Below are 1,080,727 nucleotides of genomic sequence, written 5' to 3' on the forward strand. Positions count from 1 at the left end.
AGAGGAGAGGTTGGGCGTGCTACTCTCACCCTCTTGTAGATTTCAAACCTTTTCTCCTACCTCAGCCTTACTGCATCTCCTCCTTCGAAGTCCACTCCGTCTGTCTATTCACTACCCTCCCTCTTTGAATAGTGGTTATTATCGACCTCCTCACAAATCCCTATCTTCCTTTCTCATGGGACCTTGACTCCTGGATCTCTGTGTTTCTCGAACTGTCGTCTCCTTCACTTTCCTTGGTGATTCCACATTCATGTTGAGGACATCTCTGACTTCTACGCCTCAAAGGTTCTTGCTCTAATATCCTCATTCAGTTTTCAGCTGTAATCTACTACCTTTTCACACTAGAATGGCCACTGCCTTGACCTTGTCTTCTCTCTAACTTCTCAGTTGCCAATTTCTCCACCTCAATTCTCCCGTTCTCTGACCATCATCTGATAACCCTCACAGCTCGACACCCTCCCCCCTCAGACATGACTGATCCTCACAAATACATTGAGGAATCTTCAGGCTTTTGACTCATGCTCTCTCTCTGCACTATCTCCTCCCTCGTATCCTGTGCTCCATCTGCCTAATATCACTGGCTAGAATCCTGTGTTCATGCTGACTTTGTTCACTTCAATTCCTGTTGATCTCCTTCAAATATGCCCTTTTGCCTGCAAAACAAGACTACTATTCTCACTTGACAGATTCTCATGGGTCCAAACCATCAATGTCTCTTTGCCACGCTTAACTCTCTATTCAAAGTGCCCTCACCTCTTGACTCCTCTTTCACTTCTCCTCAGATCATGCTGAATACTTCCATGATAAAAGGTTAACAAGATAACCTTGAGTTCTCGACTGAATCACCTCCTCTGCCTCCTCCCATTCGACCCGCCTGACCCTCTTGCTGACTCTGTGGTCTTTTCTTCCTTCTCTGAAATCATGGAGGAGAAACTGCACATTTTCTCATCCTCTCCAAACATCACCACCTGTTCTTCCAATTCCATCCCCTCTAGCTGATTACCATCTCTCTACTATCATCCCTGCTATCTGCCATATCCTCACCTATCTCTCTCTATTGTGTATCTCCTCCAATGGTTTCTAGTACCAGCTCTAAGATGACGGCTTGCAAAATCTAACTTTCTACACCCAAAAATTTCTATGGCAATCCAGGCCCGAGTCTCAGCCCTGCCTATCTGACATACTACATAGATGTCTGTTGACAGCCATCTAAAGTTAAACATGGCCAAGACAGAACTCTTTAATCTTTCCTCCTAGAACCTGCATCTCCTCGTCCCTATGTTTTCTATTTCAGTGGATAAGGCTCTCATCCTCTCTGTCTCATTGGCTTGCAATGTTGGGGGTCATCTTGGACTTGTCTCTGTCCTTCTCTTTTTATATCCAACAAACTGCCAAAACTTGTCATTTCTTTCTATATAACCTCCAGAGTTTCATTTCTGAGGTCGCTGCCTTGACCATTATCCACGCACTCGTCACCTCTGCCTGGATTATTACAACATGCTTCTCGCGGATCTCTCACTAACCCATCCCTCCCCTCTTCAGTCTGTTCAGAATTCTGCTGCGTGCCTTGTATTCCACAGGGTTATTATATTCATGTTACCCCTCTCCTCAAGTTGCTTCATTAGCTCCCTGTCTGTTTCCTCATACAGTTCAAATTCCTCTGAGCTACAAGTGTACCCATTCTGTGGCTCCTCAATATCTCCTCTCTTATCTCTCCCTACACCTTGCCATGGTAACTCCATTCTTCGAGTAAGTCTCTCTTGTCTGCACCTTCTCCTCTACTGCCAACTCCTGACTCTGCCCTTCTGCATTGCTGTGCCCTATGCCAGCAACAACCTGCCTGAATAAGTACGCCAGGGCTCCATCTCTGGCGGTATTCAAATCCAGGCTCAAGTCTACTTTTTTGAAGCTTCATTTAGGTCTTAATGCTTCCAATTTGTAATACACTTTATCTGTTTCTCATTCCCTCTGCAGCCCCTACCCTCTCTACCTTGTCATCCCTTTGTATGTCCCTTCATAAGCATCATATATTGAGCTACCCTGTGTCCTGTATGTCTGTCATAATTTAGAATGTAAGCTCTTTCAAGCAGAGACCATCTCTTGCATGTTTAATTTACAGTGCTGTGTGCATCTGGTAGCACTATAGAAATAATAAATAGTATCAGCAGTAAATAACAGTGTCTAAGTTCAATTTAGGCATCTTCATGCAAAACCTGCCCACAATCCATCTTCAAACCATACCCACTTTCAGGTAGGTGCCTTGAAACTAGGCGCCTAGCTGAAAGCAGTAGCCTACCAAGTTAGATGCTTAGAAATTAATTTTAATTTAAGACAATTAAGCTTGTTAGCACAATTAAGCTTTTTAAATAATTAAGAATTGAGCCAAAGAGCCTCTGTGGAGCATCTTGTAAATACTTTGCTATAAATAAGCCAGGCCATTAATGGAATTATCTGCATTCATTGTAGGTATTTACTAACAACATACACTTCGAAACCCTGGCCTTTGTTCAAAATACTCCTCTCTGATGCCAAAAGGAGTCAAGTATAAGTGCACTTTCAACTCGGTTTACCTACATTGCTATCAAAACTTGGAAGAGCCTACTACCAACAAGCACAAGAAAAGAATCTTGTTACCTAAAGTTCAAAAGAAAATTAAACACACTTCTGTACTGCACACAGTCAGGATCAACCATGCAACAACAATCCGGATAATACCTACTCCCCCCTATTACTCTGTAAAGAATCCCCCATTTATATGACCCTATGCTATCTATCTTACATGTTCTACTGTAAGCTCTTACAATTGTAAATTGCTTGGAACCTATATATAGGCAGTGTTTCGCAAACTTTGCAAACTGTGGCACTCTAAACTGGCGGCTGCGGCTCAAGGGCACCTAGAAATTTGTGGACATCAACACGATGATGTCATGCACATGCACGACCTCATCACATGGATGTCCACGCATGTGTGGAGGCCCTACAGATGGGTCCTTGAGCGCCAGTGGGGGGGTGCTGGAAAAAAGAAGAGGCGCATAGAGGAGGAGAGATGCGGTGGCAGCTGACTTCTCGCTGTGATAGGTACATCTGTAGGCAGTCAGCTGCACTAGCACCTCTCCTCCTCCCTGATGTCTCTGGCAACACCGTGAATCTCATGGCAGACACACAGTTTGTGCTACACTGGCAACAGAGCGAACTCACAAATCCTAGATTAGATTAGACCAGGGTGGCAACTCTGTGTCCTCGAGGGCCATAATCCAGTCGGGTTTTCAGGATTTCCCACAATGAATATGCGTGAGGTCTAGTTGCATGCACTGCTTTCATGCATATTCATTGGGGAAATCCTGAAAAACCCCGACTGGATTTCCGGCCGCCTCGAGGACCAGAGTTGCCCACCCCTGGATTAGACTTTCATTTGTGATCCAATGGACTTGATTGACCACTCTTTAAGGGACCTTAAAACCATCATGTATTAAAACCTCAAGTTAAAATAGCATGGTTTAAATTTTGTGCACTTTGCTTACTTTAAATTTCACCACTTGTTGCTTTATATAAAATTTATAAATATGCTAATGGGCTTGTTCAGATTATTGCTTATAATACCGCTGAAGTTTTTTTTTTTTCACTCTATACATGATATATGATGTTATCATTAACTTTCTCTACTTGAAACTATTCATAATTCTGTCATGATCTTGCTGTAGCGTATAGAAGATTCGCCTTAAGCTAAGCCATCTTTGCCTGAACACTCTCCCAGGCAGCTTAAATAAAGCCTTAATTACAATAAGAACATGCAGCATTGGAATTCCCCTCCAACCTGCTCTTCTGTAGTAAGATTATTCTTGGTTAAAATTCAAGCAGGCTGTTTCGGTAAATAGATCGCACACCCAATGACAGACTGCAAAAAATACAGGGTTTGGTGACTTTCTCCAGCCTTTTCACGTGTTAATGGGAAAGCTGCTGTACCTCATTTTATGTAATGGGGAGGGCTTCCCTAGGTTGAATTAAAACCTTTCTGTTCCGAGGTACCTCAGGGTTAAGAACAGACCGAGTCGGCTGGCTTCATGAAGCCAGTTGCTTCCATCCCAATTCTCTCTGAAATAAAGAAAGGTGCCGATATACTACTGCCCTATCCTGGCTCCTGTCAAGGAGACATATCCAGTAGGTATCTTGAAAAAGGAGGATCCTTTTAGTCTGCATGAAGTTTCAATCTCTGCAGCTTCTTGTGGGTGTTGGTCAGGAACTCATGCTTCTTTCCACTGGTGTAGGAAGGGGGGCGGGACAGGAGGGTGCAGTCCACTATGGGCACGGTCTTTGTAAAGAGTGAAGGCAAATGTCTTCCTTCCTGTCCCCTCCTTTCCCGTCTCCCCTGCTGAACACGTGATTTGTTCCAAGCTTTTCAAACCCCGGACAAAGTGCCGGGTTTTGAAAAGCCGTCTGGACCCCGGACATGTCCTCAAAAGGGGAAATCCGGATGTCTGATAACCCTATCTAAGATTATACCTGAGGGAATGGAGGCTAAATGTCCGAAGTGCCCCCTCTTTTACAAAGCTGCGCTAACGTTTTTAGCGCCAGCCAAGGCGGTAACAGCTTAGGCGCTCATAAGAATTCTATGAGCGGCGGAGCTGTTACTATGGTGGCCGGCGCTAACAATGCCAGCGCGGTTTTGTAAAGGAGGGGGGGTCAAAGAGTTCATATGAGTGTCAGGAGCAGTGCAGAGCATTCAGTGCGCTGGCCTACACTAAAAAATGCTTTCATGGTTTAGTAAAAAAAAAAAAAAAAGGTGGGGGGGGGGGGGTAAAAGGCATAGGATGAAAGTAAAGAAAAGAAACTGATAGACTTTGACAATATCACCTGAAAATACAAGCGAGCTTGGCCTCATACTTAAATTGATAGCAATCCTGACTGAAACAGGCTAAAAATCAGTTCTTTCGCAGGCCTCCATCTGTTTTGTCTACAGTAGGTTGTTCATTTTATGAACTCTGGCTTCAGCAGACTTGGAACAGTTTCAGGAAAAAAATCTATCATTTCAGATAAACCTGAATGAAAGAGAAAGCTTTGCATATAAACCTGACTCCAACATCTTTGGATCGAAAGCTGCAAGATCCATGCAATGCTTAGGAGCATATATCACCATCCCTGTGATACCAATTATCCACTTCTGTTACAACACCCCAGGGAGGCTTCACTGATGAGATAAAATGCAATAAACATATCCTAAGCTATATGACTAATTGGCAGCAAAATGAGCTCCTGTTAAGAAGCTGCTGCTTTGCAAGCCTCCTGGCTCAGATGGTAAACGGTATGCATTACCTGTAGAACAGCGGTCTCAAACACGCGGCCCCCCAGGGACTATTTTGCGGCACGCGATCTGTCCTCTTCCACTTCACAAGTTTTCCGATTGTGGAGAGGACAATCGCGTACAGACCGCAAGTGCTGTAAATGACTTGCATCGGTGGGAATGTCAGCAAACGGCCTCCTGGTGGCGCTGTGATTCTTCCAGTCTCAGCCTCCCTCTACCTGCTTTGGCTTGCGTCTCTAGGCGGCATTAGCGGCTTCCAGGTTGCGCTGTGCATCTCACGATCTCAGCCTCCCTCCGCTCCCTCTCAGCCCGGATCCGGAGTGCACAGCTTACTCTGCGCTGCAGCTCACCCGCAAGCACCGGAACCAAGCAACGAGCAACGAGCAATGGTGGCTGTAGGCCTTTGGCAAGTATGTGAAAAATGTGTTTCTTTGGAAATTGCAATTATCTGTCCCACAGAAATTTTTTTTTTAACCCCCCTACGATTTCTCCTGTGGTGGTGTTTCTTCACATAGGCTTTGATTTATTACAATTGTCTGTCACACAGAAATTTTTTTGATCCCCCATGATTTCTCCTATGGTGGTGTTTCTTCACATTGGCCTAAGTCAGTGGTCGGCAAACTGCGACTCTTAAGCCACTTGAGTGCGGCTCGTGGCTCACCTAAAGCAGGGGTCCCCAACATGCTTCCCTTCTTACTGCCCTCCCCGAAGTCACCGCCATTGGGGAACAGGCCGCCACCTCAGCCGGTGAATAGGCTACCACCGCCACCATCGGGGAATAGGCTAACTCCGCCGCAATTAGGGAACAGGCTGGCACTGAGTTCTTAGCTCTCCCTGCTTATCTTCCCCAGCGCGGAGCCGACCAATTCTCACCACCCAATGTCAATTCTAACGTCGGAGAGGAAGTTCTGGGCCATTTATTTATTTTTTCTGCAGTCCTCACATTTAAAGTTTAATATCTTTCCTTTCTCAAAACTGACACATTTCAATCAGTATATCTTCTATATATATAAAATTGGAGGTATGTATGTGTGTATGTATGTATGTGTGTGTATGTGCCGCGATCACGCAAAAACGGCTTGACCGATTTGAACGAACCTTGGTATGCAGATCCCTCACTACCTGGTGTGATATGTTCCGGGGGTCTCTCGGCCCACCTGCACACGTGGGTGGAGCTACAAACAGAAAATCAGATTTCACCCATTCATGTCAATGGAAAAAAAGTAAAAAGCTGCCATTCTCACAGTACTTCAAAAACGGCTTGACCGATTTGAACGAAACTTGGTATGCTGATCCCTCACTACCTGGGGTGATATGTTCTGGGGGTCTCGCGGCCCACCTGCACACGTGGGCGGAGCTACAAACAGAAAATCAGATTTCACCCATTCATGTCAATGGAAAAAAAGTAAAAAGCTGCCATTCTCACAGTACTTCAAAAACGGCTTGACCGATTTGAACGAAACTTGGTATGCAGATCCCTCACTACCTGGAGTGATATGTTCTGGGGGTCTCGCAGCCCACCTGCACACGTGGGCAGAGCTACAAACAGAAAATCAGATTTCACCCATTCATGTCAATGGAAAAAATGTAAAAAGCTGCCATTCTCACTGTAATTCAAAACTGGCTTGACTGATTTGAATGAAACTTGGTATGCAGATCCCTCACTACCTGGGGTGATATGTTCTGGGGGTCTCACGGCCCACCTGCACACGTGGGCGGAGCTACAAACAGAAAATCAGATTTCACCCATTCATGTCAATGGAAAAAATGTAAAAAGCTGCCATTCTTACAGTAATTCAAAAACGGCTTGACCGATTTGACTTGGTATGCAGATCCCTCACTACCTGGGGTGATATGTTCTGGGGGGTCTCTCGGTCCACAACTCTATGTTGCTTGCTCAAGGGTGGGTTCACCCAAGAAGTTATATGTTCTTGCTCCTGGAGGTGAAACTAAAAATGTTGTTTATAATCACGTTTGCGTTAGTTGTATTGTATTCATTTTGTCAAATATTTCACATTATAATTTGAATATTGTACTTTTTATTAAGCTGTAAAAAAATAATTTCATTCACCACTATAAAGTATCTTTATTTTAATCCATTTACAGTGTTATTGCTATAATTAAATACCCGTGCAACGCCGGGGCTTCAGCTAGTTGAAAATAAAATCATTTTCCCTACCTTTGTTGGCTGGTGACTTTACTTTTCTGTGCTTTTAACTATGTTTCCAGGGGCCTTCTTGTCCTTTGACTGTTTTTCTCTCCATCTTCACTTTCTGCCTTGCATCCATCTTTGGCATTAACTTAATATTCAATTTTTTTGCTTTCTTTTCAAAATCTATGTTTCCATGTTTTACCTTCCCTTCTATCTCTCTCTTCTTCCATCCTTATTTCCATGGTCTGACATCTTTCTTTCCTTTCTATCTCTTTCTCCTTCCCTTCCCCTGGTCTGGCATCTGTCTCCTTCCCTCCCCTAACTTTTTATTTCTTTCACCTTGCCCCCTTCTTTCTTTCTCTCTCTCTCCATGCCCCCTTTCTTTCTATGTCTGTCTTTCTCTCTCTTCCGTGCCCCCTTTCTTTCTTTTTTTCTTTCTCCATGCCCTTTCTGTCTTTCTCTCTCCTTGCGCCTTTTCTGTTTGTGTCCTGTCTCCCTTCTTTCTTTCTGTCTCCCTGTCCCCCTGATTTCTTTATTTATTTTTCCCTGCCCTCCCCCAAGCCACCACCATTGGGGAACAGGCCGCCACCGCCGCAATAGGGGAACAGGCCAGCGCCGAGGTCTTAGCTCTCCTTGCTTATCTTCCCCAGTGCGGGGCCAACCAATTCTCACCACCTGACGTCAATTCTGCCATCCAAGAGGAAGTTCCAGGCCAGCCAGGCAGTGATTAGCTGGCCCAGAACTTCCTCTCCGATGTTAGAATTGATGTCGGGTGGTGAGAATTGGTCGGCTCCACGCTGGGGAAGATAAGCAGGGAGAGCTAAGACCTCGGCGCTGGCCTGTTCCCCGATTGCGGTGGCTTGGGGGAGGGCAGTGAGAAGGGAAGGGAAGCAGATTGGGGATTCCTGCTTTAGGCGAGCCGCGAGCCATTTGCCGACATTCCCTCCAGAGAGACGCAAATCCAATTACAGCAGTCGCGGTCTGTACGCTATTGTCCTCTCCACAATCGTAAAACTTGTGAAGTGGAGAGGACAGACCATGGGCTGCAAAATAGTCCCTAGAGGACCGCGAGTTTGAGACCGCTGCTGTACACCATACTGGCCAGGTGGTTCTCAAACCTGAGAATCACGCTTATCGCCACACTAGTCAGTGCCCAATATTTCAAGCGCCTAACAGTATATAGAATCGGGCCCTATGTGTTTAACTTGAATTAACGTACATTAATGGGCATTAACACATATTAATTGGTTAATTCACATTAACAAATGAGACTCCTTCATGTTGGGAGAATTTTTATTAAAAATATGTATTTTAGATATATTTTAGCTTAGATGGCTTGAAAGCAGCAGCAGAGTCTCTTTCTTAACCTTGCAGGTCTCTGCTATTTCTTTTATTGTATAGTTGAATCAGAACTAGATTGGGATTAATACCATCAGTCTTCACTCATAGTCTCAATGATTTTTTTTCTTCCATATTTTATTACCCTCCAGACATTGCAGTAGCCATTTTGGGTTTGGCTCCATTCAGAATTCTTCAACCAGGGACCCTGATTTCAATAATCTCAGCATGACTCCCATGAAATATCTATGACTCCCCCAAGGAGATCTAACAGGATTTCAACCCTATTTCACAGGAGGCAGCTGCTTTAATCTCATGCTCCAGCACTTAAAAATATTCTGTCTAACTGGAAATTGGCCAATTCTCTTTCCTCACATCATTGGTGGCAATTAGTATTACAATATTATAAATATGAATTGACCGTTAGCAACAAAATTGGCAAACACAATTTCCTTTAATAAACAATGGTCCCCTTTACAAATGAATCTACAATCGCTGACAGTGTTTAAAGATATTTTTCAATTTATACTAATTTTTCTTTCTGTCTCTTGTTTCCAATGTAAGCACGCAAATATATATGGAACTTATATGCTTTATACTGATATACGTACTGATGTACTGTGACGCTCCTCAATGTTCTGTTATTGTTCTTTGTTTCATGTAACTTTTTGAAAACTCAATAAAATTTGGAAAAAACCCCTCACAATTTGGCTTCTCCTCCACTCAACTAGAAATCTATTAGGGCTAGGAGGAACCATACACAGTTTAGATTAATTTTTGCAGAATGCTCTGGGGCTTAACTTCTTCCTTAAATACATTGTTCCCTTTTCTTTAATCTGTAGTAAATAGAAGATACAGAAAGAGGTTGGTTATATTCCCAACTCTGTTATAAAGTGAAGGCACAGTAACATCTTGGCAACCTGAAGGAAGCTGTGTTAAAAAACATGTTGAAATGCTCAGTTGGGGAGCAGATTGCTTTAATTAATGAGCTCTCATCAATGACCTACTATTCATGAGCAAAATGCGACTTCTGAGCAGCATCAGGTTTTTTATTAGTGATATTATGGTACTGCTTGTTGCATATATACCACACAAATACCAAGAAGACTGATTGAATCATGTCTCATTTTAGAGGTTATATTTTCCCTGCTGCAGGATATAATGGAATAGCTACCATTCATTCTGGCTGATGTGAAGTTGTGCAGAATCACATGGGATCCGTTTGCATTTTTTTTACCTGAGTTACAAAGAAGAAAATATTAAAAAGGTGACAGGTGAGAAGATATATTAATTCGAAACTGAAAGAGTAAGGCTTTTTGATGCTCTGTACTGTATGTTTATATATTTATCGTTACCTAAGGCCTTGTTGAATAATGTCTTTTAACCTGATTATTATGCCATAACAGCAACTGATGGATTTACTGACTTCAATTTTTAAACTCTACTGCAGGCCTTACAGCTCTAAATAAAAAGCCATCCTCACAGACTGATGACAGCTCATCTGTTTTCATTCAAAAAGGCAGTGGAATGAAGGTATTGTAACATAGAAACATGATGGCAAATAAAGGCCAAATGGCCCATCTAGTCTGCCCATCCACAATAACCATTATCTCTTTCTCTCTTTGAGAGATCCCACATGCCTATCCCAGGCCTGTCTGAATTCAGACACAGTCTCTGTCTCCACCACCTCTTCTGGGAGACTGTTCCATGCATCTACCACACATTCTGTAAAAAAGTATTTCTTTAGATTACTCCGGAGCCTATCACCTCTTAACTTCATCCTATGCCCTCTCATTGCAGAGTTTCCTTTCAAATGAGAGACTCGACTCATGCGCATTTACATTACTTAGGTACAGTTTAGTTTATTTGATATACCGCAAATGTTAACACAAAAAGTTAAATCAAAGCAGTTTACATCGCTATCATATCTCCCCTCTCCCGCCGTTTCTTCAAAGTATACAGATTGAGATCTTTAGGTCTGTCCCCATACGCCTTATGATGAAGACCACATACCATTTTAGTAATCTTCCTCTGGACCGATTCCATCCTTTTTATATCTTTTTGAAGTCTCTGTCTCCACCACCTCTTCCAGGAGACTGTTTCACGCATCTACCACTGTTTCTGTAAAAAAGATTACTCCTGAGCCTATCGCCCCTTAACTTCATCCTATGCCCTTTCATTCCAGAGCTTCCTTTCAAATGAAAGAGACTTGAGTCATGCGCATTTACACCACGTAGGTATTTAAATGTTTATATCATATCTCCCCTCTCCTGCCTTTCCTCACACCATTTTAGTAGCCTTCCTCTGGACCGACTCGGTTCTTTTTATATCTTTTTGAAGGTGTGGCCTCCAGAATTGTACACAATATTCTAAATGAGATCTCACTAAAGTCTTATACAGGGGCATCAACACCTCCTTTTTCCTACTGGCCATACCTCTCCCTATGCAACCTAGCATCCTTCTAGCTTTTGCCGTTACCTTTTCAACCTGTTTGGCCACCTTAAGATCATCACATACAATCCCACCCAAGTCCTGCTCTTCTGTCGTGCACATAAGTTCTTCACCCCCTAAACTGTACTGTTCCCTCGGGTTTTTGCAGCCCAAATGAATGACCTTGCATTTCTTAGCGTTAAATTTTAGAAGGCTTGGGGGGAGGTGGGTTATTTTCACAGAGAGACAGTTCCAATTCTAAATGAAAACATTGGGAAGGTGTGGGGGGCATGTACTAGTGGTTGCAGTTACAACCCTAAAACCCCTACTAGGCAGGTTAGTTGGTCTTTATCTGCTGTTTCCTACTATGCAACTATATTAAGACTATAAACTTCAAAACCAGGACCTGTGCTATATGTGTATGTACAGAACTGCATATGCTTGGTAGCGCTAGATAAATGACAATAATAATTCATAAGAACATAAGAGGTGTCATACTAGGACGGACAGACTAAGAGCCTGATTCTTGAAACGCGCGTCCCGATTTGAGGCAGTGGTAGGCATCCTACCGCCATCTGTCAGCCAATCAGGATGCATGTTTTTTTTTTTTTCTTTTTTTTAAGTTGTGCGATGAAAGACACATAGATTGTAGGCATCTGTAGCGCATCCACAGAGATGCATAGGGACGCTTCAGCTTGCCCAAGGTGGAGCGTGAGCATTGTTTCACTTGGAAGTAGCCTTGGGTGTGCTTAAGCGTCCCTACATGTCTCCATAGACATGAGACAAATGCCTTAAATGTAGGCCTTCAAAATGCTGGCCTATATTTAAGGCGTGTGTTCAGCGAAGTAGAAGCAATTCTCTTTAGGATGTCTATTGGATAGGGTTTGGCCCATGTGCCTAAGGCCCCGCCCACAGGAGGGGCCTAAGGCTACTGGGCCAATTCTGGTTGGCCTAGGTGTAGGTTGGCCCACCTCCCACCATTTCCCCTCCTCTAAAAACGCCTCTTTTCGCTCTATGTGTTTAGAGGCAGGTGAAAGGCCTAAGCTGGTTTTAGATACGTCTAAAACCAGCTTTGGTTATGGGCACTTGGACGATTAGACTTTTTGATCGTCCAAATACCCATTTAGGCCACTTTTTAGACTTTTTTTTTTTTTTTTAATTATGATCCCCTTAATGTTTAAGATGTGATTTTTGTTCATTACCCTTATAGACACAATTAAAATATTTTTAGTGCATAAATAGATGTTCTAAAAGTGAAAAGGACCCACCACCCTTGTAAGAATCTAGTCTAAGGGATTCTTTTACTAAAGCTGCAGCAAACGCAGCCTTAATGAGACACTTTTGCTGTGGCTTTAATAAAAGGACCCCTTAGAGACTTAATACACATGCCTTAAAGAAAAAAAATCTGAAAAACTATCTTTGCATGTGGTGTATGTGCGCAAATTTATTGCAGGACGGCAGTGCACAATCCCGCCGTTAAGCGTGCGCTTCACACAATAATTGGATGTTCCACATAAAATGGATTTTGGATGGATCTTGAAATATAGCAACCGGACTCACAAAGAAATCCAAGTCAACAAACTGTAAATACTGAGAATTTTATTTCCATGTTCTCATGGCCTCGTAAAGGCCTTTCAACACAACTCTTACAATTCAGTATTGCCTATAATTCTCAATATTTTCTCAAAACAAAGTTTCTCTCAGCAGACACTGTACATACATAGCCAGTTGATTTAATAATTTAAAAATTATCTTTTGTATATTCAATGCCAGGATACCAACAACAAAAGTACAGTACAAGTAAAATCACAATATTACAGTGAAACATTTTAGACTCAAATAGACTGAAGGCTGAGCACAAGTAGAAATATGTACATGCACTAAAGTGCTAGAAACCCAATGGCATGCAAGTCAAGTATTTCACGCATAGACAGCTAATTCTGTAAGACTTTCTGTCACTGTAATTTTGCCAGGTTTCCTCTCATGTTTCTTAAAATGCATTTTCCGTTCAGCTAGTTGAATGGCTTTCTTTACTACAGCTTCAAACAATATGAAGGACTTTTACAATTTTTGTTCTGTAAGCAACACTGACATTGCTGTTGAATAACATTAACTAAATAAAGAGACCCTATTTATATATGTAAAGAAAATGTAACAGTGCAAATATAACAAAAAGGGTACCAAGTACTGAGCGAGCGAGAGAGAGCACATCGAGATTCTGTTAAAAAGGTATTTATTTTTATTATCTTAGTTACCTATTTGTTACTGATATTTTCTATGTAGAAAAGATGAAGACAAAAATAGTTTTCTGACCTATGAAAAAAATGAAATTGTTACAGGCACATAAACTGTTTCAATCTAGAAACATCTCTATTCGTTTCACCGGTGAACATTCATCAGCTGCATTTTGCCGTTCCCGACCTTTTAATGTCCATCTCTGGTCCTGGTGAGGGTGCTAATGTGCGTATTACACTGAATTATTCTGTGATAATTCATGCAGGCTTGCATCACTGGTTTTTATTCCCCGGCCACGGCTCCTTGCACTCCGATTCCTCTGAGAAGGACAAATCTCCTGTTGACTGAGACGGTGAGGCAAGAGGGGAATGTGAAGCCCATCTTGAAGGCAGGCGACGATTTGCTGGTCTCTCTGGACGGGAGAAGCAGGATTCTAGGGAGGGAGCTAGTGCAGAACTTGGCAGTTCCTTGGTGGTGAAAAATGGAAAAAGAAAATTAGTGATTTGCACAGAGACTGCTTTTTAGTCCAGAATAAATCAAATTAAAATGGCATTAAAAGCATGTATAAATCTTACTGATGCTGCTGTAGGAACAGCACTCCTCCCCCCCTGCATAGATCTCTATATCTGCATTCATATGCAAGCAAAATTCAAGGAGGACATGAACAGAATATGCAAAATGCAACTTCAGCTTAGGAAGCTATTGATCAACACACATTCTGATAATTCAAGAAAATTCACTATCCAGATATCCCTGTATTTCTAGTCAGGTACATTTGTAATTTGTTTGCATGATCATTCATCTAATTTATAATATAAATTTCAAAGCAAAACTGTACATGGCACAATTTATAGTTTTTCAGCACCTCTAATTACCCCCTCCTTTACAAAGCCGCGCTTACATTTTAGAATTCCTACGAGTGTCTGAGCCGTTACCGTTGTGGCCGGCGATAAAAATGCTAACGCGGCATTGTAAAGGAGGGGGTAAATTTTTGAATTTGATAAACTGTAAGAAATCATTATTTGCTCTCCTATAATTAACTAAACTCAAGGTTCAAGAACTCAAGTTAACATTTTAACTATGAAAATGTATACCAAACAGCAACACAAAAAGAAAACTAACAACAAATCAAAATTACGTAGATAATTATAAATGCCAGAGATTGATAAAATCTTTTTCTCTAATTTTTCTCTCTCTGGAAATTTCTTGTCATCTCTTTATATTCCCCCATTTGTCTCTTACCTTTTCATAATTTTCTATTCTTTCCAGCCCAATAAAACTAAGACAGAATTATACAAAAAAAGGTCAAAAATGGGGCAAAATACAGTAACTCTCAAAAAATTACTGAACGGGCATGAAAACTGGCATGAAGAAAAAAAAAACCCCAGTAAAAGATATTTCATGTTAAAAAATGGGCCAAATCCAACAGGAGATTTCAGAGAAATACCCCCCTTCCCCCCCCCAAAAAAAAGACCCAATATATTACTGTGGGAGTAGGAGTTTCAGCTTCTGTAGCACACAAACTTGCATACAGTGAAACAGCAGTTAAGGAATCCCTCATTTCCCACCATAAGCAATTCCCTAATCCCTTATTTTGTCCTGTTTGTCTGTTTTAATTAGATTGTAAGCTCTCTTAAGCAGGGACAGTCTTTTATGCGTTTAGTGTACAAAGCTGCGTATGTCTAGCAACATTATAGAAATAAGTATTAGTAAATTATCTATCCCTGTTCTGTATTCTTCCACCCCGTCCCCCAACTGCCCCATCCCAAAAAACTACCACTGCACAAACTCTCTCTATCCCCTCAAATTATATCCCTACCCTGCCAACTGCCCTACAACCCTAAGCAAACTGCCCCATCCCTAATATTTACCATTCTGCAATTGCTCCATCCCTCACAAATGGCACCCCTTAGTTCTCTTACTACCCTTCAAACTGACCCACTATCCTATAAACTCACCCATCCCAAAAACTGCCTCCAACAATTGTCCCACTTACAAAATCTTAAGCCCTGCAAACTGCACCACCGCCACAAAAATTATATTACATTAGGGATTTCTATTCCGCCATTACCTTGCGGTTCAAGGTGGCTTACAAAAGATTTATAAACAGGGTTACAATGGGATGACAATAGAATTGCTAGAGTGGTAGAGAGTAGATCTTTTGACATTTCTTTGGTAGTTAAGAACAGGGAGGCTTAACAGAAGATTTATAAACTACAATTGTCCTTGCTATGATAGTAAAGGGTAGATCCTTTGTCTATTATTAGTGTTGTTGAGAGAACGTGAGGTTAGGGCTGTTTCAGGAATTTCTTGAAAAGTATGGTTTTTAGTTCTTTTCTGAATGTCCTGCAGTCTGGAGTGGACACCAGAAGGTTGGAGATCTGGCCATCCAGTTTTGCTGCTTGAGTGGCCAGGAGGCTGTCGTGTAGTTTTGATCGTTTTACTTCTTTGATCGGGGGGGGGGGGGGGGGGGGAATGAATGGGGAGTGTGTTTTTCTGTGTCTGGTTGTGGATGCTGGGATGAGGCGGTTGTTCAGGTAGGACGGGCTGTCTCCGTTAAGAGTTTTAAATAACATGCAGTAGAATTTGAATTGTATTCTTTCTTGGATTGGTAGCCAATGTGAGTTGATGTAGGCTTCTGTGATATGGTCATGTTTTCTCAATGAGTCTTAAAGCTGTATTTTGGATTGTTTGGTCATAAAGGTTGGGCATGGGAGGTAGAGGATGTTGCAATAGTCCAGTAGTCCTAGGATTAGGGATTGTACTATAAACTGGAATTGTGTTCTTTCAAAGAATTTCTGAATTTGTCTGAGATTTCTCATGATAGCGAAGGATTTCTGTATTGTGTTGTTTATTTGCGGTTGCATGGTACAGCAACTGTCTATAGTTATTCCTAGTAGTTTTATGGTGGTTTGGATGGGGTAGTTGATTGAGTTGAGTTCTAGGTTGGCTATGGTTTGGATTTTGTCATTTTCAAAGAGAATGAATTTGGTTTTGTCTGGATTGAGTTTAAGTTTGTGATCTTTCATCCAGGTTGTAATGGAGTCTAGTGTTCGTTGTAATGTTTTGGTCAGGGAGGACGTTGATTGGTCATATGGTAAGAGAATGGTAATGTCATCTGCTTAACTGTAGGTGGTTATGCCTAGATTGTCTAGATGTGTTCCGAGAGAGGCAGTGTATAGGTTGAAGAGGGTAGGGGATAGTGGGGATCCCTGTGGTACTCTGCAGGGGTTTGACCAAGGTTTTGATTTTTCTTTGTTAGATTTTACACTGTAGGTTCTGGATTTTAGGAAACCTTCGAACCAAGAGTATACTTTGTCTGAGATACCTATTGTATCTAATATTTGCAGAAGGATATTGTGGTCTACTAGATCGAATGCTGCAGTTAGGTCCAGTTGTATGAGAAGTATTTTTTTTTCCTGTGCTTAGTTGTTGTCTGATTGTATCCATGAGGGAGCCAAGTAGTGTCTCTGTGCTGTAGTTTGTTCTGAAGCCGGATTGCATAGGGTGGAGTAGGTTATGGTCATCCAGATAGTTGGTGAGGAGTTTGGCTACTAGGCCTTCTGTGAGTTTGACGTATAGTGGTATTGAGGCAATAGGTCTGAAGTTGGATGGTTGATCTGGTGGACCTTTTGGGTCTTTTTGGATTGGGGTGATGATGATTTCGCTGAGGACCGAGGGGAAAATGCCGTCTTTGAGCGTGGATTGAATCCATTGTAGAAGAAGAGTACGGAATTTTACACTGGAGGTAGTAAGGAGATATGAAGGGCAGTGGTTGAGGTCACAGAAGGCGTGGCTGTATTTTTTGTAGAGATAGTTGAGTTCAGACCATTGTATATTGGGGAAATGTGACCAAGTTCTGTCTGCTGCAGTTGAATCTTTGTCTGTGGGGTGAGTTGTGATTATCTTTAGGAGGGATGGGGTAGCATTGAGGGTGGCTCTGGCGTTTGTGATTTTGTTCTTGAAGTGTTCTGCCAGGAGGGTAGCTGAGGGGGGAGGGGTATTATTAGTGGTTGTGTAGGGTTTGGTATCTGTGAGGTCTTTTAAGACTTGAAATAGTTTTTTGGAGTCTTGGGTTTCTGTGCCTATAAGATTTGTGTAATGAGTTTTTCTCTTGTTCTTTAGTAGAAGTTTGTATTGTTTGTTGATTTTTTTCCAAGCGATTTTAGTTTGATCTAGGTTTGTTTTTCTCCTTCTTCCTACAACTGCATATATCTACTATTCTGCAACTGCTTCATCACATCTTAAAAACTGTCCCCACCCCAAAAATATCCGTCATAATTCTCCCACTACCCTCCAAATTGCCCCTAAAACTACTCCAACCTAGAAAATAACCCCACCTGCCCCACTATCCTGCACACTAACCCCACTTGCTAAAAACTAGCTCTCACACTTGCCCCATCTCTAAAATCTATGCCCTGCAAAAAGCCCTACAACTCCTTATAACTGCCCTAGAATCTCACATAAATTGCCCCATCCCTTTTTTTTTAATTGCCCCATCCCTTTACAAACTGTCCCCCTCTGCCAAAAATATACCCTATTACTCTCCCATTCTCCTGCAATCTGCCCTCCAAAATTCTTCCACCTCAAAAAATAAACCGTCCGCCTTCCAGCAAACTGCCCTACCCCAAAAGAAATCTCATCACGTTCAAAATTTATCCCTCCTGCAAACTGCCTCACTCTCTACAGCAATTCCTCTACCAAAAGGTACCCCTTACAACTATACCACCACCCTACAAGCTCTCCCTCTCATGACATATACCCCCCCCCCCCTGGAAGCCACAGTGCATGCAGAGCATACACAGAGAACACAACAGACATATACAGAAATATATTCACACAAGACATACACAAGGGATTACAAATAATTCCCAAGCTATAATGTACTACATTTTAAGCTACTCAGAATACAAGGTACTCTGTCTTAAACTGAAAAGTAAAGTGGAATAGAAATACATTTTTTGATTAGTTTTCAAAGGCCAAAACCTGCTTCAGGTCAGGATAGTATATTATTGTTATGGTATCCTTTCCTGACCTGAGGAAGGAAGTGTTGGTCTCTGAAAGTTAATCATCTCGCTCTACATCCTTTCACCTAGCACCTCCTATCTTTCTCTCCCTACCCTTTCTTTTTTTTTTTTATATATATTCTTTTACAAGTAACAATACTTGAAAGGAAATACATCAATTTAAGAAGAAACCCAAAAATAAAATTATAAAATAATTCCACACTAGTAACCATGATTAAAGTCCACATTAAGGAGAGAGAGAATCAACAAATTCCAAGGGAAGTTGGACTTCAAGAACTAACTAAATTAATCAAATTACAGAGTACAGCTAGAGTCAATTATTAGCCTGGTTAGGAGAAGTCTCTGGGCCTCTTGTAGTTGCTTTACTCTCAAGAAAGAATTGTAACTGATCAGGTTCATAAAAGATATATCTAGTATTCTGATATGTAATGCAACATTTAGATGGAAAACGTAACTGAACAGCTGCTCCCAAATTCAAAGTTAACCGACGATAAGCCTGAAATCTCTTACGTCTGGCTTGCATCCATTTTGATACATCAGGGAATATTGAAATCTTGAATCCATGAAATTCCACATTATCAGTCCTATAAAATAGACGAAGAATTGCTTCCTTATCTTGAAGAAAAACAAAAGTTACCAGCAAACTGAAATTTCCTCTTGGGATGTCTCTAGCATACCAATGAGATCCAATTCTCCTGGTGATGTTCCTCCTTTTTCTTCATGCACTTTTGGAAGATTAAGGTAATATAACCTTTGTAACGGTGGCAATGTTATTTTCTGGAAATTTCAAAACTGATTTCAAAAAGGAATAAAATAAATCTCTAGGTGATTGAAACTTGGAGACAGGAAAATTTAAAAGTCTCAAATTCAGATTCCTATTTGCATTCTCCAAATTTTCTATTTTCCTAGTAAGCAAAACTTTTTCCTTCAGGTGTAAATTAGTAGAATCTTTAACTTCTGCCACAGTTTTTTCTAATTTGTCCATTCTAATAGACTGGCGTTGGAATTTCTCATCAAGGGTTTTAAATTGAGTATTAGAATTTTGAACTGAGGAAACAAACTGGGAGCATACCTTATGCAAAGATTCCAGGGCACTGCAGATCACTTCCATGTCAATCACCGATGGTCTGATCAGAGGAGCTGGGAGAGATATTCCTGGAGGCTCCACAAAAGAATCTGTCCCTTCTTCACTCCGAATTTCACATCCTCCGGGTTCAAATGCTGGCTGTAGAGAAGTCAGCAAGCTATGATCCTCATCCGGGGTCAAAGGCAAAACCTGCAGCGCCAACGGAGACATCAACTCCGGCGCTTCCTGGGCTGCTGTAGGCGTCCCCGATGTCGTCCCGGGGCGCGGAGGAACTCCAGGTCCCAGCAGGCTGAGCGAAACTTCGCCCTCCAAGACCGAGGTCTGCCCACCGAGGTCAGCGGAAATGCCCTGTCCGGCTGAAACAGCATAAGCTGTTATTGCTGTTTGCCGCGTCAAAAAGGTGGAAGAGGAGGCAGGAAGAACACTCCTCTGCTTACCCCTGCGTTTGGGCATGTTACAGAGGAAAAAAAGGTAAGTTCCCCAACAAAAATTGAAAAAGTTGCCAACAAAGTGCAGGAGCCACCCGACAGCGTGACTCACTCCGTCGCCATCTTGATTCCCCTCTCTCTCTCCCTACCCTTTCATTCAGCTTCAATGTGGAGAAATGTAAGGTCTTGCACATGGGGAAAGGGAACCCCATGTACAGCTATACGATGGGAGGAAGGGTGATGGGGAAGGGCACCCTAGAAAAAGAACTGGGGGTTTTGGTGGATACAACAATGAAGCCAGCGGCGCAATGTGCAGCAGCCTCAAAGAAAGCGAACAGAATGCTGGGCATTATCAAAAACGGTATCACTACCAGAACGAAGGAGGTTATCCTGCCATTGTATCGAGCAATGGTGCGACCACATCTGGAATACTATGTCCAATACTGGTCACCGTACCTTAGGAAAGACATGGCGATACTTGAGAGGGTCCAGAGGAGAGCAACTAGGATGATAAAAGGAATGGAGAACCTTTCATATGCTGAAAGGTTAGACAAACTGGGGCTCTTTACCCTGGAAAAGCGGAGACTGAGAGGAGACATGATAGACATATAAAATCATGAAAGGCATAGAGAGGGTGGAGAGGGACAGATTCTTCAGACTAGCAGGGACAACAAAAACAAGAGGTCACTTGGAAAAACTGAGAGGGGACGGATTCAAAACGAATGCAAGGAAGTTTTTCTTCACTCAGAGGGTGGTGGACACCTGGAACACGCTTCCAAAGGAGGTAATAGGACAGAGTACAATACTGGGTTTCAAAAAGGGACTGGATGACTTCCTGGAAGCGAAGGGGATTGCAGGGTATAGATAGAAGGTTACTCTACAGGACAAAAGCGAAAAGCGTATGTGAGTTTTAGGGTAGGAGCACTATCAGGTCCTGGACCTGAGGGGCCGCCGCGTGTGCGGACTGCCGGGCACGATGGACCTCTGGTCTGACCCGACAGAGGCAAGTCTTATGTTCTTATCTCCCCTCTTTCAGTTCCCATCTTGCCAGTGTCTTCCGCTTTTCTCTCCCTCCTTCCAACCAGTGCTGTCTCCTGGAGGGCTTATAATGTAATAGCAGCTTCTACCTCACAAATGGTAACAAAAGAAGCTAGACTATATACCTAAGAATTATCTAAAATAAAATTGAAAGTGGGAAATGTACAATTCCTAAGACCCTTCTTTCCTTTTACACATATTACCTCTAGAATGCTAAGATCCTCTAATCAGCATCTTCTTACAATACCCTCCTTGAAGGCTATAAATACCATACGAAACAAAATCTTTTCAGTAACGGCCCCCCAACAATGGAATCTCCTACCTACCCATCTTAGAGAAGAAATGACACTAGATAAATTTAAGAATTCTCTGAAATGCTTCCTTTTCAATGATGCTTTTGGAAATTAATATAAAATTAATGCTTCATTGTTAAGTAACAAGGAACAAATTTTTGATTACCAGCAACCCCATCCCTGATGTTTTTTCCACTATTTCCACCTCATTTCAGTTTTGTCATGTCTAAAGTCTGTCTATTATATGTTCTACCTATGTAATTTTTTTTTTTAGTTCAAAAATTTTATTGAGTTTAACATACAAATACAGAGAAAAAAAGTAGATATGATGACATGGTATACAGTAAAATCTTGGATTGCAAGTAACTTGGTTTGCAAGTGTTTTGCAAGACAAGCAAAACATTTGATTAAATTTTAACTTGAAATACAAGCAATGTCTTGCAATACAAGTACATACAGTATACAAATTAAACTAAACTAAACCTTAAGTTTATATACCGCATCATCTCCACAAAAGTGGAGCTCGACACGGTTTACAGGAATTAATATAGAAAGGGAACTCCAATGGAAAGGAGAAGGGCTTAGTAAAAAGAAAGAAAGAGGGGGCTTAGTATAATGGAGAGGGAGGGAGTAGTTACATTTTAGCGAAAAGCCAAGTTTTCAAATGTTTTTGGAAGCGTTGGAGGGAGGTCGAACTCCGAAGAGGGGCAGTGAAGCTGTTCCACAGCTCGGTGATCCTGAAGAGGAGGGATGTCCCAAGTTTTCTGTATGGGACATGCCTTTTAAAGAGGGGAAGGATAATTTGAATTTTTGAGTGGATCTGGTGGAGGTAGGATTTGAGGAGAGCCAAGATAGAGGAAAGAGGGGAGGAAGGATGCCGTGTAGAGATTTGAAGGCTAGACAGGCGCATTTGTAGTGCCCTGAGGATAACTGGGAGCCAGTGAAGCTTAGACAAAAGCTTCACACATCACAACTAGAGAGTTGCGCGGGGACAGAAATCCCACCCATCCCCGCCCGTCCCTGCCAGGATCCTCTCCATCCCCACCCGTCCCCATCAGGTTCCTCTCCATCCCCACCCGTCCCCGTCAGGATCCTCTCCGTCCCCACCCATCCCCGCAAGGAATTACCTCCATACCCACCCATCCCCATAAAAAGCAGCAATTACTTCTAACAGGATCATCAATTCCACAATTTCTTTTGTGTTTGCGCTGCTGTTTTCCTTGTGGAATCTCTTTGGTGGAACCCTTTTTTTGTTTTCTGTTCAGGTAATTAACTTATAAATCCCCTCTTTTACTAAGGCTGATGTGTCCATTATATTATATGGACGAACCCTGCTTCCAAAGCCTTCCATCCCCGTGGGAGTCCTGTTGGCTCAAGGGGGGTCCCCCCGTGGGAGTCCCGTGGGCCAGAGGGGAGTCCCCGTGGGAGTCCCGTGGGTTAGGGGGGGGATTCCCGCGATCCTCGTTCCCGTGCAGACCTCTAATCACAACTGAGCCGATGGTTCTTCTCTCTCTGATGCTGCAAGTGTAGTGATTGTTCTAAATGAGCAAAGTCTTGCGGTACGAGCACATACAGTATACACGCGTCACATCATCACAACTGAGCCGATGGTTCTTCTCTCTCTGATGCTGCGGGAGTGTAGTGACTGTTCTAAACGAGCGAGGTTTTGCAATACAAGTACATACAGTATACACGCGTCACATCACAACTGAGCCGATGGTTCTTCTCTCTCTGATGCTGCGGGATTGTAGTGACTGTTCTAAACGAGCGAGGTTTTGCAATACAAGTACCATATTTTCACGCATATAACGCGTGCGTTATACATGATTTTACAAACCGTGCATAACCTTGCACGTTATACGTGTGAGCGCGATGTACAAAATTTTTTTTACATAGTTCCCCCCCCGACGTCCGATTCACCCCCCTGAAGGACCGCTCGCATGCACCCGCACCCCCACCCCGAAGGACCGCTCGCACGCACTCCCACCCGCACCCCCACCCTGAAGGACCGCTCGCACCCCCACAGCCTCCCGACCCCCCCCCCCCATCACGTAGAAGCTCCTACCGGTGTCCTGCTGCTTCCTCTTGGCGGTCCCAGCCCTTCTGTGAGCCCTGCGCCTGCGCTGCTTCTTCCGGCGATCCCGCCCTTTCTCTGACGTCAAGCCCTCTTGCCCCGCCAACTTCCCGACACGATCGGAGCAAGAGGGAGCTCAAGCCCTCTTGCCCCAGCCAACCGCGGCACCCCCAACACGATCGGGGCAAAAGGGAGCCCAAGCCCTCTTGCTCCGCCGACTCCCCAACTCCCCGACAATATCGGGCCAGGAGGGAGCCCAAGCCCTCCTGGCTCTGGCGAACCCCTCCCCTGCTAGTTGTTCGGGCCAGGAGGGAGCCCAAGTCCTCCTGGCCCTGGCGACCCCCCCCCCCCCCACTAAGGCGAAGAAAAGAGTTTCTTATGTTAAAACCGGGAATTATAGCTCTTGGAGCAACCTTTTTCCTGCGATATCCTTGTAAATGTGTTATACAATATAATTCTCAAAAATATGTTTTCTTTGAGCCTTACCAGCTGACAACTTTCCTATCTCTTTCTCGGCTTGAGAAGGAAAAGAATGGAGGGGTATATAATAATTAAGATGTCTTCACCAGCTGACTTGCATTATTTTTCTTAATAAATATTTCTTTGTTTTCTGTTTATAATTACATTTTGGATCTTTTGTGGACTTGAGCTGATTTAAGTTAACTTGGTATTTTTGAATTTATAATATTATTGTGATTTTCTTTCTTGACTTAAAGCTTTCTGTACAAGTAAATCTTGAATTATATTTTTGAAAATTGAATAAATAAATAATAATAAAAAAAAATAAAAAATATTACCACAGGGCTCTAGAATACTAATACATCTACTATTGGTAAACAGAACAAGTAGGACTGCTACAGAGTTCTACATACAGAGCACCATGCCTCAGTCGCACACAAAACACAGACAAACCCTCCCCAAGTACAGAATAAGGGATCATATACTGTAATAGAAATATTTAAAAAATTGAACTGGGAACTCCACCAAGTCAAACTAAGCACATACCACAACATAGGAGAAATAAAACCAAATGTATTTCCTCTTCTGCTGAACAAAATATAGAGACATCAGTGTTGCTCATTGCCTAAAACCCTGACCTACATATTCTGCCAAATAAATTCAAAATAAAGCACATTTATGTGTCTTTGTTGTCTGGTCATTTTATTTTTTCAAGCATGATTGTCCCAGTTTCTCTTTTCTGCCTTCTGCTCTTTTTCTAATGGGTGCTATCAATTTGTTATTTCTTCTTCCATTCCCTCACTTCATCCATCTCTGACATATTTCCTATCTCTCATCTGTCTGCCCACTCAAATTTCACCCTCTCACTTATCAACTTTTCGTCTCCTCCACTTACTCACTGGCAATCCCGTCTCACTCCTTCTCTGGCCTCCTATTCCCTTCTCTTTCACCCTCCACCCATTACTATACTTTTACTCTTTGTACTCACCATTCTCCTCTTATTCATCTCCTTGGGAACTCCCCATCATCTTTCCTATATGGTTCCACCATGCCAAGCATCTCCCTTCCAATATGCTATTACAGCCCAGTATTTCTCTGTCCTCCTTTTCTCCTGCCTTTGTGGTCCAACATTTCCATGTCCCCTCTCCTTTCCCCTCCACAGTCCAGCATTTCCTTGTCCCCCCCCCCCCTCTCTCTCCTGTACCCCTATAGTACAGCATTTCTCTGTCCCTCTCCCTTTCCACCCCATGTTCCAGCATTTCCCTGTCCCCTCTACCCCTACAGTCCAGCATTTCTCTATCCCCCTCCCTTTCTCTCCTCTACACCTATGGACTAGCAATTCCCTGTCCTTCTACCCCTTCCCCTTTATGGTCCAGCAAATTTCTATCTCCTCTCCCTTCCGCTTCACCTCTATGGTACAGCAATTCGGAACCCTCTCTGTTCTCCACCCCTAATGTCCAGCAACTCCATGTTTCCTTTCTCTCCCTTTCCCCCTTATGGTCCAGCAGTTCTCAACACCTCTCTCTCTATCTCTCTTCCCCCTCACTCCCCCCAAAAAGTGCAGCTTGGAAAGGAAAGCAGGAAACCCAGCCTGGCAGCAGGAGACAACTACTCAAACCCTGATGCTATGCTCCTTCCTGCTAAATGCAGTTTACTGCCTATATAACCTGGGAAGCATAGCATCAGAGTTTGTATAGTTACATCTTCTGTGGGTCTAGCTAGAGGCCAATCAAATTTTGATTTTGATTCTGGCTTTGGTGTTGAGATTGGCCTGAAATCAGTGGTCAGCCTGTTTTTTTTGGGCTGAAAATGCCAGTGCTTTTTCGGATGGAACTGAAACTGTGCTTTACAGCCCTCACTTCTTTCTGCTATAGAATGTAGGAATTTCAGAAACTTGTTGAACTTTTGAAAAAGTCAGTTTGTTTATCTACTGTTTTTCTTAAGCTCTGTGAAGATGAGGACAGTATCTAAATTCAAAAAAGCATAGAGCATACTCAGTGGATCTCAGGGAGAGGAGGAGATTGAAGAGACCAGGCAGCTGGTTTGGGTATACACACTGGATAGGCCAAAGGTCTTTTATTGCCTTTAAGTTTCATGTTTTACAAGAAACTTCTACATGAGTTTATTTCTAAATATTTCGTATGGCTGGGTTTAAATTTTTTTTTTTTCCTTTACCCAAAAATATAAGTTGAATTTGTACTTCAGTAATAAGATATAGAAACATGACGGCAGATAAAGGCCAAATGGCCTATCTAGTCTGCCCATCCGCAGTAACCATTATCTCTTTCTCTCTCTCTAAGAGATCCCACATGCCTATCCCAGATAAAGGCCCTTTTGAATTCAGACCAGAGCATAGTTTTCACACTTAACATTTTCAGCATGAACGGTTTCATTAATGTTCCACATTTTACAGGAAAACCTTAGGGCTCCTTTTACTAAGCTGCGCTAGCGGTTTTAGTGCGTGCTTAGTGCACGCTGCATTGCCCCGCACGCTAGATGCTAACGCCAGCATTGGGCTGGCATTAGTCCTTGGCACGTAGCGTGGGGGCAGCGCGTGCTAAAAACACTAGCGCACCTTAGTAAAAGGAGCCCTTAGTTTTACACAGGTGAGGTACATAAAAGTTCAGTCAATAAATGGCAGATAATACTATGACTTCTGTAAAAGGTAGGCATTTCTATCATGGGAACAAAAATAAAGAGCAAAGTTTTAATAAAAGATGAGCATGCATTGACCCATAAAAGCAGGGAAACAATTATTTTGGATTATTATGGTACACTGATGCTTATCTACAGTAATTTCTGTACACACACGTCACCAACTGACACAGGAGCTTTAGCACATAAAGACTAACTGGTTCATTCAGTTTGTCCGGTTATTCTGATTTATGTACATTGCTAAAGACATATCTTAGCTATGAGCAGTATTTATTTCATTGCTTATCCAACTTTTTCTCCCCCCATCTCCCCCAAGACATTTTGTAATAATCTAAAGAGATAAACTTCCTTTTTTAAAAAAAAATTTTTTTAATTTTTTTTTTGCATTTCCTCCCCCCCTCTTCCTTATTGTTCCAGTTAGTCTCTGTCATTAGTTGTCCCCTCTGCCATTTTTTTCTCCCTCTTTTTAAACTGATTTTATATGCTCTTATATTTTTAAGTACATTACTTTATTGTAAACCTTTTAAGTATTTCTGGATAAACGGTATATCAAATACCGAATAAACTTGGAAGCTATTGAATGAACATCTGCTCTTGCTTGATGGTGCATACATTGTGAACCTGATGGCATAAACCCAGTTGACTTTTGGGGAATTACAGCTTGCTGGTGCCAAACTGGGGTCACTAGGCCCATGCTTCCTCTCACTGCCCGCTGTTTCCTCTCTTACCACCCCTCCCTTTGCTTCCGCTCTTTACCAATATTATAATATTAAATCTGTCATAAGCATACTTGAATTCTGCCACTCAGGTGTGCATGAAATACTATGGCCTATTTTTGAGCACTTATTTACAGCGATCTGATGGAAGACAAAATCACCCCCAAACACTGGAACCTAAGCCAATTATTTTCTCACTGGTCATAAAAATTTCTCCTGACCACCCTCCCACTACCCCTAGATTATTATTGGAACAAATTAATGGAACAGTACTTAAAAATAAAGCAAGAAGACTTCAGCAATGTGCAAAACAGCTGCTGGCAACATTCTGATTTTCACATTTATTTCATACAGGGCTCCTTTTACTAAGCTGCGTTTATAGCGCGCACAGAATTGCCCCACGCTACACGGTTAGAACTAACGCCAACTCAATGCTGGCGTTAGCGTCTAGCGCATGCAGCAATTTAGCGTGCACTATGCGCATGCTAAAAACGCTATCGCAGCTTAGTAAAAGGAATCCATAGTGAGCTTTTCAGGATTCCTATAACTTGCACATGAGTTAAGTTAAATACATGGTCCACCTGGATAGTACAAGCCTTGGTTCATATTCAAAGATTTATGGAGATTATTTCAGAACACACATCTTCAATAACCAAAGGTTTAAAAAAAAAAAAATCTCTTCAGAATTGGAAAGAAGAAAGAACTTACAGCAGTGAGGCAGGCAGGGTTAGAGTCCCCAGGGGGCAGTTAGTAAGACAGTTTGGTTCTAGATAGAACAGACAGAAAAGAGAAAAGCAAGTAGGTTTGCAAAGGAAAAAAAAAATCCTGTTAAGCATCATAGTCAGCGAAGAAGGTGATTCAGATTTGTCTCCCCCAAACTGCAAAAGAAAAAAAAAAGTGTGTTTTGTTTTCTTTATGCTGTTGTTGCTGAGAACCTTAAAAGCTCAGATTTAATTTTGGGAATCATTTACTTTGAATTGTACTTTTTAGAAAGCAGAATGCAAAAACTATACATGAGGGTGAGGAGTTTTATAAAGCTGGCAGTGAAAAAACACAGAAAAGATTCAGAGGAAAGAGCCTTGGCAGCCTATAGTATTGCCTTGAATGAAGTAATAGGGGTTTTTCATTAGTCTACTTAAAGAAGAAATGAGTCAGCTAACTTTATGAATGTCATATGTGACAACTTTTACCCTCTTTTCTACTAAACCTCGCTGAGTGGCCTGCGCTGCTCCCGATGCTCAGCGTTCCTATGAGCATCGGGAGCAGCGCGGGTCATTCAGCGCGGCTCCCCGCGCTAAAACCGCTAGCACGGTTGAGTATTAGAGCGGGTTAGTGTGATGCCCTTTCAGATGGTCTGGAATGCTCCTTATTACATTTGGTGTTGTCTTAAAATCTGCCACTGGGATATTCTAAGGATTCCAAGACTTTTTCATGGTTTTCTAACATCCTCTTTTTTTGGGGGAGGGGGGGGGGAGATATGGGGAGGTTAAATAACTTCTAATGACTAACGTTGCTCAGTTCCACAGGTCTCTGTGTCTGGGCTTGATTCTAAAATTGGCGCCCGAAGTTAGGCGGTGCAGAGGGTCTATCGCTGCCTAACTTAACTGGTTTTAATTGGTTTAATCAGTGCACTTATTGGCTGCGCCGATTAAAGAACAATTAAAATGCCATTATAAAAAAAATGGAGGCCAAAGGTAGGTGCCAGAAATGTAGGCCTTTGAAGCCCTGGCCCACATGTCCAGTGCCTACTTGTCACGTAGCTGCGATTCTACAAATGGCGCCGTTGCATGATTAACACACGATCGGTGACAGGTGGCCGCCCATATTGGCGCCGTTTGTAGAATCTGGCCCTATGTCTCGTCCTACTACTTCCTACTTCCTCATGAATAGAAACTGGGAAGGCACTTTTTGCTGCTTTCAATTTCACGGCACAAAAAAGCAACCATCCATACAGTGCCCTCCATGTCTATCCAGCTGAGGCAAACGTTTCATTAGCAATCTTTGTAACCTAGGTTAACTCTGATAGTGATTTAGTGAATTAGCAGGAGCATGCGCCAATTGCTGCATCTACTGCAGTGGAGCATGAATTTGCCAGTAACCAGCTCTGAGCGACCCCCCCCCCCCCCAAACAAACTAATAGTGGGCGCAAAAATAATAATAACACTAAAAAAAGTAAACAAAACCAAACCCCCACCCGAGACAAAAAAAACATGCCTTACCTTCAGTTAAGTTCTAGGAGACAAACAGCTTGGTTGACATAACAAAAGCGGCAGAATTGTTTAAAGCCCAAAGAATAAATGAAAGCTGCCAGTCATTGTTCCATGCATAATTTTTAAACTGTTTTATCAAGATCAGTAGAAGTATACAGGGAAGGAGAGAGAACATGAGATTTATGTGCCAGTAAAGGTCAATTTAGTTTCTTAGCTAACTGGGAAAGGGAAAGCAAAATCAGTTTAGTGTTGCAAATTTTACAAGTTTCAGTTTCATAATTTAGGTCTTCGTCAGCACTTAAAGAATACACATGACAAAGAAAACACAGAAAAGATGGCATAATGCCTACTGCATGAATCTATGAAAAAATTTTGTTCCCCAGAAACATCTTTTCAGCAACTTACCAAATGGTTCAGACTACCGTGTTTCCTTGAAAATAAGACCTACCATGAAAATAAGCCCTAGCAGCTAGGCCGAAAAAAATGTTTCTGGGGCCACACAAACGCTGCAGCAAGACAGAGGGAGCCGGCAAGACGGTAAACACCCGGGGGGCAGCAGAGGAAAACACTGCATTGCCCTCGACTGGGGGCCGCACAAAATACTTCACGGGGCCGCAGGTTGGACACCCCTGCCCTAGCTTGTTCAGTACTGCCATCGCTGCTGTTTGAATGGAGGTTTGTAGGCCTCGCGGTGGGAGGGTCGTTGGGGTTCTGCTGCACAGGTGGGTGAGAGGGAGAGATGGAAAGATGCTGTGCAGGGGGATGGGTTGGCGAGTTTGTCGGGGGTTCTGCTGCATGGAGGGGGGATGGGAGGGATAGAAAATGCTGCACAAGGGGATGGGTGAGAGATGATTGTTGTATACACAAAAAAAATAAGACATCCCCAAAAATAAGCCCTAGTGCATTTTTGGACCCAAAATTAATTTGACAGTGTCTTATTTGGGGGGAACCACGGTAACAGTAGGGTATTCAATATATGGCATAACCAATCTTTTCATGCAAAAATACTTATACATTGCAGGTAAGCTGCTTTGGTCAGGTTATCATTTTTACATTTCACAGGAAAAAAAAGAAATGAGATCTAACTTGCAGCAGCATAGTCAATCAATGAGTTGACAATATTAAAATGCACTGTAGTGTGGCATGATAAGATAGTAGGCGCTTGAAAAAATGTGAAAAGTTTAAAAGAATGTATATCTCAGACTGTCTACCTACTAATATTTGCATAAAACGGAATCTCACAGAACAGATCCTGGAACTGTCAACCAGCTACTCATTTTCTCTGCTTCAAAAGGATGAAAGACCAACTGTAACTAACAAACCCAAATGCTCAACATTGATTTTTTTTCCTAGATTATGGCACATCGTCCCCCCACATCCGTTAGATCGCTAGACAGCCTACGTAACTTCAGGAAGGCCATGAACACCTTCCTCTTTACAATTCCAGCTCCTTAATGACCAAAGCATCCAATACTGTGTTTAAACAGAACTCAGGCATCTCCTGGTACAACAAATGGACCCCCCCACTGTAACTTAATGCCACCAAGATATAACTTAAACAGTTACCAATCCTACTAAACACTCCAAGTACTGTATATCCAAATTGTGCCACATACTAAAATTCAAATGTCATTCCCAGTAAAACCTATCTCTGTTTCCCACTAGAACCCAACTGCTGACCATCAACCATATAGTCTTCTGCAATGCAAAAGCTGTATTACCTTTATGCTATGTTCTGTCATACCATGAATACTGCAACATCAATCTACGTTATGTTTGTTATATCTATTCTGTGAATGTTGCAATATCTGCTAAGCTATATGCCAAGTATGTATTTTTCACTTATCTCTGTCTTGTCTATACTGTGAATGTACTTTTGTAACCTGTTCTGGGCTCCTTTGGGAGAATGGGCTGAATAAATGAATGAATAAATAAATTGTTTATTAAGCTCTTATAAAGGGCTATATAGTATATAGACATATGAATTTATTACTGTATTCCTATTTATGGTAACCATGCCAGTACTGATTCTTCACTTCTCTGGTTTCTAACAGTTCTTCATGAGCAGTTGCAGGACAGGATCTAGAGCAGTGGTTCCCAACCCTGTCCTGTAAGACCACCAGGCCAGTCGGGTTTTCAGGATAGCCCTAATGAATATACATGAGCGAGATCTGCATATAATGGAGGTGCCAGGCATGCAAATCTGCTCCATGCATATTCATTAGGGCTATCCTGAAAACCCGACTGGCCTGGTGGTCCTCCAGGACAGGGTTGGGAACCACTGCTCTAGAGGACTAGCAGAGGTGGAGAGGGACGGAAAAAGAATGTGTGACGCTGAGAAGGGTCACTCCTGATGCAAGCTGTTCCTAAACACGGATCTGTGTCAGGGGGTGATGACTCGAGTTGCAAGTCATCAGCGAAGTACACTGTATTTCTAGGAATATTTTAGTGAAAATGGTTTGCGTAACCTAAAATATCTACAAAATGAATAGTTTGGGACACACAAATACAACTGAAGTTTCCAAGAACAACCTTGAGTATCTCTTGAGTGCATGACTGTCCCTGAAATAACACAAATTGTTATTTAGGTATCTGGGTACACCCCTTTGTGTCTTTTTCTGATGGGACAGTGCACTTCACTATAGTCAACTTACTGATAGATGTGCTGCAATAACAACTTATATAACATGATTAGAATTGGGAAATGGCACCACACATGCAAAAACAATTTTGTCCAATATTACTTTTCAACTCTTGCGCAAATCAGAAAAGTAATCCAGTACTACGCTTACTATAAAGTAGAGTATAAAGATATGTCTAATCCCCGTCTTTCCCATTGGATAACTTGTGTGTGGACTGCTAAGGAAGCACTTGGCAAGAGAAGGATGCAAGACGTCAAACTAGAAGTAGGCATATTATGATTTTGTAACCCACTTAGGTTTAGGAAGGCTATTTATGTTTTTTTAAATTAAATAAATAAATCTCTAGCCCTTGCATGCCACAATAGATGGGTTGGGTTTTCAAGAAACTCCCACTGAATATGCCTACGATACATTTACATGCGTTTCCTCCATTGTACAAAAATGCATCTCATGCATATTCAGCAGGGGGTTCATCTTCCATACATTTCAACCCCTACTCTATACTAACCTCTTCCAAATGCCTGATTGAGTTGGGTTCTAGAAGGTTTTACAGCATGTATACCATATTAAAATGTTTGTCTTTCTGCATTTATCTTGTGCTACCATTTTTTTATTAATATGGTAGACTGTATGAGTGCTTGGTAGTATTCGATGCCATGAATAAAAGGAGCTTGAAATTGGTGTGTGCACCCAAACAACTTCAGTCACCTTGAACATAAAGTTATTAGTTTTACATTTCTGAATTTGATTTTCCACTATATTTAAATAGACATAGAATCAACTGTAGGCTTTATCAAAAATATTCAATATAATTAAACAAATTCCACCTGCATAATTAAACAAATTCCACCTGCAATTATTAAAAATACATTAAACTTCCATGCTAATAATTAAGACTTACTAAAGCCAGTAGTCCCAGACTCAACCTGTATTGATATATCTGCATAGTATACATTTTCTTAAACAATGAGAGATTTGTTGTGAACAACTGTTACCTCAATGGATCCTGGTTCAGCATTTACTATGTCTCCTATGCTGTTAACCTTTCGAAGGCTGGCTGGACTGTTTGGAGTATGTTTTTGCTCTTCCTTCAGAGCATGTTCTAAAAGCTTTTTGTTCAAGATCCTGGCAGCATTTTCTGCCAGTGAATATCCTGGAGGTGCAGACAGATCCTGTCTAATGCTTATGAGCTCAGTAACATCTTCTTTTTGTCTCTCTATTCCTAATCGGACAGGACTAGGTGACCTTCCACGGACTTCCATACATAGTTCCTTCGTGGGCCCAAATTCTGCCCGGGGTTCTGCTGATCTAGATCTGCTACTTGACCTAGAGAGTTTTTGTAGCGAGTCACAAACCACTGGAGTGTGGTCAATAATATTAAATAAACTTGACAGACCATCATTTATAGTAGTATGAACTGGACTCTCTCGAGTTGTAGTGGATCTGGCCCATGCAGACTCACTGAACCCTTTCTGAGGAGTTCCTGGTAAAACCCGGTTATTTGGCTGATCTGTTTTTGGAAGAGCTTTTCTCTGTAACTTTGGAGAACCATATTTGGGAGAACAACAAGAGCGTTCAAACTTGGCCTGAACTTTTTCAATTACAGGGGTCACCTGCCTACTCCTCAAGCTTCTTGATGGTGATGAAACAGGTGTGGAGCCTCCCTTTGGGGTTAGACATTTGTGTGGACTGCTGGTGATGCTTCGCAAAGCTTCTGTTTGCAAGCCAACACTGATAGTTTGGATAGTTTGTGTTCCTGTATTTCTCTTACCATTGGTTTGACAAGCCATGTCTTTGAACTGACAATCCACTGAGTTGGAACGTATTGCATTTCTGACAGAATTGGCTACTTCCTTCATGTCATCACTCAAATTGTGCAGAGATGAAGCAAAACCAACAGTTGTACAAATAGGGCGCTCAACATTATGAAGTCCACTTTCCAGGTAATCTTTATGATGTTTTGTGATATCACAGTTCCATCTTCCAAATACCTCTGATGAACTTCCCTTTGTTTCACTTACATTCCCTTTAACTTTGGTCATAGAAAACAAAAAGTCTGGATCAACTAGGTTTTTTCCTTCATTGCTTGTCACCACTGGATTGTCAAACCTACGAACCATTGGTGGGCTATGAAAGACCCTAACTCCCATTTTCTCATTAACAATGTGACTCCTTAGTGGTTGTTTCTGGCAGTGTTCAGGACTGGTCATAGTGTTGGTTGTCATGGTAACACTGGTAGTAAGGTACCATGATGATGCCTGGAATGGATCTACAGTGGAATCATTTTCTGCTTTTACAATCTCTGCTTTTTCTCCCCAAGCTTCCATAGGGGTCTCTGCTGCCCTACCATGGTTTGGGTCAGCATAATCCCAGGTCTTGTTAAATTCCTCAATGTATTTTAAATCATCAGGTGACAGTGGTGGCGTTATGTCCTCTTTACTGCTATTTAAAGTCAGGTTCTTGTCAGGGAGGAAAGGAGAGCTATCCATCAAACGCTGGAATTCAGACATTGATGAAACAGACATGGCTCTGAAAAAGAGAAAGCAAAATAAATACCATTATGAGACCACACGATCCTCAGTAAATCAAATTGTTGTGCAACACTGGAGACTGTGACATTGGCGGTACTCTTAATCAGGAAGATCATACCATCTAATAAATTCTAGGAAATTGCTCTGTACTTATTACATTACATGAGCATTTATGGATCGCTAATATGCCCTAGAAGGAGTTCAATGCAATTTACAATTTATCTAATCTCATAATAGATAAATCCTGTTTATGCCAAATTACCCTCAAATGTGAACTAGGTTCATGAAATAGTTTGTGAAACTGGTCTATTGCATGCTTTTTCCAAGAGTCCTTTAAAAACTTTGCTAGGGACTTGTTAGATCCAGGGCTTTGCACCACTAATCAGAAGTACTAGCTTAAATTTCTTTGCCAGTTGGTTACTTGTGCTGAGATAGGAAACCGTCTCTGGGAAAACAAAGTGCAGATCCAAAATGTTGAGAAGGGCCAATTTTTATATTACAAAGCAGTAACGTGTTTGAACTTCTGCAACCTCTTCATGTAAAAAAAATGAGGTCTGGACTGTTGTATTACAAATTGTTTGCTCTAAAAGAATTCATTAAAGCCTCAATTTTTGGTTCTGGTGACTTTAGTTATGTTTTCCAGAGACAGTTTATTATATATGACATGTACATGTACATGGACCTTTCTATTTATACTGTGTGTGAGCATATATATTAGATAATGGGTAGGATACATTAAGAACATAAGGAAGCATACACACACATATACCTGTGTGTTACGAGGGTCATTGCATAAATAATGCATACTATTTTTTTTTTAAATTTACATGTTTTTTTTGGGGGGGGTTTCAAATATTTCTTTACAATCCTTCAATATAGTCTCCCTGCTTTGCAATGACCGAGTCCCAACATCCAGGAAGCGTCATTATTCCATCCAAGACATTATTTTTCTTCAGTTGCCGAACGGCTCGGGTATCGGCGGAAAAAAGCTCTTCCAGAGATGCAAAACGATGTCCACGCATAGGTTGTTTCAACTTTGGAAAAAGGTTGAAGTCTGGTGGATTCATGTCTGGACTGTAGTTAGCATGAGGTAACACCTCCCAGCTGTATTTGCGTAATTTTTCAATGACAACATTCCCTATGTGCGGGCGAGCGTTGTCGTGAAGAACGAGTGGCCCAGCCAAGAGCAACTGAGGTCGGGTTTTGTGCATTTTTCTGCGCATTCTTTGCAAAAAATCACAATAATACACTGGAACTTTGTCTGTAATGATGATGCCTTCATGATCATAAGCAAAAATCATCATTTGTTTGACTTTGATTGAGCTTGTCAAAATTTTTTTGGCTGGGGGGAAGATGGAGCTTTCCACTTGTCACTGAAAAACTACACAAATACGGCTGGGAGGTGTTACCTCATGCTCCCTACAGTCCAGACATTAGTCCACCAGACTTTGACCTTTTTCCAAAGTTGAAACAACCTATGCGTGGTCATCATTTTACATATCTGGAAGAGCTTTTTTCTGCCGGTATCAGAGCCATTCGGCAACTGAACATGATGTCTTGGATGGAATAATGAAGCTTCCCAGAGACTGGGACTCAGTCATTGCTGTAAAGATAAGTGCCTTTCCTTTACAGCACTCTATAGCACTTTACAAGTTATGCAGAGCCTGTTGAAAATTAATTCATTTAAAATAATTTATTGCACATGCTATTTGCTAAGACCAATGATGAAAACACCACCCCAGTAAGGGCACGAATAGAATTATAAAGTAGTGCCTTGGGTGTTTGAGGTCTAGCAAAAATTCACTTAATACAGTTTTGTCCTCATTATTTGGTAAAATTAGTGCGTGGCCATTGATACCACAAATAGGAATTTTGACCATTTTACCCCAGTAGTAAAAATGGTCTTAGTGTGTGGGAAGGGGAAGGCCACTTTTTACCAGTTTGATAAAAGGGCCTCTAAGAGATTACTGTTAATACATCCAAGCAGGAAGGTTAGTCATGATCATCTTAAAGAGATGCAAAAGCTCTTTTGTCTTCTAGAATTAGATTCCAAACAATGGTAAAAAAATATTAGAAAGTAAAGGATAACAGGATTTTAAACTGTGTACTGCTTAATGCAGTTTGTATTTAACATAAAGGTTTTTTTAAATGAATACAGGTAGGTAAAGACCATTTGCTCATCTTTGAGTTTCAATTCAAAAGAAGCAGTAAGCAATGTTCTTACCTTATTTATATTGAGGGTTATAATTATTTTACATACTTGTTAAATTTATATAAGAATAATGTAGTAACATAGGGACCGAAGGCATCAGAATGGGGGGGGGGGGGGTACAGGTGCCACGGCCTCCCCAAAACTGCCACTTTTATCCCTAGTGGTCCAGAGGTGCAGCAGCCAGTAGTGAGCTTTTCGCGCTCCTGCTCCGCTGCTAACCCAGTCGGTCGCGGCTGGTTTCTTCTGCCGCTGAGTGGCAATCAGCAGGAGCGCGCTTTGGCGCTCCTGCTTGGTGCTTTCAGCGGCTTCTTTGACTGGCTCCCATGAATTCTTCATTAATTGGCAATAATTTATCATCATCTAACTGGGAACTTGTACAATTTTAGTTCCACAATTCCATAAACCTTACTGTTGCATCTACCCTTTAGTTGACGCAGAAAATTAGGGATCTTGCTTAAAATCTATTTGTCCACAGTATTTTCAAAATTAGTATGCCTTATAATGTTTCTGTTATGCTATGCATCACATACACATTTATCATTTTAAAAAAAATTTATTATGTGTTACTATGTATTATAAATAACTGTTAGTCTGTTGTAGTGTTTGAGTTATGGAACTGTATCCTGATCCTGCTCAAAATATGGGGTCTTTTTATTAAGACGCACTAACTGATTTAGCGCATGCGAAACATTAGCATGCGCTAAATGCTAAGGCACCCATAGAATATAAAGGATGCCTTAGCATTTAATGCGTGCTAATCTTCAGCACACGCTAAATCATTTAGCGCGCCTTAATAAAAGCAGCCCTACGTTAATATACTGTACTATTTGATTTTGTCTCTTGATTGCTGCTTGTTTTATTTATTGATGTTACATAATAAGTTAGATAAATAAATAAAATGTCAATTTCTTAGCTTTTTTTTGGTCAGTAGTGATTAATGGGATCACTCACATACCTCTAGTTTCAAGTTTATTTAAAATTTACTATACCGCCTACTCGAGACTTCTAGGCGGTGTACAAACATGTCATAATAATATACCAGTAGAAGTATAATTTAATCTAACACAGACCAAGGGAAAAGAACAATTCAAGGACAAAGACGAACAGGAAGAAGAGGAAAGAAGGGATAGGAACTCCAATTAATAGAGAGAAAAGAAAACACTTAAAGGTAAAAACAGAAGGTTGGGGAAGTAATACTAAAAGATTTTTCTAAAAACTAAGTCGTCCTTAAAAGGCATCGCGGAATAAGAATGTCTTTAGCATTTCCTTAAATTTGATCAGTGATGTATTTTCCCGCAAGTAGTTGGGGATACTGTTCCAAAGAAAAGGAGCACTTATAGAAAAGATCGTGTTCCTCATTGTACTAATATGTTTCAGTGACAGAACAGTGAGAAGTCCACATTAGATTACAATAAACTCTGGAAAAGTTTAATAACCAGCTAAACCTAGCATATTTGAGGTGGAGGTGTGTGTGAGCCTTAAAATGTTGATTGACCTGTATATTAACGAAGAGCATACTAACCATCCCACCCCCTTTTTATAAAAGTGCGGAAGAGGTTTTTTTTGCGCCAGCGGGCGCGCTGAATGCTCTGCGTTACTCTGAGACTCATAGGAACACTATGAGTGTCAGAGCAGCGCAGAGCATTCAGCCTGCCGGCCGGCGCTAAAAACCTCTTCCACTCTTTTGTAAAAGGGGAGGTAAATGTGGAAGTCCAGAGAGCCATGCTTCCAAAATTGTGTATGTGTTGGTTAGAATGCCTTCGTTCTGTTGCTGTTTCTGCACCTGGGTCTATCAATGCAGAAAGAGTAATGGTGTGGAAAATCTCAGAGCGGGTCTATAAAATCTGGCACTGGCTCTAGGAGAAGCTCCAGAGACACATTTGTGGACCCTGACACAGATGTAGAAACATAGAAAGATGACGGCAGAAAAGGGCCAAGGCCCATCAAGTCTGCCCACTCTATAGACCCTCCCCTTAATATTATACAATGTTTTACCCTGACCCACTTAGGGATCCCACATGGGCGTCCCACTTATTCTTAAAATCTGGCACGCTGCTGGCCTCGATTACCTGTACTGGAAGCTTGTTCCATTGATCAATCACTCGCTCCGTGAAGAAATACTTCCTGGTGTCGCCGTGAAATTTTCCGCCCTTGAGTTTGAGCGGGTGCCCCCTTGTGGTTGAGGGGCCTCTGAGAAGGAAAATGTTATCTTCCACTTCTATACGTCCGGTGACGTATTTAAACGTCTCAATCATGTCTCCCCTCTCCCTGCGTTCCTCGAGAGTGTAGAGCTGCAAATTGTTTAGTCTTGCTTCGTACGAGAGACCTTTAAGCCCTGAGACCATTCTGGTGGCCATCCTTTGGACCGACTCGACCCTCTGCATGTCTTTGCGATAATGTGGCCTCCAGAATTGCACGCAGTATTCCAGATGAGGTCTCACCATGGTCCTGTATAATGGCATTATGACTGCAGGCTTTCTGCTGACGAAACTTCTACGGATGCAACCCAGCATCTGTCTTGCCCTTGAGGAAGCCTTCTCCACCTGATTGGCAGATTTCATGTCTGCACTAATGATTACTCCTAAATCTCGTTCTGCTGAAGTCCTGGTCAAGGTCTCCCCGTTCAAGGTATAAGTTCTGCATGGGTTTCTGCTACCCAGGTGCATGACCTTACACTTTCCAGCATTGAAGCCCAGCTGCCAGGCTGAGGACCAGCATTCCAATGTATGCAGGTCCTGCGCCATAATATCTTGTAGATTGTCCTCGCTTACCATATTACATAGTTTGGCGTCATCGGCGAATAATGTTACTTTACCTTGAAGCCCTTGAGTCAGATCTCCTATGAATATGTTGAAGAGGAGTGGACCCAAGACCGAGCCCTGCGGCACCCCGCTGGTCACCTCCGATGTCTCAGAGAAAGTACCGTTAACCATCACCCTCTGAAGTCTGCCACCCAGCCAATCATTGACCCATGCCGTCAGAGTCTCTCCTAACCCCATCGATTTCATCTTGTTTAACAGTCTGCGGTGTGGGACGCTGTCAAAAGCTTTACTGAAGTCCAGGTACACTATGTCTAGTGAATCTCCTTCGTCCAGTCTTTTTGTTACCCAGTCAAAGAAGCTGATGAGGTTTGATTGGCAGGACCTACCCTTGGTGAATCCATGTTGATTGGGGTCCCGTAGATTCCCTTCATCCAAGACCGTGTCCAATTGGCGTTTGATCAGTGTTTCCATGAGTTTGCATACTATCGATGTCAGACTCACCGGTCTGTAATTTGCAGCCTCTGTCCTGCAACCCTTTTTGTGTAGAGGAACGACGTTAGCTGCTTTCCAGTCCAAGGGGACTGTCCCTGTACTCAGTGAGAGATTGAAGAGCACGGCTAACGGTTCTGCCAGGACATCACCTAACTCCCTGAGCACTCTGGGGTGCAGATTGTCCGGTCCCATGGCTTTGTCCACCTTGAGTTTTGTTAGCTCAAGGTAAACCCCGCTGGGTGTGAATTTAAAATTCCGAAACGGGTCTTTTGTGTTTGACTGTGGCTTCAATTGAGGGCCGGACCCTGGCGCCTCGCAGGTGAAGACCGAGCAGAAGTATTCGTTTAGTAGTTCGGCCTTTTCGGGATCCGATTCTGCGTAATTCCCGTCCGTTTTTTTCAGGCGTACTATCCCGTCTGTGTTTTTTTTCCTGTCACTGATATACCGGAAAAAGGATTTGTCCCCTTTCTTAATGTTGTTTGCTAGAGTTTCTTCCACTCGAAGTTTGGCCTCCCTGACTGCCGTTTTGACCTCTGTGGACTTGATCCTGTGTAGCAGTTGATCTTCGCTTTTCCCCGTGCGTTTGAAGGAAGCAAATGTGTTTTTCTTCTCCTTAACGAGACGTGAGATCTCTGCGGTGAACCACTGGGGTTTGTCTTTTCTTCGCCGTTTGTGTGATGATTTTATGTAACGGCTGGTTGCCTCGTGTATGACAGATTTCAGGGATGACCACATATCCTCCACATTCCCTGTCTCAGTTTGGACATTATTGCCTGTTATTACTGTTTTCAATTTAGAACTAAGATCACATTAACACTTAGTTGTGCAGACAGTTGAGAATAAGATGAATCAGTATGAAGGCAGAAAAAGTGAAATGCTAATATTATAAAAAAAAAATAAAAAATAAAAAAAAAATCAACCATTTTTTGTTCTAGATAATTCTTGAGTTTTATTAAATTGTCAACATGAAGATATCAAAAAAGGCACACACAATAAATCTACTTACCTGTGAAGATTTCCCTTCTGCATATCATCATCCTACAACAAAAATTAACCAGTCAGATACTTCTTTCATGACCTATACAACACAAGTATCAGCTATCACCTATATATTATGTAATATATCACTGATTGACCCAGGAATGTCTCTTATTTAAATGGATTCAATTATAACCCCTGAACCCATCCTCCCACACACCAAGTGGCCTAACAACAATTGTAAACCTTGTACAGCCTTTGATGAGATGTATTACACACAAACATGTACTAAGTATGCTTAATTGAAACCATGTCAAGCCTTGCGCTGTGATGGTACTTTTCATGGATTCTAAACTTTGCGTTCACTCACAAATGCAATTAGAAACTCACTTATGGAACAAAAAGCATTGCTTGTAAAACCCCTTTGGACAGTGGTTTTGAATGACTCAGGATTTGCTTTTGGAGTACTTGACAACTGGGCTAGCTCACTGACAGGCAGAGAAGATGTTATTGTTTATTGTTTAATTAGTTTCTTGATTAAACGCTTTATCGATTCTGCAAAGCGTTGTACAAAACACTAGATAAAATAACATTGCAACAAACAGAATTACCATTAAAACAAACTTTTAAAAAAATGAAAATACAAAACTGTTAGACGAACTACAACACGTACTAGGTTAAATAAGGACGCACTAACAAAAGATACATGAAGGAAAGAGGGAGGAAATACAATAATTATAGTAAATGAGAGAGACATTAAGGGAAAGAACAAAAGGGCAGGACTTAATGGAGAAAAAAGAAGGAAAGAAAAGAGAAAAGAAAGAGAAGAAAAAAAAAAAAAAAAAAATGTACTTTACATTCTGAAACTTCAGTGTGGAACTGGGGGGGGGGGAAGGGCCACAGTCATTTACATTACACTTTTCCCTCCGTATTCGCTTTGATAGGGGATTAACAAAACTGCAAATACAGAAAAACCATGAATAACTTTTTCATATGTTATTCGCTGTTTTCTATTAAAAACCATTGTGAATATGGTAAAAACGTGAATAACATGGTGGGAGACCTGGCCTGTTCCTGAAGGAGAGGCAAAACACGGTGAAGAAAGTGCTGGGAATCAGCGATTTTCTCTGTAAACGCTTGGAATCAGCAATTTCTTTATGCAAGCTGATGTAATTTGGTGGGAGGAGCCAGCAAGCTAAAAACCGTGAATAATCGAAACCGTGAATGCTGAAACCGCGAATACGGAGGGAGACGTGTACATTAGTGTTTTCTATCCTGCCAATACCTTTCAGTTCAAGGCGGTTTACAAAAAGAGTTGGTCTGGGCATTCCCAGGGAGCTTACAGAGTTGATAGATAGAGTGAGCTTACACAAATTGAAGACTAGCGTGAACGATGGGTTTGGGGGGAGGGTTTATAAGGTTTTTGACAAATTTTTTGAAAAGTATAGTTTTCAGTTCTTTCCTGGATGTTTTGTAGTGAGAAATCACTATCTGTGATCATTTCTACATGTAAAATGAAAACTGCTAAAGGCAAAAAATCAGAGTATGTTTTAAGAAGGGCACGTATCGCGTAGGAGTAATGGAAGCAGCTTTTGGCGGCAAGACAAATGCTTCACCCTGACAGATAAAGCGAGCAGTTGATCATCACATACTATCACACCCAAGTCCCGCTTCTCTTTCATGCACAAAAGTTCTTCACCCCCCCTAAACTGTACCATTCCCTGTACCAGGTCTTTGGGTGATGGGTTGGGAGATTTAAAAAACGGGGATTGGATTGGATTATTACTAGAGCAGATTTTGGATGAAAAGAAAACCAGGAGCAGGGTTTAGCTGAAAAGCAGCAAAAGTCTTAGCCTACAGAGGACTGGAATTCAAAAGGAACTACTGTAGGATAGAGAGGAGAGGAGTTTTCCTCAGTGCTGAGCAAGGCTGCTTTTATACAGTAGGTCTCGCCCAACATAGGGCTCAGATCCTAAAGGAGCTAACAGAGGGGACCCTCAATGCTGGAAAAGATCTTGGCAAAAAGAGAGCCGAGGTTTTAAAGCAGGGTTGCCCAACGTCAGTCCTCGAGAGCTGCAATCCAGTCAGGCTTTCAGGATTTCCCCACTTAATTTGCATGAGATCTATTTGCATGCACTGCTTCCACTGTATGCAAATAGATCTCATATATATTCATTTTTAACGAACTCACCGAGACTTGTAAAACTTTTTAATAGCTCTCCTTAAAACATAAACAAAATACCCAGATAAGAGCTATATTTCACACTACTTCTTATGCTTATAAATAATTCATCATTTATTATAATAATATAGTACCATGAAAACCTTTAAAACATATAACATTATTTCATACTAGTGTTTAAGCCCGTTACAATAACGGGTGCTAGAGTAGATGTCTGTATGTCTGTTTTTTGTTTTTTATTTGTCTCTCTCTCTCTCCCTGGACGCTGTCTGTCTGTCATTGTTTGTGTCTGTGTCTCTCCCTGGTCCCCAGTCTGTGCGTCTTTCTTTCTGTCTGTCTCCCTGGCCCCCCTGCTTGCCAAAGCAGCCTCCTTTCCCTTTCCCCCTGTTGTACAATGCCTGCCTGCTTCTTGGCCCCCTTCTGTTCCCCCCATGATTGCTGTCTGCCCCCAGAACAACCATCCCCCCAAAGCAGCCCCCTTTTCCTCCCCCCCTGCCCCCAGTTGTGCCATGCCTGCCTGCTCTGTGGCCCCCTTATGTCCCCCCCATGATTGCTTTCTGCCCCCAGAACAACCATCCCCCCAAAGCAGCCCCCTTTCCCTCTCCCCCTGTTGTGCAATGCCTGCCTGCTCCGTGGCCCCCTTCTGTTCTCCCCCACAATTGCTGTCTGCCCACAGCACAACTCTCCTCCCAAAGCAGCCCTCTTTTGTCTCTTCCTATGGGTCGCTACAGCTCACAGAAAACGGACGCACGCATAGGAAGTGCGCATGCGCGGCTTACCATTTTATTATATTAGATTAAACATACACACTCGTTCTCCCAAACAGTGAAGCCCTCTCAAATCTATCCAACACATAGAAAAAGTTAAAATTCATGAACAGTTCATCCCTTCAAAAAAACACTGTGTTCAGTGCCTAATCTTCTTATCTGTATCTGTTCTCCATTGTTTATCTTCTGCACGCCGTTATTTACTGGATTTGCCTCCACTTTCATTCAACCATTCAATCAAACTTGATCTTTGAAAACATTTTTATCTCGACACAGTTCTGTGTTTCACCCTAAGGCGTTGTCAGGCCCTTTAAAACAGGGGTGCCAACCTCAGCCCTTGCCAGGTCGGATTTTGAGTATTTCTCAAATGAATATATATAAACAGGAGCTTAAGACTGAAACCAGCTCCACTTTATCACAGTTTCTACAATATAGAATTCCAAAATTACCACCACCCATGAACTTTACAATATACATTAAGTAAAATTAAATCTATAATAAGCCTTTAACCTCAATCATGTAATATCATACCTGACATTTCATCATATGTTGTTTGATGGCCTCAACCAGGGTTCATGGGTGGTGGTAATTTTGGAATTGTATATTGTAGAAACTGTGATGAAGTGGAGACGGTTTCAGTCTTAAGCTCCTATTTATATATATTCATTTGAGAAATACTCAGAATCTGATCTGGCAAGGGCTGAGGTTGGCACCCCTATTTTAAAGGATTTAATGTAAAGTGATTCCTCTGTACTGGGAAATCTGTCAGTACAGGGCACAGATGACACAGGACTGAAATCTTAAGAGAGTTAAACTCACCTGAAGAGGTGCTGAGAGAGGGTCTGTTAGGGGGAAGAAAAACTCCATTGGGATATTTTACCCGCTAGCATTCAAACTTGGGGAAAGGTATAATTTGGACTTCAGTAGATTATTTCATTGTCCTTCTCTTTTTTAGTTTAATTCTCTGCTTTTACAGCAAAGTCAGTTTAGGCAATAGTGTAGCCCAGGGGTGTCCAACCTGCGGCCCGAGGGCCACATGTGGCCCAGTGAAGCCTGCCCAATGATTCCAAACCAAGGGATGCTCTCAAGGGGGGGGGGGGGGGGCATTACACTTGGAACACACTGCAATATTATACAGTATACTGACTGAGACAAGAGGCACCCTCCAAAAACAATTTATGGGAAATCTTAATACTGCTAAGGTATGAATGATGGTCCTGTAAAATAAACATTTATAATTAAATGAGGGAAGCTGCTATTCTAGGAGTGGTGCCTTTAGTTTGCTGACAAATAACATGACAGATTCTGCATGAAGAAATGTGTGCATTAGAAATGGGAATTCTACACATTGTAAACTAGCAATTTCAGATTTTTATTTTTTTTTGCCCTTTTTTGGAGGAGTGGAGAAAGTGGAGAATATCGCCGCTGAAGACCAGCCGAGATCCGACCTCTGCAGCTGTCCGCTCTCCAACAAAAGAAAAAACCCTGCCTCACATGCTACCCCAACCAATCCCCGATTCACAGACACAGAGGGCAGCACTTACCCTAATCCCAAGCCTCCCCTATTCACCTCGCCCCTCCTTCCTGCTCATCGAGAGCCAATCCCGATAGGTTGACACGAGGGCCATCCAGTCCCATGTTACATGCGCCCATCGAGACTCGCTCTCGGGCTAACTTTTACATAGTAGTTCTAGAAGTAGAGCACGCTTAAGGGAAAAAGCAAGCGGCAGATAGGTTCGAGCCTTGAAAACATGATTAAAATAGGAGACGAATACCATTTCCTAACCCACGGAATTCACATCATTAATGCTAAATGCACACTTTCACTTCTGGAGTCCAATTAAACATCCAAAATGCCCTGGAGTATACAGAGATGATGAGCAGATAGGTTGGTCTGCATTTTTCTACATGTAGACAACAATTCTGCCAGCAGTGTTAAATATTCTCTCTGAACAGCCCAATAAGGGAAACCCAGCTAAGTCTTTTTAAGGCTCGACGACTGGAAATACATATGAATTCCAAATTGCTGGGGGCAGCAACATTATCAAAAGATAAGAAGTGACTGGAAATGCATCCAAACAGACTGGTTTCCAAGCAGTAGCCCAAAATCTAAGGAAACACATGGAGCACTACTGGTCTACAGAGAACAGAATGAATAATTTCCTTTGTGACTCAGAATAGTTTAATCAGCTTCCAGGACAAGAAAGATCACACTAACACCATAATTCACCATCTAAAAATTACTTTTAAAAAGTGAGAAAAATATATAGACAGTGTCACTCACACAATGCCCACATTCTGGCAACCTGCACTTAAGTTAGCCTTACTGAACTTTAAAAGTCATTACTACTCATCCCCAGATAAGAAATAAGTTCAACTGTTCTTTTTTTTTTTTTAATACTTTATTCATTTCATATCTTAAATCAAGTACAATAAATACAAATATCAATTTCACTTTCAAATACACTTGACATCTTATAAATAACCCTTATAAAATATAATAATATCCCCCTTCCTTATATAATTATGAAAAATATATTTTTATTATAATCAAAAAATACCCATCCCCCTCCCCGCCTTATTTTCTTAAACTTTTTAATTCAGGGAAGAATAATTTTTAATTTTTACAAAAATCCATCAACTGTTCAGATATAACTGAAAGTGATAGAGATTGAGGGCTCCTTTTACGAAGCCACAGTAGCGGTTTAATGCGCGTAATAGCGTGTGCTAAATCACCGGCCGCACTAGCCGCTACTGCCTCCTCTTGAACAGGGGGTAGTTTTTGGCCAGCGCAGGGTTAGCGCGTGATGAAAAGTCGCACGGCTTAATAAAAGGAGCCCTGAAAATAACTTCAGTCTATGAAGCACACACAACAACTGCGCTCATTAAAAAAAAGTAGCCCCTGCTCTCTGCTTGTCGGTTCAGGCAGGGAGAGTAGGGGCTGTTTTTTTTTTTTTTTTTTGACAGGCAGGCAGGAGGAGCTGTGCAAGCAAATTTTCTTCTGAGCACAGCTCCACCCCTCCCCACCATTTACCAACGATTTTCCGCACACATAGCATGCACTTAATTTGCATGCTATTGTGCTGAGAATTGCCAGTAAAACAAAAATCGCTCCCACCAAAATACCATGGTGTCAGAGCTTAGAGAATTTGGCCCTCAGTTCCCCCAGAGACACATATGAGTTTGAAAATGGAGAAAAGAGGAAATGTGACGTTTGATACAATAAATGTGAACTTTTCAACTTGTTTTATTTGTAAACCAAATGTCTTGACAGAGAATGGATAGATTTCTGAGCAATTAGGAAAGGTCTTGTAATCTTGCTTATTTTGTAGATCCTCTTAAGTTTCTTTTAATCATTGCATGAATTCCCACCGATATTTATGGTGAAAACTAAACTCAAACCCTTTTCAATCTTTCACCCAAAGATCACCCAAAGGGCACCCAAACTCAGCCATTTAGATTAATTCTGTAGGGGATTTATTTGATCAACCAATTAATTTAGACCTGGGGTGATAGAACTAGAGAACATGAATGGAGGTTGCAGGAGGTAGACTTAGGTGTATCATCAGAAAACAAGCCTGAAACACCATTCCTTGAGAGGTGGTAGAGTCAAAAATGGTGAGCGGATTTAAAAATGCATAGAATCAATGGAGTACCAAGGGGGGTTAGGGGGGGAGGTCCACCCCAGGTGCACGTCCCAAGGGGGTGCACAACTGACCACCCACCGGGGAATAGGCTGCCACTCCGCCATCGGGAACAAGCCGGTGCCAAGTTCTCCCTGCTTTTCTTCCCCGCGGGGCCGACCAACTCTCGCCACCCGTCAATTCAGACGTCGGAGAGGACGTTCTGGGCCAGCCAATTGCTGCCTGGCTGGCCCGGAACGTCCTCTCCAATATTAGAATTAATGTCGGGCGGCGAGAGTTGGTTGGTCCCGCGGGGAAGAAAAGCAGGGAGGGAGAACTCGGGGCCGGCCTGTTCCTGATGGCTGCAGTGGCAGCCTTTCCCCACCGGTAGTGGCAGCAGCATGTTTCCCAATGGCGGTAACATGGGGGAGGGCAGGGAGAAAGAAAGGGGGCAGGATGAAACAAAGAAAGAAAAAAAAATGGGGCACAGAGAGTAAGACAGACATAGAGAAAGAAAGGGGGCACGGAGAGAGAAAGAAAGAAGGGGGCAGGGTGAAAAAAAGAAATGGGACACAGAGAGAGAAAGACAGACATACAGAAAGAAAGGGGGCATAGAGAGAGAAAGAAAGAAGGGGGCAGGATGAAACAAAGAAAACGTTGGGGGATGGAATGAGGTCTGGAGGAGAGGAAGCATACAGGAGGCTGAAAGAAGGGAAGAAATATTGGATGCACAGTCAGAAAAATAAAGTGCAACCAGAGACTGATGAAATTACCAAACAAAGGTAGGAAAAATGATTTATTTTTAATTTAGTGATCAAAATGTGTCCATTTTGAGAATTTATATATGCTGTCTATATTTTCCACTATGGCCTCCTTTTACTAAACCGCAATAGCGGTTTTTAGTGCAGGGAGCTTATGAGCGTCGAGAGCAGCTTGGGGCATTCAGCGCAGCTTCCTGCGCTAAAAAACACTAGTAAAAAGGGAGGGGGTATATTTGTCTATTTTTGTATAATTGTTACTGAGGTGACATTGCATAAAGTCATCTGCCTTGACCTCTTTGAAAACCCGCGGAATATAAATGATAATTAACATTTTATCTGCGTACAGTGTGCTTTGTGTTTTAAAAATTTTATTGTTGGTAGATCATTTTGACTTGGCCACAAAGGTAAGGGGGAGGGAGGGAGTGGAGCTGCTGAAAAACATCTAGTAATCCCTGCAGGCTTGATTGTGCAGGGAATTATTTTTGTAAAAGTATGTTTTGTTATGTGACTGGCATTATTTAGACTTTAATTTCTATGAATGAATAGAACGAAAATGATATAAAATTACTTGCTTGTTTTTAGGTGCGTGCGCTGAAGGAAAGTGGAGAGAGCGTGGGCTGAGGGAAATGGGGAAGAGAGAGTGGGGAGAAGACGCTGATTTATAAATTGACAATTGTACAGAATATTGTTTCTTTTTATACTTTAATATAATAAGTTCAATATAAAACAATTCAAGGCTTTTGTGGATGGAATCAGGTGGTTTGCGGGGATGGGGACCGAGCTTACGGGGATTAGTCCAATAAAATGGTATTTTCTTATTTCTCATTATTTGTTTTATTTTTATTTGTTAATTTGTAAAGTGGTGATTGTTATGTATCAGTTTTTTCAAATTTACATCTACTGTCTTTATATTTTGCACAGTATTAGAAGACACGTGTTACTGTTTTTGTGGTTTTGTCGTATTGCATTGTATGCAGAGTCTGGTTTCTTGGCGGTTCAGTTTAACTTTTGTCTACATATTTCTATTTTTAGTTTGTGATTATTCCATATTGGGCAAGGGTGTATCTCTGTTCTGTGTGTTTTCAATTGGCATTGACTGCTGGATCAATTGACTGTGCGGGATCTGGCTTGTTTAGTTTTACAATGTAAGTGTTGGTTTTCACTGCAGTGTTTAAGATGCTGCCTTTTCCTAGGTACACTCTTGTACGATATGTGGATTGCTACTAAAAATCATATTTTTCATATAGATGGGGGGGGGGGGGGGTTCCAAAAATGATGGGCCCCGGGTGTCACATATGCTAGGACAATATATAAAACACATATAGGACAATATATAAAACACATCTTGTCATTAAAGTTTGCCTCTCAGATAAAATTATTTTTTATCATTTTATCTGAGAGGCAAACTTTATCAGCCACTAGTTGGTTTACTGGCTGCTTTTTTCCTGATCCCTCACTGTACAACGGTTACAATTTCAATGCCCCCACCTGGAATACTGTGTCCAGCACTGGTCGCCGTACATGAAGAAGGACATTGTACTACTCAAAAAGGTCCAGAGAAGAGCAACTAAAATGGTTAAGGGGCTGTAGGAGTGAGAGATTAAAGAAACTGGGCCTCTTCTCCCTTGAAAAGAGGAGACAGAGGGGACATGATCGAAACTTTCAAGATAATGAAGGGAATAGACTTAGTAGATAAAAACAGGTTGTTCAACCTCTCCAAGGTAGAGAGAACGAGAGGGCACTCTCTAAAGTTAAAGGGGATAGATTCCGTTCACCCAGAGAGTGGTAGAAATCTGGAACGCTCTTCCGGAGGCTGCTATAGGGGAAAACACCTTCCAGGGATTCAAGATGATGTTAGACAAGTTCCTGCTGAACCAGAACGTAAGGCTAGACTCAATCAGGGCACTGGTCTTTGACCTAAGGGCCACCGTGTGAGCGGACTGCTGGGCACGATGGACCACTGGTCTGACCCAGCAGCGGCAATTCTTATGTTCTTATGTTGTAGAGGACAGTGCAATAAACCAAGTCCTTCTATTAAAAATATAAAAACAAACATATAACCCTAGCCCCATTACCTCAATCAAACAAGGCGAGAATGCCTCATGTTCACGTCTATGAGAAGGAGGAGCATCAGACTCATCTAAACAATCCAGAGACAAGGAATCCAGGAAAAGGTTTTCGGTAGCAGAGCACCTATCAGATTCCTTCAGCTTGGAAAGAGGTGGCTCCTCAAACTGTAGAGTGTCAGAATCAGAGATGGATCTTATTTCCAGTGGATGAGGCACATGGAGGTTCCCCTGCGTTAAAACTGGACACACATTCCCATCTATCCGGTCATCAAGGAGGTTTTCGCCTCTCCGTGAACTCAATTCTTTCTGAAGCTGAAAGAAAAGATAAGCAGTCATAGGAAAACAATACTGTCCCATGTTGTTCTAATTAAAAGAAACAACAAACTCCAAACTATCAGCAAAACTCAGCCCATGTGTTATAGATCAGTGATTCCCAACCCTGTCCTGGAGGAACACCAGGCCAATCGGGTTTTCAGGCTAGCCCTAATGAATATGCATGAGAGAGATTTGCATATGATGGAAGTGATAGGCATGCAAATTTGCTTCATGCATATTCATTAGGGCTAGCCTGAAAACCCAATTGGCCTGGTGTTCCTCCAGGACAGGGTTGGGAACCACTGTTATAGATAAAGGTTGATATAGTTTTTAATATTTTTTTTCTTTTTCAAAGCTAAGTATGCAGAAATGTGATAGCTACAGTTTAGCATTACATAGTTATGGTATGTTAATCATGAGGTCCTGACATTTCTTATCGATAATATTGTAATTTCCATCATTAATATTTTATACAGAATATACAAATTGCGGTGAAATGTAAGATCTTTTCACCTAAGATTCAGGTAATGAAAAAAAAAAAAATACTGTTTTAATTTTACAAAGACTGAATAGGATTTCATTGTAAAGAAGGTTTCAGAATCAACAGCAGCAATGGTTTTAAAAGGTGAAAGAAGTTAATGCTGGAGTTTAATGCTTAGACAGGCTAGTGACCTTTGATACTTGGTGGAATTGGTTTGACAAATTTTCTTTTAGAAAAGTTTTGTGTGAATTCTTGCAAATAAGCGACTCTTTAGTGATATTTTTGCAGATTTACAGGAAATCAGCAACTGGCAGACTCAATTAATCTAACAGGAATCTAGTCAAGTTAAGTCTAGTCTAGTTAAGGTTTAGTTTAGTTTAGATTTGTAAGAGAACAATCTGAATATTCTGTTAAAGTTGAGCCAGGTCATTGTCATAGATTTTGTATATCTCTAGTAATGAATTTAGCCTCCATCTTATCTAAAAAGAAGAAACTGGTGGACTACCAGTTGCATGAAAAATACTATGGCTGCCCTTTGCATCTGCAGTAGGTAGGAGTCTCCTCCTCATCAAACACCGAGATGCTAATATTCTCTCTAGCACAGATAATACCAGATTTTTCTCTAACACAGACTGGGTATCTAAGAAAAAGACCATTGCACTGGCTTTGAATCGCTATTCTTGTACTCTTTCGCTAGTGCCAGGCTGAACCTCTAATCCTCTTCCAACTTCTTTACTTGATAACATATGATTACTTCAGGTTGGGGTCTAATACTAGTGGTGTTACTAGAGCCACTTAGGGCTAGATTCACTAAGCAAACCGATCATGCACCGATCGGTTTGCGACCTCTTTGAGACCTGATTTTCCTCCGACCCGATTCCGATCCGTGCATGCAAATGAGGGGAAACGGCATGCAAAGTAGGGAAAGACGTCATTCACTAACAAAATTTAGGTACCCCAACTGGGCTGGCCCACCAAGAAAGAAGCGAGTGCTGGGGACCAATCACTGACGTCCTTTCCGACTGCCGCCTTGCCTCTCTGCCGCCCTGCTCTTATATGCAGCCATACTTGGGAGCCCGTGGTTTTAAAAGAACACGCCGTGAGGAAGGATGGAGGAAAGCAAGTTAACAGTTCCTGTTTTAAAAAAGCTTTATTGTCGCAAGTCCGTGGTTTTAACCTGCTTTAAACCCGCGGGTTAAAACCATGGGCTCACAATAATAAAGCGTTTTTAAAAAAGGAACTGCCTTTCTGCCGCCCTGCACTCGCTCCCCCCCTACCAGTGCTCTGAAAGCCTGTTATGTTGTGAGACTTTGGTGCAGGGTTTTCTTCTGTTCATAACCATTTCCTGCATTGGATACCCAAATGTCACACTTAATTGTCTATGCTAGCTTTCTGCATCAGCCCCTTGAAAGTTTCCCTTCTGTCTTTCCCTTCTACGTCTGGACTGCAGAGGTGACAGTTAGTCAGTTTGCACTCGGGGAGCAAGAGGGAAGTTAGGAGAGCCAGCGCATGTGCAGACCGTCTACAGGCAAAGAAGATGGTCTGCGCATGCACCAGGATCGCTTGTGGGCGTGTTTGCGGTTAGAGCCTTTGCATGCGTAGTCTTTTGTGAATCGGTCGCCTGGGATTGGATCGGCCAAGGATCAGAACAGTTTAGTAAGGTTAGTGAATCCAGCCCATAGTACAGCTGTAGTTTTCCTTCCCTCACCCTCTCACCCATTTTCAACTGTTGTTTCTTCTCTCTTAAAAAAGATATGATTGATGTGTTTATCTTCAAGATAAGGGTAAGAACAAGAACATTCTATCTACCCACAACCAGAACAAACTTTTGAAAAATTCATGACTAACCTAAAAACTCCTAATCACTGATACTTTTATTCCTCAATAGGCCTTTTTTTTGGGGGGGGAGGAGGGGCGAGGGACTCAGTGCCAGAAATGCCAAGTCTGTAGAGCTCTATGCCCTGCCATCTTTTGCTCCTCTACATCTTCCTATAATTTGATTCATTGTAAACTACTCTGAAAGATTTACTAATGGGTGGTAAACATTAGAGAATGACACTGGGACAAATTTTCCCCGTAGAAACTCATTTTCCCGTCCTGTTCCTGCCCCATTCCTGCAAGCTCTGTCCTCATTTGCACAAGCCTCAAACACTCTAAAATCATAAGTGTTAGAGTCTTGTGAAGTTAAGGCAGAGATTACAACAATGGAACAGGGACAGCGACAAAACTTGCGGGGATGGGGCTGGGTAAACTGAGTTCCTGTGGGGACGGGAAAAAAAATTGTCCCCATGTCATTCTCTAGTACATATCAAGTTCCCAATAAGCTTGAAACTTTCTGCATTCTATATGTGGTTGTGCCTGTTCCTCAGTAGTACTATAGGAAGACACACTACTGGGCACTGGCACTGCCTCAAACAGAACTAGAAAGAAAGGGAAATCACACCATGAGTACTCTGCCTGCATCTCATAACTAAGTTAGTCAAGCTCCAGGTTTTAAAAGAAAAAAAAATCTGTCTCCACGTTTATGCTTTTCCTTCTACCAACAAGAGCCTTCCTTACCAGGAAAAAAAAAGCCCCTACACGCCGATTGGCAGATTTAGTTTGGATCCACATGCACTTTGAAACTAAACTACAGTCAAACCTCGCTTTGCGAGTAATGCGGTTTGCAAGTGTTTTGCAAGACAAGCAAAACACTCCCGCAAACTTTAACTCGCAAAACGAGCACTTTCCCCAATAAATGAGCCCCCCCCCCCCCCCGAGAACCGGCATCTCACCACCGTGCTGGAAGCGGCATCCGCCTGTCCGCCCAAACAAGCTCCTTACCCCCATCTGCTGCATGCCGGTGCAAGTTAAGGAAATAATAATAATAACTTTATTCTTCTATACCGCCACAATCTTGCGACTTCTAGGCGGTTGACAATCAAGAGTGCTGGACATTCAGCGAAATACAATAAGTAGATATTCAGAGGAAATTCAGAGATCAGAGACCTCAGGAGGCAATAGTATAGAAATACAATTTGCTGAGCGAAGATGTAATATGTATATTTTAGTAGGTAATGTCCGACAGGACCTGTTGGGGATAAATAGCAACGTAAAGTTACGATAAGATGAAGATAACAGATTATATTTATAACAGTGCTGTAAGTTCAGGTGGAATAGGGAGGGGGGAGGGAGAGGGAGAGCGGGTCAATTGTTTAGGTATTTCTGGAACAGGTATGTTTTTAGGCGTTTCCTGAATTCCCCGTATGTAGTGGGCGAAAGCAGTTGGTCTAGGTTTTTGCCCCATAGGACTGCTTGGTGAGAGAGAAGGTGTTTGTGGTGTTTTTTCATTTTGCAGCCTCTAAGTGGAGGGGAAATGAGTTTTGGGTGTGTGTTTCTCTTGAGTTTGTTATTAGAAAATGCGAAAAGGTCCATTATGTACTTGGGGGTCAGGCCGTATAGTACTTTGAAACAGAGGCAGGCAAATGGGTTTCCTAAGAAGTGAAAAATTTCTAGCAAAATTGGTGGGAACCAAATGAAAATGTATTAAAACATTGGCTGTTCAATGTGATTATCTATTTCTCTCAGATGCAGGGAGAGAATTAGGAAAGAGGTTCTACTACAGCAACTTTGTTGTAAAAATGAAATGGCTTTTAACAGGAGAGTTACGACTCAGTATTATTTTCAGTTTTTAATCCACGTGTTCTCATATTAAGACTTTTAGGAATCCCTGAGGAAGACAGCATTGTCAAAACACGGACCGTGTTGGATCCACAGCGCCCAACGATTTGGGTCCTAGATATATTTTATGTGGATTATCAAACTGTATATTTTAAAATACAGTATAATCCCGTTATACCGGACTTGCTTATAACGGAACCTTGCATATAGTGGACGAGGTCTGCTGGTCCCGGCCGAGCACCATTATAAACATACAGAAAGTCATTGGATATAGCAGACTCGCATATAATGGACTTTCGGATATACAGGACAACTATTTTGGTCCCCAGAGCCGCTTTTAGCTGTAGTTTTATTCGGCTATAACGGACATGTAGGCTCCGTCTACAATGCACGTGGCATGCCGGTGATATAGTATCAAAATGCAGCCCAGAAAAAAAATGACAGCATATTTTTCTTTCCAGTACAGTGTTCTGGTTTGCAATCATTTCATGCCATACCAATATTTTGCTGAGTTTTGTTATTAATGTTGCTGAAATGCTTGTGCAGTGACTGTTGTTCATCGATTTATGTTGTTTCAAGTTGCCCTAAATAAAGTTTTAAAAAAATGCAACTCTGGACTCTGGATATAATGGACTGTTTTTCCAGGTCCCTTGAAGTCCGTTATAACAGGATTATACTGTAAAGCCTGCATCTTGAACATTACCATCTCCACAGAGTTTTCATTTTCGCTGTATTATGGTTACAGCCACTGCCTCAGCACCCTAAGGTTATGGGTTTTACCCCCATGCTGCTCCCTGTGACCCTGGGCAAGTCATTAAATCCTCCGCTGCCCAGGTACATTAGATAGATTGAGAGCCCACTGGGACAGATAGGGAAAATTCTTGAAGTACTTGTATGTAAACCACTTTGAATGTGATTGTGTGACTACAAAAAGTCCAAATCTATTTCCCTTAATTGTTGCTCTTTAGAGATTTAACCTATTAAAGTTCAGCTCGAGACTTAGAAATTATGAGTCAATTTAACTGCAGAGCTGTTTGAAAAGGACCTTAAAGGTTCCTGAGAATATAACAGCTTCACTGTACATGAAAGGAGAAAAGGTTCTCTTAAGGAGCTAAAAATAGTAATGCTGCCTTGAGATTTTAAAAGGGAAAAGGAAAGAAGAGATTTTCTTCATATGTCTCTATAAGAGTGTATGCACGTGTGAATGCTTGTGGCTGGGTTCCAGTGAAAGTAAAGCCAGCAGCACTGCAGGATTTCAAACTTCTCTAAAAGTCCGAACAGGGAAAATATGTTCTGGAGCAGCAAGGATTTTAGAAAAAGGAAAATAATTGCTTTTATTTTCTAAACTAGAATTGCACAGTTTAGGTTTCCTGACTGACAGGTTCTTTACTCTGCACATTCACTGAGGGAGATAGTTTCTTTCCAGTTATTTTAATTAAGATAAGGTGTAGGGTGAAGATCAAGAGAAGAAAAGAGTCATGCAAGGAGAAGAAATAAAGAAATTCAAGTAAGCAGGAAGATTTCAGGATTAAAGGTTTTGGGGACTGGCGTATTGAAAGACTCCAGAAGCAAACAGTGATAAACAGCACAGACTGATACATCCTTAACCCTTTCAGGACCAAGGGACATATTTGTCCCATAACTTTAAAATCCTATAAATTTTGATTGGGATAGTCTACAGTTCTAAATTTGATATGTACGGATTCCATATGATACTGCCTTTATGTAAACAAACTGGTTCCGACATTCATTCATTAGCGTCGTTGCCAGATTGACGAGAAGATTCACTTGGCACACTGTCCATAAGCCAGAAGTTTGATTTTTTTTAAAAAAAATAATGATATTTCACAAAAAAAATCAATTTTTTGGCATCTGCAAGCCCTTTTTACCATAAAAATGTCATCAAAACCACAAAAATTGGCCTACGATCCTTATGGTCCTGAAAGGGTTAAAGAAAAAGTTAACTTCTCACTGTACAAAGTGTTTCTTTTTGAAGAAAACTTTGGCCTAGATGCACAAATGTCAGTCAGTATTACCGACTGGATCGCTGTTGGCCGATTCGCCAACAGCGATCTGATGTAAACAAGTTTGCATGCAAACATGACCGATTCAATCGCTCAGTGAGCGATTGACACATGCGCAAAGCCCTAGCAGCAGTAACAAGAAAACAGCCTCCTGTCACTGCTGTTAGGGCTTCTGGTTTTGTTTTTAATGGCACAGATGTTGTGCTGTGCTAAACATAACCTGTCCCATTTTAAAAAAAACAAAACCCGCTCCATGCCCTCCCTCCCTGCGCCGGTACCTCGAGCCACCGTCCATCACCCCCATGACCCATGGCAAAATGTCAGGAGGGATGCCCACTCCCTCCTGCCACGAAGGCACCCACACCCTCCCCCCTCCTCCCCAGAAAAAAGACAGGAGGGATGTTCACTCCATCCTGCCTTGAAGGCGCCCACTCCCCCTCCAGGACTCCCTGTCCTGTACCTTAAAAGTTGGGAGCTGGAGGTAATGAAAACACCTCCTGCTCCTCCTCCCTCATCAACAACGATACTGGGCCTGAGGTGTCTGAGCCAATCAGGGCCTTACAACCCTCCCCATATATCACATGATGCACCAGGGAGGGGCCTAAGGCCCAGTGTCGTCATCGAGGGAGGAGGAGGAGGAGGTGTTTTCAGTACTTCCTGATCCCAACTTTTAATGTATGGGGCAGGGGGGCCTGGAGAGTGGTCGCCTTCATGGCAGGAGGGATTGAGCATTCCTCCTGCCTTTTTGGGGGGGCGTGGGGAGTGGGCACTTTCGTGGCAGGAGGGAATGGGCATCCTTCCCTCCTTTTTTGGGGCATGGGGGAGGGAGTTTTTTCATGGCAGGAGGGAGCAGGCATCCCTCCTGCCTTTTTTTGGGGGGGGAGGGGGAAGGTCCATCATGGCAGGAGGAAGTGGGCATCCCTCCTGCCGTTTGTTTTAGGTTTGGGGGGTTGTCGCATTTGTCGGGGGACACGATTGTCGGAGGTCAATGGGGAGGGATATTGGCAGATGGAGGATTTTTTTTTAATGGGACAGATATTTTGCATATCTAATACATGCAAAATATTTGTGCAATTGAAAAAAAAAACAACAACAAACAGGCAGACCAGTCGGCAACACAGTTACCTCTCTAAAGCAATCGGGTTTTACAATTGATAAAACCCGATGCTAAATAGCCAAGCGATGTTTGTGCATCAATCACTTGGCTATTTTGCATGGGTCGGGTTGGGTCGGATCGGCTCGGATCGTTTTCTGTTCAAAATTTTATGGTTTTGACCCTGGTCAGTAGGGATCTTAAGTTTTAGAACTGTTTGCTAAAAAGAAATATTTGAGAGTGTTACTATGTACTCATTTATAACCAGTTTTTTAAATTTCTAAAGTCCAATAAATTTACCTGCACTTAAAGAGTGTTAGATTTCTTAAAAGCCAAATTATATTTGATTTATCAAATTTCTACCCCCCCCCCCCACTTTACAAAACTGCGCAAGACGTTTTTAGTGCTGGCTAGCACGCTGAATGCTCTGCGCTGCTCCGAAGCCAGTGTGGAGGATTCAGCACGCCAGCTGGAGCAAAAACCCTCTTTATACAAAACTGCGCAAGAGGTTAAGTCTTTTATTTTACCCCCACCCTTTTACAAAACCACAAAAGTAGTTTTTAGCGCCAGCTGGCACGATAAATGCTCTGCCCTGCTCCTATCACTCAGAGTTCCTATGAGTGTCGGGAGCGGCACAGAACATTCAGCGCATCGGCCTGCGCTAAAAACTGCTTCTGCGGTTTTATAAAAGGAGGGGTTATTTATTTATTAAAAAAAAAAAATTATCACCCACTTGAACAACTCACAACTCCATGATAACCTCTCCTGCCTACTCTAATGCCAAATAAAAGAATGCTTCCTCCCCGCAGCTCCAGAAATTGAACCGGAAGAAGGTGCCAGACCCTACCAACCTGATCTGGCAACACGAGTCTAACCTTCTACTGGTTTGACTTTGGAAAGGTTATGAGTGGAGTAAAAGGTGGGAATTTCAGGGTTGTGATTGCCTTGGATTTGTTTGAAATCATTCTTTTGGGGTGGCCAACTGGTCTGAAAAGTTTGTCAAATAAAAAGCTGGAAAAAAAAAAAAAAATAATTACAGAGATATAATCACTATAAAAACCTGAATACCAGCCTGGCACTCTATAATCACTGAGCTTCCTATTTACTATATTTTTGCCTGGGAAACTGACCTCTTTAATTAAAATGTAGAAAGCCAAATAAAATCTTTGTGGTTGACAGGGACCTGTATAAATACGGGCTAAGTCTCTTTGGAAACAACTGGTGACAAAATTACAGTGCTTGCAAATATTTAATTATGATTCAGTGCTGCTGAATGCTCATTGTCTGCTGATTCAGCACTAGCAGCAAGTGTTGCTGAGCCAATGGTGGAAAACTATTACGCAGGCAATAGGTTTAAATGGTAGACAATCATCGTAAGCCCAAATTCATAAGACCTGTTTGAAGTAGTTAAAATTAGGACTCCCATCATTATGGGATGTCCTCAGCAAAACATGAAAAGCGTTGTTTCGAAGAAAATCCCTTCCCTGTGCTAGGAAGCTTTTCAAAAGGGGATAAATGTTTAAACAGGGACACATACATTGGTAGATGTACTCCCTCTTGTTTTTAACAAAGTTTAAGAGGCTTAAAATAGCACTTCTAAATTTATATCCCATATAAACAGGAACTTCTGGCTATAAAAATTGTGCAAGATAATGTATTAAAACAAATGCCTGATATTTGACCCATTATCATTTCAAATAACAATTCTCATGTAAAGACTCAATAAATTTTCCTTGTTAATAGCTTCACAGCACTGGCGTAGTAAGGGGGCGGGCGGTCCATCCAGGGTCTTTGTAATGGGTGCAGGCACCAGTCCTTCTCTCGACCCCTCTTCCCGCTGTGCGTGTGCACCCCTTCCCTCATACCTCTTTAATTGTTCCTGCGTGAGCAGCATTACAAAATTGCTGCCCACATCACTGTCACCTCTCTCTGACATCACTTCCAGGCCCTGCGTCTAGGTAGTGACATCAGAGGAATAGCTGACATGACGTGAGAAGCAAGGTAAAGGGAAGTGGGGATGAAAGGAAGGGAGGGAGAAATGTTAGGTCTGGGGGGTGGAAAGGATAAAGAGTATGGCGTCTTTTTTCCCTCCCTCCCTCCCATTGTTTAGCATCAAGGGAAGAGAGAAGAACAACAGAAAAGAGAGGGAGAGATGTTATACCATGGGGAAAAAGGACGAAAGATGGACCCATGGGAGGGCAGGAGGGAAGAGAGGTGGGATAAGAAGATACTAGGGGATGGTGAGAAAGGGACAGGGAGATATATCCTGATGAGAGAGGGAGGGGGATTCTGGGAGTGGTGAGCCATGTGGAAGAGGTCAAAAGAGAGATGACAGGAAGCTGAATGAGATTACAGTAAGTACAGTGGTAGAAAAGTGGTAATGGGGAGCAGATAAAAGGAAATAGGAGGCTAGGAAAGGAGTGAGATGGGAAATGGGAGAGCTAGGGAATGAGAGGAGATGGAAAATTGTTAAGTAGCTGAAATTTTAAAAAGAAGAAGGGTGAGAAAAAGGGTGAGATTTGAGTGGACAGAAGCAGAAGAGAAAAAAGGGAGGAAAGATGAAAGGGAAAAATCAATAGGTTGGAGACAGGCATAGTGAGGGAATGGAGCAAGAAAAGAGGAGAAAAAAAATGGACCATAGACACTGGAAAGAGAATTAGTAGAAGATAGGCAAAAAGCAGAAAGAGAAACTGGGACCAAGATGACAGAAAAATAAATGCTCAGACAAGGTAACTGGAATATGTTGGTATTGGGATATGTGCATGACAAATATATTTGTATTATATTCAGTGGTGCAGCCACACAACTGATTTGGGGGGAGGGGCATCACATTTTCTCCCCACCTGAATGTAAATACTTGAGCTGGTGGGGATCCCCAAACCATGCTAACTGAAGACCTCCTCCTCCACTCCAGCAACCAGAAATCTCCAAGCTTTGCAGCTAGTGGCAGTATCCTCAAGCAGCCACTGCTGAAGGAAGGGGGGGGTGGTAGGCAGCAGCAGCAGCTGCTCTGAAATACTGCTGCCAGTTGCAGAACTTGGAAAGTTCTGGTCACTGGACTTGAGGAGGGGGAGGAGGTAGTCATCAGCTGAGGCGGCTTGGGAATCCCTACCAGCCACAGAGAGAGAGATGTTCATTTTGAGGAGGCCTAAGCTCAAAGCCTAGGCTCTTCTCATGGTTATGCCACTGATTGTATTTAGAACAAGTACCGTAAGTGTTTGCCAAATTTAACTTTTTGGGGTTTCCAGTTCAGTTTTGGTATTTCTATTTCTAATCTGTGATCTATTGCTCTGTATTTGGTGAAGGTCTGTCTGTGTTATGTTGAATTATACTAGCTGTATACCACCTTGGGTGAATCTCTTCATAAAAGTGGATATAAATACAAATAAATAAAGGATTTTTTTTTGTTTGTGGTATTTCGGTTTTCTTGGTTGGTTGGTTTGTTTTTCTGCTTCTACAATTTTTTAAAAAAAAATATATTTACATGCTACAGTACTTTTTTCCTCTTACCAACTAGCTTCATACTGTATGTAGCTTCCATTTTGAATAAGAAATTAAAAATGGTCTGGTCATTTTCAAACACAGCACTTCTCATTTTAGTTATAAGCTATTTCCCTCCATGGACATGAATCACTGAAGGTTATACTGTATGCATGTATCCTTACCATTAGACAACATAAGATCTTTTTAACAACCCTGAGTTATAACATTCACCCTAGACTTTACAGAGCCAAACTCCAGCCTTTCATACTGTATTATTATTCTTCATGCTACTTGGTAATGTGGGTCAAAAACAGCAGATATGCTACATTTGATTACTTTCTGTCAGAGTAATGACATAAGAGCTACAATTCACAAGGCAGGAGTTATTGTTGAAGAAGTATCCCAAAGAGAAAGCTTTTATTTACTCTCAAAAGAATAATATACTACTTAGCACTTTTATCTGCTTAGAATTTGGTTCACACCTACCTATTCAACAAAAGCTCTTGAGATACATTTCAGGTACATATTTCCCTGAAATAAGGGCATATTATTTAAGGACCTTATCCAGTTAAATAATGTAATCCCCATTATTCTCAATGGGGCCAATTTATCTAATTAGGGGAGTACGTTTAAAAACCCTTTCTTCAGATAATCCCCATTTTACACACAGAAAAAGTCTTTGATATACAGGTATACCAGTGGTTCCCAAACCTGTTCTGAAGAAACACTAGCCAGTCAGATTTTCTGCATATCCACAATGAATATTCATGACCAACAGGCTTCCCTGCCAAAATTCAATGGACTTTCCTGCCTCGATCACCTCAAGACCCAGCCAATCAGCACACCCTGAAGAAAGCCACAGAATGATGTCTGAAACATCATTTCTACCTACCAAGACCTTATCCAGTTAGTGCGTTTTAATGAGATTTACACCTTTACCTGTTAAATAATGTAAGCCCCGTTATGCTCAAGGGGCAAGACCCGCACATACACACCCCTTTTTGAAGCAGATGCAAATTTGTGTGTGAGCATTTGCATTACTGGGGCTTGTTCCGATAGCCTATATTATAAAGGTACATAAGTACCTATGCTGCCTTAATTAAGGCTTAGACCAGGTGCCTTTTTGACCATCTCACGTAGGTGTCCTGTTGTTCCATACACTTAAATTAATGTGTGTTAACACATGTTAGTAAATGAAGCCTTATATTTGTATCTGAGACAACAGGTGGTAAAGTGATTTTCCCAAGGTTACTAGATGCAGCAGAGTGACTTGAACCCCGGCTTTATTGGCACTCCTCCAATTACTTAATGACAACTGAACAATTTTCTTCTAATGAAAACATTGGATTTAAAACTGTAGGATGATATTCCCTCCACATGCCTTTTATCATCTGAGAGAAGGCAGCCTGGGAATCCACTGTCCTTCTCTCTCTCAAGTACAGCTTTGAGTTCACATCTGGCTTAAAGATAAATGAAAACCATTATTAAGCATTTCATTTCAAGATTCTTGCGTGGCTGGGGCAGCAGTATCTAATCAGGCACATCTCTTATATCCCCGGCATGTCAGCCAATCACATAAACACAGCTGAGGTCACACGGTGAAAGACTAATTTCCCAGTTTCACCTCACGATTAACAGAGGTTAAAATGCATCTCAGGAGGGCATTTAAGATGAAGGACAGATTTTAAGGCATAGGTTAGAAAGCTCTGCAACACACTGAATAAATATGAGTGTGAAATAATTTCCTTAACATGAATTTAAAAGTCAATTTCTATTGAAAATTCCAGTTTAAAATATTTAACAACTGATGAAATGGTATGATATATTTCATGTATTCTTTTTAATTTGTTCTTTCTTTTTCCTTTCTTCCCTCTCATTATAACTGGTTTCTCTTTTCCTATCACCTCTGTTCCTTATTATCCTTTCCCTCCCATCCTCCCTCTTGTTTTTCTTTACCTTTTTTGTTTCCACCTTCCCTCGAGTTACTCTCTTTTCCCTTTCCCTCATTTTTCCCAATGACTCCTGAGTTTATACTGCTTCTTTTCCTATCTCTCAGCTACTGCTACCTGCTATGCCTTTATTCTCTGCTGCAGCTTCATTTATAGCCTCTTTCTCTACCCTAGTTCCTCCCCTCTGTCACAAGCGGCTGCCTCTCACCATCCCATGCATACTCCTTTCAACCATCAGCTTTCTCCATCCTACCATTGTGGTAGTTGTGGTAGCTTCTAGAGGACGACACGGGGACAAATTTGTCCCCGTCCCCACAGGATCTATCTCCATCCCTGTCCCATCCGAGCGAGTTTTGTCCCCGTCTCATCCACGCAAGCTCTGTCCTCAGCTGCACAAGCCTTGAACATTTATGATAATGTTCGAGGCTTGTACAGATGAAGACAGAGCTTTCAGGGATGGGGCAAGGACAGGGAAGGGGATGGAGATAGATCCCGCGGGGAAGAGGTCAAATTTGTCACCATGCCATTCTCTAGTAGTTGCTCTTTTGCATCTTAACAATTATTCACACAATAGGAGGGTTGACTTCTTCATCTACACCTTAAGCCTCTAGTTCTCACAGCCTGGGTCTCTAGCACCAACTGCTAAAAAGCATTCCAATGAAAGGATCATACTTTCAGTGGTAAAGCTTCCAATCCCTTGACAACTCTACAATATCCATATCATTTACAGCAGTGGTCTCAAACTCAAACCCTTTGCAGGGCCACATTTTGGATTTGTAGGTACTCGGAGGGTCTCAGAAAAAATAGTTATTGCCTTATTAAAGAAATTTTGCATGAGGTAAAACTCTTTATAGTTTATAAATCTTTCCTTTTGGCTAAGTCTTAATAATAATATTGTAATTTATAGCTAAAGAGACATATGATCAAGAAACTGTTTTAGTTTACTTTTGTGATTATGATAAACATACCGAGGGCCTCAAAATAGTACCTGCCGTGCTGCGAGTCCCCGGGCCGCAAGTTTGAGACCACTGATTTACAGTATATCATCTTGGGCTTCAAACCACTTCAATCAAAGCTCACCTTGGAGCACTATCATATCACTATTCACCAACAGATAACCTTCCAGCTTCGCATACTTCACGACAGGTTTACTTCATGTAAAACCTCTCTTACAAAAATTCCATGTGGTGTAGTCACCATTTCATTCATGTCGTCTTCTTAACATCTAGAAACATCATCTCTAGGGCAGGATTAATTGGTCGAGGGTCCCTAGGCACACAAGTACACTGGGCCCCCTGCTCCACCCCACCATGCCCTGCCCCATGTATTTACTTCTTTATTTCCACTTTATTTATTTTAAAAACTCAAAACAAACAACAAAGATTACCATACCAGTGCCAGTGTACAGTTTTTCTTCTATGCAACCTCCAAACAAAACTCCCCTTCCTTCCTAGAGGAAGAGATCTTCAGCTGGCAGAGCTTTGGGAAGCCCACCAATTTATATTTTGCATTTGGGTGGGAGGCATGGGAATAAAATTTAGTGCCCATCATTTTATTGGACTAATACATTTCTTACTTAGCTTTCAGAGGTTAAAACCTCTTTCTTCATCAGATCAGTAAAAAATAATGATGTTACAGTATCCCTGTCCTGAGGAAAGGAATTATGGTCTCTGAATTAGTAAAAAAATGTATTAAAATTAGTTCAATAAACAGTATCATCTTATTTCCATTTTCTATTAATAAATGATTATCAACACAGCTACAATAATACCTTATCCTAAAGCAAAAATAAATAAATAAAACAAATATAATTTTTTTTCTACCTTTGTTGTCTGGTTTCTTCATCTTCTCATTATTCTCTTACTTCCATCCACTGTCTGCCCTCTCTCTGCCTCTTCCATATGGCATCTGTTCTCTTTCTATGCCTCTTCCAGAAATTGTCTACCTCTCCCTTCCATCTCTCCCCTCCCCCCCCAATGGTGTGGCATCCATCTTCTTCCCTTCCCTCCTCCAATGGTCTGGCATCTCTCTCCTCTCCTTCCCTTCCCTCTCCCACACCCCCATGGTCTGACATTTCACTCTCTCATCTTCCTCCCCCCACTTACATCAGCATCTGCCCCCTTTCTTTCCCTCCAACCCAATTTCATCCAGTATCCTTCCCCCTTATGTCTCTCTTCTCTTTCCTTGCATATCAATTCAATCAGCATCTGCCCCCTTTCTCTCCTTCCACTACCCTTCTATACCACCCTGCCCCCTTTCTCTCCTTCCACCACCCTTCCATACCATCCTTCTCACAGCCCTTCCATACCACCCTGCCCCCTTTCTCTCCCTACACCACCCTTCCATACCATCCTTCTATACCACCCTGCCCCCTTTCTCTCCTTCCACCACCCTTTCATACCATTCTTCCCACCACCCTTCCATACCACCCTGCCCCCTTTCTCTCCCTCCACCACCCTTCAATACCATCCTTCCATACCACCCTGCCCCCTTTCTCTCCCTCCACCATCCTTCCATGCTTCTTTCTCTCTCCCCCTCCAAACATTGCTGCTGCCGGCTCTGCCCTCTGAGCTCCTTTGCAAAAGGCAGCCCGAAAGCAGAATTAGAACAGCTGACGGCAACCCCCCCCCCCCCCCCGCATCAATGGCAACATGGCTGGATCTGTTACAGGAAGGTCCCGGGATGACTGCGTCTGCCGGTCCATCCCCCTCCAACATCACTTCTTCCGGAGCAAGTAAGTGACGTCGGAGGGGGATGGACCGACAGACCCAGTCATCACAAGACCTTCCTGTAACAGAGCCAGCAGCGCTGTTGTCGATTGGGGGGGGCCTGTTACTGTTACTGATGCTGAGAGGGTGGGGGCCTTTGCTGTTTTAAAAAAATGGCAAGGTGAATCATCCTCCTTCAGTAGTCCCCTTCACAGTTTCGGGCCCTAGGCACGTGCCTACTGGGCCTATTCATTAATCCGGCCCTGATCATCTCTCAAGTTGTTAACTTGGAAAACACTCTTCCTCATAGTTATTATTTAAGCTAGGAGAACTGATAAGCTTCAAGCACTGGTAATCTTTGAACAAGATATCCAATCCCATCAGCCAAGTTGTCCTTCAGAGACATTCCAAGTATTTACCAATAGCTGTAATGTCTTTCCACGTGAATGATGAAATAGTGCTTTCTACTTTCTGTCTGAAGCCTAATTTGAGTGCTTGAAAGAGGTCCTTCATACTCTAGATTGTAAATGGTCTCTCACCTGCTACTTGAACAGAACTTTTTCATTCAGGAAATCAACTCAACTATTCATTTCATTCAACCCAAACAGAACTGGAAAGTCAGTTGCAAAGATCTTTAGCAAACTGGCTAGTATCTTGCATAAATACATACTCCTCTCAGTTCTAAGGCCAAATTAAACCTACAGCAACTGAAGCTATTCTCTTGAAATTTGCCTCACTGACTAAAATCTGAAAGGCAGTTCCCCTGGCCCTCTCTTCATAGTTTAACTGCACACTATTTGGACCAGGCTTCAGCACAGGACAATACTTTTAGTTGAGGAGTGCTGGCCAAATTCTCCTTGTTACCTAAGGACTAAGATAATACGTAGCCCTAAGCTTGAAAATCATCTACTCAAGTGCCTCACTCAATCCTTATCAACAGAAAAAGCAGGTAAAATACTGTAAGATGGAAAAAGCAGACAATCCCTCCCACTTCACTGAGAGTTGTCTGCGTTAAGCTTGGGAACTAACTGAAAAGTCGAGGAGACTGCTTTTCGTGGAAAAGGCCACGCATACTCAGAACGTTGCACTAAAGTGCTGAGCTCAGCGAGAGCACTTCTGTCCCAGTGCCATCAGATGACATCACCATTTGTGTGCCTTCTCATCTCTGCTGTCTATGGAAAACAGTTATTACATGGGAGCAGCTTTGGACACAAACACACACATGGGGCCAGATTCAGAAAATGGTGCTCAAAAATCAATGCCGAAAAAACATCAGTGCTCAATGTCTTTCAGATCGCGGCGGGGGTGGTGCGATGCGAGCGGGGAATGCCGGATCGCGGGGGGGGGGGGGGGGGGGAGGGTGCCGGATCGTGGGGGGCACCGCTCACAAATCGAGGCAAGCTCGGTTTCTGAGGCGCTGATTTTGCGAATGTTTTACTCGTCTTGCAAAACACTCACAAACCGGTGCACTCGTAAACCGAGGTACCACTGTACCTCTTAATCATAATACTTTTCATTTTCTAGTTTGTGTTGGTTTTTATTTATTTATTTATTTATTTGATTTTCTATACCGTTCTCCCAAGGGAGCTCAGAATGGTTTACATGAATTTTTTCAGGTACTCAAGCATTTTTCCCTGTCTGTCCTGACAGGCCCACAATCTATCTAATGTACCTGGGGCAATGGGAGATTAAATGACTTGCCCAGGGTCACAAGGAGCAGCGTGGGTTTGAAAACACAACCTCAGGGTGCTGAGGCTGCAGCTTTAACCACTGCGCCAGAGAGATAGAGAAAAAAAAAGGGTGGGAGAAAAAAGAGAGGGCTGTGGGTGGATGTGGATGTGGGTTGTAGGGGCAGCAATCAATCGAGTAATTTGATTCGCTGCAAATCCCTACAATTTTATAATGAGCCTTGGACACAATATGGCATCTGCAGCTACTCTGATCTGAATGAACTGTGCTACCTCAGTGAAAACTCAGCAGTCTAACTTATTCTCCATAAAAAAAAAAAAAAATTACCAGTAGGCATACTTCAAAACTGATTGAACTCATTAATTGTACTCAGCAGTTTGACAGCATGAAATATTAAAGGCACATGCAGTCATCACCTTTTGCTTCTAAACATAAGGTGTGCATTCAGGAGCTTAAAACCCTCTCTCATAACCCCACACAGCTCCCTTGCTCAGAAGGTAATGAAGCAGATGTCATCCTCAAACTCAGTCATCTCCCACTCTAGCAGTCAGAATTTCTACCAAGATAAATGTGTACTTTCTTTCATGATGTTTCTTTCCCATTCATCTAAACTTTACTTTTACTGTATCTATTTCTTTATTTGGATTTCGTTCATGCCTTCTCAGTAGCAGTTCAAGGTGAGTTACATTCAGGTACATAAAGGAAGTATTTCCCTGTCCCCAGCTGTTTACCCCAATGCACAGATGTTTTCTTACCTGTACCACTCTCCTCTGAAGATCCTTCCTTTGTCGCTCCCAGTCAAGCCTCTCTTGGTCAAAGTGATCCAGTAGCTCACCCTTCTCCTTGCTCCAGTTCTTTTCACTCTGTTTGAGCTGCCAACGCAGTTCCATCACCAAACTGTGACTCTCAGCAAGCAACTTCTTATGCCCTTCCCGTTCTCGTTTGGAAGCCCCTTTCATATCTGTGGGACTAGTCTCCCCTGTAGCTCTTCTATTTCTTCCTTCGAACTGCATTTAAAACAACACATCAATTATTTCAACTAAAATCTTAAGGCATTTTATGAAGAGTCTAATACTTTTCACCCAGGAATCACCCCATGCATTTCCTGCAACATACATATAATATACCAAGCGGGTCAAGGAAAATTCAAAATTCTATTCCGTGCCAAATGGGTAAGAGTAAGCAAGAAGGACTTCCAAGTTTTCTGAAATAGTTGTACCCTTGTGGAAGAGAGATCCTGAATGCCTTGATGTTCAAGTATCGATAATGTAATCATTTTGGTCCACCACACCCACAAAGAGGGTGCTTCCGGATGGATCCAAACCAACAGAATAGCTTTTAGTCCAACAGTTGCTTTTTCAAGAAAGGTATTGAGACCCCTGGATCTTGAAGGCAAAGGTCCATAATGTCCAAACAAAATGAGGGGAGAAGCTGCTATCCTATAATGCCAGTGGAGCCGGATAAACAGGAGCAGGTTAGTCCAAAGAGATTGTACTGCAGGGCAGTGCCAAAACATGTGACCTAGCGTAGGAGACTTGCACTTAGAACAAAAATCACAGGGTTGAAGAGCAGCAAGGTATGTTTGATGCAGGGACAAATGCAGGTGCACAAAGCTTGTACTGTATTTGATTTCCTATAAAGACGTCCCATCAGAAATCTTTGAGTATCTTGAGAATGAAGAAGTAATCAAGTCTTCAGGGATATTAGTCTGCAAATCCTCCGTCTAGCACTCCACCAGCACCCTATAAGAGATTGGGGGAGCTGCCTGCTGAATAGATGCATGATGACAAACATAACATAACAAATTATTTATACAGTATACCGCATCTTCCTCTCAGTTCTGTGTGGTTCACAATTCTAAGATACTGCACATTTGCAGTGAAATACAATTCATCCTATTTAGGTACTTTGACGTACAAGTAGGTCTTTAATGATTTCCTAAAGCTTAAATATGACACAGATGTTAGAATCAATGTGCCAAAATTACAATCCTAAAAAGTCACCACATAAGCCAGTCACTGGTTGATGGGATTCTAGAGAGTACAAAGTAGAGATCCGGTCATGCACAGCCTCTGAAAGATGCTCCCGGGCAATGACTGCACATAATGACGCAACTGTAGGTAGGCAAAAAGGTCCTTGTATGGGAGCCAATATTCCTGTTGAAGATCCACAAACAACTTCATGGTGCCATCCGCAGACATAACATGGCATAGATATTGAATGTCTCTGTTTTCCCAGTCCACAAAGACCTTATTGTCCAGTCCAGGTAAAAATTCTGGATTGTGTAGTATAGATAGGATTTTAGATAGTGCTGGGAAGAAGCCAGCACTATTGGTACATGTAGGTACCAATGACATAGGAAAATGTGGGAGGGAGATTCCGGAAGCCAAATTTAGGCTCTTAGGTAGAAAGCTGAAATCCAGATCCTCCAGGGTAGCATTTTCAGAAATGCTCCTAGTTCCACGCGCAGGACCCAAGAGGCAGACAGAGCTGAAAAGTCTCAATGCGTGGTTGAGACGATGGTGCAGGGATGAGGGATTTAGATTTGTTAAGAACTGGGCAACCTTTTGGGAAAGGGGGAGCTTGTTCTGAAAGGATGGACTCCACCTTAATCGGGATGGAACCAGGCTGCTGGTGCTAATGTTTAAAAAGAAGATAGAGCAGCTTTTAAACTGAGATGTGGGGGGAAACCAACAGTCGCCCAAGAGCGGATGGTTCAGTGTGAAGTATCCTTGGAGGATACTATTGAAACAGGATATTAGTCCCAGTAGAGAAGTTGCAATAATGGTGAAAGAAAGCCAGGAAGGTTTAAGAGGAAGGCAGAATAAAAGACTCAGATTTTCCCTGTCTTCTCAGCAGCCTGTAGTTGCAAGGAAAAAATATAATTTGAAGTGTCTAAATTAGAGAATGACACGGGGAAAAAATCTGTCCCCGTCACCGGCCCACCATCCTCTGCACCGCCCCGTCACCGCCGTTCCCTTCACCGCCCCGTCACCGTCACCGCCATCCCTTTCACCGCCCCGTCACCGCCACCCCATTCACCGCCCCGTCACCGTCCCCGCTGCATCCATATAAGCCTTAGTACTGTAATATTTAGCTTATTCCTTTCTTATAAATCAAAGTTCCTGCTGCTGAACTAGAGAAAGAGATGTTCAGCTGGCAGGGCTTTGTTTATAAATTTTTATCAACACAACTAATATACTATTTTATCCTAAAGCAAAAAATAAATAAATAAATATAATTTTTTTTTCTACCTTTGTTGTCTGGTTTCTGCTTTCCACATCTTCTCATTGAATTCCTTCCATCCACTGTGTGTCTTCTCTCTGCATCTTCCATTTGCTGTTACTGTGCCTCTCCCTTAACCCCCCCCCCCAATTGGTCTAGCACCCATCTTCTTCCCTCCGCTCCCGCATAGTCTGGCATCTGTCTTCTTCCCACTCTGTCTTCCACATTTCCCTTGGGGGTCTGTTCCTCTCCACCCTCCTTCAATGTCTGTTCTATTCCTTTCCACCACCACCCTTCCCTCCCTCCTTTACCATCTGTTCCTTTCTACTACCCTTCAGCTCCTCTTGCGTGGCCTATCTACCTTCCTTCCTCTTATTTTCATGGCACGTTACAATGTAATTTGTGCAAGCCACTGGAGCCTGCAAGCTCGGTCCCTGTCCCATCCCCACAAACCATCTCGCTTCTGTGCTCCTATTTTCTCCATTTCTAATATCTCCCCTATGTATCTGTCATTACCCCCCCTGTGTCCATATACCATCCCCATGGCATGTCCCCTTTATGTCTCTGTCCCTATGCCCCATGCACATAATTTCCCCTCTTTCTGTTACCTTCCTGTGTCCAGATTTCCCCTATCTTCCTCTTCCATACCAGTGTGTCTCTTCTTTTCAACCCCATCTAGCTTTTTTCCCTCTTTCTTCCCCCCCCTTGCTTCTAGCATCTGGCTCACCTGCCAGTCCTTCCCTTTCTTTCCTGCTGTGGGTTTTTCTTTCCGACTTCATCCCCTTGGCCCAGAATCCTTTTCCCTTTCACTCCCTCCTTCCAATTTGAGCCGGGAACACTAGCGATCGCACGGTCCCCGCAGCCACTACCTGCCTGCCCAATCGATCCTAGTGTTTAGCCAGCTCTCTCCCTTCTCCTCACCTTAGTTTATAGGTTTTCTTTTTCGGCGACCTGCACGCTTTCCCAAAGAGCCGCGCACGCGCGGCTGCTCAGTGTTCAATCTTCTGTTCTGCTGCAACTTCCTGTTTCCGGTTGCGTCAGAGCAGAAGATCGAAACTGAGCAGCAGCGGGTGCGCGGCTCTCTGATAGTGTGCGGGTCGCCGAAAAAGAAAATCTACAAACTAAGGTGAGGAGAAGGGAGAGAGCTGGCTAAACACTAGAATCGATTGGGCAGGCGGGTGTGAGCTGCGGGGACCGCGCGATCCTTCATGCCTCACTGCGGGGACAAGACCATTCACCGCCCCGCGGGCGGTGAATGGCCTTGTCCCCGTCGCCGCAGCGACTGCTAGTTTTCTTCCCTGTTTTCGGCGGGTGACCCGTGGCTAAAATGCGGTGGCCGCGGGTAAACCGCCACCGTGTCATTCTCTAGTCTAAATACAAATGCTAGAAGCCTAAAAAATAAAATAGGAGAGTTAAGAGTATTTAGCACTGAATGATAAGGTAGATATAACAGGCATCTAAGAGACCTGGTGGAAGGAGGACAATCAATGGGATATTGTATTACCTGGATACAAATTATATTGCAAGGATAGAGTAGATCAAATTGGAGGGGGGAGGGAGGGTTTGCACTATATGTTAAAGAGAGAATTGAATCAAATCAAATAAACATTCTGCATGACATATTTAGCAGTGTGGAATCCTTATGGATAGAAATTCCATGTGTGAAGGGAAGGAATATAAAGGTAGGGTTATACTACCATCCCCCGGGACAAAATGAGCAGACAAATGAAGAAATGTTTTCAGAGATTAGGAAAGCTGGAGAATTGGCAATAGTATAATAATGGGTGATTTCACATGTTTATTGGCGTGCTATTTTTTCCATCAAGGAAGGTGGTTTGTCTCTGGGCTGCTATAGTGCCCTGACTTTTCCTCCAGCTACACCAGTGAATCATTTGGAAGTGACTTTGAAATTTTTCATATTTGAAAAGTGGAGGTTTTTTTAACCAATGAAGCCGAACTGAAGTTTTTCTTCACTTTTCTATGATTTGTTTGTATGAATGTCTGTATGAGTGTGCTGGTAGGAGGCCTAGCTGTGTTATGGGGGCCCCTTCAGTTTCCATATAGGACATAGTAGGTGTTGCTATGACTGCTTCTTGGAGCAACTGGTTCAGGAACTGACAAGAGGGGGAGCTATTGGTAATGATCTGATCTTTTCCCAATCATGTATTTTCCCAAGTAATCTCTCAACCATGTATTGTTCCCAATCTTATAATTTTCCAAGCAAACTCTCAGTAATAGCAACATTTCCTGTAACCTTTCCTGGAAATGTCCAGTTATCTTCTTCTGTAATCCGCCTAGAACTGCAAGGTATAAGCGGAATAGAAGTCACTAATATAATGTAATGTAATGTAATTTGGTCCTTAGTGGAATGCAAGGCATAGTACAAGAGTTAACTGTGTTGGGTCCACTGGGAAACAGTGATCATAACATGATCAAATTGGAGCTGATATGTTGCAAAAGAAATCTACTATAGAGGCGTTTAATTTTTGAAAGGGCAACAATGATAAAATGAGGAAAATGGTTAAAAAGAAGCTAAGAGAACTGGTTGCAAAGGTTAGGACTGTAAACCAGGCGTGGATATTATTTAAAAATATCATCATGGAAGCCCAGACCAGATGTATTCCATCTATCAGTAAAGGTGGAAAGAAGAGGAAACGAGAGCCGTGGTTAAAAGGTGAAGTGAAAGAGGGTATTAGAGAGAAAAAAAAATCCTTTAAAAAATGGAAAAAGGATCGGCATGAAGAAAATAAGAAGAGACACAAGCAGTGGCAAGTTAGATGCAAAGCATTGATAAAGACAGCTAAGAAAGAATATGAAGAGAAATTCATAACAATTTTTTTAGGTACATCAGAAACAGAAAACCTGTGAGGGAATCCTTGGGACCGTTGGATGATCAAAGAGCAAAAGGGGAACTCAGGGAGGATAAGGCCATAGTGGAGAGACTGAATTAATTCTTTTCTTCAGTCTTTACGGAAGAAAATGTAAGAGATCTACCTGAACCGGAAATGGTTTTCAAGGGTGATGATGCAGAGGAACTGAAAGAAATCTCGGTGAATCTGGAAGATGTACTAAGCCAAATCGACAAGTTAAAAAGTGATAGATCACCTGAAGCAGATGGTATACATCCCAGGGTACTAAAAGAACTCAAACATGAAATTGCTAACCTGCTGTTAGTGATCTGTAACCTGTCACTAAAATCATTTGTAGTACATGAAGATTGGAGGGTGGCTAATGTTACACCGATTTTTAAAAAGGGTTCCAGGGATGATCTGAGAAATTACAGACAGGTAAGCCTGACTTCAGTGCCAGGCAAAATGTTGGAAACAATTATAAAAAATAAAATTGCGATACACATAGACAAACATGATTTAATGTAATGGAGTCAGCATAGGTTCAGCCGAGGGAGATCTTGCCTCACCAATTTGCTTGACTTCTTTGAAGGTGTGAATAAACTTGTGGATAAAGGTGAACCGGTTGATGTAGTATATCTAGATTTTCTTAAAGCTTTTGATAAAGTTCCTCATGAGAGGCTCCTGAGAAAATTAAAGAGTCATGGGATAGGTGGCAAAGTTCAGCTGTGGATAAAAGAAATTGGTTATCGGATAGAAAACGGAGGGTAGGGTTAAATGTTCATTTTTCTCAATGGAGGAGAGTAAACAGTGGAATGCCACAGGGGTCTGTACTGGGACCGGTGCTGTTTAACTTATTTATAAATTATCTGGAAATTGAAATGACGAGTGAAGTGATTACATTTGCAAATGACACTAAACTGTTCAAAGTTATTAAAATGCATGCGGATTGAGAAAAATTGCAGGCAGACTTTAGGAGATTGGAAGACTGGTTATCCAAGTGGCAGATGAAATTTAATGTGGACAAATGCAAAGTGATGCACATTGGGAAGAATAATAGACAGGCCATTTGGCTTTATCTGCCGTCATGTTTCTATGTTTCAGAGTTACCGGATGCTTGGGTCCACTTTGGGGGTTAGCGCCCAAGAAAAGGATCTGGGTGTCATCGTAGACAATATGATGAAACCTTCTGCCCAATGTATGGCGGCAGCCAAAAAAGCAAACAGGATGCTAGGAACTATTTATAAGGGGATGGTTAACAAGACTAAGAATGTTATAATGCCCTTGTAACGCTCCATGGTGCGACCTCATCTGGAGTATTGTATTCATTTCTGGTCTCCTTATCTCAAGAAAGATATTGCAGCATTAGAAAAGTTTCAAAGAAGAGCAACCAAGATGAAAAAGGGGATGGAACTCCTCTCGTATGAGGAAACACTAAAAAGGTTAGGGCTCTTCAGTTTAGAAAAGAGACGATTGAGGGAAGATATGATTGAAGTCTACAAAATCCTGAGTGGAGTAGAACGGGTACAAGTGGATTGATTTTTCACTCCGTCAGCAATTACAAAGACTAGGGAACACTCGATGAAGTTACAGGAAAATACTTTTAAAACAAATAGGAGGAAATATTTTTTCACTCACAGAATAGTTAAGCTCTAGGAGGCATTGCCAGAGGTTGTGGTAAGAGCGGATGGCATAGCTGGTTTTAAGAAAGGTTTGGATAATTTCCTGGAGGAAAAGTCCATAATCTACTATTGAGATAGACATGGGGAACTGCTTGCCCTGGATTGGTAGCATGGAATGTTGCTACTCTTTGGTTTTTTGCCAGTTACTAGTGATCTGGATTGGTTACCCAGTAAGGCTATTCTTATGTTCTTATGTTAGTGGTGCAACTGATGATAGAAACCAACACTATCCAAACCAAAAAGACCTCAATGACTTGATCAGAGATTTTGGTCTCACCAAGTTCAATGCTACGCTTTTGATATCTAGGGTCAAGCAGTGGAACTTATTGGATGAAAGTGTGCAAGTCACAGATCAGAGGAAACATCACCAAGTTTTTTCCACCTTTTTCACCCATCAAGATGGGTTCTGCTTCTGCCACAATATGACCAGTCTGAAGCAATTGGAATTGCCTGTAATCCAAAAGAGTGGCATCTCTTCATTGACAGCTCATCTAGGAGCATCAAAGCCATGCTACTCCATAACAAGTACCTGTCTCTTCCACTGGTTCACTCAGTGCACCTCAAAGAGGATTACAACAGCATCAACATCTTACTAGGCACTTTCAAGTATGATGAGTAAGGTTGGGAGGTCATTTGAGACTTCAAAATGGTGGTATTCCTAATGGGTCTGCAAGGTGATTTTACCAAGTTTCCCTGCTATCTCTGTCTTTGGAACAGCAGGGACACAAAGGCACACTAACAAAGGTGGGATTGGTCACAGCAGACCAAGTTCTCTGTGGGGAGAAACAACATCAAATGGGAATCACTGGTTGACCCCAGAAGGTGCTGATGCCACCACTGCACATCAAATTGGGCCTAATGAAACAATTTGTCAGAGCTCTAGATAAGGAGTCGGCAGCCTTCAAGTATCTTCAAAGACATTTTTCTTAATCTAGTGCAAATAATTTCCCAAGAAGCTAACTAGGAAGGAGAAAGTGGTTTGGAACAACTTTGACATGGTGGGTAATTCCTGGGTAATTACAAAGCCAAAAACTACATGGAGTTGGTTGAGATTCTGGAGAAGAATTACAGTAAAATGGGCTGTAGGATGTCTCTCAAAGTCCATGTCCTTGATGCTTATATCTTGAGACATTCAAGGAAAATATGTTAACATACTCAGAGGAGCATGATGAACACTTCCACCAGGAAATACTTCAAAATGCCACTATCAACGGTAACATGATGGGAGACTACATCAGGGAGCTGATTCATGAAATTGAAGTATTGTAGACCAATTACTGTTTTATTGCCATTCTTATTGATCCTTCTTCATGGTGATGCTTTTCTCAAGATGTTTACAAGATGAAAAGCCTTGTATTATATGTTCCGTTTGTATCTGCTTATTGAGTATGTTAGAACTAGCTCACTGTAACATACAAGCTCATTTGTAAGTTCCATGGTCCCATGAGAGGAATTTTAAGGCACACACATGGGGTTCCTTTTATAAAGGTGTGTTAGGGCCTTAACGCGCAGAATAGCATGCGCTAAACTGCAGCGCGTGCTAGCCGCTGCTGCCTCCTCGTGAGCAGGCGGTAGTTTTTCAGGTAACGCGTGCTAAAAACGCTAGCGCACCTTTGTAAAAGGAGCCCTTGATTTTCCCAGTAGTCTAGAGTTTCCCTGGGCTACTAGAAACCCCTTTCTGTAGAGAATCTTAACCTTGGGAAGCAGGAGTGTCATATGCAACTAAGGTGATTGCTAGGTCTGAGTTAAAAGCTTAAATGATAAGAATAGCCTTACTGGGTCAGACCAAAGGTCCATCAAGCCCAGTAGCCTGTTTTCATGATAGCCAAGCTAGGTTCCTAATACCTGGCCAAAACCAAAATAATTGCAACATTCAATCTAGGGCTAGCAATGGCTTGCCCCGTGTCTTTCTCAATAACAGATACTTGAAGCTGAATATCTCTTACCTTCTCTACAGACATTTAAATAGAGCACATTATTTTTAAAAAGTCAAATACAATATCTGGGGGGGAAAAAACCCAAGCTTTTGCAAAATGATTCATAAGGTTTAGAAAATGAATACAATTCAAGATATCAAGAAAAAGACAAAAATCATCACTATACTCTTCTTGAAAATCACAAAAACAAATGCATCATAGTAACATAGTAACATAGTAGATGACGGCAGATAAAGACCCGAATGGTCCATCCAGTCTGCCCAACCTGATTCAATTTAAATTTTTTTTTTTTTTTCTTCTTAGCTATTTCTGGGCGAGAATCCAAAGCTTTACTCGGTACTGTGCTTGGGTTCCAACTGCCAAAATCTCTGTTAAGACTTACTCCAGTCCATCTACACCCTCCCAGCCATTGAAGCCCTCCCCTGCCCATCCTCCTCCAAACGGCCATGCACAGACACAGACCGTACAAGTCTGCCCAGTAACTGGCCTAGTTCAATCTTTAATATTATTTTCTGATTCTAAATCTTCTGTGTTCATCCCATGCTTCTTTGAACTCAGTCACAGTTTTACTCTCCACCACCTCTCTCGGGAGCGCATTCCAGGCATCCACCACCCTCTCCGTAAAGTAGAATTTCCTAACATTGCCCCTGAATCTACCACCCCTCAACCTCAAATTATGTCCTCTGGTTTTACCATTTTCCTTTCTCTGGAAAAGATTTTGTTCTACGTTAATACCCTTCAAGTATTTGAACGTCTGAATCATATCTCCCCTGTCTCTCCTTTCCTCTAGGGTATACATATTCAGGGCTTCCAGTCTCTCCTCATACGTCTTCTGGCGCAAGCCTCCTATCATTTTCGTCACCCTCCTCTGGACCGCCTCAAGTCTTCTTACGTCTTTCGCCAGATACAGTCTCCAAAACTGAACACAATACTCCAAGTGGGGCCTCACCAATGACCTGTACAGGGGCATCAACACCTTCTTCCTTCTACTGACTACGCCTCTCTTTATACAGCCCAGAATCCTTCTGGCAGCAGCCACTGCCTTGTCACACTGTTTTTTCGCCTTTAGATCTTCGGACACTATCACCCCAAGGTCCCTCTCCCCGTCCGTGCATATCAGCTTCTCTCCTCCCAGCATATACGGTTCCTTCCTATTATTAATCCCCAAATGCATTACTCTGCATTTCTTTGCATTGAATTTTAGTTGCCAGGCATTAGACCATTCCTCTAACTTTTGCAGATCCTTTTTCATATTTTCCACTCCCTCTTCGGTGTCTACTCTGTTACAAATCTTGGTATCATCTGCAAAAAGGCACACTTTTCCTTCTAACCCTTCAGCAATGTCACTTACATACATATTGAACAGGATTGGCCCCAGCACCGAACCCTGAGGGACAAAGGGAGACTGTTAGCTAATGGATTTCTAAAGAGCCTAACAAAGTTTTGTATTATTATTAGTGAAGTCATCTATCATATCACCCCTTTACTGTCTCTTCCCCAAGCTGAAGAACCCTGGCTACTTTAGCCTTTCCTCATAGGGAAGTCGTCCCATCCTTTTTATCATTTTTGTCACCCTTTTCTTGTACCTTTTCTAGTTTTACTATATCTTTTTGAGATACAGCGACCAGAACTGCACACAGTACCATAGAGCTGTACCATAGAGCGATACAAGGGTATTATAACATTTTCATCTTTGTTTTCCATGCCGTTTCTGATAATTTCTAACATTCTATTTGCTTTCTTAGCCACCACCACACATTGAGCTGAAGATTTCAATGTATCCTCAACAATAACACCTAGATCCATTTCCTGAGCAGTGACTCCTAACACAGAACCCAGCATCACATAGCTATAAGTTCGGGATCCTCTTTCCCATGTGCATTACTGTGAACTTGCTCACATTAAATGTCATCTGCCATTTTGATGCCCAGTCTTTCAGTCTTACAAGATCCTCTTGCAATTTTTCAAAATCCTCTTAAGATTGAACAACTTTGTGTCATCAGCAAATTTACCCCCTCTTTAATGAACGCATGGTGTGGGTTTTAGCGCTGGCAGTGTTGGTAACTGCTCTGACGCTTATAGAAGTCAAGTTCAAGTTCAAGTTTATTAGTTTTAATATACCGACTATCGAAGGACACCTGGCCGGTTTACAATGTTAAAAAAAAAATAAAATGTTAAAATTAAATTATTATGAGGGGAGGGGAATTGTGAACATTAAATGGACAAATTACAAGTACAAACGTGAGCTTGAGGGTGAAGGGAGAAGGGAAAGTTAATAATTACATCATTAAAAAACAAATTAAAAGGAGAGGAAGAGAGGGGGAGGATATAACATCAGGAAAGGGGATCGCTTCTTAAAAGCGGTTCGTGTTTAGTTTGCTAGCTGTTGGAGAGGAAATATTTAAATGCTATGGTATGCGTCTTTGAATAAGAATGTTTTTAGTTTAATCCTGAATTTGTCGAGTGAATTTTTCAAGGAGGAGTTGAGGAGCTACAATGGAGAAGTTAGTTTTCCTAGTGTAATAGAATTCTTTGATGGAAGGTATGGTCAGTAGATTCCGATCTAAGAGTCCGGGAAGGGCAAGAAGGAATGACAAGTTTATCGGAGCAGTTACCGCTAAAACCCGAGCTATGTGTTTGTAAAAGAGGGGTTAATTATCGCACTATTTTTTCCCATCTCTAGATCATTGATAAATATATTAAAAAGCAGAACACAAGACAAGTTAAACATGCACTCTGCTTTCTCCTTTCACTGAAAGTTTTTCATAGAAGTTTTACTTTGTTAAAGTGCAAGTGAATTTCACACAAGGATATTTAGTTGAAGTCTCAAGGTATTAATTACTCAGCACTTGGTAATCAAAATTGTGCCATCTTCTCACAACACTCTAATACAGATGCTGAAATTCACACTTCTATATGTGATTCCACGATTTCCCAATTTCAAGCTCATTATTTAAAAATCTATATATAGTCAATTCTACACATATTGCAGATAAGCATCACAGTGCAGTGTTTCAAGACAATTTTCCCTACAGTTCATTTACATAAAGTAGATCGTTCCAAATCTAATAGATGCTGGCGCTGTCATCTCAAACCTGGGACGTTGGATCATTTGTTATACTATTGTCCCTTGATACTGAAATTTTAGAGATCTATTTGGGATCGAGTTAATAATTTATTGGAGAATCCAGTGGCACTATCATATGATACCATTTTATTTGGTACATTTGTGAGAGCGAAGAGTCAACTATCTGTGAAAAGTAACAAACTTCTCTTTATAATGACAGAGGTTGCCATGCAGCTTATTTTAAAAAATTGGAACAATTGGGATAGACTAAATTACACATTCTGGTGGGAATCCCTTTGTTATATTTTTAAAATGGAGCGGTTTATGGCCGTTCAGCAGGGAAATTACAAGAAATTTATGGATGTTTGGGAACCGTTAACTAAATACTGTAAGGATTGATCTCTTTAGATGTTCCTTTAAACATACACATCCAGGGTGGGGGAGGGGGGTATGTTTTGGAGTTGGTTTAAATATTATGTATTGATTGTTCTTGAAGGTATTTATTTATTGTTTAATAGTTGGAAGGATGGGGGAAATAATTTTCCTTTTTATAAATTATTGTAAGTTTAATGTGCTTTAATTTTAATATTATATGTAAGAGTATTAATTATTGTGCACATCTGTAGTTTAAAAATTGAACAAAGAATTAAAAAAAAATAATTTTCTCTACATCATCCAATATTTTTTGTTTTCAGTAATATACAGAAAATTAGTGATCAGATGCCTACAAAACCCAATTAATGGCACATTAGAGATGCTCACAAGTACAAATGATTAATATCTCAACTAGGACTTAGCAATTTTACATTGACCATTCTTAATTTATGACATATGACAACAGACTCATAAGGTTTGCCTTATTCTGCTCATGACAGAAGGAGAAAGAAAGCAAATAATTCACTTACAAAATTCAATTACAAAAACACAGTAATGAAACATATTTTACAACTATCAAAAAGTTGCAGAATCTTGCACTGTAAGCATTTTAAAATCAAGCTTAATGACATGAATACCTACAGCCAAAGAAAGGGGAGGGAACACAGAAATATTCAAAACTCCCAAATGCATATGTGGTCCAGATTTTCTGAGCATACAGAAAGTTCAATTTCAACTTAATGTATAGCTCACCTTTCCTAAAATAGTTCACCGTGGGATGCCATAAATTAAACTCATATGAAATGTAAAATAGCACAGAACTGAATCAATTATTCAACACAAGAATTCTATCATCCTATCAATGATTCAATGCAATTCTAGACCAAGCAGTCATGAATGAGGCTGGAAGGAGGTAGATTCAGAAGTAAGGAACACTGTTCCAGAAAGGGTTCTGGGCACATGGGACAGAACTCCTTATAGAAAGTAATTTTAAAAAAAAAAAAGTAAAATTCATAAAGGTATAGGGACAAGCTTAGACAATCCATAGTTACCTGAAAGCAAGGGCAAAGTCAAAACCAATCAATAGGGACTGTGGTACAGCAAAATGGGTTGTCTATCTGTCTGTCTATCTGATGGCAATTTATATTTCCTTCTTTTTGAAAGCCTAAAAGTAACTTGTCATTGCTTGAAATATATTCTGTGAAAACCGTACAGCTGTAAAAATAAGAGGAACATATTCAAACAAATAGCTAAATACGACATTTCATTACACACCTAATCATCTTATATATAAACTGATACATTGGGATCAAGGTTTGTTAATTTTCAACCCAGGGCAGCAACACGTGTACCTGCTCCAGGCGACACTTGAGCTCCGTCCCTTCCATTTGCCAGGCAGCTTTCTCTGTGGCGTACTGCTGCCGGAGGCCAAAATGATCCTGTTCTTCGTCTCGCAGCTCTGATCTGAAATCATCCAACAGACCCTTCAGGGAATCCAAAAGCCGCCGGTTCTCACTTGCCTTCAAGAACAAAGAGACTCTCTTAGGACAAATCTCATGCCATAATCCTTTCTACTTTTTTTTTTTTTTGGAACATGTTTTCACATATTACAAGGAATATTTCTAGTTAGGAAAGGAGTTCAAAGTTTGCAGGTTTAATACCCTGCAAAAGGTATACAACAGGTGTTTTGAATTTTCTACTAGTGAAAAATACTGTATAATGTACATGTAGAGTAAGAATAAATTAAAAGCACTATCTCTTTAGCTATGTTATTTAGTAAAACGTTTAATGGTCCCTGGACAAATCTATGGGCTCCTTTTACTAAGCTGCGTTAGGGCTTTAACGTGTGGAATAGCACGCACTACATTGCCGTGTGCGCTAGACCTTAAATGCCAGCATTGGCGTGATAATTTCCTGTGTGCGCTAAAAACGCTAGTACACCTGAGTTAAAGGAGCCCTATGATTCTCCACTGTGTGTCAGGAGGTACAGTACAGATGAGAAGCAGTCTCTTGAGAACGAAATTACGCTCTATTCTGCAGGTACAAAAGGTTTCAACAATTCTTGACGAATGAGGTGCTCAATGCTACTTAAGCCTGGCTGTTTACATGCTTGTTTGCTATAGCACTCACTGAAAATGAGCACAAATGTTTCATAGCAACCACCACATTATTCTATCATTGAAAGGGCTTTACAGAAAAAAAAAAAAAAAAGAAAGAGGTAAAATACTGGAGAACAGAACCATTTGCAATACAAATGCTAGCAAGATGGTTGCTCATAATTGTTCTAAACACTTTACAATTTGTCATTGCTTCAAATCTTGCAACCTTTTTTTTAAACACTAAAATAAAACCAGAAACAAGGAAATGATCACATTATGCCACATATGTTCTAGAAGGACCAGGAAATCAATCAAGTTCTAGTTTTGTTATTTTTAATAAACCGACCATCGACAAGTATCTAGCCGGTTTACAATGCTAAAAATAAAAAGTTAAAATAATAATTCTAGGTGGGGGAAGAGTGAACATTAAACGACAATTTACAAATACAAACATGAGCTTGAGGGAAGAAAGGGGAAGCGGGGGATCAATAATTACATCATTAAAAACAAAATTAAAAGATAGGGAGGAGGGGGGTATACCATTAGGAACAGGGATCGCTTCTTAAAAGCGATTGAGATAAATTTTGCAAGCTGTTAGAGAGGAAGTATTTAAAGGCTGTGGTATGCGTCTTGAAATAATGTCATCTAATTTTTGACTGAATCAAACTGTGTAAATGAAGGCTTTTCTGAAAACATTCTTTACAACCACACTCAAAGCTGTTTACATACAGGTACTTCACGCATTTTCCCTATATGCCCCTTTGGGCTCACAATCTATCTAAAGTACCTGGGGCAGTGGAAAATTAAGGGCTCCTTTTACGAAGGTACGCTAGGGGCTTAACGCACGAAATAGCGTGCGCTAAATTGCCGCGCGCACTAGCCGCTATCGCCTCCTTTTGAGAGGGCGGTAGATTTTTGGTTAGCGTGCGCTAATCCGGTGCATGCAATAAAAACACTAGCGTACCTTAGTAAAAGGAGCCCTATATGACTTGCCCATGGTCTCAGGGAGCAGTGCGGGGTTTGAACCTACAACCTTAAGACAAAGAAAGCTTGAAGCAGGAGTTTCTTTTCATTTTAATTTTCCTGTTTTTGAAGTCTAACGTGGGTTTGCCTTCAAGTGCTCCTGTTGAAAAGCTTCACAGCATGGGGAGACAAATTTTGACTCCAAGTAGATGCAGACTGACAGATGAATATTATGAAATGCAATTGTTGCTTTGTTGCAATAGGAAACTGTTTAGTTACAACATAAGCAGGTAATGATGTGCTTTATGACTGATTGTATTGAATGGAGCTGAATTTGCTAAGAAGAATGACATAATTTTGAAGTTAGCAAGGCGAGAAGTTATTTTAAGCACAATTGCTAGAATTTATTTTATGCATTGTTGAAACAATTATTTATATTCAACAATTATAAAAGAACTGAAGGCAATTTTTTTTACTTTGCACAAAAGATTAAATTTTTTTTACTTATAATTGTAATATATTACCAGTTTAGTTTCTACAAGGAAAAGTAACTGTTATATATGGATGATAGACTGGATGTGCCATCTGGCCTGATTTTCTGTTTCTATATTATTATTTTTTTAAGTTCAACAATTTTATTGAATTTTAAGAATAAAAAAGCAGAAAGCAATACATATTCTTGTATCCATGTTATACAATCATCCCTCCAAACATAGAAGAATGCAAAACAAGACAACACTGTGCAGATGTTAACATGAGGTTTATGTAATCCAGCATATAAGGAATTGTAACAATCTAAATCCTCTTCTCATAGGTAAGAACATGGTTGGCAGAGTTGACGTAGGCAAGAAAAAGCTGGATCCAAAATTACCTCCAAACTATATACTTCATCTCCATCATAAGCAATCTTAAGAGGTTAAATTCCTTTTTCTCTAAATACCTACCTACACATCACTCTTGATTCTGATGGATACACTTTCAATTTCTTATTAGTTAACCGGAACCCTCATTTTCTCCAAATAGAAATTAAGACAATCTATAAATTCTATATGATTGACACCCATACTCATAACTAACTGGACACCACCAGCAAATATATAATATTTAACCCCTTACTTTTCAATGGCCAGAGACGCTAAATAGCCATCAAAGAGCATAGAGCCCCAGGGTAACCCATAGGCAATATCTCTACTTTTTGAAGTACAGTAAATCCAAGTTCTTAACCACAAATGATCTTCCAATCAAAAGATACAAGCCTTTTGTACACTATTCCTTGAATATTGTAAATTGTGCAGGCAAGCACAATAAAATCTTATGATGCAGAGTATTCAAGTTTCAAGTTTATTAGGTGACTTGATTAATCGCTTAATCAAACATTCTAAGCGATGTACACTATAAAATTTACAATTATTAGAAAACAATACAATACGTACAAATACTTAAATAATGGTAAATTGCTCTTAATTTTAACATTACTAAACATAGGGTAAGTAGGGATGAAATACAATTCATAAAGTAAAGAAGAAACATTGAGGGAAAATACAAAAGGGAAATAGGTAACACAGGTATAACAAAGTAAAATATAATACTCCAATAATAAAATTATATTGTAAAGGCATCTTTAAAAAGGAAGGTTTTTAACTCGGTTTTAAATTTTCCAAACTCTTTCTCCTCCCGTAAAAAAATAGGGAGGGCGTTCCAAGTCTGCGGTGCTGTACATGAAAAAATAAATTGTCTCCTCGTATTAATAATTTTTAATGAAGGAATAGATAGCAGATTTTGTTCGCTAGATCGTAGAGTTCTCTTTGCAGAATATGGAATAAGTAACTTAAATAAAAATGCAGGGGTCTTATTGTTTAGAGTTTTAAAAATAATTATACATAACTTATAAGTGATTCTATGAATAACAGGAAGCCAATGAGCCTTTTTGAGGAGAGGTGTTACATGATCAAATTTTTTAGACTTAGTTATTAATTTTATAGCTGTATTTTGTATAATTTGTAGTCGATATAGTATAATTGTATAATTTGTAGAGATATATTAAATTCCCCTTCCCCAGCTTCTGTGCATCTTAAAATAGTTGATAAGCAAACAATCACATGATTCTGGTTAGGGTTACAGACGTCCGGATTTCCCAGGACAAGGCCTCCTTTTCGAGGACATGTCCGGGGGTCCAGATGGCTTTTCAAAACCCAGCATCATCATTGTGTCACACCAGCGCATGCGCAGATGCCCTCCTGACAAGTGAACGGGTTGAGGGGGGCAGGGCCATGGGTCTGGATTTTCGTTTCAGAAAATCTGGTAACCCTAATTCTGGTAAAAGTCTGACTGGGTAGGATGTAATATAGATTTTTACATGCAAATAGGAATTCATTTTTTGTATTCATTTTCCACAAAAATCTGTACAAATCCAATAATGAATCCAAGAAATTAACAAAAAAAAAATTGGATTAGATTAATTACTTTATATATTGCTTATCACAATGTAATTATATGGTTTACAAAAAATATTAAAATACAACTATAGCTAAGTATTTCAACTACAAAAATCTAAAGACAGAAAATCTATTTCAAAATTCTTACATCTTCAAAACAATAACAAAAAATTTTCTCACGAATGTCAAAATCAAGAAGAAAAGGAAACAATAAACAACCATGTCTTTAATGCTTTATAAAAAACCCAAATAGCTTGTTATACTACTAATAGCAGCTAGTAGTGTGCTCCACAGTGAGGGACCTAAATAAGAAAAGGCTCACCATCTAGCTGAAGTCCATCTAACCATTTAGGACGTAGGAAGCTTTAGTAAACATTGTTGAGAAGAACGCAAAAAGAAGCATTGTTGATCTGGCCTAACAAGTACACTTGAAAGGTAGTAACATAGTAAATGACAGCAGATAAAAAACAAAATAGTCCCATCTAGTCTACCCAACCATACATGCTCCATAAATTAATAATTTAATTTAAATGGTCCTTTTTCTTAGATATTTCTGGGCCAGAAACCTAGAGCCCTGCCTGGTAGTGTGCTTAGGTTCTATCTACTGGAGTCTCCGTCAAAACTCACTCCAGCCCTTCTTAACAATCCCAGCCATCGAAGCCAGTCCTCAACTGGATGTCTATACGCGACACAGACTGTGCAAGTCTGCCCAGTACTAGCCTTAGTTCCTTCAATATAAACCCATTATTTTCTGATTAGAGATCTTCTGTGTTCATCTCATGCTTGTTTTAACTCTGTCACCATTTTCCTCTCCGTCAAACAAAAAAAGGCAAGGGTGGTATCTTTTCAACCGGTAATAAAGTCTTTATTTAAACAATTAAAAAGTCCCAACGAGGATCCTTGTTTCGTCATGTAAAAACGCCTTCCTCACGGGACACTCGGGCAGTCGAGTAGCAAGTCTGCCCAGTACTAGTCTTAGTTCCTTCAATATAAACCCATTATTTTCTGATTAGAGATCTTCTGTGTTCATCCCATGCTTGTTTGGACTCTTGTCACCGTTTTCCTCTCCACCACCTCCCTTGGGACAGCATTCCATGCATCAACCACCCTCTCCATAAAGAAGAATTTCCTAACATGACTCTTGAGTCTACCACCTCTCAACCTCAAATTATGCCCTCTGGTTTTACCATTTCCCTTTCTCTGGTATATTTAAATGAAATATGTGAATATGTGGGAATAGCACCTTTTGATCACCTGTCGCCTTCTGTTTAAATTGGCATTCCTTTCCTTCTTTTATGTTTTTAGTTTGTAAACTGCATAGTTCTGCATAACAGTTTTGTAGAGATATAGTAAGTAAATAAATGAAATGAAAAGCCTTGAAGACCAGACACAAAACCTTGAATACGAGGGGGTGCTGAAGAGCTTTCAGTCCAACCAACCAACTTCCTAAATTCTGAGTGTTATTTTGCCACTGTAGCTGAAAAGAGTCTGCCAAAACTCACCAGCACTGAAAGTGATGACTACTACCACGAAAGTTAAGTGTTGCCGCTATTATTTAATCTCATGCACGTTCAGTTATGATATTTTATATCATGGAAATAGAGAAATATCTGGTGTTTGAGTTGAGATATTTTGATGTGGGTGTACTTCTTGATGTGAAGCTTAAGGCAAGATTCAAGTTTTAATAGTTGGTGATCATTTTCTGTGTTATAAGGCAGTGGTCTCAAACTCAAACCCTTTGCGGGGCCACATTTTGGATTTGTAGGTACTTGGAGGGCCGCAGAAAAAATAGTTAATGTCTTATTAAAGAAATGACAATTTTGCATGAGGTAAAACTCTTTGTAGTTTATAAAACTTTCCTTTAGGAAAGATATATAAACTATAAAGAGTTTTACCTCATGCAAAATTGTCATTTCTTTAATAAGACATTAACTATTTTTTCTGCGGCCCTCCAAGTACTCTATTTTTTTCTGCAGCACTCACATTTAAAGTTCAATATCTTTTCTTTCTCAAAACTGGCACATTTCAATCACTAAATTGAAAATAAAATCATTTTCCTACCTTCGTTTGGTAATTTCATCAGTCTCTGGTTGCACTTTATTCTTCTGACTGTGCATCCAATACTTCTTCCCTTCTTTCAGCCTCCTGTATGCTTCCTCTCCTCCAGACCTCATTCCCTCCCCCAACCTTTTCTTTCTTTCTCTATGTCTGTCTTTCTCTGATTCCGTGCCCCATTTTTTGCTTTGTTTCTGGTTCCCTGTCCCCCCTCCTTTCTTTCTTTCTTCCTTCCTTCCTCCGTGCCCCATTTTTTGCTTTTTTTTCTGGCTCCCTGACCCACCCCACCTTCTTTCTTTCTTTCTTCCTTCCTTCCTGCCCTCCCCCATGCCACCGCCGCCGCAGAATAGGCTGCTGCCGCTATCGGGAACAGGCCGAGAACTCCCTGCTTCTCTTCTGCACGAGGCCGACCAACTCTCGCTGCTCGACGTCAATTTTAACGTCGGAAAGGACATTCCGGGCAGCCAGGCAGCGATTGGCTAGTCAGAACATCCTCTCGATGTCAGAATTGACGTCGGGCCGCGAGAGTTGGTTGGCCCTGCAGGGAAGAGAAGCAGGGAAATCAAAGAACACGATGCCAGCCTGATCCCCGATGGCAGCAGTGAGAAGGGAAGGGAAGCAGGTTGGGCACCACTTCTCTAGACGAGCCGCGAGCCACACTCTAGGGAGAACAGTGGACCGCCCCCCACCTTGGTACGCCACTGGAGCAGCAGCGTGTCTGGCCGGCTCGTTCGTTCAAAGCTGCGGGTGGCGGCTCCTTGCGAGATCCGTGCCTGCGTCTGAAGCCTCTCTGATGTTGTGACATCAGAGAGGCTTCCGATGCAGGAGTGAATAGCGCAAGGAGCCACGAACCCGCGGCTTTGAACGAACGAGCTGGCTGCTGCTCCAAAAGGAAGAGAATGATCGCCTCCAGACCGCGGGCCGCAAATAAAACCTGGAGAGCCACATGCGGCCCGTGGGCTGCGTGTTTGAGACCACTGATGTAAGGGTAGGTGGTGTGTATACATGATTAAAGCTATGGTCCCAGGATAGGGATCTAGACCTAATCCTAAATGGGCGACCTGCGAAGGAAGTGGAAGTAGTGGGACCATTGGGAAACAGCGATCACAATATGATCAAGTTCAAAGTTGAAGTAGGAATACCAAAGGGAAAGAGAACCATAGCGACAACTTTTAACTTCAAGAAAGGAAACTACAAAGCGATGAGAGTAATGGTAAGGAAGAAACTTAGGAACACCTCAAAGAAATGGCAGACTGTAGAGCATGCCTGGTCTTTATTCAAGGACACGGTGATCGAGGCGCAAAATCTACATATAGCAAGATTCAGAAAAGGGTGCAAAAAGAATCGAACAAAAGACCCGGCGTGGATAACCAAAGAAGTGAAGAAAGCGATAGGTGATAAGAAGAATTCATTCAGGAAATGGAAAAAGGGCAAAACTGAGGAGAACTAGAAAGAGCACAGGAAGTATCAAAAAGAATGTCACCATGTGGTTAGAAAAGCCAAAAGAGAATATGAAGAAAGGCTAGCCAAGGAAGCACAAAATTTCAAACTGTTCTTCAAATATGTTAAAGGGAAGCAGCTGGCTAGGGAGGAGGTGGGACCGCTGGATGACAGAGGCAGGAAGGGAGTGGTGAAGGAGGAGAAAGAAGTGGCAGAAAGACATGTTCTTTTCGTCTGTATTTACAAAATAGGAAACATCCAACATACCGGAACCTGAGCAAATCTTCAAAGGAGCCAAAACAGATAAACTAACATCCATGGAAGTAAGCCTTGAAGACGTAAGCAGGCAGTTAGAAAAATTAAAAACTGACAAATCACCGGGCCCGGACAGAATCCACCCAAGGGTTCTGAAATAACTAAAGGAGGAAATAGTGGAACTACTACAGCAAGTTTGCATTCTATCCCTGAAAACAGGCATGATCCCAGAGGATTGGAAGATAGCCAATGTTACGCCCATCTTTAAAAAGGGATCAAGAGGTGACCTCGGTTCCAGGGAAAATGGCAGAACCGCTGATAAGACAGCATCGATGAGCATTTTGAAAGAAATAAACTTCTAATCACAAGCCAACATGGCTTCTGCAAAGGGGGATTGTGCCTAACGAACTTACTGCACTTCTTCGAAGGAATTAACAAACGGATGGATAAAGGGCACCCCATAGACATCGTATATTTAGATTTCCAAAAAGCCTTTGACAAGGTACCCCATGAACGCCTACTTCGGAAACTGAAGAATCATGGGGTGGAAGGAGACGTACACAGATGGATCAGAAATTGGTTGGCAGGGAGGAAGCAGAGGGTAGGAGTGAAAGGCCACTACTCGGACTGGAGGAGGGTCACGAGTGGTGTTCGGTCCGCTGCTATTCAATATATTTATAAATGATATAGAAACAGGGACAAAGTGCGAAATAATAAAATTTGCAGATGACACCAAACTATTTAGTGCTGCTTGGACTAAAGAGGACTGTGAAGAATTACAAAGGGAACTGAACAAGCTAGGGTTATGGGTACTTGGGCGACGAGATGGCAGATGGAAGTTCAATGTAGAGAAATATAAAGTACTGCATGTGGGAAACAGAAACCCGAGGTACAGCTATACGATGGAAGGGATATTATTGACTGAGAGTACCCAAGAAAGGGACTTGGAGGTACTAGTGGACAGGACAATGAAGCCGTCAGCAGAGTGTGCGGCGGCCGCTAAGAGAGTGAATAGAATGCTAGGTATAATCAAGAAGGGTATTACAACCAGAACGAAAGAAGTTATCCTGCCATTGTATCGGGCGATGGTGCGTCTGCATCTGGAGTACTGCGTCCAATATTGGTCATTGTACCTTAAGAAGGATATGGCGATACTCGAGAGGGTTCAGAGGAGAGCGACACGTTTGATAAAAGGTATGGAAAAACCTTTCATACACTGAGAAACTGGAGAAACTGGGGCTCTTTTCCCTAGAGAAGAGGAGAATTAGAGGGGATATGATAGAGACTGACAAGATCATGAAGGGCATAGAGAAAGCGGAGAGGGACAGATTCTTCAAACTTTCAAAAACTACAAGAGTGAGAAGGCATTCAGAAAAGCTGAAAGGGGACAGATTCAAAACCAATGCTAGGAAGTTTTTGTTCACCCAGCGGGTGGTGGACACCTGGAATGGGCTTCCAGAAGGCGTGATAGGACAGAATATGGTATTACGGTTCAAGAAGGGATTGGACAATTTTCTGAAGGAAAAGGGGATAAAGGGGTATAGATAGAGGACTACTACACTGGTCCTGGACCTGTTGGGCCACTGTGCGAGTGGACTGCTGGGTATGGTGAACCTCTGGTCTGACCCAGCAGAGGTACTTCTTATGTTCTTAACATATAGGTTATAAGAGATCCTATGATCTGAGTTTTACTAGCCTTATGATATACACATCTACTAGAACTGATTAAATTAAGTGAGAGCTTTTGAATTTCAGTATACCATGTGTAATATTTGTGAATTATAGAAGTTGATTCTGTAGTCACATGAAGTGACGATTGATGTTGATAGCTAGTTATATAAAAAAAATCATTCATTTGGAAGCAATTTCATCATGGCTGGTCATCAAAGCCAAAGCTGGCCCTGTGAAACAGATGGTTCTACATTGAGTCTCCTATGCATTTATAACATGGAGGTACAGTATTTAAATGTCTCTATCAAATCTTGCCTTTCTTTCAAAGTATACATATTAAGATCTTTAAATATCTCTCGTTACACTTTATGATGACCACTTTACCCTCTGGACCAACTCCATCTTGTTTTATATCTTTTTGAAGATGCGATCTCAAGAATTGTACACTATACTCTAAATGAGGTCTCACCAGACACTTATAAAAAGGCATTATCACCTTCTTTTTCCTGTTGGCCATTTCTCTCCCTACGCAATCAAGCATCCTTCTGCCTTTAAAAGTAATTAGACATTTGCATGGAAATTTCAAATAAAACATAGTTCCTAGAGCTAAAACTTTCTCCTTCAATGGGAGAAAGACTTTTATCCTAAACGAAGTGGCCCAAACTTTATGCACCTTATGACCAGAAAACAGCTTCTCTATTTTTAAAATAGGATTGAAAACTTAAAACTATCTAAATTAGATACAAATGTAACCGTGAGGGTAACAAGCTCATCAATCACATTTTCAGAAAGTATCAGAAAAGCAGAACGATCAAAACTACCAGCCTGTGCAATTGTATCAAATGTACCCTCTGCTTCAGTAGCTTGAGAAATATTGCCTGCCGAGTAATACATTTAGAGATACCTGTGTCTGAATCTCTTCTTAGAAATTTAGCAGCCTCAAAATTTTTTTATATTACAACAGTTTCCATCATTTCAAGCTTGTGATGCAACAAATTGTCCTTAATACCTGATTCTCTCCGAGTGCTAATTTTTAAAAGTTGTTTCACCCAAATTGTATACGATTTGCTCAGAAAACAAACAGTTGGGGGTCTGTCCCTCTTAACAGTCATACTATTCTTGAAACTACTGCCCTAATATCTGCCAAGGATACTTGGACAAGCTTGCTATCACCAGGTAGAATATTACAGAGCTAAGAAGGGAACAAAACTTGAAAGGTAAAGGAAAACAATTTATTCCTGGAGAAAAGGAAGCAGTTTCATCATGGCTGGTCATCAAAGCCAAAGCTGTCCCTGTGAAACAGAACCTTTTTCTGGGTTTATTGGAGAAACCAGAGGTTGAAAGGGAGAAGGGTTCTTATATCAGGGTTAATGTTGGACTAGAATCCATTAGGAGTCAACTAGATCCTTTTCCTGGACAGTGTCATCATTGATGATATATTGAAACTCTCACCTCAATGCGAAGCAGTGGCTAAGAAAGCAAATATAATGTTAGGCATTATTAGGAAAGGAATAGAGAACAAAACAGACAATTATAATGCTTTTGTAGAGCTCTATATGGTGTGACTGTACCTTAAATATTGTGTGCAATTTTGGTCAAGGCATCTTAAAAAAGATATGGCAGAATTAGACAGAGAAGGGCAATGAAAATGATAAAGGGGTAGGATGACTTTCCTATGAGGAAACACTAAAAATGTTAGGGCTTTTCAGCTTGGACAAGAGATGCCTAAGGTCAGATATGACAGAGGTCTATAAAATACTGAGTGGAATGGAATGAGTAGTTGTGAATTGCTTCTAGTTTAAAAAGCTGTTCTGTCTCCTTTTCAAATTTTGATGCCAGCTGGACTTGATGAACCTTCAGTCTGTCCCAGTCTGGTTAATGCTTATGTTCTTACCTGATAGATGGACCGCCATTTACTATTGGGACATGTTTGCCCATGGTTTCTGTTTCTCGAGGAACAGAAACCATGATGTTCTTAGTTTTGCAGTTCCTCATAGATAAGAAGGGGGGTGGGGTGGGGGTAAACGAGTCTTCCTCATACAAAAAGATCAAAAAGAACTCACTACAAAAATGAAACAATTCTCCATGGCTCCTAAGGGGCTTGCCCTGTTGGCATGCCCCTGTGGCAACACGTTACAGCAGCCTTCTACTTTAACAACCTGCTAGGGTCATCTTGATGACACTGCAGTTCTGCACTCAGTAGGCAAATCTCTCTCTACCTCATTTCAGCTCTCACTATCCAGTAGGCTCTGCTTTTTATTTCAGTTCCTTTCTGAAGCATGAGGCTCCGTCTCAATCCCAGATATCTCACGATGATCATATTCTTGCTTTACCATACTTTGATTTTGAATACAGTTTCAGAAAAATGGCTTTAGACATATTGTGCCTGCTGCTTTCTTGCCTGTGTGTGCAAATTAGTGTCATACAGAGAGGTTAAATAGACTATTACAGATTTATTGATGACAACTCTACTTTCATGCTCATCTACTTTATGAATATTCATTAGGGACATTCTGAAGACTGGAACTATTTGCAGCTCTTTAGTACAGAACTATTTCTGCCAATTGTCATGTGCTTTCTATCACACTAAAAACAGAAACATAGACATAGGCAAAGACTCTATGGCCTATCCAGTCACACCATTTCTGCAAAAAGGTCACTAGCTACCATTATAATGCAGGGCTAAATTTAAAACTCTATGTCTGATCTTCAAGAATCTTAGAGGAAATGAGCCACAGTACTTTGAATAAGAGCTCTCTTAACACACCTCTAAGGTCCTCCCAAAGAATATCCCTAACCACACCTTCTCCACAGGAAATCACGTGATGTGACACCCGCCAACAAGACTCTAGATTATTCTTGATGTACACTGTCTTCAGCGAATTTCTTTAAAAAGGCAGTAAATAATAAAATAGATTAAAAAATAAAACTATTAACCCATACAATCCCTTTTTTATCTCAGAAACCCTCTGTGCTTCTCCCAGACCCACACTTCCTTGAATTGAGATACCTATGCTCATCTCTACCACCTCTATTAGGAATCTGCTTCGTTCATCCAAACCTCATTGGCTCAGAAGGTATGACATATCCCATGAAACAAGTATTTCCTGGGATTTTTCAATTTTAAGAGAACTTGTCACTGCAGTTTTAACTTTCTGCAGGGACTCTTCACAACACAAGTCAATTGTCACATTAAAAATTATGCACTGCCATGTGAAAGGGCCTGGGCTAATTTCCTAGCTCATCCCAGACAAAGCTGGGGGATGTTGCAGAAGCCATAAAGTCACTGTCATAATAATGACACCAAGTGGCCAATTTTGGGGCCCACAGTTGCAGAATTGAAAGGAACCCTGTTGCTGCAATGACTAAATTAAGTTGACAAAGAATATAAAAGGAGAAAAAGTCAGTGTGTAGTTGCACATGAAGACTCATAGTAGGCCAAATTCCAGCTGGAACTACCAGGAAAAAACAATTACACTATATACATTTCCTGACAACTCTTCTCAAGCCTTTATAAACTGCATTAGGTTTATAATTAAGGGATATTTCTAAGATGAATTACTGCCATTTACAAATGTTGGTGTAATACAAAATGATCACTAGCCACATAGCTAATCTTTCCTGGCTGAAGACCAATTTATCGTCAGGACTGCCGTCATGTGACCTAATGACATCATCAGACTGAAAGCCCACTAGTGACAGAGAAAGTGCCTGAATGCATTATGTAAATCACTTTGTACCACAAAAGGGCTGTATATAAAGAATCTAATTAATAAAGTAACAATATAGATTAACCTATTCAATATGGCCACCAGCACCAGAGAAATAATGAGTTTGTTGTGGCATACATGCATATGCTTAGTCTTCAAACACAATGCAGGCAGAAGCACATGAGGCAGACCAGCTTTCTACAAAGCACACACCTGCCCATGGACCTGGTCAACTGGTTACAATTAATCATTAGACTGATGCAGCCAGTACATACTTTAAAGTGGCAACATCAACCCAAGCTAAGGAGTCTCATTTCCTTAGAATGTTGCCCCTTTAGATATTCACTTGGTCATATTAGAATGACCAAATGATACTGCCTAGTAACTGCGAAAACAGGATGACTCAGTTCTGAAACTCTCCTGGCTGCTCTTCTAATCTTCCTATGCCTTGAAAAAACAATATCCTAATGTTCTAACAATCACTGCAAATAGCTTTAATGCTATTAAACAGAACAGATTGTCAGCACTCAGTCAGAGACAATCTTCCATACACACAGGCAAAATCAGTTATATCTATATGTTTACATTTATTTTGTGTTTGTAGTTGCAGCATGTATACCAGACTAGCAGTAATTTTCTGTTAGAGTTGTAATCTCTATTCATATAGGCCAGTCATTGCTTGTGATCCATTTTCTTCGGTCACTGGGAGACCACCTACATTCAAGCTTTAGCCCAGGGTTCATGCTTTGAATACTCCCGGCAGACCTAGCAGTCATATAGTGAGGACGCTGAAGAAAGAGTGCCCACTGTGAACCCTTGAAAAAGCCCTCTGGGGCGAAACGGGGCCCGTTGGAGACATGCTAGTATCTCTGCTGTATGGAAGAAAATAAATGATTGGATTATTCCATATTTTTGATTTGTCTTACTTCAGATATGGTTTGAAGAAGACTGTTTATCTGAACCCTGAATGTGCAATATATTGGAGGTGGCTGTTCTAAATTGATGATTCAGCCATATATCTCTTTCTTGAATACTGTGAGGTGGAGTTTTGGACTATTCCTTGCACCCCTCTGCAGTGCAGAATTCTACATCTTAGGCTCAGCTCACCCTCTCCCCCTCTGGAAATATACCTTCCTTCTACCTGATATCCAACATCTTCCTATCACTGAAACCCAGCATTTATCCAGTCAAAACGACAAATATTCAGGTAAATAAAGCGCCGCTGCGGTACCGTAAAGCCCTGCTCTTCCAATAGGGACTGGTCACCGAGAAGCAGCTTCTTGTAATCCCAACTCAACTGAACGCTGCAGGACTAGCTGCAGTTGTGAAAAAGAAAAGTTCCAGATTTTGTTGCTGCATGTTCTGCCTCTGTACTGCATGCCAGTATTTGCAATTTTGTTATGCATTCTTGGTCACATGCTTGTTTCTCTTGTGGTCTCTTTAAAAAAAATGATGTAAAAAAAAAAACGACAAATATTCTTATCTCACTGAAGCTTTTACATCCACTTTCGCAGTAATTTAGTATCCATCTCTCCGGTCTTTCAACATCCACCTCTTTAGTCTGGCAGTCAGTTTTGATTTAGATGATGCCTTTTTCAGCTGTAGCTCAAGGTAAGTTATATTCAGGTATTTTCTTGTTCCCAGAAGGCTTTAAGTTTGTACCTAAGGCAATGGAGGATTAAATGACTAGCCCAAGATCACAAGGATTCAAAATCGGGTACCCTGGTTCTTAGAACATAAGATTTGCCGCTGCTGGGTCAGACCAGTGGTCCATCGTGTCCAGCAGTCCGCTCACATGGCGGCCCTTAGGTCAAAGACCAGTGCCCTAATTGAGTCTAGCCTTACCTGCATACGTTCTGGTTCAGCAGAAACTTGTCTAACTTTGTCTTGAATCCCTGGAGGGTGTTTTCCCCTATAACAGCCTCCAGAAGAGCGTTCCAGTTTTCCACCACTCTCTGGGTGAAGAAGAACTTCCTTACGTTTGTACGGAATCTATCCCCTTTTAACTTTAGAGAGTGCCCTCTCGTTCTCTCTACCTTGGAGAGGGTGAACAACCTGTCTTTATCTACTTAGCCTTTTCCCTCTAATCATTATGAGAAAAGTATAGCAAATCTTCCTTTTATGCATGGCCAGGTTACTATATAAACTAGGCACTTGTCCGGGGCTAAAGTTTTAAGCGGCAGGAGTCTCCTGCACAGCAGCAGAAAAATATGGCCAGATGTGTGATACTTAGGATCAGAGCAACTGGCACTTTTAATTAAGGAAAGCTGACCTGATCTTTAAACAGCTAAAATTTCTAGAATGAGAGGGCATAGGATGAAGTTATAAGGTGATAGGCTCAGGAGTAATTTAAGGAAACACTTTTTTACAGAAAAGGTGGTAGATGCGTGGAACAGTTTCCCAGAAGTGGTGGAGACAGAGACTGTGTCTGAATTCAAGAAACGTGGGATAGGTGTGTGGGATCTCTGAGAGGAAGAGATAATGGTTACTGCTGATGGGCAGACTGGATGGGCCATTTGGCTTTTATCTGCCATCATGTTTCTATGTATCTATCACCTGCCTGATTCTCTAGCATCAGACATGAACTTTCCCTCCTCCACACATCTCCAACCCCTTGCATTTTTTTCTCTTATTTTTAGTAGATGGTTTGTTGTCCAGTGATGGTGTCAATTGTTAAGTGCACAGTATTATAGCTAGCTTCCCCACTGGCTTTTCTTCCAGTGCTTTGTAAAAAGTGTTCCCACCTTTCTATATTTTTCACATACTGCTGTCTAAAAAGCACAGTTCAGAATTCAGTAAAAAAAAAAAAAAAGTTCGTTTCACTAATCTAAACATACTCTATATTTTCAGGATGAAAGAGCAATTATAGAAATATTCTACAAGTATTAAAAAAATAAAAAAAAACAGAGAACAAGAAGATCCCAGAGAGTGTGGGAGTTTGGAAAGGAGCCCTCCATCTTGGCATGATGTGACATCAGTAACTCCACAACTCTCCTCCGGTATATTTGCCAGCCACATTCCAGTTAAAAGTGGTTTATTGCCACTTTTCACTGGGACACTGATATTGTAAGTTTACTCACACGACTGTCCCAGTGTACCAATTGTAGATTGGTTCGTTACCACACTAATTTGTGGTTTTCCTACCATCCATATGTTATTTTAGTAGACTGGATGACCCCTGATGCAGGCGCTTTGTGCTGAAACACGGCTCGTGTTAGGTGAATAAAAGTAGTCCTTTGTACTTTTTTTGCTTCAGTGTACTATGATCCTCTTAGAGAAGAAAAAAAAGTATCTGAATTTAAGAACATGTGGGACAAGTACACTGGATCTCTAACCCCTCCTTTTACAAAACCGCAAAAGCAGTTTTTAGTGCAGGCCAGCACGCTGAATACTCTTGTGCTGTTTCCGACGCTCATAGGAACTCTATGAGTGTCGGGAGCTGTGCAGAACATTCAGCACACCAGCCTGTGCTAAAAATGCTTCTGCAGTTTTATAAAAAAGGGGGGGGGGGGTAAGAGAGAGGAAGGCATGGATATGGATAGGCAGACTAGATAGGCATTATGGTCTTTATCTACCTTCATTTTTCTGTTTCTATTTACACTGTATACACTGTATACACATATTACCATATACAGATATGGTATTTGGTTCATCTTTCAAGTGCAGCTTTTCTACAGATAGCCTGCTTCCTGGCTTAACAGAAATCCAGTTATTTCACTTCCCATGTCAGTCAAAGAACACACCAAATGTCAAACTGAGATTCTGATACACCATTAGAACGCTCACTTCAGGGGCAGCTCCTCTTAGAAGTCCAGCCATTGAAGGAGAACCCATCAGGTTACAGGCCATATCCCAGGATGGGGCTACATATATAAAAGATGTATGAATAGACAGTAGGTAGAGGCCTGGTGACTGGCATTGCTGCCCCAAAATCTCAAAATTGTGCTAATTCAGCCTCTATAATCTAAGAATGAAATCATGGAGGGGGATAATAAAAAAAAACCCATCTAAGTCCCCTAAACGCTGAAAGTAGAAACAGGGAAAATGTCCATTCTCAAAAAAAACCCAAAACATCCAAAAGGAGGTTTGTTTTTTTATAATGGCCTGCCTCTGCGTTCAGCTGTTTAAACGCCCAGACCACCCCTATGTCTACACTAACAACATATAATCAACCAAAAAAACGCCTAAGTCCCAAATGCCCTACATAAGAGCAAGCTGGATTCTGTAACCAGTGCCTGTCAAAAAGAACACCGGTTACAGAATCCACCCCCCAGCAACGATCGCGGCAGGAGAGATGGCTCATCTCTTCTGCCGCGATAGCGATTGTTCTCCCCGAACCGCGGCACTTTGGGGTGAGGATCGCAGCAGCGCATCTCCCCTGCCGCGATCCTCACCCCGAAGTGCCGCGGTTTGGGGGGGTGGGCGATTGCTATCATGGCAGGAGAGATGAGCAATCTCTCCTGCTGCGATCATTGCTGGGGGGGGGGTAGGCAGGTTGCCGGGGCCGCTGAGCTGATCGCACCAGCCGCCATCAGCTCAGCGGCACCTTTTTTGGCACTTATACCTGTTTTGATTTGGTCTAAGTCAAAATGTGCCAATTAGGCAACCTTTCAAAAGGTTTGATTATACCTGCTATACGACTAAGTGTAGGTCGGCCTACCTCCCGCCCTTTCCCCTCCTCTAAAAACGCCTCTTTTCGCGCTATGCGTTTAGAGGCAGGGGAAAGGCCTAAGCTGGTTTTAGATACGTCTAAAACCAGCTTTGGTTATGGGTACTTGGACGAGCAGGCTTTTTGATCATCCAAGTACCCATTTAGGCCACTTTGTAGACGTTGTTGTTGTTTTTTTTTATTAATAGCCCCATAGTGTTTTCCCAGTGACTGCTAACATGGAAAGATGAATCACTGTCATCCCCAGCATAAGCCTATTTAAATGAGTTTGACCCAGTTATATTTAAGCAGGATTTACGTGATTCCTCTGGTCCTCTTTACAGATGCTACAGCACAGTTACTTACCGTAACAGGTGTTATCCAGGGACAGCAGGCATATATTCTCACATGTGGGTGACGTCATCTACGGAGCCCCGATGCGGAAGCATTTTCAAGCAAACTTGATTGAAGATTTAAGTTTGCTCTGCTGCTCCACGCATGCGTGTCTTCCTGCTCCACTAGGGGGTGCATCCCCTCGTGGTCTCCAGTTCACTTAACTAGCCAAGAAGCCAACCTCGGGGAGGTGGGTGGGTTGTGAGAATATATGCCTGCTGTCCCTGGATAACACCTGTTACGGTAAGTAACTGTGCTTTATCCCAGGACAAGCAGGCATGATATTCTCACATGTGGGTGACCTCCAAGCTTACTGAAGAGGGATGGAGGGAAGTTGGCAATTTAAGCAAATAGATTTCGCAACACCAATTGGCCGAACCGGCCATCGCTTCTGGACAGGGAGTCCAGACAGTAGTGGGAGGTGAAGGTATGAACCGAAGACCACGTGGCAGCCTTGCAGATTTCCTCAATAGGTGTTGACCTGAGGAAGGCTACGGAGGCTGCCATCGCTCGGACTTTGTGTCCCGTTACTCGACCATGCAGCGCGAGACCAGCCTGAGCGTAGCAAAAGGAGATGCAATCGGCCAACCAGTTGGACAAGGTGCGTTTGGAAACTGGGTGACCTAACCGGTTTGGGTCGAAGGACAAAAACAGTTGTGGGACTTTCCGGTGTGGCTGAGTGCGTTGGAGGTAAAAGGCCAACGCTCTTTTGCAGTCAAGAGTGTGGAGCGCCACTTCTCCGGGGTGAGAGTGGGGCTTGGGGAAAAACACAGGTAAGACAATGGACTGATTGAGATGGAAATCAGACACTACTTTAGGTAGGAACTTTGGATGGGTGCGGAGTACCACCTTGTCGTGATGGAATACCGTGAAGGGTGGGTCCGCTACCAGAGCTTGTAGCTCACTAATCCGCCGTGCGGACGTGAGCGCGAGTAGGAAAATTACCTTCCAAGTGAGGAATTTTGGATGGCATTTGTCTAGGGGCTCAAATGGAGGTTTCATTAGTTGAGCCAGAACCACGTTAAGGTCCCAAACCACCGGGGGAGGTTTGAGAGGGGGGTGGACGTTCAGCAGGCCCTTCATGAAGCGAGTGACTAAGGGATGGAGCAAGAGGGCTTTCCCTTCCAGGGGCTGATGAAAGGCCGCAATCGCACTGAGGTGTACTCGAATGGAGTTGGTCTTTAGGCCGGAATGAGATAGTTGAAGTAGATAGTCAAGGACCAGGGGGACGGGGACCGACACCGGGTCCTGGCTGTGGGAGGAGCACCAGGTTGAGAATCTGGTCCACTTTTGGGAGTAGCAGGTTCTCGTCGAGGTTTTTCTAGAGGCCTCCAATATCTCCTTGACTGATTGAGACACGGGGAGAGCAGTCAGGGGGAGAGAAACCAAGCATTCAGATGAAGAGATTGAAGATTGGGATGTAACAGTGAACCCTGACCCTGTGACAGTAGAGAGGGAAACAGAGGCAGAGGCAGTGGATCTCTGACACTGAGTTGAAGTAGAAGGGAAAACCACGGCTGGCGTGGCCAGCGAGGGGCAATCAGGATCAGGGTGGCTTGTACTGTTTTCAGGTGGACAAGCGTCCGCAGTATCAGAGGAAACGGCGGGAACGCGTACAGGAACCTTCCCTCCCAATCGAGGAGGAAGGCGTCGGCCTCGAGCCGGTCCGGGGAGTATATCCGGGAGCAGAAGAGAGGCAGCTTGTGATTGTGAGGGGACGCGAACAGGTCTATTTGAGGTGTCCCCCACCGTTCGAACACTCCTCGTAGGGCCTGAGAGTGTAGTGACCACTCGTGTGGCTGGAGGAGGCGGCTGAGTCTGTCCGCCAGGCAGTTTTGTTCTCCCTGTATGTACACCGCCCGAAGGAAGGTGTTGTTGGAGATTGCCCATTTCCAGAGGCGCAGGGCTTCCCGACAAAGGGGCCAAGACCCTGTGCCCCCTTGTTTGTTTACGTAGTACATCGCTACTTGATTGTCGGTTCGGATGAGAACCACTCGGTCGCGGAGCAGATGTTGGAAGGCTACAGCTGCGAGGTAGATGGCCCGAAGTTCTAGCACGTTGATGTGGCAGCGGCGGTCTTGTGCTGACCACATTCCTTGGGTGCGTAGGCCGTCCAGATGGGCTCCCCAAGCGTACTCCGACGAGTCCGTGGTGAGTACCTTGCTGTGGGGTGGGGTGAGGAAGAGCAAACCTTTGGAAAGATTTGAAGAGTCGGCCCACCAGCGGAGCGATCGTTGCAATGAAGGAGTCACTGTCACGGAGTGGTCGATCGGGTCCCGGTCTTGATGCCATTGAGACGCCAGGGTCCATTGAGGGATTCTCAGATGGAGGCGGGCGAAGGGTGTGACATGGACGGTGGAGGCCATGTGGCCCAGGAGGGTCATCATCTGTCGGGCTGATACTGAGGTCAGTCGAGAGATCCTTCGGCTCAGACTTACTAACGCCTCCAGGCGCGGAGGGGGGAGGAAGGAACGGAGGCGAACCGTGTCCAGCGTGGCCCCGATGAACTGTAGGGACTGCGAGGGGCGTAGTTGAGATTTTGGGAAGTTTATTTCGAACCCCAGACTTTGTAGGTAGGTAATAGTCTGTTGGGTCGCTGAGATAACCCCTTCTTTGGACGGGGCTTTGATTAGCCAGTCGTCCAGGTAGGGGAATACCTGGAGGCCCTGGGAGCGTAAGGTTGCTGCTACCACCACGAGGCACTTGGTGAAGACCCGAGGTGATGATGCTAGTCCGAAGGGGAGGACTCGGTATTGTAGGTGCCAGTCCCCTACTTGGAAACGCAAAAACTTGCGGTGAGCGGGGTGCACTGGGACATGTGTGTACGCCTCCTTGAGATCGAGGGAGCAGAGCCAGTCGCCCTCGTCGATCAGGGGGTAGAGTGTTGGTAGTGAGAGCATCCGAAACTTTTCCCGTACCAGGAATTTGTTGAGGCGTCTCAAGTCTAGTATTGGGCGTAGGTCTCCCGTTTTTTTCGGTACCAGGAAGTAACGGGAGTAGAAGCCCTTCCCCCGTTGGTCGGGGGGGACCTTCTCCACTGCTCTCAGGCGAAGCAGGTCTCGAGCTTCGGAGAGGAGTAGAGGTAGCTGAGTCCGGTTGGGAGGGCAATTCCTTGGGGGATTGTCCGGGGGAATGGCCCGAAAGTTGAGAGAGTACCCTGATGAGATCACGCCAAGGACCCATGTGTCCGACGTGAGTTGTTCCCAGCGAGGGTAAAAGGCTTTGAGTCGACCTCCGATGGGAAGGCGGCCTGGGACTATGGCGGAGGGGGCCCGCCCCCTTCCGCGTGTCCCGTCAAAAGGACGGGGATGGTTTGGTGGTTGCGGGCGGTTGAGACTTGGGCATGGCCCTGTGATGGGCTTGCGGACGTCTGGGTGGGGGCCGCGAGAAAGCAGGGGTGGACTTTTGTGGGTAGCGGCGCGGGGGGCCCTGTATGGCCTGGGCGCTGGCGGTTTGGGCTTTTGCCGGACAAGGGCGGCAAACGAGCGTTCATGTTCGGAGAGGCGTTTTGTCGCCGCCTCAATAGTGTCATCGAACAATTCCTTTCCCACGCAGGGGAGGTTAGCCAACCGGTCCTGTAAGTTGGGGTCCATGTCGACCAGGCGCAGCCAAGCTAGTCGGCACATGGCGATAGCGAAGGCTGCTTCTCTGGAGGAGAGTTCAAAGCCATCGTAGGCCGCGTGGAATAGATGAAGGCGCAGGTTGGAGAGGGACTCTAAAAGTAGGCCGAACGTTCCCTGCCGGGAGGCCGGTAGGTCAGTCTCAAAGGCTCTCAATAGTCCAATGAGGTGTTTGAGGTATGATGTGAAGGTGAAAGTGTAGCTTTGCACCCTAGAGGCCATCATTGCGTTTTGGTATAGTCTCCTGCCGAACTTGTCCAGGGTTCGGCCTTCTCAGCCTGGGCGGACCGCTGCTGAGACCCGGGACGGGTGAGCCTTTTTCAAGGAGGATTCCACTAGCAGCGATTGGTGGGAGAGCTGTGGTTGCTCGAATCCCGGGTAAGGTACTGTGCGGTACTTGGCCTCCATTTTGGAGGGTACGGCCGTGACCATGTAGGGGGTCTCAAGGTTCCTGAAGAAGGCCTGTTGGAGTACCGGGTTAGGTGGTAAGCGAAGGGACTCTCTGGGCAGTGATGGCATATCCAGCTCCGCCAGGTACTCCTTAGAGTATCTGGAGTCGGATTGGAGGTCTAAGTCCAATGCATGGCCCATGTCTTGGACAAAGCGAGTGAAGGATGGGCGAGATGTCCCCGGGGCCCCGTGCGGGGTCGGGGAACGAGACCTTCGTCGGGTGGAGAAGGATAAGGAGGCTTCCCTCGAGTATCGAGGTTCATGCTCTGATCCATGCTCCGAGGCTGGGGAAGCACTGTGAGAGTGTTCCGGGGTTGTCGATCTTCGGCGTCTTGAGGAGCCCCTCGGAGACGATGCCGGGGTTAGGGGTACCGATTGATGTCGGATTGGTGACCTCGATCCGGACTCCCTCGGAGAATGCGTCCGAGGGGGAGTTCGGAGGATGCGCGGGTTGGAGAGTGATAACTCAGCCACCCTTAGTGGTCCTGTACGAGGTGTGGGAGAACGGCCTCGTAGGGTTGGTGAACCTCGGGCCTTCTTGGAGGTACGGCGGTTCGAGGTTTCTGTCGTTCTAGCCCGACGTTTTGCCCCTCGGCGGTCCGCAGAGGGGGAACGTCTCGGCGAGGAGTCCGAGGAGGATGGGATGCGGCGAGGGTTGCGCACCTTTCCTCGAGGTTGTTCGGTGTGAGGCTCAGGCTGGTCTGGCACATTCGAGGTCGAGGCCGATTGAAACTGGGCCATTGCAGCGGACAGCTCCGACGTGATCATCGCTCGGAGTAGGTCCTGGAAGATGGGCACGGACAGCATCGAAGGCATGTCCCCTGCCTCGGTGCGCTCCACCGGGGGCGACCTCGTATCAGAGTATTCCCGTGTGGTGGAGGCACGGCCCGAAGGCTTGGAGGGCTTAGACGGGGCTGTAAGCATGGGGCTTCCGCCATGCGTCGCCGTTGTCCCCGAGGCTGGCTTCTTCGCTGTTACAGAACCTGAAGGGGGAAGAGGGGACTTACCCGGAGCCGAGGCTTTCTGTTGTCCCGAGGGCTTCGGGGTCGAGTCTCGAGGCGATGCCGAGGTTTCCGGGGCCAAGGTCAAGGCCGGGCCGAGGCCAGGGCCGACCTCGAGGCCGAGGTGGAGGGTTGGTCCGGGGTGAAGAGAACCGCCATGCGGGCTTTTCTTCGGCGGAGGGCCCGGTTTTGGAAAATAGCGCACTGGGGGCAGGAGTCGGTTGGATGAGCCGCCCCCAGACAAAGGATGCACTGGCGATGCGGATCTGTGAGAGAAAGAAGCCGCTCGCACCGGGTGCACTTTTTAAAGCCGGTCAAAGGCCGGGACATTAAATCGAAAGTAGCCGCGGCTCGATTAGCCACGCGGCCACGGGGACCCGGAAGCCTCCGGGTCGTTGAAAACGAAGCAGGAATCAAGTAAAAAGGTAAGGAATTCGCGCACAGCGACTTAATCGTGAAAAAACAAGAAAAAATCGCGGTGCTAGAAGGCAGTTGGGGCAGAGCCTGAAAAACACGTCTTCTAGGCTCGCGGAAAATTTTGAACTGGAGACCACGAGGGGATGCACCCCCTAGTGGAGCAGGAAGGCACGCATGTGTGGAGCAGCAGAGCAAACTTAAATCTTCAATCAAGTTTGCTTGAAAATGCTTCCGCATCGGGGCTCCGTAGATGACGTCACCCACATGTGAGAATATCATGCCTGCTTGTCCTGGGATAATACATGAGTGTGGAATTTCATTTCCCCTAGTGATTTTAACCCAAACACTTATTTAAATACCTAACAGTGCAGAAGTTTCTGCTTTCCATCCTTCTGATTCCCACTAAACCTGCACAAGCAATTAATTTCTATTACATTTCATTTTCTTTCTAAACAAGACAGGCAGACTTCATTGCCCTAGATTCTTTTGACCTCTGGAACAAATATATGGGAGATAATAATTTAGATCTCCCCTCCCCCAACAATATGCCCTTTATTTGCCTTCAGTGTTGTTCAGACCTGGATGAATCTGCTTCTGATCAAGACCAGAGTAAGGCTGAGCTGGAACTCCACTGCAGCCACAAAATTTATCCCTCCTAAAGGGTTAAGCCATAAAAATTGCAAAGCCCTGCTTAAACTATCCCACTCTCTCAATTATTATTTTTTAAGAATGACTTTTCCAGGTAACTAACCACAGTGCATAGTGGTGCTCAAAAATGACATTCTTAAAACATTAAAGAAATTGTTGTATAAGTAGCATGCATGTTATAGGGAGAATGTGTATTTTCCTTGCGAGTTCCTGGTTATTTTCCAGCATTTGTTCGTTTTAAACTATTGTGCTATTCACTTTCCCTGCTTTGTGTGTGGTTTGTCCTGTTTTGGGGGGTTTTATTTTTATTTTGTGTTCATTATTACAATGTAAACCGCTTTGATATCTTCAATTGAAAAAGCGACATGCGGCCCGCCAGGTACTATTTGAGGCCCTCGGTATGTCTATCATAATCACAAAAGTAAAATAAAACAGTTTCTTGATCATATGTCTCTTTAGCTCTAAATGACAATATTATTATTAAGACTTAGCCAAAAGGAAAGATTTATAAACTATAAAGAGTTTTACCTCATGCAAAATTGGCATTTCTTTAATAAGACATTAACTATTTTTTCAGAGGCCCTCCATGTACCTACAAATCCAAAATGTGGCCCTGCAAAGGGTTTGAGTTTGAGACCATTGCTCTAGGAGATAAGCAACAGAAACTTTTCAGACTACAAATTTTGGTCGGTTAAATAGAATTTGGCTGGCTAATCACTAATATTCAGCGGGAAATAGCTGGCTGTCTCTGTTGAATATTCGTGGTTAGCAGCTAGCCTCTAGCTGTCTATATTGTGCGACTTAGCTGGCAAGCTATGAATATGTAAATGCTAGCGGGCTAAGTTGAGTGGCCAAATTGGGTCATGTAAATAGCAGGCCTGTCTTTGGCCACCATTACCTTAACCGGACAGCACTGAATATTCACTTAGCCGGTTAAGTTAATATTGCCCAAAGAAACAGGTATTCAATGCCGGTCACCGGAAACAGCAAGGCATTGAATATCTGAGTTCATGCTGACTGCAGGAGCTAGTTGGGCTGCCTCCCATGCAATGAGTGGCATAGTACTACTACACTTCTCCCTCCATATTTGCAGTTTCAGCATTCGCGGTATTGATTATTCACGGTTTTTAGCTTGCTGGCTCCTCCCCCCCAAATTATATTAGCTTGCATAGAGAAATCGCTGATTCCAAGCGTTTACAGAGAAAATCGCTGATTCCCAGCACTTTCTTCACCGAGTTTTGCCTCTCCTTCAGAAACAGGCCAGGTCTTCCACCTTGTTATTCGCGGTTTCACCATATTCACAATGGTTTTTAATAGAAAACAGCAAATAATATATAAAAAAGTTATTTGCTGTTCTGTTAATTCTGCGAATACGGAGGTAGAAGTGTACTACTAATATTAATTATTTCTATAGCGCTACCAGATGAACGCAGCGCTACACAGTCTCACAAAGAACAAGAAAACAAGAAGGGGGAAGGGGGCGTGGACTGCTCTGGGCGCTGTCTTAGTGGAGGTGCTGGCACCTCTCTGTCCCCCTCTCCCATGCCATACTCATGCCCTTCCTTCCCCACCCCCTGTACCTCTTTAAAATCTTCGTCAGCGCGAGCAACTACTCTAGTCTGCTGCTTGTGCCAGCCTGGCTCCATCTGAAATCACTTCCAGCATGCAGGGCCAGGAAGTGATGTCAGAGGGAAAGCCAATGCCAACATGAACAGCAGGCTGGAGAAGCTGTTCACGCTGGCAAAGATTTAAAGAGATACGAGGGTGGGAAGGGAGGGTGCGAGTGTGGCGTGGGGGTGCGGAATGAGTGAGGGGGTGGGGTTGGCATGGAAGGCGCAAGGGGGGCAGAGAGGAAGACGCGGAAAGCGCCACCACCCCAGGTATCTCCTATCCCCCCTACGCCACTGTTCCCATGGTCTGAATATTGTACCCTGTATGTTTAGCCACTGGCAATTCCTCAAGTTGCAGCAGGTTGGCAATTCCTCAGGTTGCAGCAGCGCCCATACTCTACCTGTTTCTGGTGCTTCAGTAGCTCTGCAGTTTGCAGTTGTGGTCCCTGCCCAGTATCTGGAAGTGTGGAATGTTGAGAGAAATCTGAAAGCCCAAACATGAGTTCTTCTTCCTCCATTTCTTCCAGGTCAGGGTCCCCTTTCAGTTCAGGATGAACTCCAATTTCTGGCAGGGCATGTAATTGTTCAGCCTACAATAGGAATAATATATCAAACTTAGCAAACCAATGCCATGTCTAAAACTAACCAAATGGTAAATCTCCCAAGGCATTTCCCCTCTCTTTAGATATTTGGTAATGTATGCTCTATGAAATTAACAAAGTAGCAACAGAAATCAAACAAGGTGATTGATTATATTGACTCTTGAGGCAACATCATAAAGATTTTTGGAATATTTGGAAGGGCACTTATCCGAAAGGCAGTAAAACACAATCCCTATCATTCTAAAACTTTAGCACTTAAATTTAAGTGCTACTAGTGCGCTTAAATTATAAAATATTAGCACTTTCATAGGTAATCAGGGTTTGTTTGTTTTTTAAGGGAATAGTCAGAACTGGCACACTCAGTGCTGCCTTTTCATGGATTCTATGGCTGGTTAGAGGGGGCCTGGCTACTTTGGGATGGGTCCCTCAGTGATCACTCCACTCTTGCCTGGTATTTGAGTAGCAGCACCTGTTTTTGCTAGAAAAAATGCACTGCAGATTAAGTTTACACTTATGTGGTTAAGTGCTAGGTGATGCTCAGCACTATTCTCCCTGGGCCTTAACAGACACATCTCAAAATCACAAGGAAAAGATCTGCATGCAATGTATGCAAACTAATCTCATGTCTATTCATTGTGGATATCCTGAAAACCTGACTGGCAAGGGGGTACTCCAAGACCGACTTGAGAAACTCTGCTCTATAACACAGTCTTGGCACCCAGACGTCGTTAGCCAAATTTGTGCTCACCACACTACATCTAGGCATCTTAACTTGTGGCACCCAGTTGTAGAATTGTCCCCAATAAGACTGCATTGTTCAAAGCAAAATCTTTGACAATGCTTTATATTCTGAGAATTTCACCAATTTTAGACAAAGCTTGCAATACACAATGGAGGCTTTCGATACACAAATACTTAGAGGGGCATAATCAAAAAATACATCTAAGTCCGTTTTGGCCCTAAGTCGCTAGTCGCCTAAAGTCGGCAGTGTCTAAAGTCCATTCTCGAAAAAATATGTCCAAAATATTTTTTTTCAAGAATCATCTAATTATATGTCCAGCTGTTTGATTGTCCAGACCACTAAGTTGTCTATCGTTATACCCCCTTCTCGTCCAAAAATTTGTCCAAGTCAAAAACGCCTAGAACAAGATCATTTGGACGTGGGAGGGGCCAGCAAAGTGACAGACTAGACACCCAGACATGGCAACACAGTAGTAGTGGGGCACCTTACAGGGCACTACTGTGAACTTTACAAGAAAGGTGCCATATACATATCTCACCACAACTCCCTTATAGGTCATGGTGAGCCCCCAAAACACCCCCCTGAAACCTACTAGACCCACCTGTCTACAACCCCAATAGCCCCAGACTACTTAAGCCACCTCTGTGCTGCTCTACTAGGCTTTCCTATGCCAGGTGCTGATGTTCTTGAGGCAGGTATGTACGTTTTTATTCCGATTTTTATGATGTTGTGGGGGGGATCAGTGATCACTGGGGCAGTGTGTGAGGGTCTGTACTTTGTGTCTGCAGTAGTTATCTGGTCACTTTGGATACCTTCTGCACACTTAGACCTGTTTTAAGATTGCCTAAGTCACAACATACAAGTTCCGTCTAGGCAGTCTCGTTAAACTTTCGGTTATACTTGCAGTATGACTAAAGTCTAGCTCAGCCCACATCCCGCCTTCACCACTCCCCCTAAAACGACCCTTTCAACTCTGGGCCTACAGCAGCACTGAAAAGGCCTACGCTGTTTTTAGATATGTCTAAAACTCGTTCAGATTATCGGCACTTGGACGACCTGTCTTTTTGATCATCCAAGTGCTGATTTAGGTGGGATTTTAGACATATTTCCGTTTCGATTATGAGCCCCTTGATTTTCTGCAGCTATTTTATTAAATTTCTCAACACATCCTTGTGGGTAATTTCTGGCTTATTTTATTTAAAACTAAAGATAAAATGCTTCTTTTAAGATATCACAAAACAGAACATTATATGGCACCTAAGCCACATAGGTATTTTGGCAAATGTATTAGGTAATAAACAGACTTTCACACATATAATATTTTTTAATAATTGCTTTATGACAGTCCTGGGTGGGTTTTTTTTTCCTGATCCACAGAATAGCAGCTGCTGATTGCAGAAACATTCACCAAAGTTGGCATTTTCATATACAATGAAAACCCAAGGTAACCATCATCAGCATCCCGAGCCAAAAATGATTCACTCTACTGAATCTGGCAACATTCTAACCCACAGCAGACTGCAGCTACCACATCCAAAATAAAAGACATCAGAGAAAGAAACTGTCATAAAGTCAGGAAAGGAACAATGAAGTGGAGGTGGGCCAAATTTCCAGCATCTAAAGATGTGTGGCACTGTGGTTAGAGCTACAGCCTCAGCACCCTGAGGTTGTAGGTTCAAATCCCATGCTGCTCCTTGTGACCCCGGGCAAGTCACTTAATCCCCCCCCATTGCCCCAGGTACATTAGTTAGAGTGTGAGCCTGCTGGGACAGTTGGAGAAAAATGCTTGAGTACCTGAATGTAAACCACTTAGGCTATAAGTCAGGAGTCCCCAAAGTCCCTCCTTGAGGGCCAAATCCAGTCGGGTTTTCAGGATTTCCGCAATGAATATGGACGAGATCTATGCGCATGCATTGCTTTCAATGCATATTCATTGGGGAAATCCTGAAAATCCGACTGGATTCGGCCCTCAAGGAGGGACTTTGGGGACCCCTGCTATAAGTGATATATAAATACTAAACTAACTAACTAACTAAATAAAAGACTCTTCTTAGGATAACCAAGCACTAACTTTAATAATTAACATTTCATGGCTATACAGCAAGGGCGTTACATAAAGTTTATGGATGTTTGGGAGCCATTGGCGAAATTTTGTAAGGAAGAATGATTGATTTTATTTTATAGGCTTGTAAACATATACATCCAAGGTGGGTTGGGGGTGGGGGAAGGGAGTTGCATTGGAACTTGATTCAGGGTATATTTGGATAGTTTCCTGTGGGTTTTATTTTATTTGAGTATTGCGTGAGGGAAAATTTAATTGTATGTTAATGTCTGAAAGTTTATTGTGCTTGTCTTGCGATATTTTATGTATACGAATTACTTGTTGCACAATTGTAGTTTGAAAATCTAATAAAGATATATAAAAAAAAAATAATAATAATTGTCAAGCAATAACTGTCCAAAGACCTTTTTCTTGGTATCATGTGAAGAGGCATTTTCGATATGATGTCCAAATCCAAGTTTGGACATTTTGTGGATCACGCACAAAACTCTAGTAGCGAACATAACCATTTTTGAAACAGGAAAGTATATTTTTGTTTCAAAAATAACCATTTCTCAGATATGCATGTCCGTCTATCTTTTTGAACCATTTTAAAACAAAACAAAACCAAAATTAAAAAAAAAAAAATGCACAAAGCAAGCCATTGGGATGTAGGAGGGGCCAGCATTTTTAGAAGACTGGCCACAGACAACCCAGCAGAGCAGTGGAATACTTTATGAACCATATAAAAAGGCCCAGGTACACATTTCACCATAACCTTTTTACAGTGCATGGTGAGCCCCCCATAACCTACCGGACCCAACAACACCACACCAATATCCGTTATGTCTGCAGGTATCACCTATATGTAGGCACAGTGGAATTTGAGTGGATTTTGGGGAAACTCACATATTCCACCATAAGTGTAGTAGTTATACTGGGATTTGGGTTTGAGTCTCCATCTCTATGGGTCACGACAACATCTACTAGACTACTCCAGAAACCTGCTTGCTCTACTAGGACTGGCCATAACATCTGAAGCTATCATACAGGCAGGTATATACTGTTTCATTCACATCTTTGGGGATGGGAGGGTGTCGGTGACCATTATGAAGTGCTGGAGTGCTGGAGGGTCATTCCTTCATCCCTCCAGTAGTCATCTGGTTAGTTTGGGCACCTTGTTGGCACATTCATAATTGAAACAGGTCTAGCCCCAAACATCCAAATTGTGCCCTGGACATTTTCCAAAATGTTTGATTATGCTCTTCAGAAAACCATCGTAGAAATCCATTTACAAAATACATTTTAAAAAATAGCAAATTGGAAGATTTGGTGAGATAAAAGTCCATCTGCCCTTTTATGCCACTTTTTGAAAATTTTTCTCTTTTGAAAATGAGCCCCAAAGTCAGGAAAACCATCCCTAGTAAAATATTGAAAACAAATATCTTCATAAAATATGTATATTATAGAGCTAAAAAGAAAGCCCATACTATGATCAGAATAGGCTGAAAATGGTGCTCTGCAGAACGCTATATTGTGTAAGTTAATGGGCTCTTGCATGGGAACTTTACAGTCCCAGCTAAATGGACTTTCCTAGTTTAAACTTTGAATGTTTCTTTCCAATTCATTCTAGGTTTGCAGCATTTATGGTCATCATTCCAGCAACTGCAAGAATACAGGTGCCTCAAGGCACTCGCTGCACTAGAAAGTCATTCTTATTCCAAAGTGCTCTTTTGCATTACTACTTGATGAGAAGTGTTAAAATCATGCACTGATGGAAAAGAGACAAGGATCATTTACTATTTGTGCTCACCAGCGTCACTGAAAGAAAGTGAATATATCTCAATGCTTGAACTGTCACCTAGGTAGGCAGGAAAGCTATAAACAGCATTTTTTATGCCCCCATAAACATGAAAGAGAGAAAATCGAAGTTCATTCTAGAGCATACTTCAGAGGTATCAGAAACCGTCTGCCCTGGATAAAATATCCTGCAACTACGGAGGCTACCTGAGTGAGAAGTGCAGCATTTGGGGGTTTGTTCCTGTGCTCCGGATAATAGCAGCGCTCTGAAAACATCTAGAGCCGGTGACTTCGGGTGCCGAATTTCGGCGGGCACCCGCGGAGACAGAAGCCCTGACGTCAGCCGGGTCCTACACTAGAGAGTGAAAAGGACGCCGCTACTATCTATCCGTGGAGGCTACCTGAGTGAGAAGTACGGCGTTTGGGGGTTTGTTCCTGTGCTCCGGATAACAGCAGCGCACTGATAACATCTAGAGCTGGTGACTTCGGGTGCCGAATTTCGGCGGGCACCCGTGGAGACAGAAGCCCTGACGTCAGCCAGGTCCTACACTAGAGAGTGAAAAGGACGCCGCCACTGTGGTGCGCAGCCGCAAGGCGTGGCCTAAGGGGCATGCCAAGCCCCTTGGGAGCCCCTTTGGAGTAATTGGGGGACATCGAGACACAAAGGATTGTCAGAGCTGTACGTATGTTAATAATTATTTAAAATCAAATGGGGAAAAGGAAAGTTAAACCCAAAGTATCGACTCCAGTAATGGTTGGCCCCATAGACAGACACCTAGTGTCTTCCAATGTTAATGGAGGTAATCGGGGCGCTGAATCTTTATCGGGGGCATCGCTCAGCCCTCTGGAAAGAACTCCTCCTCCTTTACCGAAAATTTCTGTTGGTTTGGATTCCCAAAGAGTTTCCAATTCTCATACTGTGGTTCCTTTGGAGCAAGGGGTATTTTCCTCATTAATTTATGAGGAGATGCCTAAGGCCATCTCCTTTCAGGAGGAGGCCTTAGTTGCGTCAGGAGCCCGGAATGAGCCACAGGAAATTTCTCTTAAAGATTTGTGGATGATAAATGTTAGAGTAGAGGAGCTATTAATGTCAGTGGTAACACAAAATGTAAAGTTTTCAAAGGAAGTAATTACTAAGTTAGAAAATATTGATTCAAATTTGAAAACTATAGAGAAATGTACTTCAACAATGGAATCGCAAGTATCAACATTACAAGCTTTGTCATCATCTGTCCTTAAATATTCACATATTACCTATACTAGATTTGAAAAGATGGAGAATATACTTCGGCCAAAAAATCTGAGACTAGTCAACTTCCCAAAAACTCATTGGTTGATCTCAGAAATTTTGATTTATAAATATTTTAAAGAAGTTTTGTGGTTGTCAGATGCAGATACTTTACTCTTAACAAATTTATATTATATCCCACAGAAAAAGAAAGTTTCGGCAGAACTGGGAGTAGACCAGTTGGAACAGATAGAATTTGATTTAACAGGTTTCCTGGAAGATTCACAAGATATAATTCAAACTAGGCCTACTCTATTAGTAACTTGTGCAAGGGAATTAGATAAATCTTTAATTATGAAAGCTTATTTTCAAAATAAGCAAGCAAAGTTTTGTGGATACAATGTATTAATATTTCCAGATGTAGCTCAGGCAACACAATTGAGAAGAAAAGCATTTTTGAATTTAAAATCAAGGTTGTTAGCCTTAGGAGCTACATTTTATTTAAAATTCCCATGTAAATGTCTAGTGAAATTTAAGGAATGTGATTATGTATTTTGGGATTCTATGCAGTTGGAATAGTTTTTACAGCTTCATGAAACTAATAAGTAGTTAAGTAGTTCCCACTTGAATTAATTATAATTGGAGTTTAGTAGAATTTTGCACTGTAAATTGGATCTTAGTTTAAGATCTTGATTACATGTTATTTTATTTCCTATGTCAAGTTCAGGGATATCCTCCCATAATGTGGACTAGAGGAGATTTATAGTACTGTAAGACTAAGTCTTAATATCTGTAAAATTGTGTTATTCTTTTATTTATTTCTTCGCTCCTTGAATTATTATTTGTATAAATGATAATGTTTAAAATTGATAAATAAATTAAAAAAAAATATATCCTGCAACTAGGAGGTATCCTTAGCTATGAGGGCAGGATTCTTGGGCAGATTGGATAAGTCAGATGGTCTTTTTCTGCCATTATTTACAATGCTCAAACAAAAGGTTGACCCTTGATACTCCAGAGACCCGAGAGTCTGACAAGAACAAAAACACTGTGGAAGAGATGATGTTCAAGATGCAGGCTTTATTAAGAGTACAGTCCAATAATCTACATGAACAAATACCTAGGTCGCAAAGCATTGGGGACAATGAACCCAACATGATTCATGTTTCAATAAAACTGTCTTTCTCAGGGGTTCATGAAGGTCCTGATACGAAAACTTGTGGATCAAAGACTAAAAATGATCCTGCGCAGATGTTCACCCAGGATCATTTTTTGTCTTTGATCCACAAGTTTTCGTATCAGGACCTTCAGAAAGACAGTTTTGTCTAAACATGGACCGTGTTGGGTCCATAGTCCCCAATGCTTTGGGTCCTAGGTATTCTTCATGTGGATAATCGGATTGTACTTTTAATAAAGCCTGCATCTTGAACATCACCTCCTCCACAGTGTATTTGTTCTTATGTACAATGCTACCGGTTATCTAAATAAGAAACAGTGCCCTGGTATTGTGTTTCTGTTAGCAATAGTTAACTTGTAAAAATAATGTTCTTGAAACTATAAATAAAGACTAAAGAAATTCTAGCAGAAATCATACCTAGATTTAAGGCATGTGGACATAAACAATGCATGCATAAATCACAGCTCTGCCCATTTCCTACCCAAACTCCACCCCTTAGCATGCCTACTCTACCCGTTTTTACTTGCTTGTGTCTCATGTACTTTTATGTGTGACCTAATTTTATAAGCATCCAATTAACCTCTTTCTGTCTATTTCTGTTTTAATTTGAGATCCCTTTTTCTAAATTTCGTGAATGTCTGTCCATGTTTTGTGTGTGTGACTGAGATGTGGTATTTTGCTAGTGTTACTTTTTGTGCAGAAATTTGTTGTAGTCTGGCTTGTTCCATCTTCCTAATAGGATACATTTTAGGATTATAAAGTCTGGTATAATATTTGCAGTGCTTCCCTTTCACGGGTAGGGTGACTGATGTGTGTGTCTTGGAAGTTAATGCTATTATGGTATGGTACCATAGTCACACTGTGAGCCCGCAAGAACAGGGGAAATACTTATTGAGTACCTGATAAAAAAAGAAATGTACACCACCTTGCACTTCCCCAAGATAGGGCAGTATATCAAATGCCTAAAAACATAAACACAGACTGAATGAATTTTTTGCAAGGTTTTGTAGAAAAGCAGTGGGCATAAATGAATGGAGCTATTCTAAGGATAACAAATCTTTCTGTAAATACAGGTAAGAGAAAATAGTTCTCAAAAATAGTAACTGAAAAGAAAAGGATAACAAGATTAGCCTTCATAAAATACAAGCGATCAAAGAAAGAGGAAGACAAGCGATAATATCTGGAAAGGCTAATAGAAGCTGGTAAAGTAGTCAGGAAAGCAAACACGAAAATAGAACAAAAAATAACCGATATGGTAAAATGGGCAAGCAAAACATATTTTAGATATCTTAGAAATAGGAAGAAGTGCAAAAGTGGCATTGTGAGGTGAATGTAGAATATGTAGAAGCAGATAAAGATAAGGTAGATTGCTTAACAAATATTTCTGTTTTCAGAGAACTGTGTTCGTAGAGAGCTAGCTAAACTAAAGGTAGACAAAGCAATGGGGCCAGCTGACTTATATCTGAGGGTACTGAAGGAAATTAGGGAAGTTTTGATGACTCACTGTTTCTCTAGAGTTGGTACTTTCTCTGCCCCTAGCAGGTTCACAATCTAAGTTTTGTACCTGTTACGATGGAGGATTAAGGGACTTGCTCAGGATCACAAGGAACTGAATCTGTTTCCCCCCAGTACACAGCACACTGCAGTAACCATTAGGCTATTCTCAAGCATATACACACTATGACATTTACGCACTCACTTTCAGAATACTGCTTAATACCTTTGCTGCCACATATACATGCATTGTATGCTCAAATGCAAAAATGCTAGTATTCTGTAAATTTATATCTGCAGGTGGCGACTAAATATGGGCACCTAGTTATAGAATTGCCTTTCATATGCTTGGCTTCTCATACCAAGCATGAAATTATTCCTCAAGGTTCTCATTATATACATTCCTTCAGGGGAATCTTGGAGTGATGTACAGTACATAGAGACAAATGTTCCCTACCAACAACTCTCCAATATCACTCAAGGTCACTGAATTGCCTATAAAGTTTTTACAAAAAGAGGGCAAAGTTACCTCTAGTAACTCCTCTCCAACTTCTTTTTCTGTCTTTCTGCACTGACGCAAGTGTTTCAGCAACCATCTCAACTGGACATAGAGCACGAAGACATTCCGCTGGAAATGCTGAAGCTCCTGCTGCAGAAGATTCTTCTCCTGGCTCCATGTTTTCTCTTCCAGTTTGTTTTTCAAATTCAGACTTTGCACCTCCAGCTCTTTCCTCCTTAAGCTCTTTAGGTGCTCCTCTTCCAGCTATAAAGGTTGAGAAACAACCAGAAAAGCTAAAATATCTATTGTACAAGGAGATGAGTTCAATAAAGATTTAATGTTCAAACCCCTCCCCCTCCCCCAACATGTTATATAGCTGTTGTCCTACTTAGTTTTATTTTTTAAAATTGTTAGCAAGACAAACCCTTTCAGTAGCGATCAATACTAGCTTGACTGGCAAGATCTCTTGCTTTCTAGGACATTTTAAACATGAAGGGCCCAGTTTAACTATACAGTACTTGAAGGTCTGCTGAAGTACTGCACAGTTTGTTTAATGCTGCCAAAGAACCATTAAAAAAACAAAAAAAAAACCAAAAGGAATTGACCCCAAAATATCCACAAAGAAGAAAATACAGAGAAGACCAAAAAAACTCTCTGGAGTGACGATGTTCCTAAATGGACTTTATTTGAAAGTGTCAAAGTTCCAAAGGTACACTAAAATCATCCACATAAAATAATTTCATCCACATAAAAGCCTTAACGGACCTAGTCCGCTAGGGATACAGGACCCAACACGGTCCACGTTTCGACAAAAAGTCTTCTTCAGGGGTCTCTGGGGGTCCTATAAAGGTGAATACGTGGGAAACAATTGTGTGGTGAGCCGGAAGTGAGACACTGCTTGCATTTGTAATAGAAAGGGCAAGGAACCATATGCACATGGTTTGTTTTACCTCATCATTACATTTCTCTTCAACGCCACCAGGAGAGTCCCAAGCCAGAAGAGCACCCTGTGCAATGCCCCTTAGCTCCCCCGCTCTGCCCACTGCATCACAGCCAAGCAGGGGATGCAATGGATAGGACACAATTTGACGTGCCACCTCCCTTGTGCCTGTGCAGCCGTACTGCCTGCAAATAGCTTGCTACAGCTATGAACAGCACTGCTGCTTGCTGAGAGCATTGCTGTCCTCACCCAGAACTCATTCTGATATTCTCCTAAGCAGGCATGTTCAACCGTTAAGACATTTTTAGGCTTATCTGACAGCTAAATTCCAAAACCATCCTAATCAAGCAACGGCACTGGGCTAGGCAGCTGGGTTCAGTGTCAGCAAACACATACTGCCAGCCCAGAGACCTGGGTTTGATTCCCGATTCTGGTTTTCGTTCCTCAGGCCATCCAAGCCTAGTGTTTAGAGGTTTCAGTTGGAGGTGATTATAGCAATAGCATGTGAGGAATTTGGCATGCACATATAGTAGTTTGTGGTAGCTTTATATTGGTTATCCTCTTTAGCAAGCTAAGTATATAATTTTAATATTTTTTTATTTTCAAGCAACAGTATGGTTTGCATTGGCTAAGCCATCAATTTTGTTAGTGAGGGAGTAGAGCAAAGAACATCTAGAAATAGCACCGATTAAGGCTTCTGAACCACCTCCGTGAGTAGACAAGTAACAGCAGCTGAGAGATGATCTGGCACAAGTGACGGAAACCCCCTAATCCTTCTAACTCTGTTTTATTACCGCTGAGGGTGAAAGTTAAGACTGATACATTGAAGACTTCATAGGAAATCAGTCCCTGTCTAGTATGGGAGTTACTTACCCTAGTGGTAGTGAAGGATGGAGTAACCTGCACAAAGCAACCACAGTTACAAAGCCAGTATCAGAAAAAGACAGGGGTTGCTATACAACTTATTTTGGAAGAACTGAAAGAACTGGGATAGGTTCAATTACACTTTCTAGTGGGAATCCCTTTGTTATACTTTTAAAATGGAACGCCTGATGGCTATACAGCAGGGAAGGTATAGGAAATTTACGATCGCGTCAGAGGGAACAAGCTACTGAGGTGGATAGCAGCCGGCCGCGAACCTCAGCAGGCCGCTTTGAACAGGAGCGGCAGCGGTGGCAGGAACCATGGATGGAGGGAGGGGAAGAGGAAAAAGAAGGGCCATGGAGAAGGCAGGAAAGGGGGCTGTTTTGGTGGGAGGGTTGTGCTGAGTGCAGACAGCAATCATGGGGGGGGGAACAGAAAGGGGCCATGGAGCAGGTAGGCATTGCAGAACAGGGGGAGAGGGAAAGGGGGCTGCTTTGGCAAGCAGGGGGGAAGGGAGACAGAAAGACGGACAGACGGGACCAGGGAGAGATACAGACACAAAGAATGACAGAAGACAGTGTCCAAGGAGAGAGAGACAAATAAAAAAAAACAGACATACAGACATCTACTCTGGGCGGCGGGAGGAAGGCAGTGCGGAGCGCTGCTGGCAGTGGCTGCCGGGAGGAGAGCTTCGAGCCGCAGAAGACTGTCCCCAAAGCCCCTGCGGAGAGTCGGCCCAACCTCTCCTTCCTCACCAACGCTGAAGAAGCTGCAGCTGGGGCAGTCGGGGCCTCCCCCGCCGCGCCAAATACATCTAGGCCCTGCTCCCTCTCACGCTCTGAGCACTCACAATTGGCTGAAGGGTGTCGTGCAGGTGGGGGGGGGAGACAGAAGGGGGCCATGGAAAGACAGTCAGGGAGAGGGAAAGGGGGCTACTTTGGGGGGAAAAGGTGTGCTGGAGGGCAGACAGCTTTCCTCTGCGGGGGAAGACAGAAGGGGGCCATGGAAAGACGAAGGGGTATGCTGGGGGCAGACAGCTTTGCTCTGGGGGGGGGCGGGGGAATGACACAAGGACACAGACACGAAGAATAACACACAAGAGGCCAGAGAGACAGACAGAAAGGAAGACAGACAGCCAGCGTCCAAGGAGAGACAGCCAGCATCCAAGGAGAGACAGCCAGTGTCCAAGGAGAGAGAAACAAATAAACATAGACAGACAGACAGCGGCCAAGGGGAGAGAGAGATAGAAAGAAAGACAGACACACACATCTATTCTAGCACCCGTTAATGTAACGGGCTTAAAGACTAGTGATCACATAAAAGGTACGGGGCAGAAGGTATTGATTTAAGCGGTATAGAACCAAGGAGGCAGAATTTACACCTGTCAGACTTGAGAGACTGCTTGTTCTTTTTCTGTCATTATTTAATTTGTTACTGTATTACATATACTGCACACATAAATTTAAAAAATGTGATTTGCAGCACTCCATGGAAAATTAAGAGGCAGGTGGTAATGATAGTAGTAGCCAAAATGTTGTATGTACTATTGAAAACTAATTTAGAGTACCGGTACTTATTACATTTATAATTAGGTTATTTTAGGAATAATATTTTCTTCTCATACTGTAGCTACAGGGAACTATAACCATTTATTACACAATAAATATATTAAGATTTATATGTCTTCATTTATGTACCTCTAAAATTCTTGAACAGATTGCTAAAGATGCTATGAAATGATTATATGTTGTATATGAGCTTCAGTTTTAACAATGGATCAAGTCCTTTACTTGTTCCACCCACTATTCTCATTCACATATCGTATGGGTAATATGCACTGCTTTTGAAGACCCTCAGAAACACCACCTGAGACTCATTCCATTCACTGTCTTAGGTTTTAAGTGCTGTCTCCTCATCGGGGCATTTATAAAAGCATAGCTCTCTTTGCTGTGTAACATAAATAAATTATTCTACTTGTGGTTCTTTTAAAGTGACTAGTGACTTATCTTATTGTGGTCATCGGTTGAAGGGTATCTTAGCCTTAGCCTTTAAAAGCAGTGCATATTACCCATAAGATATGTGAATGAGAATAGTAGGTGGAACAAGAAAAGGACTTGATCCATTGTTAAAACAGGATTTAATGTTCTCATTACGAACATACATTAAAAAAAGTGCTGTTTGAAAAAAGTATATGATGCTTCAGACATATTTGAGATTTCATTTAGCAACCCTGACCAATTATAGGTAATCTCATGAAAGAAAAAGCTTGCTGAAATCAGCAAAAAATAACCACTATCAGAAACCCCTGGGGGAAACACCCTTAAAATTAGAGACGGCTTCAGCTTGTCAACTTAGAATTTGGGAGGGTGGCATGGTGTAGCCTCTTGGCAGCCTCCCTTGCCCATTATCTGCTACTTCAATAGCTTATTCTCTCACCTGAATGATTCTATCTGCAGCCTTCTCTTGCTCTTCCTGGTGAAGTCTTCGCTCCTGCTCAAGGTGAGCCTGAAGTTCTCGCAATGATAATGTTTGTTCGGGTGAAACATGAGGATCCCTGAGCTAGTTGGTAAAACAAAGAGGCAAGTTAAATGGAAAAGATTACTTCAGTGAAAAAAAATACAGAAAATATGACAGCAAAAAAAATGTGTCACATAGTTAACGTCATAAACAGACATGAAAAATCATTAGGATCTCGATGTCCCACATAACCCCTTAAAACCTGTGGCTTTCAGCAAAAGACAGAAAGGAGACCATAAAAAAGCAGATACTTACCACATTGGCCTGCGAAATATTTTCTCCTACAGCTTATACTACCTATAATATCTGGTGACAGATAACTTTACTACAATAAATCACAGAGAACGGGATGTCAACTTTCCTGTAAAGGGAAATATTTATCCATGACAGGACTAAAAGCTGATGACATTTTAATTAAGTACTCATTTCTAATTCATTAAATAGCTCTTTAAATCTTTACTTTATAATCAAAAATAGATACAATATTTTATTTCTGTGTCAACCATGTATGTATTTTTAGCACCTTGTAATCTAACCAATTTATTGAGGCATGAGATTTTTAGAACCTGCCCTCCAGGTGATCCATTATCCTCACACCATAGATGAGTCTCCAAGAGCAGATGCCCAGAAAGATAAGGTCACAAACTACTACTACTATTTATCATTTATATAGCACTGATATTTAATAGACGGTCACTGCTCAGAAGAGCTTACAATCTAACTTGGACAGACAGACACGATATACAGTATAGGGTTGAGGATGCAGAACCCAAGGTGAGAGGAGTTAGGAATTTAAAGCAGTCTGGAAGAGGCTTTTAACTTGGCCTTGAACACTGCCAGAAACGGAGCCTGCTGTAGCAATTCGGGCAGCTTGTTCCAAGCATATGGCACAGCAAAGTAGAAGGGACGAAGTCTGAAGTTGACAGAGGAAGAGAAGGGCACAGATAGGAGGGACCTACCAGCTGAGCGGAGCTCATGGGGGGAAGGGGGACAAAGGGGAAGATAGCTGAAGAGCGATAGTAAGGGGCAGCTGAGTGAATGCATTTGTAAGTCAGTAAGAGGAGTTTGAATTGTATTCAGAAATGGATGGGAAGCCAATGAAACGACTTTAGGAGAGGGGAAACGTGAATATAGCGGCTCTCATGGAATATGAGTCGTGCAACTGAATTCTGGATGGATTGGAGGCTGGCAAAGGCTTTTGTGGCTGACAATTCTATCATTAGAAATATGAATATTGTGTGACTGGTGGTAACTGGCCTGTTTGGAGCCAAGGTGATGGACCTCAATATGATTTTAAACAGTACTGGAAAAAGCTATCAGTGACATAGGAAGGTGTAGGAGTTGGTTGTGGAAGCCACACTTAGACTTTAAGCTGAAACTTGAAATCCAAAATTTACAAACGTGCTCCCTGTTATATGAATAGATAAAATGGTGCAAGGAAGATGGCTTCAGATTTGTAAGGAGTTGAGCAATGTTATGGGGAAAGGCGAGATTATTCTAAAAAGGACTAAACAGAGTAAACACCTTAAACTAGGCGTTAACATCTTAAACTAGGCTTTGAGGGAAAGCGGTCACTCAGGACTGTATGTTCACAATTAAGGTATCTTCAAAAAATCTACTATGTAAACACTAAATCCAGAATATCCTGATAGGGAGATTCGTGTAAAGGCTGAAGTCCAGCTGCATCTATATAAAGAACAGAGATCCAACTGCTAGGGAGATTGTGAATGCAAATAAACATAAACTGTCTGTATGCAAATGCAACAAGCCTAAAAAATAAGGCCGGAGAGTTAGAATGTTTGGCACTTTATAACAAGGTGGGCAGAAGAGGAATCTCACAGTAGAATTGTTTTTAAGATCTTACTGTTGATACATAAGACTTTGAAACAGGATTCAGATTTTTATTTGGCTACAGTTCTGAAAATTTATCATCCTAATAAGTCACTATAGCAGGGGTAGGGAACTCCGGTCCTCGAGAGTCAAATTCCAGTCAGGTTTTCAGGATTTCCCCAATGAATATGCATGAGATCTATTTGCATGCACTGCTTTCAATGCATATTCATTGGGGAAATTCTGAAAACCCGACTGGAATACGACTCTCGAGGACCAAAGTTCCCTACCTCTGCACTATAGGGTACGTGTCGCCTCTCTGTTCCAGAGCTGAGGAAAGTTCATTTTGAAGTGACCAGGCAACATACATTTTCACTGGCATTCCCAATATTGTGGAAAAACCTGCCAGTACAAATTAGGAAAATGAGTGATAAAGCAAAATTTTAAAACTGTTAAACAAAAAAAACATTGTTTGGTGAAGCATTCTAGAGGTATGCTGTACAACAGGATTTTGAGACAGGCAATTTATGCCCTAGTTCAAAGGAAGATTAGGGTGGGTTTTATGTTTTGTTTTACTGATGTTTTATTGTTCAGTGTGCGTGTTTATTGCTATGTCTTGCAAATTATGCATTTTTCTTTTGTCATCTGCCTAGGATATCCCTAATGAATATGTATGAGACATATCTGCATGCCTGTCTCCTACATTACTGTATATGCAAATCTCTCTCAATGCGTCACTAACAGAATTTCTCTGGTTACACAAGGACACCTGCGCATACCCCCGCTCATCTCTTTCTTGGGGAAATGACACTCTCACAGCCAAAGACAACGTCCGCAGCCTAGGAATGATTCGACTCAAAGCTGTCGCTTTCAGACCAAGTATCAAAATTAGTGTCTTCATCCTTCTATTACCTCCGCCAACTAAAGTGCATCCGTGCTTATTTTTCAGAAAGCGATTTTGCCCAGCTACTATATGCGTGTGTATTATCCCGCCTAGATTACTGCAACACTCTACTAGTGGGCTTACCAGCAAAAACACTCTCCTGTCTCCAAGGGGTGCAAAACGTTGCAATCCCACTCCTAAAAAACCTGGGATTCTGCGACCATGTCACCCCTGCACTATCATCCATGCACTGGCTGCCTATCCAAAACAATGCCCCTTTAAAGCCTTGGTGTTAGCCTTTAAACCCTCAAGACTTTCCACAAGATGACACCAAACATAGCATCAAAACTACAAATTTATGTCTCCAATTGATCACCGAGATCTCAAACAGAAAAACGGATGATCCTGCCACCTGGCCGCTCACTCACATCTGAGACAGCCAGAAGACGCTCTTATTCTCATTACATACCCAGATTAAGGCACATCATCTCCTCATCCATTCGATCACTAGACAGTCTTTGGAACTTCAGGAAAGCCGTGAAAACCTTCCTCTTTACAAATCCAGCTCCTTAACAACCCGCGTCTACACCCTTGACAGTTGGATCTCAAAGACACCACCTAAACGTAATCTCATTAAAACTCGCATGTCACCGCAAATATAACCAGAATTACTACCACATTCTCCAACAACAAAGATGAACCAACCTGCTAAGAAAAGCTATTTTACCTCCATGTTATATCTACACTGAAAACGCTGCAATTTAATCCACCCTATATCCACTAAGGGCTCCTTTCACAAAGGTGCGCTAGTGTTTTTAGCGCACACTACCTGAAAAACTACCGCCTGCTCAAGAGGCGGCGGTAGCAGCTAGCATGCGCAGAATTTTAGCGTGCACTATTCCGTGCGTTAAGGCCCTAACGCATCTTTGTAAAAGGAGCCCTAAGTCTATATGTTATGTATACACTGTAAATGCTGTAATCTAAACTCCTTTGTCTATACTGTAAATGCTGTAAAGTCTGTATTTCTCACTAAAGTCTGTCCTATCCATACTATGAATGTACTGTACTCTTGTAACCTGTTCTGGACTCATTTTGGGAGGACAGGCTAAATAAATGACTAAATAAATATATATAACCCACAAATTCTGGTAAATAAAGAGAGTTCAAGCTCATTAAGAATCACATAAGCATCTTCATCATGGTCCTTGTGAATAGTCACATTGCATATGCACCGACAAATCACTTGATCCGACTCAGAGACTGGGCCAAGAGGGTCTTTAGCTACAGGTCTAATTGTACAATTAAATTTCTTAGCTCTAGAATTTAGTGACCACTTTGATCTGTAACAGTAGACCCAGGCATTGCTCAGAGAAAACTAATGACACATTGTTCAGGAGGGTTATGGTTTATTAATTTTGTTATACCGCTCGTTCATTTCACTGGTCCAAATGGTTTACAGAATACAATAAAATTATATATATATATATATACTAGTCATTAAGCCCGTTACATTAACGGGTGCTAGAATATATGTCTGTCTGTCTTTGTGTCTCTCTCCCTCCCACTGTCTCTCTCTCTCCCTGGCCCCCTTTCTCTGTCTTTCTGACCCTCTCCCTTCCCCTCCAGGTCCCTGTGCAGCAGTAGCAGCATTTTCACCCACCCCCCTTCCCTACTCTTACCAGATGTAGCCTGCTCCTTTTGGTCCCTCCCCCTTCCCTCCCGCGGTCTAGCCTGCTCAAAGGGCCCTCCCTTCCCTTATCGAGTTTCCCGCAGGCAAGCCAAGCTTCTTACCTTTTTTTTTTCAGCCAAGTCACCAAGAATCGTCCTCATAATCCTATGATGTGTTTAAAAAGCTGACAAGGTCATACTCTCACTTCTTACCAAAAGTACTGGAATCAACTACCTCCTTAACATCAAATCCCTTGAAGGGCTTTTGAGCTTTAGAAAAGCAACTTACATCTTCACTTAATTCTTCAGAATAAGCTAGCATACAGACTGTAACTCCCTAAACACTTTATTCCTCACATATATTCAACTGATTCCGTGTGCATGCTTCATGCTCCAAGCGTCTGCTAAGCTAGAACATTTGAACCAGACTTATCTCGCTGTAGCTGTATTGCCTTTGTTTTCTGTGCCTTGTTTGTTAATTATCATGTATGTTACTGTGTAACCCGTTCTGAGCTCTCTGGGGAGTAGGGGAGAGTGTGGTGCAGTTGTTAAAGCTACAGCCTCAGCACCCTGAGGTTGCGGGTTCAAACCCATGCTGCTTCTTGTGACCCTATGAGTTAGGCAGTCACTTAATCCCCCCATTGTCTCAGGTACATTAAATAGATTGTGAGCCCACCGGGACAGACAGGGAAAATGATTGAGCCTGAATAAATTCATGTAAACCATTCTGAGCTCCCCTGGGAGAACAGTATAGAAAAACTGAATAAATAAATAAAATAAAAATATAAATCGAATTAAATAAAATATGACCAAACTTTGCTGAAATAATAAAAAGCAATAAATTAAAAAAAATGCCACCACAATTTAGGTGCTAGGATGATATGCACCGAGTGTGAATTCTATAAAAGCAGTTCAGTGTAAAACTGTCATTATAGAATACTTATGGATATAAACTTATACATAAATTCTTCTAAACTTTTCATATAAGCACTCTGAAAGACTTCGGCGGTACTTTCTGTATGCATTAATACCTTCTGTATGTATTTTTTTTTAATTATTATTTATTTATATTTTTCAATTTACAATTCAAGTATCACTTGTACAGAAAAATAAAGATAAGCCAATAAAGTACTAATATAAACATTTCTGCTCCCAAACTTGTTACAAGAAAAATCATTATAGCTTAACTTCAACTCTAGTCCACTATATGGATCCAAGGCATGCATAGCGGATGATTAAAGTAATTTTAACAAACTAAGTTGTTATATAAAAGAAAATAGGCCCTTTGGGCAGAGACAGGTCAACAGTACTCAATTATCCTCTTATTCCCCCTTAAACCTGAGGTGCTGTAGACAAAAATGTTGTCAACTGGCTTGGATCAAAGAAAACATATTTTTTCATACTATATTGTATAACACATTTACAAGGGTGTCGAAGATAAAAAGTCGCCCCCAAAGCTATAACCCCTGGTTTTAGAAGAAGAAATTCACGTCTCCTTTTTTGTGTTTCTCGAGCCAAATCTGGAAAAATCAATATTTTAAGTCCCATAAATTTCTTAAGTCTATTTTTGAAGAAAAGCCTAAGCAACCAGTTTTTATCTGGTGCTAAGGCTACTGTAATCAACAGTGTCACTGGAGTAACCATTTCTATATCAGAACGCTTCAATATTGCAGTAACATCTAACGGTTGCTGGTCCTTTTCTTGTAAGCGCTGCTGTTCCTCTCTTTTAATAGGTAGATAATAAGCCTGCGTAAGAGGTGGCAACATATCTTCAGAAATTTCCAATATTTCCATCATGTAACGTTTCACTATGTCTCTCGGTGATATTGTTGCAATCCTCGGAAAGTTAATTAATCTGAGGTTATTATTTTTAGAGGAATTTTCTAAGGATTCCAGCTTCCTTCTCAAGTTAGTATTATCTTTTATTAGTGTTTCTCTAATTTGTTTAGAAACTTTTAACTCCTGATAAATATTTTCTATGGAGCTTTTAGACTCATCAAATTCAACTTTTAAATTCCCCATTGTAACCTCTTGAACTTTAAATCTTTCTTCCAACTGGCTCAGTTGGGGTTTCACAGATTTTGCCAAATCTGCCACCAGATCCCAAAGAGAATCCAGGGTTACCTCTCTGGGTTTTTCAATATGAAATGCATTAATAAAATGAGAAGTCTCACCAGTTGAAGTTGACGTTCTTTCTTGAACAGCATTTCTCTGGTTCCAAATTACCCCTTCAGTTGTTGTACTCTCAGTCTCTTCCAAACTCTCCTGAAAAGAAGAGTTAGTCTCCAGTCTCCCCTCTCTGATATCTGTGGCCTCCGGGGGAGAGCACTGCTCATGCTCCAACAGCACTTCCTCTCGCGGGGAGCTGGTAACCTGAGGCGGAGGGGGAGGTACTCTGGCGTCGGGGCTTAATGTTGTTTCTAAGCCCAAGGAGTTGACATCCGTTCCGCTCCGGCGCAACTCCAGCGGGACCCCCGACGCCCGGGGTGTCTCCTGCATACGTCGGAGGATCTCCTCAATGTTGCCGAACACCGCTGCACCGGGCTGCCACGAGGCTCCAGCGGCACTGCGTCCTCTTCGTTTCGGCATGAAGAAGGGAGCAGATATCTCGGGCAGCGGATTAAAAGTTGTTAGAGGTGAGACTCTTCGGCGTGTTACTCAGCCGGTAGGGTCTGCGGCCATCTTGGATCCTGCCATCCCTTCTGTATGTATTAATGGTCTTTAAGAGTGCTTATATGAAGAGTTTTGAAGAATTTATATATCAGTTTATATCCATAAGGCTTGGTTTATACATACTTGTTTGAATAGTGGGCCTTTGGACTTATATAGATTTCTGAGCTGTTTAGAATTATTAGAGAATACTAGCATATGTTCACAATTTCATGCCTAATATTAGACGTGAGTACTTACTGTTCAGACATATTACCCCACTAAGTTCCTAAAGCCATCACTGAAAGCCATTCTCTCTCCTTAGAAAAAGACAAATAAACAAGGAGCAACAAAGTGGTAAAAGCCCTTCAAAATATCAAAACCTGCATTCATGATTTCTTTGTGTCTATGAGGTACGCAATGTCTAACTAGTCAGGACAAATGGAAAAGTGACCTTTAAATGAAGGCCAAGCTCACTGTGGACAGCGCAAGACCCAACAAAAACCCCTCGTATGCCATGTCAAAGGCTGGTTTAAGTGCTTCTGACTAACTGCAAACAGTTATGTGCACAGGTTACAGAATTGTGAGGGTTATGTGACTAACTCATAGGCACACCCCTGGCACGCCCATGCCGTTTCCATAGTCACAACCTCTAGAAGCTGCGCATGAAAGAAGCTGTGCACACAGCTTCTATAATAATAACTAAGGGCTAGATTCACTAAGCAAACTGATCGTGTACCGATCGGTTTACGACTCAATTTTCCTCGGACCTGATTCACTAACCTCGTGGCCAATCATCCTCTGATCCGATCCACACATGCAAATGAGGAGAAACTGCATGCAAAGTAGGCAGGCAGCGATTCACTAAACCAAAACTGGAACACCGACTGGGCTGGCCGATCAAGAAACAAGCGACTGTGGGGATCAGTTGCTCACGTCCTTTCCGACTGCATCTCCTGCTCTCTGCCCCGATTCTCTTCCTCTCTTGCTGCCCTGCTCTCCTGCCCCGACTCTCTGCTGCAATTCTCCTGCCGCCCTGCTCTGCCTGAATCTCCTGCTCTCTGCCGCGATTCTCTTGCCGCCCTGCTCTGCCCTAAATCTCCTGCTCTCTGCCCCGACTCTGCCGTGATTCTCCTGCTCTCTTGCCGCCCTGCTCTGCCCCAATTCTCCTGCTCAATTCTCCCCGACTCTCCTGTCCATCCCCGCAGTGCAAGCCTGTGGGGGGTTTTTTGTAAATCATTTTTATTAAAAAGAGTCAACAAAAGCGAGTTAAAACCATGGGCTCGTGAAAAAGTAGGGCTCGCAAAAAAAGTGTTTCCTAAAGTAAAAAAAAAAGTTTTGTTTCCTGTTGCCGGGCACGGAGGGGCAGCGCATGCACAGACCATCTACAGATGGACTGCACATGCGTCGGGATCGCTGGAGAGCGATCCATGCAGTCAGTTGGGGGCGTGATTCCGATCATCCTCATTTGCATAATTTCTTTGCATAAAGGCGCTTCGTGAATCAGCCCCCTGGCCATGGATCGGATCTCTCGTGGATCTGATCTGATCTATGGCCTTAGTGAATTTAGCCCTAACTTTAGTTGTGCATGCAACTGCCAACTGGTGCCAATGGACATCAATTTAAACCACTATTTGACTGATAACTGTAATTAACATCCAATTATTAGATTAAGTTGCTCTAAACATAAAGTTGGGAGCCTAATTATACAGAATTAAGGGGATAGTGCCCACTTTATTTCTTTTTATAAAAATTTTATTACATTTGTTATAGAACAATAATTACAATACAATTTTCATAAACTACACCACTTCATACAATTAATATAAAAAGCATTACTTTACCTACCCTTCTCTCAAATAATGATAGTACCAATTAACTTATTACAAATAAAATGAAAAATTTTATATATATATTTTTCCAGTTACCTCCCACCCTCCCAGATGTGTAATGATAAAATCTTAGAACAATAAAAACTCTTAATGTGAATCAACAAATAAAGCCAATGGACCCCATATTTTGTTTAAAAAAACACTGTATCCCAAACAGTCAGCATTCACTTTATTTCTAATTCTTAAAAACTTTTGTGCGCAAATTTGCACACACAGTTTGTATAATAATAATAATAACAACTTTGACTATGGTGGTATAGAAAAATAAAGTGACTTCTAGGTGGATCACATAGAAAGAAGTTTCAAGTTTCAAGTTTATTTTTGACTTATTGAATCGCTTAATTTAATTTGCTAAGCGATTTACAGATAAAAAAAATAAGTACATCAGATTAATTATAAAAGGCTGGACAATCAGCGAATTACAAAATGCAAGAAGAAGGATGTTACATAATAAATTGGAGAAACATGGGAAAAGAATACATGAGAGAAGAAAGATATTACATAATACATTGGGGTTATAAGGGGAAAGAATACCTGAGAGAGGTCATCTGATTAGGCAAGGTTAGTTCCTTGTCTTAATTCAATAAATGGCTGTTAATTAGAGTTAATAGCCAATTATGAACTATAATTGACCTTAAAATGGCACTAATTGGTACCAATTAACACGCACATAACTGTCCTTAGTATTCCAGATGTTACGTGCACAAATTTCACAGCAAGCCGCTTCAAGGGGGGGCGTACACTTGGGAGAGGCACGGGCAGGTTGGGGACCCGTCAGGCAGTTATGCATTCAAGTTACAGAATACAACTGTCAATAGTTAGGCATCAGCATTTACACCAAACATTGAGCTGACTTAGGGCTAGATTCACTAAGCAAACTGAAGGAGCTTACTCAATATTGGAGGTGTTCAGCACCTACTTGTACCCATAGAATTAACTACTATGAAAGCCCCAATAGCATTAGGAGGTTCTCTTTAACCTACATGGAACAGTTTCGTGTACCGATCAGTTTGCGAGCCCTTTGTCACCCGATTTCCCTCCGACCCGATTCACTAACCTCACTCCCCATCCACTCCATACCCGATCTGATTTTCGCATGCAAATTAGGGTAACTGGCATGCAAAGTAGGAAGGGCCTTGATTCACCAAACAATTTAAGGCACACCGACTGGGCTGGCCAATCAAAAACCAAGCGACTGCTGAGGACCAGTCGCTCACTGAAATCCCAGCCCTGAAAAAACTGCTCTCTGCCACCCTGCCTGCCTGTGTGTTCAAGCGGCAAGCTTCACCCAGTGCTGCGGCTTCTCCCTTCCTCCTCCTGCACACGCAGTTACACTCCTCTGATATTCCTCAACATAATAAGCCAATGCAGTTCAGTGGCACGGTTCGTTTTTACAATGCTTCCTTTATAATATGTGCCACATGGCTCTTCCCTTTTGTTTACCTCTTCTGGGTTTTTTCTTGACTTGCCATTACACGTTTTATGGTTTCATTTGCTATTTGCTTTACTTGCTTAATTTGCTATTATTTGTCATATTTTTATTTGTCTGCCATATGCCTTTATCAGGGGAAAAAAAGCTGTGGTGTAGGCTGAAACAGTACATGCTCCCAGCCCAGCCATCGTTGGCCGTTTCACCTGAGCTTCCCACTAGCAAGCGCGGACTTGTCTTGCCCAGAGTCTAAAAAGAAAAAAAAAGCAGGCAGCATCGAGGTCAGAACTAACCCGAGTTTCTGTATATTTAGGATGGAGGCAGTAGCCCCATAAGAGGAGCTTAAAAAAAGCGCCATCCTCTTTCAAGTCATTGGGCTCTCTCCTGCAACGTGCAGGGTGAGGGGAAGGCTAGAGAAGGAAGGTGCATACATCCCGATCGCTCAACAGCGATCCGTGGGCGTGTTTGTGGGCATGCTTCCGACTAGATACTTTGAATGCAGGAAGTGTTGTGAATCAGTCGCCCAGCAAGACTCGGCCACGGATCGCCCCAAAAAATGAGGTTAGTGAATCTAAGCCTTAAATGCTTGCACCTAAAGATAGGTAAACTGATGCAGATTTACACTAGCATTCTATAATGGCAGTTGCACGCACAACTGCCGTTACAGAATCTACACTTAGCGTGCATCAGTCTGCCGCCTAAATTTGAGCAGCCTTTTAAGAATTTACTCCCTTCATGTAGATCAGGGGTGTCAAAGTCCCTCCTCGAGGGCTGCAATCCAGTCGGGTTTTCAGGATTTCCCCAATGAATATGCATGAGGTCTATTAGCATATAATGAAAGCAGTGCATGCCAATAGATCTCATGCATATTCATTGGGGAAATCCTGAAAACCCGACTGGATTGCGGCCCTCAAGGAGGGACTTTGACACCCCTGATGTAGATGTATAGTAGCACTATAGAAATAAGTAGTAAGTAATAGACATATATAGTACTGTATTTATGGTTTGTCAGTTTCATCTATTCATTCCAGTTGAAGCAGGCCCGTTAATCATGAAACTTCATATACACCTTCCACAGCTTCTGAGTGTGCTTGTGCTCCCCTCCCCTACCTCTTTCCAGCTTACCAGTCCCAGCAGTAACCCTTGCCCAGAATGCTTCATTGCAGCTCCTTTTAGATCCTACTACATGTGCACACATAGCTTGATCAGCAGGTGTCACTGAAGTATGATAATTGTACTCTCCTCCTTCGAAGGGGCTATTAGTGTTGTTGCACACACATAGTAGAGAATGACACGGGGACTCCCCGCAGGAACTCAATTTTCCCGTCCCGTCCCCGTGAGTTTTGTCACTTTCTCTGTCCCATCCCTCTAAACTCTAACTGCACAAGCCTCAAACACTTATGATTTTAAAGTGTTTGAGTCTTGTGCAAATGGGGCAGGGACAGGAAAAGAACTTGCTGGGAACGGGATGGGAAAATGAGTTCCCGTGGGTACAGGGACAAATTTGTCCCCATGACATTCTCTAACACATAGCTCCAATCAGACCAAGAGCTGAGACTAGAAATCAAACCTGGATCTCCCCTAGCCCAGGCATACCCAAATCTCACACATAAAGCTTAAAGTTACAGCATTCCATTTTCCAATTCTTTTAATATCTGTATCGTGTTCTTGTTGCTGACTTGTCCTGTGCCTTTTCATTTTGCTGACTTTGAGGAAAATAAACCCATAAGGCTTTTGTCAACTCGACACTGGTTATTTGAAAACTAACCATGGTTTTCATCAGTCCACAAATATCTTAATGCTCAAGTCTGGGTAAGCCGGAATATGACTGTCAATGAGCCCTATAATTGCACTTCAGTGGAAATTCTATATATGGCACCCAAAATTTGGCATAGGATACAAAAATGCTTAGCACTATTCTATAAAGTGCGTCTAAAGTTAGGTATGGTTTACATAATAGTGCCTAGCACCTGGACCTGAGACTAAAGTTAGGAGCAACAATTTATAGAAAACCTGGTATAAATCTCCACACCTAATTTAGGCCAAAGATTGGGTGTATTCTATAACAGTGTGCATACAAAAAATGTGCACGTAAATTCTAATTAGTGCTGATATAATTGCTTATTGGCAGCCAATTATTGGTGCTGATTAGATCATTAATTAAGTTGTGTGTTGTTGGAGGTATTAGTAAGAGAGGTCAATCACCACACTGAGGTATTAATAAGGTGGTTGATCTCTCTTTAATATCTCCAACAAAACTCAAAGCAGCATACCGGTATATAGAATCCGGGGGTTCATAAGAACATAAGCAGTGCCTCTGCTGGGTCAGACTTCAGGTCCATCTTGCCCAGCAGTCCGCTCCCGTGGCGGCCCGAACAGGTCACGGCCTGTCTGAGACACCAGAAGGGGCCCCCTTGCCACCTTGGTTTCCCATTGAGTTTTATCTTCCCATCGAAGTCCTAACCCTCCGGTCTTGCACATGCACGACCTGGTCGGATTTCTATACTTATTACTTGGTTTGCTTTCTATACCTGTGTTACATCCCAGCACCTCTTTCAGTATCCCACGATCCCCCTGTCCCTCAGGAATCCGTCCAATCCCTGTTTGAATCCCTGTACCGTACTCTGCCTGATCACTTCCTCCGGTAGCGCATTCCAAGTGTCCACGACCCTTTGGGTGAAGAAAAACTTCCTTGCATTTGTTCTGAACCTATCTCCCTTCAGTTTCTCCGAATGCCCCCTCGTGCCTGAAGAATCTGTCCATATCCACCCTCTCTATGCCCCTCATGATCTTGAAGGTCTCTATCATATCTCCCCTGAGCCTCCTTTTTTCCAGAGAGAAGAGCCCCAGCCTATCCAACCTCTCGGCATATGGGCAGTGTTCCAGCCCTCTTACCAGTTTCGTTGCTCTCCTTTGGACTCTCTCAAGCACTGCCATGTCCTTCTTGAGGTACGGCGACCAATATTGAACGCAGTATTCCAGATGTGGACGCACCATAGCTCTATACAATGGCATGATGACTTCCCGCGTCCTGGTTGTTATGCCCCTCTTTATGATGCCCAGCATTCTGTTGGCTTTTTTCGAGGCTGCTGCGCACTGTGCAGATGGCTTCAGTGATGCATCTACCAGCACACCCAAGTCTCTCCTGGACAGAGCTACCAAATGCAAAGCAACGTTCAGGAATTCAAAGGAGTGTCTAAAGTCTAAAACTTAACTGCTCTGAAAGAGCAAAAATACAGAATTTTCTAAAGATCACTGCAAAATGTTAAATGTTAATGCCCACCCTGCCAACTATACATACTAGGACCACTTATATGAATGACAAAGTCAGATTTCTAAATTTAACCCCTTTTCATGCTATTCTGTGTTAGTCATCATCTATTTGGCTTTTCCAGGTAAAGCTGATTTACTGTGCACCCACCGGGTAAAAAAATTAAGCTTCAGTGTGCGATGAGTCATTCCATTGCCTTCAATGAGAGTCATAAATTGATGACAGGATATAAGCAAACTGACACTTTTAGAGTATGCATCCTCTAAAGATAAATATTTGTTCTTACTAGCATCTTCTGTTTAGACCTACAGCACTCTCCAAAGAACAAAAATGTCCTAGAGTCATCCTATAGCCCAATCAATTACCTCATATATACACAGTACCAAAGAACTCACTCATATCTCATCTGTGCACAGACACAATTTCCTTTTTCTCTTTTATTCAGGGTTAGCTTATGCTCTCCTACACACTGATAAGAAAAAAGGTTATATAAAATAGAGAAGAACACTAATCATGTGGAGGGGCATTTTTGATAAGATGTCTAATTCTGTGGTTGGATATTTTGGGTAGAAAAAATTTTCATTTTCAAAGCTGCCAGATGTCTATCTTTTATTTTCGAAAATTACCTATATATAAATTTTGGTCCTTAGGACATCTATCTTTTTTGGCCATTTTCAAAAATAAAAACGTCCACATGAAAAACATACAAAAGCAAGTTTGGGGAGGGGCCTTAGGCGTCTGAGCCAATCAAGGCCTTGGGCCCCTCCTGTGCATCACATGATGCACCAAGGAGGGAAAGCCCGCCATTTAGGACCAGCGAGCCTTGAAGGAAGAAGGACTCTGTTTCCTTCCTCCTTCCAATGGACATAGATACCGGTGGGGGGGGGAGGGAATTGAGGGAGCATCTGGTGGCAGGAGGGAGTGGGCTTCCCTCAGACTGCCAATTTTCTTTCGCGGAGGCGGGAGGGGGGGGAATCAGCATGGCAGTAGGAAGTGGGCATTCTTCCTGCCGTTTTCGCTGCCGTGGGAGAGGAGGTCAATTCATGGTGCCAGTGCATCAGGGATGGCCGTCATTGGCAAGGGATGCTTTTTTCTTTCTTTTTTTTTGTCTAATGGGGCAGATATTATGCATGTATAACATGCACAGCATCTATGCCCATTAAAAAAAAAGGGCTAAACAGGTAAGCGACTTATCTTGATTGGTCGCTTTTTGCATCGCTAAAAGCGATCACTCTTTTCAGTACATTGGGAAGCCATGTTAGAGCATCAATTGCTCTACTAGTTTACATGGCATTTTAATATTAATTAGCTTATTTACATGGTCAGATCAGGGAACGATCGATCATGCAGAAAATCACAAGGTGAGCCGTTTTCTGCATCGTGTCGGCAAATGTGATCGTCGCTACAGCTGTCAAAACAGGTTTAGCGACGATCACTAGCTTTAGTGCATCTGGGCCAGAGTCTGGTATTCTTTGCCAGCATGACTTTAAAGGGGGACATCAAACACTAGGGTTTTAAGGGGGCATCTTATCCTAATTCTTGTTGCGGAGGGTTGCATAACAGAAGCATTTTTCTGAAACTTACACATCCTAGGTAGCAGGTGCAAATCCTGATGTTGACTTTCTGATGTTGTATGTAGATTGATAGGATAGTGATGAAATATCTTTATTTGCACATTTTTAAGTTATATAATGCTGACTGCAAAACAAGATTATTTAAATATTAATTAATTGATATGATTAAAATTTTTTGGCAAGTATGTGTTTCATTATAATGCATAAGTTTTCATATACATGCCTTTTGAATTTATACATGTAATTTTCAAAGAAGTTTTAATATAAATGTATAAGTGTTTTTTTAAATATATATATATGTTCTTCAAATTTATATGTAATTTCTAAAAAAGTTTTTTATGTGTATTATTGTAGACCCCTGAAGCAGGCCAAAGACCGAAATATTGGCAATGTCGGGTCTTTCGCTGAATAAAGAACTTTAGGTCCCAGTTCTGTTGGTTTGTGCACTTCTTTTTGGGTGTTATTGACTTGAATGTGTATTCGCTGATCCCTTTCTTTGTGTTTGACTTCCTAGGACAGACATTCATTCTCCTTCTGAAATGGGGAATAAGGCCCCGATTCTGCAAAGTACATCCAGATTGTAGGCAGCTGTAGGCGTCCTACAGCTGTCTAATCAGGCAATCGGGAGGCACATTTTCTAAAAAAAATGCTCCCTGGGCAGGTCACCTATATTGAAGGGTCGTGAAGGGCGGGGTCCGGCAGGAAGGGTTGGGTACCCTCCTGCCAGCGATCGTGGACTCTGTGAGCAGGAGGGGTTGGGCACCCTCTTGCCACGATCGTCAGGGGGGGGTGGAGAGGGAAGACTGGCGCCGTAGCCACAGTCCCTATACTTATCGCGGCAGGGAGATCCCTTGCCGCGATTAAGTATAGCGGGCATCCTAAACAGAATCCAGGCCTAAATGTTCATTTTTAAGATCCACCCTAGTCATGCTCCAAATACGTCTAGAGACCACCCCCTTGCCATTTGCACATTCTTCAGTTTTAGATACATATATCCTGGTTTTGTAATATCAGTACTTAGACATTTATACAAGCTATGCTTAAGTGCCAGTTTATGCATATCAAAAATGTGAATGCAACTTCTAAAAATAAGTACCATTGTGTAGCAGATGTAATCATTATAATGTTCTTGCAAGAAAAGTTTAACCAATCTTTATCAGGTTTGTTTGTGCTTCTAAATCAATTTTGTCTTTACTCCATCCCTAGTTTTGGGGATATCACTGCCAATCAGGCAGATGTTCAGGCTCCATACACTAAGGAAACCTAAAGGGGCATGTACAGACGTACATTCACTGTAAGCCCCACATGTTAATAAATGTGCTTAGTTCAGTCTCTAGCCTGATGTGTAAAACACACCAAGACATTACAATTATCTAAGATACTTCCTATTCAGCATTCTCCTTCCTCCTCCAATTGATTGCCTCTTTCTTTTAAGCCCTCCCCTGTTCCCCCATCACTTTTGATACACCTCCTTCTCAGTCTCCCTCTCCACCACATTCAGCCCAACTCCACTTTAAATCTCTCTCAAAATTCTCAGCTTCCCCATCCACAGGCTTAGGAAATAGCAAACCATTATTTACCAGATGAAGGTGGCAGAATCATAAGAACATAAGATTTGCTGCTTCTGGGTCAGACCAATGGTCCATCGTGCCCAGCAGTCCACTCACGCGGCGGCCCTTAGATCAAAGACCAGTGCCCTATTTGAGTCTAGCCTTACTTGCGTATGTTCTGTTCCAATAGAAACTTAACCAACCTTGAATCCCTGAATGGTGCTTTCCCCTATAACAGCCTCCGGGAGAGCATTCCAGACCTCCACCACTCTCTGGGTGAAGAAGAACTTCCTTACATTGTACGGAATCTTTTCCCTTCTAACTTTAGCGAGTGCCCTCTCATTCTCTCCACCTTGGAGAGAATGAACAATCTCTCTGTCTCTACTAAGTCAATTCCCTTCAATATCTTGAATGTTTTGATCATGTCCCCTCTCTCTGTCTTCTCTTTTCAAGGGAGAAGAGGCCCAGTTTCTCTAGCCTCTCGTTGTACGGCAACTCTCCTAGCCCCTTAACCATTTTTGTCGCTTTTCTCTGGACCCTTTCGAATACTACTATGTCCTTTTTCATGTACGGCGACCAATGTTGGATGCAGTATTCCAGGTGGGGGTGTACCATGGCCGGTATAACGGCATGATAACCTTTTCAGATCTGTTCATGATCCCCTTCTTAATCATTCCTAGCATTCTGTTCGCCGCCGCACATTGCACGGACGGTTTCATTGCCTTGTCTACAAGTACTCCCAAGTCTCTTTCCTGGGGGGGGTCTCTCCGAGTATAGCACCGGACATCCTGTATTTGTGCATATGACTTTGGTTACCGACATGCATCACCTTGCATATCCACGATGAACCTCATTTGCCATTTCGCGGCCCATTCCTCGAGCGTATTTATGTCTCTTTGTAGGTCTTCGCAATCCTTTTGTGGCCATCTAGGGTGCTTCACTGGAAACAAAGAAACAGAAACATGATGGCAGATAAAGGCCAAATGGCTCATCCAGTCTGCCCATCTGCAGGATCCACTATCTCCTGCTCTCCCTAGGAGATCCCACATGCTTATCCCACGCTGTCTTGAATTCAGACAGTCTTGGTCTCCACACCTCTAACGGGAAACTAATCTACACATCTACCATCCTTTCTGTAGAAAAGTATTTCCTTAGATTACTCTGGAGCCTATCACCTCTTAACTTCATCCTATGCCCTCTCATTCCAGAGCTTCCTTTCAAATGAAAGACACTCAACTCATGCGCATTTATGCCACGTAGGTATTTAAACATCTCTATCATATATCCCTTCCTCCATAGCCACTAGTTAGAGCCAGCACTATGAACAATTGTCTACTTCATTTAAAATTTCCACCAGGGAACACTCATGACCCTATCTGGGGTTGCAGCCCAGTTGGGGAATTACTGTTCTAGAATTAGTTCTAATAGAATCAATAGCCTAGTTCTGCCCAGAGCACATGGACTACCCTGTAGACCAGTGGTCTTCTCTAATTTTTTAAGTTGATGCCATTTTGGATTCAAACAAGATGAGGAGAACCATCAAATATATTCCCATGAGAGGCTATACTACTGACCAGTGTGTGTCAATAATATCCACCCCATCAGCTCGTCTTCAAACTTTTTATTGAGATACTCTCATTGAGAAATATCTTGGCCTTCAAGCATGTGGCTCTTCCCCTCATCTATTTTCCCCACTGTGCCATGATCTCAGGTAGAGAGGCAAAGAGTAGCAGGGCTACCCTAGAGGTCTCCATGGGCCACCATAGGCTCCCAGATCTTGCACTGAAGTACACTGGTATAAACTATAAATTGTATATTTACTTAAGATTCCAAGAAATGGCATATTCCATACATAATTCAGAAAACAGAGATATTAACCCCCCTCATTATATAATCTTAATGCCTAAACATAAGCAATATTTGCATGCTATGAATAATGAATATGTAGCATTCACATGTGTAAGTGCCAGTTGGGCATTAAGGGGTATTTCTACAAGCTTAATGTGAAACCTACATAGCGAGTATCTGCAAGGGAGGCATACACATAGGCAAGTCCCACATTTGGGCACATAATTTATAGAATACAACATTTACACCTTAACTTTTAGGCTTGCCTTTTACATGGCATAAATGATAGTGTCTAAGGAGGGAATTCATCAAGCAGCATTAGGACCCAAATAATGTGACTTAATGCCAAAAAATACTGGTGATAATTAAACTACCACAGTTTAGGTAGTAATGAGATGCAAAATATGCAAATGCATTTTTTGCACCTCATTACAATGCAAATAACCTAACGCAACTTACAGTGATACACTGCAAGCCATATTAGAACCCAGTAATCACAGTAAAAATAACACCAGTTTCTTACTGGGATTATTTTTCCATCTGGAAGCATTGGGCTACAAAGCCGATGCTCAAGGGCTACCATACCATGGTTCCTCCAAGCTTCCGATCCCCCCCCCACCAACCTAACCCCTCCAGTACATGGCCTGCCCCCCACTCCTACTCCCCACACTCATGATATCATTGGTGGTCCAGGGGGAGGATCCAAGAGGGTCTTCAGGCAAGAGTGATGCGTAATTGCTATTGCCCAGTCCCGCATCAGCTTCAAAATGGTCCCCCAAGCAGTAATTTCATGCCATTTTGAAGCCGCCTGAAGACCCACTGAATCACCAATGACACCAAAAAGTAACAGAATTTGGGGGTGGGGGGTGGGGAGGGTAGCAGAAGCCTAGGGTCCCTTATCTGGCAATCTAGGAGTACCAGGCCATGGCTTTGCAGCCCCAAAACTCCCAGGCCATAAGAATAATAGTGCTTGTGAGGTGGCTGGCACATGGCATTATTTTCTTCCCTCGGGATTCAGCAATGTATGGTACAGAGATCCTGTAGTTTGCAGAATCCCTCAGGGAATTAAGGTACAGTAAAAGGTGAACTTTTACTATAATTTCATAAATCTCCCCCCCCCCCGCCTTAAATTTGTTGGTGCACACATTCCAACTTATGCTCTATTGTCCAGAAGCCAATATAGAATTTGTGCTCAATACTGACATTTATAGAACTAACCTGCAAATATCTTAAATTGGAAAATATAGCAGTTATCACCATTATCAAGCAAAGAGCCACTGCTGAGCCTACATCTTCAGGTATTTACCTGATGTACCTCAAAATAATTTGCTTTGAGCTACAAATGAAAATCTGTGAGCTAAATATAACCACACTTCTGAAAAAAAAAAAAGGGTTGCAATAAATCCTACATATAAAGGTACAATTTTACGAATACATAAAATGTCATCTTGTCAAGCTAAATTGAAAATGTAAATATATGGAACAACTGGAGAGAGATCTGAATATGGATTAGGAACAATAGGGACTGATATGCTTACAAAACTGAAAGAAATGCAAGCTAAAAACATTATACTGATAGTATCTGACACCTAATAGAACATACTGCAAGCTTCAAACTATGGCTGGGGAAAATGAGGTGAAACTGAATCATTTCTCTGTACTTGCTGGAAATATCTTGCAAAGCAGCCATTTTGAGTAGAGAGAGTTGATTTAATAACCACAACTCCTAAACACCCAATGCCCTCCAACCCAGCCCGCAGATTAACCGTTCCCCTTAACTGTATCCATGACATCCTTTTTGTCTGTCTTGCCTGTTCAGATTGTAAACTCTTTTGAACAGGGACTGTTTTCTTATTCTTTGTGACTCTGTGCAGTGCTGCATGGTGTGCATCTGGTAGAGCTATAGAAATAATTAATAGTAGTAGTAACATAGAAACATAGAAAAAAGCAGCAGAAAAGGGCTATAGCCCACCAAGTCTGCCCATTCCAAGTATCCCCTCCCCTGAATTTACTCCATTAAAGATCCCACGTGAATATCCCATTTTCTCTTAAAATCCGTCATGCTGCTGGCCTTTATCACCTGGAGTGGGAATCTGTTCCAATGATCCACTACTCTTTCGGTGAAGAAGTACTTCCTGGAGTCGCCATGAAACTTCCCTCCCCTGATCTTCAGCGGATGCCCTCTGGTGGTCGAGGGTCCCATGAGCCAGAAGATATCATCTTCTGACTCGATGCGTCCCGTGATGTACTTATATGTTTCAATCATATCTCCCCGTTCTCTTCTTTCCTCAAGTGAGTACAGCCGCAATTTTTTTAATCTTTCTTCATACGTGAGATCTTTGAGCCCCAAGACCATCCTGGTGGCCGTTCGCTGAACCAACTCGATCCTCAGCACGTCCTTTCGGTAGCGTGGTCTCCAAAACCGAACACAGTACTCCAAGTGAGGCCTCACCATGGCTCTGTACAACGGCATCATAACTTCAGGTCTCCTGCTGACGAAACCTCTGCGGATACACCCCATCATTTGTCTTGCCCTGGAGGAAGCCTTCTCCACTTGATTGGCAACCTTCATGTCCTCACTAATGATCACCCCTGGGTCGTGTTCCGCCGTGGTCCTAACCAAGGTCTCACCATTTAGTACATAAGTTCTACGCGGGTTTCTCTTACCCAGGTGCATTATCTTGCATTTTTTAGCATTGAAGCCTAGCTGCCAAGTAGTTGACCATTGTTCCAGCAACAGTAGGTCGTGTGTCATATTATCAGGTAATAGTGTGATCTTTCTATTTTACTAATTTATTTAAACTGACTCTCCCAGCCTCCCCCCCCACCCCCACACTAGAAAATAATAAAAAGTTGTTATCTCTTTGGGGTCAGGGAAGGAGAATTTTTTTCACCTGGTGTAGAAAACATTCACCAGAGAATTTTATACCACTTTAAAACAGTAGAGAATCGAGCATCAAAAAAACAAAAGACAGAGGGGCATTTTCAGAAGGATGCCTAAGTGCAAAAACAAAAAAAAATTCAGGACAAAACACCGAAAAAATCCACCCATCTCACAACCATTTTCTGGTTTCCTTTTTGAAAATATGTGAGAAGGATGTTCTTATGCTGAAGAAGTTCATCCTGAACAGCCATTTTACATACTGAGGGCTCCTTTTACTAAAAGTTTATAGCATGGGTTTGCAACATAAATGCTCTGACACTCTGTATTTACCTCATTGACGTACGCTAAAAACCTCTAGTGCCGTTTAATAAAACCCAACATGAAACCCAAATTATAAACAAAGCACAAGGATATCTGTCTGGCAGCATTCTTATGAAAATGGCCACCCAGACATCCTTGCAGAACAGATTAGTGCAGTAGATTATGATCCAAGGGACACAGGGTTCAAATTAGAGAGTTCCATCCCCGCCCATCCCTATAAACTTCAGAATAGTGAGCTGCAACCATATTTGAAAAAACATAGGGGAGGGCTTCCAAAATTCAAGGGTTATCTTACAAAGCTGTCCTCGGTGCGGCAGAGCTGTGGGACTCACCTCTGGTTAAAGGTTCAGAGGATAAAATCATTTCTCAACCTTTGGCTGCTTTTGCATGTCAAGCATGGGAAGGTGGCCGAGAAAGCAACTCAAGGTTTCTTAATAGCAATTAATATCCTTTACAGCAGAACAGGCCAGCTAGAAGGTGTTTTAAAATTCTCAAACACCATTTCAGCTTAACCAGACACAGAAGCACATTTGAATCAGGGATTCCATTACATTGACTTAATCTGCTACATTTCTTGCTTTCATTGGAGCCATTATAAGAATGTACCTCCAACATAAACCACAAATATATCAGGTCAGCCTAATAAAAGTTCCAAAAACGCTCTCCATCCCCTTTTTTGTGTTCCGCCTCCCAGCCCCCATTTTTAAGAAAAATTACCAGTCAAATGGAGCTCGAGCCGCGAGGCTCGTCTTCTATTTCCTGTCTGCACTGCCCCAGCACACATAGCCGACCGGAAGCCTTCCCCGATGTCAGCGCTGATGTCGGAGGGAGGGAGGGCTTTGCTTAAGCCCTCCCTCCGACGTCAGCGCTGACATCGGGGAAGATTTCCGGTCAGCTGTGTGCTGCGGCAGGGCAGGTAGGAAAAAAAGACGAGCCTCGCGGCTCAAGTTTCCATCTAACTCCGCAGGATCCCCGCGACCCTAGGAGGCGTCCCCGCGGGATCCCCGTGACCCTAGGGGGCGTCCCCGCGGGATCCCCGTGACCCAAAGGGGGAACCCGCGGGTCCCACTGGATTCCCGTCGTCCCCGTTCCCGTGCAGCTCTCTAGTTCAAATCGCACTGTAGTCTTTATTCTTGTAAATGTGATCCCTCCAGGAACAGAAAATAACCTATTGTACCTGAATGTACACTACTTCAATAGCCTTCAGGCTTGCAGGTATCCTATATCTTTAGGCACAGTAAGTACTTTTCTGTTCCTGGAGGGTGACCCAGAAAACAAAACATTAATAGAGTTATACTGGGATTTGAACCTGTGCCCTTTGGTTAAGGGTCTACTGCACCAACCAGTAGGCTACTCCTCTGACCTGCTTGCTGTTTTGTTCAGAATGGCCATAATGCCTACAGCTGACAGAGAGCCTGGTTTTCCTTTCAAGCTTCATTTTCAGGGGCAAGGGAGGGGGCGGCAACCTTTGGAGGATTAAGGAGGGGTCATGCCTAGGGTTACCAAACGTTCGGGAAAGACCGAACATGTCCTCTTTCTAGAGGACTGTCAGGGGTCCCCTGACAGACTTTCCAAAACCCAGCAGTTTGTCCGGGTTTTGGAAAACCCTGATGAGCTCCAGTCGCATCTGGAGGGCATCTGAGCATGTGTGAATGACATCACACACATCCGCACATGCTTCAGGCCCTCCAGATGCAGCTGGAGCTTGTTGGGGAAGAAGAGAGGAGGTTTGTGGGGGCGGGACTGGAGGCTGAACTAGGAGGGGCTGGGGTGGAACAGGTCATGGCCATGTGTACTGATTTTTGTGGCCTGAAAAATGGCAACCCTAGTGAGCTGGCGTTGTCTGACAAAGGGTGCAAGGGTGGGGCAGGCCATATTGGAACAGATAGTGTGCAAGGTATTTGTGTTGAATACATAGTAGATTTTTCTACATGCAGACACCTACTTTTCATATGAATCTGGGTAAATCTAGTTAGTAATGCACTTGTGATTGATAAGGCCGACGCCCAATTAAGAGCATATGAAAAGTTAGGTGCAAAGAAATAAAAATTTGAATATGGATTGCAGTCAAGACCAGAAAAACACTAGGGATTAAAAGCTCTCTCCAAGCTTTCCGCAAACATCTGAAAACCGGGCTCTTCTAAAAATGTAAGCCTCTCCCCAACTTTGGTATCCCAAATCCTCAAAATCTCTTCATATCCTGCATCCCTAGTCCTCTAAATATTCTTCATACTTTGACCTCTAACCCTTTATTGTAGTTCCTTCCTATTACATCTCCTGTAAACCATGCCGAGCTCCACGAACGTGGAGAAGATGCGGTATACAAACCTAAGGATTAGATTAGATTAGATTAGTAAGAATAGTCATAACAATATTCAGTATTTATGTGAATTGATGGGTTAAGCAAGACCTCCACCAGACCTCCTGCCGACTTCCATTATAAGTTAAGGAGCGAAAGATCCCCGCTCCTCCCCCTCATCCAACCAGGACTCTAAGAGAGAACCATTCACTCTACCTAACACTCCGAACACTCCGAACCAGACATCAAACATGAAGCTCTCCCTGCATACACACAAACTAGCCACCCTCCTGATAATCCTCCTCATCTCTAGCTGGAAAACAACAGCAAACAACTTACCCACCACAACCTCAACCGCCAGTACAACCAACTTCCAAATTCCCAACAGAAGAATACTCACATCAAGAAACCCGAGCCACCACACCAGCACTCAACACCCCATCAATGTAATCTGGAGAAGAAGATCAACACCTCCGAAAACAAAATCTCATCCAACTCCCACAACACTCATATACCCGGAAACAACTTACATTCCCCAGACCAACACGACCTCCCTTACTTGTGCCTATGTTAACATCAGATCTCTAGGACCCAAAACAGAAAACATAAAAAATTGGATAAAAACAGAAAAACTTGACTGCCTATTCCTCACTGAAACCTGGTTAACCTCAGACACAGACCCTAGAATAAAAGAAGTATGCCCGCCAGGATACAAAATAACAGTAACCTGCAGAGAGAAAAAAAGAGGAGGAGGACTAGCAATAATATTCAAGAACTCCCTAACTCTAAACATTCTTGAGAAAACATCCACTCCACAAATGGATTTCCTAGCGTGTCAACTCACAAACCCAACACTAAAAAACTCTCTAAACTGCTTGCTCTGCTACATAACACCAGGAAACTGGACCACAGTGAGACCTGAATTTGAAAACTTCATCTACCTAAACTCACTAACAGCTGAATATAACCTCATCCTAGGAGACCTAAACCTACACCTAGAAGACACAACCTCCACACCAGCAAATAACTGTCTGTCCTTCCTCAATGCCTTATCCTTCCAGATCCTAAACCCACAAACCACTCATGAAAAAGGTCATCAACTGGACATTGCTGCCTTCATGTCTCACCAACCATCCAATCCAGCAATCCAAACTCCTAACGGAACATGGTCCCCATCCCTATGGTCAGACCACTACATTTATAACTTCAACATCAATTGGACCAAAACCAAACACACACCTCAATCAAAAAAAACCACATATACCTCACGCAAACATATCGACCCAACCATTTTCTGGTCAAATGTAGACGAAACTATCCAAGACTGCGACCCAAAAAACTTCATCTCCCACTGGAAAAATGTATCCACCAACATCCTGGATGATCTGGCACCCCTACAAACCAAAACCAGAACCAGCAGGAAATCAGACCAATGGTTTGATAATGAATTACTCCAACTCAAAAGACAGTGTAGAAGATTAGAAAGAAAATGGAGAAAAAAGAACCAAGATCAAACAAAAACCGACTGGAAAAAAATCAACAAACAATACAAAAATCTACTAAAAGATAAGAGGAAAAGCTACTATACTAATCTCATAGGCACGGAAACCCAAGATTCCAAAAAAATATTCCAAATCCTGAAAGAATTAACAGACACCAAACCATACACTACCACCACGAACACACCTCCACCATCACCCACCCTCTTAGCAGAACACTTCAAGAACAAAATCACCAACACCAGAGCCACACTCATCCTTAACCCATCCCATCAAAATCCAATCACAATCCACCCTACAGGAAAAGAGGCAATCGCAGCAGACAGAATTTGGACTCAATTCCCTAACATACAATGGTCAGAATTCAACAAATTCTACAAAAAATACAGCCATGCCTCCTGTGACCTCAACCATTGCCCCTCATATCTCCTTACCACCTCTAGTGTAAAATTCCGCACCATAACTCTACAATGGATCCAATTCACGCTCACAGAAGGCACATTCCCTGCTGACCTCAGCGAAATTGTCATCACCCCAATCCAAAAAGACCCAAAAGCACCACAAAACCTCCCATCTAACTTTAGACCTATAGCCTCAATTCCGCTATATGTCAAAATTATAGAAGGCCTAGTAGCCAAACTCCTCACCAATTACATAGAGGACCATAACCTACTCCACCCCATGCAATCAGGCTTCAGAACAAACTTCAGCACAGAGACACTACTAGGCTCCCTTATGGATACCGTCAGACAACAACTTAGTACAGGGAAAAAAATGCTACTCATACAACTGGACCTATCGGCGGCATTCGACCTAGTAGACCACAACATCCTTCTACAGATCTTAGATGCAATAGGCATCTCAGACAAAGTATACTCCTGGTTTGAAGGATTCCTAAAACTCAGAACCTACAGTGTAAAATCAAACAAAGAAAAGTCAGAATCCTGGTCAAACCCCTGCGGCGTACCACAAGGATCTCCACTATCCCCTACCCTCTTCAATCTCTACACTGCTTCTCTAGGAACGCATCTGGATAATCTAGGCATAACCTCCTATAGTTATGCGGATGACATCACCATCCTCGTCCCATACGATCATTCTAAACCTACCATGACAGACAAACTTCACCAAACACTTGAAGCAGTCACAACCTGGATGGAAAATCAAAAACTTAAACTCAACCAAGACAAAACCAAATTCATCCTCCTAGAAAATGACAAGATCCAAACCACAACCATCCTAGACATAAACGCAACCAAATATCCCATCCAAACCACCATAAAACTACTAGGCATGACCATAGACAGATGCTGCACAATGCAACCGCAAATAAATAAAACAATTCAAAAATCATTCGCAATCATGAGAAACCTGAGACAAGTCCGAAAATTCTTTGAAAGAACACAATTCCAACCTATAGTACAATCCCTAATACTAGGTATATTGGACTACTGTAACATACTCTTCCTTCCATGTCCTGCAACCACGATAAGACAACTCCAAACAATCCAAAATACAGCTTTGAGACTCATCTACTCATTGAAAAAACATGACCACATCACTGAAGCCTTCATCAACTCACACTGGCTCCCAATCCAAGAAAGAATCCAATTCAAATTCTACTGCATATTATTTAAAACCCTACACGGAGACAGCCCATCATACCTGAACAATCGCCTCATCCAAGCACCGAGTACCAGACACAGAAAAACGCACTCCCCATTCATACCCCCCCCAATCAAAGAAGTAAAAAGAACAAAACTACACGACGGCCTCCTAGCCACTCAAGCCGCAAGACTGGACAACCAGATCTCCAACCTTCTGATGACCACCCCAGACTATAGGACGTTCAGAAAAGAAATAAAAACCACACTTTTCAAGAAATTCCTGAAACAGCAATAACAACACGACCTCTAAATGCTCTTAAGATCTACAACTTACCTCTCTAGCTAATCACTGTAATTCTGTCTTTTTTAAATTAACCTTTTGTAATCCGCCTTGAACCGCAAGGTAATGGCGGAATAGAAATCCCTGATGTAATGTAATGTAATGTAATATATATATATATATATATATATGGAGGAGAGGTGAAGGTAAAAACTGTAAGGGCTTTTTCTTTCTTCCTTTCTATGTTCTCCTTTTTCTTAGTCTAAAACATTTCAGTTTTGCGCCTACAAGCCTCGTGGCTTTAATTAATACCAGATCGCGTGCGATTGAAGCATTCCCTGGATCCAGGTGCGGATGAATGAAATATGTGTGATAGAATGATTGAAATTAGTTTAAAATCTTTATATTTATAAGATTCAAAAACTTGGGAAATCCTGAGGAACTGGATTTTCCAGACATATGGGGGGGTCCTTTTATCAAGCTGCACTAGCGGGGTTAGCGCGTCGGACATTTCATCACGCGCTAACCCTCGCGTCTGGCTAAAAAACTAACGCCTGCTCAATGCAGGTGTTAGCGGCTAGCGCGGCAGGCGGTTTAACGTGCGTTTAACTCCCTACCGCAGCTTGATATAAAAGTTTGATTTATTTGACCTTTAGGGGTACCATGGAAACTAGCTATGGAATGTGAAAGGGAGGGAGTCTCCCTGCTCAAAAGTTTGAGTATTGTAACTTTCCTTAATTTTATAATACTGAATTAGATTTTAGGAAGGATGATCCTTATTTCCTTTTCACAATAATTAAGATTCTAGTAAAATAAAGCAGGGATATAAGAAATGTCTTTAGATTAAAGTATCTGAAATCTCAGGTTATTTTATAATCTAAACTCAACAAGACAAGAAGGGGGGGCTTGCTTTTTGGGCTTGGTGTCTGTGTGAAACTGTCAGCTTTGCAGACAACTTGGTCAGCGAACTGTTTTGATTCAAACTCTTAATGATAGTTTTATTTGGGTATATTATAATGGTATATACATACAGTATTCAGAAATTGCTATAAATAAATATATAATCTGTAAAACTTTTCTTTAAGCCTGGTATCTATAAGAGCTAAAAGGAATTCTATTGTTCAAATAAGTTTCGTCTTATACAGTGACGTGGTTATAGGTCATTGCAAGAGTACATAAGCAAGCACCAGCTTCTGCTCAGGGGGAAAAATCTCTCACTCCATATGGATCAATTAGACCTGGAGCAAGATTAATTGACTAATCCCCCCCCCCCAAACACAAGATGTTTTACGGAATTGGCAATGAATGTAATGCATATAATTAATTGGCAATGTAATCTTAATTCTAATTTGAACCTCAAGCTTAATTGGATATAAAATTGAATAAATATTATTTTGATTAAATTACATGTCTGTGTATGAGTTACTAGCATAAAATACCCTGTATGCTGGGACGTGACGCAAATCCGCGTACTCACTAGTCATGCCTTAATCCCTCCAGGGCTCAGCTACTCAATCAGAGCACCTTTTTGTAACTTGGATGTTACTGAAACAGTTCTAGATTAAAATGTTCTTTTTAGAAAGTCACATGATGTGGTGAGAAAGGTAAAACATGTTTCTTTTGAGCTCTTGTGTCTTGGACCTCATCCACCCCCATCAGGCGCTCAAAAACTACAGATTAATCGCAGTGCCTGTGAATTTTTGTATGGACAAATTTGTTCTCAGGCTTGAACTAAATATGAGTGTCAAAAGTTCAAGAAAAGAAAGATAGCTAAGTACTCCAACACTCATAGAATTTCTATAAGCGCTAGAGCATTTGGCGCCCTTGGACCACAGTAGAAACCACTATCGTGGCTTAGTAAAAGGGGAGGGGATTATTACGTTGTCATTTTAAACTTTTTTTCTACTAAATAGATTGAAACCAATTCCCATCATGCCCTAGAATACATATTGTTTAATAAAGCAGTGATTTTTACCATCCCTCAAACTGTCATTTTAGATCTTACTAGTTACCACATATTAGATCTAAAGCTTTTTAAGAGTATTTTCAGCAAAAAGCAGCACACTATTAATTGCTAACTGAGCTTAATCCCCGCCTGTCTTAAATAGCTGTGATGCAGACTCCTAGTGCCATATTAATTGAGGGGATGCAGACCAAACAAAGGAAGATGTTTGCACTCAGGCTGCACGATGCCATCATTCTATCAGACAACCTGCTTCTCTGGAGCTTATTATCTAATTAGTCAATTTCCTTTTGCATTCAAAATGAAAATTGTTCCTTTTGATTCATGAGGCAAAATGTACAAAAAGACTGCAGAGAGCTTTAGCCAGTTACAGATCCAAGTGCAACGACACTTGCAGAAACAGCACTGGATAATGTGCTGGCCAGATTTAAGACCTAAAAAACCAAAATATTTTTCTTAGCAAAACAGCTTCTCTGTTGTTGTTGTTGTTGTTCCTGGGAATTATGAAGAACAAAACCACATCGAGTTAAACTACTCGGGTAGAGAGCTGAACTCCACTATGGTATTAGCATTACAGGCTATGCATAAGAAAAGATAAATAGTAAGTCCAGCACTAGTGTAGTGGATGTTTGGTATTCCATTTACTCAAGAAGAATATAAGATTGAATAAAGGGAAGTTAGCAAACACTAGCATCTTTCAGTCTTCACGCTTTCCAGTCTCTTAAGCAATCATTCTTGTTTGTGGGTTCTCTAATCCCAATAGCTCATTAATATCTATCTTACAGGTCTTCACTGCTAATCCTCAGCCCAATGTGATATACTGATACATCTTTATAGCATTCCAGCTCTGTGCATTGTTGGAACTCAAAGCCTCTGTTGGAATGTAGTTCTAGCTTCATATTCTTGGGGGGGGAGGGGAGGGAAATGACATGACATATTTAATATATAAAACAAACAGGATTTCGGGTTAGTATATCATTCAAAAGACAACACAGCACTACGGTGATCCCCTACACCATACCATGGCATTGTCTCTCCAGAACAAGTATGCATACTCAAAGTCTGCACAGTATGGACCATGGACATAGCTGACCCTTCGGTTGGGAGAGGGGATATCCAGAGGTGATTAGGGGAGGCATTCTCTTCCTCCTCCTGCACCCACCTCCCGGCATGCCAAAAATAACAGCTTTCCTGGTGAGGATACTAAAGTCCTGCCAGCCAGACCTCATTTATTTACTGCTGCAGTACAGAAGCCAGCATTGCCAATGCCGGTACTCTCCAAGCAGACTCAGTTCTTGCACTGAGCGTGTGTGAGGAATTCTGGCATTGGCAGCTGAAGGTACACTGCTGACTTCTTCTATACTGCAGCGGCGCAAGGAGGAGGAAAGATGCTTGGTAACGAATATTTTGGACTGATAGGGCTTCAGCATCCCCAACAGTCATTTAACAGGAGTTGTATGTTTGGAGGGGACTTGAGCCTAAACTGGGGGGGGGGGGGAGGAGGCAGGCCCACTCTCTCCTACCGCCGAGCAACACATCCCCAACACCCCCTCTGTAGTGGGAGAGATGCCTACACTCCCTCTGGCCAACGGGGGGGGGGGGGGGGGGGGGGTTGCTTGGCGGTGTCCAAGATGAAGGCTTTATTTAAACAAATAATTCACATAAAAATGTCTAGAGCCTGAACCTCTGGGAAACATATGGACCCAACAAGGTCTGTGTTTCAAAAAAAGTGTCTTCTTCAGGGGTCCTATGGATGAAATGTGTATTAATGTGTGTCTTAATGTGTAATTAAAATAAAAAGTGATTTTATCTCACTCTATTGAAGTCTAGGATCCAATAATTGTGGACTAGAGATTGTCTTTATATGTTATGATATTTAATATCTTCTATATTGTATTGTAATTTGTTTTCTTTTTCTTCATTTGTTTTAATACAATCTTACTGTACAAGATGTTTATGCTTGGGAATATTGTATAAAATCATAAATAAATAAATAAAATAAAAATAAAAAATAAAAAGTGATAAAACAATAAAATAATAAAGGGCTCATAATCGAAACAGAAAAACATCTTAAAACAGGCTTAAATCGGCATTTGGACGATCAGTAACAAAAAACGTCCAAATGCTGATAATCGAACAGGGTTTTAAACGTATTTAAAAATGACTTAGGCCCTCACAGTGCTGCTGAACGACCAGAGCTAAAAGGGGCGTTTTAAGAGGTGTGGTGAGGGCATGATTTGGGAGGGACGTGGGCCGTCCTAGACTCAGTCGTACTGCATGTATAACCAAACACTGCCTAGATGGAACTTGGACGTTGTGACTTAGGCCATCTAAAACCAGGTCTAAGTCCACAAAAGGTATCCAAAGTGACCAGATAAGCACTGCAGACACAAAGTACAGACCCCCACACATAGCCCCAGTGATCACTGACTCCCCCCCCCCCATAAAAAAAATGTAATAACAACTTTACATATCTGCCTCCAGAACATCAGCACCTGGCAGCCTGGGATAGGAAAGCCTAGTAGAGCTGCACAGAGGTGGTTTAAGTGGTCTTGGGAGTGGGTTAGTGAACCATGGAGAGGAGGACCCAGGCCCATAAGCCACTCTAATCACTGCATTCATGGAGAAACATATGCACCCCTAAGAAACCCCCCCCCCCAAACCCTTTTGTACTGCCATATAAGTAGCTCCTGCAGCCATAAGGGCTATTGGGGTGGTAGATAGGTGGGTCTAGTAGATTCTGGGGGCATTTGGGGGGCTTACCATGACCTATAAGGGAGCTGTTGTGAGATGTTTATGTGGACCCCTTTTTGTGAAATTCACAGCAGTGCCCTGTAAGGTGCCACACTACTCTCTTGCCATGTCTGGGTGTCCAGTCCCTTACTTTTCTGGCCCCTCCCATGTCCAAAAGGTCTTTTTCTAGGCATTTTTGACTTGGATGGATTTTTAGACAAAAATGGGGTATAAAGATGGACGACTTAGCGGTCTGGATGATCAGGAGGCTGGACGTACAGTTGGACAATTTTCGGGAAAAAAAATATGCTGGACGTATTTTTTGAAAATAGACCTTTTCCTGTGTCCGACTTTGGACGATTTGTGAGTTAGGCCAAAACGGACTTAGACATTTCTTTTGATTATGGCCCTCCATGGATATAAATAGAAAGTGAGTTGAAATTTATGTAGGTTGTTCAGTAACTATATACAAAACATTACAGACCATCCAGAATGTTGCTGCTAGGCTTATATTCTCAGCAACAAAATAAGATAAGATGAAGCCTTTATAATCTCAGATTACATTGATTCTTTTTGATGCAAGGGATATTTTTAAATTATGTACATTGATTTTCTTGATTTTCCATGGAGAAATCCCAGACGAATTTAGTAGAACTACCATCTGTTTAGAAGTATAGCTTGATTAGCAATCATCGGGTGTTAAGATTTCTGAATCCTAGAGATATTAAATATAAAACAATACACTCTATCTTTTCCATATTTGGTGGCAAGATGGTGGAACTCTCTTCCAGTACAATTATGAACTATCCTCTCTTATGAGAGTTTCTGTAAAGTCCTGAAGACCTATTTGTTTACAAGATATCTCGTTCACTCTAATAGATAAGCAGATCTTTTATGTGTTTATGTTCTGATTTTTAATGTAAGATTGTAATGCCTGGTGATGGCCAGCTTCTTATTAACTTGGAAATTGAATTGAACTCCTATTGGAGTATATTAGCGATTCATAAATATTTATGTAATGTAATGTTGTGTGTATGAACAAGGACTACTTGAGGAAGGAGATGGTTTTGGAATGTTTTTAGAGCATTGCCTATTGCTCACAGTTCGAGAAGCTTGATATGGAGGATTTGTTCATGATGAGTCCATACTCCTTGAGTGTATAGGCCATCTAGATGAACACCCAATCCTAACATTGAAGTGTCTGTGGTTAGAAGTTTTGGATGGCAGGGAGGTTGGATGGGGAGACCTTGAGTGAGATTATGAGGAACCACCCATCTTTGGAGAAAGTGACGGAAGACCAAAATGACTTGACTTGGAGCATATAGATGTCCTGTCGCTTGGGTCATTGGGTTGATAGGGTCCATTGTAGTGAAGACAGGCAAATAGAGTAACGTGCACTGTTGGCACTATGTGATCCAGAAGGCATAAGAACTGAAGTGCAGAAGTGTGTTATAATGTGGAAACTGAGACACAGGTAAATGTTATTGACTAGTCTCTGTTTTGATAGAAAAGCTCGACCCTGAGTAGTATCCAGGAGAGCCCTGATGAACTCAAGCATCTGAGAAGGGTGCAGATGTGACTTTTGGTAGTTGATGGTAAACCCGAGCAGCTCCAGAAGATGAATTGTTGAGTTAATGACATGCTGAGCTGTTTGCGATTATGAAGCCTTGATCATCCAGTTGTCTAAGTAAAGAAATACTTGAAACTCCATATGTGAAGGGCTGTCACCACTACATAAAGTATTTTGTGAAGACTCAAGGTGCTGAAGCCAATTCAAAGGTCAAAACCTTGTACTTGAAATGTTGAGAATCAATGTGGAAGATACTTTCTGTGAGCAGGTAGGATGGATATGTGAGCATACGCATCTTTTACTTCTAGACAGTATAAACAATAACCTTTTTCCACTAGAGGTAGAAAAGTTCCCAGAAAGACCATGTGAAACTTCTCATTCAAAAAGTATTTGTTTAGGCCCCAGAGATCTAGAATAGTCTGAAGGCCTCTGACCTTTTTTGGCATTAGAAAATACATCTAATATAGCCACCAGCCTCTCTCTAGCAGAGGAGCAGTTTCTATTGTGTTTAGCTGAAGAAGGGCTGAGAGCTCTTGGTGAAGAAGGATCTTCTGGAGGGAGTTGAAAGGAGATTTTTGGTGGATGATTTTGGAGATTTTCTGAGCAAGCAGAGTGACAATGCTAAGGACCCACTTATCTGTTGTGATAAGAGTCCAGCATTGATGGAACTAGAGCAATCTTCTCCCAATGGGGAGATTGAGAGGAAAAAGTAGGGAAATGTTGGCAATGCTCTCTAGAAAGAAGTCAAAAGGATGGATGCTGTTTTGACTGAGGCTGTGATTTTTGAGTCCTTTGCTGTCACGCACAAGGTTGTTGAGAAGGCCTTGAAGATGATGAAGGTGGCTGATTTTAACGCGTTTTGGTGTTATAATAATAGGAGCATCTGGCGCTGGTTAGGCTGAGAGATGTGGCGCCTACCACCGTTTTTTTTTTCATTTTCCGTTAGTCTCTGCCTGTTCAATTTTATTTTTTTTGCTTCTCGTTGGACTCTTCCAAATGTTTGTTGCAGTCGTGAAAACTCAAGCATTCTCCCATTAGACATAACATCATCTAGCGTACGTATGCCTGCCTGCATCCATTGCTTCCAGAAGATCCAAAACTTGCCAATTTGAAACATTTCTTAAAGCTACTCGGTACCCTCTTTGACATGGAAGGGAAAACGGCTGATGCAAAGTCAAAGGGCTCAATGTCCCGGGTAGCGCAAGTAACTAAGATGCCAAACTAAACAATAGATGCTCCGAGGGAAAAAAAGGCCTCGAAGTGGCCCAAAGGCCGAAAAATAAAAATTCAACAAAAAGGAATCAAGGTCTGGTAAAATGCATGAACACGATAAAAACTACGAACTATGAGGAAAATAATGAAAAGTAAATATAAAAAGGTACACAATAAGGGTTAAAGTTCGATGTACTGAAGAGAGAACTTAAGATACAGCTTCTCAGCTGCACAGAAAATGAAGAACTGATAGTCCCGCAAGCTGACATTGGGTGGGAAGGCACTGGCATGCAGTATGGACATTTGCCAAAAAATTTAAAATGATAGTAGTGTACTCAGCAGTGTCCGTACTAGGTTCCCTGGATTATGTCACCCACATGTGAGAATATTATGACTGCTTGTCCTCGGAGAATAGAATATTTCACACAATTCTATATCTACCATTATACGAGATACTGTACACAGGATTCCTTTCAACAATTTATTTTACCTGGAAATTTTTCATTTAGGCTGCATACAGTAGATAAGAAGCAGACCATACACATCAGATGATGTAAATATCAAAGTGATTTACTGAAGAATAAATAATCCAAACTTGCCCGACATGGCCACATTTCACCTAAACTTAGGCTGCATCAGGGGCTAACAACCAATGGGGAACAATTAAAAGCATTTCCCCTAAACTAGTACAGCAGTTTCAACATTCAGCATAATGAATACTGTTTGGATTATTTATTTTTCAATAAATCACTTTGATATTTACATCATCTGATGCATATGGTCTGCTCCTTATCTGCACTGCTTTTGTGCTCACAGATCTACGCCTCTCATCGTTGCTATGAATTTTTCATCTAGGCTTCTCAAAAGGCTGAAAAATACTTTGGAAAAGCCAATTACTTTTTAGATTTTCTATTTTTTCTTCAGTTAAAAAAAGTAAAAGGTGTGATGGTCCGTGAACAGCATACTGCAAGGTAGCATTCCAAGAGCACATGATACCGACCTCTAGACTGAAAAAATCCTGTGCTCCTGGCCTGTAGGGTTTGTTGTCTCCATCAGCTCTGCGATGTGATTCAGTGGTGGTGGTGGTGATATGAAGGCGATGACTCTCTTGCTCCTCTCCATGATCCTGGCCAAGCTGCCACTCCACCTGATGATCTCTCAGTTTAGACTGTTACGTGCATGGGCGGTAATAGAAACAAATGCAAAGGACAGAAGGGAATAAAAAAAAAACAAAAAATGGGTAAGGTAGACGACTGAAAAAACTACAAGACAAAGAAGAGCATGAACAGAAAAAACAACTTAAACACAGTGGCGTAAGAGAGTGAAGAGAACAAAACCAAAATGAGAATGAGCAAAATGATGGGCTGAAATATCTGAAAAGCAAAAAGAGAAAGAAGAGAAAAAGAATGCAAACACCGGTTATGAGGCGCGCATGCAATGAGAGATGCATGAGTCAAACTAGCAGCAAGCACGCTAAATGTGAAGGATTCAGAACGGAACGCTCCTCCACCCTTACTTGTACCGTGCAGATAAGCCATATCCAGGGGCGGTTCTCAGATTAGATATGCACCCATTGAGTACCAGCAGCATCTTACAACAGTAGTCCTTCTTTGGTTAAAGTGTCTTGGCCCCTCCAACCTTGGTTATGTAAGCAAACTGTGATTCAGCTTTCCAAAAAAACACAACTTACAAAATATCATGGTTTTTAAAATGCTTCAATAATCAGGTACGGAAAAACTTAAAGAATGCCACCAGAAATGACAGTGAGGGGCCTTTTTACTAAATTACGTTAGATTTTGCAGTTACAGTGCCTTCGCACAAAAATAATAACATGTGGTAAGTGCAGATCTAGCATGGCAGCTATTTATTAAAGGGGGATGGGGCATGCCCAGCACAGCTTTTTGCAAGTCGTGCATTAAAAACATCCATTAGCACACAGTATTCTAGTTAATCAATGTGGATACCTTTAGGTGCCAAAAAGGAAAAAAAAAAATCAGCACTGACTAGAATGGCACGTATTGCGATTCTATAAAAAGGTATGCATACCTTACAGAATTGCATTAAGCACTAATGCATGACATAACTTTTAGGTATTTAGGCCTGGCTTTAGGAAAATCAGGCCTAAATACCTGTGCAAAACTTGTTTGTGTGCATCGAGCATATTCTATATCAGTGCGCATAAATTTTAAGAATGCCTGCGATCCACCCATGCTCCTTCCCTGACCATGCTCCCTTTTCAGATCTGCCCACTAGAACATCTGCACAGCACTATATAGAATATGCCTACCAAACTGTACATGTAACTTCTAATTAGTGCTAATTACCATCAATTGTGAGGTGTTAATTGTCAATTATTGGCACCGATTAGGCTTGTTAAGCAATTAGATTGTGCACACCGATTTGTGCATGCAACTTAAGGCGCCATATACAGAATTTGGGGTTTAGTGCCTCCAAATTAGGAGGCACTATGGGCTAGATTCACTAACCTGCCTCTCTGTGCCCGATCTGCAGCAGGCTGACCAATTCACAAAGAGAAAATATTTAAATGGGGGCGATTGGAGGAACGCCCCCCCCCCCAACACAGGGATCACTACTGAGCGATCCCAACGCATGCACAGACCATCTCTTTACCTGTTGATGATCTGCGCATGCTCTCTCCATGCAAGGAAAACACTTTTGCAGGCGGGGGGTGGGGGGGTCAATCAGCCAAAACACGTGAATCCTACTAGGCCTTAACCCGCCCTGACTCTCCTGCTCTCTGCTGCCTTCCCTGGAATGCAAGCCCGCGGGGTTTAAAGCGGGGCTGCACTGTGGCGTGTTCTGGAACACGCCATAGTGCAGCCCCGCTTCAAACCCACGGGCTCGCACTGCAGGGAAGATGGCAGAGATCCAGAGTCGGGGCAGCAGAGATCAGTCTGGGCGGCAGACAGCAGGGGGAAGTAGAGATTCACTGATTTAGAGCCTAATTTGATTGAATAGCACAACTGATTGAAGTATGTTTTTTTTAATTAAAATCATTTCATATGATTGGCAGCATTGATGTCAGCCACAGAGAGGGAGTATGACTGTGTGGTTGGAAACAGGAGTCAGTGTCTTACAGAAATGCTGGCACCATTTTGAGTGTTCAGTGCTTTTTATTCATAGATTGTGAGCTGAGTTTAGCAATGGCATTTTGGAACTGAGCAGGGCTGGAAGATCGGGGCAGAGAGCAGGGCGGCAATGGAGCAGGAGAGTTGGCAGGGACGTGTACGACTGGTCCCCAGCAGTCGCTTCTTCTGTTGATTGGCCAGCCCAGTCCATGTCCCAGATTTGTTTAGTGAATCGCATCCCTGCCTACTTTGCAAGCCGTTTCCCCTCATTTTCACGCACGGATCGGAGTCGGATCGGCACAGAGGTTAGTGAATTGGGTCGGAGGAAAAGCGGGTCGCAAAGGGGTCGCAAACTGATCGGTACACGATCAGTTTGCTTAGTGAATCTAGCCCTAAGTGGACCTGTGCAAAGTGGACGCGTGCCAGTTAGCCACGCATACTGTTTGCATCATATACTTCCTGCACATTGATCTCCACCTATTACCTACCTAGTTACTGCCCCTAACACAAAATACTCTTAATGCACAAATTTGTGCATACTAACCGCTAAGCCTACACAGAAACAGTTACAGCATATATGCGGGCACAGTTACCGTGCGCATATTCATGCATTAACTGCCTTAACACACTTTAGTAAAAAGGCCTCTGAAATTGCTACACTGCTTGGATACAAAATTCTCTTTGCTTTTGAGAATCAGGATAACAATTTTTTTTGTTTTAAACAAAATAAACTCTTGTTATCTTCATTTACTTAGACTCAAAATACTAGGAACCGCCTCTGAACTATTTTGAGCAAATGAAAATAAAAAAGGGAATATTAGTATTTACAATTTTGCGTACAAACGAACACACTTGAAACCATAACAAAGCAGCCAAGAGTAAATTAGCTTTTGCACTGCGAAGCAAACAAGAAGGAAGCAAAAAGAGGTAAAAACAGGAAACACAAAAGACTTTGCTAACTTACCTGGAAGTCTGTGGTCAGCTCCTTTCCTAAGTTACTAATGGGAGAATCTCGAGACATTGATGTCATAGTAGACAAGAAACTGGAAGATTCCGTGAGATGGGGCACTGGGGAGAGGTCTTCCACGTGTTCTTTCAGGCCTGCCCCAACATGGTCAACTTTTTCTAAAAAGACCTGTAACTCTTTTCTAAAGGCCTTCATTCGAGAATTAAGAGTGTTCAAGAGTTCAGGCTGGTTTGTCACCTCTCTTTTCTCATCACTGCTTTTCAGTGACTGCTTAGAGGAGTTGCTGCTTATGTGTACCTTAGCATCATAAATCAAGCAGTCTGTATCGGTAATGATATGGTCAACAGTCCTTTCTAGTCGCTCTGCTTCACCCTTGATGCTCATTAGATACTCTGTATCCTCTCTGATTCTCATCAACTCAGAGGAACAGATGATTAGGTCATTGACCTCTGATGGTTTCCCACTCCCAAACCCTGATGTCTTCTCATAAACCTCTTCTGAATCACTCTCACCTCCAATAGGTCCTTCTCTCTTTGGCTGAGGACGTCCATCTTCACTGTCACTCTCTTTCTTTCCTGTGTCACTATCAGCATCACTGTCCCGGGGACTTGCAGTGTGTAGCCCCAGGTGGGAAGCCAGGTCATAGCGCTGCACATTAGACAGTAACACACGGTTCTCATACTGAAGTTTCATCACTTTTCCACTCAAATCACTGATCTGCATTTGAGCAGATTTCAACTCTTCTTGAAGGATACCACTAGATTTAGTATCACTGTCTTCTATCCAGCCCAACTCCTGGCCAGGCCCAAATTTAAATTTATTCAGTTCACTTGTGAGCTGTTTGTTGTGATCTTCAATCTCAGAAATTGATCTCCTCAACAGCTCCGCTTCCTCTTCAACAAATTGCAAATGGCGATGAAGTTCTGTGGCAGACTCCACCGAGTCGCCATATGGTGAGGTAGGAATGCTTGAAATATGGTCTTGGCTAAAACATTCTCTCTCATACTGGCATCTCATGTCCTCCATCTCAGCTTTAATGCCTCTGTTTTCCACTTCCAGCTCCACAATCTTCCTGCCCAAGATGTTAGCTTCCTCTTCTACCAATTTGAGTCGGAGCTTCAGCTCACCTTCCCTGGTGCTAGGTGGACCACCTGTTTCCCCTGTTGATAGAGGGCTATCCACATCTCCATATACTGACTTGTATTTCTGCAATTCCTGTTCCAGTTCATCTTTTTCTCTTCCCAGCTTGGCCATCTTCTTACGCATAAGTGCTGCTTCTTCTTTGGCAAACTGAAGTTGGCACTTCAAATCAGAACTATCTTCCTGTTAAGAGAAGAGATACAAAAAAATAAGCGCAAAAGTTGTCACTTTCGGGAAACTTATCACTGCATTTAAAGCCTCTTTAATATGGGAAGTTTACATTTATAGGTTTAAAAATAGTTCAAGCTAAGATTCAATAAAACCTTGTCAGTTACTATCAATATTTAGTTTGATGATAAAAGGATGTCAGTTGTGTTTCCACTTTCTATACAGCACTTTCTAAACCTTGAAATTCTTTAGAAAAGAAAAACAATATAAATAAAGAATAATCTGAAAATATATTTTATTATTTTTTCCTTCCTTCCAGTAGCTACATTCAGTTCACTTTCAGAAGGAAAAAAAACTTTAAGAAATTGATATATTAGCTATGATTTTAGCGAATTTAACATTGAGGGGTCCTTTTATCAAGGCACGGTAGGGGTTTAACCCGTGGAATACCGCACGTTAAACCGCCTGCCACGCCAGTCGCTAACGCCTCCATGGACGAGGCATTAGTTTTTTGGCTTGCCGCGGGGGTTAGTGCGTGATTAAATGTCCAACGCACTAACCCCGCTAGCGCACTTTGATAAAAGGAGCTCTGAGTGTTATGCATATAATTGAGCAGTAAAATTTAGCTATTCAGCTGTCTTGCAAAGCATTTTTAAAACCTCAAATAAAAAAAGGAAAAAAAATTATATTTAATATATTTTAGTAGCAGTAAAGCCACTTCTAAGAATCATCAGGTATGATAAAACCTATAATTCATACATTTATTAGTGTTTGTGAAATACATAAACTCTAATGGGTCTGTTTACTAAAAACCTAAACACACTTAAAAACACTTTGGACCTGATATTCAGACCACGGTAGGCAGCCTGGCTATTTACCGTGTTTGGCAGAAAACCCAGAAATTCAATGCCAGGCCATATCCAGCGACCAGCAATGAAGTTCCAGGATTTTTCTTGGCCGCTAGAAACATAGTCGGTTAAGCCAATATTCATTGGCTGGCCAGCTAAAGTTATAGCAGCCGAAGATAGACCTGCTGTTTATGCAAGTCTATCTGGCCACTAAACGTAGCCAGTCAGCCAATGAATATTGGCGCTAACCAGCTACGTCGCATGACACAGCTGGTGATCGGGCTAGCTGCCAATTGCTAGAATGTTAAGATCAGAATCTGCCATGAGGATATCAACAGAGGTGCTGGGTGAAAGTCATTACAAGACGACTCAAGCAACAGCCATTTCTGTGGTGGGTCCTCTGAAATGGAATGCTTTACCAGGATATTTAAGACTATGTAAAGACAAGATGTCTTTTAAGAAGTAACTAAAAACATATTTGTTTGTGAAAGCTTTTTACTAGGTAGTGATGTCTCGTTTGTGAAACCTTTTATTAGGTAGTAATGTTTCAGATTATGATAATCTGTTTTATTGAAGTCTTATTAGCCACGTGCTAGTTTTAGTAAGTTAGACAACTTTGAAGGAGTGAGTAGATAATGTTGTACTGATTATTTGTGTATACATGACTATGTATGTTTACTTTGTAAACCACTTAGGTCTTTAGACGGTGTAGAAATTTTTAAAATAAATAATATTCAGTGGCCATCTTGTGCTGACTATTAGCACTTAGCCAGCTAAGTGCTATTTAAGTGGCCAGGAGTAGTTGCTGGCTGGTTAAGTGGCACTGAAAATCAGGCAATCTATTACCCATTGCCCCTCCCCCCCCATACACACTCACACACACACACACGGGGTTTTAAGCCTTTAGTGCATCCCATCTTTGTTATTAGCAGTAGTAATACACATCAGTAGGCACCTGGCCCTCAATGCAAAACATGCAAACCACAATGCAAGTAGCTCTGGTTATTCCCACCCCGCCCATCTCCCCTCCCTCCTCCCTTCCACAAGATTCCATACCCCTGCATAAACTCCCCCTCCCAAATCCAGGCGCAAAGCCCTGCCCTACAGACCATAAATCAGGCCTCCAACTGACTTCATATGCAGAACAAAAGGGAAGCCTCAGATCAGTCAGGGCCAAATCCCAAAAATGACAGTCTTAATATTCCTTCAAACAGAAATATGAAATTATTACAATTTAAATAGGAAAGCACAAGAGATTTGTAAATTACTGCACAGTAGTTATAATAGTCATTAGACAGCTAATCGAAAGTTGAGTCTACAATACCAGAAAAGACTCGAGGGAAATTCTACAGGATCCGCACACAGCACAGTGCTCTGCTACATTTCGTTAACAGTTAACACATTATCTTGCAAGACCCATTCATTAGGATCTTGAAATGCATCATATAGGCATGAAATGATGTTTCCTAATACTGTAAAATATGTATGCTGAAACCCCCATGGGGGCTTGGAAAGAGGTGCTTGCGAATGATGGGTTTGAAACCAGCAATTAAATCTGTGTTAAAACTGAAAAAGGGTTTCTGCCTGAGAATTTGTGTATCCAATTTGTGAAAGTCACATGGCTGAGTGTGCAGAGAGGTTCGGTTAACACTCTATGCAAATTATGTACTGAGAGATGAACATTCAGACACTTAGGTGAAATGTTATACATTTTAAGAGATTATTTCATGAGTGGGAATAAAGCTTGTGGGCTTAAATTCATATGAAACATAGAAACATAGAAAGATGACGGCAGAAAAGGGCCAAGGCCCATCAAGTCTGCCCACTATAGACCCTCCCCTTAAGATTAGCTAGTGTTTTGCCCTGACCCTCTTAGGGATCCCACATGGGCGTCCCATTTATTCTTAAAATCTGGCACGATAGAAAATCGTGATATGAATTGAGCAGAGCTGAATCAGAATAGGGGAAGTGGAAATCCATTCCCTATGAGTTTAAAGGAGGAAGAAAACAGTGGGGAGGCAAGCCCAGGGATTTGGAAACTGATTCTGAAGAGTCTGGAATCTATGAGTTTGAACTGCATAGAGTCAAATGTATACATTATATTCATTTGGATGGTAGCTCCCTATATGGGAAACTCTATCACTGACTAACAAAGAGCTCCTTTTTAGAGCTGGTATGCTGTATACCAGCAGAGGTGTACCACTTGGGGAACTCTTGAAGAAACAAATCAGTAACTTTTGGGATCAGAGAGCTCAGGAAAGAAGCAACCCTTGGGAGCAGTAACCCTTGGGGAGTTAGGCTCAAAGTAAAGCAGCTTCTGGGAGCAGCTCTGGGCAGAAGGGCCTGCAGAGGCACTATTGGTGCCTGAGGGCCCAGAAGAGCAGGCAACCCTCTATAGGGATCCCTGTTACTGGTGGTCGCCAAATTGGGACCACAGCAAGGAGCTAACCCAGATGCTCCTTTTGAAGGAGGGGAAGGCTACCAGAGTGTGGATCAGCACTAGTAGCCTAATAGAGGTGCCAGACCGCTTCACTTGGGTGCAATTGGCACCAGCAGCCCAACAAGGGAAAAGGCTCCCTGGAGACTAGTGGTACAGGTGGAGCACTCTTGGGAGGACTGGAGCCCTCAAAACTAGGGGATAATCATGAGGAGGCTGCCACAGAGGGTAGGCCTACCAGTAGGGAAGGACAGTACCCACCTAGCCCTAAGAGTTTCCATGGATTGGGTGAGAACTTGGAGATTAGGTAAGGGTGGATTAGAAAGGGAAGGAGGAAATCTAGGTACACAGTCATGTATTGCACTGTCGAAGTTTGAAAATCAATAAAGATTTAAAAAAAAAAAAAAAAAAAGGTTTGAATAGTATATAAATGCTACTGAATTAACTGCACTAGTATTGGTTTAAGTATGGAAGTATTGGAATTGTTAAAAGCTATTCCTGACTGTTTGTTTATTGATTAAGCCTATGTACATACTGTAGTTCAAATAAATCAGTTTATTAGCCAATCTTGTTCCCAGAAGCTTTTCTGGATTTTTTCTTGGGGTGAGAAGAGGGTGAATCCACTCACTAATACTTCTTTTCCCCAGGTGGAAGCACCAAGCGCTAACTGAGGGAGGGACCGAATCTTGAGACTGCCTTCGGGGAACTCCAGCCAGGTTGGGCCCCAGACCCAGAGCCGCCCTGAAGTGGGTGTTATAATACTATCCTTGTCTGTTCCTATTTCTTCAGATCCCAATGAAATATCTTTGCTGGCATAGAAAAAGCTCACCATGTAAGCTGGTTTAGTTGGTTCCTTCTGACACTGCAGCTAAGCATTAGGAATTCATTAAAATGCTGGAATTTAATCTTGGCTCCATGGCTGACATGTAGTTTTGGTAGAAAAATATCAAGAGCACATTTGCTAAAAATTGATTAGCACATATAAATGCTAGGAATTTATTAGAGCACCTTAAAATTTTGAATGGATGCTAAGCTGAATTAATGTGCACTAACCAACATGTTAACATACATTAAGTTGATTAACGAATATTATAAAAATTATTATTAAAACAAATTTGTGAAACTAATCACAAACTCCCCCCAAAATGGGGAAAATTGAAAAGGGAATGGGACTTTTATACTGCATTTTTGTGGTATACATTCAAAGCAGTTTACATATATACACGTTCTTAATTCGTACCTAGAGCAATGGAGGATTGAGTGGCTTGCCCAGGGAAACAAAGAACAGTGTTGAGATTTGATCCCACAACCTCTGGGTGCAGAGGCAGCAGCTCTACCACTAGGCCACTCCTCACCTATTTCTTTTTCTTTTTTGCCTGTGCACCTTCATGCTAAACACTTCATATAGCCTCAGGCTGCATTGCATCGGTTCTGCATTGACCCTGCCCTTCCTGGCCAAGCGTCTGATCTGGAATTATTAGCACAGCAGTTGGATGTTCTTCAGAAGTACAGTTTGGCCTCCTTTCAGCCATCACTATCCAAATAGAAGCCCCTCTGTTTGCACTGATACTCTTTATTTACCCAATATTACTTAGACGACCGTATATATTTTAAAATCAGCGGAAAGCAGAAAGAGCAATGGGGGGGGGGGGGAATTCTATAAAGGGCACCAAAAAAAGAAAATCAGCACTAAGGCCCATATTCTATATAAGGTACCTTACATTCGCCTAACTTAAGTGGAAAACATTGTTAGAAAAAAAAAAAATAAAAGATAAAAAGCGGTTTTAAAAAAGTGGTACGTTATAATAATCACACATTAGAATGTTCAGATGTTTCATAGATATTATGCTGACATTGTATTATATCTCAGCTATTTGAATTAAATGTGTATATTTTTTTATACTGTTTCATGATAGTCTTATTCTTACCTCTTGGGTTGTATTTATGTTTATATTTGATCAATTGCTATTGTTATGCTGTTAACAAAATTGTAAGTTTTATGTTGAACTCTATCTGTCGTACACCCCCTTGGGCAGATCTCTTCATAAAGGCAGGTAATAAATCCCAATAGATAATATTCCCACAAAAACTGCAGTTAAAATAAAGTATATGACCCATGATACAGCCCACGCTGCATTATTCTCATTGAAAGTATGGACAAAGGATAATGAAGGGGCATTAATAACTAAAAAAGTATACAGTCAAACCTCGGTTTGCGAGTGTTTTGCAAGATGAGCAAAACATTCTCGCAAATCGTGACTTGCAAACTGAGCGTTGACTCGATTTGCGAGCACCCCCCAAGAACCGGCATCGCTCCTTCCCCCCCCACCCCCCCCTGCGAACTGGCAACTCCTAAACAGAAGCCTTACCTCACCTGGCACCGGCACGCAGCCCATAGGAGATTCTCGGAGAGAGCGAGAGCCAGAAGGCTTTGAGCATGCGCAGATACTCAAGGCCCAGGCAACAGGAAGGATCTTCGTTCACCAGCATCAGCACGTCCTGGGGCTGCGTGCTGGTGCCAGATGGGGTAAGGCTTCTGTGCAGGCGGGGGCGATGTCAGTTCTCGGGATGGTGGAGCAGCGCCACTGGCCTCGGGGGGGGGAGGGGAGAGGAGGTGGGGGGGAGAACAAATCAAGCAAGTTTCCCTTACTTCCTATGGGGAAACTCGCTTTGATATACGAGTAGTTTGGTTTACGAGCATGCTTCTGGAACGAATTATGCTTGTAAACCAAGGTTCCACTGTATACTGAATTGACAGAGCAGATTGAATTGAGGGTTGGGTGCATTGTAATTCTCACTGATAATCAAGTCCCAAATCTCAACCTGACTGTCTGGCTTTGCTGCTTAGATGAATAAGCGTGGAACACTATCTATGGTACATAATGTATTTAAAACAGAGAAAAAAGGACCTCAAAAAACCCCTAGATCACAATCAATAAAGTTATGAACAATCGGGGTTAGGTTTTCATCACTGGTCCAAAAACTCTGTATAAATCTTTTAAATATTTTTAACTTACTTTTACATTTTTTAATTTTTTTAAATGCAATAAAATCATAAATAATGATTGTGAATATTCTCTAAATCATTTAAAGAGCAAGTAAAGATTTAAAGCCGGCAAATTTGCTTGTTAGCAAGGAGACACGCAGCTACACCACAGAACATATTGAGCAAACTTAGTACCGGCACAGAGTTGTATCTTATCATTACCCCTGAAGAAGCCCGTAGAGCGAAACGGTTGGGCCTCCGTTGGGCAATTAAGATAAGTGCCTGATTTATCTTATATTGTAGAAAGCCTCAAACAAATTTGCCGGCTTTAAATCTTTACTTGCTCTTTAAATGATTTAGAGAATATTCACAATCATTATTTATGATTTTATTGCATTTAAAAAAATTAAAAAATGTAAAAGTAAGTTAAAAATATTTAAAAGATTTATACAGAGTTTTTGGACCAGTGATGAAAACCTAACCCCGATTGTTCATAACTTTATTGATTGTGATCTAAGGGTTTTTTGAGGTCCTTTTTTCTCTGTTTTAAATACATTATGTACCATAGATAGTGTTCCACGCTTATTCATTGAGTTTCTCAAATTGGACACTTAAGCAGTTTCCACTTATTCTCTCAGTTTGCTGCTTAGATGTCACAGAAGCCAATTCTCTAAAGTCACTATGCATATAACGATGGCACTAAACCAGTGGTCTCAAACTTGCGGCCCGGGGGCCACATGCGGCCCGCCAGGTACTATTTTGAGGCCCTCGGTATGTTTATCAAAATCACACAAGTAAAATAAAACAGTTTCTTGATCATATGTCTCTATAGCCATAAATTACAATATTATTTGAAAGACTTAGCCAAAAGGAAAATTTATAAACTATAAAAGAGTTTTACCTCGTTAAAAATTGTCATTTCTTTAATAAGACATTAACTATTTTTTTGTGAGGCCCTCCAAGTACCTACAAATCCAAAATGTGGCCCTGCAAAGGGTTTGAGTTTGAGACCACTGCACTAAACCATTCATTAAATGAATGGATTTTACCACCCAATTATTAAAACAGCTCACCGTGGATTTTTCCTTGCTTTCTAGCCGTCTACGAATGTACTATGCAAATGTTAATACAATGAAGTCATGGATATTAAAACTGTAGTCTTACGAGGTCATTAATATTAAAATGACTTCTCCGGGTGATTCTTAAAAATACCCCCCCCCCCCCCCCAGTTACGAGGATCGGGGCTGATATTTATCAGAAGGGTCTGAGCCTTACCTTCCTGTCATTGATTGGCTCAGGCATTGATAGGAAAATAAAACAGCTCAGACTTGCCACCAGCCTCGATTCCTTGTAGCCCACAAAAAACTGCCCCCCCCCACCATTGCTACCTCCCATCGATTACCCCCCCCCCCCATATTCCATGCAGAAATTAGGCAAGAAAGATGCCCACTCCCTCCTGCCGCAGACTTTTTTAAAATGGGTACAGCTGTTGTGTAACACGGGAAAGGTTTTACGAATGTGGGAGCTGTGCATAGAGGGTCTTTGTGTTCTGTAGAAAACTGTGAAGACTGAGGACTTCCCTTTCATTCATTTATTTAGTTATGTTTTAGTTTTGGTAGTAGTGCCTTTATGGAGGTCTCTGCCGCCGCTGCCCCACCTTAGATAGGGTTAAGGGAAGATTTTTTTTTCAACAAGTGCATATAAAAGGTCAGCACTCTTGCCTCTAGCGAAGCATAGAAAAGGTCAGCCAGTGGAGCCACCAGAACTTCCCTAAGTTCCTTCAGTACCCTCGGATGTAAACCATCCAACCCCATCGCTTTGTCTACTCTCAAAATTTCTGGCTGGACTGGAGATGCGGCGTTGCATGAGGGCGACTCATCAGTGGAGCAGTCTGCTTGCATGTAGCTATACTTCTGTGTAGGAAAAATGGTATGCAGGTGTATTAAAAGTGTGTATGTATGTCCCACAGAAGCCACCCCTCTCCCCCCCCCCTCCGAAAGCCATTTCACATACATGAAGCTGTCTGCTTGCATTGTCCCACACATAAGTTGTTTTAAGACACCCCCCAAAACAAAAAAAATGATATCAGTGGATGCATTTATATGAATTTCATCTGTGATGCACACAGGTTTGTTTTACACGAGCTAAGTATTGCAAAGGTTGCCAGGATCATTTTCTCTCCTCTGCAGGCTGCTTCCAGCTCTTAAACCTTTATTTCTGTATACCACTGAGAAGCTTGGATCTGCAGTCCCCTGAAACAGGACTTCTGCAGTCTGCATACCCCTCTGAATCACCCTTCTAATCACATGATTGAAATTTCCCTAGAGCTCTCTCTCATCTCTGCTTGCTCTTAGGGGCATCATAAGAGATTGATTCCATAGCCACACTGTGCACACATCCCTGTTGCTTAGGCCCTCCCACTTTGCCACTCAGCCCACCTACCCCAAGGCTCACATTACATTTATACTCCTATTAATTAACATCAACAATCCTAAAGCTGATCCTGACAAGAGCAAAGCATCACTAACTGAAGCTCCTATTTCCAAACCTTTCATCATGGCCCTCTTGACTATCACTTAAGTCACCCTTTCCTTACACCAAGAAACTAGCTGGTCTAGTGCTAGAGTTGCTGCCTCTGGACTCAGAAGTTGTGGGATCAAATCCCACCACTGCTCTTGTGACCAGTCATTCTTCTTGTCCAGGGGTAGGCAATTCCGGTCCTTGAGAGCCACAACCCAGTCGGGTTTTCAAGATTTCCGCAATCAATATGCATGAGATTAATTTGCATGGACTGCTTCCATTGTATGCAAATCAATCTCATGCATATTCATTGTGGAAATCTTGAATACCCGACTGGGTTGTGGCTCTCGAGGACCGGAATTGCCCACCCCTGTTCTAGTCTAGGGCTCCATTATGCTTTTTTCTCTTAATAATGACCTTACCCAATCTCCCCCTCCACCCCAAATTACTGCATTCCTCAAGTCTACTTTGTCCACTTTTTAAACTCGCCACCTCACCATCCCTTCAACCCACCTTCATCACAGCTATAAGGCTTCAACAATTTCTCCCCCTCCTTCACCCCTCCCCATACCTATCTTGACAGCATCTCGTCTGCATCACCATCATTGCCCCTCCCCCTACTCTCCTCCACACTCTTCTGCTCCTCCTTTTGCTCACTGCTGGGGACATCAACCCCAATCCTGGCCCCCCTTATCAAGTTTCACTCTACTCATGCAGATCACACCACTACGTCTCCAATCTTATTTCTGTTCTTCTCTACCTTGTGGAATTTCTGCTTTATCTCTAATAAGCTCGCTTCCGTCCATGACCTCTTTATCTCTTATTCTTTCTACCTGCTGGCACCAACTGAAACCTAGCTCTCCCCTGAAAACTTGGTTTCAGTCGCTACCCTATGACACTCAGGTTATTTCTCTCAAACACCTTGCCCATTAGGTCATGGAGGAGGGGTGGGGCTGTTACTCTCTCCCTCCTGTACATTTCAACCTCTTTGTCTACCTCAATATCACTGCTTCTCCTCCTTTGAAGTCCACTCCATCCATCTATTCGCTCACCTTCCTCTCCAAATAGCAGTCATTTATCAACCTCCTGACAAATCCCTAGCCTCATTTCTCACTGACCTTGACTCCTGGCTCTCTGTATTTCTCGAACTTTTGTCTCCTTCCCTTATCCTTGGTGATTTTTTATTTTTTATAATATATTTTATTGAGGCAGTGCAAAAATCAAACAGATGTCAACAATAACAAGTATAGTAACTGGAAGATACAGAAAATACATTGAGGCCAACAGTTTTATATTTTCTCCTATTCCTCGCCCCCCTCCCCAACGTTTCACGACAAGGCTGCTTCAGAAAACCCGACATAGATTTTACATGCGCTGGTCTCGCTGTAAACTTGTGCCCTGTAAAATCTACGTCGGGTTTTCTAAAGCAGCCTTGTCGCGAAACGCATCAAAACCCGCACGGCTGCCCAGCTGCAGCATAACATAAATTTCTTTCTTCAAATCTTGATAAATGTTTTTTCAACAGCTGACGTTTTGCTTATGATATTAAGTTACAAAAAGTGCTCTGATTGAAAAAAAAGAAGAGAAATAGACAGCTGGGGCTGGTGCCTAAAGTCTGGTCTCTTTAAAACACTTTTTTTTTTTTCTGAGCACTTATGAAGATGATACAATGTATATAACTCTGACAATCAGGGACTGTTTATTATGTTATTTAGTTTCAACTTTTCCTTGGTGATTATCTAGCACTTTACTTCCCCAGCGAGTGTTGGGATCCCCCACTCTATCTGCCATATCCTTAACCTATCACTCTCCACTGCAACTGTACCTGACGCCTTCAAACACAGTATAGTTACACCGCATCTCAAAAAAAACCTTAACTGGACAATATCTTCCCCTCTATTATTGCCCCATCTCCCTCCTCCCCTTCTTATCCAAGCTACTTGAACGTGCTGTTCACCGCCAGTCTTGACTTTCTTTCATCTCGAGCTCTCCTTGACCTGCTTCATTCTATGGAAACTGTCCTTGCTAGAGTCTCCAATGGCCTGCTCCTGGCTAAATCCAAAGGCCAAATCCAAAGTGTTCTTCAACCTTTTTACACCTATGGACCAGCGAAAATAAAATAATTATTTTGTGGACCTGCAAACTACTAGGACTGAAATTTAAAAAATCCCATTTCTGCCCCATCTCCGCAAGCTTGGTCCCCGCAAACCATCTGATCCCATCTGCACAAGCCTCAGTTATGATTTTATATTGAACGTATTTTATTAAAGTATAAAAAGAAACAATATTCTGTACATTTGTCATTTTATAAATACAAATAATACAGAGCAAGGATCAACAAAATCCCTGTCTCCTCTCCCCTTCACATATATCCCCTCTACTATCAAGAAAACTGAATAAAACAAATTACTACAGAATGCTACGCAGCCACACATCACAGGAATAGTGTTAGAGGAGTGCAACTAGGGCAACTGCCCCCTGGTGAGAGAACCCTAAGCCAGCTGGATGCTAAAGAAGCACTGCCTGGGCTTTGCAGTCCCCAGTTATGTCTAATACCAGCTCTAGCAGGATACATATTTCAAATCTGATATATTCTAATCACAAAATAGAAATAAAATTATTTTTTCTACCTTTTGTTGTCTCTGGTTTCTGCTTTCATCTTCTTTTCACTTTCTTCCCTCCAGCGTCTGCCCTCTCTGTCTCTTCAATCCAGCATCTGCCCCTTCTATCCACTATCTGCCCTCTCCCCCTTCCATATGGTATCTGCCTTCTTTCTATGCCCCTCTCCCCTTTCCCCTTTCCATCCAGCCTGTACCCCCTCTCTCCATTTTACATGATTCATTCCAGCTTCACTGCTCTCTTCATTTTTATCTCTCCTACACCAGATCTAGCATCTTTGTCTCTCTCTCCTTATTTCTCTGCTGACCCCTTCCCATCATCAATCTCTCTACTTTCTCATTCCCGTCTCTCCCCTTCCCCTCCTCTAATCTCCCTGCCAGCTGTTTCCTTCCTTTTTTCCTTCTCCCTTCCCTCCTCCTAATGTCCAGCAGTAACTCTCTTCCCTTTCCTTTCTCTCTTCCCCTCCCAGCAGCATCTCTCCTTCTCCTTCCCTCCAGGTCCAGAAGCAGCTGTCCCTTTATTTTCCCTTGTCCAGCAGCTTCCCAGCCTTCAACAGTGGCTTTTTCCCCTCCCAGAAGCTCTTGGTACTTGCTAGCGCAGCGATTCACTAAGGCAGCCTTGGGTCCTTTGATTGCTTGCGCCGCCTCTGAGGAAAGAGGAAGTTGCATCATCAGAGGCAGCCACGACTCAGCTAATGCTCCAAGGCTGCCTTAGTGAATTGCTGCATTGGCAAATACCGAGAGCTGCTGGGAGGGGAGAAAGCCACTGTTGAAGGTTCCCCATGATCTCGCCGGCCCTCGGCAGGAAATTGCAGCTCATCAATCTCTCCGGCCCTGCGCAGACCAGCACTGGTCCACGGACCGGCAGTTGAAGAACACTGATCTACTCTATCCTCTTACTCCTTGATCTATCTGTGGCGTTTGACACTGTTGATTACTGCCTGCTCATCGATACGCTGCCCTCGCTTAGGTTTCAGGGCTCTGTTATCTCATGGTTTTCTTCCTATTTCCTGTTGAACTTTTAGCGTATGCTCTGGAGGAGCCTCCTCCACTGCCATTCTGCTATTGGACAGTGTGCCTCAGGGCTTTGTCCTGGGACTTCTTCTTTTATCTATCTACACTTCTTTCCTTGGAGCTCTAATCTCCTTCCAAGGCTTCCAGTACCACCTCTATGCTGATGACTCACAAATCTACCTCTCTACACCTGAAATTTCTACAGCAATCCAGGCTCGAGTCTCAGCCTGCCTGTCTGGACATCTCACCACCATCTAAAATTAAACATGGCCAAGACTGAACTCCTTATCTTTCCTTCTAAACCAGTGTATCGCAAACTGTGTGCCGCAGCACACCAGTGGGCCTCCTGAGATTTCTGGTGTGCCGCAACACACTGGTGAGGAAAAGAGTCATCTACGCCGGCTGCCTGCCTACAGGATATGCCTCCCATGGCGAGAAGCACGTCCTGCAGGAAATCAGCCGGCGTGGAGGACTCTCCTCCTGGCTGGCGTCTCTCCTCTTCTCCCTGCAGCTCCTGGATCCCTGTAATGGCAGGGTCGCAACAAGATGGGCCTCTGCGCATGCGTTGACATTGACGCGATGAAGTCAAGCATGCGCGTGATGTCATGGCATCGACTTCCGGGTGCCTTCTGGCCGGGGCACTGCATTTAGTGTGCTGCTGGCTGGAAAAGTTTGTGGGACCCTGTTCTAAACCCTCCTCTCCCTTTCCTTCATTCTCTATTTCAGTGGATAACGCTCTCATCTTCCCTGCCTCGTCGGCTCACAATCTCGGGGTCATCTCTGACTCATCCCTTTCCTTCCCTTCACATATCCAAACAGACCACCAAAACTTGTTGTGTCTTTCTTTATAATGTCTCTAAAATCCAGATTTTCCTCTCTGAACACAGTGCCAAGACCCTCATCCACACTCTCGTCACCTCTCGCCTGGATTATTGCAACTTGCTTCTCGCAGATCTTCCGCTAAGCCATCTCTCACCCCCTTCAATCTGTTCAGAATTCTGCTGCATGCCTCATATTCTGCCAGTGTCATTATGCTCACATTACCCCTCTCCTCAGATTGCTTCACTGGTTCCCTGTACATTTCTGCGTACAATTCAAACTTGCCTTACTGACCTACAAATATATTCACTCTGTGGCTCTTCAGTATCTCTCCCTATACCCCATCCCAGGAATTCTGCTTGTCAGGTAAGTCTCTCTTGTCAGTAGCCTTCTCCTCTGCTGCCAACTTCCAATTCCGCCCCTTCTGTCTTGCTGCGCTGCATGCCTGGAACAAGCTGCCTGACTCGGTTCATTGGGCTAAAAGCCCTTTTTTTTTTTTTTTTTCGAAGCTGCATTTAAGTCCTAACCCTACCAACTTGTAAAACACAAAGATCTATTTGTCATTCCCTTTGCAGTCCCCTCTGTAATTCCATACCTAAACAACATATACAGATTCACCTTTTGTCCTGTATGTCTGTCTTAATTAGATTGTAAGCTTTTTTGAGCAAGGAACGTCTCTTGCATGTTTAATATACAGCACTGCGTGTGTCTGGTAGCACTACAGAAGTAGTAGTAGTAGTATATAAAAGAAGCCCATATGTCATGTATAAGAATATAACATAAGGGCAGGCAAGCAGGAGGCAGGAAAAGAGAAGGAGAGAAAAGCAGAGCAGAGAACAGGAGAGGGAAGAAGGAGCAACAGAAGACAGGAGAGAGCAAGGGGCATCAGCGAGAGGTAGCTCTGCCCACCCTTGACATCATCCACCAGAGCTCCTCCTTAAAAGGGGAAGGGCCAACAGCGCTCAGCCGTTCAGTGCGCGTCGAAGGCGAGCGTTAAAGGCGCTCACCTTAGCGAGAGCGCCTTTGCGAAGGGACGAGCAAAAGAAGAAACACTAAGCAAAAGAAGAAACACTAAGGAAGGACACCTACATAGGCAAGTAGTAGATAAACAAACACAGTAGTAGCAGAGGGCAATCACAGCAGACACAGAGGACAGATACAAGCAACAGGAGTAGCAGGTTTAAAATCAAGAAAAGGACTTCACAGTAACACCAAGGATGCTACACGGATTCCTATACAAGGAGAAGCCACTTCAGACGACAGACTGGCAAGTGGACAGCAATGGATGCAGCAGACAGAAGGAGGATGTTGAGCTACCCAGTTTTCTGCCATATATATGAGTATCTCCCCTCGGGGAGGCAGTCTTATGTATGCACTCAATGCGAGGAACTGGAAGGCCTGAAGAAGCAAGTCAGACTCCTGGAGGGCAGAATACTGGAACTAGAAGCACTTCGAGCAGTGGAAGAGGAGGACAGAGGAAACTGTTGAGGAAGAAGTCAGGGAGTTAGAGAAGTTCATTGAACAGGCATACAGGGATGCCGTGGATAATTATCAACAACAGCGGAGCTACCAAGATACGCCCACTACCAAGATACACCCACAGTGAGCGAGGACCAGGATACACCTACAGTGAGTGAGGACCACCTGGAAGACAGCCACAAGGAAGACGAGTCCAGTGTAAGCCAATGCCAGGATGTGGGAAGATGGAATTGCACAGAGGACCTACGGACCTACAGCAAGAGAGATGGGCATACACCAGGGACACGGACCTGCAGCTAGAGAGGCAAGAGAAGATAGAGAAGACAGTAATCATCGTTGGGGACTCCATCATCAGACAAGTCAAGAGCCACATAGCGGGAAGAAGACAGGATCGGCTGGTGACCTGCATCGACGGGATCATCAACAGCGTGGAAAAGGAAGATACGGCAGTGGTGATCCATGTGGGGACAAACAACGTGAGCAACAGGAACTACAGCAGGGAAGTACTGAAGGACCAGTTCTGGATGCTAGGAGGGAAGCTGAAGACCAGAACGCTGAAGGTAGCGTTCTCGGAGAACTTGCCGGTATCTAGGGCCGACGAGAAGAGGCAGAGCTGCAAGCAGTCAACGTGTGGATGAGGCACTGGTGTGAGGAAGAAGGATTTCACTTCATGCGCAACTGGATGATGTTCTAGAGAAAGAGCAAGCTATTCAGGAAGGATGGACTCCACCTCAGTGGCGATGGAACGAGGCTGCTTGCAAGCAACATCAAGAGAGAAATTGAGAAGATTTTAAACTAGGAAGAAGGGGAAAGCCGACAGTTGACCAAGAGTCGATGGTTCGGGAACCAGTATACCCAGAGGATATCGTGCAGGAAGATAGTGATGAAGACTCACGGGATCATAGCAAGACAGAAATCCTGACAGATCAAAAGGGACACAAGAGGGAAGGAAATGCAAGAAAGTAACAGGCCGCAAACTCAAGTGTATGTACACGAACGCAAGGAGATTAAGGAATAAGATGGGGGAATTGGAAGCTATGGCACAAAAAGATAACCTCAACATCATCAGCATCACATAAACATGGTGGAATGAGGAAAACGTCTGGGACACTGTGCTACCAGGATACAAGCTATACCACCGAGACAGAGTTGGTCAAAAAGGTGGGGGTATTGCCCTATACATCAAAGAAGGAATTGAGCCTACTGGAGAGAACACGCCGGAAACAAAAAATAAAGTAGAGTCTCTATGGGTCAAAATTCCGGGAATAAATGGAATGGAAATGAAGATCGGCATCTACTACCAACCCCCAGGGCAGTCTGAAGAAATTGATGAAGAAATGCCAGATAAAATTAAATGCAACTGCAAGGGAGGCAACGCAGTTATCAAGGGTGACTTCAATTATCAGGGAATAGATTGGAACCTAGGCACCTCCGGCTGCAGTAGGAAGACAAAGTTCCTGGATGCTGTAGGCAATTGCTTCCTGGAACAACTTGTCAAGGAAAATATGAGAGGAAATGCAATTCTGGACTTAATTCTAAATTGACTACAAGGATCGACGCAAGGTGTAGAAGTAGAAGGGACACTGGGAAACAGTGATCACATGATCCGCTTAAACCTGGACACAGGGGCAAAACATCGATCCAGAACGACGGCCACGGCACTGAACTTCCGTTCAGGGAATTACAAAGGGATGAGACTCATGGTGGGGAAGAAGATTAAGAAGAGGACAAACATTGTAAAAATGCTAGAGCAAGCATGGTCCCTTTTTAAGGACACAGTCACTGAGGTGCAAAATCTATATATACTGCATATCAACAAGGGATCCAAGAGGAAAAAGAACAAGGAACTGGCATGGATCACTGTAGTGGTGAAGGAAGCGATCAGAGACAAGAAGACTTCATTTAAGGAATGGAAAAAGGTCAAAAACGGATGAAAACTGGAAAAAGCACAAACAACATCAAAGCAGGTGCCATAAGGCGGTAAGAGGGGCCAAAAGAGACTATGAGGAAAAAATAAAAACTTCAAGCTGTTCTTTCGATATATTAAGGGGAAACAACCCACGAAGGAAGCGGTGGGGCCATTGGATGACCATGGAATAAAGGGAATGCTAAAGGAGGACAAAGCCATCGCCCAACAAACTGAACACATTTTTTTGCGTCTGTATTTACCGAAGAGGACATACACAACATACCGGAAGCCAACAGGCTATATGCAGGAAATGAAGACAGGAAACTGACAGGGTTGACAGTCAGTCTAGAAGAAGTATGCAGACAGATTGATAGACTTAGAAACGATAAATCCCTAGGACCAGATGGCATCCATTTGAGGGTAATCAAGGAACTGAAAGGTGCTATAGCTAAACTGCTTCAACTAACAACCAATCTGTCGATCAAATCGGGAAGGATTCCGAAGACTGGAAAGTGGCAAATGTTACGCCAATCTTCAAGGAAGGTTCGAGGGGAGATCCGGGAAAGTACAGACTGGTAAGTCTGATCTCGGTACCGGGAAAGATGATAGAGGTGCCGATAAAGGACCACATCATTGATCACTTTGACGGACACGATCTGATGAGGACCAGCCAGCATGGTTTCAGCAAAGGAAGATCTTGCTTGACGAACTTGCTGCACTTCTTCGAGGGAGTAAACAGGCAGATAGACAAGGGTGATCCAGTCGATATTGTATATCTGGATTTTCAGAAGGTGTTCAACAAGGTTCCACATGATCGACTACTTCGAAAAATTGCGAGCTAATGGTGAAATACTCACATGGAATAAAAACTGGCTGGCGGATACGAAATAGAGAGTGGGGGTAAATGGACAATACTTGGACTGGAAAAGCGTCACAAATGGAGTGCTGCAGGGTTCGGTGCTTGGACCAGTGCTTTTCAACATATTTATAAACAACCTAGAAATTGGTATGACAAGTGAGGTGATTAAATTTGCAGATGATACCAACTTATTCAGAGTAGTGAAGATGCAGGAGGATTGCGAAGACCTGCAAAGTGACATAAACACGCTCGAGAAATAGGCCGCGACATGGCAAATGAGGTTTAACATGGATAAGTGTAAGGTGATACATGTTGGTAACAAAAATCTTATACACAAATACATGATGTCCGATGCAGTACCTGGAGAGACCCCACAGAAAAGAGACTTGGAAGTGCTGGTAGACAAGTCAATGAAGCCATCCGCGCAATGCTGGGAATGATTAAGAAGGGGATCATGAATAGATCGGAGAAGGTTATCATGGCGCTGTACCGGACCATGGTACGCCCTCACTTGCAATACCATGTCCAGCACTGATCGCCATACATGAAGGAGGACAAAGTACTACTCAAAAGGGTCCAGAGAAGAGCAACTAAAATGGTTTAGGGGCTGGAGGAGTTGCTGTACAGTGAAAGATTAAAGAAACTGGGCCTCTTCTCCCTTGAAAAGAGGAGACTGAGAGGGGACATGATAGAAACATTCAAGATAATGAAGGTAATAGACTTAGTAGATAAAGACAGGTTCTTCACCCTCTCCAAGGTAGAGAGAACGAAAGGGCAATCTCTAAAGTTAAAAGGGGATAGATTCCGTACAAACGTAAGGAAGTTCTTCTTCACCCAGAGAGTGGTAAAAAACTGGAACGCTCTTCCGGAGGCTGTTATAGGGGAAAACACCCTCCAGGGATTGAAGACAAAGTTAGACAAGTTCCTGCTAAACCAGAATGTACGCAGGTAAGGCTAGTCTCAGTTAGGGCACTGGTCTTTGATTTAAGGGTTGCCGCGTGAGCTGACTATTGGGCACGATCGACCACTGGTCTGACCCAGCAGTGGCAATTCTTATGTTCATACTGGGACAGACAGAAGGTCCATCAAGCCCAGTATCCTGTTTCCAACAGCGGCCAACCCAGCTCTCAAGTACCTAGCTAGATCCCATGTATGTTTGTTTTCTATGTATACATCATGTGTGTCTGTACTCCACGTGTGGTTTGTGGTCGCATCCCACCTAAGATGCATGTCTATGACATACCTGGAGCTTGTGCATGCTTTTCTGAGAGACTGTTATGCGCATGCATGAGCTACTTTCCCTACTGAACCTCTTGCGATTTTTTTTTTTTTCTTCTGAGCATCAATTGCTGTTTCGAGATTGTTAAGTTCAACTGGGAGTACAAAGCACACGATATTTTAATGTGGACTTTTGAGTAGAGAATGACACGGGGAAAAAATCTGCCACCGCCCCGTCCCTGGCCCACCATCCTCTGCACCGCCCCGTCACCGCCGTTCCCTTCACCGCCCCGTCACTGTCACCGCCATCCCTTTCACCGCCCCGTCACTGTCACCGCCATCCCTTTCACCGCCCCGTCACCGCCACTGCCATCCCATTCACTGCCCCGTCACCGTCACCGCTGCATCCATATAAGCCTTAGTACTGTAATATTTAGCTTATTCCTTTCTTATAAATCAAAGTTCCTGCTGCTGAACTAGAGAAAGAGATGTTCAGCTGGCAGGGCTTTGTTTATAAATTTTTATCAACACAACTAATATACTACTTTATCCTAAAGCAAAAAAATAAATAAATAGAATTTTTTTTCTACCTTTGTTGTCTGGTTTCTGCTTTCCACATCTTCTCATTCAATTCCTTCCATCCACTATAAGAACATAAGAACATAAGAACTGCCTTCTCCGGATCAGACCTTCGGTCCATCAAGTCCGGCGATCCGCACACGCGTGTCTTCTCTCTGCGTCTTCCATTTGCTGTTACTGTGCCGCTCCCTTCACCCCCCCCCCCCCAATTGGTCTAGCACCCATCTTCTTCCCTCCGCTCCCCCATAGTCTGGCATCTGTCTTCTTCCCATTCTGTCTTCCACATTTCCCTTCAGGGTCTGTTCCTCTCCACCCTCCTTCAATGTCTGTCCTATTCCTTTCCACCACCACCCTTCCCTTCCTCCTTTACCATCTGTTCCTTTCTACCACCCTTCAGTTCCTCTCGTGTGGCCTATCTATCTACCTTCCTCCCTCTTATTTTCATGGCACGTTACAATGTAATTTGTGCAAGCCACTGGAGCCTGCGAGCTCGGTCCCTGTCCCATCCACACAAACCATCTCGCTTCTGTGCTCCTATTTTCCCCATTTCTAATATCTCCCCTATGTATTTGCCATTGCCCCCCCCCCCTGTGTCTATATACCATCCCCATGGCATGTCCCCTTAATGTCTCTGTCCCTATGCCCCATGCACATAATTTCCCCTCTTTCTGTTACCTTCCTCTGTCCAGATTTCCCCTATCTTCCTCTTCCATACCAGTGTGTCTCTTCTTTGCAACCCCATCTAGCTGTTTCTCCCCCCCCCCTGTTTCTAGCATCTGGCTCACTTGCTTGTCCTTCCCTTTCTTTCCTGCTGTGGGTTTTTCTTTCCATCTTCATCCCCTTGGCCCAGAATCCTGTTCCCTTTCACTCCCTCCTTCCAGTTTGAGCCAGGAACACGGGCGATCGCACGGTCCCCGCAGCCCCCACCCGCCTGCCCAATCGATCCTAGTGTTTAGCCAGCTCTCTCCCTTCTCCTCACCTTAGTTTGCGGGCTTTCTTTTTCGGCGACCTGCACGCTTTCCCAAAGAGCCGCGCACGCGCGGCTGCTCAGTGTTCAATCTTCTGCTCTGCTGCAACTTCCTGTTTCCAGTTGCGTCAGAGTAGAAGATCGAAACTGAGCAGCAGCGGGTGCGCGGCTCTTTGATAGCGTGTGAGTCGCCGAAAAAGAAAACCTACAAACTAAGGTGAGGAGAAGGGAGAGAGCTGGCTAATCACTAGGATCGATTGGGCAGGCGGGTGTGGGCTGCGGGGACCACGCGATCCTTCATGCCTCACTGCGGGGACAAGACTATTCACCGCTCCACGGGGCGGTGAATGGCCTTGTCCCCGTCGCCGCAGCGACTGCTAGTTTTCGTTCCCCGTTTTGGCGGGTTACCCGCGGCTAAACCCGGTGGCCGCGGGTAAACCGCCACCGTGTCATTCTCTACTTTTGAGCATCTTCCCCTCTATTCATTATGGGGGTAATTTTGCATAGGTTTTTCTGTAGTCATATACATAAGGAAAAAGCATGTGCCCTAAACAATCACACACAGCCACTTCCAAGGATGCACTCTGAGCAGAGCAGAGACAGAATTGCAATTTATATGGACATTTTATAAAATATGTGGGTACACATAGAATAAATGCACAAATTTACTAGGGTTGGATATCATTTGCTGTATGTAAATTTGCACATTACCGGGCAGGTTCTGAATGGCTTTAATTTGTAGCTCAGAGGACTGAAAGAAAAAGAAAATCTCCTAAAGGAAATGTTTGGTGTTAATATATTAAATTTAGCCTTCTTCTAAGAGTCCTCAACATTTAATTCTGCTGTTCAGTCGCCCTTGCTAATAAAGTTAATGACGGCTAAAAATGTCCTCTGCTTTTTTTTCTATTATGAAACCAATCAAATCTAACAGTGGTCTAATCCAAGCTTCAGTATATATGAAACATTTGACTTGATTTTAAAATAAATTAATCCACAAATTTAACCTATGGCTGCCCATTGGGTCTATTAATTCCAGCGCAACAAAATCTTAATATAACTCTGTCTAAGGCTTTCACTATGATAAGTACTTTTACAATGTTATCCCTACGGTATCTCCTTAGGGCGATTACTTCATAAGCTTTATTATTCTCTTTAAGAAAAAAATTGTAGCTTTTATTTTACAGACCATGCCTCTGAACACACAACAGTCAAAGAAACCAAAGTGTTCATAAGCAAACCACATTTTCAATGTGAACAGTATTGTGGAAGCAACACTGTATAGCATAAATTTTAAGTAAATCCCTTTCCAACTACTCACATTCCCTCCCCCAACCCATTGCCTTGTTCACTATAAGCATTAATCCTCTCCTCCACCTGTTGTAAAGCCTTACATATATGAAATGGTGCTTTATAATACATCTTGGCATTGAACTCTTTCAGTCTAAACCAGCGGTTCCCAAACCCTGTCCTGGGGGACCCCCCAGCCAGTCGGGTTTTCAAGATATCCCTAATGAATATGCATGAGAGAGATTTGCATACCTGTCGCTTCCATTATATGCAAATCTCTCTCATGTATATTCATTAGGGATATCTTGAAAACCCGACTGGCTGGGGTTTGGGAACCACTGGTCTAAACTATAGCTTACCTTTGTTACTGACTGACAGCAGTATACCCCATATGTCCAGACTGGTCCCCACTTAAAAAAGCTATACACAGAAAGTTTCCCATCTTTTGTCCTTTATGCTAATCTTGGCCGACATACATTCTCAAACCCTTGATATCTCACCAGCAAGCTTTACTAAAGTGCCAGAACTTTTAGGAACAATCTTGAAATCACTACCTGGCTGGATACCTTCTTTTCCTTATGCATCTCTCGGCTGCCTCTTCTCCTCAGTGAACTCTGAAATGAGAAAGATGAAATTGCACTTAATTACGGACAAATTGGTGAGACCCCCCCTCCCCCACTCAAATACAAATGAACCATCATGGTCACATTAAAACAAAATGGCACTGCACCTTTAAGGCACAGAGTTAAATTTCATGGCTTTTGATCGTGGGGAAAAAGGAGTCTTTTCTGGTATTAAAAGGGCAGGTGGAAAACCAGTAATAATTGCAGCAAAGGTTAGACAAGAAAAAACAATAATGCAGTACGTTTGATGTATGACGACTCAGAAAACAAATGACTGATATATTTCTTGGCTGGGTGTAATTCAAGAAAATAATTCACACTGCATTACTCTACCAATTTATAGATGCACAAATGCAACCTTATAATATTCACAGTAAAGGCAAAATTAAAGACGTGACAGCACTTTGCATCTGATATCAAATAATAAATTACCAGTTTACAGTAAATATGACTGATATACATTCATTATATAGAGAGATGGAAGACAATAGGCTGCTGCAGGTTTTATTCTTCCAATCCTTCTTACCTATTAATCCTCCCCCCCCTATTATCATCCATAGGTTACCTACAGTTTTGACACATTTCTGTATACTTCAATCACCATTTGGTCATATTACTCTGAATTTGAGGCTCTTTTCTACTTTACTCTCTACTTTTAGTTCTCTTTAAGCATGGGTACATTATCCACTTGCCCAACTCCTGGAATCTTTTTTTTAATCTTTATTCATTTTAAAGCCAAAAAAAAGTGCAACATATTATACAGTCATTTTACATCTTAACAGCACTTAAATTCAATCAAAATTATATTCTATGACAAATACATATATCATCTCCCCCCCCCCTTTCTACATATCCAAAAATTTCACTCAAATTAACAGTATCTTCCCACCCACCCTGGACGTGTATGATCAAAGGGCAAAATCAACAGTCATTCCCTTACAGAATTCTGTCAATGGCTCCCAAATATCCATAAACTTTCTATAATGTCCCTGCTGTATAGCAACCCCTGTCATAATAAAGAGAAGTTTATTATTCTGGGAAGATATTTGGCTTTTAGCCCTCATTAACATGCCAAATATCACGATATTGTATGACAATGCCACTAGATTTTCCAACATTTTATTCACTTGACCCCAAATGGATCTCCAAAACCCAAGTATCAAGGGACAATAGTATAGTAAATGATCCAAAGTCCCTACCTCAAGATGACAGTGCCAGAATCTATTAGACTTATAATTATCCAATTTCTGTAAATGAACAGGGATCCAACTCCTAGAATCTAATTCCCTCTACTTGCAAGAGAAAGCAGTTATCACAACTCCCCCATCCAGCTGCCAGAGCTCCCAACACTCAGCTGCCCATGAAGAAAGCATTTTCTGCATGTTTTACTGGCCGAGCAATACAGAAATGATCACAGCAAAACTCACATGAAAATTATTACTGCACACTGCAATAAAATGCCTGGTAATATCTAACAATTCCACAGCCAAGCAATTAAAAAAGCTTTTGTTATGAGCTGTACGAGAGAAATGTTTTGCCAGCTCCTGAGCAATGCAGAAGAGTTAGTTGAGAAGAGTGGGTGTCTAGCAGCACCCCCTCTCTCACTCCAACCCAGCCATCCTACAGAAACCATCCCTGTGTCATTCTTTAAGGAGAGAGGGAAGAATCAGATTATGAATGGGTACAGCCACTGAACCTCAAGACTTGCATTGAAGAATGATGGTGTAGAAGGACTGAGGTTGAGACTAACACTAAAGAATGACACAGGATGGTTTCCTACGGTTATCCATGGGTACAGGGACAAATTCTGTCCCAGTATCATTTTCTACTCCAAACTGCCTTTGCAATGGTCCTTGGTAGTGAGCCCTCCCAACCTAACCCAACCTTCCTTCCCCAAATATTAAAAATAAAAAATCATGACCTGGCTGTCTAGTGGTCCTGACCCAACTAATACCTCTCCTTCCAATATTAAAAAAAAAAAAATTGTCCCTTCCCCCATTTCAGAAGAATTTCCTAGTGTCTAGTGAGACCAACACATCCTACAACCCCTTGGCTAGCCCACCCCAAAACCCAATACTTTAAAGGAGGCAGAAGCAATGCCCACTCGCTCTTTAATCTTCAAAGTGGCGGTGTATGCCCTAGCCGATGAATTACTGGGCTGGATCAAAACTGCCATGTAAGGGAATTTCAAATACGTTCAAATACTTGAAGGGTATTAACGTAGAACAAAATCTTTTCCAGAGAAAGGAAAATGGTAAAACCAGAGGACATAATTTGAGGTTGAGGGGTGGTAGATTCAGGGGCAATGTTAGGAAATTCTACTTTACGGAGAGGGTAGTGGATGCCTGGAATGCATGGAGAGTAAAACTGTGACTGAGTTCAAAGAAGCGTGGGATGAACACAGAAGATTTAGAATCAGAAAATAATATTAAATATTGAACTAGGCCAGTTACTGGGCAGACTTGCACAGTCTGTGTCTGTGTATGGCCGTTTGGTGGAGGATGGGCAGGGGAGGGCTTCAATGGCTGGGAGGGTGTAGATGGGCTGGAGTAAGTCTTAACAGAGATTTCGGCAGTTGGAACCCAAGCACAGTACCAGGTAAAAGCTTTGGATTCTTGCCCAGAAATAGCTAAGAAGAAAAAATTTTAAAAAAAAAATTTAAATTGAATCAGGTTGGGCAGACTGGATGGATCATTCGGGTCTTTATCTGCCGTCATCTACTATGTTACTATGTAATTTTCTCCTTATATGGCAAATTGACCCTGCCTGGTTATTTAAATGTTCGAATGAGTGCTGGTTATGGCGTTTCATTTGTATTGTGCTAATATTGTATCATATCTATATTATATGAATGTGCTTTCCATCCTACCTATTTGTACTTTGCTAATATTTCTCATATTTCTCTTATGACATAAGACTTTATTTTGACTATATTGTGATCCTAATTTGGGTCAGACAGGGAAATTCCTTGTGCATTGCGCATTCAAATGGTTCTATTAATTTCTAATGTTAAAATTTTGTTCCTTCTTTGTTATATCCATGTTTCTATAACCGCATCGAACCGAAAGGCATTTTGCGATATATAAATAAAGTCTTATGTTATATTTCTTTTATATGATTGTTCTGTACCAGTGGTCTCAAACTTGCAGCCGGGGGCCACATGCGGCCCGCCAGGTACTAGTTTGAGGCCCTCGTTATTATAAAGAATGATTCTTTATGGAAAATTTGTGCATTAAGTGTCCAGCGGTCGGGTTCTGGAACGTTGTCCGTTTGACTGCTGTAACCTCATGCAAGCGCTTTCCTGCATCTGCATGCGAATGTCCTCTCCACTCTAACTCACAATCGCGTGCAGACGCAGGAAAGCGCTTGCTTAAGGTTACAGCAGTCAGGCGGGCAACGTTCCACAATGTAAGGTAACCATTGGAGGCAGTGCAGCTTGTGCGTGTGTCCGGTGCTGGAGGGGGTGAGAGCTGAAGGCGGTTGCGACGTCGGACACTTAAGGTACAAGTTTTCCATAAAGAATCATTCTTTATAGTACTGAGGGCCTCAAAATAGTTGGTCCAAAATCTTGTCTCTTGCAGGTGATACTTTGATAGTTTTTCACTTTCTGCCTGTTGCACTGCTTTCAGCTGTGTATAGCTGAAATTATCAGAAGCAATTAAGGAAAGATTTATAAACTATAGTTCATAAATATTTCCTTAATTGCTTCTGATAATTTCAGATAATTCACATTTTGGATTTGTAGGTACTTACCTCACGCAAAGTTGGCATTTCTTTAATAAGACATTAACTATTTTTGCTGCGGCCCTCCAAGTACCTACAAATCCATAATGTGGCCTTGCAAAGGGTTTGAGTTTGAGACCTCTGGTCTATACTGTGATGTTTTAATGTGTTTTCTTCTGATAGCATATCACATTACTTCTCTTTCTAGGATTCAGTGTGCCACCTCCAAGTTTACTTCATTTGGGTATTTGTAAATTGATGTTTCAATCTTGATTGGTAAACTGTAAACTGATATTTTTAATTGCTTATTTTAATTTAATCTTAATGTATTTTTTAGTCAATTGTATTTTACTTACTGACTGCACAGTTCTTCTACATGTGAACCACCTAGAACTATGCGGTGTGGCAGTATATAAAAATAAAAAATAAAATTATTATTATGCTTTGCTTATGTTTCATCATTTCACTCTTGTTATGTTGTTGGCCAAAATGTAAATTTAATACCAATCTGTACCTACTCTACACCACTGGATAAACATAAATCCCAAGAAAGAAAGAAAACGCTTTATACATGCAAGTAATAAGAAGGGAATACTATAAATAATGGTGCTATCACTGACAGGCCAAACACAATGACAATGACAACTGAAGCATTTATTTCACCACTACTTTAGGCTCAGAACAGAAGGAAGAGTTCCACAATTATGGGGCAGCCCCTTGTAGGGTTCTATACCGTGTAGACATTAATATAATAAAATGGTAGGACGCGCATGCGCACTAAAAAAATCGTGTTCCCTGATCCGTCGCAAAAACACGATTGCGCATGCGCGGGTTTTACGTCACCACTTGCTCGCGGCGACTTTCAAATAATAAAAAAAAATTACACAGCTGCGGCGGCCTTCCTCACCGTGAATGGTAACGGCTCCTCTCTCAAACTGCACCAGGATCGAGAGAGGAGCTGCAGCGCCGGCTTTCAACTTAAAACAAAAAAAAAAAACAAACCCAACTGGAGATTGGCGCTCTCACCCGCTCCCACTGTGCAAACCCCCCCCCCCCCCTTGGGAGGATGCGCCGCAGCAAAGTGCAGCACAGGTACTGGAGGGGGAGAGACATATCGCTTCTGCACCGGTACAAACATCCCTCCAGCATTGGCACTCGCTGCACGTTAAACAGGCTGCTTCGGGCTTTCTCCTGCAGTTGAGTCCCTTTGCCGCGTCACTGATGACGACATCAATGACGCGACAAAGAGACTCAACGGCAGAAGAAAGCAGAAGCAGCCTGTTTAGCGTGCAGCGACTGCCAACGCTGGAGGGAGGTTTGATATTAAAGTCATCTTGCTGGGAGGGTCGCAGAGTCCGCGGGGTTGGGCTGGGAGGGGAGAGAAGCGTCTGCCTCAGGTGCTTCAGGCAGCAGCAGCGTTTACAATTCGCTGCTGTTGCTGGCTTCAGCCCTTCCTTTCTGGCCGGTCCTGCCTACTTCCTGTTTTCATGAAGACAGGACCGGCCAGAGAGAAAGACCTGAAGCCAGCAACAGCAATGAATTGTGAATGCTGCTGCTGACCAATGAAGTAGTTAAATGAGGAAAGGGAGCAGAGGGGGAGAGAATGGCTTGGAGGGAAGGAGGAAGGTATGCCAGACCAAGGCAAAAGGAAGGAGGAGATGGAGAGAGGCCATATGGGAGAGAGAGAGAGAGATGGAAAGAGAAGAGAGGGCAGTGAATGGAAGGGGCAACACAGAGGGTGAACAGTATTCTAGCACCCGTTAATGTAACGGGCTTAAAGACTAGTTTAAAATATTTTACAAGTGGGAAGTTCAATTTTATACAAATGTTAAATCTTGCAAGGAACAAGAACCAGTTCTCCGTTTCATAAAGAACGTCAAATGACATGAGTTAAGATCATTTAAAATTTTAAACATAAAACATAACATTTGAAAAACAATCTTAGCAGGGAGCTGGAACCAATGTAATTGAACATAAGAACAGCCATACTGGGCCAAACCAATGGTCTATCTAGTCCAATATTGTATTTCCACAGTGGTCAATCCAGGTCACAAGTACCTGGCAAAAACCTAAATAGTTGTCACATCCCATGCTACTGATCCCAGGGCAAGCAGTGGCTTCCCCTATGTGTGTCTCAATAGCAGACTATGGGCTTTTCCTCTAGGAACTTGTACAAATCTTTTTAAAAACCATCTACGTTAACCACTGTTACCACATTCTCTGGCAATGCTTTCCAAAGCTTAACTATTCTCTGAGTGAAAAAATATTTCCTCCTATTGGTTTTAAAAGTATTTCCCTGTAATTTTTAGTGTCCTCTAGTCTCTTTCATTTTTTTAATAGAGTAACCAGAAACTCAAGAAATCACCAGAGAGCAAAGGTAGGAAAAATGATTTTATTTTAAATTTAGTGATCAAAATGTGTCCGGATTTATATCTGCTGTCTATATTTTGTACTGTGGCCCCCTTTCACTAAACAGAAATAGCGTTTTTTAGCGCTGGGAGCCTATGAGTGTTGGGAGCAGCACAGGGCATTCAGTGCAGTCTCTGGGCTAAAAACCGCTATCGCGGTTTAGTAAAAGGGGAGGGGATATATTTGTCTATTTTTGTATAGTTGTTACTGACATTGCATATTTTAAAGTCATCTGCCTTGACCTCTTTGGAAAACACCCCTGAATATAAATGATAATTAACATTTTCTCTGCGTACAGTGAGCTTTGAGTTTTTAAAAATTTTATTGTTGGTAGATCATTTTGACTTGCTCATTTTAAAAGCAGCTCGCAAGCCCAAAAAAAGTGTGGGCACCCCTGCTGTATAGTATAAAATTATGTTTACAACCTCTCCACATGCACAGCCCCTGCTCCAGTGGCCATCTGTTTTCTAGGTGCACAGGCACATTCATGCCCCCTATGCCAGAGAAGGATGCATGCTCCTAGGAGGAATCAATTCTTGAGAAGTTGACTCTGCAGAAAGGAAGGGGATGCCCCCCTCCTCCCTCATTAACCTCAGACTAGAAATCAGAGGGGAGTATGTATTTGATGCATTTGTTTTAGCTTCAAACTCTCAATACTTCCAAAAAGTGAACAGTACAGAAAATTAAGATGACATCAATTGACATCTTCTCTACCCCTTATAAATATCATTCCTGAAGACCTTGGCTTTCTCTGAGCTAAGACTTATGACAAGGAAACATAATTGTATCAAATTTGTGAAATAGGTGGGAGCTTTCTTAAAGAGGAGGGTGTTATGTCAATATGAGTAGGAAGGATGGCATTTTACTCTGTCATTTATGACTGGCTGTTCCACTAGTAATAGCCATATATTCTGGAAAGACAAAGCTTCCTTTTCATCATACATCGGGGGTCGGCAACCCGCGGCTCCAGAGCCGCATGCGGCTCTTTTCCACCTATGCCGCGGCTCCGGTAGTGTGTCATGCAGGCATGCAGCTTACAAGTCCAGAGTCGCGGCGGGAAATAGCCATGCTGAGCAGTGAGCTCAGCACATACACAGATGAAAGCCTTGCTTGCTGATTGGTCCGGCGGCCCCGCCGTGCCGCCGGACCAATCAACAAGCAAGGCTTTCATCTGTGTACGTGCTGAGCTCACTGCTCAGCATGGCTATTTCCCGCCGCAACGCCGGACTTGTAAGCTGCATGCCTGCATTGCCAGAATTTAGGTAGGCTGTTTTCATCCCCGTGGGCCAGGGGGCGTCCCCGTGGGTCAGGGGGGCATCCCCGTGGGAGTCCCGTGGGCCAGGGGGAACAGGGAGACAGAAAGAAAAAGTTGGGGGAGAGAATGAGGTCTGGAGGAGAGAAAACATACAGGAGGCTGAAAGAAAGGAAGATATAGTGAGATGGACACAAAGAAGGGTGATGCTGGAAAATAGGTGGAATGGTAATTCTGACAAACACAGAAGGGAAATGCTGGATCAAGGAGAGATGGGGCTCAGGCTGGATGGAATGAGGAGAAATGCCTTGTTGGCCCGGAACTTCCTCTCCTACGTCAGAATTGACGTCAGGGAGCGGAATGCTGGTCAGTGCGACGCTTCTGCAGGGAAAGCTTGGGATGGCGGTGGCTTGGGGGCTATTCCCCGATGGCGGTGGCAGCAAACCGAGTGGCTTGGGGGAGGGTACGGAGAAAGAAAGAAAGGGGGCAGACAGAGACAGAAAGAAGGGGGAACAGAGAGACAGAAAGAAAAAGTTGGGGGAGAGAATGAGGTCTGGAGGAGAGGAAACATACAGGAGGCTGAAAGAAAGATTGGATGCACAGTCAGAAGAAGAAAGTGCAACCAGAGACTCATGAAATCACCAAACAGCAAAGGTAGGAAAAATTATTTTATTTTCAATTTAGTGATCCTGTATATAGCATTAAGATAAGAAACAATATATGCAGTGTTAGATTTGTTTTATAATGGTTTTGCGGTTCCAAGTGGCTCTTTATGTCTTAAAGGTTGCAGACCCCTGTCCTACATATTATCCCAACAGTGTTAATCTACTTTTGTACTTAGTACAATTTCTCCTCATAGCTGCCCTCTGAAGTCATACTGAGAGGGGTCACTGAGTGGGAAAGCAGACACAAGCAAGTCTTTATTAAATAACCTTTCACATCTTAAGAGACTGCAGCTTCAGTCTGAAAACTGTAAGCCGAGAAACAGATGTGTAATAGGAGTAATCAGTATGCACAAAAACAGGGAACACAGTTTCAAATGCATGTTCAAATCTGCCCAAATTAATGTTGGCCTCTGGAGGGCAAACAGTACTGAAATCATAGCTGGCAATTATCAGAAAAGCAGCTATTTAAAAAAAAGAATAAATATACATTTATTCTAACCAGATAATCAACAAAAGACATTCCCATAGGCCTCCACTAAAATACTATGCTCAGAACACATGTATTTTCACAAACACCCTTTCATCCCCCCCCAAATATATACATTTATTAAATGCCGGAATTCCTCTGACTTGAATACATACATGTACAGTACTCCCTTTTAAATGCCACATCCTGGCTTGATTGCTGCCAGAAGCATGCCCAATATTCTTTTTCAGATTTACACTATTGCTGGGCATATATTTTTATTCAAGTAATCAGCAGTAGTGCTGGTCCCACTCCTGTCAACATTCTTTCACTGGCCTCTTCCCCCGCCTCCACCCAGTTTTAAGTCTTATCTCTTAACGCAGGGGTGCCCACACTTTTTTGGCTTGTGAGCTACTTTTAAAATGACCAAGTCAAAATGATCTACCAACAATAAAATAAAAAACAAACAAACCACAAAGCAGACTGTACGCAGAGAAAATGTTAATTATCATTTATATTCGGGGGGGTTTTCAAAGAGGTCAAGGCAGATGATTTTAAAATATGCAATGTCACCTCAGTAACAACTATACAAAAATAAATAACTATACCCCTCCCCTTTTACTAAACCGCGATGGTGTTTTTTAGCACAGGGATCTGCGCTGAATGCCCCGCACTGCTCCCGACACTTATAGGCTCCCTGCACTAAAAACCGCTATTGCGGTTTAGTAAAAGGGGGCCATAGTGCAAAATATAGATAGCAATATAAATTTTGATCACTAAGGGCTCCTTTTACGAAGCCGCGTTAGCAGCTTTATCGCACGCACATTTTTAGCGCGCGCTAACCCCTGCGCTAGCTGGCAAATTAGCGCGCTATTATGCGCGTTATCGCTAACACGGCTTCGTAAAAGGAGCCCTAAATTTAAAATAAAATCATTTTTCTTACCTTTGCTCTCTGGTGATTTCATGAGTTTCTGGTTACACTTTCTTTTTCTGACTGTAAATCCAATTTTTCTTTCTTTCTTCCTTCCTTCTGCATGCTTCCTCTCCTCCAGACCTCATTCCATTCCCCAACCAACATCTCTCTCTGTCCCTTCATGAGTCCAACTTTTTCTTTCTTTCTGTCCCCCCCTTTCTTTATTTCTCCCTGCCCCGCATTTCTTTCTGTCTTTCTTTCTCTCTTCCTGCCCCCCTTTTTCTTTTTTTCATTTTATCTCTCTGCCCGCTTTCTTTCTTTCTCTTTCCCTGCCCCCTGCAAGCCACCGCTACAAAATGCAAAAATTAGTCCTGTTCTAATAAAAATAAGTCTTTGTAAGATATAATTTAATATAATTTTAAAAAGTAAAGAGGAGCTTTTACTAACATGTGCTTACCACTGTTTAAAAAGGGAGTCTAGCGGGCCATGCTCAGGAGCCACGTGTGAAATGCGAGCTCTGCACACACCACCCACATGCCCAAACAATTATTTTTTTTAGTGCAGGGCATGTCTACTCTCTGCCTCCAGCTGGTTAGCGCATGGGCATTGGTGCACACACTGATCAACTAGTGCAGGATTAGCACCTACAAAAGTAGGTGACAATAAAGGCTCACAAGCTAGTGCTAGTTTTAAAATTGGATATGTGGCCATTAATAAGAACAGCCCAATTGCGGCCACTTTAGAGCCACACAAAAAAAAATGGTCTCAGTGCGTGGGTAACCAACACACCAAAAAATCACAGGCCATTTTTTTAATGCAGCTTAGCAAAAGGTCTCCAAAATCTCTATAGGATACAATTAAAGGGTAAAAGAAAAAAAGACTCTCCCCCCCCCCACCCCCTTTTATCAAGCTGCGCTAGAGATTTTTAGCATAGGCTGGCGAGGTAAGTGCTCTGATGCTCATGGAAATTCTATGAGTATCGAAGCATTTACCATATCAGCTTGCGCTAAAAACCTCTAGCGCAGCTTGATAAAAGGGGACCTCAGCTAATGATTTTGGTATTGCAATACTGTTTGATACCTAAGAGACAAAAATAATTCTCCATGAAAGGCATTAAGACCATCTGCTTCTCTCAGATTAGTTACAATCCAAAATCCATGACTCAGACAGAACAAAGTACGGCCAGCTCCCCTTCAGTCTAGATAATTGTTTCACAGACAGGCATGTTAAAATAAAAATTGCATTCATGGCCTATTTTTTTTGGTTTGGACATATGTCATTTGTGTTACTGCCTGTCTACATAAGTAACTGCTAAATTCAGTAAGAACTTGAACAAATTTTAACATGCCTGTGAGGGAGGAAATGGTATAGCAGCAGGTGTCCCTAAAAACACTCCCTCACTGATGTAAATAAGTGCTGCCAGATTCTTTTTTATAATCCCACCCATTACCTTGAAAAAGCAGCCCAAAAATAGCCCAATATAAGAGGGTGTGCTGACAGTCTCCATCAAGGGCAGGGGTCTCAAAGCCCCTCCTTGAGGGCCACAATCCAGTCGGGTTTTCAGGATTTCCACAATGAGTATGCATGAGATCTATGTGCATGCACTGCTTTCAATGCATATTCATTGGGGAAATCCTGAAAATCCGACTGGATTGCGGCCCTCAAGGAGGGACTTTGAGATCCCTGATCAAGGGCTATACACTTAGTCCAGCGAGTTTCCACTTTTTTCATTCAGTACACATATTGCACAAACGAATATTTATTGTGGATATCTTGAAAACCTGATAAGACTAGGTGTGCCCTAAGGACTGGGTTTGGAATGGCTGATCTAATCGAAGGATTCTCAACCCAATCCTTGGGACACACCCAGCCAGTGAGGTTTTAAGGATATTCACAATGAATATGCATAAGATAAAGTTGCATGCACCATCTCTATTATTTACAAATCTATCTCATGCATGGTCACACTTTACTAGCTGCTTCCACTATCATCACTACAATATAAAAATTACAAGGGCTGACTGAAAAGTAATGAGAATGCCTCTGTTTTTCTTTCTAAGAAGTAGACATGGCAACGCTGTGCTAGTTCTCATACACTGACGTTTCTGAACCTGCAGTTGGACTGCCATAGTCTTTGCTGTTGGGTCACAGCAACAGGAAGAACATCATATGTTTCATCATGGCAGATGAGGAAGACGTATCTGTGAGAGTACGCAGCACGGCTAATTGTTTCACCACCGTACGCTTGCCGTAACATTTCAAACTTTCCAAGTTTAACACAAACTTGAATCACATATTTCAGGTGTCCTCTCACAGAAACATCTTCCTCATCTGTCAAGACGAAACATATGAAGTTCTCCCTCTCACTGTGACCCAACAATGAAGACTATGGCAGTCCAACTGCAGGTTCCGAAACCTTTATGTATGAGCTTCACAGGAACCAGCACATCGCCTGTCTACTTACTGGCAAGACAACCAGAGGCAGTCTCATTACTTTTCAATCAGCCCTCGTCTTTTGCATTACATCATCACATTTCCCCTAACATTTTCTCATACCCTTCTAAAAGTACGGTTTTAACTTCGAAATAAATAGATTTGCTCCTTCTAATTTCAATGAAACTAAAACATAAGATGAGCCCTACTGGGCCAGGCCAAAGGTCTGTTGAGCCCAGCATCTGTTTCCAACAGTGGCCAGTCCAGGACACAAATACTCAGAAGTACCGTAGGTATTTTTCTGTCTCTGGAGGGGTCTCGCTCTCTGAACTGAGGTGAAGTGAAAAGAATTGCAAACATTACTTAAAGTACAGTCACACAATGGAGTTTGTTTGTTCTGAAGTTGTTTTTCATTTGTGGGCAAGCTTCCTTCAAAAGAAAAGTGCTGAAAATCCAAAAGGAATGTGTGATAACCCTCACTTCAGCTGGCAGCAGCTGCATCTCACAAAACTCTACTGGGAACCGAAGTGCCCACTCTGGATAGAATGGGCTGTGCCACAGCAGAACCCTGTAAGATGCTGTTTTACATTTAGGTTTATATATTGAGTGAGATTTCACCACCAATTATTATTTAAAAAAAAAATAATTACAACTTTAATCTGAGTTAATAGTTTTTCCAAAACATTATTGTTTTGAGGATGATGAGGTTCTCTATCAATAACCCCTAGCTAGTTGGAAATTTAGGTGACTGCCTCTTGCCTCACCCTAACCCCTTATTTTTTCCTTCCTGTCAATATGTTCATTCCCAGACCTGTTAGACTGAACCATCTAAGCCAGTTCCATAGAATCACAACAGAATCAAAGGCAGGATACGAGAAATGTATGAAACCTGGGGCCTTGTGGTAATCATGTGGTTCCAAAAGACAAAGCCCATTCAAGGACATGTCACTATAAGACAATGAATCGGTCAATGAGTTCAATTCTATTTGGCTGACAAATGAATATTCCTAGTTTAATCATGGGAAATAGTTAATTATTCGGGATCCTGCTCTAGCATATGGGACTGATTATAGTATTTTTACTTCAAATGCTCTTATTTATGAAGCAATAGCCAGACATATCCCCCTTCTCTGAGCACCAAAGCTTATTGTGATCAATTTACCCTCTGAATATCTGAGGTATAGGTTGTAAGCTCTCTGGGGACAGGAAGCAATGTATACTCTCTATGAACGTTAACTCATCTTGAGCACTCAATGAAAAGGATTGAGCCAAAAACAAATAAATAAGAAATGAATGAAATGCACTGTAATGGTTCAAAATATTGCAATGGGAGATTATACTCGACAAAACAGAAGTGGGATGAAAAAGCTGGTCAGAAGGAAATTCAGGCTGTAATGCAAAGACCTTTTTTTTTTTTTTGCCCTTTTGCTCTTCATTCACAATATAATAGTACTGTATATACTCGAATATAAACCGGGATTTTTGGACCAAAAAATTGGCCCAAAAATGGGGGTCCCGGTTTATATTCGGGTCATCCCCCAGTGACCACCCAAAACCCTCCAAGAATTCCTGCAGGCCTGCCTTAGGCCAGGACAGGAGGGATCCCTCCCATCTCCTGCCCCGGCCGACACTAACAATTACCACCCTCCCTCCCTCACTCCCTCCCTCGTGTACCTGTTGGTTCCCTGGTGGTCCAGCATGTATCCCGCTCTAAAGTCCTCCAGAAGATTGTAAACATAAGTAGCCAGTGGCGCACCCAGGCCGGCACACAGCAGCGAGCTTTTCGTGCTGCCGGCTGGCCCTGCACCGCTCCTTGATAGGCTGCTGCAAGTTCTCATGGGATTCGGGAGTTATTTTAGACCAGTATCTTACAATGCATGCTCAGATAGATGCTGTAGTGCGTAAATGCCACTTCACATTATGGAAATTGCGAACAATTAGATCTTATTTTGAATTTACTGCTTTTAGATTACTGGTTCAATTGTTACTACTGAGTCTACTCAATTATTGTAATATTATCTATCTGACAGTCATAAGAACATAAGGGTTGCCTCCGCTGAGGCAGACCATAGGTCCATCTTGCTCAGCGGTCCGCACCTGCGGCGGCCCATCAGGCCTATTGCCTGAAACAGTGGTCCCTGACTAATTTTATAACTTACCTCTACCTCTATTCTTATCTGTACCCTTCTATCCCTTTGTCTTCCAAGTACCTATCCAAAGCTTCTTTGAAGCCCTGTAGCGTGCTCCTGCTTACTACATCCTCCGGCAGCGCATTCCATGTATCCACCACCCTCTGTGTGAAGAAGAACTTCCTGGCGTTTGATCTAAACCTCTCTCCTTTCAATTTCTCTGAGTGCCCCCTTGTACATGTGGTTCCCCTTAATTTGAAAAGTCTGTCCCTGTCTATTTTTTCTATACCCTTCATGATCTTGAAGGTTTCTGTCATGTCTCCTCTAAGTCTCCGCTTTTCCAGGGAGAAAAGCCCCAACTTTTTCAGTCTATCAGTCACCAAGAAAGAATTAGTAAGACTTACAATAATACAGAATATAGCGGTCAGAATGATTTATGGCCTGAAGAAATTTGATCATGTTATACCCTTTTATTGCGAATTGCATTGGCTGCCAATGGAGGTCCGGGCATTGTTTAAACTAGGCTGTTTCTGTTACAAGGCTGTTTATGGTACAGCTCCTTCTTACTTAGTCAATAGATTTTCTTTAGCATCATACAGACATAGTAGAAGAACTCATCCTTTGTTTAATTTTCCATCTGTCCAGGGTTGGTCAGAGCAGTCCAAGTAGGAGGAAATGAGAAGACAGATAAAGGTTCCAGAAATAGGCTCAGACAGGAAGAGACAGACCCTGGAAAGGCTACACCCCCCCCCCCAAAAAAAAAACAAACCCAAAAAACACAAAAACCGCAAGGCAAACAAGAAAGAAGCCAACTAGGGGGGGAAACGTAATGAGTCATGGTTTTGATATATCACCTTTAGGTGGGACAATCAAAGCGGTTTATATTTATTATATACAGCTACTTTCTCTGTCCCTAGTAGGCTCACAATCTAAGTAAAATTATATTTCTCTTGTCTGTCCAAAGCAGTCTGTTGTGCAATTTTAAAGTATTGCTACTTTTTGGCATCTTTTTCAGAGTCTTCTTTGTTTGCATATACTGTACCAAAAAAAAAAATAAAAAGCAGGAATCTAATGGATGCCCTGGTATCTTGTCTACTTGATCTCCTCTGGGACATTTTAAATGTGGGGGGTGTAACACATGTCAGCATGCATGTGAACTTTAAGATTTCTGCATCATCCAGTGTAAGGTTACCATATGACTCCAAAAAAAGGAGTTCGGATTGAGACATTTGGGTTTTACTTCTGCTGAAAGCAATGGAAGTAAGGAAGACACATAGAGGCATCTGGGCTTTACTTCCATTGCCGGGGATGTCTTGGGGGGTGGCGGCAGGAGGAATTGGGCACCTCCTGCCATGGACTTTTGAGGATTCCAGCACGAGGGACTGGCCCGCCCACGTCTAAAAGGTCTTGTTTGGGTGTTTGGGACACAGTATTCCACTGAGTGAGATGCATTTACCGGAGAAGGTATTGAGAAGATGTGAATGCATCAGATTGTACGACCAGTAGGGTAATATACATTATCCAATGCCTTTGTCTTTTGAAATATGGGGGACACACCACTCAGAGCATTAAAACATGCGTAGGAGAACACCTGAGTAAGGCCAGGATTCACTAACCTGCCCGATCGGGCCCGATCCGGGCAGGACTGATGAATTCAGCAAACTTCAACATGCAGATGAGGGCGATCAGAGGAACATAAGAATTGCCGCTGCTGGGTCAGACCAGTGGTCCATCATGCCCAGCAGTCCGCTCACGCGGCGGCCCTCTGGTCAAAGACCAGCACCCTAACCGAGAATAGCCCTAACAGCGCACGTTCTTGTTCAGCAGGAACTTGTCTAACTTTGTCTTGAATCCCTGGAGGGGAACGCCCTCATCTGCAGGCACGGATCGTGCTATAGCGATCCACGTGCATGCGCAGACCATCTGTAGATGGTCTGAGCATGCGCGGGACCTCCGGGCCGTCGGAGTTGTTTTGGGTTTTTTTTTATCTTCTATTTTTTTACACTGAGCACAGCCAGGGAACCTGAAAAGTGCTGGACCTCAGGACCGGCACAGATTTGTTTTTAAATTGGCGATCAAGGAACTTTTGGGAGTCTGTGGTTTTAACCCACTTAAGTCCGTGGGTTAAAACCAAGGGCATGCAGTGCGGGGAAGGGAGGGAGAGTTGGGGCAGAAAGGCAGGGTGTTCGGGAAGGCAGGTAGGCAGGCTGCAGGAGGCATTCGGGGCAGGAGATCGGGGCTGACAGGGCAGAGAACAGGGCTGCAGAAGGCAGGGCAGTCGCAAAGGGCTTCAGCGACTGGTCCTCAGAAGTCACTTTTTTTGATCGGCCAGCCCAGTCAGTGTTGCAGGGTTTTGTTTAGTAGATCGTATCTCTGCCTACTTTGCATGCCGTTGCCCTCATTTGCATGCGCGGATCTGGAGTACTGTGTGCAATTCTGGAGGCCACATTACAGTAAAGATGTGCGCAGAATTGAATCAGTTCAGCGGACGGCCACCAGGATGATCTCAGGGCTCAAGGGTCTCACGTACGAAGAGAGACTGAACAAATTGCAGCTCTACACTCTCGAGGAACGTAGGGAGAGGGGAGACATGATTGAAACATTTAAGTACCTCACGGGACGTGTCGAAGTGGAAGATGATATTTTCTTTCTCAAGGGACCCTCGGCCACAAGAGGGCACCCGCTCAAACTCAGGGGCGGAAAATTTCATGGCGACACCAGAAAGTATTTCTTCACAGAAAGAGTGGTTGATCATTGGAACAAGCTTCCAGTGCAGGTGATCGAGGCAGACAGCGTGCCAGACTTTAAGAATAAATGGGATACCCATGTGGGATCCCTACGAGGGTCAAGATAAGGAAATTGGGTCATTAGGGCATAGACAGGGGGTGGGTAAGCAGAGTGGGCAAACTTGATGGGCTGTAGCCCTTTTCTGCCGTCATCTTCTATGTTTCTATGGATCGGAGGATGGTCTGAAGACAGAAAAGTGAATTGGGCCAGGGTCGCTAAGGGGTCGCAAACCGATCGGTACACAATCGGTTTGCTCTGTGAATCTACCCTAAGATCAGAACACAGGTGTTGGAAGCACGCCTTGTTCAGCACTGGATTACCACACAACACCGCATTGAAAATCTTAGTTCTCCGTTTTGGAAGTCCCATTGTTTCCGAGGGGAGGAGACATGACAAGATTTCTATGGGCTAAAGAACTAAGTTGCATTTACAATTTGAATACTCTACAGCCCAGTGGTTTAAACAATGAGATCAAGTGGCAAGCTTTTTTGTAAATGTTTTTCTGTAAAAGTCTTTTTGTAGTCCTGCTTTTGCTGCGATTATTTTCTCTTACTTTTCCCTTTACTTTGCACCGTGCTGCTGAGTTTTTGCCCTTTGCAAAGCATATGCTCTTTAAATATATTTGACAGTAAAGGCGTTTTGCATGCCCATGCCGAAGATGGCATTCTTGTCATAACGTTTGACGTCATGAAGTCTAGGTCTTTAAATCAGCAGCGTTTGTCGCATGAACTATCTTTATAAGGATCAGAAGAGAGCGTTTTGAAGAAGGTACGTATTGACGGGTACCTGGTTCAGTTTTATGCTTCTAAAATTAAATGGAAATTCTTTTTCCTTTTTAACGTACCTCACAATGTTTAATTTTCATTTTGAAGTGCACAGAATTTTGGTTTTCAACCACTGTTGTTTTGTGTTACAGCTAAGCATTGGGCTTTAAAAGAAGCAAAGTCATTAATTGGGTCTCCTGACGAAGAACACAAAACGTGGTCCGCGTTGGGACCCTTTCACTTATTAAAGTTAAGAAAAACAAGGAAATAAAATAAGTTAATTTAGTTAAACCACTAGTTTATTCATTATTTTGAATTTTTTCAAGAAGTGACACATATGCAGTGATTGGTCTGTGGGTTCTCCAATAGGGCTAACTAACACTTCTGAGCTTCACACTTCTGAGCATATGACACATTCAAGAAAAGGACATTTTGGGCTCCTTTTACAAAGCCGCGTTAGTGGTTTAACGCACGTAATAGCGTGCACTAATTTGCCGGCCGCGCTAGCCACTACCGCCTTCTCTTGAACAGGCTGTAGTTTTACGGCTAGCGCGGGGGTTAGCACGTGCTACAAAACTGCGTACGATAAAGCTGCTAACGCGACTTCGTAAAAGGAGCCCTTTGTGTTTAGAATGCACATTAGCATTTTGAGCACACATATTCGTTAGCATATATATATATTGTGGACTTTATGTGTCTTGCATAAGCATCTATATCCCTGTTCAATATATAAAATAAACCTGCCAGGACATTTGAAGAAAACACCTGACTGGGAAAGAACAGCAAATTGAATCGAATCGAAAAATCGATTCAATAGGCCAAATTGAACTGAAAATTTTTTTCCCCCGATTTAGACAGCACTAGTCTGTGCAGTGAAAATGGCAAGAACAGATCAAGATCAAGTATGCATATGCTGTATTGCATTGTACCATATGCTATGAGTTTATCTTGATGGGCAGACTAGATGAACCATGCAGGTCATCTATTGCATTATGTTATGTTATGAGCTACAGGATAATACAGTAGAATCTCAATTATCCAGCACCAATGGGGATTGGTAGATCCGGATAATTGGTTTTCCTGGTTAATTGAGAGTGTACTAGAAATCTTATCTAACACACTCTCAGTTCCCCCCACCGCTTCTGCCATGAAGCACCAGCGCAGCAGCGGTCCTGAGCTGTAGAGCCCTCCTCCTTCTCTCCCTCTTTCAAGCACCCGAAGTTGCAAAAGCAAACAGTAGTCCTGAGCTGCAAACCCCCTACCTCCCTGGCAGGGCCTTTCCTCCGATGCATCAGAAGTGACACGTCAGAGGAAAGGCCCTGTCGGGGCTGGCCGTGAGCAGCGTGTTTTGAAGCTGCCTCCTGCTGACCGCTGTGCTACAGGTGAGGAAGAGAGAGAGGGAAGAAGGGAGCAAAGGGGTTCACGGCTCAGGACCGCCACCTGCTTCCGCCACTTCAGGGCTTGAGGGCGAGAGGAGGGCTTTGTGGCTCAGGACCACTGCCGCGCTGTTGCTTCAGGGTGGGAGGGAGGAGAATTTGTAGCTGCTTCAAGGCTTGGAGGAGGGAGGGACGATTGTGGCTCAGGACACTGCCGCACTGGTGCTATGGGTCGGGAGGGAGATGGGGTTTGTGGCTCAGGACTGCCACTGCTTGTAATTCTTCGGGGCTTGAGGGAGGAGGGGCGTTTGCCACTCAGGACCGCTGCCGCTTCGGGGGCCATTTTTTTCACCACTGGTGATTGTTTTGTTGGTTGGCTGAGAGTCCCAGTTAACTGAGACTCTACTGTAGTTCCTTGCCAAGGATTTATCCCATCCTGGCTTTTCCAGCACTATGATCCGAGTTTCCACAAATGAAACATGCATTTCCCCTTTGTGTATTAATTAAGAACATAAGAACATAAGAAGTTGCCTCCGCTGAGGCAGACCATAGGTCCATCCTGCCCAGCGGTCCGCTCCCGCGGCGGCCCATCAGGCCCATCGCCTGAGTAGTGGTCTATATCTATCTATACCCTTCAATCCCTTTTTCTTCTAGGAATCTATCCAAACTTTCTTTGAAACCATTTAATGTTTTCTTGTTTACAACAGCCTCTGGAAGCACGTTCCATGTATCCACCACCCTCTGAGTGAAAAAGAACTTCCTAGCGTTTGTTCTAAACCTGTCCCCTTTCAATTTCTCCGAGTGCCCCCTTGTACTTGTGGTGGTCCTTAATTTGAAAAATCTATCCCTGTCTACTTTCTCTATGCCCTTCAGGATCTTGAAGGTTTCTATCATGTCTCCTCTAAGTCTCCGCTTTTCCAGTGAGAAAAGTCCCAACTGCTTCAACCTGTCGGTATATGGGAGATTTTCCATTCCCTTTATCAGTTTAGTTGCTCTTCTCTGTACTCCCTCAAGTACTGCCATGTCCTTCTTGAGGTACGGCGACCAGTACTGGACACAGTACTCCAGATGCGGCCGCACCATTGCACGATACAGCGGCATGATGACTTCCTTCGTCCTGGTCGTAATACCCTTCTTAATGATACCCAACATTCTGTTAGCTTTCTTTGAGGCTGTAGCGCACTGCGCCGATGCCTTCAGTGTTGCGTCTACCATCACTCCCAGGTCTCTCTCCAGGTTACTGACCCCTAGCGGTGTTCCCCCCATTCTGTATGTGAACATCGGGTTCTTTTTCCCCACGTGCATGACCTTGCATTTCCCTATGTTGAAGCTCATTTGCCATTTTTCGGCCCACTTTTCCAGCTGCGTTAGATCCTTTTGGAGATTTTCGCAGTCTCCCCTGGTTTGAGCCCTGCTGTATAGTTTGGTGTCATCTGCAAATTTAATAACCTCACACTTGGTTCCCGCCTCTAGGTCGTTTATGTAGATATTGAACAGGAGCGGTCCCAGCACCGACCCCTGCGGAACTCCGCTCGTGACCCCTTTCCAGTCTGAGTAATGGCCCTTTACGCCAACCCTCTGTTCCCTGTTCGCCAGCCAGTTTTTGATCCATCGGTGGATCACCCCTTGTACCCCGTGGTTCCATATCTTCTTAAGCAGCCTTTCGTGTGGTACCTTGTCGAAGGCTTTTTGGAAGTCAAGGTAAATGATATCTATAGATTCCCCTTTATCCACCTGGCTGTTTACCCCCTCGAAGAAGTGCAATAAGTTTGTGAGGCATGACCTACCCTTGCAGAAGCCATGCTGACTCGGTTTTAGCTGCTCATTTTTTTCGATGTGTTCACAGATGATGTCCTTAATCAGTGCCTCCATCATCTTTCCTGGGACTGAGGTCAGGCTCACTGGCCTGTAGTTTCCTGGGTCTCCCCTTGAGCCCTTCTTGAAGATGGGCGTGACATTTGCTATTTTCCAGTCCTTCGGGATCTCTCCGGTTTTTAAGGATAGGCTGTATATTTGTCGAAGTGGCTCCGCTATTTCGTTTTTTAGTTCCTTGAGTAAAGGTTCCTGGTAAAGGTCTTTTAATTTGAGTTCAAGTATAGAAACATGACGACAGATAAAGGCCAAATGGCTCATCTAGTCTGCCCATCCGCAGTAACCATTATCTTTTTCTCTCTCTGAGAGATCTCGCATGCCTATCCCAGGCCCTCCTGAATTCAGACACAGTCTCTGTTTCCACCACCTCTTCCAGGAGACTGTTCCACGCATTTAACACCCTTTCTGTAAAAAAGTATTTCCTCATATTACTCCAAAGCCTATCACCTCTTAACTTCATCCTATGCCCTCTCATTGCAATTTCCTTTCAAATGAAAGAGCCTTGACTCATGCACATTTATATTACGTAGGTATTTAAACGTCTCTATCATATCTCCCCTCTCCAACCTTTCCTCCAAAGTATACAGATTGAGATCTTTAAGTCTGTCCCCATACGCCTTATCACGAAGACCACACACCATTTTAGTAGTCTTCCTCTGGACCAACTCCATCCTTTTTATATCTTTTTGAAGGTGTGGTCTCTAGAATTGTACACAATATTCTAAAGGAGGTCCTCCTTTTTCCTACTGGCCATACCTCTCCTTATGCAACCTGACATCCTTCTAGCTTTCGCCTTCACCTTTTCAACCTGTTTGGCCACCTTAAGATCATCACATACAATCACACCCAAGTCCCGCTCTTCCGTCATGCACATAAGTTTTTCATCCCCTAAACTGTACCGTCCCCTCGGGTTTTTGCAGCCCAAATGCATGACCTTGCATTTCTTAGCATTAAATTTTAGCTGCCAAATTTCAGACCATTCTTCAAGTTTCGCCAGGTCTTTCTTCATGTTATTCACACCATCCGGCGTGTCTACTCTATTGCAGATTTTGGTATCATCCACAAAGAGGCAAATCTTATTCGACAACCCTTCAGCAATATCATTTATAAAAATGTAAAAAAGAACAGGCCCAAGAACAGAACCTTGAGGCACACCACTGGTAACATCCCTTTCCTCAGAGTGATCTCCATTGATCACTACCCTCTGTCGCCTTCCACTCAACCAGTTCCTGACCCAGCCCGTCACTTTGGGACCCATCCCAAGGGCACTCAGTTTATTTATTAGACATCTGTGTGGAACACTGTCAAAGGCTTTGCTAAAATCTAAATACACATCTTGCGCACATCCTCTATCCAATTCTCTAGTCACCCAGTCAAAGAAATTGATCAGATTTGTCTGACAAGTCCTACCTCTAATGAATCCATATTGCATCTGGTCCTGTAATCCACAGGATTCCAGAAACTTGACCATTCTCTGTTTTAAAAGCGTTTTCATTAATTTATTTACCACAGAAGTCAGATTTACTGCCCTTCGATACCACTCCAGACTCTAAATACTCGTTGAAAAGATCAGTCAGCGGAGCTACCATAACTTCCTTCAACACCCTTGGATGTATACCAACTGGCCCCATCACTTTGTCTATCTTTATTTTAGCTAGCTCCTCATGAACACTACCCTCTGGAAATCGATCAGGGTCTATTACCCCTCCATCCCTATTCACGTTTGTCTTCTGCGGTCCCGCTTCCAGCGCTTCAGACGCTGAAGGCTATAAAATTTAGCATTAAGCCATCCAAGCCTTGTGTTATCTGCTTGAGCTGAACTGAGATAGCCTGAACAATCTCTTGAAGGTAAAGTGGTCAATCTAATAACTCTTGAGCCTGAGTGCACTGTCAGATGTTGTAGTGGGGTGCCCAAATGACATTTTCACAGGTAAGTGTACACAATAAAAACAAAATGCTGTTAACAGCCTGGAAGATGTGTACCAAAGGCAAATCATACCAGAATAACCTTCAATGCAGTAAGCGCAAAATGATAGGAAAGAAAAGAAAGAATATAAACAGCTTTATAATGACATACAAGATAAACATCCAGTTAAAAAAAAAAGGCCATAATAATACTATAATATGGGGTCTCTTGTGCCAAAACCGATGACTCAGAATAAAATTACTACATAACAGTTTTACCATATCCACAGCATTATCTGTGGAATTGTGCACTCCAAATCCCCAACTGTTTCCTAAGATAAGCTTATTACAGTAGCAAATTCAGAGATCATGCAATCTACAAATGAGGATCCAGTAACAGGTCCAAAGAGAAAAATAGCAATATTGAAAGTAACCGATTAAAAATTTTTTTTTTAAATTAATTTGCGTTGCACACATAATACCGCACAGCGCCAAGTGACCCCTAAGTCAATGCATTTAGCAACGCCTAACGACACCTACCTGAAAAGTAGGCATGGTCAGGAGCAAAGAATAGGTGTGATTGACTTAGGCGTCACTAGACGTCCTACTGGTAGGCACTGTTACATTAGGTCAGAGTTTTCCTAGCTTAATGTAATGGCACCTACCACTAGGATGCCTAGCGATGCTTAAGCCTGATTAGGCACCACTAGGCACTAATTCTATAAATGACACTGGTGAGACCTCATTAGAATATTGTGTACAATTCTGGAGGCTGCACCTTCAAAAAAGATATAAAAAGGATGGAGTCGATCAAGAGGAAGGCTACTAAAATGGTGTGCGGTCTTTGTCATAAGGCATATGGGGACAGACTTAAAGATCTCACTCTGTATACTTTGGAGGAAAGGCAGGAGAGGATAGATATGATAGAGACGTTTAAAAATCTACATGATATAAATGCGCAAGAGACAAGTCTCTTTCATTTGAAAGGAAGCTCTGGAATGAGAGGGCATAGGATGAAGTTAAGAGGTGATAGGCTCAGGAGTAATCTAAGGAAATACTGTATTTTTCGCTCTATGATGCATGTAACCAGAAGACGCACCTAGGTGTAGAGGAGGAAAAACCAAGAAAAAGAAATTCTGAACCAAATGATGTACCCTGTCCCACCTCCCTCCCCCTTGTTGTGGTATTTCCATGTTTTTAAACCCTCCCTCCCCTGGTCTAAGAATGCACATCATTGTTTTTCCATGTTTTCCACCCTCCCCCCGGTACCTTTTTAAATCCTGGTGGTCCAGCGGTGTATCTGCAGGAGTGAGATTTAGTCACTCCTGCCTGGCCCCACGCCGCTTCCTGAATGGGTGCCATCAGTTCTCGTGAGTCCAGTGAGAACTGATGGCAGCCATTCAGGGAGTGCCATGGGCCTAGGCAGGAGCGCAGAAAGATCACTCCTGCTGATACACTGCTGGACCACCAAGATTTAAAAAGGTAATATTTGCTCCATAAAATGCACAGACATTTCCACCCACTTTTGGGGGGGAAAAGTGCATCTTATGGAGCGAAAAATATGGTAATCTTTTTTTTACAGAAATGGTGGTAGATGCGTGGAACACTTTCCCGGAAGAGGTGGTGGAGACAGAGACTGTGTCTGAATTCAAGGAAGCCTGGGATAGGTGCATGCAATCGCTTAGAGAGAGGAAGAGATAATGGTTACTGCGGATGGGCAGACTGGACAGGCCATTTGGCCTTTATCTGCCATCATGTTTCTATGTTTAGCTGTGCCAACCAGCCCCTACAAGTTAGGCACCATTAGGAGCAATTTATAGAACCAGGCCCAAACAGTTTTAATGCTGTTGTGTTAGAAAGAATGGCTACAGAGAAAAATTATACCCTTGCCAGTTAACGGTGCATTTTGCTTTAGTGTATGTTAGAATAGCCAATGTATGCTTGTATCTGAGTGCCTTAAAAATGAATGATCCGGGAGTTCCCTGCATCTGTGCAGAGCTGAATAAAATTCTATGTACTCTTTCCACCTCAAACATAGTTTTAAATTGTATGTCCTGGAGTGATAGAATAAGGTTCTAGATCAGTGGTCTCAAACTCAAACCCTTTGCAGGGCCACATTTTGGATTTGTAGGTACTTGGAGGGCCTCAGAAAAAATAGTTCATGTCTTATTAAAGAAATGACGATTTGCATGAGGTAAAACTCTTTATAGTTTATAAATCTTTCCTTTTGGCTAAGTCTTAATAATAATATTGTCATTTATAGCTAAAGAGACATATGATCAAGAAACTGTTTTTTATTTTACTTTTGTGATTATCATAAACATGCCGAGGGCTTCAAAATAGTACCTGGCGGGCCGCATGTGGCCCCCCGGGCCGCGTGTTTGAGACCACTGTTCTAGATAAAGTCAACTAGGTCATTTCCTTTGGCCCCTTTCACAAGGCAGAGAACGCAAATATCACCTAGTTATGTAGGGAGCTGGGAGATGCGAATAACAGAAGTAGGCAATATGATATCACAGTTTTTTTCTCAGTCTGAGTTGCTGTTTCCTTTACATGTGTTACTCTCTCTTCCAGCTCAGCTATTTAAGATGTGACTTCTACCACCTGCTGTTTTAATTCAAATAATTCTGGTGAGGTCTCTAAGGTAGTTTTTGCTAGTAGTTTTTTTTAGAAGTTCTTTTCATGGTCAACTGCTTGGTCATTACTAGGGTCAGGTAATTTTGTTGAATTCATTGTAGCCACCATTTTAATCAGCACTGGGGACTCATTATTTTCTCTTAGGTCTAAACACAGAAGTGAAAGACGTCTCAATTTTGGTCTGTTTGTTTGCTACCATGAAAATAATTTTGTGACATCATTGGATGCTGAAAACAAGCATCAGGAAAAACACAATGGTCCTCTGTTCCAGATTTAGAGTTGCAAGCTACCTCTCTATGAGGATGTCTCGTGCCAGCGCCTCTCCCATATTACTACATAACATTGAGTTCCAACCTCTTCTGTTACTTCCAGCAAAATACAGGTTTTTCCTCACTGCTGAAGTACTCGCAGGACCTTACTCTTTTCTCAAATCAAGATGACGATCAGAAGCTCAGAAATTTGGTATGCCAAAGGCTTTCACTTGAACTTCACAGATCAAGGATTTAGGGAGTTCAGTCCTAAAGCATATTTGGCAACATTTGAATTCCCCAGACATGCTGTTACAGGACAGAACTGCTTTTCTCGTCTCCAAGACCTAGACCAAGATCCAATCTAAGACTCCACTTCTCCTCTCCTTGAAAAGATCAGAGCCAGGCAAAAACTCTAGGTGAATTTTCACTTATTATAGATGCAGCAATAAAGGTGACTTTTTAAAGTTATGATTCTTGTACAAACTTAGCTAGACATCAGGATGAGTTATCAAAGGCTTTACGGTCAATGCTTCTAAGCCACCTTGACTACTGAAATGCCTTTGAAAGAGTCAGTGTGTTTATAACTTCATACCAAACAAAAAAGAAGACAACAAATTGCCTACTAATAGAGTGTTCCCAGAGACAGCCTATTACTCCACACCTAAAAGCTTTGCATTGGCTACCAGTCCACCAAAGCATTATTTTAGAGGTATGTTCCTTAGTTTTAGGGCATTTCTGTAGTGATGGCCCAGTATACTTCAAAGAACTGTTAACACTTTACAATGCCAAGATGCCTATTACATCCTGTGAGTTGATTCTTCCCTCCACTAGGCAACCAGGCTGTCATGTTTGCGAGCATCTGCATTTTAACTTGTTGGGCCCTTGGCATGGAATTTTTTTGCTTTCATCCTTTGTGGAAAAACAAATGACTTGACTTTCAGAAAATCAATCTTTAGAGAGCAGTAGTATTTTGACATGTGATGAGAGTGAATTCACTAGAAAAGGAGGTGGTATTACTCAGAAAGGTCAGTGGTAAAAGGAAGCAGGGGAAACCAAAGACCCATTGGCTGGATACCATCAAGAATGACATGGGGAATGAACATCAAGCAATTAAAAGAATATACCCACAAATAAAAAAAACAAAAAATTAATCAAAGATCAGCAGGACGGATGCCCGCTCCCACCAGCTGCCGGGGTCAAGCAACCCAACCACCCCCCTCCCAGCCGTGGGAGGGATGCCCACTCTATCCTTTCGCTGCCATCAAGCAACCCCCCTGACATCCCCCCAGCAGTGGGAGGAATGCCCACTCCCACCACCACCATTAAGCAACACCCCGACCCCCCCCCCAGCAGCAGGAGGGATGCCCACTCCTTCCCGCTGCTGCCATGATGCTCCCGACAACCCCTACCTTGTTCATGAAGGCCAGCCAGAGGGATGCCTACTCCCTCCAGCCAGCAGACCCACCTCTTCAAAATGGTGGGACTTCCCCTCCCTGCTGCATCCTGGGATGCACCAGGGAGGGGCCTACTGCTCTGATTGGCCCAGGTTGCTTGCCTTAGGCATCTGGGCCAATCAGAGACTTAGGCCCCTCCCCGGATGCACACAGACTATGGATCAGATGCATACAGATTTATGCATCAGAAACTAGGTTACTAAGTTAAAGGAAAACACAGCTAGGATTTAGTACTATCACCAAGTCTCGTAAACACACCCAAGGCAAGAACACTGCCATCCATCTGTCTAACCACTGAACGATGGAAGGACATGCATGCTCACCATTTACAAGGTGAGGCTTCCACAATGTGATGCTCTCTCTTCCATGAAAGGAGCCAGAGCCTTCTCTGTTCTGTGGTTGTCAGGCTGATTACGACCCACCACAAGAATCAGTTCTGGGAATGATGAAAACAAGCCAACAGCTAGTTTGATTACCAGAGGTGAGTTACACTCTGGCTGGGTACAGTCTCACTCTTCGACTCTCTCTATAACAGGAAGGCACAAAGAGACTGTTCACTGGCACCTTGTTTCAGGGCAGCCCAAGAAGGCACATAAGTCTAAACAGAGACTCTTCTCCTGACTGCCTTAGTCTCTTCACTCCACCCTAACTTCACTCCAGCACACAACCTAAAGTTACCTCCACCACTCCTCACGAATTCTGCCCTGAAACTGACCAAGTCCTTTGTTCTTGTCTTCTCCTTCCTGCCACCTGGGTCTCTGGCCAATCGGTGTCTCAGTTACCAGGGCATTTTCTGGTTACAAACCAAACATTCAGCAGTTTCTGGCCAATGTCCGATGTCAACATAAATCACCCTAGAGAGATAAGGATGTCAGGCATTGGTTGTTACAGTTCCAAACTAGAGACTTCGTATCTCACATTCCTCTGAAAGTGAGGGGCCCCTCTCGGTAAGATGGCCTGGCTGACAGACAAGCAGCATGCAATATTCTGATATGTGCTGGCAGTAGTGACAATGGTTCCTGTCATCACTAGGCCCAAAAACCTAAAAATGGTAGGGCAGGCATAGTCCTACAGGATAATCAGACCTTTTTGAAGATGTCCAGGGCGTCATTTAGACATTCAGAGTTAGACCTGCTTTAAAAGTGAATAAGGGCCATAAAGGTACCCAAACTGACCAGATGACTACTGGATGCATGAAAGCATGACCCCCCCCCTTAATGGTCACTGATCCCCTCCCATCTCCCAAAGATGTGAAAGAAACAGTACATACTAATGGCTACCTTAGCCCCCAGACCTTTTTGCTACCTTGGTAAGCCAGTCAGCCACCACCCCTAGCCCTTATCCCTACCTCAGCAAGCCAGTCTCCCTCATTTCTACTTTCCCCCTCTCCTGGATTAGTTTATACTAGTATTAAATCATGCTTCCATAATATTTGTTGTATAGACTGTGGGGTCATTTTTGAAAATATATTCAATTACTTTGTTATTATGATCTATATCTAAACAGTAACAGCTGTAATTTTTAATCATACCCAGCCCAATTACAGTTAGCCAACAAGAACTACTACTATAACAAAGAAATCAGTTCTGCATTAACAACTCAGGAGTCTGTTATGTTTTTCCAGCACTTGAAGTTAATTTTAGAAACTCTCACCAATACCTCATGGTAGCACATTTTACAGACGATATTATTCTTTTTTTTCCTCGCTATTTATCCAACACATAAGCAGGGTGTAACTGCAATTAAGTTTTAGAGCAACAATTTTCCAACCTCCGATTAGCAGTTAGAATTCCTACAGCAGCACACAGGGAAAATGCTAGTCATGAGAGAAACAAAAACAGTATTGGAAGGGGTTGGACCATTTCAGAGGGTGGAGGGAGGGGGCACTAAACTACCTGAGAACAATGTAGAAAACTTCCAGGGGGGCAGGGGATTGGGATTGGAGTTCTCTCCCGTAACCCATCTACACCAGTTCAGACATAAGAACATAAGAGTTGCCTCCGCTGGGTCAGACCAGAGGTCATCGCGCCCAGCAGTCCGCATCCGCGGTGGCCCATCAGGTCCATGACCTGTTCAGTAGTCCCTGCCTTTTCTATAACGTATCTCTAATTCTATCTGTACCCCTCAATCCCCCTGTCCTTCAGGAATTTATCTAAACCTTCCTTTGAAGTAAATTTCTCCCACTGCAGACATCAGTGGCTATTAGCTTCTCTGCATTGCTGTAGATTAGTTTATGGTCTATTTGATCTGCATTTTGATATGTTGTGTGCTGAATTCTACTGTGTGAGTTAATTTTATTGCTAAACCCTATTCTGTATTACACTGTCCATAACAAGCATACAGATTGCTCGTTAACTGCGCTCTTAAGCCAGTGTCGGGCAGGCCTCTGAGGTCTCTGACCTGAAAATGGCTAGGATGGCTCAAGATCAAGTATGCATATATTGTCATATCATATACTAGGAATTTATTTTGTTGGGCAGACCAGATGAAACATGCAGGTCTTTATCTGCCGTCATCTATTATTTAACTATCCCCCTCTTTTGCGCACGCATAGTGTGGGTTTTAGCGCCAGCAGTGGCGGTAACTGCTCCGACGCTCATAGGAGTTTCTATAACATAGTAGATGGCTGATAAAGACCCAAATGGTCCATCCAGTCTGCCCAACCTGATTCAATTTAAATTTTTTCTTCCTAGCAATTTCTGGGCAAGAATCCAAAGCTCTACCCGGTGCGGTGCTTAGGTTCCAACTGCCGAAATCTCTGTCAAAAACTAATCCAACCCATCTACACCCTCCCAGCCATTGAAGCCCTCTCTAGCCCATCCTCCCCCCAAACGGCCATATACAGACACAGACCGTGCAAGTCTGCCCAGTACTGGCCTTAGTTCAATATTTAATATTATTTTATGATTCTAGATCCTCTGTGCTCATCCCACACTTCTTTGAACTCCATCACCGTTTTCCTCTCCACCACCTCTCTCGAGAACACATTCCAGGCATCCACCACCCTCTCCGTAAAACCCATGCTATGTGTTCGTAAAAGAGGGGGTATGTTATTAATATCTGCTCAAAAATCATCAAGAGCAAGAAAACATTGTTAAGAACTGAGCAGAAAAACAATCCAAGAGAAAAGTATCCACCTGTAAACTCCAAAGAGAAGCTACCAATTTTCCTTCCATTGTGAATTTATTTCACTAATGCCTTCCACCACCCACCTTTGGACTCTCCACTTTCACCAGCTGCATCAATTAAACAACAGCAGGCAGAATAAGCGATGTTATTTGCTTATTTGTGGTCTATTGCTAATGAGTATATGCTGGTGGCTCCGAGTTTGTGTGGTTGTCAGGACCTACTGTTTTCACAGCAATTGTTGTTTTGCAGCCCCCACTAGTGCTCCCCGATTCAGGGGGGAAAAAAATTTGATTCGATTCAGCCTATTCAATTGATTTTTCGATTCGCTTTTCCTGCCCAATTGGGTGGGGTTTTTTTTTCTTCAAATGTCCCGATGGGTTTATTTTGTAGTCTCTTCACCCACCCCACTCCCCTTTGCTCTCTCCAACCACACGCTGGCACTGTGGTGTAATGAAAATAAAGAAACAAAAAAGACTTTTCTTCTCTCTGTTAGGTCCTAGCTCACACTCACTAACACCAGCTCTGGTAGGATACACATTTCAAATCTGACATATTGTAATCACAAAACAGAAAATAAAATGATTTTTTCTACTTTTTGTTGTCTGGTCAAATTATTCAAATCATGTTGGTCCCAGGCTCTGGTTTGTTTGTCTTCTGTTAACTTGTTCACCAGGGTCTCCTGCTCATTTGAGGTTTTCTTCTTTCTTAGTGCTCACCATCCATCTTCCATTGCTGTACCTTCCCTTCCACTTCCATATCTAACATCTTTTTCCCACTGTCACCATCTCTCTTCTCTCTCTCCCTGCCTTGTGCCCTAGGTCAAACCTCTCTATTCTCCTTCATGCACCATCTCTCCCTGTCCTCCACCTTGTATCCAACATTTCTTCCCATCTCTTCTCCATGTATTTCTCCACCATATGCAGGATTTTTCCCTCTCACCCCTTTCTGTCTCTGTTGCATCTCTCCCTTCCTCTTCTCCAATCTATGTCCAACAGTGCTTCCTCGCTCCTCTCCCCTCCACCCGCACCCTAGTGCAACAGCTTTCCATTCCATCCATTCCCCTGTATAGCACTTCCCAACTGGCGTCCCCACCCCCCACCATGTGATTTGACATGCAATTGGGCTTCCTAAAGCAGCAGCAGTGGTGGCTAGCTGTGAACAGGCTGCTCACGGCCTGCCCCACCAGGGCTTCCCTCTGCTGCATCATCAGTGCAGGCCATGAGCAGCCTGCTCAGAGCATTGCCTCTGCTGGCCATCCACCGCCGCCACTGCTGCTGCTGGTTTAGAAGGCCCGGTGGTATGTCAGGTCTCACTGGGAGGGAAGGGTTGGTTACTGAATCAGTGAATTTGATTTTGGGGGAATATGAACTGTTTCACCGAAGTCAATCGGTGAATCAGGCAGCACTAGCCCCCACCCCCAGGTAACAATCCTGTTCTTCACTGTAACGCCTACAGGTCACCCATCAATCCTAAGTGCTGTTTTCTCGCTTCCTTGCCCCACTGCAGATACCTTCTCTGGAGGTTTAAGCTGGCAGAACAATTTCTTTTTGTTTTCCTTCAGTAGTGTGCAGCCTCCTGGTGAGTGTAAACCATATGGCTCAGTCTCATTAAGAATCATGCAGTGCTGCAAGGAAACAGCAGCTAGAGGTGGCTAGAGAAGTTTAGGGGGAGTGTTTAAAAAACTGGGGTAAAGCCGATCAGCGGCCATCTTTTGCATGTCTAATATTCAGCGCTGGGTGCACCAGGTAGAGCTATAGAAATAATAAATTGTTGTTGGAGTGACTGGAGAAAATATGATGGAGGCTGACAGGTGGGGGTTGATATAGACTTGGATGAGACTGGAGAAGAGCACACAAGGGGAAGAACAGTTGTGAAAAGAGTCGGTCAGTCTGATGGGCCACATTTTGTTCATCTTGCTCTGAATGTGCCTGAGCAGCAGAGCTGCCTGCCGAAAAGGGAGGCTGAAGCCCCCTTTGCCTAACAGCACAGGGTGCTGGTCTTTTTATCCCAAGATGGTCTTGGCATTCACATTTAAGTCTTTTAGGTCTAAATAACAGTTGTACGAAGCAGAACCATACTTTCCCTCTGTATGTAAACCATATGCATCATACTCGTATTTTCATCTTGGCATTAAGTTCAAAGAAAAGTCATATCTCACTATAAAGAGGTTTCAGCCCCCTTTAAGCTTATAAAGATACTTTCCAGGTTCTAGAGTTTTCTTTCACTGGTTGTAGTAAAACCGGAAACAAGGACAGCATTGTCTGCACTGGGGCTCAAGCAAAGCCTGTAAGCAGTCTAGAACAAAACCTGGATTCCTTTAAAACATGCCAGTGGAACACAAAGAAACTTAACTGACCTACTCTGCCTGGTGTCAGGTCAAAAGCGCGCCGGGACAAAGGCGCGCACAGACAATTGAGCGCGCGTGGAGGTGCGCGCCGCAGAAAATTACTGTTTTTAGGGCTCCGACGGGGGGGGGCATGGGGGAACCCCCCCACTTTACTTAATAGAGATCGCGCCACGTTGTGGGGGTTTGGGGGGTTGTAACCTCCCACATTTTACTGAAAACTTCACTTTTTCCCTGTTTTTAGGGAAAAATTTAACTTTACAGTAAAATATGGAGGGTTACAACCTCCCAAACCCCCCACAACGCCGGCGCAATCTCTATTAAGTAAACTGGGGGGGCTCCCCAACAAAACCCCCCGTCGGAGCCCCTAAAAACTGTAATTTTCTTCGGCACGCGCCTCCGTCTTGCGCTCAGTTTTCGGCGCGCGCCTTTGTCTTTCGCGGGGTTGTCTATGAACCACTCTGCCTCTACCAACACTGACGAATTTATCTGGGCTGTTGCTGAACTCTAGAAAAGTGGCTGATGTGTTGGTTAGGATATGGGAGCAAAACCAGTGTCTCTCAAACTGTCTGCCATGGCACAGTGGGGTGCCCCGAAGAGATTCCGGGTGTGCCACAAGAGATTCCAGAATTTTAATTTATTTTAAAAAAATGTCTTTCATATGCATACACAAGAATAGATGACATGTAAGTTGCACACGCAAGAGTCTGTCAATGTTATGAGCATCTGTACACATAAGGATACAACTGCCCAGACAAGCGTCACTCTTTGACATGATTGGTCCTTGAAAACTAACAGCAAGTAATTTTATTTTTATTTTTTATGCAGTAGTTATCCTAACTTGAGCAACAAAGCCGTGGATCTTCTTATCTTTGCGAACTTGGATTTTCAGCTCTGACAAATTAAATGGAAAAAAAGAGATGACTGCAGATGGTGGATGATGAAATGCATGTTTGTTTGTGTGTGCCGGAGCTAAAAAAAAAACAACAAAAAAACCCACATTTGAGACACACTGCTTTAAAGCGTGTGTTCATGTGCATTACATAACATGTCTCGGTACATATTTTCCAGAAAAGAAGTTAGAGGGGGAAAAAAAAACAGAGATTTAAATCAATTAAATACTCCCAATTCCCTAAGCCCAAGAAATAGAGTGCAGATAATGTCATGCACGGTCCACGCAAATATTTTTCCACTTCCAGTGATGTGCAATATCCATTTAGCTTCTTGCAAAGTGGACTTGCTGTTACCTACTGTAAGGTGTACCGATCAACAGAGAAGATAAGTGGACATTTCCTCTATCTTTTTGCACGAAACAGCCCTGCTTTAAGTTTACATATTGGGGGAGCAAGATTGGAGGTTTTTTGCCAGTGAGGTGTTCGCCCAACCACCTTGGACCACCATTGTGGTGGTGGAAGGGTTCCAGTCTGAGGCTTTTTCCTCCATTCATTTGAAACTCCCTTTATTGAAACTGTAGCAGTACTGTTCACTTTTTTTGCGACATCTATCATATTGTCTTTGTGAAAAGTGTATATTCTAACCTATTGTAAGGCTGACATCTATGAGCATCATTCGGTTACTATTAAAATGTATTTGGCATTCTTATAAAGAAAAAAAATGCTTAACCTCCAAGATTGAATGGTTGACTGATCCATTCAGTTGAAACTGATATGCCAGATATGACATGTCTTCACAACGTGCACCTGGGCAAAATTTTAAGAAACCTTGAAACTGGTGATGTTATCTGTGGAACATGCTAGAAAGCAGGAATGAATGAGGAGTGAAGCTCAGACAAAATATGGACTGAATAGAAATTTAATTATTTAAAATACAATTTCTGTCATAGGACCCACACGAATGCTGTCACAGAAGTTCAAAATCAGAACAAAAGACTTCTGAAAAATCAATTGACTGAATCACCCGAAATTCAAAACAGGAAAGAATTTGTGCAATGGAATAGGTCAGCTGCTGATGAGGTAAAGGTTTTAACTGATAATGTCCTGCTAGCTATCAAGCTAAATTCATGCATGTTTCCTTAGCAAAACATACATACATTCCAAGCAGCTGGAAAAGAAAAAAATTAGAATGATTATATCTGAAATATTTATTGCAATCCAGCAATCACCTTTCCACATACTCATAACTAATGAATGTTCAGAAATTTTGTTTTCAAAATGTTGGTTTTATATATTAATCCCCCACCACCACCCATTTATGAAGCCAGATTAGGCTCTTTTAAATCACCGGCTGTGGCGGTATTAGCTCCGACACTCATAGGAATTCTAGGAGCATCGGAGCTTAATACCGCCATAGCCGGCGATAAAAAAAAAAGCCTAATGCAGCTTCGTAAAAGGGGAGGGGGTAAATTTAGGAAAACTGGTGATCCATACATACAACTGTGTTTGCTGGAATTAAGTTAGTAGCTTGTGGCAGTGCTGGACCAGGCTGGTTCCCTACTCTGATGTCGAGTCTAGTATTAGCTGCAAAGGTGCCTGCATTCGGCCCAATCAGCCTACTCCTTACAGATCAGCATTGGTCCCCAAAGCTATTTATTAGTATTAATATTATTATTAAGTACTGTTTCTGGAAAATTCTGAGTGATCATGTATCGCCTTACAGTGTTCCCCCGTGAATTCACGATTTGCGGACTCAGTTATTCGCAGTATTTTCTGACTGCCTCTTCTGGTCATAAAATACAGGGAATGAGTCAGTGAATCAGCCTTCTGCACAGCCAATTCCTCCTGCACTCCTCCCCCTGGTCAGCCAATCAGCCTTCTGCACAGTTGATTCCTCCTCCTCTCTCCCCCCCTCCCCCCGGAGCATACCGGGTATGATTCTGGAAAATTCTGAGTGATCATGTATCGCCTTACAGTGTTCCCCCGTGAATTCACGATTTGCGGACTCAGTTATTCGCAGTATTTTCTGACTGCCTCTTCTGGTCATAAAATACAGGGAATGAGTCAGTGAATCAGCCTTCTGCACAGCCAATTCCTCCTGCACTCCTCCCCCTGGTCAGCCAATCAGCCTTCTGCACACTTGATTCCTCCTCTTCTCCCCCCCCTCCCCCCGGAGCATACCGGGTATGATTCTGGAAAATTCTGAATGATCATGTATCGCCTTACAGTGTTCCCCCGTGAATTCACGATTTGCGGACTCAGTTATTCGCAGTATTTTCTGACTGCCTCTTCTGGTCATAAAATACAGGGAATGAGTCCATGAATCAGCCTTCTGCACAGCCAATTCCTCCTGCACTCCTCCCCCTGGTCAGCCAATCAGCCTTCTGCACAGTTGATTCCTCCTCCTCTCCTCCCCCCCTCCCCCGGAGCATACCGGGTATGATTTACTGCACCCGCCAGCGCCCCAGCTGCCCTCTCCTGCCTTTTGATACACTCAAAACCAAATTTGTGTTGTTGTTTTTTAAATTCGCAGGTGTTCCTGCAAATTTTGGGGGAGTACTATATTATCATGAATTACATTGGCTGACTGTTGAGGCTAGAGTAATTTTCAAGTTTGGTTGTGTATGTTTTAAAGTGTTGCATGGATTACTGCCAAGCTATCTTTCTGATCACTTCAAATTTGCAAATAGGAAACATTTACGGTCAGTACACTTTTTTGACTTTACACTAGCTAAGGGAAGTATTTACAAACGATACTTTTGTAAAATGTTGGCATATCAAGCAGCTCTTTGGGAAAAACAAGTTAGTCTCTATATCTCTTTTTTAGAAAAAAAAAAAAGTTGAAAACATTTTTTTTTTTAGGAAATACTTAGATTAAATTCTTACAATATGCTATAATGTTAATATTTCTTAATCTGTGAACCGCACAGAACAGTGAGGTAGTTGCAGTATATAAGAACTTATGTAGTTACACAAGTTAGACAATTCTAAATCTAATAGATGCTGGCACTGTCATTTAGAGCTCCTTTTACAAAGCCGTGCTAGGGCCTTAACGCGCGGAATAGCATGCGCTACAATGCCGCACACGCTAGCCGCTACTAATCTAATCTAATGAGCAGGCGGTAGATTTTCGGCTAGCGTGCGCTAATCCGATGCGTGCACTTAAACCGCTAGCGCGGCTTTGTAAAAGGAGCCCTTTAGACATTGGGACACTGGATCATCTGTTGTTCTATTGTCCTTTGATACTCAGCTTCTGGAAGTCAATATGGGGACAGATTAACCTCATAAGAATTGCCGCTGTTGGGTCAGACCAGTGGTCCTTCGTGCCCAGCAGTCCACTCAAGGGGCGGCTCCCAGGTCAAAGACCAGCGCCCTAACTGAGACTAGCCCTAACTGCGTACGTTCCGGTTCTGCAGGAACTTGTCTAACTTTGTCTTGAATCCCTGGAGGGTGTTTTCCCCTATGAAAGACTCCGGAAGAGCGTTCCAGTTTTCTACCACTCTCTGGGTGAAGAAGAATTTCTTAATGTTCGTATGGAATCTATCCCCTTTCAATTTTAGAGAGTGCCCTCTCGTTCTCCCTACCTTGGAGAGGGTGAACAACCTGTCCTTATCTACTAAGTCTATCCCCTTCAGTACCTCATACTGGAATCAACAATCCCTTTGACGTATGAGACAGTTATATGTGAAACATTGCTGTATATTAAGCCTCCCATGGATCGCTACAAATGCAGGATTTTCCTAATTATGACAGGGATTGCAATGCAACTGATAACCCGCAATTGGAAAAGTTGCGACCGCCTTAACTTTCCTTTTTGGTGGGCTAGTTTATGTTTAGGTTACAAATATGAAAAGATGAATGCTGATATATTGGGGCATAGCAATTTTTTAATTTGGTTTGGGGTCCGTTGACATCCTTTGTTACATCATCATAGTTGTCTTTTATTTTATTTTTGTTTATTTCTATACATATCCAGGATGGGGCGGGTGGGGGGGGGGAATCATTTCGGCTTATTTCTTGATTAAATTATTGGATGGGAGGGATATTTTTCTTCTGCATTGCTATTGATGGAATTTAAGTGCTTACGTTGATTATTAATGTATGTACAATTCTTGGCACTTTGTATTAGTTTTGAAAATTAATAAAGATTAAAAAAAAAAAAAAAAAAGAACTTATGTAATGTAAGATGTCATAGAGCTTAGGGGGCAAAATAAATTAGAACTACAGACAACTGTACAAGATGCAGGCAATGTGTATTTAAACAAACAAACAAATCGTAGCGCACAAACAGACCACCTTTTTACAGATCATGGGACCCAACACGGTCCGTGTTTTGATCAACTTGTCTTCATCAGGGGTCCCTAGGTAGGGTAGTCAAAAAAAAAAAAAAAAAAAAAAAGGCTCGCAACAAATTTTGCCTGATTCTGTGATGTCCGGGAAAGCATCTCACTGCTGCAAATGCAAGAGCTTAGGGGGCAACTGTGTTTTGCTACCAACCATCCTCATTTTAACAAGCACAAGTTCCTGAATCCTAATTCCAGGTGTTGCAAAACGCCACCCGAAAATAAATTCCAGAAAACTGAAAATGTGCACGGCTGGTCTTGATAAATTTAAGACTAATCTGAAAACCTTATTTCAAGACGCATTTTATTGCTCATGAATCTTCCATCACCAATTCACCCAACCACTTTCAAGAAGCAAACTCATTCCCTTTTGTTCCTCCCCTTCCCCTCCCTTTCACATTCAAGCCTTTTTTTTTTTCTCTCTCTCTTTCTCTTCTTTTACTCTTTTCACCACTAATAATGTAACTTTCCCCCTCCTTCCCTTGTCAACCTCACTTTCATGTTTGTCATCGTCAAATGCCCTTAATGTCCACTTTCCCATTGCTTTTTTTTTTTAATTAATTTTACTATCTAAAAGCATAATTTTACTTCTAGATACCTGTTGATGGTCGATATATTAAAAACCAATAAACTTGGAAACTATAAGAAGCTACAATGTGAACAGGGCAGCCCAGGAGCTAAACATACAAAAGATGCTTTTCTGAAACTCAGCACTTGGACTTTTACATCTAATTATTTATTGACTTTTTTTTTTTACAAGAATAAATCTAAACCATGAATGATTTGGAAAAAGCCTGGATTTACAGATCAACCAATCTTATTGCTTTACTTTGCATATCTAAATTTGCATATTTAAATTTCTCTTTAGCAGTCCCAGCTTTGTACACTGTCAGCCAGAAGCATAGCAAAAACCTGAATTGTGGGGTGCCAAACATTTCCTCTCGGTTCTCCCCTCCGTCTGCCCCCGCCAAATATACCTTTGCTGGTGGAGATGCTCAAGCCCTGCTCGCCAAAAAGATTCTCTGCTGGAGCCCTCCCCTGTACTGTCTGAGCAGCAAGAATACCTCTGACACTGGCACTTATGTGTATACTCACTTCAGTGCATGAACTGAGCACATATAGAAGTTCCAGCTTTGATGGCTGCCCAAGAAGTATGGGCAGGGGGTGGAAGCAGGGTCTTGGACAGCAAATCTCTTTGGTTGGCCTAGCTTGAGCATTCCCATCAGCCAGGCAGCTGAAGAGGGCTTAAACCTGAAGGAAAGAGGGCCTGGGCCCCCACCCTGTGGCTACACCCCAGCTGTCAGCTTTTCATTAGCTATTTTCTTGCTTTATGAATCTTTTTACAATAAACTATTATAATAAACATCTAAAAATAGTCCCTTTAACTGTTCTTCCACAATTCTGATATATTTGAACACCTGAATGTGCCCAGTTTTGTTTCTGTTCCTTTACTGTGATCTCTCTTCGTATAACTTGTTCTTGGACATGTTTTTCTAAGCTTCCATTCTTTTTCCTTCCTGCTTTTTTTCTGGTCAAAATGGAGGTAGACAATATGTTTCCATTGCAAATATATGCAGGTTCTGGGTTTTGCTTCCATTATTCAAAGATTCCACTTAGCAAATATTTTCTATAAAAAGAAGTCATAATTTGCCAGAGTTGCTCTGACAGTATGTGCCATTCTGTCAAGCCAAATCTTTACACAGGGAAAGAAAACTGACAGAAAAAAGACAGGCCGGATGGAGACTCACTAGCAGCAATGCACTCTGCCATTCAGTGGGGGAATTAAGACTTTGGAACACAAGGTTAGTTGGGGGATCAGGATAGTGTGAAGCAGCCTCAACAACCCCTGGTAGGATTGCATTTTGGTTTTCAAGAAATTCCTGAAACAACCCTAACTTCACTTACAATAAATGCACCGAAGCCCACAGGGATTGAATGACTTGATAAGAGACCCTTTGTGATATTGAATGGATTTCCATTAATACACTAACTAAGAGTGAGATACTGTAATTTCTCCTTACAACAGTGTTCAAATATTCCAAAGGACCAAGAAGAGAGTTTGAAAGAAAAGGGTATGAACAAAAAAAGGCAAACAGCACTTTTAAGACTACAGTCTGATCTGTAATATCTCTCTCTTTCTTTAATTAGTATCTTGCTGAAAATTACACACAATCTGAACTTTCTAAATATAGCATCATCTCACAAATGAGAATCATCAGCAATACCTTTTCCCTTTTTTGGCTTCAAATTACTATATCTTTACACATATAACAAATGTGTTATATGTGTATGTGTAAAATACAGCTGCCTTTTGCCATCGTCAAGCACTCTCCATAGGCCTCCATGTCTTTTGCATCTCCTCCTTTCCTTTCCCCTACATACTGCATCTCTCCCTTTCCCTACATCCCCCATCCCCACCCCGCAGTCCTCCTTACTTCATCTCTGTATCTGATCCAGCAGTGATTCAAACAAGCCTTGAGTGGCTTTTTCTCACATCTCTAGGTTTTTCCAAACCACCTCCGACAAAAACTCACAGGAAAGGTCACCACTTAGATTTGATCACATTTCTTTCCAATGCCCAAACCACCCCCAGTGTAAGCTTTAAAGGCGTAACCTGGGCCAACACCCCTTGGTCAGACCACCTCCTATGTAATTTTGAATTACACTGGCTCAAAAAAACAAACCAAAAGGAACCCTAGGATCAATCACAAAGAGAAAATTATATGGACTAGAGCAGTGATTCCCAACCCTGTCCTGGAGGAACACCAGGCCAATCGGGTTTTCAGGCTAGCCCTAATGAATATGCATGAGAGAGATTTGCATATGATGGAAGTGATAGGCATGCAAATTTGCTTCATGCATATTCATTAGGGCTAGCCTGAAAACCCGATTGGCCTGGTGTTCCTCCAGGACAGGGTTGGGAACCACTGGACTAGAGGACAACTAAACCCAATAGAATTTTGGTCACACTACAGCCTAATACCCATCCCTGATTTAGACCCACATTTCATCCTAGGATGGAAAAATTTCAGTAATCAGATTCTTAACGACACTGCACCATTGAAATCATGTAAAAAAAAAAAAAAAGACATCGTTTATCAGTCAGCTGGTTTGATGCCGATCTATTAGCATTAAAACGTGAAGTACGTAAATTAGAAAGAATATGGTGCAAATCAGGAAAAGATAATGACAGGTACAATTGGCAACTAAAAGTTAAAGAGTACAAAAGAATGCTTAAAGAAAAGCGTTGCAAACATTACTCCCAAACAATCAATTCTCCTTCGCTGAACAGCAAAGAATTCTTCAAAATAGTCAATTCCCTATTTGATATTGATCTGCATAAACGTTCCCACACAGATCTCCCACCCTCCGCTGCAAACCTAGCCGACTACTTCGCCAAAAAATTTGCACTCTGAAAACGTCTCTTGTAACTATAAGCACTGACCCTTCAATCAATCTATCTGCCCCAGAAAGCGAAGGCTCAACCACTGACATGATCTGGAATCATTTCATAAACCCAGATTGGAACCAATTCCTCAAGCTCTACTCTAAATATGCAAAATCCAACTGTCTACTAGATAATTGTCCACCGACTATCATGAAAACAGCCCCCTTCCCATTCAAAGCTGAACTTTTCAACTGGGTCTCTCTTTGCCTGTCCACTGGCTACTTAGCCATATTCTTGTGACCCCTATCATCAAAAACCCTAAAGAACCAGTCTCTTTGGCTGCCAACTACAGACCCATTGCCAATATTCCTCTCTTCCTTAAACTAATGGAAGGTCTAATTAATCTTGACCTTATGAAATACCTAGAGAAGTTTAACATCCTACATGACTCTCAGTCAGGATTTCGCACAAATTACAGCAAGGAAACTGTCTTAGCGTCGTTGACTGATCACCTCTTCCATTTATTTTCTCTGGGAAAAAGCACACTGGTACTTCAATTCGACCTAAGCAGTGTCTTTGACCTTGTTGACCATGACATTCTGATCAGTTGCTTCGATTCTATTGGCATCTCGGGACAGGTACTAATCTAGTTCAAAGGCTTCTTAAAAAACCACACTTACCAAGTCCACAGTGATGGAACCTATTCCCAATCCTGGAGCAACCGCTGCGGAGTCCCACAGGGCTCCCCTCTCTCTCCTTCTCTGTTCAATGTCTACATAGCATCATTGGGACACATGCTATCTGATCTAAATCTGAAATCATACATTTATGCAGATGACATTACAATCATCATCCCCATAACCTCACTGTCATAAGAGGCTGAACTTCTTCTGTTCTCAGCAAGGTAGAGCAATGGACCACTCAATTCAAGCTAAAACTAAATCCAGAAAAAACTAAGCTTTTCCTGGCAAGTCCCAATCACAAGCTAATGAATAACTCTCTGAAATTAAACAGGCTAACCTACCCAATCAATCCTACCATCAAAATCCTGGACCAATGCCTGACGTTTGAAGATCATACCAATGCCCAGATTAAAAAATGCTTTTGCACTCTCTGGAAACTCCATACCATTAAACACTATTTTGACTTCCTCTCCTTTCGATTGCTGGTTCAGTCACTAATCTTAAGCACCTTAGACTACTATAGTATCATATACTTGGGATCCTTTAAGAAAACCATCAAACATCTGAGAATCATACAGAATACTGCTGTCCGTCTCATTTATGGTCTCAAAACGTCGGACCATGTAAGCCCGTTCTACAGAAAACTTCACTGGTTACCAATACAGGCAAGGGTCATCTTCAAGCTTGCCTGCCTTTGCTTCAAAACCATAACAGATTCATCTCCAATCTACCTGTCGCATCATTTTGTATTTCCAGGCACCTCCCGCACACGTAATACCCACCTGTTTGCTTTCCCTCCCCGAAGGGCTGTATCTACAAGAGATTCCTTGATAGAACACTGTCATTCCAATTGGCAAATGGAACAAATGTCTAACCACCCTCATTTCTAACACACCCTCCTACCAAGCCTTCAGGAAATCAATCAAAACCTACCTCTCTGACAAATTTCTCCGACTCCTCCCTGCCTTGTTGTTCTCTAATATACTTATTGCATATCAGACTACTCTACCAATGTAATTGACAATAGTCTCTGTCTGTGTACAATATTCGCTGTCTGTGTACAGTCTCTTCCTCTGTGAACTGCTTCTGGTATTGTGGTATACAAAATAAAGTTATTATTATTATTCCTCTGGTACATCCCATCACTTTTTATGCATCTTCCAGAGATGCCAAGGGTGACCCATCCCAAAGCTGGATATTTACTACCTCTATGTTGGAGACTGAAGGCCAATGAGTGAGGTTTTTCTCAAGGGCCCAGCCAGGCCTAAAATCAGCCCCAGCAGATACACATTTCCAAAAACAGACTTCTCAATAAATAGAAAATAAAAAATTTTTCTCTCCAACCTTTGTCATCTGGTCATTTAATTTTTCTAATGGTGGTGATCCCAATCAGTTTCTGGTTTCTACTTTCCTCTGATTTCTCTTAACTATCTTGGCACAGACTACTTGTTTATTTGGTACTTCTTTTCTCCCCATGTCCACACCCATCTTTCCTCTGCATCCCTTATCTGTCCTATCCAGCAACTCTCCTCTAGCTCCCTTTCTCTATCCTCTTCCCATGTTCTTCTTCTGCCTTCTCAGTGACCCTATTCCCCTCCCTCATGTGCAGCACCTCTATTTTTCTGTCTCTAGGGACCCTCCATGCTCAACATCTTTTCTCTGTGTCCCAGTCCCATCCCTTGTCCAGCATAACACCTCTTTCCTCCCCTCCTATGGCACCCATCTCTCAGTTTGGTCTCACCTTTTTTGATGCAACTTCCTGTATATGGGACTAAGCAGAGAAAAGGACCTGTAGTTGGAGCGAAGGATACAAGGGGCTCTCAGGGAAGACAAGGACATAACGGACTGAAGACGATGTGGGAGAGATACCAGTGCCAGAAACTGTATTCAATTCTGATGAATCAGAGAAACTCATAAATCAGATGAATCAGAGAAACTCTGTAACACTGGATGATGTAATGAGTCAATTTGACAAACTGAGCAGTAACAAATAACCTGGACCAGATGGTATACATCCCAGAGTGCTGGCAATTGAAAAATGAACTTGAAAAGGTATTGTTAATAATTTGTAATTTTTCCTTAAAAATCAGCATAGTACCAGAAGATTTTTAAAAAGGGTTCCATAGGTGATCTGAGAAATTATAGACTGGCCGAGCAAAATGGTAGAAAATATTATAAAGAACCAAATGACAGCACATACACATTAGCATGGATTAATGAGAGAAAGCCAACATGGTTTTAGTCAAGGGAAATCTTGCCTCACCAATCTACCGCATTTCTTTGAAGGGGTGAATGAACATGTGGATAAAGATGAACCGGTTTATATTGTGCATTTGGATTTTCAAAAGGCATTTGACAAAGTACCTCATGAAAGACTTCTGAGGAAATTAGAAAGTCATGGAATAGGAGGTAATATCTTTTTATGGATTGAGAACTGGTTGAAAGACAGAAAACAGAGAGTAGGTTTAAATGGTCAATATTCTCAATGGAGAAGAGTAAATAGTGGGGTTCACCAGAGGGTCTATGCTGGGACAGATGCTTTTTAACATATTTATTAATGATCTAGAGATGGGAATAAGTAGTGAGATAATTAAATTTGCTGATGACACAAAGTTGTTAAATCGCAAAATGATTGTGAAAAATTGCAAGAGGACCTTGTGAGACTGTAAGACTGGGCATCAAAATGTCAGATGATGTTTAATGTGAGCAAGTGTAAAGTGATGCATGTGGGAAAGAGGAACCCGAACTATAGCCATGTGATGCTGAGTTCTGTGTTAGGAGTGACTGCCCAGAAAAAGGATCTAGGTGTCATTGTTGAAGATACATTGAAACCCTCAGCTCAATGTGTAGCGGCTGCTAAGAAAGCAAATAGAATGTTAGGAATTATCAGGAAAGGAATGAAAAACAAGGATGAAAATCTTATAATGCCCTTGTATTGCTCTATAATAATAATAATAATAATAACTTTATTCTTCTATACCGCCACAATCTTGTGACTTCTAGGCGGTTTACATTCAAGAGAGCTGGACATTCAGCGAGTTACAATATGCAGATAGTCAGAGGAAATACAGAGTACATCAACTTTAAGAATGCAAAAATATAAAATATACATTTCGCTAAGAAATTTCCGAGAGAACCTGTTAGGAAAAGGTCGCGAATTACCAAAAAATACATCGAAAATTACAATATACAGTTTAAGAATTTTCAGGGGAGGACATATTAGAAGAAATGTCCCGAATTGCAAAATACAGTTTGATAAGGATTTCAGAGGGGGTATATTTGGGAACGAGAAAAGAAAGAAGTGTTCGGTAAAGATTCTGTTTAGGTGATATATTTGTCGAATAAGGCAGTTTTTATGAGTTTTCTAAAAGCTTTGTAGGTCAGTCTAGCTTTATTAATGTAGCTGTCTAGCCAGTGTTGTTGTTTGTTTGCTTGGTACGCGAAGGTTCTATCCAGAAAGATTTTGTATTTACAATTGGTAATGCTTGGGTATGCAAAAAGATAGCGGTTTCTGGTTTGTCTTATAGGGCTGTAGAATATGAAGTGAGATAGCAAGTACGTAGGAGTTAGTCTCCAAACTAGATTGAAACATATGCAGAACTTGAAAATTATTCGTGCCTCGACTGACAGCCAGTGCAGTAATTTGTAGTAGGGGGTGACATGGTCACTCTTTTTTAAACCAAATATCAAGCGGACCGCTGTGTTCTGAATAATTCTAAGTTTCCTCACTGTTTTTTTGGGTATACCCATGTAAACGATATTGCAATAGTCCAGAGTAGAAAGCACTAGTGATTGCACTAGTAATCTGAACGATAATGGGTCAAAGTATTTTTTGATGGTCTTTAATTTCCATAATATCAGGAAACATTTTTTAACCACTATATTCGTGTGTTCGACCATTGTCAGGTGTGTGTCCAATGTGACTCCCAATATTTTTATTGTATTAGTAATCGGGTAATCGTGGTCTTTTATATGTAACGTGTTGGTAATTTTATCCGTTGGGCTTGCAAGGAAGATTTTTGTTTTTTCTGTGTTAAGTTTCAGTTTGAAGTTGATTATCAAATGTTCTATTTCGGACATAATATGAGAAATGTATGGTACAGCCGCACCTCAAATACTGTGTGCAGTTCTGTATCTCAAAAAAGATATAGCAAAACTAGAAAAGGTACAAGAGAAGGGCAACAAAATTGATAAAAAGGATGGGGCGATATCCCTATGAGGAGAGGCTAAGGTGGCTAGGGCTCTTCTGCTTGGAGAAGAGACAGCTCAAGAGTGATATGATAGAGGTCTATAAAATAATGAGTGGAGTGGAAAGGGTAGATGTTGGCTGTCTGCAGTGGATCTAAATCTCATGGAGGCATGTTAGAGGCATGGATTGTACAGGACTAAGGCGGGCTTATGACCTGCATGTTTTTCTGCCCTAATGGGACACTTCAGAATACGTCTAGGGCATAATTTGGACGTTTGGGGCTTGACTGATATATTCAGGAACATTTATAGTCACTTCCATAAGTGGACAAAGTAGAAACATGTCATACGCATAAGTATATACTGTGTAGCCTAAATTATGCATACATATATGTTAAATAAGGAAGGTAATAAGGGTGAACCTTGAGGCACACCACATCTAGTTTTCCATATTTCAGTTAATTCAGTGCCTCTTGCTACTTGATATGTTCTTCCTTCCAAAAATCCTTTCAACCATTGAAAAAATTACCAGAAATACGCAATTCACTCAACCTATATAGTATTAACTGATTATCTACTGCGTCAAACCCAGTAGAAACAGTATTATCATCCAACTTACCATTAAGCATATTGTTTACACCTTGAAAAAAATCCATTAACTACCAGCCCAATGGAATAGCTCAGTTTTATTTGTATATCTGTGTAGACTTCAAAGCATAGAGGGCATAGGTACTGACCTTTGGGAAGGAACTAGAGAGTGCAACAGAAGATAGTGAGGAAGACCACATGAAAAGGTGGTGAGAGTGGTGGACATAAGAAGGCAAAGAGAGGAGAGAAACACAAAAGGGATAATGTTTCCTAAAAGGAACCTTTTCCCCCCAAAGGTGCAGACTTGCTCTTACATAAACTCCCATTTTACCAACACACAGAGTAGATTATCCAACAAAAACAGGACTGATAGGTGGTTGGATATTGAGAAGTCAGATAATACCGATGAGGGATAAAAGAAAGGCATCTTGAATGCATCCTTTAAAAGAGGAAACAGTAACAATAGATTACATGATTAATGTGTCCATGAATTTTACCTGGCACTGCTGCCTTTTAACTAAATGCAACACCAGGAAAGAGGGCGAGAAATTACAGTGCTGTGATATCAGACCTAGGTATGTCAGATAATCCAAAACATAGAATAGCAAAGGTTAGATAAGCAAGACTCTACTGTACTATATTTTAATGTTATACATCTATGATAATCATTTTAACCTTGACATTTATTTGAGTTTGGTAGATATAATTAACAGACAAATACTCTCAGCTAGAGTACTACATTTTTCTGATAGAATACAATAAACTTAGAATGCATCAGTTAACCCTGCCACAGTATAACCACATTTTAGACACCAGGTAAATTGACAGATATCACTTCTGAATACCTTATTCTCTGGCTTATTCAGCAGATAAAAAAATGACATAGCTGGGAAATGTAAACATATTATTAAATGAAATAAAATATTGTGATTGCTATTAACACAGTTTGCAAAATGCCAACTTGCCCATATGTATGCACAGACTGGGAAATACAGGATTCTGGAGACTGTTACCAGAGGGTCTTTGGCTGGCTTTAAAACTCATAAGTATTTCAGACCACAGGTACACTACAGACATCCAGGAAATTCAAGCATTAAAAACAGATCAAAAATAAGGATATCTGGCAAAGATTTTAAAACGCACACATCACACTTTAAGCATCACTTGCTCGAATTATTTTGTATTATTTATTGGATTTATTAACCACCTTTATGAAGAGATTCATCCAAGGTTAGTGTAAAGCAGGGGTCTCAAAGTCCCTATTTGAGGGCCACAATCCAGTTGGGTTTTCAGGATTTCCCCAATGAATATGCATGAGATCTATGTACATGCACTGATTTCAATGCCTATTCATTGGGGAAATCCTGAAAACACGACTGGATTGTGGCCCTCAAGGAGGGACTTTGAGATCCCTGGTGTAAAGCAAGTACAATTCAACATAAGACTTACAATTTTGTTAACAGAATAATAGTAGTAAAAAGATCAAATGTAAACAAATATACCGCCCCCCCTTCCTTTTTACAAAAGTATGAAAGAGGTTTTTAGCACCAACAGGCATGCTGAATGCTCTGCCGCTGCTCCAATTGTCATAGAGTTCCTTTGAGCTTTGGATCAGTGCAGAGAATTCAGCGCACCGGCTGGCGCTATAAAACACTTCCACGCTTTTGTAAAAGGGGGGTGGGGGATAATGAATGAGGTAAACTCCAAATCAGCAAATTGAAACTTAATAGTAAGACTACCACGATGAAACAGTTTCAGAAATATACCAGCACTGAAATTCAAATAAGGGAGGTATAATACATTGATGAAAACAAAAACTGTGGATACAGATGTTCTAGAGATAATTTATTAAACACTGGCATATAAAACCATGAAAATTCAATTTAAAAAGTACAATGATAAAAAATACTGTGATAAAATTCCAACCGGACCCTACACGGTCCGTGTTTCTCCTTAGCATTTTTTTGCTACTTCAGCTTGTCTGCGGTGTTCTTTGCTCACATGTTTAAAGACAATAGACAGTTTTCAGTCCAATTCTTTACATGTGAGTTTGCAAATCATTGGACCCCTGAGGAAAGCGTGTTCGCCGAAACACGGACCGTGTAGGGTCCGGTTGGATTTTTATCACAGTATTTTTTATCATTGTACTTTTTAAATTGAATTTTCATGGTTTTATATGCCAGTGTTTAATAAATTATCTCCAGAACATCTGTATCCACAGTTTTTGTTTTCATAGATATAATACATTATCAGCATAATACTTGTGAGATACCTAATAAGCACACATCAGAACATTCAAACAACATAGATCATAACATAAGAATAGCCTTACTGGGTTAGACCAAAGGTCCATCAAGCCCAGTAGTCCTTTCTCACGGTGGCCAATCCAGGTCCCTAGTACCTGGCCAAAACCCAAGAAATAGCAAAATTCCATGCTACCGATCCAGGGCAAGCAGTGGCTTCCCCCATGCCTTTCTGAATAACAGACTATGGACTTTTCCTCCAGGAAATTGTTCAAACCCTTCTTAAAACCAGCTAATGTTTTTCTACAAAATAGCTTATCATATAGCCGAAGGGCCAAGTGAAGATATTAGATGGAATTATGTCATATACAGAAACATCTGAGAATTGATGTTTTACACAAAGCTTTGCAAGTTGCCTACTGCGTATGGCCATCACCATAGCAAGAGAAAGCAGATCAATGGAACATACAGTATTAAAAGCCTCTTTTACATCAAAAGGGAATCAATGATTCAGACTAGGTTTTAATGCATTAATTAATGGCATGGAAAAATGAGACTAAAACAAACGGGCAAAATATTTGTAGACGATATCTTCAAAGTCAACCTGAAGGGCCGGATTCTGTATGTACATGGGCATCCTATATAGAATCGCATCTGTCCTCATGGACAGACACCTAAGCCCACCTAACACTACGATTCTCTAACCGGCGTCCATGTCACAGGCGCCGGTTAGAGAATCGGGTTGCCACTGATCTTATCGACGGACACCCCTCCCCCTCCAAACATCGCTTGCAGAAGGGATGCTCAGTCCCTCCTGCCTGAACATCACTGGCAAGAGGGATGCCCAATCCCTCCTGCTGGAAACCCCCCCCCCCTCACCACAAACATCGCCGGCAGGAGGAATGCCTAATCCCTCCATCTCTCCTGCTGGACACCTCTCCACCCCATAAAGTAGCCCCCCTGTACCCCCTCCTCCACCCCCCACCGGAACCCCCCCAGCCCACCCCCTTAGCTCACCTTATGCTGATGGCCAGCCGGAGGCTTCCTTCCTGCCTCCAGCCGGCTTGCCCGCCTTCATTCAAATGGCGGGCCTGCCCCTTCCTGGTGCATCGTGGAATGCACCGGGGAGGGGCCTTAGGCTCTGATTGGCTCAAGCGCTTAAGGCCCCTCCTGTAGGAGGGGCCTTAGGCACCTGGGCAAACTGGAATCTTAGGCCCCTCTTGTAGTGCATTCTGGGATACACTGGGAGTGGCCTAAGATTCTGATTGGCCAGATCCCTTAGACCACTCTCATTTCCATCCAGCATCTTCTCCCACTCTCTTTCCCCTCACCACTAGCATTCAATGGCTACCCCTTCTCTCCCTCCACCCTAATTCCATCAAGTATTCTGCCCTCTTCTCTCTATGCATTTAACACTGAAAGCAAAATTGCTAGATTATATTTCTCCTGAAGAAATAAAAATGTAGTCAAACAAGATAGTACAGTGCCAACATAGTACTGTCTTTTTTAAAAATGAATTTTCACCTCAAATCCAGAAGCTTGTATTAAGTCACTTAACAATTCACACTTATTTCCACACAGATAGCAAAACCTTTTACTGTTTTTCAATGTTTTCATGTGTATTCACGCCAATGCAAAGTTTAGCTTTTCAACATGCCATGCCATTGCTTATTTACACAGAGCCTTTTCAGCCTTCTAGTTTAACCATAACAGCCTTCACAGAAAGGGTTTTCTGCTGTATCCTGAAAGCATTTCATCAGCTCGCTTGCCAGCCAACTCAGTGACATTTTTGTGCTTTCTGGCAGCTTTCTAGGGCCTGCATTGTTTTCTTTCAAGCTCAAGGGTTGCTTCTTTGTCACTGATCTAGACACATACACACAGGAAACCCGAGAGTCTGTAGAGCCCTTTCCATCTTTCTTGCGATATGCTGCCTGTCATTCCCAAACAGTTACATACACTCTGGCATTACAAGATGGCAAAGAGCTGTTGGATCTCAAACTGAGCACGGCATGCCAAGTTGGACACAAACCTCTGTTCAAGGTGGGGGTAGGGTTTGCAAGTTTGTCTCTGTTAAAGTGGTTACTTGGAAAAAAAAAAAAAGGAGAATAAAAGAGGAAGCAATAGGCCAGACTGTTTCCCTAGTTACTTTTTCAATGAGATTTATACTGCATTATTTCTCCTTGAGTTGGTGCAGAAAGCATGGACTCAGGTCTAGCAGTGACTTACCAACCCTCTAAGCCAGTGGTCTCAAACTCAAACCCTTTGCGGGGCCACATTTTGGATTTGTAGGTACTTGGAGGGCCGCAGAAAAAAATAGTTAATGTCTTATTAAAGAAATTACAATTTTGCATAAGGTAAAACTGTTAAAGGAAAGTTTTATAAACTGTAAAGAGTTTAACCTCATGAAAAATTGTCATTTCTTTAATAAGACATTAACTATTTTTTCTGCGGCCCTCCAAGTACTTTATTTTTTCTGCAGCACTCACATTTAAAGTTTAATATCTTTTCTTTCTCAAAACTGGCACATTTCAATCACTAAATTGAAAATAAAATCATTTTCCTACCTTTGTTTGGTAATTTCATCAGTCTCTGGTTGCACTTTATTCTTCTGACTGTGCATGCAATATTTCTTCCCTTCTTTCAGCCTCCTGTATGCTTCCTCTCCTCCAGACCTCATTCCCTCCCCCAACTTTTTCTTTCTTTCTCTATGTCTGTCTTTCTCTGATTCCGTGTCCCATTTTTTGCTTTGTTTCTGGCTCCCTGTCCCCCCCTTCTTTCTTTCTTCCTTCCTTCCTGCCCTCCCCCATGTCACCGCCGCCAGGGAATAGGCTACTGCTGCTGCCGCCATCGGGAACAGGCCGAGATCTCCACGCTTCTCTTCTCCACGGGGCCGACCAACTCTCGCCGCCCGACATCAATTCTAACGTCGGAAAGGATGTTCCGGGCAGCCAGGCAGCGATTGGCTAGCCAGAACGTCCTCTCAACATCAGAATTGAGGTCGGGCGGCAAGAGAAGCAGGGAGATCAAAGAGCATGGTGCCAGTCTGTTCCCCGATGACAGCGGTGAGAAGGGAAGGGAAGCAGGTTGGGCACCACTGCTCTAGACGAGCTGCACTCTAGGGAGAACAGTGGAGGGTGGCCAGCTGTGCGGACCGCCCCCCTCTTGGTACGCCAATGGAGCAGCAGCGTGTCTGGCCGGCTCGTTCCGTTCAAAGCCGTGGGTGGCGGCTCCTTGCGAGATCCGCACCTGCGTCTGAAGCCTCTCTGATGTTGTGATGTCAGAGAGGCTTCCGATGCAGGAGTGGATAGCGCGAGGAGCCGCCAACCCGCGGCTTTGAACGGAACGAACCGGCCAGACATGCTGCTGCTCCAAAAGGAAGAGAATGATCCAGTCCAGATCGCGGGCCGCAAATAAAACTTGGAGAGCCACATGCGGCCCATGGGCCGCGTGTTTGAGACCGCTGCTCTAAGCATAGTGCTTATTGAGTTCAAACACTGCAATAATATATATTTAGTTAGTTAGTTTTATATCTCATCGTCCCAGGAGAGCTTAGAACGGGTTACAAGGTGACATACATAATAAAGTGTATTTATACAAAGTGATGGCAAGCATGGCATGGCAGGACATTATCTGACAAAGATGGTAAAATATAGTTAAAGCATGGGTATCCATTTGAATAATTTGATCATTAGTTATAGATAAGGCTCCAGCTTATCGTAGCTGTGGGAATAGCTGCAAAATTTGGCCCCTCCCAAGAAGTTGACCAGATCTTGCAAGAAATGGGCACCAAAGCCAGGTCACAAAGGCAGAGGTTTCTAGCAGTGATAGAATGCTGCTTGGCCTTGAGGTGTGTAGTCGTAGAATTGCTCCCTAAGGGGAGAAAAAGCAGTGCCTCAGCCCTCCCAGACCAGTGCAACTGTAGAGAGTTCTGTATAGTTCTAAAGGTTCAGTCAGGTCTCAATAGAGGGAAGAAGAGGCCCGAAGGCACTGCCATTACTCTCCTCCTTCTGCCATCTGATTGACACAGGAAGAGAAAGAGGGAATTGAGAGGTAAGATTGCTGAAAGAAAGAGGAGCTGGAGAGTATTATATAAGAAGAGCTGAGAGATAGTGAAGGGGTTTTTGTGGGTTGGGGGCTGTGAAAGAGGAGCTCGAGTGTAGAAATTTGGGACGAGGATTCTGAAAGAGTAATGGAGCCAGGGAATGGGAGTTTGAGCTGTATCAAAGACAGGCTAGAACAAGGGTGGGTAACGAGGGATGGAATCCAGTCAGGTTTTTAGGATTTCCCCAATGAATATGCATGAAATCTATTTGCATGCACTGCCTCCCTTTGTATGCAAATGGATCGCATGCATATTCTTTGGGGAAATCCTAAAATCCCGACTGGATTCCAGACCTCGTTGCCCACCCCTGGGCTAGAATAATCAACCAGAGTGAGGATGCAAGAGGAAGCAGGACTAGAATTGGAAGAAATATCTTCCTCTCAAGATCACACTCCAAGATTCTCCCACCCTTTCCCTATTCCTGTTCTCCTCTCCTTTTCTTCCATCTTCTCCTCTCCTTTTGCCCCATCACTAATCTCTCTTTTGTCCCTTAACCTGCTCTTCCTTCTCTTCCCTGATCCTCTCGTGTCCTCTTCTTGCCGTCCTTAATATATCCCCTTTCTCTCTCTCTATTGTTCTATCCAGCCCTACATCCATCCTAGAGATGCCTTCTGAACAACAAAATGTATAATCAGATCAAATTTAGAAAGATATTTCATTAGGCAAATAAAAATGTATATTCAATGTGCACACATTTCAATCATTTGGCATATGTGCCATGAAAAATGCTGCAGAATCTACCCTTAACTTTCACAGGAAACTAGGGACAGTGGCCTCAACTGGATGCAGGTGTGCATTGGATCTAAGAAGCTTTGAATTTACATTAGGAGTGTTTTGGTGTAAACAAGAATGGAAATGAGTAGATCAAATGGTCCCGGTGGGTTTTATCTTCCATCATATTCTGTTTTTGTCAAGATTTACTGTCACCAATGACATTTTGGTTAAGTTCTCATAATATTTAAGCCAGTCTCTTGTGACAAACTACCATTTTTGTACTATTCTTTCTCTCTTCCTATTCATATGGTAGAGCGGAGGATTTGTCACCAAATCCAAATCAAACCATATAAGACTGCTCTAGATAAGGGCTCCTTTTACAAAGGTACGTTAGGGCCTTAACGCATGGAATAGCGCACGCTAAATTGTTACGTGCGCTCGACCTTAACGCCAGCATTGAGCTGGCGTAATTCTAGAAGCGTACCGTGCGGTTTAGCGCGCGGTAATTTTGTGCATGTGCTAAAAATGCTACCGCACCTTAGTAAAAAGAGTCCAAAATCTAAGAGCACTGTTCATTAGATGTAATCATTTCCCTTACTTACTTTATTGGATGGCATGCCTCACAATTAACCTCAAGGTGAGTTATAAACAATATATACAGTATACCTCAACCTAATGCAGAATAGGATAATATTTCAAATATAAAATGAAGCTTAAAATACAGTCAAATACAGAAGTATAATACTATATCCAGTATACAATAACTAGACAACCAGCTCTAGATAAATTGGCCGAATATGCATTCCCATGGGTATTTATCTACATTTGTACTATAAAAATCAGCACATACAAATCAAAACAATTCCCTGAGTACCGATCCAGCAGAATCAAAATACAATGGCTTCTAAGAATGTATTTGACCATTTATGATGCTCATTCTCATTGTGCTGGTGATCATTGAAGCACAGAACTGGACTACACAGAATCTGGAGCTGGCCATATGATCGACTCAATCCACATTGTATTGCAGAAGTCACAGACCTTCGTAGAGCTCTAGCTTTCCCTTCACCTTCCTATGAAGATGCACATTGTAGGTGCAATTATAAAACAGAAAATCACTGACAGTAATGTTCTTACCAGGGATTGCAGTCTATCTGGCTCTTCTCTCATTCCTGTCTTCACTTCCTCTCCTTTATCCATCTCTGACTTTAACCTTTTCCTTTCAGTTTTCCTCCATTTATTTTTCTGCATCTCTATCTGCTTCTATTTCTCCAGTTGTTTGTTTGTTTTTTGGTTTGTTTGTTTTTTTTCTAACTCCTCCCTTCCAGCATCTTCTCTTTCTCTCTCTTCCTCCTTTATTTTCACTCTTTTAACCAGTATCTGTCTTGCTCCCTCCATCCAGCATATCCTCTCCTCTCTCCTCCAACACCTCATCTCTCTCTCTCTCCCCATCACCTTTTACTCCTTGCTTCTTCCAATGGAGTCGCGGGTCAGGGGCAGGCCTGACATATAAGGCAGGCAGCTGATTCCTCCCGGAAGCAGTCCTCCATGTTGTTTGCCGGTCGCTGGAAGGAGGGGGGAGTGATAAGTCAGCGGCGCATCTGGATTGTGAGCAGCCCTACCTTCAGTCCTGTCTCTGTCCCACTAAACCGGCTGGCAATAACGAAGCCAGACATCAAGGGGGCTTTCCCTCTTGCTAAATCGCTATAGGCTCTGCCGGTCTCGATCCCGCCCCTCAAAATCAGGAAGTAACTTCAGAGATGGGCAGGATCGAGACTGGCAGAGCCTTTAGCAATTTGGCAAGAGGGAAGAACCCCATGGCATCTGGCTTTGTTATTGCCAGCAGGTTTAACAGGGACAGGACTGCTCACAGTCCGGATGTGCCACTGACTTCTCACTCCCCCTCCTCCCGGCGGCTGGCAAACAGCATGGAGGACTGCTGCTGGAAGGAATCAGCTGCCTGCTTTGCATGTCGGGCCTGCCTCTGCCCCATGACTCCATTCCTCATAGCCCGGTAGACTTAGGGCTCCTTTTACGAAGGTGCGCTAGCGATTTTAGCGCACGCACTGGATTAGCGCGCGCTAGCCAAAAATCTACCACCTGCTCAAAAGGAGGTGGTAGCGGCTAGCGCGCGCGTTAAGGCCCAAACACGCCTTTGTAAAAGGAGCCCTTAAATTTGGATATTTTTTAAACTACGGTAGTAGATTCAAATATAAACCAAGACCCCCCCATGTTTGGGCCATTTTTTTGGCCCAAAAATCTCTGTTTATATTTGAGTTCATTCGGTAAGTTGCAGAATTCTTCCTGGTGCTGGTCTTAGCACAGAAGACAGTCCATATGTATCACAGACAATTTAGTCCTTCTCTTCACAGACCCCAACCAGGAAATCTTCTCTCTCTCTCTTTTTCTTCTTTCCTCTACCAAATACCAAACCAACTGAGTTCAGCCTGGTGCAGATTTTCTCCAGTCGCACCCAGGTGATAACATGGGTGAATCAGGACTTGTCTAGCAGGCCCAGCCACACATAAGGCTTATAGATGGACTTTCTTTACAGGTACTGGTACTGGTACAGGACTGCTAAATGATAACAAAACAAGATGGGCTTCATTGCAATGCCTGTGAGGCCCGCTCCTACACACTTTCTCAAGAGCTAGTCAGGGGCCCACCGCAGGTGGCTGACCTTGGCTGTAAGCAAAACATCATGTTTACAAGTAGCAAACAGGATCCATGATGTCTTTGTTCAAAAAAGATGATTCATTGCCTAACGAGGCCTCAAGCCACCAAAAGGGTGATGCAGGGATACCCCTATAACATTCTAGCTATTCGTGCTCTTATATACATATTTTTTGAGCCAATTGGTCACTCTTAATATGAAAATATTGCTATAAGCCTGATGAGCAAATGTTTTATTGTTTAGTTATCTGAAGCCTATGTTGTCTGAATTCAGTGTAATAGTTTCCTTCTGGGATTTCCTGCAAGGTCACTGCATGCTGATGTAATTCAATTAATCCTAGAGCTCAGTTTATTTACAAGTAGTACTATTTTAATCTACCCTGCTTCTGCACTGTGCTGCATTCAGTCTGCTTACTCTGCCTCTATCTTTGATAGTACCCTTTTCCTATACATAGTTGATAGCCTCTTAGTTTATTTTAATGTAAAAACACAGATTAGGGATCAAACTACTATGCCAGTCATACTCACTTTAAATCAAACCTTCTTGTGTGTTGCTGTTACACATTGGCAGGTACAGTATATTTCCAATATACCGTCACACCTCGGTTTGCGAGTAACGCGGTTTGTGAGTGTTTTGCAAAACAAGCAAAACATTCCCACAAATTGTGCCTCGCAAACCAAGCGTTGACTCAATTGGTGAAAATAGATCAATATGTCTCTGATGGGGAGACTGGGCAGTAGAGTCAGAGAAATATTGGCATTGCTCTCTAAAAAAGAGTCAAAAGGAAAATTGCTGTTTGGACTGAGAATGAGGTTGAGATTTTTGTGTCTTTTGTTGCTTAGAGGATGATAAAGATGGCTGACTGAAATGACGTTTTGTGTTGCAGTAGTATGAACATCTAGTTGGAGTAGAGCAGGGGTGCCCACACTTTTTTGGTTTGCGAGCTACTTTTAAAATGACCAAGTCAAAATGATCTACCAACAATAAAATTTTAAAACACACTGTACGCACAGAAAATGTTAATTATTTATATTTGGTGTTTTTTTTTTCAGAAGTCAAGGCAGATGACTTTAAAATATGCAATGTCACCTCATTAACAACTATACAAAAATAGACAAATATACCCCCTCCCTTTTTACTAAACTGCGATAGCAGTTTTTAGCTCAGGGAGCTACACTGAATGCCCCGTGCTGCTCTCAACGCTCATAGGCTCCCTGCGCTAAAATCCATTACTGCAGTTTAGTAAAAGGGGGCCATAGTGCAAAATATAGTCAGCAGATATAAATTCTCAAAATGGACACATTTTGATCACTAAATTGAAAATAAAATCATTTTTCCTACATTTGTTGTCTGGTGATTTCATGAGTCTCTGGTTGTACTTTCTTCTTCTGACTGTGCATGCAATATTTCTTCCCTCCTTTCTGCCTCCTGCATGCTTCGTCTCCTCCAGACCTCATTCCATTCCCCAAACAACATCTCTGTCCTTCCATGAGTCCAACTTTTATTCCTCTCTCCCTACCTGCCCCCTGCCACACCCCATTCCCTCTCCCTTCCTCTCTCCTTGTCCCCCTCCCCTTTCTTCCTTTCTGTCTCCCTGACCCCCTTTCTTACTTTCTTTCTTTCTCTCTGCTGTCTTTCTTTCTGTCTCCCTGCCCCCTTTCTTTCTTTGTTTCTATGCCCACCTTTTTTTCCTTTTGTCTCCATGCCCCCCTTTCATTCTTTCTGTCTCCATGCCCCCCTTTCATTCTTTCTATCTGCATGGCCCCCCTTTCATTCTTTCTGTCTCCATGTTCTTCCTGCCTGTCTTTCTGTCTCCCCGTTCTGCCTCCCTGTCTTTCTGTCTCCCCTTTTTTTCTCCCGAAGCCACCACCCGGGCTGTTGTCTAGAAACAGGCCCTCAAGCCACCGCCGACGTCTGGGAACAGGCCCCCAAGCCACCACCAACGTTGTTGCCGAGTTCTCCCGGTTTCCTGATGCCACAACAGGCCAGCAGCCTTCCCCCCAACGTCAATTCTGACTTCAGGGGGGGGGGGGGGCGAAGCTGGCTTGCTTGGCACTTCCGTAGTCGCTGCAGGCCTGTTGTGGCATCGGGGAACAGAGAGAATGTAAAGGCAACGCGAGTCAATTGCAGAGCCCGGAATGAGCTCCGCGATTGACTCGCATTGCCTTTAGGATCGACTGGTCAATTGCAATAGACCTTTTGGGCACCCCTGGAGTAGAGTATCTTCTAAAAGAAGAAGAAACTGAGATGTTTGAAGCTTACACAAAGTTGTCATGGTGTCTGTGTGTTTTTAATTTTATCAAACACTTCATAGAAACATAGAAAGATGACGGCAGAAAAGGGCCACAGCCCACCAAGTCTGCCCACTCTTCTGTCCCACCCCATCGAGTCCGAGTACTAATGACCCAGCTCCTTAGCTCGACCCCCGTAGGGATCCCACGTGGATGTCCCATTTATTTTTAAAGTCGAGTACACTGGTGGCCTCGACCACTTGCACCGGAAGTTTGTTCCAGTGATCTACTACCCTTTCTGTAAAGAAATACTTCCTGGTGTCACCATTAAATTTCCCTCCTCTGAGTTTGAACGGGTGTCCCCTTGTGATCGAGGATCCCTTGGGGCAGAATATATCGCTTTCCGCCTCGACATGACCTGTGATGTACTTAAACGTCTCAATCATGTCTCCCCTTTCTCTATGCTCCTCAAGAGTGTAGAGCTGCAGTTTGTTCAGTCTTTCCTCGTATGGGAGACTCCTGAGTCCGGAGACCATTCTAGTGGCCATTCGCTGGACCGACTCATTTCTGAACTGAAGGCATTCCTAAACTGAAGTTTCCAGATCAAAGTCCCTGAGCCAAGATAAATGGTGCATAGCAATTGCCACTGCAGATGTTCTGAAATATACATCGAATGCAACAAATATTACTCTAGCTAGAAACTTTCTCACTGTTGGAATTCTTTTCTCTGGCGGGAGGAATTCCTCATACATGCATGGAATGGGTCTGTGCCAACTCCGATGCTTGACATTGAGCAGGGGTACATGACTTCGTTCTTGTTTGATGCCTTAATGTATCTTCAGGCTGTGTTGAGGAAGGTATGTGTAGAGGCATCTGCAGTAGCCCTGAAAGCTTGTTTGAGCATAGCCCGGATCTCCTCCTGAAAAGTCATCAGTAATGGAAGAGATATTGTTGTAAAAGCAGTCTGAGGTGCATGTTGTCTGGACATGAGAGACCTCGATGTCAAGGCACGCCTGGAAGGAAACATGATCTGCAGTGATGGAGAGCGGTCCACAGTGTGTCAATGCTTATTATGCATCAAAGAGGTGGACGTCTGTGACAACTTCATGCCATGCCTAGAAGGTGGGGAATGTTTTGTGCTGCTTAGCTTTAAGTGATGCCTCCCCTGAGGGTGAGGCATGGACGAAGAAGATGTTGAGTCCTGTCTCTTCGGACAGCCCGATATGACGCTTTCTATTCAGTGTCAGTGCATGCGATGTCAATACCGAAACCGGTATCAATGCAGGGTGAGTGTCAGATCACAAAACTCCTGTCATGCTGGATGTCAATGCAGAACCAAAATATTTATCACACTGGATTTGTTGGGCTTTTAGTGACCTCTTTTGCATGCACATACAGATTTCACAATGAATGTCCCAATCATCAGGACCAAGACACTGAACACATCAATTATGAGGAAAGGAATCTATGCTTGTGAGTATTTCACCTGTTGGGAAAATTGTCTTAACAGATGAAGTGTAGATATAAGACCTTCTTAGATAGGACCCTAGCATTTCAAGCCGGTAGGCAAAAATCTTGGTTAGGTAAATGTATTCAGCAAGCTATGTTATCCTATTGCAGTTTTCGGAAATTAATTAAGACCACTTTGTTCGATAAGTTTATTACTTAGTGAGTTTTATTATTGAAATTCTATTTTACAAATATTTGTATTTTTTACTGTATTATTGTATTTCGCTGATTGTCCAGCTCTTTTTAGTGTAAACCGCCTAGAATTTTTGGTTATGGATGTATAAAAAAATAAAGTTATTATTATTATTAAAAGTAAGATTAATGTTAAACTGATAAATTCTGGGGTAGCTATTCAACCAAAGATGGTGTTATTCCCAGAGATTCAATGCTGAGCTGCTAAGGGTACCTTTATATAAACCGTTCTATTCTCCTTTGGGCTATGTTAATCCCAGAGGTGATGTTAATCAAAGGAAGTACATCTTAGAGAAAATTAGGTTTTATTAAGGAATTCATTTGTGAAAAATCACAGTTCTTCAGCTTGGAGAAGAGATGGATGAAGGAAGATATGATTCAGAGCTATAAAATCCTGAATGTAGTGGAATTGGTAAAAGCAAATCTATTGTTTACTCTTAAAAAAAAAAAAAAAAAAAGACGACGAAGACTAGCAGACATGCCATGAAATTGCTACAAAGTACAGTTTAAACAAATAGGAAACTGGGCTTGATGGACCTTTGGTATGACCCAGTATAGAAACATGTATGTTCTTATTTTTATTTATATTAAATTGTTTATAGTCTGCTCTATCCACAATTCCACAGGCATCAGATTGGGGAGAGCCACAAGTGCCATGGTACTTCCAAAACTTTCACCCCAAAAAAAGCCCAAGGAGGCCTCAACGACGAGACCATCAAGGCACAACAAAGGAGTCGTGAGGAGGAGATGCCAATAGTTCTGCCATGGGTGTAAAGTTCAAAGTTCACTTTGTTGATCGTAGCACTGCGAGGACTCGACACTGACAGTGTTTCGGCATCTGTGCCTTTGTCAAGAGCCTCAATGGCTGGTAGTTCTATTACATAAATAGAAACGTGTGATAGAATTACCAGCCATTGAGACTCTTGACAAAGGCACAGATGCCGAAACACTGTCAGTGTCGAGTCCTCGCAGTGCTACGATCAACAAAGTGAACTTTGAACTTTACACCCACAGGTGAACTATTCACATCTCATCCTCACGACTCCTTTGTTGTACTTCCAAAACTTTCACCATGCAGCTGCCTTAGCCATTGCTCCTTCCCCAGCTTCAATGTAAAACTTCCAACTACTTGCTTCCACTGTGCTTGGGATTGACATGGCACTACCAGCTACCTGCCTCCACCCACCACTGCAGCAACTTCACAAGTCTATGCCAGGGACTCTTGGAATCGCAATGCTGCTGCAGTTTCTTGCAATCATTGGTACCCATCATAGTGCTGGACTGTGGTGACAATCCCACCCCAATCATTTCCACTGCACCTGGATTCAGGAAGAGCTAGAGAGGAGGAGACAGCATTAGGCTGGGTGAGGAAGGGCTCGAGCTGGGGTTGGGATCTAAAATTGGGCTGGTGCGGAGGTGGGGTGGGGAGGGAATCTGGGCGTCCAAACTAAAGCTGTTCTACTGCCCCTGTGCAATTCTAGGCAGTTCTTATTTTAAATGGTTGAAAATATTACCTCAGAACAGAAATGGTCTCCTCTAAGGGGAGGAGGGGGGTTGTCTTGCATAAATACTGAAAAAGAAATAAAACAGCAACAACTAACCTTTAAATTATTTTTCTTCTATCAGATAGGTGTCTCTAGAAAAAAAAAAGCTTAGAACAGGAATTTTAAAACCCAAATAGCAGAATTGGTTTGAGGAAAAAAAATAAGTAAACATGAAAATGCTTGACAGTTTTGTTTTTGAATAGCTCCATCTGAATAAACCTCTCAAATTTTCCAACATTAAGTCATATCTGCAGGTTACAATAAGTAGCGTGAGTTTAGGGAATGACATGGAACATTCTGTGCAGCTTTGCTCTCGGTAGCTAGCTGCAGAAATCAATCAATCGCCTTTTCCTGTGTATTTCTTTGATAAACAATATTTGAACAGGGTCTTCGCTTTGCAATATTACGGCGTATGCTAAAGCCTGGCTCTTAACAAATACCAAGAATGGATAAGTAACAACAACAGATTTCACAAAATATACATATACTCTATTGAAGTATAGAGATGAAATCACAGGGTGCACAGTGCAATTAGCTCCAGTGTTTATCTTACTTGTTTTCTTCCCTCCCCGAGCACTTCCTTCCTCGTTCAATTAGAAACAATACCATGTCTGCATGAAGCGCATAAAAGCTTTTTACTTTGCTCTGCTGCTTTTCTCTGTCTTTTGCCGATTTGGTTCAGCAGATGGATATGTATGTACACTAGTCTAAGACATTATATATTACCGTATGTTTCAGAGGAAGGCGCCAGACTTTTCTGATTATTGCTATTCTTGATATGTTCAGGGTCACTATTACATTGTAGGTCTGGGTTGGGAGGAAAGAAGCAGGAAGGTGTAGAAGGGAAGAAAAAAATGGTAACTATGTGCCAATGGGTTTGTGTGGTTCATTATGGAAAAATAAAGAAATAAAGTTAATAAATTTAAAAAAAAACTATGATGGAGATAGACACTGAAAATTAAAGTTCTTCAATAACTGCACAGAAGGGGTCTGGCTGTTTGACAGCTGCAGTTAAATCTTTCTATGCACTGCCCATCTCTTTATAAACAGAGATCACACTTACAAGTGGGAAAAAAAAATTATCATCGCTATTTATAAAATATCATTCCTTGTCATCAACAGTAGATTAATCCAGAGACTAGTGGGATTACATCCATCAATCAGCAGGTGGAGATAGAGAGCACTTGATTTATCCTCGGGTATATCTTGGATGCACAACCTCCTGACCAACCAGTATACTCTATCTCCAGCAGGTGCATGGATGTGTCCCTCACAGCTCCAGGCTTCTGCTTGTGGATTTCAGTTCCAGGCCTGGATGTCTGGAAAGAGGGGTGTTCTGGCTGAACGGTGCCAGCTTTGGAGGTGCACCTGGGCCCTCCCAGCGTCCCTACCTCACCCTCTTCAGGGTAACACCTGAGCCCACCCAAGTCCCTTATCCTGCTGGATGTGGTGCCTTCTGGACTATAAGGCACAGCTCCTGGATTCTATGGTGGATTTCAAGCCAGGCTTGGTAGCTACCGGCTTCAGTTTCCTGGATCAGAAAAGAGAGATATTCCTGTGGCTTTAAGAATCAGGAAAGTCATATTCCTGTGGCATTAGGTCTCAGTTGAGACATGTGCCTGTGGCATTAGGCCTCAGTTGAGACATGTGCCTGTGGCATTAGGCCTCAGTTGAGACATGTGCCTGTGGCATTAGGCCTCAGTTGAGACATGTGCCTGTGGCATTAGGCCTCAGTTGAGACATGTGCCTGTGGCATTAGGCCTCAGTTGAGACATGTGCCTGTGGCATTAGGCCTCAGTTGAGACATGGTCCTGTGGCTTGGGCCTCAGTTGAGACATGGGCCTGAGGCTTAGACCTCAGAAGAGACATGGGCCTGAAGCATAGGCCTCAGTTGAGCTGTAGGATGGGGGCTGTATAGTGCCATTTTGGGGGTGGCAACACCTGGGCTTCCAGGTCCCCCCTGAATAACCTGGATACCTAAGTCCCATAAGCTCACTTGTTCGGTGGATGCAGGGCTAGAGGTTGCCATTCTCTTTGGAGAGCGCCGATGGGAGAAGTTTGTTACTCCTTTGTCGCGTAGGACGGCCAAGGCTGCTTCGGCCATAGTTGCGCGTGGCCACTGACTTGCAGCTGGGGCAGACAGCACCAGGCGGTAGGAGGCCCTGAGGGTGGTCGGCCAAGGCCCTTCCCTCCCACTACGAATGGGGGGGGGCTGCAGTTACTGACGTCGCCACTGTCAGTCTTTCTCCTCTCAGAGGAGGGACAACGCCTCCGGCAGTGATTCCTTTGCCCTCACTATTCAGCAGGCCCCAGGTGGTTGGCCTTGGCCAGGGCGCCATTTCACTGGCATCCTAGTGTACCTTGTGTAATCCCGGCCGGCTGACAGTTAGCTGGGGCTAGGCTAGCTGCATCTTTTCTCTCTGGCGCGGAGTTTTTTCTTTCCACTCCTTCTGGGTCATTCTTGAAAAGCAGGGGTAGGGAACTCTGGTCCTCGAGAGCCGTATTCCAGTCGGGTTTTCAGGATTTCTCCAAGAATATGCATGAGATCTATTTGCATGCACTGCTTTCAATACATATTCACTGGGGAAATCCTGAAAACCTGACTGGAATATGGCTCTCGAGGACTTCAGATAATACAAAACACTGCAATCAAACTTATATACAATGCTAGGAAATATGACCATGTTGTTGATAGATGCCCATTGGCTTCCAATTGGCCATCGGATCTTTTTTAAAATAATGTTTCTTATATTTAAAACTTTAGCATTCAACGAACCCCAATTTATATCAAGATTGTTAATACCACATAATACTCAACGCCCACTTCGGTCATCAAGCCAAAATCTCCTTTCTTTTCCTTCTTTGAAAACTGTAGGAACAAGAAGATCAGACATGTTTTCTGTGATGGGCCCTCAATGGTGGAACTCTTTGCCACAATATATTAAGAAACGAAAAAGATCTTACATTGTTCAAAAAATTTTTTAAATCTTATCTTTTTAAAGATGCTTTTAATATTTAAACTTTTTAATAAAGGTCTCAAAATGTGCTAAAGTTTAACTACCCCCCTCCCTCTTGTTTTTTTCCTCTTTGTTTTTTTCTACCAAGACAAAAATTGTAACTTTTCCGCTTTCCCTCCCAACTCATGTTTGTATTATATGAAAGAATTTTGTTAATGTTAGTCTCTTTGTACTATACTCTATTTTTAATTTTGTTCATCGCTTAGTAATTCTAATAAGCGATTCATCAAATATACTAATAAACTTGAAACTTGTAGAGGAATGGGCTATAATTTGGATCAGATGTCTCAGTGCCTGAGGTTGTCGCTGTATCTATTTGGGGGCTCTGGGAAAGGTACTTGTCACTTCGGGGCCCAGGTACAGTTCTAGTGTCTTGCCTCTCCTCTGGCATTCTTCTTGACTTTGGTCAACAGTTTTCCTCCTGTGGGAGCTCTATGGATTTTGGAGGGGCGATGTAGCTGTGGTTTCCACAGCATGGTGCTCTCAGGCGAGGATGGCTCCTACTCATATAGGCTAGGGAGGGTAGCCTCTGTATGATCATGGGTGACATACTCTCTGGAGTGTAGTATCTCCTTGGACACATGCTACAGGGCAGGATTGGGGGCGAGGGATTTCCCATTCGCTTCCTTATTTCCTTCCCTACGTTTGGACTGCTTTGGTACATCCCACTAGTCTCTGGATTCTTCTGCTGTTGATGACAAGAAAGGTAAAATTATGTCTTTACCTGTTAATTTTCTTTTCTTTAGTCACAGCAGATGAATCCAGAGCCCACCCTGTTGCGGGGTTTTGTCACTCAGGCACGGTTTCAGCATTTTTTCGGATGAAATGGCATTCTCAAAGTTGAAGCATCAATGGTGCGGGTAGCACATGTGAGGGAATGAAGTTGCATATGTGTCTTATGTTTCATGTGTCTCATGCCTTTTATGTACTTTACTTTTTGTTTTAATTCAACTGCTTTGAGAAGACCTATACTGGTTGGCCAGGAGGCCGTGCATCCAAGATATACCCGAGGATAAATCAAGTGCTCTCTATCTCCATCCACTGGTTGATGGATATAATCCCATTAGTCTCCGGATTCATCTGGACATTGGTACGAGTGAGGTGATTAAATTTGCAGACGATACAAAGTTATTCACAGTAGTGAAGACACAGGGGGATGGCGAAGATCTGCAATGTGACGTAATCAAGCTCGAGAAATGAGCATTGACATGGCAAATGAGGTTCAATGTGGATAACTGTAAAGTGATACATGTTGGTAACAAAAATCTCATGCACATATACAGGATATCCGGGGCGGTACTTGGAGAGACCTCCTAGGAAAGAGACTTGGGAGTTCTGATCGACAAGTCGATGAAGCCATCCAAGCAATGTGCGGCGGCAGCAAAAAGGGCGAACAGAATGCTAGGAATGATAAAGAAGTGGATCACAGATCAGAGAAGGTTATCATGCCGCTGTACTGGAGTACTGCGTCCAGCACTGGTCACCATACATGAAGGAGTACACGGTACTACACGAAAGGGTCCAGAGAAGAGCGACTAAAATGGTCAAGGGGCTGGAGGAATTGCCATACAGCAAAAGATTAGAGAAACTGGGCCTCTTCTCCCTCGAACAGAGGAGATTCAGAGGGGACATGATCAAAACATTCAAGGTAATGAAGGGAATAGACTTAGCAGATAAAGACAGGCTGTTCACCCTCTCCAAGGTAGGGAGAACGAGAGGGCACTCTCTAAAATTGAAAGGGGATAGATTCCGTATGAACATAAGGAAGTTCTTCTTCACCCAGAGAGTGGTAGAAAACTGGAACGCTATTCCGGAGTCTGTCATAGGGGAGAACACCCTCCAGGGATTCAAGACAAAGTTAGGCAAGTTCCTGCTGAACCAGAACGTATGCAGGTAGGGCTAGTCTCAATTAGGGCGTTGGTCTTTGACCAGAGGGCTGCCGCGTGAGCAGACTGCTGGGCACGATGGACCACTGGTCTGACCCAGCAGCGGCAATTCTTATGTTCACTCTCTAAAGTTGAAAGGGGATAGATTCCATACAAACGTAAGGAAGTTCTTCTTCACCCAGAGAGTGGTAGAAAACTGGAATGCTCTTCCGGAGTCTGTTATAGGGGAAAACACCCTTTGGGGATTCAAGACAAAGTTGGACAAGTTCCTGCTAAACTGGAATGTATGCAGGTAAAGCTGAGCTCATTTAGAGCACTGGTCTTTGACCTGGGTGGGGTCTGCCGCGTGAGTGAACTGCTGGGCATGATGGACCACTGGTCTGACCCAGCAGCAGCAATTGTTATGTTCTTATGTTATGTTCATCTGCTTTGACTAAAGGAAAGAAAATTAACAGGTAAGGACATAATTTTATCATTTGCAGAATTTTACAGGTATAGGGAATGGGGGAATAACTGAAACTCACAGAAATTAGATGAAAGCCATATTGTAACAAAAACATAAATCACAAGTTGAGGGCACTGATAATTGCAGAGATAATGGCAAGGTCCCTCAAAACAGCCCTGATGAGAGAAATGTAGACCTATAGCTCAATCAGAACAAGCCTCCTTTGGGCTATATTACCAAAAGCTCTCATTTGCAGCTTTGAAGGGGGTTTCTCCCCCATGTTTTATACAGTATCCATCTTTCCAATTCACTCAGTCTAGTGTCCTGCAATTATGGGCTCTAAGCCCAGTCATGAGGGATTAGTGTTGCTCAGCAGCTAGGACTTTCTCTTCCTGGAGGCTGTGAATGCTACCTCCACAGCACATCCAGAGACAGCTGAGCCCCAGGAAGCAGCAGCAGTTCAGGAATATAACCCAGTTTGTTCCCGTCACAACAGCACTGCCACTCAGCTACCTGGCTGGTGCTTTAGAGAATGACACAGGACAGGTACCTGTGAATAACTGTGGGGCAGAGATAGGGACGGAACCCACAGAGACAGGGCAGGGTTGGGGACAAGAGCCTGTGGGGATGAGGTGAGGAGGGGACAGAGTCCATGAGGCCAGGGACAAACTGTGTTCCTGTGTCATTCTGTAAAGAGACTAGCCTTAAACAGGCTGTTCCAACTACGTGGAACAGCATCTATAAAATGCCAGTATCAATGTGCAAAAACACATCTTAGACTATTGGCAACTGAATTTGATGACTTAAAAAACTACAGAAGCCATTTTTGGATTTAAACAAACTACTGTTAAATTACATTTGTGTCATGTTTGTCTTTCATGTAGCAACAAGAGTCTTGTCTGCTGACCAGACTCCTACCGCCTTCAAAATCCTTCTATATCATGTGACCAGTTGCTCAAGCATCCTACTACAACAGATTCATCCACTGTTGATGGCATCAAGGAGTATTTCCAGCATTTGACACTTATTTTTCTGTTCATCCACTACACAGTTTTTTTTTTGTTCTCTTCTAAGCCCTTGTCTGAAACACAATCCAATTTATCTTCCCAGATGATGTAAAAACACAGGTAACTGAAAATTTGGGAAGGTTGTACCAAAGCCAGATCGAAATGGAAGCCTCCGTTTACAAACCACAGTTTTACAGAATATTATCCCTGTTTATACTTTAATAACAAGATTTAAATGTAAAATTATATGTGCTTGAGGCTTCTGCAAATGAGGACAGAGACAGAGCCTGAGCCAGAGCCCACAGAGACAGAGCCGATGAGGATAAACTTTGTCCCCGTAACATTCTCTAATTTCAATATTTTGGCAGGACAACGTGTGGGATTAGCAACAATGGCCCTTTTCTGGGGTATTTCAAATTTGTTGTATCACTAGTTTCAAGCTTCTTGTCTGTCTTCTCAACATCAACACCCAAATGGCTTTTTATTCTCTCACTGAAATATCCCACCAAAACAATCAAGAACAGGGCAAACAGACTTATCATTAAAATAATTCAATCACTGTTCTATAGAAGAGTTATTTGTTACTGCATTACACAGAAGAGGAATATGAAACTACACTCTTTTACTCCTCCTTGGTTTCTTTTTCCACACTGAGGTTCCAGAAGTCTGTGAGCTCAATGCAAATACAGCCTAATGTTATTTTGGTTAAAAGTCATTACAAGTCATCTGAGCGTTCAGGCAGGGTTTCACATAGCTAGCCACATTTAAAAAAAAAAAAACAAAAAGAGCTCTAAGCACAAAAACAGAGTTTGGAAAATTGTCCCATACATACTCGGTGCTCATGCATGCTGGGGGGAAGCATTCCTGGGGACAAAGATTAGGTAGAAAGTGCACTTACATACATATTTTTGGATTTTCAAAATTATACTACTATTTATCATTTCTATAGCTTTGAAAGGCATATACAGCGCTGACCTGTAATTTCTCATAAAACAGTACCTGAACATTTGAGTACATACATTTCCTGAGTCAATTATCTGCAGACTCTACACATATGTGATTAGGCCTTGGCTTTCTTTCTCACTACAAAGAAATTCAAACTGCTTTGTCACCTTTTTGTCTCCAACTATCACTGAAATGCTTCCTGGACTATGGGAAGATTTTCCAAGGGCTACTGACCAGGGATGGTATGCATCTATCAAAGAAGGGCAGATGTGTCTTTAGCACAGGCTGGCTAATCAACTGAAGAGGGCTTTAAACTAGAAGCGATGGGGCAGGGTGATCAAAGCCCTCAGGTAAGTAAATTACTGAATACCTCTACAAGGATGGGAAAAGGGGACAAAGTCTGGAAAGCAGTATATACTAATGCTTGAAGCATAGGAAACAAGATTCTGGATCTAAAAGCTGTGATGGAAGAAGATGAGTTGGATATGGTGGCTATCATGGAGATGTGGTTCACAGAGACTCATGATTGGGAAATAGTTATACCAGGCTTTAATCTGTTCAGGAAAGACGGAGTAGGAAGAGAAGGAGAAGGAGTAGCATTATATGTTAAAGATCATATTAAAGCCACACAATTGCAGGATCTGCAGAGCAAGGAAGAGGCATTGTGGATCAATTTGGAAAGAGGGAATGGAAAATATATTTACATTGGTATGATATACAGGCCTCCTTCACAGACAGAAGAAGTAGACAGAGATTTAACGGTAGACATTCAGAATATACCGTATTTTTCGCTCCATAAGATGCACTTCCCCCCCCCCCCAAAAAAAAAAAAAAGTGGGTGGAAATAAGGGTGCATCTTATGGAGAGAATTCCCCCCCCCCCGTACCTTTAAAAAAATGCTGCCGTCCACCGCTGTATGGCAGGAGCTTTCAGCACTCCTGCCTTCCCTCCCCTCCATGGGAGCTGAACACCTGAGCGAGTGTGGAGAGCAAACCAAGCGCGCGGGGTGCCCCACCTCATTGAGAGAGAGTGGTCCCGACCCCTTTGGCAAGGCTGGGTGGGGGTGGGAGGCAAGACATGAACAGATTTGGGACGGACCGCCCACTGCTGCTGTTGCCACCACTGACACCACCGCAGCCCCGCCAGCCCCCTCCATGCCCTTCTTCGGCCAGAGCTGCTGCCTGATCGACGATGCAGAGCGCTGCGTGCAGCTGGCCGGCAACGCATCCTTTAGCAAGCGCATCCAGAAGAGCATCTCGCAGAAGAAGCTGAAGCTCAACATCGACAAGAGTGTGAGTGGGGTGGAAGGAGGGGGGCCCGGCCCTCCTTGCAATTCGGTTGTGAACTTCAACCAACCTGCTCTGATCGTCCTGGAGGGGGGGGGGGGGGGTTGGCTGTGCCAAACTGAGATCCAGCGTGGCCAGTGCTAACAACTTTCAGTTTCAAACGTTTATTAAATTCTAAGCAGTTGCCTTAAAAAAAAAAAAAAAAGACTCCTAACAGAGAGAGGACAATGAACCTAGAACAATTATCCTTTATTACCTGGAAGAATATATAAAGACTTCTATTTTCTAATTCTTAGTAATTTGAAGAGTTGAAAGAAAGATTATCTTCTTCATACTTTTGTTATGTATCTATATATAACAGAACCCAATTCCAGCACCTTTTCAGTGGCAGTCTGCATGCTGGGCCCGTGAGAGTTTGGGAGCCAGCTGAGGAAGGGCAGGAGCACTAAAAGCTCCTGCTATACAGTGCTGGACAGCAGGATTTTTTAAAAGGTATGGGTGGCCTGCCTGCTTGCTTGCCTCATGGTGGGGGGCCTTGCCAGGGGGTGGGGGGACCTGCATGCCTGCCTGCCTCGGGGTGGGGGGCCCTGTCTGCCTGCCACTAGGCTTGCCTGCCCTGTGCCCTGTCCCGGCTTGCCACTAGACCTGCTCTGTGTCCTGTTCCTGCCTACCACTAGACCACCAGAGAGGGGACAGGGTACACAATTTGGTTCAAAAATTTTTTGCTTGGATCTTCCTCCTCTAAATGTAGATGCGTCTTATGGTCAGGTGCATCTAATAGAGCAAAAAATATGGCATCTAAAAAAGGAAAACTTTTACTAATAAGTGATTTTAACATGTCAGATGTTGATTGGGGTATCCCTATTGAAGAGTCTTCTAGAAGTAGGGAGATCTTGAATTCTCTACAAGGAGAACTGTTCCAGCAGTTGGTAATGGAACCCATGCAGGATGGGATCATACTGGACTTAATGTTTTCAAACGGGGAAAGTGTTTTTGATGTTACAGTGGATGATAATCTGGCATCCAGTGATCACTGCATGGGACAGTTTAATATTAAGATGGGTATAGAGAGGACTCATTCAAAAGTAAAGGTTCTAGATGTTTTTTTAAAACATAACTTTGTTTGGATGGAGGATTACGTCAAGGAATTGTTGTCTGGTTGGGATCGTCTGGAAGGAGTGGAAATGCAGTGGGCAAAACTGAAAGGAGTTACTGTAAATGGCGACAGACATTTTTGAAAGGCAATTAAGGAAAAGTAAGAGGAAAAGGCCACTTTGGTTCTTAAAAGTAGTAGCTGAGAAGCAAAGGAATAAGAGGTTAGCTTTACGTTAATACACAATCATTAATTCCAGAAATAGGAAAATCATTGAATATCCGGGTGCGGCACAAGTAACCTTAGGGTAAGTTCAAGTTCATGTTTATTTGATAAATCGCCTATATAAGATATTCTAAGCGATGTACAATTAAAACAAATTATGGGGAGACTAACAATCTTATTAGTAAAAAGTTAAAAACAAAAAACAAGAATTGTTAACTTCTTATAAGAAAACAAAAAAAAAAAACAAATTAAAAAAGAACACATAACTCATTAACAGCATATATAAAGCAAAAATAACCAGAGATTTAGAGATTTCTCTGTACATATAGATTAATGACAAACATGACTAAGGGGAAAGGAGGGAAAAGTTACAAATGATTCTCATAATAGGAGTGAAAAACAAGTAATAGGAAAAAACAGAAGGAGGGGGAAAAGAAGAGAAAAAAAATATCAAGGGACTAATTAGTCAGTAAAGGCGTCATTGAATAAAAAAGTCTTTAATAGTTTTTTAAAGGAGATAAGGTCTTTGTCTTTTCTAATAAATAGAGGCAGAGTGTTCCAGAATTGGGGAGCTAAAACAGAGAACATATCATTTCTCCTTGTTCCCACAGTTCTTAGAGAGGGGACCGATAATAAATCTTGATGAGAAGATCGAAGAGGTCGAGTTGAATGATATGGAGTAATCATTCTAGATATGAATTGAGGCGTGTTGAATAACAAAACCTTGAAGACTAAAAGAGCTATTTTGAAAGTTATTCGGTGGTTAATAGGTAGCCAGTGTGATTTGATGAATAGGGGTGTTATGTGGTCGTATTTTTTTGCTTTGTGTATAAGTTTTATGGCAGTATTTTGGATTATTTGGAGTCTTTTCTTTTCTTTTTGGGATATATTATATAGTAAAGAATTACAGTAATCTAATTTGGTGATAATCATAGAATGAACAAGGATATTAACAGATTTTGGTTCTAGGTAAAAAGAAATAGATCTTATCAAACGGAGTTTATAGAAGCAGGATTTAACAGTTTGACTTATGTGGTCGTGAAAAGATAGGTTCGTATCAATGATTACGCCTAAAATTTTCACGGTTGATACTGATTCAATTGGGTTATTGTCAAGCACAAATGGAGAAATTAGTGTAATATCTTTTCTCCATGTAAATAGCATGGTTTGTGTTTTCTGTGTATTTAATGAGAGTTTATTGTGGCAAAGCCAGTTTTTTATTGTGTCCAATTTAGTGTTAATAGCTTTAATTTCTTCAATATTTTCGGGATCAAGCGGGTGAAGGAGTTGGATGTCATCAGCATAGGAAAATGAGGTAAAGCCCAGTGATTGACAGATAGTAAGTAAAGGTGAGAGAAAGGTATTGAATAAAAGGGGCGACAGAATAGAACCCTGTGGTATACCAAAAGGTGAAGAGTAAGAGGTAGAGTAATCGTCTTTAACTGTAACAGTTGAAGATCGATTGGAGAGAAAAGATGTAAACCATTTTAGTACATGTCCACCAATACCAAAAGATTCCAAACGATTGAGTAGGAGAGCGTGATCTATAGTGTCAAAGGCCGCTGAGAGATCCAAGGAAAAAAGAGCAACCGATTTGTGGTGGTCTAGATAGTAATGGATATTAGTTACAAGGCCTAACATTGAATATTCTGTGTTATGGTGTTTTCGGAAGCCCGTTTGATTAGGGTGCAGTGCATTTGATGACTCAATAAAGTCTGACAGTTGTTCAAAGACCAGTTTTTCAGCTACTTTTGCTAGAAAAGGTAAATTTGAAATTGGGCGATAGTTGGATACGTCATTGCGGTTAGCATTATGCTTTTTCAGTACTGGAGTAACTGTCGCTTTTTTCCAGTTGAAAGGAACAGTGGCTGTGAGAAAACTATTTTTAATAAGCGAATGAATAAAAGGACCGAAGCAAGAGATAAATTTTTTCAGATAGATCGGAGAAATTGGTTCTGATCGAGAATTTTTTAGTTTATGCATTTGGATGTTGGTAAGGTGAGATCAGTGTTATTGTGTAATGGGTCATCTTTTATATTTGATACAAGGGCTTTTCGTATTTGAGCGATTTTTTCACAAAAATAATCCGCCAGATCTTGAGCTTTAGGAGTGTATTCTAAGTTTTTGTTATTATTTTTTGACTCAGGGGTAATGGATTTAAGAATTAAAAATAATTCAGAGCTATTTTTAGCCTTATAAATTTTATTAGAATAGAAATGTTTTTTTGTTTGGTTGATTTTATTTTTATAAAAATGTGCTTGTTCTTTATAACGTTGTAAGTTCACAGATGTTTTTGATGAGCGCCATTTTCTTTCGAGTGAGCGGAGTTGTGTTTTGATAAGTGATAGTTCCTCGGTGTACCATGGGTTACGAGCTTTGCGGACAGGAATAGTTTTAGAGAATAAAGGTGCTTTTTCGTTCAAACATGATTCTAGTAAAGAGTTCCAAGAAAATAGTTGATCATCAACAGAGTCGAAGTCAGGAATAGTTATAGAGGGACTAAAAAAAGGAGTAATATCAGAGGTTTCTAATTTGGAAAGGTCTCTGAAAGTGATCTTTTTTAGGGGTTCAGAAGAGGAAATTGTTTCAGTCGAGTAGGAGTAACAGCAATTAAAAGAAATTAAAAAATGATCAGACCATGGTACAGGCGAGATAACAGGTTCCGATTAAGATATTAATTGGGATTTAGTAGTAAATATCATGTCAAGCGTATGTTTTGAGGAGTGAGTGGGTTCCTTTATGTGTGTAACCAGATCTAAGGTCTTGATGAAATTCAACATGTCAGTTGTATAAGGATTATTAGGGTTATCAAAGTGGATATTGAAGTCACCTAAGATAATAGGACAAGCAGAGGCAGAACAGAAATCAAATAGTAAGTTTTGCAAAGAAAGTAGTTTGGTGTGATCTATAGGGGGAGGGATATAAAGTAAGAGAAGATCAATTTTTGAGTTCTTGTTAATTTGGACATGTAAGAATTCAAGGGCGGAATTGTTAATAGATTGATCACGTATTGATACTAAGTTTTTTTGAAAGATAATAGCTACACCACCTCCCTTACGGTTTTGGCGATGATTCCAATAATAATCATAGTTTGGAGGACAGCAATAGGACAGAAAAGCCTCGTCACCGGATGTAAGCCATGTCTCTGTAATACAAAGGATATGAAGGCCCTGGAGGAGAATAGCATCCTTTAGTAAATGATGTTTGTTTCGGATAGATCTTGAATTAATAAGACCAAGTTTTAGTGGTTCATTAGTAAAAAAAAGAGTGATTTTGGTGAGAGGTGGATGTTTTTAATGTGAGGTTATTCGAACTTGTAGAAAAAGTTGGGACTACTAAAAGAGATTGGGGAGAACGTTTGATAGGTTTAGAAGCAATAGGTCCGATGGGCCTATTCCCCCAGACAACTGGGATATTATTGTTTGAGGTTGACATATTGAGAGAGCCTGAGTTAGTCTGGTTATGTAGATAAAAGGTGCAGAAGAACAGGGTAATCAGACGAATGAGATTAAAAAACAGCGATTTGTGGGTATGATTAAGAAAAATTAAAAGAGTTAGATGTACTCCTAGAGGGGAAGACCTGCGTTAGGGGCACGCTAAGGCCACTTTTGTGGCGGCTTTAGTAAAAAGGATCTCTGAGAGTCCATTTATCTGGATGTAGTTGGTTATAACAGAGTAAAAATTAAGACCAAACTAAAAATCCATGATCGATTTGAGCACACAAGCCCAATGACAAAATAGAAACTGGGGCTCCTTTTATCAAGCCGCACTAGGGGTTTAACGCACGTAATAGCGTGCGTTAAACTGCCGGCCACGCTAGCCGCTACTGCCTCCTCTTGAGCCAGGGCGGGGGTTAGCATGTGATAAAAAGTCGCGCGTGTTAACCCCGCTAGTGCGGCTTGATAAAAGGAGCCTTAAACATTATACCTCTAAAAAAAAAAAATAAATAAAGCACAGTACTTATAATGTACAACAAGAAACAACCTATAACTGCAAGCTACTCTGAAAATTAAAAAATTCATAGAAATATAGTTAGTGTAATTATGTAAAATTTACCTGAATTATGTTAAACTAAATGCTGCTCTTTTTGTTTATTTTAGGTTGTTGGTTTTTTTTGTTTTTTTTTAATACATTATCAAATAGAAAGCCTTCCTGCTCTTGCCTACCATGTCTCCTTTTCATACCTCCCTTCCTCTGGCTCCGCAACAGCAAATTTTAAAACAGTATTAAGCGCTGTGGAACCTTTGCACTCCTGTGCCTCTGAAGGCCCTGCCACCCCACCCCATGCTGCAACAGGAAATTATGTTGGGGGGAGCAGAACAGCAGGGCCTTCAGCAGCACAGGATCACGTAAGCTCCAGCACTCGATACTTGAGTTGAGAATATAATAATAACTTTATTCTTCTATACCGCCACAATCTTGCGACTTCTAGGCGGTTTACAATATGTCATCAAAGAAAACAAAAAGATACTGAAAATCGTATTAATATATTATATTAGGCCTCACTAGAAGCCACAATAGGTCGCGCTTCCCCCCACTGCTGCTCACCCACCCTCCTGCCCCTCCCTCCCTGTTCCATTAATTCCAGCAGCAGCTGCCAGTCACAGTCATTAGGAATAAAGCAAGCAGCACACTGCATTACTCAGCTCCAGAAATGGAAACGAAAACCCATCTCTAATTGGACACTAGTGTAGTTTAGTTTATTGGTATTTAATATACCGCCTTTTTGAGCTGGCATCAAATGGCTTACAAAAACACTTGAAAATAGAAAAGGGAAAAGAACGATAATTAAACAGCAGGCTATTTCTCATTACCTTCCAGCCCCCCATTAAAACTACTGTTACAATTTAATTTACATTGGGGGTTATTCTAACATACATTTTTAATATAAATAATGCAGAGTATAATTATTTATTCCCATGGAATATTCCCAGACCAAGCAATAAAACTTCCCCAACAGGTGCGGAGAAGAAACAGGATGTTTCACATTACAACTCAACATACAAAAAAACAAAAATGGGTTCAAATTCTGGTTTCTTATCAGTTACAGCAACACACTCTTCTCCCAATGACAGAGACTGTGTGAAATAACACAAAATCTTGCAAAATGTAGAAGCTATTATACTATACCAGGGGTAGGCAATTCTGGTCCTCGAGAGCCGGAGCTAGGTCAGGTTTTCAGGATATCCACATTAAATATGCATGAGATAGATTTGTATCTCAAGGAGGCAGTGCATGCAAATCCATCTCATACATATTCATTGTGGATATCCTGAAAACCTGACCTGGTTCCGGCTCTCGAGGACCAGAATTGCCTACCCCTGTACTATACTAACACTGACTCCAAGAATTCAAACTATACTAACCCTACCTATGAAATGAGAGCACTGCAAATATTCTAGAACAGTCCTTGGGACACACCCATTCAGACAGGTTTTCAAGATATCCTCAATGAGGATGCCTGAGATAAATTTGCAAGTGTCACTCTAAACATACCTGTTGTCTGGCATGTTCAGGAGTCCAGTTAAAAATCATGAACAACTGTAAATTGTGGTTTGGACACCCCTGTCCTAAGATTCAATGGGCTAGAGTCACGAACCTGTCTGATCGAGCCCGATCCGGGCCCAATCTGGGCCCGATGAATTCCCTAAACTCTAATATGCAGATCAAGTTTCAAGTTTATTAAAAGTTTGTTGTACACGCAATATCAAATACTTCAACGCGTCCACCCGCCCAACTGATTCTGAGTAAGAGGGGGGTGTCAGGGGTGGGGAGGCTGGTCGGGAGGTCAAGTGGTTTGGGGGGGCGATCGGGGGGCAGTTAGGGGGTGCATCTTGGGCAGGAGGGCCTGGGATCCCTCTGCCCGTATTGGTTCGGGAGGGGGTCGCGTTTCGGCAGGAGAGATCGGCTCTCTCTCCTGCCGTGATAGCAATCCCCCGAAGTGCCACGGTTCACGGCAGTTCGGGGATCATTATCGCAGCAGGGGAGATGAGGCATCTCTCCTTCCACGATCGTTAAGTGGGGGGTGGATTCTGTAATCTGTGTTCTTTTTGACAGACACCGGTTACAGAATCCAGCTTTTAGGCGAAGGACTGGCTCCACCTTCACCTAAAAGGTCTGGTTTTGGGCGTTTGGGACTTAGGCTATTTTTTGGTTGATAATGTGTTGTAAGTTTAGACCTAGTGGTGGTCTGGTTGTTTAAACTGCTGAACGCTCTTCCTTAGAAGAATTTAAACGAAAAGCAAAAGATCTGGGTCAACGGTTCTTGGAGAGAGGATACCCCAAAAAGTCCATTAGGCGAGCATATTTGAGGGCACGATATGCCCATAGGAATTTATTACTGGCGGACAGGCCCCGTGAGACCCTGGAGGAAGGGAGAATGATTTGTGTCCTCCCTTTTTCCAAGGCTTCAGGGGTATTGGTGGCCCTTATAAAACAACACTGGCACATATTAGGATTACATGTAATCTTTTCTGAGTTACCCCTCTTTTCCTATCTGAGAGGCAAGACTATTGGACAGGCTTTGAGAAAAACATCACGGCCACTTCAACGAGCAGAGCATAGTAAATGTCATCATTGCCAATGGTGTGATCTTACGTTAGAAGGGACCCAATGGACTGATCCCCAATCTGGGTATGTAGTCAAAGCCAGATCAAACACCAATTGTAAGACCACTAGGGTGGTTTACATCATAGTTTGTCCGTGTGATCTCGTATATGTGGGCCGGACTAAGCGAGCGATCAACATAAGACTAAATGAGCATAAATCTCGCATAAATACTGGTACGGTGCAGGCACCTATAGTACAACATTGGCTGGATAAGGGGCATGAGATTAAGCACCTACAATGGAGAGTGATTGAATGTATGAATGAGGAAGAACTGGAGGGTGATTGGGAGGGTAGGTTAAATTTTTCTGAACAGAGGTGGATCTACCGTTTAAACACGGTAGCTCCCAAGGGATTAAACAATGAATTAGAATGGGCTACATTGATATGACTTTTATGCCTGGGATTGATTGCCATTTTCCAGCAAAATAAACCAGTTAAATATTTTATAGAAGCTAGTAGGCAAAATTACGTCACGCTATGACGTCCCTCAGTTTATGGGACGTTGTCGTTGTGCAAACGTATATAACAGCTGACCGAATACGTGGCCGCCATTTCGTCGGCGACGCATAGGTTGGTGAATGTGGTTACTTAACGGTAAGAAACTAACAGTTTTAAAATACATTATAAGGTTTAATATTTGTTATATGGTTAAGGTTTAGATACTTAGGGAACCCGTGTATGACCCTATATATTCATAATCTTTTTATAGGGAGTGGGAGCCTTGATAAAGCCCTGGCAGACAGACGGGCGAAACATGTTGGACATTCATGATTCCACCCTCCCGACTAGCGTCAATTAAAAAGCTAAGTACTTTTGGTACACTTTTGGTATACTTTATACTTTAATCATAATTGAAAAACGTATGTTATACACACTTTAAAAAACAGGTCCAGTGACGAAAGGGTGCATAAAGCCCCGCACCATGAAATATATTTGAGTGCGAGGTGGCCCTCTGAGGATCTTTAAACTATAAAAACATTTAACAAAGGATGTTAAAATGGAGTCTGGTAGACTTGTAAGATAACTTCTTGCAGGGACGGACTGAACGCAGAGGTAGGCCATTTAAAAAAAACAAAAAAAAACACCTCATTTTGGACGTTTTTTTTGAGAATGGACATTTTCCCTGCTGCTACTTTCAGCGTTTAGGGCCTAGGACAAAAGGGGACGTAAGACGTTTTTTGTTTTTTTTATTATGCCCCTCTAAGTAAATAAGGGCTGCATTCACTAGTATGGAAATACCAAAAGCTCAAAAATGTCTATCATGAACTACCTCAACATAATCCACCATACTTATATAACACACTTGCACAGGTCCTTTTACAACCCTGCACTGCCAAACTGCGCACACTAAATGCTGAGCTGTCTGTTCGATTTCTATGGGTGGCTCGGCATTTAGTGTAAGCTGCTCGGTAGTGCAGCTTTTTAAAAAGCCCGCCTTGGAGTCATTTTCAAAGGCTGGTATTATACCGGAGACCCTCCAATCCTTAGGTAGTATATCTAATTTTAAAGATAGATGACAAAATTACTCCAGTTTCCTTATCAAATTCTTTCATTCATTTGTTTTTAGTATTTGTAAACCGCTTATAACCTAAGTGGTGCACACTTCTCCCTCCGTATTCGCGGTTTCAGCATCCGCGGTTGCAATTATTTATGGTTTTTAGCTTGCTGGCTCCTCCCCTCAAATTGCATCAGCTTGCATAGAAAAATGGCTGATTCCCAGCACTTTGTTCACCGTGTTTTGCCTCTCCTTCAGAAACAGGCCAGGTCTCCCACCATGTTATTCACGGTTTCACCATATTCACGATGGTTTTCAATAGAAAACAGCAAATAACATATAAAAAAGTTATTTGTGGTTTTTCAGTATATCCCCTATCACAGCGAATACGGAGGGAGAAGTGTACATTCAGGTACTCAAGCATTTTCCCCTATCTGTTCAAACAGGCTCACACTCTATCTAATGTAAGTAGCAGCAGGGAAAATGTCCATTCTCAAAAAAAATGGGGGGATTAAGTGACTTGCTCAGGGTCACAAGAAACAGCATGGGATTTGAACCCACAACCTCAGGCTACCAAGACTGTGGCACCACACACTCCCCCAGTTCTGGTATTTGTAACTTTCTGTTTTGTTTTGTTTTATTATAGCCAAGACCAGTAAAATAGCACCGTTGTGTTTGATAAGATGAATGAAGTTGCAAATAGCTAACGCTTACAAAAAGCGGAAAGCAAGCACATATCACAGGACCCCATAGTTACCTATATGAGAACAACAATCAAATAACAGGATCTTAATTAGATTAGGGTAGTGTGTGGCATAGTGGTTAGAGCTACAGCCTTAGCACCCTGAGGCTGTGGGTTCAAATCCAGCTGCTCCTTGTGACCCTGGGCAAGTCACTTAATCCCCCCATTGCCCCAGGTACATTAGATAGAGTGTGAGCCTGCCAGGACAGATAGGGAAAAATGCTTAAGAATACCTGAATGTACACCACTCAGGTGTACATGGTTATAAGTGGTATATAAATTCTAAAAATTAAATAAATAAGATCAGTATGCCTATGTTACCATATATACTTGAATATAAACACATCTGATATGGGATTCCCATGCAGTAAATGAGAAGAAGCTTTGTCGCATTTACACTGGGGGAATTGCTAGTGCAGCTTTGTCAAAATTTGTCATGATGAAAAATTCAGTGAAAAGACAAATCAGGATTGAAACTAATAAAAAAATAATCTCCCCCCCCCCCCAAAAAAAAAAAAAATAACAGTGCATTTCTGTGTCAGAGCAGTTTAAGCTTCTGCAGCATAGGAATTTTCATACAATGAAGTACAGCCCTTAGAGAATTAATCCTTTTAAACCGCTTCTCCTTTATTCCCTCAGTCATAGAGACCTAAACACACACATTGGGAGACTGGGCAGCCAAATGGCATTTAATGTGAGCAAGTGGGAAAAAGGAACCCAAACTATAGCTATGTGATGCAATGTTCCAAATTAGGAATCACCGCCCAGGAAAGGATCTAGGTGTTTGTTGAGTTTACATTGAATCCCTCTGCTCAGTGCACAATGGCAGCAAAGAAAGCAAACAGAATGTTAAGAATCATTAGGAAAAGAATGGAAAACAAAAATGAGAATATTATAATGCCTTTCTATTGCTCTATCGTGCAACCGTACCTGATATAGTTGCATTTCTAGTCATCGCATTTTAAAATAGAAATAGCAGAATTAGGAAAGGTACAGAGAAGGGTGACGAAAATGATAAATGAGATGGGACGACTTCCTTATGAAAAAGGCTAAAGTAGCTAGGGCTCTTCAGCTTGGAGAAGAAACAGCTCAGGGGAGATATGATAGAGGTCTATAAAATACTCTAGTGGAGAGGAACTGGTAGAAGTCAAATGCTTGTTTACTTCTTCCAAACTACAGAGCACACAATGAAGCTACAAAGCAGTAAATTTAAAACAAACCGGAGAATATATTTCTCACTCAACATGTAATTAAACTCTAATTCATTGCCAGAGAATGTGGTAGAAGCAGTCAGCTTAGCAAGTTTAAAAAAGGTTTGGATAATTTCCTAAAAATCTATAAGCCATAATTAAGATGGGTTTGGGAAAATCAACTGCTTCTTTCTAGGATAAGCAGCATAAAATCTGTTTTAGTCTTTGAGAACTTGCCAGGCACTCGCGACTTAGGTTGGCCAACGTTGAAAACAGGATACTGGGCTTGATGGACTTTTGGCTGTCCCAGTATGGCAATGTTTATGTTCTAACACTGGAAATAATTCCATGAGCCAAGCTCTGAATGATTTTCCTACTCAGCTACATTGAATGTTCAAGTTGCCAGACTCGAAACTACTTTTCAAATTTTCTTAGATTACACCATTGTTAACTACTCCATCAGAGTGTCTATCCAGCCACAGAACTATTAAAAAAAAAAAAATCTAGACTTGAAATTAATCACAGTGGCACCTTGACTGATTATTTTCTTTCCCTTGAAGTGCATGCCATTTATCACTATCCTCCATTGCTTGTCACTCAAACAGTAAAAATGCACATCCAGAATGGGGGGGAAGGGTTTTTTTGATTTGAATATTAAATAAGGTATATAGGAATAGGGTTTATGGTAGGTTTTCTTGAATTTAAAGAATGTTATTGATTAGGGGGAGGGGGGATATAATTCTGATATGGATTTTAACAGAATATTAAGTGTTGTATTCGAGTTTAAAATGTTATAAATGCTGTTACACTTATTGTAAGTTTTTAAAAAATGAATAAAGAATTGGGGGGAAAAAAACAGTTTATAGCACAGCGCTTCCCAAATCTTTATCTAATTTGAAGCCATTTCAATATTTTTAAATTCATATGACCCCCCAGATGATAATTAAAACAAAACAACAAATTTTTATGTCACTCTCTTCCCATCATTTATCCAAAACATTAGGGCTGCGGTAGTGGTAGAGTCAACAGTAGAAAACAGCCAGCACAGGGCCCTGAATGTTAATGTGTGATCAGAGATCCCCCAGAACTCTGAATTAGTTTCCAGGTTATCAAGAAACCCATGCAAAAGGAGGCGGCAGGGTCTGTGAACATTCACCAACTCACGGGTCCAATGTTGGCTGCCACTTCTGGGCATAGATTACATAGGAGATGCAGCCCTGTTTCTGTGACCCCCCATTCACTGAAAATGTGACCCCCCCCCCCATCTGGAGTATTGACCCACAGTTTAGGATTCATTGCGCAAGCCTAGCTTATCGCTTTATGACCCAGGAATCTCAACTTACATGTATTTATGAACTGGAATGATGTTAAAAGCCTGACTGGAATCCAAGCACACCACCTCTCACCCCTAAACTGAATTATTTTGTTATGTGATCAAAGAAACTGCGAGGTGACATGATCCTCTTTTGGTAGAAAGATGGAGCCTGCCCTGTTCATACTCAACAATCATCCCATGTAGTAGTGACTATTCATTTATCCACCAAAGAAGTCGGATATATTGGCCAGATTTTCTGTTTCTTCTAATAATGTTTTAGAAGCTTCTCTTCAATCAATCGCATCAGGAATAAACCATAAAGCAACTGGACTGATCTTTATCGTAAACACTTCCACAAGAATCTAAAAACATGGTTGGGGGGAGGGGAAGCCTTTTTGGTTGACTTTGACTCAAGCTCATAGTCACTTATGAACCCATGATTTCTTCTTACTGTGGGCACACTGGATTCCGGAACATTATTTGTTGGTTAGTACAGTAGGGAAGGCGGATGGGGATAAGGGGACTGGAGGGGTGGATGGGTGGGGAAGGTAAGATATGTAGATTGTACTTTTCTCAGTTAAGCTAGCCATTGTTTTTTGATGTGCATTATATTGTATGTTCTGAAAATTCTCAAACATAATTTTTTAAAAACATGCTTGTTTACGTAGGCTAATTTATTGAATCAGGACTAAAATCTTTCTTTTAGAGTGTGCATTAGGAAACTGCATTGAACTTCAGTGCAAAGCAGTAGCATAGAATGTATTAAATCAGCCCTTAGATTATAAGCCTTCTGGGGACAATGAAATGCCTATTGTATCTGAATGTAACTCACCTGGTGATTCAACTGCAAAGGCCTGACTAAATTCAACATAAGTAAATTCAAAGTGTCCCCCCAAAAGTTTTAGACCCAGAATGCAGTTCTGTCTCCTAGTTCCTATTTTTACTGCAGTCTCTGGGATATTATTTCACAGCTGCAGTATACAAGTGTGATCCTCACCCCCTACTGTGGCTACAGGAGCAGAAGAAAAAATAACAAGCCAGCCAAGTTGCTATAAAGTCTTTTCTGAACAGTAAGGGAAAAGGATATTTTCTCCGTTCTTTTCATTTGTAGATTCAAGAAAATGCACCACAACCTCTAATGCAGTTTCAGTTTTCTGTTCGATTTTTTTTCCTTCCGGTTTAGTAGAAAGAAGGCTTTTGTCTGTCTCTAATCTGATGACTAGTGAGCATATGATCTAGAAGCCTTACTGACTGGTATGATTTCAGTTCAATACCAAGACAGAAGATAGTTCATCTTAAGACTAATTTAAATCCCCCCTCCTCCCACCAAATAACTCTTCAAGCAAGAATGGCAAGATCGCCCAATATACCAACATGCCCGTTTCTTGCCTCAAGAGTAAAACAATACACCGATTTAACATTTTAATTAATGTATTAAAAATTATAATAAAAATTATGCCCCCTAAAACCCAGTGGCCATGTTGTGGCTCATGCTGACATTCGAGGTTTTAAAACACTGAAAAATTATTTAAATGCAACCAGTTTTCAATGCCAAACAGCCAATATTGAGCATAAGGCTCTTCAGAACAAACCAATGTTAAAATCTCCTCACTCTAACAGAGGAAAAGGTTCAGAATACAGGTCTGCTTTGTGCACAAAATATATCTCCATATTGCACTGCTGCTCTTGCACAAGCAGTAAATGTCTTTGGACTGTTTCTTACCTCAATTCCATTCTTCTGTAAACCTTTTCCTGGAGCCACTTTTTTCTTCAGTCTTTTAATGCTTCTATTTTTAAACATTTTTGGAACAAAAGAAGCAGCATAAGATGGCCATACTTCTCATTCCTAAACATCTCCCTGGAGAAACTTCTTGAGCTACTTGGGCTGTATACAGATTCTGTATCTGGTGTAATTTCTGCATGAAATCCACATTCTGATGTTAGAGCAGTGGGCAGAGAACCTGAGGAATTTATTTTCAACTGCAGCTCCTTGTACTCCTGAGCAAGTCACTTAACCCAGTGTTATTCAACCTTTTTACAGCAGAAATAAAAGAATTATTCTGTGGACCGGCATCGGTCCGTGGACCGGCGTTTGAAGAACACTAGGCTGTCGTGGGCTAGACCCCGCCCATCTCTACCCAATCTCCACCCCAGACCCCGCCCCCATAATAGTACTAATTGCACCTTGCATGTCCCATGCCTCATCTGGAAGCCTTCCCTCTGACGTTGCAACGTCAGAGAGAAGGCTTCCGGTTCAGGCGCAGGATGTCTGCAGGAGCCACTGCCCGTGTCTTTGTGCACCGAAACAGTTAGGAAGAGGGAGCTGGCTCGAAGATAACGCTGCATCGATTGCACTGTGGACCGGCAGTTGAAGAACACTGTTTTGGGCCTGATGCACTTGCTGGCCCTGTGGACCGGCAGGAAATTTCTGTGAACTGGCACTGGTCCATGGACCGGTGGTTGAAGAACACTGACTTAACCCTTCCTTTCTCCAGGACAAAACTTCATTGCCCCTAGTACAAAACTTATACAATGTGGGACATATTCTGTATAGGACACCCAGTCTCAGCAGCCACCTAAGCGTCTTTTGAGAATCGCACACAGGCGTCCTTTATAGAATCGCATCTGTCCGCCTAACCTCTTATAACCATCCCAATTCTCTAATTGGCATCCATGTCACAGGAGCCAGTTAGAGAATCGAGTTGCCACTGAGCCAATCACCGCAAGGGGATCTCCCTGTAGTAATCAGTTTAGTGGCTGCTGCTGGGAACCTGTCCCCCCCCCCCATGAAGTTGGCCTGCAGGAGGTATACTTACTAACTCCATTCACCACCCCGACCCCCCCCCCCTCACACACACACACACACACTGTCCACGACAGGAGGGATGCCCAATCCTTCCTGCCGCAAAACCCAAAACAATTCCCAGCAGGAGGGTTGCCCAATCCCTCCTGCTGCAACCCTACCCCCCTACCCCCGCAGATCAAGCTGTTCTTCATCAAATACATCAGAATCACTGCTGAAGAAACAGCAGCTTCATAGAGCAGTAACAGGGGTATAAATCGTGTCGAGCTCCATTCTCATGGAGATGATGCGGTATATAAACTTAAGGTTTAGATTAGATTAGATTAGATCATTGTATCACAGAAGAGGGTCAATGATGTCATTGCGAATTTTGTCAGTGGGGACATGCAAGCCTTCTCAGTGGTCGAATCACCAGAATTCATTCAGTTGGTCACTGATCTTCAACCAGGCAAAACCGTATTGACTCATAAGGATCTTACTGGATACGTTAAGGATCAGTATTGTAAGATGATAGACAACCTTCAGAATAAGTTGTCACTTGCAACTGAAGTCTGTACAACAGCTGACATATTCACCTCCCACAACAGAAGCTTTTTTGGAGTTACTGTACTCTGGATCGAGATCAGCACATTGTAATAAAAGTCTGCATCATTGGCATGTTCACGTTTGTAAGAATGACATACTTTCGACCTGAATGCATCCGTACTCAAGAAGATCCACTCCAAATTTTGTATCACTGACAAAGTTCTCTGCACAGTTACTGACAACGGATCAAACTTTGTTAAGGCATTCAAGGTGTTCTCAGAGACAGAAACAATGGTCATAAAACCATCACAAGTTGTGTCCTCACAAATTGACAATGGAGAGGTGACCTACACAAACATTGCAGACATCCTAGTCAACCAAACAGATGTAGAAACAACAGAGTATACTCTTCCATCTCACCATCATTACAGTAACCACACAATGAACTTGCTTGCTTTGTCTGATTCAGAAAGGGTCAATTAAGATGCAAATTACAAGAAGTTAAGTCAAAGAACCTTGACGAAATGCAGTGCCCTCTGGAACAAGCGCAGTAAAAGTCCACAGGCAGCTGAAATAGTGTATGAAATTTCGGAAAACACACCTACTGTACCAAATGTTACTAGATGGAATTCATTCTATTATGCTGTTGGCAAAATGTATTCCCTTGTGGAGAAATCTGAAACTGTGCTCAATGACATCTATGAGAAGCTTTCTCTAACAGCTTTCCACTCAAATGAAATTACAGTCAAACCTCGGTTTGCGAGTAACGTGGTTTGCGAGTGTTTTGCAAGATAAGCAAAACAATCTTGCAAACCGAGTGTTGACTTGATTTGTGAGCTTTGCTCCCCCCCCCCACCTGCCCGTGAATGCCCCCCTCCCCCCCCCCCCCGAGAACCAGCATCGCTCTCCCAAGTGCAAACCGGCACCTCCCGCCTGCCCAAACAGAAGCCTTACCCCATCTGGCACCGGACGTGCCGGTGAACGAAGATCCTTCCTGTTGCCTGGGCCTTGAGCATCTGCGCATGCTCAAGACCTTCTGGTTCTCGCTCTCTCCGAGATTCTCAGAGATTACTTTTTAGAAAATTTTCTAAACCAATTACAGAGTATGTGAGATTAAATTATCATATATTAATGACAACGAACACTACCAGCAAATTCTCATATTTTCATCACAAATTATAATAAAACCATTAATGTGAATGATGGAACTGTTTTTAAAATCTTGGAACATGATGGAACTGTGTTTTTAAATCTGATTAAACTGAAGTTCAAATTTTGAAACTCTAATTACAAGCAGCAACTTCAAATGTTCATCAGATAAATTTGCCCTGTATTTTGACTTGATATATTTCATTTGGGAAATGCAAAGATACGTTGTCCCACAAATGGAGATACATTTAGAAGCAAATTTCTTCAAATTTGGAAACTGCTCAGAGTGCAAAAATGTAATAAAATAGATCAAGTTTCCTTCCTTGTATTTATCTTTAATATGTTCATTTGCCTGAAGTTCAATAATTTCCATTTGAATTTGACTTGGGATATCAGCAACATCACAGTCAAATGGATTTTGAAACAATCTAATTTCCATAGCATTGGCATCCAAATCAGCAAATCACTTCTGAAATTGTTGTTTAAGATCTGAAATAACTAAATTTGTGAACGAGAGAGGAAATTCTGCTTCACCCTATTTATGCAATTCAACACAGTATGGCACATGAGCTACTTACAACGCTGCGAATTGACACAGTCAATTGAGGCCGAAAAACTACGAAGAAATACTGTGAAGTATACAATTATGATTCAATATTAAATAAAGTTTTAAATAGTATTAATATTAACATAATATGAAATATCAATATATTTGAACACAATTTTAATTAATGCATTTGAAATATATCAACACCCCGTGGTTTTTCTTTTGCGGATTCTCATTGGAAAATTAACATATATATTCAAATATAAAATCGATCCAAATATAAATCGAGACCCCCCTTTTCCCCCCCTAAAGGAGGAAAAATGGTTGACTCGTATATGTCGGGTGGCTTAATATTCAAGTGCCCTGCCAGTATCTGCACCCAGCGCCCCCTCCCTCCCCTGTCAGGCTCTACACCCAGCCCCCTTCCCTCCATCCCCTGTCAGGCTCTGCACCCAGCCACCTTCCCTCCCCCCCTAGGGAGTATTCGTGGAAGCCATTCAGGAAGCCACTCAGTGCCAAGCAGTAGCGCCAAAGTGCGTTCCTGCTCAGCAGTTGAAGCCAGAACTCACAGCAGCAACTGACCAAGTTAGCAGCAGGGCAAGAGCGCGGAAAGCTCACTCCTGCCCGCTACACCTCTGGACCACAAGGGATTCCAGTGGCAGAGGCCGTACAATGAACAGGGCAGGGAGGGGAGACAGGGTGCAGAACCTGGCAGCCCGGCAGAGGCCTGCAATAAGACTGGAAGGGGGGGGCGGGGGGCGCTGGGTGCTGGCATTTCTGCACAATTCTTCTGCGAGCCAGATAAAATCATATTGCAGGCCGGATGTGGTCCACAGGCCATACTTTGGAGACCCCTGCTCTAGTGAATGGAATCATTTAGTGCTTTGGTCCACTTCAAGCCAAGTATGATTTGATAGCAGCAAGTGTTCCACATCCACATTTCAAGCTGCGCTGGATCCAGTCAGATGCTGCCAGAACTCATGCCAAATACTTGCTGATGCAAGCAATGCAGGTTCAGGCTGCAAACACAACTCCTAATACAGCACCGTCGTCCAATGGAGACACCAGCTTTTTCTGCTTCTATGAATCAAATAAAGGGGCCAACACTGTTCAGTTTGGAACTAGACCTCTTTTTGAATGATGCTGAACATGATATATCCAGTCTCCAGCGCTATCCAGCTGTGCAGGAAGTGTTTATTTTGAAGAATATGAGCCTTCCATCAAGCACACCGGTGGAGACGTCAGCATCGGTTGGCAGTTTCTTACACCACGCAGGAGCAATTTAACTGACAAGCACTTTGAAATGCTTTTAATGCTCAGAGCCAATAAGAAACTCATTTGAAATTAAAGTACTCATTGTTGTAATGTTCATATAGTTCATGTAGGGGTCCTTTTACTAAGGCGCACTATCCGATTTAGCGCGTGCTAAATATTAGCGTGCATTAAACACCAACGCACCCATTATATTCTATGGACGCGTTAGCGTTTAGCGTGTGCTAATATATAGCATGAGCTAAAATGGCTAGTATGCCTTAGTAAAAGGACCCCATAGTTATAATTAATAAAAAAAAAAAAAAGAAATCTTAATTATCTAGTTAATTTCTTTAGCAACTAGTAAAGTAACTATTTACATTTACCCTCTCCTTTAGAAAGCTGCTCTAGCGTTTTTAGCACAGGCCACAGCGATAACAGCTCAGACACTCTATCAGCATCAAAGCTGTTAACACGGCAGCCGGTGCTAAAAACACTAGCACAGCTTTGTAAAGGAGGGGGTAAGTGAAGAGTAACCGAAATCAGTAACTAGTTACTTTTTTACAGTAACTAGCAAGCACTGCAAGAGAATGGATTCACTAGAGGCAGGTTTTGTCAGACAAATCTAGTCAATTTCTTTGACTGAGTGACCAGAGAATTAGATAGCGGGCATTCACTAGATGTGGTGTATTTAAGTTTTAGCAAAGCCTCTGACAGTGTTCCACACAGAAAGGACCTAGTGAAGCTTGAAGAATGGTCTGAAATTTGGCAGCTAAGATTTAATGCTAGGAAATGCAAGGTCATGAATTTGGACTGCAAAAAAAAAAAAGGAAACGGTACAGTTTAGAAGGTGAAGAACTTTTGTGCACGAAAGAAAAGCAGCACTTGGGTATAATAGTATATGATGATCTTAAGGTAGCCAACAGGTTGAAATGGCAACGATGAAAGCTAGAAGGATGATTGGGTTCATGGAGGAAAAAAATGCCAGGAGGAAAAAGGAAGTATTGATGGTGAGACCGCATTTTGAATACTGTGTACCTTCAAAAAGATATAAGCTAATCCAGAAGAAGGTTACTAAAGTGGTCGGTGGTCTACATCATAAGGCGTACGGGGACAGGCTCAAGGATCTCAATCTGTATACTTTGGAGGAAAGGCGGGAGAGGGGAGATGTGATAGAGATATTTAAATACCAAAAATCAATCACAATTACCCACCAGAGATTACATATAGCCCTTCTCTGGCAAGTAATATTTTGTGATTGATTTTTGGTATTATTCTATTACTCCATAATTTTTCTCTTGAGAGATGTTTAAATACCCATGAGGTGAAGCGAGGGGATGGGATGACGTTAAGAGGTGATAGGCTCAGGAGTAATCTAAGGAAATACTTTTTAACAGAAAAGGCACGAGGCAGATTAAGGAATTTTCCCTCTCCCAGGCAAACACTACACCCATTGGCAGAAGGGGGTGCTAATCAGAAAGAAAAAACTAGATATCCCAGGTAGAGACAAAGACTGTCTGAATTCAAGAAAATGTGGAAAAGGCACGTGGGATCTCTTAGGGAGAGGAGATAGTGGATGCTGTGGATGGGCAGCCTTTATCTGTCATGATGTTTCTATGAATATACCTGCATACAATACATACTGCAATTCGGTTGTTAAAAATAACTTGGTCTTCATGATCAGGTTTCTGAAAACGATGTAATTTTAAAGCTTTTGTTTTGGCTTTCAAGGTCTTCCACAACATGGTTCCCAGATATGATGGAAAAACTTTCAATTTATCTCCCTCCTTTACCAACGCATAGCGCGGGTTTTAACGCCAGCAGTGGCGGTAACTGCTCCGACGCTCATAGGAATTCTATGAGCATCAGAGCAGTTACCGCAGTTACCACAGTTACTGCCAGCGCTAAAACCTGCATTACGCGCTAGTAAAGGACAGGGTATATTCCCAGACATTTTCTACAATCTCAGACTGAGACACATCTATGTTTCCCTTTTAGACGATCTCTGCAATTGGAATCTGCTCATAATTCCCTCTGTTATTAGGTCATTTGATGGAATCCTAGTTGTTCAGAAGGTTCAGTTTTACTTTTATTATTGTGATATTATATTGTAAATGTATTTTTTGTAAACTATTCTGGGCTTTTTTGGTAGGATGGGCTAAAGAACTAAGAACATAAATTAAAAAAAAAAAATACCACAGAAAAGCAATACACTATATCAAATCCATGACCCTGATGTACTCAGGTTCATAAAGATAGTGTAATTAGAAGGAGCATTTTAAAAGTTGTAAACACTTCCTTCCTTTCAAAGAAAACAAATCTAAATGAAAGAGGGAAATTAAAATTTTGTTGGGTCTAACTTTAATTGAAATTTATTTTGCCTCACTATTTCTGCTGCTATTCTCAAGGGAGTGAGCATGTTTCTTGTTCCTACTGCATGCCCAAACTCTTCCCAGCGCAGTCAGCTCTGACCGAGAGGAAGCTCGAGGTAATTTTCTTTCCCTGAAGTGAGAAATCTCAATTATTTATTTATTGTTAAAATGTACATACAGTCTATATCTACAGTTTCCATATAAAACATACATAACGTAAAATCAACATTACAAAAAAAAAAAAAATGAGTCTTCTTGACATTTCTTGCCCACTTCCATCTATTACCTGTTAGAAATCTTTCCTTGCATGAAAGCAGATACAAATAACTGTGCTTTCAACAGTTTTTTAAAAAATTCAATCTGTCAGCACATAGGCATAATTGCCCCATCAATGCATTCCACATTTTAACACCTGCCACACAAAAAGCTGCTCTAGTCTCAGTATATTGCACTTTAGTCGATGTTTCAAGTAACATGGCATTTTCTGAACACAGTGCTCTACCGGAACAGTATAACGTCGGCAATTGTTTAAAATATAAAGGCATTGAATTATCCTCTGAGAACAAAATGATTTCAAATATCCTTGCATATAATCCCCCCCCCCCCCCCACCACTTTTACTAAGGAACGGTAAAGGTTTCTACCACAGCCCAGAGTGCTAAAGGCTTCAACGCTCATAGAATTCCTATGAGCATCGAAGCAACGTAGGAGCATTTAGTGCTCCGGACCACAGTAAAAACCTCTACCGCAGCTTAGCAAAATGGGAGGAAATTAACTGCACAATTAAATTAATTTATTTTTCTTTCAAAATATTTATGAAAAGACAGACCCATATTACATTTGATGTGAACATTAATCTTTCAGCCATGGCAATATGACCAAATTTTACATATCTACCAAAGAATCATACATATGGACTCAGCTTTACAAACTGGAGATATTCCAAAATATTTTTTCAATTTATTTCTATTTTATTTATAACCTGCCTATTAACTAGGGGCCTCTTTTATGAGTGTCACACAGCGAAAGCCCTGAAGCCCTTTAAATCCCTATGGGCTTTGAGGTATTTACTGCAACAGCCTGCGCTAATTGGCTTCATAAAAGAGGCCCCCAGATGAGGAACAAAGTAACGTATATAGGCCCTCTTTTACTAAGCCACGGTAGAGGTTTCTACTGCAGCCCGGGGCGCTAAATGCTCCGATGCTGCTCCGACACTCATAGACGCCCTTCTAGCGCCCTGTCTCCCTTCTTCCATTCCTATCCAAGCTACTCGAGCATGCTGTCCTCTGTCACTACCTTGACAGACTCTTGATCCTCTGCAATCTGGCTTTCGCCCTCTACACTCCACAGACTGCCCTCATCAAAGGCTGCAGTGACCTGTTCCTGGCTAGATCTAAGGGCCTCTACTTGATCCTTATCCTTCTTGACCTGTCTGCTGCCTTTGATACTATTAATCACTTCTTACTCCTTGAGACGCTGTCCTCGCTTAGATTCTGCAAATCTGTCCTCTCCTGGTTTTCCTTCTACCTTTCCCATCGTACCTTTAGTGTATGCATTGTTGGGTCCTCCCCTGCTGCTATACCACTAATGGTTGGCGTACCCCAGGGTTCTGTCTTAGGACCTCTTCTTTTCTCTCTCGCTACACCTCTTTCCTCAGTGCCCTGATCTCCTCCCATGGATTCCAGAATCAGCTATATGCTGATGACTCTACCTCTCTACACCTGAGATTTCACCTAAAGTCCAAGAAAAAAGTCTCATCCTGTTTGGCTGACATTGCTGCCTGGATGTCTCGCCACCATCTGAAACTAAACATGTCCAAGACTGAGCTGCTCCTCTTTGCTCCTAAACTCTCCGCTCCTCTCCCTTCATTCTCCATCTCGGTAAATATTATCATTCCAGTCTCCTCTGCTTGCAACCTTGGAGTTGTCTTTGACTCCAACCTCTTATTTTCTATGTATATCCAACAGCCTGCTGAAAGCCTGTCACTTCTATCTCTACAGTTATTACCAAAATTTGCCCCTTGCTCTCTGAGCACACTACCCAGACCCTTGTCCACACTCTCGTAAGCTCACACCTAAACTACTACAATTTACTTCTAACAGGTCTCCCACTGAAATGCCTCTCCCCCCTAAAATTGCTGCAAAACTCAGCTGCACGACTTATCTTCTGTCAACCTCGCTACACTCACCTTATCCTTTTCCTCAAATCACTTCGCTGGCTCCCTGTATGCCACCTGTATTCCATGCCACCTGTATCGGTAGCATGGAATATTGCTACACCTTGGGTTTTAGCCAGGTAATGGTGACCTGGATTGGCCACCGTGAGAACGGGCTACTGGGCTTGATGGACCATTGGTCTGACCCAGTAAGGCTATTCTTATGTTCTTATTACTAATCTACAAGTGTGTTCATGCCAAAGCCCCTCAGTATCTCTCCTCTGTTCTCTCTCCTTATACTCCTCCCTAAGAACTCCATTCCTCAGATAAGCTGCTTTTATCTGTACCTTTCTCCTCCACTGCCAATTCCAGACTTAATTCCTTTCATCTAGCTGCCCCATATGCCTGAAATAAACTACCTGTGTTCATCCATCATGCCCTTTCCCTAAACTTGTTTAAAATTAGACTGAAAACCCACCTGTTTGATATATAGTACAAGTAGATATGAGAGACTGGGAAGTTTCCAAAAAATTGATCAAATCCAAGCTCTTCACAGAAATTTCCACTCCCTGCTCCTTCCTCTTCACCTTCTAGAATCAATATAGTAAGCACACAAGATAGGTGGTAAAGTCTCTCTGGGCACTTGACACATCTTCATTAGATATTTCCTTAGCATATCAAGGGAAGAAATCAATGTTGTCTGGTTGGATTTGCACTTTTTAAAATTTCCAAACTGTTTTGATTCCCCAGTTCAAAGTCTCTCACTATGACAGCCCACTTCCTTCTAAAGGCTGCTATTCTGGGTGTGTAGCAAAAGAGAGTTCTCAACAACAACCTTATCCAACCTCCATGACAAAGAACTTTCTCTTAGCCTTCTCAGAGCAGAAATGCCCTAACCTCTTTCTCCTTTCCTCATGGCCATCTTAATCTATCCCCTTTATCATATTGGTTGCTCTTCTCCGCACCTCTTCTAATTATATCTTTTTTGAGATGTAGCAACCAGAAGTACATACGATGACAGAGAGGCATTACAATATTCTCTGTTTTGTTCTCCATTCTGACAAGTAAGGCCATGACTGGCGGGAACTAAGGGCCCTTTTTTTACAAAACCGCAGTAGCGAGATGCACCAAAGCCCATTCAATTCCTATGAGCTTAGGATTACCAGACATCCGGATTTCCCCGGACACGTCCTCTTTTTGAAGACATGTCTGGGGGTCTGGACGGGTTTTGAAAAGCCTCCTCAAATCACGTCGGGCAGGGAGGAAGTCCGTACAAGAGCAGGCAGCAGGGGGCGGGGCTAGGGCAGGATTAGGGCATTACAGGGCGGGGATGGGTGGAACTGGGCAGGCCTGGAGGCGAGTCTAGGGGGTCCAGATTTTCCGATTGGAAAATCTGGCAACCCTATATGGGCTTCAGTACATTTACCACAGTAGCATCATTACTGCGGCTTTGTAAAATGGGGACTAAGACAGCTCTGTTATATGTAAGAAGGCTGAATGTTTATTATCCAGTAGTACAATAAAATTGAAAGCAGTCTAAAAGGGTGGATTTGCTTGCACAGAACACCTGATTGCAAAAACGAGATGGGGTTTAAGTAGCACAAATTACTTTTTCAAAGATTTTCAAAAATGTTCTAGTGGTTGAAGTAGAATACATATTTACAGACAACTGAAAAATACAAGTCTTTTTTTTTCTTTGCTAGATAAAAAATATAGGTCCCCTTTTACAAAGATCCAGTAGAGAGTCCGATGCATCAAATGCAAAGCAGCCCATTCAGTTCATATGGGCTCTGTTGCATTTACCGTGCCAGTACTTGCTACCGTGGCTTCGTAAAAGAGGAACCTAGCTTGGCCCAAGTTGAAGCTCCAGTGACAACAAAGGCATCTGCCAACAAAGGGGGCCTCAGATTTTCTTGAAACTGATAAATTTACGGATGGCTGCCGCCACCCTGAATAAATTTGGTGCACCTAGCATAGGTTCCTTGTGCAAAGGCTTCCCCAAGTACTCTAACAACCGAGGCAGCCTATACTTCTAAAGAAACCCAAAAACATGCAATTTATACTCTTCTCTCCTTTCCAGTGGTTATGCATTTTAGTGAAGACATTTGCAAGGCAACAGGTCACGCTCCAGTAATTCTAGAATTACTGTTTCGCTGCAGTACAAAACAAAAGTATTAGTGTTAAGGAATTGCATCTATTAAAACAACAGAAATTGGAGAAAATGACTGACAGCAAATTGTTATATGCTTATCAAACAAATGTTCATGTTTTTCAAATCTGCCCCAAGTATCGAAGTTCTTCTACACAATGAATGAATTATCTTAACAACATAATGTGCTAACAGCTGCAATTTTATTCTTATGACATATTATTGCTTTCTGAATAGTTAACCTTTTCATGTGTGCCTTTTTCACGTCACTTGCTTCTTTCGGCGGCAATGTCTCCAAATGGGTTATTTTTGCACATATCATGACAGTAATGAACCTCACCCATAAGCCGGGAATGTGGAGAATGATCTCAGTCTCTCAGATTTACTGCTAACATTTGCCATAGTACTTGCATTATGCCAAAGAGAGCCTCCTTCTGGAGGTCATGAGATGTTACGTGTCTAGGCAATTTACCTAGGTGTGCTTGGAAATTCTTTTTAATGAGGTCTGTGGCATCCAAGACAATGACAAATATTTCTGTATCCTTCTGCCATATTTTCATGGTCTCAGAGAATGAACTTCTTCCATGTATGAGGAAAAATTAAAACGGTTAGGAATTCAGGAAGCGCCTAAAAACACATCTGTTCCTGAAATTTCTAGACAGCTGACCCGTACATCTCTTTCTCCTCAATCATGGTTCTCTTGACCTATCAACCACTTGCTTTCACCTCTTAAGTTCAATCAATTTGTACCTTCTTTTATTCTTTTGTAAACCGCATAGAACTTCACGGCACTGCGGTATATAAACTGTTATTATTATTATTATTATTATTCTACAGCTTAGAAAAGAGATGGCTGAGGGAAGATATGATTGAAGTCTACAAAATCTTGAGTGGAGTAGAACGGGTACAAGTGGATCGATTTTTCACTCCGTTAAAAATTACAAAGACTAGGGACACTCGATAAAGTTACAGAGAAATACTTTTAAAACCAATAGGAGGATATTTTTTTTACTTAGAAAATAGTTAAGCTCTGGAACGCATTGCCAGAGTTTGTGGTAAGAGCGGATAGCGTAGCTGGTTTTAAGAAAGGTTTGGACAAGTTCCTGGAGGAAAAGTCCATAGTCTGTTATTGAGAAAGACATGGGGGAAGCCACTGCTTTCTCTGGATCGATAGTATGGAATATTGCTACTCCTTGGGTTTTGGTCAGGTAGTAGGGACCTGGATTGGCCACCGTGGGCTTGATGGACCATTGGTCTAACCCAGTTAGGCTATTCTTATGCTCTTATTTCTTGTCAAAAGAACAAATCACTTTCCTTGGCCTGTTCCACAGCTCAGGTTACAGAACTATGCAATACTGTAAAAAAAAAAAAAGATCCAGATACAAGTACATATTAAACACACCCTTCAGGGCTGGTCAAGTATGGTTGCATCATTCAACAGGTACATTCAGGCTCAGCGAGGAAAATAGCTGATAAGAACATAAGAAGTGCCTCTGCTGGATCAGATCAGAGGTCCATCATGCCCAGCAGTCCGCTCACGCGGGGGCCCACCAGGTCCAGGACTTGTATAGTAACCCTCTATCCCCTTTTCCTTCAGAAAATTGTCCAAACCCTTCTTGAACTCCAATATAAGAACATGCTGCTATGGGCCCCCTGGTAGACCTCAGACCTCGTTTAGCTAGTAATGTTTCCTTAAGGCAACCAGAGCATGCAACCCTGGGAGGTCAAAGACAAGAGGCAAAAAACAAAACAAAACACAAACAGTGGGGGTATTAAGGTGGGGGGTGAAGGGGGGTGGTCTACCCTGTGTGCCAAGTTGGTGGGGACACCAACACCCCTCCTCCTCTCCTCTTCCCATTCCTCCCCTCCATACCCGTGCCCCCTACCCTTCCCCCATACCTCAAGCTGAAGTTGTTGTTCACAGCAGCCAACAACGTGCTCTTCGCAACCCTGTCGACTCTCCCGCTGACATCACTTCCATGTGCCGCGCATGGGAAGTGATGTCAGAGGGAGCGCCAACTGGGCCGCAAGGAGCACGTTGTTGTCCGCCATGAGCAACTTCAACTAGAGGTATGGGGGAGGGGGAGGAAACGGGGGGGGGGCAGGCGGGATTGGGGAAGGAGCGGAGACGAGGGCAGCGCAGGGGCTCCACCACCCCCGGCGCCTCTCACCCTAGCTACGCCACTTGAACGTTAAAAAATAAAAAATATCCCCATGTATTGTAAATCTCCGCAAGTTTAAGAAACAGATACTGGAAAGAAGCCTACTGTGTGTGTCAAGCAGATTGGAAGTGGGAGGATGAATGATATGTTCCTATAAACATGAATGTGTTTAGCTAGGGAAAACAGGCTTCAGACAAAGCTAGCATAAAGTGATTCTGAAAGGAAAGGCTTCAAGGCATATGAGATAAATGCTACTAGTAAATCTGAGAAGCAATTCTCTTGATCTCAGTGTAGTAATTAGTAGGCTGTTCACCTTTGCAGAATATTTGTTGGAGCCAGCAGCTTCTGAAACCTTTATTATATACACCAGTACCCTCATGGGCTGAGAGCCAGACTCTCCAGTTGCAGGGATCACAAACACTGTGCCGATGTCTCTACATTTAAAGTCCATCAAGCCAGGCAATACTCAGGGAATAAGAGAACACAAACAAATACAATCATCACTTTAATCAAAACAAAGTTTAAAAAATGCTCTAAAATTTGATAATACTGGACTAAACTCACAGGACCAGTTTACCCCACTAAACACTTAAAAACTATGCCTCTCTTTTACTAAGGTGTGCTCTGCTTTTTAGCATGCGATAAATATTAGCACATGCTAATCACGTGCTAAACGCTAACGTGTGCATGTTATCCTATGGCCACGTTAGCGGTTAGCAAACAGGTTGATTTAGCACACGCTAAAACACTTAGCACACCTTAGTAAAAGAGGGCCTAAGCTTTTAATTGCATAAGCACCAAATTAAACATCACAGAGCTAATCAGGGTGACACTTCTGTGGGAAAACAACTTTGTAAGACCAGAGCACAGCATCAATAATTTTATGGTGAAAATACAACAATCCATGAACATAAGAACTTTGAAGTTGAAATGATGAAATATTTGACACCTACCAGACAAGGCTTAAAGGGCTATATTCACAAAGCAAACCGATCGTGACCTTTGCAACCAGATTTCCCTCGGGCCCCATTCACTAACCTCTCCTGCGATCCGCTTCGAATCTGTGCATGCAAATGAGGAAAAACGCATGCAAAGTAGGCAAGGATGCGATTCACAACACAAAATTCTCGATCCGACTGGGCTGGCCGGTCAGCTGAAGAAGCAACTGCTGGGGACCAATCGAAAACGTCTTTCTGACTCTGGAAGCCCTGCTCACCGCCCTGTCCTGCCTGCTCACCGCATCGCCGCCCTGGTTCTCCTGCCTGCTCGCCGCATCACCGCCCCGGTTCTCCTGCCCTGACTTCCCCGAAAATCTCCTGCCTGCTCGCTGCATCGCTGCCCCGGTTCTCCTGCCCTGACTTCTCCAAATCTCTCCTGCCCTTCCCCATCCTGCAAGCCTGTGGTTTTAACCCGTGGGTTTAAAGCAGGTTAAAACCACGGGCTCACAGGGCTAAAAACTAATAAAAAAAGTTTAAAGTTAAAAAAAAAACAAAAAAAAGATTGCGGCTCCGACAGGCATGCGCAAACCATCTACAAATGGTCTGCAAATGTGTGGGGATCGCAGAAAAGCGATCCGTGCCGGCAGATGGGGTGTTCCTCCGATTGCCCCCAACTGCATATTTTAGCTTCCAGAATTCATCGGACCTGCCCGGATTGGGCACAATCGGGCAGATTGATGAATCTAGCCCAAAGACCTGGGGTTTCTATCACATTATAAGCACACACACACACCACTCCTACTTTCCCCCTGTGAGGCTATCACTGGAATACTTTTCTATTTCAGTTATATATTCTGATATTTGTCATCATTTGTTCATTTCTGATCTGAAGAAGGTATTGACTTTAAAAGCTATTCAAAAAATGTATCAAGTTAATGCAATACTCCAGATGAGATCGCACCATGGAGCGATACAGGGCCATTATAGCATTCTTAGTCTTGTTAACCATCCTTTTTAAAATAATTCCTAGCAAACTATTTGCTTTTTTGGCCTTCGTCGCACATTGGGCAGAAGATTTCATTGTATTGTCTATGATGACACCCAGATCCTTTTCTTGGGCACTAATCCCCAAGATGGACCCTAGTATCCGGTAACTGTGATTCAGGTTTTGGTTTTGTTTTTTTTTTTTTACTTGGAATGCTTATATGCAAAGAAAACAAATACGTTTATTTAAAATTTGATAAACCGCCTAACCAAAATTCTAGGCAGTGTGCAATATAAAATACTTAAAAATATCAAATACAAAAGACTCAGGGGGTTAATACATGACAGGACATACACAAACATATGGAATAAGTGAAAGAACTACAATCATTGAAAGTAAAGAACAAAAATGGGGGGGGGAACCCCAAATGGTGGGGGAAATAAAATGTGTGCTTTCACTTTCAGATTCGCCTGGACCTACACACATTTCTTTCTCAGTACCAGGGCTTAAAAGGCCTGCATGAGCTTTCTTCTTCTAAAAGAAATTTTTAAAAAAACGGCAGATTTTAAACTGGAAATCAAATTAAATCCTCTCTTCAAACCTTCTACCACCAGTTCCAGGGTGGCATTATTCTTCCAGCAGTAAGAGCAGGGTTTTCTTTGTGTGCTGTGCTCTGTGCATTTGGAAGGCCCAGCAAATGATGTCATTAACCCTTTCAGGACCAAGGGACATATTTGTCCCATAACTTTAAAATCCTATAAATTTTGATTGGGATAGTCTACAGTTCTAAATTTGATATGTACGGATTCCATATGATACTGCCTTTATGTAAACAAACTGGTTCCGACATTCATTCATTAGCGTCGTTGCCAGATTGACGAGAAGATTCACTTGCCACACTGTCCATAAGCCAGAAGTGTGATTTTTTTAAATAAAAATAATGATATTTCACAAAAAAAATTAATTTTTTGGCATCTGCAAGCCCTTTTTACCATAAAAATGTCGTCAAAACCACAAAAATTGGCCTACGATCCTTATGGTCCTGAAAGGGTTAACAGAAATTAGACTACATCTAAAATACAATTTGCAGCCATCTCTGCCGCGCACGTTGTCTCCAGTGCTAGAGCCCTTTGATCACTGTGCACACATTAATACGCGCTTCCTATGTTAATAAAGGTTTGGGAAGTTAAGAGAGACTGCTCCCCTTTCAGAACTGGAATTATCTGTCTAGCTTTCTGCAAAACGGTACAGTGGCATATGCAGGGAGGGCAGAATACAGGCTTAGTCATCTTTCTGGCGCTCACAGATTCCAATGGAAGCTGATCCATCGCTGCCAGGCCATTACAGTAACAGCACAGAGGTCACAATGCATAAACGCTTTGCTGCTCTGCCAGGGCCAATCTTCAGATAAAGAGTGCCCAGGACAGAAATTTGGGAAGGAGCCCCAAAGCCTACCAGCAGGCTCTGCCACCTTCAGCTTGTGCAGGCTTTCGCTCCCCTGTGGCACAGAGACCCCAGGGCAAGTGCCCTGCTTACACTCCTCCCCCACCTATACCTGAACACTTCAAGCCAGTGCATAAATCCGCCCTGATTTCATTGCTGACACTTCACAAATGGGTTAATCCCTCCCTGTTATCACTGATAGTCATGCTAACCTGCAAGCCACATACACTTGACAATAAAACCCACACTTTGTGCAACACTTCAGACTAAGGGCTCCTTTTACGAAGCCGCATTAGCGGCTTTATCGCATGCAACTTTTTAGCGCGCGCTAACCCCCGCACTAGCTGAAAAACTACCGCCTACTCAAGAGGAGGTGGTGGCGGCTACCGCAGCCGGAAAATTAGCACACACTATTACACGTGGTAAACCGCTAATGCGGCTTAGGGGGTAGCACAAGACAGAATAATTCTCTCTATAAATCTCACCAGCACAAAAACATAACCCCCAAAATGTATGATGGCCGTTAATTTTGAGTTTAGAGACTGACTGAATTTCTTTTAGTTTCTCTTATGGTATAAAAACCAGCCCCAAATCCTTTTTCTACCTGGTTTCAGTGTTGGCCAAAATGTTATTTTAATTCTCAGAAATGTTTTCGGTTTCAGCCTAAAATGACCATGTGTTTTTGTGGAAGCCAAATATTTGTGCTTTGTCCCATCTGTCTTTCTCCTCCCTCCACCAAGACCATCTGAATACCTTCCCCACCACCACCACAAACAACAAACAACCTTAGGCCCCACTGGGTCTATTTAACAATCCCTGGTGGTCTAGGGGTGTAGTTCAGGCAAGAGCAATCCCCAGTTACTCCTTCTCATTCCTGTTCTACTCTCAAAATGGCTGCCACAACTGAGGCATATCTGCTGCCATGACTAGAGAATGACATGGGGACAAATTTGTCCCCATTCCCACAGGAACTCAATTTCCCCGTCCCCACGAGTTTTGTTGCGGTCCCTGGTCCCTGCCCCATTCCTGTTAGCTCTGCCTTCACCACACAAATTTCGAACACTTATGATTTTAAAGTGTTTGAGGCTTGTGCAGATGAGGACGGAGCTTGCAGGAATGGAGCAGTGACAGGAAAAGAGCTTTCCGGGATGGGATGGGAAAATGAGTTCCAGTGGGGATGGGTAAAAATTTGCCCCCGGTCATTCTGTAGCCATTACTATACCACCAGAGATTGTAAGGGAGTCCTGGGGCGGAAGCTGCTCTTTGTATTCTTTTTGGGGAGTCCTTTCATTTCTTTCCTCTGTTTTTATTTTTTTTTAAGAATTGTAATTTTTCCCCTTCTATCCTTTTTGCTTTACCCATCTCCCCCCCCCCCAGTAAGTCTGTTTTTGTACTGTTTTTGGTTTTGGCTTATTTTTTATTTTTACTGTACAACGCTTTGAAATGTTATGTTGAGCATGTTATCAAATTTTAATAAACTATGAAATTATGAAGCTGCTCTTTATATTCTTTTTTTTATATACTGCAATTGCAAGTAATGTAGTTATGATCTTGTACAATAGTTTTAATAGAGTGTTCCGTATAAATGCTTTTGATACAAAAATTTAAGCACAAATTTAATTCTACAGATTTGGAATGATAAGCTCCGAGGAAATAGCCTCTCCGTAGTTATGACAGGGCTCTCCACTTTCACCCATTCTATTCAACCTCTACATCTCTTCACTTGGTACCACTCTAGACAACCTAAATGTAACATCCTTCAGTTACGCAGATGACATAACTATCCTCCTCCCCTTCGAAACCCAAGACAACTCCGCTACTGGACACTTGGAAACAATACTGGACGAAGTAGAAAAATGGATGACAAACCACAAATTAAAACTAAACTCGGACAAAACCAAATTCTTAATGCTTGAAACGGACAAAATCCCATCCATAACAGACCTGGAAATCAAAACTACCAAATACCCAATCCAGACCTCCCTCAAAATCCTGGGAGTGCTGATAGATAGATGCTGCACTATGCAGACTCAAATCAACAAAACTACCCAAAAAGCATTCTTCACAATGCGCAACTTACGAAAAATAAGGAAATTCTTCAACAAAGAACACTACAGGATCATTGTTCAATCCCTGGTACTAGGACTTGTGGACTACTGCAATATCCTATATCTACCATGTCCTACAAAAATGATCAAAAAACTACAGACCATTCAGAACACGGCTCTCAGACTAATCTATTCCCTCGGAAAATATGACCACATAACTAACGCCTACCTAGACTCACATTGGCTACCGATCAGAGCCAGAATCCAATTCAAACTATACTGTCTAATCTTCAAAGTACTCAACGGTACAGCACCTGCCTATCTAATCGATCGCCTACACCGAAACCTTCCACCCAGAATAAGAAGAACACTGACACCATTCTCATACCCACCACTCAACGGCACTCATCGTACAAAGCTTTATGATAACCTCATAGCAACGCATGCAGCAAAACTCGAACCCTCCATAACCAGATTGTTAACCTCAACATCTGACTTCAAAGCATTCCGCAAAGAACTCAAAACGCTACTTTTCAAAAAGCATATTCAAAACACCTAATCTCCTCTTCCACATACACCGACCAGGTTACCCACTCCCTGACACCATATCCTCAACCGACCAAAAAAAAAATTAAAAAAAAAATAAATAAATAAAAACCCACTCCCTGACACCATATCCTCAACCGACCAAAAAAACAAAAAAAAAAAATAATTAAAAAAAAAACAAAAAAAAAAAACCTAATTCTTCCTACCGATTTATTACCTACCAACGCCTGGAAAAAGATTTGATATGTAATGTAATATAACTGCTCTCATCCAATGTTACCAAGTCTATACTCATTCTGTAACTATGTCTTACCCTAAATGTCACGTACCCTCCTGGAAATGTCCAGCTTCTTCTTATGTAATCCGCTTTGAACCGCAAGGTACAAGCGGAATAGAAATCACTAATGTAATGTAATGTAATGTAACATTTAGCCAGACAGAGCCATTCCCGGTCGGCTAAATAGCACTGGATACCAGGCAGCATGTTCCTGCGAATGTCACACCGAACGCTAAATGTCACAGCACAAAAACGCCTAAATATTTAATTGTTAAACATGATGGAAGATAAATGTAACCATCCTTAAGCAAAATTTACTTTGTTTTATAAACTTAAAATTTAAGTTATTACATTTTAAACCTTAGACAAGATAGAGCCTCTTAAGACCATGGTCCCTAAGCAGAAAAACAGACCAAAGCCAGGCGAATGGGAAGGGCCTGGAAGAAGAACCAGACGCAGGACTGCCACATCCAATGGAGACAAAAAAATAAAATACCAACAGGTCGCATCCGAGGCCAAAAAGGCATACTATGAGAACCTTATAAGTCAATCAGAAAACTCCACTAAAAGTCTCTTCCAGATTTTCGACTACTTAACATCAACGCAGGCCATCTGCGGCAGCTCAGCCTCAAATCAACTGGACACAGTGCAGTTGGTACACTACTTCCAAGAGAAAACTTGAGGCAGTGAGGGAATCCTAAGCATATTCCTTAGAAGAAAGTATTGGACAGGAAACATAGAAACATAGAAACATAGAAATAGACGGCAGATAAGGGCCCACGGCCCATCTAGTCTGCCCACCTTAATGTCCCTCCCCTACCTTTGCCCTGTGAATAGATCCCATGTGCCGATCCCATTTGGCCTTAAAATCAGGCACGCTGCTGGCCTCAATCACCTGTAGTGGAAGACTATTCCAGCGATCAACCACTCTTTCAGTGAAAAAGAATTTCCTGGTGTCACCTCGTAGTTTCCCGCCCCTGATTTTCAACGGATGCCCTCTTGTTGTCGTGGGACCCTTGAAAAAGAAGATATCTTCCTCCGCCTCGATGCGGCCCGTAAGATACTTGAACGTCTCGATCATGTCCCCCCTCTCTCTGCGCTCCTCGAGCGAGTATAGCTGTAATTTGTCAAGCCGTTTTTCGTATGGTAGATCCTTGAGTCCCGAGACCATCCGGGTGGCCATTCTTTGCACCGACTCCAGTCTCAGCACATCCTTGCGATAATGCGGCCTCCAGAATTGCACACCGTATTCCAGGTGGGGCCTCACCATGGATCTATACAATGGCATAATGACTTCCGCCTTACGACTGACGAAACCCCTTCGTATGCAGCCCATGATTTGTCTTGCCTTGGACGAAGCCTGCTCCACTTGATTGGCAGACTTCATGTCCTCACTGACGATTACCCCCAAGTCTCGTTCTGCTACCGTTTTTGCTAGGATCTCGCCATTAAGGGTATAAGACTTGCATGGATTCTGGCTGCCCAGGTGCATAACTTTGCATTTTTTGGCATTGAAGTTGAGTTGCCATGTCCTAGACCATCGCTCCAGTAGGAGTAGGTCGTGCATCATGTTGTCGGGCACTGAATCTTCGTCTGTTGTGCATTTGCCCACTACATTACTCAGTTTGGCGTCATCGGCGAATAATGTTATTTTACCTCGAAGCCCTTCTGCCAAGTCTCTTATAAAGATGTTGAATAGGATTGGGCCCAAGACTGAGCCCTGTGGTACTCCACTAATCACCTCCGTCATTTCGGAGGGGGTGCCGTTCACCACCACCCTTTGGAGCCTACCTCCAAGCCAGCTCCCAACCCATTTCGTCAATGTGTTACCTAATCCTATAGAACTCATCTTGCTCAGTAACCTGCGGTGTGGTACGCTATCGAATGCTTTGCTAAAGTCCAGGTACACGATGTCCAGGGACTCCCCTATATCCAGCTTTCCCGTTACCCAGTCAAAGAAGCTGATCAGGTTGGATTGGCAGGATCTCCCCTTAGTAAATCCATGTTGTCGGGGATCCCGTAGATTTTCCTCATCCAGGATCTTATCTAATTGGTGTTTGATTAGAGTTTCCATTAGTTTGCTCACTATCGATGTTAGACTCACTGGTCTGTAGTTTGCTGTCTCCATCTTTGAGCCTTTCTTGTGGAGTGGAATGACGTTAGCCATCCTCCAGTCCAACGGGACGCTGCCTGTACTAAGGGAGAGGTTGAAGAGCGCGGACAGTGGCTCCGCCAAGACATCACTCAGCTCCCTAAGCACCCTGGGGTGCAGGTTGTCCGGCCCCATTGCTTTGTTAACCTTGAGCTTTGACAGCTCACCGTAGACACTGCTGGGCGTAAACTCAAAGTTACTAAACGGGTCAACTGAGCCAACCCTTGTCTGTAGCTGAGGGCCGAGCCCTGGCGCTTCTCGGGTGAAGACTGAGCAGAAGTATTCATTTAATAGTTGGGCTTTTTCCGAATCCTTTTCCACATAGTCTCCGTCTGGTTTCCTAAGACGTACAATCCCGCCTGAGTTTTTTCTTCTATCACTGATATACCTGAAGAAGGATTTATCTCCCTTCTGGATGTTCTTTGCTAGAGACTCCTCCATGAGGAATTTAGCCTCCCTGACTGCTGTTTTGACGGCTTTTGATTTGGCCAGGTAGTCTGCTCTAGAGTCCTGCTTCCCTGATTGTTTGTAAGAGATGAATGCTTTTTTCTTCTCCTTGATCAGGTCTGAGATCTCCGCAGTAAACCACTGTGGCTTATTGTTCCTTCGCCGTTTACTTACTGATTTTACATAGCGGTTTGTTGCTTCTTGTATGGTTGCTTTCAAAGTCGACCACATGTCTTCCACGTTATCGGTTTCTTCTTGGCTTTGTAGCGCCTGGTGAACGAAGTCTCCCATTTCTTTGAAATTTGTGTCCTTGAATTTGAGGACTTTGGTTAGTGTAGTAGATTTAGTGAAACCTTTCCTGATATTGAACCATACCATGTTGTGGTCACTGGAGGCCAATGTGTCGCCCACCGAGACCTCTGTGACACTTTCTCCATTGGTAAGTATCAGGTCCAGTATTGCCTGATCCCTTGTCGGTTCCAACACCAGTTGCCTGAGGCTTGCTCCTTTCATAGAGTTTAATAGCCTCCTGCTGCTGCCGGAAGCAGAGGTAAGTGTAACCCAATCCACATCAGGCATGTTGAAGTCACCTAGCAATACTGTGTCCCCACGCAAGGTGATATTTTCTATATCTTCGATTATTTCCATATCCAGGTCATCCTGTTGTCTTGGGGGTCTGTAAATTACGCCAAGATACAAGCATTTGTCCTTCCCTCTGGCCAAATTAACCCAAAGGGATTCCCCAGTATACTGGACATCTGAGATTCTCGTGGCCTTAATGTCATCTTTAGTATATAATGCTACACCCCCTCCCTTCCTACCCTCTCTGTCCCGGCGAAGCAAGTTGTAACCCGGTATCCCTACTGAGATTACATTACATTACATTAGGGATTTCTATTCCGCCATTACCTTGCAGTTCAAGGCGGATTACAAAAGAATTATCCAAGATGTATTACAACAAGAGCTTACAAAAAAAAAAAAAAAAAAAATTGGTCATTTTCAAAGACAGTAAGAAATGGGTAAGGTTATTTGTTTGGGGTAGTTAGCTTTAGTGAGGGGTGGAGTTTGAAACTCATACTAACTAAAGATCTCATACTAACTAAAGAGGCTCTCAGAAAAATCATCCAGCTTAGACATATGTCCAGTGAAACGACTGTGCCAAGTGCCCCCCCCCCCCGCCCCCACCCCGCCTTCCTCCTGAGGATGACAGACCTGACCAATACATGCTTAAGCAAAGGCATCCACCCCAATACAGTATCGGTAATCAAGAAACCTTTACCCATTCTAGAGTCTACACAGAGTATCAAAGTAGGATGCATCTCCCCTTCACTTTGTCATGTATATATTTAGATTGCTGTGTCACCTCAACTGCAACACAAACTCCCTCCATTGTCACTTACTGGGAAATAGCAAAAAGAAAAAAAAAATCCTGCAAATATGACTCAGAAACTAGGTAGCAAACAGAGCCCTATGGAGAGCAGACCTGCAACATTTCCAGATGTGGCTGGTGGTAGAGTTATCATGAGGGATAATGGATAAGCAGAAATAGGGACCAGTTATGGGGATTCCAAGTATATGACTCTCTGGATCTCTGGTCAACTCAGCATGCAGTCACAAATGGTTGTTAAGGAAAGCATTGGTTTGCTGTCTATGCCAATTTTTGGGAGACACCAGTGTGTCCCGATATACTGGTTCAGAAAGCACTGCTCAAAAATGTGCTGAACATCTTGTTTAGGGAATAATTCAATATTGTGTTGGAAAATTGGAAGTCCTTTCTGGAAAATCATAATTATTTATAAATAAATCCAAATAAATAATTGACGCTGGCTTTTACAAAGCCGCGGTAAAGGTTTCTATCACAGACCAGTGAGGTAAATGCTCCAACGCTCATAAATTCCTGAGAGAATCGAAGTATTTACCTCGCCAGCCCACGATAGAAATCTCTACTGCAGATTTGTAAAAGGAGCCTTAAATGTATCTTTTCCATGTACACTTATAGGGCCCACGATTTGCAGGTCTCAAACAGTTTTAGATTCACTTACAGAACCTTCAGATACACTGGGCAGATCAGACACATAAAGGATGCATTTAATTTATGAGCTGTTTAGTTTTAGTAATGAGGCTGAAATTCTCTCCAGTACAGTTCTGAGATCACTGACGTAAATACTAAAGAAACTGAAGTTTGGATATATCTTTGTCTCTCTTCTAATCTAATCTAATTTAGTATTTCTCAGTCGCAGTATGCCTAAACAGGTTCAAGGTGACTTAGAATGTATATATAGTAGACTCTCAGGTATCTGGCACCCGTGATTGGTAGATGCTGGATAACTGTTTTTCTGGTTGCTTGAAAATTACTGTAAAAAAAATAAAAATAAAAAATACTGTAACAGCAGACACACCCCTCCCTCCAGCCTCCAAAGCAGCTGAGCCAGTTCTGACAACCCCCTCCCTACCTCCGGGCACAGGCAGCAGCGGAAGACAATCCTGATAACCCCTCTCCCTCCCTCAGCCCCGAAGCAGCAGTGGCAGTCAATCCTGACAACCCCTTCCCTCCCTTCCTCCCTCAAGCCCTGAAGCAGCAGCAGCAGCTGACCCTGACAACCCCCCTCCCTCCCTTACCGAGGCAGTAGTGGCAGCCAGTGAACACTGTAAGCAGGCTGCTTTTGGCCAGCTCCAGCAGGGCCTTTCTTCTGCCCTCAATCTACTCTTTCTTCTTGGTTCCCCCACCCCCCTCCCCAAGACAATGTCATCTCCCAATTGTAAACACTTTTAGGCAGGACTTGTAATCACATGTAATTTGCTATAAAGCACTCTGGTATAGAAAGATATATAAATACTAAAAGATAGAAAGAAAACAAACACAAAGCTACACAGTGTCCTTAATGTATAAACTTGCTAGTTTTTTGGTTCACCTATTCAAGGCAGATACTGAATTCACAGCAAAACTGGACATCTTCATCTTATTTATCCAAGATATTCAGTGACTTTTATTCAGTTGACATACCACTGCATATAATTGGCTAAAACTTATCCAAAGATTGTCTTCTTTTAGGATAGACTTCGGTCACAACAAATATGTTAAGCTAAATTAAATTATGAGCCCAGAATGCCCAGTGCCACAGCAGAAAAACTAAATGAATTCTTTGCTTCAGTCTTTATGAAAGGAGATGTAAAAGATCTACTATACCAGAAACAGTTTAAGGGTGACGATGCAGAGGAACTGAAAGATATCTCGGTGAGCCTGGAAAACCTACTGAGCCAAAATGATAAATTAAAGAGCAGTAAATCACCTGAACCGGATGGTATGCACTCTATGGTACAGAAAGAATTCAAATGTGAAATTGCTGATCTGTTGTTAGAATCATCCATTGTAAATGAAGGCTGGATGGTGGCCAATATAATGCTAACTTTTAAAAAGGGTTTCGGTACGCCTGACTTCAGTTCCATGAAAGATAGTGGAAACTATTATAAAGAATAAAATTATGGAACATGTAGACAAACATAGTTTAATAATTGATCAGAATCAGCATGGGTTCAACCAAGGGAAGTCTTGCCTCATCAATTTGCTTCATTTTTTTAAGGGGTGAATACACATGTGGATAAAGATGAGCCAGTTGATGTAGTGTATCCAGACTTTCAGAAAGCTATTGACAAAGCTCCTCAAAAGAGACTCCTGAGAAAATAAAATAAAAAAAATCACGGGATACGAGGCAATGTTCTGTTATGGATTAGGAATTAGTTACTGGATAGAACGCACAGTGTAGGGTTAATAGGCCATTTTTCTCAGTCAAAGAGGGTGGATAGTGAAGTGCCACATGGACTAATGCTATTTAACATAAATGATCAGAAAATCAGAAAGACAAGTGAGATAATTGAATGGTTTTGTGGCACAGTGGTTAAAGCTATAGCCTCAGCACCTTGAGGTTGTGGGTTCAAATCCCATGCTGCTCCTTGTGACCCTGGGCAAGTCACTCAATCCCCCATTGCCCCTAAGTTACAGTAGATAGAGTGCGAGTCCCATCGGAATAGATAGGGAAAAATGCTTGAGCACCTGAATGTAAATCAATTAGGCTATAAATAGTATATAAACCCCTGAGGAGTGGCCAAGATGGCAGCAATACTCCGTTGAGCGGAAGCAGATGTTTTTTCACTGCACCTTTTAACTTCAAACTTTGCCCCATATGAAAATGAAAGGGTTAATAAAGGCTATTCCCTCACTAGTCCTTGTGCCTTCTCCAATATGGCACAAAAACTACACTCCAATGCTGCCAAAAACCCTAAATTAGCAATAACACAATAAGGCAGGTCTAGTCACATCAAGGTTCATTCGGAGGACGCTCAGGGACATAAACTTTACTCACAACCCACGTACAAAATCGTGTAATTGCAATCAATGTAAAGGGTGCTCTCAGTGTGAGCCATCAGCGATAGGAGTCCAGCTCCGACACTTCACTTCTGGGTCAAGGCGGTAAGCCCCCACCCGCACACCATCATAGAGCACCCAGGGTGTGCTAGAAATCAAAGCAAACTTTCACCAAATAAACCAATAAATAAACCAGTGAATAAATCAGTATAACTCAAACAATGTAACCTGAACGACCCCCAAACGAACCCTGCCAGCCAGGCCCCCCGAAAAATGCAACCAAAAATCAAAAAATCACCATACAAAAAATAAATAATGAATGAAATACTTATCTGAGAAAGAATATCACAAGCTACAACGCAACAAAACCTCCCCGAAACCAGCGTGGTTGAACCTCTTCTCCTGGCGCGGTTTTTTAATACAATTTAATACAATTGCTAGTCCTCCCCTCTTCCCCTGTTTCTGGGTAGAGATATGATTTTGAACCCTGGCGGAAGGCACTCACGTATTATGATATCATTGTCTGAGACAAACCATGTTTCGGTTAACAGGACAAAATTTGGGTTGGTCTCCTCCAGCCAGTCTTTAACCAGTTGAGACTTGTTTCTTATGGAGCGAATATTAAGATAACAGCCAAAGAAGTTTTGAAGGTTAGTAGAGTTGGAAGTAACTGAGTAGCAGAGGTTCCTCAGTCTCTGCTGTTTTTTGCCATGGGGCCTGCTAGGCTTATGTGAAGGGGGTACGACCGGGATCTAAAAAGGACCCCTTTCGGAACAATCATATAGGATTCGATCTGCAGCCCTGGGGGGTTGTAAGTTGGAAGAGCGAGTCCTTATTAGGATTGGAATGGGAATAGTATGTAGTGCATCAACCCAGCTTTTGGAACATGACCAGTAAAACATAAGGAACAGTATGAAATGATTATTTAAAGACGCCATAATGCGGCAAGCAATCGGTAGGGAATAAAATAATAAACAATGAGGAACAATGCCAGAAGACAGGAACAATATCAAATAAGGAACAATGAGGAACAGTATCGAATGATTGGGAACAATATCTGATGAGGAACAATATCAATGATTAGGAACAATGTCAAATAGGAACAGTGAGGAGCTATATCAAATGATTAGGAACAATATCAGATAAGGAACAATAAGGAGCAGTGCTTGGGAATAGAAAGAGACAATGTTAAAATGATTATTTAAAGATGCCATCGAGTAATGGACAGTCAGTAGCGAAACAAGTAGCTATGTCCGGTGTGGGGAGATTGACTAATCGTAAAGAAGTTAGTCAGTGAGTCGGTAGTGGAAAAGAGTAGCAATGGAGCAGTGTAGATTGCTTCTGCTAGATCGCTCGCATTAGATGCTCCGCTCCGTCGCTTCGCTAAGGCACGCGCCTTTGCCATGCACCTTAGCCAGCGCGCCAAACGGCTGCGCGCCATTCCCTCTGGAGAATTTGAATGGTCCCGGCAGTTTTGGGGGGGACGGAGCAGGCTCACACGCCCAGCAGGGACAGGAACGAGGCTCCGAAAATGAGCTGATCAGGTTGGGCGGTTGCAGGCCGCCAAAATAAGTGAGGGCAGGTTCCCTCCAAAGTCTCGACTGGTCCCGGCAGTTTGGTGAGGGTGGGGGGGGGGGGGCGGAGAAGGCTCACATGCCCAGAAGGGACAGGAATGAGGCTCCGAAAATGAGCCGATCAGGTTGGGCGGTTGCAGGCCGCCGAAGTAAGTGGAGGGTAGGTTCCCTCCGAAGACTCGACTGTACAGCATCATGCAGGCTACTTTAAAAGGCCACTGCCCTTGACCCCCAACACACTGAAGCCAAGCTACCAGCACTGCCAAGTTCTGCAGCACTTGGCAGATACCTAGTCTGTTTTGTGGTAGAACCGGCTCTGCTAGGAGTCAATATTCAGTTAAATTCAAAGCCTCATTATCTCACTGCAAAGACCTGGAAATTTAAACAGAATATTCATCATAACAGCTGTGAAATGCTTTCCAGCCTGAAAACAAAGAATGTTTTTATGCTAACTGAAAACCCAAGATGGTGGCTTACAAAACTGATAATGGCATCCAGGGCCAAGATTTTTGGTCACCTGTGGTGTGAAGTACAGTAGACAAAAAGCAAAGAACTGCTAGATAAGTCTGTCCAACTGCCCATTATCATGTAATCACCACATTTAAAAAAAAGATTTTAAATTATAATATCAACAACCACTACCATTAGCACTACTTTTCTTGATCCGCATACTAGTGCGAAAAAAACCCAAGAACGAAAGAAAGCCATTTTGACTGAAGTGATTGTGGAATAATTTTGAAGTCTCCAGAGTGGAGTGGAATAGAACGGGTACAAGTGGATCGATTTTTCACTCCGTCAAAAATTACAAAGACTAGAGGACACTTGATGAAACTGCAGGGAAATACTTTTAAAACCAATAGGAGGAAATATTTTTTCACTCAGAGAATAGGTATGCTCTGGAACGCATTGCCAGCGGTTGTGGTAAGAGGGGATAGTGTAGCTGGTTTTAAGAAAGGTTTGGACAAATTCCTGGAGGAAAAGCCCATAGTCTGTTATTAAAGACATGGGGGAAGCCACTGCTTGCATGTATTATTATATGGAATATTGCTACTCCTTGAGTTTTGGCCAGGTACCAGGAACTTGGATTGGCCACCATGAGAATGGGCTACTGGGCTTGATGGACCATTGGTCTGATCCAGTAAGGCTAGTCTTATGTTCTTTATGTTCTTGTAAAGAGTTTAAGTAATCAATAAGTGGTTGCCTCTCTCTGCTCGCCTGAAGATTTTGGTGCAGTGCTGCACAGTGTAGTAGATTTTGTTTAATGGCATTTACATCTACATTTTGAGTATAACACTGGCTGTTACCAATCTGACTAATACATGACAATATGAGGAGTAAAATCACCGGCTGAGCAATCAAGCTTACTGTATGTTTACTTCCACACCTCTCCTCCAAGCTACACATTCAGAAGAGAGATTACTGCCTATGTAAAATAGAAAAAAACGATTGTTTGTTCATAGCAAGCAAGCAATGAAAGAAAATCACAGAGCTAGGATTGAGCATCAAAAGAAGTTTCACTCAAAAGAGGCTTCTTCATTCTACAACCAATAATGTATGCTATTGTCAAGTCTCTTTGATTGTCACTTTCATTTTTAGGTATATTCTCCAGGAAAAACAACAGTCCTTAAAAAAAAAAACAACCTACAAATCCTGAGTAAATATCAGAATTAATGATTTTGTCAATATTTGCTAGCAAAATCTAGAACAGATAAATCTGTCTAATTTTGGTTTTGTTTTTGTTTATTTTTAATTCTCTTTGGATTCTCTGATAAGGCTAAAAAACTGATATACTTAGTGGTGTCCATTAGACATAGCTACTATGAAAAAAACATATTATACACAGTTAAGCAAGAGGTGTTTGAGCCAAAAAAATAGCCCAAAAATGGGGGTCTCGTCCAGTGTTCCCGCTAAGCTGCGCTGGCGTGTGCTGGCGCACAAAATATTACATCGCAGCGCACAAGTTGCTCGTCACAGCGCACACACGTGCTTGCAGGCAGGCGAGCTGGCAGTCAATGTAACGCGTCGCAAAGGTAAGGGGAGGCTGGGGGAGGAATCGGACGTCGGGGAGGGGGTGCGAGCAGGGAGGGGGGCGATCAGAAGAGGCGTACGGCATATGGCAGGGCGGCGAGAGGAGAATCGGGCGAGTTGGCTCATAACTTGCTGGCGCCCGATATTTTTAGCTCACAGTGAAAAAAGTTTGCTCACAACACCCGCCCGCTTAGAGGGAGCACTGGTCTCGTCCTATATTCGGGTCATCACCTGACCCCCCCTCCCGGACTCGAGGCAGACCGGGACAGGAGGGATCTCTCTTGACTCCCATCCCAGCCAACTAACAATTTTTTTTAAACCCCCGCCCACCCGCACGTATCTTTTACGCCGGTCAACTAACAAATTTTTTTTAACCCCTGCCCGCGCGTGCGTACCTTTTATGTCAGCCAACTAACAATTCTTTTAACCCCCCCCGCCCGCGCATATCTTTTATGCTGGTTTTAATCCCTAGTGGTCCAGCGGTGTACATGGGGCAGGAGCGATCTTTCCGCGTTCCTGCCCATGCTGGGCCACTGACTCCGATCTCGCAGCGCACCCAACAAGACCAAGCTGTTTGTGCTCCCTGCTCAGCCCCGTGCTGTTCTCTGAATGGCTGCCGAATCCTTGGTTGGCCCATGTGCCTAAGGTCCCACCCATAGGAGGGGCCTTAGGCATCTGGGCCAATTCCGGTTGGTCCAGGTGCCTAAGGCCATTATAGGGACACTACAGTTTTAATCACCCTCTGGCCAGATAACTGCCCATTCACAATCACTTCTTGCTTTCTACCCTGCAAGGGTTGGATTCAAAACCTTTTCAATTCTGTTTTCCTCATTACTGATTTTTCAGCCCATGTAGCATGAATAATTAAAACGTTGCCGCGACCGAGTCCCAATGCTAATTTGAGCCTGGCCAATCCTCTCGCTCTAAAGTGATGTAGCGGAAGTTGATTGGTAGCAATCAGGTACAAATTGCTGAAATGCCAAGCTGGAAATAGGACGTTGATGGAAAGAGAAAAATATGCTACAGTGAGTAAAGTTAACAGTTTATGATTAATGTGATCTGTTGGCACAAAAGTTGTGGTAGGTGACAATCAGATCTTTAACATTTCACAGATCTGGATTGGTGCTATAAGAGAAGCCTGTATTGCCCTGAAGAAGTGGTCTGAGCACTGTGAAACACTGGCTTGGGACACAGGGACTTTGATCTTTAAAAGCAAAGCAGAAGTGGGGGGTTTTCAGATTAGGTTGCTGAGAGCATATTTTTCTGTATATCTGAGTACGTTCCAAATAGCTAGGCGCTTGTCTCCCTGACGAAGGTTTTTTATGCGGATGATGTGGATGGTGGTAGTTGGGCCTTTTGTGTGCTCACCATTAACATGAGGCTTTTTCTTTCATCAATAGGGAGATTTCAGTGTTTTCAGTGAAAAGTAGTATATATTTTTTGTTATGTAATACTATCTTCTCCATAATTTTAGATAGAAACGGCAAAGCTGCCACCGGACGGAAGTTCTTTATCGCCTCTACACCTGCTTTCCTATCTTTAATCATTGGCCAAATGGTGGCAATTTTTAGTCTATCAGGAACCATTACATCCTGCAGGATAAGATTCATCAGCTACACAATAACAGGACAAATCCTCTTATCCAAATCATACAATATTATAGGTGAACACAAATTGCCAGTCGCAACTGTTGGCCTACAAGCACGAAGCAAACTACTCACCAATTCTTCTGTCACCATCTCAAAACAACTCCACTTCCTACCTATAATCAATAGATAGGGGACGAATTCACCATCAGACATCTTCGGTATAGCATTCACAATCGAATCTACCTTAGATTCAAAGTATAAGTTAAACTCATCCGCTGAAAAAGGAACTATAGGATGTTCTACAGATTCATTAGTACCCAAACTTCTTACTACCCTACACAGTTCTTGAGGTTTATTCATCACCGCTTTCAGCTGTTCCTGGTAATATCGGCTATGAGAAGCATGTACCTCTGCCCTATACTCGTTCAGCTTCCCAACATAAACATTTTTTAACTGTGAAGTCCACCGCTGTTCAATCTTTTGCAACTCCATACGTTTTAACAAAAGATCACTACTCATCCATTTCTTCCTTTCCTCGCCTCTTTTCACAACATCATCAGGTTACACAGTGCTACCTGGTCTAATGCAGCACTTAACAATGTTTGCCATCCCTCAAAGTCTCCCCTGACCTAAAATCAATAGATTGTAGGCACGGATCCCACTCTTTCCAGAGACTTGTTGGATCAACTCTCGGCTGCAATGATCTCATTTCCTTCCCTCTCTTAGTATGAATCCTCCTATCTTCTACCTGCACTTTCCTTACTATCAAAGCGTGATTGGTCCAGGGTTTGATATCAATCTGCATATCTACAACTTTCATGTTCTCTGCCGATGTATATAGCAAGTCCAGTGTATTGCCCGACTGGTGAGTCGGCGCCTGCACCCATTGTATAAATCTGAGCGAGTCCAAAAGCACTCTGCCGCTCCCCTTGCAACTGCAGTGGTGCGTTACAATCTCCTAAGATTATCATTCTGGTCATATCTATCTGCAATGGCAGTAGCAGATTTAAGACAGCACAACTATCGTGAGCCAATACTCCAGGCGGACAATATGCAAGACAAACTGCTAAAGCTTTAGATTTCATCACTAACACATCAATTTGTTCAATCGTTCCTTGATACTCTATGGGTCAATATCACTCCCCCCCCCCTCCCTTTTTATACTGCCGGCATGCCCAGTTCCAAGAATAACCAGGTGGACAATATTCATTCACCACAACCGTATCCGAATCTTCCAACCATGATCAGTCACACCCAAAAAATCCAAATTATATTCTTTAGTCACATCATGCACTAAGACTGTCTTTTTCTTCACTGCCCTCACATTCAACCACTTTTGCCTGCTATTATCCCTCTGGATGACTAACAAATTGGAAGGTAGTGGATCTTACCAACATGTCATATTACTAATAGAACTGCTACACATCTTTCTGTATAAAATGAGAATAAAGTGTTAATAGCAGACACATTTGAGGTGGTAAGTGTATGCCGAGTCTCCCCAACATAGGTACTAATATTCTGCTCGCTCGCTCTCTTTCTCTCTCTGTAAGTACACCTAGTGTGAGGATGGTTGAGAGAGAGATTAGGAGGTGCAGCTTGTATTATGCTAACACAATGCTTCTCAATCAAGTTCTTTGGGCACACCCAGTGGCATATTAAGGGGGGACAGACATGGGTGTGCCTTCACTTCCCTCCCACCGTACCTCTAGTTCATCACCGGCATGAGCCGACGCCAGGGCGGGCAGCATGTTGGATAAGCTGCTCATGCCGGGGAAGCTAAACAGGTACGGGGGAAGGGAAGGGGCACGGGTGCGCACACACGGCAGGGGGGGCTGGGAAGGAATGGGGGGTCGAAGAAGAAGGCAAAGGGGGCGCCTCCCACCCTCGCTACATCGGTGAGCACACCCAGCCAGTCATGTTTTCCAGGATATCCACAATGAATAGGCATGAGATAGATCTACCCAGAAGGAAGTGCATACAAATCTATTTCATGCCTATTCATTACGGATATCCTTAAAACCAGACTGGCTGGATGTGCCATGAGGACTGGGTTGAGGAGGACTGCCCAACATCAAAGGCCGCAATGCTACTCTCCTTCAGGACATATGACCCTGAAGTTGTATAATTGTCAGATGTCCTCAGTGGATTACAGGTGCAAAAAGCATACATATTTCACCCAACATAAATTTCAGTAGGACGCTAGTCGGCTGTGTCAGACTTGAAGGCACCTTTGAATTGCTGCCATGAAATGGATAGCAACTACCGGTAAGCTGTAGGGGACACATTTTCACTGGGATCAGTTTAATACAGTGTATTTGTGATTACTGTACATTTCCAGCATTATAATCCTCTCTCAGGCCAGTGAAAAATGAGGAAACAATGAAGAAATCTGAACATAGAAAAAACAAATGTTAACTGAAGCTATAAATGGGTTTAAAGAAAAGGACTGGGATGTGGGAGGAAGCAAGCACAGGCTGAGCCTGGGAAGACAATGCACCATATCCTTTAGATCTGTTTGCACTGATGGAAAATACTCAAACTGATGACAGTTATTTAGCTGGCCTTGCAAAATAAAAAAAAATCCTTACTATTAGACGTCAGCAAAGTGTACACATTTCCTCGGCTTTCATAATCCATTTTCCCTCTACAGTCAGTGTTTTAATAAAAAGTTATTTCAAGAAAAAAGCGGAACAGGCACAGTAGGCCTAGAAGTAGGGTTACCATTTGGCTCCAGTAAAAAGAGGACGGATTGAGACATCCGGGTTTTACTTCCACTGAAAATAGTCAAAGTAGAACCCACAAATCGTAATCTGTCCTCCTTACTGGGTCAGACCAATGGTCATAGAAACATAGAAGATGACGGCAGAAAAGGGCTACAGCCCATCAAGTCTGCCCACTCTGCTTACCCACCCCCTGTCTATGCCCTAATGACCCAATTTCCTTATCTTGACCCTCGCAGGGATCCCACATGGGTATCCCATTTATTCTTAAAGTCTGGCACGCTGTCTGCCTCGATCACCTGCACTGGAAGCTTGTTCCAATGATCAACCACTCTCTCTGTGAAGGCCCAGTAGCCTGTTATCACGGTGGCCAATTCAGGTCCCTAATACCTGGCCAAAACCCAAGGAGTAGCAATATTCCAAGCAACCGATCCAGGGCAAGCAATGGCTTCCCCCATGTCTTTCTCAATAACAGACTTTGAACTTTTCCTCCAGGAAATTGTCCAAACCTTTCTTAAAACCAGCTACACTATCCACTCTTTCCACATCCTCTGGCAATGCATTCCAGAGCTTAACTATTCTCTGAGTGAAAAAATACTTCCTCCTATTGGTTTTAAAAGTATTTCCCTGTAACTTCATCAAATGTCTCCTAGTCTTTGTAATTTTTGACAGAGTGAAAAATCGATCTACTTGTACCCGTTCTATTCCACTCAGGATTTTGTAGACTTCAATCCTATCTCCCCTCAGCCGTCTCTTTTCCAAGCTGAAGAGCCCTAACCGTTTTAGTCTTTCTTCATACGAGAGGAGTTCCATCCTCTTTATCATCTTGGTCGCTCTTTTTTGAACCTTCTCTAGCACCACTATATCTTTCTTGAGATAAGGAGACCAGAACTGAACACATTACTCCAGGTGAGGTCACACCATGGGCTGATACAAGGGCATTATAACATTCTTAGTCTTGTTAACCATCCCTTTTAAAATAATTCCTAGCATCCTGTTTGCTTTTATGCTGCCGCCACTGCACATTGGGCAGAAGGTTTCATCGTATTGTCTATGTTGACACCCAGATCCTTTTCTTAGGCGCTAACCCCCAAGGTGGACCCTATCATCCAGTAACTGTGATTCAGGTTATTCTTCCCAATACTCCACACCACATCAGACAAATCATTCCACAACACAGGACTCACTATTGACTACATAGAATCTCTAAAGGTGGAGGTTGGGACCTGACAGACATATGGCACCTGTAAAAGGAGTTGCTGATTTTAAGAAGGGTTTGGACAATTTCCTGGAGGAAAAGTCCATAGTCTTTTATTGAGAAAGACATGAGGGAAGGCACTGCTTGCCTTGGATCTATATCATGGAATGTTGCTACTCTTTGGGTTTTGGCCAGGTACTAGTGACCTGGATTGGCCACCGTCAGAATGGATTACTGGGCCTGATGGACCGTTGGTCTGAACCTGTAAGGCTAATCTTATATGTTTTGATCTGTGTTAAAACCACGGGCTTGCACTGCAGGGAAGGGTGGGAGAGTTGAGACAGGCAGGTGTTCGGGGCAGGCCGACGATCGGGGCAGGCAGAAGATTAAGGCAGCGGGAGAGTCGGGGCTGCAGGAGAAAAGACAACTCCTTAGCCAGGGGATGCGGGCGATCGGGGCAGGCAGGAGATCTGGCTCAGTGGGAGAATCGGGGCTGCAGGAGGCATTCAGTGCAGCAGGAGATTGGGGGCTGACAGGGCAGAGAGCAGGGCAGTCGGAAAGGGCTTGAGCGACTGGTCCTCAGCTTGTTTGTGATCGGCCAGCCCAGTCGGTGTTGCAGGGTTTTAGTTAGTGAATCGTGCCAATGCCTACTTTGCATGCCGTTGCCCTCATTTGAATGAGCAGATCGGAGGATGGTCGGCAGAGAGGTAAGTGAATCGGGCCGGAGGGAAATCAGGTCGTAAACCGATTGGTGCACGATCGGTTTGCTTTGTGAATCTAGCCCTTAGTAAACTGTGGTGTCTTCTGTAGTATACAGTGATGGGGAAGGTGCTAAGTTGAATGACTGCTATTGAGCAGAGCTTTGCTAGCAAATTGCTAATCACAAAAGGCCAGATAATCTGATTATTTGGCCCGCCAACTTGCAATTAAGAATAATTGAGAGGCACTTTTCCAAAATTCACTCAGACCAAAATTTTTTTGACAGTTTTTAAGGTCTAAGATTAATTTTGTTCATCAAGGCAAGATTCATTTGCTGTAGATTAAGTCCATGAGTTTTGGCACAGGAATAAGCCACAGTAAATGAATTTTACCTTGACGAACGAAATCCATCACAAAGCTCAAAACTGACAAAAAAATGGACTAAGTGAGTTTTGGAAAAGTGTTCTTTCAATTACTCACTTCCAGTGCTCAGAACACATTCTCTTCTTCCCTCTTTTCCTTAATTTCCCCCCTTTACAAAACATTATACTTTGTATCCTATAGTAGAATACAGCACATAGCACTCTGGCAAGTTCAGACATTTTTTTTCTTTTCTCCTTCTGAATTCTAAAGGCCTCCCTCACTTGGACGTCTTTGGCTAAAGCACGTTAAACAATTAAGATAGGAATTAGAAAACATTAATATAGTTAATGCAGCAACTTAACAAAACACATTAATTTCTATACTGTGAAACATAAAATAGAGCAGGAAATGAGCAGGGACTGCGTCTTACACTTTTGCTGGCATCAATTGTTAGCTCAGCAGATAGAGCAGAGTGATTAATGCCACCTCAACATGTGGCGTCAAGTACATCCATGTTATCTGCAATGCAGTAAGTGTACTGTCTCTGCATTAACTGTACAGGGAGAAGCAGGGCACATGTGAACAGTTAATGCAGTGGCTTAGCTGTTACCACATCCTAGGTATGGCCCTTTAATGCACAGGAACTGCAAGATTTTAACACAGCATAGTACAAGGGTCCTTTCAATGACCAATGGTACAAGTGGTGCTTACTCTAAATTACTTTTAGAAATTAAGATGGAATTTCCTGTCTTTTGGGAGTCATATTTTTCTACAGTGCACTGAAAAAGGAAGCATACAGGGTTTCTGCTTTAATCATTAGCCATATGTCACATTCAATTGTGATTTATAAAGCATAAGGCATAGTTTTAAGGAAACATTATGCTTTTCCTACATTTCCTGTGGAATTTCCCCTTTTCAATTTTGTATAATTTGTTCTTTTCAGACACTTGAAAAAAATAGGGTCCACGGTATTTTAAACACACAGCATTGGGTTTTTAATGTTTTGTTTGAGCAATTATTAAAGTACTAGTATTTAAGCCCGTTACATTAACGGGTGCTAGAATATATGTCTGTCTGTCTTTCTTTCTGTCTCTCTCCCTGCCCCCGTCTCTTTCTTCCTTTCTTTCTGTCTCTCTCCCTCCCGCTGTCTGTCTTTCATTCTGTCTGTCTCTCTCCCTGTCCCTCTTTGTCTGTCTGTCTTTCTGTCTCTCTTCATGCCCCTGTGTCTTTCTTCCTTTCTGTCTCCCTCCCGCTATTTTTCTTTCTCTCTTCCTCCCGCTGTCTGTCTTTCTGTCGCTCTCCCTGCTCCATGTGCAGCAGCAGCATTTCCATCCCCCACCACTTCCCTGTGCAGCAGCAGCATTCCCTCCCCCTCTACTTCCCTGTGCAGCAGCAGCAGCGGTATTTCCCTCCCCACTTCCTTTTTTTTCCTCCTCAAGTTGTCTGTCCTATTACCTGCCTCCTCCGTCTCCAGCTGTCCTTTACCATTGCTTCCCCCTCCCCAATTTTCCAATTAATACTCCGCAGCCGCCGACAGCCACCACTGCGGCCTGCAGCCGTAGACAGCTGCCGCTGCGGTCTGCAGCCACCAAAAGCCACCACTGTGGCCTGCAGCTGCCAACAGCTGCTGCGGCCGACATCCCCTCGGAGGGATTCTCGCGCATGCGCACTCCTACCTGCAGTACCCTACAGCGCATGGAAAACGGGAGCATGCAGGTGGGAGTGCGCATGCGCGCTTAGGGCTTTATTATATTAGATAATATTTACAAATATAAGCTTAGAACATAAGCATTGCCATATTGGGACAGACTGAAGGTCCACAAAGCCCAGTATCCTGTTTCCAACAGTGGCCAATCCAGGTCGCAAGAACCTGGCAAGTTTCCAACTACTACAGTATTTATCATTTCTGTAGTGCTGAAAGGCATATGCAGCGCAGTACATTTAACATTCAATAAACGGTCCCTGCTCAGAAGAACTTACAATCTAATTTAGACAGACAGACAGGACATCTTAGGATTGGGTTGATTCTAGCAGAAGGAATTATACATTGGGTAAATGTAACCGACAGTGAGTTAAGAGTTGAAAGCAGGTTAAAAAAACAAGTGGGCTCTTAGTTTGGATTTGAGGCAGAGCATGATGTATTGACTCTGGCAGCCTGTTCCAGGCATATGGTGTGGCAAGAAAGAAGAGATGGAGTTTGGGGTCGGCACGAGAGGAGAAGGGTACAGATAAGAGGGACTTACCTGATGAATAGCATTTACAGGGGGAGCATAGGGAGAGATAAGTAAGGAGAGAGATTGAGGGGCTACAGAGTGAATGCACGTGTAAGTCAGTAAAAGGAGTATGAACTGTATTTGGAAATGGATGGGGAGCCAATGAACTAACTTGAGAAGAGGGGTAATGTGAGCGTGGCGGATCTCACGTAATATGAGTTGAATGGATTAAAGAGGAGCGAGAGGTGATGAGTGTGGATAAGGGTTTTGATAGTGCGCTCAGAGAGGAAAGGTCAGATTTTAGTAATATTATAGAGGAGGAAGTGACAGGTTTCAGGGGTTTGTTGGATTTAAGTGGAGAAGGAGAGAGAGGAGTTAAAGATTACCCTGAGGCTGCGAGAAGACAAGACAGGGAGGATGAGAGTGCTATCCATAGAAATAGAGAACAGCGAGAGGGGGGGGGTTTAGGTGGAAAGAAGGAGTTCGGTTATAGCCATATTCAGTTTTAGAAGGCAGTGAGACATCCAAGCAGCAATGTTGGACAGGCAGGCTGAGACTCGAGTCTGAATTCCTGTATGGTATGGAGAGGTAGATCTGGGAGTCATCAGCATAGAGGTGATATTGAAAGCCGTTTACCGAGAGACAGTGGGATAGCAGTAGAGGAAGATCCACCACTGCCATACACTGAAAGTATGATGGAAGAGATAGGAAGAAAACCAGGAGAGAAAAGAACCCAACAACGTATTGAGAAGTAGGTGGTGATCAATAGTATCAAAGGCAGTAGTCAGATTGAAAAGGATGAGGATAGAGTAGAGGCCATTGGATCCGGCCAGGAACAGGTCAATAGAGACTTTAGCAAGGGCAGTTTCCGTAGAATGAAGAGGGCGAAAGCCAGATTAAAACAGGTCAAGAATATCTTGAGAAGAAAGGAAGTCCAGGCATGACGGTGAATAGTACATTTGAGTGGCTTGGATAGGAAGGGGAGGAGGGAGATGGGGCAATAGTTGGATATGAAAGTGGGGTTTAGTGAGGGTTGTTTGAGGCAAGGTGTAACCACAGCATGTTTGAAGACATCAGGAACTGCTGCAGTGGAGGTTGAGGATGTGACAGATGGGAGGAATGACAGTGGGAGTGATAGCTCTGAGTAGGCAGGTGGTGGGTTTGGAGGAGGAGAAAAGATGAGCAGTTTCCTCTTCAGTGACTTCAGAAAAGGAGGAAAAGGTGGCAGAGGTTGAAGGGAGGTTGGCAGAGTGGAACACTGGAAGGGGTGGTGGGAGAGGTGACTTGGGAGAAAGATGAGGGTCAAGAAAGAAAGAGAGCCAAGAGTCAAAGTCAGTGAGGAATGAAGAGAAGGACTTGTTATGGGGTCGGTAAATGACTGCTACTCTGAGAGGTAGAGGAGTGAACAGACGGATGGTGTGGACTTCAAAGGAAGGAGAACAGAGATTGAGGCAGAAGAAGGGGTTGATATTTATAAGATAGTGAGCGTAAGAGTTCAAAAAAGCAAATCGGGTTTTATGCTGTTTATCCTACAAATAAGCAGTGGATTGTCTCAAGTCCTACTTAATAATAGCTTAAGGACTTTTTGTTTAGGAAATTATACAAACTTTTTCTTAAACCGTGATAAGCTAACCGCTCTTACCACATTTTCTAGCAATGAATTCCAGAGTTTAATTATACATATTTCCTAATTTGGAAGGTCTGACCTCTCATGGTGGTCACACTATTTTGCAGCCAGTGAAGGACAGAGCAGGAGCAACTGAGCATCGCTCCTGCCAGATGAGACCCCCGGACCACAGAGGACCCCCCCAAACCCCTGGAATATCCCCACCCTCAACCAATGAAAACAGTAAGGTGGGGGTGGGGGACTTTGACCTCTGGGATAGGGCTTGAGTGGGGAGCTAGCCCAGGAGCATCAGACTGTGGCTTTGTGGTCCGATGCTGCTGAACCACAGAAATGCGCTGCTTGCGACGTGGCTCGCAAGCAGCATTATTCCTCTAAGATGGGATACAGCAACCTGCAGTATTGGGATCCCGCAGGCTACTGAATCCCGCAGGGCATCAAGGTGCAGTAAAGGGTAAAGCTTTACTGTACTTTGATGAATTCTCCCCTAAATTTATTTTTTTGATTTTCTATACCATTCTCCCAAGGGAGTTCAGAACAGTTTACATTAATTTATTCATGTACTCAAGCATTTTTCCCTGTCTGTCCCGGCGGGCTCACAATCTACCTAATGTACCTGGGGCAAAGGGGGGATTAAGTGATTTGCCCAGGGTCACAAGGAGCAGCGTGGGTTTGAACTCAAAACCTCAGATGCTGAGGCTGTAGCTTTAACCACTGTGCCATCATCTGCCATTTGGATGCCCAGTCTCCCAGCCTTCTAAGGACTTATCTTGTGATTTAACAACCTGAATAACATTATGTTGTCAGAAAGGCTTTGGAAACCTGGTTTCACAATGCTTTTGCCAATAATATTTAATGTGTTAAACTACTGTATTGCCTTTTTCTGTTTTCCTTGACAAGCAATTCCCAGAATATATAACTAAATAATCTAAAGAAAACCAACATGATCAAGAAAAAAAACAAACATTCACAACATTTTTAACATTATCAGTTCACTTGGCTAGTATATTTGTGTATGCAGCTAGACAAGGAAACATGGGTGAGGTAGAGGAGGAGGCTGTGAGAATCAAAACACAATATCACCCTCAGCCCTCTCTCCTGCTCTCTGCAGCCCTAAATAAAGTAGATCAGCTGTTCCATAGAAAACAAATCCCTTCTTCCCAAATATGCCATCTCGCTCATTTATGCGCCAATTCATTTTCTCACCCTGATGGCCAGCCCTTCTGCAGCTGCTCCCCTACATCTCTAATCCTTGGGGTGCAGCTGGGTTGCCCTATGTGAACAGTTCAAGCTCAGTTAGGCTGCTCGCTCTCTCTCTCTTTCTCAGCTGGCTCAAATCTTTGAGCTCCAACCAAATACAAAAGTCAGTCCGCAGCTGCTAGTGAACATGAGAAATGTGTGTGACACTCCCTGCTCTGTTTCCAGTGCTACCATGGGAAATTTGCATCACAACTATTAACCCCCTGGGAAGTGCAAGGGGGTTTGTTATAGCCGTAATAAACAGTCACCAGGTTGTCACTAGTGGACATGTGGTTTAGGAAAGGGGGAAGCAGTGGTTTCATTGACTAGTTAAAGGAGTGTGGGACACCCCCCCCCCAAAAAAAAAATAAAAAGGTAGATATTTAAATGTTTCTATTTCTCTCTGCCCCAGCCCCGAGAGTGCATCTTTAGCTCTCTTTGTTATGTCTCCAAATGAGTTAATTTTGCACACATAGTGACAAGAATGGACCTCAGTCCTCTGCTGCATTTTCTGTCTGTGTATAATCTGACCTTTACCCAAAAAAGTAGTGGTAGCAGTGTTCTGAATGGGCTGCTTCGGGGCCTTCCCTCTGCTGCGTCACTGGCAGAGGGAAGGCTGCGAAGCAGCCCATTCAGAGCACTGCCACTGCTGCTTTTTTTGGGAGGTCCCGGAGGTACGGTATGTCAGTCTGACAGTGGGAAGGTTGATGGGGTTCTACTGTACAGGGAGATGGGAGGGAGCGATAGAATGATGCTGCATAAGGGGATGGGTGAGAGGGGAGGAAAGATGTTGCACATGGGGGAGAAAGGAAAGAAGAAGAATTGGGTTGGAGGAGAGGAAGGGAGAGATGATTGTTGTACATGAAAAAATAATAAAACATCATCCGAAAATAAGCCCTAATGCGTTTTTGGACCTCAAATTAATATGACACACTGTCTTATTTTCGGAAAACATGGTAGTAGTGATCATATCTATAGCACTGTAACACATATGCTGTAATCTACAGATACACAAAAGAGAGATAATTCCTGATCCACAGAGCTTACAATTTAATTGAGATACCCAGACAAGACAATTTCTATTACTAAAAAGTAAAACATGATTTCAGGAGGAGGAAGAGTCAGAGATAAATAAGTGGTTGTCTTGATTCTGTCCTGAAGATCCCCATTTTCCCTCTACACTGGAACATCACAGCTTAGATCAGCACTGTCCCCAGTACAAGCCAGTGTGGTCACCATGGTCCCTTCGCAAATCTCCCCAGAGATTCCTTCGTGTAATTACATATCCTCAGTTAGTATGTGTGGGCGTCTTTTTCCTGTGGCTTGCTCCCAAGCCCGAAATGCTCATGCGATCACATCACGAACCAAAATGAACCTGAAATTCAGGAAGGCTCTGAAAACCTTGTTTCAGAATGCTTTTGCCAATTTAATGAGTCAAATTATTTCCTCTCTCTGTTTGACTATGACGGAGCAGGTCTGTATTTATTTCCATGTCTCGTTACCACCTAGGATTTATAGATAGCCAAGCTATAAATTAAAACAAGCATAAATAAATAAATCTCGTGCCGTTCAGATGACTCACTGAGATTCAGCATAATGCATTATATAGCATGATTTCATCTCTGCTTGGACTATTTAGATGAAGAACATGTGGGCATGAAAGATCAAATGAGGGAGCGTGACAGGTGGGTTTGGGGCAATCTTCATTAGCTCTGGAACATTCCAGGTGAGGAACAGGCCTATGAAAGAAAAACGTTTCTTTCGCGACAGCACCTTAAGCATTTTGAAAGGTGCTAGTCACCTCCATCTCAAAAAGGATATAGCAGAACAAGAAAGGGTTCAGAGAAGGAGGACAGAAATAATGAAGAGGATAAAACACCTCTTTTTTGAAGAAAGACTAACTAAGTTTGGGCTCCTCAACTTGGAGAAAAGAACACTGAGAAGGGATATGATTGAAGTTTCTCAAAATAATAATAATAATAACAACTTTATTCTTATATACTGCCAACAATCTTGCGACTTCTAGGCGGTTTACAATGAAGAGAAACTGTACAGACAGCGAATTACAGAGTATAGCATTGAACATCAAGTGATAGTAACAGGAGAGTTACAGGGCTGTGTATTACATGGTTTCACAATGAGTAGCATTATACAGTCGACGATATTCAGAGCATAAGTAGGAGAAGAGAAAGGAGATTGCGCTTTGAGTTACAAAGGTGCAAGGCTGCGAAGGTGAAAAAGATAACATAAGATGTTGATGAGAAGTAAGTTGTTAACTTGGTACATTTGAATGAAGGACGGGCACCAGTGGGAAAAACTGGTAACAATTAAAGATAGAAATTTTGGCAGAAGAGGGTAGACGGACTCCTTGGGATGGGAGGAGGCTCCGATTTTAGGGGAGAAGTCTGGTTAGGTTATAAATTTCTTAAACAATGTGGTTTTTAGTTCTTTCCTAAAGATACTATATGATTCTCTGGCGGCATAAGTGAAGTAGCCTGTCCAAGTTTGCAGTCTACCTGCTTGGAATTTGAATGTTCTAATTCCAAGCAGGTAGACTGCAAATCATGAGCAGGGTGCGATGGTTAAATAGGAATCCATTGTTTTACCTTTTTTTATACAACGACCAGAGAACACTTCACAAAATTAGAGATCAGATTGAAAACAAATCGCAGGAAGTCCCCAACCCCACCCCATAGTGCATAATTAAGCTGTGGAATCTGTAGCCAGAAGATGCAGTCAAGGTGACTGAAAGCAGTGGGATTAAAAAGAGGTTTCAACAAGTTCCTGGAGGAGAAGTCCATGAAGAATTATGAGCCTGACTGACTTGGAAGAGTCACTGCTCATCCCTAGAAATGAGCTATGAGAAATAGATCTACCTTTGGAAATCTGCTGGGTGCTTGTGATCTAGAATGACCACTATCGGAGACAGAATACGGGGCTCGACAGACTTTGGTCTAACCAAGCATGGCTTTTCATATGAAAACCATTGGCAATTTGATTTCCATTAGTAAGAAAATTACAGAATATGCTAAAATAAACTGGCTCATAGTCCATCATGTAGAAAAGCTAATACCAGGGGGACTCACACTTTTTTGGCTTGCGAGCTACTTTTAAAATGACCAAGTCAAAATGATCTACCAACAATACAATTTTGAAAAACACAAAGCACACTGTACGCAGAGAAAATGTTAATTATCATTTGTATTCGGGGGTTTTTTCAAAGGTCAAGACAGATAACTTTAAAAAATGAATGTCACCTCATAGACAAATATACCCCCTCCCCTTTTACTAAACCGTGATAGCGGTTTGTAGCGCAGGGAGCTGCGCTGAATGCCCCTCGCTGCTCCCGAAGCTAAAAACCACTATTGTAGTTTAGTAAAAGGGGGCCATAGTGCAAAATATAGACAGCAGATATAAATTCTCAAAACGGACACATTTTGATCACTAAATTGAAAATAAAATTATTTTTCCTACCTTTTTGTCTGGTGTTTTCATCATTCTCTAGTTGCACTTTCTTCTTGTATAAATTCAATATTTCTTTCTTTCTGTCTTTCTTTCTTTCTGCCCCCTCCCCTTTTCTTTCTGTCTTTCTCTCTCCCCCTGCCCCCCCCCAAGCCATCGCGCCAATTTCTCCACTTCCCTGATTCTTTTCCTCTCTTCCTGCCGCCCCCCCACAAGCCACCATACCAATTTCTCCCTGCTTCCCCGAGCCAGGCCTGGCATGTACAAGCCCGGGCCCACAAGCCTTCACACCTCTGACGTTGGAGAGGAAGTTCCAGGCAAGCCAGGCAGCGATTGGCTGACCCAGAACTTCCTCTCTGACGTCAGAATTGATGTCAGAGGTGAAGTCGTGTGGGTCCGGCGCTTCTTTGCACCTGGCCTGGCTCAAGGAGGAAGGAAGAATAAGAACGCAAAGGCAATGCGATCGACTCGCGTTGCCTTTGCGATCTACTAGTCGATTGCAATTGACCATTTGGGCACCCCTGGCTTATACCAATGCCTATCCCATGCCAGGTATTAACACCACAACAATGCCTGTTGCACTGAACCCCATTTAAATGGCTGAAATCAGCTGTCACTGGAATAGTCCATAATCACTGTATCCACTATGCAAAGCAGCTACAGCCCAGCATCAATGTCCTCACCTGAAACTTAATAGTGTGAAACAGAACTTTATTTTTTGGTGATGTGTTAGAAATTTTCAACCATCTGTAGAACTAATCATTCCAAATTACTTTCAGCAGTTAGATTTTTATAGAATGACCTCACAATGATCTTATTACAGAAATTCTCCTGAGTCCCTGTGCTTTATACTCCTCTTCACATACAATACATAGAAAGTTAATCTGGTTTTATCATCCACCTTACACACCCTCAGGCACTATTGGGAAGACTATAACACGTTACATTATTCTGACCTCAGTTGACTGGATAAATAATTTAATTCATTTTATCTGAACATTTACTATTTTAAAAATTATCTACCAAGATAATATCCCTGAACTTTGATGCCACGCATGGATTGTTTATCATACAGCTGTGAACTATGGGGCTCATAATCAAAAAATCAAAACGTCTTTAAACCCGCCTAAATTGGTACTTGGACGATTGAAAAGACAGGTCGTCCAAGTGCTGCTATACACCCAGAGTGAAAAGGGGCGATTTTGAAGATGTGGTTAGGGTGGGAGGTAGGCGGGATGTGGACCGACTTAGACTTAGTTGTACTGCAAGTATAACCGAAAGTTTAACAAGACTGCCTAGAAGACGGAACTTATATGTAGTGACTTAGGTGATCTAAAAACAGGTCTCAATGCCTCGAAGGTATCCAAAGTGACCAGATAACCACTGCAGATACAAAGTACAGACCCACACACACTCCCCCAGTGATCAATGACCTCCCCCACACTGCCATAAAAATCAGAATAAAAACATACATACCTGCCTGCATAACATCAGCACCTGGCATAGGAAAGCCTAGTAGAGCTGCACAGAGGTGGCTTAAGTAGTCTAGGGCAGTGTTTTTCAACCTTTTTATACCTATGGACCGGCAAAAATAAAAAAATTATTCTGTGGACCGGCATCGGTCTGTGGACCGGCAGTTGAAGAACACTGGGCTAAGTCGTGGGCCAGACCCCACCCATCTCCACCCCAGACCCCGCCCCCATAATAGTACTAATTGCACCTTGAACGTCCCGTGCCTCATCTGGAAGCCTTCCCTCTGACATTGCAACGTCAGCGAGAAGGCTTCTGGTTCAGGCGCAGGATGCCCTTAGGAGCCACTGCCCTTGGCTTTGTGCACTGAATCAGTGAGGAAGAGTGAGCTGGCTCGAAGATAACGCCGCATCGATTGCACCGTGGAATGGCGGTTGAAGAACACTGTTTTGGGCCTGATGCACGTGCTGGCCCTGTGGACCGGCACTGGTCCATGGACCGGTGGTTGAAGAACACTGGTCTAGGGGATGGGCTAGTGAACCATAGAGAGGAAGACCCAGGCCCTTAAGCCACTCTAACCACTGCATTCATGGTGAAACATGTGCACCCACCAAAACCCCCCCAAACCCCATTGTACTGCCATATAGGTGCCACCTGCAGCCATAAAGGCTATTGGGGTGGTAGGTGGGTATAGTAGGTTTTAGGGGTGTTTTGGGGGGCTCACCATAACCTATAATGGAGTTGTGTTGAGATGTTTATGTGGCACCCTTTTTGTGAATTTCGCAGCAGTGCCCTGTAAGGTGCCCCACTACTCTGTTGCCATGTCTGGGTGGCCAGTCCATCACTTTGCTGGCCCCTCCCATGTCCAAAAGGTCTTGATCGAGGTGTTTTTAACTTGGACAAATTTTTGGACGAGAATGGGATATAAAGATAGACGACTTAGCAGTTTGGACGTATACATAGACAATTCTCAAAATAAAAATAAATTTTATATATATATATATATATATGCACACACACATAGGACGTATTTTTCGAGACATTTCTGACTTTGGACAACTAACAACTTAGGCCCAAAACAGACTTAGACATATTTTTTGATTATGCCCCTCCACATGTGCAAAGTATGAATGGTATTTGTTAGCATGCATTCAGTTCGATATTCTACTTTTAAATATTTAGTAGGCACCAAAATAATGCATATCAACTCAATCGGCACACATTAAAAACTCTAATGCAATTAAAGCAAATATGTGGTATGAAAAAAAATTTCACAACATCAAAAAAAGTGCACAAAAAAGAACAATTTTTGCCCTACACATATCCCTAGTACAAAGTAATCCAATCTCCCCAGCTTAATTTCTGATGATGAATCAGTATTTATGCTATCTGTCTAGTTGCAATCCATTTACCATTTGTACAGACCCAACTGTCCATCTTTTGTACTGCTCTAACTCTACATCACTGGCACACGTTCTGATGAAGACACATTTACTCATTGATCATGCATGTCTTCTGCTGGCCACTATCCCATCCTAACACACCCAAACACTTAACACCTTCTCAGTCCCATTACAATGTCAGTATTCAAATGTATGGAGCAAATGGCACCTGAAAAGTATCAAGGCATTCTAGCATGCAGTGTAGAAGAAAAAAAATGCAGTTTTATAAACTTTGTTCCTTGTATACAATCTATCCCTATAAGATTTTCAATATACAAGCTGTGTACAACACTGCAATGTTAAGAAATCATCTCTACCCTGTGAGCACTAGCAGCTCTGATGGATTCCAGAAATACATTGCTTCCACAGATCCTTTTTTTCTCCAGTCTTCATATGGTCATGCAAGAAGAATCCTTAAGAAAAGTCTTTCTAAATACTATTCAGTCTTTAATTCAGGCCCACACTGCATGATATGCATTTATTAAATATATAGCACCATAGAAAAAAAAAAAATCACTCCAAGGAAATAGAACAAACCAATGCCAGAAAAAAATGGATTTAAAGCGAAAGAAAAGCCTCAGATTAACGGAGAGGTGTACCCACAACTCTTCCACCCAAGCATCATCGGCAAAAAAACTTTCACATAGACTAATTACTGGCAGGTGGGAGCATGAATGTAGTCAAAAATAACTAGAGCAAAACATACTAGTTAGAGAAAAACCAGGCCAACGATCGTTTTGTGGCTGAAAGTCACTCCTTCAGGACCATGACACCAACACTCCAGACTATCGATTCGCAGAGTATAATTCTGGTAGCAAAGTTATTTTTGCCTACATTCATGCTCCCACCTGCCAATAATTAGTCTGTGTGAAAGTATTTTGCAGATGATGCTTGGGTGGAAGACTGTGGGTGCACCTTTCCGTTAGTTTGAGGCTTTTCTTTCATTACCCCTGTTCTGTTTCTGTTTAAAATGTATTTTATTTGGCACATTGTTCTGGCGTTTTTGTACACCACCTAGAAGGCTTGATTGGGCGGTAAAAGAAATGTTAAATAAACTTGAAACTTTAAAAACCATTTTTTCTGGCATTGGTGTGTGCTATTTCCATAGTGCAACTCATTTCCCTCCAGTCCTCCTTTTTTTTTTTTTATTAAATATATATACACATATACAGTAGAATGCCTATTATCTGGACTAGCCTCAGCACAGAGCAATCCAGATAATTAAAAATCCAGATGATTGGACATTAATTATTTTTTTGTTTTGTTTTTAAGAATTGTTTAAAAATACCATCAGTGCAACCCCTCTCAAGAAAAGGCAGCATTCCACTTCCCTCCCCGAAAAGATACCACCAACCCCCTCTCGGACCCAGAGGAATGACCCAGGTCTACCTTGTTTGCTTGGTGGTCTAGCGGCGCACTGGGGCAGGAGCGATTCCCACTCACTCCTGCCCATGCCCCAGCACACCACTAGACCACCAGGGAAACAAGGTAGGCCTGGGGTCTTTCCTCTGGGTCTGGTAGGGGGGTTGATGTCTGTTTGAGGAGGGAGGGGAAACACTCTCTTTTCTTGCTGGGGGCATGCTGACTGTGGGGGAAGTCTCCTGGTTTGGGGGAGGGAGCTGAGCTGATGGCAGCGGTGGCAGAAGCAGAGAAGGGACACTAGTGGGAGGGGGGTGATAGGAATGGTACTTCGGGGGGAACTCAAATATAAACTTTGACCCCCGAATTGGACATCCAGATCAGTGTTCAAACAATCGGCGTTCTGCTATATAAACACACAATGCAACTGTTCATTTTCAACTTGTAGCACAGTGCCTCTTAACCCTCTCCAGGAGGGACAACTAACTAGTTAGCCAGTTGGTTTCTCATGATCACCACAATGAATATGCATGAGGTAGATTTGCATATGTTGGAGACCCTTCATATTCAAATTTACCTCAAGTATATTTAAGGTGGTAATCCTAAACCAATGGGCTAGAATGAGTTGAGAAGCATTGTGGTAGCAAAGGCCAACGCACAGAACTCCGGAAACAGGAGCAAAATGTTTTACCAGGAGATGCTCAACACAAACGGCATGCAAATTATATACACGCTTGTTTGTGTTGAGGATCAGTAGTAAAAGAAGAGAACACCACATCTAAGGCCTACGCACAAGAGCTGAGTGGTAGGCATATCTCTTGTGCGCAGGTCCTACAGAGTGCAGAGCGATGATCAACGGAGCTCCGAACAAGCAACAACAAAAGACAAAAACTAAAAAACTTGCAGCTAAAGCCTCTTTGCTATGGTGAGTTCAGGAGTCTTGTGTGTGTGTGTGTTCCATGGCGATTTTACAAACAGTACATCATAACATGTTCATTTATAATTTTTACTTATTCATTGGTCTTCAGAAGTGCCAGTATTAGCCAATTGGTTTGAGTGGCTAAATACTATGTGGCACTAGCCTCCTCATCAGACCGTTATGTTTTATATAAAGTGCTTTAGTGCTTCTATACTTCAGTGCTTGAATAAATAAATAAATACTTAATCTTTCAATTAATCTTTTTTTCCTGCATTTTCTGAGTTTTCCCTTTGTCATTAGTTATCGGGAAGGGACCTGTCATTCCAACATGTTTCGCCTAAAGAAACAGTCAAGAAACAGTCCCCCCTTTTGCTTTAGCTCCACACCATCCCGATCATTGGTAATTTTGTGACAATGGCGATTTTAGACACAGCTGTCAGGCGCAGAACACATACACACACACACACACACACGGCCACTTTACAGACTTTAAAATTCAAGTAAACTGCTCCTACTATCACGCTACCAACCTGACAGAAATGTTTGCACACTAAAAGGTGGGCGTACCTTGCTGTGCATTTACACAGAGTGCTGATTTTAATGTTTAAACGTTTTTGTTGATGATAATTGAAAATATACAATATAAAATACGGTCATCCATACAATATAAATCAACAGAAAACAGAATCATAACTGAGCAAGTAGCAGAGGATTATCATCAGTTTTCAAACAAAAGTGACTAATAGATTGAAGCCATCCCCAATCCCTTCTACAAGATAAGAGTGAAGTCATATCTGTATCAGGACCCTGGGCTCTTATGGGCCCTGATGAACAGTATAGAACACTTGGTTGTTGTTTTTTTTAAGAAAATCTTGTTTATGGAGAACACAGAGATAAAGCAACAGCTACACACAACAATGCAATAAACAAAGTCATACAAAGTTTCAAGTGTTCCATTGTGGTAGACTGCATCCACAACTAGAGTCCAAAACCCAATCACATCTCCCCCACCCCACCGAGTGACAGAAATGGTGAAAGTGCACCCAACAAAGAGAAACAACCCTCAAAACTCCAATATTCATTTAAAACCCTCTCTCCCTTACACCCCCTCACCCCTAACACCTCTACAAGAGGGAGCAGGTTAGACTCTGCTCCACCGCCAATCAAACAGTTTCCACTAAGACCAACACCTACAATGGTTATGAACACGTTATCAACTATCCTGTCCAAAAATCAGGATAAGGGCTGCCTCTTAAAGTGTTAATTTTAATATTAATGAACTCACTGTAATGCATTTGCATAATGCATTTGCATCAGTTTCTTGGAGACTGGTTACAGCCAGCCATACCTAGACAGTATGTTTTTGAACATCTGCCCCTCAATATCCTATTGTCAAACTATTTTCACTCATTCTGTGCTTACAGACAAATACGCTTTAGAATTGTCCACTGTTGCAGCAGCTCTAGAAAGAGAGCATATCACTAATCATGCAGCTCTCTCTGGTTTCCTTGTTACTAATTGGTGACAAGGTGCACAGTAGAATACATGGATCTGGAGGTATCTGGTATGAGCTGCAACATGAACGCTTCCGCTATGGTCTATGGAACTAGAACAAAATTTAAACATTAAAGCTAAGATGAGCACTCTGGCACTAGCACAACACCTTACCTCTTTCAATCTGTCCAGCTCATTCTGCAATGCTTGCTTTGAGATTTCCACCTCAATGATCTGTTGGCGAAGTGCTTCATTCTCATCTTCTGCTCTTGCTCGCTTCTCCTCCACGTTCTCCAGCTCGTGGTGCAATCTGACAGACACATCTTTCGCTACCTGCCAATGACATCACAAATGACACTGATGATAAAAAGGTCCATTACTATCCAAATGCTCACAAAGTATTGTACTGTATAGTATTTATAGAGTTTTATATTCCTTTTATGGCGATCTACCCTACAGCAGCTTTAAATAAAGTAATAACATTTCAATATGCAAAAATGCCAAACCTTTCCCATCCCATCCCATACATATTCAGCACATCAGTCAAATTAATGCTCAGCTATTCGAATGCCTGAAGGCCAAACCAGGCTATTACCAGTTTACAAACAGGAGAAAATATTGTTTCACTCAACATATAGTTAAGCTCTGGAACTCACTGCTGAAGCATGTGATAAAAGTAGTTAATATAGCTCCTGGCTGATTAAATAGCATATAGGTGCCTAATCTCAGATATTGAGCAAGAGATAGCTGGCTATCTCCCACTGAATATCAGCAGTTAGTAGCTAGCCAGCTTGGCACGGTTATTCATCGCCTAATCAGTTATGTTTAGCAGCTAAAACAAGCCTGTTATTTATGCCGCCTGTTTTAGCTGCTAAACATAGCCGATTCTTAACCAGCTAATACTGCAGCTACTAAGCCCTTAACTGGCTAACATTGAACATCGGCATGACCGGTTAAATTGCCACAGCTAAAAATAAAACTGTATATTCAATGCTGGTCACCAGAAATGGCTTGGCATTGAATATCTGGGTTCAGCACCAACACTGGGTGGACAGCGCACTGCTCAGTGCTGGCTGAATATGAGCCCCTCTGTGTTTAATCAGGTGTCGGATGATATTCAGACTGGTGCCTGGTTCAACTTGGCACAAAAAGGTAGGACAGGTTTTTTTCTGTCCTAATTTTATATACTTACCTAACCGGTTAGCAGTCTGAATATTGCTGCTAACAGGTCAGGACCATGCTCTGCCCATAACCTTGCCAATTAAGGGTCGGCAATTAAGAGGCAATATTTAGCAGCACTGCGCTGTTAAGTGCCATTGAATATTGACTGTTAGCCCCCGACATTGAAACTATCAAGCCCATTGTGCTTAACTTTGTACCATGTAAAGGTTGTCAGCTTCTGTTTACTTAGGGTTCAGTGAAATATAGTTTAAGTAGGACTGCACCTAGCCATATATAGCATCCACATGGGACATGCTAGGAAATAGTAGTTAACCTCATCATCCAAAAAATAATAATAAAGGATACAACTTGTAAGTGTTGTATGAAGCAAAGCCATCACCTTGGCTGAATCTCTTTATAAAGGTGGTTAATAAATCTCAGATCCCAACATTGTACTATATCACCCTTTCGGACGGTATCTATGTACAGTGTTCCCCCTAGAATTTGCGGTTCATGGTCCCGGTCATTCATGGTATTTTCTGATCGCGAAGGGGAAGCAGGAGAGGGCAGCTGGAGTGCCAGCAAGTGAAGGAAATCACTCGCATGTCAAAGCAGCTCCTGATTGGCGAGGCCCGACTTTAGTACAGGACGAGGCGGTTGGAGCACACCGCGAGTGATTTCCTTCGCTCACTGGCACTCCAGCTGCCCTCTCCTGCCTCCTCAGACGAAAAACTGTATTCGTGTTTTTTTTATATTCATGGGGGTTCCTGAACAGAACCCCCGCAAATATCGGGGGAGTACTGTAGTACAGCAACAAGTACTTCACTTTTCAATGAAAAACAGAAGCAAAAGTTAAACAGAAAGGCCAAACACTCAACCACACTCACATATGTCTTACAGAGTTCCAACTATAAGAGGCCAACCTCCTACCTTTCTGATCTGGTCTATCAGCTCTGTCAAAACAAATGCCTTTGCAGCACTTCACTGGAATCTCAAGCTATGCTCTTTCTATGATGGTACTCATTCCTCAAGAGTGAAGATTGCATCTCTAACACAAGCAAGGTTAATCATACACCTTCAGCTACTGAACAAGGGCTGCTACACCTACTTGTACAGTCGCATAAGAACTTTTTGTTTTGTTTATTCTTGAATGAATTAAAGTATCGTATTTTTTCGCTCCATAAGACACACCTGACCATAAGATTTAGAGGAGGAAAACAAAAATCAAAACCATTCTGAACCAAATTCTCCATGCCAGGCTTTGCACCCTGTCCCCCCTCCCTGCCAGGCTCTGTACCCTGTCTCTCTTCTGGTGGTCTAGTGGTAGGCAGAGACAGGGCACAGGACAGGCAAGCCTAGTGGCCTAGTGACAGGCAGGGCCCCCCACCTCAAGGCAAGCAGGGCTCCCCAATGTGCACAATCTTTCTTCTGTTCTTCACTATCCATGTGTACCATTTCCTCCCCTTCCATTAAGTATCACATCTCTGTATTTTTGGTTCATAGTCAGTTGCGCGCGAGACACCAGCGCGCCGACAATAGAGGGCAGACAATTTAGTGCAAGACACCAGATCACCACGGGAAAACTTAGTTTTAAAGAGCTCCGAAGTGGGGTGTGAGTGGGGAACCCCCCACACACTTTACTTCCTAGTGCTCGCGCTGATGTTTGGGGGGTTGGAACCCTCCATTATAGTGGAAAACGGAACTTTCCATTTTTTCCAGGAAAAGTTCCGTTTTCTTTATAATGTGGGGGGTTGCACCCCCCACACCACCCCCCAAAGGCAGCGCAAACAGTATGCAGTAAAGTGGGAGGGTTCCCCCACACCCCCGTCGGAGCTCTTTAAAACTAAGTTTTCCCGCTGCGCGCTGGTGTCTTGCGCTGAATTGTCAGCGCTCGATTGTCAGCGCGCTGGTGTCTGGCGCGCGATTGTCCCATCACCATATTTTTATTCCTCCCCTTTCCAGTATTATTCTATGTCTCTGTCCCTATGCTCCCTCCTCCTTCAGCATTTCTTTGCTCTGTCTCTTTCCCTCCCCATGTCAAGCTTCATTTCCTTCCGCCTGTACTCCTTATCCCCACCCCCCGCCAAGGCAAGCAAGCAGGCAGGGCCCCCTGTACCTCCTCCAAATGTTCCTCCTGGAGCCCTGGTTAGACATGTCCCGCCTGAGGCGAACACGAAGGGAGTCAGAGGAATGGCAATGGAGACGGCTGAGGCCTGTATGTGCCACCCAGAGCTACCATGGAGGAAGGGAGGAAGGAGAACTAGAGGCAGGAACCCACTGCCACCATTGCCATAGTCGCTTACTCTCTTGTCAGGGCCGCGCCACCATGCCGGGACTCTCAGCGGCTTCCAGGTCCGATGGCTGCTGCTCACACCCAGCCTGTGGGGAAGCTGCTGCTCATGTAGAGACGCAGCTGCCTCTCTAGCGGCAGAGCAACGCACAAGGCTTCCTGCCTGGTCGGCTGACGTGGCTGCCTCCTCTTCCCTTTTCTAATGGCAGAGCGGCACACAAGGCTGCCTGCCTGGTCCCACACCGCTTCCCACGAGAACGGAAGTGGTGTGGGACCAGGCAGGCAGCCTTGTGCACCACTCTGCTGCTAGAGAAGGGACGAAGGGAAGAGGAGGCAGCCGCTGACCAGGCAGGCAGCCTTGCGCACCGCTCTGCCGCTAGAAAGGCAGCCGCGTCTAGCGAGGGAGGGCACCAGAATTAAAATAAGGTAACAGGGGTGGGGGGTATTCGCTCCATAAGATACACCCTTATTTCCACTAATTTGGGGGGGGGAAAATGTGTCTTATGGAGCGAAAAATATGGTAATGTAAACTGGGGAGAAATGAAAAGGTGGATTATAATCTATAAATGCTTCTCTTTAGGTCGCGAAACAGAAAGATACATTAGATGGAAGAACTCCGGCAGAGGGAATGTCCAAATGGGTCTCTGCAAAATAGATCAGTAGCAAGAAGGCTCATGAATTGGTGAGTCTGCTTTTTTCTGGAAACGAATCGATTTACCCAAAGTGAATCGGTGAATTGATTCAAATCGGGAATCAGGCACCTCTCACCCCCAACTAGTGCCAAGAGCATGCATCTCTGGCCCCAAATGAAGTGTAGGGGAGATCTATCTTCTGTCCTATAATGGGCTTGAGAGACAACAGCAAGACCAAAGGGAGAGATATTCGGCAGTGATGAGGGAGCAGAAGAGATAAGTGAGAGGGTGAAGGGACTGAGGATAGCATACAAGAAGGAGAGCGGTCAACACCTGGGTCAAGCAGGAACTGGAAGAGAGACACTGCACCATGAGGTAGGCAGTGCAGGATAGCAAGAAGATTGCACCGGGGTAGAGGAATGGTGTGAGAAGGTTCACCAGGGTAAAGGAATAGTGTGGGAAGGCTGCACCAGGGTGAAGTGCAGAGAAAAAGGTTAAGAAAACTGAAGTGGAAAAGACAGCAGCGCCAGAGTCAGTTGGAGTAGAATGTAGAGGTGAAGAGCTGCACAGGATCATGGGCACAGAATCTGGGTACAGTTGTAGGTACTGTCTGTATCCAATCTCTATATAGCTCTAGAGCAGGGATCTCAAAGTCCCTCCTTGAGGGCCGCAATTCAATTGGGTTTTCAGGATTTCCCCAATGAATATGCATTGAAAGCAGTGCATGCACATAGATCTCATGCATATTCATTGGGGAAATCCTGAAAAAACCGACTGGATTGCGGCCCTCAAGGAGGAACTTTGAGACCCCTGCTCTAGAGATTCATAGTCTGTTGAATGTTACTGTCTGTTAGAAAAGATGTGTGTGTGATATACAGAGACTATAAGAGGTGTGAGAGAATGAATGAGAGAAAGGTAGCTCAGGTTGGGGGAAGAGATGGTTAATATTATCTCAACTAATGTGGAGTTTAGGAAAAATAAAAAATATATATTTGCTCAATCTTCAGTGCATTTAAAATACCCCACTATTTTCGCTTTTGTGATTTATCTACCCACCTTACAAGTAAGACTAAATGGTAATTATGGTTATGGTAGAATTCGTCTTGACTCCCAGTTTAGGGAACGGGGAGAGGGGGGGGTCTATCAGTTGTCCTATGGCAGGGGTAGGCAATTCCGGTCCTCAAGAACCGGAGCCAGGTCAGGTTTTCAGGATAGCCACAATAAATATCCATGAGATAGATTTGCATCTCAAGGAGGCAGCGCATGCAAATCCATCTCATACATATTCATTGTGGATATCCTGAAAACCTGACCTGGCTCCAGCTCTCAAGGACCGGAATTGCCTACCCCTGTGCTATGGCATAATAAGTAATTATTTATTTTGCATTCCCAGGTGCACTCGGTACCTTACAGACATACATAAGTCCCCATTTCATGAAGGTTGCTATCTAATAAAGATAGGCAGGAAACTCAGACAAAACATGGGGCTGGAGACTTTCAGTTAACAGCAGGGCCATCTGTTAGGAGTGAAGTCTCGTGGGAGTCTATTAATACAAGGAAATGGCCTGTAGCTGACACACAGAGGACATAGACAAGAACAATTAGCTTCATGCTTTCCATGTAGCCTCGGAGAGGTGTGCTCTTAAGCTGAATATGAATCTGGCCAGAGAGGAGGGTAAGGTGTATATATTCAAGAAGGAGCTGTGCCAGGGGTTTGATGCAGCAAGCGCATGACAGAATAAAAAAACAGAGACAAGAGCAGCCTGTCCACTAAGCAAAGCTAGAGAAGAGGTGGATATGAGGGAGAGGGGTAACAAGGTGTTGCTTATTGAATGCATTTATAGATCAGAAGCATCACTCCTGACTCCAGAGAATAATGGAACAGAACAGTCAAAGGTGCTTCCAGAATTCCTCTGAGATCCCCCTCAGATCTAAGATAGTGCTTCCCAATCTTTTTGTGCCTGTGACCCTATGGTTCTGGCCAAATAAAATTGAGTGATCCCCTGGAGAGAGATTACTTTTTTGTATGTTGTGTTTTAATGTTTTGTTTGTGATATATAATATGTATAGTTATTTGAAAACCGAAAGGGTGGTTGATCGCTGGAATAATCTTCCACTACAGGTAATTGAGGCCAGCAGCGTGCCAGATTTTAAGAAAAGATGGGATTGGCATGTGGGATCTCTTCATCGAGGAAGTTAGGGGGTGGATCATTAATGTGGGCAGACTAGATGGGCCATGGCCCTTTTCTGCCGTTATTTTCTATGTTTCTAAAGCAGTCTGTTCAGTGCTGCCGCCGCTGCTATTTGGAACGGAGGTATGTCGGCCTTGTAATGGGAGGGTCGTCGGGGTTCTGCTGCATGGGATGGGAAGGAGAGATGCTGCACAAGGGGATGGGTGAGAGGGGAGGAAAGATGCACATGTGGGGAGAGTACTGCCGTCGGTGAATTGGGGAGTGTCGGGGACATTCAGGAGGGGCTTTGGGGGTCGAACCAACTAGGGCTTATTTTTGGAGTAGGGCTTATATTAGGAGCTAGCCCAAAAATCATGCTAGGGCATATTTTGGGGGTAGGTCTTATTTTCAGGGGAACACAGTACTACTGCTTATCATTTCTATAGCGCCACATATGCAGTGCTGTAAATCAAGACATAATAGACACAGTCCCTCCTCAAAAGAGCTTAAAATCAGGTGAAGCTTTTCTCCCCCTTCCCTTTTCTCCCTCTGTCACACATCCCTGTCAGAAGCACAGCCTTTACAACTCACAAGTCTTGCCGGAGTATGGCCTTCCTCTCTGATGGGTCCTGCCTACTTCCTGTTTCCTCAAAGGCAGGACCCAGCAGAGAGGCGACCTGATGCTGGCAGAGTAGTGAATTGTGAATGCTGCCACTGCCAGAAGTTCCCAGGCAATGATGCCAGCCCTCGGAGCACCCCTTATGGGCTGCACCTGGGGTGGACCCCCCCTTGGTGTGCCACTGGCCACTAGGAAAAAGGAGATATTGATGCCTGATGCCCCTATATAAGACTCTAGTGAAACTTCATTTTGAATATTGTGTACAAAAAAAAGATATAAACAGGATGGAGTCGGTCAAGAGGAAGGCAACTAAAATGGTTGATGGTGTACGACATAAGGTTTACAGGGATGTATAAGTAAACTTTGGAGGAAAAGTGGGAGAGGGGAGATAGGATAGAAACATTTAAGTACCTGTGTGGTATAAATATACATGAGGCAAGTCTCTTTCAATTGAAAGGAAACTCCATAGTGAGAGGGCATAGAATGAGGATAAGTGGTGGCAGGCTCAGGAGTAATCTAGACCCTGATCAATTTTCAGAGGATTGTGTTTGTGAAGAGCTAGCTAAACTAATGGTGAACAAAGCAATAGGGCCAGATGGTGTACATCCGAGAGTTCAGAAAGAACTCCATTCCGCTGACTGACCTTTTTAATGCTTCTCTATAGTCCGAAGGACTGGAGAAGGGCGGATGTGGTCCCTCTCCACAAGAGTGGAAGTAAGGATGAAGTGGGGAACTACAGGCCAATAAGTCTGACTTCTGTGGTAAGTAAACGCTTTTAAAACTGAGAATAGTGAAGTTTCTGGAATCCAGTGGATTACCCAATCTCACATTGATTATGTCTTATTATTAGAGACCTTACAGCAGGGGTGTCCAATGTCGGTCCTCGAGGGCCGCAATCCAGTCGGGTTTTCAGGATTTCCCCACTGAATATGCATTGGGGATCGCTGGGAGGCACCAGAAGGGCTGCTGCGAGTAGCAAGAGCCATGTCTAAACTCAGCCCATGGCTGAAGAATTTTTCTTGCACTTTGCAAGCACATAGATCTCATGCATATTCATTGGGAAAATCCTAAAAACCCGACTGGATTGCGGCCCTCGAGGACCGACATTGGACACCCCTGCCTTACAGCCATTCTGGCATTTAAGAAGATGAGGAGTGGCCTAGTGGTAGAGCTGTTGCTTCAGCACCCTGAAGCTGCAGGATAAACTCCCAGCACTGCTCCTTGTAACCCTGGGCAAGTCACTTAGTCCTCCATTGCCTCAGATACAAAATAAGTACTGTATCTGTGTATATGTAAACTATTTTGAATGTGTAACCACTAAGGGCCATATACAAGTCCCATCTCCTTTCCCTTTCTCCTCTTTACGAGGAACCGGTGAAAAGTTCTCAGCCCAACCAAGAAGAGCATGATGTGGAGACATGAAACTTATGAGCTATTCCACACTTTTCTTGACACTTTTCATTTCATATCGTATCACTGAAACGTATGATTCAAGTGATAAAAAGATCCTTTTATAAACCTCGGATGTCAACATGGCTAAAATATTTTCTTGATGACTTTCACACAGTTGTAGAACTGGTGCTAGCATCACTAAATTACTATAACTCAGTGAATTTCAGTCCCCCATTACCTTCCATCATGGGACTACAGAGTGTTGAAAAGGTGGCAGCTCGTCTTTTTGATGGGTACAAAGATACATAAACTTACTCCTCCAGTACAGATTGGACTTCATCAGTTGCCCATAGAATAATGGGTTAGGTTTAAAGGATTCTGGATAATTTTTAAACCTTTAAACTTCATGACTTATCTGGAAGGGGGAGGCAGAGATGCTCATCCTTCGAAACTGTACTAAATTATTAGGGGCCCTGCATCCCCAAAATCAAGCATTACTAAACATTGCTGGACATTTCTTTAACAGTTGCTCAAAATATAATAAAGTGCTTTCATGGACCTAAATGTCATAATACTCTACCAATTAATTTTAGAACAATGCAGGACATAGTTGGCTTTAGACAAAAGTAAACATTTTTGAGCAAGCTTATGTATAGCTTTTGATGGAATTGTTTTGTAGTATCTCTTTGACACGAGGAAGTCTATCCAGTACCCGCAGAGCCTAAGGGCTCCTTTTAACAAGGTGCGCTAGCAACGGGGGTTAGCACGTCGGACATTTCATCATGCGCTAACCCCCGCGGCACACCAAAAACTAATGCCTCGTCAATGGAGGCGTTAGAGACTAGCGCGGCAGGCGGTTGAACGTGCAGTGTTCTGTGCATTAACCGCCTACCGCAGCTTGATAAAAGGAGCCTAAGTCTTCCCCCGGAATGGGCTCTAGGGCCACCACATCGAACAACCTCTGGACTGTGGCTCTGACCCTGGACTCTTAGGCTGGTCATCTCACAGGAGAATCTAGAAAGAGATCCGAGAAAGGCCAGAAGAATTTGAGTCTGTAATTATCCCGCAGAATATATAGCACCCAGCGATCCAAGACGATGGACCTCCACGCAGCCAGGAAGCCATCCTCCAATCCTCAGAGGTCTGGCCGAGGGCCTGGCACCATAATTGCTTCTTAGAGTAGACTGTGATCCAGAACACTGGGGCTGGCGCGCCCCGTCAAATTGCTGTCCGGAGGTCTGAAAGGAGAGCAGTCTCGAGGAACCACCCAAGTACAGATGGTAGCACTTGGAGGAATGAAAGCTAGACTGCCCCATTCCCCCCCAAAAACCGACCATGGTCCATCATCAGACAAGGACTTTGGTCTGCAGTTCTGTATACCATCCCCTTGCCAAGAGTGTGCTGACCACGTGAGACAGACATATGAGGCATCCACCACGCAGTCCGCTCTTGAAAGTAAGAATGGGAGAGCTTGAAGTATCCTAGTCCCAAAGGAAGCTGCAGTGGCCACAAACCAGGGGCCGCTGAGTCACAAATCCATTTAAGGATGAAATCAATCCTGAGGACATGAGCATCCTACTCACTACTCCACCTTTGCCAGGAAGAGAAGTACGCTCAGTGGCCTATGCCACCAAGGAGATCACCTTTGGAGAAACAAAGTGCAAGAAAAATTCTTCAGCCATGGGCTGAGTTTAGACATGGCTCTTGCTACTCGCAGCAGCCCTTCTGGTGCCTCCCAGCGATCCAAAAGCAATCATGCCATGTCCAGTCGATCCAGAGGAGGACCATGGCTTAAAACTACTCATGAGGGCGCAGACCGCTGCCACAGACTGGATAGCGCCCAGCTTCAACTCCTGGAGAGAATCAGAAATAATGCCAATGGTGTCAACAGGCTTAAAAAAAAACTCTGCACCATAGAATCCTCCCTAGGATCCTAGGCCTCACCCTGGTCAGGATCAGGCAGGTCTGTGACAGTTGCCAAACATCCCACCGTAGTAGTGCCCACCTGTGTGATCAAGGGCATAGTTAAAGCACCCAGAACAGTATCATTGGTCATCCATGAACAGAACCCCACCTGCGTCAAATCCCCGAAGGGGATGACTGCAGTAGAGGCCGGGGGGGGGGGCATCCACAGGGAGCGAAGTCAGCAAACTTTTTTTAAAAAAATCAAAATATGCTTCGAACAGTATGCTGAAAAATCAGACAGAAAAATGGGATCCTGAGGGGCAGCCACCTCCAGTTGAGCCATCCTGGAGCTCCTGGAGGATTTGCTAGGGTTGGCAGTGGAATTGCAGCTGCTTATCACTGGGGATTCACTTGCATTCTCCCTTGGGCCCTGTTTTCGGTTGGCCCTGGCTAGATATGGCTACAGAATCCCCCAAAAAGGCCTAGGAGGTCAATTCCAAAATGACCTCACCCCCTTCACACACCACATGGAACATAGCTGCTCGCCATTCAGCCATCCACTGCCAATGAGGCATGAATCTGAAGAATGTAACCCTGGGGAGTCTATCTGATAGGTTTCCTTGCAAAAACGAAGCTTGCAAATGCAAAAAAATAACTTTAAATTTAAAACAGGAATATCCAAGTTGGCTGCTGCAGAAGCGATTTTGTGAATAAAATGACCTGGGAAAAACTCCAGGATCCTCAAACCACAATGATTTTAATATTTCTAGGGTGGGAGACTCAAGGTTAACTATATTTCAGCAGAAAATTCACTTTTCAAGAACCCCCACCCCACCCCAAAAATTAATCTCACAGGCTGTCAGCTTTGTACTCACTGTGCCATGCTGTGCTGTGGGCTGCAATGGAGAAGCTGAATCAGCATTCAGGGAAATCCTCTGCCTCAAACAGCCCAGTAAATTGGAACTTCTGGTCTTCTGACTGCCTCTCCAGTTCAACACTACTCCACTTTCAACCAGAGACCTCCCCTGTGGACTCAGGGGTGGGGGGATGACACAGTTGATCTCGATCCTGGAATCACCTCCACGAAGCCACGCAGCCTGCACTCAAACCCACTAGCGGACAAAACTGGGGTGAGTCACGCTCCTAAGGGGGAAAGCCCTGAGCCCCGATCCATCAAGTAGGCTGTCCAGGGGGAGCACTGCCCAGCAGCCATCTCCCTGGAAGCAGACTGAACTGACCAAGTCTGCAATCTCCTGCACGAGGACTCGACAGGGCACAATGAACATCAAATTAAGGAAAAGAAAAACGAGCAGCAAAGACAAGCTCGTCTGGCTCATAAGAAAGCAACTGGCTTCCTGAGGGCAGTCCTTGAGGAGCTTCCTACAAGCAGTTTGGCGACGTGAGGTGCATAACCCACTTGTTCAGAAACAGAGAGGGATTGTACAAGAATTACTCATTATGTACTGTATGTTTGTGGTAGATGTGCGAAACAGTCTCTCAGAAGTGGTGGAGATAGAGACTTTGTCTGAATTCAAGAAAGCATGGGATAAGCATGTGGGATCTCTTAGAGAGAGGTACAGATAATGGTTACTACAGATGGATAGATTAGATGGGCCATTTGGCCTTTATCTGCCATCATGTTTCTATGTTTTAAATCCAAGGGTGGTGGATTGATGGAATATTAATATATTTTAAATAAATAAATAAAACCACAAAAGGCTTGGATTATACTGGGCTCAGAGATCAGGAAATAACTATGGGATGTGAAGGTTTCCCTTATACTTTCCAAACCATTCCAATATTTAACACACTTAGGGCCCATTAAGCTGCGTTAGTGAGTGCCATGTGGTAAATGCCCCCAAGTTCATTCAGTCCCTATGGGTTTCTGTGCATTTACCTCACTGGTCCACACTATTCGACTTGATAAAATAGTCCTTTAATCAGGGCTTGACAAATTCCAGGTGCCAGATTACCATGGCAACTAGATATTTTCTTCAGCACCTAGGATTTCCATGGCCCTTTAAACACATACACACACACATGTGAGCCACATGGTACCAGAATTATCATGCTGGCCTTGTGAGACTAGACAAGACAAAGGTAAAAATTCCTGCAATGCACAGCTCAGATTCAGACAGAACTGCATGCACAATACAGGGAAACAGAAGCTCCTATTCCAGCGATAACTGCAACGGTGGCTGCAAGAAATTAATCTCTTTCTTTTTTTTAACCTACATAGGAGAGAGCATGCTCCTGAAGTAGCCACATACATCCACGTGAAGAGAGGTAAAGCTGACTGACTTGTGCAGGGGTAAGATGAGAGTTTGAAGAGCTGGAGGACAGACTTGCTAGTTGAGGGTTGCAGGGATGGGAGGAATGGGAGGAATGGTTGGGGGTCCAACTACCTTGCTGGATCACAAGGAGTTTCATTGGTTCCATTGGTGGTGAAGGCTGGTTGGGCCGGGTCCAAGGATAGATGATTTTTAAAGAGGCAGGAAGACTAGGAAGGGTAGGGAAGGGCAGGGTGAGTGAAACTGGATGACAAAGATTATGAAGGGAGAGAACAAGAATGAGATTGTAACTTTATGTTTACTGATTGTATTTTTAATATGTTGTAAACCTTCTGTGTCACTGGTTAGTTATGGTATAGACCTGATGTGTAATTTTATGACAGAGATGGAGGAAGAAAACAACATGAGACTGGGTAACAACAGGGTAGTGAAGGTTAGGGTACTATTGGGCAATGACAGGGTGCAGGAGAGGGATAGCTAGCTGATTATTTCTATCAATGGCCTTTAAATATCTATTGAACCTACTTTACTAAGCTTTATTTTCTTTTGGACAAGGAATGGGAACTCAGTCTTAGTAAATCAGGCCACAAAGGTGATGCAGTAGACATCAGAAAAGATCCCCACAACTTCAATGGAGACAGTGGGATTGGGAGCTGAGCTGCTGGCTCCTATATCCATAAGAACATAAGAATAGCCTTTCTGGGTCAGACCAATGGTCCATCAAGCCCCGTTCTCATGATGGCCAATCCAGGTCACAAGTACCTGGCCAAAACCCAAGCTGTAGCAATATTCCATGCTACCAACACAAGGCAAGCATTGGCTTCCCCCTTGTCTTTCTCAATAACAGACTATGGACTTTTCCTCCAGCTACGCTATCTGCTCTTACCACATCCTCTGGCAACGCGTTCCAGAGCTTAACTACTCTCTAAGTGAAAAAATGTCCTCTTATTGGTTTTAAAGGTATTTCTGTGTAACTTCATCGAGTGTCCCCTAGTCTTTGTAATTTTTGATGAGTGAAAAATCGATCCACTTTACCCGTTCTATTCCACTCAGGATTTTGTAGACTTCAATCATATCTCTCCTCAGCTGTCTCTTTTCCAAGCTGAAGAGCCCTAACCATTTTAGTTTTTCCTCATATGAGAGGAGTTCCATCCCCTTTACCATCTTGGTCGCTCTTCTTTGAACCTTTTCTAGCGCCACTATATCCTTCTTGAGATAAGGAGACCAGAATTGAACACAATACTCCAAATGAGGTCACACCATGGAGCGATACAGGGGCATTATGACATTCTTAGTCTTGTTAACCATCCCTTTTTAAAAAAAATAATTCCCAGCATCAAGGACTGCACATATTTGCAAAATGATAAGAATATCAAGTTTTCAATACTGCATAGGTCTAATAACCCATTCCTTTTCAGGGACAAAATAAACTGCATTACGAGAAGAAATTATAGCATCATGGGAAAAAAAAACAAAGTGGTAAGGAGCATAATCCTTGCAATAGAAAAACAACCAAAAACAATTTCAAGCAACCAGTGGTAAAATTCTTAATCAGATAAAGAGGCCTGCATTGCAAGAGAGATGGTTCTAAATATGGCAAAATCTAAACAAACGCAAACATATTTAATATGATCAGACTCTACAGATGTGGGAACATAACCAGCAGTATTAACGAATCCTAGTAGGGTGCTACATTTATCATGGAAATATGAGATACAGCTGAGTATAGACATACTCATAATGCTGCCAAGCGGAGTACTGTAACATATTTCCAGGACTACTACAAAATCTATATTCACAAGAGAGAGAAAGCAAATGACATTAAGAATAGACTCTCTGACCTCTCATATCACAGGTATGTAAGGAACTACTGGAACAACTCAATTCCCTGGTCACAGCAGAGAAGATTTTAAAAATTATGGTGTCTCATGGTTAAAATTCAGGACTGAAAGAATTCTTTTTTTTTTTTTTTCAAATTCTTTATTCATTTTTCATCTTACATCAAGTACACAATATTACATCATTTAAAACTTTTACACATCACTTGAATTTCTTTCTATTGTCATCATAAATACATAAATTTATTCCCTCCCCACCCACCTTTCACACAAAAATTTCAATCAAAAATATCATATAAATATTGTATTCTTATCTATTGATTAAACCTTTAATAGAACTTTATACCATCCTCCCTCCCCCCCTATGTATAAATATACTGTCAGTGGAAAATGATGTCTAATCATTACAATAATTTGTCAATGGCCCCCAAATCTTTTTAAAATTATTATAATTCCCTTTCTGTATAGCAATTGTTCTTTCCATTTTGTAAATGTGGCACAATGAATTCCACCAGAATGTATAGCTAAGGTTATTGTAATTTTTCCAGTTATTGGTGATATGTTGCATGGCGACTCCTGTCATAATCAATAGAAGTTTATTATTGCTTGATGAAATTTGACTTTTTGTTCTCATTGATATACCAAACAGAATTGTATCATATGATAATGCTACATGGTTTTATAATAAACAATTTATTTGAGACCAAATTGATTTCCAAAAGGCCATGATACAGGGACAATAAAATATTAAATGATCTAGGGTCCCTGCTGCGAGCTTACAATGCCAGAATGTATTAGACTTAGAGCTATCTAACTTTTTTAATCGACCTGGGGTCCAAAGTGCTCTATGTAACAAAAAGAACCAAGTTTGTCTCATAGATGCGGACACTATGCATCTCATTCTCCAAGACCAAATTCGTGGCCATTGAGACACAGAAATTTGATGCTTACCGTATTTTCACGCAGATAACGCGCACCCGTGTATAACGCGCACACGGGTATAGCGCGCAGAAACCACGATATTATGTATAAAAACTTTTGTATACCGCGCTCACGGGTATAACGCGCATGCTGCCCGACTGTCCTTTCGCCCGCCCCGACTCTCCTCTGGCCACCCCGACTCTCCTTTCGCCCTCCCCGACTCTCCGTGCGCTGTCCCGACTCTCCGTTTACCCGCCCTGCCCTGCCCCCCCCCCTGCAGGACCACTCGCACCCCCACCCCGAAGGACCGCCGACTCCCCGACAATATCGGGCCAGAAGGGAGCCCAAACCCTCCTGGCCATGGCGACCCCCTACCCCCACCCCGCACTACATTACGGGCAGGAGGGATCCCAGGCCCTCCTGCCCTCGACGCAAACCCCCCTCCCTCCAACGACCGCCCCCCCCCAAGAACCTCCGACCGCCCCCTCATAAATGCTTTTATTAGAAGCTTATGGCTTGCCCACTAAATATCCTCCCTTCTGGAAGACACAGCATAGAGTCTAATAAGAGCCCACGAGATACAAAAGTTTTTCTACATAGTTCCCACCCCGCCCGACGCCCGATTCACCCCCCCCAGCAGGACCGCTCGCACCCCCACCCCGAACGACCGCTCGCACGCGCTCCCACCCGCACCCGCGATCGGAGCAAGAGGGAGCCCAAGCCCTCTTGCCCGGCCGACTCCCCGACAATATCGGGCCAGGAGGGAGCCCAAACCCTCCTGGCCACGGCAACCCCCTACCCCCACCCCACACTACATTACGGGCAGGAGGGATCCCAGGCCCTCCTGCCCTCGACGCAAACCCCCCTCCCTCCAACGACCGCCCCCCCCCCAAGAACCTCCGACCGCCCCCCCAGCCGACCCGCGACCCCCCTGGCCGACCCCCACGACCCCCCCCCCCCCCTTCCCCATACTTTTGGTAGTTGGCCGGACAGACGGGAGCCAAACCCGCCTGTCCGGCAGGCAGCCAACGACGGAATGAGGCCGGATTGGCCCATCCGTCCCAAAGCTCCGCCTACTGGTGGGACCTAAGGCGCGTGGGCCAATCAGAATAGGCCTTGGAGCCTTAGGTCCCACCTGGGGGCGCGGCCTAAGGCACATGGGCCCAACACGACCATGTGCCTCAGGCCGCGCCCCCAGGTGGGACCTAAGGCTCCAGGGCCTATTCTGATTGGCCCACGTGCCTTAGGCCCCACCAGTAGGCGGAGCTTTGGGACGGATGGGCCAATCCGGCCTCATTCCGTCGTTGGCTGCCTGCCGGACAGGCGGGTTTGGCTCCCGTCTGTCCGGCCAACTACCAAAGGTACGGGGAAGGGGGGTGGGGGTGTCGTGGGGGTCGGCTGGGGGGGCGGTCGGAGGTTCTTGGGGGGGGCGGTCGTTGGAGGGAGGGGGGGTTGCGTCGAGGGCAGGAGGGCCTGGGATCCCTCCTGCCCGTAATGTAGTGCGGGGTGGGGGTAGGGGGTCGCCGTGGCCAGGAGGGTTTGGGCTCCCTCCTGGCCCAATATTGTCGGGGAGTCGGCCGGGCAAGAGAGCTTGGGCTCCCTCTTGCTCCGATCGCGGGTGCGGGTGGGAGCGCGTGCGAGCGGTCGTTCGGGGTGGGGGTGCGAGCGGTCCTGCTGGGGGGGTGAATCGGGCGTCGGGCGGGGTGGGAACTATGTAGAAAAACTTTTGTATACCGCGCTCACGCGTATAACGCGCGAGGGGTATGCGCGGTAGGTAAAAACGCGTATAACGCGCGCGTTATATGCGTGAAAATACGGTAATCTCAATGCTCCAAATACAAAATTCTACAAACTCCTTGTCCATTGGATTACGATTTCATTGAAAGGCAAAGCATGACTCAGCAGTTTACCATGGAAAACTATCTTCTTCTTTAATCCCACAGGAACACAAAGACTCAGAAGAAGAAGCTCTTTCCAAGGCTGTTTACTTTTGCTTATTTAAGATTATATTTTATTTGCAATTATTTTTGCATATATTTTATGTTTAAAACTTTTTATTAAACAGATAGAACTATAATACATATTTTAAAGTCAATTTTGCCCTTGTTGAACACTAACCCCCCTCTTCTACGAAACTGCGCTAGCAGTTTCTAGAACAGGGAGCCGCACTGAATGGCCCACGCTACTCCCAATGCTCATAGGCACTCAATGAGCGTCGGAAGCAACGCAGGCCATTAAGCGCGGCTCTCTGTGCTCTCTCTGCACTAAAAACCCCTAGCGTGGTTTCGTAGAAGAGGGGGTAAGCATCAGGGGGGGTTTGTTCAAAACCAACACGCTGAAGTAACATCAAAAACGTAAGCAGAATAACTAAGCCAATTTACTTATTAGATTTGGTGCTGCTGCAGAAGTATTGTGTTATGGTCCTCTATGTTTGCACTTAACAAATTTGAATTTGCAAGGTCCATATTAAGCAGAATTAAGTTACTATTATGTTATAACATAGTAGATCACAGCAAAATCGGTCACCTCGGTAAGGATATATTGCGCAAGCAATGAACACCATGACCTCCTTTGGGAGTACTCTCTGTATCAAGGACAGCTTGTTATTGCCTGTCACCCATCCGACCCTCTACCTTTCCACGTCTATCTTTGTAATTATCTATATAAGCCCCTGTTTCTCCCAGATGCTGACAGAGAGCTCATAACATTATTTTATTTGTTGAGGACCAGAACAGGAGCTAACTTTTTAGGTCTGGGCTCCATAGCAAGCCTGCATCAGACTTCCACTCGCTCATCCATATGAAATCAGACCACACCACTAGTTGAAAGAATAACTCCAATCTTTATTTCTTCTTGGAACGCAGAAGAGGCAATATGCTTGAAAAATAACAATTTCTTTTAAGAACTCCAAAATTATGTACATTTTCCAAATTAAATGTAAATAGTTCAGTTACACTGAAATCCTCCTTGTTGGATGGATCCAGCTCCAAAGCCCAAAAGTTGGTGTGGGATAGATCTAAACCTAAATCGAGTTTTCAGCTATGATCAGTTGGGTTGTACTGCCCAAAAGACAGCTTACCACCCAGAGCTATGGCTTAAGACTCCTCTGGAGTGATGTCATTTTCCTGAGCCCATTTTCCTGAGCCCACCTTCCAGGGAGTTAAAGAACTAGGCTTTTCACATTACCCTTGTGTCTTCTGGAAACTGCTAGAAACCAAAGGCAGTTTCAAAAGTGCTTTAATGTCTGAAGCTACTCTCCCATTCCCTTGAAATAGCTCCCAATATCAGTATGTTCATTGCTCAAATACCCTACCACCTAGATCCCATGGAGTCAGCATTTCCATTTGGACTAGCTACCATTGGACTTGTAGCTTGCCAGACACACTTGACTGTACAGTTGTCCACACTGAATTGTTTAAAGAATTGTTTAAAGATAGCACCTCAAACGAGTAATTATATAAAGTAGTGCAATTTATTAAAACTTGATATGTCAGGCTTGTACAGATCACAACAGTTTATATGTAGAAGATGTCTCTCATAAAACTGCACAGGGGTATACATGTTATCCTAGGTGATCTACTACTGGCCTGGACTTTTGTTCATTTTATTTCATTTTAGCTTAACTTTTAATCTAATTTGACTTTTCTGCTAAGTTGGGTTTAATTTTTGCCTTTCTGCTTTATTTTTATTTTATTTTGTACTTGATATTGTTTTTATTCTCATATATTACTGTATTTTTCGCACTATACGATGCACCTGACCATAAGATGCACCTAGGTTTAGGGGAGGAAAACCAAGAAAAAAAACCATTCTGAACCAAATTGTGTACTAATATATTTAATAAAATATACCAGGCTCTGCACCCAACCCCAACCCCTCATTGGCAGGCTATGCACCCTGTTCCCCCTTCCTTAACAGGCTCTGCACCCAGCCCCCTTCCCTCCTTGCCCTGCAAGGTTCCGAACCCAGCCCCCTTTCCTCCCTGCCCTACCAGGCTATGCAGCCAGACCTTCCCCCTGCCAGGTTCTGCACCCTGTCCTCCCTTCCTGCTGGCTCTATGCTCTGTTCCACAACCCTGCCCTGTACCTTGTCCCCCCCTCTGGTGGTCTAATGGTAGGCCAGGATAGAAGGGATCCATCCCAGCTGACTAACAATTTTTTACATCCCCTCTCCCCCGTACCTTTTAAAATTCTGGTGCTCCAGCGGTGTATCAGCAGGAGCGAGCTTTCTGCGCTCCTGCCCCTCCCTCGCTGGATGGATGCCTCGTCATATCTTGTTGCCAGCGGCGCACAAGGCAGGAGTGAGCTTTTTGCACTCCAGCCTGGCCCTGCGCCGCTCCCTGAATGGCTGCTGTCAGTTCTCACGGGACTTGCAAGAACTTATAGCAGCCATTCATGGAGCAGCGCGGGGAAAGGTTGGAGTGCAAAAATGCTCGTTCCTGCCTTGTGTGCCGCTGGCAACAAGATATGACGAGGCATCCATCCAGCGAGGGAGGGGCAGGAGCGCAGAAAGCTCGCTCCTGCCGATACACCGCTGGACCACCAGAATTTTAAAAGGTTCCTGGGGGTGTAAAACATTGTTATATTTGCTCCATAAGACGCACTGACATTTCTACCCACTTTTGGGGGGGAAAAAGTGCATCTTATGAAGCGAAAAATACGGTATATATTCATATACATATATTATATATTTCATATTCTTTTTTTCATTGGCACTTTAGTTTAGATTGTGAGTCTATTTGGGACAGAGAGGGAAGTTCTCTGTGCATTCAATACATTACATACAAATTGTGATCCGCTTAGGTTTTTAAGCAGGATATAAATGTTATAAATAAATAAATAAATAATGCATCTGTACAGGGCACTGGCGAGATCTCACCTGGAATACTGGGCAGTATTCCAGGTGAGGTCTATAAATGGCACCTAACTTGATAGGCACCTAGGAAAATCAGCACCTACTGAATGTCAAAGTTAGGTGCCATTTGTAGAATCGCGCCAATTACTACTACTACTATTTATTACTTATATAGTGATGGAAGGCGTATGCAGTGCTGTACATTTTGACATTTAACAGGTGGTCCCTGCTCAGAAGAGCTTACAATCTAACTTGGACACAGAGACACGACATGTAGGGTTGAAGATGCAGAACCCAAGGCAAGAGGAGTTGAAAACACCCTCGAAGAGGTGGGCCTAGTGGCACCTAAACCAACTTAGATACTAGTAGGCATGAACAACTTAGGCATTGGTATATTAAGCCAGGGTTTTCTTGGCCTAAAATACTGGCGCCTAGCTGAATCCATGCTCAAACTCTGTCCCTAACCAGGCCTACTTGCCAGTAGGTACTGGTAGGTACCTTTGTGTAGACACCTACATCAAAGTTGTAGGTGCCTACTGGCTAATTAATTTTTTTTAATTGTTTTTAATGGTGCTTTCAATCAGCAGCGCCAATTAAGCCCTGATCTAGACACCTACATGTAGGCACCTTTTATAGAACCAGGGCCACTGTGTCCAGTTCTAGAGGATATATCTGCATAAAAATACAAAGAAACTGGAAGTGGTCCAGGAATAGGTTAGCAAACTAGTGCAAGGACTATAATATGGCATATGAGATGACATAAAGGACCTAAATATATAAGGACCCAATATTTAGCTGGTGCCAGGCAGCACGCAGTCCACCTGACACCAATGCTCAACTTGGTTATTCAATGCTGGGCTGTTTCCGGTGGCTGGCATTGAATATCTGGGTTTATTTTGACCAGCTCTAACTTAACCAGCTAAGTGGATATTCAGCACTGGCCAGTTAAATTAATAGCAGACAAAGATAGGACTGCTATTTATGTGGTCTGATTTGCATGCTAAACTTAGCTGGCCAGTGTTTGAATAAGTGCAACATAGCTGGTTAGCAGCCAGCTGCTAACCGCGAATGTTCAGTGGAGATACCCAACTATCTCCCACTGAATATTAGCATTTAACCTGGCAGATTAAATAGAACTAAATATTGTGTATGGGGGGGTTATACGAGGGACCTTCAATAATTTTTGTTTGATTTTTCAATATAGTCCCCTGTTAGTTCCTTACATTTCATACACTTTCCTTGCAATGACTAACCCCTTTGAAAAGAATTCTTTTGTATGACCTTCAAATCAGGACGTCACAGCTTCCTTGATGTCTTCATCACTTGAAAACTGCTGTCCATGGAGAAATTTCTTTAAAACTCAAAACAGAAAATAATCAGAGGAAGCCAGGTCAGGACCGTAGGGTGGATGGTTCAGCTGCTGAAACCCACATTCTCAGATGGCAGCCTGTGATTGTCATGACATGTGCACCGGCGCATTGTCGTGAAGAAGCAGCACGCCTGCTGTGAGTTTTCCTCATCTTTTCTCCTTGATTGACTCCTACAAAGCAATCATTGCATTGGCATAACTCTCTCCGGTTATGGTTGTCTTGCGTGACATAACTCCAGAAGCAAAAGTCCTTCATCATCCCAGAAGACAGTTGCCATGACTTTGCCTGCAGATTTTTCTGTCTTGAACTTTTTTGGGGTGGGAGATAACTTGTGCTTCCACTGCATTGACTCCATTTTGGACTCAGGATCTCTGTGATAGACCCGATTCTCATCTCCAGTCACCAAGGGATGAAAAAAAAATTCACTTGATCTTCATGAAGCATCTCCAAGTTCTCCTGAAAGCACTGGAGCCTTGTGGCCTTCTGACATGGCGTCAGCATTATTGGAACCCATCTTGTACTAAACTTGGACATGCCCAACTTTTAATGAATGATTTTCCAAACTTTATTTGCCGAGATGCCCATTTCTTCAGCTATTTGGGAAACCTTTAATTCATCTGTCTGGCAAAATTAAATCCTCAACTTTCTTGCACATTTCTGTGGAAGTTGCTTCCACAGCCCATCCAGTGTGAGGGTCATCTTCAATGGACTCTCAACCCCACTTAAACTGCTTGCTCTAAAATTTTACTTTGTAGTATGATACGGCAGACTCATCATAAACTGGAGTCATGTATTCATGGGTGTTCTTTGGCTTTTCCCTTCTTTTGTGAGAAATTTTTATCACTGAATGGTACTCCAAATCTAGTAGTTTCTTACTTGATTCACATGAGGATTATCCTGACAACCTGTCTCTTGGAATGTTAGACTCGCACTGAGCTGCAACTGTGTATGAGTAACCTTGAGACATGTCACAACATGCAGAGACTTGTTTCAACATGCTTGCTACTTTCTTTCATATTCAGGTAGATAAATTATTGAATGCCTCTCATATTGAATGTCTATGAAATGCTCTTTAAGTATATAAAGAATCATCCATAGAGACCAAAAAATTATATATGAAATCTCATATTGTTGGCCAGAAATTCTCACTCGAAGCCACACCTTCCTCTTCTGCCAGAATCCTGCTGTTTTTTTCCAGTACAAGGGAATGTCTTCTATGATACCCCATCAACTCTACAGGACAGCTGTGATTTCCTTTGTCAGTGTTGAGATCATGACCTGTAAGAAACCTTGCCTCCATAGCAGCCACCATTCATTCTCTGTTTCTGCCTGCACGTGAGCTTGCTCAAAACATGCAGACAGGCCCAGCTCTGAAACTGATCTCATTCATCGCAAGATCAGCACCAGAGCCGGGCTTACCCATGCTATTTTCAGCATGTTCATATGTAGGCAGAGAAGAGAAATAAATGGCCACAAGATTTCCTGCTGCAGATGTCCCATAGATATATGATATCCATACAAAGAGAAAAACTTATGCTGCATTAGGGAATACATGAGGAGTTGAGCATGATATCAAAGGCAAGAGATGGGATTTGAATCTGAGGGGAATGAGAGCTGATCAAGGAGAATGAGTTCATAGGTCCTGCAAATGGGATACCTGGAAAGGAAAAAATGAAGATTCAGAAGAGAGCATGGGGTACAAACTGGCCAAAAGGATGCAAAGAAAATAGGTGATTTGATAAGGCTAAAAGAAATGAGTGGAAATGAGGTCATGAATGAAAAATGGGCACTCCTGGGAGAAAGAGACCTGGTGATAAGAGAAGGGAAAACCTAAGAATGGAGTGGAAAAGCAAGAACATAGAGAGTACACAAATGATAAGAGTGTGTGATGCAGTGGTGAAAGCTATAGCCTCAGCACCCTGGGGTTGTGGGTTCAAATCCATGCTGCTCCTTGTGACCTTGGGCAAGTCACTTAAGCCCCCCATTGCCCCAGGTACATTAGATAGATTGTGAGCTCATCGGGACATGGAAAAACGCTTAAGTACCTGAATAAATTAATGTAAACTGTTCTGAGCTCTCCTGGAAGAACAGAATAGAAAATTGAATGAACAAAATAAAGATGGGGGGTAAGATACCAGAAATTTTGACTGGGTTTAGGAATGATAAATGAATGACGAATGTGAGACTGAGTGAGTTGTAGAGTAGGAGAATGACTGGCAAATGGTAGGAAGAGGGAATCATGGGAGAAGGTGAGAGATACAAAGATTGACGCTGAAAATGCAAGGAAGAAAGAGAACGCAGAAATGCAGGGGAAAAAAAAGTTTTAATGCCACCACTGCCACGCACAAATCAGAGAAGAGTGAGAGGGGTGGCAAGGAAAGGTGTGTATACTCAGAGCAGCATTAATTTACAGACATTACTTTTGCCAATATAACAAACAAAAAAAAAATTGTTTATTTATTCTCATTTCTAAACTGATGTATTATTTGGTTATCTTAAAACTAATAAACCCAATTACTGGCAAAGAGGAATTATGGCACTGCAATCCTATAAAGTTTCTTGTAAAGCACATACCTGATTTTACCCACAAATGTTCCACATTAAATCTAAATCACTAAAAAAAGGGAGGGGGGGAAAACGTAATGAAAATAAACATCCAAAAAGTGCTTCAATACCCAATTATAAGCCAAATAACTCTCCAATGTCAGCAAAGCTGCTTGATATTATGAAACAAGTCGCGACCTGCAATCAGATGGCTGGAGACGTTGAAAACAACCATGGGGATAATGTTGGAGGACCTTTCCGGAATAGCACAAAACCAATTTCTTTTTAGATCCACAATTCATCAAGTTGCTAGGACTCGAGCACGAGTCAATGGCACCTAACAACAACCATTGTTTTCCTTATTATCCAACTTTCCACTTATCTGACAAGAAGTCAGTCCCATTTATGTTGGATAATAGAGACTTTACTGTATATCTCTACTAATTCACATAACTCTATTTTATCTGCTATAAATTAATATATAGGTATTCTTAAGATGCAGAGAATTGAGTTCAAATATGAATTTTTGTTCTACTTTTAGTAAATGGTTATCCATTATTACCTCCTCTCAATGACAATTTCACTAAAGAAATCCATACCTTCAAAGTTATGGCTTCTTTCCATGCAGTGAGCTACAAACCATTTGTCTAAAATATGGCTCTTCAAACAATCTCTATGTTCTATAATTTTTCTATGTTGTATAATTCTTGTCTTCAAATTTCTCTTCATTTCCTCTATACAGTACTCCCCTGAAATTTGTAGGGGTTCCATTCCAGGAACCCCTGCAAATTTCGAAAAACCGCAAAGGCAGGGGAGACAGGAGAGGGCAGCTGGAGCGCCAGTGGGTGAAGAAAATCACTTGCGATCTGCTCCGACCGCCTCTTCCTGTAGTAAAGTCAGGCCACACCAATCAGAAGCTGCTTTTGACACACAGCTCCTGATTGGTGTAGCCCGACTTTACTACTGGAAGAGGCGGTCGGAGCAGACCGTGAATGAGTGAGTCCACGATGCACGAACTGCAAATTTGCAGGGGAACACTGTATATAAAAGCTTACAAGGACATAGGGTTACTTATATCTTATCATTTGTCTCACAATTTGAAAAAAATCACAGACAGCACACAATCCTATGAGCGTCAGAGCATTTAGCACTCTGGGCTGCAGTAGAAACCTCTACCACGGCTTAGTAAAAGTGTGGGGGGGAGGGGGAGTTTGCAGATTTATTGCATATGCTACTACCACATGTGAAATATCTCACAACGTTTTTGGATCTCACATTAACAGTTGGTAGAGCTGATGATGAAATAAACTTCAGATTCCTCCTTCTAGGGTATGATATCAATTTCTTTTCCATGAAATAATCCATGCTCTGTAAAATCTTCCAATGGTTTCTCAAGATCTTAGCACTATTACTACTGAGATATATAAAATGTAGAGTACATACATCTATCTCTTTGGCTTGCTCTCATATACTATTTTTGAATAGTATTCTTTTGGGTGTGGAGCCCATTGACATCATTTATTGAGTCACAATAGTTGTCATGTACCTTTTCTTTTTATGTGTCCTCCTTACACATCCAGGGTGGGAGGGAGGCAGATGGGAAAACATTATAATTATTATTCATTATATCTATTTTATTGAAATTATACATGTGATTTTATTTTCATTAGTTAAGGGGAGGAGGGGGTGAAAATGTTTGTTGTTGAAATATTTGTATATTTAAAGTGCTTTTGTTTGATTCGTTTATGTTTAAATTCACTGTATTGCACTGTTAATAATTGAAAACTTATAAAGATTTACAAAAAAAAAAAAAAATAGTATTCTTTTGATATCCCTTCTCATTAAATCTTCTTTTTATGTCTTAGACCCTGTCCTCAAAGTCTTTAGTGAAAGAGCACAATTTCCTTAATCTGAGGAACTGGCTGACAGGATGATTTTCTTTTTATGATCTATTATGAAAACTGCTACAGGATAACAATTTGATGGTGTCAGTTGGCTTGCAGTAAATAGATGTCTTGAAACCATCCAGTTCCTTTGAGATAAGGATATCCATGTAAGAAATTTACTTATAAAGTATATTTAATCTGAAACTGAAGATTTACATTTCAGCACTCATAAAAAATTGGAGCAGCTCTTCTATTCAACCCTTCCACAACAATACATCACTGATGTATCTGTTCCCAAGTGCAATATTTTCTTTATATTCATGTTTCCGTTACAAATGTCTTTTCAAAATTTGAAACAAAAACACAAAATGAAACTGGCAAAATGTTGTCTTATATGAACTGAAGATATCTTCAAATTGTGCTCAGAGATGTACCGTATTTTTCACTCCATAAGACGCACTTTTTCCACCCCCAAAAAGGGGGTGGAAACGTAATTGTGTCTTATGAAGCGAAGATACAAATTTGTTAAGCCCACTGCCGCCATATCTTTTAAACCCCCCCTGCTGGCGCATATTTTAACCCACCGCCACATATTTTTAACCCCACCACCACCGCAGCTTTTTTTTTTTTTTTAAACCCCGCCACCACCGCATCTTTTAAACCTACCCACCTGTTGGCATCGTACCTGGTGGTCCAGCATATTTCCCGGCCAGCAGCGCACAGGCCAGAAGTGCAGAGATCAGGAGCAAGCCCTCCGCGCTGCCGCCTGAGCCCGCACCGATTTCTAAATGGCTGCAGTCAGCTCTTGCGGGACTCGCAAGAACTCAAGAACTGACTGCAGTCATTCGGAGATCAGCACGGGCCCGAGCGGGAGCGCGGAGGGCTTACTCCTGATCTCTGCGCTTCTGGCCTGTGTGATGCTGGCTGGGAAATAGATGAGACAGACATCTAAGGAGGGAGGAATTTAAAAAGGTACTGGGGGGGTATGATTAAAGGTACAAGGGCATGTGGGGGGATGATTTAAGGTACAGGGAGGTTCGTGGGGTTATTGGGGATGATTTAAGGTACTGGGGGGCATGTGGGGGGTATGGGGAATGATTTAAGGTACATGGAGGGGGGTACATGGGGGTATGGGGCCTGCCTGCCTGTCACTAGACCACTAGGCCTGCCTGCCCTGTGCCCTGTCCCTGCCCACCCTGTGCCCTTTCCTGGCCTGCCACTAGACCACCAGAGGGGGACAGGGTACAGAGCCTGGCAGGAAGGGGGACCAGAGTGCAGAGCCTGGCAAGGAGTGTGGGGTTGGGTGCAGAGCCTGGCAGGGAGAATTTGGTTCAGAATGATTTTTTTTCTTGTTTTCTTCTCTAAATCTAGGGTGCGTCTTATGGTTGGGAGCGAAAAATACAGTATATAATAGACCAAGCGTCAGATCATGCCCGACTTAGAGAGTTGCGCAGGGAAGAAATTAAACCCATCCTGACTGGAATCATACCTGTTCCCACCTGTTCCTATAAACTTCAGAAGTAGTTATTTCATTTAATTATGCTACGGAATTAAAGACTCTGGTAGAGACCCATTTACAAATAAGCAAAGACATTTTATTAATTTGGAAATATTAATTGGGTAGAATACATACTTTGTAAATGGGTCTCTGCCAGAGCCTCTAATGTAAATATAAAATATAAATACTCCAGCTGATGAGGACCCCCAAACTATGTCAGCTGAGGACTTCCTCTGAAGGTAGCCAGGGGTCCCTTTTGCTAAGCCTGGCAGGCAGCAGTAGCATCCCTGAGTCACAGATGCTGGCACTAGAGAGCTGCACGGGAACGGGGACGACAGGAATCCCGCGGGACCCGCGGGCATCCGGCGGGTTCCCCCTTCGGGTCACAGGGATCCTGTGGGGACGCCCCCTAGGATCGCAGGAATCCTGTGGGGATGCCCCCTAGGGTGGCGGGGATCCCGTGGGGACACCTCTGAGGGTTGCAGGGTTCCTGCGGGGCTGGATGTACTAAGTCGCGCGGCTTTTCACCCTACCTGCTCTGCTTGCAGCACAGAGCCGAACGAAAGTCTTCCCGACGTCAGCGCTGACGTCGGGAAGACTTCCATTCGGCTCTGTGCTGCAAGCAGGGCAGGTAAGGAGAAGAAAAGTAGAGTAGCCTCGCAACTCGAGTGGCTACCAAGGGAGGGGGCGGTCTGCCCCGGTGCAGCACAGCCGGCCAGGAACGGGTGGGATTTCTGTCCCCGCGCAACTCTCTAGCTGGCACTTCAGTAGCTCAGGGATGCTGCCAGCGACTGTTGTGTTTGGTGGAGGGGAGTTCTGGCCTTCTTTGGAGGAAGTCCTCAGCTGGCAGTGCTGGGGACATGAGTCAAGCCTCCTTCATTTGAAAGGAAACTTTACAATGAGAGGGCATAGGATGAAGTTAAGAGTAATCTAAGGAAATACTTTACAGAAAAGGTGGTAGATGCTTGCTCCAGTCAACCCCACTTCCCTGATGTTTTTCCCTGTACCTTTTCCTTTTATTTTTAATATTGTATCCTTATCCTTTCTCCCTTCGTTTCAATTTTTGGCTCAATAGTTACTTTTAGTTTTGTTTGTCTTTTCCCCCGATTTTTAACTAATTTTTTTAACACTGTAAAGATGTAAACCGCTTTGGTAGGTAAAAGAGGTATATCAAGATGTAAAACTTGAAACTAGATGTTAAACTGAACTGCCAAGAAGCCAGACACTACATATAGTGAAATACTACATAAACAGTGACACTTGTCCCCTAGTAATCTGCAAAATATAAAGATAGCAGATGTAAATTTGAAAAAACTGACGAATAACAATCACCACTTTACAAATTAACATATAGAAATAAAACAAAAAAAATGGAAAATACGAAAATACCATTTTATTGGACAAATCCATTTTTCAATTAGATTGAACCGCAAGATAATAGAAGAATAAAAATCACTAATCTAATGTAATGTAATTTCAGAGGCCAAAACCTCCTTCTTCAGGTCAGTACAATATACTGCTGTTATATCCTGTCCTGACCTGAGGAAGGGGATTTGGACACAGAAAGTTAGTAAAAAATGTATTAAAATTAGTCCAATAAAAAGATTACGTTCTTTCCATTTTCTGTTTATAAACATTTATCAATACAACTACAATACTACATCTATTTTATTCTAAAGCAACAAGAAAAAATTTTCTATCTTTTGTCGTTTCTGCTTTAATTATCTTCTCTTTACATGTTCTTTCTATCCAGCGTCTGTTCTCTCTCTCCCTTCCATGAAAACATCCCCCAAATCTACTAGATCCATCTATCTACCACCCCAATAGCCCTTAAGGCTGCAGGAGCCACTTATATGGTAGAACAAAAGGGTTAGGGAGGGTTTTGGGGGTGCACATTTTTCACCATGAATGCAGTGATTAGAGTGGCTTATGGGCCTGGATTCTCCTCTCCATGGTTCACTAACCCATCCCCAAGACCACTTAAGCCGTCTCTATGCAGCTCTACTAGGCTTTCCTATGCCAGGTTGCCAGGTGCTGATGTTCTGGAGGCAGTGATCATTGGGGCAGTGTGTGGAGGTCTGTATTTGTGTCTGCTGTGCTTATCTGATCACTTTGGATACCTTCTTGTGACTTAGACCTGGTTTTAGATGTCCTAAGTCACAACATCCACTTTCCATCTAGGTAGTATTGTAAAACTTTCAGTTATACATGCAGTACGACTGAGTCTAGGACGGCCTACGGCCCGCCTTAATCCCACCCTCAACACTCTTCCTGACATGCCCCTTTTAGCTCTGGTCGTTCAGCAGCACTGTGAAAGCCTAGGTCATTTTTAAATACGTCTAAAACCCGGTTCGATAACTGGCACTTGGATGACTTGTCTTTCAGATCGTCCAAGTGCCGATCTAGGCTGGGTTTTAAATGTTTTTCTGTTTCAGTTATGAGCCCCATAATGATCAAATGTACATCTTCCAGAATTTGTCTCTTTATTGATAAATTAATCCAATTATAACCATAAGAATCATTAAATAAAAATGTCTTTAAATCTTTCATGAAATGATTGTATCCTAATACACATAGGAACAGGTTCATGAATAATTATTCTATATGATGGAACATGTAATTGGTCTGAGAGACCTAGTAGGAATATATGGAATTAAGGGCTCCTTTTACTAAGCCACGTTAGGGCTTTAACGCACGGAATAGCACACGCTAAATTGCCCCGCGCGCTAGACCTTAACGCCAGCATTGAGCTGGCGTTAGTTCTAGCCACGTGGCGCAGATTTAGCGCGCACTAAATGCTGCATGCGCTAAAAACGCTAACACAGTTTAGTAAAAGGAGCCCTAAGTAATGAGCTAAATAAATTGGTTTGCCAAATTTAAGAACTTTATATACCAAAAGAAGTAGCTTATAAGTAATTCAATGTGCTAAAGAAAGCCAATGGTCTTTATTCCAGTAAAGGGGTAACAATCATTTCTCCAAGCATTATAAATCAAACATATTTCAGTATTTTGTATAAATTGTAACCCATTTATTAGCATATGGGAAGCACGTGATGATCCCAAAAGTACTGTGAAATGCCCGAGCGCGTCCCACAATAGTGCCTTTTTAACCTATGGTAAGCACGCATTGATGCTTACTGCAGCTTAGTAAAAGGACCCCCCACAGATGTCATTCAAATCATACACGCCAACATATTTGTTCCTCTCTCTAATCCAAATTCACCAGTTTCTAGGCAAGCAACTGCAACAGCTCTGGCAAGAATGGAGCACAGCCAGAACAGGCACTTCAGCTCCTCCTAATTTCTCTGTGGAGGTGGCAATTAATGAGCCTTTAACAGCCCTTAAAGTTTTGTTGTTGTTTTTTTTCTGGCATCTGTTTTGTGTAAATTGTCCAAATACTGGCCCTCCTACATACTGAAATCACACCTTTTTTTTTTCCCCCCCATACGCACACTTTTATCAGCCTCTACATACATTTCTCCAGATTTCCAAATATATTTTCCCGTCCCTCATATACTGTCAACTCCTACACTAAAGAGTCTCTTTTGTAGTTAGAATAATGTTTGCCACCAATCGCTCTGAAGCAGCTTTGAAAAATCAGTGCCTTTAAGTCACTTTTAACATAAACATACAAAGAAACAAACTACTGTAAATTCAAACACAATCAATTTTCTACTCAAATTATAAACCTTTCAGGCCTCTGTCTCTCCTAGAGTAATGTCATTGCAACTTTTTCTCTTAGATGCTATTCCCCCAATAATCATCTGATAAAGGGTTTTTCTTTCATTCTTGCATAAGCTTTTCCCACACTTGTCACTATAATATAAGCCCCAGTCGGCCAACCTGCTCTCACACCTTCACTGTGCCCCACTCCCCAACCTGAAGCTGCTCCACAACCTGTTTCTTTTCCTCTCACAGGATAGATTTGCAAATTCCTGTGGATATCCTGAAAACCAGACAGAACATAAGCATGGCCATATTGGGACAGACCAAAGGTCCATCAAGCCCAGTATCCTGTTTTCAACAGTGGCCAATCCAGGTCACAATGCCTGGCGAGATCCCAAAAGCCTAAAACAGATTTTATGCTGCTTATCCTAGAAATAAACAGTGAATTTTGCCCGTAGCTGTTTGTTTGGGCCACTGCGTCAGGCTTGGCGGTGTCTCGTGGGGTTTTGGGGCCACTCATATTTTAGTTCAGTTCTGTTGCCCTTAGTGGGTAATGCGGCTTTCACGATGGGCTTAAACGATGGGCTCAGAGGGGACTTTGAAGGTGTGGGGCACTTTCTTGGGGCGGACAATATCCTCCTTTCTTTCTCTGCTCTTCAGAAGTCCTGGTCCTTGCGTGGTTCTGATTATTTTGCTTACCGGCAGCTCTCCCATTATGTTGCTTCTTTACCCAGGAAGTCTTTACATCCAGCATTTCTTGCCACCTTGCGGGACTTCTTTTTTGATTCTGACTGGGACTGGCTTTTGGTATCCCAGTATCATCGCCGGCTGGTGGCTTTGCAGCCACGGCGGGATTATCATCAGCTCCTATCCTTGTGGACTCGGGACTTGGGTTGTCACCTTCTGGTGGCGTCCTTGGTTCCTCTGGTGCAACAGATCTCTCGGGTAGTGCAGAGCGCTGAGCTCCAGGAATGCCAATTTCAGGTGGTTCATACAGGTTATATTTCTCAAAAACAGGCCTTTCATTTTGGGTGTGCCCTTACCCCTACTTGTCTCAAATGCCGACAGGTTGATAATACTTTAGTGCATGGCCTTTGGTCGCGTACATCTATTGCTGGCTTTTGGCGGGAGGACCGCTGTTATTTACAGACTTGAGTGGGCTATACTCATCTTTCCCAGGTTGAGGGGATTCTTTTCCTGACTCGGGGTCATTTGGGTGGGTGTTTGGCAGGTGATAGTCTACTTATCCGCAAGGGTTATGTGGTGGGAAAGAAGTGTATCATGAATCACTGGCTTCAGGACTCCCCACCCACCATTTGGTATTGGCGCAATAACTTCCATCTTTTAATGGTGTGGGAATCTATGTCAGCTCGGTTCTCTCGCAAGTGGAGCGAGATTTTCTTGTCTGTTTGGGTATCTTATTTGGATACCTTACCCACTATGCTTAAAAGTCAAGTGGCCCCCCTTCTGCCAGCTAACTGAGGGAGGGATAGAAGGTGGGGGAGGGGGTGTTATCTATAGGGGGGAAATAGTTGAGTCTGGGTTATAAGAACCCACGCCCGGACTCTATTTGTCCCTATTTGTTTTCCTGTTTTCGCTCTTAGCTGTTTACATTTGAGTATATTGGAAAATGTAGTATCTGCTGCTGTCCCTGTATTTTGCCTGCTTTAATAAACAGTTTGGGGGGAAAAAAAAACAACCCAGTGGATATTTTCCCTAGTCCATCTTAATAATAGCTTATGGACTTTTCTATTAGGAAATTATTCAAACTTTTTTTAAACCCTGCAAGCTATTTTCTTCTTGGAACATCATTTCTCCACATTGTTTTTTGTTTCTTCTTGGAGGGTGGTGGACACATGGAACGCGCTTCCGGAGAATGTGATAGGCCAGAACTCTGTACAGGGTTTGGATAGGTTCCTGGAGGATAAGGGGATAGAGGGGTACAGAAATAACTTGAGGTAGGTTATAGAAGTGGTCAGAAACCACTTCACAGGTCGCAGACCTGATGGGCCGCCGCGGGAGCGGACCGCTGGGCGAGATGGACCTCGGTCTGACCCAGTGGAGGCAACTTCTTATGTTCTTATCATTGGGTCAATTCTTGTTTTCATCGAGCTAACTATTTTCACCACATTCACTGGCAAAAAAATCCAGAGATGAGTGAAGAAATATTTTCTATAGTTTGTTTTAAACTTTATTTCATGCACCCTAGTCCTAGTATTTTTAGAAAAAGTAAACAAGCAATTCACATCTACCCATTCTACTCCATTCAATATTTTATAGAGCTCTATCATATCTCTGTTCTCCAAGCTGAAGAGCCTTAGTTACTTTAGCCTTTCCTCATAGGTAAGTCATATCATCCTCCTTATCAATATTGTTGTCCATCTCTATACCTTTTCTAATTCCACTATATCTTTTTTGAGATGCAATGACCAGAATTACACAGACTATTTGAGGTGCTGTCACATCACAGAGTGATACAAAGGCATTATAACATTCTCAGTTTTGTTTTCCATTCTTTCCCTAATGATTTATACCATTCTATTTCATTTCTTTGCTTGAAATACACTGGTGTGCAATTTAAATTATGAACAAGGGAATATTTAAGCCAATTGACCGCTTTTTGCATGCCTTTAATCCTCCCTCGTCTCACTGAGCTTCAGAACCTAGTGCTGCTATCTGTAGCAAAACAGCAACTTGAGTATTCCAAAGTATACCTTAAGGGAAAGTTTCCCCACCACGTAAGTATTTTTAAAAGCAAAACTGATAAAAGAGCTATCAATCTAAAATTTGCTGTATACAGGTCTACATTTAGTTCTCAAGTTTTGCCTGATACAGATTAGCACATAAAAGATTCTTATTCTTCCATCTATCTAGGGCAGACATCCTCAAGTCAGTCCTTGGGACACACCTAGCTAATGAGTTTTCAGGATACCCACAATGAATATACACAACATAGATTTGGATGCCCTACCTTCACTGCATGCAAATTTATCTCATGTATATTAAGTGTGGGTATCCTGAAAACCTGAATGGCTATGTATGTCTCAAGGAGAACCCCTGATCTAGGGATATCAGTCTTCTGTCCGCAATTATTTGACTATATAAGGATATGTAAAGCACTATGGGCTCCTTGTACTAAGGCGCGTTAGCCGTTTTAGGGCACGCTAAACGCCAACGTGTCCATAGACTATAATGGACAAGTTAGTATTCAGTTAAAACGGCTAGCGCACCTTAGTAAAAGGAACCTATATAAAATCAACGTAACTTTCTTCTTAAATCCCTATTATATCTTAAGGCAATTTAGGGCTCCTTTTATGAAGCCGCGTTAGCGGCTTTATCACGCATGACTTTTAATCACGCGCTAATCCCCGCGTTAGCCAAAAAACTACCGCCTGCTCAAGAGGAGGCGGTAGTGGCTAGCGCAGCCGGCAGTTTAGCGTGTGCTATTATGCACATTAAACCGCTAACGCGGCTTCATAAAAGGAGCCCTTAATGTCAGATCCAAACAAATGTGTATACAACAGCGTTGAACACTGTACCAAGGCTCTTCCATCTGACCACTGATATTAGAAATCGAAGTACTCTGAAATCTGTAATCAGAACCCAATTTGTAACCCATTCTGAGCTCCTTTGGGAGGACAGGCAAAAAATTAAAAAAAAAAAATCAAAGAAATGGCTATGGAAAAGCTGAAAAATATGATGTGGTGAAGAGACCATAGATGCTAAGCAAACTTAAAAAACAACTTGTCTTAAAGACATTTGGAGCACTGAGACAAAGCATCAGATTTCTGCATCTCAATGGCCACGAATTTGGAATTGGAGGATGAGGTGCACAGCATCAGCATCTATGAGACAGACTTGGTTTTTCTTATTGCATAGATCTTTTTGGACCCCGGTTAGATTGCAACGGTTGGATAGTTCTAAATCTAATAGATGCTGGCACTGTCATCTTGACATAGAGACATTGGATCATTTACTATACTATTGTCCCTTGATACTCAACTTCTGGAAATCCATTTTGGGTCAAATTATTACGATATTGAAGTCCCTTTATCTCTTTCATATGATATAATATTATTTGGAACGATATCATTAACCAAAACACCTATAAGTGCAAATCAGAATAAATTGCTCCTTATCATGACAGGAGTGGCCATACAAATGATAATAAAAAATTGGAAAATTTGGGATAACTTGAATTATAGTTTTTGGTGGGAGTCCGTATGTCAAGTTTATAAGTTTGAAAACATTTTTTCCATGCAGAGGGGTCATCATAATAAATTTAAGGAAATTTGGGGCCCATTAACAAAATATTGCAAATTATGATATATTAATATTAATTCCCTTTGATTTTTGAAAGATTGCACATCCAGGAGGGGAGGTGGGTTTAACAACTTTATAGTATGTGATTGGAATAGAGTGCATTTTGTTATATTACTTGTTTGTTCACTTGTTTGCACTATATATTTGATTTAAAAATGAATAAAGAATTTAAAAAAAATACACCTCACTATAGGAGGGCACCTTGAAGTTACAACTTGCACTCTTGTGTTAGTTAGAGCTTCAAGCACAATCCTAAACTCACCTTTAAGTCTTGCTCCAGGTTTCTGATGAGTTCCCCATCCACTTGGCCCGTCTGTGCAACCTTCAGGCTCTTCTGCTCTGCTTTCCTGAGGCGGTACTGTAGGATACGACCGTTCTTGTTGGCACGGTCCAGCTCTCGACGGAGTTCCTGCAACTGGTACACATCTTCCTCCAGATAGCTATCACGCATCTCCTCCATTTCGGCTTGCAGCTCATCCAGCTCATCCTGTTGTAAATCAAAAAAAGCCTGTCAGTAATTTGGGTGAAAGCTGCAGAAGATTTAACGCTAAATCACTGTATATATGCTAAACAAGATATGCATGTATACAAACATAGAAAGGAGTGCAATTTTTGATTGGAAAAAAATCACACAAGTACAATAGGTGAGTTCCCTACCCTAGAGAGTTTAAAATCTAAAAGGTGCTTTTACCAAACTGGATTAGGTGCTAGCACATGTCTAATACAGCTTAAACTAACATACCGTGGGACAGGCTCAGGCACCCTGTGGTAAGTATCAATTTAACATTTGCTAATTTTTTAGGAGGGGGTGTGTAATGGGCATGCCTGTGCTAATCATCATAGTTATATTACCAAGCACTAACTGGTTAACATAAGATTACCACATGAGCTCTTATTGCCTACAAAATGGGTGGCAGTAAATGTTCATGTAGTGGGGGGGGGAAATAGCCACGTTGTAAATAAGATGAGTATCTATTTAAAGTATTTAAAATTAATTTAACTAAAATATATTTCAAAGCACTTTTGAAAAATTTTGGGGCCGATGACGATTTTGGTGCAAGCAGTCTGTGTGTGAAAATAAAACACACACATCAGCACCGCCGAGGGCTGTGAGTGGTTGGCTTAAGGTATTATAAGAAGAAGATTATGTTTGCACACTAATGGCAATAGTTTCAAGTTTATTAATATATTTGATGAATCGCTTATTAGAATTACTAAGCGATGTACAAAATCAAAATAGAGTATAATAAAAAGAAACAAACATTTTAACAATATACTTTCATAGAACACAAACATGAGTCGGGAGGGAAAGAATAAAAGTTACAATTTTCAATTTAAGGTAGAAAAAATGGAAAAAACAAGAGGGTAAGGGGTAGTTAAACCACAGCATGTTTTAAAATCTCACTAAAAATTTTAAATATTAAAAGCATCTTTAAATAGATAAGATTTTAAAAGTTTTTTGAATATTGTGACGTCTTTTTCATTTCTAATATATTGTGGCAGGGTGTTCCACCATTGAGGTCCCATCACAGAGAATATGTCAGATCTTCTTGTTCCAATAATTTTCAGAGAGGGGACTGTAAGGAGATTTTGACCAGAGGAACGGAGTGGGCATTGAGGACTGTGTGGTATTAATAATCTAGATATAAATTGAGGTTCATTGAAGGCTAGAGTTTTAAAGATAAGCAGCATTGCCATTAATACAAAAAATTGGAAAAATTGTCCATTTTACAGCTGCAGCAAAAATGGCCTTAACGCATGGATAAAACTTGTGCAAGGGATGTGCTAAGGCCACTTTTTTGCCGCAGTTTTGTAAAAAAAAAGGTTCCTAAACGAGGGAAAGAAAGACACAAAGAAGAGGAGAGTGTGGCATACTGGTTAGAGCTATAATCTCAGCACCCTGAGGTTGTGGGTTCAAACCCTGCACTGCTCCTTGTGACCATGGGTCACTTAATCCTCCACTGACCCGGGTACATTAGATAGACTGTGAGCCCATTGGGACAGAGAGAGAAAATGCTTGCGTACCCGATTTCTAACCCATTCTGAGCTCCTTTGGGAGGACAGGCAAAAAAAAAAATGGCTATGGAAAAGCTGAAAAATATGGTGTGATGAAGACCACAGATGCTAAGCAAACCTAAAGAACACTTTGAAGGGCACTTTGAAGTTACATTTTTAAGGTAGGAAGATGGTAGATGAGGCTTGTGCCTTGTTGTTAATTATGTAAGTCACCATGTAACTAATTCTGAGCTCCTTGGAGAGGATGGGATATAAATCGAATTAAAGAAATACATTTTGCAACGACAAAACATGGTGAGGGAAAAAGCTTGGAGGAGAAAATGAGAAGGGGAAACTAAGCAGGTTTAGAAGGGAGACAGTTAGAGACAATGAAAGAGGCTTTGATGGTTGGAAAAAGAAGCATCCTAAGAAACGAAAGGAGCAGTAGAGCAGTTCATGGAGAGAAACGGGAACAGAGTGTAGAAGCAGTGGGGAAGCCTCTATGAGCTGCAGGGCCAAGACAGATATCCAAGAGGAAATTTATTTCTTGCTGCTGCTTTCCGAGAGGGATTGCAAAGGAACATAATCAGAGAAGGGGAGGTTGAAGAGGAGGTCATAGCAGTGAAGATAAGGGATGATAAGGTCCCGTGTTAGCCTTCTGACACCGGAGGACAGTTATTGGCTGCATTGTGGAGGAAGATGTGCCAAGTTTTGGCAGCTTCTCAAACGTAACAACAGAGAAGAAGCAAAAAAGACAAAATCAATTTTTGATATGTCAAGTTTAAAGTAACTACAGTACTATGAAAAGAGGAAATAATCATGGCACCCCTCTCATTAACAGATAAGTGATGTTAACATGAGTACTGTATTCATTCGACCCTTGGTCCCCTAAGGCAGGGATAGGCAATTATGGTCCTCGAGAGCCACAGACAGGTCAGGTTTTCAGATATCCACAATGCATATGTATGAGATGGATTTGCATGCACTGTCTCCTTGGGATGCAAATCTATCTCATACATATTTATTGTGAATATCCTGAAAACCTGACCTGCCTGTGGCTCTTGAGGACTGGAATTGCCTACCCCTGTGATTCTAATAGCAGAACCTGCAGGATACCTAGTGGGATTTTTTTTTTTTTTTTAAATAAGGTCAGATTCTAAAAGATACATTCAACATTTATAAGAGCTGACATGCCAGTAAAGATAGTGGGCCCAACTCAAAAACTTTTTATCAGACCATGAATTCTGATTTCAGTTGCTGGCTGCTGTCAGCTATTCTAATAAATAAAATTTCCCATATGCAACTACACACATGATTAGATCCAAAGCTTATAGGGTCCCTTTTACAAAGCCATGGTAGTGATACTGCAGTGGTAAATGCTCTGAAGCCCATTCGGTTCCTATGGTCTTCGGTGCATTTACTGCAGCAGGTATCGATACCACGGTTTTGTAAATGGGGCCCATAATGAAACTGAATTCCATGAAAAATATAGCTGATTTAAACTGATAAGCTAGATATATAATTCACATTTAAGAGTATGGATGGAAAATTAGAGGTCTGTTCAAGATATTGTCCTGGATGGGGTGAGAAAGATAGAAAGCAAGATTATAATTATAACAGGAGCCAAGGCCTGCATATATTGCTTACACAGATATGGAGGATAAAAGTCTGACAGTACCAGCAGCCAGTTACACCATCCTCACTCCTATTGTTCCCACCCATAAAATATCAATGTGCAATTAAAATTAATTTAGCTGTCACTCCCTCTTCTACAAAACCGTGCTAGCGGCTTTTAGCACAGAGAGACGCGCTGAATGGCCCGCGCTGTTCCCAACGCCCATAGGAACTCAATGAACATCAGGGGCCTTTCATTGCGGCTCTCTGCGCTAAAAACCGCTAGCGCGGTTTCGTAGAAGAGAGGGTTAGTGACTGGAGCTAACAATTACATTCCAGACTCAATACATCACATGGTACCTGGTAACATCTCTGAAAATGGATTGGAAACTGTACAATAAGAGGGAAATTTTATAAACTAGCACCAATATATAGGCCACACAAACAAATGGGAACAACAAAAAAACGTAAGACCATAAAAATAGCCATATTGGGTCAGACCAATGGTCCATCTAGGCCAGTATCCTGGTTCTATCACTTGTCAATCCAAGTCACAAGTATCTGGCAAAATCCCAAGTAGTAGCAACATTCCGTGCTACTCGATACCAGAGCAAGCAATGGCTTCCCCATGTCTATCTCAACAGCTGACTATGGACTTTTCCTCCAGGAATTTCTCTAAATCTTTTTTAAATCCAGTTATGGTAACCACTGTAACCACATCCTCTGGCAATGAGTTCCAGAGCTTAACTATTCTTTAAGTGAAAAAATATTCCCTCCTATTTCTTTCAAAAGTATAGGAATGATAAAGAAGGGTATCACGAACAGATCGGAGAAGGTTATCATGCCGCTGTACCGGGCCAAGATGCACCCTCATCTGGAGTACTACGTCCAGCACTTGTCGTCGTACATGAAGAAGGGCATGGTACTACTCAAAAGGGTCCAGAGAAGAGCGACTAAAATGGTTAAGGGGCTAGAGGAGTTACTGTATAGCGAAAGATTAGAGTAACTCAACCTCTTCTCCCTCGAACAAAGGAGATTGAGAGGGGACATGATTGAAACATTCAAGGTACTGAAGGGAATAGACTTAGTGGATAAGGACAGGTTGTTCACCTTCTCCAAGGCAGGGAGAATGAGAGGGCACTCTCTAAAATTGAAAGGGGATAGATTGCATACGAACGTAAGGAAGTTCTTCTTCACCCAGAGAGTGATAGAAAACTGGAACGCTCTTCCGGAGTCTGTCATAGAAGAAAATACCCTCCAGGGATTCAAGACAAAGTTAGACAAGTTCCTGCTGAACCAGAACATATGCAGGTAGGGCTAGTCTCAGTTAGGGCGCTGGTCTTTAACCAGAGGGCCGCCGCATAAGCAGACTGCTGGGCACTGATCTGACCTAGCAGCGGCAATTCTTATGTACTCTTTCTTCATATGAGAGGAGTTCCATCCCCTTTATCATTTTGGTTGTCCTTCTTTGAGCCTTTTCTAATTACACTACTAGGCTCATTTTCAAAAGAGGAAAACATCCCCCCCAAAATGGCATAATGTGGCATTTGGATGCTTTTCTTGCTAAAAAGTCCAAATCCCTATTTTCAAAATCCCTATTTGAGATCTTTTTCTAGGCTGTTTGTCTCTGTCTAAATTCCAAGGAGGCGTGTTTTGAGTGGGTTTAGGGTGTTTGGATGTTTTGCAGACATTTGGGACTAGACCTGCTTTAAAAACAACTCGGGGCCAAAAAGGTGCCCAAACTGACCAGATGACCACTGGAGGGATTAAGACATGACCCTCTTACTCCTCCAGTGGTCACTGGCCCGCTCCTACCACTCAAAGATGTGAAAGAACATATATTTCACAATAGACTATGACTTCATACACTTTTTGGTTTGGGGGGACCCAAAAGCTCCACCACAGACCTGCCCAAGCCCCACCCCAGACCTCACCTCCATAATAAAAGTACTAATTGTAAATGTCATTTCTTCCATTCATTTTTCATATACACACAATATAATATTAACAACAATATACAATGGTAACCACAAAATTAAACTACACAAAGCTCCCCACCACTGCACAGCATTTCTTCCTCTCTCCTCCACCTCTATGTGCAACATCTCCCCTCTCTCACTGTCCAACATCTCTCTCTCTCTCATTCCCTCCCTTGCTGCAAAGGGAGTGGGAATAAAGAGAGAGAGAGAGAGAGAGGGTTCAAGGGTGCATCTCTCCCACCCCCTCTATTGCCACAGCTAACATTTCTCCCTCTCTTATCCCCAGACTGTGTGCAGCATCTTTCACCCCTGTCCATCAGCTCCCATGCCCAACATTCCTCCTTCTATCACCCTCTCCAGCTCCATGCCACATCTCTTACTCCAATCCCTCTACCAATATGTCCAACATTCCTCCCTCTTGCATCCCTTTCATCTCTCCCACTGTTCCCTCTCATCTCACTCTACCTCACTCCTCTCCCATCACCATGTTCAACAATTCTCTCTCTCACTATGCCCAACAATTATTTTCTTTCTTCCTTTCTCTCACACCCATGCTCATCAATTCTCCCTTTCTATTCCCTCCCCCACCTCAGAATCTCTTTCCCCCTCCCTCTATCCTATGTCTCAAATTAGTGTCCCCTCCTTCCCAGCTTTTTTCACGTCTGTGCCCCCTTTCCCCTTCTGTGTCCCAAATTCATGCCCCTCCCTCCTTCCTTCCTTTATCCCCAGTTCATGCTCCCTTCCTTTTTTCCGTGTCTCAGTGCACCCTCTCCCTCCCTCCTGTGACCCAATATGCCTCTCTCCCTTCCTCACATCTCTCCCTCCTTCCCTCATTTGCATCCAACATCTCTCCCTTCCCTCGCTCCCTCTCTCCCCCAAATCAGAATAGGCATGCCTGCTGGTCGATTCTCTCGGCCACGTCCCCTCACCAACTTCTACTCCTTCCCAACGCACATATACCTTTAATTTCTCGTAAAAGTGCAGCACCATCCTGATAGCGTCTTCCCTCCACTGTAGCCCACCCTCTCTGACAACTTCCTATATATAGGTTAATAATTTTCTTACATAACAATATGCAGAGAATCCTTACAAAGATGTTGCTATTGCCAGCAGTGCTATCAGAGTTGAATGCCAGTAACACCATTCTCATGGGATAGAAACAAAGGACTTTATGAGAACAACATGTGACAAATAAAAAAAAACTGGCAACCAGCAATGGTCTCATTAGTAAAACAATAGTCATTAAAATTTAAAATAAAATCCTGACAGAGAGAGGAAAACCAGTAAAAAACCTTTTTTGACCCCTTTTTTATGCCAGAAAAAATCATCTTCCTTCTGGTACTGACAAACCCAGACGAACAAAGGCTACTAAAATAGTATGTGGTCTTCATGATAAGGCATATTGGGACAGACTTAAAGATCTCAATCTGTATACTTTGGAGGAAAGGCGGGAGAGGGGCGATATGAGAGAGACATTTAAATATCTATGCAATATAAATGTGCATGAATAGAGTCTCTTTTATTTGAAAGGAAACTCCGCAATGAGAGGACATAGGATGAAGTTATGAGGTAATAGGATCCGGAGTAATCTGAGGAAATACTTTTTTACGGAAAGGGTGGTAGATGCTTGGAGCAGTCTCCTGGAAAAGGTGGTGGACACAGAGACTGTGTCTGAATTCAAAAGGGCCTGAGATAGGCACGTGGGATCTCTCAGAGAGAGAAAGAGATAATGGTTACTGCAGATGGGCAGACTAGATGAGCCATTTGGCCTTTATCTGCCGTCATGCTTCTATGTTTCTAAGGTGATAAAGCTTTGATAATGAAATTATACTTTAAAAATTATACTTTCTGTGGAGCTAAGATAATGATATTTCAGGATGTAGCCAGAGCAACCCAATTAAGATAGAAGGCCTTTTTGAATTTGAAACCTAGAATGGTTGCTCTGAATGCTACTTTTTTTTTTTGGTTTAATTTTTTTGTAAATGTTTAATTAATTTTCAGAATAATGACCATATTTTTTGGGATCCACTCCAATTTGAACAGTTGTGAGTATGAAAATAAAACATCTTTACAAATGAATATTTAAGCAAATGCAATGCTGATAATAATGTTAGGAAGGAATATTCTAACTTCTTTTTTCTTATATTGATTTCTTAAAAGGTTTTGGAAGCAACTTCTCCATTGATGGGGGGCTATTTGGTATTTCTTTAAGTTGTTTTTCTTTTCCTTTGTATAATTGAAATGATTACCATTTTCCTATAAGCTTTTTTGATTGTATGCTACAACTTGAAAAAATTCAAATTTTTTTTTAAAAAACCTAATATGGAATAACTTATTGTCATACCTTTCCTGAAAAATAGCCTGTTTGTTCATTCGTTGTTGGTTGTTGAACCTACTCTCTAAGGAATCAGCAATTGTTATGGAAGACTTTTTACACTATGGAATAATTTCTTTCGATCTAAGTGGGAAACACCCACTAGCTCAAGAAATATGATCTCTTAAAGTCAAATATTTCAAGTTTTTATGCATCTGATTTTTCTAAGAAAATGTAGTAACCATATCCCCAATTTACACCAGGCCCATTCTAGCCAATAACAATTTTGTTTATGTTCTTTCAATTTCAAAGTAAACTAACTTTTTTCCTAGATAGCTTCTTAACTGATAGTGGTGTGATAATATTTATTTGATTTTGTAGCCCGTTTTGCCAGAAATTCTCAAAAATTAAAACTTACATTTCCCTCTCTCAGTGGTAAAAACAGAACCTTCAAGAGATTAACCCTCCTTTGCTACAAACCGTGTTAGCGGTTATGGCGCAGGGAGCCACGCTGAATGGACCTCACTGCTCCCGACGCTCATTGAGTTCCTATGAGCATTGGGAGCAGCGCGGGCCATTCAGCACAGCTCCCCGCACTAAAACTACTAGCGTGGTTTAATTGAAGAGGAGGTTAGTCATTCTTTTGCTTTTAAAATTAACCAAATTCCAGAATGCTTTACCACTTACATTAAGAAGTTTAGGTTCTTTTGCTTGATTCCGGAAAGCTCTGAAAACCTTTTTGCTTGCTAAACATTTTCGAAACTAACTATTCTAGTCTACTTTTCCTTATCAAGTTTATGTATTATGTATTACATTACTGGTAACCGAGTCGAGCTCCTTTTGGTTGATGGCCCGGTGTATAAATCAAAGTTTTGGTTTAGTTAGTCTTCCCAAAAGAGCTCAGAACGGGTTACAAATCAAGTACTCAAGCATTTTCCCTCTCTGTCCAAGCGGGATTACAGCCTATCTAATGTACCTGGGACAGTAGAGGATTACCGTATTTTCATGCATATACCGCGCACCTGTGTAAAACACACACACGGGTATAGCGTGCGGGAAACCGAAATTTATGTAAACAAATTAATATATAGCGCGCACACGCGTATACCGCGCATGCTGCTCCTTGAATTAAAACCCCCTTCTGTCATCCCGACTCTCCTCTCGCAGCTCTGCCCCGAATCGCGGCCCTGCTCCTGCCTTGACGTCCCGACTCTCCTCTCACCGCCCTGCCCTCTGCCCCGACTCTGCATGTCCCCCCTTAAAGGTCTGCCTGTCCCCCTTGAAGTCCTGTCCCCCCTTAAAGGTCTGCCTGTCCCCCTTGAAGTCCTGTCCCCACCCTGAAAGCCTGATGCCCCACCCCGAAGGACCACTGGCCCCCCCCACTCTATCCGATTCATCCCCCAGCCCTCCCCCCCCCCCCCCCGCATGGAGAAGCAGCCTACCGTTGGTTCCCAATACCAGTGAGCCCTGCTGCTTCATTTGCCGACGGTCCCGCCCCTTCTCTGAGCCCTGCGCTGCTTCCTCTGCCGCGGTCCCGCCCTTTCTCTGATGTCAGAGAAAGGGCGGGACTGCGGCAGAGGACGCAGCGCAGGGCTCAGAGAAGGGGCGGGACCGCCGGCAGAGGAAGCAGCAGGGCTCACTGGCATTGGGAACCAACGGTAGGCTGCTTCTCCGTGCGGGGGGGGGCTGGGGGATGAATTGGACATCGGGGGGGTGCGAGCGGTCCCTCAGGGTGGGGCATCAGGCTTTCAGGGCTGGGGGATGAATCAGACGTCGGGGGGGAACTATGTAAAAAAAAAAATTGTACAACACGCTCACGCATATAACGCGCATGGTTATGCTCGGTTTGTAAAATCGTGTATAACGCGCGCATTATATGCATGAAAATACGGTAAGTGACTTGCCCAGGGTCACAAGGAGGAGCGCAGGGTTTGAACCCTGTAGCTTTAACCACCACACCATACTCTCTTCTGGATGATATGTAATGCATTAATTAACGAATTATGTCAACATTGTCTGGGTCAGATTTTTCTGACTTAAACTTGGCACCTACTTGAGAACAAAATGTTTCTTTAACTTACCTCTACTTATAAATGTTTTACTTTCTGATTTTAATTGGGATTTGGACATAAAAATATTTACAGTAATTAAGAAAGAAAGAGGTCTGATCATGGAACTAAGCTCCAATGCAAGCAGTTATAAGTGTGTCTAGTGCAGTATGAAATAAACTAGAAATAATATTTAGTGACTGTCCCTTTTCATTGGTAGGAACATTTAGGGGAAGTACACATTCAGGTGTAAATTCTGTAAAGGATGCCTAAAGTTGGATAATAAGCTCAATTAATGACTTTAACAAGCAATAATTGAAAGTTAGGCATCCAAAGGCTATGCACAATTCACAAAATAGGTGTCCACAATTTCATAGATGCCCATCGGAAAAATCTGCCAATAACGGGATAGGCGTGGCTTTCATATGGATGTCCATTTACAGAATTGCATGCTGCTCAGCATCCTAACTTGCTTACATTCTCCCCACCCCCTCTTTGTGGTCTGGCATCTCTCTGTCTTTCCCTTCCCCTACCTTAGTCTAGAATCCCTCCCTCCTCCTTCTTTTCCCTGCTCTGATATCCATCTCTGCGATGCAATCCAGTCCTTGCTCACCGTTCTTCCCAGCGGTGCTGCTGTAACTCTTTGAGACGACAGCAGCATAGGTGAAGTAAACACGCTACTTTTGGCGACCCAAAAGCTTTCTCTCTGCTACTGCTTCCCATCTAACAGGAAGCAGTAGCAATGGAATAGCTACCAGGTCGCCGAAGGAAGTGCGTTTACTTCACTCATGCTGCCAGTGGCCCAAAGAGTTAGACTAGTGCTGTTGGGAATGAGAATGGTGAGCAAGTACCGGATCTCGCCAGATAGATGCGCGAGCTGCCCAGAAGGTCTCTGTGGGCCGTCATTAGCTCACAGGCCTTGCAATGAAGACCACTGCTGTAGAGTTACTAGATATCTAGTTTTCCCAGACAAAAGTAGTAAAATAAAAAAGCTGCCTGGACTCCCGACAGAGTCCTCAAAAAGAGGACATCTGGTAACCCTACCCCTTCTTCCTCAAATCAGAAATAAGCAAATGTTGACAAATATCAGTACGAGTAAGGGAAACATGAAAGCATCCCAGCAATAGGGAAGGGTGGGGGGGAGTAAGTAGGAGACAGAGAGGTGACAAAGCAGTTTATATTTCTTTGTACAGGTCTCCCTCCATATTCGTGGGTTTACAATTCGAGACTTCAGTTATTCGCGCGTGTTCAATCAAACAGCACAAGCATCACCCACCCAGAATGAGCATACAATAAGAAAACATCTTAAAGAGAGGATGCTCCACCCCAAACCCACCCAGTGCCACTGTTGCCACAACATCACATTCCAGCTGTTAGGTTTGCAAACCATGATGTACCTCAGTCGTAGCACCACACAGTCGAACAGCCCCACTTCGTGTGTTGCATTTGTAGCAGAATCAGATGAAGGAGAAGTCCGCGGGTACTGATTGGTTGGGGTGCTCGGTGCATGGGTGCTTTGGGAACATGGACAGTAGCTGGGGTTCTGTAGTACATGCTCCTTCTATCTCCTCCCCCCCCCCACACACACACACCTTGAGGATGCTTAGAAGAGCTCTGGCTGTTTGAACATGAGGAAGTCTTCAGCTGACGGGTTTAGGGATCCCTGTCAGCCATAACATGAGTCCTGGCTTCCAGTATCATCTATATGCTGACAACTCCCAGATCTACCTCTCTACACCTGAAATTTCACCTAAAGTCCAAGAAAAAGTATCTGCTTGTTTGGCTGATATTGCTGCCTGGATGTCCTGCCATTATCTGAAACTAAATATGTCCAAGACTGAGCTGCTCCTCTTTCCTCCTAAACCCTCTGCTGCTCCTCCTCCTCCATTCTCCATCTCAGTAAACAATATTGTCATTGTTCCAGTCCCCTCTGCTTGCAACCTTGGAGTGGTTTTCGATTCCGACCTCTCATTTTCTACACATAATAGGCCTGATGGGCCACCACGGGAGCGGACCGCTGGGCGAGATGGACCTCTGGTCTGCCTCAGCGGAGGCAACTTCTTATGTTCTTATCCAACAAGCTGCTAAGACCTGTCGCTTCTGTCTCTTCAATATCACCAAAATTCTCCCCTTACTCACTCTCTCAGCACAATTGTCCACACTATCATAACCTCATGCTTAGATTACTACAATCCAGTGGCGTACCTAGCATTTGTGACACCTGGAGCCCATCATGTTTTGGCACCCCTCCCCATCTGTACAAAAAACATGATTTTTAGTAACAATCCACACGTCACACATGAGTACCTAGGAAAAGGCAGCATCTTACATATGCAGTGAGCAGTACAACATCAATACACCCATTGTAAAACTAAACAAGCCAGACTAGTACAGATCAATCCTACACCGTCAATTCTAAGAGAAAACCATGTCTTTCAAACACACAGAACACAGAAAACACCTTCGCCTAGTATGGAATGTCATCACAAACTAACCCCTCCCCCTTTTACAAAACTGTAGTGTGGATTTTAGCCACGGTGGTAACACCTCTGATGCTCATAGAATTCTGAGCATCAGAGCTGCTACCACCATGGATGGGGCTAAATGCTCCACAGTTTTGTAAAAGGGAGGATAAAATAGAATTACATAGACAAAGGTTAAATTGAACCAGCAAGAAGCTGGACTCTGCATACAATGCAACACCACAAAAACAGTGACACATGTCTCCTAAAGCAATAAATAAATAGAAAATTTTTGTTCTACCTTTGTCTTCTCTGGTTTCTGCTTTCCTCATCTTCTTGTTACTCTCTTCCTTCCATCCACTGTCTGCCGTCTCTCTGCCCCTATATGGCATCTTCTCTCCTTCTATGCCCCTTTCAGAAACTGTATGCCTCCCCCTTCCATCTCTCCTTTCACCCCCATTGGTCTGGCATCTCTCTCATCTCCTTCCCTCTCCCACACCTCTCTTCTGCAATCCCTTTCTTCCCTCATTTTCCTTTTTGGTTTATTTTCTGCATCCATCTAGATTACGTTCTTACTACCTTCTCATCAATTTCCTTTTTTACTGTCTACCTACAGCTCGCCACCTCTTTTCTTCACCCCCTCCAGTATTTCCCTAACTCAATCCTTTTCCCCCATCATGTGCCCTCCTTTTATTTATCTCCTCCTTCCATCATCTGCCCTCTTCTCTCTCCCCACTTCCATCATCTGCCCCTTCTCTCTCTTCCCCCCACTTCCATCATCTGCCCTCTTCTCTCTCCTTCTCTCCACTTCCATCATCTGCCCCTTCTTTCTCTCTTTCCCCCCTCCTTCCATCATCTGCCCCTTCTCTCTCTTCCCCCCACTTCCATCAGCATCTGCCCCTTTCGCTCCCTACAACCCAATTCCATGCAGTATTGTTCCCCCTTATGTCTCTTTCCCTGCAATTCCATCAGCATCTGCCCCTTTCTCTCCCTCCACCAAGCATCCATACCACCCTGACCACCTTTCTCACCCTTCACCATGATTCCATACCACCCTGACCCCCCTTGTCACCCTTCAGCATGATTCCATACCACCCCGACTCCCCTTTGTCACCCTTCAGCATGATTCCATACCACCCTGACCCCCCTTTGTCACCCTTCAGCATGATTCCATACCACCCCGACTCCCCTTTGTCACCCTTCAGCATGATTCCATACCACTCTGACCTCTTTTCTCCATCCCAAAAGTCCCGCGATGACTGCTCCTGCTCGGATGGAAGAGGTAAGTGATGTCGGAGGGGGCTGGGCCAGCAGACGCAGTTAGTTGCGGCAAGATCCCGCGATGACTGCGGCTGCCGGTCCCCCCCCCCCAACACTTACCTCTTCCCAGTCATCGCGGGACCTTCTTCACTTCAGCACGGCTGCCGACTCTGCTCTAAGTAGGCAGCCACGCTGAAGTGCCGTTTGAAGCAGCGCGGGAGGTTCCGGATCCGGCCGGCTCTGCACCCCCTTGGAGCGTGCACCCGGGGCGGACCTCCTCCCGCCCCCCGCGGTACGCCACTGCTACAATCTACTTCTAACTGGTCTCCCGCAGCATCGCCTCTCTCCTTGCAATCTGTGCAAAACTCTGCTGCACGACTCATCTTCTACCAACCTCGCTATGCTCATGTCACCCCTTCTCCCTTAAGTCACTTCACTGGCTCCCTATCTGCCATTGCATACAGTTCAAAATCTTACTGTTGACCTACAAGTGTGTTCATTCTGCTGCCCCTCAATATCTCTCCTCACTTCTCTCCTTATACACCTCTCAGAGAACTCCGTTCATCAGATAAGCCGCTCTTGGCTTTACCCTTCTCCTCTACTGCCAATTCCAGACTTTGTTCCTTTCATCTAGCCGCCCCCTATGCCTGGAATAAATTACCCGAGTTTGTCTATCAAACCCCTTCCCTTCCCGTGTTTAAAAGCAGATTGAAAACCCACCTTTTTTATTTAGCCTTCAATCCTTAATCCTACTCCTCTAACCGTTCCCCTTAACTGTATCCATGACATCCTGTTTGTCTGTCTTGGATGTCATATGATGTGATTTTATTTAGGACATCGTTAAAACCTAAAAGTCCAATTGACAAAAATAAAGATAGACTTCTTATAATGACTAGGGTGGCCATACAACTAATCACCAGATATTGGAAAAATTGGGATAGACTGTTTAGATTGTAAACTCTTTCAAGCAGGGATTGTTGTCTTCTTTATGACTCTGTGCAGCGCTAGTTGCGTCTGGTAGCACTATAGAAATAATTAGTAGTAGTAGAAAGGTGGGCCTACATGAGGGAGTCTTGACATATAGGCATTTTATTCCCCTCCATTCATGTACTCTTTCTTCCTTTATATCCCCTTTCATTCACACCACTAACTATTGAACCAGTAGACCCTATGGGAAGCCTAGAAGTCATTCGACTGTGGCGGTATAGAAGAATAAAGTTATTATTATTAATGTTTAGCGCAATGGGCTGAAAACCTGGGAAACTGGGTGCAGCTCCCACTACAGCTCCTTATGTCCCTGGGAAAGTCATTTAATCCTCCATTGCCCCAGGTGCAAAAACTTACATTATGAATCCACTGGGGACAGAAAATTACCTTCAGTACATGTAATTTATGTAAACCACTTTGGTTGTACCACAGAAAGGCAATATATCAAATCCATTACCATTTACCCTAATAACCCTTTCAAAATCAGAAACTGCACGGGTTACAGAATCATATGCTAACCACTCAGTGCTCAGCAAAAAAGTTCTTATAATCTCCTTGATGCTGCATTCTCCCAGCTCAGCACACACCCAGACAATGGAGCAGCAATAGTCTGAAGATGTCGCAAGCCAAGACAATAATCCATTTTCCTTCAGAAGTCACCAAGAAAGCAGAAAAATGGGCAGCTCTGCCCCAGGCAGACACACTGAAACCATAAATCCCAGAATGAGATCAACAGTACAAAAGCGGCAAAACCCCATATGAGGCTCAGTTTCTGCAGAGGCGTTATCCTGAGGAGTCTCTGCTGAATATATAACCAGGTGTTAAAACAGCAAGACATGTGCTGCTTAAAATGTCACCTTTATTCACTTATGTTTCACTCCCTCCATCCCCCGTTTCATTAAAGCTGCTTTCTGGTAGTATGCTGAGGGCAGTTTAATGTATTATGGAAAACTGGCATTGCAATAAAATTCCAAACCACACTAGCACATCTTATTTGTCTCAAAATACTTAGCTCAACCTGTTCTCCCAGTGAATCATTGCAGAACTACTCTGTGACAGAGATCGCAGATGAGAACAGCAAAAAAAAGAAAAAAAAAGAAAGAGACATTGCCACAGGTAGCACATAGCTGACTTCCATGAAAATGCAGTCTGCACTGCTACTAAGAGACCCATGAACAGAGCAGGCCAGTCTGATGCACTCATTCAACAAAACACTTCAGGCTAGATTCTATATAGGATGTCTACATTGGATGCCACTAGGAGCCCTAATCAAGGATGCCCTAGTGATGCCTAACTCGGAATCTGCGCTCAACTTTTTTTTTAATTGGTTTGGGGCAGAGGATAGGCGCGCACCGATGCAAAGACACTAAAAAATGACTCTCTCAGCGTCTCCTGACAGAGCTTAGAGCGTACACAGTTATTCTACTTTTCAAAGGGACTTCCCCTCATTGTATGGGTCTCGTTTATGCTGGGTTTTGATGTTATGAGAGCGCCACCTTCTGGATGTCGATTATACCCCTGAAGTAGGCTTTCCAGCTGAAACACGGACCGTGTCGGGTCCACGACATGCAGTGAATACATATCAGAGATTGTTATTTTACCATTTTAATAAAGATTTACTTGTTTGCTATATCCCTGGTTGATGTGCACAGTTCCATACCTTGCACAGAATTGGGAAATGTGGCTCAGTCTCTTTCCTTTGAGATAAGATGGTACTTTTGTCTAACTCAGTTTCGCTTAGACTAAGAATCTGCTATGGTTGTAACTTTACACAAAGCAGAGCTTCCTTTAACAAGTTTATATAAATAGTAATGCTCTGTGAAAATGTGCCACACTGTCTCTGAACCTATAATAAAGGTCCAATCTTTATAAAACATTTCTATTTGCAAATGTATGTTTTACAGCTTTAATTATAGCCCATCAAATGGGAGGGAGGTAAGAAAAAAAAAAAAGAGGGGGGGGGGGCTGGCCAGTGCAGCTTCCAACTCAATTTCCACAAGCTAAATATCCCAAAAGGCAACTGGAGGCCACTGTTTTCATTAAAAACCTCATCTGCCTTCATTAATACAACAGGAACAGCCAGCTGGCTAGTACAGAATACTGCAATCTACTGGGAGCTATAGACAGAAACTACCATCTATCACATGGTACAAATAATCCACTTTGCTTCTTACTTCCCCATCCCTCTAAAGGATGTGCCCGCTCTCATCACAGCTACAGCTGGGGCACATGGACCTCCCGCCACCATTTATCAAACTAGCATTTTGCATCACAGCCGACTAACTGCATTCATGCCTTCTGCACCCGTTGGCGTACTCTGTATTTAAGTCTAGGGTTACCAAAGCTGTTCTTTACACTAATCAGTGCATGGGGTGTAAAGGAACAGGTCAAAAAGACATGACGAGTATAACCTGCGCTGTGCCAAGCGTTCAAGACAAAACATATGCTTCATGAACTCTGCTCATAGCTACTACCTAGACAGGCTCTCGCAGAACAATGAAGCAGGTCATTAGCACAGAGATGCATGGCAGTAATGATACATTTAACCACATCTCGCAGTTGTAACCAGAGAAGAGGCAAAAGGCCTAGTGAAGCGGCATGCAAACGAAGACATAAAATTACAATTCTGCTTCGATCCGTAAGCCAACTGCTCTCTGTTCAATCAAATCGCAAAGGGTTAGATTTGCTAGCAACGTGCCATCACTTTAGTACGTGCTAATGCCATTAACACGCATTACTAGTACATGCATTGATACATGTTTAATGCACGGTCATGTAGGAATGTGTTTTCGTAAATCTAGCGCATGCTATCACCAGTGTTCCCCTATGGCAGGAGTTTTCCCACCAGTTAGGTTCTCAGGATCTCTCTATGCGTATCCAACTAGCTAAGGGTCTGTCTGGACAGGTCTGGAAATTGCCATATTAAATTATGCATGTATCAGCTCTCCTCCAGTAGCCATGCACACCTTGGAAGAGGAGAAGGGCCCCATCCTGTACCTGCTGACCACTCCGTAGCATCTGTGCCACTATCATTAGGTTCAAAAAACTCTCACACTGGTGGTTCATGTAGGCTGACTTCATAAACCACAACTTTTTCAGCTAAGAAGAAGTAGTCCACAGGCTTCAAACCGTTGCTATGTAGCCTCTGTGTTGGCGCTGTTAGTAGAGTCTAAAATAGGGGTGTCAAAGTCCCTCCTTGAGGGCCAGAATCCAGTCAGGTTTTCAGGATTTTCTCAATGAATATGCATGAGATCTATTAGCATACAATGAAAGCAGTGCATGCAAATAGATCTCATGCATATTCATTGGGGGGAAATCCTGAAAACCCGACTAGATTCCGGCCCTCGAGGAGGAACTTTGACTCCCCTGGTCTAAAAGGTGAACAGGCAGTAGACAAAAATGCTAGTGGGGGGAAAGAACATGAAAAACAAGGGATCAAAGGCTAGGAAGGGAGGAATTATAGGGATAATATAGTAGAGGAAGAACAGGAGGAGATGGAGAAGACAAAGAAAAGGGATGATAAGAGTAGGAGAGGGTAGGAGAGTCAAAAATGTAAGGACAATTGAGAAAGCTGCAAATCACAAGAAAAGCTAAGAATGAGAAAAGAGGGCAAGAAAAGGAGAAGCATGTAGGCAGGCAGAACTGAATGCCACCCCAGTGGTGTAGTAAGGGGGGAGAAGAGAGGGGCAGTCCGCCCTGGGCGCCATGTTGGTGGGGGCGCTGACACTCCTCCCCCTCCTCTCTGCCCACCCCCGCCTCTTCCCATACCTCCCCTCCTAATCGCACACCCCTTCCTCCGTACCTCTAGTTGAAGTTGTTGTTCACGGCAGTCAACAACGTGCTCTTCACGGACCCCGTCGGCTCTCCCACCGATGTCACTTCTGTGTGCCGCACATAGGAAGTGATGTCAGAGGGAAAGCCGACCGGGGTCACGATGTGGACTGCCGCAAGCAACAACTTCAACTAGAGCAGAGGTGTCCAACCTTTTGGCTTCCCTGGGCCGCATTGGCTGGAAAAAATGTTTCTGGCGCCGCACAAACATTGCAGCAAGACAGAGGAGGGAGCCAACAAGACAGTAAACACCAGGGGGCAGCAGAGGAAAACACTGCATCACCCTTGACCGGGGTCGCACAAAATACTTCATGGGGCCGCATGCGGCTCTCGGGCCACAGGTTGGACACCCCTGAACTAGAGGATTCTTTCAAAATTTCTTTGGCTTGGTAAAACTCCTAGAATTGCCTTAGTATCTTTACACAAGTCTAATTCCCCAAATTTTTATAGATATCATCAAGCTTTTATCTTGCATCAGGGTATGTATTTGATCCTTCCTGAACTCATGGATAATCTACCAGATTGGCTTATTCCTGAAAGTCATCTTAAGGCCCCATTCCATCTTAAACATATTTTGAGTATCAAGCTTCCTAGAATTTATAAAGACAATATTATTTTTCATTCAACCTGGACTACGCTAACATTTATAGATCGTTTAACTTGAGTCCCGATGCAGAAAACAAAATGTCAGTCCCTATGGTTGAATTCCAAGGTACTGATAGGCAATTCTAAAATCCTATGGAAACATTGGTTAAAGGCAGGCATTCGAACATTAAATGATGTAATTTTGGATGATAAAATGGCTTCTTTGCTGCAATTACAACAGGCCATTCAGAAAGGGTTCCCTGAATGGCGTAATTTAAGAAGTCAGCATAGTCTGTCAGCCATGTTTCCAAGTGGATTTTCAAGGTCATCAGATCTCTAAATGGTACAAATTAATATATGAGTATCTTTCGGAAAAAACAAAAACAAGCTTATGAGATATTTGGGGTATAGAAACACAACAAAATATTTCTGCTACTCAATGGCCATGGATTTGGACTCGGAGGATGTTGTTGAACAGCTTCAGCACCTATGAGACAAACTTTGTTTTTTGTTATATAGAATATTTTGGACTCCAGTTCGATTGCAAAAATTGGATAACACAAAATCTAATAGATGCTGGCACTGTCATTTCGAAGTGGGGACACTGGATCATCTTTTATTTTATTGTCCATTGATACTTAATTTCTGGAAATCAATTTGGGGTAAAATTAATTTTGTTTTAGGTGTCTCTATTCCGTTGTGATATGATGTGATTTTATTTAGGATTTTATTTAAAACCTAAAAGTCCAATTGATAAAAATAAAGATATACTTCTTATAATAATAATAATTTTATTCTTATATACCACCAAAGCCATTGTAGTTCGAGGCGATTCACAATAAGAAGAGCTGGACAATCAGCTAAGTAGTTACAATGTAAAGTCTTCGAGTACATGTACGCAGTATAATAATAGAAAAGAGGTAATCAAAGTAAGGTCATCGAGTACATGAAAGCAGAATATAGTGGTGAGGCTTTAAGAGTGCTTAGGTTACAAATCGGTTGAACAAGTTTGTTTTTATTAGTTTTCTAAAGTTTAGATAGGATGACTGGGGTGGCCATACAACTAATCACCAGAAATTGGAAAACTTGGGTTAGACTGAATTTACTTTTTGATAGGAAACACTTTGTTTATATTACCATTATTAAAGAATGTTAGCGGAACAATCAAGGCCACCAGCGTGCTCGATTTTAAGAATAAATGGGACATCCACGTGGGATCCCTACGAGGGTCAAGTTAAGGAACTAGGTCACTAGCACTCAATGGGGTGGGTCAATAGAGTGGGCAGACTTGATGGGCTGTGGCCCTTTTCTGCTGTCGTCTTTCTATGTTTAATCTGGGAAAAGTAAGAATTTTAAAGACATTCGGAGTCCATTGGAGTCATTTGTTAAACAACTGAAGGATTCGTAAATCACCTACCAGATTTAATCTTGTTTCCATACATCCAGGAAGGGAGGGACGGGGGGAGGGATGGGTAAATTGTTTCAGTAATTTGCAAGTATGTAAGTGCTGTTTATTATATCTTTGAATGTATAATTGTTGTATCTTTGAATGTATAATAAAGAATTATTAAAAAAAAGAAATCAATAATCAGAGTGAAAGTACCGTAGTTAGATTAGAGAGAAAATGACTTATTAATGAAGACTCTCATCCGACATCCTAGCTATCCATGTAGAAAGACTAATAGTCATTTATTAATATTTATTTATAAACACGCTTAAAAACCTAAGTGGCTCCCAATAAAACAGACATAATAATAAAAACAGACACAATAATCATTACACACTAAAATTAAATAAAAATGTCCTATCAATTTAAATGACAGAACATTCTGACTCACAGAATTTAGAAATGCAAAGTTTGGCAATTCTGCTTTACTGTCTTTGGGGTTTCCAGCTATATTCCAGTAACTATTTTGCATCATTTGCTATTTTTTTAAGGGGGGTTATATTACTCCTATATAATTCTTTAATATTCACATATTTGTACTACTGTACTAGTCTCTTTATCTTCTAATCTCCTTTTCTATATAAGCCATCTTATCAATTTTTTTTCCATAAATAAAAGTAATGTACTGCTAAGCAGTTTTGACTGAATCTTGATATATGGTATTTCCCTGTGGGAAAAATGGTTACAGAATAATATTCAACTTCTTGAGCAGTGTATACTGTACTCATAAGCCTTCAAAACAGCTGGCAGTGGGATTTGCTATTTTGAGAGCAGACTATAACCTTTAACCAGCAACATACTACAGCACAGACCAAGGCGCAGTTTGGAATTATAGCTACATTAGGCTGGAAGTTTATCATAGCTGTAAACAAGACAGCCCCCACCCCTCCCCGAAACAAAGCAACATGCTAGAAATGAAGTTTATGCTGCAGCCCGTGCCCGTATCTTGTCAAGGCCTGCATAAATCTGTACCCTAGTGGGCTTAAAGAAGTTGAAAAATTATCTTAATTACAATAAGATTAGGTCTACAAGTAATAGCTGCGTGATAGATTCTTCCCAAAGAGACTGTAAAGGCATCTTCCACCTACTGCAGAAGCTGAGAATTCATTCATTCATGCCTTTTCTGTGTTTTAACACTGTTTTTATATTATTTCTGCCTTTTCATGGTCTCATACGCTGTATGATTAAATAGGCAGAAACATGATCTATTTGTGCAATGAATGCGAGACTCCAATATTTTAGTAGATATAGAACAGCTATATATATATATTTTTTTTTTTTATATAAACATCCCAAATTCATGTCAAAGTAATTGGATTTATATAACACTTAAAACAGGCCTATAGCAAATTTCTGGCATCAGGACTATATGAAAACTTAGAAGAAGCAAACAAACCAAAACTGCAGACTTGTACACGGTGCAGGCAAATTTTATTTTGACAAATAAATCTTAACTAAAAACCTTTTACCAGACGGGGGACCCAACACGGTCCGTGTTTCGGACAACCTTCATCAGGGGTCCATGGTAATAAAGGTAAAAAGAAAAATATCACAAAAAGAAGCCTGGAAAAATAGCGTTTGGTAGCACACCAGTGAATCTCCGAAATGCACTACAAGTTCGTCACAGTAAAAAGTGCATTTCGGAGATTCACTGGTGTGCTACCAAAAGCTATTTTTCCAGGCTTCTTTTTGTGATATTTTTCTTTTTACCTTTATTACCATGGACCCCTGATGAAGGTTGTCCGAAACACGGACCGTGTTGGGTCCCCCGTCTGGTAAAAGGTTTTTAGTTAAGATTTATTTGTCAAAATAAAATTTGCCTGCACCGTGTACAAGTCTGCAGTTTTGGTTTGTTTGCTCTGGTCTGTTTTTTCACTGCAGACGAAGTTGGACCTCTGGTTCTTTTGTTGTTTTGTAACTTAGAAGAAGCAACATTTCAGAATTACAGCTAAGAAAACAAACATAAAGTGGAAGATCAAACGGCTTTGCCAAAAAAATCGTGCATTGAACAAAAACATTAAGTAAATAAATAGGAGTTCAAAACATCGCACTTATCTTGTAGTTTTTTTGTAGTTTCTTACATCGGCACTACAAAAAAAACTACAAGATAAGTGCGATGTTTTCAACTCCTATTTATTTACTTAATGTTTTTGTTCAATACACGATTTTTGCACTAGTTATAAGTTTAAATTTCACAACGAACTCAATGAACGATACCTTCTCCTGCATTTCTGGATAGAAATCTTTGATGATTCACCAGAGCAGGCATCTGAGAGTTCAGTTGCACACTTGAAACATTTATTGAACAAGTTTTTGGAACGTTTGATCTTAGGATTTAGCAACTTGTTTCCTTTGATTTTTGTCCAGTTTGCCAAAAAAATGTCAGAGGGTTAACAGGAAGGAAAGATGAACATGAATTTCAAGACTCCTGACTTTACGGTTTCAGTGCTCCAGCCATTGGCAAACACGGCCCCTTCCTTTCCTCGAGGCCCAAATATCCCAAGACTGCAAGAGCAAAGCTTTATCAAGTCTGCTCATAAAATAGGACAGTTACAATCCATTAACTAAGCCAACCATCCTGTAGTTATCAACATCACCTAAGCTCTCTCTTCTGGATCTCAGGATAACGGCTGAGTATTAGATGTGTTCTCCCACCCCTGCGAGCTCCACTCAACTCCCTGCAGGTCTTGCACCTCTCCCCCCTTCCCTCAAGCCTCCTTCCCATGAGTCCACAACCTCTCCTCCCTTCAGTGCCTAGGTGTGGATCTGGCACCTCTCCCCTGCTGCTCCACTCCACCCACCACATGGGACCAGCATCTGTTTAACTTCTCCTCAATCCCGAGACTAAATCCAGCAACTGTCTCCCTTCCCTTCAGCTCCACATCCAGCAGCCCAAGCAAATCCCTCCCACCTTTGCAGGTGCAGGAGCAGCCCTCCCCTCGGAGTTCAGCAGCCCCTCCCTATTGCCAGGCCAACAGCCCCCCACCCCTTACACCCTCAATCACGATGACGGACAGCAAAAAAAAAGAAATCAAACCTGCGAGTGTGACCTGCTATCTGTGCCCTTCTCTTCCTCTACCAACTCCAGACTCCATCCTTTCTGTCTTGTTGCACCATATGCCTGGAACAAACTGCCTGATTCCCTACAGCAGGCTCTACCTCTGGCAGTGTTCAAGTCCAAATTAAAAGCTTAACTCTTTGAGACTAATTTAAAATCCTGACTCTTCTCACCTTGGGTTCTGCATCTCCATCCCTCTATGTCATGCCTGTCTGTCCAAGTCAGATTGCAAGCTCTTCTGAGTAGGGACTGTCTAATGTCAAAATGTACAGCACTGCACACACCCTTCAGCACTACAGAAGTGTTAATAGTAGTAAAGTCACTAGAACTCAAACCCCCAAGTCGATGGCACCTAACTAATTAAGCTGGTTATCTCTTTCCCATTTGCCCAGCTTCCCTTATATACCAGTCCTGACAGTTCTACACAGGCTTGCATTTCTAATCTTAATGTACTCGTACTGGTCTCTTATTACATAGACTCCAGATACAATGTACACACACACTAGAACCAAAATGACATTGTCTTATAAAATGACAGCTTTCCATTTTCAAGGTATAATCACACATATCCTTAGTATGCAAATACTCAAGTTTCTAACTTCTTGTAGGCTTCAGTGGTGACACTTAGGGCCAGATTCTCAAAACTTTAAGGTTGTCTTTAACGCAGTTGCTAAACTGGTTCCAGACTGTTTAGCCTGCATGATGTTTAGCAGTGGATTATCAAAATGGCTTATCACGGCCTTCAGTGAACTTTCTAGTAGTCTCCAACACTGCCTTGCAAATGGACTCTTGAATACTGACACGAGCGTTCCAGTGCGTTCTTAAACATCGCCACAGTGCCAGCACAGTTAAAAGTGCATCTTGTGGCATGCGTTTTGACAGTAGCTAATAGAAAAAAAAAATTACATGATTCTCAATTATAGTCTTTATTTATTTATTTTTTTAGTGGGAGTGGTAAAAGCATGCTTCTTGAGCGTGTGTATTATAGCCATGTCAAGCAACCCTCCACCTGACAATGGGAGAGATGCCCACTCTCGCCCACAGCTAAGCATCACCCCCTCCCCCTCCCCGGCAGTGAGAAAGATACCCACTCTCTCCTGCTGCCAAGCAACACACCCCAACATCTCCTCGGCAGCAGAAGAGAGGCCCACTCTCTCCCACTGCAAACAACACCCTTCCCGGCAGCGGAAGAGATGCCCACTCTCTCCCACTACCAAGCAACACACACCCAACACCCCCTCAACAGCGGGAGAGAGTGGGCATCTGGGAAGAGGCCTAAGGCTCTGATTGGCCCAGATTCATAAGGCCACTCCCATAGGAGGGGCCTTAAAACAACCTGAGCCAGAGTCTCAGACCCCCCCCCCCCGGTGCATCCCAGGATGCACCGGGGAGGGGATGGCCCTCTATTTTGAAGAGGTGGGCCTGATGACCGGAGGGAGTAGGCATCCCTCCAGTCAGCCATCTAAGTAGGGTAAGGGGGAGAGGGTGGGGGTCATTGGAAGCATGGGGGGGTTGCTTTGTGGCAGGAGAGAATGAGCATCTCTCCCGCTACCGGGGGGTGTTGTTTGCAGCAGGAGAGTGGACATCTCTCCCAATGCCAAGGGGATGTCGGGGGGTGTTTTGTTTGGTGGCGGGAGAGAATGGGCATCTCTCCTGCTGCCAGGGGGATGTTGTTTAGTAGCAGGAGAGGGTGGGCATCTCTCCCACTGCCAGGGGGTGTACAGAAGAGAGTGGACATCTATCCCAGGGGGAGTGTTGTTTGCAATGGAAGAGAGTGGCCATTTCTCCCGCTGCCAAGGGGATGTTCGGGGGTGTTGCTTGGCAGTGGGAGAGAGTGGGCATCTTTTCCACTGTCGGATGGAGGGTTGCTTGACTTTGGCGGCTTAATTTCTTGTTGGGGGGGTTTGAGGGAGGTTGCGTTTATTCTGCGCATGTGCCCATTGCTATCACCAGCGATGGGAACATGTAAATTTAGCGAATCTTCACTACTCTCCATCAACCTCATTTGCATGAGCATTTTTTTTGGAGAATGGCTCGCTTTTTTAAAATCGAATCATCAGTGATGTGGCAGAGGGAAGGCTCCAGAAGGGAAAGCCGCGAGCAGCCTGTTCAGAGCACTGCCTCTGCTGACCGGCCACTGCCATCCCTACTGTAGTTTTAGGAGGCCCAGAGGTATGTCAGGTCTCACAGGGGGGGGGGGGGTAGTATTGGTCGCTGAATTGGTGAGTCTGATTTTTTCCTATTCCTCAGTGGTCACTAATCCAGCGAATCGGGCAGCATTAACTCCTACAGTGGATTAAAAACTGGCTGGAGTATAAGAAACAGAGAGTGGGGGTAAATGGACAATACTCGGACTGGAAGAGCATCACCAGTGGGGTGCCGCAGGACTCAGCACTTGGACCCGTGCTCTTCAACATCTTTATAAACGATCTGGACATAGGTACGATGAGTGAGGTGATTAAATTTACGGACGATACGAAGTAATTCAGAGTATTGAAGACACAGGGGGGATTGCGAAGATCTGCAATGTGACATAATCAGACTCGAGGAATGGGCATCAACATGGCAGATGAGGTTCAACGTGGATAAGTGTAAAGTGATGCATGTCGGTAACAAAAATCTCATGCATGAATACAGGATGTCCGGGGTGGTACTTGAAGAGACCTCCCAGGAAAGAGACTTGGGAGTTCTGATCGATAAGTCGATGAAGCCATTCATGCAATGTGCGGCGGCGGCAAAAAGGGCAAACAGAATACTAGGAATGATAAAGAAGGGGGATCACAAACAGATCGGAGGTTATCATGCCACTGTACCGGGCCATGGTGCGCCCTCACCTGGAGTACTGTGTCTAGCACTGGTCAACATACATGAAGAAGGACATGGTACTACTCGAAAGGGTCCAGAGAAGAGCGACTAAGATGGTTAAGGGGCTGGAGGAGAAGTCGTACAGCGAAAGATTAGAGAAACTGGGCCTCTTCTACCTTGAGCAGAGGAGATTGAGAGGGGACATGATCAAAACATTCAAGGTACTGAAGGGAATAGATTAGTAGATAAGGACAGTTCACCCTCTCCAAGGTAGGGAGAACAAGAGGGCACTCTTTAAAATTAACGAGGATAGATTCCGTACGAACATAAGGAATTCTTCTTCACCCAGAGAGTGGTAGAAAAATGGAACGCTCTTCCGGAGTCTGTCATAGGTGAAAACACCCTCCAGGGATTCAAGATAAAGTTAGACAAGTTACTGCTGAACCGGAACGTACGCAGGTAGGGCTAGTCTCAGTTAGGGCGCTGGTCTTTGACCAGAGGACCGTCACGTGAGCGGACTGTTGGGCATGATGGACCACTGGTCTGACCCAGCAGCGGCAATTCTTATGTTCTTAAGTTCTTATGAAGCAGCTACTTCCAGAATTAAGTCCAAGATGCCTATCAGCCACCCAACTGGTACCTAAGATTTCATGCTTCATGGTTCTATGGGCACATTTTGGTATTCCACAGAAACACATAGAGCGGCAGTAAATGTGAGATAATCTCCAACACAACACAGCACAGAGGTGAGGTTTTGTCCTGTCATAGTATGTGCAGAAACAACAATCAAATAGGTACATACGTACTCTAACAACAAACTGCAGCCAACCCAGCACTGAATCAACCTGTTCCCCTTCCTAGGGTAAAAAATAGAACTGTAAAGCTTGTGCAGAACCTAAGGTCCAACTAGTCATGTAAGAGACAGGGGACGGGGCAGAAGTAATGCCAGAATCTGCTTTGTCACCCTATTCTTCCTTTCTTAAGCACCTTGAGAAAGTCTGATTTAAGCCTTAAGCCTTGCTCCCTGACCAGGAAAGGGTTAAAGAGAGGGGAGGGACTAGCAGAGCTGACTTGCCCCAGGCACACCAGCCAGTTGCTAAGGGAAACCGAGTAATGCAGAAGCCTTATGTGGATAAATTCTACTCAGCTGGGAATTCTAATGAGCAGGAGCAGCACAGCACTGGAGAGCTGATGAACTTCCCAGCCAGGCAGGAAGCCCAGGAGAGAAATTGGGTTCCTTTACCTGTGCCTTCTAGCAGAGAGTTTACCTGGGGTGAGGAGTTCTCAGGATTGGTGAAGTTTCTGGACCCCTGTTCGTTTACAAAAATTAGATAGTTCTAAATCTAATAGATGCTGGCACTGTCATCTTGATGTAGGGACACTGGATCATCTGCTGTTGTCCTTTGATACTTAACTTTTGGAAGTCAATATGGGGGCTGATCAATACCACACTGGAGGCATCAATTCCATTGATGTATGAGGTAGTTACATGCGAAACATTATTGCATATTAAGCCCCCCATGGACTGCTATAAATGCCGGCTTTTCCTTATTATGACCGGGATAGCCATGCAAATGATTACTTGCAATTGGAAGAATTGGGATCACCTTAGTTTTCCTTTTTAGTGGGCGAGCTTATGTTTAACTTATAAATATGAGAAAATGAATGCTGACATGTTGAGGCATAATAAGATATTCAAATTAGTTTGGGGTCCATTGACGTCTTTTGTAGATTTGCTATAGTTGTCTTTTATCTTTATTTTCTGTCGTTTTTCACCCACACATCCAAAGGGATGGGAGTGGGAGGGGGTATATGTTTGTTTTGGTATTATTCCTCATGTTAATGAGGGAAGGGGGAGGGAATTTTTATCTTTTGTATAGATACTGATTGATTATAAGTGCTTGGTTGATTATCATTATTTGTATATAAATTGTATTGCACTTTTTGTTGGCATTAAAAACTAAATAAAGTTAAAAAAAAAAAAAAAAAAGGATTGGTATAGGGAAAATGTAAAGCAGGAGGCTGTTCATTCTTACCGGCTGGCAGACCAGTAGGGCGAGGTGCCAGCAGGGGTGGCTGGAAGAACTGAATTGAAGTGGCAGCCACGTTGTGCACAGCTTACAGGTGTTTGGACCTGTCTTGAATTACAGTGATAGATTATTGATAATAAGTTCCAAGGATAAACAATGTCTGAAGATAGCCATATGAAGAGTGGAATATGTTGTTATTTTGAATTCTCTAACTAGAGGTGATATAAAAGAGAATAAAAGTTTTTTTTGGGGGAGGGGTTATTTTGCGTGGAAATGATATATGGCTCAGTCTAAAGGTGCTTTGATAATACTTGCTTGACTCCATTGGCACTCCTAGGAGTGCTGGTCCATGCACAAGTGGCAGAGGTCCAGCCTTACCTTGCCTGATGGGCTTGGACCCCGCCACAGTACTCATGAGTATATGAAAAAAAAAAAAAAACCCTCAGAGGTTCTTCATCCTTCATCAATTTCTGACAGAATGTAGGGCCAGGGCTAAGAATTTGTACCATGGGTCAAAGAAGTCCTCATTAATACTTATGAGAAAAATTAATAATTAAGTATAAAAAAAAATTTTGCACATCTTCCACACTATACCTCACATTTATCAAAGACTCAACTGATAGAAAGATTCAAATCAGAGCTCTCTACTTATCTTAAAAGTTCATGACTACATCAGTCACAGCAATCCTGACGAAGGCTCCAAATTTCACTAATGGCTGCCTCAGGGCAATTAATGGTAAACCATCGTCTTACGAGCTTCTGCACTACTCTGTGGAGACTATGGGTTCCTTTTATCAAGCTGCGCTAGCGGGGTTAACACACGCGACTTTTCATCACACATTAACCCCCGCGCTAGCCAAAAACTCAAGAGGAGGAGGTAGCGGCTAGCGCAGCCGGCGGTTTAACGCGTGTTAAACCGCTAGCGCGACTTGATAAAAGGAGCCCTATGTCTTACCCCAAATATAAAATCTAGCCCAGTTTCAAATAAGCCAGTCACAAGATATGCACATAGCAGTGGAGAGACCAATCAAAAGTTTTCAAAGACACTACATAATAGAATCTTATTGGTACAAGGGTAGGCAATTCCGGTCCTCGAGAGCCAGAGCCAGGTCAGGTTTTCAGGATCTCCACCATGAATATATGTATGAGATGGATTTGCATGCACTGCCTTCCTTGAGATACAAATCTATCTCAAACATATTTATTGTGGATATCCTGAAAACCTGACCTGCCTCCAGCTCTCGAGGACCGGAATTGCCTACCCCTGGTATAAAGCAAACTGCAAAAAAAAAAAAAAAAAAAAAGGTGACAATGGAATCAAATGCATGTATCATCAATAGAACACTTTCCAATGCAAAGAACTCTTCAATCCATAAGATTCCACTGTACTGAATCCATCTCTGCTCTAGCCATAATAGGGTTTTTCCTTCATTATCTCCATGCAAACTTTCACATTCTTGATCAATTGCACTGCAATGTGGATCAGAAAAGTGTAATTTTTCTCAATGAGAAACCATTGGAGCCTCAAGCTTCTTATTGAAACAATATTATGTTCAGCTAACCTCACCTTCAGTTCCCAAGTACAGTAGTTTTCCAGTGAATAGTTTATTGTCTGTTGTAGTTCTTCAAAAGTAATATCACAAATTTTAGTGTCCACACATAAAAATGACCTTGCTTATAGCTCTCAGTTCAGCCAAACAGACTAATTCACTCAAGCCAGGGGTCCTCAAATCCAATCCATGAGGTCCATAACCCAGCCTAGTTTTCAGGATTTCCTCCATAAATACGAGTGTATGAGATCTATTTGCATGCAGTGGAAGCAGTGAAAGTAAATAGATCACATACTTATTCAGTGTGGAAATCCTGTAAACCAATTCTCTTACACTCTCTGAAGTACCTTGGACAATCAAAACGTTTCTTTTGAAGTGTGCCCTACCCTAATATATTTCCCTTCTCCACCTACCTCCCTTTATTTTTATTTTTTATTGCGATGTACTTACTAACTTACCCTCCCTTATTTCTCCCTCGACTCGTGTACGTCAGTGTAATTATGTTCTCGTACTTTTTAGCTTTCGATATATTTCTTTTATTTTTGACATTTTATTTTTAATTCTCATTTTATTATAAACCATTTAGATCAGTGGTCTCAAACTCGCGGCCCGGGGCCCATATGTGGCCCGCCAGGTTCTGTTTTGAGGCCCTCGCTATATTTATCATAATCACAAAAGTAAAATAAAACAGTTTCTTGATCATATGTCTCTTTAGCTATAAATTACAATATTATTATTAAGACTTAGCCAAAAGGAAAGATTTAAAAACTATAAAGAGTTTTACCTCATGCAAAATTGTCATTTCTTTCATAAGACATGACTATTTTTTTCTGAGGCCCTCCAAGTACTTACAAATCCAAAATGTGGCCCTGCAAAGGGTTCGAGTTTGAGACCACTGATTTAGATACTTGTCTGATAAACGGTATTATCAAAAATAAAGAAAACTTGAAGCTAAATTGTGGATTTTGAGGACCAGATTTGAGGGCCCCCGCTGTAAGCAAGGAGCTCTTTATGAGAAAATGGAGCCAAATATTGAATAAAGGTGCATTGATTTAAGGCTCCTTTTACAAAAGTGCGTTAGGGCCTTAACACACGCTAAATTGCCGCACGCGCTAGCCGCTACTGCCTCCTTTTAAGCAGGTGGTCATTTTTCGGCTGGCGTGCACTATAGCACGTGCTAATCTTGTGCGTGCGCTAAAACCGCTAGCTTGTTAAAGGAGCCCTTAATGTTGCTTATAATAGAAGATATTAGATTTTTGATAAGCAACATAATGAATTATGGAAGAATACAAAAAAAAATTAAGTCTAAATTGCAGCTTGCAAAAAATTATGAAATTTGAGATATGAAAAATAATTTTAAAGGAGGTATTATTTAACATGGAAACGGACACGTGACAGCATGTAAAGGCCAAATGGCCCATTCAGTCTGACCATCCGCAGCATCCACTATCTCCTCCTTTCCCTATGAGATCCCACGTGCTTGTCCCACACTTTCTTGAATTCAGGCAGTCTTTGTCTTCACCACCCCTACCAGGAGCCTATTGCACGCATTTACCACCCTTTCTGTAAAAAATTGGCTGTGTAATATCACGCACTGCTCTTCAGAAAATTAGTAAAAACAAACTTGTTTAACCGATTTGTAATCCAAGACCTCTTCAGCCTTATCTCCTCAACTCTAACTGAATTATTTCCCAAGATCTCTTATGCCTTACCTCTGAATCCTACTCACCTGTATTTTGATGACTTTACATTGTACCTATATTCGCTGATTGTCCAGCCCTTCTTTGTTGTAAACCGCCTCGAACTACCACGGCTTTGGCGGTATATCAAAATAAAATTATTATTATTAAATAAATAAATTTATTTCCTTAGATTACTCCTGAGCCTATTTTAACTTCATCCCATGCCCTCTCACTCTGGAGTTTCTTTCAATTGAAAGAGACTCACCTCATGTATATTTATGCCGCATAGGTATTTAAATGTCTCTCAAGAAAATGATTGAAATAGTAACAAATTAACTACAAAAATTCACAATAAGCAACAATGTTACTAGCCAGCGGAGGGTTTACCTCAGAGAGACAAATTTGTTACAAAATGTGGAGGAAAAGGCTCAAAATACTATTACAAAGCAGCAATCGACATTGATTTTAAGCTGCTCATTTACTTCTCAAGGGCATAAAAAGCCTCAACGTTTTCAAAACAGAAAGACACCCAAAAGATGGCATAAATTGGCACTTGGACGTCCTAATCGTCAGTACATTCAAGTGCCAGTTTTCAAAACTGTCTTTCTAGACGTCTTGCGAGGTGTTCTACCCACTGTGCATCCAAGACAAAAGGGGATGTGTGTTGAAGGCATGCTCTGGGTGTGCTTTGGGTAATAAAGGTTTCCCAAGATGTCCGAGGCTAGACCTGTTTTAAAAGTGTCTAAGTACCAAATAGGTATCCAAACTGACCAGATGACCCACTGGAGGGATTAATGTATGACCCTTCTCCACACTTCCCCAGTGGTCACTAACCCTCTTCCACCCCACAAAGATCTGAATGAAATAGTACATCTGATATGGGAAATCCCGGGGGAGCATCACACAGGTATGTTAAGTAGCCTGGTGAGTGGGCTAGTGAGCCATAGAGAGAAGGAGCCAGGCCCATAAGCCACTCTAACCACTACATTTATTGTGGAAAGTATGAGCCCACCAAAATCCTTCTATACTGCTATATAGGAGTTACCTGCAGCCATAAGGGCCATTGGAGTGATAGGTGGGTTTAGTAGGTATGGAGGGATTTTTTGAGGGCTCACCATACATTAGAAGGGTTATATGGTGAGATGTACATCTGATACCCTTTATGTGAAGTTCACAGCAGTGCCCTCTAAGGTGCCCCACTGCTCTGCTAGCATGTCTATATGGCATGTCCATTACAATACTGGCCCTTCCCATGTTCAAATGGTCTGGATTTGGTCGTTTTGCACTTGGATGTTTCTGAGGTTAGGGATGACAAAGAAAGTTAGGCATTCTACGGTTGGATGGCCTGTCAGCCAAGATGTCTTAAGTAGATGATTTTTCAAAAAGCAATTTTGGACATTTAGGGGTTTTGCCAGTTTCGAAAATGGATGTTTGTTCATCCCCGACTTTGGACATCTTGTGAGAAAAGTCCAAAGTCAAACTTAGATATTATATCGAACATGCCTTTCCACTTATGGATTATATAGTTTTCCAGTCCAATTTGAGCTTTAGGATAAAGCACCAAATACGGCCCATAGTCCCCCCTCTATTTTTTCAAAATCAATCTGCTGCATTGAAGAACAAATGACAGTAATGAAATGATCAGATAAATCTTTCAAATATTCAAAGGATATTTCAACTGATGCTTTTGTGAATGAGCCATTGGTCATGCCTATTGGTGATTTAAACCACTCCCTGTAGCCCAGAACTAGGCTCGAATCTCTGTATTTCAGCTTTCTCAACATAAGCTTAGATTTTGTTTTCCTGTGCTTTGAAGCCTTGGTATCTTCAGAAAGGTAGTATTTTCTTCAGCTTTGTGGTAGATAAGTCTTGGAATTATACATAAGAGCTGTTCTGATAGTATAGCAGTGAACAATTTGGCAGTACTCTATTAAGATTCTGTGATCCCCTTGAGACAGCCTGCCTTTGGGTTTCAGGTCTGTTCAACTCTGGTATTCTATCAATGAACCGCATATTTTGGACATCCTTTTTGGTTCCTTGTGGATTTTTTACCCCACTTTCGTTTGTTTTTGGATTTCCATCTATTTAGAGTTTTTATCTGGTTCTGTTGGTTAAACCATTCCCCTGCCCATGACAACCTCTCCTATCATTTCAAATTCCTTTTTCATTTTCACTTATTTCTACCTGTCAAATTATCCAAAGAATCAAAACTGATCTTTTTTTGTGGACGATTTCGTTTCCATTTCATGTGATGATCTTAAGGTGGCCAAACAAGTTGAAAAGAGGACGGCAAAAGCTGGAAAGATGCTTTGGTGCATAGGAAGAGGAATGACCAGTAGGAAAAAAGGAGATATTGATTCCCCTATATAAGGCACTGATAAGACCTCATTTAGAATATTGTGTACAATTCTGGAGATCGCATCATCCAGAGAAAGGCTACTAAAGTGGTTAATAGTCTCTGTGTCATGAGGTGTATGGGGACAGACTTAAAGATCTCAGTATGCATACTTTGGAGGAAAGGTGGAAGGGAGAGGGGAGATATGATAGACATTTAAATACAAAAATTTACAATAAGCAATAATGGCCTATGGGTTCTGGCCAATCTGAGTCTTAGACCACTTCCAGTACATCCCAGAATGCACTGGGACAGAGGCCTAAGATTCTGGTTGGCCCAGGTGCCTAAGGCCCCTCCTATGGGAGGGGTGGTCTTAGGTGCCTGGGCCAATCAGGGCCTTAGGCCCCTCCCTGGTGCATCCCAGGATTGGGGAAGGCCTGCTATTCTGTGGAGGTGGGCCTGCCAGCCGGAGGGAGTAAGTATCCCTCTGGCCATCCTATGAAAAATAGATACTGGTGGGGACAGGGTGGGCTTGGGGGAGGTCAGTGTGAAGGCATGTCTTTGGGGGGGGGGGGGTTCCAGCAGGAGGGACTCTGCATCCCTCCTGCCGGGGAATGTCTTGGGGGGGTGGATGCAAGGAGTGGGCATTCCTACTGCTGGAGATGTCTTGGGGTGGGTGGCGGCCAGGAGATGTCTCATGGGGGTGGTGGCAGGAGGATGTCTCATGGGGGTGGTGGCAGGAGGAATTGGGCACTCCTCCTGCCGGAGTATTCTTGGGGGGGGTGGCAGGAGGAATTGGGCCCTCCTCCTGCTGTGGACATTCAGAGTGGGGAGCTTCGGGGGTTCTGGCAGGAGGGAGTGGCCAACCCTCCTGCTGGTAGACAGGGGGAGGGGCAGGTTCCCTGTTGCAGCCACTAAACTGATCACCACAGTGAGATTCCCTTGTATCGTTTAGCTCAGTGGCAATGCGATTCTCTAACCGGCGCCTGCAACATGGACATCGGTTAGAGAATCGGGACGATTCTAAATAGGAAGCCCGTGTGCAATTCTCAAAAGCCACTTAGGTGGCTGCTGAGACCAGGCATCCTATACAGAATCTGGACCTAAATGCTCCGACGCTCATAGGAATTCAACGAGTGTCGGAGCAGTGTCAGAGCATTTAGTGCTCGGGGCCGTGGTAGAAACCTCTATCATGGCTTAATAAAAAGTGGGGGGGAGGGAGGAGTAGATAACAGGTTTCATTTCATGTAAATCCTCATGCCCACAACTGATCCCAGAACTAAGCGCTATCCTATAAATGATGACCAACTCAGAGCACCATTTATAGAATAGCGTTTAACACGCTTTTGTTTTGGTACCCAAATATGGGTGCCTTTTACTGACTTTAGCCCTATGCCTTCAATGTTATATGTTAAAGAATTGATATGATTTAAGATAAACTGACTCCAGGTTCAATAGTTGACTTTGTATGATTTAAGATAAACTGACTCCAGGTTCAATAGTTGACTTTGTAGATTAAGGCATATTTTATTCCAGGGCTGCTCAAGGATACTGAAATGTGGAACAGTTGACTATGGTAAAAGGATAACACCCATCTTTTACTCAAATAAAGAAATTGGACTCTGCCCAATTACTTATTAAATGTCTTGAAATCCGCCACTACTACATCATCTTTCAGTCTTAACTATAAGGATAATTGTTGGGGGGAGAGAAAGAGAAGGGTAGTGGTGTTTTGGAGGTGCATTTAAAATACAAAGTCACTCAAGTTTTAATTTAGATTAAGATCTGCAGTAACTCTGCCCGTATTCTGTATTAGTCATGAGACAGGTAAGTCCAAGATAAGTCCGAACTGAGCCTTTATGATAAATACTGAATAAATATTGGAAGATGACAGTGAAAAACCTTTTTTCATATTATAATAAATTTCTCACAAGTATTAACGAGGCGTTGGGTTTTTTTTTTTGGGGGGGGGGGTTTCCAAAATGTTTTTTTATTTTAAGTCACCTACAAAGGAAATATAACAGTCGGAACACGTACATAACCTATACAAAACTAAAGATAAGACAGTCATTCGTGGGGTTTCTGCACGGAGACTAAAAGAACTCAATGAAACAAATAAAAAACCATCCCCCCCCCACCCCAATTCCACCCCATATCCCCCCCTCCAGTGTCAAAACGCCAAAAAATCAAAAATGCAACACAGCACTTCAGGCTCCATGGAACAAACTATCCCAAAGAGAAGCCCAAATGGCCCGGAACTTTCTCCAAATACCAGGCCCACAATTGGCGAGGATTTTTTTTTTGATCCATGATTCCAATTCTTAGTCCTACAGTTAAGTTATTGAAGGGCAGCAGAAGCTCTAATTTCTTTTCTCCATATTAGTGTCTTTCATGCACTCCTGAGCAAATGTTTTCTTGATTAGAAATTGTCACTAATTGCTTCACCTTGTTACGAGGTTTTACGAGCAAAGTCAACCCATTGGGAAACAATAGAGGCAAGATTTTTTTTTGTTGTTTTTTTTTAACACAACAAAATCTGATTCTCAGAAAGACAGAAAAAGATACAGAAAAACTAAAGGGCCTTATTTACTAACACTCATTAGTGAGATGGAACACATTAAGGCAGACAGGGGTAACTCCGGTCCTCAAGGGCCAGAATCCAATCAGGTTTTCAGGATTTCCCCAATGAGTATGCACTGAAAGCACCTTCTGCATGCATGCAAGTAGATCTCATGCATATTCATTGGGGAAATCCTGAAAACCCGATTGGATTCCGACCCTCGAACACCGGAGTTGCCCATGTCTGCATTAAGGGCTTTTTTTTACAAAGCCGAACTAGAGGCAGCCACACGGCAAACACTTCGACATCCATTAATTCCCTATGGACATTGGAGCGATTGCCACAGCAGCAAACGCTAGCGTGGCTTTGTAAAAGGGGGGGAGGGGGGTAAACAAGGCAAGCACCTTTGCTCATTTTCTAGAACAGGGGTAGGGAACTCCTGTCCTCGAGAGCCATATTCCAGTTGGGTTTTCAGGATTTCCTCAATGAATATGCATTGAAAGCAGTGCATGTAAATAGATCTCATGCATATTCATTGGGGAAATCCTGAAAACCCGACTGGAATACAGCTCTCGAGGACCAGAGTTCCCTACCCCTGTTCTAGAATGAATTGAAAGTGTAGCTGCGAGGATGTTAACAGACTTGAAGTACACCATGCTTGTTTTATCCTCCTTAGATGTGTTGTAAATAATACAGCATTTAAGTTTAATATTTGCTGTGGTCTTCAAAGTTTTATGGGATGATCTCTATGCCCCAATATATTTAGAAAATTTTCTATAATGGTATTTTCACACTCAAAGTTTCCAACTTTATTAGAACCCCAGACTGCGTGACTTACTAGATCATCAAAGAATCATTCCATGTCATTTCTCTTCGCTGTTCTAGTTGTATGGAATGAGTTAGCCTTACAAGTTCAAATGGAGTCAAACATTTATTTATTAGGATTTATATACTACCTTTTTGAAAAAATTCACCCAAGGTGGTACACAGCAAGAATATAAAACGTTTCAGGAAAATGGTAAAAAAAAAAAAAAAAAAGCCATTTCTTTCTACCGAAGCGTATTTTTCTTGTCATAAGAGAAAGACATTTTACTGTGGTATTGCATTTTGTTGTCCATATGATGTATGTGTTTTTATGGATTTAATTTTATAAACCACAGAGGGTGGTTTTTTAATAGGTATTGCAGTAAATAAATGGGTTTACAATAAAATATAAAAATAGATAAATTCTCTGTTGCTCCTACTTACTAACTATGCATTCAGATCATAGTAACGTGTATTAATAAGAGGCCTTACATTTGAAGCCGACCTACAAGGAGGTTGCTGAAATGTTCTCAGCCCAACCAAGAAGAGAATGACGTAGATATGGTTCAATCAATGATCAGACAAAATGTCAAAACATAGAATTTAATGAAGTAAGATAACACTCTTTTCAGCTACAGTGATAAAATAACGCTCAGAATGTAGGAAGTTGTTTGGGTGGGCTGAGAACTTTTCAGCATCCCCTCGTAGATCATTCCTTCAGAAGTGATGCCCACCCTCGACATTTTTAATCTAAGTGGTAGTAGCAATTCTGCCAAGGTAAATGCATCAAAGTCCATGGGAACCGAGTGGGCTTTAGTGCATTTACTGTGTGGTAGCATTGCTACCATGGCTTTGTAAAAGGGGCCCTAAGTCTGGTGTGCAATGATGCACTTTTGAAAGCTGATGAGATCAGGAGGAAAGGCAACAACAAACAAAGAATCCAACAAAACTGCAGTGAAATATCGAATCGAAAGACAAAGGCAATAACTGCAGTGGTGATGTACAAGATACCAAGTCTTTAACAAGCAATCATAAAAAGATAAATATAAATATAGTCATAAAATAGTTTGTATCCAAAAGGATTGATGAACCTGGACCCAGCACAGTCCATGTTTCGAAGAAACACTCCTTCCTCAGGGGTCCTAAATGGTATCATATGCAGGAAACCTGATGGACTGGAATCAGCGGTAAACAGCTGAACAACTGACCAGGTTATCAGCAGGGCAGGAGTGCAGAAAGCTCGCTCCCTCTAAGATGGACAGGGCAGGGGAGGGACAGAGTGCAGAGCCTGGGAGCGAGAGGGGCTGGGTGCAGTCTGATGAGGGAGGGAAGGAAGGGAAGGAGGGAGGGAGGAAGGAAGGAAGGAAACTGGGTGTAGAGCCTGACAAGGGAAGGAGGGAAAGGGGCTGGGTGCAGAGCCTGACAGGGCAGGGCACTTGAATATTAAGCCGCCCGACTTATATTCGAGTCAACCATTTTGGGTGCAGAGCCTGACAGGGCAGGGCACTTGAATATTAAGCCGCCCGACTTATATTCGAGTCAACCATTTTTCCTCCTTTTGGGGGAGGGGGAAATGGGGGTCATGACTTTTATTCAGATAGACTTTTATTCGAGTATATATGGTAATAATAGGACTGCCATGAAACAGTTTCAAAAATATACTTATAACAGCACTGAAATTCAAATAAGAGAGATATAATACAATGTTAGCAAAATACTTATGAAACACCTAATAAGTACACATCAGAACATTCAAATAACATAGATTATAAAGCTAATGCTTTTCTACAATACAGCTTATTCCATAGCTGAGAGACAAAGTGCAGTTATTAGATGAGAACAAGGTGGGTGGTATTAGGTCCGTTGGGATAAATAGATGGGAAGCTAAACTCAGGCAAGTTGATTTTGCAATTAAACAAGATATAAGGAACTGATTTAGTTACAGTGCGTGTAGCAAGCTAGTCCTGGTGCAGAATGAGTGTATGGTCAATCACTCTATGTATTAAAGGCTTGAGTGAAGAGCCAGGCTTTCACCTGCTTCCTGAAGTAGAGGTGGTCTGGAATTAGATGTAGCCCCTCTGGGAGTAAATTCCAGAGTGTGGGGGCTGCTCTTAAGAAGGCTCACTGGCGGGTATCGCCTCATATAATAACTTTTGATGAGAGTACAGATAGCGATGCTCCTTAAGAGGACCTCAGAGGTCTCAAAGGTGTGTGAATAATAATAATTTTATTCTTATATACCGCCAAAGCCATAGTAGTTCAAGGCGGTTTACACCAAGAAGAGCTGGACAATCAGCGAAAATAATTACAATGGTCGTAGTGAGGGAGGATATAAGTAGGGAGGGATAAGTCAGAGTAATAGATACCATGTAGAGACATCGAGTACATGCAAGTAGAGTACAGGGATAAGGCATTAAGAGTTCTTGGTTACAAATCAGTTGAACAGGTTTGTTTTAACTAGTTTTCTAAAGCTAAGATAGGATGAGGGTTAGCTTATTCTTTAAGTATTCTGGCTCAGTTTGTCTGAGGACTCTGAAAATCAAACAAAGAGTTTTACATTTAGCCCTGTAAGGTACTGGTAGCCAGTATAGTTTTTGCAGGAAGGGTGTAATGTGGTCACGCTGCTTGTGGCCTTCTATCAGTCACCCTGAAGCATTCAGAATTGGGAGATGGGTTAAAACTGTCATTAGAATTAGTTGCAGCTGATGCGAACTCTTTGTGGTTAGACCAATTTACAGGGCATTACAGTAGTCTAGTTGTGATGTTATCGTGGACCACTGTGGTCAGGCTTTCTTTTCAATATATGTAGAGAGATTTTGTAGTCGCCGTAGATTGAGAGAGATAATTTTTAAAGGTTGTTTGAATTTGCAGGATCAGAGTAAGTGATGAGTCTAGCAGTATCCTGCTATTATTATTATTAAAATTAAATAAGAGTTTTTTCAGTCAATTTTCCTTATCAAGCAGTTAAGTTACAGAACATATTACCATTCCATGTTTCTAAAATAATGAAATTATAACATTTTCTGTTCCAGTATTAAGACTATGGGGGGTCCTTTTACAAAGGCGCGGTAGCGGTTTAACGCAGGGGTTAGTGCTTGATGAAATGTCTGACGCGCTAACCCCCGTAGCACGCCTTGATAAAAGGAGCCCTATGTTGTTTAGGAAATATGGTGCATATTCTATAAAAGGCGCCTTAACTTACCCACCCTCCCCCTCCTTTTACAAAACTGCTATAGTGGTTTTTAGCGTAGACCAGCATGCTGAATGTTCCATACTGCCTCCAACGATCGTAGCAATTCTATGAGCGTCAGGAGCAGTGCGGAGCACTCTGCACGCCGGCCTGTGCTAAAAACCACTATTGTGGTTTTGTAAAAGGGAGTGGTTAGGCGCGTAAGTTAAGTACAAAACATCGTTTAAAATAATTTTTTGAAAGAATTTTCAAGGCCCCTATGGCGCCTTAAAAAAACCAGCACTACGGAGGTGTTTTATGACACTTAAAGACACTGTAGGCGTGGCTACTTCTGGAAGTGGCATTAGGTGAATTGCGCTTCCATAGGCGCAATTCACGTCAAAGGTGGGCACTGGAAATGTAGGCCTTGAAAACCCTGGCCTACGTTTCCAGTGCCTACCTTACCCGAAAGTGCGATTCTCTAAACGGCGCTTTCGCATGAATGACATGCAATCGGCAGTCGCTTTTAAGGCGGCCACAGACAATGGTGCCGTTTAGAGAATCTGAGCCCATGTGTTATCTAAATGATTGGATCTGGTTATTGTTTTATGGTTTTTGTAATTTAGGTATGATGTAATGTAATGTAATTTAGGTATTTCCTAGGTACAAATGCACAGAAGGAAAAAAGGGGTCATAGCAAAAGGAAAGTCTTTGGGAGTACTCAAAGAAAAATTCTTTATAGCAGCGGTAGGCAATTCCAGTCCTCGAGACCCGGAGCCAGGTCAGGTTTTCAGGATATCCACAACAAATATGCAAGAGATAGATAGATTTGCATCTCAAGGAGGCAGTGCATGCAAATCCATCTTGTACATATTCATGGTGGAGACCCTGAAAACCTGACCTGGCTCCGGCTCTCAAGGACCGGAATTGCCTACCCCTGCTTTATAGGATGGTGGATAGGTGGAAATGGCTTCTCAGTTGAGAAGATGAAGATAAGAATAGATATCACTATTACTACCGTGTTTCCCCAAAAATAAGACACAGTCTTAGGGCCAAAAAAAAGGCACTAGGTCTTATTTCCAAGGATGTCTTATTTTTTTCATGTACAATGATCTTCTCTCCTTCCTCTCCTCCACATGTGCATCTTTCCTCTCCTCTCATTTATCCCCTTGTGCAGTATCTTTCTACCCCTACCTCCCATCCCTTGTACAGCAGAACCCTTGCAGCTTCTATTCCTCCCTCACATCCCTTGCAGCTTCTATCTTTCCCTTCCTCCCATCCCCCTGTGTAGCATCTTTCTATCCCCCCCGCCGCGCGCAAACACCCCCTACCATCCTATCTCTTCCTTCCATCTGAACCGCGAGACTGAAATAGATACCTTATAACAAACCGGCAGCGTCGGCAGCAATCTAGACAGGCTGCTTCACGGCCTGGGCCGTTCCTCTGCAGCATCACTGATGTTGTCATCAGCAACGTGGCAGAGGAATGCCCAGGCAATAGAAGGCCGCAAAGCAGCTTGTATAGATTGCTACCAACACTGCTGCTTTGTTATAAGGTATTTATTTCAGTCTCGCGGTTCGGATGGGAGGGAAAGATTGACGGGGGTGGGGGATGCACTGCTACTGCCAGCGACTAGGGCTTATTTTTTGGGGTAGGGCTTATATTAAGACCTACCCTGAAAATTATGCTAGGGCTTATTTTCGGGGAAACATGGTATTTAGCATTTCTATAGCACGGATAGGCATACGCATCTGAATTCAAGAAAACACAGAGGATCTCTAAGGTAGCTATAAGTTAATTTATATGTGCATGTTTCTAGTGCCTTCAAAACATTCCATAAGTATCCAAAAAAACAAACAGGTCTTCAATTTACACAATGTAAGAGCATAAGAGTTGCCATACTAAGTCAGACCAATGGTCCATCGTGCCTAGTGCCCCGTTTCCAACAGTGGCAAATCCAGGTCACAAGTCCCTGGCAGGAACCCAAAAAACAGAGAAATTCCAGGCTGCTTACCCCTGGGAAAAGCACTGAATTTCCAACACTACTTTGTTAATAACTATTTATGAGCTTTCCTCCAGAAACTAATTTAAACCATTTTAAAACCCAGTTACACTAACTGCTTTTAGTATATCCTCCAGCAATGAATTCCAGAGCTTAATTGTGCCTTGAGTGGGGGAAAAAAAAACCCCAACAACAATTCAGTCTGAGTTGTTATAAATGTATTACTTCACCACTTCATGGCATGTATCCTTAGCCTTTGTATGTCTTTTTGAAAGGTATTTACCCATTTCATGCCACTCTTTTTTTTTTTAATAAGAACATAAGAACATAAGCAGTGCCTCCGCCGGGTCAGACCATAGGTCCATCCTGCCCGGCAGTCCGCTCCCGCGGCGGCCCAAACAGGTCACGACCTGTCTGAATCACCAGAAGGGGCTCCCTTGCCACCTTGGTTTCTCATTGAAGTCCTATCTTCCCATCGTAGTCCTAACCCTCCGGTCTTGCACATGCACGACCTGTTGGGTTTCTATACTTATTACCTGGTTAGCTTTCTATACCTGTGTTACATCCCAGCACCTCTCTCAGTATCCCACGATCCCTTTATCCCTCAGGAATCCGTCCAATCCCTGTTTGAATCCCTGTACCGTACTCTGCCTGATCACTTCCTCCGGGAGCGCATTCCAAGTGTCCACGACCCTTTGGGTGAAAAAAAACTTCCTTGCATTTGTTTTGAACCTATCTCCCTTCAGTTTCTCTGAATGCCTCCTCGTACTTGTTGTCCCCTTCAGTCTGAAGAATCTGTCCCTATCCACCCTCTCTATGCCCCTCATGATCTTGAAGGTCTCATGCTCCCCTGAGCCTCCTTTTTTCCAGAGAGAAGAGCCCCAGCCTATCCAACCTCTCGGCGTATGGGCAGTGTTCCAGCCCTTTTACCAGTTTCGTTGCTCTCCTTTGGACTCTCTCAAGTACCGCCATGTCCTTCTTGAGGTACGGCGACCAATATTGAACGCAGTATTCCAAATGCGGACGCACCATCGCTCGATACAATGGCATGATGACTTCCCGCGTCCTGGTTGTTATGCCCCTCTTTATGATGCCCAGCATCCTGTTGGCTTTTTTCGAGGCTGCTGCGCACTGTGCAGATGGCTTCAGTGATGCATCCACCAGCACACCCAAGTCTCTCTCAAGTCTGCTGTCTCCCAACAATGCCCCCCCCAATTTGTAGTTGAACAACGGGTTCTTTTTCCCTATATGCATGACCTTGCATTTTTCCACGTTAAAGCGCATTTGCCATTTGTTTGCCCAGTTTTCCAGCTTGTCCAGGTCCCTTTGCAGGTCCTCACACTCCTCCCTGGACCTAACTCTGCCGCACAGTTTGGTATCGTCTGCAAATTTTATAACCTCGCACTTTGCCTCCTTTTCCAGGTCATTGATAAATATATTGAAGAGTAACGGCCCCAGCACCGATCCCTGCGGCACACCGCTCGTGACTCCCCGCCAGTCAGAATATTGGCCCTTCACTCCAACCCTCTGCAGTCTACCTGACAACCAGTGCTTGATCCATCTGTGCACATCCCCTCCCACCCCATGGTTCCACAGCTTCCTAAGCAGCCTTTCATGTGGCACCTTGTCGAAAGCCTTTTGAAAATCGAGGTAAATGATGTCTATGGGTTCCCCATTGTCCACCCGACTGCTTATTCCCTCAAAGAAGTACAGAAGGTTCGTTAGGCACGACCTTCCCTTACAGAATCCGTGCTGGCTTGTTCTCAGTAGGCCATTCCTCTCGATGTGCTCGCAAATGCCGTCCTTGATCTTAGCTTCCACCATCTTCCCTATAATTGAAGTCAGGCTCACCGGCCTGTAGTTCCCGAGGTCACCCCTCGATCCCTTCTTGAAGATAGGTGTGACATTCGCCAATTTCCAGTCCTCTGGTACCTCACCAGTTTTCAAGGATAGGTTGCAAACATGCTGGATTGTGCCCGCTATTTCTTGTCTTAGTTCCTTCAGAACCCTTAGGTGGATCCCGTCCGGGCCCGGTGATTTACCGCATTTTAACCTGTCTATCTTTATTAAGTTTCAAACAATCATAGTGCACAACAGCTATTTAATGTTACAACAATAGCACTTTTAACTAATAGATGTACCTAACAATCATTTTAATTCCCCCACCCCCAAATTAATAATCCATTACACATAACCACTCTTGATTTTATAGATCATCATCTCACTACTGAGCCCTAACCTCATTATGATTTTGGTTACCGGTCCAGAATTAAACAGATTACTCAGAGAATAGTCGCATCATGGAATAATGAAGAGACATGATGATATTTTCCATTCTACTCATTCCTTTCCCAATTTGTAACACATTGTTTGCTTTTTGGCCACCAACACACACTGTATTATCTACAATACACCTGGATCGTCTCCCTGGGAAGTGACTCCCAATATGGAATCCATCCAGCATTATAGTTTGAATCAGGGCATTCCTTTGCACTTGCCCATAGTAAATTTCATCTGCCATATGGATGTCTGGTCTCAAAGGTCCCCCTGCGGTTCCTCTCAATCTGCTTATAAAATGCTGTCTAAAGCACCATTTTAAATTTGCTATCAAAATGATAGATAGATATCAAACTACATACCTAATTTACAGACCTCAGATGTCATAGATATATCACTAAGCAAAAGCAAAAAAAAGAAAAAATTGGCAAAAGCTTTAAGCTCTCTGTTAAGAATCAACACCAGCGTACTAAAGAAAAATATAATATAAACTATACAGGAACCTCAGTACGGGCTCAATCAACTCTTCATTTTTGTTTTAGCCCCGGGCAAGTGTCCATAGATGACCAGCACCAGACCTATAAGGTCTAAATAAACACTGCCCCGTACATCATAATGTTCCTGATGAATTTTTTTAGAATTAAATATAAGTGCTGGTAAGAGTAGCCCGAGAGCTTGTCTCGACGGGCGTATTGTAACAAGGGGCTGGGAGGCCCGTGTATCGCCTGTGAGGCAGTTAAGGTGGGGGAGGGATAGTAGTAGGGAAGAGTTAGGGAGGTAATAGGGAAGGAGTGGTTTGCGCCAACAGGCGAGTAAAGGATTGGGCCAGCGGGATGATTGACGGCACGGGGGAGTTGATAAAACCGAGTCTCGGAGGATTCGGTTTTCTATGGTCCTCCAGGGCGGTTTTTCCCCCACCTGCCCGCCTTTGTGTTGGTGGCTAAAGTAGCTCGGGAGGGCGGGTCTCCCGAGCTACTGGGTGCTGGGGCTCATCCGGCAATGAGCGGAGGGCCGGCTGGGAGCCGTGCCTTGGGGTCAGGTGAACCTGGTTAAAGGGGGCATGAGGTCATGCCACCCCTCAGACTCTTGTTGTTTGTGGCGGGGTCGGGGGCAATATGTTGATGCTTACACTGGGTAGCTTGGGAGGAGCTTGCTGATGTGGTTCAATTGATGTTCAATGTGTTAATGTTGTTAATAAATGCAAAGTTAATTTATTTGATATTTTGGATTAATAAAGAGCTGCGGCTATGTTCCATAATACTGTGTGTTGTTTTATTAGTGGTTTGTTCAGGTGAAAGAGAGGGTGTGTGCATGGGTGGCAGCAGGGACTATCCAGATCCCGCTGTTAAACACTAGAATACTTTGGTTTTTCTGAAGCCTAATACACTTCCCCCTCCCCATTCACGGTTTCTGCACTCGCGATTTCACATAATCGCGATTTTTTTCTGGGGAGGGGGAAAATTTAAAAAATATATATTTTTTACCTCCCTGCCGCCTTCCCGACCTTACCTGGTGGTCTAGAGGGCTTTCGGGGCAGGAGCAATATTCCTACGTTCCTGCCCCGTGCAGATCGCCATTAGGAAATGGCTGCTGTGAGTTCCCGTAGTCTCTCGAGACTACGACGGGAACTCCCTACAGCCATTTCCTCATGGCGATCTGCACGGGGCAGGAGCGTAGGAAGATCGCTCCTGCCCCGAAAGCCCTCTAGACCACCAGGTAAGGTCGGGAAGGCGGCAGGGACATGGGGGTGGGTCAGAGCTGGATAATCGCGGTTTTTCGCCATTCGCGGTCTGGCTCTGCCCGTATCCCCCACGAAGAACGAGGGAAAAGTGTAGATATATCACTACATAGAAACAGATACAGTAAAATTAAGAGCAACATAGGGCTCCTTTTATCAAGCTGCGCTAGCGGGGTTAACGCGCGTGACTTTTCATCACGCATTAACCCCCGCGCTGGCCTAAAACTACCGCCTGCTATTATGCGCGTTAAACCGCTAGAGCGGCTTGATAAAAGGAGCCCATAGTAACTAATCAATCATATCTTGGTCTTGCCTACATTTCCCCATAGAATCAAAATGGAGAAAACCTTTACGGGGAAATTCTATAACTGGCGCCACTACTCAGGCACTGGTAGCTGTCCTACCGGTGCCTGAGTTAATTGACATGTGCCGTTAAAAATGGCGAAAAAAACTACGATGTTCAAGCGCCCTACCAGTGCCTAAATAAAAGGTGCCAGAATTGCGCCTGGGTAGGTGCTTTCCAACACTTAATGCCACTATGGATGTGGCTAACACCGGAAGTGGCATCGGGCACCAGAAAGGTGCGATTCATGGCAAAGATGGGCGCTGGAAATGTAAGCCCGGAAAATCCTGGCCTATATTTCCAGCGTCTATCTTGCCCAGAGACAAAGATTCTGTATACGGCGCCGTCACGTGATTGACACGCAATCGGCAGCCACTTTTTATGCGGCGCCGTATACAGAATCCGGCCATTAGTAAATAGACCTCTAAATAATTTCATGACGTATTAGAGCACTAATTTTAGTGCCGGGGGGGTTGCTTCAGAATTTAAATGACAACTAATTATTAATGGGAGAAGAAAGAATAAGAATAGCTTAGGTGCAGGTTTTAATGGACATGTGGATTTTGATTTAATTACAGCAAAACCTTGGTTTGCGAGCATAATTCGTTCCGGAAACATGCTTTAAATCCAAAGCACTTGTATATCAAAGCAAATTTCCCCATAAGAAATAATGGAAACTCAGACGATTTGTTCCACCACCCAAAAAACCCATTAATAGAAAATATTGTACTGTACTACATTTAAAACAGTCACTACATTCCCGCGTCAGAGAGAGGAGAACCATCGGCTCAGTTGTGATGACATGCCGCACGTATACGTGCTCGTATTGCAAGACATCGTTCGTTTATCAAGTTAAAATTTAATAAAACAGTTTGCTCGTCTTGCAAAACACTTGCACACTAAGGTACGCGCAATCCAAGCTTTTACTGTATTTGCTTTTCCAGATAGCTAGATGTACTCAGGTGTGCCAACATCACTATTCCCGTCCCCGCGGATAACCGCAGGAAATAATCCCATGTCATTTTCTAGTGTCTATTTCAACCTCAGTCCTTCTACACCAGCATTCTTCAAAGCAAAGCTTGCGGGTCAGTGGTTGTGGCCATTCATACTCTGATTCTTATGTGAGCCAAGGATAATGAAGCCATTGTGATATCACTGATGTGATTGGCTCTTAGGCACTGGTGGAATGAGGCATTATGACATCACAATATCTGCTCTGGATACCAGACTGTCATTCTGTAGTGTCTGTTTCAACCTCAGTCCTTCTACACCTGCATTCTTCAAAGCAAAGCTTGTGGGTCAGTGGTTGTGGCCATTCATACTCCGATTCTTCCCTCTCTCCTTAAAGAATGACATGAAGATGGTTTCCTGCGGTTATCCGCGGGGACGGGAACGGTGATGAATTTTGTTACTGTGTCATTCTCTAATTGCTATCATGTATTAGTAGTAAATACCAGTAAGTCCCATTGCATAAACCCCTTCCTTTATAAAGCCACGCTAGCGTTTTTAGCACTGGCCGCTGCAGTAACAGCTCAGATGCTCATATGAGTGTCGGAGCTGTTACTGCGGCGGCCGGCGCCAAAAATGCTAACGTGGCCTTGTAAAGGAGGGGGGTGGGGAAATGAGGTATGCAAAAAATTAAACATTTTAATTTGAGTTTGCACATGCTGATGTTGCTGTGGAGTTTGGTAAATCCAGACCTAGTTCTGAACAGTGGCGAGTGAATCACTTGCCCAAGATCAGCCAGTGTGGAAAACACAGCATTTGAGTACCGACTTCCCAGGTTCTCAGCTCAGTGCTCTAACCACCAAGCTGCTCTCAAAGAAGTCAGGACTACTACTCTATGAGGTTCCCGCCACTTATTTGCATTGCATTTCAATCCTTTTCTCTGTTATGAAAGAGGACTGAATAGCTTCCGCCTATGAAACTGCAAGCATGGATTTTACTGATTTTTTTTTTTTGTTGTCGTCGTCGTCGTTTTGGGTTTAGTTTAGGCTTTTTCAGGTAGGATACCAATAGATTGCAAGCCCTACAAAAGACAGGGGAATAACCTAAGTTTAAATCTGACGAAATTGAGCTTTAAGTGACCTACAGAAAAGTTGCAAGGACCCTGAATGTCTGTGTTCTCAACAAACTGCTCTAGTCTACCCTTCCATTCCATTTGCCATTTCTGACCAGGCCTGATATCCACCTAGGTGGCAGAGTTTTAGGGGTAGCAACAAAGTACCCACATAGCAGGAAAGCAACACTTTGAAGCTGATCTCAGAGTGGCACAGTGCTTTTAAGTGCAGTAGGGCACTGCCATGTCCTTCCTCCCCTCACAGGAAGAACAGTGGAATGTGTCAGCATTTCAACACAGACCTGAATCAGGGCCTTTGCAAGCCATAACCTCGCCCTGTGCAATCAGACACTATGGTGTCCCCCGCAGACTGCTTCCCCCCTGCCTCACCCAAACACACAATGCAGCATCTCCACCGGTCCCCTCCCACCCACCCCACCCCCAAGAATCCACCTCTCTCCAAACCCCCACCTGCAGGGAAAAGACCATGCCCAGCAACGCTCCACAACGCATCCCACTCGAGCACGGCCAGGCACTGCTGGGTCCTGACTACACAGCAACAGGAAGAGGAAGTGCACGTCAATGGGGGCAGAACTCAATGTCTGGAATGTGCCCGAGTAGGGCACTCTCCGACGATTCATACCTCATTTCGTTTTTATTTTGCTGGGTGTGTCTTATTTTATTTTTTTCTATTTCTCTTCTCCTGCCCGATATAGTAATTTATATTTATCTCGTTAGATTTACTATTCTTTTCTCTACAATGTAACAATGTAACTTTCCCTGATTCTCTACATCTCTCTGGGGCTCCTTCTCATCTTCTTTCAATTTTTGTCTTTGAATATATGAATGATGTTCTTTTGCTTTTAGGCGCTTTAGTTTAGATTGTGAGCCCGTTCAGTTCAGGGAGTGAATCCAAAGTACCTAATGTATTTACTTTTGTAAACCGCTTAATACTCATGTACAAGCAGTATATCAAATATAATGCATAAAATACTCCAGAGCACCACCACACCCACTGAATATGGTCCCCATCCACATATGGAAGTCTAGAAGAGAGAAGGACCCCAGGAGGCAGGAAAGGGACAAGTGGAGTCTGCACTGCGTAACTGGAAGAAGGGGCAGAAATATAAGAATAGCCTTACTGGGTCAGACCAATGGTCCATCAAGCTCAGTAGCCCGTTCTCACGGTGGCCAATCCAGGTCACTAATACCTGGCCACAACCCAAGGAAGAGCAATATTCCATCCTACCGATCCAGAGCAAGCAAGCAATGGCTCCCCCCCCCCCCCCCCCCCGTCTCTCTCAATAACACACTATGGACTCTTCCTCTAGGAAATTGTCCAAACCCTTCTTAAAACCAGCTACGCTATCTGCTCTTACCACAACTTCTGGCAACACGTTCCACAGCTTGGTTTTAAAAGTATTTCCCCCTAACTTCATCGAGTGTCCCCTAGTCTTTGTAATTTTTGACGGAGTGAAAAATCGATCCACTTGTACCCGTTCTGCTCCACTCGGGATCTTGTAGACTTCAATCATATCTCCCCTCAGCCGTCTCTTTTCCAAGCTGAAGAGCCCTAACCGTTTTAGTCTTTCCTCATACGAGAGGAGTTCCATCCCTTTTATCATCTTGGTCGCTCTTCTTTGAACCTTTTCTAGTGCCACCATATCTTTCTTGAGATAAGGAGACCAGAATTACGCGCAATCCTCCAGATGAGGTTGCACCATGGAGCCATACAGGAGCATTATAACATTCTTAGTCTTGTTAACCATCCTGTTTGGGTTTTTTGGGCTGCCTATGCCAAAGTAGTCTACATGCCCCTGTCTCTCTTGCGCCCTGTGTGACTATACTTCTCACACATACCTTGCTGTAGCCCTGCTCTGAAATTTAGTAGTGACACCAGGAAATATTTTTTCACGGAAAGGGTGGTAGATCAATGGAATAAGCTTCCGGTGCAGGTGGTCAAGGCCACCAGCGTCCTTGACTTTAAGAGTAAGTGGGACAGTTATGTGGGATCCCTACGTAGGACGAGTCACTAGCATCTTGACTTATTGGGATGGGTCAGTAGAGTGGGCAGACTTGATGGGCTATAGCCCTTTTCTGCCGTCATCTTTCTATGTTTCTAACCTTCATTGTAGGTGCAGCCAAGAATGGCTGCAGTGACACGCTGGTCACCTGGAAGGGATAGAAAAGGGGAAGGGGGAATGTTGAACTAAGGGGTATGGCCTTGAGCCAGGGAGGACTTTTGTGTGCCACCTCAGGATGGGTGGCATGTGGCTGGGGGGTCTCAAATACCCTTGGGCTGGCCCTGTTTGACAGTTTGCTTCAGGCACTGGCAGGAAACGGGCTATGCTGAAGAGCAGAAACAACATCATAAAAATGACAAATAAAAATACAAATCATTTTCCTTTTTCTACCCTGGAAAAACAAAAAGCACGTCAATGAGAAGGGCTTGGCAATGGAAAGCGTCATGCTGCAGCACACAGCAGAGAGGTGTTTTCGTGCCTTTAAAGACTAAGCACTCTGGTGGTTATCACATTATCAGCTAAACAATGGCATTAAAATTCTATTTTTGATACATTTCTTAAGCTGGACAATGGCTGACCTGGTGAGAGCTTGCAAATTTTATATTCGGTTGTACAGTTTTAAGATATCTTCATTGAATCTAAGCAGTTCCTCGGATTCTAAGCACTAGCAAGCACTTCATTCAGGGGTTTGGTTTTTGGTTTTTTACCTCCTTGTACAGGTTAAATCAGGATAAAGAAGAGGATAACCGTCCATGCTCACATATACAAAACTAATTCAACTGTATGGACGCTGCCCAATCAGTTTAATTTTTACTGTATGTTTAGATTAAGGCATATTTATTTCTTATCACTACTGACCTGTCATATCAGGGCATGTTGTTGAATCTAATCTTTGAGCACGCTTGCTTTAAGCTACTAACCCTATAATGAATTTGCTGCCTTAGAATGATCCTGCATTAAAAAAAAAAAAACCCCAGAAAAGGGGCGGTTGCATAATGCATGCTTTCCGATTACGTTATAAAAAAAAATAATAATAACAAATAAACGGCAGCATGTACAACGCTAGGCTTGCCTAGGTACTACAAGAGCGATTTATTTGCCACTTTGGAAGAAAGGCACACTGCGCCATATCCTCATTCCTTTGCGGGGGTTCTTGCGGGACATGGCTGCAGCTGCTGCTGGATCGGGCATCACTAGCCTCTTCTTGGTTACAAGTATGCAGCACCGAAGAGCGAGCTCCTGGTGGCACCGCGAGGGTTAAGTTCAAAGATTGCATATGCAAATACCGTATACTCATCCGCAAGACAAGAGCCGAGCGTGCAAAGGTACTCCTTTGAAACCGCTGGCTTCCGTAATCATTTTCTGTATTTGTTGATTCCATTCATTGGCATATCTTTTGTTTTCCACTATTATGGATTGTTTTATTCCATACTTTGTAATTTTGTAAAAATTCAATAAATAAACATTGACTAAAAAAAAAAACTAGGAAACTTTTGGCCTTTTTTTATCTCCAAATCAAAATACTAGCCCTCGTCATGCTGTCTCTGAAAAGAAAAAAGAAGCCTGCACAGGAACAAAAAAAAAAAAAAAAACACACATCTTTTTCACAGTAAGAAAAGATGCAGATTCCATGAACAGTTATTAAAAGGAGTTTGACAAATCTCCATTTGAATTAAGCCTCCACTTTTTATATATGCATGCAATGATTAACTTTAACTATATAATACTAACTTCTTTGCCACAGTATCGTACTTATAGTGCATAAAGTGTTAATCATATGACCAAATGCTCATGTATCGATATTATTATACCTGTATAACTTGTCATACCTATGTTAAAGTTGTTGTACAACTTTTCTTATTGTTTTATAATATAAAATAATAAAAATATTGAACCCAAAAAAAAAAAAAAAACACACCCCAACTTCTTTTCAGATTCAACCCTCTGAAAAGTCCTGCTGCACAGAGAGCGTGATGCATGCACATGGGCCCAGGAACCAACGCTGTGGGTGCTCGAGCACCCCCCAAGATTGAACAAACTATTTGACTGCGTCTAGGAAGAGGCGATTTCCTTTGGGTTTTAGCCCCCTCCCCCTCCTTTTGAAAAGTTGGCTCCCGCGCGCACAGGTTTCCCGGGCCCCAGTGGCTCATTAGCAGCCCCATCACTCACCTTCAGATAGTCGTTCTCCGAGCGCAGCTCCTCCATCTCCCGCAGCAGCAGCAGCGCTTCCTCCGCAGCCTCCTCCCCCACTCCAGCCTGCCGGGTCTTGGGACCGGGCGCGGCCGGCGGTGGCGGCTGCGGACGAGCGTTGCCGGCGGAGGGCTGGGGCTGGCGCGGATCGTCCGAGAGCGGCTCCGAGGCGCAGTCCGACAGGTCCGACGAGCTGCTGCTGCTCCCGCCGCCGCTGCTCCCGTGACCGCGGGCCGGGCCGGGCGCGGGGCGCTTCCCTCTGCCACCATCCCCCGGGGCGGCTTTCCTAGGGGCGGGCTCCGCTGCAGCCGGCGGGGCTCGGACGCCTTTCTTGACGGCGCTCCTGGCCGGGCCGGGCTTATCCTTGGCGCCGGGGGTGCTGCGGCGGGACGGGCGCGGCGGCTTGGTGGAGAGGTGCGGGGATTTGGGGGGCTGCGGCGGAGGCTTGGCCGGGGAGGCGCGTGGGTCCCGCAGGAAGGGGCGCGCCGGGGAGGGGGCTCGGTGCAGCCGCCGCGCCGGCTGCGGCTTGGGCTCGGCGCCGCTCAGCGCCTCCATCGCCAGCCGCTGACCGGGGCCCGGAGCTCTGCACTCATTCCCGGCGGTTCTGCCTCCTCGCTCCCGCTAAGCCGCCGCGGCGGTGGAGGACTCGAACTCGGAGCTGCCGGCGCCTCTTCCTCCGGCTCTGTGGCTCAGGGTCCTGCACATGCAAGTATGCCTAGAAATAGGCAAAAAGCGGATCGTCCCCTCTAGGCGTCCATCACTGAACGCGTGCACTCCCCTCTTTCCCCCGCCCGTGCACGCGTCTCTCTCTCTCTCTCAGCCCGTCTCGCCGGCAGCGGCTTCTCCCCTCCTGCCTGCCCAGCTCCGACCCGCTCCCCGCTGGCCTCGTTCTGCGCCTGCGCCAGCCACCCGCTCTCTGTGGCTTGCGGCTGTGTTCAAGTGGCCGGGACGGGGGCGTTTGCCTTTCACGTGCTGTTTAAAACCCCGCAAGCCTTAGGAGAGGGCGGAAGTTTAGCCTCCTGCCGCCCGGCGCCGTACCTAGGCGTTTTGGTAACGGCTGGAGGCAAAGCAGGTGTGTGGTGCCCTCTTCACTTTCGCTCTCACGGGTCAGGGACACTCTTCCCCCTGGGGTGGTTTTTTTTTTAACACTTGTATTTCTGTCCCCTTTGTATTTTTGAAGGGTTCGCTCGTCACTACACACTTGCAGGGGTCTCAAAGACCCTCCTTGAGGGCCGCAATCCAGTCGGGTTTTCAGGATTTCCCCAATGAATATGCATGAGGTCTATGTGCATGCGCTGCTTTCAATGCATATTCATTGGGGAAATATGAGCTTTATGCGCTATTGCCACTCTCATAGGAACTTTTAAGGCTTGCTGAGTCAGATGTGGATCCATTAATCCCAGGCATCCTGTTTTTGACTGTGGCAAGTCTGGGTTATAGGTACCCAGCAGTTTCCAAAAGGCAGATAAAATTTCTCACAGATTACTTGAAGGTTATCTTCCTTCCTAAAAGGTTGTATAGACCAGTGGTTCCCAACCCTGTCCTGGAGGACCATCAGCCAGTCAGGTTTTCAGGAGAGCCTTAATGAATATGCATGAGGCAGATTTACTTGCCTGTCACCTCCATTATATGCAAATCTCTCTCATGCTTATTCATTAGGGTTATCCCAAAAACCTGACTGGCTAGTGGTCCTCCAGGACAGGGTTGGGAAACACTGGTATACACAATGATAAAATCATATGACCTATCCCAGTGATTCCCAACCCTGTCCTGGAGGAACACCAGGCCAATCGGGTTTTCAGGCTAGCCCTAATGAATATGCATGAGAGAGATTTGCATATGATGGAAGTGATAGGCATGCAAATTTGCTTCATGCATATTCATTAGGGCTAGCCTGAAAACCCGATTGGCCTGGTGTTCCTCCAGGACAGGGTTGGGAATCACTGACCTATCCAATCTGCCCAAATATGCCATCTACTACCCCCTTTTCTCTCTAACTGATCCTATATGCTTGAATTCAATTGGTCAAAAGTCTTGAAAATCCCACAATGCCTTAACAATATCCTCTGACAACAATTATGCACAGTGTGGAAAAAAAAAAAAAAAAGTCTCCAAATTGTTTTCAGTCTGCTGGTCATTAGTTTCTTGGAGTATTCTCTTGGTGTTATTTGAAAGATTATTTAAGTGTTCCACTCCATTCATGACTTTATAAACTTCTATCATGTCCCTACCCTGTTGTCTTTTCTCCAAACTCAAAATCTCTAACCTGTTTAGCCTCTCCTCATAAGGGAGGTGTTCCATCCTCAGTATAATTTTTTTGTTGCCCCTTCTGCACCTTTTCTAGACCCTTTATACCCTTTTTGAGATGGGGTGACCTGTATTGTTTGTTATATTCACTAATAGACAGAACAAAATTTCATCAATATTATTGTATTGCAGTAAGGTCATTCTTCAAAATGTGTGTACCACATAGAAATATGAGAGAATGAATGCGGAATGTTTGGGGGTTAGTAATTCATTGACTACATCGCAATAATGGTTATGTATTTCTCCTTTTCTTAGATTTCCTTACACATCCAGGGTGGGTGGGGGGAGGGAAGTGTATTTTGAGGATTAAAATTACTTAATTATAATATTGAAGTCACATAATATGTCTTATTGTTTTATGCCAGGGGTAACCACACTTTATGGGCTTGCGAGCTACTTCTATAATGATTAAGTCAAAATGATCTACCAACAATAAAATTAAAAAAAAAAAACACAAAGCACACTGAAAGGCAGAGAAAATGTTAATTATTCATATTCCGGGTTTTTTCAAAGAGGTCATGGCAGATGACTCTATGCAATGTCACCTCAGTAACAAAATACAAAAAGAGACAAATATACCCCCCTCCCTTTTTACTAAACCACGATAGTAGGTTTTAGCACAGGGAGTTACGCTGAATGCCTCGCACTGCTCTCAATGCTCATAGGCTCCCTGCGCTAAAAACGTTATTGCGGTTTAGTAAAAGGAAGCCATAGTGCAAAATATAGACAGCAGATATAAATTCTCAAAACAGACACATTTTGATCACTAAATTGAAAATAAAATCATTTTTTCTACCTTTGTTGTTTGGTGATTTCATGAGTCTCTGGTTGCACTTTCTTCTTCTGACTGTGCATCTAATCTTTCTTCCCTTTCTTTCAGCCTCCTGTATGTTTCCTCTCCTCCAGACCTCATTCTCTCCCCCAACTTTTTCTTTCTGTCTCCCTGTCTGCCCCCTTTCTTTCTTTCTCCGTGCCCTCCCCCAAGCCACTCAGTTTACTGCCACCGCCATCGGGGAACAGCCCCCAAGCCACCGCCGTCCCAAGCTTTCCCTGCAGAAGCGTCACGCTGTCCAGCATTCCGCTCCCTGACGTCAATTCTGACGTAAGAGAGGAAGTTTCGGGCCAACCAGGCATTTCTCCCCATTCCATCCAGCCTGAGCCCCTTCTCTCCTTGATCCAGCATTTCCCTTTTGTGTCTGTCAGAATTACCATTCCACCTATTTTCCAGCATCACCCTTCTTTGTGTCCATCTCACCTATATCCCTATCTCACCACTTTTTCAGAATCTTCATTTGTCTCTGTCCTTGTCTTTATCCCATGTTCACCATTTGCCCTTTCAATGTCTTTATCTCCCCCCCCCCCACACACACACACACTTTTTCAGCATTACTTCTATGTCTCTATTTCACCTCCTCTTCATGTACCCTCTGTATCTCTATCCTTATTCAGTAGATCCTGTTTCTATTGAGGAACGTAGGGAGAGGGGAGACATGATCGAAACATTTAAGTATCTCACGGGACGTGTCGAAGTGGAAGATGATATTTTCTTTCTCAAGGGACCCTCGGCCACAAGAGGGCACCCACTCAAACTCAGGGGCGGAAAATTTCATGGCGACACCAGAAAGTATTTCTTCACAGAGAGAGTGGTTGATCATTGGAACAAGCTTCCAGTGCAGGTGATCGAGGCAGACAGCGTGCCAGACTTTAAGAATAAATGGGATACCCATGTGGGATCCCTACGAGGGTCAAGATAAGGAAATTGGGTCATTAGGGCATAGACAGGGGGTGGGTAAGCAGAGTGGGCAGACTTGATGGGCTGTAGCCCTTTTCTGCCGTCATCTTCTATGTTTCTATGCTTACCCTTTGTGTCACTATCTCCATTTTCAACTTTCCCCCCTTTTCCTTTGTTAATACACCTTGTAGCCAGAATCTTTCCACCCTCCCTCCACTCCGGCCCAGCCTAGTATTAAATATTTCCTTTTGTTTTACTCCCTTCTCTCTTTCTCTCTCTCTTCGTCTCCCTCACCCACGAGTCCTGCATCTGGCCCTCTCCCTTCTACCTGCACCCGGCAACACCCCCTGCTCCGCGGCTCTCTTCAGCCGACATCGAGGCCTTCCCTCTACGAGTCCCGCCTTTGTGGAAAAAGGAAGTTGAAACAAGCAGGACTCGCAGAGGGTAGGCCCAGACATCAGAAGCTTGTGTCGATCGCTGCTGCTGAGTTGCCGAAGAGAGCCGCGGAGCAGGGGGTGTGGCCGGAAGCAGGGAGAGGGCCAGATAGGAAGGCTGCTGGAAGAGGTAGAAGTTCCGGAGTATGACACCGACCCGGGCCAGGATGATTTCTTTTTCAGGCTGCTGCTGCTGACGCCACACCCCCTCCCTCCCTACCCCCCCCCCCCCCCCCGAAATGACAAAAAACAGTCTAAAGTGGATGCCCGGCGTCAGCGTCTTTGACGTCAGGGAGAGGAAGACTGATAGGCTCAGTAGATCAGGATGGCAACACGAGTCTATCACGGAGCCCAGGATGGGCTCTGCAATCGACTCACGTTGCCTTCCTGAGCTACCGGTCGATCACGATCGACGTATTGGGCACCCCTGTTTTATGCAGTATTTTATGTTCAATTAATTGTATTGCACTGTCAAAGTTTGAAAATCAATAAAGATTTAAAAAATATATATATATTTGATAGCCCAAGGAAGGTAGAGCTTTTCTTGCAATAATTTTTTTTGTAGTTGAGTACATACATAGTACCTATCACAACTAACAGAAGCTGCTCGGGTGGATTTTAAAAGCAGTGGTTGTAGTAGTCAGTTTCAATGGTCTTGTGTTCTCGCTGTGCTGCAGTCAAACAGCCTAATGGCTGAGCAGTGGCAGGGTTCATGGAACAGCCGAAGGGTGAGAGAAATTTGCAAGAATGTGGATTTGCTCTAATAGCTGTATTTTATTACAGCAATTCAGTCTGGAGTAAAACGAATTAAATCCTTAAGGCCTCGCTTTTCAATTCAGGTTTTATATTGGTCCCAAGGGGATGTTAGCCTTCAGACACACCCATCGTTGTGAAACAATTTCAAGGCTTTATTATGCGGTCGTCAGCAGAACCTTGTATATAGGATTGCACCTGTACAAGCAGATGCAAAACATGAATACATCAGGAATAGCCAAAGAGAGAATTTGGGGAAGTGGCTCTTTTAAAGCCAGATGGCATGATCATAATAAACATTCATACAGTGTATTAACACAACAAGGGAAGAAGCAGATACATAAGGGAAAAAGAACAAACAGAGTCATAAAAAATGTGATCTGTTGAAGAATGCACCATACCGTAATACAGTCACACCAATGAATAATGTCCTATCCACTGTAACAGGTGTTATCCGAGGACAGCAGGCAGATATTTTCACGTGTGGGTGACATCATCTAACGGAGCCCGGTACAGGCAGTCCAAAAGTGCACTTTCACTTTAAGAGTACTGAGACCGCCCATACCACGCATGTGACCATGCTCTCATATTCTCTGTTGGCCCACAGGGCCCTCAGCTTAGTAGCAAACTAAGAAGCCAATCCAGGGAGGTGGGAGGGTTGTGAGAATATCTGTTTGCTATCCTCGGGTAACACCCGTGACAGATAAGTAACTATACTTTATCCTAGGACAACAGGCAGTATATTCTCACATGTGGGACTCCCTAGCTGCCAGGGTCATGCCTTTAGAACAGGGGTCTCAAAGTCCCTCCCTGAGGGCCGCAATCCAGTTGGGTTTTCAGGATTTCCCCAATGAATATGCATTGAAAGCAGTGCATGCACATAGATCTCATGCATATTCATTGGGGAAATCCTGAAAACCCGACTGGATTGCGGCCCTCAAGGACGGACTTTGAGATCCCTGCTCTAGAAGATAGTTATTGAAAAGTACTATGAGCCTGGCGAAAACCCTAGGGCTGGAGGGAGAATGGCTTCTAAGTGGAGACTACATTTTGAAGTACAGCTTGGCTAAATTGACTATGTAGGCTGGAATACTTGTCCAGGCAACAGTGGGATGTGAAGGTATGAATGGATGACCAGGTGGCTGCTTTGCAAATGTCCTTGATGGAGGTGCAATATACAGATGGGCCACTGTGGTTGCCATGGCCTGGATCTTATGTGCTTTGACACGGCCTTCCATCAACAGGAGAAATAAATGCAGTCTGCTAGCCAGGTCAAAATGGTTCTCTTGGAGACCGGAGCTCCCAGTCTGTTTGGATCAAAAGACAGGAACAGTTGAGTGGAGGTTCTGTGAGCTTTAGTAGGCATGAACACATTTGCAGTCTAAAGTACTTCTTCTGGATGAGAGTGTGGTTTGGGAAAAAAAACTGGAAGCACAATGGACTGGGCTAAAAACCATTATTGCAGTTTAGTAAAAGGAGACCATATTGTAAAATATAGACAGCAGATATAAATTCAGACACATTTTGATCACTAAATTTAAAATAAAATCATTTTTCCTCCCTTGTCTGGTGATTTCATGAGTCTCTGGTTGCACTTTCTTCTTCTGACTGTGCATCCAATCTTTCTTTCAGCCTGTATGCTTCCTCTCCTCCAAACCTCATTCCCTCCCCCAACTTTTTCTTCCTCTTTCTCTGCCCTTTCTTTCTTTCTCTCTTCATGCCTCCTTTCTTTTTTTCCTGTTTCTCTTCTTTCCTTCTGTCTCCCTGCCTGCGCCCCTTTCTTTCTTTCTCCCTGCCCTTCCCCAAGCCACTGCCGCTGCCATTGGGGAACAGGACCCAAACGCCACCAACGGATAACAGGCCCCAAAGCCGCCGACGCCCCATGCTCTCTCTGCTTCGGGCCGATCAATCTTCCTCTCCCCGACATCAATTCTGCCGTCGGAGAGGAAGTTCCGCCCAGCCAGGCAGCGATTGGCTGGTCCGAACTTCCTCTCCGACGGCAGAATTGACGTCGGGAAGAGGAAGATTGATCGGCCCGATAGATCGCCAAGGCAAAGGGAGTCCTGGATGATCGACTCACTTTGCCTTGGCGAGCTACCGGTCGATCGCGATCGACCTATTGGGCACCCCTGCTCTACATCAACCAACTGTAAACCATATGTATGTATAAACAACCAAATCTGTAACTCCTCTAATACGTTCCACTCCATGTATGTTAATTTGCAACAAAACAACAAGGCAAGCAGTCCACCAAAGAATCCAACGTGAAACAAAAGAAGATTGGCAGAAAATAAGGAGATTCAAATCAGGTTAATTCAAGGTGCTCCCAAGAACCATGCCTGATGTATTTCGCCAAACAAGGCTAGTCAACGCTAACAAAAAAACATGTCTTTCATACAAACAGAACACAGAAAACACCTTCGCCTAGTATGGAATAAGTAATCACAAATTAACCTCTCCCCCCTTTTACAAAACTGTTGTATGGTTTTTAGCCACAGCCAACACTAAAAAAATGCTCTGCAGTTTTGTAAAAGGGGGGATAAAATAGAAATACATAGACAAAGGTTAAATAAAACCACCAAGACACTGGACTCTGCATACAATGCAACACTACAGAAACAGTAATGCATGTCCCCTAAAGCAAAAAATTAAATAAATAGAAATTTTTTTTTCTATCTTTGTCTTGTCTGGTTTCAGCTCTCCTCATCTTGTCACTCTCTTCCTTTCATCTTCTGTCCTTCTGTGCCACTTCCAGAAACTGTATACCTCCCCCTTCCATCTTTCCCTTCACTCCCATTGGTCTAGAATCCATCTTCTTCCTTTTCCCTCCTCCAATGGTCTGCCATCTCTCCCCTCTCCTCTTCTTCCCTTCCCTCTCCCACACCCACACCCCCATGGTCTGGAATTTCACTCTCTCCTCTCCCTTCCCCCCACTTCCATCAGCATCAGCCCCCTTTCTTTTCCTCCAACCCAATTCCATCCAGTATCCTTCCCCCTTATGTTTTCCCCCTTTCCCTGCACACCAATTCCATCAGCATCTGCCCCCTTTCTTTCCCTCCAACCCAATTCCATCAAGTATCCTTCCCCCTTTCCCTGCACCCCAATTCCATCAGCATCTGCCCTCTTTCTTTCCCTTCAACCCAATTCCATCCAGTATCCTTCCCCTTATATCTCTCCCCTTCCCCTGCACACCAATTCCATCAGCATCTGCCCCTTTCTCTCCTTCCACCATCCTTCTAGGTCAGAGGGGGGCCCGCTGAAGAAACAGAGGACCAGGTGTTTTCTTTTTTTCCTTGGCAACGCGGGCTCCCCGGGAAAGATCGGCAGCACTGGGCCCCCCCGGGAGATCGACAACACCGCCCTCCCCTGGCATTGCCATCAACCAACCTGAATAAGTGACGTCGGAGGGGGTAGACTGGCAGATGCAAAGAGCTGCAAGGTCCCGCGATGACTTCGTCTGCCGGTCCAACCCTTTCGACGTCACTTACCTCTTCCCTGAGCAGAGCCGGAAGACACAGTCATCACGGGACCTTGCAACAACTCTTTGCATCTGCCGGTCCACCCCCTCTGATGTCACTTATTTAGGTTGGTTGATGGCAATGCAGGGGGAGGGCAGAGTTGTCGATCTCCTAGGGGGGGGGCCCAGCGCTGCTGATCTTTCCCGGGGGACCCGCGTTGCCAAGGGGAAAAAAAAATCAAAATGAGTCCTCTGTTTCATCGGGCCCCCCTGACAACTTCGGGCCCTAGGCACATGCCTAGTTGGCCTATTGGTTAATCCTGCCCTGCCTACAGTCAGGTGGGAGATGGAACTGAAGGTATAATGGAAGAGTTATCCTTCGACAAATCTGGATAGTCTCTAGAAGAACAGAGAGAAAGATCAGAGTCATACCCCTGGATGTTAGGCTTTCTTGGAGATACAGACCATCAAGGAGGATGCCTCGGAGAATAGGGAGGTGATTGTCTTGAGGAATGTTGAGATAGGTGTCGACATGAGGAGCGTTGAGAGGAGCAATGAAAATAGGATAATGAACTGTGTCCCCTTGATAAGGATACGTATCTGGGCATTGACGCTTGACGCTTATCATGTGTGTTAATGGTAGATGACAATGTTGTGCAGCGATCATGGGTGTTGTGTGTAGATGCCTGAGAGGAACACTGTGAAGTTTCTCAGTGATGCTTGGATTGAGCAGAGGCTGGAGGTGTGGAAGCAGAAGTTGACACAGCATATGTCTGCAACAGCCCAGCAACTTTCATTTGCAACAGTTCTTTCAATTGCTCCTGCAATGATGGCACTGGTGCCACTGTTGGCAAGGGTATGGAGAGTGCAGGTTTCGTCAGGGGTCAAAGCACTGGTAAGCCCACTATGAAGGCATGCTTCAGAATTGACACTAATTCACTCTGCAACAGCTTTCTTTGCTGGTCTTGCAGTGTTTGCACAGGTTCTGTCGGGGGTTGAAGCACTGATAACCCTGCTATGGTGGCGTGCTTCAGAGTTGACGCCAATTCTGTCTACAGAGCTCTCTCAGCTGATCCTACAGCGATGGCACCAGAATCTCTATAGATTACTCCTGGCAGAATTTTCGCTGAATTCCCCAGGCACGCAGAATTACTTGTGATCTGTGCAGAATCGGCACTCCCTCTGTGCAGCCTGAGACATTGTAATCAGACAGACATTGTGCCTGGCCTGATTCCAGCTAAAGTTCCTGCTAAGACACAAAAGAAAACCCGGAAGGGAATGGACGAGGGTTGTGCTAGGAAAAATAGGGTTGATTTCCAGGTTAACCACCAGGGGGAGCCTGAAATCTCCAAGGATCTCCTGGAAGAGCAGAATCTAGGTCACCACAGGAGGAGCCCAAGAGCCTCAGGCAGGTCTGCTGACTCAGGTAGAATAGGGCGTGCCCCTGGAGTACAAAAACCAGCAGCTGAGAGCAAGCAGACAGGCAGGCTAGGGAGAAGGTTCAGACCTTTCCTCCCTGAGAGTCTCCTCGGGCCAAGCAGGGATGATACAGCCTCACCTATGGAGGTACAGGAGGCTGGAGAAATGCTGGAGGAAGTTCTTTCTGATGCTGATCTTCCAATGGAACTTGACAACCTGCCTGAAGAAGTGAGTCCCTGTGAGGAAGCCATGGAGGTTGGTCTTTCCATCAGCTGCAAGTCCTAATTGGCAGCAACAGTGAGTGTGTTTTCAGCTCCTTTTTGTGACTGTGTGCTGGAACTGAACCTTTTGGGATTTTTGCTTTACTTTTCTTTTGCTTTTGTGAAGCCGATAGTGTCTAATTGGGAGAGGTTTGCTGTTACCTGGGAGGGCATTTTGTAGGCTATATTATAGCTAAATGTAAGCAAACCTGTGACACTCTCCTTTGCCTGGCAGTTTAGTGTAGGGCTGCCAGAGGCTTCACTATAGGAGCACTGTGGACAGTGAATCCAGTGCCTTGAACTCTATTTTGTACTACACTGTATAACCTGTTTGGGAGCTGGTTGCCTTGAGTTCTGAGGTGAGCCTAACCTCAGTGAAGGATAACCTGAAAAGGAAGTATTAAGGAAAGCAGTTGAGCTTTATTCTTTGAACTGTTTATTGCTCTCATTTTTTTGAGTTTGGACTGTTTGAAGGTTTATGGTTTACTTACCTGTTTGTTTGGTTCATGTTTTTCCTGGGGTTTTTTTTTTTTGTTGGAAAGAATAAACCTGAAGTATTTTGATTTACTACCTTTTTGAACATTTTGGCTTTTGATTTAATTGGTGTCAGTCCAAGCCTGCAGGGTGACTCCAGTCTGGGTCACACGGAAATGCTATTATTGCTTGTAACCACTGAGGGGTGCTGTTGAGTCCCGAGTTGACCACAGTACGGGTTACAACATCGGCACTCCCTATCTGCAGCCCGGGTCATTAGCACTCCCCTCTGTGCGGCCCAAGGCATTGGCACTCCCCTCTGTGTGGCCTGAATCACTGCCAGCACATCTTCGGACAAATTGTGCAGGTTCTACAAGCTTCCCTCTACCATGTTCCTGTCCCTGCAGAGCCAGTGGCAGGTTGCCAATAATTGAAATCAGTGTCACTGAGGTTCAATGGGGAGAGAATGAGAAATGCTAGCTGGGGAGGATAACAGAGATTGAAATGCTTAGAAGGATAGGGTGGAGAGAGGGTAGGAGATGCTGGCTGGGAGGGACAGAGGTGAGAGAGAGATGCTGGCTGGGAGGACAAAAGTGATAGAGATGTTGGCTAGGGGGACAGGGGTAAGATAAATGCTGGCTGGGTGGACAGGGGCAAGAATAACATAAGAATACCCTTCCTGGGTCAGACCAATGGTCCATCAAGCCCAGTAGCCCGCTGCCAGAGGATGTGGTAAGAGCGGATAGCGTAGCTGGTTTTAAGAAAGGTTTGGACAAGTTCTTGGAGGAAGCCACTGCTTGCCCTGTATTGGTAGCATGGAATATTGCTACACCTTGAGTTTTGGCCAGGTACTAGTGACCTGGATTGGCCATCGTGAGAACGGGCTACTGAGACCATTGATGGACCATTGGTCTGACCAAGTAAGGCTATTCTTAGGTTCTCACGGTGGCCAATCCTGGTCGTTAGTACCTGCCAAAAACCCAAAGAGTGGCAACATTCCATGCTACCGATCCAGGGCAAGCAGTGGCTGGGGGAGACAGGGGTGAGAAAGATGCTGGCTTGGGAGGGGACAGGTATCTGAGGGGAGGAGGGGTTTAGTTCACAGTGTAGCCTGGGCTTCATTTCTATAAATGCCGTCTCAACTCCAGAGATGCAGAGAGAGTTTTACACTGTTCAATTTGATACCTTTTGCTAGAAGAAAGTCACTAAGAGAAAAAATTGAAGACTCATTGTTTTCTTTAGTATAGGGCCCCTTTTATGAAGCTGCATTAGGCTTTTTTATCACCACCCATGGCAGTATTAGCTCCAATTCTATGAGTGTCAGAGCTAATACTGCCGCAGCCAGTGATAAAAAAAGCCTAACACAGCTTTGTAAAGGGGGGATAATTTGATGAAAATACTGAATTGTACTAAAATTCTAGATAATAATTAGCAAAAATATTCTTAAAATGTTGTCAAACTTGCAGAATTTGAATTTTTTTTTTGCGCAAAATTCCTCCAGGAGTAATAGATAAGGGTACAGAGGGTGCAAGTCACATTGGGTGTAGAAGCACCAGTAACCCCGCTAAGGAGGCGCACATCAAGGGTGACACCGACGGAAGTGCTGATACAGATGACTGGGACGATGCTGACGCAGGTCTAGAGGAAGAAATGTGTCTCCTCTTTTTAGTTGTTTTGTGAGGTTCCCCTGAGGGAGGTAAAACTACCGAAGCTGAAGAATGGTAGCGACAGTGTCGGAGTTGCTGGTCATACTCAATGTTCAAACACTGTTGGCCTGGGAGCAGGCGCAGAAAATAAACACGGAAAATGGATGCACTTAGAGGAAGTCTACGAATGGCTTCTTTGCTCCGCAGAAGACGGAAAAACTGAGGCCAACAACGATTATGAGGGCACTGACACAACGTGTGGTGTGGGTGGTCTCAGGACTCTTAAAGTGAAAGCACACTTTTGGACTGTTCATACTGGGCTCCATTGGATGACATCACCTACCTATGGGCTTCATAGCATGTAGAGCACACTATTTCCATTAGCATGTTCTAAGTTTAGTAAAAGAGGCCCTCACTGTTCCTTTTCAGAACAGTTGTAGATATTTTCTTTTGCAAAATATATGTTCCTTTCTAAAAAGTTAATGTTGCTGCCATAGAAAAATCCAGTTTCAACAAAAATAGTCTGACATAAACTACTCCTTTGAATTTTGCACAATTTAGAAAATTCTGTGCAAAATGTTTGAAAATTCTGCAAAGTTTATTTGCAGTGTTTTACATAGAATTGTCCTATCCTGAGGCGTAAAATTCCTTCCTGCCTTTATCAAGTTCCAGCCTCCTCAGTTCCCTCTCTCACTCCAACTGTAGTTCTGTCTCCCTCTAAATCCTACCCCTCTCTCATTTGTACCTTGAATCCCCTCCCTTGGCTCCCATAGTCTGGCATCTCTCTCTCTCTTCACTGGCTAAGAATCTCTTCCTCCCTTCCCATCTCTTGTCTGATATTGGTCATTCTCTCTTCCTCTCTCTAACCCCCCCCCCCCCCACACACACACACACTTGTGGATACAGCATCCATGTCCCCTCACCCCACCCATCACCTCTCTTACTTGCACCCTGCATCCCTTCCCTACTCCCCATGGTCTGGCATCTCTCTCTACGGTCAAGCATCTCTTCCTTCTCACCCACCTTTCTGGCCTGGGTTTTCTTCTCACCCCCTTTCCCCTCTACTTACAAAGGGTCACCAGATGTCTGGAAAACCCAGGACATGTCTTCTTTTTAGTGGATTGTCCAGATGCTCAGAGGAATTTTCAAAATCTAACAGTTTGTCCAGGTTTTGAAAGGTCCCGAGCTCAGAGCTGTATCTGGATGTCCTATGTGCATGTGCAGACATCATGATGATCTCACATGTATGATGTCCTCTGTGCATGCACAGAGGACATCCAGACACAGCCCCAAGCTCGGGGAAGGAGACATGTGGTTCGTATGGGGGTGGGGCTGAGGGTTATGAGGGTCCATATTCCTCAGGTAGGGGCTCACAGGATCAAACCAAAGCCTCACCCAGTGGCCTCTAAAAAGCATGACTGGGGGCAGTAGAACCAAGCTCCGTACTCAAGCAGGTCTAGACCACAGACTAGGTAACCTGGGAGTGGCTTCAGCCAATGGAGCAGGGACCAGGAACACCTGTCAGCCCAACATACTATCTGCTAGAGGTAGAGAAAGTACTGGATATTTCCACTTAGCATCACCAGCTTATACTAATGAAGTTGCAGCTTTTTCTCCACTTCTATCTTCTGGTAGGAGGGATAACACCCATTTGTGCCGAATGGATTTTATTGCTTCCCCCTCTTCTGTTGAAGAATGAGTATTTCCACCATCTTCTCATTAATTGCTATTTCTTGTTTGTTTTCATTCATTATCACGACTAAATGGAATGTGCCACTGCTCTATTTGCCAGGACCAAGAAAATTGGATTTCAAATTAAAATGCCATGCGTGAAAAGGAAAAATGTCTGTAAATGGACTCCACATGCAAAAACAGATGAAAATGCTGGCATTTGGGAGGGTTTTCTTCTTTGCAGTTTCCATAGGTCTTGACAATTTGGTCAAGAGTGCATCTATACACAATGTTCAGGTGAAGTCTATAAAATACTGAGTGGAGTGGAAATGATAGATGTGAATCACTTGTTTACTCTTTCCAAAAATACTAGGACTAGGGGGCTTGCAATGAAGCTACTAAGCAGTAGATTTGAAACAAACCAGAGAAAATATTTCTTCACACAACATATAATTTTGTTTTTCTTTATTTTATGTAGTTACCTGGTTGAACTTTTCTGGGTTGCAATGTATTTGGAAGGAGGACCCTGGGTGGGAAGGGGGTTATTTATTTATTTTGGGGAGTGGGTTGTGTTGGGTTATTTATAGGTTTAGATTTTGTTATTTAAAATACTGAGCTTGTTTGTTTTGCTTGTTACTTACTATTGTTGAGCTCAATAAATATATTTGAATATATAATTAAACTCTGGAATTCATTGCTGGAGAATATGGTGAAATCAGTTAGCTTAGCAGGGTTTAAAACAGGTTTGAATAATTTCCTAAGAGAGAAGTCTATAGGCCATTATTGAGATGGCTTGGGGAAATTCAGTACTTATTCTTTGGATAAGTAGCATAAAATCTGTTTTACTACTTAAAACCTAGCTAGGTACTTGGCACCTAGGTTGGCCACTGTTGGAAACAGGATACTGGGCTTGATGGGCCTTCAGTCTGTCCCAGTATGGAAATTCTTATGTTCTTATATTTTTATGTTCTAATTACAGAGGGAATGATAAGACAGATATGGGTGCTTAGAAGGTGCGATTAAGTTAGGAATTAAAAGCATTTTCAAAGTGGGCTTTGAGCCTGGATTTGAATACTGCCAGAGACACAGCCTGACATACTTAGTGTGACACACTTATCCCTTGCTCTAACCAGCAGAGGGACTAGATGTGTTGAGTTCTGGCCTGTCGGCGTGGCCGCCTCAGGTTGGAGGAAGGCTTTTCAGGTTATAACAGACCTAGGCGCCTGCCTAGTCTGCCAGGCCACACTGAGTAGCTTGTAAAGAGAAGACCACACAGGTAAGTCTTGTTACAAAAGAATGTTCTTGTACTTTATTGAACCTGGGGGTCTGAATACCATCAGCCACCCGCATGTCATGGCAAAAATATAAAACACAAAATAGCTTGCAGTTGTCAGAATGGCTTGCTACAAATGCCATATACAGTTCAATACCCTGGACTTTTCAGTCTAAATACAGTCCTCTTCACCAGGGGTAAAGGTAAATGAAAAATATCAGGAAAATAAACTTTCAAACTTTGCACACCTTGTGAACACAGCCAGAGTAATTACAGTTCCCAAACCTAGCAATGGATGTCTCAAACGTTTCAGCTTACCTAGCTGAGACACGGATAGGTTTTGCAGAGCAGGCTTCACAGCTCGTTACTATCAGCTGGGCTTCCTTGCCGACGGAACACAGCATGGTATCAGATAAGCTGTGAACTTTACTTAAGTTTTTCCCACGGAGCTTTCACACCCCTATAGATAAAGTTCCTTGAACAAACAATGCTCTCCAGGCAGTCACACAGTGTAATGGAGAGATTTTTCCTGCTCTCTCCCTAATCACTGTCAGCTGGGCTTGGGTTACGGGAGCCAGCACAAGCACAGCCTTGCTTCCTTCCCCTTAGCAACTCCATGTCAGTGGGAAAATAGCCAGCTTCCAGCAGTGGTTCAGAGACGTCCATAGCCTCTGTCTGCTCAGCAGCCTCTGGGGTGGAGCTGAGGTAGTCCTCGGTCATCTCCACGTCCTCACTGCTGCGGGCTGGAGGAGAGAGACTTTTCCCCTCATCTGCCTCCAAGCCTTGCTGCTTCTGCCGCTGCCTGAGCTCGTTAGCCCCAGCTCCGTCCCTGCTCTCCCTGCTCCAATTCCAAGCTCTGTTCTTATGCGAGTTAAAGCCCCACCCCTCTCTCCTAGGAGCAGCTGTGTTAGGCAGGAAATCCCTAGGGAAATAATTCAGGTTTCTCCTAGGCTGGTAATGAGCATACCTTCTAGCATTGGGACTCCACTTCTCAATAAGAGTCCTATCAGGCTTTCTAGAGTACCTGTCCTGAGATGGTGCTCTCTGCTGAATATTCCTATGCTCACGCTTCTCCTGCTCTATCTCACTGTCTGAGGGGTAGTCAGCCAAATCCAAACCTTTACTTTTAACTTGGTCAGCCCTTCTGACCAGGGACCGTGTTTTGCTTTTATCCCTTACAGGGACAAAGCTGGCCACAAGTTTGTCACACTTAGTCAGGTAGTTTGTTCCAAGCATATGGTACAGCAAAGTAGAAGGGACAGAGTGTGGAGCTGTACTTAGAGGAGAAGGATACAGATAAGAGAGATTTACCCAATGAATGGAGTTCTAGGGAGGAGTATAATGAGAGAGGAGAGATACTGAGGAGCTTGAACTATATGCGGAAATGGATAGGGAGCCAATTACGTGATTTGAGAAGAGGGGTTGTGTGGGCATAGCAACATTGGCAGAATATAAGGCATGCAACAGAGATCTTAATGGATTGAAGAGGTGAAAGATGGTTTAGTGGAAGGCCAGTGAGAAGCAGGTTGCACTAGTCTATGCAAGAGGCGATGAGAGTATGGATGGGGGTCTTAGTAGTGCATTTGGAAAGGAAGGGTAGGAATTTAGCGATGTAGAAAATGAAACGACAGGTTCTGGCGATCTTTTGGATTTGTGAAAAGAAGGAGAGAGATGAGTCAAAGGTTACCCCAGATTAAGATAATATCACATTCATAATTAATTAATTACATTCATAGTTAACAAACTTGTTGTGATACAACTCAGTTATGAACTGAGTGAAAACCAAAGACTTGTACAAACCTAACAGAAACTCAGCCAGAAGAAAAAGAATTAACCAACACGGACACAAGATCAAACTGCACCCTATCCTCAGGGAGCGCTTCTCAGGACCTTATGATCAAGATGCAAGAAGGGAAATTCAAAACAAATCTCAACTTGCAGGGCTTTGGAAGTTAAGATTTTCAAATATCTCAGAACAGAGACCTGGATTTCGTAACTTATTAAAAGCCACATTTCCACTGCTAGTCATCTTCTGATCACTCTTTTAACCATACAAACTCTCCCTTCTTTTCCAATTCACTCTGTCATGGGAATGGTTTTTATATTTTCCCAGCAGGATACAATCTGTGTGGATCTAAGGAAGATGCAGTTATCACCAAAAGCTAGTCTAGAAAAGTACTAATGAGTCCATAGAAAGGTATCACCTTATACTACATTAAAACCAAAATAAAAATATGAAAACTATAAATGTTATAACATAGTGATTAGCAGCTAAGAACCACATGACTTCCCTAATTTGCCCAGTTACTTTGCCAGCTGTGATACAACAGACCTATTTAATCTCTTTCATCTCCCTCTTTTCCCTTTAAGAACATAGGAATTGCCGCTGCTGGGTCAGCCCAGGGGTCCATCGTGCCCCGCAGTCCGCTCTGTGTCTGAGTCCTATCTTTACTGGTTTTATCAATAGAAGCTGTTTTTGCTGGCCTATGTAGGTTTGCTATCATCTGTTAGCATATATCAACAGATGCACTGGACTCTACAGACTCTAAAAATGCTATTTTAAGAGTACGCTCACACTAAATAACTGTATTGTGCCTCTTTTCAATCATTATTAGGGCTGCTTAACTAATCAGACATTCATAATTTGCAAGTTGTATGCATTTGGTTTTTCACACAAGTAATACTATATATTCCTCACCTTTTTTTCAGCAGACTGGTTTGCTGGATTTACTGGACAGTTATAAGCGCCCTCTGCTGGTTACTCATAAAAATAAAGAATGTACAGTACAGAGATGGAGAGAATTCATATCTCTAAAAGAGCTAGGAAAACAATGAAAATCCCACGTGTGTCTCTTCCAATTTTGCAAAAAAACAAAAAACCCAAAACCAAATCTAGTAAGTGGGTGGAGATCATCCTGGAGTGTTCTAGTGATTTTTTAAAATTAATTGGTGTACTTCTATCATGGCAGGAGGCTCTAGCTCGGACATGGGCAACTCTGGTCCTCGAGGGCCGGAATCCAATCGGGTTTTCAGGACTTCCCCAATGAATATGCATTGAAAGCAGTGAATGCAAATAGATCTCATGCATATTCATTGGGGAAATCCTGAAAACCCGATTGGATTCCGGTCCTCGGACTGGAGTTGCCCATGTCTGCTCTAGCTGCTCTCCAAACCACCAGCTATATAGTTTTACAAACATATATACACACACACCCCAGGCCACTGCCTAAGCAGTGGTTTTTAAACCCATCCTGTGGGACCTCTGTTTGGTTGAAATAACCATATAGACAGGCTATCTACCTGCCTCCTAAACTTCCATATATTCCTCAGTTCTTTATTCTATTTCTGGGAAGACCACACAAGAGTGTAGGTAATAGTCAAAGCTTTGAGATGCGTTTCTGCATCCCCAAAATAATGGGACGTCAGAAAGACTTACCCAATACAGGTGACTGGTCATTTTATTGACATCATTAATTAATTCATTATTAAACTAACGTAGTTGGTGCATCGTCCAATTACAATCCATTTACAAATTGCAATATTCTATTGGTTACTTCGTTCCTTAGCAACAATGACTTAACTCATCACATGCTGTCAGCCATAGAAGGAAGTGGATTGAGGTCACATTGACCCTTGCTCTCTATTGCAAATATCTTGTTTACAGAAACATTCACATGATTTTCTATAATTACCAGCTGCTCATCAATATTTGCCCTAACTATGTAAGTGGAAGAAAACTATGTTCTTATAACCAGATGTTTTTTTTCTCTCTAAACCATCTAAACAACTACTGGAAGAAAAATATGTTTTCCAGAAACTCTTTTATTTGCTAAACAATACATTTCTGCAACCACATGGTATAGTCACATGATTTCTCCTAACTCGAGCAACAAATATGTCAGTGTGACTTTTAGCTTATTTGTAGGGGCCTGCTATGTTATGGCTCCAGCATCTTGTTTCAGACATTAAACCATAATATTTTGTTCTATGAAGGAAAAATATGTACTCTGCAAATTATGTTGTTTATACTTTGCTGTATGTGAAGGATTTCTATTATTCAGCTATAATATTAGTATCTTTCAGAGCCCTAACTAAAAGTGTATCTAATATATATATTGGTTATGGGGGCCATATTAATTATGCCCCCCTTATATTCTGCATAATACAATTATCCTCATCACCTCCAGCCAACCAGGTTTTCAAGATATCCCTAATGAATATGCTTGATCTGCCTCATAAAAAGTGTCACAGGAAAGACTGGGCCTGAGTCCCCAAAGACCTGTTTATTATTTCCTAGACCACAAGTTAAAGAAGTAAAAGCAGAACTACAAGTCCCAGCTAGGTAGGGGCAGATCAAATCTAAACCAAGGATTGGAGCAGCTTCAGCCAGCACTAGGCTTAGGACCCATATAAACCAACCCAGCAAACAGAACACAGAAACAATCAGGGTTAGAAGCACACCTACACTTAAGGCTAATTAACCAGCTGCAGGGAGAGAAAAGGGTGGATCCCTTTGCAGAGGGAAGCCACAGAACTGGAGAACTCTTAGCAAGTCTGAGGAGTCCAGACCTCTCAAGCTAAGCTCAGGGGAGCAACATGGAAAATGGAAATAAGGTCATCTTTTTATTGGACTAATTTAATACATTTTGTACTAACTTTTTGGAGATCATTACATAATTATTACACAATAATCCCTAAGTAAATGAGCAAATACTAATTCTTACACACTAAGTAATTCCTTATAATAACAATTCCTGAATAGCAGCAATCTAAAAATATAGCTTATCACCACGGGACCTTAACTAACCTTGTCCCAAACAATAGAATTTTATCTACCCAGCTGAAAAGAGATAATTCCTTATTCTCACCCTTAGATTAGGCCTCAGCAAAATCGGGGAGAAGGAATCCGTTTCTTTCTTCTGCTTAGCAGATGTGGAAATTCTTCTGATTAGGAACAGTCCGTTAGCCACTGAAAAAGCTATAAATTAGGTCTGCAACAGTTTCCTTATGTGCGGGAATCCAGTATAAAGATTTTTCTGTTTTCTTCACTCTTTGGTAGAGCTAATCACAAGAGGTAACCTATCGGATTTTATTATTATAGAAGGTGTGCAGAGAAAACTGTTAAGATGCAAGCTCCCTTACACCTCAGCACAGAATAATGATAATTAGGCACCTTCTCCTTAGTTCTCATCAAATGATCTCTCTCTGACCAATCCAGCAACAATCCCAATTAGTAGTCTTTCATCAATTAGTAGCCATTCTGTATCGTCGTGTACCAGCCTTCCAGAGAGGTACCTCAGTAGATAAGAGAGAGACGCATACCGATCATGGAAGCTAATTCCTCCTACAACTTTCTCAGGAGATGTCCTTGACTGAAGAAACACAGAGTTCTTGTAAACAAGCCCAGAATGCACCTGGCAGGCAGCAAAGATGATTTCTTCTTTTCTCTTCTTGCAAAAGATGGTTCAGGCTTTGTGACATCATAGAGGCCTAACCCCAGGTGTGAGAAGAAGGAACAGCCCCTACAGAACGTCACATACACAAGTCTATCAATGTTATGAGCGTCTATGTATGTAAGGATACAACCACCCAGAGAAGCATCATTCTTTGATGTGATTGGTCCTTGAAAACTAACAGCAAGTAGTTATCCTAACTTGAGCAACAAAGCAATCAAAGCTTTGTAACCATGTGAATCTTCTTATCTATGCAAACTTGGATTTTCAGCTTTGACAAATTAAATTGAAAAAAATAAGCAACTACAGATGGTGGATGTTGACATGCGGGTTTGCTTGTCGACTATCAATCTGTGTTTTGAGTTAATTTACACTTAAAAACAAGCACATCCATCACATTGATTAGCAATTCTATTCTATCTACAGGACTTTAGTTTCACTGTTACAATTGGCCATACATAACTTAAATAAATAACTCTCAAATTTAATTTTTTGTTGATTTTGAAATTTTATCATTTCAATTATAATGTACTGCAAAAAAACATTTGCTCCGTTTAGTGTGTTGGAGCTATAAAAAAGTTTGAGAAACACTGGTCTAGCTCAATATGGCGGTTCTTATTCTCAGAATAAAAAATAACAGAATACAGTAAATTATGTGCACCATTGCCACATTTAGGAGCCCACTAGAGCTGATATGGGGGGGTGGGGGCAAACAGGGAAGCTGCCCTAGGCTTCACAGCTCCTGGAGGTCCTCATGGACTAGGATGTCCTTCCCTTCTCCCCATCAGGTTCTGAAGCCCTCCTACATAAGAATAGCCTTACTGGGTCAGAACAATGGCCAATCAAGCCCAGTAGCCTGCTCACAGTGGCCAATCCAGGTCCCTAGTACCTGGCTAAAACCCAAGGATTAGCAACATTCCATGCTACCAATCCAGGGCAAGCAGTGACTTCCCCCAGACTATGGATTTTTCCTCCAGGAAATTGTCCAAACCTTTCTTAAAATCAGCTACGCTATCCTCTCTTACCACATCCTCTGGTAATGCATTCTAGAGCTTAACCATTCTCTGAGTGAAAAATATTCCCTCCTATTGGTTTTAAAAGTATTTCCCTGTAACTTCATCGAGTGAAAAATCGATCCACTTGTACCTGTTCTTCTCCACTCTGGATTTTGTAGACTTCAATCATATCTCCCCTCAGCTATCTCTTTTCCAAGCTGAAGAGCCCTAACCTTTTCAGTCTTTCCTCATCTTGGTCTTTCCTCATCTTGGTCATTCTTCTTTGAACCTTTTCTAGTGCCGCTATTTCTTTCTTGTAAATATGCAACGAGGTCACTAGCATGGCAGCAATTCTCTAGCGCTATCTGTGGCCTCCTAGGTGCTGTTCCTTTGCTGTGGTCTACCCTGCAGAAACAGGAAGTTGTGTCAGAGGGGGGCACCAAGGAGGCCACAGGCAGTGCTAGAGAATGACTGCCATGTCAGCGACCTCCTTGCATTTTAACAGATGAGAGGGGGACTTCAGAACCAGGTGAGGAAAAGGGAAGGACATCCTAGCCCACAGGGGCCCCCTGGAGCAGCTGATTTTAAAATTAATTGAGGGGTGCTGGATGGGAGAGCATTTTGTAGATGGGGAAATCAGAAGGGCAAGAAGGAGAGGAATTGGGGGGGGGGGGCCCTTCCTTAATTTTTGCCCATGACCCCAGCCTGTCTAACATCGGCCCTGGTATCCACAATTACACTAAGTTAATGGCTAATGTAACTGCAGGCACCTAAATGTAGAGTGCATTGAGACTGGCTTATGCTAGTTTTTTTGTAATAGAATCTGAACCCCTGGATGTCATTAGAGGATATACTCTCACTGTGCCATCACTTTATTGATCCAATAGCCAAAATCATGTCCAGAAAAAAGAGGAGTGGTTTTGGATATTGTCAGGATGGAACAGAAGTAAACAGGGATGCTACACTGGAGAAACAAGCCAACACATCAATCTTATCTTTCATAGATGTAAACTATTACAGTAAAAACCAGAATGGCAGTATAGTAGGTGAACATTTTTCAAAGGAAGACCACTCCTTTAACGATCTTCAAAAGCACACAGGAACAGAGGAATTTCAAAATTAGAATGGTCAAACACTTTGGTGATAATTCTACAAACTGGCATCAGAATCTGGGCACCTGAGTACCAAGGCTGGCTCAAGAGGTTGTGATGCCCTACACCACGGAGTTCATTAATCCATTAAACCAAAGAACATACAAATTTAAATACGTGACCTCTTGTAGAACAGAATTCGTAGTTTAGTGTTTAGTTTGTCCCTATTCAAAAGTCTATGTGGGCCAAATGTTACACAGATTTTCATACATAAAATCAGCCTTAAGGAGTTAGCACATTGAATCAGTCCGGCGATATCAAAAATCCTGCTTGATCTGCTGCAGTGTACAATGCAAACCCTATTCCTTCCCTCAGATGGCAGCAGGAGATTTACTGAAATGCACATTATCCTTCACTGTCACAGTCAGTCTTACCATGAATGAACTGTGAGATTTCTCAGCTCATCCCACAAGACTGGTGTAGCAGCAGTAGGTGATGTCATGCATTTCAATGTGTCTCCTGCGGTCAGCTGGGTGGAGGTTGGTAACTCAGGCTAAAACAGAGCCTAGTTAGGAATATCGGGAAAGGCCAGAAAGATGTGAGAAGGGGGGGGCCACAGACTAAAAGTGAAGGAAGGGAGAATGGGGTCAGATTGAAGGGAAAGAGCAAGAAGGGTGAATTGGAAGGGAAAGAGGAAAGGGTGAGAAGGGAGAATGAGTTGAGGTAGGGCGGAGTTGAAAAGGCAGCCAGCATGAAGGTTGGGAAGGAGGGAAATGGGTGTCAGCATGGGTGGGTGGAGAGGGTAAAAAGGAGGTCAGATTGGAGGAACAGAGAAGAATGGAAGGAAGGAAGTGATGGAGAAGAGGTAGCTGCAGGGAGATATGATAGAGATCTATAAAATCCTGAATGGAGTGGGACAGAGAAATGTGAATTGATTATATTTACTTAGTCAAAAAATACAAAGTCTAGGGGGCACTCCATGATGTTACATAGTAGCACATTAAAAAAAAAATAGGATAATTTTTTTCACTTAATGGAAAATCTACTCCTAGAGCTGAGAGCAACCAAGGCTGAGACACACTTTCTGGGGCTTTGCTGATTGGCTGTGTCTCATGGCATAACACCAGTAACAGAAAAAGCTGCCATATGAGTTCTACAGCGCTGTAAGAATAATCATTTAACAGAACTATGAAAAATGTCAGTATAATTGTGATGGGGTGTATGTCCCATCACATGAAAGAGTCTTCCTCGAGGGAGGGGTACACCAGAGTCTACCTCTCCCAAGGGTTTCCTAAAGGATGAGTTATAGGTAACTGGGGTTAAACGGAACAGCCAGGTTAACCTAGTTCCTATTGGGGTGGTTCTAGTCATAGTGGAAGACTAGGTGGGTGGTGTTAGGAACCAACTACTCTTATTTCCCCAGAGTATTGCTTTGCCCAGTAGTAAAGACGACTGGATGACATTGCCATTGAACTCATTTGAATCCTAATTTGCATATAAGTGAATTGCAGCAAAAAAGGATGATTTATAAAGAAAAGAGACTCCTAAAGCCTTAACTGGATTCCTGATAAGGAAGGGAGCTTTAATTTGGACCCCCTCAGCCCTTAGGAGGCATTTTGAGGGTTCAAGAGGGACCTCACCCTGAACTGAAAAAGGGCTGACTAATAGACTCCCAGCAGAAAGGAGCATAGTTTAAGTTATTCTAAACAAGGACTCCAAGGCAACCCTTGAGTGAAGGAATGCTGACTTAGTGCTTAACTCTTGGTAAACTCACAACCTGTTCTGAGTATCCAAGCTCATACTAGCTATGTGTCAGTGAAAGAACACTCGGGCTACATCCTTAGTAGGCTGTGAAAGGACACTCGGCCTACATCCTTGGATAGGAGGTGCCAGGAGCGTGACAATTTTTGTCAGCAGTGTGATCCCAAAACCGCCAGATTAAGCTTTGGATTGTGTCCCCTCGGGGAAGATGCTCATACCCAGCATTCAAAGGTACAGGGTACCTGGGCTGGGGAAGAGTGTGCTCGAGGCGGATTGATTTCAAAAAGATGGGAGAATAATCACTTAAGAGATCCACACTTGGGTTCTTTTTCATTTTGTTTGTTCTAGATGGGAATGTTCCTGATGGTCTAAAGTAGTGTATGGCAAACTGTGTGCCGCAGCACATCAGTGTGCATTCTGAGATTTCAGGTGTGCCGCGACACACTGGTGAGGAGGAGAGTCATCCATGCCGGCTGCCTGCCTACAGGACATGCCTCTCGCGGCGAGAGGCATGTCCTGTAGGAATTCAGCCACCATCTCTCCTCCTCTTCCAGCCACCAAAGCGGGTCATGGCCAGATGGGCCTCTGTGCATGCACGGACCTTGACATGATGATGTCACATATGCATGTGATGTCATCGTGTCAACGTTCACACACTCCCAGGTGCTTTCTAGCTGAGGCACTGGATTTAGTGTGCTGCCAGCTAGAAAGTTTGCGAGACACTGGTCTAAAGCTGGCTGCTATGCAGCTTCTTCTTAAGAAGTCCTCCTCAGATCCCATCTTAGTTGATAATTATAGACACATATCTTATCTTCCTTTTCTAGCTAAAGTTCTTAAAAAACTAGTCTTTGATTAACTAACTGAATTTTTGCATAATAATTCTATCTTGAACCCTTATTAGTTTGGTTTCCACTTTTTGTCATGACACTGAGACCCTTCTTTTATAATTTGTAGACTTTGCCCATCTAGATTTTAATCTGTACTTTTTAGGCATGAGCAATTAGGAAATTACACTTACTGCCCAGGAACAAAAATCATGTTACATTTTAACTATAGTTATTTATGTATTGAATGACGGCCTTCATGCCTTTAGATTTTAGAATTTCCTTTCAACTTTATGGAGTTCTTTTATTCGTATGAATTTTTATATTCACTTCTATGATCTGTGTAAGCAAGTGGTGCATCAAATGTTAATAAATTTAAGCCCCTAGCCTATTTGAAATCTGCACACCTTTTACTGCAGGGGATTTACATGTTCAGTTTCTACAGTATATGCACCTTTCCCCACAGGGAAATGAGAGACCCAGGGTCATAGTTGGCAGACCCAGTATCTTACTTGAGGGGTTCATGGAACTTTCAGTTTGAGACCCCCCCCCATGCCTGTCTTTTTTTCTCTGCAGTTTGCACCTGCAAATTAAACCGTGTTAAAACAAAAACAGTGATGAGATTTTCTCTTCTAAAATATGCTTATTTTTAACCAATCATAGCAAAACGTCCACATACAGAACACAGTCAAATCTTGATCTATCTGTTTCCCTGTCCTTACCTTCCCCTCTCTCCCTGCCCAGGGAATGTGTCAGATTCTATGCATCAGTTGCAAAATTTCCAAAGGGAAACTCTGCAGGTTGCTTCAATTTGATAGTAATCTTGAAACAGCACAGGGAGTAAGAAAATAGCCCTCCTCTAGGGCCACAGAATGTGCTGTTTCTGTGGCTTACTAACAGTGCTAGCTGTATCTGTTCAAGAGACAATCAAGGTTTACAACTCATCTAAATCAAGGGCAACTGAGTGATGATACTTTGCAGTCAGTGCTGCTGGAATGGGGGATACCAGGTGTTTCCAAGCCATGATGGATAGGCAGAGCAAGTTCTTGTTTTGATCTATTATGTCAGTGGGCATATAACTTTTCTTTGTTCTGATTTTTTAAAGAGCCCAGAAACTCCCACCCCCACCCACCATTTTTTTTAAATTATCAGTTGCAACAAATCTATAAGAGAAACTGAACAGGTGGAGGATGCATGTGAAATGTATAGGAGAAGGCAGAGATATGTAAAACTCGAGTTTCAAAGTAGAACATATGCTTGGAATTAAATGCAGTATTTAGAAAACCCAACAATCATTCTTTGATCAGTAAAGTGGACATGATATGTCAAGCATTCCATAACAAAGTTACGCTGGATCTTTGCACGTCAATCTGATCAGCTAAGAAAATGAGAGACATTTCCAGATGGAGGTAACCATGAATCTGTCAGCTAAAAGGAAATAGCATGCTAGGCAATTCCTTGAAATAGTAACAGACTTAATCTAAAGGATAATTAGAATGATATATTTTTCTGTTGTGATCTGTGAAGGGTAGAAATTTATCTCATGGACTGGCAGGCTATAAATTATCACAAAATTAGCAAAGGAAGAAGAAGCCACATTATTAATTGTGTATATGACTCTTTGTCAGGAACGGCAAATATAGGCACAGTCATGCTCTTTACACTTGATGTACTCTTAAAGGAACAACACCTATGAGTAACAGGTACGAGTCCATGAATTCTGTCCCTGTCCCTGCCCCATCCATGCAAGTTCTGTTCTCATCTGCTCAAGCCTTGAACACTTGGGCCTCCTTTGGCATCCTTGCAGGCAACAGAGATTTCCCCTTCCCAGGACATGGATCTTTAGTCCAGATTCCCCAAGTTGTCCAGGGATGATTTGCGGCTGATGACACAGATGACCAAGATGACTTGATGCCTTTACTTATGCAGGTAGGCACTACCACTGTGGAAGATGTAGCGGTGCTCATGGATCCCCCAGATCCATATCTAGGAGAGGTTCCAGACCTAGGTGAGGACCCCATGGTGCAGAGATTCTTTAAGCCCTCAGCTTTAGTCAGTCTAATTTCCGAATCCCTCCAGGAGTTGAAATTGGAAGCTGGACAGTCAGGAGTAGCAGAATGCTCTCTTATGAGTAGCACAAAGCCACAGTCTTGTCCTTTTCTGATCATCCGGACATAGCAAAGATGCTCATGGATCACTGGGAGGTGCCAGAGGGTCCTCTGAGAGTTGCTAGAACCATGTCTAAACTCTACCCAATAGCGGACGTGTTTAATCAGTGTTTTGCGTCCCTGAAAGTAGATTCCCTGCTGGCACAGATCACTGTGCACTTCACTCACTCGGCAGCCTGTCACTATCTCCCCTTATGTCCCCCCCCTCATGAGCTCCACTCAGCTGATAAGTCCCTCCTATCTGTGCCCTTCTCTTTCTCAGCTAACTCCAGACTTCGTTTCTTCTATCTTGCTGCGCCGTATGCTTGGAACATAAGAATAGCCTTACTGGGTCAGACCAATGGTCCATCAAGCCCAGTAGCCCATTCTTATGGTGACCAATCCAGGTCCCTAGTTTCTGGCCCAAACCCAAGCAGTAGCAACATTCCATGCTACCAATCCAGGCAAGCAGTGGCTTCCCCCGTGTCTTTCTCAATAACAGACTATGTACTTTTCCTCCAGGAAATTATCCAAACCTTACTTAAAACCAGCTACGCTATCTACTGTTACCACAACCTCTGGCAATGCATTCCAGAGCTTAACTAATCTATGAGTGAAAAAATATTTCCTCATATTGGTTTTAAAAGTATTTCCCTGTAACTTCATCGAGTGTCCCCTAGAATTTGTAATATTTGACGGAGTGAAAAATCAATCCATTTGTGCCTGTTCAACTCCACTCAGGATTTTGTAGACTTCAATCATATCTCCCCTCAGCCATCTCTTTTCCAAGCTGAAGAGTCCTAACCTTTGTAGTCTTTCCTCACATGAGAGGAATTCCATCCCCTTTATCATCCCATTTTCTAATGCCAATATATCTTTCTTGAGATAAGGAGACCAAAATTGAACGCAGTACTCCAGATGAGGTTTCTCTCACCATAGAGTGATGCAGGGGCATAACAACTTCTTAGTCTTGTTAACCATCCCTTTCTTAATAATTCCTAGCATCTTGTTTGCTTTTTTGGCTACCGCCACATATTGGGCGGAAGGTTTCATCGTATTGTCTACAATGACACCCAAATCCTTTTCTTGGGCGCTAACCCCAAAGATGGACAATAGCATCCAGTAACTATGATTCAGGTTATTCTTCCCAATGTGCATCACTTTGCATTTGTCCACATTAAATTTCATCTGCCACTTGGAAGCCCAGTCATCCAGTTTCCTAAGGTCTGCCTGCAATTTTTCACAATACGCATGCGTTTAACAACTTTGAACAGTTTAGTGTCATCTGCAAATTTAATCACCTCACTTGTTGTTCCAATTTCCAAATCATTTATAAATAAGTTAAATAGCACTGGTCCCAGTACAGATCCCTGCAGCACTCCACTGTTTACTCTCCTCCATTGAGAAAAATGACCATTTAACCCTCTGTTTTCTCTGTTTGCCACCTATCCCATGACTCTTTAATTTTCTCCGGAGCCTCTCATGAGGAACTTTATCAAAAGCTTTCTAAAAATCTAGGTACACTACTACATCAACTGACTTACCTTTATCCACATGTTTATTCACACCTTCAAAGAAGTCAAGCAAATTGGTGAGGCAAGATTTCCCTCAGCTGAACCCATAATGACTGTCTCATTACATCACATTTGTCTGCGTATTCCATAATTTTATTTTTTTTATAATTGCTTCCACCATTTTGTCCGGCACTGAAGTCAGGCTTACCAGTCTGTAATTTCCCAGATCTCCCCAGTTAAAAGCCCACCTCTTTGAGACTGCTTTCAACTCCTAACTCCTCTCACCTTGGGTTCTGCATCCTTAACCCTGTATGTCATGTCTGTCAGTTCAAGTTAGATTATAAACTCTTCTGAGCAGGGACTGTCTATTAATTGTCAAAATGTACAGTTCTGCATATACTTTTCAGCGCTATATAAGTGATAAATAGTAGTAGTAAATGTTCGAGGCTTGTGCAGATGAGGACAGAGCTTGCAGGGATGGGGGCAGGGACAGAACTTACAGGGACAAGATAGGGATGGAGATAGATCCCATGGGGACGGGGACAAATTTGTCCCTGTGCCATTCTCTAATTAGGGATGTGCATGGACAAAAATATCACTTCAGTTTTGTTTTCTCTTTATTTCATGTCCTTCATTTTAGTGCTCTTGAATGTAAAGGAAAAAAACATAAAGCAAAGATTTTTTTTGTCTTGATCTTTTTTTTTTTTTTTTTTTTTTTTAGATTACTAGTAGACATGACACAAAGTGAAGCTACAAATTATACTGCTCTTTCACTGTTCTTTTAAAATGACAGCACTTTTCTTGGATTTTATTGTCCGACTCAGACCTGACATACATTTGGCAGAAAATATTCTTCTGAGTGTCCAGATATGAAACCCTACCAGACAAGCTTGATATATTATTTCATGTGGGAGACCACATGCCCTGGGTCTGCCTCCCCTTTGTATAGATAACTAGCACGGGGGGGAGGGGGGAATTTAATCAAGCATAATTTTCGGTCTTCGTCGCACATTCCCCTCCCAATGCTTCTCTGTCATTTTTACCTTAACTGCTAAACATATTTAGGGATACCATATTTCCAAAAATTAAAAAAAAGGACACATGGCCAAGCCCCATCCCGCTCCATCCCTGCCCCTAGTTCCATTCCCCACATAAACTGAGCCACATAGCCTTGTCTCCTCTCCTTCCCTCCCTCCTCCCTGCAGGATGGGTACCGTATGGCAGCAGGAGTCACCCGTGGGTGGGAGATACATCAATTGTGATCCCACTGCAGGTACTGGTGGTCCATGGGCAGGAATTCCTGTTGCGGGCTGCTGAAGGTTCATTTGACACTGACTGGAGGTGGCAGGAAAGGCCCTGTCTCTATCTGAGTTTGGGGCCGCATCTGGAGGGCCTCCGAGCAGGCACATATACAATGATTTCACGTGCATGCACGGAGGTCCTCCAGACACAGCCCTGAGCTCAAGCAGAGCCAGGGCCTTTCCTGCCCCTCTAGTTAGTGTCAAACGAGCCTCCAGCAGTTTGCAACAGGAGCTCTTGCCCCTGGACTACCGGTATCCGTGGAGGGACTGCAATTAATACGGCTTCCTCCAGCGGGTGACACTACTGCAAACTCATTCCTCCTGGGATCCCCTGAAGGTTAAAAAAAAAAAAAATTAGGTTGAACTCAAGAGAGAAAACCTGGACAAATTGCCAGGTTTTAGAAAAAACATCCAGACATCTGGATAGTCCTCTAAAAAGAGGACATGTCCAGGTAAATCTGATTGTATGGTAACCCCAAACATATTACTGTGGCAATGCATGTAAATTGTGACTCAGTGTCAGGGTCAGCTCAAGGGACTGTGGCAACTAGAGCCAACTTTTGGTTCAGCATCACACAACCATTGGCACATGCACCCTCTCTTTCTCTCTCCAGCCATCAGCCCCCCCAGTCTATCTTTAAAGGCATTTTCCCCTCCCAAGCAGTGCAGCGCCTCACCTTATGCTACCTGCACCAGCCCTGGTGTTTTCCTTTGCTGACCCCTGAAGAAACAGGAAGTTATGGGGGTGGGGCAGAGCGCATCATAGGAAAGACATTGGGGTTGGTGTGACTGGAGTAGTAGTAGGTAAAATGCTACTAGTGCTTGGAAAGGGAAAACTGCTTTTAAAGGTGGACTGGGGAAGGAAGAGGATGGCCTGAGATAGAAGGGGAGGAGCTGCTGGACTCAGGGATGGAGACAAATATATGAGAGATGTGGGACACACGTTCGCTAGCTGGAGGATCAGGTTTTGGGCACACCAGGAGAACAGCTGAGGCAGGCTTGCTGCCCTGAGCCAGTGCCACACCTGGTTGATGCTTTGGGCTGGTCCTGGATTTGGCCTTCATCAGGTTTGCTGTTCTATCTTTGGGCTAGATTCACTAAGCAAACCGATCGTGTACCGATCAGTTTGCGACCCCTTTATGACCCCGACCCGATTCACTAACCTTCTGGCTGCACCCGATCTGATCCACCCATGCAAATTAGGGAAATGGCATGCAAATCTAGCAAGGCAGCGATTCACCAACATTTTTCAGGCACACTGAATGGGCTGGCCAATCACAAAAGAAGCGACTGCTGGGGACCAGTCGCTCAAGCCCTTTCCGGCTGCCCTGCCTTCTGCCACCCTGTTCTCTGCCCTGTCAGCCCCGATTTCTTGCTGCCCCGAATGCTCCCGCTGTCCCGATCTACCTCCCATTGTCCCGATCTGCCTTCCGCTGCCCCGATCTGCCTGCCCTGCAGTGCTAGCCCGTGGTTTTAACCCACGGGCTTTTAGCGGGTTAAAACCACGGGCAAAAGAAAAATAAAAAAAAAAGACAGCCTAGAGGTCCAGTAAAAAGTAAAAAAAAAAAAAAAAAGATTGTGGCTTCGAAGGGCATGCGCATATCGCACAATAGCGATCCGTGCAGGCAGATGGAGGCATTCCTCCGATTGCCCCCATCTCCATATTTTTCTTTCCTGAATTTGTTGGACCTGCCCGGATCGGGCCCGATTGGGCAGGTTAGTGAATCTGGGCCTTTATCTGGAGGCTGCTTTGAATATTTCTTGTAACTGGAAAAGGAGCGGCAGCCAAGTTATCTCAGATATTCAGTGCCAGTTGGTATCCAGACACCTGTGCTGAATATCCAGGCAGTGGTGTAGTAAGGAGGGACCGGAGGCAGTCCACCTTTGGCGCCATCATGGTGGGGGCAGTGTCCTCCTCTCTGCTCCATCCCGAAATCCCCCTTCCCTTCCCTCATACCTCTAATTTTCCCGGTGTGAGCAGTATCACGACCTTGCTACCTGCGTCAGTGTAAGCTCTCTCTGACGTCACTTCTGGGGCCTGCGCCTAGGGAGGGACTTCGGAGGGAGAGCCGAGATGAACACGGGCAGCAAGTTCGTAATGCTGCTCATGCTAGGAAAGTTAAAGAGGTACGGGGTAAGGGAAGGGGGGCGCACGCGTGGCAAGGAGGGTCGGGAAGGCTTGGGGGGAGCAGAGAAGAGGGGAGATGAGGGGCGCCATCACCTCGGGACGCCACTCACCCTCGCTACACCACTGTATCCAAGTACAAAATCAGTGGCAATTGGTATTTAGAAATAACACTGATCACTGTGAGCTGAATACTTGGGGTAACTTTGAAGGCCTGACTTTCATGCTTTCTTATGCAGCTAATATTGTATTCATGGTGAGGCCCCACTTGGAGTATTGGGTTCAGTTCTGGAGACCAAAGGACATAAGAAGACTTGAAGCAGTCCAGAGGAAGGTGACGAAAATGTTAGGAGCTTTGCGCCAAAAGACGTATAAGAGACTGAAAGCCCTGAATGTGTATACCCTAGCTCAGTGGTCTCAAACTTGTGGCCCGGGGGCCACATGCGACCCGCCAGGTACTATTTTGAGGCCCTCGGTATGTTTATCATAATCATAAAAGTAAAATAAAACAGTTCCTTGATCATATGTCTCTTTAGCTATAAATGACAATATTAATTTTAAGACTTAGCCAAAAGGAAAGATTTATAAACTATAAAGAGTTTTACCTCATGCAAAATTGTCATTTCTTTTAATAAGACATTAACTATTTTTTCTAAGGCCCTCCAAGTACCTACAAATCCAAAAAGAGGCCCCGCTATCGGTTTGCGTTTGAGACCACTGCCCTAGCTGAAACGAGGGATAGGGGAGATATGATTTAGACGTTCAAGTATTTGAAAGGCATTAACTTAGAACAAAATATTTTCAGGATAAAGGAAAATGGTAAAACCATAGGGCATAATTTGAGGTTGAGCGGTGGTAGATTCAAGAGTAATGTTAGGAAATTCTTCTTTACGGAGAGGGTGGTTGATACGTGGAATGCGCTCCCGAGAGAGGTGGTGGAGAGGAAAACGGTGACGGAGTTCAAACAAGTGTGGGATGAACACAGAGGATCTTGAATCAGAAAATAATGGGTATATATTGAAGGAACTAAGACCAGTACTGGGCAGGCTTGCACGGTCTGTGTCCCGTATATGGACATTCAGTTGAGAGCGGGCTGGGGAGGACTTCGATGGCTGGGATGGTTAAGACGGGCTGGAGTGAGCTTTGACGGTGACTCCAGCAGATAGAACCTAAGCACACTACCGGACAGGGCTTTGGATTTCTGGCCTAGAAATATCTAAGAAAAAAGGCAATTTAAATTAAATTATTAATTTATGAAACATGTATGGTTGGGCAGACTGGATGGACCATTCAGGTCTTTATCTGCCATCATTTACTATGTTACTAACAGCAGCCATGTTTAACTGCTCTCCATATAATTAAGCATTTTGATTTCTGCCTGTGACAAAGCAATCTTAAATTAAACCACTTAGCTGTATATATAACAGTTGAATATTGTTGCCATAAGTTTAGTTACCAACAACAATAACTTTCTATATAGCAGTCCTGAATATATGTGTGTGTGGGGGGGGAGGGGTGTGTTAATTCATCAGCTGACAAAAAAAACAACAAAAAACAGTGCTTGTCACCAGATCTGAAAGTTGCCCCAAATGTAAATATACAGTACTAGAAAAAGAGAATGAAAAAGCTCACTATAGTGCATCAGAGAAAGAGTTAAAGTGGGGAGACAGGAGGAAGTGGGATTGCTAACAGTTTGAATAGCCAAACATGTCTGGTATATTTGCTGAAAAGAGCTGATCCAGCAAGCTGTTTCTGTCTCCTTGACCAGGTTCTTCTCCGCTTCAGAGATTTCACACCATGGATCAGGCATTTATAGTGTTGCACTAAAAGCAATCTGAGTGACTAATTCAGCCATTTCTGTCCACCGTAGTTGCATAAATCAACTCTCTAGAGAAACATTAGGAATCAAGAGCAAACAGAGCTGACAGATGCACCACCTAACCAGCAAGAAAAAAAAGGAAGAAGCTCAGTGCTAGGATAGTGGGAATTAGCTGCCCTGAGAGTCAGGTAGGCATATTTATTTATTTAATTCATTTTTAACCCCATCCTCCCCAACGAACTCAGAATGGGTTATACTATGTTACTATTCTTTCCCTTTTATCCAGCTTTGCCCCACTTATGTCCCTGTCTCTCTCCATGTTCAGCTTCTCACCTCTCTCTTCCCTTTCTCCTATATATCCACTAGTTCAGCCCCTCTCTCTTTCATTGTCTTTTCCCTCTGCCCCCACCCCCCAACATGCTAAATCTAGCATCTTTCTCCTTCTCTTCCTCCCTGCAGGTCTGGCAATTCTTCCTCCTCCCCCTCCCCCTTTGCTCTCTCTTTCTTGCCTCTAATTTTCCCCCTCAATTCCAGCATCTCCAGACCTCTCAAGCTGCCTTCCTTCCCACCATGGATCCATGATTTGTCTAGCCCCTTCCCCAGGATGAATCCAGCTTTTCTCTAAACACCCCTCCTTCCAGCACAGGTCTGGAATTTCTCTAACTCCTAACCCTCCTTCTCCTCCACCCAGGACTGACATCTCTATAACCAACCTTTTCTCACACACTCCTTTCCCTGCAGTCCTCAGAATGCACCATGTGTCACCAGCAGAGATAACTACTGAGACAAACTGCTTCTCCTGGCCTTACCAGGGCCTTTCATGTGTTTCATACCACTCACAGGAAATTATATCTGAGGCACAAGAAGGGCCCTGGTAAGGCCCCCTGGGTAGCTGGATGTAGGAATAGGAATAGAAAAATTCCAGACCTGTGGCATGTTTTGAGTACTGCATGAGATGGTGTGTGTGAAAGAGAGAGTTGAGATGTTGGTCATGCATGAGGGGAGAGATTTTGTAAAAACACCAGTCCCATGCAAGATGTAGGATGGGGGTGAGGGTGGGCATAGATACAGAGGGATGCCAGAGTGTGGAAGGAGGGTTTATCACCACAGGCAGCCCCTACCATTGGATGGCCTGGAGGTTATCATTCATCAGGGTGGCACCAAAGTGGCTGAGCCTCTTTCTGACTGGCAACATATAAAAAACTAAACTGCTTTAGAGAGAATCAAGCTGTGTCCTGGACATCTGCTTTTTTCTGGTCCTCTGCTTTGGAGGATATTGCTGATAGTGATGATGCTAGTATAAAGTGTACAGAAATGGTTGAAAAACTGCTGATCATAAAGCCTGTAAGTAAGCAGTTGTAGATATTTTTCTGTACTAAGATTGGGTAGGTGTTTCTCTAATCATGGAATAATTGTTCTTGATATGCAACACAGTGCCCATAAAACTCTGTACCCTAGGCAGGAGGCACCAGTTAAGCAGTCATGCAAATCCTCCCTGAAGTCAGAAGCTTTTAGCTAGACTAGGCAATGTGCAGCATTTCTTAAGGAGGGAGGGGTCGTAGATGGAATGGATGAGATAAGTAGCTTCCTGCAGTGTGATATGAAGCTTAGGGTTAGTCTCCATGTGGTCAGGTTTTGAGAGGATATGGCTTCTTCTAGTTGCTGTAGAAATAAAGCAGAGAGCTTCATGGTTGCTTTAGTTTAGCTGCTCTTCATTGGTGCACTATGCAAAACTGAGACCTACATAGGACAGAGAGGGAGGAAAGACACCTACACTGAGATGGTGGCAGCAGTGGTGTACCTAGGGTATGTGGCACCCGGGGCCCATCATTTTTTGACACCCCCCCATGTAAAAAAATATTTTTTGTAATGACCATGAAATGGAATAAATGGTCAGAATAGAAACAGGCAGTGAAAATTTTCTTATATTCCAAACATAACATAACATAAATTATGTCTGAATTGTCATGACATCAGAAGTACATATGGAGTAGTTGCAGGTGATGCTTGGGACAGTTCTGATTGTGTTAGTTCGGTTTTATGTGTTTTTTGAATAGAAGGGTTTTTATTTCTTTTTGAAGGTTTTGCAGTATGTGGTCGATGTCAATTGGTTGTAGGGTTGGGGGTCGAGTGTTGCAGCTCGAATGGCTAGGAGGTTGTCGAACAGTTTTTTTTTTTTTTGACGTTTTTGGTTGGAGGGTGTGTGAATGGTGCGTGAGTTCTCCTATGTCTGTTTGAAGTGGATTGAATTATTTAGCTGAAGAAATTAGTTACCCCCTCATCCCACACACATTAATTCTCTTCCATTTTTGTTCCCATTATAAAAAACACTGATAAGTTCCCAGAAAAAAAAATACATTAAAATAAGAAGTGAAAACAAAGGCCCCTACAGATGAGAACATAACATAAGAATAGCCTAACTGGGTCAGACCAATGGTCCATCATGCCCAGTAGCCCATTCTCATGGTAGCCAATCCAGGACACTAATACCTGGTCAAAACCCAAAGAGTAGCAACATTCCATGCTACCGATCCAGGGCAAGCAGACACTTCCCCCATGTCTTAATAACAGATTATGGACTTTTCCTCCAGGAATTTGTCCAAATCTTTCTTAAAACCAGCTACACTATCTGCTTTTACCATAACTTCTGGCCACTTCATTTTTAAGTTTAGATCTTTCCTTTCAAACAGAGACCTTGCTAGATGTCAAATACAACACAAGGTAACTTCACATGGACTTAGCTGTGCAGGAAATGTGAATCTCCTCATACACCCACCATATAGTGCAAAAATGTGCAAAGGTCTGTTTTTTTCTTTCGATCACTATATAGCCTAATGCCACACAAGCAGCGCTGTTACAAATATATTCTGTAGGTCAATGCTAAGGATAACAAAGTTTCCTTCCTTGGACTAGAAGGAGATACTGATAAACCACTGGAAGAGATCCCAACACAACACCCAAAGACCCACTCAGTGTGTGAACCAATTGAGTGGAGTGGACTAACTGGGGGGTGGAAATGGGCCCGGAGTTTGCTCAGCAGAATTTCCCATACCACCTCTTCCTCTCAACACATTGACACGCTGCCACCACCACCACTAGAAACACCTCACTGGGTAGGCCAGCTATGCTATAAACTTTATAAAACACATTATTATATTTTCTTATAAAGCACATATTTTAACTGAACTCTCTGACATCCTCAGCCTTTCCATTCACAAAAATAGAAGGAAGAAAAGTTCCCATTTCCTGCTGTTTCATGTCCCCGGCCTATACAATATTTTTTTTCTGCAGACCCTTCAAAAGTCTGACCAAATCCTCGTTTCACTTGCATTATAAAGTACTGAGGATGCCATCTCTCCCCAATCCCAGGTCCTAAAGTCTAAGACAGTAGCGCAAACTAATGCTGCCAGATTCAGGAAAAAAAATTTCGATTCGATTCAGCCTATTGAATTGGTTTTTCAATTCGATTTTCCTGCCCAGTTGGGTGATTTTTTTTCAAAACTCCTGGTGGGTTTTATAGCTTTTTCACCCCCTTTGGCTTCTCCTAACCACACTGGCGCTGTGGTGTAAATAAAATAAAGAAACAAGAAGGACTTTTCCTCTCTCTGTTAAATCCTAGCTCACGTTTGCAGTCCAACACCAGCTCTGTCAGGATACACATTTCAAATCTGACATATTATAATCACAAAACAGAAAATAAAATTAATTTTTCTACCTTTTGTTGTCTGGTTATATTTCAAATCTTGTTGGTCCAAGGCTCTGGTTTTCTTCTGATAACTTGCTTGCCAGGGTCTCCATCTTTCTTCTTTCTGCGTGCTAACCATCCATCTGCCAACTCTGTCCTCCCTTTCCATTTCCCTTCCCTCCCCAGGAAGTCTGGTATCTTTCCTTTTTTTCATCTCCCTCCACAGATCCACCTTTTCTTAACTACCCTTTCATCCGGCATCTCTCCTTCCTTCCCCACCACCCCAGAGTCCACCATCTCTTCCTTTCTTTTCCCAATTACCCTCCTATCCAGTATCTCTATCCCTCTTCCACACCATCCCTTGTGTCCAATTTCTCTCCCTTTCAGTTCCTTCCCTCCCTAAATCTCATGGTCCATCATTTCTCTCCCTCTCCTCTATTTTCAGACCCATTATTTCTTCATCCCCCCCCCCAAAGTTTGGCATATGCACGTCTCTTTGAACACCCCCTTCCCTCCGTGTACTTCTAAACCAGGGTCCCCCCCAAAGGCCTGTCCCCCCTTGAAGGCCTGCACCCTCCTTGAAGGCCTGTCCCCCCACCTTGAAGACCTGCCTGCCTGTCCCCCCCTTGAAGGCCTTGTCCCCCCCCTTGAAGGCCTGCCTGCCTGTCGCCCCCCTGGCCTCCCCGCACCACCTATGAAGCAGCACTACCTATGCTCCCGGCCTTGCCGTTCAGTCCCCACCACCCCCGAAGGACCGCTCGCCCCACTGACCTTCCTGCACCACTTATGAAGCAGCCACAGCAGGATCGCGACGTCAGCTATCCCTGCGCTGCTTAGACGCTGCTTCCTGCGCCGCGTTCCCGCCCCTCCTTTGATGTCAGAGGAGGGGCGGGACCGCGGCGCAGGAAGCAGCGCCCAAGCAGCTCAGGGATAGCTGACCTCGAGATCCTGCTGCTTGCTGCTTCACAGGTGGTGCAGGAAGGTCAGTGGGGCGAGCGGTCCTTCGGGGGTGTGGGGGGACTGAACGGCAAGGCCGGGAGCACCCCTTCAGGGCTGGCACCAGGGGCGGACCGCCCCTCCCGCCCCCCACCTCGGTACGCCACTGGGTGGCAGGGAGATGTAGACTTACATCAGACTGGGTAATATCTTGGGAGAAATAGAGTGGTGGGGCAACAAGGAGGAGAGTGAGACTTTTGGGAGGGAGTGAAGGAGAAAGTATATGGGATGGTGCACTAGGGCAGTGCTTCTCAACACACGGTACGCATACCCTTGGGGGTATGCAGCCTGGACGCCACCAGGGATACCTCCCTGTCTCCTGCCAGGATCCCTGCCTGCCCTCTGCTGAAGCTGCTGCCAGCGGGGATGCTGCCCTGCCTCCATCTGTATGCCCGCTACACCCCCCATCCCTGAAGCCAACCCGGAGCCGACACACTCCATCCCCCCTCCCCTCAACAGCATCTCTGGGCCATGGCGCGTGCAGTGGCTGACTCACAAGCCTTTCCTCCCCCCAACACTAATCGCTGACTGGCTGGCCTAGAACCTTCTCTCCGTCAGAATTGATGTCGGGGGAAGGCTTGTGGGCCAGCCGCTGCATGCGCCATAGCCCAGAGTTGCTGCTGGGGGGGGGGGGATGGAGCGTGTCGACTCCGGGTTGGCTTCAGGGGTAGGGGTAGTGCAGCGGGTGTGCAGATGGAGGCAGGGAGGCATCCACAGTGGTGGCGGCTTCAGCGGGGGGCAGGCAGAGATCCTCTGCGGCTTCTGTGGACAGGTCGGCTTTGGGGGAGGGAATGGGGTCCGTAGGAGAGGAAGTGTGCAGGAGGCAGAAAGGAAGAAATATTGGAAATGCAACCAGAGACTCATGACATCACCAGACAACAAAGGTAGGAAAAATAATTTTATTTTCAATTTAGTGATCAAAATGTGCCATTTTTGTGAATTTATATCTACTATCTATATTTGTCTATTTTTCTATAGTTGGTACTGATTGCATATTTTAAAATCATCTGCCTTGACCTCTTTGAAAAAAAACCCTGAACATAAATGATAATTAACATTTTCTGTGCGTACAATGTGCTTTGTGTTTTTTTAATTTTGTGGTTACCATTATGTATTAAGATTATATTGTGTGTATATGAAAAATGGATGGAAGAAATTGCATTACAATTAGTACTATTGGGGGGGGTCTGGGGCAGAGCTTAGGCAGGGGTACTTGGTTGATATTTGTTAGGCTTAGGGGGTACTTGGCTTGAAGAAGTTAAGAAATACTGGGCTAGGGCTACCAAATGACTCTAGGTCATTAAAGACAAGCTGAACCAGTCCTGGTTTTACTTTCAGGATTGTTTCAGGCTCTCACTGATTAGCTGGAGCTATCTGGAGCCCTGTGGTGGAGGGGAGGAAGAATGAGACTCTACTTAAGATGGGAAGGATAAGAAAGCATGGTAAGATATGAAGAGACAAGGAAGGATGGAGGCATGAAGTAGGGAAAAGGATCCTGCATGGCAGAAGGAAAGGAATGGAGCCAGAGAAAAGGACAGGCAATAAAAGAAATAGGTTGAACTGGTGAGGGGATGACTGGTAGATTAAAATAGATGGAGGGTGGGAAGAGTATGAGTAAAGAAGGAAGAAATTAGAGTTAGGGAGAAGGAGAAGATAGAAGAGACAAAGGACTGAATGGGGAATGGAAATACCAGGGAGCAGATGAGAGAGAAGAACAAAGAATAGATCAAAGAGATGTAGGAGGATAAATAAAGCAAAACAGGAAAGAAACAACCGAAACTGGATAGGAGACCATGGAAACAAAAAAGAGAACAGAGCAGGAAAAAAAGTCCAAAATCAGCATGATTAGAAAAATACTGTAAAATACCCAGACTGCATAGACAAAATTTTTTTTATATATCTGCTGCCTTCATATTTTGCTCAGTTGGAGAGAAAATACAGTATATTTTCTTCCTCTTTTTCTAGTGTTGCACTACATGTAGAGACTGCCGTCTTGGGGTTTGTTTCAACTTTGTGATTCAGTATAATTTTGACGATAGGGTTGCCAACTGACTAAATTTTCAGAATAAGCTGGTCCAGCTCTGGGTTCACTTCTTGTATATAAGGACTTCTAGTTTTGCCTTTCTTAGGAAATTGCTATAGGGAAATCAGAACTAGCAATTACTCCCTAAATGAGGATAAAAGTAGGACTGGATCAACCTATTCTGAAAATCCTCTATTTGCTGAGGGCTACATGTAACAAAAGCGAAGTATGCTATTGGAATTTTGTTTTTATGTAGGAATTTTAAACAGTCTGACTTGTTTTCCCAGAAGGAGTATTAATATTCTAGGAACTAGTATAACAAGACTTTTGGTGTTTGAGTCCTGGGAGCTAGTGTTATTTTGGAACAGTTTGCTATTGTCATACCCACGCTCTTGAGCTGCGTCGCGAGCCCATGGATCGTGACAAAGTTCTCTGGCCTGGCGTGTCCCTTACCACCAAGGGACCCTTCAGAATTTTATCTGGCTTACCATTAGCCTAGTAAGGGCATGTAAGGGAAGAGTCCAAGTCAGAATTCACCAAATCTTAGCTTTATTACAGTCACTGGTTTCACAAAGCAAAAATGCAGGCTTCAGCTTAACAGTTTAACCCCCCCCCCCCAATTATTCACTTTAAGAAAACATCAGCTTCTCATACAGAGACCCAAAACCAAACCAAGTGTCCAAGTTTTATAAGTAAAGTATTGCCATCCAGTCCCCTGCTTCTGGACTTTTCTAGCAGCATGAAACACAGTCCTCTTCACCAGAGCAGTTAATTTCCGGACATAGGCTTAGAACAGGGGTGTCCAATGTCGGTCCTCGAGGGCCGCAATCCAGTCGGGTTTTCAGGATTTCCCCAATGAATATGTATGAGATCTATTAGCATACAATGAAAGCAGTGCATGCAAATAGACCTCATGTATATTCATTGGGGAAATCCTGAAAACCCGACTGGACTGCGGCCCTCGAGGACCGACATTGGACACCCCTGGCTTAGAATAATTATTTAGCTGCTTATTTCCCAGCAGCAGTCCTGTCAGTCCGTGAACAGGGAAAGCACAGAAAAAAAAACTCCAAACAAAACTGAGTAACAAAAGCAGGCAAGCATGTCACATGGTTACCTTCAGCTTAACGTTTTCCCAAGCAAACTGTTGTTCTGCAAGTAGGCATAAAATTCAGAAGCACAGGTTTTATAAGAAAAACTTAGCACAGCCAAGCCTATGGAAAAGTTTTATTTTGAGAGCCTTTGCTTTGTGAAAGTGCAGGGCTCTCAGAACGTTTTCCTACTGAGATGATACTGTGATCAATTATGCATAGCTGTGGGGAAGGAACGTACTTGGCTCAGCCTGGTTACTAGTAGAGAAAACATATCCAAACATTTGTTAGGCTCAAAATTAAAGCTCTTAGGCACAAACTTAAAGTCCAGTATAAAAGGAGAGGAATACAAATCTCCTTCAAAAGAAAACACTGTCTTCTCGGGAGGCTCAGAGACTGCAGGCAAAACACAGCACATATTTCTCACTGCATTTCTATATCTATTGGAAAAACCTCAGGTCCTACCAGACTCTCTTGAGTGTCCATGGCTTCTACTCCCAACTCTCAGAGGCAGAAACCAGCTCCTCTGCATCTGTCATATAGCAGTCAGTTTCCTTAGCCTCCTTAGGCTGGGGAGAGAAAATCTCTCTTTCTCTCTGGCTCCTGCCAGCTTCCGTTTCCCACAGCCCAGGTTGGTTCTCTCCTGCTTGCCTCCCCTCTGCTTGCCTTCCAACTATTCTGCACTGCCTCGTTTTAAGATGTGGAGAGCCACTCTCCCTGAGCCTAGGTGGGGAAAGGGCTTTCCACACACTGGCTTGTTCCGTTTGGCTAAGTGCAGGTTCCTTTCTAGCCCTGGCTCTTACAGGGACAGGCTGCTGGAAAGGTAGAAATCTCCTGGCAGGGTGAGGGACAGGTTTAAATTGTGTGCAGCTTTCCAACCTGTCTTTTCCCTGCCATACCTCATCTGCTGCCAACTCTCCCAGTTTGTGATTCTACTTGATCAGCTCTCTTGCATCGAGGTATAGTGTATTTCTTCCCTATCTCTGGGATAAAACCTGAACCGGACTTGGGTTTGTCATAAACAAAACTCGAAATGGACTTGGGTTTATCACACTATATATATGATGTTTGTAGGGCGAAGTGGGAAAGTGAGGAAGAGAAGTGGCCTAATTCCTTATGTGCATCAGGGATGACATTACCTGTTAGGAAGGAAATGACAGTTTTAGGGGTTGTCCTAGACCCAGGTCTAACCATGAAGTTACAAATTGTTAAGACTGTAAAGGCATGCTTTGGTCAACTTCATATGCTTCATTGTCTAAAACCATTGATCTCGACCTATGATTTTAGAACTGTTGTACAAGGAATGATGTCAAGATTGGACTACTGTAACGCCATTTACCTTGGAATTCCCAAGACAAGATGAAGAGCGTTACAATTGACACACAATGCTGCAGCTAGGTTAATTCTGTGTATCGACAGGATGACACACAACACCAATTTTGAAGAAGCTAAATTGGTTACCAGTTTTATTTCAGAGTGTTATCTCTGTGATCCATCAAATTGTTTATCATCAACACCATGGTAATTTCAACAAGTCATTGGGACCTACAAACCAAACAGATCTTTACAATCTGAAGACAAAATGTTATTAATTTCAAGAATACAAGGTTACTATGCAGATACTAGGGCATTGACATTCTGCATAGATGGTGTTAAGATGTGGAATGCTTTGGTGGGTCAATTGTATGTATCGGCTCCAATTCAAGAAACAACTAAAAACCCATTTGTTTTTGTCATCATATTCCTAAGAATTAGTAATTCTGTTGGTATAGAAGAGATAGCATATAAACATATTTGGAATATATTTCTGTTGGATTTTGCTACATCAAAATTGCCTAGTAGTGGAGATTCTGTGCTACCATTACTGAAATCCTTCTCCAGACTTTTCTATACTGATGCACCACACAGAGGCCTGCATTTTGCTTTCAGGTTATGAAATGTTTTCTAAATTACATTAGTCAATGAAGCCTGATGCAATCTGAGGATGAAATGAAGAGTTCCATCCACCCCTAATTGCTTCTGCTCCATTTTTTTTTTTTTTTTAAATACCAGGGGAACCTCGTGTGTCTGGACATGGATGTCTCAATTCCCACCTCATCATGCTACGTAAAATGGAACTTATAGTATGTTCTCTTAGGTCTGGGTCTCACCGCATCTGGGTAGGTAGAACCGATGTTTCAGCCATCATGCTATGACTTTCTTCAGGCTCAAATTTCAGTTCTACCTACCCAGATGTGATGAGACCTGGACAACTGCAACAATCTTAGGACTTATAATGTTTTTCCTAGAGGAGAGCGTAAACCGAGAATATACATATTTACACCTTTTTCAGTTGTTTATAGTAATGTTTCTACATATTTAGATGGCATTTAGATTACCAACCTTTTTTTTTCAGATATACAAAACATGGCTCAGATATACAAAACATGGTTAATATCCATTTTTATTGGTCATATATTAAAAATAACAAACAAAAAGAAATTAGCCAGAAGAAGATTGAATTGTTTACATAAAATTTCTTATAGTGTATTCTGAAAATGCCAGGTAAGAGCTTGTCCAACCCAGAATCACAGATAGGTGGATTAAACATTTTACACAGAGGGGCATAATAAAAAAAAATGTGTAAGTCCCCTTTTGGCCTAAGGCCCTAAACATTGAAAGTAGAAACAGGGAAAATGTCTATTCTCAAAAAAAAAAAAAAACAATCCAAAATGAGATTTTTTTTTTTGAGAGTGGCCTACCTCTAAGTTCAGCAGTTTAAACCGCCATACCACCACTACGTCTACACTTGCAACATATTATCAAACAAAAAAAAGCCTAAGTCCCAAACGCCCAAAAACAGACCTTTTAGGCGAAGGAACAACAGCTACAGAATCAACCCCCCCCCCTCAGCAACGATCGCGGCAGGAGAGATAGCCAATCTCTCCTGCTGCGATCCACACCCCCCCCCCCCCCCCCCCGTTCGGATAGGGCAGGAGGGAGGCCAAGCCCTCCTGCCCCGGCGAAACCATGACCCTCCCGACACGATAGGGGCAGGAGGGAGCCCAAGCCCTCCTGCCCGAACCCCCACCCTCCCCAACATGATCGGGGCAGAAGGGAGCCCAAGCCCTCCTGCCCCAGTGAAACCTCCTACCCCCACCCCCCTCTCAGATACGAGCATGAGGGATCCAAGGCCCTCGTCGCACCCCCCCACGATCGCCCCCTGAACCCTCACTCGGCCCCCCCGAACCCCACGGACCCCCCCACACCCAGCAACATCCCCCTCCCACACCCCCCATACCTGAAGAACGTTGGCCGGACAGAAGGGTCTGGAGGCACCTGGGCTTGGGACCCGTCTGTCCGGCCAACGTTCTTCAGATACTGGGGTGTGGGGGGTTGCGGGGTTGGCGGTTGGTCTCACAGGTCAGTGGGTGCGGGGTGTTCAGGGGGCCAATTAGGGGTGCGGGGGGGACAGATGTGGGGGACCTGTGTCGAGGCAGGAGGGCCTGGGATCCCTCCTGCCCATATTTTAGTAGCGGTGGAGGTAGAGGGGTCACCGAGGCAGGAGTGCTTGGGCTCCCTCCTGCCCCGATCATTGCTGGGGGGGAGTGGATCGTGACAGGAGAGATGGCTCATCTCTCCTGCCGCGATGGTGATCGCCCACCTCCCTGAACCACGGCACTTCAGGCTTTTTGATCGTCCAATTACCCATTTAGGCCACTTTTTAGACATTTTTTTGTTTTGATTATGAGCCCCACAATATTCACAGATAAAACCAGTTATTCCAAATAATTTAATAGAAATTCCTATTATATTGTTGAATGATGTTTAAACTACCCACATTGGGGTAAATTTATAACTGTGTTTAAAAAGTATAAGCATACTTTTCTGTCTGTTGAATTTTTAAGATGAAAGCATGTGTGTATGTCAGCTTTAAAAATTAATCCAGTAAATTTCTCTCTTACACCTGCTATTTGGGGTACATATATTTTCTAAATTAAAATACATGTAGTCTTTTGAAAATTCATAAATAAGTGCCTAAGTGCAAACTGCTTCTCAATCCCACCTTCAAAACACCTCCTCAAATAATGGCTAAAGATACATGTATACAGGCTGTATGCATGGAACATTACTCACATACTGGCAGGCAATTTGGTAACAGACTGTTTCTGTGCATAAAGCATTGGAAATGCCTTTAAAACAAACCCTTACTGCTGCAAAGTCCCTGGGGTGCTTTTAATCTAGGCTCTTAGCTCCAATTTTCAAAATGGAATTATGTGCATACTTTAACAATTGCTTAAGGAAAAAGTACCTGCAAGGATCTACACCTTATTTTCAGCAAATACTTTTTCTGTGCCTAGTTTTGAAAATTCATAACTATGTACACATTCCCCCTCTCCCCATCACCTAACCCCTCCCCTGGAATACCTCTATTATGATGCAGGTATATATGGGGAGGGAGAGCAATTTTCAGTTGATTTACATGAGTAAAGTACTGTTTACCCATCAAAATTCATTTTTTAAAAAAACCTCTATGGCTCAGAATCCCTTTAATATTAATGTAAACCTTAGTACAGTGTGTGACTGTACCAGAACCACTGGCCTGAAAGCAAAATATCTTTCTAGAGATAAAAGCCATTCTGTGTAGTTGAGACAGATAAAGGTCATGTTTTTAAACACCCAGGCACCACAGAATGAAAAAACATCACAAAGATCAAGTTATATTCTCTGCAGCCCCGCATAACACAACTAGAGCACCAATACCACAAGCCGATGACACCATTACATTCAGTACCTCTCTGTGGTAAATGGGTAAGCAAAAAATGAACTTTAAACTATCCATCTGAAAGTCACCCAGCAGGAAACCCAAAGACCCAATTTTAAACATTAGTTTCTTGCGATAAAACACAAGTATTAGAAGTAGATTAAGCCTTCCTCAATCTTATAGTATTTTTATATTTTTAATAAAGCATTTTTATATATTTTCTGGATAAAATTATAACTTTGGCGCTCACATTGTTAAACCCAGGATACGCAGGTAATTTGACCCATTTACAACCATGCAAAATAACTTGGAAGGTAATTTTATAACGGGTCACCTATGTAAGAAGACCAAGGAAGTATCAATTTTAAACCTATTTTATAAATTGTGTGTGTAATTGACTCCACTCACACTCTGCAGAAAACCTGCCCCCAAACATACCTAAAAAGTCACATTAAAAAATGTACATTGTTGTCATCCCATGGGTGGTAATGTTGTATATGCAAGACATTTCTTTAAAAAATTAATCTCCCTCATGGGACACTAATCACTTGATGGCTACAACCCTTAGTATGAGAGCATCCAATGGTTGCACCATTCCATTTTTAAGAAATGAACGTGGGTCAGACTTTGGTTTCCCAATGAGTGGAGTCTGGGTGCAAGAAGTATTTGAAGGACTTCAAGCCGCTGCCTCACAGCGCTGGCTGAAAAGAATCTCTACAACCCTTGGATCTGCAAGCGTAGATACATCTCCCAAATCTTTCTCATTCCGGGCTATCTGTCTCAGGACCCGTCTCATTATTTTACCTGATAGGAAAAAATTTTGATACGGTTGATTTTGTTCTCCTACCTGCAATACTGGAACACTTCAGAAGAGCTTTCAGTGCCAAAATCAAACAAATTTTATAAGGTGGTATTTTATAAAGACAAATAGGTGTATATTTAACTTTATAAAAATACTAGCATAAGTGGTACAAATTGTGCCTATTTTTCAGGCCTGGGTCTTCTGCAGCCTAGGTCATCAGGGGGACACTGTCATAGCCTTTCAGAGGTAGTCATGGTATTAAAGGCAAAATCTGGTGTCTGGATTTAGAGACCATGTTCCAGGAGCCCTCGTTCAGAGCTTGCAGCTACAGAAAGAGACTGCCAGGTCTTTATGTGAAGGACTGAAACAAACCCTGCCATCAGTTCTCTGGGGCATGGACTGGTAAGGGTTTTGTTTTGGGTTTTTTTTTTGGGGGGGGCAGTGTTTTGTTTTTTTTACCTTTGAACCTGCAAACCTGAACTAAGGTCAAAACAGAAAGGTTAGTCCAGTCTATACTGTATTATAGATGTGGGCAATTATTGGTGATGTATGAACTGTATCCTTAAGTGTTACAAAATTGGCAGAGGGGGGATTGCTATCCTGGAACTGTGCTATCCTTTTAACTGGCTGGATTTTACACCTCCCCTGTTGTGCTTGAAGGCTTGCAGGACTAGGTGTCGTAAGGACCCCACAGCGGCGGTCTGAATGCCTTCCCCAGCCTCAAGAGGGGAATATCGTATAGACTGCATAAGACCTTATGGAGAGTGTAAGATTTTATAATCCTGGTGCAAGTATTTATACCAACTTAACTGGGATTATTTTTCTACACCTTAAATATAGATTCGTGTTTTCAGCCAGTTACTTAGTATTCTATAAAAAAAAGTAGGCACCTATTTTAATTTATAGAACAATAGGTGCTTTCCTAGTACCTAAATCTAGCCTCCCCCTTATAGAATTACTCTAATAGTGCTGCTGTCTAGGTAGTGGTGGGGCAGAGCACAGGTGGCGATATTCAGACTATGTGGATAACTACCTGGGAAAGATAAGACAGAAAATTTGCTCGCCTAGCTGTATCCAGATCGCTTTCTGGATAGTGGTGTGACTGTTGACTCAGCAGGAAATGTTCCGTCATCTCCTGCTGCCCAGGCACAGGGAAATGACTTTTTATGAAGGCTTCCTGACGCAGCATGGGGAGGCCGCTCAGTGGAAGATTGTGCTTCATGTGTGGGAGTTGAGCCTCTAAAGCTGGAGTATCCCACTTCACTAGCACCTGGTGTCTTCTGATCTGGGGGGTAATGGATAAAAGCCAAGCAACATCATTATCAATTACCTGAGCGTGTTTTTGGTAATCCCGGTGCATTCTGAATGAAGTCTGGAGTAGCAATAGGCCCGATTTTTTCACGAACTGAAAAAGGATAAAATTGATAGTATGCAGTCAGAAAGAACTGGGGTTTAAGAAAGGTTTGGACAAATTCCTGCTGGAAAAGGGGATAGAGGGGTATAGATAGAAATTTACTGCACAGGTCCTGGACCTGTTGGGCCACCGCGTGAGCGGACTGCTGGGCGCGATGGACCTCGGGTCTGACCCAGCGGAGGCATTTCTTATGTTCTTATGTTCTTATGTTCTTAACTGTTCTGCTTGTACAGACTAGTTTTGCCAACAATGAAGAAAATATTATTTCTGATACACATTTATCAAATTATCTCATATTAAACTTTGAACTACATCACCTTATTTTTTGAGACATTCTGCATTCCCATTCTATTTGTTTACTTTCTGGTTTTACTATTTTTATAAATGCAGTGCCCTCCTACCTGTACCTTACAGTCACCCTATATCTTCATGCCTGTTACAAAAGTGCAGCCAGAATATTATTAACTTGTTGCTTGTACAACATCTAAAGCCCTTCTCAACATGTCTATCTTGGGACTGCACAGTGCTCCTGATTATATGACCATAGACCCTTATTTGAAGATCTTACTCCAACTATCTTATTGCTAAACTTTATTGTGTATGTAAACTTGTAACCCGTTCTGGGCTCTTTTGGGAGGATAGATTAGAAAATTGAATAAATAAATAAAAGAGCTATAGGAAGTGCAGAGGGGGATCTGACCAATCAAAAATGTATGGATTACAGGCACAGCTGGTCCGAAGTAGGGTTACCTTATTTTTGATTAAAAAAAATACTCTGCCCCATTCCACCCTGCCCATTCCACCCCAGCCCAGTCCCCACACAAACCTCATCTCTACTTCTTCCTGGCCCTCAAAGCTGTGTATGGAGGGTCTCTGAGCAAGCGTGGATGTGATTTGATGACATCACATGATTTATGTATTTATTTAATTCAATTTATATCCCATCCTCCCCAACATACATATCAGCAAAAAAGATACTTAACAATTAACAACAGGGAACCGTGAGGAGCATATAGATCAATTGTTCTGGATTAGCAGACACTTGGAGCTTGAAGCATGCACAGGGAGTGAGTCAGTTGGACATCTATTAAGAATACAGTGGTTTGGGAGTAACAGTCTGAATGATAGCTTGTTCTAAGGAGTCAGGTGAAGAGGTAGGTTTTTATGCCTTTTCTAAAGCTCAAAAGTCCATTAAGGGATTTGATGTTAGGAAGTAGCCAGTTCTAGTACTTTGTAAGAGAAGTGAGAGTATGACCTTCGTCTGGCACTTTCTAGCTGGAAACTCCGACTAGGGGGTATCTGAAGACGTGTTTCCTGCTGGGAGTGGAGGGATGTGTTTGGAACTTAAGGTGGGAGTTTGGCTGATATATAGTTGGGCGCCATGTCGTGTAAGAACTTGAACACAAGTACTAAGTCTTTGAAGATGCAACTTTTGGCTTCGGGTAGCTAGTGGGCTGACGCTAACGCTTGGGATACTGAATCATGGGCGCGAAGGTTCTTCAGTAGTCTGATTGCTGCATTTTGTACACGTTGGAGATGCTTAATATTTTTTGCCATCAGTCTATTGAATAATGTGTTGCAGTAGTCCATGCGGGAGAGGACGAAGGCATAGAGAAGTTAAGAAAAGTCCAGTTCAGAGAAATAGTTGCTCATTTTCTGTAGTTGTCATAGATAGTAGAACAAAGATGAGACCACTTGTGAGATATGGTCGGTAAGTGATAAATTAGGGTCAAGAAGTACCCCTAGGCTGCAGACTTGGTCTTTTGTGGTTATGGTAGATGATTCCCAGAGGAGAGAGGGGCGGTTGTAGGTGTAATGTTCTTTATGGATCCAAAGGAGTTCAGTTTTTGTGGCATTTAGTTGAAACTTGTTTGTGGACATCTACCTTTTGATTTCTGAGAGACAGTTTTGTAATCTGGGAGTCATAGTTGTCTCCTAGCGGTGGGTAGAGTTGGATGTCATCGGCAAATGAGTGAATCTTGATTTGGTATTTGTGGGCTATATCCAGGACAGGCGTAATATAGGGATTAAACAGCAGAGGGGATAGTAGTGCTCCTTGTGGTACCCTGTACTTGATTGGCTTTGGCTTTGGCTTTGATGGGGTAATATCAAATAGCACGCACTGAGATTAGGAAGGATGTGAACCAGAGTAGTGCTGTATCTCGGACGCCAAGCTCAGCAAGTCAGGTGAGGAGGATATCATGGTTAATGGTGTCGAATGATGTGGGTTTCTTCAAGAGTGGTCTAATGATTGATGATATCCAGCTTGTAGGCACAGAGATTGTATGTACTGAGGCATTGATAAGAGGGAGGACTGAGTATGAAAAAGTGTCTTTCACCTCAATTAGGAGGTGTGATGGGCAGGGATCTAGAATGGAACCGGATGACTGAAGGGAGTCAATGATCTTGGTAAGGTCATGAAGTGAGACATTGTGAAGTGGGTTAGTTTTTCATTTGTGGGTTTGGGGGTTCCGTTTGGGCAGAAGGGTACCAGTGTTGATTGTGTGACAGTGTCCAGGGTGGGAACGTATATTGTCTGTTTTTTCAGTGAAGTAGTCTGAGAATGATTCACTGTTGAGGCTGGTGTTATGGTGTTGATTGTCTTCTTGTAGAGCTGAAAATATAATTTTGGATAATGTAAAGAGGTTCTTTGATCGGTAAGTTTTTTATTTAGAAGTTGTTGGTAGTAGTATGCCTTTTTTTTGCATCGAGTATAGCTAGTTTGTATTCTCCAGTTGGATTTGTTGCCATTCTGCCTAGATTTGTACCATTCCCTCTCTGCTTTTCTTGGTTCTCTTTTCTTAGTTCTTAGGCTATCAGTGAACCAAGGGGAGGAGAGATTGCGGGGGTAGCATTTTATTTCTTTGATTGAGGCTAAGCCCTCATAGAGGATTTTACTTGGGTGTGCCAGGTTATGGCCACTTCATGGACGGATTTGTGGTTTGAGTTCAGTGTTCTTGCTAGGTTAGAAAGACCCATGGAGAGATTATTTAGGTTATAGGGATAGGAGTAGAGGTAGGTTATAGAAATAGTCAGGAACCACTGCTCAGGCAATAGGCCTGATGGGCTGCCGCGGGAGTGGACCGCTGGGCGAGATGGACCTCTGGTCTGCCTCAGCGGAGGCAACTTCTCATGTTCTTATGTTTGACTGAGTCATTGTTATAGACTTCTACTGAGGTTGTTTCTTAGGTGGTGATTGTTTTGTTGTGTATGAGTGGTTGCATGTGATGTTATGGTGTCAGACCAGAGAACTGCTTAGATGGAACAGTTGGTGGTTGTTGTGTTGATAGATGTGTCGTTTTGGATGAAGATTAGGTCTAGGATATGACCCGCTGAGTGGGTTGGTGAAGAGACTATTTGGTAGAAACCAAGGTCCTTTTTGAACCATTTTTGAAAAAAAAAAAAACACATCCAAAAGAAAAATGCACAAAACAAGCCATTGGGATGTAGGAGGGGCCAGCATGCTTAGTAGACTGGCCAAATAGACATCCTAGCAGAGCACTGGGGCACCCTAAGGGGCACTGCAGTGAACCTCACATAAACAATCCCAAGTACAGAACTCGCCATAGCTCCCTAAAGGGTGAGCCGTTCAAAATCCACCCACTGAATCCAACTGTACACCACAACAATAGCCCTTATGCCTTCAGGTGACATCTATATTGTTTATATAGTTTATTGCTTATATTCCGCCTTTATCCAAAGCAGATTACAACTCTTCCCAAACATATTTAAAAACAATCATACATCACATATAGCAATTTATCTATCTAAAAGGCTGACTGCAAAGATTCTTCTCTAAAACTTTCAACATGTCATAAAGGATGCTGGTAACCAATACAAGTCAAACGGATCCTGGGCATTAAAATGCATATTTCATTTGACAAAACAGATAACATTTAAGCAATTTCTTGAACTGATGCAAATTTTTCAATTTTCGAAGATACGGTGGGATGGGGTTTGGAAGGGTATGTGGTTTACAAGGGTAGTGGTTACAGTAGGGTATGGGCCTGAGTCCCCATCTCTATGGTTCACTATACCACTCACCAGACTACTCCAGGAACCCACTTGCTGTGCTCTAACAGGACTGGCCATAACATCTGAAGCTATCATATAGGACCGGACAATCTGCACCCAAGAGTGCTCAGAGAGCTATGCGATGTCTTGGCGGAACCGTTAGCCATGCTCTTCAATCTCTCCCTAAGTACGGGGAGAGTCCCCCTGGACTGGAAAACTGCCAACATTGTTCCTCTGCACGGAGGCTGCAAATTACAGACTAGTAAGTCTCACATCAATAGTGTGTAAACTCATGGAAACTCTACTTAAAGGGAAATTAGACACGATATTGGATGAGGGGAATCTGAGGGATCCCTGTCAACATGGATTCACTAGGGGCAAGTCATGCCAATCCAATCTTATCAGCTTCTTTGACTGGGTGACAGGAAAGCTAGACTCGGGAGAGTCTCTGGACATAGTGTACTTGGATTTCAGTAAAGCGTTTGACAGTGTCCCACACCGTAGACTATTAAACAAGATGAAATCGATGGGGTTAGGTGAGAAACTAACTGCATGGGTCAATGATTGGCTGAGTGGAAGACTTCAGAGGGTGGTGGTCAATGGCACCCTCTCTAAGATATCGGAGGTGACTAGCGGAATGCCACAGGGCTCAGTCCTGGGACCATCCCTTTTTAAAATATTCATAAGGCACTTGACCCGCGGGCTTCAGGGAAAAGTAGCGCTGTTTGCCGACGACGCCAAACTGGGTAATATAGTAGGTGAAAGCGATTTCACGGATGGTATGACGCAGGATCTGATCAAGTTGGAAAACTGGTCCTCAACATGGCAGCTGGGCTTCAATGCAAAGAAGTGTAAGGTGATGCATCTCGGCAGCAGAAATCCATGCAGAACATACACCTTGAATGGAGAAACACTAGCTACGACTTCAGAAGAACGGGACTTGGGAGTAATCATCAGTGCAGACATGAAGGCTGCCAAACAGGTAGAGAAGGCCTCATCCAAGGCAAGGCGAATGATGGGATGTATCAATAGAAGCTTCGTCAGCCGTAAACCTGAAGTCATAATGCCACTGTACAGAACCATGGTGAGACCTCATCTGGAGTACTGTGTGCAATTCTGGAGGCCACATTACCGTAAAGATGTACTTCGAGCTGAGTCAGTCCAGCGAATGGCCACTAGGATGGTCTCCGCACTCAAGGGTCTCTCATACGAGGAAAGACCGGGTAAGTTGCAGCTCTACTCTCTAGAGGAGCGCAGGGAGAGGGGTGACATGATTGAGACATTTAAGTACGTCACAGGTCGTGTCGAGGTAGAAAACGACATTCTTTCCTAAGGGACCTTCAGTCACAAGGGGGCACCCGCTCAAACTCAGAGAAGGGAGATTTGGTGGTGACACCAGGAAGTATTTCTTCACAGAAAGCGTGGTGGATCACTGGAACAAACTACCGGTGCAGGTGATCAAGGCCACTAGCGTGCTCGACTTTAAGAATAAATGGGACATCCACGTGGGATTTCTACGTGGGTCGAGCAACACTCTGACTTAGTGGGGTGGGTCAGTAGAGTGGGCAGACTTGATGGGCTATAGCCCTTTTCTGCCGTCATCTTTCTATGTTTCTATGTTCTATGTTTCTATAGGCCGGTATGTATTATTTCATTCACATTTTTGGGGAGGTGGAAGGAGTGTGGGAGAGTGTAGTGGGATAGTGCTTACATGCCTCCAGTGGTCATCTGGTTAATCTGGTTTTATGCATGCAATCTACACTATCCCGATAAGAAGCAGTTACACGTATAACTGTTAATTAGTGCCGCTTGGTGTTAATGAACACCAATTATAACCAATAAAATTAACTGTTAATTGGTGTTATGCACACAATTTGCACTAGTCTTGTATATCTTGCATGTGTAGCATTGCATGATAAGTGTAAAACTGTGTGCACAAGTTTAAAAAATTAGGGGATCGGTGTCTATTGTTACACAACACTAACAGTTACACAACAAGCATTAAAGCTTATAGTGCTGTTTAAGGCATGAGATAGGAAGGATGAGGCACACTTGATCGTTCATGTAGCAAATAAAAATTTGTAACTGTCAGCTGATGAGATGCGCCAGTGTTGGCACCCCTGTCCATGCCAATTCAATGAAAACTCTGCTAATCTGCACTTTATAAGAAAGTTTGCACAAATACTTCTGGAACAATGAATCTTGTTCAAATCTATAAAAACAAAAGAGAAGGCCACATTCCACAAAAAAAATGCCTCTTAATATTTACCAGTCAAGGTCATGGATTGATGTCTTACAAACAAATAGTCAACAGAAGTAGAATATAGAAGTAAGCTTGCAATACCTTGCTTTTTCAGCTCCGCACTCAGAGACTCAGTAAACATCGTCTCATCTTTCAGGGTGACAAAGCAGTAGAGGCTCTCCCCCTTCACCGCATGGGGGCAGCTCACCACCGCAGCCTCCGCCACTGCTGGGTGCTTCGTCAATGCTGACTCCACCTCTGAAGTGCTGAGCAGGTGCCCTGATTACAAAGAGCAAATCTTTCACAAAACAAGTCAAGGATCAGGGTGGAGGAATGCTTCTTATCCAAAATGCTGTTTTGCAGACAGCAGTGTTGAGGGGACCCTCCCCCCCCAAAAAAAAAAACCACAAAAAACCCCAAAGCAAAAAAAAACCTGAGGCAGCAACACAAAGTTACATCAGCATTGATCACAACTACTCACATTCTATTTAAGACTTTTTCTTTTTTCCTAGTTGATGATATTGTCATTTCTGAATAAATATTCTTCTTAGCTAGCCTCTTCCAGGACAACCATATCTTTATTAGAATTCAGAGGCTTATGTTTTGTTTTTACATTAAGGGCAATCTGAGCCAGGCCAATAACCCAATTCCAGGCAAGAAATTCCTGAACAGAGTTTTGGTTCTTGGGAGACCCCATAGATGCAGTATTCACATCTCTTAGAGGAAGGGAGCCATAGTGACACCTACTGGCCAGAGTTTAGATACAAGTGGACCATCTTCTCAAAGTCCCTGGCTGACTGTTACTGCAATGACTGGGCTAAAGAACGAGGGATAAATATGGAAGAAAACCCTGAGTAGGTGTGAATGAAAGAATATATTGTCAATCTCCAGGGGGAAACAGAAATTGGTTCTGATTGAGCTAAACACTCAAAAACAGCTTGAGAAAACTGTCAGGTCAAACTTTTTTAATTTTTCATTCTCTTTATCATATTTCTTTTTGTCTACCTCCTCTATTCTTTTGTTCTCATCACAACAGCCTGCATCTTTCCATTCCAAAATGAAACTATGTATTGGATCAAAGTGTGACATACCAAAAAGAGCCTTTTTAGAATAATATGGCAAATGTGGGAATGTGAGAGTACGGGTGGTAGCTTTCTATAAATTATTTTGGGATGGCTAAAGGGAAGCAAAACAAACATCAAAATAATTACAAATCTTTCCTTCTGCTACTTCACCTCTGGGGAGTTGTAATGTTTGTTGAAGATTGGGTCCAAGGTGGGGAAGGTAATGTCATGGATTTGATATACCACCTTCTGTGGTACAACCAAAGTAGTTCACATTTATTATATGCAGGTACTTTCTCTGTCCTTAATGGGTTCATAATCTAAATTTTGTGGTGTTTGTAGAAGATTGAACTAGAAGGATAGATTATTTGCTGAAGATTGGTCCACAGGAGACAAAATGGAGAACTGGTGGTGAATCTGGGTTGCATGGTGTTTTTCTGTGCCTACTAGCCCTTTCAGTGTAAGCAGGTTAGCAGAGTTTATATATTTCTCATGGCAACAGAATTAATATGTCAACACTAGTCATTACCATGAGAAATTTATCCTGGGCAAAACAACAACAACAAAAACCAACAAAAAATGCAAAGCAGAAAACAAAACCATGTTCAAGATGCAGGAATTTAATAAAAAATCATAAAAACATATATAACATACATAAAACAAATATGACAAAAAATCCCAAAACTGGTCCTAGTGTTCATGTGGACCGGACCCGACACGGTCTGTGTTTAAAAAAACGCTTCTTCCTCAGGGGTCCTACAAAAAATGGTATCATAGATAAGTGTGAAACATGTGTGAGTAATACTGTAAGTAATATGAAGCACGGACCCGTATCGGGTCCGGTCCACATGAACACTAGGACCAGTTTTGGGATTTTTTATCATATTTATTTTATGTATGTTATACATGTTTTTATGATTTTTCTAAATTTATCCTGGGCCTCAGTTTGCATAATTTTAGTTCTTACATCAGGAACTAAAGCTTGCTTTACCACATGTGTTGAATTTGGATGGCTGTTTGCAATATAGTATACTTTAGAACAAAGCTGCAATGTCAGCCTAGCATCAGTGACTTTTCCCAATACCTTTGGTCCCTAAGGGCACACTAGCCAGTAAACAGGATATTGCATTCTGGACAGCTTGTACCACTCATATTTAGATAGTAAACTATTTCATATTTTCAGGCTGATACCCAGGCCTCCCCAAATCAACAAAATGAAAACCAAAACAAAATGAAAATAAGGGATGTTTCAGATAAGAGCATGCAGAGTTCTTTTTCCAAGTTGCATTCACAGGAAAATATTTAGCAAATCAAGCCCTAAATCTAAGTGAAGAAGTACAAAACAAGGTGATGTAAAGGGAAGGAGTAATACTGCAAGCCTCCCCCACCTGAAACATTAAGCATGTCATCGATTCTTCCAGTGATCCAGTAGTAACCATCTTTGTCCCTTTGGCAGCCTGTAAGTTAAAAGGAAATGAAATCCATAATAAGGTGAAACATAGTGATCATAAACTCCCAGTTTCCAGCAGCAGCACAGTGCAGAGTTTGTGTAAGAGTTAGAAAATATAATTATTTTGCAAAAAATGCATTTTGAGTAATGCACTTGATATACCGCCTTTCTTCTGTGGTACAACCAAAACAGTTTACATATATTATTTGCAGGTACTTGGTCCTTACAACCTTTTCTACCTGGGGAAATGGAGGGATGGGTGACTTGCCCAGGATCACAAGGTCTACAGTGGGAATCAAACCCAATTCCTCTGGGTCTTAGCCTATTGCACTAACCAGTAGGCTACTCCTCCATTCCATATATGGGTCAATATTCAAATGGTAGGTATGAGAGGGAACAGAGGATGGGGGTTACTTGAGAAGAACATTGAGGCATAATAACGGGGATGGAACTCCTCTTGTTTGAGGAAAGACTAAAAAGGTTAGGGCTCTTCAGCTTGTAAAAAGATAGCTGAGGGGAGATATGATTGAAGTCCACAAAATCCTGAGTGGTATAGAACAAGTATAAGTGGATTGATTTTTTACTCCGTCAAAAATTACAAAGACTAGGGGACACTTGATGCAGTTACAGGGAAATATCTTTAAAACCAATAGGAGGAAATATTTTTTTCACTCAGAGAATAGTTATGCTCTGGAACGCGTTGCCTGAGGTTGTGGTATGAGCGAAATGACCTTGCATTTCTTAGCATTAAATCTTAGCTGCTAAATTTCAGACCATTCCTTTGATAGTGTTCCACACAGGCGTCTAATAAATAAACTGAGTGCCCTCAGTATGGGCCCCAAAGTGATGGACTGGGACAGGAACTGGTTGAGTGGAAGGCGACAGAGGGTAGTGGTCAATGGAGATCGCTCTGAGGAAAGGGATTTTTATTAGTGGTGTGCTTCAAGGTTCAGTTCTTGGGCCTTTTCTTTTTAACATTTTTATAAGTGATATTGCTGAAGGGCTGACTGGTAAGATTTGCCTCTTTGCAAATGATACCAAAATCTGGAATAAAGTAGACACCCCTGATGGTGTGGAAAACATGAGGAAGGACCTAGTGAAGTAGGAATGGTCTGAAATTTGGCAGCTAAAATTTAATGTTAAGAAATGAAAGGTAGGCTGCAAAAACCTGAGGAAATGATATGGTTTAGGGGGTGAAGAACTTTTGTCAATGAAAGAAGAGAAGTATGTGATGATCTTAAGATGGACACACAGGTTAAAAAGGTAATGGTGAAAGCTAGAAGGATGCTAGGGTGCATAGGGAGAGGAATGGTTAGTAGGAAAAAGGAGGTATTGATGCCCCTGTATTTAGAATATTGTGTACAATTCTGAAGACCACACTTTCAAAAAGAAATAAACAGGATGGAGTCGATCCAGAGGAAGGCAACCTGAAATAGTTGATGGGCTATGTTAGAGAATGACATGGTTGCATCAGAAGAAAAGCTTCCACCCACACACGCACGCTACTGCTTGTAGGTTCCGACGGTTACTCAAAACGCGCCGTGAAGGTAAAGGGGAGGGAGGGAGATAGATAGATTTGGGTAGGTAGGAAGGAGGGAGGGGGCTGCGCAAGAGATGCCAAAGGGTGATGAGGTGGCAAGAGGGAAGGGTGGTGGAGGAAAGAAGCAGACACTGAAGGGGGGTGGAGAGGAACAGATGCTGAAAGCAAATGGGGAACATATAGTGGGGAGAAGATGCTGAAGGGAAATGGAGAAGACAGAGTGGGCAGAAGACGCTGACGGGAAATGGGGGAGAACACTGAAGGGAAATGGGGAAAACAGAATGGGGAGAAGACACTGAAGGGAAATGGGGAAGACAGAATGGGGAGAAGACGCTGAAGGGAAATGGGGAACAGAGAGTGGGGAGAAGATGCTGAAGGGAAATGGGGAAGAGAGAGTGGGGAGAAGACGCTGGAAGAGAAGAAGACAGAGTTGCCAGACTATGGAGGAGCAGAAGGAAGAAGATGGGTGCCAGACCAATGGGGGGGGGGTGAAGGGAGAGGCACAGTAACAGAGCAAATGGAAGATGAAGGGAGAAGACAGACAGTGGATGGAAGGAATTGAAAGAGAAGATGAGAGAAGCAGAAACCACACAACAAAGATAGAAAAACCAATTTCTATTTATTTATTTTTTTTTTGCTTTAGGATAAAGTAGTATATTAATTAGGTTTATAAAAATTTATAAACAAAGCCCTACCACCTGAACATCTCTTTCTCTAGTTCAGCAGCCAGAACTTTGATTTATAAGGAAGGAATAAGCTAAATATTGCAGTACTGAGGCTTTATGGATGCTGCGGGGATAGTAGTCATGGGGACGGGGCAGAGACAGTGGTCACAAGGACGTGGACAGGGTGGGGACAGTGGTCGTGGGGACGGGGCGGTAACAGGGACGGTGGTCGCAGGGACGGGGACAAATTTTTTCCCCGTGTCATTCTCCAGTCTATGTCATCAAGTTTCAAGTTTATTAAAAGATTTTTAAAACTGCTTAATCAGGTTTCTAAGCGGTGTACAATATAAAATTTACATAAAAACATATTAAAACTGGGGATACTGGATAAAATCTAAGTGTCATAATAAAGCACTGATAAGACGTGTAGACCTACTTCAAACAATAGGAAAAAGGGGAAGAACTACAATCGTAAAAGAAAAGTGCAACAAAAAAGGGAAAATACAATAGGTTAGGGTAAAAAGTAATAATTTTAAAAATTATTTTTTTTTTTGTCCTTAAGAGGACAGTTGTCGTCCAAAAGCATCCTGGAACAAGAATGTTTTTAATTTTGCTTTAAATTGTTTTATATCGGATTCACTGCGTAAATGGATAGGCAGTGAATTCCAGAGAGTAGGGGCAGTGACGGCAAAATTATTGGAGCGCAATGTATTGATTAATTTTAAAGAAGGTATGATGAGAAGATTCTGAGACATTGAACGAAGAGATTTTAAAGTATTATAAGGAATTAAAAGTCTATTAATGAACTCTGGTTGATTGTTTAATTTTGTTGTAAATGTTAAAAGTTATAACTGATTCTATGTTCAACTGGTAACCAATGTGCACTAATCAGAAGAGGTGAAATGTGATCGTATTTCTTTGCGCCACAAACGATCTTAATAGCTGTGTTTTGTACAATCTGAAGCCGTCTAATTTCCTTTTTTGTAATGCCCTTATACAGGGCATTACAGTAGTCTATACAAGAAATTACTAGGGAATGGATCAATGTGTTCAAGGAGGCTGGTTCAAGTAATTTTGCAGGGAACGTATCATCCTGAGTCAATAGAAGCATTTCTGAATGACCATGCTAATGTGAAAATGATAAGAAAATTTACTGTCAAAAGTAACTCCTAATAGTTTTAGAGTAGGGACAATTTTGATGGGGAGTGATTCAAGCTTCAGGGGGGCCTGAAGCGTTGCTCCTTCTTTAAAAGGAAAAATCATAAGTTTCGATTTGTTGATGTTAAGAGACAGTTTATTTGAGTCTAACCATGATTTAATTTTTCCTAATTTATGGTTATTAAAAGATTTTTTAAACCACTTAATCAGGTTTCTAAGAGGTGTACATTGAGATCAATGGGATGGATTAATTGCACATCGTCAACATAAGTAAACGTAGTAAAGCCAATAGATTGGCCCACTGTCAGAAGGGGCGACATAAAGATATTGAAGAGCAATGGTGACCAAATGGAACCCTGTGGTATTCCGTGTTTGGTGGAAAAAGGTTGGGACAATGTGCCATTAAAAATGACCTTAGATGATCTGTCAGTAAAGTAGGAAACAAACCAGTCCATGACCTGGTAGGATAAATCGATTTCATGAAGTCGCGTTAATAGCAGGCTGTGATCTATAGTATCGAAGGCAGAGGAGAGATCTAAGGAAATAAGCAGTACTGATTGATGATGATCAAGATGGTATAGTATTTTAGTAGTAAGTTCTAGCAAAGAAAGTTCTGTAGAATGGTAGTGACGGAAACCAGTTTGGTTAGGATGAAGTACATGTTTTTTCAACGAATTCAGAGATTTGATGGAAAACTATTTTCTCAGTAAGTTTTGCCATGAATGGTATGTTTGCTATAGGACGGTAATTAGACATGTCCTGAGTGCTAATATTTTGATCCTTAATGACTGGATAAATGATCAATTGTTTCTAAATCTTGGGCAGAGATCCTGATGATAAACTGGAATTAACCAGGTCTTTAATGTAGGGGCCGAAAATAGAGAAAAATTGTTTTAAAAGTAAAGGATGGATAACCTCTATGCTAGTCCCTTTTAGATTAAGCAAATTAATACATCTTTGTATTTCCTCCAAGCTAGGAAGGGTGAAGCGAGAGCATTTTGAATATGACAGGTTAGTTGAAGTATTAGAGTCTACATAATCTGCAGAGTGGTTAGGAGTAGAGATAAGCGGGAAAGTGTCTCTAATTTTCTGTACTTTGTCTATAAAGTAAGTGGCGAGGGCTTGTGCTGAAGGTGTAAGATTGGATTTGTTCATTTCTTTTTTCTTTGTTGTTAAGGATTTAACTATTGCGTATAAGGTGGAGGAATTTTTAGCCTTCTTAATTTGTTTGGTATAATATTCTTTTTTGGTTCTATTAATTTCAGATCTGTAATATGCGGCATGTTCCTTGAATTTATTAAGATTGATAAGTGTTTTATTGTGCCTCCATTTTCGTTCAACACGTATGAGGACAGACTTAAAGATCTCGGGAGAGGTGAGATATGATAGAGATGTTTAAGTACCTATGTGGCATAAATACACGAGACAAGTCTTTCAAATGAAAGGAAACTCCAGAGTGAGAGGCCATAGAATGAGGTTAAGAGACTCAGGAGTAATCTAAGGAAATACTTTTTTACAGAAAAGGTGGTAGATGTGTGGAATAGTCTCCCAGTAGAGGTGGTGGAGACATAAACTGTGTTTGAATTCAAGAAAGCGTGGGATAGGTATGTGGGATCTCTTAGGGAGAGAAGAAGATAGTGGATTCTGTGAATATGCAGACTGGATGGGCCATTTGGCCTTTATCTGCCTTCATGTTTCTGTATTTCTAAGTTTCCAACTGGGAGAATGATACAACCCTATCAGTGACTATGTGATGGAATATGATTTGCCTTGTCTCTACACATGTAAATATTGTGGGTGAAATGGAAGTGTATTAATCTTGGGACATGTTTTGGATATGTTTTTGTGGCAATGTTCGTTTGACTAGCCTCTTATGTTATGGGGAAATGGAATTGTAGGTCTTGGTGATACTTGGCCATCTCTGGGGGGGGGAAGGGAGGATGGGATGAGGGAAGGAGGGGGGAGGGTAGAGGGATTCATAGTGGAGTCTGGGGGAGTACTAGAGTTGTGTAATGTTATTTGATTGTGCCCTGGGATGGTGGTAGCAATATTAATGAGAATGGTTTGCTGATATCTGTTATGATTGTTTTTACCTGGTTTGTAAGTGCTCATTATAAATAAAGAATTACAAAAAAAGGAAGTGCATTAACCAAACTGCCTTTTAATGCATTATAGATATGATGTGTAATGTACAACAATATTTGATGCATGGTTCAGATTCTGTTCATCATGTCATTGTTCAACATCTAATAAAGAAATTCAGTCTCACCCCACTATCTCCAGCCTTATTTGTTCTCACTAATCCTTTCCAGATGTGCCATCAAAAATTCCAGTCTATTACCCTTCCTCTCCAGTCTTCATCTAGCTAATCTTATCTTTTCTTCCACTCTCACTTCTCAGTAGCAGCATCAGAAGAAGCAGAAAGCTGATGCCGTGGCACTAGAAATGAGGTACCGGCTTCTGCATTTATGAGCCAGAGGGCAATCAACCACAATCCTGAAGCTAGTGGCAACTTTCATAGAATATGTTTTGGTAAAATAGGCAACACTTCCATAAGAAAAGAGAACAAATGATTTAAACAATACAACAAATTCTCATTCTTGTTCTCTAATGTACCCAGCCTTTCTCCTCTCACTTGATTAGTTATAAGATCTTTTATAGGCTGCTCAGTGCCAATAGTACAGACAAGTTCTTATTGGCTCAAAACAAAACTCCCTGAATCCTGTTACTTCAAAGGATAGAGCATACAAGAAAAAAAGTCTCTTGGTATGATAAATAAAAGTCATGAGGTGGGCCTGGAGCTGCAGACTGCAAAAAATCTTCCTCACAACAGGTATCAAGGTCTGGTCCTAGCTAGACCTCAGAACAGGGCTCACATGTAGTTAGTACAAGAAGTTAGCTTAACTCAGCCAAGCAGAATGTCTGAAAGTTGTAGTCAAAGAGTATGCTGGGACTACTTCTTCCTCCAACTCTCCTAGGCCTCCTTAACCTAGCTCTGGCCCTGCCTTTTCTACTTCCTGGTACTTGCTTTCCTGACTGCTCTTTTCCATGTCACTTCCCCCTAAGGAGGCGCTACCTATGTTGAGATGGTTCTGACATTGTAAGGGAGTATCCAGAAGGGAGAGTAGAAGCATCCTATAAACTCCCTCACAGCTGCATTAGGTCAAAGAAAATCCAACTGCCAATAACACAAAGCTCAATCCAGAGAAGAGAGACCTTTGAAATCAGAATTTTTATTTTGATAAAAAGAGTCCTAGCTACATTAGTTACAGGTACATTAGATAGAGTGGGAGCTCATCGGGACAACTAGGGAAAAATGCTTGAGTACCTGAATAATCCGTATAGAATTGTAGGATATGCAGAATATAAAAAAAAGTTCTCAGATGTTGAGTCCTAAAACTAAGGCAATGTGTAGATATTACATTTATTCCCAGAATGTGAAAGTCTAAAAGCTGAAAACAATTTAGGATGCTCTCTAACAAATTATATCACCCAAAAACAGTCAAGACAAAAAAAATCCATTTACCCCCCTCCCCCCCTTTATGAAGCCCTGTTAGGCTTTTTTTATCGCCAGCCATAGCGGTATTAGCTCTGACACTCAAGGAATTCCTATGAGCATTGGAGCTAATATCGCTGCGGCCGGTGATAAAAAAAAAAGCCTAACGCAGCTTCATAAAAGGTGGGGTTAAATCTCGAACTAAATAAAAAGAAGCTGTACTCTTTAAAACAGTGCCCTGAGATTCACCAAAATAAATTAATTTTGCCATGAGGTAGATACAGCTAGAAACATTCCTGAAGAGAAGCCTCCATATACTTTCTCTACTTGTGAATTTAAACATTTTTTGGGAGATTTTACATTGCTTTGCACTCAAATGAAGTCATTGATTTTTTTCAAAATTCAATAGAAAAAGTAAGTGTGCTCCTAATAATGTCTCTGAAAAAGCCATCTGACGCCCTAACTCAAAGTAGGAGAAAAAAATTCATATTCTTACAAAGTCAAAACTTATTACCCATGCCTTTTTGAGGCATTTATAAACATATTTTCAATAACATGCAAAATAAACTGATTCCCTTTCTAAAGATGTGTTGAACACTTGTTTTACAGAATACATATAGAAGAAGGTATCTGTCATCTTCATTAAATACATCGGGTTGAGAAAAAATATCTTACCATCTCCTGCCATATAATAGCCAGGAAACTTTTTGAAGTAGGTATTTTCAAAGCGTTCATGGTTGCCATACACTGTCCGCATTATTGACGGCCATGGCTGCTTGAAAACCTGCAACAGGAGAAAGTAAATAATGAAACATTTTTCTGACTCAAATAAAACTGTTCTGCTCGAAGAAACAATGTACAAGGATCCTCTCAAGCTTGCATGTTCCTTCTCTCCTGACTGCTGCCCCTCTCTGCCCACACACAGTCATGTAAAACTAACTCAAAACCCAGAGAATCCCAATGCAATATTGTATCTGAAAAAAATATTTTGCAAGTTATATTCTTAAGTTCCAGTACAATTCAGGTTTATTTTAAAATATGATATATTGCTCACCCTCACTGGTTCTGAGCGGTCTACAAAATTACAACTTAAATATTCAAGACTGAAAAGAACTCCATAAAAAAATAGGACAGACCTAATCCATTCATTCCAAGAATACCATTCATCCTTATATATATTATCTCCCTAAAACACATTCACATTTTTCACAGTTTACATATCCAGTTTACACTTCTCTATCTACACTGAAACATATGCTTTCCTGGAGGACATCCCAGCTTCTCTATACCTGGGGTTACAATCCGAAGATCAATTTTAAAAGATCTTACATTTTTTACTGGCAAAGTACACATGATATTTACAATGCATGCACATTTAAGTCAGTCAGTATTTTATAAAAGGCCTTTTATACACATGTCGCCACAACATGTGAAAAAGGCTTTATAAATTAATAGGACAACATAACAATTATCAAAAAAGCTTTGCATGAGCTATCAAGATCACACAGGACCTCAATAATAGAAGCCCTGGTCAGATCTGAAAAACAAAACAAGGTTGTCTTGAATGCACAGATACAACAATTTCTTTGGATAATTCTTATGTTAGTTTGATATAAGGTACCACAATAGCTGAGTTCAATCTCCAGGATCAATATAGCCACTAGAAGTCTCTCAGTTCTAAGATACACCACCAAATCACTATCTGTCACAGAAAGGATATGGATTCCTTACTAAATAGCCTTCAGCTTCTCCTTGTAGTTCCTCTCCATGGTCATTTAATACAGCTGGAAGAACTCCAAAGAATGGGAAAGTCTGTAAAAAACAGAAAAATTATTTAACTAGAGCACGCAAAAATTCATGGAACATACCTCAGCCTTGCCAAATGCAGAGCAGGCACAAAAAAAGATGGCCTTCTATTAAGCAAAAAGCAATCATAACCAGCTGGCTGACATGCCTGCCTGCTTGTTTGTATCCTTTTGGGGTACATAAATTTGTCTGTGATGCCTCAATGAATCACCATGATGATATATTCTTTTGCAGTGTAAGCATATTGATGATAGGGGATTCAAGCTACCTGATTTGAGAAATATATTATCTTCAGTTATTGAGAAAATGCATGATTGGTTATTTAGGATGCAGGAGGGTGTCAGGCATTTGTTTGCTGGATATTGTGGTAATTATAGAAGAAATGGGAATTCATAATCGCAAGACTGATGAGAGAAAAGTAATTTAATTCCTACATGCAAAGCACAGTCATCTAAGTAAGATTCAAACCAATTCAGCACTTGCCCTTCAGTGTCTCTGTGTTGTATCTCTTGGATGGCAAGTGAGGTGTCTTTTCAACCAATGTTCAAGTCTTTATTTGAATCAAATAGTCCCAACAAGGATCCAGGTTTCGGCATATAGAAGACACCTTCCTCAGGGGATACTTGACTGGTGGACGATAGATCGAAACGCATTCTAAAAACAAACTTGCACTGCTCTGAATGCTGCTTCTTGTCTACACAAGTTTGTTTTTAGAGTGTTTTTGGACCTAGCGTCCACCAGTCAAGTGTCCCCTGAGGAAGGCGACCTCTATACGCCGAAACCAGGATCCTTGTTGGGACTATTTGATTCAAATGAAGACTCAATCATTGGTTGAAAAGACACCTCCCTTGCCTTCTTTGTTTAGTCTGCGTATATCCCAAGGCGAGGTTTTCTACTGTTTGCCTGTCATCTCTTGATTGGTATCAGATCAGGGCTGGAGTACCTTGGGATTATGGTCACAAGGTGAAAAGCATTGCAGCTTGTTCAGAATGCAGCATCCAGGTTAAGAGGAACAGCTAAAAGGGCAGTATTATAAACTTTGCATTAAGTGCCTGTTGAACTTTCAAATAGAATTTAAAATTCTATTTAGTGCAGCAAATATTGTATCATGAATCTCCATGGCAACTAAAGCAATTGTCATCGTTATATCAATCTAAATTTGGTTTGCAGTCAGAATCAGATATGCATCTTGCTTATTATGCAGTGCATTATCACAATACTAGAATGGCTATGTTTTCCTGTGCGGCACTGGAATTATGGAACAAATTTCCAGGATTACTATATCTTTCTGCCTCAAGATTACCGTAAATTTTAAGAAATTATTGAAAACACAATTATCTGTGAAGACATTTATGACAGTGTGAGAATAGAAAAGGTTGTCCTGTATTTCTATGCTTATGAAAGATACAAGGGCTATGATTTTATCTTAGGTTGTTTAATGTAGGTGAATTATGTATTAAGTGCATTTTTATTGTAATCTGCATAGATCTAGGAACTAGAAATTTTAAAATTAATAAATAAATTTAACATTGAACATTGTGAAGTCAGAGTTTATTGTGCTTTGCCATTCTTTTTCCTCTGATAATCCATCTCGTCTGGTTATTGATAAAAAAACACAGAAACATGATGGCACATAAATGCCAAATGGCCCATCCAATCTGTGCATCCACAGCATCCATTGTCTCTATCTCTCCCTAAGAGATCCCACTTGCCTGTCCCGTGCTTTCTTGAATTTGGACAGTCTTTGTCTCTACCACCTCTACTGGGAGACCATTCCACGAATCTACCACCCTTTCTATAAAAAAATATTTCCTTAGATTGCTCCTAAGCCTATCACTTAACTTCCTCCTATGACTTCTCATTCTGGAGTTTCCTTTCTAATGAGATTCACCTCATGCACATTTATGTCATGTAGGTATTTAAATGACTCTTACATATGTAATGTAATGTAATGTAATGTAATGTAATGTAATTTATTTCTTATATACCGCTAAATTCCGTTAGGATTCTAAGCGGTTTACAGAAAATAGACAATAGGGTGCATTAAAATTATAAGTAAGATAGGTACTTAGAAATTCCCTTACTGTCCCGAAGGCTCACAATCTAACTAAAGTACCTGGGAAAATGACAATTAGTAGAGTAATGAAGAAATAAAAATAGAGATAGATGAGAAAAATAAGAAAATAAACATTCTAATAAGACTACAATGATCTAAAGGACTTTGAAAGGTTGAAAAGAGGGGAGATAGGAAATAGAAGCAGAAGGGAGAACCGTTGAAACTATAGAATTCTGGGGAAATTTAAATGAAATTTAAATAATAAAATAAAATATCTCCCTTCACCCACCTTTCCTCCAAAGTATACATATTGAGATCTTTAAGTCTTTCCCTATATGCCTTAAGATGAAGACCACTGACCATTTTTGTAGACGTCCTCTGGACTGACTCCATCTTGTTTACAGCTTTTTAAAGGTGCGGTCTCCAGAATTGTACACAATATTCTAAATGAGGCCTCATCACAGTCTTATACAGGGGCTTCAATACCACCTTTTTTCTACTAGTCCTACCTCTCCCTATGCACCCTAGCATCCTTCTAGCTTTCGCCATCGCCTTTTTAACCTGTTTGGCCACCTTAAGATCATCACATACCATCATACCCATCTCATTCCTCTTCTGTGCACAAAAGTTCTTCATGCCCTAAACTGTACTGTTCCCTCAGGTTTTTGCAGCCCAAATGCATTACCTTGCATTTCTTAGCATTAAATCTTAGCTGCCAAATATCAGACCATTCTTCAAGCTCCTCATTTTATTCACACCATCAGGGATGTCTACTCTATTGCAGATTTTAGTATCATACACATAGAGGCAAATTTTACCTGAAAGTACTTCAGTAATATCGCTTACAAAAATGTTAAAAAGAATAGGCCCAAGAACTGAACCTTGAGACACACCACTAGAAACATCCCTTTCCTCAGAGCAATCTCCATTGATCACCACACTCTGTCGCCTTCCACTCAACCAGTTCCTGACACAGTCCATTACTTTGGGGCCCATCCCGAAGATACATGTGGGACACTGTCAAAGGTCTTGCTAAAATCTAAATACACCACATTTAGTGCACTCCCTCTATCCAATTCTATGGTCACCCAGTCAAAGAAATTGATCAGATTTGTCTGTCAAGACCTGCCTCTAGTAAATCCATATTGCCTCGGGTCCTGTAATCCACTGGATTTCAGAAACATCACTATTCTCTATTTTAAAAGCATTTCCATTAATCTATTTACCACAGAAGTCAGACTTACCTGCCTGTAGTTCCTTACCACTTCCATACTTCCACTTTTGTGGAGTGGGTCTACATCCGCCCTTCTCCAGTCCTCCGGTACCACTCCTGATTCTAGAGAAGCATTGAAATGTCAGCCAGTTGAGCTGCCAGAACTTCCCTAAGTTCCTTCAATACCCTTGGACTTACACCATCCAGCCCCATTGCTTTGTCCACCTTTAGTTTAGCTAGCTCCTCACAAACGTAATCTTCTGAAAATAAATCAGGATCTACTACACCTCCATCCCTATTTGCATTTTTCTTCTGTGATCCCATTCCCTTCGCTTCAGCTGTGAACACAGAACAGAAATATTTCTTAAGCAATTTATCCTTATCTTTATCAGTTCTATATTTTCTCCCCTTTACCTTTGAGTCTCACAATGCCACTTTTTCACTTCTTCCTATCACTAATATATCTAAAAAATGTCGGCTATTTTTTTCTTTCATTTGCATCTTTGCTTTCCTGACTACTTGACCAGCCTCTCTTAACTTTTCCAGATATTTTAGCCTGTCTTTCTCTTTCTGCAATCTTTTGTAGTTTATGAAAGCTAATTTCTTTTTCCTTGCCTTTACAGCTACTATTTTGAGAACCAAGGTGGCCTTCTTTTCCTCCAAAATGGTTTGTTGCCCTTACAATAGATCCTTTCAGTTTTGCCCACTGCTTTCCAACCTCTTCCAGATGTCGCCATCCAGACAACAGTTCCTTGATGTAATCCCCCATCTGAATAAAGTTAGTTGTTTTAAAGTCTAGAACTTTTGAACATTTGAATGAGCCCTCTCTACACTTGTCTTAATATTAAACCACACTATATGGTGATCATTGGATGCCAGATCACCCACTGTAACATCAGAAACACTTTCCCCGTTTGTAAGCACTAAGTCCAGTATGGCCCCATCCCATGTGGGTTCCATTACCAACTGCTGGAACAGTTCTCCTTGTGATAATCCAGGATCTCCCTACTTCTAGAAAACCCCACAATAGGGATATCCTAATCAACATCTGGCATCTTAAAATCACCTATTAGTAATATTTTTCCTTTTATAGCTATATTCTGAATGATTACTATTAAATCTCTGTCCACTTTTTCTGTCTGTGAAGGAGGCATGTATATCACACCAATGTAAATACATTTTCCATTCCCTCTTTCCCAGATTAACCCACAGTGCCTCTTCCATACATTGCAGATCCTACAATTGTGTGGTTTTACTCACAGCAACAGCTCCGGAATCAATGGTCAAGTGACTTACTCAAGATGATAGAGATTTGGATGGTTTGCAGAAACTGAACCTTTCAAATCTATGGGCTCTTTACTCAGGTTGTCAAGAAGAGTGACAATTAGTAACTATGCTGAAGGCAGTTCATTTTTCAATGATTATAGCTCCACAATTCCACAGACCCCAAAAAAAGAGGATGAATATTTGCTGTCTCCTTCACACGGAGTTTGTGTTTTTTAGTCAGAAATGGCACTGCATCACTATTCTACCACTATCTCAGGCCCCAAATTATAACTTGGATTACTCACCGCTGATCCAGGTTTTAAAGGAGTAGCAGCTGGTAGAGGAGTCAGCACATGACCTCCCTTAAAATAAAAATAACAATTCTTTAGAGAGTAATTTGATGACGGGTTACCCAGCTTGTACAGCAGGAGTGAGTATATGTTACTAGTTTTGAAAGGGACAGTAGGCGCATGCACAAATTTGCCCACTAATATTACATTCTTAATTCATAATAAAGAAGTGCAAATCCCGTCCCCATTAACAGCTCCAATTTGGTCACACCAATATATGAGTATAAGGGTTTATGTACATAAGGTTATGCCTATACAATTTATAAAAGACACTTTGGAGCAAATTCTATAAACGGCACTGTTAGGCAGCAGTAAGTGCCCTACTGCCGCCTAATTTAATTGTTTTAATTGGTTCATTCGGCACAGTAATTGACTGCGCCAATCAAAAACCAATTAAAACATTTTTAAAAAATAAAATGGCACTTTTGTACCGACTATAGAGGTGCCTAAAGGCGCCTACGGCTACTATAGGTGTGGTTAACGCTGGAAGTGGCCTTAGGTGTCCTCAGACACCTCTTTAGATGTGATTCTCATGGAAGGTACACACCAGAAATGTAGGCCTTTAAAACCCAGTAGGCCAAGGGAACTTGGCCTAAATGACAGTGTGCCTAAGTATTCAATGCCTACGAATGCTTAGGCATCACTAGGTGTGATTCTATAAACAGCGCCTAGAGGTTGATTGACAACCATACCGAACGGCACCCAGGACTTATGATGCCGTTTATAGAACTAGAGCCAGACTGCACATGTAATTTATAAAATACTAGCATTTACACATGTATAATGTGTCCTTACACACTATTTTATAACTTATGTGCACAAGTTGTTTAATATTTAAGTGCAAGGGTGTGGCCATGGGCAGGTTTCCCAGATATGTGCATAACGTATATAATACTATAAGCTATGCGCTAAAATGCCATATTTCAGTACCGACAGTTACGCCTGCCATAGTCATGGCAGAATTATTCTCGCCTACGTTTGGTGGGCCAATGTTGACTTATGCTGGGTGTTCAGAAGCAGTTACAGAATTAACACTTAATGCGTGGAATCGGTGTGCCCATATTATGACACCCAGTTATAGAATTGCCCCCTTTGTGTTTTGCACTAGTATAATGTCTTGCTTCATCAGGCCCATTTTCTTTCTGGTACAAAAAGTCATCTCTCCGGACTTCCGGCGGAAACATGGAGCTGTGAACAGCTCGCTGCGGCAGCTCCAATACACCCGCTCTCGGTTTGCCTCTTGCCTGCATCTAATCTCCCCGTTCTTCTTCCCTGCGTCGGGCGGGAGTGCTCCGCGCTGATTATTGGAGCGGGCGGGGCGCGTGATGGCCTCTAAGCTCTCCCGAACGGCACAGGAGCGGTCGAAACAGCCGGATCTTAAAATGGCGGACCACGTGGCGCCCTCGTCTCCGGAGGCCCCGAGCTCTGGCTGGGTGGCTGAAGTCACGGCGGAAGTACAGGCGGCTATTGAGAGCTCCTTGGGCGATAAGTTGCAGCGTATCTTGGATAAACTTGATACGCTGGACCAGCGTTTCGCAACGCTCACCTCGGAGGTGAAGGAGACGCAGCAGCGCGTCAGTGCCACGGAGGACTCGATTCAGCGAATCTCCCACGAGCATGTGGGGCATACTTCTACCATTGCGACGTTGCAGGCGAAGCTTGACGATCTAGAAAACCGCTCGCGCCGCAACAACCTGCGCTTTATTGGCCTGCCCGAATCGTTGAAGGAGACAGAGCTCGGGGATTTCTTGGAGCGCTGGCTGCCGGAGTCCCTCTCCATTCCGCGGACTCCGGGTCCTTTGAGAGTCGAGAGAGCTCATCGTTTGGGGTCTCGTCGGGAGTCTACAGATCGCCCAAGAGCAGTTATTTGCCGCCTTCTTAATTACCGCCATAAAGTGGAGATCCTGAGAGCATTGCGGCAAGGGAAGAAGTTGTTGTACGAAAACCGAGCCATCCTCTGCTTCCAGGACTACTCCGCCGAGGTTTCTCAGGCTCGTCGACGGTTCTCGCCCCTTTGTACCCGGCTCATCCAACGCCACATCACTTTCTCCTTGCAGTACCCGGCCTGTTTGCGAGTGGTGCATCAGGGCAGGGCCCATCATTCTGACACCTTGGAGGCGGCGCAACGTTTCATCACGGAGCAGTTCCCGGAGGGCCCTGTATGAATGGTGGCAGTGAACGATGGGGCGTGATCATCGGAAGATCCTGACTGCCCTCATCCCCTTGGACTAGGTTGCAGGGGCCTTCTGTGGTCCTTTAGCCTGGAGCATGCGGCACCTCCCCAGTGGGGGTCCACTTGTCTCTTGTTATTTTTGCATGTTGAGTGTGATTTTTTTTGGGACTGTTTTATGGTAGGGGATGGGGGGTTGGGGATATGTTGATTGCCTGTGGTTTGATGTATGCAGGTGGGAGCTAGAGGGGGGAGGGGGGCTCCTGGGACTTCCTCTTTCTCCTTTAGTATTGCCTTCCTTTGTTGCGCTCTAGGGGCGCTTTTCCTGTTTTTTTGTTTCCTCCTTTATCTTTCATTTCAGCACAGATTGGTTTTGGCTTGGGTCTTAGCTTATTGGTGGGGTGTTCTGTAAGGAATCCCGGGGCGGGTGTACGCTGTTTCCTGGAAATGACGCCAGTTTGGAGGTGTCCTGGGTTTGGGGTAGGGGAAGTAGGGTGGGGGGGGTTTGTTTGTTGCTGACAGGGGAAATGGGAGGTTTCTTGGGGATGGGGTGGGGGGTAGGGCTGGGTATTCAGGGAGTTTCTTCGTTGGGATGGAAAGATGGGGATATCAGTGGGTGGGGGGTAGAACGTTCGCTTTGTACAGGAGGCGGGAGTTTTTTGGGGGGCTGTTTGGGAGGCCCCGGTCTGAGCTGGAGGGGTGGTGGCTGGGACGCCCTTCTGGCACCCTACGGGAAGTATCTATTGGTAGTCTTTTTCTTCTGAATACCCTGTTCTGGAATATACTTTAACCTCATGGAATGTAGGGGGTATCCATTCCCCCATAAAACGGCAAAAAATTTTACGTTTGAATCGTTCTAAATCTTCTATTGCTTTTTTGCAGGAGACCCGGTTGTCCTCAGTAGAACATGCTAAGCTCTGTACCTGGTGGGTGGGGGCTCACTTGGAGGCGCCCGCGGTCGGGGGGAAGGGTGGGGTTATCATTTTGATTCAGAAGGGCCTTTCTTTTACTTCTCACCGTGTGATCCATGATCCTAATGGTCGCTATATCATCGCTTCGGTTACGCTTCATAATAAGCCGCTTTTATTGTGTAATGTTTATGCCCCTAACAATCCGCCGGCTCGATTTTTTTAGAGGTCTTCGCAACCAACTTTTGCAATTTGGTGACGTTCCTCTGATTCTTGAGGGGGATTTCAATGAAGTCCCTGACCCGCGTATGGACCGTTCTTCTTCCACAGGCAGGGAAGCTGCTAAGCTTTGTACAGGGGCCCGCATTTTGGAATCTGCATTGGGGTTGTTGGATGTTTGGAGGGTGCTGCATCCTCTGGAGCAGGACTATTCCCATTTATCTCGGGCCCATGGGACACTATCCCGTATCGATCTGGTGCTTATCTCGCGTGTATTGCTGCCCCAGGTGCAGGGGGTTGAATTGGGCCCCATTGAAATATCTGACCACGCTTGGGTGGGATTTCACTGGTCGTGGGGTGACTCCCGGAGTGGTCCGGGGGGGTGGCGGTTTCCCTGTTTTCTTTACCGGGATGCTCGCTTTCAGGAGTTTCTGCTTCGGAGGTGGGCGGATTTTAAACAGGACAACCAGCAGCATAGAGACGATCCCATTCTTTATTGGGAGACGGCAAAGGCGGTATTGAGGGGTGAGGTTATAGCCTATGTGGCACGGCAGACAAAAATGCGGCATCGGGCTGTTCTGGCGTTGGAACGACGAGCTGCTGGGTTATGCCGTCAGTATGGTCGGCGGCCCTCCCTCTCGCTTCGGACTCAGCTTTTGGAAGTACAACAGGAATTAAATGAGTTCTTACACCAGAGTGCTATGCGATCGCGGGCATATTACCAGTTTCAACTATTTCGTTTCGCTAATAAGAGTAGTCGGCTGTTGGCACACATGGTGCGGGTGCATCGTGGTCAGGCAGCCATTACTGCGCTCCGTGACCCTCGTGGGATACTGCGTCATCGCTCGGTGGAGATTTGCAACCTGTTGCGTTCCTTTTTCGAGAATTTATACACAGCCCCGGAGGCGGATGATTTGGCTGGGAGGGTATACCTGGATAGTGTGGACTTACCTTGTTTGTCTCTTAACGATTCTGAGGCTTTGGACCGCCCTTTTGCTGCCAAGGAGGTGGAATGGGCTATCCGGGTCAGCCCTTTGGGAAAGGCTCCAGGCCCGGATGGGTTTCGGAGTGAGTTCTATAAGCTCCTGGTGGAGGACATTGCTCCTGTATTGGCGGACGTCTATAATTTGAGTGTAGCCAAGGGCTTTCTCCCCCGTTACTTGAATTTGGCTCAAATTGTTGTCTTGTTGAAGCCTGGTAAGGACCCCCATTATCCTGATTCCTATCGGCCCATCTCTTTCCTGAACTATGAGGCTAAGCTTATGGCAAAAATTCTTGCGACTCGCCTGGCTCGGGTGTTACCGTCGGTGATTTCTGAATCTCAAGTGGGCTTTGTTCGTGATCATCCGGTGGCCAAGAACATTAGACGTATTTTGCTGGCTTTGGAGCGGGCGACGGTGGAGAATATCCCCTTCTTGCTTGTTAGCTTCGACGCAGAGAAGGCCTTTGACTGGGTGCGGTGGGGTTACCTTTTCGCGGTGTTGCGGAAGTATGGCTTGGGTCCTTTTTTTCTGAATGCGGTCTGAGCACTGTACATGGATCCAGAGGCGCGGGTTCTTGTTAATGGGGAACTTTCAGCTTCTTTTGGTATTCGTCGTGGTACTAGACAGGGGTGCCCCTTGTCTCCGCTGCTGTTTGTGCTTTCCCTTGATCCCCTACTTCGGGAGGTTCAGTCTAATGCGGAGATACGGGGTTTGCTCCTAGGGGCTTCTCATTTTAAATTGGCGGCCTTCGCGGATGATCTTTTGGTATTCTTGACGGACCCCCCGCGGTCGCTGTCCACCCTGCTGGACAGTATATGTGAGTATGGCGATTTTTCGGGCTTTATCCTAAATCTGGCGAAGTCGGAGGCCCTGACTTCTTCGTCTCTTCTTCGCCAGCATTGGCAGGGTAGTTTTCCGCTGCGCTGGGCGGACTTTTCCTTTCGTTACCTGGGGATTCGGCTTACCATGGATCCCGCTCAACTGTATCGCCTTAATGTTGATAAGCTCCTTTCAGATACTAAGCTGTTACTGGTTAAATGGCAGGATCTCCTGCTTTCATTGTCTGGTAGGATTCACCTGTTCCGCATGATTATCTTTCCCAGGTGGCTTTATGTTCTCCAGACTCTTCCTCTATCTCTTTTGCAGAGGGATGTCCGGGCCTTGTACTCTATGTTATCTCGGTTCTGCTGGGGGGGACGGAAGCCTAAGTTACGCTGGCCTTTGCTCCTTGGCCCGCTTTCGGAGGAGGGTCTTGGGGTGCCGGACATCCGGCTGTATAATCAAGCTTGTTTGTTACGTCATTTGGGGGATTGGGTGTTGGGCACCTCTTTTTATACGGATCTTTCCTTGGAGCGGGACTATTTCTATCCTATTCATCTGCTTTACCTTCTTCATGCCCCTTTGTCACGGTTGCCAGGGGCTTGTAGGCGTAGTGTTCTCTTTCGTTCCTTGAGGGGGACGTGGCACCAGATTCTTCGGCTCTGGAGTCAGGATCCTTTGGTCAGTGTCTTTTTACCTCTGGTTAGGAACTTGGCTTGTCCTCCGGGGGTGGGCCCGTCTGTTTTTGGTGGCTGGAGGGCCCGGGGGTAGAGCTTTTACAGCATGTTCTGCAGCTTGATGGGACCCTTCGGGCGAGTGAGGCTTTGCTTGCCCGGGGGGTTCCGAGAGCCGGTTTCTTCTTTGCTTATTGTCAGCTAACTCATTATGTTGGCTCCCTCCCGAGGGGGTCCTTGGGTGCTGTGTTTGGGTCCGACTTCCGTTCCTTTTTAGTGGCAGATCCAGATACCAGGGTCTCGATTTCTTATTTTCATCGACAGCTTTGGACGCTGAGCCCACCCAGAGTTTTCTCCAGGGTTTTGGAGGCTTGGCAGCGGGATCTGGGGCGGGATCTGGGGGAGGGCTTTTTGTTGCGGGTGTTGAAACGTACCACTAGTCTGGTCTCTAGTGCAGATTTGAGGGAATGTCATTTTCGTACAGTTTTGCGGGCCTATGGCTCCCAGAGTCAGGCATATTATATGGGTTGTGTGGACACCCAGCAAGTGGGAGATGCTCTGCTGGGGTCAATTCTTATTATCATGGTATTTGGGGTTGTCCAGCAAGCCAGGTTTTCTAGTCTGCGCTTGCCTCCTTTTTACAGGGCCTTCTTCGGGTGTCTGTGCCTGTTTCTGTGTTTCCTATGCTTTTTGCACATTTCCCATTGCTTTCAGGTTACTCTTCTTCGGAGAAATTGTTCCTCAGTAAGTGTTTTATATTGGGGAAGAAATGTATCCTGTGTTGTTGGCTTGCTCCTGAGCCGCCTACTTTTTGTTTTTGGAGAAACAGGCTGCATGAACTCATGGGTTGGGAGGCCCGGCTGGCGTGTTCTTCTCGCCGCCGCAGTAAAGCCTTTGTGGACACCTGGACTCCTTATTTGGACAACTTGTCCCCATTGAGTCGTAGCCATGTTCTGAATCTTTACAATGGTACTCTGCTTTACCTGTTTGATGTTTGTATGCTGCCTCTGCACATTGGTTCTCTTTGTTGGGAGGGGGGGTGATTTGGGATTTGGGGAGGGGTTTCTGGGGTAGGATGGGTGTGTTGTTTGTAACCGTGGAGGACATCAGAGCAAAGTCCTCCGGAGTTCGTCATTATTGTAAAACATGGTTTTCAGCTGGAGCTCTTTTTGTAATATTCTTTGTTTAATAAAAAAGGATTTCACGTAAAAGTCATCTCTCTTTTTCTTCCTCCAGTCTTTCATATGTTCAGCACAACAATGCTCAAAACCAGATGTTTCTTAAGATGGCGCAATTATACTCACGGTCTCAGTCTGCCAAAATGTGTCGACAATCGGGCACCTCTTCTGCCCAATGACGTTGTAATACCACAACCATGCTTCTGGATTTATAGGCTCCCCGACTGTGCCCAAGACTTTCAGTGAATGAAGGTCATACCTTGGAGGGAAAAAATACAGGAATGCCAATTTTCTCTAGCACCATGCAGACTTAAAAGTAAATACGGCACAGAAGCTGTGAAGACTGGAAAAATGAACAGTACCTTCATTATTGCTATTACATTCATTTTTACTTTTTTGCATATTCTTTTTTTCTTAGTATTTATATACCACTTATAGTTTTTCTGTCCTTGAAGCACTGCCAAGCGTGTGGAGGGTTGACAACTTCTTCCCCACCAGTCTGGAGTGTGCATCAAAAGAGAATTATTTTATTTACCTTAAGTCCTTAAACCCCACCCCCCTCCTTTTACTTAGCCACGGTGGAGATTTCTCCATGGCCCAGAGCGCTAAGTGCTCTAACGCTGCTCTGATAGTCAAAGGAATTATATTAGCATTGGGGCAGCATCTGAGCATTTAGCACTCCGGGCCATACCATGGCTTAGTAAAAGGTGAGTTTTAAACTTAAAAATGTATTTACAACTCTCCTAGAAGATTTCCTACCAAAGCACTGCAGGTAAAGATTAAAAATTACTTCAAAATTAAAAACTGTAGCACTAAATGTAGCCACCATCAGACATAGTCAATAGCTCAACCTAGGGCAGGATTAAGGCCAACTGATGTCCTAAGCACAGCCCAACAATGGTGCCCTTCGATCCTTCTGTTGCTTAATTGACAAGGCATTAAGATTCAACCAGGTCCTTTTACAAAGGCTAAATGTCAAGCTGCCTATTCTATTCCTAAGGGTGGCTCGGTATTTAACGTGCACTGCTTGGCAGCACACCTTTATAAAAGCCCACCAATGAGTACTGAAAAATATCAATAGTTTTAGAAACAAAATATGATGATGATTAAAAAATACTGAAATTTATTCATGTCTGTTAATAATATTAGCCGAGGTTAACTGCTCTATTCTTTAAACATTTGTATTTGTTCCCCTTTTTCCTGGAAGGGACTATTTACTTACTTTGTTCTCCCAGTTGTGGACTATATATTAAGTTTGTGAAGTTTGTGTTTCAATGATATTGATGATATATTTTTTTTCTAATTTTCTTCTCAAAGTTAATTCTTTGTTTGTAATTAAATGATAATAAATAAAATAAAAAAAAAAAAAAAAAAAAAATACTGAAATTTATGCTGGATAATGGGTGTGGCAGACAGCAGTGAAAGAGTTAAAGGCATGATAGCTAGGGGAAAAATCTGAGGTGTTCCCCTTACGGTTAATCCAAGACTGTCTCAACCAGAAAAGTCTGTTAAGTTCCATACCCCGGCAGACTAGATCCTCCACAGGGCTGCTAGTACAAACCTATACCCCAGCAACCTAGCTGTGGGTCCACCTCTAGCACATAGCATGCCAGCTCTGAAAAGAGCTCTGTATCAGCTGGTGACAGTTTCCCATCTAGGGAATCACCTCCCAACTTAGCAAAATGCACAGCTATGACTAAAGGAAGTGCAGCTCATAGATTCTAGCTCCCTTGTTTGAGCAATACAGGTAGGTTGATTCATTTTGCCCAACTAGTTCTCCTCTCCTTCAGACTCATGGCAAATGGATTTCCACCTCCCCTATTTTTATTCAGCTCTTTTTGGTTTATATCCTCCCACTCATCTGAACCCACAAGCTTTATTTCCACCCAAGAATCACTTTTAAATGAGCCATAACAGCCCTCAAAAAATGTCAGATTCCACTCTTCAGTTCATAATTTGTATAGGGAGTTACCCTCTTCTGTTGCATAACCTAAATGGGCTGAATGCAGTCCCCCTGTGTCTCCAACAGGTGGCAGTTGCAAGTTTCAAGTTTCAAGTTTATTTGAATTTGATATTTCGCTTATCAAAAACTAAGCGAATTACATATTAAAAAAGTTATAGCATAAAACAAAGAGACAAGTTATTTTACATAAAAAAATCAAGGGGCTGTGACAAAACTGACAATACAGACGTACTAATATACACATAGGAGAGAACATTAGGAAGTAAAAGTTACGTTTTGCAGTTTCCCAAAGGGAAGAAAAGGGATATGTAAAAGGTAGGGTCGAACATTAGGTTAGGGTAAGATTTGAGAGGAGATATAGGCAGTTTAGTTCTTCACGGAAAGTGTCATTCTAAAGGTTAAATGAGGCTTTAAAGAGAAATGTTTTTAAATTAGTTTTAAATGAGTTAAGATCTTTTATTTCTCTAATGTATAGCGGGAGATTGTTCCATGTAAGAGGAGCCATGACTGAAAAAATGTCATGGCGTCTTGTTCCTATTATTTTCAGTGAGGGGACCATTAATAGCCCTTGTGTGTTAGACCGAAGCGAACGATTTGAAATGTGAGGAATCAAGAGTCGATCTATAAACTGTGGTTCATTAGTAGATATTGTTTTATGTACTAATAATGCTATTTTGTATGTTATATGTTGATTGATAGGTAACCAATGAGATTTTATCAAATAGGGGGTTACATGATCATATTTCTTCCCTTGGTGAATTATTTTGATTGCAATATTTTGTATTATTTGTAAGCGTCTTTGATCTTTGTGAGTGATATTCATAAGAAGTGAATTACAGTAATCTAGTTTGGATATTATGAGGGAATGTATTAAGATGTTTAGGGATTTTGGTTCCAGATATTTTGACATTGAGCGAATTAAACGTAGACGAAAGAAACAACTTTTAACTATATTATTAATGTGCTCTTGGTAGGAGAATTTGTCGTCAATTGTTACTCCTAGTATCTTGAGTGATGTGACGAGTTCAATTATTGTGTTATCGATTGAAAAAGGAATAGAGAGCTTTAAGCCCTGTTTAAATGGAAAGAATAGAGCTTTAGTTTTGGATATATTTAGCGCAAGCTTGTTCTGTGTTAGCCAATTTTTAATTTTTTCCAATTTTTGATTAATTTGAGTTATTTCGTTAGAATTATCCGGGTTGACAGAGTGAATCAGTTGGATATCGTCAGCATAGGCATACGTCGTAAAACCTATGGATTGACTAAGACTGAGTAAAGGAGATAAAAAGATATTAAATAGTAATGGAGACAAGATTGAGCCCTGAGGAATTCCGTAATTGTGTGAGAATGGTATAGAGGAAGAATTATTAAAGCGTACTGTCGAGTTGCGGTCGGATAGAAAGGAAGAGAACCAGAGTAACGATGAATCGCTAATGCCTATTGATTGCAGCCTGTCTAAAAGGAGGGAATGATCTATGGTATCGAATGCAGCCGAGAGGTCAACTGTTCCCATTCAGTTTCAGTACAAAATAGATAAATACTGGTTTAAAATCAAAGTCCCCTTTGTTTACTCTTTTTGGACACAGTTACAAGTGCATATTTTGTCTATGTGGAAATGCACTTATGCTTTACAATCCACGATATTATTTTCTTTCCTTCGCCCACAGTGACTTACTCCAAAGGGATTTCAAGGTTTTTTGGAGCACGCAGTCCTTATGGGAAAAAAAAGAGTATTTTGCAGTGTCTTATCAAATGTTTAGGAGATCTATGAAGTCTCACTTATTTGATAAATTTATTTAAGTAATTCTTAGTTATACGATGAATATATTCCTGTATGTATTTCATCTGCGTCTGGCAGATTCTCTTGATGTAAACTGCTCTGAACTGTTAAGGTATTGCAGGTTATAAATAAAATGTTATTATTATTATTAAAACTGATCCTCCTACTATCTCACATTGGCATACTTTGATGATTCACCTGGCTTCTATGGAGTGTTTATCATGCAAAAATTTAGATACAGCACTGAGGAAGACTTTCTGTTCAATTTGGGAGCCCTTTTGGATGACCATGACTCCCTCAGCAAGAAGTCATTTGCTCAACCCATAAATCGTTGTTTGAGGAGGCGTGGCCTGGCATGGAGGCCCGGAGGCATGGCCTGGATGGGTGATTCTGTCAGTTCTTACTAACAGGCATTATTGGTTTTATTTATCAGTAATTCAGCATTATTTTCCGCCTGAAAACGAGTGGTTTTGCTTCAGTATGGCGTCTGGCAGGCAATCACGGCTTGACACAGCTTTTCTGGCAGCAGGCAATACGAAGAGAGCGAAACCTGATCTGCCCACCCTTTCAAAGGTTCCTCTGCCTAAAGATCCATTGGAGATCATTGACTGGGTGGCTGAATTACATGGTATTAAAGAGTTACTACGAGGTAATTCAGAAATGTTAATTGAAGTTAAAACAGAGGTGGCAAATCTGACTAAACAGGAAATGGCTAATCTCAGGGTGGATATGCTGGAATGTCAGGTGGAAAAAACTGAAGTGGGACTGAGTCAGTGTCAGACGGATCACAAAGCCATATAGGCCCTGACTAGGGAGTTGGAGGATTGTAATAACAGGGCACAAAGAAATAACATAAAAATTTGGGGCCTGCCTGAGGGAGCGGAGGGGACTGATCTGATTACATTTTTGGAGGGATTTCTTCCAAAAATACTGCCTCTCAACGTTAAACATCCTATAGAGACTGACCGAGTCCATAAGATTCCATCAAAAAGATCCAACTGTCAAACAGGCCTACTATCGTTAATTTTTTGAATGTTACGGTTTCAGCAAGTGATGGAGATCTTGCGGCTAGCAAAAGGAAACAGAAATTTAAGGTGCCAGGAGTCTAAATTAATGTTTGTTCTGGATTTTGCAAAGGCAACGGCTAATTTAAGAAAACAGTTTCTTTCACTATGGCCACAGCTTAGACAACTTGGGGCTCAAAATGGCTTGTTTTATCCCACTGTCATGAGGGTCACATATTCTAATAAAATGACCCACTTTGATGATCCTGTGAAGTTGCAGGATTATATTAACCAAATTGCAGAGCCGATGTCCTAGGATGTGTTTATTGTTTGATCTTTTCCAGTTCTCATTTGCTCTTTTATCTATCTGGTTTGACATGTTTTATTTTTGCCAGTTTGTGTTTGATTTATGACAGCAGTGCAATATGCAGATCACTATTGGATTATCGTCACAGAAAAATCCTTGTGTCTCCTTGGATTTCTGTTTGCAGTTAATCGGACTGGGCTAACTTGTTCAGCCAAGATGTGAGTCTTCGACGGATTACAGTAAATAGTGGGACTGTCTTTGTGAATGGTATTTGATTTCACTTTTGACCTGAAGAAATTTGCGTCTGTAATGTGAAGTGTGCACAGAGTGTGGGGATAAGAAGATATCAGAAGTCATTAAGTTTTGCATGGAGAACTGTAACGGTGACTACTTATTTAAAGGTCTGCTGCAGAACGCTTTAAAAATTCTTTTTTGGTCTTATGCCAATGACAACTAATACAAGCAGGAGGCCATTACCTTTCCTAATTGGATATATTAGTTTAAATTAAAATGCTTCATCTTTTTGTTTAACTTTGAGATGACACCAACAGTCCTTTCTTCTTCTGGAAAGTTCTTGTTTCAAACACAGCCTTGGTTTTTGGTAGATCTTCTTTAATTTAATCATATAATGTTTTAGCTTTCACAATTCACTTAATGGATTATTTAAAAATAAAAAAGATTATGGGTTATTTAAAAATAAAAAAAGATTCTATATTGTATTTATTTTAATGTTCTTGTGCTAGTTTTTATGTAAAAATGAATTTGGATAATATAGTTCGTCATTTAATAGACAGTCATGTTCAAATGTATATTTATTGTTTTTTAAGGAAATGAAATGGGGTATTAAAAGGTGGGAAGATTAGGTACAAAAGTTTTGTGTTTTATGGTATTTTATATCTCTTAGGGGTATTCATTCCTCTTCTAATTGCTCTTATGCATATTTGGTGCTATAATAGAATGACTAAGATGCTTTGATTAGAGTTCCTTGAATAAGGGGAAGGGTTTTTTTAATTCATTGGATTATTTTAATTGAGGGTTTGGCAATAATTATTTGAAGGATATGTTATTTTGAATTGGAATTTAGTAATTAATATTGTTTTCAAGTTTTAGCTCTATTTATGATTGTTTATTTATTTCCTTTGTAGCAATCTATATTTTCATATATTGCTGAATTATCTTCATATATTTATACATTTATCTTTATATATTTTTTATCTTCTTTTTAAATTTTAGATATCAGTTAGAATATTAACTCTTTTTTATTTTTGTACTATTGGCTATGTTATTGTCTTTATGATTGGCATTATAATGAATTTTTACCATTGCTTAATATATCAGTTTATTTATTGGGAGGTTTTTAAATGCCTAGGAGTTTACAGTAACCATTCTTTATATGCACACCCAGACTTTCATATGATTTATGGGGATGGAAGTGGAAGAGGTATTGGGGTGTTGTTTAAAGGGTAAGGATATGTAATATTAATATTAGTTTGGGTAAAAGGAATTTTGGGTTTTGTCTGTGGCACTTTTATTCAAATGTACAAATATGGTTTTAAATTATATTCCCTTAATGTTAATGGGCTTAATCATCCCATCAAGAGGAAAAAGGTATTCAATTTTTTAAAACAACAGCAGGTGGATATTTATTTTATACAAGAGACGCACTTATCTTCATTTGAGGCCGCTAAATTGGAAGGGGGGTGGGTAAAACACTGTTTTTTGTACCTACAGTGGGAAAAAAGGCTGGAGTGGCTATCCTAGTTAATAGTTCTTCTCTATCAGCTTATTGCATCCCTTAGTTCTATTAGTATTATATGGGATCCTCAGCGCCACCACTCAGAGCTCAAATAGATTTCATAGCTCTAAGCTTTATGTGTCAGCTCCTCATTGGTTCCCTATTATTTCTTTCATACACTTAGTATATGCTTTTGTGATGTTTTATATTACTTTATTTTATAAATACGTTTTTATTAATAATACGTTTTTATTAATACGTTTTTATTAATACGTTTTTATTAATACGTTTTTATTAATACGTTTTTATTAATACGTTTTTATTAATAATAAATTATTTAATATTAAATAATTTATTATTAATAAAAACGTATTTATAAAATAAAGTAATATAAAACATCACAAAAGCATATACTAAGTGTATGAAAGAAATAATAGGGAACCAATGAGGAGCTGACACATAAAGCTTAGAGCTATGAAATCTATTTGAGCTCTGAGTGGTGGCGCTGAGGATCCCATATAATACTAATAGAACTAAGGGATGCAATAAGCTGATAGAGAATTATACTATCAGGTGTTAAGTGTTGATGTATCACAGCTCCCTGTAAGTGATTAAATTGTGCATTTGAAGATTTATCCTAGTTAATAGGACATGTTCTACTGTATTTGGTAATTTTAAAGCTGATCCAATGGGTAGATGGCTTCATGTTGATATGACTTCAGGTAATGATGCCCTAATGCTTCGTAATAGCTATGCTCCTAATTCAAATCAGGCTGAGTTCTTTAAAAAAAAACTCCAGCAATTAGTTCTGTTACTGGCTACGTCTAATTTAATTGTAGCCGGAGACTTTAATGCTGTCATGGATCCATTATTGGATAAACAACCTAGTAAACAATTAAAATCATTAGGTTTAGAAAATTTTGTGCATTCATGTGGACTGAATGATATATGGCGGATTCTTCATTTTAATGCTTGCAAATTTTCTTTTTGCTCACACATTCATAAATCATTTTCAAGAATTGATTATATTTTTGTTTCAGATCATTTAATTCAACAGGTTACAAAAACCAGCATAGACCCGATTTTTTTGATGGATCATCCTGGAATTTGGATAGAATTTCAGTTTTCTGAAGATGATTCTAATAGACCTGTTTGGAGATTTAATAATACATTGCTTGCTGATTCAAACTTTCTCGAGGAAATTAAAATGAAAATAAATGAATATTTTCAATTCAACACTTCAGAGGAAATCTCTTTGGAAACCATTTGGAATGCTTTCAAAGCTACAATGAGAGGGCAAATAATTTCATATTCGGCGCATATTAGGAAACAGTTAAAATTGGAATTTTTAAATTTGGAACAAACTATTTTTACTTTAGAGTCACAATTGGCCTTGAAATGGGAACAAAATACTTTGCAGGCCCTTTTGAAAGCTAAATATAAATATAATGAGATTTCCTCACAATTGGCTAGGAAATATTTGTTTTCTCAGCAAGCTCTGTATTATGGAAAATCTAATAGATCAGGAAGATTATTACCTAATTATCTCAATGCTAAAAAAAAAAGTTAAAATTGTGGCTATTACGGATGAAAAGGGTAAAGTTCATACCCAAACTGGAAATGTTTTAAAACAATTTTTTGATTATTACAAAGCTTTATATTCTTCTGAGCTTTATTCCAATAAAGAAATTGAAGGAATAGAATTTTTAAAATTAATTCATGGGCCAAAAATCTCCGAGCATATAAAAGGAAATCATGAAGCACCTATATCACTTAAGGAACTCCAGACAGCAATGAAGTCCCTCAGAGTTGGATCCACTACGGGTAGTGATGGATTCACAGTGCAGTTTTTAAAATCATTTCAAATTATATTATTACCTCATCTTCTAAATTTATATCAATCACAACTGATTAAGGGTTGTATTTCAGATACTATGGCGGAATCTTTAACCATTGTTTTGCTGAAGCCAAATAAAGATCTCCTGTTGGTTTCAAGTTTCAAGTTTATTTATGGCTTGATATACTGACCAACTCATGTATCTGGACGGTTTACAATATTAAAAATTAGAAAAATCTAATAAAATTTAAGATTTAATTAAAATAAAATAAGAGGAGGGTAAAACTAAAACTATGATAAATTAAGACTTATTAGAATCGAAAGGTACTGGGGGATAGGAAAGTATTAATTACAATATATAAATAAAAATAAAAAGGAAGGTTAGAGGGACAGGGAATAACGAGAGGAAGACAGGGATGGCGCTTCTTAAAAACTTTTTTTTCCCACTTATTGATAGGCATCTTTAAAGAGAAATGTTTTAAGATTCATTATAAATTTATTTAGGGACTTTTTGTTGCGGAGATAAAGTGGCATTGAATTCCAGAGTGAGGGTGCGACTACAGAAAAAATTGAATTTCTGGTGTAGTATAGGTCCTTGATTGAGGGTACTATCAATAAGTTTTGATTCATAGATCTAAGGCTACAGGCCTATTTCTTTAATTAATGTAGATGGTAAACTCCTGGCTAAGCTATTGGCAGTGCGATTAGCTAAGGCTCTCCCGTATATAATAGGTATGCACCAAATGGGTTTCGTTGCTCAAAGACATTCTTCAAATAATACCAGTTTGGCTTTACATATGTTAAATTTAGCAAAAATAATAGACGATCCGGCCTTCTCTGTTTCTTTGATCGTGTAGAATGGACTTTAATGTATTAAGCAATGGATTGGTTTGGTATAGGATCCGGATTTATTTAAATGATTCAAACCTTGTATAGTTCCCCTTCTGCCAGATTATATATTAATAATGTATTTTCTGAGAATTTTTGTCTGGAGAGGGGAGTTAGACAAGAATGTCTCCTATCTCCTGTGCTTTTTGATATTGTTTTGGAACCCTGTTGTTGGCCATTCATCAGGCAAAGGAGATACAGGGAGTTCCATATGCAGGTCGAGATTATAAGGTTTCGGCCTATGCAGATGATATTTTGCTTCATTTGAAGAATCCTGAATCTACTATCCCGCATTTACTGGATTTGATTGACCGGTTTGGCAAATTTTCTGGTTACAAAATAAATTAGAGCAAATCAGAGGTTCTTCCATTAAATGTGCATTGTGCAAAAGGCTTATTTGATCCATTCCCATTCCTCTGGAAGGAAGAGGGAATAAAGTATTTGGGTATTATGATTCAAAGAACTTTGGAAGATACAATGACAGTAAATGAAAAGTCTTTATTGCTGAAAGTCAAAGAAATGTGTGAACATTGGAACCCATTACATCTTTCTTGGTGGGGGAGAGTCCAAACTGTTAAAATGATGAATTTGCCTGCAGTTTGCTATCAAATGAATATATTGCCAAGGATCCTTTTATAAAAAATTGAATGGGATCCTTTCAAAGTTTATTTGGTTGGATAAATCTGCTAGAATAGCCTTAGTAGCTTTGCAAAAACCACAATCGGCGGGGGGGGGGGGGGGTGTATGTGTATGTGTGTATAAATTTTCCAAATTTCTATAGATATCATCAAGCTTTCATTATGCAGCAGGGTATGTATTGGATCCTTCCTGAAGTCTTAGAGCATCTTCTGGACTGGCTAATATTAGAATATCAACTCATGTCCCCATTACAATTGTGCCATATTTTGAGTATCAGGCTGCCAAGGATTTATAAGAATAATAGTATTCTTTGTGCCACATGGAAAACATTAAAATTCATTAACAAATTTAACATCTACACCAGTACAACAATCCACGTGTCAATCCTTATGGTTGAACTCCAAGATTCAAATAGGCGAGTCTAAATCTTCTGGAAGTATTGGTTGCAGGCAGGCACACAAACCTTAGATGATGTAATTCAGCATGGGAATTTGGTTAATTTATTACAGCTGCAACAATCATTTGGCATCTCAAAGGCTCTAGCTTATAAATGGTTGCAGCTGAAACAGGCCATTCAGAAAGGGTTCCCTGATTGGCGAAATTTAAAGTCAGTATAGCTTGCCGGGCCTATGTTTCCAAACAGATTTGCTAGGGCATCAGGCCGCCAAGTGGTATAAATTAATATCTGATTATTTTAATAAAAAAACTAAAACTAGCCTAAAGGACATTTGGAGCATTAAGATAAAGCAGCAGATTTCTGCTACTCAATGGTCACGGATTTGGACTTGGAGGATGAGATGTACAGCGTCATAATCTATGAGACAAACATGGTTCTTTTTGTTACATAGAGTTTTTTGGACCCCAGTTCGTTTGCAAAAGTTAGATAGTTCAAAGTCTAATAGATGCTGGCACTGTCATCTTGAAGTAGGGACACTGGATCATTTGTTGCTCTATTGTCCCTAGATACTCAATTTTTGGAGATCGATATGGGGACAAATCAACTTGATTTTGGAATCTTTTATTCCGTGGTTATTTGTAGTACTTTGTTGTCACCTAAACCTCTTTTGGACAAATATAAAAATAGATAATTTTCCATCATGACTGGGATAGCTCTTCAAATGATTACTGAAAATTGGGATCGGCTTAATTTCTCCTTTTGGTGGGATTCCTTATGTTTATGTTACAAATATGAGAAAATGAATTCAGAAATTTTGGGTAATAATAAGTTGTTTAAATTAACTTGGAGTCCACTGATAAATTTTGTTAAAGTTGATTAGTTGGATTATTCTTCTGTTTTTTTAATTTGAGTTACACATCCAGGAAGGGTGGGTGGGCGGAGGGGTATTATATTTTGATGTCATCCTTGATTAATAAGTTCAATATGATTTTCATTAAAGTAACACATTATGTTATGTGCTTATAATGGGGTGACTTTTAATCACATGCTAACCCCTGCGCTAGCTGAAAACTACCGCCTGCTTAAGAGGAGGTGGTAGCTTCTGGCATTTAGCGCATGCTATTACGCGCATTAAACTGTTACTGCGGCTTCGTAAAAGGAGCCCTATGTTTATGTAAATTTTAATGCATTGTTTTTTTGAAAGAAAAATCAATAAAGATTTACCAAAAAAAAAATCGTTTGAGTTTACTGGAGTTTGTGTGTGTGTAGATTGTTGGTAGAGTATGAAGGATAGGAGGGCGGGAGGGATGGGAAGGGGATTTCTGTTTTCATTTCATGTTCTGATGCTTTTGTACACTTTTGATATATTTCCAATAAACATATTTAATAAAATCAAACTAAATGTAAAAATTTTCTCCTTTTTAGTTCTGTCAGAAACCCACTGCCATGGGAGGGGGGGGGGAGGTCATATGCATGGTGTCAATGAATATAGGAATCATTTTAAACAACTAGGTTAGATGTTTGAAATTGTTCCCCAGATATTTTATTGAATATTGACCAAATAGATCAATGTTTTCCCAGGACCTTTTGAATAGGTGCGTTGCCTGGCTGATTTTACTGACCATCTGATAATCCTGTGTGGTTCTTCCCTTCCTGAACCAGTTATTCCTTCATGTCACCCGGCTGGCAAAATTTTCTGAGGAGAACACTGTTTTTTTACAGTCATTTTCCTTTAGAGAAAAGTGAAGAAATTGGAACATAAGCTAGGTCACTTACTTTCTCACTGGCTCTTCTCCGTATTTCATTAGCAGGCGAATGGCAGTGGGAGCAGTGTAAAACTTGGTCACTTTGTATTTCTCAATCACTTCCCAAAATCTTCCCACATGAGGATACAAAGGAATTCCTTCAAACTTAATTTTAAAAAAATAGAGTGTCTATGATAACTATTGGAGATTGTTTAAAGAAACGTGATTCTATAATGATACTTTGATAGCGCTAGAACCTTTACAAGACCGACAGGTCAATATTCAAAGTGATTTAAATGGGCAGGAGAGGCTCCTGAATGGTTAAAATACTTGTGAGCACCTATCTGCTGATATTCAGTGGCATTTAACCAATTAGGCTCTGATTCTATAAATGTATGTATGTATTTATTTATTTAATTTTCTATACCGTTCTCCCAAGGGAGCTCAGAATGGTTTGCATTAATTTATTCAGGTACTCAACTAGATTCTCTAACTGGCACTGATATTTTATGCGCTAGTAGGTGCCCAAGTTCAGTCAAAAGCTCTATTTAAATTATGTTTTTAACTAAGATTCAAGGCACCTGCTAGCACCTAAAAAAAATCGATGTGAGAATTGTACCTCTGTAGGTGCTTTACATTGCTTTACACCACTGTAGACACAGATAACGCCTGAAGTGGCATTAGGCGGCCTAAAGCACCTACAGAAATGTGATTCACATCAAAGGTAGATGCCGGAAATGTTGGCCTGGAAAACCTTGGCCTACATTTCCGGTGCCTACCTTTGTCAGAGGCAGGATTGACAAGCACCGGTTACAGAATCCGGGCCTATAAGCTTAGGCACACTCCCATTTAGGCCTCGGCCTAAATGAGTGTGCCTAAGTTAGGCACCTACCAGTGCCTAAGTGAAACCACATCCAAAATCTGCCCAGATTCCACCCATAACCACGCCTACTCTCTGATAGGCCCCGATGGAATAGCGAGAGTGAGAAGTGCCTGGGGCAGTGGCGCTCCTCCCCCGTCCTCATCTCTGCCCCTACTACTCCTTCCCCGATCCCCCCTGCTGCATGTGTGCCCCCCTTCTCCCATACCTCTATACCGCTGCAAGCAACAAGAACTACAACATGCTCCTCGCGACCCTGTCGGCTCTCCCTCTGACATCACTTCCTATGCGCGGCACCCAGAAGTGACATCAGCAGGAGAGACAACGTGGTTGCGAGGAGCATGTTGAAGTTGTTGCTCGCAGCGGTGAACAATTAGAGGTACAGGGGAGGGGAAGGAGGCACGCATGTGGCGAGGGGAGGAATAGGAAGAAGTGGGGTGGGGGGTGGACAGGAGGAAGGGAGCTGGCGTCCCCATGAACATGGCACCCAGGGCAGACTGCACCCCTTCCCCCCTTTACTGTGCTACTAATAGGCCCCTACCAAGATAGGCAACTACCAGATAATTTTTAAAAATTGGTTTTTAACGGCACTTTCAATTAGCAGCGTCAATTGAGTTAATTAAGAAAATTAAGTTAGGCACTATGATTGGCTAGACACATTGAGTTAGGCACCTAACCTCAGGCACCATTTATAGAATTTGGGCCTTAGTGCTGTTGAAAACCAGCTATTTTGTGGGCAGTCCAGGGGCGCAGTCAGCACTTAAGTGGTTAAGTGCCAATATTCAGCATTTAATCGCTTAACTTAGCCAAACAAGTTAGACTGCATAGAACTCAGTCCTATATTTATCTTGTTTCACTTATATGGTTACGTGCTCAATATCACAATTAACTGCTTAAGAGTTAGCCAGCCATATAAACCTGGAAATTCAATTCCAGTGCCTAGACATGACAGCAGCGGACAAAAAAAAAATGCTGACCGATGCTGGCTGAATTGTTTAATTGATAGTACATTTCTTACCTCTATAATGACAAGGTAGCAACCTCAAGATCAGTATAAATATTTAGGGGTGCTACTGGATTCAATGCTATCTTTTAAGCCCCAGGTGAAGTCTGTGGTTTCTCATGCATTTTTCAAACTTCACCTACTACTGTATGTAGATAATTTCAGGACTATAATTGGTGCAGTGTTGACCCCAGTCTTCGATTATTGTAATGCTTTGTATCTTAGCTTGCCCAAATGTGTGCTTTGCAAGTTGCTCAAAATGCTGCTGCATGTATTATTGTGCGGGCTTCGAAATTTGATCATATCACCTCAATTTTGCAGCATTTGCATTGGTTGCCAATTGGTTCACTTGTGGAATTTAAGGTTCTGTACTTAATTTTTAAGCTCTTAAAAAAGACTGTCCGATGGTGCTGAGCTCTTTGTTGCATTCTTGCCAACCAACACGGATATTAAGGTCTGGGGATAAGATGTACCTGGAAGTGCCAGCCATGAATATGGTCAGACTCTTAGGTTATCGTAAAACCATGTTGACTGTACAAGGGCCAATTTGTTGGAATGCATCACCTTCCGAGATAAAGCAAGCATCAAGCATTTTGCAGTTTAGGAAAATGGTGAAAACCATGCTATTTGATTGAGCATTTTAGATTATTTCTTTTTTGTATTGGATTGTATTTTAGATTGAAATATTACTAGTGATTTTATGTTGTATGTTTCTTTGGTTATTTTATTATGTATGTTTTGTTGTTACCTGCTCAGAATTGTAGGATAATATAACTGCAGATCGCCTTTCCATTTTTTATTTGATCTACTCTTTTCTTTCTCCCCAACCTACTATGTCACCCTTCAATATTGCCTTTTCTAAAATATTGGAGTTCTACCCTTTTTCCTTTTGTTTCTGTATGTCTATCCTCAGAATTTGTCCTTGTATATACAAATATGTGTTTTTGTTACCCCTGATTTTTAATACTTGGAATTCACTTTGAAATATTATAAGCATTTGCATCACATTTTAATAAACTTGTAAACTTGATGTGGCAGGATACAAATTTTTTAAATAGATTAATTTTGCTGGTGTTGTTTAGCCACCAGCTGGATTGGTCTGTCACTTATGGGCAACGTCTACCAGCTAAGTCTAAAGGCCTGTACAGGACAGAATACATTCAAACCTTCGGTTGTAAGAGAATTATACATAATCACACAACAGAAAGCTCACCATTAAACTTGTGGCGCCATTAGCCAGAGGCCCATATACTATATAAGAATGGCCAGTGATCCACCCAATATCAGCTGTGCACCAGTATACATCAGCGTCATGGTAGTCAAACACATATTTAAAGGTTAAGGCTGTGTACAGAAGGTAACCTGCAACAGTGTGCACCACACCCTGAATAAATAAGAGAATAAGAAATAGATTACAGGTGCAGTCCCATGCAAACAGAAACATCGTAAGAACACTAAAGACACAGCAGAAATAAATGGTCAGAACAGGGCTGAAAATCATGAAATAGAAGGTAACGTAATAGAATTTTAAAACAGACAGAAATTTTTTCAGCTTTGAACAAATATTCCTATCTAATTTTAGTACATTTACATTACATTACATTTATTGACTTCTATTCTGCCTTAAACTTTCGGTTCTAAGTGAATTACAATAAGAGGTATCTGGACATTTCCAGAAAATTACATTTCAAAGCTTATAATTAGACATACATTGTATTAGCATTGCGAGACATATTTCCTAAATAACACTGTGTTGATTTCTTTCTGGAATATTCTATAATCTGACATGGCACCTAAGATTCTGACGACGTCTTTAACTAGGTTTGCTATTTGGAATGACAGTAGGCTTTCTAACTTTTTTAGCCTTTTTGAGTTTTTTGGTTGAGGGGTAAGTACTCTATGTAAATGACATAATTATAGCTACTTAAAGTAAAATATAGCTATCAATACTTAGGGCTGCCCCTGTGCATGAATAGAAGTGACCTTCACTCCCAGTCCTGCTCTACCAGAAGCCATGCCCACTCTATTGCTGTTGTGTTGGTGTTTCTGAGTTTTCCCTGCAGGAGTAAGTGCTAGAGCAGTGTCCCACAAACTTTTTTTTGCTCCAGCACACTAATGAAGCAAATGTTTTTCTCTGGCACACCCACAACCCCGCCCCGCTCCACCCCCAGCCCCACCCCACCCCACATGAACCTTGTCTCATTTTCCCTGTGCTCGGTCCATGTCTGGAGGACCTCAGAGCATGGGCAGACCTCGACACGATGATGTCACAAGCATGCACGTGACGTCATCATGTTGACATCTGCACATGCTTTTAAAACAGAGCATGGTGAAGTTTCTGGAATCTGGTGGATTACAGAACCAAAGGCAACATGGATTCACTAAAGGTAGGTCTTGTCAGACAAATCTGATCAATTTCTTTGACTGGGTGACCAGAGAATTGGATAGAGGGAGTGTGCTAGATGTGGTGTATTCAGATTTTAGCAAAGCCTTTGACAGTGTTCCACACAGACGTCTAATAAATAAACTGAGTGCCCTCAGGATGGTCCCTAAAGTAATGGGCTGTGTCAGGAACTGGTTGAGTGGAAGACAACAGAGGGTAATGGTCAATGGAGATCACTCTGAGGAAAAGGATGTTACCAGTGGTATGCCTCAAGTTTCTTTTCTTGGGCCTATTATTTTTAACATTTTTATAAGCAATATTGCTGAAGGGCTGTCAGGTAAGATTTGCCTCTTTTCAGATGATACCAAAATCTGCAATAGAGTAAACACCCTGGATGATGTGAATAACATGAAGAAAGACCTAGCAAAGCTTGAAGAATGGTCTGAAATTTGGCAGCTAAAATTTAATGCTAAGAAATGCAAGGTCATGCATTTAGGTTGCAAAATCCTAAAGGATTTTAGTTTATGGGGTTTAGGGGGTGAAGAACTTATGTGCACGACAGAAGAGCGGGATTTTGGTGTGATTGTATGTGATGATCTTAAAGTGGCCAAACAGGTTGAAAAGGTGATAGCAAAAGCTAGAAGGATGCTAGGGAGCATAGGAAGAGGTATGGCCAGTAGGAAAAGAGGAGGTATGGATGCCTCTATATAAGTCTCTGGTGAGACCTCATTTAGAATATAGTGTACAATACTGGAGGCCGCACCTTCAAAAAGATATAAAAAGGATGGAGTCGGTCTAGAGGAAGACTACTAAAATGGTGCGTGGTCGTCGTCATAAGGCATATGGGAACAGAATTAAAGATCTTAATATGTATACTTTAAAGCAGGGGTGTCAAACTCAGGCCCGCGGACCAAATGTGGTCCGCAGTGTAATTATATTTGGCCCGTGAGAAAATATCAAATGTCTACTAGAGCTGGCCCATCGGTAGACAGTTTTTTGACCCATTTGGCTCATGTCCCCATTAGGCACGTCATCACATTTGACATTTTTACAAGTTCCTGCAGCATTCTCCGACTCTTCAGTCTCACATTGCGTTGCAGTAGCACTGGAATCTTCTGCAATTGTTTTTTTTTGGTAAATACTAATTTTTTCATCATTTTTTCTTCTTTTTAGTCCCCTGTTGTATATAGTTTTTTGATCACATTCTAATTTTGGCGTTTTATTTTCTGGTACTCATTCTTTTCCAGTGCTAGTGTAATGGTTTTTATTATGATTATATTTTTATGCTTTTTCAAACATATGTTGCTAATTCACATGGTATTTTATTTCATCCCTTTTTGGTTTTAATCCCTTTGTAGTTTTTCCATTTTAAGTTTGGCTCAACTATTTTACATCAATCATGGGCTAGTTGTATCTTGCGTTATTGTTTTTTAAACATGTGGAGGGGCATAATCAAAAAAAACGTCTAAGTCCCCTTTTGGCCTCAGGCCTTAAATGTTGAAAGTAGAAGCAGGGAAAATGTCCATTATCAAAAAAAAACCATCCAAAAAGAGTTTTTTAAAAAATAATGGCCTGCCTCTTCGTTCAGCTGTTTAAACGCCCAGACCACCACTACGTCTACACTAACACTATATAATCAACCTAAAAAAAGCCTAACTCCTAAATGCCCAAAACAAGAGCTTTTAGGCGAAAGAGGAGGCAGTCCTTCACCTAAAAGCTGGATTCTGTAACCGGTGTCTGTCAAAAACAACACCGGTTACAGAATTCCCCCCTACAATGATCCGGGCAGGAGGGAGCCCAAGCCCTGCTGCACCCCCAAATCCCCCCCCCCCGACACAATCAGGGTAGGAGGGAACCCAAGCCCTCCTGCCCTGGTGAACTGTGACACCCCTCCCCCCCCCGCTAATATTGGGGCAAGAGGGAGCCCAAGCCCTCCTGCCCCTCTGAAAACCCACCCGCCCGACACGATCAGGGCAGGTGACGCCCCCCTGCTGACATCGGGGCAGGAGGTAGCCCAATCCCTCCTGGCCCGGCGGCACCGCGACCCCCCACCCACCTGACACGATCGGGGCCAGGAGGGATCCCAAGCCTTCCTGGCCCAGCGATCCCCAACCGCCCTACCCCCCGCCGATTCTGATGGGGCCAAGAGCGAGCCCAAGCCCTCCTGGCCCAGCGGCACCATGACCCCCCCACCTGCCTGACACGATTGGGGCCAGGAGGGAGCCCAAGCCCTCCTGACCCGGTGACACCCCCTACCCCCATCCCCACCCCCACTAAAATACAAAACCCCCTGCCAACCCCATGTTAGATAGATTGTGAGCCCGTAGGACAGATAGGGAAAATGCTTGAGTACCTGATTGTAAAACCGCTTAGATAACCTTGATAGGCGGTATAAAAAATCCTAATAAACTTGAAACTTGACCTCCCCAACCCCAATCCCCCCTACCTTTAAATCGTTGGTCGGATGGATGGGTGCCATGCTCGCTTACTTCCTGGTAGACACTATTTCTTGTCTACGCAGCTTTGGGTGGCAGAGGGGTTTTTACCCAGTTGGCTGGACCTGAAATATAAATCTTGAGCCCTTCAAAGCCTTGCTGATTTGGGAGATTTCCTTGAGGAGGGCAAGATTTTGTGGAGGCCTTTGATCTGGGGAACTTAGATTTTTTTCGCTGTCACCAAGCTTGTGATTTTCTCCAGCGTAGGGCTCTGGGTGAGCTGCTTCTCCAAATCTTGCAGTTTCTTACTTGATTCACACAAGGACTCTCCTAACATCCTGTCTCTTGGAATGTTGGACTCGCACTGAGCCGCAACTGTGCAATAGTAACCTTCAGACATGTCACAACATATAATGGACTTATTTCAACACGCTTGTTACTTTCTTTCATACTCAGGTAGATAAATTATTGAATGTTTCTCATAGCTTTAGCAGCACATGAGGGTTTTTTTCACTCATTTTCTTTTTATATCTACAGATGGTTTGTGTGGCAATTAATGCTTTTTATGGTGTTAAGTCAACAGCTTGTGTGCCATACCTGCACTGTACCCTAGTTATTAATTCATATTTACCTTTGGCTTTCCAGTAGAACCACTTGTGTAAAGAATGAAGAGTGGGTCTTCTGCATCCAGCCATTCAGGCTCGCACTCCTCACTGGCATCTAGCATTAGCTCATGCCACCATCGGTCAATGTCTGCATTCCATGGAGTCTGCAGAACAGAAGGAAATCACACCTGCAATAAATCACTCTTAAAGTTCAAACCCTTAAACAGGACCTCCATGAGATGGAAAAGTACCCCAGTTAAGACTGTCAGTACTTGTAGGTTGAATGACTGCACGGACACCCTCAGGCACCTGGCAGACTGTGATCATTACACTGATAGAACCCCAGTATTATGCATTTAGGGGGCAGGTCTATAACAGGGACTTAGAATTAGATATCTGGAGAGTGCACAGTAGACACCTACTTCCTTTCATAGAACACCTACTTCCTTTATACACACTTAACATTTAGACACAAGTACTTATGCCAGCCATAGAGTTGGAATAACTGAGTGGCTAAGTGCAGAAAATACTCCTATACCAATTTGAGGTTCCAGGGTGGTAGACTTAGGAGTAATACCAGGAAATACTTTTTCACAGAGAGGGTGGAGGATACTTGGAATGCCCTCCCTGTGGAGGTAGTAGAAACAAAAACGGTGACCAAGTTAAAAAATGTGTGGGATAGACACAAAGGATCCCTAAATAGAAAGAGGATAGCATTGACATAAAACTCAAAAGTATTGTGTTCAATTTTGGAGACCGTATCTGGTGAGGGACATAAAAAGACTTGAAGCGGTCTAGAGGAAGGCGACAAAAATGGTAGGAGGTTTGCACCAGAAAAGGTACGAGGAGAGACTGGAAGCCCTGAATATGTATACCCTAGAGGAAAAAAGGGATAGGGGAGATATGATTCAGACATTCAAATACTTGGAAGGTATTAACGTAGAACAAAATCTATTCCGGAGAAAGGAAAACGGTAAACCAGAGGGCATAATTTGAGGTTGACGGGTAGTAGATTCATGAGTAATGTTAGGAAATTCTTCTTTATGGAGAGGGTGGTTTATCCATGGAATGTGTTCCCGAGGGAGGTGGTGGAGAAGAAAACGGTGACAGAGTTCAAACGAGCGTGGGATGAACACAGAGGATCTCTAATCAGAAAATAATGGGTATATATTGAAGAAACTAGGGTTGGAACTGGGCAGTCTAGTATGGTATATGTCCTGTATGTAGATTTTTCAGTTGAGGACGGGCTGGGGAGAGCTTTGATGGCTGAAATAGTTAAGATGGGCTGGGGTGAGCTTTGATGGATAGGCAAATGGCTAGAGAACAGAAAACAGAGAGTGGGCATAAATGGGAAGTTCTCAGAATGGGAAAAAGTGACTAGCGGTGTACCCCAGGGCTCGGTACTTGGACACATCTTATTTAATATTTTCATAAATGACCTGGAAGAAGGAACATCCAATGAAATCATCAAGTTTGCAGACGACACAAAGCTATGTCGGGCAATCAGATCGCAGCGAGGAACTCCAGAGCGACTTGAATCAATTGGAGAAGTGGGCAGATAAATGGCAGATGAATTTTAATGTGGAAAAATGCAAAGTGATGCATTTAGGCAGAAAAAATAAAGATCACAAGTATTGTATGTCAGGTGTAACTCTGGGAAAGACCAAACGGGAAAAGGACCTGGGTGTACTGATAGATAGGACCCTGAAACCATTGGCGCAATGTATGGCAGCGGCGAACAAAGCAAATAGAATGCTAGGCATGATAAAGAAGGGAATTATGAGTAGATCAGAGAAAGTTATAATACCGCTCTACAGAGCCATGGTCAGACCGCACCTGGAATACTGTGTCCAGCATTGGTATCCATACCTAAAGGAGGATATAAAACTGCTAGAGAGGGTGCAGAGACGAGCAATGAAGCTAGTAAAAGGTATGGAGAACCTGGACTACGAGGAACGACTTAGGAGACTGGGTTGTTCTCCCTTGAGAAGAGGAGACTGCGAGGGGTTCTGATCGAGACTTTCAAAATACTGAAAGGATTCAACTAAATGGAGCAGGGAAAGCAGTTATTTACAATGTCCAATGTGACACAGACAAGAGGACATAGACTGAAGCTGAGGGGGGACAGGTCCAGGACGAATATCAGGAAGTTCTGTTTCACGCAGCGAGTGGTGGACACCTGGAATGCTCTCCCAGAGGAAGTAATTGCAGAATCCACCATTCTAGGATTTAAGGGTAAACTAGATGCTCCTTAAGAGTGGCATAGAGTGATACGGATAAGGGTAAATTAGATGCACATCTCCCTTGAGAAGCATACAGTGATATGGGGACTAAAACTAAGCTAGGGTACACCTGGCGGGGCCTCCGCGTATGCAGATCACTGGACTTGATGGCCCCAGGATCTGATCCAGAGATGCCAATTCTTATGTTCTTATGAAAGAGACTCTACTCATGCGCATTTACGCCACGTATTTATTTAAACATCTCTATCATATTTATTTATTTATTTGATTTTTAGCCCGTCCTACCAAAAAAGCCCAGAACGGGTTACAAAGTACATCCATAATAATCCAGACAGAGCAGAGATGACATTTTACATAAATTACAATATAGATGACAGTTTACATAAATTACAATATAGACATGACAATAAAACATATGTACTAAGTAGCATCTGGTGAAATTAAGTGACAAAGGTGAGTTGATTGGGTGGCATTTTAGGGTGAATGACTTTAAGGCGCTGGGTTAGTAAAGAGGAAGATTTTCACGGCCTTCCTGAAGTTCCAGAGTCCATCTAGTGATCTGACAGATGGAGGGATTGTGTGCCAAAGTTTGGGTATGAAATGTGAGTAGGAGCGTTTGCGGGCAGTTTCAGTTTTGAGGGAGCGGCCAGAAGGTATGGTCAGTCGTTTTTCTCCTTGGGACCTCAGTGGTCGTTTTGGGAAGTAGATTTGTAGTTTAGTTTTCATGTAGTACGGAATCGTTTCATGGAAGGTTTTGAAAGCGAGGAGCAGGGCCTTGAAGGTGCAGCGTTTTTGAATGGAAGCTAATGCAGGGGTAACATGGTCGCGGATGCCTAGGTTTTTCAGAAGGCAGATTGCAGCGTTTTGCACCCTTTGGAGGCGGGAGAGAGTTTTGGTAGGCAGGCCCACTAGTAGAGCGTTACAATAGTCTACGCGGGATATAACAAAAGCAATTTCAGATTCTGAGAAGTAGGCACGTATGGTTTTTAGCTGGCGGAGGTAGTAGAAGGAGGATGATACTAGTTTGGATACGTGATCTGTCATTGATAAATTAGAGTCAAAAGTTACTCCTAGGCTGAGGACGTTGTCTTTGGGTGTAAGGGTGTTTGTGGCCCAGGAAAAGGACGGATGAGGGTATACGCATAAATCTTTGTGGATCCAGAGAAGTTCTGTCTTGGATTCATTTAAATGTAATTTGTTTACGTTCATCCAAGACTTTATTTCAGTTAAGCAAGACTGGAGATATTTGATTTGTGTGTCTCGGTGACGGCCTAGGGGAAGATAGAGTTGTAGGTCGTCAGAGAAGGAGTGGATTCTGATGCGGTGTTTACCCGCTATGTCCAGTACTGGTTTGACATATCTCCCCTCTCCCGCCTTTCCTCTAAAGTACACAGATTGAGATCTTTAAGTCTGTCCCCATATGCTTTATGACGAAGACCATGAACTATTTTAGTAGCCTTCCTCTGGACTGACACCATCCTTTTTATATCTTTTTGAAGGTGCAGTCTCCAGAATTGTATACAATACTACATTCATATCATCCAAACGGAGGTCTTGCTCAACGTCGGGGAGAAGGAAGGAGAAACTTATAGAGAAACTTAGCAAGTAAAATGAATCATTACTAGATGAGTGTGAGACTGCTGGACAGACTGGATGGACCATGCAGGTCTTAATCTGGTGCTGCTGGTGTGAGATATTGTCACTGGAGATTAACTGGCTTACTGATTTGCTATTTATTGTTAAATCATCAATTCAATTAATTCCATTCTAAATATGTAAGATTGTGTGCTTCTTTCCTCCCTATGTATGCTCAGCTTTTCTATCTTTATCCTTCTTACTGGTAATACAAGAAATGGCGAGCTATAATGCATGCATTCCTTTCAAGCTGTTCACAAGGAAGGAGACCTAGCCACATGCTACTCATATCAATAAAAACACCAAATGACCTCTCACATAAAACCCTTGAAGCATAGTAAGTCACCATAAAAAATATTGGGGCTGATACTCAAATACATTTCCACTTAAGCAGGTGCTGCTCACCAGATAAATGCCAGTGCAAGAGATATTCCGCGATATTCACTTCATAGTGCCCTGAATATTTCCTCTGACAACCTCGGCACCAGCTGGACAGTGCTAGGGTGGTCTGTGGGTGCATCAGCATCAGCTCACCCTCTGACATCATTTCTGGGTCACGTGTCTAGGAAGTGATGTCAGAGGGAAAGCCGACACTGATGCAGGCAGCAAGTTGGTGATGCTGCTCGCGCTGTGGAAGTTAAAGAGATATGTGGAAGGGAATGGGTATGCACATGTGTCAGGGGTGGTAGGGAAGGAGCAGAGGGACGGAGAAGAGGGTGGGGGAGGAGCACCTCTCATCCTTGCTATGCCACTGGTTATAAGGACTGCTATATTCAGACTACTAACCAGATAGGACAGCAAAAAGGCAGTCCAAAAGTTATCCAGTTAGGTATCCAATTAGCAAATATCACCACTAACCAGTTAACGCCACCTGTCAGTGTCTATTTGGATCTTCAGCATAGCCAGTATCCAGATACTGGTGTTAAATGATTGTTGGGGGGGGGTCCTTTAATCAAGCTGACCGGCCTTTACAAAAATTGTTTACTGCGGATCTTACTAAACTATATTGCTGGTTTAAATCTGGCAATATGTCTTACCAGAATTATAAGATAAGTTCAAATTTAAATTATTTCAAGAATCAACTATAAAATTACTGGTTAAAAGAGATCAGTTTTATAAAATACCAACCATAATCTATGAGGAAGCGTTAGCGGCTAACAATACTCTCTAGTACTTTGTGTTTGATACACAATAGAGTGCCGCTTCTGATGGCTTTGGTAGTTTAAGAGAAAGGACATGAGAATTAACAAAAAATGAAATAGTGCTATATATAATTACTAGTTGTTTAGCCCGTTACATTAACGGGTGCTAGCAGCCCTTCTCCCTTATTTTTACCTCCTCCCTGTCCAGCAACACCTCTCCCCCTTTCCCTGCTCCCCCCATATAGCAGTAGCCCTTCTCCTTTTATCTCCCCCTGTCCAGCAGCACCCCTCCCATTCCCTCCTCCCCCTGTCCAGCAGTAGCTCTTCTCCTTTATGTCCTGCTCCCCCTCTGTCCAGCAGTAGCCCCAGGAAAAGAGTGAGGATCACAGGACCAAAGCTTTTACTGACATCCAAGTAGGGGAAATCCACTCTCCCCACCTCCTTGCTCCTGCTGCACTTCCTCCTTGGCTATACACACGCGCGCGCACACACTTACATACAGCTCTCCGGCTCCTCGCGCCCCTCCTCCACATTCCACTTCTTCGGCGGGGGCCAACGTTTTCTTTATTTTGTTTTCTTTTCACGTGTTCCTCCTTCATGGAAAAACAGCACTACCGGCCAACTTAGTCCCTTGCCGCCCCCTTCCCGCGCCGCACAACCACCTTTCCTTCCCTCCCTCCATCAGGTGCAGTGAATCCACCAATGTTAAAAGGAGCCACGTCGAAATCGGAGGCCTGCCACTGCCGTAGCACTTTCCCCTCTGCCTTGGCAGAGAGGAACGTGTTACAGTGGCGGCAGGGCTCCAATTTCAAAGCAGCTCCTTTTAACATAGGCGGAGTTGAACTGACCTGATGGAGGAAGGGAAGGAACGGTGGGGCAAATTTCGGCAACAGCAGGAATTGTTTGGCGGGTCAAGCACCGTGAAACTTTGTTTCTTTAGGCAGCCCCGGGGGGGGGGAGGGGGTTGAATCGTCGATGTGCAGGCCGCTGAGACGGGAGTGAGCAGTTCGGCTTCCCCTATCTGGGGAAACCGGGGAAATCGCCGTGCCGAACTCAGCTGTGCGTCGGGAGTGAGTTTTTCGACTTCCCCTATCTGGGGAAACCGCCGTGCCGAACTCAGCTGCGCGTGGGGCCGTAGTAAGCGCGGGGCATGCTGCAGTCTTGGCGGCCACGGACATACGGATCATGGAAGCACGCTGATAAGACTGCGCATGCGCCGCCTACGGTTTTATTATATAGATGCCTTTATGATATACTTGGCTTAGAAGAGATACGGGTCTAAAATCACTAAATGTTTATGAATGACTTTGTATTGGGCAGGATATAATCCCCTAAGGGTACGCGTACCGCGTGTTGAGAAATACTGACATAGACCAGTGTTTCTCAACTCGGTCCTTGTCAGTCAGGTTTTCAGGATATCCACAATGAATATGCATAAACTTTATTTGCATTTCTTTCATGCATATTCATTGTGGATATCTTGAATACCTGATTGGCAAGGGGGTACTCCAGGACCGAGTTGAGAAACACTGACGTAGACCACCGACCATCTTAGTTGCCTTTCTCTGGACCGATTCCATCCTATATATATCTTTTTGCAAGTGCAATCTTCAGAATTGTACAAAATATGCTACATGATATCTCACCAGAATCTTATACTGGCCACTCTTCTTCCTATGCACCCAAGCATCCTTCTAGATTTCATTGTTGCCTTTTCAACCTGTTTGGCCACCTTAAGGTCTATCACACCTAAGTCCTGCTCCTCTTTCGTGTACAAAAGTTCTTCACCCCCTAACTGTTCCGCTCTCTCAGGTTTTTGCAGCCCAAATGCATAACTTTGCATTTCTTAGTATTAAATCTTAGCTGCCAAATTTCAGACCATACCTCAAGCTTCACTAGGTCCTTCCTCATTTATTCACACCATCAGTGTCTACCCTATTGAAAATTTTGGTATCATCTGCATTGAGCCAAATCTTATCAAACATCATTTCAGTAATATCACTACCTAATTTTAATCAGACCTTATAGGTTGCAATCTTTTTTTATCCTTTCTTCTATGATTATCAATGCTTTCATAATTACATTTTGTTACCCTCCAGATGTATTTTCCCTAAATGTTTCTTTATTTTCTTTAAAGATTGTAGTTCATCCCCCTCTCCTTTCGTATCTGTAATTATTTTTATGTATATACAATATGTTTATTTGTATTGTTTTATTTTTGTTTCCTATTTTTTAAGAAATTACACTGGCTGCCTGTGGAGGCGCGAATACTGTTCAAATTCGCCTGTATCTGCTACAAACAAGTCTGGGGCCTTGCACCTTCCTACCTGCAAACTCACTTCACTCTACACAACCCCACACGAACAACCAGAAACAAAAACATCTTTGCATACCCAAAGATCACAGGCAACAAATACAAATCCTTCCTAGACAGAACCTTCATGTTCCAAGCAAACAGACAGCAATCCTGGCTGGGAAACCACATAAATAAAGCCAGACAGACCTACAACACATTCTGAAAATCAATTAAAACCGCTCTATTTGACAAACTCCTCGCTTAATCAGATGACCTCTCTCAGGTATTCTTCCCCCTTTCTACCCCAATGTATTATGTATCATCTTTCTTCTCTCATATATTCATGCTTCTCCAATTTACTATGTAACATCCTTCTTCTTGCATTTTGCAATTCGCTGATTGTCCAGCCTTCTTTCTATGTGAACCGCCTAGAAGTCAGTTTGACTATGGCGGTATAGAAAAATAAAATTATTATTATTATTATTGCATGTACAACAAAATTTTTAATAAACTTGATCACTTACAAAAATGTTAAAAAGAACAGGCCCAAGAACCGAACCTTGAGGCACATCACTTAAGAGATTATGTACTTACCCTGGTAAGCTCTTTTCCAGTTGATAGATGAGACATTCTAGACAATAGGTTATTTCCCTTTAGTCGAATGATTGCAGAAGGAATCCACTCTGTATTTTTCACTTTGCCTCTATAGTACTTTACTGATAAGTTTAGTGCCCTCTAAAGTTAGTACCCAAGCACTGAGGAGCACCAAATATACGTGAAGTAGCAACAGGCTCAAACCAACTGTTCTGCTCAAGAATGCAATCAGCAGTAAAGAGAAATGCCAACACTGGCTTCAAAGAAGCTGAGAAACCACTCCCCCAAAAATGAAACATATATCCAAATTCCTTTCAGCTTACAAGGGTTGACAGATATCCAAGAAACAGCTTGGAAAGGCACAGTAAATACCAGCGGGAGCCTATAATATCTCACCTATCTACTGGAAAAGAGCTTACCAGGGTACCCAGAGAGATCGGCCTGTCATCTACAGGCCAAAATCAGAATTCTCAAGTAGAAAGAGCTTTAAAATCACTCCAAGCACTAAATTATCCAAAAGGGGGACGAAATTACATCAAATTAAAACAATAAAATGGGGAGAGCAGAACACACAACTGCATCCATGTGTGCAGAAGGAAAAAAAACTGTAGAGGGCGCTAAACTGATCAGTGAAGTACTTTAGAGGCAGAGTGAAAAATCCAGAGTGGATTTCTTCTGCAACCATGTGACTAAAGGGAAATAACCCAACTGTCTAGAATGTCTCACCTAGTACACTGGTAACATCCCTTGCCTCGCAGCGATCTCCACTGTCCACTATCCTCGATCGCCTTCCATTCAACCAGTTCCTGACCCAGTCCATCACTTTGAGGCCCATCCCGAGGGCATCCAGTTTATTTATTAGACACCTGTGTGGAACACTGTCAAAGGTTTTGCTAAAATGCAAATACATCACATCTAGCACACTCCCTCTATAAAATTTTCTGGTCACCCAGTCAAAGAAATTGATCTAATTTGTCTGACAAGACCTACCTCTAGTGAATTGAGGTTGCCTGTAATCCACTGGATTCCTGAAACTTCACTATTCTCTTTCTTAAAAAGAGTTTCCATTAATTTACTTACTACAGAAGTCAGACTTATGAGCCTGTAGTTCCCTACTTCTTTCTTACTTCCACTTTTGTGGAGAGGGACCACATCCACCCTTCTCCAGTCCTCCAGTAAGACTCCCAATTCTAGAGAAGAATTGAAAAGGTCATCTAGCGGAGCCGCCAGAACTTCCCTAAATTCCCTCAATACCCTCGGATGTACACCATTCGGCCACACCTTTAGGCCAAGAGGGGCAACCCCTGTTTAGGGAGAAAGGAGGAAAGAGACAAATGGACAAAACAAATTTTCAGCTTCCACCAAAAATACATAGTCATTTTCTTCTGAAACAGAAAACGTAGACAAAAATTAAAATATCCTTTCAGCTGAAACTGAAACTGAGCAGGTAAAGAATTTTAGATTTGTATTGTAACAAAACTGAAAACCAAATTCAGTCAGCCTCTACAAAGGAGCAAATAACATGAGCTCACACAATTCTGCTTGCCAGTCTAAAATATGACGTAGATAACAATATCACACCTGTCTTTGACTTAGTTTATTGCCATATACTTTCAGATATTTCAAGGAAATGCTAAGGTCCAAGGGCTTGAGTATAGGAAAAGCTTAACAATTGCATGACGGTACACTTTAATTCTGCTTGCCAGTCTAAAATATGACGTAGATAACAATATCACACCTGTCTTTTTGACTTAGTTTATTGCCATATACTTTCAGATATTTCAAGGAAATGCTAAGGTCCAAGGGCTTGAGTGTAGGAAAGGCTTAACAATTGCATGACGGTACACTTTAAAATATGCCTACAACATTTCTCATGTACTGCATTACGCCTCAGGTGAATCTACCATTCTGTATAATTTACGCAGCATTATGGCAAATACTGCATATAAGCTAAACCTGGCCAGCCACACAAAATGGGACCATGGAAAGGTGACGGGACTAAAGCACGCCAGACAATTGCGCGCTGACAAAGGCGCTCAGACCAATGTGCGCAGGATGTCAGCGCACCAGATTAAAAGTTAAATTTAAAGCTATCCAAGGCGGGGTGTGGGGGAGAATCCCCTCCACTTTACTTAGAAGTGTTGGCGCTGCCATTGGGGAGTGGGGGAAACACCCCCCCACACACACACACTTAGAGAGGAAACTGTAATTAAATTACACTTTCCTCTGTAATGGGGGTTCCCCCCCGAACTCCCCAATGACAGCACCAACACTTTAAAGTAAACTGAAGGGGTTCCACCACCCCCTCAGAGCACTTTAAATTTAACTTTTAATCCGGTGCGCTGATGTCCTGCGTGCATTGGTCTGAGCTCCTTTGTCATTGCGCGATTGTCCCACACACTTTCATCTATGTATCCCATGGAAATTAAGGTTAACAAAGAAAAACTCCTAATTTAATTTAGTTTTGTTTTCTGTCAACAAGATATAGTACATTTTGTTATATAGTGCATCCATGCGGAATTATATGACCCAAGAATTAAGAGAAATCTAGCAAGTTTCTACTTTTAGAGGAAGGTTTAAAAAAAATGACTGTTGATTTGATTTCATAAAACCTAACCAGTACTGTAACGTGGCAACTGATTCCACAGGAGGACAATATTTTTTAAACCCTGCCCCCCCTTTTTTTAAAAATGTAGTGTGGATTCTCACGCTGGCTGCGGCAGTAACAGCTCCAATGCTCATAGAATTCCTATGAGCGTCGGAGCTGTTACTGCCGCAGCCAACGCTAAAAACCGCGCTACAGTTTTATAAAAGGGGTGGGGAGTAAATGAGTTGCTGTTTTGGCTTATTGTTTATAGATTGTTTTTGGTTTGATTACTTTAAACTGTTTTAACACCTTGTTGAACATAATGGTATAACAAGTGAATAAATCAAATCAAAAGCAGTTACCTATAGTGATCAGGGCAGGATTAACCAATAGGCCAAGTAGGCACGTGCCTAGGGCCCGAAATGGTCAGGGGGGCCCGATGAAGGAGGGCATCAACATTGTTTTTTCCAAACAGTGATGGGCCCCTCCAGTATCGATCGGCAACACAGGCCCCACCCCGATCGGCAACGAGGGCCCCCCCCCCCCCATCGACGGAAAGTAAGACAAGCAAGCAACGCGGGTAAGAAAGGCAACGGGAACTGTAATTGTGCAAGCGGTGCTGCTTGCCCAAAGATTCCCTCTGACGCAGCTTCCTGTTTCCGCCTGGGTGCATGGTGGGGTGGGGTGGGGCAGGGGGCCCAGTGTACTTGTGTGCCTAGGGGCCCTCGATGAATTAATCCTGCTCTGGACATAGTAAGGGGGGCGGGGAGCAGATCAAGTTTCAAGTTTCTTTATTTTTGATATACCTTCTATCAAAACAAGGGTCTAAACGGTGTACAATATAATGAGATTAAAAAAGAAAAAAAAAGGTGAATGAAAGCAATATCTTATCAAATATTAAAAATACTAGACGAGTTCACATTGATGTATATGGAACAAAAGGGAAGTAGGGGAGGGGAAGTTTTTAAATAAATCGAAGTAAAATTAATAAAAAAGGGAGGTAAATGGAGAATGGTATTACATTAGGGTGGGGATCGCTTCAAGAGAAGTGTTTTGGTGTTTCAAGGCTTCACGAGAATTGAGGGTTTGAGAAGCGAGAGCTGGTACTAAAGAGTATAGACGTTTTTAAAGAGAAAAAGTTTTAAGTTTAGCTTTAAATTTTTCAAGAGAGTTCTCTAATGGAAGATCTAATGGAAGGGCATTCCACAGAGTGGGGGCGATGACTGAAAAAAATGGATTTGCGAGTGGTATCGTAAAACAGTTCACGGATTGATGGTATGGAAAGTAGGTTTTGATTGTTAGATCAGAGGGCCCTGGTGCCTCTCCTCCTCTCTGCCCCCCTGTGTGCCTCTTTAAACTGCTTTGTCACCTTGCTTGTCTCCTGCCCACCGCTCCTTTCTCTTCCTGTGAAGCTGTCACTAGAATGCTTTCATGTTTCCCTTACATTTACTGATATTGGTCAGCATTTGTTTATTCTTGAACTGAAGAAGGGGTTACCTTAAAAAAAATAATCATACCCCCGCCCTTTTACTAAGACGCAGTAGAGGTTCCTAGTGCGGCCCGGAACGCTAAATGCTCCGATGCTGCACTGAAGCTCTATGAGCATCAGAGCATTTAACACTCCGGGCCACAGTAGAAACCTCTACTGTAGTTTAATAAAAAGGGGGGGGGGGAGCTAATGCATTAAGTTAGTCCAGGGGTAGGGAACTCCAGCCCTCGAGAGCCATATTCCAGTCTGGTTTTCAGGATTTCCCCAATGAATATGCATTGAAAGCAGTGCATGCAAATAGATCTCATGCATATTCATTGGGGAAATCCTGAAAACCCGACTGGAATACGGCTCTCGAGGAGCGGAGTTCCCTACCCCTGAGTTAGTCCAATAATAAAGGTATCACCTTATTTCCTTTATCTTTTCATTTTATTTCTATATATTACTTTGAAAAGTGGACTAATACGGCCAGTACACCATTTCACTTGTTAATTGTTGTTACTGAGTCACCATCCCTTAGTGCAAAATGGGATGTCTCACTGTTGAACACAAACAAAAGGTTGACCCTTGGTACTCCACTGACTCTCTGACAAGAACAAAAACACTGTGGAGAAAATGATGTTCAAGATGCAGGCTTTATTAAAAGCACAGTCCAATAATCCACATGAAGAAATACCTAGGATAGGGGTGTCCAATGTCGGTCCTCGAGGGCCGCAATCCAGTCGGGTTTTCAGGATTTCCCCAATGAATATGCATGAGATCTATTTGCATGCACTGCTTTCAATGCATATTCATTGGGGAAATCCTGAAAACCCAACTGGATTGCGGCCCTCGAGGACCGACATTGGACACCCCTGACCTAGGACCCAAAGCATTGGGGAGTATGGACCCAATATGGTCCGTGTTTCGACAAAACTGTCTTCCTCAGGGGTCCCTGAAGGTCCTGATATGAAAACTCGTGTATCAAAGGCTAAAAACAATCCTAGAAGAACCTCTGTGCAGTTGAGAAATCCTCAAAGGCGGGAGAAAAAAAAGATATCACCTTATTTCCTTTATCTTTTCATTTTATTTCTATATATTACCTTGAAAAGTGGACTAATACATCCACCACACCATGTCACTTGTTAATTGTAGTTATTGAGTCACCATCCCTTAGTGCAAAATGGGATGTCTCACTGTTGAATCACACACTGTCTGAAGTCCTGGAACAAACATGCACTAGCAATTTTCTGTTCTTTACTTCCAGGAAGCCTGCAAGCTGTTTAACTCACAGCTATACAAATATGGGAAACTCATTTCTTTTCCATCTGCGTGAAGGATTACATTTGCAGATCAAAAAATATATATTGAACTTTAGTTTTAAAACATTTAAAGGCCATTATTCAAGTGTTTAGGCCCTAACTTTGAGAATTACTGTTAAGATCCTAGATTGACCTCCCTGAAAATTTACCAGAGCTGAATGCCTAAATTGATGCTACTAGCTTCACTAGGCTCCTAAATTTAGGGTTCTAAAAAGTGGGTGGTGATAGGGGTGGATTTAGGATGGGGCAAAAAATTTAAGGGCTTAGCACTAATTCCCACCACTAGGCACTTAAAAGCAAATGAATGGCAAACCTATATTTAGAAGCTTAATACAATACAGTACAATTTTTATTTGTATACTGCAAATACCTCAAAAGAAGTTCAAGCAGTTAACATAAAAAGATAAGACAATATTCAATACAATAAAAACATTAAGTAAAATTACAACTTTTTCAGAACATATTCCTTAAACAATCTTATAGGTTCTTAAATTTAGATGAGTTTTAAGCGAAATCTTAAAATGCTAAATCTGGGTGAAAATAGAGACAAATTTATGTACTTAACTTAGAATTCCAAATTTAGGAGATCAGCTTTTTCAGAATAATTTGGCCCCTCTAGCCTACTATTTCCAAACTCCCACATAATCTTCCAATCCCTAGACTGGACATTTTAGGGAGGCAGATTTGAGTCCCTAGGGCAGGGGTCTGCAACCTTTAAGACATAAAGAGCCACTTGGACCCGTTTTCGAAAAGAAAAAAAAACTTGGAGCCGCAAAACCATTATAAAACAAATCTAACACTGCATATAATGTTTCTTATCTTAATGCTATATACAGGATCACTAAATTGAAAATAAAATCATTTTTCCTACCTTTGCTATTTGGTGATTTCATGAGTCTCTGGTTGCACTTTCTTCTTCTGACTGTGCATCCAATCTTTCTTCCTTTCTTTCAGCCTCCTGTATGTTTCCTCTCCTCCAGACCTCATTCTCTCCCTCAACTTTTTCTTTCTGTCTCCCTGTTCCCCCTTCTTTCTGTCTCCGTGCCGTCCCCCAAGCCACTCGGTTTGCTGCCACCGCAATCGGGGAACAGCCCCCAAGCCACCGCCGTCCCAAGCTTTCCCTGCAGAAGTGTTGCGCTGACCAGCATTCCGCTCCCTGACATCAATTCTGACGTAGGAGAGGAAGTTCCGGGCCAACAAGGCATTTCTCCTCATTCCATCCAGCCTGAGCCCCATCTCTCCTTGATCCAGCATTTCCCTTCTGTGTCTGTCAGAATTACCATTCCACCTATTTTCCAGCATCACCCTTCTTTGTGTCCATCTCACCTATATCCCTATCTCACCACTTTTTCAGAATCTTCATTTGTCTCTGTCCTTGTCTTTACCCCATGTTCACCATTTGCCCTTTCAATGTCTTTATCTCCCCCCCAAAACTTTTTCAGCATTACTTCTATGTCTCTATTTCACCTCCTCTTCATGTCCCTTCTGTATCTCTATCCTTATTCAGTAGGTCCAGCTTACTCTTTCTCTTCTTTGTGTCACTATCTCCATTTTCAGCTTTCCCCCCTTTTCCTTTGTTAATGCACCCTATAGCCAGAATCTTTCCACCCTCCCTCCACTCCGGCCCAGCCCAGTATGAAAGATTTCCTTTTGTTTCCCTCCCTTCTCTCTTTCTCTCTCTCTTCTCCTCCCTCACCCACGAGTCCTGCATCTGGCCCTCTCCCTTCTACCTGCACCTGGCAACACCCCCCTGCTCCGCGGCTCTCTTCAGCAACTCGTCAGCAGCAGTGATCAAGACAAGCTGCCGACATCGAGGCCTTCCCTCTACGAGTCCCGCCTTTGTGGAAAAAGGAAGTTGAAACAAGCGGGACTCGCAGAGGGTAGGCCCCGACGTCAGAAGCTTGTGTCGATCGCTGCTGCTGAGTTGCCGAAGAGAGCCGCGGAGCAGGGGATGTGGCCGGAAGCAGGTAGAAGGGAGAGGGAGATAGGAAGGCTGTAGATCTCCGGAGCATGACACCGACCCCGGCCAGGATGATTTCTTTTTCAGGCGTGCACCTTACAAGTCCAGCGTCGCGGGGGAAATAGCCATGCTGAGCAGTGAGCTCAGCACTACACAGATGAAAGCCTTGCTTGCTGATTGGTCCGGCGGGGCGGGGCCGCCGGACCAATCAGCAAGCAAGGCTTTCATCTGTGTATGTGCTGAGCTCACTGCTCAGCATGGCTATTTCCCGCCGCGACGCCGGACTTAAGCTGCATGCCTGCGTGACACACTACCGGAGCCGCAGCAAAGGTGGAAAAGAGCCGCATGCGGCTCTGGAGCCACAGGTTGCCGACCCCCGCCCTAGGGGAAGGAGGATCTAGTTATTTTGCAACAGTGACACCTAATGGCCAGATTTAGAGTCCATGCTTGCAGAGTCCCTGAAGAAGCCTGTTCAAGGGTAGTTACTGCAATGGCAGGGCCAAGTGAATTGACAAGGACATAAAATATATATAGGAACAATTTGTAGGGTCAATATTCAAAGCACTTATCCAGAAATCATCACCAGCTATCCAGATAAGTGCTACTGAATGTGATATTCAGAGGCGCTCTCCAGATAGTGGCTCTGTATATCCAAACAGACTACCTCTGCATTAGATGGGCAGTGCCAAGGCAGAGCATGTGTGAAGCTAGGATGATACCAAAACTTATCCAGATGGTGGCAATATTTAGTCTGCTATCTAGATAACTTATTCAGATAACTGTGAACAGATATTAGACTGAATACTGCCACTGCTGACTGCCTTATCTGGATATTCAGAATTGGCTAATTATCCAGATAGTGGTACTGAATATCCAGATTTTATTTTGACTGCCGTAGCTGTCATTTTAAAAACACTGACCACAGCAGATGAATATTGACTTGTGTTGATACAAAGTTCATGGAATAGGAGGAAATTGCAATGTCACAATTTCCACCGCCCCCCCCCCAAAAAAAAAAAAAATCTCAGTACCTGGAGCTTTGTTTTCTTTTGATTGTTGTTATCATCGCCACCAACATGCTTTACTACAATGCAATTCTTCACAGCAAACTGTCCCCTAAACAGGACCATAAGAGAAAAATTAAGACTATATTCATATGCTATTTGGACACTTGCTTACACAAACTTCCACTCTAGTTTCAGTTCAGATTTAGCTTAATTATTTTAAGCACTCTGGAATCATTATTTCTTTTCACAATCAAAGCAAAATAACAAGGACACTTAGCTTTCACAATCATCTCTTCGCATTATGTAATCTGAAGTCATCAATGGATCTTCACAGCAAGATCAACTGAAAACAGCCGATGCCTTTCAATACAGCAACATCTGTCTTCATTTTTAATAAATCAGAATAACACCAAGGGGCATTTTTAATAAATCAGAATGACACCAAGAGGCTTTTTTGTTTTTGTTGTTATTTTGTGTCATCTGAGAGGAATAATAAGGTCTGAATAGAGTGTACATTTAACATTTTCAGTTTGTGTTGACAAAATGCTAATTCAGCTGGTTATTTTACACTTGTTTAACTTCCATTTATCTGGTATCATTGAAGTTCACATGGCTGATTTAACCAAAGATGAGTTTACAAACTTCTGCATGGCTTTAGGAAAATGGAAGCTATTTTGACAATTTCAATTCTAGCTTCCCCAGTTTATCAGCGATATGGATAAGATGGAGGCTTGGAAAAAAAAATGCATTCATAGAATAGGATTTAATATGTATTTTCCCAAAATATATTTACCAACCAAAATGCTGAAATGACTAGATCACTGCATTTTCAATAATACTAATTAAGCATTCTTCAAAAAAGATTTTTCACAGCAAAGTAGTATGTCACATGACAACTGCAACAGTCTTAGGTTATCTCTAACTGAGAAGGTCACTATGTAACTCTTTCATAACAGTGCTATGCTTAAGCTCAGCATCAATTTTGCTATGTTCACAGATGGTCCCTTCATCAGAAAAAAAAAATCTATTTGTTGTAAATACCCAAAGGATTAGAGCCAGCTTCATGGGTTAGTGAGAACTCATTCACTGCCATGCAGAGAAAACTAAGCTAATTCCCCTTGACTTAGGTTTTCTGCATCCAGGGTCAACAGGCTGGAGATGTCATGGAGGCACTATTCCCAACCCTGGAAGGGAAGGAAGTCTGTTATCATGTAATGGCGGCACCTAGAGGCTGGATTCAGAATGCATCATTGCATCAGGCTTTTTAGGCAGTATATAAATTTTTCAATAAATAAAATAAATATTACTTTTGTAGCGCTACTAGACGCATGTCGTACTTGTGACAGGGATGCCTAGCGGGTCACACGGGAGCCTGACCAGGGTATCCTACCATGGAAAAGGAAAAGGATGTGACCTGAGCACAAGAATATACAGTATCTTCCACGCCCACTGTTGTACACTTCTCCCTCCATATCCACGGGGGATAGGGGCAGAGCCGGCCCGCGAATATTAAAAAGCTGCGAATAATATTCGGGCCTGTTCTGCCCCTAACCCCCGGCTATTTTAAGCCCTGTAAGCCCCCCCCCCCTGTAAGCCTTACCTGGTGGTCTAGTGGGTTTTCAGGGCAGGAGAATCTTCCCGTGCTCTTGCCCTGTGCAGATCGCTCATAGGAAATGGCTGCCTTGAGCTCCCGTAGTCTCCCGAGCCATTTCCTGTGAGCGATCTGCACGGGGCAAGAGCATGGGAAGATTCTCCTGCCCTGAAAACCCGCTAGACCACCAGATAAGGCTTAAGGGGGGGCTTACAGGGCTTAAAATAGCCCGAAAAATTAATGGGTTTTTATGTTTAAAACCGCGAATATCCGAATCCGCGGATTCGGAGGGAGGAGTGTTATAGTCTCTTGGGGTCCTGTGCTCAGCCCTATAACAGTCTTGATGCTCTCTTGTTCAGAGGTAAAGAAAAACAACAAAACAATTATTCTTCTGCAAAAACCACGCTTTACTTTATTCAGGCTTCATAGTGCATTTTCATGTTCATGTCAGGTAGCCACATGCACTAGCCATTCCAAACTAAAACATTAAACTTTGTAATCCAGAAGAAACAGTTAACATTTCCATTCATCAGTACTGCTTTTTCAAAGGAAAAAAAAAATTCCAAAACATTTACTGTGCCTTTCTGGCTTCTATGGGGAACACTGTCCTTTCTTCTAGCTTCTTTCTTCCACATCTAAAGAAAACTTTTCTTCTTTTATTTCCCTGCAGTGCTAACCAGGCGCTTCCTTTGCTGGGCTGGTAACTAGAGAGTTGCGCGGGGACAGAAATCCCACCCATCCCCGCCCGTATCCTCTCCATCCCCACCAATCCTCACCAGGATCCTCTCCATCCCCACCCGTCCCCGCCAGGATCCTCTCCGTCCCCACCCATCCCCGCAAGGAATTACCTCCATCCCCGCCCGTCCCCATAAAAAGCAGCAATTACTTCTGACAGGATCATCAATTCCACAGTTTCTTTTGTGTTTGTGCTGCTGTATTCCTTGTGGAATCTCTTTGGTGGAACCCTTTTTTTGTTGTCTGTTCAGGTAATTAACTTATAAACCCCCTCTTTTACTAAGGCTGATGGGTCCATTATATTATATGGATGAACCCTGCTTCCAAAGCCTTCCATCCCCGTGGGAGTCCCGTTGACTAGAGGGGGGGTCCCTGTGGGGGTCCCGTGGGTTAGGGGGGATTTCCACGGGAACCCCACGGGACCCACGGGATTCCCGCGATCCCCGTTCCCGTGCAGACCTCTAATGGTAACGAGCCTACTTTATCAGACAGCCTGGATAGAGTGTGCTGTGCCCTCAGCTGTAACCTTCCTTCCCAAACATAGCACTGTACTTGCCGTGAGATTATTACATATACTACCCCAATAGTACCCAGTTTACGGTTATTAGCACTTACTCCACTGTTCTTCAAAGTCCAGGAGCAAAAATAAAACCCACAAGAAAAACATTCACAAGAGCAATTCTTTTGAAAAAAAGGAAACCCAAACCAAGGGCTAGATTCACTAGGCAAACCGATCGTGTACTAATCGGTTTGAGACCCCTTTGCGACCTGATTTTACTCCGGCCCGATTCACTTACCTCTCCTCCGATCCGATTCTGATCTGTGCATGCAAATGAGGGGAATGGCATGCAAAGTAGGCAGGGATGCGATTCACTACAGAAATCTTGCAAACCGACTGGGCTGGCCAATTAACACAAGAAGCGACTGCTGAGGACAAGTCGCTGAGGTCCTTTCTGATTGCTTTGCCTTCTCCGCCCTGCTCTCTGCCCTGCTTCTCTGCCCCAATCTGCTGCCCTGTCTCAGTCCCTATCTCCTGCCTGCCCCGATCTGCTTTCTGCCCTAATCTCCTGCTCTGTCTCATCCCCGATCTCCTGCTGTCTCCTGTCTGTCCCAATCTCGTGCTCTGCCCCAAATCTTTCCTGTCTGCCGCCCCGACTCTCCTGCCCTTCCCCGCACTGCGAGCCCATGGTTTTAATCCACGGGTTAAAACCATGGGCTTGCTGGGTTAGTAAAAGGTAAAAAAAAGAAAAAAAGTCGCAGCTCTAGACGGCTCTTAGACGCATGCACAGTCCATCTACAGAGAGCATGAACTCGCAGGCCTTGAGCATGCGCAGATGCTCAAGGCCCAGCAAAGAAGAGGAGGCCAATCTTCGGGCACCGGCACCAACGCACAGGACATGCCGGTGCCGAGGCCGAGATGGAAGTAAGAAGCCTGTTCGGGTGGGTCTGGGGTGGTGCCGGATCGCAGTCGCAGGTGCCGGATCGCGGCGGTGGGGTGCTGGATCGTGTGGGGGGAGGGTGCCGGATCACACAGGGGGGCCTTCAGGGGGAGCAATGCCGGTTTTCATAGGGGGGGGATAGAGCAGCGCCACTGGCCTTGGGGGATGGGGGTAGGTGGGAACGAATCAAGCGAGTTTCCCTTAGTTCCTATATTAAACACATAAAACATAGTGCTGGTTAAATAGCTTTGAATATCGGGCCTTTTCTATTTTGATTAGGCGCCTTTTGTTTGATTTTATTCCTTAGTGTTTTGCCTTTTTGCCATTTGCATAGAGATTGCATCCTTCTTTTTTCATATATACTTAATATAACACATTTTACATGAAAATGAAGAAAAATGTGACATTTTTCTGTCCGTTCTATCCTATGACACCTTCCTCATCAGACAACTAGCAAGACATTTTCCTTATTCCTTTCCCATATCCTGCAGCATATGCAGGCCAAAAATTGCAGTGACCTCATGTGGCTCAGAGGGTGGGCTGCAACTAGCTTCAGTACCAATTCTTATAAAGCTCTTTAGCCAATCACTTTACTGATTTCAGAAAACTGACAAATGGTTACATTTGTGACCCTATGAGTAGAGGATGGCATGAAAGATGGCACATTAAGTGGTTGTAAAACTACAATGATCAAAAATTTGCTATTTGACAAAACTGAACAATTCAAAGATGAATCTACAGCAATACAAGAGCAAATGAAAGTCAAAGCATACCTCTCCCTGGACTTCTGCAATGCTTCATCAGCAATCTCCTTTAGGTTTATTGGCTTTTCTCCTCTAAATACACCATCTAAATGGAATAAATTGCAGTTACAGCCTAAGAAAGTTTAGCGATATACACAGGGCCATGAAACATGGACTCTATCAGCATGAAATACCAGAATAGATAGCAGAGTGCTGCAAACAGGTATTCAGTGATTACCTGCTGTAATGAGAAGAGTACACTGGGAATCCAAGATTCTTTCACACAGTGATTCAGAGGAGAATCCTGCAAACTGAGAAGAAAACTCAATGCATTATATATTTTTTAGCAGATCTATTTTTTTACCTTGTTTTAACTTTGCCAGAATTATTTGTGACCATCTCTGGAAAAAGATGTCAAAAATATCACCAGAAGCAAAAAAAAAAAAATAAATAAATGAGGTTTTAATGAAGTTTATTAGAGCAACTTCAAAATACAACAGTCCAAGCCCCATCCTTTTATGTGAAAAAATAAAGTTACAAAAGTTCAAACATGTAACTTTTGCAGACTGCTTATGGACCCATGACATGAAAAATCAGCCCTTCTCAATGTTTTGGATCCGCTACTTTAGCCAACTTTTTCCAGAAACGGTCATATTTATTAACAATTAAATAGCTTTTTTTCCCCAAATGTAAATGAAATCTCATAGAAATGAAAACTGCAGGAGAAAATTATGCTCCAATGGAAATGTTGAAAGTGTGGCACAGCTCCACTAAAGTGGTAGTAAAGGCTACTTCTACTGGCATGAAATATGCACAACTCCCAGCTGAAAGGAGCATCCCACTCAAGGACTCTCACAGCAATCTGCTCTTCCCCCACCAGTGAAAACTAGATTAGAATCAATGAACCACACTGCTTTTTGTTACCTGGCACCACCCCTGTGGAACTTTCCCTCCTCAGCCAATATAACCTGAGAGTTCCTATACTTGCTTTAGCACTTGAATCAGACCTTGACTGTTCAAAGTGATATTCAGAAAGGGGGTAGCGGGAACTAAGAAATCCCAGGAGCCTCTCTTAACTGGTGGAGGATTCAGCCTGTGTGCAGGGTAGGGGGTAGTGATGAAATCGCTGGAACCCATACCTCAGAATTTACAGTTGCCCCTAATGTAGGCACTTACACCCTCATCTATGAAACCGCGCTGGTGGTTTTTTAATGCAGAGAGCCGTGCTTAATGGCCCGCACTGCTCCCGATGCTCATTGAGTTCCTATAAGCGTTGGGAGCAGCGTGAGCCATTCAGCGTGGTTTTCTGCACTATAAAACGCTAGCGCGGTTTTGTAGAAGAGGGGTTTAGTTGTGGCTGGGAGTAGATTTAAATTCCAACATCTGGGGTTTCTTTTACAAGCGTGAAGTACCTATGTGAAATAGGAAATGTACATCTGAATTGTGGTCCCACCAGACTACTTCTTGACGTTGGAGGAACTTACCGGGCTAGCACAAAACTACTCTTTTTTAAATAAGAACATAAGCATCGCCTCTGCTGAGACAGACCGTAGGTCCATCGTGCCCAGCAGCCCACTCACGCGGCGGTCCTCCAGGTCAAAGACCTGTTAGTGATCTTTTACATTCAACATTTTGCCTTGTATAGTATCCCTCTAACCATACCCCTCAATTCCCCTTTCCTTCAGGAATTTGTCCAATCCCTTTTTGAACCCCAAAATGTACTCTGCTCTACCACCTCCTCTGGAAGCGCATTCCAGGTGTCCACCAACCTCTGAGTGAAGAAGAACTTCCTAGCATTTGTTCTGAATCTGTCTCCCTTCAATTTCCTCGAGTGCCCGCTTGTTATTGTTACTCCCGCAAGTCTGAAGAATCTGTCCCTCTCTACCTTGTCTATACCCTTCATGATCTTGTAAGTTTCTATCATGTCCCCTCTAAGTCTCCGCTTTTCCAAGGAAAAAAGCCCCAGCCTCTCCAGCCTCTCTGCATATGAAAGGTTTTCCATGCCTTTTATCATTTTTGTTGCTCTTCTTTGAACCCTCTCGAGAATCGCCATATCCTTCTTGAGGTACGGCAACCAGTATTGAGCGCAGTACTCCAGGTGCGGGCGCACCATCGCCTGATACAGCGGCAGGATAACTTCTTTGGTTCTGGTACTGATACCTTATTTGATAATGCCCAACATTCTGTTCGCCTTCTTGGAGGCCGCTGCACTTTGTGCCGCTGGCTTCATTGTTTTATCCACCAAGACCCCCAAGTCCTTTTCAAGGTTGCCTTCCCCCAATACCTTCCCCCCCATCGTGTAGTTGTACATCGGGTTTCCTTTCCCTACGTGCAAAACTTACATTTCTCTACATTGAAGCTCATCTGCCATCTATTTGCCCAATCACTCAGCTTGTTCAGATCCCTTTGCAATTCTTCACATTCCTCAACAGTTCTAACCCTTGATCTTATATACCAGGTCATTCCCCTGGGGGGACTCGAACCGGTTAATAAAGCATAATCTTAAAGATCATTGATAAACAATAGTAGAAGAAGGAGAATCAGTAGATATCAACATACAATTATCAGCTAAAGAGTTCTATCAGTTGTCTGTAAGGTATTTCGTAAACAGATACGTTTTCAGGATTTTTCTAAAGCAAGTCAGTGAAGAAAGAATTCTAATATCGGAAGGAAGGTCATTCCAGATCTTCACCATTGTAAAAACCAAAGAATGTGAAAGCCTACCTAAAGTTTGAATCCCTTTAATAGAGGGAGGTAATAGTTTGAATTTATTGATATACCTCATAGACTGAAAATGATAAGAATTAAAAGAAAGAGGAAATAGTGGAGAAAAGGTTCCATATAAACTCTTAAAAATAACATTTGCACACTTAAACTGAACCCTCCAATATATCAGAAGCCAATGCAGTGCCCTCAACAGTGGAGTAACATGATCTGTAACTCATGAAGTCGCTAGGACTCGAGCACGAGTCAATGGAACCTATCAACATTTAGACTTTGGGAAGCTTATAAAAAAGGATTTTAGTCTCCCACTTTTTTCTCTGGCTTTCTGGCTACAGGATCGATCATTCACCAGCTGAGGACTGTGAGAAAACTTCCTCTAAGACTAATTTTCAGAACTACTCCTTCCCCAGCAGGGGCCACCAAACAGCAACAGCAATCTCAAATTCTTTCGCCCAGGAATCACACTGGTTACCTTCACAGTGCATCAGTAACAGAGCAGCATATCTTGCTCGTTCTCCTAAGCTTTTGCTACAAAAGAACCATCATTTCCTAAAGGCTGATCTCGATGTGGCTTTATCATCATCATATTTTTTTTTAGTCTATATGTATTGAAATTTGTATATAAAGTAACAATTTACATAACAATGTGCAACAGCATGTATAACAAATAAATTAATCAAAGCACATGAGAATTATAAAAAATTATAAAAAATTATAAAAAATTATGTAGTGATGATAAATAACATTTCAAGGCAAACCATTTTTTAATCAAAATATTTAAGATAATTAACTCCCCCCCCTCTTTTATGAAGCCACGTTAGTGTTTTTTGTTCTTTTTTAAATCACCGGCTGTGTTGGTAAAAGTTCCAACGCTCATAGGAATTCTATACAAGCACTTTGTTATGTTATGTTATATATTAGGATATTTAAGATAGAATCAAGGTATTTAAGTAACTCATAGGTATGTTTGATAAAGGGGTTGTCTCTCTCTGTTTTAGGAAGGGTCATTCCACCTATCTCATGTAATATTGCTCAATTTTCATCCATCTTGGAGTAATATCAGGATCAAATGGAGAGATTCATTCTACCCTCTGACTTAAAATGAAGGATTCTAGGGTATGAGTAAATCAGGAAAATTAACTCCACCCAATGTCTTAGATGCCTTTAATTTCTTTAGTGAAATTTTAGGAGATTTATTTTTTCAAAGTAATTTTATACGTAATCTTCCCAGATTCTTATAAAAACAAAAGGTAAATAATATTTGACACATACTTAACAAGTACAGTTTTCTTGGGTGCAATCATCATTTTCATTGAGTCTAATCTACCCCACCAGGATAACTGAAGGGGAGTCCAAGGTGATGTAGCCTCTTTAACCTTAGACAAAATCTTATCTATGTTGATTTTTGAGGATTTTAAAAGGTCTTTATTGAAATAAATTCCCAAGTACTTAACTGATGTAGATACCAAATTTAGAGAAAGATTAGATATGTAAAAAGGGACACAGTGATCATTTAAGGGCTTCAATTCTGTTTTCTCCCAATTGATTTTATACTCAGAGAAACTAGAGAAATGAGAGATTAACTTAATGAGTTCAGACAAAGATGATTCTGGTTCAGCGAAATACAAGAGTACTTCATTGGCATATGCCGATAACTTATATTCCACATCACCAAATGTAACACAGTGAATGTTAACATTCTCTTGAATTGCAGCCAAAAGAGATTCAGGGGCCATATTAAATAATAAGGGTGAGATAGGGCAGTCCTGTCTGGTGCCACGACGAGTGAGAACTGTTATGAAAGGTCTCCATTAGCAGCAATTCTTGCAGAGGGAGAACTATACAATCGTTGAAGCATTTGAATAAGTTATTTAGGACAAATATGTCCACTCTACTCGATCAAAGACCGTTTCTGCTAGTGAGACTGAAAGGATTGGACAATCTCTTGATCGGGTAGTTCACATAACAGAACAAAAGGCCATTATCAGATCCAAATCTGTTCTTAAGGAATCCAGCTTAGTCTCTACATATAAACAGTTGTATAACTTTTTCCAATCTACAGCATAATATCTAGGTATATATCCAAGTTCAGTTTGGGCTCCTTTTATCAAGCCGCGCTAGCGGGGTTAACGCGCGTGACTTTTCATCACGTGCTAACCCCTGCCTGCTCAAGAGGAGGAGGTAGTGGCAAGCGTGGCCAGCGGTTTAACACGCGCGTTAAACCGCTAGCGCGGCTTGATAAAAGGAGCCCTATATATCCAAGATCTAGATGTTGGCGCATAGAGCACTATTTGAACTACAGCCTTCATATCTTTCTAATTTAGTACTATTTTATGCTCCGAGGCACTTATTAAGATCATTGAATAGCTATACCTCATATATCAAAGGCTCATCTTGCCTCAACTAGAAATTGTGCATTTTTGGTTCCAACTTTATGGAATAGTTTACCTGTAGAATGGAGAAAGGAAGAATCTTTCCTAAATTTTAAAAGACATTTAAAGGCACATTATTTTCAATTGGCCTTCTTACATTGACAATTTGAATTTGGGACTTCAATCTGCTTTAATTTGATTAAATTTAATTAATTAATTACATTTTTATTATAGATTATTATATTAAATATTATGTATTAGAAATGTATTTTCTTCTTTTCTTTTTTTATCTTTACTATTTAAATAGAGTTCTTTTCATAAATTTGATTGAATAATATTGTTAACCGCTTTGATCCTTTTTTGGCTAGTTAAGCGATTATATAAAGATTTTTAATAAACATATAGGTTGATAATTATGAACCAGCTGAGAGTCTCTACCTGGTTTTGGCATGATCACAATGGTTGCCGCAAGAAATTTTGATTATGCCCCTCATAATGTTCATAAAAAGAGATGAAGGGAAATCTTACAGAGAGATGTTCTGCATAGCTGAATAAATTGTTTTTTAGTGTGCCGACGGGAGAGACTGTCTCAAGTGTCCGTGCTGTGTGCGATCATATGACTTCCGTATTATCATCATCATATTTACTGAACTTTAAAAACAGACTAGGTAATTAACATGGTTTCTAGATGGCTACTATGCTAGATGTAGGTGTGTATGTTTATTTTAACCCTGCCCCTTGTTTTTCCTCAAGTATACTTTCAGATCCTGGTGTAATAACAGCTTCCGTGCACAGTTTGCTAATGTAAGTGATAAAAAGAAAAGGTTTTGCTCCAGATGCTGAAATTCAAATTTGGTTGTTTTTGCTTCAAGGTACTTTATGGCTTAGCCCCTAAATACATAACAGACCTTTTCTCTTTCTCAACCAACAGACACAAGCGAAGCTCACACCCGAACTTCGTTTCTCCACCGGTTAGAGGTTGCAAATTTTAAAAGTCATAAGAACATAAGAAAAGCCTTCACCGGATCAGACTGAGGTCCATCCAGTCCGGTGATCCGCACACGCGGCGGCCCCTTTAGGTACTGCCGAATGGAGACCCAGATATACCGTAGCCCTCAATATGATTTGCAAGAAGGTGTGCATCCAATCATATTGAGGGCTACGGTATATCTGGGTCTCCATTCGGCAGTACCTAAAGGGGCCGCCGCGAGTGCGGATCACCAGACTGGATGGACCTCGGTCTGATCCGGTGAAGGCTTTTCTTATGTTCTTATGTTCATCACCAACATCTTCTCACACATCAAGCAGCATTATGGGGTAAAGACCTTGAACAATTACTCGTGCCCACTACCTATGGAGAATTCAGCAAACGCCTGAAAACACATCTATTCCTGAAATACTTAGGAAACCAACCTATTCAATCTTAGTCCTTAACAACTGAGCGCAAGAACTACCTGTCGCTAAATCTGTACTTTGTTTGTTCATTCAATCGGTAACATTTCTAATCATTGTAAACCGCATAGAACTTCACGGTCCTGCGGTATATAAACTGTTATTATTATTATTAAACCTAGGGCTCCTTTTATCAAGGCGTGCTACGGGGGTTAGCGCGTCGGACATTTCATCACGCGCTAAGCCCCGCGGCCGGCTAAAAAACTAACGCCTGCTCAATGCAGGCGTTAGCAGCTAGCGCAGCAGGCGGTTTAACGTGCAGTATTACGCGCATTAAACCCCTACAGCAGCTTGATAAAAGGACCCCTATATCTTGTCTGTCTATATAAGTTAGGAGGGGGGTAGCACTATACACTAAGGACAACATCAGAACTACCAGAATTACAGATGTTAGATACACTGAGGAATCCCTCTGGGTGAATCTAGCCAGAGGAAAAGAAAAATGCCTATACCTTGGTGTGATATACAGACCTCCCAGACAACATGAAGACAAAGACATGGAACTAATCGAGGATATAGAGAACATCACTCTACTGGGAGACACAGTGATGCTAGGGGACTTCAACATGCCAGATGCAGATTGGAACACACTCTCCGCAACTACGTGTGGCAGCAGAAGAATTTTAAACTCCATAAAGGGTGCACGACTCAAGCAAATGGTATTAGAGCCCACTAGGGACCAGGCGATACTAGACCTGGTACTCACCAACGGAGATAGTGTCTCGGAAGTCTCAGTTGGAGATGCACTAGCCTCCAGCGACCATAAAATGGTATGGCTTAACATCAAGAAAGGTTTCTCAAGATCAAACACAGTAACAAAGGTTCTCAACTTTAGAGGCACAGACTTCGACCGCATGGGAGATTTTGTCCATCAGGAGTTGCATAAACAAGCAAAGTCTAACAATATAGAGGATATGTGGTCAACTCTGAAGTTAACCCTACATGAAGCAACAAACCGCTACATAAGAACAGTAAGCAAGCGCAGGAGAAACAAAAGACCCCAATGGTACAGTGCAGAAATTTCGGACCTCGTCAAAAAGAAAAAAGAAGCATTTATCACTTACAAACATATAGGAAAACAAGAGGCGAAAAAAGACTATCTGGACAGATCTAAAGCCGTCAAAATAGCAGTCAGAGAGGCCAAACTCCGAATGGAAGAAGATCTAGCACGAAACATTAAGAAAGGGGATAAATCTTTCTTCAGCTATATTAGTGACAGGAAAAGAAACAAAGATGGGATAGAACGCCTGAAGCAATCGGACGGTAAGTTTGTAGAATCAGATTCTGCTAAGGCAGAATTATTAAACGAATACTTCTGCTCAGTCTTCACCTGTGAAGCGCCGGAAGCTGGTCCACAGCTTCAGACGGGAGACAACCAGAAAGACCCGTTTCATGATTTCGAGTTTACACCCAGTAGCGTCTACCACGAACTATCAAGACTCAAAGTAAACAAAGCCATGGGTCCGGACAACATACACCCCAGGGTGCTCAGGGAATTGAGTGAAGTCCTGGCAGAACCATTATCTGTTCTTTTCAATCTTTCCCTACGCACAGGAAAAGTCCCCTTGGACTGGAAAACCGCCAACGTTATCCCACTCCACAAAAAGGGCTGCAGGACAGAAACGGCAAACTACAGACCAGTGAGTCTCACGTCTATAGTGTGCAAGCTCATGGAAACACTGATCAAACGGAATCTTGACAAAATCCTTGACGAGGAAAACCTACGTGATCCCCCACCAACACGGATTCACCCAGGGCAGATCCTGCCAATCTAATCTAATTAGCTTTTTTGACTGGGTTACTAGACAACTGGATGTCGGAAAGTCACTGGATGTAGTATATTTGGACTTCAGTAAAGCTTTTGATAGCGTTCCACACCAAAGGTTATTGAACAAGCTGAGGCCAGCAGCGTGTCGGATTTTAAGAGAAAATGGGATATTCACATGGGATCTCTAAGGGGGTGAAATCAAGGGGTCGGGTATTTGGAATGGGCAGACTTGGTGGGCTATAGCCCTTTTCTGCCGTCATTTTCTATGTTTCTATGTTTCTATGCTCCAACGTTGCTTACTCACTATGCTGTTTATTAAAATTAGGCTGTACATCGATTAAAATTTTTTATTGCATTATTAATCACGATTAAAAAAGCACCCCTTGTACTGTGCAATATAGAGAGAGCAGATGTAAATTCTCCAAATTGACATATTTCAATTAAACTAAAACTAAAGTCATTTATCTTGCCATTGTTGTTTTGTGATTTTCTTTCTAACCTTCTCATTTCCTGACTCTGGTTCTGCTTCTCTGTGATCTCAGCACAGCTCTGTCTAGCACTAGAAGATCGCTGGGGGGGATGGGGGGCAGCAGCACCAGCAGCGCCCGGGAGGATAGAGGGTAGCGGCACCATCAGCTCACCAGGATGATGGAGGCAGTGACATCAGCAACAACACTAGCAGCTCTCTGGGGAGAGGGAGACTAGCAGTTCCAAAGTGGAGGGTGGTCAGGGGGAGCAGAACTGTTAAGCAGGGCTGATGTTAGACCTGCTGGAGCCCAGGGCAGAAATTAAGGATGGAGACCCCAAATTCCTCTCCTCCAGGCCTCTCCACCCACCAAAGTCCTTCTATCCAGTATTGCTCTTTCCCTCCCCAACACCCCTGAGTCCACCATCTTTCCCTTTCTCTTCCCAACTGCCCTCTCATCCAGCATATCTCCCTTCTTCCTCCTCCTTTCCTCCCTCCCACTACCCCCAAATCCACCATCTCTCCCTTTTTCTTCCCAAATGTCTTCCCATCCAGCATCTCTCCTTTCCACTCAGTTCAAAGACCCCCCCCAACATGCTCACCACGGAATTCCCCCATGGAGAGCCACTCCCTGGAAGCTAACCAGTGCCAGCTGACCCCCCCCCATGATACCAACATCTCCCTCCCCGTACTTAAAAAAAAATCAGCAGGAGAGAAGCCTAATCTCTCCTGTCACAGTCCAGGCCCACTCACCTGGCCGCATGGCCTCCCAACCCTCCCCATACCTGTTTTAGAAGATCCATCAGGAGGGATGCTGACTCCCTTCTGTTGTCAGGCCTGCCTCTTCAAAATGAGAGGTCTTCCCTTTCCCGGTGCATTCTGGGATGCAATAGGAGGGGCCTAAGGCCCTGATTGGCTCGAGTGCCTAAGTCCCCCTCCCATGGATTAGGAATATACTAAAAAAAAGTGAGCAGTTTGCCATGGCTACTTACCACTACTGAATGAATGGCTCCTATTCGTGCGCACGCCAGCATAGCATACACCAACTCGGGAATCATAGGCAGATAGATGGCTACCCTGTCTCCTTTCCCCACACCTGAAAAGAGATTTTAAAAAACTAAGTTGAATTACTGTACGCAATGCCATGCCTATAAATGAAAGCCTTATCCAGAAGAACACAGACTTGCAGCATCTAATCATGATAAAAAAATTAAAAAGCCAATTAGATGAATGCAAATCCATAAGTGCTATAGGTTAAAGAAAGAGAGCAAAATTATGCTACTGCTTCTATAACAAAAGTGAAGGAGACAAGGACAACATCTAACTCAAGAAAGCATGAGAAAAGCACAGAGGCTTTAAAGAAGAGGAAGGGATTGTAGAGCTTAGTAGCTAGTATGCATGGGTAAACTGGATAGACCACATGGTCCTTATATGCTGTCATTTTCTATATATCTTTGTATAATCCAGAACCTGTATGTATTGCAGCTGAGATCACATATTCTGACAATATATTTGTGATGGGGTGTATATTCTGTCACCAGCCAGCAGAGGGAAGTCTCAGTAGCAGAAGGAGGAGCTCATTTGCATACAGATAGTGTAATAACTTACAACAAAAAAATAATTACAGGTACAAGATCCTTTATCCAAAATCCTTGGGACCAGGCATATTTCAGTTTTTGGTATTTTTCTGTGTTCAGAATGATAATGTTAAATCAGAAAAAGACAGACCATAAAATTGCCACCAAACTTTGTTTTTTTTTTATTTCAAAATAAGGCAAACTTTAAACACTTCAAATACTTCAAACACAAACTTGTTCACCAAAGAGCCTTCAATCAGTCATATGCCTGCACTAGTTGACATGTCCCTGCCTCAAATTTTCATGTAGGACAGATATATAATAAAATAAAATAAAGGAGTGCACATCCCAACAATTTTCCAACACTGAGAAAAGCTGATGAATGAGTACCATTTTGTTTATGGAAAGAGTGCGCACAACTGATGAAAGAGTCACACTATTCACAAAGGGCCCCTTTTACAAAGCCACTCCCACAGCTTTTTTAAAGGGTCCGAAAGAGTGTGCATTACTGGGGAAAGAGTCGCAAGCATTAAACACTTCAAGCACTTCAAATACAAACTTACTCCATACATATTTTCGATAGTGCTTCTAAGTCTGACTATTGACATATCCCACAAGAAGTCCAAATACTGGGGTGGAGAAGCATCCATTTTCAAAACCGCTAGACATCCAAATTTTTTTTTTCAAAATGACCTATTTGGACTTCTTTGCCTTTAGGATGTCTCTTTTGGCCATTTCTGAATACAAAAATGTCCATGTTCAAAACGTCCTAATCCAGACCATTTGGACGTTGGAGAGAGACAGTATAGTAAAGGATTGGCCACATAGATATCACAAATAGAGAAGTGGGGCTCCTTCGAGGGAACTGCTGTGAATTTCACATAAAAGATATCAAATGTACATCTTACCATAACCCCCATATAATTTATGGTGAGACTCCAAAACCTACTATACTCACTTGTTTACCATACCAATAGCTCTTATGGCTGCAGGTGGCATCTTTATGGTAGTTTAGTAGGATTAAGATGGGTTTTGATGAACTCATACTTAATACCATAGATCAGGGGTGCCCAATATGTCGATCGTGATCGACCGGTAGATCGGGAAGGCAAAGCAATAGACAGCCAAGAACGTTGTGTTTGGGTCTTATGGCCCAAATCTATAAGAAAAACCCAAAAGATAGGCACTGCTCAGCACAATTCAGGAAAAAATGGCCGCTCTTTAGTGAATCGCGCTGAGCGGCGCTGAGCTAATCCCAAAGTGCCTATCTCAAATAAGCACTTATCTCAAATAGCTTAAGCAGCTATTTTCAAGGTGCTCTGATCATGGGCGCACTTCAGTGAATCACCTAGATAGGCACTCTAGGGAATGCCTAGTTACGTCAGCTCACATGACGTCATCAGCGTGAACACAGAAGCTGCAGCATATGTTGGCAGAAGACAGCCTAACTTTTTCTCTGGCTGACTCTTCACTCCTGGTCAGCCTCTTTATTGAGAGAGAGCACCACTATTTTGTGGTCCCAGGCCACATAAGGAGCTATCTCCGATACAGGTAAGGGGGAATGGCTCATTGGGAAAGGGGGGGGAAGGAAAACAGAAATTGGAAGTGGGAGAGGAAAGTATTTGGACCTGGGTTGGGCACAGAAGAGGGAAATGTGCAAAGAATAGGGTTACTAGATGTCTGGATTTATCTGGACATGTCCTTTTTATAGAGGACTGTTTGGGTGTCTAGATAATAATAATAATATAATAATAATAATTTTATTATTATATACCTCCAAAGCCATGGTAGTTCGAGGCGGTTTGCAACAATAAGAGCTGGACAATCAGTGAAAATAATTGCAATGATGTCGTCAAGTACAAGTGGAAAAGGGCGGATACAAGTTGAGTGGGAGTGAGTCAGAGTGATAGACACAGAGTAGAGGTATCGAGTACATGTAGGAAGCGTGCATGGTAAGGCATTAAGAGTTCTTGGTTACAAATCAGTTCAAAAGGTCTTCCTGAACTGGAGGGAATGTGCCCAGGTTTCGACATAGTCTCTCCAGTCTAGCTCCCACCTTAGAGAGAGTGTGTCCAAAACCTGGACACATTCCCTCCAGTTCATGAAAACTTCCAGACACCCAGACAGTCTTCTAACAAGAGGGCAGGTACAGGTACAGGTAAATCAAAACATCTAGTAACCCTACTCTATGCACATTTCCCTCCTCCAGTTCAGCCCTCACCATGGATTTGGGAATGGTTCTTGTGAGTCTCTCCTGTCTCCACATAACCTCCTCCAGTGCTGCCATTTCCAAACTTTGGGCAGCTGGGGCAGGACAATGGTAGCAGGATCACTTGTTAACGTTGCCATCTGCCCAAAGTCTGGAAATTGCTGCACCGTGGGGACAGGGAGACTTGCAAGAATCATCCCCTACCCTAGATGGCCATGGTAGGAGAGACACCAACTGCATGGGTCAATGATTGGCTGAGTGGCAGACTTCAGAGGGTGGTGGTTAATGGTACCCTATCTAAAACATCGGAGGTGACCAGTGGAGTGCCTCAGGGCTCGGTTCTGGGTCCACTCCTTTTCAACATATTCATAGGGGATCTGACTCAAGGGCTTCAAGGTAAAATAACACTATTCGCCGATGACGCCAAACTATGTAATATAGTAAGTGAATGCAGTTTACAGAATTATATGGCGCAGGACCTGCTTACATTGGAAAGTTGGTCCTCAACCTGGCAGCTAGGCTTCAATGCTAAGAAATGTAAGGTCATGCACCTCGGAAGCGGAAATCCATGCAGGACATACTTCTTGAACGGAGAAACTTTAACTAGGACTTCAGCAGAACGAGATTTAGGAGTAATCATCAGTGCAGACATGAAAACTGCCAATCAAGTGGAGAAGGCTTCATCTAAGGCAAGGCAGATATTGGGTTGTATCAATAGAAGTTTCGTCAGCCGAAAGCCTGAAGTCATAATGCCGTTGTACAGGGCCATGGTGAGACCTCATCTGGAGTACTGTGTGCAATTCTGGAGGCCACATTACAGTAAAGATGTGCGCAGAATTGAATCGGTTCAGCGGACGGCCAGGATGATCTCGGGGCTCAAGGGTCTCTCGTACGAAGAGAGACTGAACAAATTGCAGCTCTACACTCTCGAGGAACGTAGGGAGAGGGGAGACATGATCGAAACATTTAAGTACCTCACGGGACGTGTCGAAGTGGAAGATGATATTTTCTTTCTCAAGGGACCCTCGGCCACAAGAGGGCACCCGCTCAAACTCAGGGGCGGAAAATTTCATGGCGACACCAGAAAGTATTTCTTCACAGAGAGAGTGGTTGATCATTGGAACAAGCTTCCAGTGCAGGTGATCGAGGCAGATAGCGTGCCAGACTTTAAGAATAAATGGGATACCCATGTGGGATCCCTACGAGGGTCAAGATAAGGAAATTGGGTCGTTAGGGCATAGACAGGGGGTGGGTAAGCAGAGTGGGCAGACTTGATGGGCTGTAGCCCTTTTCTGCCAACATCTTCTATGTTTCTATGTTTCTATGTAACAGACATCCAGGGAAACCTGGGCCATATAGAGGTGAAACTAGGGGTAGGCAAGGGTGGGACAGAGCACTGTGGGTGGGATAGGTTTGAGACTGTGGTGGTGAGGGAGGAAATGAGCAGGGTATGGGTAGGGCTGAGGGTGGTGTCAGTTATTTATTTGTTTTGGATTTACCAAATCTGGTACCCTTGCAAACAACAAGTTGGGGAAGGGGGGAGTAGTGGTGCCTGTCAAATGACACCAATTCTGTAAGAAGGTGCCTAACACAAAGCCACGCCCACATCTAACATGCATAACGCCTATTTTTTTTAAGGCCGCCTACATTATTGGAGACGCCTTCTTACAGTATCGCTATTTCTTGATAGGCATCTAACTTTCAATTATTGGCAATTAAAAAGCTTAATTGACCTTATTATTCAATTAAGTTAGGTGCATATCTTTCTACCACAAGTTACACTGGCTGCCGTTCGAATCCAGAGTTCTATTTAAGTTCTCATGCATCTGCTACAAAACAATATTTGGTCTGTCACCGGATTATCTTTACCCAAACTTCAACCTGAATTACAACAATAAGAGCTCCTGCAGAATAAATCTGTTCGCTTTTCCCTCACTGAAATCGTGTCATCTTAAAAGATTCTTCTCTTTTCAAGCGGCCAAACTGAACTCATGGCTCGCCCAAATTGTGCTGGATGCCTCTTCTTATCTCGATTTTAGAAAACAGATTAAAACTCAACTCTTCAACATACCAAATCCTTAACGTTCTCCATCACTATCCCTTCCCATTCTTATAAGATTGTTGTTCCCTCCTATTGGCTTGTATGTATTTTTTTCCTTCACTTAAATTGTAGACGTATAATTTGTTTGACTCTATGATTGCTTTGTTATGTTCTTCAGTTTCAACTGCATTGTTTGTATTTCATTGTTTGTATTTCATCTAACTGCTGTGAACCGCCTAGAACTCCCTGGGTATGGCGGTATACAAAAATAAAATTATTATTATTATTCATAATAGGCGCCTAACTTTAGGTGCCGGTTACAGAATTTGGGCCCACTCTAGAGCTTGGATCTAGTCAAGGATCATTGCTTCTGGTACCAGAGTTGAAAGTCTCTAAATTAGAAGCCAAGTGTAAGGGAGATTTTTTTTTTAAAATCTTGCTATCTTGCACCCCTATACTGTAAGTTACAGGAGGAACATTCTGTTTTAAAAGAGGTTTAAAGAGCCATCTGTTCTGTAAACTAGCATTCACTGCTGCTCGATTGGCCATTGCCTCTCGGTGGAATCAGGTGCCTTCTCCCACGTGGGCCCTGGTGGAGCAACGTCTGCTCACTTGGCAGAATCTATATCACTTAACGGCTTTGAGGCATGGTAAACTACATGGCTATGCTCATGTGTGGCGTCAATTTCGGGCTTCTATGGGGGTTTGTGGTAGGGGTGGTCGAGGGCCTTGAGCTGACCTTGAAATTGGACTGGGTGGGCGAAGCTTGGGGGGATCCATCTCCATATTCCTTTCCAATATTTGGTCTATGGTTGGTATAGATTATTCACAACCTTATTGAAAGTAGTGGGTATTGTGTTTTGTCCCTGGGGGGTGGGAGGGGGGGTATTGGTTGTGTCTGGGTGGGTATTATAGTTTATTTCGTTTGCAGGGTGGCACATGTCTATATTGCTGATTGTAGCTCTGTGAGCTAATTTGGAGTGTGATATTTTGCTCTTTGCATTTGTGTTCTTGCATTTCATGTGCACTTGCTATGTACTGTTTGGAGTGTTTTTTCAATAAAAGCTTTTCAATTAAAAAAAAAATAAAATAAAAATAAATAAATAAATAAATAAATAAATAAATAAAGAGCCATCTGTTTCAGTAAAATTTGGGGTTTTATTAGAAGCTAAGTAGGTTTTATAGTGTATTGATGCACTTTAGTTTGTCTGTCAGGGACTGTCTCGTCTGTGTTTTGATGTATAGCGCTGCATATGTCTAGTAAAGCTATAGAAATGATTAGTAGTAATAGTAGCTTTATAGAATACTAGTCTTTAAGCCCGTTACATTAACGGGTGCTAGAATAGATGTGTGTGTCTGTCTTTCTTTCTGTCTCTCTCTCTCCTTGGCCGTTTTCTGTCTTTTTTCTTTCTGTCTCTTTTTTCGGCTGTCCACCACCACCTCTTCCCTGCTCCCCCTGTCCAGCAGCAGCCCTTCTCCCTTTATTTTACCTCCCCTCTGTCCAGCAGTACCTCTTCCCTGCTCCCCCTGTCCAGCAGTAGGCTTTCTCCCTTCCTTTTACCTCCCCCCCTGTCCAGCAGCACCCCTTAGCTGATCCCCCTGTGCAGTAATACACCTTCTCCTTCCCCCTGTCCAGCATCTGGTAGCCCAAAGTGGGCTGGCCTAGCAAATGCCCCGAGGCTGCTGCGTTTGCTGGTCCGGGGGTGAGAAGAGGCGTCCCGGCAGTGCAGGAGTCAAACCGCCCCCGCTGCTGAAATGGCTGCACGTGCTGCAAATAGAACACGGCACGGAAGCAGAAATCACGGTGGCAGGGATCACGCCGTGTCAACTGCGCATGTGCGGGTAAGGGTTTTATTATAGAGGATTAGAATATGCTGTGGATGTGTGGACAGTTGTTGGGGATGTTGTCTTTTCTGGGGGAGGTTTTGCAGGGGAGTGCTATCCTATCAATATTTTGGTTTTCTTTTCCAACCTTTTTTCTTTTTACTTTTTAATTGTGCAGTACATCAAACTGAATAAATCTGTACTTGATGTTGGGTTCCATATTAGGAGTCAACACTCAGGAAAATAATTTTGGAGGTAGTCTGTGGACAATATGTTGAAATCCTCAGTACTGTGTGCAGCAATGGTAAAAAAAAAGAGCATATGTATGGAATTATTAAGAAAGGGACAGAAAATAAAATGCAGATTTGAATTCTCTGTAGCAATCTGTAGAGTGACCAGACCTTGAGTGCTGTGTACATTTCTAGTTATCACATCTGAAAAAAATAGTAGTAAAAATAGAAAAGCTATAGAGATGTATAATTGAATTGATAAAGGTAATACTTCCTTGTGAAGTAAGACGGGTTAAGGCTCTTCAGCCTGCAGAAGAAACAGCTGTGAGGAGATATAATAGAAGTCCATAAATCATAAATAAGGTGGAATGGGTAAAGAGGAAGCAACAGTCTATCCTTTCAAACAGTACTAAGCCTAAATGCACTCCGAGAAACTAATAGGTAACACATTTCAAACAAATCAGAGAAAGCATTTTTCACTGGAGGACAGGCTGCTAGGCTTGATAGGCCTTTGGTCTGATCCAGTACGACACTTATGATGTTCTTAATGAGGCGCAAGCTGCTACACAATTGTGTGAAATTTTAAAGTGGCTTTTGAAAAAAGTCCCCTATTCATATAGAACAGAGCATCAGTTAGAAATCACCCCATGGCTTTGTGATCTCTTTGCGCATCCGACTCATCATGACTGTGAAGTCTTGGCCTTTGTACGCTTATTAGTCCCTTCCTCGCTTATTAGTCCCTTCCTCGCTTATTAGTCCCTTCCTCACTTATTAGTCCCTTCCTCATTATGCAGCTCTCTCAATAGGAACCCTACATTACGGAGCACACTGCAGCTCTCAGGCCTTGTTTCAACAAATTACTGTATATAAAAGCAGGAGCACTAATGACCTTTTCTTTGCAATTTTTTAGCTTACCCTGATACAAGCTGATAAAGCTGCTATCTTCCATAAATACCATCTGTTGCAGCCGAAGTTGGCCCCATTAGTGAGCCCGAATGAGTGGGCCCAAATTAATAGATACCATTATGCACCTCCCAACCAATTAGACTCTCTCAGCAATTTGAAATAGTAGCATGTTTTCAAGAGAAAAATGCACAGTATTTCTGACTGAGCAGTGGGAGAAGGGCAAGTTGGGGGTGAGCGGAGGCAGGGTGTTTTGAAATGATGTTATCTTGTAACTACAGTAGCTTTTTGAAGCCAGTGGCATAGTAAGGGGGCGGGGGATAGTCCACCCCAGGTGCTGTCTTCAGGGGGAGCACCGGCACTGATGCCTCTCCTTCTCTCTGCCCCCCCGCTTACCTCTTTAAATGTTTGCTGGTGCAAACAGCATTTTCCACTTGCTGCTCGTGCCAGCGTTGGTTCCTTTCTGACCAGGATGTGATGTCAGAAGGGAGCCGATGCTGCTCACGCCGGTGAACATTTCAAGAGGTATACAGGGGGCAGGGGGCACTCAAGCGGTGGGGAAGAGTAGGGGGAGCACTCAAGCGGTGGGGAAGAGTAGGGGGGCATCCAAGCAGCAGGGAAGAGTGGGTGTACCCAAGCAGCAAGGAAGAGTAGGAGGCGCCCAAGCAGCAGGAAAGAGTAGGGGCACCCAAGCATCAGGGAAGAGTGGGGAGTGGGGGGGCACACAGCACGGTGATACTGGGCACCACCACCCTGGGTGCCAACTTCCCTCGCTACACCAGTTTGAAGCTTTGCTGTAAGAGATCTGTAATATATACTTACATAGTAGATAATGGCAGATAAAGACCAACATGGTTCATTCAGCCTGCCAAGATAGGTGGCCAAAGTTGAACTTGCTGCTCCATGTAGGTTACCTCCCCTTTTTGTTGTTAAAGGTTGCTACTATTTGGGTTTTTGCCAGGTACTAGTGACCTGGATTGGTCACAGTGAGGACAGGCTACTGGACTAGATAGACCATGACCCAGTAAGACTAGTCTTATGTTTTTATGTAAGTGACACTCTATGGAGGTTACCCCACTCTATGCTTTCTCTCTCTGTCTCTTTTATGTATGAGTCAGTTATTTTATTTAATTTGGAGTAGAAATACTCTATATTTTTATTCCATTCTCTTCCCATATAGGAATCCACCATTTTTAACCCACACCATTTTTAATTCCATCTACAGTTTTCATCCCCACCATCTCCACAGATCATTCAAGGCATCCACCACTCTCTCCACAAAATACTATTTCCTGATCTTGCTTTTCAGTTTCCCCCCTGAAGCTTTATTTTGCATCCTCTAGTTCTCTAGTCTTTCAATTTTTGGAAAAGAATTGTTTGTTCATTTATGACAATCAAACCAATCCATGTTCTTTATCTTCTGACATTAAACAGGTTGGGGGTCACACTGCTTTGTGGAACGTGTGGTCAGGCTGTTAATACCTTTTCACAAGCCTTATGACAATGTCAGCATATCAAAGTCTTTTGAGTTCACATCCTACATTATCTGGGTAGACTTTGAGGAGTCGCTGTACTGAGCTCCCCAGTGGGGGTATTGTTTGGTAAAGTGGCCAGCTATTGGGTTTTGGGGTTGGGGAGACATTTATTTTTTCCATAAGGCATGTTATGGTGGGTCATAAATGTATAATGCAGTATTGGTTGCAGGGCTCCTCCACCTGGATTCTGGCACTGGAGAAATCAATTTCATTGCTTATTGCTCTTTGAACTTAAAAGAAATAACTGACAGCACGCCGTAAAAGACAATTCCTGTTAATATGGGAGCCTTACCTTCAATCTCTACCACATAAAGCCAGGAGTCTGGTCTTGAATATCCTGAACTTGTAAGAACAAGCTTGTTCCATGTTGACTACCTAGTGCCACTGTGGCTGCTTGGGGAGGGTGGAGGGTAGGGAAAGGGGGATGTTGGTATGGGGGGTTATACTGTTTAACAATGTAAAGCAAGAAATGGAGATGTCCAATGAAGTCCTTTATTAATCCAAAAACTCAATGACTCAACATGTACATGTTTTGGCCTAAAGCTCTGATGGGCTCAGATGCCTAAGGCCCGTCCCATAGGAGGCCTGGGAAGGAGGCCTAAGACTTTGGTTGGCCCAGGTGCCTATGGCTGGACATTCAGCTGAAAGGTACGAGGGGTTGGGGGCAGAGTTAGCAATTTCTCCAAGTAGTTATTTATTTATTTAGTTTTACAGCCCATCCTTCCCAGGAGCTCAGAATGGGTTACAAGGATACTTACACAGAGGTTTTCAGGTATAATAACACACATGCTACAGGATCGATTACGAGCTACAGAAAATTGAGACAGTTTTCAATAACACATGCTTTGGGGAAACTAAGAACACTTATGCTTTAGTGGATCTATATGTTACAGGATCAATAACAAGCTACAGGATAAGTACACACGTGTTACAGAAAATTGAGATGGTTTTCAATAACACACATGCTTTAGGGGATCAATAACGAGCTATGGCAGACATGTCAAACTCTGGCCCGCAGTGAGTTAAAAATTGGCCTGCCAGACATTTTCAACTTTATACTCAATCTGGCCCACCGGCATGAACTGCTGCTGCCGCCGCCGCCGCTGCTCTTCACTCGCATCTGCCTTTGTCTGATCTCCTCTTCAAAGCAGCCTGCTGAGGATCGCTGGCCGGCTGTAGCGAACCTCACAGGCCGTTGTTGACCTCGGTAGCACATTCTCTCTGATGCGATCCCGTATGTCAGAGAAGGGGCGGGATCGTGTCAGAGGGAACATACTAGCGAGGTTGACAGAGGCCTGCGAGGTTTGCTAAAGCAGGCCAGTGATTCTCAGCAGGCTGCTCTGAAGAGGAGACCAGGTGAAGGCAGATGCGCGTGAAGAGCAGCAGCAGCTGCTGCTAGCTGGCCAGAGGAGACCAGGAAGCCGGGATGGAGGGAGGGTAGGAACGGCAGGCCAAATATGAAGGTGAGACCAGGAAGAAGGGGGGAAAACATGCAGGCCTTCGGGAGGGGGGCGGGCCCTGGTGTAGAAGTACCCAGAGGGAGAGAAGGAGGGGTCCAGACGTGCCGGTCTGAGGTGGAGTGAGGGGAGAATAAGGATACAGACATTTAAGGACACAAATGGGGATACTGGATACTGCAGGGAACAGAGTGACCAAGAAAATGCTAGATCAGGGGTGGGTGAAGAATGACAAAGGGAGATCATAAGCATGGAGAGAGGGAGTAAGGACACAGAGTGGATACTGGACATGTGGGAGAGGAAAGCACCACTAGATGCAATTCTATAAATAGCGCCTAGTGGATGATTGATAATTGCACTTTCCAGTGCCTAGAAGTTAGGCAACATTTATAGAATCAGGGTCTAAGGGCCAAATTCTATAAACGGTGAACTGATTGTAGGCTGCAGTAGATGTCCTACTGCTGTCTAACCAGCCAATCGGGATGCACGCTTTCTTACAAAAACAACCCAAGACAGGTTGCCTACACTGTAGGTGTCTGTGGCAGGTGCAGGGAGGCATCTAGAGACACTTAAGCTTGCCCAAGGCATGGTTACACCCGGAAGCGGCCTTAGACAAGCTTAAGCTAGGGCCACAATAGGTGCCTGAAAAAGGATGCACCGGAGAGGGGCCTATGGCCCTGATTGGCCCAGGCACCTAAGGTCCCTCCCATAGGACATGCTTTAGGCACCTGGACCAACCAGAGTCTTAGGCCTCCTTCCCAGTGTATTCTGGGATGCACTGGCAGTGGTCAAACCCTCCAATTGGCCAGATTCCTAAAGCCACTCCCATGGGAGGGGCCTTAGGTGCCTGGGCCAATTAAGGCCTCCCGGTACATCCCAGGATGCTCTGGGAAGGGGAAGGCCTGCCATTCTGAAGAGGTGGGCCTGCTGGCCAGAGGGAGTAGGCATCCCTCCAGCCGGGCTTGCTGATAAAGGTACGGGGGAGGTCATGAGTTTGGGGGGGTTGCCGGCAGAAGGGAGTGGGTTTCCCTCCTGCCAGGGATTGTTTCGGGATTTGCAGCAGGAGGGATTGGGCATTTCTCCTGCTGGGGGTTGTTTTGGGGGTTCCGGCAGGAGAGAGTGGGCATCCCTCCTGCTGTGGACAGTGTGGGGAGGGGATTGGGGGCGGCAGCGGGAGGGAGTGGGCACTCCTTCTGCCGGCCGACTTGCAGTGAGGTTCCCTGCCGCGGCCGCTCAGCTGATCATGGTAGAGAAATTCCCTTGCTGTTATTAGCTCAGTGGCAATGTGATTCTCTAAATGGCGCCTGTGACATGGACGCCGGTTAGAGAATCAGGGTAGTTAGGTCCGTTAGGAAAGACATGATTCCATATAGGATGCCCATATTCGATTCTTAAAAGCCGCTTAGGCGGCTGCTGAGACTGGGTGTCCTATACAGAATCAGGCCCTAAGTATCCACAGGGTCATTACACTTGCAGTTAATATGCTTTTCTGGGATAATTTTATCAAGTCATATAGGCACCTATGTGTCCTTATAAAATAGCCAAAAACTTGGTGCATTCTACTCATAGACGTGCAAATCTAAGCAACCTATTATAAAATTACTTTCTATTAGAAGGATGGGATAAGAGTGTTGTTCATACCTAGTTTCTTTAGGACATTGGACAACTTGCAGACTTGTTTGAGCAGACAATAGTATGAAACAGCCGTGCTGACAGTGGGCTCGTTGCCTTCCCTGAAAACAAAAAGAAGCAATAAAAGAGACAAATCAGTAAGAAAACAAAAATCAATAACTACCTTCAGATAAATTTTCAAAGACAAGCAATTCTGTTCAAAGTAGAATTTTTATTGAGCCAAAAGACAAAGCAAAGGTATAGTATATACATGTAGACAGCACATAGCTCATGTTTGAACAAACCAAACAAAATTCGAATACCTAAGATCCCACCCCAGAGCCCCAATCCCAGAATTAGCATCAGCAACCAAAGAGTAAAACAAACTGGTAAATAAGAGAAAAATAAGTGCAAAAGACACTTCAGTAATTCAAAAGTCTGCTAAGAGCCAGTGGAGTCGGAGTGGTCTAGAAGGGCTCCCTAGTTGCTTGGAAATGAACGCCACGTGCCGAAGAAAAGTCCGTAAATTTTATGGTGTTTCCAAGCCAGCAAATTAATAAGCTGTGTCCTCCGAAGAGAAAGAGTGGGAGCATCAATGTCCAGCCACCACAACAAAATGCACTTCATGGCCACCAAAACTGACCATTTTGGGAAGGTGTTTGTTCCTTTCTGTCGAGAATGATGAGATGGAACTATACCAAACAGCAAAGTTGGTGAGCACCAGATAGTAATCTTCCAAATTGTCTCAATAAAAGTAAAAACTTGGACACAAAAAGCCGTGACATGAGGACAGGACCAAAACATATGACCCAAACTCACCTCTTGGTGGCTCATGTCCTGTTTTATAATTACAGACCAGTGATTCTGACATCGGTGCTAGGCAAAATGGTAGAGACTGTTATAAAGAAGAAAACTACAGAGCAAATACAAAAGCATGGATTAATGAAACAAAGCCAACATGGATATAGTCAAAGGAAATCTTGTATTTCCATCTACTACATTTCTTCGAAGGCATGAATAATCATGTGGATAGATGTGAGCTGGTCAATATTCTGTATCTGTATTTTCAAAAGGCATTTGACAAAGTTCCTCATAAAAGACTTCTGAGGAAATTAGAATGTTATGGGATAGGAGGTAATGTCCTATTGTGGATTAAGAACTGGTTAAAAGGTAGAAAACAGAGAGTAGGGTTAAATGGTCAGCATTCTCAATAGAGAAGAGTTCCCCAGAGGTCTATGCTGGGACCACTGCTTTTTACATATTTATCAATGATCTGGCGATGGGAATGACTAGTGAGATACCGTATTTTTTGCTCCATAAGACGCACTTTTTTCCCCCCCAAAAAAAGTGGGTGGAAATATCTGTGCGTACCCCCCCACCCAGTACCTTTAAATTCTGGTGGTCTAGAAGTGTATCGGCAGGAGCAAGCTTTCCGCGTTCCTGCCCCTCCCTCGCTGGACTGCTGCCTCATTATGTCAGGGCCAGCGGCGCACAAGGCAGGAGCGAGCTTTTTACACTCCAGCCTGGGCCCACGCCACTCCTGGAATGGCTACTGTCAGTTCTCCTATCAGGCACCTTTATGGGGCAAACATTTGGATCAATTAATCATGACTTCTGGTACTTACCTAGAATTCAGAGGTGCATTTAAATACATATCTACATGTTAAATATTTAGGCAACTAACTCTCCTTATTCAATTGTATACTTTATTCTTTTGTGAACTGCATAGAGCTTCACGGTCCTACGGTATATAAGCTGATTGTTATATTATGAAAATGTGGGAGGGAGGTTCTGGAAGCCAAATTTAGGTAGCTTAGGTAGAAAGCTGAAATCCAGATCCTCCAGGGTAGCATTTTCAGAAATGCTCCCAGTTCCAAGCACAGGACCCAAGATGCAGGCAGAGCTCTGAAGTCTCAATGCGTGGTTGAGACGGTGGTGCAGAGATGAGGGATTTAGATTTGTTAGGAACTGGGTAACCTTCTAGGAAAGGGGGAGCTTGGTCCGAAAGGAGGGACTCGACCTTAACCGAGATGGAACTAGGCTGCTGGCACTAATGTTTAAAAAGGAGATAGAGCAGCTTTTAAACTGGGATGCAGGGGAAAGCAGTTTCCCAGGAGCGGATGGTTCAGTGTGAGGTATCCTTGAAGGATACTATTGAAACAAGATATTTAGGGAGTTCCAGTAGAGAGATTTAATAATGGTGAAAGAAAGCCAGGAGGGTTTAAGAGGAAGGCGGAGTAAAAGACTCAAATTTTCCCTATCTTCTCAGCAGACTAGTTACAAGGAAAAAACACAATTTGAAGTGTTTGTATACAAATGCAAGAAGCCTAAAAAATAAAATAGGGGAGTTAGAGTATATAGCACTGAATGATGAGGTAGATATAAGGCATCCCAGAGACCTGGTTGAAGGAGGACAATCAATGGTATACAAATTATATCGCATGGATAGAGTAGATCAAATTGGAGGAGGGGGGCTTGCACTATATGTTAAGGAAGGAATTGACATAGACAGCAGTATGGAATCCATATGGATAGAAATTCCATATGTGAAGGGAAGGAATATAAAGGTAGGGTTATACTACTGTCCCCTGGGACAAAATGAGCAAACAGATGAAGAATTGCTTTCAGAAATTAGGAAAGCTGGAGAATTGGACAACAGGATAATAATGGATGATTTCAATTACCACAATATAAATAGGAGAATGAGTAAGTTCTCCTTCCATAAACACCTTCCAAAATTCTTACTCAAAACTAAAAAAATTGAAGTTCATTGCCTAACTTTGTGTACTGTTCAGAACAAAAAATGGTAGTTGACAAACCATTAGGTAGGAGAAAAAGGCCTCAGTTATGCTTCATAGGCTGCAAAAAAACTCCCCAACCTTCACTAATTCCAATTATGTATGCTTCCGATTATGTATACTTCAAAAATCTTCAGTCCAACAAAATTCAACACAGCATTCTGCAGACAAATACTTCCAAAGGCAACACAGCAGTGGTATAAATATCAAAAAGTTACTTAGCTTGCTCTCATTTTCAGCCTTATTCTTCAGTGGTGTTCTATCACTCAGAACTGTGAAATCCAATGTCGAATGTTGCTACTCTTTGGATTTTTGCCAGGTACTAGTCACCTGGATTGGCCACCATGAGAACGGGCTACTGGGCTTGATGGACCATTGGTCTGACCCAGTAAGGCTATTCTTATGTTCTTATGATGCATGTGGGAAAGAGGAACCTGAACTATAGCTACATGATGCAGGGTTCCACATTAGGAATCACCGCCCAGGAAAAGGATCTAGGTGTTTTTCTTGATGATATGTTGAAAATCTCATCTCAATGTGCAGTAGCACCTGAAAACTAGGCTTTTCACAAAAATGTAATGCTCTCCTCTCCCCTGTACTCAACCTCCAAACCCAATATGTTATTCCTTCTTATATTAAGCTCTTGTAAACCGTGCCGAGCTCTATAATTATGGAGAGGATGCGGTATATAAACTTAAGGTTTAGTTTAGTTTAGTAGTGGCTAAGAAAGCAAATAGAATGCTATAAATTATCAGAAAAGGAATGGAAAACACTATGTGCAACTCTGGTTGCATCTCAAAAAAAGATATAGCAGAATTAGAAAATGTGCAGAGAAGGGTGATAAAAAGGATGGGACAACTTCCCTATGAGGAAAGGCTAAAGCAGCTAGGGCTCTTCAGTCTGGAGAAGAGACAGCTCAGGGGAAATATGATAGAGGTCTATAAAATACTGAGTGGAGTAGAATGGGTAGATTTAAATTGCTTGTTTACTCTTTTCAAAAATACTAGGACTAGGGAGCATGCAAAGAAGCTACTATATTTAAATTTAAAACACCCTGGAGAAAATATTTCTTTACTCAATGTGTAATTAAACTCTGGATTTCATTACCAGAGAATGTGGTGAAAGCAGTTAGCTTAGCAGGGTTTAAAAAAGATTTGGCTAATTTTCTATAAGAAAACTACATAAGCCATTATGGATTTGGGGAAATCCACTGTTTATCCCTATCTGGTTTTACTCTTTGGGATCTTGTCAGAAACTTGTGATCTATGTTGGCCACTGTTGAAACAAGACAATGGGCTTGATGGACCTTCAGTCTGTTTGGTACGGCAACTCTTACGTTCTTATGGCATGAGCCAGGTGAGGCAGTGGCTGAGGGCACCAAAGTTCAAGGGTGCCAAAAGCCTACCTCACACACTCTTCTTTCACATCAGTAAGAATCCATTTTGCTTTTGTTTTGTCTCTGTACAGTCTCTGGCATACCTGCAGTAGTGCTAGTCAGTGGCGTAGTGAAGATAGGAGGTGCCCAGGGCAGTGGCATCCCTCACCCTCTTCTCCACCCCCACTCCTTCCTCACCGCACATGTGCCTTCTCTTCCACCCTAGTACCTCTTTAACTCTTCGCCAGTACGAGCAGCATCTCCAACCTGCTGCTCACACCCAGGGCAGGATTAACCAGTAGGCCCAGTAGGCACATGCCTAGGGTCCACAATGGTCAGAGGGTCCGATGAAGGAGGGTATCAAAACAGTTTTTTCCAAATGGCGATGGGCCCCTCCAGCATCGATCAGCAATGCGGGCCCCCCCCCCTGTACAAATGAATAACTGGTACAGAAGGTAAGGGGGATCAACTACAATCTTTAAAGAAAGAGAAGAAGCATTTAGGGAAAACACATCTGGTGGGTAATAAGAAAAGATATAAGAGCAAAGATAAGTATAGAAAAGAAGGAAGAGAAGTTTGCGACCTATGCGTAGGTCTAATTAAAATTTAAGTTTTAGATCATGAGATTTAATGATTGGTAAGTTATACTATCTATATCTCAAATGCAACCTTATACAGGAAACTTTTTAAAGAACTTTTAAATTTTTCTAAAGAAGATTCATTGCATAAGTAAATTGGTAAATTGTTCCAGAGCTGGGGGTGCTATAACCGAGAAGATAGTAGATCTTCTAGTCCCTATTACTTTTAAAGAAGGGATAGTCAGTAAATGCTGTTCTGTTGATCTAAGTGCCCTGAATGGAGAATACGGCATCAAGAGACAATCCAAGAAAATTGGAGCATTAGATGTTGAATTTTAAATGTTAACAGTATAATTTTAAAAGTTATTCTATGTGTAATTGGTAACCAGTGTGCTGTTTGTAAAAGTGGTGTGACATGGTCATATTTTTTTGAATTAGTAATAATTTTATTGCTGTATTTTGTATTATCTGTAATCTTCTTATTTCTTTTTGGGTTATACCATGACATAAAGTGTTGCAATAGTTAAGCCTAGAAATAATTAATGAGTGAATGAGAATATTAAGAGCTTCTGGTTTTAGAACTTTTTGATAAGGATCTAATGAGATGTAACTTATAAAAACAGTTTTTAACCACTGAACCAATCTGATCATGATAAGAAAATTCCTGATCTAATATCACTCCCAATATTTTCGTTGTTGTTACTCTTTGGAGTGGGAAATTATCTAGGAGTATCTGCGATGAAAATTTAAGATCATTTTTCCATGGAAAAAACGTTACTGAAAATTTTGTTGCGTTCAGGGCCAACATATTATCCTTACGCCATTGGCTTATTTGTTTTAACTTATTATTTATATTTGTTATCTCATTGGGGTCTGCTGTATTTGTAGGGTACAGGAGTTGGATGTCATCTGCATATGCAAAAGAAGAAAATCCAATAGACTGACTGAGGGTTAAGAGAGGTGATAAAAAGATGTTAAATAAAAGTGGGGACAGAACTGAACCTTGAGGTATCCCATAAGAATTAGTGTAGTTATTCGATGGTGAATTGTTAAAGATAACTTTAGCTGACTGATCTTGAAAGTATGATTTAAACCAATTTAATACTTGGTCGGAGAAGTTAAAATACCTGGAGAGGCATTTTTGATAAGATGTCTAAGTCTGAGTTTGGACGTTTTGGGAAAGACATCCAGAAATCCAGTAGAGAAAATGTCCCTTTTCAAAACAGCAAGATGTCTATCTTTTTGAAAATTACCTATCTAAATGTTTTGGCCCTTAGTGTATCTATCTTTTTTGCCCATTTTCAAATTCAAAGATGTCCAAATGAAAAACATACAAAAACAAGCAATTGGGACATTATTAGCAAACTGGCCACAGACAACTGAGCAAAGGTGCACTCTCAGGGATACTGCAGTGAACTTCATATAAAAAGTCCTAGATGCACGTCACTATAATCTGCTTATATTGTATGATAAGCACTCCAAAACCCACCCAAAACATACATCACCCACCTGTACATCCAAGTCTTATAGCCTTGGTTTCAATCAAAACCCTTCCCTATCCGTTTTCCCCTTACATGTTCTTCTATTCTATAATGTATTGTAGTTCTTTCCCTTTTTTCCTGATTGTGAAGTAAGTCTAGTGTTCGTCTGATTGTATTTGCTCATGTTTGTTAATTTTCTCTTTTTTAAAATATTGTATATCGTTTAGAAAACTGATAAGCGTTTACATCAAATTTTAAATAAAACTTGGAAACTTGGGGCATGCTCCCTTATGAACAGCACAAAGCCGCAGTCTTCGTCCTTTCCTGATCATCCAGATATAGTGAAAATACTCACGGATCACTGGGAGGTGCTGGAGGGTTCTCTGAGAGTCGCTAGAGGCATGTCCAAACTCTACCCAACTTTGAACATGGATAGATGAACTGCCTCTTTCAAAGCAGCCTTTTAGTCAGTGTGCAAGTACATCATCAAGAGTTCCTATGAGCGTCGGGAGCAGCATGGGCCATTCAGCGTGGCTCTCTGCGCTAAAAACTGCTAGCGCAGTTTGACAAAAGAGGCTCTAAGTACATTTCTAACCACATTACCACATTGTTATGAATAGCCTAGCCAGCCGCATTATGAGGATATTGTAGGACTATGAATGGCTTCTAAATTTGTCCCAAACTATTTCAAATTTTAACCATATCTTATCTACATGAGGTACAACATATTCAAACTTGTGGAGGCATGGTCTGATAAAGACTGAATTTTTACCATAGTCTTATGAACCACCCTACTGACCATTTTAGTAGCCTTCCTCTGGACTGACTCCATCCTGTTTACATCTCTTTGAAGTCGTGGTCTCCAGACTGGATGCATGTGCAAATTTTAATGAGTCTCAATTAATTTCAATTTGGGCACGCAAATCTGTTCCAAATTGCACAACTCATTTACATATGCCCCCAATTAAGAGTTTGAACGTTTACCTGTTCCTTAGCATGTAAGAATAGCTGAAGTGGCAAGTTGCAGGGTTTTTCTTCCTAGCAGTGAAGTATGCAGTCCTAGACTATTGCTAATGTACTTTTACTGAGCAATAACATAATACATTCTTCATGTAGAATTTAAAATGGAAAAGAAGAAACAAACTAGCATACAGCAAATTATGTGGAAAAAGACTCGGAAAAGGCACAACTATTAAATGAATATTTCTGCTCAGTCTTCACCCGAGAAGCGCCGGGGCAAGGCCCTCAGCTACAGACAAGGGTTAACTCGGCTGACCCATTTAGTAATTTCAAGTTTACACCCAGCAGTGTCTACGATGAGCTGTCAAGGCTCAAGGATAACAAGGCTATGGGGCCTGACAACCTACACCCCAGGGTGCTCAGGGAGTTGAGTGATGTCTTGGCGGAACCGCTGTCCATGCTTTTCAACCTCTCCCTTAGTACAGGCAGTGTCCCATTGGACTGGAGGACGGCTAACGTCATTCCACTTCACAAGAAAGGCTCAAAAATTGAGGCAGCAAACTATAGACGGGTGAGTCTCACATCAGTATTGAGCAAACTAATGGAAACCTTAATCAAACACCAATTAGACACAATCCTTGATGAGGAGAACCTACGTGGAGTCCCTGGACATCGTATACCTGGACTTTAGCAAAGCATTCGATAGTGTACAACACCGCAGGTTGCTAAGCAAAATGAGTTCTATAGGATTGGGCGAGATATTGACAAAATGGGTTGGGAACTGGCTTGGAGGTAGGTTTCAAAGGGTAATGGTAAACGGCACCCTCTCTGAAATGACGGAGGTGATCAGTGGAGTGCCCCAAGGCTCGGTCTTGGGCCTGATCCTGTTCAATATCTTCATAAGTGACTTGACAGAAGGGCTCCGAGGTAAAATAACATTATTCGCCGATGACGCCAAGCTAAGCAATGTAGTGGGCAAAAGCACAACGGACAAAAACTCAATGCCCGACAACATGATGCACGATCTACTCCTACTGGAGCGCTGGTCTAGGACCTGGCAACTCAGTTTCAATGCCAAAAAATGCAAAGTTATGCACTTGGGTAGCCAAAATCCATGCAGGACTTATACCCTTAATGGTGAGAGCCTAACAAGAACGGTAGCAGAGCGAGACTTAGGGGTGATCGTCAGTGAGGACATGAAGGCTGCCAATCAAGTGGAGAAAGCTTCATCTAAGGCAAGACAAATCATGGGTTGCATACACAGGGGTTTCGTCAGCCGTAAGCCGGAGGTCATTATGCCATTGTATAGATACATGGTGAGGCCCCACCTGGAATACTGTGTGCAATTTTGGAGGCCGCATTATCGCAAGGACGTGCTGAGGATGGAGTCGGTCCAGAGAATGGCCACTCGGATGGTCTCGGGACTCAAGGATCTCCCGTACGAGGAACGGTTAGAAAAATTACAGCTAAACTCACTCGAGGAGCGCAGAGAGAGGGGAGACATGATCGAGACGTTCAAATATCTCACGGGCCGCATCGAGACAGAGGAAGATGTCTTCTTTTTCAAGGGTCCCTCGGCAACAAGAGGGCATCCGTGGAAAATCAGAGGCGGGAAACTACGAGGTGACACCAGGAAGTTCTTTTTTACTGAAAGGGTAGTTGATCGCTGGAATAGTCTTCCACTTCAGGTGATTGAGGCCAGCTGCGTGCCTGATTTTAAGGCCAAATGGGATCGACACGTGGGATCTATTCACAAGGTAAAGATAGGGGAGGGTCATTAGGGTGGGCAGACTGGATGGGCCGTGGCCCTTATCTGCCGTCTATTTCTATGTTTCTACACCAGTGTTTCTCAAGTTTGTCTTGGAGTACCCTCTTGCCAATCAGGTTTTCAGGATATCCACAATGAATATGCATAAACATGATTTGCATGCACTGCCTCCATTATAATGCTAATTTCTTTCATGCATATTCATTGTGGTTATCCTGAAAACCTGACTGGTAAGGGGGGTACTTCAGGACCGACTTGAGAAACACTGAACTACACTACACAAACTAGCTTATGTGAAAAAAATTCCAACTGAGGCTAAGGTTCAAAATTGCCAGCATTGTACTAATACCTGAATATAATACAGTAGGGGAACAGTGTATGGATGCAGAAGCCAGCATCCTTTACTGAGCAATTTCACCCGACACATACACATGACTATAGCCATCTACAAAAAAAAGCTACATTGTGGTCACTTTGATTCATCACCTGTTGATGAAAAAATAAGCCTCTCTGGCAGTCAGATGTGGTGATGCCTGCATAACCAGTGTGCTACCGCTGTCCTTATCTGCCTACCTGCCAGTGAACTGTAAAAGTACACAGTACATTTGTAATGAAAATTGTGTAAAACAAGCAGCAACCTAATGCTACAGGAGTCCAGCGCCTAAAACTGTCAAGTCAGCTGTACTTGCAAGGCTCAGAGAGGTTACTAAAGGCCTACCAGCTGGGGGAGGGCGAGAAAGGAGAGATTTCACTTGTCAGATTTCTTCACCTATCACCTCCTCTATTCTGCCCACAGCTTTGTTACCATTCTCCACTCCAGCCCTTCCTTCTTTCCTTCACAGCCTTTCACCCCTTTGTTCCTTCATAGCCTTACTCCGGACCATCTCTCAACACTTCTTCCACCATCCATACTACCCCCGCCACTATACACTACTATGCATTTCAATTACTGCTTTTGAAATCAGTGCACTAAAGTGTTATCTGCAGTGTTTAGTGGGAATTGTGAATTCTGGCACTTCCTACTACTAGATATGTTGGGAATAACTAAGACTGGCTTCCACTGTTTCAATTCGAGTCACCAACAAAAATAAAAAGGATGAGGATAGGAAAGAGGGCTCCTGTTACTGGTCAGGGTCTGAAAAGTAGTCTTCTATTGGCTATATAATGTGAAAGTTCCACTCCTGTACCATCTGCTGGCAGGAAAAGTGCATATTCTAGTTAAGAACATAAGCATTGCCTCCGCTAGGTCCATCGTGCCCAGCAGTCCGCTCACGCGGCGGCCCAACAGGTCCAGGACCTGCACAACAAATAGTCCAAGGACAGCTAGGACATGCACATGCTAAGAATGCCGGAACTTATTGTTTTAGGATAGCAGGCTGTAAGAATCTTAGCTAGGTTACAGTACATGCACTTTGTTTGTTAATCCTTCATAGATGACTATCTAAAGCCCTGTGTAGTCAAGAAATATTTCAACAAGAGAGAGAGAGAGGGATAAAGAGATCTGAGTTGATAACCCCTGAAAAATTTGAGCTCCATAGATTTAACCAAAGACGTTGAAGCTTGTCATAATTAATCAATCAAAATAAAGATTCTTTTGATATATGAAGACAGACTATCATATTTGAATATGTGCCTTGCCAGAGGAGAAACAAAATTAAACAAGTATAGTAACCAAAATATTGTGAAATGTGTGCGAGAGCCCTCAGTTCACAAAACCGGTTGAACCAACCGACCCCCTCGATGGAGGGTTGCTTTATAGACCTCAACTCAAATGGATACAGTACAATCATTTGGAACATCCCTGGGCCTCTAGCAGTGTGTGAATAACTGTAAAAAAGAAATAATTCAGCGTTCCAAGTTGACATCTTCGACACACGCCAACTCCTTGCTCGAAGCAACCGGTTCCTGAAGAAGAAGTGAAGCTTCCGAAATGGAGCTCTGTCAAACCTGATTGTTTTGTGCTGCGTGGAGCATACCATACTCAGCTACAGTACATTGCTGGGAGCATATCAGAAAAGTGATAACATCAGTACGTTTTTCAAAAGTTTGTAATTGCACAATCGGACAATAGAGTGTGTTGTGGCAAATGGCATAACTAATTGAATGACTCTAGAGACTATTGTTACATTAATATTGAATTTGCACACAGTGGAGATTTGGAACACTAAATTGGTTACACTTATTCACACACTACAAGAGGCCTGGGGATGTTCCAAAAGACTGCACCCATTTGAGTTGAGGTCTATGAAGCAACCCTCCATTGAGGGGTTCGGTTGGTTCAACTGGTTTTGCAAACTGAGAACTCTCGCACACATTTCACAATATTTTGGTTACTGTATTTGTTTAATTTTTCTCCTCTGGCAAGGCACATATTCAAATACAATAGTCTCTCTCCATATATCAAAAGAATCCTTATTTTGTTGGGATTATTACATTCTTTTGCAGTGGGTTTTTTCATTTCAAAATCCTTTTGATAATTAATCAAGAGCACTCATATGTAAAATATCAATGCAAAGCAATTAGCCTTTTTAAAAAAGCTGCCTCTAACATCACACATCCCCAATCCCAATTTAATCATAAAACCCAAGAATTGCTACCTAATATCACACAATCACAAACCCAAGATAACACCAAATCAAACCTAATCCCACCCCTTTCAGCATTCCCACATGCTCAGGGTTTGCTAGATCCTGTCTCTTCCAAAACTGCAAGGGACCAGTAAGCCTTGAGCATGTGTGGATGCTAAAAGCCTTACATCAACCACAATGTCTTCCACAACTATGCTGACTGCCACACTATGCCACTCCCCTTACGCAGACACCTAGTCCATCTAGTGGTCAGGCCAGCCCTGCATAAGTATAATTAATTGGTCCTTTGAATCTGGAATTTTGAGGAGTGAATGAGGAGATGATTGCACTTCTCTGGTTTTAAAACCACCTAAAAAAGCCAAAAATTAAGCATGTGGAACACAGCCTCTTATTTGGCTTTCCTTGTATATGTAGTTGTACAAAATCTGGCTCATACATGTGTAAGCTGTAAAATCTTAAATTACATGCATAAATGCCAGTAACACCCATTCTTTTTTAATTGTTTTCTTATTTGCATATTTGTTATATAATGGCTGTTCCTACTATATATATGCTGACGAAGACGTGTGCATTCCAGCATGTCCTTATACATATTTTACAAAAGGCTCTTTTCCTCCAGCGAGCCTTGAGGGGTGATAGACTCAAGACTCATGAATAATGTTAGGAAATTCTTTAAGGAGAGGGTGGTAGATGCCTGCAATGCGCTCCCAAGGGAGGTGATGGAGAGGAAAACAGTGACAGAATTCAAAAAGCAGGGGATGAACACAGAGGATCTCTATAATCAGAAAACAATGGTATATACTGAAGAACTAGGCCAATACTGGGCAGACTTGCACGGTCTGTGTCACGTATATGGCCATTCAGTTGAGGATGGGCTGGGATGGTTTAGATGAGCTGGAGTGAGTTTCGACGGAGGCTCCAGTAGATGCCCAATACCGGGCAGAGTTCTGGGTTTCTGGCCCAGAAATATCTAAGAAAAAGAAATTTTAAAATTAAATCATTACATTATAAAGAGTGTATGTTTGGGCAGACTGGATGGACCATTGAGGTCTTTATCTGCTGTCAATTATTATTACTATGTTACTATAATGTTGAACTTCCAACTTGGATGGCATTTTTCCGACACAGATGTCCTGCGCACATTAGAGTCCCTCTCCATTTTGCAAGATACATTTGTACTTGTTGACCAAGATATTACCTTTTTTTCTGACAAACAAAACAGGGAAGCAGATCTCCACAACTTCAGACGTGAAAAGACGAACAGTGGAGAAGTACCAAGGTCCAGGTGTGCAACTTTATTTCAAAACTTTATAAGTGCGACGGCTCGACACACATGTGTTTCGGTCTATTAGGCCTGCCTCAAGAGCCTTATCAGTAACCTTCGTCACTATGTAAAGTAGCGCACATCAAAAGCACTTATAATGAGTCTTTGAATCTTGATGACACTCACAGTAACCACATCCAGGAGAGTGGTTTACAGAGTTTTCTTAGTCATTATACAATATAAGCTGCCTTGCGCAGTCACGGTACCTTTTTTTCTGCAATCAAATAAGAACGCCGGAACTTATTCTTTTAGGCTAGCAGGATGCAAGAATCTTAGCTAGGTTACAGTACAGAATAAGGGCCTGTTGTACGATCTGCCAGATGTAGAATTGTTACAGGACATTCTGTGATGTCAAAGATCCTGTAGCCAGCGTGGAAGCACAGGTTCACACCTAATGTACTACTGAATTGCCAGATCCTGGTTCCTGCCCTTGCATCACCTCCTTCCTGGAGGAGCATTTTACAAAAGCATTCCAAGGTAATCCATTCAAAAGTCAGGTTGTAATGCACCCTCATGAAACAGTCTAAATCACCTGAAAATGTGACTTCTAAATGTATATAGACATATGCTTCTGGGTATTTATTTTTATTTATTCAATTTTCTATATCGTTCTCCTAGGAGAGCTCAGAACAGTTTACATGAGTTTATTCAGGTACTCAAGCATTTTCTCTGTCTGTCCCGGTGGGCTCACAATCTATTTAATGTACCTGGGCAATAGGGGGATTAAGTGACTTGCCCAGGGTCACAAGGAGCAGCGTGGGTTTGAACCCACATCTACCCTCTGTCTTCCTGTGGAGCTTTCTGGAAGAATTAAATTCTGCATGGATAATGAAGAGAACAAGAGATCTCCTTCCACATACAAAGCTACAAAAGAAAAGAACTTTCAAATTAAAAATTTCTTTCTCCTTTTACTAACATAAAGCACCATATTGTAACATGATATATCCTGAGTGAGAATGCTGAGGAGGTAACTTTATAAGCCATTTCTACAGATAAAAAAATATATTTTACAAGTAGAAACAGGTATTTCTTAAATTTCCAGGGCTAGACAAATTTAGATATTGGGCAATCCCTACTATAACCCAAATGTAAATGTTCCTTCCGTGTGGCTGCCTCTACCCTTCTCCCTCCCTGCAAATGCACCATAATGGGTGTGGGGAGATCATAGAAAAAAGGTATGTAAATACTGTATACACAGTATACACTGTTTATATAGTATTTACACACTATCTTATGCATTTGCATTGTGTGCACACAACTTGGCCATTTTACCATAGGACGTCAGTCCATATCCTGCGGTAAGCTTTTTTAATGTGCAGTAAGAGTGCATTAGTGCATACCGCAGTTTAGTAAAAGGATTCATTTATTTATCATTCTTTTGTACAGAATTCACCCATTTTAAGGGCTGGCATATCTCCTGAGGTGTACAAATTTCCTAACCAACATTTTCAGACAGATACGCATAACTTTTATCCAGCCCCCCCCAACTCAAGAAAAAAACACCATCCTTCCATCCATCTACCATGTGCAAAAGTGTTTCCAAAGGATGATTTACAACTTGTGCATATATTTTATAAAATATTTGTTAAAAGCATGTAAAAATGGCTGGACATTTTCATGAGCCTCGAGCAAATGCAATTGTGTGTGTGCACTTCCAGGAGGATTACTTTAGAAATGCAGGTATGCATGTAAGTTCCTTTAATAAAGCAGGAGTAGCTGATGTGCATTTCTGCTGCATAAGATAAGTGCCCCATTATAAATACTACCCTCTGACTATGCAAGGCTGAAAAGCTGCTCGCACTGGCGAAGATTTAAATAGGTTCAGGGGAGGGAGGGCGTGAGTATGGGGGGGCATAGAAGGAGGGGGGGACACCACCACCTCAGGCGGCTCCTACCCTCGCTACAAAAAAATTCAATTATAAAACTCCAAACTGAGGTACAATCATTATAAGCTTACAAGACTGACGCAATAAAAGATAGCACAATGCTACAATGTAAGATAGAAAATATTGAAAATTACATCCGACGTCTGAATGTGAGAATTTTCAACTTTCCCAAGACCCCTGGGATTTCCCCGTATGATATGTTTAAAAAACACTTGGTGGAGGCATTAAGATACTCTTCTGAATTTATGCCCCTTTTAAAAAAAATTTACTCTCTGCCTCTATCTATGAAAAATGCCCAGAAGATTAGGGAAGGGGCATTCCAGTCGTGTAGAATAGTTGAGTAGCGACGGGAGCATTATCAGCACCGCCAGATTAGTGCTGCCATCTTGGCCATTCATCTCCCCCCCACTATCTTGACATCTGAGAGCTAACTGAAAAACATTTTAAGACCTGTCAATAAAAATCATCTTATTTTCCTTTTTTTTAAATTTATCCTCTCCTTTTATAAAGCCAAATTAGGCTTTTTTATCGCTGGCTGTGGCAGTATTATCTCCAATGCTCATAGGAATTCTATAAGCGTCGGTGCTAATATTGCTGCGGCCAACGATAAAAAAGCCTAATGCAGCTTTGTAAAAGGAGCCCTATATTTGTAATTCTTAATTTGTAATATATAGTGTGTATAATACCATCAGGGTAATGCAATGCAAAATTTTTACTCACATCAACTCGGTCCTTAGAGCGAACACCGACTTAGGTTCTGGTATTTAGGCCAAGAAAACCCCAGCAAAAACAGGGGGAGCCTAAGGTTCAGGTGCCTACTGCTGTCTTAAGTTCATTTTAGGTGCTGCTGTGTACGATTCTATAAATGGTGCCTAACTGAAGATTGACAGGCAGTGGCATAGTGAGGGAAAGTGGCACTCGGGGAAATGGTACCTGGCATCGCTACACTATGCGCACCCCCACCCTACCTCACCGCTTGGGTGCACCCTTACTGTTCCCTGCCACTTGGGTGCCCCCCACATACCTCTTGAAATGTTTGCCAGCATGAGCAGATTCTTCCACCTTCTACTTCCCAGCCTCGGCTCCCTTTTAACTTCACGTCCTGACCAGGAAGTGATGTCAGAAAGGAGCCGAGGCCAGCACAAGCAGCAAGTGGAAGATGCTGCTCGCACCCACAAACACTTAAAGAGGTGAACTGAGGAGCGGAGAGAAGGAGAGGCGCCGGTGCTCCTCATGAAGATGGTGTCCAGAGCGGACTGCCCCCCCCCCCCCCCCCCTTACTACCCCACTGCTGATAGGTGCTATACGCCATATTCCTCGGTGCCTAATTTTTAGTTGCTGTTTAGAGAATTGAGGCCATGGCACCTAATCGGTGGCACAGAGCTTTAGAATTGCCCTTCAGATACATCGCTTCATGATCAAGTATTTTGAATGCGGACATTGTAATTAAAAAAGAAACAAACCCCAACTATACCTTCCTGAAATCTGGTTGAGCTTTGCACAAAAGTTTGCTTTCACAAATGTAGCATAAGAAATGTTGCTCATATAGGATAGCTAATAAGCTGGTTTGTAAGAATTTTCGGCATATTAGAATGATTTGTGCAAGTTTTGCGAATGCTTATCATTTGGCATGCTGCAAAAGCAAATGGTGCACAAAATTTCACATGCTATTAGCCATTCTAAGGCCCAAAAATACATTCACAGAGGGGCCCTTTTACTAAAGCTTGGTGTGGGCTAAGAAGCCCATTTTATATCTATGGGTTTCTTAACACTTAGGCTCAGATTCTATAAATGGCGCCCTATTAGCGTCTAACTTAAGTTGAAAATGCCATTCACAAAAGAAAAAAAAGCATTTAAAAGAAAAAATGTGGTAAAAAATGGTGCTAGAATCATGCCAATGTAGGCATTTTACAATGCCTAATGTTACTGCAGGCATGGCTAATGCCGGAAATGGCATTAGACGTCATAAAGGACCTCCATAGGCCCAATTCGCATAAAAGGCAGGTGCTGGAAATGTAGGCCTTGAAACCCCTAGCCTTTATAGGTACGACGAGTGAGGTGATTAAATTTGCGGACGATATGAAGTTATTCGGAGTAGTGAAGACTCAGGGGGGATTGCGAAGATCTGCAACGTGACATAATCAGGCTCAAGGAATGGGCATCAACATGGCAGATGAGGTTCAACGTGGATAAGTGTAAAGTGATGCATGTCGGTAACAAAAATCTCATGCACGAATACAGGATGTCCGGAGCGGTACTTGGAGAGACCTCCCAGGAAAGAGACTTCGGAGTTCTGATCGACAAGTCGATGAAGCTATCCACGCAATGTGCTGTGGCAGCGAAAAGGGCGAACAGAATGCTAGGAATGATAAAGAAGGGGATCACGAACAGATCGGAGAAGGTTATCATGCTACTGTACCGGGCCATGGTGCACCCTCATCTGGAGTACTACGTCCAGCACTGGTTGCCATACATGAAGAAGGACACGGTACTACTCGAAAGGGTCCAAAGAAGAGTGACTAAAATGGTTAAGGGGTTGGAGGAATTGCCGTACAGTGAGAGATTGAAAAGAGGAGACTGAGAGGGGACATGATCGAAACATTCAAAATACTGAAGGGAATAGACTTAGCAGATAAAGACAGATTGTTCACCCTCTCCAAGGTAGGGAGAACGAGAGGGCACTCTCTAAAGTTGAAAGGGGATAGATTCCGTACAAACGTAAGGAAGTTCTTCTTCACCCAGAGAGTGGTAGAAAACTGGAACGCTCTTCCAGAGTCTGTTATAGGGGAAAACACCCTCCAGGGATTCAAGACAAAGTTGGACTAGACCTGGTGTGCCTGCTGTGCACCCCCTTAGAGTATTCATCCAGGCGGACTGCCCCCCCTCCCCACTACCCCTCCCCTTGGTACGCCACTGATGCCATCTACTGTCCCTTTTTCTCTGTTAGAGATCTAATGTAGAGAATGACACGGGGACAAATTTTTCCCCGTCCTGTCCCCGCAAGTTTTGTCGCTGTCCCTGCCTCATACCTGTAAGTTCTGCCTTAACTGCACAAGCCTCGAACACTTATGTTTTTAAAGTATTTGAGGCTTGTGTAGATGAGGACAAAGCTTGCAGGAATGGGGCATGGACAGGAAAAGAACTCACCTGAGTTCCTTCAGGGACGGGGAAAAATTTGTCTCCATGCATTCTCAAATCCAATGTACCTATCCCCAAGCTTTCTTGAATTCAGATACATTTCTCATTTCCACCATCTCCACTGGGAGGCCACTCCACACATTCACCACCTTTTCTATGAAAAAGTATTTTCTGAAGTTTACTTCTTAGTCTATCCCCTGTTACCTTCATCCTATGCCCCCCATTCCATAGCTTCCTTCCAATTGAAGGAGACTCACCTCATATGCATTTATGCCACATAGGTACTTAAATTTTGCTATCATATGTCCCCTATCCTGCCTTTCCTCCAAAGTATATATATTGAGATCTTTAAATCTGTCCTTAAACGTTTTATGATGAAGACCACCGACCACTTTAGTAGTTCAAGTTTCTTAAAATTTGATTAATCGCTTTACATAAAATTCTAAGCGATTTACAATTAAAATAGGGGAAATACAAGTAATCGTATAAAACATGATGAGAGACAAAGACTCCAATTGACGAACTGGAAAGATGGGAAAAAGGGAGAATTACAATTTGTATAGGAAAGTAGCCTTTCTCTGAACCAACTCCATCCTATTTATATCTTTTTGAAAGTGCAGTCTCCAGAATTGTACACAATATTAGAGAATGACACGGAGACCGTTTACCGCAGTAAACCATGGTCACCGCAGTAAATCTGCAGGAATGGAATCATTTGCAACTGGTTTACCGCAGGAATGGGGACAAGACCTTCCACCACCCCGTGGGAATGGGGATAAGATCTTTTACTGCCCTGCGGGAGCAGTGAAAAGTTTTGCTCCCATGGTAAAAAAATTGCCCCCGTGTCAGACTCGACATCTTCTCCCCAGTTCCTCTTACGCCTATTTTACCTTCAGGAGCCAGCCATGCCACGGTGAAGATAAAAGGAGCCCAAAACTAAAGCCTGAGACCAATGTGATTTGAAGAATAAAATTACTAGACAACAAAAGGTAGAAAAAATTAATTTATTTTATATTTTGTGATTAGAATATTTCAGATTTGAAATATGTACCCTAAGCTGGTATTAGATATAACTGGGGACCGCAAAGCCCAGGCTGTGCTTTTTTAGCTTCCAGCTGGCTTAGGGCTCACTCTCTCTGACCAATGAGCAGTTGCCCTAGTTGCACTCCCCTAACACTATTCCTGCCATGTGTGACTGAAGTATTCTGTTAGCTTGATTTTTCTATGTAGCATTTTGTAGTAATTTGGTTTGTTCAATTTTCACAATAGTGGAGGGGATATTTATGAAAGGGAGGGGAGACAGGGTTTTGTTGATCTTTGTTGCTCTGTATTATTTGTGTTTATAAAATGAAATTGTTTAGAATATTGTCTCTTTTTATACTTTAATAAAATAAGTTCAGTATAAAATCATAACTATTCGAGGCTTCTGTGGATGAGATCTGACAGTCTGCAGGGTGGGGATAGAGACCAAACATGCGGGGTGGGGACCAAGCTTGCAGGGATGGGGCAGGGATGGGGACTGAGCTCAAGGGGATGGGGCAGGAACGGGGACGGGGCAGAAACGTTGATAAATTTTTTCCCCGTGCCATTCTCTACACAATATTCAAAATGAGGTCTCCACAGAATCTTATACAGAGGCATCATTACCTCCTTTTTCCTACTGGCCATTCCTCTTCCTATGCACTCAAGCATCCTTCTAACTTTCACAGACACCTTTTCTGTTTGGTCACCTTAAGATCATCACATACTATCCCACTCCTCTTTTGTGCACAAAAAAATTTCACCCCCTAATCTGTACCATTCCCTCCGGTTCTTGCAGCCCAAATGCATTATCTTGCATTCAATTTTAGCTACCAAATTCCAGACCAATTCTTCAAGCTTCGTTAGGTTCTTCCTTTTACTAACCACACCATCAGGGGTGTCTAACCTATTGCAAAGAGGCAAATCTTACCAGAAAGCCCTTCAGCAATACCACTAAATAAGGATCAATGAATAACCTAGTTAAAGAAAAAGGAAATGCACTGATGAGTTTCAAACTTACAAGGTTTGTTTTTTTAAGACATTTAAAGACAGAGTAGAGATGTAGTTGAATGATTATTTATTTATTTTTCTATACCATTCTCCCAAAGAAGCTCAAAACGCTTTACATGAATTTATTCCGGTACTCCAGCATTTTTCCCTGTCTGTCTTGGTGGGAAATGGGGGAATTAATTACTTGTCTAGGGTCACAAGGAGCAGCGTGGGTTTTCTTTGAACACATAACCTCAGGGTGGTTTAACCACTGAACTCCAGCCAGGATACTTAAACTACTGTTGCTCCAGGTTCAAGGAAATTAACTAGTGTATCTGATTGTAACTCACTTTGAGCTACTACTGAAAAAGGTTTGAAGTAAATCCAAAATTAAGATTCCTATATTTTCTAATCCTACAATAAATTCTTAATTCAGAGTCAGTAGCATGCAACTTCTGTAAAAGTGTTTATATGGCATGTGGGGTTTGTCACATATCTATACCTGTACAGGCAATGATTCACAAATGACAAAAATACAATTAAAGTTTAAAAAATATATATATATATATTACCATAGTAAAGCAATCTTCTCTCCCAGATTCCTCTCTGTCACATTTCTGTCAAGCAGGTTGTAGCAGACATTGGTTTTCGCTCCCTTCATAAAGTGTACATAGATATCGCCTCTAGTTATGTCAAAATTATAGTCAAATACTTTCCCCGTGGGTAAGGGCTGCCAGTGAAAGTCTCGAGCAACTTCCAGCCAAAACTCTAAAAGAAAAACGGAGAGAGAAAAAAAGCGCCATAAATTAAGAATGCCGATACTACGTGGGCACTAACAGTCTGAAATCTTGTTAAGGAGAGGTATCTGAAATCTATGCCACAGCCAATCGATAATTTTTAAAGCCAATTCCTCCCCTCGTCCTGTGCTGCCCACTGACCTTCCGGATGCGCGATGGACTTGCGGTACATTTCCAGGTAAGTGGCGAGGTCCTGGACATGAGCTTCAAGACGCAGGTTAGCCGGGGGCAGGTAGACAGGGGACTCGCCGTCCGTGGGAGCCAAGGCTGCATCACTTCCCCTTAGCATCGCTGCAGCAGAAGAAGCAAGGATGAAAGTGAGGGGTGCAGCAGTCTTTTCACCAGCAGTATCGACGGCACAACTGTGTAGAGTACAGACGGCGGAGGAAACACCAAGGATGAAGGTGTTACCAAAAAAAATGTAATCTACCTATTATAATCGCCGTCGTTGCTATTCCGGGTTCTAATCCTGCTCCTTATAGCAAATCTGGGAGCCATCCGGCACTGGCACTGCCTCCGGGCACCGCCTCTAACCTAGCGTTCAGCCGGCTGTCTCTCATACAGCCAATCGGCGCCCTCCCGGCCCAACACTCCCACGCTCTGATTGGCCCCGGCGCTCGGCTCACCTCTGTCCACGGGATTGGGGAGCCGCAGAGGTCGGGGCGGGAAATTCCTCCTCCACTTTACAGCTTGGCTCAGCTTTTGGCCGGTTCGCTTGCGCTTGATGGTGCAACTGGGATTTAATTATATTCGATCAGGATGGACCGGTGATTCACTGTGTACTGGCTTGGCACCCCTGCTCATGATCTGTACATTGCAAAAACATGTAAGTTAGTCCAATTAAAAAAAGTATTCGCATACATTTATTATTTTGTTGTTTTGAATTTGATAACTTGTTTTGTGTTTGTTTGTTTTTCTGGTCATCTCGCGATTTTCTGTTGCTCGGTTCTGAGAGGGCGTTTTCAGCCCATGACTCAGCATACTCCTATAACCCAAATCTGAAACCCCTCCCTCATCCTTCCATTACAAAATACAATGATTACCCCCCCCCCCTTCCCATCTAGCACCAAAATCTTAACCAAACTTTAAAACATGTTTTAGTCTTCGAATACAATAAAGTGTGTAAAATTTTAAAATGTTCATTTTGGCATCTGTATTTATAAGACTTTACAACTTTAGAAAAAAAAAATCTGTATTGGCACTCAAAAAGTTTGTGAAAAAGATCTAGAATCATTGGAATATACCCACCTTTTACAAAAACGCAGAAGCGATTTTTACCGCAGGCCAGGGCTCTGAGCTGCTCCCAACATTCAGCGTGCCAGTCTGCGCTAAAAACTGCTTTTATGGTTTTGTAAAAGTGTGTGTGTGTGTAGGGGGGGGGGGGGATAGTTTGGTCCCAGGGTCCCAGATCCTCCTGCTCCTCTGCTATTACACGATGGTTATTCTTTATCCAGCACTGTGCATAGTGGACACTGAGAAAAGCCAAATACCGGTAATGCAACTTCACAAATTCCGACTTGTGTCGGTCATGTGGCAAGGAGGTTGGTACTTTTATGCATCAAATTTATTACTATGGCAATTTTCCTATTTTTTTTGACTGACATGGTCTAAAATGCAAGCTATTCTTAAATTTGAGGACTCTCTTTCCCCTGGTCACATGGAGGAACATTTTCAATAGTGCATCTAAGTTCAACTTTGGTCGTTTTCCACAAGAAGTCCAAATATCGTGGTGGGGAAACGACCATTTTTTAAACTACTAGATGTCAAAAAAAAAAAATTTAATTACCAGTTTGGATATCTTGGCCTTTAGGTAACATGACCATTTATTTTTTTTCCTCAAAACGGGACATCTACTAATTTTCAGTCCCGCCCCAATCTAGCCCCAGCCCTGCCCCCTGCTGCATGCTCTTGTCGGGAAGGAGGTCATGCGGGTGCAATGACATCACACATGACGTCATTCATTCATTTATTTCAATTTCTATCTCATTCTCCCAGACGCTCAGAACAGGTTACAAGTAGGCATTCACAATTGTTTGAAAACAGACTAGTCATGACAACAAATAGGTTACAGTAGACAATAACAGTGCTTATTCTAGAGACCAGACTGGTCATAGCGAAGAGTACTAGAAGTATATTGAGGAGGTAGTTTTTAATGGCCTGACTGGCAGAAGAGGAAGGTCTTTACTGCTCTGCAGAAGGTCATTAGTGAGTCTAGTGACCTGATCTGTGTGGGTAGTCGGTTCCATAGCTGAGGTTGGAAATGGCTGTAGGATCTTTTGTACGCCGTACTCATTCGGAGGGATCTCCCTGCGGGAATGCTGAGTCTTTGCTCTGCTTTGGAGCAGAGGGGGCAGTTAGGGGTGTATAGGCGTAGCTTGGATGCTATGTAGGCTGGGTTTTTTTGGTAGAATCTCTTCTGTGTTATGACCAGGGCTTTGAAGATGCATCGCTTTTTGACTGGTAACCAGTGAGCTGCATAGAGCGCTGGAGTAATGGGGTCATGGTAGTTGAGGTTGTATAGGAGTTGAATTGCTGAGTTCTGGACTTTTTGGAGGCGTTTTAGATTTCTAGCAGCGATACAATTGAATATGGAGTTGCAGTCTAGTCTAGAGAGTACGTAGGCATATAGCAGTTGGGCTAAGTCTGTTTATGGGAGGTAGGGTTTGATCCTTCGCAGTTGGCGTAGGTAGTAAAAAGATGTGAAAACTACCTGCGAGACGTGGGCGGAGAGGGACAGGTAGCCATCCAGTATAATTTCAAGACTTCGTACCTGGACTTTTGCTGTTAAGGGGTTGGATTCCCAGAATAGTGTTGGACGGACAAAGTAGTGTTCTTTTTCCTTATCCAGAGTAGTTCAGTTTTTGAGGCATTCAGCTGGAGTTTATTGGCTGTCATCCAGTTTTTCATAACAGAGAGGCAGTGTAGGAGGTTAGTGAGTTGGGTTGGCCGATCGTCACCTAGGGGGAGCAATAGTTGAAGGTCATCAGCATAGGAGTGAATCTTAATGCTGTATTTGTGTGCAATGTCAATGACTGGCCTGATATACAGATTGAAGAGGAGAGGGGATAGCAAGGCACCTTGGGGAACTCCATGCATGTGCAGATGCACTCCTGCCCGAAGGCGATTTTGAGAGAGGCTTCTTAGTGCAAAATACAGTCAAATCTCGGTTTGCGAGTGTTTTGCAAGACGAGCAAATCACTCAGCAAACTTTTGACTCGCAAACCGAGTGTTGACTCGATTTGCGAGCACCCCCCCCAATAACCGGCATTGCTCCCCCCCGCTTGCAGAGGCCCCCTCGCTCCAACCGGCACCCCTCCCCCCGCGCGAACCGGCCCCCCGCCCGAACAACTTAAACTTATCCTCCCCCATCTAGCACCGGCACCGGCACGCAGGCACAGATTGTGTGCCTAGAAGATCTTCCAGCTTCCGGCTTCGGCCTGCCTGCCTTGAGCATGCATCTGCACATGCTCAAGGACTTCTAATTCTCCCTCTCGCCGAGATTCTCAAAGTCACTAAATTTAAAATAAAATCATTTTTCCTACCTTTGTTGTCTGGTGATTTCATGAGTCTCTGGTTGCACTTCCTTCTGACTGTGCATCCAATATTTCTTCTCTTTTTTCTTCCTCCTGTATGCTCCCTCTCCTCCAGACCTCATTTCTTTCCCCAACCAACATCTCTCTCTGTCCCTCCATGAGTCCAACTTTTTCTTCCTCTCTCTCTGCCCCCCTTGCTTTCTTTCTTTCTTTCTTTCTCTTTCCCTGCCCCCCCTCCCCCCCGACATTACCTTTAGGACATCTACCATTTTTCTTCAATTTCAAATACAAAAACATCCATGTTCAAAACATCCTAATCCAGACCATTTTAATTTGGAAGGGGCAAGCTTAGTAATGGATTAGCCACGTAGACATCCCAACAGAACAGTGGGGTACCTTAAAGGACACTGCTGTGAATTTCATTGAAAGGGCGTCAGATGTATATCTCACCATAACCCTCTTATAATTTATGCTGAGCCCCCCCAAAACCTACTCTACCTACCTGTGTACCACTCCAATGGCCCTTATGGCTGCAGAATAGGGTTTGGATAGGTTTTGATGGGAACTTACTTAAGAACATAAGAATTGCCGCTGCTGGGTCAGACTAGTGGTCCATCATGCCCAGCAGTCCGCTCATGCAGTGGCCCTCTGGTCAAAGACTAGCCCTACCAGCATACGCTCTTGTTCACCAGGAACTTGTCTAACTTTGTCTTGAATCCCTGGAGGGTGTTTTCCCCTATGACAGACTCCAGAAGAACATTCCAGTTTTCTACCACTCTGGGTGAAGAAGAACTTCCTTACGTTCGTACGGAATCTATCCCCTTTCAACTTTAGAGAGTGCCCTCTCGTTCTCCCTACCTTGGAGAGGGTGAACAACCTGCCCTTATCTACTAAGTCTATCCCCTTCAGTACCTTGAATGTTTTGATCATGTCCCCTCTCAATCTCCTCTGTTCGAGGGAGAAGAGGTCCAGTTTCTCTAATTTTTTGCTGTATGACAGCTTCTCCAACCCCTTAACCATCTTAGTCGCTCTTCTCTGGACCCTTTCGAGTAGTAGTGTCCTTCTTCATGTACAGCGACCAGTGCTGTACGCAGTACTCTAGGTGAGGGCGCACTATGGCCCGGTACAGCGGCATGATAACCTTCTCCGATCTGTTCGTGATCCCCTTATCATTCCAACACAAAAAGAGAATCCAACAAAAACTGCAGTAGGACAAGCAGCAAGCAAAAAACAATACAAAAACTGCAGGCAATGTACAAGATGCAGGCACTGTTTATTGCAACATCAATGGTATATAACCTTATTACCAACCAGTGGACCCGACACGGTCCGTGTTTCGAACAACACACCTTCCTCAGGGGTCCGTGGTAAATAAGGTATTGAGAATAAGAGCAGTAAACAGGAGAAATTGGCACTTGTTTCTCCTGTTTACTGCTGTTAGTCTCAATACCTTATTTACCACGGACCCCTGAGGAAGGTGTGTTGTCCAAAACACGAACCGTGTCGGGTCCTCTGGTTGGTAATAAGGTTATATACCATTGATGTTGCAATAAACAGTGCCTGCATCTTGTACATTGCCTGCAGTTTTTGTATTGGTTTTTCCCCCCTTATCATTCCTAGCATTCTATTGGCCCTTTTCACCGCCACTGCACATTGCGTGGACGGCTTCATCGACTTGTCGATCAGAACTCCCAAGTCCCTTTCCTGGGAGGTCTCTCCAAGTACCAAAGATGTGGTTAGAGTACCTTATGGACCTGGGACCTCATCTCTATGATTTACTAGCTCACCCACCGGATAACTTTTATACCTGATGCTCTACTAGACTTCTCCATACCAGATGTTGCTGTTCTAGAGCCAGATATGCACCTTTTTGTTCTCATTTTAGTGTGATGAAGGAGGTCAGTGAGCACTGGGTGAGGGTGGGGGATGGATGTCTTACCTTGATGCATGCAGTAGTCATCTGGTCAATTTGGGCACCTTTGTGGCAAATAGAACTAGATTCACTAATCCATGGCTGAGTCTTGTTGGGCGACTGATTCACTACACACAGTCCTCATGCAAATTATGTGATCGGATGTACGCCCCACAGCAACCCCACGGATTGCTGCAAAGCGATCCAGACGTATGCGCAGACCATCCATTTTGCCTGTAGATTTGATCCGCGCATGTGCTTGCTTTCCGCACAAGCTTGAGGTCAAAACAAAAGGGGGAAGTGTGGCTGCACTTTTTGGCTTCACGAGTGGACATTTAGGAATCATTTCAATTTTTGTGCTGCCAGAATGGAACAGAACACACTTTGCAGCCAGACTACAGAACAACACGGAACAGAACACGCCTTATGCAACCACGCTTTAAACCCGCAGGTTAAAACCATGGGCTCGCACTGCGCTTTTTGCACAAGGGAGATGTGTTTTAAAGACATTCCAAAAATGTTTTATTTTGATGGTTTTTTTTTTATTTTTTATACTGGGATTTCAGGGTTGCAGGACTAGGATTTCAGGGCGTCAGAGAGCAGGACGGTTGGCAAGGACGTGAGCAACTGGTCAGCAGCAGTCATTTCATTTTGGATCGGCTAGCCCAATTGGTGTTCCTTCTTCTGTTTAGTGAATCGAGGGCTTTCTACTTTTGCATTGTGGCAAGTCCAGCACTGCTTCCATCTTGCCCCATAGTAAAAGCAGGGAGAACAATATTTCAGGTGGTAGTAAATTCCATCAGTGGTATTTCCCTAGCTATGAGGCTGCCTGTCCCAGTTCAGAAACCTTAGATGTCATCTCTGTGCAGAATGAGAAAGGCGGCTCTGCAAAAGGAGCCTATTCAAGGCAAAGAATAAAACTGCCTTTAAGCAGCATATGTTCCCTTACCGCTATTTTCAACTTGGCCAAAAGGGGAGCCAAAGGCAGTACTGGCCCATTCCCATACCTCAGAGCCTGGGGCATGGCTTGCCACAATATAATGTTGAACAATAATAGGAAGATATACGATATTCTTCTGTGAACAATTATCAATCAGTTTTCTACTAAATTTCACAGACTTGACTTTTTATATTCATTTATGTTTTATCCTTAGCTTAGATATATATCTAAAATAATTACGGTGATGTGCTCAGACCTGTAACCCAATAAATAGTGAAGCCACTACCATGAGTTTAACAAGGGGACCATCATTGCAACCACCTGTCCCCAACCCTCCCTAAATGATCTTATGACTGCTCAAATGCTGTGGTAGTACTTATCTGAGCGGAGAGGTTTTAGTTGTTAATCTTTATCTTGTTAAATCTCGGTGGTGACTGTGTTCTAACCAATGACGTGAAGCTTAAAATTCAATGATGATTGTGTTGGTGCTCATCAATTCTAAACAATTCCCGTCCCCCCGACTCGAGTTTCGTCTTCTTCGTCGGGGAGGGACATTCGAAATCTAAATCAAAATATATTAATTAAATCTACTTTTTTTGAAAATCTTATAAATTATTATAAAATATAATCCAAGCTACATCTGTTCTAAATATTCTTTATATTCTTAACTATTAGAATTATTATAAGGTATTACCTACTACCGGCTTGCTGAGACCAGATTCATTCAAAATCTTCGGGCCATCTGGGTGAACTTTGCTCTGCCTATGTGTTTATATGAGAAACTAAACGGAAAGGGCTGGACTTGTAAAAATCCCCGGATGTAAACGCCGCCAGGGAAATTCCTTGTTTTCCTATATAGCTAACCACTCTATATCAACATTCAAACCCTGTGGATGCAGGGTCTGCCAGTTATATATGAACCTCTGTTCTTTTTGAATTAACATTTTCGAGATATCTCCTTCTGTGTTATGAATTTGTATTAACACTGTGTATTTAAAGTCCTCTAATACATGTGATTTTTCCATCCAATGAGATACCAGGGGGGCGGAGACACGATTTTTTCTTATGTTGCTCAGGTGTTCTATAATTCTTGTTTTAATCATACGAGCCGTTTGGCCAATATATAGTTTTTTGCAGGGACATTGTATACAATAAATTACTTTTTTAGATTCACAGTCTGTTCCTGTATTTAACCTGAAGTGTCGTCCTGCCTCCCCCGGTATTTCAATGTTATCAGTGTGCAATACATAACGGCAGACCCTGCACTTACCACAAGGTCTGTGAGGAAACTTGTATCTAATGTTATGATGGTTTAAATTATGTTTTAACTGTTCACCTATATTTTTAGCTCTAGAAAAAGCAAATTTAGGTTGATTATGTAAATGTGGATAATATTGCAATATTTTCCAATGCTTCAATATGATATGTTTTATGGCGTTGCTTTTATTGGTATAAGGCATAACGCATACTATGTTTTGTTCTTCATTCTTGTTTTGTTTATCATGGATTAACCATGATCGGTGACAGTTTTTTGCTCTTTTCCAAGCTTTCTTAACGGTTTTCGCAGGATACCCTCTGTGTATGAATTTGTTGTACATCTCATTTGCCTCCTTTTGAAAATCTGTTTCTTCTGAGCAGATTCTCCGTAACCGGAGGAACTGCCCAGTGGGGATACTGTTTTTTAATGCCCGTGGATGAAAACTCTGATATTGTAATAGAGTATTTCTATCAGATAACTTTTTGTGTAGAGTGGTGGAGATATGTTGATTTTGTTTGATAATCTTAATGTCTAAAAATGAAACTTGATTTTTATTAATTATATGAGTAAAAGTTATATTTTCATCTTTTTGGTTGAGTTCATCTAAAAATGTTTTTAAATTTTCTTCTCCACCACTCCACACAAAAAAGATATCATCTATAAAACGCTTCCAGCAGACTACGTGCCGGAAGTGTGGTGATGTGTAAACATGTTTTTCCTCGAACGGAGTCATATAGAGACAGGCTAAAGTCGGGGCCACTGTGGCCCCCATTGCTACTCCCTTCGTTTGAAGGAAAATATCATTTTCAAATTTGAAATAATTGTTGTGTATGACTAGTTCTGCTAGTTTTATCAGTAAAGATGTTTTCTGATCTGTTAATTTAAGTTTACTTAATTGAGTTTTAACTAAATTTGTTGCTTCTTTCTATGGAACATTAGTATATAATGCCACTACATCGGCCGTAACCAATATTGAATCTTCTATTATTGAACTTTGAGAATATTGTTGTATAACTTGTAAAAAATGTGATGAATCTTTGATATATGACTCAGCCCGAGGAACCAGATGTTTTAATAGCTATATAGGAAAACAAGGAATTTCCCTGGCGGCGTTTACATCCGGGGATTTTTACAAGTCCAGCCCTTTCCGTTTAGTTTCTCATATAAACACATAGGCAGAGCAAAGTTCACCCAGATGGCCCGAAGATTTTGAATGAATCTGGTCTCAGCAAGCCGGTAGTAGGTAATACCTTATAATAATTCTAATAGTTAAGAATATAAAGAATATTTAGAACAGATGTAGCTTGGATTATATTTTATAATAATTTATAAGATTTTCAAAAAAAGTAGATTTAATTAATATATTTTGATTTAGATTTCGAATGTCCCTCCCCGACGAAGAAGACGAAACTCGAGTCGGGGGGACGGGAATTGTTTAGAATTGATGAGCACCAACACAATCATCATTGAATTTTAAGCTTCACGTCATTGGTTAGAACACAGTCACCACCGAGATTTAACAAGATAAAGATTAACAACTAAAACCTCTCCGCTCAGATAAGTACTACCACAGCATTTGAGCAGTCATAAGATCATTTAGGGAGGGTTGGGGACAGGTGGTTGCAATGATGGTCCCCTTGTTAAACTCATGGTAGTGGCTTCACTATTTATTGGGTTACAGGTCTGAGCACATCACCGTAATTATTTTAGATATATATCTAAGATAAGGATAAAACATAAATGAATATAAAAAGTCAAGTCTGTGAAATTTAGTAGAAAATTGCCACAATATAAGCCAGAGCCTCAGACAGGGGAAGGGGAGGCTCAGGAAGGTGGATGGAAACTAGCCCGGCAGAAGGTGCCAGAGAAACAGACCAGAGGGTGGAACAGAGCTCAGCCCAGAATCAATCCTGGAGAGGAGCTAATGGAACTGGAGGAAACTGGATTGTCCACTCAGTCAACTTGGCCTACTCCTGAAGAATGCATGGAGGTGTGTGAAGAAGTGCCTGTACAAGGTGAGCTGAATGAGGATATGAACATTAGCTGAATGAACCCTGCTTATTGTTTTTTTTCTCTTTCTTGGAGAAGGATTTCTTTTGCCTTTTTGCTTGCCTTATTGCAAAGAAACTGTGCAGTAAACCTTTATTGCTCTCACCTGAGAAGAATCAGCTTGAACTGTGTTTTGTTTCATGGATGTTTCTTTTTATTTTTTCCTTTTTGGCTGGGACTAATTGAATGACTTTACTGAACTGTGAAACCTATGCTGCACCATATCCACTGTGTGGAGTTAATTAAGCAACAACTATTCAGTAATACTGATAAATGAATCTGTGAAGTGGTGTTTGTTTGGAAATTATTCAAGGTTATTTTTTTTCCTTTCTTTTGAGCCTCTTGATATTCTGGAAACAAGGCCTAAGCAGAGTCTGAACATGGCATCTAACCAGGCTAAAGGAAGCCAAAGATCCACTGAATGCAAGCAGTCAGCCATTACCTATTCTTACCATATTTTTCGCTCCATAAGACGCACCTGCCCATAAGACGCACCCTAGAATTAGAGGAGGAAAACAAGAAAAACATTCTGAACCCAGGCTCTGCCAGGCTGTGCATCCAACTCCACACTCTTTGCCAGGCTGTGCACCCTGTCCCCCCCGTATCTTTTAAAAGCACCCCCGCCTGGCATACCTTTTTATGTATAAATCATTTTTTTATTGATGAGAGTGAATACAACAATAGGTAACAAGCAGCAGTTGAACAAAGAAAATTGTCTTCAACATCAAATATTATATTACAACCCCCCTTTGGTGCCCTCCCTCCCAACAACTCCAAACAGTACCAGCAGAAAGGAACTAACCAATAGCCCAAGGCCCTTGTGTCTGATAGGCCTGGAAAGGCCTATAGAGGAATTGTGGTCAACACTGAAAGGCCTGTAGAGGAATTGTGGTCAACACTGAAAGCTACCATACACGAAGCAACAAACCGATTTATTAAATCTGTAAGTAAACGACGAAGAAAAAACAAACCGCAGTGGTTCTCTACGGAGGTCTCCAACCTCATAAAAGAGAAGAAAAGAGCATTCATCTCCTTCAAACATTCAGGGAAGCAGGGCTCCAGGGAAGACTATCTGGCCAAGTCAAGAACCGTCAAAACAGCAGTCAGAGAGGCCAAATTGCAGGCGGAGGAGAATCTAGCAAAGAATATCAAAAAGGGCGATAAAGCATTCTTTAGGTATATTAGTGATAGAAACAGGAACACAGGAGGGATAGTACGCCTTAGGAAACCGGACGGGAACTATGTAGAATCGGACTCCGAGAAGGCTAAACTGTTAAATGAATACTTTTGCTCAGTTTTCACCCGTGAGGCGCAGGGATCCGGCCCTCAGCTACCAACAGGGGATAGCTCGATAGACCCGTTTTGCAGCTTCGAGTTTACGCCCAGTAGTGTCTACAGTGAACTATCCAAACTCAAGGTTCACAAAGCTATGGGGCCAGACAACATACACCCCAGAGTACTCAGGGAGTTAAGAGACACCTTGGCGAAACCACTATCAACACTCTTCAATCTCTCCCTAGCAAAGGAAAAGTCCCGCTAGACTGGAAAACGGCTAATGTCATTCCACTCCACAAAAAAGGAAGCTACGAACTACAGACCAGTGAGTCTCACATCAATAGTAAGCAAACTAATGGAAACTCTAATCAAACACCAATTGGATACGGTCCTTAACGAGGGGAATCTGCGAGATCCCCGTCAACATGGGTTTACAAAGGGGAGGTCCTGTCAATCCAACCTGATCAGCTTCTTTGACTGGGTGACGAGGAAGCTGGATATTGGGGAGTCCCTGGACGTCGTGTACTTAGATTTCAGCAAAGCATTCGATAGCGTACCACACCGCAGGTTGTTGAGCAAGATGAGCTCTATAGGTTTGGGAGATACCTTGACTACATGGGTGGGGGACTGGCTAGGAGGTAGACTTCAGAGGGTGGTGGTGAATGGCTCCCCCTCCGAAACGACAGAGGTGATAAGCGGAGTGCCGCAGGGCTCGGTCTTGGGCCCAATCTTGTTCAACATCTTCATAAGGGACTTGGCTGAGGGGCTTCAGGGTAAATTAACGTTATTCGCCGATGACGCCAAATTATGCAATATAGTGGACAAGAACACAACAGGACCTGACAACAAATCCAAGACCGATAGTATGGCACACGACCTCCTCCTACTGGAGAATTGGTCCAGGACCTGGCAACTAAACTTCAATGCCAAAAAATGCAAGGTCATGCACCTTGGCAACAAAAATCCATGTAAGACTTACACTCTTAATGGTGAGATCCTAGAGAGAACTGTAGCGAAACGAGACTTAGGGGTAATCATCAGTGAGGACATGAAGACTGCAACTCAGGTGGAGAAAGCTTCATCTAAAGCCAGACAAATCATGGGTTGCATACGAAGGAGTTTCGTTAGCCGTAAGCCCGAAGTCATAATGCCATTATATAGGTCCATGGTGAGACCCCCATCTGGAATACTGTGTACAATTCTGGAGACCACATTACCGCAAAGATGTGCTGAGACTTGAATCGGTCCAGCGAATGGCCACACGGATGGTCACGGGGCTCAGGAATCTCCCGTATGAGGAACGGCTGAATAAATTGCAGCTCTACTCCCTAGAGGAACGCAGGGAGAGGGGGGACATGATCGAGACATTCAAGTACCTCACGCGCCGTATCGAGGTGGGGGAGGATATCTTCTTCTTCAAGGAACCCACGTCAACACGAGGGCATCCATGGAAAATCAGGGGAGGGACATTGCATGGCGACACCAGGAAATACTTCTTCACCGAGAGGGTGGTGGATCGATGGAATGGTCTTCCGATGCAGGTGATTGAGGCCAGCAGTGTGCCTGATTTTAAAGCTAAATGGGATCGAAAGGTGGGATCTCTTCGCAAAGGGAAGTAGGGGAGAGTCATTGGTGTGGGCAGACTTGATGGGCCTTGGCCCTTATCTGCCGTCACTTTCTATGTTTCTATGGCTCTGATTGGCCCACCCTCCCAACAACCCCAAACAGTACCAGCAGAAAGGAACTAACCAATAGCCCAAGGCCCTTGTGTCTGATAGGCCCGGAAAGGCTCTGATTGGCCCAGATTGTTTAAGGCCTTTCCTATGGGTGGGGCCTTAGTCATCTGGGCCAATCAAAGCCTTGGGCTCTTCGCTGATGCATCTGGGGTGGGGCCTAAGGCTCTTATTGGCCCAGATGCATAAATAACTTGGGCCAATCAGTCTTAGGCCCCTTCCAAGTTTATCCCAGGATGCACCAGGAAGGGGACGGCCTATTTTGAAGGAGGGTGGCAGCTGCTTGGAGGGAGTAGGCATCCCTCTGGCCAGCCATCTAGAGAAAAGTAGGGGGGAGAGGACAGGGGTCATCAGATGCATAGTGGTGTGTGAAGCATGGTGGTGGGAGAATATGGGCATCTCTCCCACTGCTGAGGAGGGTTGGGGGTTGTGTTGGTTGGCAGTGGGAGAGATTGGGCATCTCTCCTGCTGCCGTGGAAGGTTGGGGGTTGTGTCAGTTGGCGAATGGAAAGATTAGGCATCTCTTCCGCTGCCAGGGGGGGGGATGTTGCTTGGCAGCGGGAGAGGGTTACTTGCAACTTGGGTTATATTTTTTTAAAATTTTTTGCCTTTGTTCTGCATGTGCCCATCGCTATTACCAGCGATGGGCACATGCAAATTTAGCAAATTTTCACTACTGTCCGCCGACCTCATTTGCATGAGCAATTTTTTGAGAATGACTCTTATTTTTAAAATTGCTACAAGAACACCTGCGACAGCATCTCTATTTTTTTTAGAATCTGGCCCTCAATGTCGATCCTCGAGGTCTATAACCCAGTCAAGTTTCAGGATTTCCCCAATATGCATGAGATCTATTTGCTTATAAAGGAGACAGTGCATGCAGTCAAATAGATCTCATGCATATTGGGGAAATCCTGAAAACTGACTGGGTTGAGAACCTCATGGACTGACATTGAGCACCCCCGAGCTATACTGAAAAATGCATGTACTTAAATCCAAACAAATAAAAACATCTTTATTTACAACCTCTAATAATTCTAGTATATTAGTAAGGCATGACTTTCCTTTGCTAAATGCATGCTCTTCTCTATTAAGTCTTGCTTATCTATGTGCCCAGTTGTTATGGGTCCTTTTTAACTAAAGAAGTGTTAAGGACTTAACACTCAGTTAGCATGCAGTAACAAGCTATTGCACAATTGTGTTAAGGTGTTGTACTGTAGTTGGTTGTTACTACATGTTAAACTGCATTTTTCCAGAATTTTTCTCTGAGGGGGTGTGACATGGACAGAGTGGGCATGGAAGTATTAGCTAGCACTTATACTCAACGTACGCTGGCTAATGCAGAATTAACTAGGAACACTTAGTGCTAAGTAGCTAAGAAGCTGTAAGTGGTCTTACATTAATGTCCTACAGTTACTGTGAGCTAATGATTACATTAATGGAAATCCTCCAGTACAAAAATAGAACACTTCCAAAAGAAGCCACATTAAATCTGGGCTTAATGTGTGGTAAAATCCTGTATTACAACACTTTAAACCAAAATTTTAGCTCACTTTAGGAAAGGGGTCCTTAGGTTTATAATCATGCCTGAATCACTTCTAGAGTCCTTTTTAAATAAAGCTGCTAGATGTATGCAGCATTGTACATTAAGAGACAATCCCTGCTCAATAGAGCTTACAATCTCATTACAACAGACAAACAGGGTTAGGAAATTTCTCACCAAGGGAATGATAAAACAGACAATGGGTACTTTTCAAGTGAGTGGGAGTTAGGAGTTAAAACGCAGCCTAGAGAAAGTGAGCTTTAAGCCTAGATTTGAATACTGCCAGAGATGAAGCTTGGTTATTCTCCAGCCCTTGGATACAATACACAGAGGTCTGCAAGTCAGTATTTCGGGTCCTTCTTCATTTGGTTCAGACTGCCAGCCACCTGTTTATCTTCAGCTTTGTCCATTCTTGTGACCTCCATTTCACATGCAAGCTGTGCCCTTCTCTTTTGCTAACTGCAATCTCAGCACTTATTTTTGTCATCTTGTGCCTGGAATGGGCTTCCTAAGCTGGTGTCACTCATTCTCTGGTTATGCTCAAAATCCTAAATCCCTATCTCTTTTCCATCTTAGTCCTCTGAAGCTGAGCATGCTTTATGTTCCTAAAGTTGCTGATATTCAAAATACTTTTTCTGGGTAATTTCAGGAATTACCCCAATCAAGTTTTACTTTTGAAAATTCTCCTGTTCCCCCTGACCAGTTTAATTTTGATTGGTCCAACATGTTGGGCACACAAACTTGCTCTATGCAACACGCCCCCTTTCCGTCCCCAAGCCCTCTCAGCCATGCGCAGTAGCACAGAATCACTTTTACGCAGGCGCTGAGCTTCGCCCCGCCCAGGTGTTCGGAGTCGCCCAGCTCGGTTCGTTGCAGCCGAGAATCGTTGTTCGCTTGGGTGTTTGTGAAGATTGTTGTCAGTGCGCGAGCTCCTGCTACGTTTCCTCACGAGACCGGTCTGCCGACACCGCCATGCTCCGGACAGTCCTGCAGCGCGCAGTGAGTAATCGCTCAAGGCAGCTCCAAGGAAATAGGTGGTTGAATGTGCGTATTTGTCCTCGGCGTCCTTCAGTGCTCCAACCTACCGTTGCTGTGTTCCTCTAGGCTCGAGGTGTTTGTGTAGAGGGCAGTGACGGGATTCGGAGGGGGTGGGGGGTGAGCACCGAAGAAAAAGTTACCGGCGCTGGCTTTGGTTTATGTGCGGGGTGTTTGATGGAGGGGAGTTGGCGTCGCTGTGTATAGAGTACACGGAAACCAACCGCAAGATCCAGCTGCCGTGATACGCTACGGTAGGTCGCCTGTCAGGCTTAACTGCGGGTCATCTCAACTGTTCTTATTCCCAGGCCTGCTTGAATTCCGAGATTTTATTTACTTTCCCTAGGGGATGTGCGTGCATTCACCATTTTCCCACTGAACTAGTGTTTGACTGATATTGGTCCCTAGCCAGCCCCTATTGTTGCTTGACACACGGGCATAACTCGGAATCGGATCTGATTTGTTAGCATTGTTTTATCTGGAATAGGGGAGTGTGTGGCGCAGTAGAGAGCTACAGCCTCAGCACCCTGAAGTTGTGGGTTCAAATCCCTTGCTGCGCCCTGTGATCTTTAATCCTCAATTGCCCTGGGAGTGTGAACCCACTAGGACAGATAGGGAAAAATGTAAACCACTTAGGCTATAAGTAGTATATAAATACTAAAATATACAAATGCATTTTGTAGTCTTTTTACCAAACGGGTTTTAGCCCTCCTGGACTGCGAAGATCCTCATTTCCATATTCTTCTGCTCTTCTTCCTTGTACTCTGGGCTGTGATGTATCAGGAGAGTAAAACTTGGATCTGGTGAATCTCAACTGCAAGTGGTTAAAAATCTGTTTCCCTCGATTTTGACAGCCACGGTTTGTGATTTCAGTTTATCTCTGATGGATCTCAGTGCGCTCCCCTCCCACTGATTCCATGGATCCTGCTCACTACAAGGATGCTCATCATATTCCCCCTTCTGGAGACAAAGCTATAATCTGCTTGCTCTGTGGTGTTCATGGGAGGGGGAATCCCCTAGTGCCAAGTTCAGTGTGTCAGGTGTTTGCATTTGAGACTGGGTAAAACAAGTATCTCAAGGACCTTGTGGATGTCCATCATGTGGCCGTGGCATGGGGTCTGCAAAGATTCTTGTTTTAACTCTCACGGATCTCACTCAACCCACATATCCTCATCTTACCACCTCTAGCGGGATCTGTGAGGTCCGCAGGAGTTAAAATGAGGATCTGCAGAGTGAGAACTGTGAGGTTTGAGGGACTTAAAAAAAAACCAAAAACCAAGGATCCCACACCATGGCTGCTTTTCTTTTTAAGGCCATGCATTTCTAGTTCCATGAGGTCCGTGTTTTAACTTCTTTTGTTTGTGATTGGGATAGCTGGTGCTGAATTCTGCATGAATTTCCTGCTGTTGTATCCTGGCTCTCTTTTATTGTGCCCAGATTTTCTGCACCCCAGTATCCGAAATGCCCACTACCTGGGAGCTCCACAGAGCTAAGCACACAGCCTTAAAAAGAAAGCAGCCGTGGCATGGGGTCCACAGGGATCCTTATTTTAAGTCCCTTGGACCTCTTGGATCCTGCACCCCCCAGAGGTAAGCAGATTTTTAAGGACATGCAGAAGAGGTCTGCGTTTTACCCTCTTCCCTGCTACAGTATATATATCCTAAGTCTTTCTTTGTCAGTGTGTCAGTTACAAAGAAACTCTCAAGGCTGTTTGACAAGAGTAAGAATTTCAATAGCAAAATATAGTTGTGGGGTGCTTTGTAACTTCACTCTGGTGGGTAAAAATAAACAGATAAGCTGTCTGAAGAAGCAAAACGGCACACACCTAAAGCTTTCCCAGCAATTAAAAGTTATTCAGCTGCCCTTATTTGTTGTTATGTAATATTTGTACTCTGGGTGTTACCTCAGAATACAATTGGAGGAATGGCTTGTTGTAACCAAGGCTGTACTGCATTTCCTTAGCTTTAATCACTAGAATCATGGGATACATTAGCTTAAAAGTTAAATTTGCTGTAGGATTTTGGTAAATATTTTAATTTGAAATGAAAAATTGGTATGTCCCATTATATGGCATGCTGGTAGAGATAAATTATGTCTTTTTATTATCAGCCATTAAGCATTTGTTGTAGTACAGTATTGTCTGTACATTGTTCAGTGGTACAAAATATATTATGGATGTGTTTGGTTTTTTTGCAGGGGAAACAGGCCCGCTACTTCCATAAAACAGCTTTGTGCAGTGGAGCTGAAGGAGCCTTGTTTGTGGTAAGTCATCATGCAGATATTTTTTGTAAAGAATTAAGTGAGTTGTATAGTAAATGAAAATGAGTAGGGTAAGCTGCATTTATTTTGTTAGACAGGCCACTAGAACTAGGATATAATACATTTTGATACTGTAGATTAGCGTGAGACTTTACCAAGGATGGTGATGAGCTACCTAGATTACAAGGATCCTTTCTTATATGAAGTCTTGAAAATTCTTGCTGGACTGTCCAGACTGATGGGTTGTGAACCCTACCAGCTCCAGACTGATGGGTTGTGAACCCTACCAGCAAATAGAGGCAGAGATATTAAACTTTCCTTGCAATATGAGCAATATAAAAGCTCCAGCAGATGGCGTAGGTTCCATATAATAACCTGTGTCCTCTTTCATTGCGTATATTGGCTGGTTTTGCTCCCAGTGTTTGGGCCACATCCCTACCCTGATTGAGCCTGGTAAGATTTATTCTTACGAAGCCCCAAACTAGAGTCCTGGAGCACTCATTTGGTTGAGGCATGCTGGCACAGATCCCTGTGGGGCCCTTGCCAGCAAAGGAGGGGAGGTTATTTGAGGGTATTTAGCAACCCGAGAAGGAAGTGAAGCAGCAGGACAGTGGAGAGCAACAGGCAGTAGTCAGACCTGGGACCCCTTCAATGAGGTGCACTTTGAGTCCCAGTAGGGTCTGTTGGTCCACGGCATTAGAGATGCAGGGTGAGCACCAAAGTGAGGCCTGCAGGAAGCCAGCAGCTGAGCACCACCACTAGCTTCTACTGCCTTTGCAAATGTGGGGCAAGTATAATTTGTCTCCCTTTCACTAGAGGATCTCCTTAGTTAGGAATACATTAAGGCCAGGCCCCTCCCCCCCAGTGTGGCAATGCCAGCCATGATTCTTTGGTGGAAGCTGTGGGCATCTTATTTTCCTATTACCAAAGTAGTGAGTCGTGTGGTGGGAACAGTGCAGTAGAGGTTGGGGGATGGGGAGTGGAGGGCCCTCTGGGCCACCCAGATCAGGTCAGAGCATCCGGAAGGTCCCAGGGTCAGAATGGCTGTTGACTATTACAGACTGTGAAGGAGGTTCCAAACTCCAGAACCTTGGAATCCCTGTCCTATATAGTTCCAGTGTGGGACACCTGGGGGCCAGAAGAGTTGGTTTTTGAGAGCTTTCCACACAAGGGATCCTCCCCAGAGCTAGGGGACCTCGTCAAATGAAGATGATTTCCCAGTTGACCAAGCTCCTTGTGTCTGAATAATCAGGCAGCTCATTGATTTGTTAACTTCTACCTTATAAATCTTGTCAGCAGTTTAGGGGAGCATTTGGATGGGGGATCTCATCTTTTAGGTGCCTTAGGCAACTGCCTAAGAAGGATCTTCCACTTTATAGGATATAGTCCTAGATGGGTTTGGCCAAGTGGGAAGTGTCAGAGGGGTTCCTCCAGGGTATGAAGCTATTAGACAGACTTTTATTGATTCCTGCATTAAGAGGTTAACAGATTGTTTTGGCTTCCTAAAGTGGATGCCCTAGACACAACGGTGACCAAGAAGATAACTACGTGCCTCTCAAAGGATATTCGGTGTTAAAGGATGCTTGCAACAGGAAGGCTGAACAGAACCTGAAGCCTTTTTAGCAGTAGGAGTCTAGATCTCTCTCTTTAGGGGTAACATGGCGTGTGCCTTTTGTATTGGGTGCAACAGTTTCTGGAGTTCCAAGAGATGCGATCTTTTTGGAGAATGTTCTTTCATTACTATTAATTTGATATACCACTTCCTTTATAAACAGATCAAAGTGGTTTACAAGATTATGACATAGTCCACATTTTTCCTTGGACTATGGTCTTGGTGGCCTATAGATGGCTCTACCTACATTAGTGGAGCCAGTTCTGTTTGGGATCAGGGCCTGGGTTGTTGTTCAGTTTATGGTTCTCAAAAAGGGCAGCTCCTCTGACTTGATCTTGGAACCAAAGGGGGGTCAATGCCTCTCTTTGAGTCCCGTGGTTCAGGATGGAGACTGTTTAGTTAGTGATGACCTGAGACTGTGGGTTTCTTACCTTGCTGGACCTGGCAGAGGTGTAACTTCACATTGCCCTCCAGGAGTCTCACAAGTGGTTGGTACCCTTCTGTGCCCTGGGCAGGAACTTCAGAGCTATGCTTTTCTTGGTATTGCAGGGTCTTGGTAGTGGCATGTCTCCAGAAACAGGAGATCTGGATGCATTCCTGCTTAGATGATTGGTTGATCCTGGTTAATTTGGAAATGAATATGAAGGTGACTACATTGGATATAATCATCTCCTATAGAGGCTTGAATCAGTAGTGAGTTATGCCAAGAATCAGCCATGTAGAACCTCACAGGACTTGGTGGGCATGATACCTCTTGGCCTTCTCAGTGGTGCAGATTGTGGGGACAGGTAATGTTCAGGTGGATTTTCTCAGCTGGAACATTCTACACTTGGGAAAATGGAAACTGAGTTCTCAGCATTTCAGCTGTTTATGGATTGTTAGGCCCCTCCCACCATTCTACAACCTGATATTGAGTCAGAATACAAAGTGTTCCTATTTAGTTGTAGGAAGGGGACTGGCTCAGAAGGCATCAATGGCTACATTTGTCCCTTGGTTAGTGCAGAGGGCTGGCGAGCTGAGTTCAATTCCCACTGCAGCTCCTTGTGACCCTGGGCAAGTCGCTTAACTCTTCATTGCCCCAGGTACAAAAACTTAGATTGTGAGCCCACTAGGGATAGAGAAAATGCTGCATATGTCTAGTTATGCTATAGAAACAATTAGTAGTAGTAGTAGTGCTTGACCCCTAATAACAGAATATTTTCCAAAGAGTGCCAAAGTATCCATTTCTTGTGATTCCCTGGTGCATCCAGATTGGCCCCATTGGTTGTGGCATGTAGATGTGGTGGGTCTCCCACTTCTGCTTTTAGAGGTTTTTTTGTAATGGAGGGTCTATATTCCATCTGACTTTCAATTTTTCTTTCCTCAGGGCTCAAAAGCAGTCATTTATCCTTGGCATATGTTCAGATCTAGTGGTTTTTTGAGCTTCACTGACCTGTTTCCCGCCTTAGCCTGTAGCAAATTTATGCTTTGGGGATCTAACATGTGCGTGCCAGCTTCCCTTCTCTTCCCTCCCCCCCCCCCCCCCCCCCGGACATAACTTCCGGTTTCGGAGGGAAGGGAAGCCGGCACACAGACGTTAAAGCCCCGGAGCATAAGTTCTCTATGGGCTAAGGTGAAATCTTCAAGCCGGCTTTTTTTTTTTTTTTTTTTTATGTTGAGCAGCAGCGGAAGCAGCAGAATTTAGTTGGGCGGTCATCTAAATTACCGGGCGGACCGCCCAGCTGAAAGGCCCTAGGGAGAATACTGCTCTTAAAGCTTTACTGCTAATGTTGTTGTTATCCTCCACTTTCTTAGTATAGGAGCTTGCACAGGCCTAATTATGATGATGGCTAGTGAGGGTTTTGTTCATAAACAGTTTTTGTCTCCACCACCACCTCTGCCAGGAGATTATTCTAAACATCTACCACCCTTTCTATAAAAAAGTATTTCCTTAATTACTCCTGAGCCTATAACACTTCTTAACTTCATCCTATGCCCTCTCATTCCACAGTTTCTTTCATTTGAAAAAGGCTCATCTTATGTACATTAATTCCACGGAGATATTTAAATGTCTCTATCATATCCCCTCTCTCCCACCTTTCTTTCAGTGTATACATATTGAGATGCATAAGTCTGTCCCCATACGCTTTATGATAATGACCACTAACCATCATTGTTGCAACCCTCTGAACCAACTCCATTCTATTTATATCTTTTTGAAGATGTGGTCTTCAGAATTGCACACTGGCAAAGGATATAAAAAGACTTGAAGTGGTCCAGAGGAAGGCGATGAAAATGGTAAGGGGTTTGAACCAAAAGATGTACGAGAAGAGACTGGAAGACCTAATTCCTTAGCGCTGGCAGCAGATGAATCCAGAGACAAGTGGGATACCACATATCTACCAGCAGGTGGTGATAGAGAACTGATCGCAGGTGTATATCTTGGATGGAATCCCTCCTGGCTAGCCAGTATGCTCTATCTGCAGCAGGTTGGATGATTGCTATTCCTCTAGGCTCTTGGCTTCAGCTACCAACTAGAGAGCTGCACGGGAACGGGGACGACGGGAATCCCGCGGGACCCGCGGGCATCCCGCGGGTTCCCCCTTTGGGTCACGGGGATCCCGTGGGGACGCCCCCTAGGGTCGCGGGGATCCCGTCGGGACGCCCCCTAGGGTCACGGGGATCCCGTGGGGACGCCTCCGAGGGTCGCGGGGTTCCTGCGGGGCTGGATGTACTCAGTCGCGCGGCTCTTCTCCCTACCTTCTCTGCTTGCAGCACAGAGCCAAACGGAAGTCTTCCCGACGTCAGCGCTGACGTCGGAGGGGAGGGAGGGCTTAAACAAAGCTGGATGTACTCAGTCGCGCGGCTCTTCTCCCTACCTTCTCTGCTTGCAGCACAGAGCCGAACGGAAGTCTTCCCGACGTCAGCGCTGACGTCGGGAAGACTTCCGTTTGGCTCTATGCTGCAGGCAGTGCAGGTAAGGAGGAGAATAGCCTCGCGGTTCGAGTGGCTACCAAGGGAGGGGGGCGGTCCGCCCCGCCACACCCCGCCCCGGTTGCAGCACAGCCGGCCAGGTCCCCTTACTTTTGTGGCACTTCCCCGACCGACCGACAACAGCCCCGGTCCGACAATCCTCCCTGCCCTGTAGCCGCGAATCTAAATTATCTTCTTACAGCAGCTGTAATAAGGTAATTTAGATTCGCAGTTAAGGGCAGGGAGGTTTGTCGGACCGGGGCTGTTGTCAGTCGGTCGGGGAAGTGCCACAAAAGTAAGGGGACCTGGCCGGCTGTACTGCACCCGGGGCGGTAGAGAAGGAGTGGGGAGAAGGACGCTGAAAGGCCATGGGGAAGACGGGAGGAGGGGGGGAAGGACTCTGAAAGCACTTGAAGACAGAGGAGGGAGAAGGACGCTGAAAGCACATGGGGAATACAAAGGGGTGGAGAAGGACGCTGAAAGGCCATGGGAAGGGCGGGGGGGGGAGGGAAGGACTCTGAAAGCACTTGTGGAAGACAGAGGGGGGAGAAGGATGCTGAAAGCACATGGGGAAGACAAAGGGGTGGAGAAGGACGCTGAAAGGACATGGGGAAGACAAAGGGGTGGAGAAGGACGCTGAAAGGCCATGGGAAGGGCGGGGGGGGGAAGGACTCTGAAAGCACTTGTGGAAGACAGGGGGGAGAAGGATGCTGAAAGCACATGGGGAAGACAAAGGGGTGGAGAAGGATGCTGAAAGCACATGGGGAAGACAAAGGGGTGGAGAAGGACGCTGAAAGGACATGGGGAAGACGGGGGGGGGTGGAGAAGGACGCTGAAAGGCCATGGGGAAGACAGAGAGGGAGAAGGACGCTGAAAGGACATGGGGAAGCAGAGGGGGGAGAAGGACACTGAAAGCACATGAGGAAGACAGAGGGGGGAGAAGGACGCTGACAGGACATGGGGAAGATGGGGGGAGAAGGATGCTGAAAGGAAATGGGGAAGAGAGAGTAGGGAGAAGACACTGGCAGGGAAGAAGACAGATGCCAGACTATGGGGGAGCGGAGAGAAGAAGATGGGTGCCAGACCAATTTGGAAGGGGGAAGAAAGGGAGAGGCACAGTAACAGAGCAAATGGAAGATGCAGAAGGAAGAGAGACAGTGGATGGAAGGAATTGAATGAGAACATGAGGAAAGCAGAAACCAGGCAACAAAGGTAGGAAAATAATTATATTTCTTTTTTTTTATTTTGCTTCAGGATAAAGTAGTATATTAGTTGTGTTGATAAAAATTTATAAACATTAGAGGCTCTGGTAGAAACCCATTTGCAAAGTATGTATTCTTCCCAATTAATATTTTCAAATTAATAAAGTCTTTTTGCTTATTTGTAAATGGGTTTCTACCAGAGCCTTTAATTCAGTAGCATAATTAAATGAAATAACTATTTCTGAAGTTTATATGGACGGGCGGGGACGGAGGGGATTCCTCGCGGGGACGGGTGGGGACGGAGGGATTCCTCACGGGGACGGGTGGGGACGGGTGGGATTCCTCACGGGGACGGGTGGGGACGGGTGGGACTTTGGCGGGGACGGGTGGGGACGGGTGGGATTTCTGTCCCCGCGCAACTCTCTACTACCAACTTCAGTTTTCTGGATCAGAAGGGTGAAATCCTCGTGTGGCTTAGGCCTCAGTTGAGAAATCTTCCTGTGGCTTAGGCCTCAGTTGAGCTGTGGGGTGTTGGCTGAACGGTGCCAACTTTGGGGGGCAACACCTGGGCCCTCCCAGGTACCTTCCCCACCCTCCACACCTGAAGAACCTGAATACCTGAGGAGCTTCGTTGGTTTGAGGGCTTCTTTCCCATAAGTAAAAAAAAAAAAGCCCGAGTCTGGTTTTTCCAGTGGGGTTTGCCTTTCGAATTCAAGAGGAGTGTGAACAGCAGTTGTGCTGGGAATGACGGCAGAAGTGGTTAAGCGAGGTAAGCACCGCACACCATCAGGAGTGGCTTCCACAGCGAGCTCAGGAGATGCGATGGCAGTTAGTTTGACCCAGGAGTGTGCGCTGGCACCAAGGGTAAAAGAAGCGCTGGACGAAGTGAAGATGGCGCCCTCGCGAGAGCGGGCTGCGACAATGAGTGAGCTCTGTCGTCTTCTTCAGCGGGGACAGTGAGTGTGTGGATGTCACAGGGAGAGGCGGACGGGGAGGATTCACAGGCAGGCACGCAGCTCTTCTCTCTAGAATTTGTCCGGTTGCTACACAAAGCATTTTTGCTGCAATGGACAAACCTGGAGGGGAGGGATCAAGTGGTGGAATGGCCCAGGTCCCGACCTCAGTTAGGGGTGTGGGAGGGCCAGCCAGGTGCCAAACGGCACAAGGTAGTGCAGGATGCAGAGGTTTTTCGGTTTGCTGACTCTGAGCTCTCATTTCCCCTGTTTGACCCCAGGGAGGTGGATAATGAACAGAATATGGAGGTGGAGGTGGGAGCAGAGGTGGATGATCCCTCTGTATTGAGACTTTTTCATAAAGAGGCGCTAGCTGCATTTATCTCCAAAATGCTAGTGGCTGCATATTTCTCCACCTGACTTGGAGGTGACTAGGGTATCTAATCCCCTGATGGCTGGAACGAAGAAGCCTCCTAGAGCCATGTAGGAATTAATATCGGAGCAATGGACCACTCCGAAGTCAGGTCTCAAGGTAGCTAAAATTATGAGGCAGTTGTATCCTGTGACTCAGGAGGAGCTGGATAAGTTTCAGCTTCCGAAGTTGGATGCGTTGGTGGCAGCCATTTCTAGAAGAACCACTCTTCCAGTTGAGGAGGGAGTGAGACTTAAGGATTCACAGGACAGGAAGCTTGAGTCTACCTTGAAGGCTTCATTCAATGTGGCAGCCATGACTCTGCAGACGGCCGTGTGCAGTTCATATGCGGCATGGGCCTGTCTTCAATGGGTCCAGTGGATCACAGATGGTATGGTATGGACTTTCCGGATGTGGAGTCAGGACTGGCATATCTAGCAGATGCCTTATATGATATGATTAGGGCCTCAGCTAAGCAGATTTCCCTGGCTATGGTGTCTAGGAGGCGTTTATGGCTGCTGTATTGGGCATCGTATGCGGCCTCTAAGTTACACTTAGTACATTTGCCATTTAAGGGTCAATTGTTGTTTGGAGAAGACCTGGAGAGGTTAGTTAAGGAATTTGGAGACTCTAAGTCTCGGAGGTTTCCAGAGGATAGACCTAGGAGTTTGTTTCGGTCGCCACCCTCTAGGCCATGTTTTAGGGATACCAGAAGGTATAGCCCAGGGAGATCGATGTATAGGACATCGTATGATACATCCTACAGTTCCAAGTCAAGGTTTGCTGAGAGGCGATCTGGGCATCCTCCTAAGCCTTCTTCCACCCAGTCAGATGGTCCTCAGATGTCACGGTCTGCTAAGTGACGGGTCAGGGGATCCTTCAGTTGATTGGGGAGAGGGACGGCTTTGGGGCTGTGGGCCAGTTGGTATAGGACATTAGGTCCTTATTATTATTTTTGTGAGTTAAGCAATGGATTCTTCTCTCGCGGCGTAGATTGTGTTGGAATTCCCTGTCTTCTAGTTATCCGGTGGGATACAAGGGGGTCAAGCATGTCTTACCTCCTCCCAAGACTGCTTGTTGTTTTTTGTTTTTTTTCCCCCAGTGTTTTTGGATGAGAGGACTTAAAGTGCTCTGGCACTATTAGTATGTTCTTTATGATTTCGGAGGTCGGTTCACCTCTTTATACTTAGTAGGAAGGGCTGTACGGCCTCTTAAGGCCTTAAATGTTTTCATCAGTCAGGAGGTGGCAGGTTGTGCCACCCGGTTTCTGGTTTGCTTTGCTACATCCCACTTGTCTCTGGATTCTTCTGCTGCCGGCGCTAAGGAAGGTAAAATCATGTCCTGCCTGTTAATTTTCTTTCCTTTAGATGCAGCAGATGAATCCAGAACCTCACCCTGGTGTGTTCTCGGAAGGGGGGTTTTGGTTTTTCTCTCGCAGATTGGTAGATTGGGATGTTCTTTTTGCTTATGGGAAAGTTTGTTGATATGAGGCTGAATTGTTCCTGATGCTTTGGCAAGAACGATACAGGCTGGCTAGGAGGGATTCCATCCAAGATATACACCTGCTAGTCAGTTTTTTATCTCCACCTGCTGGTAGATGTGTGCTATCCCACTTGTCTCTGAATTCATCTGCTGCGTCTAAAGCAGGGGTGTCAAAGTCGGTCCTCGAGGGCTGCAATCCAGTCAGGTTTTCAGGATTTCCCCAATGAATATGCATGAGATCTATTTGCCTGCACTGCTTTCAATCCACAATCATTGGGGAAATCCTGAAAACCCGACTGGATTGCGGCCCTCGAGGACCAACTTTGACATCTGTGGTATAAAAGAAAGAAAATTAACAGGTAGGACATAATTTTACCATATGTATACTCTAGAGTAGAGAGCTGCACGGGAACGGGGACGACGGGAATCCCGCGGGACCCGCGGGCATCCCGCGGGTTCCCCCTTTGGGTCACGGGGATCCCGTGGGGACGCCCCCTAGGGTCGCGGGGATCCCGTGGGGACGCCCCCTAGGGTCGCGGGGATCCCGTGGGGACGCCTCCGAGGGTCGCGGGGTTCCTGCGGGGCTGGATGTACTCAGTCGCGCGGCTCTTCTCCCTACCTTCTCTGCTTGCAGCACAGAGCCGAACGGAAGTCTTCCCGACGTCAGCGCTGACGTCGGAGGGGAGGGAGGGCTTAAACAAAGCTGGATGTACTCAGTCGCGCGGCTCTTCTCCCTACCTTCTCTGCTTGCAGCACAGAGCCGAACGGAAGTCTTCCCGACGTCAGCGCTGACGTCGGGAAGACTTCCGTTTGGCTCTATGCTGCAGGCAGTGCAGGTAAGGAGGAGAATAGCCTCGCGGTTCGAGTGGCTACCAAGGGAGGGGGCGGTCCGCCCCACCACACCCCGCCCCGGTTGCAGCACAGCCGGCCAGGTCCCCTTACTTTTGTGGCACTTCCCCGACCGACCGACAACAGCCCCGGTCCGACAATCCTCCCTGCCCTGTAGCCGCGAATCTAAATTATCTTCTTACAGCAGCTGTAATAAGGTAATTTAGATTCGCAGTTAAGGGCAGGGAGGTTTGTCGGACCGGGGCTGTTGTCAGTCGGTCGGGGAAGTGCCACAAAAGTAAGGGGACCTGGCCGGCTGTACTGCACCCGGGGCGGTAGAGAAGGAGTGGGGAGAAGGACGCTGAAAGGCCATGGGGAAGACGGGAGGAGGGGGGGAAGGACTCTGAAAGCACTTGAAGACAGAGGAGGGAGAAGGACGCTGAAAGCACATGGGGAATACAAAGGGGTGGAGAAGGACGCTGAAAGGCCATGGGAAGGGCGGGGGGGGAGGGAAGGACTCTGAAAGCACTTGTGGAAGACAGAGGGGGGAGAAGGATGCTGAAAGCACATGGGGAAGACAAAGGGGTGGAGAAGGACGCTGAAAGGACATGGGGAAGACAAAGGGGTGGAGAAGGACGCTGAAAGGCCATGGGAAGGGCGGGGGGGAAGGACTCTGAAAGCACTTGTGGAAGACAGGGGGGAGAAGGATGCTGAAAGCACATGGGGAAGACAAAGGGGTGGAGAAGGATGCTGAAAGCACATGGGGAAGACAAAGGGGTGGAGAAGGACGCTGAAAGGACATGGGGAAGACGGGGGGTGGAGAAGGACGCTGAAAGGCCATGGGGAAGACAGAGAGGGAGAAGGATGCTGAAAGGACATGGGGAAGCAGAGGGGGGAGAAGGACACTGAAAGCACATGAGGAAGACAGAGGGGGGAGAAGGACGCTGACAGGACATGGGGAAGATGGGGGGAGAAGGATGCTGAAAGGAAATGGGGAAGAGAGAGTAGGGAGAAGACACTGGCAGGGAAGAAGACAGATGCCAGACTATGGGGGAGCGGAGAGAAGAAGATGGGTGCCAGACCAATTTGGAAGGGGGAAGAAAGGGAGAGGCACAGTAACAGAGCAAATGGAAGATGCAGAAGGAAGAGAGACAGTGGATGGAAGGAATTGAATGAGAACATGAGGAAAGCAGAAACCAGGCAACAAAGGTAGGAAAATAATTATATTTCTTTTTTTTTATTTTGCTTCAGGATAAAGTAGTATATTAGTTGTGTTGATAAAAATTTATAAACATTAGAGGCTCTGGTAGAAACCCATTTGCAAAGTATGTATTCTTCCCAATTAATATTTTCAAATTAATAAAGTCTTTTTGCTTATTTGTAAATGGGTTTCTACCAGAGCCTTTAATTCAGTAGCATAATTAAATGAAATAACTATTTCTGAAGTTTATATGGACGGGCGGGGACGGAGGGGATTCCTCGTGGGGACGGAGGGGATTCCTCGCGGGGACGGGTGGGGACGGAGGGATTCCTCACGGGGACGGGTGGGGACGGGTGGGATTCCTCACGGGGACGGGTGGGGACGGGTGGGACTTTGGCGGGGACGGGTGGGATTTCTGTCCCCGCGCAACTCTCTACTCTAGAGGAGAGGAGGGACAGGTGAGATATAATACAGACATTTAAATACTTGAAAGGTATTAATATGGAACTGCATCTCTTCCAGAGAAGGGAAAATGGTAAAACTAGAGGGCATAACTTGAGATTGCAGGGAGGAAGACTTGGGAGCAAAGTTAGGAAATTCTTTTTCACAGAGAGGGTGGTGCATGCTTGGCATGCCCTCCTGAGGAAGGTGGTGAAGAGAAAAACGGTGATGGAATTCAAAAAAGTGTGAGATAAACACAGAGGATCTCTAATTAGGAAACAAATGATATAAGTTAAAGAACTAAGGCTGGTATTGGACAGACCTGTATGGTTTGTATCCCGCATATGGTGATTTGGTGTAGGATGGGTTGGGGAGGGCATCAGTGGGAACTCCACTAACTTGGAACATGAAGATGTTACTTTTACATAGATATCCTGCAAACAACGGGATGGTTGGATAGGCTGGAGTGAGCTTAGTTGGCAACTTCAGCAGTTGGAACCTAGGGCAATACCAGGTAGACTTTAGTCTATAGCCCAGAAATATCAAAGAAGAGACAAGTTAATTTAATCATGTATTTTTAATGAGAATAACTAATGGACAGACTGGACGGACCATTCCGGTCTTTATCTGCTGTCATTTACTATGTTATATAACGGCACTATTGTCTCCTTTTTTCCCTACTGGCCATTCCTCTACTACTACTGTTAATTCTAAAGCGTGTACATTTAACATACAATAGACGGTCCCTGCTCAGAAGAGCTTACAATCTAATTTAGACAGGACATTTCGGGGTTGGGGAGATGACATAGCGGGTATAGGTATCTGACAGCAGTGAGTGAGAGTTAGGGGTTGAAAACAGATTTTAAAAAGATTCTCTTTATGCACCTAAACACCCTCCTGACTTTGTCCATCACTTTTTCTATTTCTACCTGTTTTTGCCACCTTCAGGTCATCGGACACAATCGCTCCCAAGTCCTGCTCTTCTTTCATGTTTTCTCACATTTGGGAAGCCCTATTCTAAACTTGCTCGATCAACTAAGAAGCTGATTATCTTACCTTAGATATGTGATTTTAACTTTTCTCAAACAGGATCCATTTTGGCTGTGTTGTTGAAGTGTTTTTTCTAGGATTGTTGCTGTCTTAGAACTTTCAAAGTAGCTCATATAGCTAAAACAGTCTAGTAGTCTCTCCCTTACACAATAGTTTTTGCTCCTTGGGCCAACTCTTATCTCATGCTCTGTTGAATCGTAAAGAGGGAATGGAAGCAATCCAGGATTGTACCTTGGTGTAAAGCAGCTTTTAAATTTTTGAAGAGAGAACTTTTGGAAATTTGTTCAACAAGATACTGTTGTTTACTTGAAATACCTTACAATGTATGTACCTCAACCAAATATTGAATGAGATTTCCAATATAAAATAAAGCTAAAAGAAGTCACATATGAAGGTATGGCACATTTACAGGCCCCCCTCCGTATTTGCAGGGGTTAGGGACAGAGCCCCTTCGCGAATACTATTAATTCACAAATAACTTTAGGGCCCCCCCAAACCTTAAGTTTCGCATCCTCCCTCCCCCAGACCCCTCCACACCTTACCTTAAAGCCCTGGTGGTGAAGGTGACAGAAGTGATCTTCCTACATCTGCCCTATGACAGCCACAATCAAAAATGGCTGCCACAAATTCCTGCGACAGTCCTTTAAAAGGCATCTTAGTTTTTCGATATACACAGTAGGATCCTTGAGATATAAAGCACAGAACATGAAAAATAAATTTAATAATAAGTTTGTTATGAGGCATGGAAATGTAAAATGCACCTGTTGGCTAACAGGCAACTGGTGTAATTCCTTCAAAATAGGTGCAATATGATCCAGTAAAGCTGTTTACATAGTAAAGTTGGCTCCTAGTCAATCTGTAACTGTATACCATTCTCATTTAGAGCTTGACTGAATTTCAGTTTTGGCACCAAAACTGACCTGAAATCCAGGTTCAGGTTTTGGCCAAAAATGCAAGTGCATTTTTTGGCTGAAACCAACCCCCCACCCAGCGATGACTCTCTCCACCTCACACCTCCCCCTATGATCACACTTTCCTCTGTCCCCCCCCACCCAAAGTACCTCCCTGCGCCTACCTTTAAACCTTTTGGTAGTCTAGTTGGGTTTTCAGGACAAGAGTGATCCAGCCACTGTTTCCCCTTTCGGTTTTGCAGCCAAAATGGCTGGCTGCTGAGACGTCTTGCGGCAGCCTTAAGAGACTGTTGAGGGAGATCTTGGGATTGGAAGCAGCATAAGTAGGAGCAATCTGCAGTCGCTCCTGCTTATGCTGTTTTCAGTCTCAGGCTGGCTGTTGGGACCTCCTGTGGCATTCTTGGCAGCCATTTTGGCTGTGGAACTGGCTGGAGCAAGAGTGACTGGGGATTGCTCTTGCCCTTTTATCATAGGGTGCATGCAGAGAACTACTTACTAAGTTCCTTCTTAAGGAGGTATTGGAGTTCCATGTTAACCAGCTAATAGTCCTGCCAAAATTCTTCCCAAAGTCTCTTGCCCTTTCTAGCAAAAGAGCATTGCACACTTGGACTGCAGGCGAGACTTAGCCTTCTACGTGGAGTGAACTAAAGACCATGGAGCGTCATCCAGCATTTTGTCTCATTTGATCCAAAAATTGGCTAGTAGACTGCTTCTCTTGCACATATTCCCAAGCTGGGTTAACCCTTGAGGACCATGTCACAGTTCGTATTGTTGGAGCCATGTCTGTGTCAATAGCCCATTTGAGATCAGCCTCTGTTGAGATTTGCAGAGCTGTGGCATGATCTTCAATGAACACATTCACAACTCATTACTTCCTTGAGCAACATATCCAATGTAGCAGCTGGTTTGGTCAGTCCTGCAGAATTTGTTTGATATTTAGAAAGCACCTCCACCCTCCTAGTCCCATTTGTGTCTGTTCCAGGATGCACCTTCATAAGACCTGTTTTGGTGTTATTGATTCTTGTTGAATTTGCCATTGCAAGTCCCTATTGACTTTTTTTGGGTGAGCCTGGTAACTAGAGATTCCCATATGTGAGGATAATCAGTCTTGCTTATCCTTAGAGAAAATTAAGTTACTTGCCTGTAGAAGTTCTCTAAGGATAGCAGAACTAGTATCCTCACATACCCTCCCATCTCTCTGTGGAGTTGCATTTTTTCTGTATGCTTTTGGATTAGACTAGTGATCTTGCACAACTCTGGCGGGCAGGAAGACACGTGCAGTGTGTGCCTTCCAAAGGCTTCTTAAAAGAACAGTACACTGGGCAGTGTCCACACATAGAGCAGGGGTGTCAAACTCTGTCACATTAAGAGGCTGAAATCCAAAACACAGGCTAAGTTATGAGCCAGACCACGCCCAATCTCTGCCACAGACCCCACCTCCATAATAGTACTAATTGTAACACCATTTTTTCCATTCATTTTTCATGCATATACATAATAGAATCTTTTTTTTTGTATTTTATTATTTATCACTTTTCTTATTTACAATCAAGTATAATATATAACTACTTGAGTTAGATCAGTAATTTCCACAGAAAAAAAAACAAGAAAGAAAAGTTTCTATTCAATTATATTGACCACAATACTTTGGGAACGGACTTCAGGAATTATACTATATCAAGTGAGAAAACAGCAATACTCAGTTAACACAACAGCCGGATTATGATAAGTTACATATCTTAAGTTACAGATGCTTCACCCTCTCTAGATTCTACAAATTCTAACAATTGTTTAGACTCCAAAAACAAGTAATTCTTTGACTGATATGTAATAAAACATTTCGCAGGAAATTTTAACAGAAAAGTTGCCCCCAGGGCTAGAACTCTTGGCCTTAATGCCAAGAGATCCTTTCTACGCCTCTGGGATCTCTTGAGACATATCAGGAAATATTCACACTGTAGAGCCCAAAAACTGGTCATTTATATGTCTAAAATAAAGGCGCAATACATATTCTTTATCACTTTCCAAAGCTAAAGTTATCAGTAAGGTTTTCCTCTCCATTATGACCTCAAGCGAACTTTCCAAAAAAGCTGTTAAGTTCATGTCCTCAACCTTATCAACTTGAGCCTCATTAGGAGTGGAAACACCTGCAAGTTTCTTAATTTGAAGGTAATTAGCTCTCACAATCGGAGCTAAATTATCTGTTGGAATACCAAGAATTTCTGTAAAATACTTTCTTACCATATCCAATGGAGAAATCAAAGGACACTTGGGAAAACTCAAAAAGTCTCAAATTATTTTTCCTAATTGATTTTCAAAAGATTCCATTTTCCTTGCCATAAAAGTTCTTTCCTTCACCAATTCATTTTCTACTACCTTCATATCTCGAAACTTTTCTTCTTGTTTCTCCAACTTTTCTTTTACCTTTGTAAGGGCTAAACTTTGTTGCTCAACATTGGAAAAAATAGTTCCACAATCAATACTTAAAGTTGAAAAAGAAAGTTTAAGGTTAGCATCCATTACTGATATAGCCTGCCATAATGCTTCCAAGTCAATTTTTTGTGGCTTTTCAAGCACCCCAAAGTGAATGGAAGAGGCTCCAGAAGCACCTCTCACCTCTACTCCAGTGCTTGATAATTCTTCTACTGTACCTTTCCCCAAAGAAGTTGGCACAGGAGAGCCTCCAACGCTGAGAGCTGAAACCTCCATTCTGGGTTCAGCTAGTTTAGTCTCTGCAAGCACTGGTGTGCTTCCTGGTTGGGGCAGGATCAGCCGCTGTTCTGGGCTTAGAGATGCCCGATCGGTGTGGAAGCCAGGATTGCCCGAAATCGGCGGGCTCTCTCCTGAAGTAGTGCTCACCGGAGAGGGAGAAAGCTGCCGGTAAGGTCATCTGCCTCAGATGCTGTGGGTCCACCATCACTGCTGGAGGGTTAGAGCACGGGGTTCCCTTCCTCTTTCCCATTACAATGGAAAAGGCCGCTGGTACTAGCACGGGTGAAACGCCGACTGCTCAGAGCCTCCCTCTCAGGCGTCTGTTCTCGACGCCATCTTAGCCCGATCTCCACACAATAGAATCTTATTAACAACACATAATGGTTAACCACAAAATTAAATTACACAAAGCACACTGTATGCTTCTCAACATTCATTCCTTCCAGAACACAGATAACCCCTATGCAAATACGGGACCAAAAACTAAAAGTGCTAATATATACAAACGAAACCCTAAGATTCAAGACTTTGCATGCTTTACAACCCCGGAGGAAAAACAAATGCATTTCTTCCTGAACAGTGCAAAATATAGACTGTAGATTTAAATTCTCAAAACTGACACATTTCAATCACTAAATTTAAAATAAAATAATTCCACCTACCTTTGTTTCCCTCCCTCCATGCTGTGCCTCAACTAGGTGCCTCCCTCCGGTGGGTGTCTTACCTTCTGGCCGGTTCCCGCCTGGCCGTTTTATAAGGCCCGCAGTGCGATGCAGCTTTTTCATTGCTGCCCCTGGTGTTATCTTCTGGCTGGCTCTCTCCTCCTCACTGCTGCAGTGTGCACAAAGCTGTGGGCGGCAGCTTCTTGCACGTCCCGCACCTCATCTGGAAGCATTCGCTCTGATGTTGTGATGTCAGAGAGATGGCTTCAGGTTGAGGCGCGGGACGCGCGTAGGAGCCACCCACAGCTTTGTGCACAGTGTGGCAGTGAGGAGGGAGCCAGCCAGAAGATAACACCGGGGGCTGCAATGAAAACTCCGCATTGTACCTTGGGCCGCATAAAATGGCCAGGCGGGCCAGATTTGGCCCACGGGCCTTGAGTTTGACACCTGTGACATAGTCTTCATCTGAGATGTCACCCACATGTGAGAATACTAGTCTTGCTGTCCTCGGAAAAACACCTGCTATAAGTGAGTAATTTTGCTTTTCATATCTGTGTAAACGCACAAGAGATGGGCTCTTTCAGTAGAAAGAAAGCTTAAAAATAAGAGGGTCATAGGAGAGGATGAAAATGGTCATGATGGACTACAAATATGTGATTGATTTGCAACTACCAGAAAATATATAGCAATTCAATAGCTAAAGAGAGAGAAAATATCTAAAACTGATAGCTGTTTTCTCTATATTTACATTTAAGAAAGAAAAGAGATTTTAAGAATTTTTAGCATAGTTGAACCCATGTTTTAAAAAAAAAAAAGCACTTGTGGACTGGTTCAGTCTGTGTTCAACAATAGGCTTAACCTGCAAAAAAATTATTTATTGACTTTAAACTTAAGTGAAAGATGGAGCATGTGGACTTGGGACCTACCTTATTGAAAATGGCTTAATTTTTTAAATTTGTCATACCTTTCTAATAATAGTTCAGGGTAAGTTACATTCAGTTACAGTAATATTTCCTTGTCTCCAGAGGGCTTATAATCTTGTTTGTACCTATAAGGTTGAGAATTTTCAATAGAAAATGTGGTTGGTTTGGTTTTTTTTTCATTTGTTTTCCAGTGTTAATATATTGTGTTTTTCTTTAGCACAGAGATACACCTGAGAATAATCCAAGTACGCCATTTGACTTCACAGCAGAAAACTACACGGTAAGAAAAGAATATGGTCTAATTATAGAACTTTTAAGTTTAAAGGAGTATATGCAGTGCTTATATATTATGGATCAAATAGCATGGTTGCAGTTAATCTACTTGAATGCACAGAAAGAAAAGTTTAATAAATACAGAAAGGATATGATAACTTTTTTTATTGGTCTAATTGCACTAGAAAGCCTGTCCAAAAAAAAGGTACTAATACTGTAGAATCTTAGTTATCTGGCACCCATGGGGATTGGTGGAGGCCAGATAACTGTTGTTGTCAGGTGCCATCGAATCATGTGGCACTGTATTCCTGGAACATGCTGCCTGAATCAATACGCCGTGCTCCATCCCTAGCACTATTCAAATCCAAGCTAAAAGCCCACTTTTTTGAAACTGCTTTCAACTCTTAACTCCCACTCACTGCTGTCAGATACCTATACCCACTGTATCATTTCCTCTACCATAATCTCCACAACCCTGAAATATCATGTCTAAATTAAATTGTAAGCACTTCCAAGCAGGGACTATCTATCGTATGTTAAAATGTACAGTGCTACGTACACCTTTCAGCGCTATAGATATAGAAATAGATTTATGGAGGAAACCGCGAGACCATATTAAAAATTGCTACTTTTGCCTTGTGAACATAAGTGGATTCTCGGCTAAAACTAAGCACAAAATTATATATCCTACTCTGGATTCTGATATTAGGCCTGTTCCTAATGATGGCTCACTGCCTGTCCCTGTACCTCCACAAGATGGACTTGCTTATGTGATGATAATGATGCAGCAGCTGGTCACAATCCAGAATTATCTGATTCTGATGTGAATGATGACGATTTAGAACCAGAGACCTTTACACAAGCTAAACTCACATCAATGGGCTCTTCAACAGTTTGTCACAAGTGCATTGTCCAGATGAATGGCGTCTCTTCATTGATTCTTCACAGAGAAGCTTTAAGGCAGTGTTACTGCACAATGGAAATTCCAAACCAAGCATACCAATTGCCCATTTTGCTCATGTAAAGGAGTCTTATGAGAACACTAGTTTTTTAGCCCGTTACATTAACGGGTGCTAGCAGCCCTTCTTCCTTACTTTTTTCTCCCCCCTGTCCAGCAACACACACACCCCCCCCTTTCTCTGCTCCCACTGTCTGGCAGTAGGCTTTTTCCCTTACTTTTACCTCCCCCCTGTCCAGCATTACTGCTTCTTCCTAACTTTTACCTCCCCCCTGTTCAACAGCACCCCTTCCCTGCTCCCCCTGTCCAATAGTAGCCATTATCCCTTCTTTTTATCTTCCCCCTGTCCAGCAGTACCAATTCCAGCAGTCTCTCCCTATTTTTGGGCCCTCTCCTCCTCTTCCCGTTGCCGGGGTGCCTGCAGCGGTGCCTATCTCCAATGCTCACACTCTCTCCCTGTCCTCCTGCTCCAGGGTGCTCTATTTCTCCCCCCCCCCAAACAGACGTTAGTGTTGATTGCGCGACTGTGTGCGGCGGTCCTTCGCTTCCTGTTTCCTGTGGGCAGTGTTTTTTTTTTGTGTAGGCCGGCTTCCAACCGCTGCATGCACCGTCAAGGAGTCAGACACCATGGCAGCAGGGATCACAGTGTTCTAAGTGCACATGCGCGCTTAGGGTTTTATTATAGAGGATGAAGATTTTACTAGAAGCAATCGGTTATAAAACACATAAGTGGAACATCTATGGTGATTTGTAGGTCATTGGCATGCTAATGGGAATGCAAGGAGGATTCACTAAATACTGCTGTTTCCTGGGCTTGTGGGATAGCAGATCTACAGCTGAACATTATATCAAGTGTGTCTGGCAGCTGAGGGATACCTATAACCCAGGGACAAGCAGTGTGAAATTTATGCCATTGGTGGATCCTCATAAAATATTTCTTCCACCTCTTCATATCAAGCTGGGATTGATGAACCTAGTAAAGGCCATGGGTAAAGCAAACTCACCAGGTTTTCAATATATAAGAAATTTCCAAAACTCAGCAATACAAAACTGAAGGAAGGGATATTTATAGGCCCCAGATCAAGTCCGTTATGCAGGATGAAGATTTTAAGCAATCACTCTCAGCAGCTGAAGCTTGGGAGGCATTCAGGTGGTTAGTGGAAAACTTTCTGGGCAAACCATAAGTCTCCTTCATACAAGGAAGGAGTTCAGAATCTCCTCTACTCATATCAGAAACTTGGCTGTCGCATGTCATTAAAAATACATTTTTTGCACTAGCATCTTGACTTTTTTCTGGAAAATTTTGGTATGGTGAGTGACGAGCAAGGAGAACGTTTTCACCAGGGCATTCAGTTAATAGAGGGTCACTACCAAGGTTTATGGAATGAGAGTATGATGACCGTGGATGACTGCTGGATGTTGTGCCGTCAACATTGAGTGTAGTGTTGTGCGGATGTTGTGCCGTGACAATCCAGACACAACTCGCAAAAATAAATCATATTCTAAGCATTTTTGAAGAAATATATTGGTTGCTAAGTGACACAATCCAGTATAATTATGCTATGCTCTGTGTGCTTATTTGACTTTGGACTGAAGATTCTGCAACATTTCTTTTAAGTTGATGCTGCAATTCTTAAAACTATGCTAAAACGCTATAAACTAACATTAGTCATAACTTTAAAAGTTTACATGACTGAAATCAAACTAAAAGATCTGAAATCGGCCTGAAAAACTGATTTAGAAAAATGTGCTGTGTTGTCAGATGATTCTAAATTTTTTTGTTGCCTTATGTTATATAAAGAAATCTTTAAAGAATATATTCCTAGGACAATAGTACTAAAATCTTCAGGTATTGCTTATACTTAACCCCTAACTTAAAGTCCGAACAATTAGGTATGTACGTGTTTCTCATTAACCTGGAGAAATGATTCTAGTTGTGTGGGATCCCACAAAACAAAATTCTTATTTTGTAAATGTAAAATGCATGAAAATTTAAGGAAAAATGTGGTTCCTAAACTAACAGCCCATGATTTTAACGCCAGAAAGGCTTTCCTCATGAGGTGAGTAGTTCTGGCCACATCAGGAAAAATCAAAACCCTATCGCCACAGAACTTTGCTTCCTTATATCTAAAATATAGCCTCGATTCTAATTTGCTGGAACAAGTCAGCACTAGAGTGGACTGAGCTTGAATCACTTCTTGTGAATCTTCCAGAAAGTCAGTGAGTTTAAAATCTACAGAGACAAACTGGTCCACTCCCTGCTCTGTGGTTATTTTTTTTATTTTGCAGAATATAATAATAATTAGAAAATACCATTGCTTCTGCTTGTGCTAACCCTTTCTTTGAGATATCTCTTAAAGAGAATCTCAGGAGATAATAGGTGGGTAATAGGAAAATTAATCATGCGCAGATTTCTAACCCTTGTATAATTTTCCATCATCTACATTTCCAGGTGAATATTATGAGAGCCCTTAATCGATGTGACAGAAAAAGACTGAAAATTTATGGTCTGCTTTTCAACCAAAACCATTTGCTTATCTAATTTTTGAATTTTAGAATTCACATTTCCTAGTTTATCCCAGGACAAGCAGGCAGCATATTCTCACAGATGGGTGACGTCACTGACGGAGCCCTAGTATGGACCAATTTAAGTGCCTTCCTGCCAGACGGGAACAGATCAGGTCTCCCACTATGTCTACAAAGTGCAAGAGTTCAAGTGGAATTGATAGTGCTCCCAAAAGGGAAAAAAAGTGAAAACCTTACAAGAAAGGGTAGAATTACTGGAAATGCTTTAGAGACTAAAGTCATCCTCTGCTTTTGCTCAATATTATGGCATAAATGAGTTAACCATTAGGTACATAAAAAAGAATGAAAATCAAATTCGTGAAACTATTGAGACAGCTGCACCAGCAACTGCGAAGACATTACATGTTGTGCGAGATGCCAATCTCTCTTGTACGGAAGCTGCAACATTTCTGTGGATGCATGGGCAAGAATCCAAAGCTTTACCCGGTACTGTGCTTGAGTTCCAACTGCCGAAATCTCTGTTAAGACTTACTCCAGCCCATCTACATTCTCCCAGCCATTGAAGCCCTCCCAAGCCCATCCTCCACCAAACGGCCATACACAGACACAGACCGTGAAAGTCTGCCCAGTACTGGCCTAGTTCAATATTTAATATTATTTTCTGATTCTAAATCTTCTGTGTTCATCCCACGCTTCTTTGAACTCATTCACAGTTTTACTCTCCACCACCTCTCTCGGGAGCACATTCCAGGCATCCACTACCCTCTCCGTAAAGTAGAATTTTCTAACATTGCCCCTGAATCTACCACCCCTCAACCTCAAATTATGTCCTCTGGTTTTATCATTTTCCTTTCTCTGGAAAAGATTTTGTTCTACGTTAATACCCTTCAAGTATTTGAACGTCTGAATCATATCTCCCCTTTCTCTCCTTTCCTCTAGGGTATACATATTCAGGGCTTCCAGTCTCTCCTCATACGTCTTCTGGCGCAAGCCTCCTATCATTTTCGTCGCCCTCCTCTGGACTGCCTCAAGTCTTCTTACGTCTTTCGCCAGATACGGTCTCCAAAACTGAACACAATACTCCAAGTGGGGCCTTACCAATGACCTGTACAGGGGCATCAACACCTTCTTCCTTCTACTGACTATGCCTCTCTTTATACAGCCCAGCATCCCTCTGGCAGCAACCACTGCCTTGTCACACTGTTTTTTCGCCTTTAGATCTTCAGACACTATAACCCCAAGGTCCCTCTCCTCGTCCGTGCATATCAGCTTCTCTCCTCCCAGCATATACGGTTCCTTCCTATTATTAATCCCCAAATGCATTACTCTGCATTTCTTTGCATTGAATTTTAGTTGCCAGGCATTAGACCATTCCTCTAACTTTTGCAGATCATTTTTCATATTTTCCACTCCCTCTTCAGTGTCTACTCTGTTACAAATCTTGGTATCATCTGCAAAAAGGCACACTTTTCCTTGTAACCCTTCAGCAATGTCACTCACATACATATTGAACAGGATTGGCCCCAGCACCGAACCCTGAGGGACTCCACTAGTCACCTCTCCTTCCTTCGAACAACTTCCATTAACCACCACCCTCTGGCGTCTGTCCGACAGCCAGTTTCTGACCCAGTTCACCACTTTGGGTCCTAACTTCAGTCCTTCAAGTTTGTTCAACAGCCTCCTATGAGGAACTGTATCAAAGGCTTTGCTGAAATCCAAGTAAATTACATCTAGTATATGTCCTCGATCCAGCTCTCTGGTCACCCAATCAAAAAATTCAATCAGGTTCGTTTGGCACGATTTACCTTTTGTAAAGCCATGTTGCCTCAGATCCTGTAACCCATTAGATTCAAGGAAGTACACTATCCTTTCTTTCAGCAACACTTCCATTATTTTTCCAACAACTGAAGTGAGGCTCACTGGCCTGTAGTTTCTAGCTTCATCCCTGTGACCACTTTTATGAATAGGGACCACATCCGCTCTCCTCCAATCCCCAGGAATCACTCCTGTCTCCAGAGATTTGTTGAACAAGTCTTTAATAGGACTCGCCAGAACCTCTCTGAGCTCCCTTAGTATCCTGGGATGGATCCCGTCTGGCCCATCGCTTTGTCCACCTTCAGTTTTTCAAGTTGCTCATAAACACCCTCCTCTGTGAACGGCGCAGAATCTACTCCATTTTCTCGTGTAACTTTGCCAGACAATCTCGGTCCTTCTCCAGGATTTTCTTCTGTGAACACAGAACAGAAGTATTTGTTTAGCACATTTGCTTTCTCCTCATCACTTTCCACATATTGGTTCCCAGCATCTTTTAGCCTAGCAATTCCATTTTTTATTTTCCTCCTTTCACTAATATATCTGAAAAAATTTTTATCTCCCTTTTTTACATTTTTAGCCATTTGTTCTTCCGCCTGTGTCTTCGCCAAACGTATCTCTCTCTTGGCTTCTTTTAGTTTCACCCTGTAGTCCTTTCTGCTCTCCTCTTTTTGGTTTTTTTTATATTTTATGAACGCTAACTCTTTCGCCTTTATTTTCTCAGCCACTAGGTTGGAGAACCATATTGGCTTCCTTTTTCTCTTGTTTTTATTGATTTTCTTCACATAAAGGTCCGTAGCCATTTTTATCGCTCCTTTCAGTAAAGGGTGGTTTGATAAATTTCATCACAGGTATGGCCTGAGAAATGTGAGAGTGACAGGAGAAGCAGCATCTGCCAACCAAAAGGTAGCTAGAGAGTTCCCTTTTACCTTTAAGGCAATTATTGAAGAGAAGGGATATGAACCTGAGCAGGCATTCAATGCTGATGAAACTGCTCTCTTTTGGAAGAAAATGCCACAGAGGACTTTCATTAGCACCAGGTTTCAAGGCTGCAAGGGATAGATTAACCATGCTCCTTTGTGCAAATGCAGTAGGTCATATGATAAAGCAAACCCTGATTTTTAAAGCTGCAAACCCCCGAGCCTTGAAGGGAAAAGATAAGTTCCATCTACCTGTTTACTGGATGAGCAACAAGAAGGCTTGGACAACCAGAGTTCTATTCCTAGAATGGTTTCATCATTGTTTTGTCCTGAAGTAAGAAAGTACCTGGCCAATAAAGGAACTGATTTTAAGGTTCTGTTGGTATTGGACAATGCCACTGGCCACCCAGACACACATGAGTTCCACATTGAGGGTGCCGAGATCTGTCTACTTGCCCCCCAACACAACATCTATTATCCAGCCTCTCGACCAGGGTGTAATAAGGACCTTCAAAGCACATTACACACGGTATTCATTAGAGAGGATTGTCCACGCTATGGATGAAGGCCCCAACATTGAGAACAACATGAAAAATTGAAAGGAATTCACTATTGCAGATGCCTTCAATATTTTTGAAAGAGCGGTAAAGCTGTCAAGCCAGAGACAGTGAACTTGTGCTGGAAGAATCTTTGGCCTGAATGTGTAAAAAGGGAGAACAACACTATCAATATCACCCAAGAAATTATGGAAAACATCATTGACTTGGCTAAGCAGGAGAGTGGGGAAGGCTTTGAAGATATGAATATGGAGGATATTCGACTTAATAGACACCAGAACAAATGAACTAACAGAAGATGATCTCATTGACCTGACTGCTCCTGAAAGAGAGGCAATAGTAGATGAGGAGGAGGAAGGGCGATTAGAAGACAAGTTTACACTGGATAATATCGCAGAGGGCATACACAGGTTCAACAGTGCGATTGTTTTTTTTCCTATGACATCGACCCATCCATGGTATGTGCATTAAAGATGAGGGAGTTAGCAGAAGCAGCGATTTCTACATACAAAAATATATGCAAAGATGATGAAGCAGAAGACCCAGACAGAAATCACAATGTATTTCCCAAGGATACCTAGAGTCAGTGCCTCTCCATCCACTGCCTCACACTCCACCTGTTCCATCCATGAGGAGGCATCCCCTTTGTCTTTCTCCCACTTCCAATGCATGAGGAGACCCCTGGTGCTCACTTATCCTCTTCGTCCCCTCCTCCTGTAATACTTGTACAGGACGATGAGGATGAAGACACTGCCTGAGTATTGTTTAGTACTATACTAAATTCCAGTATTGACCTCTCAGTACTGTTTTGAACTATTAGTATTGAACTTTTTGTTTGCCCTGAGAATATGACTGTACAGTACAGGTATTTTTGTTTAATAAAATTGAGTAATAGTGGCTTGTTTCCAAAAACCACAAATAACATTAGAAAAGTTATTCGCGGTTTCAATACAAAAAATGACAGCTTTTTCTAAAAAACGCAAATAACATTTTAAAAGTTATTCGCAGTTTTTCCATATTCGCGCCTATGTTCTGCCCACATTCCACGTGAATACGGAGGGATGCTCGAAGTATGGGAAACAAGATTCTGGATCTAGAAGCTGTGATTGAAGAGGGGTTGGATATAGTGGCGATCCATGACTGGGATGTAGCTATACCGGGCTATAATATGTTCAGGAAAGACAGGGTAGGAAGAAAAGGAGGGGGAGTAGCGTTATATGTTAAAGATCATATTAAAGTCACACAATTGCAGGATCTGCAGGGCAAGGAAGAGGCACTGTGGATCAATTTGGAAAGAAGGAATAGTGAATATATTTACATTGGCGCGATATACAGGCCTCCTTCACAGACGGAATAAGTAGATAGATATTTAATAGTAGACATTCAGAATATATCTAAAAAAGGGGAAGTCTTCCTAATAGATGATTTTAACATGCTGGATGTTGATTGGGGTATCCCTATTGTGGGGTCTTCTACAAGTAGGGAGATTCTGGATTCTCTACAAGGAGAACTGTTCCAGCAGTTGGTAATGGAACCCACAAGGGATGGAGTCATACTGGACTTAGTGCTTAGAAACGGGAAAAGTGTTTCCGATGTTACAGTGGGTGATCATTTGGCCTCCAGTGATCACTGCATGGTATGGTTTAATATTAAGATGGGTTCTAGACGTTTAAAAAAAAACTAACTTTGTTTGGATGGGAGTTTACATCAAGGAATTGTGTGGGTGGGAACGTCTGGAAGGAGTGGAAATGTGGTGGGCAAAACTGAAAGAAGCGATTGTAAGAGCAACAAACCTTTTTGTAAGACAAGTAATTAAAAGTAAGAGGAAAAGAAGGCTGCTTTGGTTCTCAAAAGTAGTAGCTGAGAAGGTAAGGAATAAGAGGTTAGCTTTCATAAACTACAAAAGATCGCAGAAAAATGAAGTCAGGCAAAAATCTGGAAAAGTTAACAGAGGATGGTCGTGTAGTCAGGAAAGCAAAGATGCAAATGGAAGAAAAAAATAGCTGACATGGTAAAACAGGGAGACAAGACATTTTTTTTAGATATATTAATGATAGGAAGAAGTGCAAAAGTGGCATTGTGAGACTCAAAGAGTAAGAATATGTAGAAGCTGATAAAGAAAAGGCCGAATTGCTTAACAAATATTTCTGTTCTATGTTCACAGCTGAAGCACTGGGAGCGGGACCGCAGAAGACAAATGTGAATAGGGATGGAGGGGTAATAGACCCTGATGGATTTTCAGAGGGTTGTGCTTGTGAGGAGCTAGCTAAAATAAAGGTAGATAAAGCAGTGTTCCCCCCAGAAATTTTTACCAGCTGGGTGGCATGAAAAAGTAGCCGGGCGGGATGGGGAAATTTGGTGGTGGTGAAAATTAACCCCCTCTTTTACTAAGGTGCGCTAGCGTTTTTAGCATGCGCAAACCCCTGCGCTATGCAGGAAAACTAATGCCAGCTCAATGCTAGCGTTAGCGTCTAGCACACGTGGCAATTCTGCACGCGCTAAGTGCATGCTAAAATCGCTATTGCAGCTTAGTAAAAGGAGCCCTAAATGTGTACTATTTTTATTAATTTATTATTATTTTCCAATGCTCAATATGACTTCTTTTTTTAAGGTTTGACACGTATGCCAGAATATTTTTACTAAATTTAAAAAGTATCCAATTCTAGAAGGGAATAATTAGATATTTGCCCTCTTTCAAATGGTATAGAGGTTTAAAAAAGGGAAATGCATTAATGAAGTCATTAGGTTCAATCTAGCCATTTATTTCTGCATGAATTTAAACAACTGAAAAAAAAGATAAATATAATTCATCCAGTCATACAAGAAATGGCTCTACAGCACCTCTAATAATGTTTTGATCACTAGGTTCCTTCCTGAGATCTCACTGAGGATATGAAATAGATGCTATCCCCATTTCCAGACCTCTTCCACATAATTTATGGAAAGGTGTTACTGAGCCTTGAAGGAGACCTTGTGATTGATCTTTATCTGCTATTTTTTTATTTTGCTGTAGAGCAAAGTGAGAGCTAGGGCAAAACAATTTAGGTAAAGATGCAGGTAATAATTAGCAATGTATTAAATATTTTATTTTTATTTGCTTATAATGTCATTTGAAAGCTGCTTGATGTTAATACAACTTTAATTTAATTCTTTATAGTGTGTGTGTGGGGGGGAGAGGGACAACACCTACATCAGCAGTAAAGTTAGAATAGGGTTATTTAAATCCAGTGGCATACCTAGTATATATGACAGCCAGTGCTGATCATTTTTTTTAATAACCCCCTCCTCTATATAAAAAATATATTTTTAGTAATAATCCATGAGTCACACAACAAGGGTGCACCTAGGAAAAGGCAGCATCTTAAACACTGCAGTGAGCACTAGAACACCAACACACGCAATGTAAAACTAAACAAGCCAGATCCTGCACAATCAATTGATCCTGTACATTCGATGCTAACAGAAAGCCATGTCCTTTTCATACACACAGACAGATACACTCTCGCCCAATATGGAATAATCACAAACTAAAAATAGAACTATGTAGACAAGTTAAACTGAACCAAGAAACCAGACTCTGTATACAATGCAACACCACAGAAACAATGGCACGTCCTCTAATACTGTGCAAAATATAAAGACAGTAGATGTAAATTTGAAAAAAACTGCTACATAACAATCATCACTTTACAAATTAACAAATAGAAATAAAACAAATAATGAGAGAGAAGAAAATACCATTTTATTGGACTATTCCATTTTTCAATTAGCTTTCAGAGGCCAAATCTTTCTTCAAGACAGCACAGCAGGGATCCCCACACTTTTTTGGCTTGCGAGCTACTTTTTAAAATGGCCAAGTCAAAATTATCTACCAACAATAAAATTTTAAAAAACACAAAGCACACTGTTAATTATCATTTGTATTCGTTTTTGTTTTTTTTTTTAAGAGGTCAAGGCTAAGGTGACCATACGTCCCGTTTTTGGTCCGACCGTCCCGTTGTCCCAATCCACCGCTTCGGGACACCAAAATGTCCGTTTTCAGAGACAGTGTCCCAAAGCAGTGCGTGGGGACACCGGGACGGGTGATCACTTTCCCTCCCTGCCGCGCCAATTCAAAGCCCGGTCCGCTGCTGCTGCTTCTTGCCTTCTTCCTGACGCCAATTTTGATGTCGGAGAGGACGTTCCGGGCCAGCCAATCGCTGCCTGGTTGGGCCGGAATGTCCTCTCCGACGACAAGATTGACGTCGGAAGGGAGGAGGAGGAAGGCACCTTTTGTTCCTGCCATATCAGGGAAGCAGAGAAAAAGTAGATGACCATCGTGGCCCAGAACAGAGTGCCCGGGGCAGCTGCTCTCCTTGCTTCCGCCTGCCTGCGAGAAGGGGAAAAACTGAAGAGTAGGTAGGAAAGAGGCCAGGCAAGAGATCACTTCTCCCCCGCAGCCAAAAGTGGCCTTTTTAGAGGGACTTCAACATGGCAGCTTCCCTGAAGTTTTCCCTCTGCCACAACTTCCTGTTTCCGACAGGACACATCACGGCAGAGGGAAAGCTTCAGGGCAGCTGCCATGCCAGGGCACCAATTTAGGAGTTTAGCAAAGAAGTTTGGACCGCTGCCTTCACCCACTCCCCCGGATCTGTTGCTATTTTCTCCCCCCCTAACGCCGGCCCTAGGCACCTACCCTTTAATCCGCTCTTATCCACAACCTGTGAGGACCAACTTCTGCCCAGAATTCTTTTTTGGTGGGGGGGAATCTTGGATCCATTGCTTGCTTGAATATAATCTGTTTGTAGATGTGGAACGACTGAAGAAAGGAATTTTTTGTTTTCGTGGCAACAATAGGGGAGTCTACTAGATGACAATAATTTTGAGATGTCGGGGCAGGGGGGATGCAGACTTGATGGCTTAAAAAAAAAGTCCCCCTTCTTGTCAATGCTGAGTCAATCATTCATGCATAAGGTGACCATACGTCCCGTTTTCAACGGGACAGTCCAATTTTCAACGGGACAGTCCCATTTTTGGACCGACCGTCCCAGTGTCCCGACCCACATAAGGACATAGGAAGGAGGCACTGAGGGTACTAAGGACATAGGATGGGACACTAAGGACATAGGATGGGACACTAAGGACATAGGAAAGAGGCATTAAGGACACAGGACGGAGGCACTGGGGGCACTAAGGACATAGGAAGGAGGCACTAGGGCAGGGGTAGGGTACTCCAGTCCTCGAGAGCCGTATTCCAGTTGGGTTTTCAGGATTTCTCCAGTGAATATGCATTGAAAGCACTGTATGCAAATATATCTCATGCATATTCATTGGGGAAATCCTGAAAACCTGACTGGAATACGGCTCTCGAGGACCGGAGTTCCATACCCCTGCTCTAGGGGCACTAAGGACATGGGAATGAGGCCATTATGAATTAATAAGATATTATGTGTACATGAAAATTGAATGGAAGAAATTGGGGGCGGGGTTAGGGCGGAATTGGAGATGGGACTGACAATTAATAGATGTCCCCTTTTGATTTAAAAAAAAAAAAAAAGGTCAGGTTAGTCAAGGCAGATGACTTTAAAATATGCAAGGGTGGTAGATGCAAAGAATAGTTTCCCAGAAGAAGTGATGGAAACAAGAGACTGTCTGAATTCAAAAAAGTGTGGGATAGGCACATGGGATCTCAGAGAGGAAGAGATAATGGTTACAGTGGATGGACAGACTGGATGGGCCCTTTGGCCTTTATCTGCCATCATATTTCCATACAGAGGCCCAGCGCTGCTGCCTTAAGTTGTAGGAAGGCTTATGGCCCCTTCTAGCATGGGTGCCCATGCAAGTGCCTTGTTTCAATCCCACTAATGCCAGCACTGCTAATTGGACAAAATACTTTTGAATATTAAATCATGCTATATATTTACAGTATATAATGCTGCATGTATAATTATAAATGGGGTAGTTGAAAACACCCACTGCAAGTAAAATAATATTGATGATTCTTTGTGTTTATTTGGCTACCGAGATCTATTGTTTTGCTTTAACTGTTGGTGGTCTTTATTGCCCCTCAGAAGAGGCCTTGGTTAATTGCTCACTGGCCCTAAAAGCAACCCCTACTATCCCTACAATTAATGCTGTTTCCTAAAAGACTTCCATTTTTCTGATCTAAAAGCATTTTAAAATAATGGATACTCATCTTAATTAAGCTAAAACCCGGTTTCTAACTCCCACGACGAAGAACCAGCTCTGATCAAAACGCCTTTTAGCTTCCTTTCGGTTGTGACCTCTTTTCTTTACACCGGAAGTAATTGCGGTTCGTGGTGCTAGCTGGAGTGAAGATAAGAAGCTGAAAGTTTAGGTGAACGGGAATTATGGCGATTTGTTTGTTCCCGGGGCATATTCTGGTGAAGGGAGTAATTTCTTTTCTTGTTATATAGTGTGAAGAATTCGGAGATCTATGGAGTCCTGTTTTTTCCTAGTCTGTGTTCGGACCGGTCTAATGTTTGTAATAGTGTATTTTTTTAGGTAGAGTTGTTGATGTTTGATTACTGGCATTTACATTTATTATGAAAAACTTTTATTCAAAACCAACCACAATAAAAAAGCGGGTATTAAACATCGTACTTTTGCTTAAAAAATCAGAAGTACATAATGCGTGCCGGCTTCCCTTCTCTTCTCTCCCCCCCCCCTTTCCAGGACGTAACTTCCAGTTTCGGAGGGAAGAGAAGGGAAGCCGGCACGTACACTTTAGAGTCCAGAAGCATGAGTTCGCTATGGGCGACCTCCAAGCCGGTGAGAGGAGATTTTTTTTTTTTTTTTTTAAATGTTGAGCAGCAGCGGCAGCAGCATGATTCGTGATAGATGACAACCTTTGACAGTGTTCCCCACAGACGTCTGATAAATAAACTGAGTGCCCTTGGGATGGGTCCCAAAGTGACGGGCTGGGTCAGGAACTGGTTGAGTGGAAGGCGCAGAGGGTAATGATCAATGGAGATTGTTTTGAGGAAAGGGATGTTACCAGTGGTGTGCCTCAAAGATCTGTTCTTGGGCCTGTTTTTTATAACATTTTTATAAATGATATTGCTTAAGGGTTGTCGGGTAAGATTTGCCTTTTCGCGGATGATATCAAAATCTGCAATAGAGTAGACACGCAGGATGGTGTGAATAACATGAAGAAAGACCTGGCAAAGCTTGAAGAATGGTCTGAAATTTAGCAGCTAAAATTTAATGCTAAGAAATGCAAGGTCATGCATTTGGGCTGCAAAAACCAGAGGGAACGGTACAGTTTAGGGAGTGTAGAACCTATGTGCATGACGGAAGAGTGGGACTTGGGTGTTGATTGCATGTGATGATCTTAAGGTGGCTAAACAGGTTGAAAAGGTGATGGCGAAAGCTAAAATGATGCTAGGTTGCATAGGGAGAGGTATGGCCTATGCTAGGTTGCATAGGGAGAGGTATGGCCAGTAGGAAAAAGGAGGCAATGATTTCTCTGTATAAGACTCTGGTGAGATGGATTTAGAATATTGTGTACAATTCTGGAGGCCGCACCTTCAAAAAGATATAAAAAGGATAGAATCAGTCCAGAGGAAGGCCACTAAAATGGTGCATGGTCTTTGTGATAAGGCATATGGGGACAAAGATCTCAATATGTATACTTTTGAAGGAAAGGCAGGAGAGGGGAGATATGATAGAGACGTTTAAATACCTAAGTAATATAAATGTGCATGAGTCGAGTCTCTTTCATTTGAAAGGAAATTCTGCAATAAGAGGGCATAGGATGAAGTTAGGAGGTGATAGGCTCCGGAATAATCTGAAGAAATATTTTGTTACGGAAAGGGTGGTTGTTGCATGGAATAGTCTCCTGGAAGAGGTGGTGGAAACAGAGACTATGTCTGAATTCAAGAGGGCTTGGGATAGGCACGTGGGATCTCTTAGAGAGAGAGAGATAATGGTTACTGTGGATGGGCAGACTAGATAAGCCATTTGGCCTTCATCTGCCATCATATTTCTATGTATGGTCCTCTGCCAACATTCCATCTATGCCTCAGATTATACATGGGGTATGGCAGGCTTATTATCTTAGTCAAATGACAGCTCTCCACAGGAATCAATTGGTTGCCTTCCAGAAACGTTGGCAATTTTTTTGATTCCTGGTATAGTCAATATAACTCTGGATGAGTACCTAATGCTTGTGTAAGAATTAGCAACAACTGATTTAATGTTGTATATGTTTTCTTATTTATGTTAACCTCCTATCTTGATAGATGAAGAATTTGTATTGGTAAATTGTAAATTCCTAGAATGGATATATTATTGTGATTTGGGTAATTGTTTTTTATGTTTAAATAATTTTTATTGATATTTCCAAAATAAACAAACACAACATAATACAGTGAGACAAACATCAAACATGCTTATAAGTATACGAACAATAACCAACCCCTTCATTCCTCCCCCACTTACCGACCCTCCAAGGGAACAGCAGCCACAATTACCATAGGGTTCCTAGGTTCTGATAAGTATATCAATACCAAATCTTGGCTCTAATATATGGAGTCAGCATGGCACAAAATGGCGTCCAGCACTGTTGAAACAAGCGCCCCACTCGTGAGTCCAAGTCAATGTTGTCTTGACGCTCCATTAATACTTGTTGTATCATTAAGTTTCTCCAATGAGAAATCGTTGTCGGTTGTGGAGAAAGCCAGCAGGTCAGAATGTATTTCCTACCCAACATGAAAGTCCGTCGAAGAAAAGCTTTACAGCCAGGGCGTATTGGATGTAATCGTGCAGTCAATGTAAAGAGAAAACTGGGATGCAAACACCATGTGCTACCCCAGATGCCTGCTACTTAAGCAACTAGTTGCGTCCAGAAGGAAGATATGTAAGGGCATAACCAAAATATATGGCCAAGTGTAGCATGTGGTTGTAAACATTTAAGACAATGATCTCCCGCACACAGTTTTGCTCTGTATGCTCTATTAGGAGCATAATAGGCCCTCAACAAAAATTTTTAATTCCGTTCCTTCTCAGTTGTTTTTTATAAAAATAATTTTTCAATAAAGATTTATAATAATAAAAAAAAGAAATACATATAACCATTTGGGCAATAACACCATTTTGAACAAATGTATGTGACCAAGAAAAGACAAAGGATAAACTGTCCACAAATTCAGCTTTACAGCTGTGTCAAATAATAAAGAATGAACATTTACAGTGTACAGGCTTTTTAAATTGACTGGAATGACAACCCAAGATATTTGAGGGAGCAAGTCACCCACTGAGCCATGGGCCCCGGAGAGTTCAAGTTTCAAGTTTATTGAAATTTTGATTTACACGCAGTTTCAAATATTTTCAATGCATATAACAAAAATAAAATTAGGGAAATAAATGAATCATTTAAACAACAGACATAAAAACATATCCATAGATGATAAAAATACATGAGGAATCCAGGGATAAAATTATATTTGTAAAAACAAAACAAAAAAAAAAAAACATTTAGGGAGGAACAACATTAGGAAAGGTGTGTGTGTGTGTATGTATGTGTATATATATATATATATATTATTAATATTTAAATGAAACTTATGTTAAAAATATGTCTTTAAAAGAGGACTGAATCTACGAATAAATAGGGAAATCATAAGAAGGGAAAAAATTATCTGATTTAAGATTCAAATGCATCTTTATAAAGGTAGCTTTTTAAATTACTTTTAAATTTTTCTAGAGAGGTTTTGGCGCGCAGAAAGATTGGAAATTTGTTCCAGAGCTGAGGTCCAAAAATAGAAAAGGTTGTATTTTTTCTAGTGCCTATTACTTTCAATGATGGAATGGTTAGTAAGTATTGATCTGCTGATCTAAGAGATCTAGCTGGGGAATAAGGTATTAAGTACCGATGTAAGAATATTGGGGTGTTAGTTTTCTGAATTTTAAATGTAAGCAGTGCAATTTTGAATGTTATTCTATATGAAAACGGTAGCCAATGTGCGTTTTGCAGAAGAGGTGTGACATGATCATATTTTTTAGAATGGGTAATAATTTTTATTGCAGTATAATCACGTTCTAAAGAGTGCAAAACCCTCTAAGCATAGACTAAGTGTAATGTGGACACAAAAGTGGGTAAAAGCCTACTGCAGAAGCAGATCCATAGTCTGCAGATCTATTTTGGGCTGGATCCATCACAGTATTCATATCCCCTACCACAATTACTTATGGGGAATTCAGGAGACACCTAAAAACATATTTGTTCCTGAAGTGCTTAGGCAGTTGATTTGTACAATCTTCCCCACAATAACTGATCTCTAGAGCCGCTATTCACTAGTTTTAACCTGCCAGTTCTACTCAATTTGTAGCATTTTTAATCATTGTAAACCGCATAGAACTTCACGGTCCTGTGGTATATAAACTGTTTATTATTATTAAGTTCTGTGACAGATAAGAACACAGAGGAGATGATGAAAAAATAGAGAAATATTCTTATTAGGGCCATAAACAACCAATAAAATTACTTGTCCTAGAAATTGGAGACGTAATAAGAGGTATCGGCCTTCAGCATCTTTCTGCAAAAGCTCTGCCTTACATTGAGCTGATTTATGAATAAGGACAGCCACTCCTCCCCTGTGGCTTCCAGAAGAGTAAAAGACTTCTCTAACCCAGCTTTTTGCTTGAGCTTTAAATGCTCCTCGTTGCTCAAATAGGACTGCAAACAAGCCACTGTGGCCTTGTGCCTGTTGAGGGTCTTTAGAATCTTACTACGCTTGATGGGAGACGTAATGCCATCAACATTCCATTAAAGGTGACGTCCCTGACTAGCACTCAGGAGACAGCAAGAGCCATGTACCAGATACATATGTCCCAGAAACCAAAGAAGGAGTGCCCAACACTCACGCCCACCATCAAATAACAAACTTATCTAACCACTCACGCATACTAAAGGCTCCAACCACTAAAACAATACTCTCCCCACCACCCTCCCATGCTCTCTTTGACCCAAAACACAAAATGAACCACCCAAGAAGCCCTGAACACATTATGAAATGGCACAAAACCTGTATCAGCGAATAAAGTTAAGTGGTAACTCCTATTGTTCAAAACAATGTACAAAAGTCTATGAAATCAAGAAACTCGACTACCATTTCCATTAATGACCATTCCTTTGTTTCTTTTAAATCCATTAGAGGCACTCGACAAAGATGTCCACTATCTCCGCTACTCTTTAACTTGGAATTGGAGCCGTTATTAGTGGCCATAAGAACAAATTCAAACATTCATGGATACAAATTAGGTGATAGTGAAATTAAACTATCTGCTTACGCAGATGACATCATGCTCTATTTAACGCCAGATTCTATCCCTCAAGTCATTAAGGAAATTGAATCATATGCGTTGGTTTCTAGTTACAAATTAAATATGACTAAATCAGAATTAATGCCTCTGAACTGCAATTATGATAAACAAAACATCAATTCCTATGGATTTACTTGGGTGCCAACAAATTGAAATATCTAGTCCTACCTTGGAAGATACTGAAAAACTAAATGTGTGATACCTGCTATCTATAATTAACACATAGATGGCCACTGCTAAAAATCACCTGGTGGAGGTGCCTTGCAATGATTAAAATGATGATACATCTTAAAATCAATTATGCACTGAGTATGCTGCCCTACCTACTACACAAGAATGTATATTGTGACTTGGAAAAAGCCTGTGCAAATTTCTGTGGAAAAACAAACATCCAAGGATTGCAATACACAAACTCAAAAATAATTCAAACGGTGGAGTCAACTTTCCAGATTTTTAAAAAAATACCATCAAGCATTTATAATGCACCAATGCGATCTTGCTTCAGATGTCAGAGGAGGGGCGGGACCGCGGCAGAGGAAACAGCTCAGAAGCAGTTTGCAAAGATCGCTAGCACCGCAATCTTCTCTGCAGGCTGCTCCTATAAGGTAAACGGTGCGGGGAGGCCAGGGGGAACACGCAGACCTTCCGGGGTGGGACAGGCCTTCAGAGGGGACAGACAGGCAGGCAGGCAGGCCTTCAGGGAGGATGCAGGCCTTCAAGGGGGGGGGGACATGCCTTCAGGGATGGTGGCACAGGCCTTCAAGGGGGGGGGGGACAAGCTTTCAAGGGGGGGCAGGCAGGCCTTCAGGGGTGGGATACAGACCTTCAAGGGGGGAACAAGCCTTTAGGGGTGGGGTGGCCCTGGTATAGAAGTAACGGAGGGAGGGAAGGGAGGGTTCAAAGAGACGTGCATATGCTGGACTTTGGGGGAGAAGAAATAATGGGTTTAAAAATAGAGGAGATGGAGAGAGATGATGGACAATGGGATTTAGGGAGGGAAGGAATAGAAAGGGAGAGAAATTGGACTCAAGGGATGGTGTGGAGAGGGGATAGAGATACTGGATAGGAGTGTAGTTGGGAAAATAAAGGGAGAGATGGTGGATCCTGGGGTGATGGGGAAGGAGGGAGAGATGCTGGATGAAAGAGTAGTTAAGAAAAGGTGGGTCTGTGGAGGGAGATGAAAAAAAGGAAAGATGCCAGACCTCCTGGGGAGGGAAAAGAAACGGAAGGGGAGGACAGAGATGGCAGATGAATGGTTAGCATGAAGAAAGAAGGAGACCCTGACAAGCAAGTTATCAGAAGACAACCAGAGCTTGGGACCAACAAGATTTGAATAATGACCAGACAATACAAGGTAGAAAAACTAATTTTATTTTCTGTTTTGTGATTACAATATGTCAGATTTGAAACATGTATCCTGCCAGAGCTGGTGTTAGACCGCAAACGTGAGCTAGGATTTAACAGAGAGAGGAAAAGTCTTTTTTGTTTTATTTTATTTATACCACAGTATCAGTGTGGTTAGGAGAAGGCAAAGGGGATGAAGAGGCTATAAAATAAACCCACCAGGATGTTTGAAAAAACCAAACCAAAACACATCCAATTGGGCAGGAAAATCGAATCGAAAAACCAATTCAATAGGCTGAATCGAATCAAAAATTTTTTTCCCTGAATCGGGCAGCATTAGTACGCATTGTTGAAACAAATCTTCTCTGTATCCATTTCACAGATGAGTGCATGGCACCCGGACATATATTTTTCTGCTGATGATGAGATCAGCGTCAGTCCTTCAATCAATATATTTCCTATTTCATCGATTACATTGGACTTCTCAGAAACTCGCCAAATTTTCTAATAATGGCTCCAATTTATGCTGGTCTTGTAGAAAATTCATAGGCATGTTGCCTCACGATATTTCAATGCCCATATGTTAAGATTTATTGGGACAGAGTTTGGAATACTATACCCACCATCTTAAACATTCAAGAACCCTTGCACCTTAAAATCATCATTCTAGGACAACATGGCCTTACCCAACCTTTGCCCGCCTTCTTAATATCTTACTTTTCTTAGCTATAAAAAACATATTGCATTGCTGGAAGAATCTATTTAAAGTGGAATACTGTCTGTATAACTATTAAATATGAAAGCGTTATTGCTGAAAAACATCATTCCACTAATTCATTCCACAGAATATGGAGACCAGTCCAATCTTATTGTGATTTGGATCGTTGGCATGCAGTGCCTCGGTGTAAAATCCAATGTTATTGTAAATTAAGTCGATTAGAGATGCTCATTGGGAAATCTTACACAATTTCTACTGAAATTACATGTACGTATTGGTTTTGCTGTATAAATTTGACAGACACTAATTGTATTGTCTTATAATCATCATTCTGCTGAATATCATTGATGATGGTACAATTAGATGGTTTCTTGCTTAAATTAACTACTGTATATGTGTATATTACTTGTAATCATACATTTCTAATGATTATTGTCAAACTTGTATTTATATTTTGAAAATAAATAAAATATTTGAAATTTTTTTTTTAAAGTCGATTTCTGTAAACATTCTTGAGCAGCTTCCATGGACTGCAATACCTTCCCTACTCCATTAAGCTGTATCTTAAGGACAGCTGGGTAGAGGAAAAGAAAACAGATCTTCTTTTCTGTCAGAGATGAACAAATAGGCTGATAACAGTGACACCGGTCTGGCAAGGCCTATGAATAATCTAGAAAAATATGCATAGAAGAGCCATCATAGGAGAGAGAGTCCGGTTTATGGCAATTATAAAGTTAATTGTAGATCTTTGCCACTACCACCCTGGGACATTGCTGATTACCCTCCGATCTGCCAACTCAATGGGCCTGTTCAAAACAGTGTGTACTCATTCCATCTGGGAGGGGAAGTTCTTTGGTCAGCCACTCCTGCAGTACTGTTCCCAATTTTTGTTTGGCGAGGTGTTTGGCAAACCAACAAAGTGACTATTGTCCCTTTGTGCTCAGTTTTCAAGATCCTCTGATTTGTCAGTATGCTCTCGGATCAGTATGGACAAATGCTCAAGCCATTCCTCCACCGTATGTTTCAAGTTTTATTAAAATTTGGTAAAACGTTAGTCATACATTCTAAGCATTTAACAGTTAAAAAATTAAAATGGGGAACAATTAACAAACTTATTAATGACAGGACAATACTTGCATGGAAACAACAGGATGGTAGGGAGAAATACAATTTTAAAAGAAAAGAAAACAATTAAGGTTAAAAACAAGAGGGAAAAGAGAGGGATCATATCAGTGTTGAATATAAATAAAGCAGAATTTGGCAATCATAAGCGTCTTTAAATAAGAAACTTTTAAGACCACCCTTAAATTTATCTAGATTTTTCTCAGACCTTAAATGTGGTGGTAACGAATTCCATATTGTAGGGGCTATTGTGGCGAATGAAATTGCCCTATGTGTACTAACAATTTTTAAGGATGGGACATAAAGAAGGTGCTAAGAGGCAGATTGTAAAGTTCTTGGAGGATCAGGAGGAATAAGGAAATATGAATAAAAGAAGATTCCTTGGAGTCCATAGTTTTAAAGGAGATTAAGGCAATTTTATAAGTAATGCGATGGTGGATTGGTAACCAGTGTGCAATTTTTAGCAAAGGAGTGACGTGGTCAAATTTTTTCTTGTTAGTAATAATTTTTATGGCCGTGTTTTGTATTAATTTTAAGCGTCGGATGTCTTTTTGACAGACACTTTGTCATATGTTAAATCCTCCGTGGAGGACACGCGAGTTTCTAACTCACCAGTATGATGATCTGTCTTCCAACAAAGACTTTCTTAAGTGCGTCAATTGGCCTGACAATTTTTCTCCATCTGTAGATGTAACACTCTCGTGACCACTGAGATAAGTAGGAGCAACTGTCCATTGGTAAACTCCAACTGATGAGGCTGCCATATTGTCCTCAGCCTGGCAAGCCTTGTCTTCGTCTTTTTTCACGGCTTTACTGGCCATCTTACTGCAAGTTGGAGTTAAAAATTTGTCCATAGAGCAAGAAAAGTGCTGATTAATGATCAAAGCAGTACAGGACTCTGGAGCTGCAGCAACACGTCTGCTCTCCTCACTGCATCACATGACTCTCCTCTTTTTGAAGGTGCGGTCTGAAAGTTAGGCACTAGGCCAGCATGCCTCCCCTCAACCCTGTGGAGTCTGTTTTCTCTAAGAAAGTCCTCAAGAGTGTAATCTCAAACTTAGAGGCTGAAACCAGCCAGAGGTCTCTCTCCAAGGAGTGCTATTCAGCTGAGGTTTTTGAAAATGCTGTTGTCTAGGATGTTTCTGTACTGGAGCTGGCTGAGTATACCATCTTTTGTAGGAAGTAGATGGATGTCTGGGATTGTAATAATGTCTAGGTGACTGGGATTTTGCCGATTTAGCAGCTGAGAGCATAGTCATACTTTGTTCATGCTTGGTGATTTTTTTATTTTTTTTTTGTGTGTGTGGCTTCCTCACATGTCTTTGAAGAGCTCATCTTCTAAACAAGGGATATTGGTCAAATGGTGGTGGAGATGCACAGGAAAGAGGACCTTGGGCTCAGGCTCAGGCCCCCTCCAGAACTTCATCACCGCTTTACCTTTGCTGGTGCGGATGCCAAAGTCCTGCAAGCCAAATAAATACAGTGCCTTTAAGGCAGAATTAGGCAGTTGAATGCATGCACCAACCACTGCCTTAAGGAAACATAGAAAATAACAGCAGAAAAGGGCCACAGCCCACCTAGTCTGCCCACTCTGATGATCCACCCCCTAACTTCCTCCATGAAGGAAGCAGTGCAAAGCTGGAAGCAGCAGCACTGTATTTGCATCTCCATGAAATATAGTGCGCTTGGCCTGACTTAATAGTTATCCAGGCTCATTCTGTCCTGAGGAAGAGTATATTGTGCTTTTAAGCTAGTCAAATGTGTTAAATTTCTCCAATGAAACGTTTTTGTGGTGTTACTTTTTTTTCTTTTGTTTATTGTTAACTTTTACTTTCTATATTCTGTCTTTTTTTCTGCTTAGAGAATAGAAGCTATTATAAAAAACTACCCAGAGGGACATAAATCAGCTGCTGTGATCCCAATACTGGATTTGGCTCAAAGGCAGAATGGATGGCTGCCTATTTCTGCTATGAACAAGGTATGAAGCAAATGGCTTAATTTTGTTTTACTGTTCTGGCTGAAATGTATGATCTTTTTTTCACTATTCATTGCCTTTTTTTAAACAAAAAGGGCCACATTTTTTTTTTGTACATTGCAATAGCATAGCTCCTGGGTGGCAGGTGGGGGTGGGAGGACCTTGGGCTCAGGCCCCCTCCCGGACTTCATTACTGCTTTACCTTTGCTGGCGGGGATGCTAATGTCCTGCCAGGCAAATAAATACAGTATCACTGCTTCCTTAAGGCAGAATTAGGCAGTTGAAGGCATGCACCAACCTCTGCCTTAAGGAAGCAGTGTGGTGAGGGGAGCAGCATCAGTGTATTTATCTGGTTAGTGGTGCCCTGGCATCCCTGCCAGCAAAGATGTGTTGGACACAAGGGGTTAGTGGTGGGGGGAGGAGGAAGCAATGCATTGCCCTTCCTAGTCCACTCCTGGGCCCCCTGGTACGAGCTTTGTTCCCACGGTTACCAAGGCCTCTTCTCCCCCAGAATTAACCGAAAAGGAGGTGGCTTGGCACTCCTCCACAAATCTTTCTTCGATGTCCAGCTTCTCGAAAAGGGTAGCCAGGCCTTTCTAGAATATATGCTAATCTCTGTCAATGATGAACTCCATCCTCACCCACTGGGCATCCTGCTATTATATCATCCACCATCCCCCTGGAACAAATCCTCTGGGGTTCAGAGAATGGCCACCCGGATGGTCTCGGGACTCAAGGATCTCCCATACGAAGAACGGCTAGACAAATTGCAGCTATACTCATTCGAGCGCAGAGAGAGAGGGGACATGATCGAGACGTTCAAGTATCTCACGGGCCGCATAGAGGCGGAGGAAGATATCTTCCTTTTCAAGGGTCCCACGACAACAAGAGGGCATCCGTGGAAAATTAGGGGAGGGAAACTACGAGCTGACACCAGGAAATTCTTTTTCACAGAAAGGGTGGTTGATCGCTGGAATAGTCTTCCACTGCATGTGATCGAGGCCAGCAGCGTGCCTGATTTTAAGGCCAAATGGGATCGTCACATGGGATCTATTCACAGGGCGAAGGTAGGGGAGGGACATTAGGGTGGGCAGACTAGATGGGCCGTGGCCCTTATCTGCCGTCAATTTCTAAGTTTCTATGTTTCTAACCCCTCCTCGAGACCATCACAAACGCCTTCCTCAAATATCAAAGATTACTAATCATTGGAGATATTAATCTCCACCTAAACGATACCACCAACAAAGATGCAACTGATTTCACTAACTTCCTCACTTCTTTAGGCTTCCCCCCCAGCACTCTCTCCAACCCATGAAAAGGGGCATACGCTAGACATCATTAGTTTCCTCAATCTCACCGATTACAAAACTTCGGTCGATGACACTCGCTGAGAACCAATCCCTTGGTCCGACCACTTCCTTGGGGCTTTCTGCCTCCCCATTTTAATGTCTCACCTCGGATCCCCACCTCGTCCCTCAAACTCCATTATCTTCCGAAAAAAAATTGCAAGCGAATTGTTCTGGACCAAATTCCTCAAACTAATTTCCACCATTCCTAGCCCTCCAAATCCTGAATCCAATTGGCACAACTGGATCACCCTCTCAGACCACCTACCACTCCCTCGCACCACTATCCACTAAAACTATCTCCTTCTCCCGTAAGGCCCCTTGGTACCTTCCATATCACAGAGAACTGAAGCAGAAATGTCGAATACTGGAACGCAAATGGAAAAAAATCTAAATCCCCCACAGATAGATAGTCCTGGAGGGTTAATATTAAGTCCTACAATTCTGAACTAAAAAAAGCAAGGAAGATCTACTACGGTAACAAAATCTTTGGATCTAACAACCAAAGCAATACATTGTTTAACATCTGGCGCTCCATATCCTCCAAAAATGACTCCATACTCCCCTCCTCTCTATCTGCCGACAATTTAGCAAAATTTTTCAATGAGAAAGTTACGACGCTCGTTCCCGCCAACACCCTCCTACAACTCCCTGATGCACACCGATTCCAACCCTACACTAACCGTCGCCAACCATATCCCTGTAGACAGATTCTGGACCGCCTTCGAGCTCGTATCCGATTCCCAGGTCGCTAAACTCTGCCTTAAGTTGAAATCCTGCAACTGCACCTTGGACCCTTTCCCCTCCTACCTATTCGAGAAAATTCCCACACAAGCCATCTCATCTCTCACTAAACTTATAAATTCTGCCCTTCTTTCAGGCCTATTTTCTGCTGAAATGGGACACATCGCCTTATCCCCACTACTGAAAAAAGCTGATCTAGACACCTCCACACCTTCCAGCTATTGCCCAATAGCGAACATCCCTCTCCTGACCAAGATGTTGGAATCCATCATATCTACCTTGAGAGATTCTTCATTCTCCTACCCTGCCAACATGGCTTCAGACCCAACTTCAGCACTGAATCTCTACTGGCCTCATTAATCTCAAAGGTCCAACAACTTCACTCTCGCAATAAGTTTGCTGTTCTTCTTCAATTTGACCTTTCTGCAGCTTTCAATATTGTCCACCATGACATACTAATTCTCCAACTCTCTGAAATTGGCATAAACTCAACAGTCTTAGATTGGTTCTCAAAATTCTTACGTTTACGCTCCTCGTCCCTCCCTTGGAAACCGATTTGTGGAGTTCCTCAGGGTTCACCTCTATCCCCGATTCTTTTCAATATTTATATGTCCTCCCTGAAACGCCTCCAACTATCCCCCTTGGAAACACTTTACTCTTACGCTGATGACATCCTTGTCCTCCTCGAGACCGACTCCAATCTCACCAATCTCTCTGAAAACATCTCTTTATGTATTTTGAACCTCCATTCCTGGGCCCTCACCGTACAAATGAAACTAAACGAGACCAAAACAAAACTACTTTGGCTCGGCCCAAAATTAGATCAGCTACCCACCCTCATCCCACTATCCTCTGGCACCACATTGCAACTTGAGCACTCAAGCAAAGTTCTGGGCATCATCATTGACTCTACACTGTCCTTCAACAATCACCTTAACTCCCTAGTAAAAAAATGCTTCTTCAATCTTCACATGTTGAGGAAAGTGAGATCCTTTTTCCATCAACAACACTTCGCTGTCCTCGTACAATCCATCATTCTTTCCAGACTGGATTACTGTAATTCCATCTACTTAAGCCTTACAAAGAAAAGCCTTCATAGACTTCAACGGATTCAGAACACCGCAGCTAAACTAATCTTCGCAAAAAGCAAATTTGACCACGTCTCCCCGCTTATGTCTAAGCTTCACTGGCTCCCAGTAATCCTTAGGGTCCACTACAAATACGCCTGCCTAACCTTCAAATCTCTACACGGCATCCTTCCTCCCCTTTTTCCACTATCCTGGAACTCCTCGAATCCCAACACCACCAGATCCATTCAAAAATTCAAACTATCCTTCCCCTCTCTAAAAGGCATATCCCATTAAGGAAAATTAGGGACATCCATCGTCTTCAGGATCACCGAACTGTGGAACAGCTTTACTGCCCCGCTTTGGAGTCTAGGCTCCCTCCAACTCTTCCAGAAACATTTGAAAACTTGGCTTTACTCTAAAATATAATTGTCTTCTCCCTATTCAATATATTATATCCCTCTCAACTTTCTCTTTACTATGTACTTCTCTTTCATTGGAGTTCCTTCTATATCTATTCCTGTAAACCGTGTCGAGCTCTACTTCTGTGGAGATGATGCGGTATACAAACTTAAGGTTTAGTTTAGTTTAGTCATTTTAAATTATTTTTCTAGCATTCTCTTATTACTCATATGGGAAAATGGAGAAATGTACAGTGATGCTAATCTATGCAAAACAGTCTGCTCTTGCTCTTCTTTTCTCTCTCCCTTTTTCCAATCTTTTCCTATGTAAGGTGCACCTATGCATACAGTGAATTAATAGCAATTCTTGGACAATAACCTCTGGAAGCTTTACCCTTTGGTCTTGCATCTATTCCAGCCTTGGCTTCAGAACTTACAAATAAAACCATCCCCCCTCTCTGAGGTCCTCTCCCCAGACAGTCCCCTCAAAGCTCTGTTTGTTTCTGCAGCCTTGCTGAGAACTTCTAGTTTCTGCTGCTCGCGATTTTTTTCTCAATTCCTAGTATTTTTTTTTTTTGGTTCTGTGCTGTGGGTATTGCCCAAGTGCTGCGGATTCACTCTGAGGTAGTGATCTTTCGGCAGGTGATCACAGACTTTTCCTTAAAGATTGTCTGCTTCTGGGGGTGCCCTGTTAGCAGAACCTGCAGTAAGCCCTCCAGACAGCCTGCAGATCAGATCGGGAGCCATCTCTGCCCTGGTTTGTCCGCTAGGTGGTAGAGCGCAGGCTGCTGCGGTTCCGTGGAGGTATGCCAGGTTCGGAACCGGACCGTGTATCTTCCCTAAATCCCCTGAGGGGGTCCTGGTGATCGTGATCTGAGGTGGCAGGGAAGGTGATGCAGTCAGAAGATCTGAAAATACAGTTACCTCAGCTCCTGAGGTATTGATATCCCTTTGCTTGCACTGTGTATGCTGGCTGTCATAGAAATGCATTTTTTCCACCTTTTTGTTGTCTGGTCATTATTCAGATCTTGTTGAGAGGGGACATGATCGAAACATTCAAAATACTGAAGGGAATAGACTTAGTAGATAAAGAAGATTGTTCACCTTCTCCAAGGTAGGGAGAACGAGATGGCACTCTCTAAAGTTGAAGGGGATAGATTCTGTACAATCGTAAGGAAGTTCTTCTTCACCCAGAGAGTGGTAGAAAACTGGAATGCTCTTCCGGAGTCTGTTATAGGGGAAAACACCCTCCAGGGATTCAAGACAAGTTACTGCTAAACTGGAACGTACACAGGTGTGAGGCTTGACTCAATTAGAGCATTGGTCTTTGACCTAAGGGCTGCCGCGTGAGCGGACTGCTGGGCACGATGGACCACTGGTCTGACCTAGCACCGGCAATTCTTATGTTGGTTAATATGTCAGCCTTTGACGTGCTTAATACTTTCAAAAGTCCCATTATAAAATGTTAATGGTGTTCATTTAAAAATAATTTAAAAATTCCATATTTAAAGCACATTGAAATAAAAAAAAAATTACAAAGTAAAATGGGGGCTCTGATAATGCAGTAATTGCATGCGATAGTGCAAAAGAAATCGGTGTTAAGTAGTGATTCTGTTTGCTAAACAAAGACCACATGTTCTTTTCTGCACTGTTACAGGTTGCTGAGATTTTACAAATGCCAGCCATGAGAGTATATGAAGTAGCAACATTTTATACAATGTTCAATCGCAAGCCAGTAGGAAAATACCACATTCAGATCTGCACGACGACACCTTGCATGCTTCGAGATTCTGATAGTATACTAGAAGTTATTAAGAAAAAACTCGGTAGGTTGCAAGTTGTTTTATATTTTCAATCAAATAATCACTATTCTAATTTTTACAACAGGACGTTGTTTTGGAATCACATTTTGATATGCTTATTCCACTGCATTATTTTCCTAAAGAGTACACTGAGATTGATTTATCTTTAGGCTTGACTATCTATCTCTGTATACTTCAGTACCTTCTTGAAAATTGTCAGTTTTTGTCAGTGCAGTTATTGTTGGTTGAGCTTTCTTTTCAACTCAGTGATATTTAAAGTTTGACTAAGCAAAATTAAGATAACCATTTATGACTGTCATACTGGTCATATTAAATGTCTCACTGTTTTACTCTGTGGTAGACTGTTGATATTTTTTTCTTCTTTAGGGTGAAAGGACAGACCTGGAAACCCCACAACCAGGAAGAGAGGGGGGGGGGATGCCACCCATAGGGGCTTGAGGATCCTTCAAACAGGAAAAAAGAATATCCCCAAACTAACCAACAGAGTGAAACATTGATATTAAAACAAAAATATTCCTAGCTGTGAAACAAAAATATCAGAAGTGTAGGCAGAAGTATTTGGCCAAGTTATTCAGTTAGTAAACCTCTTTCAAAGTTACCATAATGCCAGAGTGCCTATGCATTAACGGGAGAAAAATAAAATAAGATATTCAGAGGCATTGAAGGGACCAGATAGAAAAACCCAGTCATACATTTCTTACCAAGAACCAAGCTGTAACCAATATTTCTGGGCAATCTAAAGCAATCCAGATCAAGGTCTCCAGCTTCCCATCCACCAATAACTAGTCATCATAAAAATATATGGATGTGTTTTATTTTTGTTAGCACTGGGAGACAGCCAAAAACCAGATCCTCTGTCCAAATACAAAACTTCACAACAAATGTACACCCTGGAAAATACATACATGGTGAACGTAAGAATTGCAGCTGCTGGGTCAGACCAGTGGTCCATCGTGCCCAGCAGTTTGCTCACGCGGCAGCCCACAGGTCAAAGACCAGTGCTCTAAATGAGTCCAGCCTCACCTGCATATGTTCCACTTTAGCAGGAACTTGTCCAATGTTGTCTTGAATCCCTGGAGGGTGTTTTCCCCTATAACAGACTCCGTAAGAGCGTTCCGGTTTTCTACCACTCTCTGGGTGAAGATCTTCCTTATGTTTGTACGGAATCTATTCCCTTTCAACTTTAGAGAGTGCCCTCTCATTCTCCCTACCTTGGAGAGGATGAATAATCTGTCTTTATCTAAGTCTATTCTCTTAAGTATTTTGAATGTTTCATAAGAACATAAGTAGTCGCCTCCGCCGGGGCAGACCAGAGGCGGCCCATCAGGCATATTGCCTGAGCATCGGTCCCTGACTAATTTTATACCTACCTCTACACTTATCTCTAAACCTTCCACTGTTCTTATCTGTACCCCTCAATCCCTTTGTTCTCTCAGTCTCCTCTTTTCAAGGGAGACGCAGCCCAGTTTCTCCAATCTCTCACTGTACGGCAACTCCTCCAGCCCCTTAACCATTTTAGTCGCTCTTCTCTGGATCCTTTCGAGTAGTACCATGTCCTTCTTCATGTATGGCGACCAGTGCTGGACGCTACATGGCCTGGTACAGTGGCATGAAAACCTTCTCCGATCTGTTTGTGATCCCTTTCTTTATCATTCCTAGCATTCTGTTCACCCTTTTTGCTGCCGCCGCACATTGCACAGACGGCTTCATTGACTTGTCGATCAGAACTCCCAAGTCTCTTTCCTGGGAGGTCTTTCCAAGTACTGCCCTGGACATCCAGTATTCGTGCATGAGATTTTTGTTACCGACATGCATCACTTTACACTTATCCATGTTGAACCTCATTTGCCATGTCAATGCCCATTTCTCGAGCTTGATTATGTCACGTTGCAGATCTTCGCAATCCCGTGTCTTCACTACTTTGATTAACTTCGTATCATCTGCAAATTTAATCACCTCGCTCGTCATGCCAATGTCCGGATCGTTTATAAAGATCAGTGTTCTCCCCAGAAATTTTTTCCAGCCGGGTGGCATGAAAAAGTAGCAGGTGGGGCGGGATGGGGAAATTTGGTGGTGGGGAAAATTAACCCCCTCTTTTACTAAGGTGCGCCAACATTTTTAGCGTGCGCAAACTCCTGCGCTACGCGGGAAAACTAACGCCAGATCAATGCTGGCATTAGCGTCTAGCGCACGTGGTAATTCTGCGCGTGCTAAGCACACGCTAAAACCGTTTTCGCAACTTAGTAAAAGGAGCCCTAAATGTGTACTATTTTTTTATTAATTAATTATTATTATTTTTCAATGCTCAATATGATTTCCTTTTTTTAAGGTTTGACACTTGTGCCAGAATATTTTTACTAAATTTAAGAAGCATCCAATGCTAGAAGGGAATAATTAGATATTTGCCCTCTTTCAAATAGTATAGAGGTTTAAAAAAGGGAAAGGCGTTAATGAAGTCATTAGGTTTAATCTAGCCATTTATTTCTGCATGAATTTAAACAACAACAAAAAAAAGATATATAGCTCATCCAGTCATACAAGAATAGCTCTACAGCAGGAGTGCCCACACTTTTTGGGCTTGCGAGCTACTTTTAAAATGACGAAGTCAAAATGATTCACCAACAATAAAATTTTAAAAAACACAAAGCACACTGTACGCAAATAAAATGTTAATTATCATTTCTATTCCGCGGGTTTTCAAAGAGGTCAAGGCAGATGACTTTATGCAATGTCACCTCAGGAACAACTATACAAAAATAGACAAATATACCCCCTCCCTTTTTACTAAACCACAATAGCGATTTTTAGCGCTGGGAGATGCGCTGAATGCCCTGCGCTCGATGCTCATAGGCTCCCTGCGCTAAAAACCGCTATTGTGGTTTAGTAAAAGTGGGCCATAGTGCAAAATATAGACAGCAGATATAAATTCTCAAAACGGACACATTTTGATCACTAAATTGAAAATAAAATCTTTTTTCCTACCTTTTTGTCTGGTGATTTCATGAGTCTCTGGTTGCACTTCCTTCTTCTGACTGTAAATCCAATATTTTTTCCTTTTGCCACTTCCCTTTTCTTTCTTTCTGTCTCTTTCTTTCTCTCTCCCCCTGACTGCCTGTTTCTCTCTCCCCCTGCCCCTCTTTATTTCTGCCTTTCTTTCTCTCTCCCCCCTGCCCCCCCAAGCCATTGTGCCGATTTCTCCACTTCCTCAATTCTTTCCCTACCCCCTTAAGCCACCACGCCAATTTCTCCCTGCTGCTTCCCTGAGCTAGGCAGGCACGTAAGCACCGGACTCACAAGACTTAACCTCTGACGTTGGAGAGGAAGTTCCAGGCCAGCCAGGCAGCGATTGGCTGGCCCAGAACTACCTTTCCGACGTCAGAATTGACGTCGGAGGTGAAGTCTTGTGAGTCTGGCACTTGTACGCGCCTGGCCTGGCTCGGGGAGGCAGGAAGAAAAAGATTGCAAAGGCAACGCAATCGACTCACATTGCCTTTGCGATCTACTGGTCGATTGTGATTGACCATTTGGGCACCCCTGCTGTTATGGTATCCTGTCCTGTCCTGAGGAAAGGGGGTTTAGTCCCCCAAAAACTGCCTTATTTCAATTTCCTATTTATAAACTTTAATTAATACAGTTACAATACTACTTGATTCTACGTAAAGCTACAAAAAAATTTTTTTTTCTACCTTTTGTCGTTTCTGCTTTAATCATCTTCTCTTCACTCTGTTCTTTCTATTCAGCGTTTGTCCTCGCTTCCTTCCATGCAACATCTGTCCTCTCTTTGTCCCTTCCACCCAGCCTCTGCCCTCTCTCTCTCCCCCTTCCATCTACTGTCCACCCTCTCTCTGCCCCTTGCATCCACTGTCCACCCTCTCTGCCCTTTACATCCAGTGTCCGCCCTTTCTCTGTTCCATATGGCAACTTCCCTCTTTCTGTGTCCCTTCAATAAACTGTGTATCCTGTGCCCTTTCTCTCCTTTGTACATGATTCATTTCAGCTTCACCCCCTCCCCTATGCTCTGGCATCTCTCTCTTCTTTCCTTCCTTCCTTCCCTCCCACTCCACCCCATGATCTGGCATCTTTATCTCCTTCCCTTCTTTCCCCCTATGCCTTGGCATCTCCCTCCTCCCCCTCCCCCCATATGCGCTGACATTTTTCCCCCCTCCATGGTCTGGTAGCTCCTTTCCTTTCCCTCCCTCCCATAGTCTTGGTGTCTCTTGCCTCTCATCTCCCTTCCCTGGTCTTCCTTCTCCCCTCTCTCTCCCCAATTGGGTGCTGCTGCAACACTTCTCTTCCCCTCCCCCCTCCCCAATTGGGTGCTGCTGCAGCACTTTTCTTCCTCTCCCCCCTCTCCAATTGGGTGCAGCATCAGCAGCACTTCTCTTCCCCTCCCCCCTCCCCAATTGGGTGCAGCAGCAGCTTTTCTCTCCCCCCAATTGGGTGCACCAGCTTTTCTCTTCCCCCCCCCAAAAAAAAATTGGGTGCAGCAGCAACATTTCCCTTCCCCCCCAAAATGGGTGCAGCAGCAGAATATTTCTCTTTCCCCTCCTCTCCCCTATTCGGTGCAGCAGCAGCAGCATTTCTTTTCCCATCCCTCCCAGCTCACAAACCTGTCAGTAGAGTCGCTAGGGAAGTTTTAAGCTTCCCTCTATCGCTGACCTATCTTTCATAGATCTGCGACAGAGGGAAGCTTACAACTTGCTGCTTTTGCTTCGGGCCTTCCTCGATGCCGGGTCCTGCCTTCGCGGAAACATAGTAGGCAGGACCCGGCAACGAGGAAGGCCCGAAGCAAGTAAAAGCATGCTGGCAAAAAAAAAGGCGGAGAGTCAGCCCGGGAAGGAGCATCGGCGGTGGCAACAGAAGGTTTGCTGGGCGGTCATCTAAATTAGCTGGGCGGTGCGCCTGGCTAAAAACTCTGGGGAGAACACTGAAGATGTTGAAGAGCACGGGTCCAACCACTGATCCCTGCGGCACCCCATTGGTGGCACTCTTCCAGTCCGAATATTGTCCATTTATCCCCATTCTCTGTTTCCTGTGCTCCAGCCAGTTTTTAATCCACGTGAGTATTTCACCCTCGATTCCATGGCTTGCAATTTTACGAAGTAGTTGTTTGTAGAACCTTGTCGAACGCTTTCTGAAAATCCAGATAAACAATGTCAACTGGGTTGCCCTTGTCTATCTGCCTGTTTACTCCCTCGAAGAAGTGCAGCAAGTTCGTCAAACAAGATCTACCACACCTACTGCCTGTAGAAGAGAGTAAATGTTCCTAATAGCTCCTAGCGTGGGCTGTCTCTGGTATGTAATACAGTAGTAAATCACTGGCCTCAGCAAAAAAAAATGTGCCTGTTTTTGTTCAGATCCCCCCCCCCCCCACACACACACACACTTTTGTATTTTAACAGTGGCCTTCAGAGAGAAACACTGAATGCTAGCCTCTATGCAGTTCATAACAATAGAGTCAGGAAGGATTACTTTTGGATAAGATGGTTAAGAATTTTTCTTTATACAGGAGTAATATCATGGAATCTCTGATCCTAATAGACCAGTAGCTTGGAAGCAACTTGCCTGTTTAAACATCTCTCTCTAGTCTTGGATTTTGATTACAACTGAATAGAAGTATGCAAAACAGAATAAATACAGAAAGCAGAGTTGCTTACCTTTATCAGGGGTTCTCTGTAGACTTCAGGGGAATACTGCTATACTCTAGACCACGCATGTCAAACACAAGGCCGGGGGGCCAAATTTGGCTCACCTGGCTGTTTTATGTGGCCCTCGGTGACTGTATTGCATCTAAGTGCCTGACTGCAGCCCCAGTCCCAGTGGTGCTCCAAGCTCCTCACCATGCTGCTTCTGTACCCATTTGTAGGCAGAAGGACCCAGTCCCAGTGTAAAAGCTAGGTTGGAGCAGGGCGCTCCACAGAAGTGCCTGATCACGCCACAGGTGTCTCAGGGCAAGGAAGGATCTATACTTCTATTAAGTAACTTAATAGAAAATTCGGCTCTCGACTTAGCCTGTGTGTTAGATTTTGGCCCCTTATGTGATTGAGTTTGACACCCCTGCTCTAGACTGAGCCTCTGTGTCAGTACTCTCCTCTAGCTACAGTAATCTTTTGGTTTCCTGGCTAAGTAAAAGAACTATTGCCTATCATGGCCCCTCCTCTTGCCCTGCTAGTTTTCTCTCTACCTGAAAACAATATCTCTATCTCATCTTAGAAGGGATGGAGGGAAGGGGTAAGTGTGGCTCCATTCCCCTGCTGTCTACAGAGAATCCCTATTACAGGTAAGCAACTCTGTTTTCTCCAGAGACAAGCAGGGGATATACAGGCACACTTGTTGGCGAGTCCCTAGCTAGCAGCTGGATAATTGGTGTAACATCACATTTATCTTATCACGTTGCACATCATTTAAGTTTATAACATTTAGACTCATCCACACTCTGAGGACCTCTGAGGAAGGCAAGTTCATCAAAACGTGGACCGTGTTGGGTCCTCCTCACGCTATATGCAATTGTGGATTTTTCATATCATCAAGAACACCTTTTCCTCAGCTTAGACATCTTTTTCATCATCGACATTTCTCTGTTTTGGTCCAATCAATCATTATCCTGACTAGATTATTGCAATGCTATTTACTTTGGCATTACAATTAATCCAGAATACCACTTTGAAGTTAATTTTTGGAAAACATAAATTTGACCATACGACCCCTTTGCTCTTGAGTCTTCATTGGCTTCCAGTTTATCTTAGAATTCAATTCAAATGTGCTTGCATCGCTTTCAAAATTTTATATAGTATTTTTATTCCCCTCATTCCCTTATTATGAAACATCTACAGATTCTCTTATGCAAGAGGCATCCAACAATTCAAACTTTCCCTTCCTTCCAGAAAAGGAATTAAAGGAGTTAAGATCTTTAGTCAATCTCTGGCTTTAAAACTTTCACAACTATGGAATGAATTCCCCCTTAACTCTGAGGAGCTCCAGACCTTTCCAATCTTTTCGTAAATTTCTAAAACCTTTTTTATTTGCTAAACATTTTGAAAATGAATCTCTTTTGAAACCTCTGTTCTTTCTTTTTTCAGTTCACATTTAATTGTTGTAAACCGAGTCGAACTTCCTTAGGTTGATGACCCAGTATATAAAGTTAAGCTTTAGTTTAGTTTTAATTTAGCTTCTTTTACTTTTGGTCTTTTCCATTATCTATGGAACTGTTGGGTCTTTCTTTTATCTTTACCCCAGTTCTCTTATAGATGACCTCGTATGCATGGAGGAGTTTTCTTGTTCGACCTTCTAGTTTTTCAAAGTCTTTAATATGCCAGTTTACAGTACCAAAGTTATATGAGAGTTCAGGAAGAGTTGGTTGACAGCCTGTATTTTATTCTGGAATGTTAATACACTCTTCAATATCAGTTTGTCTCCTATAGTCATCTTTACAGATTTTTTTCTCTCTTAGCAAAACACAGCAGCAAGATTGATAATGGGAATATCGAAATATGATCATATTTCACTCTACCTTCAACAATTACATTGGCTGCCAGTTGTTTTCAGAATTCAGTATAAAGTAGTAATGATTTGTCATCAGTTCTTGTATGGTACTATACTTGAATTATTTAAGAGCAAGATGACCAATTATTTACCAAATAGATCTCTGCGTTCTGAAAATTTAATTCTATTAAAAACAAATGTTAATCCAAAATATGTTGAGACCAGTAAAATGACCTTCTGTTGTGCAGGGGTTAAACTGTGGAACTCGTCAGCCAATTACGAAAATGTTGTGAAAAGGGCAGTTTTAGAAAATTACTTAAAACGCAGTTATTTGTAAATGCCTTTTTCTAGATACTGATCCTTTATGATTGCTGCTTGTTGAAGAATTTTCCTATGATTCTTTGTATAAGCCATTTTGGCTCATTTTTTATAGTTGATTTTCTGAGGATTATTTATTTGTTTGTCTGATCTTAGTTATTTTATAGAATTATGTATTTAAAATTATTTAAACCGTTTAGATTGAGGGGCGTGGCTTGGAAGCGTAGCTTGATGGTTGGGTGAAGGTTAAGCTTCACAGCGACAGGCTCATTGAAAGAGTAAATAAGCTATAAAATTAGTTTTTTCAGTTATATTTGTGAGCTCTGATCAGATTATGGCATCGGGTAAACAGATGAAAAGTGATTTGGCCAGTACGGGTTCAGGGAGTGTAAAAAGATCCAAGCCAGAACTGGCAACTCCTTCAAAAGTGCCGTTGCCCAAAGAAGATAGCGGTGACATTTTAACAGAGCTGAGACAAATTAAAGAAATAGTTTCTGACAATGCGCAAAGGCTTTAGGAGGTTAAATATGAAGTTTCAAACCTCACAAAACGTGTGGAGCTTATTGATGTTAAAATAGATCAGTTGGAGAAAAGAACTGCAGCGACTGAATCTGAAGTACGGTAATGCAAAATAGATAGGAAAAAAATGGACACTGTCGAGAGATCTGGAGGACTGTATTAATAGAGAAAAAAGGAATAATTTGAGAATAATCGGGCTACCGGAGGGAGTTGAAAAAAATGATCCGATTTCATTTTTAGAAAACTTTCTCCCGAAGATCTTGCCTCTTACAACAAAGTTTCCACTGGAATTTGAGAGGTCTCACAGGATCCCTACATGGAGAACAAATAAACAACTGGGGCCACGTCCACTAATTTTTAAACTACTAAGACATCAACAAATTATGGAAGTTATTTGGCTAGCAAAAGAAAATAAAAACTTAAAGTGTTAGGATTCAAGAATTCATATAGTGCCTGATTTCGCTAAGGCCACCGCATATAAAAGGAAAAAATTATTGGAGTTGCGCCCGCAGTTGAGACATCTCGGGGCTAAATGTGGATTGCTATACCCTGCCATAAGGAGGGTTACATATGCCAATAAGACATTGAATTTTGAGGATCCTGAAAAGTTACTGGAATTTTTGGATACCTGCGAGCAGCCGATGGCTTCATGAAATAATATGAGGTTATTATTTATTATTGTGGATGCGGTTCTGGAAGAAAGGATTTGAATGTCATTTACTTTCAATACTTTATTTTATTTTATTATTTTTTGAAATATTAACAAAACGAGTTCTCCACAGGCAATGGGATTGTTCGATGGATGGAATCTTTTTTGAACTAACTGTTTTAACTGTCCTTGATGCAAAGTAGAAAATGATGAAATTCTCTTTAGAATCCTTCAAAAAGAATGCTCAGGCTTTATGCGAATAAGGCTAGTCATTTCAGTTCTTTCATATACAGATTTATACTATTTATGAGCTGTAGGGGAAAGTAAGCGTGTGTGAGCTTAAAGGTCTATGAAACAAAATACCATACTATTACGCGCCGCTCGGAAGATGCAGGAAAGTTTGAAAAGAGTATCATTTTAATTCTGCAGGAGGTCTTCAAATTGCTCCGTACTAATGCTGTATACTGTGTATTAAATTGATAAATAAAAGGGTCTATGAGTACCTATGTTCTGAATTGCAGCACTATTGAATTTGCATAAGTTTACTAGATTTAATTTGATATGGATTGCAGTGTTCTCCCCAGAAATTATTTCCAGCCGGGTGGCATAAAAAAGTAGCCGGGTGGGGCGGGATGAGGAAATTTGGTGGTATGCAAATTACCCCTCCCTGCTTATGGTGAAGGAGTAGGAGCGGGGAAGAGGGTTGGTGTGCAGCCTGGAACGCTATGAAAATTACCCCTCCCTGCTCACGGTGAAAGAGTAGGGCAGGGTTGTCCAACTTTTTGGCTTCCCTGGGCCGCATTAGATGAAAAAAAATTTTCTGGGGCCACACTAACGTTAGCTGATGAGCAAAAAAAGATGAGCAGGTCCCAAATTTGCAATCACTAATACAGAAGATGTACGTATCTACTATAATAAAACACTAAATGCACATGCGCACTTCAAACTTCGTGATCCCTGCGTCCGTGATCTGTAGATCCGTGCTAGTAGAATGAGTCTGTGGCGTCGGAGTTTGTGACCACGGACGCAAGGAGGCGGAGAACATGCCAGCGACTCCCTCCTCCCGCCCTCACTCACTCTAAGACGGTGATAAATCTATTCATTCGCGTCTGCCCTCCTCTTCAAAGCAGCCTGCTGAGGATTCCCGGCTGGTTGTAGCGAACCTCGCAAGCCACTCTCCACCTCGGTAGCACGTTCCCTCTGATGCAATCCCACCCCTCCTCTGACATAAGGGATCACGTCAGAGGGTACGTGCTACCGAGGTGGAGAGCGGCCTGCGAGGTTCACTACAGCCAGCCAGCGATCCTCAGCAGGCTGCTTTGAAGAGGGCAGATGTGAATGAATAGATTTCCCTAGCAACAGCAGCAGATGAATCCAGAGACCAATGGGATAGCTCACATCTACCAGCAGGCGGAGATAGAGAAACTGATTAACAGGTGGTCCTATTGGCTGGCACTCCTCCTGTTTATCTAGTATTCTCTATCTCCCAGCAGGAAAATGTCGCTATTCAACTAGCTCCTGAATTCTGGCTGTGGCTGGAACTTTATTTTCTCCTGTTGAGGTTTCTCTTCAGTGAGACTGCCATTCTGTTTCTCCTGTTGAGGTTTTTCTTCAGTGAATTGGCAATGCTATTTCTCCTGTTGAGATTTTCTCTTCAGTGAGACAAGGATGTCCGGCTGAACGGTGCCGGCTTTAGAGGTTACACTTGGGCCCCCCCTTATCCCTGCTTCACCCTCCCTCCATTGCTAGAGGGTCTGACTGGGTCTCAATTTTTTTCTTCTTTCCCTTCTCTGTAAAAAAAAAAAAAAAAGAGACCACAGTTGTTACATTCTGCCATGCTTTTGCTGCAAACTGGCTTCAACTGGCCCTAACAACTAGCTTGTGAGTATGTCTGGCTTTTACGGTTGTTTGAACTTCAGGTTCTGTTTGGGAGTCTTAGTACTGTGGGTTTGGTCATCATACATTTAAGGTATGGATATTTTATTGAGGCTAAGTTTTCTGACTAGAAATCCGTGGAGGGAGCCGGGACTTCCCACCCTTTGCATGCACGCGCTTTGTTTCCTTTTTGGTTACAGCGCAGGAGTAGCGATGCGATTTCATGCTCGTACTTGTTCTCATTGTTGGGTTTCAGTGCAGCAGTAGTCCTGTTTATTCTGAGGCTCTCTTTCATCAGTGTTTGTCACGGCCATGTGCAGCTGATTGTGCAGGTGCCGGTTTATAGCAGCGCGCATGAGATGGGATATGTTTTTTCCGGCGCTGTGGGCCGTTCTTCTGGTTATTCCCCGAGTCTGATTTTCTTTCTATGCAAGCCGCGGCAGGGTAAATTTTGCGGGGCTCGAATCCGACTATGTTTCTAGGAGCGTTGATGCAGCAGCCACGTGTCAGCGAGAATCAGGTGTGCGCATGGGTCTCTGGCGATGGCGGGAGAGCTTCAGCATTCCGGTAGTTTGTTTCCAGCTGACTTTGGTCAGGGTATGCCGGGGCTTCTCTCCTTTCCGGTTCAGACAAGTTGTATGTGTTTCACCAGCTTTGGGACAAGCTTGGGCAGCTTTATATGTCTATGTCTGTGTTCCTGCTGTACTCCCTTGAAGAAAGCTGCTTGTTTAATCTGACTCTGGGGTTAGCACTCAAGGGGTTTACCAGAGAGACTCTGACCTGTGCTAGGTCACCCAGTCTCGGTTTGTCTCCAAACTGGGGCAACATACGGCAACTCACGGCACAGTGAGATCAGCAGTAAGATAGTGCCCTGTATTTCACACAGGTATCTCATTGTCTCTCTTGGGGTCCCTGCAGATTGAGCCTTTGTCTATTGGTAACTATCCTTATTTGGGCCTCTGTGCTGAGCTGCATGTGTCTAGTAGTGGCACAGGATATTTATGCCTAAAGGTAGTACAAGCAGTTTCCAAGTTCGGGCTGTCTCTATGGGCATAATGACACTGCGCATATTCCTGCGGCCAGGACTCTCTTTCTCTATTTCTGAGGGGGCCTGGACTTCAGATTTCCATGCTTATCACGCTGGTTTCTCCTGTCACCATTTTCTCATGGCACATGCTAGACGGGCCCCCCGACCAGACAGAAAGGGCTGTACAGCTCCTTTTAACCAGGAGCCAGTTACCTATTCTATCAAACCCGCGGAGGATCTTGCACTATGTGGCTGTTAGCCTCATCCCTGAAGCTCTCATTAACGATGTGAGCTTTGTCTGATACCTGTAAGGATGCTGTTGTTTTCCACGGGGCGGTAGAGGCAGCATCTTGATTGAGTCTAGTACATATTCACTTTAAAGGACATACGTATTCCGCTCATGTTGCATGGGGTTAGTACTGTTTTCATGGTTCCAGTATATTCCTCTTTACATTGTGAAACTTGATTTTTCCTAGGAGAATCTTCTTGCAGATCCTAAAGTCTCATTCTGCCATTCCCTGACCTTCTGCACTTCATTCTGAGGGGATCTTGACTTCTTCCAATGACTCTTCAGGCTTTCTCATGAGAGAGAAGACACTATAATGTCAGGTCAGAGGGCTGTGAAGATTTTTCAGGATGCTTGCATCTTTGCATTCTCCTCAGGTTTTCCAGTTCGTTCTTGGAGTCTCTATGTTTTGTGTTTCCCTTTTCAGTGTTACTGGTCCTCAGGACAGTTCTTGTAGTTCTTCGGGAACTAAGGGACGTTGTTCCACTTACTGCATGGTGCCCGAGACGGGGGCATTGGGCAGGCTGGATCCCATTCTGCTGAATTAGTTTCTCGGGATTACACATTTCTGCAGACAACCTGGGAGTATATTTACATTTTCTCTATGGACTCTGAATCGGCACTTGGTTTGCCTGCCTCTCTTGGAGCAGCGCTTTCGGTTTTGGCACATGCCATTTCGTCTACCCAAGGCTTCACGAACGTTTTAGGTGATGTGCGCGGTGGTACCGTTTTGGCGCTACCAGGCAATTCATCTAATTTCTTCTTGACTGCCTGCTTGATTCGGATGACTTCCAGTCGGGCCATTTGACTGACACGAAAAGGGTGATATCTTTTTCTCAGTTCTTTACACGTGCATCTTCGAATTTTCACAGCGCTCTTTTCTCCTGTACTATTTATAGGTATATCGGGGTAATGTTTTTATTCATATAGGAGAGACATGTGTTTCTTTCCGGAGACTGGGGTGTGGGGTCTCGGTCTCAGATTGGTATTCTTCTTCGCTTACCATGACCAAGAGTATGGGATTCTGTACAGTTTCTGGGATCCATATTGCTGACTCCACTGGGAACTTCGGCTTCCTTTCCCCTTCTTACGCTACAGCAGTCGCTTTTGTTCCGGTGGTTCCCGGTATCTCAGGGCTCCAATTATTTGGTATGCTCCTCCTGCATCGCTCTGTATGATTTGGTGGCTCAGCGCGATTTCTCTTTTCAAGGCATGCCTCGGTCTTTGCTGGACTAGCTCATGATCACCGACCATCCCGGGCTGTCGGGTTGGGGGGCTCGGTGGCTTCCATCCTCAGCTCCAGGATTCTGGTCTTCAGAGGCGACTCAGTACTTGTTCATTCTTCTACTCTTGAGCAGGGTCAGGCTACCTTTCTGGAGCTTCAGATCATTCTTCCGGATTGCCGCTGAGGGTCCTTTTGGTCAGTATTAGGATGGGGGTATTTCTCTACAGCTTGGGCAGTAGGTGTTGTACTCAGTTGGCAGGTGAAGTTGGTCTGCTTCAATGGGTGGACTCTCATCTTCGTCTTCTGTTGGCAGATCCTTTTATGAATCAGGATAAGAGTTTGGATAGACTTTCTCTCAGCGGAATCTGAGCATGGCCCATTTCTTGTATGTTACAGTGTACAGCGCTGTGTACGCTCTGGAAAGTGTGCATGTTAGTAATAGTGTAATCTTCTGCATCCTGGATATTGAGATTTGTGGCTCAGGCGTTCTAGCTCCTTTTATGAACGTGAGATCTCCTTGACCTAGACCTCATGGTCTCGTCTCTCAATTCTAAGCTTCCTAGCTTCTTCGGCGGGCCCAGGGAGTGGGAGTTAGAGGGGGTAGCTGCATGGCTCCTTTCTCGCCTCTGCCTTCTCTTTTTCAGTGTTTTCCGCTGGCTGATGATAGCTTGGATTTGCCATCTCGAGCTCGCTTTCCGGGCACAGTATTTGTAGAATCTCTGGATTGGCGGCGCCATCCTTACTATGCGGATTTGATGAGTCTTTCGACAGCCGGACTAAGAAGTTTCCGAGTATCTCCAGCTTTGCTCGCCTAGGGTCCGATCAACATGGATATTTGTACTACTTTAGTATTACGACCTAGTTTTTTGAAAAATCTTGGCTGACGTGTAAGAGTTATGCGAAGCAGGTTGTTTCTTCTCTTATCCAGGTGCTACGGACGTCTTCTCCTGTGGCTTCTGCTTCCTTTTGGAGGTTTTTCCTTTCTTGGGTGCTTCTTAACGTTTGAACCACTCCAGAGTTCCTTTTTGGCACAAGTGTATTGCCGAGGACTTAGCGTTCAATTCCCTTCAGCTTCTGGTGCCATTCTTGGCTTGTTACAAGGGCTAGGTATATTGCTCTTCGCTTACTTCTCAGCTTCATGTAGTTCAGTTCCTAAACAGAGTGCGATATATTCATGCGCATCTTAGAAAGCCCGGTTTGGAGTACAATCTTCACGTACTTCTTCTAAGTTTACCGAAGGCTTCATTTCATCCTTGTCTTTTGGGAATCTAAAGGGCTGTACCGTTGAACATGGGGTTTCTTGTGGCCATGGCTTCAGCTCTGCAGTTTTCTATGTTGCAGGCCTTGTGCAACGGGGATTCTGATTTCCGAAATATGGGATATCAGTTCGGATGGTACCACTATTTCTTTCTAGGGGGGTGTCATCCTTTCTTTTATGTCATGCTCGCTTTTCCTTCCTTCTTCCTGGGAGGAGAAATTGGGAGCAGTGCTTTTATTCACTGCATTTTTTGATACGTACGTAGCGTTCTCCGCGACTTTTAGTTTTTTATATCTCCTTTTTGTATTCTTCAAAGGACGCCTCAAACGTATGGCGGCGTCCGAAGCCTCCATCGCTCAATGGGTCCAGGAGGACATTTTTTATGCTTGCTTGCTGGCAGGGAAGCGGGTGGCGAAAGAACTTAATGGCCATTCCGCCGGAGTGATGGCTACTTCTTGGGCTCGGCCCAGAGGTTTTTTTTCCTTGGAGGAGATTTGTCTCGCGGCTATTTGGTCTTCCGAGAATGCTTTCTCTCCGCATTTCTGCTTGGATGTGGGGGCGCATGCGGTAGGGTCGTTTTGTGCTTTGGTTGTTGCGGAGGCGGCGTTTGCTTCCCACCCAGATTGAGGATTGCTTGCTACATCCCATTGGTCTCTGGATTCATCTGCTGCTGTTGCTAGGGAAGGAAAAATTATGTTCTTACCTGTTAATTTTCTTTCCCTTAGACGCAGCAGATGAATCCAGAGCCCCACCCTTTCTGGATATTGTCTCTAGTTTTTTTCTTTTGCAACTTTCGCAGTTTGTTATTATGGCAGGTTGTTTTCTGTATTATTGCATTTTGAGATTTGTTATGGGAAAGAAGTTTTTTACATGCTATGCCTATTGATGGTTACGGATGCTTGGGCAAGGAGCTATACTAGATAAACAGGAGGAGTGCCAGCCAATAGGACCACCTGTTAATCAGTTTCTCTATCTCCGCCTGCTGGTAGATGTGAGCTATCCCATTGGTCTCTGGATTCATCTGCTGCGTCTAAGGGAAAGAAAATTAACAGGTAAGAACATAATTTTTCCTTACTACCGTCTTAGAGACTAGTCTAATAATAAACCTTCATTAAAGGGACACTGGAGAGGAACGAAAAAAGCAGTAATGCTTACTGTGACTGGGTGATCCTCTATGTCAGGGGTGTCCAATGTTGGTCCTTGAGGGCTGCAGTCCAGTCGGGTTTTCAGGATTTCCCCAATGAATATGCATTGAAAGCAGTGCATGCACATAGATCTCATGCATATTCATTGGGGAAATCCTGAAAACCCGACTGGATTGCGGCCCTCGAGGACCGACATTGGACACCCCTGCTCTATGTACACCGCTGACGGTGGGAGCAGCCACAGGCTTCTGCATCCCCATTCTGATGAGCAGGGATGTGCACTCCTGGTTTTCCCATTCACATCTATTACAGCTACGGTGAGCCTCTTCAGAGGTGAGCCTCATCAGAGTGGGGATGCTGAATCAGCTGTCAGCAGCGCACGTGGAGGATCGTTCAGTCAGGGTAAATTTTACTGCTTTTTTGGGCCTCTCACTTTGAACTTAGGCTCCTTCAAAATGAACATCTCCCCTGCTGTAGCTTGTAGGGATCCCCAAGTTTCACCAACTGACGGCCACCTCCTCCCCTCAAACTTCTCAAGTTCTGGAGCTGGCAGCAATATTGCAGAGTTTCTGCCTTCCCTCCTCCCTGCCCCCCTCCCACCTTGGCTTTCATGCATGCATGAAAGCAGTGGCAACTTGAGGATATTGCCATTGGCTGCAAAGCTTGGAGATTTTGAGTTGCCAGACTGGAGGAAGATGTCTTCAGGTGGCAGGGCTTGGGGATCCTCAATAACTCTAATATTTGTAAATTGCACTCAGGCGGGGAGAAACTTTGGTGCCCATCCACTAATTTTGGGCTTCAGTCCTTCCCATAAATCAGCTGTATATGACTATGCCACTGAATACAAAAATAATTGTAATGCACATATCCCAAAGCTAACATATTCCAGTTAATAAATTCAGAATAAAACAATTTTTTCTACCTTGTTGTCTTGATATTTTGTTTTTCCATCATCTTGGTCCCAGTTTCTGCTTTTTGTCTCTTCAACTAATTCTCTTTCTAGTGCCTGCTGTTCTCCATCTTCTCTCAGTCCCTAGCTCTCCCATTTCACTCCTTTCCCAGCCTTCCATTTCTTTCTATCTACTCCTCACTCATCCTGTCATCTCTGTTTTGACCTCATCCACATGGCTCACCACTTTTAGAATCCCCTCCCCTCTTTCCACTGGTCAGGCTATAACTCCCTGTCCCTTTCTTTTCATCCCCTTTCTTATCCCAGATCTCATCCCTCCTGCCCTCCTATGAGTCCATCTCTCCTACTCTATCCCCATGGTCCAACATTTTGATCCCTCTCTTTTCTGTTTTTCTTCTTCCCTCCCCTTTTGATGCTGAACAGTGAAATGGAGGAAAAAAAAAGAGAATGCTGCAACTCTCTGCCTTCCATCCACAGGCCTACAATTTCTCCCTACCTCCCTTCCATCTCCAGATCCAACTTCTCTCCCTTTCTCTTCCCAACTGCCCCCCACCTCATCTCTCCCCATGCCTGCCTGCCTGCCTCCATCCCCCTGGTCCACCATTTCTCCCTTTCTCTTCCCAACAGTTCTCCCTTCAAGTATCTCTTTCCCTCTTCCTCCAATCCTCCACAGGTCCAACTTCTCTCCCTTCAGACCATTGCCCACCATCTCTCTCTCTGCCCTCTGTTTCTGGCCCCATAAGCTCTCACCCCCATGTCCAATCTGGCACTTCTTTTAATACCCTCCCCCTTTGTACTTAAAAAAAACCAAAAACCTTGGTCCAGCTTGTTGCTTCATGTATGGTAGATTTCAGGGATGACCACATAGCTTCCACATCATCGGTCGTAGCTTGGTTCTGCAGTGTCCGGTGGACAAAATCTCCCATGCGTTCAACTTCCGAGGCACTGACTTCGAACGCATGGGAGATTTTGTCCACCGGACACTGCAGAACCAAGCTACGACCGATGATGTGGAAGCTATGTGGTCATCCCTGAAATCTACCATACATGAAGCGACAAGCCTCTACATTAAATCAGTACACAAACGCCGGAGAAACAACAAACCCCAATGGTACTCCGCAGAAATCTCGCACCTCGTCAAGGAGAAGAAAAAAGCATTTATTTCCTACAAACGAATGGAGACTAGGGAAGCTAAATTAGAACATAGGGCGAGGTCTGCAGCGGTCAAAACGGCAGTCAGGGAGGCCAAACTTCGAGTGGAAGAGACTCTGGCAAAGAACATGAAGAAAGGGGACAAATCCTTCTTCAGGTATATTAGTGATAGGAAAAAGAACACAGACGGGATAGTACGCCTTAGAAAACCAGATGGGAACTGCGCAGAATCAGATTCCGATAAAGCAGAACTACTGAATGAATACTTCTTCTCGGTCTTCACCTGCGAGGCACCGGGGCACGGTCTGCAGTTGCAGGCAAGGCCCAGCGTGGAAGACCTGTTTCAGAATTTCGAGTTAACACCTGGCGACGTCTACTATGAACTGGCAAGACTCAAGGTGAACAAAGCCATGGGACCGGACAATCTACACCCCAGGGTGCTCAGTGAGCTGCGTGATGTCCTGGCAGAACCGCTATCAGGACTCTTCAATCTCTCCCTAAGTTTGGGGAGAGTCCCTTTAGACTGGAAAATAGCTAATGTCGTTCCACTGCACAAAAAAGGTTGCAGGGCAGTGGCTACAAACTACAGACCGGTGAGTCTCACATCAATGTATGCAAACTCATGGAAACACTAATCAAACGTAAATTAGACGCAATCTTGGATGAGGAGAATCTACGGGATCCCAGTCAACACGGATTCACCAAGGGTAGGTCCTGCCAGTCCAATCTCATCAGCTTCTTTGACTGGGTAACAAAACAGCTAGACTTGGGAGAATCCGTGGACGTCGTATACCTAGACTTCAGCAAAGCTTTCGATAGTGTCCCGCATCGCAGGCTGTTGAGCAAGATGAAATCAATGGGCCTGGGAGAAACACTAACTACATGGGTCAATAACTGGCTGAGTGGCAGACTTCAGAGGGTGGTAGTTAACGGTACCCTCTCTAAAACATCGGAGGTGACCAGTGGAGTACCGCAGGGCTCAGTCTTGGGCCCGCTCCTTTTCAACATATTCATAGGGGACCTAACTCAGGGGCTTCAAGGTAAAGTAACGTTATTCGCTGATGACGGCAAACTATGCAATATAGTGAGAGATGGCAATTCACCCGATAGTATGACACAGGACCTACATTTGTTGGAGCTTTGGTCCTCGACCTGGCAGCTGGGCTTCAACGCTAAGAAATGCAAGATCATGCACCTCGGCAGCAGAAATCCGTGCAGAACTTACACTTTGAATGGTGAGACCTTAGCTAGAACTTCAACAGAACGAGACTTGGGAGTGATCATCAGCGCAGACATGAAAACTGCTGATCATGTGGAGAAGTCTTCATCTAAGGCAAGACAGTTGTTAGGTTGCATCCACAGGAGTTTCGTCAGCCAGAAGCCTGAAGTCATAATGCCATTATACAGAACCATGGTGAGGCCTCATTTGGAATACTGTGTGCAATTCTGGAGGCCACACTACCGAAAAGATGTGCTGAGAGTAGAGTCGGTGCAACGGATGGCCACCAGGATGGTCTCGGGGCTCAAGGATCTATCGTACGAGGAAAGGCTGAAAAATTTGCGGCTGTACTCACTCGAGGAACGTAGGGAGAGAGGAGACATGATCGAGACGTATATTACCAGCCATATCGAGATGGAAGAAGAGATTCTCTTTCTCAAAGGACCCTCAGCCACAAGAGGGCATCTGCTCAAACTCGGGCGGGAAATTTCATGGCGACACCAGGAAATATTTCTTCACCGAGAGAGTGGTTGATCCTTGGAACGAGCTCCCGGTGCAGGTGATCGAGGCAAACAGCGTGCACGAATTTAAGAGCAAATGGGATGCCCATGTGGGATCCCTTAGAGGGTTAAGCCAAGAGAACCTGTCACCAGGAATGGGATCCCTAGGATAGTAGACTTGGGGGTGGGTCAGTAGAGTGGGCAGACCTGATGGGCTATGGCCCTTATCTGCCGTCATCTTCTATGTTTCTATGTTCTCCCCCTCCTCTCCAAGCCCATGCATCTCTACCTAATTCCTCTTCCACCACCGTGTCCAATAATTCTCTCTCTCTCCCTTCTCTCTCTAGTTCTCCTCTTTCTTCATCTCTCCATGTGAACCATCTTTCCCTCTCTGACACCCAATTCTCCCTTACTTTTCCCTCCTTCCCTCCATTCTTCAATCCTATGGTTCATGAGCCCTCGCTCCTTCCTTCATCATTTGTCCAAAGTGTTCCCTCCCTGTCGAGTCCCAACACGACCTTCTCCCTCCCTCCCTTCTGTGCCTCCCTCCTGCAGGTATTTACCTTCTGGTCGGCTCCGATGCTGCAATCGTTTTTCTGATGAAAGCTGCGGGCGGTGATGGCTGGCTCCTCACACGATCCGTGGCTGTGCTGGAAGCATTTATTTTATGGCCATTGGGGATCCACGCCTGTGCTGGAAACATTCCCTCTCTTCTGTGCCACCCTCTGGCGTGTAGTTTACTGGCAGGCTCCCTTGCTTGCAGTCGTTTGCGGGCATTGTCGGCTCCTTGCGCACGATTCATGGCTGATTCGGAAGCCTTCTCTCTGACGTCGTGATATTAGAGGAAACGCTTCTAACACAGCCACAGATCATGCACAAGGAGCCGACGACGCCCACGGACAACTGCTGCAAGGGAGCCGGCCAGAAAACTACCCATGGGAGTGAGAAGCTGGGCCGCACAAAACTCCTTGTTCGGCTGTGGGTTGGACACCCCTGGAGTAGGGGTAGGGAAGAGGATTGGCGTGCGGCTTCAATGTGGAGCGCCTTGCTAAAACACGCTAGGGAGAACACTGCAGTACTGTCATTCCAGGTTCAAGCATTAATTCTATGAATGGAGCTTCTCTGAAGAGCTGTTGATCACTCATGGCCTCCAGTGCATCTGTACTGCTGTGGTAGAGTGCAGTTGTGCATCTCTTGGCACATGCCAGCCCCTCTTTGCCATGAACAAGCTTGGTTACTTTTGCTGCAAGGCATTTCTGAGGCCCTAGCTTCTCTGGCTCTTTCTTGTGTATGTCCAGGATGTGCACAATCTCCGGAAGAGGCAAAAAAGTGAAAAATTTCAAAAGTCTTTCTACACAGGAGTCCTGTTGTCGGACAAAGAACTGGTAGACGTCTTGCCTTGTTACCTTCTGGATGAACTCATAGCCTGTCATTATGTTGCCCAGCTGTCATTATGTCATTATGGAGCCACCAATCTGGATCCGGCAGTCATAGTGCTGGTGCAAGAAGTAGAAGTCATAGGCCTGGAACATCTGATAGACAAATTCAACTAGGCTCATGCCCTCTGGGCTCTGTAGGTGAGACTGCACACTATGCCAGCTCAGCAGCGTGCCCATGTGACAATGGCGACCCATCGAGGCCAGAAACTCAAAATAACAACATACCCATCCCAAAGAAAACACTCATCAAATTCAGACCGAAAATCGAACCTCACACATTCTGGAACACAGTCGACCCCGAAATCGACCCCAACAACCCCAAAGAATTCATAAACAGCTGGCGGACCCTCAGTGAATCTACACTAAACGAACTTGCTCCAATAAAAAACAAAAACAAAATAGACAGACCATCTAATAAATGGTTCGACGACGAACTTCTACAACTAAAAAGAAAATGCAGACAATTAGAAAGGTCATGGAAAAAACAAAAACACAACCACATCAAAGATGAATGGAAAATCCTAATCAAACAATACAATACCAAACTGAAGGAAAAACGAAAAAAGTACTACTCCAAACTCATCAGCACCGAAAAACCAGACACAAGAATACTTTTTGACATCTTAAGAAATCTCACCGATACCAAACCATTTCTCGCCACCCAAGGAAACCAAACTCCCACAGCCACCCAATTAGCGGATCACTTCAAACACAAAATCATCACAACCAGATCCACATTCAACAATTCAAGAATCAACATAGAAGAAATACGAATCAATCCCAAAACAGATGAAGCAATACCAGCAGACAGGATATGGACAAACTTCCCAAAGATACAATGGTCAGACTTGAACAGGCTTTACAAAAAATACAGCAAATCCTCATGTGACTTGAACAACTGTCCCTCATACTTACTAGCAACAGCTTCCACCAAATTTAAAGCTAGCCTCACACTATGGCTTCAAACAACACTAAGTGAAGGTCATTTCCCACCGGAATTAGGAGAAATCATAATTACACCTATCCTAAAAGATCCCAAAGGTCCTATAGATAATCCTGCAAACTATAGACCAATCGCTTCAATCCCTCTATACATTAAAATAACAGAAGGCCTTGTCGCACAACACCTCTCCAACTACCTTGAAGACCATCACATACTACATCCATCACAATCTGGATTCAGATCCAACCATAGCACAGAAACTCTACTGGTATCACTATTAGACATTGCCCGACAACACCTCAGCAAAGGAAACAAGCTGCTTCTCATTCAACTCGATCTTTCTGCGGCATTCGACCTAGTTGACCATCACACACTACTCCAGATATTAGACGCAATAGGAATCTCAGGTAATGTTCACAAATGGTTCCAAAGCTTCCTCAAAACACGATCATACAAAGTCAAATCAAAAGAGCACATATCCGAACCATGGTCAAACCCATGTGGAGTACCACAAGGATCACCATTATCACCCATATTATTTAACCTCTTCATAGCATCCCTAGGCATAACCCTAGACGCCCTAAACACAGTATCATTCAGCTACGCAGATGATATAACTATCCTCCTCCCCTTTAATATTCAAGACCCCTTATCCACAAACCACCTGAAAATGATAATGGAAACGGTAGAAAAATGGATGTCAAGTCATAAACTAAAACTGAACTCGGAAAAAACTAAATTCCTACTACTGGAAAGGGAAAAAAAACCTTCTCTCACAGAACTAGAAGTAAATACAATCAAGTACCCAATGCAAAGCACACTCAAGATCCTGGGAATTCTACTAGACAGAAACTGCACAATGCAGTCTCAAATCCACAAAATCATCCAAAGAGCATTCTTCACAATACGTAACCTAAGAAAAATAAGAAAATTCTTCAACAAAGATCAATACAAGATATTAGTACAATCCCTAGTACTGAGTATTGTAGATTACTGTAACAGCCTATACCTATCATGCCCAAATTACATGACAAAACAATTACAGACAGTTCAGAACACAGCCCTCAGAATCATCTACTCACTAGGCAAATATGACCACATCACCAAAGCATACCTAGACTCACACTGGCTACCAATAAAAGCAAGATCCCAGTTCAAATTCTACTGTCTACTATACAAAGTAATACATGGAACAGCACCCAGCTACCTAAACAACAGACTACACCGTAACCTCTCACACAGATTAAGGAGAACTCAGAGCCTATTCACTCACCCCCCTCTCAAAGGAACACGACGAAAGAAACTATATGACAGCCTCTTAGCGACACAGGCAGCAAAGATCGATACTACCATCACCAATCTACTGACCAAATCAATAGACATTAAAGCATTCCGAAAAGAAATCAAAACTCATCTCTTCAAAAAACACTTCCCATCATCATAACCTCACAAAAGTATTAGAAAATGCTCTCATGACTACCCTAACACCACCACCAGCAACACCCGAATCCGGACAGTATTATCTCTATTCGTCTAAACAGCAGAATCCGGACAATATTATCTCTATTCGTCTAAACAACCTATCACTATCTACTATCTACTACCAATTTATCCTGGAAAAGTCCAGAACAACAATTGTAACTTAACGCATTCTTGATTATATGTACTGCAATGCTACTGGAAATGTCCAGTCTTCTAACTTGTAATCCGCTTAGAACCGCAAGGCACAAGCGGAATAGAAATCACAAATGTAATGTAATGTAATGTAAACTCCACGGCTCTACGTTCCTCATAGCAGGCGGAGTTCAGGATACTCAGGCTGCCTCACACCTTTTCCCTCTGCCCTCCAACTCAGCCAGCAATGGTTCACCTTAACAGTATCCACAATATCCTGTTTGTCTGTGTCTAGATTGTAAGTTCTTTGAGAAGGGACTGTGTTTGTGACTCTGTACAGCGCTGTGTATGTCAGTAGCGCTATAGACATCATAGCAGTTTTTCAACGTAATTACATTTAGATTAGATCTCTTTTTTTTAAACTGCAGCTGAAGTTCAGATTCGCAGTGCGGCTTTGTACATGGCTCGCTGCTCCTATGCTCTTTTCGATCCCCTGACTCGCCCCTCTCGGTCTTTCTTAGTGCTGCTACCTGGTCGACGGTGTCCGACCCCCGTCGCGCCCTCCCTGTGTTGAGCTACACTCTACCGCAGTGGCTCCAGAGCCCGGCGGCTCAACGGCCCAGTGCGGCTCACGGCCACCAAGAGGTTGGACTCCCGGCTGGAGACGGAGATCGAGCGCTGCCGCTCCGAGTGCCAGTTGGAGCGGATCCCCGAGCTCGTCAAGCAGCTTTCGGCCAAGCTCATCGCTAACAGTACAGAGCAGGCCTGGGCCTGGGCCTAGTCAAGCCGCGAAGCCTCAGACTTTCTTGCCAGGCAAACCTGGGGAGGGAGTGTTAATGGAAGCGCCCATTCACTTCTTAATATTTATGAGAGGGGGAAAGTAATTGCAGACAGACAGACTGGGCTTCAGCAATGGGAACTTTACAAAGTAAATCTGCAAGGGTCAGGGCAGAGACGTCATCAGAACATAACAAAGAATAGCCTTCCTATAGGGTTATGGCGCTGAAAGTACAGGAACGCCAGTTAGCTGGCAAGTGGCCCACGTGTAAGGAGTCAGCTGTGGGTTCAAAACCACAGTACACCATCTGTGCGCTGCTCTGCAGTAGAAAAAAAGTCAGGCAGGGGAACTTTGGCTCTTCAGGCTGTGCCTGGGGAATCCCCAAGCCGGTGAGAGGGTGTTTAAAAAAAATATATTTGAGCAGCAGGATTTGCGACTGAGATGACAGCCTGGCGGTCATCTAAATTAGCTGGGCGGAGCACCCGGCTAAAAGGCTCTAGGGAGAACACTGGATTGATATGAAAATGATGATTGTTGGGTTTTTATCTGAAAGGAGAAAATATGGCACTTATCATTGTGTATATGGATGGGAGCATAAATATTAATGGTCTCTTGGTCACTGGAACTGAACTACTGTGCAATGGTCAAATATTGTGTGAAAGCATGGCCATATAAAATTCTCTGGTATAATGTGCAGAAATACATGAGGTGCATTATTCATGGACCATCAATTGTCTAATTTCTGTCAGTAAATGTGGTGCTCGTCATTGATGACGGCGGGAATGTATGGGGTCCCAGAAGAATACTTTTCTTCGGAAGTATGTTTCAAATAGACTTGTGTTTCGGATTTGAAGTTGGAGGAAGTGAGGAGGAGAGGATTCCTATATGGTTCTCGTTGGAAAAACAGCTTGTTGGAAATGATGTTCACCCAGAGATAATATACAGAGTCATCATATTTAAAACTTTAACACGCATGGAAAAGGCTCGGAGCACAAAATTAATTAATTTCATAACCAGACATGATACTCTGCCAGATGACCTGTTGGATACAGCTCATGATAGAGGATTTACTACAGTGAACATTTGAATGCTTCCTTGGGCGAGTTTTAATTCTCTTGATAGTGAAAGAAGGATTTTGTGAAGATAAAATATGTTTTCTTACTTTAAGATTAAAGTGCAACTTGGCATAGGAATGTGTATTATGGGAAGAGTTCCTGTATGGGTCCTTATCCAGCCTAGTCATTAATGAAATGGAAGATTTTTCATCTATGCGTTAAGGAAACTTATTATTGAAGAATATAGCTTTATTTATTATATGTCAAAATTAATTTAAATATGATAGTTTATAGGCTGAAATAATTCATTATAGAGATATCAAATATATGAAATATGATTTCTCCTAAGATAATAAGCATAAGTCCCGTATTTTCACGCATATAAAGCACGCGTTATACACTATTTTTACAAACCATGCATAACCTTGCGCGTTATACGCGTGAGCGCGTTGTACAATTTTTTTTTTCATTCCGATCCGGCATCCCCCCTGCGTACCGGCATCCTCCCCCCCGCTCGCGTCACCCCCCTCCCCCGCGATCCTACATCCCCCCCAGCACCGCAAAACATCTCTTACCCGATTGGGCACTGGCACCAGCACTAATGCACAGGACATGCCAGTGCCAGTGCCCGAAGATCCTCCCTCGTTGCTGGGCTGGGCGGTGCGAGGGAGATCCTCTTTCTTTCTTGTGCCGGGCTGGACTGGGCTTTGAGCATTTGCGCATGCTCAAAGCCTTCTGGACTCGCTCTCTCCGAGATGCTCAAAGCCTTCTGGTCTCAATCTCAGAGAGAGCGAGACCAGAAGGCTTTGAGCATGCGCAAATGCTCAAAGCCCAGTCCAGCCCGGCACAAGGAAGAAGTAGGATCTCCCTCGCACCGCACCGCCCAGCCCAGCAACAACGAGGGAGGATCTTCGGGCACTGGCACGTCCTGTGCATTGGTGCTGGTGCCGTGCCCAATCGGGTAAGAGATGTTTTGCAGTGCTGGGGGGGATGTAGGATCGCGGGGAAGGGGGGGTGACGCGAGCCCCGGGGGGGAGGATGCCGGTTCGCAGGCCAGAAGAGTAAGCGGGAGTGGGAGGAGGTTATAGCAGTATGCGCGGTATACGCGTGTGCGTGCTATATAAAATTTTTTTTACAGAAATGCTTTGGACCCGCGTGCTATACGCGTATGCGTGAAAATACGGTAATGATTGATTTGGTAGAGGTAAAAGATTTCATGATAGCTTAATGAATGAAATTATTATTAATGATTAATTAGATATAGTAGATTAAAGAAAAATTTAATTGGCATTATTAAATTTTAGGATGGATAAAATATTGAATTGGTGGGAATTCATTAATTGGGAAGTATGCTAATTATAATTCATCTAGCTTTATTGGTATAAGAATAACACCTAAGAGTTGTATTCATTTTGTGAAGAATCTTAAATCTATATATTTATAGGAAATAGCTATAATTTAATAATATTTGTTATTGCAACAGGATACTTTATTAATATACACAATGATATTTCTATTCTTAGTCAGTATGGGTTTTTAATTGTTTATCCTATTTATGCGTTTACAACCATCAGTAGTTTATTTTAAAGGATGGGTATAAAAGTTAGATTAATTATATATAATTTATGATTCATATTATAGAATTGGATAGCTTATTATAATTAAATAATGAGATTTTTTAATTTAGCCTGTAAGGAGTTTCTTATCACCTGGTCTCATGTGCATTTCCAAGTTTTCACTATTAATTTGGGAGGGTTGGAAAGGGGTGGGATGGGGATATGGAGGGATGGGGGATTTTATTTTAGGTTTTAAATTCGGGAAAAATGATTATTTAGTGAATACTCATCATAATTTGAATTACTGGATGATATTTGTAGGTGTGGAGGGGCATAATAAAAAAAAAAGCGTCTAAGTCCCCTTTTGGTCTAAGTCCCTAAACATTCAACCCAGAAGCAGGGAAAGTGTCCATTACCAAAACAAACGTCCATGTTTTGATTACGGCCTTCCTCTGCCTAAACGCCCAATCTCCACTACGTCTAAAAGTGCACCCACACCACGTCTACACTTTTTAGCCATAATGAAACAAAAAAACGCCTAAGCCCCAAACGTCCAACAGAAGGGCTTTTAGGCGAAGGAGGAGCCAGTCCTTCACCTAAAAGCTGGATTCTGTAACCAGTGTCTGTCAAAACCAACACCGGTTACAGAATCCCCCCCACAACGATCCAGGCAGGAGGGTTCCCAAGCCCTCCTGCCATGTCAAACCGCCAACCCCCCCCCTGACAACATCGGGGCAAGAGGGAGCCCAAGCCCTCTTGCCCCGCCGATCATGCCCCCCCCCCCCCGACTCGATCGGGCCAGGAGGGAGCCCAAGCCCTCCTGGCCCAGGCGACCCTCTACCCCCCGACTCGATCAGGCCAGGAGGGAGCCCAAGCCCTCCTGGCCCAGGCGACCCTCTACCTCCACCCCCACTACATTATGGGCAGGAGGGATCCCAGGCCCTCCTGCCCTCGACGAACCCCCCTCCCCCCAACGTCCGCCCCCCCAGAACCCCTGATCGGCCCTCTTCCCAGCCGACCTGCGACCCCCCTGGCCGACCCTACGACCCCCCCACCCCACCCCCCTTTCCCGTACCTTTTTAACGTTGGCCGGACAGATGGGTGTCAAACCCGTCCGGCAGGCAGCCAACAGCACAATGGGGCCGGATTGGCCCAGCCGTCCCAAAGCCCCGCCTACTGGTGGGGCCTAATGCGCCTGGGCCAATCAGAATAGGCCCGGGAGCCTTAGGCACATGGGCCCAACCGGTGCCCATGTGATGGCATGTGAGTGATGGCATCGCGGTAAGGGAGATGAGGCATCTCTCCTGCCGCGATGGTTAGGTTGCTGGGCCGCTGAACTGATGGCGCCAGCGGCCATCAGCTCAGCAGCCCCTTTTTCGGCACTTAGACCTGGTTTTATTTCGTCTAAGTCAAAAAGGTCTAAGTGCTGACTAAACTATTTTGGTTTTACCTAGTACGCCTAGTTGTAGGTCGGCCCGCACTTTGTGCGTTTAGAGGCAGGGGAAAGGCCTAAGCTGTTTTTAGATACGTCTAAAAACCAGCTTTGGTTATAGGTACTTGGACGATCAGGCTTTTTGATCGTCCAAGTAGCCATTTAGGACACTTTTTAGACGGTTTTTTTTTTTTTTTTAATTATTACCCCCATAATGTATAAATTGTATAATGGATTTTAAAATACTTTCATTAAATGTTAATGGCCTCAACCATCCGATTAAAAGGAAAAAAAACCCGCTAATATATTTAAAACAACAGAATGTGGATATTTGCTATATCCAAGAGACAAAACTAGAGGGAGGTTGAGTAAAGCATTGCTTTTTTGCCCCTGCTGTAGGAAAGAAGGCTGGAGTAGCTATTTTAGTTAATAGGAAATGTACTGCCTTATTCAAATTGGTTGCTTCAGATCCTTTAGGAAGATGGTTACATGTAGATATGAGCATGGGAAATACTACTACGGCACTTTTTCATGTATAAGCCCCTAATTCGAATCAAATTGAATTTTTCAAGTCTCTACAACAATTGATATTACCACTGGCTGTTTCTAATCTAGTATTGGCCGGGGATTTTAACGCTGTTATGGATCCTTTGATGGATAAAAATCCTAGTAAAATTATGAAATCATTAGGATTACCATATTTTCACGTAGATAACGCGCACCCGTGTAAAACGCGCACACGGGTATAGCGCGCGGGAAACACAAATTTATGTAAAAAAAATTTAATATAGCGCGCACACGCATATACCGCGCATGCTAAAACCTCCTCCCGCCTACTCCGAACCGGCATCCTCCCCCCCCTCCCCGCTTACCTGCGTTTTACAACTTTTTTTTTTCAATCCGATCCGGCATCCCCCCTGCGAACCGGCATCCTCCTCCCCCCCGCTCGCGTCACCCCCCCCTCCCCCGCGATCCTACATCCCCCCAGCACCAAACATCTCTTATCCGATTGGGCACCAGCACCAATGCACAGGGCGTGCCAGTGCCCGAAGATCCTCCCTCGTTGGTTTGGGCTGGGCTGGGCTGGGTGGTGCGGTGCAGGAGAGATCCTCCTTCTTCCTGCGCCGGGCTGGACTAGGCTTTGAGCATTTGCGCATGCTCAAAGCCTAGTCCAGCCCGGCGCAGGAAGAAGGATGATCTCTCCTGCACCGCACCGCCCAGCCCAGCCCAAACCAATGAGGGAGGATCTTCGGGCACTGGCACTGGCACGTCCTGTGCATTGGTGCTGGTGCCGGTGCCCAATCGGGTAAAAGATGTTTGGTGCTGGGGGGATGTAGGATCGCGGGGGAGGGGGGGTGATGCAATCGGGGGGGGGGGAGGATGCTGGTTCGCAGGGGGGATGCCGATCGGATTGAAAAAAAAAAGTTGTAAAACGCGCTCACGCATATAACGCGCAAGGTTATGCACGGTTTGTAAAATCGTGTATAACGCGCGTTATATGCGTGAAAATACGGTAGATAATTTTGTAGTCTTGCAATTTGAAAGATATATGGAGAATACTTCATTATGATGGGCAGGAATTTTTGTTTTGTTCCCATGTTCACAAATCCTTTTCAAGGATAGATTACATTTGTTTCGGACCAATTAGTTCAACAGATAACACAAGCCTCTATAGATCCAATTATTTTATCTGATCATGGAGGGGTTTGGATTGAACTTAAAATTGTTGATCAAGAATATAGTAGATATGTATGGAGATTTGATCTAATCTAATCTAATCTAAACCTTAAGTTTATATACCGCATCATCTCCATGAGAATGGAGCTCGACACGGTTTACAAGAACTTAAAATAGTGGGTAGAGAAGAAGAAAAAGGATTACATGAACTTATGTGTAGAAGGGGGGAGAGAAAGGGGGGAAGGATAGAGATACATTGCTTGTGGATCCAAAATTTTGTGAAGATTTTCAATTAAAAATGAACGAATATTTTCAACTTAATATAGGAAACTTTATGGGATGCTTTTAAGGCAACCATGAGAGGACAAATTATCTCATTATCGACATATATTAGGAAACAGGTTAAATTACAATATTCCAATCTGGAAAAAGAGAAATTGATAAATCGTTACAAGCTCTTTTAAAAAACTAAATGTAAATACAATGAGATTTCTTCTAAATTGGTTAGGAAAGATTTATTTTCTCAGCAAGCTTTGTATTATGGAAACTCAAATAAGGCTGGAAGATTATTGGCGAATTATCTCAAAGCCAAAAAAAAGGACAAAAATAATTGTAATTAAAGATGAGAAAGGAGATATTTACTCAAGTTGGACCTATTTTGAAACAATTTCTAAATGTTTATAAAGCTGTTTATTCTTCTGAGCCTTATTTAGACAAAGAAAAAGATGGTTTAGAGTTTTTAAAATTATTAGAGGGACCTAAAATTCCTGAACATATAAAAGGAAGTTTAGATAAGCCTATATCATTAAATGAATTACAAACAGCATTGAAATCCCTGAGAGCAGGTAGATACGCTCCAGGTGGTGATGGTTTTACAGTAGAGTTTTATAAAGCATTTCAAAATACCCTATTGCCATATTTGTTAAATTTATTACATTACATTAGTGATTTCTATTCCACCTTTACCTTGCGGTTCAAGGTGGATTACATAAGAATTGTTATGATAATAGGAAGAAACATATTGTTAAAATATTAAGAAGTACTTAGGAAAAGTTTGAGCATTTTCTAATTTGTTAAGGAGTAGGTACTTGCAGGAGGAGTTCTGAGCGTTTGGTTGTGTTATATTGGTTTTATGTATTTTTTTGAAGAGTAGGGTTTTTGTTTCTTTTTTGAAGGTTTTGTAGTCTATGGTCGAAGTCAGCAGATTGGTGAGCTTTCGGTCCAGTTTCGCTGCTCTGGTGGCCAGTAGGTTATCATACATTTTTCTTCTTTTGACATTTTTGGTGGGTGTGTGAAAATTGTGTGGGTTCTCCTGTGGTTGAGGTGATTTGGGTTAATCGATTGTTCCAGTAGGTAGGGCTGTCTCCGTTTATAGCTTTGAAAAGAAGGCAGTGGAATTTGAAGTGTACTCTGGCTTGTATTGGGAGCCAATGTGATTCGTGGTATGTTTCTGTGATGTGGTCATATTTCTTCAGTGAGAAGATAAGTCTTAGGGCTGTGTTTTGTATTGTTTGAAGTTGTTTTATTGTGGTTGCTGGGCAGGGGAGATATAGTATGTTGCAGTAGTCTATTAGGCCTAGTATTAGTGATTGAACCACTAGTTGGAATTGTTTCCTGTCGAAGAATTTTCTGACTTGTCTTAGGTTTCTCATGGTTAGGATTGATGTTTTTATTATTTTGTTATTTTTATTTATTTTGTTTATTTTTATTGTTTTTATTATTTTTATTATTTTGTCTATCAGTACTCCTAGGAGTTTTAGTAAAGGTTGAATAGGGTATGAGACAGAGTTTATTACTAGGTTAGTCAAGGATGGGGTTTTGTTGTTTTCTAGGAGGATGAAGTTTGTTTTGTCAGGATTACGTTTTAGTTTGTGTTCTTTCATCCATGTTGCTACTTTTTCAAGTGTCCTGTGTATTTTGCCTATTATGGTGGGCTCAGGTTGGTTGAAAGGGAGGAGTAAGGTGATGTCATCTGCGTAGCTGTAGGAGGTAATGCCTAGTTTGTCTAGGGAGGCAATGTATAGGTTGAAGAGTGTTGGAGAAAGGGGTGATCCTTGGTGAACTCCACATGGGTTGGACCATGGTTCTGATTTTTCTTTGTTTGTTTTGACTCTATAGGTTCTGGATTGTAGGAAACATTTGAACCTTGAGTACCCTTCCTGTAATTCCTATTGAGTCTAGAGTTTTTGTAGGAGGATGCCATGGTCAACTAAATCAAAGGCTGCGGAGAGGTCTAGTTGTATGATTAACATTTTCTTGTCTGTGCTGAGGTGGTGTCTCGCGAAGTCCATGAGTGTTCCTAGCAGGGTTTTTCAGTGCTGTAGTTGGTTCTGAAGCCAGATTGTGTAGGATGGAGTAATATCCATTTAGGGCTTTAGCTACGAGGCCATTAGTTTGATGTAGAGTGGGATTGAGGCTATGGATCTGTAGTTGGATGGTTGGTCTGTTGGTCCTTTGGGATCTTTTAGAATCGAAGTTATGATAATTTCGCTGAGGTCTTGTGGGAACTGGCCCTCTGTAAGTAGAGTTTGAATCCATTGTAGGAGTAGCGTGTGGAATAGCGTACTGGAGGTTTTCAGTAGGTATGGTGGGCAGTGGTTAAGATCACAGGCTGTGTGACTATTTGTTGTATAATTTGTTGAGGTCAGACCAATCTTTGGGTGAGAAGTGGGACCAAGTTCTGTCTGGTGCTACTGATTCTTTCTCTGAAGGTGGAGTTGAGATATCTTCTAGGTGGATGGGTGTTCCATTGAAAGTGGTTCTTATAGTTGCAATTTTATTTTTGAAGAATGTGGCTAATAAGATGGCTGAGGGAGGGGGGGAATTGTTTTTTGTCAGATATGGTGTGGTGTCTGTGAATTCTTTTAGTAATTGGAAAATCTTTTTTGTGTCTTGGGATCCTTCTCCTATTTGCTTTGTGTAGTATGCCTTTCTTTTTTCTTTCAACTTTTGCTTGTATTTTTGGTGTAGTGTTCTCCGTGTTGTTTTTGTGGAGTTTAGGTTATCTTTTCTCCATTTTCTTTCTAGTTGTCTGCATTGCCTTTTGAGTTGGAGTAGTTCGTTGTCAAACCATTTTGTCTGATTTTGTATGGATTCTGGTTTTGGGTTTTTCTGGGGCTAGCTCATCTAGGGTTGCTGTACTTAGTTGGTTCCATTGTGAGATGAAGTCTTTAGGGTTGTAGTTTTAGATTATGATGTCTGTTTTTGTCCAGAATTTGGTGGGGGTCAATGTATTGGCATGAGTTGTAAGTTATTTTTTTGTGTAATTGGTTTGCTTTTGTTTCTGGTCCAGTTGATTTTGAAGGAGTTTATATCAGGCTCAACTCAATAAAGGTTGCATTATAGGCACTATGGCAGAGTCATTAACTATAGTTTTGCCAAAGCCAAATAAAGATCCCACATTGGTTTCAAATTACAGGCCTATTTCTTTAATAAATATAGATGAAAAACTTTTAGCTAAGACATTGGCTTTACGCTTAGCCAAGGTTCTCCCTTTTATTATTGGTATGCACCAAACAGGGTTTGTTGCTCAGAGAAATTCTTCCAATAACACCAGATTGGCTTTTCAGATGTTATATTTAACAAAAGCCATGAAAGATCTGGCCTTTTCTGTATCCTTGGATGCGGAGAAGGCCTTTGATCGTGTTGAATGGACCTTCATGTACCAAGCTATGGAATGGTTTGGCATAGGGTCAGGATTTATACAAATGATTCAAACCTTGTTTAGCTCCCCTGCTGCTAGATTGTATATTAATAATAATTTTTCAGAATGTTTTAGTTTACAGAGGGGGGTTAGACAAGGATGTCCCATATCTCCTTTGCTTTTTGATATTGCATTAGAACCCTTGTTATTAGCTATTCAGCAAGCAAAGGGAATATAAGGTCTCTGCTTATACTGCTTCATTTGAGAAATCCTGAAACAATCATTCCATGCATACTTGAATTAATAGAAAAATTTGGAAAATTTTCAGGATATAAGATAAATTGGAATAAATCAGAAGTTCTTCCACTTAATGTGCATTGTACAAAAGGTTTGTTTGACTCATTTCCCTTTCTATGGAAAGAGGATGGAATAAAATATTTAGGCATTTGGATTAAAAATACGCTGGAAGAAACAATGAAAGTAAATGAAAAACTTTTATTAAAGAAGGTAACAGAAATGTGTGAGCAATGGAATCCTTCACATTTATCTTGGTGGGGGAGAGTCCAAACGATTAAAATGATGATTTTGCCTGTGATTTGTTATCAAATGGGTATGATACCAGTTGTTGTTTTTTAGGGGTCTTTTTACAAAAAGTTAAATAGTATTCATACAAAATGTATTTGGCTGGGTAAAATTGCTAGAATTGCTTTAGTGTCTTTAACAAAAGTCAATTACAGAGGGAGGGTTAAATTTTCCCAATTTTTATAGGTATCATCAATCCTATATTATGCGCCAAGGTATGTATTGAGTCTTCTCAGAGCCCATCGAAAATATCCCAGATTGGTTGTGGTTGGAATGGCAACTCATGTTTCCTCTGCGATTAAACCATGTTCTTAGTATCAAAATGCCTAGGATATATAAAGAAAACAGAATATTAGTAGATATATGGAAAACCTTAAGATATGTGAATAATTTAACACCTATTCCAGTACATAAATCAACAAATCACACTATATGGCTTAACTCCAAGATTCAAATTGGCGGATTTAAGGTCATCTGGAAGTATTGGGTGATGGCAGGTATACGGATTCTAGACGATGTCATATCTAATGGTAAACTGCTTCATTTTTCACAGTTGCAACATAAATTTGATCTTGATAAATCACAAAGTTTTAGATGGTTGCAACTGAAGCAGGCCATTTAGGCGGGGCTCCCTGAATGGAAAAATCTTAATAATCAATATAGTTTGGAGTTCTTATGCTTTCAGCTGGACTTCCTGGGACACCAGGCCACACAGTGGTATAAATTGATATCTGGATTTATGAATAAAAAACAAAAACTGGTCTTCGGGACATTTGGAGCATTGAGATTAAGCATCAAATTACTGCATCTCAATGGCCACGAATTTGGTCTTGGAGGATGAGATGTACAGTTTCTGCATCTATGAGACAAACTTGTTTTTTCCTGTTACATAGAGCATTCTGGACCCCTGTTCATTTACAAAAATTAGATAGCTCTGAGTCTAATAGATGCTGGCATTGTCATCTTGAAGCAGGGACTTTAGATCATTTATTATTCTATTATCCATTCATTTTGGCTTTTTGGAAATCGATATGGGGCCAAATAAATTGTTTGTTAGAAAATCCGATGGCTTTATCATATGATACTATGAATGTCAATGAGGGCGAAAAGTCAGATTTCTTCAAAAAACAAGCTTTTACTTATAATGACAGGAGTCGCCATACAACAGATTACATTTAATTGGAAAAATTGGAGTAGATTAAACTACAGTTTCTGGTGGAATTCTTTGTGTCATATATATAAAATAGAAAGAACATTAGCCACACAGAAAGGAAATTTTAGTAAATTTCAGGATGTTTGGGGACCATTAACAGAATATTGTAATGAATAGATAACATTTTTCCCTTAATAGTACAGTTGCAAAGGAGGGTGTGGGGGAGGATGGATTTCTAATCTTTTATTAAATGTTTAGATTAATAGAAAAGATTATATGATATACGTGATTACATACGAAACGATAGGGATGGGAGGGAGGGATTACATATCATTAATTTAAGTTGATAATGATAGAAAATCAAGTGGTGTTTTTAAGTTCAAATGTTATTTCCTGATGCACTTGTAAATTGTAAAAATGAATAAAGAATTTAAAAAAAACAAAAACCGTTTAGGTTTAAATGTATAGAAATTTTTAAAATAAAATAATTTTCTGCTTGTTAGTTCCTTACCTAGATATTTATATACACTTTTCCTGTTCAAGTTTATCTTACAGTGATCATAAAAACATGATGGCAGATAAAGGCCAAATGGCCCATCTAGTCTGCCCTTCTGCAGTAACATATTATCTCTTTCTTTCTCTGAGAGATCCCACGTGCCTATCCCAGGCCCTCTTGAATTTAGACAACAGTTTCTGTCTCTACCACCTCTTCTGGGAGACTGTTCCATGCATCTTACCACCCTTTCGATCAGTCAGAGATATTTTCATTTTTGCTCATCTTTCCCCTTAGCACACTTGTCCATCCCAAAAGTCATCTTGATGTCATCGGAAAAGCTTTTCCCTTGAAGTTGTTCCACTATAGCACTGTAAAATCTAACACATATAATCTAATAGACCATTAAAGATAAAACCCTCCCCACCCATCCACCCACCCTTCAACAATTATTCTATAAAATATATTATACTATTATTATAAACATAGTTTTATAAATTTTCTCCCCAAATCCTCCCTCCCCCCTGAGTGTGCATATAATAAATCTAAAAAAGGAAAAAAAATGATGCCTATTCATTACAAAACTTTTCCAATGGCCCCCAAATCTTTGCGAAGTTATTATAATTCCCTTTTTGCAACGCTATTGCTCTTTCCATCTTAAAAATATGACATAACGAATTCCACCAGAATGTGTAATTAAGATTATTGTAATTTTTCCAATTATTGGTAATATGTTGAATGGCAACCCCCTGTCATAATTAATAAAAGTTTATTGTTATTTGATGATATTTGACTTTTTTTCCTCATGGCCATTCCAAATAAAACAGTATCATAAGAAAGTGCAACATGGTTTTCCAATAAAGAATTTACTTGAGTCCAGATTGAATTCCAAAATATAATAAAGTAGATGGTCCAATGTCCCTGGTTCCAGATTACAGTGCCAGCATTTATTAGACTTATAGCTATCTAATTTTTGTAAACGAACAGGGGTCCAAAACGCTCTATGCAACAAAAAGAACCAAGTTTGCCTCATAGATGCTGACACTGTACATCTCATTCTCCAAGACCAAATTCGTGGCCACTGAGATGAAGAAATCTGATGCTTAATCCCAATGCTCCAAATGTCTCTAAGACCACATTTTGGTTTTTTATTCAAGTATCCAGATAACAATTTATACCACACTGTGGCTTGATGTCCTAGAACAGGGGTGCCCACACTTTTTGGGCTTGCGAGCTACTTTTAAAATGACCAAGTCAAAATGATCTACCAACAATAAAATTTTAAAAAAACACAACGCACACTGTACGCATAGAAAATGTTAATTATCATTCCTATTCCAGGGTTTTTCAAAGAGGTCAAAGCAGATGACTCTATGCACTATCACCTCAGTAACAACCATACAAAAATAGACAAATGTACCCCCCTCCCTTTTTATTAAACCACAATAGCAGTTTTTAGAGCGCAGGGAGCTGCGCTGAATGCCCAGCGCTGCTCTCGATGCTCATAGGCTCCCTGCGCTAAAAAACTCTTGCGGTTTAGTAAAAGGGGACCTTAGTGTAAAATATAGACAGCAGATATAAATTCAGATACATTTTGATCACTAAATTGAAAATAAAATCATTTTTCCTACCTTGTCTGGTGATTTCATGAATCTCTGGTTGCACTTTCTTCTTCTGACTGTGCATCCAATCTTTCTTCCCTTCTTTTAGCCTGTATGCTTCCTCTCTTCCAGACCTCGTTCCCTCTCCCAACTTTTCCTTCCTCTCTCCCTGCCCTTTCTTTCTCTCTGCCTCCCTTTCTTTTTTTTCTGTTTCTCCTTTCCTTCTGTCTCCCTGCCTGCCCTTTTTCTTTCTTTCTCCCTGCCCTCCCCCAAGCCACTGCCATCGGGGACCAGGACCCAAACCGCCACCAATAACAGGCCCAAAAGCCGACGACTCCCCAAGCTCTCCCTACTTCGGCTGACCAGCATTCCTCTCCCCGACGTCAATTCTGCCGTCGGGGAGAGGAAGGCTGATTGGCCCAAGATCGCGATCGACCTATTGGGGGAAATGCTGCTGGGTCCTGCCTTCGCGGAAACAGAAAGTAGGCAGGACCCGGCAGCAAGAAGAGCAAATGCTTCACTAACCTGTCTCCTGCCTTAGCCCATAGCGAACGCTTGCTTCAGGGCTCTCAACATGTGCGTGCCGGCTTCCCTTCTCCCCCCCCCCCCGGACATAACTTCCGGTTTCGGAGGGAAGAGAAGGGAAGCCGGCACGCACACGTTAGAGCCACGGAGCATAAGTTCGCTACGGGCTGAAATCTCCAAGCCGGTTTTTTTTTTGTTTTTTTTAAATGTTCAGCAGCGGCGGCGGCAGCAGATGACAGCTGGGCGGACCGCCCAGCTAAAAGGCCCTAGAGAGAACACTGGAGAGGAAAGCTGTTCGGCCCGGTAGATCAGGACGGCAACACGAGTCTATCACGGAGCCCGGGATGGGCTCCGCGATCGACTCGTGTTGCCTTCCTGAGCTACTGGTCGATCGCGATCGACGTGTTGGGCACCCCTGTCCTAGAAAGTCTGCTTGGAAGCATAGGAACTCCAGGCTATATTGATTGTTAAGATTCTTCCATTCAGGGAACCCCACCTGAATAGCCTGCTTCAACTGCAACCACTTAAAACTTTGTGAATTATTAAGACCAAATCTATGTTGCAATTGTGAAAATTCAAGCAGTTTACCATCTGCAATAACATCATTCAGAGTTCGAATACCTGCAATAATCCAGTTCTTCCAAATGACTTGATATCCGCCTATTTTAATCTTGGAGTTTATCCATAAGGATTGATTAGTTGATTTATTAATTGGAATAGGTGTTAAATTGCTAATATATCTCAATGTTTTCCATGTATCCATTAAAATTTTGTTCTCCTTATATTTCCTAGGCATAGTAATACAGTCAAACCTCGGTTTACGAGTAACCCGGTTTGCGAGTGTTTTGCAAGACGAGCAAAACACTCAGCAAACTTTTGACTCATAAACCGAGCATTGACTCGATTTGCGAGCCCCCACCCGACCCGACCCAACCGCGGGAACCAACAGTATTGCTCCCCGAGGCCACCGGCGCTTCTATCGCCTCTTCCCCCCCTCCCTGACTGGCCCTGTCCTTACCCCTGCACCGCCGGTGATAAAAGTGCCTGCCGCCGGTCTGCTGCTGAGCCTTGAGCATCTGCGCATGCTCAAGGCCTTCTGGATCTCACCCTCTCCGAGATTCTCATGAGAATCTCAGTGAGGATGAGATCCAGAAGGCCTTGAGCATGCGCAGATGCTGAAGGCTCAGCAGCAGACCGGCGGCAGGCACTTTTATCACTGGCAGTGCAGGGGTAAGGACAGGGCCAGTCAGGGAGGGGGGGAAGAGGCGATAGAAGCGCCAGTGGCCTTGGGTGGAGCATGGGAGTCGGGGTGCGTCTGGCAGGAGTGAGCCAGCACTTGAGAGTCCCAGCAGAGGGGGTAGTGGCATCCGGGGGGAGGGGGAGCAGCATCCAGGAGCGGCAAAGCCAACAGTGTCCAGTCGGGCTCTGTTGCAGAGGCGGTGGCGGCATTTGCTTAGCCAGCACCACCCGCAGTGAGAAGCAGCCAACAGCAGCAGAGGAGGAGAATTGGAGGAGCCGCGTGGATGGGTCTGTGGCAGAGGCAGCGGTGGAGGCGTTGCTAATGGTAATTAAGTTTTTGGGGATGTGGAACGAATTGTTCAAGTTTCCATTATCTTCTATGGGGAAAGTTGCTTTGATATAAGAGGGTTTTGGTTTAAGAGCATGCTTCTGGAACGAATTATGCTCTTAAACCAAGGTACTTGGCACATGAACTAAATTTAAAGGAAACAAGAGGTGCCATTCTAAATACAACCAATCCGGGGCATTATCTATGAGTTCTTGGAGGATCCATTACATACCATGATGTAAAATATAGGCTTGATGATACCTATAAAAATTTGGAAAATTTACCCCACCCTCCTCAATTGGCTTTTGTAAAGATACTAAAGCGATTCTAGGCATTTTACCAAGCCAAAGAAATTTCGTAAGAATACCATTAAGCTTTTTATAAAAGGACCCTTGAAAAAAAATTGGTATCATACTCATTTGATAACAAACCACAGGCAAAATCATGTGATTTAAGATATCTGGCGTATGTTCCACTAATTTCTAATCAGTAGTTTCAAGTCATCTACAAACAGTAAATGTGATGGAACTCTTGGATTGTTGGCATCTTTTGGAGTAAGGCTAAACTGATAGCCCAAGCAATTAATAACTGTACTTAGTGGATTCATGCCAAGCAAAACAGAAGTGGGGACAGTCTCCCTGAAAAATGCCTCACTGAATCTTGATGATAGGAATGGCAAATTGTCCTTCTGCATCGTGCAGGTGGAGTGTGTTTTGCTACATTTTCATGATGTACACAATAAACCCTGAAGTGGTCATATCTTGGACAGTAGTGACTGGGAGTAATGCAGAAAGAAGCACATAGCCAACTTTGTAACAATATTTAAAAACTTATACTCTATTTTATTTATTTATTTACTAGGATTTATTAACTACATTTATTAATTTAGTTTCATAACCACCCTCCCCAGGAGTTCAGAACGGGTTACAAAATGAAGAGACTAATGCTCTATTAATTACTTTAATATTCACTATTCTTAGGTATACAAGTTGGAGAAACTACTGCAGACAAACTATTTACGTTGACAGAAGTGGAATGTCTTGGTGCCTGTGTGAATGCACCAATGGTGCAAATCAATGATAACTATTATGTGAGTATTTTTTTCACATCATCTCTTATTTAGAATTTCTGCATTCCTAAAAATGTGTTGAATTTTGTCTCAGTTCCCATAAAATATTGTGAAGGAGATTTTCTCTCGTTTCCCTCCTTTAATCTAGAAAATATTGGGGTCCTTTTACTAAGGCACACTAACAATTAGTGTACACTAAATCCCTTGCAGTCCATAGGAACATAAGGGCTGCATGGTATTCAGTGCATGCTAAATCCATTAGTGCGCCTTAGTAAAAGGATCTTATTGACTGATATTTTGGCTTTTTTTTTAGAACACTTGGCATTATGTGATGTGATGAAAAGAGCCCTCATTATCTAAAAACAGGTCAGAAAGAGAAAGGTAGCTATCTAGAGCTACAGATTGCACTGGTGTGTCAAGAGGTGCGACTCTTAATGTTGCTTTCTTCATTACTAAGATGCTCAGCCAGCTTCTCAGTGTTTTAGAAGATTTGGGCACAGATCAGTGATATAATTGAATGTAGGAGTGGGTAGTTAGACTTTGCAGAAACGAGAGCAGAAATCCAACAGGAACTGCAGTTAAATGCATCAGCAAACAAAAAGAACTGCAGACAAAATATACAAGATGCAGGCTATGTTTATTATATCAAATGTAAATGTGGTTGATGTTATCACCCTTCAAACAAACCTAGGGACCCAACACAGTCCGTGTTTCGGTAAACACACCTCCCTCAGGGGTCCTAACAAATATAAATCAAAACATACAATTAAAGATATGTGAAGACATAAAAGCTTAAAAAATAGCCAAATGGTGTGATAATATAAAATTCATGAGAGCCATTACAAATATGTGAAGACATAACGACTTAAAAGATGGTCTAATAATGAAAGCCATAATAATGGTGGTTTTATGGCTTTCATTGTTATACCATCTTTTAAGTCGTTATGTCTTCACATATTTGTATTGGCTCTCGTGGATTGAAGGTTTGTAGAGAATACAAAGCGATTGACAAGATAAATGGGAGCAAGGCCTGCCAGTGTTTTGTAGCATAAACATGCAAGTTTGAAAATGATTCTGGCCCAGGTTTTTAATCTGACTCAATACTGATGTAACTTGGATGACCTAGGTTGAGAATGATTGGTTGTGCTGGAGTTATGCACCAGTGGGCATGGTGTAATTGGTATGTATGTAATCTTTAGCATCAGCTGATTTTAAACTAAGCACCTGAAAAATAAGCTTCAGGTTACTATATACTATTTTCAGCGTTAAAAAACTGGATGTCATACAGTCTATCGTTATGATCAAAATTAATCCCCCTTTTTAAAAAATATAATTATCAAGATTAATGTGAGTTGGTGTTGGAGCAACTTTGAATTTAAAATTTTTATAAAGATGATTAGTAGTAAAAATATTTTCTATTACAGGAAGACCTGACACCAAAAGATATTGAAAATATAATTGATGAACTAGGAGCTGGCAGGGAACCAAAACCAGGTCCAAGGTAACTAATGATATTTAATGTAAACGTGTGTAAATGGAAAATTAAGAAATTATTTTCCTGCAGTTTTTATTGAATTAAGCAACTTTTACCACATCGATACATTTTGTTTATTTACAAAATATAGATTGTATGGAATTTTATATGCTTGCTTCTAACTTGGCTAAATAACCTGCAAAAATCTCACTAAGATAACTCAACCAATAAGTATATATTGCTAGTACAGTACTTTTATTTGTACTTATTGGCACTTTGGTTGGTGACTGAGCACTTTATATGCACTTTATTTATGTTATTGATGGCAATAACTTGTGGAGTATTTGTATTTTTTTTTTAGCCTCCATGCCATGTAACGCATGATCATTGATCAGAAAAACCCTCCTTATAAAAGGAGATTATGTACTTACCCTGGTAAGATCTTTTCCATTAGATAGGTGAGACATTCTAGACCGGTGGTTCCCAACCCTGTCCTGGAGGACCACCAGGCCAGTCGGGTTTTCAGGATAGAAACATAGAAACATAGAAAGATGACGGCAGATAAGGGCTACAGCCCATCAAGTCTGCCCACACTATTGACCCACCCTTTTAAGTCTACTGACCCCCTTAAGTATAATTGTAATTATACTGCCACTCTACTGACCCGCTCTTTCAAGTCTATACCCTAGTGACCCTATCCCTTGGCATGACCCTCGTAGGGATCCCACATAGGTATCCCATTTGTTCTTGAAGTCTGGGATGCTGCGTGCCTCGATCACCTGCACTGGAAGCTTGTTCCAATGCTCAACCACTCTCTCCGTGAAGAAGTACTTCCTGGCGTCTCCACGAAACTTCCCTCCCCTGAGTTTGAGCGGATGTCCCCTTGTGGTCGAGGGTCCTTTGAGAAGAAAGATATCATCTTCCACCTCGATAGCCCTAATGAATATGCATGAGAGAGATCTGTATATAATGGAGGTTCCAGGCATGCAAATCTGCTCCATGCATATTCATTAGGGCTATCCTGAAAACCCGACTGGCCTGGTGGTCCTCCAGGACAGGGTTGGGAACCAGCTGTAGAGGCACCTGTAAAGACAGGCTAAACATTGTTCTGCTTAAAACAACTAAACAGCACCCATAATCGCCAACATAGGCTTCAAAGGAGCTCAGAACTACTCCCAGAATAGGGTGAACATATGTACAACTCACTTCCAGCCCCTAAGGGCTGACTAATCTCCACAAAACAAGTTGGTAACAGCGAAGGAGACTGGAATGTGACAATGAAGTCTGAAATGTGAAAACAGGCACAGCAAGGACAGGGTGGGGAGTCTAGAATGTCTAACCTATCTCCTGGAAAAGATCTTACCAGGGTAAGTACATAATCTCCTTTTCCAGTGCAATAGGTGAGACATTCTAGACCAAAGGGACGTACAAAAGCAGTCCCTCAGAGAGTCAGGGTGGGCTTGCTGAGGACCTGAAAGCCGAGTCCCATCCACTCTGTAAAACTTGGCAAACGTGTGAAGAGATGATCATGTCACCGCCCTGCAAATCTCGGGAGAAACCGATTGCGCTTCAGCCCATGAGGAAGCCACACTCCGAATAGAATGCACAAGAGATTGTTTTCCCATCAGAATGTGGAGGAAATGGCCCTGTGGATCCACCTGGAGATCGTGGCCTCGGGAAGCGGGAGTACCTTGCTGAATCGATTGCATCAGCACTAACAGATGGTCAGAAAGGTGAAAATCGTTAGTGACCTCCAGGTAACGTAGCAGAATTCTGCGCACGTCCAACCTTTTCAAAAGACTATCTTAATGTTTGGAACCTCTCGGCTGAAAAACAGGCAAACACACCTCCTGATTGACATGGAACGCTGAAACTGTAACTGTAACTTAGGTAAAAAGGAAGGAACAGTTCAGAGCAAAACTCCCATTTCCGAAATTTAGAAGAAAGGGTCTCTACAAAACAACGCCTGCAGCTCGGACACCCTACGGGCAGAAGTGATGGTGACCAGAAAAACAGTCTTGATTATAAGATCCAGAAGTGAAGCATCACAAAGAGGCTCAAAATAGATGTCTGCACGTGGATTGCGGGAATCCCATGGGTCCTGTGAACCCCCCCAGGCTCATGGGACTCCCACGGGGATGGAACCAGGGTTCCTGAGGCCTGGAAAGAGAATTAGAAGAAGATAGAAAAAAGCAGAAACTGGGACCAAGATGATGGAAAAACAAAATGTCCCACCAGCTACAGCAAAGGAGATGTTTATTTTGAGGGGGGCTAAGTTCAAAGTGGGTGGCCCAGCCACCAATTGTGTTTAGTACAAAATGAAGTACTTGTTGAGTTTGTTTCCAGTTCAATTTTGAAACATTTTTCTTATGCAACCATTGTCCTGAAAAGTTCCTCTCTCAATTCTGCTTTAAATTATTTTGATACTGTATTATTTGATTCTTTACTCATTGCTGTATTAAAAACCATTTGTGGATCTTGGAAGGACCTCTCACAAGTTACCTATGAACCAGATTTGTTTGCTCTACAGATACGAGCTTTATATTGCCAAAAAAATCCAACTCTTATTTTTCTTGTTAACAAGAAATAGTCGACCCTACAGTCACATGACCTAATGTCTATTCTAATTATTTCCGGTGATATATGCATCTCTTATTTCTGTTCACTGTTATTTGTTTATATTGTATTTTATTGTTGGTTTAAATAAACTAAAATTTAAAAAAAAATCAAAACTGTAAGAAGTAATTGTTGCTTTTTATAGGGGGGACGTGGGGACGGAGGAGGTTCCTCATGGGGACAGAGGGGATTCCTTGCAGGGATGGGCAGGGACGAGGGATTCCTCGTGGGGACAGGTGGGATTTCTGTCCCTGCACAACTCTCTAGCTCAAAAGGAGCTTTAGCAAGGCCTGATAACACCACATTTAAGGTCCCAGGCCGGGAACAGATTTTTAACGGGTGGATGGACCCGAAGAGCCCCTTTCAGTAAACGAGCAACATATGGATGCGAAGCTAACAAGGACCAGCTATCCCGAGATCGAAAACAAGATAGACCGGCCACCTGGACAGTGAGGCCATTATCCAACCCAGCCTGAAGAAAGGCAAGGACTCGTGATACAGGAGCTGAAAAAGGGTTCATCTGATCCTGGTTTCACCAATGTTTGAAGGTGCTCCACGCCTTAGCGTTGGCAGACACTGTGGATGACTTCTTAGATTTGAGAAGAGTAGCGATCACAAGCTCTGAATAGCCTTTACGTTCTAAGGCCGAACACTCAAGAGCCAAGCTGTAAGAGCAAAGTGATCTGGATCTTCCATGGCTACCGGGCCCTGAGTAAGAAGGTCAGTGTAGGCACTCAGATGTAGACTGCGTCCTGCCTGCAGTCACAGATCTGCACACCAGAGTCCTCTTGGCCAATTGAGAGCCACCAGAATGACTCGGCCTGGATGAGTCGCAATCTGGCAAAGAGCCTTACCTATCATCGGCCAGGATGGAAAGACGTAGAGAAGAACATCTGGAGGCCACGGCTGTATGAAAGCATCAAATCCTGTGTTTCCAGGCTCGAATCTGCGGCTGAAGAAGCGAGGCACTTTCTTGTTTTCTGCTGTGGCCATGAGATCGAGGTGGGGTTGTCCCCAAAGTCTCACAATCGCTTCAAATGCATGAAGCGACAGAGCCCACTCACCTGGATCCAGACTCTGACGACTGAGGAAGTCCGCTTGAACGTTGTCCACTCTGGCCACATGGGATGCCATCAGTGCTAGAAGATGGCATTCCGCCCAAGGAACAGAAGGTGGGCCTCCTGAGCCAAGGGAGAGCTCTTGGTCCCTCCCTGTTGATAGACATAAGCCACTGCTGTCGCATTGTCGGAAAAGACTCGAACAGCTCACCCCTCCAGATGAGTCTGCGATGCTCTCATGGCTAGCCGGTTGATGGACCACTTTCGTTGTGACGGTGTCCAACAGCCCTAAAGGGAACAACGATCGAGGTAAGCCCCACCAGCCCCAAAGGCTGGCATCCGTGGTAATCACAATCCAGGAGGCAATCTGTAACGGAACGCCCTGGCAGAGCAACTGAGGGCAAAGCCACCAGGCCATGCTTGCCCTGGCCTCCAACGTCCATGGCAGTTGCATCTCCAAGGCATCTCGGTGGGGCGCCCATCAAGAAAGCAAGGCATGTTGAAGAGGACGCATATGCACCATCGCCCAGGGAACCACATCCAGCACGGCTACCATGGAGCCCAACACCTGCAAATAGTCCAATGCCAAAGGGCCGACTTCAACAGAGTTAAAATCTGTGCAGCTTTCATCTGTGAGGTTCGGGCAGGTAAACGCGACCCTCTGCTGTATTGAACAGAATTCCCAGGTATTCTAGGGATTGTGTGGGCATCAGATGGCTCTTCCTGAAGTTGATAATCTAGCCCAAGGATTCCAGCACCTGGAGCACCCTGTCCACCATAGAACGCCCCTCTTCCAATGAGGGTGCTCTGATCAACCAATCGTCCAGATAAGGGTGGGCTTGCAACCCCCATCTTCCTCAGATGAGCTGCTACTACCACCATCACCTTGGTGAATGTCCAGAGAGCTGTTACCAGTCCAAAAGGCAGATCTGAAAACTGATAATGCTGATCCAGCACATGAAATCATAGAAATCTGCGGTGAGCTGGAAAGATGGGAATGTGCAGGTATGCTTCTGTAAGATCCAAGGGGGCCAGAAACTCTCCTGGAGACACCACCGCCGCAATGACCGACCTCATGGTCTCCGTCCGGAACCAAGGAATCTTGAGATCCGCATTCACATGTTTCAGATCTAGAATAGGTCTCCAATCTTCTGACCCTTTCTTTGGCATGATAAAGTAAACAGAGTATCTGCCTGAGCCTGAAAAATCGTTTGGCACTGGCTCTGTTGCTCGAATATCCAGCAAGTGCTGAACCATAGCCTGGACTCTGCATGCTTTTTCTTGACCCCCCTGCAGGAGAAGTCACGAACTAATCTGACAAAGGTTGGTCGAATTCCAGTTAGTAGCCTGATTGAATAAATTCCAAGACCTCAGTGATAGGAGCGCAGCTCCGACACTTCACTTCTGGGTCAAGGCAATAAGCCTCCACCCACACACCATCATCGAGCGCCCTGTGTGTGCAAGAATCAAAGCAATCAACAATCAAAGTGAGTAAATAAAACTCAACACAACACAAACAATCTGAGCGACCCCCACACAAACCCTGCCAGCCAAACCCCCTCAAAAAGCACGCACAAAATCACAGCAAAATCAAAAACCATACCAAAAAGCGAAGAACATATCCAAAAATAAACAATACTTATCCCCGCCCTCCAGCCGTCCTCTCTGTTTGTGTTCTGTTGGAGGCCAGGTTCCTGAAGAAGGGCTCCTCCCGAAACCAGCGCGGTTGAACCTTTCCTCCTGGCGCGGTTTTTCCGTTGGTATGACAGTTTTGGATAAGTATTGTTTATTTTTGGATATGTTCTTCGCTTTTTGGTATGGTTTTTGATTTTGCTGTGATTTTGTGCGTGCTTTTTGAGGGGGTTTGGCTGGCAGGGTTTGTGTGGGGGTCGCTCAGGTTGTTTGTGTTGTGTTGAGTTTTATTTACTCACTTTGATTGTTGATTGCTTTGATTCTTGCACACACAGGGCGCTCGATGATGGTGTGTGGGTGGAGGCTTATTGCCTTGACCCAGAAGTGAAGTGTCGGAGCTGCGCTCCTATCACTGAGGGTTCACACTGAGGGCGCCCTACAACATTATACAGTGTGACATGCTTTCTTTACATGTTACACTGTATTTGGCTTATAAGTTGTGAGACAAGTCTGGCACTGTGAGCTTCCCCCACGCAGACCTTGATGTGACTTGGTTGCCTTCCCAGTTTATAAATTGAGCATGTACAGGGAAGACTGCATCAACAGCAAGAAGCATTGCCAACTTCTTAGGCTTACAATAGGTCTAAACAAAAAGGGAAGTAGGGAGTGTCATAAATCAATGACATTACAGTAATGGAAAAAAGGAAAGAACTCCAAAAATTTTTAAAGGGGGTGGATGTAGTTTCGTTCCCTTCCACGGTTCTTTCACGTTTCAAGCAATTTTAAAAGCTACCTGCTTGAGGCCGATCCCTTCGGGTTACCTGTTAACCAGTCTGCTAGTCTTCCTTGGAGCTCAGAGCTGGGCGCAGACCATTCAGCATGCTTAGGGGGCTCAGTGGTGTCCCGCAGCATGCAGGCTGCATTTCAAGTCTCCGCCCGTCATGGTGCACAGTCGGTGGTCTGCAGGGGTGGAGGCATAGTCAGACTGGATCTGAACTGGCAGCCCGAAGAATTAGCTTGGTAACAGCTTTCCCAGCAGTGTGGCAGTGAATTCTGACTGGCTTTTCACAGGTGCAGGTGCAGCTTCTGTCTTCAATACTATGGGTAAGAGGAGCTCACAGGCTCTATCAGCGATTTTTAAAACTTCATTTCAAGGGGTTTGAGGATTTTCTAGAGGTCCCATGGGTTCCCTCACCTGAATTCTGTTATTTTCTATTTTTTTTATTTCAGGAAGGCTGTTTTTTATAGCATTTTTTGGTGTGATTTTGATCTTGTGGCCATCTTGGATTTTTAGCAATCTTTTTTTTTCAGCTTTTCTCTGCTTCTTCAAATTTTGAATTTTTGCAAGGAAAACTGCTGGGATGGAGTCCTTAGGGTCTCCTAGTGTGGATGCATGTAAAATTTGTGCAAATTTGCCACTTTTGTAGTGTCCTTGCGCCATGGGTTCAGCCTCCCCTCCGCAGAAACAGGTGATAAAATGCTCAGCTATCCCACTGGAGTAGCCGTCCTTATTTTCAGGGCTTGTTTGACTGGGGCTTATTTTCAGCTTCTTTGACTGGGTGACGAGGAAGCTGGATATTGGGGAGTCCCTGGACGTCGTGTACTTAGATTTCAGCAAAGCATTCGATAGCGTACCACACCGCAGGTTGTTGAGCAAGATGAGCTCTATAGGTTTGGGAGATACCTTGACTACATGGGTGGGGGACTGGCTAGGAGGTAGACTTCAGAGGGTGGTGGTGAATGGTTCCCCCTCCGAAACGACAGAGGTGATAAGTGGAGTGCCGCAGGGCTCGGTCTTGGGCCCAATCTTGTTCAACATCTTCATAAGGGACTTGGCTGAGGGGCTTCAGGGTAAATTAACGTTATTCGCCGATGATGCCAAATTATGCAATATAGTGGACAAGAACACAACAGGACCTGACAACAAATCCAAGACCGATAGTATGGCACACGACCTCCTCCTACTGGAGAATTGGTCCAGGACCTGGCAACTAAACTTCAATGCCAAAAAATGCAAGGTCATGCACCTTGGCAACAAAAATCCATGTAAGACTTACACTCTTAATGGTGAGATCCTAGAGAGAACTGTAGCGGAACGAGACTTAGGGGTAATCATCAGTGAGGACATGAAGACTGCAACTCAGGTGGAGAAAGCTTCATCTAAAGCCAGACAAATCATGGGTTGCATACGAAGGAGTTTCGTTAGCCGTAAGCCCGAAGTCATAATGCCATTATATAGGTCCATGGTGAGACCCCATCTGGAATACTGTGTACAATTCTGGAGACCACATTACCGCAAAGATGTGCTGAGACTTGAATCGGTCCAGCGAATGGCCACACGGATGGTCACGGGGCTCAGGGATCTCCCGTATGAGGAACGGCTGAATAAATTGCAGCTCTACTCCCTAGAGGAACGCAGGGAGAGGGGGGACATGATCGAGACATTCAAGTACCTCACGCGCCGTATCGAGGTGGGGGAGGATATCTTCTTCTTCAAGGAACCCACGTCAACACGAGGGCATCCATGGAAAATCAGGGGAGGGACATTGCATGGCGACACCAGGAAATACTTCTTCACCGAGAGGGTGGTGGATCGATGGAATGGTCTTCCGATGCAGGTGATTGAGGCCAGCAGTGTGCCTGATTTTAAAGCTAAATGGGATCGAAAGGTGGGATCTCTTCGCAAAGGGAGGTAGGGGAGAATCATTGGTGTGGGCAGACTTGATGGGCCTTGGCCCTTATCTGCCGTCACTTTCTATGTTTCTATTTATTGTCCAGCCACAAGACAGATCCTCCACAACCTAAGAAGTGCAAATCTAAGTCGTCTAAGGGTGACTGTGCCCCAGGGTCCAGATGCCTTCTCAGAGTTCATGAAATTTTTGTGGTTCGAGTTTCAATCAATGGGTCCGGCTGCTGGATGTTCATCTGTTACCCCTATGGCATTGCACAGCGCAGGTATTTTTTCAGGGACGTCAGTCTCTCAGACTGCCCCGGCAGTTTCACAGCCCTTGCGGGAAACTAAACCAGTGAATCTGGACCTTGCTGATCATTTATTCTATGGATTGGAGGATCTGGATTGGGGCTCCGGATCCTGGAGAAGACACGACTATGGTGCACTTGTTTACAGGAATTGGGCTTGGATGACAAGCCCACTGCTGCCTCTTCTTCCACTTCTTCTCCATGGCTCTGCAGTATGTGCATCCAATCTGCCATGTTTCCCTGGCTTCCAGACTTGAGTTTTTAGTTACAGAATAGTTTGACTCTCCGGAAGGTCCCTTGTGAAATGCTCGCGTCATGTTCACACTGAGAGCGCCCTACAACATTATACAGTGTGACATGCTTTCTTGACATGTTACACTGTATTTGGCTTATAAGTTGTGAGACAAGTCTGGCACTGTGAGCTTCCCCCACGCAGACCTTGATGTGACTTGGTTGCCTTCCTTGTTTTTTCTAGTTTAGGATTTGTTTGGCAAATCAGGAGTGTCTTGTTGTTGTCAATTTATAAACTGAGCATGTGTATGGGAGTCCTGATTCAATGGCTGGTGACTGTAGTCTCAGGCCCACCCAAAATTTTCACACCCTTGTTACAGCACAATCCAAACGCTGGCCTCCCCTGTTGCACATGCTCAGTTTCGGGCAGATGCACGGGGAGGGCAGGGAGGCAGCAGCAGCACATGGACAGAACCACTGGCTGGAGCAAGTGGAAGAGAGAGAAGTTCTTTGCGCTGGAGGACACTTGCAGGTGATGGGGCGTGGGGATCTCCACATCTCAGACATTTTTAATACTTCAAATTGGCCCAGAGGGCAGGATAAAAAGACCACATGTGCCTGCCCAGTGACCCACCCAAAATTTGAAGTCAGGCTACGCCTCTGGGCTAGAAGTATGTTACCGATTTCCCTGCTGCTCTGACAATCACCATAAATGCTACACACAACCTCTTGGCATACCACAGGTTGCTGACCCCTGTTCTAGACCACAAATTTTTCTTATAGAGTAGAGGTAGTATTGGGTTGCATTAGCAGCTTTTTATCTCATTGACAGACAATAGCCATTTGTCTCAAGTGGGGAAAGATGATAGAATTCAACTAGTATCTTACCACTACTTCATGCTTAGATTTTTTTTCCTATGGTTGTATGGTGAGTGTCAGACAGGGGGCTCATATCCTCAAGTATTAAACATAAACCTAATACTTGTTATGTGAAATCTTAACTTTGTCATGGTTCTTATGTTTCACTTAAGAGGAATTATAATGTTTTATATTTTAATAAAGAGGAAACAGCTAGTTACCCTTTACGTACATTTCTTTTTAGAAACTTTTAAAAGCAGTCGAACTAATCAGATATTTCTAACTTGAAATATAAGTGTGCATATATATTAGGAGGTTAAAAAACACAAAAAGATGGATATGATAGTTTCACCTTTATATCTTGTCTCATTGGTTGCCTATTCAGGCTAGAATTGTTTTTAAAATAAGCACTCCTGTGTTTACATTAGTGACTTCTATTCCGCCAATACCTTGCAGTTCTGGGTGGATTACAAAAGAAGATAACTGGACATTTCCAGGAAAATTACAAATTAGGGTGCTGTTTACATGGTTAAGACTTTGCTGTGACATTTACAAGAGTGGGGATAGACATGGACATGTGTTAGGATTTCTTGATAAATTTTTTGAATAACAAGGTTTTGTTTTCTTTTCGAAATGATTTGTAGTCAGTCGTTGTTGTCAGCATGTTGGAGAGGTGGTGATAAATTTTGCTGCTTGCATTGCCAGTAGTTATCTTATATCTTCTTGTGCTGTGTACCTTTGATTGGGGGGGGGGGGTAAATGGGGTCTGAGTTGATTTGTTCTGGTTTAGACAATTGATTAGTTTTAAAATGTATGTAGCATTCCAGTGTAGAGTACAGTAGTGTGGACTATAGGTTTTATCCCCATACTCACGTGAAACATTCAGAAAGCATCAGATTCTTCAGCTCTGCTTCCTTGTATCACTGGGCATTCCCCTCCCCACCCTCCCCCCCCCATTTCCCCTTCTGTAAGTGGGTTGCCAAGTGTCTTTCTTCTGCTCTGCATCTGACTATTCAGGTTTTTTATCTGATTCTGTGAGGCTTTCTGGTGCCCAAGAGGTCCCCAGTATTCCCACAGGCATCTCTGCCTGGGAGAAGATACAAACTCTGTAATCAGAGATCTGTAGCTGGGGGGGGAATTCTTCCTTTAGGGGACCCTAACTAGCTGGCCTGCATTGGACATTATGCAAAGACAGCAATATGTCCTGGCAAACTCTGAATTCTCAAAGCCAAGAACCACAAACTATGGAGTACCCCAAGGAGTGCTACCCCACTATTAAGCACAGTTATTTGCCATAACAGGTGTTATCATAAGAACATAAGAAATGCCTCTACTGGGTCAGACCTGAGGTCCATCGTGCCCAGCAGTCCGCTCACGCGGCGGCCCAACAGGTCCAGGACCTGTGCAGTAATCCTCTATCTATACCCCTCTATTCCCTTTTCCAGCAGAAAGTTGTCCAATTCCCTCTTGAACCCCAGTACCGTACTCTGCCCTATCACGCCCTCTGGAAGCGCATTCCAGGTGTCCACCACACGCTGGGTAAAGAAGAACTTCCTAGCATTCGTTCTGAATCTGTCCCCTTTCAACTTTTCTGAATGCCCTCTTGTTCTTTTATTTTTTGAAAGTGTGAAGAATCTGTCCCTCTCTACTCTCTCTATGCCCTTCATGATCTTGTAAGTCTCTATCATATCCCCTCTAAGTCTTTTTTCTCCAGGGAAAAAAGTCCCAGTTTTTCCAATCTCTCAGCGTATGAAAGGTTTTCCATCCCTTTTATCAGACGTGTCGCTCTCCTCTGAACCCTCTCGAGTATCGCCATATCCTTCTTAAGGTACGGCGACCAATATTAGACGCAGTACTCCAGATGCGGACGCACCATTGCTTGATACAATGGCAAGATAACTTCTTTCGTTCTGGTTGTAATACCCTTTTTGATGATGCCTAGCATTCTATTTGCCTTCTTAGCAGCCGCTGCACACTGTGCCGACGGCTTCATTTTCAAGTCCACCATCACCCCAGGTCTCTTTCTTGGGTACTCTCATTTAAAAACATCCCTCCCATCGTATAGTTGTACCTTGGGTTTCTGTTTCCCACATGTAATACTTTACATTTCTCAACATTGAACTTCATCTGCCATCTCATTGCCCATTCCCATAGTTTGTTCAAGTCCCTTTGCAGTTTTTCACAGTCTTCTTTAGTCCGAGCTCTACTAAATAGTTTAGTGTCATCTGCAAATTTTATTATCTCACACTTCGTCCCTGTTTCCAGATCATTTATGAATACATTAAATAGCAGCGGCCCTAGTACTAGTATCCAGGGACAGCAGGCAGATATTATCACATATGGGTGACGTCTCCGACATAGCCCCGGTATGGACCACTTTAAAAATGCATCGCCACTTTAAGATCTTAGAAAATGCACGATAGCCTGAACCGCGCATGCGGATGGTTAAAGGAGTTTCAAGATTTTTATAAAAAGTCTCTTAAGATGTCGTGAAGAGGTAGCTTGAGAAACTCCTTAGGTGGCTGGTCATAATCTAAGGCATCTAAAAACTGCTTAGAATTTTTGGAATCAGCTTCAAGTGGAATAGAAACAGACTCGGATATTTCTTTTAAAAATCTCAAAGGATGTGTCAGATTTGAAAGTAGGCTCCTGAAAAGATGGTAAATGAGAATCATCTGAAGAAACCTCATCATCAGATACAAGTTCTTGATCAGAATCTCCCCAGAGATCTGAATCTCGGGTTGGTAGAGGTCGGTGCCAAGAACTGGGTGTCAAGGCCTGGAGATTCTTCATTTTTGTTAATGCCTTGCCTGAATTGATTGACACCGTCTTGGAAGATGTCTGAAAAGAAGATCGGTGACGGATTGTCACCGGTACTGATTCCGTACCCAGAGGAGTTGGCACCGATGTGGACTTTTGAAAAGTCAGTGCCGTTGTCAAGGGCTCAGATGTGACTGGCACTGGATGGGAGCCGGTGTCACCATGATGGGAAGAAGTAGTTGTAACTGTTCCCATAACTCCACATGCAGCAATTCTTGAATCTGCTGCTTAATGGAATGCACCGGTACCGCTGGCTTTTTTGCCGGTACCTTCAGTGCAGCTCTGCGCTCCGACAATGAGGAGGCCGATGTCAAGGCACTCACTGAAATCGGAGCCAAGCGTTTTTTGGGTCTCCTTAAGGTAGACAGAACTTGGCTCACTGCCAGTTTGACCTGAGGTCCAGAGGGGGTGGGGGAAGGCTTCTTAGCAGGCTTACCCACTGCAAGTTGTGACACTGGAGCCGACGGAGGGTCTACTCTTGGTGTCTTGGTCAGTGCGGTCTCAGGTGGTGCAGATGGAGTTGGAGATGAGCTGGGCTCCGTGTCCATTGTGGCACTGTCTTTGTTGAAGCAGCTGGTTTTTGAGAGTGCGCTTCTGAAGAGTCCCAGACACTGCAAACACCAGCGGTGAGGGTTGGTTAACGAAATGGCCAGAGTATAGTGACCCCACTTTTTGAAACCCGTCAACGGGCGTGATATGGAAAACAGCTGTTGAAAAATTGAACTCTATGGTTAGAAAGGTCCATAAGGCCCTAAAGGGCCAAAGCCCGCAACGGAAAAAATAAAAACTACTTTTTTTTTTTAAAGAAAAACAACAAAGAAATTAAGACAAAAAAATTTATAAACCATGAGAGTGGGAAGGCAAGCAATGAGGAAAAAAGTTCAACCAAAGCTGAAGCGCCTTACTAGCTCAGTGGAAACTAGAAAACTGAGGGACGCGCGCCCTACGTCGGGCAGGAAGGCACTTGCCCATGTGCGGTTTGGGCTATCGCAAACTTTCTAACATCTTAAAGTAGCGATGCACTTTTAAAGTGGTCTGTATCGGGGCTCCTCCAGTGACGTCACCCATACATGAGAATATGCTGCCTGCTTGTCCTGGGATAATTTAACATCTACATCAGACTGGCCCTCGAAATTGTAGTGTCATGGAATCCGTATCCACTCCTTTGTAGAAGATATACAACTCTACATCCCACTGGGTGCAGCACGGGTCACACAACTTGAAATTCTGCATACCTGCCTTGAGGATATTAAATCAATTCTTAAATACCCAATCAAGTACCTCTCATTACAACCCACTATACTTATACCTGAAGAAGGTTGGAGCAGATGGGAATATATAAAGAAACAATTTTTACCTTATTGACTACTTAAATTATTATAATATAGTGTATCCTCAGTGTGATTGTGAAGCTATAAGGACAACAGTACAAGGATGAAGGTCCAGGCTTGAATCAATCAGCAGGCTATGTTCCAAGCCACACCATCATATACCACATTTACCTGTGTGCAGTGAAATTAACACAAAAGTGCTCTCAAGTGAATTTTTTAACTTCAGTATATTCAATCCGCTCTATCTAAAAAAACGGAATCAAAAATCTATATATAAAAAAATAGTACTTAGCTCAAAATGTGCCCCCTTAATTTTCAATATTTGATTTTTGCATGAGGAGACGTTCAGGTAAGTCCCAACCTGAGAAATTTTGTTCAGGCTGAAACTAAAAACAAAAATATGTATCCACGTTGATGGAAACATTCTTATGTTAACAAGATACTCAGGACTTAGAAAATATAATATGCAATTAGGTGAGTAACCAATTATATATAAATAACATATTAGGTGTACATATAGAGTGTCTAGACCATTTATATATGTGTATAACTGTGATATACATAAACAATGTTATCAACGAATTGGGATATGTCAAAACAAACTTTAACCTTAAAAGCCTATCAAATTTTGCTCTTTTAAAACATTAGTTTATAAATAGAGAGCATACCTTCTTTTTAGCACCATTTATTTTGCAGGATAAAGCATTTCACAGGAAAGAACTCCTCAAAAGACACTGTAATATTCTGAAAGTTGAAACATAATCCCTATTCTGGTTTTCGTTCCGAGTTCAGCATGGAAACAGTTATTGCTTCACTGCTGGATTCCCTTCTGAACCTATTCAGCCAAGACTCCAGTGCACTGATCCTTCAGCTAGACTTGAGTAGTGCCTTCGACTTGGTCGATCATGCCATCCTAACTGACTGCTTAGAATCAATTGGACTCTCCGGAAATGTACTGAAATGGTTCCAAGGTTTCCTGACTAAACGGTCCTACCAAGTCCACATCGATAACAATCTTTCCCCCTGCTGGGCAAAACCATGCGGAGTCCTTCAGGGCTCCCCCCTATCCCCCACCCTTTTCAACATTTACCTTGCTGCATTGGCGGCCCTACTACAAAAATTAAAAATCAAATTTTACATCTATGCTGATGACATCACCATAATCCATCCACTAACAGACCTGACTCCAGAATTGAAGAACCAACTATTATCAACATTGAATCATATTGAGTCATGGATGACTGAGTTCAGACTGAAACTCAACCCTGAAAAAAACAAATTCTTCCTGGCGAGCCCAAATGACAAAATTAAAGACACTTCAATTTCCCTGAACGGACAAACCTTCCCCATTGTCGATTCCATAAAAATCGTGGGTGTGACTCTAGACCATTACCTCGCTCTAGATATTCACACATTCACTGATCAAAAAAGGCTTCTCGACACTATGGAAACTCAGAACCATCAGAAAGTATTTCGATGCTGCATCCTTTCGCCTACTGGTACAGTCCTCCATCTTGAGCCTACTTGACTACTGTAATATCATCTATCTGGGGTCCCTCAAGAAAACCTTACATAGACTCCGAATCATACAAAACTCTGCAGTGCAACTGATCTTCGGCATAAAAAAATGGGACCACATAACCCCCTACTACCAAAAACTCCATTGGCTGCCACTAGAAGCAAGAGTGCTGTTCAAATGTGCCTGCCTTTGTTTCAAATCTGTCTTTGGCATGGCCCCGCTATACCTGGTCTCCCACTTTAAATTTGATTGTTCCACCAGACCCCACACGTAGAATACATTTGTTCAGCCACCCTTCAATAAAAACCTGCCAATACAAAAGATTCCTAAACAGAACGCTAGCCTTCCAAGCAAGTCAACAAAACAACTGGCTAGGCAACTTCATCAAACTCTCCTCATCCTACCTTAACTTCAGAAAACTAATTAAAACAAACCTGTTCAACCGATTTGTAACCAAGAACCCTTAAACCCTCTACTGTACCCCTTTTCACATCTTCTTGTTTCCCCACATTGTGTATTTATGTAACAAAAATCCTCACTGTTATTTTTTTCTTCTCGCTGTATCCAAAATCTCCATTGTTATTTACATTCGCTGACTGTCCAGCTCTTCTTGTTGTAAACCGCCTCGAACTACTATGGCTTTGGCGGTATATAAAAATAAAATTATTATTATTATTATATGTCAAACATGGAATTGCTTCCAAATAATTGATCAATCTTTTTTTTTTAGTTCAATTTTTATTGGCATTTAAAGTAATCATACACGTATGTAAAATAACATGTCATATAAAAGTAAGGAAGAAAAACAGAACAAAACAATAAGAATAACAATTAGTCATTAATGCTATAGATAAAATAGAAAAACACCATATTCAAACAAATCCTCATGGTTTAACAGGCGCATAACTAAGATTTCAATGGCTCCCATATTTTATTAAATTTGTTTGAAGCATTACATCTTTCTGCAGCAGTACGCTCAAATTTAGCTGTAATACAAAGAGTATTCCACCTTTGATGTATCCTTCCAGTGCCTTAAAATAATTTTGATGGCCAAATTGATCAAAATTCTTAATATTGAATAGTTATCAGATATTTGATGTTGCAGCCCCAAATTACCTACTACGATATTTAATGTTACCGATTCCTTGATTCTCAGTAGCTTACAGATAGTATCCCATACTCAGCCAATATTCACGTATATTATCACAATAGTATAATAAATGAATTAAGGTGCCAACCTCTTTTAAACATGATCAACACTTATTTGATTTATCCCGGGCGTGAGAAAGCCGCGATGGGGCCTTTGCTGCTGACGATGTGGTTTGTTATAAGGTACTGTATTTTGGTCTCACAGTCAGGGTTTGGATGGGTGGGAGAGATGAAAGGGTCACGGGAGGAACACTGCTGCTGCCGGTGACTAGGGCTTATTTTCGGGGGAACTCAGTAGGAGGCAACTTATATTCATGCTGTAAATAATGGAAGGATAACCATTTATCATCCCTTCGTAAATGAAGAATTGACCATCTGCCTGCCCGCTGCCACAATGGCCATTGTATCATCTCCCCTTGGATCTTAATCTGCTTGTTATTCCATATAGGTTTGTGGCAGGTGCTTGCCACAACTATCTTGAGCCTCAGAACTCAAGGTCCTGTCCCTATCGAGAATCTTGACCATTTTGGGCTTATGGCATATGGCAACCTGTGCTGAGGCCTGGAAGTCCTTTCAGCGCTGGTGCACTGTGGAGTCCTTCCAAGCTCCAAATAGAGTGAATGAGTGGCCTAGTGATTAGGGCTGCAGCCTCAGCACCCTGAGGTTGCAGACTCAAGCCCAACACTGCTACTTGTGACCCTGGGCAAATCACTTAGCACTCAATTGTCCCAGGTACATTAGATTGTGAGCCCACCAAAATAGATAGAGAGAAATACTTGAGTACCTGAATGTAAACTACTTAGGCTATAAGTGGTATATAAATACTAAATAAATTTTGGTAAACTTGGACTTTTGGCAGGAGGGCCTTCAGAAGGGTCTGTTGAGTTCAGATCTCAGGCCTTTCCTGTTTCCAAGAGCAGGAGGACAGAGCATCCCTGGCCACGCACCCAGATGTTGTCCAGTTCATTAAAGAGGCACTTCAGTTGTGCCCTCTGGTGCATCTCCCTCTACCTTCCTACAATCTTAACACCGTATTGCAGGGTCTCAGTGGATCTCCATACAAGCTCTTAATGGAAGCGTTCCTTCTGTATATTACGGTGAAGACTGTTCTTGGTGGTAATTACATCAGCAAGACGAGTCTCCAAGTTGCAAACTCTTTCCTGCAGGAAGCCGTTCCTCAAAATTATGTAAGCAGGGCTTTCCTTATGCACAGTTCTGTTCTTACTGAAAGTTGTCTACGCCTTCCACATTAATCAGGAAGTCTGCTTGCTCGCTTTCCACCCTATGGGGTCAGGGAAAAAGGACAGAGCATTGAATTTGCTTGATGTCAAGCAGACTCTCCATTGCCTCAAAGTTATCAGTGAATTTCGCATATCGATCACCTTTTTGTTCTGATCAGTCATGCCCAAAAGGGGAGGCTCGTGTCTGAAATCTTGATTTCCAGATGGATTAAGATGACCATTTCCTCCGCCTATGTGGGCTGCAGTAAGCAGCCGCCGATCGCATTGAAAGCTCACTCCACCAGAATTGCTACCTCATGAGTGGAGACTAGGGTTGTCTTGCCCATTGAGAGCTGTGGAGTGGCTATATTGTCTACCCTCCATACCTTTACCAAGTTCTTTAGGGTGGACATGGCACCCTAGATACACTGCATTAGAAAGATTAGGTTTTTAAGTTCATCTTTTTGTCTTGTATATGTGTCTAGAGGTCCTGAAGCCCCGCCTTGTACATGGGCTTCACGTGCCTTATACCTCAAATCAGTCTAGAGTTGGACAGATCTTTGTCTTCAGGTGAGCTGAGGGGAAAAAAAGGGAACACTATTGAGAGTGTATAGTCTGCTTCAAGTCTCTGCTGCAAGTAGCTATGAGCTTTAGATTAGTGCTGGTTGCACAAGTTTTTCTATCTGTTTTATAAAGCAGCTGCTTGAATGTTATAATGTTTATCGGTAATGTTAAAGAGCAGAACAGAATTGTACTGTCGGGGATTCTTACCCTGTTTTCGTCTGGTTATGGCATGGGATGATTTATCGTGGCCGTTTCATCATAGCTGCAATGAATCGCGATGAATTGTGCTTTTCTTTCTCCTCTCCCCTGCCCTTGCTTCTCCTCTTTACCACTGCTGCCCCCCCCCCCCTTTTGCTAGTGTTTCTCCTCCCCCTCATTAGTACCTATCTTCCTCCCCTCCTACTGATGCCTCTCCTCTTCTTTGCCCCCCCCACCCACATACTTCTTGAAAAGTTTGTTGGCACGAGCAGCTTCTTCTACTCCATGCTCGCGGGACCAGGATATGACATAAGGGGGGATCAGAGACTGATGCTTCTCGTGCCGGTGAACTTTTCAAGAGAGATGCAGGGTGCTCCTACTTTGGTGGGGAGGGTGTGCTCATTTTTTTGTGGGGGTTGTAAGGGGAATTCCTACTTTGGGGGGGTTTGGGGGAGGGGCATAGCCCCATTACAATTGGTAAGGTGCTGTCATTGATGATTCATCGTAGCTAATTCAGTGATGAAACAGCCAAACTCAAACCATCTGCAGGCCCACATTTTGGATTTGTAGTTACTTGGAGGGCCTTAGAAAAAATAGTTAATGTCTTATTTAAGAAATGACAATTTTACATGAGGTAAAAATCTTTATAGTTTATAAATCTTTCCTTTTGGCTAAGTCTTAATAATAATATTGTAATTTATAGCTAAAGAGACATATGATCAAGAAACTGTTTTAATTTACTTTTGTGATTATGATAAACATACCGAAGGCCTCAAAATAGTACTTGGCGGGCCACGAGTTTGAGACCACTGTCCTAGACCCTTTGGGTTATGTTTCTTATTGATTGCTTTTGTATGAACAGAGGGGGCACGAACAGCTCCCTGGGAAGGAGGTGGAGCTGAAAAGATGATTGACAGTTTTCTGCTATTAATTTGTGGGTTCAGATGCAAAACCCTATGGTTCAGGACCACTAGACACAACAAGAAAGATTATCTAGATAAAATCCTAATCTATTTTTGTACAATATTAAACTTGAGTTAAAAATATTTCTTTATAAATTAGTGAACTTTTTTTAGTTGGTAGTTTACAAACATAGCATTAGGCTAAGAGCTGTGGGGAAAATAGAGCCCTGGAAATTAATTCTGAACTCCAACTCCTCATTTTAATACTTTGATATTTGCAGGTGTTAGTGATACTTTTTGTGACAGAATTCAGAAAAGATCAATTTTTGGAATTTCTTTTTATAGGAAAAGAAATTCAAATAGTGGAGAAAGTCAGTCCTTTGTTTTTTATCTTTGTTTTAGGAATGGACGCTTCTCTTGTGAACCAGCTGATGGATTGACTTCACTGACAGAACCACCAAAAGGCCCTGGATTTGGAGTTCGACAAGACCTTTAAGTGTATATGCATTAATTGTACAAAATTAAGTGAATTTTGTATGCTTTTTCTGTTCTTTGAACTACAATTATATAGTTAAATAAAATCTTAACCTTCTTGATATCAGTTCAATAACTTATTCTACAGAAAGTACTTCTATTAAATTTTGACAATATTGGCACTGTGAAAGTGTCTACTGAAACAGAGATCATGAAAGGCACGAGAGAAGACTTAATTTTCTGGTTTTACTTGCATTAAGGCCCTGATTCTCCAAAAGTGCGTCCCGATTTTAGGCAGCTGTAGACGTCCTACAGCTGTCTAATCAGCCAATCGGGATGCACGTTTTTAAAAAAAAAATGCTCCCCAGGCAGGCCTGAAGGCGCCTCCGGGAGCCTAGGGAGACCCGCAAGATACCTAAGCTCGCCTACAGGCCTTAGGCGAACTTAGGCGGCCCTACGCGTCTCCCTAGTAGAGGAAGAGACGCTTAAAATGTAGGCCAGCAAAATGCTGGTCTACATTGTAAGTAGACGCGGCCGCTATACTGATCGCGGCAAGGGATCTCCCTGCCTGTAGAAGCCTGGACCAATCAGGCCTTAGGCATAGCGGTTCCGCCCATCCCCACTAATCCTAAGGCCTGATTGGCCAAGGTGCCTAGCCTGGGCCATTGGGCGGACCCGCTATGCCTAAGGCCTGATTGGTCCAGGCTTCTACAGCCTGGGCCAATCAGGCCTTAGATTTAGCGGGGATGGGCCGGGAAGGGGCGTGCCGTCTCATTTCCACGAGGCAGACCCGTCGGCTGGACGGCAGCAAGACCCGTCCAGCTGACCAACATTGAAAGGTTAGTTGGGGGAGGGAGATTAGTTGGGGCGGGGGGGCGTTGGGCTTTCCGGCAGGAGGAGTTGGGCATCCTCCTGTCGGCGATTACGAGTTTGGGGGGGAGGGGGGTCCGGGGTTCCGACAGGAGGAGTTGGGCATCCTCCTGTCGGCGATTACGAGTTTGGGGGGGAGGGGGTTCCGGGGTTCCGACAGGAGGAGTTGGGCATCCTCCTGTCGGCGATTACGAGTTGGGGGGGGAGGGGGGTTCGGGGTTCCGACAGGAGGAGTTAGGCATTCTCCTGTCGGTGATGGGACAGGCGGCTGCAACAACCGCGGCCGCTATACATATTGCAGCAGGGAGATCCCTTGCTGCCATAAGTATAGCGGCCGCGTCTAATTTAACCCGATTCTCTAAAGACGCCTCTCCCGGGCGGCCTGCCTGAGGAGCATTTTTTTTAAAACACGTGCATCCCGATTGGCTGATTAGACAGCTGTAGGACGTCTACAGCTGCCTAAAATCGGGACGCACTTTTGGAGAATCAGGGCCTAAAAGTCTGATGCTTTAAATCCCTGCCAACTGTTTAATAAATGATGTACACCACTAAATGCAGAATTCTGGATTCATTTTATTGCCTCTAATGATATTAAGTGGATGGTTATATTTAAATTCAACTTGAAGTAATCAGGAAATAAAACCAGCCAGCCAAAGAAACTTGTAAGGTCTCCTGAGGGACCTCCAGTAAGTCAAGTTTTTAGGGTATCTGTAATGAATATTCATGAGATTAGCATGCAGAATCTTGATGTCACTAAACTCAAACTAGTGAAAAAAAAATGTTTTAACTGTAGAATTCAAGACTTAGTTTGACTTCAGCCTCACCTATTTGGCTAAAGGGTTTATTCCCTTAATTTATTGTATTCACTAAAGGGCATTTATATGATTTTTACAAAAAGAAAAGTTTTTTATTACAACAAGGATATTGCAGATACTGATAATGTTGAAATGCATTCTTTTTAAAGATGCCTTCAACTGCTAGCACTCTTGTCTTGAATCATACCTTAGGGTCTGTCCTATGACCTTCTTTCTTTTAATGTCACCCTCCCTTTTGCCCATTACCTTTTAGTTTTATTTTCTTTAAAATACTGTATTTCTTTCCCTCTTCCCTCACTATGCATAAGTCTTGTTTGTGGCATGTTTTGTCCCCCTGAAAGTCGTATGGATTTTAGTTAATGTATATTGCTTTGAAGTTTGATTAAGCGATCCATCAAATCTTAAACTTGTAAACTCCCAAGACTGGATGAAATGCCTCTTTTTCCTTGGGAACTATGAAGTACATTCCCCTCCTCTTCTGCCCTGATGGCACAGGCTGAACTACATTAGTCTATAAAATGGAGGAAAGCCCCTATATAATTAATTACTAGCATTGAGAGCCTAAAAAGAAACTCCTGGTAGTTCAGCATAATCCAAGAGAACTCTTTCGTACAGTGAATTATCTTGTAAAAGCCCATGAAGGAATTGAGTGTAAACATTGATCGTAATGTGTATGCTAAATATATGATTGAGAAAGTTGATGGATTGAAACATTTCCAGGAAGACCGTGTGATATTGCAGATAGATTGAGTAATTGGCTGGAATTTGAAGATGTATCAGAGGAAAGGGTTAGGAGAGTTGTTATAGGGTTGATTCCAACACTATCCATATTTGACTCATGTACATCTGCGCTAATAAAAACTGTCATTGATAAATGTTACGATGCTAAGATTGTTAATCTATGCAAATTGGAAAGATCCCAACTTGGTGATGCATGTCGGTAACAAAAATCTTATACATGAATACAGGATGTCCGGTGCAGTACTTGGAGAAAACCCCCAGAAAAGAGACTTGGGAGTACTGGTCGACAAGTCAATGCAGCTGTCCGCGCAATGTGCAGTGGCGGCAAAAAGGGCGAACAGAATGCTAGGAATGATTAAGAAGGGGATCACGAACAGATCGGAGAAGGTTATCATGCCACTGTACTGGGCCATGGTATGCCCTCACCTGGAATACTACGTCCAGCACTGGTCACCGTACATGAAGAAGGACACAATACTACTTGAAAGGGTCCAGAGAAGAGCGACTAAAATGATTAAGGGGCTGGAGGAGTTGCTGTACGGTGAGAGACTAGAGAAACTGGGCCTCTTTGCCCTTGAAAAGAGGAGACAGAGGGGACATGATCAAAACATTCAAGATAATGAAGGGAATAGACTTAGATAAAGACAGGTTGTTTACTCTCTCTAAGGTAGAGAGAACGAGAGGGCATTCTCTAAAGCTAAAAGCTAGATTCTGTATAAATGTAAGGAAGTAGTTCACCCAGAGAGTGGTAGAAAAGTGGAACGCTCTTCCAGAGGCTGTTATAGTGGAAAACACCCTCCAGGGATTCAAGACAAAGTTAGACAAGTTCCTGCTGAACCAGAACATACGCAGTCTCAGGGCACTGGTCTTTGACCTAAGAGCCGCTTTGTGAGCGAACTGCTGGGCACGATAGACCACTGATCTGACCCAGCAGCGGCAATTCTTATGTTCTTGTTGTAAGATTGCTACAATTAAGCATATTGAAAAAGCAGAATAGTGATCCATGACATTTAGGAAGCTATAGACCAATATCAGTGATGCCTGTGATTGCAAAAGTAATTGAAGAGAAAGTACTAGATAGAACTGGTAGATAGAAATGAGTGGTTAGATGACCATCAATATGGGTTCAGGAAAGGACAGGGAGTAGAAACTATCAACTTTAGATATGCTACGAAGAGGCATTGATGCTGGTAAAACCTTTTGTGTTATCTTTTTGGACATTTTGGCAGCAGATAGGAGGGATGGGGAGCACAGTAATGCAATGGTTTAAATCATTTCTGACTGATCTGATGTTTGTGGTACAAAATGCTAGTTATACAGCTGAAAAGAGGTGTGCCACAAGCATCGGCATTGCTTACATTGCCTCAGGCAGGTCTTGACAAAATTAAATCTCCACTATTGAATTTATGCTGATATCATCTACTATTTCTTTCCAATTGAAAATGGAATTAATCCTTGTGACCCTTAACAAGTCACTTAATCCCCCCATTGCCCCAGGTACATTAGATAGATTTTGATCCTGCTGGGACAGACAGGGAAAAATGCTTGAGTACCTGAATAAATTCATGTAAACCATTCTGAGCTCCCTTGGGAGAACGGTATAGAAAATTGAATGAATGAATCTATACCCTTCTCTAGGGGATAGTGCCATCAACTGTACATTTCCACTTCAAATGTATAGGTGGTCTGGATATTACTTCCATTTATTGTGTCTTATGTGTCATTGAACAGACGCCTCAGCCCCACCACTCCACCGCTGTAAAAGATTTTATACTGCGGGTTGAAATAGACAGCCAATGATGAAGCACCACACTATGCTTCCCGCAGTATAAAATATTTTATAGCGGTGGAGTGGTGGGGCTGAGGCGTCTGTTCAATGACACATAAGACACAATAAATGGAAGTAATATCCAGACCACCTATACATTTGAAGTTGTATTGATGTTTTAAAGCAGGGGTGCCCAATGCGTCGATCGCGATCGACCAGTAGCTCAGGAAGGCAACGTGAGTCGATCGCGGATCCCATCCCGGGATCCGTGATAGACTCATGTTGCCATCCTGATCTATGGGCCGATCAGCCTTCCTCTCCAGTGTTCTCCCTAGGGCCTTTTAGCTGGGCCGTCTGCCCAGCTGTCATCTGCCGCTGCTGAACATTAAAACCCCCCACAAAAAACCGGCTTAGAGATTTCAGCCTGTAGCGAACTTATGCTCCGGGCTCTAACGTGTGCGTGCCGGCTTCTCTTCTCTTCCCTCCGAAACCGGAAGTTATGTCCGGGGGGGAGTGGGGAGAAGGGAAGCCGGCACGCACATGTTGAGAGCCCTGAAGCAAGTGTTCGCAACGGGCTAATGCGGGAGACAGGTTACTGAAGCATTTGTTCTTCTTCCTGCCGGGTCCTGCCTACTTTCTGTTTCTGCGAAGGCAGGACCCGGCAGCATTTCCCCCAATAGGTTGATCACGATCTTGGGCTGATCAGCCTTCCTCTTCCCGACGGCAGAATTGACGTCGGGGAGAGGAATGCTGGTTGGCCAAAGTAGAGAGAGCTTGGGGCCTGTTATTGGTGGCGTTTGGGTCCTGGTTCCCGATGGCAATGGCAGTGGCAGTGGCTTGGGGGAGGGCAGGGAGAAAGAAAGAAAAAGGGCAGGCAGGGAGACAGAAGGAAAGAAGAGAAACAGAAAAGAAAGGGAGGCAGAGAGAAAGAAAGTGCAGGGAAGAGGAAGGAAAAGTTGGGGGAAGGAATGAGGTCTGGAGGAGAGGAAGCATACAGGCTAAAAGAAGGGAAGAAAGATTGTATGCACAGTCAGAAGAAGAAAGTACAACCAGAGACTCATGAAATCACCAGACAAGGTAGGAAAAATGATTTTATTTTAAATTTAGTGATCAAAATGTGTCTGAATTTATATCTGCTGTCTATATTTTACACTAAGGTCCCCTTTTACTAAACCACAATAGAGTTTTTAGCGCAGGGAGCCTATGAGCATCGAGAGCAGCGCTGGGCATTCAGCGCAGCTCCCTGCGCTCTAAAAACTGCTATTGTGGTTTAGTAAAGAGGGAGGGGGGTATATTTGTCTATTTTTGTATGGTTGTTACTGAGGTGATAGTGCATAGAGTCATCTGCTTTGACCTCTTTGAAAAACTCTGGAATAGGAATGATAATTAACATTTTCTATGCATACAGTGTGCTTTGTGTTTTTTTTATTTTATTTTATTGTTGGTAGATCATTTTGACTTGGTCACTTAAAAAGTAGCTTGCAAGCCCAAAAAGTGTAGGTACCCCTGTTTTAAAGATCTGGATTAGAGATCATATCATTATAATTGGCCACTTGATTACTAATCAACTGTACATTGGCATCTAATCAGCTCAGGGGGGTAGGAACCCTTAGGAGAGCACTTATAACCTAAGCCTAAACCCCAAGCTATTGTGACCTACAAAAGACAGACTGTATTTTGTTGTCAACGCTGCCATCTGCTGGCCTGGCCCCCTTATGGGACATCCCAGGTGTGTTAAGTCAAGAGGTTCTCAACACAGTATTCATACCCCAGGGGTACTGGGGCACTGTCATCTCTTGCTCTTCTGCTGATGTGGCTGGCAATTTGGCTCCTATACCCCTCCCAGATTAGCAGCAGGTGCACCTGTGACTGAAAAGTAGAGTGCTAAATAGGGCCGACAAATCTGTTACCTGCAGTGTCTCCTTTTTCCTGCTCTCCAGCCCCACGCAGGAGCTGCTGCCTGTGGCCCCGCAAAGAAGCAAGCACGGCTGAAGGCAGGAAGAAGGCCCACCTGGATGGCCCTGAAGGGAGGGTGCGAGCACATTTGGATAAGTAAGGAAGACGGAACATTAACGTGGGACACAGGGAGAAGGAGTGCGTTGGGACATAGGCTGGAAAGAGGGAGGCGTGCACTTAGACACAGGAGGGAGATGGCATGAACTTGAGACATAGGAGGGAGAAAGGAGCATGAACTTGGTACATGGGAAGGAAAGATGCTGAGGGAATAGAAAGGAAGAATTGTTGGGCATGAGTGTGAGTGAAAGAAATGGTGCACATAGGGAAAGGAAGAAAGAATTGTTGGGCATAGGGAGGGAGAGAAATGCATGAGGGAGAAAGCACAGTTACTTACCGTAACAGGTGTTATCCAGGGACAGCAGGCAGCTATTCTCACATATGGGTGACGTCATCAGCGGAGCCCGGATGCGGAAGCTCGCAAGCAGACTTGCTTGAAGAAACTCGAAGTTTTGAGTCGACCGCACTGCACATGCGCGAGTGCCTTCCCGCCCAGCGTAGGGCGCGTCTCCTCAGTTCAGTTAGCTAGCAGAGAAGCCAACCAGGGGAGGTGGGTGGGTTGTGAGAATAGCTGCCTGCTGTTCCTGGATGACACCTGTTACGGTAAGTAACTGTGCTTTATCCCAGGACAAGCAGGCAGCCTATTCTCACATATGGGTGGACCTTCAAGCTAACCAAAGTGGGATGGTGGGAATGTTGGCAATTTAAGAGAATAAATTTTGTAATACTGTTTGGCCATACTGTCCATCCCGTCTGGAGAAAGTATCCAGACAATAGTGAGAAGTGAAAGTATGAACCGAGGACCAAGTAGCAGCCTTGCAAATTTCCTCAATAGGTGTAGATCTGAGGAAAGCTACTGAAGCTGCCATTGCTCTAACTTTATGGGCTGTGACTCTACTGTGTAGGGGTAATCCAGCCTGGGCATAGCAGAATGAGGTACAAGCAGCCATCCAGTTGGAGATGGTACGCTTAGAGATAGGATGTCCCAGCTTATTGGGATCGAAGGAGACAAAAAGTTGAGCAGTTCAGTGTAATTTGGTGCGTTCCAAATAGAAGGCCAAAGCACATTTACAGGCCAGAGTATGAAGAGCTATTTCTCTAGGATGAGAATGAGGCTTTGGAAAGAAGACTGGAAGAACAATGGATTGGTTGAGATGAAATTCCGAGACCACTTTAGGGAGGAATTTAGGATGAGTGCGAAGGACCACCTTGTCATGATGAAATACTGTGAAAAGTGGATCAGCAACTAAAGCTTGCAGCTCATTGACTCGTCGAGCAGAAGTGAGGGCAATGAGAAAGACCACTTTACAAGTGAGATACTTCAGATGAGCCTTGTCAATTGGTTCAAATGGAGGCTTCATCAGTTGAGCAAGGACAACATTGAGGTCCCAAACCACAGGAGGCGGTTTGAGAGGAGGTTTGACATTGAAAAGTCTTTTCATGAATCTGGAAACCACCGGATGAGCAGGGAGGAGTTTCCCTTCGATAGGCTGATGAAAAGCTGCAATTGCACTGAGATGGACTCAGATCGATGTAGACTTGAGGCCAGAAGTCGATAAGTGCAAAAGATAATCCAAAACAGAAGATAAGGAGGAATGTTGGGGCTCCTTATCATGAGAACAGCACCACGTAGAAAATCTAGTCCATTTTTGGTGATAGCATTGTCTAGTGGTAGGTTTCCTAGAAGCCTCCAAAATGTCTCTAACAGGTTGAGAAAACTGCAGGGGAGTCAAGTTGAGAGGTACCAAGCTGTAAGGTGTAGAGACTGCAGGTTGGGATGAAGCAGAGATCCCTGACTCTGTAAGCAGAGATGGAAAAACAGGTAGAAGGTATGGCTCCCTGCTGCTGAGTTGAAGTAGAAGGGAGAACTAAGGTTGTCTCGGCCACCGAGGAGCAATCAGAATCATGGTGGCATTATCCTTCTTTAACTTGACCAGAGTCTTGAGAATGAGAGGGAATGCATAGAGGAAGAGATTTGTCCATTCCAGGAGAAAAGCATCTGCCTCGAGGCGATGAGGAGAGTATATCCTAGAACAGAACTGAGGCAGTTTGTAGTTGTGGGGAGCTGCAAAGAGGTCTATCTGAGGTGTTCCCTTCTGTGAAAAAAATGTGATGAAGAGGTGAGGAATGGAGTGTCCATTCGTGATATTGCAGAAGACGACTCAAGTTGTCCGCCAAGCAATTTTTCACCCCTTAGGTATAGACAGCTTTGAGGAAGGTGTTGTGGCAGATTGCCCAGTCCCAAACCTTCAGAGCTTCTTGACAAAGGGAGGCAAATCACGTCCCTCCCTGTTTCTTGATATAATACATGGCGACTTGGTTGTCCATTCGAATGAAGACTACCTGGTCATGAAGAAGATGTTGGAAAGCGTTGAGAGCCTTGAGGATCGCTCCGAGTTCCAATAGATTGATATGACACCGACGATCCGTACTGGTCCAGTGGCCTTGGGTACGTCCATCAAATGAGCGCCCCAAGCGTAGGTCAAAGAATCTGTTGTGAGGACCTTCTGATGGGGGGGCGTCTGAAAAAGCAAGCCTCTGGAGAGATTGGAAGAGAGCATCCACCAACAGCGAGACTGCTTCAATGAAGGAGTGACTGTTATGTGTCAAGAAAGTGGATCGCAAAACTGCGTCCATTGAAATGCCAGGGTCCACTGAGGAATTCTGAGGTGAAGTCTGGCAAAAGAAGCCACGTATACTGTGGAGGCCAAGTGACCCAGAAGTACCATCATGTGTCTCGCTGAGATGGAAGAGCAGAAAGACACTGTGTGACAAAGTTGAAGAGTTTCCAGACGTTGTGGAAGGAATGCTCTGAGTTGGATAGTATCCAGAACAGGTCCGATGAATTGTAGATTCTGTGAGGGCTGAAGATGGGATTTGGGAAAGTTGATTTCGAATCCCAAACTTTGTAGGAACCAGGTAGTCCGTTGGGTCGCTACAATAACCCCCCGAGATGTTGAATCTTTGATGTGCCAGTCATAGAGGTAGGGAAATACCTGAAGACTATGGTTCCTTAGAGCTGCTGCTACCACAACCAGGCACTTGGTGAACACTCTGGGAGAGGAAGCCAGGCCGAAGGGCAGCACTCTGTATTGATAATGCAGATTCCCCACCCAAAATCTGAGGTATTGACGGGAGGCCGGATGAATGGGAATGTGAGTATAGGCCTCCTTGAGATCTAGAGAAGGGGATAAAGAGATGCCAGGGACAACATTCAAAATTTTTCTTTGACCAAAAATTTGTTGAGAGCCCTGAGATCCAGAATGGGCCTAGATCGCCCGTCTTCTTCGGAACAAGGAAGTAACGAGAGTAACCCCCCCCCCCCCCCCTGTTCTGCTGGTCCAGAGGAACTGTGCTTCCTGAAGAGGGGCAGTCTGGGAAGGATTGGAAGGATACTCTCTTGGAGGAAGCTCTGGTGGAACCTGAGTGAAATGAAGAGAGTATCCTTCCCTGATGATGGTCAGTACCCAAAGGTTGGATGTAATTGACATCCATCGGTGATAAAAATGATGGAGACGTCCTCCTATAGGGGGGAAAAGAAGGCAGAGTCAGAATGGTGGAGGTTATGCTGTTTTTAAACAGTCAAAAAGGCTGAGTAGCCTTAGGTGCAGCAGAAGGTTGAGGTTTTTGTTGCTTCTGAGGCTGCTGGTTTTTAAGAGGAGGGCGATTGTAAGGAGCCGTCCTCGGAGCTAAACGCCGTTGATAGATAGGAGCAGGGCGTGTAGGTTCAGCAGGACCTGACTTTGGCTTAGGTCTGACAATAGAAGCAAAGGATTTTTCATGTTCAGACAATTTCTTGGTGGCTGCCTCGATAGATTCATCAAAGAGGTCATTGCCTACACAAGGAATATTAGCTAAGCGATCCTGAAGATTAGGGTCCATGTCAATGGTACGAAGCCAGGCAAGGCGACGCATGGCTACAGAGCAAGCAGCTGCCTGGGCAGACAACTCGAAGGCATCATAAGATGACTAGAGGAGATGTAATCGGAGTTGTGATAAAGAAGCAAGAACTTCTTGAAATTCAAAGTGTTTTTGAGTATCCAAATAAGTCAAGAATTTTGGTAATAGAGAAATGAGGAACTCAAAATAAGTAATAAAATGAAAATTATAATTGAGGACTTTAGAGGACATCATGGCATTTTGATAGATGTGACGTCCGAATTTGTCCATAGTTTTTCCTTCCCTTCCAGGAGGGACGGTGGCATAAACCTTGGAAGGATGGGATCTCTTCAAGGAGGACTCGACCAGCAGGGACTGATATGTTGTCAACCCTTTGCGATGTACAGTTTTATACCCAGAGTCCAATTTGCCTGGAACAGCCGGTATGGTATAAGGGGTCTCCAGGCATCGACCAAAAGTCTGAGACAAAAGCTTGTGAAGAGGAAGCTTAAGTGACTGCTGGAGGTTGAGGGAGATGCATGACTTCAAGGTACTCCTTAGAGTATTTGGAACCAGCATCTAATTGAAGATCCAAGTCAATCTGATGAAGAAAAGATGAGAAAGATAGCTGATCCACCAATGCTTTGCCTAGAGAAGGACTCGAGGACATTGAGCCAGCCTGGGTCGAAGATGAAGCTTCGGCAGGAAAAAAGGCGTCAAAAGAATATGGAGACTTGGACGAAGCAATCTAGAAACATAGAAACATACCGTGTTTCCCCCATTATAGGACCTCCTCCTTTAGTAAGACACCCCCGAGTTTGGGGGGGAGGAGGCTCGGGGTTCCGACAGGAGGAGTTAGGCATTCTCCTGTCGGTGATGGGACAGGCGGCCGCAACAACCGCGGTCACTATACATATTGCAGCAGGGAGATCCCTTGCTGCCATAAGTATAGCGACCGCGTCTAATTTAACCCGATTCTCTAAAGACGCCGGTTACAGAATCGGCGTTTAGTATAGGACCCCTCTCCAGGGCGGCCTGCCTAGGGAGCATTTAAAAAAAAAAAAACGTGCATCCCGATTGGCTGATTAGACAGCTGTAGGACGTCTACAGCTGCCTAAAATCGGGACGCACGGAGGTCACGTGGTGTCATGAGCGCGTGAGGACGTCTCCTCGCTCGCTCCGGGGCTGCCCTGCCGACTTATCTTTAAAAACGGACTATTGAACCCCCCTCGTTGCGGGTACCCCGCAGATTGATCAAGCGCTGGTGCATGGACAAATACCTGACTCGATCCCGGGAGCTAATGCAATCGAAATCGGCACGTAAAGATCGTGATCGGGCGCGGCCTGGTGACACTAAAATGGTGGCGAGCCCCGCGGCGGCGGTATCAAGCCTTACAGAAGCCGCGCTGGGCGACATAAAGGAGGCCCTGGCCCAGGTCTTGGGACCAAAACTGGAAGTGTTGACGGCGCAGATAGCCAACATTGAAACCCTGCTGGAAACGGCGTCGGCTCGCACCACAGAGCTGGAGCAGCGGGTTTCTTCCCTGGAGGATGCAGGTAACACCCAGAGTACTGACCTCCTTGTATTGCAGGCGCAGGTTCGAGCCCAAGCGGACAAGCTAGATGACCTGGAGAATCGGTCCCGTCGCTCGAACCTGCGCCTGATGGGTGTCCCGGAGACGCTCTCGGAGCGCTCACTGCCAGAATTGTTGGAAGGGTGGCTGCGAACAGAGCTCCCGATTTCTTCTGCTGCGGGGCCTGTGCGCATTGAAAGAGCGCACCGCTTGGGTCCTCGCCCTGGCCTGGAGGCCAGACCACGTGTGGTCATATTGAAACTCCTGAACTTCAGACACAAAGTGGAAATACTACAACAGTACCGAAGCAAGAAAGACACTTTGAAATATGATGGCTCACCGATTCGCATCAGCCAGGATTACTCCACGGCTCTGCAGGAGAAGAGGAAACCTTTTTATCCACTGTGTGCGCAGTTATCGGAGCTCAAGCACAGATTTCAATTCAACTACCCGGCTATCCTGAGGATCCAGCGTAATGGGATCTGGAAATCCTTTCATTCACCAGATGAGGCGGCTGCCTTCATCAAGCTGATTGGTGACCCAGATCAGGGAACTGTCTGATTGAACTGTTGCTAACCTTGCACTATGGTCTGTTTGTACATTTCCTAGTATTGGTTGATTACAAGGGGGATCGTGTGTGTTTTTTGGGGCCCTTGGGGACGCACATTCTGATGGGGCGGGGCGGGGTGGCCCGGGATGGGGCATCTCTGGTGACCTCTTAGCTCCCACATGTGGGGGAAGTTTGGAGTTGTTGGGGGGATTTGGGGTGAGGGGGGGTCCTGGGTGGCAGCAACCAGGTTATCAGTTTGTTTTGTTTTTCTTGTTCAGGGTAGTCGTGGGTCAGTTTTCTTTCAGATGGGTGAGAAAGTATGCATGGCATGTGTGTGTGAGTCTTGGGGTGGGGCTGGGCGCCCTAGGACTCCGTTTGCTGACTTCTTTGCTGGCTGTGATGAGTCTGGTGTTGGCCCCTGATGGGTGACAGGAAGTTGCGTATACTTTCCTGGAATGTATCGGGCATCACTTCCCCTGCCAAGCGCACTAAAATTCTGTCTCAATTGAAACATCACTCAGCGGACATAGCCTGTCTGCAAGAGACTAGACTTACAGATGTAGAACACCAGAAATTGCGACGGGGTTGGGTTGGAGACCTGCACTACGCCTCTTCTTCTGGAAAAAGGGCGGGGGTGGCGATTCTATTTAGGAAGGGTCTGCAGTGTGCGATCCAGGTTCTGAGGCATGATTCACAGGGTCGTTACCTTTTGGTGAGGGTGGTTGGACCTGGGGGGCCCTTTCGGCTTTTGGTGGGATATGGCCCTAACAAATATCAACATTCCTTTTTTCAAAATCTGGTTAATATCTGTTTGAAAGACTCGGACTGTCCCCTGATAGTAGTGGGTGATTTCAACCAGGTGATGGATCCGGGCGTGGATCGCTCTGGAGGCTCGGGGACGCCGTCTGGGAGGCAGACCAGGGGAATCCCTTATTTCTGTCGGGCCCTGGGACTGGTGGATCCTTGGCGGTTGCTTCACCCCACGGAAAGAGATTACACTCACCAGTCCAGGGCCCATGGCTCTTTCTCAAGGATTGATTATACGCTTTTATCTGAGACGCTGTTTGCTCGAGTCTCGGAGGCTACCATTGGCCCCCTTGAGGTGTCAGATCACCATATGATTTGGCTTGATATTGCTGTGGGGGGCCCTGTGGGTTCGGGAATGGGTTGGAGATTTCCTGCGTACTTGCATGAAGACCTCCATTTTCGGGAATTTCTGATGAACAAATGGGAGGATTATTGTTCTCTTAACGCGCAACACATAGAACAACCTATTTTATTTTGGGAGGCTGCTAAAGTGGTGTTGCGTGGTGACATTATAGCTTACGTGGTCTCTAGGACTAGACGAATTGCACATCGCATAGTACAACTTGAGCGTCATTCGCAGCAGTTGAAACGTGACTTGTTGACTTCCCCGTCGGTGGCCGCTAATGAACTGTATAAAACGGTCTTGGCTGAGTTGAATACCCTTATCCATGAGCGCACAAAAAAACTGTTGTTTTATAGAAAGTTTCGATTCTATAAGCACGGTAACAAGACGGGGAAATTACTCGCATCTGTAACTAAGAGCTGGTCGGGTTCTAGATATATTCCTATGATCCGAGATGCCTCGGGGAATATATTGACCTCGGCAGAGGCAATTGCAGATTGCTTTAAAAATTATTTTGAGGCCTTTTATGCTTCCCCGGGTCCCTATATGGGCCCTGATGTGTGTGATTATTTAGAGGACGCGGGGATGCCTAAATTATCGCCAGCTCAGATATCTCGATTAGATAGGCCTTTACACGCACAAGAAGTATTGCGAGCAATCCAAACATTGAAAACTTGCACGGCTCCGGGACCGGATGGCTATTCTCCGGAGTTCTATAAGATCTTATCATCGGTCTTGGGGGAGCCCCTGCTGAATTATTATTCGGCAGTTCGTGACTGCGGTGCCTTTCCCTGCTATGCGAATGACGCTCTTATTACCCTAATTCCGAAACCATCTAAACCACCCACTGAGATTGAATCATACCGGCCGATTTCGCTTTTGAATGTTGATGTAAAAATTTTAGCTCGAGTGATGGCAGATAGGTTGGCACCTTTGTTACCTTCCATCATAGTGCCTGAGCAGGTGGGCTTTGTCAGGGAGCGGCACTCGGTTTTGAATGTTCGGAGAGTGTTGATGGCGTTCTCGCGGGCGCAACATTCCCAATGCCCGGGTTTGTTGGTTGGATTGGACGCGGCAAAGGCCTTTGACAAGGTTCAGTGGCAATATCTGTTTCAGGTGTTGCAGCATATTGGACTTCCGGATAGTTACTTGGCATTGCTTCGACCGCTCTACACAGATCCCACGGCCTCGATAATAGTTAATGGGGTGCGTTCCACTGGTTTTCTTGTGGGTAGGGGGACGAGACAGGGATGTCCGCTCTCTCCGCTGCTTTTCTTGTTGTATTTGGACCCCCTGTTGCGTACTCTTCAGAGAGATGATGTGATTGTTGGGTTGTCTGAGGGATCCGCCCAGTTACGGGTGTTGGCATTTGCGGATGACCTTTTACTAACTCTGGGGGACCCTCATCGCTCTTTATCTCGTGCGTTGGACATTCTTGATGAATTTCACCTTTACTCTGGCTTGACCCTTAACAAGCAGAAATCCCTAGCATTACCAACCACAGAGGCAGTATGTCAGGATTGGCTAGGGGAATTTCCATTACAATGGGCTTCTTCTTCCTTGCGTTACTTGGGGGTGGTTATACCTCGGGATCTGGATCGGCTGTACACTGCGAACATCTTGCCTCTGCTCCGTCGCACGGAGTCTACTTTAGCTAACTGGAGGCGATTGCCTTTGTCCCTTTCGGGTCGTATTGCCCTCTACAACATGATGATCCTGCCCCAATGGCTTTATGTATTACAGATGCTCCCCGTCATGCTTTCTCCCGCTCATGTATCACAACACAATTCCCACCTTACTGCATATCTTTGGCAGGGGAAGCGGGCTAGGATTTCTTTAGTTAAGTTGATGTTGCCTCGTAGGAAAGGGGGGTTGGGTCTCTTAAGTGTTTCCAGATTTAACCTTGCTTGCCAGCTCAGACATATCCATGATTGGTTCTGTGATACTAAATATTTTTCTCTACCGGAGATAGAATGTTATTGCTTTCACCCTTACCATTTCAGTTATTTACTACATGCTCTCCACTTGCCGGATTTGCCACAGCTTAGCTCTCATCCACTTTTGCCGGCTATGCGCAAGGCTTGGAAATCCCTTTGCAGACTGTTGAAGATCAATTCCAGGGTGACGTCTTACTTGCCCATTGCTGGCAATGGTGATTTTACACCTGGCTTGGATTCTGGACCGTTTCGCCGCTGGACTTCAGTGGGACTACAGTACATTTCACAGGTCGTACAATCCACAGGACTTCCTCTCTCTTTCACAGACCTGACCACTCAGTTCCACCTCACCACAACTGATTGGTTTGCATACAGACAATTACAACATTATTTGCGGAACCTGACACCGGCGGTGCTGTGTGAGGAGAGCTACACTAAATTACACGAAGTTCTTGGACTGACAGCACAGGATCTGATACCCCTGAAATTGTATCATGGGTTGCTTTTGGACTGCTTGGGAGATCTTGATTTTCCAACCTTGGCCAGGAAATGGTCGATGGATTTGCAGGTGCCTATCACAGCCGACATGATTCGAAGGGGACTTTGCCTGGGGAATGCCCTCCGCCTATCTTCCATGGAGTGGGAACGCAATTACAAATTTCTCTTGCGAGCTTTCTATCCCCCCAAGAGAGCGCATGTGATGGGAATTAGTGCGGAGCATGGCTGTGGTAAATGCGAACAACCTATGGCATCTTTTGGACATATGTTTTGGACTTGCCCAATGGTGTCTGCTTTTTGGTTGCAATTGGTATCTGCTGTGGCCCGGATATGGGGGTGCTCCTGGAGACTTCATCCGAGCTTCCTCATTACTCTGCAGATTCGTTTCCACCCGCCCAAGCCGGGCTGTTCGGCCTTTATCAAGAGGACTATTCTGCTGGGGAGGAAGTGTGTTCTGTTGCAGTGGCTCTCTTCTCAACCCCCGACTATTCAACAGTGGAGAGCATTAATGCTGCAGCAAATGTTGCTGGAGCGCAGAGACATTGTGGACATGTCAGCCAAGACAGGTAGACTCTTCCGTCAATGTTGGTATTCTTTTAGTTTGACCTTTACTTCCTATGTTCGTAGACAACTCTGGGATACTTGAGATGTTTCTTGTTTGTTTTTTCTATTGGTTCTGGTTGCTGCTGCCTGGGTGGGGTGGGGGTGGGATGGGGGGGGATTGGGAATTGTGATGGTATGGTGGAAAAAGTTTTGATTCATTGTATACTGTTTTTTCCATTATTGTTCAATAAACATATTTACACATAAAATCGGGACGCACTTTTGGAGAATCAGGGCCTTAAATGTTTTTCTGGTTTGTGATACAGTTTTTTCTGGTTTGTGATACAGCTTTTCTGGTTTGTGATGACCTGTACCATATACAGGTAATAAATGTCTTTTTTTCAGCAATAAATGTGTACTGTATTCTTCTTCATGGAAAAATAAGACAGCCCCCTGAAAATAAGACCTTGTGCATATTTTGGAGTTTTTAAAAATATAAGACAGTGTCATATATTCGGGGAAACAGGGTAGAAAGATGACGGCAGATAAGGGCTATAGCCCATCAAGTCTGCCCACACTATTTACCCACCCTCTTAAGTCTACTGACCCCCTAAAGTATAATTGTAATTATACTGTCACTCTACTGACCCGCTCATTCAAGTCCTAGTGACCATATCCCTTGGCATGACCTCGTAGGGATCCCACATAAGTATCCCATTTGTTCTTGAAGTCTGGGATGCTGCGTGCCTCTAAACCGCTGCATCCTCGAGGTTCGGAAGTGAGACCTCGAGCGAGAAGTCAGCGGTCTAGTCGAACTAGGAGTAGAGTGAGGCTTAGTTGAAGAGGGACATTCTTTAGAAGAAGAACTATGCCTGGAAGTATGCATCGATGAAGGCCTCGATCGTCGGTGAAAATGGTGCTTGGAAGCAGATCTCGAAGATCGAGGAGACTTCGCCTCTGAGACAGAAGCAGCCAATGCCACCAAAGAATGGATAGGACTGGAGGCTGTAGATCGAAGCTCCAGGGGCTTGATGGAGGAACCTTGATACACTACCAAAGACTCTGCTCCTTGTACAGAGTGTGAGGATTCCTGCAGAGGCACTTGCAAAGATTCTGCTCCTTGCTTCACATGCTTGGATGCCAGATCAGACACTCGCAGAGACTCTGTTCCCTGCAAAGAGTGTGTAAGCTCAGACTGAGGCAAAGGAAGCAGCTCGACCTCGCGGGAGCCTGCTGAATGCCCAGGCTGGATGAGAGGAATAAGCTTCGATCCCATATTAGTAAGGAATTGAATGAACTGCTTCTCCAACATGGTCTGGAAAGAAGCCGGCAAGGATGGATCCGCGTCTGAAACCGGACCACCTGCTTTGGCTGGAGGTTCCATCGAGGCAGTGTAAATGTGCTTCGACTTGGAAGTCTTAGGCACTTTAAGAACCACCGCTGGAACTTTCTGCTGAGCTATCTGCCCTGAGGAAACAGGGAAAGATACAGCAGGTGTTGTTGAAGAGAGCACCGCTGCAAACAACGAAGGTCTAATGAGGCTCGAGGTGGAAGCAGGAGGAGTCTCGGTCGAAGGTGAGGCCGAGGGCGCCTTCGATGTCAAGGGATCGGAGGAAGAATCCATCCCGAACAGTTCCTCCACTAAAAGATGACGACGAAGGGCTCGAGGTTGAAGAGTAGCACAGCGCTCGCACAACTTCTGGTGATGGTCCGGGCCAAGGCACTTGAGGCACTGACAGTGTGGGTCCGTAAGAGAAATTGCACACTGGCACTGGCTACGCTTCTTGAAGCCCGTGATAGGCCAGGACATAGAAGGAAAAATAGCCGCTGCAAGATCAAAGCCGAGCGGCCTGCCCCGGCAGACGGAAGGAAGATTGAAATTTTTTTTTTTTTTTAAACTAGAAATAAAATAAGAACAGCGATTCGTGAAGAAAAAAATACAAACCGCGGTTCAGAGAAGGCATAAAGTTAAATGCAGAGAGTCAAAGACGGACTTCTCAGCTCTGCGGAAAACAGAACTGAGAAGACGCGCCCTATGCTGGGTGGGAAAGCACTCGTGTATGCACTCGAGTTTCTTCAAGCAAGTCTTGTGAGCTTCCACATCTGGGCTCCGCTGATGATGTCACCCATATGTGAGAATAGGCTGCCTGCTTGACCTGGGATAAATTTTGGATATGGTGGTGGAGAGGGAACAGGGACAGATTGAAAAGGATGCAAGAGGGAGGAATGCTGGACACAGTGGTGGAGGGAGAGATGTAGCATGGTGCTGGAGAGGGTTGCTAGAACAAGAAATGTAGGGCATGGGGTTGGTGGTCAGGAGAGAAAGATGCTGCACATGGTCTGGGGGATGAGAGGGAGAAATGTTATATGTGGCAATAGAGAGCAGGGAGGGAATGAAAGAGATGGTGGACAGTGAGAGAGAGAGGGAGATGTTTTACATGAGGGTGGAGGAGAGAAGAAGAAATGTGAAACACACACTTAGTGCATGTGTGTGGGTAGTTGGTTTTATTCATGTAGAACATGCTAGTGATGTATGCCGAAACATACTTATTTTAATTTGCACCATATTTATCTATAGCAGTTACTGAGGTGACATTGCATATTTTAAAGTCATCGGCGTTGACCTCTTTTGGAAAAAAACATAATATAAATGATAATTAAAATCTTCTCTGTGCTTTGTGTAGTTTAATTTTGTGGCTACCATTATGTATTGTTAATAAGACTATATTGTGTGCATAAGATTAATAAGATTATATTGTGTGTATATGAAAAATGATTAGAAGAAATTGCATTACAATTAGTACTATTACTATGGGGATAGGGTCTGGGGCAGAGCTTTGTTGGGGGTACTTGGCTGATATTTCTTAGACTTAGGAGGTTTGAAGAAGTTGAAAAATACTTTGCTAAGTCACCCAGTACCCCTTCCTAAGTAATGTGAATGATGAAGCAAAGAAGACTGCCACCAGGAGCTTAGAGAAGGATGAACTCCACTAGAATTCTATAGTCAAGTTCCTAACCCTGAGGATAGACCCACTTACCAGCCCAAGGGCACTGGATAGACTGGGAATAATATTAGCTTCTCCAACCCCTATACCAAATTTCCCCATGAAAGGATACCTATGTTAGACAACCCTTGCAGCCTGGAGGGGGGAACCTCTCCAAGAAAACTTGGAGCCAAAATCTCATGCATCACAACCAAGAGTAGCAATAGCTATAGCCTGGTAGAAGCAGCTGTGTGGGTAAAACAAAATGGCTACTGTTACATGTGTGCAGAAGAGGGAGCCTGTGTCGCTGCCATTGCAGCCTGGCCTGCATTCACCTGATCTTACACCAAGTCAGTCCTGCAAATGGCTGCAGTCACCCTACTGCATTGCATCTACCAAACCCCACCAGCTGCTGCAGCCATAGTAAGCACCACCCTCACTGCCTTGAGGGTTAGCCTAGATGGACAGAGTCGCCAACATGTTTCACCCCGTTAAGGTTTCCTCAGGGCAAAATCCCTCATAACTATACACTCAACACGACGCGGCCACCCGTATTGCGTCGTGTTGAGTGTATAGTTATGAGGGATTTTGCCCTGAGGAAACCTTAACGGGGTGAAACATGTTGGCGAATCTGTCCCTAGGCTAACCACCCAAGCTAAGTGCATAGCATTCACTATTTAAGTATTTAAAGTATTTAACTTATTGAAAAATTATAAAAACAAATAAAACATTAGATTTCTAGAACACCAGGTACCCGATGACGATTAGGGGCATAAATCCATTGGTTATGAAAGCTTATTGAACCTTTGGTGGCACCGCTGAGGGCCTGGATAACTTTTTGATAAGATCACATTGGAATAGGAGGTGTTCAAGGGTGGTTTGAACCATAACTACCCTTTGAAGTATGGCCAAGGTATGGCATAAGTAATAGCCTGTATGAACCTTCATGTCTGCTTTAACTCTGGCTCAACTCTGTTATCAGGAGCATATCCTGCTATAGTTGAAACTAAGGACACAGAACCTGCAAACCACCTGCATGTGAGACAGACTTGCAAAACAACTTGTAAAAGTGAATTCAGCATTTTTCATGCTATATAAGACTGAGAGTCACATCCTAGACTTTGAATCCAGCTGCAGCCAAGGGAATCGTGGGCTGTACTAACCTATCGATCGACCGGATTTCCGATCGGAACAGGGGACTGAACGTGGCAGACATGGTGATGTTTTCAATTTTGTGTATATAGATATAATCTGCTTCTATCTTGTGTTTATCTGATGTTTATGCAATAAAATATCATATTCATCTGATGCTTGTCTTGGATGTTACTGTGCACACCCTTGATAGGGGTGATATGATACAAAAGTTTATATAGGTATTAATATAGAACCAAAATCTATTTCAGAGAAGGGAAAGTGGTAAAACTAGAGGTCATAAATTTAGGTTTCAAGGTGGTAGACTTGATAGTAATGTTAGATTCTTTTTCACAGAGAGGGTGATTGCCTGGAATGCCCTTCCAAGAGAGAGGTGGTGGAGAGGAAAATGGTGACATTGGGATGAACACAGTGGATCTCTAATTAGAAAATGAATGGCATTAATTGAAGAAAAAGGGCCAGTACCAGGCAGACTTGCACAGTTTGTGCACTGTGTATGGCAGTTCGATGTAGGATAGGCTAGGGAGGGCTTTGATGGTGTATTGCCACGTAACTATTTATCTCTTCTTGTACATCTTTTGGCTGAATCCCCCTACCATTTTCATCACCTTCATCTTGATACAATACTCCAAGTGGAGCCTCACCAATGACTTGTACAGGGACATCAATACCATCTTTCTTCTGCTTGTTATGCCTCAATATACAGCTTAACTTCCTTCTGGCTACAGCCACCGTCTTGTCACCTTCAGATCCTCAGACATTATTACCTCAAGGCCCCTCTTTCTGTCCGTGATACTGTGTTTCCCCTAAAATAAGACAGTGTCTTATATTAATTTGGGGTCCAAAAAACACACTAGGGCTTATTTTCGGTGGATGTCTTATTCATGTATAACGATCATCTATCCCTTCCTCTCTACCCCAATCCTCTTTCCTTTCTCTCCTCCATCCCCTTGTGCCTTCCCTCTGCAGCATCTATCCGACCCTCTCATCCCCCCCGTGAAGCAGAACTCTTGAGCATCATCTTTCTATCCCTCCCTCCCATCCCCCCAGGGAAGCAGAACCCTTGAGCAGCATCTTTCTATCCTCCCCCCCCCACCGCAACAGAATGACATCGACCCTCCCACTGCGAGACCAATTTACCTCCCTTCAAACAGCAGCAGCACTTTAAACAGGCTGCTTTGCGGTCTTCTGTCGGGTCCTACCCTCTGCCGCATCGCCACGAGACCGACATACCTCCCTCCAATCAGCAGCATTGGCAGCACTCTAAACAGGCTGCTTCGTGGCCTTCTCCTGCCGGGGCCTTCCCTATGCCGTGTTGCTGATGATATCATCAGTGATGTGGCAGAGGGTAGGACCCAGTGGGAGAAGACTGTGAAGCAGCCTGTTTAAAATGCTGATGACGCTACTGTTTGGAGGGAGGTTTGTTGGTCTCGAGATGGGAAAGATGAAAAGATGCTGCGCAGGGGGATGGGTGGGAGGATCAGCAGGGGTATGCTGCTGCCGATGAATCCAGGGATGGAGTTGGGGACATTCGAGAAGGGCTTCGGGGTGATCTATCTAGGGCTTATTTTTGGGGTAGGGCTTATATTAAGACCTACCCCGAAAACCATGCTAGGGCTTATTTTCAGGGAACACAGTATCCACCTCTCACCTGCCAACAGATACAGCTCCCTCAAATTTCTACTTCCCAAATGCATCACTCTGCACTTCTTTGCATTGAATTTTAGTTGCCAAGCATTAGATCATTCTTCCAACTTTTGCTGATCTTTTGTCATGTTTGTTACTACCTCTGGGGTGTCCACTCTGTTACAAATCTTGCTATCCTCTCCAAAGACAAACCTTACCTTCTAACCCTACGGCAATGTTACTCACAAATATATTGAACAGAATTGACCCCAGCAGTGATCCTTGAGGTATTTCACTACTCACCTTTCCTTCCTCTGAGTTCCATTAAACACCACCCTTGGGTGGCTGTCCATCAACCAGTTTTTAATCCAGCAGAATGAACTTTCCCCCTCCCAGGTCCCATGGTACTCCTGCCAGCCCAGCTATGATGACCCAAGACCCCTGGGTTGAAGCTCAGGGGAAAAAGTCCTTCAGGCTCTATCAAGGCAAAGATGCATGGACTATCCCCAAGAGTACACACCAGCCCAAGCACTCAACCATAAGGACACATGGTGTAGTTTGTATCCCAGGGAATCAGGCCTATTCTCATACTGCACCAATCTATCTGCTATTAACAACTGACAAGGCCTAGGGCAGTGGTCTTCACAGCTGTTTGGGGTTTCATTCCCCCCCAAAAAAATGGGATCTAATGCTTCTCCTTCCTGGAAGCTGCTCTTTCACTCTTCAAGCTGCCAGCAACTTGAGCAAGGTAAACACACTACCTTCGGTGGCCCAGAAGCTTTCCTTCTGCTACTGCTTCCTGTCCCTGCATAGGTAGGAAGAAGTAGCAGAGGGAAAGCTTCTGTGTCGCCGAAAGCAGCATGTTTACTTCAATCACACTGCCAGTGGCCCAAAGAATGAAAGAGCAACTGCCAGGAAGAAGGGTATCCTGTGGATGGGGGGATCAGGGTTTACTATAGAGATGCTGGACTATGGGGATGGGGAAAAAACAGATGCCAGACCTGGGGGGGAGGACAAAGATGGCAGACCACAGTAGGAAGGAAGAGGAGGGGGAAGGGAAGAAGAAAGATGTCAGATGAAAGTTGGAACATTAAAAGTTAATGCAAAAGATGAATGTAGGGCAGAAAGTGAAGGAAATACAGCAACTGTACAGTGAGGCCCTGAAACAGAGTTAAGAGCACAGTACAGCCAGATGATTAGAAAAATAAAAATCACTAGACGACAAAGGTAGGAAAATGATTTTATTTTCAACTTAGTGATTGAAATATATCTGTTTTGAGAATTTACATCTGCAGTCTATATTTTGCACTGAAAGAAATGCATTTTCTATTTCTCTAATGCTGTGCTGTATGCAGTCTGGCATCTTAGGGTTTTGTTTGCATATATTAGGACTTTTAGTTTGTGATCTGGTATTTGCAATAGGGTTTGGTTTATCTGTGTTCTGCATGTGTGACCAAGGCTAGGTGTTCTGGTAGGAATGAATGTCCAGAAGTGTTATTGGTGTAATGGCATTTGTACACTCTCCTTCACCCCTTTTGGATTCAAAACACCCCTTGCTTAAAAATTAGCAAAGACCACTGGGCTAGGGTCTGAAATGATTGCTGGTGTTCTGTGCCTCTATCTGTAGGTAGAGGTACACAACCCACTCATCTGAACTAGTCTAGCAGCATAAGGATCACAGCTATTCTACAATTTCTAATATATTCCCTTAGTTCCCTCTAACTGCACATATAAAATACACAGTAGTTATATAAAAAAATGATATCAATAGGAAAAAACAAATGCCAGTTATCATTAAATCTACAAAAAAATAAGTGGTGCCATTGATGTATTGTGCAGATAGAGAGCACTAATAAGCAGATCTTTCTGACGCCATTTACATGAAAGACTACATATGAATCTAAAGTTTTACAATCCCGTACTTGATGAAAACGAGATAAGACCACGGTTCATCTTAACTAAATCCATATTCCTAGATAAAAAAATAAAGCCCCCCCCCCCCCTTTTTTTTTTTACAATCCTGGCAGAAATGACCTGGGATTTAAAACATTATGTCCCCACACCAGTCTTCTAGCTCCCTAAAAACAAGCGATTTACGACGTCAGATACGTGAGCAAGAAAATATCTAAAAATAATTGGAAAAAAAGTATGAATACGTAGATGCTACTAAACTAGTAAACTAAATACTAATAAGCATAATTTTTTTTTATACCGATCGAGAGTTCGAACTTCGAAGCAAACAAAACTTTCAAATCAAGTACACACACAAACATTCTGATACAAAGTATATTTATTAATGCTACCACAACTCTTCAGTCAAAGTCTCTTTCATCTTATCTTATCTAGCTAAACCTTATTTCCACCGATACACCCAAACACTGATATTAGGTGGATTGCTACCCATTGCTTTTATTCATATTTGTAAATATTAATCAAAGACAATCCTTATTAAAATACAATTGTTGTATGTGCCCACACCCCATCCCTCCACACTATTCTAGATCCAACCCCCCCTTCCTCCACCCCTAATCCGTAGAAACCAGCTGTCATTGACTTGCCGCACAACGCCCTCCTGCCTTCTACGCATGCGCCTTAGCCACTTTCCTAAAAGTCACTGCGCAATCACCTAAGATAATAACAACAATAAATTTTAAAAAAAGACAACACAGGCGCTCGCAAAAAAAGTGAAACCACGAAAGATCTTTCAAAAAAATGCAACTTCCGCCGCATTCAAATACTATCTCCCCACCCTCCTAAGCTACAGCAATTTTATGAACGAATACAAACGCTTCAGAGTCCAAGCTTCTCACACTGCGGTCGCTCCAGCTCACCCCCGATTTCCAGAACTTTCTAGCTGCAGCGCACGGACACACAGGAAGACAATCCGATGACGTCAGAGAGTGCGTCACTCCCCTGCGCTGTCTTGAAAAAAAGTTGGTACGTGACAATAATTGAATATATTATTACATACGAATATATATTTTTTTGTTTACAGGATACAAAACAAAGTCATAGAATCCTGTGATTACACAATTATAAGTTTTTTTAAAAAAAACCCAAACAAATAAACCCCCCAAAACAACACTTTGTATGCGATAATAAAAAAGAAAAAAAAAAAAAAAGAGGCAAACGGAAAGGCATAGAAAGCAAGCATAGACTTATCCCCTGGCAAGAACGTTAACGTTCCGGATCGGACCAATAAACTGGTCCGTTACGTCTGTCGCGAGCTGCTTGGTCACGCGGAAGCAGAGACCAATCAGGTTCTTCCTTGTTCTCGGGAGAGGAATTTCTGGTTAGAGACGGAGAGGGGATGTTTTTAAACCAGACAGCGACAGTGGTGTTTTGACAGCCTGAGGAGCCCTTTACAGAAAGCAAGTGGGGACAGGATCCCGCCCCGAATCCAGTATTGCCATTCTCTTGGCAGAGGTAAGAGTGGGTGCTGGGGAAGGCGGATGCGAGCGTGTGAATAGTGCATTGCATGTATGCGTGCGTGTCCAATGCGGGCGGAGGTTGCTCGAGGGCAGTTCCGTGCTGCTGTAAATGCATTCCTCCTCCCCCCCCCCCTCGGGAGTAGAGAGAGTGTGGGGCTTTGCCAATGCAAAGGGAATTAAGCGGGACTTACTGTCAGTGGCTGTCAGCGCGGCGCTCCCCGCATATCTTCCCTGGTTTCTCTACTGTGCTAGTTGGGATCGTTTCCCTAAGAGAAACGAACGAGCTCGATTGGGCCGGTTTTTCCTGTGCTACTGTAGCTTTCAGCGTTTCCATGGGAGAGAAAGGCGTGTTCCCTCTGGGTAAGAATTCTGTGTTATGCTTTAGTACTGAAATCTTGTTCCTTTTCTGCACTGATCCTGAAATCAGCCGGAGTGGCGGGACGCGGGTTGTTCCCGGCTCAGTCTTGAGCAGGCCTTGCCTAAGGGGGAAGGGGGCGTGAGTGCACTCTCTTTGACAGCTCCTGGTCTGCGTCAGCTCTGTTCAGGTGATTTTTCTTTCCAACCAGGAGTCATGGCTTGATATACATGTTTTAAAGTGCTAATGCTAATTTTTATTTTAACGTCGTCTAATATTTAGACGTGTTGTTTAAATATGCGTGACTTAAGTCAAAGGACACATTTCCTTCTTAGGCGGGAGGGCTGTATACACCAAAGGGGAAAAAACAGTGACTACATGCTTTTACTTCCAATATGAATTTCTGTATTGCTTAGCAGCACTGTACACATAAGTGACCAATTCAAAGTGGTTATGAGTTATTAGTACCATTAGCCTTTTTGTTAAACACTTTAAAAAAAATTTTTAATGAATAGCTGATGTTCACTTTATTTCATATACCTATTTGTTGTCTAGGTGGTAATATTATATGCAAATGATTAAGAATAGACTTCTTGTTTTCTCCAAGGATAAGCAGGAATAATATTCTCATGTGGGTGACATCATCCACGGAACCCAGTATGGACACTCAAGTGCACTGTCACTTTAAACTTTTTGGCAGTGCCCATACTGCATGTGTGCCGGTGCCTTCCCACCCTACATGGGCTCGCGGGACCATCAGTTCTTTGTTTTCATGGAGCTGAGAAGCTTCTGTCTTCAGCATGTCAACCTTTCCCCTTATTTTGTGCCTTCCTCTACTTATTCATTATTTATTCATAGCTTGTTGTTTTTATTGTGTTCCAGTATTTTACCTGATTTTTGGTTAATTTTCGGCCTTCGGACCCTTTTTTTCTATTGGGAGTGTTGATTATTTTGGGCTTCCTAGTTACTCAAGCTCCCTGGGTCTCTGAGGCCTTTGACCTTACTGTTGACCATTTTCTCCTCCTTGTCAGAGAAAGTATAAAAATGCTTTAAGAAATGTTTTCAGTATAATAGTACCATTTCAGACTCTGACCCACTTAATTGGTGTGTCCAGTGGCTGAGTCCTGAACATCAGGACATTAGCTGTATCCTCTGCCTCCTTATGCAAAAGAGGTTACTCAAGAGTCCAAAACTTCAGTTTGAAAAACCTTTCAGATCCGCATCAAGCATGGTAGAGGACTCGGAAACCGATGCTCAGCCTTTTGACTCGGTCATCAGGATTGACACCAAATGCATTGACACCGTGTCTGGGGTGTCAGGCTCCTTACAGAGACAATACTCTATCATCTTCATCTATGTCTTGAGTGTTGGGGGGACAAGGCAAGTAAGAAAGCTAAGAAGCACAAACATTCTTCCCTTTTAGGCATGCAATTGCGTCCTCCCAAGCGTTGACGCTCCAAGGTTTAGTCTCTTTTCATCCAGCCAGATGATGTCTTTTCATAGGTGTTCCTCGATATTGAGGTCTCACCGGTACAGCAGACTGCTTCTGTGCTGATGTCTCTTTCAGTACTGGCACTGTCTCTCTTCAGGAGGAGATCTGGGCTATGTTTAGACAAACATTCAGGGTTACAGTAGTCCCAGCCTTCAAGGGTTTAAAAACTCCCATGCCTGCCTCAGCCCAATCTGAGGATACATCAAAGTGTTGATCAAGGGCAAGGTCATGCATCCTTGCTCAGCTTTGAGTATTGAAGTTGGCACGGACCCACTCAATGCATGCATTATCATTGGTAGAAGTTATATTTCCTCCCTCAGACCATCAACTTTTAACTCGGTGCACAGTTGACACTCCTCTTGATGCACACTCCTTGACTCACCTAGCAGAGAATGCTTGAAGGAATCTGACTCTATCTCCAACCATTCAGATGAGGACTTGCCAGAATACTTAGCAGAAGAATCTTATGGTATACCTTCTGATCCTTACCCTCCTCCTCAATGACTCAAGTCTCCGCCAGAAAATATATATTTTACTGGCTTTGTACAGCAGATGGGTCAGCCTTTGCCCATCAGAATAGAAAAAGAGTAGGAACCTCACTCTGATCTATATGAATGTCTTGACTTTGAAGCACCATCAAAGGAATACATTGAGGTTCCATTGCATAGGGTAATAAAAGATACCTTAATTAAGAACTGGGAGGATTTCCTGTCAGTCCAGGTACATCTAAATAGATAGACACAATGTATAGAATTAAAAAATGTCCAGGATTTGACAAAATTCAACTTTAACATAATTCATTAGCTGTGGAATCTGCCCTCAAGTGTTCATGCAGCTCACCATCTTATTTTCCTGCTCCTCCAGGCAGAGAAGCCAGGAGGACATTGGACTCTTTTAGCAGATGCATTTTCTAATCATCTATGTTCATCAATAGAATTATGGACTACCAATTTTACATGTTCATTTATTTTAAATCCTTACTTAAACAGCTGTCAGTTTGAGGAATTTCTCCCTCTAGAAAACTAGACCAGTTTCAATAATTATCTTGTTCACTATAAGAAAGTATATGTTTAGAGGATCTTTCGATGCTTTTTAAGTTTTTCTTCCAGAACATATGTGGTGGTAAATGCAGTGTTCCGTTTGACTTGGCTTAGACTAGTGTCTGATCTTGAAATTTCAATACACATTTCAAACGTTCCTTGTAAGGGAGACTACCTTTTTGGGAATAAAATTGAAGAAGTTGCAGATAGTATCGATGTGTTTTTTGATCTTTATGACAGTTTTATCTAAACCATACACTGCTCAATCTTCATTGTCTGGAAGATATTCTGCCTCATCCATATATTCCTATTGATTGTACAGTAATGCCTTTTGATGTTATAAAATAGCCTTCTTCATCATTCTGGACGACACGCTCACGATGGAATCGCAAATCTCCAACCTCCGGAAAAAAATCATCTTCACCATGCGTCAACTAAAGCTCATTAAGCCATACTTTCATCAACACCATTTTGCTCTGACTGTCCAGCTAATGGTTCTGCCCCAGCTGGATTATTATAACTCTGTTTACATGGGAATTAACACCACTCTAGTCCACAAACTACATCTCATCCAGAACACAGCTATTAGACTAATTTTAATTTAAAGAAATACGACTCAATCTCAGCCTACCTCAAACAACTGCACTGGCTACCCATCCCATCGAGGATATACTTCAAAATATCATGCATCTTACACCACACAATCCATGGAAACTCAGCCACCCCTCTCACCCTACTATTTTCAGCAGCCTGGTCCACCTCCAGGAGAATCATTAACAGAATTCAACTGAATCTGCCTTCCACAAAGAATATCCATTACAGGCAAGTGTTCTACTCCATGTTTACATTCATGGGCGTAAAAACTTGTAATGACCTACCAGAAGCGGTCAGAAAAGAAACAAGTCGCACCTTATTCTGGAAGAAGTTGAAAACTTTCCTCTTTGCCAACCTACAAGCTTCTCTCAGTAAATGAAATAAACTTCACTTCTTTCTCGGAAGAAGCTGAAAACTCTTTCCTTTGACATTTGACCTTCACGCTCTTCTCCTGTCCCTTAATTTTAGCCCTTCCCCCCAGTCCCCCTCTGACCCACTTTTGACCCCTCTCTCTGTAAGTCACCTTGAGCCTGCACAGGTATGAACAACACACAGCCTTTTTGACTGTCTCAAACAAAGCATAACATTCATCATTCTGCCCTCTTCCCATAGGAGGTCATCTCCATCATTTTTACCATCGATGGGAGACCATTACATCTGACCTCTGGACTCTGTCAATAGTCTGGGAAGGATACTCTCTTCATTTCGCTCAGATTCCAACAGAGCGTCCTCCAAGAGAGTATCCTTCCAATCTATCCCAGACCGCCCTTCTTCTTCAGGAAACGCAAGCTCTGCTTCGTCTCCGTGCCATCGAGGAAGTTCCCTTGAAACAGCAGAGCAGGGGGTTTTACTCCTATTACTTCCTAGTTCCGAAGAAGACGGGCAATCTATGGCCTATATTGGATCTCGGGGCCCTCAACAAATTTTTGATCAAAGAAAAGTTTTGTATGTTGTCTCTGGCATCCTTATATCCCCTTCTAGATCAGAATGATTGATTATGTTCTCTAGATCTCAAGGAGGCTTACACTCACATTCCCATTCATCCAGCCTCCTGTCAGTACCTCAGATTTCGGGTGGGGAATCTACATTTTCAGTACAGAGTGCTACCCTTCGGCCTAGCATCATTTCCGAGAGTGTTCATCAAGTGCCTAGTGGTGGTTGCAGCAGCTCTGCGGAACCATGGTCTCCAGGTGTTCCCCTGCCTAGACGACTGGCTCATCAAAGATTCAACATCTCAGGAGATTATTTTAACGACCCAATGGACTACGTGATTCCTACAAAACTTGGGATTTAAAATCAATTTTCCCAAATTCCACCTTCAGCCCTCTCAGAATCTGCAGTTCATCGGAGCTGTTCTGGACACTATCCAACTTGGATCATTCCTTCCTCAGCAACATCTGGATGCTCTTCTTCAGCTTTGCCACAAAGTGTCTTCCCTTTCTTCACTCTCAGTGAGACACATGATGGTATTACTCAGTCACACGTCCTCGACCATTCACGTGACTACTTTTGCCAGACTTCACCTCAGAATTCCTCAGTGGACCCTGGCATCTCAGTGGGCGCAGGCTTGCGACCCACTCTCTCAATACATTACAGTCACTCCTTCGTTGAGACAGTCTCCACTGGTGGATGCTCTCTTCCAATCTCTCCAGAGATTTACTGTTTCAGGCACCCCCTTATCAGAAGGTCCTCACACAGATTCCTCGACCTATGCTTGGGGGGGATCATCTCGACAGTCTCCGTACTCAAGGCCACTGGTCCAGCACGGATTGTCAGTGTCATATCAATCTGTTGGAACTCAGAGCGATCTTCAATGTTCTCAAAGCTTTTCAGCATCTTCTTCACGACCAGGTAGTCCTTATTCGGAAAGGCAATCAGGTATCCATGTACTACGTCAACAAGCAGGGAGGAACAGGTTCTCTCCCTCTTTGTCAAGAAGCTCAAAAGGTGTGGGACTGGGTGATCTATCACAACACCTTCTTGAAAGCAGTCTACATTCAAGGAGAGAAAAACTGGCGGACAAATTGAGTCGGCTTCTGCAACCTCATGAAAGTACACTCAATTCTACGCCCCTTCATCACATTTTTTCTCAGTGGGGAACTCCTCAAATAGATCTCTTTGCGTCTCCCAACAACCACAAACTGCCTCAGTTCTGCTCCAGGATATACTTTCATCATCGCCTCAAGTAGATGCTTTCCTTCTGGAATGGACGAATCTCTTCCTGTATGCGTACCCTCCATTCCCTCTCATTCTCAAGACTCTTGTCAAGCTCAAGAACGATCATGCCACCATGATTCTAATAGCTCCTCGGTGGCCCTGGCAACCCTGGTTCTCCCTTCTACTTTAGCTCAGCAGCAGGGAACCATACCGTCTACCAGTTTTTCCATCTCTGCTTACACAGAATCAAGGATCTCTTCTTCATTCCAACCTGCAGTTTCTATACCTTACAGCTTGGTACCTCTCAACATAACTCCTCTTCAGTTTTCTCAACTTGTTCAGGATGTTTTAAAGCAGGGGTAGGGAACTCCAGTCCTCGGCTCTATCCTCGAGAGCCGTATTCCAGTCGGGTTTTCAGGATTTCCTCAATGAATATGCATGATATCTATTTGCATGCATTGCTTTCAATGCATATTCATTGGGGAAATCCTGAGAACCCGACTGGAATATGGCTCTCGGGGACCGGAGTTCCCTACCCCTGTTTTAGAGGCTTCTAGAAAGCCTGCCAGTAGACAGTGCTACTACCAAAAATGGACTAGATTTTCTATGTGGTGCATCTCTCATAACAAGGAGCCTCAAGATACCTCCTTGTCTTCCGTCTTGGATTATCTTCTGCACTTATCTACTTCTAGCCTCAAGTCTACATCCATTCGAGTCCATCTTAGTGTAATTGCTGCATTCCATCAGCCTATCGAAGGGAAACCCCTTTCTGCTCATCCCATGGTTTCCAGATTCATGAAAGGACTTTTCAATGTCAAATCTCCTCTCAAACCACCTCCAGTGGTTTGGGATCTCAGTGTTGTTCTTGCTCAGTTGATGAAGCCTCCTTGTGAACCAATGCATACGGCTCAAGTGAAATATCTCACTTGGAAAATGGTGTTTCTCATTGCCCTCACATCTGCTCGAAGAGTCAGTGAGCTGCAAGCTTTAGTTGCTGATCCACCTTTCACAGTTTTCCATCATGACAAGGTGGTCCTCCAAACTCATCCTAAATTCTTACCTAAAGTGGTTTCAGAATTTCATCTCAATCAATCCATTGTACTTCCAGTGTTTTTTCCAAGACCTCATTCTCATCCTGGAGAATCAGCTCTTCATACCCTGGACTGTAAACTTGCTTTGGCTTTCTACTTGGAATGCACCACACCACACAAATCTGCTCCTGAACTTTTTGTCTCATTCGATCCAAACAAGTTGAGACATCCGATTTCTAAATGAACCATCTCCAACTGGATGGCTGCTTATATCTCTTTCTGCTATGCTCAGGCTGCATTGCATCTACAGAGTCGTGTCACAGCCCACAAAGTCAGAGCCATGTCTGCTTCAGTAGCTTTCCTCAGATTCACTGCTATTGAGGACATTTGGAAAGCTGCCACCTGGTCCTCGGTTCATACTTTCACATCTCATTATTGTCTGGATGTTTTCTCCAGACGGGATGGCCATTTTGGCCAGAGAGTATTACAAAATTTATTCTCCTAAGTTGCCAAAACTCCCACCATACCATCTTGGTTAGCTTGGAGGTCACTCACATGTGAGAATAGGCTGCCTGCTTGTCCTGGAATAAAGCACAGTTACTTACCGTAACAGGTGTCATCCAGGTACAGCAGGCAGCTATTCTCACAACCCACCCACCTCCCCTGGTTGGCTTCTCTGCTAGCTATCTGAACTGAGGAGACGCGCCCTGTGCTGGATGGGAAGGCACTTAGAAACATAGAAACACAGAAGATGATGGCAGAAAAGGGCTACAGCCCATCAAGTCTGCCCACTCTGCTTACCCACCCCCCTATCTATGCCCTAATGACCCAATTTCCTTATCTTGACCCTTGTAGGGATCCCACATGGTTATCCCATTTATTCTTAAAGTCTGGCACGCTGTCTGCCTCGATCACCTGCACTGGAAGCTTGTTCCAATGATCAACCACTCTCTCTGTGAAGAAATACTTTCTGGTGTCGCCATGAAATTTTCCGCCCCTGAGTTTGAGCAGGTGCCCTCTTGTGGCCGAGGGTTCCTTGAGAAAGAAAATATCATCTTCCACTTCGACACGTCCCGTGAGGTACTTAAATGTTTCGATCATGTCTCCCCTCTCCCTACGTTCCTTGAGAGTGTAGAGCTGCAATTTGTTCAGTCTCTCTTCGTACGAGAGACCCTTGAGCCCCGAAATCATCCTGGTGGCCGTCCGCTGAACCGATTCAATTCTGCGCACATCTTTACTGTAATGTGGCCTCCAGAATTGCACACACTACTCCAGATGAGGTCTCACCATGGCCCTGTACAACGGCATTATGACTTCAGGCTTTCGGTGCGGCAGACTCAAAACTTCTGAGTTTTCTTCAAGCAAGTCTGCTTGCGAGGCTGTCCACATCCGGGCTCCGTGGATGACGTCACCCACATTTGAGACTAGCTGCCTGCTGTCCCTGGATAACACCTGTTACGGTAAGTAACTGCTATTTAGGGAATACCACTATTTTAATAGCATGTACCCTACCCAAGTCCTCAATAATTTGTTTCAATAAGAGGGGGTAATTCGCTCATCAATATTTAAATGAGCATTCCAGTGGATTCTTCATCATCGCAGTCCAGGGGTGCCGGTACTGTGAAACGCGCATCTCTGGTGTGTATTTTGACTGTGGCTCCTGAAAAAAAAAAAAGTACAGCACAGAATCAGTACTCCTTGATATCATGGATGACAGCTGGTCAATTCTCGACAAAGGCAATGATGCCCTACTAGTCCTACTTGACCTCAGTGCTGCCTTTGACACAGTCGACCACCACCTCCTCACATCTAGACTCTACAACCTCGGAATCAAAGACACAGCCCTCCAATGGATCACCTCCTTCCTCCATCAAAGAACCCAGACTGTCCTTCTAGGGACACATAAATCTAACCCCAAGCCTATCAAATATGGTGTTCCTCAAGGAGCCCTTCTATCCCCCCTCCTGTTCAACCTCTACATCAGGCCCGTCATCGATATAGCGCAGAAATATAACATTAAAATCCACTCTTATGCAGATGACATCCAGCTGCTCCTCCCTCTAGGCGAGAACCGGCAATCCCAAATTGCTAACCTCCAACACTGCCTCACTGACATGAAAACTTGGATGTCAAACAACAAACTTCAACTTAACGCCTCTAAAACCGAACTCTTATGGATCAGAAAAAAAAACACCAAATACCCACGTCCTACACTAGCATGGGACTCCACTCTACTAACGGCAACAGATCAGGTTCGCAGCCTAGGAGTAACCCTAGACGGACACCTATCCCTATCTGCCCACATATCCCAAGTAATCTCCACCTCCTTCTACTACCTTCGCCAACTGAAAAGGATCAAACCCTACATCTCCAAACCTGACCTCACCCAACTCCTCTACGCTTATGTCCTCTCCAGAATGGATTATTGTAACTCCCTATTTAATGGACTAACCAAAAATAATCTCAAACGCCTCCAACGGGTCCAAAATGCAGCTATCCGCCTCCTACACAACCTCAACTACCACGATCCCATCTCCCCAGCACTCCGTGCTGAACACTGGCTCCCAATTAGCCAGCGATGTGCTTTCAAGGCCCTGGCAATTGCCCACAAGAGAATTCATTCCACCACCCCCTCCTACATAAAATCCAAGCTTCCCATCTACACCCCCACTCGCACCCTCCGCTCAAAATCGGAGATACGCCTATGCACCCCCCCCCCCGGAAGGTCCCTCCTCACAGAAACAGCCCGCAAACGATCCTACAGTCACTTCATTCCACACCTCTGGAACCAACTCCCTCCCCAACTCAGACAACAGAACTCATTATTAACATTCCGCAAATTGGTAAAGACCCTCCTCTTCAACTAAAGATCACCTCTGTCTCTCCCCCCTCTTAAGCACCCCCCTCTCCTCTCTCCTACCTTCCCCCTAAATTTCAGTACAGTCATCTCTTAGTCTATCCTCTGACAAACTGTACCTAATCTCACATAACTGTACTTAACAACTACCTAATCTCACATAACTGTACTTAAACTAACTACTTATATTTGAACTCTACTCTTAAATTGCTGTATTGCCTGTACTTAAACTCACATCACAGTCTTGTAAGTCCAATCATTCAAACCTGTTGCACTTCTTATATGTCTAATTACCCTCCATTGTGTATGTTCACTTGTAGACCGTTCTGAGCTACTGGGAGGACGGGATAAAAATCTAAATAAATAAATAAAAATTACATGATTCACATAAATTGGTCTTTTTTTGGGGGGGAGGTGGGGGGTGGACAAAAGCGTGCTTTAAGAGCGTGTGTCTTATGTGTTTCTGGCTGTAGTTCATGATAAAATTTGAAATTAAAAACAAATTACAAGATTTACATGAATTATAGCAGTTTTGGGGGGAGAAAAGGCATGTCTTATTCATGCTTGTTGAAAGCTGACATTGCATCTCCCCTCCCTTTCCTTCCCATCATCCAATAGCTGTGGCACGCCTATGATTGACACACTGCTTATGCCGCTGCTTTTCACAGCAGAATTTGCACATGTGCCGATCACTAACACCAACGACTCATCTCATGTAACTTTAGCAAACTTTCGCTACTTTTGCTCCATTTGCTTGTGTGTTTTTTTGAGAATGACTCACCTTTTTGAAATCACTACAATAATGGCTGCAACAGGTTTTTACCTCAAAGTTTTGAGAATCTAGCCTTAAACCTCATAGAGGATCCTCCCCAGCTCTTTGTGGCTTTTGACCTAACGGCATTCCTGTTACGAAAAGAACCATCCCTACTTGTATCGTGGTAGTATCTCCTTTGCATATATTCAGACTGGGCTGATGCTGCAGGCTGTATAACAGCCTACAATGTCCAAACTATGTCTGCTTTGATAGCTCATTTCCACTCTGCATTCACTGAGAATATTTGAAAAATGGCCACTTGGTCCTCAGTGTATTCCTTTACTTCTCGCTACTAGTGCTGCCTGATTTAGTTAAAAAAATTTTGATTTGATTCAGCCTATTGAATCGATTTTCCTGCCTAAGTGGGTGTTTTTTTCAAACATCCTGGTGGGTTTATTTTATAGCCTCTTCAACCCCTTTGCCTTCTAACCACACTGGCGCTGTGGTGTAAACAAACAAAAAAGACTTTTCCTCTTTCTGTTAAGTCTAACACCAGCTCTGGCAGGATACACGTTTCAAATCTGACATATTGTAATCACAAAACAGAAAATAAATTATTTTTTCTACCTTTGTTGTCTAGTCATTATTCAAATCTTGTTGGCCCCTGCCTGGTTGTCTTCTGATAACTTGCTTGCCAGCGTCTCCTTCTTTCTTCTTTCTCCATGCTAACCATCCATCTTCTATCTCTGTCCTCTCCTTCTGTTTCCCTTCCCTCCCCTGGAGGTCTGGCATCTTTCCTTTTTTTTTTGTCTCCATCCACAGATTCACCTTTTCTCAACTACCCTTTCATCCAGCATCTCTCCCTCCTTCCCCACCACTCCAGGATCCACCATCTCTCCTTTTCTTTTCCCAACTACCCTCTATCCAGTATCTCTAACCCCCCCTCCACATCATCCCTTGTGTCCAACTTCTCTCCCTTTCTCTTCCTTCCCTCCTAAATCCCATTGTCCACCATCTCTCTCTCTCTCCTCTTGTTTGTAGACCCATTATTTTCCCCCCAAAGTCTGGCATATGCACATCTCTTTGAACCCCCCCTTCCCTCCCTCTGTGTACTTCTACATCAGGGCCTCTTTCCCCCTGAAGGCCTGTGCCACCACCCCTGAAGGCCTGTCACCCCTGAAGGCCTGTACCACCACCCCTAAAGGCCTGTACCCCCCCCCCCCCAGAAGGCCTGCGTGTTCCCCCTGACCTCCTGTGCATCCATTTACCTAATATCAGCAGCCTGCAGAGAAGATCGCCAGTGCTAGCGATCTTTTCAAACTGCCATAGGTCTTCGGAGCTGTCTTCCCTCTGCCGCAGTCCCGCCCCCTCCTCTGACGTCGGAGGTAGGATCGCGGCAGAGGAAACAGCTCCGAAGGCCTATGGCAGGTTGCAAGGATCGCTAGCACCGGCGATCTTCTCTGCAGGCTGCTGATATTAGATAAATGGATGTGCGGGAGGCCAGGGGGGAAGCCAGACACCAGCACCTCCTGACTGACCCTCCCCTTCGCCCTCTAAAGCAGGAGCGTCAGCGACCGGCCAGCAAGAGGCAGTACTGCCACTCCTGCTTTAGGGGGGCGAAGGGGGAGGGTCAGTCACCGAATCGAGAGGCCGATTTTTTTTTTTTAAATTGATTTGAATCAATTCACCCGAAGTGAATCCGTGAATCGATTTGAATCGTGAATCGGATAGTATTACTCGCTACTATTCAGAACAAAACTCCAGAGGAGACAATTGGTTTGGACAAGCAGTTCTGCAGAATCTTTTTACTTCCTGAGTTTCAATTTTCCTTCCAACTCACTTGGGTTATGTCAGAGCCGTGATCCTGGTAACTTGTGAGAATATTATGCCTGCTTGTCCTCAGAAAGCAAAGATACTTACCTGTATGGGGCATATATTTTCACTACGCACCCACTTTCCCTAGTGGACTTCTTAGCATTTTTACTGAACTGCTGGTACTGCATGCAGATATTGGGCAGAAAGACTCCAGTAAGTGTGTGGTATGGTCATCTCCAAAATTTTTAAAGTGACAGTGTACTTAGTAGTGTCCGTACCGATTTCCATGGATGATGTCGCCCACATATGAGAATATATGTCTGCTGTCCTTGGATAACACTTGCTATAGGTAAGTATCTTTGCTGTACACATGCTGCTGTGTATCCTGTTCTGTATCTAAATGTAACTTGTCTTAAGTGACCAATGAGTCTTAGTTCATTTGCCCCCACCCCACTTTTTATGAAGGTGTGTTAGGTTTTTTTTATCGCCAACTGTGGCGGTAAAAGCTTCAACGCTCATAGGAATTCTGTGAACATCAGAGCTTTTACCGCTGCAGCTGGCGATAAAAAAAGCCTAATGCGGCTTCATAAAAAGGGGGGAGCAGGGGTTGATTTGGGGATCTAAAATGTTAAAAGAGAAGTCTGAAATTAGCTTATTTGTTCTTAGAGGTACAATATAAATTGCAGAAAATAGTGTTTATCCCAGGACAAGCAGGCAGCATATTCTCACATGTGGGTGATGTCATCCACAGAACCCTGATGTGGACAGCTGCAAAAGCACATTGCACTTTAAGAATTTAAGAGAGTTCATGGCTGACTGCACCGCATATGCGCGAGTTCTTTCCCACCCGACATAGGCATGCTTCTCCTCAGTTCTCAGTTTTCCGCGGTGCTTCGAATTCATGTGTGAAATGTTCTGCGTTTTATTTTTGCCCTCCTGCTCGCAAAATTACTAATCTTTCTTTCTTAATCTGTTTTCTTTTAATAAATGGAAAAAAAAGAACTTTTTTCTTTTTTACGTTTAGCTGTTTTTGCCGGCGGGTCCTTTGCCTCCACCTTTTGGTTTTCAATTCGGCTGAGGCGTTTTTTTCTCTCATCTACTGCCCATTAACTGACTTTAAACAGTACGGCAGGTTTATCCAGTGCCTGGACCCAGACCACTGCGTAGAGTCTTGTTCGTACTGTTCGATGCTTCTGAAACGTTCTATAAAAAGTCATCTTCTGCAGCAAAAACTACCTTTTGGTACCATGGATGCATCACAGGTACCTTTGACACCGTCCAAGCCCTTAACATCGAAGGCATCACCATCGTCTGAGGTACCTGCTTACAAGTCAGTGTCACAGATTATAGCTCTGTCAGGTAAGCCAGCTAAGAAGTCACCAGCTTCCCAGACGGTGTCTCAGGCCATTGATGTAAAAAATGTCTAGTTGTACCGGCCAAACAGAGACCAATGATGCGGCTCACTTCAACTTTGAGGGGTGCATCTTCATCTATGTCATCCTCTCTGAAGCGAGTCGCAACACCATTGATACCAGCGTCAAAGCCACAGGTATTGGTGCAGGCCTTCAAAGAGAAGTTTGATGCTCTCTGTAAATTGGAGTTTGGAGATATGTTCCAAATGAACACTCCCATGTCGGCTCCTCCAGTACCGGCCCAACCTGAGTGTTACTCCATGCGAGATGCAGGTACCACCACTGCCTCATCGGTACTGCCTTCTCGGCACCGATCATCGTCATCGAGCCATGCTTCTAGATACCGCTCCAGGCACCGGTCTCCTTCACCGAAGCATCACTCCTCAAGCACCAGTCACCACCTCCAGAACGTACGCATAAGAAGAGTCATACTTCTGGGCATAGATCCAGTCATTCCAGACATTAGTCTCCATGTCTTCTATCAACTAAATCTGGCAAACATTCTTCTAAGTCCAAGCACATTTCTCCTACGTGCTGGGACAAGCGCAAAAAGTCTGTATCACCTGTTTCATCGGTACCGTTCTCCCTTCATTCCTGTGGATTTAAATCTTCATCTTCAGTCTGCTCATGAGGCATCTTCATCTTCTACGGAAGCTTATGGTTCTCAAGCAGAGCATTCTCCTCGCTCTACTTCTCATAGGGAGCCTTCTTCTGAACCAGTCTCATTTACTCAATTCATCAGACAGATGAGTAAAGACCTGGCAGTAAAATTGGAGGCAGATTCCAAATATTCAACGGTGTTTCTAGAGACCATGGATATCAAACATTGTTCTAAGGAGATTCTCAAACTTCCTGTACATGGTATCCTGAAAGATACTCTTCATAGGAATTGGGACTCCCCTTATTCTGTTCTGGCTGCTCCTAGAAAGCTTGGTTCTCAGTATAAGACTATCCCCATTCCTGGTTTTGATAAGCCTCAGCTCTCTCACCAGTCTCTCATAGTGGAGTCCACTCTCAAAAAATCTGCCCCTTCTAAAGTCTATTCTACTATCCCTCCAGGACATGAAGGTCGATTAATGGACAGGTTTGGTAGACGTCTCTACCAGAATTCCATGCTGGCTAATAGTCATCAATTACAATTTTTATTTCTCTTGTTATTTGAAACTATTCAAAACTATGCCAACTTGCTTCAAATAGCTGCCATCACATCGGAAGACCAAGTTTCAACCCATGTTCCATACTCTCACACAGCTCAGGCAGCACATGGTGCAATCCTCTTACGATGCCTTTGAGCTGTCTTCTAGGGTGTCTGCAATTTCAGTGGCCGTGAGAAGGCTTGCATGGTTAAAGATAGCAGATATGGATACTACCCTTCAAGACCGGTTAGCTAATATCCCCTGCATAGGAAATGAACCTTTTGGGGACACTATTGAGAATGCAACTAAGAAGCTTTTAGAACATGAAAAGTCTTTTTTAATGCGCTGCTTTGGACTAAGCCTAAATACTCTGCCTCTAAACCTTACAAACCATCTTCCGCATATCAGAGGCGTTATACCCCAAAGTCTATTCCTCTTTCCAGACCACAGCATAAAAAGCAACGTCGGCAGCGTCTCCAGAAATCTCAGATTTCAGCTGCTCCTAAGTCAAATAAGCCTTTTTGACAGTCTACTCGAGAGCATAATCTCACTGTCTCTCACTCTCCCCATCGGAGGTCATCTACTTCATTGCCATCATCTTTGACAACTGATCACCTCTGATCTCTGGGTTCTCAATAACATTTGAGAAGGATATTCTCTTCATTTCCTCCACATTCCTCCAGATCATCCTCCAAGAGAGTTTCCTTCCAACCCTCTTCAGTCCTCTCTTCTTCTCCAGGAAGTCGAATCTCTGCTCATTCTCAATGCCATAGAGAATGTTCCTTTGGACCAGCACAACACGGGGTTTTATTCACGGTATTTCCTCATCCTGAAGAAGACAGGAGATCTTCAACCGATATTGGACCTCAGAGCTCTCAACAAATTTCCTGTCAAAGAAAAATTTCAGATGCTATCTCTGGCGTCTCTATATCCTCTTCTGGATCAAAACAATTGGTTATGCTCTCTGGATCTCAAGGAGGCTTACACTCACATTCCCATCCACCCAGCCTCTCGCAAGTTTCTCAGATTTCGGGTGGGAAATCATCATTACCAATACAAGGTTCTACCATTCAGTCTTGCTTCATTCCCCAGAGTTTTCACCTAATGCTTGGTGGTGGTGGCAGCAGCCTTGCAAAATCACGGTTTCCAAATTTTTCCAAATCTGGACGATTGACTCATCAAAGACCTTTCCGTCTCAAGGTGTTCTGTAGCGACACAAGTGACTATACTTTTCCTACAAAATTTAGGATTCAAAATCAATTTTCCCAAATCTCAACTGCAGCCTTCTCAGACTCTTCAATTTATTGGAGCTCTTTTAGATACTGTGCAGCTCAGAGCATTCCTTCCCCAGAAACGTCAGGATGCTCTCATACATCTTTGCCATTAAATGTCCATCCTTCCTTCACTCTCAGCAAGGCACATGATAGTTCTTCTAGGTCACATGGCCTCTACAGTTCATGTAACTCATTTCACCAGACTTCATCTAAGGATTCCTCAGTGGATATTGGCTTCTCGGTTGTCGCAGACTCTCGATCCGCTTTCCCAGCATATTACAGTAACATCTTCTCTTTGGCAGTCTCTTCAATTGTGGATGCTCTCTTCAAATCTATCCAGAGGTTTGCTGTTCCAAACACCCCCTCACCAGAAGGTTCTCATGACAGATTCATCAACCTATGCTTGGGAAGCTCATCTAGATGGTCTCCATACTCAAGGTCACTGGTCCGCTACAGATCATCACCATCACATAAATCTGTTGGATCTTGGAGCGATTTTCAACATTCTCAAGGCTTTTCAGCATCTTCTTCAAGATGAAGTCATTCTCATTCGTACAGACAATCAGGTAGCCATGTACTACGTGAACAAGCAGGGAGGGACAGGATCCCTTCTCCTTTGCCAGGAAGCTCAGAAGATTTGGAATTGGGCAATCCTCACAACATTTTTCTGAAAGTTGTCTATATTCAAGGAGAGAAAAATTCACTGGCAGACAAAACCGCATTCTGCAACCTCATAAATGGACGCTCAATTCACCAACTCTTAATCAAGTTTTTTCTCAATGGGGAACTCCTCAAATAGACCTTTTTGCGTCTCCCCACAACAACAAGCTGCCCGAGTTCTGTTCCAGACTCTACTCTCCTCATCGCTTGGAGGCAGATGCTTTTCTCCCAGACTGGACAAACAAGTTCCTCTATGCGTTCCTCCATTTCCACTTATTTTCAAGACACTTGTCAAACAGGAATCTGCCACCATGATACTGATAGCTCCTCGGTGGCCCAGACAATCTTGATTCTCTCTTCTATTTCAACTCAGCAGCAGAGAGCCATTTCATCTGCCAATATTTCTGTATCTTCTTACACAGAGTCACGGTTCTCTTCTTCATCCCAACCTGCAGTCTCTGCATCTGACAGCCTAGTACCTCTTGGGATAACTTTACACCTTCAGTTTTCGCAGTCTGTCAGAGACATTTTAGATGCTTCAGAAAACTGGCCACAAGACAATGTTGCACTAAAAAATGGACTAGGTTTTCTGCTTGGTGTGATCTTCATCACCAGGAGCCTCAATCTACCTCCTTGCCTTCATTTATCTCAATCTGGCCTCAAATTCACCTCCATTAGAGTCCATCTGAATGCAATTGCTGCTTTTCATCAACCATTAGATGGAAAACCTCTTTCTGCTCATCCTGTGGTTTCCAGATTTATGAAAGGATTTTCAATGTCAAACCGCCTTTCAAACCACCTCCAGTAGTTTGGGATCTCAGTGTTGTGCTTGCTCATCTGATGAAACCTCCATTTGAACCAATGTCTACAGCTCATCTTAAATATCTCACTTGGAAAGTAGTCTTCCTCATTACTCTCACGTCTGCCCGCAGAGTTAGTGAACTACAAGCTTTGGTAGCGGACCCACCATTTACAGTATTTCATCATGATAAAGTGGTACTCTGCACCCATCCAAAATTCTTACCCAAAATTGTTACGGAATTTCATCTCAACCAATCGATTGTTCTCCCAGTGTTCTTTCCAAAACCTCATTCTCATCCTGGGGAAACAGCTCTTCATACTCTGGACTGCAAAAGTTCATTGGCCTACTGTTTGCAAAGAACTAAATCACATAGATCTTCTCTACAACTTTTTTTCTCCTTTGATCCAAACAAGTTGGGGCATCCTGTTTCTAAAAGGACAATTTCCAACTGGTTGGCTACTTGCTTCTCGTTTTGTTATGCTCGGGCTGGGCTGCAACTGGAATGTCGAGTCACAGCCCATAAAGTTTGAGCTATGGCAGCTTCGGTAGCTTTCCTTAGATCTACTCCTATTGATGAAATATGCAAAGCTGCTACTTGGTCCTCAGTTCATACTTTCACGTCTCATTATTGTCTGGGATCCTATTCTAGATGGGATGGCCGCATCGGCCAAGCAGTATTACAAAATTTATTTTCCTAAAAGCCAACACTCCCACCATCCCATTCTGGTTAACTTGCAGGTCACCCACATGTGAGAATATGCTGCCTGCTTGTCCTGGGATAAAGCACAGTTACTTACCGTAACAGGTGTTATCCAAGGACAGCAGGCAGATATTCTCACAACCCACCCACCTCCCCTTGTTGGCTTCTGGGCTAGCTATCTGAACTGAGGAGACGTGCGCCCTACGTCGAGTGGGGAGGCACTCACACATGCGCGATACGGCAGTCACAAACTTTCTGAAAGTTCTTCAAACAAGTCTGCTTGTGAAGATGTCTACATCGGGGCTCTGTGGATGACGTCACCCATATATGAGAATATCTGCCTGCTGTCCCTGGATAATACCTGTTACAGTAAGTAACTGCTTTTTCCAACAGCCCTTCTGCAATGTTGCTTATGAAAATGTTAACAAGAATAAACCCACTGGGGAATAGTCTGGTGCATAGTGGTAGACTTAAAAATGATTAATTGGTAAGGTTTTAAAATGCTATATCTGAAGCCAGTTAGGTTTGTTCTTGTACTTGGAAGAATAATTTCAGGTTAGATGGAGAGGGAATTTTTAAAAATAGTGATAGTGGTTCAACTTCTCGCCTCAAACGTAACAGCCCAGTTTATTGGCCCGATCTTTTCTTGGTCTGTCTTTTGTCTTTTTTTTTTTTTGGAGGGGAGGGGTTCTTTTCATTATTGCGTATAAATGGCATCCAAATTTGTGTGTGATCCTGAGGTCTGCATATAAATTAGTTATTGACATTAATTGGCTCTAATTTGGATTTGTGCGTGGATCCGGCTATGTGTGATTCTGTAGAGATCCACACTCAAATCTTTTGGGTGCAACCCAAGAGGGAGTGTGGCTATAGGAAGGACATAGGTGTTTCAGGGGTGTAGCAAGGAATTAATTAACAATGTTACAGAATTTGCAGTTAATGCATACCCAAGTTTGCACCTGGTTTCAGTTAGCATAAGTCCTTGTGCCCAAAGTTTGGCGCCAGAATACACATGAAGCACTATTCTTTAAAGTAGTGTTTTTCAACCTTTTTTGGGCAAAGGCACACTTGTTTCATGAAAAAAATCACAAGGCACACCACCATTAGAAAATGTTAAAAAATTTTACTCTGTGCCTATATTGACTATATATAAATTAATTCTCTTGAATAGGAATCAAATAAACACAAAGAAAGTATTTTATAATGCTGCCACCGCCAACAACACCGTTGGCGGCGGTGGCACTCAAGTGGCTAAAGAGCCGCAGTTTGCCGGCCTAGGGACAACACTGGAGGGTGGCCAGCTGTGCACCCCCTTGGGACGTAAACCTGGGGTGGAGCAGTCCGCCCCCCCCCCACCCTGGTATGCCACTATCTGTACCTCACTCCCTCCCTATGACCAAAAATTCTCCTTTCTTCTATTCCCCGTGTACACAACCATCTCTTTCCCTCCCTTCCTCTCTCCAAAGTCCATGCCTTCTGTGTCCAAACACTCATTCCCTCCCCCACCTCAGCATCTCTTTCCCTCCCTTCCTCTCTCCCAAGTCCATTTCTTCTGTGTCCAAAAACGCATTCCCTCCCCCACCTCAGCATCTCTTTCCCTCCCTTCCTCTCTCCCAAGTCCATTTCTTCTGTGTCCAAAAACCCATTCCCTCCCCCACCTCAGCATCTCTTTCCCTCCCTTCCTCTCTCCCAAGTTCATGCCTTGTGTCCAAAACGCACTCCCTCCCCCCTTTTGTGTTCCGTGTTTGCCTCCCAGCCCATCTTTGCAACTTCGCGAGGCTTGTCTTCTGCTTCCTGCCTGCCCTGCCGCACACAAATAGCCGAACGGAAGTATTCTCCGACGTCAGCGCTGACGTCGGAGGGCAGGCTTTGCTTAAGCCCTCCCTCCGACGTCAGCGCTGACATCGGGGAACGCTTGTGATCGGCTATATGTTAGCTGCAGGGCAGGCAGGAACAGAAGACGAGCCTCGCGGCTCAAGATGTATTGAACTCCGCGGGTCCCCCGTCCAGCTCTCTCCTGTCCACGTGGGGCGGACCGCCCCTCTCCCTAGACTGGTGGTACTGCCCTGATGGCGGCCCTGACCGTACGGCACACCAGGCAACATCTCGCGGCACACTAGTGTGCCGCGGAACAGCGGTTGAAAAACACTGCTTTAAAGAACACTCAGCCTGGAGTGCTCTGTATAGAATTTGCTATGTGCCCATTTTTCCTGTACCTACTTTTCAGCAAAAAAGTCAATCGGAGAGAATATATAGTATTAGTCTTATAGCCCGTTGCATTAACGGGTGCTAGAATATATGTGTGTGTGTGTGTGTGTCTTTATTTCTTTTTTTTTTCTCTCTCTCTCTCTCTCTCTCCTTAGCCGCTTTCTGTATTTCTGTCTTTCTTTCCTTGGCTGTCCACCACCACCAAGGGGTGGTGGTGGACAGCCAAGGAAAGAAAGACAGAAATACAGAAAGCGGCTAAGGAGAGAGAGAGAGAGAGAGAGAAAAAAAAAAGAAATAAAGACACACGTCTTGCCTGCTCCCCCTATCCATTCTCCCTTCCTTTTACCTCCCTTGTGTCCTCCACCACCCCTTCTCTGCTCCCCTTATCCAGCAGCAGCCCTTCTCCCTTTGTTTTACCTCCCCCCTGTCCATCATCACCTCTTTCCTGCTCCCCCTGTCCAGCAGTAGGCCTCCCTTCCTTTTTCTCCCCCCTGTCCATCAGCACCTCTTCCCCTGTCCATCAACTCCTGTTGTAGTACACTTATCCTGTGAAGATTTCAGGGTCCTGGGTCCCAACACAGACCACCTTTTTCATGAGTTGGACAGCTCGAATTGGTCCTGCCGTGAAGACGGCTCAGCACAAAAGCCTGCGACACAGAACATTCAGTGTACAGCACCGCTGGCAATTGGGGCACGAGTATGCGGCTCAGGAGACCGGGAAGGGCCGCCACGGCCTGCAGGCGCCTCAAGCCACCGCGGCCTCCTCCCGGCAGCCGCTGCTCTGCACCGCCTTTGCCTTAGCACGCATGCGCACTCAGTGCCGAGGCCGAGATTTCGCGGAGCAGCAACTGCAGAAGATAGACATTGCCGGGGTCAGGCATGGACCTTGCGCCGCCCTGGCCGGCTCCTCACTTCGCTCGAGGAGGCGATCGGCGGCTGGCTGGGGCGATGGTAAGGCTGATGCGTGGTAAGCGTGCATGCGCACTCTTGTGGCCACATCGCAACGGATCAGGGAACACGGCTTTAGAGTGCGCATGCGTGCTTACCATTTTATTATTATAGATAGAACAAAATTCTCACAGACATATAAACTATGATACTAGAGAATTTCATAAAAAATACAATAAATATAAATGTGCTCAGTGACGTGAACAAATCAAGTAGCCACAGGGAGGCTGAAGAAAGTTCAACTTATAACATCATTGCACATGCTCTACCTGCCTCCATTATTCAAAATATCACTAATGTAATGTGTCTAAAAGGTCTAAAACGTATAAGAAAAATCACTTATCTCAGTTCTTGTAGACTCTCTCACAGTTCTCTAGGCAGGGAGCACGAACGTTTTAGCAAACAATGAAGTCCTCAATCAGCTGGCAAAAAAAGTGTGTGTGATCAGTGACTGAACCTTCAGTAAACTTAGAATAGGGTCATTAAATCCAGTGGCGTTCCTAGGTATATATGACAGCCAGTGCTGATCATTTTTTAACAACCCCCTCCTCTATATAAAAAAGATGTTTTTTAGCAATAATCCATGAGTCACACAACAAGGGTACACCTAGGAAAAGGCAGCATCTTAAACACTGCAGTGAGCACTAGAACACCAACACACACATTGTAAAACTAAACAAGCCAGATCCTGCACAGTCACTGCTAACAGAAAGCCATGTCCCTTTCATACACAGACAGATACACCCTCGCCCAATATGGAATAATCACAAACTAAAAATAGAACTATGTAGACAAAAGTTAAACTGAACCAAGAAACCAGACTCTGTATACAATGCTACACCACAGAAACAGTGGCACGTCTTCTAATACTGTGCAAAATATAAAGACAGTAGATGTAAATTTGAAAAAAAACTGCTACATAACACTCACCACTTTACAAATTAACAAATAGAAATAAAACAAATAATAAGAAATAAGAAATACCATTTTATTGGACTAATCCATTTTTCAATTAGCTTTCAGAGGCCAAATCTTTCTTCAAGACAGTACAGCAGGGATCCTCACACTTTTTTGGCTTGCGAGCTACTTTTTTTAAATGACCAAGTCAAAATGATCTACCAACAATAAAATTTTAAAAAACACAAAGCACACTGTATGCAGAGAAAATGTTAATTATCATTTGTATTCGGGGTTTTTTTTTTTCAGAGGTCAAGGCAATTAAAATATGCAATGTCACCTCAGTAACAACTATACAAAAATAGACAAATAGACCCTCTCCCCTTTTACTAAACCGCAATAGCGGTTTTTAGCGCAGGGAGCTGCGCTGAATGCCCCATGCTGCTCTCGACGCTCATAGGCTCCCTGCGCTAAAAACCACTATCGCGGTAAAAGGGAGCCATAGTGCTAAATATAGACAGCAGATATAAATTCTCAAAACGGACACATTTTGATCACTAAATTGAAAATAAAATCATTTTTCCTACCTTTTTGTTTGGTGATTTCATGGGTCTCTGGTTGCACTTCCTTCTTCTGACTAAATCCAATATTTCTTTCTTTCTGCCCCTCCCCTTTTCTTTCTGTCTCTCTTGCTTTCTTTCTCTCTCCCCCTGCTCCCCTCTTTATTTCTGCTTTTTTCTCTCTCACTCTTTCCCTGCCTGTCTGTCTTTCTTTCTCTCTCTCTCTCCCTGCCCCCCAAGCCATCACGCCGATTTCTCCACTTCCCCAATTCTTTCCCTACCACCCAAGCCACCATGCCGATTTCTCCCTGCTGCTTCCCCGAGCCAAGCCAGGCACGTACAAGCGCCAGACTTACAAGACTTCACCTCTGACATCAGTTCTAACTTCGGAGAGGAAGTTCCAGACCAGCCAGGCAGCGATTGGCTGGCCCAGAACTTCCTCTCTGACGTCAGAATTGATGTCGGAGGTGAAGTCTTGTGAGTCTGGCACTTGTACGCGCCTAGCCTGGCTCGGGGAGGCAGGAAGAAAAAGATCACAAAAGCAACGCAATCGACTCACATTGCCTTTTCAATAGACCATTTTGGCACCCTTGTAGTACAGTATACTGCTGTTATGGTATCCTGTCCTGACCTTAGGAAAGGGGTTTAGTCCCCCCCCCCAAATTGCCTTATTTCAATTTCCTATTTATAAACTTTAATCAATACAGTTACAATACTACTTGATTCTACATAAAGCAACAAAAATTTTTTTATACCTTTTGTCGTTTCTGCTTTAATTATCTTCTCTTCGCAATCTTCTTTCTATTCAGCATTTGTCCTCGCTCCCTTCCATACAACATCTGTCCTCTTTCTTTGCCCCTTCCACCCAACCTCTGCCCTCTCTCTCTCTACCCCTTCCATCTACTGTCCAACCTCTCTCTGCCCCTTGCATCCACTGTCTACCCTCTCTGCCCTTTCCATCCAGTGTCTGCCCTCTCTCTGTTCCATATGGCACCTTCCCTCTTTCTATGTCCCTTCAATAAACTGTATATCCTGTGCTCTTTCTCTCCTTTGTACATGATTCATTTCAGCTTCACCCCTTCCCCTATGCTTTGGCATCTGTCTCTTCTTCTTTCCTTCCTTCCTTCCCACTCCACCCTAAGGTCTGGCATCTCTATCTCCTTCCCTTCTCTCCCCCCCATGCCCTGGCATCTCCCTCCTATCTCTCCCTCTCCCTCCTTCTCTGGCACCTCCTCTCCTTTCTTTCCCTCTGGTCTGGCATTTTGTCTCTTTTAGTTTCCCTGGCATCTCTCTCCTCTCCTTCCACCTCTCCCTCCCACTCCATTATCTGGCATCTCTTCTCCTTCCTTTCTCTCCTTCCTTCCTTTCACCTGGTCTGGCATGTCTCCTCCCCCTCCCCCATATGCCCTGACATCTCTCCCCCCCACCTCCATGGTCTGGTAGCTCCTTTCCTTTCCCTCCCTCCCAAAAAAAAAGCCAAAAAAAAACACCCCAATAACAAACCAGTTACTTTCCGACCAAGTTTCTGTAAAACCTTTTAATATCCCTCCTGAAGTTGTGCCTTCCCAAATGTCATTTTTTTTTTTTTGGTTATTTTATTTTTAACAAATGTAATTTATCTCTCTATTCCTTATGTATCACCATAGATAAAGAGTGTATGTTTTTATTGTTTAATTGATTGTTATCTGTCTCCCCAAAGCTATCATTGTTAAACGCATTGAATGTTTTGATATTGCGTTCAAATCAAAATTTTAATAAACTTGAAACTCTTTCCTCTCCTCTCCCTTCTCTGGTCTTCTCTCTCCCCAATTGGATGCAGCAGCAGCAGTATTTCTCTTCCCCCTCCCCCCCAAAATGGGTGCAGCAGCAGAACATTTCTATTCCCCGTCCCCTCCCCCATTGGGTGCAGCAGCATTTCTCTTCCCCCCCCTCCTCCCAACTGGGTGCTGTAGCAGCATTTCTTTTCCCATCCCTCCCATCTCACACACCTGTTGGCAAAGTCGCTAGGCAAGTTGTAAGCTTCCCTCCATCACTGACCTATCTTACATAGGTCAGCAATGGAGGGAAGCTTACAACTTGCTACTCTTCCTTGCTTCGGATCTTCCTCGTTGCCGGGTCCTGCCTTCGTGGAAACAGAAAGTAGGCAGGACCCGATAGCGAGGAAGGCCTGAAGCAAGTAAAAGCAGCAAGTTGTAAGCTTTGCTCTGTCGTTGACCTGTCTCCTGCCTTAGCCCGTAGCGAACTCATGCTTCCATGCTCTAACATGTGCATGCCGGCTTCCCTTCTCTTCTCCCCCCCCTCCCCCCGGGACATAACTTCTGGTTTTGGAGGGAAGAGAAGGGAAGCCCACGTTAGAGCCCCGAAGCTATGTGCTAAGCCGGGAAATCTCCAAGCTGGTGAGAGGTGTTGTTGGGGTTTTTAAAAAAAATATTGAGCAGCGGCAGCAGCAGCAGGATTCGCGATAGATAACAGCCGGGTGGTCATCTAAATTAGCCAGGTGGAGCGCCCGGCTAAAAGGCCCTAGAGAGAACACTGTACAGAATATTGTTTCTTTTTATCTACTATAATAAAACCCTAAGCGCGCATGCGCACTCTTATTACCTGCATGTTCCGTGATCCGTATATCCGTGGCCGGCAAGAGTGTGCATGCGTACTTCGACCCCCCTCCCTTCACTCACTGTAAGGAAGGAAGGCAGTTTGTTGTCATCGACCCCCCCCCCCACCGCACCCAAATACCCGTTGAGCCTCCCATCCGCCTCTCCCACCTCGAAACAACCACAAACCTCTGCATGTTCCCATCTCCCCTCCCCCCCCGCCACTACCGCCGCTGTGCAGCCGACTCCACTGACCCATTCGCCCCTCCCACTGCGAGATGATCTACAAACCTCCCCAGCACCAGCAGCGTCCCCAGCACTTTAAACACGCTGCTTTGCAGCCTTCTACTGCCGATTTCCTCTACCGTGTCCCTGATGACATCATCAGAGACAGAGACGCGGCAGAGGAAATCGGCAGTAGAAGGCCGCGAAGCAGCGTGTTTAAAGTGCTGGGGACACTGCTGGTGCCGGGAGGTTTGTAGATCATCTCGCGGTGGGAGGGTCAGTGGGGTCGGCTGCACGGGGCAATAGTGGTGGTGGGGGGGGGGGTTGCTGCTTACCGGTTCTACTGCACAGGGTGGATGGGAGGAAGGGAGGGAAAGAAAAATGCCGACTTCTACTGTACAGGGGGAATGGGGGGAGGTAGAAATTGAAAGATGCTGCTCAATGGTTCTATTGCACGGGGGGATGGGAGGCAGGCAGGCAGACAGTCTGGCTTTGAGGATGGGAGTAGGTCAAAGTTTGGAAGGCAGTGATGGGGACCTAGGAAGGAGGCGCTGGGGCACTAAGGACATAGGAGGCGCTGGGGGCACTAAGGACATAGGAAGGGACACTTAGGAGGCACTGGGGGCACTAAGGACACAGGAAGGAGGCACTGGGGGCACTAAGGACACAGGAAGGAGGCACTGGGGGCACTAAGGACACAGGAAGGAGGCACTGGGGGCACTAAGGACACGGGAAGGAGGCACTGGGGGCACTAAGGACATGGGAAGGAGGCACTGGGGGCACTAAGGACATGGGAAGGAGACACTGGGGGCACTAAGGACACGGGACGGATGCACTGGGGCATTAAGGACACAGGAAGTAGGCACTGGGAGTACTATGGACACAGGACGGAGGCACTGGGGGCACTAAGGACATGGGAAGGAGGCACTGGGGGCACTAAGGACATAGGAAGGAGGGACTGAGGGCACTAAGGACATAGGATGGGACACTATGGACATAGGAAGGGGGCCAAGGAGAGACAGGCCTGCATGGCGCAACAGAGAAATACAGGCAGGGGGCGAGGGAGACAGAGACAGAAAGAAAAATAGATAGACAGGGGGCCAGGGAGAGACACAGACAGAAAGAATGACAGACAGACAGCGTCCAAGGAGAGAGAGACAAAGAAAAAAAACCCAGACAAACAGACATCTACTCTAGCACCCATTAATGTAATGGGCTTAAACACTAGTATTTTAATAAAATAAGTTCAGTATAAAACTATTCAAGGCTTGGGATCAGATTGTTGACGGGGACTGAGACCAAGCTCGCGGAGATGGAACGGGGGACATTTTTTTCCCCGTGTCATTCTCTAATTTACCCATTTGGGTCATATATAGAGCTTACAACTCTTGGAGAAGGACTTGCCCATATACGAGTTGTGAATACTGAGGATCTTCTTCCCTACATTTTATGGATTTCTGTTTTTTGACACATAATTCAATAATTCAAGAGTGTGGTGTTTATGAATAATATCTCTCAGTGAGCTCATTTTTGAAAGAATCTTTATACACTGATTATCATCACCACAAGACATCCAAGTGCGAGATGGGGCCATACTGGACTTAATGTTTACAAACGGGGAAAGTGTTTCTGATCATTTGGCATCCACTTATCATCACATGGTGTGTTTAATATTAAATCAGAAAAACCAGGAGAAGTTCTCCACAATCCAAACAGGACAAAACAAACCACAGTGGAGTTATGCAGTAGTATTGGTGTGCAATTTATTCAATAGTCATAGAAAGTCTGTGCGATGGCTCAACACGCAGGTGTTTCAGCCAATGTGGCCTGCCTCAGGAGCCTATAACATACATAACACATTGAAAATGACCACACAAAAGGTTGAAAATGACCACACAAAAGGTTGAAAATGACACACAAAAGGTTAAAAACTTTATACAAATAACATAACAATCAAATAATCTAGCAAAAACACATTTGTCTAGAACATCAAAAAGAGCTTTTAGACATCAAATGCCTTTGCGCCATAAATGATAAGTTAAAAATATAGAACAAAAATCAAACCAAAATGTCATGAAGGTAAAAAGATGTAACTTCTTTTCAAAATATGTATACAAACAAAACATATGTTGTACCAAACACTCAAATTGGGACAGTGGCATTCACTGTTGTAAAAAATACTTTATGATAAAAACAATCAAAAATGATAATTTGAATATGCTTAATTTAGCAAAATTTAGTCAGACAATGGAAAATAGCACAAGATGTATAAAACAGACAGTAATAAATAACGCATAATGTATAAAATTATAAATACCCATCCATTACATTTGAATAAAAAGTGAAATTAAAATTAAATATTAGATTGTAGACTAAAACAATAAAACCTCATTTTAATTTTATAAATACGGAAACCTGATACTCTAGATTATGAATTCATAAACCAAAACGATAATCCATGAAAGATAAGTAAAAAACAGGTAAAGAACAAAGTCTCATAGACAGTCACCTCCCCCCCACTAGATTACAATAATTAAACATACCTTATTCAAAATACTCTATTACTTGAGTGATGTAGCCTAAAATGAATGAAACACCTCATCGAAGTGTCCTGCTTCCAACATTTTTATAAGGTATGGGGGGCATCCAGTCGCAAGAGGGAGTAGGCATCCCTTCTACCATTTTTTTGGGTTCGGGGGGGGGAGGAGCTTCCGGTGTCAGGAGGGAGTGGGCTTGTTTTGGATTCAAGGTGAGGTGGGGAGGCTTCCTTCCTGCCATTTGTTTTGGGTTTGGGGGTGGGGGACATTGGCTGGGAGGGCCATCGGCAGCAGCGGGTGGGGGACTTTTTTATTTATGGGACAGATGTTTTGCATATATAATACATGTAAAATATCTCTGCCATTGGGGAAAAAAAACAGGCAGACCTGTCGGTAACACAGTTACCAACAGGTCTACAGCAATTGGTTTTTACAATCGCTAAAACCCCATGCAAAATAGCCAAGTGGTATTAGTGCATTAATCGCTTGGCTATTTTGCATGGGGTTTTCTCTCATTTGCATGGCCACATTGGAAAATGGGCGATCAAAGGGAAAAACACGCGGTGGGCCTTTTTTTGTGCATTGGGTCGGTAACAGCGATCGTCGCTAAAGCTGTGAAAACAGGTTTAGCGATGATTGCTGACTTTAGTGTATCCCCCAGTTAAACACAGAACTGAATGCTATTAAGCAAGTATCAGTTTTTGACCAAAATTTGGCTTAGACTGGGTTCCGTTGAAAAAGGCTTTCCCATTTCCCAAAGCTTCCTAAACTAGTGAATTTCCTCTCTGCAGCGTTCTCAGCTATACATTGAGACTCAAACTCAGTCTATCTTTGGGATCATGTGCATGAAACTGGGAGCTGTTTTCTATTTCTGTCTTGACATTTCCCTGTTTATAAAAGTGACTCAACTGACCCACTTCCTAGTAACAGTAGGGGGATGAGATTTAGTTGGGTCTTGAGTGTTTTACTTACAAAATATTTAATTGATTTTATTTAATGCAATGTAGAAAATAAACATACCAAACGCACATTTTAAATTTATAAATTAAACCCCCATTTCTGTTAACATTCCTTCTGGATTCCGTACGCTAGGGGGGCTCATAATCGAAATAAGTCTAAAATCCCAGACGATCAAAAAGACAGGTCGTACAACAACCCATAATCAAAACAAGTTTAGCATCTTAGGCCTTTTTCCTGCTGCTGTACGCCCAGAGTAAAAAGGGGCGTTTTAGGAAGAGTGGTGAGGGCAGGATGTGAGCTGACTTAAACTTACTGTATTTTTCGCTCCATAAGATGCACCTCATCATAAGACGCACCCCAGATTTAGAGGAGGAAAACAAGAAAAAAACATTCTGAACCAAATTCTCCCTGCCAGGCTCTGCACCCAACCCCACACTCCTTGCCAAGCTCTGTACCCTGTCCCCCCTCTGGTGGTCTAGTGGTAGGCCGGGACAGGGCAGACAGGGGCAGGCAGGCCTAGTGGCTGGCAGGCAGGTAGGGACAGGGCATGCAGGCAGGCCTCCCCCTCCCAGGCATCCCCCCAGGCAGGCAGGCAGTACTCCTCCCTCCCGGGCAGCCCCCACAGACATGCAGGCCTCCCCCTCCCTGGCAGCCCCCCAGGCAAGCAAACAGGCCTCCCCGCAGGCAGGCAGGCCCAGCTTCTCCCTACTCCCTATTTTTAATTTGGCAGGGCAGGTAAGCAGGTCCAAGCCTCTCCCTCCTCCCCCCTACCCCCAGGCAGGCAGCAGGCAGGCCCCGGCCTCTTCCTCCTCAACACCCAGGCAGGCCCTGGCCCTCTTCCTCCTCACCCCCCAGGCAGGCGACAGGTAGGCCCCGTCCTCTTTCTCCTCACCCTCCCAGGCAGGTCTTGGCCCTCTTCCTCCTCCCTTACTCTTCCCGCGTGTACTTTTTTTTTTAAACTTCTGGATGCGGCGCCTCGCTGAGAGCTTCGCACCAGACTGGCTGCCTGATTCCCGCCGTTTCCTCTGACTGCCGGCCGACTCCTCCTCCATTCTCTCGCGTAGCAGCGCACCAGGTTGCCTGCCTGGTCCTGCGCTGCTTCCTGCAAGAACTGAGTTCTCGCGGGAAGCGGCACAGGACCAGGCAGGCAACCTGGTGCGCCACTACACTAGAGAATGGAAGAGGAGTCAGCCGGCAGTCGGAGGAAACGGCGGGAATCAGGCAGCCAGTCTTGTGCAACTCTCTCAGCGAGGCGCCGTGTCCAGAAGTTAAAAAAAAAGGTACGTATGGGAGGTGTCAGGGAGGAGGAGGAAGAGGGCCAGGGCCTGCCTGTCGCCTGCCTGGGGGGTGAGGAGGAAGAGGCCGGGGCCTGCCTTGTGCGCCGCGTCCAGCGAGGGAGAGTGACTGTATTAGAATAAGGTAAGGGGGGGCATGCTTTGGGTATTTGCTCCATAAGACGCACCCTAATTTCCACCCACTTTTTCGGGGGAAAAAGTGCGTCTAATGGAGCAAAAAATACAGTAGTTGTACTGCAAGTATAACCAAAAGTTTAACGAGACTGCCTAGACGGAACTTATATGTTGTGACTTAGGCGATGTAAAACTAGGTATAAGTGCCCAAAAGGTATCCAAAGTGACCAGATAACCACTGCAGACACAAAGTACAGACCCTCCCAGTGATCACTGACCCCCCCCAATACCATAAAAAGTGGAATAAAAACGTACATACCTGCCTCCAGACATCAGCACCTGGCATAGGAAAGCCTAGTAGAGCTGCACAGAGGTGGCTTATGTAGTCTTGGGGGTGGGCTAGTGAACAACAGAGAGGAGGACCCAGGCTCATAAACCACTCTCACCACTGCATTCATGGTGAAACGTGCAGCCACAAAAACCTTACTGTACTGCCATATAGGTGCCACCTGCATTCATAAGGGCTATTGGGGTGGTAGATAGGTGGGTATAGTAGGTTTTGGGGGTGTTTGTGGGGTCTCGCCATGACCTGCAAGGGAGTTGTGGTGAGATGTTTATGTGGCACCCTTTTTGTGAAGTTCGCAGCAGTGCCCTGTAAGGTGCCCCACTACTCTGTTGCCATGTCTGGGTGTCCAGTCCATTATTTTGCGGATCCCGCCCACGTCCAAAAGGTCTTGTTGTAAGCGTTTTTGACTTGGATGAATTTTTGGATAAGAATGGGATATAAAGATGGACGATCTAGTGGTCTGGATGATCAAACGGCTGGACGTAGAAGTAGACGATTCTCGAAAAAGAAATATTTTGAAGGTATTTTTTGAGAATGTACTTTTAACATGTCCGACTTTGGGCAACTAGCGACTTGGGCCCAAAACAGACTTAGATGTATTTTTTGATTATGCCCCTCTAGGTGTTCAATCCCAACCTGCAGTCCAGGTGTTGCAGATATCCACATCTTTTCAGAATACATGCTGCAATCCCCCCTAGTTTTAGAATTAGTTTCAATTTCTGCAAGCAGTCTGAGCAGAAGTCTTTTGCTGTTGCTCTGCTTCTGTTTCTTATTTTTTCCACTTAAAGTTTACTTAAACTTCATTTCTCGGTGACTTCAGTGTCTTGAGACCCACTCTTCCCGGTGGTCCGCTGTCAGAGAAAAGGATGCAGTCCTGCAGTGCTGGACTGCAGCTTCATAGAGAAACTCTGGTGGATCTGTGAAGCCAGCCTACTGTGTGCCACCTTCTGGAAATACCCAGGGTCCCTTGCTGGCCGGTGACCCTGTCACAGGTTTCTAGTACAGAATGATTGCGTCTGGACAGAAACCCACCCGGGTTTCAAGGCGCAGGCTGCCTTTCCCGCTCCCAACTGCATGGCAGAAGATCCGTGGGGGCGGAGGGCGTAATTGGTCTCTGGCTAGCAGTCTGAAGATCTTCAATTCCAGTGAAATTTGAGCTGTTTCTGATTCAAAAAACTTATTTTTCTCCACTGAGCTGTTTTAAAAACACTGATAGGTAAAGGCACTACGGAGACTGTGAGTACCTCCATTATTTCCTATGGGAACTCCAGGGGTGGCTTGTAACTTTCTTTAAAGTCCATTTTTAACAGTTTCTGAGGGTAGAGTTCAGTCCCCCACCTCCCCAGACCACAAATCCCTATCTTTTATTTTCAGAATTTGTTTATTTTTGCCATTTTTTGTGCAAATTTGTAATGGCGGCCATCTTAGATTTAAAAATTGGTCTTTTTTTCTAACTTTAAATTCTGCCTCAAAAGCCCCTTGATTTGACTCAAAATCAATTGGGATGGACTCCTTAGCTCCTAATCTATTAGATGTGGACATTGATTGCGCCAGATCAGCAATTTTGGAATGTGTGCCATAGCGCTGTGAAAGAGGGGACGGGTGCTTTGGACTTCACGTCCTCTTGGGCTAGGGAGCCAGCCTAGGTCCATGCCTTCTAAAGAAAATCTCGCCAAGGGACCTTTCTTGAGTCTGGCGTGGTTTACCTGCGTTACAAGTCTGGGGACTCTCTTGATGTGCCGCATGTACCTCAACAGTACCCTGCAGTGGTTGTGGAATGGTCCTTTTCACTGGATTTTCTTCAGCTCCTCTGAACAGCGTATTTTGAGACCCAGCTAGTTTGATGCAGCCAGCAGGCGTGTCTGGGTGTTTATGGTCTATGGCATCTGTGGCGAAGCTTCCCTTTGGGAGCTCTCTTGTCTGGCTGGGCCAGATTTCAATTGCAGTAGTTACCATGCAGATTTTCTGTGTTGTTCTGTCTCCTGTCACTGTATTTAATTTGGATCTGGCTGATGCCTTAGCTGAGACTGGTTTCCTCGGCCTCCCTGAATGTCCGGATTTGGAGGTGCTGATCCTTCGCATTTTCAGGTAGCCGAGTGACAGTGGCCACTTCATTTATGGTGCGTGCCTATCATTCTGGCCTTTGCACTGCGTCCTCTGTGATGGTACATGCCTGTTCTCCGCTGGTGTGGGTTGGTGTGGCTGCAGTGCCGGGTGACCTTCTGATATCATTTGAGTCTTAGTGTACATGTTCTGCTGGTGCAAAGTCTGAGCCCTGAACTCTGGATATGTCTGTGGATGAGGACGCTGCCTTGAGGATCTCCTTTAGCGGCCGTCCTTTCAAGGACCAAATTGTTGTCAGCATATTTTGGGATGACCTCTTCTCAGGTGTGGTGCACGTCGCCCCATGATGCTCCTGTGAACCAGTTTTGCTGGCCATCGGGAGGGGATTGTAGTTCTCTTTGTTCCCCCCTTGTGTCATCAGGGATATTCAGATTTTCCCTCCCTAGGGACATTCCCAGGGCTACACCTCTGTTATCACATTTCCAATTCCTTACGTCCTCAGGTACATACACAGAGACCCCCTTTGCCTGCCTCCGGCTTGGTTTCTGGACTCCTACAAGTCGATATTCTGCAGTGCCTCTTAGTTGTCGGGGATGCATGAACCTGTTCCGGTCCACGATTGGAGGCTTAGGCGGATACTCCTTTATGCTTCCTCGTGCCAGAAGGGCTCGATGAGTTGGAGACATATTCTGGTTCTAGCAGGGGAGTTTCTAGTGAACTTGGATCGCTCAGAGGTTTACCTCCATATTTTGCCCAGAGCATCGCAGGTTTCTGTATTTCCATGTTCTGCATCAGCATCTCCAGTTCTCAGATCTGCCCCTTAGCCTCGCAATGGCTCCCGCACTTTCATCAAAATGATTGTATTTGAGGCGGCTTTCTGCCACAGGGGGTCCATGTCCACCCTTCCTGGTACAGTGGGTGCTCCGGGCTCCGTCTTGTTGGGTGTACAAAGGCATGGTGGGGACGGTAGTGTCTCTGCTGCAGGTGTGAGCAAGTTTAGGAAAGACATGGGGCGTACTCCCAGTCTCTGGATTTTCTAGAGCTTCTCTTTGTTTTCAGACGGGGTCGTGTGTTTCTTCTCAGAGCGAGTAGACAGAACCTTCATCAACAGATTAGAATTCTCTTGGATTGTCTGGCTCTCTTGGCCAGGGTTTATCTGCAGGTTCTGGAGCACGGGCGACCTCCTTGGAGGCAATTCCCTGGGCCAGAGTGCCTATGCGCCCTTGACGGGAATCCCTCTTCTCTTGATGATCTCCGCTGAGTTTTTCCACCTTTTATAGGCCGTTCTCCTGAATGGAGCCAGATAGCAGCAATTTGAGCTGGTGGCTTCAGAGTGGCTCTTGGCCAGGGCTGGTTTCTTCATATTTGAGTGGATGCCAACCTATTGGGTTGCGGGTTTATAGTGTGGCCCGCTCCATTCAGGAGTAGTGGACTCCTGGTCTGCAACGTTGTTTGACCTTTCATATGGGCTTCAAAAACTTGGCTGGTGCTACTCACTCTCCAGCCCCTTTGGAAAGAACGGCGGTGCAAGTTTCTTCGACACTGCGACAGTGGCATATGTACATCGAGAGGGGGCTCTGGTTCTCTCTCTCTCTTGGGCAAGAAAGATCAATGGCAATCCGCTGGGAGGAAGTGATTCTTTTGTATTTCTCAGCAGCCCATGAGGACGGAATCGCCAATGTTCTGGGCAGTCTTCCTCGGCCACCATTAACTCATCTCAGGAACCTGGTTCCTCTTACAGGAGCCATTCCGTCTGCCTTTAAAAGAGCCGTGGTTTACCCCAGAGGGTCTTTTTGGCTTTGGCAGATATCTCTAAGGAAGGGCGCCTTTTCGATCGACGAACAGCGTGGAAGTTTGGGTTGGATGCATTGGATTGGCCCTGACTGGCTCACGAGATCCTTATGTTGTTCTTCCCGTGGCCTCTGATAGGTCTGGTCATCTGCTGGACAGTGACGCATTCTGGCCTGCTGTCTCTAGTGGCTCCAGATTGGCCTCGCCACCTGCGTTATGCGATTCTTGTATGTCTTTTGCAGGAAGGGAAGCTCCTTTTCCCTTTTCACTAATATCTTCTTAGTCAGGGTCCATTGTCCTTGGAGAACCCACGGTGTTTTGGTCTTACAGTATGGCTCTTGAGCACTCGGCCTTGCTGATGAGCAGTTATTTGGAGGTAGTTATCTCGACTCTTGTGCTCGAAGTGCCCTCTACTTTGATTTCTTCTGCCAAAGCGTGGTAGGCTTTTCTCACAGGGGGTTGCTAGGAATTAGGTGGAGCCTGAGCAGGCTCCAAGTTGAGTAGTACTGATTTTCTTTCAGGAGGGTTTAGTCAGATATCTGGCAGTGGCCACCCTAAAAGTTCAGGTTGCAGGCTTTGTGTGTTTTCGAGTGCACAGAGGAGCTAGTTCGCTTACTGCTCTTTCAGATCTTACCAGGTGTATGAGGTGGATGCTTCTTCTGCATCCTCCCTTGCATCTTCTTTTCCTTTCGTGGACTCTTGACATCATTTTACAGGGCCTTGATGAAGCTCTCTTTGAACCACTATAGGATGTATTTCTTCTGAACCTGACATTCACAACAGTTTTTCTGGTCACCATTGTCTCAACATGGTGTATTTTGGAGTTTCTGTTCTTTCATGCAGAAAACCTTTTTTCCATATGACAAGAAGCGGGTGCACATAGGGAAAGGGAACCCGATGTACAACTACACAATGGGGGGGATGGTACTGGGGGAAGGCAACCTAGAAAAGGACTTGGGGGTTTTGGTAGATAGAACAATGAAACCGGCGGCACAGTGCGCAGCGGCCTCAAAAAAAGCAAACAGAATGTTGGGCATTATCAAAAAAGGTATCACTACCAGAACCAAGGAAGTTATCCTCCTGCTGTATAGGGCGATGGTGCGACCGCATCTGGAGTACTGCGTTCAGTACTGGTCGCCGTACCTTAAGAAGGATATGGCGATTCTCGAGAGGGTCCAGAGGAGAGCGACAAAAATGATAAAGGGCATGGAAAACCTCTCATATGCTGAGAGGCTGGAGAAGCTGGGGCTCTTTTCCCTGGAAAAGCGGAGATTTAGAGGGGATATGATAGAAACTCATAAGATCATGAAGGGTATAGTGAAGGTAGAGAGGGACAGATTCTTCAGACTAGCAGGGGCAACAAAAACTAGAGGGCACTCAAAAAAAATTGAAGGGAGATAGGTTCAGAACAAATGCTAGGAAGTTCTTCACGCAGAGGGTGGTGAACACCTGGAATATGCTTCCAGAGGAGGTGGTAGAGCAGAGTACGACTTTGGGGTTCAAAAGGGGATTGGACGAGTTCATGAAGAAAAAGGGGATCCAGGGGTACAATTAGAGGGTTACTATACAGTACAGAAGGCTGTAAAGTAATAGAGTAGTAGAGTAATAGATCACTACAGGTCATTGACCTAGGGGGCCGCCGCGGAAGCGGACTGCTGGGCGTGATGGACCTGTGGTCTGACTCAGCAGAGGCAATGCTTATGTGCTTATTTTCTTCCATACTGTACATTCCTTCTTGTTGACAGTGGTCTCGGCTTTCCGAGTCAATCAAGGGGTTAGATTGCCTGCATTTCATACGACAGGTTGGGAGTGCGAAGATCAGATCTTCTGCGAATTAGATGTCCGAAAGCTCTTGCTTCTTTATTTGTAAAGGATAAATTGAGTTCTGGGCTGTCTGATTACTTTTTTGTTTTCACTGCTGTGGCAGGCCAGTGTTGCAAGTCCTCGATCGCTTGATGGATTTGAAGGGCCATTTTCGCGACTTACATCGCCTGTAGCACACAGCCGCCAATTTCGCTTACAGCACTCTTGACAAGAAGTGTGGCTGCGTTGTGGGCAGAATCTCGCATGATTTATCCTGTTGAAATTTGCAGGGCAGCTACTTGGTCCTCTCTTCATACTTTTACCTGGTTTTACTGAATGGATGTGACGGGGCGTTCTGATCCATTTTTTTGGGACCTCGGTTTTATGGGCAGGCTCTTCTGTCCCTCCCTAGCTATCGTGGCTTTGGTATGTCACCTAGCGTATGGAATCCTCCAGGGACGTAACAGAATGGCAGATTAGGTTTATACCTTCAATAATCTTCTTTCTGTTAGTCCCTGGAGGATTCCATATGACCCACCCTCTCTGTATTCACTGAGTTGCTTGGAGTAGCCTGCTCATTTCTGCCTCAGTTATTCTCATTGAAGGCTTGAAGATTTTCCAGCCAGTTGCCAGATCCTGTGGGGAGTTTCTGTGAGTATACATATTACCGTAGGCCTTTTTTGGAGTGCTCGTTACACGTTAGTTCTACATTATTATTCAGTGTTTATCTGAATTGCCTTTGTGCCCATTTATTACTAGTTAATATTTTGCAGAGCAAACCAGTTCATGAGTTACTTATGCTGACGGGGATTCTCCCCCATACCCCCTTGTCCTGGATTTGCAGGTATGTGCTTGGCTTTGGGACTGAATTAATTCTAGCACTAGGAGGGGGGAGTGTAGCATGTGTTCTGAAAAGATGTGGATAACTGCAACACCCGGACTGCGGGTTGGGATTGAACTCCTAGCATATGGAATCCTCCAGGGACTAACAGAAAAAAAGATATCGAAGGTATAAACCTAATCTTCCATTACTATCAGTTTTATTATTCATCCCCTTCCCCAATAATACTCGCTTCCCTCACTTCTGTCTTATGGCATTAAAATTCCATGGTGTCTCACAGATCAACGAAGAAATACAGAAAAGGAGAAATATTCACCCCATAAAGCCAATGAAACATAAGAAAGAGGGGCAAACACGCTGGCTGAATCAGTCCAAAAGGAGTCCTTTATTCCAATAATCCCAACAAGGATCCAAGTTTCGACAATGTAAAAGTTGTCTTCTTCAGAGGATCAATACACGACTTGTGATATAAGTACTCCTCATAGAAAAAAAAAGAGTTAAATAAAATGCTAAGCTCTCCTTAGCCAAGGTACTAGACTTCTGTGCCGCTACAACAGTGAGCATAAAGACGTCTTTACGCTCACTGTTGTAGCGGCAGAGAAGTCTAGCACAGAATCAAAGAAAGGACATTTAAGTACAAATAAATTTCACATTTAAAATTATTAAATGTTTGTTACACTGTACTTTTATGTTTAAATATATATATTGAAAACATTACAAAATATAAGACAATACAGTATATTGAAAATTTTACAAAAATAAGAGATAAATACCATGTTTCCCCAAAAATAAGACAGTGTCATATTAATTTTAGGCCCAAAAAAAGCACTAGGTTTTATTTTCGGGGTATGTACAAGATCATCTCTCCCTTCCTCTCCTTCACCCCAATTCTTCCTCTTTCCTTTTTCTCCCCAACATATGCAGCATCTTTCCTCCCATCCCTCGTGCAGCAGAATCCTTGCCCAGCTTCTGTCCTTCCCTCCTTCCCATCCCTTGTGCAGCAGGACCCTTGCCCAGCTTCTGTCCTTCCCTCCCTCCCATCCCTTGTGCAGCAGGACCCTTACCCAGCTTCTATCCTTCCCTCATGCAGAAGGACCCTTGCCCAGTTTACCTTCCCTCCCTCCCATCCCTTGTGCAGCAGAACCCTTGCCCAGCTTCCCTTCCCTCCCTCCCATCCCTTGTGCTGCAGAACCCTTAAGCGAGCACTCTCCCCAAAGCATCCGCCCCCGCCGTGCAGCCAAACCCCCATCCGTCCCTCCCTCCCATTCGACCCTGCTGACCGCAAGCAAGCCCTACATACCTCCCTAAGCAGCGTCGGGCTGGCAGCACTCTAAACAGGCTGCTTCAGCCTTGTCCGCCCGTGAATTTACTCTGCTGCGTTACTGATTATATCATCAGTAACAGGGCAGAGTGAATTCATGGGCAAACAAGGCCGAAGCAGCCTGATTAGCGTGCTGCCAGCCTGACGCTGCTTAGTGTTCGCTCGCAGTTGGTGGGGTTTGGGATGGAGGGAGGGAGGGAGGGAAGGATGGGGGTTTGGCTGCGGGGCAGGTGCTCAGGAGGGGGGAGCGGTGCTCGCTCAAGGGTTCTGCTGCACAAGGGATGGGAGGGAGGAAAGGAAAACTGCCGGTGAATCCCAGGACTAGGGCTTATTTTCGGGGTAGTTCTTATTTTTGGGGAAACACGGTATAGATTACAAAAATAAGAGATAAATATACACTAGATTACAACACATGATGTGGTCTCATATGCTAGTTAGATTAGCACAAAATTTATTCACTTTTTTCCCTTTACTAACCCTACCCTCCTCATCCCACCCCAAACCTTGTACAGTATACTGAGATTTTTATTAGAAAACAGGGTAGCCACAAACTGGATATTTCAACAGCATAATCTAGCAAGAGCGCTGGATTCTTATACCCCCTTATCAATCTAAAACTGAGAACTAGTCACAGGGATGAAGCAGGAAACTACAGGCCGGTGAGCCTCACTTCAGTTGTTGGAAAAATAATGGAAGTGTTGCTAAAAGAAAGGATAGTGTACTTCCTTGAATCTAATGGGTTACAGGATCCGAGGCAACATGGCTTTACAAAAGGTAAATCGTGCCAAACGAACCTGATTGAATTTTTTGATTGGGTGACCAGAGAGCTGGATCGAGGACATATGCTAGATGTAATTTACTTGGATTTCAGCAAAGCCTTTGATACAGTTCCTCATAGGAGGCTGTTGAACAAACTTGAAGGGCTGAAGTTAGGACCCAAAGTGGTGAACTGGGTCAGAAACTAGCTGTCGGACAGACGCCAGAGGGTGGTGGTTAATGGAAGTTGCTCGAAGGAAGGAAAGGAGTCTAGTGGAGTCCCTCAGGGTTCGGTGCTGGGGCCAAACCTGTTCAATATGTATGTGAGTGACATTGCTGAAGGGTTAGAAGGAAAAGTGTGCCTTTTTGCAGATGATACCAAGATTTGTAACGGAGTAGACACCGAAGAGGGAGTGGAAAACATGAAAAAGGATCTGCAAAAGTTAGAGGAATGGTCTAACGCCTGGCAACTAAAATTCAATGCAAAGAAATGCAGAGTAATGTATTTGGGGATTAATAATAGGAAGGAACCGTATATGCTGGGAGGAGAGAAGCTGATATGCACGGACGGGGAGAGGGACCTTGGGGTGATAGTGTCCGAAGATCTAAAGGCGAAAAAACAGTGTGACAAGGCAGTGGTTGCTGCCAGAAGGATGCTGGGCTGTATAAAGAGAGGCGTAGTCAGTAGAAGGAAGAAGGTGTTGATGCCCCTGTACAGGTCATTGGTGAGGCCCCACTTGGAGTATTGTGTTCAGTTTTGGAGACCCTATCTGGCGAAAGACGTAAGAAGACTTGAGGCGGCCCAGAGGAGGGCGACGAAAATGATAGGAGGCTTGCGCCAGAAGACGTATGAGGAGAGACTGGAAGCCCTGAATATGTATACCCTAGAGGAAAGGAGAGACAGGGGAGATATGATTCAGACGTTCAAATACTTAAAGGGTATTAACGTAGAGCAAAATCTTTTCCAGAGAAAGGAAAATGGTAAAACCAGAGGACATTATTTGAGGTTGAGGGGTGGTAGATTCAGGGGCAATGTTAGGAAATTCTACTTTACGGAGAGGGTAGTGGATGCCTGGAATGCGCTCCCGAGAGAGGTGGTGGAGAGTAAAACTGTGACTGAGTTCAAAGAAGCGTGGGATGAACACAGAAGATTTAGAATCAGAAAATAATATTAAATATTGAACTAGGCCAGTTACTGGGCAGACTTGCACGGTCTATGTCTGTGTATGGCCGTTTGGTGGAGGATGGGCAGGGGAGGGCTTCAATGGCTGGGAGGGTGTAGATGGGCTGGAGTAAGTCTTAACAGAGATTTTGGCAGTTGGAACCCAAGCACAGTACTGGGTAAAGCTTTGGATTCTTGCCCAGAAATAGCTAAGAAGAAAAAAAAAAAACAAAAAAAAAAACCAGGTTGGGCAGACTGGATGGACCATTCGGGTCTTTATCTGCCGTCATCTACTATGTTACTATGTTACTGAATAAAACAGTTGCGATAATGCAACTAAAGAGAGTTGAGTATCAAATTTATTTATTTATACATTCATTCATTCAGTTTTCTATACTGTTCTCCCAGGTACTTGAGCATTTTTCTCTGTCTGTCCTGGTGGGCTCACAATCTATCTAATGTACCTGGGGGGGTTACATGACTTGTCTACAACCTCAGGTTGCTGTCGCTTTAACCACTGTGCCACATTTTCGGTGAAGGAGACTGAAAATAAGACCCCCATATCTTTAAGTAAATGCTTCAGATGGTGAGGGGAAGAACAGGCACCATTTCTTTCCAAGAGCAGTAGGCATGTAAACTATTATGCTTATGTCAATTTGATGAGGCTCTGTACTAATCCTAATTTTTAAAATTGCACTGTACATTTATTTTAATAAGTATCTTATTAGGAACCCATCATGACTTATTCAGAATATTACTGTTTTGCATTGTAATAATTATAAATAGTATACTCTGGTATGTCTTAATATTTTCATTGGTTGACCACCACATCAGTATGAGAGCTCTTTTAATATACATTGGGCAAGACTTTTTTCATTTAAAAAATGCTGAGTGTAGATTCTGAACAAGTGTCTTTAGGTACACTGTTTGTACAAGTAGCCTTAGATTCAGATAGGGACTGGTTACTAAAAATGTTTTTCAAACATAAAGATAAACTTTTCCTGAATCAAAAGATAAGAATGTATCCTGATGTAGCTAGAATAACCCAAAAGAAGAGGAAGCAATTTCTAATTTTGCGGCCCCAGGTTACAAAACTGGGTGCTACTTTTGTACTCTGATTTCCTTGTAAATGTCTTGTTAATTACAAAGGAGTTAGATATACCTTTTTTGAATCTTCTCAGTTATCTAGATTTATTTTAGATAAGGCAGTTATTACTGCTAGCACCCCAGTTGAGGAACAAGAAGTACGCTCATAGATAGTAAATTAGGTTTGACTCAGGCGCTCATTAGTTTACTTTAAATAATGTTATAATTATAATGGAATCAGATTATTTTTTTGACTTTCTCCCCCATAAATAGTGGACTAAAATAACAGAACAAAGGAGGAATATTTGCCTTATTTAATTTCTAATTGTATAAAATTATTATTTTTGTTTCTGTTTAAACAAATGATTTTGTGATTATGGAAAAATGAAACTTTAATTTTAAAAAATCAATGCTGAGTGCCTGGAGCTAATTAGTACAGACTTACTACATTTTCAAAGTATATCGGCTTTCTGCGAGTACATGAAGTTTGTTTAATTTTGTTAGTGTGCATTTTTTTAAAATTCTAAGTAGGTATCTGGCCTGATTTGATTTAAAATATTCCATTTATTTTATGGAGCTTGTATTCAGAGGTAGAATTTAATTTTAATTTTTTCCAGATACATGATGAACAGACTGATCCTGGGCTCAGCTGCTGAATAGCTGTAAAATGCCCAAATCTGGGTCCACAAAAACAGTTTATACTGAAAATTCGGACAGTGATTACAACATGGTCGAAAAACCAACTGGAAGAAAGGTAATAGAATTAATGTCGTTTAAAATATTTTGTATAAAGATAAAGCATAAATGACTAGACAGCAATGTCCTTGCATGAAAATCTTTATCAGTCATTGCCCAACTTATACAGGCAGCTGTGATTTCAAAATCATTTAAGGCAGTATATAATAAATAATTAACCCCCTCCTTTCCAAAGCTGCACTAACGTTTTTAGCGCCAGCTGCCACAGTAACAGCTCCGACGCTCATAGAATTCCTATGAGCGTCCGAGCTGTTACCACTGCGGCCCGTGTTAAAAATGCTAGTAAGGCTTTGTAAAGGAGGGGATAAAATACAAAATTTAAAAAACTGTACTATGAAAGTCGAAAAAAACTATAACAAAACCCAGACAATATTGATATTCTCAGCATCAGCGATTAGACTGGAATTATGAGAATGCCCATTAAAAGCCGGGAAGAGGTGAATTTCTTTCAAAAGAGTTGCAAATTCAGTTCAGAACATATTTTTAAGGGCAATTTCTATTACATCCCTTCCGGATTCCATACGCTAGGTGTTCAATCCCAACCCGTAATCCGGGAGTTGCAGAAGTCCAACACTTTTCTGAGCACATGTTCCTCCCGCCTTACACTGAGAGCTAGAAGCATATTCAGTTACAATTTCCGCAAGCAGTCCTTGCAGAATTCTTTTGCAGTTGCTCTGCTTCTTTTTTTTTGTTGTTGTTTCACTTAAAGTTTGCTTTTCAGTGGCTTCAGTACCTTGAGACCCCTTTGTGGTGGTTCCTTGTCAGAAGAAAGGATGCAGTCCTGCGGTGCTGGACTGCTGTTTCACAGAGAAACTCTGGTGGATCTGTGGAACCAGCCTGCTGTGTGCCATCCTTTCTAAACTTGGGGTCCATTCCCCTGAGGGTTTGCTTGCCTGGCAATCTTGTCATGGGTTTTAAGCGTAGACTGTATCCATCTGGAGTGAAACCCCCCCTGGGTTTCAAGATGCAGGCTGCCTTTTCCTGCCCCTGACCTCATGGTGAGGATCCATGGGAGCGGAGATCATAGTCAGTGTCCCTCTGACTGGCAGTCTGAAGATCTTCATCTCTGGTCATTTGGAGAAGTTTCTGAGGTAGAAATTCCTTTCCCTCCATTCAGCTGCTGTTAAAACTGCTGACAGGCATGGCACTTCAGAACTGTGAGTAAACCTCCATTATTTTCTATGGGAACTTCGGGGGTGGCTTGTTGATTGATTTTTAAAAGTCGTTTTTTTTTTTTTTTTTACAATTTCTGAAGGTAGGGTTCAGGTCCCCCACCTTCCCAGACCCAAAATTGCTATTTTTTTATTTTCGGGTTTTGGGTTTTTTTTTCCCGTTTTGGTGCAAATTTGCTGGTGGAGGCCATCTTGGATTTTCAACTACCTTTTTTCAAAGTTTTATTTCTGCCTCAATACCCCTGGATTTTCTTAAAAATTGTTTGGGATGGACTCCCCAGCTCCTAATTTATTGAATGTGTGCATTGATTGCACCGGATTGGCACCAGATTAGCAACCGTGTATTTTGCCATAGTGTGCTGGAAGAGGGGGTGGGAGCTTTGGACTTTGCCTCTTCCAGGTACTCTAGGGCTGGGGAGCCAGCCTTGGTCCATGACTTTGGAAAAAATCTTTCCCAGAGGCTGTTCTGGAGTCTGGTGTAAAACACTTGCATTCTGAGTTGGGGATTTTTTTGGCACGGCGCATGTGCCTCAACAGGGTCCTGCTATGGTTGCAGGGTTTTACTTTTCACTGGATTGTATTTGGCTTCTCTGGAAAGTGTATTCTTCAGACCCACTCATTTGATGCAGCTGGCAGGTGCGTCGGGTCTTTCTCAGCCTGTGGCGCTGCTAGCGGAGCTTCCTATTCGGGAGCCCTGTCATCCTACTGTGGCAGACCTCAATTGCAGTAGTGCCCTTCTGGTACCCTTGTTGGGACTAGTCACCTTGGATGCTCTGAGAGTCTGGATTTGGGTGCTTATCCTACTGTCCGTGGACCTTTTAAACGTGGTTCTGTCTACCTTTTTATGGCTGATGTTCTGCAAGAGCTCAAATTGGATTCTCTACCTTTTTTCCATCCCATCTACAGCTTGGTCTGGCTATAGAAAGCTCTTTCTGACCTTCTAATTCTATGTCTAAGCTTTATTCCCTGACTCCTGATTTTCAGCAGATTTTTAACAGCCTGAGGTGGATTCTGCCATGGCGCAGGTTATCTGGTGCACAGCCCTACCTAGTGATATGAGAGTGCTACTTCAGGTGTTTCAGGATCACAGGGTGAACATTATGTTGAAAAAGCATTTTGAAGTGGCGTCTTTAGGTATCAAAGCAGTGGAGGCAGTTTCCTTTATGGTGCGAGCCTGTCATACCATACTGCGTAGTGTGTTCTCTGTGGAGGTGCATGCCTGTCCTTTGCTGGGATGGATGGTGTGGATTATGTGGTGGACACCCTTTCTGCTCTCTTCGAGTTCTTAGTAAAGTTTCTGCTTATGCAGTGTCTGTGCACCAGACTCTTTGGATCTGTCTTTGGACTGGGAATGCTGCCTCAAAGTCCACTTTCAGCAATCTTCACTTCAAGGGCCAGCTTCTTTTTGCTAAAGATCTAGATCAGTGGTTCCCAACTCTATTCTGGAGGGCCACCAGTCAGTCAGGTTTTCAGGATAGCCCTAATGAATATGCATGGAGCAGATTTGCATGCCTGTCACCTCCAATATATGCAAATCTCTCTCATGCATATTCATTAGAGTTATCCCAAAAACCTGACTGGCTGGTGATCCTCCAGGACAGGGTTGGGAACCACCGATCTAGATGACCTTATCACCAGTGTGGATGAACGCTGCCCTAAGTCTCTCCCTATGAACAAGTTTTGCCGGATGTTGGGAGGGGATCATAGTAACTTTTGTTACTCCCACAGGTGTAGTCAGGGATCTTCAGGTTCTTCCTCCCAGAGATATTCTCTGGGCTATGTCCTCGTTACAACAGTTCCGATTCTAGGCGTCCTCGGGTTCCTGTGTGGCAGCTGCACCCACAATGCCCCGATTTAGGCTGGGTGTCGGGCCAGGCTTCCTCATATCAGGAGGGGCACAAGATAGACCTCTTTTGCCTGTCTCCAAATTTGTTTCTGGAATCTGGCAGGTCGACCGGAATAGGAGTCCAGGGTCCGTGATACTCTGCAATGTTGCTTAGACATCGGAGTGATGGAATCCGTCCCAGAATATGAATTGGGCTTAGGCAGATGCACCTTATACTTCATCGTGCCAGAAAGGCTTGGAGGATTGGAGTCCCATTCTGGAGCTAAATTCTGTCCACTGCTTCTTGCGGATTCCTCATTTCTGCATGGAAACAGTGCACAAAGTGCTAGCTGCTGTCTCCCCAGGAGAGTTTCTGGCATCCTTCGATCTCACAAAGGCTAACCTCTGTATTTCAATCTGCCTGGAACATCGCAAGTTTCTGTGTTTTCCATGTTCTGCAACAGCATTTCCAGTTGGAAGCTCTGCCTTTTTGCCTCACAACAACACCCCACACTTTCACCAAGGTGTTGGTAGTTGTTGGATTTTCTCTGCCGGCAGGGAGTCCAAGTCCATCCTTTCTTGGCCAACTGATTAATCTCTGGCTCCATCTCATCAGGATTGCGAGAGTTCGGTAGAGATGGTGGTGTCTCTGTTGCAGGCGTTAGCATCTTCAGGAAGAGCCGCTGGATACCCTCCCAGTCCCTCGAGTATCTGACAGGTTTGTATGTTTCTTCCTGAGGCACACAGACAGAAACTTCAGCAACAGTTCAGAGATCTCCTGGACCATCCATCTCCCATGGCCTGGCATTGACTGCAGGTTCTGGGGTCAATGGCAGCCTCCTTGGAGGTGGTCCCCTGGGCCAGTGCGCATGCGCCCTTTACAGGAGTCCCTCTTCTCTCGGTGGTCCCCGCAGCATTATCCCCTTAAGATGCCACTCTCCTGGACAGAGCCAGCTCGCAGCAGCTTGAGCTGGTGGCTTCAGGGGGGGCTCTTTGCCATGACTGCAGTGACTTTTTTGTTGATGTTAAGAATATGAATAAACTCAGTTTCTTGTTTAATTTTTAAGAATTTATTAAAAGTGTGCGTCTATCTTTATATCCCATTCTCGTCCAAAAAATCATCCAAGTCAAAAACGCCTAGAACAAGACTTTTTGGATTTGGGAGGGGTAAGCAAAGTGATGGACTGGACACCTAGACATGGCAACACAATAGTGGGGCACCTTACAGGGCACTATTGTGAACTTCACAAAAAGGGTGCCACATAAACAACTCACCACAACTCCCTTATAGGTCATGATGAGCACCCCAAAACACCCTCAAAACCTACTAGACCCACCTGCCTACCATCCCAATAGCCCTTATGACTGCAGGTTCCACCTATATGGCAGTACGGTAGGGTTTTGGGAGGTTTTAGTAGGTGCATATGTTTCATCATGAATGCAATGGTTAGAGTGGCTTATGGGCCTGGGTCCTCCTCTCTATGGTTCACTAGCCCACCCCCCCAGACTATTTAAGCCACCTCTTTGCAGCTCTACTAGGCTTTCCTATTCCAGGTGCTGATGATCTGGAGGCAGGTGTGTATGTTTTTATTCTGATCTTTATGGCGGTGGGGGGAGTCAGTGATTACTGGGGGATTGTGTGGGGGTCTGTACTTTGTGTCTGTAGTGGTTATCTGGTCACTTTGGATACCTTCTGGACACTTACACCTGTTTTTAGATCGCCTAAATCACTATGTATAAATTCCGTCTAGGCTGTCTCGTTAAACTTTAGGTTATACTTGCAGTACGACTAAGTCTAGGTCAGCCCATGTCCCGCCCAAATCCCTCCCTCACCACTCCTCCTAAAACACTCCTTTCAGCTCTGGCAGCGGCAGGCAGCAGAATCAGCAGTAGGGACTTAAGAGCACAGCTCCCCCCTCCCCTGATCCAGCAGGGGATAACGATGAGCATAAGGAGATGCCGGAGCCACACCGAAAAGAGCGGCAGGCAGCAGAAGCAGCGGCGGGGACATCAGAGCACAGCTCCACCCCTCCCCCGATCCAGCAGGGGCTAACGTTTAAGCACGAGGAGACGCTGGGGCCGCACTGAAACCAGCGGCAGACAGCAGAATCAGCAGCAGGGACTTAATGAGCACAGCTCCGCTCCTCCCCCGATCCAACAGGGGATAACGGTGAGCAGAAGGAAATGCCGGGACCACATCGAAAACAACGGCAGGCAGCAGAAGCAGTGGCAGAGACTTAAGAGCACAGCTCCGCCCCTCCCCCGATCCAGCAGGGTTCTATACCATACTAGATATCGGATCTGAGAATGGTGGCAGTTGACCGTTTAATGCAGCTGATGCACCGAGATGATAGTGGCGGTTGTCTGGCTGTTGCAGAGGTCATCTGATCCAAATGACATGCCTGCATTTTAGCATTGCATTGACTCTGATCTAAATGACTAGCCTGTATTTTGGCACTCATTACTACTTCCTGGGAAACCTCATGGCTGAAATATTGTATGTTGGCTTGGCTGCATACGTCAGGGCTCAAGGAGCATACCAGCTTTCGCTCCTTGGCATATCGTCTTTATGAACTTCTAACATCAGATCCTATTGTCTGACTGGAATTTACTTTATTTCATTTCATTTATTTTTATTTATTATTTTCTCAGGTACTTTAGCTAGATTGTGAGCCTTCGGGACAGCTAGGAAATCCAAAGTACCATTTTTATTTATTTTATTTTAATGTATCTTTAATCTATCTTCATTGTAAACCGCTTTGAACCTCACGGTATAGCGGTATATAAGAAATAAAATAAAAATCAAATATGTCTAAAACCCGTTTCGATTATCGGCACTTGAATGACCTGTCTTTTTAAGGTCATCCAAGTACCGATTTAGGCGGGTTTTTAGACAAGGGTTTGTGGTTTTTTTGGGTTTTTTTTAATTATGAGCCCCTTAGCATATGAAATCCTACAGGGACTAACAGAAGATTATTGAAGGTAGAAACTTAATCTTCCATTATTCCATAATTGTGGAATTGTAGTAGAAAACACCCTATCCCGCTAACACTTTACACATAGCAGTCCTGTTTGGGCCAATTAATAAACACCCTTGATTTGCATGTTAATGGTTTGATGTACTATACCACTGAAGTTTGAGTGCTAAATTTGAGTGCCAAATGTATGCTTGTTTTGTACATGTACATAATGCTTCAGGGTCTTAAAATGGACATGCTGTTATCATGGGAAGCAAATGCAGCCGTGTCTGTAGAGGTCAGGGGCTTTCCCTCCTTTCACACTCCAACACTACCTCACTACAGTGATCATAATCTGATTAAAAAATTCAAATATATATTGAATTCTTGTTCAATCTGTCTAGAGCAGGGGTGACCAACCTGGGAGCTGCATGCGGCCCAACAAGAAGTTTCGAGTGGCCCAGCTTCTTCCTCCCTCCCATCTGTACCTCCCTCTGGCGGGTAGTTTTCTGGCTGTCTCCCTTGCTGCAGTCGTCCGTAGTCAGCGTCGGCTCCTCGTGCGCAATCTGCGGCTGTGTCTGAAGCGTTCCCTCTGACGTCACGATGTCAGAGAGAAGGCTTCCAAAGCAGCCATGAATTGTATGCAAGGAGCCGACGATGCCTGTGGATGATTGCAGCAAGGGAGCCGGCCATAAAATAAACACTCGCTGGGAGGCACAGAAAGAAGGGAATGCTTTCAGCACAACTGCGGATCTCCAACGGCCATAAAATAAATGCTTTCAGCACAGCCGCGGATCGTGTGAGGAGCCAGCCACCGCCGCCCACAGCTTTCACCAGAAAAACGATTGCAGCAAGGGAGCCAGCCAGAAAGTAAATACCCACCGGAGGGAGGCACAGAAAGGAAGGAGGGAGGGAGAAGGTTGTGTTGGGACTCGAGAGGGAGGGAGAACAAACTTTGGATAAATGATGAAGATAGGAGGGAGGAAGGGCGCCTGAACCATAGGATTGAAGAATGGAGGGAGGGAGTGAGTGAGGGAATAGTAAAGGAGAATTGGGTGTCTGAGAGAGGGAAAGAGATGGTGCACATGGAGAGATGAAGAAAGAGGAGAACTGTTGGGCAGAGAGAGGATGGAGGGAGAGAAAATTATTGGACATGGTGGTGAGGTTGGAGTGAGGTAGAGATGCATTGGCGCAGAGAGAAGGGGAGAAAATGCTGCGCCGAGGAAGCCTCCTGGACTGGTTGGTTTTTTTGTTTTGTTTTTTTAAGTACAGAGGGGGAGGGTATTAAAAGAAGTGCCAGATTGGGCGTGGGGGGAGAGCTTATGGGTCCAGAAACAGGGGACAGAGAGAAAGATAGTAGGCAATGGTCTGAAGGGAGAGAAGTTGGACCTGGGTTAGTGTGGAGCAAGAGGGAAAGAGATACTTGAAGGGAGAACTGTTGGGAAGAGAAAGAGAGAAATGGTGGACCTGGGGGAGGGAGGCAGGCAGGGGGAAAGGTGGGATGGGGGCAGTTGGGCAGAGAAAGGGAGAGAAGTTGGATCTGGGGATAGAAGGGAGGAATGTTTGGCCTGTGGATCTTCCATGCAGCATCTCTCTTTTTTCTCTCCATTTCATTGTTCAGCATCAAGGGGGGAGGGAAGAAGAAAAACTGAAAAGAGAGGGAGCAAAATGTTGGACCATGGGGATAGAGGAGGAGAGATGGACCCATGGGAGGGCAGGAGGAAAGAAAGCTGGGATAAGAAGATGCTAGGGGATGAAAAGAAAGGGACAGGGAGTTATAGCCTGTCCAGTGGAAAGTACAGTGTTAGAAATGTGGTAATGGGGAGTAGATAGAAAGAAATAGGGAGTGATATGGGAAATGGGAGAGCTAGGGACTGAGAGAAGATAGAGAATTGAGAGGTAGCTGAACATTTAATAAGAAGGGTGAGAAAGAAGGCAAGATTTGAGTGGACAGAGGCAAAAAAGAAAAAGTTAAGAAAGCTGAAAGGGAAAAATCAATACGTTGGAAACAGGCATAAGGAGGAAATGGAACAAGAGAGAAGAGGAAAAAAATGAATATCAGACACTGGAAAGAGAATTAGTTGAAGATAGACAAAAATCAGAAAGAGAAACTGGGATCAAGATGATGGAAAAACAAAATATCCAGACAACAAGGTAGAAAAAATTGTTTTATTTTGAATTTATTAACTGGAATATGTTAGCTTTGGGATATGTGCATCATAATTATGTTTGTATTCAGTGGCGTAGTCATATACAGCTGATTTGGGGGAGAGACTGGAGCCCAAAATTAGTGGATGGGCACCAAAGTTTCTCCCCGCCCGAGTGCAATTTATAAATACTTGAGCTAGTGGAGATTCCCAAGCTCTGCCAACTGAAGACATCTTCCTCCAGTCTGACAACTTAAAATCTCCAAGCTTTGCAGCCAATGGCAATATCTTTAAGCTGCCACTGCTTTCATGCATGCATGAAAGCCAAGGGGGAGGGCAGGGAGGTGGGAAGGCAGAAGCTCTGCAATATTGCCGCCAGCTTCAGAACTTGGGAAGTTAGAGGGGAAGGGAGTGGCCGTCAGTTGGTGAGGCTTGGGAATCCCTACTAGCTCCAGCAGGGGAGATGTTCATTTTGAGGGAGTCTAAGCTCAAATTGGGAGGTCCAAAAAAGCAGTAATATTTATCTGACTGGATGATCCTCCACGTGTGCCGCTGACAGCTGATTCAGCATCCCCGCTCTGAAGAGGCTCACCTTAGCTGTAATAGAAGTGAATGGAAGAACGAGGAGCACGCATCCCTGCTCATCAGAGCTTATGGCTGCTCCCAGTGTCAGTGGTGTATGTGGAGGATCATTCAGTCAGGTTAAGTATTACTGCTTTTTTTAGTTCCTCTCCACAGTGCCCCTTTAATGAAGGTTTATTATTAGATACATACATCTTCTATATTAGTGATTGCAAATTTGGGACCTGCTCAACCCTTTTTTTTTTTTTTTTTCCCTCATCAGCTAGTGTTAGTGTTTGTGTGGCCCCAGAAATATTTTTTTCAGCCAATGCGGCCCAGAGAAGCCAAAAGGTTGGACACCCCTGGTCTAGTGGTCCTGAATGCATGGGTCTTGTATCTTAACTAGTAAGTTGCTTGCAGAAACTGCAAATCATATTTTCAACTCCACCTCCTTCCCAGAGAGCTGCTCCTGCTGCCTCAGTTTGTTTTCTGCAAGCAAGTTGCTCAGAAGTGTTTCAGATCTGCTCTACGGTTCTATTATTTTGGGATATTTTTCTTAATGTTTGTTTGGCGGCTCGGTACCCAGAGGTTTCCACTAGTTGAGATCTCTGCCTAGAAGAAGACGCAGACTCGCGCTGCAGAAGCCTGCTGCTAGCAGGATTAGCACCTCAGAAACACCTTGCTAGCCAGCCTGCTAGTATTTTTTTTGTAGCTCAGGGGCTGTCCCCTGCATAGCTGCTCGCATCCCTGATTTAGTCAGGAGCTTGAGCACAGGCTGATTGGTCTCCTTCTCAGCTTGGCCCAGATTAACAGTAGGCTGACTACATTTCCCCCCCCCCTCTTCACGACAGGGTTTATAGGGGGCTGAGGTTCAGTCCGATCTTGGTCAGACTGGCAGTCCGAAGACCCAGGTTTGTCTAGCGAATCTGTAAGGCAGAGTTCTTCTTCATTTGTTCCAGCTGAGTCCCTATGTGGAAGCAGGCAGGCACCACATGGCACAGGGGAAAATTGTAGGATCTTCAAAAGTTGATTTTGAAGATTTCTGTAACCAGAGCCTAGCTCCCCCTCCTCTAAAACCCCTTTCCCTGTGTATTTTGTCTATCAGGGCAGTCTCCATGGGCCATTTTTGGTGCAAGTTTCCTAGTGGTGGCCATCTTAGATTTTAAACTGCCCTTTTTTTTTAAGCCTCCATCTGCCTCAGAACCCCTAGATTTTGCTTAAAATCTATAGGGATGGACCCCCTCGGGCCTTTTAACCCTTATATCATGCTAAATGTGTGATGGCTAGCCAGCCGAGGAATGTCCATATCTGTTGTGCAGCAAGAGCGCACGAGGGAGGGGCAGGAGCCTCAGGCTTTGCCTCCTCTGAGTTCTCCAGGGCTGGGGATCTATAGGAGATGCATTACTAGGGGAAGACATCCTTTCAGAGTCCTCTTTATGGTGCATTGGCCAAGCATGGGGGCTATGGAGCACAGGAGGACCGGCCGGGGGGTGGGGGGTGGGGGGGTTCTGGTCCTGGTCCCAGTCCCAGCCCCTATCAGGGTCCTTGACAACTCAGTACAAATGCTTCACCCTGGATTTTGTGAGCTCGTGGAATGCCTATTTGAATTGCTAAGGGTCCTCAGCGTCTGCTTGCAGCACACCTGAGGTGGTGGCGCAGGGGAGCTTCCCTCAGTGGTGCCCCAGCCAGTCGAGGACATAGGCTTGGACCAGGATGTTCAGTCTGACATAGACTGGGAGGATGGAAATTCTGATTTAATGCCACTATTGTCCCAGGATGACGCTTCACTGGCAGAGTCTGTTTTGGTGCAGGAGAGCAGCTGTCCAGGAGCGGCAGTGGCCCTGGACTAGGGGGATGACCCCCTTGGTGTGCCAGCTTTACAAAGCCTCTGCGCTTTCCAGCATTATTTCTGTCTCACTGAGAGAACTGAAACTGGAAGTTTCTCCAACTCTTTCGTCTCAGTGCTCCAGAATCAACGAGCATTTCCTTGCATCCAGACATCACTAAGTTGGTCTTAGACCACTGGGAGTCTCCAGAGGGGTCCCTGTGGGTGGCTAAGACTATGGCCAAGCTTTACCTGATGGATTCAGACTTCCAGCAGCTATTTTTGTTCAGCCGAAGGGGAATTCACTGGTGACACAGTTCACCAAATGCACCTTCCTGCCTTGTGAGGGTGGTGTAATGTTAAAGGATTCGAAGGACCATAAGATGGACTTGCTTCTCCAAGAGGCAATTTGAAGGTTTAGCCTTAGGGATTAAGGCAGAAGCTGCAACTTCCTGGCATGTGCTTCCCACACATGACTGCCTCGCACATCAGTCCTGGAGGACGACAAGGATCGCAAAATGCTACTAGATGGGGTGAATTATAAAGCAGATATTCTGTATGATCTCATCTAGAGTTATGAGCAAGGCGTTGGGCTATGCGATTTCCGCTCAGCGGATGCTCTGGATCAGACAGTGGGCAGGAGATTCTGCCTCTAAAGCCATGTTGAGCAGGCTCCCTTTCAAGGGGACAGATGCTATTTGGCAAGGGTCTGGATGACCTGATGGCAAGTGTTGCAGACAATTGCCCGAAGACCTTACCAGATAGAACCCAGACAGCTCGGGGTCTGGGAACGGGTAATTTTCCATTCTTCTGTAGCAAGCTAAGTGATGCAGCAGTCCAGTGGAGGCAAGAGACAACAGGCTTTCATTTCTCTCCAGCATCTAAGAAATCACAGTGATGCCTGGATAGGGGCCAAGGTACCCTAGAAAGGGGGCAGGCTGTTGGCCTTCTGGTCGGTCTGGGCTCAGATTGGCGCAGACCGTTGGTTTTGGAAATTGTTCAGGGCGGTTACAAAATAGAGTTTGGTGCCCCTCTTCCAGACCACTGTAGATTCTCTGGCTGACTGACTGGAGAGTGCCCTCAGAGTCAGGGCAACGGTGTAAAGGCTACTGAACCTTCTTTCCATAGAGCCAGTCCTGGATGCCAAATTGGGCTTGGTCGGATACTCCATATATTTTATTGTGCCAAAAAAGGCTTAGAAGACTGGAAACCAATTCTAGACCAAATGTGTCAGTGCTGCTCTGAAGGTGTCACACTTCCGCATGGAAACTGTTCGGTCAGTCATAGTGGCACCAGGAGAATTCTTTGCTTTCCTCAACTTGATGGAAGTCTATCTCCATGTTCCCATTTTCCCAGCCCACAGGAGGTACTTGCGATTCCATGTACTGAATCAGCATTTCCAATTCTCAGCACTCTCCTTCGGTTTAGCAACATTGCCTTGCACCTTTGCCAAAGTGATGGTGGTGGTGGCAGCGCACCTCCTCAAGGCTGGACTTCAAGTGCATTTGTACTTAGATGATTGGCTCATCAGAACTTCGTCCAAGGAGGAAGATGAACAAGCAGTTTTAAGAGTGATACAACTCCTCCAAGACAGCATGGATCATCAACTTCAAGAAGAGGCAGCTGGAGCTGACTTGGTATCTGGAGTATCTGGGAATCTTGTTTGACATGGCTTTGGGCCAGGTCTTTCTTCCAGAGCCATGCAGACTGTAGCTCCAAATGCAGATTTGATATCTTCTCTAGAGGCCATCCCCCATAGTATTGCACTACTTGCAAGTCTTGAGGTTGATGACAGGAGCTATAGAGGTGGTCCTTTGGGCGAGAGCACACATGAGATCTCTCCAAGACTCGCTTCTCTCTCGTTGGTGTCCTCAGATGGACTTGCTTCAGCAATTTCTTCCATGGTTGCTGGTAGCGAAGAGCAGCATGTAGTGGTGGCTGCAGACGGCTGTCCTCTTCAGGGGCATGCATCTTCGTATTTCCTCCTGGCAGACATTAACAACTGATGTCGGCCTTTACTGGGGGGGAGGGGCGGCATCATTGCTACATTCATCCAGTACAGGGTCATTAGAAAATGGCTCAACAGAAATGGTCCATAAACTAGCTGGAATTCAGAGCCATTTGACTAGCACTTCAGGCACTGGAGAAGTCTCTGGAAGGCAAGACAGTCTGAGACTTCTCAGACAATGTGACAGCAGTGGTCTATGTCGAGGCAATGAGGCACCAGGAGCCCCCTGTTCTGCCTAGAAGCTGAACTCCTCTTCTGGTGGGCAGTAGCTCATTTACAGGCTCTCTCGGCCATGCATGTAGTGGGAGTAGAAAACATGCAGGTCAACTTTCTCAGTCATCAGACGCTTGACCCTAGGCATTGGTCCCTGTCTCCCCTGGTGTTCAGTACTATTGTTTGGCAGTAGGGGCTTCCACAGATGGATCTGATGGCCTCAGTAGTAAACACAAAGACTATTCATTTCTACAGCTGGCGACAAGAGCCCGGAAGCGAGGGACTGGATGTTCTGGTCCAAATGTGACCAGAGAACAAGCTATTATACATGTTTCCCTTGTGACCCATGCTTGGGTGAGTCATTTGCAGAATTGTGAGGCATTCGGACCTAGTCTATCTCCAGAGAGCTGAAGGCCTCAGGCTGCCGGTTCAAGCGACCTTGTCACTCAGGGTCCAGTGTCTATTGAGAATCTGGACATCCAAATATATATTCAGGAATAATTAATTGCCCCAAGTGCACTAAACTGCAAACAGATATGAACTAATGTGCACACAGGTGATTATAACACACACCTAACACTTCTCAGTGCTCAGAGAACCGTTTTTAGCTTATGAGATCGCTGGGTGAAGCAAAATTTTAGCCCACTACTGATACGGCTCAATTCTCAATCATTGCAATGGTCCCTGTAGTATCTTTAAGTATAATACTCTCACTTTTAAAAAAAAACTTTTAAAAATACTTTTTGTCTTTTTAAATGCTTAACTTCAAAACAGACTTAGCTTTTAATGCAGGGTTTCAATGCTACCTCAGAGAACCCGCAACAATACGAATTAAATTCTGCCCCCACCATGTCTGTTTTTGCTTCAGCCACTCTTGCTAAGACTTGCTAAGTGAGAGAGTATTATACTTAAAGATACTACAGGGACCAGTGCAATGATTGAGAAGTGAGCCGTATCAGTAGTGGGCTAAAATTTTGCTTCACCCAGCGGTCTCATAAGCTAAAAACGGTTCTCTGAGCACTGAGAAGTGTTAGAAGGTGTGTGTTATAATCACCTGTGTGCACATTAGTTCATATCTATTGAGAATCTGGAACATTTTGGGTTTACAGCATGGCTCTTGAGTGGGTGGCCCTGACGAGCAAGGGATATTTGGATGTAGTGGTCACCACTTTGCTCGGAGCTAAGAGGCTGTCCACAGTTGCAGCTTATGCTAAGGCCTGCGCTATGGAAAGTGTAGAACCCATTTGAACGCTAATTTTGGTAGTGGATTTTTTGCAAGAGGGACTTCAGAAGGGCCTGTTAGTTCATTGAAAATGCAGATAACAGGCCTTTCCTGTTTCCAAGCGTAGGGTACAGAGGTTCCCTTGCCTCTCACCCAGGTGTCGTTCAGCTCATTCAAGAGAATCTTCAGTTGAGCCCTCCAGTTCACCCCCCTTTCCCTTCCTGGAATCTTAACAACACGTTTCAGCGGATCTCTGCGGATCTCCATATGAGCCCTTGCAGAAGGCTTCCCTTCTGGATCTTATCGTCAAGACTGTGTTCTTGATGGCAATTATGTCAGTAAGATGAGTCTCTGAGTTGCAATTTCTTTCCTGCAGGGAGCCGTTGCTCAAGATTACAGAAGCAGGGATCTCCTTATGCATGGTTCTATCCTTCTCACCGAAGGTACCGTGTTTCCCTGAAAATAAGAACTACCCCGAAAATAAGCCCTAGTATGATTTTCGGGGTAGGTCTTAATATAAGCCCTTCCTCAAAAGTAAGCCCTAGTCCCGGGATTTGCCGGCAGCAACTGTGGGAAGGAGGTGGTGTTTAAAACATGATTGACAGTTTTCTGCAAGCAACTTGCAGATTCAGATTCAAGACCCATAAGACAGATCTGCAAGAAAGAAGACTATTGATGTAAGAAGCTAATCTTTCTTTAAAATTCTGCATATTTAACTCTTATTTATATTAGTGGTTCCTTTGGGTGTTTGATTATATATCTTGCTACATTTGTTTTCTTTTTCTTTATTATTCTCCACTTATTGTAATCTTGGATCTAGTTAATATGTGGATTTGAGAAATATATGCTTAATGAATATATACTTAAAGTTAATGTATATGATCATTTCCTTAGATTTTGAAGTGTACTGTATATTTCTTTTCTTTTCTGTACACGTTTTTATTTGCTTGTTAATTGAAAAACTGATAAATAGAAATTAAAAACAATTTCTCCATATGAATTGATCACAGACCCAGAGTAACTGTATATAAAACAAACTGGTCTAAAAAAGGCCTCATTTGCCTAAGTAAAGACAGCTTATGACAAGCTTGCTGAGAAACTGCCATTTATATGTGACTGAAAGGATCCAGGCAGCTCTAGTTAACCCCATATTTCTTATGTTCTCCTTACTAGGTATGACCTGGGCATTGACCTATTAGTTAAAATAGATCATTTTACCTTATCTTAGCATCATTTCTGTTTCCAGATTAACCACTAGATGACTGGAGCCTAACCCACAGTACTAAAATCAATTGTTGAGGTAATTGGGAGAGCCATCCAGTTGGATAGTAACCTGAGTATCATTAGCATAGGCATAAAACAAAACAACAACAACCACCCTCCCCCCCCAAAAAAAAAACCCCCAACAACTCAAAAAAACCAAATGACCTTACAGTAGTCTCCATAGATTACAGATAAGTATTAAAAAGCAGCAGAGATAAACAGTCCCTGAGGTTTGCCACATACCAAGCTTTAAAGACTGGATAACTGTTTACCCAACCTAACTTTAAACATCCTATCTTTATATAAAAAAGAAATCCAATGAGACCTTGCCTGCTGCACCTAACTTATACAGATTGCTTCAGAAAAATATGCAGGACCACCAGACTAAATGTAGATGAAAAATCCAATGTAGGGAATTTGGACAGGTTTGTGGAGTGAAACTTAGGCACACACACATCTTGGACACTCTGGTAAGGTACACTTCTCCCTCCGAATCTGCGGTTTCAGTATCCGCAGATTCGGTTATTCGTGATTTTTTTTTTGGGGGGAAGAAAAGAAACATTGCATCCCAGTCCTCCCCAGACCTTACCTGGTGGTCTAGCAGGCTTTCGGGGCAGGAGTGATCTTCCTATGCTCCTGCCCCGTGCAGATCACTCTCATACAAAATGGCTTCCGTGGGTTCCTGTAGTCTCTCAAGACTACGACGGGAACTCCCCGCAGCCATTTTGTATGAGTGATCTGCATGGGGCAGGAGTGTAGGAAGATTGCTTCTGCCCTGAAAGCCCACTAGACCACCAGGTAAGGTCCGGGAAGGCGGGGGGTGGGTCAGAGCTGGCCCAAATGTTATTCGTGAATTTTCAGTATTCACGGGCTGGCTCTGCCCCTAACCTCCGCGAATATTGAGGGAGAAGTGTATAATGAAAAATCTTTATTCATTCAGATCTTAGCCTGTTCTTTCACAAGCTCAGGGAAAAAGCAAAACTATACTCTTTAACTTCTATATCTCAGTCCAGTTCCACAGTCTTTACTCTTTAGGCATTCAACAGAGTCTCACATCCAGTTCAACAACCAATTAACCAGCTCTCACAATATTCAAGTAATATAGTTGGCTTACCTCAGCCAAACAGACATCAAATATCAGCTTGACACCCTCATGCACTCTCCATTTCTTCCCTGACTCCTTCTCAGCCCACAGTTAGAGAAGCTTCTCTTCCTTTAGATCTCTTCTCTTATGAACATTCTTGGGGAAGCCTCTCTCCAGGGACCTCTCCTTCTGGGATCTCCCTGAATGAATCCAGTCTGGGGCAAAAGTACTCCTCCCTGCCCGAGTCCCATTTCTCTGATTCAGTAGGGTTGTATTACTTTCTTCAATGTGGCTTATTCCTAAACTAGTGCCCCCTTCTGTCCAGTGGTATAGAAGAAGATCTCATATGGATTTGTCTTAATACTTTATAAACTCACAGACCTCAGTGATACCGTCTGTATGCCGCTAAACTTTTAGATCATACAGAAAAAATTGGTATCCCTAATCGTCATCGTAGTTATTTTGCAATAGTCATCGTAGTTATTTTGCAATAGTTTTTTTAAGTGTTTCAATAAATATATTTAAATATTAAAGTACTCATCTTATACTACGCGTGTGGGGGTAAGCACTCCGACGTAGTCCTACGTTTCGCCCACTACGTCGGACTACGTCGTAGTGCTTACCCCCATCCGCGTAGTATAAGATGAGTACTTTAATATTTAAATATATTTATTGAAACACTTAAAAAAACTATTCCAAAATAACTATGAGACCGATGACGATTAGGGATACCAATTTTTTCTGTATGATCTAAAAGTTTAGCGGCATACAGACGGTATCATTGAGGTCTGTGAGTTTATAAAGTATTAAGACAAATCCATATGAGATCTTCTTATAATTATGTATGCTGGTTGACTTGAAGGAAGATCTAAAAAATTAATAGTCAGTGGCTAGATTGCAATGGTATAGAAGAGCATTAGTAAGGGAGAACCTTTTACTCCCTCACATCCAATATCCCCACTAAAATGGGGATACTTTGGTCCATAAATACATTCACACTTCATTTCCCTTCACTATCTTATAAGGTTTGTTTCTTTAGCGTTGAGCTGCGCCAACCTGAAAGATTGAATTGTATTCCCCTCCTAACAGAAGATAGAATTAAGACATCACTGATACAAGGACTGGTTCTCTGTGGAAAACTCCAGTAATTTTGTTTGTTGCAGCCATAACCCAGTGGAAGGCAAGCTCATTAGTCAAAAGAGCCAAAGATCAGCAGTACAACGATTAAGATTTCTTTTGAGAGCCATACCCCACGCCTGCTTGTGCTATGACAGCTATGTCAACCCAACTGACACCCCGCTCGCCCGCACGTAGTCGAAATCGATTCGTGGCAGAGCCTAGAGAATGACACGGGGGAAAAATTTGTCTCCGACCCCGTGAGCTCGGTCCCCGTCCCCGCAAACCATCTGATCCCATCCACACAAGCCTCAAATAGTTTTATACTGAACTTATTAAATTAAAGTATAAAAAGAAACAATATAATGTACAATTGTCAATTTATAAATCAGCGTCTTCTCCCCACTCTCTCTTCCCCATTTCCCTTCAGCGTCCTCAGCCCACTCTCTCTCCACTTCCCTTCAGCGTACACACATAAAAACAAGCAAGCAATTTTATATCATTTTCATTCTATTCATTCATAGAAATTAAAGTCTAAATAATGCCAGTCACATAACAAAACATGATTTTACAAAAATAATTCCCTGCACAGTCAAGCCTGCAAGGATTACTAGATGTCTTTCAGCAGCTCCCCTCCCTCCCCCTTACCTTTGTGGCCAAGTCAAAATGATCTACCAACAATAAAATTTTTAAAAACACAAAGCACACTGTACGCAGAAAAAATGTTAATTATCATTTATATTCCACGGGTTTTCAAAGAGGTCAAGGCAAATGACTTTATGCAATGTCACCTCAGTAACAACTATACAAAAATAGACAAATATACCCCCTCCCTTTTTACCAAACCACGATAACGGTTTTTAGTGCAGGGAGCTGCACTGAATGCCCTGTGCTGCTTTCGATGTTCATAGGCTCCCTGCGCTAAAACTGCTATTGCGGTTTAGTAAAAGGGGGCCATAGTGCAAAATATAGACAGCAGATATAAATTCTCAAAACGGACATTTTGATCACTAAATTGAAAATAAAATCATTTTTCCTACCTTTGTTGTCTGGTAATTTCATCAGTCTCTGGTTGCACTTTATTCTTCTGACTGTGCATCCAATATTTCTTCCCTTCTTTCAGCCTCCTGTATGATTCCTCTCCTCCAGACTACATTCCCTCCCCCAACTTTTTCTTTCTTTCACCCTGCCCCCTTTCTTTCTTTCTTTCTCTCTCCATGCCCCCTTTCTGTATGTCTGTCTTTCTCCATGCCCCCTTTCTGTATGTCTCCCTATCTTTCTCTCTACATGCCCCCTTTCTGTCTGTCTCCCTGTCTTTCTATCTCCTTGCCCCCCTTTCTTTCTTTCTGGCCTCCCCCAAATCACCGCCATTGGGGAACAGGACGCCACCGCCACCTGGGAATAGGCTGCCACCGCCGTCACCGCCATCGAGGAACAGGCCACCGCCAAGTTCTGAGCTCTCCCTGCTTCCCTTCCCCATAAAGAGGACACTGAAGCGCCGGGCTGACCAACCTTCCCCACCCGACGTCAATTCTAACATCGGAGAGGAAGTTCCGGGCCAGCCAGGCAATAATGGCCTATGAACTTCTCTGTTAGGAAATTATCCAAACCTTTTTAAAATTCTGCTAAGCTAACTGATTTTACCACATTCTTCAGCAATGAATTCAAGAGTTTAATTATACGCTGTGTGAAGAAATATTTTTTACAGTTTAAATCTACTATTTAGTAGCTTCACCGAATGCCCTCTAGACCCAGTATTTTTGGAAAGAGTTAACAAGCGATTCACATCTACCCTTTCACTCCACTCAGTATTTTATAGACCTCTATCATATCACCCCTAAGCTGTCTCTTCAAGCTGAAGAGCCCTAGCCACTTTAGTCTTTCTTGATAGGGAAGTCATCCCATCCCTTTTATCATTTTCGATGCCCTTCTCTATACATTTTTTAATTCTGCTATATCTGTTTTGAGATATGGTGACCAGAATTGCACACAGTATTCGAGGTGTGGCTGTACCATAGAGCGATACAAGGACATTATAACCTTTTCATCTTTGTTTTCCATTCCATTCCTGATAGTTCCTAACATTCTATTTGCTTTTTAGCCGTTTCTGCACATTAAGCTGAGGGTTTCAACATATCCTCAGTGATGGCACCTAGATCCTTTTCCTGGGCAGTGACTCCTAATGTAGAACCCTGCATCAGGTAGCTATAGTTCTGGTTCCTCTTTCTCACAAGCATCACATTGCACTTGCTCATATTAAACGTCATCTGCCATTTTGATGCCCATTCTTTAAGTGCAAAAGAGTAGGCATGATGTGTTCCTCCGCTTTCAGTTTTGTTCAGACATACACACATCTGTCACCTCCTGTCTGCCTTTAAACCTTGCAGGGGCTTCCTTCTGATTGTAAAAGGAGACATAACTGGCATGGAATTCTCTCTGTGAACCCTTATTTCCCTAGCAACAGCAGCAGATGAATCCAGAGACCAATGGGATAGCTCACATCTACCAGCAGGCGGAGATAGAGAAACTGATTAACAGGTGGTCCTATTGGCTGGCACTCCTCCTGTTTATCTAGTATTCTCTATCTCCCAGCAGGAAAATGTCGCTATTCAACTAGCTCCTGAATTCTGGCTGTGGCTGGAACTTTATTTTCTCCTGTTGAGATTTCTCTTCAGTGAGACAGGGGTGTCCGGCTGAACGGTGCCGGCTTTAGAGGTTACACTTGGGCCCCCCCTTGTCCCTGCCTCACCCTCCCTCCATTGCTAGAGGGTCTGACTGGGTCTCAATTTTTTTTTCTTCTTTCCCTTCTTTGTGTAAAAAAAAAAAAAAAAAGAGACCACAGTTGTTACATTCTGCCATGCTTTTGCTGCAAACTGGCTTAAACCGGCCCTAACAACAAGCTGTGAGTATGTCTGGCTTTTACGGTTGTTTGAACTTCAGGTTCTGTTTGGGAGTCTTAGTACTATGGGTTCGGTCATCATACATTTAAGGTATGGATATTTTATTGAGGCTAAGTTTTATGACTAGAAATCCATAGAGGGAGCCGGGACTTCCCGCCCTTTGCATGCACGCGCTTTGTTTCCTTGTTGGTTACAGCGCAGCAGTAGCGATGCGATTTCATGCTCGTACTTGTTCTCATTGTTGGGTTTCAGTGCAGCAGTAGTCCTTTTTATTCTGAGGCTCTCTTTCATCGGTGTTTGTCACGGCCATGTGCAGCTGATTGTGCAGGTGCCGGTTTATAGCAGCGCGCATGAGATGGGATATGTTTTTTTCCGGCGCTGTGGGCCGTTCTTCTGGTTATTCCCGGAGTCTGATTTTATTTCTATGCAAGCCGCGGCAGGGTAAATTTTGCGGGGCTTGAATCCAACTATGTTTCTAGGAGCGTTGATGCAGCGGCCACGTGTCAGTGAGAATCCGGCGTGCGCTTGGGTCTCCGGCGATGGCGGGAGAGCTGCAGCGTTCCGGTAGTTTGTTTCCAGCTGACTTTGGTCAGGGTATGCCGGGGCTTCTCTCCTTTCCGGTTCAGACAAGTTGTATGTGTGCCACCAGCTTTGGGACAAGCTTGGGCAGCTTTATATGTCTATGTCTGTGTTCGTGCTGTACTCCCTTGCAGGAAGCTGCTTGTTTAATCGGACTCTGGGGTTAGCACTCAAGGGGTTTACCAGAGAGACTCTGCCTTGTGCTAGGTCACCCAGTCTCGGTTTGTCTCCGGACTGGGGCGACATACGGCAACTCACGGCACGGTGAAATCAGCAGTAAGATAGTGCCCTGTATTTCACACAGGTATCTCATTGTCTCTCTTGGGGTCCCTGCAGATTGAGCCTTTGTCTGTTGGTAACTGTCCTTATTTGGGCCTCTGTGCTGAGCTGCATGTGTCTAGTAGTGGCACAGGATATATATGCCTAAAGGTAGTGCAAACAGTTTCCAAGTTCGGACTGTCTCTATGGGCATAATGACACTGCGCATATTCCTGTGGCCAGGACTCTCTTTCTCTATTTCTGAGGGGGCCTGGACTTCAGATTTCCATGCTTATCACGCTGGTTTCTCCTGTCACCATTTTCTCATGGCACATGCTAGACGGGCCCCCCGACCAGACAGGAAGGGCTGTACAGCTCCTTTTAACCAGGAGCCAGTTACCTATTCTATCAAACCCGCGGAGGATCACGCGCTATGTGGCTGTTAGCCTCATCCCTGAAGCTCTCATTAACGATGTGAGCTTTGTCTGATACCTGTAAGGATGCTGTTGTTTTCCACGGGGTGGTAGATGCAGCATCTTGATTGAGTCTAGTACGTATTCACTTTAAAGGACATACGTATTTCGCTCATGTTGCATGGGGTTAGTACTGTTTTCATGGTTCCAGTATATTCCTCTTTACATTGTGAAACTTTATTTTTCTTAGGAGAATCTTCTTGCAGATCCTACAGTCTCATTCTGCCATTCCCTGACCTTCTGCACTTCATTCTGAGGGGATCTTGACTTCTTCCAATGACTCTTCAGGCTTTCTCATGAGGGAGAAGACACTATAATGTCAGGTCAGAGGGCTGTGAAGATTTTTCAGGATGCTTGCATCTTTGCATTCTCCTCAGGTTTTCCAGTTCGTTCTTGGAGTCTCTATGTTTTGTGTTTCCCTTTTCAGTGTTACTGGTCCTCAGGATGGTTCTTGTAGTTCTTCGGGAACTAAGGGACGTTGTTCCACTTACTGCATGGTGCCCGAGATAGGGGGCATTGGGCAGGCTGGATCCCATTCTGCTGAATTAGTTTCTCGGGGTTACACATTTCTGCAGACAACCTGGGAGTATATTTACATTTTCTCTATGGACTCCGAATCGGCACTTGGTTTGCCTGCCTCTCTTGGAGCGGCGCTTTCGGTTTTGGCACATGCCATTTTGCCTACCCAAGGCTTCACGAGCGTTTTAGGTGATGTGGGCGGTGGTACCGTTTTGGCGCTACCAGGCGATTCATCTAATTTCTTCTTGACTGCCTGCTTGATTCGGACGACTTCCAGTCGGGCCATTTGACTGACACGAAAAGGGTGATATCTTTTCCTCAGTTCTTTACACGTGCATCTTTGATTTGCACAGCACTCTTTTCTCCTGTACTATTTATAGGTATATCGGGGTGATGTTTTTATTCATATAGGAGAGACATGTGTTTCTTTCTGGAAACTTGGGCGTGGGGTCTCGGTCTCAGATTGGTATTCTTCTTCGCTTACCATGACCAAGAGTATGGGATTCTGTACAGTTTCTGGGATCCATATTGCTGACTCCACTGGGGACTTCGGCTTGCTTTCCCCTTCTTACGCTACAGCAGTTGCTTTTATTCCGGTGGTTCCCGGTATCTCAGGGCACCAATTATTTGGTATGCTCCTCCTGCATCACTCTGTATGATTTGGTGGCTCAGCGCAATTTCTCTTTTCAAGGCATGCCTCGGTCTTTGCTGGACTATCTCATGACCACCGACCATCCAGGGCTGTCGGGTTGGGGGGCTCCGTGGCTTCCATCCTCAGCTCCTGGAGTCTGGTCTTCAGAGGCGACTCAGTACTTGTTCATTCTTCTGATCTTGAGCAGGGTCAGGCTACCTTTCTGGAGCTTCAGATCATTCTTCCGGATTGCCGCTGAGGGTCCTTTTGGTCAGTATTAGGATGGGGGTATTTCTCTACTGCTTGGGCAGTAAGTGTTGTACTCATTGGCAGGTGAAGTTGTTCTGCTTCAATGGATGGACTCTAATCTTCGTCTTCTGTTGGCAGATCCTTTTATGGATCAGGATAAGAGTTTGGATAGACTTTCTCTCCGCGGAATCTGAGCATGGCCCATTTCTTGTATGTTACAGTGTACAGCGCTGTGTACGCTCTGGAAAGTGTGCATGTTAGTAATAGTGTAATCTTCTGCATCCTGGATATTGAGATTTGTGGCTCAAGCGTTCTAGCTCTTTTTATGGAAGTGAGATCTGCTTGACCTAGACCTCATGGCCTCGTCTCTCAATTCTAAGCTTCCTAGCTTCTTCGGCGGGCCCAGGGAGTGGGAGTTAGAGGGGGTAGCTGCATGGCTCCTTTCTCGCTTCTGCCTTCTCTTTTTCAGTGTTTTCCGCTGGCTGATGATGGCTTGGATTTGCCACCTCGAGCTCGCTTTCCGGGCATAGTATTTGTAGAATCTCTGGATTGGCGGCGCCATCCTTACTTTGCGGATTTGATGAGTCTTTCGACAGCCGGACTAAGAAGTTTCCTGGTATCTCCGGCTTTGCTCGCCTAGGGTCCGTTCAACATGGATATTTGTACTACTTTAGTATTACGACCTAGTTTTTTGAAAAATCTTGGCTGACGTGTAAGGATTATGCAAAGCAGGTTGTTTCTTCTCTTATCCAGATGCTACGGATGTCTTCTCCTGTGGCTTCTGCTTCCTTTTGGAGGTTTTTCCTTTCTTGGGTGCTTCTTAACGTTTGAACCACTCCAGAGTTCCTTTTTGGCACAGGTGCATTGCCGAGGGCTTAGCGTTCAATTCCCTTCAGCTTCTAGTGCCATTCTTAGCTTGTTACAAGGGCTAGGTATATTGCTCTTCGCTTACTTCTCAGCTTCATGTAGTTCAGGTCCTAGACAGAGTGCGGTATATTCATGCGCCTCTTAGAAAGCCCGGTTTGGAGTACAATCTTCACGTACTTCTTCTCAGTATACCGAAGGCTTCATTTCATCCTTGTCCTTTGGGACTCTAAAGGGCTGTGCCATTGAACATGGGGTTTCTTGTGGCCATGGCTTCAGCTCTGCAGTTTTCTATGTTGCAGGCCTTGTTCAATGGGGATTCCTATTTCTGATTTCCGAAATATGGGGTATCAGTTCGGATGGTACCACTATTTCTTTCTAGGGGGGTGTCATCCTTTCTTTTATGTCATGCTCGCTTTTCCTTCCTTCTTCCTGGGAGGGGAAATTGGGAACAGTGCTTTTATTCACTGCATTTTTTTATATGTACCTAGCGTTCTCTGTGAGCTCGGTTTCTTACGACTTTTAGTTGTTTATATCTCCTTTTTGCATTCTTCAAGGGATGCCTCAAACGTTTGGTGGCGTCCGAAGCCTCCATCGCTCAATGGGTCCAGGAGGACATTCTTTATGCTTGTTTGCTGGCAGGGAAGCGGTTGGCGAAAGAACTTCATGACCATTCCGCTGGAGCGATGGCTACTTCTTGGGCTCGGCCCAGAGGTTTTTTCCTTGGAGGAGATTTGTCTCGCGGCTCATTAGTCTTCTGAGCGTGCTTTCTCTCCCCATTTCTGCTTGGATGTGGGGGTGCATGCGGTAGGGGCGTTTTGTGCTTCGGTTGTTGCGGAGGCGGCGTTTGCTTCCCACCCAGATTGAGGATTGCTTTGCTACATCCCATTGGTCTCTGGATTCATCTGCTGCTGTTGCTAGGGAAGGAAAAATTATGTTCTTACCTGTTAATTTTCTTTCCCTTAGACGCAGCAGATGAATCCAGAGCCCCACCCTTTCTGGATATTGTCTCTCGGTTTTTTCTTTTGCAACTTTCGCAGTTTGTTATTATGGCAGGTTGTTTTCTGTATTATTGCATTTTGAGATTTGTTATGGGAAAGAAGTTTTTTACATGCTATGCCTATTGCTGGTTACGTGTGCTTGGGCAAGGAGCTATACTGATGAGACAGGAGGAGTGCCAGCCAATAGGACCACCTGTTAATCAGTTTCTCTATCTCCGCCTGCTGGTAGATATGAGCTATCCCATTGGTCTCTGGATTCATCTGCTGCGTCTAAGGGAAAGAAAATTAACAGGTAAGAACATAATTTTTCCATACTTCAACAATATAGTATATTCAGGAAGAACATAACATGAGAAAGAATGCCACAGGTATAGTCTAAAAAGTGGAGAAAAAACCTCAGTGTCATGTTGGATTAAATGAGAAAACTTAATCCTCCGGACAAGACAACTTCAAAAAGGATTTTGAAGATGCAGACACGTCCTTGGTCTAGAAAAAACTCTACTTTGTAAAATAATTCTTTACTAGAGTAAAAATATTGTTCAGAGAAATAGCATAATAACTCACAAAACTCCTCACAAAACTCAAATAAAGAAAAACTGAAATAAAAACTTATCTGCAGCAGGAATTTCTTTCACAAAGTCTGTAAGTAGGGTACAGAAAGCAGGTATTAACAAAGGGTCTGAATGTATCCAGGTCCAAATGGTACTCTCCAAAGGACCCAAAGCAAACTCCCGACAGGGCCCTTGTTTCACTATATTAAGCTTCGTCAGGGGAATATGCTTCAGCTTGAGCTAATCGCTTCAAAGTTCCTGCCCTTGTATACTGCCATGGACCTGGCAAAAAAAAATAAAAAATTCTCACAGTAACTATGTCGATAGTCCCTGTTTTCCTGTCTGCATTGCAGCTGAATAGTCCGTGGCCTCAGCATTCATTCTAATGCAATGTGCGTCCATGTATTCCTTACAAGTTAACACCTACACTCGATCCATCTCTGCATTGCTCACTGCGTTCAACCCATGGTAGCTTTCTGCATTGGCACTTTTGTGCTCTTGGTGACACTTGAGCAGAGTGCATACAGTAAAGTATGTGTATTGAAGTTCTGAATTTTTCTGTCATGTTTCAAGCACAGGTGAAATCCTGACTTGGGCAAAAGTCTTCTGTCTTCTACAAGAAAAACCCCCAAACGTCTGAAGTAAACAGAATAACAGCAGACTGAAAATGGGAGAGCTTTGTTTTGTCTGGTTGAGCAGAAAAAGCAAAACTACAAATGGGAAGGGCCATGAATGTTTTGAACGTTAGTGTAAATTTCTGAGCTCCAGGAGAGCAGTTTGTTGTGATGACATTGGCTGATAGCACCTATTTGTGTGCCTAACTCAGTACAGCTTGTCAATAGAAAATGATTAATTCAATTGAAGGAAACAAATATTTTAAAACTTTAGCTTTTGATGGTTAATTTTCTTTTTATAGTGCAGCTTTTATTAAAATACTGTTTTGATGTTTATCAGAACAAGGACAAGATTGCATCCTATAGCAGAACTCCAAAACTGGATAGGAATGATGCGGGAAAGGTGATGAAAGAAAAGTCTTCTATGAAACGCAAGCTTCCTTTTACAATTAGCCCATCCAGAAATGAAGAACATGATTCAGAGACAGGTAGGAACTGTTTATTTACTTAATGCTGTGGCAGTGTAAGGTTTTTTTTTGTTTTTGTTTACAGAATTTTGTTTGTGTCTGTTGCGAAGGTTTCTAATGTGTCATTCATATAGAAAATCAAAAGATTAAAAATAATACAGTGAAAGGGAGAATGGAGTGGCTTCTGAAGGTTGGTAAGTAAGGTAGCATGGCATTGCACATCTTCAAGGCATTTATATTGTCCCTGAGGACATTTTGAAAGCCAAACTTAAGTTGCTTTATTTTTTAACTTTATTCTTTTAATTTTTCCAGTATATCCATTCTTGTACAATGATCTAACTTTAATTCACATGTGCAAGAGTAACAAATAAATGAACCAAATTAATCTCCTATCCAAAGTATAATAATTACACAGAATAATAACCAGGGCTGAGAGCCCTGGATGTTTGGAAAAGGTTAATTCAATGACTACTTGTATAAATGAACAAAACATGTCTAGCTGTGGTAAAGAAACATATAGAGACAACCGAGAGCATACAATGATTCTTGCAAATGAATTCATTCTAGTAGTTTACAATATTGGCTACTGGGAAAAAACCCCTCAAACACCACATTATTATCTCATGTCTGAAGATGAAAGATGAAGCTATTGAGTATTAAATTTAACAGGAGAAAATATTTCTTCACTCAAATCTAGATTCTAAAAGCAGTGCCATAATTGGCAGGCACCTGAAAAAATGGATCTGGTCACATGTCACTCAGATTAAGGTGCCATTTTCAGAATAGCGGCCTGCGTCAAAGGTAGGCGCCAGAAATGTAGGCCAGGGTTTTAAAGGCTTATATTTCTGGCACCTACTTTTTGACCTAGAATCATGCTTAGCAGTGTCAAACTTCAACCCCGCCCATAACCACACCTCTTTTGATGTTTGCCACCTCTAGGCATCTGCGTAGAAATGATTCTGACGCCATGTTTTGTAGACCATTTTTTTCTTTTAATTTGTTTTTAATTCATTTTTAACAACACATTTGCGGACACTTTATAGAGTAAAGCCACATTTGACTTTCATTCAGTGGTTCGAACACTGATTTTGACTTGTTTGGATTACTGTAATATGCTTTATTTGAGTATGGTGAAGGTCAAGTGTAAAGCATTACAACAGTTAATGAACTCAGCAGCTAGGTTGATTCTGGGTATTTCGTGCAGAGAACATATTACTCCGGTGTTAAAGAAATTACTTGGGTTACCGGTGGCTCAAAGAGTTTGTTTTAAGATTTTATCAATAGTGCGTCATAGTTTGTAAATTATCAGAATTTGTGGGAGGTATACCAACCAGGGAGGATGTTGAGGTCAGAAGGTACTATGAGACTGGCCTCTATGAAGGAAAATGTCTGATATGTTAAATTTAAAACTCAATGATGTCTGAGGCAGGAGTGAAGTTGTGGAATCATCTTCCCGGCATCCTGAGGACCTGTTCTGACTGGTCAAAATTTAGAAAAATGTTAGACTGAGTTATATTTTGAGGCAGTTCTCTGATTTTGCTCTACCAGTTAATCTGGATGTCTCGAATTATGATTGTGATTTAACAGCCTGTTTTATAAAGCTGTGCTAGCAGCTGCATCGCACCAACAGCCCCGAAGCCCTTTAAATCTCTATGGGCTTCGGGGCCGTTACCGCACAGCAGCTGCTAGCGTGGCTTTGTAAAACAGGCCCTAAGTTGTAATTGAAGATGGGGTTGTTGGTTTTTTTTTTTTGTATTTATGTATTTTGTCTGGAACTGTTGTGAATGTTTTTACTGTTAACTGCTTAGGAATAGGCAGTCTATAAATTTTATAAATAAATAACTACACTATTAATAGCCAATTAAAACTTAGGCGCTGGTAGAGCGCCTAACAGTGCCTTCCTATCGATGCCGTTTTTTTGAATCTCTGCTTCATTGTGTAATTAAACTCTGAAATTTGTTGCCAGACAGTGTAGTAAAAGTAGTTAGCTGAGCAGGGTGTAATAAAAGTTTGGGTAATTTCTTAAACGAAGTCCCTAAACCGTTATAAAGATGGACTTGGGAATATCCACTGCTTATTTCTAGGATAAGCAGCATAAAATCTGTTTTTCTCTTTTGGGATCTTGCCAGGTACTTATGACCTGGATTAGCCACTGTTCGAAACAGGATACTAGGCTTGATGGATCTTTGGTCTGTTCCAGTATGGCAATGCTTATGTTCATATGGGAACTATACTCCATCTCTTCTCATGCTTTTCTTTGGTCACTTTCAACAAAGATGTAATACAGTATAATCCCGTTATAATGGACTTGCTTATAACGGAATATCTTCTATAGCAGATGAGGTCCACTGGTCCCAGCCGTGTGCCTTTACGAACATGCAGAAAAGCACCGCATATAGCGGACTCGCATATAACGGAATTTCGCATATAATGGACAAACAATTTGATCCCCTGAGCCGCTTTTAGCTGTAGTTTTGTTTGGCTTAGCGGACATACAGGCTCTGCCTACAAGGCGCGTGGCATGCCAGTGATATCCAGTGCAGACACGTCAAGTTCTAAAAATAGGCCTGGCGTAACAGCAAAAAACACTGATTGTTCTATGTGGCTGTTCATCACCAGGCACCTGGCAGCTGGAGGGATGCAGTAAGCAATGAGGTCAAGGTTATGACACGCACCAGAAATGTCTACGCATTAATAGTTATTTTCAAAATGGCCGAGAAGTCTGCTATGAAGCGTCATTTTATAACATTAGATTTAAAACACAAAATCGTTCTTTTAATTGAAACAAAAAAGAAAACACAAGCGGATATTGTACGTGACTATGGTATAAGCAAATCTGAGCTTCCACCATCTACACGTGAAGCGAGCATGGCGTTGACACGGCTGCAGCGTTACATTGAACATAACGCTAATGATGCTGTTGAAGCAGACGTACCGATGAATTGCATTGGAAAACTAAAACATCTGAAAGAAATGCAGCCCAGAAAAAAATGACAGATTTTTTTTTTTTTTCTTTCCAATAATTTGTGTACAGTACAACATAATGCATTAGAACAGGGATCTCAAAGTCCCTCCTTGAAGGCCGCAATCCAGTCGGGTTTTCAGGATTTCCCCAATGAATATGCATTGAAAGCAGTGACTGCATATAGATCTCATGCATATTCATTGGGGAAATCCTGAAATCCCGACTGGATTGCGGCCCTCAAGGAGGGACTTTGAGACCCCTGCATTAGAACATCTTTTAGTGTAGAGTATTAGAATGCAACTCTGGATATAACGGACTCTGGCTATAACGGACTGTTTTGCTAGGTCCCTTAAAGTACATTATAATGGGATTATACTGTAAAGCCGTTTGTTTTAGTTCTACACAAATGTCACTTAGTGGGAAATCAGACTGCTCTCTGTGCCCTTACTATTTACATTTTTGCAGCTAACTATTCTAATCACTTAGACCACTTATTCCCTAAAATTGATCCAAAGCAGTTTACAAAAGAGAATAAATTACAATAAAAAGAGAAATTGTGATAAGGATAAATTTAGATAATTTTGAAACAAATATGTTTTTAATTGCTTATGGAAAATAATAAATGATGGTACCCTACAATAACATGCATACAATTAAAGTATTCTCTATTAGCCTCTTGTAATTTAACCCCAATAAAGTTGCTTTATCATCTGATTTCCAGTTATATCCAGTCCATTTTCTAATATGGTTCCAGACTACCTCCCAGTAAGCTCAAATGTGTGGGCATTTCCATAATCACTCGTATATCTCTTTTATCCCAGGACAAGCAGGCATGATATTCTCACATGTGGGTGACGTCATCTACGGAGCCCCAGCGCGGACAGCTTTTCAAGCAAACTTGATTGAAGTTTCAAGTTTGCTACACTGCACCACGCATGTGCATGCCTTCTTGCCCACTAGAGGGCGAATCCCCACCTCGTGGTCCTCGGTTCAGTCTTTTCCGCGGAGCCAGAAGCCCTGTGGAATTTGTGCTCTTCTTGTTAGCCTTCTGACACCGCGGCTGAGTGTTTTTCTCTCGGTCGCTGTGCTTACTTTGTTTTTTTATTTATTTGTGTAGCGGTTTTTGTCAAAAAAAAAAAAACACTTTTATTTTTCTTCCGTTTGGCTCCGGGGGCTCCTGGGAGCCGCAGCCGTGGGACCTCGTTCGTTCCCGGCCGGGTTTCGTGTCCATGTCCCGTCCCTTGACGGGTTTTAAAAAGTGCACCCGGTGCGATCGTCTCCTTTCGATAACTGATCCTCACCGGTGGTGCTTACTTTGCCTAGGCCCTGAGCACCCGACCGACTCCTGTACTCGGTGCTCTACTTTTCAAACCAGGGCCTTACGCCGCCGTCGCGCTCCTATGGCGGAACTCTTTGCAGTGGACGCCGGGGCGGGGAAGGCCTCGACATCGGCCTCGGCTTCGGCCCCGGCCTTGACCTTGGCCTCGTCTCCCTCGACCTCGCCCCGACAGCCCGTTTCGTCGAAGCCGGTCTCCTCGACCCCGAAGCCGATGAAGAGTAAGTCCTCACTTCCTGCTCAGGCTCATCGACGGGGGCGGGTGGGTCGTCCTCGGCCCCGCCCCGAGCGTCGAAGTTGGGTGCCCCGCGGGAATACTCGAGACCGAGGTCGCCCTCGAGGGAGCACCCGCCGACCCCGGATCTACCTGCCATGATGGCGGTGCCGGCCTTTCAGGACTTACTCCGTGCGCTCATTACCTCGGAGCTGTCCGGTGCCCTCGCGCACCTCCAGCCGCCTTCGGTGGCCTCGGTCTCGGTACCCTCGACTTCGGCCCCCGGGACGGCTTCGGCCTCGGCCTCGGCCCCGGCCTTGCCCTCGACCTCGGCGGACCAGCCTGAGCTGAGCGTGCGGCCTCGGGACAAGGTGCGGAGGGTTCGGAGGATCTCCTCCTCTTCCTCCTCGTCGAGATCCTCCCGGGGCTCCTCACCCTCGGGTCGGCCTCGGGCGAAGCGTCGGTCGAGGAAGCCCAAACGTCAACGGGTTTCCCCTCGACGACGCGGTCGCTCCTCGCCGACCGGGGCCGAGACCCTTCGGGTCTCCGAGCTTCGCCTCGATAATCCGAGGCTTCTTCGTTCCTCCGAGGTTGAGTACTCGAGGGACTCTTCGCCAAGACGGAGGGGCATGCCTCGGTCCCCCATACCCCGGGGACTTCCCGAAGGGGTTCCTCGGGACATGGCCGGTCCCCGACCCCATCGAGTTCGCTTGGTGCGGCCTCTTGGGGTTCGGGCACGGGGAAGGAACCTCGTTATTCTCGTGAGGCTTCCCCTTCCTTCTTGGCGACGAGGGCTTCTCGTTCTCCCTCGCCGCCTTCGAAGCCCTCCTCCTTTTCACGATTTATGCTGGATATGGGGAGGGCTTTGGACCTTGATCTGGCGTCAGGGTCGCAATACACGAAGGAATTTTGGAGGAGCAGGATTTGCCCTCTCCTCCCAGAGAGACTCCCCGGCTGCCTCTTAACAAGGTTCTCCACCAGACCTTCCTGAGGAACTTGGACTCCCCTCTTACAATCACAGCAGTTCCATCTAAGATGGAGTCGAAGTACCGCACAGTCCCTTGTAAGGGCTTCGATAAAGCGCTGTTGTCTCACCAGTCGTTGCTGGTGGAGTCGACATTGAAGAAATCCCAGCCTTCTCGGGTCTCTGCTGCGGTTCCCCCCGGGCGAGAGGGGCGGACCCTGGACAAATTTGGTCGTCGCCTCTATTCCAACTCCATGATGGCTGCCAGGGTCCTTAATTACGCATTCACCTTCTCATCCTATTTAAGGCAGATGGTGAAGGCGTTGCCCAGGTATTATGGGGTCATGCCTGATTCCCATAAGGAGGATTTTGGAGCCTTTATGGCCAATTTATCTCAGCTGCGTCTTTACCTCTTTCACGCAGTTTACGATGCCTTTGAGTTGGCCTCTCGCGTATCCGCCTTTGCGGTAGCGATGCGCCGTCTCGCATGGCTGCGCACTTTGGACATGGACCCGAACTTGCAAGAACGTCTGGCCAATCTCCCCTGTGTTGGCTCCGAGTTGTTCGATGAGTCCTTGGAGGCGGCGACCAAACGCTTGTCCGAACATGAGCGCTCTATTGCCTCATTGGTCCGTCCTAAACCCCAGGCCCCGCCGCAGAAGCCGTTTAGACCTCCTCCGCGGCGGTACCCGCAGAAGTCGACGCCGGCCTTCTCGAGGCCTCCGCCCCGGCGTCCCCCGCAGCAGGGCAGAGCGTCCCAACCAAAGCCTCAGGCGCAAGGAGCGTCTAAACCCGCTCCGTCTTTTTGACGTGATGCGCGGTTGGGGGCGGGCCCCCTCCGCACTGTCGAAGGACCCCCTTCCTATCGGGGGCCGATTGCAGGCCTTTCTTCCAGCCTGGGCCGAGATCACGTCGGACGCTTGGGTGCTCGGATCATCTCCGAAGGTTACTCACTCAACTTCTTAGCCAGTCCACCGGAACATCCGCCGGGGGCTTCTCTTGGCTGTCGAGACCAGCTTCCTCTTCTCCTGTCGGAAGCCAAGTCCTTGTTGAGCCTTCGGGCGGTGGAGCCTGTTCCCCCGAACCAAAGGGGGCGGGGGTTTTGCTCCCGATACTTTTTGGTCCCGAAGAAGACAGGGGACTTACGCCCAATTCTGGACCTCCGAGGGCTCAACAAGTTTCTTGTCCGGGAGAAGTTCCGTATGTTGTCCCTCCCAGTCCTGTACCCTCTGTTAGACTCGGGGGACTGGATGTGCTCCCTGGACCTGAAAGAAGCATATACTCATGTTCCGGTGCATCCTGCCTTCCGCAAGTTCTTACGGTTCCAGGTGGGGGAGTTGCACCTCCAATATCGCGTCCTTCCCTTCGGGCTGGCCTCGTCTCCTCGGGTGTTCACGAAGTGTATGGTGGTGGTCGCGGCTGCCCTGAGATCTCAGGGGCTGCAGGTCTTCTCCTACCTGGACGATTGGCTGATCAAGGCTTCTTCCCGGGAGGGGGTTATCTCAGCGACCCGACAGACTATCATTTTTCTTCAACGTCTGGGGTTCGAGGTGAATTTTCCCAAATCGCAGCTGTGCCCGGCTCAATCCCTTCAGTTTATCGGGGCCGTGCTGGACACGGTTCGCCTTCGTGCGTTCCTTCCCTCGTCGAGATTGGAGGCTCTGCTTCGCCTGGCCCGTCAGATTGTGCGGCAGCGCTCCGTTTCTGCACACAGGCTGATGATTCTCCTCGGCCACATGGCTTCGACAGTTCATGTCACGCCGTTTGCCCGATTGTATCTGAGACTCCCTCAGTGGACCTTGGCCTCCCAGTGGCGTCAGGATCGAGACCCGCTCTCCCTTCCTGTGACGGTGACTCCTTCCTTGAGACGATCGCTCCGTTGGTGGACCAACTCTTCCAATCTTTCCGGGGGTTTGCTCTTTCTCGTCCCTCCACATCGCAAGGTCCTGACCACAGACTCTTCGGAGTACGCGTGGGGAGCTCACCTTGACTGTCTGCGGACTCAAGCGCTATGGTCGGTGGAGGACCGTCTTTGTCACATCAATGTGTTGGAGCTTCATGCCATTTTTCTGGCAGCTCGTGCCTTCGGTCATCTGCTGCGAAATCAGGTGGTCCTGGTACGGACGGACAACCAAGTGGCAATGTATTATGTCAACAAGCAAGGGGGGACGGGCTCTTGGTCCCTGTGCAGGGAAGCTTTGCGCCTTTGGGAATGGGCGACCTCCCAGAACATCTTTCTGCGGGCGGTTTACATTCAGGGAGAGAATTGTCTGGCCGACAAACTCAGTCGTCTTCTCCAGCCGCACGAGTGGTCGCTAAACTCTCGAGTTCTGCGCGAGGTCTTTGACCGCTGGGGGACTCCTCAGGTGGATCTGTTTGCCTCCCCGGAGACTCGCAAACTGCCCCTCTATTGTTCACGGATTTACTCCCAGGACCGTCTCGAGGCAGATGCCTTCCTTCTCGACTGGGAAGGGAGATTCCTTTATGCGTTTCCTCCTTTTCCTCCTTTTCCTCTGATCTTGAGGACGTTGGTTCACCTCAAGTCATCCAGAGCCACTATGATTCCCATCGCGCCTCGTTGGCCTCGTCAGCACTGGTTCTCCCTGCTCCTTCAACTCAGTGTCAGGGAGCCTCTACTTCTGCCTGTGTTTCCCTCTCTGCTGTCTCAAGAGTCGGGGTTCGCTGTTGCATTCCAATCTTCGGTCATTACATCTGACGGCTTGGTTCCTTTCCCCCTGACTTCGGCGGTCAGGGAGGTGTTGGAAGCCTCGCGCAAGGCCTCGACTCGGCTTTGTTATTCCCAGAAGTGGACCAGATTTTCATCCTGGTGTACCTCGCACCATCTGGATCCAAGTTTGGTTCCGGTGTCCTCGGTTCTGGAATATTTGTTGCATTTGTCCAAGTCTGGGCTGAAGACGACTTCCATCCGGGTACATCTCAGTGCTATTGCTGCTTTCCATCGGCATCTAGAGGGACGTTCTCTCTCTCTTCATCCTCTGGTGGTTCGTTTCATGAGGGGTTTAGTTAATGTTAATCCTCCTCTGAAACCTCCTCCTGTGGTTTGGGATCTTAATGTGGTCTTGGCTCAGCTGATGAAACCTCCTTTTGAGCCGATTGATAAGTCTCTTCTTAAGTTTCTCACTTGGAAGGTGGTCTTTCTACTTGCGCTCACGTCGGCTCGTTGGATTAGTGAGCTACAGGCTTTGGTTGCGGACCCGCCCTTTACTGTGTTCCATCATGACAAGGTGGTTCTTCGCACCCATCCTAAATTTCTACCTAAGGTTGTGTCTGATTTCCACCTCAATCAGTCTATTGTTCTTCCGGTGTTCTTCCCGAAGCTCCACTCTCATCCTGGAGAGGCGGCGCTTCACACGCTTGACTGTAAGAGGGCGTTGGCTTTTTATCTCCAACGTACCAAGTCTCATCGGAAGGTTCCTCAATTGTTTTTGTCCTTTGATCCTAATCGGTTGGGACATCCTGTTTCCAAGCGCACCTTGTCCAACTGGTTGGCTGCTTGTATTTCTTTTTGCTATGCTCAGGCTGGTCTTACGCTCCATGGTCGAGTCACGGGGCATAAGGTCAGAGCTATGGCAGCTTCGGTTGCTTTCCTCCGGTCTACTCCTGTGGAGGACATATGTAAAGCTGCCATTTGGTCTTCGGTTCATACGTTCACCTCCCACTACTGTCTGGACACTTTGTCCAGAAGTGACGGCCGGTTTGGCCAGTCGGTGTTACGTAACCTGTTTTCCTAAATTGCCATCCTCCCACCTGCCCTTTTTTGGTTGGCTTGGAGGTCACCCACATGTGAGAATATCATGCCTGCTTGTTCTGGGATAAAGCACAGTTACTTACCGTAACAGGTGTTATCCAGGGACAGCAGGCATATATTCTCACAACCCGCCCTCTTCCCCGGGGATGGCTTCTTTGCTGGTTATGGAACTGAGGACCACGAGGTGGGATGCGCCCTCTAGTGGGCAAGAAGGCATGCACATGCGTGGTGCAGTGTAGCAAACTTGAAACTTCAATCAAGTTTGCTTGAAAAGCTGTCTGCGCTGGGGCTCCGTAGATGACGTCACCCACATGTGAGAATATATGCCTGCTGTCCCTGGATAACACCTGTTACGGTAAGTAACTGTGCTTTCTCTGACACGGGTCCAGTAGAGTTTATTCATGATCATATACTCAGTAGCATAGAGAAGGGAGTTTATGCATGGGTGGCGACACCTGGCATTGCCGCGCCCTCCCTCATACCTATTCAAATTTTCACCAGCCACGAGCAGCATCCCTTACCTGCTGCTCATGCTGGTCTCACTCTTCCTTCCTGGTTCCTGTGAACAGAAAGCAATGTCAGAGGGTGGGATGAGTCTGTCACAAGCAGTGGGTAAGAGGAGATGCTTATGGCTGGGGAAGATTTGAAGAGATGAGGGGAAGAGAAGTTCTGGCACCTCTATCAAGGCAACACCCAGGGCAGTCTGCTCCCTCACTTACTACACCAGTGCATATATTGCATTTTTCTGTAACTAGTCACCAATGAATGTTTATGGGGATATAAATGTACCTTGACCGGGTATTCCTTATCTTCATGCAAGTCATTATCTGTTATACCATTTGAATATGTTTATCGTAAGCTGCCTGTTTCCCTTGAGTATGCTCTTTGTAAATATTGCACAAAAGTTTTTGCTTAGTCACTTGTTTAAACAGTACTCTTTTTGCTCCTAGGATTTATTTTAAATTAAAGTTACTAATAGCATCCACACTCATTAGGAAATGCCTGATTTGAAAGTAAATGGATCAAATAGAATTGAGTCCCATATAAGATCACTTATGTGCTAAAGAGAAAACAGTGACTTCTACTTTCTCAATGAGAGGTAATAAATAATTGGAGAAAAAATAATCCTTCACATTACCAACAGCCTTTCCCAATCTCTTAAACAAATCCCAGTGTTGTAACAGTAGTTCTAAAAAAGGATGTTTTATGTTCTGAAATGTTGTATCTCCTTCTTTACCTTCATTTCTCCAGAAAGTCAAAAGCTGAGGTATTGCCCAGATGCTCCTTTTCTATGAGTATCCAGTACATTTCTCTACCTTGTCATAATGACCTTTCAGGACCTTAAGGATAGCAATTTTATAGTATAAATACAAGTTAAGCACCCCCGCCCCCTTCAAATTGAGATAATCATTGCACATTAATTTTAGGTCTCCCTCCACTCCAGATAAATTTAGACATCATGGCATTCCATTTTTTAAATAATATTTTGGGCATGAGAATGGGTAACTTTGTAAAAAGAAACAAGAACTGGGAGAGGATCATCATCTTTAACAGTGCCACACAGCCCCACCAAGATAGCATCAAAGTCTTTCAGTCTTCTCAGTCTTTGCAGATTGCCTCAGTAAGGGGCAAATAATTGAGTTAGATCTTTAGAAATTTGAATACCCAAGTATCGAAAACTAGTTCTCAAGTCTTTGAATGGAAAGTTGTATAAAATATACCTAATTTTCAAATTAAAAACAGTACCTTTGTTTTGTCTTTTTTAAATTTAAACCCAGACAGTTTAGCAGACCTTTCCATCTTCTCCAGCAAATGAGGAAGGGAATAAAGATGAGTGTTGTCAACATATAGAAGAATCTTATGCTGTCCCCCTCCCCCTCCCCCTCCTGTTTTGATAAATTGAAGAGCTGCGTTTTGTCTAACGTAAGCAGCAAATGGCTCCAAAGCTAATGTAAACAACAAGGAGGACATTGAACACCCGTGCCTTACCTCTCTATGAAGAGAAAGCATTTAGTAATATTCTGCTCTTGGGAAAGACATAAAGTACTTTTACCTAATATATAAAATTGGCTCCTATTCACCCTGTTTAATACCTGGAAGAGAAGGCCAATCAACCCTGTCAAATACCTTCTCAGCATCCAGGGCTAAACATAACGCTTTAGCTTTTTCCTTTGTATATTATAAAATAATCCTACAAACCTTCAGATGTTATCCACCAGCATCTGCCTTCTTAATAAATTTGGTTTGATCTAACCTACCAACTGTGGAAGCACTATTTTCCAACCTATTAGCCAGCACTGTGGCAAAATATTTCATATCAATATTCAAGAGCACTATATGGCCTATAACTGACACATTTCCTTACCTGACTTGAGGAGAACCACTACAAACAAATTTTTATAAGCATTTAATCTATATAGGTGCTCCACTTATCAAAAAGGGCTCACCCTCAACAGAAGAAAAAACCTCAGGTTTTCTTTAGGTAAGGCATAAAGCACAAACCTCCTCCACCAACATCATCGGCTAAAAAAACTTCCGGAAAGGGTGTGCAAAACTGCCACATTTGAGCTTTATGCCTTACCTAAAGAAAACCTGAGGCTTTTTCTTCCGTTGAGAGTGAGTCCTTTTTGATAAGTGGAGCACCTATATAACCAATCAATAACACCTCTCCAACCAAACTTAACAACGCAAGATTCAATGGAGAAATATAATATCCCATCCTATTGGGGTCATCGCCCCAAAAGACTTAAACCTGATAATCTTCATTATTCCTCTCTCATAAATATTCCTACCACATTCGTATCCAATAACTCAGGAACTATTAACACCAATATGTTCAGCTTTGGTCTAATTAATGTCAGATCTGTCAAAAACAAATATCATTTAATTAAAGATGAAATTGAAAATAATAACCTTCAAGCTTTATTCATCACAGAAACTTGGCTCGCAGACGGAGAAGAGGCCTATCTATCATACTGCTGTCCCCCAAACTTTAGCTATATATTCAATCACAGATACAACCGCAAGGGTGGAGGCGTAGCTGTAATCTTCAAAAATAAACTCCTAAGTTTATTAGACAAATCTCCAAAATCTGCTCCAATTGAATACTTACAATTAAAATGTAATTTTAACAGCCATATCAACTTTCTTTTATTATATGTCCCACCACCTTTAAACGCTAACAAACTTTCATTACTCCAAGATACTTTATTTGATTTTTCTTCATCTACCAATATTCCATACATCCTTGGTGACTTAAATATCCATTTTGATGATCCTCTGAACCCTACTACACAAGATTTACTAAACGTTCTCAACCCTCTTAACATCCACCCACAAATAACGGTCCCAACACACATTGCAAATCATACATTGGACATGATTTTCTTACCATCTTCACAAAGATCAAACTTCTCTGATCTGTTGGTCTCTCCTATCCCTTGGTCAGATCATCACTTTATAACTTTCAGAATCCACATGCCTAGAAATATTCATACTGACACATCACCCAAAACTAAAACTGTTACCTTTAGAGAGTTTAAAAACCTGGAAGATAAAGATTTAACCTCCATCCTCGACCCAGACATTCTAACTACTTACTCCAATTCTATTACAAATCAACTATCAGCTTGGAACTCATCCTTGACATTTCTCTTAGATTCAACTTCACCCCTGATTTCTAAAACCATCTCCATACGCAAGTCTAATAATCCCTGGTATAGTGCAGAGTTACACTTAACTAAACAACAATTACGCTCATTAGAAAGAAAATGGCGTAAAAATAAGACTCCAGACAACCTACAAAATTACAAGGATATGGTTAAGATATACAAAACTAAAATTAATTTGGCCAAAAAGTCCTACTTTTCTAAAAAAATTGAAAAAGCTAAAAACTCCTCTACCCTTTACAATATTTTAAAATCAATGGATCCCATAAATAAATTAAAAACCTCCTCCCGCATATCTTCGCTCAAAGCCCAAGACTTAGCTGACGCATTTAATCTTAAGATAAACACAATTCGGAATTCCTTCACTCAAACTACATCTAACACTAATTCTAACCTTAATCAATCTAATTATCTTCCAACAGCCAAATGTTCAAACTTTTCTATCCCATCATTAAAAGACATCGAAACTCTCTTCTCCCAAGTAAACACTAAAAGCTCCCGATCAGAAATAATCCCTCCTTTTTTTCTGAAAAAATACTTTTCTCATTTTGGTCCTTTCATTCTGTCCATTATCCAAAACAGCCTACTTTCATCTACAGTACCATCTCAATGGAAATTTTCATCAATCACCCCAATCATCAAAAATTATAAAGCCAGTATAAACGATTTATCTAACTACCGCCCGATAGCGAATATTCCATTCTTGGCCAAACTCACCGAAAAACTAATTTTTAACCAGCTTTCGGATTTTTTTGAAAAAACAAACGCACTACATCCACATCAAACCGGATTTAGGAAATATTACAGTACAGAACACTCTCTAATAGGTCTAACCACCAACATTCAATACCATCTCGATCATCACAAATCCGTAATCCTCTTTTCCCTTGACATCTCAGCCGCCTTCGACACCATTGATCACGACCTACTGTTAAATAGACTAGAAGAAAAAGGTTTAAGCGGTACTGTTCTCGACTGGTTTAAGTCTTATTTTAATAATCGAACTTCATCCGTGAAATTTAATAACGAAGACTCTACTATTTTTACCTCAACATTTGGAATCCCACAAGGATCCATTTTATCTCCCCTCTTATTTAACATCTTTTTATCGCCATTGTTAGAAACTTGTCAGTCCATCGGTTTTATTCCATACGCATACGCCGACGACATTCAATTACTCCATCCTCTAGATCCCGAAAATAATACAGACATCGCTTCCATAAACCACAAATTAAAACAAATATATAACTGGTTGAATTCAAATAAATTATCATTAAATATCAATAAGACCAAATCCATTCTATTCAACTGGAAAAAAGATATACGTCTCGCACAACCATTTCTTCTTAATAATCTCCCTATCAGTTCCGAAACATCAATTAAAATTCTCGGGGTTACACTTGATGATAATCTATCTTACCACGATCACATTTCCTCTGTTGTTAAAAACTGTTTCTTCAAATTACGTCAGATAAGAGCCATTTCCAAATTTCTAAACCCCTCTTCCATAAATATCTTAATACATTCATTTATCATTGCAAGAATCGATTACTGTAACGCACTATTCTTAAATATCACACAGAAGGAACGAAGGCGACTCCAAATAATTCAGAACACGGCAATTAAACTTATCTACAACGCAAAAAAATTTGATCATGTATCCCCACTGATGATTGACGCACATTGGCTACCAATTAACCACAGGATATTGTATAAAATTCTATTTCTAATCTTTAAGACCCTATCATCTAGCGAGCCACAATTCATTTCAAAATCTTTAATCCCTTACAAACCACAACGCTCTTTACGCTCATCAGAATCAAATTTACTAACTATCCCCTCCTTAAAAATCATCGGCACAAGAAGAGCTGATATTTTCACTGTAGCAGGCCCACAATCATGGAACTCCCTCCCTCAGTATCTTAGAATTGAACATGATACTTTAGCTTTTAAAAAACTTTTAAAATCTTATTTGTTTAGGGACGCTTACGATCTCTAATATTTTAACGTATCTATTTGATCTATATTATTAATCATAAAGAGTGCCTTGTAACAATTTACCCAACCTTTTGTTTTTTCCCTTTTTTTCCTATGCCCTTATTGTAACTTTGTTCCCTCTTTCCCTGCTTTATTGTTAGTCATTTTTGAATTTTGTTGTTTTTAAAGTATATTAATGTTTCTATGTTTTATTATACTATGTACATCGCCTAGAATGTTTATATAGGCGATATATCAAGAATGAAATAAACTTGAACTTGAAACTTGATAGATTACTTATTACCCACTTTCACCATAATTGGATATAGTATTGACTATAAGCGTTTAATCAAATTTTAAATAAAACTTGAAAAACTTAACTTTTATACAATCCCGCTGTATTCTGGGTTATGCATCTATAGTTGCTAGATAGCTTGTAGGTATCTTCATTTATATATTGTTTTCAGTCCCTCCTCTCCTACCTCAGGACCTCCCCCAGGACTCCAATTGCATTCCTACAACTAGACAGTAGGAACTTGTCTCTTTTGCTCATGTTTATTTTTCTTAAGCTCAGTCTTTCTGTTTATGCTTCGCACCTTTGTGCTGCAGAGGTTCCCAGCGGGGACAGCTCTGGCTGTGGGAAATTAGACTTTGAGGACAAATCTGTTTCCAGGGGATTGGCTGCCTGGACAGCCTGCACTTCCTGATTGGGGCTCAGGGACCGTTCCTTTGGGAGCTAGCTCACCCCAGATTCGTCCGCTAGTAGGTTTGAGCACAGGCTGTGTGGCTCTGTGCAGGTGTATCCGAGATTGGAGCTGACTGCGTTCTTCCATCAGGTGTCCATTGGTGGCGGAGGTCTCCAGCTGATGGCGTCAAGCTGGAGGGGCAGTCAGAAGACCCATCAGTACAGTTTGCATGCAGTTTTGCCGGATAAAGCAAAGTAGAAGTTTATTTTTTTAGTATGCAATAGCATACACACTGGGACAAACACCCTGTGCTTCATGGAGACAGCATTGGAAAAGTCCTGAAAATACAAAATGCATTGATTATTGTACTAAAGAGTGCTCTCCGATTGAATAGCTCTGAGGATATCCTGCTTGTGAGCCAAATTTAACAGTTTCAAAATTATGTTTCGGCTCGTTTGTCTCCCTCCTGAGACCGGCCTATTCGGTGCACACACTCAATATGAAAGTTCCCCGCCAGGGACTCTAGGTGTAGAGCAGTGGTCTCAAACTCAAACCCTTTGCGAGGCCACATTTTGGATTTGTAGGTACTTGGAGTACTCTATTTTTTCTGCAGCACTCACATTTAAAGTTTAATATCTTTTCTTTCTCAAAACTGGCACATTTCAATCACTAAATTAAAAATAAAATCATTTTTCTATCTTTGTTTGGTAATTTCATCAGTCTCTGGTTGCACTTTATTCTTCAGACTGTGCATCCAATATTTCTTCCCTTCCTTCAGCCTCCTGTATGCTTCCTCTCCTCCAGATCTCATTCCCTCCCCCAACTTTTTCTTTCTTTTTCTATGTCTGTCTTTCTCTGATTTTGTGTCCCATTTTTTGCTTTGTTTTTGGTTCCCTGTCCCCCCCTTCTTTCTTTCTTCCTTCCTGCCCTCCCCCATGCCACCGCCGCCGGGGAATAGGCTGCTGTTGCCGCCGCCATCGGGAACAGGCCGAGATCTCCCTGCTTCTCTTCTCCATGGGACCGACCAACTCTCGCCGCCCGACATCAATTCTAACGTCGGAAAGGACGTTCCGGGCAGCCAGGCAGCGATTGGCTAGCCAGAACGTCCTCTCGACGTCAGAATTGACGTCGGGCGGTAAGAGTTGGTCGGCCTCGCAGGGAAGAGAAGCAGGGAGATCAAAGAACACGGTGCCAGCCTGTTCCCTGATGGCAGCGGTGAGAAGGGAAAGGAAGCAGGTTGGGCACCACTGCTCTAGATGAGCCGCAAGCCGCACTCTAGGGAGAACAGTGGAGGGTGGCCAGCTGTGCATCCCCTTGGGGCGTGCACCCAGGGCGGACCGCCCCCCACCTCCCCCTTGGTACGCCACTGGAGCAGCAGCGTGTCTGTCTGGCTCGTTCCGTTCAAAGCCGCAGGGGGCGGCTCCTTGCGAGATCTGCACCTGCGTCTGAAGCCTCTCTGATGTGACGTCAGAGAGGCTTCCGATGCAGGAGTGGGCTTCCGATGCAGGAGTGGATAGCGTAAGGAGCCGCCAACCCGCGGCTTTGAACGGAATGAGCCGGCCAGACACGCTGCTACTCCAAAAGGAAGAGAATGATTGTGTCCAGACTGCGGGCCGCAAATAAAACCTGGAGAGCCACATGCGGCCCGCGGGCCACGTGTTTGAGACCGCTGGTGTAGAGGGATCCATTGCTCCAAAAAATGCCAGAGTTCAGTGTTCTTTATAGCCTCTGGAAGGCCCACCAGCTGCAAGTTCACCCGTTTGGAGCGTTTTTCCAGATCATCTAGCTTGTTATTCCAGTTGGTCAAGTTTCTTCTATAAATCCTGTTGACTAGTTTCTTGGCGCAGCACCATATCCTCTACCATTGAACGCTGGCCCTGATAAGAATGGATTTCAGCACATAGGGCTTTCACCTTCATGTCCACTGAAGCCAAATTCACCTGTATAGTCTAGAGTTGCTTGGTAATAGAGTCGGTGGCCCCCGCAGAGTCCACTGATAAATGTCAAGCCACATCCTCCATCGCCATCTTGTTTCCACCTGCGCAGCCGCATTCCTTTTCTTTTTTTCATCAACTTTGAAGACATACCACAAAAGTAATAATGCCACAATGTTCTGTCCCAGATAGTACATGCCAAGCTTCTTACATTGCCTCTCAAACTCTCCGTAATGCCCGGGAGCTCAAACCATTGATACCTGCTCCCTAGCAAAATTTAAATTTTGTTGTCTTGGCCTTTAGTCATGCATGATATTTGAGATTCTGGGCATAGCATAGGATCTTTTCCAGCAGTAATTTTCAACCAGGGTGTGTTGCAAGGACCTGGGAGGTGTGTCATGAGGCTGGCACAAACAGGGCGACAGCAGGAAGATATGTATATCATGCCTGCAGAAAATGCAACCACACAAGCCACAACATTTTCCTATAATTTGCTCTGAGTCACACCTTTCCCATGTGCAGCAACATGGAGCACATTTTGTATTTCACAATATGCATGGTAGTGGAAAGATTTGTCGCTAATTCTCAGATGACGCAAGTATCGGATTTTTTTTTTGTCTGCTTTGTTTTTGTACGGTAACTTCCTTGGAGAAATGTGCTAGTTCTAATCTGCTCCTGTTGTCTGGGAGGTGGGAATGGGAATAGAATGCAGAGCATGTTTTTACAAGTGCTGTTTATTTTACAAATATTACTGTTTGTCCTAGTTGATGGCTCTTGTATTAAATATCTATTGTCCCTGTGACATAACTGATAGTAAAACAGCCCATTTAATTTGTTTAATAAACTTATATGGAATGATGTCACATAGCAGTAGTACTGCAAGACTACTGTGAGGAGGCATTGGCACCATTTTGGATCACAACATAGACTGGGTGGGAGTGGAGGGAAATCATTTCTGCCTGGGTCATTGGTGGTGGGGGGGGGGAGATAGGGCTCTGAGAGCAAGGCTTGTTCTTGGGTTGGGGAGGAGATGGAGGTGGGATCTGATGTCAGATGTCTTAATTATCTTTTGGAGTGGGTGGCACCCTGATAAATGTAGTGATAAATAGTCAAGTGCTATCTGGCACTGCATGAAATGTGGTCAGTAAGTATCTGCCATGTGTGGCAGATGCTGGACAATCCCCATTTACTGTACTGGTTTTGCACTTAATATGCACTAGGGTTTGTGAGAATATCTGCCTGCTGTCACTGGATAACACTTGTTACGGTAAGTAACTGTGCTTTTTGAAAGAAGTCAAGGCAGAATATAAATGATGATTAAAATTTTCTCTGCATACAGTGTGCTTTGTGTAGTTAAATTTTGTAGTTACCATTATGTATTGTTAAGATTATATTGTGTGTATGTGAAAAATGAATGGAAGAAATTGCATATAAAAAGGATTGAGTTGGTCCAGAGGAAGGCTATTAAAATGGTGCAGGGTCTTCATCATAAGACGTATAGGGACAGACTTAAAGATTTCAATATGTATACTTTAGTGGAAAGACGAGAGAGGGGAGATATGACAGAGATGTTTAAATACCTATTTCTCTCTCTCTCTCTCTCGCTCAGAACGGTTTTTTTTTCAGGTACTCGAGCATTTTCCCCTTTCTGTCCCAGCGGGCTCACAATGTACCTGGGGGCAATGGGGGGATTAGGTGACTTGCCCAGGGTCACAAGGAGCAGCATGGGTTTGAACCCACACCTCCAGGATGCTGAGGCTGTAGCTTTTACCACTGTGCCATGGCGTAAATGCACATGAGTCTAGTCTTTCAACTGAAAGGAAGTTTTGGAATGAGAGGGCATTAGATGAAGTTAAGAGGTGTTAGGCTCCAGAGTAAGCAAAAGAAATAATTTTTTTTATATAGAAAGGGTGGTAGATGCACAGAACAGTCTCCCGGAAGAAGTAGTGGAGATAGAGACTGTGTCTGAATTCAAGAAGGTGTGGGATAGGCACGTGGGATCTCTCAGAGAGAAAGAGATAATAGTTACTGTGGATGGGCAGACTAGATGGGCCATTTGGCCTTTATCTGCCATCAGGATTCTCTACGCCCCGCCCTGTCAGAGCCCTTGATTGCCTGCTTCCTGCCTCGGATGTGGTTAGTGTCTGTATCTGGAATTCTCTTGTATTTAAGAATAAGCAGAGACAATATTACAGGAACATAGGGGCACCTATTTCTTTTCTCCTTTGGGGATTTTTATAACTATTTGATTATGTGATTGGGCCGAGTGGTCGCTACCTGTCACCTCTCCACTCCTCAGGCGCTTCCAATCTTCTTTCTTGTTCACTTTGTTCTTCCAGGCTTGTTTCAGTCACACAAATGTATACGACCTCCTTGGGCTCTTGGGCCAACTCTTCACCAGTCCCTCTGTTCGCCACCGGTCGCTCACTCATGAGCCACCTCTATCAGGTTGCTTCCTAGAGGGTCCTGTGAAAGCTCCCAGTATCATTTACCGGTCTCTCTGCTGGTCACCACCAGTCCCTGGCCAGTCCCCCTCAGCCATGGACCTTGAATTTTTCCAGCTGCTTGTGGGGTCACCACTGGTCCCTTGCTCCCCACAGTCAGTCAGGACTCCACCAGTATTCTGGTTTCATAGGCTAGTACAGGGCAGGGTCTCTCTGATTCTCTCTTTCTCTCTTTTTCTCTCTCTCTTCCTCTTCCCCCCTCCCCCGGGCCACCTGACAGCACAGGTATTGAGGGCTTAACGGGAGTTAGGCCAAAGCCAGCATTCCTCCTACCGAATGTCAACCAGGCTTCTGAAGGAGTTTTTGCTTTTCTCAGCTCTCTGTGCTGGAGCTCTCCTTTTCAGCACCCTACTTCACTCAGAGTAAATGGACAGCAACCAGCAGCTTTTGCAATATTTCTATGCAAATGAGCTCCACACACCACTGCTCGGGCTCCCTCTGCTGGCCTGTGACAGGAACCTCACCCTTTCACACTCCTGGTTGCACTTAGTAGGTTGGCTCCTAGCTACATATGTCTGTACTTATTGTTCAGTGTTAAATTGTTAAATGTTTATCAATCATTGTTCTTATCTTACATTACAGAGCAGAATATAGTTTGTTGCTGGGGAAGCTCCCCTTGCCCCTCCTCTTTTCTTCTCTTTCAGTGGAATTTGATTATTTTGGGACCAACTGAGGGAGATGCTGTTCTCCACTGCAGAAGGGGAAGAGTTCAGAGTCTTAAAGAGATACCCTTCTCATGGTTAAGGGGAAGTAATAGCTTTTGTACAGAATCCTATGTCTTATCACTGAAAGAAGATTAGCAAGGTAAGAACCTAATCTTTCAATTGTCTCAGATACACAAACTCGTAGTGGTCATAAACAAACGTATAAATAACTTATCTGAATGGATCTCCTGTACAGATCTAGAGTACAACAGAGTTCTGTTTCGGAGATACAATCCTTTCTCAGGAACCCATTTATATCAAACAGGAGAAATGTTCTTCATATGCTATAGTCAATCAAAACAGAGTGTGCATAAAATGCTGCAAAAATGACGGATCAGAAAGGGAAAGTCAATCTTGGTAAACATTTTGAAGAAAAATCACATAGCTGAGATAATGGGCATTTTACTAGGCTTTTCAGACCATGACATCTTCTAGACATCTACCAAAGTCAATCCAGAGGGAAGGGCAACATAGTCACCACTAATTCTCTTAGACAAGGTCACAGGTTTAAAGACTGGACCACTGATTCCTCAGTAGATGACGGTTTTGTAGGCACAGTCTTTTCCAATCCCAGAGGGAAAGGAGAACCATGTTGGGTATCCCCTTAATCTCAGAGGGCTCAAAAAAGGGATTGGCAGAGATGGGGGGGGGGGGGTAGGTCTATTCCTAGAACTAAGAGGTTGCTGAAATAGGACTGAAGGATAAATTATTCTGAACTAGTTTCCAGGAAGAGGCTAAATGGTTATCCATGAGGCCTGTCGTAATACAAGGAGGGGAAAGTATATTCTTGATCTTACTTTTCCTCTTCACCATGACTCCACCACAGCAAATAAAGAACAAATTCCAAAGTACCTTATGATATGATAAACATGCTTTCTGGGCTCCAAAGGGGCATGCATCTTAGGCCACACCCTGTGGCTGCGCACTGCTGGAATGACACATTTTAGAATGTATCAATTAAAACCAGTTGACGTCACAGGGGCTGACCAATGCTGACTTTTCCAATGGAAGTTTCTTGCACAAGGAGCCTCTTCCTTCATAAATACCACCACAGCTCTCCCAAATTCAGGGCAGGAGTGGTGTGCTTTTGAATATTTTTAGTCAACCCTGATTGATGTCACGGGGCTGACCAAAGATGCCTTTGTCCCACTAGGGTCCAGATGCACTAAAGCCAGTGATTGTCGCTAAACCTGTTTTGACAGCTTTAGCAACAATTACATTTCTGACCTGATGTACAAAATGGTTCACCGTGTGTTTTTTCCCTTGATCGTCCATTTTCTGATCAACCATACAAATTAGCTAAAATCCCATGCAAACTAGCCAAGCGATTGATGCAATTTAACATTGCTTGGCTATGCCCCCAAAAAAGCAAGGATTTCAACGAGCCAAAAAAACTGACAGGTTAGACCTATTGGTAACAGTTACCGACAGGTCTGCCTGTTTTTTGTTTTTTAATTTTTTTAAAATGGCACAAATATTTTGCATGTGTTACACACGTAAAATATCTATCCCATTAAAAAGAAAAAGCTCCCCCGCCTCACTGATGACTGTTCTCTCCGACAACCCCTGACAAATATGGCACTGGGAATCCCCCTCATGCTAGCAAAAATTGGCAGGAGGGATACTCCTCCATCCTGCCATGCCCATGCAAACCTCCCCCCTTGGGGCAATGAAACGGCAGGAGGGATGCTCACTCCATCCTGCCTGAAGGTCCACCCCTGCGCAAGGTGCCCCCCCAAACTCCCTCTTGCCACCAGAAGTCCCCCAAACCCTTCCACACCGTACCTTTCAAGGAAGTTGGGAGCAGGAGGGATGCTCAGTCACTTCTATTCTTAGGCCTGCCTGTCTAAAATGGCGGGCCTTTCTCGCCCCACCGCATCATGTGATGCATGGGGAGGGGCCTTAGGCGTCTGAGCCAATCAGGGCTTTATACCCCTCCCTGTGCATTTTGGACAGGCGGGTCTCATAGTAGGAGTGACTGAGCATTCCTCCTGCTCTCAACTTCCTTGAAAGGTATTGGGGGGAGGACTTCTGGTGGCAGGAGTGAGTGGGCATCCCTCCTGCCATGTTTTTCTCACATAGGGGGGGGGGATTCCTGGTGCCGTGTATGTCGTCGGGGAAGGCTGACATTGGCGCGGAAGGGGAGGCCTTTTTTTCTATTTTTTATGTGGCAGCTATAATTCATGTGCAACATGCATAGCATCTGTACCCATTGAAAAAAAAGGTTTCCTACCCTGAATAGCTGAGTGGCAGGAGACTGCTTTCGAAGCTTCCCCTGCCAGCTTTGACATGTGTGTGAGTCGCTCTCACAGCAATCAATTGGACGGGAGAGTCGGGGATTACAACGAACCTCCACCCAAATCATTTGCATTTTTGAATCGGCCAAAAATGGGATCAGACCCACAGTCAATCTAGCCCTAGGAGCTACTCGCTTCACAAGTACCTCACAGTTCTTCTCTCTCAGAAAGTTTTAAACATGTTCAGAACAGTGAAGCATTAATAGTTTTCAGCTTGGGATCACCTCTGAGAAATTCTAGAACTATTTGCAGTTATTTTTTGGTGTTCTTTGAGTGAAAAGGTTTGGCCATGTTCATCCACTCTTCAAAGTAATATGTAGAAATAAAACAAAAAACACAAAGGAAAAAATAACACCTTTTTTATTGGACTAACTTGGTGTTCTTTGTAATGTGCCATTAGCATTGTCTACAAAATTTTATATTTTTTCCAGTTATTGGCCATGATCTATGATTACCTCCCATTGTACACTGTGCTCACTCTACATTCACCAAATAAGTCCTCTGTTGCATATCTCAGCTTCTCAATTTTAGCTATGATTTCATAAATTATCATTAGATTTTTTTTTTTAATGTAGTCTCTAGCAAGACTATTATTCTTAGGCATCTTCGTTCTTTATCCTTTCAGGTATTTTTACATTTTGAGAATCTTATTGATCCAGTTTAGTCATTTTGCCTCAAAATTTTGTTTTCAGCCTATTTGTTTGTAAAGGTTTGGTTCTATTTTATTTTGTCTGGTGGTTGAAATCAAGATCACTACCATGCTTTGGTAAATTTACTTTTAATTTTTTCAGAGTATTACTGTATTTTATGCTGGGGGGCAGTGTACTTTCTTTTGGATAAATCCTTCCCCTTTTTTATTTTTATTTGAAAAGTTCATTAGCACCTATACTGTATTTTTGTTCATCTATCTGCTTTTTTAATGTATTGTTGGTGTTAGAGTAGGAGCTTGAATTAGATGTATCTTCTAAGCATCTTATAACCTTTAGCTTTCCAAAAGAGATGCTTTTACTTGAAATCTGTATTAATCTGGAGAGGAAGGGGGACAAAAGAGAATTATTTTCCAACCTGTACCTCTCGCCGCCTCTGTTCCATAACTGTATGTTTCATAAATGGGTTTTGGATTGGATAAATACTAGTTCTGTCCGATTTACAATTCACATCGATTCACCCATTCAGTTTGGCTGAATTGAATTGATTCTATTTAAAAAAAAAATTGGACTCGCCAATTTAGGCCTGCTCTTGGGCTTTCACTCTGCCGGAGTTCTTCCTTCTGATGTAACTTCCTGTTTCATGAAACAGGAAGTTACATCAGAAGGAAGGACTCCAGCAGAGGAAAACCCTAAAGAGTTGCACAGGAACAGAGCTCTCTGTCGGGGATCTCTTTCAAGTCCCCCTCCAGATTCGTGGGGATTGAAAGAGTATCCCTGAGGCTCCCACAGGAGCCTACCTGCCTATGTCCTCTGAGTCTTCCTGAGATCTCCAGCGCTTGAACAGGCTGCCCACAGTGGTTCCTTCTATATGCTACCAGTGGCAGACCGAGAAGGCTTCCTCTGATGCAAAATGCGTCAGAGAGAAGCTTTCTGGATCAGCAACTGGCAGCGTGTAAGAGGCAGCGTGTCGAAGGCAGAAAAAGATGCTGCGCTGGCTGTAGCTTAGTTGGTGGGTGGAAGGGCAACAGAGCTGCTGCATGGGCTGGGGGTGGGAGGGGGGAACATGCTGCATGGGCTGGAAATGTGGGAAGGGAGGGAAACAAAGCTGCTACAAGGACTGGAAAGGTGGGAAGGTGTGGGAAATCAAGCTGCTGGAGGGTGGGTTAGGAAAGGAGGGAAAGAGAGATTTTGTCAGGGGAGGGAAGAGAAAGGTAAAATGTTTGGACATGGGTGCGTGGAGCAAGAGGGAAGGAGAGATGGTGCACATGGGGAAAGGAAGAAAGAGAGAGAATTGTTGGACATGGTAGTGCGAGGAGGGTGGGAGGGAGAAGTATTGGATGTTGTGATGGAGAGAAAAGGGTGGGAATGAGAGAAGATGGACTGTGAGAGAGAGGGAGACATGTTGCACATGGGGGTGAAGGAGAGAGAAGAAAATCTGTGCAGGGGTGAGGAGGGGAAAAAGGGGGAGATTGATCCAGAATAGAAGGAAGTGAGGATGCTGTACAATGGGAGGGAAGGAAGAACGAGGGAGAAATGCTGGACCATGGTAGGAGGAATCAACGGACAGCAACCACTTGAAGAATTTGTAGAAGACAGGAAAACAGAAAAAAAAGAGAAAAACTGGAACCAACTTGATGGAAAAATAAATCTCCAGGCAACAAAGGAGTAGAAGTGTGTGGCGCAGTGGTTGGAGCTACAGCCTCAGCACCCTGGGGTTGTGGGTTCAAACCATGCGCTGCTCCTTGTGACCCTGGGCAAGTCACTCAGTCCTCCATAGCCCCAGGTACGTTAGATAGATTGTGAGCCCACCAGGACAGATAGGGAAAATGCTTGAGTACCTGATTGTAAAACCGCTTAGATAACCTTGATAGGTGGTATATAAAAACCTAATAAACTTCAAACTTGAACAAAGGTATAAAAAGGAATTTATTGACTAAAATACGGTAGCTTTGGGAAATATATATAGGGGATGTCTTTGTATTGTGTTCAATGAAAGAAGTGTCATGAAGAAGAGATTCTTCACCAGGGGATGACTTTTCAAAAACAATCTTTATTCGTGTAGAGCTCTAAGAGATTACAAACCTAGTTATGCATAAACAAACATATGAATTAAAACTTTAAAAGACTAAATGTATCATGATTAAAAAGAAGTAATAATAATAAAAAAGCATTAAAAAGCATTCTGTAAAACCAAAACCACAAACAAATGTCTATGCGGCACCTACATATATCCTGCACCATAGTTCTCAACGTTTACTTCTCACAGATAGTAACTCTTGTTTTCCAAAATCTCGACAAGGGCCACTTGTTTCACGGGACTACCCTGCTGTGTCAGGAGACAGACTTTTGAGAACAAATTACAAACAAAATGGCTCCAAATTTAAATCCTCCAGGAAGCTGATAGGTTTATGTGCACCGACGCTTCCACTTTAAAAGGAACATTATCTTATAATAGAAGGCTTGCCAATTCAGTCATTCCATTCAGGCCATAAGGTGCTATAGTATTAGCTTTCATTACTGCTCAATTCTTCTAAGTTTTAATTTAATATCTCCACCTCTAACAAATCTTGGTTGAGCTAGTATTATACATTCTGGTGGGTGTTGCAATATTTGTGTTCAGCCATACGAGTTTTAAAGAGACAAGAAGCTTGGCCAATGTACGTTAACTTGCATGGACATCTTGCACAATAATAATAATAATAATAATAACTTTATTCTTCTATACTGCCACAATCTTGCGACTTCTAGGCGGTTTACATTCAAGAGAGCTGGACATTCAGCGATTTACAATATGCAGATAGGCAGATGGAAGTACAGAGACTTTAAGAAAGCGGAATTACAAAATATACCGTTTGCTAAGAATTTCAGAGAGGACCTGTTAAAGAAAGGTTGCAAATTTCAAAAACAGCGAAAAGTACAATATACAGTTTGTTTAGAATTTCAGAGGAGACATATTAGATGAAAGGTCCCGAAATTACAAATACTGTTCGATTAGTATTTCAGAGGGCATAATGGGAAAGTGAAATGAACAGAGTGTTCGGTGAGATTCTGTTTAGGTGATATATCTGTTGAATAAGGTAGTTTTTATGAGTTTTCTAAAAGCGTTATAGGTCAGTTCAGCTTTATTAATGTAGTTGTCTAGCCAATGTTGTTGTTTGTTTGCTTGGTACATGAAAGTTCTGTCCAGAAAGGTTTTGTATTTACAATTGGTAATGCTTGGGTATGCAAAAAGATAGCTGTTTCTGGTTTGGCTTATAGGGCTGTAAAATACGAAGTGTGATAGCAAGTACGTAGGAGCTAGTCCCCAGACTAGCTTGAAACATATGCAGGAGAACTTGAATATTATTTGTGCCTCGACTGGCAGCCAGTTCAGTAGTTTATAGTAGAGGGTGACATGGTCATTCTTTTTTAATCCATATATCTAGCGGACCGCTGTGTTCTGAATAATTCTAAGTTTCCTCACTGTTTTTTTGGGTATACCAATATAAACGATATTGCAATAGTCCAGAGTAGAAAGCACTAGTGATTGCACTAGTAATCTGAACGATAATGGGTCAAAGTATTTTTTGATGGTCTTTAATTTCCATAATATCAGGAAACATTTTTTTGCCACTATATTCGTGTGTTCAACCATTGTCAGGTGTGTGTCCAATGTGACTCCCAATATTTTGATTCTGTTGGTAATCGTGTAATCGTGGTCACCCCCTTGGACTCACATGTAGTACTGCAGTTAATCTGAAAATCCTTATCGCCAATTCTCACACTAGTTCTTTCTTCTGATACTGAGTAGATGGAACAATGCCCACAACTTTTATGTCCTTCTGAACATCTTGGGACTTTAGACCATACATTGGATATACATAAAGAATCTCCTAGGTTTTTATTGCGTGAATACGTAATCATACAGCGTACATTAGTAAAAACAGGATGAGTTTGTAATATTCTCCATTATTTTTTTAAACTATTCCAAGTGATCTTATTTGATAAAGTAGAATATTGCAAAATACAAGGAATCAGGTTCTCAGATTCAACTTTAGATTTATTTTGTAATAGTATATACCTATTATTAAAGCAAGTTTGTACACTTTTGTATCATACTCTCAGGATATCCATGCTGGCATAATTTTTCTTTCAGTTTTGCAGCACATTTATATTCTTCGGTGGAACTATAAATCCATTTATAGTGTGAAAACTGGACAAAGGGTAACCCTTGCTTCACATCTAACAAAGGGAGAATCAAAGATTGAACCAGAATTTGTAAAGCTGACTCTTCAAAATATGATCTAATAGATTGTAATTTCCAAAGAACAAAAAAGCTCTTTTGAACCACTGATTCTACCTGATCTCCTATAGTTACATTTTTTGTCTAAAAGCACACCAAGAATTCGAATGGTAAGAAGTATCTGATACAGTTCACCATTCAATAATAAACTGTCTATTACGCACTTCTTAGGGGTGGCATTAAAAAATGTGGTTTTCTTAGAATTAAGAACCAATTTAAATTCCTTTGTTCAGTTTTCAACTCTAGACATAATCTGGGTAATTAACATAACTTAATGAAAAGATTCTTTGTCAATAGGTACTAGAATTGTAATGTCATCAACATATATGTACAAATGCACTCCTAAATTCGTTAATTCTGTAAACCAAAGATGACATATAGGTATTAAATATGAAGAGGACAATGGCGAACCTTTTGGAAGACTACAAGGATTCCTCCAGGTATAAGAAAAACAATGCTTGATATGATCTAGAGCAGTGGTTCCCAACCCTGTCCTGGAGGACCACCAGCCAGTCGAGTTTTTGGGATAACCCTAATGAATATGCATGAGAGAGTTGTGCATATAATGGAGGAGAAGGCATGCACATCTGTTCCATGCATATTCTTTAGGGCTGTCCTGAAAACCTGACTGGCTGGTGGTCCTCCAGAACAAGGTTATGGACCACTGATCTAAAGGATAGAAAATCAGAAAACTATTGAAATACATCATCAGGTATTCCAACCAAGACAAAGGCGCAACTTAAATCAGATTGTAAAATCAAGGCCTAGATCCTTTTTCTGGTTGATGATCCCTAATATGGAACCCTGAATCATGTATCATCTCCACATGCAGTGGTGTAGTAGGGGAAGGGGGCGGGGGGGCAGACCACCCTGGGTACTGTCTTGGGCGGGGGACCGGCACCTTTCCGCCTCTCTGCACCTCCGCACACCTCCTTGAAATATTTGTCGACACAAGCAGCATTTTCCACCTCCTTCTCTTGCTGGTCTTGGCTTCTTTCTGACATCACTTTCTGGTCGTGGGATCAGGATATGATGTCAGAAGGGAGCCAAAGCCGGCATGAACAGGAGGTGGAAGATGCTGCTTGCTCCAGCGAATGTTTCAAGAGGTACTCACGTGGTGGGGAAGACTACGGGGGTACACAGCGTGGCAATGACAGACACTACCTCCTAGGAACCTCCCTCCCTCATTGCACCACTACCCACATACATCACTTTGCACTTGTTCCCTTTAAACATTTCTGCCATTTTGATTCCCAGTCTTCCAGTATCACTTCCTACTGCGGGGACAAGAAGCTGTAGCAGAGGGAAAGCTTCTCAGGCCGTTGAAGGCAGCATGTTTACTTCATTCACATTGCCCGCAGCCTGAAAAGTGCAGGACTTCAGCGTTGGAAACAAAAAGTTCCGGATTTTGATGGGGGGTTGATATTCTATACAGGCTCCAAAGGCCACCACAGAGGTTTCGGAAGGCCACCATTGGCTTGCAGGCCTTGCATTGAAGAACACTGAGGCTGTATTGCCTTAATCTACCTTCATTTTACTCTATTTCTAATTTTCACAATCCTCTTGCAATTTTAACAACTTTGTGTCTTCAGCAAATTTAATTACCTCACTAGTTTAGTCCCATTTCTAGATAATTTATAAATGTTAAAAAGCAATGGTGCCTGCACAGACCCCTGGGTACCACCACTATCTAATAACTCACTCCACACTCACAAACACAATGCCTGTAAGCACAGAGATTGTGCCGTTTGCAGCCCAGGAAGCCCTGACGCAGCTTAGCAAAACGCTGGCTGGCTATCGTCGGCTTTGGCTGAGCAGACTTGCCACAAGAACAGCAGTGTGTATGAAAGATATGTGGCCCTGATCCAGCACAACGCTGGGAAAGATAAGTGTTTATCATAACAGTATTAGTAACATTATATACTGGCACACAATCCGGACGCAGTCCAATTACATTAGCGGGAAGCGATTTTATGGTCACTCCCGACACAGCTGTTCTTTAGGAGTTTAGAGTAGGGCTCCCAGCACATGTGGATGGAAATTTATTGAAATATTTGAAAAGTATTTATTGTCAAATATATTTTATTGAGCTTAACAAAGGATACAGAAGCACAAGGCAGCACTGAAAATAAGCTCACTTTTTAACAGCACAAAACCCAACATGAAGTGAACACCCCCACTTACAAACCCTACAAACAGTGGAACAGCAGGGAAAACTAGCTAAAAAACAGAGAATAAACAACCGGCCAAAAACAGGGTTCACGTAAAAGGAACACAACTTACCACCCTGTCAACCCTCCCCCAACCCACCCCAATCCTCAGTCCTCCTTCAAGCCCAGCCAGCAAAGCAGACAACAGGTGTAAAAAGTAGGCCAAGTCAACAGTTCAGAAGGCGGCTACTTGCCACCAGAGTCATAGTGTTCCAAAGGCCAGGCAGGGAAGAAAAGTCTTGTATATCTCTGCATTCCTACAGCAAAAGTGTAATCAGGCAGCAGCGCCAGAGGGAAAAGTCAGATCCCTCCGCCTCCAGCCACCGAAGCAAAATACACTGAGGGCTATCACCAAAGTCCACCTAAGTCCCGGATCTTCAAGGGGTAAAATGAATAGGGACACCAAAACGAAACAAAGGGGAACCTTGGAGAACAACATTCCAAATATTTTCAACAAAAAGAAAAATAGCTTCCCAAAAGGACTGAATAATAGGACAAGTCCAGAACATATGTCCCAAACCAGCATCAGGGGCATCACAGCGGGGACAGGCAGAAGAGGCTCGAAACCCCGAAAGATGAGCTTTTTTAGGTGAAATATACAAGCGCAAAACCAATTTATAATGTTCCCAGATCTTCAGGGTCACCGGGTAAAGCTACATGAAACGTCGCTTTCGGTCATACAGCAACGAACACACTCTGGAGAAGCGCCGACGATGTTCTTGTAGAGCCAGTGAATAGTCTTGGAAGAGGCGAACCGGGTCCCCATCGTAACAGGTGGTGTTCTTTTTCAATTTGTATTGCCTCAGCAGCTCAGCTTTGTGGGCATAGTTGTGAACTTTAAAGATGACCACACGAGCATGTGTTCGGTCCTCAAGCCTCCTACCTATACGGTGGGTGCGTTCGAGTCTCATCGGCCCCATACCTTGCGGTAGCGGAAACTCTACCTGCAGCCAGGACTCAAGAGCAAACAAGAGCCGGGCATCAGGGATAGTTTCAGGGAGGCCCACAAGTCGAAGATTATCCCTCTGGGAGCGGTTCTCGAGATCTTCAATTTTGTCCGCCTGACGCTGGAATTTGCTCCCGGAAGGGAAGCAAGTCTGCCGCAGAGGAGGTATGCGCATCTTCAACCAGTGCCACCTGCGTCTCCAAGGCACTTGTATGGCCGATAGTCTCCGTTAAAAGGGTCTCCATGGCTGCTAATTGACCAGACAAATGATTGAAGCGCGATTCGAGGGCCCGGACCACCGACGCCGAAAGCGCCTTGATGTGTGCCTCAGACAAGGGAAGCATGGGGCCCGATTCAACCGCCGCTATCTTGGGATCAATTTTCTCCAACTTCGGGTCCTTTTCCTTCTCCTTCCGCGTTGCTCTCTCACTCATTGTCAGACTGAGATGGCGCACAAACTTGTCCATACACCGGTCCCTCTTCGAGAAACAAAATCTTGATGCTTAAAGAGGTGAAAAGAGAAGGGGGAGGACTCGGGGTCTTGGAGCTCAGGCAAGACATGTCCTGCTCGTCTCAGCACATCACGTGATTTTCCTTGAAAAGTATTTATTATTGAAAAAATATTTATTACTGAAGATAGGAATACTTGGAGGAGGGGGTTTTTATGCCGATGAGGTAGCTCTAATAGTAGCCTGAATGCTTATAAAATTAGCAGCAGGCACAAGTCTGTGGCTTTTTCTCCCCCTTTACAAGATTCCTGAAGCATACTAGTGGCTTTTTCAGTTTTAAGTCCACAGTGCGTTGTTGAGCCTTAGGAAGAGGTTTAAAATTATGCTATTGTAAAGGAGTAAAAAGTGAAATCTCTTTTTTTTGCGAACAGGATTTGCACTAAGGGTATCTGAGGTTTTTTAAATCGCCACTATCTACCCTTCTCCATTCAGAATACTGCCCATGTTTTCTATCTTTTAACTAGTTCTTAATCCACAATAGGACTTTACCTTCTATCCCGTAACTTTCTAATTTCTTCAGGAGTCTTTCATGAGGTATTGTACTTTGTCAAAGCAAAAAACAGTCACTAAGGACACCAATTGTGTCCTGACCACTTTGCAACCCGATTTTCCTCCAACCCGATTCACTAACCTCGTGGCCGATCATCCTCCGATCTGATCCACGCATGCAAAAGAGGGGAAACGGCATGCAAAGTAGGAAGGATGAGATTCAGTAAACTAAAGAAGGCACACCGACTGGCCTGACCGATCCAAAAACAAGCGACTGGTGAGGACCAGTCGCTTGAGCAGAAGCCCTGCTCTCTGCCCCAATTCTCCTGCTCTCTTCCCCGACTCTGTAGTTTTAGCCCGCGGTGCAGCCCCGCTTTCAATCCGCAGGTTAAAACCACGGACTCGCAAAAGTTTCAAGCTCGGCGGTGAGCATGTGCAGACCATCTACATGCAAAGGAGATGGTCTGCACATGCGCCAGGATCGCTGGAGAGTGATCCATGCGGTCGGTGGGGGGCGTGATTACGATCGCCTTCATTTGCATGAGGGCGCTTCATGAATCAGCCCCCCCCCCAGCCACGGATTGGATCAGATCTGTGGCTTTAGTGAATTTAGTCGTAAGACTGTTTCATATAATAACAGCAAGGCAGTCTGGCAGTACTTGCAGCAACAACAAAGCAGTCTGGCAGCACTTCTTCATATGGAACTGTGTTTTGCTTTGGCCCTTGAGAGATTGTGTGTGGACTCCTGATATGCCAACACACAGCCTGTGTCAAGTCGTATTAGTGAATGCACTTGAAGAACATTTGGTTGCCTACTGGTCATCCCCACTATTGTACTGTTGAATCATTCCATGGCATGATGGTTCTGTGACACTAATGGATAGGATGCTGTAGCTATCTCACTGTTTTGAAAAGGGATTCCCAGTGTTTTTGCCAGTTTATTCTCCAGAATCTGAGTTCATTCACTGTAATGCTCATTTTTAGGATTTTCTGTCTTCTCTTAAATGAAACAAACGGCTCAAATCTAGAAACAACTTGCTGTTTAAAAAAGATTTTTCTGTTTGCTTGTTGGCAGTTCTTCTCATTTTTCCCTTTTTCTGTTGGAGGCAGCCTATAACTAGTCCCATCTGATCACTTGATATCCTGTTTGGCTCTGAAGAAAACAGTTATATACCTGTAACAGATGTTCTGTAGACAGCTGTATACAAGTCCTCACATATTGTCTCTTAAAATATTTTTTTTTCAATTAAGGATGTCCTGTGTGACAACCCTAAGCAAGAAGTCAGGTACATGACTGATTAAGCCTCTCAAAGCTTCTAGAATACTGTTCTTCAACCGCCAGTCTGCGGACTGGTGCCGGTCCGCAGGAAATTTCTGACAGTCCACGTAGGGCCGGCAAGATTAAAATGACCATCGGTCCGTTTTCAGACCTCCTGTCCCGTTGTCCCCACACACAGCTTCGGGACAGCGGGACAGGCGATCATTTCCTGTCCCTCCCTCCTTCCTTTCCCTGGGTCCCCTTCTTTTACCGCCCTGCCACTACTGCTAAACACAAAGTCTTCTTTCCGACGTCAATTCTGACTTCGGAGAGGATGTTCTGGGCCAGCCAATCGCTGCCTGGCTGGCCCAGAACGTCCTCTCCAATGTCAGAATTGACGTCAGAAAGAAGACTTCCTGTCGGCTTTAGCAGCAGCAGCAGCAGGGTGGTAAGAGCAGGGGAAAGGAAGGAGGGAGGCTGCTTTTTTTTTTTTGCAGGGCAGGGAGGGAAGGTGGTAGGCAGGCAATCAGGCTGGCTTTGGCCAGAGAGGGAGAGAGATAGACAGGCAGGCAGGCTGGCTTCGGGGGTAGGGGTGGGACAAAGTGTGGAAGACAGTGATAGGGACATGGGAAGAATGCACTGGGGGCACTAAAGACATGAGAAGGATGCACTGGGGGCACTAAAGACAGGAAGGGGCACTAAGGACATGGGAAGAAGGCATTGGGGGCACTAAAGACATGGGAAGGAGGCACTGGGAGCACTAAAGACAGGAAGGGGCACTAAGGACATGGGAAGGAGGCACTGGGGGCACTAAAGACATGGGAAGGATGCACTGGGGGCACTAAGGACATAGGAAGGAAAGAGGGAGGTAATAGAAAGGGACAATTCTTGGGCTTGAGTGCAGAAAGAAAGAAATGAAAGAAAGGATACACAGACAGAAGGAAACGCAACCAGAGACTCATGAAATCACCAGACAGCAAAGGTAGGAAAAATGATTTTATTTTCAATTTAGTGATCAAAATGTGTCAGTTTTGAGAATTTATATCTGCTGTTTATATTTTGCACTATATTTGTCTATTTTTCTATAGTTACAGAGGTGACCGAGCTCGCGGAGATGGGGCGGAAACGGGGTTTTTAAATTTTAGTCCTAGTAGTTTGCCGGTCCACAAAATAATTCTTTTATTTCTGCCATTCCACGGGTGTAAAAAGGTTGAAAAACACTGTTCTAGAAGTTTTTAACTGAGATGGTTAGGCTTAGACTCCATTTGTGATATTCATTTGTGAGGACTTGTATCTTACTGTCCATGAAGAGCACCTGCTACAGGTAAATGACGTGGTTTTCTTTTTTGTAAATTCTGTTCAATTCATATGTTTTAATGGCTGCTATCTAAAGCGACTCCTAACTGAACCATTTACATTGCTACTGATTGCTGGGTGTGTGGCAGCCTAGTGGTTGGAAAACACAGCAATAGCTGTTTCCTTGGGACAGTGGTACCCTGTGTTAAACTATAAAAACATTTTTCCTATGAAATTTTGACAGTGACAACTATATTATACTTTTCATTTAATTTATTTTTTTTAACCCGAAAGTTTATTTAGGTACAGCTCCATTTCAATTGCCTTTTCTCTTTCTCTCCTCCAGAGGGAGATAGAGAAGGCAACAGCATTAAATACATGCACAAACATAAGCATACACATACACATACAGAGTGGTTGGAAAGAATTCCATGAACCATGCAGTTTATGCTTTCCCCACTTTTTTCTCTTCTGTTAGTGCTGTTAACTGTTCTGTATGCTTTACTTCCTTCTGTTTCTCTTTTCCTCCTTCCCATTTTTTCTGTCCTCTAGATTCAGATCCAGGACACACAAGCGAAAATTGGGGAGAAAGATTAATTCCTCCTTACAGAGCATATTCAGGTAAAATGGGCCACCGGATGTTTCTGATAGTCTAGTGATGCTGCTAATATTTCATTTGTAGAGAGTGGAATTTTTTTTTTTTCATCCACTCTTTTTCAAAAAGTGTGTTTTACGGAAAAATAACTTCTACGGTATAATGCAGTATCTTGCATTATGTTTCCAATTGCTTCCACACCAGCCTTCAGTTTGCCACAGTATCTTAATTGCTCCCCTCCCATTCCTATTACTGAGGTGCATGCATTTGCCACTTCACTTTGCTTCATTCTTGTTGGAGAACAGAAGGTTCAATGTGTCAATTCATAAAAGAATCAGTTAGGAATGTTTTACCTTTAAGAGAAAGAAGGGTACACAGTTCAGTCTGTTTTTTATTGCATTGTCTTAAATGGTATTCCATATTTTATTACTTTTTAAATTATTTGGTCAGTAAAGACAAACTTTAGTATTATATAAATGTTTTAGGTATAGGTGTTGACTATATAAGTCACCCTACAGTTTTTTCCTTCTGCTTTTGAACCTTCAGCTTAATAGAAATCTTGAATCTTCTTTCATTCCATTACAGCATATAGCCTTAATTCACAACTGATAAAAATGCTTCTCTTCATTTAGCTCATCTTTTTGGCAACAGCCCCTGGCCAGGGTCCATAGACTACTGCTTATTCAGGAACTCGGTGCATATGCATCCGAAGTCTCATTCCAAAATATCACTGCTGGTGTGATTGTGAAACTGCCTCCACCTAGGGCTTTGAATGTTTTCTCCACAGCATCCTTACTTAGCTCTGACTGACTAACAAAAGCCATTTTCCTTTCTTGAAATAGTTGTGCTATTTGTATTGCGTGCAGGATATATATATGAATTAAGTTCTAATATGTTTAGTTTAGTGGTGTTAGCTTACCTGCCTACCTACTAAAAGCAGCTTACAAGCATACAAATTTAATTAAGGTACAACAAATAGGAAAGCATCAGAGGCAGATTACATAAAACCATTCCATTTGATCCTCAGCCAGACTGTCTGAAGGACTCCTCAAAAAACAGAATGTAAAGAGGATGGGGCTTGATATGTTGCTTTTTCTGTGTGGTTTATGCAGTCAAAGCAGTTATACATGGGGCAATGAAGTGTTAAGTGACTTGCCCAGAGTCACAAGGAACTCGCAACTTTAGGGTGCTGAGACAGCTGCGCTAACCACTAGCCCACGCCTCCAAATGTGTTTAGGCCTGTTAAATTTCATGAGGGAACCCTCGGTTCTCATAAGGGTGCAGAGCATTTTCTAAGACTAGCATTTTCATAAGTATTTTCATAAGGAATATCCTTAGGAGGGAAATATATATACTGTATATTTAGGTACTTGATACCTTAGGTACCTTTCAATGAAGAAAATCAAAATGTGTTTTGTGTGTGTATGTGTGTGTGTGTGTGTGTGTGGGGGGGGGGGGGGGTTAATAACATTTATTGAACTTTTCTTTTTTTCCTTACTGGGTCAGACCAATGGTCCATCAAGCCCAGTAGCCCATTCTTATGGTGGCCAATCCAGGTCCCTAGTACCTGGCCAAAATCCAAGAAATAGCATTAGTACAAAGATAAGAACAAGAATTAATATAATAATGACACACAGGTACAGAAGCTATCCAAAAATACTCCTTGGCGGAACATAAAAGAGAGAGAAAATATCAAACAAGATTTTTCACTTTCAGGCGGACTCTTCATTACTGTCAAGCAGAACCCCCCCCCCCCCCACCAGTCAGTGTGTATAATACAGCATTTGTGATGAAACCAGATCTGGAACTGAAACGAAAGTATTTTTGTTTAAATTTCCTTCCACCCCAATTTCTAGAACTCCTTAGCACAGGAGGCAAACTCAGTCAAAAGAGACAAAGATCAGCAGTACAATGATTAAGATTTCTTTTGAGAGCCAAATTTATTTTCAAGAACCATGTTTTTAGGAGTTGGTTTAAAATAGCTACTAACATTAAATAAAACCAGATATCATAATAATCCAGGCATGTGATTCCTGCCGGGCGTTTATCCACCCGAGCTAAGTACCACGCTTTCACAGCAGTATAATTAGTACTTAAACAATGCATTATCAGTATGAGTAACAGTCCATAATATGTTACACATACAATAAGAACATAAAAAGCTCTTAGAGAAAATGACTATATTCGATGATAGCTCAATAAATTGTTTGATTACCAAGATTTGTTCTGGTTGTTAACCTTGGGCACTGGATAAATTTAGTCTTCATCTCTATGTATTGAGCTTTGGCCACCTTGGAGTTGTGTGTTGGCCTTACTATATGAGTTTAACTGAGGTTATTATTTTGATTGAGTGATTAATTATTATTTAAACAAACAGAAATAAGCCTCAGACTATGGAGTAAATTTCCCATTCTGGGCTTTCTTCCAAGAGAAAAAAACTTCTTTTCTCTTACTCCCGATTACATCATTGGCTTGAACCTACCCCCCTTACCAAAACTAAAAATTAATTACTTATTATTATTACTTATTAATTTAATATTTATTCCTTAAATTAGTATATCTCATTACCTAATCTTAATTCATTCAGATAAATTTAATACAAAAATCTAAATGTCCTTTTTAATTCATTACTCTTTCATGGTAAGGGATTTTATCATTAAAGAACTACAATTCATTTCAACACTCGAAACCGGCAGAAACAGGATCTCATACAGGTAGCAATAGAGCATCTCCTGGGCCTCTCGCCAAAGGTTTAGGCTCAAAAACGAAATACAGTCCCTTCGCTTAAATGGCTTCAGCTGCTGTTTTCTTGAGGGGTAGTGGTTGATCATTGATCCCGTGTACACAGATTTGAGGAAGAGTCCATTTAACTTACCTACCAAAATTTATTCACCAAGCGTTGCTAATGTGAGATAGCTCTGACGCAGCGGGGATGTAATTTTATCCCGCGACACACAGGTCTTGTCGGAAGATTGAAAGTATAAGCAACGGCCCTGGTTTTAAAAAGAACAAAAAAGCTAAGTACTTTAAGTCTGGAGAAATATTTAATCAACTGCAGTATTTATAGCACACAAGCACTTTTTTATAAGGCACTTTGAAGCACCAGTGCACTTAAAAAAATTAGTATAGCTGTTTCTGCCGGTTTTGAGTGTTGAAATAAATTGTAGTTCTTTAATGATGAAATCCCTTACCATGAAAGAAATAGTAATGAATTAAAAAGGACTTTTAGATTTTTGTATTAAATTTATCTGGATGAATTAATTAAGATTAGGTAATGAGATATACTAATTTAAGGAATAAATATTAAATTAATAAGTAATAATAATTAATTTTTAGCTTTGGTAAGGAGGGTAGGTTCAAGTCAATGATGTAATCGGGAGTAAGAGAAAATAAGTTTTCTTTCTCTTGGAAGAAATACCAGAATGGGAAATTTACTCCATAGTCTGAGGCTTGTTCCTGTTTGTTTAAATAATAATTAAGACAAAAATTTTCTAGGGAGGGGGAAGGACAGAACTTTGATTTTTCTTGATTCTTCTGAAGTTCCTCAACTGCTTTCTTCCTTGGGATATTTTCTGCCAAGTTTAGTTGTAAAGTGTCACTCCAAATTTGATTTCTTGTTATGCGCCAATTTTTCTTGACAAATAAGACAGGTTGGAAGGCCATTTGAGTTTTGAATAAACGCGAACGATTCGGCCCATTCAACTTTAAATTCACGGTTTTCATCTTCCATTTTTCTTTGCTTCTTTTTTGTAGCCAAGTCAAATAGGTGGCATCTAAAAACATGTTTCGTGTTAATTTGTAACAATAAAAACAGCAACACAAAGTTAGAACAACTTATTAAATTGATGCCAAAAATACCTGTGAGATCTGCAGCTGGTTGAAAGATACAAGTAGCTTAATGCGCTTAATAATAATAATAATAACTTTATTTTTGTATACCGCAATACCACAAAACAGTTCAGAGCGGTTTACAGGAGAAGAGACTGTACATTTACAGCAAAGATGCAGAGTCAGATTAACCAGGGTAAAGTAACCAGTAACAGTAACAATTAAAATTAAAAAGTAAGATAGGTACTCTCGTCGCTCGCATGAGACTTTTCGGCACACCAGGCACTGACCACTATACACACTGACAGACAAGCTGTGACTGGCTTGCTGTCGCTCAACTCGAGGAACCCAAGGGGGCAGTGGTGCTTGCCCTGACTGGGTGATCTTCCATGTGCGCCGCTGACAATGGGAGCAGCCACAGGCTTCCACATCCCCACTCTGATGAGCAGGGATGTGCGCTCTTGGTTTTCCCATTCACTTCTATTACAGCTACGGTGAGCCTCTTCAGAGGTGAGCCTCATCAGAGCGGGGATGCTGCATCAGCTGTCAGTGGCACACGTGGAGGATTGTTCAGTCAGGGTGAATATTGCTGCTTTTTTGGGCATCTCACTTTGAGCTTAGGCTCCCTCAAAATGAACATCTCCCCTGCTATAGCTAGTGGGGATCCCCAAGTCTCACCAACTGACGGCCACCTCCTCCCCTCCAACTTCCCAAGTTCTGCAGCTGGCAGCAATATTGTAGAGTTGCTGCGTTCCCTCCTTAATGCCCCTCTCCCCCCACCTTGCATGCATGCATGAAAGCAGTGGCAGCTTGAAGATATTGCTATTGCCGGAGAGCTTGGAGATTTTGAATTGCCAGACTGAAGGAGGATGTCTTCAGGTGGCAGGGCTTGGGAATCCCCAATAGCTCAAGTAATTGTACATTGCACTCATGTGGGGAGAAACTTTGGTGCCCATCCACTAATTTTGGGCTCCAGTCCCTCCCCTAAATCAGCTGTATATGACTACACCACTGAATACAAAAATAATTGTGATGCATATATCCCAAAGCTAACATATTCCAGTTAATAAATTCAAAATAAAACAATTTTTTCTACCTTGTTGTCTGGATATTTTATTTTTCCATCATCTTGTTCCTAGTTTCTTTTTATGCTTTTTGTCTATCTTCAACTAATTCTCTTTACAGTTTCTACTGTTCATTTTTTTCTCCTCTCTTGTTCCATTTCCTCCTTATGCTTGTCTCCAATGTATTGATTTTTCCCTTTCAGCTTTCTTAACTTTTTCTTTTCTTTTTTGCCTCTGTCCACTCAAATGTTGCCTTCTTTCTCACCCTTCTTTTTAAATGTTCAGCTACCTCTCAATTCTCCATCTTCTCTCAGTCCCTAGCTCTCCCATTTCCCATCTCCTTTCCCAGCCTCCTATTTCCTGCTATCTACTCCCCATTACCACATTTCTCCCACTGTACTCACTGCTCTCTCACTCATCTCCTCATCCACATGGCTCACTACTTTCAGAATCCCCCTCCCTCTCTCAACTGGTCAGGCTATAACTCCCTGTCCCTTTCTTTCCATCCCCTTTCTTATCCCAGCTCTCTTCCCTCCTGCCCTCCCATGGGTCCATCTCTCCTCCTCTATCCCCATGGTCCAACATTTTGCTCCCTTTCTTTTCTCCTTCCCTCCCCCTCTTTAGGCTGAACAATGAAATGGCCACAGGCTTAAAATTTCTCCCTACCTCACTTCCATCCCCAGATCCAACTTATCTCCCTTTCTCTTCCCAACTGCCTCCCTCCCCCAGACCTACCATTTCTCCCTTTCTCTTTCTGGTGTTCCATGCAAGGCCAAAACCATTATCTCTACTCTCATAAAGCCATCCTTAGTACTGATGGAGCCCTAATTGCCAAAGCATTTCATATGGAAATTACTTTTTCTACTTACAACTCAGTCAGAAGGATCTTTAAGCCTTGGTCGTCTTGGTTAGAATCTAACTCATCCAAAATAGCTGGCTCCCTTGCTGCAGTCGTCTGCGGGCTGCAATGGCTCCTTGTGCGCAATTCACGGTTGATTCATAAGCCTTCTCTCTGATATCGTGATGTCAGAGGGAACGCTTCTTACATGGCCGCGGATCGTGCGCAGGGAGCCGACACCGCCCGCGGACGACTGCAGCAAGGGAGCCAGCTATTTTGGATGAGTTTTAGGGAGCTGGCCAGAAAACTACCTGCCAGAGGAAGGCACAGAAGGGAGGGAGGGAGAAGCTGGGCCACACAAGCCGCATTCTCTAGCAGAGCCACACTCAAGTGGCTAAAGAGCCACATGCGACTCGTGAGCCGCGGTTTCCCGACCACTGCCTTAGCAGGGCCAGTGATCAAAAAGCCATCATACTAAAGATAGATAGCTATACCAAAGGTTCCAGTAGTTCTGGGTTTTTTTAAGTTTCTGATTTGATTTTTCATTCTTTAACTCCTATCAGGTCATCTCATGCATACTCTTTCTCCATTCCCTCAGCTCTGGTGGGGCATCACTCATCCACATATACATAATACCCCTTTTTGCCACCAGCATTAGTCCAGATAGAAATTTGCACTGTTCTTATGTTACCGATTGTTCTGCTGCTTCCTGAAATAGGCCTACAATTAGCATTTTATAAGACCATTGCACCTGCAGCTGCACAAGAACAGACAGAACTTCCAAGACCTCATTCAATGTACCCACCCTTCAGACATTTACATTTCACAGTTTTCATCTGTCTGTAACCCAGCCCTTAGAATCTAGTTATGTAAGTTCTATGCAAAATTTTAAATTACATCTCTTGTAACTGGGCATCTGCAAATCTTTCCTTCAGGGACTGGGCTGCAAGAGTGTCCCCCAGGTCTAAAGACCATTTATCAGCCAGTGGTTAGAGAAAATGTTCCTGTCATTTCTCCCTTCCTACTTTGTAACACATAAATACGGAGTTTAGGGATGCTGGCAAAGTCAGAAAAAACATGTCCCCCAACAAAAAGACACCACCTTGAGGGTTCTGCTTACATTTACTGTGGAAGCAGTGGTTTTGGAGGTATGTAAAAAAGGGTTGCCATGGTACTCTCCAAAGCCATATGGGAAAAATATCCTGACCCTCTTCCAGATGTTGGGTGACCCAAACTGTCCCCCTACCATAGTGATCAGAGAATCTGGAATTCCCTCCCTACCTCAGAAGAAAGTCGGGATTGTTATGAAAGGGAATAATAGCCCAATTTTGTACTCCCCCCCACCAGAGCTACTCTCCTGAGAGACTCCAGCCTGCTCGCCTCCAATAGTTTTAAAGATATAGTGCCAAGAGCCCCATAAGGGCCCACCCAACTATCCACAAGATCTGGGGCAAAACAAAATGTTTTTGTGTAGTTTGTGAATCCAACTCAACAGCGATGCCATTATATAGGCGAAGATCCAGGAGCCTGAGACCTTCCATTTCCCTACTCTGGGTTAATTTCCCAAAACTAATCCTGGCCCTCCGCAATTGCCAAATGGAAGAACTAATTGGTGAGCGATAAAGTTGTTCATTCTTTCTTTCTACATATCCATATGGATAATATTTGCAAAGAGTACAGAAGCTCAGGAAGCATGACCATTTTCACTAGCATGACCCAACCAAATCAGAATAGAGGCAACTCAGCTTTCCACTCAGGGATGGGAGAGTGCTTCGGTTAGGGGTCTACTACATCAGTGGGATGATGAGGTTCTCTTTCATTGATGACTTAACCACTTTGTGATAATTGAAATATTCTCTTACATCACTAATGTTTGTCTCTTATGTTATGTCAGTTTAAGACAGTATCTCTCAAAACTGTGTGCCGCAACACAGTGGTGTGCCCTGAAGAGATTCCAGGTGTGCCATGAGAGATTCCAGAATTTTACTTTATTTTTAAATATTCCCTTCATAAACTAGAATAGATGGCGTTCATACGCAAGTCTGTCAATGTTATGTGTCTGCATGCGTAAGAATACAGCCGCCCAGACAAGCATCATTCTTTGACATGATTGGTCCTTGAAAACTAACGGCAAGTAATTTTATTTTTATTTTTTATACAGTAGTTATATTAACTTGAGCAACAAAGCAATCAAGGCGTTGTACTGTTTGGTCTTCTTATCTTTGCAAACTTGGATTTTCAGCTCTGACAGAAATTAAATTGAAAAAAGAGAACAACTATAATGGTGGATGATGAACTACGTGTTTGCTTGACAACTATCTAGCTTCGTTTTGAGTTAAGTTGCACTCAAAACAAGCATATCCATCGTACTGATTAGCAATTCTATTCTATCTACTTTAGTTTCACCACTGTTACAATTACCTATACATAGCTTAAAGAAATTTAAATAAATAACTCTCAAATTTAATTTTTGTTGGTTTTGCAGTTTTATAATTTCAAGTTTAATGTGCGGCAAAAAACATTTGCTCTGTTTAGTGTGTTGGGTCGGAGCTAAAAGGTTTGAGATACTGTTGTAAGAACGGAGACACTTTTGTTTCACTATTTATTGTCTTTGAATAAAATGTAATTTATATAAAACAAAACAAATTTTAAAAAAAGATAGAAAGATAGAGGCAACTCACTCCACCTTGAGCAAAGATCTCAGACTCCCAAAAACAGATCTACTAAATAAAGACAAACTACAGACCTCGCAGCATACCCTGAAGAAAGCCACAGCATGATGGCTGAAACATTGTTTTCTACCTCACAAGACACAATGAGATCCAAACACCTGCAACAAGCATGATGTCATCTATGAAAACCCTGAAAGAACAGATCTCTATGCTGTTGGTAGACTCTTGCCCAGTCTGCAATGAGGATGATCTGTAAATATTTCAATTCATATTTTGCTCAATGCAGGGGGGAGTCCTGCAAGTGCAGAACAGGACAAAAAGGAGGTGGAATAGCCCTATACATAAAAGAAGGCATACAATCCACACAAATGGACACAGCAGAGACGGCCAGCAAGCCGGAATCTCTATGGGTTAAAATACCGGGAAGGAAAGGGCCTGAAATAAAGATGGGCCTGTTTTATCGCCCACCGGGGCAAACCAGAGATATCGATGAGGAAATGGAAGCCGAGATGAAGCGTGAATGCAAAAGCGGCAACACGGTTATTATGGGAGACTTCAACTACCCTGGGATAGACTGGAGGCTTGGAAGCTCGAAATGCGCTAGGGAGACAAAATTCCTGGAAGCTACACAGGATTGTTTCATGGAACAGCTTGTTAGAGAACCGACGAGAGGAAATGCCACTCTGGATCTAATCCTAAATGGGTTAAGGGGACCTGCAAAGGAAGTAGAAGTAGTGGGACTGTTGGGAAACAGCGATCATAATATGATCAAGTTCAAGGTTGAGGTAGGAGTGTCAAAAGGCAAGAGATCCATTGCGACAACTTTTAACTTCAGGAAAGGAAACTACGAAGCAATGAGGGAATTGGTAAGGAAGAAACTTAGGAACACTTCCAAAACATGGCTAACGGTAAATCATGCCTGGTCCTTCTTCAGGGACATGGTGAGCGAGGCGCAAAATCTGTATATCCCCAGATTCAGGAAGGGGTGTAAAAAGAATCGAACAAAAGACCCGGCGTGGATAACCAAAACAGTGAAGGAAGCGATAGGCAATAAGAAAAAATCATTCAAGAAATGGAAAAAGGACAAAACTGAGGGGAGCTGGAAAGAGCACAAGAAGCATCAAAAAGAATGTCACCGTGAGGTTCGGAAAGCCAAAAGAGAGTATGAAGAGAGGCTAGCCAGGGAAGCAAGAAATTTCAAACCATTCTTCAGATATGTTAAAGGGAAGCAGCCGGCTAGAGAGGAAGTGGGACCGCTGGACGACGGAGACAGGAAGGGAGTGGTGAAGGAGGAGAAGGTAGTGGCAGAAAGGCTTAACATGTTCTTCTCGTCTGTATTTACAAACGAAAACACGTCCAACATACCGGAACCTGAGCAATTCTTCAACGGAAGTCAGGCAGAAAAATTAACATCCATAGAAGTGAGCCTTGAGGATGTTCGTAGGCAGATAGAAAAACTAAAAACTGACAAATCCCCAGGTCCAGATGGCATACATCCAAGGGTTCTGAAGGAATTAAAGGAGGAGATAGCGGAACTACTGCAGCAAATTTGCAACTTATCCCTGAAAACAGGCGAGATCCCGGAAGATTGGAAGATAGCCAACGTTACGCCCATCTTTAAAAAGGGATCAAGAGGTGACCCGGGAAACTACAGGCCGGTGAGCCTGACTTCGGTTCCAGGGAAAATGGCAGAAGCACTGATAAAAGAAAACATCGATCAACATTTTGAAAAAAATGAACTTCTGATAACCAGCCAGCATGGTTTCTGCAAGGGAAGATCGTGCCTAACGAACTTATTGCACTTCTTCGAAGGGATCAACAAACGGATGGACAAAGGAGACCCCATAGACATCATATATCTAGATTTCCAAAAAGCCTTTGACAAGGTGCCCCATGAACGTCTACTCCGGAAACTGAAGAACCATGGGGTGGAAGGAGACGTACATAGATGGATCAGAAACTGGTTGGAGGGTAGAAAACAAAGGGTAGGAGTGAAGGGTCACTACTCCGACTGGAGGAGGGTCACGAGTGGTGTCCCGCAGGGCTCGGTGCTCGGGCCGCTGCTATTTAATATCTTCATAAATGATCTAGAAACAGGAACGAAGTGCGAGATAATAAAATTTGCGGACGACACCAAACTATTTAATGGAGCTCGGACTACAGAGGACTGCGAAAAGTTGCAAAGGGACTTGAACAAATTAGAAGAATGGGCGGCGAAATGGCAGATGAAGTTCAACATTGAAAAATGTAAAGTATTACATGTGGGGAGCAGAAACTCGAGGTACAACTATACAATGGGAGGGATGTTATTGAATAAGAGTACCCAGGAAAGGGACTTGGGGGTAATGGTGGACATGACAATGAAGCCGTCGGCACAGTGTGCAGCGGCCGCTAAGAGAGCGAATAGAATGCTTGGTATAATCAAAAAGGGTATTACAGCCAGAACGAAAGAAGTTATCCTGCCATTGTATCGGGCGATGGTGCGCCCGCATTTGGAGTACTGCGTCCAATATTGGTCGCTGTATCTTAAGAAGGATATGGCATTAGTCGAGAGGGTTCAAAGGAGAGCAACACGTCTGATAATAGGTATGGAAAACCTGTCATATTCTGAGAGATTGGAGAAGCTGGGTCTCTTTTCCCTGGAGAAGAGGAGACTTAGAGGGGATATGATAGAGACTTACAAGATCATGAAGGGCATAGAGAGAGTAGAGAGGGACAGATTCTTCGAACTTTCGAAAAATAAGAGAACAAGAGGGCATTCGGAAAAGTTGAAAGGGGACAGATTCAAAACAAATACTAGGAAGTTCTTCTTTACCCAAAGTGTGGTGGACACCTGGAATGCGCTTCCAGAGGACGTTATAAGGCAGAGTATGGTACTGGGGTTCAAGAAAGGATTGGACAAATTCCTACTGGAAATGGGGATAGAGGGGTATAGATAGAAGATTACTGCACAGGTCCTGGACCTGTTGGGCCGCCGCGTGAGCGGACTGCTGGGCACGATGGACCTCGGGTCTGACCCAGCAGAGGCATTTCTTATGTTCTTATGTTCTTATGCAGGGATGCTGATGTACCCAACACTGGAAGCACCTCTGACTTCCAAAATTAATACATAGTCTGAAAAAGAGCAAAATTATTGAATCATATATATCAATATGGGAACGGTTTTTGTAGTGCTGCCTTTGAAAAATATCATGTCATCTGTAAACGTGTTAAGTCTTCATGCATCCCCCCCCCTCTTATTTGTACCCTTTTATATCGGGAGAATCGTGAAATAGCCAGGGGCTCCAATGATAGTATGAAGTGGGGGAAAAAGGGCATCCATGACTGGTGCCTCTCTGCAAGGGAAAGAAAGCTGTGCATTGCCAGTTTACTAGTAATTGAACTGTAGGGGCCCTATACAAATTGACAACTCAGTTTTGGAAGGAATCTACTATATCAAACATGTCATAACCCAAAATAGGTATTCCCATGTGACCTAATCAAATGGTTTTTCTACATCGACTTGCTAGAATATCATCTCCAATATATCCCCGCCCCTCTCACAGGACTGCCAATGCTCTCGGGAATTTGAAGAAGCAAAGTGCCCAAGGACATATCGGGAACTAAAATAAGAAACAAATTAACCCCCTCCTTTACAAAGCCACGTTAGTGTTTTTAGCGCTGCTGCAATGCTCATAGTATTCTTGTGAGCATCGGAGCTGTTACCACTGTGACCGGCGCTAAAAACCGTGCTACCCTTTTGTAAAAGGTGAAGTAAAAGAGCCCAGAGAGATCTCTTCAATAAAATTATTGGAAATAGTGAGAATAAATCTAAGGAAATGTTTAGTCTATATCAGTGTTTCTCAACTTGCGGTACACGTGCCCTTGGGGGTATGCGGCATGGCTGCTGCGGAGAATATTCCCTTTCCACCCATCTGTCGAAGCCATGCTGCTGGTGATCCCTCCTTGCTGCCCCCGCCCCACCCGCTGAAGCCGCTGCTATGGATCTCTGCCCCTTCCCTCCTGACGCTGATCCACAGGGCTTCCCTCCGATGTCAGAGCTGATGTCAGAAAAAAGCCTTCCAAGTCAGCGGGGGAGGGGGAAGGTTCCCAGTTACCTCTTGTCACACTCACTTCTTCTGCCTTCAGCGGCTTGTTGGGGGGATGCGCAGCTGGCAGCGGTTCACACACTGCACGTAGCTGACCTGGAAACCTCTCTGAGAGAAGGCTTGTGGGTCAGCCATATGCAGTGTGTGAATTGCTGCCTGCACTTCTTCCCAATAAACCACTGAAGGCAGATGGAGCAAGTGCGGCTCGAACAAGTAAGGGGATGTGATTGATCTTGAAACAAAGGGAGAAAGGAGGGGGGGAAGGAGCCCGTTGGGGCATTGAAGGGACATGATTCTGGGACAACTGCTGGAAGGCAGGGAGGTGGATGGAGCATAAACTTGACTCGGAAGTAAGGGAGGTGGCATGAACATGGGACACAGAAGGGAAGGAGGAAGGGGGCATTCACCTGGGACATAGGAGGGAGGGAATAGAAAGGGAGAATTGTTGGGCATGAGTGTGTGAGTGAGAGGGAAAGACATGGTGCACATGGGGAAAGGAAGAAAGAGGAAAATTGGGCATAGAGAGAAGAGAGAGGTAGAGATGCACAGGGAGAGAAGGATGATAGGGAGAAATATTGGATATGGTGGTGGAGAGGTAACAGAGGGACAGATTGAAGGGAAGCAAGGGGGAGGAATATTGGACATAGTGATGGAGGGAGAGACGTGGCATGGTGTTGGAGAGGGGTGATAGAAGGAGAAATGGGCATGGGGTTGGTGGGCAGTGGTGAAAAAATGCTGCACATGATCTGGAGGATGAGAGAGGGAGAAATGGACTCATGGAGGGACAGAGAAAGAGATGTTTGTTGGGGGAAGGAATGAGGTCCGGAGGAGAGGAAGTGTGCAGGAGGCAGAAAAAAAGAAATATTGTCAGAAGGAAGTGCAACCAGAGACTCATTTTATTTTCAATTTAGTGATCGAAATGTGTCTGTTTTGAGGATTTATATCTGCTGTCTATATTTTGCTCTATATTTGTCTATTTTTCTATAGTTGTTACTGAGATGACATTGCATGTTTTAAAGTAATCTGCCTTGACTTCTTTGAAAAAAAAAACCCCAAATATAAATAATTAACATTTTCTCTGCTTTGGGGTTGTTTTTTTTAATTTTGTGGTTACCATTATGTATTAATAAAATTATATTATGTGCATATGAAATATGGATGGAAGAAATTGCATTACAGTTAGTACTATTATTATGGGGTTCAAGTTTCAAGTTTATTTTAATTTGATAGATCGCTTAATTTAGGTTTTACTAAGTGAGTTACAATATATAAAAAATAACATAGTTTGACATAATGTTTAAAAAGTTTAAACAATGGTTTGTTTAAAAAATGTTTAAACAGTAATGATAACTGACAGACATACAGGAACATTAGGTAAAAAAAAAAGGTAGAACTATAATTAAAAAACAAACAAACATTAGGAAGGGGAGGGTGGGGTGGAGCTTGAGTGGGGGTACTCGGTTGATATTTGTTAGGCTTAAGGGATACTTGGCTTGAAGAAGTTGAGAAAGACTGGTCTATATCATTCTTTGACTAGTAAAAGTGATTCAGCTGTTGAATTGCAGATGCCTGTAGCTGAGAATTTGATTTTTTTTTGTGAGTAAAATTACAAATCTCAGAGATACTTTCACTAAGTCGGAAGAGATGCCTGGATCTACTGAGACAGTAGCTATCATGCAACCTAAGGCAAAGTGGGAAAGGTTTGATTTCTGTGATTCAAATGACGAATATTATCAATACTATAAGGAATATATGCAAACTACATGATCCAGTTCCCGAAAGTTCAAGTTCAATTTATTTGATATACCGCTAATAAACCAAGGTAAAATTTAAGCTGTTTACAATAAAATATAATAAAAATGAGTAAAAATAAAAAGGGTGGGAAACCAAATTTGACAAAACTGACAGACAATCAATTGGTTGTAGAAATATAAGGAGAAAAAGGGATATGTAGGTTACAATAAAAACAAAAAGGTTGGGGGAGGGGCGCTAGTGGCTATGGATGAGGCAGGAGTGCAGGAAGCTCGCTCCTGCCCTGGTACATCTGGACCAGCAGGGATGCAAAAGATACACAGGGGAGGCTGGAGGGAGGTCAAAGTTGTCAGGGTCAGCCGGGACAGGAGGCGGGAGGGATCATCTTGTCCTGGCCCACCAGGGATTTGAAAGGTACGTGGGGGAGGTGAAAGTTTGTAGAGTTGGCTGGAACAGGAGACAGGAGGAATCCCTCCTGTCCTGGCCCACCAGATCATATGGCAGGCCCGGTGGAGGCCTGCAACACATTCGGGAAGGGGACAGGTGGGCGCTGACCAGAATAGAAGTCGAGACCCCCATTTTTAGGCCATTTTTACTGTCATTTTTATTGAATATTATTAATTAGTTTAGAAACGGGACTCTTTTCAACATCTTGGAAACATGCTTTCATTACTCCTGGTTTGAAATTGGCTAAACTAGATAGGGAATTACTTCAAAACTATAGATCTATTTCTAATTTATGTTTTTCTTGTAAAATTATTGAATATGTAGTTCTCAATCAACTTAAGTCATTTATTGAAAAAACACAATTATAGAAAGCCACAATAGATGCATCTTGAGGACCAGGAGGTATCCATTTCAAATCTTTCCTCATAATGGAAGTATCGCCACTTTCTAAATTTTTTTTCTGCGCTTTTTCGTGCCAAGGATAAACCCCTACATTAGGTATTTGAGTCATATGATTACCCTTTTGGAAGCCTTTGATAGAGATCTTAACGTTTTAGTCACCCTCTATAGATTCATTATATGCGAGCATTCCTCAGTTGGAGGCATTATTGATTATTGAAGAGGTTCGTAAAAAATAACCACATTTGGGTGCCTAATCCACTTTATTTTGGCATTAGCTACAATAGCCTTTACTCAAAACTATTTTTGTTTTAATAATAATTTTTTCCAGCAAATAAAGAGCATGGCCATGAGATCGTCCATGACTCCAGATATAGTCAATCTATGTGTTTCTAACTTTGAAGATAGATATATTCCTCACAGAACATCCTTTTGGTGAGGAAATAAGATTTTATAAGAGATATATTGATGACATTTTCCTTTTGAGGAGAGGTGATGTAGAAAAAATGCAGGAATTGAACATCAGAGATCCAAATTTTAAAATTAAGTTACAGTATGATGCACAAGAAATTTCTTATTTAGTCATTTTGATCCGTAAGACAACATATATACTCACAACCACAAAATATAAGAAACCTGTAGATAAAAATATGTATTTGCATTTTACAAGCTTTAGTAATAGAACTTTGAAGACTATAATCTTCCAAATTCATAGTTTCTTAGATTGTGGAGGTTATGAGCAGATACAAATGATTTTGAAATTCAGGCCATTCAGATGGCCAATCACTTTGCCCAAAGGGGATATCCAAAGAAAAATATTAAGCAAGGTTTATAGAGCAAGGTCACAGATTAGGGATGAAACAATATTCTTGGAGACTATTTTAGGATTGTATCCTTTTTGTTTGAAGGATTCAGTCAGGGTCTTTAGGAGTTTATCTCTGTCTCTTGGGTCAGAGCAGATGCAGCTTGGCTATGTGCAGGATGCCCACAAAAACACTCCTTGATTTTAAATGATTACAAAACCAAAATTTATTGGAATATTCTTTCACCTTTGATGCTACAGTTTCATAAATTTTCATATGGTATTTGTTGATTACATACACTCAATGTGCGCCTCATCTGTTAACTCAGCAAATATCGATGTGATAAACGAGCTCGGACCCGACTCTCCAAAGCATATCCGACATGATCGCGTTTATAGCTTCAGTGATGCATTCCTGCAGATCATCTATACTTGCGGGTAGTGGAGGTACATACACTCTGTCTTTCACGAACCCCCAAAGGAAAAAGTCACAAACAGTAATGTCCGGTGATCTCGGGGGCCACTTGAGGAACACCTGGTCATTTTGTCACATTGCATTGTCTGAAGGTTGTAACTTCTGCACCAATTGCAGCTTATAAGTGTGAAAGTGCAAGTGATTGTGTAAGATCTTGCTAACCGTGCTTTTTGGAACTTGTATTTGCTGTCATCTTATTTATAAACACATTTCAATAAGTTTTGATTTTGTAACCATTTAAAATCTAGGAGTGTTTTTGTGGGCACCCTGTGTAATGGATTTTGCGGCTTGGCTGTGCATAATGGATTTTTTTTTTATGTGAAGGGTGAAAGCTGGAATTGTGGAGGTAGCTGCATCTGTTGTAGGTTTCTTGTATATAGATATTTGTATGTAACCACTGAGACTGGTGTCAAAAAAATTGTCTTTTTCTGGGGAGTACCGTATTTTCACGTAGATAACGCGCACCCGTGTAAAACGCGCTCACGGGTATAGCGCGCGGGAAACCGAAATATATGTAAAAAAATTTTTGTATACCGCACACACCCGTGTACCGCGCATGCTGCCCGACTCTCCCATCGCCGCCCGGCTCTCCTTTCGCCCGCCCCGACTCTCCTTTCGCCCGCCCTGACTCTCCTCTCCCCCTTGAAGTCCTGTCCCCACCCTGAAATCCTGATGCCCCCCCGACGTCCGATTCACCCCCCCCGCAGGACCGCTTGCACCCCCACCCCGAAGGACCGCTCGCACGCACCCGCACCCCCACCCTGAAGGACCACTCGCACCCCCACAGCCTCCCGACCCCCCCATCGTGTAGAAGCTCCTACCGGTGTCCTGCTGCTTCCTCTTGGCGGTCCCGGCCCTTCTGTGAGCCCTGCGCCTGCGCTGCTTCCTCTTCTGGCGGTCCCGCACTTTCTCTGATGTCAAGCCCTCTTGCCCCGCCGACTCCCCGACACGATCGGGGCAAGAGGGAGCTCAAGCCCTCTTGCCCCAGACAACCGCGGCACCCCCGACACGATCGGGGCAAGAGGGAGCTCAAGCCCTCTTGCCCCCCCCCGACACGATCGGGGCAAAAGGGAGGCCAAGCCCTCTTGCCCCGCCGACTCCCCAACTCCCCGACAATATCGGGCCAGGAGGGAGCCCAAGCCCTCCTGGCTCTGGCGACCCCTCCCCCCCCCGCTAGTTGTTCGGGCCAGGAGGGAGCCCAAGTCCTCCTAGCCCTGGCGACCCCCCCCCCCGCTAGTTGTTCGGGCCAGGAGGGAGCCCAAACCCTCCTAGCCACGGTGACCCCCTACCCCCACCCCGCACTACATTACGGGCAGGAGGGATCCCAGGCCCTCCTGCCCTCGACGCAAACCCCCCTCCCCCCAACGACCGCCCCCCCAAAGAACCTCCGACCGCCCCCCAGCCGACCCGCAACCCCCCTGGCCGACCCCCACGACCCCCCCACCCCCCTTCCCCGTACCTTTGTGTAGTTGGCCGGACAGACGGAAGCCAAACCCGCCTGTCCGGCAGGCAGCCAACGACGGAATGAGACCGGATTGGCCCATCTGTCCCAAAGCTCCGCCTACTGGTGGGGCCTAAGGCGCCTGGGCCAATCAGAATAGGCTCGGGAGCCTTAGGTCCCTCCTGGGGGCGGGGCCTTGGGCACATGGTTGGGTTGGGCCCATGTGCCTCAGGCCCCGCCCCCTGGAGGGACCTAAGTCTCCCGGGCCTATTCTGATTGGCCCAGGCGCCTTAGGCCCCACCAGTAGGCGAAGCTTTGGGACGGATGGGCCAATCCGGCCTCATTCCGTCGTTGGCTGCCTGCCAGACAGGCAGGTTTGGCTCTCGTCTGTCCAGCCAACTACACTAAGGTACGGGGAAGGGGGGTGGGGGTGTCGTGGGGGTCGGCCAGGGGGGTTGCGGGTCGGCTGGGGGGGCGGTTGGAGGTTCTTGGGGGGGAGCGGTTGTTGGGGGGAGGGGGATTTGCGTCGAGGACAGGAGGGCCTGGGATCCCTCCTGCCCGTAATGTAGTGCGGGGTGGGGGTAGGGGGTCGCCGTGGCCAGGAGGGTTTGGGCTCCCTCCTGGCCCGAACAACTAGCGGGGGGGGGGTCGCCAGGGCCTGGAGGACTTGGGCTCTCTCCTGGCCCGAACAACTAGCGGGGGGGGGGGGGTCGCCAGAGCCAGGAGGGCATGGGCTCCCTCCTGGCCCGATATTGTCGGGGAGTTGGGGAGTCGGCGGGGCAAGAGGGCTTGGGCTCCCTTTTGCCCCGATCGTGTCGGGGAGTCGGGGGGGCAAGATGGCTTGAGCTCCCTCTTGCCCCGATCGTGTCGGGGGTGCCGCGGTTGGCTGGGGCAAGAGGGCTTGAGCTCCCTCTTGCCCCGATCGTGTCGGGGAGTCGGTGGGGCAAGAGGGCTTGACGTCAGAGAAAGGGCAGGACCGCCGGAAGAGGAAGCAGCGCAGGCGCAGGGCTCACAGAAGGGCCGGGACCGCCAAGAGGAAGCAGCAGGACACCGGTAGGAGCTTCTATATGATGGGGGGGGGGTCGGGAGGCTGTGGGGGTGCGAGCAGTCCTTCAGGGTGGGGGTGCGGGTGCAGGTGGGAGTGCGTGCGAGCGGTCCTTCGGGGTGGGGGTGCGTGTGCGTGCGAGCGGTCCTTCGGGGTGGGGGTGTGAGCGGTCCTGCAGGGGGGGGTGAATCAGACGTCGGGTGGGGGGGAACTATGTAAAAAAAATTTTGTACAACTCGCTCACGCGTATAATGTGCAAGGTTTGTAAAAATCGTGTATAACGCGTGATTTATATGCGTGAAAATACGGTAGTTAATTTTGAATTTGATTGTAGGATGGTATGTATTGAGTTTCTTCTCTCTCAGTCCAAATCATAAAAATGTCATCAATAAACCGGTGGTATTTCAGGGGTTTTGTCTGAAATGTATTTAGAAATGTCTCTTCTAGTTCTGTCATGAAGAGGTTTGCATAATGTGGTGCATCCTGGTGCCCATAGCTATACCTGTGAGTTAGTCCAATAAAAAAGGTATTATCGGGGGGAAGTGACATCATCCAACGTGATGGCTGCTTGAGCCTTGTGCTCCCCGGGGCTCAGTTTAACTTTCTATAATAACGGGTGTCTTTCAGTAAACTTATAGTTTGAATAGTGTGCCAAGTGAGTGTTCTTTAGCTTGCCTATCTCTCGAGATGAAGGAATGAGGGCCAGGTCGTTTAGACTTGACAACATTTGACTATCACTCCGGATGTAATGATGGAGGTGCAGGATCTGCTATCAGATGACCCATTGGCAATTTTTAGATTGCTATTGGAAGAAATAAAAAGTGAACTCAAAGCAGTTCACTCCGAATTAACTACATTGGCTAGCAATTTGAGGGGCCAAATTTCGGACTTAGGCAACTTGGCTGATGGAATCAGAGACTTACCTGTATGAATACCACGAGGCCATTAATACCCTTGAGGGCTCACTCCAACAATATAAATTGGATTATGCTTATCTCTTTAAAGTAGAAGATTTGGAGAATTGATCTCGACGGAACAATCAAAGGTATCCCCAAGACACCCGAATATGGCAGCTGTGAATTAACAATACAGAAATTAGTTAGTGATCTGCTGCAGAATACAGCACATTCAATACCTTCTGAGAGTATTTTAATCGAACATGTTCATAGGGCACTGGGCTGCTTGAGAAATAATGCTCCCTGCATTGTTGTGGTATGCTTCACGATCTTTAAGATGAAGAAATGCATACTAACGGAGACACAGGCAAAGGCACCTTTCCACTGGGATACCTTTCCTATAGAAATTTGTCATGATTTTGCAGCAGCTACTTTGCGATTCAGAGAGCTTAAGCCTTTTATTCGCTTACTGGTGGAGCATGGAATAAAGTATAAATGGCAATATCCCTTTGCTCTAGCTTTCTACTTAGAGGGCAAGCTACATCGTCTCCGCTCGGTGGAGGAAGCAGTTGCTTTATTTCCAGAGGTGCAACCATCTTCCGAGATTGCAAAGGCCACTAAATCTACCATGCCACAGGCTTGCTGAAGCCTTTGTCAAAGTGGCAGCGAGTGATTAAGGGAAAAGGCCATCTCACTCAGCAAACGTCTGCCACTCAGTTTTTTAATGTGGCCGCAGAAGATGTGGGCTGAATATGTGCAGAAGATGTGCCTGAATATCAGAAAGTGTGGAGGTGTTTTGAAGATTACGGGTCACTCACAGCTGCCCTTATCAATCTATACCTTCTCCCTCTATGTAAGCTGCTGCAGAATTCCGAGGTCAGCTAACGGCTTTATGCCGATGATATTTACTCTTGTTACCTGTTAATGGGAACTTGAGAGATGTGGAGGAACGACTGCAAGTAGTGATGACGAGTATAGGGAATGGATGGAGGGTAGCAGGTTAGAAACTGAACGTACATAAAATTAAAATGATGCTATTTCGGAGAACGCAGGTGCAAGAAACTCCTGGGTCTTTACAGCCTTGGAACACCCCAATAAAACTCTCTGAAGAGGTTAGGTACTTAGTGTTGTGGTGGACTCGAAATTGACCTTTAAAAGTCATGTTCAGGATTTGATTAAAAAAAAACTTTTTCTCAGATTGTGGCTCTTCAATAGGTTTCGATCGTATTTGCCTGCTAGCATATTCAGGGTCATTCTGTAGTCAGTGGTATTATTATGTTTGGACTATTGTAATCTTGTGCTTTTGGGTTTACCAATAACCCTATTGAGTGCATTATAGGTTGCTCAAAACTCAGTGGTTAGAACTTTTTTTTTGCTTGGAAAGGACTGAACATGTCACAGAATATTATGTGGTTATACTGGTTGAAGTTAGAAGACTGTATATACCTTAAGTTTCAAGTTTATTTATACTTGTACATCGCCTAGTAATTTAAAATAGGCGATTCATTAATACAACTAAACATATAATTAAAACATAGGTAGTAATGTATAAATTAACTTATGTTGTACTTTTAAAAACAAAAATTAACATACAATAATACATACATGATAAAAAAAAAAAGAACAAATATTAGTTTAGACTGCTTGTGATGGTCTATTTGTGTTTGAAAGGCTTGTCTTGCAAGTTTGGTGGGTATTATTCAAGCTCATGTCTCTTTATCCAAGTTGCGCTCTGTCCAACATGGTAACTTGTTTGTGCCATCTATAAGGGAATTGAGATTGAATATCTCGTGTGTAACTATGGAATCGGCTACATTTGTACATTAGAAAGCAAAACAATTTTGATGCTTTTAAGAAGTTACTGAAGAGACATTTATTTTGTAATATGAAATATGGACATTAAGAAATTTGCACTTGTGAAAGCGCTGGTCGCTTACTTTGTTTGTATTTTTATATGTATTAATGTTTTTTATTATGTATGTTTATATTGTGAGCTACCTTGGGAAAGGTGGGTTATAAATAAAATAAAACAAACTTTGTTGGACCTTATTTGGTTGTTGGACTTGTGAGATGAACTCTTGGAACTGATTCCCAGGGAACTGGCCCTCTCCTGAGGACACCTACAATATTTTTATTTTTGATCTATGCTTTCATTGAGACAATATCTTTTGTTTGTAATAATTGATATTGACTATCTAGGTCACAGGTGTCAAACTGAAGGCCCGCAGGCTGAATCTGGCCTGCCTGCCTGTTTTATGCGGCACACAGTCCGATCCCTCCCGGTGTTATCTTGTGGCTGGCTCCATCCTCCTCACAGCCACAGTGTACATGAAGCCACATGCAGCGGCGGCTCCTTGCGCGTCCCACGCCTCATCCATTTCTCATGGTTCTTTCCATTTAGTTTAGCTTATCTTGTAAGAATAGGGCTCGCTATTTATGTTACTATGGGGTCCTTTTACAAAGACGCGGTAGTGGTTTAATGCATGGAATACCGCACGTTAAACCGCCTGCCGCGCTAGTACCTAATGCCTCCATTGATGAGGCGTTAGGATTTTAGGCTGCTGCGGGGGTTAGCGAGTGATGAAATGTCCAATGCGCTAACCCCCGTGGCGTACCTTGATAAAAGGAGCCCTATGTTTTTAACATATGATTTTACTTTTTATCTATGTTTAAGCGCTACCCCTATTTATTTCTGAGTTTGTCAGTAGGCTCATATGTACAACACTTGTTTACTTTACCGGACGCATTGAGCAAACCACACTTCTATCGATTTACATGACCCCCAGCACTTTTGTGTTTTCCCATCGCACACACTTTGCAAATCACGTCTCTATTTATTTACAGTATGATAGCACTGACTTGAATACCCAATTATTATTCAAAACGCCATCTGATATTACCCAGAAGACTTCTTAGGTATGCTCGTTCCCCAACAATTCTAAAGCTAAAGTGTTCAGCATGTTGTTGTTTTTTTTGTTTGATCAGGCTGTTACCTTTACAATGTTCCAATGAGGTTATTACTTTAGTCAGAGCTCAGTTTTGGCGACATTAGTTTTTATCTTCATGGGGTTCATTAAAATTATTTATTTACAGTCTTTTTTATATTAAATTTATATTGCTTGAGTTAGTGGGTTGTCCCTCGCATACCAATATGCTTTATCTTTTTTCTATTGCATATATGCATGGTATTTTGCAGTTAGCATAGTTGTGAGTTCTTATTTAACTCTTTTTAATTAATTAGTTATTGTTTTGATCATTATGGCCCATTTATTGAAATATGATTTGGTTTGATATTCTATTTTATCATTATGATCTATATATTGTAATATGTATTGGTCTTAATAAGTTTATTGGAGTATGCTGATGAATTGGACATAATTTTCTTTGGTTATCATTTTTTTTTCTCTTCTACTACTGTTTTATTTTTATTTTTATAAATGGCGTTTCAGTTATTCATTATATTAAGTAATAAAGTTATTAGTGTTTATTATTGTTGTTTTATATGTACCTTTTTAACTTTTTGTGGTTTTAACCCTTTAGCGTGATATTTAAGTCCTCAAAGCATTGTTTTATGTATATGAAATTTGAAATGATTCATTATGCATGTTTTTTCACATGTATTATTAAAATTTGCTTCTTTTTATTCGTTATTCCAATATGTGCTTATGTTGTGTTAGTATATATTTATGCTTTTTGTATATTCATGCATTTTTATATGTGATCTGATGCATTTTTATGTTTTCAATTCTGTTATGTACACATATATTTGTAGACTCCTGAAGCAGGCCGGTTTGGCCAAAACATGTACACATGTCGAGTCATTGAGTTATTGGATGAATAAAGTCATTTGGACCATTGGATGAATAAAAGGACATTTTCATATTAGTTTGTGTTTACCAGTCTCTTTAGGACAATTCCACTCTTCATTTTGTTTGGGTGAGAAGGGGGTGACATGTAAAAATTGTTGAAAACAACATATATTGGTGTCTAACCCAAAGTTTTCGGGCTCGCTGAGATTAATACTGATACTCCCAATGCCATTTAAGTCAAAGTTCAGCCCCTTAGAGAGGGACATTCTTGTGGGAAGGGGGTGACAAGTACAAATAATTGACATGTAAAAATAAAATATATTAGTATATTAGTATAGTAGATATTAGTATATTAGTATATGTTGAAAACAACGTACATTGGTGTCTAACCCATAGTTTTCGTACTCGCTGAGATTAATACTGACACTCCCAATGCCATTTAAGTCCAAGTTCAGCCCCATACAGAGGGCCATTCTTGCTGCTAAAAATAAAGATATCCATGAAATAAACAATCAAATACAGTTCTTCCTGTTTTACCAGGCGTAATCACTGAATACAAGTCTATCGATACCGGAAGATTGGGATAAATAAATATCCGGGCAATGCTGGGTAATCAGCTAGTCAAGCATAAAACAAACTGTTTATTTGTAATTTCCTCTCTCTTTCATCTACTACTTTGTCCCCTTTTTCCTTTCACCTTTTCATCTATATCCTGGTCTCTCCTTTCTCTTACCTCCAGGCCTCTGTGTCTCCTTTTCTTTTCCCCACTCACCCCTCATATCCAGTATCTCTCTCCCTACCTATGTGCATCCAGTTCGCCTTTGGCCTCAATCATTGGGTCTCTCGCTTCCTTCCCCACCCCCTCCCTCAGTTCAGCATCTCTCTCTCACCTTGCCCCCCTAATGCAGTTACTCAATCCCCTCATTGGATCTCTGTCTTCCCACTCCCTCCCTGATTTCAGCATCTCTTCTTCCGTGCCCTCCAAAATAGCACTTATCACTATCCTTTTTCTCCTCCAGTGCAGCACCTCCTGCCCACCCTGCATCCAGCACTTCTTTCCTTCTCCATCCCCTCCCCCCAACCGCAAGTACCTCTCTCTTCTTGCTCCCACAAATTACCTGGTCTGCATCAGGATCCACCTTCTCCGGGTCTGAAAGAGGCAGCAGTGTTAGTGTCATCATGTTTGTGCTGTTCTAGCACTGCATCTGCATCATGTCTTTACTCTGATTACCTGATCTGCCGTTCCACTCTAATCATTCTCCATGTCTGGAAAAATATTGTAACTATGTTATCCAGCTGTAACTTTTATTGCAGAATGTAAGAAACTATATGGTATGGTATGGTATAATACCTCTTCCATCCAGTGTCTGCTCTTGCTATGCCACTGCCCCACCCCATGGCATGGTACCTGTCCCCTTTCCTTCCATCTCTCTCTTTCTCCCCTCCCCTTCCTTCCATCTCTCTCTCTCTTTCTCCCCTCCCCTTCCTTCCCCATAGTCTGGCATCTCTCTCTCCTCTCTTTTCCCTTCCCTTTTCTTCCCTTCTCTGGTCTTCCTCCTTTCTCCCTCCATCCCTCCCTCCCAATTTGGTGGCTTTCTCCTTTACTCCTTCCCCCCTCTACCCCCCCCCCACCCTGTGAGGATAGGTACCTCTCTTTTCTCCTTTAGGCTGCTACTTGCAATGTTTGGGCTGTCAGCAGTGTTAGCTGAACACACTACCTTTGGTAGCCCAGAAGCTTTCCCTCTGCTTGAATTTCCTGTCCCTGCCGAGGCAGGACGCTGCAGAGAGAAAGCTTCCGGCCCACTGAAGGCAACGTTTTCAGCTGACTCACGCTGCCGGCAGCCCCAACATTGCAGGCTGCAGCATGGGGAATGGTCTGGAGCACTGCTACTGAGAGGTAATAGCATTAATCACAATTAAAATTTTTTAAAATCTGTGTTAAAGATTTTTTCATGTTACTCGCATTAACGTACTAAATCTAAAGCCCTAGTTACTACTAACTTGCTGAAAGCCCACAAGTCTTTTGTGTCACTGGTATATGTATGGATGTGATTTCATCTTTAAGCCCTGATGTGGAGATCCAAGGACTGTCGGTGGCTAGTTTGTCCATTTTGTCGTTCTTACAGTATGGAGTTAACCCAAGTTTGATCTTTGGTACTCTCAAGGTGCAAATGACAGCCTTTTCCCACTAGGGGTCAAGAGAAAGGCTGACAGTTCACTCTTATATTTCCCAGTTCTTGCTGAGGATGCAGCATCTACATTGTCCTCTTTATCCAGTAGTGGCACAACGAGATCTGAATTCAGAGCAAAATGCTCTTCCAGTTTCTCTGTTTAAGCTATTGAAATGGAGCAAGATAGCAGCTCAATAAAGTATACTGAGTGGAGTTCTGCTTGAATTTTACTTTATTCCTAGCTATTTTATCTTTAGAAATAATCTGATGCCAAAAAGGATGGGGGGAAGTCCCTGCTTCTGCTGGAGTGTTACAGACCCCTCAAATTTGATAAGCAGAAATCACCAGTTATGTTCAAGCTTTCTTGGGGTGAGCCAGCTGGTCTAGGCATGAGGAAAAAGTCCATAATTCAAAAGTGGTTTCACTTAGTCCCATTGGCTCAGTGGTGCCTCCAGGTCAGTAGGTGGGTGCAAATGATGGAGCCATGCATTGCTACTGAACTCATTTTCAAGGTATGGCTGAGGACAAACCTCAACTTTTGCCTTCCCTTTTGAGATAACAGCTCTTATAACATTGCTAATAAAGTCAGTGTTCCCAGAGGTCACTGAATGGAAACCAGATGAGGAGGTTTGAATCCAGCGTCACCACCACCTTGTTAAGCTTACAGAAGTTACGCTGGATGCATACAGAAGTTACTCTGGATGCAATCTGGCCTGCTTTGGTCTCCTAGATTACAGGAAATTAATTCTTTTAGTATCATTGGACTTAACAGCCATGTTTGACACAATTGATCATTCAATACTATTACACAGACATGAATCATTAAGCATTTCAAGGACCACTTTTGAATGGTTTAAGTCATACTTCTCCAAAAGGCAATATCGGATCAGTCTTCCAAACTCTTCATCAAAGTCATACACACAGAACTTTGGTGTTCCACAAGGTTCCATTCTCTTCCCAATGTTGTTCAACCTTTTCATTGCTCCACTTTTGACACTTGTGCAATCCGTAGGCTTTACCATCTTCACCCTATCCAAATGCATAATATATTGGAAATTCAGGTTACTAACCAAAAACTGGACTTAATCAGTGACTGGCTCTCTAAGAACTTACTATCCTCAAACATCAGTTAATCCAGTATTATTTCCTACCATGCTTCCCCAAAAATAAGACCTACCCCAAAAATAAGCCCTAGCATGATTTTCGGGGTAGGTCTTAATATAAGCCCTACCCCCGAAAATAAGCCCTAGTCATAGGTAACCGCGCTTCCCCTCGACCCGCCCCTGCCGCACAGCTGAACCGCTGATCCCCCACTGACCCTCCATCCTTCCCTCCCAACCGATCCCCACCAACCGTGACCATAAATACCTTCCAGAAGAGGCGCGTCAGGCCAGCAGTACTCACGCGGCCTTCTCGCTGAGGCTTTCTGTGTACTGCTGACATCATCAGTAAAGCGGCACACTGAAGGCCCCAGCGAGAAGGCTGCGAAGCAGCCTAAGAGTGCTTGCTGGCCCAATGCTCCTCTTCCAGAAAGTATTTATGGTCTCAGTTGGGAGGGAAGCATGGAGGATCAACTGCGATTTGGCTATATGGCGGGGGCGGTTGCTCAAGGGTTCTGCTGCACAAGGGATGGGAAGGAGGAAAGGATGGAAGCTGGGCAAGAGTTCTGCTGCACAGGGGGATAGGAGGGAGGGAAGGATGGAAGCTGGGCAAGGGTTCTTCTGCACACGGGGATGAGAGGGATGGAGGGATAGAAAGATGCTGCAGAAGGAAGGCACAAGGGGATCAGTGAGAAGGGAGGAAAGATGTTGTACGTGTGGGGGAAAGGAAAGAGGAAGATTTGGGGTGAAGGAGAGGAAGGGAGAGAGAATAATGTACATGAAAAAAATAAGCCCTACCGGAAAATAAGACCTAGTGCCTTTTCTGGGCCCCCAAATGAATATAAGACACTGTCTTATTTTCAGAGAAACATGGTACTAGAGAAAATAAAACCCTGGTAGCCCCAATCTGTATAATGTCAACTCAAATTCAATTTGAATCTACAATCAAACTTTTAGGGGTCATTCTTGATGATAAACTATCCTTTAATGCTCAAATCAGTTCAGTAGTTCGGAAATGTTTCTTTAAACTTAAGATGATTCGTTCTCTTTCATCACTTCTAGACCCTAGATCCCTTAATATTCTCATTCATTTGCTGATCATTTCCCATTTAGATCACTGCAATTCTCTTTACCAGGGCATCACACAAAAAGAAATTAGAAGGCTTCAAATAATTCAGAACACAGCAGTAAAAATGATCTCTAATGCAACGAAGTATGATCACATTATACTACTTCTGAAAAAAGCACACTGGCTGCCTATATCCCACCGGACTACCTTCAAAATACCTTTTCTCATCTTTAAGGTATAAACCGTGCATTTGCCCGCGTTCATTGACAGATTGTTAATTCCATATACAACCTCCAGAACCCTTTGGTGAATACCTTATTGCAATTCCTTCTATTCGACAGTTGTTGTACGATACAACCCCAAAATCAATCTTCTCAGTGGTAGCTCCCACATTGTGGAACTTGCTCCCATCAAACTTGAGGCAAGAAACCGATTCTGTGAAATTCAAATCTAACCTAAAATCTTTTCTTTTCAAAGATGCGCATGAGGTTTTGGCCTGGAACCCGATTTAGTTCACATGCCCTTTTGTTTTTTCCTACCCCTTTATTTTTAGCAATGTAATCCTATCCGTCTCCCTTTTGTATCTAGTGAAGTTTTACTATATGTTCTGTTTTATACTTTTATTTTATATATCAAAACCCCCTATTTTAAACTTATTTTTTAGTATTGTATTATGTACACTGCTTAGGAATGTTAAGAGGTTTATCAAGCTCAAATAAAACTTGAAAACTTGAAATGTATACAAGGTATTCTCTGGAATTGTCCTTCAGTGAACTTTTCTAGATTAAAGAAGGTAGAAGAGAGTTATGCTTTCACTGTGCAAAAGTTGAGTATTTGGAAACTCAGGTTCCACAGCTGCAGGTGTCTTTGATCCAATATAAAATGATTCTCTATCATAAAGTAGAGAACTTTGATGACTATGCTAGATATTTGAATGGGAGGATTTTTTCTTCACAGTACTCTTGAGGGTGAGAAGAATGCCATGCAGCCTAGAAATCATATGTATCTGAAAAACGTACCTGACATGTTTTCTTTTTGGGAGGCTTTTTAGCGCCATTTTCAATTACAATTAATTCCAGATTTTTTGAAGGCTGCAATGAAATCATGTGACTATTCAACAAATTGTGGACAGTTGAGAAATCTTTCATTTTTATCTCAATACATTTTAATTCATCTATTATTTTGATAATGGATGAATGAATTTGTTGAATAGTCACATGATTTGTCCCAGCTTTCATCAAACCTTGGTTTGATGCTTGAGACAATGCAAGAAATGCATCGTTGAATAGATGTGAAAATCATTTTTTAACAGATGTCATCTCTGAGTGCTATCTCTGTTCTGTCCTCAGACATGTTGTTAAGGTAAAGAGAAGTAAAAACTTCATTGCAGGCAAAACAGTGGAAAGAGTTAGGAATTGAAAGGCTTATATCTATAACCTGTAAATCCAGTGCAACTAATATAGACGTAATGGATTTTGTAAATATGTCTTTCAATTAACTTATTTCACTGTTCAAATGGCTTTAACAGAGATATCAAACTGTTCAAGGTCCATTGCTGAGCATCTAGTAACTTATCATCCGCTTCAGAAATGTAAAGCAGAATTGGCCTCTCTTGCTCTAACAGATGTTCCAGTATGTTGAGTCTGTGTATAGTCACATCAGTCAGAAGTTGATACTGGGGTAAACCCAGTTCAGCCTGAATAACATACTGTGTATACTTGAATATAAACCGATCAGAATATAAATCAAGGTAGCGTCTCTTGCCCTCCCCAAAAAGGAGGAAAAAAGGTTGACTCAAATATAAACTGAGATTAGAAATTTGGGTATGTGAATATCGTTTGTCAGGGATCATGCCATAAATAGTTACTAATTTTTCAGTTGGGGCTGTTTAGAGTACAAAAAAGCCAAAGGAGAGCCAACAAATGTCTTCTTATTTGGGGCTATGATACCAATCATAGTTTCTGATCTTCTGTCCCCACCAGAACGCCTGGCCTCAGTCACATATGCAGAAAACAGAAAAAACCCTTTTCAAATACAAATACACAAAATAAAAATACTATTGTATACAAATGAAACCCTAATATGCCAGACTCTGCACACAGTACACTACAAGAGAAGTAGAAAGAAATGGATTTCATCCTGAACAATCCAAAATATAAAAACGGATGTAAATTTTCAAAATTGACATTATCTTAGGATAAGCAGGGAGCATATTCTCACATGTGGGTGACGTCATCCATGGAGCCCTGTAGCAAACTGATCATGTACCAATTGGTTTGCGACCCGATTTTACTCCGGCCCGATTCACTTACCTCTCTGCTGATCCAATTCCTATCCGTTTTTGCAAATGAGGGAATGCAAAATAGGCAGGGATGCGATTCACAAAACAAATTTTGCGAACCGACTGGCCAATCAACTCAAGCGACTGCTGGGGACCAATCGCAAATGTCCTTTCTGACTCTCCAGCTCCATTGCCACCCTGCTCTCTGCCCTCCTGCTTTTCAGCCCCGCCTCGCCCCCTCCCCTCCCGACTCTCCTCTTGCCGCCCTGCTTTCTGCCCCGAATCCAAACTCCCTCTGCTCTAAACATAGAAACATAGAAAATGACGGCAGAAAAGGGCCATAGCCCATCAAGTCTGCCAACCCAACGGACCCACCCCCTAGGTTTGCTTTCCTAGAGATCCCACTCCTAACGACCCAACTCCTTAACTCTACCCTCTTAGGGATCCCACATGGGCATCCCATTTACTCTTAAAATCTGGCATGCTGTTGGCCTCGATTACCTGTACCGGAAGATCGTTCCAATGATCGACCACTCTTTCGGTGAAGAAATACTTCCTGGTGTCGCCATGAAATTTCCCGCCCCTAATTTTGAGCGGATGTCCTCTTGTGGTCGTGGGTCCTTTAAGACAGAAAATATCATCTTCCACTTCAATACGTCCGGTGATATATATATTTAAACGTCTCCTTCCACGCAGTGCGAGCCTGTGTGTTTAAAGCAGGGCTGCACTACGCAGTGCAGCCCCGCTTTAAACTTGCAGGCTCGCATTGCAGGAGAGTAAGGACCAGTGAGTTGAAACAAGTTTGTAGATGAGCAAGACTAGCAATTCATGGCCTACTGTATCCTGCATAACTTGACACTAATACACAGAATACTTCTCCCTGAAAAACTGGAGCCACAAGACGGGGACACAGAAGAGGAGCTTTCAAGACCTTTATATTTTGCTTTATCTTCATGAAGTGAATGAAAAATAAAACTTGGATTCTTGATGATCTTATTTAACTGTCAGCTGTTTAAAAATAACTCATTACTTCTGCTGCCGCCGGGAATCGCCCTTCAAGAGAGTCCAGGCTCCCCCCCAAAACCCCCAAGCCCTAAAACAGAGCAGATACGAACAACGCATGCGCAGACCATCTACAGGGAGAAAACAGAAGGTCTGCGCATGCGTCTGGATCGCACAATTGCGATCTGTGTTGGCGGATGGGGGCATTCCTCCGATCGCTTCCATTAGAATATTGCTAGTTTCTGAATCCATTGGACTTGCCCGGATCGGACACGGATCGGTCACATTCGGGCAGGTTAGTGAATCCAGGCTAGCCCTTTAAGTTTTGAGAAACTTCATGACTTCAGTTTAGAAAAATGCTGAAAATGTATTTCATTGTTCAGGCTTTTACGCAAGATTGACAATTTTAAAAGTGTAATGTTGGACTTTGGAATGGGATCAGTGCAATATGTTTCACGGGTGGAAAGTTGGAATTTTAAAGTATTGTTTAAAGTATTGTTTTGTAAATGAATGTAAGTTTGTAAGTCGCTTAGTTTATTAAGCAGATTATAAATTATTTTAAATAAATAAATAGTGCTCTAGATCATGGTAGAAACCTCTATGGCCGCTTAATTAAAAGGGTTAATTAATGTATGTTAGCACTGTACTGCCAGTTTTTGCTGAAAAGGGTACATTTGTAGCATTTGGGTATCTTTCAGTTGGCACAGTCTTTAATTCTAAGTGAAATGAAGCTGTGTGTGAGTGAGATTATTATATCTCCACCTAAATTCCAAATGTGTTTTGAATGTAGCAGACTCCCATTTAAACTACTAAACGGTTTGTTTCATAGTCATTACATTTTTTTAATTGATTTATTTGTTATATTTACATAACAAAAACATAGGTATATCCAGTTCAAACATAGCATATATAAATGCTCATCAAATAAAGTCAAAGGCAATAATTATCAATGATCAAGTCCACATTAAATGACCGCGAGTGCCAAAGCTTAAAAGAAAAAATAATATAACAAAATATAACATCTTGGCAGGCTAAGAGATGTGGCACATTCTTTAAATCAACCATTACACTCTCCAGCAATCAAAATAGTAATTTAAGAAACTATCTGCAAAGGTTTATTTCTAAGAAAATCTTCTAACTGATTGGATCCAGAAACACATATTTGTCACTTGCAGTCATTACATTTTTTTTTATATGTTTAATCATATACTGCCCACTTCTTGGAATTTTCTGGCCTTCAAAATACTTACCACTCTTGTATGTAGGTGGTCTGCTCTTTCAAGCAAATTGGATGACTGCACATGTCCTAGAAAAGTATTGTGTGCTACCTATTTCAGACTGCAGTAAAGAAGTGTAATTAATGCTCCTTAAATCTGTAGTATTGTTTTGAATGATACTTTTCTGATATATATTTTTTTTAAAAGCCCATTAGTTTTCTTTATGATATTTGAGTACTTTTCAAAACCTTACAATGCAATCTTTCCAGAGAGAGAAGGCCCAGAGAAGAAGAAGATGAAAAAGGAAACAGGAAACAAGAAGTCCACACCAGTCAGCATCCTGTTTGGTTATCCTTTATCTGAGCGCAAACAGATGGCTCTTCTTATGCAGATGACGGCAAGAGACAACAGTCCAGGTGATACCAACCATCACTGAGTTAATTGTTATCATTCTGTGAATTCTTTACTTAATTTGTCCAATGATCATTTTCAGTTAATTAACGTTCTAAGCAGTGCCTACTGCCATATGAAAAAGGGATTATTACTATTCTGAGTGTAGAAGGCAGAAATGCAGAGCTTTTAAGGTGTAAAATACCATAATCACTTACTACAGGAAACTGATTTTGTAAATATTCTCTCTTTCAAGAATCAATCTGTGTATGCTTTTGACCTGGATTGTGATAATTGTATTACTACTACTATTTATCATTTCTATAGCACTGAAAGGTGCACACAGTGATGTACATTTAACATACAATAGACCCGGTCTATTTAACATTTAACATGCAAACTTTTCCGGTCGGCGGCACACTAAGTGCAGTACCCCGGCCGAAAGGTGATGCAGTGACATCACGCACATGCATGACATTATCACGTCAACATCCGCGCGTGCGCGGAGGCCCGACCCCGCCGTTACAGGGATCCGTGAGGTGCAGGGAGAAGAGGAGAGATGCCGGCCAGGAGGTGAGTCGTCCACGCCAGCTGATTTCCTACAGAACGTGCCTCTCGCCACAAGTTCACCCAAGAGGCCATATTAGTTAAAAGTTTGAGAAGCACAGTTTTGTTGTAAAGTATTTACAATAGACTCTCAGTCAACCGGCACTCTTGGAGATTGATAGATGCCAGATAAATGTAGTTTCTGGTTGTTTAAGAGTTACTGTTAAAAATAGGCCTAACCAATGCTATAGCCCATACTATGCCATACCATAAACTGTTCCAGACAAACTATCAGACATGTGGTAGGCAAAGAGCGGGCTTACTTGTGGCATGCCAAGTTTACACTTAAAATTTCCACCAGAAATTGATTTTTTAATAATTTAAAGTATTTATTTAGGATTCTTTTTATTAAGGCGCACTATTGCATCTTAGCGCGCGCTAAAAATTAGCGTACGCTAAATGCTAACACGTGCTAATGCATCCATTATATCCTATGGACGCATTAGCATTTAGTGCACGTTAAGATGCACTAGCGCGCCTTAGTAAAAGGACCCCATACTTATTTAATTTGATTTCTATCCCTTTCTCCCGGGAGCTCAGAACAGGTTACAAGTTAACATTCACAGTAGGTTACATTGAACAGTACGTTTGGCAATACAATACCATCCACTATAATAAAAACCCTTAGCGTACATGTGCACTAAAATCTCCGTGCCTCCATGCACTGTGCTTCCATGCCACGCATATGCAGTGCCTGCCTCAGCTGATTTCCTGCTTTCTGCACCGATCTCCGACACCGGCTGACTTCCTGCCATCTGCCTACGCTGCCAGGACACCTCTTCTTCTCACCCCCGGACCAGCAGCAGCAGCAGCCGTGGTTTCATCAAGCAGCCGCTCGGTATTTGCTAGATCAACCCACTTCGATAATGCGAGGCAGGCCAGCCTAGCAAAAACCCCGAGGCTGCCCACTGGACAGGGGGAGCAGGACAAGGAGAAGGGCTACTGCTGGACAGGGGGAGCAGGGAAGGGGTGCTGCTGGACAGGGGGGAGGTAAAAAGAAGGGAGAAGAGCTACTGCTGGACAGGGGGAGCAGGAAGCAAAGAAATAAAGAAAAACCTCAGCGCCCCATTGTGCTAAAAGTTTACACATCTATTCTGGCACAGATACAATACATGATGATAAGACTGGGCAGTACAGTAACTTAAGGACAGCTTAGGATGGGGACATTCATAGGAAATTCCTGGGGAGGTATTTCCTTGAATTTTTTTTTGCTAGTTGCTTGAGTTTCGGTTAACAGAGAGTCTACTGCACCTGGAAGTCTAGATCCGACTGCTGTTCTGTTTTGGCTGAAGCAAATGTTTTTTGATTTCCTACTGAGGATAATATTAAAACTTAAATTATTGGAAGGATAGTTCAATGTTGAACTCAAGCAAGTGTTGGAATCTGTTTTGCCTCACAAATATGAAGCAGTTGTTATAGAATGATCAAACAGGATGGCTTCAGTTTTTAAGTAATGTATGTCACATGGTTTATTAGCTATAATCTGTATCTTTTTAATTTTGAAGTAAAATAATGGCAGATACAAAGCAGACTCTGAGGGTCAGATGTTCAAACTCCAGGGCTATAAAGCTACAGTGCTAGAGAAACGCTGGCATAATTTTAGCGATAGATGGTCAACACTAACATATAGATTTTATATGCACACTGTTGGTTTTGAGCATCTGTCACTAAAGGGTCAGAAATTTCTGTGACATGCCCACAAGAGATGTGTTGTGTCTACCACACAGCTCTTGTGGGTATGTCTGTCCAGGGAACTCTGACCGGAGGTGGGGTGGGGATCCCAGCCCATACTATACCATCAGGTGGAAGGAGGGTCTTTAAGCTTGGAGGAGGCGACCCAGCCCACTAGACCACTGGGCTTATTTTTTTGGTGCGGAGAGGGGATCTTTTGAGGGCTAGGGGGGAACCAAGGGGGCATTCTTGGAGGGCTCGGAGGCGGCAAGAAGACTTGAAGTCAATGTGCTGTGGCTTTAGGTTCCCTGAGGATTTTTTGCAGATCTGAGCTCTAGCTTTTACTTTCCTGTCAGTGCCTGAGCCAATCAGCATTTAGACGCTGGCAGGAAAGTAAGGCTATGAAAGCTGAGACCTACTGTAAAAGTTTGCATGCTAAAGTTAGGCATTCAGGGCCTGATTCTCTAAAAGTGCGTCCTGATTTTAGGCAGCTGTAGGCGTCCTACAGCTGTCTAATCAGCCAATCGGGATGCACGTTTTTTAAAAAATAAATGCTCCCCAGGCAGGCCTGAAGGCGCCTCCGGGAGCCTAGGGAGACCCGCAAGATGCCTAAGCTCGTCTAAGGGCCTTAGGCGGGCCTTAGGCTGAACCTAGGCGGCCCTACGCGTCTCCCTAGTACATGAGAAGCTTAAAATGTAGGCCAGCAAAATGCTGGTCTACATTGTAAGTAGATGCGGCTGCTATATTTATTGCGGCAAGGGATCTCTCTGCCGCTATAAGTATAGCGGGCCACGGCCTGTCCGATCGCTGGGAGGAGGGTGCCCAATCCCTCCTGCCCGAAGACGCACCCTCCCGACACTACCGACCGCCCCACCCCCGACACTACCGACCGCCCCCCCCCCGACATTACCAATCTCCCCCTCCCCCCCCGACAATATCGGTCGCTGGCAGGAGGGTGCCCAATCCCTCCTGCCCGAAGACGCACCCCCTCCCGGCGCTAACAACCCCCACTCCACCAAACCTGTTCTTACAGATGGGTCTTGCACGTCGAGCAAGCAGGCACGCCTCGTCGAAATGAGGCGGGCCCGCCCCTTCCCGCCGAAGCCTAAGGCCTGATTGGCCCAGGCTCTAGAAGCCTGGACCAAAAGGCCTTAGGCATAACGGGTCCGCCCATCCCCACTTAATCTAAGGCCTGATTGGCCAATCAGACCTTAGACTTAGTAGGGATGGGCGGACCCGCTATGCCTAAGGCCTGATTGGTCCAGACTTCTAGAGCCTGGGCCAATCAGGCCTTAGGCTTCGGCGGGATGGGCCAGGAAGGGGCTGGCCCGCCTCATTTCGACGAGGCGTGCCTGCTTGCTCGACGTGCAAGACCCATCTGTAAGAACAGGTTTGGTGGAGTGGGGGTTGTTAGCGCCGGGGGGGGTGCGTCTTTGGGCAGGAGGGATTGGGCACCCTCCTGCCAGCCACCGATATTGTCGGGGGGGGGAGATCGGTAGTGTCAGGGGGGGCGGTCGGTAGTGTCGGGGGGGGGGTGCGTCTTCGGGCAGGAGGGTTTGGGCACCCTCCTGCCAGCGATCGGTCAGGGGGCCACGGCCCGCTATACTTATTGCGGCAGAGAGATCCCTTGCTGCGATAAGTGTAGCGGGCCGTGTCTAATCTAACCTGATTCTCTAACCCGCGTCTGTAACATGGACGCCGGTTACAGAATCGGGGTTTAGTTTAGGCCGATTCTGAATAGGACGCCTCTCCCGGGCGTCCTATACAGAATCAGGGCCTAGGTGTCTTGCAGGCCTCGCCTTCAATATAGGCGGCCTGCCTGGGGAGCATTTTTTTTAAAAAAACGTGCATCCCGATTGGCTGATTAGACAGCTGTAGGACTCCTAAAGCTGCCTAAAATCGGGACTCACTTTTAGAGAATCAGGCCCTCTTTGCTGTGCATTATACAGAGTGCTCATTTCAGTACTAATGAGTGCCTCGTAATGCATTAGTATAGGATTATTGATGGCTGCTTCTATTCTCGGTAAAAGCCACCGAGAACCCTTTTGAACATTAGAGGTTGCAATTACCATATATACTCGCATATAGGATGAGATTTTTGAGCCAAAAGTAGGGAAGGGGGCTGGGTGCAGAGCTTGACAGGGAGGGGACAAGGGTGCAGAGCCTGGCAGGGCATCCCACTTGAATATTAAGCCCCGTCTTATATTCGAGTCAACCATTTTTCCTCCTTTTAGGGGGGAAAAATGGGGGTCTCAACTTATATTCTGATTGACTTATATTTGAGTATATATGGTACTCTAAAACTAGACTGGCTACAACCAGTTTTACTTAAATGGTATGCTTTTAAGCAAACACCCCCCCCCCCCCCCCCCCCCCCGATTTGAAAATGACCAGATTCATTGTAAAGACTGGAGGAGAGTGGCTCCCAACACGTCAATGAAAAAGGAAATAAACCTTGGTAATATCAGGGTTTCTGATATTGTAGGGTCTGACCATGCCGAATTGTCGGCGCTGGATTGTCGGCGCGCTGGCATCTGGCGCGTGATTGTCCCGTCACCGACCATTCTCCCAGATACTTACTTGCATTCAGTGACCAAAGTGTTCTCTTATTTTTTGACAAGATATGAACCTTTCAAGGTTGTCAACTGGAATTTCCATACAAATTAGGTAATAGGTGACAGATCATCATTCAGTTTTGCTACAGTTAACTGTAATATGCTGCAAGCTCTCTGCATATTTGATATGGGACTAAGACTGGATATAGAAACTTGAAAGATTATTTAAATAGTTTAAAAATGCGTACGTATTTATTTCTTCCAAGGCAAAGGTAGAAACATTACAAGAAGCACAAATTTTAAATTGCTATGCCTAAAAAGCAAAGCACTCACTAACATTAAAATTTTTTGCTTGCAGATTCTACCCCAAATCACCCTTTGCAGACAACCCCAACACAAAAAAGAACTCCAAGTTCATCCACTCGACAAAAAGACAAGGTTAACAAAAGAAATGAACGTGGTGAAACTCCTTTACATATGGCAGCTATTCGTGGAGATGTCTCCCAAGTAAAAGAATTGATTGGCCTAGGTGCAAATGTGAATGTAAAAGACTTTGCAGGTAACTTGGTTTTGTGATGAGTTATTTCACCATACTGTATTGGGTTTTCTCTGCATTTAAGATTTCCAGTTGGAGAAGTTTAGTGCACAAAATGTATTTGGATTGGGGGAATTATCACAATGTATGATTTATTCTTTTCTATTAAAAAAAATCCCCATTTGAGCAACATGGAAAAACCCCTAGTGGATGCATCTGTATGCTGTGTTCAAATTATACTCATATAAAGAAGATATGGGGCAGTCAATTAATGAAGATCAGTATATTTGAATACCCCAGTAAAGACAGTTTCCGCAGGTCAGAATTGGAACAGGGATATATGTGTCTGAGATCTTACAGGAACTGCTGGGCACTTTGAAACTTTGCTAGTTGTTTTTCTTATTAGATAAGCAGTCTGCTCCAGACTGTTTATTTCAGAAAATGATAACACTACTTGATGTGAGGCCAGCATTTTGAGAAATTTTGGTGTCTCAACATCAAGTCTTCATGGATGGATGATATCATGTGATGGATCCTAAAGGGAGAGGTGTCCCCAGCGTAGATCCCTCTAGAATCTTTGGGAAGCTAGCCATGTAGAATGCAGTTTCCTACTTGTTGTCACATAGGACCTCCTTCAATTATTATTTTAACATTACATTACATTAGGGATTTCTATTCCGCCATTACCTTGCAGTTCAAGGCGGATTACAAAAGAATTATCCAAGATGTATTACAACAAGAACTTACAAAAAAAAAATGGTCATTTTCAAAAAGAGTAAGAAATGGGTAAGGTTATTTGTTTGGGGTAGTTGGCTTTAGTGAGAGGTGGATGTGACCCATCATAGAGCCATGGATACAAACAGGAGAAACTGCCTTTACGCCGGTGAACAGCAAATACAACAACAAAGGTGACCAATTGGTGTTCAGTCTCTTTATTTGTAAGTAGACTTGACACGATCGTGTTTTGGCCCACAAAGGCCTGCTTCAGGGGTCTTATGATCAATTTGTGCAATTTCCATAAACACTTCAATACATACCATAGTAAACTATAAGTCAACTGCAGCTCTAATGAACAGCCGTATTCATGTAGTTTTTCAATGACATTCCCTATGTGCGGGCGAGCGTTGTCATGAAAAATGAGTGGCCCAGCCAAGAGCAACTGAGATCGGGTTTTGTGCATTTTTTGCAAAAAATCATGATAATACACTGCTGTGACACTTCTTCCACATGGAACTTTGTCTGTGATGATGATGCCTTCATGATCATAAGCAAAAATCATCATTTGTTTGACTTTTGATTGAGCTCATCTAAATTTTTTTGGTCGTGGGGAAGATGGAGCTCTCCACTCGTCATTGAAAAACTACGTAAATATGGCTTGGAGGTTTTACCTCATGCTCCCTACAGTCCAGACATGAGTCCACCAGATTTCGATCTTTTTCCAAAGTTGAAGCAGCCTATGCGTGGACATCGTTTTGCATCTCTGGAAGAGCTTTCTTCCGCCGGTACCCGAGCCATTTGGCAACTGAACAAAACGGTGTCTTGGATGGAATAATGAAGCTTCCCGGATGTTGGGACTTGGTCATTGCAAAGTAGGAAGACTATATTGAAGGATTGTAAAGAAATACTTGAAAAAAAAAAAATAAAACATGTAAATTAAATAAAAAATAGTGTGCATTATTTATGAAATGACCCTCGTACATTGGTACATATAACTTAGGGTTCTATAGCACTTTTTGGTAGCAGGGATACCTAAGAACAGTGTTTTGGTGAATTGAGCTGGACTTTTAGAGGAGAATTCTATATAGAATACCTTTACGTTAGGTGCCAGTTAGGTATTTCAGTGCCAAAATGGGGCAAAACAGCGCTTTTGCACTGTTCTATAATTGGGTGCCTGATTGTTTTCATGCATAACTGCAAAGGTGGTGTTCCCAAGGGAGAAGTATAGGTGGATCATGATCATTCCCATGCATGCAAGTTATAAAATACTTTCATTGTGCACCAAGTGCAGCATTTAAGTATGCCCATTTTCAGCAGTCATAGACATGGCATAAGTGGTTTTGACTAAAGCTGGGCAATTACATCAGTTTAGGTGCATTAATGTGCATTATAGAATACCAGAGGAATGCCCTAACGTATTTGAATTTGACCCTAGACACCAGCTTTTGGATGCCCAAAAGTTTAGGCACCCCTTGGTATATCCCACAATGCTCAGATTCACCAAGGAAAATTATTTTTTATCTCTGAATCTGCAAATTATATAGTAGGATTTAGAGCAGCAAATCTACACGATGTCTGCTTACATCTATTAACAGCAAAAAGCCGTAGAAATCCACTCTTGATTGGAAAAAGTATTACACACAAGATTTATCATTTTATTAAAATCTGGATGCAGTGACCTGTAAATAAGATTTAATTGCATTGTTCTTTGACTTGCTTTTCTAGGTTGGACTCCACTTCATGAAGCTTGTAACATGGGTTACTATGATGTGGCCAAAGTTTTAATCGCAGCTGGAGCAGATGTGAACACACAAGGGCTAGATGATGATACTCCATTGCATGATGCTGCAAGTAGTGGGCATAGAGAGGTAAGTGTGAACTAACTTAGTGATAAAAATATAATACATATCTCTAAAAGACAAATCGGCCTCCTACTTGTAACAAAAATATTTTCTTCTGAGTTTGTTTTTTTCTTAATTTTTTTTCTGGTGCACAGGGCATATGAGTCCTGTCAAATGGGTTACTTTCCCAAACTGCAAGTCTTTGCAGAAGGATGTCGTCTATATTTTTTTCAGCTCTGCCTTCTTCCTAAGTGGGCTGTACTGCATCTCTTCAGTTTTTCCTTCTGCAAGCGAGTTGAGAAGGTGTCTTTCTGATCTGTTCTGAATATATTCTATTATTTTCGGTGTTTTATCTGAATTTGGAGGCTTTTGGTGCTCAAGAGGACCCCAGTAGCCTTGGAGCAGCTCTGCCTGGGAGAAGACACAGACTCTGAACAGAAGTCTGCAGCTAACAGGGCTTCTCTTATAGGGAACCTATTCAGCTGGCCTGCATTTTCAGTTGTGGAGCTCGGGATCCATTCCCATGGAAGCTAGGTTCACTCCAGATTTATCAGGTACTTGAGCACAGGCTGTTTGGCACCGTGGCAGTCCGGGAAGGGCTTTAGTGGGTGCCGGCTGCATTTTCCTCCCCCCCCACACATTGCTGTGCATGGATCCATGGGGGTCTGAGGTCTCGGTCTAACTTCGGTCCAACTGGCAGCCAGAAGATTGCAGCATTATGGACCCTTTCATATCCTTGTTTGAAGCAGTGGGCTTCTCTACATTCCAGCTGCAGCGTGAGCTGAAGCAGGCAAAAAGCACCAGTACAGCATAGTGTGTACAGTCTATTATAGCCTATAGGAGAATCGGAGGGTCTCAAAATCAATATTTTGGTGGATTCTGGGGCTTTCTATAGAGTTCATCACCTCCAAAACCCCTTACCAAAATTTTTAAAACTTTAGTAAAGCTTTCCCAGGCCATTTTCTGGCACCAAAACGCTGCCACTGAAGCCATCTTGGATTTCCCAATTTTAAATAAAAAGTCTCTACCTGCCTCAAAACACCTTAGTTTGGCTTAAAATTGAGTTTAATGGTCTCCTTAGACCTTTCTACCCCATATCGTGCTAGACTTGCACTGGATGACAGCCTGAGGCGCGTCTGTGTGCCACACGCTGTGGAGCATGTGAGGGGGGCGGGAGCCATAGGCTTAGCCCCCTCTGGTACCTCTAGGGTGGGGAATTGCAGGTGGCTCATTTTTTCAGGGGAAAAAAATCCCTTCCAGAGCCCTTGGATGGTGACTTGGTGAAGTGCGATGTGTGGATGCCGTGGAGCCCAACAGAAGACATGGTGAGTCCCTGAAGGGTTCCTCTGGGCTTCCTGCTCAGGGCTTTACCCCAGATTTTATGAGTCTTATGTGGAAAGCTTACGTAAGTTGTCAGAGTCCTCTTGCGCCATCAGAGGGCCCACTGGTGGCTGCATAAGGAGGTTTATCCTCACAATGCGCACTCTCACCAGAAAGGGTTTCCGATCAAGAATCAGAGCAGGACTGGGGAGATTGGGGGTCAGAGTCCATGTCTTTACTGTTATAGAATGAATCTTCACTTTTAGGAGATTCGGGGTCTCAGGCAAAGGCCGGAGATCAAGAGGCAGTGACCGCCCTTGACCAGGGGAAGGACCTGACAGTACATCGTCTTTTCAAGCTGACAGCCTTGCTTGAGATTATTACTGACTCTGAGAGAATTAAACCTTGAATTCTTCAGACCTCAGCAGCACAGTGCTCCATTATCATCTCTTAAGACTCAAACAACATTTTTTCTCTCGCATCCTGACATTACTATGAGAGACCCTGGAAGACTCCTTACAGGTTGCTAGGACTATGTCAAACCCCATGGCTTCTGAATTTTAGCAGCTGTTTGCCAGCCTAAAGTGGATTCATTGGTAGCTCACATTTCCAATCGTATTTCTCTACATAGTAAAGAAGGAGTAATTATAAAGGATGTGCATATTTGCTGGGTGGATATTGTCCTTAAAAGGCAATTCAAGGCCCTGGCTTTGGGGTTTAAAGCAGCAACAGCGGCCTTGTTTGTGGCATGCTATCTTGATGCAATAGGAATTTCAGGCTGTGTATTGCAATGGTTTGAAGGTTTTTAAAAAAACCGAACTTATCAAGTTTATTGTGAAGAATAATATTCTCATGTTTGGAGTAACAAATGTGGAGTCCTCGGGGTTCTCCACTTTCTCCTTCTCTTTTTAATATTTATTTGGCATCTCTGGGTAATAAACTGTCAAAATTAAGTTATATAATGTAGTTGATATAACTATTGCAATTCCTATTGCCTCTTTAACATCTGATACTCAATATTTTATATCATCTGTAATTGTGCTTATTGAGCAATGGGCCAAGGAATATAGATTAAAATTAAATTCTAAAAAAACAAAATATTTTTTTACAAGTCCAACTAATAAAATTAAAGGGACTTTGATGCTAAATGGAATTGATTATGCTATCAATTCTGTTATCAAAATATTAGGAGCCTATTTAGATCGATCTTTAACTGTTGATGCTCAACTTGACGCTTTAGTTTAAAAAAAAAAAAAGTTTCTTCATATTGTGGAATCTTCGTACTTTAAAATCTTATTTTATCGTCCTTCAGACTGATAATGCAATCATTAGTCTTAAGTACATTAGATTATTGTAACATCATTTACTTAGGATCTTATAAGAAAATTATCAAGAGGATATGAATTATTCAAAATACAGCAGTGCGTTTAATTTTCAATTTGAAAAAATTGGAACACATGACACCTTATTACTGAAAGTTACATTGGCTCCTGGTCGAGGTGAGAATAATTTTTGTTATAAAACATTGTTTGGGCGTGCTCCATACTATCTTATAAATCATTTTGATTTATCAGAAACTAATTGCTCTACATATAGTATCTTTTTATTCTCCTTCCCATCAATAAACGGTTGTATATATCAAATATTTATTGATAGGACTTTATCTTTTCAAGCAGGGAAATGGAATAAAAGCTTTGGTGGTTTGACCTCTTCTTCTTAGGCTTTTAGAAGATCATTAAAACTTATTTGTGTGATAAATATGTATGATCAGATTAGTCAATCTTATTATAACAGGACTATGTATCTTTGATGTAAAGTCGCTGTGTGTTACAGTTCTACTTGGCACTCCACCAGAAGAATATGCGGCGGTTGCAACTAGTTCAGAATGCAGCGGTTAGACTACTTTGTGGACTGAAAAAGTTTGGTTGTCTTTGCTTCAAGGTACTCTATGGCTTAGCCCCTAAATACATAACAGACCTCTTCTCTTTCAAAACCAACAGACACAAGCGAAGCTCACACCCGAACTTTGTTTCTCCACCAGTTAGAGGTTGCAAATTTAAAAGTCATCACCAACATCTTCTCACACATCAAGCAACATTATGGGGTAAAGACCTTGAACAATTACTCGTGCCCACTACCTGTGGAGAATTCAGGAAATGCCTAAAAACACATCTGTCCCTGAAATACTGAGGAAACCAACCTATTCAATCTTAGTCCTCAACAAACGATCGCAAGAACCATCAATCACTATGTCTGTACTTTGTTTATTCATTCTCTGTAACATTTCTAATTGTAAACCACATAGAACTTCACGGTCCTGCATTATATAAACTGTTATTATTATTATTATTATTGTAAACCACATTGAACCGCAAGATACTATGGTATAAAAATAAAGCTATTATTATACCAGATTACATCTGACTCTCACGACAAATGACAACGTTTACACCCAGCTGGTAATGGCGGGAGTTGATTATTTTGCAGATGTTCTATAAGACTTAATCAGAGTCATGAGCACGGTTTCTACTTATGCTATCTCCACTCGCAGAATGCTCTGGATCAGGCAATGAGCAGGAAGTTCTGCTTTTAAAGCCACTTTGGGCTCCTTTTACTAAGGTGTGCTAGCGTTTTAAGCGTGCGCTACCCCTGCGACAAAAACTAACACCAGCTCAATGGTGGCGTTAGCGTCTAGTGCGTGCTAAAACTACTAGCGCAGCTTAGTAAAAGGAGCCCTTTGAGCAGGCTTCATTTTAAAGGACAGATGCTTTTTGGTAAGGGTTTGGATGATGATATAGTTAGTGTGGCAGATAGTCACCCTAAAACTTTGCCAGACAGACTACAAGCCTCTGAAGGGTCTGGTCACACTAATTTTCAAGGCTCTCGGCATTTTTGTCAGTACTCGGGATTTCTTCTGCACAGAGATGGTTTCAATGATCATGATAGAGTTTTGGAAGCACCGGGTGACCTCAATTCTCTGGTTCTCATGCTGCAATGGTCTCTAAGAAATCTCAATATTGCCACAGATAGGAGGTCAGTTATTGGTCTATTAGGAGGCTTGGGTATAGATCTGCTTGGATTGCTGGGCACTAACATCATTCAGGGGGGCTACAAACTTGAGTTCTGTAACCTGTTCTGGATCTATATATGGAATCTATAGCCGGACAGTCAGAGTCTGAGTGACGATAAAAAGGCTCTTAAATATTCAATCCATACAGCCCATGCTTTTTCAAAGACTCTGGCTCAGGCAGATACTCCATATACTTTATAGTGCCCAAGAAAGTCTCAGATGATTGGAGTCCAATCCTGGATCTGAAGTCAGTCAATGCAACACTGAAAGTGCCTCAGTTCTGCTTAGAGATCATTCAATTGGCCATTGTGGTTATGATGATAGGGGAATTTCTAGCATCCCTAATTTGATGAAGGCTATTTTCATATCCTCATATTCTAGGATCACAGGAAGTATTTAAGATGCCATGTGCTGGGGAGACATTTCCAGTTTCCCGCAGTTCCTTTCAGTCTGGCAACAGTGCCGTGCACCTTCACCAAGGTGTTAGTTGTGGTGGCAATGCATCTCCGCAAAGCGGGGATACAGGTGCATCCATACTTGGATGATTGGCTTATCAGAGCTCCGTCGAAGTCAGAGGGAGAAAAAGCAGTGGCACAAGTGGTCCAGCTGTTGTCATTTTCCAGAAAAGCCACTTGGTACCAACCCAATACCTGGAGTTTCAGCACAGCAGAAAGCCATGTCTTTCTTCCTGAGCCATGCAAACAGAAGATCACAAGACAAATTTCAGATCTCTTGAAGATGCCAACTCCTTCAGCTTGGCATTATCTCCAGGAGCTGGGGTTGATGGCAGCAACCACAGAGGTTGTGCCTTGAGTAAAAGCTCATATGCGCCCACTCCAGGACACCCTGTTGTCCTGAAGGTCCCTGCAGATGGATTCACTTCAGATGCCGACGGCCTGAACAGTAGAAGCACAGCCTGCATTGGTGGCTCCAGCCTCGTGGGTGATCTTGATGACAGATGCCAGCCTCTATGGCTGGGGGGGGATCATTGCTGTGGTCACTCAGTTCAGGGACAGCATACCCCCTCTCAGACAAAGGGTCTATAAACCAACTGGAACTGTGAGCCATCTGTCTGACATTACAGATGCTGGGGAAATCTCTGGCAGGAAAAGCGGTCAGAGTTTTCTCAGTCAGTGTCACAGTCTATAAGAGCATCTGAGTACCTGGATACTATTATAAAATACTAGCACAAATCAGCATTGGCATGCCAAACTTTACCTGTGCCCACTTAAGGTGAGTTAATGGCTGGCATAAATGGGCCACTGTATTTTATACAATGCATTTGTCAGTGTGTATCGGTAGGTCCATAGGGGCCCAAGCTCTGCCTTCATGTACTTCCGTCTCACAGATGTGCAGTGTCTCCTACTCTTGCCCTTATAAGTGACAAACTAGGTTCCATTGAAGCACACATGTAGTGCCTAATGACTGCACACAGTTCTAGAAATACATATCCTTTATCTTCCTAATTCTAGAAAGTTGTGTGCCCAAATTTCTGAGTAGCATTCAATTTGTAAATGCAGCTTATAGAATAAGGGTCATTTGCATGTGTAACACAGTGAATTAATTAGCTGCTAATTGGCCATAATGATCAATTGGCTGTAATTGGTGTTAATTGGCAGTTTTACCTGTATAATTGCCCCTTAGGGCAGGATTCACTAACCTGCCCAATTGGGCCCGATCCAGGCAGGTCCAACGAATTCATGAAACTCTAACATGCAGATGAGGGCAATTGGAGGAATGCCTCTATCTGTAGGCACGGATCGCACTATAGCGATCCCCGCGCATGCGCAGACCTTCTATAGATGGTCTGAGCATGCGCGGGACCTCTGGGCCGTCGGAGTTGTTTTGTTTGGGGGGGTTTTCTTCTTCTATTAGCACAGCTAGGGAACCTCCTCGAAAAAGACAGCCAGCCACTTCCTTACCTGCTTCAGCTGAATGCTTCTATGAAACATCTCTCCAGTGCCTGTCTCAAATTACCCAGCTGAAGTCCCTGTTCTCTTCCCCCGACGAGAGGGTTTGCTTTGCTCCTCTTGTCCCTCTTAGATACCTCGAACTGAGATGCTACCTTTGAATCTATCAGCAGAAAAGGAGCTTTCACTCAAACGGAGCTTTCACACATGACTACAACGTGCCTGAGACCTCAGATTTTTTTGGGGGGGCGATCGAAGAACTTTTGGGAGCTCGTGGTTTTAGCCCGCTTAAGCCCATGGGTTAAAACCATGGGCTTGCAGTGCGGGGAAGGATGGGAGAGTTGGGGCAGGCAAGCAGGGTGTTCGTGTTCAGGGCTGGAAGGCAGATGTGTTTGGGGCAGGCAGGCAGGCATATTTGGGGCTGCAGGAGGCATTCAGGGCAGTAGGAGTTCAGGGCTGACAGGGCAGAGAGCAGGGCTGCAGAAGGCAGGGCAGTCGCAAAGGGTTTCAGCGACTAGTCCTCAGTAGTCGCTTTTTTTTCATCGGCCAGCCCAGTCGGTGTTGCAGGGTTTTTGTTTAGTGAATCGCGTCCCTGCCTACATTTGCATGCCGTTGCTCTCATTTGCATGCGTGGATCGGAGGATGGTCGGAAGACAGGTAAGTGAATCGGGCCGGGGTTGCTAATGGCGGAATAAAAATCACTAATGTAATGTAACTATATCTCCCTATACTTTTACCCTTTTCAGGTCATTAATGTGTTTGACTGTAATATTCTTGTTCATCCCCACTCTATTCCGGAACCATTGGGTTATTTCTTATACTCACCAGGACTTGTAGGAAACCTCATATTTCAGAGACTTAAAATCTACCCCTCTTACCTCAGCACTGTCCCCTCAAGAACCATTTTTTCCAGGTTGTAGGATCTTGTATTTTTCTGTACGTGTTTATTTTCATCAAATTGTACTGTTTTCGTTTGTGGTTTTCACCCTCGTGCTGCAGAGGTTCCTTGCAGGGACAGCTCTTGACTGCGGAAGACTGCAGAAAGTTATTAGTGCACCTTCTGAACAGCCTGCACTTCGGATTGGGGCTCCGGTATTATTCTCATGGGAGTTGGCCTTCTCAGATTCGTCCATTAGTGGGTTGGGCTTAGGCTGCATAGTTAGATGTTCCTGGGTTCCTGCAGGTAGAGATGTTCCTGGGATCTGGGCCAGATCACATTCCTCCGTCAGGCGTCTGCGCAGCATGTCCAAGGATGGCAGAGGTACCCGGCTGTGAAAGTCAGGCTGGTGGGGCAATCTGAAGATTTGCAGTCCAGCTTTCCAGTTCCCTAAGGCAGAGGATCTCCCTGTAAGCAGAGTCGGCTTCTATTGCAAAGTTTTCCAGTCAGCACATTGCACAGTGAGTACAGGCTGCCAGCCTTAATCAGTGATTTTGGAGGGCCTAAAAAAGGGATTTTTCTCAGTTTCCTAGTGTGCCCTAGTCCCCCACCCCCACCTCTAAAATCACCATTTTCAAGGGATCCTGTGCTTTTCTCGGGCTATTTTAATGTAAAATTGGCACCTGTGGTGGCCATCTTGGATTTTCCTGATCTGAAATAAGTTATTTTTAGCTTCTGCAAGCTTCGTTTTTGCAAGAAAACCACTCCGATGGACTCTCCAGGGCAGGTTTTGGTGAATCCATGCCTTATATGTGGTGAATGGTTGTCAGGTGCGCGGCCATGTTCTGTGTGCACTGCAGCCAACGAGGGGGGCTAAATTTGTCCAGACCCTGTACCCTCATCCTCTGAAGGCGGTCTTCCCGCTGTTTCTGCCTGTGGGTCCGACAAAATGGCAACTGGGGGCCGCAGGGAGTGCGCAGTTACCACTCAAGGTAAATATCTCACATCCTCCAAGAGTTCCAGAAAGAGTCCACAGGAGGCAGCTCCTGCTCTAGAGGATGGGTTTTCCACCGGTTTTGTTGATATTCTGAATCAGGTATATTTAGCTAAAGAATCCATGCCTGTCTCCCTTCCACAGGCGTACTCACTAGCCATGGGAACCCCTCTTCCTCTGGGTCGAGGTTTTTTTCTCCTTTCCCTTATTTGGGATCCCCTTTCGTTCACTGGCTATGCCTAACCATGCCTCTATTTATGCTGACAGGTACTGCTGCGGCAGGAAATGTAGCCATCTTTGCGGATTTCCAGGACAGGGTCTGGGTTGAGTTCCAGACCTGGGGGTGGATCCCACTCTGTGCAGATTTTTCAAGCCTGCGCATCTGGTGGATTTGATCTCCTGAATCCCTCCAATAATTGAAGCTGGAGGCTTGATAGCCTGTCCCAGCAGAATGTTCCCTGATGGGTTACCAGAAGCTGCACTCTGCCTCTTTTCTCTATCATCTGACCTGGTTCGAATTCTCACGGATATTTGGGTGACGCCTGAAGGCCCCGTGATAAGTGCTTGAGCCATGCCAGTTCTATCCCACGGTGGACGTTTTCCACCAGTGATTTTGCTTCCCCAAAGGTGGACTCCTCATTGGTGCAGGTTACCAAGCGCACTTCTCTCCCCTGTGTCGGGGGAGGGGGGTCTTTACAGATGTCCAGGACCATCGAGTGGATTTCTTTCTTCAGTGTTCTTCAGTGTCAGTTTAACTCAGTGGCCGCTGGCATATGACCTCTTCCTTTGTTGCCAGGGCGTGCCATTCTAAGCTCTGCCATGCTTCCGACACTATTATACGCTGGGACCTGGATTTCCTAGTCTCTGGGATGACTCTTATAATGATGCCCTGTATGATATGTTGAACATCTTCTCTTTCATTTTGGCTCGCAGGATGCAGTGCATCTGACAGTGATGATTCATCCTCTACAGCAATGGTCTCAAACTCGAGATGATTCATCCTCTATAGCAATAGTCTGAAACTCGTGGCTCAGGGGCCACATGCAGCCTGCCAGGTACTATTTTAAGACCCTCTGTATGTTTATCATAATCACAAAAATAAAATAAAACAGTTTCTTGATCATATGTCTCTTTAGCTATAAATGACAATATTATTATTAAGACTTAGCCAAAAGGAAAGATTTATAAACCATAAAGATTTTTTCCTCATTCAAAATTGTCATTTCTTTAATAAGACATTAACTGGTTTTTCTGAGGCCCTCCAAGTATCTACAAATCCAAAATGTGGCCCTACAAAGGGTTTGAGTTTGAGACCACTGTTCTACAGTGACTTTCATCTAGTTGCACTTCCAGGGGCAACTTGGATCTGGTTAGTGTGCAGGACCGCAGATTTAAGTCTTTGCCTGTGAATAGGTTCTGCACCTCAGGGGCTTGGGACACCATGCTTTTCTTTCCTTCAGGCATTCTCATCTGTTCTTGGGGGGCCCAGCTGGCCAGCGTTCCCCTCCATCTGCCAGACCGTGGTTTAGCAGTTCTCAGTGCCAGCAATACACAAGGTGGCATCTGGCTGCGTCTACACAGAATCAATTCTGACTCCAGGCCTATATCATAGCTCCCATTTCCAGATGGTTAAGTATGACCATTTCCTCTGCTTACGTAGTGGCCATAAGAATCTCCCTCTCGTAGTGAAGGCTCTTCTACCAGAGGCATCTTGTCCTTTTGAGCAGGGTCATTGGCGATCTCTTTGGAAGAGCTTTGAAGGACCTCTTTGCCGGTGTTCACCAAATTTACTGGATTGCAGTGGCAGCCAAGCAGGATGCTGCTTTTTATTTCATCTGTTTTGGCAGCAGTCCCACTCTGTATCTCCGGGACTGCTCTGATACATCCTAATGGTCCCAGAATAAAGTGGGATTGTACAAGAACGAAAGATTAGGTTCTTACCTTTGCTAACCTTCTTTCTTGTAAATCTACACTCTATTCCAGGAACCTGCCCTGTACTTGCTGATTCACCGATTGCCTGCCTTTACTTGTACTGGTACGCTGATTTTCATACCAGCCTTTATAGGAATGCCATCAGCATGTGTTTGGCACTTGGTTATGGTGGGTCCCTAGTTTAGGCACCCCCTCTGTCAGTGCAGGTCATGTTTCGTTATAGCACTGTTTCTGTCATTCAGGTTCCTAATGTTTAATGACTTGTTTCAGTTGTTGCTCTTTGTCATACATTTCTTCTGAGCAGATTTTCCTTGTTTGTTGAGGAATATCCTTGTTCCCCCTCCCTTTTGTCTTTGTCCTCTACAGATGTTCCTGGCTGCTTTGCAACTAACTGGTTCTTGAGGGGACAGTGCTGAGGTAAGAGGGATAGAGCTAAAGTCTCTGAAATATGATATTTCCTACAAGTCCTGGCGAGTATAGGAAAATAACCTAATGGTCATGGAATAGTGTGAATTTAAAAGAAAGAAGATTAGCAAAGGTAAGAACCTAATCTTTCATTTTGTCTCATTATTTCTGAGTTGTCTTGGATTCAGTATGACTTGAATTCTTAGTCTAATGTAAGAATTTTAAATGTAGGCAATGTGCTTAAACCAGAAAAAATATGCATTTTAGAGAGAACATTGCAAAAAAAATACTAATGACCCAGTGGTTCAGTGACACATGGTGTGCACTGCCATGTAGAAGACCCACATTCATTCCTGAACCAGTTTTCTAGGCCAGTTAGAAATTGGGGTGCTATGAAGGCAGCATTCATAGCCTGCTGTATGGTGTGGTAATACCCTGTGAGCAGATTTAGCCATCAGTTAATTTGTAGCCCCTGACTGATAAGAAATGGAATATGAGAGAAACACTCCAAGTAATTTTGAATGCAGGATCATGACACAGTAGCCCCATAGAAACTGGTTTAGCTTGAGTTGAAATTATAGAGGGACAGGAGAAAATTACTGTGTCAAAAAACCCATTTCTTTATTCCTTAACTTTGCAGATTGTCAAGCTACTACTTCGGCATGGTGGGAATGCATATCAAGCTAACAAACATGGAGAACGACCAGTTGATATAGCTGAGACAGAAGAATTGGCACAGCTGCTAAAAAAGAAGGTGCCAGTTTCTGAAGATGAAGATAGCTATACAGGTTGAAACTGAAATTTTATTGTACTATTAAATCAAATTGCATTACAAATATCAACTATATTTTAATTCAAGTGCTGTGCACCATTCTGACCTGGGCTGGTTTTAATGGCACATTGCCATGCAGTATACCCGTAGTTCAGTCTTCTAACCACATCTTTTGCTACCTGATTCAGCAGGGGTTGACGGTGCTTCTGGAGCATCGTTCAAAGCCCCCGAGGGCAAGGAGTCATCGTCATCATTAAGAGTGATATCTGTAGCCAGATTTCAGGTCCAGGATTGTAGACTTCCATAAGAAATTGAGGTATATGGCTCTGGGTGGGACTGTTACTGTATTGATCAGATAAGATATGTTGTGGTAGATAAGGAATATAAAATACAGAGAAAAATCCCTGGGTCATCTTGAATGGACATTCTGGTATGTCCTTTCTGGATTCAGTATGCGAGGTGTCCAATCCATAGCCGTGATCCAGTATTTGCAGAAATCCAACACTTTTCTCACTATGTGCTCCTACTACTACTGAGAGACAGAGCCACTTACAGTTTCAGTTTGTGCAAGCGATCCATGCAGAAGTCTTTCTGATCTGCTCTGCATCTTTTTCTTAGTTTTTTGTGATTTCATGTTCATTTTCGGTGGCATGTGACCCCTTGTGGTGGTCTTCTGCCGGAGGAAAGGAAGCAGTTCCGCAGAACTAGACTGTTGGTTCACAGAGAACCTTTGGGGTGCCTGTGCAGCCTGCTGTGTACCACCATATTTGGGCTCAGGATCCATCTCCTTGGGAGCTAGCTTGCCTTCTGACCATGTCAGAGGTTTAAGCGCAGGCTGGGTGCATCCTGAGTAACAGCCCTCTGGGTATCAGGGCACAGGCTGTGTTTCCCACCTCCAATCGTGTGGAGAGGTTCTGAGGAGGTGGAGTTCTCAGTTGGGATCCATCCGACTGGCAGTCCGAAGATCTTGAAGTTTGGTCCTTTTGGAGCTTTTCTGAAGCAGAAAATCCTTTTCCTACATTCAGCTTCAGTGAATAGAGCTGACATGCAAGGTACTTCAGTGACTGTGAGTATACCTCCATTATTTCATGTAAAACCGATTTTTAAGAGTTTCTGAGGGTAGGGTTCAGGTTTTCTACCAGAACCCAAATTGCTATTTTTTACTTTTGAAATTTCTTTATTTTTGCTGTTTTGGGCGCAAATTTGCTGGCAGTGGCCATCTTGGATTTTTATCAATCTTTTTTTTTAAAAGCTTAAATTCTGCCTTAAAACCTCCTCAATTTTGTTTAAAATCAGTAGGGATGGACTCCTTGGCCCCTAATCTATCAACTACATGTTTCGATTGTGCTGGGCTGCCAGCGCAGGAGCATCCATGTGCCGCAGAGCGCTGAGGGAGAAGATGGGAGCTTCGGGCCTCGCTTCCTCTGAGTCTGGTCTGTGGATAGAAAATCCTGCCAAATGCCCATTTTGGATGATGGCAACAGACTCTGCATGCAGTACAACACCAGAGAAATAGAAATAAATTCATTTATTCCTGAACAGTGCAAAATATAGACAGCTGATGTAAATTCTCAAAATTGCCATATTTCAATTACTAAATTGAAATTAAAATTATTTTTACTACCTTTGTTGTCTGGTGATTTTATTTTTCTAACCAACTTTTCCATGTCTCTGGTTGAACTTCATTCTATCTGTGCTCTTAACTGTGTTTCCAGGGCCTTCTTATCCATTTGCTGTTTTTCTCTTCTTCTTCACTTTTTGTCCTACATCAGTTTATGGCGTTAACTTTTAATATTCATCTTTCTTCAAGTTTTCTGCTTCCTTCTCAAATCTATCTACTATTTTGTTACGCCCCTCCTGGACTTCATATGCTAGGTGTTCAATACAACCCACAATCCAGGAGTTGCAGAAATCCACAAACTTTTTTGAGCACTTGTTCCACCTCCTTAGCCTGAGAGCTAGTAAATATATCCAGTTACAGTTTCTGTAAGCAATCTGTGCAAAAGTCTCTGACAGTTGTTCTGCTTCTTTTTCTTATTTTTTCATTTAAAGTTCGTTTCTCAGTGGCTTCAGTGCCTTGAGACCTGTTCCCAATGGTCCCCTGCTGTATGCCATCCTTCTTAGAAACTCAGGGTCCCTTCCCTTGGGAGTCTGCTTGCCGGTGACCTTGTCACAGGTTTCAAGCACAGGTTATATGCGTCTGGAATGAAACCCACCCGGGTTTCAAGATGCAGGCTGCCTTTCCTGCCCCGACCTTGTGGCAGAGGATCCATGGGGGCGGTGGTTATAGTCTGTGTCAGGCCGGCTGACAGTCCAAAGATCTTCAACTCTGAGCATTTGGTACTGTTTCTGAGGCAGAAAGTCCTTTCTCTTCACTCAGCTGCTTTTAAAATTGCTGACAGGCAAAGGCACTGAAGAATTGTGAGTACTCCTCCATTATTTCCTATGGGAACTTCGGAGGTGGCTTGTGAAGAGTTTTAAATTGTGTTTTTCAGTTTCTGAGGGTAGGGTTCAGGTCTCCCACCTCCCCAGACCCCAAATCGCTATTTTTTGTTTTCGGGGGTGGGAGGGAGGGTTAATTTATTTATTTTCAAATTTTCTTCTCCACTTAATGCTTAAGCGAATTACAGTAGAAACATACATATTCAAAAACATGATCTCCAGACTCCTCCCCACCAACCCTGAATAAATCCGCTAAAAATAACATACACTAATAAAAATGTGCTCTTTTACAGAGCTCTAAAATTAGTTCTAGCATTACCCAGCTAATAAAAAGCTTAGACAAATAAGTCTTTAATTGTTTTTAAAAAGACATCCTATCTTTACACAATCTCAGATATCCTGGCAATTCTGTTTTTGGCACAAATTTGCTGGCAGTGGCCATCTTGGATTTTTATCATTGTATTCATTTTTTAAAAGTTTGGTTTCTCCCTCAAAACCCCTTGATTTGCCTAAAAGTCTTTTGGAATGGAGTCACCAGCCCCTAATCAGCTTGATATGTGCAGTGATTGTGCCGGATCAGTGACCATGTGCTGTAGCGCACAGGGGAAGGGAGTGGGAACTTAAGATTTGGCCTCCTCCATGTACTCTAGAGCTGGGGAGCCGACCTGGGTCTGTGACTTTGGGGGGGAAAATATCGCCCAGCAGTCCTACTGGCATCTGGTGCAAAATGCCTACGTTCCAAGTCTGAGGACTCTTGTGGTGGAGCACATGTGTTTCCACAGCTCCCTGCCACAGTTGCGGGGTGTGACTTTTCACCAGAATTTATTTGGCATCTCTGGAAAGCGTATTCCACAGACCCGCTCGTTCTTTGCGGCTGGCGGGCGCATCAGAGCCATGTCAACCTGTTGCGCTAGTGGCGGAGCTTCCTGTTCAGGAACCTTCTTGTCCTGCAGTGGTGGACCTCGATTGCATCAGCTGTCATTCAGATATGTCCATGCTGGCTCCTGACACTGCTTCTATTTTGGATCTGGCTGATACCATTGCCGGGACTAGTCACCTCAGCCACCTTGAAAGTCCAGATTTGGGGGATGACCCTTTGGTACACAGGCTTTTTAAAAATGGTTTTGTCTCTCTTCTCATTGCTGATGTTCTGAAAGAGCTCAAATTGGATCCTCTTCCTTCTACTTCTCAGGCTTTGGTCATGGACCACTCTAATGTGCTGTCTTCATTTTTTCCACCCCATCCACAGCTTCGTGGGCTAGTTACAGCACAATGGGACTCTCAGAGAACTCTTTTCGGCCCTCTAAAGCTATGTCTAAGCTTTATCTACTGGCGCCTGATTTTCAGCAGGTTTTTGAACAACCTAAAGTGGATTTTACTGTGGTGCAGGCTATCAGGTGCATAGCCCTCCCTAGTGAGGTGGGGGAGTGATGCTTAAGGATTCCCAGGATCACAGAATGGACATTATGTTGAAAAAGCTCTTTGAAGTGGCATTTTTGGGTATCAGAGTGGCGGCTGCTTTGTTACAGCATGAGCCTGTCATTCCAGATTGCGCGATGTGTCCTCTGCGGACGTTCCTCCCTGTCCTCCGCTGATACTGGATGGTGTGGATTGTGTAGCATATGCCCTTTATGATCTCATTCAAATTCTTAGCAAAGTTTCTGATTATGCAGTGTCTGCATGCTGGACTCTTTGGATCCGTCATTGGGCTGGAGACATCTAAGGCCACTCTAAGCAGACTTCCTTTCAAGGGCTAGCTTTCTCTTTGGTAAAGGCCTGGACGACCTAATGACCAGTGTTGCTGAGCACCGCCCAAAGCCTCTCCCTGTGAACAGGTTTCATTGGCCAGAGGGTGGAGATCACCGTAACTTTTGTTCCTCCTGCAGGTTTCATCAGGGCTCCATGGGATCTTCCTCTCAGAGATATTCCCTCGTTATAACAGTTCCAGTTCCAGGCGGCTTTAAGTCTCTAGTTCCTGAACAGCAGCAGCCCCTAAGAAGACCCAGTGATTCTATGATTCAGTCGGAGCTTCCTCGAATTGGAGGTCGCCTTTCTCAATTTTATCAGGAGTGGACTCGTGTTTCCTCTGATCAATGGGTGCTAGACCCAGTAAGACTATTCTTATGTTCTTATTGATAGATTTTCTTTTGCCTGCCTCCAGATCTGTTTCTGGACTCTCCAGCAGATCGGCCAGAAAAGGAGTCCTATGTCTACTCTTCTGTGCAGAGTTTCTTAGAAATCGAAGCAATAGAACCTGTTCCAGATCACGAATCGGGCTTAGGCAGATACTCCTTATACTTCTTCATGCCAAAGAAAGGCTTGGAAGACTGGAAACCCATTCTGGATCTCAAGTTTGTCAACTGCTTTTTGTGGAGTCCTTATTTCCGCATGGAAACAGTGTGCACAGTCATAGCTGCTGTCTTTCCAGGAGAGTTTCTAGCATCCTTGCATCTCATAGAGGCTTACCTCCATATTCTTATCTACCTGGAGCATTGAAAGTTTCTGCATTTCCATGTTCTATAATAGCATTTCCAGTTCACTGCTCTGCCCTTCAGCCTCGCGACAGCGCCCTGTACTTTCACCAAGGTGATGGTAGTTGTGGAGGCCTTTTTCTGCCGGCAGGGGATCCAGGTCCATCCTTACTTGATGATTGGTTGATTTGTGCTCTGTCTCATTCAGAGTGTGAAAGTGCGGTGGAAACGGTAGTGTTTCAGTTGCAGTCATTGGAGTGGATTGTCAACTTCAAGAAGAGCAACTTGCCACCCTCTCTGTCCTTGGAGTATTTGGGACTTCTCTTCGATACCAAGCAGGGTCGTGTGTTTCTTCTTGAGGCATGAAGACAGAAACTTCAGCAGCCGCTCAGAGCTCTTCTGGACTGCGCAGCTCCCACGGCCTGGCTTTATCTTCAGGTTCTGGGGTCCATGATGGTCTTTTTGGAAGCAGTCACCTGGGCTCGAGCACACATGCTCCCGTTACACCCGAGCGCAGATGCGCCTGTTACAGAAGTCCTTTCTCTCTTAGTGGTTTCTGCAGCATCATCCCCTTCAGGTGCCGCTCCTCTAGACAGAGCCAGCTCACAGTAGCCTGAGCTGGTGGCTTCAGGGGAGGCTCTCCACCAGGGCAGGCTTCTTTGGATATCAGAATGGATGACTTTCATGATGGATGCCAGCCTGTTGGGTTGGGGTGCTCACTGTGGGGACCGTTACATTCAGGGGCAGTGGACTCCTCATCAGAAACATTGGTTGATCAATCATCTGGAACTTAGGGCAATTCGGCTGTCATTGCTTGCTCTCCAGCCTATTTTGGTAAGAAAAGCAGTGCGAGCCTTCTCCAAAAGCGCCATGGCAGTGGCATATGTGCTGGTACATATTTTATAAATTGGGCCAGCTTACCATGCACACCGCAAAGGCACGAGCTTAAGGAGCAGGTCCTGCTCCTTTGTGCGTCTCCTAAATGCCTCTTCAATTGGAGCCTCATAGTGTGGCTTTTATTTATGCTTATTTTGCCAAATATCTTCATTTTAGCTACAACAGTATTGTTTAATTTTACTCCCAATAGGATGTCTTCCAACCTGCAAATTCCGGTCCACTATGGTCACTGCCCTCTTCCCCTCTCCAAAGGAGATTGTTCCCTCGCTTGTCAGAAGTCTAATTTAATTCATTTAACTCCTTCTACCCACATACCCATTCTACGTGCTAAGGCACTAAGGCCCTGATTCTCTAAAAGTGCGTCCCGATTTTAGGCAGCTGTAGACGTCGTACAGCTGTCTAATCAGCCAATCGGGATGCACGTTTTAAAAAAAAAAAATGCTCCCCAGGCAGGCCTGAAGGCGCCTCCGGGAGCCTAGGGAGACCCGCAAGATGCCTAAGCTTGTCTAAGGGCCTTAGGCGGGCCTTAGGCTGAACCTAGGCGGCCCTACGCGTCTCCCTAGTAGATGAGAAGCTTAAAAATGTAGGCCAGCAAAATGCTGGTCTACATTGTAAGTAGACGCGGCCGCTATACTTATCGCGGCAAGGGATCTCTCTGCCGCTATAAGTATAGCGGGCCGTGGCCCCTGACCGATCACTGGCAGGAGGGTGCCCAAACCCTCCTGCCCGAAGACGCACCCCCCTCCCCGACACTACCGACCGCCCCCCCCCCCCGACACTACCGACCGCCCCCCCCCGACATTACCGATCCCCCCCCCGACAATATCGGTCGCTGGCAGGAGGGTGCCCAATCCCTCCTGCCCGAAGATGCACCCCCCCCCCGGCGCTAACAACCCCCACTCCACCAAACCTGTTCTTACAGATGGGTCTTGTACGTCGAGCAAGCAGGCACGCCTCGTCGAAATGAGGCGGGCCCGCCCCTTCCCGGCCCATCCCGCCGAAGCCTAAGGCCTGATTGGCCCAGGCTCTAGAAGCCTGGACCAATCAGGCCTTAGGCATAGCGGGTCCGCCCATCCCCACTTAATCTAAGGCCTGGGCCAATCAGGCCTTAGGCTTCGGCGGGATGGGCCGGGAAGGGGCGGGCCCGCCTCATTTCGACGAGGCGTGCCTGCTTGCTCGACGTGCAAGACCCATCTGTAAGAACAGGTTTGGTGGAGTGGGGGTTGTTAGCGCCGGGGGGGGGTGCGTCTTCGGGCAGGAGGGATTGGGCACCCTCCTGCCAGCGACCGATATTGTCGAGGGGGGGCAATCGGTAGTGTCGGGGGGGCGGTCGGTAGTGTCGGGGAGGGGGGTGCGTCTTCGGGCAGGAGGGATTGGGAACCCTCCTGCCAGCGACCGATATTGTCGGGGGGGGGGGGCGGTCGGTAGTGTTGGGGAGGGGGGTGCGTCTTCGGGCAGGAGGGTTTGGGCACCCTCCTGCCAGTGATCGGTCAGGGGGCCACGGCCCGCTATACTTATAGCGGCAGAGAGATCCCTTGCCGCGATAAGTGTAGCGGGCCGTGTCTAATCTAACCCGATTCTCTAACCCGCGTCTGTAACATGGACGCTGGTTACAGAATCGGGGTTTAGTTTAGGCCGATTCTGAATAGGACGCCTCTCCCGGGCGTCCTATACAGAATCAGGGCCTAGGTGTTTTGCGGGCCTTGCCTTCAATATAGGCGGCCTGCCTGGGGAGCATTTTTTTTAAAAAAAACGTGCATCCCGATTGGCTGATTAGACAGCTGTAGGACGCCTACAGCTGCCTAAAATCGGGACGCACTTTTAGAGAATCAGGGCCTAAAGGTTGGACTAATCAATGTTCGTTCATTAAAAACTAGGTACCATCTGTTCCATGATACAGTGATTCAGAACAACTTTGATATTTTATGTATCACTGAAACATGGCTAGCAGAAGGGGACGAAAGCTATCTTGCTTATGCATGTCCCCCAGGCTATGGTTATCAGTTTAACCATCGAAAAGGTAAAAAAGGAGGTGGTTTGGCAAAAATCCATTGGGACTCCTTACTTTCTAAATTAGAATTTTCTTCTCCCAGTAATATCTTGAAATTTATTCAATTTAGGTTGAAATATCACCCCTCCTTAGATTACTTACTACTTTATCTCCCCCTCCCGTTAGTAGCCAAACTTTAACTTTACTTCAGTCAGCTATTTTTTTAGTTCTGTTCTTCAGCTTTTAACCCCATTATTTTAGGAGATTTTAATATTCATTTCGATGACAATAAGAACACTTTTACTTCAGATTTTTCAACTCTTCTGAAGGATTTAAATCTTCAGCCTTTGTTAACTTGTCCTACTCATAATGCAGGACATATTTTAGATATGGTACTTGTCCCAAAATTACTAAAAGACCAATTTCAAGTTGTAGCTTATACACAATTTCCTTGGTCTGATCATTTTCTTAAGTTGTTTCTTGGAAAGCTTCCTTTGCTAAATTCTTAGATTTTGTAGCATCCATTGTTACTTACACCATTTCCCCACGTAAACAAAGAAATCCCTGGTACAGTCCTCAACTTATCCTTATTAAAAGACAATTGAGATCGCTAAGAAAATGGCGGCGTAACAAGACACTACAAAATTTAAACAAATTCAAGGACCAAGCTACATATTACAAAGCTGAAATAATTCAATCTAAGAAGAATTATTATTCCAAACAAATAAAAAAAGCTAAAAATTCTTCATTATATACCATAGCAAAAAAATTGACTTTGTAGCAGAAAGAGTCACAATTGACTGTACAATTACCTTCTGCTCAAACTATTGCCTCTTATTTCACTATGAAAGTCCAAAAGATTAGAAGTTGCATTTCTAAAGCAAATGCCGGTAATTCTCTTGGTTCAGATTTCTCTGCTAATACGTTTTTAAACAAATCTGAATTTACAAACTCTTCATTTCATCCAGCTGAAATTTCAAGTCTTCCACTTCTAAATGTTCAAGATTTAACATACCCACCCTTCATGATCTACAGAGAACCCTAAATATACTAAAAAATAAAAGGTTCCAAATCGGAGATTATTCCTCCACTCTTTCTGAAATGTTTTTTTTCATTCTTTGGTTCAGATATTTTTAATCTGATACGCTCTAGCTTAACTACAGGGACATTTCCAAAAACATGGAAAGAAGCAATTATCTATCCAATAATTAAAGAACACAAAATTAGTGCACAAGAAGTTTCAAATTACTGACCCATTTCAAATACTCCTTTTTTGGCTAAGCTTACAGAAAAAATAGTTTTCCGCCAAATCTCAGACTTTGTTGAGCAAACAAATGTACTACATCCTCACCAAACAGGGTTCCGTCAACATCATTCCACAGAACTTTCTCTTATTGGGTTGACTACAAAAATTCTTTATCATCTCGATCAGTCTGTTTTACTTATGTCCTTAGATTTATCATCTGCATTTGATACAATTGATCATAAGCTCCTACTGGCCCGTCTGAACGACATTGGAATCACAGACCAGGTCTTGAATTGGTTCTCATCATTTTTTACAGATCGTTCCTCTAAGGTAGTGTTTAATAAAACTTCATCAGACCCATTTAGAACAGATTATGGCATCCCACAGGGATCGATTTTATCTCCCTTATTTTTTAATATTTTCCTTGCACCTCTTTTAACGTTAGAACAATCCATTGGCTTTACAATGTTTGCCTATGCAGATGATGTACAATTAGTTCATCCAATAGATTTAAGCAACTTAATTGAAATAAATCTTATAAACAAAAATTTGGAAAAAAATCAACTCTTGGTTGGACTTACCTATGCTATCTTTGAACATCGAAAAGTCCAAATTAATGATTTTTCCCAACTAAGAAGGACTTTCCCTTTTAACTCCCATTACATTTAAAACTCAATCTCTTCAAGTTGTGTCTTCTTTAAAATTACTAGGAATCACTTTCAACAGTAAACTTAATTATCATTTTCATATCAGCACAGTTGTTCAGCGCTGTTTTTACCGGCTACGAATGATTAGATCCATATCTAAAGTGTTAGAGCCTAACTCTTTGAATATCTTGATCCACTCCCTCGTGATTTCCTGTATTGATTACTGTAATGCGCTCTATAAGGGCATAACTAAAAAAATAATAATAAGACTCCAAATTATACAGAACACTGCAGTGAAGATCATATTTAACGCAAAGAAGTTAGATCATGTTACTCCCCTCCTTTATAAAGCTCATTGGTTGCCGGTAGAACATAGAATCACATACAAAATTCTTTTACTAACCTTTAAAACTAGACAAAATTGTCAACCAGAATTTATCAATATCCTTCTTATTCCCTATAATTCTTCTAAGATCTTCTAAAAATCTGTTATCTGTTCCATCTTTGAAGTTTATCAACACAATGAGGTCTACCATTTTCTCTGTCAGCGCTCCATCTCTTTGGAATAATATTCCAGTCCATTTACGGGAAGAATCAACTCTTCACCATTTTAAGAAAAATTTAAAAATATTTATTTTTTTTGATGCTTTCGAGACCTAAATGCCCTTTTTAGGGCTACATAGTTTTATTCTACTTTTAGATACTCTTCCTTTTTGTTCTTTCCCTATATGTTCTCTTTTTTACATGATAAACTGTAGTTCTACCCTTCTTTCCTTTTTTGTTCCTGTTTTTTTTTGTATTGTTTTTAAATGTTTTTAACAATGATTATTGTTTTAACAGATATATAGTAACCCCATATATGTTTTTAACATAATGTTCACCGCCTAGAAGACCGATTGTGCAGTTTATAAAATTCTTAAATAAACTTGAAACTTGAGAACCCATAGCACTTTGGTCTTGAGTGCTCAGCCTTGATGAAGCGCAGTTATTCAGAGGTAGTTATCTCGACTCTTTTGTGGTCGAAGAAATCCTCTACTGTGGCTTCTTATACCAAAGCCTGGAAGGCTTTCCAACAGTAGTGTCCTAGGGATCAGGTGGAGCCTTAGAAGGTTCCCATTTTGGTAGTCCTGACTTTTCTTCAGGAGGGTTTAGACAAAGGTCTGGTAGTGGCCTCCCTGAAAGTTCAGGTTGGTGCAGGCCTTTTGTGTTTTTGAGCATGCAAAGGCGCTAGTTCACTTACTGCTCATCCAAATGTGATCAGGGGACATCATAAGAACATAAGAACATAAGCAGTGCCTCTGTCGGGTCAGACCACAGGTCCATCCTGCCCAGCAGTCCGCTCCCGCGGCGGCCCAAAAACAGGTCAAGACCTGTCTGAATCATCAGAAGGGGCTCCCCTGCCACCTTGGTTTCCCATCTAAGTCCTGCCTTCCTATCAAAGTCCTAGCCCTCCGGTCTACCCATGCACGACCAGGTTGGTTTACTCATTTCCTGGCTAACTTCCTACACCCGTGTTACATCCCAGGTCCTCCCTCAGTATCCCACGATCCCTCTATCTCTCAGGAATCCATCCAATCCCTGCTTGAATCCCTGTACCGTGCTCTGCCTGATCACCTCCTCCGGTAGCGCATTCCAAGTGTCCACGACTCTTTGGGTGAAAAAAAACTTCCTTGCATTTGTTTTGAACCTGTCTCCCTTCAGTTTCTCCGAATGCCCCCTCGTATTTGCTGTCCCCTTCAGCCTGAAGAATCTGTCCCTATCCACCCTCTCTATGCCCCTCATGATCTTGAAGGTCTCTATCATATCTCCCCTGAGTCTCCTTTTCTCCAGAGAGAAGAGCCCCAGCCTATCCAGCCTCTCAGCGTATGAGCAGTGTTCCAACCCTTTTACCATTTTCGTTGCTCTCCTTTGGACTCTCTCAAGTACCGCCATGTCCTTCTTGAGGTGCGGCGACCAATACTGAACGCAGTATTCCAGATGCGGACGTACCATCGCTCGATATAATGGCATGATGACTTCCCGTGTTCTGGTTGCTATGCCCTTCTTTATGATGCCCAGCATCCTGTTGGCTTTTTTCGAGGCTGCTGCGCACTGTGCAGATGGCTTCAGTGATGCATCCACCAGCACACCCAAGTCTCTCTCGAGTCTGCTGTCTCCCAACAATACCCCCCCTAATTTGTAGCTGAACAACGGGTTCTTTTTCCCTATATGCATGACCTTGCATTTGTCCACGTTGAAGCGCATTTGCCATTTGTTTGCCCAGTCTTCCAGCTTGTCCAGGTCCCTTTGTAGGTCCTCACACTCCTCCCTGGTCCTAACTCTGCCTAACTCTGCCTAACTCATCCTTGAAAAAGCTTTGGTGAAATATAGTTCTACGTCAGAACAAGACTCCCCCAGCCGCTCCTTTTATAAGATGAGCATATAATAATTAACAAGGAAACTAAAAAGTTGAAAATAAAATAATAAGAAACTGAATAGCTTTTTAAAGATAAAAAAATTTTGAGAGAGTTTATGATTGATGACAACAATGGTGTTAGAAGTCTATATGTGAAAGCTTAATACATGCAGCAGCACCACCAAGGTCTGAAAGTACTCTATTTAAGGTGATTAAATATATTCCCTAAATAGTAAATTGCAAATAAATACTGCTGTGAAAGTTTGTCCTTCTATAATAGGACACCTTTACTGACGCTCAGTCAATCCATTGGATTTTCCACATTTGCATATGCAGATGATATACAATTGCTTCATCCTTTAAATCCATTAGATTCAAATGAAATAATATCCATAAATAACAAGTTAATACAAATAAGCCAATGGCTTAAGGAGAATATGTTAGCGCTGAATCCAACAAAATCTTCAGTGATGTTTTTCCCCTGGAAAAAAGATCTAAAAGAACAATTTTCATCTCAGATATTATTAAACGATATTCCCCTTCAACAAGTAAATACAACAAAAATATTGGGAGTAACTTTGGATCAAGAATTTAGCTATCATAATCAAATTAGCACAGTTGTCAAAAACTGTTTCAATAAATTGCGACTTATCAGATCATTAACAAAGGTTCTTAAACCAGAAGCACTTAACATTCTTATTCATTCCCTAATTATTTCTAGGTTGGATTATTGTAATTCTTTATACTGTGGCATAACTCATAAAGAAATAAGAAGACTACAAATAATACAAAATACAGCTATAAAAATTATAACAAATTCAAAAAAATATGATCATGTTACACCTCTCCTACAAGATGCACACTGGTTACCTATTATACACAGAATAACGTTTAAAATTGTATTATTAACATTTAAAATCCAACAATCACACGAGCCGTTATTTCTGGACAGACTACTAATCCCTTACTCTTCACTAAGGACGCTGAGATTGACGCAACAAAACTTACTAACCATCCCTTCTTTAAAAATAATTGGGACAAGAAGAGCAACCATATTTTCAGTACAAGCACCCCAACTGTGGAACAATTTATCTACGTAACGAACCATCACTAGTCAAATTCAAACGCGGTCTGAAAAGCATTCTTTATAAAGATGCATTCAATACATAGATAGATAATTGTAATAAACACAGTACTTATTCTTTAAAGAATCAAATGAGTAGGACATCAACATGGAAACTACAAGTGCTTTTTTAATTTTTAATTTTAATCTTAATCCTCTTTTTTCCCTTCGTTCAAAGATCATTAATACTAATCTGGATCTTTATTTATTCTTTATATTAAAACTATCTACTTTTAAACAGATTAATTATCCCTAACATTACCAGTTTCCATGAATCATTTTAAAATAACTGAAGCTCTTTCTATCAATTAATTTTCTTCATACTTTTTTCTTTTTTCTAAATTGACCCTACCCTTATGTACAAACCTTAAATGTTTGTTTTTTTATTTATTTATTTATTTTATTTTTTATTCTTTTTTAATTAATTTTAAAAATTGTATAAATTATATTTCTCCCTTTTACCTACTTGTTTCAGTTTATAATAGAATATAATGATTAGTCTGTATAATAGTCTTATTTGTATTTGTCATCCCTGGCTTTTACAATTATGTAATACGCATTGAAATATTGGATATTGCGTAAAATCAAAATTTAATAAACTTGAAACTTGACATATCGAGCAGTGCCATTTTTTTTTTTGTCCTGTCTAAGTCTTACAGGTTCTAGTCAATACATTAGACTTTCATAACCAATCTGCCAAATTTTTATTGACTTGCTTCCATGTCTGGTATACATTTGTAACCTTTTCAGCCGTTTTTCTAGGCTTTTTTTTTTTTTTTACCATTCTCCTCATTTTATCATATTTTTTGAAAGTTAAATGCTAACATATTGAATTTCCTGTGTATACTTACTCCCAAGATTAGATCAAATCTGCTCATGTATGATCACTGCTACCAAGTGGCCCCAGTGCCATTACCTCCTGTACCAAATCATGCAATCCACTTAGGGCTAGGTCTGGAATTGTTTCAACTCTTGTTTGTTCCTAAACCAGCTGCTCCATAAAGCAGTCCTTGATTTCATTAAGGAATTTTACCTCCCTAACATGCCCTGATATTACATTTATCCAGTCAATATTGGGGTAATTGAAATCAAATCACCAATTATTATTATGTTACTTAGTTAACCTTCCTAATTTCTGATAACATTTCTGCATCTTCATTTATCCTGGCCAGGTGAATTGTAATACACGCCTATCACTATCTTTTTCCCCTTTAAAAATGAACATAAGAATATAAGAATAGCCTTACTGGGTCAGACCAATGGTCCATCAAGCCCAGTAGCCCGTTTCACGGTGGCCAATCCAGGTCATTAGTACCTGGCCAAAACCCAAGTTGTAGCAATATTCCATGCTACCGATACAGGGCAAGCAGTGGCTTCCCCCAAGTCTTTTTCAATAACTGACTATGGACTTTTCCTCCAGGAACTTATCCAAACCTTTCTTAAAACCAGCTACGCTACCCACTCTTACCACATCCTCTGGCGACGCGTTCCAGAGTTTAACTATTCTCTGAGTGAAAAAAATTTCCTCCTATTGATTTTAAAAGTATTTCCCTGTAACCTCATCAAATGTCCCCTAGTCTTTGTAATTTTTTGCAGAATGAAAAATCGATCCACTTGTACCCATTCTACTCCACTCAGGATTTTGTAGACTTCAATCATATCTCTCCTCAGTCGTCTCTCTTCCAAGCTGAAGAGCCCTAACCATTTTAGTCTTTCCTCATACGAGAGGAGTTCCATCCCCTTTACCATCTTGGTTGCTCTTCTTTGAACCTTTTCTAGCGCCACTATATCTTTCTTGAGATAAGGAGACCAGAATTGAACGGAATACTTCAGATGAGGTCGCACCATGGAGCACTATAACATTCTTAGTCTTGTTAACCATCTCTTTAAAAAAAAAATTCCTAGCATCCTGTTTGCTTTTTTGGCTGCCCCCACACATTGGATGGAAGGTTTCATTGTCTACGATGACACCCAGAGCTTTTTCTTGAAATTCTTTCCATAGGAATTCCAAGTTGTGTTTTGTGTCCTGTAGAATTTTTAGTCTCTTCAATTCAAGGCCCTCCTTAGCGTATAATTCTACCATTCTACAAATTTGATTAACCCTATTATGCAATATAATTTGTTCCCAGTGTGACAGCGTCACATTGGTTAGCTCCCTTCCACCAAGTCTCATAAATACATATTACATCCATCTTTTCATTTAGTGCAATATACGTAGAAGGCACTAAACTCTCCCTTCTTCTTTCTTAGACTTCTAGCATTTGCATTCTTACATCTCAAATAATGTTTTTTTTGTTTCCTGTTACAACTTGATCAACAGTTGACGGTGATAATTTGTGATCTTTAAAACCTATCTACACTGTATTTAAAGACACCTGATCTACTATGGTCTCTGTTGCAACCTTGGTATTGGGATGCCCTATCTTCATTATTTTGGAGATTATCTTTTAAAGATCTTGTTCAGAACCATGTTCTTTTGAGAATTTGGCAGTCTTCCCTCAGTTTCTAGTTCAAAAGCTGCTCTATCTCCTTTTCAGATGTTGATGCCAGCAGCCTGGTTCCACCCTGGTTGAGCCCATCTTTCTGGAATAGGCTTCCCCCTTAATCAGAATGTTGTCCAGTTCCTGACAAATATAAAACCCTCCTCTCTACACCATCATCTCATCCACACATTGGAACTCTGGCTGCCTGTCTCTGGGTCTAGTGTGTGGAACAGGGAGCATGTCTAAAAATGCTGCCCTGGAGGTTCTGGATTTCAGCTTCCTACTTAAAAGCCTAAATTTGGTTTTTACAGCCTTCCTCTTACATTTTTCTATGTCATTGGTACCCACATGTTACAAGACAGCAGGTTCCTCTCCAGCACTGTCTAAAATCTTATCTAGGTGAAGTATGAGGTATATCACCTTCACACCAGGCAGGCAATTGATCAAACAGTCCTCATGTCCATCAGCCACCCAGCTATCTGCATGCCTAGTAATCAAATCTCCAACTACAACAGCCATCCTAACCCTTTTCTCCTTGGCAGAAGCCCCTAGAGACATATCCTCAGTGTGAGAGGATATTGCATCCCATGGAGGGCAGATCCTGGCTCCCTTCAGGAAACCTTTCTTCATGGCAGCACAGAGGTTGTTGGACTAGAGGTGGGTTTTCTCTACAGTGTTCCTATAGGCTCCTGTATAAAACTCTCTGCCTCAGCTCCTCCAATTCTGCTATTCTAGCCTCCAGAGATTGGACCTGTTCCGTGAGTGCTAGGGACTCTGCACAGAGTGCACACATATGACTTCTCATTAACTGGGAGATAAACATGTGACACTCAGTGCAAAAGATTGAATAGCCCTTATCTCACTGCTGGACTGCTACCTGTATGATATTATTGGTGATTTCTTAATTATGTTGGTTTATGGAGCCTAATGGTTAATGCAGTGAACTGAGATCCTGGGGAACCAGGCTTGATTCCTACTGCAGCTCCTTGTGATTCTGGGCAAGTCACTTAACCTTCCATTGCCCCAGATGTAAAAAGATACCTTAAATTATAAACCCACTAGGAGTAGATAAAGTACCTGCATATAATGTGTACAGTGCTGCATATGTCTAGTAGCACTATAGAAATAAGTAGTGCTAAGGGAGTGGGAATTTGTAAACCAAAGTCCCCTAAGATTGCTAGTTATGATACCGGTGAGGAGATCCAAGATGGCTGCTGCAGATACTGGTGAGGAAATCCAAGATGGCCACTACAGCTTGCTGATGAGTAAGATGCCATGGATTTTACCTCTATTTGGAAATATTTCCTTTCAGCCATGCCGAAACAGAGGGGTAGAAGCACCGGTAATGCCTCCCGATGCTCCGTAATACCCCCAGTTGGCTCCATTGAAGAAATGCTGCAACGCCTACAGAGGGAACCGGAATTGTCGGAGAATCACCTGCAGGAGACACCGGCGGAGAGTGGCGCTGTGATTGGTCTCCCTGAGCTTGACACCACCTTGAGCCCCAACAGCAGCCCCCGCAACCTCAGAGAGCAAGCTCTCTGCGTATGCTCAGCACGTCCGAGGAGGCAGTGGTTGAGCCACGGGAGGCTGGTGAGGGCTTGCTGGAGGTCCCAGAGGAGATTTTGATTCCCCCGGAGCGACCACCTGAGGAAGGGACATCTGCGGAGACAAACCGAGACACTCAAGAGGTATGCCTGGGAGCTGAAAGTTCTTTTTCACCACTTGTAACTTTTCAATGGCAACTAAACCACCCGAAGTTACCCTGGACGCTTTATGGGACTTGGTAGTAAAACTCGGGAATTCAATTGTCCCGGAAATAAATAGGCAAGGAGAGAGATTAAATATACATGCAAAAGAATTCTATGATTTAAAACAAGAAACTATAACAATTAAAACAGATTTAATGAACATTTCTACTGAGTTGATTTCCGGAAAAAAAATCCAAGAAGCACTTATAACAGATAATACTCTCATAAGGAAAAAAATGGAGGTCTTGGAAAATATGAGCAGGGCTAATAACCTGCGTGTATTAAATTTTCCTAAGATATCTGTTATCACTCCAATAAATATGATAAAAAGATACTTTAAAGAAATTTTGAACATACTGGAACAATATATACCTCCCCTTGCAAGAGCTTATTATTTACCACAGAGATTAGATCTGCAACAACCTGGAAATGAAAATCTATGAGAGACCCCATTAGATGTCTCCAATTTATGAAATGGCTGACGGCCGATGATATGAGGAGAAGCTATGCTGTAATGTTCAGTTCCCCCGACCTTGAGAAAGTCAGACAAAACGCGTCGGGAAGGGGAATGAACTTTGAATAAAGCTAAGTTCATTTTTAATAGATATTGAATATATGAAATAATAAATAATTGATAAATAGTAGAAAACAATACTAGGAATTATGAAGAATCCGACCACCTGTGTCTAGTGATAAAGGTGGATATCTGAATTCCTAAGAAAAATTAGAAAACATTGATAACATACCCAATGTTGTTATATGGTTGAGACTGTTGTGGTGAAAAGAGTGAGCAACTGTGGGTGTATACGCTCCAATTTATTGGAGACATCTGATGCTTCTATTGCTTCTCCGGCTACACTTTTACTGATGGTAGCTCTTCTACTGGATAAATATTGGATTTAAAAAAGGTTCTTTAAGAATAGATCTAAGGAATTCCTGAGATATAAAATCCAAATATTTCCAGATGTCTCGAGAGACACAAAAAAGGAGAAGTCAGTTTTTGATTTTTTGATTTTGAGACTACCAGTAACAGAGATAGGAGGTGTTTTTTATTTTACGTTTCCCTGCAAGTGATTAGATATCAGTCCTTAAAATATGTTTTCCTAGAACCTTCACAGTTGACCAGTTTTATATCTCTTAAACGTCTTGAGAAAGGTATAACATCTGATATCTGAAGAGTTAACATTCCCTCACTTATTAGTTAAAACTTTAATTTCCTGATAGGATTGATAATTCTTTGTGCTTTTGTAATCACTCTGAAATAATCTTGGATCTCTGATTTGAGGATTTGAGACAGATTAGCATATTGTATTGTTTCTTTTGTTTAATTTGATATACAAATTGAAGTTACTTGTTTAATCTATCTTTCTGTACAAGTGTTGTAAACTTGAAAATTATTTTGAAAAGTATAAATAAAAAAAGATTGCTAGTTATATATTAGGCAATGCCAGGAGTAGGCAATTCCAGTCCTCGAGAGCCGGAGCCAGGTCAGGTTTTCAGGATATCCACAATAAATATGCATGAGATAGATTTGCATCTCAATGAGGCAGTGCATGCAAATCCATCTCATACATATTCATTGTGGATATCCTGAAAACCTGACTTGGCTCCGGCTCTCGAAGACCGGAATTGCCTACCCCTGGGCTATGCTAATAATTATTTTCATTATTATTATTATTAATGTTATTAATAGGTTCCCCTCTATGAATCTAAGTAGACTGGGAAGTGATTCATGATCCACTTCAGTTGAAAATACATTACCCATTCAAAAGGATGTTTTCACTTAGCTGGAGAAGTCATGTTGAATTCTGCACTGCTTTTTATTTTAGTTATTTGATTTACTTAAGGCGGGGGGGGGGGGTTAGTGTTGAGAACAGGTTTAAAATATATCACCACGTGAACCAGGGAATATATTTTTGCATAATTAGAATGTAATTGTAATTTGCACTTTTACCAACAATTTTCTAGAACCAGGTGGTGCGAAGGATGAATAGTCTTGCATTGAAAACCAAGCAATGAAATCTTTAATGTACATAAAGTAATTGAGATCTCTGGTCAATATTTTATCCTAAAAAGAGCATATGCCACATTCAGCTGCTCTGGTACTAATCTGTATTGAATCCGGTGACTATAAACTTTAATTCAAATTTTACTGTGCAAGTAATCTTGAATAATAATGAAATAGCTTAGAACAGTGGTTCTTCAGCCTGTCCTGGGGAACACCCAGCCAGTTGTGTTTTCAAGATATCCCTAATAAATATGTATGAGCAAGATTTATCTATAAAGTAGGCAGTAGGCATACAAATTTCTTTCATGCATATTTATTAGGGATATCTTGAAAATCTGACTGATTGAGGGTCCCCCGGGACAGGTTTAAGAACCACTGGCTTAGAACAAAAAAATGACATTTGCATATCAGTATATTGTTCCTTCACATACCATAAAATTTAATATATGAGCAGTTCAATTGACATGGAACTGCTGTTATCCCTGGACAAGCAGGCAGCTATTCTCAACATGTGGGTGATGTCATCCACGGAGCCCCGATGCGGACAGCTTCGCAAGCTGATTTGCTTGCAGAGCCTAGAAAGTTTGCAATTGCCGCACCGCGCATGCGCGAGTGTCCTCCCGCCCAGGCAAGGGCACACGTCTCCTCAGTTCTCAGTTTTCCGCAGAGCCGAGAAGTTGTGTTTTCAACGCTCTGTGCTAGACTCAGTTCTAAAACTTCGTGCCTTCTCTCACCGCGGCCTGTGTTCTGTTATTTTTCAGGGTCGCTATGTGTTTTGTGCATTTTCATTTCTAAAAAAAACCAAAATTTTAACTTTAATTTGATTTCTTTTATCACGGCGGGGCCTGCTTTGCAGCCTCTGCCAGAGGGTTTCGATTTTGCTGAGGCTATCTTTCTGCCTATGTCCAGGCCAGTCACAGGTCCGGTGGAGAAATCTTCGGAGGTATGGCTCCACTAACCCCGGTCTCGACCTCGACCTCAGATCCAGTCAAGTCTTCTATGGGGCTGCCGCTTTCTACTTCGCTTTCATCAAACCTTCCTTATTTGGGAAGTCCTCGTCCTCGATCAAATCTGCCACATCTTCTCCTGAGGAGCCGCTTTCCTCGCTGTCTTCCTCAGGTCAGGTAGCGCAGCAGTCTGTTCCAGCAGTGGTTCTGAAGCTGCCCAAGAAGCATGTCTCCAAATCGAGGCGTCATTCTTCCTCCTCTTCCTCAGAGACTATAGTCATACCAAATGTACCAGATCAAGTCTCGGTTTCACATTTTCAGGCTGTGATCCAGACCATTATGCCTCAGGAGTTTGGTAATATGCTTTCCAAACATACTCCTACCTCGACTCTACTTCCTGCAGCCCAGACTGAGCACTCAGGAGTTAAGTCCTTGGCAGTTCCTCAAGCTGAATCTATACACTCTATGCAAAGAGTCGAGTCTTTGTGAGTGTCTCGTCTGCAGCCTTTGCACTCTGTACAAGGAGCCAAGTCCTTGCCAATGTCTCGGGATACCTCGACACAAGGAACTCAGTCTTTTTTTGTGCCTCGACCTCGATCTCCAGCCTCTAGCCCTCCTTCCTCACATAAGGCGCTGCCCTTTTCGAGGCATGGGACAGGACTCCTCAACGTTTTCTCTCAGCGGAACCTGCCTGGTTCGAGGCACTGTTCTCCACATCAGTCAAGGTACCCATCGAGGCCCAGGTCCTCTTCTCGAGACAGGGCTCGTTTCTCCAGGCCTCGAGACTCTTCAAGGCCTCCAACTACGAAGTCGAGAATGCCTCCTGCAGATTACCACTATGGTTTTTCTCCTGTGAAGGATTCTATCCATTCTCTCTGTCTATCATCTGTACCTGCATATTCAACCTCAGGTATCAATACTCCAGAGAGGCTTCACCTTCGTTCTCTGCTTTGCGAGGCACCTCGAGGTCACCTTCTTCCCCTCGAGGTCAACCTTCCTTAGAGCAGATGCTTTTTTCCTCACCAAATATTCCACAAAGTATTTAGAGGAAATGGGTATGTCTCATTCTCCTGCGGAGTCTCTTAAATTGCCCACTAATAGACTTCTTTCTCAAACTTTCAAGCGAAATCTTGAGACACTTTATTCCATTCCTGCTGTACCAGGAAAGCTGGAATCTTGTTACAGGATGGTCCACTGCAAGGGCTTCGAGAAATCTCAGTTACCCCATCAGTCCCTTCTCGTGGAATCTTCTCTAACAAGGACCAATCCTGTCACAGTTTATACCACTGTCCCTCCTGGAAGAGAGGGCAGGACCATGGATTTCGTCATGGTTTCTACCAAACAACTCTTATGGCATTTGGTTGACATCCTGCCTGAATTTTACAAATTTATTCCTCAGAGTTTCAGCATGTGACTGGCTCAACTCCACATGCATCTCCTTCAATCTTCCTATGATGCATTTGAACTTGCCTCGAGGGTCGCCACCTTTTCAGTAGCGATGCACAGGCTTGCCTGGCTCTGCACTATAGACATGGACCCCAATCTTCCAGATTGTCTGGCCACATTCCTTGTCAAGGCAATTAATTGTTTGATGATTCCATCAAGGCAGCTACTCAATGATTGTCTGAACATGAAAAATCAATGCTTCCATCACTCATCCTAAGCCTAAGCCTTCCACTTCTAAGGCTTCAGACCTCTTCCATCTTCTCAGAGGTGTTTACATAGAGAACAGCTCCTTATACAAGAGCACCTCCTCAGAAACAACCACAACAGGAGCAGAGGCAACAGAAACCTTAGACTCCTGCTGTGCCTCAGCCCTCTCAGCTCTTTTTATCATTAGGGAAGGATATGCTCTTCCTTTCATCCAGGTTCCTCCAGACCTGCCTCCAAAAGAGTCTCTTTCCAATCCATCCCAGACTGCCCTTCTTCTTCATGAAGCTCAAACTCTGCTTCAAGGAAGCAGATGCCATCAAGAAACTCATGATGCCATCATGAAACTCATGCCATCAAGGAAGTTCTGCTGGAACAGCAGAGCAGGGGTTTTTACCCCCATTACTTCCTAGTCCTGAAAAAAACGAGCGATCTGCGACCCATTTTGGATCTCGAAGCTCTCAACAAATTTCTTGTCAGAGAGCAATTTTGGATGCTGTCTCTAGCATCATTTTACCCCCTTCTAGATCAGAACGATTGGTTATGTTCTCTAGATCTCAAAGAGGCTTACACTCACATTCCCATTCATCCAGCCTCTCGACTGTTCCTCAGATTTCGGGTGAGAAATCTGCATTTTCAGTACAGAGTGCTACCTTTCGGCCTGGCTTAATCTCCAAGAGTGTTCACCAAGTGCCTAGTTGTAGCAGCAGCAGCTCTGCGGAACCATGGGCTCCAGGTGTTCCCGTACCTGGACGACTGGTTCATCAAGGATTCCACAGCTCAAGGGGTTATTGTAGCAACCCTACAGACTACATAGTTTCTACAAAGTTTGGGGTTTGAAATCAACTTTCCCAAATCCCAGCTACAGCCCTCTCAGAATTTATAGTTCATCGGAGCTATCCTGGACATTGTCTGACTCAGAGCATTCCTTCCTCAACAACGTCAGGATGCTCTCATTCGTCTCTGCCACAAGGTGTCTTCCTTGCCTACAATTTCAGCAAGATACATGATGGTTCTCCTAGCTCACATGGCCTCTACAGTTCACGTGACTCCTTTTGCCAGACTTCACCTCTGAATTCCTCAGCGGACCCTGGCATCTCAGTGGGTGCAGGCTTGCGACCCACTCTCTCAACACATTACAGTAACTCTTTCATTGAGACATTCTCTACACTGGTGGATTACCTACGCTTGGGGGGGGCTCATCTCGATGGTCTCCGTACTCAAAGCCATTGGTCCAGTATGGACCATCAGTGTCGCATTAATCTGTTGGAACTAAGAGCGATCTTCAGTGCTCTCAAAACTTTTCAGCATCTTCTTCACGACCAGATAGTCCTCATTCGGACAGACAACCAAGTTGCCATGTCCTATATCAATAAGCAGGGAAGAACAGGATCTCTCCCTCTTTGTTAGGAAGCTCAAAAGGTGTGGACCTGGGCAATCCATCACAACACCTTCATGAGAGTAGTCTACATTCAAGGTGAGCAAAACTGTCTGGCGGACAAATTGAGTCATCTTCTGCAACCTCACGATTGGACACTCATTTCCTCGATTTTCCATCACATTTTTGCTCAGTGGGGAACTCTTCAGATAAATTTCTTTGCATATCCCCACAACAACAAACTGCCTTGGTTTTTCTCCAGGATATACTCTCCTTACCGCCTTGAGGCAGATGCTTTCCTTCTGGAATGGATGACTCTGTTCCTTTATGCATTTCCTCCATTCCCTCTGATTCTCAAGATTCTTGTTAAATTCAAACAGGAGCATGCAACCATGCTTCTGATAGCTCCTCAGTGGCCCAGGCAGCCTTGGTACTCCCTTCTACTTCAACTCAGCACCAGGGAGCCTCTGCTTCTACCAGTATTTCCTTCTCTGCTTACACAGAGTCAAGGGTCTCTACTTCATCCCAACCTGCAGTCTCTACGTCAGACAGCTTGGTACCTCTCCACTTGACTACCTCTCTACAGTTGTCTCAGTCTGTACAGGACATTCTAGAGGCTTCTAGGAAGCCTACCACTAGACAATGCTACAATCAGAAATGGACTAGTTTTTCTGCTTGGTGCACCATTCATCACAAGGAGCCTCAATCTACCTCCTTGCTGCAGTTTTGGATTACCTGTTGCACTTGTCTCAATCAGGACTCAAATCCTCATCCATTCAAGTTCATCTCGGTGCAATTGCTGCTTTTCATCAGCCTGTCAAAGGAAAACCCCTCTGTGCTCATCCTGTGGTTTCCAGATTTATGAAAAGACTTTTCCATGTCAACCCATCTCTCAAATCACCTCCCATGGTTTGGGATCTCAATGTTGTTCTTGCTCAATTGATGAAGCCTCCTTTTAAACCAATGGCTTTGGCTCATATAAAATATCTCACTTGGAAAGTGGTTTTTCTCATTTCTCTTATGTCTGCTCGCAGGGTCAGCGAGCTACAAGTTTTAGGTGCAGTCCCGCCTTTCACAGTATACCATCATGATAAGGTGGTCCTCCGTTCTCATCCTAAATTCTTACCTAAAGTGGTTTCAGAATTTCATCTCAATCAATCCATTGTACTTTCAGTGTTTTTTCCAAAAGCCTCATTCTCATTCTGGAGAATCAGCTCTTCATACTCTGGACTGTCAGTTTGCTTTGGCTTTCTACTTGCAAAGAACTAAGCCACACAGATCTGCACCTCAACTATTTGTCTGCTTTGATCCAAACAAGTTGGGACATCTGATTTCCAAGCGCACCATCTCCAATAGGTTAGCTGCTTGCAATCTCTTTCTGCTGTGCTCAGGCTAGACTGCATCTACAGAGTCCAGTCACAGCCCATAAAGTCGGAGCCAAGGCGGCCTCAGTAGCTTTCCTTAGATCTACTCCTATTCAGGAAATCTGTAAAGCTGCCACTTGGTCCTCGGTTTATACCTTCACCTCTTATTATTGTCTGGATGCTTTTTCCAGATGGAATGGCCATTTCAGCCAGGCAGTGTTACAAAATTTATTCTCCTGAATTGCCAACACTCCCATCATCCCATTCTGGTTAGCTTGGAGGTCACCCACATGTTGAGAATAGGCTGCCTGCTTGTCCTGGGATAAAGCACAGTTACTTACCGTAACAGGTGTTATCCAGGGACAGCAGGCAGCTATTCTCACAACCCACCCACCTCCCCTGGTTGGCTTCTCTGCTAGCTATTTGAACTGAGGAAACTTGCGCCTTGCGTGGACAGGAGGGCACTCGCGCATGCGCTGTGTGGCAGTCGTGAACTTTCTAGGTTTTTGGGTTCTGCAAGCAAATCAGCTTGCGAAGCTGTCCGCATGGGGCTCCATGGATTACGTCACCCACATGTTGAGAATAGCTGCCTGCTGTCCCTGGATAATACCTGTTACGGTAAGTAACTGTGCTTTATTATTGCACACTTTTCATTCTACTCTTACAAACTTGTTCATTTCTTAATTTGCTGTCTTTCTTAATGCAGATTCTGAAGAACCACCATCTGTAAATCCTTCCAGTGTAGATGAAAATTTAGATTCTGAAGGCGAAAAAGAATCTTTGATCAACGAATGTGAACACAATATCCCTGGAAAAATGCCTTCATCTACCCTTGATGAATATGAGTTTAAAGATGATGAAGATGACAGTGAAATAAGTCAGATGATTGATGATAAACACATTCTCCGACGAGATATTAGAAAAGAAAGTGATTCTGAAATGGAAAATGATGCCCCTTTCTTGAAACAAGAGAAAGTAGATTTTCCAAAAATATATAAAACTAGAAAACAAAAACCTTCTAGAGTTTTATTTTCAAGTTCAGAAAGTTCAGACGAAGAATGTAATCAAGATAAAAAAGTCCTCTCTCCCCCGTGTTCTATCACTGAAGGTTGCAATTCCAATTTGAGAACTAGAAAGGAACATAGTATTTCAAATGAACAGAAAGAAAAGGGGAAAGTTAAAAAGAAGCTAAAGAATCAGAGCAAAAATAAAGAGAATCAAGAAGTAAAACAAGAAAAAGACAGAAAAGAAAATAAGGTATCAAATTTAGCACTCAGCTCAGGATTAGATGATTTAGATAAAACTAGAGAAGAGGAGCATTTTAGAAAGTCATTTTGCTCAAAAGATGAGCCCTCATTGCATTTGTTTCATATCACAGCTGGCAAATCTTCAAAGTATCCTTATGGATTAAGTGAGAAGGTCTCTGCCTCACTAAAACAAGAAAACACTAAAACATGTTTGATACCAGGAGCTTCTGAAATTTCATTGCAGCCTGAGCTAGAGCAGTTTGACCACAACCCAGATTCTGAATATACACTGGAAAGTTGTACTAGTAAATCTTGCAAGCACAAAGAAAAAAGTAAACATCATCAGAAGGAATTGCTATTAGAATTTGGTGAAAAGTCTAGTCCCAAAAGTAAAGATGATGAGCTTAGCCCTGTGTTTGAAAATTCAGAATGTGTCTTGAAGAAGATGGATAAGGAAGGTAAAATATTAAAAAAACATAAACCAAAACACAAGGAAAAAGACAAACACAGAAAAGAGCAAGATATGGAAAAAGAGAAGCCTAAGTATTGGATTAGTGTTAAAGATTTGCAAAGAAGTATAGCATTTGACAGGGAATTTTGGAAAGAGAACTTCTTTAAAAGTGATGAAATTGAAGATGAATTGCTGAATACAGAGTCTGAGTCTATGCCTTCCGGAAAAACCAATTTAGATAAAATACAGATAAAAGAAGAAAAGTCAACAAAAGAAAGCAACATTCAAAAAGAAAAAAATATGAAGTATGAACAAGAGAAAAGAAAGGATCATGAGAAATTTTGCAAGGATGAAAAAGGAAAAGATGTAAAAGAGAACTTATTTACAGAAAAAGAATTAGAGCCTTTATCTTTAAATGTAGGACTTGAGGAGCATATTGATTTGCACTTAACAGAGAAAGAAATGGATAATGAAATGGAAGGAAAAAACATAAAAGAAAGTAAAGACAAGACTGAAAAGAAATCTTCAGATAAAGAAAAGGAAGTTGAAAAACTTGACAGAAAAAGTTTAGAGAAAGAAAAGAAGATAAAACATGAGCATAAATTAGATAAAGAGAAACCTGAAACAAATGAATATACAGAAAATTTAAAAATGAGTTTGCAATCAACAGAAAAATCACATAAAGAGATTGATAAGATAAAGACTGTTTCTAGTGTTAAAAGAGACAAAGAAAGAAATAAAGACAAACTTGATAAAAAACTTGATAAAGAAAAGAGTGATAGGGAACGGCACTTAGGGGAAAATAAAGAGAAGCACTCCTTAGAGAGGAAAGCAAAATTGTTAGAAAAAGATTATGAATATGGTAGACTTGATAAAGCCAAATGGAAAGAAAAGGAGCATAAGAGAAAGGAAAAATACAGAGAGCGAGACAATTTAACAGTTGTAAAACATATTCAAGAAGAAAGACGGCACAGTATGCAAGAAAGTAGTAAGGTAATCCATGAAAAACTATTTTCCATAAAAGAGAAGCCAAAAGAGGATGTATTAAAAACACCAGAGGGGAAGGAGAAAGATAGAAAAGATAAAGATATAGACAGGTATAAAGAGCGAGACAAGCACAAAGATAAAATACAACTAACGGTATTAAAATTAAAAGCCTCCGAAACTGACAAACTTAAATCTAAATTGTCCCCATCACCAAAAGATGCTCGACCTAAAGAGAAGAGGCTAGTGAACGATGATTTGATGCAAACAAGCTTTGAAAGAATGTTAAGCCTTAAGGATCTGGAAATCGAACAGTGGCATAGGAAACATAAAGAGAAAATAAAACAAAAAGAAAAAGAAAGATTAAGGCACCAATCTTCTTTAGAGTTCAATAAGATAAAGGATAAAGATAAATCAAAACAGTCAGTAGCTGAATTAAAAAACAAAGATCTGATTAGATCTAAAAGCTCTGAATTGTCAGATACTTACCCAAAGGAAAAACAGCTGAAGGATGCTACGAGTAGCAGATCACAGTCTGTGGACGTGAAGAATATGACATATTCTACAAAGTCTCTGATAGTGTTAGATAATAGTCTAACTAGATCTCCTAGGTCTGAAAGTGAAAAGCCAGATTTAAGTTCCAGATCAGTGTCTATGATTTCAGTTGCTAGTTCAGAGGACTCTTGTCACACAACCATGACAACTCCAAGACCTGTAATTGAGTATGATTCTGATTTTGCATTGGAAGGCTCTGATTCCCAAATGTCTTTTTCTCAATCACCTTTTTTATCAAGTGCCAAATCTCCTGCTGTCCATGAAAAAGAATCTGATTCCTTAGCTGAATTGCCTGATCGCATTAAATCACCTGTCTGTAGCAAACTCCCACTACCCTATCTACGATCAGCTTGCACTGAAGATGTTAAACTGGTTATAAATGAGTGCCAACCAGTCGTAGAAATGAGACGGTGCAGTATGCCAACTCTTACTTTGGAACATACTAAACAAAGTCAGTCAATATCGGAAAACAGTTTGTATGAATATGGTCAGAATGCTTTGGCAGGGTCCACTTCTTCAAAGTCAGAATTATCTTCATGTGAAATGACTGAAAAGGATTTTCATAACCTTTCTAATTTACATTCCACACTTTCTTCTACAGTTGCATCTCTCAGCTGCAAGTATGTTTTGCCTGATGCAAATGTTAGCAGTGCTTCTCAAACTGGTCCAACAGATACACACTCTTCACATTCAGAATTGTGTGACCAGATTGTTCTTAATCAACAAAATAAAGCTTTGGTTATGTCCGCTGATTCATTGAACATCAGTGACCAAGACTCTGAAAACAAGAAATTGAAGGAACAAAACTTTTCTGGATTTTTACCTCAAGATCACACAGACGTGGGAATAACTAGGCCACAAGAATCTCATACAGTTTTGCTGCCTTCTTCACCCATTCCTTTATCAGAATATACCCATTCGGATACAGATGCACAGTGTATTTCAAATGCAGTTTTAACAAGTGCAAATATTGTTAACCAAGGACAAGTTATCTTAAAACAGCAAAATCTTGTTCAGACTCTTGGTTCTGTTTTGATCGCAAGTTCTTGTGTAAAAGAAACTGAAACCTTTGTATTTCCTGCAGATAAACAAATGACTGATATAGGTTCTAATGTTTTTTGTCCTGAAAGCCCTAATAAGAGTAATTTAAAGGATTCTGAGAGAGTGACTACATCATCATCACCACCATTGCTATTAGAAAAAAACATTGTTGCCAGTGATGATTCTTTGCAACTACATGGAAATCCTGGTCTGTTTAACAAACTTAAAGTTAAGACATCTCAAACTAATGAAGAGCCTACCGACAATCAGGGCAGCCCATGTGGAAATGGAACCAAGTTTGAATATTTAGATTCAGTCCCCCTTGTTAATAAATTTGAGTCTGATCCGCTAGATATAAATATAATAGGAGGGATCCTGAAAACAAGCGGAAATAAATCAGCCATCCAGCAGAATAATTATGATACAGGTATGTCAGGAGAAGATGAGAACCCAGCCTTTATTCCATCTCATTTGGAAAACCTTTCACAGCAGTCTGTTCAAGAACAGCTTCAAAAATTTAGTCAGCCAGTAAAACTAGACTTGGAAGACCACGCTGAAGATAAAATAGGACAGCAAGAACTTCCCCAAAGAATTACAAGGAATAGAGCAAGTATTTTGGCCAGCCAAAATAAGCATGTTCTTACAGGCTGCTCGCTGGCATCTGACAGAGATGCTGCGGAATTAGCAGCATCTATCAGAGGAAGGATAAGATTGACAGAGGAAGAGGATGGTCAGGTACACCATCCACGGAAGAGGAAAATAACTCGTGTGCCTCAGCCTGTTCTTGTAAGCCCTTCATTATTGCAAGCTAAGGAGAAGACGCAGCAGACACTTGCTGCAGTTGTTGATTCTTTGAAACTAGAAGACATTCAGCCATATCAGTCTGAAAGAACAAATCCATATTTTGAATACTTGCATATAAGGAAAAAAATAGAAGAGAGACGAAAATTGTTATGCAGTGTCATTCCCCAAGCACCTCAGTATTATGATGAATATGTGACTTTCAATGGGTCCTATCTTTTGGATGGAAATCCTCTAAGCAAGCTTTGCATTCCAACTGTAAGTAACTTTCTGTTTTATGCAGTATAATGCAGTTAATGAGCTGCAATATAAGACAAATATCAACATTGAATTTTTGTTACTTTGACATAAATGAATACAGCGTCTTGTAAAATTCATCATACCCTTTGGCATTTTTCACATTCTACTCTAAAGTATACAATTCAAAATGCATTAAAGTAGGAATGTTTGTATGATCTGATTTTTTGTTTGGTTTTTTTTCCAGTTGAAACAGGAATTGAATATGTGGTAATAAAAGTTGTCACATTGTATTAAAAAGATTGGCAAGCGGATGGATGAAAATAGGTTGATGTTGAATTTGCAGAAAACAGAAGTGATTGTTGGTTATAATGATCAATTATTGCAGCTAAAGGAGATAAAAGTGCAAGATATGAAATTGTCAGTTCTATCATGTATGAGATTGTTGGGTGTTTATTTGGATAGCCACCTAACACTGCAAGAACACATTTTACATGTTGTTAAAGGAGAATTTATGCAGTTGAGAATACTTTCCAGAGTAAAGCCAATGCTCTCAGTTTTAGATTTTCGGATAGTAATTCAGTCTTGTTGTTGCAAAATTAGATTTTCATAATGCGTTGTTTTTGGGTCTGGCTAATCTAAGGAACATGCCTTACAAGTAGCGCAGAATACAGCTGCAAGGATAATAACTGGGGTTTCTCATTCTAAGGAAGTACTTACCATTTTGCTCGTTGCGATCACAATCAATAGTGGGATTATCACTTCAGCATGTACGTGAGATACACTATAAGAAGACGTGGATGGCAGCAATTTCTGTGGCTGGTCCACAGTTATGGAATGCTCTGAATGGTTCTTTAAGATTATGTCAAAATTTGAAGTCTTTTAAAAAGTCCTTGAAAACTCATTTATTTGTTAGAGCTTTCCTTTAGACCGGTGGATTTTTCTTTTTCCTGTCCAGTATGAGATTATATGTAAAGGGTTGTAAGTTTGTGATGTACTGATATTGTATTATTTGGATTTATGTATGTGAATATTGTAATCCGCTTAAGTTATAAGTGGAATAGAAATTTTTTAAATAAATAAATAATGTATGGAAGATTAGGTCTATGCCTAGGAGAATCTGCACATCTCTTCTCTGTGTAATATGTAATTATTTAGCAATGAGACAGCTGGAGGTCTGTTTTCTCAGTGATGTATTAGAAAAATAGAGATGAAAATATAAGAATGAGGTAATAGCAGCAGCATAAGAACATAAGAATACCCTTATTGAGTCAGACCAGTGGTCCATCTAGCTCTGTAACCCGTCTTCACGGTAGCCAATCCAGGTTGCTAGTACCGACAAAAAATAAATAGTAGCAACATTCCATGCTACCTACCACTCCAGGGCAAACAGTGGCTTCCCCCATCTTTGTCTTAATAACAGGCTATGGACTTTTCCTCCAGGAAATTGTCCAAACCTTTTTAAAACTAGCTACATTAACCATTCTTACCACAACCTCTGGCAATGCGTCCCAGAGCTTAACTATTCTATGAGTGAAAAATATTTCTTCCTATTGGTTTTAAAAGTATTTCCCTTTAACTTCAAGCATCCCCTAGTATTTTTAATTTTTGTTGGAATAAAAAATCGATCCACTTGTACCCATTCTACACCACTAAGGATTTTGTAGACTTCAATTGTATCTCCCCTCAGCTGTCTCTTTTCCAAGCTGAAGAGCTCTAACCTCTTTAGTCTTTCCTCGTACAAAAGAAGTTCCATTCCCTTTATCATCTTAGTTGCCCTTCTTTGAACCTTATCTAGTTCCACTATATGTTTTTTGAGATAAGGCGACCAGAATTGAACGCAATACGCAAGGTGAGGTCGCACCATGGAGTGATACAGAACATTATAACATTCTTAGTCTTGATAACTATCCCTTTTTAAATAATTCTTAGTATCTTGTTTGCTTTTTTGGCCTTTGCCACACATTGGGCGGAAAGTTTCAGATTATTGTCTACAAAGACACCCAGATCTTTACTTGGGCACTGACCCCCAAGGTGGACCCTAGCATCTGGTAACTATGATTTGGGTTATTCTTACCAATGTGTATCACTTTGCATTTGTCCACATTAAATTTCACCTGCCATTTGGACACTCAGTCTTCCATTTTCCTAAGGTCCACCTGCAATTTTTTACAATCTGCATGCGTTTTAACAACTTTGAACAGTTTAGCGTCATCTGCAAATTTAATCATCTCACTTGTTCCAATTTCCAGCTCATTTATAATTAAGTTAAATAGCAATGGTCCCAGTTCAGATCCCTGCGGGACTCCATTTACCCTCCTCCACTGAGAAAAATGGCCATTTAATCCTACCTTCTGCTTTCTATCCATTAACCAATTCCTAATCCACAGCTGAACATTGCCTCCTATCCCATGACACTCTAATTTTCTCAGGAGCCTCTCATGAGGAACTTTGTCAAATGTTTTCTGAAAATCTAAATACACTGTATCAACTGGTTCACATTTATATCTAAATACACTGTATCAACTGGCTCACATTTATCCACACTTTCAAAGAAGTCATGCAAGTTGGTGAGGCATGAACCCATGCTTACTCTACCATTAAATCATGTTTGTCTATGTGTTCTGTAATTTTATTTTTTTATAATAGTTTCCACTGATTTGCCCATCACTGAAGTGAGGCTTATTGGTCTGTAATTTCCCAGATCTCCCTTGGAATACTTTTTAAAAAAACAGGGTAACATTGGCTACCCACCAATCTTCAGGTTATACAGACTATTTTAGTCACAGGTTACAGATCACTAACAGCAGGTCAGCAATTTCATGTTTGAGTTCTTTCAGTATCACTTTTTAACTTGTCAGTTTGACTTGGTACATCTTCCAGATTCACCAAGATTTTTCAGTTCCTCCGCATATCACCCAAGAAAAACCATCTCTTACATCTTCTTCCATAAAGATTGAAGCAAAGAATTCATTCAGTCTTTCCATTATGGCCTTATCATTCCTGAGAGCCCCCTCACTATGAGTTTTTGCCTCTTTGGCTAATTTTTCTTCATATTCTTTCTTAGCTTTCTTTATCAGTGCTTTGCATCTAACTTGCTAGTACTGTTCTCTTTTTATTTTATTCATTTGGATCCTTTTTTCATTCTGTAACACATGTTTTTTGGTTTTAATAGCTTATTTCACTTCGTCTTTTAACCATGCCGACTCTCATTTTCTCTTTGTTAATATATGGAACATATCCAGTCTAGGCTTCCACGATGGTATTTTTGAAGACTATTCACACCTGGTTTACAGTCCTAACCTTTGCCACTGATCCTTTCAGCTTCTTTATAACCATTTTATCATAGTTGCCCTTTTGAAAATTAAATGCTGCTACAATAAATTTCTTTAACGTCATTCCAGATATTGCTCAAGTTTCAAGTTTATTAGTTTTTAATATACCGACCATCAACAAGTATCTAGCCGGTTTACAATAAAAGTTAAAATCAGGGTAAAATTATATTTATAGATTATAAAATTAATAAAAGAGAAAGAGTAAAGGGAAGAGTGAACATTAAAGACATTTGACAATGACAGACATAAAAGTGAGGTTAACGGGAAGGGGAAAAGTTACATTAAAGTGATGAGAAAGAAGAAAAGAAAAAAAAAGTTTTGAATGTGAAAAAGAGGGGGAGGGAAGGAACAGAGGGGAGAGGGGCGCTTCATTAAAGCGGTTAGGTGAATAGTGAAAAAAGAATCATCAGTAATAAAAAGCATCTTGAAATAAGAATGTTTTCAGATTAGTCTTAAATTTATCAATGTTATGATCACTGTTTCCCAGTAGACTCAAACCCAGTTATCTCCTGTACTATATATAGATCTTCATTCCACTAAGGACCAAATCTAAAATAGCTCCCCCTTTTGTTGGTTTCTGGACCAGTTGCTCCAAGAAGCAGTCCCTAGCAATTCTGATGTAACATTTATCCAGTCACTGTTGAGGTAATTGAAATCACCCATTATTATATTGTTGTCCAATGATCCAGCTTTCCTAATATCTGAAAACATTTCTTCATCTGTCTACTCATTCTGACCCTGGGGATGGTAGTATAACCCTACCTGTATATTCCATTCCTTCTCACATGGAATTTCTATCCTTATGGATTCCACATTACTATCTATGTCATCCAAAATGTTTATTTTGTTTGATTAAATTACCTCTTTAACATTTAGCACAACCCCCCTCCCCCTTCAATTTGATTTACTCTATCCTTGCAATATAATTTGTACCAAGGTAACAGTGCCCCATTGATTGTGCGCCTTCCATCAGGTCTCTGAGATGCCTATTGTATATACCTCATCATTCAGTGCTATATACTCTAACTCTCCTATTTTATTTTATTAGGCTTCTAGCATTTGTATACAGACACTTCAACGTGTGGTTTTTCCTTGTATCTACAGGCTGCTGAGAAGATGATGGGGATAATTTGAGTCTTTTACTCTGCCTTCCTCTTAAACACTCCTGACTTCCTTTCACCATTATTGAAACCTCTATATTGGGACTCCCTGAATATCCTGTTTCAATAGTATCATACTCCACACTGAACCATCTGTTCCTGGGCCACTTTCAGCTTCCACCCCAACATCTCGGTTTAAAAGCTGCTCTATCTCCATTTTAAATGTTAGCTCCAGCAGCCTGGTTCCATCCCAGTTAAGGTGGAGTCCATCCTTTCAGAATAAGCTCTTCCTTTCCCAATAGGTTGCCTAGTTCTTAACAATTCTAAATCCCTCATCCCTGTGCCATCGTCTTAACCACACATTGAGACTTCAGAGCTCTGCTGTCTCTTAGGTCCTGTGCATGGAACTGCTAGCTTTTGTTTTCAAGTAAAACTTTTGTTATCATAAAGCTAGTATAAATTTCTGTAGAAAAATTTGACAGATTATAAGGTAACTAAACACAACATTATGTAATCTTTTTGGAGATAGCCCTCACAAAAGAAAGACAACACATCTGTCCTTGGTCTCATGCAGCTGAGTTCACATCAATGGGTCAATTAGATTCTTAGGTTCCTATCCAGGGAGGGGCCTAAGGCTCTGATTGGCCTAGACACATAAGGCTCCACCTATAAGGGGCCTTAAACAACCTGGGCCAATCAGAGCCTCAGGCCACTCCCTGGTGCATCCTGGGATGCACCGAGGGGGGGGATAGATGGCCCACCATTTTGAAGAGGTGGGCCAGCTGGCTGGAGGGAGTAGGCATCCCTACAGCCAGGTAAGAGGGAGAGGGTGGGGAGTCAGAGGCATGAGGGAGGTCTTGCGTGTTGGCAGGAGAGCATGAGCATCTATCACATTACTTAGGGTATTGGGGGTGGTGTGTGGCAGCAGGAGAGCGTGGGCATCTCTCCCACCGCCAAGGGGTGTTGGAGTGTGTGTCTCAGCAGTGGAAGAGATTGGGCATCTCTCCCGCTGCTGGAGGGGGTGTTAGTTTGTGATGGAGTAGTGAGTATCTTTCCCACTGTCCGTTGGAGGATTATTTGTCCTGAGGCTCTATTTTTTTTTTTTGCATTTATTCTGTGCATGTGTCCACACTATCACCAGCGATGGGTACTTGCAAACTTAGCAAATTTTCGTTGCTGTCCGCCAACCTCATTTGCATGAGCGTTTGTTTTAAAATGACTTGCTTTTTTTTAAAATCAGTACTATAATGGCTGCGATAGCGGTCTTTCGATATTTTATGTGGATTTTTCAGAATCTAGGCCCCAGTTGGCTATCCTACTCCAGGGCACCTCTAAAGATATTCCACCAGAAATCTCAGCATGCAACAATAAAAAGTCTAGCAGGAAAATTACCTTATTCATCCATTATCAATTAGCAAAATGCAGGAACCAACTACTGCTTACATTACAATCTTATTACTATCTCAGATTGTATAAGCTTTTAAAAACATTTCTATACCAGTATAGGGAGCCTGCCCTTAAATAACTGAAATGGTAATTGTAAAAGCCCATTTCTAAACTGTTTAATTTTAAGGCAACTCCTGGAACATAACAATGAGCCAAAGACGACCTACTTGAACTTGTAACTATGTACTTGTAACTGTGACCTAACTGTTTTATTAACTGTACTAGCAACTCTTGAATGTTTGTGTCAAACTGTCCATTGTAACTTCCTGGGTAACTGACCCAACTTCTTGTAATATAATCTGATCTTGAACTGAATAGGTAAAGGCAGAATAGAAAACCTGATTAACGTAACAGAAATGGGTTTTAGGATTCTCAGCATATCTTCAACATTTCTCTTAAGCCCAGTGTTTAGGATTTTGGCTGTAAGAGTGCCATCTATTTTCTCTCGATTTTGTTCACAAACTGTCATCAGAGTAGGCTACTTCTTGATATACTGTTCAAAACAGTCCATTATAGAGTTCCATATAACACAATTGCCAGATTTGCATTGGTGTGATATACAGGCCTTCTTCATAGACGGAAGAAGTAGACATTCAGAATATATGTTTGAAAAAGGGGAAGTTTTACTAATAACAGGTAGATGATTTTAACATGCCAGATGTTGATTGGGATATCCCTATTGCGGGGTCTTCTAGAAGTAGGGAGATCTGGATTCTCTACAAGGAGAACTGTTCCAGCAGTTGGTAATGGAACCCTTGTGGAATGGGATCTTACTGGACTTAGTGCTTACAAACGGGGAAATGTTTCTGATGTTACAGTGGGTGATCATCTGGCATCCAATGATCACTCATAGTACAGATTAATATTAAGACAGGTATAGAGAAGGCTCATTCAAAAGTAAAAGATCTAGACTTTAAAAAAACAGCTTTGTTCAGATGGGGGATTACATCAAGGAATTGTTTGGTGGGAACATCTGGAAGGAGTAGAAATGCAGTGGGCAAAACTGAAAAGAGTTATTGTAAGGGCAACAGACTTTTTTGTGAGGCAAGTAAGTAAAATAAGAGGCAAAGTAGGCCACTTTGATTCTCAAAAGTAGAAGCTGAGAAGGTACAAAATAAGAGGGTAGCTTTTATAAGCTACAAAAAGATCTCAGACAGAGGAAGACAGGCAAAAATATCTGGAAATGTTGAGATAGGCTGGTCAAGTAGTCAGGAAAGCAAAGATGCAAATGGAAGAAGAAATAGCTGGCACGGTAAAACAGGGAGACAAGACATTTTTTAGATATCATTGATAGGAAGAAGTGCAAAAGTGGCATTGTGAGACTCAAAGGTGAAGGGGAGAAATATGTAGAAGCCGATAAAGAAAAGGCTGAATTGTTTAACAAATATTTCTGTTCCATAAGCGTCGGGAGCAGGACCATAGAAGACAAATAGAGTTGGAGGAGTAGTAGACCCTGTTCAATTTTCAGAGGGTTATGTTCTTGAGGAGCTAGCTAAATTAAAGGTAAGCAAAACGATGGTGTACATCCGAGGGTGCTGAAGGAACTTAGGGAAGTTCTTGTGGCTCCACTGACTGACCTTTTCAATGCTTCTCTAGAGTCGGGAGTAGTACCGGAGGAGTGGAGAAGGGCAGATATGGTCCCTCTCCATAAAAGTAGAAGAAAGGAAGAAGTAGAGAATTGCAGGCTGGTAAAACTGACTTCTGTGGTAAGCAAATTAATGGAAACACTTTTAAAATGGAGAATGGTGAAGTTTCTGGAATCCTGTGGATTACAGGACCGAAGGCAACATGGATTCACTGGAGGTAGATCTTGTTAGACAAATCTGATCAAAGTGACTGGCTGGGTCAGGAACTGGCTGAGTGGAAGGCGACAGAGGGTAGTGGTCAATGGAGATCGCTCTGAGGAAAGGGATATTACCAGTGGTGTGCCTCAAGGTTCTGTTCTTGGGCCTGTTTTTAACATTTTTATAAGCAATATTGCTGAAGGGCTGTCGGATAAGATTTGCCTCTTTGTGAATAATAACAAAATCTGCAATAGAGTAGACACCTCAGATGGTGTGAATAACATGAAGAATGACCTAGCAAAGCTTGAAGAATACTATGAAATTTTAATGCTAAAAAATGCAAGGTCATGTATTTGGGCTGCAAAAACCCTAGAGAACAGTACAGTTTAGGGCAGGGGTGGGCAAACTTTTTGACTCGTGGGCCACAATGGGTTCTTAAATTTGACCGGGGGGGGGGGGGGGCAAGATTCCATTCTGTTTTACAACAGTTTATGGACTGTTCCTCAAGGAGTTTGTCTAAACCTATTTTTTTAAACCCAGCCAGGGCAAGTCAAAAGGAAGGGGACGAGTCGGGGGGGGGGGAGGGTATGACAAACTTTCTGGTGCTGCAGCAACTGAGCGAAAAGGTGTGTGGAGGAAGGCTTGGCTGCACAAAGAGCTGCATTTCCTGTGTCACCGTTGGCAGCAGAGGCACAAAGAGCATTGGCGTCGTCCTCATGAGGGAGCGAGAAGTCTTCGAGAGTGTCAAAGCAGATGTCTCTTACCCAGCAGCAGGAGCTTGACCTTGCGGACCGCCTTCTCACCATCCTTGCACAAGCTCCGGTCGATCTTGCTCCTCACCTCAGAAGAACCCCCAGAGAAAAACATTATAATATAATTACAGGAAGCCCCAAAATATCCAGAAAAGATAAAAATAAAAGTTACATTACAAAAAATAAATAGTAAGTAATAAGATGAATATATGAATTATAATCAAACAGAATAAAGATAAAAGAAATAAAAGAAAAATTAAAACAAACAATAAAAATAGTGTTGTCGGAACAGCAAGCTGGCCACTGTCATTAATCCAGTCAGATCTTCCTATGATGGTTGTAACGAGAGGCAGCTGAAAGCAGAACCTTCCCCAATGGGCCGAAGCAGGAAGCAGACCAGACAAACTGATGCCGGGGAGGAGAAGGTCAAGATCCAAACAGCCAAGAGCAGGTCCCCTGAAGAATAGGCCGCACAGTATTTAGGTGTGCACCGACAATTGAGGCAGCAAAGGAGGCATCCAGCCAATGGGGCCACAAGCTCTGTTCACACCCCCAGCAGCCTCAGGAGAGAGGAAGTCTCAGTTTTCAGGAGTCATGATGAAGTTGGAGGGGCCCGATCCAGATCCATCCATCGATGCCACGCAGGGGCACCTCAGGCCACACTTTTGAAGACATCTTTCAAGTTGTGATGTGCACCACTCGCTCCCTCACCCCATGACGTCAGAGGGTCCAAAGGGCAGAGCCACGGAAGGCCGACTTCGCTCACTCACTCTCTTTCCCACAGTCTCTCTGCAAGCCTCACTCATTGGCTGATGAGCGCCGACACTGGCCAGTCCCTTCTTGCAGCTGCGGGCCGGATTAAAAAACAAAATGGACCGGATTTGGCCTGTGGGCCATAGTTTGCCCATGTCTGGTTTAGGGGGTGAAGAACTTATGTGCACAACAGAAGAACAGGACTTCCTTGTCAGAACAGACAATCAAATTGCAATGTACTGTATCAACAAACAAGAGAGAACAGGTTCTCTTCTATGTCAGGAAGAGCTTCATGTAGGGATGGAACACAGCACACACACACACACACAGGATACGAGTCATAGAAACATAGAAGATGACGGCAGAAAAGGGCTACAGCCCATCAAGTCTGCCCACTCTGCTTACCCACCCCCTATCTATGCCCTAATGACCCAATTTCCTTATCTTGACCCTCGTAGGGATCCCATATGGGTATCCCATTTATTCTTAAAGTCTGGCACGCTGTCAGGTGGAGGCATTGCCGTGGCAAGCTACGAACCCCTTTTATTATGCTTCTATGCTAATGACGTCATAGTAACTCCACATCTCTAATGATTGGTGTCACCCTCAACTCTGCACATAGGCAATGCCTGATTAATACGTAGACAAAACCCGAGTCTTTGCACGTATTCAATACCTGTCAGCTGATGTCCTTTCCCAATAAGGACTAATTAAATAAGATAAGGGTTAATTTGTGACAAGGGGGAGAGAGGGAATGATTCAACATTCTGTCACAGGGGCTTAGAAATCAGTGTGCTGACCTTGCCCTGATTCAGAATGGCGTCCCTATATCTCCTCTTTCCTTACTATTTTTAAGGGCTTTATAGAGGTAAGGCAAATCTGCTCGGGATAATTTGCGATATCGACCATGACATGGGCTTATGCATAAGTTAAACAAAGAAGGCAGGCATTTAACAAAACAACAGAAAGCGATCAAAAGACCTATTCCAATGAGTAGATACTACAAAATGACCCGGATCCATTGGCCAGATGGTAGCCAGGACCATAAAGCATTCAACCACTGTGGTAAGATATCTTAACGCATATTAGAGGCCAGATCATGTTGTTGCTCTTTTGTACTGTTGCTGTTAGCGGTTAGATTTAAAGCAGCACATATTTTTAATGGTTTCGCAACCATGATGAAGTAATAATAAGAGATAATGTATGGCTGCTCTGTTGTCTAACACAGCTATCCGTATTTCATTTTATTCTTGATTTAGCAAGCTAAGTGCGTGTGAGGTATGATTGATGTTTTTAGCTAATGCACATGCCAATCGGGCTAAAGTTTTATGATTATATAATGCTATCCCAGGTATACCAATCAAAGAGACTGCCAAAGAGATATATTCAGCTTTTGATAGCAAGTCAACATTACTATCACACTGGTTATATAACTGTTATATATATAACTGTTAGAGGTTAAAGAGACAGAGCGTCTTCCTTTAGTAACCCTGGGATTAATCAGTTGCTTTTTATTTACCAAGGCTGCCACTAATCTACTCAGGCAGCATTGGGTATTGTGTGATAAATTAGCTGGAATGTAATTCCATGTTCGTTTTCCACATGTCCAAAACCATCCTAAAGGAAGGACAAGGTGAGCATTAATACATGAAATATTTACAAAATGCGAACAGTTCCACAAGGCTAGTCCACTGTCAATGCAATTTCTAGTACAATTTTTTACCCTAGCACATGACAGATTTTTATGATTTGCTACTATGGGGGTATAAATGGTCATGGCATCCCAGGGTACTTTTCGGTCTACTTTTCCCCATGATGTAAACATGATATATACTTCATCTTCAGTCATAAAATTGGTTAGTTGGGAAATATCTCCTATTCCCCCTGGTGCTTTACACACTGGAATTAAACATTAAACAAGAACCTAATAAAGTGTGTGCGTCAATGTGTAAGCAGAAATTGTCATTATCCCAGGACAAGCAGGCAGGTATTCTCACTAGTGGGTGATGTCATCAGACAGAGCCCCGGTACGGACGTCTCACAAGCACGTGTTGCTTGTAGAAACTTAAAGTTTCTAGATGCCCGCACCGCGCATGCGCCGGTGCCTTCCTACCCGGAGATCCGGGCGTATCTCCTCAGTTCTTTCTTTTCCGCGGAGCTGAGAAGTTCAACTTCTTCATGCGCTAGCTGAATTCAGTTAAATTTGCCTTCCTTGTCCGCGTTTTCGTTTTCTTTTAATTACAGTTAACAGTTCTTTTCTTTTTCAGTAAAAAAAAAAAAAAAAAAAAGAAGATTATTTCCTCCGGCGGGTCGAACGGGCCGGCCACGTGGCTCAGGCCCACTGGCTTCGACCTCGCGGCGGAGATTTTCCGGCCTATGTCCCGGCCAATCACCGGGTTTAAAAAGTGCAGCAAGTGCCAACGCGCGATTTCACTCACGGACCCTCACTGGCGCTGTTTGCAGTGTTTGGGCCCTGACCACATCCCGAAATCGTGCAGGCCTTGCTCTACCCTTACGGCACGCTCATTCAAGCGGCGTTGCCTATTGTGGGAATCGATGTTCAAGATGGACGCAGCTAAGGATCCCTCAGCCTCCACTTCATCTGATACCTCCCCGGTTCGGGCGAAACCGGCATCGACCCCTCCTGCATCGAGTGTGGTGAAACCGGCATCGCTCGCCCCGACACCATCCACGAGCTCGACGTCGGTGCCTGCCCCGGTCTCCTCGGTTCAGGTACCTCTTCCTTCCACAGTGCCACCAATGGTCATCAAAGTGCCGAAAGCTACTAAGCAGAAGCACTCGGCCTCGAAGGAGCGCGATGTCCGTGCAGGAGGACCCCCTTTCGGTGCGGATCCCTCCTTATCGGCTTCGCTACGGTCCGTGCTGGAAGCTCAATTCGTTGAGCTCATGCAGACCATCGGACCCGGGCTCATCGCTGCCATACAGGGTGACCTCCCGGTACCGGTCCAAAGGGGCGGTCCGCCCCCTCCCCCTCCCCCACACCGTTCGACCTCGACAACCGACGAGGACGAACGGGGGAGGGCGGCGATGCCCGCGCGGCAAGCCTCGCTTACCGATATGCCGCCATTAGAACCCATTACGCCTCCGCGCCAACATGGGACCAGACCTCCGATCGATACTCGAAGCCCTGGGCATAGTCAGGAAGAGTTCTTCCGTACTCCTTACCAGACTTGGGTAGCATCGCAAGAACCCGCATCGCAAACCCAGTTGCGATCCACTGCTTCCAGCCCTATCCACTTGGGGGCCTCGGGAGACCATGCGATGCACAGACGATCCCGATCCCCGTTCCGCCACCGAGACGGGCACCGATCGAGACACTCATCCTGGCACTCCTCACGCCATTCGGAGGTGTCACCGCAGAAAAAACTGCAACGTAGGGGATACTCCTCATCAGAGGTGTCCCCTCCGAGGGGCCCGGAGTACGAGGAGACACCGGTGCCCGATTCTCCTTGTCACTCCCCGATGTCCACGGACCTGGAGGCCTCCTCCTCCTCCAGCCCGTCCCACAGACCGACGCTGGCGGAACAATTGTCCTTCTCATCATTCCTCCGACAAATGGCGGATGATCTGGATGTGACCCTTGACACGGGCTCCCGATACTCCAAAGAGTATCTGGACACCATGCATTTACCTAACCCTCCAACGGAGTCGCTTCGGCTCCCCTTGCATAAATTACTGGACCAGACCTTCATGCAGTGCTTCGAAACACCGTATTCCATACCGGCGATCCCCAGCAAACTCGATGCTCGATACCGCATCGTGCACCATAAAGGGTTCGAGGGCCCTCAACTCTCCCACCAATCCCTACTGGTCGAGTCCTCCCTTAAACGCTCTCATCCCTCCCAGGTCTACGCCTCTGTACCGCCGGGCCGAGAGGGGAGAACGATGGACAAATTTGGTAGAAAATTCTACCAAAACTCCATGATGGCGTCACGGGTGCTAAACTACAACTTCTTTTTCTCTTCCTATCTGGAGTTCTTCTTGCTGGTGCTCCGCAAGTTCACTCCGTTCATAGACAACCAAGCTCGATTCGAGTTCGAGGAAGTGGTAGCCTCCCTCTCCCAATTACGCCTCCAGCTGATGCAATCCTCCTTCGATGCATTCGAACTCTCGGCACGCGCCGCCGCAAGCGCGGTAGCTATGCGTCGCCTGGCATGGCTCCGTACTATCGATATGGATCCCAACCTACAGGACAGACTCGCCAACGTACCATGTGCTGGAGCTGACCTGTTCGATGAGTCTATCGAAACTGTTACCAAGAAGCTGTCGGATCATGAAAAATCCTTTCAATCCATCCTGCGGCCCAAACCCAAACCTCAACAGTCTCGACCTTCCAGGCCACCCCTGATTTACCAGCGGCGTTACATGCCCAGACAAACGCCTGCTGCGAGACAGCCTGCGAAGAGACAACCTCCCCAGAAGTCTCAGCAAAAACTTCAGCCACCGGCTGTACCTAAGGCTCCCCAGCCCTTTTGACGCCCCTCCCGGGAGCATAACCTCGGCCTCTCCCATAGGGGGCCGCCTCCATCTTTTTTACCACCGATGGGAGGCCATAACCACGGACCTATGGGTCCTCTCCATCATAAGAGAAGGATACTCTCTTCAATTCCACCGGGCCCCCCCGGACCATCCTCCAAGAGAGTATCCTTCAAGCTCGACGCAGACCGCCCTTCTTCTTCAGGAAGTCCAAACCTTACTTCAGCTTCGGGCTGTCGAGCCGGTCCCGTCAGACCAATTGAACCGAGGGTTTTACTCCCGGTACTTCCTCGTCCCGAAGAAAACGGGCGACCTGCGACCCATTTTAGACCTTCGGGCCCTCAACAAGTTCCTGGTCAAAGAGAAGTTTCGCATGTTGACTTTGGCTTCTCTATACCCCCTCCTCGAGCAGAACGACTGGTTATGCTCCCTGGATCTCAAGGAGGCCTACACTCACATCCCCATTCACCCGGCCTCCCGAAAGTTCCTCAGATTTCGGGTGGGAAATCTGCACCTACAGTATCGAGTGCTACCATTCGGCCTATCTTCGTCCCCCAGAGTCTTCACAAAGTGCCTGGTGGTAGTGGCCGCAGCACTCCGGGACAGGGGTCTACAGGTGTTTCCATACCTCGACGACTGGCTCATCAAGGCCCCGTCAGCCCCAGAGGTCACTTCGGCGGCCTTGGCTACAACCTACTTCCTCCAGAATTTGGGCTTCGAGATCAACTTCTCCAAGTCTCATCTACAACCCACCCAGTCCCTCCCCTTCATCGGAGCGGTCCTGGACACCACCCGACTCCGAGCATTCCTGCCCCGGCAACGCATGGAGTCTCTTCTTCATCTCTGCCAGTCGGTGGCTACTCGCCAAACCCTACCGGCGAGACAACTGATGGTGCTCCTGGGCCATATGGCCTCCACAGTACACGTGACACCCTTTGCCAGACTCCACCTCAGGATCCCCCAGTGGACCCTGGCATCACAGTGGAATCAGACATCCGATCCACTGTCCAAACGCATCGTAGTCACACCTGCTCTTCGGCAGTCTCTACTTTGGTGGATGACCTCTTCGAATCTATCCAGAGGTTTGCTGATGCACTCTCCCCCCCATCAGAAAGTTCTCACAACCGACTCGTCGAATTACGCATGGGGGGCCCACCTGGAGGGTCTCCGCACCCAAGGATTCTGGACCAGTGCGGAAAGACTACACCAAATCAATCTATTGGAACTCAGAGCCATCTTCAATGCGCTCCAAGCTTTCCAACACCGACTCCACGACATGGTAATCCTCATTCGCACAGACAATCAGGCCGCCATGTATTATATCAACAAGCAAGGAGGCACGGGCTCGGCCCTCCTTTGCCAGGAAGCTCTACGAGTCTGGGACTGGGCGGTGCGCCACAACGCCCTACTCAGAGCAGTATACATCCAGGGGGAGAACAACGTCTTAGCAGACAAACTAAGCCGTCTGCTACAACCGCACGAATGGACTCTCCATTCCAACCCCCTTCACCAAATCTTCACGCAATGGGGGACGCCTCAGATAGACCTCTTTGCGGCTCCCCACAACGCCAAACTGCCTCAGTTTTGCTCCAGGATCTACACTCCTCATCGCCTCGAGGCAGATGCTTTTCTACTGAACTGGCGGAAACGATTTCTATATGCGTTCCCACCATTCCCGCTGATCCAGAAGACTCTGGTCAAGCTGAAACTCGAACGGGCCACCATGATTCTAATAGCTCCTCGGTGGCCCAGACAACCTTGGTTCTCCCTCCTACTTCAACTCAGCAGCAGGGAGCCAGTACCACTTCCAGTGTTTCCTTCACTACTTACTCAACATCAAGGATCACTACTTCATCCCAACCTGCAGTCTCTCCACCTGACAGCTTGGTTCCTCTCAACGTAACCCCTCACCAATTCTCACAAGAAGTGAGGGAGGTCTTGGAAGCTTCCAGGAAGCCCGCCACTCGACAATGCTACTCCCAGAAATGGACCAGATTCTCCTCATGGTGTGTTTCTAAGTCAAAGGAACCTCAGCGAGCTTCCTTATCCTCCGTGCTGGACTATCTCCTACACCTATCTCAATCTGGGCTCAAGTCCACATCCATACGAGTCCACCTGAGCGCTATTGCGGCGTTCCACCAGCCTCTACAAGGGAAACCCCTCTCGGCCCATCCGGTGGTCGCCAGATTTATGAAAGGACTCTTCCATGTTAACCCTCCTCTCAAACCACCCCCAGTAGTTTGGGACCTCAATGTAGTCCTTTCCCACCTCATGAAGCCCCCGTTTGAACCACTCAACAGGGCCCCTCTGAAGTATCTCACCTGGAAAGTGCTTTTCCTTGTAGCCCTTACGTCCGCTCGCAGAGTCAGCGAACTCCAGGCATTGATGGCGGACCCACCATTCACAGTATTCCACCATGACAAGGTGGTCCTCCGCACTCACCCGAAATTCCTGCCTAAGGTGGTCTCCGAATTTCATCTCAACCAATCCATTGTACTTCCAGTATTCTTCCCTAAGCCTCATTCTCACCACGGAGAATCGGTCCTTCACACTCTAGACTGCAAACGTGCCTTGGCTTTCTACCTGGATCGCACCAAGCCACACAGAACCACTCCTCAACTTTTTGTCTCCTTCGATCCTAACAAGTTGGGAAGACCCGTATCAAAGCGCACCATCTCTAATTGGATGGCGGCTTGTATCTCTTCCTGCTATGCCCAGGCTGGATTATCACTTCCTTGTAAGGTCACAGCCCATAAGGTCAGAGCAATGGCAGCCTCAGTAGCATTCCTCAGATCAACACCAATCGAGGAAATTTGCAAGGCTGCCACCTGGTCCTCGGTTCACACATTCACCTCACATTATTGTCTGGATACCCTCTCCAGACGGGATGGACAGTTTGGCCAAACAGTATTGAAAAATTTATTCTCTTAAGTCGCCAACTCCCCCTCCATCCCACTGAGGTTAGCTTGGAGGTCACCCACTAGTGAGAATACCTGCCTGCTTGTCCTGGGATAAAGCAATGTTACTTACCGTAACAGTTGTTATCCAGGGACAGCAGGCAGCTATTCTCACGTCCCACCCACCTCCCCTGGGTTGGCTTCTCAGGCTAGCTACCTGAACTGAGGAGACACGCCCGGATCTCCGGGTAGGAAGGCACCGGCGCATGCGCGGTGCGGGCATCTAGAAACTTTAAGTTTCTACAAGCAACACGTGCTTGTGAGACGTCCGTACCGGGGCTCTGTCTGATGACATCACCCACTAGTGAGAATAGCTGCCTGCTGTCCCTGGATAACAACTGTTACGGTAAGTAACATTGCTTTTCCTGAAATATCTGCTATTTTTTTCCCAAATGTTATATTGCATTCTTTTGCTCCCATGATTCCCCAGCAGAAGGTAAAGGAAGACTAAGAAAAGTTAACAAGCAAATAACAATCATTAAAGAATTATAAGTTCATTGTGCAAAAATAGCAGCAGTAAAATTTTCAGGAGTCATTTCTTTCTCTGTTTGTTTCAGTGTGAGAACGGCTTGATCACTTAAGCTTTTAATGTGTCCCCAAGTCACAGGATCCGTCTTAGAATAACGCTTTCTTTTCCGGTCGTCTTGCTGTGGTATGGGAACTTGTGGTCGCCGTAAGATTAAATCAAACTCAGGAATGGGGTTCTGCAAATGTTGGCGATACGACATTTCTTTCTGCTTCTGTAGTTGATGAGACAGGAACAGGAGGCGTGTCAGCAATGGCTCGTGCAGGTTGGACGTGTCTGCTAGGCACCCAAACAAGACCTATAGGAGTTAAAACAGCGGCATAACCCCTTCCCCAGGTTATTAAGGGAGCAGGGCCATGCCAGATAGGATTAGGAGACAGTTTATATTTAACCAGAAGTTGTGGTAATGGAACTGCCTTTTGATGATGTTTATCATGTGCAGAGTACTCTGAAAAATAGTTCAAATAGTTAATAGTGAATAAAACAATGGTTAAAGACATTTGAATCTGTCTCAATTTAGGAACGGCATATTTCACTGGTTTCTGTTTTAATAAATATGATTTTAATGTACGATTTGCACGTTCTACAATGGCTTGTCGTGTAGAATTATAAGGCAAACCGTGAATCAATTGGATATTCTATTCTATTTTCTATTTATTCCATTTTTTTATACCATTCTCCCAGGAGAGCTCAGAACAGTTTACATGAATTTATTCAAGTACTCAAGCATTTTTTCCTGTCTGTCCCGGTGGGCTCACAATCTATCTAGTGTACCTGGGGCAATGGGGGGATTAAGTGACTTGCCCAGGGTAACAAGGTGCAGCATGGGTTTGAACCCACAACACCAGGGTGCCGAGGCTGTAGCTTTAACCACTGCGCCACACTCTCCCCAAAGTTTCCGAGGAGAAATTCAGTTTAATCCAGGTGAGGATCATCAGTACTAATGGTTTACTATGATTAAGAACAGGCACAGTGACCGCAAATTTTTTTTAATCATCTGGATGTAGAGGAATGGTAAAAAAAACAATTTTTAAGGTCTATTACCAAAACCTCCCATTTTATCGGGATTATGTTAGGATTTGGAGTTCCACATTGTAAGGGGCCCATTGGTTGAATGCATTGATTTATTTTCCTAAGATCATGCAGTAATCGCCATTTACCTGATTTTTTTTCTTTATTACAAACACCAGAGAATTCTAGGGGCTTATCGTAGGCTCTATATGTTTAGCATTCAATTGTTCTTGAACTAATTGATGCAAAGCTTCTAACTTTGGCTGGGTTAATGGCCATTGCTCCACCCATAGTGGAGTTTCAGTAAGCCACTTTAAGGGCAAGGCTGTATGATTCATTATTGTATCTACAATACAGTGTTGAATTGTGATAACAAATCTCTACCCCAGAGATTTAGATGGACTGGTAAGATATAGGGTCTGACAGTGGCTGTCTGCTTTGTTCCTTCTACCGTAACTGTTAGCCAATATTTACTTTGCTTCGCTTCCTGCTTTCCTCCAATTCCCCACACTTGCTTTACCTGATCAGTGGGCCATTCCGATGGCCATTGATTCAGAGCTATCACAGTGACATCAGCTCCAGTATCTAATAACCCTTGAAATAAAATGTTATTGAAATATACATTCACCAAAGGACGACTATTACCTATTATCTGTTTAAGATAATATACCTATTATCTGTTTAAGATAATATACCTATTATCTGTTTAAGATAATATACCTGCTTTGTAGTAGAACCAAATCCTTGATTCCCATGAACCACCTCTTTTCCTCCTGCAGGTGTGATAAATGGCAACAAGATTAATTGTGCAAATGATTCTCCTGAACACAGTTTGGGAAATGTTAGTCCAAGTTTGTATCTTTATATTTCCTATGTAATCAGCATCTATCACTCCAGGAATTATAAATAAACCCTTTAGGGCAGCAGAAGATCTGAGTAATACCAATCCTACAGAGTTGGGAGGTAAAGGTCCCGAAAGCTGAGATTCCAATCGATATATTTCTCCTGCTATTTTCAATTCCTGTTCTGCTTGAATATATAAGTCTATGCCCGCACTTTGAGTTGTTTCAGATTTTGAATTTAACACAGTTGGCTTTGCGCTTGAAATTTCAAGGGGCATGTTATTGTAGTCTCTGTTTGTACCGGGGCCAGAGACCTGCCCGATGGGAAGTTTCCTGAAGGGTTATGTCTCACTGTTTCTGAGCGACATTGGTTAGCCCAGTGATATCCCTTCTTACATTTTGGACAAATACTAGGAGGTCGCCCTCTGTTCAATACCGGCGGTTTATTAATATTTGCCTTGCAGTTTCGTTTGAAATGTCCTGGTTTCCCACAGCCATAACAATTGCCTTTTGGAGTGGAACTTTTTTGTACTGCAGCTACTAAAAGGCCCATTTGATATGTTTGAGTGCCAATATCAGCACAGGCTCACAGCATATCGGCTAAGGTAATATCTGCCCTGTTGTCTAAACCTTGTAATATTTTACGGCAATCTAAATTAGCATTGTCTTTGGCTAGTTTCATCATTAAATCACTTTGAGCCTCATTATTATCTACTTGTCTTTGTATTGTTTCCTGCAAACTGTTTATGAATTCTATATAAGCTCGGTGGCTCCCAGTTTGATGCTTGCATAACTTTTAACTGGTTTTCTTAATGCTTGTACTTTTTGATATGCTCTGAATGCACACTGACTCCCTATCGTCAGTGTTTCTGTTGGAAGTACACTTTGTTGGGGAATAGTGGAGAAATTTGCTGTCCCATATAACTGATCTGGTATATAAAGCCCTCCAGACTGTAAAGCTCTCCATTGAGCTTTCCTTTGATATTCACTAGCCCACATAACATATTGACCCATAGTCAATACCATGCGCATAATGTCTTTCCAATCTTGTGGTATTAAAGTATGTGCCCCAGCCAGGGTTTCAAATAACCCGGCTGTGAAATTACTTCGTAAACCTGTCTGAAATAGATTTATAAATTTCTCGCTACATTGCGAAAGATAATGGTTGATAAGTAGCTATCTGTCCTGGACCATTAGGATCTCGGGCATATGTGACTGGTAGGCTTGAATTAAATCTTTCATATCCTCTGCTTCCAATTGTCCTTCCTCTCTGACCTTTTTCATCATTGCTTGAAACGCACTTAAAGGGTGCGCTAATATTTCTTCCTTTTTTGCATTTAAAGGAACTGGAGGTAACTGTGCAGGAGGTATGATTTTTGGATATATGTTCTGACTGGAATAGTCAGGGGGGAACGGTTAATGAGACTGTTGACACCTTGGAGGACGCCTCAGTCCCTACCTTCTCCAAGGCACATTTACACTTCTGCCATACCATTAATATGGCTGCTAATGCTCTAGGCTCAGCATACACTATTTTCCCAACTCTTATCCAATCTTCTAATTTTAGAGAACCCTCTTCTGGATACCAGGGGCAGTGCTCTCCTATCTCTTGTACTAAACATTTTAACTGCGAATCAGATACCTCTCTATCTGTATTTCTCAGAATATACTTCAATTCTTTCACATGAGCACGCTGTAAATCTGACAGGGAATTTCCCATACTTACTCGATAGGATCCCGGAGGATGAGGTGCACCTCGTCTTATCGTTAGATGGAGCAAGCAGGGCAAAGGGTCCTTGTTCTGGGCGCCACTTGTAGGGATGGAATACAGAGTATACACACACACAGGATACGAGTTAGGCGGAGGTGTTGCCGTGGCAAGCTCCGTACCCCTTTTATTATGCTTCTATGCTAATGACGTGAATACCTCAGTCATATGTATGGCCTTGATAGCTGTTACATCAACCAAAACACGGATCAATGACACCACCGTTTTTTCAAAAAACCTCTTATAGGTGTCTTTTAGGGCTTCAGACATGCCAATCGGTCACCACATAGTTCGTGGTTACCCACTTTTTGGCTATGGCTTCTTCACCAGCCCTCTTAATAGTTTTCTAGTTTTAGTTTTTAACTATTTTTTAAGAACAAAATAAGAAAAAAGCGAAATATTTAACATAAGTTTTTAAGTATAAATATTGTTATTAAGACTAAGCACTTTTAAGATTAAGCACTTTAAAATAAATGAAATTTAAAAATTAAAAAATAGTTAAAAACTAAAACTAGAAAACTATTAAGAGGGCTGGTGAAGAAGCCATAACCAAAAAGTGGGTAACCACGAACTATGTGGTGACCGATTGGCATGTCTGAAGCCCTAAAAGACACCTATAAGAGGTTTTTTTAAAAAACGGTGGTGGTCATTGATCCGTGTTTTGGTCTATGCTAATGATGTCATAGTAATTCCCCCGTGTACATCTCTAATGATTGGTGGATACAAAGGTACATGCTTTTACATCGTGTCACCCTCAACTCTGCACGTAGGCAATGCCTGATTAACATGTAGACAAAACCTGAGTCTTTGCACGTATTCAATGCCTGTCAGCTGATGTCCTTTCCCAAATAAGGACTAATTAAATAAGATAAGGGTTAATTTGTGACAAGTAAGGGAGAGAGTAGGAAATGATTCAGCATTCTGTCACAGGGGCTTAGAAATCAGTGTGCTGACCTCGCCCTGATTCAGAATGGCATCTCTACAGCTTCACATTTGGAAATGGGCAATTTCTTGAAATATATTTCTCAAGATGATGTATATGCAAGAGAAACAGAATGCTCTGGTCTACAAGCTCAGCAGATTTCTTCAGCCGCATGAGTGGACTCTCAACTCCAAAGTCTTCTGCCACATCATCTTGCTTTTGGGGACTTCTCAGATAGACCTGTTGTGTATCCCCTCAAGCACAAATTACCTCAATTCTGTTCCGGTCAGTTATCTCTTCATCACCTGGAAGCAGATGTATTTCTTCTGGATTGGTCATACAAGTTCTTATATGTGTTTCTGCCAATCCCTCTAGTTCTGGAAGATGTTAGTCAATTTCAAACAAGAAGCAGCCATCATGATTCTCAGTAGCCCAGGCAGCCATGGTTCTCCCTTCTACTTCAGCTGATGTCAAGGATCCAATTCCATTACAGATCTTTCCATCTCTTTTACATCCCACCTGTAATCTCTACACCCAACAGCTTGGTACCTCTCAACTTGACCTCTGCCCCAGTTCAAACCATTATAGCTGCTTCCAGAAAACCACCTACACAACAATGCTATCGATTCAAGTGGACACGTTTTACTTTATGGTGTAATCTCCATCACCTGGATCCTTCCACATTCTCTATTGCTTTGGTGTTGGACTACCTTCTCCACTTATCCAACCCTGGACTTAAAACCAGAGTTCACCTCAGTGCTATTAGTGCATTCTATGTTCTTTTCAATAATAAACCTTTAGCTACTCATCCTCTTATTTCCCTGTTTATGAAAGGACTCTTAAATTCAAAACCTCCACTAAAACCTCTTCCAGTTATTTGAGATCTGAATGTAGTCCTCACCATTCTGATGAAGCCTCCATTGGAATCTCTTTCAACTATTCATCTTAAGTTTCTCACTTGGAAAGTGGTCTTCCTGATCTGTGTCACCTCAGCTCATTGAGTGAGTGAATTTCAAACACTAGTTTGTGACCTACCTTTCACAGTATTTTTTTCATGACAAGGTGGTCCTAAGAATTCATCCTAAATTCCTTCTGAAAGTAGTCGCAGAATTTCACTTTAATCAATACATTATACTACATGGTTTTTTTTCCAAAGCCTCATTCTCATCTTGGGGAAATGGCTTTTTCACACTTTGGGACTGTAAACGTGTCTTGGCTTACTGTATACAGAGGACTAAGCCACATAGGTCTTTACCTCAAGTGTTCATCTCTTTTGACCCTAACAGATTAGGAGTGCCTGTAACCAAACAAACTATTTCCATGTGGTTAGCGGCCTGCATTTCCTTTTGCTATGCTCAGGCTGGGCTGTAACTCGAGGGTTGTGTTACAGCACACAAGGTCCATCAGTGGCTTTTTTGCATTCCATTCCCATTGAAGTTATTTGCAAAGTTGCTACTTGGTCCTCAATTCACACATTTACATCTCACTACTGTCTAGAAACCTATTCCAGATGAGATGGTCGCTTAAGCCAAGCAGTACTACAGAATTTATTTTCTTCCTCCATCCCTTTTCTGTAAGGTAGGGTGTCCCACATCTGAGAATATGCCACCTGCTTGTTCTAGGATAAAGCACAGTTACTTACCATAACAGGTGTTATCTGGGGACAGAAGGCAGATACTCTCACATCCCTCCCACTTCCCCTGGTTGGCTTCTTAGCTTGCTTACAGAACTGAGAAACTATGAGCCAACGTTAGGCGGGAAGGCACTCATTCAGTGCAGCCAAACTCGAAGCTTTACAAAAGCTTAAAGTGACAGTACACTTTAACACTGTCCGTACTGGGCTCTGGCTAATGCCATCCACATGTGAGAATAGCTACCTGCTGTCTCCGGATTACACCCGTTACAGTAAGTAACTGTGCTACCTCTTCATTGGAATCTGTCACATGATTTCTTAACTTGTTGGTTTTACTGTAATAACTGGTAGAAAATTTTGTTAAAATGGCTTTGATATATATAATTGATGTTATCCTGCAATCCTGCTATATTGGTTGCCCTGCAGCTTGTTTAAAAAGGGCATGACTTTTGCTTCAGAGCAGAAAAAGGAATGCTTGCTTACAATACCTTTGTTAGCATTGGTTTGTTGTTTACTTAATTTGCTCAATATTTGCAGAACCTACACTTGCATGTCTGAAGCCTAAATTGACTTGGTTTGTACAAATTAGATGTAGCCAAAGTTGGGATATGAAGCAACTGCTTCAATTTTGAATGTTGATTTCATAGTGCATTAGTTTAGTTGATTTTGTAGTGTGCTTGCAGGTGCATGCAAGTAGGAGAGATGGGCCCCCTATGCAAAAAACCAATATGATGGGCTCAGTTATTGGTCTGGGAGCGATTAGGATGAGCATAGTGTTGATATATGGAAAGATGGATTTTTATAATCCAAAGGGGTACAATATCATAGAAGGGAAGCAAAAGGAGCATCCAATGTTCATTCTTTTATGCAGGAAATCTTTGTGCATTGATATTAGCCTCGATTCAAGAGGGGGCTGGGCATTTGGATTGCATCTTTGGACAGTTTTGTTGTGGGTTTTTTTAAATATGATCTTTGATAGAACACTGGGTAAAGAAAATGTATGTTTTTTTGTCATGGAATTTATTGGATATTTTCTTACCTATTAAGAAAACTAAAATTTTGAGAACCTTGAGGCAGATGTTGGTTTCTTGCAGGAGACGCACCTCTCTGATCTAGTTCATCAGAAACTGTAGTAAGAATGGGTGAGAGAGGGTTTTTTTATGGGTGGGGGAGTTTGCTTCTTCAGAATGAAGGGGGGGTTGCTATCTTGCTAAGTCATTGATGTACAAAGTGAATCAAGTTATCAAAGATCCAGCTGGGTGCTATGTAGTTGTTCACCTGCATAAAGGAGAGCAAGAAATGGTTTTGCTTAACATATATGCCCCCAATGCATGACTATCATTTTTTGAATTGCTTGTTAAGTTAAACTGGGTATACAATTTTGGGATAAAAAGCTGTTCCTTTTAGGAAATTTTAACCAGATATGCAATAGGATTTTTACTGGAAATTTAGATACTGTCAGGTGAAATAAGAGGATTCCAGATCTCTGTAATTCATTGGGGATGGTTGATGCATGACATTTATTGCTTCCAACTGAACAAAATTAAAACCCATCTATCAGGAGCCTTCAACTCTAGGCACAACCACTTCTTGCAAAAATTAAGAATGCATTAAATGGACTAGTAGCCATATCCAATCATGTGCCAGTATAGGTAAAAGTGTGGGGGGATGGGGAGTGCAACTTAGAAGATTGACAGTTTGCAGTTCCCATCATATTTTTTAATGGGAATGATTTCCACAAACATTTAAGAATGAGGTGGTGTACTGTATATACAGTATATTGGATTCATTATCAACAGCATGAAGGATGATGACAAAGTAACATGAAGATCAAAGATTCGAGAATATAAGAAAAAGATCAAGGAAAAATGTATTTTTTTACTCAAATAAAATAGGGACTAATCCCATGAATAGTAAAGAACTGTTTAAACTCATTAACACTATTTTTTATGTCACTCAGTTTAAGCAATCTTGTTCAGATCATTTACCTTCTTCAGATAATTTAGCTTCTCATTTTAGTACTAAAGTTCATAACTTGAGATTGAATTTTGTGGGAACTATATGGATTATCCATCTATGCTTTGCCCTTTATGAGAGGCTTTTCTATCAGACTTGAATTGGAACTCCTTTGAAATTCCTGATTGGAATTTATTTCTTAAACTCTACTCAAAATACGTGAGATCGTACTGCCTATTAGATACCTGTTCACCTATAGTCATGAAATCAGCTCCTATTAAATTTAAGGTGGACCTCTCGCTGGTGATATCGATGGGCACATGTGCAGAATAAACGCAAAAAAAACCAAACACCAACAACAGATCAAGCTGCCGAAGTCAAGCAATCCTCCACTTGACAGCGGGAGATATGCCTACTCGCTCCCGCTGCTAAGCAACTCCCCTCCCCTCCCCCAGCAGTGGGAGAGATGCCCATTCTCTCCCATCGTCAAACAACACACCCTCTCGGCAGCTGGAGAGATGCCACTCTCTCCCACCATCATGCAATCCCCCCCATGCCTCCCAACAGCCCCTGCCCTCTCCCCTTACCTTACTTAGATAGCTGGCCAGAGGGATGCCTACTCCCTCCGGCCAGTAGGCCCAACTTGTCAAAATGGCAGGCCTTCCCCTTGGATGCACCAGGGAGGAGCCTGAGGCTCTGATTGTCTGAGGTTGTTTAAGGCCTCTCCTATGGGAGGGGTGCTATGGGCCAATCAGAGCCTTAGGCTCCTCCCCAGATGCATCAGGGAGGAGCCTAAGGCTCTGATTGGCCCAGACGCCTAAGGCCCCACCCATAGGAGGGGCCTTAAACAACCTGGGCCAATCAAAGCCTCAGGCCCCTGGGGAGGGGAAGGCCCGTGGCTGGTGGGAGTAGACATCCCTCCGGCCAGCCATCTAAGTAAGGTAAGGGGGAAAGGGCGGGTGTCGTCAGAGGCACAGTGGGGGGGGGGGCAGTTGTGTGGTGGCAGGAGAGAGTGGGCATGTTGGGGGGGGGATGTTGCTTGGCAGGAGAGAGTGGTCTATAAGGATAGCGACTTGTCTATGAGGGACTTCACCTTGAGAAAGCATTTATGTGAAACGTGTTGAAAGGGTATTATATTACAAGAGAAAATATAAGAGATTATCCCTAAAATTAGAGCTTTTAAAAAGCACACATAAGACATGTCTTTTCTCCCACAAAAACTACTATAATTCATGTAAATTTTGTAACTTGTTTTTTTGTTTTTAATGTCTAATTTTATCATGAACCAGAAAAACATAATACAGCTATAATACACGTGCTCAAAAACCATACCCCCCCCCAAAAGACTATAATTTATGTGAGTCAAGTAATTAGTATTTTGTTTCATTAGCCACAGTCAAAACACACGCCACGAGACACACTTTTCATAATACTGGCACTGTACCGGAACCCCCAGACCAGTCACTGAGTTTTTGTAACCAAGAGCTGACGCCGCACTTGGAGAATGACTCTGCGATGTACAAGAATCCACTGGAGTTCTCGTTTCAATATACAAGAGCCCATTTGCATGGCAGTGTCGGAGCCTGCTAGAAAGCTTGCAAAAGACGACAAGCCGTTTTGATAATCTGCCGCTAAAATGCTTGCAGGCTAAACCGACTGGAACTGGTTTAGCGACCACATTAAAGGCTACCTTAAGTTTTAAGAATCTGACCCTGAATTTTCCTCCTTTCCACTCTCGGATCCAATGTCTCTTTCTTTCTCTTCCCCTAGGTACATTACCTTTCTCTTCTGGGATCAATTATCTTTCTCTGATTCCTTTCCACCCCCATAAGCAGCAATACAAACTTGGTGAGCAGTACCAAACTCTTGTGATTGCTGGCGCTCACTGCTTTGGCCATGGTTTCTACTGGTGGCCCCTCTAGCTCTGCTTGCGGGTCAGCAGCTCACTCCCTACTCCTGCCAATCTACCTAAAGTTGGCTTTCTTTTGGCCCCCAGTAGCGACGGCATTATACATATGCTGCCTGTGGCCTGGTCCAAAGCTTTCCATCTGACCCATCCTGCCTATGTAGAAAGAGAAAGTGATGTTGGAAGCAGGACAGTATAAGTGCAATGCTGCTGCTGCTGCAACCGGAGACCAACAGAAAACCACCTTTAAGGTAGACTGTCATGGGAAGAGAGTGATGTTGAATTCCAGGTGGAAAAAAAGAAGCTGGATTGTGCCGAAGGCAGGGGTTGGAAGTGGAAGAGAGCAGAAAAGAAGTTTGGAGAAGATAGGAGATGCTGTAAAATTTTTAGCGTTTTAAAACACAGCCATTCATTTCTGGTCCTTGAGGTTCACAGTAGAGAATGACAGGGTGACAAAATTCATCACTGTTCCCGTCCCCGCGGATAACCGCAGGAAATAATCCTGTGGGTCAGTGGTTATGGCCATTCATACTCTGATTCTTCCTTCTCTCCTTAAAGAATGACATGAAGATGGTTTCCCGCGGTTATCCGCGGGGACGGGAACGGTGATGAATTTTGTTACCATGTCATTCTCTAGTTCACAGGCAGGCCATATTTTCAGGGTATCTACACTGACACTTACCTAAACAATTCATGGCTGCTATTGCTACAAAAGGGGCTTAACAAAATGTATTGAGTAGGAGTTATGTAATAAAGACTTGTGCTATCAAGATATTGATTTCTTAATTTTTTGTAAATATGTACATAATCTTTTCTTTGAAACTATAAATTATAGATCAGTGATAGAATCTAGAAAAATAGTTCGGTTTGAATATTACCTACAGAACAAAAATCATTAAACTATCTAATTTTCTTCTTCAGAATTGATTTCAGCAAGAACCATAATTTTATTTTCTTTGGAAAACTACCTTACTATAATTTATTTGGTCAGGAAACATGCCCATAACAAAAGGAGGTAGAATTGTGCATGCATACATTTGCTGTAAGAAATACTCAATTTAAGTACACACATACACTCCTTCTTCTGTATTTGCGGTGGTTACGGATGGAACATATGGAAAAGTTGCGAATAATTTTCTCATATGTTTGCGGTTTTCTGTTAAAAAATCTCAAGAATATGATAAAACCGCAAATAACATATGAGAAGGTTATTCGCCTCCTCCCCCGCCTGCCCAGATCTCTCCTTAACCCTGGCCCCGTCTACAGAGCAGGGGAAAGAGAGAAGCCCATTGCCAACTCCCGTTGCATCACTCCAACCCCTCCCACCCCACCAAGCCACCACTCTTACCTCCGTGCTCCCCTCACTCCCAGCCTGTCTCCTCAGAGCCGCGGACCCAAATTCCAGCGGTGCTCACGTGATGGTCTCAGCCAATGGCTGGGCGACACTCCAATCCAGGCCATGGTAACAGGAGCTTGAGGGGGCGGCGGCAGCTGCTGCCTGGCATGTGAGGGCAGAGATGAGCTGCGCTTGCACTTGGCCAGGTGGAAATGAGGCTTTAACCCACCCCTTTGAAATGGCAGGTGTGCACCCCTTTTCTTGATTTGGAATAGGTGTTGGTGGCAGTTGTATAAATGTTTGTTTCTAGTCGTATAAATTGGCCATGGATGAGGTAATTTGGGGGGGAGGGGTCAGCACGCTAAAAACCGCGAATAGTCGAAACTGCGGGTACCGAAACCGCAAATAAAGAGGGAGGATTGTACTTTAATTTAAAAAACCAGTGCAGAGTCTGCAGGGAAAAAATACTTGTGGATTTTGAAGCAGTATGAAAATAGCTCTTTAGTACATTTGTTGATAGATTACCGTATTTTCACGCAGATAACGCGCACCCGTGTAAAACGCGCACACGGGTATAGCGCGCAGAAACCACGATTTTATGTACAAAAACTTTTGTATACCGCGCTCACGGGTATACCGCGCATGCAGCCCGACTGTCCTTTCGCCCGCCCCGACTCTCCTCTGGCCACCCCGACTCTCCTTTCGCCCTCCCCGACTCTCCGTGCGCTGTCCCGACTATCCGTTCACCCTCCCTGACTTTCCGTGCACTGCCCCGCCTCTCCGTGCGCTGTCCCGACTCTCCGTTCACCCTCCCTGACTTTCCGTGCACTGCCCCGCCTCTCCGTGCGCTGTCCCGACTCTCCGTTCACCCTCCCTGACTTTCCGTGCACTGCCCCGACTCTCCGTGCGCTATCCCGACTCTCCGTTCACCCTCCCTGACTTTCCGTGCACTGCCCCGCCTCTCCGTGCGCTGTCCCGACTCTCCGTTCACCCGCCCTGACTTTCCGTGCACTGCCCCGACTCTCCGTGCGCTGTCCCGACTCTCCGTTCACCCTCCCTGACTTTCCGTGCACTGCCCCGACTCTCCGTGCGCTGTCCCGACTCTCCGTTCACCCTCCCTGACTTTCCGTGCACTGCCCCGCCTCTCCGTGCGCTGTCCCGACTCTCCGTTCACCCGCCCTGACTTTCCGTGCACTGCCCCGCCTCTCCGTGCGCTGTCCCGATTCTCCGTTCACCCGCTCTGACTTTCCGTGCACTGCCCCGACTCTCCGTGCGCTGTCCCGACTCTCCGTTCACCCGCCCTGCCCTGCTCCCAGCTCTGTAAGCATGCGCAATGGTCTGAGCATGCTTGCCGCTTAGTTTTCACCAAGGCTGTTTTTCTGGTGGTGTGCTTTTCACCACGTGGCTGTGGCCCCCCTCTATCTGGCCTTGTAATTTGCCCAGTGAATACTATTTTGACTATACAACAGCATCTCAGCCTTTGGGTAAGCCTATAAAAGATTAATGCTGCATGTAGAGCCCACATTTTAATTTGATCTCTTCAGATTGGTATTCTGCATTTATCTACCCGGTAGTAGAGTTTATCAATTAAATTTAAATGTACCGCCATAATGGCAGGAATAAGACGAAAGTCATATACAGTGAACTTTAAGCTTCAAGTCGTTGCGAAAGCTGAGGAAATAGGCAACCAGGCCGCAGCGAGAGAGTTCGATGTTGGAGAAACATCGGTGCGTGAATGGAGAAAAGATAAGAAGGAACTGGAGAAATGCAATCCGCGCAAACGGGCACGTCGTGGGGCCAAACCAAAATGGCCTCAGCTGGAGGATGACTTGAAGCAGTGGATTCTGGCGAGAAGGGAGCAAAATCAATCAGTCTCTACTGTTGCGATTCAGATGAAGGCAAAACTACTTGCCAATGGAAGAGGAATACCCGACTTCAAAGCTGGCTTCACATGGATCTCAAAATTTATGAAAAGGAACGGACTATCAGTTAGATTGAGAACAACTGTTGGCCAGCGACTTCCAAATGAATGGCAGCAAAAATTGATTGATTTCCGTGACTTTGTCGCCAAAGAAATATCTGAACTTAGCATCACTGCAAAGGACGTCATCAACATGGATGAAATTCCAATGGCATTCGACATTCCAGCAACAAGAACCATAGCCCCCACAGGTACTAAATCTGTTGCCATCACCACAATTGGGCATGAAAGAACGTGTTTTACAGTCGTTCTTGGTTGCTCAGCTAGCGGGGTTAAGTTAAAGCCCATGCTCATTTTCAAAAGGGTCACTATGCCCCGTGAAAAGCTGCCCACCAGTGTGGTTGTGCACTGCAACAAGAAGGGATGGATGAACTGCGACGTAATGAGATTGTGGGTAGATAAATGCTTTAGGGCAAGACCGGGTGGATTCTTTGCAAAAAAATCCTTGTTAATTTTGGATGCCATGGCTGCCCACAAAGAAAAAAATGTTCAGGCCTACATTAATTCTACTCGTGCCCACATCGCTGTGATACCTGGAGGCCTGATGTGTAAGCTGCAACCACTTGACATCGCAGTGAATCATCCATTCAAGACTTTTATTAGAAAGGAGTGGGAGGAGTGGATGCAGAGCGGCACGCACGAGTACACACCCGCGGAGCGGCAGAAGCGGGCAACTTTCACAGAGGTCTGCAAGTGGGTGGCTTCAGCATGGGACAAAATAACACCAGATACCATTCGAAACGGATTTAGAAAAGCGGGCATTGTTTATGAAACCAATGACACTACGGGTACTACCAGTGCAGCGGAAGGAGGCAACAACATGGATATCAGCGATGATGATGATGACGATGATGACGATACCACTTCGGAAATAAACGAGGATCGTCTGCAGGCCGTGCTCAGTTTATTTAATGACGATGATGACAATTCGGATTTTGATGGATTCAAGGATTCAGATGACTGTGATGATGATGACTGAATAAACCTGTAAACTTTGTTTATTTACAACTTTACCGTAATTACGGTAACTGTATTTAGATTATTTTGTCCTCCATACTTCGTTTGATCTACCGGTTAATGTTATAGTTTATAAGAATTAACATGTTTCTGTTCTTGTTGCTGAATTCATACTCACTAACTCTAGATTAAAAGTTATAAGGTTGTTTATAAGAATGAACAGTTTTTTTCTTTTCACGTGTTTGGTTGGAGGATGTGTCAATGGTGCGTGAGTTCTCCTATGTCTGGTTGAGGTGGATTGAATTACCGGTATTTAGCTGAAGAAATTATGGTAGTTAAACAACCCCCCCCCATTCCACACACATTGGTAATTCTCTTCCATTTTTGTTCCCATTATAAAAAACACTGATAAGTTTCCAGAAAAAATACATTAAAATAAGAAGTGAAAACAAAGGCCCCTACAGATAAGAACATAAGAATAGCCTAACTGGGTCAGTCCAATGGTCCATCATGCCCTGTAGCCCATTCTCATGGAAGCCAATCCAGGTCACTAAATACCTGGTCAAAACCCAAAGAATAACAACATTCCATGCTACCGATCCAGGGCAAGCAGACGCTTCCCCCATGTCTTAATAACAGACTATGGACTTTTCCTCCAGGAATTTGTCCAAACCTTTTTAAAACCAGCAACGCTATCTGCTTTTACCATAACTTAAATCATTCCTTCCAAACAGAGACCTTGCTAGATGTCAAATACAGAAAGAACAAGGTACCGTAACTTCACAAGGACTTAGCTGTGCAGGAATACCTATACCTATATACCTATACCATATACCTAGTGCAAAAATGTGCAAAGGTCTGTTTTTTTCTTTCCATCACTACATAGCCTACGGTAATGCCACACAAGCAGCGCTGTTACAAATATATTCTGAAGGTCAATGCTAAGGTTAACAAAGTTTCCTTCCTTGGACCACAAGGAGATACTGACAAACCACTGAAAGAGATCCCAGGAACAACACCCAAAGACCCACTCAGTATGTGAACCAGTTGAGTGGAGTGGACTAGGGTAACTGGGGGGTGGAAATGGACCCGGAGTTTTCTCAGCAGAATTTCCCAGACCACCTCTTCCTCTCAACACATTGACACGCTAGTGGGTTTATTTTATAGCTTTTTCACTCCCTTCGGTCTGCCTGTCCCCCTTGAAGTCCTGTCCCCCCCTTGAAGGTCTGCCTGTCCCCCTTGAAGGTCTGTCCCCATCCTGAAAGCCTGATGCCCCCCCCCGACGTCCGATACATCCCCCCCCGGCAGGACCACTCGCACCCCCACCCCGAAGGACCGCCGACTCCCCGACAATATCGGGCCAGAAGGGAGCCCAAACCCTCCTGGCCACGGCGACCCCCTACCCCCACCCCGCACTACATTACGGGCAGGAGGGATCCCAGGCCCTCCTGCCTTCGACGCAAACCCCCCTCCCTCCAACGACCGCCCCCCCACCAAGAACCTCCGACCGCCCCCCCAGCCAACCCGCGACCCCCCTGGCCGACCCCCACGACACCCCCACCCCTCTTCCCCGTACCTTTGGTAGTTGGCCGGACAGACGGGAGCCAAACCCGCCTGTCCGGCAGGCAGCCAACGACGGAATGAGGCCGGATTGGCCCATCCGTTCCAAAGCTCCGCCTACTAGTGGGGCCTAAGACGCGTGGGCCAATCAGAATAGGCCCTGGAGCCTTAGGTCCCACCTGGGGGCGCGGCCTGAGGCACATGGTCGGGTTGGGCCCATGTGCCTCAGGCCGCGCCCCCAGGTGGGACCTAAGGCTCCAGGGCCTATTCTGATTGGCCCACGCGCCTTAGGCCCCACCAGTAGGCGGAGCTTTGGGACGGATGGGCCAATCCGGCCTCATTCCGTCGGTGACTGCCTGCCGGACAGGCGGGTTTGGCTCCCGTCTGTCTGACCAACTACCAAAGGTACGGGGAAGGGGGGTGGGGGTGTCGTGGGGGTCGGCCAGGGGGGTCGCGGGTCGGCTGGGGGGCGGTCGGAGGTTCTTGGGGGGGGCGGTTGTTGGAGGGAGGGGGGTTTGCGTCGAGGGCAGGAGGGCCTGGGATCCCTCCTGCCCGTAATGTAGTGCGGGGTGGGGGTAGGGGGTCGCCGTGGCCAGGAGGGTTTGGGCTCCCTCCTGGCCCGATATTGTCGGGGAGTTGGGGAGTCGGCCGGGCAAGAGGGCTTGGGCTCCCTCTTGCTCAGATCGTGGATGCGGGTGCGGGTGGGAGCGCGTGCGAGCGGTCGTTCGGGGTGGGGGTGCGGTGAATCGGGCGGGGTGGGAACTATGTAAAAAAAATTTTGTATACCGCGCGAGGGGTATGTGCGGTAGGTAAAAACGCGTATAACGCGCGCGTTATATGCGTGAAAATACGGTATATCTTCTTCCTTTCCCCCACCCCCAAAAATAATTGCATCATTTTTACTTTGAGTTGAAAACCAGAAGAGCTTTTGGGACCTGTTCATTTTAGAGCTCTGCTCTTATTGGTGCCCACCAAATTTCTCATCTATTTGACTAACAAAGTATGTGTCATTTTTTTAGTCTCATTTCCAGTGTTCAGGATAACTCATATATACGTATATTTATAGAGACATGTTTTCAGAAATAATATAGCTCTGTATTCTTTTTCAGATTACACCTCCTCCTTCACTATCTGAGCCACTAAAAGAACTTTTTAGGCAACAGGAAGTTGTAAGGATGAAACTGCGTTTGCAGCACAGCATTGAAAGGGTAAGAATATTTTATAATCTTTGTTTAGCAAACAGCATATTTAGTTTACTTTCTTCTGTAAGTACCGTATTTTTCGCTCCAAAAGACGTACTTTTTTCCCCAAAAAAGTGGGTTGAAATGTCTATGCATCTTATGGAGCAAATATTACCTTTTTAAATCCTGGTGGTCCGGTGATGTATCAGTAGGAGAAGCTTTCCGTGCTTGTACCTTGGCCCGCGCCGCTCCCTAAATGGCTGCCATCAGTTCACGAAACCAGAAGATATATCAAGGAGGGACTTGTCGACAGAAGGAAGGTCTCGGAACAGGATTCTGAAGTTTTTTTTCATCATCGGCGCGGCTGGCTTATTCAGGTAAAACCGCCGCCATGCTGAAAAATCTTCAGAGGCCTGCTCCAGACTTTCCTTCAGCTGACGAGTCCCTCCGTGATATATCTTCTGGTTTCGTGAAACCGTAAGTTACATCAAGGAGGTGCTCATCGGTTAAAGAAAGCCCTCTGTGCAGACTTCTCAAGATTTTTAATCGTGGTGCGGCTGACTCGATTGGGTAAGATAGGTGTGAGGGGAACTGGGGGATGTTGCTGCACTGACCCAGATGCAATTTTTGCTGTGGGAACAAGGTCGTCTACCACTGTAGTGGGACAGTGGAAGACCTTATTCCTGTTCCCGCTATAAGTTGGCTACATTGTTTCCTGTTTTGGCAGGCTATCCGCTGGTTGCTGCAGTTCATCGCAGGAATCCTTTACCGTGTCATTCTCTAAACCCTAGCCCAGGAGTGGGCAATGAGGGCCGCAATCCAGTCGGGTTTTCAGGATTTTCCCAATGAATATGCACATTCAACAAAAAAGGAGAGCTATAGCTACAAACTATTCATAATTTCATAAATATTTAATCATTTATTATAATTTTATATTGCACCATCATATTTTTGTTGTAATAACATGATATTGCCTTTGTTCTCTAAATTCAAATAATTGTGATTTTAAAAGAATAACTTATCTTTTTTTTTATTTTAGGAAAAGCTCATTGTGTCTAATGAACAAGAAGTCCTGCGTGTCCATTATCGAGCGGCAAGAACATTAGCTAATCAGTCTTTACCTTTCAGTGCTTGCACTGTTTTGCTTGACGCAGAAGTATATAATGTGCCACAGGATTCTCAGGTAAATAAATAGAAAGCAGACATGACACATTTGAGGCCTCAGTGGTTTAAATGTAGATATAAAGTAGAGAATGACACGGGGACCGTTTACCGTGGTAAACCACAGGCCACAGGAATGGAGACATTTGCAACTGGTTTACCACAGGAATGGGGACAAGACCTTTTTATCGCCCTGTGGAGTGGTGAAAAGTCTTACTCCTGTGGTAAAAAAAACTGTGCCCCTGTCAGACTCGGCATCTTCTCCCCAGCTCCTCTTGCGCCTATTTTACCTTCAGGAGCTAGCCATGCCACGATGAAGACAGAAGGAACCTAAAACCAAAGCCTGAGATCAATGTGATTTAAAGAATAAAATTACCAGACAACAAAAAGAAAAAAAAAAATTGATTTTATATTTGTGATTAGAATATTTCAGATTTGAAATATGTATCCTGCTAGAGTTGGTATTAGACATAACTGGGGACCGCAAAGTCCAGGCTGTGCTTCTTTAGCTTCCAGCTGGCTTAGGGCTTTCTCTCTGACCAGGGGGCAGTTGCCCTAGTTGCACTCCCCTAACATTATTCTTGCCATGTGTGACTAAAGTATTCTGTTAGCTTGATTTTTCTATGTAGCATTCTGTAATAATTTGGTTTGTTCAGTTTTCACAATAGTGAAGAGGATATTTGTGAAAGGGAGGGGAGATGAGTTTTGTTGAACCTTGCTCTGTTTTATTTGTGTTTATAAAATGACAATTGTCAGAGGAGAAGCTTCCACCCCCACACATGCGACTGCAGGGCAGCACAGGCAGGCTTTGCCTGCATCAGTTTGTTTTCTAAAGCGCCGCAAAGGTAAGGGGGAGGGAGGGACATAGATTTGGCCGGAGGTAGGGAGGGGGCCATACACGCGCGATCGGTGATTGCATGCCTTCCCTCCCTTAAGTTTCTTTATGCAGCAAAGGTAAGGGGGAGGGAGATTCTCAGGCCGCTGAAGGGCGATGAGGTGGCAAGAGGGAAGGGTGGATGCTGCGGAGACGGGGTGGTGAAGGGGACGGTGGGGACAGGTCAGTGAAGGGGACGGTGGTCCAGTGACGGGGCAGTGACGCAGACAGATTTTTTCCCTGTGTCATTCTCTAATATAAACGAATGCCAATATTAACATTCATTGTATTAAAGTCAAATTCACAACTGTTTAGGGGCATGTCAAGAATGGCTAAAACAGAACTCCTTATCTTTTCCCCTAAACCTGCCTCCCCCCTCTCGCTATTCTCTATCTCTGTGGATAACACTATCCTCCTCCCTGTCTCGTCAGCTCGCAACCTTGGGGTGATCTTTGACTCCTCTCTCTCCTTCTCTGCTCAGATCCAACACACCGCCAAATCCTGTCGCTTCCTCATCTATGGCTATAGCATCAACCAAACAGTTGAATTAAGAGATTATTTGGATCTCAAGTGCTCACAGTTATATGCCGATTGAACAAGTCTTAGCATATAGCTATCATTTGAGCTATCATCGGTCCTTTAAGCTCTTATTATGTAATTTAATGTAATTTATTTCATCTGTAAATCTAAGTTGTTATGCTGTTGCATTTAAAATTATTATTCAAATACTTAGCTCGGGTGTTGATTCTTAACCAGGCCTGCTGAGAACTGGACAACTTGCAGAGGGGACAAGGGGCACCCCTGCTGAGTACCTCTGCCGATGTCAAAAAAATCTGTATAAGACCCATTTATTTTAATACATGCCCTAGGCCTGGCATACAGGGCTCTTACCCAACTACAAAATAACGGACCTAAGCCTACTTTATCCATAACAGCCCAAAGAAAATCCCAAATGACCCTATCAAAGGCTTTCTCCACGTCAGTAGCGTCATCCCCCCTGGAAGCACTGGGCCTCCCACATCACATGCAAGGTACGTCGCACATTATCTCGCACCTGGCGCCGATGTATAAATCCCATCTGTTCTACATGGATAAGCTGGGACAAGACACGAGCCAACCGCAGAGCCAACATCTTAACATCTAAGTTTAAAAGGGAGATAGGTCTATAAGCCCCACAATTCGTCGCCTCCTTCCCCTTTCACATTCCAAGAACCCAACTTAAAGGCAACTACAGAGTTAATATTAGTGGATCTCCCTCTCCCCTGTCCCCCATTACCCCCTTGTACCCCCCTTCCCCCCAGCCAATACTGGTCTTGATCTTCCATGACCAGTCAAACCGGTAAGAAATGAAGTACACACCCAACTGCTCCCCAGATTCATCCATACTCTCATACACCCGACACATACCTTTCAAACTCACTCCCTCTCCCACCCCTCATATCACTCAAAACCAAAACCCTGTCACATCCAAAAAGACTTAGAAAAAAGTCCATCAGCCCGGCCTGGGATCAACCGGCAGGTACCAACTTTAAAGTCCAACTGTAGCTCCAAGGCTTCTCTCTTCAGATAGCATTCGAAGTGGAGGGCTCCTGTTCTGGCCCCAGAATATTATGGCACCCCAATTCCTTCAGCACCTTCCACGCTTCCTTCACCATATGCACCTTCCGCGATGTCCCGTTGATAGTAAGCCAAACACCAAATGGAAACAGCCAATGATATCTGTGTCCCTCAACCCTCAAAAGTTAGGTCACATCTCAAAAAGCTTATCTTTTCTGAAGTGTGACCCAAACCAAGTCCTGAAAAATGCCCACTCTGATCCCCTTCTAGTACCATTCCGGGGATCCCCGCGCCTTGGCCATAATGCGCTCCTTGGTACCATAATCTCCAAAACAAGCAATGATGTCCTGCACATTCGCCCCTCTCGGGGTTCCCATGCTGCGATGCTCTCTCTGAATATGCATCCGACTTTTCTCTGCCACATCAGTTAGTCCCAATAACGAACCACAGAGGTCCCGCACCACAGCCGCACAATCCCGGTACTCCTCCGTTTCTGGAATCCCCTTAAAATGAATATTGTACCTCCGGGATCTATTTTCCAGATCTTCAACATGCACTTGTAATTCTTTAAGTAAAGAATCGTGGGAGTTCACAGACAATTTTTGTTCCACCACCTCCGCAGCCAGCTTTGCCACATGATCCTCAGAGGCCGCCACACAGGTGCCCAACTCCCGTACCTCTGCCTTAATCTCCGCCAGTGCTGATTTAACATCCTGGTGAACCCCCAACATCTCCTGCCGAAGCTCCTGAAACCATGGGAGCACTGCCGATGTGGAAGCCAAAGCACTAGCACCCACCACAACCACTTGTCCTTCCTCTTCTATCCCCGACAAGGCAGGTGTCGACGGTTTATTTTTGTCAGCCGGACTAGGCCCAGGTGCCGAATCAGCTTTATCCCCTGTCTCTGTTGGGAAACGGAATTTCTCCAACTTTTTCCACTTGGCCATCCTCAGAAACCAATAAAGCACCCAAACTGCTCACTCCCGACTCATAGAGGCGATGAGAGCTCCTAAAAATATAAATTTATCGAGCTACACGGAGCGCTCAAATTATGCAGCCATATCAGGTCGTGATGTCCTCGTGATCCCCTTTTTAATCATTCCTAGCATTCTGTTCACCCTTTTCGCTGCCGCCACGCATTGCGCAGACGGCTTCATCGACTTGTCGACTAGTACTCCCAAGTCTCTTTCCTGGGGGGTCGCTCAGAGTACCGCACCAGACATCCTATATTCGTGAATAAGATTTTTGTAACTGACATGCATCACCTTACACTTATTACAGTACATTACATTACATTAGAGATTTCTATTCCGCCATTACCTTGCGGTTCAAGGAGGGTTACAAAGTAGGATCACAGGTCATTTTTTTGTGAAGGTAAAGAGTAGATCAGGTAGTATCAGTGAGTTAGGGAGAAGATGGGAAGAAGGAAGGTACTCATAGTATTAAGTCTTTTTCACGTTAAACCTCATTTGCCATGTCACGGCCCATTTTTCAAGCGTGTTTATGTCACGTTGCATGTCTTCGCAATCCTTCTGTGTCTTCACTACTCTAAATAACTTTGTATCGTCTGCAAATTTTATCACCTTGCTCATCGTACCAATTTTTAAGTCATTTATAAATATGTTGAAGAACATGGGTCCAAGCACTGAACCCTTTTCCAGTCCGATTATTGTCCATTTACCCCCCCACTCTCTGTTTCCTATCCGCCAACCAGTTTTTAATCCATATGAGTATTTCATCCTCGATTCCATGCTCACAATTTTTTGAAGTAGTTATTCATACGGGACCTTGTCAAATGCCTTCTGAAAATCCAGATATACAATGTCGACCGGGTCACCCTTGTCTATCTGCCTGTTCACTCCCTCGAAGAAATGCTGCAAGTTCATAAAGCAAGATCTTCCTTTGCTGAAGCCGTGCTGGCTGGTCCTCATCAGATTGTGTCCGTTGTCACACCTGCGCTCTGGCGCTGCGTTGCGAGCCCTGGAATCATGACACAAGATTCTGGCCCGACATGTCCCTCACTACCGAAGGACCCTTCAGGACTTCGCTTGGCTTATGAACAGCCTAATAAGGGCATGCAAGGCAACAGACTGAGGCAGCATGTAATCAAACAAAGGTTTTATTATGTTCACTGATCGCAATGAACGAAAGAAATATGCTTCAGCTCAGCAGACCTCAAAACTATGAGGCAAAACACAAGCTGTTCAAACAGAGCAAAACTTTTAAAGAAATCCAGTGTCCAGGTTTTTGGGTGTGTCCCACCTTAACCTACAGTTCCACTGCATCTGGACTGTTAGTACATCTATAAACAGTCCTGTTCACCAGGGCAGTTTGGATTTAGTAACTTTCACTGAGCTGCTTCAGCTCCAGCAGCTGTGTCATTTCACAGGCATGAAAAATTCAGAACAGAAACAAACTTTAACCAAAACTGTGCAACAAGAAACCTGGCCAGCATGTCACCTGGTTTCCCAGCCTAAGTGGCTTATCACATACTGTAGTTCTGTAACATGTATTTTCTTCTTTAGCACAGAATTCAAAAGGTACACTCAGCTCTGGGTACGTGCAGGCTCTCAGCACAGCTCCCTGCTGTGCCATTCAAGTAATCAATTATGCACAGCTGTGAGGAAGAACGCTCTTGGCTCAGCTTGGCTGCTAGCAGAGAGAAAAAAAAAAATTCCAAAACGTTTGCTAGCTTCACCACTAAAGCTTTCAAGCAGCAATTAACAGTTCATTATCAGAAGGGAGAGACATACAACTCCCCTTCAAACAATCACTGGCATAACTGGTAGCTTCACTACTGTGGACACAGGCAATACACATCCCCTTACTGCTTATCAATGTCCATGGGCACCTCCTCCGGTCCTACCAGACTTTCCTGAATTTCCATGGGTTCCCCTGGGGTTCCTTCCTCACTCCCTGGGTCAGCAGTAAGCTCCTCCGTGTCCAACATTTGCCAGTCTCCGGCCTCCTCGGGATGTGGAGAGAGTGGATTAATCTCTCCTGTTTGCCTCTAGTCTGCTTCCCCCCTCTGAGTTCTCAACTGTCATGTTTTAAGCTGGGAAGGGACACTCCCACTCAGCCTCGGTGGGGGAGGGGCCTTCCCTACACAGGCTTGTTCTATCTGCCTAAGTGCAGGAACCTTTCCAGCCTTAACCCTTGCCTGGACAGGCTGCTGGAAAGGAAGTAATCCTCTAACAGACTTGGGCACCTGCCTAACCTGTGTGTAGCTTTTCTGTTTAAGCCTTTCCTGCTCTGCCTCATCTGACTCCACTTCCAGGTCTGAGCAGTAGTCAGCCAAATCCACAGATAAGGTTTCTACCTGGTCAGCCCTTTTACAACAGGGTATACTGTATCTCTTCCTAATCCTTGTGGCAAAACCCGGACTGGGCTTGGGTTTGTCATAGGAAAACCCTGAAACAGGCTTGGGTTTGTCACACCGTATAGGTCAGGGGTGTCAAAGTCCCTCCTCAAGGGCCGCAATCCAGTCGGGTTTTCAGGATTTCCCCAATGAATATGCATGAGATCTATTTGCATGCACTGCTTTCATTGTATGCTAATAGATCTCATGCATATTCATTGGGGAAATCCTGAAAACCCGACTGGATTGCGGCCCTTGAGGAGGGACTTTGACACCCTTGGTCTAGGTGATCAATGATGCGGACCTTTATCAGCGCCTCTACCATCTTTCCCGGTACCGAGGTCAGACTCACCGGTCTGTAGTTTCCCAGATCTCCCCTCGAACCTTTCTATTACATTGGCTGATTTTAGTTCCATATTTCTATTTGTTAAACAAAACAGGCATCTTGTTAGATGGCTGTATAAAGCACACAATATTTAAAAAAAATAATAAAAGCTGTTTTACAGTTGTAATATTTGTACAAATTCTTCCTGCCAAAACCCATTTATGTGGGCTGTCTTAAAAGTGTGAATAAGGGATGAAGATAACTCTTGGCCTGGCCGTATCTGATTCATCCTGCTTGTCCACGGAGAAAACAGTTTCTTTCCTTAACTGATATTTTCCGTGGAGAGCAGAATAAATTGGCTTTACAGAACCTCCCACCTCTTGTAGGAGTTAATTTTTTTAATAAGCTCTGATTACAGGCCTATGGAGATCTTGTGGTAGATGCAGCTGTGCATGGCTTGCTGTGCGTCATTTAGATTTAATTACTCGTCTCAAGGTCAGGTACAATCCATATATTGAAAATGTGAGCCTCTTATATATTCTGCTAACATGCTGTCATGTGTGACGTTATTCACACATGAAACTGATTTATCTTGCTATCCAGGGAGAGCACCAGTTACAGGTAATGAACTGTGTATTTTTTAGTTTATATTATTAATTTATAATAAATACATGTTTCCAATGTCAAGTTCTTTATAAAATGGAAAGTTTAAATCAAAACTATCAATCTAGAGGACTGGATATAGGCCTTCACAATTACACTGCTATGTATATCATGTTTTTTTAATTACTGTCTTTACAGTATCAATAAAAGATTATTTTTAAAGCATTGATTTGAATAATGTTGAAGCAATCTTTATGGTGGTGAGGAAGAATCAGGAGTAAGACCTTCATGAGAATGTAGGTGAAGACCCCTACGAGACCCCAAAAGTTATATTTTTAAGAGAGACATTGCGCTATTGAATGCAGGTTTCTGAATAATGAAAGAATCATATCTCCCTGTCAGCAAGAGACAATATGCTTATATAAAAGGTCCATCTTTGACCTAGTAGCTAGAAGATATTTGCTGACTGTAGCAGCCTTGGATATTTCAGGACTTTCCAAGAAGACGACAAACCCAAACAAAATGTTCTACTAAAAAGTTATCTGAACTGCTGACAAAGGACAATGAAGCTCAGGAAGGAGGGGGCCTACTCTCAGAAATTATTGAACTTAGTATTAAGAATGCATTGTCAGGGAAATAGAGAGGTCAGATTTGACAATGGGTGATATCATGCTTCAATATGGCTCCGAGATAAATATGCAGACTTTACAATCAATTGATATGTTAGATGTGTCAACCCAATAGAAAGTGAGTATGTAATCTGTAACTAGGTAGTACTCTAGGCTACTGAACTAAAAGTATATAAGTGGCATACCGGTTGACTTAACTTTGGGATTGATCCATAAACAGAAGCTGGCCACTCTATGTTATCCATTGGCTCAATCTGCTATACTGTTCTATGAAGGCCTCAGATGAGAAGTATTCCTGTAGCTCAGGCCTCAGTTGAGCGATATTCCTATGGCTCAGGCCACAGATGAGTGATATTCCGGTGGCTCAGGCCTCAGTTGAGAGATATTCCGGTGGCTCAGGCCTCAGTTGACGTTTTTCTCGAGCGTGGAGCCCAAACGAGAGAACCGGAGAACTCGGCTGTGGGAGGCGCGCAAGTTGAAGCGTCAGCCTTCTCTATCAAGGGAACAACTCTATCTCTGGAGGAGTCCTCCGAGTTGCCCTGAGGCGCTAGAGGGGAAGATGGAGGAGGAAACGGCCTGACCAACAGAGTACAGCAGTCAACTCTGGAGGGGGGGCAGAGAAGCCTTTGAGACAGTCATCTGAGCACTCGGTGAAAGAGAAGCAGTCGATCCCCGAAGATTTTCTCAAGCTGAATGCGACTGCCACTGAGGTTACAGGTACTTCGATTCCACCAGTGGGTCTTGGACAGAGTTTGTGCCCATGCAAACACCCAGGGTTTTAAATATGAAAACACTATGGGATTTACAACTCTCTCTGGGGACTCAAATGCAGCATCTTACAGCGCATTATACAACAGTTGTTTCAGAAAATTTGGATTTCAAAAATAGAGTAGATGGAAAATAAAGTAGATGGACATGAGACCAGAGTAAAAACTGTTGAATCCCAGTCCTTAACTTGGGTTAAGGATAGTGGGAATCTCCATTTCAAAGTAAAAATGAGGGAAAACGTGACCAGGAGATGTAATCTTCGGATTATAAATTTTCAAAAGTTACCACTTATATCAGCACATGATACATTTAAGAAATATTTAACTGAAGTTTTGAAAGTTTCAGAGTCCTCCTATCCGCCTCTCTCTAAAATTTACTATTTACCAAATAGAGTTAAGGATCAAAATCCAAACCAGCAGAATTTGTGTGCTGATAGTTTGGATTTAACTAATTTCTTAGAGAGATCTGATAATGAGGCATCAGTAACTGCTACGCTGCTTGTACAATTTGCTATTGATTCAGACAGGGAATGGATGCTTAAGCTTTTAAAAAAAAAATATATAAAGATATTCCATTTATGTCAAAAGTAGTGAGAATGTATCCAGACATGTCAGGATCTACCCAGAAGAGAAGAAAACAGTTTCTTATTTTAAGACCCCAGGCTCTGCAATTTGGTGCGACATTCATTCTAAAATACCCCTGTAAATATGTGATGGTTTATCAAGGGAATAGATATGTGTTTTTTGAATCTCAGCAGTTGTCAAAATGTATTTCTGCCAAAGGGCAAAGTGTATTTACTACGCGAGACCTGCTACTTCAATATTAGCTCAATGAAGTTAAGTTCAGAGCCCACCCAGTCACATCTTTATTTTCCCTTGTATAATTTCCAGTGAAATATTTCAGTTAAATTCACAGCTTTAGTCTCCTATATTGTGGACTAATTATACAAGCCTGCATATTTGTTTTCCTTGTGTATTTTGAATTTCTTGAGAAAAGATGTTAAAACTGGCATTGTATTATTTCCTTTTCTTTTGACTATTATGTTTGTCAAAAATTTAAATCAAAAATAAAGAAAAAAAAGAAAATATTTTGAACATCATCAGTTCCGTTTACTGGTGCAATTACTATTCATGTCTTTATTGGACTATTGCAATGTGACTTTCTTAGACTGTTCCAAATCAATACTAAAAAAACCTTAAAACCCTTCAAAACACAGTTATAAGACTAATTTTCAAACTGAGAAAGAGTGATAGGATCACACCTTAGCTTAAGGAGTTGCATTGGCTACCTGTAGAAGATAGAATCCTTTATAAATTCTATTCTGTATTGTTCAAAACGTTCTTTGGGGACACACCAGATTACATTCCACAACATTTTAGGTTCTCTAACAAATCAATTATGAATTTAAGACAAAACCATATCTTCTGTTTTCCTGAAATTAAAAAGATAAAATACCCCAGAATTTTCAGTTCAGCCTGTGCTTACCAAGCAGGATAACTATGGAAAATTCTGCCTATTATGATCAATAAACAATTTAAAAGTTTCAAAAAAGAATGTTGTTTGAAGAATTTGTACTTAAAGGATACAGCATTATAAACTGGTTAGCAAATAGTTATATTAGCTCATTTATTTTTATGTAAACTGCTGTGAACTTTCATGAGGTATTGGCGGTATATACCATAAATAAAAATTGTATAATAAACTGCTATAATCAGTGGAATTTTCATAATGATTGTCATGTCTCTTGTAGGTGGATGATGGTAAAACATCAGTTAGAGATCGATTCAATGCAAGACAGTTCATGTCTTGGTTACAAGATGTAGATGACAAATTTGACAAATTAAAGGTATGTATTTAAAGGCCCTTTTTATAAAGCTGCAATAGTGATTCTTGCACGGCAAATGTGATGTAGCCCATTCAATTCTTTTGGACTGTGTCGCATTTGCCACACCAGGACTTGCTACCATAGCTTTGTAAAAGGGGCCCTACATGACTTTTGAACACATCACAAAAGTTTTATATCCCAGCAGCTGAAAATATGTACATTGTTATAAATTGTCATCACGTTGTACAATTCATGGGGAAAATGTAATAGTCACAATATAGAAAACTGGCAAGACAAGTAGGTTGCCTTTCTGCTTATAAAATTACTTGATTGTAAAAACATAGACAAGTCTGAGTGTAATTTTGCAACCAGATACCTATAAAGACAGACAGATGTATGTGTCTTTATAAATACTTCTGCAGAAATAGTGCTTAGATAATTAGCACTATTTACATCCTGGGAGCAACCTAAATGCCCAAACTCTGCCCAATTGACAAATGTGCACTGGCTTGCAGCACATGTACTTTTTGGCATTTCCTGATTTTATGAGACCATTTACACATATTGGGGCCCTATTACAAAACTATGGTAAAAAGTAGCCTCAGTGTGTCCTTACATGAGTCATTCCCATGTGCTAAGCCCATCTTTACTACTGGGGGTAAAATGGCAGATTTTTCCATTTTCTATATTGCCATTCGCTGATTTTCCCATTAGCATGTGAGCTCCTGCCGCCACATATTTTGTACACAGTAGAGATGTGCTAAACCAGCACTAATTGGTTAGCGCATGGTAGTGCGCATGTGCTAACTGATTAGTGAGGTACATAGCCCCAGACCCACCCCAGTGCTAAAAGGTAAATTTTGTTTTTTAGTGTATGGGTAGCATATACACATCCAAAATTACCATTATCCCAGGACAAGCTGGCAACATATTCTCACATATGGGTGATGTCATCCACGGAACCCTGGTACGGACAGCTGTACAAGTGCACTGGCACTTGAAGAACTTTAGAAAGTTTGCGACTGACCGCACTACACATGCGCAAGTGTCTTCCCGCCTGATGTAGGCACACGGCTCCTCAGTTCTTAGTTTTCTGCGGAGCTAAGAAGTCATGTTTTCAAACGTTCCTTCGTTTTTGCCTTCTCACTCACACGTATTTTATTTTAATTTTTTAGTCTATTATCTCCTTTCATTTTTCTTTTTGTTTGTAAAAAAAAAAAACCCCACACACAAGTTTTTTCTTTTCTTTGCCTCACTTTTCCCTTGCTGGCGTTCAGTCCGTGGGGCCTTTTCTCTTGCCTCAGCCTTGGATTTAATTTTGACTGAGACGGTCTCCCTGTCAATGTCCTGCCCGTCACGGGATTTTTGATAAGTGCTGCAGGTGCCATGGGCATTTTTTCTGTAAGTCATCAACAAAACAACAACATCATCGATATCGAAGGGGTCGGAGGAGTTTGACAGTGTCACAGGTCATTATGGCATTGAGTCCATTCATGCTGACCTTACAGTTACCATTCTTGCAGCTTGCCTATCTTCCATCGAGGGTCGCATCTTATCCAAGTCACCCTCTTCAAGGCAAGCCGCAACACTAACGGTACTGGCAAAAAAGCCTAAGGTTTTTGTTCTGCGAGACACCAGTCACAGGTCATTATGGCATCGGGTCCATTCATGCTGACCTTACAGTGACCATTCTTGCGGCTTGCCTATCTTCTATCGAGGGTCGCATCTTATTCAAGTCATCCTCTTCGAGGCGAGCCACAACATTAACGGTACCGGCAGAAAAGCCTAAGGTACCGGTGTCTTTATTCCGCGAGCTATCAGTCGCAGGTCATTCTGGCATCGTCCATTCATGTTGACCATGTGACCATTCCTCTAGTGGCTTCTGCCTTCTCCATTAAGAGTTGCATCAGTCACACTCTTCAGAATGGGCTGTATGGCACTGACGGTACCAGCAAAATAGCCAAGGATACCATTGTTATTTCTCTTCAGGATCAACTTGAGCTTTTTTCCTGACACTGACTGCTTCGGTACCAGGCCTCCCTGAATATGATGTGGCTATCCGGTACCATTGATGCACCTTTATGGTCCCTGATACCAGTTATCTTGACTTTCCAGTTATGCATCACAGCATCATTCCTCCTGATGCAGTTCCAGTTCTTCGAAGCATGTTTCTTCTCCATGTCCTGAGAAGCACAAGAACCCTGCAGAAGTTTTGCCTTTGTCATCAGGCTGACACCATTACAAGTGGCATTCTTCATCAATCTTTAGTGACTCTACTCTTTGATTTGATTCCCATGTGGACATTTCTCATTCTGGTTCTCCTCAGAAGACTTCTCCTAGAGAGACATCTTCTGCAATTGGAGTACTGTCTTCCCAGTTTTCTCTTTTCTGCTGTGAAGTCTACTTCTACTACTACTATTACTACTAGTTATTATTTCTATAGCACTGAAAAGGCATATGCAGCGCTGTACATTTTAACATACAATAGACAGTCCCTGCTCAGAAGAGCTTACAGTCTAATTTAGACAGGACATTACAGGGTTGGGAAATTATGGTAGAGGAAATGATACAGAGGGTATAGGTATCTGACAGCAGTGAGTGGGAGTTAAGAGTTGAAAGCAATTTCATAAAAGTGGGCCTTTAGCTTGGATTTGAATACTGCCAGGGATGGAGCATGATGTATTGATTCAGGCAGCCTGTTCCATGCATACGGTGCCGCAAAAAAGAAGGGACGGAGTCTGGAATTGGCAGTGGAAGAGAAGGGTACAAATAAGAGAGGCTTGTCCAGTGATCGGATATCATGGGGGGGGAGAAGCACAGGGGGAGATAAGTGAGGTGAGATATCGGGGGGCTTCAGAGTGAATGCACTTGTAAGTCAGCAAGAGGCGTTTAAACCAGGGGTTCTCAATCCTGTCCTGGGGACTATATTTTGGTCCCATCTAGATCCATTGGTTGGGTGCTGCGCACGCACATCCTGGATGTCTCTTTCAGTGACCACATTGCGGTCTCTTTAACGCTGAAGTGGCGGGGGTCTTCCCCTGACCAACTTTGGATATTTCACCCCACTCTGTATTTAGATAAAGCTTTCCATATTTATCTTATTGAGGAATGGACCCACTACTTTCAGTCCAATGTGGGGGGTAAAGTCTCTGACACTATGTTTTGGGAGGCTGCGAAAGCTTACCTTAGGGGTTGCATTATAGCATACACAGTGCAAAAGCAGAAACAAGGGATGCTGAATTGGTTTCGCTGGCTAAGCAACTGCAGGAGAGTAGATCCTGTCACATACAACAGAACACCCCGGAGGCCCGTCAATTGTATCTTACTTTGTGTAAAAGCATGGATACTATCCTGACGGATAGGGCGTTAACTCATATTGATGTTTACAACAGTGGTTCCCAACCCTGTCCTGGAGGACCACCAGGCCAGTCGGGTTTTTGGGATAGCCCTAATGAATATGCATGGAGCAGATTTGCATGTTGTCACCTCCATTATATGCAAATCTCTCTCATGCATATTCATTAGGACTATCCCAAAAAACTCTATAATGGGGCAACAAGGCGAGTAAGTTGCTAGCCAATCTTGTTTGACCCTTCCGGAAAGCCACACGCATTTCTCGCATTCGAGAGAGTTCCACCCTCTTACACTCTGAGGATCAGGCTATCCAGGCCCAATTCATCCGTTTTTATATTGACTTGTATAGCTCGGGACCTTATGATACCGATGCGTGGGATTCGTTCTTTCGGGATCTGGCTCTCCCCCAGATTTCTGAGGCTCACCGGAGTTTGTTAAATACTCCTATCACTTGTGGGGAGATCCATGCTGCTATCGGCAAACTGAAATTTGCCAAGGCGGCGGGGCCAGAGGGAATGGGATTGGAATTTTACAAAATCGTATCATCTCCCATCGGGCCGGCCCTGAGTGCCATTTATGCAGACATGCAGGCCACTGGACGGCTTCTCCCTGAACAGAACCATACTCATATGGTGGTACTCCCCAAGCCAGGGAAGGACCCCAAACCTGTGGGCTCTTGCAGGCCTATATCTCTGCTTAACCAGGATATGAAGCTCCTTAGGGCCATCTTAGCGGGACGAATGGCCCAGGTGGTCCCTCATCTTATTCATCCCAACCAGGTGGGCTTTGTCTCTGGGCAATTAGAAACATAGAAACATAGAAAATTGACGGCAGAAAAGGGCCTTAGCCCATCAAGTCTGCCCACACCAATGACCCACTCCCTAACGTTTATTCCCCTAGAGATCCCACGTGAATATCCCATCTTCTCTTAAAATCTGACACGTTGTTGGCTTCAATCACCTGCTGAGGTAGCTCGTTCCAATGATCGATTACCCTTTCGGTGAAGAAGTACTTCCTGGTATCACCGTAAAATTTCCCTCCCCTGACTTTCAGCGAGTGCCCTCTTGTAACCGAGGGCCCTGTAAGACAGAAGATAGCATCTTTGACCTCTATACGTCCCGTAATATACTTAAAGGTCTCAATCATGTCTCCCCTCTCTCTCCGTTCTTCCAGCGAGTACATCCGCAGTTTTTTTAGCCTTTCTTCGTACGTGAGTTCCCTGAGCCCCAAGACCATCCTGGTAGCCATTCGCTGAACCGACTCCATTCTCAACACATCTTTCCGGTAGTGCGGTCTCCAGAATTGAACACAATACTCCAGATGAGGTCTCACCATGGATCTGTACAACGGCATTATGACTTCAGGTTTTCTGCTGACAAAACCCCTACGGATGCAGCCCATCATTTGTCTTGCCTTGGACGAAGCCATCTCCACCTGATTGGCAGCCTTCATATCATCACTAATGATCACTCCTAAATCACGTTCTGCCTTGGTCCTGGACAAGGTTTCACCATTTAGTGTGTAAGTTCTGTGTGGATTTTTTTTACCTAGGTGCATCACTTTACATTTTTTAGCATTGAAGCTTAGCTGCCAAGTTGACGACCACTGTTCCAGCTGCCGTAGGTCCAGCGTCATAATGTCAGGCACACTGCTTTTACCTACTATGTTGCATAGTTTGGCGTCATCGACAAACAGTGATACTTTTCCTCTAAGCCCTTGGGTAATATCTCCTATGAATAAATTGAATAGAATCGGCCCTAAGACGGAGCCCTGTGGTACTCCACTTGTCACTGCTGATGTTTTGGAGGGGGTACCGTTTACCATCACCCTTTGAAGCCTACCGCTTAGCCAATCCCTAACCCATGTAGTGAGTGTATCTCCTAATCCCATAGATTTTAGTTTGTTTAACAGCCTGCGGTGTGGGACGCTGTCAAAAGCTTTGCTGAAGTCCAAATAAATCACGTCCAGGGACTCCCCGGCATCCAGATGACTAGTCACCCAGTCAAAGAAGTCAATCAGATTAGATTGGCAGGACCTTCCCCTGGTAAATCCGTGTTGGTGTGGATCACGTAGATTTTCTTCTTCTAGTATTTGGTCGAGTTCCTGTTTGATCAGTGTTTCCATGAGTTTGCACACTATGGATGTGAGACTCACCGGTCTGTAATTTTCTGTTTCTTTTCTGCAGCCCTTTTTGTGGAGTGGAATTACGTTAGCTGTTTTCCAGTCCAGGGGTACTCTTCCCGTGCGCATGGAAAGATTGAAGAGCACGGATAGTGGTTCAGCTAAAACTTCACACAGCTCTCTGAGCACCCTGGGGTGTAGATTGTCTGGTCCCATGGCTTTGTCTACTTTGAGTCTTGAAAGTTCGTAGTAGACGCCACTGGGTGTAAACTCAAAATCTTTGAATAGGTCTTTTTGACTGTCTCTTATCTGTAGTTGCGGACCAGCTCCCGGTGCTTCACAGGTGAATACTGAGCAGAAGTATTCATTTAGTAGTTCTGCCTTGGTAGAATCAGATTCCGCGTAGTTTCCATCTGACTGCCTAAGGCGCTCTATCCCATCCTTGTTTCTCTTCCTGTTGCTAATGTACCTGAAGAAGGATTTATCCCCTTTTTTAATGTTTCGTGCTAGATCTTCTTCTGTTCGTAGTTTGGCCTCCCTGACTGCTTTTTTGACAGCTTTCGATCTGACCAGATAGTCTTCCCTTGCCTCCCTCTTCCCAAGATGTTTGTAGGTGATAAATGCTTCTTGTTTCTTTTTGATGAGGTCCGAAATTTCCTTGTTGAACCATTGTGGTCTTTTGTTTCTCCGGCGTTTGCTTACTGTATTAATGTAGCGGTTAGTTGCTTCGTTCAGGATGGATTTCAGATTTGACCACATAGTTTCCGGATTGTCAGTTTCTGCATGGTTTTGCAGCTCTTGATGGACAAAGTCTCTCATGTGGTCAAAGTCTGCACCCCTAAAGTTGAGGACCCTCGTTGCTGTGTTTGATTTAGAGAAGCCTTTCCTGAGGTTGAGCCATACCATGTTGTGGTCACTGGAGGCCAACGTGTCTCCTACTGATACCTCTGAGACACTGTCTCCATTGGTGAGTACCAGGTCCAGTATTGTCTGTTCCCTTGTGGGCTCTAATACCATTTGTTTGAGTTGTGCACCCTTAATGGAGGTTAATATTCTTCTGCTACCACTCGTAATCGCGGAGAGTGTGTTCCAATCTGCATCTGGCATATTGAAGTCCCCTAACAGTACTGTGTCACCACGCAAAGTGATGTTCTCTATGTCTTCAATCAATTCCTTGTCTTTTTCTTCCTGTTGTCTTGGGGGTCTGTATACCACACCGAGGTAAAGGCATTTTTCATTCCCTCTGGCCAGGTTTACCCAAAGTGATTCCCCTGTGTATCTAACCTCTTTGATTCTGGTAGTTTTTATATTATCCTTAGTGTATAGTGCTACCCCCCCTCCTAACTTGCCCTCTCTGTCCCGACGAAGTAGATTGTAGCCTGGTATAACCATATCCCACCCATGTGAGTCTGTGAACCAGGTCTCGGATATCGCTACTACGTCAAGGTCAGCATTCCTTATCTCTGTTTCTAGTTCCAGGATTTTGTTGCCCAAGCTGTGTGCGTTAACATACATAGCTCTCCAAACCTGTGAAGAGATGTCTGTCCCTTTTTGTGTGGTTCCTATTTTTTTGTGTATACTATGGGTACTTACCCTAGGCTCAGAAGTGTGGGTGCTACTTGCTTCCCCAGGGTGGATCCTTGTTGTTCTGGAATGTGTGTATGTGCCCTCCCCCAACTTACCTAGTTTAAAGCCTTCCGAAGTAGGCGGGCTAATCGATGTCCAAATACTTTCTTTCCTTTCTTGGTCAGGTGTAGTCCGTCAGGTCCCTGTAGTCCTTGTAGCGCCTCTCCGTGGTCCAGGCCCTCTTCTAATATTCTGAAGGCCCTGGTGGCGCGTCGTGAGGGCGACGACTTACTAGTCAGTTTGGATGTGGAGAAGGCCTTCGACAAGGTTACCTGGCCTTATCTCTTTTGGATCGTATGCCAGTATGGTATCACCGGTTCGTTCCATGACTGGATTGTTAGCCTTTATACTGCTCCAACTACTCAGTTGCTCATTAACAAGCAGCGTACGACCTCCTTTCCACTATTGCAGGGGATGAGACAGGGTTGCCCTTTATTCCCCCTTTTGTTTATCCTTTCGTTGGCACCTTTAGCCAGTAAGATACAGGCATTCGGGTTGGGCTGCAATACTGTAAGATAACTATGTTTGCAGATGACATGCTGCTCTTTGTCAGTATTGCTCGGGTGTCCATTCCTCTCCTGACTAATCTTATTGCCCTTTATGGGACCTTCTCAGACCTGTGTATTAATTTTAGTAAGTCTGAGGCCTTGCCAGTGACGTCCCCCTGTGCTTCACGCCTCTTGCCTGTTTTCCCCTTCCAATGGGCAGCGGGAGAACTCAAATATCTAGGGATCTTTCTCAGTGCAGATTGGGCTTATGTGTACCAACGCAATATTTTGGATAAGATCAAACAGCTCTGTGAATCTTGTCTCTGATGGGGGAGCTCCCTCTGTCTCTATCAGGCAGGGTTGCACTGGTCAAAATGGTTCTACTACCTAAGCTTCTTTACCCTCTGCAGATGATCCCTATATGGCTCAAGGGAGCGAATAAACGGGCGTGTAAATCTGTTATTGGCATAATCGCAGGGCTCCCATCAGGTTTTGCCAGCTTGCTCGGGCCTGGGGGGGGGGCAGCGGGGTTGGCACTGCCAGACCTTTGGCTTTACAATGTGGCTGTCCTGATGCGCTGGGTCCATGAGCTCTATACATCCAACTACCGTTTCGCCCCTGCGGGCCTCTTGGACTCATGGATTGCTTCCTATTGAGCCTTGGAGTGTCAGGAGCTCCCTCGGTGGCAGCAACCTCGAGTGGGCTCTGCCTCAGTGTGGTTGGATCCTTTGCGGTGGGCTCTGCTCTGGTGGAGACAAAGAGTGGGTCGGGGGCAGGACAGTTGGGCTTTTCGGTTCCTTTGTGGTAATCCTGAGTTTCCTCCTGGGGGGAGGGGCTCGTAGGTTGGCTAAGCGTTTCGGTATAGGTCTTTGTTTGGGGCATCTCCGACCGGCTGACTCAGATGCCTCCGCATTCCCCTCCTATGCAGATCTCCACTGCCGCTGGTCCTTACCATGTATGCCATTTTTTGCCTATCTCCAATTGCGCCACTATTTTGAGGACCACTGCAAGAGGAATTAGCTTGATTTGCGTTTTGCTGCCAGGAACGCTCAACTGCAGGAACTACAGTTTAAGCTGTTGCATCATACTTATTTCAGTAGAAGTAGGGGAGCACGGGTGGGCCTGTGGGAGTCTGATGAATGTGTCAAGTGCAAGTGTATGAAGGGGACCTTAGTGCATATGCTCATTGAATGCCCGCAGTTGGGTACCTATTGAAATGGGGTCTTGGATTACCTGGTTCAGATTGTGGGGGTCCCTCTCCAGTGGTCTTACCCCCCCTCATCATGGGGTATGAGGGGGAAGTGTTGGAACAGGGCTTGGGGGCTAAACATCGGTGCTTTATTTATGTAGCCCTCCTGGTAGCCAAACGGGGGGTGCTACTGCTCTAGATGAACAAATCCGCCCCGGAGGTGGTGGGGTGGAAACGATCCCTTCTGAAGTGGCTCATTGGGAACTTTGCTTGTGGGAGAGGGGGTATCTGCTTCCCACCAGCTCTACCGGACACTGTGGGAGGCAACCCCGGCGGGGGTGCAATCCTTGTAACGATTTCCCTACTTTCGTCCAATCACTCGGGCGGGAGGGGGGGGCTGGATGGCTGGGGATTTGCGTGGATGTGTGTGTGGGTGTTTGTGACGTTTGGGGGTAAATGGAAAACTTGAACAGTTGTTTCATAGTCTTCTGTTTGCTATTTTGCCGGGGCTTTTTTTTACTTTGGCATCGGGAGTGTTTGGCTGTGGCCTCTGTATTTCTCCTTGCTCAGTTTAGTATCTTCATTACCCTCGACTGTTAGTACTGGTTTTTGCACTGTCTGTTCATGTTTTCTGCCTAATAAAAATTATTTCAAACAAAAAAAGCCAAAATAGCCAAGCAATTGTTAGTGAATCAATCGTTTGGTTATTTTGCATAGGGTTTTACTCATTTGCATGGGTGGATCGGATCGAGTAGGAGATTGATCGGGCAGCAGTTTAGTGAATTGGGTCTGGGAACGATCGCAAAACCAGTAAAACTGGTTTTGTGATTGTCATTACAGGATTGGTAGGTTTAGTGAATCTAGCCCTAAGTTTTTAACTTTGCCGTGTTTAAAGATAATCTCATCGACTTGACACATATGAATAAATGTAGTTAGTAACAACAGACAAAGCTATAAAATTTCACAATGAAATTGCAAGTGGTTGCTGAGAAAACAGCAAAGAAACTCTAGGGCAGACTTGGCCTGCAGTGTGTTGAAATTTGGACCGCCGGACAATTTCAAATTTCCACTAAAGTTGGCCCGCCAGTACAAGCGCCGCTCATCTGTAGGTTTGTGCGGCCTGCAGATGATCTCTGGTCAGCTTTAGCGATCCAAGCAGGCTGCCATTGCCTCAGCTGCACGTTCCCTCTGGCACGGTCCCGTACATCAGTGGGACCGCACCAGAGGGAACATGCAGCTGAGGCTATGGTGGCCTGCTAGGATCACTACAGCTGCCCAGCAATCCTCTGTAGGCAACGTGAACCTACAGATGATGTGGTGCAAATCTACCTGGAAGAATGTACAGCCCACAGAACAGGCATGAAATACAGGTAAGGAAATAAAACTACTCGCTGCCAAATGTAATCTAACGCCAATTATGACTTATTTAGTGCCAATTTACATTTGCTTATGTTCAATCAAATTCAGTATGTTCTCATTGCTGCAGAAGAGGGAAAACAGACTCAACAGTGAAGCATTTAACTTTCCACATGCCCTTCTATTGCTAACTCTATATCTTCATAAACAGCATTGTTTTTATCTTTATTTGCATTTTACCAAAATCATACAAGTATTACACTTGAATTAGTAAAACTTAAGGAAAGTTCTCAATCATTCAATAGTAATTTAAATAGTGCTTTTATAGATCTCAATAAAAAAGGGCATGTAAGTACATAAGCCTGGGACCAACATGATTTGAATAATGACCAGGCAACAAAAGGTAGAAAAAATAATTTTATTTTCTCTTTTGTGATTACAATATGTCAGATTTGAAATGTTTATCCTGCTAGAGCTGGTGTTAGACAGCAAGCATGAACTAGGACCTAAAAGAGAGAGGAAAAGTTTTTTTTTTAATTTATTTTGTTTACATCACAGAGCTGGCGTGGGGTTGGAGAGGTTGTAACCCTATACTTCTACTAAAACTAAGGGTCCTTTTATTAAGATGTGCATTTAGCGTACCTTAATAAAAAGACCCCTAAGTATCTTAATAAAAAAATTCAGCCCGCGACTTAGCCTATGTTTTAGATTTTGGCCCCTTATGCAATTGAGTTTGACACCCCTGCTCTAGGGGGTTACTTTTTTGCCTCACCCTGTATATATTATGGGTGTGGGTGTGTATGTGTATACATAGGTACAATCGCTAATCCTAGCTCTAGTAGACTACTGCAACATACTATATCTCCCATGCACAGCTACCATGATAAAACAACTACAAACAATACAAAACACAGCCCTAAGACTAATCTACTCACTGAAGAAATTTGACCACATCACAGAGGCATACCACGACTCACATTGGCTCCCAATACAAGAGAGAATTCAGTTCAAATTTTACTGCCTACTATTTAAAGCAATAAACGGAGACAGCCCAGCCTATTGGAACAATCGACTAGTTCAATCCACCTCAACCAGACATAGGAGAACCCACGCACCATTCACACACCCTCCAACCAAAAACGTCAAAAGAAAAAAACTGTACGACAACTCTACAACCTATTGACCACGACCACAGACTACAAAACTTCAAAAAAGAAATAAAAACCCTTCTATTAAAAAAACACATAAAACCGAACTAACACAATCAGAAATGTCCCAAGCATCACCTGCAACTACTACATATGTACCTCCAATATCATGACAACTCAGATGTAATCCTTAGCAACTCAAAGAAATGTACAAACTACTCCCTAAATACTTCTAATCTCCGGACAATCCATTTGTAATTCACCATGAACTGCAAGGTAATGGCGAAATAGACATCCCTAATGTAATGTAATATAATAATAGTTTTTAGTTTATTCTCAAACATTTAAGAATTTTTTTCCTATCTAGAACAGTAAGTACTTCTTTTGTTGTTAGGAATGTCAAATAAAATATCTTTTTTTTTTATTTTCAGACCTGCCTTCTGATGCGGCAGCAGCATGAAGCAGCAGCTTTAAATGCTGTTCAGAGACTAGAATGGCAACTTAAACTACAGGAACTTGAACCTGCCACATATAAATCTATTAGTATTTATGAAATTCAAGAGTTTTCTGTTCCCCTTGTTGATGTCAACGATGACTTTGAATTGACACCTATATGACAACTCCTATCTGCACTTTTCTAGGCTTTGTGAAGAGATTTTGAGTGTAATGAGATGTGGTACTTTCCTTACTAAAGCACTTAATTCTGTGGAATTGAATACTCTGCCTTCTCCTTGATGCTGGTCATCCTTTCATTGGCAGGAGATGAGAATGGGGAGGAGGAACTGGAGTTTGGCTTGTGCAGGGTGGTAATTGAATTCTATATGTATTTTAAACATGTAGTGACACAGAAGGCTAGTTTTATTAAAGTGTGCTTTTGCATTAACACCTGCTAGCACATGCTAATGCTGTTAATGAACATTAAGTCCCATTGCATACAAAGAAACCTGTGGTAAATAATGCATATTAATGGTGCTAGTGTGCTTCATTAAATCTAGCCCTAGCCCATCCAGGGTTGGATGCCAGCTCTGAGGGCCCCTTCATGTTAAATATCATTATTTATATTTATTACAGCTTTACTGTAAAGTCAGTATACTTCAGGCATTCGGTTAAAGGTGCTGATCTGCAGCTAATGTTGCAGGAAGCTGCTAGCAAGAAATAAGGCAGTCACAAAAGCAAGTGTTAGATTTACCAAAGTGTGCTACTGTGTTAGTGTACACAAACACCTTTTAAGGTGCGTTTATTATTAAACAGGTACCATTGCATGAAATGGGACTGACACATGTTACATGATAGCGTCTTTTAGTAAAGCCACCCTTTAAATTTATTCACCAAGGGCTGTAAGAGTTATACTTTCATTGTGGAGGCCCTATAGAAAAGAATCCCCAAAAAGCTCAATGGATGAACACACATTTTACAAAAATGTTCAACTCATATGTGTAAATGGATTGTACAGCTTTCTTTTTGGAGCAGATGCAATATTGTGTTCATTTTTAAAATAATTTATTTTATACATATTGTGCAAATGTACATATCTTTGTATTTATTGTTTAAAGCTTGTACAGAAGAAATTGATATTTTAACTGTAAAATCATTTTTGTCTGTTTTAATGGACCAAAGTTGTAGTTTTTGAGTGGCGTGTGTGTTCTGTTTAGCAAAGTTTTTTTGTTTTGGGGGTGTTTGTTTTAATTAAGGCATGTGTTTTAACTGGTCTGTTTCATTACCATGACTATAAAGGTTTACAACAAAATTGTGCTGCATGGTTCACTCAGCTCCACCCTGTTACTTGGTAAATCTTAAACCATTTTAACCAGTTACAAGAACCACATTTTATAGTAGTCTGTGCACATGACGTACCTATGATTTATTATTGCTTGAGATATTTTTGTTAAACAAAAAAAAAAAAATTGATCTTAAATGTTGAACTTGTTGTAAAGCCTATTTTTCTTTTTAACAAAATACCTTTGAATGAAAATTCTAAAATTTAAATTATCTATTTTAATATTTTCCTATAAAAGGATTTGTAAATACTTGTAAATATGTTTAATAAATTTTATTGGCCATGTTAACAGAGGACTTTTTTCAGCAGTAAAATTAATATATTTTTTTAAGTAAATGTGCTTTCGTCCTACTAAATAAACAGTTCTAAAGTTTGAAAATAAGATTTAGATTGCTTAATTTGGTTAAAAATACAATGCCTTTCTACACATTAGATACTTTAACCCTCATTTTATAAGTCCTGTTCATATTTGATAGTGTATATGCATAAAGTGTCACTTAATAATTTTTCTTGCATATTATCTAATATTTCTTTCAAATTATTATAGCTTTAGTGTAAACTCAGTATATTTTACAAAGCCAGAATATGTACATATCAAGCTCAAGTGTGTGCAGATAGAAAGGGGGTGTGATCTGGGCATGGCATAGATGTTTTTTCAATATATAGTAATCAAAAGTAGAGATCTCCCCACATACATAATAGAGATAATCTAAATAACAATAAGTGGTGAGACTAAACACAACCTTGTTAAACAGGAAGAAAAAGCCTCAGAAATCCCAATGCATAGCTCATTTTGTCTCATGCATTACTTGGGGACTAAATGTCATTCATCGGCAAAAAAAAACTTCTGGCGACACAATACAGTGTACATATATTGCATTAACATTCACTTTGCAGGCTGGCTATAAGAATGTATAAAAAAACAAGCACTTAATTATCCCAACGGGAGGCCCATTTCACAATTGCTTCCTTAGGGGAATTATCATGCTGCAACTTGAAGTTAAAAAAACATGTTTTGTGATTTAAGCTCAGCAATGTAGACAGAATATATAACTTGCTTTCCAACGTATCTATTATTACATTAGGACAAGCAGGCAGCATATTCTCACATGTGTGACGTCATCCATGGAGCCCAGTACGGACAGTCTGACAAGTCAACTGTCACTTTAAGTTTGAAAAAACTTCATGACTGCCTGCACTGTGCATGCGTGAATGCCTTCCCGCCCGCTGAGGTGCAAGGTCCCCCCAGTTCTTTGTTTTCTGCGAAGTGAAGGGTATTTTTTTTTTTCTTAAACTCTGTTCAGTTTTTTACATGCCTTCCCGTTTCACGTCTGTTTTTGTAAATTTTGTTTTTTTATAATTTTTTTTCATTTCTTTTAGTTTCAGTTTGATGGGGGTTTTTTTTGTTTGTTTGTTTGTTTTTTATTGTTAAATCATGTTTATTATATCAAGAAAAATACCAATACAACACAGCACCAAAACAGCATACAACAACATCTACAAAAAGAAAAATCCCCCCTCCCTTCCCACCCACCCACCCACCCACCCATCCAGGGAACAGCCACCCAACCCAGTCCAAACAATTCAATTCAGCAGTCTACTTCTGGCACGCGGATTCAATGTCGCAGCAAACGGTAACCAACACTGGAGAAATAAAATGCCCCATTTAGAGTGTAAGTTGGGAAGAGCTTGACGTTCAAACCCAGCTGTCTGTATCATCAGCGTCCGCCAATGCATCAGGGTAGGAGTATGGGGCGATAACCAGCATTGTAATATAGACTTAATGCCCATAAGTATCGATTTTTGTACAAATGTCATACTTCCCCTTTTCACCGGAAACAAGGATAGTGTCAAAGTAAAGAGAAAGGTATTAACTGGCCTCCATGAACAATTCCACATCAAGGCAATCTGATTGCCCAATCTTCGCCAATAGGCCTTTATGCCAGGACAGGACCAAAACATATGGCTCAAAGTAGCTCGGGCCGCCCCACACTGAGGACAACAGTTCGAAGAGCAAAGGTGGGCCCGATACGCTCGGACCGGAGCAAAGAAGGCCCGCAACACAAACTTATAATACCTTTCCGATTCTACTGCAGATTGTAGCACTCTAGGGCCCAGTTTCAAACTATGTTTTATAACCTCCGCTGAGATCGGGACCTGCAAATGTGCGGTCCACAGAGCTGCTACCGCTGCATAGTCCAAGTCTCCTGCCAAATCTTGCAGAAACCGATGATGAAACCGGAGTGGAGTAGCATCCTGGGCAGTCAAACAAAGAGATTCCGAGAGTTTCTCCTGTATCTCTTCCAGCAAGGCAGTACGAGGCAGTGAAAGGATATAATGTTGTAATTGTCTATAAGAAAACCAGTCATGTAGCCCAAAATGAAAGGACTCCTGCAGTTGTTGGAATTCTTGAAGCTTGCCATCAGACTGTAACACCTGGGACAAATACAGTAGTCCTTTAGAAGTCCATTGTAAAAAGGACCCCATGCGCATTCTTGGAAGAAAATCACCATTACCCCGTATAGGCAGGCATGGGGTCACATATGGGCTAAGCTGTAACAATTTACAAAGACATTTCCAAGTTTTCCTTGCTGGAAACAAAAAGATATCTCCAAAAGAAGGAGAACGCTCCGGCAATTTTTTTAACATTAAGTAAATAGCTGAAATGATAGGGAAAGAACGCCATACATTCCACAGTCATTGCAGAGAAACAAGCAGTCATACAAAACCAGTCATTCAGATGTCTAAATTGGCAAGCCAAATTAAATCGTCTCAAATGTAATAGCCCCATCCCCCCCTGGTCTCTAGGCAAAAACAATGTGGTCAAGGAAATACGAGAACGTTTATCCCCACACAAATAAGTAAGTAAAGACCTCTGTAATAAAAACAGATGACTCCGGCGCACCAGCAAAGGCAACAATTGCAGTACATAAACCCATTGGGGAATCACCAGCATATTATAGAGCGCTATTTTACCCAAAAGTGCAAGGGGATAAGCTTGCCACGCCCTCAATCTAGCCCTTGTACGAGTCAACAATGGGAGCACATTGATGGAATAAAGTTGGGTCAAATCCTGTGGTATAAAAATACCCAATTATCTCAGATTGTCAGACGCCCATGCTAGGGGAAAAGGTCCCGTCCAGCCCTCCCAGACAGACCCTTGCAACGGAAGCACTAAAGATTTTTGACGATTCAAAGTCAATCCAGAATACACATGAAATCCGTCAAACAGAGTGCGGGTCAACGAACTCTGAGGCTTTGCCAAAGTCAACAATAAGTCATCAGCAAATGCCAAAACTCGAAGTTGGGAAGAGCCTTTAGGTAGCCCTACCAACTCATCATCCGTCTTAAGAGTACGAAGAAGTGGCTCTAAAGAAAGTAAAAACAATAAAGGAGATAGTGGGCATCCCTGACGTGTCCCTCTGCCCACTCCAAAGGCTTCCGTTAAGCTGCCATTGATCAAAAGTTTAGCTGTGGGTGCAGAGTACAAAGCCCTTAAAGCCGTCAAAAACCATCCCCCAATTCCAACGTATTCCACCGTTTGAAACAAATAATGCCATGGTACCTGATCAAAGGCTTTAGCTGCGTCCAAGCTCACTAATATACCCAGCAAGTTCATAGATTGAGCTCTAGACATTGTCAGCAAAACTCTTCGTACATTCACTACTGAATGTCTACCCTGAACAAACCCCACCTGTTCTTCAGAAATAAGGGTTGGCAACAAAGGGGTCAAACGATTGGCTAATAAACGGGCTAAAAATTTTAAGTCCACGTTAATTAAAGAAATGGGGCGGTATGATTCTACCTCATCTCTCGGTTTATTAGGTTTAGGAATCAAGTTTATTAGGTTTTTATATACCGCCTATCAAGGTTGTCTAAGCGGTTTACAATCAGGTACTTGAGTATTTTTCCCTCTCTGTCCCGGAATCAGCATGATAGTAGCCTCATTCGCGTAAAAAGGAAAAGTGCCATTTTCCAAAGCCCGGGCATAATAGCGAAAAAGTGATTCACATAGTTGCGGGGATAACATTTTATAAAATTCAGGGGAAAACCCATCAGGGCCTGGAGCAGTACACGTGCGTAATTGCTGTATTGCTTTCTGAATCTCCAGGCCCTGAATGGGCTTATTTAAAACGTCACATTGCTGCACCGTAAACTGAGGCATACCCGCGTCTTCTAAATAATCCAGAACATCTGGACCCTGGTAAGGACCCGGATTGGCATAGAACTGGGAAAAATGTTGGTAAAAAGCATCCGCAATGTCACGGAGCCTAGTCGAATAAGAGTCTATGCCCTTCCTAATCTTAGCTATATACCTGTCATCTTGCCAATTTTTAGTTAAAGCGGCCAGCATTTTCCCAGTCCTATTCCCATAATGGTAAAATTTATATTTTCGGTAAAAAAGGGATCTCTTAGTACGCTAGTGTTAACAGGGCATTCAGCGCAACCTGGACTGAGTGAAGCTCCTCCTACAGCAACGGCGAGGGCTGTCTAAGATATTTAGCTTTCAAATGTAAATAGCATTTCTCAAGCCGAACAACACCGTTCACTATTCGTCTGCGACGCGCAGAAATAAACGCAATAATGTCCCCCCAGAGCACAACTTTAGCAGTTTCCCAAAACAATAAGGGCTCCTCTCTGTGTTGTTCTCAGTTCCTTATTTTACTTGGGTATCATTTTATATATTTTGATTCCCTAGTCTCTGATGAGCCAGGGATCAGTAGTTTTAAAGGTTCAACTACTATTTCTACACATACGCTTTTATAGGCTGAGGCCCCCTTTTTTCATGGTATTCTGTCCTTACTAAGCACTTAACATAGTAACATAGTAGATGACGGCAGATAAAGATTCTAATGGTCCATCTAGTCTGCCCAACCTGATTCAATTTAAATTTAAATTTTATTTTTTTTCTTAGCTATTTCTGGGCAAGAATCCAAAGCTCTACCCGGTACTGTGCTTGGGCTCCAACTGCTGAAGTCTCCATCAAAGCTCACTTCAGCCCATCCACACCCTCCCAGCCATTGAAGCCCTCCCCTACCCATCCTCAACCAAAAGGTCATATACAGACACATACCGTGCAAGTTTAAGTTTTATTTATATTTGATTAATTGCTTAATTAAAATTGTTTCTAAGCGAGTTACACTATATGAAATATATGCAAGTCTGCCCAGTACTGGCCTTAGTTCTTCAATATTTACTATTATTTTCTGATCCTCTGATTATTTACTAGATCCTCAGTGTTCATCCCACGCTTTTTTGAACTCTGTCACCATTTTCCTCTCCACCACCTTTCTCGGAAGCGCATTCCAGGCATCCACCACCCTCTCCATAAAGTAGATTTTCCTAACATTGCTCTTGAATCTACCACCCCTCAACCTCAAATTATGTCCTCTAGTTTTGCCATTTTCCTTTCTCTGGAAAAAATTTTGTTCTACATTAATACCTTTCAAGTATTTGAACGTCTGAATCATATCTCCCCTGTCCCTCCTTTGTTCTGGGGTATACATATTCAGGGCTTCCAGTCTCTCCTCATACATCTTCTGGCGCAAACCTCCTATCATTTTTGTCGCCCTCCTCTGGACCACTTCAAGTCTTCTTATGTCTTCACCAGATACCGTCTCCAAAACTGACCACAATACTCCAAGTGGGACCGCACCAACGACCTGTACAGGGGCATCAACACCTTGTTCCTACTGGCTACGCCTCTCTTTATACAGCCCAGCATCCTTCTGGTAGCAACCACCGCCTTGTCACACTGTTTTTTTGCTTTTAGATCTTCGGACACTATCCCAGCATATACGGTTCCTTCTGATTATTAATCCCCAAATGCATTACTCTGCATTTCTTTGCATTGAATTTTAATTGCCAGATGTTAGACCATTCCTCTAACTTTTGCAGATCCTTTTTCATATTTTCCACTCTCTCTTCAGTGTCTACTCTGTTACAAATCTTGGTATCATCCGCAAAAAAGCAAACTTTTCCTTCTAACCCTTCAGCAATGTCACTCACAAACATATTGAACAGGATTGGCCCCAGCACCGAACCGAGGGACTCCACTACTCACCTTTCCTTCCTCCGAGTGACTTCCATTATCCACCACCCTCTGGTGCCTGTCCGACAGCCAGTTTCTAATCCAGTTCACCACTTTGAGTCCTAACTTCAGCCCTTCAAGTTTGTTCAAGAGCCTCCTATGATGAACTGTACCAAAGGCTTTCCTGAAATCTAAGTACAGTAAATTATATCTAGCATATGTCCTTGATCCAGTTCTCTGGTCACCCAATCAAAAAATTCAATCAGGTTCATTTGGCACAATTTACCTTTTGTAAAGCCATGTTGCCTCGGGTCCTGTAACCCAGTGTTCTTCAACCACCGGTCCACAGAAATTTCATGCCGGTCCACAGGGCCAGCACGTGCATCAGGCACAAAACAGCGTTCTTCAACCGCTGGTCCACGGTTCGATCGATGCGGCATTATCTTCAAGCCAGCTCCCTCTTCCTCATTGATTCAGTGCACAAAGCCACAGGCAGTGGCTCCTACGCACGTCCTGCGCCTGAACCGGAAGCCTCGCTGATGTCGCAACGTCAGAGAGAAGGCTTCCAGATGAGGCGCGGGATGTGCAAGGAGCCACTGCCCGCAGCTTTGTGCACTGCATCAGTGAGGAAGAGGGAGCTGGCCTGAAGATAACACCGGGGCAGCATAAAACAGCCAGGTGAGAGCAGGCCAGAAGGTATTCTGCCGGCATAGAAGGTAAGACATAGCATGGAGGGAGGGAAACAACAAAGGTAGGGGGAGAATGATTTTAATTTTGAATTTAGTGATTGAATTATGTCAAGTTTGAGAATTTACATCTGCTGTCAGTGTGCTTTGTGTAGTTTAATTTTGTGGTTAACCATTATGTGTTGTTAATAAATTATATTGTGTATCTGTGAAAAATGAATGGAAAAAAATAGTATTACAATTAGTACTATTATGGGGGCAGGGTCTAGCCACGACTTAGCCCAGTGTTCTTCAGCCGCCAGTCCACAGAATAATTATTTTATTTCTGCCGGTCCATAGGTGTAAAAAGATTGAAAAACACTGCTGTAACCCATTAGCTTCTACGAAGTTCACTATCCTTTCAGCAACACTTCCATTATTTTTCCAACAACTGAAGTGAGGCTTACTGGCCTGTAGTTTCCCGCGTCATCTCTGTGAATAGGGACCACATCCGCTCTCCAAGCCCCAGGAACCACTCCCATCTCCAGAGATTTGTTGAATAAGTCTTTAATAGGACCCACCAGAACCTCTCTGAGCTCCCTCAGTATCCTGGGATGGATCCCATCCAGTCCTATCACTTTGTCCACCTTCAGTTTTTCAAGTTGTTCATAAACACTTTCCTCCGTGAACAGCAAAGAATCTACTCCATTTTCTCGTGTTACTTTCCCAGACAATCTTGGTCCTTCTCCAGGATTTTCTTCTGTGAACACAGAACAGAAGTATTTGTTTAGCACGTTTGCTTTTTCCCCATCACTCTCCACATATCGGTTCCCAGCATATTTTAGTTTAGCAATTCCATTTTCATCTTCCTCCTTTCACTAATATATCTGAAAAAATTTATGTCCCCCCTTTTTTTACATTTTTAGCCATTTGTTCTTTTGCCTGCGCTTTCACCAGACGTATCTCTCTCTTGGCTTCTTTCAGTTTCACCCGGTAGTCCTTTCTGCACTCCTCTTCTTGGGTTTTTATATTTCCCGAACGCCACTCTTTTGCCTTTATTTTCTCCGCCACTAGTTTGGAGAACCATATCTGTTTCCCTTTTTCTCTTGTTTTTATTTATTTTCTTCACCACCACTGTTTTTCCACTTCTCTTATGTCCTCCCGTCCTAACAGTTTTCTTCAGGTACTCTCCCATTTTATTAAAGTCCGTACGTTTGAAATCTAGGACTTTAAGCATCGTGAGGCCACTCTCCACTTTCAAACCAAACCGTTCGATGATCGCTCCTTCCCATCTTGAGGAGACTTAAAAAAAAAAAGCACTCAAAACCACTTAACCAACTTTTGGTTTTTACAAGAATATTACACAAGTCCATTCTCACTTTCCTTGTTAAATCTTTGAGAGGTTTCATCTTTCTGGTACATTGTTTTGATGATATGCTTCCCCTTGCTGTTTTAACTGATTTTCTCATTTTAAGGCTTATGTTACTTTTTCAGCCTTCTTGAGATCTTACAGAATAATAATATTACAAATATTTTTATCAGGAGGTTGTTTCTTTTCTTCTTCTCAGTAAGCCAATATGTCGTTCTGATTTTATGTTCCATAGCAATGGCTTCTCTACGATAATTTTATTTGATTACGAAATTCGATTCCCTTTTCATTTGTATCTACTCAAGGATAGGACTGATTTCAACTGTTTGTTGGGGCAGCTGCTCCATATAGGTGCATTAGCCAGTAGCTCTCTTATTTGGTTCTTGAATATTTTAGGTGTATCCAACGCATATATTTAAATTCAACTGACTCTAGGAGGTCATTTATTATCTTTCAACCTCCATGCACATAGGTTTTAGCACATAGGGTTCCTTTCTTCATTAGGTTATTTCCCTTGCCTCCATGATCTCATATCAGACATTAGGTCTAACTTTAAGAGGCAACTTGGGTTTTTCTGAGTTCTTGGAACCCAACTATCCCTCCATCCCTATTATTTGAACTAGGGAGTCCCCATTTGCGAGAATATTCTGCCGGCTTGTCTAAGGATAAAGCACAGTTACTTATCATAACAGGTGTTATCCTGTGACAGCAGGCCGATATTCTCACAACCCACTTGGGCATTGAACTGACAAATTCGTGAGCTAGCGTCAGGCAGGAAGGCACTCGCGCATGCGCGGTGAGGGCAGTCTAAAAAGCTTGTTAAAGCTTAGTGATTCTAAACTTTTCACTGTCCATACTGAGGCTCTGTGGATGATGTCACCCATTTGTGAGAATATCTGCCTGCTGTCCCACGATAACACCTGTTACGGTAAGTAACTGTGCTTTCTGTTAGCACCTAGCAAGTATGTGTGTGAGACGTGCATTTGTGTTTCCGCTGTCCCGCAAGGGGTGTGGCCAGAGATGGATGAAGTGAAAGAGAATCTGTTGCATGCTTGAGGTATCTTGGGGGGGATCTAGAGTTAGCAGGAGTACAGAGGGGGATGGGAGAGACCCTGGAAGCATTCATCCAGAAAGCCCCTTTGGAAGGATGCTAAAGTATTAGGAAAACATGTCTTGTACTAAAGAGAAAAATAAAAACTCAGATGATCAAGTATTGCTCTTTCATCTGGACAAAGGAACGTATCGGAGAACGGTGAGACACTGAATCTCTGTGAATAACAAAAAGCTGCCTGTTGGTTAGGGAGAAGAGTGAAATAGCAGAGACAGGACAAGGAACAGACGGAATCAGAAGTCTGTCCCTGGGAACCTCTTAAGAATCTACCCCACCCTATACCCCTCCTTATGTTTCAGATGTCCCGGAGCTAGATATAGAGGGTGTATGAAATCTATTTGAGGAATCAATGATTCCTCCTACGGCTCCAATAGAAGCAGGAGAGCTGTATCTCAGACCAGGAAAAAAAAAAAAAAAAAGAGTTGGAACAGGGACTTGCCAAATTTTCTTATAACTTCAAGACAGTACCTCAGTCAAGGAAAGAAGGAGCTGAAAGCTTTTGATAAAGTTCCTTATGAGAGGCTTCTGAGAAAATTAAAGAGTTATGGGATAGGTTGCAAAGTTCAGTTGTGGATTAGGAATTGGTTATTGGATAGAAAACAGAGGGTAGGGTTAAATGGTCATTTTTCTCAATTGAGAGTAAACAGTGGAGTGCCACAGGGATCTGTATTGGGACCAGTGCTATTTAACTTATTTATAAATGATGTGAAAATTGGAATGAGAAGTGAGGTGATTAAATTCACAGATGACACTAAACTGTTCAAAGTTGTTAAAATGCATGCGGATTTTGAAAAATTGCAGGCAGACCTTAGGAAATTGGAAGACTGGGCATCCAAGTGGCAGATTAAATTTAATGTAGACAAATGTAGAGTGATACACGTTGGGAAGAATAACCCGAATCACAGTTACTGGATGCTAGGGTCAACCTTAGGGGTTAGTGCCCAAGAAAAGGATCTGGGTGTCGTCATCAAACAATATGATGAAACCTTCCGCCCAGTGTGATGGCAGCCAAAAAAAAGCAAACAGGATGCTAGGAATTATTTAAAAAAGGGATGGTTAACAAGACTAAGAATGTTATAATGCCCCTGCATCACTCCATGGTGGAACCTCATCTGGAGTATTGCATTCAATTCTGGTCTCCTTATCTCAAGAAAGATATAGTGGCGCTAGAAAGGTTCAAAGAAGAGCGACTAAGATGATAAAGGGGATGGAACTCTTCTCGTATGAGGTAAACTAAAGAGGGTAGAGCTCTTCAGCTTGGAAAAGAGATGGCTGAGAGCAGATATGATTGAAGTCTACAACATCCTGAGTGGAGTAGAACGGGTACAAGTGGATCAATTTTTTCTCTCCATCAAAAATGACAAAGACTAGGGGACACTCAATGAAGTTACAGGGAAATACTTTTAAAACCAGTAGGAAGAAATTCATTCAGAGAATATTTAAGCTCTGGAATAATGACACGGGGACAAATTTGTCCCTGTCTCCACAGGAACTCAATTTCCCCATCCCATCCACATGAGTTTTGTCGCTGTCCCCATCCCTGTCCCATTCCTGTAAGCTCTGCCTTAATCGCACAAGCCTTGAACACTTATGATTTTAAAGTGTATGAGGCTTGTGCAGATGAGGACGGAGCTTGCAGGAATGGGGCAGGGATAGGAAAATATCTCGCTGGGACGGAAAAATGAATTCTCACGGGGATGGGGAAAAATTTGTCTCCATGTTATTCTCTACTCTGGCAATATTTCTAACTTGTTCCGCTTTAGAAACAGGTAATAAAGAATGTCAGCTAGATCCTCAGATGTACCACTCCACGTTCAAACAATTTTCATAACATTAAGCTTGATGTGCATTGTCTTCACCGGATCTACTCTAATAAATACTCTATTTAGATTTCTTTTAAACAGTATTTAGAAACTTATATATTGAAGATAATAAATTATTCATTCAAACTTATCTTTTAAGGTTCGTGGTCTCTTTTTCTTAGGGACTTTCTGTTGCCAACATGTTTTGCTGGAGAAAGTTTTATCAAGGCTGGGTCCCTAATCGTTGTACGCTATAATCTAGACCACTCTTCTATGAACATATTGCCAGAAGTTGTGGCAAGAGCAGATAGTGTAGCTGGTTTTAAGAAAGGATTGGACAATTTCTTGGAGGAAAAGTCCATAGTCTGTTATTAAGAAAGACATGGGGAAGCCACTGCTTGCCCTGGAGCAGTAACATGGAATGTTGCTACTCCTTGGGTTTTGGCCAGATACTAGGGACCTGGATTGGCCACCTCATTAGTTATCTTAATTCTATAGGTTCGTTCTGGTGTCCTATCCATATGAATGCAGCAAATGTAAACTATTCTGCTTTAGGTCCCCTCTTACATTACATTACATTGGGGACTTCTATTCCGCCTATACCTTGCAGTTCAAGGCGGATTACAAAAGAGCTAACTGGACATTTCCAGTGAAGTTACAACAGTTTTGGGGGGGGTTTTTTTGTTTTTTTTTTGGTTACAAGGGAGGAGAGGTACCTGGATTAATTCTGGAAGAACTTGAAAATTGGATATTAAATTGACTGTACGTTACTGTGTGATATAACAAATAGATTACAGTTGTTTCCCAATCTTCAGTTTCCAGGCCAGAGATCCAGACATCATGGACTGATTGCTACCAGTATCTATAAAAGCCATCGCTTCCTCTCTGGCCAGCTGTATGGCATTCTGAAAGGCTTGCTGCTCTTCTTCATCTCCATGAGGTTTGTCTTTTCCTACCCCCGTGCAGGAACACTCCATCACTGGACAGTCCCTCTGAAAATGACTAACCCTCTCCATATTGGTAGCACTTCAGAGGTGATCAAGGGATTGGGAGAGTAATAGGTCACCCTGACTCCACTTCCTTCCTGGGTTCTAAGGGTTTCTCTCTACCCTCCTTCTAAATTCTTCAGGGATCCTAGGCCTTAGGTGATGGGAATTCACTCTTTCTTTGCCTTTCTGGTGGTCTTCCAGATCCAATCCCTTCAGCCTCCAGGAAGTGTTTGGCCATTTCTGTAGCTTCCTCCAAGGATGTGGGGGCTTTTTGGGATATCCAGACCTGCATGGATGAGGGTAAGATATTTAGTTTCAAGTTTCCAAGTTTATTCTATACTTGATATACCAGTCTATCAACTTGTACCTAGACAATTTAAGAGGGTAAAAAATGTATATATATTCAACAAATAAGACACAAATGTACTGAAACTAGAGGAACAAGGGGTGGGCAAAAGTAAAAATACATAGAGATGAAATAAAATTAAAAAGGGTGATAAAGAGAGTAAGGAAAAAACAAAGGAGGAGGGGAAGTTGCTTCTTTAAAGCAGTTAGTATTCATTACTGTGAGCGGGGTGTGAAGTGTAGATGAATTGCCCATTCTCATGTTAAGAATGTGTCACTAAAGTTTTTAGTTTGGTCTTTGTCTAATGATTCTTCCAGTGTGATATCTGATGGGAGAGTGTTCCAGTATTTTTAGGTTAACGACTTCTGATACTGTCATTTGGTCTGGCTCAAGCCAGCAAGTGGCCCAGTTCATTAATTTCTGAGCTACTGCCCTGGGGCACTCATCTCTGGAATACTTTGTTTCTGAATTTCATTCAGAAGCATTCCACAGATCATCCCAATTGGTCCTGGATGGCAGTTTTCACTCGTTGGTAATCAAGGTTTCTAAGCTGTGTCCAAAAAGCCCTAGAAGCAACTTGCACTTCACCTGTGAGAAAAGAGGCCGCAATTGAGCTACCCTGGCAATTTACTCAAAGGTAGCTAGGTAAGCCTCAGGCTCATCGTCGGCTCTCAATTTAATTAATACCAAATTCTTGGTCTACTCTCTGGGTTTGCTGTTATATTCGGACCAGTTATGTATTGTATCTCTGGTTTTATCTATTCTATCTTTATAATCTAATAATTTTTTTTCTTAAGTTTTAGCTAGATTGTGAGCCTTCGGGCCAGTTAAGGAACTTCTAAGTACTTTTCATTTATTTTATTGCATCTTTTTTGTATCTTTACTGTAAACTGCTCTGAACCTCATGGTATAGTGGTATATAAGAAATAAATTATTATTATTAGGAACACTGCTTTTGCATTGGAGCCCAAGTTAATTCCTACTGCTTCTTGGAGTGTAAAGACTGCCATCTTGTGACAGGATGCACAACACTCCAACAACATTTTGGGAGCAATTTTCTTTTGCAGGGCTTTGCATAAATAGCATGCAAGTCATTTGCAGGCTATTTGTGCAGAGTGGCCCCATAAAAGAAAGGAGGAACGGTGGCTCAGAAGAGCAATCACAAGGCACAGCTCCTCCTCCTGCTTGCAGCCGCTGTTTGTTAGCAGCAGTGTAGGAGCTTGCAGGAGAAGCCCCAATCAACAGGGGCTCTGGAGCCGGCAGGGGAAGCCCTGAACCAGCTAAAACAATAGCGGTCTTTCTCCCGCTCTCAGCTGATCGTGGCTCCTGAACTACGATCAGCTGTGCAGAGGGGGAAGAATGGTGGGTGAATGTATTGTTTATATTACAGTATTTGGTTTTGTAGAGACCACAGCTATTTGTTTGTTGTGTAGATACAGCACACGCACAAAAGCTACCAGCAGCTCTACAGCCGGATCATTTCAATCATAAAAAGGGGTGGGGGCGTTCCCTTTACACAGGTAAGTCTGCCTGAACAATAACACTACTACTTGATTCTGCTCCTCCAAGTCCACAGGCAGGCCAGGTTTTCAGGCTTTCCATAATGAATATGCAAACTTTGCCTCCTTGGTATACAAATCTCACTCATGCATATTCATTATGGATAAACTGAGTACCTAGCCTGCGTGTGGACCTCAAGGACCGAAATCGAGTAGCCCTAAACTTCACCCTACAGCCTTGCTGCAAGAGACAGTTGTCAAAAGAGGACAAACCGGCATCACTAACTTTTTAACCTCTAAGCCCCGTTACCTCCCAGCAGCTGTTCAAGCTGACGCGTCTGAAAGTATGTTACGCTTAGGCGTTTTTTGGTGGGGTGGGGGGTTGCTATTCACGCCCCGCCCCGAGTAACAGCGCTCTCCTCCGACCCACGAGACGCCTACAAGGAGCATGCGCAACCGGTAGCGCTAGCTTTACCGGCTGAGTTTGTGCGCTTGCGTGGGGGAGAGCTGCGCGCGTTCCACATTCCTTAAGTGGCGGGCGCCCGTCAGAACACGGGAGTGGGGTGAAAAATAGTTCCGCTTGTTTCTTCCGCAAGGAGTCTAAATTGGAGTGCATAAGAGCCCGCTTGGGAACGCCGCTGGATTCCTACTCTGGTGTTATAGGTTTGTGTGCTGTGCAACGTTTGTTTATCAGAGCATCGGAAAAGTTGTTTGGGTTGTCTCCTCTCTCGATCCATCTAGTCCGGTGCTTTTCCTTGCTGACCAGTAATACCAGAATTGCAAAATATTAGTTGGCAGTATCATTACTGCTATGCCTGTTTTCTTTTGACTGCTTAATTTTTTTGCAAGAGCGTGTTTTGTTTTCTTGAATGTTAGCGCCGAGCTGTACGGGTACCCGCTCAATACTAGTTGCGAAAGAAGTACGCAAATCATTTTAAGAGCTTGTCATTTTATAAGTTCAGGTATTGGAGTCTTTCCAGATTCTTCAGACTGCCTATAGTGATGTAAAGTCCGCGTGTCCTCTTCCATCCAAAATCCTGCTGCGATTATGGAAAGTACTTTGATTTGATTCCCCCCCCCCCTTGCTTTGATTGTTAATGCAGGGATAGTCGCTTGCACCTGTGTTTTGTATAGGTAAAATTTTTCTGGAAAAACTTGCGTAGATTTTGAAAACGAAATCATTTCTCTCCCCCCCCCCCCCTACACACCTCATTCAAAAGTGCCTTTGGGAGCTTCTCTGGGCAGTTTATCCGAAAGTAGGTATGAGACTGGCCGTTTGTCAGATATATTAACTCTTGCTGTACCACCTTTCGTCTTGCCCCAGAACGGGTTACAGATCTAAGCAAACGAAAACATAAAAAGAACACCAGTCAGTAGGGATAACATGGACATTTCATAGTAGATCAGTGGTCTCAAACTCCAACCCTTTGCAGGGCCACATTTTGGATTTGTAGGTATTTGGAGGGCCTCAGAAAAAATAGTTAATGTCTTATTAAAGAAATGGCAATTTTGCATGTGGTAAAACTCTTTATAGTTTATAAATCTTTCCTTTTGGCTAAGTCTTAATAATAATATTGTCATTTATAGCTAAAGTGATGTATGATCAAGAAACTGTTTTATTTTTGTGATTATGATAAACATACTGAGGGCCTCAAAATAGTACCTGGCGGGCCGCATGTGGCCCCTGGGCCACGAGTTTGAGACTACTGTAGTAGATGAATGTAGGTAAAATGTTGTTTAAATAACTTTCCTTTTTTAATTTATTTTATTTTATTTTTTTACTACTACTACTACTACTACTATTGACTTATCATTTCTATAGTGCTGAAAGGCATACGCAGTGCTGTACACTAACATTCAATAGCTGGGGGGATTTTCTGGCAGAAGGAATGATAAATTGGTATAAGTATCTGACGGTGAGTGGGAGTTAAGAGTTGAAACAGCTTTAAAAAAAGTGGGCTTTTAGCTTGGATACTTCTAAAAGACGCTTTTATACTTGGCATTGTGATGAAGTAGTGGCTTGGAGTCTGAACTTTTATAGCCAGCTACTCCAGTCTTTAAGATAAAATCTATGTAAGCTCAAGGTTATACAAATCTTATTCTAGTTATTCTGAGAATAATCTTGTACCTCACATTACACTTGCCTATAGAATTCTATTTTGTTCCTTTCAGTAATATAGTTAAAATAATGAATGTCAAACTTAATGAGCCCATTAATTAAATACTTTATACAATTTTGTATCTGTAGGGAAAATGCTTGGTAAATAAGATCCTTAAAAGTGCAAAGGTGTGTGTTTTTGTTAAGTTTCATTATACTCGTATGTTAACATAATTTTGTGATGTGCTTTGCTAACGTAAAAACATTTTGTCTTGTCATTGGATCCTGCGCAAACAAATATTGATATATGATAAAGACAGTCTACTATTCTGAGGCTGCATTGTATAAAACTGTGCTACATGGGAAATTCATTACCATACTTTATGTGAACAAGTCTTCCAATACTTTGGCATGTCCAGACTTTTAGTAATGAGAGGTTGTAAATAGGATGGCAAGTGTCAATATTACAAAATTAATGTGACTTTTAGTGCAACAGGAGCATCATTCCTGTGAGAATTAGTGTACAGTAGAAGTCCTCATTATAATTTTTGCTCCACCTCCTATCTCTTTGGGCTGGCCTCCAACTCCCTAGTTGTCTTTTTACTTGCGGAATGGAAGGAGCATTTTTGGGGGTTTTCCCCTATCCATTTGTGAGGCTTTCGGTGCTGCAGAGACTCCCAGCTTTGGGACCTCTCTGACTGTGGGAAAGCTCAGACTCTGAGGTCAGAAGTTGTCTAGCCAAGGGGTAGACTACTTGGCAGTGCACTCACTTAGATAGCATGTACTAATATTTTGGGAGCTCGGAGACCATTCCTTTGGGAGCAAGGCTTGCCCCAGGTTCTGTCCATAGTAGGCTTGAGATCCATGGTGGTTTTATCTAGGATTGGGGCTGACTGCGTTCCCCCACCCCTGCTTCGTGCGTGAGGACCGCTGGGGCTTGAGATCTCAGATCAGTTGTGGGGGCTGAGAGGTAGTCAGTGTCTAGGCTTGTTTGAGGCAGAAATCCTCCCAGTTAGCTAACTGCAGCTTCAGTACAGGCAGCTCTAGCACCCTCAAGGCACAGTGAGTACAAGGCCAATAGCCTTAAAACTGAAATCAGGGGGTAGAAGTATGTAAAATTGTGTGGTGGGGGGAGGGTCTGGGGTACTTCCAAAATTGCTAGAATTGACCTTCAGTGTAGCTGCCATGGTCTGTTCTTGGTGCTAAAATTGCTGTCGCAGTGGCCATCTTGAATTTCTCAATTTGGAGAGCCTGTATTTACCTCAAAACACCTCGATTTAGCTCAGAATCAGATGGAATGGACTCCTCAGACCAGGATACTTCAGATTAATGTCAGATTTGCACTGGATGGCGACCTAAGGATTGTCTGTGCTCCACATGTTGCGTGGCACGTAAGGGGGGCAGGAATCATTGGCTTAGCCTCCTCTAGTTCCCTTGGGGGTGCAAGTTACTAGATGACATGAGTTCCAATGCAAAGGGCCTGGTTGGAGCAGGGAAAAGGTGATAATGTGTCCCCGGCAAAGCATAGCTGCGTACTTGCTGCAAAACCCCAGAAAGGGACACAGGAGCAACTGCAGTGACCCTCTGGTCATCCTGGACAAGGTTTTCCCCCAGAATTAATTTATATGATCTATGAAGCCTATTTGATCAACAGCATGGAACCCTTGGGAGTTGCAGTTATGTTGGCATTGGGGGGGGTCACTCCTCCCCCCCCAAAAAAAAGTGCAAGTTCCACCCCAACAGGGCCATGCACACAAGATTGGGGGGGGCATGGACCTGGGGCCCAGTCAGATGAGGATTGGGATAAGGAAGATTTAGTAAATATGTCTTTACTCTCGCAGTCTGGGTCCTCCTATAGCGGGAGATTCTGCATCATAGTTAGGGGAGTTGGGACTGGATCAGGTGGAGGCTCTGGATCTTTGAGAAGATCAGACGGTGTGTGGCTATTCAAGCCCTCGGTGCTTTTGAAGATAATTACGAAGTCTCTCCAAGAATTAGATAGACTCTGCAAACCTCATCTACCCAGTGCTTGCTCATGAGCAGCACTAAGGCTCAGACAACATGCTTTTCCTCTTACTAGGACATTACTAAACTCTTAACGACCATTGGGAAGTCCCGGAAGGGCCCCTTCGGATGTCCAGGGCCATGACTAAACTTTATCCAATGGATGCAGCCTTTAACCAGCTATTTACTCCACCAAAGGTAGATTCCCTGGTGGTACAGGTGACCAAGCATACCTCTCTTCTCAGTGAAGTTGGAGTAGTATTGAAAGATACCCAGGACCGCAGGTTGGGTTTTATTCTTGAGAGAGGATTCGAAGCCAAGGCCTTGTGGTTAAAGGCAACAGCATCTTACGTTGCACATGCTTGCCACTCCAAGTTGCGCCATGATCTGGTGGCAGTTGCTAGATGGGATCACCAATTTCTAATGTCTAATGTAGTGTAGACTATGTAGTGGATGCTCTTTATTGAGCAAGGTATTGAGCAAGGTTTTCGCATACAGTCAACTCCACCTAAGTGCACGTCGATTAAGCGCACACTTCAGTTATCCGCAGCCTACCACCATCGTCCCGTTTTTTTTTTTTTTTTTAACTTTAAAGTCAATGGATGTAAACTCTGGATATTTGCAATTCTGATAAGCACACAATCTGCTTATGCACACTGATGACATAGGTCCCACCTGTATTCTTTCACGTAAAGTTCACTCCAGTTAAAAGCAATTACATAGATGAGCCATATGTTTCGGAATAGCAATCTAGGCCTGGCCATATGTTCGAACTTTCGGAACTGCATCGTGACATCACGTGGACAATAATCATTGTCTTTGGCTGAACGTGTCCATCATGTTGATGTCTGACACCGCTTTGGTGTTATTACAGTACTTGTACATAAATTGGAAAGGCCTGTCCCTTGAGAGTGGTGTACTCCAGGTCCTTCACATATGATCTCCCAATTAAAGCGGTAGAGACCTATACACCACTTTCAAACATAGCGAAGCTGTTGGCTTCAAGGTGCCTGCTTGTTGAATATGAAGCAACAAAAAACAAGGGATAATAGCAAACTTCAAATGTGATTACAGGTCACTCATCCTAAGATCATTGCAAGCACGGAATCCTGCCATCGAGCTGCTGATCTCGTGAGAAAAATGACTGTGCTCAACTCTCTTCACATGGTACTCCGATTAAGCGCACGTGGCAAACTGGTTGACTGCACTCTGTTTCTTCCTGCAAGATGCTGTGGATCAAACAGTAGGCAGAAGTCTTGGCTTCTAAGATGACACTAGGCAAGCTGCCATTTAAAGGGCAACTGATTTTTGGAAAAAGTCTGGATGATCTCGTGACCAGTGTGCAAGATTGTAGACCAAAGTCTTTGCCTGACAGGCCAAGAACTCACAAGGGATCGGGTCAAGGTAATTTTCATAGCTCCAGGTATTTTTGCCGTTATTCAAGAGGGATCATTGGTACAGAGATCATTTCAAGGTTCTAGACCACATGTGACAAACACAAGGCCCGTGGAATGAATCTGGCCTGCCTGGCCTTTTTATGTGTCCCGCAGCAATGCTCCTGAACTTCCCCTTCTCACAGCCCAGCATGTTTTCCCTCCCACGCCGGTCTGATGTCGCTGTCACACTGAAAAATCTGCCGACCTCGGCAGCGATTCAGCAATGTCATCCATGGCTCCCCTTCTTGCTTTCCGTCTTCCGTGGTCCACCTGGGCGGAAACAGGAAGTTATGCGTCATTGGAGACAGCGATAGATGAAAAGCAGGAAGGGGAGCTGTGTACAACATTGCTGAATTGCCAAGGCCTGCAGATTTTTTTCAGCTTCACGGTGACATCACACCGGCGCTGGAGGGAAAGGCATGCTGGGCTGTGAGGGGAGGGGGACCGGTGTTGGAGGGAAAGGCATGTTGGGCTGTGATAACATAAGAATTGCTGCTGCTGGATCAGACCAGTGGTCCATCGTGCCCAGCAGTCCACTCACGTGGCAGCCCTTAGGTTAAAGACCAGTTCCCTAACTGAGTCTAGTCTTACCTGCATTCGTTCTGGTTCAGCAGGAACTTGTCTAACTTTGTCTTGAATCCCTGGAGGGTGTTTTCCCCTATAACAGCCTCCGGAAGAGCATTCCAGATTTCTACCACTCTCTGGGTGAAGACGAACTTCCTTACGTTTGTACGGAATCTATCCCCTTTTTACTTGAGTTCCCTCTCATTCTCTCTACCTTGGAGAGGGTGAACAACCTGTCTTTATCTATTAAGTCTATTCCCTTCATTATCTTGAATGTTTCGATCATGTCCCCTCTGTCTCCTTTTTTCGAGGGAGAAGAGGCATAGTTTCTAATCTCTCACTGTACAGCAACTCCTCCAGCCCCTTAACCATTTTAGTTGCTCTCTCTGGACCCTATCGAGTAGTACTGTGTCCTTCTTCATGTATGGCGACCAGTGCTAGATGCAGTATTCCAGGTGGGGGCGTACAATGGCCTGGTACAGCAGTATAATAACTTTCTCCAATCTGTTTGTAATCCCCTTCTTAATCATTCCTAGCATTCTGTTTGCCCTTTTCACCTCCGCTGCGCATTGCACGGATGGCTTCATTAACTTTTCGACCAGTACTCCAAGTCTCGTTCCTTGGGGGGGAGGGTCTCTCCGAGTACTGCACCGGACATCCTGTATTCGTGTATAAGATTTTTGTGAGGGGAGGGGGACCGGCGCTGGAGGGAAAAGCATGCTGAGCTGTGAGGGGAGGGGGACCTGAGATGGTGTGGAGGAAGAGGGAAAAAGTTACTTCGAGGGAGAACCGTTTGGAAGAGAAGTTAGATCTGAAAGAGGGAGGGAGAGAGAGATGCAGCATTTTCTTTTTCTTTTTTCCCCCTTCCATCTCATTGTTCAGCATCAAGGGGGGAGGGAAGAAGAAAAGAGAGGGAGCAAAATGTTGGACCAAGAGGAGAGAGGAAGAGAGATAGAAGGAAATAGGAGGCTGGGAAGGAAGTGAAATGGGAGAGCTACAGAATAAGAGAAGGTGGAAAATTGATAGGTATCTGAAAATTTAAAAAGAAGGATGAGAGAGGGCGAGATTTGAGTGGACAGAGGCAGAAAAGAAAAAAAGGAGAAAAGTTCAAAGGAAAAAATCAATATGTTGGAGACAGGGACTGGAGCAAGAGAGAAGAGAAAAAAGAAATGGACAACAGATACAACAGGAAGGAGAATTAGAAGATAGACAAAATCAGAAAGAGAAAGGGAACTGGGACCAAAAGCAAAATGACCAGATAACAAAAGTTATAACAAATAATTTTATCTTCTATTTTGTGATTACAATATGTCAAATTTGAAATGTGTATCCTGTCAGAGCTGGTGTTAGACAGCAAGCGTGAACTAGGACCTAAAAGAGAGGAAAAGTCTTATTTATTTTGTATGTAACACATAGCCAGAATGGGGTTGGAGAGGTTGTATCCCTATACTTCTAAGACTAACCCCCTACTTTACTGACGCATAGCATGGGTTTTAGCATCGGCAGTAGCAGTAATTGACCAGACGTTCATAGAAGTCGTATGAGCGTCGGAGCCGCTGCTGGCGCTAAAACCCACAATATGTGTTAGTAAAGGAGGGGGTAAGTATCTTAATAAAAAATTTGGCCCGCAACTTAGCCTTTGTGTTAGATTTTGTCCCCTTATGTGATTTGAGTTTGACACCCCTGTTCTAGACAGATTTGGAGGGAGGTGCCCCCAATCCTTAAGTTTCTTCCCCACAAATACCTCAACAAGCAATTATGATGTCTGGATGGGAGCCGGACCTTCAAGAATTGGAGGAAGGTTAACTGCTTATTGGGAGGCATAGGTGGGGATTACATCCAACCGCTTGGTACTGGAGATTATTCAGGAGGAGTACAAGCTTGAGTTCTTTCGTCCCCTTCCGGACCTCGTTGTGGATTAATCTAGCAGGAAGGCCAGGTAAAATGGTCAGAGTGATTAAATCTGGCTGCCATAGAAACCTTACCAGTCAAAAAATCGGGCTGAGGCAGGTAACTCCATATACTGCTTACTGCATAGAGCCCAAAAGAGGCTCAGAAGACTGGAGGCCGATTCTGGATCTCAGGGCGGTCAGTGCAGCCCTCAAGATAACCCACTTCCACATAGAGACAGTGTGGTTGGTCATTGCGTCGGTGGTGCCAGGGGGAGTTCCAACAAGGCAAGAAATTCCTCCATTCTCTATTTGTGGGCAACACTCCTCCTCCCTTTCTTATAAACTTTCAACCTCCGGATCATCTTTGAATACCGTATTTTGGCGGATATAACGCGCGCGTTATACGCGTTTTTACCTACCGCGCATACCCCTCGCGCGTTATATGCCTGAGCGCGGTATACAAAAGTTTTTAAACATAGTTCCCACCCCGCCCGACGCCCGATTCACCCCCCCCAGCAGGACCGCTCGCACCCCCACCCCGAACGACCGCTCGCACGCGCTCCCACCCGCACCCGCATCCACGATCGGAGCAAGAGGGAGCCCAAGCCCTCTTGCCCGGCCGACTCCCCGACGTCCGATACATCCCCCCCGGCAGGACCACTCGCACCCCCACCCCGAAGGACCGCCGACTTCCCGACAATATCGGGCCAGAAGGGAGCCCAAACCCTCCTGGCCACGGCGACCCCCTAACCCCACCCCGCACTACATTACGGGCAGGAGGGATCCCAGGCCCTCCTGCCCTCGACGCAAACCCCCCTCCCCCCCCACCGACCGCCCCCCCCAAGAACCTCCGACCGCCCCCCCAGCCGACCCGCGACCCCCCTGGCCGACCCCCACGACCCCCCCACCCCCCTTCCCCGTACCTTTGGTAGTTGGCCGGACAGACGGGAGCCAAACCCGCCTGTCCGGCAGGCAGCCAACGAAGGAATGAGGCCGGATTGGCCCATCCGTCCTAAAGCTCCGCCTACTGGTGGGGCCTAAGGCGCGTGGGCCAATCAGAATAGGCCCTGGAGCCTTAGGTCCCACCTGGGGGCGCGGCCTGAGGCACATGGGCCCAACCCGACCATGTGCCTCAGGCCGCGCCCCCAGGTGGGACCTAAGGCTCCAGGGCCTATTCTGATTGGCCCACGCGCCTTAGGCCCCACCAGTAGGCGGAGCTTTAGGACGGATGGGCCAATCCGGCCTCATTCCTTCGTTGGCTGCCTGCCGGACAGGCGGGTTTGGCTCCCGTCTGTCCGGCCAACTACCAAAGGTACGGGGAAGGGGGGTGGGGGGGTCGTGGGGGTCGCGGGTCGGCTGGGGGGGCGGTCGGAGGTTCTTGGGGGGGGGCAGTCGTTGGGGGGAGGGGGGTTTGCGGGATCCCTCCTGCCCGTAATGTAGTGCGGGGTAGGGTTAGGGGGTCGCCGTGGCCAGGAGGGTTTGGGCTCCCTTCTGGCCCAACTACACAAAGGTACGGGGAAGGCGGGTGGGGGTGTCGTGGGGGTCGGCCAGGGGGGTCGCGGGTCGGCTGGGGGACGGGCGGAGGTTCTTGGGGGGGGCGGTCGTTGGGGGGAGGGGGTTTGCGTCGAGGGCAGGAGGGCCTGGGATCCCTCCTGCCCGTAATGTAGTGCGGGGTGGGGTTAGGGGGTCGCCGTGGCCAGGAGGGTTTGGGCTCCCTCCTGGCCCGATATTGTTGGGGAGTCGGCGGTCCTTCGGGGTGGGGGTGCGAGTGGTCCTGCCGGGGGGGGATGTATCGGACGTCGGGGGGGGGGGGCATCAGGCTTTCAGGATGGGGACAGACCTTCAAGGGGGGACAGGACTTCAAGGGGGGACAGTGCACGGAAAGTCAGGGGGGGTGAACGGAGAGTCGGGACAGCGCACGGAAAGTCAGGGCAGTGCACGGAAGTCAGGGGGGGTGAACGGAGAGTCGGGACAGCGCACGGAAAGTCAGGGCAGTGCACGGAAGTCAGGGGGGGTGAACGGAGAGTCGGGACAGCGCACGGAAAGTCAGGGCGGGCGAAAGGAGCGTCGGGCATCATGCGCGGTATACCCGTGAGCGCGGTATACAAAAGTTTTTGTACATATCATCGTGATTTCTGCGCGCTATACCCGTGTGCGCGTTTTACACGGGTGCGCGTTATATCCGCGAAAATACGGTACTCTCCTCCGCTCAAATGCAACAAACCGCTAAAGCATTGTCACTTACTCCTCTTTAGTACAATCTGTTTTCCATAAAGTAGTATACAAACTTGAAACAATATTTATCCCAGGACAAGCAGGCAGCATATTCTCTACATGTGGGTGACATCATCCACGGAGCCCTGTCGCGGACAGCTTTTCAAGCAAACTTGATTGAAGATCTCAAAGTTTGCTAGTGCTGTCCACGCATGCGTGTGCCTTCCTGCTCCACTAGAGCGCACATCGCATCCTCGTGGTCTTCAGTTCTTAGTTTTCCGCGGAGCCAGAAAGCCCTGTCTCTCTTCTCTGCGTTTTCTAAGTGCCTTTCTAGCACTGCGGCTTCTTTATTTTCTTCGGGAGTCGCTGTGTGGTTTGTTTATTTATTTTACTACTGATCGTCTCATTTTTGTTTTTTCGTTTTGGCGACCGGGGGCTTCTGGTTCGCCGTGGCCGCTTGGCCTCACATGGCTGCGGCCATCTCCCTTATTTCCCGGCCTCTCACCAGGTTTAAGAAGTGCTTCCAATGCGGTCAGGTTGTCTCCATTACAGCACCGCACCGCTGGTGTATTCTCTGCCTGGGTGCGGATCACCCGACGGACTACTGTCCTCGTTGTGCCGTACTTCAACCTCGGGCTCTTCAGCGACATAGGGCCAGCATTGCGGAGCTTTTCGCCATGGAGACTGCTCCTGCTTCGCCCCGGTCTCGGCCTTGCCCTTGGCCTCGGTCTTGACGTCGGCCTCGTAGACCTTGGCCCCGGGCTGTGCCTCGCGGGTTTTATCCTTGAGTAAGTCTCTTCTTTCTTTTCTAGGTGCATTACCTCGGTAACACCACTGGCTGAGTCTCAGGCATTCCAAGCATCGAGTGCAGTCATGCCAGCCTCTACGAGACCTTCGGAGCGTGCCTCCTTTTATGGGAATACTCATCCTCACGGTTGCCTTCTATGGAGTGCACTGCTGCACCTTCCTTATCAGTTGGTATGGTACCACCTTCCGAAGCCTTGATGGATTGGGCTGAGCGACGTCGCCTGGGGCCTTGTGCCTCGACGTCGCCGGAGGCTTGGTGCGATATCGACGGCGACGGAGGCGTGGTGCGATATCGACTGCGGCTTTGTGTCTCGACATCGACTGGGGCGCTGTGCTTTGACGTCGCCTGGGGGTTTGTGCCTCGCCGTCTCCGGATCCTGTGGGGATTCGGGGGATCCCTCCAGTGCGGAGTTTCATCTCCTGGAGGAGACTCTCTCTCAGCTCCGGCTTTCTTTGTTCCAGGCGGCCGCTGACGCTTTCGAGTTGTTCTCGAGGGTCCCAGCTTTTGTGATCACCATATGTCATCTCGCTTGTTTCTGAGTGTGGCTACGGATCCGAACCTCCAGGATCGTAAGAACATAAGAATTGCCGCTGCTGGGTCAGACCAGCGGTCCATCGCGCCCAGCAGTCCGCTCACGCGGCGGCCCCCAGGTCAAAGACCTGTGCCCTAACCGAGACCAATCCTACCTGCGCTCGTTCTGGTTCAGCAAGAACTTGTCTAACCTTGTCTTGAATCCCTGGAGGGTGTTTTCCCTTATAACAGCCTCTGGAAGAGCATTCCAGCTTTCCACCACTCTCTGGGTGAAGAAGAACTTCCTTACGTTTGTACGGAATCTATTCCCTTTTAACTTTAGAGAGTGTCCTCTCTGCCTTGGAGAGGGCGAACAATCTGTCTTTATCTACTGAATCTAATCCCTGCATTATCTTGAATGTTTCGATCATGTCCCCTCTCAATCTCCTCTTTTCAAGGGAGAATAGGCCCAGCTTCTCTAATCTCTCATTGTACGGCAGCTCCTCCAACCCCTTAACCATTTTAGTTGCTCTTCTCTGGACCCTTTCGAGTAGTGCCATGTCCTTCTTCATGTACGGCGACCAGTGCTGGACGCAGTATTCCGGGTGAGGGCGTACCATGGCCCGGTACAGCGGCATGATTACCTTCTCCGATCTATTCGTGATTCCCTTCTTAATCATTCCTAGCATTCTGTTTGCCCTTTTCGCCGCCGCCGAACATTGTGCAGACGGTTTCATCGACTTGTCAATCAGTACTCCCAAATCCCTTTCCTGGGTGGTCTCCCCAAGTACCGCCCCGGACATCCTGTATTCGTGCATGGGATTTTTGATGCCAACATGCATTACTTTACACTTATCCACGTTGAACCTCATTTGCCATGTTGTTGCCCATTTCTCGAGCATGGTTATGTCGTGTTGCAGGTCTTCACAGTCACCCTGCGTCTTCACTACTCTGAATAACTTCGTATCGTCCGCAAATTTAATCACCACGTCTTGCCACTCTCCCTTGCGTGGGTGCTGTGCTTTTTGATGTCTCCATTGAGGCGGCCGCTTCGCCCCTCTCAGCCCATGACTGGTCCTTCCCCTCTCTGGGGCGCCTTTTGCCACTGACCCTACGGCCCAGCAGTATAGATACCACTCCTGTGTCTCTTGGCCTCCTTCGCAGCGGCCGCTGTGGCTGCATTAGCGCCAAGTTCCGGTCCAGCCACCGGCTGTGGCAAATCCTGGACCGCCTTTTGGTTCTTCCAGTATGAGCCTCCGGGCTCCTCTCTTTCTGGAGACTTCCCCCCTCCCTTCGGAGGGACGTCTCCATCTTTCCACACACGGTGGGATATCCTTGCTTCTGACAGTTGGGTGTTCCCATCCTCCGGGTAGGGTGCTCCCTTCCCTTTAGTCTCGTAAAACGAGACCTTCCCCCTGGAGAGTGTCCTTTGGGCCGGTCTCCACTGCCCCTTCTGTTGCTGGCCGAGCAGTCGATGGGGTTCCTCGGGCTCAGTGGCATACGGGATTCTGCTCCCGGTATTTTCTGGTGCCCAGGAGGATGGGGGATCAGCGTCTGTTCCTGGCCACCCGTACCCTGCACTTTTTTCTAGTCTGGGTATGGTTTCGTATGCTCACCCTTCCAGTGTTGTGCCCCCTCTTGGATGAAGGGGCCTGGCTGTGCTCTCTGGACCTCAAGGAGGCATGCACTCACTTTCCTATTTCCCGGCCTCATGCCGGTTTCCGAGATTCCGGGTGGGGGATCTCCATCTCCAGTTTGTCTTCTTCCCTTCGGCCTGGTGGTCTCTCCGGGGGTTTCAAGTTCTGCCTGATAGTGGTTGCTGCTGCCCTGCGTCCCCACGGCCTGCAGGTGTTTTCTTACCTCGCTGACTGGTTGATCAAAGCATCCTCTCGCCAGGAGATTCTGCGAGCGCCGAATCTGACGCTTTTGCTCCTTCGGAGTCTCGGCTTCGGGTGGACTTCCCCTTGTTTCGCCTCTGTCCGCCCCAGTCTCTGGAGTTCGTCGGGGTGGACCTGGCCGCAGTTGTCTGCGCTCCTTCTTGTCTAGGCCTCGGTAGGAGGCCCTTGTTTGTTTATGCCTGAAGGTGGCCCCTCTGTCCTTGGCCCGGGCTAGACTTCTGATGCTCCTCCTTGTTCACCTGGCCTCTAGGGTTCACGTGACTCCTTTTGCCAGACTTCGCCTCCGCATTCCCCAGTGGACCCTTACGTCCCCATAGTCAGTATCGAGCCTCTCTTTCTCTCTCTCGATGCATTGTCGTACCTCCTTTGTTGGAGTTTCAAGTTTCAAGTTTATTGAGTTTTAGTATACCGACCATCAGCAAGTATCTGGCCGGTTTATAATAAAAATTTAAAAAGATAAATAATAAATAATTAGAAAATAATAAAAGTGCACACCAAGGACATAAACAGGACAGACATGAAAGTGAGGGAAAAAGGGAAATGGGAGGGGAAGTTATATGTTAAAAGAAGAAAGGAGGGAGAGGGTAAAACGTGTGGGGTGGGATCGCTTTATAAAAGCGGTTTGCTGAATAAGGAAAGAGGGAAAAAAAAAAAGTTTGAAAAGAATGAGAAGATAGAGAAATAAAGATAAAGATAAAAAGAAAAAAAGAGGAAAAAAAATAAATAAATAAAGGACTCTCTCCGTTGGTGGCTTCCACTCCTTCCGGAGTTTTCTGTTCATACTCTTTGCGGCGGACTCGTCAGCCTCTACTTGGGGGGGGGGGGGGGGGGGCTAGTCTGGCCGGTTTTCGCACTCAGGGGCTTTGGTCCAGTGCTGACCGCCTTGTCGTGCCATTCTGCTGGAGCTTCGTGCGTTTTTCCACGCTCAAAGCTTTTTGCCACCTGCTTCACGACCGAGTGGTGTTGATCCGCACAGACAATCAGGTCGCCATGTATTATATCTGCTGGGCCCCGTCCCTGTCCCGGGGGAGGGGGGGGGCATTGCGGTGGGCCCTTCGCCGCACTCTGTTCCTTCGTGCGGTCTATGTTCCGGCCCAGCACGATTGTCTGGAGGACAGGTTGTGTCATTTTCTGCAGCCTTGCGAGTGGTCCCTCCATTCCTGGTTCTGCGTCAGGTGTTTACTCGGGGGGCTCTGGATGTCTATCTGTTCGCGTCCCCCCTCGATCGCATTTTGCCCACTTCTACTCCAGGGTTTCTACACCTCTCGGGCTTGAAGCGGCTGCTTTCTGCTGGATTGGACGTACTTTTTTCTGTATGCGTCCCCTCCAGTTCTCTCTGATTCTGCTGTTTCTTATCAGGTTCCTGTCCTCGTGGGCCACCATGATTCGTATAGCTCCTTGGTGGCCCCGGTGGCCGTGGTTCTCCCTACTCCTCCAGATCAGTGTCCAGGGAGCCTCTGCTTCTACCTGTGTTTCCTTCTCTGCTGTCTCAGAGTCGGGGTTCGCTGTTGCATCCCAATCTGCTGTCTCTACATTTCGCAGCTTGGTTCCCTTCTGCGTGCCTCCCTCCTTAGGTTTCTCTCAGTTGGTGAGGGATGTTCTTGAGGCCTCTCGGAAGTGCTCCACTCGATAATGCTGTTCCCAGAAATGGCCAGATTTGCTGTGTGGTGTGCTGCACGCTGCATGGAGCTGCTCCGCCTCCTTGTCTTCTGTGCTGGATTGTCTGTTCCACTTGTCTAGGTCTGGCCTCCGATCGACTTCTATTCGAGTTCGCCTCAATGCGATTGCTGCCTTTCATCGGCCGCTTATCGCGGGTCTCTTCATTGTTCATCCTCCACTCTGACCCGCTCCGGTGGTTTGGGATCTTAATGTGGTTCTGGCTCATTTGATGAAACCTCCGTTTGAGCCCATTGATAAGGCTCCTCTGGAGTCTCTTGCTTGGACAGTGGTGTTCTGGTTGCTCTCCCATCTGCCGCAGAGTTAGTGAGCTGCAAGCTCTGGTTGCGGACCACCTTTTATTGTCTTTCATCATGTCAAGGTGGTACTTCGTACTCATCCTAAGTTCTTGCCTAAGGTGGTTTCGGATTTCCACCTCAAGCAGTCCATTGTTCTTCCGGTGTTTTTTCCGAAGCCCCACTCCCATCCTGATGCGGTGGAGCTTCACACGCTTGACTGTGAGAGGGCGTTGGCCTTTTCCCTGCGACGCACCAAGTCTCATCGGACAGCGCCCCAACTTTTCTTCTCTTTTGATCCTAATTGGTTGGGCCGTCCTGTTTCCAAGCACACCTTATCCAACTGGTTGGCTGCTTGTATTCCTTTTGCTATGCTCCGGCTGGTCTCTCGCTGCAAGGTCGGGTCACGAGACATGGAGTCCGAGCATTGGCAGCATCTGTCGCTTTCCTCAAGTCCACGCCTATTGAGGAGATCTGCAAGGCTGCCACTTGGTCTTCGGTTCATACATTCACCTCTCCCTACTGTCTGGATGCCTTTTCCAGGCGCGACGGCCAGTTTGGCCAGTCGGTTTTGCGTAATCTGTTTTCTTAAATTGCCAACTTTTCCCTCCATCCCTTTTGTTGTTAGCTTGGAGGTCACCCACATGTAGAGAATATGCTGCCTGCTTGTCCTGGGATAAAGCACAGTTACTTACCGTGACAGGTGTTATCCAGGGACAGCAGGCAGATATTCTCGCAACCCTCCCACCTCCCCGAGGTTGGCTTCTTGCTAGCTATCTGAACTGAAGACCACGAGGAGGGGATGCGCTCTCTAGTGGAGCAGGAAGGCACACGCATGCGTGAGCAGCACTAGCAAACTTTGAGATCTTCAATCAAGTTTGCTTGAAAAGCTGTCTGCGACGGGGCTCCATGGATGACGTCACCCACATGTAGAGAATATCTGCCTGCTGTCCCTGGATAACACCTGTTACGGTAAGTAACTGTGCTTTCCAGAAGCATGCTCGTAAATCAATTTACTCGTATATCAAAGTGAGTTTCCTCATAGAAAGTAAGGGAAACTCGCTTGATTAGTTCCACCTCCCATCCCCCCCTGGCCACCGGCGCTGCTCCTCCCCACCCCCGAGGCCACTGGTGCACTTCCACATGGCCTCCCCGCCCACAAATGCTGCCCCCCCCCCCCCGTGAACCGGCATTCCCTGCCCCCCAAACTGAAAGCTTAATGTGGCACCGTCACGCAGCACCAACCCACAGGAGATGCCGGTGCCCGAAGATCGTGCCTCTCCTCTGACTGGGCCTTGAGCATCTGCGCATGCTCAAGGCTTTCTGGCTCCTGCCTCTCTCCGAGAATCTCGGCCCAAAGCTCAATGTGGCAGCCTTTCAAAACTGACTTCAGGTCTGGGCCTCGTGTTTTCAACAGAAGGTCTGTGAAATATCATGGATCACCTGCTGTGCATCCTGAAATGCAGTCTCCTCTGGCACACCTCAGATTCTCAAATTACACTATCTGGTGCAGTTCTCAAGATCCTCAGGTTTATCCCACAATTCAATTTTGCTTTTACATAGTGTGGCCAGCTCTTGTTAGGTGTCCACTAAATCCTTTGTGAGGCAGTATATGCTTTCATCTGTGCCATCTTGTTGATGGGTTAGCTCTACCATTTTCACACCGAAGGTGATTCATGGCCTGTGTAATATCATGACACATAGTCTAGTCAACATCTCCTCTTTAATGTCCAGCAAGATCTTTATCATGTCCGAAGTGAGTGCTCTACCCCTCTCAACCACAGGCCTCTGAGTCCACAGGAGTCATCGTCTCATTCATAGTCTCTGCAGCCTCTGCCATGTTGCTAACATGCATGGGACTCGAGGCCTTCTCCTTTGGCGGCTTGTTTTTACCTCCAGTAAGAGTCTAAGTTACACTGGGTGGACATATCGGCTACTGCTTTCCTCTCTCTGAGCGTTCTTTATGGGAAGGTGGTGCTATACCGAGGCTTTTGCTAATTTAGTGTGGTTCCATCGGAGCTTCTGTTAGAAGTGGCCAACCAGCAGCCAGAAACTACATTTATCCAGCATCTACCAATCCCCATGGGTGCTGGATAACAGTCTACTGTATAATATTTTCATGACATACAGTTTAACTCTTATTAAGAACATAAGCACATAAGCATTGCCTCTGCCGAGTCAGACCATAGGTCCATCACGCCCAGCAGTCCGCTCCCGTGGCGGCCCTCCAGGTCAATGACCTGTAGTGATCTATTACTCATTATACTCCTGGATCCCCTTTCCCTTCAGGAACTCGTCCATTCCCTTTTTGAAACCCAAAATCGTATTCTGCTCAACCATCTCCTCTGGAAGCGCATTCCAAGTGTCCACCACCCTCTGGGTGAAGAAGAACTTCCTAGCATTTGTTCTAAATCTATCTCCCCTTTCGATTTTTTTTTGAGTGCCCTCTAGTTTTTGTTGCCCCCGCCAGTCTGAAGAATCTGTCTCTCTCTACCTTCACCATACCCTTCATGATCTTATAAGTTTCTATCATATCCCCTCTAAGTCTCCGCTTTTCCAGGGAAAAGAGCCCCAGCCTCTCAGCATATGGGAGGTTTTCCATGCCCTTTATCATTTTTGTTGCTCTTCTCTGGACCCTCTTGAGTATCGCCATATCTTTCTTTAGGTACGGCGACCAGTACTGGACACAGTATTCCAGATGCGGTCGCACCATTGCCCTGTACAGCGGGAGGATAACTTCCTTGGTTCTGGTAGTGATACTTTTTTTGATAATGCCCAACATTCTGCTCACTGATACTGTCCTTGATTAATGATTCGGCCATCTTTCCCGGAACTGAGATTAAGCTGACCGGTCTATAATTCCCCGGGTCGCCTCTGGATCCCTTTTTGAAGATAGGTGTAACATTCGCTATCCTCCAGTCTTCTGGTATTACCCCTGTTTTCAGGGATAGGTTGCAAATCTGCTGCAATAACTCCGCTATTTCGTCTCTAAGTTCTTTTAGTATTCGAGTTGGCACTCTTCACTGACTCTAGTAATCCAAAAATTGCTTCTGACTCCACAGCCCTGTCCCCATAGAGGCTGGGCTGCTATTGTCTGGTCTAGAGAGTGCACACATGTTTGGTGATGATCAGGCAGTGTATGGCAAGGACATCCTCCTGCAGATGACTGTTCCAGGTATATATTGTTTGTGAATTTGTCATTAAAATAGAATTTAAAAAATGGTCAATGGCATATCTGGAAGTAAATTGGGTGGGCTTGAGTGCCCTCATACTCTCAGTTTTATCTTACATTAATTATCTTTGTTTCAGTGCTGGTGATAGAACATGAGGTCGCAGTGTATGATCCTTTCAGTTATTCTCTTGCTCTCCCTTTCTTCGATACAGCCAACATGGGGCTGCAACAAGGCACTCTGTGCTAGTGATGTCAGCAAATGCATGATACAGGTAAGATGAGACTATTTATTGGGAATTATTAATCACCTTTATGAAGAGATTTGCACTTGCTCAATGTGTTTTGAAATGTTCTTTGAAGCATATGAATATAATGTTTGGAGATCTTTCTCTCTCTCTTTCTCTCACGCCCACGCACTTTTTAGTTTGAAACAAGTTTTATTGATGACAAACAATCAAGGCAATGTACCAAACCAGAAAACAAAAGAGAACCAAACAAACAGGAAACATCCCCAGATAGAGAATGAAGCCATAAGGTACTTACTCTCTTAGCAACCCATGGCAAACCCAAGCCCAGAACCACCCAGCACAGAACCCCCCCCCCCCTTACTCCCAACAAAATCTTGATACCAGAGAATAAAGGAGCTGAACATTCTTTTTAGGGAGACAGAGGAAGTGTCTGAAGAGCATACAGCCAGCGGGGGAGACTAATCTACCCAACAAGGACAAGGGCTCTCCAAAGCAGCCAAATCCTCCTCCGAGAGCCTATGAAGATCCAAGCTGTCCAAATAGAAATCACCAACAAAATAGTCGGCTCACGAAGAAGCATACAAAGCACTCGGATGATTCTTCTTTTGGTGTGTTGGGTGACCGTTTTGCATAGGCTGTATAGTCGCTGAGCTTCCCTCCAGCTTCGGGCTCAATTGTTGGAGACCCAATCTGAATTGAACATGTTGCTTCACCTGGGGGAAATTAAATCACGGGCTTATTTTAAATTTCAGCTTTATCGTTTTGCCAACAAGAGCAGTTGCCTTTTGGCGTGCTTGGCACAACGGCATTTGGGATGTTCGACTGTTGGTGCGTTGCGGGATTCTGGGGTAACTCTTTATCACGCGAATGCTTCCATTCTTTGGGTGTTCTGTGATATTTTTTTTTTTTTTTACCTCTGTTTTTAATACTTAAATTACACAAACTAAGTTTATTCATATTCTTAGCATCAACAAAAAAAAGTCATTGCAATTTTATTTGCTAGGCTTGCTATTGTTCCAAAGCCTCGAAGATTAGTTGTATACCTCCAACATGAACGCCTCCATTTTGATAACTTTCAGCCAACTTAGGACACAAGCCTCTCCGTTTTGCAGCATCTCTTCCCTGACCTCGCTGCAGGCCGTGCATATTCTTTCCTTAAGCTGTGACAGGTTACGGGGCTTAGTGGCATACACCTTGCTTTTGATATAGCCCCACAATGTGTAAGGTCAAGAGAGTGTGGAGCCCATTGAAGGGGACCCCTCCTATCGATCCATCGGTCAGGAAACTTGATATTCAGGAAATCTCTGACTAACCTTGCAAAGTGGGGAGGGGCTCTGTCTTGTTGAAAAAATATATTAGCAAGGTCACTCCTCGCTTGAAATTGTGGCACAGCTAATTCTTGCAGCATCTCCAGGTAATTTTCCCCTGTAATGGTGGTCGTGTTGCCGGATGCATCGCGGAAGAAAAATGATACAATCATCCCAGTGCTAGACATTGCACACCAAACCACTGTGTAATTCCATGTCAAGCTGGTCCAGTTTCAAAGAGGGATCCCAGTTGACATTTTCCACAGATACAAAACAGTGGTCCAAATAAAGGGGCCCCTAACTCTGGACCTAGTCGAGATCATGCTTCAAAACTTTGGATATCCCCTGAAAAAAAGTCATCAATTTCCAAGATGACTGAGTGGGGAGCCCTGGATCACTTAACATGGAATGACCCCACTAGCTTTGGAGAGTCTCGTTAATACTTGAGAATTTCTACTGGGTTTGATAACACCCCCCTCCCACATCCTCCCACACACCCTTCCTGGATGTGCATAACACTCTTTCAGAAATCAACTTTCTATTGGGTTTGATTTTCCCCAAATTCGACAGTTGTGTCAGTTAACCTGACCAGAAATATGAAAGATAAGACTCGTCGCTGACCCATAAATTTTCTGAGAGCTGAGGGTCATTTTGGTAATGGTGCAGGAGTAGTTCACACATTTCCACACGAGCATCAATCTTCCGCTTGAAGTTTTTGAATAACCAGAAGTCGGTATGGGTAGAGCTTTATTACTCTCTGAAGCATCTGCTGAATCAAACTTTTGTTGATGCTGAGTTTCCAGTGCAGCCCTCCGGATGGATTTTCTTTGGCTTTGTGCGAACCCCTGCTCCAGGAGCTCTGTGTTTTTATCGATGGTGGTGGTGGGGGTAGCAGGCCTTCTGCTGAAAGATGCTCAGGACTGTAAGGTGGGCATGATTTTGAAAAAACAGTTTGAAGCTCCTTCTCTGGCGATCGAGGCTGCTGCTGCTTCGTTTGCTGCTTGGGCCTGCTCCACCAAACTGCGATGGCAGCCCTCTGTGGAGGAAGATGCCTGCCCTAGCTTATGTTAGAGGAGGTAGATTACATGGCAGATGCCTTATACAACTTCATCAGGACCATGAACAAGCTGTCTTGACTTGTAGGATGCTCTGGATCAAGCAGTAAGCAGGCGACCTTGAGTAGGCTGGCCTTTAAGGGACAGATGCTTTTTGGTAAGAGCCTTGATGACCTTATGGCTAGTGTGGCAGATTGCCACCCTAAGTTGGGAGTCGGAGCAATCTTCGTCCCTCCCATCATTCTCAGTAGTGTGCCTAGGGGGCCTTTGCCTAGAGGTCATTCCAGGGTTAGAGACGGCGTTTCAGCAGCTCCAGATGCAAGCTATCCTCGAGTGCGTGTGGCATTCTTCCTTCCAAGAAATCTCAGACGCCACATTTGTGGCTGCGGCCCCGCATTTTTGGGGGGTGGTTGTCGGTGTTTTGGGGAAAGTGGGAGAATTTCCTTGGACCAATGGGTTTTGGATATCATCTCAGTGGGTCACAAGATTGAATTTTATCACCCTCCGCTAGATTTGTGATCGACTCTCCAGCCAGATGGTTGGAGAAGGATACCAAAGTCAGGGCCATTCTTCAGAGAATTCTGGACATGCGGCCCATAGAACCTGTCACTGACGTCAACTCGGGCTCAGGCAGATACTTTGGACCAGGGGTGTCAAACTCAATCGCATTAAGGGGCCAAAATCCAAAACGGGCTAAGTCGTGGGCCAGACCCTGTATCCATAATAGTACTAATTGTAACACCATTTTTTCCATTCATTTTTCATATATACACAACACAATATAATCTTATTAACAACACATAATGGTTAACCACAAAATTTAAACTACACAAAGCACACTGTTTGCTTCTCAACATTCATTCCTACCAGAACACAGATAACCCCTATACGGAACCAAAAACTAAAAGTACTAATATATTCAAATGAAACCCTAAGATGAAAGACTCTGCATGCAGTACAACCCAGAGAAAAAGAATCAAATTGCATTTCTTCCTGAACAGTGCAAAATACAGACAGCAGATGTAAATTCTCAAAAATGACACAATTCAATCACTAAATTCAAAATAAAATCGTTCCTCCTTTTGTCGTCTCCCTCCCTCCATGCTGTGCCTCAACTAGATGCCTCCCTCTGGCGGGTGTCTTACTTTCTGGCCAGCTGTTTTATGCTGCCCGCAGTGCGATGCCCCTGGTGTTATCTTCTGGCCGGCTCCCTCTTCCTCACTGCAGCAGTGTGCACAAAGCTGAGGGCAGTGGCTCCTTGCGTGTCCTGCGCCTGAACCAGAAGTCTTCTCTCTGACATTGCAACGTCAGAGGGAATGCTTCTGGATGAGGCACAAGATGTGCAAGAAGCCGCCCACAGCTTTGTGAACATTGCAGCAGTGAGGAGGAGGGAGCTGGCCAGAAAATAACACCAGGGACATCGTACCACGGGCCGTATAAAATGGCCAGGTGAGCCGGATTCAGCTTGTGGGCCTTGAGTTTGACACCTGTGCTTTAGATACTTCATCATGCCCGAGAAAGGCACAGAGGATTGGAGGCCCTTCTTGGATCTCAAGGTGGTAAATGCCTTTCTGAAAGTTCCCCATTTCCACATGGAAATGGCCTGGTCAATCATTGCTCGTGGAGAATTCTGGCCTTTCTGGACCTCATAGAAGCGTACCTGCATAGCCTCATCTTTCCAGGCCATGGGAAATATTTGAGGTTTGCAGATCAAAATGTACAAGATGCAGGCTATGTTTATTTGTACCAAATATTAATGCAGTTACTGATATCACCTTACTACAAACCAAGGGACCCTTGATACTGCTATGTAAGATCTAAACAATGGGCACTGTGGATCGTAAGCCAGGCAGCAGATGACTGCGCTTGATTCGCACACAAGCATATTGACGTTGTATGCGATCTTATACTGAGCTTGGAGGATGCGCTGCAAATACACCAAACAACTCACCAAATAGAAGAGAAGCATAAATAAGCCAGACAACTGTGGTTAGAATAATTCATGATCATCTGAAATTAGTGTCTTCAAAGCATCGTACCTGAAAGTTAACTTTACACAACAAAGACACACGTCTGAAAACAGTGCAAGCATCTTTTGACCAAGTACCCGGAGTACAGCGTCTGTTTCATCTGATTTACAGATGAAAATATATTTATAGTAGCTCCACTGATTAACACAAAGAATGATCACTTGTACATGCCTTCAACAACACTGGAGCGTGAGGTTAATGCCAAACATCTACTATGAACTCAACCTGACCTTCTTCCAATCAGTCATGGCCTCGGTCGCAATGTTGAAACTTGGATTCACAGATCTGTTCTTCATTGATCCTGGGGTTAAGATCAACGGCGCATACTACCAGGACATCATCTTGATGCAGAAGCTGTTGGCAGCAATCTGTTGCATGTCGGTGTCGGCAATCTGTTGCATGTTGGTAGACTACTTTATCTTCCAACAGGACAATACCCAAACACGGAGCAAAGGACACTGTAGAACTTCTACATCAGGAGACCCAGATCTCTGGCCTGCAAATTCACCTGACCTAAACTCAAGTTAACTACTGGATCTGGAGGCCGATACAGGAATGTGTGTACTAGACAGTGATATATGATGTCAAAGACCTTAAACAATGCCTCATCTCTGTTTGGGCTGGGCTGAGCTGACAAGTTCATAGATCAGTGATGGCCAGGGCTGAGAGTATGCCGTCATACAAAGGGAGTACACTTTGAACATCTGCTTAATTGAAACATTACTTTTTGACTTTACTTTTATCTGCAAGATACGCCATAAAATGTTTTGATGTGTTTTTATTCAGTTCAAAATTCATTTTCACAAGGTAGTGTTGTGGTGCGGTGAGAAATAGTTCCAACATTTTACATCAAGCTTTGTTCAGTACACAACACGCTAAATTTCATAAGAATCAGCTGAGTTCTATGAAAGATATGACAAAAACCATTTTGGTGTAGTTTTTCTCAGTTCACATGTATGTATGTATATATATATATATATATATATATATATATATATATATATATATATGTGTGTTAATGTATGTATGTGTATATATATATATATTTATATTAATGGCTGAGTTTGGAAAATATAGTAGACTACACTGAATGGAAAAAATTCAGCTTCAATTTATTGATATACCACAAATGTTCAAACATAAATCTAAACAGCATTACCTCTAGAACGAGTTAGAAATGTCAAATCCACTGTAAGTTACATAATAAGTTTTCTTTGTGCATTCTTATTTTGACTAGGAGCTATGTCATTGCCGACCATCTGATGGAAACTGTTCATGTTGTAAAGAGTGCATGCTCTGCCTAGGTACACTGTGGGATGAATGCTGTGACTGTGTGGGTAAGTTATTATAAGGAGCAGCATTACTTTTTTGTTTTTGTTAAACGCCATAGGTTTAGTGTTGGTTAGACTGAAAAATGAATACCAAGCAGTAATACTAATGCTCATGAAAATTAGGATTTAACCATTCTCCCTGTATGTAGGTCACACGGACTTCTTTGTAACTTCTAGCACTTCTGTTTAGGGTATTTTATTTTTTAAACAAATTATGTAGTCCACCAATCCAACATATTTGGCAGAAAACAGAGCAATATACAAGTAAATGTTATTTACTGTGGCTCCGATTCACAAAATCTTTCCATGGCAATAAGACTCATTAAAGCAGTCTTACTGTCATGGAAAGTTCTGCTAGTGCACAAAAGGGTTCTCTTCCTTGGCTGCTAACGATCATTGTGGCAGCCACCTGAGAACCCTGTGCAAATGCATTACAAGGAGCTCATTAGTATTCTAATGAGCTCTCCTTGTGTTGCACTAAAGAAACACACAGCCTAGCACAGAATAATCTGTGCCAAAATTTTCCGACAGCGATAGCTGCTCTGTGTGTGCGAGTGATTGAGAGCACATACATGCACAGCAGCTGCACCCGTTAAAATAAAATTTTGGGTTTTTTATTTATATGGGTGCAGCTGCTGTGCATGTGTTTGATTACACTCATACTCTCGCACTCACACTTACTTTTGCTGCTGCTTGATTCTCCCTGCTGGCTCAGCTGATCACATCAGGGGAATCCCCAATTAGCAGAGCTGTCGGGACTCCCCAAAGCCACTAATAGGACACTTCGGGGAGTCCCGCTGGTTCAGTTGATCGGGAATTCCCTTGCCATTAGCTAAGCCAGCAAGGGAGAGCAGGGGCTGCCCGATTCCAGCCGCTGCCAAGCTCTTCCCTCCTGTTGTAAAAGCCTGACACCTGTGACATCCCACCCTCAGCTTCAGTAAAAGAATGACAGGAGGGATGCCTATTTCCTCCTGACATAGAGCCAGGACCCCCCCCCCCCCACCACCACCACCACTAATTGCCGACATCCTTCTTTAGCTTCAAACAGAAGAATGCAGACTTCAGTCAACAAACTTGAGGACAGGGAATATCTCGCTTCAAAAAATAGTGAGGGATATAATACTCTCTCGTACATATTACTTGTATAATATGCTTTTTAAATAACCTAATATATACTCTTCATCTTTATCATCAGAGATTTGAAGCTCCTGGGAAACTTGTCCACATATGCTATGATTGGATGATAAGCTCCTTAATGGGGACAAGTAATATAAGTATGAGGGAGTATTTAGTACATTCTCAAATAAAAGACTGGCAGGAGGGATGCACCAGGAAGGGGAAGGCCCACCATTTTGACTAGGGCCCTGAGGCAGGAGGGATTGGGCATCCCTCCTGCTATTCTATTTGAAGGTAAGGGGAAGTGGGAGGTGTTGGCATTGTGGAGGGGGAAGAGGAGGCAGCCAGGAATGGGCATCGATCCTACCATTCTATTTGAAGCTAAGGAGGGGTGTTTAGGGGGCAGTCCCGACCTGTGGCAGAAGGAAGTGAGCATCCTTCCTGTTGTCTTTCTGTTGAAGTTAAGGGGGGATGGGGGGCTGGAACTGGGCAGCTACTGCTTTCCCTGTCGCTTAGCTGATGACTGGGGAATCCCTAATCAGCTGAGCTGGCAGGACTCCCCGAAGCTATTGATTGGCATCTTAGGGGAGTCCTGCTTGCTCAGCTGGTAGGGGATTCTCCTGCCATAAGCAGGCAGGGAGAATCAAGCAGCAGTGGCAGAAATATTTGTTTTTCTGATGGGAGGGATGGGGAAGGAGCTGTGTCTAGCGATTGCTCTTCTGAGCAAGCGCCAGGCACAGTTCCTCCCCTACTTTTCCTTCGCAGGACATATCAGAAACAGTTTTTATCCCAGGACAAGCAGGCAGCATATTCTTGACTGATGGGTGACGGCACCGACGGAGCCCCGGTACGGACAATTTTAGAGTGATTGCACTCTAAGAACTTGGAAAGTTCTAGTAGGCCGCACCGCGCACGCGTGAGTGCCTTCCCGCCCGACAGAGGCGCGTGGTCCCCATTTTCTTAGTTTCCGCGGAGCTAAGAAGACGCACTTTCAACGGCTGTTGAAAACTTTTTCCTCATTCGCCTTCTCGCTCGCGTAAACCTTTCTGGAAATTGTATTTCCTTTTTTTCTTTTTTCTTATTTTCTTAAAAAAAAAAAGAAGAATTTTCTTTTTTCTTCTTTTTTCGGTTTTGCCCCGGCGGGGTCTGCTACCACCATCGAGGCCTCGGCCTTCGATTTGGCAGAAGCCGTTTTTACGTTCATGCCCCCCCAACCCGGGTTTAAGAAGTGCCAGCGGTGCGCGAGGCCCATTTCTCTCACCGACCCGCACAACTGGTGCTTACGGTGCCTGGGTCCTGACCATCGGGCGTCCACCTGCACCCGCTGTGCCACTCTAAAAAAGAGAACCTTAAAAAACCGACAGATCCAGCAGCGGTTATTGTTTGGTACCGATATGTCGGATTCGGCGGCACCGGCCCCGATGCAGTCGGCACCTACCTCGTCGACACCGTGCCGGCGTCACATCCTCCAGGTAAGCCGGCTAAGAAGCCTTCCCCGCTGGAGCGTCCTCCGGTCTCAGTAGCAGCGAGCCCTGTCCTGCCGACCTCGAGGCGCCCGCGGAAGCGCTCCGCACCGATTGAGGTGAGCCCCTCGACCTTGGGTTCCTCTTCGGAGTGTAGAGCGGCACCGAAGGTACCGCAGAAGAAAAAAGCGGTGCCGGTGCCTTCGCTGGACGAGCGAATTGCCGCCGTCCTGCAGGTGCAGCTCAAGGAGCAATTACAGCAGCTCCTTCCTGCTCTTTTGAAACCGAACCTTTCAGTCCCGGTCCGGTCTGAGCCACCGGTACCGGCAGTGGAGCAACCTCTTTTATCTGCATCCACTCTGTCGGTACCGGTACATTCGGCTTTGTCGGTATCCATGCCGATCTTAGCGCCGGAACCGAGGTCCTTACACCAGGCTGTGCAAACTTCGGCACCGGCACAACCCATAACATATCCCGGTACCGTTTCCCAGAGGTCGGGTAAGTCGACACACAAAACTCGACACCTGGAACCTTCCACACCGGAGTCCCGAGACCGCAGCTTCCAAGTAAGGGATCCTGATCTGTGGGGTGACTCCGAAGAACCTCTTCTCTCTGAGGGGGAGTGTTCATCGGCGGACGAGGATCCTTCTGTTTTAGATCCGTCCTCTAAGCCTGATGCAACCTCTTTCACCTCTTTTCTCAAAGAGATGTGTGACTCTCTCTCTATTCCCTTGGAGGCTGAATCCAAAAAATCCAAGGCGTTTCTCGATGCACTGGATTTTGAACAGCCTCCAAGGGAATTTCTAAAATTGCCTCTCCATGATATATTAAGAGAGACTTTTTACAAAAATCTGGAGACGCCTTTGACCATCCCAGGAGCCCCTCGCAAACTGGACTCCTTATATAAGGTCATCCCCATTCCTGGCTTTGACAAACCACAACTCCCTCATGAGTCTCTCTTGGTGGAATCCACTTTAAAGAAATCCACGGGAGCTAGTGTGTACGCCTCGGTCCCTCCTGGCAGAGAAGGTAAGGCCATGGATAAGTTTGGCAAGAGGTTGTATCAGAATGCGATGCTAGCTAATAGATCAGGGAATTATGCTTTCCATTTTTCATTCTATCTTAAGCATCTCATTCAGAATTTGTCAGCTTTTGAAAAGTACCTCCCTGACCGCAAAAGATCTGCCTTTCGCCAAACTTCTTCATCACTTTTACAACTTCGTAAATTCATGGTCAGGTCGATCTATGACACCTTTGAGCTGACCTCTCGAGCCACGGCTATGTCGGTGGCCATGCGTCGTCTGGCATGGCTTAGGGTTTCAGAACTTGATGTCAATCATCAAGATTGACTGGCTAATGCGCCTTGCCTGGGTGATGAGCTGTTTGGAGAATCCATGGACTCCACTACCCAAAAGCTCTCAGCTCATGAAACTAGGTGGGATACTCTCCTCAAAACAAAAAAGAAGACCCCACCTACCAGGCCTTTTCGGCAGCAATCGGCCTACCAACGCCGATTTGTGGCTCGTCCTTTGCCACCAGCCCCTCAACAGCCCCGGCGTCAGCGGCAACAACAGAGGCAAAACCCTAGACCAGCACAACAGCAACAACAGGTGAAGCCTCCTCCTCCACAAAAGTCCTCCTAACCCTTTTGACTTGATTCTCCAGGACATAGCCAGTATTCTACCATCTGCTCATCTTCCGCAGCCCATAGGAGGACGCCTTGCTCATTACATAAGCCGTTGGGAAAATATCACCTCGGATCAGTGGTCCTCAACATCATCCGCCACGGCTACTCTCTCAACTTTCAGACTCTGCCTACCCAAAGTCTGCCAAAAGAGTCTGCTTTGAACACTCCTCAGTCTTCCCTCCTTCTTCAAGAGGTTCAATCCCTCCTCCTTCTGAACGCCATAGAGGAGGTTCCTCTAGATCAGCAGGGATAGGGATTCTACTCTCGTTATTTTCTAGTCCCCCAAAAAACAGGAGATCTCAGACCCATCCTAGATCTTCGCGATCTCAACAAATGCTTGGTCAAAGAGAAATTCAGAATGCTTTCTCTGGCAACTCTTTACCCTCTTCTCAATCAGGGCGACTGGCTATGCTCCCTCGATCTCAAAGAGGCATATACTCACATACCGGTCAATCTGGCCTCCAGACAGTACCTCTGCTTCATGATCCATCATTGTCATTACCAATACAAGGTCTTGCCTCCTCTCCAAGAGTATTCACCAAATGTCTGATTGTGGTGGCTGCCTTTCTACGCTCTCACCACCTTCAAGTCTTTCCTTACCTGGACGATTGGTTAATCAAAGGCCAATTCATCTCAGACAGTACTTCTGGCCACCAACCAAACCATCCTGTTTCTACAACTTCTGGGGTTCGAAATCAATCTACCCAAATCTCATCTCATCCCCACTCAGAGACTTCAATTCATTGGAGCGGTGCTGGACACAGTCCTCATGAGAGCGTTCCTGCCGTCCAACTGTCTTCAAACTCTTCAGCAGGTACTTCCACAACGTTCCATCTCTTCCAAGCAAATGATGATACTCTTGGGTCACATGGCCTCCACAGTTCATGTCACACCCTTCGCACGTCTTCACCTGCGCACTCCTCAATGGACCCTAGCTACCCAGTGGTCCCAAGCAACGGATCCCTGCTCACGACACATATCTGTGACATCGTCTCTTCGTCAGTCTCTGCAATGGTGGTTGATATCCTCAAATCTCTCCAGAGGTCTTCTGTTCCATCTACCTCCTCATCAACTTATCACCACCGACGCCTCCCCTTAAGCCTGGGGAGCTCATTTGAACGAATTCCAAACTCAAGGTCTTTGGACAGCCCAGGAAATGAAACATCACATCAATTTCCTGGAACTCAGAGCGATGTTTTATGCCCTCAAGGCCTTCCAACATCTTCTCTTTCCTCAACTCCTCCTGCTGTGCACAGACAATCAAGTTGCAATGTACTACATCAACAAGCAGGGTGGGACAGGCTCTCGCCTCTTGTGCCAGGAAGCCCAGAAGATTTGGGCTTGGGCCACAGATCACCAACTCTTCCTGCAGGCGATCTACATTCAGGGAGAACAGAATTCCTTGGTGGACAAACTCAGCAGAATTCTCCAGCCTCACGAGTGGACTCTCAATCCTTTAACTCTACAGTCCATCTTCGCTCAGTGGGGCACTCCTCAGATAGACCTCTTTGCAGCTCCTCACAATCACCAGCTGCCCCTCTTCTGCTCCAGACTCTACTCTCCTCACCGTCTGGCAGCGGATGCATTTCTCCTGGATTGGTCCAATCTGTTCCTGTATGCTTTCCCTCCGCTACCTCTCATGTTGCGAACCTTGTTCAAGCTCAAGAGGGAACAGGCCACCATGATTCTCATCGCCCCACGATGGCCCAGGCAACATTGGTTCTCCCTTCTACTTCAGCTCAGTTCCAAGGAGCCTATTCTTCTTCCATTGTTTCCTTCTCTGCTTACACAGCATCAGGAGACCCTTCTGCATCCCAACCTCCAGTCTCTGCACCTGACAGCTTGGTATCTCTCGGGCTGACTTCGAATGATACTCTGTTGTCTCAGCCCGTTCGTTCTATTCTGGATGCCTCCAGGAAACCTGCAACTCTGCAATGTTACCATCAGAAGTGGACAAGATTTTCTTCCTGGTGTCTTCTTCATCATCATAATCCTACGTCCCTTGCAGTGGAGACTTTGTTGGATTACCTTCTTTCTTTGTCTGACTCTGGCCTCAAGTATACTTCCATCAGAGTCCACCTCAGTGCTATTGCTGCTTTTCATGAGTCAGTTCATGGGAAACTCCTTTCAGCTCATCCCTTGGTTTCCAGATTCATGCGGGGTCTTTTCAATGTGAAACCACCTCTTAAAGCACCCCCTGTAGTCTGGGATCTCAATGTGGTTCTCTCCGCCTTAATGAAGCCTCCGTTTGAACCTTTGGCTACGACTCCTTTCAAGTTTCTCACTTGGAAAGTGGTCTTCCTTATTGCTCTAACCTCTGCCAGGAGGGTCAGTGAGCTACATGCACTAATTGCGGATCCACCTTTTACAGTCTTTCATCATGACAAGGTGGTTCTGCGTACACATCCAAAGTTTCTCCCTAAGGTTATCTCGGAATTCCATCTCAACCAATCCATTGTTCTGCCTGTCTTCTTTCCGAAACCTCACTCTCATTCTGGAGAACAGGCTCTGCATACTTTGGACTGTAAGCGGGCTCTAGCTTACTATTTAGAGCGTACTAAGCCCCACAGATCATCTCCCCAACTTTTTCTGTCCTTTGATCCAAATAAATTGGGACGTCCTGTTTCTAAACGTACGTTGTCAAATTGGCTTGCAGCGTGCATTTCATTTTGTTATGCTCAGTCCAGACTGACACTGGAAGGTTCTGTCACGGCCCATAGAGTTCGAGCTATGGCAGCATCTATGGCTTTCCTCCGTTCCACTCCACTTGAGGAAATCTGCAAAGCTGCTACTTGGTCCTCAGTTCATACTTTTACATCTCATTATTGTCTGGATGCATTCTCCAGACGGGATGGGCACTTCGGCCAATCTGTTTTGCAAAATTTGTTTTCCTAATGGCCAATCTTCCCTCCATCCCTCTTTTTGTTAGCTTGGAGGTCACCCATTAGTCAAGAATATGCTGCCTGCTTGTCCTGGGATAAAGCACAGTTACTTACCATAACAGGTGTTATCCAGGGACAGCAGGCAGATATTCTTGCGTCCCACCCACCTCCCCGGGTTGGCTTCTTAGCTGGCTTATCCTAACTGGGGACCGCACGCCTCTGTCGGGCGGGAAGGCACTTGCGCGTGCGCAGTGTGGCCTACTAGAACTTTCCAAGTTCTTAGAGTGCAATCACTCTAAAATTGTCCGTACCGGGGCTCCGTCGGTGCCGTCACCCATCAGTCAAGAATATCTGCCTGCTGTCCCTGGATAACACCTGTTACGGTAAGTAACTATGCTTTTCAGCAATACTATCCAAAACGTTTTACTCCTTATAGGACTACCTTACAACGCTCACAACCTTCTCAGTATGTGCCAAGACAACGTCCTAGAGTCTGAAAACAGCCTGCAGTCTCTCAGCTTCCTGCACTCAAGCCTGCACCTAATTTTTGACAATCTCCTGGGGGAGTGGGATGGCATGGCTAACTCGCTTCTTTTTGGCTTGGGAACAGATCAGTGGGTCCTCAGCATTGTGTCTCGGGGGTATTGCCTAAATTTCCCATCCCTGCCCTGCCTTCCCAGACCCTCGCCCCGCCTCCGGAGGGGGGGAGATTGATGGTGGCAAGAGTGTATGAGCATCCCTCCTGCTGCTGCTGGGGGGGGGGTTAGTTTGCAGCAGTGAGGTGTGGTGGATGGCAGGAGGGAGTGGGCATCCATCCTGCTACTGGGGGGGATGTTTCAACAGCGGCAAGAGTGTGGTTATCCCTTACGCTGCCAGGGGGGTGTTTGGAAGGAGGGAGTGACATCTTTCCTGCTGCAGGGGAGGGAGGTTGTTTGACAGTGGTGGGAGGGAGTGGGCATCCCTCTCGCTGCTGGGTAGGGGTGTCGGAGGGGTTGTTTGGCAGGAGGGAGTGGGCATCTGTCCTGCTTCTGGGGGAGGAGTTGCTTGACGGTGGGAGGGAGTGGGCATCCCTCCCGCTGCCGGGGGGGGGGCAGCGATGTCAGGGGAATTATTTGACAGCGGGAAGGAGTGGGCATCCTTTCTGCCTATCTTTGATTTGGGTTGGGTTATTTTTAAAATATGTGGGTGTATTCTGCGCATGGGCTGATCACTATTGCCAGAAACTCATCCCATGCAAGTTTTTTTTTAACCCTTTGACTCTCCTCAAACCTCGTTTGTAAGCGTGGATGTTTAAGAATGCCTTGTGTGTTTGAAATCATTATAGTAGTGGCTACGACAGCAGCCCGTCAGATTTTACCGTGAACATTAGAAAATCATCCCCTCTGTCCATCTTCCATTCCTACTAATTACCTGTTTGGGAAGTTTTGCTCTCCCATATGTGTTTGCTCTTTAATACTGTGCCTTCCTTGTTCCTGATGTGCAAATTTGTTGGGATTTATTGAGGGGGTGGGGGATTGTTTCTTTATTTTCAAAAATTGACCTTAAATAGAACATAAAAATAGCCATACTGAGCCAGACTAATAGTCTATCTAGCCCAGTATACTATATAGCTAGGGGAGGGCACTGACACACAGATTTCATCATCAAGTGTGGCTGCATTCTCCTGCTGTCTACGGAGAACACCTGTTACAGGTAAGCAACTTCGCTTTCCCTTGGACATGTTGGCTCCAATTATTTGCTCTATATCCACATTTGCAGAAGACCACATGGCCCATCCAGTCTGCCCATCCATAGAATCCACTATCTTCTGTCCTTAAAGAAATTCCACTTGCCGGTTCCACACTTCTTGAATTAAAACAGACTTTGTCTCTGCCACCTCTACCTAGAGACTATTCCATGCATCTGATACTCTTTCTGTAAAAAAACGTATTTTCCGTAGATTATTTCTGAGCTTGTCACCTCTTAACTTCAGCCCATGCCCTCTCACTATGGAGTTTCCTTTCAAATGAAAGAGACTTGTCTCTTGTATTTTTTTCGATTAAGAACCAGGCTTCAAGGAATGCTTAATTGATCCTCAGATGCACCACTCCACGTTCAAACTTTATCATAACGTTAAGCTTGCTGTGCAGAATCTTCCCTGGATCAATATATTATAATTTATAATAACTTATCGTGCTTCCAATATAAACTGTATATAAGTTAACTGTTTAAATATTATAAAGTGCTAACATTTAAAGAGATTTTAGTCAAAATGATTTAGCTTTTAATTGTGTGGTCATTGTAGGGACTTCTTGTGCATTCCTTGAAGCCTGGTTCTTAATCGAATGAGGCTTGGTTGTCATGTTAATGATTGAATGCTTATTTAAGATTATTTACGATTGAGTGCGACAATTGATCATGTGTATTTATCATGTGTATTCATGTAGACATTTAAATGTCTTTATCATTTATCACCCTCTCCTGACTTTCCTCCAAAGTATACATATTGAGATCTTTAAGTCTCTCCCCATATGCCTTATGGCGTACACAAGTGTATCATGAAACTGTGTGCCACGGCGAGATTCCTGGTGGGCTGTGAAATGCTGATGGGGGGTGGGGGTGGAGAGGCATCTTCTGACTGCCTAAAAGACATGCCTCTCACGTGAGAGGCACATCCTATAGGTAGTCGGCCAACACCTCTCCTTTTTGCACCTCTCCTCTTCCTCCTTTCTGCACCCCCCCCCCTTCACTAGCAGCTCAGGACCCCATCTGGAGGGCCTCTGTACATTCACAGATGTCGACATGATGACATCATGCATGATGTCGTCATGTTGACCATTGCACATTTCCGGATGCCTTCCTGCCGTGAGCCCAAGTTTAGAGAGTTTTCGAGACGCTGACGTAGACAATCAACCTTTTTAATAGCCTTCCTCTAGACAGATTCCATCCTGTTTATATCTTTTTGAAGGTGTGGTCTCCAGAATTGTACACAATATTCTAAATGAGGTCTTGCTAGAGTCTTATTAAAGGGGCATCAATACCTCCTTTTTCCTACTGGCTATTCCTCTCCCTATGCATCCAGGCATCCTTCTATCTTTCATCATTGCCTTTTCAACCTGTTTGGCCATCTTAAGATCATCATATACTATCGCACCTAAGTCCCGCTGCTCTTTTGTGTACCATTCCCTTGTGTTTTGTAGCCCAAATGCATGATCTTGCATTTCTTAGCATTAAATCTTTGCTGTCAGATTTCAGACCATTCCTCAAGCTTCACTAGGTTCTTACTCAAGTTCTCCACACCATCAGAGGTGTCTGTCTATTGCAGTTCTGATATCATCCGCAAAGTGGCAAATCTTATATCGCTTACAAAAATGTTAAAAAGAACAGGCCAAAAAACTGAAACTTGAAGCACCACATTCCTTTCCTTGGAGCAATCTCTATTAACCACTACTCTGTCGCCTTCCACTGAACCAGTTCCTGACCCAGTCTGTCAGTTTGGGGTCCATCCCGAGGCAATGAACTAGCACATGGTGGGGAGGGTGGAGCGCAAAGGCAAGTAGCTTTTGAAAATTGTCGAATTATATTAAATTGAGAAGTTATTTCTATTGAGCTAAAAAGAAAATATAAAAAACTACATCATGCTGCACAGAATGGTTTTTGACAGCAGAAAGAGAAAGTAATGTCCATCTCCCCTGTACTGTGCAAAATACTATTCTGCCTTTGCCCCTCTCTCCTCCCTGCTTCCAAAAGGTGTGAAGAAGATCTGACATATTTGTTCCTACTTTGGGCCATGATACCAATAATGCTTCTCGACATTCATTCCTACCAGAACACCTGGCCTTGATCATACATGCAGAACACAGATAAAACCCTATGTGGCTCATAATCGAAAGAGAGAAATGTCCAAAAACCGGCCTAAGTCGGCACTTAGACGAACATTTCTCAAAAACGTCCAAGTGCCGATAATAAAAACGGGTTTTGGACGTATTTCTAAATGACCTAGACCTTCATAGTGCCGCTGAACGACCAAAGCTAAGCGAGGCTTTTCGGGAGGAGTGTTGAGGGCAGGAGTTGGGCGGGACGTGGGCCGGCTTAGACTTAGTCGTACAGCATGTATAACTGAAAGTTATACAGCCCGCGATCAGAACTTGGACGTTGTGACTTAGACCTTGTAAAACATGGTCTAAGTCACAAAAACCCACCTAAACTCACCAGATAAGCACTTCAAACACATAAAACAGACCCCCATACACTACCCCTGTGAGCACTGCCCCCCCACCCACCCCCATAAAAATATTAATCACACCTTTAAAATTCAGCCTCCAGACCATCATCACCTGGCTGCCTGGCATTGGAAAGCCTAGTCGTCCAGCACAGAGGCAGCTTAAGTCGTCTTAAGGGTGGGTTAGGGACCCAGAGAGAGGAGGACCCATGCCCATAAGCCCCTATAATCACTGCATTGATACTTAAACATGTGTACTCCCCTATACACCCCAAAACCCTTTTTTTACTGGCATATAAGTGGCTCCTGCAGTCATAATGGCTATTGGGGTGGTAGATAAGTGGGTCTAGGGGATTCTGGAGGTGGTTGGGGGGGGGGCTCACCGTACCCTATAAGGGAGCTGTAGTGAGAAGAAGACTTGGCACCCTTTTTGTGAAGTTCACAGCAGTGCCCTGTAAGGTACCCCCTATTTAGGTCTGGGTGATCAGTCCATCACTTTGCAGACCCCTCCCACGTCCAACAGGGCTTGTTCTAGGCGTTTTAGACTTGGACGAAAAGTTAGACGAAAATGTGGTATAAAGATGGACAATTTAGCGACTTGGACGATCAGATCTGCAGGACGTATAATTAGACGATTTTCAAAAGTAAAAAAATTTTGGATGTATTTTTTGAAAATGTGTCCTAGGCTGTTTTTTACTTTGGACGACTTGTGAGTTGGACGTAAACGGACTTAGACATCCCTTTCAATTAAGCCCTTCCACGCGAACACAGTTAAATTGAAAATAAAATCATTTTCCTACCTTTTGTTTGGTGATTTTTAGTTTTCTATAAATCTCTGGTTGTACTTCTGTCTATACCCTTAACTCTGTTTCCAGGGCCGCCTTATCCATTTGCTGGGTTTTTTTTTTCTCCTTCACTTTTTGGCCTACATCCATCTTTAGCATTAACTTTTAATATTCAACTTTCTTCGATTTTTCTTCCTTCTCAATTCTATCTAACATTCCATGTCCTCCCTTTCCCTATATCCACGTGCACCATTACTCTTCCCTCCCCCCCCTTGTGGTCTGGCATCTCTGTCCTTCTCTTCCCCCTCTCCCACCTCTTTCTTCTCTTTCCCTTTCCACCTTCTTGTGATCTGGTATTTCTCTCCTCTCCTCTCCTTCCCTTCCTTCTTCCGTATCCTAGTCTGGAATATCTCTGTCTCTCTCCTCCTTCCCTGATCTGGCATATCTCTCTCCTTCCCTTTCCCCCTTTATCATTTTGGTTTCTCTTCATGGTACCTTTTCTAATTATGCTATATATTTTTTTGAGATGGTGACCAGAACTGCACACCATAATCAAGGCACAGTAGGAAAAAAGGAGGTATTGATACCTCTGTATAAGACTGGTGAGACCTCATTTAGAATATTGTGTACATGTCTGGAGGCCACACCTTCAAAAAGATATAAAAAAGGATTGTCGGTCCAGAGGAAGGCTACTAAAATGGTGTGTGGCCTTCATGATAAGGCGTACGGGGACAGACTTAAAGATCACAATCTGTATACTTTGGAGGAAAGGTGGGAGAGGGGAGCTAGGATAGAGATGTTTAAATACCTACATAATATAAATGTGCATGAGTTGAGACTCTTTCATTTGAAAGGAAACTCTGGAATGAGAGGGCATAGGATGAAGTTAAGAGGTTATAGGCTCCAGAGTAATCTGAGGAAATACTTTTTTATAGAAAGGGTGGTAGATGCATGGAACAGTCTCCCGGAAGAGGAGGTGGAATTGTACACAATATTCTAAATGAGGTCTCACCAGAGTCTTATACAAAGGCATCAATACTTCCTTTTTCCTATTGGCCATACCTCTAGCTTTTGCCATCACCTTTTCAACCTGTTTGGCCACCTTAAGATCATCACATTAATTACACCCAAGTCCTGCTTTTCCGTCGTGCACATAAGTTCTTCACCCCCTAAACTGTACCGTTCCCTCTGGTTTTTGCAGCCCAAATGCATAACCTTGCATTTCTTAGCATTAAATTTTAGCTGCCAAATTTCAGACCATTCTTCAAGCTTCGCCAGGTCTTTCTTCATGTTATTCACACTATTCGGCGTGTCTACTCTAGTGCAGATTTTGGTATCATCTGCAAAGAGGCAAATCTTACCCGATAACCCTTCAGCAATATCATTTATAAAAATGTTAAAAAGAACAGGCCCAAGAACAGAACCTTGGCACACCACTGGTAACATCCCTTTCCTCAGAGCTATCTCCATTGATCACTACCCTCTGTCGCCTTCCAGTTGCTGACCCAGCCTGTCACTTTGGGACCCATCCCGAGGGCACTCAGTTTATTTATTAGACAACTGTGTGGAACACTGTCAAAGCCTTGCTAAAATCTAAATACACCACATTTAGCACGCACATCCTCTATCCCATTCTCTGGTCACCCAGTCAAAGAAATGGATCAGATTTGTCTGACAAGACCTACCTCTAGTGAATCCATGTTGAATCCACAGGATTCAAGAAACTTGACCATTCTCTGTTTTAAAAATGTTTCCATTAATTTACTTACCACAGAAGTCAAACTTACTGGCCTGTAATTCCCTACTTCTCCCTTACTTTCACTTTTGTGGAGAGGGACCACATCCACCCTTCTCCAGTCCTCCGGTACCACTCCCGATTCTAGAGACTCATTGAAAAGGTCAGTCAGTGGAGCTATCAGAACTTCCCTAAATTCCTTCAGCACTTCCACTTTTATGGAGAGGGACATCTACCCTCGTCCGGTACTGCTCCTGACTAGAGAAGCATTGAAAAGGTCAGCCTGTGAAACTGCCTGAACTTTTTCTAAGTTCCTTCTGTAGCCTCGGATGTAAATTTGGCCCCATCGCTTTGTCCTCTTTTAGTTTATCTAGCTCGCACATACACTATCCTCTGAAAATCGATTGGGATCTACGACACCTCCAGCCCTATTTGTATTTGTCTTCTGCAGTGCTCCTAGCACTTCACTGTGGGCATAGAACAGAAATATTTGTCAAGCAATTCAGCTTCATCTTTATCAGCTTCTACATATTTCTCCCCTTCTTTTTGAGTCTGTCAATGTTACTTTTACACTTCCTCCTATCACTAATATCACTAATTTATCTAAAAAATATCTTGTCCCCCTCGTTTTACCACGTCTGCTATATTTTCTTAAATTTGCATCTTTGCTTTCTTGACTACATGACCAGCCTCTCAACATTTCCAGATATTTTTGCCCGTTTTCCTCTTTCTGAAATATTTTGTAGTTTATGAAAGCTAACCTTTTTTTCCTCACTTTCTCAGCTGCTACTTTTAAGAACCAAAGCAACCTTCTTTTTCTCTTTCTTTTACTTACTTTCAGTTACAAAATGGTTTGTTACCCTTACAATAGCTCTTTTCAGTTTTGCCCACTGCTTTCCTAGTCTTTCCAGATGTTCCCATCCAGACAACAATTCCTTGACATAATCCCCCATCTGAACAGTTAGTTTTTTTTGTGTGTTTATTTAAAGTCTAGATAACTCTAGAACCTTCATTTTCGAATGGGCCCTATCTACACCTACTATAACATCAGAAACACTTTCACTGTTAGTAAGCACTAAGTTCAGTATGGCCCAATCCCATGTGGGTTCTGTTACCAAATGCTGGAACAGTTTTCCTTTTAGAGAATCCAGGCTCTTCTATTTCTAGAAGATACCACAATCAAAATCTGGCATATTAAAAATCGCCTATTGGTAGTATTTTTCCTTTTACAGCTATATTTTGAATGTCTTCTATTAAATCTGTCTCTACTTTTTCTATCTGTTAAGGAGGCCTGTATATCACATCAATGTAAATACATTTTCCATTCCCTCTTTCCAGTTTGACCCACAGTTCCTCTTCCTTACCCTGTAGATCCTGTATGACTCCCTCTCTCTTTTTCTTTCTTCTCTGTCTTTCCTGAACAGATAGAACTATAACCTGGTCATGGTTCTCAGTGAACCATGTCTTTGTGATCACCAGTAAATCCAACTCAGCCTTTTCCATCACAGCCTCTGGATCCAGAGCCTTGTTTCCCATATTTTGGGCATTAGTATACTGTATTGCCCCTTTTTCTCATTTGTGTAGAGGTAATTAGTAATTCATTTATCTGAGGGCTTGTACTTGGGCCCTTTTCAGTAGGTTAGCCAGTCTGCTGCTGAAAACACTTCTTCCCTTCTTTTGATAGATGTACAACATCCCTATTCAGCAGCCCTTGGGAGTCATCTCATGGTCCAGAAAGCCAAAACGCTCCTGACGACCCCATCCATGCAGTCACACATTCATTTCCAGGCTGTAAGCTTCTCTGCCTTGGTCTTTACCCTCAACAGGGTAAAGGGATTGACGAGAATACCACCTGTGCACCTGACTGCTTCACCTTCTCTCCCAGGGCCACAAAGTCACTTTTAATAAATTTGGAGGGGTACCTAGTAGTAGTATTAGTGCCAACATGTATAAGCAGCATTGGATAATAGTCATTAGGTTTGATGAGTCTTGGCAAGCTCTCCATAACATCTTGAATTTTTGCACCAGGTAGACAACACAGCTCCCAAGAAATCATGTCTGGTCTGCAGATGGACGCCTTTATACCCTTCAGAAGGGAATCGCCAACCACTACTACCTTTCGCCTCCTAGTGGCCACAGATTCAGCAGGTTTAGTGATTTTGTGCTTTGGTCCTTTCTCTTCCTGGGATGCTCTCATTTTCCTCCACTTCTAGGGCTGCAAGGAGAGGTGGAGGCACAATATTGATCCTGCAGGGTCCTGTAATCTGAGTCCATCTGTCCTCCCTCAGCATGGCCTCTTCTCCCTACTGGAAATCTTTTGCTTCATGCAGCATTTCATCAATGTATCTCATTCTCATGGATGCTTCATCAGTCTTGCCACCTCCTTTCTCGGTTCCTTCACTTCCCTTATGACAAATTCAAGCTGAAGACAGCTTGCCCATGGAACCACCTCCTTTGCTTGGGTACCATTTTCTCTGTGCACAGACACAAGCTGTAACCTGGGCAACAGGTTTGGCGACATGTTTCCCAACCTTTCTGTGGTTGCAGAAGTACTTGCACCTGATGAAAGAGGAGAGAAAGCAGAATAAAATCCTACCAAAAGAGTGTCATCTTCCTAATTGGCTGAAAAGCCTATAAATCAAAAGATCCGCCTTGGGGAGGGTGGGAGGGAATTAAACAGAGACTGCCTCTGCTTATTAGCTGTGCTTTATATTGATACTAAAGCAGTTTTAAAATAGCCCCTTGAAATGCTAGCCTATGTACTCATAAGAGACTTTCTTTGCTAAGAAAAAAAAAACTATCCCTTAAACTCCCTTGCTAAGTGAGCAGACTACTTTAAATAAATAAAATAAAGTCCCTTAGCGCTATTTAGCTTTAGGTCTCCCCTTTCCCAAGTTGCAAGCAATTTCTCAGCAAAGTCTTACCAGTGAAGATATCTGTCTCTGGAAATCCTCTTACAGTACCTCTTTTGCACTCTTTGGCACCATTTATCTCCCCACCCCTCCACGTAAAGACATGGCCCTCTTGGTGTGAGGTTGGATTTTAATGCAGGCACTGTTAGATTTTAATAGCTTTCACTCAGAAATTTTATTCTCAAGCAGCCATTGCTGAATGATGTTCCCCCCTCCATTCTATGTTTTAATACCAGAAAAAAATCAGGGGGCAAAATTTTTTTTTTCTTGTACCTTTAAAAATAACTCCAGTCATTGTAGGTAAAATGAGTAACACCAGATTTTGTTGGTTTGCTAATCTTTTCCATGAGAATGTTTGTTTTTCTGAAGCCTAGCATTTTTATGTTGTTTGTAGGTAGTTTGGAGAGAGCTTTTAACAGTTTGATTGAAAGCACATGTTTGGTTTAGAGTGCCAGGGGGAGGCCCTTGGTTGGGGAGAATGTAGCTCTCAAAGGCCTGTCCAGATGTTAAGGATCATGTATCCCTGACATGTATTTAAAGACATGGACAGTAGGCAAAGGTTTGTGAAAGAATCTTTTTATTTATCTACAGTAGTGGTGAATAACCTCGAATGAAAAGAGATGAAACTTGGGCATTAGATATAATGAAGCATTTTTCTTCATTTTATATCAGTTGGAAAACTACTAGTACAATAGGTGTGTCATTCTGGATGAGTAGGTAATTTCCCCATGCTCCGCAAGCCATGCAGAAGGAATCCATTCCAGCTTTTCAACACCTCCTCCTTCATCAAAGGGCTCTTGTGTTCCCTTCAAATTTCTTCCTTTGCATGCAAGCCAGAAGGAGTCTTTCTGATCTGCTCTGTATATTTCTTTATTTTATTCAGTCTTTTTTGTGGGTTTTTGATAGCTTTCGGTGCTCAGAGCTCCCCTCGTCAAGGATCTAGCTCTGCCTGCATGGAGGAAAAGCAGACTTGAGGTCTGCAGCTGACAGGCTAATCCTTTTTTGGAGCTTGGGGTCCATTCTCCTTGTAGCAGTGATTGCCTACTGGGTCACAGGGGCTTGAGTGCAGGCTGTCTGGCATCCATAGGGGGCACAGCAGGGCTCTTCAGGGTGCAGGCTGCGTTTCACTTCTCCCCTTTAGCGTGTGTGGGTCTGTGGAAGTTAGAGACTCAGTCAAATTTCAGTCAGACTGTTCCTCCAACAATGAATCTTTGGGCTGCCAGTCATTTGAGGTAATGATTTCTTCTCCCAGTTCAGCTACTTTAAGAACTGAGACAGGCTGCAGCACAGGTCAGTGAGTAAGGCTGTTACAGCCTATGAGAAAAGTCTGTGTGTGTGTGGTGTCTTTTTTTTTTTTTTTTTTTTTTTAAAGCTGTGTTTCAGATTTCTACCCCTTCCCTTAAGGTTCCCAACCTTAAAAATCCATTTTTTGTTGATTTTTTTTATATTTTAGTTAAGGTGTTTTGGAACTGTTTTGTCACCATAACGCTGCCACAATGGCCATCTTGGATTTCCCTTTTTTTTTTTTTTTTTTTTTTTTTTTAAGTTCTCCGGAACCTTCATATCACCAGGCCTCAGACTCCTTTATCCTTAGTTCATGCTAGGTTTTTGCTGGATGGGGGCCTGAAGAGCGCCCTTGTGCCATGCAGCCTGTGTTTGTGTGGGGGGGAGGAGCAGCTGGCTTAGCCTCTCCTTTGTTCTCTAGGGCTGAGGAATGGTCCGGGGGGGTCTATCTAATGGGAATAAATCCTTTCCAGAACCCTTTTGGATGTACAGAGAGACGATTATGTGAAAAAAATATTTTGGATGTACTTTTTGAGAATGGACAGTTTGCCGTTGCTGACTTTGGACGACTAGCACACTATGTCCAAATCGGACTTGAACATATCTTTTGATTATGCCCCTCTGTATGACCTCTAAATTAAAATAATGATGAAACCGTTAGTAGAACATTGCGAAGAGAAAGGTAATAGTTTTTTCAATGTTCAAATGTGTAGAAATGGAATATATTCTGTACCTGCAAATGAAAGCCAGGGTGATATCTGGAAACAACTTAGAAAGTGAGAGTAATGCTGGATATTTTCTTTAGACTAATGCCGAAAGGTTTGAGTGGAAAGTAGTTTTTGAATGTTTTTTTAAAAAAAATTTATGTGAATAGTATTTTTGGATTGGTTGGAGAGCTGACATACGAATTGATGTCATGTCGCAAATATTTGAAATGAAGGTGTCTGAAGTAGGAGCCGCCATGATTAAGCAGCCATGGTGTTGTATTCTTTTGACGATTTCCCTTGAAGAAGTGTTTGGTGAAACAGGGTACTCCTGTCGGGACTCTACTTGCAGCGCAATGTTGCAGGATAATGAAGGCAGCTGAAGCTGGACAATTAGTAGCTAAGTATTTTGCTGCCCACAGTGCTTTATTTGGAAAGAATTTGATAAATTGTTCCTAGAGTTTGGAGAGAGACTGCTAGTACTATTATCATTACAACTGATTATAATTGAATAAGTGGAGGTTTTTTTTATGACCAGTGATTTGGGTGTGTCTTGTACAGCTATTTTCTCACCTTCTCTGGAAGAGTGTAGGTTTTTGTTTTGGTAATTGAAATCACCCATTTATTATAATGTTGCCCAATTTGCCAGCTTTCCTAATGTCTGTAAACATTTCTTTATCTGTCCGTTCTTTTCAGAGGGATCCACTCTTATCATTGTGATATAATTTGTACCCTATAATAAGTGTCCCACAGATTGTCCTCCTTCCACTAGGTCTATATTCTGTAATTCTTCCATCTTATTTTTCAGGCTTCTAGCATTGGTATACAGACACTTGTCATTGTCTTTTCCCTGTGTCTACAGGCTGCTTAGATGTTGACAGGGATATTTTGCATCCTTTAATTTGGTCTAAACCTCTATATTGAGAGTCCTTAAATGGTCTGTTTCGATAGTATCATTCAAGGATATTCACACCAAACCATGGGCTCCTGGGCAACTATCAGCTCTACAACCCCTGCCCACTTCCGATTTTTAGTTTTTTTTTTTTCCCTTTATTTATCATTTTAAAAATTTTAACAAAATCAAAACATTTTGTACTGAAAGATTGTCAGATCGAACACAAATAATAAGTAAATCATTAACATAATAAGAACAAAATTCAAATCGGACAATCTCAAGTCCTCAACCGATTTTTAGTTTTAAAAGCTTTCCAGTACAAGTCATTGGTGAGGCCTATTTGAAGCACTGTGTTCAGTTTTGGAGGCTGAATCTGGATAAGAACTGAAATTAGTACTGGGCAAACTTGCACGGTCTGTGTCCTGTATATGGAGTTTGGTTTAGGATGGGCTGAACATGGGGACAGTGCTGAACAAACTCTCTTATGGTCTTTGTCCTGCAAATGACAAGATGGTTTGGATAGGGCACCTCTAGTAGTTGAAAACTAAAGTCAGTGCTGGGCAGACTTCCATGGTCTGTTTCTCAGAAATGTCAGTGAAAGAATATAATGTGTGACTGTTTCACAGACTGGATGGACCATTCAGGTATTTATCTGCTATCATTTACAACGTTACTGTGGAAAGGAGTAGTTGTTTCCTATCTATGCGTACTGCTTTGACACTGTGATATACTGGCTGGCTGATCATCTGATCATCCTTTATCAGTTCAGTTTCTTGCTTTCTATCGCCACCTGCTAGTAAACAGATATAACTCACAATTTCTGCACTTATCCATTGTGATTAAAGGAAATAAAATGATTCAGTAAGTCTTATGTAAAAAAATCAAACTAGATCTCTTGTGTCCATAGCTGTGCCCTACAAACATGGTATACCACTGCTAATATAAATGTGTGCCTGCTGAATACTTTCTGTACTGGCAAACAGTTGGACTATTTTTAATAATTTATGTGCTAGAAATGTGAGGAGTTTTCAACAAAATGCTACACGAATGTGAAATAATTACTGGTGCTTCCAGCTCATTGTAGAACACATAAAGATAGAACTGTTCTAGATGAATTCTAGAGGGGATGCTAATATCCTTTAATGTCGTTTCTCTTTGCCTCTGCAGGAATGTGCAATCCAAGGAATTACAGCGATACACCTCCAACCTCAAAGAGCACTGTGGAAGAGCTCCATGAGCCCATCCCTTCTCTTTTCAGAGCACTCACGGAAGGTGACACCCAGCTGAACTGGAATATCGTATCTTTCCCCATTGCTGATGAACTATCCCATCATGAGAATCTAGTCTCCTTTCTGGAAACTGTAAATCAGCCACAGCACCAGAATATATCTGTTCCAAACAATAGCATCCATGCATCCCACAGCACTGAAAAAGGTAATGCCTGGGGGCTGGCAAGAGATAAGGGCTCTCTGGGAGAACGGAGCACAATTGAGTTAATTTTTGAGGAATGGCTGACTAGTGTCCAACAGCCATGTTGCAATCTAGTTTCAGAGTAACCAATATATGCAAATTAATCTGCTCTGAGGCTGGTTTGTGTACAAATATGTCATGCATTTACATCATGGATATACCTGGGGAACTGCTGTGGCAGAAAATATTCAGTTCTGATTTATTTGTCAAGACAATGGATCCCAACGCTTCTGCTCACATCTCCCTCAGCTCAATATTCTCTTGACCTTTACCTCCTCAAGTTGATCCTCACCCCTTAAAACATCCTTTTCCAGTTTGACTGCACCAGTGAACCCTACCATCACTACGCTCCCCTTTTCTGTTCATTTTAGCTCCACTGCACTATCCTCCCTTCCAATTGTGTGTTGTCCCTTCTCTTCAACTTAACTTTACTAGCGTCTCCTCTTTCCCAAGATCATGCCACCCTCTCCGATACCACTATATGAATTTCATGCTGCTCCCCTCCTTTGTTCTCTTTTGGTGAAGCCAAAGTTAGAGCTGATATCTCCTTAGAGAGCTTTATGGACTGATGAAACTGTTGCCACCTCCTTCCAAACCTGCTTTTTCTGGTGATGATACTGCCATTGCCACTGCCACCTTCTAGCTTCAAGCAAGCCAAAGCTACAGCAGCTGGTCCCATGCCTGCATCAAGGCACAGCATCCAGAAAAATAGTGTTGAACTTTTAAAACATGTTGCATCAGAGGAGATCACTAACTACATTGTGCAAAATTCTGTTCAGCAGTTTACATCCCTAATTAGAAAGCGGTGATAGTTCTATTTCTTAATGTACTTGATGTTTGCCTGTCCCATGCCACGTCTTTCATGGAGCAGGTATAAATGTGTGCTAAGATTTGCACAGTGCTGGGGGCCTATTTGATGCATGTTTCTGTCTGCTTCAGGTTTCCTTGTGCTTTCCAAGGCTGGGTATGCTGCTGAACCATTGATGGTCAGATAAAATGCAAAAATTTGAATATCATGTATGATTGATCCACGATAGAGCAAAAATGTTTGTGGTGCAAGATTCCTTAGGAATATAAAGCACTACACAAAAAGACCCACATTATTTTTCAGTCAGCAAAAACAGCATTTGAATACACACTTTTTTAAAATCTAAACTTAATTTTTATCAATTATGGCTCTGTACAGTTACAGATGTGCTATTACTATGATGAGTGTCTTAGCATCCAGCAATTGAGAGTGTGACTGCCTGCTATGGAGAGTGTGTTTTCAGGGAGTGCAAAGGCAAGTTAAAGAGCTGTCCTGGATGGTTTTGTTTTTGTTTGCTGGAGGAATACTGAATTTGGCAGATATCTCTACTTAGTCTTGCCAGGGAATGTGGTAAGCAAGCTACAGGACTTCATTAATGCCTTCAGTTAAAGTCCTTATTTAAAATGAAGGTTGAAGAGTGGGTGTGCTTGTGTGAGACAAAATTTTTTTTTTTTTTTTTTTTTTCATGTTTTGATTTATTCTGTCATCTTGTGATAGACTCTGTATTAATATCTACCATTTTTCACTGGTAGAGCTCAGTCAATTACACACTTCCTTCTCGGAAACTAAATATTTATTCCCTGACCCTGTATAAAAGTTTTGGTTTGCTTTTCTTTTGTGACTCATCAGTTCCTGTGTATTTTGTTCCTTACAAATTGTGCACCATTCCCTTAGTTTGAGGAACACTATCCCTAAATGATTGAACTTTAGTTCCTAGCATGAGTCTGCTATCTTCTCATGGCTCTTATCCTTGTGCTGGTTATTAAAAGCAGCTCATGCTGAGGGAGGATTTATTTTTTTCTCATTTCCTGTGCTAAAAGCCACTTCAGACAACTCAACTAATCTGAGTTAGCAGATGGTCAAAACATATCTAACTCCTTCATTTTATTTTAGGAAATTTGTGTTGTATTGTTGCAGCAGCTTGCACAATCAGCAACAACTTGTGGTTTTCAGTAATGAATCAAAACAGCAAACTGTTAAAACTTCCAAAGGAACAATGATAATAATAATAATAATAATAACAGTTTATATACCGCAATACCGTGAAGTTCTATGTGGTTTACAAAAGATTAAGCAAAGGTACAAATTGATTGAATTTAAGAGGGTGGAAGAAAGAAAATTAATAGGACAGGAAATCCATTGTTGAGGAGAAAGTGATCAATAGGACAAGTTAATCGCTATTGAGGGGAAAGAGATGAGTGGATCAGTTGTCTAGATGCTTCAGGAACAGGTGTGTTTTTAGACGTTTCTGAAATTCCTCGTAAGTAGTGGGCGAAAGCAATTGTTCTAGGTCTTTACCCCACGATGCTGCCTGGTGTGAGAGAAGGTGTTCATGGTGTTTTTTCAGTTTGCAACCTCTCACTGGGGGGGAAACAAAGTTGGAAGGTGAGCTTCTCTTGTGTCTGTTGGCTGAGAAGGAGAAAAGGTCAGTTATGTATTTAGGGGCAAGTCCGTGTAGTGCTTTAAAGCAGAGGCAGTCGAATTTAAACTTTACGCGTGCCTCCATTGGCAGCCAATGCAACTGCCGGTAGTAGGGTGTCACGTGGTCAAATTTCTTTAGCCCAAAGATCAATCTGACTGATGTATTTTGCATCAATTGTAAACGTCACATATTCTTTTGGGAAATTGCCAAATAGGCGATGTTACAGTAGTCAAGTAGACTTAGTACGAGGGATTGGACCAGGATTCTGAATGCCGATGTTTCGAAATAAGCTTTTATGATCTGAGTTTCCAGAGAGTAAAGAATCCCTTTCTGATTAAGGAGTCCACCTGGTCTTTCATGGTTAGGCATTGATCCAGAGTTACACCTAGTATCTTTATGGTGGGCTGGATAGGGTAACTAAGTTTATTGATACATAGTGGTATTTTGGTGTCAAGCGGATGTGGTGAAGCAACAAAGAATGTCGTTTTTTCTGAATTGAGTTTGAGCCTAAAGTTTGTCATCCATTGCTCCATCACATTTATGGCTTCTGAAGCTTTGGGAATAGTTTCAGAGACAGAATCAGCGAATAATCGTAAAGTCATCTGCATAACTAAATAGTTTTATCCCCAGTTGGGTTAATTGCGTGCCCAGTGAGGACATGTAGACATTGAAAAGCAATGGGGATAGTAGAGACCCTTGTGGCACACTGGATGGATTGCTCCAGGTGTCGGAAAGCTCATAATTAATGATGATGAAGGGAAGATTCTTTTAACTCTTCCTCTATCGTTTCCAGGAAATCTTATGATTGAAATTCCAGGATTTTTGAAGTTTTATTTGCTGAAGGCTGAAACTGTTCTAAAACAGTCTTTGTATTTAGAAGCCACTATGAAGCGAGACAAACCAGGAAGCCCGGGGCCCTTAGCATGTTCTCTGATAATAGTAGATGGCATTGTTAAGCAGACTAGATATGAGTAGGCCATAAGGTCTTTATTTGCCTTCAATTTTCTGTGTTTGTGTGGCCTGCGGAACTATGGGAAATATACACATTGTAAGCCAGAGTTTTGGTGATTTTTAAATATTATATTTCACAAATATTTTTAGAATAGTCACCCTAGCAGTTTGTTTCTATCAAATTTTTACTTTTATCAAAGGTGGTCTGCGGGGCTCTTTACTAGAGAATGACTCGGGGACAAAGTTTGTCCCCATCTCCATTGGTGCTTGTCCCTATCCCTGCCCCTGCAGATTCCATCTCCATCCTTGCCTCATCCCCGCAAGCTCTTTTCCTGTTCTTGTGGACTTTGTCTTCATTTGCACAATCCTCAAACACTTATGATTTTATATTTAAATGTTTTTATTAAAGTATAAAAAGGAACAATATTCTCTACAACTATTTATAAATCACAAATAAAGGTTTCTAAGCGGCGTATATTACTTAGAAATGTAGAATGCATGGACAAACACAGACATACAGGAAACAAAAGGGGAAGAATTACATCGTTAAATAGGATAGGGAGACAATTAGGGTTAAAACATGAGGAGAGGACCCATCTGTAATAAAGGTTTAAAGAGCAAAAATTAATTATACAGTGAATCTGTCTTTGAATAAAAATGTTTTTAATTTTGATTTAAATCGGTCTAATATCTATTCCTTGTGTAATTGGGTGGGCATAGAATTCCAAAGCATGGGGGGTGGTTACTGAAAAAATATTTAAACGTGTCGTGCTAATGTGTCTCATTGAGGGAATGGATTGTAGAACGAAGGGTTCTCGTTGGAGCATACGGAATTAGGAGTCTGTCACTGAATTTGAGGGAATTTGTAGCCAGTATTTTGAAAGTTAATAACAAGATTTTATCCCAGGACAAGCAGGCAGCATATTCTCGCATATGGGTGACGTCATCCACGGAGCCCTGATGTGGACATCCACGCAAGCAGACTTGCTTGTAAAACTTTAGAAAGTTCGCGACTCCCGCATCGCGTATGCGCAAGTGCCTTCCTGCCCGACATAGGGCGCGTCTCCTCAGCTCTGTTTTCCACAGAGACGAGAAGTCCTTGTTTCGACGCTCTGCACTAGATTTAGTTTTACTCGTGCCTTCTCTTGCCGCAGCTCGTGTTTTTTCTTAACATGGTCGCTGTGATTTTTTGCATGTTTCATTTTCTAAAAAAGAAATTAAGTTTTGTTTATTTTCTTCGTGTCACGGCGGAGCCTACCCTACGGCTTCAGCCTGTGGGCTTCGATTTAGCTGCATTTGTTTTTCATTCTATGTTCTAGCCAGTCAGAGGTTTCAAGAAGTGTAGCCGGTGCCAGCGTGCAATCTCCCTCACTGACCCACACAAGTGGTGTGTACAGTGTTTAGGACCTGACCATCGTCGGAGTCATGTGCCCGCTCTGCTACGCTTCAAACTCGAGCCCTTAAATGTCGTAGAGTTCAGGTAGAAAAATATTCCGCAATATGGATAGGCCCTTACCTGAGGCCCCGACTCCAATTCCAGCCCCGACTTCGACTTCAACCCCGAATCCAGTGAAATCTTCTACGGGGCTAAAGCCTTTCACCTCGACCTTAATAAAATCTTCCTCGTTAGGGAAGTCCTCATCTTTGGGGAAATCAGCTAAATCTTTTCCTTGGGAGCTGTTACTATCTCCCTCAGGTAAAATAGCTAAGCCAACTCCTCCAGACATGCCACCTTTTAGAACTGGTGGTTTTGAAGCTTCCTAAAAAACGAAACGTCCTCGGAGACTATAGTCACACCAAATGTAACAGACTCGCTGGTCTCGGTGCCGGTTTTGCCGAATATGTGGGCTACTCTTCTGCATCAGTAGTTCGGTAACATGCTTGCCCAAATTACTCCTGCCTCGACTCTGCTTCCTGCTGTCCAGCCTGAGCACTCAACAGTATTACAAAGAGTCGAGTCCTTGGCAGTGCCTCGAGCTCTACCTGGTCACTCTATCTAAAGAGTCAAGTCCTTAAGAGTGCCTCCAGATGAATCTACACACACTATTCAAGGAGTTGAGTCTTTGAGAGTGCCTTGAGTTCAGTCTGCACATTCTATACAAGGAGTTGAGTCTTTGAGAGTGCCTTGAGTTCAGTCTGCACATTCTATACAAGGAGTTGAATCCTTAAGAGTGCCTCGAGATAGCTCGTTACAAGGAGCTGAGTCCTTTTTTTGTATGTCTTGTCCTCGTTCTCCGAATTCCAGCCCTACCCCAGACAATCATGAGGCCATGAATCGAGACAACCTTCTCCATCGAGGCCCAGGTCTTCTTCTCGAGACAGGTCTCATTTCTCCAGATATTGAGGCTCTTCGAGATCATAGACTCCTTCGTCGAAACCTGTTGTGCAACCTCATTATTTTCGTCTGTCGTGTTCTTCTCCTGCGAGGCTCAAAGTGGTGGATCATCTTTGCCTCTGGATTCAGATATCAGATATCAATACTCCAGAGAAACTTCACCTTCGTTCTCTGCTATGAGAGGTACCTCGAGGGGTTCTTGATCACCTTCTCCTCAACGACCTCAACGACATTTCTCTTCAGACCCGGTATCCTTTACCAAGTTTCTATGTAAAATGAGTAAAGATCTTAATATATCTTTAAACTCTGACTCAAAATATTCCAAGGAGTATCTGGAAGAACTGGAAGTGCCGCATTCTCCTAGGGAATCTCTCAAATTACCCATCAATGGCATCCTTTCTCAAACTTTCAAAAGAAATGTACATCTTATTCCGTTCCTGCTGTGCCAGCAAAGTTGGAATCTAGGTATCGGATGGTCCACTGTAAGGGATTTGAGAAGTCTCAATTATCCCATCAGTCTCTTCTTGTGGAATCTTCCTTAAAAAGAACCAATCCTGCCAAAGTTTATGCTACCGTCCCGCCTGGAAGAGAGGACAGGACTATGGAGAAGTTTGGTCGATGATTGTATCAAAATTCAATTATGACAACCTGAATTTTAAACTACAATTTTCTCTTTACTTCTTATCTCAAGCATTTGATCAACACATGCCTGATTTCCCCCCCTCCCCCCCCAAAAAAAAATCTTCCACAACATCGACTTCCAGAGTTTCAACAACTGCACAACACTCTGGGTCAACTTCACATGCATCTCATTCAATCTGCTTATGATGCATTTGAACTGTCCTCTAGGATCACTGCTTTTTCTGTGGCCATGCATCGCCTTGCCTGGCTTTGTACCGTGGACATGGATCAGAATCTGCAGGATCGACTCGTTAACATCCCATGTCAGGGCGACGACTTGTTTGACAACTCTATTAAGGCAGCTATCAAGTGCTTATCTGAACATGAGAAGTCCTTTACTTCTATAATTAGACCAAAGCCTTCTACGACCAAGGGCTACAGACCTGTTCCATCCTACCAGAGGCGTTTTCCTCAGAAGGTGGCTCCTTATTCAAGGGCACCTCCTAAGAAATAGCAGCAGCAACAATGGCAATAAAAATCTCAGACTCCTGCTGCAACCAAGGCCTCTCAGTCTTTTTGACTATCTAACACAAAGCATAACTTCAATCATTCTGGCTCTGTCCTTTACTCTTCCCATAGGGGACCGTCTCTGTCTTTATTACCACCGATGAGAACTCATTACATCCGACCTCTGGGTCCTCTCGATCATCAGGGAAGGATACTATCTTCATTTCATCCAGATTCCTCCAGATCTGCCTCCAAGAGTATCCTTCCAGTTCATCCCAGTCCGCCCTTCTTCTTCAGGAAGTTCAAGCTCTGCTTCATCTCCGTGCCATCGAAGAAGTTCTTCTGGATCAGGAGAGCAGGGGTTTTTACTCCCGTTACTTCCTAGTTCCGAAGAAAAAGGGCGATCTGCGACCTATTTTGGATCTCAGAGCACTCAACAAATTTCGGATGCTGTCTGTGGCATCCTTCTAGATCAAAACGATTGGTTATGCTCTTTAGACTTCAGAGGCTTCTACTCACATTCCCATTCATCCAGCCTCTCGCAAGTTTCTCAGATTTCAGGTGGGGAAATCATCATTTCCAGTACAGAGTGGTACTCATCAGCCTGGCATCATCTGAGTCTTCACCAAGGGCCTGGTAGTGGTAGCAGCAGCTCTGTGAAACCATGGTCTTTAGGTTTTCCCGTGCCTGAACGATTGGCTTATCAAAGAATCAACATGTCAGGGGGTTATTGTAGAAACCCAACAGACTACTTGGTTCCTCTAAAGCTTGGGGTTCGAAATCAACTTTCCAAAATCCCAACTACAGCCCTCTCAGGCTCTACAGTTCATCGGAGCAGTACTGGATACTGTACAACTCAGAGCATTCCTTCCTGAACAACGTCAGAATGTTCTTATTCAACTTTGTCTTAAAGTGTCTTCCCTCACTTCAGTCTTAGCGATGTTGATGATTCTACTAGGTCACATGGCCTCTACAGTTCACATGACTCCTTTTGCCAGACTTCATCTCAGAATTCCTCAGTGACTCATATTACAGTGACTCCTTTGTTGAGACAGTCTCTCCACTGGTGGTTGCTCTCTTTCAACCTCTCCAGAGGTTTACTGTTTCAAATGCCCCCTCATCAGAAGATCCTCACAACAGATTCCTCGACCTACGCTTGGGGGACTCATCTTAATGGTCTCCGTACTCAAGGGCATTGGTCCAGCAGAGATCGTCAGTGTCACATAAATCTGTTGGAACAGAGCGATCTTCAATGCTATCAAAGTTTTTTCAGCATCTTCTCCACGATCAAGTAGTCCTCATTAGGATAGACAATCAAGTCGCCATGTACTACATCAACAAACGTGGAGGAATAGGATCTCTCCCTCTTTGCCAAGAAACTCAGAAGGTTTGGAATTGGTCTATCCTTCATAACACCTTTCTGAAAGCGGTTTATATTCAAGGGAAGAACAATTGTCTGGCGGACAAATTTGAGGAGTCTTCTACAACCTCACAAATGGACACTCAGTTCCTCACCTCTTCGTCACATTTTCTCTCAGTGGGGGACTTGTCAGATAGATCTTTGCGTCTCCCCACAACAACAAACTGCCTTGGTTCTACTCCAGGATATACTCTCCTCATCGCTTCAAGGCAGATGCTTTTCTTCTGGAATGGACGAATCAGTTTCTGTATGCTTTTCCTCCATTTCCTCTAATTCTCAAGACCCTCAAAATCAAACAAGAACATGCCACCATGATTCTCATAGCTCCTTGGTGGTCCAAACAACCGTGGTTCTCCCTTCTACTTCAACTCAGCAGCAGGGAGCCACTACTACTACCAGTTTTTCTTTCTCTATTTACACAGTCAGGAGTCTGCTTCATCCCAACTGCAGTATCTACACCTGACAGCTTGGTATCTCTCAAACTAACTGCCACTCTGCAGATTTCTCAATCTGTAAAGGACATTTTAGAGGCTTCCAGGAAGCCTACCACTAGACGATGTTACCACCAGAAATGGACTAGATGTTCTGCTTGGTGCACTATTTCATCACAAGGAGCCTCAATCTTCCTCCTTGTTTTCAGTTCTGGTTTACCTGTTGCACTTATCTCAATCAAGACTCAAATCCACATCGATTTGGGTCCATCTCAGTGCCATTGCTGCTTTTCATCAGCCTATCGAAGGGAAACCCCTTTCTGCTCATCCTGTCCTTTCCAGATTTAGGAAAGGACTTTTCAATGTCAAACCATCTCTTAAACCGCCTCCAGTGGTTTGGGATCTCAATCTTGTTCTTATTCAATTGATGAAGCCTCCTTTTGAACCAATGGCTTCGGCTCTTCTGAAATATCTCACTTGAAAAGTGGTTTTTATCATGTCTGCTCGAAGAGTCAGTGAGCTTTAAGCTTTAGTAGCGGACCCTCCTTTCACAGTATTCTATCATGGCAAGTGGTCCTCCACTCATCCTAAATTCTTACCTAAAGTGGTTTCAGAATTTCATCTCAATCAATCTATTGTACTTTCAGTGTTTTTTTCCAAAGCCTCATTCTCATCCTGGAGAATCAGCTCTTCATACTCTGGACAGTAAATGTGCTTTGGCTTTCTACTTACTAAGAACTAAGCCACACAGATCTACATTTCAACTTTTTGTCTTCTTTGATCCAAACAAGTTAGGACATCCAATTTTTTTCCAAGTGCATCATCTCCAACTGGTTAGCTGCTTGCATCTCTTTCTGCTATGCTCTGGCTGGATTGCATCTACAGCAGGGATCTCAAAGTACCTCCTTGAGGGCCGCAATCCTGTCGGGTTTTCAGGATTTCCCCAATGAATATGCATTGAAAGCAGTGCATGCACAAAGATCTCATGCATATTCATTGGAGAAATCCTGAAAACCCGACAGGATTGCGGCCCTCAAGGAGGGACTTTGAGACCCCTGATCTACAGGGTCGAGTCACAGCCCATAAAGTAAACCATGGCAGCATCAGTAGCTTTCCTTAGATTTAATCCTATTGAGGGAATCTGCAAAGCTGCAACTTGGTCCTCGGTTCATACCTTCACCTCTCATAGTCTGGATTATTTTTCCAGACTGGAAGCCATTTTGGCAAGGCAGTTTTATAAAATTTGTTCTCCTAAATTGCCAATACTCCTACCATCCCATCCCATTGGATGTCACCCACATGTGAGCATACGCTGCCTGCACTTGTCCTAGGATAAAGCACAGTTATTTACTGTAACAGGTGTTATCCAGGGACACCAGGCAGATATTCTCACAACCCACCCACCTCCCCTGTTTGGCTTCTTAGCTAGTTATCTGAACTGAGGAGAGTACTTTGAAGAGGACCCAATGAAATAAATTAGATTGTTTTAATTTTTTTTTTTAATAAAATCAGTCCTGGAACTTTTTGAGCTGACCTCGTATATCTTTTGCATCACTGCTGTCAAGTCTGCATATCCTATTATTTCTGTTTTCTTCAAAATCTATATTTGGTTGTTTTACTGTACTGATACTTCTATCCTGTCTGTTTCTGTACAGAATAGGAAACCAGGAAATTCTGAGTAATACATGTCCAGAGGTGGGTGGATCATGACCAGTGGGCTGTATTTGGCCTGCATTAGGTCCCAGTTCACTACCCCCTTTTCAAGCAGGTCTAGTAATGTGACACTTTGCAAAATAAATTTGCCAAACTCTGCTAAACTTAATGTTTTGGTTTTTTTAAAATTTTATTTTAAATGATCATCAGCATATGGCTTTCCTGCAGCAGAAGGCAGTATGCATTAGTTTCCTGGCCAGTGCAAGATATGTTGACATTTAATATTTTTACAAGCATTTTATCATATGTTGAACACGTGAAAACTTGATCTGCCTTACAAAGTAGGTGCTCTAGACCAGAATGCAATTTGCATCTAGATTTATGTCTTTGCAAAGACCCATCTACCACAGCTGTTTCATACTCTATGTAATAGAAAGAATGAGTCATAAGTTGGTTGAAAATTTTATTTATATCACAGTAAATAGCTTCCATATTCCAAAATGTGTGGTGTTCCTACTGCTGTCTTTTTCTAAACAAGTAATTTCTTAGTTTGTTTGCTTGCCTCAATGCTTATATGTGGAAAATAGGCTTTCATAGTTGAAAAGACAACCACCTGGATTTGTGATTTATTTTGTTGGGATAGTCTGGTAGATTCTTGTTTAAACACACTCCCCTCAATAACACCTCTTCTACACACAACTTCCAGTTTTGTATTTAAGCTATATGGCAAAAAACCAAAATGTGAAAGATACCAGATCTAGAAAAACTGAATTTCTCATATTATGGGTTGTGGAATAGTAAACTTAGGAGTAGAGAATGACTGTAGGATGGGGACAAACTTTATCCCTGTGTCATTTTCTCAAATATGTAAAAACCTTAACACATCTTGGCAACAATTCAATGATTTAAAAAAAATTGCAGAAGCTGCTTAGGTTTAAATGTACTACTACTAGTACTGTCAAATGACATCATTTGTTTCTTGTCTGCTGATCAGACTCCTACCATCTGCAATGTCCTTCCATCATGTGCCCAGCTGCTCAAGTTTCTTACTGCAATAGATTCATCCATCGTTGCTGGCATCAAGGAGCATTTCCAACATTTAATAGGCACTTATTTTCCTGTTCATTCACTACACAGTTTGTTCTCTTCTACACCCATGTCTGAAAGATAATCCAATTATTTTCCCATATGATGTGAAAACATAAGCAACTGTATCTTTGGGAAGGTTGTACCAAAACCAAATTGAAATGGAAGGCTCTATTTGTGATTTATAAACAGTTGTATAGAATATTTGTCCCTTTCCTTGTCATTGGCAGTAGATGAATTCAGAAACAAGTGGTTTGCGTCCATCTACCGGCAGGCAGAGAAAACACCAAGCTGAGCTCTCATTATGATGGTATGCTCCCTAGTCAGCCAGTATTCTCAGTCTCCACAGGCGGATGGATGTTTTCTCTCCTCCTGGTTTCATCTGCTGCTCAGCATGGCCCGCAAGTGTGGCTGGGTCCAGGTACAGCTAAGCTCCTTTTTTGGCTTTGCTAACTCAGTTGAGTATGGGGTTAGGCTTCCTGAGTGCCTATTTCAGGATATAGCTGGTGGTGCCAGTTCCTGTACCCCTCCTCCTGTAGCCTTATCTGGCATTGTCCTGCACTCCTAACTCCCTCCTCGCATAAAAAAGGGAAAAAATCATGCTGCTTGGTAAACCCAGAGGGTGTACAGTAGACTTGATGCATTTGACGAAGAGCAGCCTGCCGAGTAGGTGTGATTTGTACCTCCCTTCGTTGCAGCGAGTATGTGTATTTGGTTTAGCTAGGCTGTTTGTTGCTGGGTTAATTTTCCTGTTTCCTTGTTTACAGCCCGTACACAGGATCGCTGATTCGTAAAAGCACCCCTTCCCCTCCACCCCTGCCCACGGGAGGTCCTTAGTGCCACATTTCTTATGGAGTCCCCCTGGCTGCATTTTGTGGGTGGCAGTAGGAGACCCAATGTCTTTCTGGGTAATCCTCTCTTTTCTCCAGTAGTCAAGAAGTCTTCGTTGGTGGCTGCCATGGACACAGCTCTGGTAATTTTATATTCTTTTTTCCAACTTTTACAAGGGCAGCATGGGTGCAAGTACCGTCCTGATATTTGGACATTATTAGTAGACTAATTTTCTCACAAGGCATACTTTGCTGTAAGTTAATGCTCTTCACCTTGGAAAAGAGAAGGCTGAGGAGAGAGATGATTGAAGTCTACAAAATCCTGAGTGGAGTAGAACGGGTACAAGGGGATCAATTTTTCACTGTCAAAAATTACAAAGACTAGGGGACACTCGCCAAAACTGTAGGGAAATACTTTTTTAAAACCAATAGGAGGAAATTGTTTTCACTTGGAGAATAGTTAAGCTCTGGAACGTGTTGCCTGAGGGTTTGTGGCACCGCCGGTGCCGGCTTGAATGATTGGCCCCGGTCGGCGCCCAGAATAGCCTGCGCTCAACGTGCCTTCAGAAGACGCTGGAGGTCCTGCTGGGTTTTTTAATCAATAAAAAAAAAACAAGTCAGGAACAATAAAGTTCTTATAGCAATAAGTCTCAATTTATTGAGTGCCTTGTCCCCTAAGTCCAGGGTTTAGATCATTCACTTCATGAATAAAACCAAACATGAAGAAACAAAAATATCCGGGCTGTAAAACCATAAAGCCCTCACCTTCCTTGCAGGTATCAACAGGTAAGTGTTGTAACAATTTATAATAGTCCAGTCTTACTAAGCCTGCATTCACCCAGCAGGGTAGGAATAAGACTGCTGCACTCCCTCTGTTGTATGCAAGTGTTCCAATCAGGCCTGGCTTGTAACAGGCCTGTCCCAACCAACTCAAGAAGCAGTTGGTGGGGGAGGGGAGTAGCCGAATCCACTTCTTCAAAAACTTGCCACAAATGGCCCCACAATCCCACCCAAGGATCTTGTGTGGATTTTCCCCAAAATCTACTACCCCTGCACAGAGTCCATAATGCAGTCCCAATCAACCTCAAAAGGCAAAAAAAAAACCCAAAAATCCTACAAACAAAATAAACCCGGTTTTAAGGCTACCAGGTTTAGGCACCTTCACAGCCGTGAGCCCAGCACTGCTCACCGGCCCCAAAACAGGTGCCTGCAGGTTTCCCAAACAACCAGCAAAGAACAGTCCACAAAAATTAAGCACAGCCAAAAAAGTAAAGTCATTGTACTTAGCTCTCATCCATGGCTGTGGCTTCTGACTCCATGGCAGTGTCCATACACTCCATGGGCTCCGGGTTTGCTAGCTGGCTGGCTTCAGGAACAGGGGCTGCATCAACCATTTCAATATCCTGGTTCCTATGAGGTTCAGGAGACCCGTCCTGAGAACCTCCCTCCTGGGCTGACCCAGGGTAAACTGATTTGCTCTTTCTCAGGGCTGCCTCTAAAGCATCAAGGTGACCACGCCCTGTTCTCAAAGGGGGAAGGGCAGCCTGTAGCTTTTGCTGGGTTTTTCCCTGAGCTCTAATTAAGCCCCGCAGCTGTGATTTACCTGAGCTGGTGATTTTGCTCTGAGGCTGTTCCTTAGTATAAGGCACCTCCCTCTGCTCCAGGCTGTTCTCCCCATATTCCTCACCTCCCTAGGGTTTTACAACATGGGGTTTAAATGGGAATTCAGAGTCTACTTTTCTATTCGTGTCCAACCTATCGCACTGGTTAGCCCTCTTTAAGATAAGATTAGGGTTAGGTGCAGCCTTCCCTGGCACAAGCCGAGCTTTAGGGCTAGGGTTGTGACAGGTTGTGGTAAAAGCGAATAGCATATTTTGTTTTAAGAAAGGTTTTGGACAAATTCCTGGAGGAAACAGCTCTAGACTGTTAAGACATGGTGGAAGCCTCTGCTTGCCCTGGATCGGTAGTATGGAATGTTGCTACTCTGAGTTTTGGCCAGGTACTAGTGATATGGCTTGGCCACCGTGAGAATGGGCTACTGGGCTTGATGGAACATTGGTCTGACTCAGTAAGGCTATTCTTATGTCCTGTATCTTTGTAGTTTGAACAGGAGTTCTATTTTGGTTACCGAGGGTTTACCAGCCATAGGAGGCCATAAGGGCTCCTGGGGGGGGGGGGAGCATGGTGGTTTTCCCCCTTGTCTACCCTATGCTCATCAAAGAGGCTTTTATAAGCGTTTACCACCTGGACTCTATATTGTTAACATCAATGATAAATCTCAAAGGGAAGCCTCAGCCCCACCACTCTGCTGCAAAGCCACTTTTCAAATTGCAGGAAGTTTTACGTGGCGCCTCATCATTGGCTGTCACCTTATTGATAGTAAACTTTTTCTTGTTCTGCTTTTTATGTGATGAAATTATCTAAAAATATTTTTGTTGCATAATAGCATTTCCTCTAATAAATATATATAAATATAAAGTACTTAAATAGTGTATTTGTACTTAGCTTATATCACAGCCAAAATCTAGGAGTCTTGACCCGACATGTTTCGCATACATTGCTGTATCAAGGGTCCCCCTACGGAATAAAGCATAAAAAGCAGGACGCTGTGAAAAACCATTCATACAACACAACTACCCACTATACTCCTTTCAGTGCTTCTTATATAAATGAATAGAATGTAGCTCACCGAGGTCGCTGTTGTCATCCGACTCCAAAATCTGTGAGAGAAAGATGGCCGCAGCGTACTAACCGGTGTTTATATACTCCTCCCCATTCAAATTCAAAACCTCCCACCCCTGTAAAGCTTCCCGCAATTTGAAAAGTGGCTTTGCGGTGTAGGAAGATTTATGGTACACTCAGCAGTTTCATAAACACGTTACGTCTCTGTTAAGCTTGTCTAGGGAAAACCATAAACTCTGATCCAAGTTCAAATATCTTGGTCTATTTATACGACACAAAACCCAGGCTAATGAGAAATATCTTTATTATGAAAATAGAAAAATATAATTCACAAGCCAGTTGCAATATTTAAAAATATCTGATTATACAAATGAAACTCAGTACATAAGTATCACAATCTAATTGTTAGACAATTAAGTAATTCTACTTGTTACACACACACTAACCAATTCCTTATAATAATAATCCTGATTAGCAAATGATTATATTATCACCAATGGAGCTTTACGAACCTTGTCCTTTATCACAATTGGATCCTTATCTATTTCCCAAGCTAATTAGACAGTAAATTCCGTATTCTCACCTTTTGATCAGGCCTCTTGCACCAATTAGGTGAAATGGAATCTTTTCTTGTCAGCCGTGGTAGATGGAAGAAGTCCTTTGTTAAAGGTACGTGTTGGTCAGTCCTGGGTAAGGCAATAAATCATCAGCAAACAAGTTCCTATCCGTGCTGAATTCAGAGTTGTTTAAAAAGTCTGAATTTCTCTCTCTTAGGCAGAGAGTCACACGAGGTAACTTACAGGTCTAATTATTAAATGAAAAAGGTTACGTATAGAACACCTGTGGGAAGATATGAGTTTCCCCACACCTCATCACAGACTAACTAATTAATTAGCACCTTCTTTCTTGGATCTCATCAGATGACCTCCTCGGACCAATCCAAAAACAGAACTTGGATGAATAGCCTTTCTGTGTAAAGTATTACCGTATTTTCACGCAGATAACGCGCACCCGTGTATAACGCGCACACGGGTATAGCGCGCAGAAACCACAATATTATGTATAAAAACTTTGTATACCGCGCTCACGGGTATAACGCGCATGCTGCCTGACTGTCCTTTCGCCCGCCCCGACTCTCCTCTGGCCACCCCGACTCTCCTTTCGCCCTCCCCGACTCTCCGTGCGCTGTCCCGACTCTCCGTTTACCCGCCCTGCCCCCCCCCCCGGCAGGACCACTCGCACCCCCACCCCGAAGGACCGCCGACTCCCCGACAATATCGGGCCAGAAGGGAGCCCAAACCCTCCTGGCCACGGCGACCCCCTACCCCGCACTACATTACGGGCAGGAGGGATCCCAGGCCCTCCTGCCCTCGACGCAAACCCCCCTCCCTCCAACGACCGCCCCCCCAGCCGACCCGCGACCCCCACGACACCCCCACCCCCCTTCCCCGTACCTTTGCTAGTTGGCCGGACAGACGGGAGCCAAACCCGCCTGTCCGGCAGGCAGCCAACGACGGAATGAGGCCGGATTGGCCCATCCGTTCCAAAGCTCCGCCTACTGGTGGGGCCTAAGGCGCGTGGGCCAATCAGAATAGGCCCTGGAGCCTTAGGTCCCACCTGGGGGCGCGGCCTGAGGCACATGGTCGGGTTGGGCCCATGTGCCTCAGGCCACGCCCCCAGGTGGGACCTAAGGCTCCAGGGCCTATTCTGATTGGCCCACGCGCCTTAGGCCCCACCAGTAGGCGGAGCTTTGGGACGGATGGGCCAATCCGGCCTCATTCCGTCGTTGGCTGCCTGCCAGACAGGCGGGTTTGGCTCCCGTCTGTCCGGCCAACTAGCAAAGGTACGGGGAAGGGGGGTGGGGGTGTCGTGGGGGTCGGCCAGGGGGGTCGCGGGTCGGCTGGGGGGGCGGTCGGAGGTTCTTGGGGGGGGGCGGTCGTTGGAGGGAGGGAGGGAGGGGGGTTTGCGTCGAGGGCAGGAGGGCCTGGGATACCTCCTGCCCGTAATGTAGTGCGGGGTGGGGGTAGGGGGTCGCCGTGGCCAGGAGGGTTTGGGCTCCCTCCTGGCCCGATATTGTCGGGGAGTCGGCCGGGCAAGAGGGCTTGGGCTCCCTCTTGCTCCGATCGCGGGTGCGGGTGGGAGCGCGTGCGAGCGGTCGTTCGGGGTGGGGGTGCGAGCGGTCCTGCTGGGGGGGGTGAATCGGGCGTCGGGCGGGGTGGGAACTATGTAGAAAAACTTTTGTATACCGCGCTCACGTGTATAACGCGCGAGGGGTATGCGCGGTAGGTAAAAACGCGTATAACGCGCGCGTTATATACGTGAAAATACGGTATATAGGCTGGAAGACCCAGGGCCGTTAGACAGATAAGAACAGGATAATTTCCCCCATATACACAGTCCTATAATGAAGGCACAGATGAATGTCCTTAAGTAGAATAACGTTCTGGTACATACCCATAATGCACAACTACTATGAAAGTTGAATGGATAAGAACCTCTTCAGTGTAGATAACAAAATAATGAGATACAGGTTCTACATGCAATTAGATTGAAATTGAACAAGAGGAAAAGACCTCAGAAGCCTGCACCATCGAGAATATTAAATTCTGTAATGGTTACTCAGCAGGACAGGTTCTCTATCATTGGTCTCACACACCTCTCCTAACCGGTTAAACAAAAAACTTTTTTAATCGTGTATTTATCACTTCACTTATTTTAACCGGTAGTATCTACAAAAATGTAGTGCACTTATCTGGGTTAAGGATAAGAGCCCGACGGGACCCGTTTCGCCAAGTTATTGGCTTCGTCGGGGGACTTTTTTTGAAAGCTGTAAAGCAACAAAAACAGAAAAGACATGTGCTTGAAACATTGCATTCCAATGTATAAATCACAATTGACTCACATATCTGCGAAATAGTACTCACTGCATTCAGTCAAAAACTAACACATCCAAAAATGGCGCCGGTGGTGCTCGAACGCCACGCATGCATACTTAAAAGCAGTGTACCATGACGTCACACAGCCTATTAGAAAAAAGAGTGCCAGCCAATATTGCTATTCAAACCCACAGGTTTCATAGAGTTAAGCTGAAAAGTCCATCTGGCTTCTCTCTGGAGGAGTTTAATGTGCCTGTCACCTCCCCGAACGTTCTTAATTTCTTTATCAATGCACATGCATCTTAATTGTTGAAAATCGTGTACAAATTCAAGACAGTGTTCAACTATGGGGGCACTAATCTTCTTGAGCTTAAGGTTGGATCTGTGTTCACACATCCGTATACGAAACGGACGTATGGTCTTGCCAATGTACACTTTTGCACATGGACAAACAATAGCATAAATCACAAAATCATACCTGCAACTCTGATTTTGTGATTTATGCTATTGTTTGTCCATGTGCAAAAGTGTACATTGGCAAGACCATACGTCCGTTTCGTATACGGATGTGTGAACACAGATCCAACCTTAAGCTCAAGAAGATTAGTGCCCCCATAGTTGAACACTGTCTTGAATTTGCACACGATTTTCAACAATTAAGATGCATGTGCATTGATAAAGAAATTAAGAACGTTCGGGGAGGTGACAGGCACATTAAACTCCTCCAGAGAGAAGCCAGATGGACTTTTCAGCTTAACTCTATGAAACCTGTGGGTTTGAATAGCAATATTGGCTGGCACTCTTTTTTCTAATAGGCTGTGTGACGTCATGGTACACTGCTTTTAAGTACGCATGCGTGGCGTTCGAGCGCCACCGGTGCCATTTTTGGATGTGTTAGTTTTTGATGTGTTAGTGAGTACTATTTCGCAGATATGTGAGTCAATTGTGATTTATACATTGGAATGCAATGTTTCAAGCACTTGTCTTTTCTGTTTTTGTTGCTTTACCGCTTTCAAAAAAAGTCCCCCGACGAAGCCAATAACTTGGCGAAACGGGTCCCGTCGGGCTCTTATCCTTAACCCAGATAAGTGCACTACATTTTTGTAGATACTACCGGTTAAAATAAGTGAAGTGGTAAATACACGATTAAAAAAGTTTTTTGTTTAACCGGTTAGGAGAGGTGTGTGAGACCAATGATAGAGAACCTGTCCTGCTGAGTAACCATTACAGAATTTAATATTCTCGATGGTGCAGGCTTCTGAGGTCTTTTCCTCTTGTTCAATTTCAATCTAATTGCATGTAGAACCTGTATCTCATTATTTTGTTACATACCCATAATGCATCAGGCAGAAACAGCAAAGCTGTGTACTTCTTTCTTCTTGCAATTCATGCTGGAAAAATCTCTTGTTCAGCAGAAAGATTTCTTGAGACAATGGTTCAGGCTTTGATGACATCATAGAGGCCTAATCTGCAGGTGTGAATACGGAAACACCCCTACAGTCGCGGAGTGGTGGGGCTGAGGCTTCCCTTTGAGATTTATCATTGATGTTAACAATATAGAGTCCAGGTGGTAAACGCTTATATGAGATAGTACTGGACTTTAACGGAACATTCTAACTTATGCCACAGTTTATTTGGGCATCAAAGAAGCTTTGGCATGTTCTTGCAGAGCAATTAATGTTCTGCTTTTAATTTTGTGCTTGAAGTGTGCTCTGTTCCTCCTCTTTACATGGCTGCTTTCTATGCTTTCCTGGAGTTTATGCTGGGCTCCAGCTCCATTTTCTCTGGCTGCCCTTGATTTCCAGCCATCTCTGACATCCTTTACTTCATTTTTTTTTAAAGCGCTCCTAGACATGTGCAGTTCTAGATATTAGGCATTTGAGGGAAAGTCCTTTCCCTGTAGGGCTTATGACTTTTCTAGAAGGTGAACAGGACTAGTAGATTCTCATTCCTAGGGGGGCGTCTGAACTGTTCCTGACGTTTATGGCAGCTGAGATCCTTTTGCTTCATGTGCGAAGAGGCCTGACCTTTCTTGGGACCTTTTTTTAGGGATTCTGCAATCCTCTGAGAAGTCCAGGGGAGAGTGATGGTTGGGTCTCCAGGTTTTTTGGACAGGGCATAGAGCATTACTGCCCATGGTGGTGGTAAAGAAAAGGAGAAAAAAAAAAGAAAAGCAAATATATTAGAATCTCAGTTAACCGGCTTTCGGTTAATCGACAGGCAAGAAAATTGCTTTTTCTCTCTCTCTTTTTTTTTTTCTCTCTCTTTCTTTCTCTCTCTCTCTCATCTCCCCCTCCCCCCCCCCCCCCCAATTATATGCGGGTTACAAATTATTCAGGTACCCAAGCATTATCTCAGGGCACATTTGTTAATTTCTTATCTTTTGAACCAAATTTCTTAGAACTAGATTTTAGAAAAGCAAAGTAAATTTTGCATAAGATTATACTGTGGTATAGTTGAAAACATTTTTATTACATTTTCGCTATCTGTAGAGGCCAGCTTGGTTACTGGCATTGAGATTTCTTAAACAGTACCGAGTGCATTCTTTGGATCAGCGTAACTTGTAATTATACTAGAATATTTTGGTTGGTAGCATGCTTAACCTTTTAGATAATTTCTAAAATTAACTTGACTGCCTTGGAAAAAAACATTACAAGTTAGTCAAGTAGCAAGTATGAAGAGTTTGCTTTGTTTTGTTTTTTAATTTTTATAAGTCTTATTGGACTGATACACTAAACTTTCCTTTAACACTTCAATATTTTATGGTTTTATTGCCAAGATTTATAATGGAGTGGAGGAGGTGACCTAGTGGTTAGAGCTGCTGCCTGCCAAGTTCGATTCTATCCTGCTCCTTGTGACTCTTGGCAAATCGCTTGACACTCCATTGCCCCAGGTACCACAGTTAAATTGTGAGCCTGCCAGGGCAGATAGGGAAAATACTTGAATACCTGACTACTATTCAAAAAATTGTAAATAGCTTTGGGTGAATCTCTTCATGAAAAGGCAGTTAATATATCTTTAAAAAAATAGTATTTATGATTCAGTAGGCATCCTATGCAATGATCCCTCTAAAGATTGGTTGGATGCGTGCAAATCTTTTCTCATGTGAGAGACAAGTTCTAAAAACTAACAAGTTTTCCATATTTGCAAATATTTTTGTGAGCGACCATATTATATCTATGAGCGAAACTCCTAGAATGTATGAGTGATTGATCTTGTGCTCAGCTTAGAGGAATCATAGATCCTATACTTGAATTTCTATTCATAGTTTCTCTGAGGGGTAATAATCCTAGGCACTTAATATTTGATATTTATTGATGGCTTGGGCTCTAGAGGGGTTGTTGCTGCTGATTAAGGCCCGTGAGGAGCTGTTGTACCTTTGGGGTTTTCTTTACCTATGTAGAAAAGACAAGAGTGGAGATGATTTAAAAATAAAGAAGCAAGGCATCAAATATTAGATTTAAAAAGAACAGGAGTTTCCTTATTTAGTGATAAAGTAAATGATAGCTCCCCTCTTCAGCATCTTCTAACTTCATCTGGGTTGTTCTTGAGGCATACCACTTTAAATCAGTAATGTAAAAGCTGCTTTAGAAAACACCTGTTAAAACATTGTTTTTAATAGCAGGCACTTTAGCTAATTTGCTAAAGTTGCATGAAGGAAACAAAGAAGGAGATGCAATGTCCCATGTGGCAAACAGGAAACAAAAAAAAGTGGGACACACAAGTTTAGGATTTAAAATTTTAATCCAAAATAATAAGTCACTCCTCATAAAAAATACAAAACATGTTAGAACATCATGCTCTCGACACAACAGTGTTTTGCAGGTTTGCCTTTCTCAGGAGAAGTACTATCATTCAAATATAAAACACAGAAAATATAGGAATTTAAAAATAAAACATCCAAAATTAGTTGCTTTGAACTTGCTCCATTTATAACATACTTACTACAAAGAGTGAGCTGTTGCTTTGAAAAGTTGTAAAGCTGAATTAACTTATAAAAATCACACAAATTAAAGAAATAATAATAATAACTTTATTTTTCTATACCGCCATAATCAAATAACTTCTAAGCGGTTCACATTGAAAGAAGGCTGGACTGGACAATCAGCGAAATACAGAATGCATGAAGAGAAATGTTACATAAGAAATTGGGGGGGGGGGGGGTTACATGGAGAAAGAATACATGAGGGATTGGAAATACGCAAGAGGTTACATTCGGGTATGCAGCGGGGAAATAGCATAGTGAGAGAATAGTTTGTATATCCAAATTATATGAAGTATATTCATTCATTGACGTTCAGCCATGGCCTAGAAGGTATTATTGATTCCTGATGCAGGCTGACCAGCCGAAACATGGCCATGTCAAGTCCTTTTTTTCATACCTTCATCCTTTGACTTGGAATAAAGTTTGAGTTACATAATATTGTTATGGTTCTGTACCAGGTTAGACATGTTAAATAGAGTTATATATATACTACATAAAGTTATCAACTGTACAAGCAGTATAAAGATAATACATCCAAATATCACCTGATTATTAACACTGTCTTATTCGAAGTGGGTCTAGGACAGTTTATCATGGCCGTTTCAGCACAATGAACTGGTCACGATGAATCTGATTCTCCTCCCTGCCCTCCACAATTCAGTCTCACCAGTGCATTCCTCCCGGTTAGTGGTCCATGGGTACTTTGTATGTATGGACCTACATACAAGCTTATTTTCAAAGGGATACAGCCCATGTTTTGGTGTGTTGAGTTTTTTTCATCGAAAATCTGGGTTGGTGTATCTCATGTATTTTCCTTTCTCAACCTAATTCTCTTCATTTAAAATGGGTAAACAGCATGCAAACTTTATCTTACCTGCATAATATCTTATAAATAATGTAGAAAACCTGTATTCATTGTGTTACATTAAGAACAGACTTTTTTTTTAATTACTTTCAGATTACATGAGGGGAATAATCTTAAACTTTCCTATAGGTTCATCCTTCTCTCTCTAAATATAGTAAGCAATGAAGTTCTCTAGACTTCAGAGTTGCTGTTTTCATATTTAATAAGTTCTTAGGAAAAAGAAAATCTCTAGTTTGTTTCCTACACTAAGGTTTCTTATTTTGTAGTTCATCTGCAGAGTTCTCATGCCAGCAGCTGGCAAGATGAGATTGAAAGAATCTGTTGGCCTGAAAGCAAGAATTTGCTTAATTTTACTTAAAAGAGCCTTTTGTTTCTGTTTGGACTCAGATGGTGTGTCAGATATGCATCTTCAGCTGCCTGGAATCACAGTCTCTACCTGCAAATCTGTTGACTATACTGTCTGTTTCCTAACCATCTACCACAGGGACTTGTGAGCTATTTTTAAAATGACCAAGTCAGAATGATCTACCAACAATAAAATAAGAAGTAAAGATGCTACTTTTCAAGAAATTCCTGTGTACAACTTAATACAGCTAGCTCCTTCCCAATTCCCCAAAGCAACCTCATCTACTCTTTATCTCCTCTAGATATCTTCTTCTTGTAACACGTTTGTTTTTTTGGGGGTTTTTTTGTAATTCTTTTGTAATCCGCCTTGAACCGCAAGGCAATGGCGGAATATAAATCTCTAATGTAATTTAATCTTCACAGGTGGGTTGATATGGATGGGCTGTTAAACAATGTTAAACTACAGAGTTGCTGAGCATTGGGGTGTTTTTTTTGGGTGGGGGGTCATTAATGGCCTTCTGATTGAGTACCTTAGGGCAATCAAACTGAAGTCATGTTACCAATGTAGCATGGAAATTGGCTTGGAACAGAGGCACAGCCAGAATTGAAGTAGAGGCAAGGGTTGCATGAATTTTTGGGTAGCTCTGGTCAATAGATTTCAAAGGATAGATTTTAGTTTAACCACAGGGTACCACTGTCCAAAAGAAAAATGTATTGCTGTATTTCATTACCACTAGAAGGCCTTGCAGCCAGGGCTGGATTAACCACTATGCCAAGTAGACATGTGCCTAGGGCCCAAAATGGTTAGGGGGGGCCCACTGAAGGAGACCACTAAAAAAAAAAAAAAATTCAGACGGCGACAGCCCGGTCCCCCTCAGCAATCGGCAACACCGCCCCCCCCTTCGATCGGCGAAACAGGGCCGATGACTGCTTACTCCCGCCGCTGCCGAAGCCTATAAATAACTAACACACACCGCAGGGCTCTAACAGTGCGCGTGACGCTACCGGCTTCCCTCTTCCATCAACCAAATGGGAAGTTACGTCATTAGGGGGGAGGAAGGAAGCCGTCGGCAGCACGTGCACTGTTAGAGCCCTGCGGCGTGTGTTAAAGTTATTTACAGGCTTCGGCAGTGGCGGGAGAAAGCAGTCGCTGGCCCTGTTTTGCCAATTGAGGGGGGGGGGGGCGGGGGGCCCTGTTTCGCCGATCGAGGGGGGAGCCCCAATGTTGCTGATCGCTGCGGGGGGGGGGGAGACTTCGGCAGAGGCAGGAGAAAGCAGTAAATGAGTGGAAGTCACAGGCCTGGGGAGGGGAAGATGGAAGGGCAGTAGAAATACGTTATGTTGGACAAGGGCAGGAGGGGGTGCTAGATCATAGGGTGACAGGGGGGAGAGAACAACAGGAAAGAGAGTGGAAGCAATATTTGACCCTGAGGGGGAGGGAAGAGAGAGGTGGTGAGATGATTGATCATGGGAAGAGGGACAGAAGGGAATAGAGATGGGATAGTAAGATAGTGAAGGAAAAAGGACAGGGAGATGTCAGGAGAGGAGATGCTGGGCTACAAGAATGGAGGGAGGGGATATGCTGAAAATTGTGGGACCGACCAAGGGACAGGGGTGGCAAGGACATGAATGAGAGGAAGATAACCTCTAGCCCCTCACCGCTGATGCTTTCCCACATGCACTTGACGCTGATGGCACAAGTTCTTCCCACTTCCATCATCTGCCCTCTTCTCTCCCTCCTTCCACCACAGGCAATTCACTGAGGAGGGCAGGATAACTGATGGAATTGCCTGGGGTGGAGAGAGAGAGGGAGAAGGGGGCAGATGATGGAAGCAGGGAGAACTTGTGCCGTCAGCTTCAGGCGCATATGGGAAAGCAGCAGCAGTGGTGAGGAGGTGAGGGGCCCTCACCACTGCTGCTGCTTTCCCACATGCTGAATGGGGAGAAGAAGATAGAGTTAGTGAGATAGAGGAGGGATGAAGGAAAGGGGTGGCAAGCTGTGAGTAGACACAGTGAAAAGAGGGAAACTGAGGACTGAATAGTAAGAAAGAATTTAATTTAGACAGAGGCAGGAAATAGAGAAGGAAGAACAGAGAAGAAAAGGGGAGAGAAGAGAATTCCCAGAAACGGGGGAGACAGATATCAAATCTGAGTGGAGGAAATGAGAAGAGAGAGACACTAAAAACCACAGGGGGGAAGAGATGGAATGAGAGAGATGCCAGAGCATGGGGGGAACAGAGGGAAGATGATGGATGCTAGACCAAAGGGGGCGGGGGGGGGAGCAGAAGGAGAGATGGCAGAGGGAGGTAGAGATTTTCTAGAAATGGCAGACACTGGATAGAAGGAAGTGAATGACAAGAAGATGAGGAAAGCAGAAACCACATGACAGGTAGAAAAAAAGTCTATTTTATTGTATTGCTTTAGGACAGGGATGTCCAATGTCAGTCCTCGAGGGCCGCAATCCAGTCGGGTTTTCAGGATTTCCCCAATGAATATGCATGAGATCTATGTGCATGCACTGCTTTCAATGCATATTCATTGGGGAAATCCTGAAAATCCGACTGGACTGCGGCCCTCGAGGACCGACATTGGACACCCCTGCTTTAGGATAAAATAATATTTTAGCTGTGTTAATAAATGTTTAAAAATAGAAATGGTGATCCTTTTATTGGACTAATTTTAATATATTTTTGGCTAACTTTCAGAGACAAAATTCTCCTTCCTCAGGTCAGGACAGGTTACTGTAATAGCAGTATACTTTACTGACCTAAGGAAAGAGGGTTTGACCTCTGAAAGCTAATTAAAAAATATTAGTCCAATAAAATGGTATCTTTTCCATTTTTTTTTTATTTTTATTTGTTAATTTGTAAAGTGATTTCTCTTTTTTTTCAAATTTACATCTGCTATCTTTATATTTTGTTCCATATTGGGGGATATGCACCACTGTTTCTTCACCCCTAAACTGTACCGTTCCTTCAGTTTATAACACAAGGCAGCATGCTGAATGCTTTGCACTGCTCCGATGGTCACAGATCGTCAGAACAGAACTGAACATTCAGCCTGCCAGCCAGCGCTAAAAACCTCTTCCGTGCTTTTGTAAAAAGGGAGTAGGGAGTTTAGTTTGTGATTACTTATTCCATATTGGGTGAGGGTGGTTCTGTGTCCTGGGTGTATAAAAGACATGGTTTTCTGTTAGCGTTGACCAGCCTTGTTTGGCAAAATGCATCAGGCTTGGTTCCTGGGAGCACCTTGAATATACCTGATTTGAATCTCCTTATTGGCTGCCGCTCTTCTTTTGTTCCACGTTGGGTTCTTTGGACCGCTTGCCTTGTTGTTTTGTTATGGAGTGGAACATACTAGAGTAGTTACCCATATGTATGTATTTTTATACATACATATGGGTTACAGTTGGACGACAGAGTGAGGCAGTTGAGAGGTGTTGCAAACTTGGTTATTAATATAGACTTATGTTTCGGATAATATTACTGCTTTACAATGCATTTGAACACTTTTATATATGTATGGAAAGGATTTAGAGTTAAAGTCCTGGGCAAGTAGATGGGGTGGGAAGGGAAGGAAGGGGGGGTTTGTTCTGTGATGTTTCGGGGTTGCATAGAAGGAAAAACTGCACACTGGTATGCTAATCTTTGTTTGTTTTGAATTAAAAAAAGAAAAGAAAAGAAATAACAAGTGGAAATAAAGAAGTAAATAAGAAAACAGATAAATGGGGGTGGGGCAGGGACGGGCCAGGGGGCCCAGCGTACTTGGGTGCCTAGGGGCCCTCGAAGAATTAATCAGTAGTAAGTAATGCATTTCAGTTCTAAGTGTCCTATATATAACAATCATTAAAGCTATACAGCAGAGCTTCCCAAACTGAGGACCCTACATGGGGACATGACCTGGGTGGCCTCACCATAGGTGAATAATTTTGCATCTCAGGGGAGGCAGGGGTGTCGCACAACTTTAATTTGGCTATTATCAGGTCATAGCCGTACAAGATTGATAAACCCTGTTATATAGTATAATCTAGTCCTAGGTTTCACAATAGAATTTACAACAAAGTAAATAAAATACACATCTGGATCACTAAGTGCCAGATAAGCATGGCTGGAGGTAGAGGGTACATGTTGGAAAATGAATATGTGTGTGTGAGATCAGGAAGAGGAGAGCCAGGGAAGTTCGAAAGGAACAATTTTCTAACCACTAACCAGTTTTTTCAATGAATCACAGTTAAGGGAAGATTCCCCAAACCAAGAGACCTTTGAGAACTTTCGGGAACCATATCTCCCCTCCAGGTCTTTCTCTCTCTTCCCCCCCCCCCCCCCCCCTGCTTTCCCTGGTGCATTTAAAAAAAAATAAAATAACATGAATACTTAATACCTCTCAACACCTCTCTACCTGTGATCCTGTCCCAAATATTCTCCTCCTCTCCCTTCCCCCCCCCCAACCAGTCACATATTTGCTCTTTGTCCTTTTTCCTCCTTGGCTTACCAGTCCCTATGACACAATCACTGATATGGATGCTTTGGGACACTGTGGCCTTTAAGCTCCTGTGGTGCTGCTCGTTTTTTCCCATCATCATTTGAAGCACTTTAGCTTGATCTGACTGCCCTCTAGATTTGATGGGGGCAGAGTATGTATGCATGCTAATACACACTGTTCTAGCTGATATTTTATATACAGAGACTGCTATTTCTGTAATCCATTTTTGTTCTTCATTTATACCAGGGGTGTCAAAGTCCCTCCTCTAGGGTCACAATCCAGTTGGGTGTTCAGGATATCCCCAATGAATATGCATGAGATCTATTAGCATACAATGAAAGCAGTGCATGCAAATAGATCTCATGCATATTCATTGGGGAAATCCTGAAAACCCGACTGGATTGCGGCCCTCGAGGAGGGACTTTGACACCCCTGACCAATATGCACCCTGCTACTGCCTCCTTAAAGTGCTTTTCCATTTTACTAAGGCTGATATTTTTTAAATTGAGGACTTTGAATTCTCTACTTATGGCTCTTAAATTTAAATCGTACACTTGTTGATAATGGATTCCTAGGTTGGTCTCTCTCTAGCCATTAAAAAATGCTTTCTCCACTCATAAGTATCAGGTTCAGTTCACACCCTCTTTACTGAACTATATTACTGTTTCGCTGAGGAAAGCCTTTAGAAGGCATCCAGGTTCTGTGCGAATGCAAGTGATTCTATTGTTGGGATACTCCAATCCATATCTAGAAGTATAATAGGCCCCGCTCCCTTCAATCCCATGTTTTTATTCAGATCTCTCTAGGTATTCCACCTGAGTAGGTTGGTTCATAATCATAAGTGTGCTGGACAAACGCGCGCTGACAAATTGGAGCAGACAATTGAGCGCAAGACTTCGGTACGCCGCACAAAAACCTTATTTTAAAGGGCTCTGATGGATGGGTATGGGGGGGAACCCCCAGTTTACTAAATACTGTTCACGCTGCTGTTCGGTGTGATTTGGGGGGGTTGTTAATCCCAAAATTATATACAGGATGAGAAAGAACATATATTAATTTCAAAAAATATCCTTCTCAAATGTCATTTCAATTTTCTTAGTCCAAGTTATCCAGAGGTGTAAACTTAATTCCTTTTAGTTATTATCTAAGGGGCTGAGCCAGTGAGGTTAATTCCCTTTCTAGTGTGCTTTTGAAACATATACAACACACGGGGATCTGAGGCTCGGCCCCTTAGATAGTAACTAAAAGGAATTAAGTTTATGAGCTATTCATAGTGGATTTACACCTCTGGATAACTTGGACTAAGAAAATTGAAATGACATTTGAGAAAGGGTTGTTAACCCCCACATTATAGAGGAAACTTAACTTTTTCCCTACATGGCAGAGTGAGCAGTATTCAGTACCACCCCCCCCCCCCCCGTCAGAGCCCTTTAAAATAAAGATTTTGTGTGGTGCGCAGTCTTGGGCGCCGACAAATTAGAGCAGACAATTAAGCGCGTTTGTCTGGCATGCATTTGTCCCGTCACCGAGTAGATCTTCATACCATACTGGTGTTGGGGAAGCACCATCTTCCCTTCCCAAGCTGGCCTACAGCATCTTCTTCTTTCCCCATGTTTGTTTTATTAACATTTGATTTACCGCTTGAGCATATTACACATCTAAGCGGTTTTCAGTAAAATACAGATAAATTAGGAAAGAACATAACATAAAAATTGCCGCTTCTGGGTTAGACCAGTGGTCCGTCGTGCCCAGCAGTCCGCTCCTGCGGTGGCACTTAGGTCAAAGACCATTGCCCTAACAGACTAGCCTTGCCTGCATACGTTCTGGTTCAGCAGGAACTTGTCTAACTTTGTCTTGAATCCCTGGAGGGTGTTTTCCCCTATAACAGCCTCCTCTTTTCATTAGAGATAGGGAGTGCACATTCTGTGTTCTATATTATTGGCTAGTTTGTGGGGAAGGTTTTTTTGCTTTGATGTGAGATTTGAGAAATGTGCTGTGTTTATAGCCACTTATGATATATATATATATAGGTAGATAGATAGATCATAAGTGGCTATACACATAGCACATTTCTCAAATCACACATCAAAGCAAAAAAAAACTTCCCCACAAACTAGCCAATAATATAGAACACAGAATGTGCACTCCCTAAAAAGTTAACAAACTAAAACAAATCATACCAAACCGAAAAATAAAAAGCAAAGCAAACAATACAAAACAAAATTTGACTTTAGTTCGAGTCACTGTCCAAAAGAAATCCACTTTAGATCACCCCAGCTTCAGTGCAGCTCCCTCAGCTAGCATCATCCCAGCATGGCAAGCCATAAATCTCTCTCCTCATGGATTCAGACCAACACACAGGTCCTGAGCTGGAACAAGCAAACACCAGAAGCAACAAAAATGAGAATAAAGAAAGAAAACCAGGAGGCAATAAAATTAAATAGAACTCAACCCCCCCCCAAAAAAAACAAAAAAAAAAAACCCTGACTAAAAAGAAAAAAGTAGAATAAGGTCTGCTGCAATTAAATTGCCATGACTGGAATACAGCTATATCAGGATACAATCTTGAAGGAAAGAGATGGCACAAAAGGGGGAGTAGTAGCACTTACAAATTAAAAAGAAAAATTAAAAGAATCTGCTAGTGAGATCTTTCAACAATGACTCTTGTGTACTGTGAATGTCAACCTGCAACTCTTGACAGATATGAATATTAAATTTGCACATTTTTTTTCTTTCAAATTATCTACTCACTAGTGTTTAAGCCCGTTACATTAACGGGTGCTAGAGTAGATGTCTGTCTGTCTTTTTTTTTTCTTTGTCTCTCTCCTTGGACGCTGCCTGTCTGTCATTTTTTCTGTCTGTGTCTCTCCCTATGTCCTTAGTGCCCTCAGTGCCTCCTGCCTATGTCCTTAGTGCCCCTTCCTATGTCCTTAGTGCCCCTAGTGCCTCCTTCCCATGTCCTTAGTGCCCCTTCCTATGTCCTTAGTGCCCCTAGTGCCTCCTTCCCATGTCCTTAGTACCCCTTCCTACGTCCTTAGTGCCCCCAGTTCCTCCTTCCTGTGTCCATAATGCCCCAGTGCCTCCTTCCCATGTCCTTAGTGCCCCCAGTGCCTCCTTCCCGTGTCCATAATGCCCCCAGTGCCTCCTTCCCGTGTCCATAATGCCCCCAGTGCCTCCTTCCCGTGTCCATAATGCCCCCAGTGCCTCCTTCCCGTGTCCATAATGCCCCCAGTGCCTCCTTCCCGTGTCCCCATCATTATCTTCCAGACTTTGTCCCATCCCCACCCCCCTGATGGCTGCCTGCCTCCCATCCCCCTGAGCAGCATGTTTCCATTTAACCCCCCCCCCCCCCGATGCCAGCCTGCCTGCCTCACATCCCCCTGAGCAGCGTTTCCATTTAACGCCCCCCCCCAATGCCAGCCTGTCTGCCTCACATCCCCCTGAGCAGCATGTTTCCATTTAACGCCCCCACCCCTGATGCCAGCCTGCCTCCCATCCCCCTGAGCAGCATTCCATCTAACTCCCCCCCCATGCCAGCCTGCCTGCCTCACATCCCCCTGAGCAGCATGTTTCCATTTAACTCCCCACCCCCAATGCCAGCCTGCCTCCCATCCCCCTGAGCAGCATGTTTCCATTTAACTCCCCCCCCCCGGCGCCGACCCTCCCACCACCAGACGGCCGACAAACCTTCCAGCTCCAACAGCATCTGAGGCACAGTAAACACAGTGCTTCGCGGCCTTCTACTGCCCTAATTTCTTCTGCCGTGTCTCTGATGATGTCATCAGGGACGTGGCAGAGGCAGTCAGGCCAGTAGAAGGACGCGAAGCAGCGTGTTTACTGTGTCTCGGATGCTGCTGGAGCCGGGAGGTTTGTGTTTGTCTCGCGGTAGGAGGTTCGGCTGGGAGGGTCAACGGGGGTTTCGGGAGTGCCGGGTAGGGTCGGTGCTGGGGGGGGGTCGCGGTGTGTTACCTGCCGCCGGTCGTTAGAATAGAACCCTAAGCGCGCATGCGTACTCTTACCTGCCATGGACATACAGATCAGGGATCAGGGAACACGCAGGTAAGAGTGCGCATGCGCGCTTATCGTTTTATTATAGTAGATACTTTTAACCCATTAAAAAGTGTTTTCTTTCTTTTCTCTTCAGAGCACATGTGTACTGTGGTCTATTTTGATGACTGCATGTCGATCCATCAGTGCAAAGTTTCTTGCGAGTCCATGGGAGCCTCAAAGTATCGATGGTTTCACAATGCATGCTGCGAGTGTATTGGACCAGAGTGCATCGACTATGGAAGCAAAACTGTAAAATGCACGAACTGTATGTTTTGAAGCAGTCCAGAACTCTTTATTGCTGGTGATGGACTGTACCAAAAGTCTAGATCTTTTTTTTTTAAGTTATAAAAAAAAATGGAAAAGGATTATTTAGAAGTCTTTGGTAAATATCTAGGAATTGGTTGTGTCCTGATGTTGACCGTTTAGAAAAATGTACAGAGTGAGTGTATTTTATGATATTTACTGTTTGCAATTGCTTTTTTTTTTTTCCTCCAGAATTTGTAATTTCTTTTTTAAGAGTATGTACATGAGCAAATGTAGATAAAAGATTTTTATCACATTCCGTATATTTGGGGAAAATTACGTAGTAAATTGAGTTTTTAATGTATCCATTTATTTTAGGAAGCCAGTTACAGTAGTGATCCCGTGATAACACTGTTTTATGTTGTCGGTAAATATTTTTATCCCAGGACAAGCAGGCAGGTATTCTCACTAGTGGGTGATGTCATCCGACAGAGCCCCAATACGGACGTCTCACAAGCATATTTTGCTTGAAGAAACTCAGAAGTTTCGAGATGCCCGCACCGCGCATGTGCCAGTGCCTTCCCGCCCGATGGTCCGGGCGTGTCTCCTCAGTTCTTTTCTTTCCGCGGAGCTGAGAAGTTTTACTTCAATTCTGCGCTGACTGAATTCCCGTTATTTTGCTTTCTATTGCCGCGGTTTTGAGTTTGTTTTACTCTTTATCGTGTGTTTTATTTCTTTGGTTTCTTTTAAAAAAAAAAAAAAAAATTTTCTTCCAGCGATTCGATCGGGTCGGCCGCATGGCTCAGGCCCCGCTCCTTCGATCTTGCGGCGGAGCTTTTTCGGCCTATGTCCCGGCCAATTACCGGTTTTAAAAAGTGTAGCAAGTGCCAGCGCGATTTCGCTGATGGACCCGCATCGACGCTGCCTGCAGTGTCTTGGTCCGGAACATTTCCCGAAATCGTGCCAGCCTTGTTCCACTCTCACAGCGCGGGCGTTTAAGCGTCGCTGTTTTTTGTGGGAGTCGATGTTCAAGATGGAAGCTGCGAAGGAACCTTCAGCTTCGACTTCGGCTGGCGCTTCGCCTGCATCTACGAAGCCCTCCACCACTCCTGCTACACTGGGTCTGCTGAAGCCGGCTTTGTTAGTCCCAGTTTCAACCCCGCCTTTGGCGCCGGTGCCTTCCTCCGTCTCCTCAGACCAGGTACCGCCTCCTCCCATTCCACCCGTGGTTCTCAAAGTGCCGAAGGCTTCCAAGCAAAAGCACTTGACCACGAAGGAGCGCGAAGACCGTGCAGGAGGCCCCCCTTTTGGTGCGGATCCCTCCTTGTCGGCTTCGTTGCGGTCCCTTTTGGAGGCTCAGTTTGTCGAGCTCATGACAACCATGAGACCCAAGCTGATTGCAACGATCCAGGGTGACCTCCCGGTTCCGATTCCGGGGGGCGGACCGCCCCCTCCTCCTCCTCCTCGCCGGTCGCTCTCGCTGCTTGGCGAGGAGGAGCGGCGATTGGCGGCCGGTCCGCCTCCTTTAGTGACATGCCCCCTTTAGAGCCCATAACGCCTCCGGACGAAGAGGTGTGGAATCCCTCTTCGGGTAATCGAAGCCCTGGGCACCACAAATCACAGGAAGAGTTCTTCCGCACTCCTTACCAAGCCTGGACTGCATCTCGAGAGGGGTCGAATCTTCCGCCTCTGCGCTGTACGGCCTCGAGTCCCATCTACTCGTTAGAGGCGTCTGGGGACCATTCTAAGCATCGTCACTCTAGATCCCCCTCCAGACACCGAGAGGGGCATCGGTCCAGACATTCCTCACGGCACTCCTCGCGCCACTCTACAGTATCACCGCAGAAAAAGCTGCCGCGAATGGGATATTCTTCGTCGGACATGTCTCCTCCGCAGGGGCCGGAGTTCGAGGAGCCGTGTGTCTCTTATTCACCCTGTCGATCCCAGGTCTCTGTGGATCCCGAGGCCTCGACTTCGTCAAGTCCTTCTCGTAGGCCTGTGCTGGCAGATCAATTGTCTTTCTCCTCTTTCCTCAGGCAGATGGCGGATGACCTGGACATTACCCTGGACTCCGGTTCTCGGTACTCCAAGGAATACCTCGACACCATGCATTTGCCTAATCCTCCTGCGGAGTCTCTTCGTCTGCCTCTGCACAAACTTCTCGACCAAACGTTCATGAGATGTTTTGAAACACCATTCTCTATTCCTGCGGTCCCTGGCAAGTTGGATGCCCGGTACCGCACGGTTCATCACAAGGGGTTTGAGGGCGCTCAACTCTCTCACCAATCCCTGCTGGTCGAATCCTCCCTCAAGCGGTTTCATCCGTCCCAGGTGTACGCCTCAGTGCCTCCGGGTCGCGAGGGCAGGACAATGGATAAGTTTGGGAGGAGAATATACCAGAACTCGATGATGGCTTCCAGAGTTCTCAATTATACTTTTCATTTTGCAACTTATTTGGAGTTCTTCCTGCCTGTGCTTCGGAAGTTCACACCTTACATTGAGTCTCAGGCTCGCTTCGAATTCGAGGAAGTAGTTGCCTCGCTGTCCCAGCTGCGTCTCCAGTTGATGTAATCCTCTTACGATGCATTCGAGCTTTTGGCACGGGCTGCCGCCTGTTCCGTGGCTATGCGTCGATTGACATGGCTTCGAACCATTGACATGGACCCGAATCTCCAGGACAGACTTGCCAACGTTCCTTGTGCAGGGGCGGATTTGTTTGATGAGTCCATCGAGACCGTGACGAAGAAACTGTCTGACCATGAAAAATCTTTTCAGTCCATTCTTCGGCCCAAGCCTAAGCCTCAACAGTCTCGACCTGCTAGACCGCCCTTGATCTATCAGCGGCGTTATACTCCGAGGCAAGCTCCGGCTGCGAGACAACCAGCGAAGAGACAGCCTCCTCAGAAGGCTCAACAAAAACTTCAGCCTTCTACTGTCCCCGAGACTCCTCAGCCTTTTTGACTCTCTCTTAGGGAGCATAACAAACCTCGTTCTGCCTCCTCCTGTTTTTCCCATTGGGGGTCGCCTACATCATTTTTATCATCGCTGGGAGGCTATCACCACCGACCTCTGGGTCCTTACCATCGTCAGAGAGGGATACTCTCTCCAATTCCATCGGGTCCCTCCGGACCACCCTCCAAGAGAGTATCCTTCAAACTTGACCCAGACCGCCCTTCTTCTTCAGGAAGCTCAGGCTTTGCTCTGGCACCGGGTCGTCGAGCCGGTCCCTGTGGACCAACACAACCGAGGGTTTTACTCCCGGTACTTCCTTGTTCCAAAGAAGACGGGCGACCTGTGGCCTATTCTGGACCTCAGGGTCCTCAACAAATTTCTGGTCAAGGAGAGATTTCGCATGCTGACCCTTGCTTCTCTCTACCCCCTCCTCGAGCAGAACGACTGGTTATGCTCTTTGGATCTCAAGGAGGCCTACACTCACATTCCCATTCATCCGGCCTCTCGCAAGTTCCTCAGATTTTGGGTGGGACATCTACATCTGCAGTACCGAGTGCTTCCGTTCGGCCTTTCCTCGTCTCCCAGAGTCTTCACGAAGTGTCTGGTGGTAGTGGCCGCTGCACTCCGGAACAGGGGTCTTCAGGTATTTCCCTACCTCGACGACTGGCTCATCAAGGCCCCCTCGGCTCCAGAGGTCATCTCGGCGACCCTGACCATTATTTGCTTCCTACAGAGTTTGGGCTTCGAGATCAACTTTCCCAAATCTTATCTACAGCCTACCCAGTCTCTCCCCTTCATCGGGGCGGTCCTGGATACCATTCGACTCAGAGCATTCCTTCCTCCTCAGCGCCTGGATGCTCGTCTTCATCTCTGCCAGTCGGTGTCTTCTCGCCAGTCCATCTCAGCGAGACACATGATGGTTCTCCTGGGCCACATGGCCTCTACAGTTCATGTGACGCCTTTTGCCAGACTACATCTCAGGATTCCTCAGTGGACCCTGGCTTCTCAATGGACTCAGGTGTCAGACCCGTTGACTCGACACATCATAGTCACTCCTCTTCAGCAGTCTCTGCTTTGGTGGATGACCTCTTCGAATCTATCCAGAGGTTTGCTCTTTCACACTCCTCCCCACCCCCCACCAGAAGGTGCTCACAACCGATTCCTCGACCTATGCGTGGGGAGCTCATCTGGATGGTCTTTGCACTCAGGGATTCTGGAACAGTGCAGACCGACTCCATCAAATCAATCTTCTGGAGCTCAGAGCCATCTTCAATGCTCTTCAAGCTTTTCAACATCTGCTTCACGACATGGTGGTCCTCATTCGCACAGACAATCAGGTCGCCATGTATTATGCCAACAAGCAGGGGAGCACGGGCTCGGCCTCCCTCTGCCAGGAAGCTCTCAGAGTCTGGGATTGGGCGGTTTGCCACAATGCCTTCCTCAAAGCTGTCTACATTCAGGGGAAGGACAATGTCTTGGCAGACAACTTAAGTCGTCTCCTCCAGCCTCACGAATGGTCACTCCATTCCAGCCCCCTTCATCAGATCTTTGCACAGTGGGGGACGCCTCAGATAGACCTCTTTGCTGCTCCCCACAACTTCAAACTGCCTCAGTTTTGCTCCAGGATCTACACTCCTCATCGTCTCGAGGCAGATGCCTTTTTGCTGGATTGGGGAAATCGCTTTCTGTACGCGTTTCCCCCTTTTCCTCTCATTCAAAAGACTCTGGTCAAGCTGAAGTCCGACCATGCCACCATGATTCTGATAGCTCCCCGGTGGCCCAGACAACCTTGGTACTCCCTTCTACTTCAATTCAGCAGCAGGGAGCTGTTCCTTCTTCCAGTGTTTCCTTCACTGCTTACTCAGCATCACGGATCTCTACTTCATCCCAACCTGCAGTCTCTCCACCTGACAGCTTGGTTCCTCTCAACGTAACTCCTCACCAGTTTTCCCAGGCGGTGAGGGATGTATTGGAGGCTTCCCGGAAGCCTGCTACTCGACAATGCTACTCCAAAAAATGGACTAGATTTTCTTCCTGGTGTGTGTCTAATTCTAAGGAGCCTCAGCGAGCCTCCCTCTCTTCTGTATTGGACTATCTTCTACACCTGTCTCAGTCTGGCCTCAAGTCTACATCTATACGGGTCCACCTGCGTGCTATTGCGGCTTTCCATCAGCCTCTACAAGGGAAACCTCTCTCTGCTCATTCTGTGGTTTCCAGATTTATGAAAGGACTTTTCCATGTCAATCCTCTTCTCAAACCTCCTCCAGTGGTTTGGGATCTTAATGTGGTCCTTTCTCAACTTATGAAACCTCCTTTTGAGCCTCTCAACAAGGCTCCGCTGAAGTTTCTCACTTGGAAAGTGGTTTTTCTGGTTGTCCTCACTTTTGCCCGCAGAGTCAGTGAGTTTCAGGCCTTGGTGGCGGATCCACCTTTCACAGTATTTCATCATGACAAGGTGGTCCTCCGCACTCATCCGAAATTCCTGCCTAAAGTGGTCTCTGAATTTCATCTCAACCAATCAATTGTACTTCCAGTGTTTTTTCCAAAGCCTCATTCTCATCCTGGAGAATCAGCTCTTTACACTCTAGACTGTAAACGTGCTTTGGCGTTCTACTTGGATCGCACCAAACCACACAGAACTGTTCCTCTACTTTTCGTCTCCTTTGATCCAAACAAGTTGGGACGACCTGTATCGAAGCGCACCATCTCCAACTGGATGGCGGCTTGTATCTCTTTCTGCTATGCCCAGGCTGGATTACCCCTTCCCTACAGGGTCACAGCCCATAAGGTCAGAGCAATGGCAGCCTCTGTAGCCTTCCTCAGAACGACACCGATTGAGGAGATTTGTAAGGCTTCCACTTGGTCCTAGGTTCATACTTTCACCTCATTATTGTCTGGATACTTTCTCCAGACGGGATGGACAGTTTGGCCAAACAGTGTTACAAAATTTATTCTCCTAAGTTGCCAACTCTCCCACCATCCCATTGAGGTTAGCTTGGAGGTCACCCACTAGTGAGAATACCTGCCTGCTTGTCCTGGGATAAAGCAATGTTACTTACCGTAACAGTTGTTATCCAGGGACAGCAGGCAGCTATTCTCACGTCCCACCCACCTCCCCTGGATTGGCTTCTCTGCTAGCTACCTGAACTGAGGAGACACGCCCGGACCATCGGGCAGGAAGGCACTGGCGCATGCGCGGTGCGGGCATCTCGAAACTTCTGAGTTTCTTCAAGCAAAATATGATTGTGAGACGTCCGTATCGGGGATCTGTCGGATGACATCACCCATTAGTGAGAATAGCTGCCTGCTGTCCCTGGATAACAACTGTTACGGTAAGTAACATTGCTTTTTCTTTCTCCCATTAGCCTTTTGGGCAGTCTGCTTTCTTTTTTTTTTTTTTAATCATGTTCCACTGTCCCAGTTTTATAGCAGTTGGTGATTTTCTCAGAGCAATATGTGGAAAGCAGAGAATCGTAGAAATTCATTAACAGCTTCTGGTCTTATCTGCCTCATGTTCATTTCTAGTTCTTCCCTACTATTAACTAGTCTAGTACAGCTGCTTTTTGTGATGCAAGGTGCAACGATTTTTAGACTGCATTCAATATCACACAAATTGGCTGGTTGCACCTGGTGTTAACTTTACCCAAAAGATTTGTGAGCATTGACTGATTCAAGGAATGGAGGCCAAATGCAATAGTCAAACATGGTTTATTTGGCAAACCATCAGAATGAACTGTCATTTATCATTTTAAGGTTTGATCGTTTTGCTTTATAGACTACAATTGGACTTGATTTTCAGAAGCAGATGCACATGAGCACATTTTGGCCCTTCTATTAATAAAACAAAATAAATATGAAGCAAATGATGCAGGCCCTTTTAGAATGGGGATAAATAAAGCTAAAACTAAAATTTAAAATCATTTAATATTTACCTCATCTCGATTTTCCCCCTCCATATTTTTCTTTCATTCTTAGCTTTTGGGGAAGTCCCATATAAATACTTAAGTGTATAATACGGAAAATCTCTTCATTCCTTCTTGACTTATCTTGAAAGAAGGCAGACTTCCTACTAAAGATTGCCTATTGCTGCTTTTCTCCTCTCACTGCACTATTAGGGTGATCATAGGCACAGAAGCAATTCAATAAAATATATTTTTCTTGTAATAAAGAGTTAACATGAGTTTGTTTATGGGTGGTATTTTTTGCCTATGGTATGTTCAATAAATTTTTTATTGAGTATTTTGAAAAATACAGAGAGCAATTCAAATACATAAAAAATAATATAACATTTTGTATATATATATGGTTTATAAATATAGAATAAACTATAAAGGATCATAGTATTAAGAAAAGCTCAGAGTAATGGAGTTATTTGTGAAGACTGTATGAGAAAAAGATGAGATAGAACAGAATAAAAGTTAAGGAAAAAGGAAAGAAAGAGGAAAAGTGAAGAAAAGGAAAGGGGGACAGGGGGACAGGAGTGTCTACAAGTCAGAGCGTACATATGAATCTAAGAATGACCAGGGTGATTTTTTGCTTTTCAAATTCTTAGAGATTCGGTGTGTAATTTTATTCTCATATGCATATGATTCAAATCTATGATACATACATAAAGAGTTCCACCAAAATGTATAATCTAATAGCGAAGATGATTTCCAATTTTTCAGAATGTGCATGAGGGCAATTACCAACATGGTATCAATGAGTCTAGGAGGACAATTTGATTGCGCAAAGCAGGGATGTTGAGATCGAAGGATTATAATGTCCATAGAAATCTCTTCTGAGCAGTTAGTGATAGATTGTATGGTGTTCCAAATTTGGGTCCAAAAAGAGCGGACCAAAGTACAATGTAAAAACATGTGATCAAGAGTTCCCTCCTCTTTCAAACAATTCCAGCAAACAGTCTTGTATTAATTTGGCCTTCCACATGCGAAATGGGGTCCATATTGCGTTCCACATAATAAAGAACATTGATTGTGAAACTCTAGCAGATAAAAGTGGGAGGTTTGTTGAAGACCAAAAGAGTTCCCAGTCAATGTCAGAAAGCGGAGTGATGAGTATATTATCCCAGTGTTTCATAGAATGGTATGAAAAAGTGAAGAAATGATCTCTCAGAATATTATAAAAAAAAAGATATAGCTTTTCCTTTTGCTAGAGACCATAAAGACCAATGGCAGATAGTATTTTTGGAAGACATGAAGTCATATTGTATGTGCACAGAAGACAGCACTTCAATGAGTGTGATCCACTGTGAATAAGCAGAAGAGGGCAACATATATGTGGAACAAAGTATATCAAAAGGAATTGACGTAGTGAGAGTAGACAGTTGATGAGCAAACCATATACCTGCCCGCTGCCACCGTTTCCATGAAAGGGATTTGCCTTGGTTTTGGATTTTGGGATTATTCCAAAGAGACATAAGTGGGCTAACACTAATTGAGATCTCAGCTATATTATCTAAATAATGGAGAGCATGCTGCGTTGAACTTAACAGAGAATACTTTCTCAAATGTCTGGGTATTGATATCGTTAGTAAGCAGGAGATGTGTAAAGGTTTGCATAGAAAACATTCCATTTCAAACCAAGTAGGAGGGTCTTGATAAAAGGAATCATTAATCCAGTAAGCTCCATATTTAGTTAATGAAGCTATATAATAATGGTAGAAATCCGGGATGTTAAGACCACCGTTAATTTTAGAGGCTTTCAGCTTGGCTAGAGCAATTCGAGGTTTTTTCTTGTTCCATATGAATTCAGATAGCTTCCTATTTAGCCAATAGAAGAATGATTTACGGCATAGAAGAGGAAGCATAGAGAGAATGTAATTTATTTGAGGTGCTAGAGTCATTTTGATGGATGCTATCCTACCCCACCAAGACAAATAAAGTGGAGACCATCTAGATGTAGTGTTAAGAACTAAATTTTTGATTTTAGATATATTAAGATCTTGAGCAAGGACCGGATCCTTGTGTATTAGAATCCCCAAGTATTTTACAGCTTCATTTGACCATGTGAATGGAAATTTAGCCAAATCTGATTGAAGAATGTTATTGTTCAGAGGAAAGATTTCTGATTTCTCCCAATTGACAGAATATCCGGAAAAGCGAGAGTATTGTTTGATGATATGTATAAGATGAGGAAGAGAAGATTGAGGGTTCCTAAGAAAAATTAAGACATCATCAGCATAGGCTGCTAATTTAAATTCTCGATCAGAGGAGGGAATACCATTAATTAAGGGGCTTTGTCGAATAGCAGAGAGAAGAGGCTCTAACACTAAATTGAACAATAATGGTGAGAGAGGACAGCCCTGTCTAGTGCCTCTATGAAGGGGAAATTTATTGGATAGAGAATTGTTAATTAGAATACGAGCTGATGGACTGTGATATAATGTTTCTATCCATTTCGTGAAAAATGAGCCAAAATTATACCCTTTCAGGACACAAAAAAGAAAAGGCCACTCCACTCGATCAAAGGCTTTTTCAGCGTCTATAGCTAGGCCTATTATTGGGTCTGTCAATGTTTTAGCGTGAGCATTAATATGGTGAAAGAGGCGCAGGTTATCTCCTATATATCTTTGTTTAATAAACCCCGTTTGATCTTTATGTATAAGATGTGGAATCACTTTGGTAAGTCTAAGTGCCAGTATTTTTGCCATTATTTTGTAATCTAAATTAAGGAGAGAGATAGGACGGAAGTTTTTAACCAAGGTGGCGTCCCTGTCAGGTTTAGGAATTACTACAATGGTGGCTTCAGTGAAATTAAATTGTTTATCTGGAGTGGAATGAAGGAAATCATAGTATGTAAGGAGATGAGGAGCTAAGATGTTTCGGAATTGTTTAAAAAATTCGTTAGTAAAACCGTCCGGACCAGGGGCTTTTCCAGTCGGTAGAGAAGATATGGCAGCTTCTATTTCTGTTATAGTTATCGGAGAATCTAATTCCAATTTAACAGAGTCCGATATGGTCGGAAGAGATAAGGAGGAAAGAAAGGAGTCTATATCTGAATCAGGAGCCGCAAAATCAGATTGGTATAATGAAGCATAAAAATTTTCGAATTGAGAAGAAATTAAAGATCTGGTTTTGACTAATTGTCCTGCTGGGTTTTGGATAGATGTGATATGTAGTCTTTTGGATTTAATTTTAAGGTATCTGGCCAATGGGCGACCCATAAGATTATCTCCCATATAATGGCCAGAATTGGAGATGAAGATATCACGTCTGGCTGTGCATGAAACTAAAGTATTATATTCATATTTAAGTTTTTGGATATTTTGGAGAATAATTGGGTCTTGTAAGTGATTAGACATATGTTGTAGTTCTAATGTTTTAATAGAGTTTTCTAATTCTTTTTCTTTTATCATGGACTGTTTTTTTTTCCAAGAAGCAATTTTTATCAATTCACCTCTAAGGGTTGCTTTGTAAGCTTCCCAGACTATGGAAGGACAAATTTCAGGATCTTTAGAGTTATTTTCAAAAAATTCCACTGTGAACGAGTTGATTTTTTCAACAGTTTCTTCATCTAAGAGTAGGGCGTTGTTTAAGCGCCAAGAAGGAGATTCTTTACGCGGAGCCGAGATAGAAATATATAAAGAAATGGCAGCATGGTCCGTAAGAGAGATTGGATGTATAATAGCATTTGTAAGATCCTGAATGAAAGAAGAGGATATGAGAAAGAAATCAATTCTCGAGTAGGAATTATGAGGTGGTGAAAAATGTGAGTATTCTCTACCTTTTGGGTGAAGTAATCGCCAAGGGTCCACGAGGGAGAAGGCATCATTTAGAGCCTGAAGAGCTGTGAATGACTTGGATTTGGAGGGTTTACAAGAAGAAGATCTATCAATATATAAGTCTTGGATTTGATTAAAGTCTCCTCCCAATATTAGAGAACAAGAACTGAATTCAATTAGCGCAAGCTGAATATCTCTAAAAAAATCCGGGTGATCTTTAACCGGGCCATATATATTTAGAAGAACGAAATCCACTGAGTGCAGCGCAGCATGTACCAGACACCATCTTCCCTCCGTGTCTGTTTTAATTGAATGAATAGTGGGAGATAGTTTATCTTTAAGAAATATTGAAACACCAAGTCGTCCCCCTTCACTGCACCGGAGGAGCCTGAGATCGGCGGTTTGCCCCGCCCCCAACAACCACTTCGGCACCGGTCTGCCGTTACAGCCCTCTTAAGGGCTTTGCATACAGGACCTCTCTTCAAGATCCAGCACAGTGAAGGGGAAGGGAGATCGAGTCGTCCCCCTTCACTGCACCGGAGGAGCCTGAGATCGGCGGTTTGCCCCGCCCCCCAACATTCACTTCGGCACCGGTCTGCCGTTACAGCCCTCTTAAGGGCTTTGCATACAGGACCTCTCTTCAAGATCCAGCACAATGAAGGGGAAGGGAGATCGAGTCGTCCCCCTTCACTGCACCGGAGGAGCCTGAGATCGGCGGTTTGCCCCGCCCCCAACAACCACTTCGGCACCGGTCTGCCGTTACAGCCCTCTTAAGGGCTTTGCATACAGGACCTCTCTTCAAGATCCAGCACAGTGAAGGGGAAGGGAGATCGAGTCGTCCCCCTTCACTGCACCGGAGGAGCCTGAGATCGGCGGTTTGCCCTGCCCCCCAACAGCCACTTCGGCACCGGTCTGCCGTTACAGCCCTCTTAAGGGCTTTGCATACAGGACCTCTCTTCAAGATCCAGCATAGTGAAGGGGAAGGGAGATCGAGTCGTCCCCCTTCACTGCACCGGAGGAGCCTGAGATCGGCGGTTTGCCCCGCCCCCAACAGCCACTTCGGCACCGGTCTGCCGTTACTGCCTTCTTAAGCCCTCTTACAGTCCCTCCTTCCTCCGCCCCTCGAGCAGGAGAGATCTGCCCTGCACTGCTCATTTGGGAGCCTTGCTCTCCCCAGCCCATCCGAGTGCTACTAAAGACCAATCTTCCAGCCTGACCCAGCTTTTTTTCAGCCCACTGCGGGCCGCCGAGGAGGAAGGAGGGAAGGAAAAAAGAGAAAGAAAAAAAATATTTTTTTTGTTTTTTTTTTCTGTTTCTCTTCGGCGACTTCAAGGCAGAGGAAGGAGGAAGCCTCCTCCATCCTGTCCCTCCCTCCTCCGCCCGACATCACTCGAACAGGAGTTAGCCCTGCTCCTGCTTTTCACCTAAACTCCGCTATCCATAGCCAACCCAGGAACTGCCGAAGTCAAGGGGGCGTGGCATGATCGCCACGGAGAACACATGGATGGCGTAACGGCTCCTCCTGTACACGCCTAATTCAAATAAAACTGTGCTTTTATATTTAATTTTTTTTTTTTTACATAGTCTGTTAAATTTTTGCTGCCGGAACACTCAACTCCATTCAGACGGGCGATCCAGACAACCGTTATCCCACCTAAAGAGCTTTCTTGTATATGTGTTGCCGCTTAAAAGTGCGCATCAGATAGGAATGCCGATAAGATCGGCGAAAACGCCTAAACATAAATCATCCTGCTCAATACTTAAAATGGCGACGTCACCAACTCCAACTATAACCTCGGCACAATGGGGTGATTGGGCCCAAGAAATTTCGAAAATGGTTACCGCAGCCCTGGAAGATAAACTTCTTAAATTACAATTGGCTGTAGACTGTATTAACGATCGTTTTGAAGCACATGCTGGGCATATTGTAGCAGTGGAACAAAGGGTGTCTGAAAATGAAGATGCAACATCGCGAAAAAGTGATTGCCTTGCAAAATCAAGTGGCAACATTGACAATACGTTTGGATGACCAAGAGAACCGTCAACGCCGCAATAACCTACGAGTTGTAGGACTACCTGATCTCCGTGCTGATCAAGATCTCTACTGTTTTTTTCAGATTTGGCTCCCAAAACAACTTGGTCTGGTGACCCCTGAGACTGGTTTTCTATGCAAGCGGGCACACCGCTTGGGCCAACGCATGGAGAATAACAACCGCTCACGAGCAGTAATCGCTAGATATATTAACTGGAAAGACAAAGAACTCATCATGCAAGCCTATCGTAAATATGGTCGTCTTGAATACGAAGGTCAAAAACTACTATTATTTAACGACTACTCCTTACATGTATCCACCCTTCGCAAGGCGATGGTGCCGCTATGTTCCACGCTTCATCGTCGAGGAGTGAAGTTTGCACTTATGTACCCGGCGTCTCTACGCATATGGAGAGATGGGAAACCACATACATTCACAGACAAAGTAGCCGCACAACTATTTATAAACTCAATGCCTGAGACTATGATCAATAATACCCCAACGATCTAATTCTACTTGACATCAGCCGTGCAGGTCCTTGTTTGATCAAATCAATTCCAATTTTGATATTTTAGACTGTGCCAATAAGCTCTTATCTCAATGTTCTATGTAATGAAATACATAATTTTTATAGTCTGCTAAGTTAAGCACACTAATCTCACATTTTATATCACTGATTAGGTGTGAACTCTGTTAGTTACTTCACATGTGTTATTCTTCTGTGCTCATAAGAGCACCCTTAAAATATTTTAAGATATGCATGATAATATGGTTTATTTCTTTTCTGACCATATATTACGCTGACATTACTGACTTCTTCTTTCTTATTTTAATGCTCTTTCTATTTTTCTTCTTAGACAGGAGTGTCTACCTAACCTTACAAATATATCAGTTATTTTTTTTTGATAAAGGGGATATACCTCATATTTCACCACTGCATTTCATATATTATGGCTGACCTACATGTCTTTTCCTTTAATGTGAATGGCCTGAATCATCCCATTAAAAGAAAAAAGATATCTAATTATGTGTTTAACAAACATCCAGATATAATTTTCCTACAAGAAACCCACCTCCCACCCGCTGCCGCCACGAAATTTCAACTAAAGGGATATTCCGCTCACTTATACTCCCCTGCAACCAATCAAAAGAAAAATGGTGTTTCAATATTTTTTTTGCCTATGGTATGAAATAGGAAATTCTTCAACTAAAAATAAAGTGCATTTTCATCATTCTTTTGAGGTCTTGGGAAAGAATGCTTGGGAAGTAAATTCTTCTTTATGAAATCCATGAACCATACATACGGAACCGAATTCCTGCAAATGTGTATGTATGTGGTAAGGTTTTAATCAGTCACTCCCAAGCCTTAAAAACTCTCGGTGTTTAATACACGTATTAGAGCAGTTTGAGAGAGCACAGAGAAAGTTCATAACACACTAATGATCCATATTTAGTGCTCATAGAACAGGGGCTCCCAGTTTCTGTGGACCTCCACGGTTTTAATTTTTACTTGCAGCCCTTCTTTTTCCTGCCCCCCTATTGGGATTTGTCACTTTGGGCAATTCCATACTTATCATATAAAGTGGTGAATCTGGAGTTGCATGATGTTAGCCCATACACTTGGGACAACATCTGAGATATGGAATGCCCTAAACTTAAGATTTATTAATGGACTACTGTTTAAGCCCGTTACATTAATGGGTGCTAGAATATGTCTGTGTCTTTCTTTCTCTCTACTCTCTCTATGCCCTTCAAGATCTTGCAAGTGTCTATCATATCCCCTCTAAGTCTCCTCTTCTCCAGAGAAAAGAGACCCAGTTTCTCAAATCTCAACGTATGAAAGGTTTTCCATCCCCTTTATCAGACGCGTCGTTCTCCTCTGAACCCTCTCGAGTAACGCCATGTCCTTGTTAAGGTACGGTGACCAATATTGGACGCAGTACTCCAGATGCGGACGCACCATTGCCCGATACAATGGCAGGATAACTTCTTTCATTCTGGTTGTAATACCCTTCTTGATTATGCCTAGCATTCTGTTTGCCTTCTTAGCGGCTGCTGGGCACTGTGCCGTCGGCTTCATTGTCATGTCCACCATTACCCCCAAGTCCCTTTCTTGGGTACTCTCATTTAATAACATCCCTTCCATCGTATAGTTGTACCTCGGGTTTCTGTTTCCCACATGTAATACTTTACATTTCTCAACGTTGAACTTCATCTGCCATCTCGTCACCCATTCCCCTAGTTTGTTCAAATCTCTTTGCAATTCTTCACAGTCCTCTTTAGTCTGAGCTCCACTAAATAGTTTGGTGTCGTCCACAAATTTTATTATCTCACACTTCCTCCCTGTTTCTAGATCATTTATGAATATATTAAATAGCAGCGGCCCGAGCACCGAGCCCTGCGGTACCACTCGTGACCCTCCTCCAGTCCGAGTAGAGGCCCTTCACTCCTACCCGCCAACCAGTTTCTGATCCATCTATGTACGTCTCCTTCCTTCCCTATGCAGCAGCATTTCTGGCCAGCTCCCTTACCCTTGCCAAAGTTATTTTTGAGTTTAAAGCTGCCGCGGCGGTTCCTCTAACGATTCGTGCCTGCGTCGGAAGCCTTCTCTCTGACGCGACGTCAGAGAGGCTTCCGATGCAGGTGCGGCTCATGAGAGGAGCGGCAGCGGCTTTGAACTTAAAAATAACTTTGGTGAGGATAAGGGATCGGCCAGACCGTGGGCCGCGGAACACTACCTGGGGCACTGCGAGTTTGACACCGCTGTTAGACAGAGTGAGGACAGGAGCGGGGGAGTCGCCTCCGTGCATCCCTGCTTCAAGGTGCCTCCGCATGCGCAGAAGAAACAACCACTGACTCCTTCTACTGTGCATGCAAAGCCATGGAGTTACAGAGCATGGATCACGCAGGTAGGAGTGCGCATGTGCACTTAGGTTTTTTTTATTAGTGATAATGAGGTACTTCTTAACTACACCAATCCAGCTTGTACCAGGCTTTTTTTAGGGGGGGAAACAGGATTTTATTTACAGAGTGGGCTAAAAGAGCCTGTTAACTCTGGGTCAGCTCAGGCAGGGTTGTGAATCTTACAAACTTTGAGGATTAAAGAGTAGTGTCTAAGGATTATTTTCATTAAAGGAATAGTTCATCAAAGGGAGCTAAGCACAGCGCGCCCTAAAGATGCCCATAGGGATATAATGGGTGTCTTTAGCGTTTAGCGCACACTAACTTGCTTAGCGCCCTCTGATGAATTCCCCCTTAAGTGCAAATTAAGAATTTCCTTTATTACAAGGCACTGAGAGTTGTTAATAAAGAAGTTGCCCTTGAGAAAGTGGTGAGAGGTTGAATAGCGCAGGATGAGTGTTACTTGAACAATATGATGCCATTAAAAACTATAAGGAAAAATTGGAAATTGCTGCATTGTTCACTAGAAACAGACAGTGGGGTACAATAAGTGTTATGTAGAACTTATTGGCCACCAAATCACAAGTATAGGTTCAAGACAGAGTACAAAAAGAATATAGTCATAACAACTAACCTCAATAGACAATTTTTAATGGCAGGTTTCAAAGAGCTAAAGTTTTTAACATTTTTCTGAATCAAACTTTGATTTCCCAAAAATCATTCTTGCAGCTGTATTCTGAAGTAACTGGATCTTCAATCAGTTTAGCTGTAGTTCCCAAATTCAAAACATTTCCATTATCTAACCAACAAAATTAATAATGGGATAATTTTGCAATGATCTTGAAAGAAATAAGAATGCAGTAAGTGCAAATATTTTAAAAACATTTTACAAACCTATTTATGTGCTTGTGGTTCCATGGATAATGAAGAGTCTTTTAACCATCCATCCAACTTGTAAATGAATTAAGGATATGATCAGGTTTTACACTGCACCAGAGAATTTTGGTTTTTATCAGCATTTAATGCTAAGCAAACCAAAGAAGCCCAAACCCTAATTTTTTGAATTTCATTAGAGATCATTTTTCTAGTATATTCAAACTCGGTACAGACTGGAACCAGCAAGAAAATATTGTCGGCATATGAAAAAATGTTTTTCTCCTACGTTCAAAAATATTTGACCCAGAGAACTCATGTATAGATTGTAAAGGAGAGAGAGATAGGTGACCCCTGGGGAATACTACAAGGGGGAATCCAATATGATAAATAAGATCCATCCTTTAATACTACATATTGTCTATTCTTTAAAAAAGTATTGAGGCTGTTTTAAGTGTTTTATAGCAAATAATTTAATGAAGAATGGATATAAGGTTTTATAGCAGGGGTACTGAATACCCCAATGACTAAAAAAAATATTACATTGGCTTTTCTGGATTATTCTGGTGAGGATGTGAGCAAAATGGCACCGTCTAACACATCTGGTGGGTGTGCCCAAGGCTCAGATGTTTCTTGGGATAATTAATATAGATCAGGGATCTCAAAGTCCCTCCTTGAGGGCCGCAATCCAGTCGGGTTTTCAGGATTTCCCCAATTAATATGCACTGAAAGCAGTGCATGCACATAGATCTCATGCATATTCATTGGGGAAATCCTGAAAACCCGACTGGATTGCGGCCCTCAAGGAGGGACTTTGAGACCCCTGATATAGATAGATAAATGAAGCTGAGGTTTGAGAAGCAAATGTAATAGGTACTATTTAGTGGTAAAATCTCTGCACTCTGAATGGAGTCCCAGAAAATTTATGGCTATAGCTGGAAACAAATCAAGCCATCATAATACTAAGGCCCGGATTCTGTAAACTGTGTCCCAATTGTAGGAAGCTGTAGGCATCCTACAGCTGTCTAACCAGCCAATTGGGGGACACATTTAAAAAAAATAAAAAAATGCTCCCCAGGCAGACCGCCTACATTGGAGGTGCCTCCAGGAGCCCCACATGCCCACCTAAGGCTAGCCATGGGTGTGGTTGGTTTGCCCCAAAAGTCACCTTAGGCAGACCTAGGTGGCTGTACCCGTCTCCTTAGTAGAGTGGGAGACGCTTACAATGTAGGCCAGCAAAATGCCTGCCTACATTGTAAGTTGACGTGGCCGCTATATGTATCATGGCAAGTGATCTCCCTGCCGCGGTAAGTATAGTGGCCTTGACTACAATAACCCGATTGTCTAACCAGTGTCAGTTACAGAATCGGGTTTATTTTAGGGGGCCTTAGGCCCGATTCTATATAGGATGCCCATCGGCTTCTGAGACCAGGTGTCCTGTCCTATACAGAATCCAAGCTTAAGTGCATAACAAACTAGATTACATATATGTGTTGTGTAAACTTATTATTCTTATGGGGCAACAGGGTAGGACTTTTTCTAAATATTTGGGGGCTCTTTAAGTAGTGGAGATATAAAGGAAGGAGCCAGACATAATAGATAAATCCATGGACTTGGGCAGTATGCTGTATGAAAAGTGTGGGAGACTTGGCCTCCTGGTAAAAAATAAAAAAAAAGTGCGGAGTCCATATTAAAGGAATTTTGCTTAAGTAGAAGTGGTGGTATGCATTAGCTATTCCTAAAAATACCAGAGACATAATGTAATTACTACTCACTGTCTCTGGAAAAAATGGGATTTCCAACATTTTTTCCAAATAACCCAAAAAATCTTACTGCAGCAGAAAGTGCTGCCTGAAATTCAAGACATTTCTGTGTAATTTTATTTTTCAATAGGATAAAGCTCAAGCATATTAAGCTTGCAAAAAAAAAAAACCCAGTTGAGCTCTTAATGAACCCCCAGAATTCATTGAGCTAACAGGTCAGTGCCGTCAGACTTTCTGATTGTGTCAAGGTTGAAGGAGGACACTTTGAACACAAATTATGCATTAGACCAGCGTAATGGTTTATTGTTCTTATTTTCAAAGGTCATATTAAATGTTTAAACAATTTCAAAGTATTATGAAACTACGATATGTTAGTGGTCCCTTTTTTCTCACACACTGTGTATATGGCCTTTCTTCTTTTAATAAATAATCACCAAAAGAATGCAATAAACTGCCCCAAAGAAACAAAAGGTATAGGTTAGAGAATGACATGAGGAAAAAATTTGTCCCCCATCTCCATGAGCTCAGTCCCCGTCCCCACATATATTCCTACTACTACTATTAATTGTTATAGTGCTACCAGACGCACGCAGGGCTGTACATAGTCACAAAGAGTAAGAAAACAGTCCCTGCTTGAAAGAGCTTACAATCTAAATCAGGGGTGTCAAACTCAATCGCATAAAGTGCCAAAATCTAAAGTCGTGGGCCAAAATTTTTATTAAGATACTTAGTTTTAGTAGAAGTATAGATACTTCTTCACACTGAGACACAATATCACATGCCATAGATGTTGCTATAATTAATCCCAACTTTATTCAAATAATCATTCTTTATTTAACTGTATACAGTATTTTTAACTCCAGCTTATCCTACCTACTGTTGATACCGCTGTTAATCTTACTGTGAAACATTCTCTCTCACAGTATTTTTTAGACTTCAGTCACACTCTCCAGACACAGAAACCGGACAGAAAGACCATTTAGTTCAGAGAACAAGTTTTGTAGAAACTAAAGTAGAAATTCCCTTAAAAAATTGTCCCTCAGTCTGAAACACCCCCCAGCCCCTATATAGTTACACCGAGCCACTTTAAATTCAGAAGTGATGCTACACTACTACTTCCCCTCCCGGCTTACCTCCAACCCTAAGGTGTGCAGTATCTCCCACGTCTCCTTGTCTCTGGACCTAATGTGCCTTTTGGAAAAAAAGTTATGCTTCCTGGGCTAAAGCTGTTTGATTTGCCTAGAGCAGTCTGCCCCGGCCCCGCATTGCAGCTTCTGACTCCCGTCCACCACCAGCTCCTGCAGGAACCCTGGATGCCCCCATCCCCTAGCAGTTTGCCCACGCAGGGCAGTTGGTGCTATGCTCTGTAGGCAGTGATCTCCCAGGACTTAGTATAGCGTTGCATAATGTGATGCACACGGTCGCTAGGTAGCGGCGCTCACTCTCTCTCCCCCCTCACTCACAGAAAGTTCCTCAATCAGCACTTGTAGATCTAACGTTTCTCAAAATTAAGCCTATTGCTCCCGCCTCCTTCTCCTTATAACCAACCCAACCAATGGAATTAGCATAGAGCAATGATGTACCCGACAAGCCCCCATGAGGCAGCCAATGGGGAGCTGGTATTGGTATCCTCACTGCTCGGATTCAACACCAGGATGGCAACAGAGCCTTCAAAGTTGTCAATGTCAAAGCATCCAGTAACTGTAGCACTTTACATTGCCTCCTTATGTGGTGTAATTTGTCAAATTACTTCTGTATTGTAAATTCAGAAATAAAAACTAGTTGACAGCATAAATTCTTTTTACTTATCGTTTTAATGCAGTGTCTCTAGCATGCCCCGATGGGACCTGTTTCGCCCAAAAGGCTTTCTCAAGGGTTCGTGGAGGAGCTCAAATACGGCATCCTTCCTTGCTTAGGGCTTCCGAGCAGTGACGATTTCAGTCGCTGTGGTTGTTTTCAGTTGTCCTCACGTTTTCATCTTCTATACCTTCTAGAGCTGGTATTGGTCTCCCCACGTCCAGCTTGCAACAGGCAAGCACGTAAACTTTTTCTGGACCGGGGCTGCTGCACGGTCAGGCGCACAGTCACCGTGAGCTGCTTAACATGGCCAGGCGGGCTGCGTGTTTGACATGTGTGATCTAAACAGGCAAGATAGACAAACAGGATGTCATGGATACAGTTAAGGGGAACGGTTAATCAGCTGGCTAGGTTGGAGGGCAGAGGAGTAGGGTTAAGGATTGAAAGCTATATAAAAAATGGGATTTCAGTCTGCTTTTAAACAAGGGAAGGGGTAGGCATAGGGGGCATCTAGATGAAAGGAATGAAGTCTGGAATTGACAATGGAGGAAAAGGGTAACGTTAAGAGTGACTTATCTGAGGAACGGAGTTCTCTGGGAGGTGCAAACATCTGAAAACCTGGCTTTTCTCAAATATGTAAGTCTCCCTCCAACTTAGGAATCAAGGATACTCTTATATCTTGGCATCCCAAGTCCTCTACATTTTCTTCACACTTCTATCTCTAACCCTCTGTTGTAGTTCCTATTTCTTCTAATGTAAACCGCGCCGAGCTCTACGAATGTGGAGATGATGCGGTATACAAACCTAAGGATTAGATTAGTATAAGGAGAGAAGTGAGGTGAGATATTGAGAGGCAGCAGACATAATCTTCTTTCTATTTGCACATAGTTACTCAATATAATGTCTTATCCCACTGGTTCCTAGCATGGCTCTCACTAGTCGCCAGCATAGCACCTTCCACACCTCCTAAGCAGCTTCTGCTTTGACGCCTTCCTCTATTCTACCTATCCTGCTCCTTTATACTCACATAATGCTCAGTGCCTATCAGTTTCTCTTTCATAATCTGTCACTTATAAGAACATAAAAAATGTCATACTTTCCCCAACTCTATGCCACTGTTCTCTCCTTCTCTTCACCAGTCTACTAATATGTTTCCTATTCCTCTTCCCAACAATCATCTCCCCTCTTCTGTACAGTAGCTATTGTTCCCTCTTGTTTGCCTACCAGGCATCACTAAATTTTATTTTACCATGCCCTCTTGTTTGCCTCATTCACCTTTTGTTTCCTTCCTGCTGACAGTTTTGAACTATTGTCATGATGCTGGTAGCAATCAGCCAGCAGTACTACAAAAGCACAGTGTGGCTCAAACTCACACTGATGGGCTCAGAAACCAAGGAATGGCAGGAGAAGTCAAAAATAGAAATACAGATGGCGGTAGGGGATAGAAAAGGAAATAATATAGAAAAGAAGACAGAATGTGGAAAATAGGCTGGAGAAAGCAGGATGACAAACAAGGAAGTAAGACAAGCTGTGACAGGACTAGAATCTGGGAAAATATATAAATGGTAAGGATAAAGATGGAAGCAGGCTGGGAATAATTTAGGAAAAAAAACTACCAGGCAACAGAGAAAGAATTATAAGGAGACCTGCAAGATCCACCAGAGCACAGCACCAAAGTGTACAGCGTCTGTTCCTCTCCAACCCCCTTTGCCCAGCAGCCCCCTCCCTCCCGCCGCAGTCCAGCAGCTCCCTGCCTTCCCCTTACCTTTGCTGACTTACTTTAATTTTCATCTAAACAAGCTGCCGGAGCATTGAAGTTGCGTGCACTGCTGGAAAGTCTTCCTTTGACACAACCGGAAACAGGAAGTTGTCAGCGGAGGACTTTCCAGCAGCACATGCAACTTCAAGGCTCTGGAGGCTTATTAAGATGAAAATTAAGTCTGCGGAGGGAGGGAGGGAGGGGGCTGTTGGACCGCGTGATCTTCAGCTAACTATGAAGACAAAACCATTCACCGCTCCACGGG

The 1,080,727-nt window shown here is 43.4% G+C and overlaps 6 protein-coding genes across 21 annotated transcripts; 4 read left to right on the plus strand and 2 right to left on the minus strand.

Moving 5' to 3' along the window:
* Positions 1 to 12,798: 12,798 nt before the first annotated feature.
* MTCL1 (microtubule crosslinking factor 1) lies at positions 12,799 to 411,037 on the minus strand. Its single transcript, XM_033934045.1, is given in 16 exon segments — positions 12,799 to 13,728; positions 13,730 to 13,921; positions 33,079 to 34,612; positions 41,087 to 41,118; positions 50,467 to 50,772; positions 68,618 to 68,869; positions 82,350 to 82,517; positions 108,814 to 109,002; positions 118,026 to 118,259; positions 122,236 to 122,358; positions 158,279 to 158,446; positions 161,332 to 162,657; positions 184,737 to 184,796; positions 321,740 to 321,898; positions 357,189 to 357,413; positions 410,054 to 411,037. Coding segments are annotated over 16 exon segments (5,586 nt in total). The 5' UTR covers positions 410,630 to 411,037; the 3' UTR covers positions 12,799 to 13,686.
* Positions 411,038 to 416,555: 5,518 nt separating this feature from the next.
* LOC117355460 (acetyl-coenzyme A synthetase, cytoplasmic-like) lies at positions 416,556 to 572,601 on the minus strand. 3 transcript variants are annotated; one of them, XM_033934054.1, is made up of 19 exons: positions 572,418 to 572,601; positions 571,933 to 572,082; positions 571,567 to 571,762; positions 551,119 to 551,210; positions 538,694 to 538,797; positions 529,158 to 529,230; positions 528,950 to 529,025; positions 524,436 to 524,520; positions 508,184 to 508,321; positions 503,948 to 504,118; positions 500,883 to 501,016; positions 488,683 to 488,815; positions 481,561 to 481,617; positions 476,646 to 476,726; positions 475,590 to 475,698; positions 467,994 to 468,062; positions 465,644 to 465,820; positions 459,202 to 459,276; positions 455,709 to 457,873 (listed from the first exon to the last, which is right to left on the minus strand). In XM_033934054.1, the coding sequence occupies exons 2-19, from the start codon at positions 572,078 to 572,080 to the stop codon at positions 457,746 to 457,748; spliced, it is 2,046 nt and encodes a 681-aa protein (XP_033789945.1). In that variant the 5' UTR covers positions 572,081 to 572,082; positions 572,418 to 572,601; the 3' UTR covers positions 455,709 to 457,745. The 3 variants fall into 3 exon arrangements, with proteins under 3 accessions (XP_033789946.1, XP_033789945.1, XP_033789944.1); XM_033934055.1 differs by lacking the exons at positions 455,709 to 457,873; positions 572,418 to 572,601 and adding an exon at positions 416,556 to 416,607 and having other exon boundaries at positions 571,933 to 572,179; XM_033934053.1 differs by lacking the exon at positions 572,418 to 572,601 and having other exon boundaries at positions 571,933 to 572,179.
* NDUFV2 (NADH:ubiquinone oxidoreductase core subunit V2) lies at positions 572,468 to 697,419 on the plus strand. Of its 3 annotated transcripts, none has more exons than XM_033934057.1 (8): positions 572,468 to 572,617; positions 589,266 to 589,331; positions 606,887 to 606,949; positions 630,086 to 630,202; positions 635,415 to 635,583; positions 676,184 to 676,293; positions 677,697 to 677,773; positions 697,226 to 697,419. In XM_033934057.1, the coding sequence occupies exons 1-8, from the start codon at positions 572,516 to 572,518 to the stop codon at positions 697,317 to 697,319; spliced, it is 798 nt and encodes a 265-aa protein (XP_033789948.1). In that variant the 5' UTR covers positions 572,468 to 572,515; the 3' UTR covers positions 697,320 to 697,419. The 3 variants fall into 3 exon arrangements, with proteins under 3 accessions (XP_033789948.1, XP_033789949.1, XP_033789950.1); XM_033934058.1 differs by lacking the exon at positions 572,468 to 572,617 and adding an exon at positions 586,825 to 587,078; XM_033934059.1 differs by lacking the exon at positions 572,468 to 572,617 and adding an exon at positions 586,830 to 587,033.
* A 24,593-nt stretch (positions 697,420 to 722,012) lies between these two features.
* Positions 722,013 to 967,673, plus strand: ANKRD12 (ankyrin repeat domain 12). 6 transcript variants are annotated; one of them, XM_033934050.1, is made up of 13 exons: positions 722,013 to 722,334; positions 765,033 to 765,169; positions 791,544 to 791,691; positions 826,881 to 826,949; positions 859,589 to 859,735; positions 864,900 to 865,100; positions 867,519 to 867,661; positions 878,783 to 878,930; positions 904,413 to 909,043; positions 943,154 to 943,252; positions 944,265 to 944,408; positions 954,251 to 954,346; positions 966,039 to 967,673. In XM_033934050.1, exons 2-13 carry the CDS (start codon positions 765,083 to 765,085, stop codon positions 966,222 to 966,224), a joined length of 6,099 nt encoding a protein of 2,032 aa, XP_033789941.1. In that variant the 5' UTR covers positions 722,013 to 722,334; positions 765,033 to 765,082; the 3' UTR covers positions 966,225 to 967,673. The 6 variants fall into 6 exon arrangements, with proteins under 6 accessions (XP_033789941.1, XP_033789938.1, XP_033789943.1 ...); XM_033934047.1 differs by lacking the exon at positions 722,013 to 722,334 and adding an exon at positions 722,604 to 722,823; XM_033934048.1 differs by lacking the exon at positions 722,013 to 722,334 and adding an exon at positions 722,941 to 723,188.
* An 11,797-nt stretch (positions 967,674 to 979,470) lies between these two features.
* On the plus strand, positions 979,471 to 1,058,977 carry TWSG1 (twisted gastrulation BMP signaling modulator 1). 7 transcript variants are annotated; one of them, XM_033929493.1, is made up of 5 exons: positions 979,471 to 979,651; positions 999,882 to 1,000,016; positions 1,005,622 to 1,005,721; positions 1,026,547 to 1,026,813; positions 1,058,513 to 1,058,977. In XM_033929493.1, the coding sequence occupies exons 2-5, from the start codon at positions 999,897 to 999,899 to the stop codon at positions 1,058,692 to 1,058,694; spliced, it is 669 nt and encodes a 222-aa protein (XP_033785384.1). In that variant the 5' UTR covers positions 979,471 to 979,651; positions 999,882 to 999,896; the 3' UTR covers positions 1,058,695 to 1,058,977. The 7 variants fall into 7 exon arrangements, with proteins under 7 accessions (XP_033785384.1, XP_033785388.1, XP_033785382.1 ...); XM_033929497.1 differs by lacking the exons at positions 979,471 to 979,651; positions 1,058,513 to 1,058,977 and adding exons at positions 981,659 to 981,859; positions 1,049,929 to 1,050,470; XM_033929491.1 differs by lacking the exon at positions 979,471 to 979,651 and adding an exon at positions 981,660 to 981,859.
* A 316-nt stretch (positions 1,058,978 to 1,059,293) lies between these two features.
* Positions 1,059,294 to 1,061,723, plus strand: LOC117353709. The gene is made up of 2 exons (XM_033929933.1): positions 1,059,294 to 1,060,202; positions 1,060,235 to 1,061,723. Exons 1-2 carry the CDS (start codon positions 1,059,566 to 1,059,568, stop codon positions 1,061,230 to 1,061,232), a joined length of 1,635 nt encoding a protein of 544 aa, XP_033785824.1. The 5' UTR covers positions 1,059,294 to 1,059,565; the 3' UTR covers positions 1,061,233 to 1,061,723.
* Positions 1,061,724 to 1,080,727: the final 19,004 nt, after the last annotated feature.

The sequence above is a fragment of the Geotrypetes seraphini genome, chromosome 2 (assembly GCF_902459505.1).
Source record: "Geotrypetes seraphini chromosome 2, aGeoSer1.1, whole genome shotgun sequence".
NCBI lineage: Eukaryota > Metazoa > Chordata > Amphibia > Gymnophiona > Dermophiidae > Geotrypetes > Geotrypetes seraphini.

What these genes read in the sequence shown, in the direction of transcription:
- LOC117353709 (XM_033929933.1), top strand. Translation starts at nt 1,059,566, where the DNA reads ATGGACCCGCATCGACGCTGCCTGCAGTGTCTTGGTCCGGAACATTTC. An exon ending in TCCTTTAGTGACATGCCCCC is followed by an intron (nt 1,060,203 to 1,060,234) that starts TTTAGAGCCCAT and finishes CGGACGAAGAGG; the next exon opens with TGTGGAATCCCTCTTCGGGT.
- TWSG1 (XM_033929493.1), top strand. Translation starts at nt 999,897, where the DNA reads ATGAGGTCGCAGTGTATGATCCTTTCAGTTATTCTCTTGCTCTCCCTT. An exon ending in TCAGCAAATGCATGATACAG is followed by an intron (nt 1,000,017 to 1,005,621) that starts GTAAGATGAGAC and finishes TATTTTGACTAG; the next exon opens with GAGCTATGTCATTGCCGACC. An exon ending in ATCCCACAGCACTGAAAAAG is followed by an intron (nt 1,026,814 to 1,058,512) that starts GTAATGCCTGGG and finishes TTTTCTCTTCAG; the next exon opens with AGCACATGTGTACTGTGGTC.
- NDUFV2 (XM_033934057.1), top strand. Translation starts at nt 572,516, where the DNA reads ATGGTGCAACTGGGATTTAATTATATTCGATCAGGATGGACCGGTGAT. An exon ending in CTATTTCTGCTATGAACAAG is followed by an intron (nt 630,203 to 635,414) that starts GTATGAAGCAAA and finishes GCACTGTTACAG; the next exon opens with GTTGCTGAGATTTTACAAAT. An exon ending in AGTTATTAAGAAAAAACTCG is followed by an intron (nt 635,584 to 676,183) that starts GTAGGTTGCAAG and finishes CACTATTCTTAG; the next exon opens with GTATACAAGTTGGAGAAACT.
- LOC117355460 (XM_033934054.1), bottom strand. Translation starts at nt 572,080, where the DNA reads ATGCTAAGGGGAAGTGATGCAGCCTTGGCTCCCACGGACGGCGAGTCC. An exon ending in GAGCCATTCATTCAGTAGTG is followed by an intron (nt 529,231 to 538,693) that starts GTAAGTAGCCAT and finishes TTTTCTTCTCAG; the next exon opens with TTTGCAGGATTCTCCTCTGA. An exon ending in TACTCTTCTCATTACAGCAG is followed by an intron (nt 529,026 to 529,157) that starts GTAATCACTGAA and finishes TATTCCATTTAG; the next exon opens with ATGGTGTATTTAGAGGAGAA.
- ANKRD12 (XM_033934050.1), top strand. Translation starts at nt 765,083, where the DNA reads ATGCCCAAATCTGGGTCCACAAAAACAGTTTATACTGAAAATTCGGAC. An exon ending in GGCAAGAGACAACAGTCCAG is followed by an intron (nt 859,736 to 864,899) that starts GTGATACCAACC and finishes TTTTGCTTGCAG; the next exon opens with ATTCTACCCCAAATCACCCT. An exon ending in CAAGTAGTGGGCATAGAGAG is followed by an intron (nt 867,662 to 878,782) that starts GTAAGTGTGAAC and finishes TTAACTTTGCAG; the next exon opens with ATTGTCAAGCTACTACTTCG.